We start from the raw sequence: 1,153,433 nt of genomic DNA, 5'->3' as shown, positions 1-1,153,433 counted from the left end.
TGGTTACAAGAGCATGTTAGAGGCTAGGAATAGAGTAACTCATCTCATGACTCCCCGAAGCTTATAGAATCCCTACAGTGCAGGAGGCCATTCAGCCCATCCAGCCTGCACTGACAACAATCCCACCCTATCCCCACTCACCTGCCAATAACAAATAAAAACTACATAAACAAGTCACTGAATCACCAACAATTGAGAATACAGGTGATGATCATATTGATGTGTTTACAAATCTAGTCCTGAGAATTCATTAGTTTTTGCACTGAAAATCATATTACCCAAGAACCTAAACTCAACAATGCAAGTGACACAGCAAAGCTATTTGTGGAAGTGGGAGCTTGGGGGTGGGGGGGTGGGTGGGGGGGGGGGGGGGGGGCGGCGGGGGCTGCTTAGGCTGCTGAGTCAGGACCCAGATTTTCACAAGGATCCTCAACACGAGGCGTTTATTGGTAGGGGGATTGAATTTAGGAGTGGCAGCGTCATGTTGCAACTGTACACAACTCTGGTGCGGCCGCACTTGGAGTACTGTGTGCAGTTCTGGTCCCCACATTACAGGAAGGACGTGGAGGCTTTGGAGAGGGTGCAGAGGAGGTTTACCAGGATGTTGCCTGGTATGCAGGGGAGGTCCTATGAGGAGAGACTGAGGGATTTGGGGTTGTTTTCGCTGGAAAGAAGGAGGCTAAGAGGGGATCTTATTGAAACGTATAAGATGATTAGAGGTTTAGATAGGGTGGATAGTGATAGCCTTTTTCCTCGGATGGAGAAAGCTAGCACGAGGGGGCATGGCTTTAAATTAAGGGGTGGTAGTTATAGGACGGATGTCAGGGGTAGGTTCTTTACCCAGAGGGTGGTGAGGGACTGGAATGCCCTGCCAGCTGCAGTTGTAAATGCGCCTAGTTTGGGGGCGTTTAAGAGATCCGTGGATAGGTTTATGGACGAAAAGGGATTGGTTTAGATTAGTGGGTCAGTGTTTTTTTTTAAAAAACTGGTCGGCGCAACATCGTGGGCCAAAGGGCCTGTTCTGCGCTGTAATGTTCTATGCTCTAAGACATTAGGTCCCTTATCTGTAAAGATAAGTTTCTTTCAATTGTCTAATTCAATATGGCGGGAGGTGCACTGACTTGTTGCTTGTCATTTTCAGAGGTTTGGTTGCCAGTTCAGAGCTCTAAGAATGGGCGTAGCCTGACTGAATAACAAGACCATTACACCAAACCCACTTCTTTCACCCTCAATATCTGAATCCTTTACCTAAAACACAATCCTTAAATATAGATACTGATGTTTCCCTCACTCTGGTGTGTGTTTTCCACAATCACTAGTATCACTAATAAGAGTCTCAGGCTACACTGGGCAGGCTGAACTTTGCTCTGTGCACATTAACAGACATTCCAAACCCAGTTACCCTGCCAGTGACACCTGGGAAGTCACCAGGCAGACTTGCTGTGCACTTTGCCGCACGGCTGTTCCATTTCGAGATAAGCAGCTAGGATGGATTATTGAACCCGGTCCAATACTCAGGTCCACATGGACTTGGTAATGATCCAGAGTATGTGTCACAGATGAGGTTCAGCACCAATCCACAGCCGTTTCACATTTCCTGCGGGATATCATGCAAGATTTTACTCTGAGCAAAATTAAAACAGAAACATAAACTTGATGATGTGTACTGATTGATTTGCAGTAAGTTAGTTCTCTGATATTGTAAAATGGACACACCCACAGCAGATTCAAGCTGCAAATTTATTATTGAGTAAGTTTAACACAGGATGGTGTTAGATGTGATAAACACAGAAAATGCTGGAAAGCCTCAGCAGGTTTGACAGCAAATAAGGAGAGAGAAACATCCAGAACTGAAGACAGGGAGAAAGGTGATGGGTTTTATGCTGTTGAAACATTAACTCTGTTTCTCTCTCCTCGGATGCTGCCAGTTTTTCCAGCACTTTCTGTTTTTATTTCAGATCTCCAACATCTGCTATGTTTTGCTTTTACTTTGCTATTAATTGAGAACTTCTGGAGAAGCTTGCTCATTCAACGAGGGTACAACACAAATGCCTGTCATTGTCATGATGTGATGTACAAAGGCCTCGGTGAGGCATCCTGATACCAATGAAACCAGTGCTGAGTGTTTATTAACAAGTTGGGTTTCTGTGAAATTTTCACAAGGGCTGTCCATTTCTAGAATGGATGTGTGACAAAGCCAGCTCAGACAAACAGCAGGCATGCCAGGTGATGGGGCAGGACATGGGTACAGCTGGTGGCACTGCAGGTCCTTCACAATGACCTTAGTGTTTCTTCACACAATCTCCCATTTACCTTAACGTGGAGATGCCGGCGTTAGACTGGGGTGACCACAGTAAGAAGTCTCACAACACCAGGTTAAAGTTCAACAGGTTTATTTGGAATCACGAGGTTTCGGAGCACTGCCCCTTCATCAGGTGAGTGATGAAGGAACACCGCTCTGAAAGTTTGTGGGACCATTTACCCCAGGGATACTTGAGCTAACTGCAGAGTCTTTCTGAGATTGAAGAGAAATCATCACATTAAAAATTAAGTAGAAATCAGTGCAAACATGACCTGTTACACACAATCTGTAAACATGTTAAGGAACCATGTCTCAACTGCCTGAAATATCTGAAATAATGTTTGAAAATCTTTTTGTTGGCATGACATTGCTAACCGCCAACGTCCAAAGGATTTCTGTTTGTTATCCTTCATCTCGCAGGAACTTTTTAAACTGGTTACATCAAAACTCTCCTTTGAAAATCAGAACATTTAATTTATTTTCCAAATACTTGGTTTCTTCTAAAAGGGGCAAGGTAAATGTGGTAAGAACTCTCACCAGGTTGGACTTTAACCTGGTGTTGTGAGACTTCTTACTGTGTTTACCCCAGTCCAACGCCAGCATCTCCACATCAAGGTAAATGAGGCCAGCACTTGATCTGCTGACAAAGAGGTGATGAGTGAAGCTGCAACATTTTTAAACACTGAGCACACTTCCTAAATCAGCTACAGCTCGACAGTAGGTATTTTGGGATGGTTTGTTCCAGGAACTGAGTTTCCACAATTCCTAAAAACCATTAAGTATGCATCTAGAAACAGGGGAGTTAAGAGTCACCAACTGAATCTACTCGATGCACATGCGTCATTGAGTCAAAGATATTTTCTTTAAATATTGTTATGCCTCCGCTTTGCTCTACATATTAAAGGTAACCTTGTCTTAGTTTTTAGCCTCTGTGGGAAAGGTCAGTCTGTAACCGGCTCCTGTTACTTGTTCAATATCACACTGTAACTTGTTATGACTGTATGAGGGGGAGGGAGAGTGATTCCCCTAATCTACCTCTCCATGCCTGACTGGGACTGGGATGTTCAGTTAATTTGAAGTGGATGTGTTTTGACAGTTCTGTATGAGCCCCACTGTGAAGTGTTACTCAGAGAGATTCTCTTCACTTAAACAAAGAGTGAAATATGTTTCTTGGAGCTATTTTGCAAATTAAAATAAACTAAGTAAATTGCAATCATCGTTCGTCACACACATGCTCCTGGGTCCCACACATGCACATGCATACACACACACACACACACGCACACGCACGCACACGCACACACTGACACACACGCGCACACACACACATACACTGACACACACGTATACACACACACACACACACACACACACACACAGACACGCACGCGTGCGCACACACACACACACACACACTCTGAGCCCTCCAATCATACAGCCTCCAACAAGCCTCAGAATCAGATATTAATGTGAGACAGTGATGGCCATTGCAGACACGCCAGTCATGGTAAACGTCTTTCCTGGGTGGACCCTACAGAGGATGTTAGAGCTGTTGCTGCTTCACATGGATAACCTGAGAGTCCTTAGCACGATGCGGCACCCAGGCCCATTCTACTCTCACTCACTTCGTGGGCTTTCAGATCTTCAGTGATGTCCGATGTACTTTGGCTGCAATCCTCGAAGCGAGGTCTATAATGCCATCCTTAATAAGGAGAAAAGCAGGCCAAACAAATCTCCATGTGAGGTCTCACAAAGGCTTCATTCAGCCCCACTGCACTCTTTAATCCTACACTCAAATCCCTCTTGTAGTTGAAGCTAACTTGCCTGTTGCCTCCTTACCTACAGCCTTCACCTGGACATTAGCTCAAAATGATAATCTACTAAGGATGGTCATTAATAATTGGACATGTCCAGCACAGCTTCCTCCAGACACCAAGAGCAGCCTCTCTCTGCTGACAGGACATTACAGAGTTTCACTGTCTCAGCCTCAATCTGCATCGACAGTGTTCCTGATCTCTCCACAAAGCAGGTTTAATTCCCCTCCCAACATTTATGAATTATTTCGATGTGTGCTTGAAATGCTAAAGCAGACAAGGCCATGGACCACCAGCTGGAAGGTGAGATGTGAAAGTGTTGGTGTTTGACAACAGCACAGACACAGTGACTGAAAGGACTTCAGTCTGTGCTGGAAAACTCCATGGGGTGAATTTTCCCATTCTGCCCACCACGGGAATCGGAGCGGGTGAGGGGCGGACCATGGAAAGATCTGTTGAGCTTGGGCGGGATTTTCCAGTTTTAGGGTGAGCAAGTCTGGAAAATCCTGCCCTGTGTCTTTAATGACTCCACACCTCACATCAGGGCAAATGCACCTGAACATTTTTCAGGTGTTTCCCCGGGCTGTCGACAGTACAGCCAGCCCAGAGCCTGAAATCACCCAATACAGATTCACCTTACACGAGAGTCACTGGGTAAAAATGAAGAAGTCAGCTGACTTTTGTCATGTGAGTGGTACTGGGAATGTGGTCCATTGTCACAGCTCTGAACGGGAGAGATTCACTTCAAAAAGCATGAGGAATTGAATTTGAAACCCTCTGGTCTACAGTAGCATGGTGTCGTGACACTGAGAAACTCGTGCAGAATACCCTAATCTAAAGCTGTGTCTTGTTCAAAGGTCGCCCTGTGACACATGGATTAATTGGCATTTATGAGTCACCTCGATCACTGTGAGCTCTCCATTCCATAGTGAAGGGATTTGCGAACAGTAATCTATAGCCCCCGATGTGTTAAAGGTTACACAGCAGAAACCAGACATTTATCCAGGAAGAGGTTTGAACAAAACACTTCCAGTAGAGTTTTATTAAATCGCCCTGTTTTTGATTAATTAATTTGATTAAATAATTAATTAATTTGATTACATTATTTGATTAAATAACTGTTCAGTAACATTTCCTTGCATTTGTTTTTGATGCTGGAGATTGAAGGATGAGGGATGGTAAAAGGGAACGCAATCCGAGGCTTTCTGTGGGTTGACCATGAAAGAATTGTCACACAGAGGGTGACAGATTAGGAAGGAAGGGCTGATCATTTCTCCTGGGTCATATTACAATTGCTTCTGATTTAACTGCGTGTCAGCTACACCCAAGAGAGACACCATCAGAGATTTCCCATTCTGTGGCTGTGTCTATGTCAATGTTGCACTTGTCCAAACTTCGCAGCTTTCCATCAAACAGTAACGATGGATGGAATTTCCCCGTCCCACCTGTGGGTAGGCGTGGTGAATCTAGCCAAAATCCCGCCAGTGTAAAATTTTCCCAATGGCGGGCCACTCTTCCCATTGCTGGAGGTGTGAATTCCATTTGCATTTATTTTTGTCTCGTGAATGCTGGTGGCTCTAACTGCCCACAGGAACCCTGTCTGGCCTCCAATCTTGTGAAGATGTCGGCATTGGACTGGGGTAAGCACAGTCAGAAGGCTCACAACACCAGGTTAAAGTCACCTGATGAAGGAGCAGCGCTCTGAAAGCTTGTGGCTTGTGCAACCAAATAAATCTGTTGGACTTTAACCTGGTGTTGTGAGACTTCTTACTCCAATCTTGTGTCAGGCCAGGAAATGACCTTGTTCTGAAGCCCCATCAGTAAAGGCATTCTTAGTTTCACAAAAGGCTTTGAGTGAGTGCAGCAAAGCCTTCCTGCCATCATGTTGCACTGCTCCTGATGTGCTGAATGGGGCAGATCGATTCCTGCCTCTATCTCTTCGCCACACTGCTCTTCATGGACAGAACCGTGGTTATTTGTATTCACATGGGCATCACTGGCTGGCCACCATTTATTGTCTATCCCTAGATGCTTGAGCCATTTAAGAATCAACCACATTACTGTGGAACTGGAGTTACATGTAGTCCAGACTAGTTAAGGACAGCAGATTTCCTTCCCTAAAGAATATTAGTGAGCCAAATGGGTTTTTCCAACAATTGACAATAGTTTCACAGTCATCAGTAGATTCTTAATTCCAGACATTTTTTATTGAATTCAAATTTTACCATCTGCCGTGATGGGATTCGAACCCAATTCCTCAGAACATTAGCTGAGTTCCTGGATTAATAGTGAGCGATGATACCACTAGGTCACCACCTCCTCATTGCCCCTCTTGGATCCATTGGCCCTCCTGAGACAGATCAGCATAGCACAGTGTTCACTGCGCAAAGAGTGAGGGCTCACGATGACAGATAGACAGACAGGGGGTGGATAAAGATGATCAATGGAAGGCAATGGGAAGACGAGGGGAGGAAAGCTGAACCCGACAAGGCCACATGAAAAGCCTCACAAACAAGGGGTGGATAGAGCACCAAGTTCAGTGTGGGCACCTTGCAGGCGATGGGCACAGGGAGATGGTGGTTGAATCGAGGAACAGACTCCCTCTTGAGGCTGCTAGCCCTTTCCTTTTGGGTTACTGACATCTTGTGTGATCTGGAGAAGACAGATGGGCACATCTGCCCCGATTCCAGATGGTGAAGTCTCAGAGATGGGCATTCTCCGTTGGCCTAGGGTGGGATTGAACAAACCTTGGGCGAACATGCTGGTAAAATTACACCCTAAGTCTCAAACATGGAAAATTCCACCCAGGGGTTGAGTGTCTGTTTTACATTTGATCACCTTGATTCCAGTAAGATAAGGTCAGCACTGTCCTGCGTGTACCGTACAGGTAGACAGATTGTTCCAGGTAAGGCTGCTGGTGATAATCTCTGCAATGCAGGAACGTTCAATTCATTCAGGAAAATATATGTTTAAAGAAAGGTTTTCAATCTTTTTGGTCTCCTTAGAAACCTTCAGGTAATCTCTCCGGGGTTAGAATTTACCTAGAAAGTGCTTCTTTCACAAACAAGACAGTTTCATCAACTAACTGAACACAGCCCAGTCTGGACTAACATCTGGGATCCTTCACTCACAGAGGAATACACTAATTAAATTATCAGTACAATGCAAGATCCACTTTGAGTCTGGCTGGAGCAAGGCTGCAGGAACCAGAAATTAAACAGATTTTTCTCATTAATTCTTCTTCAGCCGAAACAACTCAATTTCCAGCTGTGAGGTTCTGCTTCCCACAACCGATGCTTAAAAGCAGACTCCAGGCTGGCACACAGTGCAGTACAGATGGAGACCTGCTCTGTCAGAGGTACCACTTCTTAAACGCGACATTGAACCAGGACCTGGATATCCAAGATCCCATTCTCCCCAGTGTCCTCACTAATATTTAAGAACATAAGAACATAAGAAATAGGAGCAGGAGTAGGCCATCTGGCCCTTCGAGCCTGCCCCGCCATTCAATAAGATCATGGCTGATCTGTCGTGGCTCAGTTCCACTTTCCCGCCCTCTCCCCATAACCCTTAATCCCCTCTCTTATCAAAAACCCATCAACCCGCTTCTTAAAAATATTTAGCGAGGCAGCCTCCACCACTTCAACGGGCAGAGAATTCCAGAGATTCACCACCCTTTGAGTGAAGAAGTTCCTCCTCAACTCCGTTCTGAACCGCCCCCCCTTTATCTTGAGGCTGTGTCCCCTAGTCCTACTGTCCTTTCTGAGCGGGAAGAGTCTCTCCACCTCGATCCTATCCATCCCATTCATCATCTTATACGTCTCAATGAGATCTCCCCTCATTCTTCTAAACTCTAACGAGTACAAGCCTAGTTTATTCAGCCTCTCCTCATAGCTCAACCCCCTCAACTCCGGTATCAGCCTAGTAAACCTCCTCTGCACTCCCTCCAGGGCCAAAATATCCTTGCGCAGGTGCGGCGCCCAAAACTGCACACAGTACTCCAGCTGCGGCCTCACCAATGCCCTATACAGCTGCAGCAAGACCTCCCTACTTTTATATTCAATCCCCCTCGCTATGAAGGCCAGCATCCCATTCGCCTTCCTGACCACCTGCTGCACTTGCAGGCTGGGTTTTTGCGACTCATGCACAAGGACCCCGAGGTCCCTCTGCACCGTCGCCTGCTGCAGTTTTTCGCCACGTAAGTAATAGTCCTTCCTACCATTCTTCCTACCAAAGTGGACCACCTCACACTTGCCAACATTAAATTCCATTTGCCATTTCCTGGCCCATTCGCCCAGCCTATCTAGATCCTTCTGCAGACTCTCCACACCCTCCGCACAATTTGCCTTTCCCCCAATCTTGGTGTCATCAGCAAATTTCGACACCCTACACTCGGTTCCCTCCTCCAGATCATCTATATAAATGGTAAATAGCTGAGGCCCCAGCACCGACCCCTGGGGCACCCCACTAGTCACCAACCGCCAATCCGAATAGCACCCATTGACCCCCACTCTCTGCCTCCTATTTGACAACCAATCCTCTATCCACGCTAACACCCTACCCCCAACTCCATGTCCTCTGACCTTCTGCAGTAACCTCTTGTGAGGTACCTTATCAAACGCCTTCTGAAAATCCAGAAAGACCACATCCACCGGCTCTCCTCTATCCACCGCCCTAGACACATCCTCATAGAACTCCAGTAAATTACATCATCTCGATCACTATTGCACTGCTGCTTGTGGGATCTTTGCTGTGCATTTGATGCCAGATTTCCTAACACTGTAACAGTGGCTACACATCAGAAAGTATTTATCCCAATTGTCTTTGAAGTGCGTTGGGACATTCGGAGATTATGAATTGTATTTAAATACACAATTTCTTTTTCCTAACTGCGCTTGCCACTGATTTCTGTCCACCCAGAAATTAGTCCTTGCTCTGTCTCGAGGTCAGGATTCCCAAATCCTGGATTTCAGTTTCTTCCACACTGCAGTTTCCCCCTCTTTCTGTTTGTCTGTCTCCACTGACTCTCCCGCTGTAAATACTCATTACACTCTGAGAAATGGGGCTTTGTTTTTTTCACACCTGTTTCCTTTCACGACTTTATCTCCAGTTGAGGAATGTGTAAATGTTTCCTGGATCCCTCTTCCTCTCCCTGTGTCCCCCACTTCACACAAAGCACAGCCCCAGGCACTGTTTTGATCAATTAACTGATTATCAAGCATTCATTTATTTAACTCCTGTTCTTATTCTGTCTCTGCGTGCTCTCCTGCTGGACCGTAAACCTTTAGCACAGCAGTTGAAGAGACTTTGTGGATTTCCCAGGCAGAGTTAGAGAGCAGAATTGGCCGTTCTGAAGCCTCGGGTTTGGTGGTGAGTTTGTGAGTGGGAATGATTCTTGCTGGTGTGTGGGACGGTGGCTGAACAGACCTGATCTTGCACTGTTTAGCTCATCATTTATCCACCTGTCAGGGTGCGCAGTCAACCTCGGGGCAGGCAGGAGGTCACCATTCCTGTTGGTTCCCTCATGGAGATCAAAGGGCACTTGGCCAGCTTTTCACTCTCTTTCGGAAGGTGCTCCAGGTTTACTCATTCAGGATGTCCCAGAATGAAAACAAACTTCAGGCCCACAATTCAGCGAAGCCTCCCTGTACTGCCCCTCTGTTCCTTTCCCTGTTGATGTGCCCCTCCTGACCCTGGGCCACAGATTAGCACCAGATTAGCACATTTTCCTGAAGGGCAAGGCTGTTCACTGAGTGCGGGGCTGGATCCTGGGGAGATTGCTGCCACCCTCTGAGGAAGGTGTAGATTCCTGGCTGTGTGACAGTGCGGTCACTGCAGAGCAGGTGTGACACAGGAAAAGAGAGATACATGGATATTATTAATACTTCAGATACCATTGCTCAGACATTACTGTTATTACAGAGGCTGTGTAAACTTAAAGCACGTGGAATTGCAGGTAATGTCTTGAGATGGATAGAAAGCTGGTTAGCAGGTAGGAGGCAAAGAGTTGGCATAAATGGGTCTTTTTCTGATTGGCAGTCAGTCACTATGGGGTTCCACAGGGATCTGTGCTAGGACTCCAACTATTTACATTATATATTAATGATTTGGAAGAAGGAACTGAATGTATTATCTCCAAATTTGCAGGTGGTACAAAGTTGGATAGGAGGGTGAGCTGTGAGGAAGATACAGAGATGTTTTAGTGTGATTTGGACAGGCTGAGTGTGTGTGCATGTGTATAACAGGTGCAGTATAATGTGGATAAATGTAATGTTATCCACTTTGGGAGCAATAATAGGAAGACAGGTTATTACTTGAATGGGTGTAAATTGAGAGAGGTGGATACTCAGCGAGACCTTGGAGCCCTCTTGCATCTCTGCATCCTCCTCACAGCTCACCCTCCCACCCAACTTTGTAACATTTAATGATCAGCCATGATCAAGATGAATGGCGGAGTTCAAAGGGCCGATTGGTCTGTTCTTGCTTCTAGTTTCTGGTCATATTCCTATATATGTTCAATTCCTGTACTGTTCATTCGACCTACTCCTACTTCTGGTTTCTATGGTTCAATAGTATATAGTAAGAACATAGAAATAGGAGCAGGAGTAGGCCATCTCGCCCTTCGAGCCTGCCCCGCCACTCAATAAGATCATGGCTGATCTGAAGTGGATCAGTTCCACTTTCCCGCCTTCTCCCCATAACCCTTAATTCCCTTGTTTATCAAAAACCTATCTACCCGTGGCTTAAGTATGTATAGTAATGCTAAAGTCTCATTTTTGTGATTGTTGGAATAAAATTGTGAGAAAATTCCTATTCGCAGTCCCTGTTCCACCTGTGCGGAAACCCATGGACAATTTATGAGGACCTGGAAGTGTCAGTTCCTCCCCACTGTTCCAATGAACTACTGTCATTGCACAGAACAGCAAACGTTGCAGGATTAAATAATGAAGGTTAAAAGGTTAAATACATGTTCTGGCACTTTGTGCAATTATCTTTGGGGTTTTGGGAGAAAGTTTTGCATGATTCTCCCCCAGGATACAAGTCAAATTCAAATTAAAAAAAGTCCACAATTGCTTATTGTCTCCAGGCATGAGAAACCAGATGGCTTTCTCTCTCTCCACCTTCTTTCATGTCCTTAATTAAGACAAAAAACATCAAGGAAAGGTGCAGAATTTTATTTCCAGCAATCCAAGCTCCCCTCTACTCTCCCCAAACCCCTGGAGAGATTTTTTAAAAGAGTCACACCTTGAATGATTCTGTATGTAGTCATGGGGTAATTGTATGTTTGCTATTCATAGCACTATAATTCCTTTAGCAGTGCTGATACTTTTAGCATAATGTCCATAACAATGATTAATTTCTGAGGCAATGGATTATACACTCGATGTTATGTGACTGAAATATTAAATTCTCAGCAATCTACCTCGCTGAAAGAGCTTTGCTGCCTTTCCCCTCCTTTTCTGTTGAAGGTTATTACTGCGGGGAATTTAATTTTTTACGTGCTGTTTACTGGACGGCAATGTCACAAACTGAATATAGACGTACGGTGATCATTAATATTCACTGAGATGCAGCCTCGGAATGGTTTTAGGATGCAGTGTAGAGTTTTGAAAATTCTGTGTAATAAATAACGACATTGCTATTGGCAAACATTACATTGGTGGAAGACTTTGTGGCTATTTTAACAATCTTTTAGCATCAGGCCAAGGCAATTTACACACACATATTCAGAAAATGATAAAGATGGAGGGAATCTGGATATACACTTTAAATACACAGCACGGTATTCAGTTGGATAGCCCTTCTTTGCCTGTTGCAGACATGATGGGCTGAATGGCCTCCTTCTTTAGCATACATTTTCTCCAGCTATTTATAGAAGTATTCTACATCACTTGAAGATTATAAGTATCAGGATATTTAAATGTGTTTATGTTCTAACAATGATTATTTTCTATCCACCCTCCCCCTAACAGCGATTACACTTATGAAGCACTTGGAGAAGTCCCGAGGTCATGACAGGCACTACTTAAATGCAATAACATAGAAGCAAAATTCTATGATTCTAATGTAAGAAAATGGGATTTGCACACTTTAATGGTATTGTCATTGCAGACTTGATGGGCCGAAGGGCCTTTTCTGCACTGTATGACTCTATGGGGTGGAGTTCTCCTGTCCCACCCGCCAGGGGAATCCTAGCCTGGGGGTAGGGTCCATGCAAAGATCATTCTCAGGTGGGATTTTCTGGTTTTGGGACAAGCACAACGAGAAAGTCCCTTCCCGAGACTCTGTGGACACTGGAATCTTTACAAATACAATTCTGTTCTTCCTGCTTTGATTACTCTCTCAGATATTTATGATGAGATTTTCGGAGTGCTGTCTTGAACCTGTTTGATTTGATACTTTGTGATAATTTGTAAATTTTGGAATTAGAGGAGGGGTTGCTGAGTAAAGTTGGGACTTTTACCAATCTGAGTCTGTCAGCACCCGCACTCAGCAGCGCCACTGAGGAGGCTGTGGTGCTGATGGACCCTCCCCTTCCCCACCAGCAGCCCCCCTACTTCCCCTCCCAGCAAACCACCCCCCCCTCCCAGCACCTACACCCCCCCCACAACCCCTCCCAGCAAATACCCCCCCTCCCAGCACCTACACCCCCCCCACCTCCCCTCCCAGCAAATCCACCCCCTCCCAGCACCTACACCCCCCCACAACCCCTCCCTGCAAAAACCCCCCTCCCAGCACCTACACCCCCCCACAACCCGTCCCAGCAAAACCCCCCGCCTCCCAGCACCTACACCCCACCACAACCCCTCCCAGTAAATACCCCCCCTCCCAGCACCTACACCCCCCCACCTCCCCTCCCAGTAAATCCCCCCCCCTCCCAGCACCTACACCCCTCACCACCCCTCCCAGTAAATACCCCCCCCCGTCCCAGCACCTACACCCCACCACAACCCCTCCCAGTAAATACCCCCCCGTCCCAGCACCTGTCTCAAACTGCCGAACCAGTTCCAGTACGACAGATTTATACAATACATAATGAACTGCTTCATTTCACATTGAACTCTTCAGATGTCACATTTCAACTCCAATAATCTACAATATATACTATAGTAGTTTACAAAGCATTTGCACAGACTAGTACTTTAATGTATAATCATATTTTCAATTAAATGGCAGGTTGCAGTTGACAGTAAACTGTCAAGTAGAAGCTATTTGATTTGATTTATTATTGTCACATATATTTGTATACAGTGAAAAATGTTGTTTCTTGTACACAGTACAGCCAAAGCACACTGTAAAAGAGAAGGACAGGGGAGGGTGCAGAATGTAGTGTCACAGTCAAAATAAGAAGTCTCACAACACCAGGTTAAAGTCCAGGTTTATTTGGAATCATGAGCTTTCATAAATGATTCACCTGATGAAGGGGCAACGCTCTGAAAGCTCATGATCCCAAAGAAACCTGTTGGATTTTAACCTGGTGTTGTGAGACTCCTTACTGCACCCACCCCAGTCCAACATCAGCATCTCTACATCATGTTATAGTCATAGCTAGGGTGTAGAGAAAGAACAACTTACTGCGAGGTAGTGTAGACAGAATCAATGGGTGGGAGGCTGGTTTGCATGATGGAATGGGTTACATTCACAACCCTTTGTAGTTTCTTGTGGTCTTGGGTAGAGCAGGAGCCATACCAAGCTTTCTATGGTGCATCTGTAAAAGTTGGTGAGAGTTGTACCTGGCATGTCAAATTTCCTTATCTTCTGAGAAAGTGTCACTGTAGTGTCAGCATGGTGAGACCAGGTCAAGTTTTTGGTGATCTGGGTACCTAATGATTTGAAGCTCTGGACAATTTCTATTTCATCCCCATTGATGTAGGTAAGGGCATGTTCTCCTCTATGCTTCCTGAAGTCAATGATTATCTCCTTCATCTTGTTGACATTGAGGGAGAGATTATTGTTGCTGCACCAGTTCACCAGATTCTCTAATCATTCCTATACTCTGTTTTGTCATTGTTTGAGATCCAACCCTCTACGACGGTGTCGTCAGCAAACTTGAAAATCTTTGTGAGGCTCCAGTTTGACTTTTTTTAACATTGTCAGCTATAACATTCACCTGAGCGGCCGTATTCATTACAGCATGGACCTATCAGTGTCCAGGTTGATTTGGTTTCATGAGGTGGGCGGTGATTTGCTGTAAATATAATTGTTTAATAGTTGTGTGGAGATATGGCAACAATATATTTTTGAGTGTATCAATGCAGTCATTGAAATGTAACTCAGTTTGGTAAAGTAACTCTGCAGATGAATGAAATGAGCCAGACTGGCTCCAGGTTGAATGGTCCCAGGTTGAATGGTCTCAGGTTGAATGGTCCCAGGTTGAATGGTCCCAGGTTGAATGGTCCCAGGTTGAATGGCCCCAGGTTGAATGGCCCCAGGTTGAATGGTCTCAGGTTGAATGGTCCCAGGTTGAATGGTCCCAGGTTGAATGGTCCCAGGTTGAATGGTCTCAGGTTGAATGGTCCCAGGTTGAATGGTCTCAGGTTGAATGGTCCCAGGTTGAATGGTCTCAGGTTGAATGGCCCCAGGTTGAATGGTCTCAGGTTGAATGGCCCCAGGTGGGGTCGCTGGTTTAAGTTTGACTGACTGGTTGCAGTTGGGTGTTGAGCTGAACATTGAAATTCACCTTTGTGTTCCTGGAGAGAAGATGGAGGAATCAGTCAGTGTTCCTCCTCTTCATGTGAAAAGATGGAGAGTCAAACTGTTCTTAGCCAAAGGGCCTGAGTGAAGAGATGATTTCTCATCTCAATTCTAAATGGCTAACCTCTTAACCTGAGAATGTTCTAGACTCTAGAATGTTCTAGAAACAATCTCTCAGTATCTACCCTATGAAGACTTCTAAGAATTTTGCATGTTGAGTGAGATTACCTGATCACCAGAGAGTGTTGGGCCACTTTGCCCAATCTGTCCTCACCATACGATGCAGAAGCAGCAGTAGGCCATTTGGCCCATTGAGTCAATTCAATGGGATCATGACTGACCTGATGTGATAATCCTCAACTCCATTTCCCTCTTTATCACCCTCGAATCCCTTCTTGTTTCAAAATCTGCCTAGCTCAGGCTGGAACTAAATAAACCCTCTGCGGCCCTCTGCTGTAAAGAATTCCACAGATTCACCACCTTCACAAGTCAAACAATTCAGAGAAACTTTCTTGTTCTCTTTCCAAGGCAGGTACATCTTTCCTCAGGTAAGGACTCCACATCTGTGCACAGTTGTGCCAGTGAGATAACAGGGCTTGTTCAGACACCCGCTGCATTTGTAAGGATGGCAAACGGGAAATCATTGGTTCCTGGAGACATTTCCTTTCCAGCTGGTTGGTTGGCATGCACCTGAATGTTCTCAAACTCAAGTTGAAAAGAGGAACTGAAAGTCCCAGAGTGGTAAACTTACTCTTGCATAATTTAGTTAGTTCATAACAAGAGCTGTGTAAAGAATGAAATTGAAGTGCATTGGAAAACATACAGGATTGAATGTGCAAAAAAACCAAATGAATTACTGTCAGTGACATGTGAGATTCAATATTTAATATCACCTTGCTTTAGCTGTGATTTCTGTCGGGTTGTTAATCAGTTTGTAATAACTGGTTTGTCACAGTTGAAATAACAGATTAAAGATGAACATAAGAACATAAACATAAGAAACAGGAGCAGGAGTAGGCCATCTAGCCCTTCGAGCCTGCCCCGCCATGGTTTTCTGAAAGTGCTTATCCATTAATGTCACTAACAACAGTTTCTAGCTTCATGTTACATTGTATTTAATAAATTTCATGGAAGTATTTTCAGTTCCGATGAAAGCTCATTGGTTACAGGATTATTTTCCTTGATAATTAGATCAGTATTATTAATATTCTTCTCCTTATCAAGTTCTCTGCTCAAAGATGGGTCTAACTCACAGCACCAAGGGTGGAACATGAAGCTGAGACCTGAATCTCCCCCCAGTTGGAGTAGGGATTGAATCTTGTATTGCCAGCACCAACCCTACCTGCCTCTTCCACACCCCCCTCTACCCCCCTCCCCACCCCCCCGGGAGTACAAGACACCGTGGCAGCGTACACCTTTACATGCATGTTGTAGCCTGGAGCAATGAATAATGATGGTCGAGGCTTCGATTTCTTTCCATTGCATTGCTGACAGAAATCTCTCCCACTCTTACTGGTCGTGATGTGGAGTTGTCAGCGTTGGGCTGGGGTAAACACAGTAAGAACGCTCACAACTTAAAGTCCAACAGGTTTACTTGGTAGCAAAAGCCACTTCTCGATGGTAGCAGTTATGGGTTTGAAAGGTATTATCTGAGGAACATTGGTGAGTTCCTGCAGTGCATCTTGTAGATGGTACACACTACTACCACTGTGCCTTGGTGGAAAGAGTGAATGTTTGTGGAGGCAATAAAGCAGGCACTTTATCCTGGAAGATGTCGAGCTTCTTGAGTGTTGTTGGAGCTGCACCTATCCGGGCGAGTGGAAAGTATTCCATCACACTCCTGACTTGTGCCTTGTAGATGATGGATGGACTTTGGAGAGTCAGGAGGTGAGTTAAGCAAAATTTCCAGCCTCTGACCTGCTTTTACAGCTATGATATCTATATGACTAGTTCTGTTCGGTTTTTGGTTAACAATAACCCCAGATTGTTAGTAGTGGAGGATTCAGTGATGGCAATGCCATTGAAGGGGCGATGGGTAGATCCTGTCTTGTTGGAGGTGGTGTGTGGCACAAATGCTCGCTGAAACTCTTCAGCCCAAGCCTGGATATTGTCCAGATCTTGCTGCATTTGGACATGCATTGCTTCAGGGGCTCCTGGCATAGAGGCAGGGACACAATCCACTGTGCCACAAGACCTCCATTTTTAATACAAACATATTCACAACAATGGGATTTCATAATAGATGCTTCATTGTATCCAAGATCCCAGGCCACTACCGTAAGTACACAATGAGATATTAAGGATCTAGTTTGCCTCTGCTTGTTCTGTACTGTGGTAAATGTTATGTTGTTAGATTTCAGAGGATGTGTCTTAAAGGCAATTGTCTGTATTTACGTATTGTTATCCCCAATCAACAACTCATTGGAACTGAACCCTGGCACAAAGAAAGCACTCTCTGGACTTTGACCTCTGCCTATTCTGGAAATCCTGTGAACAAATGTTAATTTCTGTGAATCTTGAGCTGTAAAGCTCCTTATTTCCAACGCCCCTGTCCCCTGTCACCTCTCCCTCCCCCCCCCCACCCCCCGCCTATGAATGTGTAGAGAATGGGAAACTGCAGCCACTCCCCGCCCCCCCATGCCCCACCCCACCCTGGGATGTTGGATGTAAATTGAATTAACTTCTGAGATATTAAGAACATGAGTTTGTTACCGATGATGAAATTGGATCACACAAACTGAGAGATTGGGAACCAATCTAAAAATTATTCAAACATCCTCTGCTTGGGGACAGATGTTGAAAAGGAATCATTGGAATTTGCCTATCTCGAATCTAGCTTTGCCTGATCAATATTCCTTATGCCTAGAGACCAGGGAGATGGGTTAGTTCTTTAAGATATGGTTTTGTTTATATCTTCAATGAATTTCTCTTTCCAATTTCTCCTGAAGAAATCTACTGTTCCTGTGGTTTATAATGAAAACCACTGAAATCAGCGGGTGGGATTTTCCAGCCTCGCTCGTCCTGAAACCTTGACATCCCGCCCAAGGTCAATGGACCTTTTCATTGTCCGCCCCGCGCCCTCTCCCATTCCTGTGGCAGGCCGGTAAGATTCCAGCCAGTGTGTCGCACTGTTATCGTACCCTCCTGTCGCACCCCATAGGTAACAGCTACAACTTGCCTTGTGGCCTTTATTCACAGCGGGTCAGCAAGTTGCAATGATAATCACAGTTAAATCTAACCCCTTCCTCAATAATGTCTACACGTGTGAGTCTCTTCCTGGGATTCCTGTGTTGTGACCAGTAAGAAGATCCCTGCTCAGTTTCACCTTCCCTCGAGCAGCAATGCTGAAAGATTCTGAAACCCCTCCTGCTGTTGCCTCTCACACATCCTCTGTTTTAATTGCTGTGATTTAGGCAGCCGTCCCTTCAGCTGCCTGGGGCCCTAAGCTCTGGAATTTCCTCCCTAAATCTTTCTGCTTTTCCTTCCCCTCCTGCAAGACAATCCTTAAGACCTACCTCTTTGATCAACCTTTTGGGTCATTTGTCCTACTTTGTTCTTGTTCAGTGTGAGACAGTGTTTGATTTGTGTTGCTGCGAGGTGCTTTACAATGATTTACAATGTTAAAAGAGCTGTGTGGATCCACGTTGATGCAAAATCAGTCAAATTATCGCCTTCTTGGCTGAGCTGCTTTTTCACTGGGTAAACACTGAGTTTTTGAGTTGTTTCTCACCTTCCTTTCAAACTAACGTGTACTAATTTTTTAAAAAATCTATCGGCCGGGAAACTGAAAATGTCGACAGAACACTGGAATCCATCACTGCTCCAACAACGTTCCTGTTTTCATATACTGAAGTGTCCTCAGAGTTTCTCATATGAAAGTGATACGAGGGAACTCACAAAGGCAGAACTTCTGTGTGTTTTCCAATCCAGCACAAGGCTGAGTCTTGAGACAGGGAAATAATTTGAAGTGCGGCATTGAAATTAAAAGCGTCTCAATAAGCTTTTGTTCATTCTCAGTCTGTAAAACGACCTGAGCACCACATTAATTTAAATGACCCCACTTTTACTTAACAACATTTTAACCTTTAGGCCAAACTCATCTGCTGTTTGAAATTGTATTCCATTCCCCCAAAATCCTCCCCACCCCCCCCGCCATCAAATTAATAAAAATGCAAATCTCCTGAGCTCCATTTTCACTAACGGGATTGAATATTCAAAGAGGTTCGGGTCATTTCAAATTCTCTCGCTATTCAAATTCAAATTAGCTGCTGGCGGAATTATTATTGGATATCATCGCCCTTGCTTTCACTCTGCTTCTCAATCACAAAAAATGTTCATCCTTGACCCCAGAATTCCATTTTATAGATTTGCTGATATTTGAGATCCACGCAGACACTGGCAGGTGAACAGAATGCGCGGATAAGTGGCAGATGGAAGTTAATGCGGAGAAGTGTGAAGTGATCCATTTTGATAGGAAGAATGCAAAGAGGCGATGTGAAATAAAGGGTACAACATGAAGGGAGGTGCAGGAGCAGAGGGGGCTGGGTGTATGTGGGAATAAATCATTGAAGGTGGCAGGACAGTTTGCGAGGTTGGGTAATAGTGGGGCAGCACGGTGGGTTAGCCCTGCTGCCTCACAGCGCCAGGGACCCAGGTTCAATTCCCAGCTTCGGTCACTGTCTCTGTGGAGTCTGCATGTTCTCCCCATGTCTGCATGGGTTTCCTATGGGTTCTCTGGTTTCCTCCCACAGTCTGAAAGACATGCTGGTTAGGTACATTGGCCATGCTAAATTTTCCCTCATTGTACCCGAACAGGAGCCGGAGTGTGGCAACGAGGGGATTTTCATAGTAACTCCATTGTAGTGTTAATGTAAACCTGCTTGCGACACTAAACTTTAAAGCAAACAGTATCCTGGGCTTTAGTAATAGGGGCATGGAGTAAAAGAGCGAGAAGTCTATATTAAGTGTGCATCAAACATTGGTTCACCCTCAACTGGAGAGTCCAGTTCTGGGCTCCAGAGTTTGGGAAAGATGCGAAGATGTTACGGAGATTGCAGGAAAGATTGATGAGAATGACTGCCAGGATGAGGAACTTCAGATACGAGGATTGATTGGAGAAGTTGGGACTGTCCTCCTCAGAAAGCGAGGAAGAGATTTGATAGAAGTGTTCAAAATCATGAGAGACCTGGACAGAGAGGGAGAAATGTTTGGTGGAAGAATCGAGAGTCAGAAGCAACAAATTTTAAGGTAATTGACAAAAGAAACAATGGCGGCATGAGAAGGAACCTTTTCACACAGTGAGTGGTTAGGATTGGAATCCTCTTCTATAGGATCCCTACAGTGCGAAAGGAGACCATTCAGCCCATCAATTCTAATAAGAACATAAGAAATAGGAGCAGGAGTAGGCCATCTAGCCCTTCGAGCCTGCCCCGCCATTCAATAAGATCATGGCTGATCTGAAGTGGATCAATTCCACTTTCCCGCTTTCTCCCCATAACCCTTAATTCCCTTGCCTACCAAAAACCTATCTACCCGTGACTTAAATATATTTAGCGAGGTAGCCTCCACCACTTCAATGGGCAGAGAATTCCAGAGATTCACCACCCTTTGAGTGAAGAAGTTCCTCCTCAACTCTGACCTAAAATGCCCCCCCCCCCTTAACTTGAGGTGGTGCCCTCGTTCCTGCTGTCCCGTACTATTCTGTACCAACTCTCTGAAAAAGCATCTTACCCAGGGCCAGTGGAAAATTAACAGTAGCAGCAATGTGTACCATCTACAAGATTCACTACAGGAACTCACCAAGGCTCCTTCAGCAGCATTTTTCAAATACATGACCATTACCTTCCGGCAGGGCAAGTGCAGCAGCTACGTGGGAACACCATCACTTGGAAATTCCCCTCCAAGCCACTCACCATCCTTCACTGCTGCTTGGTCTAAATCCTGGAGCTTCCTTTCTAACAGCACTGTGGATGTACTTACACCGTATAGACTGTAGTGGATGAAGGGCAATTAGGGATGGGTAGTAAATGCTGGCCTTGCCGGTGATGTTCGTATGCCATAAATGAATAAAAATTTATTATTAGGATGACCAATCTCTAGGGATTAGATGTCTGTGATTCTGCAATAGGAACCATAAATCAATTAACTCAGGCATGCTGGAGGGAATCTAATTAATCGACAGGAAGTTTCCATCATGGGGAGTAATACAAAATACTAATTTTAATCCTGAGCAATCACTTTGTTCTCCAAAAATATTATTAGCCGTCCAATTATCTCTGATCCACCCCTCAAATGCCAACCGTAACAAATGCAAGGTTTTGAAAATGAGGACATTACATTTCTCAGTCAGTCTGGAATGAATTCCAGATGGTGGCTGTGATACTGAATAACAGCTGTACTATCCTATTATAGAATCATATCGAGCAGAAAAGGCCCTTTGGCCCATTGCGTCTGCACAACATGTGTGAAACACTGGACTTGTCACCTAATCCCACTTACCAGCATTTGATTAAAGTTTATTTATTAGTCACAAGTAGGCTTACATTAACACTTCAATGAAGTTACTGTGAAAATCCCCTAGCCGTCACACTCCAGCATCTATTCGGTTACACTAAGGGAGAATTTAGCACAGCCAATGCACCCTAACCAGCACATCTTTCAGACTGTGGGAGGAAACTCACACAGACACGGGGAGAATGTGCAAACTCCACACAAACAGTGACCCAAGCCAGGAGTCGAACCCGGGTCCCTGGTGCTGTGAGGCAGCAGCACTAACCACTGGCCTTGAACGTTATGACATGCCAAGTGCTCACCCAGGTACTTTTTAAAGGATGAGGGCAGTGCAATTTCTTCCACAGTAAATCAGTTCATAGATTGTTCAGAAAGGCTTTGACAAAGGGTCATCTGGACTCGAAACGTCAGCTCTTTTCTCTCCTTACTGCCAGACCTGCTGAGATTTTCCAGTATTTTGGTCATAGATTGTCCAGGGGCGAGTGAATATTTGGGTCATGCCCATTGACACATTGAGGTTGGCACGGGGCAGCATCCGTATATATGAAAGGTTACACAATCATCTTATTGCTGGGCACTGTCATGGCATCCAGAACTGAAAGGACTTGCACTCCATTATGTTGGATGAGGGTGATTTAGCTTGTCAGTACCCACTGCCATCGCAGTGCCCACCATTCATGCATTCTGAATCAATCCAATCCCAGCTCTGCACCAAGCCCTTCTGAAGAAATTGCAGGATCATCATTTCCCTGTTGGGGATAGTCTTTGATTTGCAATTCCTGATTCCCCACATATCCATTTACCAGGGCTGTTTAAAATACAAGTCACAACCTGGCAGGATAATGATTGATCAAGTCTTTGCTCTAACAGTGCTTCAAGATGTTCAATGTTCCAACAGTACATTCCACATGGTCTTGCAAAGATAGTTCAAATAATGATAAAGTTCTGCATGGTTCTCTGGAGCTATTGCAGTTCACACATTTTTCAATACCCTTATTGATAAAAATAGACTAAAAGCACTTCACTAACAAGACCAAATCTTAGATTAACTGAAATCTGCTACTCTCTTTGCTGTCATGTTTGTGGGAGCATTTTGCTGCATTTAATTATTCATTACAATAAACACTTCCTGATACATTCATCGTCTCATTAATGGTGGAAAATATCCCACCATTAGGCTGATGTGTACAAACATAAAGATAAATAGGCGCAGAAAAACGATTTTAAATTTTTTAACGATTTTAAACGATTTTAATCTGCACCATGCTTAGAAAGATGAATTAGAATTTGCCCATAAAATGTCAATAGCCCCTTTCAGAAAACTGCATTTTACAGTTAATTAGTAAGGAATTTTTATTAATTCACAGGATGTGGGCTTCGCTAACAAGGGCTGCATTTATTGCCCTTCTCTAGTTGCCCTCGAGAAGGTGAGCTGAGCTGCTTTCTGGTATTGCTTGCAGTCCACGGGGTGTAGATACACCCACAGTGCTGTTAGGGAGGCAGTTGGAGGGTTTTGATCCAGTGATGGTGATGGAATGGCATGGCAATGTAGCTCCTGTTGTAAGGAGTTAGATACCATGTAGTTTGTCCTACTGAAATCTTTGTAGTTGTAAGTAGGGTAACTGTATGTATTTATTAACTCCAAAAACTATGTACATATATACGGTAAAGGGTTCTTAAATGTTGTCTCCATACTTGCTTCTTCACAGGGCTCTGCCTGACACGGGACTGACCTCTAGGTGTGGTCATGTGTTCTCTTACACACTGTATGGATGGTAACAAAAACAGAAAATGCTGGAAAATCTCAGCATCTCTGACAGCATCTTTGGATTCCAGTGACCCACTAGGAAGCTTTTATCAAAATTAACTTTATTTAAGAACATAGGATACATCAAAAAGAATTAGCATAACTTTTACCAGAAGATGAGACATCCATTTGGTATTTGTGGCTGAGGGTGGTTGTGAATACTTCAGCCTGATCTTTTGCACTGATGTGCTGGGCTCCTCCATCAGTGAGGATGGGTTATTTATAAATCCTCCTCCTTTATTGAGTTATTCAATTGCTGACCAACATTCATGGCTGGATGTGGCAGGACTGCAGAGATTAGATCTGATCTGTTGGTTGTGGGATTGCTTAACTCTGTCTATCCCAATGATACTCTTGTATTTTGACATGTGATTTGTCCTGTGTTGTAGCTTCACTAGATTGACACCTCAGTTTTAGATATGGTCAAGAAGGCAAATGGAATGTTAGCCTTTATTGCAAGGGGGGATGGAATATAAAAGCAGTGAGGTCTTGCTGCAATTGCACAAGGTACTGGTGAGGCCGCGCCTAGAGTACTGTGTGCAATTTTGATCCCCTTATTTGTGAAAGGATATATTGGCCTTGGAGGGAGCACAGAGAAGGTTCACTAGGTTGATACTGGAGATGAGGGGGTTAACTTATGAGGAGAGATTGAGTAGATTGGGTCTATACTTGTTGGAGTTTAGAAGGCTGAGAGATGAACAGAGACAGATAAGATAATGAAGGGGCTAGATAGGGTAGAAGCAGAGAGATTCTTTCCAATTAGAAAGGAAATAAGAACTAGAGGACACAGCCTCAAAATAAGGGGGAGTCAGTTTAGAACAGAGTTAAGGAGGAACTTCTTCTCTCAGAGGGTAGTGAATCTCTGGAATTCTCTGCCCATTGAAGCAGTGGAAGCTACCTCGTTGAATATGTTTAAGTCAGTGGTAGATAGATTTCTGATCGATAAGGGAATTAAGGGTAAGTGGAACTGAACCACTTTCAGATCAGCCATGATCTTATTGAATGGCGGGGCAGGCTCGAAGGGCAAGATGGCCTACTCCTGCTCCTACTTCTTATGTTCTTATGACCTCCTGAACTCTCTATTGAACCCAGTGTGACCCAGAGCTAGCCACATGCAATGACTGGCTCAGTCTAGCAGGTCATGTAAATCTCTTCAGAATTCTGCTTCTTGATACCCTACGATTTGAGGATCAAATGATTAAGAGAAAATGCTGAATTAACAATATGTTTCGGCTCCTTGGACTGACTCAGACAAGAACCAGTAATAAACAAGTTCACTTTACCAGTGATGGGCACTTCCTGGAAGGGGAAAACACAACCATACTCTAAATAAGCCTTGCGCTGTTCTAATACAGCATTAACTAATCATTACCACAGCAACAGAAACAAGAGGTACATAGGAGGAAGAATCTCTCGATAGTAATGTAGGCAATGTATGTACCAGTCACAGCCAAGTTTCTGTCACCACTCTGGCTTTGCACAGAGATTATCATTAAAGATCTTGACAAGGCAACAGTAAAGTTTTTATCATGTTATTGAGTCCCAACACCTCTGGGGACAGATGATGCTCCGTACACTATTACCGAGAAAGCTGAATATAGCTGACCCATGTGTCATGGCAGTGAACGCTACACTATCTCACTCAGACATCACTGCTTCCTTCCCTCTCTCCGTTTCAATCACAGAAGTTCATTGTCCTCTTTTCTCAATGTCCGCGTATAGATGTCACCAGCACACAGTCAGTCTTGGCAGGCAGCCACACTGGCAGAGTTTTTATGTTAATCAAATACAATTAAATTATCCCCCATTAGCTAATTGGACAAAAACTGCTTCGAGAATGAGACCCTCCCAAACCTGCAGCCGAGAGTTTCAGGAAGGAACAGTGGAAAAACATCATTCTCACTAATAAAAGCCAATACTGGTTCACAAGGAAAATAACAAAAAAAGAAAAGTTTATTCTTTGACTCTTTGAACCATTTAAAAAATTTTTAAATCTCTTTGACTTTGGTTCGGAAAACGATTACAGGAACTTTCACCAAAGTCAGACTAAGAATAGCCCAATGCTGCTGTTATGTTATGGAAGGGATTTCAGTTCATAGAATCCTTACAGTGTAGAAGAGGCCATTTGACCCATTGAGTCTATAATGACTCTCTGAAAGAGCACCGTACCTTGGCCCAATACCCTGCTGTAACCCTGTGCACCGATCCACCTAACCTGTACACCTTTGGAGTGTGGGAGGAAACCGGAGCAGTAGGTGTGGGCCAGCCGGTAATGTCCACGTCCAACGAATGAATTAAAATAAAGCAGCCAGTGAGAATAATCACCACACGAGCCCCAACCCGGTGGTGGGCCCTGACCTGCAGACCTCCAGTCCAGTAAGAGGTCTCACAACACCAGGTTAAAGTCCAACAGGTTTATTTGGTAGCAAAAGCCACTAGCTTTCAGAGCGCTGCCCCTTCGTCAGGTGAGTGGGAGTTCTGTTCACAAACAGGGCATATAAAGACACACATTCAATTTACAAAATAATGATTGGAATGTGAATCTTTATAGGTAATCAAGTGTTTATATGCCCTGTTTGTGAACAGAACTCCCACTTAACTGATGAAGAAGCGGCACTCTGAAGGCTAGTGGATTTTGCTACCAAATAAACCTGTTGGACTTTAACCTGGTGTTGTGAGACTTCTTCCTGTGTTTACCCCAGTCCAACACTGGCGTCCACATCATGACCTCCAGTCCAGCCAAGCCTTCCCCCAGCCCCCCTACCCTTGAAGGCCCCCACCTCACCCGTACCATGGTAGCAGCTGACTTGCCCTTTTGCACTCTGGAAGTTAGTTGCTAAGCAGCACTCACCTCCTCGCTCGTCCTCGCAATCATTGGTGCCTGGACCACACTCCAAGGGACCAGTCGTGATTTGCGCCCATGTGACTTCCCGCTGGGGAGGGTGGGAATATTCCAGGAGGACGGGAATGACCGTGTGCCAAACCTGCCAACGAGATTGAAATCAAATCAATCTCAGGCTGATCAGCCTCGCGCTCTTCCTGGACGAGATCTGGTTTGCAGCAACAAAAAGGGGGCCACCTTCACGCTAGTAATTTGCAGGATTAGTGCGATCTGTGCCAGGCACGGCGAGGCTGGAAAATCACAATCTTTGTGTCTTTCTCTGAATCCTAGAACGCTATTTCACATGCTTCAACATGGAGCTGTATCTGTCAGTGATAATCTTCAATCTTCACAATTAGCCACAATCTTCAATTGCTAATGTCAAAGCATTTAAAAAGCAAACCCAGCGATACCCACAGGCTGAAATGTTATCAGTACCACTCCCTGCACCTTTCCGTTCGGAGAACTATTCTTTTCCCCTGGGCGGCACGGTGGCACAGTGGTTAGTCCTGCTGCCTCACAGCGCCAGGGGTCCAGATTCAATTCTTGCTTGGGTCACTGTCTATGTGGAATTGCATGTTCTCCCCATGTCTGTGTGGGTTTCCTCCGGGTGCTCTAGCTTCCTCCCACAGTCCAGAGATGTGTGGTTAGGTGGATTGGCCATGCTAAATTGCCCCTTATTGTCAGGGGAATTAGCCAGGGTAAATATGTGGGGTTAATGGAATAGGCCCTGAGTGGGATTGTGGTCAGTGCACACTTGTTGGGCTGAGTGGCCTCCTTCTGCACTGCAGGATTCTATGATTCTGATTTCTACCCATCTCCATATCGATATGATCACATATTCTTTTAACTCCGTTTGTCACTATCTCTCTCTCTCTCTCTCGCTACACTCTCACTTGTTTCAATGCAGAAGAATCTCCCTCTGGTTGGTATCATTTTGCAATATGTGGGATAATGTTGGGTCCTCTGTATTTATTCTGTTTTAAATGGATTCAAGTATCAAACTAATTTTAGGTCCTGCAAGATCATAGTTCTAAGGTTACAGGTCAGGCTAGGTTCATGGTAACATATCTTCTATGCTGTTAAAAGTGAAAAAAGAATTTGCATTTACTTAGCACCACTCGGGACCTCAGGATTTGCCAAAGAATGTTATAATCAAATACTTTTGAAATGAGTAAGGGGGAAGGGACAGGGAAGGTCCACACATCGAGACAATACATGTACTATATTCCTGATCAGTATGTTTTGGTGAAGAGTTTAGCTCAATGTGGTTGGAAAGGCAGGAACCTGTGGTGGTGCCTGTTTATGTTCACCCCCCGGGGCCTCATAGTGTCCCGTGGTGTCTCCAGACCAAACGTCATTGACATAACAAGCATATAACACTCGATCCTGCAGCAGTTGACAGCCCCAAAGTCTATTGCTGCAGATAGCAGCTCATTTCCACAGTATAGAGATACCATTGTGAGTCTCACTGTGTAACCATTAGCTTGTGTAGCCTTGCATTATCCGCTGTGATTGCTGATGAGAGCCTGCCACATTGTTTATTGTACAAATATTTAGGAGTGAGGAGACATGTGATACAGTAAACAGGGCTTCTTTATTGGAGAGGTGGATTTTTCTTTGCAATTCATAAAATCTGAAACTTTTAAAAGCTGTATAATTAGGTGCCATTACTGCTGTCACTGAGACCCAGTGTACTCCAGTGATATTGTTAAATCGTGTGGCCTCTCTGTCTGCTTTATGTAATAAGCACAGTTCAGAAAAAAAATCACAGAAGAGATATTCTGGATACCTCTGCAGCAAGAATTCCAATCCTTTCATGGGCAATAATTCATTTCTGGTTTCATAAACAGTGCAGAAGCTTTGGTGATTAGGGGTGTGTTTGTGTGTGCCTGAGGATGGGAAATGTATTGAAGCTGCTTCCTCCAGACCACCTTTCAATACAACCTCAGCACTGACTGTATTTTTTATTCATTTGTGGGACATGGGTGTCACTGGCAAGGCCAGTATTTATTGCCCATCCCTAATGGCCATTGAGAAGGTGGTGGTAGCTTACACTTCCTGATCCCATTACCAATGTACTCACGGCAATGACAGCATTGTTTTCCTTTCGGTAATGGCAACATGGACTAGGAACTGGGTCCTGGCAGAGTAAATTCCCAGAGTAAATTCCCAGAGTGAATACTCCCTGCATTGCAATGGGTTGGCTTGAAAGATTAGTTTACATCTACTTAGCCTCTCGACTAAGATCAAGTCTATTAGTTGACACTTGATCAAAGTCAGTGAGGTTTCACTGAGGCTTCATTTGAAGCAGTTTTTAAAAACGGTATCTCGGCCTTTTGGCTCAGAGGAAGTCCAGATCAAGCCCAGGAGTGGGTTCAGTGCCTGCTCCTATCAGCAAAGATCTTGTTGATCGAATCCAAGACAGGAAAAGGGAGCCTGTCTTATCAACTTGGATCTGTGATGTCTCTCTTTGATTGGACCAATTTGGTTTTTGATTGGATATAACTGAAAAAAAATTATATCTGACCACCCACCTCTCACACCTCCTAACTACCTTTGTGTTGTCCCTAGCAGGGATTAGAATCTCAGCCCCAATACTGCAACTATTTAACTATATTTAAAAGACGTGTACTTTATGAATTACAATATAAACTCTCTCTCTGTGTGCTTTGCAGTGTTGTTGTCACTTGTATGAAACACCCATAAACACTACAGGTTAGCACCTCCCGAGCATCGGTAACTGACCTGTCACACGACCATTTGAAGAGAGGTCTCAGATGCAGACTCGCTCAGCCATCGTCCCATAAGCAGATCCAAGATCCATGTCCCGCATTCACTGGCCTCTACATTAAGAGAGTGACTGTCACAAATTGATTAACCGAGTCTGCTAGCATCCTGCTGCTTATTACATCGACTAAACCACTTAAGACAAAGTGTGTGGAGACACACAGGCGACTGGTACAAGGAGGCTGCATATTTCCCATTGATGGCTGGGCAGAAGGGGATAGCTGTATTGATTCCCAGCTGCTCAAGGTCAGCTTGTCGCTCGGGGCAAAGCGTGGGGCTGAGAGGAAAAGCTCTCAGAATAAGGAGAACTTTGTGTTGACAGAAACAGAAATCTGCAATGAAATATTTGTTTGCAAATAATAAAACAAATCTCCACCAGATCAGAAATCTTCAGCCTCAGTCCTGAATGGTGGGACAAGCCCTCTGTCCCTGATGGGCTGTATCTACAGAAAGACAATGCTGGAGACAATGCTGTACAAAAGGAATTAAAATTAGAGTCAGAAGGTGCGATTCTCTTTGCAAATCATCACAAAGGCAGAGTCCTGAACGTGTCCCAAAGAAATCTGTTTACTTGAAAGAAGAATGTTAAAGGTGATTGAGAGCAAAGCAGTAATGAGTGACCAATGTGCATTTCTATAGCACTTTTCAGAACCTAAGTACATCCCAAAACACTTTGCAGCCAGCAATGTTTCAGTGTTATAACGATGGAAACAGGGCAGCCAATCTGCTCACAGGAAACTCCCGCAAACAGCAATGTGGTATCGACCTGCTTTTTATAATGTTGGTTGAGGGATACATTATTGACCTGGGGGGAGCTCCCTGCTTCTCTTCAACATAATGCCACAGGATCTTTGACACCCACTCACCTGAGATGGAAGATGCGATCTCAGTTTAATGTCTCATCCAGAATGGCACTGGTTAGTCCTTCAATCAGCTGTGACTTGATGTTGGGTGTTTGGTGGATGACAGACACATCCAGGGTCAGAATCTTTCCTTCGGCTTGTGGGCACAAAGCAGACACGACCGTTTGTGGAACAGGGCTGTGCTTTTACTCTTGGCACAGACCAATCGACCAGGAGATTTTCACATTCATTCTATATACAGGATGGAAGATTAGTTCTGTCCAAGGCTGCAAGAAACTACAAAGGGTCGTGAATGAAGCCCAGTCCATTACTCAAACCAGCCTCCCATCCATTGACTCTGTCTATGCTTCCCACTGCCTCAGAAAAGCATCCAGCATAATTAAGGACCCCACGCACCCCAAACATTCTCTCTTCAACCTTCTTCCATCGGGAAAAAGGTACAAAAGTCTGAAGCCACGTACCAATTGACCCAAGGACAGTTTCTTCCCTGCTGCTGTCAGACTTTTGAATGGACCATTAAGCTGATCTTTCTCTATGTCCTAGCTATGACTATAACACCACGTTCTGCACTCTCTCCTTTCCTTCTCTATGTACAATATGCTCTGTCTGTGTAGCACACAAGAAACAATTCTCTTCACTGTATACTAATACATGTGACAGTAAATCAAATTTTAAAAAAATCGCAGGAACGATGAGATATTAGGGCGTGATTTTCCCACTCCGGCCCCCACGGGAATCGGAGCGGGTGAGGGGCAGACCCTGGAAAGATCCGCTGACCTCGGGCAGGATTTTCCAGTTTCAGGGAGAGTGTGGCCGGAAAATTCTGCCAAATGAGTTTAACTGTGAGTTGTTTGGAGTTGATGTAGATATTGTTTCAGGGATTTATTTGAGTGCTTTGGATGATCTCTGATTTTTAAGCATTTCTGTAGAAAGGCCCATTCAGTGCAGAAGCCCACACAGCTATCCGGACAAACCTGGAGATTGTTCATTCTGATGGAGAGACCCCTCAGAGGGGAAGGAGGCCAGGTGCCCACCAACACGGTTCCGGATCCTGCCCTCTGGACTGAGAGACGCAGTCAGAAAGGGTGGAGAATCAGTAAGATTGCAAGGGAGAATGTTCCGGAGAAGACACAGTTACTTAGCAGTCACACGCTACCTGCGCGTCACTGGTTCAGTGCTGAGGAAGACAGTCTCTCTAGAGATAGTATCACTTTTATCTGTGAGATAGCCTCTGACTGTGTAGGTGGTCACTCCATGCCAATGACTCTGAGGGTGAGTGCAAGCCCTGAACCTTTATGCCTCAGGTTTATTCCAGGGGACAATGGGAGCTCACTGTTCTATCTCACTATCCCACAGTTGCATCAAGCTGGTTAAAGATGCTCCGTTCTGAAGGGGCAGCGACTTCATTCACTTCAGGACTAACAAGGCCAGCCTGGGGAGCAAGCCAGAGGCTTCGCTGCAATTGCAGGGAGCCATTGATAGGACACATTTACCCATAAAGGTGCCAGTGAGGGAGCAGGGTGCCCTTGGCAATACAAAGCACTTCCACTTTTTAAATGTCCAGATTTTGACCAGAAATGTCAGATATGACAGCTATCTAGAAAGCTGCTGTGATGCCCACATCCTGTGTCACTCCCAGGTACCTTTGCCCATCTGATTATTCCAGTCTTTATGTAGATTCAAAGTGCCAAGATTATCGCCGTAACATTCCGACCATTTCCCTTTATAACCTGTCCTAGCACATGGTTACTCTTAGGGGGTCAGTACACCACTCACATGAGTGACTTCTTGCCTTTATCATTTCTCATCTCTACCCAAACCTTTTCTATATCCTGACCTCCTGAATGTAGGTCATCCCTCTCTATTATAGTGACATCATCATTGTTTAACAGAGCCACTCCTCCACACTTTCCCCATTCCTTATCCTTCCTTAATATCCCAAACCCTTCAAGGTTCAATTGTCTCTGCCATCCTGTAGCCTTCTTGCTATAATGGCTATCCGATTGTGCTTATTTATCTCTGTTTTGTCTTGGAAACTACATACATTTAGATACAGAGCCTTACGCTTTATCTGTTTATTATTTTTGTAACCTCCAGCCTTATCCGCTGTTTTACTCCTGGATTTGTACTCTCTGTCCCTTCTTGTCATGGTCTGTTTATTATTTTGCTCTTTCCTTGTCTCCACTCTTTTATATATCACTTCGTAGAATCCCAGCAATGCGGAAGGAGCCATTCGGCCCATTGACTCTGCACCAACCCTCTGACAGAATTCATTACCCAGAACCTTATCTCTGTAACCCCATGTGTTCACCCCACCAATCTCTCTAACCTGCACATCTTGGGACACCGAGGATCAATTTAACATGGCCAATCCACCTAACCTGCTCATCTTTGGACTATGGGAGGGGATCGGAGCACCCAGGGAAAACCCACACAGACACAAGGAGAACTTGAGAATTCCCCACAGTGCCACCCAAGATTGGAATTGAACCTGGTCCCTAGCGCTGTGAGGCAGCAGTGCTAACTACTGTGCCAGAATGGTCAGAATATGGCCACACCGTGGTTACATTGTGGTCGGAATGCTTTAATCTGGTCAGAATGGTTCAGGAGAACAAAGTTAGGAGCCATAACCATAGTTACCAATAAACTGAATCAGGAATTCATGAGAAATCTCCTTACCCAGAGAATGGTGAGAATGTGGAAGTTGGTCCCAGGAAGTGGCTGTGTTAGTAGTATAGATGTACTTACACATGAGGGAGGGAGGGTAATAGGGTGAGATAATAACAGTGGGCAGGGGCTGGTGTGGAATATAAACATGGAGCAGATGGGCTGAATGGTCTGTTTCTGTGCTGTAAAGTCTGTGTAACATCGATCACACATTGAGTTGTCTGAGCGTAAACCTCTTTCAGTGTTTATACAAGGTTTTAGATCTGTCCACTGGAAACAGAGCCTCACTCTCCAGAGAGTCTGACTCTTACACTCTCTGATTACTTTGCCACATCTCTGCTGTTGAGTCTGTCCTTATGGAGTACAGGAAACGGATTTATAATGCACTGTAATTGGATCTGTTCGAGGTCTGAGACAAATAAAATTGCCTAACTTCTGGAGAACAGCCAACAAAAGCTTCAGGGAGACGCCAACAGGTTCAGGTGGAGAATTGAAAAATCCTTTTGGACTTACATGTACACTGGATGCTGATCTATTGCTTTGACAGGATTGGATACATCGGCCTCAGTTCCAGGGCTGAGACCTGGAAAGTAGGAGGTCAGTCAGCATTCCTGCTGCTGATGATCCTTTCTGGAAAATGTGGCACTAGCTGAGGAGACCATTGAGTTGGAATTGGTCTCCGCCAATCTGAAAATGGGTCACGTGTGTGTGGGGTGTTGGAGAACTGCTGTCAGCTGCTAAACTACAGGGGTGTCAGAGGGTGGGGTTGTGTGGGGAGTTGGGAGGGTGGTAGGGTTTGGGGGAGGTTGGAGTGGGGAAGGGTGTGTTGTTGGAATCAGAGGAAGCCCTGGAGGAAAAAAGCAACATTGATGTGGAAGAGAAATTTCCTTCATAAGATCATAAGAAGTAGGAGCAGAATTAGGCCACTCGGCCCATCAAGTCTGCTTCACCATTCAATCATGGCTGATTTTTTCTCATCCCCATTCTCCTGCCATTTCCCCATAACCCCCGATCCCCTTATTAATCAAGAAACTATCGATCTCTGTCTTAAAGACACTCGATGACCCGGCCTCCACAGCCTTCTGTGGCAAAGAGTTCCACAGATTCACCACTGTCTGGCTGAAGAAATTCCTCCTCATCTGTGTTTAAAGGGTCGTCTCTTTAGCCTGAGGTTGTACCCTCTGGTTCTAGTTTTTCCTACTAGTGGAAACATCCTCTCCACGTCCACTCTATCCAGGGCCTCGCAGTATCCTGTAAGTTTCAATAAGATCCCCCCTCATCCTTCTAAACTCCAACGAGTACAGACCCAGAGTCCTCAACTATTCCTCATATGACAAGTTCTTCATTCCAGGGATCATTCTGATGCAGAAGATGTAGGGAAAATGTGTCTACACCAACAACGTTCATTTGTTTGGCATCTTTAATGTAGCAAGACACACCAAGGTGCTACATAGGATTGTTATCAAACAAAGTAGACACTGAACCACCTAAAGGGACATTAAGTCAGATGATTGAGAGCTTGGTCAATGAGGTTGGTTGTAAGCAGTTTCTTAAAGGAGGAGGAGAAAGGCAAGGAGATACGGGGAGGCAATTGCCGAGGTTGAAACACAGGCCGCTGAGGGCACAGTGGGCCATAGTGAAGAAGTTAAAATTGGGAGGAAGTGCAAGAGGCTGAAAGTTTGGGAGAAGGGGGATCTCAGAGAGTTGTGGGGCTTGAGGAGATTATAAACATGAGGAATGTGGGGCTTGAGGAGATTATAAACATGAGGAATGTGGGGCTTGAGGAGATTATAAACATGAGGAATGTGGGGCTTGAGGAGATTATAAACATGAGGAATGTGGGGCTTGAGGAGATTATAAACATGAGGAACTGTAAGTCCAGGGAGTGACTTGAGACAAGTATTAAAATCTTGAAACTGAGCGTTTCCTGGGAGCCAGTGTTATTTAGTGAATACATGGGGAGAATAGTGAAGATACAGGTAGCAGGGTTATAGGTGACCTGAAACTTAAGACAGTGGGAGATAGCAGTTTTACCAGAAGTGACAAAAAACTGATCATTCTGCTGACGTTTTGTCCCGAAAAGACAATTCTCACTAATGGGCTTGTAAATATATGATCAACTGATTAAGAAATAGTCAGTGCTTAGCGAGTAAAATGACAGTCATTTCCCAGGGTAATAACACATCTTTTCAGTTTCCTTTATAAACATCTCCATCTTGTAAATTATGCTGAAACGTTACAACCGTTCAGTAAATGCTATAGGACTTATTAGAGGAGTTTGTTCATTATCTGAAAGGGAAGAGTGTGCAGGGTTATGGGAAGGAGGTGGGGGAGGGGTGCTGACAATTAAGGACAATTCGGGATGGGTAATGAATGCAGACTGGGCAGCCAAGCCCAATCCCTGGAATGAATTTTACAAATTGCTCATTTGGAGTGCTGACACAAACATAGTTGACGGGATTTTAAGGCCTCACTTGTCCTGGAACCATGAAATCCCACTCGAGGTCAATGGACCTCTCCATGGTTGGCTTCCCTTGCCCGCTCCGGTTCCCCTGGTGGGCAGGGTGGTAAAGTTCCAGCCACTGGGTACGATTTTACTACCTGTTCACACCATGGTCCTGCTGCAGTGAGGGCAGAGAATCTAGCACCCAGCCAAATCTCTGTTCACTGTCGCAGGATGGGGAAACCTTGCTGGCGTGAACGGTCGGGAAACTCCAGCCAGTGAGTTTAGAGCGTGGTTTCCGGGTGTCTCGGGAAGAGGTTTAATTGGGTGAGAAACTCAGGAATTCACCAGGTGAAAACTGTGCAACTGTGTCAGTCCCAAGCTAGTGCCAAGTCAGTGTCAAGCTAGTTGGTAATTATTCACTGGTTTGTGTGTCTGTAAAGATATTAATGGAGTAAAGGAATAATGGGAATCTAAATCATCTTATTATGTTTGCAATGAGATCTTTCCTATCTTTTTGGCCAGTATAATATAGTTCACTTCTCTTGTTTTAATAAATGTTTTATTCTATGTGTTAAAAGTTCTTTAGCACATTCCTGTGAATTTGTTCAATAACTTTCCTCCACAGATTCTAAGAGTGTGAGAATCTATCAAACCAGGTTTCACTTTGGGATCGGAATTGCCCAATACTAAGCTCGGCTAAATGTGTGGGGTTACGGGAATAGGGCCTGGGTGGGATTATTGTCAGTGCAGACACGATGGGCTGAATGGCCTCCTTCTGCACTTGAGATTCTGTGAATTATATGATTCTACCATCACCAGTACCCCTTGCACCGACCCCCCCCCCCACTCCCTCCCCACCCCACACTCAGTCACAAGAATCACAAAATTACAGCAGAACAGGAGGCCATTTGGCCCAACGTGGATGTGATATTACCGCCTTGCCATCCTCATTATTTCTTCAACTGCAGAGTTAACCAATGAGTCCCCGAAACTTCCTGTGGCACTTTTGCTAAACAAATGACAAGTCTTATAACTGATTTTTCGGTTAACTACTGTCCCAATAGCCTTGTAGTTTTACTTCTCAGAGAGCTTAAACCCCATGCCTTCACTCTCTGACACACACTGAACTTTTTCACAATAAATGAGATGTGTAACCAAAGCAGAATCCACGGATTTTTTAACGGCCCACTCAGGCATCTGTAACATTGTATTCCAACCAATCGCACTGGAACTCTGTCTTTCCCATGAAGAACAACAAACAAAGAGTTACAGCACAGGAACAGGCCCTTCGGCCCTCCAAACCTGCACTGACCATGATGCTCGACTGAACTAAAACCCCCTAACCTTCCAATCTCCTCATTTGAAGATTTTACCTGGGATTTCATTCCAAACGTCACTCCCACACGGGTGATTTCAATAATGGCCCACCTCACAGGGTTTCAATCTTGTGATCTGAGATTGTTTCTTTTCCTGGATTTCTGGGTACACTCAAACATCGCCCCAATTTCACAATTTCAGATTTTTGGCTTGGCCAAACACAAGACCTTTACTTCCTATTTCTAGGTCTTCTTTCACGACCCACTTCACTTCAAATCTGCCCATTGCAGCTCTTTAATTAAGAGTCGATTTCTCTGCTTCCTTTCTTTCAGCTTAACTTACAGAATATGTTCCTGTTCCCAGTCTTTGTCCTTTACCTGAGACTTCATCCTAACCCTTCCCTAGTTTGGGACCTTTTCCTCGTTCTCCTCCCATGTCCTGCTCCCTGGAATACCTACACATGTTTGTATGTTGGTAAGCATGTCATTGTATGTTCATAACCATTGCACTGTATTGTGTCAGTGTGCGTGAGGCATGTTCTGTTAGAATTAGTGGGAGGGGTTATAATGGTGTCACCTGTGGTTGGTCAATGAATTCTATTGGCCAATGCTACAGTCATGGGTTAACATCCATCAATAAAGTGATATCGATTTAAATGAATGTGTTTCGACCACAACTGACAACAGTGACCTTGGCAAAAGCTCAACATTGATCAGTTATTGTCACACAAACAGGTCAACAAAAGATATTACTTTTTCCTCCTACTAGCTTGCTGCCTAGCAACAAGAAGGGTCTCAGGGTTACAGCAATCCAATCTACAAATCACATGACTTCTGTTGCCAGAGACAACAACCCGGATTTAACATCACTCCCATTACAAAACCTTCAGCAGGTCCCAGCTGGAGTACTGTGCACAGTCTGGCCAGACCTTTACAGGCTGTAGGCTGGAATTTTACTGGCTCGCCTGCCAGGGGAATTGGGGCGGGCGAGGGGTGGGACATGGGAAGGTCCAATGACCTCGGATGGGATTTTACAGTTTTGGGATGAGTGAGGCTGGAAATCCCACCCGGGGACTCTCCAAGGAGGGAAGAAGCCACTTGTGAGGAAGTCACCTGGTCTGGAAAGGTTTAGCCCTGAGGAGAGGTTGGACAGGCTGGAGTAGTTGACTTTGGAACTGAGGGGAGGTTTAATGGAGGTTTATAAAGTTATGAGGGACCTGGATAGAATGGATGGGAAGGACCGATTTCCTTTAGCAGAGAGGACAGTAACTAGCCTGCTTAGATTTAAAGACAATCTGTAATTATCTTGCAATTGTGTCTTTGCCTATATATGCTGTGTTTGTGAACTAACCTCCGCTCACCTGATGAAGGGGCAGTGCTCCGAAAGCTTGTAATTCCAAATAAACCTGTTGGACTTTAAACTGGTGTTGAGACATTTCTTACTGGGCTCACCCCAGTCCAACACCAGCACCTCCACCTCATAGATTTAAAGAGGGGAATTGAGGGGAAAGGGATTCATCTGGAGAATGGTGAAGGTCTGCAACTCAAAGCCTGAAAGGTTGGGAGAAGCAGAACCTCATTTAACAATAATTGGACGTGTGTCAGAACGATTGTAACCTTCAGGGTTATAAACCAAGGAATGGAAAGTGGGAATTAGGCTGGACAGCTCTTACATAAGAACATAATCGGAATTAAACATAATCTTTATCGGCTAGCACAAACACGATGGGCTGAATGCTCGCTGTTGGTGCTTAAATGTTTCAATATTTCTGTTCATTTGATTTTTTTTAACAATTAGAGTCTTTAAATCTCTTTGAAGCTTGTTTTGCTGATTGAACAGAATGGTATCTTAAATATCAAACTTTCACTACTGCAGAATTGACAGAACCTAGGAAGATATTTGATAGCCAAACCTTCCTCCAGAGAACAGTGACAGGTACAGGGCTGTCTGACCTGCTGAACATTTCTAGAACCTTCTATTTCTATTTCAAATTTCCAAGATGTGCTGTATGATTCCTTTAGAAACAATGTTCTTACCTGTTTAATTTTTAATATGTCCAATCAATACAGATTTTGATATGAGTAGTTATTATTGTCACATGTGTTAGTGTACAGTGAAAAGTATCGTTTCCTGCACGCTGTACAGACAAAGCATACCATTCATAGAGAAGGAGACGAGAGAGATGCAGAATGTAGTGTTACAGTCACAGTGAGGGTGCAGAGAAAGATCAACTCAGTGCGAGGTAGGTCCATTCAAAAGTCTGACAGCAGCAGGGAAGAAGCTGTTCTTGAGTCGGTTGGTATGTGACCTCAGACTTTTGTATCTTTTTCCTGATGGTAGAAGATGGAAGACAGAATGTCCGGGGTGCGTGGGGTCCTTAATTATGCTGGCTGCTTTGTCGAGGCAGTGGAAAGATTAGTTTTTTTAAATTCATTTGTGGGACATGAGCGTCACTGGCTGGTCAGCATTTATTGCCCATCCCTAGTTGCCCGAGGGCAGTTGAGAGTCAACCACATTCTGTGGCTCGGGAATCACATGTAGGCCAGACCCAATAAGGACGGCAGATTCCCTTCCCTAAAGGACCTTAATGAACCCAATGGGTTTTTCTGACAATGGTCATCAGTTGATTCTTAATTCTAGATATTTTTGATTGAATTCAAATTCCACCATCTGCTGTGGTGGAACCTGGGTCCCAGAACATTAGCTGAGTTTCTTGATAAATAGTTGAGCGATAATATCACTAGGCTGTCGCCTCCAACATGAGTGCCCATTAATGACATTTGACAAGTGAATCTGTTGATAGAATTCCATCTGATATCAGCACATTGTTAACTGTCAGATACACTACTTATTATTTTGAACAGTGTTTGTATTTCATGGTTTCTGGTTGGAAAGACTGAAAGACACAACAAATATCATCAAGCTAACTGATTGAATATCTGTGTCTCTGTGGAGCTGTGGGACAGGAGAAAGGACGGTCACTTGCAAGTCAAATTGCTACAGTTTTTTTGATAATGAGAACCTCAAATGAGGTCCACAAACGACAAGAGATCAGCAAGAGTAAAAGGCGAAGGAGAGAAAGGACAGGAAGCAGGAGACACCAAATTACTATCCAGAGAATCATAAATACAAGAGCCAGTGGAGTGAAAAACAAACAGTGAACATTTTTCTGGGATGAAGCAGTGGTGGAACTGGTCATTTATCACCTAACTCAGACTGAAATCACAGTGGTGATCCCAGTTAGTAAGTGCTGTTCATATCCTCTCCCAATTACTGCAATCTGTGGGCCTACCTCGTATTAAGTTGATCTTTCTCTACACCCTAGCTAGGACTGTAACTCTGCACTCTCTCCTTTCCTTCTCTATGAACGGTATGCTCTATCTGTATAGCACGCAAGAAACAATACTTTTCACTGTATACATGTGACAATAATAAATCAGGTCAAATATTGGAAAGGATTTCTCTGCAGAAGAGACTTACTCTATGGGTGGAATTCTCCAGCTGTTCACACTGACGGGATTCTCCACTCCCGCTGTAGTGTACAGAGATTTAGCTGAGCATCAAATTCTTCATCCTTGCAGCAACATTGGGGGTGTGAACAGTAAAACTTCCAGCCTACATCTCACAGAATTCCACTGGATAAATGTGAGGTTATCCACTTTGGCAGCAATAATAGGAAGACAGGTTATTATTTGAATGGGTGTAAGTTGAGAGGTGGATACTCAACAAGACCTTAGAGTCCTCGTACATCAGTCACTGAAAGTAAGTGCGCAGGTACAGCAGGCAGTAAAGAAGGCAAACGGTAGATTAGCCTTTATAGCGAGGGCATTTGAGTGTAAGGATAGGAATGCTTCACTGCAATTGTATAGGGTGTTGGTGAGGGAGGAAGGGTAAGGCTGCCTGGTGTCAGTGTCCATGCTACGCACGGACCTCCTCACAAGCCTTTTCAACTCAACCTGTCAGTATAACTTTCGATTCCTTCCTCCTTCATTTGCTTATCCACCTTCCTCTTAGAAGCATCTAAAATATTTGCCTCAATGAGTGTGGTAGCGAGTTCCACATTCTCTCTACTCTCTGGGCAAAGAACTTTCTTCTGAATTCACTATTAGGTATAATTATATGAAATATTTATGGATGCTGTATTTGGTTCCCTCCCCGCTCCCCACACAAGTGGAAACATTTTCTCTGCATCTACCTTCTCAAATCCCTTCATCGCCTTGAAGGCTTTGATTAGACTCTCTTTAGTCTTCATTTTATGATGGAAAATCCATCCCTTCTATTTGTGCTTTGAAATAACCTCTGTGTCCAGGAGCAGCTCCGTCTGAATCTCAGTCTGTCTCCCAAGGGCAAAGCCAATTGAATTTGAAAGGATGGTTAGCAGGCAGTCAGAATTGTCGACTGTCTCCAATCGAATCAATAACATTAATACTGACAGGTACACACAGGCAAATAGAGAGGAAAGGATAGAACTTTCAATGGTTTATGAATCTTAATCACAGGTTTATGAAGATTGTGTATATGATATGTAACGTATGTATTGCAAACAGGACACAGAGAATGTAATAAGAATGTTGTAGATACTTACATTTTGTTTTGTATGTTTCAGTCTTACCTGCCTCCTGCTGGTGGACACAGAAACTGCATCATTAAAGGACAACCCGGGAGATTTTCCTGTTCCTCGTGTCTGGGGAATTTGGCGAAAGGAAGCAGGGAGTGGGGTGGAGACTGACTCTTGTGACTTGTCCCCCCCCCCCAAGCTTCCTAAATTACCAGTGTACGTCTAATGTGCTGAGCCTGTCTGCGATTTTAACACAGGTGTGGCCCATTTTGTTTTAAATAAGTTCCCCACCTGAATTTAATCGGGTGCAGATGAATTGTGCAGAGACTCACTCCACCCCACATTACAGTGAAAACAGAGCCTCACATCCTGCCGGGGACAACTGGGTAATAAATATATAAACATCCCCTGTGAGGGGGAGTGGGGTGGACAGGTGACACTGACTCTCGTGACTTGGTGGTGATTTAACCTGAGGGTCACCACACCACAGGCGAGGGGTAAGGTTGAGAAGGTGGGGCTTTCATCAATAATCTCGTCTGTTACAGAAATTAATCATCAACAGAAGCAAACGTAGAAAATAGGAGGGCTGGGGGGTGGAGGGAGGTTGGGGGGTTGGGGAAGGGAGGTGGGGTGTTGGGGTAGAATGTGTGGGGTGTGGTGTGGGGGTTGGTTGGTGGGGGGAGTTAGGGGAGGTGTTGTTGTGATACAAACATTCCACCCGATCCCAGGGATTTTCACACCTCCTGAATTGCATCACTTTTCTTATTCTTTTTCAGGATGTGGGGGTCACTGACTAGGCTGGCATTTACTGCCCATTTATTGCTTGATTGAAAGATGACCATTGCGTATATTTGTATGAGTGAGCAATGATAAGGGCTGGAACAGTGACTACTTTCCAAACTGCTTCATTGGCTGTGAGATACTTTGGGATGTCTGCGGTACTATATAAATGCAAAGTCTTCTTGCTTTAATTGCCTCAAATTGGCATTAATTTAGAAGTTCTGCAGATCCAAAATTGCCAGATCGTATTATTCATGCAGGAGCAAACATACAACTGCATATTCTGACTTTATTACCAAGTTGCCTTGAGCTTGGGAGAAGGAAAATGAAGGACAAGAACAGGACGCTTGAGTAATTAAGTCTCACTTCTCCAATAGCCCAGTGCTCCCAATTTACTACCTGTTGTAATATGCCTTTAAGGGATATCTACATGACATCACTAGAAGGAAAATGCATCACATGATCTAGTCTTAGTTTCATTTTTGCTTTGAACAGAGCACACACGCACAGCTCTGATGCCGTTAAGCTTTATTCCCATCTGTGACTGTTCTCATGTGCTTAGTCTTAATAAATCAACCCACAACGTGTTTATCTAGTCCCTTATGAGTGAATGGTGACTTGTGTCTTATTCAGTAAATAAAGCCCAAGGTTATAACAGCACAACACGGTGATCAGTGGTAGGTGACAGCAAGACAAGTATGATATGGCGAGGGTTACCTGACAGTCTTTATAGATTCCTTCAACTATTTACAATACATAGTAATGGGTACAAGCTAGGAGCTGTCTCCACACACGGCTCTGCCTAACACTCTACCCAGGACCTCTGTCACAAACTGTGCCTAAATTTACAGGTTTTGTGGACCTTAGCTTTCTATGTTTTGAACGAAGGCACCTTCCTCCATAGATCCAACACAAGTTTGCAATCTCCTGGGCAGTGCCCTATTGAAGGGCGATAGCTTTAACTGACTGATTCTCCGTGGCATGGAGCCTAGTTTGTTGAGCACTATTTCTGGAAGTTAGTGCATTGTTAACAGGGCTTGACGCCACACTGGCTGCTTTAGAGAGCTGGAGGACCAAATGTCCCAATAATGAGGATCTTGGCCCTACTCCTGGATCTCATTTGGAGTAAGGTCCAGACACACCAGTCGTTCCGTGTTAAGCTGGGACCCAGTACAGACAGCTCGCATGTACATTGTGCTCTTTCTGCTACACTGGCTGGTAATAAGGAAGCCAAATGGAATTTTGACTTTTATAGCTAAAGGAATAGAATATTAAGGTAGTGAAGTGTTGCTGCTACTGTACAAAGGACTAGTGAGACCCGAACCTGGAATATTGGGAATCATTTTGTTTCCCTCACTTCAGGAGGGATGGAGTGGCATTGGAGGCAGTTCAGAGGAGGTTCACTAGATTGATTCTAGAGATGAAGAGTTTGTCTTACAAAGACGGATTGGGCAGTTTAGGTCGATACCCTAGTGTCACAAGTCAGTGGAATTCACCACACAGAAACATAGAAACTAGAGGAGTAGGCCATTCGGCCCCTTAAACCTGCTCCACCATTCATTGTGATCATCAAATTGAATATCCAGATTCTCCTTTCCCCCCATATCCCTTGATCTCTTTAGCCCCAAGAGCTATATCTAATTTTTTCTTGAAATCAGACAATATTTTGGCCTCAAATACTTTCTGTGGGAATGAATTCTACACAGCCACCATCCTCTGGGTGAAGAAATTTCTCCTCACCTCAGTTCTAAAAAGTTTACTTCTTATCCTCAAACTATGGTCCCTAGTTCTGAACTCCCCCACCATCAGGAACATTCTTTCTGAATCTACTCTGACTAACCCTGTTAGAATTTTATACATTTCTATGAGATTCCCTTTCACGCTTCTGAACTCCAGTGAATGTAATCCTAACCGACTTAGTCTTTGCTCGTGTGACATATTGTGGAGATGCCGGCGTTGGACTGGGGTAAACACAGTAAAAGGTCTCCCAACACCAGGTTAAAGTCCAACAGGTTTATTTGGTAGCACGAGCCACAAACTTTTGGAGTGCTGCCCCTTCGTCAGGTGAGTGGGAGGTTCTGTTCACAAACCGGGCATATTACCCACAGTGCGATGGATGTCGGGACATTGAGTAAATTTAAAGAGGAGATAGATAGATTTTTAATTAGTAACGGGTTGAAGGGTTATTGGGAATGCGCAGGGAAGTGAAGTTGAAGCCTTGATTGTATTGACTGGGAGAGGAGGCTCGATGGGCCAAATTGCCTACTCCTGCTCCCAGATCTTCTGATTTTTATGAGTTACGGTGGGAGCTGGTCAGGCAGCCCAGCAATATCTTGCGCCAATGTTATTTCTGGATATTTTTTGCTATTGGCCACCAGATGTCAGCACAGCTTTATTTATCAGTCCACAGCCACAATTAACCTGAGGTGTCAATCCTTCACATCAGATAGACAGGATTTGGCTAAATTGGAATAAATCTGCAGATTTGCAAGAAAATATATCTTTGTGTCATGTTGAATCCACTCGCATCAACATTTTTGTAACTACCTTTAACCTTCATACTTTGCCCTAAAGAGATTGGTTTAGATTCTTTGGATTGAGTTTGTTTTGTTGGAATTAAACATGTTTTACCCTCATTCCCAACATTAAACCCATTGTGGAATTAAATATCCCCTGTGAGACAGAGCTATGAGTTGGGTAGTGAATGAGCTATTGGTCATTAATTGGGCCTAACTGGTGTTGTCATTTCTTTCATTAACTCCAGATTACTTTTACAGATGCCCCACAGAAAGCATTCTTTCTGGTTGTATCACAGCTCGGTCTGGGCTCCTGCTCTGCCCAAGACCGCAAGGAACTCCAAAAGGTCATGAATGTAGCCCAATTCATCACGCAAACCAGCCTCCTTTCCTTAACTCTGTCTATACTTCCCACTGTCTCGGGAAAGCAGCCAGCATAATTAAAGACCCCGGACATTCCCTCTTCCACCTTCTATCATTGGGGAAAAAGGTGCAAAAGTCTGAGGTCACGTACCGACCGACTCAAGAACAGCTTCTTTCCTGCTGCTGTCTGATTTTTAAATGGACCTACCTTGCATGAAGTTGATCTTTCTCTACACCCTCGCTGTGACTGTAACACTACATTCTGCACTCTCTCACCTCCTTCTCTATGAGCGGTATGCTTTGTATAGCGTGCAAGAAATAATACTTTTCACTGTATACTAATACATGTGACAATAATAAATCAAATCAAATCAAAATCGGTAAATCGTTTCAACATAATTAAATGTCTGCCACTGCACTCCTGTAACAATCCCATCTTTAGCCCTGGAATTTTGAAGTGTCAATGATTTGCTCCAGGTCATCATTGGGCTGATGCTGAGCTGCTGCATCCAGCCCGGGCCCACCGAGGTCTGCTCCACCTTTAACCTTCCCTACACCGTGTCTGTCTGAGAACCAGACACACAGACACTCCTGACCTCAGCAGCCCTGAAGCTCCCCTCCTCCCTCTGAGATCACTGACTTTCTGTGGAGAAAGTTCTGTCTGAAACTCCAGCAGGATGGGGCCTGCTGCGACTTCCATGTCAGCCTCAGACCCGGCCTGGCCATTTTCCAGCCCAAATCGTAGCCCATTTGCTCTGGAAGGGGGTTTTGTTCCCAGTTTGGTTCCACTTCTGGTACCCTAGCTTTTCAATCAGATCCCAGTTCAAAGATGCCTCATGATCTCAGTTAAATGACCATCACTGAGGGAGTGCTGCACTACTGGGGATGCTGTCTTTCAGATAAGATCGACGATAAAACTGTAAGATACAGAAGCAGATCTAGGCCATTTGGCCCATCGAATATCAAGGGTAGGAGGCTTAGCTGGGTTGAGGAGCAGAAGGATCTTGGGGTCCTGGTCCATAGGACTCTTAAATCAGCCTCGCAGGTGGAGGATGTGGTCAAGAAGGCGTATGGTGTACTAGAACATAGAACATAGAACATTACAGCGCAGAACATTACAGCGCAGAACAGGCCCTTCGGCCCACGATGTTGCGCCGACCAGTTACAAAAACAATGACCCACTAGCCTATACCAATCCCTTTTCGTCCATAAACCTATCCAGAGATCTCTTAAACGCCCCCAAACTAGACGCATCTACAACTGCAGCAGGCAGGGCATTCCAATCCCTCACCACCCGCTGGGTAAAGAACCTACCCCTGACATCCGTCCTGTAGCTACCCCCCCTTAATTTAAAGTCATGCCCCCTCGTGCTAGCTTTCTCCATCCGAGGAAAAAGGCTATCACTATCCACCCTATCTAAACCCCTAATCATCTTATATGTTTCAATAAGATCCCCTCTTAGCCGCCTTCTTCCCAACGAAAACAACCCTAGATCCCTCAGTCTCTCCTCATAGGACCTCCCCACCATACCAGGCAACATCCTAGTAAACCTCCTCTGCACCCTCTCCAACGCCTCCACATCCTTCTTGTAATGCGGGGACCAGAACTGCACACAGTACTCCAAGTGCGGCCGCACTAGAGTAGTGTACAGTTGCAACATTACACTGCGACTCCTAAATTCAATCCCCCTACCAATAAACGCCAAGACACCGTACGCCTTCTTGACAACCTTATCTACTTGATTCCCAACTTTCAGGGATCTATGTACACACACACCTAGATCCCTCTGTTCATCCACACTATTCAAAGTCCTCCCGTTAGCCCTATACTCGACACATCTGTTGCTCCTACCAAAGTGAATTACCTCACACTTCTCCGCATTAAATTCCATCCGCCACCTCTCGGCCCAGCTCTGCAACCTATCTAAGTCTCCCTGCAGACTATGACACCCTTCCTCACAATCTACCACACCTCCAACTTTGGTGTCATCAGCAAATTTACTAATCCACCCAACTATACCCTCATCCAGATCATTAATAAAAATTACAAACAACAGTGGCCCCAAAACAGATCCCTGAGGCACACCACTCGTAACTGCACTCCATGATGAATATTTACCATCCACCACCACCCTCTGTCTCCTATCTGATAGCCAATTCCTGATCCAACTTCCTAGATTACCCACAATCCCATACATCTGCATTTTCTGCAGAAGCCTACCATGGTGAACCTTATCGAACGCCTTACTAAAATCCATGTATACCACGTCAACTGCCTTACCCCCATCCACCTCTTTGGTCACCTTCTCAAAAAACTCAATAAGGTTAGTAAGGCACGACCTACCTGCTACAAAACCATGCTGACTATTTCTAATCAATTCATTACACTCCAAATAACTATAAATCCTATCCCTAATAATTTTTTCTAAAACCTTGCCCACAACAGAAGTAAGACTCACCGGTCTATAATTCCCGGCAAAGTCTCTGTTCCCCTTCTTAAACAATGGGACAACATTCGCTATCCTCCAATCCTCCGGGACTACACCAGAGACCAATGACGACCTGAAGATCTGAGCCAGAGGCTCTGCAATCACCTCTCTAGCCTCCCAGAGAATCCTAGGGTAGATCCCATCCGGACCAGGGGACTTATCTATTTTCAGCCCCTCAAGAATTTCCAGCACATCCTCTTTATCAACCGTAATACTTTCTATTTTACACCCCTGCGACCCAATGTCCTCCTCAGCTATATTCATGTCCCCCTGCGTGAACACCGAAGAGAAATATTGGTTCAATACTTCTCCAATCTCCTCCGGTTCCACACACAACTTCCCCCTGCTGTCTGTAACTGGCCCTAATCTTGCCCTGACCAACCTTCTGTTCTTGACATACTTATAGAACGCCTTAGGATTCTCCTTAATCCTATCAGCCAAAGTCTTCTCATGTCCTCTTTTAGCCCTTCTCAACTCACTCTTCAACTCCCTCCTAGCCAATCTAAAGCTTTCTAGTGCACTATCTGAGCCCTCCAATCTCATCCGAACATAAGCCTCCTTTTTCTTTTTAACCATCGACTCAACTCTTTTAGTGCACCACGGTTCCCTAGATCTACCAAATCCACCATGCCTGACAGGGACATACCTATCAAGGACTCGCAGTAGCTGCTCCTTGAAAAAATTCCACATTTCAGATGTTCCCAGTCCCTGCAATCCCCTAATCCAATCCATGCTTCCTAATTCACTCCTGATAGCCTCATAATCGCCCTTACCCCAGCTAAAATTGCTGACCCGAGGTTCACGCCTATCTCTTCCCATCACTAAGGTGAACGTAACCGAATTGTGGTCACTATCACCAAAATGCACACCAACTTCCAAGTCTAGCACCTGGTCTGGCTCATTTCCCAGCACCAAATCCAATATAGCCTCACCTCTAGTTGGCCTGTCTACATACTGAGACAAAAAACCTTCCTGCACGCTTTGTACAAACACTGACCCCTCTAGCGAGCTAGAACTATAGCAACTCCAATCAATATTCGTAAAGTTAAAGTCCCCCATAACAATTACCCTATTACTTTCACTCCTAACCCGGATTGTCTCCGCAATCCTTTCCTCAACCTCTCTAGAACTTTTAGGAGGTCTATAAAAGACTCCCAACAGGGTGACCTCTCCTCTCCTATTTCTAATCTCCGCCCATACTACCTCAACTGACAAGTCCTCATCAAACTTTCTCTCCGACACTGTGATACAGTCCTTGACTGGCCTTCATTAATCGAGGGATTGAGTTTAGGGGTCAGGAGGTAATGCTGCAACTTTATAAGACCCTTCTCAGACCCCACTTGGAGTACTGTGTGCAGTTCTGGTCGCCTCACTACAGGAAGGATGTGGAAGCTATTGAGATGGTGCAGAGGAGATTTACAAGGATGTTGCCTGGATTGGGAGGCATGCCTTATGAAGATAGGTTGAGGGAGCTAGGGCTCTTCTCCCTGGAGAGACGAAGGTTGAGAGGTGACCTGATAGAGGTTTATAAAATGTTGAGAGGAATAGATAGGGTGGATTCTCGGAGGCTATTTCCCAGGGCTAAATGGTCGCTACGAGAGGACACAGGTTTAAGGTGCTGGGAAGCAAGTACAGAGGAGATATGAGGGGTAAGTTTTTCACTCAGAGGGTGGTGAGTGAGTGGAATCGGCTGCCATCGGTGGTGGTAGAGGCGAACTCACTGGGGTCTTTTAAAAGACTTCTGGATCAGTATATGGGATCTAATGGGATTGGGAGTTACAGATAGTTCTATGGCTTGGTAGGTATGGATGTGATTGGCGCAACTTGTGGGCCGAAGGGCCTGTTTGTGCTCTAGTGTTCTATGTAAATATATGTCTATCTATGAGTCTGCTCGCCATTCAATCACGGATGATAAGTTTCTCAACCCCATTCTTTTCCCCATGACCTTTGATCCCCTTCCCAATCAAGAACCATCTATCTCTGTCTTAAGTACGTGCAATGACCCTCTGACAGTGTGATACTCCTTCAGCACTGACCCCCTGACAGTGCGGCACTCCCTCAGCACTGACCCTCTGACAGTGCGGCACTCCCTCAGTACTGACCCTCTGACAGTGCGGCGCTCCCTCAGCACTGACCCTGTGACAGTGCGGCACTCCCTCAGCACTGACCCTGTGACAGTGCGGCACTCCCTCAGCACTTTGTTGCTATTGTAAACCCAGATTATATTGAATTGTCTGGACAGTCACACCTTCCACCTGAAGATGAGGCTGAAATGATCAGGTGTTTTATGTAATCTCTTTGTCGATTGACAAGTGCTGTTTACCTTTAATTCCATCGGTACAGCATGTGCACATCACATCAAACATTTAGAATTAGGATGAATACCTCATTACCAATGTGTGATAACAATAAAATCATTTGTGTTCAGTGTTGTCACTACTCAGTGTGGTTTGGTGTTTTACCCAGTGCTGCTGGTGATATACTTATTTCACTGGATTCAATATATTTTGTTGTTACTTCACCAATCAGACGCCTGTGGGTTAATGTCTCTGACAATCTGATTGTTTTAGTCATGGGGAATTCTTCAACAAGGGAGAGCTGGAGTTAGTGGAGATTGAGATGAGTAAGTTTATGGGTGTATCTTTTGTATTTTCACAACTGTTTTATTAATGTTAAGAATGTACAGTCAGACATTCCAGCTGAAAACAATTTCAAGGATTATTTATTTCACTGTTTGTGAATATGGAGAGATGATGAAACGCACACTGTGTCTGTGTGTTCAGTGATTGTGCAGCTTCTAACTGCACTGAACATATTGGATTGTTTAATTTCCAGACGCTATCTTAAGATTGTGTTCATCATAAAGTGTTATTGTGAGTGGATGAAACATACAGAGATTTGCATTTATAAAGCACTTTTTCCGAATACAGAATGTCCCAAAGCCAATTAGGTACTTTTTGAAACAAAAACAGAAAATGCTGGAAAATCTCAGCAGGTCTGACAGCGTCTGTGGAGAGAGAACAGAGCCAACGTTTCCAGTCTGGATGGCTCTTGGTCAGAGCTGGTACTTTTTGAAGTGTACTCACTTTGTAATGTCGGCGAAATGGCAGCCGCTCCCGCAAACAGCAATGTCATCCTGAATAGCTAATCCGTTTCTGCTGTTGACTGAGGGATAGAAGTTGGCCAGTGTTAATTAAGTGTTAATTTTACAAGTATGTGGGAGGTGGAGTGGTTGTCACTGGGGATGCTCCTTCCAAGGGGGTCACGCAGCGGGTCGCGGAGATTGGAGGATGGGATGGTGAGCTTGCGGCTGATTTCATGCTCAGCTTTGCCCAGTTTTCCTGATTGATTCTATCAGTCACATGAGGATCAGTCTTGTGATTATTGTCTCTCGACCTTGTATCTCAATCCTTGTATCACACTGTGGGTGTTTCAATGCCACATTAACTGCAGCAATACAAGAAGGCAGTTTACCACCACATTCTCAAGTAATTAGGGATGGGTAATAAACGCTGGCCTAGCCAGCAATATCTACATCCTGTGAATAAATATTAAAATATAACTAAAGCTGGACAGTTTGACCTGAATAATAACCAATTCCTTCGACTCTAATTATTTTGAAACAACTTGAGTTTTCACTTTCTAAACTTTTACTGTGGCAGTGGTTGCTTTGCAAAAACACTCAGTTTGCTTTACTGGCTGATATTTTCCCCTCTAGACAGAGGCCTGGATTTTCACAATGATGCACAACCTTTCCATCATTGAGAAAACAGCAGAAGGCACTCTGTCCCAGAAAACAGGGTCCACCATTCCCACCTGCAGGGGAATGGGCCCGCATCAGGATTCACTAACCCAGGTATTGCTGAGGCAGTTCCCGTATAAATCAGCAGCTGCCTCCTGACAGGTGAATTTGGTGATCCAGGTGTGTGAAATTCAACATTGACCAATCAGACCAGATAGGGGCAGTTATGAACTCGGTGGATTTGTTTGGAAAGCCAAGGCATCCTTTTGGAGAATTATGGTGGCCCTTTGGATATGCCCAGGGACATCATTGGGGAAGATCAGGTGCCTCTGGGAGAGGTCAGGTGTCCTTTGGGATTTCTAGAAGTAATCATATATTTATTACACTCATTGGAACTGTCAAAAACAACAATCAAATGTGTCAGGATGAACAGTCAAAAGGGAACTGTCAAACTGTCGAGGCATTTAAAACTTCAACCCTTTAATTCTTTGAAATAAAACTGTCTTGAGTGTTAAAATAATGAATGCTTGCTATTACACTCAGTCTGTTGATGTAAGTTTCAGGATTACCATTTTTGGATCATTGCTGTGTGACTGATTTCACGACTGTCCATTATTACAGAAGGGTGCCTGCCATTTCACTGTTGATTGAGAGCTGTAAGTGGATATAGGCTGTTCTTACTGGGATTATAATTTCCACTGCTTGCCTTTTATAAAGAACATGCTATTGAGTGAAATGCTTATTGCAAAGGGATAATGCAATTGAAGGAATCTAAATGTGGTAAATGAGTTTTATGAATAAGAGCCTTTTATTAAATTAAATCTGCAATTAATATTTGGAACTTTATTGTATTTAGTCACAGCATAGGTCCTTAGGTCTGCCCATTGTGGATACTGGGTAAGAGGGCATGGTAGGTGTAAGGACTAAAGGTGGTGGGTGAGGAGGCATGGGTTGGTACTAAATTGGCAGAGGAACTAAAAAAGGGCCATGTGGGTGTGTGGGATAGCTTGGCGTGGATGGTATGAGGGACAAGGCACCTGGGTGAATGATGAGGTGACATGGGCTGGTTTGGGTTAGGCATGGGGGGGTTGTGTGAGGAGATGTGAGGGGTGATAGAGTGTTGGTGCACTGGGGTAGGGCTCTCACCCAGCCAGCCTCCACATACGGTGAGCTCTGCACTTGTTTTGGAATTTTACTATCCTGGAATGAAAACCCAACCCTCCAGGGCACTTTCTCCCAGGTTGGGCTCGATGGCCGGGGAATGTCCTGACTTGGGAGTGAATATTTAGGCCAAACGTTGTGCATTCAGGCCCCATTCCAACAGAGCACCTGGGATGGGATTTCCGTCCTGGAGGCTGGTGACAGGAATCAGGAAAATTCCTTACTTGGCTTGCCCGCTTTGAGAGAATGGGATTCTCATTGTGGTGAGGGGTGAGTTATTGTCAAGCTATCCATAGAATCATAGAATCCTTACAGTGCAGAAGGAGGCCATTCAGCCCATTCTGCCTATGCTGACAGCAATCTCCCAGGCCCTATCCCCATAACCAATGGCATTAAGGGGAAATTTAGCATGGCTAATGCACTTAGCCTGCACATCTTTGAACTGTGGAAAGAAACCAGAGCACCCGGAGGAAACCCACACAGACACAGGGAGAATATGTAAACTCTACACGTCATCCAAGGTCAGAATTGCCAGAAGAAATCAGAGATCCAGAACTGTCAGTCCAGCAGGGTATCTCATGGGTCTGGGTGTCTGGGCTCCCAGCCAAGAATGTATAATGGGGTTTTGGTGAGAGCCCAGGTATCCGTTCGCTTATTAAAACACTGAACCCCAATACATTGCTCAATTGACAGCTCTGACTCTCTGATCTATGCTGCAAATTATAGAATAGAATAAAATAGACTAGAATCAAATAGAATAGAATCGCTACAATGCAGGAGAAGGGCATTTGGCCCATTTAGTTTGCACTGACTCTCAGCCAGAGAATCATACCAGGCCCTATCCCTGTAACTCTCTGTATTTACCCCTAGTGGGTCACTAAGGGACAATGTAGCACCTTTATACCATTATATCCACCATTATAACCTGCGCATCTTTGGAGTGCAGGAGGAAACCTGAGAAAATCCATGCAGACATGGGGAGAATGTGCAAACTCCACACAGACAGTGACCCAAGCTGGGAATCGAACCCGGGTCCCTGGTGCTGTGAGGCAGCTGTGCTAACCACTGCGCCACCTCTAAGTTAAATCAAGGCGCCACCTGCCTTCTCGAGTAAATGTAATAGATCCCAGTGGATTCTTTGGGGGAGCGATCTCCCCAGCCCATTAACGAGACGTAAAATGGTTTCATGCCAGCCACCTGCAGGAAGGGCAACTTGCCAGGATTATTCAGCTCCTGCCACTTTATACCCACTTCCCCCCCTCGCCCCTGGCTCCCTGCCTGCCGTTGAACCCTTGAAGTGGAGCCGGGGGGGGGGGAGGACTGGAAAATTGTGTCCAAGGTGTGAGATTAATGCACATTTAAAACAAGGCACCAGACCGTGAAATATTGACTGATGGAAACGGCTGCGGCTGAAAAGCTTCTCTCATTTTAGCTGAGCAGAGGGTTAGCCCCTGGATTGGTCCAGTTTTAGCTCTTTGCTGCCTGATCTGTTTCATTCAAATCACTGCTTGTGGATCTTACTTTGGAGTAATGCCGGAACCTGTTTAAACCGGAGGCAGTCACACTCTGCACATTCTCAGTTGAACAAGCTGTCTGTGGCCCTGACTGTCTCACTACTGTCCCTGTAACGGTTCTGACTGCAGGCTGTAAATGTGACTGCCAGCCTGTTCCCACAAGGTCAGACCAGGGTGAGATACATCAACGACTGGGACCTGGGCCCCCGCCTTGGGTGAAATCTCGGGCAGCGAAACGACTGACTGCCCGCAGAGCAGCTGGGCCCGGTGTCATTTCCAGACTAATTAATAACCGACGGTGAGTTCCAAACACCGGCAACATGACTGGAAACAGATTGTTTGTGTCGTTTTTGTGGATTTCAAGCTCAGATCCGATCAAACAGGAACCGGAAGATCCACGGGAGTTGCAAAGTGATAATGACAAGTGAGTTGGGGGTGGGGAGGAGATGGGGGAGGGGGGTGTTGTGTGGGCGGGTAGAGAGGGGGGAGGGGGAATAAGTTCATGAGCTCAGTGTTGCTGGGGGTCATTGTTCTCTGCCCCGTTCCAGAGGTAAGCTGGCAGAGTGAAGCATCTGCTGATGTTGGATACGGAAGATGAGCGTTTCATTGAAATGGCAGCGCAGTGGTTAGCGCTGCCGACTCACAGCGCCAGGGACCCGCGTTCAATTCCAGCCTCCGGTCACTATCTGTGTGGAGTCTGCACATTCTCCCTGTGTCTGCGTGGGTTTCCTCCGGGTGCCCCGGTTCCCTCCCACAGTCCAAAGATGTGTGGGTTAAGTTGATTAGTCATAGTAAATTGCCCCTCCCCCCGTGTCAGGGGGACTAGGAGGGTAAATATGTGAGGTTATGGGAATAGGGCTTGGTTGGGATTGTGTTTGATGAAGACTCGATGGGCTGAATGGCCCCCTTCTGCACTGTAGGGATTCTATGATTCGGTGAAACAAAGATTTTGAGATTTTGTCCAAATCAGTTCCATCTCTTTATTAATTCCAGGATGTGCCTGCAATCCTCACGCACGGATAATCAGAATCAAATGTCACACACATCCTCTTTCCTGACCACCATACTCTCCCTGCAGCTTGACAATCTCAGATATCAAAACATTCACCCCCGCAGGAGGCGAATGGACGCAGTTAATGCATCGGGGACGATACTTGATACCTTGCTGCCTCCCCTGGAAATAAGTTCTGGGTGGGACCTGTTGGCATTGGTCTACATTCTGAGAACATGTCAGGCTGCATGTCAGCTGGAGGGGCTCGGGATGGGGGGGGCCCCTCCATCTGCATCAATCTGTGCACGATCAAAGGCATCACCATGGGTTGGGTGAGGTTGGCTGTTGACAGTCACCTCCCCCCCCCTTGCTGCAGACTCCTATGGCCCCCTTCTCTCAGCGACCTTGAGACCTGCTCCTCACCCTGCCCTGTTCGCAATGTTTTTTGGGGGTCAGTCCATGAACCTGTGGCTTTGGGGGGGCGCTGAGGCTCCTGTTTCTCCCACTGAATCCAGCGCAGTATTTTATTTGATGCTGCTTCACGTTCCCACCTCACCTCCTGCTCTCAATTAATGTTCCTGTTCAGAGGATTCTGGTTCCACTCCCACTTCTGGAATTCCTGCTGCCATTCCCGAGGCCTCAATCTGGAACGTGTGCCAGTTTCCTGTTCCTGGCTGCTTCCCTATCCATAACAGCAACAGATATGAGTGCATTGTGGCAACCAAATCACAGAGCTCCAATTGAAGAAATCCTGGGGTGGAAGGCCAAATATCAAAGTACACAGAGCCACAGACAGCTACAGAGTCTTCTGCTGACGCCAACCAGCTGAGATCCTGTGGTCAGAGAGAGGAGTTACGTTTACATTTGAGAAAGATTTCAGAATTCCGAATGTCCACTTCATTGGCTGGACAATGTTTTAGGTGCATCCTGCATTTATGCAAGGCACTGGATAAAAGCAAATTACTGTGGATGTTGGAATCTGAGACCAAAGGAGAAAACGCTGGAAAATCTCAGCAGGTCTGGCAGCATCTGTAAGGAGAGAAAAGAGCTGATGTTTCAGGTCGAGATGACCCTTTATCAAAGCTAAAAGGCACAGAAAGTGGGAGATGTTTATACTGCAGAATGAAAAATGAGTCATAGCCACAGAAATCAGGGGAAAGGCTGCTAATGGCAGCCCGCAGAGAGAATAGAGGGTGTGAATGGCCACACGGCAGAGAAGCTGAAATCAGAGGGTAAACTGCGACTGATGGAGATGTGGGGGGAGGGGGGATGGGTGAGAGAGAGGGAAAGGAGAAACAGAGGGGGAGAAAAGGTAAGGAAATGGGAATAGAATAGGGGGATAAGAAAAATAAGAAAAGATAATAAAGAAATAAAAGGTAGAGAACAGTTTAAAATAAATGAAATGAAAACAAAGGGGCTGAAGTGGGGTAGAACCAATCATCTGAAGTTGTTGTCCAGCTGGAAGATAAGATGCTGTTCCTCCAGTTTGCCTTGAGCTATATAAATGCAGTTGTTTGCTTTAATTGGTTGGCTTTGCTATATATAAATATGTTACATGCTTCAGGAGATAAAGTAAAAACAGGATGAAGTGGTCTACTTTGGTCTGTTTGACTGTGGGAAATGAACAAGCATCAATCACTAACCCATTCTGCAACTCTCCACATTCTATTTCCATTGAAGTTATAATTTCATAAAACACGCCAAAGATGCTTTCCAGTGATAATGCCAAACCGGATTATCAGAACTGAGGGAGCTCTGCTTACAGGTACAACAAAAGAATTTGCTTTTGGATAGCACCTTTCACATCCTCGGGATTTCACAATCCCAAGGATTCTGTCAATGAAGATCTTTTTTCCTGAAGTGTAATCCTTGTTATTCTGCAGGACAAACCAAAGGCTAATTTTCAACTCAGAAAGCCCTCACATGTAATGGTGGAATAAATGACTGGCTGGTCAAATTGGGGAGAGATAAATGTGGGACAGGATGCCAAGAAAACTCTCATTCCCTTTGACTTATGTTGTGGGGTTTTTCTCACCCATGTAAGCGAAGACAGGGATTCCATCTAACATCTCATCTGGAAAACATCCCCAGCAGCTTTCTTGCCTCGCACTGGGTGAGCGTCAGCCCAGGTTGTGTCTTTAGAGTGGCCAAAAAGCCCTCGATCGCCTGTCTGTGTGAGAATGTATTTCCCTCTGAGTGGTGATGTGGAGATGTCAGTGTTGGACTGGGGTGGGCACAGTAAGAAGTCTCACACCAGGTTAAAGTCCAACAGGTTTATTTGGTAGCACGAGCTTTCGGAGCGCCGCTCTTTCGTCAGGCACTCACCCAATGAAGGAGCTGCACTCTGAAAGCTCGTGCTACCAAATAAACCTGTTGGACTTTAACCTGGTGTTGTGACACTTCTTACTGTTCCCTCTGAGCGACCGCTGACAGCTTTATCACAACTGAATACATACACTGAAAAATGTACTTTCCAAAAAGGTTTCCAATTGTATCTTGACTTTCTTTGCCTGCACAAGTTGTAGGCAGATTGTACTATATATGAAAATGATCTGTGGTGTTTACATTCCAGTTCTGTTACCTCGGTGTTAACCTGTTTAATTCTGCTCTGAACAGCCTGAGATTGCCTGTGAAGCCAGCCGCAGAGTGAGTGCCTGAGGCACCATTGTGCAGGGTGCCCCAATCTACTGGTGAACCAAGAGGTCTCCAGCCACACCCCACCCCCCCCAGCTATCGGACCCTCCATCACCGGCTGCATGTTCTCCCCCCAACACCGGAACTGGGGCATTCAGGACCTCCCTGATGAATCCCCTGATAGACCTCCTACAGCGCCTCCTGCAAGCGTCCCCCTGCCAACCACACCCCCTGCACACCCTCTCTTGCAAATCCCCCCTTTACAGTTCCCCCCCAAGCCTGACAGCCCCCAGCATATCCCTGCTTGTCTAGTCTAATTTGTATAGCCCCCCCCAGCACAGCCCACTTTGTAAAGCCTCTTCTTGTATTGCTCTCCCATCCAGAGTTGCCCCCCCTGCCCGACCATTCACCTTGCCTAACTGCCCCTTGCAGAGCTCCCTGCCTTGCAAAGCCCCCCTGCATAAACCAACCCCCCCCCCCCCCGTCTTTGTGCATACCCACTGTGTCATAACCCCACCCCATAGGGTTCCCCCCCCCAATTCAGATGCCATCCTCTTGGCACTGCCCCGGGCACAGTTATGGCATTCAACTGGTCAGTGCCAGGGTGCCAGATGGGAACTGCCCAGCCATGCACCTGGGGGCTTCAATGACCTCTGATCTTCCCATTGTGGCTACTTCACGAGAGGAGTCCAGCAATGAATTCCACCGGCAAGACGGAGGATTCCAGGAGGCCAGAGTGGGTAAGTCATCTTACTTTTATGTAAACAAAGTCAATCTCGCCAGCAAAACAAGGGCAGGGGGCATGAACCGGTTCTTTAGCCTCTCCTATGATCTTGCCGGCTCGCCCTCATTTAGGTGGGATTTTATGACTGGAAATTCCTGCCCGAGGTCATTGGACATTTCTGTTCTCCACCCCTCGCCCGCTCCGATCCATGGTGAGAGGGGAGTAGAGTTGTGTTGGGTGTTGCCTGAACAAGATTTGAGAGTTTTAGTGATGTACTTGTGACAGCAGGTGGCACAATTCACTCCCTGGCCTTGTGTGAGAGACAACAGAGAGAGAGAGAGAGCAGCTGGTTCATGCCAGGTCAGTTCTGGAGCCAGAAATACCTCCAGAGTCGTCTCTTTATGGCAGCCATTATTAGAACCGATCTCTTTTCTGCTCTGGAACACTGTGTAAAGGAATGAGTCTGTGTTCAGCTCCATTCAAAATCTGGGCTTGCCATTTGGGAGAATAGGAAATCTAAAGAAGGGAAGTTTCTGCTAATGATTGAAACGACAATAGCACAGCCTGAATCTTAAACGTTTATTAACTGTTCGGAGTTGTGAAGGGAACTGTGAAGCACTCTAATGTTGTAAAGTTAGCTGCTAAAATGCATCGCCCATTCCAAGATGGCGTCCAGCCGAGGTGACTCCTTGCAAGCTGTACCCAGCACACCTTCTAATTCTGTCTTTAATCTCATTCTCTGCTTCTCAAAGTTCAATCTAACTCTTTTAAACTCTTTAGCAATGCTTTAAATTGATCTTTCTCTACACCCTAGTTATGACTGTAACACTACATTCTGCACTCTCTTGTTTCCTTCTCTTTGGTATGTTTTGTCCATATAGCGCGCAAGAAACAAGACTTTTCACTGTATGTTAATACATGTGACAATAATAAATCAAAATCAAATCATTCACTGGTGACCCAGCTTTTAGCACTCATTGTACACCACTCAGAAAACTGAGAAACTTTTGGCCTGGGCAACAGCATTTGATGTTGAACAACCAATAAGAACTGACAAACCGCTAAAAGGGCTATTCCAGAACTGGTTTTTAACCAAAAATATATTCTGACTGTGTGATATTTTGTGTACATTTTAGAAACGGGGGTTGTTTTTTCATGGAACAGAGAAGGTTAATAGGAAATCTGATGGAGGCATTCAAACTCATAAATGGATTTGCTGGAGTAAGTAACGAGACCCTCACTGAGACACTTCGGCCCCTCTGTGGCAGGGTTTCCCATGGCAGATGTGACAAGCCATTTAAACACTGTTGACTTTGGCGGGATGGGAAAATCCTGTCCACGGGAGGGTCTGGAAAATCCCACCCACTGCGTCCAGCAGCAGAATGGTTGGCATTCGGAAAATCGATTCACGGTGATTGGCAAAAGACAGGTGAGGTGAGAAGCATTTATTTTGGCACAAAGAATTGTGGTGATCTGGAAAACTCTGCCTGAAAGGACAGGGGCAGCAGATTCAATAATTATGGCCAAAAGATACAAGATCATAAGAATTGCCCCATAACTTCTCAGAACGATAATATTTACAGGTCTGTGGGGTTAAATGATAAGTCGACCAAAGATACAGCATGAGACATCACGTCACCCCTATCTGTAAACACAGTCAGTAATGATTCATTTATTTTCTGTTGTTTGATTGCAAACTCAAAGGTTTCTGTCCCCAGTTCTCTTTGTGAATACAATAAGTCTCACAACACCAGGTTAAAATCCAGCTGATTTGGAATCACGAGTTTTCGGAATGCTGCTCCTTCATCAGGTCACTCACTGCTGGACCTTAACCGGGTGTTGTGAGACCTCTTACTGTGCCCACCCCAGTCCAAGGCTGGCAATACCAGCTCTTTGTGAATAGTGTGGCCATGCATTTCCCCAAGATTAGGGGGCTCGTTTCACTTACACAGCAGACTGAAGGGAACAGTGTCCAGATATTTTTTTAAAGAAAGTGAAAACAACTCTTGTGGAAGTATTCTTTGGGATGGTGAGTTTTAAGTGAATATTTTGTGTACGTGCACACCCACACGCTTTAGCTGGCAGGCATCACTTCTTCAAGCCACGCTTCTTGGCGTTTTAAAAATGAGTCACTGAACAGCTCACACAGTCTGAATATATTTTTGGTTTTTCTGCAGTAATCTTGTGGCTGCCTCCTCCAGGCTTCATGTTGCCCTAAGTTACGACCATGTCAAAGGCAATGCATTTTAAACAGCTTCTTCATTTTGGCCATTTGCCCATTTTTAAAAAGCTGCAGTGCCGCCACACAAAGTGTAAAGTGTAGAGGGAGACGGCAGCACGACACAAAGGGGATTCAGCTTTCTCAAACATTACTCACTGATGAAGCTGTACTGGGATCTTCATGATTCTGAACAGGAGTGAGCCCTCAATACAAATAAAAATGGAAAGAAGTGTCAATGAAGCAGCTGAACCACTCTCATCGGCTCTGTGCTCCCGCACAAGACAACCTGTCCTGGTCCCCCCTGTGCGGACACTATAGTTAAGAAAGCCCACCAACACTATTATGTTCTCAGAAGACTAAGGAAATTTGGCATGCCAGCTACGACTCTCACCAACTTTTACAGATGGACCATAGAAAGCGTTCTTTCTGGATGTATCACTGCTTGGTTAAAATTCCAGTTACACCTCATTCAGAAAGGAGTAAGATTTACAGCAGGGGATGTTCCCATTAGTTTGATGATTTCTACTTGATTAGATTTTGGGGGGAGCTCAGTGGTGCACCCCGTGGGCTGGTGTAGAATCACCAACAGAAACTTCTGGATTCCATGATCATGTGTGGATTCCTGCGCTTGCTGCTAGTTTCAGAGGAGTATTAATGGCAAACGCTGAATGTTTTCCTGTTATTATGACCATAAAATCCAGACCCTGGATGTGGAAATTTCTTTGTTTATCTAACCATCTCAAAGACACTGCCTTCGACTCCAAGACTAATCTGAATTCTGTGACTCAACTTCAATAACTCAATCTATAATCGGTGGTCATGAACGTGATGTAATGCGGGGTTGTTTTATAACCCTATCTTATTTATGATTTGTGGGACATGGGGAATTATTGGAGATAAGGTGAGATTAATTCAGTTGTAAATGTTCCGGTGTCTGCCAGTTCGTTGCCACTTGGATTGAAAACGCCATTCCCTTCTTTCATCTCCTGCCCTTTGACCCTCAGCATCTGAGGTGTTATCATCCACCGTTTGTGCCAGGGATAGGCTGTGTCATGGCTGTCAGCCTGGTTACTATCGATGATAGAATAGGTGTGGTGCAGGGAAGCCGTTAACCAAGTTTATCAGGCAGCGAGACTAGCAGCACAACACGGCAAACTTCCTGTTATTGCGTTTGAGTTTGAATGTTGGAATTCAAATTTGGGAGCCTCCTGATTCCTTTACGAAACAGATTTCCAGATGTACGCGCACCTCCTTCCATTTCAATTTAATCCAATGTCCAATTGAAGCAAATGTTTTGGAGCAGGGGGCCCCGAGTAGGCCGGGGCTCTCTAGGCTTCAGGCGTCCAGAGGATGCCTGTAAAAGTAATCTCACTCAACAGGATAGTCAGTAGGGTGGGGATGTCAGGGCTGTTTTTAGGGTGTTTTTCCTTTTCGAGGTGTCTTGCTAATCTCCTGTCACACGGGCAGTAAATTGGTCCTCTTGGTACATGCTAGAGCCACAATTATTGTGAACAGCCTGGGCACAGGATGTTTCTATAACTCTTTCTAAAACTGGGTGGCCTGGAGGCATAGTGGTTATTTATTTATTAGTCACAAATAGGATTACATCAACACTTTAATGTGGTACTGTGAAAATCCCTCAGTTGCCACACTCTGGCGCCTGTTCGGGTACACCAAGGGAGAATTTATCATGGCCAATGCACCTAGCCAGCAAGTCTTTCAGACTGTGGGAGGAAACCAGAGCACCTGGAGGAAAACCACGCAGACACGGGGAGAACATGCAAACTCCACACAGACAGTGACCCAAGCCAGGAATTGAACCCGGGTCCCTGGCGCTGTGAGGCAGCAGTGCTAACCATTGTGCCAAAGTGCCGCACTGCTGCCTCACAGTGCCAGGAACCCGGGTTCGATTCTGGCCTCAGGTCACTGTCTATACGGAGTTTGCACATTCTCCCTGTGTCTGTGTAAGTTTCCTCTGGGTGCTTTGATTTCCTCCCACTGATGTGGAGATGCTGGCGTTGGACTGGGGTAAACACAGTAAGAAGTCTCACAACACCAGGTTAAAGTCCAACAGGTTTGTTTGGAATCCAAGAGCTTTTGGAGCGCCGTCCGTCATCAGGTGAGTGAGGAATTGTGTTCACAAACAGGGCATACATGGACACAAACTCAACTTACAGGATAATGGTTGGAATGTGATTCTTTACAGATAATCAAGTCTTTACAGGTACAGACAATGTGAGTGGAGAGAGGATTAAGCACAGGTTAGAGAGATGTGTATTGTCTCCAGACAGGACAGTTAGTGAGATTTTGCAAGCCCAGGCAAGTTGTGGGGTTTACAGATAGTGCGACATGAACCCAAGATCCCGGTTGAGGCCGTCCTCAGGAAATGTCGTCATCAAAGTCCTGACCCGTGTTTTCTGGCTGAAAACTGGCTCCGGGAAGCTGCAGCGTGGGGAGAAAGCAGGAAAAGTGAAAGAGTGAAATACTAAAATCTGAATCAAATTTCAATTTTCACAACATGCACCGAGTCAGCCTGTGCAATGGTGAGCGGGGAAAGCATTCATTTGAACAGAACCCCGCTGGCCCTGGAGTGAACTAATCAGCTGAGCTACTGAACAGGATTCAATATTCTCCCCTGACCGAATTATCACGATCGCTTTTGGACTCTGTCCTTTTCAGGTTCCACTCAATGATGTTGGCAAGGGTTGTGTTCGAAACTGGACATTCTTCTTGCTGAGCAGCTAGTGCTTTGTATGAGGGCAGACAACCCGCTTTCATAACCCATTCCATTTCAGACCTCAGGAAAACGTACCATTTGCAGCACATTCATGTGGAATTTAACACCATTACTTTGGTTACAATTCTTCCAATCAAAGATACAACTGCTTCAGAATCCTTGATTCCCTATGGAAGAGGCATGACATTGATTAATAGACACCAGGAGCTGGCAAACAGACTGCCAGACAGGCAGACAGACAGTCAGTCAGACAGACAGACTGCCAGACAGGCAGACAGATAGTCAGACAGACAGACTGCCAGACAGGCAGACAGATAGTCAGACAGACAGACAGACAGACAGGTAGGCAGACAGACAGACTGCCAGACAGTCAGTCACACAGATAGACAGGCAGACAGATGGACATACTGCCAGACAAATAGACAGACTGCCAGACAAGTAGACAGACAGTCAGTTAGACAGGCAGACAGACAAAAAGACAGACAGGGAAATAGACAGACAGTCAAATAGACAGATAGATAGACAGACAGACAGGACTTCTGCAGCATCAAGTTAAAAGTTGTGATTTGTGACTTTTGTGAACATGAATAAAGGAGTTTTTAGGAAGTTTGGATTGTGGGGAATCATCTATTTGAGGTTATATGTTTACATCAGCATTGGATTCACAATTAGAGACTCTTTGGGTTGGTCAGCTTTTATTTTGTCCTAGACAAAAATGGAAAATGCTAGAAATGCTCAGTTAGTCAGTCTGTGGAAAGAGAAACAAAGTTAATGGCTGTATTTTCTGAGGGGCATCGAGAGCCTGACACCCGGTAAAACCTGAGTCCTTTCTGGCAACGGGACTGCTCAATAATTTTACCACAGGCACCTCCTGATTGGTCTATTGCTGGGTAGGTTTCTGATGTGAGACCCAATCAGAGGGCCAGCAGCTGTGAAACCTCATCAGCATCACCGTGCGGGAGACCCTGGGAACCAGGAAGTTAAAGGAAATGTGACCGGTCACAGGGCCAAGGGTTGAAGAGGTTTGCAGGGGGTTTGTTGGGACTGGGATTTTGCCTTCCCTGACCAGGGCCCTGTTTTGGCCCATGAGACTGTCCTTGTTGGGCTGGCGCTGGGAGGTTATCTCCACTTGGAAGGCAGGAAGCCACCCTGCCTAGTTTGGATCACTGTCTGTGGAGCCTGCACATTCTTCCCGTGTCTGCATGGGTTTCCTCTGGGTGCTCCGGTATTTCTCAAACAGTCCAAAGATGTGCAGGTTAGGTTGACTGGCCATGCTAAATTGCCCTTAGTGTCAGGCTAAGTAGGGTAAATAAGTAGGGTTATGGGGATAGGGCCTGGGTGGGATTGTGGTTGGTGCAGACTCGATGGGCCAAATGGCCTCCTTTTGCACTGTAGGGATTCTGTGATTCTATATGGCTTTCATCTTTGACAGTTCTATCCACTTATTGTAAAATGATGTACAGGCTTTATCCAGAAACAGGTCCCCTTCCATGCCAATAATGTTAATCGAGATGGACAAGAGCTGGAAACAGGAAGGAGGATGGAAGAACTAATTGTGGGATAGAGTGTGTGATTCAGCACGGAATAGAGGGTGTTGAATGTACTGGATTGCAGCCTCAGCAACATTAGCTGCTTTCTGTAAAGTCACTGAGATCTTAAACTGTTGACTCACAGCCAGAGCAGAAGTTTCCCAGCTCTTGATCAGTAGTCAGTACGGGAGGTGGTGCCAATCCGTCTTAGTCTGACTGAATTGTTCAAACATATCTTTTGTTACTGTCAGCTGAATGGCCTCTCACTGACTCTATGGCCTGAAATGAGGAAGGAAATTAAACTTTCTGTTTGTAGTTCTCTGCTCCGTCACCCCTCACTGTTCAGGTGGTCAGTTATGGTTCTGTGGGTCGCACTTCTTCCCCTAAGTCAGAGGTTTGTGAGTTCAAGTCCAAGGTCATGACTAGAGGACCAAGGTCTAACTGACACGTTAGTGCACTGCTGCATATTCAGAAATGTGATCTTCTGGTCTGCTGTCTGTATCTTCAGGTGAAACACATCCCAAGGCAACATTTAAATGAGATCAGGAGAGTTCACCTCAGTATCCTGGCCAGTATTGATCCCTCAATCAACATCACTAAAAATTATTTGGCCATTAAATAAGAGCTATGTCTCATCTCCCTGGAGAGACGAAGGTTGAGAGGCGACCTGATAGAGGTTTATAAGATGTTGAGAGGTATAGATAGGGTGGATTCTCGGAGGCTATTTGCCAGGGCTGAAATGGTCGCTACGAGAGGACACAGGTTTAAGGTGCTGGGGAGCAGGTACAGAGGAGATGTCGGGGGTAAGTTTTTCACTCAGAGGGTGGTGAGTGAGTGGAATCGGCTGCCGTCAGTGGTGGTAGAGGCGAACTCGTTGGGGTCTTTTAAGAGACTTCTGGATGATTACATGGGATTTAATGGGATTGAGGGTTATAGATAGGCCTGGTAGGTATGGATATGATTGGTGCAACTTGTGGGTTGAAGGGCCTGTTTGTGCTGTAGTGTTCTATGTTCTATTATACGTTGCTGTCTGTGGGATCTTGCTAAGAACAAAGAACAGAACAGAACAGGAACCGGCCCTTTGGCCATCCAAGTTAGTGCCAATCATGTTGTCCTATCTCGACCAATTGCCTGTATCCCTCTATTCCCTGCCTGTTCATGTGTCTATCCAGATAAGTCTTAAGTGTGGCAAACGTATCTGCCTCAACCATTTTACTTAGCAGTCCATTTCAGGCCCCCACCACCCTTACGTCAAAACCTTTCCCCGCACATCTCTGCTGAATGTTTCCCCCCCTTATCTTGAACTTGTGCTCCTTGTAACTGTCATTTCTGCCCTGGGAAATATCTTCCAACTGTTCACTCTATCTATGTCCCTACACTGTGCACAAATTGGCTGCTGCTTTATCTACATTACAACAGTGGCGATATTTCCTGAGTTTCCTTGAATTTCCTGAAGCCATGAGAAGTACCACATCAAAGCAAGTCTTTCATATGTGCAATCAGAGTTTTGTTGATAAAATGTATCTTGACTCAACAATCAATTGACACTTTAGTGAAAATATGATCTGTTTAGTTCTGCATGTGAACCCATTAATAATATCACAATTAAAACAAAGTTATTTGTAAGTTCCTCCCAGGTCTTGTGCAGGTGAGTTGAAAATAGATTTGCAAATGTAGAACTTTCACTGTGAGTGCACCTGCCCCACTGGGACTGCAACGGTTCAAGAAGGCAACTCACCCACCTCCGGCTCAGGGGCAATTAAGGACGCCCACATCCTGAACATGAGTATTTTTTTAAATTGACTGCTTTGAGATTGAAACCTTTGACAAGAAACAGGTCAGTGAGTCTGTGATGTGTTTGTGGAATATAATGCTGGGTTGTCTGCTTTGAAGAGGTTTTGTGAATTTAATGAGCATTGCTTGGTGAGTTTCATTGGCAGACACTGGCTGTTCTTTCTGCTAATTGCTTTCAGTTACTGTCTGGCATTTCACAAATCTGAAATGGCTCACATTTAATGAACATTGACTGATTCCATAGCTACAGCTAAAATTCATGCTTTATAACCACAGCCAAAATGGAAAAGAGTGACACTTTGCTAATTAATGATAATTTCTTGGCTCCTGGCTTTACTCCAAACTCATCAATAATTTAATCCAAATTTTACAAAGTATATTGCATAATTCTCGCAAAGAAATAAAAGTTGATTTATTCAAACTCATGACCAGCCAGTGTAGATTTCTCAATGCACATTTCTTCTTTGCTAACTGCTTCCCATTTCAAGTACTTGGACAGGTCAGTGAGAAAGCAATGCTGAGATAGTTCAATGATTCAAGGCCTTAGTATTTCACCCAGTAAATCAGAATTGGAATCCTAACAATGGCATTAATTAATGGTCTGCTGTTTTCACTCATCTATGTAAGGGCTGGAGGCTCCGACCCCGACCGCAGCTGGCATTTTCTGCTCCTGCTTCAATGGACGGAGGTTTGGCTGAGCGCCAAATTCCCCGTTCTCATGGACAGCGTCGGCAGGGCGTGAATGGCTGGAGAATTCCAACACATAATTTTCCAGCAAGTATTATGCTGCAGCCTCGCAGGACACCACCGGATCAATTGACCTTGTCTGTACGTGTACGCATGCTGAATTTATGCTCTAGCGTATACAGTTATTGCTGTAACAGTTTTTCAGCAGATTCAGAACTTCATGAACCTGTTGCAAAGGATAGTATTTCATATCATTAGACATGTTATATACTGCAGATTAATTTGGTCACGTGGTTAATAAACAGTAAATGAATCCTCATTGCAAAAGAGAAAATGCTGGAAAGTCTCAGCAGGTCTGGCAGCATCTGTAAGGAGAGAAAAGAGCTGACATTTTGAGTCCAGATAACCCTTTGTTAAAGCTAAAAGGCAGAGAAAGTGAGAGATATTTATACTGCAGGGGGAGGGAATGAAAAATGAGTCATAGCCACAGAAACCAGGGGAAAGGCTGCTAATGGCAGCCCATAAATACTGTCAATTTTGAGAAAGGGTTGTCTGGACTCATAACATCAGCTCTTTTCTCTCCTTACAGATGCTGCCAGACCTGCTGACATTTTCCAGCATTTTCTGTTTTGGTTTCAGATTCCAGCATTTGGAGTAATTTGCTTTTATTTTAATGAATCCTCATGGAGGCTAAGTCCATATCAATCCCCTTCCACTGCCATATATAACTATAGAGTTATATAACTATATAACTATATAACTATAGAGTTATAGATTTATAGAGGTTTACAGCCCAACTTGTCCGTGTCGTCCCATTTTTTAAAATCCCTAAGCTAGTCTCAATTGCCCACGTTTGGCCGATATCCCTCTATACCTATCCTACCCATGTAACTGTCTAAATGCTTTTTAAAAGACAAAATTGTACCTGCCTCTACTACAATCTCTGGCATCTTCTTTCAGACACTCAACACCTTTGCGTGAAAAAATTGCCCCTCTGGATCCTTTTGTATCTCTTCCTTAAACCTATGCCCTCTAATTTTAGACTTTGGGAAAAGATATTGACTGTTTAGTTGATCCATGCCCCTCATTATTTTACAGACCTGTATAAGACTGCCTCTCAGCCTCTTACATTCCAGAAAAAAAAGTTCCAGTCTATCCAGCCTCCCCTTAAAAATGCAAACCATCAAGTCCCGGTAGCATCCTAGTAAATCTTTTCTGCACTCTTTCTAGGGTGGCACCGTGGTTAGCACTGCTGCTTCACAGCTCCAGGGACCTGGGTTCGATTCCCGGCTTGAGTCACTGTCTGTGTGGAGTTTGCACATTCTCCTCGTGTCCTCTGAGTGCTCCGGATTCTTCCCTCAATCCAAAGATGTGTGAGTTAGGTGGATTGGTCATGCTAAATTTGCCCCTTACTGTCCTGAGATGCATAGGTTAGAGCGATTAGTGGGTAAATATATAGGCATATGGGGGTAGGGCCTGGGTGGGATTGTGGTCGGTGCAGACTCAATGAGCCAGATGGCCTCTTTCTGCACCGTAGGGATTCTATGATTCTATTGTTTAATAATATCTTTTCTATAATAGGGTGACCAGAACTGTACACATCTGCTTGAACTCCAGGTTAAAACAAATCTTTGTTATCGTGACTTTAAGACTGACTAAAATTCCATTCTTGCTTAATGTTATTGCACCTCCTGCACATCCTGGTCCTTGTCCCTACATGTTTTCCCAATCACTGAATTCCTGCCATCGTCTGGCGTACCTATGTTTGTGTGCATGTTGAAACTTAATCTGGGCTGTACTGCCTTCGAGGATGTTTTGTAATCATCCAGTGCTGATAGGCTACATTTTTCTGTGAAATATTTATAGTATATTGCTCAATTTCTTTGCCTTTCCTCCACTTCATTCCTCACCACTACTTCAAACCCACTTTGACTTCAGGATTGGATTGGAGTTGGTCAACGTCAATTGTTCAACACTTGCAAAATCTTAGAATTTCTTGCATTCACTGTTAATGACAAATCTTAAACTCATACACAGCCATAGGGGTCATCGAGATATACAACACAGAAACAGGCCCTTCAACCCACGTTTCCTAAACTCAACTAGTCCCATTTGCCTGTGTTTGGCCAATATCCCTCCAAACCTTTTCCATCCACGTACCCGTCTAAATGTCTTTTAAATGTTGTAAGGGTATCTGCCTCTACCACTTCCTCCAGCAGCTCATTCCCTCAACAGGCACCGCCCTCTATGTGAAAAAGTTGCCACTTCCACATCTTTCCCCTCTCACCATAAATTCCCGATACGATAAAAATTTATATATAGAAAAGGTTTACTAGGCTGATACCGGAGTTGAGGGGGTTGAGCTATGAGGAGAGGCTGAATAAACTAGGCTTGTACTCGTTAGAGTTTAGAAGAATGAGGGGAGATCTCATTGAGACATATAAGATGATGAATGGGATGGATAGGATAGAGGTGGAGAGACTCTTCCCGCTCAGAAATGACAGTAGGACTAGGGGGCACAGCCTCAAGATAAAGGGAGGGCGGATTAGAACGGAGTTGAGGAGGAACTTCTTCACTCAAAGGGTGGTGAATCTCTGGAATTCTCTGCCCGTTGAAGTGGTGGAGGCTGCCTCGCTAAATATTTTTAAGACGTGGGTTGATGGGTTTTTGATAAGAGAGGGGATTAAGGGTTATGGGGAGAGGGCGGGAAAGTGGAACTGAGTCACGACAGATCAGCCATGATCTTATTGAATGGCGGGGCAGGCTCGAGGGGCTAGATGGCCTACTCCTGCTCCTATTTCTTATGTTCTTATGTTCTTAAATCAGAACCCTGGCAAGTGGAAAATCTGTCTGCACTTAGGGATCATATGTTAAGTGGCTAATGAAGAGTCCAACGCTGTTACTGGGGGCTTTTATTTTAAGGTTGAGTTTGTGTAAGAAGGTAAGGCTTTATGGTTAGGGCCAACATTTTGGACGAAGGGTCACTCAGACCCACAACATTGGCTCTATTCTCTCTCCGCAGAGGCTGTCAGATTCTCCGGCATTTTCACTTTTTGTTTCAGATTCCACCATCCGCAGTGTTTTCCCTTTATTTTGTCCTTTATGGGTGTTTGGTTACGGGTTTGTGCCTCTGCTGCAGATAGCGAACCAGCAGCCGGTCAGTTTATTTTTTGGCACTTTTCAAATTGTGAAAGTATTCATCAATATTTTTCTGCTGCCGCCAACATTTTTTTCCTCCTTTTGTGCGGACTTATGAGTTCAGCGACTAAGTACACGAGGTCTCGTTGGAGGCCGGTGATGATGAGATGAGTTGACACATGTAGCTGGCTCCTTGCCAGCGTTCAGACTGCTTCATGGGGGAAAAAGAAATCCTTTACTTTCAGAGCTGTCCAAAGCTTGGACAATAGCAATGGGTCATGGGAAAGGACATGAATAAGCGCCAAAATGAAACACTTGTTGACTTACTTTTATAATTACCGAAGATTTAGCAAATTCTTGGCAGCCGTGCTGATATTACTGATGTGCCTGGGGTTTTGTCTGAATATTAACCTAGAAAAAGGCTAACGTCCATGCCAATAAAATTCCCTTGAACTTCTTTTTGTGAGGCCAGTCTTTCAGTGACTGTTTGTTGTAAACAAACTTGCATTGTCAGTACACACTGCAGTTACTGTTCTATAAAATAAGCGTGGATATTTTGCTAATCACCAAATGTTGAACTGCATTCATTTTCGTAGCAGAATGATTGGAAATGTTTTAACACCCGTCACATAAAACATTCACGGACTGTAATTCTCTGAATTTACAGGAGGTTTCCCAATCTTTCACTCCTTTCTTTTTAAGCATCGCTGCGAGGCTTATCATAACTGAGATATCAGCCGCGAGAGCTAACTCTGAAATAAGGCAGTGGATTCCTCACTCACTGAAAATGTCAAGCACAAATAACATTTTAATTCACAAACTCTCAGAAAATAACAATCCAATAACTTTGAAGTGCAGCTCTTTAATGTTGTGTAATAGAAAGTAGCATGTACAGAATTCTTACTCAAGAAGGAGGAAGGAATCTAGTTTGAACAGTCGCTTGGTGGTTTGGGAAGTCTGACACTGTCCTTTTGTGGACAAGTTCCACAGCAAGTTGAAGCAGGTTCTTGCTCGCTACACAGCCAAATTTGTTCAAATTTGTTGCCCTTGGTGGTTTCTCAGATATTTGGAATCAAAGCAAAGGATCAGGAAAATGACCCGTGTAAGATTCCGAATTCTTGAATCAGGAATGAAATAAATGTCACAAATGGTCAAAGATTGTTTATATTTGAGATGGTTATTTATTGTAGTTTAAACTTTTCATCATTGCATAGGTCCAATTACATCTTATCCTAATTTCAATCTTTTAGTAGAAGGTTCCAGCTCCTATGAGATGAGTCATACAGTGTTTTACAGCACAGAAAGACTCCCTTCTATATCATGTCTGTCCCAGTTATCAGGCACCCATTTATTCCAATCCCATTTTCCAGCACTTGTCCCGTGTGCTATGGTGTTTCAAGTGCTCAGCTAAATGTTTCTTCAATGTTGTGAGGGTCTCTGCCTCTCCAGATAGTGAGTTTCAGATTACCACCACTCTTTTGGTGAAAAAGCTTTTCCTCGAATGTCCTCTAAATCTCCTGCTGCTAATTCTAAATCTCTGTCCCCCCCAGTTATTGATTATGCTTGTTTTGAGTAAGAAGTCAGCGAGAGCACACCCTCTACCCTGGAAAGCTCAGACAAACCTGTATCTAAGGTCACTATTGCAGATGTCCGAACAACCTTCTCGAAGGTGAATCCATGGAAAGCGACGGATGCGGATGGGATACCCGGACAAGCACTCAGATCCTGCCTGGACCAGTGGGCAAGGGTATTCGCAGACTCCTTCAACCTCTCATTACAATAATCTGAGGTCTCTATCTGCTTCAAGAAGACAACCATCATCCCAGTGCCAAAGAAGAGCCAAGCAGCATGGTCTTAATAACTATTGTCCAGTGGCTCTGACATCCATCGTTGTGAAGTGCTTCAAAACGTTAGTCATGTTACGAATCAATTCCAGCCTCCCAGATTGCCTGGATCCATTACAGGGGACATGTCCCTGGCTACATCAATGGGGACAAAGTCAAAATGGTCGACACTTCAAATTTTTCGTTTCCAGGTCCCCAACAACCTGCCGTGTCCCCCCATGTTGACACTATAGTTAAGAAAGCCCGCCAACATCTCTACTCTGTCAGAAGATTAAGGAAATTTGGCATGTCTGCTATGACTTTCACCAACTTTTATAGATGCACCACAGAAAGCTCTCTTTCTGGTTGAATCACAGCTTGGTATGGATGTTTTTGTGTTTGTGTATGTGTGTGAGAATGTGAATGTGTGTGTGTGTGTGAGACAGACTGTGAGAGTGTGTGTGTGAGTGTGTGAGAGAAAGTGAGTGTGAGTGTGTGTGTGTGAGAGAGAGTGTGAGAGAGTGTGTGTGTGTGTGTGTCAGAGAGAGAGTGTGTGTGTGTGTGTGTGTGTGTGTCAGAGAGAGAGAGTGTGTGTGTGTGTGTGTGGGTGTGTGAGAGAGAGAGTGTGTGGGTGTGTGAGAGAGAGAGTGTGTGGGTGTGTGAGAGAGAGAGTGTGTGGGTGTGTGAGAGAGAGAGTGTGTGGGTGTGTGAGAGAGAGAGTGTGTGGGTGTGTGAGAGAGAGAGAGTGTGCGTGTGAGTGCGTGCGTGTGAGTGCGTGCGTGTGAGTGCGTGCGTGTGAGTGCGTGCGTGTGAGTGCGTGCGTGTGAGTGCGTGCGTGCGTGTGAGTGCGTGCGTGTGAGTGCGTGAGAGTGTGTGCGTGAGAGTGTGTACGTGAGAGTGTGTGCGTGAGAGTGTGTGCGTGAGAGTGTGTGTTACAGACCAGCTCTTATTAAATGGTGGAACAAGCTCAAGAGGTCAAATTGGCCAACTTCTGTTCCTAATTTGTGTGTTTGTATATATAAATACATCTGTCCTCGTGATCTGGATTCTCCCACCAGGGGAAGTCATTGTATCTACCCGAATGAATTCCATTGCCATTTTACAATCGGCACCTCTCCGTTCCCAAACTGAAAAGAATAAACATTTCCACAATCCAAGCTCTTAGATGTGGAGGTGCTGGTGTTGGAGGGGGTGGGCAGCTCCTGATTCCAGATAAACCTGTCGGGATGTGTCTCGGGCGGTGGATAGAGGAGAGCCGGTGGATGTGGTGTTTCTTGATTTTCAGAAGGCGTTTGACAAGGTACCTCACAAGAGGTTATTGCAGAAGGTCAGGGGACATGGAGTTGGGGGTAGGGTGTTAGCGTGGATAGAGGACTGGCTGTCAAATAGGAGGCAGAGAGTGGGGGTCAATGGGTGCTATTCGGATTGGCAGTTGGTGACTAGTGGAGTGCCCCAGGGGTTGGTGCTGGGGCCTCAGCTTTTTACCATTTATATAGATGATCTGGAGGAGGGGACCGAGTGTATGGTGTCGAAATTTGCTGATGACACCAAGATTGGTGGAACGGCAAATTGCGCGGAGGGTGTGGAGAGTCTGCAGCAGGATCTAGATAGGCTGGGCGAATGGGCCAGGAACTGGCAAATGGAATTTAATGTTGGCAAGTGTGAGGTGGTCCACTTTGGTAGGAAGAATGGTAGGAAGGACTATTACTTACGTGGCGAAAAACTGCAGCAGGCGACGGTGCAGAGGGACCTCGGGGTCCTTGTGCATGAGTCGCAAAAACCCAGCTTGCAGGTGCAGCAGGTGGTCAGGAAGGCGAATGGGATGCTGGCCTTCATAGCGAGGGGGATTGAATATAAAAGTAGGGAGGTCTTGCTGCAGCTGTATAGGGCATTGGTGAGACCGCAGCTGGAGTACTGTGTGCAGTTTTGGTCGCAGCACTTACGCAAGGATATTTTGGCCTTGGAGGGAGTGCAGAGGTGGTTTACTAGGCTGATACCGGAGTTGAGGGGGTTGAGCTATGAGGAGAGGCTGAATAAACTAGGCTTGTACTCGTTAGAGTTTAGAAGAATGAGGGGAGATCTCATTGAGACGTATAAGATGATGAATGGGATGGATAGGATCGAGGTGGAGAGACTCTTCCTGCTCAGAAAGGACAGTAGGACTAGGGGACACAGCCTCAAGATAAAGGGGGGACAGTTTAGAATGGAGTTGAGGAGGAACTTCTTCACTCAAAGGGTGGTGAATCTCTGGAATTCTCTGCCCGTTGAAGTGGTGGAGGCTGCCTCGCTAAATATTTTTAAGACGCGGGTTGATGGGTTTTTGATAAGAGAGGGGATTAAGGGTTATGGGGAGAGGGCGGGAATGTGGAACTGAGCCACCACAGATCAGCCATGATCTTATTGAATGGCGGGGCAGGCTCGAAGGGCTAGATGGCCTACTCCTGCTCCTATTTCTTATGTTCTTATGACTTTAACCTGGTGTTGTGAGACTCCTCTAAGTGAGGGTATCAGTCTTGGTACGTCTTGACTTCAGATTATCAATCTTGACTTTCCTACCAATTCTCGAAGGCCAGTGTATATTTCCTGTGATTGTGCATTTTATACACCAATGTTCCATACAACTGAAAATTAGGCTGGAATTTTCCAGCTGTTCACAGCGGCAGGATTCCAGTCCCTCTGCAGTGAGCAGAGATTTTGTTGAGCCAAATTCTCCATCTTCGCTTACAGCGCCAGCGGGGCGTGAAAATTCCAGCCTTAATTTCCTCTCCTGTGTTTTCAAAGCTGCTTTGTCAAGCGAGGGGCATGCACACGGTGGGTCGTGCGTGGGCTGCTCTTGGAGGTTCCAGGAGTGGCCTAGTACTTCGTGTCGGTGTGTGTGCTTGATCCTGGACCGGTAGACGGGCGCCGCAACAGCTCAGTGACTAGCACTGCTAGCTGTGCAGATACATGGATTTGGGCCTGTGTCTGTGGGAGTTTGTGCATTCTCCCTGTGGATGCGTGGGTTTCCTCCGGGCGCTCCGGTTTCCTCCCACACCCCAAAGATGTGCTCTTAGGCTGATTGGTTTTACCAAATTGACACTATTCTCCCCTGAATCTGGCTAAGTCAGGGGTTCTATTCGTAGACACGCAGGGTAGAATAGGTGTAGGGTGATGCGGCGGCGCGGGCTTGTTGGGCCGAAGGTCCTGTTTCCCGTGCTGGGTTGTTCTTTGTTCTTTGCTTTAAAGCCAACATGCATTTCACCTTCTTGATTCCAGTTTGTATCCATGTATCATGTACCTGTGTACCATGTTTCTGTGTACCTCTATAATATGTGTCTGTGTACCTGTGTAATATGTACTTGTGTACCATGTACCTGTGTACCATGTACCTGTGTAAAATGTATCTGTGAAACATATACCTGTGTACCATGTACCTGTGTGTCAGTGTACCTGTGTACCATGTACCTATGTACCTGTGTACTTGTGTACCATGTACCTGTGTACTTGTGTACCTGTGTACCATGTGCCTGTGTACTTGTGTAATATGTACCTGTGTAATTCTGTAATATTAACCTGTGTACCATGTGCCTGTGTACCTGGATGCTGAAATCCCTTTGTTGCTTCAGAGTTCTTCTGATGAGTCTTCTTCAAATCCAAAGTTAGCGGGTTCACTTGTTATTCTCTCACCATGACTGAAATCCAAGGATGAAAATTGAAATGAAACATTGGTCACTGCCGGCCACTGGAGTAACCAGGATGTACCATGGACTCTGCAACAAGAACCACACAAGGATTGGCTTTAACACAATCAGTGTCAACACTGGAAAGTATTTCTTTTATTTCAGGCACTAGATTTTATCCGCAGCAAGAAATAACCACATGCAAACGTAAGTTGAGCTTTAAACCTTGACATAAGAACAGAATATCATGTTATTAAACTGAAAAATTCCTGAGAGTGGAGAAAGTTAAAGGAGACGTGAAATATTTCAACATGAAAGGAAATAGCTGGGATATGGCAAGAAGCAAATACAGAATGTCCTAATGAGGGTCATTAATGGAACATATCCCTTCTTATTAAGGAATTGTTATGAAAAAGCAAACTGAAAAGGGATCCAGAGTGTGTGATGCAGCATTGAAGGGGCAGCTATATTTGGGCATTGTATTAGGGACATGTTCGGCGTGACTTTGTGGGCCGAAGGGCCTGTATTGTGCTGTAGTTTTTCTATGTTTCTATATTAATTGGCCAATCCAACCACAGGAGATACAAAAGGATGTAACAAAATTAACTAAAGTGAAACATTGCTCTGTTTTCTCCACAGAGGCTGTCAGACCTGCCGAGGTTTTCCAGCATTTCCTGTTTTTGTTTCAGATTCCAGCATCCACAGTAATTTGCCTTTGCGGAGTTGGATGGAACAGCAATGTAATTTAAAGACAGGCGTCAGTATGATAAAGGACTAAGATAAATTAACATGAGATGCGCTGGGAGAAGGATGCTCATTGAGCTAATTTTGGATTATCTGGGAGAGGATTGGAGACGTAAAGCACAGAAAAATCCAGGCGAGCCAATGGAGAAAGGAAGGGAGATCAGAATAAGATCACAATACAGAGTTGCTTTCCTGAGGGATTACTCATTAAATGTAAGACATAAAATGACCCGTACCCCAAGTGGGGCCGATCACAATCTGTGCTGCGTTAAACTCAACAATTGGATTGAATCACTGCAACCTGGGTTCAGCAGTAGGAGTAAGTAAGCAGGTTGCTCCAGTGTGGGCTCCAGCATATATCCAGCGATGGAACTAACCCATATTCTCTGTAAAAGCAGCTTTATCATTTGTTAGTTAATAACATATTATTGAGTTTAACGAAATAAACTGCATTTATTTCAAAATCATTGTTTATTGAGACCATGACTGATGATTACTGTTCCTATTCTTCACCTACATTCTTGCATCCTTTTTGTTTCCCTTCACACGGACAGACAGGCGAATTGGCTACAGGGTGCTGAAAGGTGACACATTAACCTGCCCCACTCTCTGCTAAATCCAGGTTCGATTCCAGCTTTGGGTGACATTCTGTGTGGGGTTTGCACATTCTTGTATTTGATGAGGCCCATTGGGCTGAGTGGTCTCCTCCTGGGCTGAGGGGATTCTATGATTCCATTCTATGGGGTGGTGGTTCTCCCATTCCAACCTGCTGATATTTTGGTGGGTCAGAATGGGTGAGGTGTACGTGCGCCAATTCACGAGGTTCACACATCTCCCACTGCCAGAGAGCAGGCACAGCTGGGACCACACTCAAAAACAGCGAGAAGGCCAGGTGGTTTTAATCTGTTTTTAATGTAATTTAAGAGTGATTATCAGGCCTGGGACAGAATTCTCCAGGTCCAATATCATCTCCCACTCCAGTGGTGTTTAAAGTAGCTCCCCATTTTTGGGGAACCAGTGGGAGACCTTGCTGGAGTGAAGGGGGGCAATCAGGGCCCCCCCAGGGGGTCAGATGATGTGGTTGTGGTGCCTCCTGGGCATGGGCACCCTGGCAGTGCCAGCTTGAGCCCCTGGCACTGCCTAAGGAGCAAAGTGCCCAAACCCAGGGGGCACTTTGGCACTGCCCACCAGGCATCAGGCAGAGCCAAGAGGATGAGGTCTACTGTGGGTGGGGCCTAGGGAGGGATCGGTGGGGTTGGAGGGTCCTGCTGCCACTCTGCGTGGGGATCGGTCTGGGCTGGAAGGAGGCCAGCGATTGGGGCGCGGTGGAGGGGGAAAGGGGGGGGGGGGGGCGTGTGTGGGGATCATCACTTCTGGGTGGGGTAGCTGAAGATTGGGGTCCCCTGGGGCGGGGGGGCTCAGGGCTGGCCCAAGAGTGCTCCAGGGGCCTGTGATTGGGCCATGGGGGTTGGGGGGAGGAGAGCACTGCTACGGTCCTGGGCCAGCCAGCGATCGAGCTGGCCAGCAAACTGCAGTCTGACAGATCGGGGCCACTGCGCACGTGCAGAGTTCCGGAATTGTCAGACTCCAGCATAAATAATCCCACATCCCCGAGCTTTTAATGATACTCATGACTCGGATCTCTGCATTGCCCAGAGTGTGGGAGATTCGAGTGTGAAGCTGCATTGGAAAAACAGTTGTAAATGCCACCATTTTATCCAGCAATTCAACAGTTAGAATCTTCTGGGGAGAATCACTCCCCCTGATCCAATGACAAGGGCAGCATTTGGAATACAAATGGCAAAATTTTGGATGGATTTGGGCCAGTGTCTGTGGGAGTTTGCACATTCTCCCCATGCTTGCGTGGGTTTTCTCCGGGGGCTCTGGTTTCCTCCCACGCCCCAAAGATGTGCTATTAGGCTGATTGGCAGGAATAAATTGTCCCTAAATTAGTTTCCCTCAATGTGTATTGCCATAAAACAATAGATAAGGGTCATGGGTGGAGGGGGGGACTGGTTGTGTTAAAATGGCGGTGTGGGCTCGTTGGGCCGATGGGCCTGTTTCCCGGGCTGTTTTGTTCTTTGTTCTTTGTTTATGGAGGACGGATAATGAGAGGTTGACCAAGAAAGGATTGGAATACTCAGGTCTGGACATGACGAGGGAAGGAAAGATTGCCGGATCCCACAAACAGCAACGAATGATTTTAATCACAATGGCTTAAGGACAGGTACTGGCCGGAACAGCAAGAGAATTCTCCTGTTCCTCTTTGAATAGTGCCATGGGGGTTTCTTTTGTCCATCTCAGTGATATAATTGTTTAGCAGTACAGCTGAAGACAGCACACTCTCAGTGTGAACCACGATCACTCACTCAGGTCCTGCACTGGGACTGGAACTTATAACTCACCAAGAGGCAAGCGTTTTATCGTTGAAGCAAGCATGGTCTCCTGACACCAACTTCAGCAGCAGCTGGGCTGAGGCAAGGGCAAGGTTGGACTATGTAATGGAGGTGGAATAGGCAGTCTTTGTGTTAGAAAGAATATGGGGTCAAAAGTACTGATTGGGGTCAAAAAGGATAGCAGGGTCATGGACAACTCAATCTGAGACATTGGGTCTAAGAGATGGATCAAAGCATCCTGAAAAGTTACCCATTAACTAACACTTTCCCTTTTCTGTGCTTTAACTAAGCTCTGCTCCATTTAGCCATGCTCTCTTCAATATTGCACACCTCAGCTTTACCAGTCATCATATATCATTTATCAGCATCATCACATCAAAGACCTTCCAAAATCCATACCCACAGCATCCATCTCATTTCCTTAATCAACACATTCCGCTAATCTCTCAAAAAGAATTGTTGAATTAATTAAACAAGTCCATGCCAATTGCCCTCAACTAACTAACTGCTGGTTTCTAAGCAATGATCTCATTGTATATTACAGCCTGTAGAAGCGAATAGCAGCGTGTAAGCTGACGCATTGACAATGAGCTACAAGTGAGCACCCGGAAATCCATTTATGTAAAATTCATATTGAATAAATAAGGGCTATGGGGTGTGGACTTTTATGGCTGAAATTCTTGGCAAGCTTCAGCAGACCCACTAGTGTCACGCAAATGTTGTGACGGTAATCAGGTGCAGTGATTTATTGCATATACTTTAGTAATTGATAACTAATTTATCCAGTTGAGGCACTGCCTGTCAGGTAACTGATAAAGTTGACTTTCTCCTTCCGAATCGTAATAACTGGGCCTGTTTCCACAGTTAAAGCAGTGGGGGGTTGAGCTTCATGTTACAGCTGCTTGCAGCATTTTTTACTCAATGCCAGTGGCCGATATTCTGTTCTACTGATTTGCCACACCTTGGAATGATTTCATTTGTAATCAGCAGATACACCTGAAGTGGAATGATGTGGAACTTTCCGTGTCACACAACTAAAAGCCGTCTTGTTTTGTTGGGAGCAGACCTGGCAGGACCTGGACTGGACATTTGGGTTTTTCACATCCCGCAGTGTGAAAGTGATAACAACAATAATATTTTCTCTCATTAATCTTTATCATGTCAGGAATCAGTGTTTTGATGAGCCAAGGACTCGCTGTGTTCCATTCTGGTAAATTTCCATTCAACTGCACAGGTTGTAGCAGAGAATCCTGCTGCCAAACGGGTTGTGAAAAATACTTCAGCCAGATTTCTCATTGCTTCCCCATCCTAACATTCATTAACTCCATGTTATCCACGAGTCACAGCCCATGTCCTTAACAATACTGGGGCCCATGGTCTCATCATCTTCAAGTTTCAATGATTTTGTGGACCCTGTGGAATTCATTCCCACAGGAAGTAGTTGATGCTAAAACATTGAATGTATTCAAGAGGCAGCTGGATATAGCACCTGGGGTGAATGGGATCAAAGGTTATGGGGAGAAAGTAGGATTAGGCTATTGAGTTGCATGGTCAGCCATGATTGTAATGAATGGTAGAGCAGGCTCAAATGGCCTCCTCCTGCTCATATCTTCTATGTTTCTATGTATCTCTGCATCCACAGCAGGCCATTTGCTCACTCCCAGTTCCTCCAGCCTGCCATCAGCAGCCAATCTTTCAGGCTCCTTGCCAGTCCTCTGGCACTCTCCCTTCCACATTGTCACCTCCTACTTATCCTTAAACCACCTTGACCTCATGGTTCTTGCATCCCAGTAAAGGACAACACAGCCCAGGTTTTTAATTTGGAAAGTCCAGATGAAAAGACAAAGACCAAAATACAGGAAGTGCCAAAGGCTTACAAAGAAGTAGAGAGGAGGATAGGACAAACGAGGAATAAATGAGGAATTGGTGATTTTCTCACATCGCGGTTCGGAGGAAGTCTAAGTGACAATAAGGAGGGTTGCAATGGTGTGATACCAGAGTTGGAAAGGGAGGTAATATTACAAGTCTTTGATTTAAACAGAGATGATGTAAAATATTGTATTTGGAATTTAGAAAGAATAAGGGATGAGGTGCAGGGAATCTAATTTTGGTTATATTGGAAGCAAAAGAAGGAAAAGATCCAGATAGAGAAAGGTTAGAGTGAGAAAGAGATCACCTGGTGGATAAGAAACTTTTTTTTTAGGCTGTTCAGGGTACACAAACAGAAGGTGGATTATTGCAGTGCGATGGAATTGCTGCTTCATGAGTGGTGAATGGGGTAGAAACAACACATCATTCAAGACGGAGTGAGCGATGTGTTTGACAAGGAGGGTAATAGAAAGATATTTGAAAAGCTCAAAGGAAAGCGCTCAGAGGAGGTGCCAGCTGAAAAGTAGACATCGGTATAATGACCAAATGATGTCCAGATGTGCTGCCATTTGGATGACGTAAGGTCAGCTTTGGGCAGTCTCCATGTTTATGGTTTTCAACGATCAGAGGCTGAATCCTGAAGCTGAAAGGGACAAGAATCTGAGAGTGCCAAAGACAGCAACAACAAACAGTGACAACATTGGAATACAAATTACTGCACAACTCTGACACATGCAGGAAGTAGCATGATCCACCCTGGTGTATAGCTTACTGTGCTACTGAGTGACCCTGTGACATTCAGATCTGAAATTCCTTTACAAAGGGTTATTTTCCTAAAAGAAAGAATTTGATCAGAATAAGGACAAATGCGAAAACAGCTCAGATCTGAAAATCTGTGGCATATTCACCCGTCTGTTACTGATTTGCGTTTCAGTAGGATTACAGTCTTACAGACGTTAGGAGTAATGTGCTTAATCCTATAATCCAGAATTAATGGTTGATCAAAATGAACTTTGGACTGTAATTCTTTCATTGCTAACTCCAGTGATTACAATAATAACTTGTATCAGGTTTAAACTGTCATGTGAAACATGATGGGAAACAGGTGACATTTTACAACAGCATCTATTTTCAAATGTCAGGTTGCCTCTTGAGTCAGAAGATTGTAGGGTTTGAACCTTACTCCAGATACAATCTGTGTTGGCACTGCTGTGTACCGCTGAGGGGCACTAATAAGGTCATCTTGGGACAAAAGTGCAGCTTGTTCAATTGGATGTCAAAAAATCTGGTTGCTTTTTTTTTAAATATAGCAATTAGTGTTAGCTATGATCTTTCTTGCAACCAATACTGTTCATTCTCATTGGTCTACATTATCTTGCAATTGTGTCTCTGTCTGGAAATGCTACGCATGTGAAACCTACCTCTCCATTCGCCTGATGAAGGAGTAGTGCTCTGAAAGCTCGTGCTACCAAATAAACCTGTTGGACTTTAACCGGGTGCTGTGAGACTTCTTTCCATTCTCATTGGGATCATGCTGTGCACAGAATGTCTGCTGCATTTGCCCCAACAGCAGTCACAGCTTCTAAAATAAGGTAAATTGCTTTGCAAGGTTATTGGAAATGTAATAATGCACAATTTAAAAGCAATATTTCTTACTGTGCTGAAATCAAACCTGTTCCGAAGCAAAGGAGAAGTATTGACTTTTATTAATAACATAAAGCAGGCAATAGCAAACCAGCCACTCAGGAACCATTTCTCCAGAATGTCAATTCCAATAAATTTAATGAAAGCCAACTCAAGCAGAATCTGAAGTGTGCCGTGGAGTCCATTTGACAAGCAAGTAATCCGTGCCCCCGAAAATGTATTGTAACTTTCAGAATAGTGGCCACTATTGCAGGATCCTATCATTGTTTTTTCAGTATTTTACTCCAAATGAGAATGCTGATTGTCAGAATTATTCTGGAACTTTCTAGTGTGACATAGAAGCAGTGGAATATTCCAAGCCCTGGTTGAATTACTCTGCATACTGATGCAGGTATTGATCTGAACCTTCCGGTTCCTCCACTTTGACAGCGGGTGAACTTTATTTCTTGGAAACACAATAATGGTGCCCAGGGTGAGTGAACCTGTGCAGGCAGCTTCTCCATTCCAACAGCCATAGCTGATGGGGGGAGGGGGGGGAGGGAATTAGCCTGATAGTCCTCCTGGGAAATGATCTTCAGTCCAGCCAGCTGGGTTCCATACTCATGTCGACCAAGTTTATAAATTACACCCACAAGCTGAACTTTAATTAAAATAAGTCCAGAAAAATCACCGAAACTTTTTGTCGCTCAGGGGCCAAGACGCCCATCCAATGTTTCAGGAGAAGTTTGATTTACAAAAGAGAGATTGCCTTTCTAATATTAACCTATTCTGATATTATCTTTTATTCTTGAGATGGGGCAATGTTGGTAAAGGCACATCCTCTGCCCACCCCTACTCGCAAGTCTTCAACCTTGCAGCAGTGCGTCATCATGGTGCTTTCCAGTGACTGACTGACTCGTTGAACCATTTCGGAAGGTATTGAGGTGGGGATTTTTATCTCCCGCTCACATCGGGCAGGAGTGACTCCCACTCACCTGATGAAGAAGCAGCTCTCCGAAAGCTAATGGCTTGTGCTATCAAATAAACCTGATGGACTTTAACCTGGTGTTGTGAGATTTCTTACTGCAGCACCAAAGTCTCCAGAGCAGCTACCATCTTAGCTGGGTTGACCTTGTTGCATTGGGAGTGTCGGCACAATCCCTTCAGGCAGAAAGCAGGAGGACTCTTCCATCCTGTCCTTTAATCCGAAGAGTGGAGCATACATCCATTCCCAATCCTCCTGAGTTTGTCTTTGGACTTCCAGGAACTGAGACACGACAGAGTTCAGAGGCTCATCGTCTGACTGTAACTCAGCTCACTCCTGCCCCCAGCAATTCTCCGAGTGCCGGCACCCTGGGGAGTCCCTGCCGTCGCCCCGCGACAGTGTGATGGACTCACCAGATTGTAGTCCTGAGGCTGCTCAAGAACTGGGTCCCACTGAGGGTGTGTCTCTGAGCTGCGATAGGGTGTGGGTCAGCATTGCGATGTGTCTTCCATTTCACACTCTGATGGTCCAAGCTGCTATCGGAGCTGGCATTGAGAACCCCCTAAACTGCGTCCCTGATGTGCCTGTGAAGGAACAGAGGGTTCATTGGTGCATGGCAGAGGCATTGAGAAACAGAACATGTGACCCACAGCATTGCTGTCCTGTAGGTGATGCAGAGAGCTGGGCTCTGAGGGAGGTGTGGAGCAGACAAAGAGCTCCAAACCTCTCCTCATGCCACTTACACAAACAACTTGTATTTGTATAGCACCTTTAATGTAGTGAAATGTCCCAAAGCACAACATTATCATGAAACAAAGCACATCAGTTTGGAGGAGTGTAGGGAGGTAGAGGGGGCAGGGAGAGGGATCCAGAACTTGGCACTGAGACAATCAAACATGTGGCACCAATGATGGGGAGGTTAAAACTGTGGATGTATAAGAGGCCAGAATTAGAGGAGCGCAGATATGGCAGAGGGGTTTAGAACTGGAGGAGGTCACAGAGGAAAGGAGGGAGTGAGGCCACGGAGAGGATTAAAAACAAGGATAAGAATTTTAAAATCAACTTATTGCTTCATCGAGAGCCAATGTTGATCAGTGAGCAGCAGGAATGATTGGACCACGGGAACTTGCTGCGGGCTGAGACAAGGGCAGCAGAGTTTGGGATGGCCTCACATTTACAGAGAGTAGAATGTGGAAGAGCAGTGTGTCAGGATAGTGAAACCCAGAGATACAGATGCTTGAATGAGTGTTGCAGCAACAGATAAGCCAATACTGATATAATTGGGTGAAATTAGAGAGATAGAAATAGACAGTCTTAAAGATAGCACAGGGAATGAGTGCATCTCAGATTCAAATGTGACACAGAGGGTGGACAGTATTGGGAACAAGCTGCCAGAGGCAGTAGTAGAGGCGGGTACAATTTTGTCTTTTAAGAAACATTTAGACCATTGCATGAATAAGATGGGTCTAGAGGGATATGGGCCAAACACGGGAAATTGAGACAAGCTTAGTGGTTAAAGAGAGGGCGGCATGGACAAGTTGGGCCAAAGGGCTTGTTTCCATGTGGTAAACCTCAATGACTCTATTTGCTGCAAACACACAGTGGAACCCAAGCACTTTCCCCCAGGAAAGTAACTTTGACAGTAAACCATCCAAAAGGACAGCAGTCAGCGCAAGACAGACATGTTGGTAGAAGCCTGGGAACATTGGCATCTTCTCCTGGCCTCAACAGGTGGATTGAGCACCACACCAGGCTTGCTTCTGGAGAATTTTTATCCCCAGTTTACAGCAACATATTTCAGGAAAGCAGGCTACAGTCTGCATATTTGTATAAGTAGCAGTTTGACTGGGAGTGAGGGGAAGAAATGTTTATCTAAATGATAGGAAATTAGAGGAGACATGTGTTCCGTATTTACAGTCGGTGACGTTGTTGCATTTGCCAAGTTCTGCATAGCTCTTCACTCATTAGATTGGGGAACAGAGAAGGAGCTGGAGCCAGTCTGAGCTGGGCCGTGAATGTGCTTATCACTGACAGCCTGTGTCGGGGTTACGTTCAGTACAGTATCTCAGCTCGAATGCACAATTGTTAAATGTTTGCTTGACTACAGAGTCAGTGTTTACACGTAATGGCATTTTCAAAATTGCTAGCTGACCCAGCAGTAATGTAAACACAATGATTTTGTTGGATAAGGCTAGAACATTTCAGAAAAAGCATTGGTGTGGCAGGAATTTGGTGAATGATAATAATGCTCTGATATAATTATGCTTCTGTTTTGACAAACACTGTGTAATTCTCCTAACCCTATTACTACAAATGTTTCCCCAGACTGTCCAGTCACCATCGTTTCCCAGTGAAAGGGGCCAATGTGATAAAGGATTTATTGTGGAATTTGATCTTGAATATCCAGACTGGCATGAGGCAGTTTGAATGGCTTTGTGCCATTTTACTGGCGTAACTGGTGATATAACTGCTGCTTGTATCACGAGGCATAAAGTCATTCTTCCCAGCAAGATTTCTCATCTATTCACACTCCTTCTTTCTCTATCTTCTGAAGACTCCTTTTGTTCTCTCCTGATCAGAAACCTGTCTCCCGGAAGGGTGGTGGAAGCAGATTCAGTAATAACCCTTTAAAAGGGAATTGGAAAAATTACAAGGTCATGAAGTGACACCAAATGGATCGCTCCACTCCGGAGCTAACACTGGCCTCTTTTTCATTCATTCCTACAGTGTGGCATCAGGGGCAAGGCCATTAGTTAATGCCCATCATTAGTTGTCCTTGAGATAACTCAAAGGCTTGCCAGACAAAGAACAAAGAACAAAAACCACCCGGGAAACAGGCCCTTCGGCCCAACGAGCCCGCGCCGCCTTTTTAACACTACCAGTCCTCCCCCTTCACCCATGACCCTTATCTATTGTTTTTATGGCCATCCACATTGAAGGAAACTAATTTAGGGACAATTTATTACTGCCAATCAGCCTAATAGCACATATTTGGGGTGTGGGAGGAAACCGGAGCACCCGGAGAAAACCCACGCAAGCACGGGGAGAATGCGCAAACTCCCACAGACACCGGCCCAAATCCATGTGTCTGCACAGCAATCAGTGATAGTCACTGAGCTGTCGTCTTGCCCAGTACCTGGTCCAGTTTAAGCACACACTAACGACATGAAGCACTAGGCCAATCTCGAACAACCAAGAGCAGCCCTCGTACGACCCATCGCGTGTATGCCCCTCGTTGGACAACAAGGCGGACTGACTTAAAACCTGTGAATGAAAAGAGAAAAAACATTATTATCATACCATATCCATTTACCTTACCAGGGACGCCCCAATGCTAATGAACCTTATTTAAAACAATCTCCTATATCCACCCATCTCCAACCCACTCATGTGCCTGTCTAAGTTACTCTTAAACAACTCCAGCGTGCCTGCCTCCACCGCCTTACTTGACATTCCAGAAGACACCTGAGAGACAACTACTTTTTGGCATTTATTGGTAGGGGGATTGAATTTAGGAGTCGCAGCGTCATGTTGCAACTGTACACAACTCTGGTGCGGCCGCATTTGGAGTACTGTGTGCAGTTCTGGCCCCCACATTACAGGAAGGATGTGGAGGCTTTGGAGAGGGTGCAGAGGAGGTTTACCAGGATGTTGCCTGGTATGGAGGGAAGGTCCTATGAGGAGAGACTGAGGGATTTGGGGTTGTTTTCGTTAGAAAGAAGGCGGCTAAGAGGGGATCTTATTGAAACGTATAAGATGATTAGAGGTTTAGATAGGGTGGATAGTGATAGCCTTTTTCCTCGGATGGAGAAAGCTAGCATGAGGGGGCATGGCTTTAAATTAAGGGGGGGTAGTTATAGGACGGATGTCAGGGGTAGGTTCTTTACCCAGAGGGTGGTGAGGGATTGGAATGCCCTGCCTGCTGCAGTTGTAAATGCGCCTAGTTTGGGGGCGTTTAAGAGAGCTGTGGATAGGTTTATAGATGAAAAGGGATTGGTTTAGATTAGTGGGTCATTGTTTTTTTAACTGGTCGGCGCAACATCGTGGGCCGAAGGGCCTGTTCTGTGCTGTTATGTTCTATGTTCTATGTACTTGACTGTGGATACATAATGGTATGACCATGAAGATCTTCCTCCCCAAAGGAACATCAATGAGCAGGATAAATTTTTACGATGATCTGATAGTTACATGATCACTACCACTGATGACAGCCATAGAATCACAGAATCCCTGCAGTGCAAAAGGAGGCCATTCGGCCCATTGAGTCTGCATCAACTCTCTGAAGGAACATCTTACCCAGGCCTGTCCTTGCTGCAACCTGTCACATTGCCGATGCATCTTTGGACTGTAGCAGGAAACTGGAGCACCCAGAGGAAACCCACGCAGACATGGGGAAAACATGCAAACTTCGCACAGTCACTGAAGGCTGGAATTGAACCTGGGTCCCTGGCGCTGTGAGGCAGCAGTGCTAACCACTGTGCCACTGATTGGCTATTTAATCTAGATTTCTTTAATTAGCTGAATTCAAATTCCGCAGGAGCTATGGCGGGATTTGAGCTCATACCATCAGACCATTAATCCAGGCTCATGGATTAGTCATCCAGTAACATATGCGCTATACTATCCTATCCCTCCGTGCTATATGATTCTATCATTTCTTGTATGACAGCCAGGACTGCAAAAAATTACAAAGAGTCGTGAACATAGCCCCATCCATCCCCCAACCAACTTCCCATCCATTGACTCTGTCTACACTTCCCGCTGCCTTGGCAAAGCAGCCAGCATAATTAAGGACCCCACGCACCCCGGACATTCTCTCTTCCACCTTCCTCTGGCAGGAAAAAGATACAAAAGTCTGAGGACATGTACCAACCGACTCAAGAACAGCTTCTTCCCTGCTGCCGTCAGACTTTTGAATGGACCTACTTCACATTAAGTTGATCTTTCTCTACAAACTAGTGCCGACACACAGTTGTACTAATTAGCTGGAGCCTGGAAAACCGATTGGGCTGAGAACACTGGGTCATTCCCCAGTTTGAAGAAACCTGGAAGAGACACCCCCAGCTCCAACTCCCCACCTTCATTCCGCCCCATCACTGATCAGTTTTAACATAAAAGTTTATTTATTAGTCACAAGTAAGGTTTACATTAACACTGCAATGAAGTTACAGTGAAATTCCCGTAGTCACCACAGTCCGACACCTGTTCAGGTCAATGCACCACATTCAGAATGTGGGAGGAAACCGGAGCATGTGGAGGAAACCCATGCAGACACGGGGAGAACATGCAGACTCTGCACAGACAGTGACCCAAGCCAGGAATCGAACCTGGGTCCCTGGTGCTATGATGCAGTAGTGCTAACCACTGTACCACCGTGTCGCCCACAGCTCACCTCAATTCAACTCAATCTGGGAAGGAGCATGTGAGGGGGGTCACACTTGGCTCAAATTGCCCACCGACATTTCCTGACAGCGCAATGGGCAATTAGGAATGGGCAATAAATGCTGGCCTTGGCAGCAACCCCTGGGCCTCCACTTGGGAACTATCCACAACGTTTAAAGACAGGAGACTGTGGGGATTCAGAAAGCCATGTTCCATCACTCGATAATGCAGCATTCCTGAATGTTAACCTTATGCAAGAACAAATGTGTCTGCAATCAATAACTGATGCTGCTGGAGTAACACGCGGAAATGTGACTAAATTATAACTTTCCCACTAACTGTAATCTAAAAGATTTAATAATAGGAGGTAATTAGAATGGATCAAATGAGCTGTCCACTTGTTTATCAACATGCCATGACTGAGTTTCACTGACTGGCTGCTCTTAGAGGCTGCAAATCACCAACATTAATTAATCCATTGACTCAGCAAACTGCTTCCTGCTTTTGACAGTCTTTCACAGCTGGGTTCAATTGGATTGGTTCAAATCAATTTCCCCTGCTGAAAATCAGTTATCCTGCTTTAATCTCCCAGTTGCACAATCAGTGTGATTTTCCACATTAGCTCGGAGGGTTGGTCAATCCAGGATTTCCCTGTGTCAGTGTAAGGTGTAAATTATATCGAATTAAAATCACACTCCCAAAACACAAGACAAACACAGAATAATGTTATTCATTACAATAGCAATTAAAGATATGGATACATGATCTAATCAATGATGTTCTTGTGCAGGTGATGACATTAAGCTTGTAACACCGATGTTTGGGTTGAGGAATGCACCCTTTAGCAGTGAGTAATATCTTGAATTTCCTCTTGAGGGAAGAGAGAGAAGCTTCACTCAGCATTATCCTCATGATGTCACCTACGAGGCAGAACTCATGATAAGAACAAAGATGTATGGAGTATAGATTTAGTGAGTATGAATTGGTTGTGTTTTGATGTGATTCTCACCAGATTTCTAATGAAGTGACTGAGGTTAGTCCATTTGAAGGATGCGGAGAATGAGGCAAATTTGCACCTTGAGTGAGTTGACTCGAATCTGGCCCGGATAGGGAGCATGGAAGCTTTCTCTTAAGGTTCAGAATTGAAGTGAGTTTGCCCAACTTCACCACGTTACAGAGCACACAGTATCAAACTACCCTTAAACTTAGCAAAACTGTAAGAAATCTCACAACGCCAGGTTAAAGTCCAACATATTTATTTGGAATTAGGAGCTTTCAGAATGCCACTTGTAATTAAGAACGTAAGAACATAAGAAATAGGAGCAGGAGTCGGCCATCTAGCCCTTCGAGCCTGCCCCGCCATTCAATAAGGTCATGGCTGATCTGAAGTGAATCAGTTCCACTTTCCTGCTTTCTCCCCATAACCCTTAATTCCCTTGTCTATCAGAAACCTGTCTACCCGTGACTTAAATATATTCAACGAGGTAGCCTCCACCACTTCAATGGGTAGAGAATTCCAGAGATTCACCACCCTATGAGTGAAGAAGTTCCTCCTCAACTCTGTTTTGAACTGTCCCCATGCTCCCCCCCCCTCTTATTTTGAGACTGTGCCCTCTAGTTCTGAAAAACACGGTGACACAGTGGCTAGCGCTGCTGCCTCACAGCGCCGGGGACCTGGGTTTGATTCCTGTCTTGGGTCACTGTCTGTGTGGAGTCTGCATGTTCTTCCAGGTGCTCTGGTTTCCTCTCACACTCCACAGATGTGCAGGTTAGATGCAGTGACCTGAACAGGCGCCGAAATGTGGCGACTAGGGGCATTTCACAGTAACTTCATTGCAGTGTCAATGTAAGACTTACATTGACAAATAAATAAACTTTAACCTTGAACTTTAATCCAGTCCAAGGCTGGCATCTCCACATTATTAGTAAACTAATTGATTCATAATCTACACATTTGTTTTCAAACTGAGTAAGTCTCTTCTGCTAAGGCTCTATATTTTTGTCTTTTAAGTTGTTCTGACATGTAGTTCTTTGACCAACCTTTTTGGCCGCCTATCCAAATAGACCCTTACGTGTCATGCTGTCAAAGTTCACTCAACAACATTCCTGTGAAGCTGTATGAGACTTTGCTAAGAGAATCATATTAATGCAACTTGTTATTACTGGTGAAGTCTCTCACCTGTGGGCAATGCTTATTTAAAATTTTACTATCCATTTTAACTCCCACCATCTGTGTAAAGTTAGAACGCTGTCTTCACACTGTGGCTCACTAACTGGATTTTTACTTTATGGAAGTGAAATCAATCACAACATGCAACTCCTTAGCAACACCACCGTAAACATTGTAGAGGTAAGCAAGAGTTAATTAATGGCCCAACAAGTAAAACAAACTCAAATTAACTTAGGGACAAATTAAGAGGGGCAGCCCCAAAAATGAAGGGGGAACGGCCCAAACAGAAACCAAGGCCAAAGGAAACTTAAAACATTAAATCAAAATGTGATCGTAAGGGTCTATAACACACACCAGCCCCTGCGGTGCCCAACAGGCATGGAAGGTGTCGACTGCGCCCGTGGACACCGCGTGCTCCCTCTTGAGGGGCACCTGGCCGCGAACGTAGCCGTGGTAGAGGGGCAGGCAGTCGGGATGGACGGCCCCCCTCGATTGCCCGCTGCCTGGACCTATTGATGGCGCGTCTCGCCAGGCCCAGGAGCAGGTTCACGAGGAGGTCGGCGTCCCGACGCGCCCCTCTCTGCACCAGGTGCCCGTAGATCAGGAGCGTGGGACTGAAGTGCAAACAAAACATCAATAAAAGGTGCTTGAGGAAACCAAAAAGGGTGTGCAATCTACAACACAAAACATAGACATGGTCCACGGACTCTTTGAGGCCACAGAAAGGGCAGTCCCGTGTACCGGAAAAACCTACGGTTGTACGGCACTGCTGTGTGCAGCAACCTCCACCCCAGGTCCCTGAGGTAAGTGAGGGAGATCCCTCCGTAGAGGGACCTCCATCGAGGACCTCCGCCATCCAGCGGTAAGAGTTAATTAAGGACAGGTTTATGAAATGACTTACAACCTGATTAAAGATCCAAGTTTCTCATTGCTGGATAGTGAGATTTCCAGCACTAATAAAGCTGATTCCTAGAAAAATGTTCAATCCCGAGTACAAACGCCTTCTACAGACCAGATTGAACTGGCAAGGTAACAAATTTAGGATTTAAAATGTCGTACAATGTGTCAATTGTTAAACGCACTGGGAAACACAAAGGATTTAGCGATGTAATTGAATAGGGAATTGTAATTTGGTTTGAAGTGTTGGCCTATGCAATCAAAACAGCAATTGAATAAACTCACCTTGAGCTCTGAGATCTTGAAGCAAAGATGAGGGCTCATTCTGCTGACCTGCTGGAGGCATTCTTTGAGATTCCATAAAATAAATCTTTAAGGAATTAAAATTCTAAAAGAAACTGTTCTCTGGGTCTAGCCCCACACAGACTCCTTTTATGTTTCTTTTTCATTCTTTGTTTCTTTTTCTGAACACATCAAAGAGGGGGCAGAGTCCTGGGGAACGGGGCACATTTACTCAGTGGGCAGGCTGATTGTATGTTACTGAATTACAATACATGTATAATTATCCCCAGGTGTTATTTTGACAAAATGCCTGAATTCAGACTTGGTAAAAATGGTCCCCCACTGCATCGTAGCATTTCAATTGACAACAACAAGTTCCGTTTATATAGCACCTTAACAATGTATAACCCCTCGAGGTACTTCACAGCTGTGTAATCATTAGAAGAGGCCATTCAACCCATCGAGGCCACACTGACTCTCTGACAGACTATCTTACCTAGCTCCTCTTCCCCCACCCTATCCTCATAACCCCACACATTTACCATGGCTAATCCATCTAACCCACACCATCTTGGGTCATGAGGGGGCAATTTAACACGGCCAATCCACCTAACCCCCGCACCTGTGAATTGTGGGAGGGAGCCAGAGCACCCAGTGGAAACCCATGCAGACACAGGGAGAATGTGCAAGCTCCACACAATCAGTCACCCAAGGCTGGAATTGAACTCTTGTCTTTGGTGCTGTGAGGCAGCAGTGCTAACCACTATGCTACTGTGCTATGCTCTAACCTCTAGGCAGGAACTGACACTAAGACAAAGAAGGAGACATTAGGGTAAGTAACCAAAAACCTGGTAAAGATATAGCTTTTGAACAATGCCTTATAGGCAGAGAAGGAAGCGGTGAGGCAGAGAGATCCAGAGAAGGAACTCCAGAGCTCCAGATCAAGACTGATGGAGCCCTGGCTACCAGCAGTAGTGTGATTAAAACCTGTGACACATCAGAGTGCAGAAAGCTTGGAGTCTTTTAGGGTTTGAAGGGGGGTTACAGCGAAAGAGAGGAATGAGACCTGGAGGCTTTGAATGCCAGGATGAAAATTTTGAATTTAACCTTTAGTTGAAACAGGAGCCAAAGTAGATCAGTGAGTAACAGTGATACAATGTGAGAGATAAATCCACAATCCCACACTCCTAGCAGTAAGGAACACTCAAAGGTAGGAGCTAACTGGAGAGGCAGATTTCCAGTGTGATAACCCTGTCCCCAACACACTCCATCAGCCAAGCACAGTTGATGGAATGTCAGAGTGGCTGCAGTGATGTTAACCTGTCTCTATTCTACAGAGTGAAATATCAGGGGCTTTAAAACATTGACTATCTGGTCAGAATCTGATTGTCCAATTCATCTCTTCCGTTCTAATCCCACATTACCAGAATTCACAAATTTTGATTTGATTTATAATTGTCACATGTATTAGTATACAGTGAAAAGTATTGTTTCTTGAGTGCTATACCGTTCATAGGGAAGGCAAGAAAAGGGTACAGAATGTTACAGTCCCATAGCTAGGGTGCAAAGAAAGATCAACTTAATGCAAGGTCCATTCAAAAGTCTGATAACAGCAGGGAAGGAACTGTTTTTGAGTTGGTTGGTACGTGACCTCAGACTTCTGTATCTTTTTCCTGATGGAAGAAAGTAGAAAAGAGTATGTCTGGGGTGTGTGAGGTTCTTGATTAGGCTGGCTGCTTTTCTGAGGCAGCAGGAAGTGTAAATGGGTGGGAGGCTGGTTTGAGTGATGGACTGGGCTTCATTCATTAGGCTTTGTAGTTTCTTGTGGTCTTGGGCAAAGCAGGATCCATACCAAGCAGTGATACAACCAGAAAGAAAGCTTTTTATGGTGTATCTGTAGAAGTTGGTGAGAGTTGGAGCAGACACGCCAAATTTCCTTAGTCTTCTGAGAAAGTAGAAGCTTTTGTAACTATAGTGTCGTCGGTGATCGAGACACCTTAAAAACTTGAAACTCTTGGCCATTTCTACTTCGTCCCTGTTGATGTAGACAGGGGTATGTTCTCCTCTATGCTTCTTGAAGTCGATGACAATCTCCTTTGTTTTGTTGACATTGAGGGAGAGATTATTGTTGCCACACCAGGTCACCAGATTCTCTATCTCATTCCTGTACTCTGTCTTGTCATTGTTTGAGATCTGACCCACTACTGTGGTGCTATCAGCAAACTTGAAAATTGAGTTGGAGGGAAATTTGGCCGCACAGTCATAGGTGTATAAAGAGTATAGTAAGGAGCTGTGGACACAGCTTCGTGGGGCACCGATGTTGAAGGTGATCTTGGAGGAGGTATTGTTGCCTATCCTTACTGAGTGTGGACTATGGGCTCGGAAGTCTAGGATCTAGTTGCAGAAGGAGGAGGCAAGGCTCAGGCCAAGTTTGGAGCTGAATCTTTTAGGTCTCAAATTTCCAGTTAGTTGCCACAATACTGTGAAAACTGAACAAGCGGAAGGTAAACATTTTGCTGGCAAAAGCGTAATTCAATCACTTGTCATTGTGACATTTTAAGGCAGTTTTAAGAATTCTTTCAGGGAAACAAACGTGAGTATTATTTGTTAAGACCAACTCGGTTTAATTTCTAATTCATTGCACTGATAACAGGAAATTATATCTGGTTTCAGCATGAAGGAGATGGACTGCATTTTGCAATGGAGTGTTTGTGATTTCCTCATGTGAGTGGAAAATCATGTCTCACAAATTTGACTGAGTTTTTTGAAGGGGTAACCAAGAAAGTTGATGAGGGCAGTGCAGTTGATGTTGTCAACATGGACTTTAACAAGGCCTTTGATAAGGTACCGCATGGTAGGTTGTTGCATAAGGTTAAATCTATGGGATCCAGGATGAGGTAGTCAAATGGATACAAAATTGTTTTGATGACAGAAAACAGAAGGTTGCTGTAGAAGGTTGTTTTTCAAACTGGATGCCTGTGACCAGTGGTGTGCCTCAGGGATTGGTGCTGGGACCACTGTTATTTGTCATTCTATTAATGATTTGGATGAGATTTAGTAGACATGGTTAGTAAGTTTGCAGATGACATCAAGATTGGTGGCATAGTGGACAGTGAAGAACATTATCTAGGATTGCAATAGGATCTTGATCAATTGGGACAGTGGGCGGATGAATGGCAGATAGAGTTTAAGTAAATGTGAGGTGATGCATTTTGGCCGAGCGAACCAGGGCAGGACTTACTGAGTTAATGGTCGGGCGTTGGGGAGAGTTATAGAACAAAGAGATCTAGGGGTACAGGTTCATAGCTCCTTGAAAGTGGAGTCACAGGTGGACAGAGTGGTGAAGAAGGCATTCGGCATGCTTGGTTTCATTGGTCAGAACATTGAATACAGGAGTTGGGATGTTTTGTTGAAGTTGTACAAGACATTGGTAAGGCCACATTGTGGAATACTGTGTACAGTTCTGGTTACCCTATTATAGAAAGGATATTATTAAACGAGAAAGAGTGCAGAAAAGATTTACTAGGATATTATCGGGGCTTAATGGTTTGAGTTACAAGGAGAGGCTGGATAGACTGGGACTTCTTCCCCTGGAATGTAGGAGGTTTAGGGGTGACCTTATAGAGGTTTATAAAATAATGAGGGACATAGATCAGCTAGAAAGTCAATATCTTTTCCTAAAGGTGGGGGAGACTAAAACTAGAGGGCATAGGTTTAAGGTGCAAGGGGAGAATTATAAAAGGGTCCACAGGGGCAATTTTTTCACACAGAGGTGGTGGGTGTCTGGAACAAGCTGCCAGAGGGTAGTAGTTTTGTGGGTATAAGTTTGTCTTTTAAAAAGCGTTTAGACAGTTGCATGGGTATGATGGGTATAGAGGGGTGTGGGCCAAATCCCTTACACTTTGGGCAACTGGGACAAGCTTGGGGGTTAAAGAAAAGAGTGACGCGGACAAGTTGGGCCAAAGGACCTGTTTCCATGCTGTAAACCTCTATGGCTCTCTGATGAATGCAGTGATACAGAGTCTATGAAGTGAGACAGCTCTATTCATCAGTTGGTTAAATTCTGGTGTTGCATGTAGGTGATATCAGGAAAAGACACTCAACTATAGGACAAGAGATTGGGTGAAAATAACCAAATAGGCGGGCAGATGATAAAATGGATTCATATCAACTAAGAAAATGTCAAATGTTGTGCTTAAATCCCCTTACCTCATCAGGATGATAGGAATACTTGTTTAAATTTATTGGGCTGAATGTAATAAATATTATTTTCATATCTGCTGAAGATTAAACTTTCTTCCTAGATAATAAAGGCCTGGATTTTCACCATCGATGTGGGTATCGGGAGTGAGGAAAATCTCCAGCTTGACTTTCCACCTGGTGAGGAAGTGTTGGCAATGCCAGCATCTACATTGACGGTGGGAGCAGGCAGGAGTCGAGATAGCCCACCCTGGAAGAAGTTTGGAGGCAGTCACTGGAGCTGCTTGGTGGGAAGGTGAGTTGTTTAAAAGCTGCAGGACTCTTTCCCAGCAGAAGTAAAGCTACAAAGGCCAGACAACCCTTACACCTCAGTCCCCTACGCTCCCCAAACACTCTCCATGCCATATCCCTGCCACCTCATGCCCCTAACCCATCCACCATGACCGCTCTGCCAATCCACTTAGTCTTTATGCCCCCATGCCAAGCTGTGGCACTTCCATATCCATTGACCCAGATACAGTCCCTCGAACCAGTGCTGCTTGTGGTGACAAGCTGACTGTCCCAAAACATCCACTTGCCTCCTCCACCCAACCAGACCTGATTACCTCCCACCCTGACCACCCAACCAGCCCCGACCCCACCAACTATCATCCAATCTGACCCAATCCAATGACCCCCAACCCAACTCAATTGTCATTCCAGCCATCTGACCACCCCCCACCCTGACCACCCCTCCCAGCCCATTTCCCACTCATCACCTCACCTATGTACCACTTGCACATCTATTCTCCCCACTCTTCTCTGTTACAGAGAAGGTGAAATCACCATCGTCCCAGATGGCCATAGGCTGCTGTCCCCTTTGAGGCGGGGAGCTGACTGCTGGTGATTTTAACCTGAGCATCGCCACATCTCAGGGAAGGGGCAAGATTGAGAAGGTGGGGAATAACCTCAGTTGCTGCAAGAATTGAACCCATGCTGTTGGTGTTGCTCCGCATCGCAAACCAAGTGTCCAGACAACGGAGCTAACTGACCCCATCACTCTATTTATTCGCTCACCCACTCACATTCGCACTGGGTCTTCAGCATACAGGCTGCTAGTGCCTAGAAAGGAGGAATATCCCATCTTCCTCCAGTTCTGCTCTGATCCCACTGCATTCCCCCTGTGGTTCTGCGCTGCGCGTCGCTGTAAAGTTGAATTCAGAACGCACCAGAATAAATTCTCAATAACGTCGAGTTGGGGGAGCTTTCAAACCAAGTGGCAGTGTGACAACTGTCAGTGTCACAGCTTGGAAGGTCAGGGCCTTTGCTTAGATAGCTGCTGAGTTTTTGAAAATTAAACTGTACCTTTAGTACCGAACCCAGTGACCTTGGAGACCTCGGCTGATAACATGCTGAAAATGCAAAGGAAGCAGAAATAATGACAAAAGAGACAAGATCACAATGCTCTGTGTCCATGTTCACAGCTTCCTCAGATGCTGTAAGTGATAGTGTAAAATAGGAATGGTGAGTCCCGGTGGGATACAACTCCAAGTCACTTTCCCAATCGGAGCATTTTGTTTATTTGTCCATGGGATGTGAGCATCACTGATTAGATCAGCATTTTATGAGCAAGTTAGACAAGTTATACTTGAAGAACAGTCAACAAAAAATTGAAGCCAGTTTCTCTCAACGGAGAATGGTTTATAATCACTGTCACCGTCAGGAATCGAGAGAAGGGCTGATAGCTCATTAATCCATTGTGCAAACAAAATAATCCTCTGTCTGTCAGCAGAAAGGAAGGAGATAGAAATCAGAGGCTAAATTGCATGTGATAATGAGATCATAGGAAAAAGGAACAGGAGTAGGCCATTCGGCCCCTATTCCTCCATTCAATAGGATCACAGCTGATCCGGCATTCCTCACATCCACTTTCCTGCCCTTTCCCCATTACCCGTGATCCCCTTCCTGATTGAAAACCAAAAGTGTGCGTGTGTTGATGATGAAAGATAAATAATGGTCAAGACGCCCAGGAGAACTCCTTTGCTTCAACCAAGCAGTGCCACTGGGATAGGATCCATGCATTTGAGAGGGCAGAAAGAGACTTTGGGTGCGATCTTATCTGCTGTTCACGCCATGTTCCCGCTGCGGCAAAGTTGGAGAATTTGGCAGCCAGCCAAATCTCCGTTCACTGTGGCAGGATGTTGGTTTGAAAGGTGGCAAGATTCCGGCAACTGAATCATCGCCACGTTCTACCATCGCGATGAAGAGTGGAAACCATGGTCATCTTCTAATTTTTTATTAATCTCACTCAGCAACCCTTTCAGTTGAATTCCGTTAGGGCCACAGATAGAGCCAGGGACACGCCTGCACTGGGAACCTCAGTATCAGATCAGCAGGTGCACCCACCAGCTGAACCTTGGGGAAGAGCAGTTACTTTGTCTGGAGTCCTGTGGCAGGGCTTGTCAGTGATCAATGAGATATTTGTTGGCGAAAGCACTTGGCAAATAAGAAACCCAATTAGCCAACTCTGAGTGGGTCCGTTTTACAACTGTTTGTTGTTACAGCTCTTTAATATAACACACAGCAGTATACCTCAGCAACAACAAGGGCCTTGTTCGGTCAAAAATTAAATTCCTGGCTTGCTTGAGAAAAAGCCACATTGAACTTGCTCGAGTTTCAAGAACTTTCATTGTCATCATTCAATCCTATTGTGAACAGTTCCTGGCAAAAATTAATAAAAACACCGTTGATTTTTACACAATAAACAGTCAGCAACCAATAACTAAACAGATCCTCAAAGCCACCCAAAGATGAAAGGATATGCTGGAAATGAGTGATTAATTCTGTGATCAAAGCCGAAACATAGCCTAACATCTTACCACCAGAGAAGGTGCATGTTCTTATTAATATTGTTACAACCCAGGTATCGGGATCAGGCACAAAAGGAGATTCAGAAATCTTTCCTCATGTATCAGTACTTATAACCAGGATTTAGCTCACAAAATGTAAGGTTAATGCTTGCTTCATTAGAACATAAGAACATAAGAAATAAGAGCAGGAGTAGGCCATCTAACCCTTCGAGCCTGACCCGCCATTCAATAAGATCATGGCTGATCTGAAGTGGATCAGTTCCACTTTCCTATAGACCACACCCACCAGTATCTTCCTCCCCTTACTGTTCCTTATCTCCACCCTCAACGATTCCACGTTCTGCTCTTTAGAGCCAATATCTTCCCTTACTACCGCCCTGATATTATCCTTAATTAACAGAGCTACCCCACCCCCTTTTTCTTCCCGTCTATCCTTCCTAAACACTTGATACCCCTGGACATTCAGCTCCCAGTCCCTGTCACCCTGCAACCACGTTTCTGTAATGGCCACCAGATCATATCCATTTGTGCTGATCTGCGCCACCAGCTCATTCACTTTGTTCCGAATGCTTCGTGCATTCAGATAAAGTGTCTTTATACCAGCCTTTATCTGGACCTGATTTGTAGAAATGCTACTAACCTCTCTCATGCCCCCTACTCCTTTTATTAGCGGAAAATCCTCAACATTTACCTGCACACGTAACCTCTCCTTTACTTTAGATTTTGTAATTCTGCCCCCTCCCCCCACCCCAATTAGTTTAAAGCCCTATCTACAGTCCTAGTTATACGATTTGCCAGGACTCTGGTCCCAGCACGGTTCAGACTAAGACCATCCCATCTGAACAGGTCCCATCTGCCCCAATACTGGTGCCAATGCCCCATAAATTCAAACCCATTCCTCCCACACCAATCCCTGAGCCACCCATTCATCTCCTTAATCCTATTTACCCTGCGCCAATTTGCATGTGGTTCAGGTAGTAATCCAGAGATAACCACCGTGTCAGTTCTGCTTTTTAATTTGGTTCCCAGCTTTGCATACTCCCTCTGCAGATCCTCAGTTCCCATTTTGCCTATGTCGTTGGCACCCACATGAACCACAACGACTGGATTCTCACCCTCCCACTCCAGGTTCCTCTGCAGCCCAGGTGAGACATCCTGGACCCGAGCACAGGCAGACAACACACCCTTCGGTATTCTTTATCCTTGTCACAAAAGACAGTGTCTGTGCCCCTAACTACACTATCCCCAATTACCACTACATTCCTCTTTACTCCTTCCGCTTTGACCTCTGTCTGCACCACCGTACTGTGGGCAGTTTGCTCGTCTGCATTGACAAAGGGAATCTGTCAGTATATTGATGTTGTTTCATTTTATGCTGGAGGAGAACATTCACAGAATCTCTAAGGTGCAGAAGCAGGCCATTCAGCCCATCAAGTCTGCACTGACTCTTTGACAGAGCAATCTTACATACGCATGCCCATCGCCGTAACCCCACATATTTACCCTGCTAATCCCACTAACCTACACATCTCGAGATACTCAGAGTCAATTTAGCATTACCAATCCGCTTAACCTGCTTTGGACTGAAGGAGGAAATCGGAGCACCTGGAGGAAGCCCACACAGACACGGAGAGAATGTGCAAACTCCGCACAGACGGTGACCCAAGGTCACCCAAGGGAATAGAATCCGGGTCCCTGGCGCTGTGAGGCAGCAGTGCTAACCACTGTGCATTGACTAAGGTTTTGCTTAAGCATGTATAAAGAAAGACTTTTTGGGAATATACTGTGTGGTTGTGTTGGGCGTGTGGGATGGGGTGCAGTGTGGGTGGGTTGTGGGTGTGGGGTTGTGAATAGGGGGTGCAGTATGGGTGGGGTGGGGTGCAGTTTGTTTGGGTTGGGGATGCATTGTGGGAGAGTTAGGGTGCAGTGTGGGTGGGATGGGGGTGCAGTGTGGATGGGGTGGGGTGCAGTGTGGGAGGGTTGGGGGTGCAGTGTGGGAGGGTTGGGGGTGCAGTGTGGGAGGGTTGGGGGTGCAGTGTGGGTGAGTTGGGGGTGCAGTGTGGGAGGGTTGGGGTGCAGTGTGGGTGGGGTGGGGGTGCAGTGTGGGTGAGTTGGGGGTGCAGTGTGGGAGGGTTGGGGGCGCAGTGTGGGTGGGTTGGGGGCGCAGTGTGGGTGGGTTGGGGGCGCAGTGTGGGAGGGTTGGGGGCGCAGTGTGGGAGGGTTGGGGGTGCAGTGTGGGTGGGGTGGGTTGGGGGTGCAGTGTGGGTGGGTTGGGGGCGCAGTGTGGGAGGGTTGGGGGCGCAGTGTGGGAGGGTTGGGGGTGCAGTGTGGGTGGGGTGGGTTGGGGGTGCAGTGTGGGTGGGTTGGGGGTGCAGTGTGGGTGGGTTGGGGGCGCAGTGTGGGAGGGTTGGGGTGCAGTGTGGGTGGGGTGGGTTGGGGGTGCAGTGTGGGTGGGTTGGGGGTGCAGTGTGGGAGGGTTGGGGGTGCAGTGTGGGTGGGTTGGGGGTGCAGTGTGGGAGGGTTGGGGGTGCAGTGTGGGTGAGTTGGGTGTGCAGTGTGGGAGGGTTGGGGGTGCAGTGTGGGTGAGTTGAGGGTGCAGTGTGGGAGGGTTGAGGGTGCAGTGTGGGAGGGTTGGGGGTGCAGTGTGGGTGAGTTGAGGGTGCAGTGTGGGAGGGTTGAGGGTGCAGTGTGGGTGGGGTGGGTTGGGGGTGCAGTGTGGGAGGGTTGGGGGTGCAGTGTGGGTGGGTTGAGGGTGCAGTGTGGGTGAGTTGGGGGTGCAGTGTGTTTGGGTTGGGGGTGCAGTGTGGGTGGGTTGGGGTGCAGTGTGTTTGGGTTGGGGGTGCAGTGTGGGAGGGTTGGGGGTGCAGTGTGGGAGGGGTGGGTTGGGGGTGCAGTGTGTTTGGGTTGGGGGTGCAGTGTGTTTGGGTTGGGGGTGCAGTGTGGGTGGGTTGGGTTGCAGTGTGTTTGGGTTGGGGGTGCAGTGTGGGAGGGTTGGGGGTGCAATGTGGGAGGGTTGGGGGTGCAGTGTGGGTGGGTTGGGGGTGCAGTGTGGGTGGGGTGGGTTGGGGGTGCAGTGTGGGAGGGTTGGGGGTGCAGTGTGGGAGGGTTGGGGGTGCAGTGTGGGTGGGTTGGGGGTGCAGTGTGGTTGAGTTGGGGGTGCAGTGTGGGAGGGTTGGGGGTGCAGTGTGTTTGGGTTGGGGGTGCAGTGTGTTTGGGTTGGGGGTGCAGTGTGGGTGGGTTGGGGGTGCAGTGTGGGAGGGTTGGGGGTGCAGTGTGTTTGGGTTGGGGGTGCAGTGTGGGAGGGTTGGGGGTGCAGTGTGGGAGGGTTGGGGGTGCAGTGTGGGTGGGTTGGGGTGCAGTGTGTTTGGGTTGGGGGTGCAGTGTGGGTGAGTTGAGGATGCAGTGTGGGAGGGTTGGGGGTGCAGTGTGGGAGGGTTGGGGGTGCAGTGTGGGAGGGTTGGGGGTGCAGTGTGGGAGGGTTGGGGGGTTTAAGTTTGTACGTTGAATTTGTCTGTGGGTTTTGGGGATGGCTGAATGGTTTAATGCAGCAACCCCCAGCCTGGCCATCTATAAGCCCCTGTCCCATTGAGGACAGTGGATGGTGGACAGGCCCCAGACAAGGCCAGCCCAATCAGAGGGTGGGCTCATTAGCCCTGAAGTTTTCCACTCCTTTCCTTCTCCCCTATGTACTCTATGAACAGTATGTTTTGTCTGTATAGTATGCAAGAGACAATACTTTGCACTGGATCTCAATACATGTGACAATAAGTTAATTCAAATGGTTTGGTCTTTGGCTTTGATGATGCCCTGGACTGCTGAAGTGAAGGTGTCTCCATTAAGCTGGCAATCACCACCCCCCTCAACCTCCAATATTCCCCCTCCACCATAGTGAGAGACAGCCGAGACATTGGCAAAATAGAATATAGGAGAATACAGTATAGTACAGGCCCTTCGGCCCTCGATGTTGTGCCGAGCTATGTCCGAACCCAAGATCAAGCTATCCCACTCTATCATTTTGGAGTGCTCCATGTGCCTATCCAATAACCGCGTGAAATTTCCGAAAGTTCCGACTCCACTATCACAGCAGGCAGTGCATTCCTCACCCCAACCACTCTCTGAGCAAAGAATATACCTCAGACATCCCTCCTACATCTCTCACCATGAGTTATGTCCCCTAGTAACAGCGACATCCACTCGAGGAAATAGTCTCTGCACTTCCACTCTATCTATCCCCCTCATTATCTTAAAAACCTCTATTAAGTTGCCTCTCATCCTCCTTCACTCGAAAGAGAAAAGCCCCAGCACCCTCAACCTTTCCTCATAAGACCTCCCCTCCAAACCAGGCAGCATCCTGGTAAATCTCCTCTGCACTCTCTCCAATGCTTCCACATCCTTCTTATAGTGAGGTGACCAGAACTGCACACAATATTCCAAATGTGGTCTCACCAATGTCCAGGATAGTTGCAGCATAACCCCACGGCTGTTAAACTCAAACCCCCTGTTAATAAACGCTAACACACTATAAGCTTTCTTCACAACTCTATCCACTTGTGTGGCAACCTTCAGAGATCTGTGGATATGAACCCCAAGATCTCTCTGTTCCTCCACATTCCTCAGAACCCTGCCGTTGACCCTGTAATCTGCATTCAAGTTTGTCCTACCAAAATGACTCACCTCGCACTTATCAGGGTTAAACTCCATCTGCCACTTCTCGGCCCAGCTCTGCATCCTATCAATGTCTCTTTGCAGCCTATAAGAGCCCTCCACCTCATCCACTACTCCACCAATCTTGGTGTCATCAGCAAATTTACTAACCCACCCTTCAGCCCCCTCTTCCAAGTCATTGATAAAAATCATAAATAGCAGAGGACCCAGCACTGATCCCTGTGGTAATACTGAGATTACCCATCAAATATATGCACATCACTGCTCACCTCCTGGGGAGGGGCTGGGGGCTATTTTATTGGCTCCCCTTCCTCCATTCCTATTACCCCTGAAACCAGTCAAACCCCACCCTGCAAGTTTAAACCCCAAAAATAAATGTAAATCTGAATATCAATCATTCCAGTGCCATCACTGGCAGCCTGGGCATTAACACAATGATTTCTGCTAACTTTGTTTAACACTGTTCTGTCTCAGGGACTACAGGATCATCTCATCCACTGAGTTAAAGGTGTTCTTGCTTGGCTCAATGGCTCAGTTGACTTGTACATTCCCTGGTCTAACATTCTGTCACCAATATAGAAATACTCTGTCAGCATTTTGCTCAGTTCGCTGCCCTCAACTCAAGTGACCACGGTGACACTGCAATCTTCCAGGATTCCTGCTCAGGGTATCAAGTTTGATTCCAATACTGTCTGTAAAACAATCTGCCACTCGCTTCAGATATTCAGATTCAGATTTGAAAATTGATCAATTGGTGGATATCTGCTCCCACATGGTTTAGTTTTCAGGATCAGAAATTCGTTCCCACATTTGATGAGAAAGTTACCAATCTATTGTGTACACTAGTAAACAAAAACCTCATCGTGCCTCATAGTTTTAAACATCATGGGTTGCAATCATTTTACACTCCAACCTTCCACTATCTGTGGAACATTCAACAATAATCTTATACAATTAAGGTATTATACAGAGGTGTTGGTAACATACGAGTGACTAGGTTTATTTAGTACAATACATTGAGGAATTTACAGTCACTTAACAGGAACAATGTAAGATATTTCAAGGTGAGGTAGTATTTATGGTGCAGAGGGTTAGTGTGTGGGGAGGGCAGAGTGTGAATGGGGCTCCCTGGTTGGTTTTGCAGGAGAGTGGGTCAAAACATGGGTGGGATTCTCTGTTTCAGCCATTTTTGAGGATTGTTAGTGCGGTTGCCATCTCTCTCACTGATATTTCCAAAGAGTATTACACAAATAGCTGAAGGGAAAGGCTTCCTTACTATTGGGAAGGGTTGGGGGGAGGGGTGGAATGGGATTAACTCCATAATGAGCTGGCAGTAGACATGACTGTGGTTATCCTCAGTTTGCCCACTGTCAGCTTGTCCCCAGGGACAAAGGCTGAGTTCCGGTATTTTGCTGAAGCCTATTTTAAAATGTGAAAATTGTGAGCTGCTTCATAATAACCTGGGGATGAAATAACACAATGTGTAAGTAGAGCTCTAGAACAACAGAGTACTGTGAAACTACTGACTCATTCCCCTGTGACTTCCAAAAAACAAAGTCAGGACAAAGTAATGGTTAGCGTGATAATATTCTAGGATGCTTTGGCCACTGCAAATGTCTTAATAAAATGGAACTGTTGATATCAGACTGAGAATTGACACATGGGAGGGGCAGGGTTTAATCCAGGAAACTGAGATGATGGTAGAAATCTCAAGTGTAAATTCCCTGAAAATTGAAATGACTTTACTGCCGTTTGACCAATCCTGAGTAATCATTCATTTTACATTATTAAAAAATATTGAGTTGTCTCTGTGTTGTCACTTACTGCCTGATTAACTACAAAGCATTGCAAACAAGTGACTCTCCATTAACACAACAAAGGAAATTGTATTTATATAGCACCCCATATGACCACAGGATTAACATTATTTATAATATGATGAATGCATCTGGTGAATATAAAAGTGACATTGTATTGCGACAAAAATGAACCATTTTCAATCTATGATTCCACATGGTGTTTGCTTCTTCTGTCACAATATGTAAGAGGTTTTATACAATCTTCAGGGCCAGAATATGATATGGGGTGGAGATGTCGGCGTTGGACTGGGGTGGGCACAGTAAGAAGTCTCACAACACCAGGTTAAAGTCCAACAGGTTTATTTGGAATCGTCAGATTTTGGAGCACTGTTCCTTCATCAGGTGAGTATCAGAATATAATACAATGAGGCTGACAAAAGTCCTGATGAAATTTAACTCTTTTTCTCTTCCCACAGCTGCTTCCTGCCCCGCTGAATATTTCCAGCATTTTCTTTTTTTTATTACATTTCTTCAGCATCGATTTTTGCCTTTGTGATACACACATACATTCAGACGTACAATTTAGGAGCAGGAGGAGGATGTTCCGCAATTTGATAGCATCGTGGTTGATCTGATTGTGGTCCTGCCTGCCTCCCAGAACCTTTGACCCTCACGTCAATCAAGGATCTGTCTAACTCAGCCTTAAAGATATCCAATGGTTCATCCTCTGTTGCTCAGAGAATTCCACCGCTGCAACATTCTCAGAGAAAGGAGTTCATCTAATCTGCATCTTAAATGGAAAACCCCTTATTTTTAAACTGTATCCCGTAGTTCCAGTCGTAGAGTCATAGAGGTTTACAGCATGCAAACGGGCCCCTTGGCCCAACTTGTCCATGCCACCCTTATTTTTTTTTAAAAACCCCAGAGCTAATCCCAATTGCCCACATTTGGCCCATATCCCTCTATACCCATCGTACCCATGTAATGATCTAAATGCTTTTTAAAAGATAAAATTGTACCCACCTCTACTACTACCTTCGGCAATTTGTTCCAAACACTCATCACCCTCTGTGTGAAAAAATTGCCCCTCTGGACACTTCTATATCTCTCCCCTCTCACCTTAAACCTATGCCCTCTAGTTTTATACTCCCCTATCCTTGGGAAAAGATATTGACTATCTACCTTGTCTGTGTCCCTCAATATTCTCAACCTCTATAAGGTCACCCCTCAGCCTCCTACGCTCCAGAGAAAAAAGTCCCAGTCTATCCAGCCTCTTCTTGTAACTCAATCCATCAAGTCCCGGTAGCATCCTAGTAAATCTTTTCTGCACTCTTTCTAGTTTAATAATATCCTTTCTATAATAGGGTGACTAGAATTGCACACAGTCTTCAAAGTGTGGCCTTACCAATGCCTTGTACAATTTCAACAAGACGTCTCAACTCCTGTATTCAATGTTCTGACCAATGAAACCAAGCATGCTGAATGCCTTCTTCACCACTCTGTCCGCCTGTGACTCCACTTTCAAGGAGTTATGAACATGTACCCCGAGATCTCTTTGTTCTGTAACTCTCCCCAGTGCCCTACCATTAACTGAGTAAGTCTTGCCCTGGTTCAAGCTACCAAAATGCATCACCTCACATTTGTTTAAATTAAACTCTATCTGCCATTCGTCAGCCCATTGGCCCAATTGATCAAGATCCCCAGTCCTCCCACAAGGGGAAACATCTGCTCAGCACCCACTCTGTCAAATCCCCCCAGGACCTTCTGTGTTTCAATAAGATCATTTCTCATTCTTCCAAATGCTAAAATATTTAACCTGTTTTGGTTCCGTCACCAAAAGAGAAAACGCTGGGAAATCTCAGCAGGTCTGGCAGCATCTGTAAGGAGAGAAAAGAGCTGATGTTTTGAGTCCAGATGACCCTTTATCAAAGCTTAAAAGGCACAGAAAGTGGGAGATATTTATACTGCAGGGTGAGGGAATGAAAAGTGAATTATAGCCACAGAAACAAGGAGAAAGGCTGCTAATGGCAGCCCAGAGAGAGAATAGAGGTTGTGAATGGCCACACGGCAGAGAAGCTGAAACCAGAGGGTAAATTGTGACTGGTGAAGATGTTGGGGGTGGGGAGATGGGTTGGAGAGAGGTAAAATTGAGGAAAAGGGGGGAAAGGGAAAGGAAAATGAGATAAATTGGGGGAAAGAGTGGGGGGGAGGAAAAATAAGGAAAGACAATAAAAATTTAAAAGGTAGAGAAAGTTAAAAATTGATTAAAATGAAAACAAAGGGGTTGAGGTGGGATGGAGCAATTCATCTGAAGGTGTTGAATTGGTTCTGTCACTATTTATCAACTTGTTTTTTCATATTAGTAAGTCTGTGTGAATCCTTCCAAAATCAGGTCTGATGGGCAAGAATATTTCTGCATTGCACGAACACAGTAATGCCGTTCAGATTAGCATCAAGCATGCTAGAGCTGTCACTCTGAACTGATTTGATTTGATTTATTACTGTCGTGTATTAATCAATGAAAAGTATTATTTCTTGCGCGCTATACAGACAAAGCATACTGTTCATAGAGAAAGAAACGAGACAGTGCAGAATGTAGTGTTACAGTCATAGCCAGGGTGTAGAGAATGATCAACTTTATATAAGATAGATCCACTCAAAAGTCTGACAGCAACAGGGAAGAAGCTGTTCTTGAGTTGGTTGATACGGGATCTCAGACCTTTTCCCGATGGCAGAAGTTGGAAGAGAGTACATCTGGAGTGCGTGGGGTCCTTAATTATGCTGGCTGCTTCGCTGAGGCAGTGGGAAGTGTAGACAGAATCAATGGATGGGAGGTTGCTATACACAAATCCTTCATTATCTAAAACTGATTGAGAATTATTGAAACTTCCAACAACAGCTAAGAACTTGGGATAAAATCACAATACAGTGAATACTGGAATCTGAAGCAAGATATAGGAAGGACTCTAATGAAACATTGCCTCTATTCTCTCTCCACAGATGCTGTCAGACCTGCTGAGATTTTCAAGCATTTTGTGGAAAATGAGGTATATTGATTTGCATCATCAACATTCATTTCATCTGCTTTCTATTGACGTCAGGGCAAAATTACCTCAGTCCAGCAAGGCCGGTAGACAAGTCTGTCTTTTTATTTTGCTTCTGTAAATGCAACATTTTCTAAGAGTTAAAGCGCTTTCATATCAGTGTACAGTAATCCTTGAGCGTGCATTTTTGTTTGTCAGTGTGAGACTTCACTGGAGCACTGGCTACAGTATAACTGTATTCACCTGACGAAGAGGGAAACCTCGAAAGCTTGTGCGTTTACTATCAAATAAATCGGTTGGACTAAAACCTGGTGTTGTCAGACTTTTTACAGTATAACTGTAGCTAGGGTTAACCTGGTAAAGTTTCAAAACACTTTGGTAATTGTAGCGTTACAGCTCATTGATACTCTGTGTTGTTAATTATAAAGCAAAGTACAACACTGAGTCATGTAAGAAGAGATTTGGACTGATGATCAAAGTTTGATCAAAACAGTAGATCTTATGGAATGTCTTAAAGGAGGAGGGAGAGACGGAGAGGTTTAGAGAAATTACTCCAGGTCCTAGACAGCTGAGACACAGCCGAGCAGAACATTGAGGTTAACCTTTAGGCCAACTCATGTCAGAAACTGTTGAAGTGTGAGAACTCAGAACATCAGTACTGAAGTTTATTTATTAGTCACAGGTAGGCTTACATTAACACTGCAATGAAGTTACTGTGAAAATCCCCCAGTCGCCACACTCGGGCGCCTGTTTGGGTACACTGAGGGAGAATTTAGCATGGCTAATGCACCCAACCAGCTGTGGGAGGAAACCCGAGCACCTGGAGGAAACCCACGCAGACACGGGGAGAATGTGCAAACTCCACACAGACAGTGACCCAAGCTGGGAATCGAACCCGGGTCCCTGGTGCTGTGAAGCAGCAGCATAACCACTGTGCCACCCTCACCTGTGGCTGGGATTCTCCGGCCTCGCCCTGCGGCTGGGATTCTCCGGCCTCACCCCCGCGGCTGGGATTCTCCGGCCTCGCCCCGCGGCTGGGATTCTCCGGCCTCGCCCCGCGGCTGGGATTCTCCGGCCTCGCCCTGCGGCTGGGATTCTCCGGCCTCGCCCCGCGGCTGGGATTCTCCGGCCTCGCCCTGCGGCTGGGATTCTCCGGCCTCGCCCCGCGGCTGGGATTCTCCGGCCTCGCCCTGCGGCTGGGATTCTCCGGCCTCGCCCCGCGGCTGGGATTCTCCGGCCTCGCCCTGCGGCTGGGATTCTCCGGCCTCGCCCTGCGGCTGGGATTCTCCGGCCTCGCCCCGCGGCTGGGATTCTCCGGCCTCGCCCTGCGGCTGGGATTCTCCGGCCTCGCCCCGCGGCTGGGATTCTCCGGCCTCGCCCCGCGGCTGGGATTCTCCGGCCTCGCCCCCGCGGCTGGGATTCTCCGGCCTCGCCCCCGCGGCTGGGATTCTCTGGCCTCGCCCTGCGGCTGGGATTCTCCGGCCTCGCCCCCGCGGCTGGGATTCTCTGGCCTCGCCCCGCGGCTGGGATTCTCTGGCCTCGCCCCCGCGGCTGGGATTCTCTGGCCTCGCCCCCGCGGCTGGGATTCTCCGGCCTTGTCCCCGCGGCTGGGATTCTCCGGCCTTGTCCCCGCGGCTGGGATTCTCCGGCCTTGTCCCCACGGCTGGGATTCTCTGGCCTTGTCCCCGCGGCTGGGATTCTCCGGCCTTGTCCCCGCGGCTGGGATTCTCTGGCCTTGTCCCCGCGGCTGGGATTCTCCGGCCTCGCCCTGCGGCTGGGATTCTCCGGCCTCGCCCCCGCGGCTGGGATTCTCCGGCCTTGTCCCCGCGGCTGGGATTCTCCGGCCTCGCCCCCGCGGCTGGGATTCTCCGGCCTTGTCCCCGCGGCTGGGATTCTCCGGCCTCGCCCCCGCGGCTGGGATTCTCCGGCCTCGCCCTGCGGCTGGGATTCTCCAGCCTCGCCCCACAGCTGGGATTCTCCAGTCTCGCCCCCGCGGCTGAGATTCTCCAGTCTCACCCTGCGGCTGGGATTCTCCAGTCTCGCTCCCGCGTCTGGGATTCTCCAGTCTCGCCCCCGCAGCTGGGATTCTCCAGTCTCGCCCCCGCGGCTGAGATTCTCCAGTCTCACCCCCGCGTCTGGGATTCTCCAGTCTCGCTCCCGCGGCTGGGATTCTCCAGTCTCGCCCCCGCAGCTGGGATTCTCTGGTACCACTGAAGGTGAATGGTGTTTTTTGCCGGAATGTCCGTTGTGACTGGCAGTGGGTTGGGAACAGACAAGATCAGAGAATCCCGCCCACAATTCTGTGTATAAACTCATTGTAGTTGACCGTCGCCATCCACAAACTTACAAACAACTCCCAGGATTCTCCTCAGTAATGTGAGAATTTTGGAGCATCGATTTTGCTTTTATTGATACATTGGGCACGGTTTTACCAATGCATCGCGCCCATTTTCAGATGTGAAAACTTGGTAAAGTTGGGCATGAAGTGAAAAGCGCGATCCGCTGATTTCCCCTTTTACCAAGGCCCGAAAATGGCCCTGATCCGAACCACACACCACGGCCTCTGAAATACATTTGCGTACATTTAAACTGAATTAATGAACCGCCCGCCCAACTTTACCCAGCATTTCCTGCTTTACCATCGCGTTCTCGTCTCCAGGTTCGGTGCGAAAGAGTCCTGCTCGGCACAGGGTCTGTTTCGGGCACTCCAGCTTTTAAAGAGGTAATTTCAGAGCTTCCAATGGCTCTCTGATCATGGTGAGGGGAGGGGGAGGGGGTGGGGAAGGGGGGGGGGGTGGTGGTGGGGGATACTGGCGGGAGGGAGGTGGGTCAGACCATTCTCTGGTGGGAGGGGGGGAAGGAGGAGAGAGGTCAGATGAATCTCTGGTGGGGGGAGGGGGTGCAGGGGAACGGTGGGGGGGGGGGGGGGTGGGGTGGGGTCACTGCCACTCCGCCAGGGATTAGTGAGGGGGAGGTGGAGCAGGGGGTTGTGATGGGTTGGATAGTGGGGAGGATGGGTGGATAAGGGGAACAGTTATGTTGTGAGGGTGGGGTGATATCTGTGGGGGCCATTGCTCCTGGGCCGCTCTATCTGCTCTTTGTGGCCCAGAAGCGACGTGACAGGGGCCCGTTTTTCAGTTTTTTCTTACTGCGCACATGCCGTTGAAGGTTCCGATCGGAGCTGCGGAGTTTCGGGTGCGATAACCCCACCCACAGCATGAGTGTGTCTGGGAGAGCCTGAGAACAGGTTTCCAAGTCGGATCTGAATCACACCCAGATTCAGCATTAGAATCAAAATGGTAAAATCGCCCCCATTTTGTTTGAATGAATCCTGGAATGGTGATGATACAGATGTGGAGAAGGATTAGTGTCTGCACTTAATGTCTGGGAATGGAGGCAGACACAGAATTGGGGGGGTGGCAGTGCTGTGTGGTGTGTGCCCAGGATTCAGATAGTTCATTACATTGTTGATCAGTGGATACAAAATCTCAACGGGGTCACCAATATGTTGTTTTATTAACCCATGACAAATGGCAAGAGGGAACAAAATTAGAGGTTATAGTATTTATTTTTATTACTTTTTGGGATGCAGGCAACATTGGCAAAGTCAACAGTCATTGCCCGTCTCTAATTGCCCTTGAGTGGGTTCTGGACACTTCAGAGAGCCGTTACACATGGCACACAAAATTTAATAAGCAGTTAAACTTCTCTGTAGCTTAGAATGAAAATGTTTTTCAGTCTGATTAAACCATTGATCATTGCAGTATGCGTCCATTGTATTTGTGAATTGTCTTGTTACTGTAACCTGGATCAGCTGGAAAAGACATTCTACGTTAGAGCAAGTTTCAATTACAAAGATGCAAGATTTGAAATTCTTGTTTGCGAGTAAAGCTTTCATCGAGTAGGAGAGTCAGGATGAGATGGCAGAATGTTCCAGCATTGTTACCCGTTTCTCCTTGTGTTCATTTTGGGATCCTGGGCCAAGAATATGACTACAATTAATCCTAGAAATGAGACATGTGGGTGTGGATGCCGTGTGTACAAAGAGGATTGAATGCTGTTGTTCACCGACAGTAAACAGAGATTCTCAGGAGGTAAAATTACAAATAAAACAGGCTTCTCTTTCTGAATGCTTTTTACTTGAAAATCGGAGGCCAATCCTCGATGTACAGCGAGGCACCTGATTGGCAGCAAGATAATGATGGTGCTGTTATCAACCACGCTGGTTAGTGGTGACACCAGTGCTGGTTAACAGTGACACCAGTGCTGGTTAACAGTGACACCAGTGCTGGTTAACAGTGACACCAGTGTTGGTTAACGGTAACACCAATGTGGGTTAACGGTGACACCAGTGTTGGTTAACAGTGACACCAATGCTGGTTAACGGTGAGACCAATGCTGGTTAGTGGTGACACCAGTGCTGGTTAGTGGTGACACCATGCTGGTTAGTGGTGACACCAGTGCTGGTTAGTGGTGACACCAGTGCTGGTTGGTTGTGACACCAGTGCTGGTTAACAGTGACACCAGCACTGGTTAGCAGTGACACCAATGCTGATTAACAGTGAAACCAGTGCTGGTTAATGCTGTCATTAATGCTGGTTAGCGGTGACTCCAGAGCTGGTTAGCAGTGAATGTAACTCCTCTATTGAAGGAAGAAGGCAGGAAACTGCAGGCCAGTTAGTTTAACATCAGTCACAGGGAAGTTGCTGGAATCTGTTATTAAGGAGGTTTAAACAAAACAATCTCAATGCAATCAACAATGTTTCCTGAAAAAGCAATGATGTTTGATAAATTTCTAACAGTTCTTTGAGCAATGTAGATAAAGGGGAACATGTTTTTATTCAGTCACAGGAAGTGGGCATTGCTGGAGGGCCAGAGTTTATTGCCCTTCCTTGGGAAGGTGGTGGTGAGCTGCATTCCTGAATCGCTGCAGGCCATGTGGTGTAGGTACACCCACAGTGCTGTTAGAGAGGAATTTGACCGAGTCACAGTGAAAGAACAGCAATATATTTCCAAGTCAGGGTGGTGAGTGACTGCGAGGGGAACTTGCAGATAATGGTGTTCCCAGGCATCTGCTGCCCCTTGTCCTTCTCGATGGCAGTGACCGTGAATTTGGAAGATATTATTGAAAGATCCTTAATGAGTTGCTGCAGTGCATCTTGTAGGTGGTACACACTGCTGCCACTGTGTGTTGACGATGGAGGGATGGATATAGGACGTAGTAGATGGGGTACCAGTCAAACAGACTACTTTGTCCTGAATGGTGTTGAGCTTCTTGAGTGTTGTTGGAGCTGCACCCATCCAGGCAAGCGGAGAGTGTTCCATCACACTCCTGACTTGTGCCTTGTAGATGGTGAACAAACTTTGGGGAGTCAGGAATTATTCACTGCAGTATTTGACCTACTCTGCTGGGCACAATGTGGCTGTTCCAGTTCAGTTTCTGGTCCAATTCCATTAGTTAATTGGAAATGAATGGTAGATGTTGATGAATCAGTCTTTGCTGTATTGGATCATCCTGCACAGATTGTGGTTACAGTCCTGTCTCTGCGCAATCTTTGGTTTCCAATGGACACTCCTTTTGTTGAGATGTGTTTTGTTAAAAAACAACTGTTTACCAAGCAGTGTTGTGTGGGGTTTTTTTAATCCTTGCTAAAATTTAAACGATCGCCCTGAAGAGTTTATTGTTTGGGGTGCTGATGTGTTTCAGGAAAATCGCGCCTCCAATTCTTGCTTTTGTAGCTTGGAGCCACTTCAAAATATACTTTCCACAAATCAGAAGGTCAGCTTGTAAAAATGAATGTAATCATATGCTCGATAATATACCCAGCTCAGGGAGTAATGCAGTCAGCAATTCCCAATGGATTAAGAGTGCTGGTTAGAGGGAAAATGGGTAACAGGAGAATGACAATGAGCAAGACCTTTTACTCAACCACCTCAATCATCAGAATTGCTTCTTTAACTCAGTTAAAATCTTCAGTCTAACTGTCAGACCTGGTAACTTCGTTTATGATCCAATTACATTGAAGGATATGATTCATTGCCCCAACATTCTGGATTTCAAAACCTGTTGCCTAGTCCTTGAACTCTGCACTGTAGTCAATAATTTGCCTGGATCCGTTTTGTTCATTCTCTTTATGACTCGGAAAACATTAATGATGTCACCTTCAGGCTCTCGACATCTCAGTTTCTTTCCTTATGATTTAAATTCATTGTCAGTTCATCATTTGCTTTTAACCCTCTCAAAAGCAAAGGGGTCCTTTTGTTCTTTGGTTGACTATAAAACCGTCTGCAACAGGGACAAAGCAGCAACAATACAACCTCATAACCAGAGCTCAGCCTTGTTTCATTCCCTTTTTTTTCCTGTCGCTAAGCTCTGTTCTGCCAGCGTTATAAGTTTATCTAATCTATCTTGGACTCTTTCCAGGCCCACACCTTGAAGCCACATTCCATTTCATACGTACTCTTTTCATTCTTTGTTCTTGTTTTAATAACTTTACACATATCATTACACAATAGAATGAATATCTACAGGCAGAACGATAAATCCTTTGGTCTCCATTCCTTCTTCTTTGAGAAGCGTATGAGGACACTGGGTCTGTACTTGATGGAGTTTAGAAGGATGAGGGGAGTGGGATCTCACAGAATACTGAAAGGCCTGGATAGAATGGACATGGGAAAGATGTTTCCATTAGTGGGAGAGACAGGGATCCAAGGGCTCACAATCAGAGTAAAGGGGCAACCCTTTAGAACCAAAATGAGGAGGAATTTCTTCAGCCAGAGGGTGGTGAGTCTGTGGAATTCATTGCCACTGAAGGCTGTGGAGGAAAGGTCATTGAGTGTATTTAAGACGGAGTTAAATAGGTTCCTGATTGGTAAATGGATCAAAGGTCATGGGGAAAAGGTGGGAGAGTGGTGTTGAGTGCCGTGAGTGAATGGTGGAGCAGACTCAATGGGCCGAACGCATTATTCTGCTCCTATATCTTATGGTCTTCTCATTTTGGCTGCCTTACATTTAGATTAGCCTCACACTTGGAGGATCTGGTTACAATAATTTTAATATAATTTTTACTATTAATTAGAAACAGTAAAGATCACAAACTGCATCTCTCTCTCTGGCACGGTGTTAGTAATATTTTCAGAATGACCTTTCCCTCCTCAGACAATACAAATGATTTTCAGACAGTTTTAAAATAACCAGAATTAAATTGGAAATGGTTTTACTTTAGCCAAGTTTTGATTGGACAAGCTCGGCTGGGCAGTTCGAATTAAACAATTAATCAGGTTTTGTTGGCGGAGAGCGAATGTGGTTCATCCTTCTCCAAAACTAGATGGGATCTGAGCGCCTGTCCATTATCATTCCACAGTTCTGTCTTTAATTATGGATAATTGTACATCTGACTTCAGAGGTCTTTGAACGAGTTAAATACTGGAGAAAGCTGCATTCTGTGAATAAATTCAAACACTTGAACGATTGTCTGCATCATGGATGTAGCAGCGCTGTGAAAGTCTACAAGGAAGTATTTGATTTAAAAGCCCAGGTATGTATTTTAGAAGTGCATTCTGAAACATGTTATTTGAACGTCTTACAGAATGAGTTGAATATTGTTATTTTCTGAAGTGTTGTTAGTTTTTGCTGTCTTGAGTTTTTGAGCATTGGTTAACCTGTTAAATCTGGGACAGGAGAAAGAGGTTTGTACATTCCACGTGATGCTGTTAATCTCGGTTACTTTGCTTCACTGGTGTTGAGTTCAGATAACAGTCATTCTGAGGTTAGTCTGGGAGGATAGGAGGTGGTGGAGTGAGTCTGCAGTGTAACACACACCATTTTTCAAATCTGACCTTGATCATTCACCGAGTCAAAAAATGAATTGCCTCAAAATGGGAGGAGGGTCTTTTCCAATGGGTGGGGCGCCCAGTCAGTACAATTGGCCGATTAAAGGGACATCCCAATTATCCTCAGACAACTGGATGTCAAAGACGTTGAGTTGTGTCCTCCTCTTGATGGTGAAGCTCAGGCAGCAGCAGCTTTACCCCTGACCCATGGGTCTCAGAACATGGAGATCCCAGCAAGGTGTGGAACTGCCCTTCATTCTACCCCTCTGGCTGCTGTCAGAGGCAGGGGTGAAGGGGAGATGGGGGGTTGGGTGCCTCCAGGGGGCACGGCCGATGGCAAACCCCTGAATCCAAACCCCCATCCTCCCCAGTAGATGGTCCTGGCTGACACAGGCTCATGTGGTTAGTCTATGTCTGCTACCAAGGCAGTGGTCTGTCTACAGGATCTCGAGGGTAGTCTCAAAGCAAGCTGAATAGTGTCTGCAGGAAGGTTCTGGCACATGGCTCTCATCATCGCAGTCAAGGAGCAATGTCTCCACATGCAGTCATCTATAGACAGGGAGAACATCCATCTCTATTATCCCAGGCTAGCCTTCACCTGGAAGGAGTGGGGTGGGGACGCCATTTCAGATGGAGGCCAGGGTGAAGGGCTTAATACTGGTCTGCTGACTTTGAGATGGAGGCAAACATGTGAAAGATATGGACAGTAAATCTAACAGTCCAATTTGTTCACAGATCCACTGAGGCCCAGTCTCCAGGTAACCCTGCCTTTCTACTGGCTCTCATTCAGTTGAGGAGTAGATGAGGGCCAACAAAGATTGGCTCAGGGCCTGGTGGAGACGTAGCCTGAGCAGCAGGGTGCTGCTGACTCTGGAGCTTTGCAGCCATGTGCTTTGCTCTAACCGTGTGTGCAATCGCAGGTGGTGTTCGGATCTGGAAATGAGCGAAAGGCAATGTGGGGGCACGCTCATATGTCCCAGGATGTGGTGGCTCACATTCACCAGCTTCTCCACTACAACCTGTGGCCACAAGGACTCTGGGAGTAAGACGGAACTTCTGGCCTGCGTTGAGTGAATGTCTAGGTGTCCTTTAAATATTCGGTTAGGGCAGGTTAGGTGACCTCCCATGTCCAGCGCCAGGATTTGCCATGTTCCTCGTGGGTGTGTAATTAAGGAAAAGCAGAGGATCACACATGATCAGCTATCCCAGCTCCCAGTGTGAATCACACCAACCTTCCTGTCTGCCATGAGGCTCAGAGTCCAGAGTCCCTGGTCTGCTCATGGAAACTGCCATCATCACGAACACAGGAAAAGGATTGGCAAATTGCCTGGATTGGAGTAGAACATTTATAGTTATTCATCCAGCTCTTGCAGATGCATCATAGGAGGTATATTCTTGGCTGTATCACAGCTTAGTATGGCTCCTGCTCTGCCCAAAACTGCAAGGAACTACAAAAGGTCGAGAATCATGCAGACCAACCTCCCAACCATTGGCTCTGTCTATACTTCCCGCTGCCTTGGCAAAGCAGCCAGTATAATTAAGGATCCCACATACTCTTCCACCTTCTTCCTTCAGGGAAAAGATACAAAAGTCTGAGGTCACGTACCAACCAACTCAAGAACAGCTTCTCCAGCATTTATTGCCCATCCCTAATTGCCCCTAAAACTGAGTGGCTTACTGGGTCATTTCAAAGGGCAATTTAAAGTCAATCACATTGCTGTGGCTCTGGAGTTACATGTAGACCAGACTGGGTAAGGACGGCAGATTTCCTTCCCTAAAGGATATTATTGAACCAGATGAGTTTTTATGACAATGGTTTCATGGTCACCGATACTGAAACTAGCTTTCCAATTCCAGATTTTTAAAAAATTGGATTTAAATTCCACTGTGGTGGGATTTGAACCTGTGTCCCCAGAGCATTAGCCTGGACATTGGGATTACCAATCCAGTGATGATACCACTGCACCGCTGTCTCCTCAATAACTTTATCTTGCTATGTCCCTTCATATTGTATTTTTTTTATATCCCGATACAAATGATTGGATTGGGTTATACAAAACACACTAAAATCAGTAGATGTACACAAAGAACACAAAGAACAAAAACAGCTCGGGAAACAGGCCCTTCGGCCCAATGAGCCCGCGCCGCCGTCTTAACACCACCAGTCCGCCCCTCCACCCATGACCCTCGTCTAATGTTTTATGACCATCCACAGTGAGGGAAACTAATTTAGGGACAACTTATTACTGCCAATCAGCCTAACAGCACATCTTTGGGGTGTGGGAGGAAACCGGAGCACCCGGAGAAAACCCACGCAAGCACGGGGAGAATGCGCAAACTCCCACAGACACCGGCCCAAATCCATGTGTCCGCACAGCAATCAGTGATAGTCACTGAGCTGTCGTCTTGCCCAGTATCTGGTCCAGTTTAGGCACACACTAACGACATGAAGCACTAGGCCATTCTCGAACAACCAAGAGCAGCCCCAGTACGACCCATCGCGTGTATGCCCCTCATTGGACACAAGGCAGACCGACTTAAAACCTGTGAATGAAAAGAGAAAAAAAAAATTATTATTGTACCATATCCAGGAGGTTGTGAGGCAGCAGTGCTAACCACTGTGCTACTGCGCCAGTACAGCAAGAAATAAAAGGCAAAGTTTAGATCTGTTGATTAAACAAAATTAAAATAAAGCTTACAGGATTGGTGGGTACTCCTGAGGTTCCTGAGCAAGATGAGGGAGGAAATTGGCCATGATTTGAAAATGTGTACTGGAGGAATGGAGTGTAGCCAGTGTGGTGTTCAGTGTTACAAAAACGGATGGTGTTAATCTGTGTTATTATAGGTCAGTTAGCTGAACATCTACTAGAGGGAAACTTTTTTATGAAAGATGAAAAGTGAGTATCTGGATAAGAGGAAATGTTTAGAAGCAGCCAGCATGGATATCAAACAGCACAATTGTGCTTGAGAAATCTTCTAGAATTCTTTGAGGAGTTCAAATGTAACTACAAAAGGTTGTGAATGAAGCCCAATCCATCACGCAAACCAACTTCCTGTCCATTGACTCTGTCTACACTTCCCGCTGCCTTGGGAAAGCAGCCAGCATAATTAAGGACCCCACGCACCCCAGACATTCTCTCTTTTACTTTCTTCCATCAGGGAAAAAGATACAAAAGTCTGGGGACACGTACCAACTGACTCAAGAACAGCTTCTTCCCTCCTGCTGTCAGACTTTTGAATGGACCTACCTTGCATTAAGCTGATCTTTCTCTACACCCTCGCTGTGACTGTAACACTCTATTTTGCACTATCTCCTTTCCTTCCCTATGAACGGTATGCTTTATCTGTATAGTGCACAAGAAACAATATTTTTCACTGCATGTTAATACATGTGACAATAATAAATCAGATCAAAATCAAAATGGCCAATGGGGGAATGCAATGGGGTCATCAAGCCTGGACTAAGGGAAAGTTGATACGAGATATTTGGGAGGTTATTAGGGAAGAGGAAGGGCATGGAATTAGGTTGGGGGTCCAGGGTGGGGTGGGGTGGGGGGGGTTGTGGGTCGTGATAACAAATCTAATCAAAAATTGTTTAACTGGGAGAAATCAGAGAAATGGTGTTAAGAGCCTTTTTCCCAGCATGGCTGACCGTGGGCACAGGGTCACCGAATTGTTACAGTGCAGAAAAAGGCCATTTGGCTCATCGTGTCTGCACTAGCTCTCCAAACGAGCATCATGACTGAGTGCCACCCTCTTGCAGTTTCCCCGTACCCCCTGCACGCTGTTTCTGTTCAAATAATCATCTGATTCCCTCTTGAATTCCCCGATTGAACCTGCCTCCATCACACTTCCAGACAGTGTGTTCCAGGCCTGAACCTTTGCAAATCAGTCTAAATCTGTGCCTTCTCGTTCTTGATCCTTGTACAAAGGGGAACAGTTTCTCCCAATCTACTCTGGCCAGCTCCCTCATTATGCTGAAAATGTTCTCCCACGCTATTCCGCTCACTTTAACTTGTGAATAGGTAAGGAGTTAGACAAAGGTCTGGAGGAAGTGAAGCCTGGGGATGATCCAAAAATGGGAGGCTTAATTCAACCTTTCAAAGACCAAAGAAACAGTAACTTTGTTGCAGTGTTAATGTAAGCCTTTAGCCAGCCACAGATGGACAATTATAATCTGGGCAAATGGGTTAAAAAGTGACGGATAGAATTTAACATCTGTGAGTGTGAGCTGATACATATTGGTTAAAACACAAGGGAGAGCAAAATTTACATTTTGAGCTGAAATAGACTGAGTGTTGTGGAAAAGCGTGGGACCCAGAGCCACATCTTCACCAAAAATGGAGGTTTGATAAGATAGTTAAATTAAAAGTTTAGGCTTGTTTTGTTAGTCACAAGTAAGGCTTACATTAACACTGCAACAAAGTTACTGTTCGGGTCAATGCACCTAACCAGCACGTCTTTCAGAATGTGGGAGGAAACCGAAGCACACCCACCCAGACACGGGGAAAACAAATATTGAGATTTTAGACAGTTTCACCAGGAAGTTTTTTAGAACATAGAACACTACAGCACAAACAGGCCCTTTGGCCCACAAGTTGCGCCGATCATATCCCTACCTACCAGGCCTGTCTATAACTCTCAATCCCTTTTTGGTAAAAAGAATTACAAATCTGAAGATTTATAAACTTAGAGCTTCGATCATTGATGCAGATTACAGGGCGATGATACAGCCAGAAAGAATGCTTTCCATGGTGTATCTGTATAAGTTGGTGAGAGTCATAGCGGACATGCCAAATTTCCTTAGTCTTCTGAGAAAGTAGTTTGTTGTAGTCATGCGACCTCTGCCAAGTGGGGAGTGCTCTGGAGGTTGGCATTTCATATCCGTTCAGTAAAAGCCAGAATGAGAAAGCAGTGCTTTGAACTCAAAACATGCTGATCAGAAATGGATTTAAAATCAAGTTTTGAAAGTCTAACCAAGCTGCAGATGAGCCCCACCTCTGAAAGGCACACAGAAGCTGATGAACTAGGGCAAGGAAAAGCAAACTCAAACCAAAGGCTACAAGTAAAATACTTGATGAGTTAATATGACCGTAAACTTTCAACTCTCTGTTCCAGTGGAAACGAATCACAGTGGGTGGAAATTTCCCATCCCGCCGGTCATGGGAATTGTAATGAGTGGGATACCAAAGTCCATTGACCTCAGGCAAGATTTTCCAACCTTTGGGGTGAGTGTTGCCGGAAACTCCTGCTGATATGTGGTAGAACAGGCAGTTTTTCCGACTGCAATGACAGAACTATGAGTTTGCAAACAGACTTAACTAACAAGTTGCAGCCGATAAGAGTAACTGCACTTCACACTGCTGGAGAGGGACTACTGCAAATTTTATTGCACCCTGAATTTATCCACAAAGAAATGAAACAGACGTTACAGATTTTGAACGCATATTTTGAATTCTGAGTAAACATTGCTGATGAACGCTGTGTATTCAACACTTGAGCTCATGGGGTAAGCAAGTCCATTGAACAGTGTGTGACTACAGTAAAACAGCTTGCAGAATGATGTGAATTTGGGCAGCTAGAAAATGATCTGATGCGAGATCGAATAGTCTGCGAGACCACTCAGTGTGAACAAGTTGACCGAAAGTGAAACTTACAACAAGAAAAACAATTGATGTGTGTAAAAATGTGGAGCTGCGCATCAGCTAGATCATGCGTATGGTAGAGCAGACCAGGAGTTACGTTATGTTGAGAGATAGTCCAGGCCAAAAGAACAGGATGATAGTGGACAAAGGGGAGAATGTAAACACTGTGGAGGACATCATGCACAGGGAAAGAAGGATTGTCCAGCAAGCTTTAACTGCAAAAAACCAAATGATTTCACATATAGGTGTTTAGCTGGAAAGAAAGATAACAATCCTGTAGCGATTGTCACTACAGAGATATTAAAGTTAATTTATTAGTCACAGTAAGGCTTACATTAACACTGCAATGAAGTTACTGTGAAATTCCCCTAGTTGCCACAGTCCAGCACCTGATCAGACAGTGGGAAGAAGCTGCAGTACCCAGAGGAAACCCATGCAGACACGGGGAGAATGTGCAAACTCCACACAATCAGTGACCTTAACCAGGAATCGAACCCAAGTCCCTGGCACTGTGAAGCAGTAGTGCTAACCATTGTGCCACTGTGCCATCCCATTGCTGCACTGCAGAAGAGTCTGATGAAGAATTATACATGATACAGGTTGGTACCATCAAGTGAGAAATGGTTTGTGGCTGTGGGAGTGATGACTACAGAGCGAGAGCATCAAGCGAACTTGAAGTGTCAGATAGACACTGGTGCGTCATGCAACATTTGCACCTTCACAGACCTGTGCAAAGTGGTTCAAAATAGTGATCCAAAAATGAAGTCCTTAAAAGTAAGGTTGAGGCTGTAAGATGGCATGATATTTACACAGAAAAGGCAAAGTCGCTGAGAGCCCAATGCACAGGCAAGAAGGGATATCTAGAGTTCCAGAGTTCGTAGATGGGATGCAAGAGCCCCTCATCCCGATGGGAACAAGTGTAAAACTTGGAATGGTAATGCTAAATGTGCAGACAAGGATTTACAACATATCATGGCACACAAAACCATTGACTGCTGATCAGATCCTAGAGAAGCAGGAAGATGTGTTTAGAGGTTTGGGATGTCTTCCAGGAGAACATCAGCTCAAAGTAGATGAGAGTGTGAGAGCAATTCAGCATCTGCCAGGAAGAGTTCCAGCTGCTCTCCTTAGTGAAGCCTCAGAAACAAGATGGAAGAGCTGGAAAAGAAGGGTGCAATCAAAAAGTGCCAACTCTTCCAGATTGGATTAGCAGCACTGTCACAGTGTAAGAAGCTGGGAAGCTGTGAGTATGTGAGCATCTAAATAAAGCATGAAGATGTCTCACTACCTCATGTCAACCATGGAAGGATTGTTGCTGCACCTTACCAAGGCAAAGATATTCACTAGTCTCGATGTGAAGAATGGTTACAAGCAAGACTAGCTGGATGAAAGCAGCAGCTTTCGAACTAAGTTCTGGAAGTTGTTGAGGAGGATACAGATGATTGGGTTTGCAGTTTGACATTTCCACAGCTCCAGAAGATTATCACCGCTGGCAGCATGAAGGCAGTCAGTGCCCCGCCTGGATTGGAGTATCTATTCGTCTATGGATGTGGAAACATGAGGGGTGGGATCTTGAGCCCACTCTCTGTGTGTGGATGGGATCAACGCCTTGGGCCCAAGGTGCAGAATAACCCGGGAATCACGAATGTTGCCAGAGAGAGATGGCAATCTCTGATTTCCTCAGCCCCTTGTTGGTGATGTAATCATGTTCACGCCCATGATAGCTGTGAAACTGATTTGAATACATTTGTTAAATTTGCATAAATTTGCATATCATTATACACTCACCTCTCAATATTCAAACCCTGCTAACATAATGTCACACTGACCTTGTTCACAACAGGCTTATCCTAACATCAACCTGTGGTGGGAGTTCCCCTGAGGGCTAAAGGTGAGTATCACCCCCAGGGCAGGTGGACATGGTCAGACATTGCCCTGACAATGCCCCTGGCACAGGATGGCACCACGCCAACCTGTCATTGCCAACTAGGGCAGACCCCTTAGTGGGGGCCTCATTGTGGGGTGGGGGGGGACTTATTTATTTGTGGTGGTGGGGAAGAGTGGGTGTGGGAGCAGGGATGCCGGCAATGTTGAGGGGAAAGGGGCATTGGCTGCTTGGAGCAGCGGGGGTTCGGGGGGGCTGCCCCTGAGACCTCCGCGGTGGGTTGGAGCAAAATGATCTTTTCCTCTGATTGTGGGGGATTGATCTCAGCACAGCTAGGACTTCCCAGCGAGTCTATACTCCGCTGCTCTGCAGGGCAGTGTGAAACATTCCCAGCTATATATTTTGGCAGAGTTACAGAAGATGAGGAGAGAAAACCAGAGAGAAAGACACCAGTGTTCAGCTAGACCCCGGCACTTTGCCAAATTCTGGTCAGATCGCCCTCAGTGAAAGAAGCCACAGCTGACCATGATCAGAACGTAGTCAGACTGCTGGAGCGAGCTCGCCAGGTGATTGTGAAGCTGAAGAAGAAAACATTGCAGGTGAAGATTAGCTTGAGGTCAGGGATAAGGGTCACGCACTGACACAGAAGGTGGTCACCTGGATCCTGACAAGGTGAGAGTTATATCAGTGATGCAGCAACAAACAGATGTGACAGCTGTGCAGCAGACTGTTGATTCATGAACTATTTCACCAGCTGATTGCCAAGGAGCTGCTGTGATATTGTTCCACAGAAGCAGCACTCCCTAAAATCAAACAACCAGTGACGACAATTCCATTCTGAAATACAGTAACGTCAATGATAAAGTCACCTAGCAGTCTGACTCCAGCGTGGAAGGTCTGGGAGCAACACTAATGCAACAAGAACGACCAATCACATTTACATCCAGCACACCAAACGGAACAGAATGCTGGGCCATGCTTTTGAACGTGTTTATCAGCACCTGCTTGGGGAAGACAAAGGAACAGTGAAATCCCCCACAAGCCACTTCAAAACAGTCTTTCTCAAACAATTGTTATCCTTTTTTAGTTCATTTATGGGATCTGGGCATTGCTGAATGGTCAGCATTTATTGCCCACCCCTAGTTGATATTGAGAAGGTGGTGGTGAGCTGCCTTCTTGAAGTGCTGCAGCCCATGTGGTGTAGGTACACCCACACGGCTGTTAGGGAGGACAGTCCAGGACCTTGTTGCAGCGACAATGAAGGAACAATGATATATTTCCAAGATAAAATGGTGTGTGGCTTGGTGGGGTATTTACAGGTGGTGGTGTTCTCAGGTATCTGCTGGCCTTGCCCTTCTAGATGGTAGTGATTATTATAGGTCTGGAAGGTGAACCTTGGTGAATTGCTTCAGTGCATCTTGTCGATAGTACACACTGTTGCTGCTGTGTGCGGTGATGGAGGGAGTGAACGTTTGTAGGCGTGGTGCCAGACAAATGGCTATTTTGTCCTGGATGGTATTGCGCTTTTTGAGTGTTGTTGGAGAGGCACCCATCCAGGCAAGTGGAGAGTATTCCATCACACTCCTGACTTGTGCTTTGTAGATGGTGGACAGGCTTTGGAGAGTCAGGAAGTGAGTTACTCACCGCAGTAAACCTAGCAAGTTAGTCTCCCAATAGAAATAAAACTACTGAAATCAGAAGTAGCAACAGAGGTGAAAAAAATCAGATCAAACAGTAAAAAATCAAAGTGTATTTTGACAAAACTGGCAAATCAACGGACTGAGTTGGGTAATGGGGAGTGAGTCAGGGTGCTAACCTTTTAACACTCTCAACAGGAGTTGGCCCATATGGAAACACATATAGAGAAATTGTCACTGTGCTTGTACACTGAAATAGCTCCTCAGAAACTGGTGTCCCTTCATTAGGTACCTTTTACTTACAAACTCTAGTCCACTCCTGAAATGCTTCTGGTACATATTCAGAATCTGGAAAGCCAGTAGCTCTGAAACTCCCATGTTTGTATACAGGTGAAACTCTCTGATTGGGCAGGTAATCATTACCTCAATCAGGGAGCTCATACTCCAACAGACCACCTCATGGAGCTTGTTGAAGTCATTACTTACAAGGTGGAAGTGAATCAGTAAATAGACATGCGTAACCATGGACAGACATCTACACACAACTTGAGAAGCTGTTACTTCACTATCGGTGGCTGGTCAGGAAAATGGGATCTCACCAGCTGTACTGAACAAATAGTCAATGACAATGCTCACAAGTAACACCAAGACACGGGTGTGATTCAAAGACTATGTAGAAAATACAAGTGCAAAGACGGACCGGTGGAACAAACTGTTGTTAATGGATGGGAACAGCGGTACATGGTTGGTAACTTGGGTAACTTACAGTTACCCATCTGGTTCACTAATGTCCTTTAGGGATGGAAATCTGCTGTCCTTACCTGGTCTGGCTTACATGTGACTTCAGAGCCACAGCAATATGGTTGACTCTCAATTGCCCTGGGGCAATAGGGATGGGCGATAAATGCTGGCCATGTTCCACGAGTGAATTAAAAAAGTTACATATGATTGAGGATGCAAATGTGTCTTCTGTTCATTCAGAAAAAGGGGATGTTGGGATATTGTGTTCCTTATGAAAGGGGATGTTTGGGTTTTGAAATGCAACAGTATGACATAGCCTTTATTGCTATGTGACCTCTGCCATGAGGGAAGCTCTTTGGAGGCAGCTATTTTACATCAGTTCATTGATAATCAACAATGAGAGAGCATCGCTGCCTTAACCTGTCGCCTGAAGTCTCGCTGTTTTGGTCCAGATAATCCTTTTTCATGTTATAGCTTCAATTGAAAAATGTTATGGTAAATAAATACAAAGAACCGAGTGACCTCTCCAGTTTTTATTGATATATTTATAGAGTTAAAATGCTTTAAATGGAACACTGATACTTAATACATTCTAATTGTAGCCTTGGCAGGAACATAAACAGAAACAGTGCCTGCTTTCAAAATGATAGCTGTTCAGATTCAGAAATCAGAAAATGAAGGAATTTACATGTTATATTTTGCAATCCAAAATGTCCTAGGAAATGACTGATTTTGTCATAGTTTAATTTCTCAGTATGTTGGCAGACAGCAGAAATACTGCACCAGGTCTTTGTATTTGGACTGACGCCAAGCAAGGCACAGATAAGAACACATGACTGGTGTGAAAAGCTCCATCTAATGCCAGAGGCGTTTCTGCATTCTGGATTGCAAAGCTTGCCTCCTGGGACTGGTCATGTGCTGTAACCTGACGAGCAAAGGTTAGTAATGCACTTATACACAGCTCGCGATTTCAGTCAATGACGGAATAGCTTCTGGAAATGTTTCCTATCCTTTTGAAGAAGTAAAGTGGAAAATGACTAACTATGGTTAATTATCATTAAAACTGCCTTCACCACATGTTTAATAGTGAACTTGCAGAATCAGGAGAAAACATTAAGAGCTGCCTCTTGAATTAGCAATAGGTGAGTTTGCCTCTCCAGTTAGTTAGAGGATTTGGTTATGCCTTTTGACATGAACAGGATGTTGGTTTGTGCTGATGGAACATTTTAAATTCTTCTCCCATAATTTCAACTTTAGTTACAGGTTTAAATTAGATCCTAAAAAAAAGGCACATTGTCCATTACAAATATCCAGTGTAGAATGTTGTAAATGCCAAAGGATCTACTGGGTAGGAGCAATACTCAAAACATTTTCGTTTTGTCTCAATCACTGTAGTCATTGGGAGATGTGCTCACAACTGTAGAATCTTTACGGTGCAGAAGAGACCATTCAGCCCATTGAGTCCACACCAGCTCTCTGAAGGACTATCCCACCCAGGCCCTCCATTCTGCCCTATCCTCGTAACCCCACATATTTAGCATGGCCAATCCACCCAACCAGCACATCTCTGGACTGTGGGAGGAAACCGGAGCAGCTGGAGGAAACCCACACAGACATGGGGAGAATGTGCAAAGCGCACACAGACAGTGACCTGAGGCTGGAGTTGAACCCAGATCCCTGGCAGTGTGAGGCAGCAGTGCTAACCACTGTGCCACCGTGCTGCTGAAGAATCACTACTGGGGTTAGAGTGTGATAGTTACAACAGCCAGAAAACCCAATTGAAACAGATAAACATTATACAGAAACATAGAAACTAGAAGCAGGAGGAGGCCATTTGGCCCTTCTAGCCTGCGCCACAATTCATTTTGATCACGTCTAATCATCAAATTCAATATCCTGATTCTCCCTTCCCCCATATCCCTTGGTCCCTTTAGCGCCGAGAGCTATTTCTAATTTCTTCTTGAAATCACACAACATTTTGGCCTCAATTACTTTCTGTGGGAGTGAATTCCACTCATTCACTTCCCTCTGGGTGAAGAAATTTCTTCTCACCTCAGTTCTAAAAGGTTTACCCCTTATCCTCAAACTGTGACCCCCTGGTTCTGGACCCCCCACCATTGGGAACATTCTTTCTGAATCTACCCTGTCTAATCCTGTTAGAATTTTATAAGTTTCTATGAGATCGTCTCTAATTATTCTAAACTCCAGTGAATATAATCCTAATCAACTCAGTCTCTCCTCAAACGACAGAGCTGCCATTCCAGGAATCAGCCTGGTAAACCCTCGCTGTACTCCCTCTATAGCAAGCCCTCTATATAAGGACACCAAAACTGCACACAATACTCCAGGTGTGGCCTCACCAATGCCCTGTACAATCACAGCAAAACATCCCTATCCTATACTCAAATTCTCTTGCTGTGAAGGCCAACATACTATTTGCCATTTTTACTGCCTGCTGTACCTGCGCGCTTACTTTTAGTGATTGATGCACGAGGACACCAAGGCCTCATTGAGTATTCACCTCTCTCAATTTACACCCATTTAAGTAATAATCTGTCTTCCTATTATGGCTACCAAAGTGGATAACCTCACATTTATCCACATTACACTGCATCTGCCATGCAGATACCCACACACTCAGCCTGTTCAAATCACACTGAAGCATCTCTGCATCCTCCTCACAGCTCACCCTCCCACCCAACTTTGTACCATCTGCAAATTTGACGATAATACATTCAGTTCCCTCTGCCAAATCATTAATATATAATGTGAACAGTTGGGGTCCTGGCACAGATCCCTGTGGAACCCCACTAGTCACTGACTGCCAATCAGAAAAAGACCTATTTATGCTAACTCTTTGTTTCCTATCTGCTAACCAGCTTTCAATCCATCTCAAAACATTACCTGCAATCCCGTGTGTTTTAACTTTACATCATAGTCAGGTTACAGCTTGCATCAGTCTCACAGCATCACCATGAGGTTCAGAACCAATCAGCTGTAATCTCACAGGCAAAAAGTTAGTTTAAACAACACCAGCACAGTTGAAGATGACTGAGAGGAAGGAACCGAATGTTTCTATGGAATGATTTTGAACAGAGTAGTTGGATTGACAATAGGAGCAGGAATATTGGGCAGCACAATGACACGGTGGTTAGCACGGCTGCCTCATAGCACCAGGGGCCTGGGTTTGATTCTGCCCTTGAGTCGCTGTGTGTGTGGAGTTTGCACATTCTCCTCGTGTCTGCATGGGTTTCCTCTGCGTGATCCGGTTTCCTCCCACACTCCAAAGGTGTGCAGGATTAGGTGGATTGGCCATGTTAAAATTTCCCTTTACTGCCCCAAGATGTTTAGGTTAGGGGGATTATCGAGAGAGAAACATGGGGGTAGGAGCTGGGTGAGAGTCAGTGCGGACTCACTGGGCTGAATAGCCTCCTTTGGCACTGTAGGGATTCTATGATTCTAGTAGGCCATTCGACCCCTCGAGCCTGCTCCGCCATTCATCACGATCATGGCTGTTCCTCTATCCCAACGCGTTATTCCCAAGCTCTCCCCCATACCCCTTGATAGCTTTAGAATCTAGAAATCTATTTCCTTCTTAAATACGCTCAGTATCTTAGCTTCCTCAGCTTTCTGTGCTGGAGAATTCCACAGGTTCACCATCCTCTGATGGAAGAAATTTCTCCGCATCTCAGTCCTAAATGATCTACCCCATATCCTGAGACTGTGACCCCTTGTTTTAGAACGACCCCCAACTACCCTCCCCCCCACCACCTCCAGCCGGAAGAAATACTATCCCAGCATCCAGTCAGTCATTCCAGCCCTGTCAGAATTTTATTTATTTCACTGAGATCACCTCTCATTCTAAATTCCAGTGAATACAGGCCTGGTTAACCCAATTTCTCCTGGTACTACATATAGACAGCTTTAGCACAAGAAATAGGAGCAGGAGTAGACCATTCGGCCCATCATGCCTGCTTCATCATTCAATACCAACATGGCTGATCTTGGGCTTCGACTCCATTTTCCCTCCTGTATCCCTTAATTCCCCAAGAGATCAAAACTCCACCTCTCCCAGCCTTAACTGTATTCAGCGATGGAGAATCCACAACCCTCTGGGGGGAGGGAATTCCAAAGGAGGACAATTAGCTGAGCTAACTGCTTCAGCAACGTTCAGTTCCAATAGGCCAACAGCCAGGGTCCAGGCAGTGGGCAGACAGTGGGCTGGGTGAGGCTGGTAGGAGTAAAGCAGAGCGAAGGACAGGACACTGGGTGACAGGCACTGCACAGGAGTAAAAAGTCTGACAACACCAGGTTTAAGTCCAACTGATTTATTTGATAGTAACTCACAAGCTTTCGAGGTTTCCCTACTATCAAATAAATCGGAGTAAAAAGTCTGACAACACCAGGTTTAAGTCCAACCGAAAGCTTGTGAGTTTACTATCAAATAAATCGGTTGGACTTAAACCTGGTGTTGCCAGACTTTTTACTGTGTTTACCCCAGTCCAACGCCAGCATCTCCACATCATGACTGCACAGGAGGCCAGGACTTAGAAACTAGAAGCTCAGAATTCAACTTTCCAAATATGTGTAAAAATTTCAGAGTCACGTTTAATAAAAATACAACTGACGTATTATTCATCAGAAGCAAGTCACCTGTGTGTTAGAACTTAGAACATAGAACAGTACAGTACAGGAACAGGCCTTTCAGCCCACTATGTTATGCTGAACATGATTGAAATTAAACTTATCCCTGCCTTTGATCCATATCCCTCTATTCATGTGCTTATTTAAAAGCCCCAATCTTATCTGCCTCCATCACCATCCCTGGCAGCACATTCCAGACACCTACCACTCTCTGTATGAAAAACCTACCCCTCACATCTCCTTTGAACTTTCTCCCTCTCACCTTGTTGATTGTTTTAATAGCTCATTGCCCAATTAAATGACACTCATATTGCCGGGAATGGGATTTTAGTTTTTTTTCAATAAAAGGATCATTTTTCTAGTTTAAACTTGTTGCTGAGTGATACCAGTCACACAGATAGTGGAGACAGTGTTCAGTACAGTACCAGCCCTGCTCCTGCTTTGCAAAGTGGATTCACTGAAGTTGGACATGTTTTATTCACAGCTGTTGAAGAAATGGATTTGACCTTCTCGTAAGCCGTGAATAACTGTTCCTCACCGTAGGAAAAACCTCCTCTTGACCACAAACTGCACCATGCCACCCAACAATCGAAGCAGCGCCCTCCCCAACTGCCAAATTATTCTCCTTCATATCTACAACTGCTCGTCTTCCCTCAGCTGTTAGGAATGGGTTCATGCAACCTTCCACATTAGACCTAATTTGTATGTTAATTGCTCAATGGTACTCACTGGGATATATAAAGTGGTTACAGATAGCACTGGCTGTTGGGTGTGTATATGTGGAGTTGTAAAAGGGAATAAAGTGAGATAGTGAAGAAGCTGGACTTGCATCATCTTTTATACTGGACCGCAACCGAGGGGCTTAATATCTACTGCATGTTGCCATGCTGATAACAAGGTCACATAAATGGAAATGGCCACTCTAACCTTGCTCAGTGGGTTTCGAAATGTCTCAGATTTACTACTTCCTTTGTAATTGTACCGGATAATATGCCCTGGTGCCTGTCCAAATGATCCAACTTTACAGTGGGCATGGGCACTGAGATCTGAAGACACTGGAGCATTCTCTGCCCATTGTAACTGAGCAGCCCTGCTGCAGAAAAATGTTCCTTTAACTTTCCAAATCAATGGCCTTTCATCATATCAAAGCCAGTGCCACATTAACAAACTCTGTGAAGATGTCTTGCTTGTTAAAAGCTTTTTCAGTTGTCAAAACCAATCTCTGAAGGAGGCCAGCAGCCAAACCCTTTTGAGAAACTCAAATGGGCTTTGAACACACACAAGAAGTGTGACAAAATACAAATGGATTGTGTGCTCAGAAAGAAAATTCATTAACTTCATAGTGCTTTGGTTAATAGAATGATCTAAGTTTACCAAGGTAGATAGTTCAGGGTGCATGTGGGTGATGGGATAAGCACCTGGAGGGAATAGTACAATGGATTTCCCCAGGGATCTGTTCTAATCCTAACCTGTTTCAGTCTCGATATCAATGATCTGCCTCCAACTCTGTCTCAGAAGTTCATTGTTGCTGACGATATCTGCTGTGTCTCTCAGGCCCGGCATTTTCTAAACTGGAAACAACATTGTACAACCATGTTGCTAAACTGGCCAATGAGTGTAAGACACAGAGCTTTCTGCCCAGCGGCAATAGGCCAGCAGCAACAGAATGGTTTCCAGTATATTCCTCAATGCCAGCGCCAAGAGAGATTTCAACAACTCCCAGAATGAATCCTGAACAACATCCCGTTTATGATGTATGACACTGACACACCAAAAACATCTGAGCAAGACAGCAGCAACGAACAAAACGTGAAACAACTTCCTCAGCAAACTTGCTTCATGGGGTCCAGAAGCTCAACTCTTAAGGATCTCAGCTCTTGCCATTGTTTACACTTGCGACTTGGCCAATGTTGTCTACCTGATACGCTGCAGGAAAGGATGTCCTGAGGCATGGTACATTGGGGAGACCATGCAGACGCTATGATAACGGACGAATGAACACTGCTCGACAATCACCAGGCAGGAGTGTTCCCTTCCAGTTGGGAACACTTCAGCAGTCACGGGCATTCAGCCTCTGATCTTCGGATAAGCGTTCTCCAAGGCGGCCTCCACGACACGCAACAACGCAGAATCGCTCAGCAGAAACTGTTATTGTTTGAGGATATTATTGGTGAGAAAAGTGGGGAGAACTCCCAGGATCCTCTTCAGGTAGTGAATAGGGTTTAGTATTGAATCTGATTCAATGGATCTGACTCTCCAGGGTGGTGGACATTGATGGATGAACATGACTTGAACTCAACTGTTAACCCATATAGAAGGCCAGGTCAGCAAGAAAAAAACATCCGTTCAATGAAATACTGTGCATAGAATTGTCCTAGCCTTATCTTGAATCACAGAATCACACTATACTATAGTACAGAAGAGGCCCTTCAGCCCATCGAGTCTGCACCGACACCTGAATGGCCCTGACCCCTAATCCCAATTGCCAGCACTTGGCCCATTGCCCTGAATGTTCTGATCTGCCAAGTACTCACCCGGGTACTTTTTAAAGGATGTGAGGCATCCCACCTCCACCACCCTCCCAGGCAGCGCATTCCAGACCCTCATCACCCTCTGGGTAAAAATGTTTTGCCTCAAATCCCCCCTAAATCTCTTACCCTTCACTTTTAACTTGTGTCCCCTTGTAACTGATCTTCAAATGATGGGAACAGCTGCTCCCTATCCACACTGTCCATACCATTTATAATCTTGAACATCTCAATCAGATCACCCCTCAGTCTTCTCTGCTCCAGAGAAAACACCCCAAGCCTATCCAACCTCTCTTCGTAACTTAAATGTTCCATCCCAGGTAGTACCCTGGTAAATCTCCTCCGCTCCTCTTCCAGTGTCACTAAAACAGATTACCTGATAATTTACCTCATTGTCTGTGAGGCTGTGTGAGCACAAAGTGGTCGCTACATTTCTTTACAACTTTACTGGAACTTCAGAAGTTCTCCTTTGACTAGGAATACTTGTTCAGACTCTGAGATCACGTAAGATGCAAGATAAATGCAAGTTCTTTTGCCTTTTCACTTTCAAATCGTTTGATGTCCGAGGGATACAAGGTATCGAAAGAAAAACACTGCTTAAAGTTGCTAAAGGGATTTGCCCGACATCCATTAACTGTGGGTTTGGAAAGGTCAGCCCAGAATTCACAATGCCTATTGGTTGAGGGAACAGGAAGTTGTGACGGGGTTGGGACGTTAATTCTGTATTGATCCCAATTTAAATTTATTCACAAAGCTCCAAACTGTTTCCAATGGCAGATCTGTCCAGCAGGAAGTACGGGGCTGATTCCCTGGGGCTGCCAGTCCCAGCCGGGATTCCGAGGGCCAAGCCGGGATTGTCGATGAGCATCAAACTTGTCGCCAGATCAGGTTCTCGTCCAGAGTGGGTGACAACCTGGCGCCGACTGAATTGAATGCATTTTATACAATTTATTGGGCTGGAGCCCAATTCACTGATCCTCTGGGACACCCCCCCCCGGCCCCTGCACCACCAACCACACCCCCCACCCCTGCACCCCCCACCATGCTCATACAAGGTAGCAAGTCACATGGGCACTCTTTTGTGCGAGTCTTGTAGAGTGGGGAACAGCTGTGGGGGACACTGCGGGGTGTAAGGGGGTGAGTACCCTCTCAGCGCGCACTTTAAGGCACCAAGGAGGTTCCTTCAGGGGAGAAGGGGGTTGGGGCGGGAAGGGCTCAGGTTGGAGGAGCTCAGGTCAGGGGTTTTTCCCCAGGGGATGGGGTTTGTGTGACAGGTCCTCCCCTGTAGCTATGCAAATTGTTAAACTCCCTTTCAGCATGTCAAGTTGCAATTAAAAGTCTCCCCTCTGCAGCATTGAGACATTCGATGCGTCTCCCAGTATGTCAAGGTCAAAGATCTGTCAGAAGAAGGTGAAAGTCATCCCTCTGGTGTGGGGGAGATTTTTGAAGTGCCTATTTCACATTCAGTTTCATTGCCCTGTAACTTTTTCAAGCCTCAGGCCATACGGAGAAGCTTGAATGATTCCTTTGGGAGAGGGCAGGCTGTGAGGGCAGTGAGGGGGTATCAGAGATAGACAGCTGCCTCACGAGGCAGAAAGACCCTCTCACTTGGGTTAGAGTGAACGTAGTGAAGCCTCAAACCGCTCACTCTGTCAATGGATTGAGAGCAGGGGGATTCACTGGACAGGAAACTCAAATTCAATCCTGTGCAAACTCTGTCTTTCCAGCAGTGAGAAGATATTCATTAGTCTCATGCAAAGTTATTGAACTGCACAGAATTCCACACCCTCAAGAATGAGGTTGCCTTCTCGGAAATTGCTTCAAAAACTAATTTCCGACTTCCCCAGGTCAGCTGTGTCTCGTCAAGGTGACAGGGCAATAAATTGATGAATCTTGGAGGAGTCCAACATGCCAGTTTAATATCCAGAGCAGACCTAGGTTCACAGTGTGGGGACAAAGGTTAACGCTTTGGAATGTCAAGCTCCAAGAACGTAGACACATCTTTCAGTTGGAGCTGTAGCAGTATCCAGCTCACACTGTGGAGACCCCCTGGAAGGGTGGGATGGTGATAGCTTGCATCACTCCTCATGTTCAATATCAGGTCTGGCACCATTTCTGATGTGTCCCATTGGGATATAGAACATGTTAGAGTCATAGCATTATAGAATCCCTACTGTGCAGAAGGAGGTCATTCAGCCCATCGAGCCTACACCGATAATGATCCCGTAACACCACATATTTACCCTGCTGATCCCCCTGACAGTAAGACGCAATTTAGCATGACCAATCCACGTAGCTCACACATCTTTGGACTGTGGGTGGAATCTGGAGAACCCACGCAGACACAGGGAGAATGTGCAAACTCCATGCAGACAGTGATCAAGCAAGGAATCGAACCCAGGTCCCCGGCACTGTGAGGCAGCAGTGTTATCTGTCATCTGTGGCTCCTTAACGGGGCCAAGTTACTTCAGTATCCCTCAGGCTTATGTCAACGAGCAGAGTGAAATAGCAAGCGTGATTTCTTTTGATATGGGGATGCTGGCATTGGACTGAGGTAAGGACAGTAAGAAGTTTTACAACATCAGGTTAAAGTCCAAAAGGTTTATTTGGAATTACAAGCTTTCAGAACACTGCTTCTTCATCAGGTGTGGCCCTTTTTTTGAAGCATCTCCTGACGGCTTGAGCATAAATGTCAAGTTGAGGGCAGCGGCCTTCCGAAAGGGTCCAATTCAACTCTTTCCTCTTTGCTTGCTGCACTGTGGATCTCTCTGTCGGCTGTTCCGATTCATTGGTTGTCTCATTGGATTCGTTGTTGGTCTCTTGGGATTTCTGGAAGAACTCCCGCAGCCTCATTCACCTGATGACTTCCTCTGTGTCTGCTGCGAGACTGATGGGGTCCATTTTGGTGGTGGGGCAGGACTTGAGCCCTCGCTGAGAACTTTGATTTCGCCTGGTTGAAGTGTGTAGTCTGACAAGTCGACAATGGATTTCCCTGCAGTGGTACTGCTTTCTGCTGTGGTACCAGGGGAGGGTGCATCTACCTTGAGATCCTCTCCAATTTGCCCCGGCACTTTGCAGTGTCATTGGTAGCTATGATATGGAGATGCCAGCATTGGACTGGGGTGGGCTCAGTAAGAAGTCTCAGAACACCGGTTTAAGTTCAACAGGCTTATTTGGAGCCACGAGCTTTCAGAGCGCTGCTCCTTCATCAGATGAGTTGTGAGATTTCTTACTATGATCTTATTTAACCACAGAATTTTTTTCAATTTAAAGACCAGGAGATTTAAATTTCTTTTTGACAGATTAACAGATTTAGTGAGTTTTAACAGATTCAGTGAGCTTTGAATCTCCTTTGACAGTTTTTATGATAGTTCCACTGAGTTTGACAATTTCAGTTAGTTTATCAACGTTTTACACACATCCATATCTAATTTTAACAATGCAAAAGGGGATCTTATCTTTCCCAGCTGTATCCCTGGACCTATATAAAAGGGTGCCCTATCTTTCCGAGGAACTCTGCCACCTTTGGATTTTCTCCTGATGGGTCTAAAGTGCGCAAGTCGTCTTTCTACTAGCCAAAATTGGATCTTACTGAAGGCAACGTCACTTTAATACCTGCAGCTGCTTCCATGAACCACAAATGTACAACATATAACCTGTCCCTGTCACCTCTCCCCCATCTGATGAAACTGGAGGGGGGGGGCGGTGTTCAGGAGCATGAGTTATGGATTGCAGCTTCTGCCACATTTTCCTGCAATTCACTCAGTATGAGAACAACGATCAAGTTTTATTGCTTACTGTCACTAAAGGCCACTCATTTCTGGCACAGCAACAAAACCTCATTTCTGTGGAGCGGGGAGTTCCAACATGCTGAAACTTTGCTGACAGAGTTTAAACAGAATTTGGTTTACCAACAGAAGCATTCGTTTCTACTCAAAGAATCCTTAAGTTATTGGTGCAATGTCCTCCACATAACAACAAAATGGAATGGAAACGCCATGAGTTTTCATTTCCCTTTCAATAAAAATTCTGATGTGGGTATGCCGGCGTTGGACTGGCGTAAACACAGTAAAAAGTCTGACAACACCAGGTTTTAGTCCAACCTATTTATTTGATAATATTCTCACAAGCTTGTGAGAATATTATCAAATAAATAGGTTGGACTAAAACCTGGTGTTGTCAGACTTTTTACAATAAAAATTCTAACAGTGTTTACTATCCATTCTCAAAGGGGGATGGGCTCTAATTAGCCTTTGGCCTATTTAATATTTTAATAAATAACTTTATCTCCAGGCTAAAGTGGAAGTCACTTTTCAATTGTTCTTTGAAATGTTCCATTTTTATATCTTATCCTCGCTGGGTCAACATACAAGGAACCAAAACAATGGATCAAAGACCCTCAAATAATTATTTCCTTCTTCAAACATTGGGCTATTGTTTAAAAGACAATATGCTTCAAATTGCTGTGAAAGTGTGAATGACACAAAAGCAAATCCAGATCAGACCAATACCTAACGGCTGCTCGAACTGAGCTCATCAACTTCAACCTCAAAGATAGCTGTTCAAGGAAGAAAAGATTTGTCAGGATAATCAATGTAGTCATTGAGGGATGACACAGTGGTTAGAAGTACAGCCTCACAGTACCAGGGACCCAGGTTCAATTCCTGGCTTTGGGTCACTGCCTATGTAGAGTTTGCATGTTCTCCCCATGTCTGTGTGGGTTTTGCCCACACTCCAAAGATGTGCAGGTTAGGTGAATTGACTATGTTCAATTCCCCTTAGTGTCCCAAGATGTATCAGTTAGGGGAATTAGGGGGATAAATGCATGGGGTATATAGGTCGGGAGATGAGCTTGGTAAGATGCTCTGTTTGAGAATCAGTGCAGTCTCAATGGGCTAATGGCCTCCTTCTGCACTGTAGGAATTCTATGATTTTATGACTCCGAACGGGGGACACTCATTTCTAGAAAGTACAGTTGACAACGTCAAGGGTTAAATGTATAACATGTTGATTTGACATTCCTCTGTCTGCTATTTTGGTGGAGATGTTTTCCATTTACACTAAACAGGTTTGTGCCTGTACAACAACAGGACGGTGGAATGTCACCAATGTGTTCAGAGCTGATTTGCCAGAATTGCTGTCAGTAATTTATAAGTTTCTCTGTCCCTGGTAACTCATCTCCATAGACAGGACCAATTGTACTGGCACAGATATACAACATCAATGATAGCCATGATGTGGAGATACCGGCATTGGACTGGGGTAGACACAGTAAGAAGTCTCACATCACTCACCTGATGAAGGAGCAGTGCTCCGAAAGCTTGTGCTACCAAATAAACATGTTGGACTTTAACCTGGTGCTGTGAGACTTCTTACAGATATACAGTACAGGTAATCTTGAAAGTACTCTCTGATCTATGTCTGGCACTTAGCACTTGGTAAGATTGCAGACTTATTTTTTAAATGCACTAACAGATCAATGGGTACCTCAGAGGAATCTGAGCAACTTTGCAAAATCCATCCAGATAAATGTCACAGAATCTCACATTCTCAAACAAGAGAACTGAAGACAGAATTGCCTTTTTAGCTTTCATTCAGCACCTTCCATACATTGTGATCTATTATATTCTGGACTGTCTCGCACCCATTTAACACATTGAGGGAATGTATAGCCTCCTAAAGCATTGGCCTTTATAAATCTCTATAAAACTTCATACAAAGAGTCGTGAATGAAGCCCAGTCCATCAGGCAGACCAGCCTCCCATCCATCAACTCCATCCATACTTCCCACTACCTTGGAAAAGCACCGAGCACAATCGAGGACCCCACGCACACCAGACATTCTCTCTTCCACCTTCTTCCATTGGGAAAAAGATGCAAAACACGTACCAACCAACTCAAGAACATCTTCTTCCCTGCTGCCATCGGACTTTTGAAAGGTCCTATCACACACCAAGCTGATCTTTCTCTACACCCTATCTGTAACTGCAACACAATATTCTGCACTCTCTCCTTTACTCTCCCCCATGTACTCTATGAACAGTACGTTTTGCCTGTATAGTGCACAAGTAACAATATTTTTCACTGTATCCCAATACATATGACAATAATAAATCAAATCAAATATCTCTCTGAGAAAATTGTAGTGTTTCACAAATCCCAAGCTTCATCAGGAGAGATAAAACCATGGAAGAATCTTGCATCTTCGCAAATTACTTTTATTTACTCAACTTCATCCTGACTGGGACAACCCCCTGTAACCCAGATAACCACAGACTATCTCATGTTCTGTTGTACTTTGTACTGATGTATTTAACACTTAGTGAGTTCACAAAAAAAAGTTAAAAAGGGAAGGTCATTTAGTAAAAATAAAATTTAATTATACATCTGATAATTGACTCTAAAATTACTGTCATAAATCTTTGTCATGGATATATTTCTGCTGCTGCTGATTATCCTTTTACTTCAGTGTCTAACTAACTTTTAAAACATCTCTACTTTTTCTAAAATGAGCTGATCAGGTGAGGAGTCACAGCTGTCGCCTGACTGGACCCTGACAATCAGCATCTCATCTTCCAGCTCGGCACTTTACAGCCTTCCCGTCTCAACATCAAATTCAACAACTTCAGATGGTTAGCTTTACCCCACTTCTGAATGCTCTGTTTTCATTTTGTTTCATTTTAATTGTTCTCTAATATTATTTTTAAAACTTTTTGTCTATTTTTCTTCTCTCCCACTCTTTGCCTCCGTTTCCTTATCTTTTCTCCCCTTTTGCTTCCCCTATTCCCCTTTTTCTCAATTTTCCCTCTCTCCCATCCATTCCCCTCCCTGACATCTTCATCAGTCACAGTTTACCCTCTGATTTCAGCTTCTCTGCCATTTGGCCATTCACACCCTCTATTCTTTCTGTGGGCTGCCATTAGCAGCCTTTCTCCTTGTTTCAGTGGCTATGACTCATCTTTCATTCTCTCACCCTGCAGTATAAATACCTCCCACTTTCTGTGCCTTTTAGCTTTGACAAAGGGTCATCTGGACTGAAAAAATCAGCTCTTTTCTCTCCTTACAGATGCTGCCAGACCTGCTGAGATTTTCCAGCATTTCTCTTTTGGTTTCAGATTCCAGTGTCTGCAGTAATTTGCTTTTATTTTAACATTCCTACTCCTACTTGTTACTCATTCAGCAAAGTTTAAAAATACTAAGCCTGGATTGCCCCAAGGAAGGAAGTGCTGGACTTATTCCAGTTGTTTTCTGTTGAAGGAGACATCAGGGAATTGGTACATTCCCGTGTCCAAAAATGGTATCCAAACTATCCTAAAAGTTTGTTGACAGATGTTAAAATAACAATACTTGTTAACAATACTATAATATACTTAAGCAAAGACTATGGTTTGAGCTGTTTTTAGTCATTACAAGATCTAGAATAAATTCAGGCACTTTTGTGTTGAGATAGAGGTTCTTAATAAATTCCTGAAAGTTGACCGCCTGTAAACCAAAACTTTAATCTTCCATAACATGCCTTTGTGATTGGATTGCTTTTGATGGCTGCCTTTGTGTTAATAGAGTTTCACATTGTGGGTCACGTAGCCACTGATTTTCTGTGTAGCGTCTGCTTTCTTAACTTTACAGCAGATCGTAGGATTCTCATCATTCCAATCAGTTAGCACTGCTCTCCTGATCTTTGCCTCGTCTCACCAAAGCACAAGGCGAGAGAGGTTGAGAGAATCCTTGTAGAAATTACTGCTGACGACTCATTGTATCTGTTCTTAACTTAGACTTTACATCGCTGAACCTGTGGGTCTTGTGATCTGGCTCTCACTCTCTCCATTTCACCTGGCCTTTTCCCAATGAGCTTGGCTGTTTGCCCAGATCGTCTGGCTCACTCACCATGTAACATGATGCTTTCCCCATGCTGTCTCGCGATGTCCTCACGTGGGCCGCTTCCATTCCCATGTGGTCTGGCTTTTACAACCAGCAACCTTCATCACCCCTCTGCTGGCAAACGGCATCTCGTGACAGCTGTATGGGACATTCAGTTCCTCTCAGATGCAACCTCAGAGTGACAGGGGGCAGTGGGTTCATCACCAACGCTGGATTTCTCGGGACGTACCAGGTGACTGGTCAGTGAGATTCCTCAGCAGGAAGGACTTACACCCCCTCAGCCTTCAGCTGGTCTGGGATCACACCAAGCGCTCCCTCCATGTGTACACATAAACATAAGAACATAAGAAATAGGAGCAGGAGTAGGCCATCTAGCCCTTCGAGCCTGCCCCGCCATTCAATAAGATCATGGCTGATCTGTCGTGGCTCAGTTCCACCTTCCCGCCCTCTCCCCATAACCCTTAATCCCCTCGCTTATCAAAAACCCATCAACCCGCTTCTTAAAAATATTTAGCGAGGCAGCCTCCACCACTTCAATGGGCAGAGAATTCCAGAGATTCACCACCCTTTAAGTGAAGAAGTTCCTCCTCAACTCCATTCTAAACCGCCTCCCCTTTATCCTGAGGCTGTGCCCTCTAGTCCTACTGTCCTTTCTGAGCAGGAAGAGCCTCTCCACCTCTATCCTGTATCTGCCTTGGCTCTTTCATCCTCTGGGAGTCCAAGGTGACTCTGGTTTTTCATTGTCACATCCCAAGCTATGTGGACCATTGTTAGGGGACAAAGGTTATCTCTGCAAGAGGGAGTTATTCACCCCTGGTCCCAGATGGTACCACAGAAGATGTAGAACTGAAGCCATCTGCTCACAAACAGCTTCAAAAGCACCATCAGGCTTCTAAAGATGTGGTTTCCATACCCATGCCAGTTTTATGGTGCCCTGCAGTGCACTCTGTATACTCCCCTGTACAATCTAGATTTATATAGCACCTTTAACGTAGTGACACATCCTATTGGGCTTCCGGGTGTTTCAAACCGTCTGAAGATGCAGAACTCAGATGTTCTCTGGCTGGTCCACATTCTTTCTTGTACACTATACAGACGGAGCACAGAGAAGGAAACAAGAGAGTACAGAATGTAGTGTTACAGTCATAACTAAGGTGTAGAGAAAGATCAACTTAATGCAAGGTAATCCATTCAAAAGTCTGACAGCAGCAGGGAAGAAGCTGTTCTTGTGTCGGTTGGTACGTGACCTCAGACTTTTGTATCTTTTTCCTGATGGAAGAAGGTGGAAGAGAGAATGTCCGGGGTGTAGGGGGGCCCTTAATTATACTGGCTGCTTTTCTGAGGCAGCGGGAAGTGTAGACAGAGCGGCTGGTTCTCTAACACAGGAGGGTGGCACAGTCTGGAAGTCACTGTCCTGCTGCCCATTCAAAGTTCTTTGTTTTCCTTCATCACCTCTTCTCTCTTTCCTGTCTCATCATTAAAGAATAGAAACTGACATACCAGCCGTTATGTGTCACATTGCGATAAATAAAGGAAGTTCACAGTTACACGTGAGATTAACTTCTCTTTGCTGACCGGTTCAACCATTGACTGGTGTCCTTGAAGACTGAAGGGGTGAAGTAGCTGCAGTGGAACAGGCGAATGCTACAGTAACCTCGTGCCCATTGACTGGTCAGAGCTACATGCCAGTGTGGCATCCATCTCGCTCCTGCTCCTGCGTTAATGCCATTTGCCGCTGCACATGGCTGTCCCTGAGATTGGGCATCCTCGCAATGGAAGGGCTCGTGCACTCAAACCCCTCGACCAAGGCGAGCTGAGTGGACTCCCCCGTTCTGCACTAGCGCAGTGTCACCCTTTCTAGCTGGGTGTGAGAATCCACGCATTGGCTGTCTCTGAGTCACTGTATGATGTGACCGTGCTGGCTTTCATTTCTCTGTTGGCAGCACGTGTCCTGATGCCACCCAGGAACCCGTTTGTTCTTTCACCTCAGAGCCTCAAGGGAGACACAAGCAAGAGTATTTGACACCCTTCATGGCCCTTCAGCCTGGCACATCTATCCTGCCCCAACTCACTTTCCAAAATGAATACAGCAAAATGGAAATAAAATACTGCGGACGTTGGAAATCTCAAATAAAAATGGGCAATGCTGGAAAATCTCTGCAGGTCTGGCAGCATCTGTGGAGAGATAAACAGAGTTAATGTTTCAAGTCTGGATGATTTATCTTCAAAAGTTGCCCCGCAAACCCCTCCAGCACGCTGCCTCTGTGAAAATTGACCGTTCTAACAGCTCCCCTATGGGAATAATCCCAGTGTCCGGTCACTGGTTCCAGGTGAAAAACCAAGCCCCAGTGACCCAGATCACTGGCTGCTCTGGGAGATTGTGGAGCCATGTCAGCTTGAAGTGATTCCGCAATTTAGAAGTGGTGACAATGTACATGAAACAGTCAGACCTCAGCTAAATATAACCCTGACCTTTACGTAGATTCTTCATGGACTTTGATTGATGAAGTATTGACTTTACATCAGGGACAGCAGTATTAAGAGAGTCTCTGATCTCTGCTCCTACAATACCTTGGCCCAAGCCAACACAGAGCTAGTGCAGACCTGATGGGCCAAATGGCCTACTTCCGCACTGTAAAGATTCTGTGAAGAATTTGCTGATACTTTTTTTCAGGCATTTAATGCTATTATTACTCGGTCATCCTTTTTCAATATTATAATGAGAGGTTTAGTGTGTTGGAGACCTGGGAGTCCATGAAAATAATTGTGCAAGTCTTTTTTGGATTTTCAAATGGATCTTCAAACATCTGCAAGGTGCATTGCAGGAACTCACCAAGGCTCCTTCGACAGCCCCTTTCAAACCCAAGGACAAGACTAGTTACCTGGGAACACCATCACTTGCAAGGTTCCTCTCCAAGCCACTCACCATTCTGAACTTGGAAATATATTGCCTTTCCTTCACTGTTGCTGAGTCAAAATCCCGGAGCTCCCTCCCTAACACCGTTTGATTTGATTTGATTTATTATTGTCACATGTATTAGTACACAGTGAAAAGTATAGTTTCTTGCGCGCTATTCAGATGAAGCATACTGTTCATAGAGAAAGCAAGAAGAAAGTGCAGAATGTAGTGTTACAGCCAGGGTGTAGAGAAAGATCAACTTAATGCGAGGTTGCTCCATTCAAAAGTCCGATGGCAGAGGGGAAGAAACTGTTCTTGAGTTGATTGGTACATGACCTCAGACTTTTGTATCTTTTTCCCCACAGAAAAAAGTGGAAGAGAGAATGTCCGGGGTGCGTGGGGTCCTTGATTATACCAGCTGCTTTCTGGAGGCAGCTGGAAGTGTAGACAGTGTCAATGGATGGGAGACGGTTTGTGTGATGGACTGGGCTTCGTTCATGACCTTTTGTAGTTTAGTGTGGTCTTGGGCAGAGCAGGAGCTATACCAAGCTATGACACACCCAGAAAGAATGCTTTCTATGGTGCATCTGTGAAAGTTGCGGGTGTATCTACATCATGTGGATTGCAGTGGTTAAAAAAGGCAGCTCACCACCACCTTCTCAAGGGCAATTAGAGATGGGAGATAAATGCTGGCTTAGCCAGCGATGTCCACATTCCATAAATGAATTTTTAAAAATGATGCATTTTGACAGTTCTTCACCAAATGGTCAGCTTGGAGTTCCACTGTGAACCAGACAAACACATGATGAATTCTATCTGACTGCACAGCATTCAAGTTTCATGTCCAGTGCTGACGGGGAGTGACACTGTCCTCTGAAACCAAAAGAGAAAATGCTGTGAAATCTCAGCAGGTCTGGCAGCATCTGTAAGGAGAGAAAAGAGCTGAGGTTTTGAGTCCAGTTGACCCTTCGTCACCTGATGTTTCGAGTCCAGATGACCCCTTGTTAAAGCTAAAAGGGATAGAAAGTGGGAGATATTTATACTGCAGGGGGAGGGAATGCAAGATGAGTCATAACCACAGAAACCAGGAGAAAGACTGCTAATGGCTTTCCACGGAGAAAATAAAAGATGTGAGAATGGCCAAACAGCAGAGAAGTTGTAGACTGTGGACATTGTCCTCTGTGTGTGTTTACACAATCCTTTCTCGTTCTTCACGTGTAAATCAGCATGTTTAGGTGAGACAATGGCAAGAAATAAAATACCCCAAAGGATGCTTCTTTTGATTATACTGAAAGCTGTAAAAGTCTTAGCAGACAATAATTACAGTGAAGCAGATTATAAAACCCATCTGTTTATTTGTTTGACAGGATGGATAATAACGTCTCAAATAAGGAATCGGATTATTCACATCTTTAATAGATTGAAATCCTCTGACAAATGGGTGAGTACAAATGAGATACGGTTCCATATGTACAACACTGAGATTGATCAGATAACCTCTTTGGCTAGTTGTGACTGTAGGAATGAAGTCGGAATGTTGTCATGGTTAACTTGTATCTCTGTTCAGTTTTATACTAATTAATCCCAGCACCTGGCTGGCTATAACAATTGTCTTTAAAATTCCCCGCATACAGAGAAACCATTCCAGGCTTTTATTTCTGATTGATGTCCAAGCAGAACATTTTGTTCTGATTTACAATCGTGTGATTTATTTCCACTTGTTGGACTTGCTGCCCATGACTAAAGAAACCCAGGCGCACTCGGTTATTTACAGGTTAGTTACCTCTGCAGCTGACAATGTTTCTGATAAAATTATAGGGGGAGGTTTTCTGTTTACCCCGTAGTATTATCAAATAAATCGGTTGGACTAAAACCTGGTGTTGTCAGACTTTTTACCCCATAGGTAGTCATGGTGTGGAGGTGCCAGCATTGAACTGAAGTAAACACAGTAAGGAGTCTCACAACACCAGGTTAAAGTCCAACAGGTTTATCTGGTAGTAAACACCACTAGCTTTCGGAACGCTCACCTGACGAAGGAACAGCGCTCTGAAAGCTAGTGGCATTTGCTACAAATAAATCTGTTGGACTTTAACCTGGTTTTGTGAGATTTCTTACTGTGTTTACCCACAGGAAGCTGCAACAATTTACATTCAGGCATTGTCTTTCAAATCACACAATATCCCTCGGCATCTCACAGGAGCAATGATCAGGCTGGCACTAAAGCATGAGAGAGAGGCGAAGTGCTGGAAAGGCTTAGGAGCTGGGGGAGGTTACAGGGATAGGGAGGATTTAGGTCTGAAGACTGTTATAGGGATAGGGAGGGGTGTAGGGAATAGAAGAAGTTACAGGAATAAGGAGGGGGTGTAGGGATCAGAGGAAGTTACAGGGAAAGGGAGGGTTGTTGGGGCTGGAGAAGATTACAGAGTAAAAAGTCTGACAACACCAGGTTTTAGTCCAACCTATTTATTTGATAATATACTCGCAAGCTTTCGGGGTTAGCCCCTTCGTCAGGTGAACCTTCGTCAGATTACAGAAACAGAGAGGCGGATTAGGGGGCTGGAGAAGGTTACATAAATCGGGAGGATTTAGGGGTTGGAGGAGGTTACAGTGAAAGAAAGGGCTGGAAGAGGTTACAGAGATAGGAAAGGGTGCAGGGACTAGAGAAGGTTACAGAGGTAGAGGGAGGGTTGTAGGGGCTGGAGGAGGTTACAGGGATAGGGAGGGTTGCAGGCACTGGAGGAGGTTACAGAGCTAGCAAGGGGTATGGAGGGAGTGAAGGAGATTACAGAGATAGGGAGGGTTTAGGAGCTGGAGGACGTTACAGGGATAGGGAGGGGTGTAGGGGGCTGGAGAAGCTTACAGAAATAGGGAGGGTTTAGGGTTGGAGGAGGTTACAGAGAAAGGAAGGGGTGTAAGGGCTAAAGGAGGTTACAGAGATAGAAAAGGGTGTAGGGACTTCAGGAGGTTATAGGGATAGGGAAGGTTGTAGGGGCTGAAAGATATTACAAGGATAGGGAGGGACTAGAGGAAGTTACAGAGAAAGGGAGGGTTGTAGAGGCTGAAGGACATTATAGAGAGGCTGAAGGACAGTGATAAGGGGCGGTGTAAGAGCTGGACGAGGATGCAGGGAAAGAGAATGACAAGGACATGGAGAGATTTATAGATGTAGGTGAAAAATCTAAGGCTGAAGTACTTTTGAACCAAGAGCCTGTGTAGGTCAGCGAGTAAAAAGTCTGACAACACCAGGTTTTAGTCCAACCTATTTATTTGATAATATACTCGCAAGCTTTCGGGTTAGCCCCTTCGTCAGGTGAATGGAGAGTTCTGGCCTCAGACAGAGCATTAGGTCAGCGAGTACAAGGGTGATGGGTACGAGTTTAGGGTAATATTTATTTGTATGTAAGTTGAGACTGGAGATAACAAACATTTGCTTCTGCTGATGCACTGGGGAGGCTTTATATCCAGAGTTGTTTGGGTCGGGGAATTTTGCAGGTTTTGAATGTGATCCATTCATGTGTAATCTTCATGAGTAACAGGATACAAGAGGGAGATGGGCTTGTGTTCTGACTGTGTTCAGGGAAGGTCCAACACCAGAAAAGGGCTGAGAAAAGTCCATTCAACCGATTGAGTCTTTTCTCTGCACACAGCTTTGACAGTTTGCTCTGAGCTACTGGTTTCTGAGGGAGGGACAACTAAGAATAATGTTCCAGACAGCGAAGCGATGACAGGGATTGGTCCCCTTTTTTCCGAACTCTTGACTGATCAAGGACAGAGTGTTAGAAAAAGATTAATCTGAGTATTGTAACTGCCAGGGACTGACATATGACAGGTTTTCTAGTAAGCTTGAGTATATTCACAGCTACACTCACGGTGGCACAGTGGTTTGCACTGCTGCCTCACAGCTCCGGGGACCTGGGTTCAATTCTAGCCTTGGGTGACTGAGTGGAGTTTGCACATTCTCCCTGTGTCTGCGTAGATTTCCCCCAGTTTCCTTCCACAGTGCAAAGACGTGCTGATTAGGGTTCGTTGGCCGTGTTAAATTCTCCCTCAATGTACCTGAACAGGTGCCGGAGTGTGATGACTGGGGGATTTTCATAGTAACTTCATGGTAACAATTAATGTAAGCCTACTTGTGAACTAAAAAACTTTAAACTCATTGATACAGGTGCACATACACTCAAGAAAAGGTTGTTTATACAGAGACAGTGTGTGTTTTAGGATTTTGAGAATTTTCTGTTATACTTTATTTTCCCTAGGGTGAAGATTTGAATTGTCCGCTGAGGATAAGGGTTTAGAGCTTTAGGGAGATGGAATTAATGTTGTTCAGAGCAGCGATTTCCTTTGTCGCACTTCAGACACAGTGCAGTAACAAAGTCCTGCAGTGAATTCATGGCACAGTGAGTTCCTCATGGAGAGAGTCTGTACAAGTCTCTGCATGCTGGTGTTTTGTAGGCAGGGACATTATCCGTCACTGGTCCGGAAGTTTCTATCGTATCTGCTCAGAGTGTGGTTTATTAAATAAACATCAAAATAAGCTGTCATGTGACCAGAGCCTCTCTTTCCATTATCCCGATAAATAATTTCTGATGGTTGGGGCTTTCGTCAGGTGATGGAGTTTATAAGTTCATAAATTCATAAGATATAGGGGCAGAGTTAGGCCATTCGGCCCTTCAAGGCCGCCCCACCATTCAATCATGGCTGAGATGTTCCTCATCCCCATTTTCCTGCCTTCTCCCTGAAACCCATTAGCGATTAAAAATCTGTCTCACTCTTCCTTAAATTTACTCAGTGTTCCAGCATCTGGTAGCAAATTCCAGGTTTGTGAATCACTCATCTACATACTCGGAATAACATTTTCACACTCAGCTTCTGGACTTCAACTTTGGAGTCAAGGAATCTGGAAACAGTGAAGCTAATCTTTCTAATTCGGTGGAGAAGTGTATGCAGCCACTAACCACAGAAAGAGTCATTTCCATTTTAATGCCTTTGTCACGATGTGGAGATTAACTGAGGGTGGCACAGTGGTTCGCACTGCTGTCTCACAGCACCAGGGACACAGATTTAACTCTAGCCTTGGGTCACTGTCTGTGTGGAGTTTGCATGTTCTCCCCATGTCTGCGTGGGTTTCCTCCAGGTGCTGCGGTTTCCTCCCACAGCCCAAAGATGTGCAGATTAGATTGATTGGCCACGCTAAAATGTCCCTCAGTGTCCCAAGATGTGCTGCGTAGGTGGATTGGCCATTTTGAATGTCTGGAGTTGCGGGGATAGGGTGGGGGAGGGGGCCTAGGAAGATACTCTGTCAGGGAGTCATTGCAGACATGATGGGCTGAATGGCCTCCTTCTGCGCTCTATGATTCAACAAACTCAGGTTCCTTGCAGTTCCAGGTGTATTGGCAGAAAAGAAGAGGTCACCTGCTCTCTCAACTCCAATTTGTTCCGTAGATCAAGGCCCATTTTGGGTTTATCCTTCATTTTGTGAGCAAGACAATAACCACACAGAAAGATAACTCTCTGAAATCCTCTGTGACCTCAACATAATGAACCTATCCTGAAACAATACCTATCAATGGAATTCCACCGCTGAATCCCAGTAGCACAACGCCTGTATTTGGTCAGGAATTTCATTACTTATTCTCATCTTCGTTCAAAATGACAATAACCGATAGCTGAACAATCAAATCTTAAATAAGAGCATCATTTCCTGTTTTGAGACCACAAGAAATAGGAGCAGGAGTAGGCCATTCAGCCCCTCAAGCCTGCTCTGCCTTCAATGGGATCTGGCTGATCCGCCATGTCTGATTCTGTCACTTTTTACCAAGTGCTCTGCTATAAAATCTTTGATAATGGATTCTAGAATTTACCCTGTTACTGACCTCAGGCTGACTGGTCAATAATTCTTTCTTTACTCTCTATCTCCCTTTTTAAATATTGGAGTGACATTCGCTACCCTCCAATCCATAGAAATTGTTCCTACGGAATCCTGGAAGATGATCACCAATGTATCCACTATTTCCAAAGCCACTTCCTTAAGTATTCTGGGATGTAGATTTTCAGGCCCTGGGGATTTATTCACCTTCAATCCCATCAATTTCCCAACACCATTTCTCTATAATATTGACTTCCTCAGTTCCTCCATCTCACCGAACCCTCAGTTTCCCTCGGCCGAACAGAAACCCGGTGAGAATCACTGCTGATCTCCACAAATGGAAACTAAGGCTGATGGCGGTGCAGCGGGGGCAGGAGGAGAGGGGATTGGAGGCTATTGAAGCCCGCAGGTGGTCGGGGACACGGCCCAGACACTGCCCATCTGGCAGTACCAACCTGACACTTTAACAGTGCCCACGTGGTAACACCAGGACACCAGGGCACTGCCAGGTGCGCACTTAGAATCCCTACAGTGCAAAAGGGGCCCATCGAGTCTACACTGACTCTTATCCAAGCTTACCCTATAACCCCACATATTTATCCTGCCAGTCCCCCAAACCTAGATATCTTGGAACACTACAGGGCAATTTAGGATGGCCAATCCACCTAACCTACACATCTTTGGACTGTAGGGGATAGAATATAAAAGTAGGGAGGTCTTGCTGCAACTGTACAGGGCACTGGTGAGGCCGCAGCTGGAGTACTGTGTGCAGTTTTGGTTGCCGCACTTGCGGAAGGATATAATGGCCTTGGAGGGAGTGCAGAGAAGGTTCACGAGGTTGATACTGGAGATGAGGGGGTTGGACTATGAAGAGAGATTGAATAGACTGGGTCTGTACTCGTTAGAGTTTAGAAGGCTGAGGGGGATCTTATAGAGACGTATAAAATAACGAAGGGGATGGATAGAGTAGAGGTAGAGAGATTCTTCCCACTTAGAAAGGATAGCAGGACTAGAGGGCACAGCCTCAAGGTAAGGGGGGGGCAGTTTAGATCAGAGTTGAGGACGAACTTCTTCACTCAAAGGGTGGTGAATCTCTGGAATTCTCTGCCCGTTGATGTGGTGGAGGCTACCTCGCTAAATATATTTAAGTCACAGGTAGATAGGTTTCTGATAGACAAGGGAATTAAGGGTTATGGGGAGAAAGCGGGAAAGTGGAACTGATCCACTTCAGATCAGCCATGATCTTATTGAATGGCGGGGCAGGCTCGAAGGGTTAGATGGCCTACTCCTGCTCCTATTTCTTATGTTCTTATGTAGGAGGAATGATGTGGAGATGAACAGCCACTGGGACCAAATTTGCACCTCAATATGCCAACATTTTCATGCACAGGTTTGAACAAGACTTCTTCACTGCACAGAATCTTCAACCAATGCTATACACTAGATCCATCGATGACATTTTCTTCCTTTGGACTGATGGTGAACAATCACTGAAACAACTATATGATGATATCAACAAGTTCCATCCCACCATCAGACTCACCATGGACTAGTCTCCGGAATCGGTTACATTCTTGGACACACGCATCTCCATCAAGGACGGTCACCTCAGCACCTCACTGTACCGCAAGCCCACGGATAACCTCACAATGCTCCACTTCTCCAGCTTCCATCCTAAACATGTTAAAGAAGCCATCCCCTACGGACAAGCCCTCCATATTCACAGAATCTGCTCAGATGAGGAGGATCGTGACAGACACCTCCAGACGCTGAAAGATGCCCTCTTAAGAACAGGATATGGTGCTTGACTCTTCGATTGACAGTTCCGACGCGCCACAGCGAAAAACCGCACCGACCTCCTCAGAAGACAAACACAGGACACAGCGGACAGAGTACCCTTCGTTGTCCAGTACTTCCCCGGAGCGGAGAAGCTACAACACCTTCTCCGGAGTCTTTAACATGTCATTGATGAAGACGAACATCTCACCAAGGCCATCCCCACACCCCCACTTCTTGCCTTCAAACAACTGCACAACCTCAAACAGACCATTGTTCGCAGCAAACTACCCAGCCTTCAGGAGAACAGTGACCACAACACCATACAATCCTGCCACAGCAACCTCTGCAAGACATGCCGGATCATCGACATGGATGCCATCATCTCACATACCATCCACCAGGTACACGGTACATACTGTTGCAACTCGGCCAACATTGTCTACCTGATACGCCGAAGGAAAGGATGTCCCAAGGCATGGTACATTGGGAAGACCATGAACACCATACGACAATCACCAGCCAACAGTGTTCTCTTCCTGTCGGCAAACACTTCAGCACTCATGGACATTCGGCCTCTGATCTGCAGGTAAGCATTCTCCAAGGCGGCCTTCACGACACACGACAGCGCAGAGTCACTGAGCAGAGACTGATAGCCAAGTTCCACACACATGAGGTCAGCCTCAAACGGGATCTTGGGTTCATGTCCCACTATCTGTAACCCCCGTGACTTGCCTGAACTTGCAAAATCTCACTAACTGTCCTGTCTGGAAACAATACACATCTCTGTAACCTGTGCTTAAAGCTCTCTCCACTCACATTGTCTGTGAATTAAGAATTGATTAGCTGTAAAGACTCACATTCCAGTCACTATGCGTGTAAATTGAGTTTGTGTCTTTGTGCCCTGTTTATGATCAGAACTCCCAGCCACCTGACGAAGGGACAGTGTGTTCCGAAAGCTTGGGGCATTTGCTACAAATAAACTTGTTGGACTTTAAGCTGGTGTTGTGAGATTTCTTTCTGTAGGAGGAAACCAGAGAGCTGGAGGAAACCTATGCAGACACAGGGTCTGGGGCAGAGCAAAGGAGGTGAGGCCTGAGGGGATGGGTTGATGTGGGTGTGGCTTATGGGGGGGGGTGACAAAGGGTGGGGCATGAAAGGGATTACAAAGGGATCTCCATCGCCCCAATGCCTGTGGTCCTTTTTGGGGAGGGGGGTGGGGAAACATGCCTTGCAATGGAAGAGGAGGCGGGCAGTTGAGTTCCCAATTTCTGTGGGGGGAGGGAGGGGGCAGTCAATTTTGGTTTGAAGGCGGGTTTGCTGGTGTGTTGAAGCCCTGCCCCTCTCAGATCCGGTACAAAACTCACCCCTCTCCCAAAAATTGACAAAGTGTCTGTCATTTTTCTCACCACGAGCCATTTGTTGGGAATATTGACCCCCCTCCCCCCTGCAATGTCTCCTGAGGATCAGCTTGGGCTGTGGATCATTAGTCCAGGAAGATAACCATCAGTAAACCCTATCCCTCACACTCCCTCTGACTCTCACATAAACAATGTTGGTACAATTACAAGATTTCACCAAATTAAGGCATTGACTTTGCTCAGCGCCTGCTCGTCCTCAGACAGCAGTGTAAGGCAGCCAAGTGTAACAAAGGGTTTAGTTTTACTCTTTCTCAGCAGAGTGGAAAAGTGCTCTGACCTCGCATTTACGCAGCAAAGCTCTCAGCAGAATTCTACTGGGCAGCTTTTTCAAGGCCGCAGAATCTGTGTTTATTTTTTGTGGAATTCTGGGCAGCCCGTTCGGGAGCGTGCCGCTGCTGCCAATAAATTCTCCCGAAACTGCTGCCCCTTCTCATTATTTACAAAATACTGCGGAATGAGAATATAACTTGTTGGACGCACAGTCCAGGGGGTGTGGCTGCATCGTGACGGATGGGGAGATTAGGGATGACTGAGTTCCTCTGGAGATTTGTCCAAAGGAATTGTGGGAACGTATCCAGTAATTCCCAGAAACACTTCCCGGCAGTTGCCACACACTGAAGGCATTCCTCCTCTGAGTACACTTTAACCCTTTTCTCCAGCCTGCCTGACATCAGTGATTCATGTTGAAATCAGTTGGCATTGTCCAAAGCCACTCCTTTTCCTGTGTACGGACAGTGTGTCTACTCCGAGTGCACTTCCTTCTCCTAATATGGGCATTCGTGAATCTTGTGGCATTTTTCATGTTTATATTCAGTATCATTCAACAACAACAATAACCTGCATTTATTTGGCACCATTAACATCATTCACAGGAACATTGTAAAACAATAACAACTCGGGGTGGCACGGTGACGCAGTGGTTAGCACTGCTGCCTCAGAGCGCCAGGGACCAGGGTTCAATTCCAGTCTCGGGTCACTGTCTGTGTGGAGCTTGCAGGCTCTCCCCGTGTCTGCGTGGGTTTCCTCTGGGTGCTCCGGTTTCCTCCCACAGTCCAAAGATGTGCAGTTGAGGTGGATTGGCCATGTTAAATTGACCCTTAATGTCGGGGGGATTAACAGGGTAAATACGTAGGTCATTGGGTAGGGATCGGATGGATTGTTGTTGGTACAGGCCCGATGGGCCAAATGGCCTCATTCTGCACTGTAGGGATTCTATGATTCTATGAATAAGACACCGTGACCTCAGTATGTTTAATGGGAGACATGGTGGCACAGTGGTTGGCACTGCAGCCTCACAGCGCCAGGGACCTAGATTCAATTCCAGCCTCGGATATCTGTTTGTGTGGACGTTTACACGTTCTCCCCATTTCTGCATGGGTTTCCTCTGGATACTGCAGTTTCCTCCCACAGTTCAAAGATGTGCAGGTTAGGTGAATTGGCTGTGTGAAATTGACCCGAGTATCAGTGGGATCAACACTGTAAATATGTGGAGTTACAGGGATAGGGTCAGGTGGGGATTGTTGTCAGCGTAGACCTGATGGGCCAAATGGCCTCTTTCTGCACTGTAGGGATTCTGTGGAAACAAAACGCCGACAGCTACATTGGGCACAGTATTCCAGCTCTTCTTGCCAGCGGGATATTGTGGTCTCACCAGCAGTGCACCCACCCTGCAGGGGACTTGGAATGCATTCAATGGGAATCCCATTGAAAGTGGTGGGACCTGACAATCCCGTCACTGGCCAATGGCGCACCACCTTCCACTGCCGAGAAAAACTCCGCAGGGGGTCCTGAGAATTCCAGCTATGGTGATCGCCAGCATGGTCAAAGGGACGGGTTTTAAGGAGAGTCTTAAAGGAGGGAACTGAAGAGGAGGGTGTGTGGAGGGATGTCGGGAGGGAACTACAGAATTGGAAATGTTGCGGGAGGATGAAGAAGTGGAGGGTCTTGGAGTTGGTTGAGGCAAAGAAGGGAAAGGAAAACAAGGATAGGAATTTTAACAGCAGTGGTTGAAATTTTACCGGCATGCCCGTCCCGATGCCAGGGGTGGGCGAGGCTCGGAGAACAATGTTCTCTGTTGGCATCGGATGGGATCGTACGAACCTCGGCTGGATGTGTGGGTAATATTCCGCCCACTGACCAGGAGTGCTGGTGGGTCATAAAACACTGAGCTAATAAGGGAATGGACTTGCTGCGAGTGAAGACAAGGGCAGCAGAGCTTTAGATGAGCTCTAACTTACTGAGGATAGAATGTGGGGGAGAGGTCAGGAGAGCAAATGTGAAACTTCCCCTCGTACCTGGCTGTGGGGTAGGTGTTGGCGGCGGGGAGGACTGGGGGAGGGTGGGATGGGAATAGATGGCTGAATATTTGAATTATAACTCCGATTGGCATTGCTCAAACTTGGAAAAGGATTGCCGTGACTCTGGCATGACCACAAACAGAGCAACAATTGGTGACTTTTATGGACACTGGGATTGAAATGGATCAGAAAAGAAAATAATACTATTTTGGAACCACGAAATAAATAGGTAACTAATTCTATTGAAATTCTTTAGCATAAAGTAGCCTGTTTCAGGGAAAGACAAACTACCAATTCTCTGAAACAGCCCATTTATAATGACTTTATAATGTGGATAAATTAGATATTTCACGTACGTTGTTATATTGTCTGTAGCATCATATCTTCCTTGTTAAAGGGAGGATTGCTGCACATCATGGAAACGTTGAGTAACCAGTAGGAATGGGAGACGGGAAGGACAAGAGTGACATCATGAGCCCTGGCAATGTTCAAGTTTCTGAAGGTTGCAGCAAGGCCAAGAATTCCCCTGTCTGGAAGCACGGCTTAAATGATGAGAAAAGAAGGAATAACATCCAGGAAAATAAAAGCAAATTCCCACGGAAGCTGGAATCTGAAACAAAAATAGAAAATGCTGGAAAATCTCAGCGACTCTGAATGGGTCAGTGGAGAGAATCAGAGCTAATGTTTTGGATCTGGGTGACCAAGGGTCAGACAAAGGCTAATCCAGACTCGAAATGTGAGCAGACGTCAATGAAAAGATAACTTGAAGTTTGAAAAATAGACGCATTTCCATAACGCCTTTCACAGCCATATGCCATCTCAAAACATTTCACGGCCAATGATGTTCTTTTAAAGTGTGGATAGAGTTGAAATGTAGGAAACACTGACTAATTCACACAGTAAAATCCCACAGACAATAATGTGATAGTGAGTAAATTAAGGGATAAATAATGACCAGAATGTCTGTGCATACTCCCTTGATCTTTTTAAAGCTTATTTATCTGTGTCACAAGTAGGCTTACATTCACACTGCAATGAAGTTACTGTGAAAATTCCCTAGCCGCCACACTCTGGCACCTGTTCGGATTACACTGAGGGAAAATTTAGCATGGTCAATATACCAAACCAGTACGTCTTTCGGACTATGGGAGGAGATCAGAGCACCTGGAGGAGACTCACACAGATGCAGGAAGAACATGTGGACTCCACACAGACAGTGACCCAAGCTGGGATTCAAAACCAGGTCCCTGGCGCTGTGAGACATCAGTGTTAACCACTGTGCCACCATACTGCCCTGTATTCTTTGATACAGTTCCATGGCTCACTCATGTTCCATCTGCAGGGGGCAGATAGGGCCTCAGTTTGACGTCACATCTGAAGGCCAACACTCCCCAGTGGTGCAGTGCCGCCCTCTTCCCCCACCTGCCCCGTGCTGTACTGGAGTGGGACGAGAACCCTGAACTCTCAGACTAAGTGCTACCAATTGAACCACGATTGACCCAAAGGAAAGGGTAAGCTCACTTTTATACATAAGCTAAAAGGGTTATTTTGTTTAAGTTCATTGCATGATTTCCATCATAGAATGATAGAACGTGTACAGAACAGGATGAGGCCACTTATTCCTTTGTATCTGCGATGGTAATGTGGCGTGTAATCGACGGGTGAAAATATACCCATACGTGTGAAATTGTTACACTGAATAACTCCTCATGTTTCTGACAAGTCAGGCAAGATTACACTCGTCTCAAACTTGGGTTTGTGCAGCTTTTTAAATCTGAATGTCAGTACAAAATGTTTGGAATGTTTCACAGGATTTAGTATTATCACTGAAGGGCAGTTGGACAGGAAGTTGTTGTGAGCGTATAGAGCTCTGTTTTCCCCAATAGGAGACAAATGCAGAGCTGCCGGTATAACTTCAGTCTGCTGACCCTAAATGGCCATAAACTGGTGCCAAATCACACGGGTAATTTTATTAAAATTCCTCTGTGGGGTGTTGGCATCACTTCTACCTTCTTCCGTCAGGAAAAAGATACAAAAGTCTGAGGTCACGTACAACCGACTCAAGAACAGCTTCTTCCTTGCTGTGATTGGACTTTAGGATGGGCTACTCAGCATTAAGTTAATCTTCCTCAATACCCGAGTTGTGACTGTAACACTACATTCTGTACTCTCTCCATTCCTTCTATGAACAGTATGCTTTGTCTGTATAGCGCAAGAAACAATACTTTTCACTTTATGTTTATACATGTGACAATAACAAATCAAATCAAATCCAAATAAATTCTGGCCTTGGGTCACTGTCAGTGTGGAGTCTGCACATTCTCCCCGTGTCTGCTTGGGTTTATCCGGGTGCTCCGGCTTCCTCCCACAGTCCAAAGATGTGCAGGTTAGGTGGACTGGTCATGCTAAATTGCCCCTTAGTGTCCAAAATGATGTAGGTTAGGGGAAATCATGCATGGTAAATGCACAGGGCCACGGGGATAACGTGAGGAGTGGGGCTGGGGGTGATGCTCCTTCGCACAGTCAGTGCAGACTGGATAGACCAAGTGGACTCCTCACTGTAGGGATTCTATGGATTCAGTGGAATCTTGATGAGCTCGTGCAGTGCATCTCATACACGGTACACATGGCTGCTGTTGGTGGTGGAGGAAATTCATGTTGAAGGTGGTGAATAGGGTGTCAATCAAGCGGGGCTGCTTTGTCCTTGATGGCATCAAACTTCTTGAGTGTTGTTGGAGCTGCATCCATCCAGGCAATTGGAGAGTATTCCATCACACTCCTGACTTGTGCCTTGTAGACAGTGGACAGGCTTTGCCACAGAACTCCTAGCCTCTGACCTACGCCTGTATTTACAGTATTTATATGGCTGCTCCAGTTACTTTCTGGTTAAGTTAACCCTCAGCGTGTTGATAGTGGGGCAGGGAGGGGATTCAGCGATGACCATGCCATTGAATGTCAAGGGGTGATGGGTAGATTCCCTCTTGCTGGAGATGGTCGTTGCTTGTTACTTGTCATTTGTCAGCCCAAGCCTGGATATTGTCCAGATCTTGCTGTATTTGAACATGGACTGCTTCAGTATCGGAGGAGTCATGAATAATTTTGAACGTTGTGCGATCTTCGGCAAACACCCCACTTCCGACTTTACGATGGAGGGAAGGTTATTGGTGAAGCAGGTTGGGCCTGAGGAACTCCTGTAGAGATGTCCTGGAACTGAGATGACTGACCCTCCAATCACACCTTCCTTTGTGCTAGATTTGATTCCAGAAAATGGAGATTTCCATTGACTGCAATTTTGCTAGGGTCTCTTTAATGCCACATTTGGTCAAATGCGGCTTTGATATTAAGGGCTGTCACTCTCACCTCACCTCTGGAATTCAGCTCTTTTGTCCATGTTTGAACCAAGGCTGTAATGAGGTCAGGAGCTGAGTGACCCCCTGGCAAAACCCAAACTGGGCATCACTGAGCAGGTTATTGCTGAGCAGGTGCTGTTTGACAGCGCTGTCAATGACCCCTTCCATCACTTTACTGATGATCGAGAGTAGACTGATTGGACAGTAATTGGCCGGTTGGATATGTCCTGCTTTTTGTGTACAGGACATACCTGGGCAATTTTCCACACTGTCGGGTAGATGCCAGTGTTGTAACTGTACTGGAAGAGCTTGGCTAGGGGAGCGGCAAGTTCTTGAGCACAAGTCTCAGTACTATTGCCAGAATGTTATCAGGGCCCATTCCCTTTGCAGCATCCAGTGTCTTCAGTCATTTTTTGATATCACATGGAGTGAATCGAATTGATTGAAGACTGGCATCGTGATACTGGAAACACCAGGAGGAAGCCGAGATGGATCATCCACTTGGCACTTCTGGCTGAAGATTGTTGCCAATGTTTCAGCCTCATATTTAGCACAAACGTGCTGGGCCCCTCCATCATTGAGGATGGGGATATTTGTGAAGCCTCCCCCTCCAGTGAGTTAATTGTCCACCACCATTCACAGCTGGATATGGCAGGACTGCAGAACTTCGATCTGATCCATCCAGTTGTGGGATCACTTAGGACTACTTGCTTGCCAACCAATATTAGCAACAAGCAATAGACAGAACCCACACGAACCCACACGATGTCCCACACGGATGCCCAGTCTTGAGTTGCTAGATCTGTTTGGAATCTATCTTAATTAGCATGGTGATAGAGCCACACAGCACGATTGAGCTAATTTTCAATGTGAAAATGGGACTTTGTGTCCAGAGGCTGAGCGCTGATCACTCCCCTCGATACTGTAATGGACAGATGCATCTGTGACAGTAGATTGGTGAGGATGAGGTTGAGTAAGTTCTTCCCCTTTTTGGCTCCTTTACCCCAGCTGCAGTCCCAGTCTAGCAGCTTTGCCCTTTACAACCTGGTCAATTTGGTCTGTGGCGGTGCTGCTGAGTTACTCTTGGACATTGAAGTCTTCACCCAGGATACATTCTGTGCCCTTGGCACCCTCAGTGCTTCCTCCAAGTGGCATCCAACATGGAGGGTTACTGATTCATGCCATGAGGTAGCCAGCAGCAAGTTTCCTTGTCTACTCCTGGTCCCTTTTCTTAGTAACGGCATTACACCCCACCCCCAGTATCAATCTCTTAAGAGGATTTACTAGAATATGTTTGGAATGTGTTTATGGTGCTTAATAATCTTTAACTAAAGTCTTTGTGACTTTCTAGAAATTACAGCTTCACTAACCCCCAGACAGCAAAATCAGTGCTTTTAACATCGGTTTTGATTTTTTTTTCTGACTGCAGGAGTTCCGATAGTTACTGGGAAGGGTTTATCATTTCAGCAATTTTGCTTCCCACCTGTTAAATGCATCAAGTGACCTGTAGGAAAATAATTGCGTAACCTACACAAAGTAATGAGCTGAACTCTGTTTAATGTCTAGTTATTGGGGGCCAATTAATGTTCCAGTTAGTTCTGCTCTTTAAACAAATTAATCTTATTTGTCAAATTCCCTGACAGTCATGAAATGAAAAGTAGAGATTAAGTCTAAGATGTTCACCAGTGTTTCCATGGCGATGGTATCACATGAAGAAAAACAATCTTCTAAACTCAGATGGTAACATGAAATATAGGTACACCCACAGTGCTGTTAGGGAGGGAGCTCCAGGAATTTATCCAGCAACAGTGAGGAAACAGTGATGTATTTCCAAGTCAGGATGGTGAGTGACTTGGAGGGGAACTTGCAGATGGTGGTGTTCCCATGTATCCTCCCCACTTTCCTTCTAGGTGGCAGAGGTTGTGGGTTGGAAATGATGTCTGAGATGCCTTGGTGAGTTGTTGCAGTGCATCTTGTAGATAGTACACACGGCTGCTACTGTGCGTTGGTGGTGGAGGGAGTGAATATTTGTGGATGGGGTGCCAATCAAGTGGGCTGCTCTATCCTGGATGGTGTTGAGCTTCTTCAGTATTGTTGGAGCTGCACCCATCCAGTCAAGCAGAGAGTATTTCATCACACTCCTGACTTGTGCCTCAGAGAATCAGGAGGTGGGTTTATCGTTGCAGAATTCTCAGTTCAGTTTCTGGTCAATAGTAATCCCCAGGATGTTGATGGTGTGGGATTCAGCGATGGTAATGCCATTTAGTGTCAAAGAGTGATGTTAGATCCTCTCTTCTTGGAGACAGTCATCTCCTGGCACTTGTGAGGTGTGATTCTTGCTTGCCACTTGTCAGCCTAAGCCTGGATATTCTCCAGGTCTTGTTGCATTTGGATATGGACTGCTTCAGCATCTGAGGAGTTGCGAATGGTGCTGAACATTGTGCAGTCATCGGTGAGTGTCCCCTTTTCTGACTTTATGATGGATGAAAGATCATTGATGAAGCTGCTGAAGATGGTTGGGCCCAGGACACTCTCCTGTGAGATTCCTGCAGAGATTATTGATCCCTCCTGTCAGGTCATCCAGACTCAAAATGTTGGCTCTATTCTCTCTCCACAGATGCTGTCGGACCAGCTGAGATTTTCCAGCATTTTCTGTTCTGACTTCAGCTAAATTGCTCAACCTACTTTGTTAAAATCTTAAACAAGTTCCCTCTGGCAACCTTGGGTTTTAATTCTGCATTTTCTTTTATTCATTCATGGGATGTGGGTGTCATTGAATTGCCCAAGCATTTATTGCCCATTCCTAATTGCCCTTAAAGGTGATGGTGGGTTGCCTCTTAAATCGCTGCAGTCCATGTGGAATGTAGGTACTCCACTTGGATGTTAGGAAGGGAGTTCTAGGATTTTGACCCAGTGACAGTGAAGGAGCATGGATATAATTCTAAGTCAGGATGGTGAGTGACTTGGAAAGAGCTTGCAGGTGGTCCCATAAGTCTGCTGCCTGTGTCCTTTTAGATGGTAGTGATTGTGGGTTTGGAAAATTAAGTATATGCTAGAGGTTTGTTCAAATTGCTTTCTATAGCCGCACTCCTCCCTATCTCTGTAACCTCTCCCAACTCCACAACCCTCTGTGCATTCTTCTAATTCTGACCTTTTGAGCTTCCTTGTTTTAACCCCTCCACTGTTGACAGCCATTTCTTCAGCCGCCTGGGCTGCCTCAGCCTCTCCATCTCTCCACCTCCCACTCCTTTTAGATGCTTCTTAAACCTACTGCTTTGACCCTATCCCAATGGACCAGAATCTGCCGTCAAAATAATGATGAGGCGATTGGTTCTTGCTGTTATTTCTGCAGCAACTTCATTAGAGGAATGAATCGGAACACAGCCCTGCCGTTTGCCTCACCATCGAAATGCCCAGCATGAAGTTGTTGTACTTGCTTTGTACACACAAACTAAACTCAGTATAGAATGTTAATCTTGTCTATTTCCATCTATTGACAGTGTGATACATAAAATTATAAATAGTACCACACTGAGGTTATTCAGTCCACTGGGTCCGTGTCAACTCTTTCAAAGACCAATTCAGGTAGCTCCGCTATCCTGTTCCTTCCCAGTATCCAAATCCTGTGAAGCTGGTGATTTAATCTCTGCCTCGCACTCTACCAGGCAGCATGTTCCAAATCTGAACCACTCCATGTTTCTCCTCATGTCTCTAATTCCTTTGCCAATCTCTTTAAATCTGTGTCTTTTCGGCATTGACCTTTAAGCCTTTGGAACAATTTCTCTTTATTCTGTATTAAATGCTTTACCATTTTAAATACACAAATGTGTCTGCTCTGAGTAGGGCTTGAACCTTGGTGAGTCCCCCACTGTCCTGGAGTTTACCATTGATCAGAAATTGAACTGTAAAAGCCATATAAATATTGTGCCTACAAAAGCAGGACAGAGGCGGGCAATCCTGTGGAGAGTAACTCACCTCCTGACTCCCCAAATCCTGTCCACCATCTACAAGGCACAAGTCAGGAGTGTGATGGAATACCCTCCATTTGCCTGGATGGGTGCAGCTCCAACAACACTCGAGACTATCCAGGACAAAGCATCCCGTTTCCACCAACCTAAACATTCACTGCCTCCACCACACATATTGTGACCTAGAATCATAGATTCAACAGCACAGAAGGAGGCCATTTGGTCCATCGGGTCTGCACTAAGTATCTTAACTAGGCCCTCTCCTCCATCTTATCCTCGCAACCTCGCACAATTACCATGGCTAATTCATCTAACCTACACATGTTGGTACACTAACGGACAATTTAGCATGGTCAATCCACCTAACCTGCACACCTTTGGACTGCGGGAGGAATCCGTGTACCAACCAACTCAAGAACAGCTTCTTCCCTGTTGCCATCAACCTTTTGAACGGACTTACCTTGCATTAAGTTGATCTTTCTCTACATCCTAGCTATGACTGTAACACTACATTCTGCACCCTCTCCTTTCCTTTTCTATGCACTGTATACTTTGTCTGTATAGCGCAAGAAACAATACTTTTCATATGAACTATAAAACCATAAGACATAGGAGCAGAATTAGGCCACTCGGCCCATCAATTCTGCTCTGCTATTCAATCATGGCTGGTCTTTTGCTCATCCCCATTCTCCTGCCTTTTCCCCATAACACCTGATCCCCTTATTAATCAAGAACCTATCTATCTCTGTCTTAAAGACACTCGATGACCTGGCCTCCACAGCCTTCTGCGGCAAAGAGTTCCACAGATTCACCACTCTCTGGCTGAAGAAATTCCTCCTCATTTTAAAAGATCATCCCTTGTAGCCTGAGCCCTCTGGTTCTAGTTTTAGTTCTAGTACTAATACATGTGAAAATAATAAATCAAATCAAATAACCAGTGCACCCAAAGGAAACCCATACAGACATGAGAAGAATGTGCAGGATCTTTACAGCGACCTCACACTGGAATCGAACCTGGGTCCCTGGTGCTGTGATGCAGCAGTATTAATCACTATGCCACCTTGCCTAGCTAAAAGTTTCTAGAAACAATAATTTGGGATTAAATAAATAGTTACCTGTGCCTGTATGGGGTTAATTAAGACAAGTCCGCAATTTGTTAAGGGAAAGTCATGTTTAACTAACCTGCTGCAGTTTTTTTTTTGAAGAGATGCCAGAAAAGGTTGATGAGGGTAATGCTTTTGGGGTACATGGACTTCCAAAAGGCACTCGACACAGTGTCACACAATATTTTCAGATACATCTCACCCAGTTCCAAAGAAAAATCCAGAGTTAAAAACGCAGCAATCGACAGAGAAAAAAGCTGTTTAAAAAGTTTGGTTTAAACTTGGGAACCACCCAGATAGTTCGGTTGGAAGAGGGGTGTTTTAAATCTGAACCTAGCCCGAAAGATCCTGTGAGGCCAGAGTAGGGGGGGTTTCCCTCCATTAAGCACACATTCCAGTCGCCCCTGTTCCTGCTCGGGGTTTAATGGTGATGTAGATATATTGTACAGTGACTGTTCATATCTAACTTTGACTTGCTCCTGTAACTTTCGAACTGTAAAGAGAATGCAGTGCGAGATAAATTTGAATACAGCAGCATTTGTTACAGAAGGTTGCTGCTTAGCTCTGGGGGATGGGAGCTCACTCTCTGCCAACACCATAGGGGACTTGCTCATTCTATCCTCAGCAAATGGGAATGTGGCAAGCCCATCACACACCTCTCTAACGTCACTCATTGATATCCAATCCCATTCAAATCACTGACACACAAAGAGCAGTTCCTTCTCCTGCCCCCCCTCCAGATTACATTGCAGGACAGAAGGACACAGAAGGAACTTACTACTGGGAGGCTGTTTTCCACCGAATACCAAGAACATTTTGTGTGAGGACTTATTACAGGCTCTAATTCCAGAAGGATTTGAACCAACGGCGAATCATCCAAGCCAGTTTTACTGAAACGTTTACTGCAATCAAAGGGGTTCCCCTCAGTGTGTGACAGCAGAATGGCCACAGAGAAGGTAAGGTTTACATTGCTAAACTGTACCCTGCCATCAGTCATTGAAAAGGAGGGGGTGGCTGGGATATTACAAAGAAACGTTAAACCAGTGCGAAGCTTTTACATTGCGGAAGAACATGGGACTTTTTAAAAAGAAGTGAGGTGGGATGTATCTCCCTTTTGAAACTTTTCAGTGTGTTCGAGGAGTTTACAGTTTATACGGAGAGTGAAGAACAGGGTAGACAGTTAGGAGAGGAGAGAGAATGATTGTATTTTTACTCAGAGAGAGAGAGAGCGGGGGGCGGGAGGGGGGAGGTATGTCAATATTACTCTCTGTCTGAAGGAGGAGAAATAATCACAAAGGATCATTGTCCTTCTGCCTTGGAAAGCATGTTTCCAAAACAGTGAGTGAAACAAATACCTACCTCAATCATCCAAAACGGAAAACAGGTTTCTAAAAAAAGAATTCCAAGCTTGAGGAAGACTTTAATTAGGATGGAAATCAGTGAAATTATTATCAGCAGAAGTTTTGATTCCTTGAGATGTTATCGAGTTGCCAAAAATGCAGTTTGGAGGGTGAGACTGCTTTATCAGATTAAAAAAGTCCAGGTTTTGTTGATTGTAAAACTCAGCACTCACTCCCTAAAGACCAGCAAAGCTAAAAACTACAGATTTTCAATGGATCAGTAAACAAGCTGGTAAGCAGCCCCAATATATTAAATATTTCTGGGTAAATTTCCATCAGGATTTAAATCCTAGATTATCAAGAAGGGAACTGGTTAAAACCTAACTGTTTACAATAGCAATCATTCTGACTAATAATGACTCCAGTTAATGTGTAAATACAATGCCTCAGATGTCAAAAACTAATCCCATAAATTAAAATGTCTAGTTCCTTTTAATATATTGACACAATTTGCTGAATAATTCACCATTATAATTCCACCAGCTCCTTTAGCCATCTATCCATCAGCAGCACTCACCTCCCCCCCCCCGCCCCCTCCGGGGTAAAACTCTTCCAGGCCGGATTAGAACCAATTCCAACAGTAACTTCCAGTGAAACTCCCACAGCGAATTTGTGTATTGGCCAAAAAGAAACAAATCATTTAACCTCCTGGTGGGGGAGAATTTCCTGATTCATTTCAGGGGGTGTGTTGCAACGCTTTAAACAAAAAGATTTATTCATTTATTCCAAGTAACTGTGACCGAATCGCTGGCTCCCTAAACTATTTCACACATTTCCATGCTGACCATGGACATCATAAACTCCACACAGAGAGCAGCCTTCTGAATTTCAGTGGGGTATTGGGATGTAACAGTTTAAAATCACATTTCTCTGTGAGGTGGGATGGTTCAGTCTTTGCCCAGTTACTGGGTATGACTGCGGGAAGAATGCAATGTGTACGTGAGCCGGTGAGCGTACAGAGATCCCACCTCAGTAGTCCCCAGACCACACATCGCTTCCTGGGAAAATGTTACTTTATGTTCTGTAACTTCTCTGTCTCCTTCTTAATGGTTAACACTTTATATCCCCATTATTCTCAAATCTGCTTGCTACTTATATTTTAAACACCAGTGTGTATCAACTTGTACATATGATTCATAGAATCCGACAGTGCAAAAAGAGGACATTCTGCCCATCGAGTCTGCACTGACTCACGAACAGAGTACCTTAACCAAGCCCTCTCCTCCGCCCTACACCTGTACTGCCACACATCTACCTGGCTAATCCACCTAACCTACACATCTGGGGCCCTAAGGGGCAATTTGAATGTGGCCATTCCACCTAACTCGCACATCTTTGGACTGTGGGAGGAAACCAGAGCAGCCAGAGAAAACCCACACAGACACGGGGAAAACTCCACACAGACAGTGACCCAAGGCTGGAATCGAACCCAGGTCCCTAGAGGATAGATCTGTTGTGTATTCACAAGAGATGTTGACTAATTAAGCTTTAATTTCCGCACTTAAAACGATTGTAATCATTTCCACTATGAATTCATTTTCTTATCTTGAGTAAGCAGAGCTGAAAGGGCGATGACTGGGTTAGATGGAGGGGAAGTGTGGTCGCTAAGTCATGTGAAAAGAATAAAACAGCTTAAATGCTTTCAGGGATCTGTTGCTGTGGCAACAATGAATATCATAAATTCTTAATCAGCAATATCCAAATCTACTGAATCAACGAGACCAGCACAAAACCTCTTTCCCTTCACTCAACTGAAATAACACAACTAGACATTATCATGAATGTGTTAAACCAACTAAACTTACGAGATCTATTTCTTGACGCGACATCAGCATTTTAATGTAATACCAACTAAATACTGTTGGATTCAACATTTCACACACAAGGGCTGGGCGCAGCTGTGCCTATTTGTATGGTTCGCCAGTACTGCATTGTGGTGTAGACAGCCAGGTTCAGAAACTTTGTAGAAACTTCTGTGCCAGTGTAATATTTGCAATGAAATATTAGAAATATATCCTCCGGCATTTCCGAAATATTGCAATAGAAAGCTTGCACCTTTAACCAGATCTGTCTTCAAGAATTTTCTAGAATGTTCCAAGGCTGTACAATTTATAAAGCTAGAATCAAAATAGCACAGTACTGAAAATCAATAATGATGGCGTCAGCAAGCCAGCTTTACTGGTTTTGTATTGCTTCGGCCTGTGCACATGCTGCTATTTTAAACCATGAGTTGCAAAAGGATTTCAGAATAATAAAGTATCAACAAACTTACATGTTCCTGAAAGGTGACAGAAATGCATGCTGGAATCATACAATCCCTACAGTGCAGAAAGGAGGCCATTTGGCCCATCGATTCTCTGACGGAGCATCTTAATTCTCGGTCCTATCCCCTAACCCCATGCATTTACCCCACTAATTCCCCTAATCTACACATCTTTGACATGCAATTTAGCATGGCCAATCCAACTAACTTGCACATCTTTGAACTGTGGGAGGAAACTGGAGCACCCGGAGGAAACTCATGCAGACACGGGGAGAACGTGCAAACTCCACATAGATAGACACCTAAGGCCAGAATTAAACCCAGGTTCCTGGTGCTGTGAGGCAGCTGTGCTAACCACTATGCCACCGTACTGTCCTTTTAGGACTTGTGGACTGGCAGCAGAGATGGGGAAACTTTTACAGACTATCTGATATACACACTGCGATTACTGTTACTCACTGCATTATCAGATATTGTAAAATACAGGCTTCGTCCAATCACATGGAATTAGGAGTTGGAGGTTCTTTTACCAGACTGCACTTGCAATAGGAGAAATCGAGTGAGTGCTTGAGGAACTCTGAGCTGTAGTTCTGACTGGCTCGTCTATGTTTGTCAGTACTGTATAGTTCAGTGGGCAGGCCTCCCAGCCTGGAGTCAGAACGTTCAGTTCATGACCCACTCCGAAGATCTGAGCCCATCATTTAGACGAAAGTTCCAGTGCAATGTGAATTGCACTGTCAGAGGTGCCATATTTCAAAAAAATGTTAAAGTCAGCCCTCTGACCTCGAAGGAGACGTATTCTGAAGGACAGGGCCGTTCTCGTCAATAAGCCAATGCTTATACTTCAATTAACATCATGAGACAGGTTTTCCGGCCATTCTCACATTGCTGTTTGTGGGATCTTGCTGTGCACAAATGCACTTCTGTGTTTCCTACGTTATAACGGTGACTCCACCTCATTGGCTGGGAAGTGTCTTGGGGCACTCCCAAGTTAGGGAGAAAGTGTTAAATAAATGCAAGGCTTTTCTTTGACTGAGTCACAAAATAATCTGTTTAGATCGTCCGAAAAATGGGTGACGTGGGGGAAGAGACAGAGTTTGTCCTGGTAGACCCTCTGCACAGAGATCCAGCAGCTTTCTCCAGTTCCAACTGTGACGCAATTTGTAATAAAGGTGTTGGAGGCTGAGGGCTTCGGAGTGATATCAGATTACTTGCTGTAGGGAAATCACTTGACTGACTCACATGCAGGACACTGTCAAGGTTAAAAGGACAAGATAAATCAGGAGGCAGTGATTATGTTACATTTGGGGACTGCGCTGGTGAACTTTATTTGGAACAGTTACTTGGTGCAGTGTTCAATAGTTCTGCAGAGGGGAATTATACTCACTTGGTGATGCAGCAATAAATGACCCACACCAGGAGTGGGGAGATTCTAACCCACATCACCGCATCGAGATTCTAATTGCCAGAAGGTTTCCAACAGGAAACGGCTGGTTTTAGTGATGAGGCGTTGGAGATTTTAACTGCTGGGCCAGCAGTCAACATGTGATGAGATGGAAACAATCTTCAGCCCCTGGGATGACAGGTGGACAATGGCCATCCCCTGGTGCTGCGGGAAGGGGGTCCCAGCGAGGGTCCCATCGTAGGGAGTTGAGGGGAAGAGGTTGTGTGTTGATGATAGGGGAAAAAAATGTTCCTTGTGGAGCCTACATGCACACACCTGTTCCTCGAGGCCCTTTAAAAAAGAATAACTTAGCTGGGTGAGACATTTCCAGCTCCCAAAACACTGGCCGACACCTCAAAGAGAAGCAGGCCAAACTTCCTAGTTTGGGATGAAGTTAAAATCACTTCTGGGCACAATAGACTAAAACCTGGTGTTGTCAGACTTTTTACTGTGTTTACGCCAGTCCAACGCCGGCATACCCACATCATGACTACTATCGACACCACAAACTGCCGGATCCAAGTGGAGAGGATCTCCAAGAAGATTGCGCATATCGACACAGACATCAAGTTTTTAAATCTCTAAACTGTCTGTGCTTTATATGCTCTGTCTGAGGCCAGAACTCTCCATTCACCTGACGAAGAGGGTAACCCCTCGAAAGCTTGTGAGAATATTATCAAATAAATAGGTTGGACTAAAACCTGGTGTTGTCAGACTTTTTACTGTGTTTACGCCAGTCCAACGCCGGCATACCCACATCACAATAGTGTAATCAGATTCTGTTCAGCATTGTATAAATTAGAAAGAATTCGGTTTTGAAAGGCTATCTTAGTTTAGGAAGATCCATTAAAGGGGATTTTCTCAGTAACTTCATTGCAGTGTTGATGTACGCCTACTTGTGACACTAATAAATCCAGTTTTTTTAACTTTAAAGTTGTAAATGGCTCAGTCCAGGCAGCTTTCCAGGGGCTGCATAAATCTGGTTATTTCAGGTAGCCAGGCAGAGTTGGGATTGAAATCCAACCTCTTCAACCCCATCCCTTCAAATTTTTTCAAATGTTATATATTTTTCAAAAATTGAATTGCAGAATTCCTCACCTTTTTGACCAACGCCCAGCGTTTGTATTGCAAAATACATTAGGCAACAGATTCAACTAAACCTTTGCTACCAGTCTGTTGCTGTGGGTAATACATGTGTTTAACATGAGCAGGAAGTGAGTCAGTCCCTGGTGCTGGGCTGCAGAATCCAAATTCAGGGAATAGAAATAAAGTTGATTCTTAGCTATATGTTTGAGACAGTAATGTTGTGAAATGGGAATGACGAATGGAACATTAGTTACATTGTGAACACAGGTTAGGAAAAGCTGAATGCAAATGGAAAATCTTGAACTTTTGTCCGCTTGCCTGTGTTTATTCTACTTCCGGCTCCTGCCCATAATTAAAGCTAAGTTGCACAATCCCATTGGCTAAACAGAGGGAATCTGACGCCAAAATTTCAGCTAAAGGCCTGTGATTTCTGTTTGTTTAGCCATGAGATAGTTCCAGGATTTTGACCCAGTGACAGTGAAGGAATGATGATATATTTCCAAATCAGGATAGTGTGTAGCTGAGGGGGGGGAGGGGGGAGGGTACTTACAGGTGTTCACATGTATCTGCTGCTCTTATCTATCTCGATGGTAGTGGTCGCAGGTTTGGAAGGCCCTGTTGAAGGAGCCTTGGTGACTTCCTGCACTGCATCTTGTGGATGGCACACACTGCTGCCACTGTGCATCAGTGTTGAAGGGAATGAATGTTTAAGGCAATAGATGGGCCAAATGAGCTGCCTTGTCTTGAATGATGTTGAGCTGCTTAAGTGTTGCGAGTTGCCAGTGTCGGCCTTGTGAGGTCAGGCCACACATCAGCCATAGAGCTATCACTGTTAATCACTTTTGGAATCTCTAATTGAGAAGACACTGACAATTCAGAGCACTTCTCGTGTCCCACTGGGATTCTCTCCATAGCCGTGGCTGGGTGTCCACGTGGGGATAATTAGCAGCTCATTCCAGTTGCCATGGTTGCTCACATACAACAACAACTTAAATGCCTACAGCAGCTTTAGCATCATAAAATATCCCAGGGTGCTTCAAGGGAGCATTAAAAATAAAATCTGACACCGAGCCTCATAAAGATGTATTAGATCCAGGAGAAAGTTTTAAGGGGCATCTTAATGGCGGATAGTCAGGTAGAGAGATAGAGAGAGTTAGGGAATCCCAGAGTTTGTAGCCTGGCCACCAATAGCGATGCAATCAAACTATATAATATATAAATATATATATTTGTTATCAATCCTGAGGAATGTGTGGATTTGGAAAATTTCAGAACAGTTTTTTGACTGCAGGATGTAATGTTTACATTTTCTTTCAAAGATCCTTTTCAGTTCCAGGTCTGTTTTATATCCACGGAAATCTACTGGGAAAAAGTGTCCTGATTTGTAAAGAGCTCCATCACTGATTGATGGTGGGTTAGGATGATGCCACACGTGTCATTATTGTCATATTACCATCATAAACAAGCAATGATGATGTTCTAATATATTGAAATAATGTCATTGGATTGGGTATCGTGACTAAATGGGAAAATGTTTCCCTGTGATGTCACTGTTCCTTTCATGGTTAGTTGCTATTGGAGGTCTTTCTGATTCATTTAGAATTAGAACTTCACCCTGGTATGGAGGGGACAAATATCCCTTTGAACAGAACATCTTTACTCTAAGCTTTTGAATTCCCTCCCTAAACCTATCCACATCTCTCTCCTTCTTGCCATACTCTGCTTAAAAGCTACCTCCTTCACGACACATTTGGTTACTTGTCGTAACGTCTCGTTATGTGGCTCAGTCTTACATTATTGTCAGTTTTTTGATGTCAAATTGTAGTTGTATTCCAGTGGTGTTATCAGGTCTTGTCACATGTATCTGTGAAAACCTTTGCAGGATCTGTTAATGAATCCCAGCACTAATCCCTGGGTATTGTCTCTGAACAGGTCCATTCCAGTCTGCAGGTGACCCTGGAACTCTCGTTCCATAACAACAATCATTTGCATCTATATGGCACCTTTAACACAGTTAAGATTTTTCATGGCGTTTCAGAGGAACTGTTTGGTCAGGAAAGTTTGGTCGAGGGTTAGGCTTTAAGGAGCCTTTTGAAAAAAGGGGTACACAAGTTTTGGGAGGAAATTCTGGAATTGATGTCTCAGTCGTTGCTGCTGTGCTCAATAAAACTCCCTTTCTCCTGAACAATGTTGCCTTTTTACAGACAAACATACAAACTGGGAGCAGGAGTAGGCCACTCGGATCTTCAGCCTGCTCTCCCATTCAATCAGATTATGGCTGATCTGATTGTAACGTCAACCCTGATGTGGAGATACCGGTGTTGGATTGGGGTGGGCACAGTAAGAAGTTTTACAGTAACAGGTTAAAGTCCAATAGGTTTATTTGATAGCATAAACTTTCGGAGCGGGCAGTGCTCCAAAAACTTGTACTACCAAATAAACCTGTTGGACTTTAACCTGGGGTTGTGAGACTTCTTACTGGGCTAACCTCAACCCCACATTCCTGCTGACCTCTATAATCTTTCACAGCCCCCACCCATGTTCATCCAGAATCGATCTTGCTATGCCATAAAAATATTCAAAGGTTCTGCTTCCACTGCCTTTTGAGGAAGAGAATTCCAAAGATTCACGACCTTCTGAGAGAAAGAATTTCTCCTTATCTCCATCTGAAATGAGCAACCTCCTATTTTTAAACAATGATCTTAGCTCTAGATTCTTCCATGGGAGGAAACATGCTCTCTACGTCCTCCCTATCAGTACCCCACAGGAGTTTGAAGGTTTTGACCAATGCACCTCTCATTCTCCCAAACTCTAGTGAATGCAAACCTAACCTCTCCAACCTTCCCTTAGAGACAACCCACCCATTCCTTCTATGAGTTTAATAAACCTTCTCTGAACTGTTTCTAATGCATTTAAATCTTTTCTTAAATAAGGAGACCGATACTATACACAATATTCCAGATATGCTTTTGCCAATGCCTGGTACAACAGAAGCAAAACCTCCTTACTCTTGTAATCAATCCCCTTACAATAAACAATAACAATCTATTAGCGTTCCTAATTACTTGCTATACTTGTACATTAATCTTTTGTGATTCACGGGGACACCCAGATCCCTCTGCACCTCAGAGCTCTGAAATTTTGCACCATTTAGTTAGTAAATTTTTATTTTATTCTTTCATCCAAAAATGGACAATTTCACATTTTCCCACACTGTACCCCAATTGCCAGGCCTTTGTAACCCCCCCACATCCTCTTCACAATTTACTTTCCGACCGATCTTTGTGTTGTCAGCAAATTTAGAAACCACACTTTCAGTCTCTTCATCCAAGTCATCTATGTGCCTTCCTCAGATTTCTCTCTGAGTGGGTTTTCTCCTTCTCCTCTGAATAAAGCACCTTTCTACCCACTTCCCTCAGAACCCCTGCCTCTTTTTAAAGATGAGAGGTCACATGACTCCAGGTTAGAGCCCAGCAGGCACATCTGAAGTCACAAGCTTTTGGAGCTGCTCCTTCGTCAGGTGAAGTGGAGAGAGGCGCACAACAACCTCTCTTTCAAGAAAATTTATTCTGTCTCCCCCCCCACCCACTTCAGAAGGACTAATCCCACCCCCGCTGCTTCAGATGGGATCTCTCCTTGTCCCTCCTCACCAACTCTTAAGTGTGTCTACCTGTTAACCTGACCTCAGATAGGGGTTCACCCATGAAAGGCAGACCCGTGTGCATGAACCGGTCAGAGCCATTGTTAGTTATGTTGTGCCCTGCGTCAGAGCCACAGCTGCTTGCTACTAACTGGGAACTGTAACCTGGATTAGAAATGAATGGTTCTGAATTTGTTTGTTTACACGGGGGGCTCGTTTATTGACTGCCTTCTCGCAGTGAGCTTTCTAGCTCCGGAGAGGAAGTGTGGTGAAAGTTGGGAAAGGGTGTACTCGGTTGTCTGTGATTGGAGAGCTTCATGGTGAGAATGTTGAGCCAAGTTTGTATGTTAGTTGTGGAATTTTTGTAGTGTTTTGAGAGGAATACTGTGAAGGTGGGCGATGATTGGCTGTATTCTCAAAGGTTGTTTTCTGGAATGTGATTGAGAAGAAGATTGAAACTGGCGATAATCGGTGGATAACAGGAAAACAATCAGAACCAGTGAAAATGATTAGGAATCTCCCTGCTCATCCGCCAGGGTCCCAAGCGTATTGTACTCTGTGCTCACAATGAGGAATCCTCTCTATTGGAAATTGGAAAATGCAGAAAGGCTTTGCTGAAAATCTCCATTCAGTCTTTTGGTCAATTGAATTCTCTGTCCCATTCCTACCCAGACTTCCTGGTCCTTGCCCTGTGGCATTGCTCTTTCATTGGTTACAACATGCATTTCTAATCCAGGTTCTTATTCTCAGTAAGTAGCTGTGGCTTTAACGCAGGGTACAACATAACACGGTTCTTCACTTACATAACTAGCAATGACTCTGACCTGTTCATGCACACGGGTCTGGCTTTCTTTCGTTGTGTTGAGCTTCACTGGGACAGCATCACCCGGCACTATACGAACTTCAATATCGAGCTTAACAACTTTAAACCCCAAGCACTATCCCATTTTCTTTTGGATGGAGGGTGTTGGTATTGGGTGATGACTGTACAAGCAGAATTGGGGGTGGAGACGGTGTGGGAATACAGTCACAGGAATGGTAGCGTTACCGGAGGAGTCTAATTGTCTTTCTTCTCACACAGTCTCCAGCCACAAAAGGCGTCCCTTTGCCAGGTTTCCTGTCCTTTGTTGTAACCATTTTCACCTCTTTAGTTTCTTGACTCACATTCTCACCTAGCTTTATCCAGCATTGTCAGCTTTTTAGCTACTTCACCCTCCCCAATACTGATTCCCCACCCCCCCCGAACCTCACTGACTCTGTATTCGCTTAAAAACTGTACACCTAAATTCCAGTTCTGACGAGGGTTCATTGACCCGAACTGTTAACTCCGTTTCTCTCTGCATTATCCGATGAATTATTACTGGATTTTTTTAAAAGTTTATTTATTAGTCACTAGGAGGCTTACATTAACAATGCAATGAAGTTACTGTGAAAATCCCCTAGTGGTCACACTCCAGCACCTGTTTAGTACACTGAGGGAAAATTTAGTGTGGCCAATCCACCTAACCCGCACATCTTTCAGACTGTGGGAGGAAACTGGAGCACCTGGAGGAAACCCACACAGACATGGGGAGAATGTGCAGACCCCGTGCAGACAGTGACCCAAGCCTGGAATGGAACCCGGGTCCCTGGTGCTGTGAGGCAGCAGTGCTAACCACTGTGCTGCCCCACGATTTTTCTTTTGCATATTTGCTTTAGTTCTGAAAGCACTGAAACTATTAAAGAGTTATTTTGTAATAAATAGGAAGCTCCTTCATTTGATTCAAAGTTATACTTAAAAGGAAAGTTTAGTTATTAGTCACAAGTAAGGCTTACATAAACACTACAATGAAGTTAGTGTAAAATTCCCCTAGTCGCCACACTCTAGCGCCTGTTCCAGTCAATGTACCTAACCTGCACGTCTTTCAGGACATGGGAGGAAACCGGAGTACCTGGAGGAAACCCACGCAGATACGGGGAGAATGTGCAAAGTCCACACGGACAGTGATCCAAGCCGGGACTTGAACCCTGGTCCCCAGCGCAGTGAAGCAGCAGCGCTAATCAGTGTGCCATCATGCCACCCCTCTTCCAGCTAAGCTTACAAAAGGCTGCATATTTTAGTTTAAATTAAAATAAAGCCCCCATTAAAGTAAGGAAATGCTTTCATAGAATCCCTATAGTGCGGAAGGAGACAATTCAGCCCAACCAGCCTGCACTGACAACAATCCCATCCCTATCCCTGTAATCCACGTATTCACCCTGCTAATCGCCCTGACACCAAGGGGCAATTTAGCATGGCCTAATCAACCTAACCCTAATCCTTTACTTAAAAGGAAAAGGTTTTATATTTTGAATGTGCTTATTTGACATTTTTAGGTTGAAGAGGATGTACTTTAATTAATTGCACAACTCTGTGAGTTTATTGAGTAGAATTTAATCTGATGTGTTTTTCAATCAATTCAGTGCTTTGTGCTACTGGGGAAGTAAATAAGCTGCTTAATGTACACGCTGAAAACAAGGATCTCCACTTTTGACAAGTGCACTGTTTACTGTACCCAGTCTGAGATTTTTGCTGAACTGCAAGAAAGTGATTAAACAATGTGACCAGAGTCCGTGAAGCTAATGTTTAACGGTAACAAGCGAGTAATTGTTCTGCAAATGAGGCAGAATAAAGATGCAGACGCACTCTGGCCAATAAAGTAGAAATGTAGGCATTCAATTCCAAGTTGGGGTTTTTGTTTGGGATCGCTAAACTGACTGGAGGTTTCTCCTCGAAGGATAATCATGTTAATTGATAAAAACTGAAAATGTGAGACATTTTAGTCAAATATAAAGTTATTGATTGCTTACAAGGAAAAAAAACATTTGTACTGGAACACACAGAAAACCAAACCAGAGAAAGAAAAATATTGAATGGAGGGAGGGGAAAAAAACAGTCTTCACAAACCAAACATCTGCATTCAATAAAATCCCAGAAATTTGCCTCCAGGAAAGATCTTACCCAGAAGCTCAGCCTGTCCCAACTTTTCCCATATGTCCTTTTCATTCCAGCTCTGTGTTAACATTGGTACACAAAGTACAGAATGTGATCTTGTCTTTTCCTTTATTTTTTTCAGAAAATTACTGGGAGGTTAATAATTGCAGTAAGTGCTGCAGTGCTTGGCTCAGTACAGTTTGGATACAACACAGGTGTCATCAATGCCCCACAGAAGGTAAGATGCTCAGAACTGCTTCCAGTCAAAAAAAATCATTCAATTGTTTTATAATAGGATCGTGCACATTGTAGGAAAGATTGATTCACTTGGCATGTATTATGGTAATAAACTTTAAGCGCATTATGTTGGTTGGACTTAGAATCATAGAATCCTAATAGTACATTATGGCCATTCAGCCCATCAAGTCTGCATTGAATCTCTGCCAGGGTATCTTACCCAGACCCTACCCCCTGCCTTACCCCAGTAAATCCACACATTTGCCAGGGCTAATCCATCCATCCTACACAATTGGAGACAGACACTAAAGGACAATTTAATATGACAATTCCAACTAACTCGCAGAACTTTGGACTGTGGGAGGAAACTGGAGCACCCAGAGGAAACCCACGGAGACACGAGGAGAATGTGCAAACTCCACGCAGTTACCCAAGGCCAGAATTGAACCCAGGTCCCTGGCAATTGTGAGGCAGCAGTGCTAACCAGCATGCCACTTTGTCACCCCATGTTGGAGAATGCAGCTTCCGTTTATCCTTATAAAATGGTTTTGTCTGTAACCAATTAAATGTACCTGGACTGAATTGCTACGTTGTGTATTTCTTCCCCACACTAAAAGCTAACAAATTCTGCAAGCCCTCAGTAACTATTCTTAAAGTGTGAACCTTGACTGCCTTCAATTGACATCATCCTGCCCCTTCCTCATTATTTTTGCTCAGGGGTCAGTGAATAGCTATTGAGAACAGAAACATTGTGCGTTTACTTCTAAATGTGTTGACTACAATAAAGCTTTTCACTGCAGCGGAGCTAAGCTAATTCAGTAGAGGCGAGTGAATAAACCAGGTAACTCAGTGACAGTGTCATTCCAGTGACAAGCTGTGGCTTAACCATCGTAACCAAAGGCCTGGAAAGTGCTGAATAGAAAATGCATTCTTCTATGTGGAATTTCTCACCTAGAAACTTCTGAGAAAGTCCTCATGAAACCAGTCTTAACATTTTTGGAAATATGCTCAGAGTAATCTGCCTAATTGTTCCTGTTAAAACCTATCTTCACATTGGAAATATAATATTTAGGAATGGAATAATTATTGATCATGTATAGGTTCAGCTGGTTTGTAAATGTGATATTTGTTCCTCAGTATATTGACAGTACAATTAGAAATAGATATGATGTATTATCACCTTCCCTGAATAATTCCTGCTTAGATTTTTTTTTGACCAGTAGAACAGTAGACTGGTAATTGGATCAATCAAGCCTCATGATGCCTCAGAATGGAATATCAGTCAATGGAACATGATGTCATTAGCTGGGTATAGAGAGAAGCTTCTCGATCTTATCGATGTCTGGTTTTGAAATTGTTTTTTTCAGCCTTTTTTATATGTCACCAACCCTTATGCTAATGCTTTGACAAGCACACTCAAATATATTGCAGGGTTTTCACTAAAGTTGATGCCAACATTTTTTATCTAACACAGCTGCTGTTTAACTGCACTTCCATTCTCTGAATATTATTATTAGAATGTTGACTTGGAAAAGCAAACTTAACAGGTAGAACCAAGCCTCGCACCAACGCCTAGGACTGGGAATTCTTCAATGCCAGACGACCCGTCGCTGCTGCCAGTGAGAATGGAGAAGTTGGCATTCAGCCAAATCTTCACTCACTGCAGAGGGACTGGAGAATCCCAGGTGCAGGCTGGGTGGGAGAATTCTGGCCCTAGTCTTCAAATTCTGACTGGAAGGCAGGAAAAATAATAGCTGTCGAAAGTTAATGATTAGCCATGAAAGGCAAAATAAAAATGTGTGTTGATGTAACAAATTCCTTTGCTGCATCTAACATGGCGGTATCTTAGATTAGTAATGATCAGGAGGTTATTTTGGCCCAAACATCATTGTGTGCTCTTGCTACAGGCAGTCATATACTAGGCTAGAAACTATGGATTATAATTGCCCACTGACGTTTTACTGACACAGTCAAACTTGCAACAACAGATAAGTGTATATATTACTGTATATAAGTATGATATTACTGAAGCAGGCAGTCAAACTTGCAGCAATAGATCAGTGTATACGTTAGCACTGAGAAACACCATGTCAAGGTGTGCACTGGATTATGGAGCTTTCGCATCCGTTTCTGCATTTGGCACATGGATCTCCATTATCCCACCTCCATCACATAAATAACCTTTCCCAAAGAAAGTAAAAGAATGCTTTCAACTGTTGAACAGCACACTGAAGTCACCAATACAGATTTATTTTCCATTGTTACACCAGTCTTGTCCATCAATCAGTATGAGCACATTGACTGGACCTACCCAAACCTGATTGATGCTAAAAGCCACTCTGTAAATAGGAAAACCTTTTGTTTCACACACAGTGTCTGGACAGGACTCAAATAACTGCCCCATACATGAACACACAGTCATCCCAGTTAAACATTGCAACTTTGACTTTTAAGGAAATCTTGTAAAAGTAGCTCGTTAGGAAATAGTTGTGGGAATGATTGACGGGGATATCAGTTGTTATTTTCCAACTCCCTGATGCTTTCACAATGAATATCCCGTGCACCATTTCCAAATGGTCACTAATCTGTTGAATATAAATGAAAGACCTGCCCAAACTGTGCCCTGAGGAAAATAACCACAGTTAGCGAAAAATAATTTCATCCGTTTCTTCCTATTGATTTACCGAAATCTCTACTCTCCTGATTGAGAGTATGAATAAACAAATTCAATGTGTAAATAATGATGTTTTGTTGTATTTAACTTAATACAAACACTCAAAACATTTATTTTTTAATGTACTGGAAATGAATTTTCTTCACTTTTTTGTTTTTTCTTTTCTTGAAATGTAGGCGTCGCTGCCTAAGACAGCATTTGCTGCCCATCCCTAATTGGTCCTTGAACTCAGTGACTTGGCCATTTCCAAGGCCAGTTCATAGTCACACTGCTGTGGCTGTGGAGTTACATGTAGGCCAGGCTGGGTAAGGACGGCAGATTTCCTTCCCGAGTGAACCAGATGGGTTTTTTCGACAACTGATGACAATTTCATGATCACTGTTACTGAGACTAGCTTTCAATTCCAGATTTATTAATTTAATTGAGAATTTACCAGTTACCATGGTGGGATTTGAACCCAGGTCCCCAGAGCATTAGCCTGTCTAATTATCTCCCCAGTGTGATAGTATTTAGATTTTATAATTCACCGGTATATTAAAGCAACTGTGAGGGTTGGTGCCCAGGTAGTGCTGGGGGTTGAGGGTTGTGGGGGGGGTAGTGCTAAGGGTCAGTGCTGAGTGGGGGGGGAGGGGGTGCGCAGGGATGGGTTCCAGGGTGAAATCCATTGTGTTGAGAATTCAGCCCTTTGCCTTTGACTGAAGGAATTTTCTAATGAACAACAACAGTTCAGTTTGTAGAAGTCTCACGACACCAGGTTAAAGTCCAACAGGCTTATTTGGTACCCCGAGCTTTTGGAGCGCTGCTCCTTCATCAGGTTAACCTGGTGTTGTGAGATTTCTCCCTGTGCCCACCCCGGTCCAACACCAGTTTGTAAAAGGTTAGCTGGAAATTTGAGAGGAAGATAATAAAATTTAAGTTTAACAGTAATGAATTAGGGATTATCAGTTCAGATTCAAGGTTCAGTATTTCCTGTTGTGACATCAAACATGAGTTGGTTGTTGCTGTTAAATGGGTGTCACAATGATGTCAGTAAGTTTAAAAAATGCAGTTAGAAAAGTTAATTATAGTAATGCTATCTAACTGCTGAAAGCAAGGTAATGTTGAGTTAGAGTCTTGATGTGGGTATGCCGGCGTTGGACTGGCGTAAACACAGTAAAAAGTCTGACAACACCAGGTTTTAGTCCAACCTATTTATTTGATAATAGACTCACAAGCTTTCGAGGGACACCCTTTTCGTCAGGTGAATGGAGAGTTCTGGCCTTAGACAGAGCATATAAAGCACAGACAGTTTAGAGATTACTGATTAGAATCTAATCAGTATCTAATCAGTATCTAATCAGATTACTGATTAGAATCTAATCAGTAATCTCCAAACTGTCTGTGCTTTATATGCTCTGTCTGAGGCCAGAACTCTCCATTCACCTGACGAAAAGGGTGTCCCTCGAAAGCTTGTGAGTCTATTATCAAATAAATAGGTTGGACTAAAACCTGGTGTTGTCAGACTTTTTACTGAGTTAGAGTCTGACATAGGAACATTAGCAGCCTGTTCCACTTGAAAGGTAGTTTCCTGCCAAGATGGGATCAAGCGTAGAATCAGGAAGATATCCTTTTGCTGTGACCTTTAGTAAATGCAAATTCTGTTAACACTAGCAGATAAAGCATGTGACTGTTATGGTAAAGAACACGCATTGCTCTGAGCAAATGGGACGTTCGTGCCCTCTGGTGGGTGGCGTGTTCAGACAGGCTGGTCCATTCCCTTATCCAACGCCATGTTACTTTAAAACCTTTTCACTAACGCCTCGCTCCGACTTTACTTTTCTCCCAACGTAAAGAAAGAATCATAACATCACTCAATCTTCACTATTATCAACTTTTGGATTTACTATTTATTTAGTGTTGGCAATACTGATATAGCAGCTTATCTCTGAGTTATTCTTAACAAACGGGTAGAAAATGAGGCTGTATCTATTTGTACCATGACCTCTGTTAATGGGATGATGGCACAGCTAGTAGCAGACTTCCACTTTATTGCAAATATGACATTTGGTACAAACACCACTGGAATTTTCAGGACAGAAGTCCTTGTCTAAAAGGTTTTGGTGACTATGGTTCATCTCTTCCATTCTTCAATGTTGCTGATTTCTCTTTCAGGTTATTGAAAGCTTTATTAATGATACCTGGTTACAACGCTACAATGAACCCATCAAGCCATCAGTTCTCACCACAGTTTGGTCTCTGGCTGTTGCTATTTTCTCAGTGGGTGGTATGTTCGGATCATTTTCAGTTGGGCTATTCGTCAACCGATTTGGAAGGTAATATATATTTCTAATCCATACCAGCTATTCATTTCTTTACTACTACACTGTAATATCACAGTGTTTGATATGTGACTTAGCAAATGTCACAGCCTGACATTCTGGGGCAAATATTTGTTATTAGCAAATAATGTTTTACATTCTTATAGTCGGCCGAGCGATTGTCACTTACTGGCGCTACAATCTCTGATATGCCGGCTTATCTCAGAATAACTCTTAACAAACCAGGTAGAAAATGAGGCGGTATCTATTTCTGCCATGACCTCTGTTACTCGGACAAATGTACAGCTGGTGCCAAATATGAGTCGGCAATATTTAGAACAAATACTGCTGACGTCTTCAGGACTGAAATCCCCATCAAAGACCCAGTTGATGGGGTGGCCAGCTGGCCAAGAATGTTTGCAATTTTAGACCTAATCCCAATATTTATTGACGATTTCACATTCTGCTAACTTCCAATACTACTGTCAAATATTTGCCAACTGCCCTTCAATGCCCCTTCACTTTCTTTTCAATAACTTCAATCTCTGCTGTAAAGATTGGCAGAAACAGAGGAATAGTTCACATGACTGTGTTGTGTTCTTCCCTATGGCTCTGCATTGATCCTACAACTGGTTTGCTTTTTAAGGTGGAGATTAAGTCAATTGCAATGTAACAGTCACTAACTGTCCTGAACATCTTCATAGAATCATAGAATCCCCACAGTGCAGAAGGAGGCCATTGAGAAGAATATTAAACAGAAAGTTGATAGTATAATCTGGCTGAGTTGGACACTATCAAGTAGGAGTTGCCTCTTGTATTGGGTTCTGTCGACTCTCCATAGATCACCACACGGTGCTTAGTACCACACATGAAGTAGCGAAGCACTGAACCAACGTTCACTATTGGTCTGAAGCAAGTTAGACAGTGGTATTGGATTTAATCAATGTCCAGGCAATGAATAGATCTCATCATCAACACAACAAATCTGATCAGAACTCTAGTAGCAGGATTCTCAGAATGGATGGTCAGCTGACCAAGAATGTTTGCAATTTTAGACCTAATCCCAACACTCCTTCAATGGAAATGTTGACATTACTGAAGCAAGTTCGTGCTAAGCACTCATTTATATTTCCAAGGTCATTTGGCAAATGTCATTAGGAAATGAAAGGAATCCAGAGCAATTAGTCCAAAATAAGGATGTTAATCATTTCATTCAAAATTCAGGACCATTTTTGGTTTGATTGGTGAAGTCATTTGGGTAATGACAGCTCAGCCCCAGACACTGGTTCATCCTCTGGCTTATTTATTCCAACCTCAGTATCAGAGAGTGTTGCATGTTTACAGTTTACAGTGTGTGTCTTTATACACCTTTCTCTGATCAGAACCTTGCACCCACCTGACGAAGGAACACCGTTTCCGAAAGCTTGTGGGATTACTGTCAAATAAACTGGTTGGACTCTAAGCTGGTGTTGTGAGACTTCTTACTGTGTTTACCCCAGTCCAACGCCAGCATCTCCACATCATAAATTCAGGGACAACAGAGAATGATACCTGGCAACAATTAACAATGATTTCAACTCTCCCCTCCCCTCGATTTCATAGCTAGAACCCATTCTCCTAATAACCCTTTTAGTAGTTGCTAGTTTCAGATTATTTCACCCTGTTTTATCAGCGTCTTTATTAAAGGTACTGGAAATCTGAAATAAAACAGAAAATGCTGGAAAAAAACAGTAGGTCTGGCAGCGACGAGGGAAACAGAGTAAATGTTTCAGGTTGATGAAGTTTCATCAGAACTGGAAATAGGTAGAGATGTAACAGGTCTTAGTCAAGTACAGAGATAGAGAAAGGATGGAGAGGAAAGGATGGCCTGAGATCCTCAGTGATGTTGATCTAGTTCACTGTTCAAAATATCTTCACTGATAACACTGTCCATTTATGATTAAGCTTGAATTTGTTTGGAACTCAGGAACTTCAGTCTATGATAATTAATATGGAGCACATTTTCCTGATACTGTGATTTTCTTCCCACTGTCAAGCCCTTTGTTGAGGACTTGGGTTTAAATTTAACTGTACCAACACAGAAGCTTTGGCCTCTGCCTTCTGTCCCATACCCGACATTAAGATTGCAATCCTTTTTCCAGTGACATGTGACTAATCATCAGTTATGAGAACTGTTCCTATCTAATTTGCACCCTTAGTATACTTCCTTACCTGCCAGTGCGTTCATGTTACAATGAAACATGAAAATAAAATCAAAAATATAAAATAATTGTAATGAGTACTAGTTCAGAATTCTCCGGTCTCGCCTGGCCCGCAGCGAGAATGGAGAATTTGGTGCTTAGCCAAATCTCCGTTTGCTGCAATAAGTTCAGAGAGTCCCAGCTGTGGGCAAAGCCCATTGTGTCTGCGTCAGCCACCGCACGCTATCAATTCTGATCCCGTTTTCCAGCACTTGGTCCGTGCGATGACATTTGAAGCACTCAACAAGTTTCCGGTGTGAATTTGTCATTTGTAAGTTATAAAGTTACTCAGGTTTGGACATAGATATCTACCAGGCAGTTTAACTTAGGATGTTGAAGATGGGACAGTCTGTGGGGAATGTATTTTCTAGTGAATGAACATTTATAAAACTGAGATCCTTTGAATTTCATCGGATAAATTAATTCTTCATATTTGAGAATGAAACAATTCGAAGACTTGTGATTGAATTCTGCTCCACTTAAAAAAATGTATCTGTTCTTTGAACCAGGCGGAATTCTATGCTGATGATCAACATCCTGGCGTTTATTGCAGCTGTTCTCATGGGCTTTTCCAAACTGGCCAGCTCCTTTGAAATGCTGATTTTGGGACGGTTCATTATCGGCGTCTACTGTGGTTTGACCACAGGCTTTGTTCCGATGTACGTTGGTGAGATATCTCCCACGGCTTTAAGAGGAGCTCTGGGTACTCTCCATCAGCTGGGCATTGTGGTCGGAATTCTCATTGCACAGGTGAGCAATAGGTAGTCAGGCTGTATCTCTTCACATTAATGTTCTCCCGCCCCCACCCTGCGGCGTGTTTTGTGGTGGATGAGGCAGTCCGCCATTGGCTGATGCCGGGATCTTCCAGTCCCGCTGCTGTCATAGAGGTTTACAGAATGGAAACAGGCCCTTTGGCCCAACTTGGCCATGCCGCCCCTTGTCAATGTGGGTTTCCCATGGTCAGAGTTCTCTGTCGATGGCACTGGAAGATTCCGCTGATGGGAACAGCCAGAAGATTCTAGTCAATACGGTCAGTTCCATGGCTGGAATTCTTCAATGTTTGGGTGTCCCGCTGCTGCTGCCCATGGGATCGGAGAATCCGGTGGTCAGCTAAACCTCCATTCACTGCAGCGGGACTGGAGAATCCCAGTTGCAGATGCGGCCAATGTCTCCTTCACACTTTATATTATTGTTATAGTCTCGGGAAACCTCATTTCTAACTATGGATGAGAATAATGATTTTATATTGAATGATTGTAGATTAATTGCAGTATTGTTCTTGGCATGAGCGTATACAACACCAGAACAACCTTATTCTAACCAATCAGGATCAAGCACTGTTTAGTTGCTTGGTTTTTATTTTGCTGAAAACACTGATTGGTTGCTCTGAGATTTATGCACGGGCCACTGACTGTGCACAGGAAAGCAATGCATTTACATCAATGGCAACCTTTTCATACTATCATGGAATCCCTACAGTGCATAAGGAGGCTATTCAGCCCATCGAGCCTGCACTGACTCTCCAACAGAGCATTCTACAAAGGCCCTATCCACGTAACCCCATGCAGTTATCCCACAGGCCCATCGAGCCAGCACTGACAACAATCCCACCCAAGTCCTGTCCCCATAACCCTATGTATTTACTATGCTAATTGCCTTTCAGAGCAGCAGTTAACACAGACTGCAAGCCTTTTGTGTAATCCTCTTTGTCATTGCCAATCCTTCTAATCTCCCGAATTCTAAGGCCTTTGATGTGATCTATTCAGCAAAGATGAACAGTTTTTGCTACTTGTTTTTCAGATGCAACTGATTAAAATAATCTTTCCTTGTATCTGCAGATTTTTGGGTTGGACTCTATCATGGGAAATGATTCTCTCTGGCCGTTGTTGCTTGGGTTTCTGTTCTTCCCCGCGCTGTTGCAGTGTATCGCTTTACCATTCTGTCCAAAAAGCCCTCGCTTCCTCCTGATCAACAAGAATGAGGAAAGCAAGGCAAAAAGTGGTAAGATTTTAGTTGTTAGAAACACGGCTCTGTTTTGTCTCTGAACAGCTGAGGGATTGTTATTTGAAGCTGTTGTAAGAATAATACAAGAAGTGTAACTATTTAGCAAACCTAACAGTGCGAGGAAAGTTTCAGACTTTTGTTTGCTCCTTGGTCACTGGGTAGTTAATCACAAAACCCAGATGACACGTTCCACACTGTGTTTGGGGAATGAGGCTGACTGATAGCTTTAGGAATGGCCGATGATGTCGGAGGTGCCTCGTGCCCAGAGGGGATGAGTGGCACCTCACTAAATCAGACCAAAAAATGGAATCGAAGGAAGGAACTTCCATGGTAGGAAATTGATTGGTCATTAGGTTAAAGTCAGATTATCTGACCGTTATCACATTGCTGCTTGTGGGATCTTGCTGTGCACAAACTGCCTGGTTTCCGACAAGAGTGGGTGCATTTCAAAAGTACTCCATTGGCTGGAAAGTGGCCGTGAAGTGGGTTCTGGAAATGCAAATCTTTATTTCTGTTTTGCTTACAAAAATGTCCTCAGTTCTCACCGTGTTGTCGTGTAGAACTGCTGACAGCATTACCGTGTTTAATTTGCAGCATAGGAACCATGGAATCCTGACAGTGCAGAAGGAGGCCATTCAGCCCATTGAGTCTGCACTGACTCTCAGAAAGAGCATTCATCCAGGCACCCCCCGCCCCCACACCCTCCGTCCCCCCTCCTCTCCATTAATGCTCTTACTGTCTCCCGATTACAGCAGTGGCGTGTCCCTGAGTGGGTGTCAGCTGAATGTAAGGTTAGCCTGACATCCTATGGTGACACTCACCGTTACCCTGAGACTGATAAATGGCCATGGGGAAGAGACTGGAGAGTTACGGGTCTCCTCGGAGCTCTGGAGGAGAGATCCCACGTTGGCACTCCTGGGACAATATTGTGTTTTCCACAATTTTTATGGGTTGGGAGTTAATATTTCTTAAACTAACGCTGACAAATTTGTTTAGTTTTGAAGAAGCTGCGTGGAACGACAGATGTGAGCAGTGACTTGCAGGAGATGAAGGAAGAGAGCAGGCAGATGATGCGAGAGAAGAAAGTCACAATTCCTGAGCTTTTCCGATCACCAATGTACCGTCAGCCCATCATCATCGCAATCGTGCTGCAGTTGTCCCAGCAGCTGTCAGGCATCAATGCTGTAAGTACAGGCAAACGGTTCACTGTCATTGGGCAAGGGCCATTAGACCCAGGAAATTTGCCCTTTTCTGGGGCTTTAATCCCGGTCACAACCTTCTCATCATTCCCTCAATTCATTCTCTTCAGAAATTCATATCATTGAATGAGATTTTTGCAGCTGAGAATTCCTGGCCATGTTTTCTGGATCTCAGTTATTCTACAAACCTTGTCACTGAGTTCCCTTTCTAATTTTAATTTCTGCATTTATAATTTGCAGCCTTGCCCTTCCCTTTAGTAACCCACTTGTTCCAATCACGTAGATAAAGGCAAAATACTGCAGGTGCTGGAATCTGAAAATTACAATAAAATATGCTGGAAAATCTCAGCATCTGTGGAGAGAGAATAGAGCCAATGTTTCCAGACTGGATGACCCTTCCAACTCACCCTCCAAGAAGGGTCATCCAGAGCTCTGATGAAGGCTCTCTCAGACTCGAAACGTTGGCTTTATTCTCCCTCCACAGATGCTGTCAGACCTGCTGAGATTTTCCAGCATTTGCTGGTTTTCTTTGGTCCAATCACTTGCCTTTGTAATCTGGAAAACTCTAATTCAGCCGCTCCAAGCCTTCCCTTTTCTCAAAAGGAAATGGAGTGGTCTTTCTTAGCCACCACTCAAGAGAAATCATTGGATAAGGGCAGCCATGTACTGGATGTCATTATTGGGAATGGTGTTTGGTTATTGCCTGATACGACAACACACCCTTGTTTGTGTGTGAAATTTACAACTCTGTGCAAGTGGCCCATGGTGGGGATTTGGACAGAGAGCAAATGGGAAATCCCATTTCAACTGCATTTCAAACCAGAGTTTCAGTATTGTTGATGATAAAGGAAACTCCTGTGGAGTCATCAGAAGGTAAATAGGAGCAAGGATGGACTGGCTGTGTACAAAAAATCTGTAAGATTCATCTTCTGACTACTTCCTGCATTGACTGAAATATTCCACCCTGAGAGTTCTCATCACTTTATTTGGTCTGTACCAACAGTTAGAATTCTGCATGATTCCTCACTGAAGATGTAAGATTTTGAGATTGTAAATGCCAATTGCACCATGTTAGTGTTTCTCAATATCTATTTGATTTTCTCTGCAGGTATTCTACTATTCAACAAACATCTTTGAGAAAGCTGGTGTTGAACAGCCTGTTTATGCCACCATTGGTTCTGGTGTGGTTAACACTGCTTTCACAGTTGTATCAGTAAGTATTCTCCACAAAATTACTGACTTTCCTAACTGTAATAAAATTAGGAATTTGACTTAAATGGAAGATGACTCTCCAAAGTCTCAGTGTGAAACTGGGCCACACGGACTGGTGAGTCATCCTCCACAGCCTTAGCCCATTAACATCAACCATCCAAGGCTACACGTGAAGAAGGGGCTTCCAATGTGTGGGATCGATTTAGGTTTAGCTCTTCACAACTCAGAACTATCAAGGGATGAAGGGAGAACATCTCTTTAGGTGGGGGTGGGGATGGATAAATTAAATGCTTTGTAATTGAATGTGTTTTTAATTCCTGGCCCAGCACCCAGCTAGACTGACTGTTCTATACCCGTAAATGGACAGGATTGTGTTGTCTGGTGTGCAGAGTCTAATGTGACCTTTTTGTTTCTACAGTTGTTCGTGGTGGAGCGAGCCGGGCGCCGTACTCTTCACCTGATTGGCCTGGCTGGCATGGCCACCTGTGCCATTCTGATGACCATTGCACTCGTTCTTCTGGTGAGAGGCTTGTTCTGTAACTCTCTGTGTCTGTATAATTCAATAATTCTGTGTCTGTATAATTCAGTGCTGCAGGGTAACAAAGAAAGAAACGTCAGTGGGGTTTGTGTCAAAATGAAACTTGAACAATTGTAAGTCGTGGCTCTGATACAAAAGATCTCGGATATGACCAGCTTGACGGCATGAGAAGGGCTCGTTTTTCATTTGGCAAGTTGCCCATTTTATGGGGCGCGGCTGGAACATCATTGATGACCTAACCCCAACCCCACAGTGAGAGCCCGAGGACAGAACCAGCCCACGGGCTTCACTTGGCAACTTCATGCCATAGAGAGATCGATGACACAGCACAAGGAAAAGGAGAAAGCAGCACAGATAGTAAAATAAATATCATCACCCAAGAGATTTCCTTCCATTTTGTGCTTTAAGAATGTGTTTGTTTCTTGTATGTATAAAACATTAATAATCTTGTGTTATTGGTTGGCCAATAGGAGCAGCTGACTTGGATGAGCTACATCAGCATTGTCGCCATTTTTGGCTTTGTGGCCTTCTTTGAGATCGGACCAGGCCCAATCCCGTGGTTTATTGTTGCTGAGTTGTTCAGTCAAGGCCCGAGACCTTCTGCCATCGCCGTAGCTGGCTTGTGTAACTGGACTGCAAATTTCTTGGTCGGCATGGGCTTCCAGTACATCGAGGTGGGTGCATTGTGTTGTTTCAGCTCACCTTACAGGCAGGAAAGTGACGAGGAATCACTGGTTGGAATCTCTCAGTCCCACCCCCCGCGGAACTGAAAACTCCAGCCTGAAGTCAGTCGATAAAAGCAAAATACTGCAGATGCTGGAATCTGAAACCAAAAGAGCTTCTCTTTTGGAGAGTCAGTGTGGATTTGATAGGCCGAAAGGCCTCCTTCTGTACTGCAGGGATTCTATGAATCTATGAACTGAGACACACTCAGAAATAGGACTGTGGTGTTCCTAGTTGGGTGATGTTTGTAGAAAGCACTCAAATATCTACTCTAAGTTGACGGGCCATTTATCTATCGGAGCTACTGGGAGGACTCAGAGCTGATGACTTAAAAATATTGGACATCGCAGTATTAGTGAATGCGATGTTTTGTCTGACAGTCACTGGGAACCGTGTGGATCAGAATTGCAAATCTAAATATCCATTGGTGTACTTTGGGCTGTCACTGAGCAAGTCTTTACACTGGGGAGCGGAGACTCAGCGGTTATATATGGCTGAATTGGCATCAATATAACAAATAATCCCATGACACCATCACCAGCTCACTGTCCTGGTTTAACTGCCCAGGAGTTAAAGCACCTAAATAAAGCCGCCTAAAGTCTCTTTGAGCTAACTGCTTGTGTAGTTTGTCTGTAATGGGGAGCTGAGAGAGACTTGCGGCAACTGCAGCTGGCTGTTTGCAACCTTGACAGTAATGGGAGGCAGAGAGTGGAGACTTCATTCAGTGTTCCTGGGAGACACGAGCTTGTCTGAAATCAGTGGAACTTTTAAACAGAAAAATCCAGAGTGGCACAATATTGCTAGCTGGCTTACCATACAACAGTTGTTGCTTTTGATAATAGCAAATTGTTAGCTCTGTCCGATATTGTGGCTGTTTATGATAAATCGCACAGCGTTTATTGATGAATATAAAGAGAATGCCAGAACTTCTTGCTGTTATTAATCAGGTTTCCTTTCTCCGTCTAACAGCAACTCTGTGGACCGTACGTTTTTATCATCTTCACTGTGCTGCTAGTGCTGTTTTTCGTGTTTACCTACTTCAAAGTTCCCGAGACCAAGGGGAGGACATTTGACGAGATTGCCTCTGGCTTCCGTCAGGGAATGGGAGGCAATAATCCCGAGAAGCAGAGCCCCGAGGAACTGAACAGCCTGGGGGCGGATTCGCAGGTTTAACCGGGAGCTGCAGTGTAGCAGCCAAATAGAAGTCAAGGGGACTAGTGTGCGCCAACACTACTGACAAAATCTGTACGGAGGTGGAGTGACTGGCTTATCAGCAGATTCCTGTGATTGTGTAGGAAGCAAACTCTGATTATTTACCAGTACACATCTCCATTTGTGTAAAATGTCGTGGTCAGTAAGCAAAACTAACTTTCTGAATATTTTACGGTTCTGACTGACGTTATTATCAATTAGTTTTTCAAAGCTTTCCATGTATAGAGTTAAAATATTTATATGTTGAATATGTTTATAGTGTTTATAGGTCAATAAATTATAGAGCTAAAATAATGTAAATATAATAAGCTACTCAGATGACATGTAATGTATAAATGTCGTAGAAGGAGGTCTAGCTTCTGTAGAATTTGTTAGTTGTAAATGAATAGTGTTACTTTTTGTACAGTTCACATTTAGAAAACTCTTTTCTGGTTCGGAAGATCAGTTCTTAATATTAAAACAAATGTTTGTTATTAATGAAGAGCATTTCAAATCATCTAGAATTCCTCTGACATTAGTGGATGCACGCTTAACACATTTGAATACAGTTCTTCTGTACATTACTGTAACCCAAAACAACTTCTGGTCATGAGTAAAACATCAATCAGGAGAACATTATCCACACTAACATGGGCAGCAGCAGTGTAAGAACCAGCGGCCAATTCCTACACAACACAACCATTTATGACATAAAGTATTAGTAACTTTTTCACAACACTTTTAAAGGAAACAGTATGTGTGTGGAAAAGGATTTGGTGTGGGAGGGTTGTAGTGTATTTACTGCCAAGCACTGCTGGTACAGACAGTATGATGTGATAGCCACTGAGTCAAGCTACAGGAATCTTTGTAGTTTTATTGTACAGGTTTGTGAAGAATGACTTGTGTTTTCTGCTACCAAAACCAGTATAGTTCTGTTCCCATCCAGTCACCCACTCCAAAACCCTTTTGATTAGTCAGTTGATAAAACAAGCAAGCTTGTTTTTTGTACTTCCCTGGGGGCCTCGAAGGCATCACTCCCTTACTGAAAGTCATGATGTTTATAGAATGTAACGTTGTTAAACGTTCCCCTGTGGAAATGGTGGACTATCCTGTGCCAATCCTCAGCCTATCCAAATGGGGATCAGCTAAACTTCAACACATGTCCACGCACAAGAAGCTTTCATTCTTGACTGACCCTGTGTCACCAATTTCAGGATTTCAAAATGACTTCTCCCAAAACTAGCAGATTTGCTCGATGTGCGCTTCCTGGGAATCTTCGCTTTGCCTCAGTCTTGTGAATCTTTTATCTCACTGACAATCTCTTGGAGCTGTGTTCTAGGTTCCTCACCTTCCAATACTTTGTCAAATTGATGCTAATTGTCCCTTTGCTATTTTCCAGAACCCATCTTCAAATTTCCAGCCAGTTCATTATCTTTCTTCCCACCCAATATCACCTGTGACCTCTTCATGCTAAATTCTATAGTCTTTGTCACTGTATCGAGGTAGTGTTGAGTACTAGCTCCTCATGCCCCACTAATTCATTTGTTACTTGAGGTGGCTCTGAACTTTGTCTGATGGTGTACAGTGGAGTTAGCAGCCTGCTTTTACATCTCTCGCCATTATTATTCCCTTATTTGAAACTAAAGACCAGAATGTATGGAGCAGAGATTGCTGATTTACATCATCCAGCCAGGTTCAGTTCTATTCCTGTGTTCCAATCCCTCCCCAACAGTTGAAGGCTTTTCAAAAAAAATCATTTAGAACTATCTATTCATTCTAAATAAAAGAATGATTTGTGTTAATTAGGTTAGACAATTTTTATACATATTTTAATCTGAGAAAAAAGTAGAAAATAGATATGCAGTAAACTGAAACAAGTTTATATAAGATGTATTTTCTTTAGGTAAGACTTGTTTGAAACATTTTTTGTATTTAAATTAGAATTAAAGCTAGTGCAGAAATAGCCCGAGTAACTGTTAACAGGAGGCTAAGGGGGGGTTGGATGTGACTGAATGAATGGATAAAAATCAGGGGCAGCTTTTATCTTCATTCTCAGGCTCGATGACCCATCCCCAGGCTCCAAATACCCTGATAACACCACTGGTTCTGATAGCAACTCACACACTCCATTCAGCCTGTTGACCCCATGCTAGCTCTCTGTGGTGCAACCCAGTCAGTCCCCTCACCCTTGCCCTGTAGCCCTGCAATTTTATTTCCCAAGTGCCTGTCCAGTTTTCTTTCCAGGTTGTTCATCGTCTCCCTTCCACCACCCTTTTGGCAGTGACTGTTAAATCAGTGAATCCACAGAGAGTCGGCCAGCCTTGGCTTGGGTTAGCTGAGTGTGTGGGGAATGCAAGAAGGGTATCCAGTGTATCTGTCTGAGTCCAGAGGGCTGGTGCTGTGTTAGCCCTGCTGCTACCCAAAGTTTGTGGGGGTCAGGAGGGAGCGATCAAGTTGGAAGTTGCTTTAGGAAATATCCTGAGCTAGGGGTCTGACAACGGGAGCATCATGAGACTGTTAGACCTGGACAGTCAGTCAGGTAAGGACTGGATTGACAGCTACCCAGGCAAGGAGGGCCCAGCACAGGGAGGTGGGTTAGATTGGGAGGCCAATCATAGGAAATAAAAAACAGAAGATGCAGAAGGACTGGCAACATATGTGGAGAGAGGAGCAGAGTTAATGTTTCGAATCTGTGTGACTCTTCAGAGCTGTTATAGCTAAAAGCTACAATATGACTTGAGTTGAAGATTCACAAAAGTCCCCGTTAGTCCATTCGCAATCCCTTTTGCTAACTTGCACTTGGTTAAAGGCATTTGCGTCAGGAGTGGGTGTGGTGTCAGGAGGAGTACTTGAGACGTGTGAAATCATCGGGGTTAATTTTAACCAAATATTCCAGGCATGGAACCAAAGGATTGGGTAGCATGTTAATGTTCCACCCTGTCCAGTATCACAGCCCAGTGACATCAGAGGAAAATAAGGTCAGTGTTGTAACTGATCCCATCAGTTTCTCATCAGGATTTAACCCCACTCCCATTAGTCAGGGGGAGTTGTGAATGGCTGGCTTTCTGCCATTTCTGACCAATGGGAAGAAAATAATGGTCATTACTCACTCACCGATAATCACACTTCAGAAATCGCATGAGGGGTTGTCTTTCTGAAGGCAGGAAATACTCCTCATGACCAATAAACATTGCAAACCTATTGGGTGCTTTCATTCATTCATTATGCTTTCCTCTGGATTCATAATCGGATTTCATCCAAAATGATAACACCTTTAGGGAGATTGGGAATTGGGAAGTGAAAACAAACAGACCCACTCAAAACAGCGACTCTTTCCACTCACACTCCTGCTTTGTTTGAATAGAATTTGTACACCGAGATTTTATACTTATTTCTTGTGAAACTCACTACAGTGACAACTAAGCTGAAAATAAAAAAAAACTGAACAAAACAAAATCTGTGGTTTTCTGCTTTAATGAGTGGTGAATAATTAATCTGTAAATGATGTAATTGTGGCTTCAAATATTTTTTCCGATAGTTGTTCCTGCCTGTGGCTGTTCCTAACAGTCAGCAGGTTCACCCCTGTGGCATCACTGAGTGAAAGATTTTTCACAAGCTAGTTACAATGTTTTTTAAAGTAAAAGTTAAAGTTTGTTTATTAGCGTCACAAGTAAGGCTGACACTAACACTGCGATGAAGTTACTGTGAAATTCCCCTAGTCGCCCACACTCTGGTGCCTGTTTGGGTCAATGCACCCTAACCAGCACATCTTTTAGACTGTAGGAGGAAACTGGAGCATCTGGAGGAAACCCACGCAGACACGGGGAGAACATGCAAACTCCATCCAGGCGGTGACCCAAGCCGGGAATCGAACCCTGAGGCAGCGTTGCTAACCACTGTGCTACTGGGCAGCATTTTGTGCTGATCCATAACACTGCGGTGTACAACAACTTGCATTTATAAAGCACATTTCATGTAATAAAGTTCCTGAAGGTACTTCATGGTACATTTATTGAACAGTATTTCACATTGAGCCTCATAGAGAGACGTGTGCCAGGTTTCTCTGGCCTCCCTGTGACATTTTCCTCGGCAGTGGGAGACAGCGTGCCATTGGCCGATGACAGGATTGTCTGGTCCTGCCGCTGGTGATGAGATTTCCCATTGGTTCCATCCCACGGCACCGGGGAACCCGCGGTGAGGGTGTGCCGTTGGCAGGACCAGAAGATCTTGCCACCCTGAATGACTGAGAGATCGTGCCAATGGGGACAAGTGATTTGATCAGAGAGTTTGGTTGATTGGGCTATGCCAAATTGACCCTAGTGTCAGGGGGATTAACAAGGTGAATGCATTGGGTTATGAGAATAGGATCTGGGTGGGGTTGTGGTTGGTCCGAACAGCCTCCTTCTGTACTGTAGGGATTCTACGATCTATGATCAGTTAGGTTTTAAAGGCAGTCTTAAAGAGAACTTTAGGAAGGAAATTCCAGGGATTGGGGCCCAGGGCTGATGAAAGTTAAGGTGGAGCCAATGGTGAAATGGAGGAAGTTAACATTATGTGAGAAAGCTGAGATGGAGTTTGAAACTGCTTCACAGTTCAACTCTAACTGCAAATAATTACAAAAAGAGATATGTGCAAACGTTCTAGAAGCCTCTTGGGATTAGCACAGAACCAGATGTAACAACGAGGTGATTATCCAGTCATTAATAAGAGGGACAATTTGACCTAAGGAACTCTCAAATCAATCTACATTCATCTGTGAAGTAATATCTGGCAGGTTTCTTTGGTACCATGAGCTTTTGGAGCAATGCTCCTTCATCACCTGATGAAGGGCAGCGCTCCAAAAGCTAGTGGCTTGTGCTACCAAATAAACCTGTTGGACTTTAACCTGGTGTTGTGAGACTTCTTACTGTGTTTACCCCAGTCCAACACCGGCAATGCCAGGTCAAGAAATGTCTGAAAATACATCCATACATGAATATCCAGTGTGAAAGCCTCTGACTGAACAACTACCCACAAAGCAAAATAACTGGAATTCCAAAATGAATAAATGATCTGGAGGAAAATGTGGGGGATCTGATTAATAAGTTTGCGGATGACATGAAGATTGGTGGAGTTGCTGATAGTGCTGGAGATTGTCAGAGGGGACAACAGTATATCGATAGATTGGAAACTTGGGCACAGAAATGGCAGATGGAGTTTAACGTAGACAAATGTGAGATGATGCATTTTGGAATATGAAATTTAGATATGAACTGCACTATAACTGGCAGAACCATTAGGGACATTAACATACAGAAGGATCAGGGTGTGCAGGTCCATTGTTCCCTAAAAGTGGCAACATAGATGGCCAAGGTGATTAAGGAGGTATATGGCATGCATGCCTTCATTGGCCAGGGCATTGAGCACAAGAGTTGGGAAATAATGTTGCAGCTATAGAGAGCCTTGGTTAGGTTACATTTGGAGTATTGCATGCAGTCCTGTCACTACACTACCAGAACAACATGGAAGCAACAGGGAATTAAGGGTTATGGGGAGAGGGCGGGAATGTGGAACTGAGCCACTTCAGATCAGCCATGATCTTATTGAATGGCGGGGCAGGCTCGAAGGGCTAGATGGCCTACTCCTGCTCCTACTTCTTATGTTCTTATGTTCTTTGGACAGAGTGCAAAGAAGGTTCACCAGGATGTTGCTTGGTTTCGAGGGTGTTGGCTATGAGGAGAGGTTGAGTAAACTAGGGTTGTTTTCACTGGAAAGATGGAGGCTGAGGGGAGACCTGATAGAGGGCTACAACGTTATGAGAGGCACAGACAGGGTGGCTAGTCAAAGCCTTTTTACCAGGGTGGAAGTGTCAATTACAAGGGAGCACAGGTTCAAGGTGAGAGGGGGAAAGTTTGAGGGAGATGCACGGAGGAAGTTTTGATCTCCTTATCTGAGGAAGGGTATCCTTGCTATGGGAGTGTGTGTGGAGAAGGTTTATCAATCTGATTCCTAGAATAGCAGGACTGATGTATAAGGAAAGTTAAGATTGTATTTGCTGGAGTTCAGGTGAATGAGGGAGCATCTCATAGAATCCTACACAATTCCAACAGGACTAGACAGGGTAGATGAAGGAAGGGTGTTCCCGATGGTGGGAGAATCCAGAACCAGGAGTCACAGTCCAAGGATACATGGTAGACCATTTAGGACAGAGATGAAGAGAAATTTCCTCACCCAGAGAGTGGTCAGCCTGTGGAATTCGCTGCCACAGAGAGTAGTTGAAGCCAAAACATTGAATATTTTCAAGAAGAAGTTGGATAAAGCACTCGGAGTGAAGAGGATCAAAGGATATGGGGGAAGGCCGGATTGGGTTATTGATTTGGATGATCAGCCATGACCGTAATGAATGTCGGAGCAGGTTCGAAGGGCTGAATGGCCTCCTCCTCCTATTTTTTGTTTCTTTCAAACACAAAACACGACAAAGGAATGGTTAAAAGCAATTGGTGAAAATGAAGAATCAGTAATATTGGATATTGTGACTGAGGTGAATTCATTGGGGAAATGAGAAATGAAGAGTTATTGAAGAGTGTGGAAAGAGGTGTAAACAGACAGCGTGACACTGAGAGACCAGCTCAGGGAGACGGATCTGAGCGCAGCAAAGGCTGAAAAGGCACGAGAAAGGTACAGGCTTCAGAAATGCAGAGAAAAGACAAGAGAAAGTAGCAAAACACAAACTTCAACCTCAATAAGAAAGCAGACAGCATATCTTTGAGAAAGCAACTTTCAAAGGACAGACAGACCTTCCCTCAGGATGTTGAAGACTCAGAGAGTCCCCAGTGAAACACTCAGGAATTTTAGTCACTGACATACATTTTTATTAAATTCAGAGCTTTAGTAAGACTTTTGGATGGTGTTTGAAACTAACCCAATCCCATCTTTCTGGCCCAGGATGTTGAAGCTTTTAGGATTTTACACATTTGCCTGATGAAATTTCGAAATATCAGTGCACCGAGTAAAGGAATGTATCCGAGATCAGAGTTTGAGGAATACATTGCTCAAAGCAGCCAGTCTGGCTCCTTACCTCCCTTCTTTTGTCACAGACTCTGGCTGTAACCGTCTGAGGATTCAGGGTAGACCATTTAGGACGGAGATGAGGAGACATTTCTTCACCCAGAGAGTGGTGAGTCTGTGGAATTCATTACCACAGGAAGTAGTTGATGCCAAAACATTGAATGTATTCAAGAGGTGGCTGGATATTGCACTTGGGGTGAATGGGATCAAAGGTTATGGGGAGAAAGCAGGATTAGGCTATTGACTTGGATGATCAGCCGTGATGGTGATGAATGGCCTCCTGCTCCTATCTTCTATGTTTCTGTGTTTCCTCTTTACCAGAAGCGAAATACATAGAAATAGGAAATTGGAGCCATGAGTAGGCCGTTCAGCCCCTCTAATCGGCAGTTGCCATCCAATAAGATCATAGCTGATCTAATCTTGGCCTCAACTCCTACTTTCATGTCTGTTCCCCTAACTCCTAACTCTCCTTCCATTGAGAGCTCTGTCCAACTCCACCTGGAATATATTCAATGATCCACTGTTTTCTGTGCAAGCGAATTTCAAAGATTCATGACCCTCTGAGAAAGAAATTTCCTTCTCATCTTTGACTTAAATGGGACCTCTTATTTTTAAACCCTCTTATTTTCACCTCCCCTCAGAGGTGAAACACTCTCCCAGCATCTAGCCTGCCAAACCCTTTCCGAATCTTGCAGGGTGGGATTTTTGGCCAGGTTGCCTGGGATTTTTCAATCCCGCTGATGGTGATCCCCGGCTCGGGTTCCCCAGCAATGGAGGGTGCGAATAATGGGAAAACCCCATTGACAGGGATGGGGAAGAGGGCAATCCCCCCTCATGTTTCAATAAGATCACCCCTCATTCTTCTAAACCCTAAGGAATATAGGACCAACACATTCAACCTTTCCTCATCAGAGACGGTGGGGGGGTCGGGGAGGAGGGTGATGGCCTGGTGGTGGCGTGGTGGCATTGTCAATGGACAAGTGATCCAGAGACCAGGGTAACGCTCTGGGGACCTGGGTTCGAATCCTGCCACGGCAGGTGATAACATTTGAATTCAATAAAAAAGTACCTGGGATTAAGAATCTGCTGATGACCATGAACCATTGGTGATTGCCGGAAAAACCTATCTGGTTCACTGATGTCCTTTAGGGAAGGGAATCTGCCGTCCTTACCCGGTCTGGCCAACATGTGCTTCACAGCAATGTGGTTGACTCTTGAAATGCCCTCAGGGATGGGCAATAAATGCTGACCCAGCCAGTGATGTCCACATCCCACGAACAAATAAAAAGAAACCCCATGCTCAGTCCACAGAGTGTTAACGAAAGTGTTTTTCTGGTTTGTATACAGTGTGCTAGCTAATTCCCATTGCAGCCAGAACTCTAATAATCCACAGTATCGGGTATGAGCCTGGTGGCCCGGTACACTGGCGCACTGTTTGCCCAGTAAAAAGTCTGACAACACCAGGTTTTAGTCCAACCTATTTATTTGATAATATACTCGCAAGCTTTCGGGTTAGCCCACATCATGAGCACTGTTTGCCTCCAGTGATACATTTCAGAATCTCCTCTGGAAATGAACCGATGGATTTCACTGAATGACGCAGCAATGCTGAATTCTCAGAATGCCTCATATTGAGTTAATTGTCCTAACCCTGGACCATCAGCTGAGCAAGTCATGTTCCTAGCCTTGGCCAAGCTTTTTGGGAAGGAATCCAGGCAACACACAGATTTCCTTATTTGAAGATGTTTGGGATCAGCTCTGATTAAATTACAAAAATATCTTTTCCAAGAAGTAACATTTGGTTCAGAGAGGTTTGGGATTTAGGAATTGCTGCATTTCTGTTTAAACTTGTAGGTAATCCCCTCCTCCCTGGGAGGTAATTAATCACAGTCAGATAACCACCTTACTCCGCAAAGTATGGAATTTTCCACTCTACTGCAGTGGGAGACTTTGATTTTATTTTGATTTATTATTGTCACATGTATTAGTATACAGTGAAAAATATTGTTTCTTGCATGCTCTGCAGACAAAGCATACCGTTCATAGAGAAGGAAATGAGAGGGTGCAGAATGTAGTGTTACAGCCATAGCTAGGGAGTAGCGAAAGATCAGTTTAATGCGAGGTAGGTCCATTCAGAAGTCTGACAGCAGCAGGGAAGCAGCTGTTCTTGAGTCAGTTAGTACGTGACCTCAGACTTTTCAATCTTTTTCCCGAAGGAGGAAGGTGAAGGAGAGTATGCATGGGGTCCTTAATTATGCTGGCTGCTTTTCCAAGGAAGTGGGAAGTATAGACAGTGTCAATGGATGGGAGGCTGTTTTTGTGTGATGGACTGAGCTACATTCGTGACCTTTTGTCGTTCCTTGTGGCCTTGGGCAGAGCAGGAGCCCATACCAAGCTGTGATACAACCAGAGAGAATGCTTTCTATGGGGCATCTATAAACGTTGGTGAGAGTCGTAGCTGACATGCCAAATTTCCCTAGACCTCTGAGAAAGTAGAGGCGTTGGTGGGGCTTTCTTAACTATAGTAAAGGCATGGGGGGACCAGGACAGGTTGTTGGTGATCTGGACACCTAAAAACTTAAAGCCCTCTTGATCATTTCTACTTTATCCCCAGTGATGTAGACAGGGGCATGTTATAGATCCATAGGAGTTTACAGCATAGAAACAGGCCTTTCAGCCCAACATATCCATGCCCCTTTTTTTAAACCCTAAGCTAATCCCAATTGCCTGTCTTTGGCCCATATCCCTTGATAGCCATCTTACTCAAGTGATTGTCTAAATGCTTTATAAAAGACAAAATTGTACTTGCCTCTACTACGACCCTTGGCAGCTTGTTCCATACACTCACCACCCTCTGTGTGAAACAATTGCCTCTCTGGACCCTTTTGTATCTCTCCCCTATTTTTGGGAAAAAATATAGACTTTCTAGCCGATCTATGCCCTTCACTATTTTATAGACCTCTATAAGATCACCCCTAAGCATCTTATGCTCCAGAGAAAAAAGCCCCAGTCTATCCAACCTCTCCCTATAACTCAAATCATTAAGTCCCCATGGCATTCTAGCAAATCTTTTCTGCACTCTTTCTAGTTTAATAATAACCTTTCCATATAGAGTGACCAGAACTCTATTCCAAGTGTGTCCTTACCAATGTCTTGTACAACTTAACAGGGTGGCCCAATTCCTATATTCAATGTTCTGACCAATGAAACCAAGCATGCTGAATACCTGCTTCACCACTCTGCCCCCTGTGACTCCACTTTCAAGGAGCTATGAACCTGTACTGCTAGATTTCTTTGTTCTATAACTCTGCCCAGCGCTCTATCATTAACTAAGTAAGTCCTACCCTAGTTCAATCTACCAAAATGCATTACCTCACATTTATCTAATTATGCTCCACTACACTTCCTGAAGTCAATGGCTATCTCGTTAATTTTGTTGACATTGAGAGAGAGATTATTGTCATCGCACCAGTTCACCAGGCTCTCTATCTCTTTCCTGTTCTATCTCATTGTTACACTATGGTGGTGTAATAGCAAACTTGAAAATCGAGGTGGAGGGGAATTTGGCCACACAGTCACAGGGGCTGAGAACACACCGGTGTTAAGGATGGTCGTGGAGAAGGTGTTGCTTATCTTTACTGATTGACGCCTGAGGTTTGGAAGTTCAGGATCCAGTCACAGAGGGAGAAGCTGAGCCCCAGGCCACAGAGTTTGAAGATGGGTTTTGTAAGAATCATGGTGTTGAAGGCTGAGCTGTAATCAATAAATAGGAGTCTTGGAAGGTGCAGCGAATTTAATTGACTGTAAGGTGCAATGAACTTGAGGAATAATGTTCTCGGGATTGTAAAGGTTGGAGAAAGGTGGCTCTCGCTTCTTGTTGGTCGATGTCGGGGAGCTCTTTTCCATAAACATTCGCATGCCAAGGATTCTTATCCAAAAGCCAGCTCACTGGGGTTAAGCTTCCCTCTAATCAGAAATGAGAGTGGTCCAGCAAGTGTGGAGCAGCTGAGTAGATTCTTCTGTGACTCGGAGGTGAGGTGACACTGCTTTCGTCTCTGAGACCTCTCACAAATCCTGACTCATATCGGGTGCTGTTGGGCCAAACTGTGTGAGGACTGGACATAGGGGGAAGGACGGCAGCGAGGACTGGACATGGGAGATAGTCTAATGGTGGAAGGGAGGGGGAATTTGTCCATAGAAGGAACACAGATTGTCCACACAGGGAAGCAGGCAGCGAGGAAATCTGAGGGTGCAGGGACGTGGGATGGAGAGAAAGGACTTGCCTCTTGGTTCTGGGGGTTGCAGTGGTTGGGTGGGGAGAGGGTTTCTGGGCAGGGATGTTGATAGGAAGATGGTCTGAGAAAGCAAAATCTGTGCAGTCTACACTGCAGTCCTGGGGGTTGAGTTGAAGGCACTGGGCAGTGGAGGGTACAGGCACAGATAGAGGGCCTGGGTGGGATGTGATGGGTGGCAGATACAGGGTGACAATTGAACATTTCATGGTGCAGGGGATGGCATGGAAACAGATGAAATAAGTGGCTGAGATATTGGGAAGGGTCAAGATCAGAATCAGAATCAGGGTCAGGGTCAGGGTCAAAGGCAGGGTCAGGTTCAGAGGCAGGGTCAGGGTCAAAGTCATTTTCAGGGCCAGGGTCAGGGTCAGGGGCCAGGGTCAGGGTCATGTTCAGGATCAGGGTCAGAGTTAGTGACAGAGGCAGGGTCAGGGTCAGAGTCAAGGTTATGTTCAAGATCAGGGGTCAGAGGCAGGGTCAGGGTCAGGGTCAGGGCCAGGGTCAGGGTCAGAGACAGGGTCAGGGTTGGGTTCAGGGTCAAGGTCAGGGTCGGGGTCGGGGTCAGGGTCAGAATCAGGGTCGGGGTCAGAGTCAGGGTCAGGGTCAAGGTGAGAGTCAGGGTCAGGGTCGGGATCAGGGTCAGGGTCAGAGTGGGCATGGGAGCAGGAACGGGTGTTGGCTCAGCGAGCAGAGAAGGAGTGTGGAAGGTGATAGTGAAGGAGAGCGGGGTAACAGAGGGAGGCTTAGGGGAGGGGGCAATCCTGGGAGAGGAATGGATAAAAGAAAATGCTGGAAAATCTCAACAGGTTTGGCAGCATCTATAAGGAGAGAAAAGAGCTGATATTTTGAGTCCAGATGACCCTTTGTCAAAGCTAAAAGGCTGAGAAAGTGGGAGATATTTATACTGCAGGGGGAGGGAATGAAAAATGAGTCATAGCCACAGAAACCAGGGGAAAGGCTGCTAATGGCAGCCCATCAAGAGAATAGAGGGTGTGAATGGCCAAAGGGCAGAGAAGCTGAAACCAGAGGGTAAACTGTGACTGATGAAGATGCCGGGGGGATGGGGGGGATGGGTGAGAGAGGGGGAAAATTGAGGAAAAGGGGGATGGGGGAAGCAAAGGGCAGAAAAGATAAGGAAAGGGAGATAAAGTCAGGGCAAAGAGTGGAGGGAAGAAAGATAAAGAAAGACAATAAAGAAATAAAAGGTAGAGAACAATTAAAAAGTAAATAAAATGAAAACAAAGGGGTCAGGGTGAGATAGAACTAATTATCTGAAGTTGTTGAACTTGATGTTGAGACTGGGAGGCCGAGCTGGGAGATGAGATGCTGTTTCTCCAGTTTGTGTTGAGCTTCACTGGAACATTGCAGCAGGACACGGACAGACATGTGGGCCTGGGAGCGGGATCGGGTGTTAAAATGGCAGGGAATGGATACATTGAGTGGGACCACGGTGAATGGGGGAGGTTGTTGGAGTTTGGGATCAGCTCTGACTAAATTACAAAAATACCTTTTTGAAGAAGTACTTGGTTAAGAGAAGTTTGGGATTTTGGAATTGCTGTGTTTCTGTTTGAACTTGTAGATGATCCACCCCTCCCACAGCCTGGGGGGAGGGTGGTATTTAACCACAGTCAGATTACCATCTTACAGCACAGAGTGTGGGATTTTCCATCCACTGCACTGGGAGGCTTGTCAGGTGCAGTGAATTTAATAATGTGTAACAGGAGGACAGTAAGAAGGTTCTGGAGCGAGTCTCACGCCGTTTTGGGATTCTCAGCAAGGACCCGGGTTCAATTCCCAACTTGGGTCACTATATGTGTGGAGTCTGCACATCCTCTCCGTGTCTGTGTGGGTTTCCTCTGGGTGCTCTGGTTTCCTTCCACAGTCCAAAAATGTGCAGGTTAGGGTGCATTGGCTGTGCTAAATTCTCCCTCAGTATACCCGGGTAGGTGCTGGAGTGTGGCAACTAGGGGATTTTTACAGTAACTTCACTGCAGTGTTAATGTAAGCCTACTTGTGACGAATAAATAAATAAGGTTTACCAGTGCAACACTGTCTGTGTAAAACTGGGAGATCTCGAAATGGGAAGGGGGTCTTTTCGGGTGGGTGGGGCTCCCGGTCAGTACAATTGGCCAATTAAAGGGACATCCCAATAGTCTTGAGACAACTGGATTTCAAAGACGTTGAGTTGCGTTCTCCTCTCGATGGTGAAGCTCAGGCAGCAGCTTTATTTCTGACCCATGGGTCTCAGAACACAGAGATCCCAGCAAGGTGTGGAACTTTAAAATGTGAAGTTTATTTATTAGTCACAAGTAAGGCTTACATTAACACTGCAAGGAAGTTACTGTGAAATTCCCCTAGTCGCCACACTCCAGCACCTGTTCGGGTTACACTGAGGGAGAATTTAGCATGGCCGATGCACCCTAACCAGCACATCTTTCAGAATGTGGGAGGAAACTGGAGCACCCGGAGCAAACCCATGCAGACACGGGGAGAATGTGCAAACTCCACACAGACAGTGACCCGAGCTGGGAATTGAACCCGGGTCCCTGGCGCTGTGAGGCAGCAGTGCTAACCTCTGTGCCACTGTGCTGTGCCATTGCTCTTCATTCTGCCCCATTTTCCATTGGCTGCTGGTAGATGCAGGAGGAAATGGGGGAAAGGGGGGGTGAGTGGAGGGGAGGCAGGGGTGAGTAGGGGGGAGAGGGGTGGGTGCCTCCAGGGGGCACAGCTGGTGGACAGCAGCAAACCCATCACCCCGAAGCTCTCTCCTGCTGAGTGGATGGTCCTGGCTGACCTGGGAGATATCCCTCCCAGCCCAGCGTGAGATTTGGAGATTTGGTGAGCTGACATTGAGTCCAGCTGTCTGTGCGGAGAGGAAGATTCTGGAACTTACTCTTGAGATCTTCACCCCCACTCTTCCTCACATTTTAATCTGTATTTTTCCCACGCTGCAGATTTTAACTCGTAATTCCAAAATTCAACCAGCGCCAAAGGCCCCAGTTGCAACATCTTGAATAACGTTGCAAAATGTTTGGGTTGTTTTCCTACTTAAAACTATTTGAACAAATTTATCAATGTGCAAACAATATATTTCTTTCAAAGTGTTCTCAATGAAAGGTTTAAAAGTTGTTAACGCAATCGTTGGAATTCTCCCATCCCGCCCACCACTGGATTTCCAGCAGGTGGGGGCCGGGCCAGGTCAAGGTTCATGGAAATCCGCTGGGAATCTCCAGAGAATCTTTCACTCTGGCAATGCACACAGCTGGATACGCCAGCTGTTGCTGCCATCTGCTGGAGTTCTGCATAAAATACGCCATTCAAAAAACAGCTTTGAACGCGTTTCATCAGAAAACAGGAGTCTCTGGGAAATACTCGGCAGGTCAAGATTTGGAGAAAGACATCAAGTTAAAACCAGCCTCCAATCCATTGACTTTGTCTACACCTACCGCTGCCTTGGCAAAGCAGCCAGCATAATCAAGGACCCCATGCTCCCCGGACATTCTCCACCTTCTTCCATTGAGAAAAAGATACAAAAGTCTGAGGTCACATACAACCAAGTCAAGAACAACTTCTCCCCTGCTGCTGTCAGACTTTTGAATGGACCTACCTCGCATTAAGCTGGTCTTTCTCTACACCCTAGCTATGACTGTTACACTACATTCTGCACTCTTTTGTTTCCTTCTCTATGGACAGTATGTTTTGTCTGTATAGTAGGCGAGAAACAATACTTTTCACCTTATGATAATACATGTGATCATAAATCAAACCAAATCAAAGTTAACTGTCAGGTTGAAGGCTTTCTGTCAGAGCTGAGAGATATTCAAAGTGAATCATTCTTGGTAAGACTCAGAGGATAAGAGTGAAACTGAGGGAGGTTTGTGAAAAAATTTCATGGTCTGGGCTGAAAATGATGGCTGACTTCTCTGGCCAGCCATGCCGGTGGGATTCTCCAGCAGCGGGACTGGAGAATCCCCCTGCTAGCAATCAACAGGCCACCTCCCGCTGGCAGGAAACATGCGGCTGGAAAGCTGGAGAATCTCACCTGAACTCTGAAGGAAGGTCAAAATATGATGGACTAGATGCAGCTGAAGAGAGGGAAGAGGAGGATAAGAATATGGAAGGTTTGGGACAAGATAGAGGGCGAGAGACATGTCATTGTGTAAAAGGCAAAGGGAGTGGTTGCAGTAAAGAAAGAAATTATTTCTGCAGAGTGAGAGTCAGTAGCAGAACCTCTGCTGGGTCTGAAAACACAAACCAGAAAAACAAGATTCAAATCAGCACCAACTCAAGATTCAGAAATCGGGTCAGATTTCACCATCTGGAATTGTTGAACTCACTGTTGACTCCAGAAGGCTCCTCGACAGGAGATGGGAGGCTGGTCCTCAAATTTACATTGAATTTAACTAGAACATCGCAACAGGTCAAAGACAGAGATGTGAGCGTGAGCAAAGTGCCAGACTCCACCGGTAAGTGAGCAGAGGGAGTGACTTTTATTAAATTCATTCGTGGGACATGGGCATCGTCGCTGGTTGGCCAGTATTTATTGCCCATCCCTAGTTGCCCTTGGAGGGCAGTTGGGAGTCAATCACATTACTGTGACCCTTAAGTCACATGTAGGCCAGACCAGGTAAGGACGGCAGATTTCCTTCCCTAAAGGGACATTAGTGAACCAGATGGGTTTTCCCAGTAATCGAGAATGTCATCTGTAGATTCTTAATTCCAGATTTTTTTATTGATATTTCAAATTCCATCATCTGTCGTGGTGGGATTCGAATCCGGGTCCCCAGAACATTAGCTGAGTTTCTGGATGAATAATCTAGTAATCATACAACTAGACCATCAGTTCCACTGAGTGGGAGGTGTTTGAGAAAGTGACCACCAGTCTGTGTTAAATCTCCCCAATGTGGAGGTGACCCCCATGGTGAACAGTAAATGTGGGAGAAGGAGGCGCAAGCGAAACACTGCTTCCCCTGAGGCCTCGGACACTGAGGAGGGGGCAGGCAAAGGGGAAGGTGTTACACCTCCTGTGATTGCATGGCAAGGTGCCCTGGGAAGGTAATGAAGGATTGGGGGTCATAGGGGGATGGGTCAGGATACCCTGAAGGGAACAGTCCCTACAGAATACTGGTAGGGGAGGGGAGGTGGGGGCGTCATGGGAACATTATTGTGGTTCAGGGAGGGAGGGGAAGAGGTGAGGGCAGGAATGCATCAGGCACTGATGAGGACCCTGTCAACTGCGTGGGGGGTGGGGGTGGGATGGTGGGGGGGATTCACAGCTGAGCAAAAAGAAATCCTGCTCTGATAGAAACATAGGGATTAGGATCAGAAGTCGGCAAGTTCAGCCCTTCCAGCCTGCTCCCTCATTCAATCAGATCATGGCTGATCTCTCTCTGGTCCCAAATCCACCTCCCCACCTGTTCCCCTTATCCCTTTTTTATTAGAAATATATCTATCGCTCTCTTGAAACCATTCAACGATTCAGACTCCACTGGGCTACGGGGCAGCGAGTTCCACAAATTCTCCGCCCTCTGTGAGAAGTAGTTCCTCCTCATCTCGGTTTTAAATCGACCGCCTCTCAGCCTGTACCTGTGACCTCCTGTTCTGGATGGCCCCAGAAGGGGAAACATTTGGTTTGATGGGGCAAGAGTGATTTACCAGACTAAGTGATGATGGTTAAGATAAAGAAGGATGAGTCAACAGCGAAATGAAAGTGTTGTGTTATTATAATGAATCTATATGACCGATTGGCCTCACAGCACCAGGGACCTGGGTTCGATTCCTGGCTTAAGCCACTGTCTGTGTGGAGTTTGCATGTTCTCCTCATGTCTGCGTGGGTTTCCTCCCACAGTCCAAAGGTGTGTGGGTTAGGTGCATTTGTGCTAAATTACCCCTTAATGTCCCAGGATACATAGGTTAGAGGGGTAAATATATGGGGTTATGGATATAGGACCGAGGTGGGATTGTTGTTGGTGCAGACTCAATGGGCCGAATGGCCTTCTTCTGCACTGTAGGAATTCTATGGGATCATCCATCAATTCCACATGGACACGTTAGAAGCAACTGAACTCCCACCAAATCCAATCTGCCTACACTTGACCCCTCACCCTGAATGTTACGATGTGCCAAGTGCTCACCCAGATAATTTTTAAAGGATGTGAGGCAACCCACCTCCACCCACCCTCCCAGGCAGCGCATTCCAGACCTCCCTCTGGGTAAAAATGTTTTCCTCACATCCACCTTAAACCTCCAGCCCCTCACCTTGAATCAATGTCCCCTCGTGACTGACCCTTCCGCTAAGGGGAACAGCTGCTCCTTATCCACTCTGTCCGTGCATCTCACAGTCGTAGACACCTCGATCAGGTCGCCCCTCAGTCTTCTCTGCTCCAACGGAAACAACCGGAGCCTATCCAACCTCTCTTTATAACTTAGATGTTTCACCCCAGGCAGCATCCTGGTGAATCTCCACCGCACCCCCTCCAGCGTAATCACATCCTTCCTGTAATGTGGAGAGCAGAACTGCACACAGTGCTCTATAGAGTTCTATACAAAGTTCTATACAACTCCAATATGACTTCCTTGCTTTTGTAATCTTTGCTTTCATTGCCTCACAACACCAGGTTAAAGTCCAACAGCCTTGGAGAATGTTTACTCGAAGATCAGAGGCCGAATGCCTATGATCGCTGAAGTGTTCACCAACAGGAAGGGAACAGTCTTGCCTGGTGATTGTCGAGCGGTGTTCATTCATCCGTTGTCATAGTATCTGCATGGTCTCCCTAATGTACCATTCCTCAGGATATCCTTTCGTGCTGCTTATCCTATCCGTGTCGATGATCTGACGTGTCTTGCAGAGGTTGCTGTGGCAGGGTTGTGTGGTGCTGTGGTCACTATTCTCCTGAAGGCTGGGTAGTTTGCTGCGGATAATAGTCTGTTTGAGGTTGTGCAGTTGTTTGAAGGCAAGAAGTGGGGGTGAGGGATGGCCTTGGTGAGATGTTTGTCTTCATCAATGACACGTTGAAGACTCCGGGGAAGATGTTGTAGCTTCTCTGCTCCGGGGAAGTGCTGGATGACGAAGGGTACTCTGTCCACTGTGTCCCGTGTTTGACTTTTGAGGAGGTCAGTGCAGTTTTTGGCTGTGGCGCGTTGGAACTGTCAATAGATGTGTCGAGCACCATATCCTGTTCTTATGAGGGCATCTTTCAACGTCTGAAGGTGTCTGTTGCAATCCTCATCTGAGCAGATTCTGTGAATATGGAGGGCTTGTCCATAGGGGATGGCTTCTTTAACATGTTTAGGGTGGAAGGTGGAGAAGTGAAGCATTGTGAGGTTATCCGTGGGCTTGCGGTACAGTGAGGTGCTGAGGTGACCGTCCTTGATGGAGATGCGTGTGTCCAAGAATGCAACTGATTCTGGAGAATAGTCCATGGTGAGTCTGATGGTGGAATGGAACTTGTTGATATCATCATATAGTTGTTTCAGTGATTGTTCACCATGAGTCCACAGGAAGAAAATGCCATCGATGTATCTAGTGTATAGCATCGGTTGAAGGTCCTGTGCGGTGAAGAAGTCTTGTTCAAACCTGTGCATGAAGATATTGACATATTGAGGTGCGAATTTGGTCCCCATGGCTGTTCCATGTGTCTGGATGAAAAACTGGTTGTTGAAGGTGAAGACATTGTGGTCCAGGATAAAGCGGATGAGTTGTAAAATTGCATCTGGAAACTGGCAGTTGTCGGCGTTGAGTACTGAGGCAGTCGCAGCAATGCCATCGTCGTGGGGGATGTTGGTGTAGAGCGCTGAGACATCCATTGTGACGAGGAGTGTCCCTGGTTCAACTGCTCCATGTGTGCTGAGTTTCTGTAGGAAGTCCGTAGTGTCGCAACAAAAGCTGGGTGTTCTTTGTACAATGGGTTTCAGGATGCCCTCAATGTAGCCGGAGAGGTTCTTGCACAGAGTCCCATTGCCCGATACGATGGAACGGCCGGGTGTGTTTGCCTTGTGTATCTTTGGGAGGCAGTAGAAATCTCCAAAGTGGGAGGTACGTGGGATGAGAGAACAGAGGTTGCTCTGAAGGTCCAGATCCACATCATGACTTTCATTGATAAAGGCAAGTGTCCCATATCCCTTTTTCACCACCCTGTTAAAATTCCCCTCCACTTTCAGAGATCTATGGACAAACACGCCAAGCTCCCTTTGTTCCACAGAACTTCCTGTGTCCTACCATTCATTGAGTATTTGCTTGTTACCTCACAAGAGGTTATTGCAGAAGGTAAGGGGGCATGGAGATGGGGGTAGGGTGTTAGCGTGGATAGAGGATTGGTTGTCAAATAGGAGGCAAAGAGTGGGGGTCAATGGGTGCTATTCGGATTGGCGGTTGGTGACTAGTGGAGTGCCCCAGAGGTCGGTGCTGGGGCCTCTGCTATTTACCATTTATATAGATGATCTGGAGGAGAGAACCGAGTGTATGGTGCCGAAATTTGCTGATGACACCAAGATTGGTGGAACGGCAAATTGCGCAGAGGGTGTGGAGAGTCTGCAGAAGGATCTAGATAGGCTGGGCGAATGGGCCAGGAACTGGCAAATGGAATTTAATGTTGGCAAGTGCGAGGTGGTCCACTTTGGTAGGAATAATGGTAGGAAGGACTCTTATGTGGCGAAAAACTGCAGCAGGCGACGGTGCAGAGGGACCTGGGGGTCCTTGTGCATGAGTCGCAAAAACCCAGCCTGCAGGTGCAGCAGGTGGTCAGGAAGACGAATGGGATGCTGGCCTTCATAGCGAGGGGGATTGAATATTAAAGTAGGGAGGTCTTGCTGCAGCTGTATAGGGCACTGGTGAGGCCGCAGCTGGAGTACTGTGTGCAGATTTGGTCGCCACACTTACGCAAGGATATTTTGGCCTTGGAGGGAGTGCAGAGGAGGTTTACTAGGCTGATACCGGAGTTGAGGGGGTTGAGCTATGAGGAGAGGCTGAATAAACTAGGCTTGTACTCATTAGAGTTTAGAAGAATGAGGGGAGATCTCATTGAGACATATAAGATGATGAATGGGATGGATAGGATAGAGGTGGAGAGACTCTTCCCACTCAGAAAGGATAGTAGGACTAGGGGGCACAGCCTCAAGATAAAGGGGGGGCGGTTTAGAACGGAGTTGAGGAGGAACTTCTTCACTCAAAGGGTGGTGAATCTCTGGAATTCTCTGCCCGTTGAAGTGGTGGAGGCTACCTCGCTAAATATTTTTAAGACGCAGGTTGATGGGTTTTTGATAAGCGAGGGGATTAAGGGTTATGGGGAGAGGGCGGGAATGTGGAACTGAGCCATGACAGATCAGCCATGATCTTATTGAATGGCGGGGCAGGCTTGAAGGGCTAGATGGCCTACTCCTGCTCCGATTTCTTATGTTCTTATGCTGTCAAGTTACCCCTTCCAAAGTGTTTCATCTCACACTTTTCAGGGTTAAATTCTATCTGCCACTTATCTGCCCATATGAGCATTCTGCCTCTATCCTCTTGTAGCCCAGAACACTCTTTCTCACTGTTAATCACTCGGACAATCTTTGTGCCTTCAGCAAACTTACTAATCCAACTCCCCACATAATCATCAATGTCATTTATTTAAATGATGAATAATAGGGAGACCCAACACAGATCCCTGTGGTACGCTACTGGACACTGGCTTCCAGTCACTAAAGCAGCCTCTGTCATCACCCTCTGTCTCCTACAACTGAGCCAGTTTTAAATCCACTTTATTAAATTACCCTGTATCCCGTGTGAATTTACCTTCTTTACCCATCTCCCATGTGGGACCTTGTCAAAGGCTTTGCCGAAATCCATATAAACTACATCAACCACACTACCCTCGTCTACACACCTGGTCAGCTCCTAAAAATATTCAATCAAATTTGTTAGGCATGACCTCCCCTGATGAAGGCATACTGACTCTCCCTGATCAAGCTTTGCCCCTCCAAGTGGAGATAGATGTTGTCCTTCAGAAATAATGTAATACCTTGGGCTTATTCATTGTACAAGATGCAAGACACTAATCGCTCATGGATAAACATGTTGTGGGTTGATTTATTAAAACTAGGCACATGAGAACAGTTATAATGGGAATAAAGCTTAAAGATATTAGGGCTATGCGCGTGTGCTGTGCTCAAGCAAAAATTAAACTAAGACTAGATCACATAACAAAGTGATGTCATATGGATATCCCTGGAAGGTCTGTTCTATCATGCTTCTGGGAGAAAAACGAAGGGGTGAGGGCAGAAGTGCAGGAAATGTGTCGGTCACAATGAGAGCCCCACCAACACAGTGGGGAGGAATCCTCCATTGAGTAAAAAGAAAGACATTGTTCTGATTTTACAGGAGTGATTAAACAGCCAAGTCTTGATGACAAAAGGAGGATGATGAGTCAAGCAGGGAAACAAGAGTTGGTTGTGGAGGAGGTGAAAGTGGTCACAGCAGAATAACAGAGGAAGAGAGAACCCTGACCCAGGAAGACAGATCTCAGCACTGTAGAGTAACCAACTGGCTGTGTCTGGAGAGAGGATCCTTCACTCAACAGCTTTCTCCCCTGGGGATCAGGATTCTGGTAGCCCTGTGCACTTGGACAGACAGACACTGTCTGTCCCTCAACTGGGCATCAGCTCATCCCCTGAGTAGCTCACGGCCTCCCCCAGCTGCCCTTCTCTCTTCCTCCATTACTCTTAGTCCTCAGAATTGACAGGGTCCCTGCAGATTTCACTCCAAACCTCTGTGCAAGTCAGTGTGGGAGTTGAGGAGATTGGGAGTTGAGGGGATTGGGAGTTGAGGGGATTGGGAGTTGGGGGGGATTGGATAGTTGAGGGGATTGAGAATTGAGGGGATTTGGTAGTTGAGGGGATAGGGAGTTGAAAGGATTGGGAGTTGAGGGGATCAGGTAGTTGAGGGGATCGGGTAGTTGAGGGGATCGGGTAGTTGAGGGGATTGGAAGTTGAGGGGATTGGGTGGGTTGAGGGGATTGGATGATATTTCTGACCTCTGTGACCCTCTGTAACTGGTTAATGTGAAGACCAGGTGAGGGGATTCGGGGTTTGATCATGTCCGGCACAGTGAATTAGATTTTTAATAGAGGTTAGAAATGTGAACTTGGCTTTTAAGGAAATGTGACAGTTTCAAAGTTGTGCTAAAAGCAGACCGTGCCACAGCAATTTAATCTAATATGCAAGAATACAAAGTGGTTTTGAAATATGCTTTACTCTCCAACTCACCTCCCACAGAGCAAGACATTTCTAACTTGAGATTCCATTTCCTATTTCACAGATAAAATTACTCTTGTTCCAGGGAGATTTCAGTAAAATGGAAAGCGCTCCTGGATGGAGTGAGGGGAGAATGTGGGACTTGTTCCCGTGGTGTGGTGTCTGACGTGAATAGTCTGGATATATTTAAGGTGAAGCTGGATAATGATGTGCTTTAGAAGGGGGTAGAGGGTTAAAGTGATAGCTTTAAATGAGAAGGAGACCCCTGTGCAGCAGAGGCTGCAGTGGGCTTCATGTCTGGTTTCTGTGCGATACATTCTACATAATGTTTGGGAAAACATTCTCTTTGAATTTAAGGGTGGTTTTATAGACCAAAACCAATCGAAAACCAACACATCCACTGGTGATAAGTTTTTTTTACATTGAAATAGGCAGCAATTGGACTAAATGTCTGGGTGGAATTTCTCTCTCAGCGCTGTGCTGTCTGTGCTCACTCTCACTAACTGGCTGAAAGCCTTCCAACTCAAAACCCATCCAGAATAAACCACCAGCAGAGGACACTGCCTCACACTGGCTGCTTCCGACAGTCAGGAGCAGGGATGGCTGTGTTCGCACATTCACATTAACATTCCAATGTGTCTGTGCCTGCATCGACCATTCCCGCTTTACACAAATGCAGAAATCCCTCTGTAAATCCCACAGACTCTGGGATGGGACATCAGAGACTTTTCAAATGCTTCTGATAAACACAAACTTATCCTGTCCACTCACCGTCCACTCACCGTCCACTCACTGTCCACTCACGGTCCTCTCACCATCCACTCACTGTCCACTCATCATCCACTCACCGTTCATTCACTGTCCACTCACTGTCCACTCACGGTCCTCTCACCGTCCACTCACTGTCCACTCATCATCCACTCACCATTAACTCACTGTCCACTCTCTGTCCATTCACCGTCCACTCACTGTCCACTCACTGTCCAGTCTCTGTCCGCTCACCGTCCACTCACCATCACTCACCATCCACTCACTGTCCACTCACTGTCCATTCACCATCCACTCACCGTTCATTCACTGTCCATTCTCTGTCCATTCACTGCCCGCTCACCGTCCACTCACCCCACTCACCATCCACTCACTGTCCAGTCTCTGTCCGCTCACCGCCCACTCACCGTCCACTCACTGTCCATTCACCATCCACTCACCGTTCATTCACTGTCCACTCTTTGTCCATTCACTGCCCGCTCACCGTCCACTCACTGTCCATTCACCATCCACTTACCGTTCATTCACCGTCCACTCTTTGTCCATTCACTGCCCGCTCACCGTCCACTCACCATCCACTCACTGTCCACTCACCATCCATTCACAGTCTAGTCTCTGTCCACTCACCGTCCACTCACTGTCCACTCACTGTCTATCTGGATGGTCATGTTTGAAGCAGCCAATCAATTGAGTGATCAATGCTGATTGGCAGGTTCCTTGTGCAATGATGATTCTCGTTCTGATGAAGAGCAGTCATTGGCTGAGCTGGGCCCAGCACACTCTGCAATCCCTCATGTCCGGTCTCGTATCGAGGGAGTTTTCCTCACTTCCAGCCTGGCTGGAGGCTGCGGTGGACAATGTGATGTTAAAGTGAAGACTTGTGCCCCCTCCCTACCCCAAGAGGCCCTTTCCCAGACTTCTCCCCCCCATTCATGTGTAGCCCCTTCCCCGACTTCCTGCCCCAATCTCCACACTCTCGATGGCGTGTGGACCCCCCAGAGATGCACCTGGCTGCTGTAAGTGGGGTGACTCGGGGGAAGCAGATGGTCTGCACTGTACCCGAGCCAACATCCCAGGGTAAGGCAGTGTGAAGGCTAAAGCGAACAACACTCTGCTGGATTAGACTGCAATTCACTCGGATATAATTAATAGTGAAATCTGTTAACTTGACAACTGAACAAAGAACCTAACCTTAAATAACCTTGTTGAGTTCACATTAATCCTGGATGTTGTGTGGAATCCTATAGTAAATAAAGGCTGGCTGCTGTTGTTATCGTGAAATGTTAAACCCAGATAATTTAATCTCTATCAGTGAATGTATACCCCTCACGTATTTGGTGTACTCAAGCCCTTCCAGCTTGACCTCCTCACTCTCAATGGCACATGCCCCCTTCCCCAGCTGGGCCTACATATGACCCCAGACCTAGCACAATATGGTTGACTCTTGTGGCTCAGGGCTGGACAATAAGTGCTGGCCCAATCAGAGAAGCCCGTATTCCATGTAAGATTGAAAAAATGGTACAATCCTCAAGACTCAAGGGATCAAGATGTCTCAAGAGCCAAGAAGGGAAGACCACCTCCACAGCTGGGATAAGACCATAAAACCATAAGACATAAGAGCAGAATTAGGCCACTCAGCCCTTTGAGTCTGCTTCACCATTCAATCATGGCTGATATTTTTCTCATCCTCATTCTCCTGCCTTTTCCCCATTACCCCTGATCTCCTTATGAATCAAGAACTTATCTATCACTGTCTTAAAAACACTCAATGACCTGGTCTCCACAGCCTTCTGTGGCAAAGAGTTCCACAGATTCACCACTCTCTGGTTGAAGAAGTTCTTCCCCATTCCTGTTTTAAAGGATCGCTCCTTTAGTCTGAGGTTGTGCCCTCTTTCCACAAGTGGGATCCACAATGGGCGACTCCACCCCTCCCTGGTGGGTTCCTGGTGACATGGCCGACAGGTGATACAGATGGCCATTGACTTCAGCGGGACTGGAAAATCCTGCTGGTGATCAGTGGCGCGCTGCCTCCACTGGAAAATCCCAGGCCGTGAATGGAACCACTGCCTTGGCTAGTGGAATGATTGATCTTTTTTGACCAATAAAACTTGTTAGTTTGCATTCTAATTGAGTGAGCCAATAGCCCTAACCCTGCTGGGTATTCCCTTACTCTGGTGTATAGAGTTCAAATCCCAACACATCTCATCATCCCATTTCTAATGGAACAGCAAACATCAAATTGTTAAACACACTCCTGTTAAACAAATAAATAAAATGACTGAAGAAGAAATGTCCATTGTCACTGGATCACAATCTGATAAATGATTTCTTTAGTTTATCACTACACCCCACACCCTATTACTGGCAGAATGGATTTCCAGGAAGATATGGCTGAAACCGTGTTTCCCATAGTCAGCAGAAGAGACACAATCCGGATGGAAAGAGATGGGGGTAGAGCGCGAGAATGAAGCCTGGTTAGGATGAGGAATAACAATTAATACAAACAGGGTTCATTTTACTACCTGGCATGGTGGCACAGTGGTTAGTGCTGCTGCCACACAGCACCAGGTTCCCAGGTTCGATTCCAGCCTTGGGTCACTGTCTGTGTGGAGTGTGCATGTTCTTCCCATGTCTGCATGGATTTCCTCCAAGTGCTCCAGTTTCCTCCCACAGTCCAAAGATGCGCGTGTTAGGTTGATTGGCCGTGCTAAATTGCCCCTCGTGTCAGGGGATTAACAGGGTAAATATGTGTGGTTACGGTAATAGACCCTGGGTGGGATTGTGGTCAGTGCAGACTCAATGGGCCAAATGGCCTCCTTCTGCACTGTAGGGGGTCTATGATTATTAGTGTTTGAAGAGGCTGCTAGAAAGAATCATGTGGTCCTCATACACAATTGGCCAGAGTGGAAAAGTTAGGTTTGTACATATAGATCTCAGGCAGCATTCTCCTTGCTTTCCAGTGGCAGAGGCAGCTTTCCTGCCCATACCTCACCTATCCCACTGCTGGGGAACCCACTGAGGGAGTCACCTTCAGCAGCATAGGAAGATCCCACTGCCGGAAAGGGCCAGAAAATCCCACCCCTATGTTTTATCTTCAGAGGTTCATGAAAAAGAAGAGATGGATCAAAAGACTCTGATGAATTGAATAGTTAAAGACATGAGCAGAATATGAGTAGTTCCTGCAATGTAAGCGCTGCCTGATACTGGTTCAGATGGAAGTCTGGGTCAGACAGATGTGCTTGCTGAATTGGAAAATTTAACTGAAGCTCAAGGGCAAAGTCAGTCTTTGTTGGAGAAAGCTTCTTCCCAGACTCAGGCTGAACGGGACGTGGTACTTTCTCAAGCTTTGAAAGATTGGGTCAAGAAATAACAGCCAGAATTTTGCCATCCTGCTCACCATAGGAACCAGAGCGGTGGAGGGGCGCCGCATGGAAAGATCCATTTACCTCGGTGGTATTTTATGGTTTTGGGACGAGCAAGGCTGTAAGATCCTATCCCAGTGTATCTTAAGAAAAAGAAACTAAGATGGATTTGTACATAAATGAAAAGAACTGTGTATCGGCTCTACGGATTTTGAAGTTTGTCACTAAGGGTGGGGGTGTTAATGTAACAGTACCCTCTAATGACCCATATGTGATCTATTTATATAGAGCCTACCTGGAATAAACTGATTCTCAGTTAAATTCCATGTGTTGCACCCTATCTCTTTCCAGCAAAAATATCATCAACCATCCCCCCAACATTACCTCCTCAATGAGCTGCACTTCAAATATTCCCTAGAAACCAATCACAGGAAAATAGCCCCATGTGTTTATCTTTATCAAATTAGGAATTGGTTGGGCAGCACGATGGCACAGTGGTTAGCGCTGCTGCCTCACAGTGTCAGGGACCCAGGTTCAATTCTGGCCTTGGGTCACTGCCTATGTGGAGTTTGTATGTTCTCCCCATGTCTGCTTGGGTTTGCTCCGGGTGCTCTGGTTTCCTTACACTGTCCAAAGATGTGTGGGTTAGGTGGATTGGCCATGCTAAGTTGACCCTTAGTGTCAGGGGGGTTATGGGGATAGGGCCTGGAAGGGATTGTGATCGGTGCAGACTCAATGGGCCAGTGACCTCTTTCTGCACTGTAGGAATTCTATGATTCTCAGAGATCTTGTCTTTCCCTTTAATCAACTTGTCCTTCGAGCAGCAGTTACTGTCATTCCTGAATCTTTCACCATGTGTGTTTATCTTTGAATGTTTTTCACCAAAACTTGTCTTAGTTCCGCAGCCATTCACAACGTTGTGATCCACACTGTGTTTTAGTGCAGTCGCTTTGCATTGTTTTTGATGGGTAAAATTTCCAACAACATGAAAATGCCAGAAGGTATTTGGCCATCTGGATAATGAAACATTTATTGTGTCAACTCATGCAGCAGAAGCCAATTGCCTCGACATTTGAACATATAACTGCAGTGTTACGAGAGCAATCTTTGCAGACCTTCGTCAAGGCTCACGCAAAACATGTTTAAAATAGCACACAGCAGAAAGGTAAAATGAAGGAATGTTCTTAAAATTATGTCTTGTTCATATCTTCCTCAGTATATATTCTTTATTTAATTGGCTTATTATTGAGATAACTGAGTTTTTCACTGTGGGCATTAATTTTGAATGAATTGAAATGCGTTTTCAGTGAGTTCACATGCTTGATGAGAACGAAGTGACTGAGTCACAAATACCAAACCTCTACACTATAATTATGTAGATCTGGGGTTTTTTTGCTGTTGTTTATTTTATTTCTGTCCCACGTCAGAGGGTGAGAACATCCCCACTCATGATGGAAGGGAAGTCATTGACGAAGCAGCTGAAGATGGTTGGGCCTTGGACACCATCCTGAGGAACTCCTGAAACTGAGATGATTGACTTCCAACCATCTCCCTTCCTGCCAACCAGCAGAAAGCTTTCTCCCCGATTCCCAGTGACTCCAGTTTTGCCAGGGCTCCTTGATGCCACACTCAGTCAAATGCTGCCTTAGTGTCAAGGACTGTCACCCTCACATCACCTCGATTTCTATTCCTGCAATTGGAGCTGGTCCAGAAAGCCAGTCCACTGTAAAAGCAGAAAGTAGCATAGATTTAATAATTGGTCTAAAAAAAAACCACGCAAAGCTAAGTGGGAGATGTTAAGGGGTAGTGCACTATTTGCAGAAAGTGCCCACTTTAGACTTTTCTACAGCTTCTGTGTGAAAGAGTGGATGGATGATAGATGAGGGAAAGGCAGTGGATGTTGTATATATGGGCTTCAGTGAAGCCTTTGACAAGGTACCTCAGGGTAGATTGGTACAAAAGATGAAGTCACATGGGATCAAAGGGGAGCTGGCAAGATGGATACAGAACTGGCTTGGCTGTAGAAGACAGAGGGTAGCAGTAGAGGAGTGTTTTTCTGAATGGAAGGCTGGGACTAGCGGTGTTCCACAGGGATCAGTTCTGGGACATTTGTTGTCTGTAGTATATATAAATGGCTTGGAGGAAAAAGTAACTGGTCTGATTAGTAAGTTCACAGATGACACAAAAATTGGTGGAGTTACAGATAGTGAAGAGGATTGTCAGAGGATGCAGGAAGATACAGACCGGTTGGAGACTTGGGTGGAAAGATGGCAAATGGAGTTTAATCTGGACAAGTGTGAGGTAATGCATTTTGGAAGGTCCAATGTGTGTAGGAATTATGCAATAAATGGTAGAACCCTCAGGAGTATCGACAGGCAGAGGGATCTGGGCGTTCATGTCCACCGATCACTGGAAGTGTAAACACAGGTGGATAATGTAGTCAAGAAAGCATACGGCATGTCTGCCTTCATCGATCGGGGCATTGAATATTATGATTGGCAGGTCATGCGCAGCTGTACAGAACCTTAGTTAGGCCTTACTTAGAATATTGTGTTCAATTCTTGTCTCCACACTACCAGAAGGAAGTGGAGGATTTGGAGAGGGTACGGAAGAGATTTACCAGCATGTTGCCTGGGATGGAGGGTGTTAACTATGAGGAGAGGCTGGAGAAACTCAGTTTGTTCTCACTGGAACAACAGAGGTTGAGGGGTGACCTGATAGAGGTCTACAAGATTATGAGTGGCTTGGACAAAGCGGATAGTCAGATGCTCTTTCCTGGGGTAGAAAAGTCAAGTACTGGGGACATAGGTTTAAGGTGAGTGGGGATAAGTTTAGAGGAGATGTGCGAGATACATTTTTTATAGAGAACATAAGAACATAAGAAATAGGAGCAGGAGTAGGCCATCTAGCCCTTCGAGCCTGCCCCGCCATTCAATAAGATCATGGCTGATCTGTCGTGGCTCAGTTCCACATTCCCGCCCTCTCCCCATAACCCTTAATCCCCTCGCTTATCAAAAACCTATCAACCCGCATCTTAAAAATATTTAGCGAGGCAGCCTCCACCACTTCAACGGGCAGAGAATTCCAGAGATTCACCACCCTTTGAGTGAAGAAGTTCCTCCTCAACTCAGTTCTAAACCGCCCCCCCCTTTATCTTGAGGCTGTGCCCCCAAGTCCTACTGTCCTTTCTGAGTGGGAAGAGTCTCTCCACCTCTATCCTATCCATCCCATTCGTCATCTTATATGTCTCAATGAGATCTCCCCTCATTCTTCTAAACTCTAATGAGTACAAGCCTAGTTTATTCAGCCCCTCCTCATAGCTCAACCCCCTCAACTCCAGCATCAGCCTCGTAAACCTCCTCTGCACTCCCTCCAAGGCCAAAATATCCTTGTGTAAGTGAGGCGACCAAAACTGCACACAGTACTCCAGCTGCGGCCTCACCAATGCCCTGTACAGCTGCAGCAAGACCTCCCTACTTTTATATTCAATCCCCCTCGCTATGAAGGCCAGCATCCCATTCGCCTTCCTGACCACCTGCTGCACCTGCAAGCTGGGTTTTTGCGACTCATGCACAAGGACCCCGAGGTCCCTCTGCACCGTCGCATGCTGCAGTTTTTCGCCACGTAAGTAATAGTCCTTCCTACCAAAGTGGACCACCTTGCACTTGCCAACATTAAATTCCATTGGTGGTGAATACCTGGAACGCGCTGCCTGGGAAGGTGGTGGGAGCAGGTACAATAGTGGCACTTAAGGAGCAACTAGACAAATACACGAATAGGATGGGAATGGAAGGACACGGACTCCATAAGTGCAAGTGGTTTTAGTTTCATTAGGGCATCATGATCTGTGCAGGATTAGAGGGTCAAAGGGCTCATTCCTGAGCTGTACTGTTCTTTGTTCTTTGTCCTCTTTGTTTTGATTCCAGGCACAATGTTTGGAATTTTATTGCTCTGCTTGCCACGGGAATCGGAGCAAGGGGCGGGAGGGGGAAGGCCCATTGACCTCGGGTGGGATTTTACAGTTTTGGGACCAGCAAGGACCAATAAGCAGGATAGAGGAACAGAGGAAGAGCTTCAAGAAAAGGAACTTGTGGAACTGGATACAGAAAGCGGGTTGGAAACAGGGAAATAAGCTGTGGAGAGAAATAAATAAATCAAAACATGTTTTATCATTTCAAGTTTTCCCCCGATAAATTACATCTCAGAGTTTAGGTGCAGTTTCCCTCTGTAATGCCATCTAAGCACTAACAAACTGTGGTCCTCCACGGCGTGACTAATTGAATTCAAATCCAATATTCACAGTTAATAGAAGAATAGGAAAATAATCACATGTACAAGAATTTCTTTGTCTCTGTGCATTTCTCCACTTTTGTCTTTTCAAATATTGAATGCCTTGGTTGAGTGTACACCTGGAGGGATTCGAATCCCATCATGGCAGATGGTGGAATTTGAATTCAATCAAAAATATCTAGAATTAAGAATCTACTGATGACCGTGAATTCATTGTCGATTGTCAGAAAAACCCATCTGGTTCACTAATGTCCTTTAGGGAAGGAAATCTGCTGTCCTTACCTGGTCTGGCCTACATGTGACTCCAAAGCCACGTGGTTGACTCTCAATTGCCTCTGAAATGGCCTAACAAGCCACTTAGCAAGGCCAACAAGGGAAGGACAACAAATTCTGGCTTAGCCAGCAGTGCCTATATCCCACAGATGAATAAAAAAAGGCTGGAATTCTCTGGCCCATTCACTCCCCACCACTGCTGCCAGCGAGGATGGAGAATTTGGCGCTCAGCCAAATCTTTGTTCACTGCAGCGGGACTGGAGAATCCCGGGCGAATGTTTCACATTCGACATGGCGGAGATTGCGATGTGAAAAAAAAATCCCGATCTGTCGGAAGGTAATGTGGCGAGGTCCCAATAGTTCAACATCTTTGCATCTCTCGGAATATTTCTACTTCCAATTGCTGTATTTTAGGAAATTGTCTCAGACTCAGATGTCTCCTTGAGTACAGGCTGCTCAGTCTCTCCAAGCAATTTAACAGCCTTGATAAATTCCTTCATTATTTCAAAGATTTGTAAATGTAAAAGTTCAGTCACTTTCACCCTCGCAGTCATCAGTAATGCAATGGAAATTACAGATTCATTATCTGACTCATTCTGAAAGTGATGGGTAATTTGAAGATTTTAGACTGACTGTGTCTTTTCTGTGACCTACTCCTGCTGTACAGATGTTTTTTATGTTAACAGAAAAGAAATCAGATACTCCTACATTCAGAATAGAGAAGTTGAGAAAGGAATTGGGTTTATAGCTAATATACTGATGCACCTTTTCCCTAACGCCTGGGATTATTCAAACAAAAGTAATTGTGTCGGGAAAAAGAAACCTGGGCAATTTTCAGAACATCTTACCCCAGAATTATTGAGTTGATTATAAGTTAACAATGTGGCCATTATCATTATTTTCCAACGATGAAATTACTGTGCAAAACACAGGCAGCTATTTTATTCATAACTAGTTTCAAGAGGCACAGCTGTGAGTCACAATTCTCAAAGAGCCTCAGAGACAATGAATTATTTTGAACTGCAGTGACTTGTCTCATCTAGAATTGGAATATAGCATCAATCCGGAGATAGAAACAAAATGAATGGCCAACCCTCTTCAATGGTGACATTTGACAAGAGAAGATTTGACAAGAGAAATGTTGATCTGAACTTTGGCAGGTGATGGTCTAATGGTATTATTGCGAGACTATTAATCCAGAAACTTAGCTAATGTTCTGGGGATCCAGGTTCGAATCCTGCCATGGCAGTTGGTGGAATTTGAATTCAGTAAATATCTGGAATTAAGAATCTACTGATGACCGCTGTTGATTGTTGGAAAAACCCATTTGGTTTTGATTTATTATTGTCACATGTGTTATCCTACAGTGAAAAGCATTGTTTCTTGTACGCTATACTGACAAAGCATACCGTTCATAAAGAATGAAAGAAGAGAGCGCAGAATGTAGTGTGAAAGTCACAGCTAGGGTGTAGAGAAAGATCAACTTAATGCAAGGTAAGTCTATTCAAAAGTCTGACAGCAGCAGGGAAGAAGCTGTTCTTGAGTCGGTTGGTACATGACCTCAGATTTTTGTATCTTTTTCTCGAAGGAAGAAGGTGGAAGAGAGAATGTTCAGGGTGCACGGGGTCCTTAATTATGCTGGCTGCTTTGCTGAGGCAGCGGGAAGTGTAGACAGAGTCAATGGATGGGAGGCTGGTTTGCCTGATGGATTGGGCTGCATTCACGGTTTTTTTTAGATTCTTGCGGTCTTGGGCAGAACAAATGTCCTTTAGGAAAGGAAATCTTCTGTCTTTATCCAGCCTGGCCAACATGTGATTCCAGAGCCACAGCAATGTGGTTGACCATCAACTGCCCTCTGAATAAGGGCAACTAGGGATGGGCAGCAAATAAACAGCAAAACACTGCAAATGCTGGCATCTGAAACAAAAACGGAAAATGCTGAAAAACGTCAGCAGGTCTGACAGCCTCTGTGAAGAGAAAATAGGTCCTCTCTACTTGGAGCCGGCAGTTGCAATGTTGATAGTAGTACCGGCTCCAAGTGGAGAGGACCTCCAAGAAATTCGTGCATATTGACACAAACATCAAGCTTCTACATATGCCCTGTTTGTGAAGAGAGAGCAGAGCCAATGTTTCAAGAATGGTTGACCCTTTGTCAGGGTGGACAGTTTATCACCAGAAATGGAGACAGGGAAGTCAAGGAAGGGAACTGCTCTGGTTCACTAATGTCCTTTAGAACTGAGGCGAGGAGAAATTTCTTCACCCAGAGGGCGGTGAATGTGTGGAATTCACTGCCACAGAAAGTAGTTGAGGCCAAAGCATTGTCTGAGTTCAAGAAGAAATTAGATATAGCTCTTGGCGCTAAAGGGATCAAGGGATATGGGGGGAAGGGGGGATCAGGATATTGAATTCGATGATCAGCTATGATCCAAATGAATGGCGGAGCAGGCTCGAAGGGCCGAAACTGCTTCTAGTTTCTATGTTTCTATGAAATCCACCGTCCCTACCTGGTCTGGTCTACATGTGATTCCAGAGCCACAGCAATGCGATTAACTCTCAACTGTCCTCAAGGGCAACTAGGGATGGGCAATAAATGCTGACCAGCCAGCGCTGCCCATGTCCCACAAATAAATAAAAAAATTCCCCTCTCTTTTCCAAATAGTTCAATGTTTTTAACACAAAGCTCAGGAGCAGATAGGTAAGCATGGAGACTCCAAAGATGCAGCTGTAACAATAACAGCAGGTTATATTTATATAGCACCTTTAATACAATAAAACACCCTCTGGTGCTTCACGTGTGTTAAGCTACAAAAGTTAACTCCAATCCTCAGAAGGAGATAATAGGACAAGTAACCAAAAGCTTGCCCAGAAAGATAGGTTTTAAGGAGCATCTTAAAGGAGACAAGAATGCAGGGAATTTCCTGGAGGTCACCTTATTCAAACCTGTAAGATCTTGAGGGGGGTATTGACAGGGTGGATGGTGAGATGTTTTCACTGGCTGGGGGACAGTCTCGAACAAGGGGACACGGCTATGAGATAAAGGGCCAATCATTAAAAACTGAGGTGTGTAGAATTTCTTCTGAGGGTGGTGACTCTCTGGAATTCTCTGCCCAGAGTGTGGTGGAGGCTGGATCATCGGAAGTATTTAAAATGGAGGTGGATAAATATTTGATAGATCGAGGAATAGATGGTAATGGGGAAATGGCAGAGAAAAGGAGCTGAGGCCAGCACAGACCAGCCATGATGGTATCGAGTGGTGGGACAGTCAGGAAGGGCCTCGTGGTCACTCCTGCTTCTATTTAAATAAAACCAAAAGATAAAATGCTGGAAAATCTCAGCAGGTCTGGCAGCATCTGTAAGGAGGAGAGGAAAAAGTCCAGACAACCCTTTGTCAAAGCCTTATTTTTTTGTGTTCTTGTGCGGAATTTACCGAAAGAGTGGTGAGACAGAGAAACTCCTTTCCACAGAGAATGGCTGAAGTGAGTGGTCCAGATGTATTTAAGGGAAAACAGGACTAATGTAGAGGGAGGATGGAATGGAGGATTAAGATGGTAGATTTAGATGAGAAAAGGAGGGAGGAGGCTGGTGTGGAACATAAACAACAGCATGGGCTGAGTGGACCAGATGGCCTGTTCCTGTGCTGGTTATCCTATGTAATTCTAAGTAACGGTTCAAGTCCTGTGCACCCAGTTTTGGGAACAATGTGTGTGGCAGCAGCATCTGCATTAGAACCATAGAACATTACAGCACAGAAACAGGGCTTTGGTCCCTCTTGTCTGTGCCAAGCTATTTTTCTGCCTAGTCCCACTGACCTGCACCTGGACCATATCCCTCCACACCCCTCTCATCCATGTACCCGTCCAATTACTAGCAACACATCATGGAATGATAAAACAAAGGGCCTGTTATTTACACAAATGTAAAATTACTTGTAACTAGAATACCAGAAAAGAACTAATCGCAGATGTAAGTCAGGAGTGTTGCAACAGAATTGCTGCAGCCAGCATGATGCAGCATTGTTAAAGGTCAGGAACCGTTTTCAGAGTCTATCTCTATCACAGTTTTAGACATTTTTAAATAATTGTGTTTTTCACTGAGTGAATTTGAGCAGGTTCGCATAATTTGCTGCAGAATTCTGATTGGAACTGCTTCAGATCAAAAGAATACATATCAAAAGCGATGGTGTGGCTTTAATTTATGCCTCTGAATTGTAGGTGTAGCAGTTGTCAGATGTTGCCATGGTTCTGAATAAACTCTGAATCCAACATCACTTTCAGTGCTAACTAGATGTCAAGCTATTGATGCAACCCAATTTCTGTTCTGTTTTCAAATAAACAAACAGTCCTCAGAATCAGAGAATGATTCAGCCAAGAAGAAAATTCAGGCATTGTTCCTGTGCTGGCTCTTTGAAAGTTCTCAAATTAGTGCCATTTCTCTGTAAAATCAGAGAATAACACACCTACTCTGAACCTTAGTCAATAAGAATGTTATCAAAAAAGAACATCCGCTTTCAGCTTCAACAGATTTCCACCAATAAATCTCAGATATTTTTTGTGGAGGATTGTTCAACACAGGTTGCCTTCTAAAATTTCCATGGTTTTTGCAAAGGTTAGATTCTAAAGCAATATCTGTATGTGGCCTGTGTGCATTTTGTGTATTGTATAGAATAGAATCTGACAGTCCAGAAGGAAACCATTCATCCCTTCGAGCCTGAACTGACCACAGTCCCACCCAGCCCTATTCCCGTAACCCCATACATTTACCTCAGCTAGTTCCCCTGACACCATGGGGTCATTTAGCATGGCCAATCCACCTAACCCGCACATCTTTCGGACTGTGGGAAGAAACCAGAGCACCCAGAGGAAACCCACGCAGACACAGGGAGAATGTGCAGACTCCACACAGACAGGGACCCAAGCCAGGAATCAAACCTGGGCCCTTGGCGCTGTGAGGCAGCAGCGCTAACCCTGTGCCACCGTGCTAATGACATCTTTTGTTTAAAACCCACAACTCCTAACAGTTAGGACAATAAAGATCATGACTCCAGCTCCTGGGTGCTATCTAGCTACACGCATGATTCATGGGTGAGAATCATCCTGGCTTTTAATGGCACATTTCTCACTTCCATAACAATGATTTTCTTTCAAATGATTTTTGTTCAAGTAATAGTTCTTAGGAAGAAATTAGTAATAATATCAGCAGCACATAGAGCTCTCCAACAACAACTGGCATCTTGACCTTGTACTTTGGGTTGCATATGGTATTGATTTAATAACACAATGGACCAAATAGAGAATTGGAAGATAAAAGCAGAGTAAGGTGCTGATGTGTAATATGTTTGGAACTTTTCACTAATTTAGTTTGGATGGGTTTTATTTCCTGAATTTTACAACATTTGTTCAACTATCTTTCTATCCTGTTCCAGGCAAATTGATTCCTGTCTGATCACCAATATCACACTGTGTAAGACACGGAAAATGTGTGAAGTTGGTGGATTTAATAAAATTGAATAACTCATTCTATTATATCAAGTGAAAGATCATATTTTTGTGAATTAATTTTTCCTAGGTATTGAAGCAATGTTTTGGTCATGTCTGTTACTTTTTCAGAGACAGAAACTATTCACATTTTCCACAGAATCCCTACAGTGCAAAAGGAGACCATTCAGTCCATCAGGTCTGCATCAACTTTCCAAAAGAACATCCCACCTACGCCCACTCCCTATCCCTGCAATCCCTCATTTCCCATGGCTAATCCACCTAACCTACACACACTGGGACATTAAGGGGCAATTTACCCTGGCCAATCAACCTAACCCGCACATCTTTGGACTGTGGGAGGAAACCGGAGCACCCGGAGGAAACCCACACAGACACGAGGAGAATGCGCAAACTCCACACAGTCACCCAAGGCCAGAATCAAACCTGGGTCCCTAGTGCTGTGAGGCAGCAGTGCTAACCACTGTGGAACCATGTCTGATGGTCTGAGTTTGTACTTTGATTTTCTTTTAACCCTTCACGAAGAAAACATATTAAAATGTGTTAATTCATATGTATTCTGGAACAGTTTGATGAAGTATGTGATTATGTATTCTCTCTCCGTGCAGAGTATGTGTTTCCTTTTGGGTTGTTAATCAGGATTCTCCACGCTCTGATATTACAATGGGATAAGGAGTAAAGACCAGCTCCAAGGACTACCTCCAGGATAGGGATTGAACCCCCACTGCACACAGACAACTGAACTAACCAACCCACCAGTCATTTATTTCATTGTTAAGTTCTCAGTTTGGATTTCCCTCCCAACCTAGTTTTCTCACTTCTTCTCCTGAGACAGATGATTTTTGGATGGCATGGTGGCACAGTGGTTAGCACTGCTGCCTCACAGTGGGTTCGATTCTGGCCTTGGGTGATTGTCTGTGCAGAGTTTGCACATTCTCCCCGCGTCTGCGTGGGTTTCCTCTGGGTGCTCCAGTTTCCTCCTATAGTCCCAAGTTGTGTAAGGTAGGTGGATTAGCCATTGGAAATGAATGGGGTTACAGTGATAGGGTGGGACAGAGGGCCGGGGTAGGGTACTCTGTTAGAGAATCTGTGCAGGTTTGATGGATGAGTGACCTCTTCTGCACTGTAGGGGTTCTATTATTTATGCTGGATGGTGTCACTCCATTCCCTGGGCAGAGGGGTTGTTCATTGATGTGGTCCGGGCAGTGGGGGAGGGCCAGGAGCTCAGTCTTGGGGTATAGCAACATGGGATGTGTTGTAGCTTTCTCACACTGTGCTCACACAGACACACTTCACAGCAAGGCTCACTGGGTCACTATGAGAAATGGGACGCTGCTTGTTTTTCTCTCAGAGATGCTGCGGGTTGCAATTTGTGTTAAACGATCACCCTATCGGCCCTGTTTGACAATGAGATGGATCGCCAGTCTGGAGCACGCCCTCTGCCTCGTTCCCCGTCCCTTTCGAGAATTTTCAGGGCAAAAATATAAGTCAACGAATCGAGTTCTATTTTCTCTCCGACCGCAGACGCTTTGCTTTCACAAGCTCAACATATTTCATGAATATTTGAATTTATCAATAAAATATTCATAGAAGTCTGTTGTTCATGAACTGCCAGCAGTGTTGTGAGTGGGATGGATTAAATAATGTAAGAATGGGATAAATTATAGATCTGCAGAGTAGAAGTAAGCAGCCGGGAGCCTGTGGCAAAATCAAATCTGGAATATGATGGCAATTAATGCAATTGGATATATTATAATTAATCCCAACAACTCTTGTTATTCCAATGCTATGGCCAATCTGTATTCATGAATGAAATGATTCAATATCAGGAATTACACATTTAATTAAAGGAGTGATACAGAGCGCTACACTCAAATAAATTACACCATAAAGGAATGGTGGACAGATTACCAAATCACATAGTTTGTCGATAACATATCTGTGAGAAAATTGCTGTCGGAATCTGGGCCGTGTATTTCTGTGTGAAATCAGTTCATATAATTGTGAAATTTAATGTAAAGGGTTGTCAAATGAAATTGGAGTTGTTTCAAATACTCTGCAGGCAAAACTTTGATCAAAGAAACCCAACAAATTTTGATTTTTTAACACCTGGAGCCAAAGCCATGGGAATGAGATGTTCTGGGAATATGAAATCGCACTACGTGTTTTGTAGGATTATGTTTGGGTTCTTTATAAGAATTCAATCCATTTTCCAATCCATGGAAAAAAACGGCTCAGTTACTGGGGGAATATTTTTATGATAATAACTTCACAAATGATAATCAGTGAGGCTTCAATCCAGCCCCAGAAACCTCCCACATTTCTTTGAGGAAGTGACAACTCAAGTGATCTGTGGCAATCCCCGTGGGGCTGTGAAACCTTCCACAGATATTTGATAAAGTTCTCTGTGACAGGCTGTGAATTAAGATCAGGAGTTTGTTAGGATTCAGGAGAATGGCAAATGCATTAGTACAGAAGAATAGAAAATAATGGAAGATTGTGAAAGGAATCATGTGAGGTGGGAAAGTTCAGAGGCAGATGCCTCAGGGTTGCAAATCTGGACCTTGTACCTGACGTGCTCAATCCTGAGATTGGGAAACCTCTCTCTAGTTGTTGTTACCTCGACCTCTAGATTAACCAGAGGTGGGTGGAAGGTCCTCTGTCTAATCTGTCCCTTTTTAAAATTCATTCATGAGACATGGGCTTCACTGGCTGGCCAATATTTATTGCCCATTCCTACTTACAACACTGGCATCTTCCCGACAATGTGAAAAATTGCCCAGGATGTCCTGTACACAAATCCAACCTGGCCAATTACCACCCAGTCTACTCTTCATCAGTAAAGTGATGGAAGGGGTTATTGACAGCGCTATCAAGCAGCTCTTGCTCAGCAATAACCTGCTCACTGACACCCAGTTTGGGTTTTGCCAGGGGTCACTCAGCTCCCGACCTCATTACAGCTTTGGTTCAAACATGGATGAAAGAGCTGAATTCCAGAGGTGAGGTGAGAGTGACAGCCATTGATATCAAAGCTGCATTCGACCGAGTGTGGCGTCCAGGAGTCCTAGTGAAACTGGAATCAATGTGTATCCTGGTACCCATTGAGGTCCAGAAAAACTCTCCACTGGTTGGAGTCCTACTTGGTACATGGGAAGAGGGGCAGTCATCTCAGCTCCAGGACATCTCTGCAGGAGTCCCTCAGGGCTAGATTGAAGCCTCACTGATTATCATTTGTGAGGTTATTATCATACAAATATTCCCCCAATAACTGAGTTGGTTTTTTACCATGGAATCATCTTCAGCAGCTTCATCAATGACCTTCCCTCCGTCATAAGGTCAGAAGTGGGGATGTTCGCCAATGATTGCACGATATTCAGTACCTTTCACAACTCCTCAGATACCGAAGCAGCCCATGTTCAAATGCAACAAGATCTGGGCAATATCCAGGCTTGGGCAGACAAATGGCAAGTTACATTCACGCCACACAAATGCCAGGCAATGACCATCACCAATAAGAGACAATCTAACCACGGCCCCTTGCCAATCAATGATGTTACCATCACTGAATTCCCTCACTGTCAACTTCCTTGGGGTTACCATTGACCAGAAACTCACCACATAAACACAGTGGCTACAAAAGCAGGTCAGAGGCTGGGAATACTGCAGCAAGTAACTCACCCTCTGAGTATCCAGAGCCTATTCACCATCTACAAGGCACAAATCAGGATTGTGATGGAATACTCCCCACTTGCCTGGATGAGTGCAACTCCAACAATCCTCAAGAAACTTAACACCATCCAGGACAAAGAAGCCTGTTTGATTGGCACCACATCTACAAACATCCATTCCCTCCAGCACCAACACTCAGTAGTAGCAGCGTATACTGTCTACAAGATGCACTGCAGCAATTCACCAAAGTTCCTTAGACAGCACCTTCTAAACCCACGACACTTCCATCTAGAAGGACAAGAGCAGCAGATACCTGGGAACATCAGCACCTGCAAGTTCCCCTCCAAGACACTCACCATCCTGACTTGGAAATATTTCACCGTTCCTTTGCAGTTGCTGGGTCCTGGAGTGTGATAAGATCTATACGGTGGAATTTTGGATTCTGTATGTCTGATGATGGGTTGGAAAGTCAGCCTGATTTGAAGACTTGGAGTTGAAGAATCAGATGATTGAAGGCATTGGCTGATTGCTCTGTACTGCAAACCAGTGAGAGAGGATGCCGGGAGGAACAGTGATGGAGCGCAAGGGAAAATCTAACATTTTTTCAACTTGTTGCTCCTTCATTGGGAAATATTTCCCAATCGTTATCCTCAGCCATTAGAACCCCAGCACACAAGGAATGCTCCAGCTGTCGCTGGACTGAGGACCGGTACCAGGAGGTGATTGTCACTGGGTAGCATTCAGCTAAACACACACCACCTTCCACCTTTCAGCTCATTAATATGCATCAGCGAGGAACTCAATGAATCTCATGAGAGAGTGAGCAGGAGGTTAGCTGACCCGCTGTTACCTCACGGTTTGGGCTCCTAGCAACATATTGCAATGACTCCCGGGCAGACATTCAGGCCAGGTCTTGCAGTGACAAAATAAACTTTGGCACCCAAACCTCTGCCCCATGGTTCAGCAAGGCTTCCCCAGAGATTTCTCCTCCCAGATGCCAAGGAAAGGCAGGTGGTCCTCATCCCCAGGGGTGGGAGTGGGAGGCCTTCCCACATCACCATGTCTGCACAGAAGGAGGTCACTAGAGTGTGCACTGGGATCCAGATGAAGGCAGTCAAAGGTTCGAGTCCACAGGGATGTCACACACAACCAGCAGATGGGCCCTCAGCACTGAGTGTCTGCCAGCCTCTTTAACATGACCATTTCCTGTAAGTTCCTGCACTAATGGAGTCTTAATCATGTACTGGGGAGTGATGAGCAACACACTCCAAGCATGTGCGCTTCTGAACTGTTCAATGGGACGGAGTGTGGGAGGAGGTAGAATATTCAGATGAACATCCAGGTGAGAGTATTACAGATTCTATGACTGCTCCCCCTCCCCCCCCAGCCACTGCCCCAAAGAACTGAGAGTAAGAGTGGGAGGAGGGAATGCTGAGTGTTTGAGGGGACAGAGGGCGCCAGCCGAGTGGGGGCACTTGAGAGTAGCAGTGGAAGGGATTGTGGGGGTGATTGCTGGGGACTCAGAGGCAGATATGGACTCGGGGTGGAGGAGAAAGCAGGAAGGAGGAGGTTGAGGAGGGGAGTGGTGGATGGGATGGAATTCTCAGGAAGCATTGCTCAGAGAGAAACTCCGCCCACCTTTCACCTGCTTGGAAAGTTGGGAGAATAAAATTCCAAACTATTTTTCCAGGTGATTTTTCTGCTGGGAGGGAATTGAGTTTTTTTATTCAGACCCACTGCCTGTCAGGATTCACTCCGGTGGGAGATTCCTCTCCTTGTCTCAGCTCCAGGGGAGATGTTAGTGCCTGCTGCCGACTGGCTGATTCTCAGCTACTGACTTCAGGTGAAACTTCCACCTGACCCGAAGAAAAAAACTTCTTCATATTCCTGCAATTGGAGACCACAGAAATATCTGACAATGCAGAGGGTCACCCAGAGAGCAGGGCTGGGAGGAAAATACAATTTGGTTTCTGCCACTGTGGATTCAATGTTTATTTATTGATGGAAGTTCTCGGGTGTCCCATCAAATTGGTGGGAGAGTCTCGGTTGTTGTGAATGCATTGATTGAACAAACACCCAATTCAGGATTCATAAATACGGCTGCACACGTCACACAGAATGCCAGATGATGCTGAGGAATGAGTTGCCTTTCATGCCAGGTCTCTGGCAGACAGATCTGAATCCCAGAATCCTCAAATCCATTCCATTCATCTTGGCTGACAGGCTGGCAGCTGCGATCTATCAGTGACTGAGCCATTCCACACCAGGATTTCAAGGTGGTTTTTAATGTATTTTTTTAATAAACGTGTCATTGGTTTCACTGTGTTTTGGTGTCCGGATTGCAGTGCACTGCGGAAGACAGTTTGGGAATTCTATAATTGGGGAGGTGATGGATATGTCCACACTAACACAACCACAGACACAAATCAGGTGACGAATATTGGCACAGTGATGGTGATGTGACGATTGAGGATGGATTCTGGATTAAAGGGGATTGAACCTAGCAGCATGACAATGTGTTACACAGGAAGGAGCTCTCACTGAGAGGCTGGGCTCTGAGCTTTGCCGCTGTCTCTGAGGAGCTGCTTTTAATGATGATGCCAATTTCTGTTTTGACAGGGCTTAAGTCATGATACGATTGGGTGGATTATCGGGATGTTAGTGTGATTAAGGTGCACCCTTTGAATCATTGAATCCCTACAGTGCAGAAGGAGGCTATTTGGCCCATCAAGACTACTCCAACTCTCTGACAGAGCATTCCACCCAGGTCCTCTCCCCATTACCCCTCGCAGCCACACTGCTAATCCCTAACCTAGTAAGAAGTCTCACAACACCAGGTTTAAGTCCAACCAGTTTATTTTATAGTAAACCCACAAGCTTTCGGAAATGCTGTTCCTTTGTCAGGTGTGTGGAGAGTTCTGATCAGAGAAGGGTATATAAAGGCACACACAGTTTACAGATTACTGATTAGGATACAAGTCTTTACAGCTAACCTGCTATTCAAGTCTTAAAGATGCCGACAATGTGAGTGGAGATAGCATTAGGCACAGGTTACAGAGATGTGTATTGTCTCCACAGGACACTAAGTGAGATGTTGCAAGTCCAGGCGAGTCACAGGGGTTACAGATAGTGCAACATGAACCCAAGATCCCAGATGAGGCTGTCCTCATGTGTGCGGAACTTGGCTATCAGTCTCTGCTCAGCGACTCTGCGCTGTTGTGTGTCGTGAAGGCCGCCTTGGAGAATGCTTACTTGAAGGTCAGAGGCCAAATGCCCGTGACCGCTGAAGTGTTCGCCAACAGGAAGGGAACAGTCTTGCCTGGTGATTGTCAAGCGACGTTCATTCATCCACTGTCAGTGTCTGCATGGTCTCCCCAATGTACCATGCTTCAGGACAGCCTTTCCTGCAGCGTATCAGGTAGACAACATTGGCCAAGTTGCAAGAGTATGTACCGTGTACATGGTGGATGGAGTTCTCACGTGAGATAATGGCATCCGTGTCGATGATCCGGCATGTCTTACAGAGATTGCTGTGGCAGGGTTGTGTGGTGTTGTGGTCACTGTTCTCCTGAAGGCTGGGTAGTTTACTGCGAACAATGGTCTGTCTGAGGTTGTGCAGTTGTGTGGTCTCTGATCAGAACCTTTCACACACCTGACAAAGGAACAGTGTTTCTGAAAGCTTGTGAGTTTACTATCAAAAAAACTGGTTGGACATTAACCTGAGACTTTTTACTGTGTTTACCCCAGTCCAACGCCGGCATCTCCACATCATGAATCCCTAACCTACACATCTTTGGACACTAATGACGGAATGTTCTCGTCCCGCCCACCTCGGGAATCATAGCGGGCAGGACACGCACCATGTAAAAGTCCGTTGACCTCAGTGGGATTTCCCAGTCTTGGGGTGAGCGTGGCTGGGAAATCCCTCCCAAGGGGCAATTTAGCAAGGCCAATCCACCTAACCTACACACCTTTGGACTGTGGGAGGAAACCCATGCAGACACGGGAAGAATGTGCAAACTTCACACAGACAGTGGCCTGAGGCTGGAATTGAACCTGGGCCCCAGGCATATGGTGAGGCAGCAGCATTAACCATTGTGCTACCGTATCCCCCACCTTTGCTGACAGGAACAATTTCTGCCTGATAGATTTGAAAGGAAAATCCGTAGACATTAGCCTCATTGTGTTTATTATTGATGGAGTACATTAGCACTCTGAACACTGAGCTGAGAAAAGGAATTATTGGTACAAAGGCACTGTATATAAATAACATGCCTTAAAGGAACAAAGCTACTGACGCAGTCCCTGTCATTCTTCTGGGTGTTTTAGTTTGACTTTAATAAATTAATGAAGCTTTTTTGGAAACAGTTTAAAGAGAGATTAGAAGAATCCATCCATGTTGTAATTTGACGTACAGAGGGTGGAGGGCAGAGTTCGGCTCATTTCCTTGGCTTTGACACTTGCTGACCTGAGACTGATAATCAGCCAATAACCATCCACCTCCTAAATAAAACCCCTCCACCAGCACCTCCCGTTCTTCATCCCCGAGTGACCCCTCACTGATGTGACAAGCTGGGAAGTGGAATGCAGTTGGGATGAGGCAGGTTGTAATGTGATGCTTGTAAATGGAAACGTCATTCTGTTATTCATTGCGGAACATGTCCTGGTGAAATACAAAATTCAGGAACAGACCATTCCAACCTACATACCAGGAAATCTTCATCTAAACCATGCCCTATGTCTATTTTTATAGTATCGTCAAATCTCTGATAGAAGGAAGCCATTCTGCCCATCAGATCTGCATCGACTCTCAACACAGCGTTGTACCCAGGCCCTATCCCTGTAACCCCACATATTTACTCTGCTAATCCACCAACTGACATATCTTTGGACACAAAGGGACAATTCAGCATGGCCATTCCACCCAACCCCTACATCATTCCGACTGTGGGAGGAAACTGAAGCACCTGGAGGAAACCCATGCAGACAGAGGGAGAACATGCTAACTCCATACAGGCAGTGACCCAAGGCTGGAATCGAATCCAGGTCCTGGCTGCTGTGAGGCAGCAGCGCTAATCAATGTGCCACCCTATTGTAGTCGTGTTTTAAGCTTGAGGGGGTTACAGCCATTTATAACCTGCTGACTGGCACTTTACAACATAAGTTGGAATTCAAGAGTTGAAAAATAATTAGAGTGAGGTCTGCTGACTGGGTGCAGTCTCACAAATTTCCCGAGGAGTGACAATGCTGAGTATAGCTGCAGCTTGGAAGCCAGAACAGTAAGGCTGGGAAAACTCATTGGGAATTCAGCATCAGAGGAATTGGAATCTAGGTCAAAATGTAGCCCAGAGCTGAGGTTCCCGGGATGGAGTTGTGTGTTACAGTCTCTGTCTGGACCTCAAAAGCACCTGAAGCTGAAGGGGCTGAGTTGTGGGTGGAGAGTCTGAATGTATCAGTTTCTTTTGGAGCACATATACTGTCAGCTTGTGTGACCAGCCTATCTATGAATGGTCTTTCATCTGGGAGTGTAGGAGTGTAAGATTCTGCATGGGGGCTTGAAGCCCGGGAGTCAATGGGTGCCGGTCCAGCAAGTTTACTTCACATTTCGATATGATGTCTTTTTAAAAGGAATTTCCAGAGTGACAGGAAAATGATGGAGGGAGCATGCCGGCACTTGCCCTGTCTGGGGTAAGGTTCAGCTGGAAATTTTAGCCTCATTGTTGGAGTGACCTGATTATTATATGGTTATTGGGAGCATATCCTGGGCAAACTAGAGGGGCAGGGAAAACAATGCAGGAAAACCATTAACAATCAGCCAGCAATACAATTCCCTCCATTAATTCATTCAATCTGCTCAGGGCACTTTATAAAACACTGATTTTTATGAGAATTTAGTAGTTAGCTTGGGAAATTCTAGGAACTTGAAATGCCCACTCACTTGAGAAATGAAAGCTGAAGTGTTCTACAAGAGCTTATGAGAGTGGGTGGCACAGTGGTTAGCATTGCTGCCTCACAGCACCAGGGACCTGGGTTCAATTCCTGGCTTGAGTCACTGTCTGTGTGGAGTTTGCACATTCTCCCCATGTCTGCATAGGTTTCCTCCCGTAGTCCAAAGACGTGCTGATTATGTGCATTGGCCATGTTAATTTGCCCTCTGTGTTCTCAAACAGATGCTGGAGTGGGGCAACGAGGGGATTTTCACAGTAACTTCATTGCAGTGTTAATGTAAACCCACTTGTGACTCAGCAGCAGAGGTTTACAACATGGAAATAGGCCCTTCGGCCCAACTTGTCCATGCTGCCTTTTTTTGAAAACCCCAAGTTAATCCCAATTGCCCACATTTCATCCATATCCCTCTATCCCCATCTTACCTATATAACTTGTCTGAATGCTACTACTTCTGGCAGCTCGTTCCAGACACTCACCACCCTCTGTGTGAAATAATTGCCCCTCTGGATACTTTTGTATCTTTCCTCTCTCACCTTAAACCTATGCTCCCTAGTTTTAGACTCTCCTACCTTTGGGAAAAGATATCAACTGTCTAGCTGATCTATGCCCCCCCCAATTATTTTGTAGACCTCTATAAGATCACCCCTCAGCCTTCTACACTCCAAAGAAAAAAAGGACCCAGTCTATCCAGCCTTTCCTTACAACTCAATCCATCAAGTCCCTATAACATCCTAGTAAATCTTTTCTGCACTCTTTTTAGTTTAACAATATCTTTTCTAAAATAGGGTGACCTTAACTGTACACAGAATTCCAAGTGTGGCCTTACCAATGTCTTGTACAACTTCATCAAGATGTCCCAACTCCTGTATTCAATGTTCTTACCAATGAAACCAAGCATGCCGAATAACTTCTTCACCTCTCTGTCAACCTGTGACTCCACTTTCAAGGAGCTATGAACATGTACCCTGAGATCTTTGCTCTGTAACTCTCCCCAGTGCCTTACCATTAACTGAGTCAGTCCTGTCCTGGTTCAATTTACCAAAATGCATCACCTCGCATTTACCTAAATTAAACTCCATCTGCCATTCGTCAGCCCACTGGTCCAATTGATCAAGATTGCATTGCAATTGGAGATAACTTTCTTCACTGTCCACTAGGCCACCAATCTTGGTGTTATCTGCAAACTTACTAATCATGCCTCCTATATTCTCATCCAAACCGTTAATATAAATGACAAGTAACAGTGGACCCAGTACTGATCCCTCATGCACATCACCGGTTACAGGTCTCCAGTTTGAAAAACAGCCCTCTACAACCAACTTCTGGGCTTCTGGTAAGAAGCCAATTTTGTATCCATTTAGATACCTCACTCTGGATCCCGTGAGTTTAACCTTATGCAACAACCTACCATGCAGTATCTTGTCAAAGGCTACGAAATAAAATTTAGAGCTATTGAGACACTGGGTGGGATTCTCTGACCATTATGTCAATGGGATTTTCCAGTCCTGCTGCAGAGTGCGGAGATTTGGCTGAGTGCCAAACGTGAACTGCCAAGGAATTCTGATTTGAAATGTCCAGGGCAAATGTGTGATAATAAATAACCTTTACTTTCAAAACCTCCAAAATAAGCTGCTGTTGAAATTTATTTTAAATGAGGAAAAATCACCCACCTTACCATCAAAACAGCCCGATAATAGACTGGGAGGGACCTGATAATAGACTGGGAGGGACCATTCAAATTTTGTTTGTAACAGTATTCAAGGAGGAGTAGGGTTTCCTGATGTCCCTTTCTCCTGATACTCCTTTCTCAGGCGATAGTATCTAAAGCAAATTAACTGGCTGTTTGCAGGATCACAAAATGGTTCCAGGTTTGCCAATGTAATGGGTAATTTCAAAGCAGTTTAAGACATTTCTGAGGGGTGTAATATTCACTATTTAAATATAAAACTTGTTGTACATTGAAGTATTGCTTTGAATTCTATGCTGTTGGCATGGTCCATTCTCACATCTCAGCTTATCGCAGGAGCAATGAAGTGGAAGGAATCGATTTGTAAATGTCAGTGGATAGTATGACCGGGATAACATCGGATTGCACAGAACCTTCTGTTATTAACATATAGTTTTCCATAATTGCTTCACGGAATGCAAATGTCCTTGAGCAAACTCGTTTCAAAGTGACCATCAAAAATAGCAGCTGAATTTGAATAGATTTGTCTCTCTGTGGCGTTCCCTTTCCTTGAAGTTTAATCAAGGATGAAAGAAGTTATGGTTAAGCTTTCAGAATTGCAACTGCCGCCATGTTGGATTCGTCCTGAGAATGTGTTGAAGGCTAATAGTCAATACACAAGCCCATTGGCTTCATTACAGACAGAAAACTACAACCACCAGATATCAGTCATTGCAGAAACTTTAATACAATAAAAGTGACTGAAATCTCAAATCTAATGGGTGGCCCATCTGTTGGGCAGCACTGCTCCTATACTGGAACATTCCACAGGGGTTTAAAGTATGTTCAGTTGAATTCAGGTGCAGTCTGATAGAGTCTGTCTGCTGCTATTATTAGATAATTCGAAATTAGAACACCTTTTCTGGATCGTTGCTTCAGGACACTAAGGGACTATGACATTTCTGGTCAAGAAGGTGATGAAAATGGAATATGAAATGCTTTCCTTTCAGGTTCCTTCACCAAACGGTCCCATAAAGAAAAAAGGAGGAACATTTATCTTCAAAGACCTATTTAAGAGAAACCCATTTCTACCAGATGAGAAACATTGATCTAAATTCAGGATAAATGTCTCTCAGGTACTTAAAAAAACTTAATTCCAACAGGCAAAATATTTTAATACTCTGATTTTCCTGCATTTTAAAATTGACCCAAGTATTTCTGCTCAGCAGATGGGAGGGTGATGGTGATCAGGCTAAACTTCACTCCACAATCTTCTGCTTCCTGATGGTTTAATCATGTCCAGAAGCAAAATAAAATAATTCTAAGACTATCACACTCATTAATGTGAATCTTTCAAATACTTCAGCTGTAAGGGCAGTGTTATCTAAGTCCATTGTTAGAGATTATCTTTTTCCTTATTGATTTATTAAATTCTATGGCTGCAATATAAAAAAATGCTTTCTACTTTAAGTTTTTGCTCGGAGCTCTGTGAAATTTCAACTGCGACATTATTACAATTAACATTTATAATAGATGCTGCTTTCTTTACGTGACCTATTCACTCTGTGCGTGCACAAAATACACAATGTTCCCACTTGACTTTCCTGCACTGTTCACAGTCGATACTTGTGGAGAAAATGAAACAAGGGCTGGGATTCTCCCTTCTCGCACCCCCCCCCCCCCCCCCCCCCCCCAGCCCCCGCGGCTGGGGTTCTCCCGCCCTGCTGCATGAATGGAGGTTTGGCCAAGTGCAAATTCCTCCATTCTCACTGGCAGACGGGAGAATCTTGGCCCACATCTATGACATTATTCAGAAAGTAGCAGTACATCCACGCAGAAAACTTCTGCGACCATTTTTACTCTATTAGGAATAGTTATTTTAAATAAAAGGTAGGCAGTGCTGCAGTGGTATTGTCACTGGATTATTAATCCAGAGACCCAGCATAATGCTCTGGAGACCTAGGTTCAAATCCCACCACTGCAGATGATGAAATTTGAAGTCAATAAAAATCTGGAATTAGCAATCTACTGATGACCATGATATTATTCTTGATTGCTATAAAAAACCATCAGGTTCACTGATGTCCTTTAGGGAAGGAAATCTGCCGTCCTTACCTGACCTGGCCTACATGTGACTCCAGATCTACAGCAACATGGTTGACTCTTAACTGTCCTCTGAAATGGCCCAGCAAAACATTCAGTTCAAGGGCAATTAGGGTTGGGCAATAAATGCTGGCCTTGCCAGTGAAGATGTGGGTATGCCGGCGTTGGACTGGCGTAAACACAGTAAAAAGTCTGACAACACCAGGTTTTAGTCCAACCGATTTATTTGATAATATTCACAAGCTTTCGAGGTTTCCCTCTTCGTCAGGTGAATGGAGAGTTCTGGCCTCAGACAGAGCATATAAAGCACAGACAGTTTAGAGATTACTGATTAGAATGCGAATCATTACACCTAACCTGCTGTTCAAGGCCTGAAGTGGCTGACAATGTGAGTGGAAGGAGCACTGATCACAGGTTACAGAGATGTGTATTGTCTCCAGACAGTACAGTAAGTGAGGTTTTGCAAACCCAGGCAAGTCACGGGGGTTACAGATAGTGCGACATGAACCCAAGGTCCCTGTTGAGACCGTCCTCATGTGTGCGGAACTTGGCTATCAGTCTCTGCTCAGCGACTTTGTGCTGTCGTGTGTCGTGAAGGCCGCCTTGGAGAATGCTTACCTGAAGGTCAGAGGCTGAATGCCCGTGACCACTGAAGTGTTCGCCAACAGGAAGGGAACAGTCTTGCCTGGTGATTGTCGAGCGATGTTCATTCATCCGTTGTCGTAGCGTCTGCATTGTCTCCCCAATGTACCATGCTTCGGGACATCCTTTCTTGCAACGTATCAGGTAGACAATGTTGGCCGAGTTGCAAGAGTATTTACCGTGTACCTGGTGGACGGTATTCTCACGTGTGATGATGGTATCCATGTCGATGATCCGGCATGTCTTGCAGAGGTTGCTGTGGCAGGGTTGTGTGGAATTGTGGTCACTGTTCTCCTGAAGACTGGGTAGTTTGCTGCGAACAATGGTCTGTTTGAGGTTGTGTGGTTGTCTGAAGGCAAGAAGTGGGGGTGTGGGGATAGCCCTGGCGAGATGTTCGTCTTTGTCAATGATATGTTGAAGACTCCGGAGAAGATGTCGTAGCTTCTCCGCTCCGGGGAAGTACTGGGCGACAAAGGGTACTCTGTCCACTGTGTCCCGTGTTTGCCTTCTGAGGAGATCGGTGCGGTTTTTCGCAGTGGCGCATCGGAACTGTCGATCTATGAGTCGAGCACCATATCCTGTTCTTATGAGGGCATCTTTCAGGGTCTGGAGGTGTCTGTCACGATCCTTCTCATCTGAGCAAATCCTGTGTATACGGAGGGCTTGTCCATAGGGAATGGCTTCTTTAACATGTTTAGGGTGGAAACTGGAGAAGTGGAGCATTGTGAGATTGTCTGTGGGCTTGCGGTACAGTGAGGTGCTGAGGTGACCATCCTTAATGGAGATGCGTGTGTCCAAGAATGCAACTGATTCTGGGGAATAGTCCATGGTGAGTCTGATGGTGGGGTGGAATTTGTTGATATCATCATATAGTTGTTTCAGTGATTCTTCACCATGAGGCCAAAGGAAGAAAATGTCATCGATGTATCTAGTGTATAGCATCGGTTGAAGGTCCTGTGCAGTGAAGAAGTCTTGTTCGAACCTGTGCATGAAGATGTTGTCATATTGAGGTGCAAATTTGGTCCCCATGTTCCATGTGTCTGGATGAAAAACTGGTTGTTGAAGCTGAAGACATTGTGGTCCAGGATAAAGCGGATGAGTTGTAAAATTGCATCTGGAAACTGGCTTCACTGCCAGTGAAGCCCACACCCCCAGGAAAGAATAAAAAAATTGTAACAAATGATCTACTGCAAGTGATTCCAAACATTGACATGTGCCAGACAAGCTGTTTGTGCTAACCAGATTTAATGGGAATGACACTTAACTATAATACTATGCAAATAAATTAACAGGAATTGAAGCTGATGCTAAATCTTAGCCTAACAATGGAACACTGCTGCATTTTCCCCACAAAATTATAGCCTGTACTCAACTCTCATCAAATCATGGTCATTATGTGTTACAAAGGATATTGGAATGGATGGAGAATGAACGACACAGCTGCAAAACTGGGGACTTCTTTTTAATTCAGATCTGTGCCTTTTCTGTTTTATTTCACTGTTTAGCATTTGCTACTATCGGTAATGTGTGCCTAACATCAGCATCTCAGCCTGATGCCACCTTCCATGCTAACATTCTCATAATGTGTGTCATGTCTGAAGAAATTATTCCAGTGGAAAAATAACACAAGTAAACCGACACCAAATATTGTTTCCATGTGTATGTGGGTAGCTGCTCATATTCGGTACATTGGAAACGTACAAGGTAATGAAATAAAGGTAGTGATAAATATTGTAGTTCAGTATCATTGACAAAACAACATTCCCCACATCACTGACTGTTTGAAATAACTCTTCAGAGGCCAGTGTTCCTTTACCCCCCAGATTCTCTTTATTTACAAACTCAATTCCCCTCTGGAGAGAGTGTTTCAGCTACACAGTCAGAATCCAGAGTGTCAGCGGCCCTGGCACTCCTCAATATAGAGACACAGGTGAGACTGTCTAATTGGCAGACAATTACCAATCCTTTTGGCAAACTAAATAAACTAACTCAAATTAACGAGGGGATAAACTAAAAGAGGCGGCTCCCAAAAGGAGGGGAACCGCTCGATACAAAAAACAAAATGGAAAGGAAACATCAAATTAAAATGTGATTAAAGGGTCAGTAATGCACACCAGTCCCTGCGGTGCCCAGCGGGCATGGACAGTGTTAATGGTACCCTTGAACACCGCACGCTCCCTCTCCAGGGATACCCAGTCGCAAATATAGCCATGGTGGAGAGGCAGAGAGTCGGGTCAGACAACCTCCTCATTCACCCGCTTCCTGGACTTGTAAATGGCAAGTTTTGCCTGGCCCAGGAGCAGGTCATGAGGAGGTCTTTCTCCTTCCCCACCCCCCTCCGCACCGGTTACAGGCAATCATTACCTCAATCAGGGAGCTCATACTCCAAGAAGCCACCCTGATGGGTCTCATTGAGGTCATTACACTGTCATTAGGTTTTTTTGAATGTTGAGACAGATGTTGAGTTCTGAAATAAATTGTAAGTATCCTCTCTCTGCCCTTTGTGTTTATGTTGAGAAGGCGTATTTTTCACGATCTGATACAGTACAGCAAATGTATTAGCTCAATTGGACATTAGAATAATGCACAACAATCCATATGAATGTTTGAAATTCTTCCTTGTTCTCTGGTTTCTTTGCTTTCAAAATCCATTCAACCTTCTTGTGCATTGGATGGACACCTTCACCATCTATTTGGTGATCCAGGGATGTTCCATCTGACACAAGGAAGCAACACTTGTGCTTTTTAACTTTGATGCTGTACTCTTGAAATTGATCTGGGGCTTTGTTCACTCTTAGTGTTTGCTTTCTTTGTCTTGTTGCTGATTAGAATGTTATCTAAGACACAACAGAATCCTTTTGTCTAATCGGGCAGGCAGTAAGTGCTGGGATGAATTTGAATCCTAAAGGGTAATTAGGTAAGCTGTCACAGTGATTTTCAACTTGCATTTTACTACAAGATGATACAGGCCTAAAGTCAGGGCTCACATATTCCAATTACACTTTTGGAAATTTTAAGTAGTATGTTATAGCATTTATTAACAAAAGAAAATAAAACTTAAACACACAAAATTACATTTAACAGATAAAATTAGTCTTATAGAATATTTCCCCCCAAAATATTCCTACTTGGCTAGTTTTGATTTGATTTGATTTATTGTTGTCACTTGTATTAACAAAGTGAAAAGTATAGTTTCTTGCATACTTTACAGACAAAGCACACCATTCGTAGAGAAGGAAATGAGATAGTGCGGAATGTAGTATTACAGTCATAGCGAGGGTGTAGAGAAAGATCAACTTAATGCAAGGTAGGTCCATTCAAAAGTCTGACGGCAGCAGGGAAGAAGCTGTTCTTGAGTTCTTGGTACGTGACCTCAGATTTTTGTATCCTTTTCCTGACGGAAGAAGGGGGAAGAGAGTATGTCTGGGGTGAGTGGGGGCCTTAATTATGCCGGCTGCTTTGCTGAGGCAGCGGGAAGTGTAGACAGAGTCAATGGATGGGAGGCTGGTTTGCATGATGGATTGGGCTATATACATGAACTTTTGTAGTTCTTTGCAGTCTTGGGCAGAGTAGGACCCCATACCAAGCTGTGATACAACCAGAAAGAATGCTTTCTATAGTGTATCTGTAAAAGTTGGAGTCATAGCTGACATGCCAAATTTCTTTAATCTTCTGAGAAAGTAGAGGCATTGGTGGGCTTTCTTAATTATAATGTCAACAGTGGGGGACTAGGACAGGTTGTTGGTAATCTGGATACCTAAAAACTTGAAGCTCTAGGCCTTTTCTACTTCAAATAAATATTCCTTTTATCGACAGTCCCTTTCAATATATAATCCATAAAACTTTCAGTAATATCACCACAAGACACCTATGCTCACACGGGGAAGATTTGTCACAAGACTTCCCTCTCTCTCATTCCACCGTGGAGAATTCCAAAAAGCTACGGAACAAAACCTTGCTTTTTTCAAAACAGCAGACCCTCTTCTGGGCTGGTGTAATGGACTGTCAGGGCTCTGCTTATTGCACAGCCTTCAATCATTGAGTGTAAACTCCACAAGTATTGATTAAAAACACTTGTTACTGCTTCCCTTCCCTTCCACCAAACCAGATTTCATATTTTCATTGAAAAGCTGCATTAGAATTCTAAATACGGCAAAACAGATTCCTTTCCAATCAAACTTTAAAATTTTTGATGCCTATAAGTTTCTGGATGAGTTGTGGTTTCATTAAGTGAGCAGGCAGTGCAGCATAGAGTTCCAGTCCCGATCCAGAACATTATTATCCTGTCTCAGTCAATGGAAGGGTGGGAGGATCATTAACCAGACTAATTGGACATCTTTGTTGTTGACAATTGAAATGTTTTATTGGGCGAGCACTTCAGCTTCTCTTCAAATCCAAATGCAGGGCGATGATTGATTTCCGAGAACAATCAGCCTTGAAATTTGTCTGTATTGGTTCTGAGCCGGGTAGCTCCGGCAGTCTGTGTTTCTGTACAGACTGATCTTCTGTTAATGCTTCAGTTAATCTCACTTCCAGTCTGTTGCCTTGTCCATCAGCACTGCCTGATTGGTCAGAGAGTTGCTGCGACTCCTCTGAAGCTGTTTCGAGTAAAGCTCTGAGTTCCGATACTCATTTTACAGAGTGTGAAAACAGATTGAAAATATTAACAGACCAGGAGGGAAATAAACTTACCGCTTTTATACATCAGATTGTTTGCACCTAGATTACAGTGAAGAAGTTTCCAGACAGTCTACTCAACACCTGAAGGTTGGAAATCCTCTTGTCCTTCCAATAAAATTCAACAGAATTTGCAAAACTCACCTTGCAAAGTGAAAGTTATTTCTTCACTTGCTGAAGCCGGGGATCTTTGATATTCACAGCTTTGATCCCAAATGAGCAAATGCGGTCTCTCTTTGATGGAATACAGTATAATTGAATATTAACAAATGCAGCATCAGCAATGAATGATATAATTTATCTTTGTGAGGGTTCCAAGGAGATTTGCAAAAAATCCAGGAAGAAATGACAATAATTATACAGGGTCAGTACCACAGTACCAGGGCATTCGGCCCATCAGACTTATGTTAGTCTTTATAATCCACGCAAGTCTTCTCCCACTCTTTCTACCTGGTTCCTGCTTCTCTCCCCTGCCCTATATGCATCAAGCCTCTCCTTATCTAAACACTGTCTCCTACACCCACTCTATTCATTGGTAAGACCCACAGTCACATCATTCTGAGTAAATCAGTTCCTTTTAAAGGATTATTAGTTTGTGGATATTTGTAAATATTTGTTCTGGACTCACCCACAGATGGAAACCATTTCTTCACATTCACCATTTCAAAACACTTGTCATTTAGTCTTCTCTTTCACAGAGAAATGGGCCCCAGTCTTTTCAGATACAACTCCTGGACAGTTGTATCCTCTCGATTATGGTGATGTTCACTTTCTCCAGAGCTTCAATGTCCAGATGCTGCCTCTCTCTCTGAGTGTAGTCTCACAGAGATTCCAGATAAATTTAGTATTAACTTCTGTGAAGGTACTTTGCCTCAATCCAGCAAATTTTACTTTGTTCAAGTCAGGAGATTTCAGAGTTTAAATCAGCCTTTATTTGAAGCTTATAGCATGGGAACCAATCACCCACTATGTGGCAAGGCTGGTGAATCTCTGGAATTCTCTGCCCATTGAAGTGGTGGAGGCTGCCTCGCTAAATATATTTAAGTCACGGGTAGATAGGTTTCTGATAGACAGGGGAATTAAGGGTTATGGGGAGAAAGCGGGAAAGTGGAACTGAGCCACTTCAGATCAGCCATGATCTTATTGAATAGCGGGGCAGGCTCGAAGGGCTAGATGGCCTACTCCTGCTCCTATTTCTTATGTTCTTATGTTCTCCCAGGGCAAAGGAATACAGTGACAGTTATATCTTTAGTTATTTTATATATAATTTCCATATACCAATCACAAGTACACATTTGGTCTGAAGTCATTGATATCCAATTATAACTGATTACAGCCTCTATATACCAGTCTAATTGTAATAATTAATTACTAACGAGATACACCTACAGAGCTATACCATCCAAACATCCATACCTGTTGTTATAGTTATCATCTTGTCTTTCTCACCCTCTCATCTTTAAACATCTTGTTTGAGCTATCCATCTGTAAGTGCAGGAACGGCACAGAAACATCTTCACAGCAGCTTTCCAGGGACCTGTGCTGTCCTCAATTCCCAGGGGAGCTCTGCTGCACGCAGTGAACTTAACTGAATGATCTCAATGAGGCCTTGATTGAGGTTAAGGGCAGTGTGGTGGTACAGTGGTGAGCACCGCTGCCTCACAGCGCCAGGGACCTGAATTCAATTCCAGCCACTGGTGTGGAGTTTGCACATTCTCCCTGCATCTGCGTGGGATTCCTCCAGATGCTCCATTTTTTTCCCACAGTCTAAAGATATGCAGGTTAGGTTTCAAAATGAGGGAGGCCTTAAAATCCTGCCAATTATGTGCCAGGCTCTAATACTACATCTCCCCCCAAGTCTTTATCCAATGTATTTTCTCTGTTGAGGTTCTGCATCTCCCGCTTGGGGAGGGCGGTCAGACACTGGTGGCGACCTTCCACCTCCAGACCCTGCAGAGATTCCTTTACATCAAGCCCCTTCCACAATGGCATGCCCTGGTGATGTATTTCTTCCACTAGTTGCATGGTCTGAACGTCATGCAGCTCCTGTACATAAATCTGGAGGGTCTTCAGAACTCAGGCAGGATCTCCTCACAGTCTGGAACACGGTTGCCTCACGACGCAGCTTTCCCCCATCAGGAGTGTGAGAGGCGCTGCTCAGGAATCCACTCCTCCAGCCGTATAACTTCAGGTGGTGGTGGAGATGAGGGCTGTGGATGGCAGGATGATCAGGATCGGGGATGTGCTGGATGGCGATGAGAGGACTGGATGAGCCCCCATGTGCTGGCTGAGCGCATGGGAGTGGTTGTCCGACATGTGGTCAAAGCCATCCATGACCTCAGGATAGTCGTGCTCGGCCTTGAGTGCACTCACAGTCTCGAGGCAATGCAGGTGTGCGGTGGGATCCCGCTTGAGAGTACCCCTGTTCGATGGCATTTCACATTAGCCCAAAACCTTGATCCCACCCCCTCCACAGGTTGGGTGCCCCATTGCGTGAGCTGCCTCATGGAAATGTCCTCCGTGCCCTTTGCCACTGCATGGAGATGTTTCCTGTATGGGCTGCTGCTGTACAACTTCCACTACCGCGTGCTCGCCTGTCGCTCGGATACATCTTGGCGGGCCGGGTGGTGGAGGTCCCCAGTGGAGGTTCTTCTAAGGAAAGATCTCCCCCCACTATCTCTTGGATCTGGCGAGGAGGTGCTGCATGCAGCAGTATTGTACAACCGTAGGTTCTTCCGGGTCATGGAGCCCAAAGTGTGTCCTTTTTACAATCATGTGGAGTCTGTGGACCATGTCGATGTTCAGTGTTGTAAGCAACCTTTTCAGTTTCCTCCAAAATCTTTTACTGATGTTTTGTTTACACTTCAGTCCTACATTCCTGATCTACGGGCACCTGGTGCGGAGGGGTGCGGGGAGGGAGGAAGACCTCCTCACGAACATGCCCCTGGCCTGGCAAGGCAAGCCATTAATTGGTCCAGGCAGTGGGCAACCGAGGGAGTCATCCAACCTGACTGTTTGCCCCTCTACCGCAGCTATATTTGTGACCAGGTATCCCTGGAAAGGGAGCTGGCGGCATCCACGGGCACAGTTGACACCTTCCGCGCCCGCTGGGCACCGCAGGGGCTGGGGTGCATTATTGACCCCGACAATCACATTTTGATTTAATGTTTTAAGTTTCCTTTGGACTTTGGTTTCTGTTCGGGCCATCCCTGCCCCCCCCCGCCCCCCCCGCTTCCTTTTCAGGGGGCTGCCCCTCTTAATTTGTCCCTAAGTTAATTTGAGTTAGTTTTGCTCGTTTGGCTAACAAGAGCTCCCTGATTGAGGTTATAATTACCTGCCCAATCAGGGATCCTCACCTGTATATATATTGAGGGGTGCCGGAGTACTCTGAGAGCAAAAAAATGTCTGCAGCCAGTTGGAGAATGGCTTCCTTGTCAGAAAGGCTGGGGGTCCCGTTGGGTGGGAATCAACAGAAGGAGGGTGATCTGACCTGACTCGAGACTGCCACCCCCCCCTCCCCCCTTACCCTGAGGCTGACCTCGATCTTTGATCCCTCTACCTGAGTGATCCCCTCGGAGTGAGCCCCTGACCTTCCACCCTAACCCTGCTGAAAATCCCATCCACTTCCCTTTGGCACTGAGCTTCTCCTTGGCCTGTGAGGAACCTTTAAACTTTGTGGGTTTATGGCCAGGAGTGTGTGATTGGCTGCAAAAAAACATTAATGTAAGTAATTGGGTACAGAATCCAACTCGGATTTCCACTGGAATTGGGTAGAGTGGTGCCACTGGAATCGGGATGCTGTTTGTTTAGCCAAGACTGATGGGACGAAGGGTAGGAACAGGACGAGGCCATTCAGCTGGCTCCAGCATTCACTGAAATTGTGGCCTACCTGTGATTGAACCACATATACTCACCTTTGACCTGAATCCTTTAACCCCTTTGGTTAATGGAAGTCTATCAATCTCTGATTTCAATCTGATGATCGAACGAGCATTATTTGTCACTTGTGAAAGAGAATTCCAAACTTCTGCCACTCTGTGTTTGCCGATGTGATGGGAAAATGCATCATCTTTCATTCCCCTTCAGCTTCATTGGTTTGTTTTATTGTCGTGACAAAGATTCCAGAGGAGAAGGCAAAGAGAATGTGTCAGAAAAGCATATTGAAATGATTAATCTGAAAAAGGGTTTATTTTGTGCTGGGAAAGTTTGATAATAAGGACTGATTGGCTGTGATTATCGGACCGCTCGGTTCCTCAGGTTAATATTATAATTTGTTTGTTGTATCACTCTGCTGTTTCTTCCAATTTTTGTTCCACTTTTATTCTATAATTCATTGGAAATACGTACAGTTGTTTCCTCATCCCACACCGAGTGGTTTCATCTATTTGTATAGCTGGTAATTCCTGGAATAGGTCGCTAGTCTGTCACCAGGGGCTTATAGTTTGAGGGGCATTGCTCCACATCAAAGCCTGGCTGACCAGGAGAGTCTTGTACTCATACCACCAGCCATTAGCATGTTGGAAGGATCTTGCAGGTTGACACAAACTGTTTTGTCATGTTATCATGGAATGGTAGAATCCTTACAGTGCAGAAGGAGGCCATCCAACTTACACCAACAACAATCCCACCTAGCCCTTATCCCTGTAATCCCAAGCATTTATCCTGCTATAACCCTGACATTAAGGGGAAATTTAGCATGGCCAATCCATCTAACTGGCAAAGTGCCACTGCTGCCTCTCAATACCAGGGGCCTGGGTTCGATTCCAGTCTCGGCTGACTGTCTGGAGTTTGCACAATCTTCCTGTAGCTGCGTGGGTTTCGTCTAGGTGCTCCGGTTTCCTCCCACACTCCAAAGATGTGTGGGTTAGGTGGATTGGCCGTGCTAAGTTGCCCCTTAGTGTCAAGGGGATTAGTAGGGTAAATACGTGAGGTTACGGTGATAGAGTCTGGGTGGCTTTGTTATTGGTGCAGGCTCAATGCCTGAATGACCTCCTGCACTGTAAGGATTCTATCTTTGGACTGAGACGAAACTGGAGCACCTGGAGAAAACCCACACAGTCATGGGGAGAACATGCAAACTCCACACAGACAGTGACCATTATGTTTCTTATCCTCAAATATTTCTATTTCTTTAATTCTCTTTACAATTATTTATGAAATCTGCGACCCTTTAATGTAAAAAGTTCTGTTTCCTGACAATACTCTGAATAAAATAATTCTCATTTTCTCTCTAGATTTTAGGCAAACCATTTTTTTAAGCCTACAACTGGGCTTCTGTCCCAAGGTCACTGATCCCACCCAATCTTCCTCAGTCTCTCTGCTGCCCTCTGATCACACTCTCCCCATCATCCTCAAAGCCAGGCTGTGTCACCATATAGATCTACACCACATAAAAAGGCTCTTTGGCCCATCGGGTCTGCACCTTGCAATCTCTCAGCTGAGGAAGCTATTTGCCCCCTGGGGAGTATGCCCAGGTGAAAGGAGATACTGGGCTGCCTTTAGGCAGGGAACCAGCTTAGACAAATATGGACACTTCGGAGTTAAAGTATTATAACTTTAGACAAATTCTTTCCCTTGCTTGGAAATTATTCCACAGTAAATATCACCGCTATGAATCAAAAAAGAAATCCTGTGTATATGTCAGAAATGCCTAACCTTCTCTATCCTTGGCAAGATATTTCCCATTCTCCATTAGGCTAATTACAATCCCCTAATACTCCTGCACTGTTGCTGCTTACAAAGCTTCAAAATTTACTGTCAAATTTGCTCATTTATTTCCTTCTCACTGTCGGAACAGTGTGTGTGCCCCAACCCCCCCCCACCCGCTCTTCCTTAACTCATGCTAAACAGTTCAGTCCCACTGGAACCATCAGATTTTCTATTTAAATCTCACATCATATCATCCTTAATCAATACCATATTCCCACCTTCTTTTCCTTCTCTATTGTTCCTGAATATTCGGTAAGCAGGAAGATTAAGATTCTGCCAGTGTAAATGGCAGCAGATTTCAGTATACATGTTTATTGACATTTTGCAAAGCAGATTTTCTGATATTTTAAAGTTATTCAGTATCATTAAAGCAGAGAATGATACAGGCACAAGAGGAGACCATTCAGTCCATCATGTCTACACCAGCTCTTTGTAAGATCTATCCAATTAGTCCCACTTCCTGTCCTTTTCCTCTAGTCCTGCCCCTTGATGTATTTATCCAATTCCCTTTTGAAAGTTGGTATTCAATCTTGTACCACCACCTTTTCAGGCAGCGCAGTCCAGATCAGAACTCACCGTGTAAAACAAATTCTCCGTACTGTATCTCACCTCTGATTCGGCGTAACTCTGTGTCCTTAGTTTATTGACGCTCTCTCTCAAAGATCCAAATGAAATTAAGACTGGTGTTATTGTCTGCTGCTTCCCAACACATCATGAATGCCCCTGTCTATATCAATGGGGACAAAGTAGAAATGGCCGAGAGCTTCAAGTATTTAGGTGTCCAGATCACCAACAAACTGTCCCGGCCCCTCCATATAAATGCCCACCAACTTTCTCAGAATACTAAGAAAATTTGGCATGCCAGCTATGAACTGTCACCAACTTTTACAGATGCACCATAGAAAGCATTCTTTCTGGTTGTATCACAGCCATATCAAGTATGTGATACAACTACATGGCTACACAACTACAAAGGGTTGTGAATGAAGTCCAGTCCATCGCTCAAACCAACCTGCCATCCGTTGACTCTGTCTACATTTCCTGCTGCCTCGGGGAAAAGCAGCCAGCTTTTAAGGACCCCACGCACCCTGGACATTCTCTCTTCCACCTTCTTCTGTCAGGAAAAATATACAAAAGTCTGAGGTCACGTACCAACCGACACAAGAACAGCTTCTTCCCTGCTGCTGTCAGACTTTTGACCTAAGTCAACCTAAATCAGACTTTGCACTAAGTTGATCTTTTTGTACACTGTAGCTACGACTGTAACACTGCATTCTGCACTTGCTCCCCAGTGTAGTGTATGGTTTCTCTGTATAGTATGCAAGAAACAATACTTTTCACTGTATACTAATCATGGGCAATAATAAATCAAATCAAATCATATCAAACACACTGAGAGGCAAGAGATTAATCTCACAATGGACTGTGTGTTTTTTTACATCAAATTAATGTGGTGTTTCAACAGAATTCCCCTCCAGATTCTCGAATGTGAGTGAATTTCAAACCTCATTAGATCCACCTCCTTCTGACGTCACATAGACATTCCTGTGTTATTCTGCTATCTCGCGTTAGACTGGTCTGATGGAGCTGTTCAAACACTGCATCAAACTGGCAATTTTAATAAAGTGACTGTGATTAAACAATTCACTTGGAAAATCAATGAATATACAATCCAGATTCGGAAGAAATTACTTCAAAGGATTACTGTCGTTTAATCACTTTTATCCTGCTGTAATCTGGGAAATAGGTTTTACGAAAACCAGTTTGCATTTATATAAAACAATCAACATTTACATCATGTTGGATGCATGTTTATTGAGACTGCGAGCATGGTTGTAATTGTCTGGTTATCCCCAAATGCTAAACTTTATCAAATTAAGCAACCTTCTGATTGATTTTGATGTGAATCTTGTTTATTTATAGAGATGGGTCACACATTCTGCGTCTGCTCCAGATATTCTCTTGGGATTGTAGGCACTTCCGTCAAATCTGGTATTAGGAATACACCCTTTAATATAGAACATTCCCGGGGTGAAACAGTCCAATACTCTTATCAAAACCCTATATTGCTTCTTTCACGTGTTATGAATACACGGTTTTATCAGAATTTTATGTTTTAAATCAAATCTTTGATTCAAGGTAAAGTGGAGTAATGAAGAGTCATGAGATTTGCTAGGAGTCCTTCCAATGAGACTATGTGGTTTAGTTACTGTGGAAAGCAGGGGCCCAGATTGAGACAAATGTTCACACCTGAAAACAAAGGCAGAAGAGGATGAGCTGATGTGAACAGATTTTCTGACTTTTTGGGCAGGGCACGAGAGAGAGAGAGAGAGGTCCCACGGAGACAAAGGATTGCAGATAGTATAATTAGCAGACACAGGAAGGCTAGTGCGTTCTGGGTCCTCTGAATGCTACTGGGCAGATCATGGGAAGGAGGATGGTTCAGGTCAAAGAGATGACTGTGGTGTCCATCAAACAGCCTTGCTACAGTGAGGCTGGGAGATGAAGTTAATAGAGTGGTCTTTATGTTCAATAATTCTCAGACCCCAGAGGGATGGTACACTTCACAGCTGCTGGACATTCTAACTAGACGGAATGGGGAAATGTAAACATATTGGAAACTTGGAGAATATGAACTGTTTCCCATAAAAACTGCAATTCTGTGGAAAGTGTCCTGTCATATATGTATATGTGGTATGGGATTATCAGTCTTGATAAGACCTTAATAGAAGGTATCTTTGCTGTGGTTTAGGGTATTAGTTACCTGCTCAGTAATGTTTAGTCAGTGCTCCTTTTAATTAATTTCCTTACAGCAAAAGTCTGAAAACCTGAAATCTTGGTTTTCATTTCCTTTAAGCTAGACATTGGGAATTCAAATACCTTTTTAAAAGTTTAGTCTGTATCGAGATTGTAACACACGTGATCTCATGTGCAGTATTTCACCGAGTGGAAAGATAATCTTTAAACTAGATGATATGAATGGTTAAGCTGTGTTTTTCGAATCAGCTGACCAGCTGACAATTTAAATGCATGGATAAAATAACCAAACTCATCTCCTGCTTTAAAATTCGGAAACAGGTTTGATAATAAAGCGCTGGGACAGCTGTCCCCTCGCTCACTGTGTCTCAGGATATTTCTGTACCAGCTCAAGAATGTGAAGCCAATTTCTGTGTCTCAATCTATCATGTTTGCATTCTTTCTCCTCACGTTGACCTCGGTTCTTTGTCTCAGCCTCAGATTTACGTCCTTTCCTCCTGTATTACTCCAGTGTTTTCTCAGCTTTCAGCTTCATCATTTCCATCTGGAAACAAATCTTTTTCTTCTTTTTCTGCCACTCATTGTGACCATTTCAATTTTGGCCCCTGTTAAGCCATTACAAAATATTGCTATTGGTTTTCTATTCACTTTTAACTTTTGTTGTCCCAACCTGTGTGTTTACATTCGGCCCATTGAGTCTGCACCAACCACAATTCCACCCAGGCCCTATCTCATAGCCTTGTGCATTTATCCTAGCCAGTCCCTCTGACACCGAGGGGCAATTTAGCACGGCCAATGCACCTAACCCACACATCTTTTGGACTGTGGGAGGAAACTGAAGCACCCAGAGGAAACCCACGCAGACACAGAGAGAATGTGCAAACTCCACACAGACAATGACCCAAGCCAGGAATTGAACCCAGGTCCCTGGCGCTGAGAGGCAGCAGTGCTAACCACTGTGCCATTGTTCCATCAATTAGTGAATAGAGACACTAAGTTGACTTTAAATCTTTAAACACAATTTTCTTTATTTAACACTTTGGGTACTGAACTCAAATGTACAACATTTGCAACACTTTATTGTTGTTATTGTTGCTGGCATCATTGTTATAGTTGGCTTTCCGACCACACTTTTGAACTATTTTAAAATGCCTTCAGCAGCGTGTTAATCAGAATCCTAGCTGGCTGCCATTGAATGTTACAAATTTTGGATCTAATTTAGATTTCTCAGCACAGATGCCCTGGTAAGTACTTCCTGTGTTTTCTGTTCAGGAATGTGCTCATACTGCTCACTATCTGCAGGAGTTACAATAGTGATCTCAACTCAATGTTGGGGATTTGAAAGCTAACCTCCCCTCTGTCTCCAACCTTTCTGCAGATGGATGGTGAACATTTTACAGAGACAGGATCAACACCGGATCATTAATTTTAGATTAATGAACAGAGTGAAATGATAATGAAAGCTTAGAATCATAGAATCCCTACAGTGCAGAAGGAGGCCATTTGGCCCATCGAGGTTGCACCGAAAACAATTCCACCCAGGCCCTATCCCCTTAACTGCGAGTATTTACCCGGCTAGTCCCCCTGACATTGAGGGGTGATTTAGCATAGCCAATCAACCTAACCTGCATATGTTTGGATTGTGGGAGGAAAACGGAGCACCCACAGGAAACCCACGCAGACACGGGGAGAATGTGCAAACTCCACACAGACCCAAGGCTGGAGCTGAACCCGGGTCCCTGGCACTGTGAGACTGCAGTGCTAACCACTGTGTCACTGTGCCACCACTTACTTTACTTCAAACCTCTCCTTGTAAATAAGAAGAATTAATCCACACCACGCTATTAGATGAGGAGGGTGTGGTATCCTGTCACTGAACTAGAGGCAGTGAGAGTGGGAGAGACCCCTGGTCAGCCATGCTTGTTGTGGAGTGGGCCCCTCTAGCCATAAGCCCTTGATGACAAACTGATGAACTGTTCCAGGAATTACTAGCAATGGAAACAGATGAAAGTCTGTCTTTGTGCACCGTTAGTTATGGAAACGCTATTAGAGTTAAGTAATGCTGAGTTCTGACTGGCTTTCAGCAAGCTCTCCCACACTGGCCTGGATTCACTGACCGTGAACATGTATTTTTAAAATCTTTTGTCCCTGTGAGCTCTCCTCTCACTGATTTGCCGGATCTCCATTTCCTCCCATTTACACCCCGAAAGATGATGCTAAACAGATAAATCATTCTGAGTGCAACGCCCCCATCCCCACAATGGAAAAGTGGGAAGGTTCACTGGAATTTCAAACTTAATATCCATTGACAATCTTGTTTATCTGGACATTAATCCACATTCCCAGATCCTCAAGATCAAACTGCATTGAACTTAATTGTGGCATTTTTAAAACATTTCACCAACATCCCCTCCTGGAAGCAAAGTGGAAAATCCCAATCCGTAACACTTGCCAATCCCCGGAATTATCTTTTTATTTTTAACCTTGGCTGCGTTCTTCACTCTCTGTTTTGCTGCGTTTGGTTTCTTGATTAAAAAAAAGAGAAATCAACTACATTCAAAAATAGGCCTTAATCTCTGTGCAGGTTTAAATACTTAGGGGTGGTTTTCGGAAATTAAGTTTGTAATCGCATCCTGTATAGCTCCTCATGCTATCAAAGAAGCTTAGGGCTACACTTATACTATCTCCCTCAGAGGTATAGCCCTCATTAAAATAGTACAGGATAGAGACTTGCCCATGGAATTAAAGTTGTCCTAGTTACTCCAAGTTGCAATGTGACAAATATTTCTCTCCCCCTCACCACCACCGCTTTCTCACCCAACATCTGCTTCTGTCTCATTAACAGGGCGCCCCGATTGAGGGAGCTTTCCCAGCCTCTATTGCAAGTTTTATGTTCAGGAATCAGCAGAACGCTAACTCTGTAGCAGCTAAACACTCTGCTCATCCTCCCCTCACCATCACCACCATCTAAGTACAAATATCCCATTGGCTGCGTCGGAGGCGGTTCAGAGGGGATTCACTAGATTGGTTCCAGAGATGAAGGGTTTGTCTTACAAACAGAGATTGGGCAGTTTAGGCCGATACTGTCTGGAGTTTAGAAGAATGAGGGGAGATCTAATTGAGTTGTACAAGATGATGAGGGGGATTGACACAGTAGATGTGGAGAGGATGGTTCCTCTTGTGGGGAAATCTAGGACAAGAGCTCACAGATAAGAGGTAGCAGTTTTAAGAGATGAGGAGAAACTACTTCTTTCAAAGGGTGGTGCTTCTATGAAATTCTCTTCCCCAGAGTGCGGTGGATGCAGAGATAGTGAGTAAATTTAAGGAGGAGATAGAAAGATTTTTAATTAGCAATGGGTTTGAAGGGCTATCGGCAACGAGCAAAAAGTGGAATTGAGGCCGAGGTGAGATCAGCCATGATCGTATTGGTTGGCGGAGCAAACTCGAGGGGCTGAATGGGCTCCGAGTTCTTCTGCTCCTTATGATAACTAAAGCCCACTACTCCAGCCACAGAATTACACACACAGCTACTCATTTAGTTTGTGTGAAATTGTCTGGTATGACTGATGCTAAGGGACGTGGGGGCCACATTGGAAATCCGGAGTGGAATTGTGCATTTCATGTTGGAAGATAGTCTGACAATGTGGAGCAGCACTCTGATGATGTCATTCAGATGAGACACTGAGCTGGGGCATCATTTATTTTCTCTGCTCGATCTGAAATATCGCTTGGTACAATTCACATCAGAACAAGGGAACTCTCCCCAGATCCCGATCAATCTTTATCCCTCAAATAACATCACTAAGATGCATGATCATATATTAACTTTTTTGATGTTTAGGGAACTCTGTGTACATTACAACAAAAATATTGAGGTGATTTTGACTTTCTGCACTAATGATCTACAGCTCATCTGATTTTTATTTCCATTCCCCTCATTGTCAAGTGATCCAATTTCCCTCGACATACATCAGCACTGCAATTGCTGAATCCTCCACCTGGGAGTCACCACTGGCCAGCAGCTCAACTGGAACAGCTACATAAATGCACTGGTGACTGGAGCAGTCAGATTGGTTGTGTATCGTGTAGTCATTGATTCATTTTTTGACTCCCCGAAACCTCTTCACAATTCAGAGTTCATAGATAATCATAGAATCCTACAGTGCAGAAGGTGGCCATTTGGCCCATTGAGTCTGCACTGACCACAATCCCATCCACGCCCTCTCCCCATAACCCCATGCATTTACCCTAGCTAGTCCCCCTTATACTAAAGGGCAATTTAGCATGGCCAATCCACTTAACCAGCACATCTTTGGACTGTGGAAGGGAACCGGAGCACCTGAAGGAAACCCATACAGACACGGGGAGAACATGCAATCTCCGCACAGACAGTAACCCAAGCCAGGAATTGAACCTAGGACTCTGGCGCTGTGAGACAGAAATGCCAACGTGCCACCATGCCGCGCAGTTGAGTCGGAATAATCTCCATTTGTCTAAATGGATATAAATGGTACCCCATTAACTTAAACACGCTCTCTCTTCACCACCATATTGCAGCTGCCTGTGTGCCTTCCACAAGTCTCCCACCTCACTTAAGGAGCATCCCATAACCGAGAAGGACAAGGGCAGCAGCCATAAGAGAAGAGAGACCATCACCTTCCAGTGCCCCTCCAACTCAAACAACATCTACTGAGCTCAACAAGTATCGCCGTTCCTTCACTGTCGCTGGATCAAAATCCTGGAACCTCTTCCTAACAGCACTGTGGCTGTACCTACACCACATTGCCTGTAACGGCTCAAGAAAGGATTGTCCATCAACCATGTTCTCAAAGGCAACTAGCGATGGGAATATATTTCAACAACAGCAAGAATGAATAATAAAAATAACATAAATGAAAGATTTTTACATCAATAAGTTTTCCAAGTATGCTACAGAACCTAGCATTTGAAATGATCATGGAAAAATAAAATTTTATTAACTGTTGTCATGTGTAAAGACTCTTTTCGCTCCAGCCTATTGTCAAGGTTTTATTTGAGACATCAACCATCAGGTTTGTAATAAGATTTGGCCCACAGTCAGCATGATATACTGAATTATTACTGCTTACAGTATTCTATCAGAATTTAGAGAAAAGGTTGTTATATAATCTCTCTTTTTGTAAAGTGGATATTGGTACCGAGATTCTCTGGTTTTATCCCAGCCACAAGCAAGGCCGGAGAATCCCAGTCCTGGGCAAGCCTAGAGAATCCCAGCCACAGGTGAGGCCGGAGAACCCCAGCCTTGAGCGGGATCGGAGAGTCCCAACCACGAGCGGGATCGGAGAATCTCAGCACTGGACGAGGTCAGAGAGTCCCAGCCATGAGCGGGATCAGAGAATTCCAGTCACGGGTGAGGCCGGAGAATCCCAGCCACAAGTGGGATCGGAGAGTCCCAGCCGTGGGCGAGCTTGGAGAATCTGAGCCATGGGTGAGGCTGGAGAATCTAGCTGGGGATTGATTTTGAGAAAGTGAGCATGCACCTTTGCTGCCTTCATACCGGCTTTAGACTTTACAGTAATGTTTGAAAAACAATTTTTAACACAGTTGAGGGATGGTGGCATTCAGTTTAAACAATTAAGCTCCCCATTGACTTCCAGCGCCCTACGCTCGAAGCTTTGTCTCTTTTTTGCAATGTCAGCCATGTGCTTCAATAGACTTTTATTGATTCTGTCAAAGTCTCCTGATTGCAAACTGAAAATTCACATTGATTGAATGTGCAGCATTTTCCTGTATTGACCAGGTCAGTACAATGAAAATAATCGTGTACCAGTGGGTGAGGGATTTGTTTATATCTATTTAGACAGACAGGAGAGGGTTCATTCAGTGTCTGCAGAAAACTGAGACATCAAAACTATATTTCACTGAAAAATGTATGAGGGAATTTGAATTTAGCAGCTTTGAATTCAGGATTGAGAGCAGCATCAAGGATCCTTCTCACTTTTCCTCAGAGCATCTGAAATGCTGTGACCTGATACACATTGCAGTGATTCTCTGTGTTATGACATGCCGCTATCTCATAAAAATATTCTGAGGCACACCTCCTGTTTTCTCTGAACTGCCCTCGAGAAAAAGACATTCTTGGGGTGATTTTCAGCCTGTGTTCACCGTCGGAGAGAACGGTGATACGGATCAGAAATCCGGAGAGAATCGGAAAACACCCAGATTTTATGTTTCACTGTGAACGTGTGGATGCTAAAAATCTAATTTCCACCATAGTAATACTGAATAGTTTCAGTTCCAGTGAACACAAAACCTGGGCCATTGCCTTGGAAAAATGTAAACAATGCAATATAAATGTCAATGTTTAGAATAATTTGTACCCTGCCGGGGGCAGTGCGAAGGGAGCAGTGCCAGGGGTAGTGCCAGGGGTAGTACTGGGGATGGTGCCAGGCATTCCTGAAAAATCACTATTGTATCCACTTCCACTACCTCCCCCGAAAGCGAGTTCCAGGCACCCATCACTCTCCGTGTGAGAAAAACCTTGTCTCATACATCTCCTTTAAACCTTACCCCTCGCACCTTAAACCTGTGCCCCTGAGTAAGTGACTCTTCCACCCTGGGAAAAAGCTTCTGACTATCCATGGTTAGCAAACAATGTGCTAATAATCTCTCCCAAGGAATCCTCATTAATTCCATTCTTGGTGGCTGGTGTTGGCCTACTCCTGCTCCTATTCCTTATGTTCTTATGTCATCTGAGATCTAGAATTGGGAGTGGGGGAGTGGAGGGGGTGAGGGGGGTCAGTAGGGGGGTATGGTGGGTCACGATGTGGGAGGTACATGGGGATATTGCAGGGGGACAGGGGTTGGCAGCAAAGATAGGGGTGACTTTCAGTAAGCAGCCCCCTTTCTGATGCCAGGTTCTCCGATCAGGCACTGATTACCTTTGAACAGGGGTGGGGGATTCTGTCCGCCCTGAACCCACCCCCTCTCCACACCCTGGGGGCCTGTGAATGACCCCACACAGGCTTGTTTGCATGGCGAGGACCCCACCCACCACTGCATTAAGACTGGTAGAAGCAGGATGAGACCCTCCAATCAGCATCAGATGTTCACTTAACCTCTTCAATTGGTGGTGGGGCAGGAAGTGAGTCCACAGGGTTTCCTGTCACAGACTTCACCGGGGTGGAGGAGGGAAGGAGGCAGGGTTACCACCCACCAACATCCTGCTTGGCACAGCGAGTGAGCAAGCTGGCTACAGATTCTACCCCTAGAGTTGTGACATTGTGGGCAACGTCCTAGAGAAGTTTTATGTATTGAACATCTATTCAGGTTTTGTATTATTAAGGGGGTTAGTGAAGCGTTGCCCATTTTTAATTTTTGCATTTCTCCAGCAGGAGTGTTGCATTGATTTTATCCCTGCTGTTTAACCTTTACAGTTAATCAGCTTGATTCAGAGTTCAACCACCGAGTCTGACAGAGTGTTCATTCTTTCACTTAAAAAAGCCAGGAGAACATGAAAGATCTTGTAACAATCCCTGTAATCGAAAACTGCAACAAGGCTCCTGACTGTGGAACGAGCTATTAGATATGGTGCACGGTTAGGTGTTATTTTCTAAGGAAAGGTGAGGACCTTGCTTACGGGAACGTTCTTTAGCACTCTGCACAATTGTAATATCAGGAATAAAGTCTAAAAATGTAAAAAGGTCTCTTAACAATTGGGCAAATTGCAGGGTGTAAATTATTCTAAACAATCACAAAGAGGTTAAACTGAGAAGGTATAAAATTAGCCAGAATTAACTGGGCGTCCAATCCTGTGACCTTTGCTGAAACATGTGGAAGGTTAAATATCCGGTAAGTTCTGAACTGAATACCTGTCTCTGGTTGCCTTCAGAGACAAGTACTGCTATTCCGGCTCTGATCCTGACATCAGGTGGGTAATAAAGTGATGTTGCACATCAACACCTGGACATTCCCCTCGGAGTCACCCACCATCCTGGCTTGGAAACATATCACTGTTCCTTAACACTGTCAAAATCCTGGATTTCCCTCCCTAACAGCACAGAAGGGGTACCTACACCATTTGGACCGCAGCTGTTCAAGAAGGCAACTCACCACCATCTTCTCAATGGGCAATTCCAGGTAGAGGGTAAATGTTACCCTTGCCAGCAATGCCACATCCCATTAAAAAAAACTACAGAAAACGGGCAGGGATTATCACCATCGTGTTGTGCATGGCTCTCAGTCACTAGAGCAGAGATCGACATCAGTCGAACGTACAAGTCCTACGGCACTATATGAAGATCAGCTATCTCTCAAACAACACCACTCAAACAGATGAATTTTTAATGATCCACTTTTTCTTTGTGAAAGTTTGCTGTGCGTGAACATATTTGCCCACTTTGGAAATGAATTCACGGACTATGAAAGGCTCAGAAGTGTCCTGCAGGGATAAAAAGGTTCAATATCTTGGTGTTCTTCCATTCCTTACATTAACTTTCAATGAGGTGGAAAATTGGCATGATGGCACAGTGGTTATCACTACTGCCTCGCAGCGCCAGGGACCCGGGTTCAATTCCAGCCTTGGGTCACTGGCTGTGTGGAGTTTGCACATTCTCCCCGTGTCTGCCTGGGTTTCCTTCAGGTGCTCCGGTTTCCTCCCACATTCCAAAGATGTGTGTGTTAGCTCGACTGGCTGTGCTAACGTGACCCTAGTGTCAGCAGATTAGCAGGGCAAATGTGTGGGGTTACGGGAATAGGGCCTGAGTGGGATTGTGGTGCAGAGTCTAACTGTAACACTGCGTTCTGCACCCTCTCCTTTCCTTCTCTATGAACGGTATGTTTTGTTTGTATAATGCACAAGAAACAATACTTTTCACTGTTAATTCATGTGACAATAATAAATCAAATCAAAAGACTTGATAGGCCAAATGGCCTCCCTCTGCACTGGAAGGATTCTATGAAAATCCCCCTCTGCACATGTTTATAGATACCTCACTAATGGGACATCGATACCTAAAAAAGCTGATTTGATATATGGACTTGCAGCAGAATTCTGCTAAGATCAGACTTCCCTTTCTGTGAAATAAACTTGCTTTAATTTTCAGTGAGCCGGGCTGGTTTGAACATCTACCCTGGACAGGATGTTTCATTTCCATTTCCAGCGTGCTCAACTCACTACCTGATATCGCACGGTCTGTGCCAAATTAATTTCAAACAAATCAGCAGTGACTCAAGCTAGGAAAATCAGACTAAGTTTGTGATGTTAACTAATCCATTTGTTATGTGTTAGCTTATCTGTTCTTTCTTATGAAAGATTCAGTTCTTAAAACTGAATAAAGATAGACAGATATACTAGGCAGTGAACTGAAGGCAGTGAATCTTGTAATGTCCTCTAGCCAATTATATCACCGATTCTTTTGCAGAATATGATCGCTTTTCATTTCTTTACAGTGAACACAATTCGGCAGCAATAGGTTGGAATAAGGAATTTTTGACACATTGGGCAAAATCTTATCAAAAAACAGTAGGGTTGCCAGCGAGGAAACTGGTGTGATTCTCTCCAGATCTTATGACACTGCCAAAAATATTAAGGGAGTTGGTTTAACACCGTCATTCAGGGGGGAGGAGGTCTAACTACACCGGCAAGTCCTGGCTACATAGTGATCGGGGAGCTCTGAGCATAACCTGAATAAACCGAACCCCTCCCAGCCCACCACAGGGGTCTCAGGGGCTCCCCTCTCCACCCCCAATCAGAGACAGCACTTCTCTCCCCCCATACCCAAACATTGCGCCCCCCCCCACCCCCTCCCCCTCCCCCCAATCATCAGCCCCATCTCTCTCCTGCTTCAATAGTCTGAACTGGCACCCACTAAAACCCCATCCACCAAACCCCCACACCAATGGCCCACACTCCCCCCCCCCCCTCCCCCCCACAAGCTCCTCCGGCCACTCCCGGCCACCATCACATGAATCCCCCCATAAAGGCCCACCCTTGGCAGTGGTCAGCATTGGCATGGTGGCATTGTCAGGCTGGGATGTGTATGGTGCTAACCTGTGCCAAGGGGCAATGCCAGAGGGTGTTACCAGGCCACTGCCTGGTTATGTCCGTCTCTCCCGGGGGATATACTGATCTTTGCACCTCTGGGGGGAACCCCGTGACAGACTGATGACTGTGTGAACCTGTGGTAAAGCTTGCTGATGTGGTGTCATGTTGGCAGAGATCACTCTCTGGTGGGGGTCACTATCTGGAGGGGGTCACTATCTGGCAGAGCTCATTCTCTGGTGGGGGTCACTATTTTGCAAGAGTCACTATTTGGTGGGTTTCACTATCTGGCAGGAGTCAGTATCTGGTAGAAGTCACTGTCTGGTGGGGGTCACTATCTGGCAGGGGGTCACTATCTGGCGAGGAGATGGCTTAATAACATTTAAATCTATTCAAATTTAGATAAAGCAGACTCAGGCCCATTTTGGCTGGTGAGGGGCAGGAAGGATCTGAAATCATGATCTCACAGCCTAGCTGAAGGTTAATTGAATAATGGAGTCCCTGGTGTCCCTGACTCTTCAGAACTCTTCCTCCATACTCTCACTGTCTTCTTCTTCTTCCCTACTCTCCTCTGGCAGCAGGTAATGGCACCTTCTGCAGCACCTTCCATCTTGCACTCACTGCTGGCCTGTACCCCCTGTGCTGGCCTCTCTCCCCCCACACACCCTCGGACGCTGCCTGTAGGCCCCTGGCCTTCTCTCCCTCCTGCCCCTGTCTTCCTCCTCGCAGGAGCTGTGGAGTAGACAATCCCCATTAGTGGAGAAACAGAAAGCTGCCTGGTGACTGGAAGGCTTCACACTATATAAATCCTCCAGGACTCTTGCAGACAATGAGCCCTGAAGTGGAGGTTAGCAAAGCAAAGCTAAAAACAGAGATAAAGCTGTCACTTTCCACTAAGCAACCATCAGTAAACTATAACAGACATGAGTACTGGAAAATGAGATTGGAATGAAAAGGTGCTGAATGACTAGCACAGACAGGATGGGCTGAAGGGCCTTTTTCTGTGCTGTAAAATCCTGTGACTCTGTCCCAAAACTCACCCAAAATTGAAAATCCCACCTGACAGACCTTACTATGGTCTACCCCTCACCCGCTCCGATTCCTGTAGTGGATGGAATGGGAAAATTCCATCCTATGATTCCATCTCCCAAACTCCTCACTACTACAGAGGCATCACTCCGGGCAACTGTTGTCCCACCCTTGGCTGACATCATGAAAGAAATCATAAGGGATTGGGTAAACATGATATGAGTTTGTTTATTAACAGAAAAACACAAACAGATAAACACATGAACAGATAAACATGTGAACAGGTGAACATATGAACAGATAAACACGTGAACAGATGCACATGTATTTGGTCGATTACGAACTCACCTTCCTTGGCCTTCGAATCCTGGGATGGATTCCCAAGGCTTCTGGTTCAGAGTCAGGGATGCTGCCCACTGCATGTCTAGGCCTCAATCCAAACCTAAGGTTAATCTTTACGAACACATTGTGCAAAGTATTGATAATGAGAGACATGTTGGAAATATTCCGCTATCTGACGGCTATTCCCAATTGATTTGTAAACTACATTTCACAAAGATGCAGCAGTGTAATCCCTGCCCAGCCTTGCTGTCTCAAAACAACACTGCTAGCACAGAAGGTCATCAGTCTGATGATTTTTATTGGCCCCGGGAGCTTGTGCTAATTTTATAAACAATGTTGTTAGGGGGCAGATAAAGAGTCCGTTTAATGCGAATCTCATTCTCATGTTGTCAGGAGACCACTGAATCCAGCTTGACAAATATATAAGAAATCATTCTTATTCTGAGACTGTGTGTAGTCCAAAAGGTTACAGCAAAATAATTTGCTCCAATCACACTGACAATATTGTTTGTGACCCACTGTCCTCTCATCAGCCAATGCCAGAGTTCAGTTAAAGTTAAGTTTATTTATTAGTGTCACAAGTAGGCTTACATTAACACAGCAATGAAGTTACTGTGCTAGTCGTCACATTCCGGAGCTTGTTCGGGTACACTGAGGGAGAATTTAGCATGGCCAATGCAGCCTGACCAGCACATCGTTTGGACTGTGGGAGGAAACCAGAACACCCGGAGAAAACCCATGCAGACACGTGGAGAACGTGCAGACTCCGCACGGACAGTGACCCGAGCTGGGAATCAAATCCAGGTCCCTGGCACTCTGAGGCAGCAGTGCGAACCACTGTGCCATCTTGCCACCTTATAATAACAGACTGTCAGCTATGGTTCAACTGATAGCGTTTTCCCCTCTGAGAAGGTATTTTTTTCTTTTACAATGCAGAAGGAGGCCATTTGGCCCATTGAGCCTGCGCTGACTCCCTGAACAAGCATCTCACCCAGGCTCAGGCCCCCTTTCCTCACCCCCACAAACACTCGCTTCCACCTAGTGGAGCCAGGCTATGTTAATGTGCGTGTTGGAAATGGTGTGATAGACCTAGTGTGGGAAACAGAGAGGGTGATGAAGCAGCCATGGAAGAGATCCCACACCATTAATAAAGCTTTGTTCATTTGTATCATGTCTCCAACACACAACAATTATCACATTGTGGATCGTGGGAACTTGCTGTGCATAAATTGACTTCTGCCTTCCTGATATTATAACAGTGAATCATTTGGGTCGTCTTCAAGTAGTGAGAGCTAGGATAGAAACACTTTTTTCTATTTCTTTCAAATCAACCTTGATCCTGAGACAATCTTTATAACACTTGAGCAACAAGTGAGGGGGTAAGGAGGGTAACTCATGTCCTTCTGACATTCGAAGAGAAAGTTAATAATATTTCAGCCAAAATATTTAGCTACCAATGGAGATTATTCTACTTTTGATGGTAACCATGGTGACCCTGTTTGGAAACGTGAAAGTCGGGAACTTTGACATGAACGTCCCTTAGAAAATCTTACATAGATAAAGGAGAGACTGAAAGATAAAGAAAGAGCTAGATAATTGGTTATTGTTCTCTACTATGGCTGATATCTCCATCTGTCATGTTTAGCTCTAGAGCATGTCATAGTTAATGTTATTTACTGGAAAGATGGATGGGTGGCATGGTGGCACAGTGGTTAGCGTGGCAGCCTCACAGCGCCAGGGATTTGATTCCCGGCTTGGGTCACTGCCTATGTGGAGTCTGCACATTCTCCCCGTATCTGTGTGGGTTTCCTCCGGGTGCTCCGGTTTCTTCCCACAGTCCAAAGGTGTGCGGGTTGGGTGGATTGGCCTTGCTACGTTGCCCCTTAGTCTCAGTGGAGCTAGCTAGGGTAAATGCACTGAGTTATGGGGATAGGGCCTGGGTGAGATTGTGGTTGGTGTAGGCTCGATGGGCCGAATGGCCTCCTTCTGCACTATAGGATTTAATGATACGGTCTATACGGAGGCTGAGAGGTAACCTGAAAGAAGTCTACAAAATTATGTAAGATTTAGATAGGGTGGAAGGGTCAACTACAAGAGGGCATGGGTTCAAGGGGGAAAGTTTAGGGGAGACATGGGGAATGTTTTCCACACAGAGAGTGGTGGGTTCCTGGAAGGTACTGCCAATGGAGGTGGTGGAAGCAGGCACGTTAACAACATTCAAGGTGTATCTCAGCAGATGCGTTATTAGGAGGCAAACAGAGAGATAGAAACTGTATATCGATGTAGGCTTGGAGGGCCGAAGGGCCTGTTCCTATGCTGTTTTGCTCTTTGATCTTTGTAATGTCTTGTATGTGGAATTTCTGAGACATTTATCAGGAAAGAATGACTGGAGTATTTCCCCATTTCCTTCACCATATCCTTCTATCTTTAGAACATCTGCTCCTTGATAAGTCCCCCCTTCAATGGGGAAAGGTAACACTCCATTTGTCACACACATCTTGGCCAGCTGGATGGTGACTTGGTATTTAGAATTGGTTATTGTTTATCAGGGCTGTATGGATCAAGGCTTAGAGAGAACCCAAAGGCAAGGACACTGCCAGTGAGCTCCTGGTCACCCTCTGGATTAAGGCGTCAAAACCTGGCCATCAGTGAGGGGAAGAGTTTCAAACTGGGTGGCATGGTGGCAAAGTGGTTTGCACTGCTTATAGTGCCAGGGGTCCAGCCTCGGATCACTGCCTGTGCCGAGTTTGCATGTTCTCCCCATGTCTGCATGGATTTCCTCTGCGTGCTCCAGTTTCCTCCTACAGTCCAAAAGATGTGTCGCTTAGGTTGGTTGGCCATGCTAAATTTCCTCTTGGAGATTAGCAAGGTAAATATGAGGAGCTACGGGAATAGGGCCTGGCTGGGATTGTAGTTGATGCAGCCTTGATGGGCCGAATGGCCTCTTTCTGCACTATAGGGATTCTATGAAATTCTACCACTCACATCCCCTTGCCCAACCCCTCTCCCCTCCTCTGCAAACACGACCTTTTAAAACTTCAGCTAAAGGATTGGATGCGCTGGCTTTCTGAAGTCTATGCTGAACATCTGATTAACTGGACACATACTGTGAACAAATGGTGACTATAATTTCCTGCTGGAATGTCTACGGGCAGTAACATTTTAATCGTGTGCTACATGCTTATTAAGATAATAATAGAGCAATGAACACAATGTTTAGAATATAATGTTGCGTCAGCAACAAGATGCTAATTTAATGCTTCATTTCTGTCACATAAAATATTGTTCCTCTGGACACTGGTTTGGACTGAGTTTCTGACAAAGTGAATGAGTGAAAACAATGTTAAGCTCATGGTTATGTCATGGTTAAAAACTTTAGGAGCCGTTCACTGGATCAGTGAATTGCTGAAATACATAGAAACATAGAAGCAGGAGGCCACTCAGTCCTTCGCGCCGGCTCCACCATTCATTTTGATCTGGCTGATCATCAAATTCTGTATCCCCTTCCCCCCATATCTCTTGATCCCTTTAGCCCCGAGAGCTATATCTAATCTGTTCTTGAAACCAGGCAATGTTTTGGCCTCAATGACATTCTGTGGGAGTGAATTCCACACATTCACCACCCTCTGGGTGAAGAAATTTCTCCTCAACTCAGTTCTAAAAGGTTTACCCCTTATCCTCAAACTCTGACCCCTAGTTCTGGACTCCCCCCACCACCGGGAACATCCATTCTGAATCTACCCTGTCTAACCCTGTTAGAATTTTACAATTTTCTATGAGATCCGTGTTTACATGTTTTGTAACTGTCTCCTTCTCTCCCCACCCTTCAATGCTTCCCAAAAGCGAGAGTTCAAGCAACGTTTTGGTCAACTTTTTTAATTCACTCACCATGGCTTCCATTCCGTCAACTGTTTTGATTTATTTTTGCTCCCCTGTATTCTAAATGTAAATTGTTGTTGTAATATGTTAAAACATGCCTGCTAAACAGCTGTGAGGATGTGACAGCACGGTGTCCGATAGCCCACACTAAAGCACAGGGCTTGGACAGCTGGTATGGGAGTTACCAGATAAAACAGGCTGCTGAGTCAGAGGGAATGGAGATTCACTGCTGTTCTCCCTCTGGAGAATCTCCGCTTAAACTTGAAGGAGGCATTCCTTTTATCAAGTCCTTTTCCTTCACGGAACAGGTAGAATCTGCTTTACAGACTATTCCCCAACTCATTACATCTCTTTAGAAAAGGGTTTACAGAAGTGCTTTCTGACCTCTGAAGGGTAGATTTTTAAATCTCTGCCAATTTGATATTCCTCGACACCAGATTCTTTATTATTATTGTTTAGCTTGTGTCAAATAGAGATGAATATCTCATCCAAACCCGTGAAGGGTGAAAGGTTATTGTAAACATGAGGGTTATCTTGTGATCCAAAGCTTCCTTGAAATAGAAACACCCAAGAGAATATTCATGAAAGATCCAGCTAGTTTAGCAGTGACAACCCTTTCACCAGCTGCTCTCTCTGGAGTCTTTCCTTCAGACTTGGATAGATCTTGGTGCACACTTGATTAGGTCCCGAGATAGATGCAAGAGTTCACCCAAACTTTTCAACATTATTCAAACTGTTTCTTTTATTCATTCCTGGGATGTGGACATTATTCACAATGTCAGCATTTATTGCCCGTTCTCTCGATGATGGTGGCGGTAATCCAACTTTTTGAGTATAATTGAGTGGCTTGCTAGGTCATTTCAGAGGGAATTTAAGAGTCAACCACATTGCTGTGGCTCTGGAGTCACATGTAGGTCAGACCGGGTAAGAACAGCAGATTTCCTTCCCTAAAGGACATTAGTGAACCAGATGACTTCATGACACTCCATTACTGTCAGTTGCTTTTTACTCCAGATTTATTTAATTAACTGAATTTTAACTCCCAGTGGCTGTGGTGGAATTTGAACTTCTGCTCTCTAAATGATTGGTTAAACCTCAGCCAAATGTAACCGGGACGGCAGCTCATGTGGTACATCAGAGTATCATGGGCGTAAAACACTCCAACCCCAGGTATTCGTTCATGACCCAACAATGAAGATGATTTATTCCTTTGATACGGATAGAACAACCATAACCGAATAACCATAATCTGTGCATCCTTTACACAGCTCCAGAAGCCAATATTCAAATACAAGTTACATTTCAGTGTTAACCAGAGTTGATGGTTTTCAGAAGCTTCAACATTTTAGTGTTCATTTCTCTCCAGTTGTATCACTAGTGCAGTCGATACAAAGACATCTCCTCACAGTAACTTTGGCATGTGTGATTTCACACTGGGAGTTGTATGATGGAGCTTAGAGACACACATTCTCACTGATCCATTGCGGGTCCCTGCTGTTAATAGCAACTCTCATCAGTCTGTAACACCAACAGGAAACAGGCCAGCCAAACAGAAGCGTCTAAATTCCCACCTTTGCCTCATCTGAGGAGTTCTGTTGACAAAGTTGATTCATAAAATCAGCTCGAAAATCTTTCTGGTAACTGGTCGCAGTGATTACAGTGAGTTGCTGCGGGTATCTGGATTCTCAGTTCCCCATGAATGGATATCGAGTCCAGCTTTGCATGAAGGGAGGATAAAATTGTGCTTATTTATCAAATATGTGTGAGCAACACACTCCAATTATCCTTTTGATAAATCTTGCAAGTCTTCAAAGAGGTAAAAAAGCGGAAAGCAATATTGATTGTAAATACTCCTTAAATGATCGTGTAGAACCATTGCATCTTACACTTTGCCTGTTTTTCAGTTCTACTCAAGCTGACCCCCTAAAGTCAGAAATACTGCAGTTTGGTTCATATTGAAACGAGTTAGAGCACTAAGTGAGTGCGTATTCCAGGATCGAATAATTGCAGCTTTCTGTCAATCTCTGATAAACCCCACTGTGAGGTTCTGATCATCAGTTCACTTGTTGGAACACTAAATATTCACACAAAAGTCATAAGTGAGTTAATTATCTCTGCCTGACATCTGTTCGACCCACCTTCTGTTCTGTCAAGCAAAAAAACATTCTTCCTTAACAACAACTTATGATTACACAGAGCCCCCAATATAAAAATTGCCCGAGAGCATGTTACCCAGAAGATTATCAAAACACGGAATCTGAACCTGAGAAGAAGAGAACTGGACTGGTGAAGCTTGATTGATTTAAATGAGATCATAGAGGAGGTGAGAAAGTTAATGACACAAAGGGCTTTAGTAGGGAGAGAATTGTAAAGAATGCAGCCTTTAGCTGAAGGCATGACCAGTCAGGGAGGGATAGTGACTGGTGCACAGGAGGCCAGATTCAGAGGAACAGAGAGCTTGAGGGGGGTAGTTATAGGACTTTCAAATGGGGAAGCTCATAGAGTTCAGAAATGGTGAAGCCATTGAGATTAGAAGGATGAGTGGAGATCTCATTGAAACTTACAGGATACTGGATAGAATGGATGTGGAGAGGATGTTTCCACTAGTAGGAAAAAGTAGAACCAAAGAACACAACCTCAGGCTAAAGGGACAATCCTTTAGAACAGAGATGAGGAGAAATTTCTTTAGCCAGAGAGTGATGAATCTGTGGAACTCTTTGCCACAGAAGGCTGTAGAGACCAGGTCATTGAGTGTCTTTAAGACAGAGATGGATAGGTTCTTGATTAAAAAAAGGATCAGGGGTTATGGGGAAAAGGCGGGAGAATGGGAATGAGAAAAATATCAGCCATGATTGAATGGTGGAGCAGGCTCGATGGGCCAAGTGGCCTAATTCTGCTCCTGTGTCTGATGGTCTTATGGCCTAAGCCATGAGGGATTTGAACATATTGATGAGAACCTTAACTTGGAGGAATTGGAGAATTGGGAGCCAAAGTAATCTGCATTCTCACTCTGTGACCTATTGGGTGGAATTTCAGGGACCCTCCCACTCCCATCTTTCAGTTTGCCAAAGTCAGTGAACTTTTCAATGTCTGGCAGCAGTTTACAGTCCCACCCCCCCTTCCCCCAGCCCCGCCCCCAACCCCTGAATGTCAGTTTACACTCACTAATTTCTTGCAAGTCCAGGAACAAGCCTTTGGAAGATGCTTGACATCTTCAGTGATTTAATGCAATATTCTTGCCGGTCATTGTTTTTATATAAGACCATAAGACGTAAGAGCCTTGAGAAAAAAACTTTGTATCCTCAATGGCGACAGGTGAGGTCCCAGAGGATTGGAGAATAGCCAGTGTTGTTCCTTTGCTTAAGGAGGGTAGCAAGAATAATCCAGGTTATTACAGGCCGGTGAGCCTTACATCAGTGATAGGGAAATTATTAGAAAGGACTCTTTGAGACAGGATTTATGCCCACTTGGAAATAAGTGGTTGTATTAGTGAGAGGCAACATGGTTTTGTGAAGGGGAGGTCATAAACTAGATTGGGTTTTTTGAGGAAGTGACAAAGATGATTGATGAGGGTAGGGCAGTGGATGTTGTCTACGTGGACTTCAGTAAGGCCTTTGACAAGGTCCCTCATGGTAGACTGGTGCAGAAAGTGAAGTTGCATGGGATCAGAGGTGAGCTGGCAAGCTGGATACAAAACTGGCTCGGTCAACATATCGGTCAAAGGAGACAGAGGCTGGAAATGGAAGGGTGCGTTTCTGAATGGAGGGCTGTGACAAGTGGCGTTCCTCAGGGATCAGTGCTGGGACGTTTGCTGTAATATATATAAATGATTTGGAGAAAAATGTAATTGGATTGATTAGTAAGTTTGCAGATGACACAAAGATTGATGGATTTGCGGATAGCGATGAGGACCATCAGAGGATACAGCAGGATATAGATCAGTTGGAGACTTGGGCAGAGAGACGGCAGCTGGAGTTTAATCCGGACAAATGTGAGGTAATGCATTTTGGAAGGTCTAATACAGATAGGAAATATACAGTAAATGGCAGAGTATTGATAGGCAAAGGGATCTGGATGTACAGGTACACGGGTCACTGAAAGTGGCAATGCAGATGGAAAAGGTAGTCAAGAAGGCATACGGTATGCTTGCCTTCATCAGCTGAGTCATTGAGTTTAAAAATTGGCAAGTCATGTTGCAGCTTTATAGAATCTTAGTTAGGCCGCATTTGGAATGTAGGCACTCACTGAATGTTAAAATGGCGGCGCAGGCTTGTTGGGCCGAAGGGCCTGTTTCCTGTGCTGTGTTGTTCTTTGTTCAATTCTGGTCACCATGCTATCAGAAGGATGTGGAGGCTTTGGAGAGGGTACAGAAAAGATTTACTAGGATGTTGCCTGGTATGGAGGGCATTAGCAATGAAAAGTGGTTGGAGAAACTTGGTTTGTTCCCACTGGAGCAACAGAGGTTGAGGGGAGACCTGATCGAAGTCTACAAGATTATGAGAGGCATGGACAGAGTGGATAGTCATAGGTTGGAAGAGTCAATTACTAGGGGGCATAGATTTAAGGTGTGAGGTGCAAGGTTTAAAGGAGATGTACGAGGCAGATTTTTTTACACAGAGAGTAGCGGGTGCCTGGAACTCGTTGCCGGGGGAGGCAGTGAAAGCAGGTACGGTAGGGAGTTTTAAGGGGCGTCTTGACAAGTACATGAATAGGATGGGAATAAAGGGATATGGTTCCCGGAAGGTTAGGGGGTTTTAGTTCAGTCGGGCAGCATGGCCGGTGCCAGCTTGGAGGGCCGAAGGGTCTGTTCCTGTGCTGTAATTTTCTTTGTTCTTTGTTCTTTATAGGAACAGAATTAGTCCACTCGGCCCATCGAGTCTGCTCCACCATTCAATAATGGCTGATTTTTTTTCTCATCTCCATTCTCCTGTCTTTTCCCTATAACACCTGATCACCATATTAATCAAGAACCTATCTATCTCTGTCTTAAAGATCTTCAATGACCTGGCCTCCACAGCCTTCTGCAGCAATAAGTTTCTTTAGCCGAAGAAATTCTTCCTCATCTCTGTTTTAAAGGATCGCCCCTTTAGCCTGAGGTTGTGCCCTCTGGTTCTAGTTTTTCCTCATAGTGGAAAATCCTCTCCACGTCCACTCTACCCAGGCTTCGCAGTATCCTGTATGTTTCAATAAGATCCCCACCATCTTCTAAACTCCAATGAGTACAGACCCTGAGTCCTCAGCTGTTCCTCGTACGACAAGCTCTTCATTCCAGGGATCCTTCTTGTGAACCTCCTCTGGACCCTTTCCAAGGCCAACACATCCTTCCTTAGATATGGGACCCAAAACAGCTCACAATTTGGGGTCTGATCAGAACGTTATACAGCCTCAGAAGTACATCCCTGCTCTTGTATTCTAGCCCTCTTGACATGAATGCTAATATTGCATTTGCCTTCCTAACTGCTGACTGAACCTGTTCAATAACCCCAAGAGAATCTTGAACAAAGACTCCCAAGACCCTTTGTGTTTCTGATTTCCTGAGCATTTCCCTGTTTAGATAATAGTTTCTGCCTCCATTCCTCCTTCCAAAGTGCATAACCTCACACTTCTCATTATATTCCATCTGCCACTTCTTTGCCCACTCTCCTAACCTGTCCAAGTCCTTCTGCAGCCCCCCCCGCTTCCTCAATACTACCTGTCCCTGTATATTAAAATCAAAAACTGGTGTCTAAAGTTCTGATTGTGCATGGCTGGTAGATATTGTAAAGTATTCTTTCCTTTCTCCTACACCTTATACCCAGATATTTATGCTGTAATGTTTCCATTTAGTGACACTGTTTTGCTTTTTAAACCATCAATAAATAATTTAATTTTGAGAATAATATCAAATTTTATAGTGGCACTTTCAGAAAACAAAATGTGATATAAATCAATGGAATAGCTGGATTGAATGACTGTTTCTTTGCTGGATTTGCTGTGTAATATTTCTTATTACACTTATTTGAAAAAAAATCCTTCAACCCTCCTAAAATATTTATTTATTATTTATTCGTGTCACAAGCAGGCTTATATTAACACTGTAATGATGTTACTGTGAAAATCCCTTAAAATTCTCTGAAAAGATCTTTAATATTTGATTAAGCTTTCAGGCTGATTTTAACTCCCAACCTGAAATAGATCAAAGCCGATGGCAGATGCATAATTGGGCAGGTAGCAGTGTAGTGACAACGTCACTGGACTTGTGATCTGGTCCAATTCCCTGTGGACCTGGCTTCAATTCTCGAAGAAATAAAAACAAATTCTGGGATATGAGGCTAGTCTCAGCGCTGGTAACCGTGAAACTATCATCAGCTGGTTTACCAATGCCCTTTTGGGAAGGAAATCTGCCATCCTTACTTTACATGTGACTCCAGGCTCACAGTAATGTGATTCACTCTTAAATGCCCCTCTGGAATGGCTGAGCGAGCCACTCAGTTCAAGGGCAATTAGGGATGGGCACAACTGCTGGCCTTGTCAGCAATGCCCACATCCCATGAAAGAATTTTTAAAAATCCCAGATGGGTTTTAACATCCAGCCTTATTGGAATGTTGTAGCGAACAGTTGCCTCATTCCCTTCCCTCTGCAGTTCCCTCTATGGAAAATTATTTTATTAATTTGTTGTGGACATTCTCATTTGCTTCTCGACAGCTGGTGTGCACCCCCTCAAATCCAAGTTAAAATGCCACTGAACACACATGTACATCATGGAAACATAGAAACATAGGAGCAGGAGGAGGCCATTTGGCCCGTCAAGCCTGCTCCACCATCCATTACGATCATAGCAACTCAATACCCAATCCTGCTTTCTCCCCATAACTTTTGATCCCATTCGCCCCAAGACTATATCTAGCTGCCTTTTGAATATATTCAATGTTTTGGCATCAACTACTTTCTGTGGTAATGAATTCCACAGGCTCACCACCCCTTGGGTGAAGAAATGTCTCCTTAGTTCCGTTCTAAATGGTCTACCCTGAATCCTCAGAATGTGACCCCTGGTTCTGGACTCCCCCACCATCAGGAACATCCTCCCTGCATCTACCCTGTCTAGTCCTGAAAGAATTTTACAAGTCTCCATGAGATTTCCCTCATTCTTATGAACTCCAGTGAAAATAATCCTAACCTTGTCAATCTCTCCTCATACATCAGTTCCATCATCCCTGGAATCAGCCTGGTAAACCTTTGCTGTACTCCCTCGAGAGCAAGAACATCCTTCCTCAGAAAAGGAGACCAAAACCTTCTGAGAAGCTTATAAAATTCTAACAGAGTTAAACAGGATAGATTCAGAAAGAATGTTCCCAGTGGTGGGGGAGTCTGGAACTGGGGGTCACAGTTTGAGGGTAAGGGGTAAACCTTTTAGAACTGAGGTGAGGAGAAATTTCTTCACCCAGAGGGTGGGGAATGTGTGGAATTCACTCCCACTGAAAGTAGTTGAGATCAAAACATTGTGTGATTTTAAGAAGAAATTAGATATAGCTCTTGGGGCTAAAGGGATTGAGGAATATGGGAGGAAGGAGGGATCAGGATGTTGAATTTGATGATCATAATGAATGATGGAGAAGGCTTGAAGGACCAATTGGCCCACTCCTATTTCTGTTTCCTGCCAGACTCCAATAGCCTCATCCGCTGGCAAAACCATTGAGTTAAGATGGGGATTCCACTGAAAGGGAAAAATTATAATTATCCTTTACCACCTTTATAAACCAGGCGAAGTTCCTCATTAAAGCAGGTTGTCTAGAGGAGAACACTCTAGACTTTCTTATCCAGACTCTGGATTGAAGGTCACTGTGGGTGGAGGATCTCAGCCGGCTTCACGGACTGACAAAGCTGTGGCCTGAGGGGGAAATCCAGGAAGTTAAGGTCCCTGTGATCTGGTCTGAGTGGCTGAATGCTCGTTTTGTTAATCAGCTGGGTGAGCAGTTACTACATTGCTTACAGATTTAGCTACCTCATTTAAATGATGAACACTGATACTTATTAAACTTTGCGTGTTAGCTGTCTGTGCTAGAGTATTTAATACTGCAGCTGTGTGAAATTTCAGCAGTAACATGCTCTTTCCACACGCTCCAGCATTCAAATAAATCCCTGCAGGCACCTTCAGCTGACTAATACTAAAAGCACGGCTGTGTGTCTCTAACGCCTAATGAACGGGGGGCTATTGCAGCCGGGCCTGGGATTTCTACAGAAGATTCATAACATGAAGCAGTAGTATGTCAAAATAATCCGACAAATGACAGTAAAATACAAGAAACACAAGACCACAGTCAAACAGTGAAGTTACACTGGAAAAGAATCCTTTGGCTTATATTTTTTCATTTGTGGGACATGGGCATTACTGGCTGGTCAGCATTTATTGCCCATCCCTCATTGCCCGAGGGCAGTTGAGAGTCAACCACATTGCTGTTGCTCTGGAGTCACATGTAGGCCAGACCGGGGTAAGGACGGCAGATTTCCCTCCCTAAAGAACATTATTTTTCTAACAATCAGCAATGGTTTCATCAGTAGATTGTTAATTCCAGATTTTTAAAATTGAATTCAAATTCCCCCATCTGTCACAGCAGGATTCAAACCTAGGTCCCAGGACATTAGTGAGTTTCCTGAATTAATAGTCCAGTGATAATACCATTAGGCCAGCACCTCCCGAGCTATTCTACATTAGTAAACAATTAAATTACTATTTATAACAGACTAACAGCTTAAAATTATCAGTGTTGACCTGGTAAACAGGGGTCAGTGTGATGGGTGTATGTAACAACGCTGTTTGCCAATGAAATCCACCATCTTTCATTTTTGCCACTCTTTGGTTTCCAGGTGACACAGTTTATGAGACATCACTCACAAAGGAAATGCAAATATGTGACATCTCCACTCTCCCATACTATTGCTGAAATTTCACACAACACCAGCATTAGAGTTATAGAGTCATAGAGGTTTAGAACATGGAAACAGACCCTTTAGCCCAACTTATACACGCAGGTTTTACCATTAAGCTAGTCCCAATTGGGCCATATCCCTCCATATCCATCTTGTGCAAGTAACTGTCTAAATGCTTTTTAAAAGACAAAATTGTACCCGCCTCTACTACTACCTTTGACAGGTCATTCCAAACACTCACCATCCTCTGTGTGAAAAAATTGTCCCTCTGGACCCTTTTGTATTTGTCCCCTCTCACCTTAGACCTATGCCCTCTAGTTTTGGTCTCCCCTACCTTTGGGAAAAGATGTTGAATATCTATCTTATCTGTGCCCCTCATTATTTTATAGACCTCTATAAGATCACCCCTAAACCTCCTACACTCCAGAGAAAAAAGTTCCAGTCTATCCAGTCCCTCCTTATAAGTCAAACCATCAAGTCTCCAGAGCATCCTAGTAAATCTTTTCTGCACTCTTTCTAGTTTAATAATATCCTTTCTATAATAGGGTGACCAGAATTGCACACAGTATTCCAAGTGTGGCCTTACCAATGTCTTATACAACTTTAACAAGACGTCCCAACTCCTGTATCCAATGCTCTGACCAATGAAACCAAGCATGCCAAATACCTTCTTCACCACTCTGCCCACCTGTGACTCCACTTTCAAGCAACAATGAATCTGTACCCATAGATCTCTATGTTCTGTAACTCTCCCTAATGTCCTACCACTAACTGAGTAAGTTCTGCCCTTGTTCAATCTAGCAAAATGCATCACCTCGCTTTTATCTAAATTAAACTCCATCTGCCATTCATCAGTGCACTGGCCTAATTGATCAAGATCCCCGTTGCAATCCTAGATAACCTTCTTCACTTCCACTATGCCACCAATCTTGGTGTCTTCTGCAGACTTATCAACTATGCCTCCTAAATTCTCACCCAAATCATTAATATAAATGACAAATAACAGTGGACCCAGCACCAATCCCTGAGGCATACCACTAATCACAGGCTTCCAATTTGGAAAAACAATCCTCTACAATTGCTCTCCGTGTTCTGTCATCAAGTCAATTTTGTATCCATTTAGATACCTCAGCCTGGATCCCGCGAAATTTAATCTTCTGCAATAACCTACCATGTTGTACCTTGTCAAAGGCCTTGCTAAAGTCCATGTAGACAACATCAACTGCACTGCCCTCATCTACCTTCTTGTTTACCCCTTCAAAAAACTTAATCAAATTTGTGAGATATGATTTTCCACTCAGAAAGCCATGCTGACTGTTTCTAATCAATCCTTGCGCCCCTAAATGCCTGTAGATCCTTCTCTCAGAATACCTTCTAACAATTTACCCACCACAGATGTGAGGCTCACTGGCCTGTAGTTCCCAGGCTTTTCCCTACAGCCCTTTTTAAACAAAGGCACAACATTTGCCACCCTCCAATCTTCAGGCACCTCACCCGTGACCACCGACGATTCAAGTATCTCCGCTAGGGGACCCGCAATTTCCTCCCTAGCCTCCCACAATGTCCTGGGATACACTTCATCAGTTCTTGGGGATTTATCTACATTGATGCGCTATAAGAGATTCAGCACATCTTTCTCTGTAATATATACGCTCCTCAAGACATCACTATTTATTTCCTCTGGTTCCCTAACATCCATGCTTTTCTCAACATGAGAAATATCCATTTAGGATCTCACCCATCTCTTGTGGATCCGCACATAGGTGACCTTGATGATCCTTAAGAGGCCCTACTCTCTCCCTAGTTACTCTTTTGCCCTTTATGTATTTGTAGAAGTTTTTTGGATTCCCCTTTGCCTTATCTGCCAAAGTAATTTTGTGTCCCCTTTTAGGCCTCCTGATTCCTCTCTTAACTCTATTTTGACACCATCTATACTCTTCAAGGGATCCACTTGACCTCAGCTGCCTATGCATGTTATATGCCTTCTTCTTCTTAACCAGGGCCTCAATATCCCAAATCATCCAGGATTCCCTCCCTCTACCAGCCTTGCCCTTTACTCTAAAAGGTACATACTTACCCAGAACCCGGTTAACACACTGCTGAAAGCTTCCCACTCACCAGTTGTGCCTTTGCCAGCCAGCAGACTCCCCCAGTCAACTTTTGAAAGTTTCTGTCTAGTAGCATTAAAATTGGCCTTGTTCCAATTTACAATTTTAACTTTGACTTTATCACATCCAGTTATTCTACTGAGGGAAATTCTGCATAAATATTCAATAATTCCCGAAAATGATCGAACGACACTCCAGAATATTCATCCACCTCCATTAATCTCTGGAAATGCAAGTTTTTCTTTTACTCAACTGTGGAGTTCCCTTTGTGGTAATATTTCCACCTCCCAGTGGAGTTGAACAGTGGAGGAGTGATTGTACCCAATATACTAGAGGATTGGATGGAAGGATACAGATTAATAGGTAACAAGTTTGACAGTTTTTCTCCACTGCTGGTGAATTAGTAACTTCTCCGCCTGTCCTGCAAGTATTTATGTTGAATGATTTGACCAATAAATGTTACTGGTCAGTTTTATAACCACTTACATATTTCATGTTTTCTGGAGCGCTTCTTCTGCTTTCTCATTTCCAGAGACACCTCATGTGATGTTGCTGCAATACCAACTGAAGAAGCAAAGCTTTATCCTCCCAGGTTTAAAGCAATCTGCTGTAATCAGTATTGCAATCTGTTTCTTCATGCACCAAACATTGGCAGCACATCAGAATTTTACTTCAAAGAATGATGCTGAATAGTTGTGGCCATCGACAGTATAAGAAAGTTTATGGAACTACAAACACTGTCTCTGATGTTCCTTTGTTCCTCCAGGCTGGGTCTCAAGTATTAAAATATCTGGTGAGTTCAGATACTGATCCAGCAATGAATAGACTCTATGGAAATCAAGCCATGTTATTTGGGAAAGAAATTGATTCCGTCTTTGTAAAGAAAATAAAATGCTCATTGATAAACATTTTGCAAGTGAATGCTGTGATGAATCTTCAGTTTTTACAGTTATGTAAAGCTCCTTAGATAATCATTCTTCAGCAAATCTTCAACATTTTCCCCAGGGAAATTAAAGTGTACTGAGGGAAGCAGACTGGGGGAATAAGGGAATATTCAAACAGTGGGATTTGCCTCCCTGTTTTGAGAATACCCTGTTTCTCACCTGCTGGAAACTCCACTGGCCACTGTTCAGAATCACATCACACTGACAGTAGGGTGGTTGAGAAATCCTGGACCCCAGTGGATTCCCCTTCTGCCCTGAAAAGTCCAAACCAGGAGAATCAACAGTGAAGACCTCAGCAAATCCACTTTAGAGAGGCTCAAAGCAGAGCTATGGATTCCACGTGATATTACGGCTTTTGGATCCTGTGACCATGCTAGGTTCAGTCCTCCCCACCCACACACAAACACACTCCCCTCTCGCGCAGCACACACACACACACACTCCCTACTCCTGCTCCAGGATTGGTTGCCTATTTCGGGCCTACTCCCAGCATCACTCCCACTCTGGGCCCTGTTCTGGATCCCACTCCAGACCCATTCTCATGGCAGGCCAGCTGCCACTTTGTGCCCCATTCCCATATGAACCCAGGCCTGGCTCCCACTCCCACTTTTTCCCAGCTCTTGTTCCTGGAAGCTGGGAACTGAAATTGAAAATTTACCTTTCAACTGCTCGACCAATCACAGGCAGGTCTTTCCCTGTCCTGATAGGCTCATTCATAAACTTGCGTTCATGTGCCCCTTCCTCATCTGCCAATCCGCTGATGGGAAGCTGGAAAATTCCTGCCAAAAAAGGGGAAGTTCTAATAGACCAGGAATATAAATTCCAGGAACAGGAGTAGGCCATTCAGCCCATCTATCCTGTTCTACTGTTCTAGTAGATTATGGTTGTATTAACCAGTTGAATTACAAGCCCATGGACCATGAAGGTGAATTAGGTGTGAATGTTGAGTTTGTGCTGATGGGCTAAGTGTTGGCTGGAGGATGCAGGTTGGTGATGGTGACGATAGATGAATTATTTTTATTTTGCAGAATGTTTACTTAGGATTTGCACTCAGACAAATCCAGGATTGGATGAATTGTTCCTGATCAGCAGAAGGAGAGAAATTGAGGGCAGGAATTTATTTCCTTTTTCTCACTGTTCCATAAAATTAAACCTTGGAATTCCCATCTTCCTAAACCTCACTGCCTCATTTTTATCCTTTAGGATGCTACTCCTTTTTTGAGCTTTTGTTCACCTGTACTCAATCACAGAATTGTTACAGTATAGAAGGAGGCCATTCGGCCCATCGTGTCTGCACTGACTCTCCAAATGAACAAATCACGTCATGCCACCCCCTCACCTTCTCCCTGTAACCCTGCACATCCTTCCTTTTAAGGTAATAATCCAGTTCCATCTTGAATGGACCAATTGACACTGTCCCCTCCCCCCATCCACATTCTCGGGGAGCTTCCTAGATCCTAACCACTCGCTGTGTGAAAAGATTTCTCCTTGCATCTCATTGCTTCATTTGCCAGTTACCTTAAATTTCTTTCTTGGTCCTCTCCCTACCTATTCTGTCCAGAAGACTCACAATTTTGAACGCCTCGATCAAATCCCTTCTCAACCTTCTTTTGTCCAAGGAAAACAGCCCCAACTTCTCCAATCAATCTTCATAACTCAAGTTCTTCATGCTTGGAACCTTCCTTTTGAATATTTTCTGCACTCTTCCTCTCTAATGCCTTCACATCCTGGAGTCTAGAGCTGGTCGCAGTATCTCCTTATCACCAGAATCAAATTATGTTTAAAACACTCCCGTAAAGTGTCTTGAGATCCACGTTAGAAGTGCTACATCATTGCAAGTTGTTGTTGTTACTTGATGCCAAGGTAAAGGTCATTGCCCATCGATTTCAATGTCAAATTCAATGCTAGAAATACAGTTTGAAAGAGTTTGCAGAGTTTGAGTGGGACAATTCAGGGTAATCAGTTAGTTTTCACCTTGCTGAGTTAGTCATTATTTGCCACAAAGAAATTGCCAAAGTTACAGACATGAATTTTTAGAAGATTTCATAAAACAATCCCAGGAATGGTAGCAGCCTGTGTTTGGAAATGTGTTGTCAAGTGATTTGGACAAATATCCTGAAGGCAACGGAGAAAAATAACTGAGTTGTTCATTATTAATTTTTTCCTGCACAAAATGAAGATCACTTATCACCCGTCATATTTAATTCAAGTCTCTATTTAGAGCCACTAATGGGATTAAATATTCAGATATTCACAGCTTGACAAATGAAATGCCTTATAGGTTTTGCTGAATCCATTGTTTGACCTTCCAGTTAATGACAATCGTGTTCTCCAAGGTCCTCGGAATTACCCTTCTCTGGGATATCTCTGTTCTGTAAAAGGAAGAAATTGATTAAAACTGATGTAACTGTCAGAGATGTACACACAGTTGAGAATTGCTAATGGTTCAGACATGGGCTGCAACCTCAGGAGAGAAACAGTGGAAATTCTGGCATCTAAAAGTCACAGCTTTGTGACTGAGGGTCACTGATGATCAGAGTGAGTTCCCAGTCTGACCTGCAGAAATTTTGTTTGGCTGTGGTTCTGAATCAAGATGTGCCATTCCAGTAAGTTTCACTTCGTTTAAAATGCTGATATCTTTACCCTATTCTGCAGCAATGATACTTTCATGTCATCTAAACCCTCACTGATCCATATCCGATTCCGGTTCTTCAACATTTCCACATTTAAATTCTCATCTTTCCTTCTATAAGGGCTTCCTGCGGGTGCTCCAGCTTCCCCGCAAGGTACAAAGGTGTGCAGGTTAGGTGGATTGGCCATGGTAAATTGACCCTTAATGTGGGGTTTTACGGCCTCGCTCGAGCGACACTGGAAATTCTGGCCTGAGGTCAATGAACATTTCTGTTGTCTGCTCCTCACCCTCTCCGATTCCATGGGCAGTAGCATTCCGGCATTAAGGACCAAAGATGTGTAGGTTAGGGTGATTTACGGGGTAAATACTTGAGGCTCCAGGGATAGGACCTGGGTGGGTTACTCCATTGGAGAGTTGGTGCACACTCGATAGGCCGAATGATTTCCATCTGCACTGTATGGATTCTATGAAAAAGCCCAGTCCTCTCTATCTCTCTAACAACCTCTGAGCTCCCAGGTCTTAGGATTGCAGTTTCTCTATACCCCCACTGTTAGTATCTGAGTCTAGTACTACTCAGACCCTACTGCTATTCCACCTAAATGCTTCACTCTCTCCACCTTTTTTTCGCTGTTCCATAAAACTAAACCTTGGAATTCCCATCTTCCTAAACCTCACTGCCTCATTTTTATCCTTTAAGATGCTCCTCTTTTTTTGAGTTTTTATTTACCTGTACTCAATCACAGAATTGTTACAGTATAGAAGGAGGCCATTCGGCCCATCGTGTCTGCACTGACTCTCCAAATGAACAATTCACGTCATGCCACTCCCTCACCTTCTCCCTGTAACCCTGCACATCCTTCCTTTTAAGATAATAATCCAGTTCCCTCTTGGATGGACCAATTGACACTGCCCCCTCCCCCCATCCACATTCTCAGGGAGCTTCCTAGATCCTAACCACTCGCTGTGTGAAAAGATTTCTCCTTATGTCTCATTGGGGGAGTTGATATTATCCAGCCTGTGCAATAACTCAGTTGTGAAGTAGTGCTTTTAGTGCACAAATGAAAATAAACAATAACCACAAGCCTGTGGTGGACACAATGGGTCCCAACTGGGACTAAAAGGTTAATGGACCCTCTCAGGGTCTTACTTTATACAATGCTCGGTATACAAGCTCCACCTGGTTATCTAATTACCGGACCCCAGGGAGCTCCTATTCAACAAGCCCAACTGGGAGGTCAATGAATGATTCCCCATGCAGATCATGGGGGGTAATCACAGCCTTGAAATCTAGTTTCCGTGTTATTACCCTCAATTCACAGGCACCTTCTCAGAGAGATGGAAATGTTTCCATGGCCCATTTCAAAGAGGATGAGGAGAGTTATCCCCGGGATGGTGACCAATGTCCGTCTCTCTGTTGAACAGAGTGTTTGATCATTATCACATTGCTATCCATGGGATCTTGCTGTGTGCATATTGGCTGTTGTTTTTCCTACATTACAACAGTGACTACATTTCAAAACTGCTGTAAAGAGTTTTCAGATGATATCAATACAGTCTTTCTTTCATTTATCACTATTGTATACGTGCAGTTTTTATTACTTCAGAAAATACAGGAAAAGATGGTGTTGGAATGTATCAGGGCAACACAGGGCACTGTGGTTAGGGCTGCTGTCTCACAGCATCAGGGACCCAAGTTCAGTTCCAGCCTTGGGTCTGTGTGGAGTTTGCATGTTCTACGCGTGTCTGCATGGGTTTCCTCTGAGTGCTCTGGTTTCTTCCCACAGTCCAAAGATGTGCAGATTAGGTGAATTGGCCATGCTAAACTGCCTCTTAGTGCCCCAAGATGTCTACGTTAGGGGGATTAGCGGGATAAATATGTGAAGTTATGGGGATAGGGCTGTGTTAGAGAGACAGTGCAGATTCAATGAGCTGAGTGACCTCCTTCCGCACTGTAAGGGTTCTATGATTCTACATGGGTTTTTAAATATTAAAGACCCCCAAGTATCCAATATAAAATTGGATTAGAGTTGTGCGATTGTCTAAGTTTTGTACTTTTTAATGCTTTCCCTTTCTGTTAGTTGGAAAGTGGGAAAAGTATGTCTGGTTGCACACTTAACAAATGATTAATGACCATAATGCTATTTTCAATAGCTGGTAGGCTGCTGATGAATTATCCACTCAAGGTGTCTGTTAATAGATCATTGACTCTGCAGTAAATCACCCTCACCTGTAGACTAAATTTACCCTGCTTAATAACTTTTAAAATGATGAGAAATCTGTTAAGTTTCAGCTCTGACGATGAGTGGCAGCAGTGGTGATAGGTAACACAACTGATTTGATTCATCAGGCTATCGTTTCATTCTGTTTCTCGACAAGGGAATGACATCAAAGTTAGAGTCAGATTATCGTTCAGAGTTTGGAAAATAATCATATTTTGATATTATTGGAATCAGGTTTTTGAGGGGAAGTATTTCTATTTGCACGGGGATAAACTGGGATATTTTGTCAGGATCGAGCCTTCCTGGGTCAGGAAAACCACAAGTCAGAGGGACATTGATACTCCAATTATGTGACCATTTCTCCCTAACTCCAATCTTGGGGCACTCACAATGACGCAGGCCAGACTCTTTGAGTGAGATAAGAAATAATGAATCAGAAACGGTTTTGGATTAAAATATCAACTAGCAGCCGGCACGACACATCATTTCACTCTGAATCGTGATAATTATCAGAGACATAGCAACTAAATCCTGCTGGAAATACTCAGCAGGTCTGGCAGCATCTGTGGAGAGGAAAACAGAATTAACATTGCAAGTCTGTGACCTTTCATGGGAATGGGAAAAGTTAGCAATGTTAGCAACCATAGAATCCTGACAGCGCAGGGAAAGGCCATTCAGCCCATTGAACCTGTGCTAACTCTCTAAAGGAGCATTCCGTCTAGTCCCACCTCCCGAACCCCTACCACCCTGTAGCCCCATACCGTCCCCTAAACCTACACTGCTTGTGGGAGGAAACGGGAGCATTGGGGAGGAAACCCACCCAGACCTGGGGAGAAGGTGCAAACTCACACAGAGTGTGACCCAAGGCCTCAATCAAGCCACTGTGCCATCCTGCTGCCCACAATAGATTTTAAACAAGTGGAGGGTGAGACCAGGACAAAAGGAAGGTCTGTGAAAGGGTGGAAGTCAGGAGAGATTGAATAATGGGAAAGTTAGTCTTCCAGGGCCAAAGGCAATGGTGATGGGGTAAGAAAAGAAATCAAATGTGCATCTGGAGCAGGTACCACCGTCTGCAATAAAAATCAAGAGAAAACCCAAAACAAGTAAAATGGGGGCAGAGATTACAGGTGGGATTTTCCAGCCCCAAAACCGGAAAATCCCACCCAAGATCAAAGGACCTTTGCATATTCCGCTCCCCCCCACCGACCCCACTCCCTGCCCGCTACGATTCCCAAGGCAGGCAGGACGGGAAAAATCCCCCCCCCACATTATGAAATTTCTGACCTCAGTGATGAGTCCAGAAATCTGTAAAGTGCCCAATCGAAGGAGAAGCTGCTGTTCCTCAAACTAACATTGATCTTCACTGGAACACGGCTGCAGGCCAAGGGCAGAGATGTCAGCGCGAGAGCAAGGTGCAGAATTAAAATGACAGCTCAGTGGTAGCTCGGGGCCATGCTTTCAGACTGAACGCACTCACTCAAACAAAACGACACTCAATTATTGCAACATAAATAGAGGCACGGTGTACTTGTACACAAACCGAGTGTACCAGCCAAAGGGTTAAGATGCATTGTATTCAGCTCTGTGCAGCTAATGTTAGTTCCCAGCCCAGGGGAAAGGCATTGTAGATCAACCCTTGCTAATGGCTGTTCAAGGTCACAACTGAAGTGAACGCAACAGTCTTTTTGTTCCCTCTCCATCCTTATTTATTTATCGTATGTGATCCAAGTATTCTGCAATGGAAGACTTTGACACTTTATTGATGATTAGCTGAATTCTCTGCAAAATGTCAGTCACTGCTAGATAAATTTTAGCTTGTCCCAGTAAAAAGCTCATGGTTATCATCCGCGTGAGAAAATCTCATTTAACTGAGATCGAAATCTTCAGAAATACCATAGGTGAGATGGTTCTCTATCGGTCAAATAAGATGCATCATCTCTTTCTTTCCCCGATATATTTTCCTGAATAAATGCAGGTCCCTATCTCTCAGACTGGTAATTTATTGAGTTGGGCACAAGTACAAAATATCTACAATAAAGAGAATTTCTGATATTAAGAGAAAACACATGAAGAGATATCTCAAATGTCAACTGCCAGCGATTTGGTTTGTCTGCTAAAAGTACTGAAGTTATTCTAGCCGAGAAGAGGGTTCAATCTACCAGAGGGAAACAATAGATAAAAGTGGGTCTCTCGTGTCATTGCTGACAGTGAGGAGTTTTTACACCGATTCCTTTAGTTAAGCACTCAGACTTTACCTCAACCTTTTATAAAAAGACATTCTAGGCTGGGGATAAGATGAGGAGAAATCTGACATTTTTCAGCCAAAGGGATTTTGTGGGAGAGTTTAATTAGAACTGCAGAATCATAGAATCCCTGCAGTACAGAAGGAGGCTATTCAGCCCATCGAGTCTGTACTGACCATATCCCACCCAGGTCCTACTCCTGTAACCCCACACGTTTACCCTACTAATCACCCTGACATTAGGGACAATTTAGCCTGGCCAATCCACACAACCCGCATATCTTTGGACTGTGGGGGGAAACTGGAACACCTGGAGGAAACCCACGCAGACACGGGGAGAACGTGCAAACTTCACACAGACACTGACGCGAGGCCGGAATTGAATCCGGTTCCCTGGCACTGGAAGACAGCAGTGCTAATCACTGCATCATCGTGCTGTCCCAATTGCTGAATGTGAATACATATTTCTGTGCAAGATTGTGGCAAATTTATTTATATTCGTTCAGAAGATGTGGGCATTACTGGCAAGGCTACAATTTATTACCCATCCCTCATCACTCTTAATAAAGCAGCTGCATTTCTGAGCACAACTGAGTGTCTTACCAGACTAATTCAGAGCGGTTAAGACAGAACCATATTGCTGTGGGTAAGTCACATATAGGCCGGGTCAGACAATGACCATTTGACCAAGAGAGAATTTAAACACCGCCCCTTGACATTCAATATCATTAATGAGTTCCCCACCATCAACATCTTGGGGTTACCATTGACCTAGAAATGGAACTGGACACCACCATATAAATACTGTGGCTGCACTAGCAGGTTAGAGGCTGGGAATTCTGCTGTGAGTAACTCACCACCTGACTCCCCAAAGCCTGTCCACCACCTATAACGCAGGTCAGGAGTGTGATGGGATACCCTCCACTCACCTGGGTGGGTGCAGCTCCAACAACGCTCAAGAAGCTCAACACCATCCAGGCCAAAGCAGCCCCACTTGATTGGCCCCCCCCATCCACCACCTTAAACATTCACTCCGTTCACAGGTGTACAATACAGAAGTGCTGTGCTATGTACAACGTAAACTGCAGTAATTGGTTAAAGTTCCTTCATACTCGCAACTTTTATCATCTAGAAGGATGAGGACAGCAGAGGCATCGGGTGCACCACCACCTGAACACTCCCCTCCAAGTCACACCATCCCCAATTGGAAGTATATTTTCATTCCTTCCCTGTCGCTGGGTCAAAATCTGAAACTCCCTCCCTAACAGCGCTGTGGGTGTACCTACACCACATGGACTGCCCGGGTCAAGAAGGCAGCTCGCCACCACCTTCCTGAGAGCAATTAGGGATGGGCAATAAATGCTGACCCAGACAGCGATACCCACATCCTGTGAACAGAAACAAATAAAGTGAAGTACTGCATCCAATATTTGGAATACTGCGTCCAACTCTGGTCGCCGCACTACCAGAAGGACGTGGAGGCTTTGGAGAGAGTGCAGAGAAGGTTTACCAGGATGTTGCCTGGGATGGAGGGTCTTAGTTATGAGGAGAGATTGGGTAGACTGGGGTTGTTCTCTCTGGAAAGGCAGAGAATGAGGGGAGACCTAATAGAGGTGTACAAAATTATGAAGGGTATAGATAGGGTGAACAGTGGGAAGCTTTTTCCCAGGTCGGAGGTGACGATCACGAGGGGTCACAGGCTCAAGGTGAGGGGGGGCGAGGTTTAACTCCGATATCAGAGGGATTTTTTTATGCAGGGGGTGGTGGGGGCCTGGAATGCACTGCCAAGCAGGGTGGTGGAGGCGGACACACTGAGATCGTTTAAGACTTACCTGGATAGTCACATGAGCAGCCTGGGAATGGAGGGACACAAACGAATGGTCTAGTTGGGCCAATGAGCGGCACAGGCTTGGAGGGCCGAAGGGCCTGTTTCCTGTGACATAAGAACATATGAAATAGGAGCAGGAGTAGGCCATCTAGCCCCTCGAGCCTGCCCCGCCGTTCAATAAGATCATGGCTGATCTGAAGTGGATCAGTTCCACTTTCCCGCTTTCTCCCCTTAATTCCCTTGTCTATCAGAAACCTATCTACCCGTGACTTAAATATATTTAGTGAGGTAGCCTCCACCACTTCAACGGCAGAGAATTCCAGAGATTCACCACCCTTTGAGTGAAGAAGCTCCCCCTCAACTCTGATCTAAACTGTCCTTCCCTTATCTTGAGGCTGTGCCCTCTAGTCCTGCTATCCTTTCTAAGCAGGAAGAATCTCTCTACTGCTACCATATCAATCCTCTTCATTATCTCATACATCTCTATAAGATCCCCCCTCATCCTTCTAAACTGCAACGAGTACAGACCCAGTCTATTCAGCCTCTCTTCATAGGCCAACTCCCTCATCTCAGGTATCAGCCTACGGAACCTCTTCTGTACTCCCTCCAAGGCCAATATATCCTTCAGCAAGTGCGGCGACCAAAACTGCACACAGTACTCCAGCTGCGGCCTCACCAGTGCCCTGTACAGTTGAAGCAAGACCTCCCTACTTCTTTATTCTATCCCCCTCGCTATAAAGGCCAACATTCCATTTGCCTTCTTGACCACCTGCTGCACCTGCAGACTGGGTATTTGCGACTCATGCACAAGGACCCCCAGGTCCCTCTGCACTGTAGCATGCTGCAGTTTTCGCCTTTTAAATAATAATCCCTCCTTCTATTATTTCTACCAAAGTGGATAACCTCACACTTGCTGTACTGTTGTTTATTCTTTGTTCTTTGATAAAAATAAATAAAAAGTTAAACATAACCTTTTAAAAAATTTAAAGAATTAAAAAGTAAAAAAAAATTAAAAAGGATTTTCGTGAACCAGACGGGCTTTTAACAATTTAATAATTTCATGATCACCATTAGGAATGTTTTCTTCTTAATTCCAGGTTTATTTAATTAAATTTAAGTTCTGCATGCCATGATGGAATTTGAATTCTGAATTATGAGTTGAGGCTTTGGGGTTACTGGAATATGCTGCAGTAACCTGAATACTCATCTCTCTGGGATTATGAAAGGCACCCAGATGCTTATTTAAACTAACGGTGAGTGTCCTTCCTCAGGAACCTGAAGGGGCGTTATCAAAACTGTACTCCGCCCTTGTAAGTAGCAATGTCAATCGAAAAACCTTGTAGTGATTGCATGGTAGAAGTAGATGTAACTATTCGTGGATGAATGGGTAAATATTTGGTTAATATTGCAGCATCAGCTGTTTTAAAAAATGTCAATGCTGTTTATTCAAAATGAATAATACTTGCTTTAAAATAATGGACCAGTATTTCTTGAGTACAGAGACACGCTTTTTAAAAATTTATTTCCCATCCCATGGACAGATACAGCTGTGACAGGCAGGTTGGTGAGGAGGAGGTCTAGTCTGTTTCTCCCTCTTGTTGGTTCCCTCACCTCCTGTTGCAGACCCAGTCTAGCAGCGAAGTCCTTTAGGACCCAGCCAGCTCGCTCTGTGATGCTGCTTTCAAACCCCTCTTGTGATGGACATTGAAGCCCCCACCCAGAGTTCATCCTGTACCCTTACCACACTCGGTGCTTCCTCCAAATCTTATTGAAATGGAGGATATGGATTCATCAGCTAGGGGAGGCTCAGTGTGTGGCAATCAGCGGCAGGTTTCCTTGCCCATGGGGTCCAGAGTCGATACTGAAGATTCTCCCCAAACTGTATACCACTGTGTCCCCACCACCGTGGGACAGGACATGCCCAGGAATGGTGATGGTGTTGCCTTGGACATTTTATCTGTCAATTTGAATGTGTCTATCTCCCAATTTTGGCACAAGCCCCCAGATGTGAGTAAGGGGCACTTTGCAGGGCTGGGTTTGCCACTGTTGTTTCCAGTGCCTGGGAACATGCCGAGTGGCACGTCTAATTTCATTTCTTTTTGTTTTCTTTGTGGTGGCTGTACGCTCGGAATGTCTCAGCTATTTGAGAGGGCACTTCAGAGCACAGTGCAATGCGTCTGAAATCATATGTAGGCCATTGGTATCATGGGCTGTTAAATGATGTGATATCGGTTTGAGAGAAATCCAAATGAACTGTGTTTCCTTTCACTCTGAAACTGTTTGCTGTTATAATGGTATTCGAGCCATTCTGAGATAAACAGGTAAATAGTGAGGAAAGCGGGTATGAGTGACATTCTGAAGAAAGTTGATTCTAGTTTATCACACGCGTCTGTACCAGTGTTCAACACAGATCTTTTCATTTGCATAGCTTTGGAATTTGTTGTCCCCTTTGGCAGATTTCAAAGAAAAGCTGATTTTGACTCTGTTCCTGCAGTGGTCAAAATTCATTAAAATCATTGGGCTGGCTCCATGCCAGAATCCCTCTCCGGCATCCTCAGGGAGTACATTTGGAGTTTTCTACAAGACCAGACCGGGTACAGAACCAATTAGCTGCCTGCTCTTCACTCACATCTCCACATCTGAGCAACATTCTAGTTTCAATTAAAACAACAGGACAGTATGCTAATCAAAAGGTTGTTTATCTGTGTGGATAATTTCCGATATTATTCTGCGACAGGCAGTCTATTACATGCAGCTCCAAATTCACACTTAACTCAAAGAACTAAAGGTTCACAAGACAAAAAGTTATATCTACATAGCGCCTTTCACACAATCAAACATCCTCTGCCACCTCACAAGAGAATAACCAACCAAAGGAAAAAATAATGGATCCGCAGTCCATCAGAACCATAGAAAGGTTACTGGACAGAAGGAGGCCACTCAGTCCATCTTGGCTGTGCCTGCCTCACGATTGTATGACATAGAAACTAGAAGCAAGACTAGGCCATTCGGCCCCTTAAGTCTGCTCGCCATTCGTTTTGATTATGGCTGCTCATCAGATTCAATATCCTGATCCCCCCCCCTTCCCCCCATATCCCTTGATCCCTTTAGCCCCAAGAGCTATTTCTAATTTCTTCTTGAAATCACACAACATTTTAGCCTCAACTACATTCTGTGGGAGTGAATTCCACACATTCACCACCTTCTGGGTGGAGAAATTTCTCCTCACCTCAGTCCTAAAAGGTTTACCCCTTATCCTCAAACTATGATCCCTAGTTCTGGACTCCCCCACCACTGGGAACATTCTTTCTGAATGTCTAATCCTATTAGAATTTTATAAGTTTCTACGAGATCCCCTCTCACTCTTCTAAACTCCGGTGAATAAAATCCTAACCGACTTAGTATCTCATCACAAGACAGACCTGCCATCCCAGGAATCAGCCTGGTAAACCTTCGCTGTACTCTCTCTAAAGCAAGGACATCCTTCCTCAGATAAGGACACCAAAACTGCACACAATACTCCAGGCGCAGCTTCATTACGTAAGAACATAAGAACATAAGAAATAGGAGCAGGAGTAGGCCAGCTAGCCCTTCGAGCCTGCCCCGCCATTCAATAAGATCATGGCTTATTTGAAGTGGATCAATTCCACTTTCCCGCTTTCTCCCCATAACCCTTAATTCCCTTGCCTACCAAAAACCTATCTACCCACGTCTTAAATATATTTAGTGAGGCAGCCTCCACCACTTCAACGGGCAGAGAATTCCAGAGATTCACCACCCTTTGAGTGAAGAAGTTCCTCCTCAACTCCGTTCTAAACTGCCCCTCCCCTTATCTTGAGGCTGTGCCCTCTAGTCCTGTTGTCCTTTCTGAGCGGGAAGAATCTCTCTACCTCTACCCTATCCATCCCCTTAGCGCCCTATAAAATTGCAGCACAATATTCCTGTTTCTGTACTCAAATCCTCTCGCTATGAACGCCAACAATTAGGACAGAAAATCAATAAACACACACTTAATTTCTTGAAATGTGCAGTTAATGGGTCAGATACATTCCAGTGTGGCATACATTCATAAAATTCAGGCCTATCGATCTTAGATATCTGCCTGAAGTTCTCCTAATTTTCTACTTGGTAAATGAGTCAAAGCTGGGCAGGTATCAGTGAGGGAACAGACGGGATGTGCCATGGCCAGGGACAGGAGAAAGAAAACTCAGTCAAGAAGTCAGTCTATCGATCCCCTCCTGATGCTGCTACTGGGACTTGTTGCTGAAATGGTAGAGACACCAATTAAAGCACTTTCCAATCCAATTTGTGCTCCCTAAAACACCCCACATAGATTTATAACGGCAATGCAGAGTGAATACAGATAGCAATGAATGTCATCAAAGTAGTCACTCATGTATAGCAGTTATGCTTTACAATTTCCAATAAAAATCATGTTTCCATTCCTTGGGAACCTATAATCAGCACATGGCTATTGATGCATAACATTCAGGAGGAAGAATAAAGCGAGCTTGTTTTTGTTTTAGATATTCAGCCTCCTTTTTGCATTGAAGTTGCATAACAGTGCAATGACTCATTAATGAAGAAAGTAATTTAACTCATTATGTATCAAATTGCAGGAGGATTGGTTTGTTTGGACTCTCTGATGGAATGTACAATGGGAAGTTTGCCTGTAATGAATAAAGCAGCTTTCAATATTTAATAACACTCATACAACCATATCTCAAAAAGTAGCTAAATGCAGTGAAATATTTTGAATTAATAAATCAAGTTGCTAATTTTAGAATTAAGATTCACTTTCTGAAGGTTACCACTGAGCAGAAACTAAACTAGACAAGCCATGTAAATACAGTAGCTGGGAATTCTGCAGAGAATAACTCACCTCCTGACCCCTAATGCCTGTCCACCATCTACAAGGCACAAGTCAGGGGTGTGATGGAATACTCTCCGCTTGCTTGGATGATGTAGCTCCAATGCCATTCAAGAAACTCAACACCATCCAGGAGAAAGCAACCTGCTTGACTGGCACTCCAGTCATCACCTTAGACATTCACTCCCTCCACCACTTGCACAGTGGTGGCAGTGTGTACTATCCACAAGATTCACCACAGCAACTCATCAAGGCTCCTTTGACAGCACCTTCCAAACCCATGGCCATTACCATCCAGGAGATCAAGAACAGTAAGTGCAAATACCACTGGCTGCAAGGCCCCCTCTGAGCCACACACCATCCCGATTATATCGCCATTCCCTTGCTCCCACTGCGTCAAATCTTGGGATTTATTCCCTAACAGCACTATGGGTGTACCTACACTTCAGGGACTGCAGCAGTTGAAGAATGAAGCTCACTGCCACCTGCTCAAGGGCAACTAGGAATGGGCAATAAACACTGGTCTAATCAGTGATGGCTACATCCCATTAAAGAATAGATTTTGAAAAAGATGGAGATTAGGGAAGGTGGAGTTAATGGAAACCTGAAGTACAAAGATGTTTACCTGAATGTATGTTTACCAACAACTGTCAGAGTTACTGCTTCTAACCCATCTTTTCTCTCCTTGTATTTCAGTAAAAACCTTTTCAATGAAGAAGTCTCCCATCTAATTGTGACAGCTCACTCCTCTAAATTCAAACCTAGTGTTTTTAACATATAGGCACCAAGCCCAATTATTACAACCACCTGCATTTATTTGGCACCTTTAACCCAAGATGTTTCACAGAGTCCTGAGGGAAGACAGATATTAAGCCAAAGAAAGAAAGATTGCGGCATGACCAAAATCTTGGTCAAAGGGATGGGTTTTAAGGAAAGTTTTAAAGGATGAAGGGGTAAGAGAGAGGCAGAGGTGTTTGGGGAGGGAATGTGAGAGTGTGGAGCGAATATGATTGAAGGTATTGTTGCCAATGATGGAGTGAAGGTAGAGATATGTTATAAAAATGTAAAATGCAGGAAATATACAGCAGATTCCATCATTTCTCACCATCACTCCATACTCACTCATCTCATTGGCTCCAGCTCTCTCACACTTGATTTGAAATTCTCATTGTCTTGTTAATTCCCCCCTGGTGGACAGGATCTTTATCCTTTATCCTTTATCTTTATCCTTTGCTGCCACACTCTGAAATCCCAGACCAGAATTCCTCTCCCTCCTCCAATCCCTTTTAACAAACTCCTACAAAATACCACTGGCTGCAAGGTCTCCTTTTTTCCTAACTTCTCCCAGTTTGACCTCCTTTGGTGAAACAATCCGTTTCTCTTTGACTACGCTGCTATTTTTGAAAGTTAAAGGTGTTACATAAATGCAAGTTGTTGTTGAAAAGCAGAGCAATAACTCGTGTGCAATTGGTTGATCAAGGAGAGGCTGTGAGTAGCCCTGCCTTAGCGACACGGACTGGAACCTGTAGAGCAGACGGTGATACTGGAAGCAGCATTGGTTTCACTCACTTGCAAACTGATGTGTAAGTCATTTGTCTGGTGTGGAGGCAGAGTATAGCAGCCTATTCCTATAAGGCAAGGATGAAACTATGACTTGCATCACTTTAACACCCTCTCATAACCCTCTTGTCAAGCACATTACAACCAATATTCTCAACGTGTTGTCTCTATTATAATGTAGGAACAGCACAGCAAGATCCCACAGACAGCAATGCGATGATGACCAGACCTGCAGTTTTTCAGTGACGTTAGTCAAGGGATGATGAAAATTTGCCAGGACATCTGGGATGATCCTCAATCTCTTCTCCAAGCTTTTTAAAAATTCATTTATGGGATGTGGGTGCCACTGGCTAGACCAACGTTTATTGCCCATCCCTAGTTGCCCCTGAGAAGGTGGTGGTGAGCTGCCTTCTTGCACCTGCTGCACTCCATGTGGCGTAGGTACATGCACAGTTCTGCTAGTGAGGGAATTCCATGATTTTGATCCAGTAATAGTGAAGGAATGATGATATATTTCCAAGTCAGGAAGGTTACTGACTTGGAGGAGAACTTGCAGATGGTGGTGTTCCCATGTATCTGCTGCCCTCGTCCTTCTAAATAGAAGTGGTTCTGGGTTTGGAAGGTGCTGCCTAAGGAGCCTTGGTGAGTTGCTGCAGTGCATCTTATAGATGGTACACATGGCTGTCACTGTGTGTTGGTGGTGGAAGGAGTGAGGTAGCAATTAAGCAGGTACTTTGTCCTGGATGGTGTTGAGCTTCTTGAGTGTTGTTGGGAGCCACAGTCATCCAGGCAAGTGGAGAGTATTCCATCACACCCCAGACTTGTGCCTTGTAGATGGTGGACAGATTTTGGGGAGTCAGGGGGTGAGTTATTCCCTGCAGGATTCCTAACCTCTGACCTGCTCTGGCTGTCACTGTATTTATATGGCTGGGTCCAGTTTGGTTTCCACTCAATGGTAACCCCCAGGATGTTGATTGTGGGGGCTTCAGGACTAGAGGGCACAGCCTCAAAATAAGGGGGGGGGGAACAGTTTAGAACAGAGTTGAGGAGGAACTTCTTCATTCAGAAGGTGGTGAATCTCTGGAATTCTCTACCCATTGAAGTGGTGGAGGCTACCTCATTGAATATGTTTAAGTCATGGATAGATCGGTTTCTGATAGATCAGGGAATTAAGGGTTATGGGGAGCAGGCAGGTAAGTGGAACTGATCCACTTCAGATCAGCCATGATCTTATTGAATGGCGGGGCAGGCTCGAAGGTGGCCTACTCCTGCTCCTATTTCTTATGTTCATGTGTTCAGATATGATAATGTGATTGAATGTCAAGGGGCAATGATTAGATCATCTATTTTTGGAGATGGTCATTATCTGGCACTTGTTTGACGTGAACGTTACTTGCTACTTGTCAGCCCAAACGTGAACATTGTCCAGATCTTGCTGCATTTGGATATGGCCTGTTTCAGTATCTGAGCAGTCGTGATTGGTGCTGGACATTGTGCAATTGTCAATATTGGGATCTTTCATGTCCATTGGCACTGAGTGAAACACAGGAGCTGGAATTCTCTGGCTGTTCTCACCTCACCGTTGCTGCAAGTCAGGACGGAGAACTTGGTGCTGAGCTAAATCTCCGATCACTGCAGCAGGACCAGAGAACCCCATCAGTGTGAACGCTGGAGAATTCCACCCAGCATCTCTGACAGTGCAACACTCCCTCAATACTGCATGGGAGTGTCAGCAAAACCATGTTAAAGGGTTAGTCGGACATGTTGAATATTTAGCCAGATTGACCTTGGGTTGTATCCTATTCAACTGGTTCAAAACACAATTCAGAGGCCCCCAATTTCTCACAATTAGCTTTGAAACGATTTAAAATTGGAAAATGGGAGAACACAGCACAGAAATAGGACATTTGGGTCGCTTTGCCTCTCAAAGAAACATTGATTTATTTCTGTTGTTCTTCTGGGTGAAGATAAACATCAATGAACAGATGACAGGACAGTGATGAGGAAACTAGGCCAGCAATCAGGATGGAGACACTTCCTTTTATTTAAAATGGAGTTATTAGGATTTTAATCATTCTGGGATCATGTGACAATGATACATTTATTATCGGAATATCTCTGATGTTGTGAGCGGAATTTATTTAGCTGAAGTTGGTGCAGAAACCTTGAACAAGCTAACAGCTCCTGTTGCTAAACCAACTGACAATGCTGCTTTCAATCAGATTTGCCCTTCACGCTGTTGAATGACAACATTGTGTAGGGCTAGTGTATCATGCTGAAAGTTCGGAGGGTGAGATGGGGATACAACAACAGAAATAACAACTTGCATTTATATACTTCCTTTCACATGGTACAGAGGCCAAGGTCTTTTCTCAGGGGGCCATTTTGGAACATCACTTGACACCAAACTGCCTCAGACCATATTAGGACAGGTGACCAAAGTATTAGCCAAAGAAGGAGGTTTTCAGGAGCATCTTATGGCAGGAGAGAGAGGCAGAGACATGAAGATTTTTAGAGAGGGAATTCGGCAGCTCGTGGCCTCGGTATTGGAAGGTACAGTAACCAATGGAGCAGATATTAAAATCTGGGGAAGTGCAGGAGTCTGGAATCGTGCAAGTGCAGGAATCTCATAGGGATGCTGGGCTGGGAAGAGATTGCAGCGATAAAGGCAAATTACTGCAGATGCTGGAATCTGAAACAAAAACAGAAAATGCTGGAAAATCTCAACAGGTCTGACAGCCTCTGTGGAGAGAGAATAGAACCACACTTCCAGTTTGGATAACTCTTCCATCTGACCCTCCAAGAAGGGTCATCCAGACTCCAAACGTTGGCTCTATTCTCTCTCCACAGACGCTGTCAGATCTGCTGAGATTTTGCAGCATTTCCTGTTTCTGTGTAAGAGATTGCAGAGATTTGGAGTGAGCTTGCGGGTGCTATTGCCACTGGTTTAGATGCAACATCAGCAGGTCTAACACCATGTTGATGTGTCTGGTATTCTGGGCAGAGTTTCATTTGCTTTGGGAACTTCATTAAAATCATACTTAAATATCAGTAGTTGCTCAAAGAGAGTTTAAACTATTCAGTGTAAGTCAGGTTAATACTTTTCCCACATTAACCAAGTGTTAATACAGAGCCAGGAACCAAAGAACAGCCAGAACTGGAGTGTTTTTCTCTCTATTTTTATCAATGAATGATTAAGCAGCTTAAACCTCAATATGTAAAATTTGCTAAACTGATATCTGGGAAGGTTACGGCAAGAATAGAGAGAGGCTTTTCTTGGCTTCCCTTTGCTTGAAGGTGAATTATTGCACCTTTTGTGCCGCACTGTCAGTTTTTGACGGACGATTTAACTAATTTGTTTTCTTTTAGTGTCGGCTGGTTCGCCAGCCAGAATTTCAGAACATTCCTCTTTGAGATTCAGGAAGAGTTTGTAAGAAGATTCCACTAATTTACTCCCGTTCTCCCTGAGGAAGATATTCTTCTTTATTCCCTGAAAATTTTGTTGAACACTTTGTGGCCAAGTCAAGTTTTCTTTAAGATGAAAATGGTCAGAGATTGAGTTGGTTCAGTCTTGCAACCGTGCAATTTTTTTTTCAAATAAGGACTGGATCAGCAAATTGAGAGGTTTAATTACTTGTGTTTATTTTTAGGACTCTGGCACCCAGATCCATTTTAAAATGAGACGTTCCAGTCGGAACACAGCATCCACTGAGCTGTGTAAAGGAGCAAATCATGTGACACAGGCAATTTTAACCGACGGAGGATAAGAAAATAGCCTCCTCCTCCCATTCTGCATTGCTGTGGGGCTTTCACACAGTACAGGAAATCATCTCACATCTGATTTCCCATACAACCTCCTATTGATCTGTCTTAGCTACTGATTCCATTCATTCCTGCAGCGTCTCCGGTGAATGCGAGTTGTTTCTCAGCAAGCACTCGGCAAGGTAAATAGTTCACTTTTATTTTGCCTTTAACTCTTGATGCTTGTGGGGTTGAATTCACCTCATTAGTCTCTCTTGTTGCTGGGAACGATCTGCGTAGTTTGAAAATGCAAGGAGCAGAAGATAATCCTGAACAATTCTCTCTGCCAGTCTTGATTTATTTGTTAGAGAGATTTTAATGTCATTCATACTAATTTGACACCCTGAATGGCAAGGGGGACTGTAAGTGGAGCATGAATCGACTGATGCCATGTGTAAGTGATTGAAATGGGACTGGAATGTATCTATGCAGTAGTGCTGTGATTCTGTGTTGCACATTGTGCACTGTGAGGGTGCAGGAATGTATCTGAAATTTTATTCTTCCAGCTAGGTATTAAGCTGAGGTGAATTTTTTTGCACTCACCCTGTTTAGGCGAGGCATTAATGTATGTTTAGTGTTTGAAATGGAGGACAGTGGCATTAGTAATTATAGTTGGTTAGTGAAGGTATTTCACTTCTTGTCGTTCTCCATGCCATCTAGTTGCATTGACCTCAGAATAAACTAAGGAGCAGCGTGTCAGCATTTTCTTTCATCTTTTCTTGAAGACACGCTCTGACCCATGGATAGTAGATGGCCTCTCAGTAGGGAGGAAGGGAAAGCTTTATTATAAATCCCATTTCCCCTGGTATTCTCCCCTCACTGTTATTCGCACGCACTTTCCATTGATGTCCATAGTTAGCAGTGAATCCAGAGTAACTCTTCTCCTCCCTGTGCTTGATGGGTTGAGGTTAATTGTGGCATCTGTTCCATTGCTCCGGCTGAGTTCAGTAACTTACCACAGGAGAGGGATCAATCTGTGGACCTCCCAGGAGTGTGTGTGTCTCAGTAGCGTTAGAGACACTGCATTAACTCAGTAATCCTACAGGAATTTTATATAAACAGTCTCTCATTGCGGCATTACCTGATCATAGCCCTGTTTACATCAAATGGGTTAAATCTCTGAAGGAAATATAGTTGGAGCAGAGTCTGCCAGCACTAAGATGCAGTCTCAGCAAATGATGCTCAGTACAGAAGTCGCACACACCCTGGGCACAGTCCATCATCTCCCGAGATCACTGATGCCAAAACAGAGGGTGACGAGCAATGAGAGTCTGGATAACATCTGGCTTTTCCTGTGGTTAATTAGACTAAAACTGGCCAAGTGCCTGAAATCTACTGAAATTCTTAAAATAGAAATATTTTCCAGTTATTGGGTAGAACAAGTCTCTAAAATTAAGGTCCGAGAAGCTACTAAGTGGTACATTGATCTATTTCAGCTGACCACATCAGCTGTTTTGAAGGATAGCTGATATTCCTTCATGACTGTCATTTCTTGTATGTGATCAGAAAGCAGACACAGGGACGTTGTAGTAGATTTTGTGGGATTGTGATAGCATCCTCCTATCAGCTTCGGAACCTGAGTCCTACTCCAGGATTTGATGGTCTGGAAAGTGTGTGCGCAATCTGCTTGTTGGCAGGCGGTCAGCATCTCCTAGACAACCAGAACCTGCAGAAGACAATGGCAAACCACAGCGAAACAACACCAAGCATAATGGACAACATGTAGAATTCCATGGTTGCCAGTTTCTTCTTAGCGCACAGCGTTTGAAATGAGAGAGAGTGGATGGAACTTTCTGCTTTGTGAAAGATTTAGAGGATTTACATTTTAGTTCAAAAGTCTAAAGTATTCACTTCAGTGGAGGACAGTGATGGAAATTCAGTTTAAACTTGGTTGAATATTCACTTTCCAGCAGAAATGTAAGGGTTAAAATTCACATCAATTCTCTGTCAGCTACAGTGCTTTCTGTATCTTTTTGATTTATGTGATTGAAATTATTTGCCAGGATCTCTTGGGCAATTGTGATCATTTGTAAACAATTTTTGTAGATGACACAATAACCAAGTATTAAAGATGCACACATTGTATTTGGAATATTAAAATACTGGCAGCAGACCAAAGTAATTCTCCAATAATATCCTTGTAACTCAGCTGCAAGTGTGAGATTGTTGAAATTCAACAAAATCAGATTAGTGATGTCTGTGTGTGTAATTCTGCAAATACAGATTTCAAGGTGTGTCTTGTTTCTTTGCCTCATTAAGGTTTCATCCATATAGATATTGTTCTATGTATTACTTTTGAATGAAGTCATTACAGCTTACTGAAGCTCTGGTAGTGTGCAATCGTTCATTATACATTTGACAATCACGGTGGCACAGTGGTTAGCACTGCTGCCTCCCAGCACCAGGGTTTCAGGTTCATATTCTGACCTCAGGTCACTGTCTGTGCAGAGTCTTCACATTCTCCCCGTGTCTGCATGGGTTTCCTTAAGGTGTTTGGATTTCCTCCCACAGTCCAAAGATGTGCAGGTTGGGTGGATTGGCCATGTTAAGTTGCCCTTAGAGTCCAAAGGTATGTAGGTGAAGTGGATTAGTCACTATAAATGCGTGGGATTACAAGGATAGAGCTAGGGGTAGGTCTGTTTCAGAGATCAGTGTAGATTCGATGGGCCAAATGGTCTCCTTCTGCTCTGTGGGGGTTCTACAAAATTGGCTGAGGAATGCTGGATTCAGTTGTTTTTGGTGTAAGTCAGAGATGGAATAAAAATGAAAGAATATGATACTGAGGCATTGTTACAGATAGAGAGAATTGATTACCCTTTAAAATATTCACAGCTGGGTTGTTTACTGTCACTGCCACCTATTGTATGGAGTGGAAAGCAGCTAGAGGGAGAGTAGATGTGTGCTGTCTGGTGAAGAGTGACCGCTTCATTTCACAAGTTAGCTGGGGTCATCAACACGATTAGTCTCAGAGTTTGTACAAGGGGGAAAGTGTCATTCCCAAAGAAGGGAAGCAGGAGGCTTGGTGAAGAATTCCAGGTGTTATCCCTGGGCAGAGATTTGCAGCAACTGTCAGGAATATTCTGACAGCCTGAAGAAGATACATGGCACCACTACAGAAATCACAAAAAGGAAACATCAAAGTATGAGGCAGGTGTGAGTTAAAAAATGAATGGCCATAACTTTCAACTACATTCATGACAACTACTGCTGCACGTGCCTGGGAACCAGGCAATCTGCAGTCTCTTATAGAATCCCGACAGTGCAGAAGGAGGCCATTTAGCCCATCAAGCTTGTGCAATCAACAATACCCCCATTGCCCTATCCCCATGACCCCATGCATTTACCCTAGCTAGTCCCCCTGACATTAAGGGACAATTTAGCATGGTCAATCCACCTAACCCGCACATCTTTGGACTGTGGGAGGAAACAGAGCACCCGGAGGAAACCCGTGCAGACACAGGGAGAACATGCAGACTCCACATAGACAGTCACCCGAGTCCAGAATTGAACCCGTGTCCCTGGCGCTGTGAGGCAGCAGTGCTGACCACTTTTCCCCAGTTTCTTCAGATTACCACCTGGGGAATTGTAGACAAATAATGAAATGAAAACCGTAATGCGGATCATAAAGCTGCAATTCTTGATTCCAGTTCAATTTAAAGTCTGAGAGAATTGAAAAGGTGCAGCCGGTACCTTCAGCTGGCAGCTGACTGGATATGATTACAGTGGTAAATTACCTAGTTATTGTTAATTTTGTATGAGGTGTAATTTTGGATGCGAGATGGAATTGAATTTCTTACAGTTATAGTTCATTAAACAGCTGGGATGGTGGGTGTTATTTGATATGGCCAAATGACAGGCATCAGACTAAAATTGTACAACACACAGAAATCCAAATCCTCTTTAATTTTCTTCCTCCATGACAGAATATTGAGTAACGGACATGCTGCATTGTACTCGGACTCAATGATATTGATTTATAATTTCCATCACCTCATTCCGAATGCAAATTGTTTTAATAGATTTTATAATGAGTCAAGATATAAGAGATTACGTTCAACATCACTTTTCACATTTAAACCAAAATAAAGCATTCTTTTTCCTGGTATTGAACTTTTGATTATCACTTCTGTAACTTGATAGTTTTTATTTGTGCGTGAGTTCTGAATTCCATCACTGTGCCATAAGACATCCAATGGACAAAATATTGCTTGTAACAAATAATGGTTGGGATGGAGTTTGACGTTCCAGAAGCAGATTAGTGGGTATTATATGTAGACAGCACCAATATGTAATCTTTGACCCTCTCAGAATATCACAGTGCCTAATTACGGCGTCTGGATTCTCAGTACAGCATATACTGCATGCATTATTAACATGCTGTTATTCCCTGTCCAATTTTCATAGTGTATGATTCCCAGGAATGTATTGAGAAATATGTTACTAGACTACATTACCTGTCATATGATACCACATGCAGTGATCAAACAGCACAAACTGCTGCAAAGTCGCTGGTATTTCTATTCTGTTCCCAATGCTAGCGATCACCAAATTAAACAAATATACCTTGAACTGTTTGGAATTCATGGCAAGGCAGTGGAATAAAGAAACGCAGCATTATTAAATACAAAAAAGCAAGTTAAAGAGAAATTCTCCATTTCAAGGCTCAGCTGTCCGACAACGAGATTCAATAAGCATTCCAGGATTGAACTAAATCCGTGTAAGTCGCTTTTTATTGTTCTCTGCATCCCACATTCACATCCCATAATCGATATAGAATAAGGAATACTGCATTGTGCTGACTTCTGAGAAGTTGATTTTAACATTTGCATATGTTGGTGATGGCTCATTATTGAGAGCACTGAGGCGATCTTTATTTTCTAGTTATTGCTTTCATTGAATCCTTACAGTGCAAAAGGAGGCCATTCAGCCCATCAAGTCTTCACTGATATTTTAACAGAGCATCTTACCCAGGCCCAGCGTCCCCACCTTATACCCATAACCCCACACATTGACTCTGCTAACCACTAACCTTCACACACTAGGGGGCAATTTAACATGGCCAATCCACCTAACATGTACATCTTTGGACTTCCTAAGATCTTTTGAGAAAATGATAATGAATCCAAAGTTTTCTTATTCAGATAACCTGGTTAGTTACCCTGCTGCTACTAAGGGATAGCACGGTGGCACAGTGGTTGGCACTGCTGCTTCACTGCTCCAGAGAACTGGATTCAATTCCAACCTTGGGTGACTGTGTGGAGTTTGAATGTTCTCCCCGTGTCTGCGTGGATTTCCTCTGGGTGCTCCAGTTTCCTCCCACAGTCCAAAGATATGTGGGTCAGGTTGGGGGATTGTATCAGGGGGATTAGCAGAGTAGACGGGGTTATGGGGATAAGTCCTGGGTGGGATTGTTGTTGGTGAAGGTCTGATGGGCTGAATGGTCTCCTTCTGTACAAAGAACAAAGAAAATTACAGCACAGGAACAGGCCCTTTGGCCGTCCAAGCCTGCACCGACCATGCTGCCCGACTTAACTAAAACCCCCTCTCCTTCCGGGTACCATATCCTTCAATTCCCATCCTATTCATGTATTTGTACTGTAGGAATTCCACCCCTTCCCTTCAGTAATTGAATTTATCAGTGCCAAGGGCAAATCTCTAGTCAAACACCAATGGGCGTTGCTGCATATCTTTGCAGTTTCAGAAATTTGTACATCTTCGAAACTGGGAGCAGAGTTTTCAGTTAATGTGTGTTTCACTTTGAAAAATTCCATTCCGTTCATATGGGAACCCTCAGTTTTGATTTGAGTTGTGTGAATGCAGCGCTGGAGGTTTGCAGTAGGTGTTGGGCACTTCACTGTACTGCAAGCCCACGGATAACTCGTGATGCTTCACTTCTCCACCTTCCACCCTAAACACGTTATAGAAGCCATCCCCTACAGACAAGCCCTCCGTATACACAGGATCTGCTCAGATGAGGAGGATCACAACAGACACCTCCAGACGCTGAAAGATGCCCTCATAAAAACAGGATATGATGCTCGACTCATCGATTGACAGTTCCAGAGCACCACAGTGAAAAACCACACCGACCTCCTCAGAAGACAACACGGGACGCAGCAGACAGAGTACCTTTCGTCATCCAGTATTTCTGTGGAGTGGAGAAGCTATGACATCTTCTCCAGTGCCTTTAACATGTCATTGATGAAGGCGAGCATCTTGCTAAGACCATCCCCACACCCCCACTTCTTGCTTTCAAACAACCGCGCAACCTTAAACAGACCATTGTCCGCAGCAAACTACCCAGCCTTCAGGAGAACAGTGACCACGACACCACACAACCCTGCCACAGCAACCTCTGCAAGACACGCCAGACCATCGACACGGATGCCATCATCTCACGTGAGAACACCATCCACCATGGCACATACTGTTGCGACTCGGCCAACGTTGTCTATCTGATACACTACAGGAAAGGATGTCCCGAGGCTTGGTACATTGGCGAGACTATGCAGACGCTATGATAACAGACGAATGGACACTGCTTGACAGTCACCAGGCACGTGTGTTCCTTTCCAGTCAGGGAACACTTCAGCAGTTACGGGCATTCAGCCTCTGATCTTCAGTAAGCCTTCTCCAAGGTGGCCTCCACGATACACAACAGTGCAGAATCACCAAGCAAAAACTTATAGCCAAGTTCTGCACACATGAGGACGGCCTCAACCGGGACCTTGGGTTCACATCACACTATCTGTAACCCCCACAACTTGCCTGGGCTTGCAAAATCTCACTAACTGCCCTGGTTGGAGACAATACACACCTCTTTAACCTGTGTTTAACCCTCTCCCCACACACATTGTCTGTATTTTTAAGACTTGATTACCCATAAAGACTTGCATTTCAACCATTGTAAATTGAGTCTGTATTTATGTATGCCCTGTTTGTGAACACAACTCTTCACTCACCAGAAGAAGGAGTGGCATGGTGGCACAGCAGTTAGCACTGAAGCCTCTCAGCGCCAGGGACCCAGGTCTGGTTCCAGCCTTGGGTCACTGTCTGTGTGGAATCTGCATGTTCTTCCTGTGTCTGCATGGATTTCCTCCGGGTACTCCGGTTTCCTCCCACAATCCGAAAGATGTGTTGGTTAGGTGCACTGACCCGAACAGGTGCCAGAGTGTGGCGACTAGGGGAGTTTCACAGTAACTTCATTGCAGTGTTAATATAAGCCTGACTAATAAATAAATAAACTTCATAAGAAGCAACAACATTCTGAAAATTTGTGCTACCAAATAAACCTGTTGGACTTTAACCTGGTGTTGTGAGACTTCTTACTGTGTTTACCACAGTCCAACACCGGCATCTCCACATCAATCCACCAGGTACAGCAATAGACTGTGAGCTCACAGCTAGTTCTGTCTCATAGAGGGATTGAGGTTTAATAAATTAGCACTTCAAGGTAGCCTCTGTTCCATGCACACTCTGACAGACCTGATTTCTGCAAAACATCTCAAACAATGCAATTTGGATAATCACAATCCCCACTTTCAGATTCTAGCTTTAGTAAAACGCTTCTTACTGTAATGAATATATGCAGTCGAAACACCCTGCTTTGTTGACATAGACACTTAATACAATCTGTCTCTTATTTGTGTCAATTATTGCAAAGCTGTGAAAAAATATATTTGTCTCAGTGGCATTGTGATAAACTCTGCATAGACTAGGGCAGAGTTGCGAGGGCTTTTATTTGTCAAGCTTACTAGCCTGGGAGTGCCTGACACTGACGTGGGTGTTTAAAACGAGTAAGTGTTCATTAACATCCTAAACTTTGTACTCCCAATTCATCAAAATATTCTTGATCTCTCATTCAGATCTTCTCAATGTGAAACCAAAAAATTAAAGAACCAGTTCCTGTATCAACTCCAAATAGCAACTTATTACCTCAGTCTGCAAAAGAAATGATGAAGACTTTTTCGAGAAAATCATTTAGAAGTGATATACCTTTATTCTGTTATTGTTTTTATTGAACTTTCAAAATATTTGTTTGGGAAGAAGTGTTAATGATTTCAATGGGAGCTTTGTCACTTTGGAAAGCTTCTTGCTTTAATTCCCTTTTCAGGCTGTGTGGTTAATGTCTGTGTGTTTCCTCTGAATATCTCCTGTTTGAGACCTGTTGACTTTAGGGAGAATCTCCTGTAGTTATGAACATGGTTATACTGGCAAGGAGGTGACGTTATTGGACTTGGGATCTGGAGCCATGAGTTCACTCCCACCATGGTCGCAGGGTCATTTTGCTTCAATTCATTAAGTAAGTCACAAACTCTGCAGAATATAGACCCAGTCTCTCCTCATATGACAATTCCCTCATCCCTACAATCAGTCTAGTGCATTTTTTTTGCGCTCACTATGCCCTTCCTTAGCTAAAGAGACCAGAGCCCTATGATGGCCCAGTAGTTAGCACTGCTGCCTCATAGTGCCAGGGACCCTGGTTCAATTCTAGCCTTAGGTGACTGTCTGTGTGGGGTTTGCATGTCCTCCCCATGCCTGCATGAGTTTCCTCTGGGTGTTCCGGTTTCCTCCCACACTCCAAAGATGTGCTTGTTAGGTTGATTGGCCAAACTAAATTGCCCCTTTATATCAGGGGCATTAGTAGGGTAAACATGTGGATAGGGCCTGAGTGGGATTGTTGTTGGTGCTGGCTCAATGGGCCAAATGGCCTCCTTCTGCACTGTAGGCATTCAATGATTCACAGTATTCCAAACATGGTCTCACCAAGGCCCTCCCAAATTGCAATAAGTTTTCTCTACTTTTATACAAGGTACCTCACAAGAGGTTATTGCAGAAGGTAAGGGGGCATGGAGTTGGGGGTAGGGTATTAGCGTGGATAGACGATTGGTTGTCAAATAGGAGGCAGAGAGTGGGGGTCAATGGGTGCTATTTAGATTGGCAGTTGGTGACTAGTGGAGTGCCCCAGGGGTCGGTGCTGGGGCCTCAGCTATTTACCATTTATATAGATGATCTGGAGGAGGGAACCAAGTGTATGGTGTCGAAATTTGCTGATGACACCAAGATTGGTGGAACGGCAAATTGTGCGGAGGGTGTGGAGAGTCTGCAGAAGGATCTAGATAGGCTGGGCGAATGGGCCAGGAACTGGCAAATGGAATTTAATGTTGGCAAATGTGAGGTTATCCACTTTGGTAGGAATAATGGTAGGAAGGACTATTACTTACGTGGCGAAAAACTGCAGCAGGCGACGGTGCAGAGGGACCTCGGGGTCCTTGTGCATGAGTCGCAAAAACCCAGCCTGCAGGTGCAGCAGGTGGTCAGGAAGGCGAATGGGATGCTGGCCTTCATAGCGAGGGGGATTGAATATAAAAGTAGGGAGGTCTTGCTGCGGCTGGATAGGGCATTGGTGAGGCCACAGCTGGAGTACTGTGTGCAGTTTTGGTCGCCGTACTTACGCAAGGATATTTTGGCCTTGGAGGGAGTGCAGAGGAAGTTTACTAGGCTGATGCCGGAGTTGAGGGGGTTGAGCTATGAGGAGAGGCTGAATAAACTAGGCTTGTACTCGTTAGAGTTTAGAAGAATGAGGGGAGATCTCATTGAGACGTATAAGATGATGAATGGGATGGATAGGATAGAGGTGGAGAGGCTCTTTCCGCTCAGAAAGGACAGTAGGACTAGAGGGCACAGCCTCAAGATAAAGGGGGGGCGGTTTAGAACGGAGTTGGGGAGGAACTTCTTGACTCAAAGGGTGGTGAATCTCTGGAATTCTCTGCCCGTTGAAGTGGTGGAGGCTGCCTCGCTAAATATTTTTAAGACGTGGGTTGATGGGTTTTTGATAAGCGAGGGGATTAAGGGTTATGGGGAGAGGGCGGGAATGTGGAACTGAGACACGACAGATCAGCCATGATCTTATTGAATGGCGGGGCAGGCTCGAAGGGCTCCTATTTCTTATGTTTTTATGTTCTTACTATGTTCTTATCCTTATTAAAGACTAACATTGCATTTACTTTCCTAATTGCACCAGCATATTAATTTACTGCGATTCATGTACAGAAATACCCAGATCACTCCGAATGCCAATGACTTTCCCTCCATTAAATGTAAATGCAGCAAGATCTGAACAATATTAGGGTTTGGGCTGGTAAGTGGAAAGGAACATTTGTGCCATGCAAGTCACAGACATCATCAACAAGAGAAAATCTTTTCTTGACATTTATCAGCCCTACCATCACTAAATTCCCTACCTTTAGCTGGAAGCTTAACTGGGTCAGTTATATAAATATTGTGGCTACAAAGCAGGTCAGAGCCTGGGAATTCTGTGGTGAGTAACTCGCTTCTTGACTCCCCAAAGCCTGTCGACTCAGATACAAGTCAGGAGTGTGATGGAATATTCTCCACTTCCCTGAATAAGTGCAGCTCCAACAACACTCAAGAAGCTCAGTACCATCTAGGACAAAGCAATCCCACTTGATCAGCACCTTAAACATTCATTCTGTTCACCACCAGGGCACAGTGGCAGCAGAGTCTATACAAGACACATGGCTATAACTCACCAAGGTTCCTTTGAAAGACCCTTCCTAACTCACAGCCTCCAGTGCATGGCGCATCAGGCACATGGGAACCTGAAACATCTCCGCCAATCCACTCACCATCCTGACGTGGAAGTGTTTTGTTCATTCCTTCACTGTTGCAAGGTCAAAATTTTAGTACTCCCTCCCTAACAGCACTGTGGGCGTACCTACGCCACAGGGACTGCAGCGGTTCAAGAAGGCAGCTCACCACCATCTTTTTAAGGGGCAATTAGGGATGGGCAATAAATGCTGATCGAGCCAGCGACACCCACAATCCGTGAATAATAAAAACAGACATTCTAGCTCTGATCATCAGCAATTTATGATTTTGACTGTGAAAAATAACGTAAGCTCTTTCCTCCTGCACTTCCATAACGATTATGCTTTAAAACCTTCTTGCCATTTGTTTGGGAATTTGGATGTTGGAAACAGTCAACATCCATGTGCAAATTAGTACAAAAACTGGAAGATAAAACAGATTATTGCATAGCTGGAGGATGGTGCAAAGGGGAGGGTTTTGGATTGTTGGCTCGGGGGGGGGCGGTGTGTGTCTCTACAGACTGGACTGGCGACATATAACAGAACTGCGAGTGGTGCAGGTATAGCTCCAGTGTTTTGAACTAACACGGCAGGGCTGTGGGAACCAGGAGAGAAGATCAGTAAGGAATATTACAGTGCACAGTGCACTGGAATAGAGAATGGTAAGTTAATAGGAAGGGTCAGAGAAAGGGAGAAAGTAATAGTCTAAATGAGGGTTACTGTGTATGTCTGAATGCTTGGAGTGTGCAGTGTAACATTGGGGAGCTGTGGATTACCGTGTGAAAATATGTGGCTGTAATACAGATCTGGCTCAAAGAAGGGCAGGAGTGGATGTTAAATGTTCCACGGTACAAAGTATTCAGGGAAGGAAGGAAAGGTGGAGGGATGGCATATTGATTAAGGAGAACATTGCAGTGCTGGAGAAAGAGGATGTCCCAGAGGATTCAAGGACAGAATCTATTTGGCAAGGAACAAAAACAATGACATTGCTTTGTGTGGTCTACAGACAACTCACTACTGAGAAGGATGTAGAGGAACAAATCTGCAGGGAGATTACAGAGAGATACAAACATTATAGAGTAGTTGATATTAGGGGATTTTAGTATCTGAATACAGGCAGGGAGAGTGATGGTATAGAGGACATGAGTTCTAAGTATGTTCAGGAGAATTTTCTACAGCAGCAAGTGTCCAGTCCAACAAGAAAGGAGGCAGTGTTAGACCTAGCTGTTAGGAATGAGGTGGGCTGAGTAGATTCAATGTCAGCAGGAGAATATTTAATGCTCATTGTATCATAGGGTGCCAGATGAATATGGAAAAGAACAAAGAACAATCTAGAGTAAGGATAATTAACCGAGGGGAAAACCAATTTCAATGGGGGAGGAATGGATCTGAACTGAATAAACTGGAGTCAAAGGAAAAACGGTGACTGATTAATGGGCAATCTTCAAAGAAACAATGAGTCGGGTGCAGTCAAGGTATTTCTCTCCAAAGGGAGAAGTAGGGCAAACAAATCCAGAGCTCCCCAGATGACAAAAGAAATGGAAACAGAGATGATGAAGAAAAAGTGTGCTTATGATAGGTTTCAGGTAGAAAATGCCATCTATAATTGGGCTGAATATAGAAGGTGCAGAGAGTGATGATGAGGGAATGAAAAGAGAATAGCAAAGCCTTGTATAAGCATAGAATAGCATAAGCTGGAGTAGGGTTGCTGAGGGACTAACAAGGGGATTTACTCAGACAGGCTGGGGGCCTGGCCAAGCCATCAAATCAATACCTTGCACCCGTCTTTACCAAGGAAAGGTCTTTACTACCCAGTCCATGGTGACAGGCAAGGAAACCTGGTCACTGGAAATATTCAGAATTGATCAGGAGGAGATATTGGATAAACTGTCTGTGCTTAAAGTGGATAAGGCACTGGGATCAGAGGAAGTGCTTCCAATGATATTGCGGGATGAAGGACTGGAAATTGCGGAGACACTGGTCATAGTTTTTCAGTCTTCCTTCGGCACAGGGGTGCTGGAAGAGGACTGGAGAATTGCAGCCTTTGTTCAAAAAGAGTGTAGGAATAAGCACAGTAATCACAGACCAATCAGTTTAAAGTTGGTGGTGGGGAAACCTCTAGAAAGTATAATTTAGTACAGAATAAAGAATCATGTGTGAGTTAGTTAAGGAGAGCCAACATTAATTTCCTCAAGAAAAATAGTGTTTAACTAATCTGCTAGAGGTTTATTTAAAGAGGTGATGGAGAGGGTTAGTGTGGGTAAAGATACTGATGTGGTATACATAGACTTCCGAAAGGCATTCGATACAGCACCACACTGCAGAGATAAGTTACAGCTTGTGAACAAATGGGACAGAAGCAACATGGAAAGCGAATTGGCTGAGTTACAGGAAACAGAGAGTAGTGGTTAACGGGCGTTTTTTGGGGTGGAGGAATGGGGGGGGGGTGTTCCTCAGGGGTATTGGAACTCGTGCTTTTTCTGATATATATCAATGATCTAGATCTTGGTGTGCAGGGGACAGTTTCAAAATTTATGAATGATACAAAACTTACAAACATTGTGAACTGTGAGGAGGACAGTGTAGAACTTCCAAAGGACGTAGACAAGTTGGTGGAGTGGTCAGATAGGTGGCAGGTGAAGTTCAGTGCAGAGAAATGTGAAGTCATACATTTCAGTCGGAAGAACATAGAGAGAATATAAACAAAGGGCTATGACTCTAAAGAGCGTGCAGTACCTGAGGGAGCTGGATGTACATGTGCGTAAATCACTGAAGGTAGCAGGGCAGGTTGGGAGAGGGGGTAATAAGGTATACAGCACCCTGGGCTTTATTAACAGGGTCATAGAGTACAAGAACAAGGAGATTATGTTGGACTTGAATAAGACACCAGTTTGGCCTCAGCTGGAGGATTTTGTACAGTTCTGGGCACTGTACCTTTGGAATGATGTGATTGGAGGGAGTGCAGACAAAGTTCACAAGAATGGTTCCAGGAATGAGGAACTTCAGTTTTGAGGATAGATTGGAGAGGTTGGGACTGTTCTCCTTGGAGAGGAGAGGGCTCAGAGGAGATTTGATCGAGATGTTCAAAATCGAGAGGGATCTGGACAGAGAAGGAGAAACTGCTCCCACTCGTGAAAGGATTGAGAATAAGTGAGACCAGATTTAAAGCAATTAGTGAAATAAGCAAAATTGATGTGAGAAAAACATTTTTGCACAGTGAGTGGTAGAGGTTTGGAATGCACTGGCTGAGGGTGTGGTGGAGGCAGCCTCAAGCGAGGCATTTAAGATAAAGGTTTAAGGTTTTCACAGTAACTTCACTGCAGCATTAATGTAAACCTACTTGTAACACTAATAGACTTTAAGACTTTAGATGGCTATTTGAAAATAAATAATCTACAGGGTTACAGAAGGCAGGAAAAAGACACAAGGTGAATTGTTCATTCAGAGAGTCAGTGCAGACACAGTGAGCTGAACTTCCGCATGGTAACAATTCTGTGAACTGTTTCAATCCCATTAAAGTAATAATCTTTATTGTGGGATAAAATCTCTGTGTAAGTTCCCCAACCTCCTGGTGTAATTTTCACTCAAATCCCAGAGAAAGGTGCAAAAAATCATCTGCTGAAATTAGAACAGGAAATGTAAAGAACCCTTACGTTAACACTCATCCCCTTATCCTCACCCCTGTGACTGGGATACGTGCTCCTTACACTGCTCTCTGTCTATTTCCTGCTTACTTATCCTGCAGTTCTCTTTGAGAGGTTGTACCAAAGCATGTTCCTATTTGTGTTTACAATTCTGACAAACTGCTGTATTATTTTTAGCTTTCCCTTATTTTTGTTTTGAGAAGTCATTGCCAACTATGTCACTAGCCCAATTGGCAATCCTGTGATATGTCAAAACTCTGAGCTCAGTCGCTGCGATTGTGTGAGCAGAGGTTTGACTTGTGGCTCTTTGCAAACTTTTAACACTTTGGAATCCTGGACTGTGTCCCACCATTCCCAGCAAGAACACCACTCCAAAGCGCAGACCACCAGTCCAAAACAGGGAACAGCATTCCCAGCAGGGAACAGCATTCCAACAGAACAGCATTGGAAATCACAGGTGGGGAGAAAATCTGATTTTTCCAGGTAACTAATCTAATGGATGGATGTGAGGCTGCCACCCCTCACTCAGCCGCGTATCAGGGTGATGTTTTCTACAAAAGGGGTTATGTTTTTGATATAGGTTTAAGTAGTTGCCAATCAATATAACAGCAGAGAGCTATTTTGCAAGCAAACCAACCAATCACAAACAGCTCCTTCCCAACACCTCAAACTTCTGAACTGTGTTAAGCTTTGGCAGAGTACCAAAGAGAGGAATACCAGAGAGGGGTTTTCACCAAGAAAAAGCGGCAGGATATCGGGGATTGCACTATTTGGAATTGGAGAGGGGTAGAGGGAGGTGGCAGGGAGTGCTGGGAGGGCTGGTGGTGGTGGGGGGGAGCGCAGTTGCTCCTTCTTAATGTAGGAGGATAGCTGGGGAGAATGTTTCAGCGAGAGCACCGTGTCACGCAGCGTGTGAAGTCAGTGTCCATGACGGTGAGGAGCTGGAGATCCATAACACAATATCACTCCAAAAATTCACCATCCTCAGCAAAGAGCCCCAGCCCCAGACATTAGTGAACCAGATGTGGTTTCCGACAATCATCAATGGTTTCATGGTCATCGGTAGATTCTTAATTCCAGATATTTTTATTGAATTCAAATTCCACCATCTGCTGTGGTGGGATTCGAATCCAGGTCCCCAGAACACGAGCTGAGTTTCTGGATTATCAGTCTAGCGATAATCCCACTGGGCCATCGCCCCCCCAAAATGCAAATCACTTTGAGTGGGAATTCTGACAGAGAGGAAAAAGCTTACAGAGCGAAATGTTTAACTGACTATTTACTGCCTTAAACCACAGTGTTGTTATCATTCTGTGATGGGAGAGGTGTTGGGGAATGGGTTAAGATAACCTTTCCAGGAGACACAGTTATCTACAGAATCTGCGGATAGAGACTGTCAAAGGCTGATTGGGTTGGACTGCTGTACAGACCAACTGATATGCTCCTTATTAATCACACCCACCTTAATTTATCCGATGTATTGTTACAAATTGATTGTGCACGACTGTTTAAAGTTCACGCTGAGATGATGCAAAGCTCAGATGGAGAAAGGCTTTGGATTCCAAACAGCTTAATATTAAATCTCTTGTTTTCACTGAGTAAGGGGCAGGAAGATGGAACAGCGCTTAGCTGATGAGAATGGTTGACATGTCCCTGACTATCTCCCACACTCCATGCGAGCAGATACAGATTCCTGGCCTCTGGAAGCGAGAGGCAGCGGGAATGCAGATCCAACAGTTGTGGTTAAAAATTAAGGAGCAAACAGGAGCCGAGTGTATTGATGCAGGGGAGTTCTCTTCTGGGAAACTTTCCAGTGAACAATGTTAGCAGGAGCTTTACAAGAATTTATATCTCTATCTGTGAACAAAGAAGTGACTAACATCGGCTGGTTCAACCAATCGCCATGGCTACCATTGCTTGGTCAACATTGCTTGGGCAGTGCTACCCACTGAGTACCACTCATACTGAGTTCCGATTGAGAGAAATGTCACAGCAGCAGTGGGAGTTTCTGAGATGCCAAATGAGCTTCCAGGATATTAGGCTTTAGATGCCTGAAACTCAGCGCACTCCTTCTGCTTTTTCCAAAAACATGTCTTAAAGTAACAGAGATTTACGTCTTTCTATGACTTTCCTTTCGTCAATTTGACCCTCGATAAGGAAAAGCTGCACAGGGAATGATCAACAAACTTAGTTTTTAATTGACATCAAGAGACTTTGGTCAAGGGAACCCCTCTCCATGACAGGACTGTCACTAATGTAATACCATCATGTAATATCAGCCGTTTTATCTCATTTGTCAAGTCTTTAATGCCATCTTTCATTATATATTCAGGTCACAAATGTATGGATTTTCTGAATTTTATTTTTAATTTGTGTTGAGGCAGTGGGGTCACTCACAGCACATTGATTTTGGAGCAGCTACAACAATGAAAATATTACACTTGTCCTTTAAATTGTTTATGAAACCAGCATTAATTAACTACCCCTACCCTGACAGCACCCTCACCCTCTGCTCTCCTAGCACCTCTCCCCCACCCCTGCTCGCAGACCCACATGGCAGTGCCCCGTCCTTTCTTGAGGCAATGTGTGGGGGTGAGGTGAGGCCTTGTTTATCTCAAGGACAGAGCCTCATCCCCCAGGCAGCCTGTAAGCTCTGAGCCCAAAAACAGCTGCCCATTGCCATTGGGGGATTGAACCCCAGGGACATTACAAGCATGTTGCAGTCTGGAGTTGCACAAAGTGCTGCAACAGGCTCCAATTCCTTTCTATCACATCAACGGCCAGGATTATCTCTAGCTTTTACTGCCTGCTATTGGTGTCAAGTTGATAATCAATCTGTTTGGCTGTTATGAATGGACCTTCCTTGGTGGCCCTGGAGTGGGTCTTGAACATGGTGCTTCTGATTCAGAGGTAGGCATGTTGCTGGCCACGCTACAAGACCACTTCTAACCAATAACATAAACCAGCAAATTATACCATCTCCCTTCCTATTTCTAAATTCTATATGTATAAAATAATCTCTTAATACAAAATGCTCGACTGAAAATCAGCAAAAAAAATGAAAGAGGTGACAATATATCAAAAGGAATATCCCTACGTCTTGCATAATGTATTTCAGAGGTGGTTGTGTTACACTGAGACAAAAATACACAGATAATATAAATGTACAGGTTAGTCACATGTCAGAAGCATGTCCTAGCCATAACTTTAACCATAGACTGTACTCAGCATAGAATTTTCTAGAACTGCCTTTTATTTGAAAAGGGGACATGAACAGTACTGTTAAGATGGCTGGCATGGGTCTTGTGCAATTTTTGTACAAACGATTAACACCTTTCTGAAAATGTTCTGGAATGTGAATGGGTTTCTCGGGTGCGAAGGAACCAGCTCAGTGGGAGAGAGAGAAATGGCTGCCAGATGTGGTCACAGCTGTGAGGACAGAATATCGCTGAGCTAATGATAGCTGGTGTGTTGCTGAGTTATCAATCACTTCCTCACTGTGTATCAATCACCCTGACTCCAACCCATTCTGTGGATAACGGGAAACACTGAAACTTGGTATCATGTGACTGGAACTAGCTGCAGATAAAAAATCCACAATGCAGTTGACTCTTCATGAGGCATTCAGTTCAAGGGCAATGGGGGACAGTGAATAATTGCTAACTTGCCAGCTACACCCATGTCCCATGAAAGAACAAATGAATCCAGCATTAATCTGGGTCACCAGCGTTGAATATGCTTCCCTTTGACAGAAATCCATAACATAAAACCTTAGGATTATCTGTGCACCTTTGGCACAATTCATTATATTTAATTGTGTTTTAAGACAGATGGGAAACTATCTAATACTAATCAGGGTACCTGCCATCCCTCAGTTGGTACAGCACACCCATCTCCCAGTCAGAGGTTAGTGGGTTCATGTCACACTGCAGAGACTTGAGCGCACAGATCTCAGCTGGTATTCCAGCGGGGTACTGGCAGAGTGCAGTCCTGTCAGAGGTGCTCAGGCTCTGCCCACTCGCTCAGGTGGCTTTAAGATATCACACGTCACTTTTTGGAGATGAGCAGAGATGTGTTATCCCTGCTGTCTTGTCCAATATTTGTTGCTTAATCAGTATCACTTTAAAAATAGATTATCTGGTCCATATTATGGAGATTTTGTGGGGATTTGTTTTCTGTGAGTGGCTGTTATATTCCTTACATTACAACAATGACCATCCTTCAGAAATTGCTGCGATTCAATGAAATGTTTGGGGTGTAGTGAAAGACGCTATATCATCCAATCTTTCATTCTTTCACAATAATAGTAGACCCATTTTATACAGCTAAAGGAGACAAATAAAAGGTGGCAGAGATTAAATAAAGAGAATGGTTAGACAAGATAAAGCAATAATAGAAAACCAAATATGATTTTAAATATAGAAACATTTAAATGTGAAAACTCCATGTTGTCAAAACAATATTTGAGGCCAGGGAGGTCTCCAAGCTGGGTACCTTCAGGGTAGGAGATGTTTCCAAGGCAACAGAACCCAGGATATTACTTTCCTTCCGGATTCTGAAAAGTTCATGTGATCTTACTCTCCAGATTTCCTTCCTGTAATCGATCGACACGACACTGAACACTTTAGCAATATGAATAACATAAATAGATAAAAGCAAATTACTGCGGGTGCTGGAATCTGAAACTAAAAGAGGAAAAATGCTGGAAAATCTCAGCAGTTCCGGCAGCATCTGTAAAGAGAGAAAACAACACACCTCATCATCTCTTATATCAAAGTAGAAGGTTGTTGGTGTGATAAGCTGCTGTGAAAATCAAATGAAAAACAGAATTCTTGGGCAGAATTTTCACCAAAAATGTGTCATTTTGGCAAGGAAACCGGCAGGGTCTACACTGGTATATCCAGTATGATCCACGTTGGTATATCCAGTGGGGTCCACACTGGTATATCTGGTGGGGTCCACACTGGTATATCCAGTGGGGTCCACACTGGTATATCCAGTGGGATCCGCCCCGGTATATCCAGTATGATCCACGTTGGTATATCCAGTGGGGTCCACACTGGTATACCCAGTGGGATCCGCCCTGGTATATCCAGTGTGATCGCATTGGTATATCTGGTGTGAATCAGATTACAGTCGTCCCACACTCTGTGCACTGAATGAACCCCCACATGAAACGCGGTGGTATGGAGTCCTGAGGTGTATGACTCACCTGAACCAGCTCACAGCGATGTGCCATTAATAAGGGGGAGCTGTGTTTAAATACTCCCCCCGCACCCATAGCCAGTTGCACCAGGACAATGGTAGCACAGAGAGCACGGGGGCAGATCTCGGGCTTCTGGATGCAGTGCCGAACTCACTAGTGAGATTGAAATCAAGTTAATCTCATGCTAATCAGCCTCATTCCCTTTCTGGGAGTAATCGGTTCCTGTGAATAGAAAGGGACCAGGAAGATTGCAAACCGTTTGGTGTTGGGTTCCAAACCTGTCTTTGGGCCTGGATGCAATTTTCCTGAATGAGCGCAGTCTGGACCAGGCGAAACGCAGCTGGAAAATCACGCTCCTTAAATGCAAAACATACAATAACATGTGCACTTAACACAATAAAACGTCCCAAATGAAACTAGGATTACTGTGGATGCTGGAATCGGAAACAAAAACAGAAAATGCTGGAAAAGTTCAGCAGGTTTGGCAGCGTCTGTGGAGAGACGAACAGAGTTAACATTTCCAGCCTGTGTGACTCTTCTTCAGGGTTGAAGAGAGGGAGAAATGTGATGGATTTTATATTGATAGGGAAGTGGGGGGAGTAGCTGGGGCAGAGGAGGGGATCTGTGATCGGTGGGAGCTGGGAGAGATTACGACAAAGATGTGTCGGTCACGAGACAGAGGGAGTGTAAAGGGCAAAATGAAGGACTGTAGAATGAGCTGGTGCTGACATAAAAGAAGGATATCAGATTGCGTTAATGGGAGGTCAGTTACTCCATGAAAGATGTTCCAAGTACTTTGCAAAACCAAATTTGACACTGAACCATAGAGGGCGACATTAGAACAGGTCAGGTTTCTCGTGGGAAAGGAAAATCTTAAAAGGAGAGAGAGTTAGAGATGCAGAAAGATTTTGAGTGAAAATTCAAGTGTTTAGATTGGTGCAGCTGGAGGCAAATTCACCAAAGTGTCAATTCAGCATTCTGTGCTGGAGAAGTCAGCTCAGGATTGTACTGGGCACTGACATTGTGATTTGGTTCAGTAAATAGGGAGTGAGAATGAATGGTGCAGTTTCGATATGTTTAACTAAAGGGTGTTACGCTCATTTATGACTGGGTCTCGGGTAACGAGGCTGGCTGGATGTGCTGGAGATGTAGTGAGAGTTCAGAGAGAGGGTGGAGCTGTGTGAGCTTCATCAACATACGTGTGAAAATTGACATGTACAGAGGTGAGAAGAGCAGCCATTGTTGAAGTGCTGGCTGTGATCAAATAGGGAATAATTGAGGGAAATCTCACTGAGCTGATGGGCAGTGAAAACCAGTCACACAGAATGTGAGTGCAACTTGGCGGGAAGCTCTTTCCGTGATCTGGAAGTGGCAGAATCCTGTTGGAATTATAGAATGATCATGGAATCATACTGTGCAGAAGGAGGCCATTCAGCCCATTGGGTCTGCACCAACCACAATCTCACCCACACGCTATCCCCATAACCCCATGCATTTAATCTAGCTAGTCCCTCTGACACTAGGAGGCAATTGAGCATAGCCAATCCACCGAACCCGCACAACTTTGGAGTATGGGAGGAAACCGGAGCACCCGGAGGAAACCCATGCAGACACGGGGAGAGCTCCAGACAGTGACCCAAGCCAGGAATCAAACCTGGGTCCCTGGCGCTGTGAGGCAGCAGTGCTAACCACTGTGCCATCCAAGAGAGATTCAAAATGGACTTGCTGGAAAGATGGGCACTGGAGGCAATGACATGTCCAGAGGAGAGGGTCCATTGGTGATAGAGCAGCGCTATGCAGGGACAGATGGGTTGAGAGTGGATTCTGTCAGGGAAGGAACAGTCTTTGAGGATAGTGAACTTTTGTAAACCATTGCAGCTAGAATGGGGAGCGGGAAAGGAAGCTGAGTGGTCAGCAGTTCAGTGTGTGTGAAAGTCAGGCAGTTATTTTAAATCTCTATAAATCACCTGGAGCACTCTATTCAATTCTGGGCACATTGCAGGAAAGAGTGAAGATTTTGGAGAGTTTAGAGTAGAGATTTGCTGGAATGGTTCAGGGATGAGGGATTACATTGTCAGAAACTGCGATTGTTCTCTCTGGAACAGAAAAGACCTCAGAGGAGATTTGATAAATGGATTTGAAATCAGTAAGTGTTTAGATTAAGAAAATAAAGAGAAATTATTTCCAATGGTCGAGATCGAGACACCAAAATAAGGTAAAGGCAAAATACTGCAGATGTTGGAATCTGAAACAAAAACAGAAAATGCTGGAAAATCTCAGCAGGTCTGACAACATCTGTGGAGACAGAGTAGAGCCAACGTTTCGAGTTTGGATGATCCTTCATCAGAGATTGACAAAAGAACAGAGTCAACATTGAGGAAAATCTTTCTTTGCAATGAGTAGTGGGGAATGTTCTGCCCAACAAGGTAGTGGAAACAGGTTCAATGGTAAGTTTTAAGTAATTGGAAGGAGAAAACACTGACCGGGATACGGGGAAAGAATGGGACTAACTCTGAAAGAGCCTGGCTCGACTCGATGGGCCAAATAGCCTCCCCCTGGGCTGTACTATTCTTTCCAGTTTTTGGATTCTGAGGCGCTTGGCTCACTTTGTGCAAAAGGATGGACCTTGAATCCAAATTACAAATGAGAGATAGATTACCATCTGAGTCAGAGGATAGGATGAAATGAAAGATTATTGAACTGTTCAAGGCCTTTGGACGGAGTGTGTTAATGAATATCGTGCAGAGTACGTGCTGATTGTTTAATCATCTCCATGTTTATATATAAATGAATTATGTATATGCATCTACAATAGCCTGTTCCATTCTCATAAAATTGGTATTAGTCTGTGGAAATTGAAATTCCATGATTTAAAACTATTACATAATGTGATTACATAACGACTATGTAATGTGGCCCAGAAACGAGAGGAGCACCAGGGCCCATGGCTTCTGTCCCTGGTCCAGGTCAGAAAGCTGGGATCCAGTCAGGACTGAAGTGGCCTCAGGCCTGGAGGTAGCAAAACCATGGATGCAGGGCCACATCTGAATGTGCCCCAGAATGCGCATAAATTACATTGTTCTGATATTACTAATGAAGGAAAATTGGCCTTTAGTGATAGTTCAGAACACGTGACAGAAAACCAAACGTTTTACCTCCCACTCTAATCTTCTTTCCAACTGAATTCACTGGAAAAGGAAATAGGGGAGATTGTTAGAGACCGACAGTACCCTCATTGTCAGAAATCCCTTCACATTCACTGCAAAACATCAGTGCCATTTTCTCATTTTATATCAGTTAGTTATTAATTTCACAGATGGAATAACTCAGAAAGTGGACCTGTAATCAAATGTTGCCATAGAAATGTTCAGCATCAATAATCAGTGCAGGAATAGAAGAACAATTTCTAAATTTCTTGGAATTGTGGCATTTCTTTGGTTTTTCATGTGAATTTCTGACTTTTTCCTCTCTCTATAGTGTGAACTGTTACATGAATCATGCAGAAGGTCATCAAATTCATGACCGTTACTTTGTATTTTCTACACTCGTGTTCTGAGCCACTTTGCATAGAAAGAGTCTCATTTCAACTGCCCTTAACTGTCGTGACTCACTGTGATTACAGCAATTCCCCTAACAGCTTTTTTATAGCGTTTCCTCATTTAGAAAGAAAAGTGTATATTCCGTCAAAGAACTGTAACTGTTCTCATTGTATTCAATGTACGAGCAACACTTCAAAGAATAACCAGAAAAGTTGATCAGTTCTCCAGCTCCTGAATGAATAATTGAATTTGACAAATCAAATTAATGTTTTGTATTAAAATATGACTGTTATCTTTAAAAAGCACAGAGTGGATGATAAAGACAATTTTCCATGATAAGGAGAGGTGCAATTGTTAGAGTAAAAAGCCATCGTTTTTCCATTGTTTTTATTGCCAGCTGTGATAAGATGCTGAAACTGTCATGACAAGGATTCTGAATGAAATCTCCAGCTCATTTCTGTATGTACTCAAAAAGTGAAACTGCCACTTTCCAAAATCGGAAAGAAGCAAATAAAATTGTTGTTGGGTAGCTCTTAGAATGAATTAAATTGCAACTGTAGGTTCCACTTGCCACCCACTATTACAACTGCACAATGACAGTATACAGACATGGGAAGGTTTGTGTTTCTACACATGCAACAGGACATATTGGCTCAAATTCTCCTGTCTCCTAATCATTGACCTCTTTGGAAATTGCCCAGGAAGTTTCAGCTTCTGATGGGTAATTTCCTTGTTCCCCTGGATCCTCCGTCAATATTCCTGATTCCATCTTAGAGTTCGAGACTTGGCACTGTTCCAGATTACTTACCTGGCGTTAACATAAAAATCATTAGGTCAGAATCCTCTGGCTCCCTGTGGAGAATGCAATGGAGCAGCAAATGTCCACTGATTTTGATGGGACAGGAAAATTCTGGTGGTGGGGTGGGAGAGGGGATGGGGGTGTGGAGGGGATGATTGAGAAAATCTCTGCCCTTCTCTATCTCCTGTATATCTACACAGCTGGATTCCCCTCCTCCCAAAGGCTCACATTCACCCCCAGACTACCCGCCGAATCAATCAATGGATTCAAGAAAGAGATAGATAGATAAATATTTGATCAAAAGCAGGATAAAGGGGAAAAGGCAGGGAAGTGGAGTTAGGATGAGGTGGAGATCAGCCATGATCATATAGAATGACGGTGCGTGCTCAAAGGGCTAAATGGCCTACTCTTGCTCCTAGTTCCTAACCTAACCTGACTGCTCCCTCCAGTCTCCCCATGATCACCCAATACCGCCCCCCAACTCCACAAACCAGGCCTGACTAACCCCCAGCTCACCTCACTGATTGACCATCTCATCCAGTCATCACTTCATCCCACTGCCACCTTATCCATCTACAGCCCCGCTCTCTCTATCTACCTGTCCATTTACATTGACCCATTTACTTTGACCACTAGCCTATCTTGCCACGTTACTTGTTCATCCACTCACCCATTCACTATCATTCACACGGGATCTTTGAGATTACCATTCAACAGCCAGTGCTAAAAGGGAGCAAGACCTGTCTTCCTGCCAACTTGACAGCACAGTGACAGAGTCTCTCAGTTCCACATTCACAGTAACACTGGGCTGAATAGATCCAGTGAGAAATACAGAGCAGCCTCGAGGCTGGGGTGAATTGAGTGGGGTGGCAATCAGATAATAAAATAAAAGCAAATTACTGTGGATGCTGGAATGGAGCCAACGTTTTGAGTCTGGATGAACCTTTGTCAAATGATTGCCACTCCTGGGAAGATCAGGGTCATTGTTCCAAAATCCAATGGGACAAGATGTGATTGTTGCAGACTTCAGTCTGCTTTTCTGTAAGTGGTTCTTGTCAACCCTACATCTGGAGCGTACTCATTGTCTCCGTGACACATGTGTACACCACCAAAACTTGGAAATCAGAACAATGAGATGCTACTTGTATTTACTTTGAGATTTCAGTATAAAGAACTCATGTGTGGCTCTCCAGTTGTTCAAGAGGTGATTTGAGAACCATCCTCAATGGGGAGAGACCAAATATAAACTACAATGGTTTATTATAACTGAGGTACTTCATAGTAGGTAGTCTTCTAGTAAAATACAGCTTACAGTGTTTAATATTTTCCTTCTTAAATAGAGATTATCAAAGTAGGACACTGTGTATCTCTTAATAGGCTAATCTCACTGTAAATGGGAGCTACTCTGAATGATCAGTGCTAGCCTTTCCTGCACTGGTCAGTACACATCACACTCAGTGTAGAGTTTCTCACAAGCTTTCTCCAGTTGGACAGTAAGTGACCTCCTTCTGTCTCGCAGTTTGAAATGAAAACTTGCTGCGAATCTCTCTCACCTCATCGCAAAAAACAAACTGAAGCCAGTCCCTCCCTCAGTACTCTCATGATGTTAACAAAAGTTAAATTCCGATTCCAATCCAAATGTACGTTCCTGCAAAAATGAAGACACTGTTCACGTAGCAGGCCTGAAGAGATTATAACAAGGACATTGCTGACAAAGACAAAATATTCAAAATGCTGATACATGAGGAGTGATCTGACACTCATATGGAGATCTGTACATGAATATAAATGCAAGCAAAGGTTGTGCTGAAGTGACACATTCCTGAAGGACGGATGGTAAGCAAGGTGACCTCAGTAAGATAAAACAAAATATTTTTTATCCATTCATGGGACATGGGTGTCGCTGGGTGGTCAGCATTTATTGCCCTTCCTTAGTTGCCCTTGAGAAGGTGGTGGTGAGCTGCCTTCTTGAATCGCTGCAGTCCACGTGCTCTGGGTTGACTCACAATGCCGTTGTGGAGGGAATTCCAGGATTTTGACCCAGCCACAGTGATATATTTCCAAGTCAGGATAGTGAGTGGCTTGGAGGGGAACTTGCAGGTGGTGGTGTTCCATGTATCTGCTGCCCTTGTCCTTCTAGAATTGGTCATGGGTTTGGAAGGTGTTGCCTAAAAGTCTTTGGTAAATTGCTGCAGTGCATCTTTGTAGATAGTGCACACTGCTGCTACTGAGCTTCGATGGTGGAAGAAGTGGGCGTTCATGGATGTGGTGCCAATCAAGCGGGGCTGCTTTGTCCTGGATGGTGTCGAGCTTCCTGAGTGTTGTTGGAGATGTACTCATCCAGGCAAATGGGGAGTATTCCATCACATTTCTGACTTGTGCCTTGTAGATGGTGAATAGGCTTTGGGGAGTCAGGAGCTGAGTTAATCACCGCAGTATTCCCAACCTCTGTCCTGCTCTTGTAGCCACTGTGTTTATGTGGTGAGTCCAGTTGAGTTTCTGGTCAATGGTAACCCCAAGGATGTTGACAGTGGGGGATTCAGTGATGGTGTTTACAGTGTCCCTTATTGGTAGCCATGATGTGGAGTTGCCGGTGTTGGACTGGGGTGGGCACAGTAAAGTCCCACAACACCAGGTTAAAGTCCATCAGGGGCAACCAAGGCTGAAGTGGGGTGGCAGAGGAGGCGGTGTACTGCCCCCAGTGTGCCTGTTGGCTGGCTCTCCTTGGCGATGGCCAATTAGAATGTGGTGCCCCAGAGCTGCATTAACTCGAAAACAATAGCTGTTGGAGTCGGGTGTGGATATGACAGTCTAGCATCTGTACAGAGATTTCGCTGGCAACAATGCAAGTCCAGGGACCCCCTCCTGTCCCCCACATCCTGGGGACCCCCCCCTTACCCCCAAGTCAGGGACCCCTCTGCATCCCCCCCAAGTCCAGGGATCCCCCCCCCCTTCCCCCCATTAGGTTTGCCAAAGTTGGTGTTTATTCTGCTCACAAGCCTCCTCCCACCCTCCTGCATCTAACTATCCCCATCAACATAACCTTCAATCTACTCCTCATGCTGTTGTGAAATTAAAATTAATCCACTCCCAGCAAGACACAAACTCTGTGGGCTGGTGATTAAATCCATTATCCAGCCTATCAGACAAAGCAGCTAATATAATTATGTAAGATTAGTTTGAGTAAATGAGAATCATCCAGCACCTCTCAGAGATAATTGTACCTGAAATATTATTTATTCTTTATAAATTTATTCTTCGAGCCCAGCAAGAGGCCTTGTTGCAGATAATTTTATTTCACAAATTGACAAGGATATCTGGTGTAAAGTATTGATAATTCCCTTGAAAGTGCCCATGCCAACTACACACAATCATTCAACGGTGCAAAGGTCATTTATTTATCTGAGGGGGTGTAGCTCATTGATAGAACATTTCACTGCCGTTCAAAAAGTCCTTGGTTCAAATCTGAGTGCCCCCTTCAGTGTTTGATTGGCATTTGGGGTGGTACATTGGCGCAGTGGCTAGCACTGCTGCCTCACGGCACCAGGAACCCGGGTTCAATTCCTGGCTTGGGTCACTGTTTCTGTGGAGTTTGCACATCCTCCCTGTGTCTGCGTGGGTTTCCTCTGGATGCTCCAGTTCGAAGATGTGCGGGTTAGGTGGATTGGCCATGATAAATTGCCTCTTAATCTCAGGGGATTAATGATAAATAGGTGGGGTTACAGAGATGGGGCCTGGCTGGGATCGTTATCAGTTCAGGCTTGATGAATCAAATGGCCTCCTTCTGAACTGTAGGGATTCTGTGGTTTCTATGATTCTATTCAGTTGAATACTGATCCTCAGATACCAGTCTATCTTTTCATCAGTGTGAAACTCCCAATTCCCATTAGAGCCAAGGCAAAAATAGAGAGAGAGCCACTGAGTTTGATTAAGCTTCAATATTTACTTTGGCTATATTTCCTAATACTCCATAAACACATGCACATGTTTAATTAGCCTTGCAAATAGAATTATATTTAAATATGCTTTCATTCACAAAGCCAAAGTACTCTTTCTCCATCTTCTGGAGAATGTTATCTTCTATCTCCTGTGCTCCCAATAACTGCAGTTTCCTTATCCCCTTTATCTTCTTAACAATTCATTTCAGAGGACCAGTTTCACAGCTTCCTCATTGTACTTACTTCATGATAGCAGATGTCCGCTGTGGGTTACCCTCCCTCGTCTTTAGTATTCTGGGGACCCGGGTTCAAATCCCACCACGGCAGATGATAGAATTTGAATTCAATAAAAAACGTTTAATTAAGAATCTACTGATGACCATGAAATCATTGTCGATTGTCGCAAAAACCCATCTGGCCCTTTAGGGAAGGAAATCTGCCATCCTTACCTGGTCTGGCCTATTATTGAGTCCAGGTGTGGTTGACTGTCAGCTGCCCTCTGAAATGGTCCAGCAAGACATTCAGTTGTATCAATGGCTACAAATTCTAAACAAAGAAACGTACCGGACAGGGCACCTGGCATCAACCTCAGCACCGGAAAAAGACAACGACAAAATGAACAGCTCTGCAAAGTCCTCCTTCCTAACATCTGGGGGCTTGTACCAAAATTGGGAGAACCATCTCACAGACTAGTCAAGCAACAGCCTGATATAGTTATTCCCATGGAATCATACCTTACAGATAACACCCCAGACACCCCATTACCATCCCTGGATATTTCCTGTCCCACTGACAGGACAGACCCGCCAGAAGTGGCGACGGCACAGTGGTATACAGTCAGAGGGAATTGCCCTGGGAGTCCTTAATACCAACTCCCGATCCCATGAAGTTTCATGGCTTCAGGTTAAACATGGAGAAGGAAACCTCTTACTAGTTATCATGTACCATCCTGTCTTGGCTGATGAATCCTCCCTGCTGAACAACACTTGAAGAAACTCCCAGGTTCCGAGAAACTCTGGGAGATTCTGGGAGGGTCGGAGACCCGAGTCCATCAATTTGTGACAGAACAGACTGAATTCCTGCCCAGGGCATCATTAGCTCTCAGAAGATAGAAGATGTGCAAGAACTTTCCAATTTTAGTGGGGCTGAGTAAGAGAGTGAGTTTGTGAGTGTGAGTGAAAGTGTGAATGAGTAAGTGTGAGAGAGAAACCCTTGAGACTGGTAGTGTGATGGACATACAGACACAAAAAGAGAGAGCAAAAGAGGCTCAATCACCTGAAGCAGTTAAGGACAGTTAGATCAACTAGATCAGTTGGTCCTTAACTCTGCCAGCCTCAGATCGGTCTTCCAAGAACTCACCCTCTAAACAGTGAAAAGTACCAAATCAGACAATGGTTACAGACAGTGAACAACTGGTGATGAACTCCAAAACTTCTGAGTGCTATCACACCTAGTTGTATATTTTCTTTGAGAGTGACTAAAATTCTGTTATTACTGTTTTGGTACTGAATTTTCCTTGTGTTTATTTAAACAGCATTTAATTAAAATGTACTTGGTTTAGTTAAAGTTCCTGTTTGGTTAAATAAACTAAAACAATTAGTTAATTATTCACTTAAAGCAAGTGTCGGGTCTTTATGTCAATGAACATTAATTTCGCGCATTTAACATCTTCCCAAACACTTTTACCAGATTACAAAGCGAGGTAAAGGGGATGGAGCTCTGTGTTGTAAGATGAGCAAAAAGGGGAAAAAGAAACTAAGTTAGTTCTGCTGCTTGGCACATTTTAAATGTCATTTTTATTGATTACTCTGTTTTTAAATGATCAATTTATTGCTTTGACATTGTTGTTTATGTTTTCTTCATACTTTAAGGTTTTTTTGAAATTCCTGTTTAACTTTGAGCCAATGACAGGCAGTTGCTGACGGCTGTTTTACTGAAGGGGAATGAAAGGCTCAGGAAAATTCTGATTGCTTATTGGAAGGCTAGTAAAAGGGGTTATTTTTCACTCCAATGGAAACGGGAAGGTTTTTGGAAATGTTCAGCCTGTCTGGCAGGACCTGGGCAGAGAGAAAGGTCAGTGACCCTTCGTCAGAATTAGAGGGGATTGTGGACTGGAAGCATTGGCTGTTTCTGTCTCCACAGAAGCTTTGATTTGATTTAATATTGTCACATGTATCAGGATACAGCGAAGAGCATTGTTTCTTGCGCACCATACAGACAAAGCATACTGCACATAGAGAAGGAAATGAGAGAGTGTAGAATGTAGTGTTACAGTGATGGCCTGTTGAGTATTTCCACAACTCCATTTACATTTCAGATTTCCAGCATCTGTGATACTGCATTGTGCAATCTGCTTTCATTGGCTCCATACTGAGCATTTGTTAATGTGGTTTGTTTCAATTCAAAATGAGAAAATATTTATTACTCGGTGCAAGGTGGAATTTTTCCATTACTGAAGTCCATGTATATGAATAGAAATAACACACTATTTCAGGTGAATTGGTCGGTGCTAATTTATTGGATCGTTTTGTCATTTTTAAACTTGTAAGTGATGCTAGGAGTCATGAGTGAATAGAATATGTCACTGTTGGTTCAATGTATTCTCATTGGGATTGTTGTTTGTGGTGTTTATGAGGTTCAAGTCCTTTGATGTTACAAAGGGCCAGGTCCAAAGATGTGGAACTGGTTACGTAACCCGAATGAACAAGTTGTGTGAAGTTGGTGGGCAGTACGGTGGCACAGTGGGTTAGCACTGCTGTTTCACAGCTCCAGGGTCTTGGGTTCGATTCCCAACTTGGGTCACAGTCTGTGTGGAGTTTGCACATTCTCCTTGTGTCTGCATGGATTTCCTCCGGGTGCTCCGATTTCCTCCCACGGTATAAAGATGGACGGGTTAGGTTGATTGGCCATGCTAAAATTGCCTCTTAGTGTCCTGAAATGCAGAGGTTAAAGGGATTAGCGGGTAAATGAGGGATATGGGGATAGGGCCTGGATGGGATTGGGGTCGGTGCAGACTTGATGGGCCAGATGGCCTCTTTCTGCACTGTAGGGATTGTATGACTGACAAAGCTGTGCCTGTTAAATGTATTATGCTGAAGCTTGAGCTTTTGGTGGGTTTTGTGAATAGAGCCAGACAGTACGGCTGGAATTTTCTGGCTGTTCATGCCACACTGCCACTGCTAAGAAGGAACAGAGAATTTGGCATTCAGCCAAATCTCCATTCACTGCAGCAGAACCAGAGAATCGTGCCAGTGTGGCCTACAAAAGCCAAAATGTTTTGCTAAACCTTTTATAAAACACTTCAAACCCACCATGACTGTACTTCCCAATTCTGGGCAGCCAGAGGATCTGAGGGAGAGGATTAAAGGGGATGGGTGGGGGTGAAATAAAGTTCGGAAACACTAGAAGCCCTAGGGTCCATGATTTCCGTCACCGGCCCTGGCTCAATCCCTTCCAGGTCAAATGGGGAAAAGAAACTCCAAATGTGACAGTCGGGACTCGGGGAAGACATTTTAGATTACCAATCAAATTGGCAAATCCCACTGGCAAATGGGATTAGCTAGGCAGGTCAGAGCCTTTCATGTGTTGGTTCAGACTGGGTGGGCCAAAGGGCCTCTTCTGCTCTGTAGCATCCTGCGATTCTGTGATTCTATAAATTGTGTTTCAATTCAATAATCATCAAATATCTTTAACATGGAGACACATGATGGAAATTATCAATGCAGCAAAAGCAACAACACAAATCAACAAATAAATCAGCAGCTAAAATTTACTTATAGAATGATTTTCAAAAGATTGAAAATGCTGGAAATACAGAGGAAATCGGAGAGAGAGATGAAATTAAATTTCTGACTGTGATTTGATCCCGGAACTTAGTTCCAAAATGTTACTGCTTCTCTTCACACACTGACTGAACCTGTGGATTTCTTGCAATTTCCATTTTAATTCCACATTTCCAGGATTTATGTGTTTTTCTTTTGTTTACCTGTGAAATTATGACTGTGTATTGATTAAATATTCCACACTTTCACTCTAATGAACAACTTGCTCTGAAAGTATAACCTTCCATTACTCACAACTCTACATGAAGCCCAGGCGCACACCCCTACATCACATTATTATTCTCTTTGTTGAATTGATCTGTAAATTTGATGTGCAAGTGCTATTGGAAAAGGTTTGCGATGGATTAAAATTCACTTCACTGCAGGTCTTGTCCACATAATCCTGCCTGACACTTCAGGACATGAATGCCCTTGATGAGAGATCACAGGGCATTATTCGAAGCAGAGCAGCTCCCCCTCACTGTGTTCTGGTAACAAAAGAATCCTTCTGTTAACACTATTAAAACAGATTAATTGGTTGTTCTTCTCTTGGCTGTTTGTCGGTTCTTGATTTGTGGAAACTGGCTTCACTACAGGACATTTAAGTAATTATTTCCCCATCAAGTGCTTTACAGAGCATTTGAAAGCACTGTACAAATGCTAGCTTTCCCTTCCATTCCTCCTTCCTTTTTTTTCTCTCCTTTTCATCCGTCCCTTCATTCCTTTCCTCCTGCTACAAGTAACAAGTTTAATGTTTTTGAAAATATTTCTAAATCCATGAGCTGTTCTTCTCTGGATTGACTCTTTCTGTTGTCGGAGGAATCTCGTTAACCTTTGACATCTATAGGATTGTATCGAAGCTCCACCTGCCTCCTGAAACTCTTTCCTTTTGATTCCTCTCGGATCAAGAGATGATGATTAGTTGTTACGTTGAAGTGCTATTTAATCGAGCTTGCGCGCCCCTCAGTTGGGCCCCAGAAGGGAAATGGCTTCAACGGGAATATGGTAAAATCAATCTGCGGTGGGGGTGTGGGGGAGTGACTGCTGCTGCTGCAGGTAAACAAAACATCGCAAAAAACAGAGCAAAATGATTCTTATTTACTCCATTTGCAAAATACCTCAATGTTGTGACTATGCTGACATATTTCTGTGTGTTCCTATTGTCAGCCTCTCCAATCGTTTCGGAACCCAATATTTGCACATCAAAGTAGATTGTGCATAATTTTCATTAATTACACATCCTGTAAAATTGCAGCTTTAAGGAAACACTTCAAAGACATTACATTTACTAGCAAAAACTTGGAACGTTTCCTTGACTTCAGCATTGAGTCTAGTACTGACTAAATATTCAATTTTATATTGATTTACCAACTTCTTGATAGGAGACACTGAAAAATACCACTCCGTTTTCTCATAGAGTGATAGAGGTTTACAGCACGGAAGCCGTCCCTTCAGCCCAGCTTGTCCATGCCATCCTTTATTTTAAACTCCTAAGCTAATCCCAATTGCCCACATTTGGCCCATATCCCTCTATACCCATCTTATCTATGTAACTGTCTAAACGCTTTTTAGAAGACAAAATTGTACCCGCCTCTACTGCTACCTCTGGCAGCTTGTTCCAGACACTCACCACCCTCTGTGTGAAAAAATTGCTCCTCTGAACACTTTTGTATCTCTGCCTTCTCATCTTAAACCTTTGCCCTCTAATTTTAGATTCCCCTACCTTTGGGAAAAGATTTTGACTATCTAGCTGATCTGTGCCCCTCATTATTTTATAGATGTCCTATAAGGTCACCCCTCAGCCTCCTACACTCCAGAGAAAAAAGCCCCAGTCTACCCAGCCTCTCCTTATAACTCAATCCATCAAGTCCTGGTAGCATCCTAAGATATCTTTAAGTCTCAAGGAAATCTATCTCCTTTTGGTCTTGATAGAAATTCAGATGGAAACTGGCTATGCAGTGCGAGCAGGGCGAACAGGATTGGGAGACACAGATTCAATCCTCACACCCCTTTGGGGCACTGGTTTAATGTAACAGCGAGGACCCTGTGTGAGATAGGGGAGCAGCCAATCAGCTTCCTGCTCCTGAACACTAACTTGGGTTGGAAAAGTTCTCCTGCGAATGTTGATCGAACTCTTGTGAAACACTTTGATTTTTATTTGGAGAGGAAGGTGGAGTTGAAGCTGTGATGAAATTGGCCATGATTGTGTTAAATGGCAAAGCAGACACGAGGGAGTGGATTGCCTACTCCTGCTCCTAGTCCTTATGATCATAAGTAAAATATGAAATAATTTGTATTTCTACAGCAGCCTCCATTTCCTCAGTCAATGGAAATAGGCTCTCTTTCTGTAAGAAGTTACCACTGTTTTATTTTGGCTGCAAGCTCTTGAGATGACAGAATAATTGATTTTTTCTTTGCAGAAAGTCGCTTTGGGAAAAGCGAGGCCAACACAGAGACATCTGATGATGCAATGGATATTATTGGCAAATTCAAAATCTGGGCCAACGGTTGTTTTACTGGATTACTGATAATGCTCATCAACTCCAACAAGATGTTTCATATCAAACAAGAAAGATAGTTTGAGTTTTATTAAATGAAATGTGAAACCATAACAACTTGTATTTAAATTGTGCCTTTATTATAACGGAAGGCCCAAGAAGCCAGGCATTGAGGAATGTGGCTATCTCAGAGGGTGGTAAAGTTGAAGGAACTTACAGCGATGGGGAAGGGCGAGGCCACAGGAGGGATTTGAAAGTAAGGATGAGGATTGTAGATCAGCGAGCGTAGAGGTGAGAGGTGAACGGGACTTGCTGTGCATTAGGACACGGGCAGTAGAGTTTTGGATCACCTCAAGTTAACAGGAGGTAGAGTGTGGGTGTCGAGGACCAGAATTTTCTGGCCATTCACATCCTGCCACCACTGCAAGTGAGGTCGGAGAATTTGGCGCTCAGCCAAAACTCCATTCACTGCAGCGGGACTGGAAAATCCCATTGGTGTGAGCTGCTTGGAAGTTCCACCCCAGGAGTGCAATGAAATAGTTGAGTTTAGAGGCAGCAAATGTATGAATGAGGGTTTAAGCAGCAGATAAACCGAGGCAGGGTTGAAACGGGTGATGTTACAAAGGTTGAAATGGGTAACCTTAGTGATGACATGAATACAAGATATCAGGAGGTGATGGCCTAGTGGTATTATCGCTAGGTAATTTGTCCAGAAACTCAGCTAATATCCTGGGGATCTGGGTTCAAATCCTGCCACGACAGATTGTAGAATTGGAATTTGATTTTTAAAAAATCTGGAATTAAGAATCTACTGATGACCATGAAACCATTGCCAGTTGTCAGGGAAAAACCCATGTGGTTTGTGAATGTCCTTTAGGGATGGAAATCCCGGTCTGGCCTACATGCGACTCCAGTGCCACAGGAACGTGGTTGACTCTCAACTACCCTTGGGCAACTAGGGATGGGCAATAAATGCTGGCCCAGCCAGCGATGCCAATGTCCCACGAATGAATTAAAAAAAAGAAGCCCTTCGGGGGAGGAGGGGATGTAACTTTTTGCTGTTGAGATGGGGAAAGTACGTCCAATTAACTGCAGTTGTTGTGTATTATGATTGTTGGAATTATTTAAAGCATCGATGTTAAAATTCACAACTGTACAGGGTTTCACCAACATTAATTAATTCGAGTTTCCAGGAACAGTTATCTCCTCAGAGTCATGTGTACCTGGTTTCAGTTGTTACCATTATTCATTCCAACTTGCACTCACAAGCTGCCTGTGATAGTGTCCATCATTGGACCATTCTAAACTCTGCTCAATGTTTGAAACAGACAGTCTGGAATATTTCAGCACACAGTCTGTTGGGAATGGTGAATCAGGCTGTACACAGACTGAGTGCAGATATTGGTGGATCTTGGAACTGCAGCTCAGCATACGCCCAGGAGATTAAGAGACTTCAGTTCAAAGAATCTTTCTTGCCCACATGACCTTCATTATTTATACTTAGTGTCATTTGTTGAAGCTTGTTGTACCACAGATGTCTCCTTTTTCAGTGAATGTGTTCTGGCTGTCAGTGCTATAGATGGGAATTTGCCCCAAAGCCAGCTTTCCTGCTCCAGAATTTAAAACCCTTTCATCTTCAGAGCTTTGGCAGTCAACTGACTGAATAAGGCCAATATTTCCAGTGTGGATCCCACCTCTAAAACACATTCAAGAGCCTGAAAATATAACGGTAAGAAAATGATTCTTATCTTCAGAACAGTAGATTTGTTGGCAATTAAATCAAAGTGAAGTTAAAATAGAAGTAACAGTGAATGTAGAGGAAAAGAACATTAGATTGAGCATGTTGAAAGGATGTTCTGTTTTGCTTTGAAGTAAACCCTTTTATTCTAATATTGCTTTAATATTTATGTTTCCCTCAGTGAAATGCATAAACTGAAATGAAAACTAGTCAGTCCATGGAGAGTAGAAATGACTTATGATATTAAGGGACTAACATCAAACACATCAGCACCATATCTCTCTTCAATGTTCAGATAAAGAGGTTGACACCAGCTAGGTGTCACATTAAATGCTTTTGCTAAAATCACTGCAGGATTCCTGGACATAGAGGTCTGAAGGTTACTGTTCTAGAGCGGTTTTATTATCATGGTTCCGTTTATATTAATCAAGGTCAGAAATCACAAATGTAAGTTTTTCCAGATTTACAAACATTGCCTTCATTGGAATTGACAGGATTTTGGCAGAAGCAGTCATTCTGCTGCATTAAGTAAATGGGATGGAGCTGCCCTGTAAAGAATAAAACATTTAAAACAAACCATTATTCAAGAATGATTCTGCCAGTGTCTTCCCCAGTATGTTGTTAGTCTACTGGCTTCTCAGCAATACTGATAATGAGATGTTAACTGGGTTTCTCTCTCTAGTAATACTGCCAGTCCTGCTGAGTATTTCCAGCACTTTCTGTTTTTATTTCACATTGATTGTCATCTTGATGAATAAATATTGTTTTCCAATCCACACGTGTCTAATTGGTTCTCCCCATTGCTGCTGATCAAACTGTTTATTATAAAGTGGTTTTTGGATTGGTTTTTGAGCGTTGATGCCGATTACATGAGCTGCTATCTCATCCCCCAACTTTTCATGTTTCTACACCGGTGTTACAGGCACTCACTGTGTGAAGGTGTGACCTTACACCTTGAGGGTGATTTTCCGACCTCGCTGCACCCACTGCAGGTCGCGTCAATCCTGGAAAATAGCGTGGGGACGTAAACATTGGTTCCATGCCTGGCGCCAAACAGTTTGCAATCACCCTGGTCCCTTTCTAATTGCACGAACCAGATTGGGGGCATGTCGGGGATCAGGCAAGGGGACCCATCGGGGAAGCGGGAGGGAACATGCCAGTTATGGGGGGAGGGGCTCCTTATGCCCGTGGGGTGAGTGAGGAGGTCTTCCAGTGTGCTGTGAGATCTACGCACCCACGTGTAACAATGCCCTAGTGCTCAGAAGTCGGGCTCACCGGCTGTTTAAGCTCCCCCCACCCCCCATCCCCTAGCGACCTGAAACACCTAACTCTCCAAAAAAGTGACTTCGGATGATTACAGTGTGGAGCAGTCTGTCAGACAGGGGCACATCACTCCAGTATTGTTGCCATCATGACAAATTCCATCCCTCGTCTTTCTGGAGTTTGTGCTTTGTAGCAACGATTCACTCGATCAGATTTCAGTAGGGCAGCTCGAGCCCCTTCCCTGACTGCAGCGAGGGTCTGTATCCATTTCAGAAAGTGTCTCTCCACCCCACCAGCACCCTCCCAAGGGCAGCAAGTGCCAGCAGAGCTCAAACCCCAAGAACAGATTTGAACAAAGTCAGATTGAAACTGTTCTGCAAACAGCAGGGCCTGATTACACAAAACATTGTTATTTATCAGCTGGCCACGGTGCACTAACAGCCCATTTCAGTGTTTCTGCTAATGAACCCAATTATTACCCTTAATTACATTTGTGTTCTGTGCAGATGGCACATCAGATTACAGCTGAACAGGATGCTGGATGTCAAGTGTGAGACAGTGATCATTATGCAAGCTTTTGTACATATTGGTAATCGGACTCTGTTGTGAGAAACACATTTCATTCCATGGGAGCTATAGAGCTACAGGGACAGGTATGGTGAATTCACCCCATTGGCATTGGGTTAAGGTTCATAAGATATAGGTGCAGAATTAGGCCATTCAGCCCATTGGGTCTGCCTTGCCATTCAATCATGGCTGATAAGTTTCTCAACTCCACCCTCCTGCCTTTTCCCCATAACCTTTTGATCCCCTTATCAATCAAGAATATATCTCTCTATCTTAAATGCACTCTGTGTCAGTGAATTCCATAGATATACCATCCTGAGGCTGCAGAAATTCCTCCTCATCTTGGTTCTAAAGAGTTGCCCCTTTACTCTGAGGCTGTACCCTTAGATACAGGTGGCTGCTACTAATGGAAACATCTTCCCCGCGTCCACTCTATCCAGGCTTTTCAGTATTCTGTAAGTTTCAATAAGATCCCCCTCATCTTTCTAAACTCCATTGAGTATAGACTCAGAGTCCTCAAACATTCCTCTACAACAAGCTCTTCATTCCTGAGATAATTCCTGTGAATCTCCCCTGGACCCTCTCCAAGGCCAGCACATCCTTCCTTCCTTGGTACTGACTGAATCGCTGAAGGAATTCCATAAACATCAAAACAGTGAATGTAAAGATGCTTCAGAGTAACATGTCAAGTTGTACATCTTCCCTAATATTGTTTAAACGTGGCTGTATGGAGGGTTCAGAGGTCAGGTGACACAAGGCCAGAACACAAGGTGACCACAGTGGCTGTACCCTGACGCTGTCATCAAGGATGCAGGGGCAGTATCATCCTCCAGCCCTGGTGTTCTGTATCTCAGCAGACATCTCCTGTAAGGTGGAAGTGCACTTTCTGTCAAAGGAATGCAGCCACTGGAGAATAAATTATTAAATTTTCTGAGTAAACATTTTCATAGAATCTCTACAGTGGAGAAGGAGGCCATTCGGCCCATCTGCAATGATTTTCTGACAGAGTCTCTTACTCTGGCCATCTCCACTGCCCTGTCCCCCTAACACCACAAATTTACTATGGCTAATCTATCTAACCTACACATCTTTGGACATTAAGGGACAATTTACCAATGCCAATCTATCTAGTCTCACATCTTTGGACTATAGGAGGAAACCGGAGTACCTGGAGGAAACCCATGCAGACACTGGGGGAATGTGCAAACTCCACACCGGAAGCGACCTGAGGCTGGAATTGAACTCGGGTCCCTGGTGCAGGGAGGCAGCAGTGCTCACCCACAATGCCACTGTGCCATTTTAAGATCTGGCTATCCTTGAAGTTTGTAATATTTATTAACCTGGTGACTGATTGGGCAAGCATGTCTGTAAATTCAAAAGGGGGGGTGGGGTTCTCTTTAAATTAACCTATTACACCAATCCATTGTTGTGCATCAGACGATAATTCATTGTGGGATCTTCCCAATGGCTTTAGGGTCCATCTCATTGTTGACGTGGATTTTAGAGTTACTGGATTGAATGACGGGATTCAGGATACCGACTGCTAATTCTTTATGAGAAGTAACTATGGAGCTTTCAGAAAGAAGTGAAGAGTGTAGGCCCGTCTATCAGTAAAGCTATCAAGGCCAGCAGCAAGGAGCTAAACTGTTTCCATTTCTTTGCACAGGAATAGCATCAATGTCACTTCTATGAATGTCGAGCTGTGAATGGTGCAGTCGATAATACACAACAAAAAAGAGGATTTTGGTGCATCAACATTCACCTGTATGAGTTTTATTAGTAAGAAGTCTCCTAACACCAGGTTAAAGTCCAACAGGTTTAGTAAACGCCACAAGCTTTTGGAATGTTGTTCCTTTGTCAGGTGAGTGGAGAGTTCTGATCAGAACTCCACATCATGAGCTTTATTAGACCAGTCATCTCTAATATTTTAGCCAGAAACTCAAAAGTACAGAACATCTAATTAATAATTTGAGGATTTGATGACATTGAGGGCTGAATTCAGCTCTTCCCCGCTTTGTGTGGGGGGGAGACAGGGACCGTGGGTCGGGGGGTGTGAGGTGAATAAAGGGGGCAGAGAGTCATGTTGGGACAACTCCCTGTTACTGTCTCATTGCCAGACACGTTTCCCAGTGGTGGGTGGATCAGCCGTGCGCTCCATAGAGATGGACAGCCATTTTGCATAATTAAGGGCCCATATTAAAGATCATTTTACAGGTTGGTTGGCGCTTTGCTGGCAGCCTGGCACTGCTGTGCCACGTGGGTAAATGGCCGGCTTCCTGAAGGTATCCTGTATGTGGCAGTTTGGAGAAGGGGAGGGCGGTCATCAGAGGCTCCGTGCCTCACAGAGGAGGTCATAAACATAGAACATAGAACATAGAACATTACAGCGCGGAACAGGCCCTTCGGCCCACAATGTTGCGCCGACCAGTCTTATTTTTAAAAAAAAACATTGACCCACTAATCTAAACCACTCCCTTTTGTCATGGACAAGAAAGACAGCCGCTCCCATTCAAACAATTCCCCGTGGATTTCCCCTCTGATTAACTATCTTAGCCATCCTAAATTTCAATTTGTACTTAATTGACCGAGGCACCTGAAGATGTTTGTGCTCCCTCAGCAATTCCCACCTCCCCTCCCTTCCCATCAGGAGCCTGCCCGCTATGCTCACACAGCTGGCAGACCCCAGGGTTACCTGAAGAAGGAGCCTGAGGCTCCGAAAGCTTGTGCTGCCAAATAAACCTATTGGACTTTAACCTGATGTTGTGAGACTTCTTACTGTGCTTATCCCAGGTGACCAGTTGGGAGGTGTCTGCAGTAAACCTGCAAGCCTGTCCCCATGGGCTCGGAATCTGCCTTTGGGTTCAACATCAAGGTTCCAAAGTTTCAAGTAAAATTCAGCTTTTAGCGTTTGTTTATCCCCTGTGTGATTAACTAGCTAATCTCTTCCAGAGGGGAACATAAAAACTGATTGTAAAAGTTTCTATAGATATGTAAAGAGAATAAGATTGACAAAAACGAACGTAGACAATTTACATTCAGAGGCAAGAGAATTCATAACAGGGAATAAAGAAATAGCTGAGGACTTAAATTTGTACTTTGCTTTAGTCTTCACAAAGGAAGACATGAATAATGTAAAGAAGTTCTGAGAGAAACATGTTTTAGTGAGGAGCTGAAGGAAATCAGCATTAGCAGAGAAATGATTTTAGGGAAATTGATGGGATTGAAGGTGGATAAATCTCCAGGTCCTGATAATCTTCATCCCAGACTACTGAAGGAAGTGGCCCTGGAAATAGTAGATCTATTGATGGTTATTTTTCAATATTCTTTGGACTCTGGACTGGTTCCTATGGCTGGAGGGTAGCAAATGTAAGCCGCCTTTCAAAAAGGGAGGTAGAGGGAAAAAGGGAACTATAGACCAGTGAGCCTAACATCGGTACTGGGGAAGTTGCTCCGTTATCAAGGATTTCATAACTCAGCATTTGGAAGGCAGTGGGGTAATCAGGCAAAGTCAGCGTGGATTTACAAAAGGGAAATCGTGCTCGACAAATCTATTGGAATTTTTTGAGGACATGGCCAGTAGAGTTGACAGAGGAGAACCAGTGGATGTGGTTTATTTAGACTTTCAGAAGGCTTTTGACAAGGTCTCACGTAACAGATTACTGTGTAAAGTTAAAGCACATGGGGCTCCAGATAATGTCTTGAGATGGATTGAAAGCTGGTTAGCAGATAGGAAGCAAAGAGTTGGCATAAATGGGCCTTTTTCTGATTGGCAGTCAGTGACTAGTGGGGTTCCACAGGGATCTGTGCTAGGACCCCAACTGTTCATATTATATATTAATGATTTGGCAGAGGGAACTGAATGTATTATCTCCAAATTTACAGATGATACAAAGTTGGGTGGGAGGGTGAGCTGTGAGGAGGATACAGAGATGCTTCAGGGTGATTTGGACAGGCTGAGTGTGGGGGCATATGCATGGCAGATGCAGTGTAATGTGGATAAACGTGAGGTTATCCACTTTGGGAGCAATAATAGGAAGACAGATTATTACTTGAATGGGTGTAAATTGAGAGAGGCGGATACTCAGTGAGACCTTGGTGTCCTCATGTATCTGTTGCTGAAAGTAAGTGCACAGGTACAGCAGGCAGTAAAGAAGGCAAATAGTAAGTTGGCCACCTTAATGAGAGAATTTGAGTGTAGGATAGGGATGTTTTGCTGCGATTGTATAGGGTGTTGGTGAGACCACACCTGGAATACTGTGTGCAGTTTGGGTGTCCTTATCTGGTGTCCTTGCTACAGAGGGAGTACAGAGAAGGTTTACTAGGCTGATTTCTGGGATGGCAGGTCTGTTATATGAGGAGAGACCAAGTCAGTTAGGATCATATTTGCTGCGGTTTAGAAGAATGAGAGGCGATCTTTTGGAAACTTATGAAATTCTAACAAGGTTAGACGGATAGATTCATAAAGAATGTTCCCGCTGGTGGGGAAGTCCAGAACTGGGGGTCACAGCTTGAGGATAAGGGGTAAACCTTTTAGAACTGAGGTGAGGAGAAATTTCTTCACCCAGAGGGTGGGGAATGAATGGAATTCACTCCCACAGAAAGTAAATGAGGCCAAAATGTGTGATTTTAGGAAGAAATTAGAAATAGTTCTTGGGGCTAAAGGGGTCAATGGATATTGGTGGGGGGGTGGGGGGGGTGGGGTGGAATCAGGATTGAATTCGATGATCAGCCATGATCAAGATGAATGGTGGAGCAGGCTCGAAGGGCCAAATGGCCTCTGCCTGTTTGTAGTTTCTACGTTTCTATTCTTTCACCTGTTGCCTTTCTGTAAGGGTGGGAGAGTGATCACTTTATTAATGCTGCACACCACTTCCCTACCAACCAATGAAGGGGCACCTCAGGTTAGACTGGACAATGTTATTCCGATAGGAATGCTTTCTCTTTAACTCGGGTAAACCTGCTTCCTCAGCTCAGTGAAGCTGCAGCTAACATCACACCCCATTCCAGGACTTTCCAGGCATACAACATGTTTTAAATACTTGAAATTAATTGATCCCAACACTCCAGAATGTATTTCCACTTCCAGGACATTTCGAGACGATTTATTTTGCATCGATATTTATTTCTTCAATATTGAATTATGTAAAAACCAGAATGATACTGGGTGCACGTTCCTTGCTCCTTCAGCATTCTGGTAAGAATGGAAATGTAATTATTAAACGTGAAGCCATGTTTCCCATTGGGATTCTATTTACAATCAGTAATATGATAATAGTGTGCTGGGAAATGTTTCTGTAGTGGGGGTAGAGTATCTCTGAGTAAATGAGAGCTGTGTACTCTACTGCCTGTGCAGTCTTCCATCTACATCAAGGTCACCCAGGAGACACTGTGCAACTTCCACCCATCTGCAATCGGATAGGTGAGGGAAAGCCTGCTTCACACAGGAGATACATAATGACGCTCATCAATAAAGAATGACTTGACAACGCGCGCCTGGCTTGATGGATTGGGATTAATCCCTCTTCATTCACGGCGTATCTCCAGGACAGACTCTTCTCACCAGGATTCAAATATAATTACTTTTTGATACTAAGAGGCTCCCCCCTTGCCCTTGGTGTGTAGATGATGATATTACAGATTTGCTGCAGGTATGAATCTGTTCACTTTACCAGTGAAACGTTTTGTAGTGATAACAAGAACATTTCTATTTGTCTCCTATTGCTCTGATGCTGGATGGGCTGTTCCGATATCACCTTAGTTAAATGGGCTTCACGTGGGCCTTGACCCTGGTGTAGAACTGAGGAAGCAATGAACATGCAGGCAGTGAGAATATGTTGGGGGCTATCACTGTTACAGCTGATCAGTGTGGATCTTATCTCGCTGTCATGGGAGTTGAAAGGGGGAAATGGGCATACAGACGCCTCCTGGATGTTAATATCATAGAATCCATAGAATAGTGCAGAAGGAGGCCATTCATCCCATCGAGTTGCACTGACTACAATCCCACCCAGGCCCTATTCCCGTAATGCCACATATTTACCCCCTGACAATAGGGTCAATTTAGCATGGCCAATCAACCTAACCCACACAACTTTAGTGTGTGAGAGGAAACCAGAGCAGCTGGAGGAAACCCATGCAGACACGGGAAGAATGTGCAGACTCTACACAGACAGTGACCCGAGGCTGGAATTGAACCCGGGTCCGTGGCACTGTGAGGCAGCAGTGCTAACCACTGTGTCACCTACTTGTCCCATTTCAGGACACTTCGCTCTGAGATTGAATATCTGTCACTGAATGGTATTTCTCTGAATGTTTTGTACACTTTACACTCAGAATGGCAGGGTGAACATTTTGCCCTTTAATTGTGGTAAATTCAGAGTGGCAGCAATGGCAACTAAAATGTGCTGAAAACACATGTAAATTAACATTTATTTTGGAACTGGAATGGATAATATAATTATAATAGGAGGGTGGCATGATGGAACAGTGGTACCAGGGATCCAGGTTCACCTCCAGCCTTGGGTCACCATCTGTGTGGAGTTTGCACGTTCTCCCCGTGTCTGCATGGGTTTCCTCCGGATGCTCCGGTTTCCTTCCACAGTCTAAAGATGTGTAGGTTTGGTAGATTGGCCACACTAAATTCTCCCTTAGCATCCCAAGATGTATAGATTAGCCACAGTAAATGTGGGAAGGTGGGGATTGGACCTGGGTAAGATATTCTGTCAGAGAGCCCAAGCAGGTTCAATGGGCTGAATGGCCTTTTCTGTGATACAGTGGATTCTATGAGTCAATGAATTTGCTACTAGTGAATTATACAGAATTTACAGCCCTAAGCGGGCTGTTCAACCCAACTTGTGTATTCTGTTCTTTAAGATGCTTTCCATCCCTCTACATCTCGCTTTATCTGCGCAAAATCTATTCCTTTCTCCTGAATGTGATTATATAACTTCCCCTTAAAGATACTTGTGCTATTCACCTCAACCGTTCCCTATGGTAGCGAGTTCCAAGATTCTCCTGAATTCCTGATTTTACATTAATGGTCCTCTATTCTGGTCTCACCGACAAGACAGAATATCTTCCCTTGGCCTGCACTTTGAAACCCTTTCATAATCTGGGATGGACGGATGGATGACTGGATGGGTGATGGATGGATGGACAGACAGGCTAGAATTTTCCTGCCACATTGCAAGGACTGGGAAGCACTAACAGCAACAATCATTGTAAAAACCGTGCAGGTGAATTTGAGCTCAGTCTCACCATCCACGGGGATGGTGGCAGAGGCTCAAGGTTCAGCGAAACCCCGGAAGTTACAGATCCTGCCAGCAAGGTTGCAGTTTCTGAATTTTGTCACCCCTCACGGGTGATCCAGGCTCTGATCAGGGGGTTGGGGGCTGCTCCTGAGACCTCTGTGGTGGGCTGGGAGGTGAGATCATTGTTTCAACTGGTCTGGGTGCTCTTTAAACATGGCTGTATGTGCCAATGTATTGACTCCCCCCTCCCTCACACTTGCCGATGTGAAACACGCCCGCTATTTTTTTGTGGCAGTGTGTGGTGAGATCTGGAGAGAAGCTTGCCGTTTGTGTCACTGGAACAACACTCTGCCATTTTTTGGTAAGATTCCCCTACAATTTCTATCTTCTCTGATTTTAACTCTTGATAGTTTAATGAAAGGGTCCTTACCTCCAATCAGATCAAATGTCTGTTCTCCTGACAGGTTAGAATCTCTCTGAAATGAGTTTGATGGTAAATGAAATATTGATTATATTACACAGTGGGAGGGTTTTGTTGTAATGTTCAGGATTTAGTGAAGTATCTGAAAGCCCCATTGGCCGATATCTGAGTACGATATCAGAGCACTGATACAGGACCATTACACATCATTGATTGGAAAGCAGCTGATGAATCAAAAACCATCAAACCTTAAAGTCTTTCATAAAAATGAAATCCCTGGGTAAAAATATTCAAAGAACTAAGAAAGTACGCCTGAAAATAGCTGGTAGGAATCATTTGAGACATGCTGAGAGTTATCATTCTCTGGAAAAGAGATACCAAGAAACGAGGTTACAATTGTTCTTCAGAGAGAACAGAAAGTTCTTTTTCAAAGAGGATATTTCCAGTCACAGGGACGGAATATTGCGATGATGACGGTGATGCGTCTTGGGTGAAAGCAATCTCTTGCCTGAAGGAGTCAAAGTCATTTTCTCAAGGTTGACTGAAGATTTTTTCCCTTTTATCTTCACTCAAGAGGAAGTGTTGCCAGGAGCTGAGTAGACGCAGCTCATATCATCAATCAGATGCAATGGTGTGGATGGGCCTGGCCATCTCTAGTGTACATAATCTTAGAATCTCACACCTCAGAAAAAGACCATTCCACTCATCAGGCCTATACTTCCTCTTGGTAAATACTAATCCAATCAGTCCCATTCCCACTACTTTTTCCCCATTGCCCTTCAATTTTCTGCGCTTAAGCACTTATCCAATTCCCATGGGAAATTTACTGTGAAACCTCTGCCTTCAAGGACAGTTCATTCCAAATCTCATTGATTTGCTACAAAGCAAAATCTCTCCTTGTTTTGTCTCTCAATTCTCGGTTATAATGTCCCTTCCTATTAGATTGTTAATTAGTCCCACTCCCTGGTCTTTCAGATTCACTCGGACACTGCCCTCCCCCATGCCCCCAGCCCTCAGTTTAGCTTCTAGCCCACCCTACCCCACGGCACGTTTTCCAACAGTGAGTTCCTGTCGACTGCTTCAAGCTTTTCAGAAGCAAGAGGGATTTCTAAACATGGGGAGAGCATTTTATAAATAGAATTATGTTCTAACTGGAGAGAATTCAGAAATTGGAAGCTCAAAGAGACTTGGGAGTTCTAGTTCACGATTCTCTTCAGATTAACTTGCAGGTTGAGTTGGTAGTTAGGAAGGCAAATGCAACGTTAGCATTCATTTCGCGAGGACTAGGATAAAAGAGCCAGGATATACTGTTGAAGCTGTATAAGGCTCTGGTCAGACCCCGTTTGGAGTATTGAGAGTAGTTTTGGGCCCCGTATCTAAGGAAGGATGTGCTGGCCTTGGAAAGGGTCCAGAAGAGGTTCGCAAGAATGATCCCTGAAATGAAGAGCTTGTCGTATGAGGAACGGTTGAGGACTCTGGGTCTGTACTCGTTAGAGTTTAGGCGGATGAGGGTGGATCTTATTGAAACTTACAGGATACTGAAAGGCCTGGGTGGAATAGGCATGGGGAAGATGTTTCCATTAGTGGGTGAGATTAGAATACGAGGGCACAGCCTCAGTGTAAAGGGACGATCCTTTAAAACAGAGGTCACGGTCATAGAGCTTTACAGGTGGAGACAGGCCCTTCGGCCCAACTTGTCCACGCTGCCCTTTTTTTTTAAACCCCTAAACTAGTCCCAATTGCCCGCATTTGGCCCATATCCCTCTATACCCATCTTACCCATGTAACTGTCTAAACGCTTTTAAAAGACAAAATTGTACCCACCTCCACAACTACCTCTGCAGCTTGTTCCAAACACTCGCCACCCGCTGTGTGAAAAAAATGTCCCTCTGGAACCTTTTGTATCTCTCCCCCCTCACCTTAAACCTCTGTCCACTAGTTTTAGACTCCCCTATCTTTGGGAAACGATTTTGACTATCTAGCTGATCTGTGCCCCTCATTATTTTATAGACCTCTATAAGATCACCCCTCAGCCTTCTACGCTCCAGAGAAAAAGGCCCCAGTCTATCCAGCTTCTCTTTATAACTCAACCATCAAGTCCTGGTAGCATCCTAATAAATCTTTTCTGCACTCTTTCTAGTTTAATAATATCCTTTCTATAATAGGGTGACCAGAATTGCACACAGTCTTCCAAGTGTGGCCTTACCAATGTCTCGTACAACTTCAACAAGACGTCCCAACTCCTGTATTCAATGTTCTGACCGATGAAACCAAGCATGCTGAATGCCTTCTTCACCTCTGCCCACCTGTGATTCCACTTTCAAGGAGCTATGAACATGTACCCCTTGATCTCTTTGTTCTGTAACTCTTCCCAGTGCCCTATCATTAACTGAGTAAGTCCTGCCTTGGTTCAATCTACTAAAATGCATCACTTCGCACTTATCTAAATTAAACTCCATCTGCCATTCGTCAGCTCACTGGCCCAATTTTGATGAGGAGATGAGAAGGAATTTCTTCAGCCAGAGAGTGGTGAATCTGTGGAATTTATTGCCACAGAGTACTGTGAAGGCCAGGTCGTTGGGTGTTTAGAGATAGATAGATTCCTCATTTGTAAAAGGATCAAAGGTTACAGGGAAAAGGCGGGAAAATAGGGTTGCGAAATATATCAACCATAATCGATTGGTAGAACAGATCTGATAGACTGAATGGCCTAATATACTCCTATATCTTATGGTCTACCGGAAAACAACCCCCCCCCCCCCCCGCCCCACCATATCTTATGGTCTTATGACCTATCATATGTCAGGGAAGCTCAATAATTATAAATAAATTTATTAAGTTATATTTAAATGAGGCTCCTGTGGGCAGGATTTTCGTTACATCACCAGCGAGGGGTGGAGAAAATGAGGTTTTGTCAGTGATGATCTCATTTTCTGATTCTTGTAAGATTTTGTGCCCAAGTTGCCGTGTGTGTGCGCGAGTGCCCAGATTCTCACCCAGTATATAGTGTACACCAGTAAATAGTGGGGCTTTGGACCCAGAACCCCTGACGGAGAAAACTGACTCAATCTGACACTTGGAGTGGATTGTCCCAGTGGAAGAGTTGAACTGGTTTAACTGCACGTGCTCTCCTCTCACACTTCTTCAGAATAATGTGATTAAAAAAGAAACATGAGGATGTTACAAAGTGTGCAGCTTAAAATTGCCGGTAATGTTTTATTGTACACTGCCAGGTTTCAGCATTAATTTTATGCGGTGAATTCAAAGAATAAATAAAATTATAGCACAGGAACAGCCCTTTGGGCCTCCAAGCCTGCCCTGACCATGCTGCCCGACTGAACTAAAACCCCTGAACCTTCCGGGGCCATATCTCTCTATTCCCATCCTATCCATGTATTTGTCCAGATGTCCCTTTAACAGTCACTATCGTATCTGCTTCCACTCCCTCCCCCGGCAGCGAGTTCCAGGCATCCACCACCCTCTGTGTAAAAAAAACTTGCCTTGTGCATTTCCTTAAACCTGTGCCCCCAGTAATTGACTCTTCCACCCTGGGAAAAAGCTTCTGATTATCCACTCTGTCCGTGCCCCTCAGAATCTTGTAGACTTATATCAGGTCGCCCCTCAATTTCTTTTGTTCCTATGAGAACAAACCAAGTTTCTCCAATCTCCAATCTCTCCTGGTAAATCTTTTCTGTACCCTTTTCAAAGCTTCCACATCCTTCTGGTAGTGTGGAGACCAGAATTGAACACTATATTCCAAGTTCGGCCTCACTAAGGTTCTATAAAGTTGCAAACATGACTTGTCAATTTTTAAACTCAATGCCCCAGCCAATGAAGACAAGCATGCCGTATGCTTTCTTCCAGCCTATAAAATAAATGACACATAGATTGACCTGGTTGCACCAGTAATGGTAAAATCTAGTTACGCCTGGTGTAAGGAATTTAATCTTCCGCAAACATAATGGTTCGATTCCAATAACCGCGGTTCTGAATAACCGGTGATAAGTTGTGTTCGAGCCACATTGTGAGGATATGACTTGCAGCTATCAGGCGGAGGATCAGACCTCCATTTGCAATGCTGTTATTTCCCAGACATCAGTCAAAGTAAACATTGGCACGGAGGTAGATAACACTTCCTCCCTCACCATGGCTGTGAATTCTGATTATAAATGTGTAACAGAAAAGGACAGATTGTAAAATATACAAGTTGGATCCAAATGAATGCTGAGCAATTTTCCTCGAACAGAAACAAATAAAAACTGTTACCCAGACTCTGAATGTGCCTTTTCTTTATTACACAATAACTGGCTGCTGTTAATTATCAATGCTCTTTCTCTAATTTGGCCGCGTGTCCACAGCGCTCAGTGTTGAATTGATGCTTCACTTGAGGGTTGATTAAAATCTCAAATAAACACCATTTTAGAAAAAACAGGGAATTTTTTCCATAACCTTGAACATTCTTCCCTCAATGAACACCACAAATATCAAGTGACTCATTAATCATCTCAGCTGTTGTCTGCTGGCCTTTGCTGTGTAAACATTAGCTGCCATATTTGTCGAGATATCAGCAGGAACAGCGTTTACAAAGTAATTAAATTGTTGTGAAAAGTTTAGACATGTTTGAATCATCGAATCCCTGCAGAAGGAGGCCATTCAGCCCATCAAGCCTGCACTGGCTCTCTGAAAGAGCATCTCATCCTATCCCTGTAATCCTGCACATTTAGCGTGGCCAATCCATCTAACCCGCACATCTTTGAACTGTGGGAGGAAACCGGAGCACCCGGAGGAAACCCACGCAGACACGGGGAAAACGTGCAGACTCTGCACAGTGACCCAAGTTTGAAGACATAGGACAGAATTTTCCATGTCTCGCAGTGGTGGGATTGGTGGCAGGCAAGGGCACTAAATTTGACAAGATGGAAAATGTCAGTGTGCTGCCAGTGGGAAATTTGTTTGGAATTTTGTCCTGCGGAATTTGATAGTGAATTAACAGCGGGTTGGGTTTCCTGTTGATCGATGTCAGGAACCATATTTCCATCTCACAAATGCTGTTTAAAAGGCTGGAGTTATGCTTGCCCTCTGGATTAAATGCCTGGTAAATGGGTCTTAGAACAGTCTGATTCCTGACTGTATTTGTGTGGTACTCACCTGGAGAGCTTCACTCCATTGACAACTTTGGGGTATGTTGCCATTGTCACCTTTCAGAGCATTGCTGCATTATTTTGGGTACCTGTAGCACCTGGTGTGCCAAGGCTGGGTAAGGGTGACATGGGTAAGATGGAGACATGACTGAGATGGGAAGGTCAAAGAACAAAGTGGAGGAATTGAAAGACTTCCCTGGGATAAGAGTTATCAGATTGCCCAAGGAAGAGTCAGTGACTGTCTTGGGTATGTTTGGGCATGTACTTCTTGAGCTTGAGTGTGAGGAGGTCCCTCTGAGCAGTGATGATTGTACAGAGCACGGTGTGCAGGGCGTGGTCAGTCACCTCAGGAATTTGGTCCTTGGGGGTTAGAGACATGGCGCTGTGTGGCAGATGGCACAGTTACTGTCAGGGGAGACAGCTGTGTCCGATAAGCCAGTAACTGAAAAGACGTGGGTGGGTATCGGATAGTCTCATGGGGAGAGGGGGGATGTCCAGAGAGTTAAGGTGCAAGACCCCTTGAGGAGGGGAGAGAGCAGGTTGACAGAGGGCATGGGAACAGTGACATTCAAGGGTTCAGGAGGAAGTACAGGAATATCCACATGGATAATGATTTGTTCAAATGTAATGAGGGAAGAATGACAGGAGGAAGGGAAGATGAGAGAGGATGTGAGGCACTTGGTGTGTAATGATGGAAATTGGGAGCTACTGTCCAGACAAAAGCCAGCAGCACTGTTTGCAAGAAGATACTTCAGAAAACAAGCCAGAAAAAAGTAAATCAATTGCAGAGGACCCATTACAACTGGTCAGCCTGTTTGGCTTCTGGAGCCGAACCCTCCGGGATATTGTGAAGCCAGAATAGACACCAACAATTTTTCTATTTTGAAATCAATAGGATGCTTCACTCTGATTCCACTGACAAATTAGGGATCTTTTATCAATGATGTGGAGATGCCGATATTGGACTGGGGGGGTGGGGGAACACTGTAAGAAGTCTCACAAAACCAGGTTAATGTCCAACAGGTTTATTTGGAATCATGAGCTTTCAGACTGACTCACCTTATGAAGGAGCAGCACTCTGAAAGCTCGTGATTCCAAATAAACCTGTTGGACATTAACCTGGTCTTGTGAGACTTCTTACTGTCTTTTATCAAAATAAGCTTTTGATAATAAACTGTGTTATGAATGAAGCTTAACTGTAACTCAAACAAAATAAAGCAGCTTAACTTTTAACAGTAGAACAATAGTTAAAAAATGAAAGGAAACAACTCCAATTTCTAACTTATTTTTATTTGTTTGTGGGACACGGGTGTCGCTGGTGGGTGAGCATTTACTGCCATCCCTGGTTGCCCTTGAGAAGATGGTGCTGAGCTCTCTTCTTGAAACGCTGCAGTCCATATGGTGTAGATACGCCCACAGTGCTGTTAGAGAGAGAATACAGGGTTTTCAGACAACGACAGTGAGGGTGGTGAGTGACTTGGAAGGGAACCTCCAGGTGGTGGGATTCCTATCTGGATGGTCATGGGTTTAGAAGGTGCTGCCTCAGTGAATGTTGTAGACGGTGCACCCCACTGTCACTATATGTTGAGGGAGGAAGGAGTGAATGTTTGTGTATGGAGTGCCAACCCAGCGGGCTGCTTTGTGATATTTCTGAGAGATTTGATGTGATTCTATATAAATGTATGGCCTTCAAAACCTAATATTCAAAGGGTTAAATGGAAATGCTGTTTAGTTTCTTGAAGCTGTTAATATTGTTGTAACCCGATCCCTCTAGGTGACAGCAGTAAAAGCATTAGAAGCTATTTCCAGCTTAATTTACACAGTGGAACTACTTTTAACAACTGTAATCAGTTGTAGCTGGAACACAATTCAAACTTTTCACCATTAATCATTTTATAAAGCATGGCAAACCTATTAAAGTGTGACTTAAGAAAAAGAGGATTGTGGACTGGAGTTATTCTTAAAGCAATTAACAGCAGATAGAGGAATCAGCTGGGATTTCTATAAAGGTCAATATCTTGAATCTTGTCTGGCTGCGACCATTAACACTGCGCTGGGTATTGACATTGCTTTCTATGCATTCCTGTTGGATGGAGAAGTAAATTCCTGGCCACAAGGAGAAGGATAATTCCTTCCCTGCTGGCCCCATGAGTGGTCATGCACCTAGCTGTTGATGTGGGTAGTGGAAATTCTGAAATATCTGCAGTTCTTGCTTATGTAACAATCTGAGGTGATTATGTGCTTGTTAAACAGTAAGATATCATATCCAGAAATCACATTAAATAACATTTTCTTTAAAACATTCTTTGCAATCTCACACGACATCCTCGTGTGATGAAGCAGTTTAACTGTTGTGATTTTTAAAATTTTGTTAAAAGGTGTCTGTTTAACGATTGATTGTTGATCTGTTTTGTCCATTTTGTCTCAGAACTTGAAAACATTAACCCTCAAGGGTTTATTTCATATTCCTCACTGGTGTCCTCTGCTTCTATTTTCAAAAACTGTTCAGATACACAAAGCTGAAATGAAATGATTAAGTACAGCAGCATCACGAAGAATACAGTTAACCTCATTACATTTTACATATTACATAGGATTGCATAGAATTTCATAGGATTACATAGGATAACAAAGGAGATACAGCACAGAAACAGACTGTTCGGCCCAGCCAGTCCATACTAGTGTTTATACACACCTCCCATCTTCTTGCATCGACCATTGTGGGTTTAGCTTCCATTAAATAAATAAATAGTCATTTGTAAAGTCGCCATGCTGATCAGAGACTGCTTTGCCCTTTGAGGGAGAGAGTTGACTGGTGCTGATTTAACCTGATGGTACCACACCTCAGGTGAGGCGGAAAAGGTCGACCTTCATGGATAAACTCAGCTGGTTTGGGAATTGAACCTGTGCTGTTGGCATCACACACCAGCTGTCCAGCCAACTGGGCTAAACCGTCAGTGAGATCTCATTTTCTGACATTCCCTGCCCCATGCTGATGGTGTAGTGAGGTTCCCGCTCTTAATACATAAATTTTAATCGGATTACCAGACTCCCTGCTGTATGGTTCCCCCACATTTAGAATCCCCACCCACAATGTCATGTTGGTGACGTTTATAACTGTTCTTTAAAAATGTCAAAGTGAACCCGTTAGGGATGCATGAGTAAGTACAGCCCCCGGGGAGAGGGAGACATGCTCGGGGCATCGGGGCACTGCCTGGCTCCATCAGGCCCCACCTCACCACTCTGATGGCGTGGACCACACCTCCATATTTTGTTGTGGACAATGTGCCGGATTATCCGGGGGGAAAGCCCAGCTGGAAAGCTGCACACCAGTTTTCTTGCCTCAGCCAGCACTCGGTGCACCGAGGGGAAAACTCTACCTCAATCCTCCAGCCTTTCTCAATTCAGATGAAACATCAACTTGCAAGGTTAAATCTGTGTGGAATTTTACAATCCCGTCAAGGCGAGGGCAGGACTGGAAAATGTGACGAGTCATTCAAAAGTCCAATGTGTGGCGGGACTGGAAAATGCTGCCAGTGGAAGAGGCTGGAAAATTTCACCCTCTCTTTCCCTCTCCCAACGGATGCAAGCAGATGTGTTGAGCATTTCCAGCACTTCCTGTTTCCAGCACACTCAATAAAGCTGTGTTTATTTATCACCCTGCCACATTTATTGTGTGTCTTTCAAATTCTGCTTTGAACATTATTTGTAAATCTGATAAGAATTGTTATTTCAATTTAATGTCATTGCACTGTCCAGTACAATAAAACTGATTGGATTTGGTGAATGCAGATTTACTTCTGGAGATTAAATAGCCTCAATGAATCAAAAATAAAAACACTTTGGCAGACTTTCCTCTGCAGTTATCTGTAAAGACACTAACTCTTGGAAACTGAATTCCACTTCAAACATCAGCCTAGGTAATTTTCACTCTTTATTCACTTCTCTGTGTTTTCCTTTTGTGCTGAATTTCATTTCATATTCCATCACGCTCTCACTCTGCTGTAGTGCAGTGAATGATTTATTTGCCTTTAAAGGGCTGGCTGTTTCCTTCCTAATGGATCAGTTCTTTATTACTCTGACTTCCTCTTGCTCTGTATCCTCATTGCCTCCCTGTTCTATGTCTTTTGTTCCAGTTCTACTTGCTTGTGTCTGTAACACCTCAGACATTCTGGCCTGTGTTGTACAAGCTGTGCCCAATCCTGGAATGTATGTCTGAGGAATGAAAGAGGGGGGCACGGTGGCCACGCCTGTCCCAAAACTGGAAAATCCCGTCCAAGGTCAACGGACCTTTGCATTATCCATCCCTCTCCTCTCCCATTCCCATGAGGGGGCAGGACGGGAACATTCTGGCCTTAGGTCGGAATTTTACCGGCATGCCTACCCCGATTCCGGGGGTGGGTGAGGCTTGGAGAATGCCGTTCTCCATTGGCCTCGGGCGGGATCGTACAAACATCAAGTGGACGTGCTGGTAAAATTCTGCCCTTAGTGTCCAAAGATGTTTAGGTTAGGGAGATTAGTGGGGTAAAGATGTGGGGTTACAGGGATAGGATCTGGGTGGGATGCCCTGGCGGAGAGTCAGTGCAGACTCAATGGGCCAAATGGCCTCCTTCTGCACGGTTGGGATTCTGTGATTTGTAAAGACTTGTTTCTGCATTGATTCACCATGACTTCACCAGACAGAAAATGTCAGGGAGGATCTGGAATGCACTGATCTGTCTTGTCGCAGAATTAACAATTTGATTTGATTTATTGTTGTCACATGTATTAGCATACAGTGAAAAGTATTGTTTTTTGCATGCTATACAGACAATGCATACCATTCGTAGAGCAGGAAATGAGAGAGTGCAGAATGTAGTGTTACAGTCATAGCTGGGGTACAGAGAAAGATCAACTTAATGCAAGGTAGGTCCTTTCAAAAGTCTGACAGCAGCGGGGAAGAAGCTGCTCTTTAGTCGGTTAGTACATGACCTCAGACTTTTGTATCGTTTTCCTGACGGAAGAAGATGAAAGAGAGAATGTCTGGGGTGTAGGGGGGCCTTAATTATGCTGGCTGCTTTTCCGAGGCAGTGGGAAATGTAGACAAAACTGCTCTGCTTAAAGAGCAACAATTTTCATTTATATAGCACCTTTCCTGTAATAAAACATTCCAAAGTGCTTCACTAGAATACAATCAGACAAAATAAGCTGGTACATCACTTTGTAATTAATTGCAATAAAAAACACAAATGTTACATTTTAAAATTGAACATGAAAAATGCCCTAAGGTGCTTCTCAGGGAAGTTATCAGACACAAATAATGACACTATGGACAGGCTGGGAATAGGGTTGGAGGAATACTGTGTGGAGCATAAATACCAGCACAGAGCTGGGCTGAATGGCCTCTGTCCATGATATACATCTGAAATTACATTAAATCTGGAACACTTTCATTGCTCTTTTGTCAGTTTTTTTCATGATGTGGAGATGCTGGCATTGGACTGGGGTAAACACAGTAAGAAGTCTCACAACACCAGACTTTAACCTGGTGTTGTGAGACTTCTTACAGTTCTTTTCATGGCAGTGTTGTACACTGTTATCCTGCTTCATCGACCATTATTCATATGTAGGACACGACCTAGGGTATTGGCAGCCGTTCCACCTCAAGATGCATCACACCCATGTCCAATGTCCCTGCTCCATTGACTTCTGTCTATGAGTACAGGTGACGAGAACAGACAGTGTATAGATTCTATTAAAGAATGACAGATTTGATGAATCCACTCAGCCTTGCTACCAACTTTCAGAAGTGCAAAGTGTAAAGCCACTAATTGTCCAATAACTCAAACACTACAGGAATGGTGGGTCAGTAAGGGCTAAAGAAAGAGGTGAGTTTCTTTGTTTGCTTTTTTATTAGGCACCATAGAGTTTGCTTTGTTACATAAATGTTCTCTCCCTGAACTGATTAGCTACAGGGAGAAAGCAGGCTCTTTGCTTTACACCTTTTGAACAAAAGATGCAGGATAATGCCTCGCATTACCTGGCTGCATCAGTACTGAATAGTGCTGGACAGCATGTATTTTTCCAGCTCTTGTCCATTTCACAGGTTGAACAGCAATGTGCTTTTGAAATAAAGGATTATTACAGCTATCATAATTGGCGTGTGTGGGTGGAATACTGCGGCACTAAATCAGACAGGAGATTATGATTGCAGCTGGTAGGCTGTGCCAGTCTGTCGCCTGAGGGAAAAGTGACCAATGTCACATCTTCTCTCTTTTTCAACTTACTGTTTATATAATTGTTACCTTCACAAAGTACATCTTCACGTGGTCTTATTAAAATTCTTGCTTTTTTTGTACATACTTGACTAAAATGATTGCTGCCTTTGCGAAACTTTATTCTTTTTATGAATATTGTTTCAATTCATTATAAAATATAGTGAGAGTGGAATAAATGCAAATTAATTCTCTAAGAATTTGTTTGGTCAATATTAGAACATAGAACATTACAGCGCAGAACAGGCCCTTCGGCCCACGATGTTGCGCCGACCAATTAAGAGAAAAGCAATGACCCTCTAACCTAAACCAATCCCTTTCCATCCATAAACCTATCCACGGACCTCTTAAACGCCCCCAAACTTGGCGCATCTACAACTGCAGCAGGCAGGGCATTCCGATCCCTCACCACCCTCTGGGTAAAGAACCTACCTCTGACATCTGTCCTATAACTACCACCCCTTAATTTAAAGCTATGTCCCCTCGTGCTAGCTTTCTCCATCCGAGGAAAAAGGCTATCACTGTCCACCCTATCTAAACCTCTAATCATCTTATATGTTTCAATAAGGTCTCCTCTTAGCCGCCTTCTTTCCAATGAAAACAACCCCAAATCCCTCAGTCTCTCCTCATAGGACCTTCCCTCCATACCAGGCAACATCCTGGTAAACCTCCTCTGCACCCTCTCCAATGCCTCCACATCCTTCCTATAATGTGGGGACCAGAACTGTACACAATACTCCAAGTGCGGCAGCACCAGAGTTTTGTACAGTTGCAATATGACGTTGCGGCTCTGAAATTCAATCCCCCCTACCAATAAACGCCAAGACACCGTATGCCTTCCTAACAACCTTATTGACTTGATTTCCAACTTTCAGGGATCTATGCACATATACACCTAAATCCCTCTGTTCGTCAACACTATTCAGAGTCCTACCGTTAGCCCTATACTCTACACATTTGTTATTCCTGCCAAAGTGAATCACCTCACACTTTTCCGCATTAAACTCCATTTGCCACCTCTTGGCCCAGCTCTGCAACTTGTCCAAGTCTCTCTGTAAACTATGACACCCCTCTTCACTATCTACCACTCCTCCGACTTTGGTGTCATCAGCAAACTTACTAATCCATCCTTCTATACCCTCATCCAGATCATTTATAAAAATTACAAACAGCAGTGGCCCCAAAACAGATCCCTGAGGCACACCACTTGTAACCGAACTCCATGACGAATACTTTCCATCAACCACCACCCTCTGTCTTCTATCAGCTAGCCAATTCCTGATCCAATTAACTAAGTCACCCTCAATCCCATACATCTGCATTTTCTGCAGAAGCCTTCCATGGTGAACCTTATCAAACGCCTTACTAAAGTCCATATATACCACGTCAACTGCCTTACCCCCATCCACCTCTTTGGTCACTTTTTCAATAAAACTCAATATTTGCTGTACTAACCCCAGTTAATGAGATATCCTTTAATATCCAATAGAGCATTTCTGCTTTCTGTTTTAACATAGCACAAATAACACTTAAACCATGAATAACTATAATTTCTCACATATATCGATTGTGATAATGGCCTTGGCTTCTGTAGTTACGTTTGGACTGAGTCACAGGACTAGAAGTTGGGATTTTCCACTATTGCAGAATCTGTTTGGATCCAACATAAGTGTTGTGTATTTGGAGAATAACGCTCAGGAACACTCGATGAATAAACATAGTTTTACTGTGGTGTTCTCTCTCATACCTGCTGCGTCTCTGTTTCTCACTCTGCAGGGCATTACATTGCTTCCTTGCTTGTATTATTACAGCAGTGTTCTACGGTGAGCTAGAGAGGACAAATTTATAACATTTTCTCCCCTTAATTTGAATGTCCCCAAAACAAGTTCAACAGTCTATAGATTATAGTCTGTAGCCTACACTATAGTCTATAGGTTATAGGTTAGTCACTGCTGTAAATTCCAGCGGTCTGAAGCTGCTGTTCTCAGAACAGTTTAAAGTCTCACAACACCAGGTTAAAGTCCAACAGGTTTATTTAGTAGCAAAAGCCACTAGCTTTTGGAGCGCTGCTCCTTCCTCAGGTAAGAGCGCTCCGAAAGCTAGTGGCTTTTGTTACCAAATGAACCTGTTGGACTTTAAGCTGGTGTTGTGAGACTTCTTACTGTGTTTACCCCAGTCCAACGCCGGCATCTCCACATCAGTGATTACCTCGGAACAGTTGACAGGAATCTCTGGTGTTTTCATCTTTGCACTGACTTCACTGGTGGCTAGCAAATCACCGTTAACATGGGAACTGGAGAACGTCTCTGTGCCTGAACAGAGGGTGAAGCGTTGACTTTCTCAATAGTGTTTTGCAGTGTCAGGGTCACATGAAAATCCTGACTTAGTAACACTGAATTCAAATTCTTTTTACCAGCTAGTAACTGGTCTGCATGTCTCCTCCAGACAGTATCATCTGAGATCTGGACTGTATAAGAGACAGTTCCTGTTTGTTCAAGGACTGTGGCAAGAACCCATTTCTCCTCTGAGGAATAATTCCAAGCCAAGGCTCCTTGTCCCTCGTGGAAAACTTCTGTTTTGCCTTTCTTTCTTTCATACCTTGTGGTTGCTATTGTTAGTTTGTGGAGGTTTTAGAAGATCAAATGCAGAATGCAACTGACTTTTCATCATGAGTAATGCAGGAGAGATTTAGGTTGAGGGATGTGTGGTGTTCCGATAGACCAGTAAGGGTTTGTTGTGGTGTTGAATAAGAAAACATTACTCTTTGGTTATTTTCAAGGCACGTTTCATGGTTTGGATGAAGCATTCTGTGAACCCATTAGTGGCACAGTGATATGGTGTGAACATAATGTGTTGAGTGCCATTTTCGTATAAGAAGTTCTCAGATTCCTGCGAGACAGATTGGGGTTTGCTGTTGCTGATCGGGACATTCAGGACATGAGTGAAGAGGACAAACAACTGGGGTTCTCCTTAATCAATGAGATGGAAGGATTGAGAAATAAGTTGCAGACTAATTAAGAGAAAGAGGGCAATCAGTTGGGTGAATTCATCAGGGACAAAAATAATGAGCAGGAAAGAAAAACTAGGTTGAGCGAGAGAATAACGGAAAGGAAAGATAAGAAAAATCTCCTGAAAAAGCTCAAATCTTGTAGCAATACTCTAGTGAAGTACTGGGGCAGTGTTGCACTGTCAGAGGGTCAGTGCTGAGGGAGTGTGGCACTGTCAGAGGGTCAGTGCTGAGGGAGTGCGGCACTGTCAGAGGGTCAGTGCTGAGGGAGTGCGGCACTGTCAGAGGGTCAGTGCTGAGGGAGTGCGGCACTGTCAGAGGGTCAGTGCTGAGGGAGTGCGGCACTGTCAGAGGGTCAGTGCTGAGGGAGTGCCGCACTGTCAGAGAGTCAGTCCTGAGGGAGTGCCGCACCGTCAGAGAGTCAGTCCTGAGGGAGTGCCGCACCGTCAGAGGGTCAGTCCTGAGGGAGTGCCGCACCGTCAGAGGGTCAGTACTGAGGGAGTGCCGCACCGTCAGAGGGTCAGTGCTGAGGGAGTGCCGTACCGTCAGAGGGTCAGTGCTGAGGGAGTGCGGCACTGTCAGAGGGTCAGTGCTGAGGGAGTGCGGCACTGTCAGAGGGTCAGTGCTGAGGGAGTGCAGCACTGTCAGAGGGTCAGTGCTGAGGGAGTGCCGCACTGTCAGAGGGTCAGTGCTGAGGGAGTGCGGCACTGTCAGAGGGTCAGTGCTGAGGGAGTGCCGCACCGTCAGAGGGTCAGTCCTGAGGGAGTGCTGCACCGTCAGAGGGTCAGTACTGAGGGAGTGCCGCACCGTCAGAGGGTCAGTGCTGAGGGAGTGCCGCACCGTCAGAGGGTCAGTGCTGAGGGAGCGCTGCACCGTCAGAGGGTCAGTGCTGAGGGAGTGCCGCACTGTCAGAGGGTCAGTACTGAGGGAGTGCCGCACTGTCAGAGGGTCAGTACTGAGGGAGTGCCGCACTGTCAGAGGGTCAGTGCTGAGGGAGTGCCGCACTGTCAGGTGGAACGGCAAATTGTGCGGAGGGTGTGGAGAGTCTACAGAAGGATCTAGATAGGCTGGGCGAAAGGGCCAGGAACTGGCAAATGGAATTTAATGTTGGCAAGTGCGAGGTGGTCCACTTTGGTAGGAATAATGGTAGGAAGGATTATTACTTACGTGGCGAAAAACTGCAGCAGGCGACGGTGCAGAGGGACCTCGGGGTCCTTGTGCATGAGTCGCAAAAACCCAGCCTGCAGGTGCAGCAGGTGGTCAGGAAGGCGAATGGGATGCTGGCCTTCATAGCGAGGGGGATTGAATATAAAAGTAGGGAGGTCTTGCTGCAGCTGTATAGGGCATTGGTGAGGCCGCAGCTGGAGTACTGTGTGCAGTTTTGGTCGCCGCACTTACGCAAGGATATTTTGGCCTTGGAGGGAGTGCAGAGGAGGTTTACTAGGCTGATTCCGGAGTTGAGGGGGTTGAACTATGAGGAGAGGCTGAATAAACTAGGCTTGTACTCGTTAGAGTTTAGAAGAATGAGAGGAGATCTCATTGAGACGTATAAGATGATGAATGGGATGGATAGGATAGAGGTGGAGGGACTCTTCCCGCTCAGAAAGGACAGTAGGACTAGAGGGCACAGCCTCAAGATAAAGGGGGGGGGGGGGGGCGGTTTAGAACAGAGTTGAGGAGGAACTTCTTCACTCAAAGGGTGGTGAATCTCTGGAATTCTCTGCCCGTTGAAGTGGTGGAGGCTGCCTCGCTAAATATTTTTAAGATGCGGGTTGATAGGTTTTTGATAAGCGAGGGGATTAAGGGTTATGGGGAGAGGGCGGGAATGTGGAACTGAGCCACGACAGATCAGCCATGATCTTATTGAATGGCGGGGCAGGCTTGAGGGGCTAGATGGCCTACTCCTGCTCCTATTTCTTATGTTCTTATGTTCTTATGTCAGTAGTTGCCACACTCTGGCGCCTGTTCGTGTACACTGAGGGAGAATTTAGCATGGCTGATCCACCTAACCTGCACATCTTTGGACTGTGGGAGGAAACTGGAGCACCCGGAGGAAACCCACACAGACACAGGAGAATGTGTAAACTCCACGCAGGCAGTGACCCAAGCTGAGAATTGAACCTGGCGCTATGAGGCAGCAGTACTAACCACTGTGCCATTGTGCTGCCCCTATCTTTTGGATGAGATATTAAACCGAGGATCATCTTGTAAATATCCCATGGCACTATTTCAAAGAATGGCAGGATGTTTTCCCTAGTGTCTGCCCAATAATTATCCCTCAATCAACATTGTTAAAAACAGGTTATCTGGTCATAATCACATTGTGGTTTGTGGGAGTTGAATGTGTGAAAATTGTCTGCTGTGGTTTTTATATAACAACTACACTTCCAAAATACTATATTGGCTGTAAAAGAATCGGAGATGTCCAATGGTGGGGGAGATAGATGCAAGTCTTTCTTCTTGAACTTTTATTGGTTAATTTTCTGTGTCAGAGTAATGGATTGGCAGCAGTTAACAACTGCCACATTGTTCAAAATTCCTTAAGCTGCTAAAACTAGCCCTGTGTATTTGTTTGTATCTAATGTGCAGCTAATTCCTGGTATTTCCAGCATGTCGATAGTCAGGCTGATAGCAAGCTACCATTTCTCAAAGTTAGTGGAGAAACATCACAATTCTGAAAGCAACAATTTAAATATTTACATTGGACTGCAGCTTTGCTCCCCATGATGTCAGTATTAGTTACACATAAATAATAACCAGTGTCATCACCCTCTGTCACTTTGGTCCATTTGTTCAGTGGTGCGTGTGACTCCCAATTACTTGTGAATTTATTTATCTGTTATTTGGATTTACCCTCTATTTGAAGTGCAATCTAGAAAAACAATTTAATCCAGACTCTATAAAGTTTATTATGTACATAATTCAAGTCTTGCCACTGCGTGTGGAATTTTCACAGAATGACCTTAACCCTTCTTGGGGGTGCACGGTTACAAACTGATCCCATCATTGGTGCATTGCTGTACTGCTGGTATGGTGTGTGTGTGTGTGTGTGTGTGTATATGTGTGTGTGCGTGAGTGCTTCAATCTGTGTGTGCAGCAGTCTTGTTTGTTTTTTAGTGAATGTGTTGGCCTTTCTGCACAGAATCTTTGTAACTGTGTGCCCCCATCGATCTGAATGTTTCTAACTGTGATTCTGGGTCAGATGACACGTTCCTCCTAGTAAAGAATGAGAGGAAATAGACATCCAGAAGATCTCACGAGTCAAATGTGCTAAAAATTCTGGCGTAACAGCCTAAATTATTAATGTGATGTTGTTTCCAGCGAATTAGCAGCATGTTCAGTGTTCTCATTGTTCTTGTGCCCTGGGAACTGCGACCAAAGCATTAAGGATTGTTAAGACGTGTACTGTCTGATTACTCGGGCTGTTGTCATCCAGGAAATCTAATTTGCAAGCTGTCAATCATCTCACACAATGCCAGCACACACTCCCCACCCCACCCCCCTTCATCTTAATGGCAGCAGGTCACCAATGTCACCAAACATGGTGCTGCCATCTGCGAGCGTATCTCTACCTGAAACATCGCTTCGTAGAGATGGATAGATCTTTGGAATATTGTGATGAGTCACGTAAAACCCCAGTGAGGAACCGGTCCGGCTGTTGTATAACGATTACTAAAGAATATTCATTAACTTAAAAAAAATGCACAAGGACAACAATACTCAAGACAATTAAGTACACAAATAACTAAACACACAGTTAATATAGAAATTACCCCTTGTTGCAAAATATGTCGACAATCCCTGAGTTCACTGAGACTTCCCCTTCCCAAGCAACATTCAAATTAAGTAAATCCGTGTGTCAAATCCAGTTTATAGTTACCACGCAATGCAGAGCTGATGATAAAGTCTGGGAAATGACTTGTCCTGGTGCACTGAAGATAGTTTCCTGCAATGCCTTGGCTCTAAAGATTTGATGTAACAGTGCAGCCTGTCTGAGAAGTAAAAGATGCTACAGGACTGTGAAATGGGTCCTGGCCTCCTGACTGTCAGGATGGACTAACTCATCTGTTTCTGAGGTGTTGGAGATTGTGTGGGGGAGGGGGGGTAAACAATTATATTGTTTCTCCCTTTGTTATTTCAAACTTGAGAATGGGCTTTCTACACATCTTGAATTATTTATTTTTGTAGCAGCATTTCTATAGCCCTGAATCACCCAGTCATTCAGGTAAACTGTTTCTGTTTGGAGAATTTAACATTTCTATAGCAGTCATCTAAGTAATCTGTTTCTACTACTAGAGCAATTCACACCTGATCATCTTTACCTGATCATGTGTTTGGAATGCCCTGGCCCTCAAAATGTGACTGTTAGGCAGATTTCTATCTTTCAGGCCTTTTTAAACTCTTGTATCTGTTGTTGCTGGGCAAATCCTTGTTCTTGAAACAAGCATGATCTATTTCTCTTCCCAATTCCCATCCAATCTCCATTTGGTTTTGGCAACAGATAAGATTCCATTGGGATTGGAGGCTGGCCGTAATATTGTGATACACAATAGTGCACGCTGTCATGTGATAGGCTGACAGTGCATGCTGTTGTGTTTTAGAGATGCTGGAGAAATTAACATAAGCAAATTAAATTTCCAAGGATTTGGGATAATACACTTTCTATTAACAGGAATTGGGGAGAGATAGAACATAGAACATAGAACATTACAGCGCAGAACAGGCCCTTCGGCCCACGATGTTGCACCGACCAGTTACAAAACAATGACCCACTAACCTAAACAAATCCCTTTTCGTCCATAAACCTATCCACGGATCTCTTAAACGCCCCCAAACTAGGCGCATTTACAACTGCAGCAGGCAGGGCATTCCAATCCCTCACCACCCTCTGGGTAAAGAACCTACCCCTGACATCCGTCCTATAACTACCACCCCTTAATTTAAAGCCATGCCCCCTCGTGCTAGATTTCTCCATCAGAGGAAAAAGGCTATTACTATCCACCCTATCTAAACCTCTAATCATCTTATATGTTTCAATAAGATCCCCTCTTAGCTGCCTTCTTTCCAGCGAAAACAACCCCAAATCCCTCAGCCTCTCCTCATAGGACCTCCCCTCCATACCAGGCAACATCCTGGTAAACCTCCTCTGCACCCTCTCCAAAGCCTCCACATCCTTTCTGTAATGTGGGGACCAGAACTGCACACAGTACTCCAAGTGCGGCCGCACCAGAGTTGTGTACAGTTGCAACATGACGCTGCGACTCCTAAATTCAATCCCTCTACCAATAAATGCCAAGACACCGTATGCCTTCTTAACAACCTTATCTACTTGACTCCCAACTTTCAGGGATCTATGTACACATACACCTAGATCCCTCTGCTCATCCACACTATTCAAAGTCCTCCCGTTAGCCCTATACTCGACACATCTGTTATTCCTACCAAAGTGAATTACCTCACACTTCTCCGCATTAAACTCCATCCGCCACCTCTCGGCCCAGCTCTGCAACCTGTCTAAGTCTTCCTGCAAACTATGACACCCTTCATCACTATCTACCACACCTCCGACTTTGGTGTCATCAGCAAATTTACTAATCCACCCAACTATACCCTCATCCAGATCATTAATAAAAATTACAAACAGCAGTGGCCCCAAAACAGATCCCTGAGGCACACCACTCGTAACTGAACTCCATGATGAATATTCACCATCAACCACCACCCTCTGTCTCCTATCCGCTAGCCAATTCCTGATCCAATTCCCTAGATCACCCCCAATCCCATACATCTGCATTTTCTGCAGAAGCCTACCATGGTGAACCTTATCAAACGCCTTACTAAAATCCATATACACCACGTCCACTGCCTTACCCCCATCCACCTCTTTGGTCACTTTCTCAAAAAACTCAATAAGGTTAGTAAGGCACGACCTACCCGCCACAAAACCATGCTGACTATCTCCAATCAATTCATTGCTCTCCAAATAACTATAAATCCTATCCCGAATAATTTTTTCTAAAACCTTGCCCACAACAGAAGTGAGACTCACCGGTCTATAATTCCCAGGGAAGTCTCTGTTCCCCTTCTTAAACAATGGGACAACATTCGCTAACCTCCAATCTTCCGGTACTATACCAGAGGCCAACGACGACCTGAAGATCAGAGCCAGAGGCTCTGCAATCACTTCTCTTGCCTCCCAGAGAATCCTGGGGTAAATCCCATCCGGACCAGGGGACTTATCTATTTTCAGACCCTCCAGAATATCCAGCACATCCTCCTTATCAATTGCAACACTGTCAATTCTACTCCCCTGCAATCCAGTGTCCTCCTCAGCTATATCCAGATGGTCAGCTATTTAAAAACATCAATCTCACAGAGATACTGTAATATCCATATCCAGCCCCAGCCAGCAAGAAGGGAGAATCCTTGCCCCTCATGCTATTAATCTGATTATCCTGGTGTATACTATGGTCAGATATTTTGTATTTAAATTTATCATAAGCATCATTCCTGCTGAGTAGGATTCTCTGTAGCACCCACTGAAGATTGTTTGAATGGGAATATGATTGATATTGATGTTCAGACGGGCAGCATGGTCGGTGCAGGTTTACAGGACCGAAAGGCCTGTTCCTGTGCTGTAATTTTCTTTGTTCCTTGTTTTTTGATATGCAAATGGATCAGATATTGAAGGAGATGGAATTGGTTATTGGTGACATTAATACACTGAGAACTGACTTCACTCGCGAGCAATGTGGAAAATTGTACCTATTTTCTGTGTTGGATCCAAATTACAAAATTATCTGACAACTAAACTGTCTCTGAAGGTAACAAATAAAAAACAGATTAATTGTATTCATAGGGATTTACACCAATTAGACAGATGGGCTGAGGAACAACAGATGGGTTTTAATGCGGATGAAATACAAAGTAATTCGCTTTGGAACTGTAAACACATGGGCAAGATGAAAAGTTGTTTATTAGCAAGAGTGGCAAATGAAGAGGTTTTGGGGACAAAAGTGTTCCAACCAGGGAACCCCAGCACAGAAAACAAGGTACTGGAGTGTTGGAGGCCATGAGGTTCCAAGGACCAGCCTGTTATATTGACACTATGTCCAGCACCCTGATGGGGACAGAAGCAGAGTAAAATGTTTTGGTGACTATCTTATGGGAAGAGTTCAGAGAAAAACATGCAACATGATCCCACCAAGCAGGGGAACACAGAACATAGGGATCAGTTACACATTCAGTGCATCCAATAGCAGTTGGCATCAGGACCCTGAGGTCTGTGAGCCAGCAGTACAGGTAATTTTCTCAAGAACTGTAGACTTTCTGGAACTGAGAGGGTCCTGATATTGATTTCCAGTGGCACATTCCTGCACCTAGAGTTCTGGAAAGAGCAGCAAAGCCAGGATGTTAGACCAAGAAATGCTAGGCCCAGGGTGTCAAGTCCCTGCCACATGTCAGTGTTTGCACAAAGGAACAGTGGCACAGTGGTTAGCACTGCTGCCTTACAGCACCAGGGACACGGGTTCAATTCCAGCCTAGGGTCACTGTCTGTGCGGAGTCTGCATGCTCCCCCTGTGTCTGCGTGGGTTTCCTCAGTTTCTTCCCACAGTCCAAAGGTATGCAGGTTAGGTGGATTGGCCAGGCTAAATTGCCCCTTTGTGTGACAAGATGTGCAGGTTAAGAGCATTAGCAAGGTAAATACGTGGGGTTATGAGGTATAGGTCCTGGGTAAGGTGCTCTGCCAGAGAGTAGGGCTGACTCAATGGGCTGAATGGCCCCTTTTTGCATTCTGTATGATTCTAAACTTGGAAAGGAATTGTGTAATGAGATTTCCAGGGCTGCATAGCCTCAATCCAGACAAGAAACAATCCCCTCGCTGTCTCAGCCCGTTGAACCTGCTCACGTAATTACACCCATCCTGTTCCACCCACTCTCCACCCACCGAGAATCTGAGATTTCTTTTAAACACTCAACTGATGCAGTGGAAACTTACTTCAGAGGTTGATGACTTTCTGTAAAAAGAAGTGGTCGTTATCTAACCAAACTATCTATTTACATAACTTATACAGATGACTTCAGTTTGTCTCTTGTATCTCTCGCTCAACTGATCCATCCCCATGGACAAAGTGGATTCCCTTCATAATTATAAAGACACCAATCGTATCCAGTCAAAATCAATGCTTTTCCGAGGTGAATAGTCTCTGCTATTCTAAACGGATGCTGGTTATTAATGAGATTTCAACTGTAATGTGAACATCTCAGTATCACCCTCAGCGGGGAAAACTGATGCAAACCAGCTCTGTAAAAGCTCACCCCCTATACTCACTCTCATCCTCTTCCCCTTAGCCCTGAGTTACCCTGAGCTGTGTCTGGTACCCATCCCTGTTCTCCTGCTGCTGTTTGATTAACCGTAGCACCTGAGCAGCTGGGAATTGAACTCCTGGGATCTTCCTTAATTCATCCTAACTGTAAATGCCCAACACTGCAGCTTGAGCAAGAAGCTGAATCTGCCAGGATGTGGATTAACGATTCACACACTGACACTCCAGCTGACTTCCAGCCGTTGAAATGAGTTTGCGCCCAGATTTCTGTTTAGCCCGACAAGCTGGTGAGGCTCCCCACCCACAGCAAGAGTTTGGGTGAATGCGGGTCTGGGACGAGTCGATAAGTCTGACACTTTCAAACACTGACACTCACACAAGGGCCACTTGATAACACTGGCAATCATTTCAAATATTTTTCAATGAAACACTGGGGCACGAATGTGCGAACCTCACATTCAAAGTAGAGAAAGTTTCGGGGGGTCCCAGTCCAGAGCATCATCGATTGCAGGAGATGTGAACATTTTTGAAAATTAATTCATGGGAAATGGGTCCATTTCAAATTCAACCACATTCCGTTCCTAAAGGACTAGAGTAAACCTAATGGATTTATAATGATAATCTGGTGGTTTCATAGTCACCATTTTTATTCCAGCTTTTTATATCTGACTAAGTAAATTTCAATATTTAGCTCCCCCTTGGTGGAGTTTGAACTTGTGTTGCAGGAGTACAGGTGCAGTCATGTAACTATTACCTGCACACAGGTGGGACCTGAATTTTTAGGAGCTCTGAGTCAGGACAATTTTCATCCTCACAATTCCCAATCAGGGAAACAGTGCCCCAAAGCTTCAGATCTTTGTTCAGTCGGGGCGGGAGCGGCTCAGTGAGAGTGGTAGTGGGTGGCCTGGGAAACAGTGTAGAGGCAGGCGCTGTTTCCCTCAGTGCATGAAGGGGGATCTTACTGAAACTTACAGGTTACTGCAAGGCCTGGATAGAGTGGATGTGGAGAGGACGTTTCCACTAATAGGAAAACCAAAGGGCACAACCTCAGGCTAAAGGGATGATCCTTTAGAACAGAGATGGGGAGGAATTTCTTCAGCCAGAGAGTGGGGAATCTGTGGAACTCTTTGCCGCAGAAGGCTGTGGAGGCCAGGTCACTGAGTGCCTTTAAAACAGAGATAGATAGGTTCTTGATTAATAAGGGGATCAGGTGTTATGGGGAAAAGGCAGAAGAATGGTGAGAAAAATATCAGCCATGATTGAATGGCGAAGCAGATTTGATGGGCCGAGTGGCCTCATTTTGCTCCTATGTCTTATGGTCTTGTGACCTTAAACACCAAATTTAGTTGAAACTGTGAAAAAAAAGCCCTTTAGATCTTATCTCTTACATGCCCTCATCTTCCCCACACTCATTCTATACCCCATCCATGCAAAAATCTGCCACCTCATGACTCTTACATCTTCCCCATGGCCTCATATCTTCCATGCCATATCCTGACCCTGTACCCACCCCCATGAAACTTTATAGTCCCATTACAACTTTGTATCAACTCATGGCCCCAATCATGCACTCTTGAGCAGGGAACTATACTCACATAGAACACAGATTGGAAAATCAGCCAGTGTTGTAACCCTACATCTGACCTGCATGGTATACACCTGTGACTCATTCCTGGGAAGACAATATCAATGCAATTAATCCTGGAATTAAATTTAAATGAAAACAATGCTGGGCAGTAAGAAAATTAAAATATTTGAATGAGAGGGAATATAATGGGATAGGAACTGCTATTCAAGAAGACAGCTTGTCAGGAAGTTGGAATAAAATGAAGATAAAAGAGTTGGAAAGAAGGAAACTGATAGGGATTCAACTGCACTGAGGATGTTTGATTTGCAGATTAGCAAGGTGGACAGATATTTACTTAAGTAGAGTGGAGAACAATAGGGCGCAGAACTGCAGAGGTCAAAGATGAAGAGCGTAAGAATTCAAAGTGAGAAATAAGAATGAATGTTGCATTTAAATGCTGAAAGCATGATTTCTAAGGCCAGTTGTTCAGATAAGACAACATCAAAAGGGAAAAACCAGGTATCAGTGGCTAGTCCTGTAGAGGAGAGAAACACAACAGGTGAATGATCACGATCACAGCCATACCCAGCTGCAAGTAATACTCTCCGAAAGACAGGTTTTTGTCCTGAAGACTCTGAATTAGAAGAAAAAGTTTCCCAAAAGAAAGGCATGGGTTACGTGGGGGGTAATAATTATTGTTTGAAAACCTATGAGCCAAATTCAATCAGCTGTTGTGTTGGGGACAGGATATTCTGAGAGTTTAGGAAAATAGTTAGATCTCGAATGGGGTTAATTTAACTTTACTGTACGATGTTGTCATCATCCTAGTTAAATGCAATTTTTGTTCTGGATTGTTTCCTTTCTTGTTGGGTGTTTTACGGGTTAATAAACCTTTTCATTTGAATGATTTTCCCTGCTCATTTTCACCTCTTCTCTCACATTATAACTAATTGTAAAATAGATGGTTAGAAACTGGTGTTCAAAGTTTCTCTTCTGGGATTTGGGATCCCCTCTCATTGAACATCAGTGGGATTCTAAACGAGCCTCATTATCACCTTCTCAGGGGTACTAGGGATGGGCAATAAATGCCAGCCTAGCCAACGATGCCCACATCCCATAAATGCAAGCATGGGTAATCCTTTGCTCGTTTATTCAAGATTGTGTGTTTGCCGTTGAGTACTTTCGGCTTGATTATCATTAATGGTGTTATTTCATGGAGATGGAGTGGAAGTTTCTAAATGATAATATTTGTTTTGGAATAGTGAGCTGGAATCGAACAAAGGAGGTGAGCTGGGGGAGATTGGGATCTCCTACAAATTACAAATCATTCAGTGTTGAATATAATTTATTTTAGTGAAGCATTATTGTGATTCCACATATTTAGATTTTGGCTGCTTTATCTTTTCATTCCAGTTGTCTTTGTAGATCTGGGATTGTGAGAATATTTTTGCTAATGGTCAGAGTTGAGGCTCCATTCCTGATTTTCAGTCGTAACTTTCTAAAAGGATCTGCTCCAGTGTGAAACCTAGCTGATATAACCGTGCTTTCCAGCCTCCCTCTCTGTCACTCACTGTCAAATGCTATATATTCATTTCATCCTACCAGCTTGCCAAAATCCATTACTTCAAGTCATGTATGTTTAATCTTGCTCTGTAATAGTCATAACAGTTGTAAGATGTGAGCACATAATGTACGGACAGGAGCTGTATGACAGCGTAGACTCAAACTGAAACATGTGGGCCGGTTAGACTCTGCCAGAAACAGTCCTTGAACAATAGAGGTTGATCTAACAAAGTCACTGCAACCTTGTTCACATCTGCAAGCAATACTTCAAGTCGAATAGTGATTAGAAACGGATATCAGATTTTAATGGAATACTGTATCTGCAGTGTGTGATCCAGAGATGCCAATATCTGCTATTTATACATGATACAGCGCGCAGTATACTTTGGATCACAGATCGGGTTTGATATAATTAACACTGGGTGCAAACTCCGCACGTTACAGTTAATATACATTTACCTGGGCAAACAGGCTGTTTTATAGCAAAGACTATTTACTCAATGAACAGAGATTTAAACATTCACTAATGGGCAGCACAGTGGGTTAGCACTGTTGCCTCACAGTGCCAGGGACCTGGGTTCGATTCCTGGCTTGGGTCACCATCTGTGTGGGGTTTGCACATTCTCCCTGTGTCTGCGTGGGTTTCCTCTGGGTGCTCCAGTTTCCTCCCACAGTCTGAAAGACATGTTGGTTAGGTACATTGACCTGAACAAGAGTCGGAGTGTGGCGACTGGGAGAATTTCACAGTAACTTCTTTGCAGTGTTAATGTAAGCCTTACTTGAGACACTAATAAATAAACTTTAATGGGATGTCAGTCTCACTGGCTGGGCTAGCATTTATTCCTCATCCCTAACTGCCCCTGAGGAGGTGGTGGTGAGCTGCCTTCTTCAACCGCTGCAGTCCATGTGGTGTAGGTACACCCACAGTGCTGTTAGGAAATTGCAAAATTTTGTCCCAGCGACAGTGAAGGAACAGCATTATATTTTCAAGTCAGGACAGGGAGTGACTCGTTTGTTTAAAAAGAGTCTCCATGAACTACGGTGAACTGAACTTGTAGCCTGAACTGCAGCAAATTCCTGCTTCTCCAAAATGATGAGGGCTGTGGGCAGTGTAGACAGATAGAAACTGTTCCTGTGGTGGAAAGGTCAATAACTAGAGGACATCAATTTAAAGTAAACGGCAAAAGAAGCAATTGTAAAATGTGGTAGAATTATTTATGTAGTGGTTTGTTGGGATCTGGAATGCACTGCCTGAGATTGTGGCAGAGGCAAAGGGGTCAAACATGGCTTCAAGAGGCCATTAGTAATTAACTGGAGAGAAGATCACAAGAATGATCCCTGGAAAGAAGAGCTTGTCGTATGAGGAACGGTTGTGGACTCCGGGTCTGTACTCGTTGGAGTTTAGAAGCATGGGGGGGGATCTTATTGAAACTTACAGGATACTGTGAGGCCCTGGATAGAGTGGATGTGGAGAGGGTGTTTCCACTAGTAAGAAAAGCTAGAACCAGAGGGCACAACCTCAGGCTAGAGGGACGATCCTTTTAAAACAAGCATGAGGAGGAATTTCTTCAACCAGAGAGTGGTGAATCTGTGGAACTCTTTGCCGCAGAAGGCTGTGGAGGCCGGGTCATTGAGTGTCTTTAACACAGAGATAAATAAGTTCTTGATTAATAAGAGAATCAGGGGTTATGGAGAAATGGCAGGAGAATAGGGATGAGAAAAATGTCAGCCATGATTGAATGGTGGAGTGAACTCGATGGGCTGAATGGCCTATTTCTGCTCCTATGTCTTATGGCCTTGAGGAAATTGCCGAGGTAATGGGAAATAGTGAGAGATTGGGACTATCAGAATTAGTCTTGGAGAGACAGCATAGATTTGATGGGCTGAATGGTCTTCTGTGTTATAACCATTTAAAAATGCTGATATGGGGAGGGTAACTTCTCGAGGAGAGTGCAGGGAGTGGAGGGTAGTTACTCTATAAAGTTTCAGTGCATGAGATCGATGCTGGACATTTACAGCAATAAGTCTCAGAATGTGATTGATGGGGAAATTCCCCAATTGGTTGGATTCCAGTTGGGAATCTGGTATCTCTATCCGCAATCACATTTCAGCGGCTCTTCTGGATTGTGCCAGAGCTGATGTGCTTTCTAATCTATTCTGTTAATTTTACGGGGTGAATGTAATAGTGCTGGCAACAACTGGGAAAAAAATTCCAGGTTGTTGGATCTTTAGAATGGGAGTGTAGCTGGAGTAATTTTCAGGATATAAATAATATGGATTTTTGCTGGATTTTGCCAGTTTTGTTTCATGTTAATTAACCATTGGGGTAAGGCTTGGTCAGGCTCGGAGCCAACCTCAAGGTTCAAACCTTCTCCGATTGTCAATCAGACTGACTTGCCAGAATGAGACTGGGCTAGCTCCAAGTCAATGAAATAGCCCAGATTTGATCATGTGCCCCTGTCACTCCAATGAAAGGTCAGAAGTAGAGGAACAATAACAAGCTCAACTCCTCTGTTTGAAACATTAGCAGAACCTGCACAGACCCAGTCACAGAGCAGATACAGGGAGTTGGGCAAAGTAACTTTAAAGCTGAACAAAAAACCCAAAAAGATAAATATTGAAAGGGATGTTGAAGAGAAAATGCAGCAACCATGAGGAATCAGAGACAAAAGAGGAAGTAGAGTAGTTAAAATGTTTAGTTTCGAGTTTTACCATTTGCTTTGGTATCTGAGTATTAATTAATACAGCAGCAGTAAAGACATTTCTCTTGTCTGAAAAGCTTTGTTAGAATTAATTTGGGAATATTTAAATCCAGGTCCATATCCTGCTATTCCCTGCCTATTCATGGATCTATCCAAGGATTTTTCCTCTTGAATGCTGTTATATTAATCTGCTTCCACCACCTCCTCTGACAGCACGTTTTAGGTATTCACCATCCTCTTGTCCTTTCCATCTCTTTTAAACTTTCCCCCCTCACTCTCAACCTATATCCTTGAGTGATTGACCCTTCATTTATTGCCCATCCATAGTTGCCTTGGAGCACATTTGAGAGTCAACCACGTTGCTGTGGCTCTGGAGTCACGTGTAAGCCAGACTGGGTAAGAACAACAGATTTTCTTCCCTAAAGGGCATTAGTGACCCAGATGGGTTTTTACAACAACCAACAATGGTTTCATGCTCATCAGTAGATTCTTAATTCCAGATATCACCAATCACTATGGCTCTGCCACTCTTTTTTCTGCCCTGCTATGTAGCAGAGCCAGCCATGGTGCCATGAACCTGGCTGATACCATCTTCCCCCAGTGAGCCATCTCCTCCAACAGCATCCAAAATGTTTTTCAGTTTTGGAGGGAGATGACTGCCCTGTACTGCCTTACTACTCTTCCTGTCTGGGGGTCACCTATTTCTTAGAATATAGAACATAGAACAGTACAGCACAGTACAGGCCCTTCGGCCCTCAGTGTTGTGCCAAACTATGTCCGAACCCAAGATCAAGCTACCCCCTCCCTATCATTCTGGTATGCTCCATGTGCCTATCCAATAACCGCTTGAAAGTTCCTAAAGTGTCCGACTCCACTATCACAGCAGGCAGTGCATTCCACACCCCAACCACTCTCTGAGTGAAGAATCTACCTCGGACATCCCTCCTATATCTCCCACCATGAACCTTATAGTTATACCCCCTAGTAACAGCTACGTCCACCTGAGGAAATAGTCTCTGAACATCCACTCTATCTATCCCCCTCATCATTTTATAAACCTCTATTAAGTCGCCTCTCATCCTCCTCCGCTCTAAAGAGAAAAGCCCCAACTCCCTCAACCTTTCCTTATAAGACCTACCCTCCAAACCAGGCAGCATCCTGGTAAATCTCCAATGCTTCCACATCCTTCTTATAGTGAGGTGAGCAGAACTGAACACAATATTCCAAATGTGGTCTCACCAAGGTCCTGTATAGTTGCAGCATAACCCCACGGCTCTTAAACTCAAACCCACTGTTAATAAATGCTAACACACTATAGGGCTTCTTCACGGCTCTATCCATTTGAGTGGCAACCTTTAGAGATCTGTAGATATGAACCCCAAGATCTCTCTGTTCCTCCACATTCCTCAGAACCCTGCCGTTGACCCTATAATCCGTATTCAAATTTGTCCTACCAAAATGACTCACCTCACACTTATCAGGGTTAAACTCCATCTGCCACTTCTCGGCCCAGCTCTGCATCCTATGAGAGCCCTCCATCTAATCCACTACTCCACCAATCTTGGTGTCATCAGCAAACTTACTCACCCACCCTTAGCCCCCTCTTCCAAGTTAAAAGTTCTTATCTCCCTCATTTTCTCTGTGGGTGTGACCAGCTGACTGAACGTGTATCCACGACTTCCTCAGCATCTCGGATGCTCCAAAGTTAATCCATCCACAGCTCCAGAGTGAGCAAGAGGTCTGAACAGGAGTTGCAGTAAGAGACACTTCTTACACATGAAGAAGCCAGGGACTTTGGAAGGATCCCTGAATAGCACATCACACAGGAGGAGCATGACACAGATATGGGATCTCTTGCCATGACTTAACCTTTAAGTTAACTTACAATTACTACAATGCCAAGAGGAAAAAAAAACTACTCCCCAGTCACCAGCCAAGTTATGGGCTGGCTGTGGGGTCACGGTTCAATTTCTTTCTACTTCTCACTTGCCCTCGAGTCTCTCTCACAGGTCCACCTCTCCACTCCTCTCAAAGGAGCACCAAATACCCACTCAGCTCCAATACCCTCCGATACCCTCACCCTGGCTGAATCTCACTCTGTCTGCAGTCTGTCTCTCACTGGTGTGCGCAAACTCGCTGGTCGGTTTCAGGCACTGGAGCAGTGAGGGTGCATGAACGTAGAACATAGAACATTCCAGCGCAGTATAGACCCTTCGAACCTCGATGTTGCACCGACCAGTGGAACCAATCTAAAGCCCATCTAACCTACACTATTCCAATAATTCGGAGGTTGGTCTCTATTTTCAAACGCCTCCGTGCTGCCGAGGGGGGTTTTGTTTCGTAGTGGCTGTGTGTTGCTGGACTCAACAGCTTAAGCTTAAAAGTATTCATTTCTGTCAATATGCATTAAGAGAGAAAGTGTCTATTTAACTGGTTTTGGGCATTGTGTCAAACTGCCTGTGGATTTACCATCTGTACAGGCATCAGAATTTCCCTTGTGGCATTGTATCCGTGGGATTTCTATATTTTTTAAGAGAGTAAAAAAAGTATTGTTCCTGAAATAATCTGTGTTGTTATTGATTCATTGCAAAGGATGTTTTAGTTCAGGACCCAGGTCGAAGTGAATTTGTCATTAAGGATTTTATTATAAACAGTAGATTATTCAAAAATTCTCTGCACCTTTGGATGGGGGGGGATTGATCTGATATGACCGGGACGTGATCAATCTCTGCACTGTGGCCCCGCTGCCCTTGTCTATTCTGGTTACTCCATCATTCTGGCAATTTATTTTGATCTGTCAAAGACTGCCATATCCTTAGTGTCCAGGGATGTGTGGATTAGTGGGTATAATATGTGGGGATAGGGGGGTGGGGCCTGTGTGGGATTGTGTTAGGTGCAGACTCGATGGGCCGAAGGGCCTCTTTCTGCACTGTAGGGTTCTATGATTCTTTGTTCACTAAAGGACAGTTGAGTGTCTAGACTCTGGTGAAGTGTGTGGATGGTGCTGTTAGCTGGTCTTTACTGGAAATGATTAGTAAATTTGCAGATGATACAAAAATTGGGGGAGCAGTGGATAGTGAAGGAGGATTATCAGAGGATACAGTAGATTATAAATTGGCTGGAGACCTGGGCCAAAAGATGGCAATGGAATTCAACCTAGACAAATGTGCGGTGATGCGATTTGGAAGGCCTACTGCAGAAGTAAAGTATACAGTAAATGGCAGAACCCTTAGAAATATCAGCAGACAGAGGGATCTAAGCGTGCAGATTCACAGTTCCCTTAAGGTGGCAACTCTGGTGGACAAGGTGGTCAAGAATGCGTTGGCATGCTGGCCTACATTGGTCAGGGCATTGAGTATAGGAATTGGAAAATCATGTTGCAGCTGTATAAGACTTTGTTCAGGCTGCATTTGGAATTTTCTGTACAATTCTGGTTGCTACACTACCGGAAGGATGTTGATGCATTGGAAAGGGTGCAGAAGAGATTTACCAGGATGTTGCCTGGTTTGGAGGATATGGACTATGAAGAAAGGATGAACAAACTTGGATTGTTTTCATTGGCGCATCGGAGGATGAGGGGGGACCTGATAGAGGTTTACAAGATTATGACGGGCTTGGATAGTGTGGATACTCAGAGTCTTTTTCCCAGAGTTGAAGAGTCAATTACTTGGGGGCATAGGTTGAAAGTGAGAGGAGGGATGTTTAAAAGAGATGTAAGGGGCAAGTTTTTCACACAGTGGGTGGTGAATGTCTGGAACGCGTTGCTGGAGGAGGTGGTGGAAGCAGATTCTCTAACAACATTTAAGAGGGATCTGGATAGATACATGAATAGGCAGGGATATGGACCACATAGAGGCAAGAAAATATTAGATCAGAGAGTCATCTGTGTTGGCACGGACTTGGTGGGCTGAAGGATCTGTTCCTTGTAGCTGACATTTCGCTCAGGATGTTGGTGATTGATTCCGTGCTAGTTTTGAACTGGTGAATTATTAATTATGTATTCTGGATGCAAGCAAGTGGCCTTTGACAAGCCAATGGTTATGTCTGATGTTGGGCCAGGAAACGGAGAAGTGGTACACGCACCATCAGCCTGGAAAAAAACAATAGGACATGAATACATTTTCGATTCCTTGCACAATTACAAATGAAAAGTTAATGACCTTTAAATTACCACTTCAGTCAGAGGTAACAAATGAATGCGCTTTTAATTGCCAGAGCGATTGGAAATGAAAAGCGGGGAGATAGGGCAAGCCACTTACACATCAGAGTTTCAAATTAAAAGACATAGGAGTAGCCACTTTTGATTAAATTTTTAAATATAGATTGGAAACAAAATTAAAAATAAAATGGTTTAATGCATTGAACTGAGATGCATTAATTTCATGTTGTCACTCGGCTAATGCCTAATGTACTTTCCTGTTCTCTCTGTGTGTCAGACAACAGTGAGAAGAGCCAGGTTTTGGTGTTTTGTATCTGCCGATGCTGACGGCACAAAACCCCTTCCTGCTAAACAGGGAGGTCTTTAATGAAGAGAGAGCCGTAAAGCTCCCCTCAATATTTATACTCATTTCACATGACATTGCCTTGCCGTATGGAACTGGTAGCGACACCACAGTAGCAACCTCCCCCCTCACCCCCCCTGACAAATTCCCATTCCTAAATAAAAGCAAAATATTGCACATGCTAGAAATCTGAAATAAAATCAGAAAATGCAGGATAAACTCAGCAACTGTGGAGAGAGAAACAGAGTTAACGTTTTGGATCCATATGGCTCCTGATGTGTTTTATGCTATTGGAAAAGGAAGGAGTGGATCAGGAGGAGCAAAGGAGAAGGTTAGGGATTGGTTGGAGAACAGGGAGATTAAATGGCAAAGATGTCATTGGACACAAAGCAAAGTGAGTGGTAATGATAGTAGTAAAGACACAAATCATTGGTCCAAAGCAGGACCATCACCACCTCAGCACTGACCCTCTGACAGTGCGGCGCTCCCTCAGTACTGACCCTCTGACAGTGCGGCACTCCCTCAGTACTGACCCTCTGACAGTGCGGCCCTCCCTCAGCACTGACCCTCTGACAGTGCGGCACTCCCTCAGCACTGACCCTCTGACAGTGCGGCACTCCCTCAGCACTGACCCTCTGACAGTGCGGCGCTCCCTCAGTACTGACCCTCTGACAGTGCGGCGCTCCCTCAGCACTGACCCTCTGACAGTGCGGTGCTCCCTCAGTACTGACCCTCTGACAGTGTGGCACTCCCTCGGCACTGACCCTCTGACAGTGCGGCACTCCCTCGGCACTGACCCTCTGACAGTGCGGCACTCCCTCAGTACTGACCCTCTGACATTGCGGCACTCCCTCAGTACTGACCCTCTGACAGTGCGGCACTCCCTCAGTACTGACCCTCTGACAGTGCGGCGCTCCCTCAGTACTGACCCTCTGACAGTGCGGCACTCCCTCAGTACTGACCCTCTGACAGTGCGGCGCTCCCTCAGCACTGACCCTCTGACAGTGCGGCGCTCCCTCAATACTGACCCTCTGACAGTGCGGCACTCTCTCAGTACTGACCCTCTGACAGTGCGGCGCTCCCTCAATACTGACCCTCTGACAGTGCGGCGCTCCCTCAGTACTGACCCTCTGACAGTGCGGCACTCCCTCAGTACTGACCCTCTGACAGTGCGGCGCTCCCTCAGCACTGACCCTCTGACAGTGCTGCACTCCCTCAGTACTCTGTGATGTGTCAGGCTCAATTTTGTTCTCAAGTCCCTGAAGTGGGATTTGAACCAATAACTTTTGGACTCTGAGGTAAGATAGCTCACTGAACCATGGTTCAAAAATGAGATGGTGTTGGAAAAGGAATGGGTGTTTGCCATGTTTTGCTGTTACATTATATTAGATACACAGCACAGAAAGAGGCCATTCAGCCCAACAAACTAGTCTTTGAACTAATGCAGTGAAATCTTCAGGATGCATAAAAACTATTGGAATATACGAGCAGCCTGAGTGAAGGATCATGGTAGAAATCCAGTGAGAGTTGCTACAGGGATAGTTGATTGGGTTGAGAGAAGGTATCATTAGCCTAATCCACTCCATCATCTGATGTAGACATATCTTTAATACAAACAGTTTTATGCAGAAAGTTTACTTCCTTCCTATAAAGGGGACACGTTAACCAATTGTAGCTTCTAAGATACCCTCTGGAATGTGCAGCACACACTAACCAGACTGCACTAGAGTGGGGTTAATGGGCCTTCAACCGTGTCCGAGAGTCTTCAGAATTTACAGAATAATCCTCTGATTACTGCTATGAGTATTCAACAAATTTCCTCGGCCTGTGTTGCTGTAGCCAAAGATATTGCAGCAGCTGCCAACATGGCAACGTTTGGAGGTCATTTTAACCTCACTTGGAAACTGGCTGAATTGGCCTCTCATTTCCACTGTATCCTGTTTCACTTTCACACACCGAGAGTAGAGACAGGTGAGGGAGTCATCCCCAGGTAGCCAATCCCACCAGCTTCCCACTGAGCAGGTGAGGTGTGTCTTTAAATCAATTATTAGTTGTTTATAAGAGTGCTGGCTATTGGGGGGGCATGGGAATGAGGCTATTTAACTTGGAGGACAGCTGGAGCTCAGAGTTAATGTGATGAAATTGCTGAGTGCATGTCTTCAGGGGTCAGTCTGGGATTTGAGTCTTCTCTGAGCAATGTAGCACACAAAGCACTGAAGACTGGCTTTGTGCTTTTCTCAGACATTCTGTGCTTTCACTCAGTAAATAACATTTGTCAGAAGCCCTGAGAAGTGCCCATCTCTAATACCCCAGCTGCAGTGAAGATAATGCACCTTGCACTTTTTCACTTTGAGGGAAAGGTCATCTGAAAATTGTCATTGCCCTGAAAGCCTTTACAGTTATTTTCTCCATTTAACATCTAAAAGCTTTACAGACGCAAGCTGTCCTTTCCCCGTCTCCTCCTAACCTTCTGCACTGAATTTGCAATTAATGCCAACACCACTTTTATTTCAATTCATGTGAGACTTTCTCTTCAGTCTTTAATTTATTTCACAGTTTTTGGATTATATTACAATGCGGATTCTAGTGTGTACGTTTATAAAGAGAAAGATGTGAAGCAGGAATGCAGGCTGATGGAAAATAATTACTTCAGATATTTAACAAGCAAGAAAGTGAAAGATGTGCCCAACAAAAACATTATTGTGAATATTTTACTCTACATATTACTATCTCTATTTTACTGGTGTTCTGGTCATAGAGTCACAGAGGTTTACAGCATGGAAACAGGCCCTTTGGCCCAACTTGTACATGCTGCCCATTTTTTTTTACCAATAAGCTAAACCCAATTGCCTGCATTTGGCCTCTATACCCATCGTACCCACGTAACTGTCTAGATGCTTTTTAAAAGACAAAATTGTGCCCGCCTGTAGTACTGCCTCTGGCAGCTTGTTCCAGACACTCACCCACCCTCTGTGTGAAAAAATTGCCCCTGTGGACCCTTTTGTATCTCTCCCTCTCACTTTAAACATATGCCCTCTAGTTTTAGACTCTGCTACATTTGGGAAAAGATATTGACTATCTACCTTATCTTTTCCCCTCATTATTTTATAGACCATTATACGATCACCCCTAAGCTTCTACATTCCGGGGAAAAAGGTCCCAGTCTATCCAGCCTCTCCTTGTAACTCAAAACATCAAGCCCTGATAATATCCTAGTAAATATTTTCTGCACTCTTTCTAGTTTAATAATATCCTTTCTATAATAGCGTGACCAGAACTGTACACAATATTCCAAGTGTGACCTTACCAATGTCTTGTACAACTTCAACAAGACGTCCCAACTCCTATATTTAATGTTCTGACCAATGAAACCAAGCATGCTTTTTCACTAACCTGTCACCTCTATTTTCAAGGAGCTATGAATCAGTGCTCCTAAATCCTTTGTTCTATAACTCTGCCCAATGCCCTACCATTAACTGAGTAAGTCCTGCCCCAATTCAATCTACCAAAATGCATCACTCACATTTATCTAAATTAAACTTCATCTGCCATTCATTGGCCCACTGGTCCAATTTATCAAGATCCTGTTGCAATTGGAGATAACCTTCTTTACTGTTCACTAAGCCACCAACTCTTGGTGTCATCTGCAAACTTACTAACCACGCCTCCTAAATTCTCATCCAGATCATTATTATAAATGATAAATTAGAACATAGAACATTACAGCACAGTACAGGCCCTTCGGCCCTCAATGTTGCGCCGATCAGTGGAACCAATCTAATGACCCTCTTAGGGTCATTAGGGTGGATCTTGCTGAGATACAGTCTTACGGAGTTTGGATACTCTCCTGTAGTTCACAGGAGTCCAGGCACTAAACATTACAGTCCACTGGCAAAAGTTGGGGCAGCGTTTGGCTTGTATAAGAACACAAATGTGCATCACCTGTGATACATCTAATCAATGTCTAGATCCATTGAGTAGAACTGAATATTGTGTGTTGTCTAACGATAGCCTAAAGCTACATTATGGTGTAGGGTTAGTGCCCAAGATAAATTTCTCCGCTCTCGCTTCCCTCTTCATCTTTATTGAGCTGCATTTGGAATGATGGTTTCACAGTGGCAGTAGTCTCTCTCTGTCTGAATTCCAGACAGTAAAAAGTCTGACAACACCAGGTTTTAGTCCAACCGATTTATTTGATAATACTCACTCTTCGTCAGGTGAATGGAGAGTTCTGGCCTCAGACAGAGCATGTAAAGCACAGACAGTTTAGGGATTACTGATTAGAATGCGAATCCTTACACCTAACCTGCTGTTCAAGACCTGAAGTGGCTGACAATGTGAGTGGAAGGAGCACTGATCACAGGTTACAGAGATGTGTATTGTCTCCAGACAGTACAGTAAGTGAGGTTTTGCAAACCCAGGCAAGTCACGGGGGTTACAGATAGTGCGACATGAACCCAAGATCCCTGTTGAGACCGTCCTCATGTGTGCGGAACTTGGCTATCAGTCTCTGTTCAGCGACTCTGCGCTGTCGTGTGTCGTGAAGGCCGCCTTGGAGAATGCTTACCCGAAGGTCAGAGGCTACGACAACAGATGAATGAACATCGCTCGACAATCACCAGGCAAGACTGTTCCCTTCCTGTTGGCGAACACTTCAGTGGTCACGGGCATTCAGCCTCTGACCTTCGGGTAAGCATTCTCCAAGGCGGCCTTCACGACACACGACAGCGCAGAGAACATAAGAACATATGAAATAGGAGCAGGAGTAGGCCATCTGGCCCTTCGAGCCTGCCCCGCCATTCAATAAGATCATGGCTGATCTGTCGTGGCTCAGTTCCACATTCCCACCCTCTCCCCATAACCCTTAATCCCCTCTCTTAGCAAGGCCAATGCACCTAACCAGTATGTCTTTTGGACTGTGGCATAAGAACATAAGAACTAGGAGCAGGAGTAGGCCTTCTGGCCTTGAGCCTGCTCCGCCATTCAATAAGATCATGGCTGATCTTTTTGTGGACTCAGCTCCACTTACCCGTCCACTCACCATCACCCTTAATTCCTTTTCTGTTCAAAAATCTATCTATCCTTGCCTTAAAAATATCCAATGAGGTAGCCTCAACTGCTTCACTGGGCAGGGAATTCCACAGATTCAAAATCCTTTGTGTGAGGAAGTTCCTCCTCAACTCGCTCCTAAATCTGCTACCCCTTATTTTGAGGCTATGCCCCCTAGTTCTAGTTCCACCAGCCAGTGGAAACAACTTCCCTGCTTCTATCTTATCTATTCCCCTCATAATCGTATATGCTTCTATAAGATCTCCCCTCATTCTTCTGAATTCTAATAAGTATAGCCCCAGTCTACTCAGTCTCTCTAGTGAATCTTCTCTACACCCCCTCCAGTTCCAATATATCCTTTCTCAAGTAAGCAAACCAAAACCGTACACAGTATTCCAGGCGTGGCCTCACTAGCACCTTACACAGCTGCAACATAACCTCGCTGTTTTTAAACTCCATCCCTCTAGCAATGAAGGACAAAATTCAATTTGCCTTCTTAATTGCCTGCTGTACCTGCAAACCAACTCCTTGAGATCCCTTCACAAGGTCCCTCTGCACAGCAGCATGCTGCAATTTTTTACCATTTAAATAATAGTCCATTTTGCTTCCAGAAGAAAACCCACGCAGACATGGGAGAACATGCAGACTCCGCACAGACCCAAGCAGGGAATTGAACCCAGGTCCTTGGCGCTGCGATGCAGTAGTTCTAACCACTGTGCCACGTGCCGTCCAAAAGCTGTGTGTTCTTTCGCTGAGCAGAGACTAATAGCCAAGTTCCACACACATGAGGACGGCCTCAACAGGGATCTTGGGTTCATGTCGCACTATCTGTAACCCCCGTGACTTGCCTGGGTTTGCAAAACCTCACTTACTGTACTGTCTGGAGACAATACACATCTCTGTAACCTGTGATCAGTGCTCCTTCCACTCACATTATCAGCCACTTCAGGTCTTGAACAGCAGGTTAGGTGTAAGGATTCGCATTCTAATCAGTAATCTCTAAACTGTCTGTGCTTTATATGCTCTGTCTGAGGCCAGAACTCTCCATTCACCTGACGAAGAGACAGTCCCCTCGAAAGCTAGTGAGTATTATCAAATAAATCGGTTGGACTAAAACCTGGTGTTGTCAGACTTTTTACTGTGTTTACGCCAGTCCAACGCCGGCATACCCACATCATGAATTCCAGACAGTCAGAATTTGTGTATAAATTAGTGTTTGAGTCTTTGTTTGATCAAACTGCATTTATTTTGACGTCTCCATCTGTGGGCCCAGTTTCCTGGGATTCAGAAAGCTGATGGCACAGCAATAAGTAACATTATTAGCACATTTTACATCCACCACATAACTAAACTGACTCTGTTTTCCTCAAACCTTTTTGATCTGTTCCTGTGGGAACAGGTTTCAAAATTCTCCAGCACACAGCAAATTGATTTTTGTGCGGATGACATCTTTCAGAAATAAATTAGGAGCACTTTACCCCAGCAGTAAAGGTATTCCTGCTCATAAACTAAATGAAAGGTGTTGCTGTATGTTAAGAATGGAGGATTAATTACTATTGATGTATAATGCCGATATTCAGTCCAGCATATCAGCGGTTCTCCTGAACAATCTCTCGATGTATATTTTATGGAGTGAGTTTGCTGGGATGAATGGGGTTGCAGGGGAAGCTAATACCTGGTCTATTATAACAGAACTGATAAGGTTCACAAGTAAACAACATTGCTTGGAGACAGTAATGCACAGACAGTATGATTAATAGACTGTCAAAAGTGAGATGCAGCCACTTTAGTCTCTCAGAGATAGTTTTAATGAGTAATTGAAAAAATAAGAAGATGGATTATGAAAGCAATTCACATCAGTCAGTCAAACTGTCCTAAACATCTGGAAGAAATATTGATGTCGTCTGAAGTACTGTCTTGTGTTGTATTCTACAGCTAGTAATAGTGTTCCACTTGGAGAGTAAAGTTTTGGAACTGTTGGATATAAATACAAACTTTTAGTTGCTCTGAATGATTTACAGTCTAGCTTCAGATCCTTAAACATATGTCCATGAGATATCAGATCGGATATTTTGGGATGATGGTGTCACTTGTACAAATATGCGGTGGCTATAGGGGATTCCGATGATCAGGTGCCTCAGGATTGTTCTATGTCCGTTCACTAACTGGAACCTAAGGTTGATATCATTATACCCACAAAGCTGGTGAAACTATAACCAATTTAGCAGAGCAGAGGCCCACACCTGACTATTGACCAGGGAAATCACCATATCACTGCACCTGAGGGAGGGAGCTGGGCTCGTTCTACCAATGGCTGTTAGGCTCTCCCAGCGCCAAGAGAGGCCATCTCCAGGCTAGGAGCAGATGAATGATCTGCCCTGGCCACAGAATTTATACATTTCTCTCAGACTGCCTTTGTCTTGCAATTTGGTATTGACATGAGACAATTAGAAGAGAATAAGAACATAAGAACTAGGAGCAGGAGCTGGCCATTCAGCCCCTTGAATCTGCTTTGCCATTCAATACAATCATGGCTGATCTCGTCTGGGCCTCATCTCCACCTTCCTGTCCGTTCCCCTTAACCCTTATCTCTCTGTTAATTAAAAACCTACCCATCTCCTCCTTAAATGTGTTCAGTGTTCTGGTGTCCACTCCACTCTGGGGTGAAGAATTCCACAGTTTCACCACCCTTTGAGTGAAGTAATCAGTCTCAACTTACATAAAAGAAGTTTGAAGAAATATTTTGATTTTCGAGTATTTTTGTAGCCAGGATTTAAAGCCTCTCCCACGTGATAGGGATTATCATAGCCCTGACCAGCTGGATAGATATTTAACTGGCTCACCGTGTCCACCAGGGAGAGAAGCACCACAGCGGAACTGTAAAACCCTGGGCAGTTTGCTCAGTTTTCTATGATGAAGGCAGAGACAAAACATCTGTCCAGTGCTTCCGGCAATTCCTTGTTTCCCATTGTCAGTTCTCCAGACTCTCTCTCTAGAAGACCAACACTACTCATGTTACTCTTTTCCTATTTAAATACTTGTAGAAACTCTTATCTTCATTTGTATTTCTAACTAACTTTCTCTCACATTCTTCCTCCTCTTTGTATATTTTTTAGTCGTTCTTTCTTGGTTCTTTAAATTTTACCAATCTTCTGATCTGCTGCTAGTCTCTGCAGATTTGTATAGCCTCTGTTTCAATCTAATTCACTTCTTTCTTCAGCCACCAACAATGCATCCTCCTCAGAGAGTTCTTCTTTCTCACTGGGGTAAATCTTTATAGAATCAAGCAATGCCAACACTGCAGGAGTGTTTGGGGACTCTGGGTCTGTACTCAATGGATGAGGGGGTTCTCATTGAAACTTACAGAATATGAAGGGCCTGGATAGAGTGGACATGGGGAAGATGTTTCTATTTGTGGAAGAGATTAGGATCTGAGGGCACAGCCTCCAGGTAAAGGGACGACCCTTTAGAACTGAGATGAGGAGGAATTTCTTCAGCCAGAGGGTGGTGAATCTGTGGAATTCATTGCCACAGAAGGCTGTGGAGGGCAGGTCATTGAGTGTATTTGAGACAGAGATAGATAGGTTCTTGTTTGATAAAGGGATCAAGAGTTACGGGGAAAAAGTGGCAGAATAAGTTTGAGAAACTTGTCAGCCATGGTTGAATGGTGGTGCAGACTCGATGGGACGAATGGCCTAATTCTTCTCCTATCTCTTATGACCTTATGGTCAGAAGGAAGCTACTCAGCTCATCGAGCCTGCAGTGACAACAATCCCACCCAGGTCCTATCCCTTTAACCCCATGCATTTACCCCCTGATATTAAAGGGGCAATTTAGCATGGCCAATCAACCTAACCTGCACATCTTTGGATTGTGGGAGGAAACCAGAGCACCCGGAGGTAACCCTCACAGGGAGAACGTGCAGACTCCACACAAACACCCAAGGCTGGAATTGAACCCAGGTCCCGGGCAGAAGTACTATCCACTGGGCCACCATGTTGCCCAAATCCTTAGAGTTACTAAATATCTTCTGAAAAAAAAGTTAGCCACTTTCCTTTCCACCTAGTTTCTCATTTCACTTTCGCTAGTTCTGTTTTCTATACCCTTACCCTCACCTCGTCTGTCACCTCTCCCACAAAGTTGAGACCCACAGTATCGGTGCATTTGAGGGGAAGCAGTCCAAGGAGGAAGGAACAAGGGGTGAGGTGAAACAGAGGGAGAAGGGTTGGTGTGGCACATGAACACTGGCGTGGGGTAGAGGGCTGAATGGTCCTGCTATAAACTCTGTGCGATACACTCTTACCCATCTCTGTGATGTTCTTTAAAAAGGGAACTGAGATCTGGTAGTTTCTTTTACCTGCTCAGTGGTCAGATGGTAATTCTTAAAGAGCTTTTGTTCCTTTCATTTCCAAATGAAGGTCAAACGATAAATGCCGTGGTGCTCACAGTTATAGATTGACACACAGTTCCTGGGTGTCATGATCCTTATATTTAATCTCTGCGAGGAAGCCATTTACTGCTTGAAACTCAAAAAAAAATCACTGATATCAGAACAAAACTAGACCATGAATCATCTGACAGATATATTCTGGCCGTGATGGATTTTCGCTATAACCAAGGAATTGCAATGTGAGAAAAAAAAGTCTGAGTGAAACTGAGTGACATTTTCACAGGACACGAGCTGCTACCCCTTCCCCCACCACACTCAATTTCCAAATCCTCAGGCGCCCTTCATTTACCCCACTATCGGGGGCGGCCTGGGGTTACACCAGTGTCGGAGGAACTGTATCCTTAACCATCCTCCCCCGCCCCCACCCAGCTCCCACCCCTCTACCCCCAGGTTCAGGAATGGCTGTGTACCCCACATTCAGTAAATCTGGAAAGGTTTATTGGAGATCCAGTGGTTCTGCACACTGGCTTCGCAAATAGGAATTGAGCTCCAGAAGGGACGTTTATTTCTGCTCTCCTCCATTGTGGCTGGTACAATAGTGGGAGCAGATTGAATGGATCCTATCAGGTGTTCCTGCTCCCAGTTCCTCAATCTACATTCTAACTGCCTGTAGGGAGCACACGAAAGTCTCATGTATTCTGTTAAAGTGAAGAGCTGGGCGGCGCGGTGGTTAGCACTGCTGCCTCACAGCGCCAGAGATCCGGGTTCAGTTCTGACCTCAGGTCACTGTCTGTGTGGAGTTTGCACATTCTCCCCGTGTCTGCGTGGGTTTCCTCCAGGTGCTCCAGTTTACTCCCACAGTCCAAAGATGTTCAGGTTAGGTTGATTGGCAGTGGTAAATTGACCCTAGTGTCAGGGGATTAGCGGGGTAAATATGTGGGGTTACGGGAATAGGGCCTGGGTGGGATTGTTGTTGGTGCAGACCCGATGGGCTGAATGGCCTCCTTCAGCACTGTAGAGATTCTATGAGAGTCAAGAAGTCAGGTATTTGAATTGTTCTACTCAATATTGGAGATATATTTTCCATTATTTAAAGTGGATGAGAGAGGAATGTATGAATCCACTTGCTGTTCACATTCGAAACCAAAGCAAAATTCTGCAGATGTTGGACATCTGAAGTTGGAAGCCGAGTTTTTTTCAGTGTTTTTGTGCTTTATAAAACTACGAATTATTTTATTTGTGACAAAAAAATTCCTATTCTTAAAGTTCTGAGAGACATTGACAGGGTGGATAGTCAGAGGCTTTTCCCCAGGGTGGAAATGTTAATTACAAGGAAGCACAGGTTCAAGGTGAGAGGGGGAGAGTTTAAGGGGGATGTGCGGGGGAGGTTTTTCACACAGAGGGTGGTGGGTGCCTGGAACGGGCTGCCAGAGGAGGGAGTGGAAGCAGGAACATTAGCAACATTTAAGAGACATCTGGATGGGTACATGAATAGGGAGGGAATAGAGGGTTATGGACTGAGTAAGAGCAGATATAAAGAGCAAAGAAAAGAACAAAGAAAATTACAGCACAGGAACAGGCCTTTCTGTCCTCCAAGCCTGCACTGTCCATGCTGTCCAACTATCCTTCCGGGGACCATATCCCTCTATTCCCATCCTATTCATGTATTTGTCAAGATGCCCCTTAAAAGTCACTATCGTATCTGCTTCCATTACCTCCTCCTGCAGCGAGTTCCAGGCACCCACCACCCTCTGTATAAAAAAAATGCCTCGTACATCCCCTTTAAACCTTGTGTCTCGCAACTTAAACCTGTGCCCCCTAGTAATTGACTCTTCCACCCTGGGAAAAAGCTTCTGACTATCCACTCTGTCCATGCCCCTCATAACCTTGTAGACTTCTATCAGGTCTCCCCTCAACCTTCAGTGACAATAAACCGAGTTTCTCCAATCTCTCCTCATAGCTAATGCCCTCCATACCAGGCAAAATCCTGGTAAATCCTTTCTGTACCCTCTCCAAAGCCTCCACACCCTTCTGGTAGTCTGGCAACCAGAATTGAACACTATATTCCAAGTGCGGCTTAACAAGGGTTCTATAAAGCTGCAACATGACTTGCCAATTTTTAAACTCAGTGCCCCAGCCGATGAAGGTAAGCATGCCGTATGCCTTCTTGACTACCTTCTCCACCTGTATTGCCACTTTCAGTGACCTGTCTATCTGTACACCCAGATCCCTCTGCTTATCAATACTCTTAAGGGTTCTGCCATTTACTATATATTTCCTATCTGTATCAGACCTTCCAAAATGCTTACATTTGTCCGGAATGGTTTTTTTAGTTTAGTTAGTACAGGTTTGGAGGACTGAAGGATCAGCTTCTGGGCTGTACTTTTGTTCTTTGTTCTCTTTGTGATTTGAGTAGGAACCAGCCTCTCTTTCCACCAATTAGACTTGAACACTTAGCATTTATCAAAGTGAAATGTCACAGCTGAAGATTTGTTTATAGGGTGTATAATGTCCAATCTTTGCTTTATTATCTCAGCAAAAGGCATTAATTATTTGTAACTAAAAATAGTGACCAAAGTGTTTGGAGTGAGGCAATCCGATATGGGTGAGTACATAGTTCTCGTTACAGTGGAGAGGTTTTAATTCTATATCCACAGGCCTGTCACTGGGGTCTCTGGATACCTGCTCCCCAGACAAGTGTCTGTGTGCTGCTTGGAGAAGGAGGGAGAGGCAGCAATGAAAGTCTGCTCCTATAGACCCTGTCCCCGCTTATTAACACGGTGGGAATCCAAGCTTCATCACAGCACATGACGCTGTTATTTATGCTGCAGGATATCAGCTCAGAGTACGGTGAAGCATTGCTCTCAAAGATATGCACGATTTAATACATTTCTTAGCTCAGCCGATGGAAACAGATATGGGAGGGGCTCTAATCTGATTCCGACTGGAATTCATATATAATATATAGCACATAAACAGAGAAATGTTTTATCAGCAATGCACTGAATTAACTTACAATCCAGAACAGACTCTTCCTGCAAGTCTCCCATGGATACACTGAGATATGTAGCAGCAAATGAAAATATTTATTAGAATTTGTACAGTGTTCCCACCCAAAACTGAAACAAGCACCTTTCTTATGGTGTGATTTGAACTTCTGTTGAAAAATCAAACATGAATTTTCCTCTGTAGTTTTTGCTGCTTACAGTCTCCCAGCTCGTGAGCAGCAGGTGTTTGCAGCTGGGGTTATCTGCGCCAGTTTGACATCTTAACCTGTTTGGAGAATCACGAATGGAATCACTGCATAAAAGCAAATTACTGCAGATGCTGACATCTGAATCCAAAAGAGAAAATGCTGGAAAATCTCAGCAGGTCTGGCAGCATCTGTAAAGAGAGAAAAGAGCTGATATTTTGAGTCCAGATGACCCTTTGTCAAAGCTAAAAGGCTGAGAAAGTGAGAGATATTTATACTGCAGGGGGAGGGAATGAAAGATGAGTCATAGCCACAGAAACCAGGGGAAAGGCTGCTAATGGCAGCCCATGGAGAGAATAGAGGGTGTGAATGGCCAAACGGCAGAGGAGCTGAAAGCTGTGACAGATGAAGATGTTGGGGAAGTTGGGCGGGGGGGAGTTGGGGGGGTGGTGGTGTAGTGGGGGGGGTGGGGAGGTGGGACAGAGATGGAATGTAGAAAAGGGGAAACGGAGGGGGAGAACAGATAAGGGAAGGGGTATAAAGTAGGGGCAAAGAGTGGGCAGGGGAGGAAGCAAAATGAAGAAAGACAATAAAGAAATAAAAGGTAGAGAACAGTAAAAAATAACATAAAATAGAATGTAAACAAAGTGTTTGGAGGTGGGGTAAAGCTAACCATCTGAAGTTGTTGAACTCGATGTTGAGATTGGAAGGCAGTAAAGTTCCTAGTCGGAAGATGAGATGCTGTTCCTCCAGTTTGCGTTGAGCTTCACTGGAACATTGCAGCAGGACACGGACAGACATGTGGGAGCAGGACCGTGTGTTAAAATGGAAAACAACAGGAAGGTCAGGGTCCTGACTGCACACAGACTGAAGGTACTCAGCTAAGCAATCACCCAGTCTGCACTTAGTCTCTCCAGTGTAGAGGAGACCACATTGGGAGCAGTGAATGCAATAGACCAAATTGAAAGCAGTGCAAGTGAACCACTGCTTAACCTGGAATGAATGTTTTGGACCTTGGATGGTAAACATGGAAGAGATAAAGGGGCAGCTGTTACACCCTCTGCGATTGCATGGGAAGGTGCCCTGCGGGACAGGAGAGGTGTTGGGTATAGTGGAGAAGTGGGCTAGTTTATCCCAGAGGGAACGGTCCCTGTGGAATGCTGACAGAGGGAGTGAAGGAAAGAGGTATTTGGTGGTGGCATCACGCTGGAGTTGGTGAAAATGGTGGAGGATTACACTTTGCACGCGGAGGTTGGTGGCGTGGAATGTGAGAACAAAGGGAACTCTGTCTTTGTTCTGGAAGGGGTGAGAGGGGGTGAGGGTCGTGGTGTGGGACGTGGACTGCACACTGTTGAGGGCCCTGTCAATAACTGTAGATGGGAATCCATGGTTGAGGAAAAAGGAGAACATATTAGAATCAGCACTTTGGCATCGTCGGAATAAACGCGACGGAGGCAAAGGAGCTGAGAGAAAGGGATGGAGGCCTTACAGGATGTAGGGTGTGAGGAGCTGTAGTCCAGATAGCTGTGGGAGTCAGTGGGCTTGTAATGGATATTGGTAGATAGTCTATTGCTGGGAATGGAGACAGGTCAAGGAAGGGAAGTGTCTAAGATGGACCAGGTGAAGGCGATGGAGGGATGGAATCAAATGGAATCACCATGTGGATCCCACTGACATCCTTCTGGCAGAGATGGTGCAGGCTGGGCAGATGGAGCTGTTTCAGTTGTGGAATAAAGAATACTGGTCAGGAGATCTGAGGGAGAAAGAATCCTTAGTCAGGGATCTTGCTACTTATCTTTACCGCAGTTAAAAAGGGTGTGTGTGTGTGTGTGTGTGTGTGTGTGTGTGTGTGTGTGTGTGTGTGTGTGTGTGTGTGTGTGTGTGTGTGTGTGTGTGAGAGAGAGTGTGTGAGTGAGTGTGTGTGTGTGTGAGAGAGTGTGAGTGAGTGTGTGTGTGAGAGAGTGTGAGAGAAAGTGTGTGAATGTGTGTGTGTGTGTGTGAGAGAGTGTGTGTGTGTGTGAGAGAGAGAGTGAGAATGTGTGTGAGAGAGAGAAAGTGTGTGAATGTGTGTGTGTGTGAGAGAGTGTGAGTGTTTGTGTGTGTGTGTGAGAGAGTGTGAGTGTGTGTGTGTGAGTGTGTGAGTGTGTGTGTGAGAGAAAGTGTGTGAATGTGTGTGTGTGTGTGAGAGAAAGTGTGTGAATGTGTGTGTGAGAGAGAGTGTGAGTGTCTGTGTGTGAGAGAGAGAGTTTGTGTGTGTGTGAGAGTGTGTGAGTGTGTGTGCGAGAGAGAGAATGTGAGTGTATGTGTGCGAGAGAGAGAGTGTGGGAGTGTGTGTGAGAAAGTGTGAGAGTGTGTGTGAGAGAAAGTGTGTGTGTGTGTGAGAGAGAGAGTGTGTGAGGGTGTGTGTCTATGTGTTTGTGTGTGTGTGAGAGAGAGAGAGTGAGAGTGTGTGTGTGTGAGAGAGAGTGTGTGTGTGTGTGTGTGTGTGTGTGTGAGAGAGAGTGTGAGTGTGAGTGTGAGCGTAGAACTGCATCCCCAAACCATAAAATCCAGCCCGAGATGAATGGACCTTTCTATGGTCAGCCCCTCACCCACTCCGATTCCCGTGGCGGACTGGTAAAATCCCGATTCAAGCCGATTTGATTCTGTGCTAAACCTGAGCCCCTGCTGGGCTAAGGACAGGGGAGAATTCACCAAACAAACACCGGCTGGGAGATGTGTGAGTGTGTGGTCAAGAAAGGAATGACTTGCAAGACCCTCCATCTCCCAGAGTCAAAGAGCTGGTTACCGTTCACCGTGTAATTTCACCAATCAGTGACCCTGGGGAGGAAGCAAGAAAATTAAATCACTGAAACTGTGCCCACTCACTCTTCAATTCAGATTGCTTTAGGAACAGGGGTAAGATATTTTAAATGGATTATTCACAGAAATGTAAACCAATTTCCATTTAATCAGTGGTTAATATTGTATTCTCCTTTTCCATGTGTTTTACTTTGCACAGAAATAATGATATCTGCTGTGTCTATATCTGTAATTATTACATTACATTGCATTGAAGAATTGGTGCTGCTATCAGACATCTGAGCAGCTTGTTATAAATGCCAAGCAATAAATGTTTCACCTTTCCATGAATGTTAAAATAATTGGAAGATGCGCTGAAGGATAATTGATATTTGCCATTTCAACAATAAATAGGAAAATTAAATTATAGAGCTGTCTCAGCAATCAGATTCACCAACAGAGGAATAACATCTCTAGTGCAGACTGGTTGGGAAATTGTAGGGCTGCCAATTTTGCCCCATTAATTCCCCAGTGAACACTGCTCCTCATTGAGGGTCTAATCAGGGAGTGAACTTTCACATTTAACTCACTTACAGATGAACTGGTTGGATACAGACCCACCCGTGCCAACTGAAGCTCAAAGCTCATTAATTCACCCAAAATATTCTCAATATGCCAACGCAGATAGTATACGCCACTCTTTATTTTGTCGTTTACACATTCCGATCTCTTAATGGACGCTCTTAGCACCATTCTCAGCCTTTATCTTCACCATTTACATTCTCTTTTTTGTCTACGCCATTTCTATCAATTACAGTCTCCCGACTCCTCGCCCCTTCTCCCCTCCTGACACATGCCCTCATAGTATAACTCTTGTCCAATTTTCCATGTCTTCAGGATCATCCTTGCGCGAAATGTTAGCTCTGTTCTCTCCCCACAAATGCAGTCAGACCCGCTGAGATTTTCCAGCATTTTCTGTTTTTGTCTGAATACTTGAACGACATCCAGTCTTGAACAAGCAGAAATTACCTCAAAGATTTTGGTGGCTGGCACAGGCTTGATGGGCTAAATGGCCTATTTCTGTGCAGTGTGACTCTATGACTGAAGTTAATTTTGAGAAGACTGCGTCCTATACAAACTCCATCCCCTTGCCCCTGGTTTCACCTCTCTCTGTCCTCCACTCCCCAAGGTCAAGGATAAATATTCATCATCTCAGCATTTTATTCAACAGCAAACTGAAATTCTGTCTCCAACTCAAAGACACCAAACTCAACCCTTTGTAACACCACCCATCACCGCCCCAATCTGAGTATTGACTCATAAACTCAAATCCATGACTTTGTCATTTCCAAACTCCAACATTTTTCCAGCCAGCTTCTCAATCTCATTTTGTAAATTTCTGCTCTTCTTCTGCTCCACCTAATTCTGGAGCAAAGGCCATTCAGCCACCATTCCTGTCCTTCTCGTTCTACATTGGATCCCAATCTTTATCCAATTATCTAATTCCAAACCTGCTCCATCATGTTTAAATCCCTTCATGGACTTACTCTGTCTGTAACCTCCAACAAACACTTCCAGATCCCTGTCTTCTTCCAATGATTAAATGGTGGGGCAAACTTGATGGTGAATGGTCTAATTCTGCTCCTATATCTAATTTTGACCTTAGGTGCAACCTACTCAACTCATCGTTGAGGGTCAGTCTAGGCCCCAAATTGTGGAATCCTCCCTTTAATCCCTTGTGTCTCAGTCTCTCTCTCTCACACATACACTCACACTCTCTCTCAAACATACACACACACACACTCTCTCTCTCAAACACACACTCCTGGTCTCAGTCCTCCAGAAAAGTTTTTTTTTAAACTTCTAACAATTGTCACCCTTCCCCATCCCTTCTTTCCCTGTCTCCCCCTCTCCTCCACCCCGCCCTCCCCCAGCCACACTCACCACCCAATAAAAGCTTCTTTAGCTCACACCCATTATTATTGGACTATGGAGAGCATTTTGGCATTGCATTTTCCATATTAAAGAAGCTCTTTGCTATTGTCTGCAGTGACAACAATAATTTAATTTTTATTGTTCATTGATTTTTTAAAAATTTTAATGGATAAATCTCCACCTTTAAACTCATTTAATGTTAAATTTGAAACAGATGGAAGTTGATTTTCTCCCATGCCTTTACCCACTAAATCAATAACTTTCTTCTGAGTCAAATGTTTTCTTACTTTGACCTTCATTTATCATTTTTTAACTTCCAGCTTCAGCTGTTTTCTTCCTCAACATTAATAATTCATTTAATCTCAAATGTCAAAGGTGCAAAACCTTTTTCTCTCCCGTTCTGGCTTTTCATCCCATTAGTTAATTCTCACAGCACCAATCTACACATGACTTTATCCTTGATTCATCTTTTGGCTTTCATTCACAATTATTACTTCATCTTGTTTGAAATTTTAAAATTGTTGAACTTTATTTTCTTTCATTCTGCCACATTCCAGTAGTTCCTCTGGAACGATTGAGCCAAAGTATTGTTCAGAGCACTGCCCAGATTTTCAAATAAATAGCATCGATATTAAAATAATTGCAATACTTTGAACAGCTGCCTTCTCCTAATGAATCCCCTTCTCTTAAATGAATGAATATATTAATGAATCCCATTAAATTCCTATCTGTTGGCTTTGTTATGACTGAATTGTGTTAATCATAATAATGAAATAACAGCTCTGGTGTAGCCCTTCACAAAGAAACTGACCCAATCTAAATATCTATAAATATCTGAGTTGAGGAGGAACTTCTTCACCCAAAAGGTTGTGAAAATCTGTGGAATTCTCTGCCCAGTGAAGCAGTTGAGGCTACCTCATTGAATGTTTTTAAGGCAAGGATAAATAAAATTTTGAACAGTAAAGGAATTAAGGGTTATGGTGAGCGGGCGGGTAAGTGGAGCTGAGTCCACGAAAAGATCAGCCATGATCTTATTGAATGGCAGAGCAGGCTCGAGGGGCCAAGTGGCCGACTCCTGCTCCTAGTTCTTATGTTATTAATTGCTTGTTGATAAATGGCTTTTAATAAATTCATCTTTGAGAGTTTCCACTTCCTCGTGTGCACCTTCCACTGAGTACAGTATCCACGGTGAATATCTTGTTCTTAGGCTTTGGGCTCCTATTAATTGAGTACAAGCTAAACTGTTCAGCTGCCGACTAAACAGTGTTGGGAATGTGGAAATGGATGGGAATGGTGAGTTCGCTGCTTCAATTTTAACTCCAAACATTTTCACTGATCAGATAACGTTAAAATCCTTTGGTATATTCTCTCGTTCTTTCTCTCCTTCACTTGACCTTTACCCCTCTCCAATTCCATTTTATCAATTTTTCTCTCTTCCTCTTCCTTCCCACTCACTCTCTCTTTTTCTCTCTATATTTCTCTTTTTCTCTTTGCCTTTCACTTCTTCTCTCGCTCTGGAAGCGACAACAAAACATCACATTCTGTATTTAAAGAGATTTCTTAGAAAGGTACAGATCAGTGTAGCCAGGCCAGGGACACTTAGGTACCTGCTTTCAGACTCTCTTCTCCAAGAATTATCACCAAAAATCTACCAGTGGGTCAAACCCTCCATTCCAACTAGCAGTTTGCCAAATCTCACATTTCCCCTCCAATCAAACCAAAGGTACTGCCACATGCTACAAACCCCCCAAAAATCAAGCCCCATTCTCTAGTGGTACCAAAGGTGGAGTAACCCCTCCCTTGCAAGAAGATTCAATCCTATTCACCTGTATTATAAAATGTCAGCTACTTAAACTGGTCAGGTACACACTGCATGGCTTCTCCTGATGTTCATTTTTGAACCAATCTGTTTAAAAAAGAAGTAACTGATCATTCATCAAATTGCTGCTTCTGGGATCTTGCTGTGCTGTGTAGTTTATTGCTATAATGGCACTTAACATGTGTTTAAAAGGCTTAGGGCAGGTGAAACCCTTGCTGTATATAAAGAACATAGGAAGAAACTTAAGGAAGGGTTAAAAAGGACGATGAAAAGTCCTTGGCAAACAGGATTAAGGAAAATTCTAGGGCATTTTATGCGTATGTAAAGAGCAAGAGAGTAGCCAGGGAAAGGGTTGGTCCACTCAAGGATAGTGAAGGGAATCTATGCGTGGAACCAGAGGAAATGGATGAGATATTAAATGAATACTTTGCTTCAGTATTCACCAAAGAGAGGGGATTGATGGATGAAGAGCCTGGGGTAGGGTGTGTAGATATTGTGGGTCACGGAGAAAGTAAAAGGAGAAAGTATTGGCTGTCTTAAAAAGCATTAAAGTAGATAAGTCCCCAGGCCTGATGGGATTTTCCCCAGAATACTGAGGGAGGAAAGGACAGAAATTGCTGGGGCCTTGACAGAAATCTTTGTATCCCCATTGACTACAGGTGAAGTTCCAGAAGACTGGAGAATAGACAATATTGTTCCTTTATTTAAGAAGGGCAGCAGGGATAATCCAGGAAACTATAGGCTAGTGAGTGTTACGTCAGTGGTAGGGAAACTACTGGAAAAGATTCTCGGGGACAGGATTTATTCACATTTGGAAAGAAATTGACTTATTTAACAGCATGGCTTTGTGAAGGGGAGGTTGTGCCTCACTAACTTGATTCAAGGAAGTGACAAAGATGATAGACAAGGGACAGGCAGTGGATGTTGTATACTTGGACTTCAGTAAAGCTTTTGACCAGATACCTCATAGTAGTAAGGTGAAGTCACACAAGATCAACGGGGAGCTGGCGAGATGCATACAGAACTGTCTTGGGCATAGAAGACAGAGGGTAGCAGTAGAGGGGTGCTTTTCTGAATGGAAGGCTGGGACTAGCAGAGATATACAAACTAGCGGTGTTCCACAATTCTGGGACTTTTGTTGTTTGTAATATGTAAATGATTTGGAGGAAAATGTAGCTGAAAAATTGGTTGAGTTGCGGATAGTGAAGAGGATTGGCAGAGGATGCTGCAGGTTATTAACCAGTTGGAGACTTGGGTGGAGAAATGACAAATGGAGTTTAATCCAGGCAAGTGTGAGGTTATGCATTTTGGAAAGTCCAGTGCATGTAGGAATTATACAGTAAATGGTAGAACTTTTAGGAGTGTTGATAGGCAGAGAGATCTGACCGCACATGTCCCCGATCACTGAAAATGTAAACACAGGTGGATAATGTAGTCAAGAAAGCATACAGCATGCTTGCCTTCATTGGTCAGGGCTTTGAGTATAAAAATTGGCAGGTCATGCTGCAGCTGTACAGAACCTTAGTTAGGCCTCATTTAGAATATTGTCTACAATTCTGGTCACCACACTACCAGAAGGATGTGGACGCTTTGGAGAGGGTACGGAGATGTTTAAAAGGATATTGCCTCATCTGGTGGGTATTAGTTATGAGGAGAGGTTGGATAAACTCAGTTTGTTCTCACTGGAATGATGGAGATTAAGGGGTAGCCTGACAGAGGTTGACAAGATTGAGTGACATGGACAAAGTGGATAGTCAGATGCTCTTTCCTAAGGTAGAAAAGTCAAGTCCTAGGGGACAAAGGTTTAAGGTGTGTAGGGAAAAGTTTAGAGGAGATGTGCGAGGCAAGTTTTTCACAGAGGGTGGTAAATATCTGGAACGCACTGCCTGGGGAGTTGGTAGGAGCAGAAACGATAGGGGTATTTAAGGGGCAGCTAAACAAATACATGAATGGAAGGATACGAAGTCCGTAAATGCATACAGTTTTAATTTAGGCAGGTACCGTGATTGGCACAGGCTTGGAGGGCTGAAGGGCTGGTTCCTATGCTGTACTGTTCTTTATTCTTTGTTTCTTTGGCTGTGAAACACTTTGGGATTTTGTGAGCTTGGGAACGTGCAACAAGAATCCTTCTTTTCTTTTTCCAAGTGGTTAGATGTAAAGGAACATGGAAAATATTGATGTTTGTAAGAATTTAATGTTACACTGTCATTATTGTTTCAGTGTGTTTCAGCTGGGAGGGGTGGAGTGTACAGTCTATCTCATATCGTTACTCCGCAAGTCACAAAATTGACTTAATGTTTAATTGACTTACAAGAAAAGGAAAATAAAAGTGACTTTAACCAGGCTTCTTTTGATAAACTCAGAATGGTAGAGTTATTAGAAAATTAAACTTATTTTTAAAATAAGTTTCAACAACTGCTTACGAAAACTCGTTATTACATAATCTGCAGACTGGAAATATAACGATTTATTTTTAAAATATCTTGGCACACAATACACTCTCTCGCAAGAACACATACGCTCACACACAAACAAATCACAAACAAGTGGAGTCGCTGCAGAGACTGGCAGTTAAAGAAAAACATTCTAGAAAGGATAAAGTTTGCAGGGTTTTGACGCTGTTGATCTGTTGCTCCCTCATGCAAAGACACAGAACTAGTCCAGTAGATGTTTGGAGGTTGTCACCACTGAAACTTCAGTGTGGAGGAGAGTAGAACCAGATCAGTCACTGGGGCCTTCCTCTTGTCTCAGCTTCTTGGGTTTCCAAATACAAGCAAGTTACATTGAATTGAGGATTCCCAGGAAGATACTGTTAACCGCACTGTTTCAGGCAAGACAGGGAGTTTGAATTGGAGAGCTTTTCTCCTTCTTGACTAGTTCCCAGCTGAGTTCAAAAGTATAAGTTCACAACATGAACCTTATCTTTGTCAGGTGCTTTCCAGTAAATCACCAGGGTCATTGCTTGTCAAACCATTAAATTAATTGCTATTTGAATAAGCAAATAGCTCTATCCCTCAGCTGATTGCCTGGAAAAGTCATGCTTACACCCAGTCTAAGGTAAACTTTAAAAAAAGGTCCATGTCCAAATAATGCAACGATCACCCAGAATTTAAAAGGAAATACAATTCTTGAAGATATGGGGCAGGAATTCCTGCTCAACCCACTGTGTGTTCTGTGAGGTTGGAGGTGGCCAGCCATTGGCAGGCAGTGGGATCTGACATTGTCGTTGAGGTTTCCTGTTGAACGCGCCCCCAGAATTCCCACGGCAGGGGGTACACCGACAGCAATTCCACCAGCGTGTGGGCCGGAAAATTCCAGCCATGGTTTTCCAACAAGAGCTTGAGATGATAACTCATCAAATTCTCCGATTCTGAGATTCGTTTCAATGAGACGTGTGGTTGGGTTGCTATGCATTTTGTGTTATTATTAGTCTTAAAATTCAAAGCATTTTTTTATTCGATAACCTTTTCAGTAATGATGATTTGCATCTTTCTTTGTCTTCCTGAATGAATCATATTCCTGTGTTGGGAAATGGATGCTTCATTGGTTGAACTGGCTACTGATGTGTGAATTTCTATTTGACTCAGCTATGAGTTTCTGTATCTTCCTTAGACTGGCATTTATAACTAGTGCAAAAGGTTAGATAAAATCAGCAGGTCTGGCAGCGTCTGTGGAGAGAAACAGAGTTAATGGCCGGGATTTTACCACCTCACTCTGGCCAAGTTTGTAAAATCCTGCCCGAGGCCTACGGAGAATCCTGTTCCGCGAGCGTTGCTCGCCCCGATTCCGGGTGGCTGTGCTGGTAAAATTCCGGCTACTGTTCAGAAAATAAATCGCCCTTCTACAGAACTGTTGTGTAGAAGGAGTCATTTAAACCCAGAATGTTAACTCTGTTTCTCTTTCCACAGATGCTGCCAGACTGGCTGAGTTTATCCAGCATTTTCTGTTTTTTTATTTCTGATTTTGCTTTTGTTTAAGTTGGATTATTTGTCTGCTGGAAATGATTCATTTTTACTCATTAGAGGTTAATTTTAACCATTTCACTGGCTCCCTTGTGAGATGGTTAAATGTCACTGGCCGTGAAAACCCAGAGTTGTTTCTACTGACATACAGCCAACATTTAAAAAGAGACAAGGCTAGTAATTGCATTTAGATAGTGCCTTTCTCCACCTTGGACATCCTGATGCTGGGCGCAATTTACATTTTTAGCCTCCCGCTTAAATTTCCCGCCCCACTACGCTAATCGACAAGCACAGCGGAGGGAAAGATTACGTGCTACATATCTGAAATAATTTGATTTACCACAAGAACCACAAAACTATGGATAGGTGCTGATCTACTGAAGCAGAGTGTCTTTTTGTGCGAGAGTCAGACATTTTGAACAAAGATGTAAGAATTTATGAACAGATTCTTGACGCAGTGTTTGACTGCTATTGGTTCCCTGCCAACCCCTTTCTTTGGCTCCATGGGGATTCTGTCATCTCTTGTTATACAATCTACACAGTTGGAGACTTGCTGCGTGGGTAAATGGTCACATTGTCCACTCAGTGTGGCCTCTCTGTATTCGAGACATATACATTTCCATCATTTTGAAAAGAGTAACTCGGTATTATACTTCACAACTTATTCAGTGATTCCGACAGCCAAACCAACAGAAGTGATAGTTGTACCTGTGGCACCGTTCCGTTGCTTTTATTTTAAGAGGTAAGGGTACCTTTCGCAAATCCGTATTTCCCAGCTTCCAACATTGAGCTGGGAATTTGGCCATGGGAAGCAGCGTAGATTGGAAAATCCTGCAAGGTTGACCGCCCTCCATAACTAGGTTCCCCAAGTAAACATCTACCAAAAAAAAAGTACTGCCTGAGGATCCATTAAAACATATCCTTCATAATATAAAATTCAGCCCATTCGCTGGCGTTCAACAATGTGATCCTGATGGGGTTATCAATGTGCTATTCTTGCGTGGAAAACAGAACATCGAAAGCTTTCTTGTTTTAACTTTTCAGACAAACAAGCATGTGTTTTTTTGTGACAGTTCTCCACAACAATTGCTCAGTGTTTGTGGGGGAGTTCCGTTTTTGGCGTTTACAGGGGCTGTACCTATTTAGGGACTGAGGAAATTAAGACCGATCCACTGGGGATTTGTTGAACTGCAGAAAATAAAACTTCCTGACTAAAATAGTGAGTATTCTGTTAGTTGAATGTCCCTATCTTTTCCTGCCATCAGAATGACTGCACCAGTGACCTGCTTTCCTCTCCTGGGAAGGGTGAGAGTTTTAGGGGACAGCACATATTTACTAAGTTACCAGGAACACAACCTCATAATTTACCTGTTCCTTTCCTGGCTTAGGCTGAATAGGTTGACAAAGAGTCATTCAGACTCAAAACATTGGCTCTATTCTCTCTCCACAGACACTGTCAGACCTGCTGAGATTTTCCAGCATTTTCTTTTTTAGATTCCAGCATCCAGAGCATTTTGCTTTTGTTTTAGGCTGAATATCATTGGATTTGATTGGTCTTGGAGATGCTGTAACGACACGTGGGGAGGAGATACAGCATGCGATAGGTATTGTACAAACCTGAGAATGAGAGCATTGTGGGATTGGGTGGGAGGGTGGATAAAATTAGCCCGAACCCAAACTAATGTATTGTGGGCCAAGCATTTCTGTCTTGACAGTTGAATGTGAGAGCAGAATGGGTGTAGGGATGTACCTGTCCAGCAATAGACATCCCATTGTTTCCTCTGTACATTCTCTGCCTGAAAGCAGGTCCGATTCCCAGTGCCACAACCTCCATCGTGGGTTGGGGCAACGAGGCAGGTCCTGAATCCACCCTAGCCAGAACGGGGGTCAAGCCCCTTGCTGTTGGCACCAATCTGCTCCACGTCGGTCATTCTGCCAACCAATGCCTCCCCCCATCTGCAAGGAGTCCAAGTTGCTGTGGCAACATACGCTTTTACATGTATGTTGTATTCCAGAGCTAGAACTGTAATGTTGGAAGCTCCGGTATATTTTCCATGACAAACCGCTCTTACTGCCAACCATTGGAGTGTTTGGAATGCAGCAGTTGAAGGGCATTGAGTTTAAAAATTGGCAAGTCATGTTGCAGCTTTATAGAACCTTAGGCCGCACTTGGAATATAGTGTTCAATTCTGGTCGTCAGAAAGATAGGAGAGGGTACAGAAAAGATTTACCAGGATGTTGCCTGGTATAAAGGGCATTAGCTATGTGGAGAGGTTGGAGAAACTTGAGTTGTTCTCACAGGAGCGACAGAGGTTGAGGGGCAACCTGATAGAAGTCTACAAAATATGAAGTGCGCAGACAGAGTGAATAGTCAGAAGCTTTCTCCCAGGGTGGAAGAGTCAATTACTCAGGGGCACAGGTTTAAGGTGTGAGGGGCAAGGTTTAAAGGAGATGTATGAGACAGATTTTTTACACAGAGAGTAGTGGGTGCCTAGAACTCGTTGCTGGGGGAGGTAGTGGAAGCGGAAATGATAGTGGGTTTTAAGGGGCAACTGGACAAATACGTGAAAAGGACGGGAATGGAGGGATATGGTCCTGGAAGGGTGGGGGATTTTAGTTCAGATGGGCAGCATGGTCACTGCGGGGTTGGAGAGCTGAAGGGCTTGTTCCTGGGCTGTAATTTTCTTTGTTCTTTGGAAGGATTTTGCAGGTTGACACTCAACCTGTTTGTCCACACCTTCCTTGGCCATCAATTCCTGGGGTGGGACTCGAACCCAGGGCTTCTGGCCCAGAGACAGGGACATTACCTACTGTGCTACAAGACCTCCTAAACACCTGATTGCTAATATTTTATTACAACAAGTTTAAATGATACATTGTATCTGATGATCAATATGATTAAGTTTTAAAAGTATATTAGGTGAACTCAATTAGTTCATAATGACTAATTTTTAAAATCTGAAGGTTGATGTCTCATCAATTAAATAAATTATCAATTTTATTGTAATGCACATGTGTAGACAGTGGTTTAAATTGCACAAATCTTCCATTAATGAGCCAAAAATATTGGAGGCCTTTACTATAACACAAACTGGTTCAGCACAGTATATTTATAAAAATTTATTGTTTCAGAGGATGAGGGTGTTGCTGACTAGGCCAGCATTTATAACCCGTCCCTAGTTATCCTTGAGAAGGTGGTGGTGAGCTGCCTTCTTGAACTGCTGCAGTCCATATATTCTACAGTCTTACAGTGCAGAAAGAAGCCGCTTGGCCCACAGAGTCTGCACACCCATCGCAATCCCAGGCCCTATCCCTATAATCCCATTTACTCCAGCTAGTCCCCCTGACACCAAGCGGCAATTTAGCATGGCCAATCCACCTAACCTGCGCATCTTTATACTGTGGGAAGAAACTGCAGCGCTCTGAGGAAACCCACGTAGACACAGGGAGAATGTGCAAACTCCACACAGACAGTGACCCAAAGACAGAATCGAACTCAGGTGCCTGGTGTTGTGAGGCAGCAGCGCTAACCACTGTGCCACCATGCTGCCCCAGGGACACCCACACCCAGCTGGTGGCATGTAGGTACACCCATAGTGCTGTTAGGGAGGAAGTTCCAGAATTTTGTCCCAGCAATAGTGAAGGAATGGCAATATATTTCAGGGTGCCAAAATGTGTTTACAGAGTACTAAATAAATCTTTATAAATAATTTCTATAGTTTTTCTTGTGTCAAAGTGGCTCCATTGAAAGAATTTAAATTTCAGTAAGTAATGTTCCTATCTACAAGGTAATGCATAGTTAGTAAACTAACTTCTTAACAAATAAAGATAAAATTCACACCATGTTTGTTCTTTTGAATTCTGCATCTTGATTCTAACCTCCTTCAAACCAGCAGCAAAATCACAATCTGTCTTCAATTCTAATTGTAATTCATCATTGGTTTGTGAACAATGAGAATAAGCAGCCACCTTGGAATTCAAAGGTTTAACAACATTTTTGTTCCAAACTATATTAAACTAAAGGACGTGCTCCCCCTTTTTGTGAGAGAGGGGGAGAGAGAACGCAGACTGGTGGAGATATAACCTGAGGATCACCACGCCTTAGGCGAGGGGTAAAGTTGAGACAGTGGGACCTTCATGAATAACCTCGGCTGGTACGGGGATTGAAGCCACGCTGTTGCCATTGCTCTGCATCACTAACCAGCTGTCTGAGCTAACCAAACCCCCCCTTACAATATTCCTGTATACAGCATTCAAAAATATTGAAATGTGACATTAATTGCTGCGTATCACCAGGGATAAGTGGCATATATTTAATTCTCTTTAACACTGGGCCATGCTGTGAATTGGATGATCTGCACTGATCTTTGATGATTGAGAGCTGCTGAGGAGGCATTGATTTTTCTAGTAAACCTCGTTCTATGTGTAAGGTCCTACCAGTGACGTGGGTGTCTAATAATTTAAGCCATCAAAAAACTGTATCCCCCCCCCTCCCCCTGCCCCCTCCCCTGTGTGCCCCCAAAGCTGTGGGCAGTATGAGCAATCCCAGGATTATTTCACCATTTTTAGTTTAGCAATTTCCTCTTCAAATTGCCTCCTCAAAATTCCTCTCCTAATCATTGATCATGATTCCTTTGCTCCTTGGAATCTGGCTGACCTTCAAGTGGAACCTTAAGTTTCAGCTTCTCCAGTGTGGGAGGCCTCTCATTGCCATTAATCCTCTTTTCTCAATACAGCCACTTCTCGTGGACCTCCACTCACGCTTGTCCGTTTTGGCGTTGGATCAATAGCAGCAACTGAATCCAGGATCTCCAATGATCCGGCTGACTGAATTCCCACAGGGAAGCAAGGGCCAGGGATATTTCCTCTTTGAAATTCACCTGTTTTGACAATTACAGGTTCAGTGGTGTTCAAAAGTGCTCTGACATGTTTCCTGTATATCTGACATGCCTTGGAGGGAATAGCTCGTGTTTGCCACGAAATATAAGCACTAAGTTTTGTATGGCAGTGTTCTTAGATGAAAGTGCAATTCTTAAAATCTCTCAGCATTATTCTTGCCACAGTTCATTTTTTAAATCAATTTATGGTAAAATAGTTCTCTCCACTTATGAAGGGAAATTGTTGGTCGGGAGAGTGCTGTGTTCAAAAGCTGCAGTTCCTTTGAACTCGGGCTAAAATGTTCAGATTGTCATCAGCAATAGATTGTCAAGACGGCGCGCTCCACTCTTTCAACGTGTACCGAGAATGACATCAAAGGACTTGTTTTAAAAGTTAAATATTTCAGCTTGTTTGGATCAGAAGCAATGAAATATTAACTGTAGAGGATGTGGAAGAGTTTTCTGTGCTTATAAATGGGACAAGGACAGCAGTGTTTAGTCAAACATTTTCAATGATAAAGATTCCTGTGTGAAATGTTTAGTTGAATTTACATCAGCCATCTTCTATAAAACACCGGGGTGTTTATGGAAGAAGCAGTTTGTGGAATAAAATCTTGTCTCCTGTGCTTTGTATTTAGTCTCCAACACTCATGTCCACTGAAGGATTGAACAGTCCAACAATCAGTGGACATCAGCCTAGTTTTTGTGAATGCCATTGGCCAGGGCATTGGGAAGGCCAGTTCTCGTTCAGCAATGGAAACCTATCCTCCCCCACACACCACCCTTCAACCTACTGCTGTAAATTGTGAGAGAAGATCTTGGGGGTAAATGTGTCTGTCTGTGTAAACTGGACAATAACCAGTTGGCTTTAATTGAAATAAAAATCAAGAAAGTCGCTTTCGACTATCAGACAAAGTCAACTCCCCCCCAAATCCCCTCTTGTCTAAAAAATTCAATAAGAATCTGGAATTATAAGTCTACTGATGACCGTGAAACCATTGTCGATTGTCACAAAAACCAATCTGGTTCACTGATGCCCTTCAGGGAAGGAAATCTGCCATCCTTACCCAGTCTGGTCTACATGTGGCTCCAGAACCACAGCAATGTGGTTGATTCTTAATTGCCACACAATTCAAGGGCAAATAGGGATGGGCAAAAACTGCTGCTGCAGCCAGCGATGCTCTCATCCCATGAAAAGAGTCAAGAGAAAAAAACGCAGTCTTATCACTTGCACTGCAACCACCCCCCGCACCCCCCCAACCAACCACCACCACCACCACCCACCACCCCACACACAGCAGTTTTAGTGACTTTTCACTGTTACACATGGATTGGCTGTGATCATGACACAATCCCAGAGCAGAGGCCTCTGGGAAGGGATACACACATTTCCGAATTTTAGCAGTTCAAGATGATTTCTAGCAATCCAGATCAGTTACATTCTGGTTGTATTTTGCCCAGGATAAAGTTAATGTTCCTTAAACTCCTGTCAGTAATATAAATAGCAATGCAGTGATTCTCATAGAGAGCAGAGTCCATCATTTTTGCTTGAACAAAAAGATTTCTCCTCGTGGTAAAACACCAGCAGAGGCTAATCATAAAGGCCTCACAGTGCCAAGGATCTGGGTTCAATTCCAGCCTCAGGTCTGTCTGTGTGGAGTTTGCATATTCTCCCAGTGTCTGCGTGGGTTTCCTCCGAATATTCCAGTTTCTCCCACAGTCCAAAGATGGCAAGACACTGTCTGGAGACAATACACATCTCTTTAACCTATAATTAATGCTATCTCCACTCACATTGGCTGCACATTTAAGACTTGATTAGTTGTAAAGACTCGCATTCTAATCGGTATTCTGTAAACTGTGTGTGCCTTTACCTGCCCTGTTTGTGATCAGAACTCCCCACTCACCTGACAAAGGGGCAGAGCCCCAAAAGCTAGTGACGTTTGCTTCAGATAAACTTACTGGATTTTAACCTGGTGTTGTGAGACTCCTTATTGTGTTTACCCCAGTCCAACGCCAGCGTCTCCACAACATCTCTGCAGGAGCTCAGCAATGTACCAAGCAAGCACTGTGTCAAATCAGATTCATGACTGTCTTAAACTCCCTCCATCAAATCAAACTAATCAGAACAACAGCCACATCGAAAGGCGCTTGATCCTCAGGGTTTAAAAATAAATCTTCAATCTCCAGTCATGAGAAATAAGTAACGAACAACATCAACAGTCACGCAGCAGGTAGGCTTTGGGCAAACACACGGCAGATTGATAAGTTTGTTACTGTACAGAATGTTCTGCGATGTGACACAGCAAATCAAACATCACAAAACATCACAGCTGTCCTAAAGTGGAGCGAACGGTAACCAGGTTGTTATTAACTGGGACGTGTGGTGAGTGAAACAAATGGCAAATAAATGTCTTCCCATACAAGAGTTCAGTAAGGTGACAAACTATTCTGAAAACTGTAATTTTCATTACGGTTAGTTCAGAATGGTTATTTGTACTTTGAGTAAATCCTTTACTCAATACTTCCGCAGTGAATGTCCCTGTAAGGGTCACATGGCCTGTGGGGTGAGGGCCCACGGTGAGAGGGGCTCCCTTTGGGAGCGAGTAATGAAGCTGCTGTACAATTCTTATTAATAAATCCCTTTTGTCTTCACAATGTTTTATGAATCTTTACAATTTTCTAGCGCTCATTGAGTATGGAGTAATTAAACCTGGTGATTTACAATGCAATGAAGTCTAAAGCGTGCAAAAGGAGGGTAGCTCATGAAATGTTCCAACTTTGGCCTCTGAAAGCCATCTCTGTCTCAAAGGCTATTCCCAATATTCAATCCTGAAAATCTCCAATCAGTTATCAGCTTTTAATGTCTCAGCTGTGGACAAGTTGTTGGCCCCAGGCCACAGGCGCTGGAGTGTGATAACTAGGGGATTTTCACAGTAACTTCATTGCAGTGTTAATGTAAGCCTATTTGTGACAATAATAAATAAATAAACAAAGTTTGGTGTTCAAGACCGGGGTAGAATATTCCTGTGGTGGGCAGGACAGGTCCATTGACCTTAGGAGGGGCTTTCCGGTCTTTGGGTGAGTACAGCCGGAAGATCCTGCCCCAAGGCTAGAATTTGAGTACAGAAGGATGAGGCCTGTGCAGAAGACTCCTGCTGTGCTATTGGGTTAATGTAACAGATCTCATGTCACTATCCTTCTTGTTAAATCAGAATCCTACAGTGCAGAAGAAGGCCAGTTGATCCATTGAGTCTGAACCGACCACAATCCCATCCAGGTCCCATCCCCATAACCCCACATATTTACCTTCCTACTCCCCCAACACTAAGGCGCAATTTAGCGTGGCTAATCAACCTAATCTGTATATCTTTGGAGTGTGAGAGAAACCCGAGCACTCAGAGGAAGCCCACACAGACACGGGGAGAACATGCAGACTCCACACAGACAGTGACCTGAGCCAGGAATAGAACTCAGATCCCTGGCACTATGAGGCAGCGGTGCTAACCACTGTGTCACCATGCCACTCCTGAAAAAGAGTGGAGAGGTTCTCTGCAATCTCCTGGCCAATATTTGTCCCTGAATCATGGACTAACCATATAAGAGCAGATCAGAAGCTAGGAATACTGTAGTGAGTAACTCACCTCCTGACTCCCCAAAGCCTGTCCACCATCTACAAGGCAAAAGTCAGGAGTGTGAGGGAATACTCCCCATTTGCCTGGATCGGTGCAGCTCCGACAACACTTAAGAAGCTCATTACCATCCAGGATAAAACAGCACACTTGATTACTAACTCTTCCACAAACATTCACTCCCTCCATCACCAATGCACAGAGACAGCTGTGTGTACCATCTACAAGATGCACTGCAGAACTTGTCAACGCTCCTTAGGCAGCACCTTCCAAACCCACGACCACTTCCACCTAGAAAGACAAGAGCAGCAGATTCCTAGGAAATCCATCACCAGGGGGTCTCTCCCCAAGTCACTCATTATCGTGACTTGGAAAGATATCATCGTTCCTTCACTGTCACTGGGTCAAAATCCTGGAATTTCCTCCCTAACAGCACTGTGAGTGTATCTACATCTCAGGCTTGCAGTCTTTCAAGAAGGAAGCTCACCACCACCTTCTGAAGGGCAACTAGGGATGGGTAATAAATACTGGTCTAGCCAGGGATGTCCACGTCCCATAACTGAATAAAAAAATTACTAAAAGGAAGTTTATTTGGTCATCATCACATTGCGGTTTGTGGGAGTTTTCTGTGCTCCAATCGGCTGCCCCGTTTCCAACCGTGCAACGGTTCCTGTACCTGATTGGCTGTAATGTGCTCTCTCAATCCCAAACTCCTGAAAGGTTCTACATAAATAAAAGTTTTTCTTGTTTTTTATTGTAATCATACTCTCCTGATAGGCAGTTAGTGAGAGTATCCTTTATAATGCTCTGGAAATTAACTGCAAAAGGAGAGTAATTAAAGTTAGAATTTTTCTGCAGTTGTGGAGGGTCATTGAGTGACTTTAAGACAGAGATAGATAGGTTCTTGATTAATAAGGGGATCGGGGATCTGGTGGAGCAGACTCGATGGCCCGAGTGGCCTCATTCTGCTCCTATGCCTTATTGTCTTATGGATCTCAGAATTGAAATATTCGAAATAATTTAACAATTGTTAGTGTCTTTCCACAGTGATGCTCTGCAGAGTTTGGATTTGCAGTTTGAGGAGTAAATCTCACTGATTAATGGGTGAGAGGTGTGGGGGGGGGGATGTCTGAACGTTTGGCTGAGATCCAGAATCAGCTGTGCCATTGAGTGTCACTAATAATGATGCAGCCAAAAGATTTCACCTCCGGTAACCCCAGTGTGACTGCGAACGAATTCTATCAAAAAAAACATTTAGTCCCTGTGGCTGACAAGTCCAGAAATGTCAAATGGCCATTAATTGATTGCGACAAGACCTTGAAGGAATGCTAACAGAGAATTCTGTCATCTGTGACGGAATTGAAAAATATGCTTTTTTTGATCAGATTCTTTGGTTAAATATGCTGCATAATGACCACATAGAGAATATTGTACACTTGGAAATAACTTGGGACAGTTATGCCATTAAGGAATTTTAAATTTTTTTTGCTGTTATATTGTTCTTTTACGCATAAAGAGCTCAGAACTAATTGGGGTGATTTTCATCCCACGCTCACCATCCGTGCGAATGCCAACTGGAGCTCGGGATCCGGAAGTTGCAGTTCCAGCCAGGTTGGATTCCTGATCTTCTCCATCCTGACCAATGATGTCATTAGATTCACCTCCCTAATGGGCGTGAGCCTGATTTACACTCATTTAAATATATTTGAATATTATTAATCCGGCCCCTTGCCAGATATCCACCTCCCCCCACCATCCCACCACATAGTGACACTGTCACCTTGACAACAGGTTCACCCAGACATGAAGCTTCAGGGATTGTCCCGGGGGGGTGCAATCTAAGTTCTCCCCTTGGGGAGAAGGGCGTAGTCAGACACAATGCTCCCTGGCACTGCCCCTTGGTACAGGTTGGCACCATGTCCATGCTGATGCAGCAGCGCCAAGGGGCAGACCCCAGTGGGAACCTCATGGTGGGGGAAGGAGGAGCCGGAGATGCTGAAGGTGACCATTGGCCAGGGGCGGGGCGGGGGGGGGGGGGGTGGGTGGTTGGGGCTCTTGGTTGGGAGTGGGGAGGGGAACCCCTGAGATCTCCATAGTGGGCTGGGGGAGAGGTTTATACAGATTGTGATCGGGGTGCCCTCTGTATGGGGCAGCCTGATCTCAGTTTTTGCCGACAAGTTGAGCCCCCACCCCCCACCCACCCACATAACACCATGAAACACTCCTCTTCCATTTTTTTGGCAGTGTGGTAAGTTCTGGAGAGAAACACACCGATTTTCTCACTGGAAACAATGCTGTGCCATTTTTAGCAAAGATTTTACCTGATACACCCGGGGAGACACATTTTACTGCAGCATTCCACTCAGGTTGAGCAACAACATCTTAGTCTATTAACCACAGGGAGAGAGAAATGTGCTCATTAAAACTCCAGCCATCTGTGTCCAAAGTGTAATTATTGCCAACTTATGGACTCTAGAAACGTAATGTGGTGACAGCAGGAGTCTGTAAGTAAAAGCACAATTATTCCAAATGGAGCTAATGCTGCATTAGATTGAAAAATTCACCTGAATCATCACCAGAGAGTGAATCATCCAAAAACAAAATGCCACACAGCAACACACACAGCGCCAGCCCGGGATGGACTGAGAGGTTGGGAATGCTGTAGGAGGCAGTTGAGAAATTCAGATGATATCCAGTAGTTTTTCAGAAGGCACTGGTGAGGAGGGAGAGTCATGATGTGGAGATGCCGGCGTTGGACTGGGGTAAACACAGTAAGAAGTCTCACAACACCAGGTTAAAGTCCAACAGGTTTATTTGGTAGCACGAGCTTTCGGAACGCTGCTCCTTCATCAGGTGAGTGGAGAGTTCTGATCTCAGATAAACCTGTTGGACTTTAACCTGGTGTTCTGAGGCTTCTTCGAGAAGGGAGAGATCAGCATTCTTTGTGGGTAACAGAGACAAAGTTAAATTTGTTTAACAGCTGGGAGCTGAGGGACGATGACAGCAGAACCCAGAATAAATGTTTTGTAAAGTTCAGCACACATCTGCAGCCAACGGCAAATCATCTGATTTACTTCTGAATTGAAATTCGAGGCAGGAATCAAGTGAGGCTGTTGTCAATCTGCTAAAAAAACTGAAATCTGGGACACAAATGATTATTTGCTATTTCAGCTGGTCTGTGCCTCTGCACACTCATCAAAGATTTAAATGGAAAGGATAAGTTCACAATGTCACAGGTTGTGGACGGACACCACCAGGGCACGTGAAGCGGGAAGCTGACCAACTGCCAAAATAGCGCATTTTCAGTCACATCAAGGGAAAGGCAGCAGGGTCAATGCACTGAGATCAAAAGAATGCTCAGCAGACAGGAGGACTTGCCAGAGCTGTGGACAACTGCACAAGTTCACAGACAGAAGGATGTGTCTGTATGTTTTGTTTTGATTTGATTTATTATTGTCACGTGTATAGGATACAGTGAACAGTATTGTTTCTTGCCTGCTATACAGACAAAGCATACCATTCATAGAGAAGGAAACGAGAGGGTGCAGAATGTAGTGTTACAGTCACAGCGAGGGTGTAGAGAAAGATCAACTTAGTGCGAGGTAAGTCCATTCAAAAGTCTGACAGCAGCAGGGAAGAAGCTGTTCTTGAGTCGGTCGGTACGTGACCTCAGACTTTTGTATCTTTTTCCCGATGGAAGAAGATGGAAGAGAGAATGTCCGGGGTGTGTGGGGTCCTTAATTATCCCGGCTGCTTTGCCAAGGCAGCAGGAAGTGTAGACAGATTCAGTGGATGGAGGCTGGTTTGAGTGATGGACTGGATTTCGTTCACAACCCTTTTGTAATTTACTGCAGTTTTAGACCGAGCAGGAGCTGTGTGGATCAACCTGCAAAGCTTGAAAAGTTAAATCACTGGGAAAGGATGCGGAGGACAAAGCAGGCAATGGTAAATGAGCGACCAGAGAGAGAGAACAACAGAGTGTGTGAGAAATGAAAGAAATCACGGATCCGTACTCTGGAAAATGATGATGGGTTTGAGGACCATACAACAGTGTGAAATGATCGGATGGGACAGTCCCTGAGAAAAGAGATTCATGTACCCATACAGATCAGGAAGAAATAAACCCACTCCCATAAAGCGGATGAGGAAGGTTGATAGCAGAGTGCAGGGTAACGTCACTCCGTTCAAACTGCACCACAAGATCATTCCTGAAAATTTGGAAATAGATGGGTACACAAGGAAAGGTGGTCTGAAACTAAATTCACTCACTGATTTCACTAACATTGGCCTCATTTTAATATTATTAATCACCTTAATGCCATTGCTTTTGGGAGCGTTGACTGCTCCCCTCTGTAGGTGTGACATCATCCCAGTGGGAATCACTACCGGTTTCCAAAAACAACCAGCTGAGACTTTCCGGCATGTTCTGTTTTTGTTTCGGATCTCCAGCATCCGCAGTATTTTGTAATCTGACTGTTCAGCCCAACAGCGAAATAACCGTCCTGTCGAGTGCCATTAATAACAACACAGACAAGATTTCACCTCAGGATCCCTGAGTACGAACATCAACAAACATTTCAACCAAAAAAATCAGCGTCTGCGACTGACAAGGCAAGGAGTGAATGGCCGAGGACTGATTGAGACAAGGACTTAATGAAACACGAACAGAGAATCAAATAGCAAACAAGTTTGTTTCATTCAATTTCTTGTTTAAAAGTGCTTTAGAATCAACATGTGGAATAAAGGCAAGACAATAGCTGCACTGAATAATTTTAAAAGCTTTATCATAAGAATATAAGAACATAGGAACTAGGAGCAGGAGTCGGCCATCTGTCCCCTCGAGCCTGCTCCGCCATTCAATAAGATCATGGCTGATCTTTTTGTGGACTCAGCTCCACTTACCCACCCGCTCACCATAACCCTTAATTCCTTTACTGTTCAAAAATGTATCTATCCTTGCCTTAAAAACATTCAATGAGGGAGCCTCAACTGCTTCACTGGGCAGGGAATTCCACAGATTCACAACCCTTTGGGTGAAGAAGTTCCTCCTCAACTCAGTCCTAAATCTACTTCCCCTTATTTTGAGGCCATGTCCCCCTAGTTCTAGGTTTATCCGCCAGTGAAAACAACCTTTCTACTTCTATCTTATCGATTCCCTTCATATTTTTATACATTTCTGTAAGATCTCCCTTCATTCTTCTGAATTCCAAGTATAGCCCCAGTCTACTCAGTCTTTCCTCATAAGCCAATCCTCTCAACTCCGGAATCAACCTAGTGAATCTCCTCTGCACCCCCTCCAGTGCCAGTATATCCTTTCTCAAGAGACCAAAACTGGACACAGTACTCCAAGTGTGGCCTCACCAGCACCTTATACAGCTGCAACATAACCTCGCTGTTTTTAAACTCCATCCCTCTAGCAATGAAGGACAAAATTCCATTTGCCTTCTTAATTACCTGTTGCACCTGTAAACCAACTCCTTGAGATTCCTGTACAAGGACACCCAGGTCCCTCTGCACAGCAGCATGCTGCAATTTTTTACCATTTAAATAATAGTCCATTTTGCTGTTATTCCTACCAAAATGAATGACCTCACATTTACCAACATTGTACCCCATCTACCAGACCCTCGCCCACTTATTTAGGTTATCTATATCCCTTTTGCAGACATTCAACGTCCTCTGCACACTTTGCTCTATCACTCATTTTAGTGTCATCTGCTTATTTTGACACACTGCACTTGGTCCCCAACTCCAAATCATCAGTGTAAATTGTAAACAATTGCAGTCCCAACATTGATCCCTGAAGCATACCACCAGTCACTGATTGCCAACCTGGAAAACACCCATTTACTCCCAGTCTTTACTTTCTGTTAGTTAATCAATCCTCTATCCATGCTAATACATTACCCGTAACACTGTGCACCTTTATCTTATGTAGCAGTCTTTGGTGCAGCACCTTGTTAAATGCCTTCTGGAAATCCACATACACCACATCCACAGGTTCCCCGCTGTCCATTGAGAAATGTAATATTCTCAAAAAATTCCACTAAGTTAGTTAAACATGACCTGTCTTTCATGAACCCATTCTGTGTCTTCCCAATGGGGCAATTTATATCCAGATGTGTCACTATTTCTTCCTTGATGATAGATTCAAGCATTTTCCTGCAGAAGCTAAGCTAACCAGCCTATAGTTACCAGCCTTTTGCCTACCTCCATTTTTTAACAGTGGTGTCACATTTGCTGATTTCCAATCTGTGGGAACCACCCCAGAGTCCAGTGAATTTTGGTAAATTACCATGAGAGCATTTGCTATTTCTCCCACCATCTCTTTTAGTACATCTGGACTTGAAACATCAGCTCTTTTCTCTCCTTACAGATGCTGCCAGACCTGCTGAGATTTTCCAGCATTTTCTGTTTTCATATCACTGTTATGTTTTGGTTAGTGACCTAGAAGCAGAGTAGATTAGTCCACACTTGCTGTCTTTTTGCTCTTGGATTAAGTGCAGGCTTGTAGATGATGCATTTGCTGTTACAGTGGTCAGTAAATGGGTTATAATGTGCCAAGATTTCAGAAGAGGTTAAAAGCGGTTTAATCCTGTCAAAAGTATTTTGCTGGCCCACATTCCACACCACTGTCGACTCTATCTTAAAAGCTGTCTCAAAGGATTCATTCTCCTCCACTAAAATGGGAGAAACTTCCTACTTGGTTCATCTTTGATGCTCAGTTCCATTCTCTGGTTACGGAAATTCTCTTAGAACTTTCCTTTCTTGTGGATCAACAATGACACCCCAACTGAGACACGTGATCATGGGTTTGGCGAACTCACCTTTTTCATTCAATGTGAGGCTTCCTTTCTGTAAAACTCTCCTTTTCTGATGTGGATTCATGGATAAGCGTGTCATATGTATGACATATTATTCCTCCCATATCTTCCAAATTGCTCGCTATTATTCTCTCAAAAATTTCTAGAGCGGACATCATTCCAAAGGACAATATATTGAAACAATAATGACCAAATGTCATTCTAAATATGGTCAGCAAATTGGATTCTTTACACAGAGCTAACTGACAGAATCAGCTCTGACGAAGGGTCATCCAGATACAAAACGTTCACTCTATTCTCTCTCCACAGACGCTGTCAGACCCACTGAGACTTTCCAGAATTTTCTGTTTTTGTGCCAAAATCCACAGTTTGCATCAAATTTGCCAAATAAAATGCTCTTGTCTGGTTTGGCCAATCTCTCGTAAGGTGGATCTCACATTCTGCTGTTTTATTTAGTTGAGTTATATCCACACAGATCCTCAGAGAATCTAAAAACCGTTTTGTTCCCATGGTGACCCCTTGCTGCTGCATCTTTTCTACTTTGAGTTTCACTTTCTCCAAAATGACTGCGGGACTTTCCTCAGTGTACGGAGACAATTAGTTTAGTTTCAGCTGGCAGGGTGATGTATGAATTACTGATCTTTAATCTCCTTGGCTCTGTAAACAATTCTGGGAAAATATGTGGGAATATCGCGCTGTAATTTCCAGCAGCGATATTGAATTTCAGTTTTAAGCAAGTCTTTCTGCTTGATCACTCTTGACTTTGAATGACATAAAGTGTGGGATTTTCCAGCTGTTCACATCAGCAGGATTCTCCAGTCCCGCTGCAGTGAATGAAGATTTGACTGAGCGTCAAATTCTCTGTCCTCACAGCAGTGAGGATGGAATGTGAATGGCCAGAGAATTCCAGCCAGAGGGTGCCAAAGATTTCTCAATCTTTATATTTAAGTTTTGCCATGAGTTGATCTTTTACTGTAAATATAGCCTCTCCCTCCAGACCCTGTAGTTTAATTGATCAGAGTTGTAACCTAGTCTGTTTGAGTAATTTCACTTCATCTGATAAAAATGGAACCCCCTGCTCCGATGTTTAATTGTAAAGCCTCTGGGATCTGTTCACTTTGATTTAACACCCCAGTTCTCGTTTTCAGGGTCATTCATCGCCCAGGGGAGGTTAATCCCTGTTTTCCTGTACGTGCTCTGCTTTAAACATTTTCTCCCTCTTTTTACGAGTTGTCAGCATTTCAGACCAACAAACAGTTTTGAACTGAACTGTCTTTCTGTGGTTGTGGTTTGACATTTTTCTTGTTTGTGTGGTTCGTTCTCACCACCACAGGCATTTCAAAATGTTGGCTCAAGTAATTTTCATCATTTTGGTGCACTTTCCCTTTTCTACCATACAAACCGAACAATTTCACTCAGTCTTCCCCACAGCTGCCCCTCGGGCAAACAGCCAATTCTGTTTCCTCAGTTCCATTCGTCTCAGATTACTTTCACCAGCATTAAACCCTCTCTCCTATATCAGAGACCTGACAATGCTTCATTTAGAATTCCAACAATGATTTTTGTCAGGAATAAACTTCCATAAGTGCTTTTTCCTGTCAGCCTACAGGGACCTTTAGTGAATGAATCCATCCTTTCACCTGGCTTTTCCTTTCTGCTATGAATCATTTAGGCCTCTCAGTACTTCCTGATGGACATTGAAATAAGAGTCAAAACCATTTGAGATTTCTTCATAAGAAGCTGAAATCTCACTAAACCACTGCCTTGCTATCAAGATATCAGTTATAGCTCCTACAGCATAAAGCAGAGTATTGGCCTGGTCTTTCTGAAGCAGTTCTGTACCTTGTGAACCTTCTTCCCTCATTATCCTGAGTCTGAGCCTGTTGTGGGTCCTCTTCCCCCGGAAATAATTCTGGGAGCGGTCGGCTGATTCCATGCTGCTGCTGAACCCTGAAATTGTACCTGTTCCTCTGTTGCTGTGTCAGGCCTGTGCTCACTATTGTCCAGTCTCCTGGTCTGTGTTATGGTTTACATCGGCTGCTTCCAAAGATGTTCTGGCATCTTTGTGATCCTTTTTCTCTTACGTCCTTCATTCATTGATCACTTCTCATACCAGCTCTGCAGTTACTTTCGCTCTTTGCCTGTTTTTTTTTATTCACTGCCGCTATGTTTGATTGTACGGTTGGGGTTTTGACAGGAATTTTGGGAACTGTCTAATCTCCCAAAAGTATGCTGCTTGAGTCTCTAATCTGTGTACACATAACTCTTTATTTACAGCAAGCATTTACACATTTCAACTCTCACACACAAAGTTAGAACTTCTCTTCTTCCAGATCTTTCCGTCTCCTCAGGCTTGTGGTCAAACATTGTTATTACATCAGCCACATGTATGATTCTGATGTTAACCCTTTACAACAGGGAACATTTAATTAGAACAAGAACAAAGAAAATTACAGCACAGGAACAGGCCCTTTGGCCCTCCAAGCCTGCACCGACCATGCTGCCCGATTGAACTAAAACCCCCTACCCTTCCGGAGACCATATCCCTCCATTCCCATCCTATTCATGTGTTTGTTAAGATGCCCCTTAAAAGTCACAATTCAACAGGAGACTCTGGAACAAAATGATGTGTGAGTGGCAGTGCTCAGGATCAGTAAGTGTGAATTAGAAGCAGAGTTTAAGGTTCCATCTCCATCTGTACAGACAACACACTCAGGTTAGAGGAAAGTTTGGAAATATTGTTCTGAAAACAAAGGGGAGAACCTCACAGACCTCAAATGCAGACACCATTACACTGGGTAATATTTTTGGGAAGCTTTTTAATGAAATCTTGGATATTCTCTGTAATTATTGCCCCTTGCGACCTCTTTTGACTATTTCATCAGTCACAGCCTCATGACAATTGCTGCAGGAACTTCATTCTGTGTGGGCCTGTTTGGCTCTGTTGCATTGAGAGGTGTGGTCATGGACCCTGTTTCCACATGGGGCTGTTGTGGAAAACTCCTCCCCCAGGCCAGGCTTCTCTGCTTCCAATCTCCCAGCCTGAGCAGGCAGCTCGCCCTGGCAATGCGCAGTTCCATCAGCTGATCTAGTGAATGCCAGGGGCCCATGGGGGAAGGGTGGATAGAAAGGTGGAGGGGTGGAGGGGGGATACACTCTGCAACCGCCTTTAGCTACATGTTGGCCAGGAAGTGTCACCTCATTGGGGCAATTCCAGTGCCGGATTTCCCATTGGCCACTTATGGGCTTCAGCTGCTTTAGGGTGGTCTGTGTTTGAGCTGACTCCTCCTCTTATCAAGAAAGAGAAATCATGTATTGTTGTGTTATTATAATGATGTAATGTCTGTCCTTTATTGTGCAAGGTACAAATTGCTCCTAAGGAATTGTGCAATCACAATGTGAGTTGATTTATTAAGACTAGGCACATGAGAGCAGTTCTATGCAAGAATAAAGCTCGCAGACATCAGAGCTGTGTGCGTGTGCTCTGTTTAAAGCAAAAATGAAACCAAGACTGGACCCTTCTAGTGATATAACATTGATATCTTAATATGACAAGGTACTGCATAATAGGTTTTGCATAAGGTTAGATCTCACGGGATGCAGGGTGAGGTATCTAAATGGATACAAAATTGGCTTCTTGAAAGAAGCCAGAACGTGGTTGCAGAGAGTTGTTTTTCAAACTGGAGGCCTGTGACCAGCGGTGTGCCTCAGGGATCAGTGCTGGGCCCACTGTTATTTGTCATTTATATTAATGATTTGGATGAGAATATAGGAGGCATGGTTTGTAAGTTTGCAGATGACACCAAGATTGGTGGCATAGTGGACAGTGAAGAAAGTTATCTCCAATTGCAACGGGATCTTGATCAATTGGGCCAGTGGGCTGACAACTGGCAGATGGAGTTTAATTTAGACAAATGCGAGGTGATGCATTTTGGTAGATTGAACCAGGGCAGGACTTACTCAGTTAATGGTAGGGCGTTGGGGAGAGTTACAGAACAAAGAGATCTAGGGGTACATGTTCATAGCTCCTTGAAAGTGGAGTCACAGGTGGACAGAGTGGTGAAGAAGGCATTCGGCATGCTTGGTTTCATTGGTCAGAACATTGAATACAGGAGTTGGGACGTCTTGTTGAAGTTGTATAAGACATTGGTAAGGCTTATACATTGCCTTATTGTATAATAATGTGTGCAATTCTGGTCACCCTATTATAGAAAGGATATTATTAAACTAGAAAGAGTGCAGGAAAGATTTGTTAGGATGATACCGGGACTTGTTGGATTGTGCTATAAGGAGAGGTTGGATAGACTGGGACTTTTTTCTCTGGAGCGTAGCAGGCTTAAGGTGATCTTATAGAGGTCTATAAAATAATGAGGGACACAGATCAGCTAGATAGTCAATATCTTTTCCCAAAGATAGGAGAGTCTAAAACTAGAGGGCATAGGTTTAGGATGAGAGGGGAGTGGTACAAAAGTGTCCAGAGGGGCAATTGTTTCACACAGAGGGTGATGAGTGTCTGGAACAAGATGCCAGAGGTAGTAGTAGAGGTGAGTACAATTTTGTCTTTTAAAAAGCATTTAGATAGTTACATGGGTATGATGGGTATAGAGGGATATGGGCCAAATGTAGGCAATTGGGATTAACTTAGGGATTTAAAAAAAAGGCAACGTGGACATGTTGGGCCAAAGGGCCTGTTTCCATGCTGTAAACCTCTATGACTGTTATAGACATGTTACAACAGATATTGAGAAGATTTTTGACATTGGTGATGTGATCAGATTCACAAGTTCTATACACTTTTTACAATTAGCCACATAATTGTCTATGTACAAATAGACTGGTAGCTACCATGCTGAGAAAGGATGAATGGATAGCTAATGAAGAACAAATAAGCTACTTGTATCATCTTCCAATACTGTCTGTGTTTTCTGAGTTGTGAGGGAAACATCATCACCACTGCAGCCTATTCCAGCTGTGCTGTGCTGGACTCTCCAGTTGCAGGTCCCACTCTTTGCTTGATTCTATAGGACAGTAAGAAGTCTCACAACACCAGGTTAAAGTCCAACAGATTTATTTGTGCTACCAAATAAACCTGTTGAACTTTAACCTGGTGTGAGACTTCTTACTGTGCCCACCCCAGTCCAATGCCGGCATCTCCACATCATGATTCTATAGAACATTGAATTTGCAAAGACTCATGATTCCCCTCAGCTATGGTCAAGAAATCTTTTTTGTTGAATTGAACTTTTTCTTGTGAGAATAAGAATCTCAGAACTCCTCAATTTTTTGTCAGTTTTCTTTCTCGAGAGGTGTTGGCAAAGCCAAATTCCATAACCTGGTACAAAAATGCCACACTCAGCTTCATTTTAAAGTCTGTCTTATCTTCCCCCGCCCCTTTCTCCAATGACCCTTTTAAAACCTGTCTCCATCTATCCTTGTTTATAAATTAATGGTGGCAAATAGCTTTGTGAACTATCGTGGGGTTAAGGGTGATGAGGAACAGGCAGGAAAGCGGAGTTAAGGCTGAGATCAGACCAGCCATGATCTTATTGAATGGCAGAGCAGACTCAAATGGCCTACTCCTGCTCTTAGTTATGTTCTTGTTGATCTGTTTCTTACTTTCTGCTGAAGCGCACATACTGCAAACAACCTTCAATCCTGTGGCACAGTATTAATGTTTACCATTTTTGAATCCTTTATAGTTTCAGCTGAGATTTTGTATTGGGCCAGATGTTTGTGTGTTGCCGTCTGTAAATTACCATTAGTGATGGGTTGCTTTTGCAATATTCATTTTGCCAAGAGCATTAACCGTCACTCTGTCAGCCTGTTCACGCAACAGGGCTCACCTTCCAGGCCCAGGAGGAAAAGGTTCAGCGGACTTTCCCGGATTCCAGTCATCTTTTCTGGGAAATGCGTGTTGGTGAATGCTGTGACCAATTTCCTGCTCCGCGTCTAAGTCCCGTGGTGGGGGCTGGGAATTAGGAATGTTTTCCACTGCCAAGCCTAGCGGGAATTTGCATAATCCTGGATTTATTCATGATGCAGTTGGGGGTGGGGAGGTTTCCTGGTCTATTCCATGGAGGGGTGGGCTGCCTGATGTAAGCCCTGCTGTCAAATCCGGGGACCATATTTCAAAGACGCCTGGATATCAACTTCTTTGTCACAAACCCCTCCATGGATGACGGAGCTGGTTCGGAGATTCCGAGAGTCCCGGCCCCCAGATTCAGTGAAGCCTCTCTCAGTGTACGGCTCCATGCAGTGAAGGCCAGGAGGGACAATCCTGTACCCCAAAGAATACAGGAGGAAGGCGAGTTGTGTGAAAAACACTGTGTGGCAGTGTGAGGATCCACATCCCGGAATACCAGGCAGTGTGAGGATCCACATCCCGGAATACCAGGCAGTGTGAAGATCCACATCCCAGAATCCCGGGGAATGCGAGGATCCAGATCCTGGAATCTCGGGCATTGTGGGGATCCAGATCCTGGAATCCCAGGCAGTGTGAGGATCCGCATCCCAGAATCCCGGGCAGTGTGAGGATCCAGATCCCAGAATCCCGGGCAGTGTGAGGATCCAGATCCCGGAATCCCGGGCAGTGTGAGGATCCATGTGGATGCTTTATCCACTGCTGCATGTTCTGTTCCAGAACCCACGATCGCTGGAAGTCTCCATCTCTCTGGAAGGTGCCCCCAGCTTTCTTTGAGAAAACTCCCAACATGTCCACGTTGGATCAGACAAGTTCCAGGTTGTTGTGATATTGATTGTACCGGCAGTGTGGATAATTGGACAGGGAGTGGGGGGTAGAGCAACTCTGACTGGGGCTTCATCTGCCTTCCATCTTCCCCTAAAAGCAAAACAGCTTCATTCCAGCCTCTGGAGGGAATGGTGAGCTGCTCCGGTGGCCAGGAGCGCTTCTTCCTGCCGATGTTCACGCTGGTGGGATACTGACTTTTCAGCTCCTGCTGCATCGTGTCCCCCCCGCCTTTCCCCTTCCCACCCTCCACCCCCCATCATTACGCCCTCCACAGGCAGGATAGGAAAATCCTGGCCTTGGGAGAAGCTGGGATGAGTCTGGCTGCCAGGTTTGAGACCCCTGCCCAGGATTGTGTGCCATTGGTCAGGTCCTGGGCTTCTGGGGTTGAAACTGTTTTTAAACAAGAATCAGTGAGCGCGGGATTGGAGCTCAAACAAACCAAGTTATTGCACAATGATTAAATAATTAAAATATAGAAAAAATACATCATTCAAAATTATTGTATTTTGATCCTATATTTTCATTCCAGCTTTTCTTTCTTATTCAAAAATACAAGAGTTTAGTCGCATGTAAGGATTAAAATAGGAAGCTTCAATGACTTGAGTTTAATTTAAAATATCATTAGACATAATCTCATTATTTTAAGAATATGACTGAGGCGCTTTGGGGCAATGGAGCAGCTCATTAAAATTAAATGTAGATGTTTTTTGTATCTGTACGATTATTTGGCTTCACCTCTGTAGAGTTAATAAATGTTGAATCAGGTTTTGTGTTTGCAATGTTGCAGAGCCTTGATGAAGATGTATCCTTCTTTCAACCAACAATGGCCAGGCTCCAGGGCTGCTGACAACTACAAATGTGCCTCCCATTCTCTGTTTGCCTCACAGTAACAGATGTCCAGTGGATGAGATTGGAAAATCCTTTCTTAGGGAGAATCAGAGTAGCAGTATAACTGTGTGTCTGTACATTCACTGATTTCAATGTGGGAGCTCATTCTACATTGTGGCCCTTCCTTCATCAATGGGGACAAAGTAGAAATGGTCAAAACCTTCAAGTTTTTCGGTGTTCATATCAGGAACACCCTGTCCTGGTCCCCCCATGCCGATGCTGTAGTTACAAAAGCCTCTACTTTCTCAGAAGATGAAGGAAATTTGGCATGTCAGCTATGACTCTCACCAACTTTTATAGATGTACCATAGAAAGTATCCTTTCCGGTTGTATCACAGCTTGGTATGGGCTCCTGCTCTGCCCAAGACCACAAGGAACTACAAAAGGTCACAAACAAAGCCCAGTCCATCATGCAAACCAACCTCCCATCCATTGACTCTGTCTACACTTCCCACTGCCTCGGCAAAGCAGCCAGCATAATTAAGGACCCCATGCATCCCGGACATTCTCTCTTCCACCTTCTTCCGTCGGGAAAAATGATACAAAAGTCTGAGGTCACACACTAACCAACTCCAGAACAGCTTCTTCCCTGCTGCCATCAGACTTTTGAATTGACCTTCCATTAAGTTGATCTTTCTCTATACCCTAACTATGACTGTAACACTATATTCTGCATTTTCTTGTTTCTTTCTCTATGAATGGTATGCCCTGTCTGTATTGCATGCAAAAAGCAATACTTTTTACTGTATACTAATACACATGACAATAATAAATCAAATCAAATCAAAAATTCCTAAGATCAGAGAGCTGGAAAGCAGAAATTTCCCCAAACTGTGCTTTGAATCCTGGCTCTAGTAGATTTCACCTGACAATGGGGTAGAATGAACATTCTGAGCTAGTGCTTTCACCCATCCTTACCCCATGAAGGTCTATGCCAATGTTTTAGACATTGAACCACCCCAATGTCCATACACACTTTATTGATTGTTCCAAAAACTTGCGGTTGCTCAGACCAGCTCTGTACAAATCAAACATTGCTGTGTGGGGTTGCCAGGTCTGGCTGGGCATATTCTGGGTGATGTTGGTATGAGCGACGTCACAGAAAGGTGGTGAAACGGCATGGATGTGTCTAAGGGAGTGCGTGAGGCCTCAATCAAACTCATCACAAAAGCTCATTTCATCCCAGCTAAAACTTCCGTATAAATTCTCACCAACTCGCACTAAAAATGCCCTCCACATCTCCCCCAAATCTCACTCACGCCCCCCCCCCCACCATTTGGTCTTCAGGGTATCAGACCCCACCCCCCACAATTTTTGGCACCAGCGCATTGGTGTGATATCTCACCGGCGGGGGAAACATTCGATGGACTGGGAGCAAAGGCTATTGGCCAAGTGCTGGTAAATGTGATTAGTTGGGAGCTCAGATGTTTCTCAGGTGTAACGAGACTCAAAGGGCCAAATGGCGTCTTCTGCATTGAGTGATTCTGTGATTCTGGGACCTCCCGGGATGTCCCACTGCAGCCTTGTTGGGGGTGCAGAGAAAATGGCCTTTTGCACCGAATCTTTAGAGCTTTCCCAAAGTTGCAGGAGAGAATTCCTGCAGAAATTCCACCCCCAGATAGACCTGACTTTGCATTATGATTGTCTTAGAAAGTTAGTTAATGGATGGTGGTGTTTACAACCCCACACACTCACAGTTACACATACGCAGTAGTGGGTTAGGAATGAGAAAAGAAGATGATTTACAACTATGGCCAACAACGGCAAAAGAACCACAGAAATTAACATTAGTTCACACGATTTCCAGAGGCCCAGAATGTCCCCTGAGGGCACATCCTTCATGGCAGCGTTCAGTCCAGGTGAGTTTCCGGTTAGAAATAAAGCCCTGAAACAAACACACTGCAAGATGGAGTTTCCGTGCTGAGATCGTTTGGCAGGCAACCAGCAGAGATTTTTAAAATCAGACAGGCTTTGAGGAGTTGAGGGATGAAGACTAGCTGATTGCTTAACTGAGGGCTTTAGAAGTTCTTTCCAGTTGGTGATAAAGTGGCTGATTGAGCTGTGAGGCTGGAAATGCAACATTAAAATGATCCAAAAGTCGAGAAGCACAGGGGTCATGTTATCTGTTTATGAATGAATTAATTGTTGCGTCACCGGTAGTGTCTGTGCCTCAGGCAAATAAATCCATTGTTGGCTGCTAATGTTCCCTCAGGCATAACGAGTTTCAATCTCTCTATCCGTGTTATCATCCTGACTAAGGGAGTCTAGTTTGTGATTATAATGTGGCTTTACCCTGCAATGTGAGATTCCACACTGATACAAGTGGAACTCTTGTAGCCCCTGTTAGAAATTTCCAGCAAGAAGTCTCACAACATCAGGTTAAAGTCCAACAGGTTTATTTGGCAGCACTAGCTTTTGGAGCACTGCCCCTTCATCAGGTGAATGCAGGATTTGTTTCACAATCAGGGCATATACAGATACAAACTCAATTTACAAGATAATGGTTGGAATGCGAGTCTTTACAGGTAATCAAGGCCTAAAGGTACAGACAATGTGAGTGGAGAGCGGGTTAAGCACAGATTAAAGAGATGTGTATTGTCTCCAGCTGGGACGGTTAGTGAGATCTCGCAAGCCCAGGCAAGTTGTAGGGGTTACAGAAACAGTAGAAATTTCCAGAACATATAGTCAATCTGGTGAATCATGTGATCTGTAGCAGCCATTTTGCGGTTTAGCAGAAGTAAAGTTAAAATAGCAAAATAGGAATAAAGTTTTGACGCATACATTTTGGATTTCTTTTCATGCTTTATTGACAAAAGAATACCATGTGAAACGTTGGTTTTGTTTCTGGCAGCTTCAGGAATAAAGTTATTCCTGATAATTGGTGGCTGTAGGGAACTTCCAAAATCGGCAAAATCCCTGCCCAAATTCTAACCACTTGCTTGTCTCATCCTCCTTTTATCCTGGAATCCAAATCAATGGGCAGGACAGCGGTTAGTGCTGCTGCCTCACAAGATCTGAGTTCGATTCCCGTTTTGGTCACTGTCTGAGTGGAGTTTGCATGTTCTCCCTGTGTCTGTGTGGGTTGCCTCCGGGTGCTCCGGTTTCCTCCCATAGTCCGAAAGACGTGCTGGTTAGGTGCACTGGCCGTGCTAAATTCTCTCTCAGTGTATCCGAACAGGCGTCGGAGTGTGGCAACTGGGGGATTTTCACAGTAACTTCATTGCAGTGTTAATGTAAGCCTACTTGAGATGAATAAATAAACTTTAAACAATGGAGTTCTTCACTTTCCTTCTATCCTATTACAATTCTAAACACAGCCTTCAGTGCGTTGACAGTCAGACTAATTGTATGAAGATAAGGTAAGAATGCTTTTGTCCTCTTTCTTAGACTGATCATTATTGTCTGCGTGATGCCCTCTGGCCATTCTCCTGACAGCTTAGTGAATATTGATGTTAAGTTGTCGCTGATCAACTCTGCAGATATTTCATCCAATTCCAGCTACTTTCCCAGATCTTGGCTCAAATTTTGCTGCTCTTACCTCACTGGTATTTCTGGTGCAATGAAATCAGCATCAACATTATTCTCTCCTTTTAGACCAAACGTATGTTTACTTTGTTGATTTTTAAAAAGATTTTGTTCAAGTTGGCGAGATTAAGTTTTTGAAACTGCAGGAAGCCATTGGAATAGACTGGGTCAGCAGTTTACAAGAAACCTGTACGTGGGACAGACAGCAGTGAGATTTGCCATTGTGGGGGGAGATATATAATTACAGGAGGAGTTGCACAAGGGCATTTCACACCTCCTCTTCAACATCTGTGCAGAAGCCGTGATTGAAGAAGTGTTGAGAGGGGGCTGTGAATCAGAGGGATGAATCATAACAACAGTTAGATTCACAGATGACAAAGCATTTGTAATGAGCGCAGAGGAAGGATTATATGAACTGGTAGGTAGATTAGCAGCAGATATGAAATTTGGAATGAAAGTGATCATTGACAAACAAAAACATGCTAGATATCTCAAAATAACCACAAAATATTCATATATTTATAGAAGAAAAAGAACGAGAACATATGATGCAGATCTTGGGGTTCAAGTCCACAACTCCCTGAAAGGGGTCACACAAGTAGACAGGGTGGTTAAGGAGGCGGATGGCATGCTTGCCTTTATTGGCTAGGGCATTGAGTACAAGAGTGAGGATGTCACATTGCAGCTTTAGAAAACTTTGGTTAGGTTGCACATGGAGTATTGCATTCAATTCTGATCGCCACGTTACAGGAAGGACATGGGGGCTTTGGAGAGGGTGCAGAAGAGGTTTATCAGAATGCTGCCTGGATTAGAAGGTATGAACTATAAGGAGAAGATGGACAAACTAGGGTTATTTTCCCTGGAACAGCGGAGGCTGAGGGGAGACCTGATAGAAGTCCATAAAATTATGAGAGGCATAAATAGGTTGACAGTCAGAATTGTTTTCCCAGAGTTGGGTTCATGGAAGGAGTGGGTGCGGAAGGAACAGAGTATCAATGCTGGATTATCTGGGGCATTAGTAGAGATGGGTATAATTTTGTCTTTAAAAAAGCATTCAAACAATTACATGGGTGGGATGGGTATAGAAGGATATGGGCCAAATGCGGGCAATTGGGATTAGCTTAGTGGTTAAAAAAAAGGTGCCAAGGACAAGTTGGGCCGAAGGGCATGTTTCCATGCTGTAAACCTTTATGACTCTATAACTATGTCTCACTGGCAAATGAAAAGGCTGGGACAGGATAGAGTATGGGAAGATTAGTATGAGCCAAGGACCAGCCTTCAGATAGAAAACCCATCATGATGATGACCAAGAAGCAATCATAATAGTGATAGTGGAGTCAGACACTTTAGGAACTTTCAAGCGGTTATTGGATAGGCACATGGAGCACACCAGAATGATAGGGAGTGGAATAGCTTGATCTTGGGATTGGACATAGCTCGGCATAACATTGAGGGCCGAAGGGCCTGTACTGTGCTGTATGTTCTATGTTCTATAATTGTTTCAACATCATTCGACTGGGAACTATGTAATGAGAACGGAATCATTGCCAATCTAGCTGTACGAGACCCCTTGGGGATGAGCGACCAGAACATGGTAGAATTTTTTATCAAGATGGAGAGTGAAATGGTTGATTCACAGATTAGGGTGCTGATAAATAAAGGAAACTATGAGGATATGAGGCGTGAGTTGGCCTTGATAGATTGGGGAGAGTTACTTAAAGGGATGACAGTGGATAGGCAATGGCAAACATTCAAGGAACACATGGGGGAACTGCAGCAACTGTTTATTCCTGTCTGGCACAAAAGCAAAATGGGCCAATCCATGGGTTACAAAGAAAATTAGAGAGAGTATTCAATCTGAGGAAGAAACATACAAATTGGCCAAGAAAAATAATCGGTCTGAGAATTGGGAGCAGTTTAGAATTCTGCAAAGAAGGACTAAGGGATTGATTAAGAAGGGGAAAATACAGAACAAAAGTAAGCTAGCAGGGAACATAAAGACCGACACTAGGAGTTTCTATAGATATGTGAAGAGAAAGAGGTTGGTGAAGACAAATGTCACTTCCCTACAGACAGAAACAGGGGAGTGTATAATAGGGGACAGAGAAATGGCTAAGTAACTGAATCCACACTTTGGTTCTGTCTTCACAAAAGAGGACCCAAATCAGATGCCAGAAATGTTGGAGAATGCAAGATTTAGTGAGAGGGAAGAACTGAGGGAGATCAATATTAGTAGACGGATGGTGCTGGGAAAATTGATGGGATTGAAGGCGGATAAGTGCTCGGAGCCTGATAATCTACATCCCAGAGTACTTAAGGAAAAGACTCTAGAAATAGTGGATGCATCGGTGGTCACCTTCCAGGATTCTGTAGACTCTGGAACAGTCCCTGCAGATTGGAGGGTAGCAAATGTACTCCAATATTCAAAAAGGGCAGTAGAGAAAACAGGGAATTACAGATCAGTAAGTCTAACATCGGCAATGGGGAAATTCTCAAATCCATTATCAAGGACTTTATAGCAGAGCATTTAGAAAGCAGTGGCAGGATCAGACAGAGTCAGCATGGATTTTTGAAGGGGAAATCATGCTTAACAAATCTGTTGGAATTCTTTGAAGATGTAACTAGTAGAGTTGATAAGGGAGAAGCAGTAGATGTGATATATTTGGACTTTCAGAAAGTATTTGGCAAAGTCCCGCATAAGGGATTTTCATGCAAGATTAAAATGCCTGGGATTGGAGGACGTGTATTGAGATGGATAGAAAACTGGTTGGCAGGAAGGAAACAAAGAGTAGGAATTAATGGGTGCTTTTCAAATTGACAGGCAGTAACCAATGGAGTGCCACAGGGATTGGTGCTGGGATCCCAGCAATATATATAAATGATTTGGATGTGGGAACAAAATGTAACATCTCAAAGTTTGCAGATGATACCAAGTTGGGTGGGAGGGTGAACTGTGACGAGGATGCAGAGATCCTTCAGAATGATCTGGACAGGTTGGGTGAGTGGACGAATCAATGACAGATGCAGTATAATTTGGATAAATGTGAGGCTATTCACTTTGGGAGCAAAAACAAGAAGGCAGATTACTACCTGAGTGGCTGTAAATTGGGAGAGGAGAGTGTGCAGAGGGATCTGGGTGTCCTTGTGCACCAGTCACTGAAGGTAAGCGTGTAGGTGCAGCAGGCAGTAAAGAAGGCAAATGGTATGTTGGCCTTCATTGTGAGAGGTTTTGAGTACAGGAGCAGGGATGTGTTGTTGCAATTATACAGGGGCCTTGGTGAGGCCACACCTAGAGTATTATGCACAGTTTTGGTCTCTTTTTCTGAGGAAGGATGTTCTTGCTCTCGAGGGAGTGCAGTGAAGGTTTACCAGGCTGATTCGAGGGGTGGGGGGACTGATGTATGAGGAGAGATTGACCAGGTTAGGATTGTTTTTGCTGGAGTTCAGATGAATGACTGGGGTGGGGAGGTGCGGTCTGATAGAAACTTATAAAATTCTAACAGGACTAGACAAGGTAGATGCAGGGAGGATGTTCCCAATGGTGGGGAGTCCAGAACGAGGGTTACAGTCTGAGGATTCAGGGTAGACCATTTCAGAGCTGAGACATTTCTTCACCCAGAGAGTGGCGAATATGTAGAATTCATTACCACAGGAAGTAGTTGATGCCAAAACATTGAATGTATGCAAGAGGCGGCTGGATAGATTCGACTTGGGGGCGAATGCGATCAAAGGTTATGGGGAGAAAGCAGGATTAGACTATTGAATTGGATGATCAGCCATGATGGTGATGAATGGTGGAGCAGGCTCGAATGGCCTCGCCTGCTCCTATCCTCTATGTTTCTAAGCCTGTGAATTGAAAAATCAAAATCAAAGATTGGCTGGATTAAAGAAAGTTTGATGGTTGGATGAGATGAAGTCACGTTCTCAGATAGGTTTAGATTTATCGATAACTGTTACTTTTTAGTTTTTAGTTTGGTTTCATTATGAACTTGACTTTAAAAAGAAACTTCCTCAAATCTGCCCGTGGTTTGTGTTCAGAAACGAAACCAACTTTTACTGCCGGACAAAATGTGAAAAGTGAGGCAAGGTTTGCAGGGGAGGGGGGGCAGGCGATTGGGTCTATTTGGGAAGAATTTTCAGAGTTAGGCACTTGGAGTGGAATTCTGTGCTGATAACAGGAACCAAACTACCGCTATAGACTGCTGCATAAACAATCAGGATGTCAGAGTTGCTATCGTTACTTGTGTTAGGTGATGAGTATTGTGACTCCCACATTGCATTCTGGTTCGTGTATTTTATTTGTACTTTCGATGATTAACAAAACACATGACGAACAGCAAACTGACCTGAGGGACCACAACGTGTATCTATAAAGGCTTGAGTTCTCAGCATGCTGTGAGCAACTTACACCTGCCAAGAAAAAAGAGGCTTAATAGCTTTCATCTCCCGTACCTGTGTCACATCTTTAACATCACATGCAAAGACAAGTTCCCCAGTGACACAGTCCCTGCTCGGACAAACATGGTAAGCAGGCTCGGCCTAATCCAGCAAACAAAGCTTCACTGGTTGGGGTGTATGTAGAGGATGGAAGGTCACTGCATCCCCAGGAACCTGTGCCATGAGATCAGTTTGATGTCAAAGCTCTGAAACTGTCAAAAGAGACATGGAAACCTCAACATCATTCACAACCAATGGGAAACTGTCACTGATGATCAACACCAGCAGTGATGCCAGCTGTGGGCAGGAGTTGCCACCACAACATCTGGCTTCAGAAGCTCCAATCCTGCAAATAAGATGTCAGCAGAGTTCACACTGCACCACCGGCAGGAGATAACTCGATGTGTAACACTTGTAGTTGACTGGGCCTTCTCAGAATTCTGCCATCCAAAGAGATACAGCAGATAATATAATCTGATCTGTCCACAATTCTGAGACTGCATTCTCATCATCCCTCACAGATGAAAGAACATAAGAACATAAGAAATAGGAGCAGGAGTAGGCCATCTAGCCCCTCGAGCCTGCCCCTCCATTCAGTAAGATCACGGCTGATCTGAACTGGGTCCGTTCCACTTTCCCGTTTTCTCCCCATAACCCTTAATTCCCCTGTCTATCAGAAATCTATCTACCCGTGACTTAAATATATTCAGCGAGGCAGCCTCCACCACTTCAACGGGCAGAGAATTCCAGAGATTCACCACCCTTTGAGTGAAGAAGTTCCTCCTCAACTCTGATCTAAACTGCCCCCCCCTTATCTTGAGGCTGTGCCCTCTAGTCCTGCTATCCTTTCTAAGCGGAAAGAATCTCTCCACCTCTACCCTATCCATCCCCCTCATTATCTTGTAAAGCTAACCATTTACCTGTCGTACAGTTGTTACCCTGAGATTATGTGGCTGAGACTGAGGGATCAGTTTTAACCTCACCCTGAGGGTGAAAATGGTGAGGGATCACACAGGCTAGTTCCCAGTTGAAGATAACTCCTTTCTCACCACACGCTCTCTGAACCTGAAGAGTCTTGAAGGCAGCTGAGGTTCCTGCAGGGAATTCACCATCAAGGACCCAGTTGTGTTGTTACCAGGTCGTGAGATGGTACATCACCTTGGCACTCCTAGCAGATGAAACCAAAACTCCAACTTTGTAAAGGCCAAAGGAAGTTATCGAGTTGAGGGGTTACCCTCCAAATCCCTGCAACTTTATTCAACTCAAAAGCTGACCCAGATCTCCGCACTTCTCCAATTCAGCTTCCTGCTATTCGTTGATGTTGATCACTGCACCAATAGCGGCTGTGCCTTCTGCTGCCTCGGCTCCAATGTCTGGGATTCTCTCCCTAAACATTTAGCCTCCCTTCCCCTCTCTCCACCTCGTGGAGATGAAACCCCAACTTCACAAGTGACAGAGCTAATCGATTCCACAACCAATGGATCAGATCCAAGCTCTGCAGTCCTGCCACATCCTGTCATGAATGGTGGTGGACAATTAAACAACTCACTGAAGGAGGAGGTTCAACAAATATCCCCATCCTCAATGATGGAGGAGTCCAAACATCAGTGCAAAAAATGAGGTTGAAATGTTTGTGACAGTTTTCAGCCGGAAGTGCCAATTGGTTGATCCACCTCGGCCTCCTCCAGAGGTCCCCGGTATCACAGATGTCAGTCTTCGATTCACTGCATGTGATGTCAAGAAATGGCTGAAGGCACCAGATACTGTAAAGGTCGTAAGTCTGTAATGTGCTGCAGCCCTAGTGATGCTATTCCAGTTCAGTTACAAAGCTAGCAACAATAACCTGAAAATTTATTATCTTCAAATAACAGCCAAATTCACTTTGAAAGCCTTGATTAAATCTGTCTCCACCACACTGTCAGACAGTGCATCTCAGATCCTAACCACTCGCTGTGTGAATCTGCATCCACTGCACTCTCAGACAGTGCATTCCCGATCCTAACCACTCGCTGTGTGAATCTGTGTCCACCACACTCTCAGACAGTACATTCCAGATCCTAACCACTCGCTGTGTGAATCTGTCTCCACCACACTCTCAGACAGTACATTCCAGATCCTAACCACTCACTGCACAAAAACATTTTTTTTGCATCATTTTTGCTCGTTTTGCCAATTATTTCAACTCTGGAGGAACAGGACTTCACGTTGTGATTAGGCACTTAACCATCCTCTGGACTCAACAGTGAGTTCAACAGCTTCAGACCATGAGCTCTCACCTCTTCGGGTTTTTGTGTTCCCAGCGTCAGTCTGTATCATCTCGTGCTTTTACTCTTAGAAAACACTGACTGATTTCTGCTACAAACACTTGCTGCTATTGTGCTTTCAGACTGTGCTAACCTTTATTTTGACATCAATACTTCCTTTAGTCTTTAATATTATCATTACCACATCCTTTGCCTTCTCTTCCATAACATCATTCTTCTTCTGCCCTCTGGTCCATCGCTGACTTCTGTTTTCCTGCACCTGTCTATCTCTCTTTAGAAGCATAAAATCCATCTCATTGCCACCTCGCTCCTGTACCAAAGAGGAGTCACATTGGACCTGAAGTATGCACTCTGGCCAGGGTTTTCCAGAGGGACCGGAAGTTTCTAAATGGTTGGCTGAATTTTCCATCCCGCCCGCGATGGGCCCCACCATAGGCAGGATTGGAAAATCCCAGCCTCCCTTTCTCTCACAACACCAGGTTAAAGTCCAACAGACTTATTTGGTAGCACGAGCTTTCAGAGTGTTGCCCCTTCATCAGGTGAATCAGGAGTATCGCTCCAAAAGCTCGTGCTACCAAATAAAGCTGTTGGACTTTAATTTGGTTTTGTGAGACTGCTTGTTCTGCCTACCCCGGTCCAACACCGGCAACACCACATCATCTCTCTTTCTCTCTACAGCTGCTGCCAGAGCTGCTGTGTTTTTCTAACACTTTCCATTTTTATTTTAGGTTCTTGGCATCTTTTTCTTTCATTTAAGGAAATATTAGAAGGAGTTTTTTTAAGTTTACTTATTATGGTCATAAGTAGGCTTACATTAACACTGCAATGAAGTTACTGTGAAAATCCCCTAGTTGCCACACTCTGGCGCCTGTTCGGGTACACTGAGGGGGAATTTAGCATGGCCAGTGCACCTGACCAGCATATTTTTCAGACAGTGGGAAGAAGCTGGAGCACCCGGAGGATACCTATGCAGAAAGAGGAGAATGTGCAAATTCCGCACAGACAGTGGCCCGGGACCCAAACCGGGAATCGAACCCCGCTGCGGTGCTATGAGGCAGCAGTGCTAACCACTACGCCAGTGTGTCACCCCTTTGAGACTTGTAAAAAAGGTTGGCTTTTGTAAGGGGTCTGAAAGGAAGAAAGGGAGGAGGAAAAGGAAGATAAAGGTCATGTAGGTAGTTTGCAAAATACTTTTTGGATTTAGAGCAGAATCAGATGAATGTTTGCTAACGATCGAGCGGAACGGTGAGGGAGAAAAACTGAACTTTTCTTCAGAGGGTTCTGGAGCTGGAGGGGTTTGGAGAGTAGAGGCAGGATGTTGCTGAGCTCAGTAACTGCACCATTGCTGATCTTGGAGCTGCTTGTTCCTAGATGTGGGTTGAAATTCCATTCTCCAATATGTATTTCTTGTTCACACTCTATTTGCCTTTTCACCTGCCTCAAATCACATTCTTTGCTGCACTATTTTGAGCTCCCATTCTGTTAGGTTATTTTAAAATTTACATTGCGCATTGTTCTATTTAAGTTCTATCTTGCGCTCTCAGTTTCATTTATGCTTATGCTGTGAGCTCTTGGCTATGTTTCTTCCTCATTGAAATTCTGCGCGTCACTCTGAATTACTCTAATGTTTTGGCAAATCCTGTTGCACTGTGTTGTTTAAAGCCCATTAACAGATCTATCTGATGTTTATTGCCGAGTGAAATAATGATGCCAATTGCCCAGTGTTTGCTTAGGCTCCAAAAAGTCCAAGACTGTAAAATATAGCAACTCCTTCAGCTTTTAAAATTGACATTTCTTTGTCAAATTACAAATGTTCTCCTCATGAGTTTTGGATCTTCAATTTAGTGATTCATTCTCCTAAATCTCCTTCCAATTGTCTTTAAAACTGCTATTCTTCAGGTGAGGAGTGACTTGGTTCCTCTCTTTTCACACTCCCCATTTCATTAAAACAAAGATTTTGAACTTTAGGATGACGTATAATCAATTTAGTGGGCGCAGTGGCACAATGGTTCGCACTGCTGTCTCAGAGAGCCAGGGACCCAGGTTCAATTCCAACCTTGGGTGACTGTCGGTGTGAGTTTGCACGTTCACCTTGTGTCTGCGTGGGTTTCCTCCAGGTGCTCCAGCTCTCCCCCCGCCTCAACACACACACACACACACACACACACACACACACACACACACACACACACACACACACACAGTCCAAAGATGTGTAGGTTAGGAGATTAGGATCTGGGCAAGATGTTCTGTTGGAGAGTCAGTGCAGACTCGATGGGCTGAATGGCCTTCTGCACTGCAAGTGTTCCTTTCTATGACTGTCTGAGTATTTGATTACACAGATTTGTACAAAGAAATTAACCAGTTATGTCTTGTGTTAAACAAGTAAAGCAATAGTTTTATTGAGCTAAAACTCACCCGGGTGAAAACATTGATGATAATAAAATGTAAAAACATGCCTCAACTTTCTCAACGACACACACAATCCAAACAGGATAACGCGGTCAACCTCGCCAAAGTGAAATTCGTTAAGAAAAGTCAAATAAATGGAGAATTCACGGATTGTAAGTCCTGATGCTGGGATTTGGGACTGACACAATAAGAAATCTGACAACACTAGGTTAAAGTCCAACCAATTTATTTGATTGTAAACTCACAAGCTTTTGGGGTTTCCCTCTTCGTCAGGTGAATGGAGAGTTCTGGCCTCAGACAGAGCATATAATAGCACAGACAGTTTACAGATTACTGATTAGAATGCGAGTCTTTACAACTAACCTGCTATTTAAGCCTTAAAGATGCAGACAGTGTGAGTGGAAAGAGCATTAAGCACAGGTTACAGAGATGTGTATTGTCTCCAGACAGTACAGTAAGTGAGGTTTTGCAAACCCAGGCAAGTCACGGGGGTTACAGATAGTGCGACATGAACCCAAGATCCCGGTTGAGACCGTCCTCATGTGTGCGGAACTTGGCTATCAGTCTCTGCTCAGCGACTCTGCGCTGTCGTGTGTCGTGAAGGCCGCCTTGGAGAACGCTTACCTGAAGGTCAGAGGCCGAATGCCCGTAATCTGTAAACTGTGTGTGCTTTATATGCTCCGTCTGAGGCCAGAACTCTCCATTCACCTGATGAAGGGGCTAACCCCGAAAGCTTGTGAGTTTACTATCAAATAAATTTGTTGGACTTTAACCTGGTGTTGTCAGGCTTCTTATCGTGTTTACCCCAGTCCAACGCCGGCATCTCCACATCATTTGGGACTGAATCAGTTATTAATGTTGAAGTTGGCTTTCCCCCTGGAAACACTGTGGAATTGTAGAACCTTAGAATCCCTACAGTGCAGAAAGAGGCCATTCAGCCCATCTAGTTGCACCGACAGCAATCCCACCCAGGCCCTATCCCCATAACCCTGTGCATTTACCCTGCTAATCCCCTGACACTGGGAGGCAATTTAGCAGCACATCTTTTGGACTGTGGGAGGAAACCGAAGCAATCTACACAGAGAGCTGGGAAGCTGGGAATGGAACGTGGGTTCCTGATGTCATGAGGCAACAGTGCTAAGGGATGCCAGAGTTGGAGGTGAGCAAATATTCTAGAAAAGCTGGCGTTTGGGAGAAGTTGAGAGTCAAGGAGATGAAGAATGAGCTGATGGGTTATGTTAATAGTTTGGGAAAGTAGAGATTGAAGTGCACGGGGGACAGTATCACGACAATATCCTGTACGGAATATATCACATTGGTTGGTTTCTAAGATTATTGTTTAAATAGGGGGACATTTCACTCAAACACAAAAACATTGACATAAAATGGCTGCCAGTTTACACCACTAAGTAGCCAATGTCCACTTCATGGAGACAGTGTCTACAAAAATCCGCTTGGGACGATGATTAACATGGAGAAGCTGAGTTTTTTTTTGCAAACATATCAAATAGATTCAATCTGGAAAGAATGAACTATCCAAAGTAAATTGCCTGGAGATTAAAAATTCATCACCTTGTCTATACCACACAATGGCAAAAGAGAAGCTGCAGCCACGAGTTATCCAACTGTCCACATGAAAAAATGTCACGTGATACGACCTTTTGTGTGACGGCTTTGATGTGGGATCGGGACACAGGTCACATGAGCTGCGGGAGTGACGATCTTCTCCCTCTCTCTCTCGGCAAACCATCAATAGTATACCAGGAGATACCAGTGGATACCGTGGGGGGAAGGGGCAGGGGGCTTGGGGGGGCAGAGGGGGTCTGACCGTAAAATTCCACCCTGCAAATTCCACAGTGGCACAGTGGTTAGCACTGCCACCTCACAGCGCCAGGGTCCAAGGTTCAATTCCCGGTTTGGGTCACTCTCTGTGCGGAGTCTGCATGTTCTCCCCGTGTCTGCGTGGGTTTCCTCCGGGTCCTCTAGTTTCCTCCCAGACTCCGAAAGATGTGCTGATTAGGTGCATTGGCCATGCTAAATTCTCCCTCAGCCTACCCAAACAGGCACCGGAATGTGGTAACTAGAGCATTTTCACAGTAACTTCATTGCAGTGTTAATGCAAGCCTACTTATGACTCACAAATAAACTCTACCTTCCCCTCTGTACTAATCACTCCACTACCCACCATTCAAATTCCAACCACTCCATTTGATTCACACCCACCAGATACTTACTGACCAATTATTTCTCTCTATTCCTTCATTATTCTATTACAAGTTGCTGAGATTCAGGTATCCTGTCGGCCTATAGAATAACAGACGCACCAAAAGCAATCGGGGCTTGACCTGTGAAACCAGGAGTGAATGCGAATATTCAACTTTTTCCGAGGTACCTTTGCCCTATAGATTGGTTAATGAAGTGTGTTGCAGCTATAAGGAACGATACTTTCCACTACAAAGTTGATGAGATTTCATCTTTATATTTCATAATGTGTAGTCTAAATAGTTACAATTTCAATTCAATTGCTTTTAATTATGTTTATCTTGGAACTCAAGACCTGCCTGCAAAAAATTAACAATCTAAAGTGTAAGTTCCTGAAGTTCTGTACTATTCTAGGATAGAAGGGAAATCAAGCATGCTGGTTTCTGTAACATTAAAAATTATTGATGAGATATATGATACAAGATGAAAAGCTGCCAAGTAGTTCATTTTTTTGAGTTGACATTTGCCTTGGTCCTCACTATAACAACTACCCAGAAACAGTGACAGTTAAATTTGACCCTGTGTAATATGCAAAGATTCGCTTATTTGACTATAGCACTTAAGGAAGGCAAGTGGAACACATTATTTTCCAGGATCCAACTGAAAAAAAGGCTTACTTCGCTGTGATCTCTTAATCAGCCAAATATTATGGGGACGTGCAAAAATCACTTAGTTCCATATTGTGGAAAGCTCACCATTCATAACGATATCACCCCTAAGCCCGTGGGCAACATTGTGGGAGGTCGCTAGTATTAGAAAGAAATGCAAAAACTGACAGCACATTATGTTCAAATACATTTATACAAGAAATCCAGCAGGATCACTCATAAGATTGCAGTAGCCATAGCAGTGACGTTAGGCGCCTTTGTCTTTGGGATTCTTTGATGTGTTTATTTCGCAGTGCTTTATGTAAATGAAGTGTCTGGGGATCATGCCCACTCACAAAAGGAGCCATTCTGCACATGTGTGGAGAATGGCTCGAAAAACACAGGCATCAATGGGAAGCCAAACTTTGGGAGGAAACGTCCAAAGTAAAAAAATATATAATTTAACACTCCTTAAAAATGACAGCATTTGCTTTTGTGATATTCAGAACTGACTGGTGCTTGGCACAATTAATTTGCAGCAATAAAGTCACACAAAGGATGGCTTTCAGACTTTACTGTACATTCCATTTCTAACAAAGCAAACAGTGTCTAATCTGACACTTGAAAAATATGAGGTTAAAAGTATATGAGATCTCGCAGTAAAGGGGGGAGATGGGGTGAGAACTCGTGCACTATTGCTCTGGGAGATCGAAACAAGGCTATCTCTATCTTCAACTATCTGTGATTTAAATTGCCTAATTGTAATGCACAGTTTTCCTCAAAATGATGAAAAGACATACTGTCCCTTGTAATAACTAACAAAATCGTTTTTATTTTAACAAAGTGTATTTTTGAGATAAATCCTAACTGGAGAGAATTTGCAGCATCAATGTTTTGGCAGGGTAACAGAAGGTACTTTTGATTTGTGAGTTTTAAAGAAAGATACTGAAAGATCTTGAATGAAACTCATTTCCACTGAAAATTCTGGCTGACGGGGCAAGTGGTTGTTGCTATGGGATACAGAAAAAGCAGCTCCCAGCTTCTCCTTTTCTCCCTGAATGGCAACAGTTGGCTGTTGAAGCAGGCAGAGTGGAGTTATAGCACCTCCAGGGACTCACAGCCTTCCTGAGCCTTTCATTGCAAAAACCTCCTCAGGGAAAGCTTTTTTCCAAGTGGATAAAAAATGGACAGAAGAAAAAGAAGCTTTACTTTTGGAGCCTATGGGGGGTAAGTACAGCTTCCTTTTCTTTGAGATAGATTTTGTAGAGCTAATGGGAACTCATATTTAAACCGAAATATCCAAAAAACCAGCAAAATCCCACTGGATGCATTTGCTAACTGAAGTTCCATTTTAAAACCTTTGTCCTTTGTAACTTATTAACTGTTGTGAGTTATTGCTCTGGAAGATTTTATGTATTTTTTTATTACATGTGCTACTTTCATTTTGAAACATCTGAAGTTGGTCTGAGTGGAGTTTTGCTGCAGGCAAGATCTGAACTTTATTCAAAGTGGCACTTTTGTTCTGACACAAAGCACTGTGTGTTTACCAAAGGCAAAATACATGTGACATGTTCTGGAATAAATTTTTTAAATTAATAGATTAGGCATCAACTCCTGAACTTGGGCAAAACCAAGTTTGCTTCAAATGCAGCAAAACAATTACGTTATGTTTTTACTCTGTTACTTATTCCAGTTCCTACACTGAAAGGATTTACAGCCAGCTGAATCTGAGAATGAGAAGTTGCACAAAAACTCATTCGGTGAATCCTCTTTTGAGAGCTCTGTAATAGAACATAGAACATAGAACATAATGTAGGGAGGGGATTGGGTAGAACCTGCCAGGATTAATGTCCTTGATTCACATCCAGTGACTGCTACTGGGAAGTGTGTGTGTGTGTGTGAGGGTGGTTTGTGTGTGTGAAGGTGGTTTGTGTGTGTGTGACGGTGCTGTGTGTGTGTGAGGGTGGTTTGTGTGTGTGTGTGAGGGTGGTTTGTGTGTGTGTGTGAGACAGGTTTGTCTGTGTGTCTATGGTGTGTGTGAGGGGTGTGTGTGTGAGGCATGTATGTTGTGTGTGTGGAGGGTGCGTGTGTCTATGGTGTGTATGGGGGGTGTTCATGTATGTGAGGTGTGTACGTTTATGTGTGTGTGTGTGTGTGTGTGTGGAGAGTGTATGTGTGTGTGCGTGGAGAGTGTATGTGTGTGTGTGCAGAGGGTGTATGTGTGTGTGCTAGGGGTGGTTTGTGTGTGTGTCTATGGTGTGTTTGGGGGGTGTGCGTGTATGTGAGGCGTGTATGTGTGTGTGTGTGTGTGTGTGTGTGTGTGCAGAGGGTGTATGTGTGTGCTAGGGGTGGTTTGTGCGTGTGTCTATGCTGTGTATGGGGGTGTGCGTGTATGTGAGGCGTGTACATGTGTGTGTGTGTGGAGAGTGTATGTGTGTGTGTCTATGGTGTGTGTGAGGGGTGTGTGTGTGTGTGGGTAGGATTAACCTGAGCTGTGATCTGTCTCCTGTCCTTTGTTAACATTTTGAATGCTGGATTTTGTGCAGGTTCCGGCCTGGAAGGTGATTGCTCAGGTTAGGAAGCTAAAAGAGGCTGTTTTCTGTCAAATCTACAAACAGAAAGCAGAAGCTGGGATGAGGGGGGTGGGGGTGGCTGGAGTGGGTGTTGTGGGGTAGGGTGGGGAGTAAGTGGCGATGTAGGGCGTGGGGGAGAATTTTAAAGGCCTTTGCTCAGGTTTGTGGAGATGGCATTGGCCGAGATTGGTTCAGGACAGCTACAGCTGACCATTAATGATTTAAACTTAGAGAACAGAGGTACAGTTTCAAAATTTGCAAATTATAGGAAATTGGGTGATATTAATGATAAGGAAAACGGCAACAAAATCGTAAGTGCATTAATAAACTTTATTTATGGATGCATAAATGTAAATACATTTTGATATGAAGAAGGTGTGATATGGTGTACGTTATTACTGTTTTTTTATGGGCTGTCACTGGTTAGGTGAGTATTTATTGTCCATCACAAACTGCCCTCGGGAAGGTGGTGGTGAGCTGTCTTCTTGAACCGGGCAGTCCATGTGGCGTAGGTACACCCACAGTGCTGTTAGGGAGGGAGATCCAGGATTTTGGCCCAGCGACAGTGAAGGAACGGCCGTTATATTTCCAGGTCAGGATAATGAGTGACTCGGAGGGGAAACTCCAGGTGGTGGTGTTCCCATACGTCTGCGTTTGGATTTGGAAGCTTGTGAGGATGAGGTTTTGTTCTGTTTCTGACTCCATTGAACTCCATGTGAATGTGGGACATTGTTTAAAACAAATAAACAAGTTACTTATTTTTACAAATTGCTGAAAGCAATATCGTTATGAGATTGTGTGTGGTATTCACTGTCTGAATGGCTCTGTAGTCCTGGAATATGATGTGGGTGTGCTGGCGTTGGACTGGGGTAAACACAGTAAAAAGTCTGACAACACCAGGTTTTAGTCCAACTGATTTATTTGATAGTAAACTCACAAGCTTTCGAGGTTTCCCTCTTCATCAGGTGAATGGAGAGTTCTGGCATCGGACCGAGCATATAAAGCACAGATGTCTGTGCAAATAAATCGGTTGGACTAAAACCTGGTGTTGTCAGACTTTTTACTGTGTCCTGGAATATGCCATGTATTCTGAGTAGCTTTGATTAAAATTATTAATTTAAAGATCTTTCTTACAAGTGAAGGATAGGACAGGTTGAGAAAGTGCTGAATAAAACATATGGAATATTTGGGCTTTATAAGTAGAGCCAGGAAATTGAAAACCAAGGTGAACATAATAAAACACTAATTTGCTGTCAACCAGAATATTGTGTTCAATTCAGAGACCCACACTTCAATCAGAATGTGAAGGCATTAGAGGGGGTATAGAAGCATAGAAACTAGAAACAAGAGTAGGTCATTTGGCCCTTCGATCCTGCTCCGCCATTCATTTTGATCATGGCTGATCATCAAATTCAACATCCTGATCCCCCCTTCCCCCCCATATCCCTCGATCCCTTTAGCCCCAAGAGCTATTTCTAATTTCTTCTTGAAATCAGACAATGTTTCGTCTTCAACGACATTCTGTGGACGTGAATTCCACACATTCGCCACCCTCTGGGTGAAGAAATTTCTCCTCAACTCAGTTTCCAAAAGATTTGCAAGAATAGTTCCAAGGAGGAGGGACTTCAGTTAAAAGGGATTTGAGGAGCTGGGACTTACTCTTAAAAAAGAAAATACTGAAATAAGGTATGATGGAGATGTCCAAAATCATGGTGGGGTCTGGACAGAATAGAGAGGGAGAGAACATGTTCCCATTGGTGGAAGGGTTGAGAGCCGGAAGATACAAGTGATTGGCAAAAGAACCAAAGGTGACATAGGAAAAGCTTTTGTACACCGTGAGTGGTTAGAATCTGGAATAGAATTATTTGAAGAAAGATGGTGGAGTGGGGCCTGGGAAAGTTGTTCTTGCAGGAAGCTTGCACAGACATGACTCACTGAATGGCCTCTTTCTATCCCATACATCACAGACTTTAATCTCAGTTTAGAGTGTCACAAATCACTTTACAGCCATTGAAGGATATTTTGAAGTGTTGGAAGCAAATAACCTGTTTTTCTGATATTGATTGAGGGATAAATATTGACCAGGTCACCAGAGGGCACTGTCCTGTTCTTCTTGATAATATTGCTATGAGATCCCACCTGAGAGGGAAGACAGGGTCTCAGTTTAACATCTCATCCAAAGGACAGCTGCTTTGACGGCACAGCACTCCCTCAGTACTATCAATAGTGTCCTTTGTGCTCAAGTCCTCCAGTGGAACTTGAATCCACAACCTTCCATTTCCGAGGTGATTAACTAAGCCACAGCTGCAGTGGAATGTGCTTGGCCTCTGTATATTTCCCTGAGATGTTTCTGTAGAAGATGCAGATGTACATTTGGGCTAGCAAGCTGAACTTGCCATTCTCAAAGAGAGTCCCTGGACCAGGTCAGGCATCAGTTACCTAGGGCCAAATGAAAGGCTGAAATAGACCAGCCCCTGATTTTCTTCATGGTCACTTTGAGACTGATCAGAGCGATAGAGGTTTATAGCACGGAAACAGACCCTTCAGTCCAACTTGTCCATGCCACCCAGTTTTACCACTAAGCTAGTCCCAATTGCCCACATTTGGCGCATATCTCTATATACCTATCTCACCCATGTAACGGTCTAAATGCTTTTTAAAAGACAAAATTATACTCGCATCTACTACTACTTCTGGCAGCTTGTTCCAGACACTCACCACCCTCTAAGTAAAAGAATTGCTCTTCTAGACCCTTTTGTATCTCTCTCTTTCACCTTAACCTATGCCATCTAGTTTTTGACTCCCCTACCTTTGGGAAAAGGTATCTCCGTCATCTATGCCCCTCATTATTTTATAGGCCTTTATAAGATCACCTCTCAGCCTCCTACTCTCCAGGGAAAAATGTCCCAGTCTATTCAGTGTCTCCTTGTAACTCAAACCATCAAGTCCCGGTAGCGTCCTGGTAAATCTTTTCTGCACTCTTTCTGGTTTAATACTATCCTTTCTCTAATAGGGTGACCAGAACTGTACACAATACTCCAGTGTGGCCTTACTAATATCTTGTACAACTTCAACAGGACATCTCAACTCCTGGATTCAGTGTTCTGACCAATGAAACCAAGCATGCCAAATGTCTTCTTTACCACCCTGTCCACCTGTGATTTCACTTTCAAGGAGCTATGAACCTGTACCCCTAGATCTCTTTGTTCTGTAACTCTCCCCAGTGCCCTACCATTAACTAATTAGGTTCTGCCCGAATCAGTCTACCAAAATACATCATCTCACATTTATTTAAATTAATTCCACCCACTGGCCCAATTGATCAAGATCCCATTACAATCCTTAATAACTTTCTTCACTGTCCACTATGCCACCAATCTTGGTGTCATTTACAAACCTACTAACCAGGCCTGCTAAATTCTCATCCATGAATGACAAATAACAGTGGACCCAGCACTAATCCCTGAGGCACACTGCTGGTCACAGGCCTCCAGTTTGAAAAACAACCCTCTACAACCACCCTCTGTCTTCTGCCATCAAGCCACTTTTGTATCCATTTGGCTACCTGGATCCTGCGAGATTTAACCTTATGAAACAACATATCGTGTGGTACCTTGTCAAAGGCCTTGCTAAAGTCCATGTGGACAATGTTGACTGTACTGCCCTCATTAACCTTCCTGGTTACCCCTTCAAAAAATTCCAGATCAAATTTGTGAGACATGATTTTCCACTCACAAAGCCATGCTGGCAGTTTCTAATCAGTCCTTGCCTCTCTAAATGCCTGTAGATCCTGTCTCTTAGAATACCTTCTAACAACTTACCCACTACAGGTGTGAGACTCATCGGCCTGTAGTTCCCAGGCTTTTCCCTGAAGCCCTTCTTAAACAAAGGCACAACATTTTCCACCCTCCAATCTTCAGGCACCTCACCTGTGGCTGTCACTGATTCAGATTTCTTGGTTAGGAGGCCCACAATTTCCTCCCTAGCCTCCCAAAATATTCTGGGATACATTTCATCAGGTCCCAGGGATTTACCTACCTTGATGCACTTTAAGACTTGATATACTCCTCAAGACATCACTATTTATTTCCCCAAATTCCCTAACATCCATGCCTTTCTCAACAGTAAATACTGATGAGAAATATTCATTAGGATCTCACCCATCTCTTGTGGATCTGTATATAGATGACCTTGTTGATCCTTCAGAGGCCCCACTCTCTCCCTAGCTACTCTTTTACCCTTTATGTGTTGTATATTCTTATACATTATGTGAGAACTCCTTTAAAAAGGAAAATTATTTCATCCCTTCAGCACCTGTAAATGTGATGAATTCTGGCCATACACGGCGTCTTGTGACTTTTCTGGGTTATTTTCCAAAGGCATTGTGACCCATTGACTGTAAAGAGTGAGATTTACTGCCGCAGGTAACAGCCACTAAAATCACACTTAGAAATAACACACCATTATTCATATCCAATTGGACAATTTTGTTTTAGTAAACTTGTCTTTCGTTTCAGGTCATGTGAATTCTTGGCATTGTGCCTTGCTTGGAGAGATGATGACCACTTTTGGGGATTTTTCCCAATTTTTTCCCTCTTGTGTGCTAAGCGTGCTGACTCAGTTGGGTTATAGTTTCCCAGGAATCAGTCAGAGGCTGGGTAACATTGTCAGAAACACTGCCAATCCTGATTGCTTTCCCGGATTGCTTTCTCACATTTATATTTTTTGGTAGTGATTCCTGGGTAGTGGGTTGAATTCTCCCAGCCCCTCGGAATTGGGCTGGGAGGTGCCCGGGGACCGTAGTGAGCTCCAGGATCAGAATATCTATCCAATACGGCCACACCATCCCAGAATTCGACCAATAGCGAGTCTGGAAATGGTCAGGAGGTGGGAATCCTATATCCCTTTGCAAATCCTTGCCGATGGTGGATTGGTCCTCCCCCTCCCCCCGCCACCATCCCCAATGGATGAGTGAGGCCACTGAAGCTAAATGGGGGCGGTGGCAGACTGAGGGAGTTGGGAGGAAAGATAGAGGGGGCTGCAGGCTGGGGAGGGGGCCTCTGCATTCGGTCCTAGGATTCCAGTTGAAAGATTATTTTGCCACCTCTTTGCTGAAGGCCCTGATCTGCTGCCTGGTTCAGGCACTTCCTGCTCACTCCGTGACTCTGCTGATTGTCGAGACATTGACTCTCTGATTGGCACACAGCTCATGGAGGTAGTGCTGTCCTTAAAAGGATCACTGCTCTGATGTCTGACATCTAATTAGCTGCACCAGTCAACCATTGCCCACGTCTGACCATCCACTATCAGGGGTTGATACCTCTCCCATGCTCACCCTGGCACTGGCTCTGATACAATTCCAGCCAGGTTATGGGAAAAGGTGTGGTGTCTTTTCTCTTCCTCCCGTAACTTGCACTCTGCCAGCAGATATTAAACAGGACAGCGATCAAACTGTGCCCACACCGGGCACAGTAACAAATGGACCAACTTCTTATCCAGAGCTGACTTCTGCACCTTTCAAAATGAAAGGATTAATATTCCATTCATTTTGCAGAATGGATAGCAGCTCGGCTAAAATGCTCACCAAAGGTTACGAGTTTAGCCTCACTCCAAAATTCACGCAAATAATCCAGGTTGCAGCTTCAGTGAGAGAGTGAAATCAAATTCGATATGTTGTCTTTTGGATGAGATGTTAAACTGACTATTCAGAAGTCTTTAAATAAACACCATGAACCGGGCAATTTAAGGAGAGATCGAACGGAGTTGTCCAAAATGATGAGGAGTTGTATCAGAAAACCCTGTTCCCATTGGCAGGAGGGTGACTGACTGTTACGTATATAAAAGATTGATTGGATACTTTAAGAATTGATCACATGATTTGATGGTGATGTCGTTAGGGTGTTCCCACAGGCTGCTGTTTTATTTCCAGCTTGTGTCTATGTAGAGAATATTTCTTTTAATGTTGTGGTGATTCGAGGGAATTCATTGGCACAGAACACTGAGACGGCCGTGTCACTGAGTATATTTCAGACAGAGAGGGAGATAGATGCTTGATTGGTAAAGGGGATTAAAAGTTACAGGGAAAAAGCAGGAGAAGGGGCTGAGAAACTTATCAGCCATGATTGAATGGCAGAGCAGACTTGATGGGCTGAATGGCCTAATTCTGCTCCTGTATCTTATAATTTTGTGGTCTTAATAAAACCTGGGGTAAATTCTCCCAAAAAATTCTAAGTGCCGGATTCATGTAAAATTCATTCAAAACTGGAGTAAATCACGCTGGCTTTTTCAGCAGGATTTCCAAAATGAATCTATCACACTCTGTGCACTGCAGAGTGCACTGGCGTAAATTACTCCAAAATCCAGTGGTCGGAGCCTATTCCTGCTCGAGAAGCTGGCAGCATAGTGCTGAGTGCGCCATTGCACATGCGCTGATCTGACAGCGGTGAGACCAACACATGCACAGTAGACCCGCACTGTCCGTGCCCCATCACTGGCCAGCACAGCTTTACCGATTCTCCAACACACCCCAATACCCCCACTGCTGGCCTCCTGCCACCCCCCAACCCCCAGCCAGCCTTGATCTTGACCCCCTCCAGCAGCCCAGATCTCCCCAACCCCAACCACCCCCTCCCCCCACCCCCACCTCCTCACCTGGCAGTGGACCGACCCTCCCATTTCACCCAGTGGCTGACCCCAATCATTGGCCTTCCTCCCTCTATTACAGATCCAAAGTGCAGAGTGGCAGTGGGTTCCCCACCCCCACTAATTGCCCCCAATAGGCCCTGCCCCCTCTGGCACCGCCCCTATGCACTGCCCGATGCCCGATGGGCAGTGCCAAGGTGCTCCCTGGGAAATTGCCACTTTGCCCCTTCAGCAGTGCTGGCGGTCAGGCTGGCAATGCCCAGGGGGCACCCCCTTACCCTGAGCTCCTGAGGGGCCTCCATGGGGGTCGGGTTGCCCGTCTCCACTAGTGGGCAGTTATACCGAACCCCGCTGTGAAACATTCCTAGGGGTGGGGGGTTTGGGGGGGGGGGGGGTGGGGGGAGGAGGGGCGGGGAGCGCGGGGGCGAGGTGGGTGGTTGGAGATGTTAGTGGGCCTGGAGAATTCAGTCCTGGGCCCACTAATGGAACACAAATACTCATTTCAATAATTTATTCCACTCTGCGCCAATTGGTGGCTTGGAGCTGACGATATCGGAAATCCAGCAGCTGAAGAGTAAGCAGGCCATGGTGCCCAGTGAGAAACCCACTACATTGTCTCCGCCTGTATCCCCCGGGAGAATCCTGGGCGAATTGCCCCGTTGTTGTGTGTTAGTTTGAATCTCCGTGTGCAAACCACGTTGTTTTCTTTGTTAAATCCCACAATCACCCAATATAAGTTGGGACATGACACTAACCGGGGAACTCGGATTTAATTGTCAACAAAATCCAGACAATATCGAGATAGCGGAGGAGAATGCAGCGGATTAGATAGTTCCATCAAAGAGCTGACACAGACACAATGAGGCTAATAACCTCCTTCTGTGCTCTATCGCTGTATTGCAAGCCCCATGCAGGCACCAGGCTGTCAGAGTGATGTGTGGGATCTAGGCTGGCAGCAGTAAGGTCACCGTACACCTGAACATCGATTCAAGCTGTTAAGGATTTGTTTACTGCAGCTGGAGATTTCAGGGTCACTGTGGTGGGCCATGAGCGGGAAGTTGTTCTGGTCCGATTGCAAAATCTGCTGACGTTGTTTGGAATTTGGGGCATTTGATTTTTTTTTCTGGTTCATAACGATTCATATCCAAACCTGCAAAATAATAGATTGCATTTTCCTGGTGTCACAGCTGCACGAGGAATGAGAGCATTGAGTGTCCCTGGAATCTTCCAGGTTCAATCCCAGATGAACTATAGGTTGAAGTGAAATGGGTGATGCACTAACTGCTGACAGGCTGTGAGAAGTAGATCAGACACTGGAAAGGGCAGATCATTCGAGGGTGTAAGATTCCATAATCAAGAGTATCAGATGCCCACTCCTCGACCAAATAAACCTTTGAGGATGTAACCAGTAGAATTGATCGAGGAGAACCAGTGGATGTGGTTTATTTAGACTTTAGGAAGGCTTTCAACAAGGTCTCACATTACAGACTACTGTGTAAAGTTAAAGCACGTGGGATTGCAGATAATGTTTTGAGATGGATAGAAAGCTGGTTAGCAGATAGGAAGCAAGGAGTTGGAAAAATTGGGACTTTTTCTGATTGGCAGTCAGTGACTAGTGGGGTTCCACAGGGATCTGTGCTCGGATCCCAACTGTTCATATTATATATTAATGATTTGGCAGAGGGAACTGAATGTATTATAGTCAAATTTGCAGATGGTACAAAGTTGGGTGGGAGGGTGAGCTGTGAGGAGGATACAGAGATGGTTCAGTGTGATTTGGACAGGCTGAGTGTGGGGGTATCTGCATGGCAGATGTGGATAAATGTGAGGTTACCCACTTTGGCAGTAATAATAGGAAAACAGATTATTACTTGAATGGGTGTAAATTGAGAGAGGTGGATACTCAGCGAGACCTTGGAGTCCTTGTGCGTCAGTCACTGAAAGTAAACATGCAGGTACTGAAGGCAGTAAAGAACGCAAATGGTAAGTTCATAGCGAGAGGATTTGAGTATAGAGATAGGGATGTTTTGCTGTAATTGTATAAGGCGTTGGTGAGGCCACACCTGGAGTATTGTGTACAGTTTTGGTCTCCTTATCTGAAGAAGGATGTCCTTGCTATAGAGGGAGCACAGCGAAGGTTTACCAGGCTGATTCCTGGGATGGCAGGTCTGTCACATGAGGAGAGACTCAGTCGGTTAGGATTATATTCACTGGAGTTTAGAAGAGTGAGAGGGGATCTCACAGAAACTTATAAAGTTCTAACAGGGTTAAACAGGGTAGATTCAGAAAGAATGTTCCCAATGGTGGAGAAGTCTAGGACTAGGGGTCAGAGTTTGAGGATAAGGGGTAAACCTTTTAGAACTGAGGTGAGGAGAAATTTCTTCACCCAGAGGGTGGGGAATGTGTGGCATTCACTCCCACTGAAAGTAGTTGAGGCCAAAACGTTGTCTGATTTCAAGAAGAAATTAGATATCGCTCTTGGGGCTAAAGGGATCAAAGGATACGGGGGGGAGAGGGGGTCAGGATATTCAATTCGCTGATCAGCCATGATCAAAATGAATGGTGGAGCAGGCTCAAAGGGCCTAATGGCCTACTCCTGCTTCTACATAAACCTGTGTGAGTGGATAGATGGATAAGGCAGAATCATTCTTTGATTTTTCTTCTCATGTTTTTTCTTAAGTTCTAAATATATCAGCATATATACATAATGCACATAAAATCAGAGCAGGAGTAGACTGTACAACCCCTGAGCCTCTTCAGTCTTTCAATTAGATCATGGCTGATAATCAACCTTAACTCCACAATCCCACCCACTCCCCATATCCCTTGATATTGTGAAAGAACAAACTATCCCAGTTCAACTATCCAACGATGGAGCATCCACATCCCTGTGGATAGAGAATTCTAAAGATTCACAACTCATTGCGTGAAGAAATTTCTCATCTCAGTTGTAACTAATTGTTCCCTTTTCCCGAGACTTTTCCTGCCCCCATGTTTTCAGTTCCCTGGCCAGGGAAACAACCTCCCAGTTCGACCCTTTCAGAATCCTGTATGTTTCAATGAGATCACCTCAGTTCCTCACTCCAGCCTCCAAGTGTTGAAATCTGAATTCATCAACTCATTTCCTATTCAAACTCGTTTTATTTCCAGGAAACTTTAAAACCTACCACTGTCTTACTTCTTTCAGCCTCATCGACCTATTACAAATGGCAGATTTTTAAACTTTATCTTCCCGTTTTCTTGGTTTATATGAGAGAGAAGGAAAAACAAGGACATGGGTTATGGAGGATTAATTCCTTGGACAAAAGCTCATCACCACCTTCTCAAGGACAATTAGGGCAATAAATGTTGGCCCAGTCAATAATGCCCACACCCCATGAATGAATAAAAACACAAGGCTGATGATCGCAAACATCTGCAGCCAGATGGAGATCTATCAATGACACATCTCAACCTTCTCTTTGTTGTCAAGAATTGGTTGCAAGCATTGGATGCAACTCTTGTAATCGTGCCATTTTATATAGATACATACACAAACAGCCATAAAAGGTGCTATTGGAGCTGTCTCTTAAAAAGCTCCAATGGTCAGAGTGACGGCCAGCAAAGGAAGATGGTTGTTGGAGGCAAATCATCTCAACCCCAGGACATTGCAGGAGTTGTCCTAAACAGAAACGTTTTCGACCGTTTCATAGAATCATAGAATCCCTACAGTGCAGAAGGAGGCCATTCAGCCCATTGAGCCTACACTGATAACAATCCCACCCTGGCCTATCTCCATAACCCCACCTATTTACCAGCATTTACCCCTGACACTAAGGGGCAATTTAGCATGGCCAATCAACCTAACCCGCACATCTTTGGACTGTGGGAGGAAGCTGGAGCACCCGGAGGAAACCCACTCAGACACGGGGAGAATGCGCAGACTCCGCACAGACAGTGCCCCAAGTCAGGAATCGAATCAAAGTCCCTGGCGCTGTGAGGCAGCAGTGTTAACCCCTGTGCCATTGTGCTGTCACCACCTTCTGAAGGGCAATTAGGGATGGGCAGTAAATGCCGATATTGCCAATGCCACCCACATGAGTGAATGAGGAAAGGAAAGGAATGAATCTTGTGTAGGGTGTAAACATGAGGCTGGCTGGGCTGAGTGGCCTGTTTCTGTGAGCTGTACCTTCTCCAAAATACTGTAATCACTACTTTGATTTATTTCACTCCTTATGGTCTATACAATAATATTCCCCTCTTCCCTGTTTCTCTGTATAGAGAGCAATGTGTATGTAGCTGGAATCCTTTCAATATTTTATATAACATCTTGAAATACTAATATTTCCACACTGACTGAGCCGTTGATCTGCTTGGGTAATTTTTATTTGCTTATTTCTGCTTTTATTTGAGAAATACCAGTTGATCCCTGCAGAAGTTATATTGACCTGTCAGTGTGTATTATTAACTTTGAGCTCCTTCACTAGCTTCCATTGTTTTCTATGGGAAAGTATGCCGGATAGAACCAGTGTGTAGAACATATTGTGAGTTCTATAGAATTGGATTACAAGCTCTCCTGTTGTTGTGCCAAGTATGGTTTTGCAATGTTTTCAAGTTGTAATTGGACTGGCAATGTAACATTGGCTTCATCTCCTCCAGACACCCCCTGTGCTCCCCACCCCCACCCCTCAGCTAATAAGACTTTTGCCTTGGTTCCTCCGTCCACAGCTCACTGTGTTGCTGTTACAGTGAGAGGTTCCACAACTCCAGGCTAAAGTCCAACAGGTTAATTTGGTACCATGAGCTTTTGGCTGCTCCTTCATGAGGTGAGTGCCCACCTCATAGAACATTATAGCGCGGAACAGGCCCTTCGGCCCACAATGTTGTGCCGACCAGTCTTATTTTTAAAAAAAAACATTGACCCACTAATCTAAACCAATCCCTTTTCGTCCATAAACCTATCCACCAATCTCTTAAACGCCCCCAAACTAGGCGCATTTACAACTGCAGCAGGCAGGGCATTCCAGTCCCTCACCACCCTCTGGGTAAAGAACCTGCCCCTGACATCCGTCCTATAACTACCCCCCCTTAATTTAAAGCCATGCCCCCTCGTGCTAGATTTCTCCATCCGAGGAAACAGGCTATCACCATCCACCCTATCTAAACCTCTAATCATCTTATATGTTTCTATAAGATCCCCTCTTAGCCGCCTTCTTTCCAGTGAAAACAACCCCAAATCCCTCAGTCTCTCCTCATAGGACCTCCCCTGCATACCAGGCAACATCCTGGTAAACCTCCTCTGCACCCTCTCCAAAGCCTCCACATCCTTCCTGTAATGTGGGGACCAGAACTGCACACAGTACTCCAAGTGCGGCCGCACCAGAGTTGTGTACAGTTGCAACATGACGCTGCGACTCCTAAATTCAATCCCCCTACCAATAAACGCCAAGACACCGTACGCCTTCTTAACAACCTTATCTACTTGATTCCCAACTTTCAGGGATCTATGTACACATACACCTAGATCCCTCTGCTCCTCCACTCTATTCAAAGTCCTCCCGTTAGCCCTATACTCAACACATCTGTTATTCCTACCGAAATGGATTACCTCACACTTCTCCGCATTAAACTCCATCCGCCACCTCGCGGCCCAGCTCTGCAACCTGTCCAAGTCACCCTGCAAACTTCGACACCCTTCCTCACAATCTACCACACCTCCGACTTTGGTGTCATCAGCAAACTTACTAATCCACCCAACTATACCCTCATCCAGATCATTAATAAAGATTACAAACAGCAGTGGCCCCAAAACAGATCCCTGAGGCACACCACTCGTAACCGCACTCCATGATGAATAATTACCATCAACCACCACCCTCTGTCTCCTATCTGCTAACCAATTCCTGATCCAAGTACCTAAATTACCACCAATCCCATACATCTGCATTTTCTGCAGAAGCATACCATGGTGAACCTTATCAAACGCCTTACTAAAATCCATATATACCACATCTACTGCCTTACCCCTATCCACCTCTTTGGTCACCTTCTCAAAGAACTCAATAAGGTTAGTAAGGCACGACCTTCCCGCTACAAAACCATGCTGACTATCTCTAATCAATTCATTACTCTCCAAATAACTATAAATCCTATCCCTAATAATTCTTTCTAAAACCTTGCCCACTACAGAAGTAAGACTCACTGGTCTGTAATTCCCAGGGAAGTCTCTGCTCCCCTTCTTAAACAATGGGACAACATTCGCTGTCCTCCAATCTTCCGGTACTATACCAGAGACCAACGACGACCTGAAGATCAGAGCCAGTGGCTCTGCAATCACCTCTCTTGCCTCCCATAGAATCCTAGGGTAAATCCCGTCCGGACCAGGGGACTTATCTATTTTCAACCCATCTAGAATATCCAAAACATCCTCTGTATCAACTACAATACTTTCTATTTTACACCCCTTCACCCCAGTGACCTTCTCAGCTACATTCATATCGTCCTGCGTGAACACCGAAGAGAAATAATGGTTCAATGCCTCTCCAATCTCTTCCGGTTCCACACACAACTTCCCCCTACTGTCTGTAACTGGCCCTAATCTTGCCCTAACCAACCTTCTGTTCTTGACATACCTATAGAACGCCTTAGGATTCTCCTTAATCCTATCAGCCAAAGTCATCTCATGCCCTCTTCTAGCCCTTCTTAACTCCCTCTTCAACTCCCTCCTAGCCAATCTAAAGCTTTCTACTGCACTACCCGAGCCCTCAAGCCTCATCCGAACATAGGCCTCCTTCTTCTTCCTAACCAACAAATCAACCTCAGTCCAATGCTGACATCTCCACATCATTGGTGCTACAGAGCATGGATCAGGGGTGAGAGTGTGCCAAGGGAGGCACATCTAGTTCTCCAAACTCTTAACGGATGGTTAATGTTAATGGTGGAAGCAGCCCCTCGGGGCAAAGGGTAAGGTGAAACTGAAGAGAATGTTGTAGCCAAGGGATTGGTTTGGAAGATGAACAATGGGATTATACTGTATATGTACTCTTAAAATTACTAACAGTTTGGTTAATAAATGGATAATTTGTACATGTGTGTTTTAACTATGGTCTTGTTATTGGCATGTATTCCTCCTTGGGGTGACTATGCACATCAATGTAATCGACATGACCCTGTCATTGAAATAGAAATCGCCAAATGTATCCAAGTTACTGGTCCTTGAGCACTCTGTCCAGTGAGACTGGGGGGAAACAGTCAAACATTGGAGGAAGTATAGAGAAGAGCAGTGAGGTTGAGTGTAAGTGTCACAGGGTGAATGAGATCAGATGAGAGACTCAATCCTGGAACAGAAGCATTGAGAGACAACCATACGGGAGGAATTCAAGATTGTAAATTTATAAAAACTGCCTTAAATTAATTTGAGAGTAGAACAAAGAGCCACAAGTCAAAACAATATAAAGTAAAATTAAGTCTGAGATCAGGAAGCTTTTTTCATCTTCACTGGAGTTTGCACGTTCTTGCCGTGTCGGCGTGGGTTTCCTCCGGTTTCTTCCCATAGTCCAAAGATGTGTGGGTTCATTTGATTGGCCATGCTAAATCGACTCTTAGGGGAACTAACAGGGTAAATATGTGAGGTTGTGGGAATAGGGCCTGGGTGGGATTGTGGTTGGTGCAGACTCGATGGGCCAAATGGCCTCCTTCTGCCTTGTAGGGATTCGTTGAAGAATAGGGAAGGAATGGACTGCTGGACAGAGCAGTAGAGACAAAAGTCCTGGAATAATTTAAGTACTCATGGAAAACTAGGGCTGGAGGTTTAGGGTTTTTCAGAATGGATATAATAGAATCATCTGAATGGCTGCTCCTCATTCTTCCTAACACACTACCTTATTTCACACTTCTCCCATCCTCCCTGTGTCTGGCTTGTGTCGATCATGTATACCTTTGATTTGATTTATTATTGTTACATGTAGTAGCACACAGTGAAAAGTATTGTTTCTTGCGCCCTATACAGACAAAACATACCGTTCATAGTGAAGGAACCGAGAGAGTGCAGACTGTAGTGTTATAGTCATAGCTAGGGTGTAGAGAAAGATCAGCTTAATACAAGGTAAGTCCATTCAGAAGTCTGACAACAGCAGGGAAGAACCTATTCTTGAGTTGGTTGATTTGTGACCTCACACTTTTATATCTTTTTCCTGATGGAAGAAGGTGGATGAGAGAATGTCCGGGCTGTGTGGGGTCTTTAATTATGCCAGCTGCTTTGCCGAGGCAGCGGGAAGTGTAGACAGAGTCAGTGGATGGGAGGCTGGTTTGAGTGACGGATACTATTTGAAAACCATTTTGCACAACAACTAACTGCATCAATTTCCATGCAATCTTTTCATGTTGCAGCTTTATAGAACCTTAGTTAGGCCGCACTTTGAATACAATGTTCAATTCTGGTCTCCACACCACCAGAAGGACGTGGAGGCTTTGGAGAGGGTACAGAAAAGATTTACCAGGATGTTGCCTGGTATGGAGGGCATTAGCTATGAGGAGAGATTGGAGAAACTTGGTTTGTTCTCATTGGAACGACGGAGGTTGAGGGGCGACCTGATAAAAATGATGAGATTATGAGGGGCACGGACAGAGTGGATAGTCAGAAGCTTTTTCCTAGGGTGGAAGAGTCAATTACTGGGGGCACAGGTTTAAGGTGCGAGGGGAAAGGTTTAAAGGAGATGTACGAGGCAGGTTTTGTACACAGAGAGTGGTGGGTGCCTGGAACTCGTTGTCGGGGGAGGTAGTGGAAGCGGATATGATAGTGACTTTTAAGGGGCGTCTTGACAAATACATGAATAGGATGGGAATAGAGGGATATGATCCCCGGATGGGTTGGGGGTTTTAGTTAAGTAGGGCAGCATGGTCGGTGCAGGCTTGGAGGGGTGAAGGGCCTGTTCCTGTGCTGGAATTTTCTTTGTTCTTTGTTCTTCATTTTCTGTGAGGAAATGAATGGGTTCGAGTTGGAGACTTTGGTTGCAACTGAACACCAAAAAAACATTTTCCTCTTAATGACTCTTGTGGTGTGGCAGGTTATCAAATTTCAAATTTATGGTAATTCCTCGCTCCATTTAAATCAAGCAAGCATGAGATGGTGAACAAAATACCACACTTATGTGAAATGTTTGGAGCTAGTAACAAGGTTACAGTGGAATTGTTGATGAGGTCTCAGGAGAAATCTCCACATCGAAGAAGTAACTTATAAAATTCAAGAGAAGAGGCTGGAAATCATCGCCTAACCCTCGAATTGTAACCGAGGACACAATTAGATTTGTTAATAGAAAGGTTGACATTGACCCAATACTTTCAGTTGAAGATTGCTTATTTTCTGTGAGATGATTCCTCTAGGAGTACAGCATTTTCTTGCTGACTTGATTTTGGATATTGCAAAATGTATGAGCAAAAATAGACAAGTTTCATAGCAACAGACTTCTTTGTAGTAAACCAGAAAATGCAGAGAATTAAATGTATGGAAGGGCATAGACACAGGGTTCATTGTTCCTCTACAATTTAAACGAGATGATTTGGATGTTCCTCTGGGGTTAAGGGACTGTGAAATGCCACATTGTGAACAACCCTCAGTGACTGAGGATCCCAACACTGAGGCGAATCCTTTGTCAAAAAACAGTTCCCATGTTATAACTGTACTTTCAGCTAGAAAAATATTTACCGAAGCCACATCTGAGTTTATTTGGTTCAGTTATGTAGAAATAACATACATCCCAGATTTTGCTTAGCTGATCCCAGGCCTGGTCTGTAGGGATGCTGCAAATAAGCTCAGGGGCCCTGAGGAGGGAGACCTGCCAAGGTTCTGGCCCATGATGGTTATTTATGATCATCACTGGGAATGGATACATGTGGACTGTATCATGGAAGAATTGGTCTTTGCTGTGAAGCCCCAGAAGTTAAATAGCTCTGCCAGGACCCACATGTGAATAAAACCACTTGAGAGAGTCGCTGGATGTTTCTCCATCAAACACTGTAATGATGCACTATCACTGCCTTCACCCGTAACACAAAAGATATTTGTTAAATAAGATAAACTGCAGCAGCCAGCACAGTTACCCTAGTCCCTACATGTCTATTTCCCAAGAGGGGACTCCACCCACTGGGGTGATTATTTGATTTGATTTATTATTGTCACATGTATTAACATACAGTGAGAAGTCTTGTTTCTTGTGTGCTATACAGACAAAGCATACCATTCATAGAGAAGGGAATGAGAGGGTGCAGAATGCTAGGGTGTAGAGAAAGATCAAGTTAATGCAAGGTAAGTCCATTCAAAAGTCTGACAGCAGCAGGAAAGAAGCTGTTCTTGAGTCAGTCGGTACGTGACCTCAGACTTTTGTATCTTTCAGAGAGGATATCCAGGGTGCGCCCACTCTGCGTCCCAATTGGTCACACGAGTCAGGTGACCCATACTCTGCTGTGTTGCCCTTAAAGGGACAATCGCCACAAACACTCAATGTCTTCAGGATAGAAAGCTATACATTGCTTCCCAGCCTTTCAGCTCAGATCAAGTGTAAAGGCTCAGGATAGCCAATGAGGTTAAACCGAGGCTTTACCTGATGCAATTTTTCAAAGCCATCTCTGCCTTTTGGCTAAAATGAAGTGTTAGATCCAGCCTGGGAGGGGTGTAATTCCTCATCCTATCAGCTTGGATCTCGTTTGATGGAGCCCAAGATGGGATGTGTCTCCTTGTCTTGTGTGTGGTTTATCTCTAATGGAGGAACCATGGTTGGATTTGATTGGCTTTTTTGATTAGGAATAAAGTACCAAAAGGTACAAAAAAAAGGGGTAGAGAGCTACAATATTAGAGGAGTGGTTGATGAAGAAGTTAAGTGCACTTCCATCCATGGTGCCTGGCCTAGGGGGCAGCAGGGAATCTGGTGAAATGAAAAAGGCACAGTTCACCGTGCGTGTGTAGAAGGAGTTGGCTATTCTTCTGATATGATTTATCCGGGTGTTAAACTTTTCCTCAGTATTACACAAGTACACGGTCACTTCACACTGGATGGGCAGGATTTTCCTGTCACACCCACTCCAAATTCCCACCTGAGGTCAATGGATCTTTAAATGTCCGTCAAATGTTCCATCCCATGGTGGGCGGGACCAAAAATATTTTTCCAATGTTTCTTACAGCTGATTCTATAGACCTGACTTCTGTAAAATGAGCATCCTCCTGTGTAATCCAGAGCAATAATACAACGTAATGCCAATCTTGTATCAATGATGTAACAGGAAAATAAAGTTAAAGTTTTTTTTTGTTTACTTTATTCCAATCCAATCGAGTCAAATTAAAGCCAATTCAGAGTCCCAACAAGTTGGGACATTCCCAAGCAAGGCTTACATTGACACCGCGATGAAGTTACTGTGAAATTCCTCTAGTCAGCACAGTCCAGCACATGTTCGGGTCAATATACCTAACCAGTAAGTCTTTCAGAATGTGTGAGGAAACTGGAGCACCCGGAGGAAACCCATGCAGACACGGGGAGAATGTGCAGTCTCCACACAGACAGTGACCCAAGCCGGGAATCAAACCCGGCTCCCTGGCGCTGTGGGACAGCAGTACTAACCACTGTGCCACCGCACCGCCCGGTATATCAGAACATTGCTTAATCTTTGAAAGCAGCTTGTGTTAAAACTGCTTTCAGTGACGAAGGCTCTGTGCAGTTTAAAGCACGCTTCAGGGATGAATATATAAAAGTTCAGCTCCTCCATTCCCTGGGATCAATGTCAGATTTTTCTGTGAAGCCAGAGATGGTGTGACGGAACTTGTACCTCACGGATGGATGGATTTGAATGACAGTGCAGTTTGGAATGCAGTGTGCATCCACAGTGGTGACTCTGAGCACTGCCCACAATGGGCTGTTCTGTTAATATAAAAAATGGGCAGTAATATTTGAGTGGACAGGGTGCCGTGCCGATGAAATACTCTTTGATTCCAAGTGACAAAATTCCAGCACAAAGTACCACATGATGTGAATCAATCGCATAGGTGTTCAACTGAGGTTACCATAGTAACAGCAGCGGTTCGGACAGAGTTCTGAGCTCGCCGCCTCTCGCTGACAAAGCTGACCCCTGGAGTTCACCTGCTCGCCACTGTGGCAATGCGGTGATGCTGCACATTGGCTTTGCTGCTGATATTACTGAGATCCAACACTCTACCTCACTTGTCAGACTGTAGCAGATCAAGGCTGAGATTCTCCAGCCTCATTCACCCCGCCCCCGCTGTCCAGCGAGGATGGAGAATTTGGCGCTCAGCCAAATTTCCGCTCACTGCAGCGGGACTGGAAAATCCCAGCTGCAGGCAGGGGTCTGAGAATTGCTGCCCACAACACCAGGAGTCAATTTAATCTCGCTTGTGCTGGCTCTCTTAAACATCAAACCATGTTGCAGATTCTGTGTCAGAGCAGCTGTGTCACATCATCAGAACAATCTGTGAGAAACTGGGCTCCAGATGGAACTTCAGAACATTTAGATTCCACATGTATGGTGTAATTTGTTGTTGTTAGAAGGAATTAAAATTGCATGCCTTGTATCACAAATTAAAACACTCCCTTAAGCACTTAGTTGCCATGGTAAACTGTTATGAAACATCAGAAGGACAGGTGTTAGAGTGAAACATTCCTGGTGACAGGGTTTTCAGACAGAATAGAGAGAGAAGTAAAACATAGAGGTGGGGGTTCACAATATTGGAGAAAGAAACAAGCAGAGGCGTAAGGGGGGGATGATAATGTACGTGAGGCCATTTGGGTACAAATAGTGACAGGAAGATACAAGAGAACATATGTAGGGACATTGCTGAAAGATGAAAAGACAATAGGGGATTAACAGTCGGGAATTTCAATGACCTTAATTGTAACTGGGATAAATTTGGGATAACTTCGGTGTAAAAGGTGGAGAGGGTCAGATTTTTAAAAATGTATTCAGGAGAATCTTCTTAGCAGGAGTGTGCCCCAACCAAAGGGGCACTTTGGGTTTTAGTTTTGGGGATGAAGCTGGGAAAATGGGAGGTGTATCAATGGGAAAACATTCTGATAAAGAGTGATCATAACTCAGTTAGACTAAGGGTGGAATTTTACCGTCCAGCCTGCCATGGGAATCGCAGCGGGCAGGACACAGACCATGCAGAGGGTCGTTGTCCTCGAGTGGGATTTTCTGGCTTTAGGGTGAGGGCAGCTGGAAAATCCCACCCTTGGAGTAATTATGGAAAAGGAGGAGCACAAACCAACAGTTTTAAACTGGAAGAGGCTAATTTTACAGAGATGAGCTGCGATTTGGCAAAAGTGGATTGGAAACAGAGACTTGAATGAAAATCAGAGGCAAAACAGTGGGAGGTATTGAAGGAGGAGACAGAGAACGCTGCTGCTTAGCAATCCAAAGATGTCCTGACTGATTTGTTCCTCTTCACATTTCCAGTAGATCACTGTACTGGCCCTCTGGCACAATCACGGGACCAAAGGTGACCCTTCCTGTTTCTGATGGTTCACTCCATGTCCAACATGATGTCCTAGATAATCCAAATGGAAAATGCTGGGAATACTCAGTGGGTCAGGCAGTATCTGTGGAGGGCTGTTTCAGGTTGATAATAACCCTTCATCAATGTCCTTTCAATAGACTGTTTACACTGTCACAACTGAATGGGAAATCCATTACTGCAGGGGATCGATCATTGGACAGACCAAGCTACAACTCTGACCGTTTCCGATGCTATTAATATCTGAAGAAACGAACAATCTCAATGGCTGTTTGATAGATTATCATATGATTGAAATTAATTGGTTTGATTTATGGGACACAATTAGATCTGTCCTGTGAGATTCTATTTAATCCAATCACTTCGCAAATAATAATTGAATTGCAAATAATAAATGCAACATAATCTTTGCAGTATGTATTTGAGTATGTCCCATAGTGACTATTATTTGAACAGGGACACTTACTCTGCTGTGTTGCCCTTAAAGGGGCAATCACCACAAGCACTCAAAAGCAGGTATTTTACAACCTCGCTCGGGTGAAGCTTGTAAAATCCTATCCGAGGCCAGCAGGGAATTCCATTCTGCAAGGCTCACCCACCCTGATTCTGGGGCGGTAAAATTCCAGCGAATGTCTTTGTATGGCCGATGATTTATTTAAAGGGCAGCATTTTAATTTATAGCATTGTGGCCCTTTCAAATATTCTCACTGTTATATCTTCAAGATCATCATCCTACACAAATAGAAGATGACTTGATTCATGAAACTCTTGGCCCCTTTAAAATATAGTTCTGATTTGTATCAAATTCTCCTTAAATATTCAGATATTCTCAACATCTAAAACGTAGGACACAGGAACATAGGAACTAGGAGCAGAAGTCAGCAAATCCAGCCTTCCAGCCTGCTCCGCCATTCAATCAGATCTCTCCTTGGAGTCAAATCCACCTCCCCACCTGTTCCCCATATCCTCTTATCTCGTTTTTTTATTAGAAATATATCTAACTTCTTATTAAAACTATTCAACGATTCAGACTTCACGATGCTATGGGGCAGTGAGTTCCACAAATTCACCCCCCTCTGTGAGAAATAGTTTCTTCTCATCTCAGTGTTAAATCTACCCCCTCTCAACCTACACTTCAACCTATACCTACAACTTGAAGTGATAAGTCCTTTCTGTCATTGGATAATTCCTACTCCAAACATTCTGTTTTCTGTAATCAATAGCCTGGGAATTGTTTTAAATGCAAGATCTTCAGTGAGGAACAAGTAAAATAATTTCTGTTTTTTGATGTGTGTCACTTTGGCTTGATGTACAAAGGACATTAGGCTAAGAGGTTATCACTGCTTCAAAGCTTCTCTGAGATACAGCATGCTAACGTCTTGAAGGTAGATTTGGATTATGTGGAAAAAAATTCTCAAATTGCCTGAGAACCAAGTGAAATCAATGGAAGATGTGGAAGAAACACTGTGTGAAGTGTGTAAAAAAACATTGTGTAACCCTAACCCTTCCAGTGCTGGGTAATTCAATCAAGAAATGTAAAAATCAATGTGTTTTTTCTCTCTGATAATCCCAGGTTAACGAGAACACGTTACCATTTACAATTTCATTCAAATAGCAGAACGTTAAAATATCACTGAATCCCTAATGTACAGAAGTCTATTTGGCTCATCGAGCCTGCGCTGACAATGGTCCCACCTCTTCCACAAACACCCAACTTTACTCAAGACAGCAAACCAGGGTGGCACGGTACACAGTGATTAGCACTGCTGCCTCACAGCACCAGGGACCCAGGTTCGATTCCCGGCCTTGGGTGACGGTATGGAGTCTGCACGTTCTCCTCATGTCTCTGTGGGTTTCCTCCGGATGCTCCGGTTTCCTCCCACCAAAGTTGTGCAGGTTGGGTGGATTGACCATGGTAAATTGCCACTTTGCTTCAGGGGGATTAACGGGGTGAATGTGTAGGGTTACGGGGATAGGGCCTGGGTGGGACCATTGTCGGTGCCGGCTCAATGAGCCAAATAGACTTCTGTACTTTAGGGATTCAGTGATATTTTAAAGTTCTGCAATTTGAATTAAATTGTAGATGGTAATGTGTTCTCGTTAACCTGGGATTGTCAGAGAGAAGAAGCACATTGATTTTTACATTTCTCGATTCAATTACCCAGCACTGGAAGGTTCCCTTTACACAGTCTTTCTTCCACATCTTCCATTGATTTCACTTGGCCCTCTGGCAATTTGAGAATTATTTTCCACATAATCCAAATCTACCTTCAAGACGTTAGCATGCTGTATCTCAGAGAAGCTTTGAAGCAGTGATAACCTCTTAGACTAATGTCCTTTGTACATCAAGTGACACATATCAAAAAACATAAATCATTTTACTTTGTTTCACCTACTCTTTGATTTATGCCCAACTTTCTTTGCGCAGAGATTAAATATTTCCAGATTGTCTTGATAAATCACTGACTGATCACACTTGAGGCAATTACCTTCCCTTTGTATTTACAGCTAAATCCTCCTGAGATGCTTTAAGGTACTGGACCATCACATTCAGCAAATAACATCTCACTGACAATCCTTATTGAGAATTGATTCAGACATGCAGCAAGGAGGCAATTGGAGCTGCTCTCAGGAGAAGGATAGAAATATTAATAGAACGTAGAACATTACAGCGCAGTGCAGGGCCTTTGGCCCTTGACGTTGCACCGACCTGTGAAACTAATCTAAAGCCCATCCAACCTACACCATTCCAATATCATCCATATATTTATCCAATGATCCTTAATGTTGGCGAGTTCACTACTGTTGCAGGCAGGGCATTCACGATCTTAATACTGTCTGAGTAAAGAACCTACCTCTGACATCTGCCCCATATCTATCACATATCCCTCATGAGTGCATCACCTGGAATAAACCACATGTGGTGTGTGTCTTCAATCTAATCTGGTTGTAATATCTGTGCAATAATAACAAATGATAAATATTCTTCTGATAGAAGATCAATAGAAAGAAACTTTCCCTGAGGGGTTTCAACAGCAAAAGATAGTTTTACATCTACCAGTTAAAATGTCTTTTTTCCAAAAAGAAGAATGGTGACTTTAACTTATTAACAGATGGTAATAAACGTGGGAATGCCCTCAACCGACAGTCCACAGCCACAGGAGAAATCCTTTTTGCTGATGCAGTGTACCTCTGAGGTTGCCACTTCTCCGGTTTTGATTGGCTGATTTACTGGGTTGTCCAGTTTATGAAATGTTTTATATTCCATCCAGTTTTTGAGGCTGGAGCTCAGTTTTTTCAACCATTGCCAAGAATATTCATTCAACACAATGGGATTGACCCTGAGTGTGCGGCTGAGATTCAATTTCTGTTAGGTAAGACGTATATTTCACAGAGTAGTAAACCTTTTACAACTGCAGTATTTTTTATTCATTCCTAAGTTGTGAGTCTCACTGACAGCACAACATTTATTGATCAGCATCCTGAACTGTCCTTGCTAAGGTGCTGCAGTTGCTGTAGTATCAGTGCTGTTGGAGAGGAAGTTACAGGATTTTGCTTTGTTCTTGTAACTATTGTATTTATACAGTTGAATTTTGGACCATAGTAACCCCAGAATCTTGATGATGGGGTATTTAATGATGATATTGCTGTTGAATATTATGGGGTAGTGTTTACGCTCTGTCCTGCTCTCATTGCCTGCTACTTGTGTGGCATTTGTATGTCCCAGAGAGCACAGAGTAACCTTGTGGTTAAACTACACTAGTAACCCAGAGGCCTACGGACATGTGTTCATATCCATGGCAACCCGGGAATTTAAAATCAATTAATGAGATGAACCTGGGACAAAAAGTCTCAGTGATGGTGACCATGAAACCATTGGCCATTGTCATAAAAACCTATTTGGTTAACCAATGTCCTTTAGGGAAGGAAATCTGTCATCTTTATTTGGTCTAGCCTACATGTGACTCCAGACCCACACCAATGTGGTTGACTTTTAACTTTCCCTGTGATATTGTCTAATAAAAAGCTGAGTTGTATAAACTGCTCTGACAGGGCTAAACTGGGTAGATTACTTGGCTATAAGCTGGCCACCGGAAACAGCAAAGACTCGCCCAGCCCAGCCATCCCAGCAAGATCCTCTCATCAGCTTTTGGTGACTTGGGGAGATCTGTCTGTCAGATTAGTTAAGTGACAGCCCGACACAGCCACGCTCACAGGATCATACCATACAGCTAACATTGCAGATTCTTCTCCGCCTTCCCTCAGTATCATCAGGGCAAAACCACCAGAGGTGGCAGCACAGTGACCTACCAGCAATGGGAAGAGGCTCTGGGAGTGCCCGACGTTAACAGAAATTTCTGCAACCTTCATTTTCTCCCAAGGTTTACACGTGCTGTTTACACTGTACTCCAACACAGAAACAGGCTATTGTGTAGAGCAGGTCTATGTTCAGATTATCCTCCACATGATCCTCTCTCACTTTACACCCCTTTCTAATCCTTTCTTCCTCAGATACTTATCAAGGTTTGAATCCAGTCTGTTATTTACAGATTAAAATTACATGTTAATGTTAAGAATGTATCTTTTACCACGTCCAATCATAACTTGCTATATAATGTCAGGATTTTAAAATTATTCATGGAATGTAAATGTTCACAGTTGTTGCCCTTCCCTAATTACCCTTCAGGTGGTGATGAGTCGCCTTCTTAGAATCATAGAATCCCTACAGTGCAGAATGAGGCCATTTGGCCCATCGAGTCTGCACCGACCACAATCCCACCCGCCCTATGTCCATAACCCTATGCATCTACCCTGGCTAGTCCCTCTCACACTAAGGGGCAATTTAGCATGACCAATCAGCCTAACCCACACATCTTTGGACCACAATGTGCTGTTAGGGAACAAGTTCCAGGATTTTGATCCAATGACAGTGAAGGAACTTGGGATATATATCCCAAGTGAATCAGTTGTTGGGGCAGTTGGATACAAAAGCTGGCTGCTTTACGATATCCAACTCCGCAACAACTGGACAAACGTTGGATGTTGCTCCCAGTCCCTTTCAACAAGATTCCTGATGTTCTGAAAGGAAACTAGATGAGTTATACCCTTCTAAACCAGATGACATTGTTCTTTAGCACCAATGGGTGCTGACTCTGATTTTCTCCTCCTCTTACATGTGTTCTTGTTATTCACTCTGATGTAGTTGTTAAAGTGGTTTTTATTATCCACGATGTAAGTCTGCATATTGTTATCATGTTCTTAAATTTGTCCTTCAAATCTTTCCTGTTTACCTTCAATTGTTTCAATTTTTGTCAAAGTGATTTTAAACTTTTCATAGATGAATAGAGTTTTTATAGTCAGTTTTCTAACTTGCTGAGGCAAGATTTAAGAATGCCTTCTGAATAGATAAAGGGAGACAAAACCAACAGAAAAGTTTTTGAAGTTCTTTAGAAAATGACTTTAGAGCTTTTTCTTCTCTGTGCTGAGTGTGCAGAGAACTTGAAAGGCCCTGGTGCTGTTTCATGCGTGCTACAGACAAGGTCGATTTAACACATGTTGAAACCAAAGCTGCCAACTAGCACTGCCCAGGTATATCATCATGGAATCCCTACAGTACAAAATGAGGTCATTTGGCCCATCGACCCTGCACTGACAATTGCATCCTAGCTCTATAACCCCATATATTTACCCTGCTAACCCCTCCGAAACCAGGGACAATTTATCACGGCCAATCAATCTCACCCACACATTTTGAAATTGTGGGAGGAAACCCATGCAGACACGGGGAGAATGTGCAAACTCCACACAGTCAGTGACCCAAGCCGGGAATTGAACCGGGGTCCCTAGTGCTGTGAGGCTGCAGTGCTAACCACAGTTCCACCGTGCTGCCCTATGATTTAAGACTTCAGAGTAAAAATGTTGATACATGAACATGTGCCCACTTTTGCAATTTTAAAATATAATTTCCTAAATACATCTGAATTCTACATATTTATTCATATATTTTCTTCCCACTCTGACCTGCTGTTGTAGCCTCAGTATTTAGATGGCGAGTCAGTTCAATTTCTAGTCAATGGCAATCATTGTTGATGGTGGGGGATTCATTAATTAAGAATGGGCAATAAATGCAGGCATTTACATTCCATGAATGATTGAAAAGCTCCTGAAATTACATTGCAAGTAATGAGTGGGTGCAGTAAAAAATATATTGAATGTCAAGGGAGATGGTTAGATTCTCTCTTGTTGGAGATAGCCATTGCCTGGCACCTGTGTGGTGCAAATATGACTTGCCACTTGTCAGCCCAAGCCTGGATATTGCCCAGGCTCGCTACCTGAGGAGTCGCAAATGGTGCTGAACATTGTGCAATCACTTCTGACCATATGATAGAAGGGAGGGTCATTGATGAAGCAGCTGAAGATGGTTGGGCCTCGGACACTACCCTGAGGGACTGTGCAGAGATGCCCTGGGCTTCCAAAGTAAGCATATAGGGATTGATTCGCTCAGTTGGTTGGATGGCTGGTTAGTGATGCAGAGCGATGGCATCTGTGTGGGTTCAGCACCCGTACGGGCAAAGGTTATCCAACAGGTTGACCTCCATCTTACTTTGTGACAAAATGGATTTTTGTGATAATTCTCAAGTTCTATATTACCAAATGAGTGTTTGTCATTGTTGTAAAATGTATAAGCTGAAAGGCACAATGTTGGTTAATACCCGTATTTCAAAAATAAACATTTCTACAGTGAAAACTGCAAAACAAAAAAGTCCTGAAAATAACGTCATTTTATTCTATTCTCTGTGAAAATATAAAACTTTATCGTCTGGCAAATTGACTGGACAGAAGAGACAATTCCATAATAGTGGAAAAGGCAATATTGCAGATATTAGATTTTATTCGCTGTACAGATTATTGATTTGGAAAAACTTCAATAGGGCATATAACCATCAAGTTCATAATGGAAAATGTGTTTACTGGAAAGCCTCTGGACTGTTCACTCCAACTCATTCATGCCTGCTTAAGGTCAGTGATATCTCAACGTGCACTTTTCCATCTGTTTCCCCAAGTGTGGAGTAGGCCAGTGCTCGCCTCCATTCTGGCTGCAGAGTTGATCAGTTTCCCCCTCAGTACAAGAACAGCGCATGCTAAGAATTTAGATCTAGCTAATGTTTGTCTCTGAAAGGTTCACCTTTTATGTCTTAATATTTGAAAACTTATTTCTTCTGAGATTTAGGCTGGCTGGTTGAATATATGCCAGCTTTCAATGTAGGCATATAGGAGTTGGTTGGTTAGCTCAGTTGGCTGGATGGCTGGGTAGATGATGCCAGCAGTGTGGGTTCCCTTTCTGGCTGAGATTCTTCACAAAGACCCCAGTTTCCCAACCTTGCCTCTTGCCTGAGGTGTGGTGACCCTCAGGTTAAACTCCTACGAGTCAGCTCTCCCCCTTAAAGGGCAAAGCAGCCTGTGGCCATCTGGGACGATGGTGACTTTACCTTTTCCCTTCAAAAGCCACACCCAATAGGGAAATAAATATATTTCCTGTATACACCTGTATAGGGAAATAAATTGATTAGGGATAGTCAATACGGTTTTGTGAAGGGTAGGTCGTGCCTCACAAACCTTATCGAGTTTTTTGAAAAGGTGCCCAAAGAGGTGGATAAGGGTAAGGCAGTTGACGTGGTGTATATGGATTTTAGCAAAGCGTTTGATAAGGTTCCCCATGGTAGGCTATTGCAGAAAATGCAGATGCATGGGATTGAGGGTGTTTTAGCAGCTTGGATCAGGAATTGGCTAGCTGATAGAAGACAGAGGGTGGTGGTTGATGGGAAATATTCAACCTGGAGTTCAGTTACAAGTGGTGTTCCTCAGGGATCTGTTTTGGGGCCACTGCTGTTTGTCATTTTTATAAATGACCGAGATGAGGGTGTAGAAGGATGGGTTAGTAAATTTGCTGACGACACCAAAGTTGGAGGAGTTGTAGACAGTGAGGATGGATGTTACAGTTTGCAGAGGGACATAGGTAAGCTGCAGAGCTGGGCTGAGAGGTGGCAAGTGGAGTTTAATATGGAAAAGTGTGAGGTGATTCACTTTGGTAAGAGTAACAGGAGTACAGGATATAGGGCTAATGGAAGGACTGTTAGTAGTGTTGACGAGAAGAGAGATCTCGGGGTACATGTGCATAGCTCCCTGAAAGTTGGCACCCAGGTTGATAAGGTTGTTAAGAAGGTGTACGGTGTGTTAGGTTTTATTGGTAGAGGGATTGAATTTCGGAGCCGTGAGGTCATGTTACAACTGTACAAAACTCTGGTGCGGCCGCACTTGGAGTATTGCGTACAGTTCTGGTCGCCGCATTATAAGAAAGATGCGGAAGCACTGGAAAGGGTGCAGAGGAGGTTTACCAGGATGTTGCCTGGTATGGTGGGAAGGTCTTATGAGGAAAGGCTGAGGGACTTGAGGTTATTTTCGTTAGAGAGAAGAAGGTTAAGAGATGACCTAATTGAGGCATACAAGATGATCAGAGGGTTAGATAGGGTGGGCAGTGAGAGCCTTTTACCTCAGATGGTGATGGCTAACACAAGGGGACATAGCTTTAAATTGAGGGGTGGTAATTATAGGATGGATGTCAGAGGTAGGTTCTTTACTCAGAGGGTAGTAAGGGCGTGGAATGCCCTGCCTGCAACAGTTGTGGACTCGCCAACTTTAAGGGCGTTCAAATGGTCAGTGGATAGACATATGGATAACATTGGAATAGTTTAGGTTAGAGGGTCGTTAGATTGGTTCCACTGGTCGGCGCAACATCGAGGGCTGAAGGGCCTGTACTGCGCTGTAATGTTCTATAAAACAAGCTACAGTGCAGAAACAAGCTATAATTGTCTTTGCTTCTGATACACACACTGATTGCTAATCCAGTCAGCAAAAAGGTTGCTACAGAGGCATCTTGTAAATTAAACTCTCTCAATATTGTTATTCCAAACTTCAACTTTTCCCTTCTACTCAGCTGCTGGTGTTTTTAAATTGATCGTGTCTTTATTGCAGTGAGGCATGTTTACAAAGATAATTGATTCAGTATTGGTTTATGCTCCAATTTGATGCGTTCTCTGGCTCGTATAATATAATTGTGAACCTATTTAGAATTTATATTATACACTGAGAATGAGAAATTTAAATTGGAGGCTTTGGAGGCCAGGAGTGGTTGATGAGTAGGAGTTAGTGAAGGTTACAGGAGGCTGAGTTCTGGAGAATGGAAGATTTCATTTTGGGAGGGATGGGAATTTGAACATGAGAAGGGTCAAGTTTGGAGTTGACAAATTCATTGTAAGAATTGTCAGCAGCAGGTTTGCTGAGGGAGGGCAATGTCACAGCGATGGAAATAGGTGGTTTTTCTGATGGTGAGAATAAGGTCAGAAGCTCAGTTTGTGATTAAAGCGGGCGTGGAGGTTCAGGTTCAGCCCGAGGCAGGGAGTGAATAGTGATCACTGATTGGGGAACTGAGCTGGCTGATCACACTAATTTTTAACAGCAATTCTCTGTCAGTGCAGCCTCAAGCTTTCTCTAACATTCTAGATAATACTTCTGACATCAAGTATCAAGCCCAGGGCGATTTTGTGGTTTGCATTGTAAAATGTATAATTGTTTGGATTTATCATATTTATTATAACTGACAGCACCAGCCTTATTGCACAGACTGTTTATCCATATGTTTTATATCAATGATGTGGAGTAAAGGCAGGTAAAGGAGGTTGAGATATTGATCAGCTGTGAACTATTTGAACTGGAAATCAAGCTCAAGAATCACCTCCTCTTGCTCCTCTATTTACCGTATGTCGCAGCCTATAAATCAATCCAGTGTATAAGAACATAAGAAATAGGAGCAGGAGTAGGCCATCTAGCCCTTCGAGCCTGCCCCGCCATTCAATAAGATCATGGCTGATCTGAAGTTGCTCAGTTCCACTTTCCCGCCCTCTCCCCATAACCCTTAATCCCCTTGCCTACCAAAAACCTATCAACCCACGTCTTAAATATAGTTAGCGAGGCAGCCTCCACCACTTCAACAGGCAGAGAATTCCAGAGATTCACCACCCTTTGAGTGAAGAAGTTCCTCCTCAACTCTGTTCTAAACCACCCCCCCTTTATCTTGAGGCTGTGCCCCCTAGTCCTACTGTCCTTTCTGAGCGGGAGGAGCCTCTCCACCTCTATCCCATCCATCCCATTCATCATCTTATACGTCTCAATGAGATCTCCCCTCATCCTTCTAAACTCTAACGAGTACAAGCCCAGTCTATTCAGCCTCTCCTCATAGCTCGACCCCCTCAACTCCGGTATCAGCCTAGTAAACCTCCTCTGCACTCCCTCCAAGGCCAAAATATCCTTGCGTAAGTGCGGCGACCAAAACTGCACACAGTACTCCAGCTGCGGCCTCACCAGTGCCCTATACAGCTGCAGCAAGACCTCCCTACTTTTATATTCAATCCCCCTCGCTATGAAGGCCAGCATCCCATTCGCCTTCCTGACCACCTGCTGCACCTGTAGGCTGGGTTTTTGCGACTCATGCACGAGGACCCCCAGGTCCCTCTGCACCGTAGCATGCTGCCGTTTTTTGCCCTGCAAGTCGTAGTCCTTCCTACCATTATTCCTACCTAAGTGGATAACCTCACACTTGCCAACATATAAGATGACTCTTTTATTGCAGATACTCAGTAGAGAGGTTGACCCCACCCCTCCCCCGTTTCGACATGCTAGACTTGTGTTAATGGCCAGCCGCAGTTTGTCACCTTTCGATGGTTTGTTACTTATTGACAGCCTAGAACTGGGTGTAAAGGATTAAAATGGTGATATGGGCTGTGTTGCAAAGATGCATGGGAGTTGGAGACACATCCCACACCAAGCAGATCCTAGGGGTGGCACAGTAGCACAGTGGTTAGCACTGCTGCTTCGCAGCTCCAGGGTGCTGGGTTCGATTCCCAGCTCGGGTCACTGTCTGTGTGGAGTTTGCACATTCTCCTTGTGTCTGTGTGGGCTTCCTCAGTCCAGAGATGTGTGGGTTAGGTTGATTGGCCATGCTAAGAAATTGCTCCTTAATGTCCAGAGATGCGTAGGTTAGAGGTATTAGTGGGTATCGTATGTAGAGATATGGGGGTAGGGCCTGGATGGGATTGTGTTCAGTGCAGACTTGATGGGCCGAAGGGCCTCTTTCTGCACTGTAGGGTTCTATGACTGTGATGGCGACCACCCAATGGTTCACTTTTAGACTCAGCATAAAAATCAGTGCCCTGCACCCCTCCCCTTTCCTTCACCAACCCCACAACTACCAACCCACCCCCCTCCTCCTCCACCAGACCCTCACTGTATTTGGAAGGGTTTTCCAAGGCTTGAGAAGTTGATTTTTGTGCTAATCACAACATCAACTATCGAGGAAAGTCGGTGAGAAAGACAGAAAGGGTGTATAAAGTTGTCACATTTCAATGTAGCTCAGTTAGAAACCTACCAGCAATAAAAACGAAAGATAATGTTTGGTGTAGGCAGAAAGGAGAGGAAGATAGGGGAAGCAATTTCAAATTTTCCAATAAAGCGAAATTAAAATGGAAATGTTGCTGAGATTTTTAGTTCCTTCAGAACCACTCGGTTCGGGTCTCCTGCTAATTTATACAATTTAGAAATGCTACAGAAAAGAGAAATGCTAGTCAGAAGAACATGAGGAATAGCAGCAGAGTGAGACCAGATGTCCCCTGAGATGACTCTGCCATATAATACCATCGCGGTTGATCTCTGACCTTCACTTTTCTTTCCGACTCAATCTCCCTTGATTTGCCAGGAATTACTGGTTTTTTATGTTCCAAAGTGTTGTCTTTTTTGAAGACCGTTCTTAGTAATGCTCAAAATCCTATCACGGGCAGCACGATGGCACAGTGGTTGGCACTGCTGCCTCACAATGCCAGGGACCTGTGTTTAATTCCTGGCTTGGGTCACTGTGCAGAGCCTGCACATTCTCCCCATGTCTGCATGGGTTTCCTCTGGTGCTCTGGTTTCCTCCTACGGTCCAAAAATGTGTGGGTTAGGTGCACTGGCCATGCTAAATTCTCCCCCAGTGTACTCGAACAGGTGTCGAAGTGTGGCAACTAGGGGATTTTCACAGTAACTTGATTGCAGTGTTAATGTAAGCCTACTTGTGGCACTAATAAATAAACTTTAAACTTATAAAAACTTTAATCCTGGAATTTCCTCCCTAACAGCACAGGGGTTGTACCTATGCCACATGGATTGCAGTGGCTCAGGAAAGCAGCTCACTGCCACTTTCTGTGGGGAGATCAGAGGTGGACAGGAACTTGCCAGTGACCCACACATCCTGTGAAAGAATGAAAAAGACGCTCCCTCCTGCCACACACACTGGGTTTCAGCCAGGTCAATATGATCAGTAATACCAGGTGATTCATGGGATAACAGCATTATTACGCCAAAGAAGGAGACTATTCATGAAATAACTCTGTAGAGGCTGGGGGCCCTTCACCAGATTCCCTGTAGTTACACACTCTTTCCCACTCGCAGAGTGCTTCTCGTGCGCAGTGAGAATCCAGACTGCCAGTGAAGCTGACACTCCTGGTTTTATACACAGATGAGGTTCCTGATTGGGTTGGCAATACCCGTGTCAATCAGGGAGCTCATACTCCGAGAGACCTGTGCCTCATTAAAGTCATTACAATTCATCAATTCAAGTGTAAAAAACATTATACTTTGGTGTTAATAGAATGAGAAGAAAATTCCAACATTTGTTGTTTGGAACACGCTCTGTACTTGTTCGTGATGGCGAATAAGAAAGGTAACTGCTATTGGCTTGTAGCTTGACCAATAACCCACAGCTCGATAGTCATGAGAAAAGTTATAAGAATTTGCAATGTAAATTGTTTCTCTCTCCACAAACGCTGCCAGACCTGCTGAGCTTTTCCAGCATTTTCTGTTTTTATTTCAGATTTCCAGCATAGACAGTAATGAATGTTCTGGGAGTTAAAGTATTCAGGACTTATCATCCAATCTCACAGAGGGGACGAACAATGTAGAATGGAATGACCAAATGACTAGTTAGAATCCTCTGTGGCGGAACGGCTCACAATTTACGGGAATTTGTGTACAATCTGTTCCATATTTGATTGCTTTCCCTGTAAGTTCTTCATTCTTCAAGGGGAAATATTTTACCACAAAATCAAGCCTAGGTCATCAAATAGGAGCAGAGTACACTGAAGAAGGAAGTTCAGTTTGATGTGAATGTTCACATCTGACACAACAGAATTAGTTCCTGGTCTAAAAGAGAGAACCTTGAAAGCAATGTTTGGGTGAGGTGTGGGCACCCACCTCAGCAAATGAAACCGCACTTTGCTTATTGGAAAATGATTCAACAGCAATGAGGTGATAGTCAGAACAAGGTGAAAATGTGTCTCCATGAACTCCTGAGGCTCAGAAAGAAAATTTCCTGGACAAGAGTCCAACAGATTAGTTTGCAAGAACTAGGAGAGATGTTAGATAGGGAGAGATGTTCCTTTGGAGAGACATAACGGGTGGCATGGTGGCACAATGGTTAACGCTGCTGCCTCACAGCGCCAGGGGTTCGGGTTCAATTCTGACCTTGGGTCGCTGTCTGTGTGGAGTTTGCACACTCTCCTCACATCTGTGTGGGTTTCCTCTGGGTGCTCCAGTTTCCTCCCACATGCCAAAGCTGAGCAGGTTAGTTTGATTGGCCATGCTAAATTGCTCCTTAGTGTCAAAGGGACTAGCAGGGTGAGTAGATGGGGTGAAGAGGATAGGGCCTGGGTGGGATTGTAGGCCAAATGGTCTCTTTCTGCACTGTAGGGATTCTATATCAAAGGGGTGATGTTCTGTAGATGGGTTGTGGCTGAGAATATTTGTCTTTGCAATGATTGATTTAAGTGGAGGAATGTGTAAATTAACTTGAAAAAGCAAGATATTGAGTTTAAATTTTTAAAGTAAAGTGACAACAAAGATTTAAAACATTGATTCCTTCCATCTTATTGGAGTTTGTTATAAATGTCAGAGCTGCTGTGATAATTACTTTAACCTTCCTCAGTGAATAAAAATGAAACAACTGAAAAATTCTGCCAATTGTTGCACAAAATCGCAGAACATAAATTGACATAACTCTAGTTGTTCCATGAGTATAGCAACTTCCTGCTTTCACTTACCGCTGAATTAGTGTCAATGATTGAGCTGAAAATTACCATTCAAATCAATGTTTGGTGACAAAAACCTGGAAAAGCTGTCAGCCCTGTGTCTCTTCTGCTTTATCAGGTGGATTTAAATGAATCTGTGGCATTATTGCAAAGAAGGAAAGGGCACCCACCCCACTGTCCCAGACAACATCTATCCTTCAATCACCATAGAATCATTGAATGTTACAGTGTAAAGGCAACTCATTCCACTCATTGGGCTGTACTGGTTCTTTTTAAAGAGCAGTCATAAGAACATAGGAACTAGGAGCAGGAGTCGGCCATCTGGCCCCTCGAGCCTCCTCCGCCATTCAATAAGATCATGGCTGATCTTTTCATGGACTCAGCTCCCCTTACCTGCCCACTCACCATAACCCTTAATTCCTTTACTGTTCAAAAATCTATATCTTAAAACATTCAATGAGGTAGCCTCAACTGCTTCACTGGGCAGAGAATTCCACAGATTCACAACCTTTTGGATGAAAAAGTTCCTCAATAACTTAGTTCTAAATCTGCTCCTCCTTATTTTGAGGCTGCGCCCCCCAGTTCTAGTTTCACCCGCCAGTGGAAACAACTTCCCTGCTTCTATCTTATCTATTCCCTCAATCTTATATGTTTCTATAAGATCTCCCCTCATTCTTCTGAATTCCAATGAGTATAGCCCCCGCCTACTCAGTCTCTCCTCATAAGCCAATCTTCTCAACTCCGGAATCAACCTAGTGAATCTCCTCTGCACCCCCTCCAGTGCCAGTATATCCTTTCTCAAGTAAGGAGACCAAAACTATACACAGTACTCCAGGTGTGGCCTTGCCAGCACCTTATACAGCTGCAATGTAACCTCCCTGTTTTTAAGTTTCATCCCGCTAGCAATGAAGGACAAAATTCCATTTGCTTTTTTAATTACTTGCTGCACCTGCAAACCAACTTTTTATGATTCATGCACAAGGACACCCAGGTCCCTCTGCATAGCAGCATGCTGCGATTTTTTACCATTTAAATGATAGTCCATTTTGCTCTTACTTTAACCAAAATGAATGACCTCACATTTACAAAAGTCATGTATTGTCCCACATCCCTCCTTTTTGACTGTAACCCTGTATGCTCCCCATCCTTTGGAAATTATTCATGGAATCAGGATTCACCCCTTTTGTGTTGAGTGTTCCAGATCCCGACAACTGAATGAAAACATTCTCATCATCCCTTCAGATATTTTTGGCAATGATTTTGAACCATGACCTTTGGTTATTGACCCACTTGGCAGAGAGAATAGCTCGCTCTATCTTCTCTGGCAGAATGACAGATCATCTTGAAAAAACAGATCAGCTCTTGATCTCTGTTTCCCAATCCTTTTAACTTTTCAAAACTCTTCTCATAGCTGAAGTTTCTCATTGCTGGTCTCATCAGGGTAAACTTCCCGTGGAGCCATTCTGTGGCCTTTGAATCAACTGTGCTTTGATTTTAAAGACTTACTCTTAAAGTTACTTGTGAAATTGTACCAACTTGACGTAACCTTTGGTCATTTGTCCTAGCATCGACTCATGTGACTTTGAGTCAAATTATGTTCAGTGATGTTCCTGTGAAATATCTTGGGACAATTTTAGGATAGCAAATGTTGTTTCCTTGCTCAAGAAGGGGAGTAGAGACAACCCTGGTAATTATAGACCAGGGAGCCTTACTTCTGTTGTGGGCAAAGTTTTGGAAAGGATTATAAGAGATAGGATTTATAATCATCTAGAAAGGAATAATTTGATTTAGGATAATCAACATAGTTTTTCCTCACAAACCTTATTGAGTTCTTTGAGAAGGTGACCAAAGAGGTGGATGAGGGTAAAGCAGTTGATGTGGTCTATATGGATTTCAATAAAGTGTTTGATAAGGTTCCTTACGGTAAACTATTGCAGAAAATACGGAGGCATGGGATTGAGGGTGAATTAGCTGCTTGGATCAGAAATTGGCTAGCTGTAAGAAGACGGAGGGTGATGGTTGATGGGAAATGTTCATCCTGGAGTTCAGTTACTAGTGGTGTACCACAAGGATCTGTTTTGGGGCCCCTGCTGTTTGTTATTTTTATAAATGACCTGGATGAGGGCGTAGGAGAATGGGTTAGTAAATTTGTGGATGACACAAAAGTCGATGGAGTTGTGGACAGTGCAGAAGGATGTTGCAGGTTACAGAGGGACATAGATAAGCTGCACAGTGGGCTGAGAGGTGGCAAATGGAGTTTAATGCGTGATGGATTGGGCTACATTCACAACCGTTTGTAGTTCCTTGCGGTAGATATCACTGATTCTAGCAATGATAAAGTAGAGAATGACCATCGAGTTGCTTCTGTCAAGTCAGGTGGATGTTAAAGATTCCAAGGATCTAGTTGAAAAGAGCAAATGAGTTCTTTTGGTACCCGAGGTGGCACATATCTCTCAATCAACATCGCTAAAAATTAAATCAAAACTGAAAATGCAGGAAATACTCAGCAAACCTGGCAGCTTTTGTGGGGAGAGAAAGAGAGTTAATGTTTCCAGTCTAAGACCTTCCATCAGAATGGGGAAAAGTTTGAAATGTCACAGGTTTGAAGTGAAGGGAGAGAGAACAAACGAGGAGCTCTGTGACAGGTCAGAGAGCAGGGTTAGTGATGCAGGGAGGAAGGGAGTGATAATGAGACAAGTAAAGAACAAGCAGTGTGTCTTGAGGAGATATGAGTGACAGGATCCTGAACAGCCGCCATCGCCATTCTGATCAAAGATCATCAACCTGAAACGTTAACTCTGATCCTGTCTCTCGATGGGCCGAAGGGCCTTTTCTGTGCTGTACGGCTGTATAACCCTACAACTCCACAGATACTGCCAGACAGGTTAATCATGTCCAGCATCTTCTGTTTCTTTCTCTCAGATCTTCCTTTGTATTATTAAATATTTTCTGATATTTTATCTCATTGCTGTTTCTGGGGGTTTGCTGCGTACAATTTGGTTGTCGTATTTCCCCGTATTAAACAGTGACTGCACTTCAGTTGGTATTCAGCATCCAAGCGTATGAATTAGGAGTAGGAGTAGGCCACTCGGTCCATCGAGCCTACTCCACCATTCAATAAGAGCCTGGCTGATCTGACTGTAACCTTAACCCTACATTCCAGCCTACCCCCGATAACCTTTCACCCCCGATAACCTTTCACCCCCCCCGTGTTAATCCGGAATCTGTCTACATCAGCTTTCAAAATTATCAAAGGTTCTGCTTCCACTGTCTTTTGAGGAAGTGAATTCCAAAGACTTACTACCTCCTGAGTGAAATCATGTCTCTCATCTCCGTCATAAATGAGTGGCTCCTTATTTTTAAACAGTGACCTGTACTTCCCGATCTTCCCACAAGAGGAATCATCATGTCCACACCCACCCTGTCAACAACTCTCAGAATCTTACATGTTTCATTCAAATCACCTCTTATGCTCCTAAACTCTGGTGGATACAAGCTTAGCCTCTCCAACCCTTTCCTCATCAGATATCCCACCCATTGCTGGTATTAGTCCAGCAAACCCTCTCTGAACTTCTTCTAATGCATTTACATCCTTTTTGAAAGAAGGAGACCAATACTACACAGTATTTCAGATAGGCGAATGGGATGCTGGCCTTCATAGCGAGGGGGACTGAATATAAAAGTAGGGAGGTCTTGCTGCGGCTGTATAGGGCATTGGTGAGGCCGCAGCTGGAGTACTGTGTGCAGTTTTGGGCACCGTACTTACGCAAGGATATTTTGGCCTTGGAGGGAGTGCAGAGGAGGTTTACTAGGCTGATACCAGAGTTGAGGGGGTTGAGCTATGAGGAGAGGCTGAATAAACTAGGCTTGTACTCGTTAGAGTTTAGAAGAATGAGGGGAGATCTCATTGAGACGTATAAGATGATGAATGGGATGGATAGGATAGAGGTGGAGAGGCTCTTCCCGCTCAGAAAGGACAGTAGGACTAGAGGGCACAGCCTCAAGATAAAGGGGGGGTGGTTTAGAACGGAGTTGAGGAGGAACTTCTTCACTCAAAGGGTGGTGAACCTCTGGAATTCTCTGCCCGTTGAAGTGGTGGAGGCTGCCTCGCTCAATATATTTAAGACGCAGGTTGATGGGTTTTTGATAAGAGAGGGGATTAAGGGTTATGGGGAGAGGGCGGGAATGTGGAACTGAGCCACGACAGATCAGCCATGATCTTATTGAATGGGGGGGCAGGCTCGAAGGGCTAGATGGCCTACTCCTGCTCCTATTTCTTATGTTCTTACGTGGCCTCACCAATGCCCTGTAAAACTGAAGCTACTTTTATATTCAATCCCCCTCCCAGTAAATGATAACATTCTATTTGCTTTCCTAATAACGTGATGTTCCTGCATATTAACCTTTGGAGATTCATTCACTAGGCCACTGAAGTGTGAAGCACTTTAGGAGTTCCCAGGGCCATAAAGGTTTTATCCACGTCAGTTACACCACCAGAACTGTATTTCTAATTTCTTAATGAAAGTAATTCCCACTTGTTAGATGAATGTTTCTTTTCTAAATCACCTTCACTGTGGAATTTTTTGCGGGGTATTTGATAGCAGTCACATGATTTACAAACAAAGCAGAACCAACAAAGAGCAGTACAGCACAGGGCCTTTGGCCCATCAAGTCTGTGCCCACACAGATGCCTCTCGAATCTAGTATTTTTTTGCCGCTATCTAGTCCATATCCCGCTATTCCCTGCCTATTCATGTATCTCAGTAAGAAGTCTCACAACACCAGGTTAAAGTCCAACAGGTTTATTTGGTAGCACAAGCCACTAGCTTTCAGAGCGCCGCTCCTTCATCAGGTGAGTGGGAGTTCTGTTCACAAACAGGGAATATAAAAACACACACTCAATTTACAAAATAATGGTTGGAATGTGAGCCTTTACAGCTAATCAAGTCTTAAAGATACAGACAATGAGAATGGCGAGAACATTAAGCACAGGTTAAAAAGATATGTATTGTCTCCAGCCAGGACAGTTAGTGAGATTTTGCAATCCCTGGCAAGTCGTGGGGGTTACAGATAGTGTGACATGAACCCAAGGTCCTGGCTGAGGCCGTCCTCATGTGTGCAGAACTTGGCTATCCGTCTCTGCTCAGTGACTCTGCGCAGTCGAGTGTCGTGAAGGCCGCCTTGGAAAACGCTTACCCAAAGATCAAAGGTCGAATGCCCATGACCGCTGAAGTTTCCCCAACAGGAGGAGAACAGTCTTGTCTGGTGATTGTCGAGCTGTGTTCATTCATCCATTGTCATAGTGACTGCACGGTCTCCCCAGTGTACCGTGCTTCAGGACATCCTTCCCTGCAGCGCATCAGGTATTCATGTATCTATCCTGGTGCCTCTTGAATGTTGTTATGGAATCTGCTTCCACCACCTCCTCCGGCAGCGCATTCCAGGCATTCACCACCCTCTGTGTGAAAAATTTGCCCCTTATATCTCTTTTAAACTTTCCCCCCTCACTCTCAACCTATGTCCCAAGTAGTTGACTCTTCGATCCTGGGAAAAAGACTGACTATCCAAGCCTGTCATAATCTTGTAAACCTCTATCAGGTTCCCCCCCTTCCTCCGACATTCCAATGAAAACAATCCAAGTTTGTTCAACCTTTCTTCATAGTCCATATCCTCCAAACCAGGCAACATCCTGGTAAACCTCTTTTGCATCCTTTCCAATGCATCAACATCCTTCTGGTAGTATAGCGACCAGTATTATACAGAATATTCCAAACGCGGTCTAACCAAAGTCTTACACAGCTGCAATATGATTTTCCAATTCCTATCCTCAACATCCTGGCCAATGAAGGTCAGCATGCCATATATCCTTTTGATCACCTTGAATGCTAATATTTCTAAGGGTTCCACTATTTACTGTATATTTATAGAGACCCTGATTAAAATAGAAACTGGAACAAAAGCCAATAATGGAAGTGAAATGAATGCACAGTCCAAAATTCCAGCCTCACTGTCTCACGGAGCTGGGTCTGCTATGCCCAGACAACAATATCTGAAGGTTTTTAATTTAAATAATGCGTAAAAAATAGCACACATTGCGATGAAATTCAGGACACCTACATTAGACAAACATTGAAATTAATTCTGAGAATGATTCTGACAAAAGGTTGTGAAAGGGAGTGGATAAATAATTTCAATGTCGAGAAGTGTGAGGTGGTTCATTTTGGTAGGAGGGTTTTGGTGATATTTCTTGGTGAATTAGAGACCTGAAACAGTGGCCGGAATTCTCCAGCTGTTCACGCCCCGCTGTTGCTGCCAGTGAGGATGGAGAATCCCACTCGGGAATGGTCAGAATTCCCAGCCATTAATTCTGTTTCTCTCTCTCCACAAACAGCCTGACCTAATGGATATTTCCAGCATTTTCCGTTTTTATTTCAGATTTCCAGCATTTGCAGTATTTTGCTTGCGTGTGGGAATGGTCTGTGATGGAGTTATTTATGAGTCTATCTATCCAAATAGTCCAAAGATGTGCGGTTAGGTTGATTGGCCATGCTTAAATTGCCCCTTAGTGTCCTGAGATGTGTAGGTTAGAGGGATTAGTGGGTAAATATGTAGGGATATGGGGGATAGGGCCTGGGTGGGATTGTGGTCTGTGCAGACTCGATGGGCCGAAGGGCCTCTTTCTGTACTATAGGTTTCTGTGATTTCTGTGAAATATTATTTTCAAATGTTTGCGTCGCTGAGGGGAATATAAAACACCAATCTTTTGCTCCAGAATAAGTGTACTTAAACTTCCATGAAGTGACTGTGACTAAAGGCGATACTACAATATAATTTCCTGCAAATAAATGTCAGATTTCCCTGCACTCAGACCTGCTCCCAGAGTGCATGCTGCATTTTAGGGGCAAATCTCGATGTAAAAACTTGCCCTCACATATTCCTGTAATACTGCTTATGTGCTAACAGCCTTAAGAGTCATCAGCCTGATATAATCAAGAGAGATCATTTCTTTTTGCTGCTTCAGAGCTTTCTGCAGATTGCCATAAGTATTTTACACCGAGTGAGTGAAGTCATGTTCAGTTCTGCTCCACTCCCTTTTAGCAAGATATCTTGTTCAGAGGTAGACAAGGGGACAGCCTTGAACAGCTGGTAAATGTAATTTTCCTCTACTACTTAGCCAGTAACAACTGTTCCTGTGGCATGGAGGACATCATATTCCAACTGCTTCTAGACCGGACTGTTCAAAGTGAACAGAGATGCGTCACTGTTACTCCAGCTCTCACTCTCTATTCCTGTGCTTTCATCCTTCACTCATATTTCCTTTGTTTCCCCACATTCCAAATCCACAGATATGATGATAAGCCGCCATTAACAATTGTTATACTTGCCTCTAAAGTGGTTTTCTTGGGTCCAATCCTCCCTAAATTCATGGCAGAGACTTTTTGTCTATCCTAGTTTACTGGAGCAGAAAGTGTTCAACATTTTAAGAGCACTTTTCCTACAAATCGATAAATAGTAAAAGGCACCTTCTATACAGAAGGCTTCTTATCCAATATCTGGACAGTTAAGATCAGAAATTTTGGAAACAAACTGCAGTATCAGCCATTAACATGGCTTTAATTTACCAACATGTCAGTCTTGGACTTAATGTTTGCACATTCTCCTTGTATTTGCATGAGTTTCCTCCCACAGGCCAAAGACGTGCTGGTTAGGTGCATTGGCCATGCTAAATTTGCCCCTTAATATCCCAAGATGTGTAGGTTGGGGGGGATTAGTGGGATGCACACATGGGTTAGGGAGATAGGACCTGGGAAAGATACTCTGTCGGAGAGTCAGTGCTGACTTAATGGGCTGAATGACCTCCTATATAAGGGCTTTATGATTCTTATGAATATATAGTACTACAGAACCAAGAATTTCACAACAACTTGTGTACTGGGTACTCCTGTACCAGCAGCTTCTAATATTACCATTGTCTTTATGAACACATGAACTAGGAGCTGGGAGTAGGCCACTTGGCCCATCAAGCCTGCTCCCCCATTCGTTAAGATCTGACTGTAATCTCAGCCCCACATTCCTGCCAACCCCAATAACCTCTCACCCCCGTGTTAATCCAGAATCTGTCAAGCTCAGCCTTAAAAATATTCAAAGGTTCTCTGCTTCTACTGTTTATTGAGGAAGAGAGTTCCAAAGACTCACGACCTTCTGAGACAAATTTCTCCTCTTTGTTTTAAATGGACAATCCCTTACTTTTAAACAGTTTTAGTTTCTCCCACAAGAAAGAACATTCTTCCCACACCCACCTTGTCAATATCCCTCAGGATCTTATACATTCCTATCAAGTTGCCTTTAGAGCCCTAGATACACTTATACTTCCTAGATTGGGGAAGTGTCTGATAATCTGAGCTGTTTGGGTTCATAATATTCCAGAAGTGATCCCAAAGACCTCTAGAAGTTGGGATAAATGTCATATCATCCGACCGAACATTCACCCTCTGGGGTCTTCAGATAGAATTGGACAATGTGAAATTTGCAGAGTGTCAGCAATGTTTTATTTAGGAAAAGGTTAACTATTAGTTCGGTTGTACAATATCCCAAGGACATCACCATGCATAAAATTCACAGGAGATAACCGGATTGATAATCAGAGACAGAGAGGGGAGGTGAAACATCAATCTTTCACAGATATCATTGGGACCTTTTTAACATTCTAATATAGCGCTCAGTGGTGAATATATTGGTCTCAAACAGATCATCCCAGGTGATGTATTAATGTTGAAGAAGAAATACAATAGTGTGAAGTTTCGGTTAATGTATTCTCAAAGCGTTAAACTAATTAGTTAAACAAAATAGTTCAATGTTCGATGAGAGCAAAACACTGCAGAAGCTGGAGATCTGAAATAGAACAAGTTCAATCCTGCTCCAATCAGAATGCAGCAGAAAACTTGGATTCTCCTGATCTTTTCGAGACTGAAGTCAGTGAGCAGGATAAAGAATAATTTGATTATCTGCGCCATAAAAGCTTTTAACTGTTTGACCACAAACTTGTGGTCATCATGGATGGTTTTAAATTTGGGTTGTTCACTGGCAAAACATTCCAAAGAGCAGGCTTTACAGACATCATCTTGGAGTGGGTTCCATTGCAGACATTAATTAAGGGATAATAGTAATTGGATAATTATTTAGTGAGAGTTGATTGAATGTCACCAGCTGATTGTCAATGTTGGTCTATATTGATGAGGGAGTTGTCCTCTTACTAACTCCTGAGGTATTAGTCTTTAGCTGTTAAATGGTTTCAATTTGATTTCTGAACAACTCATAAATGCCTCAAAATAAACCCTTTAGACTGGGGTTCAGTTGTATCTCAATTTTAAAATAGAGTGAACTTGAAGTGTGTTCACCTGTAGATAGTTTTTAGATTTTCAGATTTAGAAATTCTGTCTCTGTCAGGTGAGTTTTTATAAGTTTTGCAGTATTGGAAGTCAGGGATGGCTGAATTTTTTGCCCTGGATTTACGCTCAGATCAGTAACCTGAGGTTAGAAGAATATATTCAGAGGTAAAGAATTATGTTTGACACGGAGTAATAGAACATGGACTAAATGTTTCTCAGCACCACGACTTGATGCAATGCTTAGTGTTTAAAACTAAGGGGCACTTAACAATATTTAGTTTTGATGCTGTAGAGAAAGATGATAGTTCTGGGTTCTCACCTTTCATTGAAATTGAAAGCAGTGATGATCTTAACTGCAGTTAAAGGGGAGCTCATTTTGTTAAATAGTGGTGCTTGTGTATTGGCTTTTTGGCTAAGATCAAGCTCAAGGTGAGGTGCAATATCTCATTGTGTCAGCTTGGATCTTGTTTGTCTCATGTGGGGGCCATGAATTGGATTTTGAATTTGATTTTTTTTTGGAGCAAGCAAGGAATGGATTTGAGTTTGTCTGGTCTGCTCTGAGCACTGGCTTTGTAGCTGTAAGGCTGGTATTTGGAGATTGGGAGTAGGATGGATTGAAAGATGGGTACAAAACTGAAAAAATCAGCAAGAGTTGAGGCAGGTTTTTCAGACCAGCATGAAATGAGAATTTTGTCCTGCTGGGATTAGTGTTAGGACTCACTATTGTTCATCTATCCATTGATAGACTCGGGAGTGGATAAATAAAATTTCAGCGTAGAAATGTGAGGTGGTTTGTTTTTGATGGGAGGAATTTGATATTTCTTGGTGGGTTACTGAAACAGTGTGGAGTTGAGGAACAAGGTGATGTAGAGCAAGTGGCTCAAAGTTGCCACTTGCCCCCATGTGGGGTGACTCCAGTAGATGGTTGTTAATCTTTGGAATTCTCTGATTTAGCAATAGGGGCTAAGTCATTAAATATTGTGCATCTAGGAGTCAAGAGTTCTATCTGAATTCCTAAGAAGGATCTTCAGTCTAGCTCAAATCCTAGGTGTTCTTTGGATCAGCATTATTTTAATTTAAGTATTAATGCCTTTCTGAAACATGATAAATTTAAGACTGTCAATCAATATTTTGATGTCAGAAGTTGCATCAAGACATTGATAGGATGCAAGACTGGGCGGAGAAGTGGCAGATGAACTTCAATGCAGATAAATGTGTAGTGGTCCATTTTGGCAGGACCAATGGGATGAAGGAATACAATATCAAGGGTAGGACTCTTAGTAGTGTTGAGGAGCAGAAGGACCTTGGGGGTCCTGGTCCATAGGACTCTTAAATCAGCCTCGCAGGTGGAGGATGCGGTCAAGAAGGCGTATGGTGTACTGGCCTTCATTAATCGAGGGATTGAGTTTAGGAGTCGGGAGGTAATGTTGCAACTTTATAGGACCCTTGTCAGACCCCACTTGGAGTACTGTGTGCAGTTCTGGTCGCCTCACTACAAGAAGGATGTGGAAGCTATTGAGGGTGCAGAGGAGATTTACCAGGATGTTGCCTGGATTGGGAGGCATGCCTTATGAAGATAGGTTGAGGGAGTTGGGTCTCTTCTCCCTGGAGATGAAGGTTGAGAAGCGACCTGGTAGAGGTTTATAAAATGTTGAGAGGAATAGATAAGGTGGATTCTCGGAGGCTATTTCCCAGGGCTGAAATGGTTACTACAAGAGGACACAGGTTTAAGGTGCTGGGGAGCAAGTACAGAGGAGATGTTAGGGGTAAGTTTTTCACTCAGAGGGTGGTGGGTGAGTGGAATCGGCTGCCGTCAGTGGTGGTAGAGGCAAACTCGCTGGGGTCTTTTAAAAGACTTCTGGATGAGTATATGGGATTGAGGGTTATAGATAGGCCTGGTAGGTAGGGATGTGATCAGTGCAACTCATGGGCCGAAGGGCCTGTTTGTGCTGTAGTGTTCTATGTTCTATGTTAATATTTGATCATGGGGATTATGATGCTCCATTCTGTGCCCACCTTACACCCACACATCTATAATGTCTTGGAACAACTTAAACAAGAACTTTCCCCAACTGATCCTTGCCTTAGCCTAAGGACACTTCTACAGAATTGCCCCAAAATCTACCTTGGCTCCTTCCCTGGTTTAGAACATCAGAACAAAAAAGTCCAGCACAGGAATAGGCCCTTCGGCCCTCCAAGCCGGTGCTGATCATGATGCCTTAACTAAGCTTAAGCAAACACCTCTGCCCTGACTTAGACCATATCCCTCTGTTCCCTCCCTATTCAAGTACCCATCCAACTGCCTCTTAAATGTTGCTAATGTGCCTGCTGCCACCACTTCCTCTGGCAGCGTGTTACAGTCTGTGTGGAAAAACTTCCCCTGCACACCTCCCTGTCTCACCTTGAACCTGTGCCTCCGTGTAATTGACACTTCCATTCTGGGAAAAAGCCTCTGACTATCCAGGGCTGTATAGCTGATTTTGATTTGATTTATTATTGTCACATGTATTAGCATACAGTGAATAGTATTGCCTTTTGCATGCTCTACAGACAAAGCATACCATTCATAGAGAAGGAAAGGAGATTGTAACTCTACATTCTGCACTATCATAGCTAGGATGTACAGAAAGATCATAATGCAAGGTAAGTCCATTCAAAAGTCTGACAGCAACAAGGAAGAAATTGTACGAGTCGGTTGGTATGTGACCTCAGACTTTTGTATCTTTTTCCTGACGGAAGAAGGTGGAAGAGAGAATATCCGGGGTGTGTGGGGTCCTTAATTATACCGGCTGCTTTTCCAAGGCAGCGGGAAGTGTAGACAGTCAATGAGTGCGGGGCTGGTTTATGTGATGGATTGGGCTACATTCTTGACCTTTTGTAGTTTCTTGTGATCTTGGGCAGAGCAGGAGCCCAAACCAAGTAGTGATACCCCATAGAAAGCATTCTTTCTGGTTGTATCTGTAAAATTTGGTGAGAGTTGTAGCTGACATACCAAATTTCCTTAGTCGTCTGAGAAAGTAGACATGTTAATGGACTTTCTTAACTATAGTGTTGGAATAGGGGGACCAGGACAGGTTGTTGGTGATCGGGACACCAAAAAATTTGAAGCTCTCAACCCTTTCTATTTTGTCCCCATTGATGTCGATAGGGGCATGTTCTCTTTTACGCTTCCTGAAGTCAATGACAATGTTCTTCATTTTGTTGACATTGAAGGAGAGATTATTGTTGCTGCACCAGTTCACCAGATTCTCTCTCTCATTCCTGTATTCTTTCATCACTGTTCGAGATCTGGCCCACTATGGTGGTGTCATCAGCAAACTTAAAAATTGAATTGGAAGGGAATTTGGCCACACAGTCACAAGTATAGAAGGAGTACAGTAGGGGGCTGAGAACACTTAACACTGAGAACACTCTTAATCCATTTTAGTATTGAATACTTACCAAGACAGCTATCAATGAACATGGATTTGTTTCTATCCTGTCTCCTTACAACCTTGTGCTGTACAGACAATGGAATATGTAAAAGTTGTTAATAAACTGCTCAGATTTCTCTTGGTTGCACCTTGATGGTAAGTTTTTCCTATTGAGATATGGAGTTACTGAAATACAAATTCCCATGTGGTAAATGTTCAGCAGATGTATGTTGACCATTCTGGCAATGGGCTGCGACTCTGGCTAAACAATGAAAAGGAGGCATGGTCTGTAGAGGAATGAATAAAAATTTGTTTACAAGCCAGCAATAAGTATTATGGGAAATTGAGTATTTTACATTCTTTCAGTCCAATGCAAGATCGATACATAATCTCTAAATAAACAATAGAAATGAGGAAGCTGTCATTAATCTCATTGTAGTTTGCTGGCATTTATTTAAATTTTTATTTGGAACAATATTTAGTTCCATGACACTCAAAGTCTTTACATATAAATAGTTTGCCTAGTCTCTCAGTCTAGGAGAAATGTTACCAGATTACCTGACAAAATATCAAATTTAGAATAAAGTAAAGTGACCCATGAACTCCAATTTTTAACAGGAATATTCAACTTGGGGAAACTTGTGTGAACAGTGAGGAAATGAACTATTGAAAACTCTTCTGGGGTTCTGTGTATGGACCACTGATGGCCTGGGGTTTGGGGGCCGGGGGCGGTGGTGGGTGTGCCTGGCCTGGGTAGATGCTCTTTTGGAGAGCCAGTACACATTCGATGGGCTGAATGGCCTCTTTCTGCACTGTAGGAATTCTGTGGCGCTTGCGTTATGCGGAGAGAATGATGATAAAACAGATTACGGTCCCCCTCAAGTAGAGAAGGTTAAGATGAGATTTATTTCAGGTTTTCAAAATTATGAAGGATTTTGATAAATGAGAAGACATTGTTTCCAGTTGTAGGGCAGTCAGTAACCTGAGACATAGTCTAAGTGAACTTGAGAAATAGCCAAAGCAAGTTCTGATCTATACTGTGGTGTCTGATTGGGTAATGGATGCAGGTTAAATAATGTCTTTCAAAGGAAAATTGTCGGGCTCCAGCGAATGGGCACAGGAGCGACATAAACCAAATAGTTGCCCCCCCCTGGTGTCAGTGGGATTAGCAGGGTAAATATGTTGGGTTATGGGGACCGAGCTCGGAAGTGGTGGGTGGAGGTGGGGGGGCAGTGGGGTGGGGTCGGGATGGGGTCGGGGGCGGGGCGTGGGATGGGGTTGGGGGGGCGTGGAATTGTTGCCGGTGCAGACCTGATGGGCCAAATGACCACTGCCTTCACTGTTGAGATTCTGAGTTCCACTAAAGCGCACAGACAAAATTGCCAGAAGGAATGGGGTTTTTCCTCATTTTCTTTTGGAACACTGACAGTATCATATTTATTGCCGATACCTAATTACCCCAGGTAGTAGGGAATATTTTAAAAAAACCCACAGCATTGGACTAATATTGCACGGATACCAGGCCCACGCAGCTGTAGCGGGTCCTGTCCTTACAGAATATTATTCAGCTATTTGGATGCAACATATTTTCATAGATGTCACTATTATTAAATTAAATTTCACGTGGTGGGATTTGAACTCTTGATCAGTGCTCTTAGTCTGTTAGTATGAGGTGACAGTATTCTGGAATCATGGGTAGGATGAGCAGTCACCCTGTTGTGACCTCCCACTAGATTTTCCTCAAACATTACTTTGCCCTGAATACACAGTGGGATCCTTGGAACAAATCAATCTGCCTTTTGTGTTCATTCGCTTTTCAAACCAGAGTTTAAAGTTTATTACTGTGACAAGTAGGCTTACATTAACACTACAATGAATTTACTGTGAAAATCCCCTAGTTGCCTCGCTCTGATGCCTGCTCAGGTCCACAGAGGGAGAATTTAGCACAGTGAATACTTCTAACCAGCACGTCTTTCAGACTGTTCCTGATCACTGAATATTATCTTCCATCAAAGGAAGCACTAAAATACTGACGATAAACACACCAGCAACAAGGAATGGTCTAACAGAGCCGAGGTGAGATATTTCTGCTGAAGTTGACATTGATTGAGTGAGTGCAGGCTGAAAGGGTAATGTAGATCTGATGCATTTTATTTGTCTCTATTGGCTGTGATACAGTCACAGGAAGTGGGATAAAGATGTCTGTCTTACTCCCAAGTCTGAGTGGAACAGGTTTTGTGAAGGGTCCAGAAGGAGAAAAAAGGTTTTTTCAATGTCTCTATTCAACCACTGATAGCAAAGAAACAAGCCTGACAGGCATTCTTAAAAAGTTTAGAAGAAAGAGATTGGTTTTATTGATTTCAAAACACACTGAGGTAAAGATATAAAGATTTTAAAACTGTAAACTCGCACTTCTTGAACTTTCGTGACATGTCCACACACGCACACAAATGTACAAGTTATACTGTAGGTAATTATTCTATAGGCAAATAATACTTGAGATACTGAGAGATTAAAAAAAACCTTGAGTTCTCTGACTCATTGGCTGGTCCTGGTTGTGGCAGGATGTTTCCCAAATTCCTTTAGATTCCAACAGTTGAGTCAAAGCCCATGTCACTGTAATCTGAGGTCCCTATCTGCTTCAAGAAGGCAACCAGCATCCTGGTACCAAAGACAAGCTAGGCATTGTGCCATAATGATTATTGCTCTGACATCCATCATTATGAAGTTCTTTGAAAGATTAGTCATGGCATGAATCAATTCCAGCCTCCCGGATGACGTGGACCCATTACAGTTTGCTTCTCGTCGCAACAGATGCACGGCAGGCACCATTTCCTGGGCCCTGCACTCAACCGTGGAACACCTAGACAACAAAGGTATCTATGTCAGACTCCTATTTATTGACTACAGCTCAACCTTCAACATCATTATTCCCACAAAACTCCTCTCCAAACTCTGGCCTGGGCCTCGGCTCCTCCCTCTGACTGGATCCTGAACTTCCTAGCCCCCATTGACCATAATCAGTAAGGATTGACAATAACAACTCCTCCACAATCATCCTCAACACTGGTGCCCCATAAGGCTGTGTTCTCAGTCCCCAACTATACTCCTTGTGCACCAATGACTGTGGCCAAATTCCCCGCCAACTCGATTTTCAAGTTTGCTGACGACACCGTTGTAGTGGGTCAGATCTCAAACAATGATAAGACAGAATACAGGAATGCGATAGAGAATCTGGTGAACTGGTGCAACAACAATAATCTCTCCCTCAATGTCAACAAACCGAAGGAGATAGTCATTGACTTTAGGAAGAGTAGTGAGAACATACTCCTGTCTACATCAATGGGGATGAAGTAGAAATGGTCAAGAGCTTCAAGTTTTTAGGTATCCGGATCACCAACTACCTATCCTGGTACTACCCCCCACCCCCCATGCCGACACTATAGTTAAGAAAGCCCACCAATATCTTTACTTTCTCGGAAGATGAAGGAAATTAGCATGTCAGCTACGATTCTCACCAACTTTTACAGATACACCATAGAAAGCATCCTTTCTGGTTGTATCACAGCTTGGTATGGCTCCTGCTCTGCCAAAGACTGCAAGAAACTACAAAGGGTCATGAATAAAGTGCAGTCCATCACTCAAACCAGCCTCCCACCCACTGACACTGTCAACACCTTCTGCTGCCCTAGAAAAGCAGCGAGAATTAATAAGAACCCCACGCACCCCAGACATACTCTTCCATCATCTTCTGTCAGGAAAAAGATACAAAATTCTGAGATCACGTACCAACCAACTCGAGAATAGTAAGTAATCGCTCAGCATCTCAAACTTCCCACTTGCTGTTATGTAACAGTAACCAGCGGAAGTGAACTTAGAACGTAAAGATCAAAGCTTCAGAAGGTTCTTGGACAATCTGGTTAATGGCCTTTAAATGATCCACATAGTTGGATTTACCTTACCCTAAAAATAGTTTCTGAATGTCAGTGAACAATATTTAAATGTTATTTAAATCTTTGTGGATATTCCTCTGCTGTCCTGTAAATATAAGTCTTAAACTTGTACAGCAATAATCTACATTAATATAGTATCTGTCTCAGTGTCCGAAACAACTGTGGCTCTCCAAGCTGCGGCCACATTATTATTCTGACTGTGCAGCACTCACTTTAAGATGTTTGCAGGCATAATCCCATGGCAATCTTAAAAGGATCATGCACATTGAAAGGACGTTTGAAGGAATATTGGTTCCAAGGCACTACACAAGAAGGTTACCAAACAAATTTTACACGGATCCCAAAAGAGAAAATGCTGGAAAACCTCAGCAGGTCTGGCAGCATCTGTAAGGAGAGAAAAGAGCTGATGTTTCAAGTCAAGATGACCCTTTGTCAGACCTGCTGAGATTTTCCAGCATTTTCTCTTTTGGTTTCAGATTCCAGCATCTGTAGTAATTTGCTTTTATAAATTTTACAAATGTTGTCAAAGAGGTAAGCTTTATGGAGTATCTTAAAGTGCAGGAGGAAAGATGGAGATGTTTAGTGGAGTGGCAGCAGAGCTTTGAATCCAACAAACTGAAGAACCATTAATGATAGTGTTGAAAATTGGGAATGCTCAAGAGGCCGGAATTGGGGAGTTGTGGGGGTGGCTGCAGAAATAGGAAGGACAGAAGCATTGGTGAGATTTGAGAACAAGGATGAGAATTTTAAAACAGATAATCCTGCAGTATGTAAACAGCCAAGGGAGCTTTCTGTTTACTACTCTTGTTCCTACTCCATTAAGAATTTAACCAAAAAGCATCTGCTTAGATTATTTGGTGAAAAGATATATTTTAAGGGATTTATAATTACTTGTGTACAATGGGTGTGCTGCACTAATGGGATTATTCCCTGGCCCATCCCATTTTAGTTATTAAAGCTTTCAATCGCATTAAGCTGCTCAAAGTACAGATTCATTTTGTTTCAGCTCATTCTAAATTCATTTATTTTGATGGGATTGTCATTATTTCATGTACTTAATTGAATTTTGCTTTCCCAATTCAGGTAAGTTAGCAAAGTAATTCCATTGCAAAATGTGTATTATTTTAAATTAAAAAAAGGATAGATTGTGATAACCCCTCAAGCAGTAATTTGGAAAAGCTCCATAATTTAGTGTAACATTAAAAAGTGTGCACAGGACAGCTTTATTGCAAAATGCATTTGGATAAGTGGCAACCTGTAGAATCTGAATATAGTAGTGTGTAGTTGCGATCTACAGAAGCACTTAACTACAATCCACTTGAGATGTTCAAATTTCATAGTGCAAGATCCCAAATATTGCAGAACGTTCAAAATGCTTTGCTTTTACCATGGGCTTAAGTGTCTGCCTTTACTCAATAAACTTGCACCTCCCTGCATAAAAATGTGGAATGACAAAAGATCATTGAGTTTATTGTGTTGGATTTTGGTAAACGGTAATGGTGAGCAGTACATTTACAGACTCATTAAACTCAATTTCTGGAGAAACAAATCAGATTAATACAGATTGGAAAGATTTATGTGATTTAACTAGCATGAAATTATATTTGTGTTCTAAAGGCACAATATTTATGTTGTCTTATCGTTTTCTAATCAGGATAATTACATTTTTGTGTAATTCCTTTCCATTTCTTTTGTTTTCAGGATCGATAAGTCTTTTATTCGGTTGAGAATTACACAGTGAGTAACTTTTCTATCTAACTTGTACAGAGGGCGCCTTGTTCATGAAATCATGTTTTATTTGGTGCTGTTTTTTAACTATGATATGGAGGTCAAATATTTAAGTTACTAGTAACTTGATATGGGAACAATAGAATAGAAAATGCATTCATCAATATGATTGGCCCAGTTTTTATCTGAGGATTAATAGATGAAAATTGAAATAGTTATTTGGTAGTACGTGACCTGGGTGTTACTGAAAAAAAAGAAACATACTGCTAAAGCTTTTCATCTTATACTCATCAGAATATTTATAAAACCACCAAATGTACAGGAAACAACAAGTTATACTGCATGAGAAGTGAGTGATTGGCAGAGGTATTGCCGTGGAGAATACACCATGTAACAGTTAACTACCAAGCCTTTGTTTAAATTCAAACAAGGCAGGTGGACTCTGGTCAAGGCATTGCCATGAGGAATGAACTTGTGAATGGCTGTCCCCCAGGCTTACGATTCCTGCCAGCTGTGTCTGTTAACGCTGCGTGGAATCAATTTGATTAATGGAAATTAGTCCCAATTAAAGAATATCAGTTTCACAAGTTCATGGATTTTGAAATCTCAGTATTGTGATGCCGTGTTATTCTGAGTAAATGGTTCGTACAAATATCAAACACTTGTTTTAAGCTGTAGTTGAAATTTAAAGTTTATCAAAACCAGCTTTTGCAGAGTTAGTTAACAATTCCAGAAGACTGCTTTGCATTTTCACCTGAAGATGAATGTGCCCTGCTTAAAGGGTTTGCAAACCTGGATAATGGACTTTATGATGAACAGGTTATCTTTACAATTTTTGTCAAATTGAGGGGTCCTGACCACCCCTGTTTTCCTCTCTTCTCCCCCTCCTCCCCCCCCGACCCCCGCCCCTTGGCTCTGGACCTCAAAGATTATTTAACAAAGAAATGCTCTGAAGTTTGGACTTATTTGAAAAGATACTTTATGAAAAGAGAGACTGAAGTGATTGAATTCAGTTTTTCAAGTTAATGTTAAGGGAGAATGCAACAAGTTGACAAGGGCAAAGAGTTAATTTAACATGGGAGATGATAAAAATTGAGAATAAGGAGTAAAAAGGGATGTTGTGCAGAGTTATCATGCACTAAGGATATTAGAGAGGTAGAATAGGGTCTGTTTACATTACACCTTTACAACAACAGTGACATTTCAGCACAATGCTCAAGTTAGGGTCAACCCATTTCCTAATTCCATTGATATGTGACCCTCTCCAGATAGGGTTGTATAGTTTGGGTTTTGCCACATGCAGTATAACTCATGATCAGTGTAGGCTAGTTTCTAAACTGTGTAGTGAGAGCTTTGGATGTCAGGGCATCACTCTCTCACCTTATTCACTTCCATCTCTCCCTTACATGGAATTCCTGAACCTATGCAAGGTTTGAGGGGATGGGGGGAGAACAAGGAATGAGATAAATTAGATATCAATGATTGCGATTTTTAAAAAAATTGGTTTGGGTCACTAACCTTACTGAGTTTCTATCACAAAAACAAACACCCATACAAAACACAGACACAAGCGTTGTTTTTGTGGGCGATCCAATGATGGTAGTTTGGTCACTTAATGCCACCCAAAATCTGGCATCTATCTTTGTGTGAAATGTAACTGGCTTATGGAAGGCGTGTCAGTTTCTGGGTGGGTCTATTGGTAGTGTAAACCTGATGAAATCCTGTCTGTGGAATTTTCACACTCTGGCCCCCACACTAACCCCTGGTCACATCATTCCTCAAGTGTCCATTCAGTGACATCAAAAGTCATCTTCTCTGCGACTGTTATTAATTCCAGTGTGATCTTTTCAGATCTGCTAGTTACACCGGGTAGGATTTTACAGCCTTGTTCATCCCAGAACTGTAAAATCTTGCCTGAGGTCAATGACTTTTCCATGTTCTGTCCCTTGTCCATTCCGATTCCCGTAACAAGCAGGGCGATAAAATTCCGGCCAATGTCTCGGATGTTTACAATCAGCATCGATAAGGAAAATGAGCTTTTATTGTTGGACAACTTAGGCCTTGTGAGCTACTATAATGAGCAGAACTCAACAATCATGAGTTGACAAGTCCTGGTCTTTGCTTTAAAAGCACTGTTACAACTCACTGGTAATGCTGGGATTTTAAACAAACTGCCTGGAGGGTGTCTGATTTTTAACTTGGAAAGATGTTAGGTTTTTTTCAACAATTGACAAAGATTTTATGGTCATCAATAGATTCTTAATGCCAGATTTTTTTTATTGAATTGCAGTACAGAACTTGCCATATTGCTGAAAAAAAGAGATGTTATCAAAATTTTTCCTCTTGCACTCATCAGAACTTCCCAAGAATAACAAATCAAAAGAGAACAAATGGAAAATTGAACGATGTGATTTGGCTGCGCTCACTCAGCAACACAATATAGATAGGCAACACTGAGTCACAATTGACCACGCGGTACTCAAATTAGAATTTGGGGAGCTGGGTAAACAAAGCTGTCAATTTGCATATTGATTCAGAATAATCCTGCAGACAGCATTGCTGGAGCTGGAGAATTCATTGGGTTTTTACATCAGAAACATTCAACTGACCAGCCAACCCTAACATCAAAAACTGGGAGCGTAAACTCAGTCCCTCATCGCACACACCGTCCCTCATCGCACACACCGTCCCTCATCGGAAATATATCACTGTTCCTTCACTGCTGCTGGGTAAAAATCCTGGAACTCCATCCCTAACAGCACTGTGGGTGTACCTACAGCTCACAGACTGTGGTTCAAGAAGGCAGCTTATCACCTCCTTCTCGAGGGCAATTAGGTGCCCTCACCGCATGGACCTTTTAATGAACTCTGAACTTTGGAACTTGTGTCAGTACGTGGTTTTGTTTCAGCTAGCAACGTAGAAACTGCCTCCTTTTAAAATAAACAGCATCTGTGGGAAAGCTTTACATTGTTCCAGCCGCTTACTGATGTTCTTATCCTGTTACAAATCCTGTGTCATGTATCTTGTGTTGTTTTTAATGATTCCCACTAGATGGAAGCAATGTTTTAGTTTAGGATTCCGGCTGCCCGGAATTCTCCTGCTCTGTGCTCTTACCTGGTCCATCCACCAGATGTCTCTTTCTGAAAGGACAATCTCTGAATCTACTGCACTCCATCATTTAACTTCACATTTTTGGTGGGGCTTTCTCACTGACCGAACTGACATCGGCACTTTTGACATTTTGATGTGATCTCAGAGGTTGGGTTTTTATTCAGAAAGGGCAGCTCGTCTGTTGAGAAAGCCACAAAGTTCAGTGTTGTTAGAATTTTTGACGGTTATTCCAGTGTCCAGTGAGGTCAAGCAGATCTATCACCTGGTGACGAGGACCGGAGCTGTGATGAGGGGAGAGAAGGGAGCTTGTCCTGGTTTCTGTTTCTCGAAGTAATTGGCCCAGAGAAGATGTGCTGAGAATCCTACATTACACGGATTTTACACTCTCATTTCTGCGTCCAGTCACACTGGAACACAGCTTTAACGTTTCAGAGACCTCCTGTACATTTCTTACTGTGTTTATTCCAAATTCTGAGTGAAGTACAATCTGAACCAAATCTTCAGCCCAAGCTTTCTTGTATTCTACTGTTCCTGAAGTCACAAAGTTCAACGCAGAAGGAGGTCATTCAGCCCACTGATCTGTTCTAGCTCCTCCTGCACAGTTGGAGGGTCAGTGCTGAGGGGGCACCGCACTGTCGGAGGGTCATTTTTTATCATTCGTGGGACATGGGATCGCTGGCTGGCCAGCATTTATTGTCCATCCCTGTTTGCCCTTGAGGGAAGTTGCGAGTCAACCATATTGCTGTGGCTCTGAGTAAAATGTAGGCCAGACCAGGTAAGGACCGCCTAGCTCAGTCGATAGAGAATGATGCTCTTCATCTCAGGGTTGTGAATTCATATCCCACGTTGGACACCATAGTTTTAAGGGTGGCACGGTGGCAGAGTGGCTCACACTGTTGCCTCTCAGCACCAGGGACCCAGGTTTGTTTCCAGCCTTGGCTGACTGTGTGGAGTTTGAATGTCCTCCCTGTGTCTGTGTGAGTTTCCTCCCACACTCAAGGTGTGTGAGTTAGGTTGATTGGCCATGGTAAATTGCCCCTTAGTGTCAGGGGGATTAGCAGGGTAAATATGTAGAGTTAAGGGGATAGGATCTGGGTGGGATTGTTGTCAGTGCAAGCTCAATGGGCCGAATGGCTTCCTCCTGCACTGTAGGGATTCTGTAAATGTAGAATGGCAAATTTCCTCCCCGAAAGGGCATTATTGAATCAAATGGGTTTTTCTGACAATGGTTTCATTGTCATCAGTAGATTCTTAATTCCACATATTTTTTATTGAATTCTAATTCCACCAGCTGCTGTGACAGGATTCGATCCTGGGTCCCCAGAACATGAGCTGAGTTCTGGATTAATAGTCTAGTGCTGGAACAGCACCACAGAGGGACACGCCACACTGTTGGAGGATCAGTACTGAGGGAATGCTGCTCTGTTGGAGGAGCAGTACTAAGATATAGGGAGGTGATGTAACCTTCCCCCATCTACAGCACCTTGTGTTGAAATATTTCATCTTGCTTTGTTTAATAATTAGCTGGCCGCAGTTTCTTATTTCCTGTTTGTCATATTTCTGTTAAGTTGGGATAAAGTGTGTTGATGTTGTGGTGATAGTTTTATCAGGTGCGTTTAGTTCAACCCAAACTTTTTTTTACAAATTTCTGGGACAGGATGTTAAACCTATCTGCTGATGACAGGTAGTTCTTGTCACACCTGAACTGAAAAGTAGCCACGTTTTCCATTAGTGTGGTTCCAAATCTAATTGAAAAGCCCAGAGACACGAGGGAGCAGAGGCTGGGACTAATGGATTTTGCTGATGGGTGTTCAGTGTGTTGGGGTAACGATTGCCAACACTTGTATCGTTTCCCACCATCTCACCAGTCCCTCACTGCAGTCTGGACAAATTGGATGAATCACTCTTGATAAAATCTTAGTTGTAGAATTGTTCTGTTTTTCTGTAGCGAAGGAGAGTTTTTAGTCCATGTCAGTGTTTACACTCTGAAGGAGATGACACATTTCTCCTCTTCCCTGTGCTCCAGCTACGTGTGATTTGCTGTTTACGTTTAGCCGTTTCTCCGTTTCCCGGTGTGGCGTTCTTGATTCTGCTTCCACCATCGATTCCAGTAAAGCAGAAAAAAGGCCGTCACACCACAGATGAGGAATAAACTCACTGGGGCAATTCCTCGTGAGAAAACTGCTCCAAGTTTTTAAAAAAAACTCGACCTGCCTGTTGCTCTGCAGTACGGTATAGAGTCCGATAAGAATCACAGTGGCACTGCGTGGTAGTTTAGAATATAACGCTAACCTCAGCAATGATGACCATGAGACTGGCATCAATTGTTGTGAAAACCTGTCTGGTGTACTGATGTCCCTTAGGGAAGGAAATCTGCTATTCTTACCCAGTCATGGAGGTTTACAACATGGAAACAGGCCCTTCGGCCCAACTTGTCCATGCTGCCCCTTTTTTTAAACTCCGAAGCTAGTCCCAGTTGCCTGCATTTGGCCCATATTCTTCTATACCCTGGCCAGTCTGGCCTACGTGACTCCAGAGCCACAGCAATGTGATTGACTCCCAATTGTCATTTGAAATGGCCGAGTGAGACACTCAGTTCAAGGGCAACTGGGGATGGGCAATAAATGGTGGCCTTGCCAGTGATGCCAAAATCCCATTAAAAGGAGGGCTAGAAAATAATAGTATTAAGACTGTTGTGTCACCCGATGCAGTCAGACAAATTGTCATCCTGGAGTTTAGTTTGTTAGATTTCCATTCAGGTGTAAATCGAGGGGGTGATTTTCTGTGGGTGCACCGACAGTCCCCATCGCCAGCTCCCTTTGAGAAGTGACCCCATCAATCCTGCTACGTAAGGGTTAATTTTAACATTTATTGGGTGCAATACTGATTTTCGCCCTCAACCCCCACTCCCAGTTTTGGTCAAAATCCGTGTCACGTTATATTTGGGTTAAGAGTAAAACTGGCACTTTTCTCAATCCTGTGGGGTTTCTTTCTCTCAACGTGACCCAACATATTTCCCTTACATAATTTAGTGTGTGTTAATTTATCATGATTTGTTAATATACGAGAAAGGTAAGCCTTTCGAAACCAAAATAATGCTTTTTAATCTGTTTGAAGAGATTGGTGAAAGTTGAATGATTGCATTTTAGGTTCTGTTTCCTATTCCTGGGTTGGCAGAGTGGTTAGCACTGCTGCCTCACAGCACCAGGGAGCTGGGTTCGATTCCTGGGTAACGTTGTCTTGTAACGCTTATGGCATCAGTTGTGTTCACCGCTCTAAGAAACATTGATGGTGCTCTGTAATAATGGCTTAAAGAGCAGGATGGTAGATAGCTCAGTCGGGAAGAGTTTGAACGTGTGACCGAGGGCAGCAATGGGTTTTAGCAGCAGGAGTCGGCCAATAGACATCCCAATGGAATTGTTGCTGACAGTCGGTCAAGTGATGTTGGGAGGACGTTCTGATCACTTGAGGAGATGGTGGGGGGTGGTTAAGAACAAAGGAGGCAAAGTCATTTCTCTAATTTTAACCATCCAGTCACCTGGTTTCTGGTGGGTAGGCAGAGTTAAAGGTGGGGCTTTATACTGTTCACCAAAGAGGAACTGATCTCCAAATGATTTTAATCTCCCTTTTCCAGTGTAAGACCTTCTCCTGGATAATAGCAGAGAAGCATAGGAATTGAACTGGAACAGCAACCCAGTCGCTTTCTGGGTCTTTGTAGACACATCTGACCTTTTCAAACCTCTATCCTGTGACTTGTGTGTGGAAAGGTGCTCACACTCAAATCTGAGACAGAAATCCTGACAGCAATGATACCTTTGCAACAAGCACTGAATGCCAATGAAATATATTCTATATTGTTCAAAATAGCCACAAGAACCATATGCTTAATATTTCTAAGAAGGGAAGTAGCAAGAGAAACTTTGCAACAAGGCAGCTTTCTATTTAAAACCATTCAGAATGTACAAACCATATTAGTATTGAACAGAAGCTGTCTGTGTGTATGGTATGTTCACTTTATAATATTGTCTACACGTTGGAGTGGATTCTTTGGGATTTTATGGTTGACTCCATTTATTGAAGGCGACACTCTGTGGATCTTGTCTCAGAGGCAGCAAGCTCCTGGCTCCCTGATGTATGAAGTCATAATGCTGGAAAACCTCAGCGGGTCTGACAGCATCTTTAGGAAGAGAAACAGAGTTGTAAGTCGTTTTAGCTCTTCATCAGAACTCAGTGTTGGGTTGTTCTTTGGGGGTGGGAGAGTAGGGGAGATGATGGGTGAGTCACACCCATTGCCCCAACATAAGCCAGTCATATACAAGTAGCTGAACACTAGACTGGGTTTAAATAACTGGAGTATGTAAGTGAGCTGCAGTTGATTCTGGAGACAGTGTTGTGACAGAAATGCAAACCAGCACCATATCAAATTTGCTGCCAAATAACATTTATTTCTGTTTCTGTGAAGTGCCTTGGGACAGTTCAACATGTTCACAGTGCTATATAAATACAAGCTGTCATTGTTATCATCATTTGGAGCCACTGCCAAAGTCACATTTCTCTCTCTGTAAACGTCCATAAACCAGTGCCCATCAGTCCAGTGGCTAGAATTAGTCAAATCTTCTGTAAACCCTGAGAATTGCTGCTGTTATCTGCCGTTGGAAGCAAACAGTGTTTTCCAGTATCCATCTGTTATTATTAAACTGTTAGCCTGCCAACCATTTTAACAAAATCATCATTTACCCTACTAAAGAGTAAATGATGATGCGCATTTTAGGAGTGTTTTTGAATGAATGACAGTCATTTACATAAATTTAAAAAATCTGCATAAGTAATATTCTGGCTTTGAGACACACACCAAATGAACATTCTGCTAATCGGTCAGTGGTTTCTCAATCCTGCTGCTCTCAAAGATAAAAGTATCCAGAATCTCAGTAAAGGGAACCGTGATGGTATGAGGCACAAATTGGCCATAATGGATGAGGGAACATTACTGAAAGGAAAGACAGTGGACTGGCAATGGCAGGCATTTAAAGAATGAATAGGTGAACTCCAGAAGTTGTTTATTCCAGTTTGGCATAAGATTTGTGAAGGAATTGTGGCCAAACCGTGGCTTACAAGGGAAATTAGAGATAGTATCAGATTCAAGAAAGAAACATACAAACTGGCAAGAAAAAGCAATAGGCCTGAGGATTGGGAGCAATATAAAATTCAGCAAAGGAGGACCAAGGGATTGGTTAAGAAGGGAAAAATAGAGTATGAATGTAAGATAGCAGGGAACATAAAAACTGACTAAATGTTTATAGATATGTAAAGAGAAAAACATTGACAAGAACAAATGTAAACTCCTTTCAATCAGAAACAAGAGAATTCATAACCGGGAACAAAGAAATGGCTGAGGAATTAAATTTGTACTTTGCTTCATCGTCACAAAAGAAGACATGAATAATGTGCCAGAAGTGCTGAGAGAAACATGTTTTAGTGAGGAGCTGAAGGAAATCAGCATTAGTAGAGAAATGGTTTTGGGGAAATTGATGGGATTGAAGGCAGATAAATCTCTAGGTCCTGATGATCTTTATCCTGGAGTACTGAAGGAAGTGGCTTTGGAAATAGTAGATCCATTGGTGTTTAATTCCCAAAATCCTTTAGATCCTGGACTGGTTCCCACAGATTGGAGAGTAGCTAATGTAAGCCTGCTATTCAAAAAGGGAAGTAGAGAGAAAACAGGGAACTATAGACCCATGAACCTAACATCAGCACTGGGGAAGTTGCTAGAGTCCATTATCAAGGATTTCATAACTCGGCATTTGGAAGGCAGTGGGATAATCAGACAAAGTCAGCATGGATTTACAAAAGGGAAGTCATGCTTGACGAATCTATTGGAATGTTTTTGAGGATGTAACGAGCAGAGTTGACCAAGGAGAACCAGTGGATGTGGTTTATTGAGACTTTCAGAGGCTTTCGACAAGGTCTCACATAACAGACCATGTAAAGTTAAAGCACGTGGGATTGCAGTTAACGTCTTGAGATGAACAGAAAGCTGGTTAGCAGATAGGAAGCAAAGAGATGGCATAAATGGGTCTTTGGCAGTCAGGGATCTGTGCTCGGACCCCAACTGTTCACAATATATATTAATGATTTGGAAGGGGGAACTGAATGGATTATCTCCAAATTTGCAGATGATACAAAGTTGGGTGGGAGGGTGAGCTGTGAGGAGGATACAGAGATGCTTCAGAGTGACTTGGACAGGCTGAGTGTGTGGGTATCTGCATGGCAGATGCAGTGTAATGTGGGTAAATGTGAGGTTATCCACTTTGGTAGCAATAATAGGAAGATAGATTACTTGAATGGGTGTAAATTGAGAGAGGCAGATACTCAATGAAACCTTGGCATCCTTGTGTATCAGTGGCTGAAAGAAAGTGTGCAGATACAGCAGACAGTAAAGAAAGCAAATGGTATGTTGGCCATCAAAGTGAGAGAATTTGAGTACAGGGATAGGGGTGTTTTGTGATTGTACAGGGTGTTGGTGAGGCTGCACCTAGAGTATTGTGTGCAGTTTTGGTCTCCTTATCTGAGGAAGGATGTCCTTGCTATAGAGGGAGCACAGCGAAGGTTTACCAGGCTGATTCCTGGGATGGCAGGTCTGTCATATGAGGAGAGACTAAGTGGGTTAGAATTATATTCACTAGAGTTAGAAGAGTGAAAGGGGATCTCAGAGATACTTCTAACATTTTACCAAGGTTAGACAGGATAGATTCAGAAAGAATGCCCCCGATGGTGGGGGAGTCCAGAACTAGGGGTGATAGTGAGGAGAAGGGGTAAATCTTTAAGAACTGAGGGAGGAGAAATGTCTTCACCCAGAGGATGTTGACTGTGTGAAATTCACTATCACAGAATGTAGTAAAGGCCAAAACGTTGTCTGATTTCAAGAAGAAATTAGATATAATTCTTGGGGCTAAAGGGATCAAGAGATATTGGGGGGAGGCAGGACCAGGATATTGAATTTGATGATCAGCCATGATCAAAATCGATGGCGGAGCAGGCTCGAAGGGCGGAATGGCCTGTTCCTGCTTCTAGTTTCTGTATCATCTCACCTCAGGTAGAAGTTAACCTGGATCCGATTAATCATTAACATGGTTTAGGAGTATATCATGTAGTTATACATCATATCAGGAATGAATTTTGTACAATGCCAACAAGTTTACATTTATATTGTAAGTATTGATATAGCCACCATTGGGTTGTATAAAGTCTCCTGGGAATTATAAAACTATTTGTGTTTGATGTTTGCAGAGGAAGGGCAGCTTCTTCACTCATTGTCTGCATCAGATTCACATTCAAATAAATTCCTCATGACTTAAAACTCTTCTAAATAAAGAAAATGTCATCAGATACACCTATTGCCATTAGCACCATTGTTTTAAAAACACTTTCCATTTAACTGCCTTTTAGCTTTTGGTTGTTAAATTGAATTACTCTCAATGAACTTTATTTCTCTCTCAGGTTTAGATAATGAATCACACACCAACTCCCTTCAAAATCAGCCCAACTCTTCCTCATAATTGCATTACTTCATAGTGACTGAAAACTATTGCATAGTCTGTAGTCCGGAAAATCAACTAAGATAATACCCCCTATGCAGAAAATATTTACAAAGATATTTCCTGAGATATGCGGGTTAGGTTGATTGGCCATTGCTAAGTTGCCCCTTAGTGTCAGGAGGACTAGCAGGGTAAATACTTGAGGTTATGGGGATAGGGCTGGGTGGGATTGTCATCATGCTGACTCAGTGGGCCAACTGATCCCCTTCTGCACCGTAGGGATTCTATGATTCTACACATTATAAAAAGAGGAAATTGGAAATACTGAACAGGACTCAGACGTTTCTTCAGAGGCCTGGAGACCAGATGAAATATTAACTCTGAAATGTTAGGTGGAATTCTCTCATTTGGGACTAAGTCCCATAGAGAGGGTGGGGACTGGAAGTAATTCCTGTGACAGAGGCTGATAGGAAGTCCAGTGGTATCTTCATTCTGTAGGGTCATTAATGACACAGCTGGGGGTTTTGTGATGTCTTCCATGGTGGAGTGGGTTTGATGTCACCCACCCTGCTGACACAACCAAGCGTCCTCCTTTTAAAAAGCATCCGGGCATCTCCCATTCATTAACAACTGAGAGGCCAAGTGCCTGACTTCACTGATGCCTCCCCACACGTCCTCCTGTAGAGGTCTGAAGAATCCTGATTTCCCCGACTGATGGGAGGGAGAGGCTGAGCAGAGACCAATCCCCGGGGCACCAGTGGCCAATGCCGTGAATGCCCAGAGGGTGCACAGGTGGTTGGCCATATGGTGCCATATGAGGGTGAACAATATATTCCCACCACCGGGGTAAATCCCATCAGATGGTCGCGTAATCCACAAAGACACCAATGTGTCATGGTACATGGGTGTCAGTGGCCTTACAACCCCACTGTAGCGGAGTGACCACTGTGCCTTCCTCACCCTTCAACAGACAGGGGGGTGGGGGGGGCAAGGGGGCTTGGGCAAAGAGGGTACCAGCAGCCTCTGTAGATGCTGTCAGTTCAGGAAGGGTCTCACAATCTGGTCACCACACTGACATGTCTCAATCGTAGCCTGGCTCCCCGGCTCTGAGGGCTGTTGGGGAAGGGCTATCTGTGACATCAAAGTCCAATGACAAGCTTCTGGAAACGGCTTTCCAACTCACGATGGAGAGTTAGCAAGAGCTGGGGGGAACACCAGGCACACGAGTCAGAGGAGTCTGTCCACCTGCTCACTGATGAAGTGATGCCCACCTCAAAGTCTCCATGGGGAGGGTGGCAGATGCCGTGGAGACCCTGGTGCAGCAGAACATCCCATTTCTATTAGAGATATGTGTAGATCTGCACTCTATCGTGGCAGCCATGTTTGAGTTCATGCAGTGACAAGATTGCTCTTCCCCCTGTGGCCATTCACACATCCGTGCAAGGCTCCTTCCATGTCAGTTGACCCACTGTACCCTGTCTAGAATCAATCAGCCCAAAAGTGATGGTAGGAAATGTAAAAAGGAAACTGATTTATTCGTAACTTACTCTTGTAGTGAAATGACTTTTTTTTTCCAAGTTAATAAAAGTGTCAATAATCCAGATCCTTTAAACTATCAATGACTAAAACTACAAACCCTTGATACCATTTAATGTGTGTAAACAAATATTGTGAAATTGACAGCAGAGATCAGAGAGCCTGAGGTGTCAATTTAACAACATTTTCTCTGGGGCACAGCTGTTTGAACAAGCATAATGAATTCCTAGTCTCTCAAACATGTCTCATTATGTATGCTTGGCTGAGAACCCAGATGACCATTGATGAACCAAAATAACCTGCACCCCAGAGAAAATATTATTTTTTCCAATACTTCCAGTGGTGAGGCCGTATTGACCCATTGTGTATTTACTCAGGAGCTTGCTAAAAAACAGATATCTTAGGGATATCCCTGGTGAGTTGTTGTTGGTCTATTAAAGTTTATAAACTCCACCCAACTGTGGACAGGCTTCCAAGGAGGAACATTTCCCTAGAGTTCATGTGGGATTGTTTAGTTAGGGCTGTCCTGGGAATTAATCAAGTGGGTATGATTTATTTACCACCCATTCTGCTTGGGTTCATACCTGGTGGAAAAACTTACACTGCTGACTTGATTCAGGTGAGAAAGAAAACCAAGGAGTGTTTTTGCACAGCAGTGAAATACTGTTTCAGAATTTCTTTTTGAAGACAAAGAACATTCAACAAATAATATTTAGGCTGAAGATTTTTTTTGCACTGTGTTACTTTGTGATGTAAATATCATTAGAATAGAATCCCTACAGTGCAAAAGGAGGCCGTGTCTCATTGAGCTTGCACAGACAACAATCCCCCTCAAACTCCTAACTCCACATATTTACCCTGCTAATCCCCCTGACACTAAGGGGCAATTTAGATGACTAATCCATCTCACACCTTTGGACTGTGGGAGGAAACCCACACAGACACGGGGAGAATGTACAAACTCCACACAAACTATGACCCGAAGCCGGAATCGAACCTAGGTCCCTGGCGCTGTGAGGCAGCAGTGCTAACCACATGTTGCCCCTTAAACAAGTGGGAGTGAATTATGCAGATATACAGCTCAGAAGAGGTCGCTATGTTGTGTGTCTTTTATAAGGTGAAGTCACCATAGTCTGTCCCTTTTTACTGGTGGTGGTTTTAACCTGAGGATCACCACACCTCAGGCAAGGGGCAAGCTTGAGAAGGTGGGGCCTTCATCAATAACCTCAGTCACAATGGGAGATGTGCTGTTGCTGTGGCCCTGCACCATGAACAAGGTGTCCAGCTGACTGAGCGAAACCGAGTGATGGGCTGTCTTGTCCAGTATGAAAGTGAATTTGAAATTCCAGTATCACTGAATTCCTGTGTTATTTCAGTGCGAATACTTTGCAGAAACTGCATTTAATAGTTGTTTCTGGTAAAACATTGTAAAAAATGATCCGAATGAACAACTGAATGTCAACTGACCAAGCTTGGATGAGGTCATCTTGCATTACCCTTGATTATATAACTCAGTTCTCTATAGCAAGAAACTATAATTCTTTGAAATAAATGGAGACATGAAAGAAAATTAATCAGATTTTCTAGTATTAACTTTTGAGAAAATGACCTTAAAGCACATTTATATTCCCCACCTCTATGGAGCCTTCACACTCTCCATTTCCTTTCTCAGAAGTTAGAAGGATTGTCAGCAGATGCTGAACCTTGAGGTGCTGTGAACTGCACTGTTGATACATCATCACTCCTCAGCAAAACAAGAAGTTCCATCCTGGCAGATTTAGAGTAATGACCACGTCGCTATCCCATTGCCACCACAATCATGTCTGTGCTCAGTGGCAGCTGTGAGCAGGAACGTTTCAAGCAGCAGCTGGTACAGTGAGCTACAGCTACAAGGTGTGCGCTCTCATTCTACTCAATACTAGACAGCAGCCATAATTCTGTATTTACCAGCTGTGCAATTAGTGGGCTGGAGGCGTAGACATTAGCATGAAGTAAAGAAATGGTATTCCCAAATGACAGTCCACAAGAACATCATGGACGGGTGGGGGAGGCGGAGCGGTGAAGGTCATTCATGTTGCTGACCTTCCAGTCTGTTTCATTAATTTAATCTTCCGCCTTCAGTCAAAGCTATTAAAATACCATCTTTCTTATAAAATGCCTTTGGATAATCTTGACAGTAACTCATCTCAATGGCTAATCTACGACGTGGGCAGAGTGTGGACTGTCAGTTTGTTATTCATAGTCCCAGTTGTCTAATACGGAGGAGACAGCACACATTTCCGAATTATTCACCACTGACAGCTGGTTCACCCATCACATCGATACTGACTCTTTGAATGAGAGATCCCATTGGTCATTCTCCTCCCTTTTCCCAAATCCTCTGCTGAATTCTTTTATCATCTTGGATCTGTTGCATTCCATTTCCCACCTTTACTGATGGCCTTTCTATGCAAAGGAAAATACTAAAATGTTCTCTAATTGCTTTCCTGATTTACTTTTTTTAAACATTAACCATCAAAATCTGTACATTAACAATCTTTGTTTAAATAACTCCAAGCCCACAATAGATAAAGACCAAGGTTCTCCTAGTTCACTTTCAGTTGAATTGGGGAGATGGTGATGTGTTGGTATGGTCACTGGACTAGTAATCCAGAGACCAGCATAATGTTCTGGAGACTTTGGTTCGAATCCCACCATGACAGATAGTACATTTCGAATTCAATAAAAATCTAACGACCACAATACTGTTATTTGATTGTTGTAAAAACCTATCTGGTTCACTAATGATCTTTAGGGAAGGAAATCTGCCTTTCTTACCTGGTCTGGCCTACATGTGACTCCAGAGCCACAGCAATGACCGAGTGAGACACTCAGCTTAACTTTTGGCCCAGCCACTGACACCCACAACCCATGAATAAAAAAAAATCCTACTAGTTGCATCAAACTAAGATTATAGAGTTATTGTCTAATCTTAGCAATTAATCTGCAGCAGTTATTTTGTAACAAGCCCAGGCAGAACATGAGGGAAAACTCCCATTTTTTTTTAACCAAAAAATTTTTTCAACCAAACATCCTGCATTTGTAACATGCCATGCATCAAATTTCTCATATTGTTTGCTAAAAGCCTCCAAGCTTAACCTGACATTTAACACTGCGTGCACACATCCCATAAAATACACCTCCCGAGCCTGTAGACTCAGTCACTATTCCCCATCATAACCACTCACCAGATGGCTGATTCTAGAGTACCGCAGTAAATTCCTTTTCTATTCTTCTTTACTGGCGAGCGGTCTGAGATCGTCTGTTAGGTGTCCAAGACTTGCCAGCTCAATGATGGAAAGGATTAGGATTAGGGTCCACCTTGGCTGCTCCTTGGGCCATTCCATTCAGGAACAAGGTCCAATTCTCATGCAGTAAAGAATGGGGCTGTTCTGAGGCACGTACGTGAAACAAACTGTTTAAACGATGCAGGAAAAGACAAGAAATGATTGCTTCACTGCTGGCATGGTTTCTCCACTGAGGGCTGTTACTGTGCCCTTACACATCAGGAAAATAAATGTAGTTATTCACATCAACTCACAGATGACAGCTGGTCTGAAAGGAACAATGATTAAATTACAGGATCTATTAAGTATGCAGATAGTTAACATTATTAATAAATAACATCCCAGAACAATCAACACAGCTATTTATTCATAGCTGGAATAGATTGTTGTGGGTTTTGATACGATGTTGTATCACACTGCAAGATGAACGATTCAATCCTGACTGCGCGATGTAAGGAATTTGCATACTGATTGAGGTGGCTGTTCAATATTTGGATTATTTTAGGGGTGCATTGTAATGGCTATATTTTATTAAAGTGTACCTGATAACTGATACGATATTTACAATGTTCCCTGACAAATCACTTGGCCAGGTGGATCTTTATCCCGCAGAAGGATTCCCAGATTGGGTTCGCATTCTCCAGACTAGCGAGAGTTGGGAAAATTCCCAGCTTGGCATGCCAGCCTCGGAAGAAAGTTCCTGCAAAAGCAGAATCTCCTTTACTGTAGGAGGAGACAGAAGTCAGGCCAGCCAACCTAGGAAAGAGCTCTCTGATTTTGGCCGTCAATTTTATAATATTGTTTATTTACACAAGGTTGAGTGGTTTCAAGGGCTTACAGTTTCTGTTATTGACACTTAAAAGAGTCAGTGATTAACACTTTCATTGCATGGCAGTGACATAAATAACTTTTTAAAAGATTTTTAAACCGTTTTACTTACAAGAACTTTGATATTTGTGATGTAATGTCAATATGTTGTAACAGAATCATGTTGACAGTGTAGATTACAGAGCCTGGTTTATCTTTCCCTGGTTTGGTCAGAAGGTGATTAAGCATTTGTGAACATTCTGCTGGAAAGGTCAAGTGCAAACTCAGTATTGGAACTTAATTTGCATAATTGCTTAGTATACATTCAGAGCTTAGACCAAGTTTGTCCTCTCAACTTTCTGTTTGCAATCCTTTACTGTGGCTGCTTCCTGGAACCTCTGTCCCCTACCAGAGAGCAGGAAGTGACTTGTATGGATCTGATTTTGAAGGTTATGTTCTCTTGTCCTCAACTGGCACAGATTGGCAGATTTTAAGTAAACTCTTCCCTCTGACAGGGCTGCTGTGTGCAGATTTTCCCAGGTCAGCCCTCAGTGTTTGCCTTTCCGAGCTGAATGTTTCTATTTACTCTCTGCATTCTTTTATTTTTTTTCAAGGCTAATGTGACCTTAAACTCCACAATTCTCTGCTCACTATTATCCATGCTTCTGATTGGTTCCTTGTCCGGGTTGCTGTTTTTGCCATGTCCAATTGCATCTGTGCTCACGTGGGGGTCGTTGATCAGATGTTCCGACAGGATCTGGAATTCATCCTTAGATTCCTAAGAGTGAATTCTGGATCCTGTCGGAACATCCTGAAAAATTACACTTAATTTTTTTTAAGTGATTACACTTAATTACACCCCCACCTCCACTGCCCCTCCACCCCCCCCGCCCCCTTTCCCTCATTTCCCATTTATTCAGTGCTTCCACCTTGCCCGTGCAAGGCCCACAGAGTTAAATCTCGTTTATAATGAAACTCACTTCCACCATTTGACCAGAAACTGAATTGCAACTGCCATAAATTCTGTGGCTACCAGAGCAAGTCAGAGGCTGAGGACCCTGCGGAGAGTAACTCACCTCCTGACTCCCCAAAGTCTGTCCACCATCTACAGGATACAAGTTAGGAGTGTGATGGAATAATCCCTACTGTCCTGGATGGGTGCAGCTCTAACAACACTCAAGAAGCTTGACACTGTCCGGGACAAGCAGTCCACTTGATTGATACCCCATCCATTAATATTTACACCTTCCAAACCTGTGACCACTGCCATCTAGGAGGATAACAGCAGCAGGTGCATGGAAACACTACCATCTGCAAGTTCTCCCCCAAGCCACACACCATCCTGACTTGGAAATGTATCAGCCAATCCTTCACTGTCACTGGGTTAAAATGCTGGATCTCCCTCTCTAACAGCACTCTTGGTGTACCTACACTACACAGACTGCAGCAGGTTCAGGAAGGCGACTCACAACCATCTTATCAAAGGCACTTGAATGGGCAACAAATAATGATCTAGCAAGTGTTACCCACATTCCATATACAGCGGTCATAGAACATAGAACATAGAACATTACAGCGCGGAACAGGCCCTTCGGCCCACAATGTTGCGCCGACCAGTCTTATTTTTAAAAGAAAACATTGACCCACTAATCTAAACCAATCCCTTTTCGTCCATAAACCTATCCACCAATCTCTTAAACGCCCCCAAACTAGGCGCATTTACAACTGCAGCAGGCAGGGCATTCCAGTCCCTCACCACCCTCTGGGTAAAGAACCTGCCCCTGACATCCGTCCTATAACTACCCCCCCTTAATTTAAAGCCATGCCCCCTCGTGCTAGCTTTCTCCATCCGAGGAAACAGGCTATCACCATCCACCCTATCTAAACCTCTAATCATCTTATATGTTTCTATAAGATCCCCTCTTAGCCGCCTTCTTTCCAGTGAAAACAGCCCCAAATCCCTCAGTCTCTCCTCATAGGACCTCCCCTGCATACCAGGCAACATCCTGGTAAACCTCCTCTGCACCCTCTCCAAAGCCTCCACATCCTTCCTGTAATGTGGGGACCAGAACTGCACACAGTACTCCAAGTGCGGCCGCACCAGAGTTGTGTACAGTTGCAACATGACGCTGCGACTCCTAAATTCAATCCCCCTACCAATAAACGCCAAGACACCGTACGCCTTCTTAACAACCTTATCTACTTGATTCCCAACTTTCAGGGATCTATGTACACATACACCTAGATCCCTCTGCTCCTCCACTCTATTCAAAGTCCTCCCATTAGCCCTATACTCAACACATCTGTTATTCCTACCGAAATGGATTACCTCACACTTCTCCGCATTAAACTCCATCCGCCACCTCGTGGCCCAGCTCTGCAACCTGTCCAAGTCACCCTGCAAACTTCGACACCCTTCATCACTATCTACCACACCTCCGACTTTGGTGTCATCAGCAAACTTACTAATCCACCCAACTATACCCTCATCCAGATCATTAATAAAGATTACAAACAGCAGTGGCCCCAAAACAGATCCCTGAGGCACACCACTCGTAACCGCACTCCATGATGAATAATTACCATCAACCACCACCCTCTGTCTCCTATCTGCTAACCAATTCCTGATCCAAGTACCTAAATTACCACCAATCCCATACATCTGCATTTTCTGCAGAAGGTCATCTCTTTGACCTTTTAAAAATGTTAATCAGTGTTTTTGCATCAAAAAAGTGTAAAATATAAGAGTGTTCTTGAAGATGCGATAACAATGAGCAAGGCTCACCATGATGATTTGGATGAGAGAAGATAGACAGCTTTGTGGGTGGGGCCATGTTCAATCATGATGTTTGGATGAATTACATTGGGAACTATACCTCCTGATATTTGTGTCAGATTAGCAAAACTGTTAGAATATCCTGAAAAAAGTTTGTTAAAATTGAAGGAAACTGTGTCCATTTGTATGTATATATCTCTGGTTATTCAAATTTATCTTAGATTACATACAATCAGTAAGTCTTGAATTGATACAGGTTTAATTAAATATATTGTAAACTACCTCCTTTATATTGCAATCAGAGTGTAACTGGAAAGGACAAATTTGTTCCCTTAAATTAAGCTTTGCCGTTTATGCATCCTCCTGCCATTACCTCATGGCTGAAGCTATTAAGTTGTTTAATTTGTAGCATTTTCATTGCCGTGTGAGAGATGTAACACTCAGTGAATGCCAGGTTATAATAAAGTTCAGAACCTCATTTAAGTGAATTCCAGACCATCTGCTTACTGTTAATTAAGTATTTTTAAACCTTGTAACATTTGTTTTATTGGTCCACAATGAGTTCCTCACTGCATTTGTTTGGTTGTTTTTCCTGCTTTGCTGTAATTTTATTGATTATTGATGTGCATTGGGATTGTTTAATTCTTGACCTTTGAATCAGTTTTAATACTCCTAAATATTAATAGAATTATAAAGTCCCTACAGTGCAAAAAGAGGCCATTCGGCCCATCGAGCCTGCACTGACACTCTAACAAAGCATCCCACCCAGGCCCTTCCCTCTGCCCTATCACTAACTGTGTGCATTTAGCATGGCCAATCCACTTAACCTGTGCTTTGTTAGACTGTGGGAGCAAAGTGGAACACCCAGAAGAAACCCTCGCAGACACAGGGAGAAATCGCAAACTCCACAGACAGTCACCCCAATCTGGGAATCGAACTTGGGTCCCTGGCACTGTGTGGCAGCAGTGCTAACCACTGTGCCACACTTGTAAGTGTAAGTTGGGCAATGAAAGTGTTTTGGTATCTCTAAAGTTACTATTTATTGGAAGCTGAAGTATTATTGATCCTGAAGGACATGTGGCTTCTGTCCAACATGCAGCAATGAAGCAACGCTGGTCAAATCTACAAACAGCTTTCAGTGTGATAGCTCTCCTCAGTTTGAACTGCTCCACTACTGGACATTCAGTTCACCCAGCCAGCTGTTTCTGTCCCGCTGTCCCGTTGTTCTGTTGCCCTCCATCCCAGCACGGTCCTTGTTAGTCAGAGCTTCTCTTCCATCCTTTGTTGTAATTCTTCATCTGCATGTTCTCCAGCAACATTAACCAAACACATCCTAGCACTGAGAGATTTATCCATCCTCTGTCTGTCTGTCTCTCTGACAAACACCAAGTTTAAACGAGGCTGAAATTTCTTCACACAACATCAGCAAGCATGAAGGCTTCATTGTGGATTTTCTTCTGTTGGCACAGTCTGAAATATCTTTTAGGATGGTTTTAAATAAACTTGTGTTGGTGGCATTATCACTGGGCTAGTAATTGAGAGACCCAGGATAATGCTCTGGGAGCCTGGGTTCGAATCCCACTATGGCCAATGGTTAAATTTGAATTTATTTGGAAAAACTGGAATTAAAAGTCCAATAATGACCATGAAAACATTGTCTTTAAAAACCCATCTGGTTCCCTAATGTCCTTTTAAGGTGGCATAATGGCTAGTTCTGCTGTCACTGCGCCAGGGACCTGGGTTTAATTCCAGCCTTGGGTGATCGTCTGTGTGGAGTTTGCATGTTCTTCCCATGTCTGCATGGGTTTCCTCCTACAGTCCAAAGATGTGCAGGTTAGGTGGATTGGCCAGGCTAAATTGTTCCTTTGTGCCAGGGGGATTAGCAGGGTAAATATGTGGAGTTATGGGAATAGAGCCTGGGTGGGATTGTTGTGGGTGCATACTCAATGGTCTGAATGGCTTCCTTCTGCACTGTAAGAATTGCACCATTCTATGAAGTGTAAGTGTGCTGTTTGTGTAGATTGTATTTGATCAATTTATTAACATAAGTTCAGGTGCTGATTTGATGGCTGCAGGAAATGGGCAGAATCACAATGGCTACAACAAATGTGTTGCAGAAGGGAAAATATCACAATAGGAAGACAAAATCTCAAAGCTTTCAGTGAGCTGAGTTGTATCTTAACCATTGGTAAGTTGTGTCAAAAGGACACGGACTTGCAGAATGAAAAGAGATTCAAGGGTTCAAGAATCGGTTTGCAAGCTCCAGATGAGCCCAGCACCCATCTGATGGCAGCTGTGTGAGATAGGTACAAGGGAGGTCATTCTTTGTGTCACTTAGAGAATCCGTCTCATACATTGATATTGCATCATGGTTCCAAGGATGTAAAGGCAGGTCCCATTTGACTGTTGCCTTCACTGGACCTACTAGCCCTTTGACTGGTGTCAGCAGAAAGCCAGAGACACCTGAAACTACCATTCAGCAAAGGTAGCTCTCTGCTTTGTTACCTGAGCTGATGGGATGTGAATTGTGGAAGGAGACAGCTCAAAGTGTTAAGTTATGAGAACATGTTGCATTAACTCAGCCTGTTGTCGTCTCCTGTGTTTCGAAGGCTGAGTGATGATCTGAAAGGATTTGATATGGGGAATGATAGAAACAACTGCTGGGGGGTGCCGGGGAGGGGTTGCTGAGGGGAGGGGTGTTCGGGGAGGAATGTGGTGTTTCGGGGAGGGGGACATTATGGCTCCACGGGAAGGGTTTTGTTTTTTATATCGCGCTTCTGATTGGCAGCCACAGAATCCTGAGCAGGGAGGAGACTCTGCTTTACTTTAACAGAACCAGTTTCCCAGAGAGTCCTCCACGTGAGCACATAAGCAGCTGCTTCACCTTCTGGGATTGCAGGAACATTGGAGCAGGAGTCAGCCATTCAACCTGTCCCATTTACTCCACCATTCTGAGTGATCATCTATCTCTCTACCACTACCCACTCCATTCCTATAATCCCTCGATATCTTTAGCATTCAGAAATGTGTTGATTTCTGTCTTGAACACTCTCAATGATTGAGCTTCCACAGCTGTCTGGGGTAGAGAATTCTCAAGATTCAGCATCTTTTGTATGAAGAATTCCTCCTCCTCCTCCTCAGTCCTACGTGGCCTACTCCTTATTCTGATACTGAGTCTCCAAGGTCTAAATCCACCAGCCAGGGGAAGCATCCAATCAACATCTGCCCTGCCATGCATCACAAAGTGGTTTGTAGGTTTCAGTGCGATCACCTCTAATTTTTCTGAAATTCCAGTTTTCTCAATCTCACCTCATCATCTTGCCATCCTGAGGATTAGTTTGGTGAACTCTCATTGCACTCCCTCTTTGGCCAGTCTAGCTTTCCTTCGATAAGGAGATCAAAACTGTACACAATACTGGAGATTTGGTTTCATCAAAGCTCTTACAATTGCAGCAAGACACCTTTACTCCTGTAGTCTAATCTCCTCGCAATGAAGGCCAATATACTATCTGCCTTCCTAATCTCTTGCTGTATCTGTATATTAGCTTTGGATGACTTATGAACAAGGACACAAGTCCCTTTTGTACTATTCTCCATTTAAGAAATAATACACGGTCTTTTTTTCTGTCAGAGTGGATGACTTCACATTTCTTCACATTATATTCCATCTGCCATATTCTTGTACGTTCACTTAGCCTGTCCAAGTCCTCTCGAAGCCTTCTTGCATTCTCCTCGCAGCTCACATTCCCACCTAGTTTTCCATCAGCAAGTTTGGAAATATGACATTTTGTCCCCTCATCCAAATCATTTTGATTCCAAACAGCTGTAGCCCTAGCACTGATCCTTTGTAACCGCCTGCCATCCTGAACCATTTATTCCTGCTCTCTGTTTACTGTCTGTTCACCAATTCTCAATCCCAGACCAGTCTATTACCCCCAATCCCAAGTAGTCTAACCCTGTTTACTACCTTCCTGGGTGGGACCTTATCAAAAGTCTTCTGAAAATCCAAATACACCACATCGACTGGTCCTCCTTTATCTATGCTATTGGTAACATCCTCGAGCTCCAACAGATTTGTCAAACATTATTTCCCTTTTATAAATGCATGTGGATTCTATAAACGTACCATGATTTCCCAACTGTTCAGTTATCACATCATTTATAATAGACTCTAACATTTCCCTACTACTGATATTAAATTAATGTCTGTAGTTTTCTGTTTTCTCTCTCCCTCCCTATTTAAACAACGGCATTACATTTGCTACTTTCCAATCTCAGGACTCTTTCCAGATCTATTTTCTGTTAGAAAGGTAATCGCTAATGCATCCACTATTTCTGTAGACACCTCCATCAACACTCTGGGATATAGCTGATCAGGTCCAAGGGGTTTATCAGTCTTCAATCTAATTATTTTTTTGAATACTACCTCTTTATTAATACCAATATCTTTCAGTTCCTATTTTCACAAGCCCCTTGGTTCCCTAGTATTTCTGGGAGATTATGTGTATCTTCCTCCATGGAGACAGACACAAAATAATTGTTTAGTTTCTCCACTGTTTCCCCATTCCCCATTTATAAATTTTCCTATTTCCACTGGTTATGGACCCATATTTGTCCTCGCTAATCTTTTTCCTTTTTAATATTCCTATAGCAGATTTTATAGTCCACTTTTTATGTTTCTCATTAAGCTTGCATCCACATTCTCTTTTCTCTGTCAGTTTCTTGGTCCTCCTTTTGCTGGATTCTAAATTGCTCCCAAGCCTCAGACTTGCCAGTTTTTCTGGCAGCTTTATAAACCACTTCCTTTAATCTAATGCAATCTTTAACTTTGTTAGTCACGGATAATTCACCTTTTGTGTCTTAGAGAAATGTATATTTGTTGCAGACCTTGTGATATCTGTTAAATACTAACCATTGCCTGTATGCTGTCAAATATTTTAGTGTATTTTCCCAATCCAACATAGTGAACTTTCTCCTCATACATTCACTGATTCATTGATATTTACAGCACAGGAAGAGGCCATTTGGCCCATCATGTCCATGCAGTCAACAAAGGTCTGACTACACTAATCCCACTTTCCAAACTTGGCCCATAATCCTGGAGGTTACGGCAGCTCAAGTGAATATCAAAATACTCAACTGTTACACAAGTTTCTGACTCAACCACCCTTTCATGCAGTGATTATCGTTCTCCCACCACCTCCTGAGTGAAAAAGCTCCTCCTCAACTCCCCTCTTAGACTTCTGCATCTTACCTTAAATCTATGCCCATATCCTTCCAGTGGTGTGGTGACTAAACAGCACCCAGTGCTCCATCTGTGGTCTTTATTTCTTTTGTTCAGATATAAAATCCTTGATTCAGGATAAAGAATAACCTTCAAATTTAACACAGTAAGGTTATTGATTAACCCTTCTTCAATACAGAAATATAATGTGGTCCAATCCCTAGTTGGCTGCTCAGTGAACTGCTCCAGAAACCTATTGCGTATATATTCCAGGAGTACAGCCGCCACGGTATTAGTGTGAATCAGATTTATCCAGGCTAGATGTAAATTGAGGTCTCCCATTAATACTGGAATTTCTGTGTTACGTGCAGCAATTTGTTAACTCTGCCCATTCTTCCTACGACAATTTGGTGGCCTACAGAAAACAGCAGCCAATGCTTGCTGTCCCTTGCTGCTTCTTTGTTCCATCCGCACTGATCCTACAACTGGATCCTTCAGTCGAAGTTACTCCCTCACTAACGCACTCATCACGTGCGTTAACAGCGCTACCCAGCCTCCTTTTCCCTTTTGCACCTCAGTTCCAAAAGACAAATATCCTTGAACATTTAATTCCAGAATCAGTCAGCCTGACGACACCTCCACAACAGCAACTAAATCATATCTGTAATGTAGACTGTGTGTCGACCATCCGACTGGGAAATTTAAGGACAATTCATTCCAATTTCTAATCCTGTAACTTAGTAAAGGCGTTAATGCTGCATTGTAACAAACAAGTTCCACTATTAATCTTGCGTGCACCATGTGCATTTGGAGAAATATGCATCTTGATTATCCATTCATTAAATTCTAATAAGAATATAAGAAATAGGAGGAGGAGGAGTGACATTTAATGGTATTGCCATCGCTGAATCCCCACTGTCAACATCCTGGGGGCCAACATTGACCAGAAACTCAACTGGACTAGACATATATACATATATATACACTGGGGCTGGGAATTTTGCAGTGAATAACTCATCTCCTGACGCCCCAAAACTTGTCCACCATCTACAAGGCACAGGTCAGGAGTGTGTTGGAATGCTCCCCACTCACCTGGATGGGTGCAGCTCCAACAACATTCAAGAAGCTCAACACCATCCAGGACAAATTAGTCTGCTGGATCAGCACTCCATCCACAAGCCTAAACATTCACTCCCTCTGCCACCGAGACAGTGGCAGCAGTGTGTACCATCTACACGATGCACTGCAGAAACTCACCAAGGCTCCTTCAACTGCACCTTCCAAACCCATCACCATTATTAGCTAGAAGAACAAGGAGACAGAATCATGGTAACGCCACCACTTGGAAGTTTCCCTCCAAGTCACTCATCATCCTGACTTGGAAAAATATCGCCACTCCCTCACCGTCACTGGGTGAAAATCCTGGAACTCCCTCCCTAACAATAATGTGGGTGCACCCACACCTCCGGGACTGCAGCAGCTCAAGAAGACAGCTCACCATCACCTTAACAAGGGGTTAGTAAGATGGACAATAAATGCTGGCCCAGCCAGCGACACCCACATCCTGAGAATTAATAACAAAAATGTACAAGTTGTAGACTGTGAAACTATCCTCAGAGCCTGGGGAAGTGCAAATTGCAGAGCTGAGCGCAAGGAAAATGAGCAAGAGACCACAGGGGGTGGAGTAGGTTTTTATAACAGGTCAGGTTTGACCTGTTGCAAACTGGCAGCACTGCTCATGAGCTTTTCTATTCCCAAAATATTTCCCTTTCTGGTTTATAAAAATCCAGAATGTCTTCTGTGCATTGCTTTTAATCCATCCCTGTGTTCTACAAGTTGGTTTGTGTGGAAGTTTGATATTTTACAGGAAGGAGTTGTAATAATCTGTTGCTCAGTGATATAACTGGCTGATGAGGCAACTATCTGATTTTAAGTAACATCTAGAACCTGGTGATGGAAACGATGCTGCATAACATTAAAATCGACCTGATTTAATTTATTCTGCATCTTGTTCATGGGCCCCAAACCTCTTCCAAAGTGTTATTTTGTCCCCCACCAGTAGTGAACCTGATAGGGAGGGTGGCGCAGTGGTTGTATTTTCCACAAGGCAGGGTGAGCATTAGTCAGTTGAACCAGTCTTTTGTTCCAGGGATCTTCCTGTTTTCTGTCTTCGGGTCTCTTGATTTGCCCCAGGCTCAGGAATTCCTGGAAAACACCTCCCTTCCTTTAAATTGCTTAAAACCTACCTCTTTGACCAAGCATTTGGTTATTTGTTGAAGTGTGTTATAATGTGGCTCGGTGTCAAATTTTATTTGATGTCTCTCTGAAGCATCTTGGGAAATTTTGCTATATTACCAGGGAGATATGTAAATACAGGGTTGCTGAAGGTGCTGTGTAAATGCAAGTTATCATTGAATTGATCCTCTCTCTAGCTTGTAACTTTGAAACTTTAACATTGCATTAAAATAGCATGATATAGAAATCTGAACTTATGGATTGTGACTGGATTTTAATGAAACATCCAAAAAACTAAAGCTGGGCAAAGTTTCTAATTTTCTGTTGAATACCATTTTTCAACAAATACTGTGCCCGCCCCAGTATCTGGCACCCTGCCAGGTGCCCACCCCAGTCCAATGCCAGCATCTCCACATCGTTTCACCAAATAAAGTAGAAGCACATTTTATTGTTGACCATTCCTGATGTGGAACATCCCACCAACTGAGCACACATTGCAAATTTGGGATAAAGGTCACTCCACAATTTTCTGACCTTTTTCTGTATTTAAGTTCCTGAGATCCATTCTGAATGGAAACTGTGGCAAGAATATTTCAATCACCTGCTACAATAACTCATGTGTAGAGGAGAGACAGAGGAGAGAATTAACTCAATGTTTGCAGTAGCACGGATGGAGAATCGCATCAAATCTATAGATAGAAAGAAAGATACACTTGAATTACAACATCAGAATTTGAATCCTGTTTTTAGGCATAAATGAAATTTGAAGTCAAGTTCTGAAATGTTTCTTTGAGATGTTTAAATGCACATTCATCGTGCTAAAAGGATTTACTTTTTTTTATAAAGTGAACTTCTTTTCAAATTGTTCTGTGTACGAGTTGTATTGGAATCTCTTGGGTAAAAGCTTCATACAAGATAGCTCGATGTTAGTTTGTCCTTTTATATAAAGAATGAATTGCAATGTGGTATTTTCAAGCAAATTCTGCTTCCAAGCTGACTATTTCTTACTTTGTTAAAGCTCTACGATTAATTTTCAAGTTTTTTGAATCAAGTCTCTAGTAGGGTGAATGGACACAGATTTGCAGAATGAACCATAGCAGTCCGCATCCATGGTTCATTAGGTTGCTATGGTGATGAGAAACAATATTCCAATTTTTAAAAAAATATCTTTCTGCCACACGCTGAGTTCTGATCAGATATCACCAGTCACCGATCCATGGAGGACCAGGCGTATAGGAGGCTGGTGCTGTCCTCGTCCACGCTCGCTCTTGGGCTAATAACCAGTGTTTTGTATAAGTGCAGGGCCTCTCAGTGAGCTGCGGATGGGTTTACCTCTCCCTGAGCTCCGCCGTGCTTTCTGAAGCAGCAATTGCTGCTGACTGACCCAGTCAGTGAGCGACCCACTGTCAGCCCGAGGAAAGCTAGCAACACTGTTTAACAGCGCAGACTTTGCAGTTAAACAGCTCTCTGCAGTCAGTCAACATGCCATGCTCTCCCTTCAGGATTGGGAAACCCAAAAAATTCTGGTAAGTTCTTAAAATGTTTCATATTTTTTCCAGCTGTTGGAAATAGCCTTTCACTTCCTCACCTAAAACAGCAAAAATAGAGGAACCTTTCATTGCTCATTCATTATCATAACCATGTGAATTACACTTTCACACTTGTTCATTCTAATTCCCCCTCCCTTTTTTATATATAAATCTAATTGCTTCAATATATCGGGATCTCTCTGTCCTTTTCATTCTGCTTCATTCCGTATCTGCATTATTTTGCTTCAGAAATTGCATTGATTTTAGGAGCTGTTCCTTAATGCTGGAGAACAGATGAGAGCAGAATGCTGAATACTCATTTGTCAGCGTAAGTCACATTAGCACTCCTCAATTAATCTTGCTGTTTATCTAAATGCAGTGCTTCAGGCAAAGGCAGCTGCTGTTTGCTATAAACAACAATGCTGCTTTCTTGACTTATAGTCAAGATCCAAAGTGGCCAGAAGGCTATTCGGAAACTGCAGTGAGATTGACACAAGTAATGTGGCAGAAAGTAGCTTTTTGTTAAAAATGGAGGCGAGGAACTTTGTTGTTATTTCCCCATCAAATTTATGGAATGAAGGGAGAAATTCCATCAGTCGTTATTTTTGACTGAAAATGTTGATGGATCTTCTTGTAAAATTGTCAATGGGGCAATTTCCCCCCCTTTTTCCTTTACTCATTTTTCTGATACACTCTCAAACTTACAGCATCCTGCATCCCGTATTAGATTGGAATCCACTCAAATCGGCTTGTTTGTTCAGAGATCCGTGTTGACAGCAAAGATATTGTCTTCCCCACCTTCTTACCATAAGCTTCATTCGTATTCCAAGAGCATTTTCTTCAGCTGAGTTCCAGCGACTGGCACAGAAAACTCAATAGGCTTTTATTCCAGAAAGGCTGTAAGATAGATTGAATCATGGAGCGAGTTTAATACTGATTCCATCACTGTTTAATCTGATGATGAATTACAAAGTGGAGCTAGGAAACCAATACCAAGCCTTTCCTGGGGAGCAATGTTGGACGGTTCTGGCAAGAGTCTGTCATTGTATAAATTCCAGCATCTCAATCTGCTTTATGTTCATAACCAGAGCCAGATAGTGTGTCAGCACTGCCATTACAATGTTAAAACTGGTGTATGAGGTGTCTGTGCATCAGCAAAACATCTTGGAGTAAACTACATTGAGGGGGGCTGGAACTGCATGAAAAAGTGTTTGGCAAATCTGTTGTTTTTTGAGATGGACCTTTTTTTGGTTCATGGAATGTGGAAGTCACTGAGTGGGCTAGCATTTATTGCCCATCCCTGAGGGCATTTAAGAGTCAATCAACCACATTGCTGTGACTCTGGAGTTGCATGTAGGCCAGACCAGGTAAGGATGGCAGATTTCCTTCCCTAAAGGACACTAGATGGGTTTTAATGACAGTCAACAATGGTTTCATGGTCATCGGTAGGTTCTTAATTCCAAATCTTTATTGAATTCAAATATCACCATCTTCCTTGGTGGGACTTGGACCTGGGCCTAGAGACAATTGCCCTGAGTCTCTGTCCAGTGGCAATACCACTACACCACCACCTCCCCCCTCATTTTTCACCAGTGGAACATAATGACATGGCTCAAGATTCAGCACAACCTGTTCTCTGTTTAATTCCTGGTGGATTCAGTGGAATGTTTTGTGTTATATATTTGTGAGTGAATCACTCCACGTTTATATATTTGCAATTATTTCCACACCAATAACCCAAACTGTCCAGTGTTATTGCTGTCACTTTGTTTTCACTCACTGGGCCTCTCTCTCTCAATACTTTGTTCCCTAAATAAATGTAAAGTTTCCACAATTTAATGGGATGCTCTGTAATTAAGATTACCAATAGTCTACCTTTAGGCTTGTGGAATGTTCGTAGTCTTGTTACTTTAATTTTCCTTTTTCAAAGATTAATTTTCCTTTTTGCCCTCTTCATTCAAATCTCCCTAATATTTAATACATGTGTTTAAAATTAACAGATGCAGCAGTGTTAATAAAAATAGCTAATGGTTTTGAAAGTTTAATAAAATAATGATGATTCCTTTAGTGCAGCCTTTCTTTTGAGTGCCAGCTGTTTAAATCACATGATAATCACATAAGCACCACTTGCTGCTGTGTCCAACAGTCTTTTATTAGAATGAAGACTAATTTACTTAATTGAAGTAACTGCATCTTCAGCACCTACCTCCAAACTGTATATCTCCACAATCAATCTTCAAATTCTAACTGGCTTTATTCATGAGTTAACAGATGACTTCTACTTACTACAATGAAAATCGTTTGACTAAACTGGTCATTCATCTGTGTTTGATCTTCTGATTCCAGTGATTAGGAATACATAGAGATTTGGAACAAAGAAAAGTATCTTTTTTGATTGTTGTGAAACTTTGTGTGTGTGTAATCTGAATTAGTGAATGAATCCAAGCCCATCTCTGCAGTGAGGTTTGTTTGGATAGGTGGTGAAAGAACCAAACAAATAGGAACAGGGCTAGGCCATGTGACCTGTCGAGTTTGCTCCACAATTCAAAATGGTCATGGCTGACCTTGACCTGAACTCCATTTTCCTGCCCTCTTTTCATATCTCTCCATTCCCTGAGAGACAAAAAGGCTTGTTATCCCAGCCCTAAATCTATTCAATGATGGAGCATCTATAACCTGCTGGCTTTGAGAATTCTAAAGGTTCACAACCCTTTGGGTGAAAGAATTTCTCCTCATCTCGGTCCTGAATAAATCACTCCTTGCCCTGAGTCTGTGCTCCCATGTTCTAGATTCCCCACCAGAATTGTAGGCTAAAGGGATATGGAAACAGAAACAGAGACGGGGATTGGTGTTTGTTTGGAGAATAATCACTGACCTGGCCTGTTTTTGTCTATAAACTCCAAGTGATGTAGCTCCCACCCTTTTCTGACAATAGCGTGCTATGTTTTGTTATGGCGCATCCAGCCACCTTTGCGTTGGGATTGCCTGAACCTCAACTGATCTCCCAGGGCATCGGCATAAATTAGCATAAATTTAAATGATTACTGATAAGGAAACCTGGCTTGAACTGGGGATGGGTCGGACGGAAGAGAAGGTTCTACCTCCTGTGAAACAGTGGAGCGAGTCAGTGTTTCTAATGAGGGTAATAACTGTGTCAGTTGCACCCACTTTGAATGTTCCTGCTTTTATCTGGGCAGATCTGTTCAGTGAGTCCAAAGATGTGCGGGTTAGGTGCATTGGCCATGCTAAGTTGCTCCTTAGTGTCCCAGAATATACGGGTTGGAGGGATTAGCAGGGTAAACGTGTGAGGTTATGGGGATAGGGTATGGGTGGGATTGTTGTCAGTGCAGACTTAATGGGCTGAATGGCCTCCTTCTGCACTGTAGGAATCCTGAGTCCCATCTGTGCTGGTGGAATATCGTAGGATTGGTGACAATTGGTGGGGAGCTTTATAGAACAACCTTCCCCGGATATAAGCAGATTTAAGTTTTATATCAAACGTGGCAAGATGCTGGGCTGAAGCAGTTAGTGACCTTGTTACCCATCTAGACACTGACAGTATATTGGCTGGCTGTTTGAAGATGAGTGTTTACATTATTCTTGTCACTCGCCTGCGTTCAATGTTAATAGAAACTGCATTGAATAATCTGGACATGTACAATATTGACAATTTAAACAGAATATCAAAATTGAGACTAAGGCAAGAGATTTTATTACAAAAAAATATTTTTAAAGCTTCTCCATCTGATAAATTGCTGCCAGATATTATTTCCATTGCACTATACTGTTGTGTAAGGATGTACACCAATACACACTGGCCCAATTAGAATGTAATTCTTGCATGGCTATGTTTCAGTATAATTAGTTCTGGACGGCTCTGACAGCTCAGTGAATTCGGGGAAGAGGTTGTGAGATCTCCTGGGGAGGGAGTGTCTTTGGTTTCAGTGCTTGGAGTCCACTTTGCTGCAGTTTGAGTTGCACTGCAGTGGCAGTGCTGCTGAAATAGTGAGAGACACTTCAAACTTTCGACTGGCAACAAAGACATAATGGTCACATCAGCATTTCGTTCAGGCTTTGAATGAAACCAGCAGTTAGCTATGGGTGGCTGTAGTTCTCTGAATATACATCGAACTATACCGGCAGTTAAATACACACAAACGTTCAAATTAGGAGCAGGAGGAGGCTATTTGTCCCCTCCAACCTGCACCACCATTTAATAAAAATCACAACTGATCCAACAGCAACCTCAACCCCACATTCCTGCCAATCCCAAATGACCTTTCACCCCCATGCTTCTCAAGAATTGATCAAGCTCTTGTCTTAAGAATATTCACTCACTCTGTTCCAGCAGCTACTGAGGAAGAGCTACCCAGGCAGTAAAGAAGACAAATGGTATACTGGCCTTCGTAGTGGAAGGATTTGAGGATAGGGGTGTTTTGCTGCAATTGTATGGGGGGTTGATGAGGCCACACTTGGATTATTGTATCTGAGGAAGGATGTCCTTGCTATAGAGGGAGCACAGCGAAGGTTTACCAGGCTGATTCCTGGGATGGCAGCTCTGTCATATGAGGAGAGACTAAGTCAGTTAGGATTATATTCACTGGAGTTTAGAGTAAGAGGGGATCTCATAGAAACTTATCTAATTCTGACAGGGTAGATTCAGAAAAAATGTTCCCAGTGGTGGGGGAGTCCAGAACTAGTGGTTGTAGTTTGAGGGTAAGGGGTAAACCTTTTAGAACTGAGGTGAGGAGAAATTTGTTCACCCAGAGGGTGGTGAATGTGTGGAATTCACTCCCACAGAATGTAGTTGCAGCCAAAACATTGTGTGATTTCAAGAAGGATTTAGATACAGCTCTTGGGACTAAAGGGGTCAAGAGATATGAGTGGAAGGGGGGGAATTTGATGATCAGCCATGATGAAAGTGAATGGCGAAGCAGGTGTAGAGGGCTGCTTCTCGTTTCTATCTTTCTAAGAGAGCACCAGTGATTCAGAACCCTCAGTGAAAAATAAAACTCATCCCCGTTTTAATTGTGGGACCCCTTATTTTTGATCAGTGATCTCTAGTTTCAGATTTACTTACAAGAGGAAACATCTTCTGAACATCCACACTCTCTCAGGATCTTCTACGTTTTATTCATGTCACCTCTTACTCTAATAAACACCAAATCTGTCCAACTTTTGCTCTTAAACCAATCCACCCATTCCAGGTATTAATCTAGTAAACCTCTAAATTGCTTCCAATGTATTTATTTCTTTCCTTAAATAAAGAGAACAATACCATACACACGACTCTCACTCATGCTCTGTGTAACTGAAGCATAACCTCCCTACTTTTCTATTCAAATTCCCTCACAAAAAACATTAACATTGTTAGCTTTCCTAACTACTTACTTGTACTTGCATACTAACCTTTTGTGATTCATGCACTAAGACATCCAGATCCCTCTGCACCTCCAAACTCTGCAATCTCTCACCGTTTAGATAATAAAGATTTTGCTTCTCCTACAAGATGGAATGTTTCACATTTCACATTTGTAATAACTTCTGAAGATGACTCATTATGACTCCAAATTAAAAAGGATTTATTACCAACAATATTAATCTACGTACACGCAATGGTCTGACAGAACTACAAGGTGTGACTACACTCTCTCTGCTTCCTAACTCCAGCTGAGGTTCCTCCCTAGCCTGTGTGCACCCTTGCTCCTGATTGGTTTGGCTTCCCACAATGATTCCCCATTGGGTATGGCTCTCGGGGATCACCTCTTAAAGGGGCCACACTACCAGAACTTTTCCCGACATTATTACTCCACTTACTCGATCTTTACTCATTCAGTTAACCTATATCTATCCTTTTGTAGCCTCCTTGTGTCCTACTATCATCTCGATCTTTGTTCCATCAGCAATTTAACAATCTTACCTTCAGTCCCTTCATCCAGGTCATTTTGATAACCAGTTCGAAACCAGCAATAGGTTGGGTGAGTGGAACTCGCTGTATTTTAAGTAAAGCAGTTCCAGACTCTGGGAAGGTAGGAGCAGGTTAATGCTGGGATCAACTCAGTGTTGCTGAAAGGTGGAAGAAGGGTGCATACATAGCAGGCTCGATGGGCTGAACGACCTACTCCTGCTCCTCTGTCCTATACAGCAGCCAAAGACAACAGGAGGAGAATGATAATGCTTTGTTAACCGTTCAAGATGATTGATTCAATCTAACCACACATCAAACCACAAACAATTCCAGAAGCTGCAACTCAAATCTCATTTCCCCCATGTATCTTTGCACATTCCAAAGGCTCTTAGTTGACATGTTAACTGCCCCTTCCCATGCTGACTGACCGATACACTTCATGTCTAGAACATCTAGAATGTATAGCAGCAAACCTGTCAGACACAGCCCAGCAGTTCATCTACATCTTTATGTTCCACGCAACCCTCCTCTCACCCCCTCCAACATCTCAGCCTTTCAACTTGACCTTGTATTCCTGATCTCCCAGTTTTTTCTTCTCGAGTGTGTGATTTTCTTTTTATTTATAGTTCCATCAAAGCCTGGTGACACTATCACCTGATCAAAACAGCCCAATTCTGAGCTGAAACTACACCCACCCCCAGTGATGAATGGGGTTGGAGTGATGAGGGCTATAAAGTTATTTGCAGGGCTCTATCAGTAAGCATCTTGTGACTGGTACGCCCATTGCTCCTGAGCAGGTGTGGCATTTATACTCATATAATCAAACTGAACAGTTGTTGCGATTAGCCACACATTAACCTGCACTGTTTCTCCTCAAAGAAAATGAATGGGAATGGAATTCTTTATAAATTAGACTTTCTGAAAGTGCCTTCACAATTCAGGTATGTTCTCTTCCTTAATGCAAGTACAAAGGCGAGGGATAGCGAAATGCAGACAGGAAGAGTTGGAATGTCAGTGAGGCAGCATTTGAAAATGATCTAATTATCACAATGAAGTTAAAACAAAAAGGCAATATCTGCTCCTTGAATAATATTGTGAGTTCACACAGGGAAATATCCTGACTGTGGGATGCTGCTTCAGTTCTTTTACACAATGGGTTAGAAAGTGTGCTTGGAGTTTTCTGTATCATTCATTCGAAGGGTGTGTGCTTTATTGTGGCACTAACACGATGCATGGTCTGCGGTTAATAACATTTACATTGGGAATATCATCAGAGTTGAGAAACAATAGAGTGTATCAGATAAGTTGGGCAGTAGCTGTTGCCAGATTTGAGTTTTAAAAGCATGTAAATTGTAGAAGGTAACAGATTGTTAGATTTTGGTATAAGCTTGAGTGAGAACCCCAATAGCAAGACGAGGAAAACCAGAACAATGGTCCAATGTTGAGTGAGAATGTCTGTCTCTCAGGGTTGGATTTGTAGCAGAATCTTCCAACTACATCAATCTGTAACTGGTAACATTGGTGTGTGCAAGGAAAAGTTACACAAACTCAGTGGCTGTTCCCTTCATTGTCATGTATACTCGTGTCTGTGTGTATGCCTGCAATGCACAGCTGAAATGGGAATCTGAGTGAGTGTTTTTTTTGGTGTACAGCCACAGTTTACCCAGGTGTGGAGATGTGTTTCAGAGCCGATACCACCAGGGTACAGCCCAAGGGATTGTTTCAATCCATTCTCCACATTGAGTCTGCATTGCCCCAGGGTGACAGCAGTGACTGTATAATAATTGTCTCAGGCTAGAGAGGGGCAAAGTTGGGCTAAGCTTTTTTTTTGAAGTGTTTATTTTGATCTGAAGACCGCACAGATCTCTCTAAAACATTTTGTAAATGCTTAGACCATGAGTGCTGATCACAGCTAAAGTCTGACCCTGTCCTAGGCAATAGACATTCCAGCATTGATAATAACCACCAGGAACCCACAGGTCAGCTAGAAAACTAATACAAGGTGATGAGCAACATCAGGAAAGCTGCAGTGCCTGATGTTGATGCCAGTTAAAGTTACTATAGTTCCAGATGACCATTGACTGCTTTCCCTTTGAGGGGAGATTTAGCCTGAGGGTCACCACACTTCAAGCGAGGGACAAGGTTGAGAAAGTGGGGCCTTCATGAATAACCTCAGCCAGTTTCAAAAAAATAACATTTATTTATTAATCACAAGTGAGGCTTACATTAACACTGCAATGAAGTTACTGTGAAATTCCCCCAATCACCACGGTCTGGCGCCTGTTTGGGTCAATGCACCTAACAGGAGCATCTTTCAGAATGTGGAGCAACCTCATGCAGACAGTGACCCAAGCCGGGAATTGAACCCTGGCACTGTGAGGCAGCAGTGCTAACCACTGTGCTACCGTGCCACCTCTCGGGAATTGAAAGCCATGCTGTTGACATAGCTGTGCATCGCAAACCAGCTGCCCACCCAACTGAGCTCCTAACTCCAACCGACTGACCGCAGCTGTGACTAACACACTCAAATACATTGTTAATGTGGAGCTTTGGAAAACCATTTTGAATTGGAAGAATTTAGATAAGTGCGAGGTGATGCATTTTGGTAGATCGAACCAGGGGCAGGACTTACTGAGTTAATGGTAGGGCATTAGGGAGAGTTACAGAACATAGAGATCTAGGGGTACAGGTTCATAACTCCTTGAAAGTGGAGTCACAGGTGGACAGAGTGGTGAAGGCGGCATTCGGCATGCTTGGTTTCTTCGTCAGAACATTGAATACAGGAGTTGGGACGTCTTGTTGAAGTTGTACAAGACATTGGTAAGGCCACACTTGGAATACTGTGTACAATTCTGGTCACCCTATTATAGAAAGGATATTATAAAACTAGAAAGAGTGCAGAAAAGATTTACTAGGATGCTACTGGGACTTGATGGTTTGAGTTATAAGGAGAGGCTGGATAGACTGGGACTTTTTTCTCTGAAGCGTAGAAGGCTGAGGGGTGATCTTATGGAGGTCTATAAAATAGATCAGCTAGATAGTCAACATCTTTTCCCAAAGGTAGGGGAGTCTAAAACTAGAGGGCATAGGTTTAAGGTGAGGGGGGAGAGATACAAATGTGTCCAGAGGGGCAATTTTTTCACACAGAGGGTGGTGAGTGTCTGGAACAAGCTGCCACAGGCAGTAGTAGAAGCGGGTACAGTTTTATCTTTTAAAAAGCGTTTAGACAATTACATGGGTAAAATGGGTATAGAGAGATATGTGTTAAACGCAAGCAATTGGGATTAGCTTAGTGGCTTTAAAAAAAAGGCAGCATGGATGAGTTGAGCCGAAAGGTTTGTTTCCATGCTGTAAATCTCTGACTCCATGCTGTTTCAGTCTTGTGAAAACTTGGAAAGGACCAGCTTGGGAAAGACCTGTCCACTTTTTTTTCACATAAATCCTCCCCTTGCCATCAGAAAGTTTGGAATGTGCCTCTCATATTTCACCCTCTCGTTTCTAGCTTTCTGTCTCAAATTTGCTGATTTTTGCCAGCTGCGCAGTTCTCCAAAACGGAAACATACGCTTTTCATATTGCAGTGATGTTGGTCACTAAACTTGAAAATGAATTTAAAAGATTGCCATGAGAAAAAAAAATCCAGCCGTGATCTAGTGGCATGTTTGCAGGGTAAGCAGTCAAGGTGAATAGTGTCAGCAAATCCAAGGAGGAACCAACAGTTTTTTGGCAAAAGAATCAGTTTGCGAATAGAGGAGAGACTCGTATAGTAATTGCTGAACTTATAAGAATGGGTAGACAGTTTGATAGTCTTTCCCAGCCCTGCACAACCTGAAAGGAGCATCATTAAAGCCAGAAAGTACATCTTTGCTGTCCATTATTTGAAATGTCCTGTCAATCAGTGTTACCTGTTGGTTAGATTTAAAGGTCAGTAAAGGATTAATGTGAAATTACACAACACTTGCTGCTCCAGACTGCACTGAATGAACAATACAGGCGGCACAGTGGTTCACACTGCTGCCTCACAGCGCTGGGGACCTGGATTCAATTCCTGACTTGGGTCGCTGTCTGTATGGAGTCTGCACGTTCTATCCATGTTTGTGTAGGTTGCCTCCAGGTGCTCTGGTTTCCTCCCGCAGTCCAGAGATGTGCAGGTTAGTTTGATTGGCCATGCCAAATTATCCCTTAGTGTCAGGGGGATTAGCAGGGTATAGTGGGGTTGCGGGAATAGGGTAGGATTGTGGTCAGTGCAAACTTGATGGGCCAAATGGCCTCCTTCTGTGCTGTCGGGATTCTATGACTGCTAACCAACGATGGGTGTTTTAAAACAAATGCAATGTATGCAGCACACCAATTAGAGATGTTATCTCTTAGAAGGAGAAAGATGGCCATTTTTCACCAACAGTTGGAAGCTAAGGGGAAAAATTAAGTAACTGTGAATTTTGAAAGGATGTCTTGGGTTTTTTATGTATCTCCTTGTCAATCTCAGGTTGCACTGGGGGTAAATGCGTCCTTCCTCTTGGCACTGGTGATGTTCCTGAACTGAGTGAGTTTGGCTAGATCAATTTTCCAATAAGCTACACGTGCACAGTGTAAATCAGGTGACGATTTTGAAATAGTTCAATATTTCTCTCTGAGAAGCTGGTCAGGTGACTGACATGGGACATAACCGATGTCACAGCAGTGTCATCGGGGAGAAAGTGGGTTATTGTATCAATGTCTGAGAAAGCCAAGTCCTAAGGAACTGTTGAGCCTGAAGGAAAGTCAGAATTGCCCTGTCACCAATGCAGCAGTCATGATGTGGGTATGCCGGCGTTGCAGCAGTTCAGGGGAGGGGATCATTGCTGTTTGTGAACAAGAATGAATGTGAGGTACTCTGCTCTGTACTCCTAATTGTAAAAATAAAGCCCAATCCACTCCTGAAATACAAATGTAAACTGTAAATTTACAGCTTAGATCACATTCCAGTATTTGTGCCTTAGTAATTTGTTTATTTTTCTTGATCCTTTTTTCTCTATATCTGCTGTGCAAGGGAAGAATGTCGACAGAAGTTGTCAATAGAAGATTCAGAGTTTATTATTCGTATATGTTCAGCTATTTGACCCGATGGTCACCGTTCTGAATCAGCTCTACCCTCTGATAGGCTGGCTGCTGAACACAAATCTCTCTCCATCTCCCTTTTCCAGCTCCCCTCATTCCTGTACGCACTGTGTTGGCTCTTACAAAAGGACAGTTAATATAACCGCTGATTGGGTCAGGAGTCAATGCGGTGGGATGACGATGACAGCAGCAGCTGCAATGACTGACGTCTCTTGACACAATGGATGAGATTTGAGCATAATTGAAAACGATCTGAAAGACCAACTATCTGAAGGGTCTACTACATCAGTTCAAAGGGGCAGTTAATCATTTACAATCACTGCACAGTGCGCTCATTTCATTTCAATAGATGAGGTGATATCAGGTCTGGAAGCAATTGTTAATTTTACTTGGAATGAAGATTTTTAAACTTAATTCCATGTTCCCTAAGTGACTCATTCTTGGGGGCAGTCCTGAGAATGATAGTCATACTCTATAGTATGTGGTTCATGAATTCTTTTTGTGTGAATCCATGCAGAGACCATTAGCAGGTTAGCGTATGATAAAACCAAAACTCGACACGCTTACTCACCATACAGCATGGGATCGTGACCAGAAGTGGGGAACACAGGCTGGCAGTTTTAATTTCTCTGGAGTGGATGTTGTCATTAAATCATGGGGAATTCAGTATAGAGCTGGAATCGAGCGTCCCTTTCTCTCACACGGGAAGAAGTCTCACAACACCAAGTTAAAATCCAATAGGTTTATTTGAAATCACGAGCTTTCAGAGTGCTGCTCCTTCATCAGGTGAATGGAGAGGTAGGTTTCACAAACACGGCATATATAGACAGAGACACGACTGCAAGATAATGGTTGGAATGCGAGTCTTTTCTTTTCAAACTTGCAATTGTGTCTCTGTCGATATATGCCATTTGGTGAAACCTATCTCTCCACTCACCAAGTGAAGGAGCAGTGCTCCGAAAGCTTGTGATTCCAAATAAACCTGTTGGACTTTAACCTGGTGTTGAAAGACTTCTTACTGTGCCCACCCCAGTCCAACGCCAGCATCTCCCACATTGTGGCTCCCATACAGAACACGTAGAAACTAGAAGCAGGAACAGGCCATTCAGCCCTTTTGAACCTGCTCTGCCATTCATTTTGATCACGGCTGATCATCAAATTCAATATCCTGATTTCCGCAGCCCCCCCCCCCCCCCACAATATCCCTTGATCCCTTTAACCCCAAGAGCTGTATCTAATTTCTTGTTGAAATCAGACAATGTTTTGGCCTCAACTACTTTCTGTGGGAGTGAATTCCACACATTCCCCACCCTCTGGGTGAAGAAATTTCTCCTCCCCTCAGTTCTAAAAAGTTTACTCCTTACCCTCAAACTGTGACCCATCCTGTCAAACCCTGTTAGAATTTTATAAGTTTCTATGAGATCCCCTCTCACTCTTCTAAACTCCAGTGAACATAACCCTAACCAACTTAGTTTCTCATATGACAGAGCTACCATCCCAGGAATCAGCCAGGTAAACCTTCGCTGTACTCACTCTATTTGTTTTTTTTTATTAGTGTCACAAGTAGGCTTACATTAACATTGCAATGCAGTTACTGCGAAAATCCCCTAGTCATCGCACTCCGGCACCTGTTTGGGTACACTGAGGTAGAATTTAGCATGGCCAATGCACCCTAACCAGCACATCTTTCAGACTGTGGAAAGAAACCGGACCGCCCGGAAGAAACCCATGCAGACATGGGGAGAATGTGCAGACTCAGCACAGACAGTGACAAGCTTGGAATTGAACCCAGGTCCCTGGTGCTGTGAGGCAACAGTGCTAACCACTATGTCACCATACGCTATAGCAAGGCCCTGATCTAGTCCTCCGATACGTTCACCAATACTGCACACTATACTCCAGGTGTGGCCTCCCCAACCTATACAATTGCAGCAAAACATCCCTATTCCCAAATCCTCTCGCTATGAAGTCCAACATATTGTTTGTCACCCTTGCTGCCTGCTGTACCTGTGTGCTTACTTTTAGCAGCTGATGCACAAGGACTCCAAGGTCTCGAGTATCCACCTCTCAATTCAAGTAATAATCTGTCTTCGTGTTATTGTTATCAAAGTGGATAACCTCACATTTATCCACATTATGCTGCATCTGCCATTTGGATACTCACACTCTCAGCCTGTCCAAATCACGCTGAAGCATCTCTGTATCCTCCTCGCAGCCCACCCTCCCACCCAACTTTGTATCATCTGCAAATTTGGAGACAATACATTCAGTTCCCTCTTCCAAATCATTCATATATAATGCAAACAGGTGGGATCCCAGCATAGTTCCTACTCGGGTGACAGGTGAATAGATCCATTTTAATGCAGTTTAAAGTTAACTTTTACACACTGATTATAGCATCCCCCTTCTTCAGCAATTAGACTTCCTGATTGGGGGGGGGGGGGTTAATGTTAATGAATTGAAGAATGAGATGGAGATCTGGCAGCTAATTGACTAAGTCTTCTCCCTCTATTTGAATAGATTCAGTTACTGGGAATGGATACAGGAATGTCAAGCGGATAGCTGTTAGTTACAAAGATCTAGATGTGTCCAGATGTTAAGGTTTGTTAGAATGGGAATTAATGGACACAATCCGTAAATTGGGATATTGTGCTCCTGATGAAAGCTCAGAGCCATTTGACTTTATTCCTCTCTGGAGGATTTGCTGTTCAGTGGAATTAACAACAGGGGTTGTTTGGATGTTGCGGCCACACCAGCAACCTGCTCAAAAGTGGATATTTAATTAAAACTAATTAGCTTCCCCTTGCTGCTGGAAGAGCAGCGGGTGCTGTCATACTCCACCCCTGGGAAGGTTACTTGGGGAGAGGATCGTACTGGGGAGTCACCACAATGGGAGATTCTCCAATTCCCTTCCCCGCAGGACTGGGAAAGTTAAACAATATATCTGTTATTTCCATGGGTTAGAGCCTAAATTACTGAAGGACAGCCAATTACTTGCTCTGTCTCTGTCGTGATCACGGTTAAAGTTGAACTAAAGGGAGTTTGGATTTGGATAATATTTTAGATCTTTGAATTACAGCCAAAATGTACCTTTCAGGTGTGTGTCCCATAGAATTACTGATTGCAGCAAGAACTGGAGTAGAATGTTAACAGTCCTGATGTAGATTTAGTGTGTTTCCTTCTCTCAGTTGCCTTTGTAATTCTCTAGTTTGTGTGTAGTCCTGAGTTTGTTGCAAAATGGGTTGTGCGTTAAGGTTCCTTGTTTTCAATGTTGCAGAAAGGGAAAAGCAGTTGGGCCTGGCCACCTGATTTCCTTTGTGAAATCTGCCAATCTTCTGTGTACCAGATCACTCAAATTTCCTCTCTCTCTCCATGAATATATCCACTTTTGTTGGACTCATTTTTCACTTTTCCATGGGACTTAAACCCAGGGATCTCTTTGCCTTTGGGTGAAAATGCTTTAATACACTGAGTTTTTAAAATTTTTGTCCTTCTGGTGTTTGTGTGTGGCGTTTCTGTAGAACGAGCGCTCCTAAAAAATGTGTACCTTGTGGGAAGCAAAAGCAATTAAACTAAGATTAGCCTCAAGGTTGTAAAAATAGTGTTTGTGATAGATTAGGATTAAATGACTGGCATTGTGTGTATTGGATGTTATTTTGCGATGTGTCTGGAATTTGGCCTGTGTGTCATGATCTGTGTCGTGCTGATCATTTATCTTCCTCAGGCTTTGTGATGTATATTGGCCAAACATCCCATAATAATCAGCTGAAGAGTCACACTCAAGGTATGGATCAGTGATATCGCCATGGGGAGCACACTGTCAGAAACTAGTTTCAGTGCAGTGGAGCACATTGGAACTAGAACTCTTGTCAACGAGAAAAACAAACCCAAAAAACTGTCCATGTAATTACAATCTAGCAACAAGCAGTGAGGGATAGCAGGTGGTGCTGTGGTCTCGTGTGGGGAAAGTGTATAAATAATGGTTATAAACCTGTCAAACTTCTCTCCTGTGCTTTGTGTTGGTCTCTGAATCCTCCACCCCCTTCCCAGTTTTATTCCTGCCTTGTTAATCATTCCCAAATATCTCCTGATCTCTGCCTTGCCTTAAACGTAATAAACAATTCCTGAATTTTGCTGGGTGGTGTTGGTCTGATAGCTGTGCGGATAATGGGTTCTGCAGCATAGGTCAAAGTTCAATCCACATTTCATTTGCACTTAATGAAGGTGTTTATGATGATAATAAATAGCCATTACACGGTAAGAGTTTAAATCTACCAGATCAATATCTCCTTTCATAAACAGAGGTCAACATTAAACAGAGGTTTTTGGTGAGATTACAATCTGAGAAATCACAGATATTGAGCAACCTCATATTCCAAATATTTCCACATCACAAAGTGATTTTCTGCAGCCCACCAGATAAACGATCCTCAATCATTGTTATTGTTGCATTAAGATATTAGAAATTAGCCAGCATAAACCACTTGACCAAGCCATTAGCTCTGATTTTGTATTTCTGCCTACTAACCCCATTAACCTGTTGCAGTTCACTTAGCGTTAATTACACATCATTTCTGACAGGACAGTGTATATACTTACAAAGATATGCAGAAATATAATGAAGGGCACTGACTTCCAGCAGTAATGGTGAGGTACAATTAATTCCACTGCCACAATCACTGTACTGAGAGTAACCACTATTTAAATCTCTCACTTTCAACCCATGTCATTTCAGAATCAATTTGGTAATAGGCAATTAAGAGATGCTGGAGGTTAGCTACTGACATTAGTGCCCCTGGGACTGATGTGTGAAGTGATGAATGTCTCTTTTGTCAGAGTGTGAGGATCTTACAGAGAGAGAGTGCGTGAACAGCCCCTATTGCAGTTCCTTGTGCACAAGGCGGACACAGCTTGAAGCTATCCTGCACTTACTAATTTCTAGAGAGGTCACAAGATGGCTGTGTGGGGAGATGGAGATTGATATTTGCTGGGGGGGGCACGGTGGGGGTCACTCCTCTGCGATTGGGGGAGAGTAGGGACGTCTTCACTCTGCATCTAACCTTTTCCTGGACTGGGAGCTGGAAGGGGTAAGCACCCTGGCATATCATCTTTAATGAACAATAACATTCACAAGAAAAGAAAACCTGAATGTTGTATCAGTGCTATACTGTATCCAGATCTAATACTGACGCCTGATTCTGTGCTGAGTTCCTTTTCCTCACACATTAGCCTCGGTAGGAAGGATTGTGGTGGATATATTCCCTGATGCCAGCTCCTCCCAAGACCACATTTCATTTCTGCCCGTCTACACTTCCAGCAGCTGTTTTAATAGGTCTTGTCTTGGAGTGACAGAGCTTTCTACTGCTGTGTATCTGTTAGTGATACTTAGCAGTAACTGACCCAACATGAATACATATCGAGAAATCCTTTGAACATTCATCAGCTATTAACAAGGAAAAGGATTATTTTAATCCTTTTTTTTTATACATATAGCAAATTTTATTTGTGGCGTGATTGGACATTACCTGAATACATTCACCATTTGTGTAATTTTATTTCTCGATTTGCTCTGAGAAGATTTAGCAGTTTTTAAATACGATAACTTGTATTAACTAGAGGGGAGTTTTACCTTGGAGCAGGATTCAGACAGAGAACAGGCTGAGTGCAGGAGACAGATAAACTTCAACTCCCCGTCTTCCGAACTTGGTCTTCGTGCTGCCATCAGCTACTTGGTTGGAGCAGGCGTCAGCGGGCTGGTGATCAAGCCCCAGATGGGGTGCAATGTCCTGCCAGCTCGGATCTGGTTTCTCTCTTTTGTGGGACCATGAATTCAACTGGATTTTAAATTTTTGTCTTTTTTTTTTGCAGCAGGCAAGGAGTGGATTTGGGATTGTCCAGTCCACTCTGAGCACTGGCTTTGTAACTAAGAATGGAGTAAAACATCGTTTGAAAAAGTGACAGCTGGCTGGAGAGGATTGACGTTTGGGAGGCAGGGAGTTTGCGAGGGAAGGATAAGGAACCCAGGGAAAAGACACCTTAAACCTTCCTGATATAGTCCAGAAAAATGTTTCTGGTGCTTCTGGATCCATTTTAAAAAAGAACCTTGCCCTTAAACAGCCTCTTCAGGATGTTGCCATCTCCTTCACCTGGCAGGATAGCGACATCAGCTTGTCAGACAGGAAACTGAACTAGGCCCCAGCCGGACCATTTAAAAACCTCCTGTCAGATTCAGGCCTTGCTGCCTATTCAGGGGAGAAAGCTGAAAGAGAAGAAGGTGCGATCTGGGTGGATCCAACAAGTCGAGTTGAGTTTGTTTTTTACATTTTCTGGTTAGTACATTGAAACGTTTTTCAGGTGCTTTGATTCAATAATCTTTACATTGTGACCTGTAAAGTTGTATTTTAATTTTCCCTTTCAAATAACCCACCAGGCTATTAAAAAACCTCACGACAAATATAGTTTTAGACTTGTCACAGCTCGTGGAATAATAAAAGAAAGTAACAACGTGGATAAAAAAGTGGCTGAGTAATAGGAAGCAGAGGATAATGGTCAGTGGTTTGTAGTGTGTTCCCCAGGGGTTGGATTTGAGATCCTTGCTTTTCCTGATGTATATTAATGATCTGGGTCTTGGTGTGTCGGGGACAGTTTCAAAGTTTGTGCTTGACACAAAACTTGGAAATTTTGTAAATTGAGAAGAGGACAGTGTCCAACTTCACAGTGACGTGGACAAGTTGATGGAGGGGGCAGATGAATGGTAAATGAAGTTCCATACAGAGGAGTGTGAGGCAATGTTTTTGGTAGGAAGACCATGAAGATATAAGATAAATGATACAATTCTTTAAGGGGCTGCAAGAGAGAGGGACTGGGGTATATATGTGCAAAAATCATTGACGTTGATGAGAGATGGAGAGAGCAGTTAACAAAGCCCACAATACTGTATGTTTCGTTAATAGGGGCACAGAGTACAAGAACAAGGAGGTTGTGCTGAACTTATACAAGAAATTAGTTTGACCTCAGCTGGAGTATTGTGCGCAGTTCTGGCCGCCACATCAGAGGAAGGAAGTGAATGCTTTGGAGGGAGAAGAGGTTTACAAGAATGGTTCCAGGAATGAGAAACTTTAGTAATGAGGATAGGTTGGAGAGGTTGAACTGTTCTTCTTGGAGAGGAGAAGGCTAAGAGGAGATTTGATTGAGATGTTCAAGGTCAGGAGGGAGTTAGACAGAGTGGACAGGGAAAAACTCTTCCCATTCTTAAAAGGATCAAGAATGAGAGAACAGATTTTCAAAAGGAGCAAATATGATGCGAGAAAAGCTTTTCCACCCAGCGAGTTGTTTGATGTTGAAATGTAAGCTTGGGATTGGGTGGAGGCAGATTCAATTGAGGCATTCACCAGGGTGTTAGATGATTGTTTCTATTCAAATAATGTGCTGGGGAAAAGGCATTAAATCATAATGTTTGTTTGGAGAGCTAGTGCAGACATGGTGGGCCAAATGGCCTCTTTCTGCACCCTAACAATTCTGTAAAAGTAATTTCTGAGAGTTCAGGCAGTGTCTGATCTTTAATCTTTGAGATTAACCAGTAACTCACTAGACAATGATACAATTAATTCAGTGTTTACATGACAGCTTATTATCATTCATTTTCATATTTTAATGAAGTTCTCGGATACTTTGTGACTGTAATACCGTGCTGCTGTACAGGGCAAATAGGTGCTCACAATGGCCTGTAACTTACTGGCTCCCCAACATCAGATTTGGGGGTACCCTACTCCCATCCTGTTCATCTACCTTAGAAACTAACCACCTCCCTTCGCAATGATGAGCTGTGGAATCCTTTGAAGTTCTCACATAAAAGTTTAAGTGGCAATTGTCCAGAAGGGCTAATTTCCCCTGGATAATTGCGCTAGGCTGGAACCCTCCAACAGAGTGATTTAAATCGTTAACTTTGGATGGTTCTGCCAGAGACGCATTCTGCTGTGCGGGTCTCAGTCGGGAAGGCAAGCTAGGTGCTTTGTACCAATTTAGCTGTTAGACTGCCAATCTGCTGCTAGTGCCACTCCAGGATGGCTGGTGGCCATTGCATACTCCTGGTCCTCGCATGACAACTGCACCAATGGGAAATAAAGCTCATGGCCATTTAATTGTGTTATAAAGGCTTCAGTGAGATACAGTGCGATGATGAGGGGGCTTAAAAAAATCTGTTCCATCTGCCTTCTTTATAATTTCCTCGTTTTTATAATACAAGCAGTCTACAAAATCTGTTGACTTCCAGAGAATTGAATGAATTGGTTTACAGAGCAGTTACATCACTACAATACAGCAAGCTGTGTTGGAGTACGCAGCTCTGTAGTTGCCCCGATTCTGGGCCTGCTCCCTCCATCTGTGGGAACGGTGACAGGGGCTCAAAATTCAGACAGCGCGATTCACGCCAGTGAGTTTCCGAGTTCCAATCTTCGTGGCCTCTCACTGGTGGAGTGGTGTCAAACATGCTGTGAGACTACAGACAGCTCATTTTAATATATTAGCATGTCATTAATGTGCACTCCGCCCCCCCATGACATCACGGCACCACCATTTATAACAGGTCTATATAAACGTGAACCTGGCAGCCTCACCCCTGAGGGAGGGTTTGAGAGGTGAGCAGTCAGGCAGCCAGCTCCCTCTGCAGGTGGGAGGTAGGTGTGAGTGCTGACATTTAAGATGGTGTGGCAGGAGCAGGTGGGAGCATAGCAGCTACTTGGTGGGGGGCGGGGGGTGAGGACATGGTGACATTGAGGGGGGGGTGTTGAGGACATGGTGACATTGGAAGGGAGGGGGAACCTGGCGCTTGATGTTGGCAAAGATGTGCGAGGGGGGCCAGTGGGAGTCTGGGGGTGGTTCACTTCCCCTGGCTGGGAGAAGAAGCACAGTAAGAAGTCTCACAGCATCAGGATAAAGTCCAACAGGTTTATTTGGTAGCACAAGCTTTCGGAGCGCTTGCCCCTCCTTCAGGTGAGTGGGAGTCGTGTTCAAACACAGGGCGTATAAAGACGCAAACTCAATTTACAAAATAATGGTTGGAATGCGAGTCTTTACAGGTAATCAAGTCTTAAAGGTACAGACAATGTGAGTGGAGAGGGGGTTAAACACAAGTTAAAAAGATGTGTATTATCTCCAACTGGGACAGTTAGTGAGATTTTACAAGCCCAGTGGAGGGGGTTACAGATAGTGTGACATGAACCCAAGATCCTGGTTGAGGCTGTCCTCGTGTGTGCGGAACTTGACTATCAGTCTCTGCTCAGTGACTCTGCGTTGGTGTTGTCATTCCAACACTGCTGCCCTGCCCTGTCCTGTTCTGCAATGTGTTTGTGCTGATCAGGCTGCCACTGTGTCCCAGGCAGGGGTGGTCACCCTGCCTGAAAGGCTGTCTCCTGGAGTGGGCGGGGGGGGGGTATGTGGTATCTCGCCTCTACTCCACTCCATCCAGCACCCTGGTGAGGGCTCCCTCTGTAAAGTGTGGTGCTGCCGCCTTGCCTGCCGTCCCCTGATGTCGTTGTGGAACAGGCGTCGAGGAGCAGTTTATACAGAGGGCCGCCCCCAGTGCTTGGAGCAGTTAAGTCTTTGCAGGGGGGGCAAATCCAAGGGAACATGCCGCAGGAGTGGGGGTGAAACACATGGGAATAGGAATTAGTATAAATGCACTGTAAAGATTCAAAAATATGAGTGCCATTGGTAGGAAACACTCTGCCATTTCATTGGTAAGATTTCACCCAATACCTTTGATTTCTGATGAGTGATACAAGACCAGTTTAAAAGTCTCATCTCCCTCCCTCCGCTTTATCCCCACACGGGCTCCAATAGAACGGTTTTCTCTGTGAAAGAAATGAGAAACAGCCGGGTAGACAATCAAATTTAATTTCAAATTCTTCTGCTAACGGAGAATGCCAACATGAGCATTCTGATATCAGCGATCTGATTATAATCTATTACAGAAATTGATGCTCTTTGCAGTAATCAGAGAGTGATCTTAAACAGCTGCCTTCAATATAGGAGTGTCCTTGTTGGAAAAGAATATCTTTTATTTAGTTTTTTTTATTTTGTTCACACCCTCAGTCCATTTCGAAGCCCTTCACAGCCAAAAGCGTTTAAAAGATGACCATGAATTTTGAGAAACACAGCAGCCAATTACTACGTGACCAGGTCCCAGAAACAGAAATGACGAGATAGATTTGAGTGATGCTGGTTTGAGAAGTTTCCAGGACAATGGGGAGATGAAAAGTACCGTTTGATCTTCCATGTCCACTGCGGATGTGGCCTCAGTTTAGCACCTCATCCGAGAGTACACTGAAATGGTGAACTTCTTCATACTGCACTCGGTTCTCATCCTAGATTTTTGTACTCGGGTTCCTGGAGTGAGACCCTTCTGACTGACTAATGAACCCAAGCTGGCTCTCAAATAAGGCACTGTTCTCTTTTTTTTGTAAAGGTTGCTATAAATCCAAAGTTAATTATTGTTGTGTAACATAAACAATATGCTATTGGCTGCTGTTACAGAGTGAGCAGTGTCACCAAGCACGTGTGAAAGGAAATTGCACATGTGCCTGCTCTGTTCTTCTCTACTGCAGCTCAATGCTGAGTCACGGAGAATCAAACACAATGAATGTCACTGAGCAGTCCTGGATTTGACTTTCTTTGCGTGATTTTTCTAAAAAAAATTACTAAAAATGATGGTTCAATGCTCCCATTTCATAACCAGACCCTGTTAAACAGACATTTGTATGTCACAGTTATTAACTGACAGCTCAGAACAGGGCTCATTAACAACATGGGCGACTGATGGCAAATTTATTTTACAGATAAGCATAAAAAATCTTTGTACCACATCCCACTGTGCTCTGATCAAATGAATTTTCCTTTGGATATGTAAATATGAAAAATGAAAATGTAACAAGTTTTAATCTTTCTGGGGAAATGCATAGGAAATCAGAAGCACAAAGGAACGTGGGAGTCCGTGTTCAAGATTCTTTTAAGGTTAATGTGCAGGTTTAGTCGGCAGTTAGGAAGGCAAACGCAAAGTTAGCACTTATGTCAAGAGGGCTAGAGTACAAGAGCAGGGATAGACTCCTGAGGCAGTATAAGGCTCTGGTCAGACCCCATTTGAAGTATTGAGCAGTTTTGGGTCCCTGTATCTAAGGAAGGATGTGCCGGCCTTGGAAAGGGTCCAGAGAAGGTTGACAAGATTGATCCCTGGAATGAAGAGCTTGTTGAATGAAGAACGGTTGAGGACTCTGGGTCTGTACTCGTTGGAGTTTAGAAGGATGGGGGGGATCTTATCGAAACTTACAGGATACTGCAAGGCCAGGATAGAGTGGACGTGGAGAGGATGTTTCCTTTAGTAGGAAAAACTAGAACCAGAGGGCACAACCTCGGGCCAAAGGGACGATCCTTTAAAACAGAGATGAGGAGGAATTTCTTCAGCCAGAGAGTGGTGAATCTCTGGAACACTTTGCCACAGAAGGCTGTGGAGGCCGGGTCATTGACTGTCTTTTAGACAGAGTTAGGTCCTTGATAAGGGGAATTGGAGTTATGGAGAAAAGGCAAGAGAATGGGGATGAGAAAACTATCAGCCGTGATTGAATGGCAAGCAGACTCGATGGGCTGAGTGGCCTCATTCTGCTCCTATGTCTTATGGTTTTACGGTTAGTTTCAAATCCATAACTTCTAAAATCTAAGCATGTTTTGAATCTCATGGGAACTCGGAGATTGTATTTCCCCGGTGATTGCTGGCTATCTATAATCTAATTGCCTGTACTCTGATTCATTCTGCTTTGATTTGTATTATTGAGTAAATCAAGATTACAAATAGCTTTTGGCTTTTATTTAGCTGCTGAATTGCTGAAAACTTGTGACTATCCTTAAAATATTCAATCAAAGCATTTGGCTGTTTCATAAAGAGTCAGAAAATTGCATTAAATTGTGAGCGATGAAAAATATTTATTTTAATAAGTTTGCATTTCTTTGTGCCAATATCTCCTTTGGTCAAATGCAATTTGATTTTGACTTTAAACAAATTATTGGATGAATACATTTTGTAAGATTTAAGGAATATAAATTAGTGTTGGTTTACACAGTTCTAAGTACACAGCTGTTAGAAATAGCCTCAACAATGAAAAAAACTGTACAAATGTGGACTGAATAATGTCCTTCTGTAAGTTAGCATCAATTATACCAAATAATGAACTAGCAGGAGCAAACATAATTTTATATTTAGAATTGTGAAATTTTACAGCATGCTAGGAGACCACAGCTCATTGCACTTGTAGCAGTTTTTTCAAAGACCATCCAATTAGTCCCTTTTTATAGAATCCCTACCTCGCAGAAAGAGGCCATTTGGCCCATCGAGCTGCTCCGATAACAATCCCACCCAAGCCCTATCCCTGTAACCCCATGTATTTACGCTAGCCAGTCCTCCTGACACTAAGGGGCAATTTAGCATGGCCAGTCCATCTAACCTGCACATCTGTGGATTGTGGGAGCAAACTGGAGCACCCGGAGGAAACCCACGCAGACACAGGGACAATGTGTAAACTCCACACAGATGTCTGAGAAGGGAATGGAACCAGGCTCCCCGGCGCTGTGGGGTAGCAGTGCTAACCACTGTGCCACCACGCCTTTCTCCTGCTTTTCCCCAATGTCCAACATCCTTGTCGTTGTCCAGTTTCCTTTTGAAAATTCTAATTGAGTCTTCCAGGCGGCACATTCCAAATGGTACATTCTGTGTTTTATTTTATATTTTTATTATTTCTCACGAGTATTCCTTTGCTGTGCATTCTCAGTTAGCCCACTCTATATCGCTCCACAGAGAGGTTGTTAAAAGGATGCTTTTTAAATTTGAGGGAAAGAAAGGATGGAGAAAGCTGCTGGGGGAATGGGTTTGTGAGCATTTGATTTCTCTTTGTTACCGGGTTACTGATCCGGCTGAGACAAAACTGACTGGGTGAAGAATCTTTCTGTCCTAATGAGAAATAAATCGGCCCAAATTCAACCAAGTTTCACTTAGCTGTCAATCAACTGTTTAAAATGATTCATAATTTGGCACAGAATTGCCATTTTCTTTCAAGGAGAAGTTTTGTAGCTGTGAGTAATCAGAAAGCCCTAATGGATGTCAATGGTGATATTTTGATAGATTTGATAGGTCTTCAAATGTTTAGACCCATTAGAGAGAGAGAGAGAGAGAGAAGCTGCCCCGTTGGTAAAGGACCAGAGGATGCTGATTTTCAGTGAATCATAAAAGAACAATGGTGACATGAGGAAAAAATATTTTTATGCAGTGAGTGGTTAGGATCTGGAATGCACTGTCTGAGAGTGTGGTGGAGACAGATTCACACAGCGAGTGGTTAGGATCTGGAATGCACTGTCTGAGAGTGTGGTGGAGACAGATTCACACAGCGAGTGGTTAGGATCTGGAATGCACTGTCTGAGAGTGTGGTGGAGACAGATTCACACAGCGAGTGGTTAGGATCTGGAATGCACTGGTTGACAAAGTGGTGAGGTAGATCCAATCGTGGGTTTCAAAAATGATTTGGATAAACACCCGAAGTGGGAATTTGTAAGAGAGTGGGACAAGCTGAACTGCTGTGGAGAGTTGGCAGGGACAGGTTGGACCAAAGAGCCTCCTTCAACTAATCCATCATTCTGGGATGAGTACCATGTGGTCTCCTGAACATAGGTTTAAAGCATGTGGTTGGAGTCAAATTAAAACTACCTTGGGCTGTCACTTAGCCAGGTTGCACTTGGTTCGCAAGTGTTCATGATGGAGGTGAATGAAGCTTTGACAATCTGATAGAAAACTCATCAGGAAATAATGTGCTGTGTGAAGGTTGCAGTGACACTGAAACAGGTTCTGTTTTGTAAAATAGAACTGTTAATAGAATACACTTTGTCACATCAGGTAATTGAGGAGTGAGTTGGTCTCTGAAACCTACCAATACTCGCTGCCACGTTGACACATGGAGAATGGCCACCTGTGTGAATTATCAGGGGGTGACCAGTGTCTGTATAACTGGAGTCCAGGAAGGAGTCAATTATTTCAGGAAACCAGGGATTCATGGAGTGAGGCATTCTCAGAGTACCTCAGTTAATTCCACCTGTCATACTCTCAATAGCCCTCAGCTGGGATTTTCCAGTCCTTCCCTGATGGGACTCTCCACAGGGGATGCGGAAAGCCAGGCAAAAGTCCATTGACATTCAGCGGGATTGAATGATCCCGGCAGTGGGCAGGGCCAGACAATCCCATCATTGAGTTCCTGAAACTTTGATTAGAATAATTTCAGCAAATGGATTAATATGAATAAAATGGCCAGCCCTCTCAGATTATTTTGCAATTAATCTCAATGTGTTTCTTGATTAATGACAGAAGGCATTGAGAAGCCAGTCCGAGCTCTCAGAAAACCAACCTTACCAAGGTTGACTAAATCTGCAATAAGTGGAGGGAGTTTTCGGTTACTTATCGTTGAGTACAGTTTTCCTTTGCATTCCAGACTGTCAAATGTAACTCTTCATAATTCAGCTGTAAACTCAACAATAATTAGTTTTAATTTGCCTTTTTCAGAAGATGGCTTCTCTTAGAAATAATTATCCATCGGAACAGGAGTAGACCATTTGGTCCCTGTGCTGCCATTCAATGAGACCATGGCTGATGGGGAATATGATGCAGAACCAATTGCTCTTGATGTAAATGTAACACTCTGGCCTTACAGTGTTGGCCACACTCTTGGCTATCAGTTGCCACTGGCTTGTATCCAGCAATTTTTTTTTGAAGTTATATAGTTTATTGTTTTAATTTCCATTCCATTCAACATTACTGTTTGGCTGGGGAAGGCCTGTGGAAGTGAGGAATAGAGAAGTGTGTCGCTCAACTGGATGGGTGACTAAATTACTGGTTGTCCTTTCCCAAGTGATTATTCTTCAGATGTGACTCTGCCTCTACATTGGCTATTATTATGGGTCTGTACTCGTTGGAGTTTAGAAGGATGAGGGGGGATCTTATAGAGACATATAAGATAATGAAGGGGATGGATAGGGTAGAGGTAGAGAGATTCTTCCCGCTTGGAAAGGATAGCAGGACTAGAGGGCACAGCCTCAAGATAAAGGGGAGGGGGGCAGTTTAGAACGGAGTTGAGGAGGAACTTCTTCACTCAAAGGGTGGTGAATCTCTGGAATTCTCTGCCTGTTGAAGTGGTGGAGGCTGCCTCACTAAATATATTTAAGTCACGGGTAGATAGGTTTCTAATAGACAGGGGAATTAAGGGTTATGGGGAGAAAATGGGAAAGTGGAACTGATCCACTTCAGATCAGCCATGATCTTATTGAATGGCGGGGCAGGCTCGAAGGGCTAGATGGCCGACTCCTGCTCCTGTTTCTTATGTTCTATTAATATGCTATTCAGTTAAGAAAGGCATCACAGTGGAGACTAATCCTGTTGTCACCCACTGCTGAATGAAGGAATGTTTTGTATTGTTCCTCTGGTGTTGCTGGTGACATTTGATCAAGTCGTTTGTTTAAGAAGTCTGAAGTTTCATGCTGGCTTTGGGATTCCTTCAGGCATGATTTATTAACATGTAAAAATTCAACTGTGATTTCGGTGTTATTTTCTGAAGGGTGATGAATATTTTGTATTTAAAATTCTTTTCAATATTCTCCCCTCTTCTTCGACCATTGGTGATGTATTTCTGCCATTGTGCAGTCAACTTGCAGACTAAAGCTGGTGTGGCTGTAAACAGACCACTTTTAACAGAAAACCCTTCACAAATGTGCCCAATCCATGTAGATACACTTTGCTCATGATGTTCACTGTAAATTCCCCACCATTCAGGAGCAAAGGGAGTAAAATACTCAATATTCAAAAATACATTCAAATTCTGCTTTTCACCTCAAAACAGATTCACAAAGGTGAAAGTATACATTCACGTGGATAGAACGATTGAGATCACTGCCTGATAATCGTTGTTAATGTACAGGTCAGAAACCCCAAAGTATTTTATAAAGCCCAACTAAACCCCAACAGTTTTTCTGTTTTGGGATTTGTGTGAGGAGAAGGTGTTTCACTCCAAGTGTGATTCTACTAACACACTAGGAAGCTTCCTTCAAAACAACCTTCATTTTACAATACAGTTTAACTATAACAAATGAACGAGCTTAACTTTTATTAATTGAAGTACTTAAATATGGCAAGATATTATTAACTGCTAGTCCATCTCTTAGTTCCAATTTGAGTAATATTCCTCTTATAGATTTAACCTCCTCTTCAAGTTCATTTAGCAACAAACAGGTTTATGTACTTCAACTGTCAGTCTGAGAACCTCCAGAATACCTCTGGAAAGAGAGCCCTATTTCTCCTAGCAGGTTCCAAACAACAGCCTCCAGAGAGCGAGAGAGCGAGCCCTCTTGCTTCATTCAGATCCCAGCAGTAATGACCTGCTTTTCTCTGTTAATTTAGCTCCTCCCCTTAAGAGCACCCTACTCTGAAACCCCAGCGGGGAAAAAAAGCAAATGAACAAAAATACATTCACACAGATTAAAATTAACTCCCTCTCCCCAAATAAAATCAATTATTAGCCTGCATTCTCAACATGGAACTACCTGTCTTACAGACAGATCAGCACCATGTAAAACAGAGCTGAATTTTAAACATACCCCTCACAAGAACCATGATATGAATACATTTCTTATAGAGACATCAGCACACTATTAGTCAGTTCCTATTTACTAATCTGTGTGTTACATATCATTCCCAATTAGTCCCACTTAATGCTTGACATTGGACAGGACAGGCTTAACAACAATAGTTATATCCATATGAATGTGTACATTTCACCTTTTTGTGAATTTGTTTTAAGGTTGTCCTTTTCCAAGTGGTTACTCTTCAGATGTGACTCTGCCTCGACATTGGCTATTAATATGCTATTCAGTTAAGGAGACCAGCCTTCTAGGAAGCACAGCATTAAGCTCAGATCAAACATTCCTGGCTGAACAGCCAGCACAGCGATGCAGATTCCCCAACCTCTGGGTTGCTTTAGAGAATGGGGTCACTAGAACAGCCTAGACTGGAACTGAGCTGCCAGGAAATTCCCTTTTACACACAAAAAAAACTCAGCAGCTAAAAATAGAAACTTGCTGACCAATTATTCATTTCCTATTCTGCTTCTGGCACAGGTTGGCCTGTTGGAATAGTGCCTGGTGCTTTAATGAGTTCAGGCTGCCTGAGTCCAGCCCACAGGATGCTGCATCGCTCGCTCTTATGACCTTTAGGTGATAAATAATCACAGCGATAGAGCTTTGCCAATGAGCTTGTTCCCAGAATGCAGGTATTTTGTAAATCCTAACTGACAGAAATACATTAGCCAGTATCTGCTAAAATTCATTATGTTATAATAAATCTCCGCCAGCTGCCTCTTGCGATTGATGTTGAATGTCCAGGCAAGACTAACATCGATTAGTGCTGGAAGTAGAACTCGAGGTCAATGCCAATCACCTGAGCAGTATTCAAAATGGCTGGTAATTGGTCCTACAGGAAATGGGTTTATCTAGTCTTAACATGAGAAAATACCTCCATTCTGTCACTTGGAAATTGTCATGCTCCATGTGGGAGATTGGGAAAATGTTGTTATAACTGGGATAAGTCTGGAAACCAGATACATTGTGGCAGAATAAATAGAAGCTACAATCTGCCCTTGGTGATTTCCTCAGGAGCGCTTGCTGCTGACACTGGGTTGGGGGGGAGAGGTGGTGGTTGAAGAAAAGTGTTACATTCCATACAGTGAGTAACACCCCACACTCCCCAGTTGGGGACATAAACAACTTTAAAGACTGTTTTATATTTCCGTCAGAGTAATCCCAGGATTTGGATACTCCCCTGCACCATCTGCTACACCTTTTTAGAAACGAATGCAAAAGTCCCCAGAATCCAAATTAGACCCAAAATTGGCCTAAAAGCAGAAAGCAAAGTGAAATGGTTAATGGTGTATTTGTGTAATTGGAAGACTGTTACCAGTGTACAGAACTCCGTATCCTTGGTTCCTGCAGTTTATTTTAATGATTTTGTAGATGATACAAAGCTTAGTCATGAGATTGAAAGGGGGAGAGAAAAAATTTAGTCTGCAGAAAAATATAGACTGTCAGTGAAAACTAGAATTCAATTTGGAAAAGTGGATGGAATGCACAATGGCTGAAATTTTCTGCCCTTGTTCACGGCTGGGATTGACTGGTGCCACTGAAAGACAATGAGGAGCTTTGACTGGTACATTGAATGTTCTCGCTTGCAACAGGTCCCGCACAGACAGGGGAATCCCACCCGATAAATGGGAGGATACTGAGCAGTTAGAGGACCTTGGAGTGTATGTTCACTGATCCTTAAGGAGAGCATGACAGGGGGGATAAGGTGGTTAAAAAGGTGTACGATTACTTTCCTTTGAGGTGAGGCAGAGAATATAAGAGCTGGGAGTTTATGCTGGGCTTGGTATACAGCGTTAGTTAGACCGTGAGCTACCGTGGGCCATTCTGGTCACTAGATTCACAGAAAGATGTGATTGCATTGCAGGGTTGAAGAGGAGTGGAGAATTTCTGATGTAATTGGAGAAGCTGAGTTGTTTTTCTTGGAACATTGGAGACTGAGCTGTGATTTAATTCAAATGGAAAAAATTACAAGGAGCCCAGATAGAATGAATGGAGACTCTAGCGGAGATCAAAAACCAGGAGGCATTTATTTGAAGTAATGGGTATGATGATGTGAGAGGAGGTGAGGCTGGTACGGACCTGGAACTCTGTATCTGAGAGAGCGGTGGATGTGGAAACTCTCGCCACATTTCAAAAATCAATAAACGATTGATAACTCTTTGCCAACGAGTATGGTCTTTCTGTGTGCTCAGTTTTCAATCAGTAATATTACAAATAGTGCTGCACAATTGGACAGTATTGGAGGAAGCAATTCACGCAAGGATATTTTGGCCTTGGAGGGAGTGCAGAGGAGGTTTACTAGGCTGATACCGGAGTTGAGGGGGTTGAGCTATGAGGAGAGGCTGAATAAACTGGGCTTGTACTCGTTAGAGTTTAGAAGAATGAGGGGAGATCTCATTGAGACGTATAAGATGATGAATGGGATGGATAGGATAGAGGTGGAGAGACTCTTCCCGCTCAAAAAAAACAGTAGGACTAGGGGGCACAGCCTCAAGATAAAGGGGAGGCGGTTTAGAACGGAGTTGAGGAGGAACTTCTTCACTCAAAGGGTGGTGAATCTCTGGAATTCTCTGCCCGTTGAAGTGGTGGAGGCTGCCTCGCTAAAGATTTTTAAGATGCGGGTTGATGGGTTTTTGATAAGAGAGGGGATTAAGGGTTATGGGGAGAGGGCGGGAAAGTGGAACTGAGACACGACAGATCAGCCATGATCTTATTGAATGGCAGGGCAGGCTCGAAGGGCTAGTTGGCCTACTCCTGCTCCTATTTCTTATGTTCTTATGTTCTAACCCCTTGTACCTGTCCAAAATTAGCACACGTTACATTTACACCTAGCAGAAAACATCCAGCCAGATCTTCCCTCTGCATGGCCACATCCCAAACAATGCACTGGCAGATCCCTCAGAGGCCCCAGCACAAGGACTGTGTGGCAATTGCCTGGGGAGTTTAAACATCTGAAGGGAATTTTTCTACTTTGGGATCCCTTCCCCTTCTCCCCACCCTGACCTTGCCAGCCAGCTGGAACCCAACTATCGTATTACCCTGCCATCTACCACACTACCCACTTCCCTCACACTCATTCATTCACTAAAAAGCTGTCTAAATGTCCCAAGGTTTTTCAGTAACCCAATGGTGATGGGTGCTCCTTGGAAGGTTCAACCCAATAAAATAATTGTTATAGAAATTGTATCTGAATTGGGAAGTTAGGTTGATCTTTATTTTGGCAAACTATTCAGCTGAAACACAGCCTTGGCGGCAAGTATTGAAACTCAAACCTTGCCAAGCTGAGTTCAACCAAAAATCTAACTCTTTGTAACGTGAAGAACATAGTTTAAAAAGACAACCCAGATGGACTTTTACAACAATCAACAAAGGTTTCATGATTATCATTATACTTTTTAATTCCAGATTTTTATTGAATTTAAATTTCATCATCAGCCATGATGGGATTTGAACCTCGATCTCCAAAGCATTACCCTGGGTCACTGGATTACTAATCCGGTGGTGTAGTGGTGGCAGTGGCAGTGACAATATCACTACACCACTGCCTCCCCTGGCCAGCTTTCAGGTTTGTTTGATAAATGACAGGCAATGTTCACACCACACTTGTGCCAGGCAACGATCATCACCATCGAGAATGAGTCTAACCATTTCCCCCTGATATTCACTGGCTTTACCGCTTCCCTGGGGGTTACTATTGGGCAGAAACTGAACTGGATAAGCCATAAAAATGCTGTGGTTGCAATGTGGGTCAGAGGCTGGGAATTCTGTAATAAGTGACTTACCTCCTGACTCACCAAAACTTGTTGATCACCTACAAGATATACGTCAGGAGTCACTTGTCTCGATGAATGCAGTTCCACAACAGAAGCTCAACATCATCCAGGACAAAACAGCCTGCCTGATTAAAATCTCATGAGAGATTTTAATTCAGATATAGATTGGAAAAGTCATATGGGGAAAGGTACCCCAACTGAAGCGTCAATAGAATGTTGGAATAGTTTCTTCAAATGACAGATTTGCTCCAGAATCTGAGAGCAGGCATGACCTTAGTAAATGGCAGCACAGGCTCGAGGGACTGAATGGCCTACTCCTACTCCTGCTCCTTGTACATTACCACCCCCTAGTCTCAATCTGGGACAAAGTATCAGATTTCTATTTCTCTTTGTGCAAAGATGTGCTTCTCGAATAACTGAGCTCCATCGTCAGGTTCTGGATTCTTTCCTGGAGCCCTGCATCAGAGGAAAGAGTTACTCTCTCTACCCAATCAAATCCATTGATCATCAATTAGATCAATCCAAGGAGTAGACTCTAGTTTCCGATCGATCTTTGTATGAAGAAGAACCGTGTCAGTGGTCATTTGCATTGTGTTAAATCCGTTCCTTACTGCCACTGGTTAAGGTTTTCTAAATCTGGATGTAAGACATTGGAGGCCCTTTCTACAGAGCTTGTGGGATGCTATTTATTCAAAATAAAATCAAAAATATATCACAGTGGCTGCTCACTGCTAAAATATATCTGTGCCACGGTGTAAGAGGATTACACAAATGAAATAATTGCTGAATTGTTCATGAGATAGGGCCACTGAGTTTCCAATTATTCCATTAACCTTCCCTCTGGGAAATGCTTTGTCTCAGTCACCCTCCTTAATCACCCAGTCGAAAAGAAATCTTTGCAGCCCGTTGGTTTAGAAATAACCTGCTCTTCCGAAAAGTCAGTCTTCAACCTGTTACCGTGTGTGTAATGAATAATCCCCAATAGTTCTAATTAGAATCTCTCTCAGCTGATGAAAGCAGGACTTGGAAAGAGCATGTACTTCAATCAACTCAATTCTCCATTTCAGCCCCCCATCTGCTGGATCAATTGTTATGTTTGTCTGTGGATGGATAACAATTTATAAAGAGCATTGGAAGAATACTGAAAGCGAATCTCTCAACAGCTAATTAGCACGAATTGTATCATGTTTTTCGATTAATTTTCTGACCATTTCAGCAGTAAATAGAAGCCAGGTGGCATCCAGAGGCTTTGTGGGTGAAGTTGAAAGGAAAGGGTTGAATTTGCTGATTTCTGCTCCTGATCCCAATGCTCCTGATCCCAATGCTCCTGATCCCAATGCTCCTGATCCCAATGCTCCTGATCCCAATGCTCCTGATCCCAATGTTCCTGTAACACCAGGGCTTGATCTTAGCAACTGAGCTGGTTACCATGAATTCCTTCAGGCTCCTGAGAATCTGCTCAATAAACATTACTGTCAACTTTAGATGAGCCTTTCTCCCCCAAGCTCTCGACATTCAATGGCATCACCGTCGCTGAATCCCCCACTATCAACATCCTGGGGGTTACCATTGACTAGAAACTAAACTGAACTGGCCATATAAATATTGTGGCTATCAGAGCAGGTCAAAGGAGAGGAATTCTACGGCAAGTAGCTCACCACCTGACTCCCCAAAGCCTGTCCAGCATCTACAAGGCACAAGTCAAAGGTGTGATGGAATACTTCCCACTTACCTGGGTGAGTGCAGCTCCCACAACACTCAAGAAGTTCGACACCATCTAGGATAGAGCAGCCCCACTTGATTTCCACACAACATTCAATCCCTCTGCCACTGATGAATAATGGTAGCTGTGCGTACCAAATGCAGGAACTCACCAAAGATCCTTGGACAACACCTTCCAAACACCATGATCATGATCGTCTAGAAGGACAAAGGCAGCAGATACATAGGACAACATCACCTGGACGTTCCCCTCCAAGCCACTCTCCACATTGACTTGGGAACATATCGGCTGTTCCTCCACTGTCGCTGGGTCAAGATCCTGGAACTCTTACCCAACAGCACCTGTACCACACAGGCTGCAGCAGTTCAAGAAGGCAGCTCACCACCACCTTCCCAAGAGCAGGCAAGAATGGGTGATAAATGCTGGGTCTAGCCAGCAACGCCCACATCCCATACACTAATTAAAAAAGATTCACTGTCTATTTAATTTTTCCATGGACACAGATGTGCAGCTTCTTCCTTGTAAATAACATTGACCAATCTGTTAGACTTTTCTCTTTACCAGGTAGAGATCCTCTCAATTCAGACAAACTCTTTAGACTTTTTTGCAGTTATTTCCAAGGTCAATTAGGGATGGACAGCAAATGTTGGCCAAAGCAACGATGCCCACATTCATTTTAAATACATTTAGAGAGATTCCATCTGTTGGCAATTTCCATAAATTAGGCAAAACTCTTCATTGTTGGTTTTGCTCTTGCATCAAGTGTTGTTTTGTGTCTCAATGTGAATAATTGAGATATATTTCTGATCGAAAAGAATAGGGATAAGGGGATATGGGGAACAGATGGGGAGGTAGATTTGAGACCAGGGAGAGATCTGATGTGATCTGATTGGCGGAGAGGATGGAAGGGTTGAATTTTCCACCTTCTGCTCCTGATTCCGATGTTCCTATTACACCTGGGCTTGATTTTAGCGACCAAGCCTGAGTGAGGAAATATCCCAACTCTGCTCCCTCAAAGTCGCTTTGGATCGGATGTTTGTTGGAGGGAGGCAGGGATGGGATATAGTCAGACCTGCTTCCTTCTACATGAAACCCTCCGATATTCGATATTTTATCTGTATTGTTTTATTCCCAAGAACTCCCACAGTTAACGTTTAGCCAGTAGGATCAGCCCCAGAGTCAGACCCCTTCTGTGGTTGATAGTTAAATAGGTGCCTGATTTAATTTTCAATCTGACTATGAGCTCAAAATCCCTTCTGTGTGGCCAAGAATGAATTGGTAACATTTAACAGAAGCATTAAAAGAATCTGATATTAAAGCAGAATTAGTTTGTTGCTGTTGGCAGTGGGTGAACAGATTTGGACGTGAGTGTGTGTGAGAATAAGTTATGCTGCAGAATTCATTTCATTTTTGACTTTCCAATCTGTCTCCTTTATGCTTTTGAAGGTGAATTCTGAATCTATAAGTGGATTTAAAATCTGTTAAGTGAGTGTAAAGAAAATTATGGTCTGGCTGACACAGTAACTGAGAAACCTATTACGGAATATAAATCGAGACAGGTTCTGATGGTCTGAAAACCTTGTGGACAACAGGGGAATTTGTCAGTAATGTGGTCCATATATTTACAAATAACTACCAAAAGCTTTCCTGTTTGTAATGTGGACGTTAAAGATTTTGTGGCAGAATTCAAAGAACAAAGGGCATCAAAACTGGTTATTCCTTTCCTGCTGTGTGGGTTCGGGGTAATGAATCTGACTAGTAATCCAGAAGCCTCGACTAATTCTCTGTGGACAGAGGTTCAAATCCCCATCAGCTGGTGGAACATCAATTCAAGTCATTAATTAATTGGAATATAAAGCTTGTGTCAGTAATGGTGACTCTGAGTAGAAGAATGATGAGGGATTTGGTTCTTGCCATCCCCAGAGTCAGCAGCTGCTGATGGTAGAACTCCCATTACCGTTTACCGCTCTCTCCCTCTCTGCCCCCCTCTCGAGTTGATTGGCAGTGGGTGGGATGCCAGCCTGCCCTTGGAAGGAAGTCCCACCCGTGAGATGATTGGCCAATCAGACTTCCCACCTGGCCAGGCGCAGCGCTGCAGTGGCCAGAAGAGGTACTGCAATGCTCTGACTTTGGGAGAGTTCTGGGGGTTCCAGGTCAGGGTAGAGAGCAGAGCAGTGGTGGGGCGAGGGGTGATTTTCAGCATTGGGGGCTGAGCTGGGAGTGTTGGGGTCCCAGAGCTCCAGCGTTTTACAAGGGAAGGTATCTCAATTTTGAATGGATCATCCTGCCCAAAATGGGGAAAAGTGTAATTGTTACTTTCCCACACTCCTTGCACTTCATCCCCGCCTTGTGGTTGGGTGCAAAAAGGCCCTTAAGTGGCCTTAAAAGGTGAATGGGCCAGTTTCCCACCCAGCATAAAATTCTGACCCAGCCAACTATCAATTGTAATAAAGAGCCATCTATTCATTAATTTGCTTTAGTGATAGAAATGTACCATCCTTAGCCTTGTCTGGCCTACGTGTGACTCCAGACCCACTGCCATGTCTTCTGGCTGTACAAAGGCAATTAGAGATGGCTTTGCCCACATTTCGTGAGAGAATAAAGAAAAAGGTGGAGCATTGAAATGGAAACTCAGGAAGCAGCATAGAATCATAAAATCCCTACAGTGCAGAAGGCGGCCATTTAGTCCATCAAGTGTACACTGACTTTTACTCTGTAACACTGCATATTTACCCCGTTAATTCCCCTAACTTATATATCTTGGGATATTAAGGGGCAATTTAGCATGGCCGATCAACTTAAGCTGCACATCTTTGGAGTGTGGGAGAACATTGGAGTACCCGGAGGAAACCCACACGGACACAGAATGTGCAAACTCCACACGGACAGTCACCTCAGGATCAAACCCAGGTCCCTGGCACTGTGAGACTGCAGTGCTAACCATTGAGCCACCGTGCCAGCCATAAAACATACCCTTTCGCCCACTCCAGATTAGCACCCAGCTCTATTAGAGGAGGCGGACTATGTACAGAGTCCTATTCACTGTAATTTGTATTGCCTTGTCCACAACATCTGGTGCTGTGCTGACACCAGTGACAGTAATCGGAGTAAGGTTCTACTTGGCTGAATGGCAGAGTAGTGCCCTGGAGTGGGGCATCGCTAACACCCGTTTGTCCTTCAAATCCACTTCTTAAACACTACAGGAAGCAGGATGGAGGGAAATCTGTCCTTGTATCTCACTTCAAGGAGATATTTGAAAACAGGCCACATCGCTGGGAGAAAAAATGCTCACTTTGATGTCGCTGGAACAAATTTGCTTTTTCAAATTGATGTAGTTTCTGCATAAATTTAAGATTTATCTCCAATACTGCTTTTCTGTATTTGCCGGGTGTGTGATATAAACTGAACACAGGATGAAGAGCCAAAGGGGATGATTTGTATCCCAACTATAAATCACTCATACATTTGCTCAAAAAATAATGGATCTACTTATTTCTGCTGAATTACACCCACAAGACCTGATCACACACCCATTACCTACTCCTTTTAATCAAACACAATGTCACAACCTCATGTTTGGAACTGAAGTCATCTACCACAGCTCTGTGCATGCAACTAATATTTTGGGATAATTTATTCACCAACTGCACCTTCTGTAGAAGTGTCTGGATCTGCTTTACCACATGTTCAGCTTGGCCTTAACTCTAGTGAAGGGAGACAGAGAAAACTGGATCAATAAAAACTGGGAAAGGTCCAGTTTTTCCATCAATCAACTTGCAATATCTACAATCTCTCAAAAATCAGCAAAAATTCACATTCCCAATAATCAGCCATCAATAAATACAAAGAAAATGGAGATGTTAATATTAAATAACAAACAGAATCATTTACAACGTGGATTTTTTTGCAGCTCGGGTTAATTGGTTCAGTGAAATATTCCCAACTGGGATTTCAGAATGTAAACAAATGTGACGTGAATTCTTCACTGTGAGAGAACATCTGAACCATTAACTCACTAGTCCCAGGAACTGTGTCCTCACCCACATTAAACCATACAGAGCCACAGTGTCAGCACTGGCTGAGAGCTGGAATCAATTGATTTTAAGAAGGGAGGGGAAGAATGGGCTTGTTAGAAAATGAGAATCAGGTTCTGTATCGCCAGGTGCTTGTTTGATTTGACAATCCTGTTGTGGAAGGTATTCCAAACTGAGGTCAGGAGGTAGAATTGATCCTGGGCAGTGTCGAATCAGCTGCCTGCTCTAAACAGTCCTGTGTAATTTGAGCGCTCTGATACATTCCGGGATTGGAAGCATTGGTTTAAATGGTGGGGTCTCTAGATCCAGAGTGAAAAATGGAGCGACCACAGGCTGCCCTTGTGTTTTGAAGGAAGTTGCAGGAAGGACCCTCTCTTAATCACCCTGGCATCATGAGCTTTCCAGTTATAATGTAACCTGGGGCTGTGACTCCAAGTGCACAGAATACCCAATTGCTTTGTTGACTTCTTGCTCCTGAACTATTTTGGTTTTCTTGTCCATTGTCCAGATCAGCTTCAGAAACAGAATAATAATAACAGTCTACTCCTAATCATGGTATTCTAATTTAAACCACCTCGGGCAGCAGTGGGATTTGAACCCATACCACTACAAAGACTGGAGCCTTAATCTAGCACCTTTAGACAACTTGGCCATGCGACCACACTTGAGAGGAACTTCTTGACTATTTTGTGCTGAAACTCTGAAATGGGATTTGAACCCTGAACCTTGTGATTTAGAGACAAGTATGCTACGGAATGAGCTATAGTTTATGAGCCTAGTGCCAAGCGCACTGCCCTTAGTTTGGGGGAAGCAGTTTAGTGAATTTTACCACTGGACTATTGCTAAACTTCACAGACAATGTGGGGGTTTTAAGCAATTTCAATCAGCTGTTAGCACTATTTGCAATTACTGAAAGTATTTAACTGCTACACCAATAATGCTTTCATCATCAACCTCGTATTATGGACAAATCATGTTAGCATGAAGGATATAAGTGGTGAGGACTCTATAATGATCCCAATAACAATTTCCTCATCTGACCCTTGCTATAGCTCCTAGTTGCCCTTCTTATTAAATTATTTCCACCCATGGTTTTTCAGATTTTGTGTAGTTTGTTTTTTGCAGTGCAGTGGCCCAACTGGGTGTTGGTGAGTTGAAACAGTTTATAGAAAGCAGTGGTGTGGCGATATGAAAGGGAGATGACTCCATGAACACACAACTCCTGTGTCTGTCTATTAGAACAGTGACTTTGCTAAGTAACCACTTTCTGTTTCGCAAAGTATTTGATTTAATGCTATTAACAGCTAAAGGATGATATCAAAGTAGAAAATGCTGGAAATGCTCAGAGTTATGGCAGTATCTGTAGAGAGACAGTTAATGTTTCAGATCAATGAGCTCCATGACAAATATTGTCTGATCTCTGTGTACGCCCAGCATTTTCTGTTTAGTTCTGAGGCTTTGTAAGACTCTGGTCAGACCCCATTTGGAATATTGTGACCAGTTTTGGGCCCCGTATCTAAGGAAGGATGTGCTGGGCCTTGGAAAGGGTCCAGAGGAGGTTCACAAGAATGATCCCTGGGATGAAGAGCTTGTCAAATGAGGGTCATTGATGAGTCTGGGTCTAACTCGGAGTTTAGAAGGATGAGGGGAGATCTTATTGAAATTTACAGGATACTGCGAGGCCTGGATACAGTGGACATGGAGAGATTGTTTCCAGTAATAGGAAAAATTAGAACCAGAGGGCACAACCTCAGGCTAAAGGGACGATCCTTTAAACAGAGATGAGGAAGGATTTCTTCAGCCAGAGAGTGGGGAACCTGTGGAACTCTTTGCTGCAGAAGGCTGTGGAGGCTGGGTCATTGAATTTCTTTAAGACAGAGATAGATAGGTTCTTGATAAGGGGATTAGAATAATGGGGAGAAGGCAGGAGAATGGGGATGAGAGAAATATCAGCCATGATTGAATGGTGGAGCAGACATGATGGACCGAATGGCCTAATTCTGCTCCTCTGTCTTTATGATTTGAGCACCCACTTTTTTTTTGCTTTTGTATTAGCAATAATTTTTTTTCAAAGATTTGATGTGTTTGCTTTAAAGGACAGCTGTAATTATCCAACCAAATAAAATCTAATTATCATTCACCAACAATAACAATTACAAGATTACACAGAACTTTCATGTCAATGTGATATTAATTTACGCTGTACAGACAACTCTCCAGGACATGCTTCTCTCAGTTAGGTTTTTAGTTATGACATTTGCCAAGAGGATTTTTTTAAAATTATATTTTGGGTTGAATTTGGAGAGAATTTAATTTTTTATCTACTACTTATCTACTTCATTAATCGAGGGATTGAGTTTAGGAGCCGGGAGGTAATGCTGCAACTTTATAAGACCCTTGTCAGGCCTCATTTGGAGTACTGTGCGCAGTTCTGGTCGCCTCACTATAGGAAAGACGTAGAAGCTATTGAAAGGGTACAGAGGAGATTTACAAGGATGTTGCCTGGACTGGGAGGCATGCCTTATGAAGTTAGGTTGAGGGAGCTGGGACTCTTTTCCCTGGAGAGACGAAGGTTGAGAGGCGACCTGATAGAGGTTTATAAAATGTTGAGAGGAATAGATAGGGTGGATTCTCAGAGGCTATTTCCCCGGGTTGAAATGGTCGCTACGAGAGGACACAGATTTAAGGTGCGGGGAGGAAAGTGCAGAAGTGATGTTAGGGGTAAGTTTTTCACTCAGAGGGTGGTGAGTGAATGGAATCAGCTGCTGTCAGTGGTAGTGGTGGAGGCGAACTCGCTGCGGTCTTTTAAAAGACTTCTGGATGAGTATATGGGGTTTAATGGGATTGGGGGTTATAGATAGGTCTATAGACTGGTAGGTGTTGATGTGATTGGCGCAACTCGTGGGCCAAAGGGCCTGTTTGTGCTGTAGTGTTCTGTGTTCTATGTTCTATGTTCTACTTGTGTTCATGGGAGGATGGTCATTAATGTTGCTGTGATACGCACCGTTATGAGGTGCATGGTGATACTTAGCTTCATTCCTTCAATACTCAACTGATTGTGAGTAAGTTGTGTGTATTGCAACTTGTTTAATGTTAAACTGTTTAGCACTCTAGCACGTGGATGAAGTTTTATTTAGGTGACCTCTCCATGGATTGTAATGCCTGTGTAATTTGGGTAAATATGTGTAGTGCACGTATTAGTGTTAACACATGCATGATAAAGTACATTACACAGTTGTGTGTGCCTGGCAGAAGGAGCTGATTCAGGTGAGAATGCTATAACACATTGGATAAGCTCTTGCCTAAATTCTTTGTCCAGCAAATTAGAAAATGTGTTGTCCAAATTAATGATTTAGCCAGTGGCCAGGTATCTGGAAGTCTTGTCATGCAGTGGGTAGCGTCTCTGTCCTTAAGCTGGAAGCTCTGGGTTTGAGTCTCTCTCCGTGACCAAGCAGATTGAGTATCAACCTGACAAAGTGACCAATGGCAGCCTGTAAGAGTTAGAGCCACTCCTGGTCAGCCATGCTTTATGTGGAATGGCACCCTCAAGCTGTAAGTCCTAGCGACAGACTGTGACCTGTTCCAGGAATAGCTCGCTGTGAAAATGGACAAAAGTCTGCCTTGGGCAGGAAGAGAAACAGCAGCAACAACAAAGGGTCATCCATTCTCGAAATGTTGGCTCTATTCTCTCTCCACAGATGCTGTGAAACCTGCTGAGATTTCCCAACACTTGGTTTTTTGTTTCAGTATCTGCAGTAGTAATTTTCTTTGAGCAAGTACAGTGGGTTTGGTAGAACGGATGGTTACTTTGTGTTGCATTCAGAACAAACTTCCATTTCTACAAGTGCATTTTCATTAGAAACAAGCCACAGCTCTGACCTAAGTGGAAATCCAAGTGTAGCCAGTGGTTGATACATTTATCAAATGGCTGAATTTTATTCTAGTTACCTGGAAGTTTGTAACTTCTAAAACCTGGTACGAACTCTCAAAGTATCTCTTTGCAGACGTGAAGTCGGTATCCCATTTCCTCCAATGTTTTCTGTCTGATTTTGGATATGTTTCTACTTTAGTGTTTTTAGTGAAGGCAACATTTGGTGATCAGACTCTTTCGTCATCTCTGGAAAAAGGACTGCACTGGTTGGTCAAATCTGGGTGATGGCGGTGGGGGTGGGGTGGGAAGGTGCCAGTGAAATGTATCTAAAGTCGCATCTGATTCCGAGCAGATAGACTATCTCATGTTAATCTAGGAAGCTTGCTCTGACTTCCATTATCAAAGTCTCGTTTTAATCCAACTCAGTGAGTAACAAATAGTTTGATAACAGGATGGAACATCATGTAGATTGCTTTATTTCACAATTGATACAAATATTTGTCTATTATCTTATTACCCTGGAATTATCTGTATGAGGAATTATTATTTAGCAGAGGAACTTTCTCCAGTATCTACAGAGGAGCGAGAATTGAAAAAAAAACAGCTGCAGAGTGGATTTTTGTGGAGGGAGTCTAAAAGACAGTAAATTTCTTGATGTGATTCGGAGTTGTGTAATCGAGGAAGATCCTCAGTTAGTATTGAGTTTGCAGAGCTCTGCTGGGAGCTTCTGAGCTAGTTGGGTGGCGGAATAATTCCGATCCAATAGCCCAAGATGGAACTGCACACAAAGAGGTGTCCTGTAATTTTGCAAAACAGCTGAATATTCACATGTGAGGTGTCCGTGTTCAGCACCTGTGACTGCTGTCAGCAGAGGAGGGAGATTTATTTTTATAAAGTTGGATAATAATTGGGAAAAAAGTGTGATTGGATAATGTCTGTGGAATGATTGAAGGAGTTTTTTTTCCCCCCCCTTGAGTTTCAATCAATATCTTTATTTTCCAGAAACAGATGTTAAGGAACTGTTGGCAGGTTAGATTTTAATGGACAAAATTACATAAAGTGGACTGCCTGGAATTACTGAAGAATATTTATTCTAACTGATGGAATCTCTATATAAGGAAACCACAGTAATCGTGAACTTTCAATTCCAAAGTCGCAACTTAAAACAGAATTTATCATCTTATTACCCTGGAACAAAATGGCCCTGCTGCTTTAGTTCCACAAATCTATTCTTCTCAAGGAAGGCTATTGGAGCAAACTAACAATGTGTGTGAGTTTGGGTGATTGGATTGAAGGATTCCAGTGGGGAAAGGAGGAAAGACTTGCATTTATATAGCGCCTTTCACAATCCAAACATCCAAAGGGTTTACAACCAATCAAGTATTTTTGAAATAGAACAAAGAGCAAAGAAAATTACAGCACAGGTTCTTCGGCCCTCCAAGCCTGCACCGACCACGCTGCCCGACTGAACTAAAACCCCCTACCCTTCCGGGGACCATATCCCTCTATTCCCATCCTATTCATGTATTTGTCAACACACCCCTTAAAAATCTCTATCGTATCTGCTTCCATTATCTTCCCCGGCAACAGGTTCCAGGCATCCACTGTGTGTAAAAAAAAATCTGCCTCATACATCTCCTTTAAACTTTGCCCCTTGCACCTTAATCCTGTGCCCCCTAGTAATTGACTCTTCCACCCTGGGAAAAAGCTTCTGACTATCCACTCTGCCCATGCCTCTCATAATCTTGTAGACTTCTATCAGGTCTCCCCCTCAACCTCTGTCATTCCGATGAGAACAAAGCAAGTTTCTCCAATCTCTCCTCATAGCTAATGCCCTCCATACCAGGCAACATCCTGGTAAATCTTTTCTGTACCCTCTCCAAAGCCTCCACATCCTTCTGGTAGTGTGGCATCCAGAATTGAACAGTATATATTCCAAATGCAGCCTAACTAAGGTTCTATAAAGCTGCAATATGACTTGCCAATTTTTAAACTCAGTGTCCTGGCCAATGAAGGTAAGCATGCCGTATGCCTTCTTGACTACCTTCTCCATCTGTATTGCCACTTTCAGTGACCTGTGTACCTGTACACCCAGATCCTTCTGCCTATCAACACTCTTAAGGGTTCTGCCATTTGCTGTATATTTCCTATCTGTATTAGACCTTCCAAAATGCAATACCTCACATTTGTCTGGATTAAACGCCATCTGCCCAAGTCCCCAACTGATCTGTATCCTGCTGTATACTCTGGTCCTCATCGCCATCTGCAAATCCACCAACCTTTGTGTTGTCCGCAAACTTGCTAATCACACCAGTTACATTTTCCTCCAAAGCATTTATATTTTTATATATATGAAACAAACAGCAAAGATCTCACTACTGATCTCTGAGGAACAGCACTTGTCACAGCCCTCCATTCAGAAACACACCCTTCCACTGCTACCCTCTGTCTTCTTTGGCTGAGCCAGTTTTGTATCCACCTTGCCAGCTCACCTCTGATCCCATGCGACTTCACCTTCTGCACCAGTCTGCCATGAGGGACCTTGTCAAAGGCCTTACTGAAGTCCATGTAGACAACATCCACTGCCCTACCCTCATCAATCATCTTCGTCACTTCCTCAAAAAACTCGATCAAGTTCGTGAGACACAACCTCCCCTTCACAAAACCATGTCGCCTCTCACTAAGAAGTCCAAGTGGGAATAAATCCTCCCTCGAAGAATCCTCTCCAATAATTTCCCTACCACTGATGTAAGGCTCACTGGCCTGTAATTACCTGGATTACTCTTGCTGCCCTTCTTAAACAAAGGAACAACATTGTCTATTCTCCAATGCTCTGGGACCTCCCTGTAACCAGTGAGGATACAAAGATTTCTCTCAAAGCCCCAGCAATTTCCCTCCATGCCTCTCTCAGTATCCTGGGGTATATCCCATCAGGCCCTGGGGACTTGTCTACCTTTAATATTTCTCAGGAACCCCAATATCTCCTTTTTTGATCACCATGACAGGTGAGAAGGAGCCTGTGACTCTGAAAGCTTGTGCTGCCAAATAAACCTGTTGAATTTTAACCTGGTGTTGTGAGACTTACTGTGCTCACCCCATCCCAACGCTGGCATCTCCACATCACGGCAAAATGTTAGGCAAGGGGTTGTGGAGAACCCTCCTTCATAGTAATCCATGGTGATCCTTCATAGTAATCCATGGTGATCTTGTACGTCTGTCTGTGAGGGCCACAGGGCCAGCATCTGGACAGCCCATCGCTACTTCAGTATTGCACTGGAGTGTCCGCTTTGATTCTTGTGCTGTTGGGTGTTGGCATATTTAAAACATGAGTGGACTCAACAAGCCAAATACTACTACTCATTTCTGTGAAGCCCAGAAATTGTGTAGCTTCCAGAACAAAGGGTTGATTCAGATTACCTTCCTGTTATGGATTGACCCAAATTATTGAAATGAGATTGTATGAGGAAGCTGTGTTAAATTTAGATGGGTGCAAATGTGGGATGCTAATAGTGCTCAGAATTTAGTCTGAATGGAAATGTACACTTTGCCATCTGACCTCATAAATGAATGGGTTGTGAAGGAGAGGTCATAGTGACAAGATAAAGGGCCAGTCATTTAAAGCTGAGGTGTACAGAAATCTCTTCTCACAGAGGGTGGTGACTCTCTGGAATTCTCTGTCCCAGAGGATGGTGGAGGCTGGATCATTAGAAGCATTTAAAGCAGAGGCTAAATATCTGATAGATCGAAAAATAGAGGGCGATGGGGAAATGGCAGAGAAAAGGAGTTGAGGCCGGGACGGATCAGCCATGATGGTATTTAATGTTGGGGCAGGCTTGAGGGGTCTGATAACCAATTCCTGCTTCTGTTTCTTGTGTACATTTAATGCCAATAATTACTTGCTGGCACAAATGCGATTTTTGTATTCCAAATATTTTGATCCTGCAAAAATCCACTTTATTGTGAATGAAAATGAGGTGGGTTTGATAATCCACGGGCAAACCATACACAGAAATTATCCGCAGGCAGCGAGGGTGACAAACTATGCATGAATCAAAATGCTTTAAACTTTTGCGATTGTGTGAATCATTCTAATTTGGGTACAGTTTGTTTTAATTGTTGGTGTGGTCATGCTGGAGGTCCACTCATCAATTGAGTGTTTGGTTAAGGTGATAGACTGTTAATCCATTGTGTTCTGCGTGTGTGGGTTTGAATCCCATCCTTGACGGTGACACATCTCCTTCTAGCACTTGGCTGTTTAGCTCAGTGATATGCATGCTGTCCTTGTCAACCAGGGGTTGTGAGTTCAATGCTCCCGGGTGCCTGTGTCAGACATTGAAGCTGTTTCGGTAGTGTAGTAGTTATCATGTTTGCCTCGTACGTGAAAGGTTCCTGGTTCAAAACCAGACAGAAAAGCATTTGGACCTTTTTTCTGCTTCTCAAATCCATGTGTAAAATTGTGTTTTCTCAGCCAATAATGTCTCTGATTTGTGATCTTTACCTCGAATAGATTGCTTTTGGGGAATTATTGGCAAAAGCAGAGGACTTGATGAACTGAAATGTGCCAATTAATTTTCAGCTGGGGGGAAATGATGGACAGTTCCAAGGGGAGAATTGTTGATTTGAATTGATCTCCAATTCAACAGCAGAATTTGAATAGCTTGTAATAAATAGTTACAAAATAGTTTGAAACTAATCAGTTATGACAGGTGATGCATGCTTAGGCCAAAGAACAAAATGGAAATTAATATAATCAAATCGCCTTGAGCTAGAAGCTGTGGGGATCAGTTTAATTACTGCCATGGTAATTGCTGAAGCATTTAATTTGCTACCATTCACTTTTAATTACAAGGTAGAACAAACTGTGTTTTGAAAACCTGTGACGGGGAATCCACACAAGGATGGAAACCAAAAGGTGATGGGTCATAAAGCTGCCATGTGGAACATGGTTATAGACATCCAAATGGTTTTTGGATGGTATTCTTGACTGGGTAACAACTTCCACAAGCAGGCTGAGATCTAGAAATGTTTCAGCATGTTGACAGTTGTATACAGTGACAATCAACTGGTTCCAGTCTTTTTGGCTTTGCATTGTGCTGTGATTTAACTGCTGCTTTGTTTAAATCTGCCCATTTTCAGAAACTGAGATATTGTTTACATTGACCAGCTTCCTCTTCCAGACTTTATAAATCCAGACTTGGTATCACCTGACCCGTTTCTCTTGTCCTGTCTAACTTCTTTAACCTTCCCAATGTCCTGCACTAGACTTTGACCATTCATTTCCATTCTTCAAACTTGAGAGAATGTCACTTCTGGTGTTTCATTTCGTGTTTAATTTCAAACACGTTTTATTCTTGGGAAGCCATTGATTTGATTCTAATCAATGGATTTTGTGCCCTGGGCTATGGATTCAGTCTTCAGTTAACGTGAATGTATGATTCTGTCTGTCTTTTCACTCTGGAAAAGCTACTTCTGGGAAGTTAATGTCATCTTTTTGCTGATGTTAATTCAGGCACCCAAAGCTGCTGATAGTATTGCATGAATGAATAATCCGTAACTGTTCTCACCCAAAGTGCTAAAATTGGAACATATTTCCACTTTTCAATAAATAGCACAATCCCTGTGTGCTGGTCAGTGGTATGTGTAAATGGAATGGTGACCCTGTATCCATCAGCTTTCTACTAATGCTTGTCTGAGATGCAGGGAGCTGGATCTTAGTCGCTGGGTGCTCCGAGCTATTAACTATATGTGAGCAACACAAAGCTGGGTGAGATCGTGAACTGGTGCAGAGTCGCTAAGTTGCAAAAGGAAACCATTCAGCCCATTTGAGTCCATGCTAGCTCTCTGTAGACTAATTCAGTCAGTCCCATTCCCCCACTCTATCCCTCTACCCTGTATATTTATTTCCCCCAAATGCTCATCCAATTTTCTTTTGAGTCAGTCATCATATTTGCTTCCACTACCTTCTGCCTTTCAGCCAAGGGCTGCAGAATCTCAAGAATCCTGTTGAGGCCCTCTGGGATTCTCCCATGGTTTGCTCAGACCCTACCACTCAAGGTGAGAATTCCTTGCTCCAGGCTCTCCATCACAAGGGCCACCCTCGCAGTGTTGGCCTGGGAAGCTCGCAAGACAGGCAATAGCCGGTCCACCTCCAAGTTTTGGGACTCCTCCCAACAGCCTTACAGTTGGTCCAGTGTGGCCGTCAGCCCCTCCTGCATTCCCTGGCTGTGTTGCTGCATCTCCAGCAGCTGAGGGAGCAGTGATCTCAGAGGCCCAGCGTGTAGCCTGGGGCCAGCTGAGTCCTCACCTCCAGCAGGCCCCTGCATGCCAGAGGCCTCGGACATCCCCCCTCCATCCAGTGGACATCAGCAGATGTGTCGTGTGCACCAGAGAGTGACCCAGAAGCCTCGCTATTAATTTAACCCACCGACGCGAGAGTCTATTGGATGGTGAGTTGAGGTGGAAGCTGACGCAAAACTGGTGCCAGCCTTGGAGGTTCCTTCACTGGCTTTGAGTATTCCGAGCTATTGGGCAGGATGGGTGTGAGCAGCAGTGGGGGCCATGATGCCAGACGGCCCTGGTGTGCAGGGTCCCTTCCTGCAACACAGGAGACAGTTTGTGTAAGGGACGGAGAGGAATCTGGGCTGCGTGCAACTTGAGAATTCTCCAAGTGAGGATTGGCAGGTGCTCACTTCTCTGCTTCAGCCTGACCACGCTGTCACTAATGGTCTGCATTCCCTCCTCTCCCACAAGCTCCAGCACCCACTCCTTAAAGAGGGTGAAGATCCGGATCTCAGGCACACCATCCCCTGTCTTCGCCCTCTCCCGGCGGTTATGGGTATCCCTCTCCTGTGGGCATAGAAGGAGCAGGAGGCCTGCAGGGTTTTGGGGGGTGGCCCTCGGAGGACAAAGCTGTGATACCCTTGTTGGGGGGCGAAGAGAGATGCTTGGGGGTGGGGGGTGAGGGGCGTGCTGGGGGTCATTTAGAGGGGAAATGCTAGATGAGGTTAAACACTTGCTGCCCAGATTATGTCACTCAGTTTTTTGCAGCATTGCTTCCCAGTTCTCCTGGTCAGTCCCCTGGCGCTAACGCATGCTGCCACTGCCTCCCAGGCTGTGTTTCTATCGCTTCCCCGGGACAGTGTCCCACTTTGCCTCCAGCAACCTGGCCAGATCTGCATCAGAAAAATGGGATGCCGTCTCCCTGGGGGCCATTTCTGCCTGTCTGCCCATCCTCGGGGTCCCTTGTTAGGTCAGATTAGCTGCAGGCAGTTTGGGCGAGTCACAATCCTATGAGAGCATTCCAGCGAGTTTAATGCAGTTTATCTTGTTACTATGGAGGGGAAGTTAAGTCAGCACTTACAAGTGTGCTGATGGAGGTGGGGGAGGGATTTGTGCCTCTGTGATGATGGAGGTGGAGGGGGGGGGGGTAGAGAGAGGGTCATGTCAATCAGCCATCAGGACTGGGGGGTGGAGGGGGGGTGGAATGAGAGAGCATGGGCATCACTAATGTTGGAGGAAGGTCTCTGAAGTCTGTGGGGGTCGGGGGCCAGGAGGAGAGGGTGGGGGGGGCTGTATCTGGCCCAGGGTGGGGGGGGGGGGGGGGAGTTCTGTCAGCAGTTTTTTCCTGATTTTTCTGCACACGCGCAGTTTGAGACTCTGATCCAAGCTGCCGGCTGTCGGGCAGGTTAAGCCCCACCCACTGTCTCTGGTGACCAGAAATGGTCTAGCCCATATTTTCAAAGACTGAATGCATCTGATTGGATGTGAAAACTTGCCCCAAAAAACAGATCAGCTACTGTCCTGTTTTCACACTGGAAACTTAGAAAAAGTCTCGTAAAATTTCACGTACAGACTTACTGCCCACACGGCCTCGGTCTGTCAGTTTCTGTCACCCCACCCCAGCTGCTGTTACGTTCTTGATTGTTCTCCAGAATGTACTTCACCAGGTCTTTATCCGGACCCTTCTGCAGTTCAGTCGTGTCCATTCTGTTGGCTACCTGTGTTCCCCAAATCACCATCATCTCTCGGTCATGATGTCCTGCTGATACTTTTGGCCAGTTCTCTGCAGCATTGTTTGGTGATACAGCATCTCTACATGATGCCTGGGATCTTACATATGCGACGCTGGTAAAAAGCATCCAGCATACGTGACACCTTTGCTGTTCCCTTCCACGTCTCTTTGGCAGAGATTCCAGTTGGTGCAATATGGATGTATAGAGTTTCAGTCTCATGGATATGTTGAAGGTGGTGTTTGCCCACTGGGAGATCATTGCTGCTTTGCCGATTCTTTGTGGATGTCGATCTCGACATCACCCTCCATGGAGGGTGTAGCTCCCAAGTTAGGGAAGGTGGTCAATGTCCTCCATGTTCTGTTGTCCCATGGTGCTGCAAGGGTCTTGTCGCTGTCTTGGTCTTCCCGTAGCTGATGCGTAGACCAACCTTGGTGCCGCAACTCTGAAGACTAGTGGCCTTGTCTTAGACCATGAAATCCAGGTCAACCAGTGATATTGCCGCAGGATATCAAAGTCTGCATTAATTCAAAACAAGAGGGAGTATAACATGGGGAATTGTGATAAGAATAGAAAAGCAGAATTTTTTTAAAAAGAAGTGGAAGTTTTAAATGTTGTTCAAGAAAGGTTTGGGCTTACTTGTTCAAGGAACACAAAGTTAGTATGCAGGTGCAATAAATAATTAGAAAGGGAAATGGCATAATGGCCTTTATTTAAAGGGAATGTTGAGTCCTGAACTAAGGAAATGTTGCTACAGTTGTATCAAGCTCTGGTGAGGCCACACCCAAAATGGTGTGTGCCGTTTTGGCCTCCGTATCTAAGGAAGGGCCAGAGGCAGCGAAGGTTTAACTGGTTTGGTTTCTGGGATGAGAGGGTGGTCCTATGATGAGACTGAGTAAATTGGGTTTAGAAGAATGTGAGGTGATTTCACTATGAAGGAGCTTGACGGTTCCTGTAAATGATCAATCCTCCAGAGAGAGTGACAATGTGGTTTGATATACCACCAGAAACTAACCCTAAAGTCACTCAATGGCTGACTTTACAGCGATCTGATTGGGAATATCAAAACTGGAATGAAGCAATATCATCACATAAGGATTGCACCAAGAGGGAACATTTGGTACTATAGTTTTAGCCACAATAGATCAAAAACCCTCAGTGGCTTACTGATAAGACATTCCTTGGTTACAGAGTCGAATGTCACTTGAAATTTCATTTGTTACCTTGAGTAATGAAGTTTAATTTTGTGTCTGATGACCTGTTACCTTTTTAAACTCGCCTTTTAAAAAGTACCCCCTTCTCCCTCGCACACTATTCTTCTTGATTTCTCTGAAATTCTGTGAGTCACAATTCCCTGTAAACCTGGCCAGGCTGCATGAAAACTGTGGGGCACTGGGATATGGCCAGACCCACAAAGGTGCCAGTCAGGTCAGGGTGGGCTTTTTGCCCACACTTTTTAAATGCCCAGGAATCGTGTCGGGAATCCCAGAAGCCGGTTCCTGCTGCCATTTATAAAGGGCTTGTGAGGCAAGTGGATTTGGTGAAATTCCAGGAAGCCTCTTTCATTTTATACAAGAGGCTCACTAATCATTGAGGGCTGGTTAATTATTCTGCCAGTGCCAGTTTGCACAGCGAGGGGTCACAGCGCTGACTGTACATTTTGTTTTTTCATCTCCTTACTGATATCAATGTAAAGCAATTTGTGACATTGTGATGTTTGATATTTGAGAAGGTTATAGTTAACGTAACGACCCACACTAACTCTTCACCAGCTAATATCAGATTGTTGCTTCACTTCCAGGTTCTCGTTTTGTGATATTGTAACATGAAATTAAAAACTACTCAGACTGAGTCATTTGGGTTCACTGTTTGACTGTGCCAGAACTGCTTTAGACACCAAATACACTGTGTATAAGTAACAGGCGACTCATTTTGGTTTGATTAATTATTGTCACATGTATTAACATACAGTGAAAGTATTGTTTCTTGCATTCTTTACAGACAGAGCATACTATTCATAGTGAAGGAAATGAGAGAGTGCAGAATGTAATGTTACAGTCATTGCTAGGGTGTAGAGAAAGCAGCGTGTATATACCAGCACAGACCACCTAACTCTGAAGCATTTACTATCTGCTCTATATCTAGTTATGTGGCTGTGTCTAATTTTTCTTTATACTGTCTCTTCAAATCCCCCAGCACGTTCTATTATGTTAAAGGTGTTATTTAAATAGAAGTTGTTGGGTGAAATGGCCCATTTCTTTGCTGAATATTCTGTATTTAAGAGAATTTTGCTTCAAGTAAATCTCTCAAGACATAAGAATCCTCTTGGATTCTTTTACACATCTCACTTCTGAATGAATTGGAAAGGAAGAGCGAGCAATGGCCCATGGGGGATGATTTTATGTCAGCAGCGAGCACTGGCTTGAGCTGATTTGTCAGTTTTCCTAATAGCCAGATGGAAGAGAAATGAATCTTAACAGATGTTATGGATATATAGCCGAGATAGCCCCTTCTCTGTCAGACACTTACTGGCATTGTATCATTATTGTGAGTAAGATGTACCTCCAGATCATGGATCGGGCTCTGTGTCACTGGTTATTTGCTAGAAATTTGCTGCAATTGGTTATTGAAAGCAAACGTGTTGGAGTAGCAAGGACGTGAATTCTTGATCATTTCAGTACGATTGTGATGCAGGTTGAAGTCTACCAGTGGAGGATTTGAATCTTGAAGAGCAAAGCGAGAATGGTTCAAAGTAATAATGATCAAATTAATAAAGCCAGGAGGAGGAGGGCTGATCTGTTTGTAAAACATTATCACCAGAAACCTCCCACCTCACGGGTGACTGGGATTCTCCTGTACCCTGCAGCAGGTGGAGTTTTGGTTGAGTATCAAATTCTGTTCTTGCCGGGCGTGGGTATGGATAAGATTGGAGAATCCCACCCTGTGTATTGTGTTATTGAAACTCATCCAGTCTGTTTAAGGATTACCTGGTTAACGGCTTATTGCCTGGTTTAAATGGATGGAGCATGCAGGCTGTAACTATTTGTACCTGGACAGTGTAAAAGGGGTCTGGGAGGCAACTGGAGAACTCTCTCTCATCCACGTATAGCCCTGGCTGCAAAGAGCAACAGGTGAGCCCCACACTCCAGTGGGCAGAACTCAGCTCCCCTCTTCCTGATTTCCAAATGGTAGTTGAGAAACTGGCAGCCAGAAGTTGGAAATTGTCCCTCTGTTCCTCCCCTGTCCACAGCCAATTTCTTTTGAGTTTTGTTTAATAATACTAGCCCTGTTGTAGCTGTGATTGGCTCTTCAAAAGTCAGTCCCTGATCCGTGTGTGTTCAGTATCGCAACAGGTTCTGGGCCCATTATTGGTCACTGCCTACAGTAATGACCTGGAGGGAGGAGCAGAGTGCAGCCTTTCCAGATTTCCTGATGATCTGAATATCGGTGGGATCACAGGTTGTGATGAGGATATTGTGATTCTGTAACGGGAGATAAATCGATTGGGTGACTGGACTAAAACCTGGCAAATGGAGTTTAATGTGGGGGTGTGTGTGGCCATGCACTTGGACAGGAGAAATCAACGGGAGATTATAATCGAAATGAAGAGAGACTACAGGTGAATCATAGAATCCTGACGGTGCAGAAGGAGGCCATTCAGCCCATTTGACCCTGTACTGACAATGATCCCATGTAACTCCATGTATTTACTCTGCTAATCCTCCTGACACTAAGGGATAATTTAGCATGGCTAGTTAACTTCATCTGCACACTTTTGGAGTGTGAGAGGAAACTGGATCATCTGGAGGAAATCACGCAGAAACGGGGAGAATGTCCGAACGGAGTTTGCACAATCACCGAGGCCAGAATTGAACCCAGCTCTCTGGCGCTGTGAGGCAGCAGTGCTAACCACTGTGCCACCCTAGATCTGAGATCCTATCATGATGTCTCAGAAACAATGCTAACTAACTGGGTGAAATATTTTGGCAGTCTAGAAATTTGTGGGATGAAGCTTTAGAGTATTTCGAGAACATCCCTGAAAGTTGGGAATCAAGTCGATAAGGTTGTTAAGAAGGCATAAGGTGTCTTGGCGTTTATTGGTAGGGGGATTGAATTTAGGAGTCGCAGCGTCATGTTGCAACTGTACACAACTCTGGTGCGGCCGCACTTGGAGTACTGTGTGCAGTTCTGGTCCCCACATTACAGGAAGGATGTGGAGGCTTTGGAGAGGGTGCAGAGGAGGTTTACCAGGATGTTGCCTGGTATGGAGGGGAGGTCCTATGAGGAGAGGCTGAGGGATTTGGGGTTGTTTTTGCTGGAAAGAAGGCGGCTAAGAGGGGACCTTATTGAAACATATAAGATGATTAGAGGTTTAGATAGGGTGGATAGTGATAGCCTTTTTCCTCTGATGGAGAAATCTAGCACGAGGGGGCATGGCTTTAAATTAAGGGGGGGTAGTTATAGGACGGATGTCAGGGGTAGGTTCTTTACCCAGAGGGTGGTGAGGGATCGGAATGCCCTGCCTGCTGCAGTTGTAAATGCGCCTAGTTTGGGGGCGTTTAAGAGATCCGTGGATAGGTTTATGGATGAAAAGGGATTGGTTTAGGTTAGTGGGTCATTGTTTTTTAACTGGTCGGTGCAACATCGTGGGCCGAAGGGCCTGTTCTGCGCTGTAATGTTCTATGTTCTATGTTCTTAACATGTGGAGGGATTTATAATGTGTTGGGGAGAGAATTTATGGATCTCAATGAGAACAAGTGTGAGGAATTAGTACAGCAACACTGTGGAGTTGATCTTGAGCCCATTCGCTGTCATTGCGAATGCCAGCAGGGGATTAGGAAATTGCAGTTCCCACTGGTGATTTTGGACTGCACCTCACCAGTGACATCATCAGGTTCATGTCCATAAAAGTTTACATGAATTTGAATGTATTTAAATGCTATTAACCCAGACCCCACCCTCCACCAGATATTAAACCTCTAGCCACATATCAACACTGCGCAAATGTCATGTTGGCACAGTTTACAAAAGGTTCACCCAGATGTGAACCTGCCCTGGGTGTCTTCCCAAGTTTGCAAAGGGAAGTATGGTGCCTGGGGGAGAAGGACATGACCAGGCAACATTACCAACTTGGGCCAAGGAGCCCAGTGGGAGTGAAGGAATGGTGATATGTTTCCAAGTCAGGATGGTGAATGGCTTGGAGGGAAAGTTGCCAGTGGTGGCGTTCCTGTGGGCAGGATTGTCTGGCCTCACTCGAGCGAGACCAGAAATTCCCACCTGAGGTCAATGGATATTTCCGCTGTCTGTCACTCACCTGCTCCAATTCTGTGATGGACGAGCAGTAGAATTCCAGCGCATGTATCTGCTGCCCTTGTCCTTCTGGATGGTAGTGGTTATGAGTTTAAAAGATACAGTTGAAAAATCCTTGATGAGTTGCTGCAGTGCATCCTGTAGATGGTGGACACGGCTGTTACTGTGTGTCGATGGTGGAGGGAGTGAATGTTGAAGCTGGTGGATGGGGTGCCAATCAGTGGGCTACTTTGGCCTGATGTCTTGAGTGTTGTTGGAGCTGCACCAATCCAGGCAAGTGGGAAGTATTCCATCACACAACTGACTTATGCCTTGTAGATGGTGGACAGGCTTTGGGGAGTCAGGAGGTGAGTTATTCTCTGCAAAATTCCCAGCCTCTGACCATTCTTGTAGCTACAGTATTTAAGTGGCTGATCTAATTCAGTTTCTGGCCAATGTTAATATCCTAGACATCAGGATGCCTTGGTTATTAAGTATCTTGGTCTTTGATTTTATCTGGCAATATTATTTCATCACTTTCCTTGCACCAACATCTCAGTGAATCTTGATGAAAAGGATAAAGAAGGCTTGAGAGAATATTTTTTTTCATTCTGTGACTATTTGTTCTTCAAAGCTGTAGGACAGAGCAGCATTATTAACAGGAGTTCAAGGTCCAATCACTGTCCTTTCTATTAAAGTGAATGAAAAACAGCCGTCAAGCTGTGATAGTTGAACAACATGCTGATGGCACACTGCTGTCAGAATGATTTGATTCATTGTCCAACTTTAAAGCTTTTCTTTACTGAGTTTAAAGTTGCACCGTGAACCAGAGGATTTTCAAATCAATTTTCTTCCATGAAATAAATGAGGGTGTGTTTGCAAAATGAGTAAGAGTCCGGGTGAATTTTGGTATGTATTTATACTTTTGTTTAAAGCTCTCAATACAAATCTGATTTCTGATCTAAAATACTGGCATTTTTTTGTGATGAGATCGAATATTTCAGATCATCTCTATATGAAGACAGTTAAAGCAGACAGTAATAAATGAGGTCCAGACCCTTTTTATAGATGCCTGTCAGATACAATTACAATCAGGTTTCACTCTTTGTTCCAAATCTTGCATGGTTTATCTACACCTTATAGAATCTTCCACACTCCAAATACAAAATCCATTAAATATTGCTAAAACATAATTGTGTCTTTTCCACAAAGCAAATAGTCCTTATCCATTCAGATGACAAATACCACTGGCATCTCCTTGAGATGACAATACCCTAGAAGGATATACTGCCATGGGTTTTTATTCAAATTATCTAAATTATCCCCCCATCTGCCTCATTAATTTAATCATTCACTTGAAATGTAAAATAGCATTGGAGGCAGTAGTGCAAAGGTTCACTAAGTCACTCCCTGGGATGAGAGGCTGAGTAATGGGGCCTTTATTATCCAGAGCTTAGAAACAGATAAGATTCTGAAGGGGCTTGATAGAGTGGACACAGAGCGTTATTTCACCGATTTGGGGAACAGAAATGTGGAGGCACAGTTTTAGAATAAGGGCTGTTTATTTCAGACTGAGGTGAGGAGAAAGGATTGAGAGTCTTTGCAGTTAGAGAATGAGTTAAATTATGGCCAATTTTAAAATTCTACCTCTTTATTCTAAATTTCCTATCGAATCCGTTCACCATTTTAAACACCAACTGCATTGCCTTTCAGTCTTCTGTACTTTTACCTGGATTTCCAAATGACTGAGTAATTCTAACAGGCCATCAGTGAGGACGGGTGTGTTACAGTCAATGATCTGACCACCACAATATGGACTCTGCTCTGGCCCACGGTACTAATAGATTAGGGCAGATTGTACAGTTATGTTTCACATTGAGGAGAGTCTGACTGTGTAAAGAATATTGATTATAATAAAGATTAGACTGATAATATTTTTATCTTGTTGGAATCACAGATGGTCTCTGCTATCCAGTAGTTGGTTTCCTGATCCAGCAGACTCCAGTTCTGTGAACTTGAACACATTTTGCTACCTCTATTGGAGTATTGCAGTGATGGAGATACCTTCCTAGCCTGCCAGCTAAATATAACGTTCTGTTTTCAGATTGTTGGAGTTTTCTTTAAGTGTTGGACAGAGTAGGAGAAACAAGGAATTAGTAGTTTTGAGTTTCACTACTAACTATTCTTTATTGTTTGAGAAGGGAAAATGCAGTGTTGCACATTGAAATATCTGGGTATATGCATTGACTAACCGTCTCTGGCACAAAACTGACAGAGTTCCTTAACAATCCAACAAGCCACCAGGGCTCACTTAAAACCTCTTTACACTGATCATGGTCTTAACATCATTCTAATGGAAGAATCAGCAGTGAGGATGTTAGTGTTGTTTCCCAAGGGCCAGTGCTAAGACTACTTGTTTTGATATGTGTGTAAATGACTTGGACATTGGAATGCAGGAAAATGTTGAAATTTGCTGATGATGCCAAACTTGTGACAAACATTGCAGATGATAGCAATTGATTGCAACAGGACAGGGGCCAGCAGAGTGAGCTGATAGTGGTAGCTGGAATTTAACACACAGAATGTGAGGTGATGCATTTTGGCAGAAGGGCAAGGGAGAGGCGATAGGTGTAATGGCACAGTTCCAAAGTGTGTGCAGGGATAGAGGGATCTGGGGGTTCATCTGCATAGGCCTTTGAAGGTGACAGGATATATTAAGAGAGTGGTTGACTTTGCGAGTGGAGGCATTGTGTTAAAGCAAGGAAGTGATACAGAATCTTTAACTGGGGCCTAGTCAGAGTTTTACAGAGTATTCTTCTGGCTACCACACTTCAGGAAGGACACGAGGGTCTTTGAGCGAGTGTGGAGGGGCTTTATCAGTATGGTCCCAGGGCTGAGGGAATTTAGCTACATGGTTAGAGTTTGAGAAGCTGAGGTTGTTCTCCTTGGAGCAAAGGAAGCTGAGGAGAGATTTGATGGATGTGCACAAGATTGTGACAGGTTTAGGTCAGAGAGACAAAGAAAAGCTATTCCCATTAGTTAATGGTGCAAATACTAGGCATAAATGTAAGGCTTTGGGCGAGAGGGTAGGGGGGAGTGGTGGTTATTTTTACACAGGGAATGGTATTGGCGTTCAACTTGCTGCCTATGACGATGGTGGAATCAGAAATGAGGAATGATTTCTAAAGGAGATTGGATAGACACTTGAGAGAGTTGGACTTCCAGGGTTGGAAACGTTGAGTGTGGAGAGTGGCACTGACCGGATTGCTCTGAGGGGAGCTGGCATGGGCTCAGTGGGTCAAATTGCCTCTGTGTGTTTTGACTCAATGACTTGAAACATTGGGTTGAGTTTTCAGGCAGTGAGTTCTGACCATCCACAGGGTGATAAACCTTCTCTTCAACTCCGCTCGATTCTTCCTGCCAATTATTTGGAGTCTGTGCCCGGTTGATTATTGACCTATCTGCTCAGGGAAGAAGTTCATTCCTATACACTCTATCCATGCTCCTTGTGATTTTGTCCACCTCAATTAAATCTCCCCCCAAACCAGACCCTCAAAATTGAACAATAAAAGATGATTATTCATATCACAGAAATTGGTAAATTGAATGGGCTTATAGCCTACATTTGTGAACTGCTTGACTGGATTTGATAATATTGGTTGCTAGGTAACATTTTTATTAATCACATGACTATGTATAATTAACGTTACTTCTGTTGCAACAATTTGTGATAGTGTGGTAGAAAATGTAAATGGATTTATTGGGCAGTACGGAGTGAGACAAGGTGCTTGTATAGTGCTGAGTAATTTCAGACTGAAAATGTTGGTTCTGCGATCAGGATGATAATGTCTGGAGTTATATAGCTGTTATCTGAAATATTCTTGAAGGTAAACAGTTGTTCTGTAAGGCAGCATTAACTATTCACTAAAAGTCAGGTTAAAGGGTGAAATGGGAAGTGAAGGTGAAATGAATGTTTGGAGATCCAAGAGTTGAGTTGGTTTCTTTTTTTCAGTTTCTCCTGTTTTCCTGTCGAGGTACAGAGCTTGCATACCAAACAACCCTAGCTGAACGCTGATTAAAGCTTTCAAGGTAGCTTTTTGGCTTTCTGTGCTGTGCCCAAACCATATTTGAAATACAAGCCAACCATTTTGCTTCTGAAATGTTTGTACAAAACAGCTGTGTTTTTATGATCCCATTGTCAATATGCAACACAAGATTTGATGGCACCCAGTTTCAAGCATTTACTGTCCCTCCCTTTCTACCAGCTGCTTGGATATTGGAGGAACAAATAAGTGATTGTGATAGTGTTATAACTTTGCTATCAGAACTGAAGCAGTGCTCTAAGCAATCTGTTTGTCACGTATAACTGCACCACACTCGAGCGAGTGGCCTCAAGAGTGAACCAAACTGGCTCTGAATCAGTGAGAGAAATAGAACAAAGTAATATTCCTGCCCTTGTATTCATGAAATGTGGCCCCAGTGTATTGTATAATGAGCTACGATTTGATAAGTGGTAAACGTGTAAGGATCTGACAAATTCCCTTTAGGTAATGACAGTGGAAAAAATGGATGCAAGTCAGTAAGCATGGAAAGTAATATAAAAGACAGATATGAAATAAACTCTCCAAGTTTCAGGAAGAAGCTAAAAGCTTGGCTTTTATATAGGGAACTGGGTTAGACTTGGCAGGTGGCGTGGATCCCTGCTGTTTAAGTATCAGTATTCCCAACAACTGCTACTCTTTTCCAATGCTGTGAATCTCTCCATCAACTTGCAGGAATAATATTGCTTTCCAAAATAATGGTGTTAAACAAGGGAATCGTGCAGCATTGAAACTGTGATTAAAATGATTTACAAATTGCAGCACTGTTAAATTTGTGTATAATTAGCAGTGTAAGTGTTTCCAGAGCCAGGGCTGCTGAGCCAGGAAGTGTCTCTAATGTATTATTTCTGTGAAAATGTTTTAACAAGGTCTGTGTGGGTGTTTTATTAGCAGTTTACTTACAGAAGCTACTAAATGACTACAACTGTGATTAAAATTTTATCATCGGAAACAGGTTCAGTGTGATATAGAATTGTGTGTACATTAGAGGGTTTGTTATATCTGGACATTCCTGCAGGGTAAGGGAAGCACCTTACAGCTCACTGCACTCTCAACATTTTTATACTTGTGTTTCACAGCTTTAATTTAAACACTTTCCAAGCGTCCCAGTTTAATGAGATGAACAAGGACAGTAATTCAATTATTTCTTTATTTAACAGTTCTAGTACTAACTCAAACGTAAACAGTTGCAATTCATTAACTCTTTAATGAACTTTAACTCTTGAATTGCACTTTAACTCTATCTGAACATCAACTTGAACTACTTAACTGAAAATAGAAACTACTGAGTTTGGGAAAACCTTTGTCAAGAAATATCCTCGCTGTGGGATCAATCATCTTCTCTCTGAAGCATTCTTCAGGGTGCAAGCTTTGTTGCAATGGTTGGTCTGTTCTGAGTTATTGCTGTCAAACAAAGCACTCGCGTGTCTATATCCACTTGCATCTGGAAGATTCTCTGTCATCCAGCCAACTGTGTCACCAGAAACCGATTACATGGCTCGAATATCCACTGAAATTACTTTTGAATGAAACCATTACACTTGGTTCAAACTGAACACTCCATACGTAGCAGCTATAAATCAGAGCCACACTGTCTCAGTGAATGTAAACAGTTTCCCTAACCTGACAAACGCAGGAAGCTTCATCATTCCCAGCCCACAGCCTCTTTACGACCTGTATCTGGTTTAATCTACAAGTTGGCCAATTCCCAGCATGCTTCACTTTCAGCCAGAACAGCCATTTTAAAGCCACTATTGCTGTTATTGTTGTTGAATCATTGTTGTAGCCATTCTTTCTCTGTCCACACTCCTTCCCCCCTGATCCTGGAGCATATGGTGAAATGGATCACTGACTATGACCAAATTCTTTCCCATCCCAGGATAGATGTCGCAGTTTGCAGAGGGACATAGATAAGCTGCAGAGCTGGGCTGAGAGGTGGCAAATGGAGTTTAATGCGGAAAAGTATGAGGTGATTCACTTTGGTAAGAGTAACAGGAGTACAGAATATAGGGCTAATGGAAACACTCTTGGTAGTATTGACGAGCAGAGAGATCTCGGTGTACATGTGCATAGATCCCTGCAAGTTGGCACCCAGGTTGATAAGGTTGTTAAGAAGGCATACGGTGTGTTAGCTTTTATTGGTAGAGGGATTGAATTTGGGAGCCGTGAGATCATGTTGCAGCTGTACAAAACTCTGGTGTGGCCGCACTTGGAGTATTGCGTACAGTTCTGGTCGCCGCATTATAAGAAGGATGTGGAGGCATTGGAAAGGATGCAGAGGAGGTTTACCAGGATGTTGCCTGGTATGGTGGGAAGGTCTTATGAGGAAAGGCTGAGGGACTTGAGGTTATTTTCGTTAGAGAGAAGGTTAAGAGGTGACCTAATTGAGGCATACAAGATGATCAGAGGGTTAGATAGGGTGGACAGTGAGGGCCTTTTTCCTCGGATGGTGATGGCTAACACAAGGGGACATAGCTTTAAATTAAGGGGTGGTAATTATAGGATGGATGTCAGAGGTAGGTTCTTTACTCAGAGGGTAGTAAGGGCGTGGAATGCCCTGCCTGCAGCAGTTGTGGACTCGCCAACTTTAAGGGCGTTCAAATGGTCAGTGGATAGGCATATGGATAACATTGGAATAGTTTAGGTTAGGGGGTCATTAGATTGGTTCCACTGGTCGGTGCAACATCGAGGGCCAAAGGGCCTGTACTGCGCTGTAATGTTCTATGTTCTATCCGGGTAGTATCAAAATCTAGTCAAACTAACTAATTTACAATTAACACATTTTGTTTCGTAATAACATTTCCATATGCAACTGTTATTTTTCCATTTCCATCTTGCAATTAAAAAGTATCTACTTTAATAATATCTGTATCTGGATGCTTAACTCCCAATATACAATTCAAATTGTTTTAACCCACCTGGGTTAATGCTTGAATTTTGATGTTGATTTGTGAAATGAACAGTATTAACAGTGAGCACCCTGGAATGATAGCAGTTACTAAATCATTAATTAACTCTCTCCTCTGGCAACCTTAAGCCAGCAAACCATTCTTACTCTTCATTATCACTTCTTAATTCATCAACCTCTGGTGTCCCTCTGAACTTTAGGAGTTATATTTTTATTTAACACAATTGGGGAAATGTATTTTAGTGAAACCCAACACAACTGATACCAATTCATAAGAAGCATTGTCATATAAAAACTTGTCCAAATTTGTTATGATTGCACCATTTCACGTTCAGAGTTACGCCCAGGACAACAATAAATCATTGGTAAAGATGAAAGAGGAATAAAGTTTAAATTTGGATTTTGGAGGGTCAGGTACCAAAAGTACTGAAGAGTTAGGTTTAACTCTCCAACGTGTTTGATATTTAAACATGATCCAAATTTGCATTATCACTTTTTGTTATACTTAACATTATAAATTTATTCTTCCACAGTCACAGCTCAAAATCTGTCTCCTATTAGCATACACATACTGTGTTCTTTTATGATTGAACTAACACAATGTAACCAAAATACAAGTAAGAAGTAATTCAAATGGATTTCTACCAGCCCACCAAATTGCAGAGGAAACTCCTTCATCATTTCATCAGCCTTTATCAATTTTATTTATGAATAAATAGTTCATTTGTTCCTCTTCCAAATACTTTAGCTCCTGCAACCCCATATAATTAAATACTAGGAGAAACCCTGTCATATGTGGTAATGTCATTGACACACTGCTGAGCCCTTAACTTTTCACAGAAAATTAACTCCCAACTTATTAGCATTTAGCTACATTGAATCAAACACTTTACATGTTCACGTGCGTTACTGTAGATAACACTCATTCAATATAGGAAACTCACAAAACAAAGAGGTATTACTTTGTAAAATTATCCCAGATTCAAATGGTATCATTATAAACTGAGAATATGTTTCAGTGTATCCCTGTGTGAAACGCAAAACCCATACAGACTCTCTTTCCATCATCCTTTATTTATCAAAAAATGAAAACTTATTTATCCCTTTAGAATTTAGGTAACTTCCCATTGATATGAGTTGACTATTTTATGCACTCAATTTATCCAATCAATTAAATGTCAGAAACTGTAACGCTTAAGTATAACCAATCACTGTAATTCAAAGGTAACAGTGAGAAAAGTTGTTTTTGGGGCGACAGTGGTTAGCACTGCTGCCTCACAGTGCCAGGGACCCGGGTTCAATTCCCAGTTTAGGTCACTGTCTGTGTGGAGTTTGTACATTCTCCCCGTGTCTGCGTGGGTTTCCTCTGGGCACCGTGGCTTCCTCCCACAGTCCAAAGACTTGTGGGTTAGGTGGATTGGCCATGCTAAATTGCCTGTTAGTGTCAGGGGTTGTGGGGATAGGGTCTGGGTGGGATCATTGTCAGTGCAGGCTCGATGGACCAACTGGTCTCCTTCTGCACTGTAGGGATTCTACAAAAATCTGAATGAACCAAACTCTTCAGGTCTCCATTATCATGAGATGTGATAAACAGTCCTAAAGCTGCTAGATTTGTTATTCACAAGCCATCTATTTAAAACTAAACACAAAAAATACATTGGGAAAATCTCTGTCAAATTTAAAAATAAAAATTAAACTCATAATTTCCAATGTATATAAATTCTTAATTGCCAAATTAGGAACAGAAGATGGTGGAATGTTTTAGCCCTTCTTTCTCCGTCCACAACTTGTGATCCAAAGGAGGAATTACAAAAAAGGAGAGGATTTTAAAACAAAAACAGAGAATGCTGGAAAATCTCAGCAGGTCTGACACATCTATGGGGAGAGAATAGAGTCAATGTTTGGAGTCTGCGTGACCCTTCATCAGAACTAAGTAAATTACTGCCCTTGTATTCATGAAATATCACCCTATTGTACAATATAATGGCTACGACTTGATAAGTGATGAGTGTACAAGGCTCAGGCAAATCCCCTTGAGATATTGACTTATATCCATTTTTTCCACTGTCAATAAGCGTGGAAAGCAATTGATCAGCTCTGATGAAGGGTCATCCAGACTTGAAACTGGCTCTATTCTCTCCTCACAGAGGCTGTCAGACCTGCTGAGGTTTTCCAGCATTTTCTGTTTTTCTTTCAAATTCCAGCATCTGCAGTATTTTGATTTTTATCTTGGAGGATTTGAATCCATGGGTATGCTTTATGATTCATGTTTTATTGGTTTGGCAATGAGAAGGGGCTAAAACGTTAAACATTTTGACAACATAGCAACATCACAGGAATGTTAGTCGAGATCTCCTCTTATGAAATTGCACAAAGCCCAGGTTTTCCAATTCTGAAAAAGCATTCATACTTTTGTGTAATGGATTCCACTGTATTTTTAGATGACTGTTGACTCCTTCACTCAGTCATAAATAAGGAAAAATGATAAAGTAATATTCCATGTTCCAGCAGGTTGATCAAAGACTGAAAGTCAGGGCAAACGCCTGTGGGTTTGCTGTCCTTCACAAATGCAAATATCTGAGTTTATCAGTGTAAAAGCTGCAAATCTGTCCATTCTAACTTGCCTTCAGTTCTTACTCTGTGCGATGGGCAGCTTTCCATCAATACCAAACCTTTTGAATGTACACTAGCGATATCAAGGGGAAGCGATAGCCTAGTGGTATAGACTATTAATCCAGAATGTTCTGGGGACCTGTTTTCCAATCTGGGACCTCCCCTGTAGCCCATGTGGATACAAAGATTTCTCTCGAGACCCCAACAATTTCTTCCCTCACCCCTCAGTATTCTGGGTATTTCCCATCAGGCACATAAGAACATAAGAACATAAGAAATAGGAGCAGGAGTAGGCCATCTAGCCCTTCGAGCCTGCCCCGCCATTCAATAAGATCATGGCTGATCTGTCGTGGCTCAGTTCCACTTTCCCGCCCTCTCCCCATAACCCTTAATTCCCTCTCTTATCAAGAACCCATCAACCCGCTTCTTAAAAATATTGAGCGAGGCAGCCTCCACCACTTCAACGGGCAGAGAATTCCAGAGATTCACCACCCTTTGAGTGAAGAAGTTCCTCCTCAACTCCGTTCTAAACCGCCTCCCCTTTATCTTGAGGCTGTGCCCCCTAGTCCTACTGTCTTTTTTGAGCGGGAAGAGTCTCTCCACCTCTATCCTATCCATCCCATTCATCATCTTATACATCTCAATGAGATCTCCCCTCATTCTTCTAAACTCTAACGAGTACAAGCCTAGTTTATTCAGCCTCTCCTCATAGCTCAATCCCCTCAACTCCGGTATCAGCCTAGTAAACCTCCTCTGCACTCCCTCCAGGGCCAAAATATCCTTGCGCAGGTGCGGCGCCCAAAACTGCACACAGTACTCCAGCTGCGGCCTCACCAATGCCCTATACAGCTGCAGCAAGACCTCCCTACTTTTATATTCAATCCCCCTCGCTATGAAGGCCAGCATCCCATTCGCCTTCCTGACCACCTGCTGCACCTGCAAGCTGGGTTTTTGTGACTCATGCACAAGGACCCCGAGGTCCCTCTGCACCGTCGCCTGCTGCAGTTTTTCGCCACGTAAGTAATAGTCCTTCCTACCATTCTTCCTACCAAAGTGGACCACCTCACACTTGCCAACATTAAATTCCATTTGCCATTTCCTGGCCCATTCGCCCAGCCTATCTAGATCCTTCTGCAGACTCTCCACACCCTCCGCACAATTTGCCTTTCCCCCAATCTTGGTGTCATCAGCAAATTTCGACACCCTGCACTCGGTTCCCTCCTCCAGATCATCTATATAAATGGTAAATAGCTGAGGCCCCAGCACCGACCCCTGGGGCACCCCACTAGTCACCAACCGCCAATCCAAATAGCACCCATTGACCCCCACACTCTGCCTCCTATTTGACAACCAATCCTCTATCCACGCTAACACCCTACCCCCAACTCCATGTCCCCTGACCTTCTGCAATAACCTCTTGTGAGGTACCTTGTCAAACGCCTTCTGAAAATCCAGAAAGACCACATCCACCGGCTCTCCTCTATCCACTGCCCTAGACACATCCTCATAGAACTCCAGTAAATTTGTCAGACACGACTTCCCTTTAATGAAACCATGTTGCGTCTGCCCTATCAAGCAATTCCCTTCAAGATGCCTCGCAATTTCCTCCTTAATGACGGATTCTAACATTTTACCTACCACAGATGTTAAACTAACCGGCCTATAATTCCCCACCTTTTGCCTGGCACCCTTCTTAAACAACGGCGTAACATTAGCCGTTTTCCAATCTTCCGGCACTTCCCCGGAATCCAGCGACGTCTGGAAAATAACCACCAAGGCATCCACTATAACCTCCGCCATTTCTTTCAGAACCCTCGGATGCATTCCATCCGGTCCTGGGGACTTGTCCACAATCAGCCCCTCCAGTCTGTCGAGCACCGCCTCTCTAGTAACGGTAATGTCATTAAGACCCTCCAGTCCTACCACCTTTCCATCGCTAACACCCGGCAAATTATTCACGTCCTCCTCCATGAAGACAGAAACAAAAAAGTTATTCAAGACCTCAGCCATATCCCCATCCCCTACCACTAGCTCCCCTTTCTCATCCTCTAAAGGACCAACGTTCACCCTAGCCAGCCTCTTCCTTTTTATATATTTATAAAAACTCTTGCTATCCTTTTTTATATTAAGCGCTAGCCCAGCCTCATAGCTTCTCCTACCCTCCTTTATCAACTTCTTTGTCAATCTTTGTTGACATTTAAACCTTTCCCAATCCTCTTCTCGCCCACTGCTCTTAGCTACTCTAAATTCCTCCGCTTTTAATTTAACACTTTCCTTCACCTCCTTCGTTATCCACGGCTTATTACCTCTCTTCCTACTGTCCTTTTTAACCATCGGAATAAATTTCTGCTGAGCACCAAGAAAGATCTCCTTAAAGATCCTCCACTGCTCCTCAGCAGACCTACCTTCCAACACACTCCCCCAGTCCACATTCGCCAATTCTTCTCTCATCCTACCGTACTCCCCTCTATTCAAACAAAGGACGCGTGTCCGGGAACCCACTTTCTCCTCCTCCATCTGCACCAGAAACTCCACCATACAATGATCACTCTCTCCAAGAGGATCCTTCACCGCAAGGTCCCTAATTCTACCCGCCTCATTACATAGCACCAGATCCAAGATAGCTCGCTCCCTCGTCGGCTCCAACACACACTGTTCAAGGAAATTATCCTGGCAGCATTCCAAGAACTCCTCCTCGAGCCCACCTCGTCCAGCATGGGTCGACCAATCAATATGCAGATTGAAATCTCCCATAACTACTGCCGTCCCATTCCTGCACGCCGCACTTATTTGCGTGTTAACAGCCCGCCCCACCTCCAGATCATTATTCGGGGGCCTATAGACGACACCCACCAGCGTCTTCCTCCCTTTGCTGTTTCTAATCTCCACCCACAACGATTCCACGTTCTGCTCTTTGGCTCCGATATCATCCCTTGCTACCACCTTGATACTATCCTTAATCAGCAGAGCTACGCCACCCCCTCTTTCCTCCTGCCTATCCTTCCTAAACACTTGATAGCCCTGTACATTCATCTCCCAGTCCCTGTCACCCTGCAGCCACGTCTCTGTAATGGCCACCAGATCGTATCCATTTGTGTCGATCTGCGCCACCAGCTCATCCACTTTATTCCGAATGCTTCGTGCATTCAGATAAAGCGCTTTCATCCCAGACTTATCTACCTTAATGATTGTCGAGAACCCCAATACCACCTTTTTTATCTCAATTTCCCCTAATTTAGCAATTTCAAGAAGAAATTAGATAAAGCTCTTGGGTCTGAAGGGGTACGGGAGGAAAGGGGGGGGGATCAGGATATTGAATTTGGTCAAAATGAATCGTGGAACAGGTTTGAAGGGCCAAATGGCCTAATCCTGCTCCTAGTTAATATGTTTCTATGTAAATCCCTTTTTCAGAATCAGTTAGACCAAAAGCAAATATTCTCTCATGGATGCTAGATTTCCAGCCTTTTAACACTTCTGGACAGAGATCCAGACAGACCCCTGCCTTCTAATTCTCATACAGCACCTTCCAGAGAGAGATCCACCCCCCAAACCTATCTTATAGATAGATAGGTCCTTAAAGGGATCAGGGGTTATGGGGAAGAGACAACAGAATAGTGATGAGAAAAATATCAGCAATGATTGAATGGTGGAGCAGATTTGATGGGCTGAGTGGCCTAATTCTGCTCCTGTGTCTTATGATCAAACAGCAGAATCTCAGAGAAAGGGACTTGTTTCCTGACAGATTCCAGTCTCGAAATCCAGAGATAGAAAGAGATATAGAGAAAGCAGTGTCTCTCCAAAGACCCCAAACAGCATACCTTCAGAGAAATAAATCTTGTCTTTGGCAGATTCCAGTCTCTAGACTTCAGAGAGACCCACCACGATTTCAGATCCAAACAGCAACTGAGCTTGAGTTCTCTGTGTAAGCCTAGCTCCATCCAGTCACCTGATGTTTTCTGTCAATCAAGCCCTACTCTGTAAAACCCCAGAGGAACACTAAAAACAATAGAACAACATTAGTCCAGATTAAAGTCTAATTCTAGCAATTATACAGCTGTAGTAACAATAGAGGATGCTGGTTATAGACCCAGCAGCATAGACTAAAAAAAATGCTGCACAAGATACATGACTGAAATCCATTTCTTTAAAGTCACAGCTTTGTCACAGAATTCACGTCTGAAGAAAGCACAGTGTGACATCAATATCCATGACTTTACTATTTTACTTTATAATCAATACAACAAATTGAACCAATCTAACAAGAAAAACCCAATGCTGTGATGTGGTTGGTTTCTTCAGTATCTGGTTCGTGCTACATTGTTTCTGCTCACCTGCCATATCCATTAAGCAACTTTATCTCCATTTCTCAAAAGACAAATCCTCAGCTAGCCACTTGCCCCTGCCCATCTCTCGATCTCCCTTTGCAGACTTTGATAAATCCCCAGCATTATGAATAATAACTGAGAAAGATTCCAACACTTCAATCTCTTTCTCTCCCTCCCAGAAAATGAACAGTTGAATTCTTTCATCTCTCAAATGACAGCTATATCAAGGATTTCTTTACAAGTAACCCAGAAAAAAACATACATAATGATAGGCCCACATTGACTGAAATCTACGTACTTTTTTTTGAGCTAAGATATTTATAAGAATAGATTAATATTGCTCCCAGTGCATATTTCTTCCTCACACCTCACTTCCTGTATCATTTCAAAGGTGTAGAAATTTCTTTACACTGTCTCAATTTTAAAATCAAAATATAAAAACACTCCTAAGTTGAAAGAAAATGTGTACAAAGTGGTAAAGATTCGTGAGAACTTAAAGGATTGGGAAATCTTTAAAGGTCAACAGAAAGCTACGAAAAAAGCTATAAAGAAAAGCAAGATGGATTATGAATAAACTAGCGCAGAATATAAAAACATAGCAAAAGTTTCTACAAATATATAAAACAATAAAGAGTGGCTAAAATAAACATTGGTCCTTTAGAGGATGAGAAGGGGGATGTAATAACTGGAAATGAGGAAATGGCTGAGGCATTGAACAGGTATTTTGTGTCGGTCTTCACAGTGGAAGACGCAAATAACATTCCAAAAATTGATGACAGGAAGGCTATGGCAGGTGAGAACTGAGTAACGATCATTATCACAAGAGGTAGTGTTGGACAAGTTAATGGGGCTAAAGGTAGACAAGTCTCCTGGCCCTGATGGAATGTATCCCAGGGTGCTAACAGAGATGGCAGGAGAAATAGCCAGTGCACTAGTAGTAATTTACCAAAATTCACTGGACTCTGGGGTGGTTCCGGCAGATTGGAAAACAGCAAATGTGACTCCACTGTTTAAAAAAGAAGGTAGACAAAAGGCAGGTAACTATAGGCCGGTTAGCTTAACTTCTATCATAGAACATAGAACATAGAACACTACAGCACAAACAGGCCCTTCGGCCCACGAGTTGTGCCAATCACATCAACACCTACCAATCTATAGACCTATCTATAACCCCCAATCCCATTAAACCCCATATACTCATCCAGAAGTCTTTTAAAAGACCCCAGCGAGTTCGCCTCCACCACCACTGACGGCAGCCGATTCCATTCACTCACCAACCTCTGAGTGAAAAACTTACCCCTAACATCACTTCTGTACTTTCCTCCCCGCACCTTAAATCTGTGTCCTCTCGTAGCGACCATTTCAACCCGGGGAAATAGCCTCTGAGAATCCACCCTATCTATTCCTCTCAACATCTTATAAACCTCTATCAGGTTGCCTCTCAACCTTCGTCTCTCCAGGGAAAAGAGTCCCAGCTCCCTCAACCTAACTTCATAAGGCATGCCTCCCAATCCAGGCAACATCCTTGTAAATCTCCTCTGTACCCTTTCAATAGCTTCCACGTCTTTCCTATAGTGAGGCGACCAGAACTGCGCACAGTACTCCAAATGAGGCCTGACAAGGGTCTTATAAAGTTGCAGCATTACCTCCCGACTCCTAAACTCAATCCCTCGATTAATGAAGGCCAGTGGGAGGTCTTGGAGGCTCCTGGCCTGCCAGACATCCACACCTGTGCTCGGTGTGTGGAGTTGCAGGCCCTACGAAACCAGGTTAAGGAGCTGCAAATGCAGCTCGAGGACCTTCGGCTAGTTAGGGAGAGTGAGGACGTTATAGAAAGGAGCTACCAGCAGGTAGTCACACCAGGGCAACGGGATGAGGGCACTTGGGTTACCATTAGGAAGGGGAAAACACGGGTGATGGGGAGCACTCCGGTGGATGTCCCCCTTCAAAATAAGTACTCCGGCCTGAGTACTACTGGGGGGGACAGCTCATCTGAGGGAGGAAGCGATGGCCAGCTCTCTGGAGCTGAGCCAGTGAGCCAAAAAATCAAAAAGGGAAGCAGAAAGGTAGTGTTAATAGGGGACTCCACAGTGAGGGGCGCGGACAGGCGTTTTTGTGGACGTAGAAGGGAGTCGCGGATGGTGGTTTGTCTCCCTGGGGCTGGGATCCAGGATGTCTCTGGGCGGGTCCCAGACATCCTGAAAGGGGAGGGTGAGGAACCAGAGGTAGTAGTACATATAGGTACTACTGACGTAGGCAAGAACAGGGAGGCAATCGTGAAAAGGGACTATAGGGAACTGGGTAGGCAGCTGAGGAAGAGAAAAGCGAAGGTAGTAATCTCAGGATTGCTGCCTGTGCCAAGGGAGAATGAGGGAAGAAATGAAATGAGGTGGAGGGTGAATGCGTGGCTGAGGGACTGGTGTAGAGGGCAGGGATTTCGGTTCCTAGATCACTGGGACCTCTTTAGGGGTAGGTGGGACCTCCATAGTAGGGACGGGTGGCACTTAAATACCAGGGGGACTAGTATCTTGGCGGGAAGACTGGCTAAGGCTACCGGGGGGACTTTAAACTAGAAAGGATGGGGGGAGGGAACTGTGTTGGGGAAACTGGGACGGAGGAGGTTCGCTCCCAGGTAGGGGAGGACCGCAGGCAGTATGCGAGGGAGGTTAGACAGGTGGTGGAGATGGGAAATGCCCAGACTGAGGGGCTGAAGTGTATATATTTTAATGCAAGGAGTATAGTGAATAAGGTAGATGAGCTTAGGGCGTGGATAGCTGTTTGGGATTGTGATGTGGTGGCCATTACGGAGACTTGGATGTCTCAGGGACAGGACTGGGTACTTCAGGTGCCAGGCTTCAGGTGCTTCAGGAAGGACAGGGAGGGTGGCAGAAGGGGTGGTGGCGTGGCACTGTTGATCAGGGATAGTGTCATGGCTACAGAGAAAGAGGATGTCGTGGAGGGATTGTCTACAGAATCTCTGTGGGTGGAAGTTAGGAACAGCAAAGGGTCAAAAACTTTGCTGGGTGTAATCTATAGGCCGCCCAATAGTGACAGGGAAGTTGAAGTGCAAATAGGGAAACAGATTCTGGAGAGATGTTTTAATAACAGAGTTGTCGTGATGGGAGACTTCAATTTCCCAAACATCGACTGGAATATCCCTAGGGTAAGGGGTTTGGATGGGGAGGAGTTTGTTAGGTGTGTTCAGGAGGGTTTCCTGACGCAGTATGTGGACAAGCCTACGAGGGGAGAGGCTGTACTTGACCTGGTACTGGCGAATGAACCAGGGCAGGTGATGGATCTTTCGGTAGGAGAGCATCTTGGATATGGTGACCATAATTCTATCTCCTTCACAATTGCGTTGGAACGAGATAGGATCAGGCAGGCTAGGAAGGTGTTTGTCTGGGGTAAGGGGAGATACGAAGAAGTCAGGAAGTTACTTGGACAAATAAACTGGAAGGAGGCGTTCTTAGGGAAAAGTACCGAAGGAAGGTGGCAGATATTCAAGGAATGTGTGTCTGGAGCTCTGAATGACAACGTTCCGATGAGACGAGGGGGTTTTGGTGGGTCGAGGGAACCGTGGTGCACAAAGGATGTGTTGAACCTAGTCAGGAAGAAAAGGAAGGTGTACAAGAGGTTCAGGGAATTAGGAGATGTTAAAGATCTTGAGGAGTATAAGGACTGTAGGAGGGAACTTAAAAGGGAAATTAGGAGAGCCAGAAGGGGTCATGAGAAGACCTTGGCGAGTAAGATTAAGGAGAATCCCAAGGCCTTTTATAAATATGTGAAAGGTAAAAGGATAAGAAGAGAAGGGATAGGACCTATAAAAGGTGAGGGGGGAAAGGTTTGTGTGGAACCAGAAGAAATGGCGGAGGTGCTTAACGAGTACTTCGCCTCAGTATTCACGGTGGAAGCCGATCTGGGAGATTTTGTTATGGATTTGCAGCAGATGGAAAAGATTGAGTACGTGAATATTAAGGAGGAGGATGTGTTGGAACTTTTGAATTCTATCAAGGTAGATAAGTCGCCGGGACCAGATGGGATGTACCCCAGGATACTGTGGGAGGCGAGGGAAGAGATTGCAGAGCCCCTGGCGATGATCTTTGCGTCGTCAATGGAGACGGGAGAGGTTCCAGAGGATTGGAGGATTGCGGATGTAGTTCCTATTTTTAAGAAAGGGAACAGAGATAGCCCGGGAAATTACCGACCGGTGAGTCTGACCTCAGTGGTTGGTAAGCTGATGGAGAGGCTTCTGAGGGACAAGATTTACGAACATTTGGAGAGGTTTGACATGATCAGGAATAGTCAGCATGGATTTGTCAAGGGCAGGTCGTGCCTTACAAGCCTAGTTGAGTTCTTCGATAATGTGACTGAACACATTGACGAAGGAAGTGCCGTGGACGTAGTGTACATGGACTTCAGCAAGGCGTTTGATAAGGTCCCCCATGCAAGACTTCTTGAGAAGGTGAGAGGGCATGGGATCCAAGGGCCTTTGGCCTTGTGGATCCAGAACTGGCTTGCCTGCAGAAGGCAGAGAGTGGTTGTGGATGGGGCTTTTTCTGAATGGAGGTCAGTCACCAGCGGAGTGCCTCAAGGATCTGTTCTGGGACCCTTGTTGTTTGTCATTTTCATAAATGACCTGGATGAGGAAGTGGAGGGATGGGTAAGTAAGTTCGCTGATGACACGAAGGTCGGTGGTGTTGTGGATGATCTGGAAGGATGGCAAAAGTTGCAGCAGGACATAGATAGGATGCAGGACTGGGCGGAGAAGTGGCAGATGGACTTCAACGCGGATAAATGTGTTGTCGTCCATTTTGGCAGAACCAACGGGATGAACGAGTACACTATTAAGGGCAGAAGTCTGAGTAGTGTTGAGGAGCAGAAGGATCTTGGGGTCCGGGTCCACAGGACTCTTAAATCGGCCTCGCAGGTGGAGGAGGTGGTCAAGAAGGCGTATGGTGTACTGGCCTTCATTAATCGAGGGATTGAGTTTAGGAGTCGGGAGGTAATGCTGGAACTTTATAAGACCCTTGTCAGGCCTCATTTGGAGTATTGTGCGCAGTTCTGGTCGCCTCACTATAGGAAAGATGTAGAAGCTATTGAAAGGGTGCAGAGGAGATTTACAAGGATGTTGCCTGGACTGGGAGGCATGCCTTATGAAGTTAGGTTGAGGGAGCTGGGACTCTTTTCCCTGGAGAGACGAAGGTTGAGAGGCGACCTGATAGAAGTTTACAAAATGTTGAGAGGAATAGATAGGGTGGACTCTCAGAGGCTATTTCCCCGGTTTGAAATGGTCGCTACGAGAGGACACAGATTTAAGGTGCGGGGAGGGAGGTTCAGAAGTGATGTTAGGGGTAAGTTTTTCACTCAGAGGGTGGTGAGTGAATGGAATCGGCTGCCGTCAGTGGTGGTGGAGGCGAACTCGCTGGGGTCTTTTAAAAGACTTCTGGATGAGTATATGGGGTTTAATGAGATTGAGGGTTATAGATAGGTCTGTAGGTTGGTAGGTGATGGGTCGGCGCAACTTGTGGGCCGAAGGGCCTGTTTGTGCTGTAGTGTTCTATGTTCTATGTTCTATGTTCTAGTACACCATACGCCTTCTTGACCACCTCCTCCACCTGCGAGGCCGATTTAAGAGTCCTGTGGACCCGGACCCCAAGATCCTTCTGCTCTTCAACACTACTAAGACTCCTGCCCTTGATAGTGTACTTGTTCATCCCATTGGTTCTGCCAAAATGGACGACTACACGACTACATCATCAAGGAAGGAATAGCGAGACATCTGGATATAAATTGTCCCGTTGATAAGATGCAGCATGGGTTCATGAAGGGAAGGTCATGTTTGACTAATTTGGTGGAATTCTTTATCCACTGCACATGTAATATTCCCAATGGGGAACCTGTTGATGTGGTGTATCTGGATTTCCAAAAGGCATTTGACAAGGTGCCGCACCAAAGACTGCTACATAAGGTAAAGGTGCAGGGTGTTATGGGTAATGTATTGGCATGGATACAGGATTGGTTAACTAACAGAACATAGAACATAGAACATTACAGCGCAGAATAGGCCCTTCGGCCCACGATGTTGCGCCGACCAATTAAAAAAAGCAATGACCCTCTAACCTAAACCAATCCCTTTCCATCCATAAACCTATCCACGGATCTCTTAAACGCCCCCAAACTAGGCACATTTACAACTGCAGCAGGCAGGGCATTCCAATCCCTCACCACCCTCTGGGTAAAGAACTTACCTCTGACATCCGTCCTATATCTACCACCCCTTAATTTAAAGCTATGCCCCCTCGTGCTAGCTTTCTCCATCCAAGGAAAAAGGCTATCACTGTCCACCCTATCTAAACCTCTAATCATCTTATATGTTTCAATTAGGTCCCCTCTTAACCGCCTTCTTTCTAGCAAAAACAACCCCAAATCCCTCAGTCTCTCCTCATAGGACCTTCCCTCCATACCAGGCAACATCCTGGTAAACCTCCTCTGCACCCTCTCCAATGCCTCCACGTCCTTCCTATAATGTGGGGACCAGAACTGCACACAATACTCCAAGTGTGGACGCACCAGAGTTGTGTACAGTTGCAACATGATGTTGCGGCTCCTAAATTCAATCTCCCTACCAATAAACGCCAAGACACCGTATGCCTTCCTAACTACCTTATCTACTTGATTCCCAACTTTCAGGGATCTATGTACACATACACCTAGATCCCTCTGTTCATCAACACTATTCAGAGTCCTACCGTTAGCCCTATACTCTACACATCTGTTATTCCTACCAAAGTGAATTACCTCACGCTTTTCCGCATTAAACTCCATCTGTCACCTCTCGGCCCAGCTCTGCAACTTGTCCCAGTCTCTCTGTAAACTATGACACCCCTCTTCACTATCTACACTCCTCCGACTTTGGTGTCATCAGCAAATTTACTGATCCACCCAACTATACCCTCATCCAGATCATTTATAAAAATTACAAACAGTAGTGGCCCCAAAACAGATCCCTGAGGCACACCACTTGTAACCGAACTCCATGACGAATACTTTCCATCAACCACCACCCTCTGTCTCCTATCTGCTAGCCAATTCCTGATCCAATTAACTAAATCACCCCCAATCCCATACATCTGCATTTTCTGCAGAAGCCTTCCATGGTGAACCTTATCAAATGCCTTACTAAAGTCCATATATACCACGTCAACTGCCTTACCCCCATCCACCTCTTTGGTCACCTTCTCAAAAAACTCAATAAGGTTAGTAAGGCACGACCTACCCGCTACAAAACCATGCTGACTATCTCCAATCAATTCATTACTCTCTAAATAACTATAAATCCTATCCCTAATAATTTTTTCTAAAACTTTGCCCACAACAGAAGTAAGACTCACCGGTCTATAATTCCCGGGGGAGTCCCTGTTCCCCTTCTTAAACAATGGGACAACATTCGCTATCCTCCAGTCCTGTGGCACTATACCTGTGACCAACGATGACCTGAAGATCAGAGCCAGAGGCTCTGCAATCGCCTCTCTTGCCTCCCAGAGAATCCTAGGGTAAATCCCGTCCGGCCCAGGGGACTTATCTATTTTCAAACCCTCAAGAATATCTAGCACATCCTCCTTATCAACTGCAATACTATCCAGTTTACAACCCTGTAACCCAGTGTTCTCCACAGCTACATTTATGTCTCCCTGCGTGAATACCGAAGAGAAATATTGGTTCAATGCCTCTCCAAAGCAAAGAGTTGGGGTAAATGGGTATTTTTCTGGTTGGCGATCAGTGACTAGTGCTGTGCCTCAGAAGCAGTGTTGGGACCGCAATTGTTCATGATTTACACAGATGGTTTGGAGTTGGGGACATGTGTATTGTCAAAAGTCACAGATGACACTAAGATGGGTGGAAGAGCAAAGTGTGCAGAGGACGCTGAAAATCTGCAAAGGGATATAGATAGTCTAAGTGAGTGGGTGAGGGTCTGGTAGATGGAGTACAACGTTGGTAAATGTGAGGTCATCCATTTTGGTAGGAATAACAGCAAAACGGACAATTATTTAAATGGTAAAAATTGCAGCATGCTGCTGTGCAGAGGGACCTGGGTGTCCTTGTGTAAGAATCTTAAGGTGCTGGTTTGCAGGTACAGCAGGTCATTAAGAAGGCAAATGGGATTTTGTCCTTCATTGATGGAGTTTAAAAACAGTGATGTTATGTTGCAGCTGTATAAGGTGCTGGTGAGGCCACACCTGGAGTACTGTGTACAACTTTGGTCTCCTTACTTGAGAAAGGATATACTGGCACTGGAGGGGGTGCAGAGGAGGTTCACTAGGTTGATTCCGGAGTTGAGAGGGTTGGCTTTGAGGAGAGACCGAGTAGACTGGGGTTATACTCATTGGAGTTCAGAAGAATGAGGGTGGATCTTACAGAAACATATAAGATAATGAAGGGAATAGATAGATAGAAGCAGGGAAGTTGTTTCCACTGACGGGTGAAACTAGAACTGGGGGGCATAGCCTCAAAATAAGGGGAAGCAGATTTAGGACTGAGTTGAGGAGGAATTTCTTCACACAAAGGGTTGTGAATCTGTGGAATTCCCTGCCCAGTGAAGCAGTTGAGGTTACCAGGGGTCTGTCTGGATCTCTGTCCACAGGTGTTAAAAGGCTGGAAATCTAGCATCCGTGTGAGAATATTTGTTTTTAAGGCAAGGATAGATAAATGTTTGAACAGTAAAGGAATTGAGGGTTATGGTGAGCGGGCGGGTAAGTGGAATTGAGTCCACGGAAAGATCAGCCATGATCTTATTGAATGGAACAGGGCTCCAGGGGCCAAATGGCCGACTCCTGCTCCGAGTTCTTATGTTCTTATATTCATCATTCAGATTCCTTGTACCTACATCATCTAGAAATAGTTTGATTTCAAAGTGTGATTTGGAATTGACAGAGAATGCTTAGTCTGCCTTTGTGGAGTATTCTGAACTTCAACACTTCCACAGGAATCATTTTCAGATTAAACCACAATTAATTTATCCTTTTTATGAACAAAGAAAGTGTAAACCATTAACTCGACTGCTCCTGAGTGACAGTGGGAGGGATCAATCTCAATTCACCTGCTTTATTCTTGCTGATGAGATCTCTTTATAGTCATTTCCAAGCTCTCTACACCCTTTACAGAATAATACGCCCTGTGTTAGTGTGATCAGTGCCAAAGGAGGCTTCCTATGTAAAATAAATAGAACTCTCATTCTACGTGTAAAATACAATTGTATATTGAATTGGGTCATTTCAAACCTTCAGTGTCACTGATCATATTTTCCCAACCTTGGCTGCTGTGAAGACGAGAGTAACAGGAATGGTCCAGAATGTTTTATAATGCTGACAGAAATTATTAGCCAAATCACTCTAGCCAATATCTTTATTAACTGCTGGAGCTGCAGTTTGTTTTTTTTTGCTGTTGAGGAAGGTGCAGTCTGTACTTTGTAATAATGTAAAGCTAAATGTCTTGGCAAATCAGAGAAAGTACAATTGATGCCCTTCATTGGATCTAAAATAATTCATCAACAAGACTGGAAATTTCCTCTTGCTGAATATTCTACTTAAAAACTGCACAGAAGAGATTCTCATCTCACCAACTTAGTGCCAAACTGGCTCTAGAGCAGCGCTCGGAAAGCTCGTGGTTTGTGCTACCAAATAAACCTGTTTGGATTTTAACCTGATGTGAGACTTCTCCTGTTATTACTGCCAGACACCAGGTGGCAGCAAACTACAAATTACCTCAAACACCTCGAGAGTTGGACTTTGCAAGAAATTAGTTGAAAAGTAGACATGAATTCTTCTTTGTATCCAATATCCAACGTTAAATTGTTTGGCACACCAGTTTTGTGAAATCAGTGTCACAACTCCAGTAGGTGGAGTTACACTAGGAGATTTTCACAGTAACTTCATTGCAGTGTTGATGTAACCCAACTTATGACACTAATAAATAAATTTATTTAACTGTGTGGTTACAATGATTTGGGGTTGGATTTATTTCCCTCTCTTGACCCACCTTGCTAGTGAGTTTGAAGGTGGGGGAATTGGGTTAAGTCCAGCGGGTGCTGTACCAGCCTCTTATCCACCTGTCCTTGCTGCAGTTTTACCAGAGATGAGGGTGGGCACCTTGCAGTCTGCCCAGCCTGAAGTGGGCAGTTAACCAGCAGTGGGAGGGGCCCACAGCAAGCTTGGAGAAATGGAGAAGGCGTAAATAGATTATTTTCACCTTGAAGCACTGTGTAATAGAGGTTCCCTCAATGTAGGGACTGGAGAGATAAGGAAGCTGGGAGATTGACATGAGTAAAAGGAGGTTAGAAAGACAGTGCTGGAGCTGGGAGGGAAGGCAGGCTGGGGGTGCTGTGGGGTTGGTGAGGATTGTGGGTCGCACCTTAATTAATTTCATTGGAAGTGAATGGTTTGGAATTACACGCAGGGTTGGAACATGCTTTGGACCTTGGACATCATGTCTATTAGAAATTATTCCAGCTTCCCAATATTAAATTCATTGGTAAACAAATTAACCCTTTTCATAGAATCCCTGCTGGCAAAAGGAAGCCATTCAGCCCATCGTCTGTACCGACCACAGCCCCACCCAGGCCCGTAACCCCACACGTTTACCCTGATAATTCCCCTGACACTGGGCATGCTAAATTGCCCCTAATCAACCTAACCCGCACATCTTTTGAAGTGTGGGTGGAAACTGGAGCACCCGGAGGAAACTCTCAGAGACGGGGAGAACGTGCAAACTCCAGACAGACAGTGACCTGAGGCCAGGATTGGCTCCCTGGTGCTAACCACTGTGCCTATTTCTCTCAGCAAACCAGCCAGTGATTACATTGTTTATTTGGGCAACAGACGCATCGTTTAGAGTCACGGGCTGGATTCCTGTCAACTCAGGATGATTGGGAACCAATTAAACCTGGTGGCAGGGCTTGCTCTGGGATCTCCAATCCTATTCCCGGGTTTTCTGATTTTCTGGAACACTGTTTCAGGATCTGGACTGGTTTAGATCACACGCCTACACCCTGCACCCCTGACCTGGCTGGGGGCATTGTGGGGACAGACAATGACCGGTTTGCCATAATGTTGATGCACTTGGGCCAGGTTGTCACCGTGTCATTGGTTCATGGCATCTCAGAGGTATCACAGACCATAGACAGCACAATGGGACCTTTTGAAAAGTCTAACTGGTTCTCCTGATGGCCTCCCATGTCAATCTATGGTCAGCAATCACTATGACCACTTATCTCCTGTGGCAAGCTATGGCACTTCTTAGCCATTCCCCCACTATTCAGTGAACCCTCGAGGTACACTTTGAAAAACAGCATCACTAGCTGAAACTGCAAGCACTTGAAACATCTTTATATTTTGTAAATAAATATTTAAAATTGATGGCATAGATCAGAGTTGTCAATCAAACAGTGTTTTCTCTGGAGGTTGGAGGGGGGTTCAGATGTTTCATAGAAACATAGAAAATAGGTGCAGGAGGAGGCCATTTGTCCTTCGAGCCTGCTGCACCATTCATTATGATAATGGCTGATCATCCAAGTCGATAGCCTGATCTCCCAAATCCTTCACCCCAGGAGCCACATCTTCAACAAACCAATGGATGCCCAGGTTCTTTTTAAACAAACTCTCCCGTAGTTTCACTGCTCTTTCCCGTAATGGTGCAAATGCGAACTGTTCAAGGATTTATCCCATTCCCTTTTAAAGGTTGCTATTGAATCAGCTGGCTCTGCCCTATCAGATGATGTCTTTCAGAGAATATTTTATTTATTTCGGCACTTGCTGATGGTTGAAGCAATCCCAATTCAGCTGAAGCACAGCCAGTTACAGGATGAAGTTCTCTCCATTGTGATCCTTGGCAGCATGCCTTCCTCTAACCTCATGAACTCTTCAGTTTCTCTGTCAGGCATCTTTGTGCCCTTTCTGGGTGACGTGAATAACTTGATGCATCGCAATCACCTCCATGCTCTGAATGCTGGGTTATGATTGGCTCAGCTCACTGATAAATTCTTTGTCTGGAGTTTCTGTGGCTACAAAGAGCCCTCTCCCTGTACCTCAGTCAATCACGGTGGCACAGTGGTTAGCACTGCTGCCTCACAGCGCTAGGGAATCGATTTCCAGCTTGGGTGACTGTCTATCTGTGCGGAATCTGCACATTCTCTCCATGTCTGCGTGGGTTTCCTCCCACAAGCTGAAAGATGTGCTGGTTAGGTGTATTGGCCATGCTAAATTCTCCCTCGGTGTAACCCAAACAGGTGCCAGAATGTGGCGACTAGGGGATTTTCATAGTAACTTCATTGCATTGTTAATGTAAGTCTACTTGCGACACTGATAAATAAACTTTAAAAACTTTGAAGCAATGCGGGAACTCCCAGATCTATATTCCAAATACTGCAGGATTCTGCCGGAGTAAATAAAGGAAAGATAAATAACAAATCTGTAGTTTTTATGATAGGAACACAAACTATTTTGTAAAGCAATGTGTTGTATCCAAGAAATTTCAAATGCTAATTTTCCAACATTGCTTTGTCAGTAGATTCCTATTTAAATAGCTGTGTATATCATTAGGTTGTGGGCATTCTGGCCTCAGCTTTGTACCTATTACAACTAATGGACAGGAAGTGGTAGCATAGCTGTCACTCAATATAAGCAGCAATTCAGAAAATTGCCTTTTTATTGCCAAAATATATGTGGGGGTTAGTCAGCTCAGTTAGCTGGATCAGCAGCACAGATCCAATCCCCTACCCCTGTGAGGTCATGAAGGCTCTGCCTTCTCAACCTTGCCCCTTACCTGAGGTGTGGTGACCCTCAGGTTAAATTACCACCAGTCAGTTCTATGGTCACCTGGGACAATGATGACTCTACCATATATATGTACAAACTCCTGGGCTAATCCCTCACAGGCAGTGTTCAGAATCAAAGGGATATTAATTGCTCTCTTTGTATAAAGTGTTTGGTGATTATTTTTTATGCATCATTTTTATCAGCTTGTTGTTGTGTATAAGAGGTGTGACAATTTCAAGGCAATTAGTGTCTGTAACAAACTCGCAGAAGCTTTGTGAAACATTAGAAGAAGTTTCTTTCAAGTTTGGAGCTTTGATTTACAATCTGCAGGATTGAGGTGGACGCATCAAATGAGACCCATTAGTAATTAACTCTGATAGTTAGTCCTTTCTTTCAAAGCTATGAAAATAATTTGTCTTGTCCTTGGAAAGAGCCTTGCTAATGTTTTCTGGCCCTTGTGTGGAGATCATAGAAACCCTACAGTGCAGAAAGAGGCCCTTCGGCCCATCGAGTCGGCGCCGATCGCAATCCCACCCAGGCCCTATCCCTGAATCCCTACATATTTACCCGCTAATCCCTCTAACCTACGCACCCTGGGACACTAAGGGGCAATTTTAGCATGGCCAATCAACCTAACCAGGATGTTGCCTGGTATGGAGGGGAGGTCCTATGAGGAGAGACTGAGGGATTTGAGGCTGTTTTCATTGGAAAGAAGGCGGCTAAGAGGGGACCTTATTGAAACATATAAGATGATTAGAGGTTTAGATAGGGTGGACAGTGATAGCCTTTTTCCTCGGATGGAGAAAGCTAGCACGAGGGGGTATAGCTTTAAATTAAGGGGTGGTAGTTATAGGACAGATGTCAGAGGTAGGTTCTTTACCCAGAGGGTGGTGAGGGATTGGAATGCCCTGCCTGCTGCAGTTGTGGATGTGCCTAGTTTGGGGGCGTTTAAGAGATCCGTGGATAGGTTTATGAATGGTAAGGGTTTGGTTTAGGTTAGAGGGTCATTGTTTTTTAACTGGTCGGCGCAACATCGTGGGCCGAAGGGCCTGTTCTGCGCTGTTATGTTCTATGTTCTATAACCCACATATTTTCGGACTGTGGGAGGAAACCAGAGCACCTGGAGGAAACCCATGCAGACATGAGGAGAACATGCAAACTTCACACAGACAGTGACCCAAGCCGGGAATCGAACCCAGGTCCCTGGAGCTGTAAAGCAGCAGTGCTAACCACTGTGCTACCATGCTGGCATTGGACTATAGAGCTGAGGTGGATGTGAGGATGTCTCCAAGCTGTGAAGATAAGGATGTGGTTTGGTTGGCTTCTGTTGATCCTGGGGGAAATGGAGTGGATTAGATTGTTATTTATCAACCACTTGATGAACAATAAAGTAGCAGAATCACCCAACTCAGCCTCCTGATCCCCCTCCTCCCCCCCGTATCTAAATCCTGCAGTGTGTTAGAGGAATTGACCCAACACAACTAACCTTATGGAGTTACTATTGATTTGTTTTTAGCATTATATCACAGAATGTGGCCATGCCATCTAATCATTATAACCTGTACAAATGTAAATTTTAATAGGTACTAACCAGCACAAGTTTCTAAACCCTTTGTAAAACTGCCATTAATATCCAGATTGAAAGATTTTAGTTGACTCAATGTCATGTGCCACAACAACACAAAACAAATGAACTGAGTGTGTAAGCACATATTATTTTCATTAGGGGAAAAAGTAACAATCTCTGGGACCCGAGTCTGTCTCTGGCAAGTGTTAATTTGGAGGCGTGGTGGTTACTTTCTCCTGTAGACAATGTCTTGAAAACCAAATTCTGCGAAAGGTTGTAGGGACATGAGCGGAAGTTCCTCTTGCTATTAAATCCATATTCCTTTCCTTAAGTTATTTTGCTAGTTCCTAACAAAGTGCAGGCTTGTTTGTATCATCTGGAAAGAGGATCATCAACTGTTACAAACTCATTACAAACTATTTCATTAACATCCAATATTGGAAATGGGGAGAATAATTCTTGAGCTAAAAATAATTCACGTTTCAAAAGCTGTGAATGATTATTTACTTTAGAAACAGAGGCTTATTCACAGATTGACAAATTTGTATGGAATTACGACCATTCTACTTCATAGTTTCCTTTTAAAAATCTGCCAAAGTCCACAGCTTGGTACTTTGAGAATGCCAAGTGCTCACTTCCCCAGGACTCTAAGATCCACAACATGACTGCCAGATATCGGAGCCATTTCTGTGATTTGAATTTGCATCTCAAGGGTGGACTTTGGTATTAAAGCTGGGAACTTCCCCGTGAGTTCAAACTAATACCAACGGATTAAAATTAATCCAAAGATTCATATCTGGCTTTTCCTTTCCCACTTTGAATATTAATGCATTCTGTTGTGTTTTTGGTGCTCACGCCTGTCAGAACATCAGTCACAAAATTAGAACATGCAAACATACAAATTTAAAAGCCGGAGTAGGCCACTTGGCCCCTTAAGGCTGCTATTCAATAAGACCATAGCTAATCCGATTGTAACCTCAATCCCACGTTTCCTGCCAACTCCTGATGACCTTTCACCCCCCCTTCACCCATATTAATCCAGAATCTATCCAGCTCATCCTTAAAAATATTCAAAGACTCTGCTTCCACTACCCTTTGTGGAAGAGCATTTCAGAGACTCAATTCTGAGAGAAAAATTATCCTCATCTCCGTCTTAACTGAGCGACCACTTATTTTGATTCTAGATTCTCTGACAAGAGGAAACATCTTCCTCACATCCATCTTGGCAAGATCCTTATGGGTCTTAAAGATTTCAATTAAATCACCTCTTATTCTTCTAAACTCTGTTTGATACAAGCCCAACCTCTCCAGCTTTTCCTCTTAAAACAATCCACTCATTACTGGTATTATTTTAGTAAACGCCTCTGAACTGCTTGCAACACATTTACATCTTTTCATAAATAAGGTTACCAATACTGTACTCCAGGTGTACTCTCTCCAATGTGCTGTACACCTGAAGCATAACCGCTCCACCATTGCAATCAATCCCCCTCACAGACAAGAACATTTTATTAGCTCTCACTATAATGTCAGTAGTATGATACAACACTCTACCACATTTAATGGAGTAAATACTCCAAAACCATTCAATACATCATTGTCCTTCAATAGACAGAGAGCACAGAAGGACATCACTGAGTATAATGTCACTATGCTGACTTGATGAAATCCTTGCAGTAATTCATTGCTTTTCTGCAACCGTATATTGTTAAAAATTGAGCAAACCAATGTCCAGTTAACTGGAAGATTCTTTCTTGATTTTCTCAATTTAGGCTCTAATTGATGGAACTTGGCTGGGGTCAGAAACAATTCTCTGAAAGCAAACACCGTCTCGATCGTTCAGTGAAATCCTTTCCCTTTCACTTACAATGATTCAGAATCCACGGAATTGGATAGTGTCCCCTTCCACCCCAGACACAGAACTGGATTGAGTTATTCTGCTGCTTTTGTGTTGAATTATTACTTATTGGTTGGTGCTGGACAATGCCGAAGTGAACAAAGAAAATTACAGCTCAGGAACAGGCCCTTCGGCCCTCCGAGCCGGCACTGACCACACTAACCGACTGAACTAAAACTGATCCTTCCGGGGACCATATCCCTCTATTCCCATCCTATTCGTGTATTTATCAAGACGCCCCTTAAAAGTAACTATCATTGAGTGATGGCCGATTGATCTGGGCTTCTGGGTTCAAATCTCACCATGGCAACTGGTGGAATTTAAACTCAATTAATAAAAATCTAGAACATAAATCGGGTCTCAGTAATGGTGATTATGACAACTCTTACTGATTGTTGTAGAAACCCATCTAGTTCACTAAAGTCCTTTAGGGAGGGAAATTGTCATCCTTACCTGGTCTGGTCTACACGTGACTCCAGATTACAGCAATGTGGTTGACTCTTAACATCCTTCTTACTGAGCAAGACATTCCGTTTAATGGCAACAAATGCTGGCCCAGCCAATCATGCCTACATTTTTGGTAAGAATTTTTAAAAGTAGCTCCAATAGATGTATTGCTATAAAAATCTCCCTCTCCCAGAGAGGATATTATTTGCAAATTGGGAAAGACCTCAGCATCAGTATGAACACTAATGATCTGTGGGTTTAATGGGATCTCAGGGTGTTTCCTGAGGGAGAGCCCAGAAATCAGTCTGGGATTAATTGCCATTTGAAAATGGCATTGTGGGGATTCCCCCTGACAACCCCATGCAGTAGCTGCACCTGCTGTCTTCAAGTACATTTACCACTGGCCAGATAGCTAGTTTAATTCAGGGTTTGTGGGTGATCCCAGGATCTTGCAAGATACAAATCTAAAAAGTGACTTTAGGTGGTTGGACAACAGAAAGTTCTGCAGAATGTTCATCAAGTTCCTGATGAAACAAAAAAGTACAGAAAGCTGACAGGAACAAGTTTCATCCTATTTCCCATTCCCTCCGGTGTGAACGGGCTGGATTCTGCACCCTCATTCAGTGTAACTTCCCAGAAGCAGATCTCTGCACCTGAACATTGCAGTCAACCTGGGGACAGGGAGCAGGGTACTGCCAGTTACAATTCAATTCTCTAAACCAGGCAGAGATTGGCAGTTCCAGTATCACTGCAGCATGAATTAATTTCTGAGTGTGTGAGAGTGAATCTGTAACAAACAGTCTTTACCACACAAACATCTGGACAGGAACAGGCCGTTAACCCACTGATCTTATTCTAACATTTAATTAGGTCGTTATACAATTCCAATACAGACTGATAACGTTTTAAAATATGTAAATTTCCCAAAGACTGACAAATATAAATCGTACAAGAAGATTTTAAGTTTTAAGATCATAAAAAAACAAACTAAAATCAACAATGACTAAACATTATTAATAAAACAGAAAACTTCCTCATTGACTCGCGTACGTTACACCAAGCTCTCAGCAGATAGGTAGCCTCATTGATTCTTGACTTATTAGAAGCCCCTCTTGTCTCTGCCACACTATGGTGAGTCTTCCAGAATCCTTTGAAAGCCACTTCAGTGGTTTTAATATTCTAAACTGACTTCCAACAGCAAGATCAACTCGGGTAACTTCCTGGGCCTTAAATCACCATATGTGACATCTCCTTCCCTGGAAAATCTGTTCTTGCTGACATCTGTCTTGCTCACCTAATACAAAACTGCAACAAATGTTTTCGATCTCCTCTCTGGATATTTGAATCTGAGAATCTTTGTCCATTAAAAAAACGGCTGCCCCTATTTTGGGTCAAGATGTGAAAAGTGATATTGGGTTTTCTACCGGTTTTGGTGCCCTATTGGCAACCAAATCACACGGGCCTGTCTCTGTCCAGCGTTTAATACAATGGTGCCATTCCCCCGTTCCAGGAAATTTCTGTTTTAAAGGAGGCAGTTTAAAAAATAACATTATAAAGTTTCACATTCATAACATGATTATCTGTAAAAAAAAAAATTAATGAAAGAATGCTAACATGTTTAGACAAATGAAATTCTGCAACCAAACCGAATTATCCCATTCAGAGGTAATACTGAACCTGCTGTCACTTCACATTATAAATAACTTGTATATTTACTTTGAAAGACTTGCAAGAAAAATGAGAGGGACTTTTTTTTGTAAGGATTAGAAAGGGTGATCCAGTTTAGTTGGTAAGCGACTGAAAATGTTAGAAGATCGACAACAACTGCAACAAATAATATCAGCTGCCATTCCTCCAAGGAGTCTGCCAATCTCTCTCTGGCATAATTCATTTAGGCCATAAATTCTGAAGATTAGATATGGTCTTCACAATGTCAACAATGCCTTTTGTTGACAATGAAACATGAAGATAATAATCTGTTACATCAAAGGCCTGCATTTATATAGAGCCTTTCATAATGTCAGGGAAGAAACTTTGCAGGAACAATTATCAGACCAGCTTTGATACCAAGCCACTGATGGATATATTAGGACAGATGACCAAGAGGTGAGTCAGAATGAAGATTTAAAGAGGTGTCTCTCTGGAGGAGAGAGAGAGGTGTATGGAAAGAATTCCAGAGTCTTGGATCTAAACAGCTGAATGCACTGCACTGAAAATGATTGAAATAAGTGATTGTCAAGAGGTTGGATTTGTTGAAATGAGGGAATCTCAGGGGCCTGGGAAAGAGGTTAGAGTATGGGATTAGGTGATATAAACCAGGGTAGAGCTGTACAAAAACCTTCACCTGGTGCACTGCCCTTTTATCTGAATTTCACTTATCTTTTGTTAAACACAACATTGCAATTACATCAGCAAAAATTAAGCACTGACTAAATTCATTTAAACAAAGGTACAGTCAAGCATCAAAATTGAAAATGTGAAGCTTTTCACATTGCATGTCCAAGAGTTGGTATCAATCAATCCTTCTCATTTCAGGATCTCACCTGGTGGCGTTGGCAGCAGACAAAGTTTTGTAATAATGATAATGAAACACTCACTGATTTATTCATCTTTCCACCTTTCCTGTTCCCATTTCATAGAATTTTCATAGAAGCCCTACAGTGCAGAAGGAGACCGTTCAGCCCATCGAGTCTGCACCAATACCAATCCCCAACCAGGCCCTATCCTGCTTAGTTACCCCGCTACTCCCAGTAGTCTATTATATCCCAGGAGACTAAGGGTTAATTTAACATGTCCAATCACCTAACCTGCACATCTTTGGACTGTGGGAGGAAACCGGAGCACCCGGAGGAAACCCATGCAAACACGGGGAGAATGTGCAAACTCCACACAGACAGTGATCCAAGCCAGAAATTGAACCCAGGTCCCTGGAGCTGTGAGGCAGCAGTGCCAACCACTGTGCTACTGTACTGCCCCTAAATCCGGTCAGGAAACTCCATCCTGTTAGTATATTGAACATAATTACTGTTCATCACTTCATCCGTGAAATATGAGGCCATTTTCACAGTGAAAAACATGCACAGACCCTGAGTTGAGTTTATTTATTTAATTTTTCCAGTTGCCGTTTTTTCTTTAGTCTTGGTTTTTGAAAAATGATTATTCAGAATATGAATGTTCTTTTTTACTTTAGAAAATATTGCGTTAGATCTTCTGACTGTTCTCGCTGGCACATCCCTGTCGCCAGTTTCCCAGTGCCATGGGCGGAATCATTGGGAAATCCCACTGACAGCAGTGGGACCAGTCCTTCCCACTGGAGAGAAGCCAGAGAATCTCACCATTAGGTTTAGATTGAAGTTGCCTTTTAGAAAGTTTGGAGATGTTGCTGCAAACTAGCTCAACAATAAAAGATGGATGTTTTTAAAGTCATGAGATGTTTTCAAGATTGGTATATATAGGGTGCACAAGGGCACAGTGGTTAGCACTGCTGTCTCACAGTGCCAGGGACCTGGGTTTGATTCTGGGCTTGGGTCACTGTGTGGAGTTTGCACATTCTCCCTGTGTCTGTGTGGGTTTCTTCCAGGTGCTCTGTTTTTCTCCCATAGTCTGAAAGATGTGCTGCTTAGGTATATTGACCCGAACAGGAGCTGGACTGTGGCGACTAGGGGAATTTCACAGTAACTTCATTGCAGTGTTGGTGTAAGCTTTATTTGTGACTAACAAATAAACTTTTTTTTAACTGAGCACAATGCTGGGACCTCTTGGTATCATCACCAGAAATGGATAACTAAAAGAGTTTGCCTGTGCTATTTGAGGAACTTCACCAACAGGAGATTTTGTAGTTACCTAAAGTCTATTTTAAACAGAATAATTTAACTAATATCAAGGCCAACATTTGTAATGTTAGAGTTTCTGTACAATGTTTGGTGAAAAGATTAAAAGTAACAAAATCTAAGTATCACTGGCAGTTTTAATGTAAATTCCTTCAGCTTATCTCTCCCTTCCACTCCACACTTCACTACCCTCACCTCTTCAAAACCAACCAAACAGATGAAAAGACCGCATTGCATTTCTATCAATGAAAGATAGTGAATGTTATTATGTTGCACTCAGCTGACACGAAAGCATTATGAAGTGAGTGGCTATCCTGACAGTTAGTTCCTGTAGCGTGACTGTAAAACATGCTTGTGTTCAGATAACAGAAGCTTTAATCTCTGTTTCATTTTGTAAAGGCCAGTCACTGAATAAAACCACAAGGGGATACAGCATAAAGGATGAACATTTATCAAAGAGTGAAAGGGTAACCTGATGCGATGAAATTGAAAGTGTGAAGCAAAAGATTTTTTGTGGTGATTGAGAAGTTTACTTCCAAATTTTCTTGAAGCAGATTTGATTGTAATAGGACACTGCTTTCCTGAAGAGCAAAGTACAGAACAGGAACAGACTCTTGGGCTCTCCTAGCCTGCGCCGATCATGATGCCCTAACTAAACTAAAACCGTCCGTCCGTATCCTTCCATTCCCATCCTATTCATGTACTTGTCTAGATGCTCCTTAAATGCTGCTCCCACCACCTCCCCAGGCAGCGCGTTCCAGACACTCACCACCCTCTGTGTAAAAACAAAACTTGCTTTGCACATTTCCTTAAACTTTCCCCTCACACCTTAAACCTTGATCAGGCCCCGAGTACTTGGCTTTTCTGTCCAAGGAAAGAGCTTCTGACTAAGGTTTGCCATTGTAAGTATGATATACAGAATGATTTTAAAATTTAAGGAATGAGGTGCCTGAAAAAAAAAGTCATGTTCTGGGGTTCCCTGCAGGATTATATTCACAGTAAGAAGTCTCTTGACACCAGGTTAAAATCCAACAGGTTTATCTGGTAGCAAAAGCCGCTAGCTTTCGTCAGGTGATGAAGGGGCAGCACTCCGCAAGCTAGTGGCTTTTGCTACCAAATAAACCTGTTGGATTTTAACCTGGTGTTGTGAGACTTCTTACTGTGTTTATCCCAGTCCAACGCCGGCATCTCCACATGGTGACTACCACCGACACTGCATTATGTTCGTGCCAGTGGGATTTTCCAGTCCTACTGGCAGCCTACCCCCACACGCGGGTTTTGTGGTCACGTGATGTACCTTTTAATAGGAAATCTCATTGAGAGTGACGGGAGCAGAGAATCTCACTGCCAGCGAATGGCGCGCTGCTTCCACTGCTTCCAACTTCCATGTTGAGAAACATGGAGGCTGGAGAATCTTGCCCTTTGTATCAGTGAGCTTCTGGGGACTGTTTTCTTATTGTTACAGATTCTTTCTTCCTTTATATCCATTTATGGGACATGGATGTCGCTGGCTGGCCAGCATTTTTTGTCCATCTCAAGTTGCCCTTATTCAGAGGGCAGTTGAGAGTCAACCACATTGCTGTGGCTCTGGGCATGTAGGACAGATCGGGTAAGGACAGCAGATTTCCTTCCCGACAGGACATTAGTGATCCAGGTGGGTTTTTCCGACAATCGGCAATGGTTTTGTGGTCATCAGTAGATTCTCAATTCCAGATATTTTTTACTGATTTCAAATTCCACCATCTGCCGTGGAGGGATTTGAACCTGCGTTCCTGTGCTGTAATTTTCTTTGTTCTTATCTAGGGTGGCCTTTTTAGTTCAAGCTGGGTTTTTTTCAATCGATATAAGAGTCTTCTATTAACCCAGACAATATTTGGTACAATCCCCACGCCAGCGATGGTGGGGAGGAGAATGGGGGAGAGGGTTGGACTGACACCAATACCCATCTTCCTGAGGGCAGCACCGATTTCGGAGCGGCTGCCCACCCCCAAACACATTGCCCAAGGTGACGTGCAGAAAGGCACTGGTGAAGATTGTTCCCAAGTGCTGCTGATGCCCAGGGGGTCTCGCTTCCCATGCTGTCAGCTCACTGTGGGGGGCTCAAACAGTTTATTTTAAGATACTTCCTCAGTGTGTCTAACCCCCAAGAAGCTCTCCCACCATGGAATTCCAGCTATCTCTATAGGATCATCAATGTTTAACTAGCAACTCCCTTAACAAGGTATTTGTCACACGCTGTGATTAATGGGACATTGACAGTTCTGGTGAAATAAGGCAACATGTATTGACCTAGCGAGAATACACCTGATCGCAGAACTCACCTGGAAGGTAGTCTCGCTTTTCTTCTGGTAATTTAGATGCCTTTGTGTATGTATGTGGGGGAGGAAGACTGACACTCTGTGTAGACTGTACATAAATATCAAAAATATGTAATTTCTGCCCTGATGCCTTTAATGGTCAGTGAATATTTTTAGGCCCTGTATTTGGTGTTACAAATTAAATCCATAAATGAAATGTTACGGTGAGCAAATAAGCAAAATTGGATTAAGATGTGTTTTGAACTGCTGGCCTTGCTGCACATTGATGTAAGGAGCCGATGCAAACCTTCAATGAGTTAATCTTGTTCAGTAATCCAGCGTGCACACACTCAGCAGAATTAACATTGAACAGAGTTTCCAGCAGAACCAGTGTTCGGATCAATCAGTCATGAACTCATCTCAGAATCCCAGTCTCTGTGTAATACACAGTGTATCTGCACGGGGCTACATTGAATAATAGCTTTCAGGGGAAAATAATTCCAATGTTGAACCAAATATTGGAAAAGGAAGTAGAATGATTTGCTGCAATTAATTCTGTAAACAGTTATTCATCTGAAATTAACTTGCAAAAATAGAACAATGACAAGTTCAAAGGGAAAATATGTAGATTCTGGTTTATCTTCTGAGCTGTATAACCCCACTGGGTGGGTGATTCCGCTGTTTTAATCAGAGCTCCACGCCTGGCTAAGGTAGGACAGCACATTGAAATGATCAAATGCAAATACATTACAGCTGGGACACATTCATTAAAAGGGCCTCACTAATTGGTACAAAAATGATGCTTCATCACAGTTCTGATGAAGAATGAAATGAATCATTACCATCAATCAGAGTGTATAACTCGACCTTGGAAGCTTTGAGAATGGGGTGCTCGGTGTTTTCCTGTGAACCGCTGGTTTTGGTGCAGGAGGACTCAGTCCTGTTGTCCATCACCAAGCGCGATCTGCTCAGTGTGGGAGTGTTTACACATGTTCTTGCTACACGGCCCATATCAGCTGCTTGGTTCCTTGTGTCCACTTTTATAAGGTGAGTTATGCATTTCTTAGCTGAAAAATGAGCCTGGCTCCTAATAAATTGCACCGTTACCTAATAATGAGGTGCTGACTTATAGACTGAGTAAAGGCCCAAACACGCACTTTGTTATAGGAACCAGAAGCAGGAGGAGGCCATTCGGCCCTTCGAGCATGGCCATTCATCTTGATCATGGCTGATCATTAAATCCAATATCCTGATCCCCCAATCCCCCCCAGTATCCCTTGATCCCTTTAACCCTAAGAGCTATATCTAATTTATTCTTGAAATCAGGCAATGTTTTAGCCTCAATAACATTCTGTGGTAGTGAATTCCATACATTCATCACCCTCTGGTGAAGAAAATTCTCCTCATTCAGGGGCAATACGGTGGCACAATGGCTAGCACCACTGCCTCGTAGCACCAGAGGCCTGGGTTCAATTCCTGGCTTGGGTCACAGTAACTTCATTGCAGTGTTAATGTAAGCTTACTTGTGACTAATAAATAAGCTTTACTTTCTAAAAGGTTTACCCATTATCTGTAAACTATCACCCATAGTTCTGGACTCTCCCACCATTGGGAACATTCTTTCTGAATCTACTCTGTTTAACCCTGTTAGAATTTAATAAGTTTCTGAGATCCCTTCTCACACTTCTAAACTCCAATGAATATAATCCTAACCGACTTGGTCTCTCCTCATATGACAGCCTGGTAAACCCTCGCTGTGCTCCCTTTATAGCAAGAACATCCTTCCTCAGAAGGACACCGAAACTGCGCACAATACTCCAGGTGTATAACCACCAATGGATCTGCTATTTCCAAGGCCATTTCCTTCAGTACTCTGGGATGAAGATTATCGGGACCTGGAGACTTATCCACCTTCCATTCCATTAATTTCCCCCAAACCATTTCCCTGCTAATGCTGATTTCCTTCAGCTCCTCACTAAAACATGTTTCTCTCAGAACTTCTGGTACATTATTCATGTCTTCCTTTGTGAAGTGCGAAGCAAAGTATAAATTTAATTCCTCAGCCATATCTTTATTCCCCGTTATGAATTCTCCCATTTTGGACTTTAATGGGCCTACATTTGTTTTTGTCGATCTTTTTCTCTCTACATTCTATAGAAACTTTTTACAATCAGTTTTTACGTTCCCGCTATCTTACATTCATACTCTAGTTTTTCCTTTCTTACCAAATCCCTTGGTCCTCCTTTGCTGAATTTTATATTGCTTCCAATCCTCTGGCCTATTGCGTTTTCTTGCCAGTTTGTATGTTTCTTCCTCGAATCTGATACTATCTCTAATTTCCCTTGTAAGCCACGGTTTGGCCACGATTCCTTTACAAATCTTGCGCCAAACTGGAACAAACAACTTCTGGAGTTCATCTATTCATTATTTAAATGCCTGCCATTGCCAGTCCACTGTCTTTCCTTTCAGTAATGTCTCCTAGTCCAGTATGGCCAATTTGTGCCTCATTACCATCAAGTCATTGAAAAAATAGGGTTGTCTTAGAGCCACGTCCATTTCTACACCACGATATGTTGTAATTTGATATCTTTGACCCTAGTTTTTTGTTTGTGAAAGCAACACTTGCTTGAAAATGGAGACATCTTTATTCAAGAGATGCTGAAAAACATCCATTGATTAAGGTGTCTCAAGGCCATTACAACTTAGCAACCATCTGCATCTGCTTCCTCTCTGTGCTAAGTATCAGTTTGTTCCTGTCAGGGTAAATCCCTCTGTCCATAAACTCAGGAGAGGGGGGATGATCAGCCAAAGGTTCTTGCTCCTAATTACAGTTGTGTAGTCTGGATGAGAATTGATCCACTTGCCAGTGAAGATTGAGTTTGAATAACTTCCTGGCACAGTTGTGGCTCTCAGTTGCAGAATGACCATTTGTGTAACTATACAGGACATGCAGATATTCAGAAACTAAATCTCATTATGCATCAAAATCTCCAGAAATGAGATGAAAATTATGAAAACAATCTAAGAATCAAAAAGCAATTTTTATTACTATTTTGTAGCTTTGGGGTCACTGTTAGTGATACTAACTTTCGTTAAAATAAATCTCTAGATTTGAGTTGAGCTCCCATCTCCTGGACCATTACTGGACCCAGGGATCTGGAATAATGTTATCGTGGTGTTACAGATTTCCTTTCAATGAAGATATTGTTGAACATGAAAGCAAGATAAATAAGACTGGTCAGGAAAACTGAATGAAAACAGTGCTTTTGGTGAATAGGGAATATCAAATGTTCAGTAAGTTTACAAATATTTTTACAATATTATGTTTAAAAGAAAAATGAAATTCTGTAGCAATTAAATCATTCCAAAGTTGATGTAATATCAAGGGACTGTGTACTAACAAATGTATAGAGTTAATCCACTCTCTGTCTTCACTGAGATGATCTTGGACACTGTCCACAGGACAGGAGTTGATTCACTGGAGAAATAGAAGTTACAAATGAAATATATAGCCCAAGTAAGGGTAAACAGGACGAGTATAGATTGGGTGGCATAGACATGGTGGCCGCTTGATGTCACACTTGAGCTTCAATCACCATCAATCATTCCTTTTTCTGGCTCCGATTGTGTGACTGAACTGAAGTGTTTCTGTACTGTATGGCTCTAATCTCAGTGGCTTGAAAAAAATGATAGAAACACAACACAGCAGAGAGGAAAAAATTCACACTGGAATTACACAGACTGGTCAACAGACTCAATTGTGTCTTTCTCATAGTTTCTGGGGAATGATGAGAAATGGGAAGAATACCAAAGGATTTAACAGGATGGAAATCTAGGATCAAAGGGATGATCCAGACAATTCCAGGCCAGTAAATGTAGCACCTATCATTGGGGAAAGTATTATAGAACATAGAACATAGAACATTACAGCGCAGAACAGGCCCTTCGGCCCTCGACGTTGCACCGACCAGTTAAAAAGCAATGACCCTCTAACCTAAACCAATCCCTTTCCATCCATAAACCTATCCACGGATCTCTTAAACGCCCCCAAACTAGGCGCATCTACAACTGCAGCAGGCAGGGCATTCCAATCCCTCACCACCCTCTGGGTAAAGAACCTACCTCTGACATCCATCCTATAACTACCACCCCTTAATTTAAAGCCATGCCCCCTCGTGCTAGCTTTCTCCATCCGAGGAAAAAGGCTATCACTGTCCACCCTATCTAAACCTCTAATCATCTTATATGTTTCAATAAGATCCCCTCTTAGCCGCCTTCTTTCTAACGAAAACAACCTCAAATCCCTCAGTCTCTCCTCATAGGACCTTCCCTCCATACCAGGCAACATCCTGGTAAACCTCCTCTGCACCCTCTCTAAAGCCTCCACATCCTTCCTATAATGTGGGGACCAGAACTGCACACAATACTCCAAGTGCGGCCGCACCAGAGTTTTGTACAGTTGCAACATGACGCTGCGGCTCCTAAATTCAATCCCCCTACCAATAAACACCAAGTATTAGAAGGAATTCTAAAAGAGAGGAAATTGGGATAGATGGTGAGAGAGAGTCAGCATTCATTCTGGGAAAGGAGCTTTGGTGAAGACATTTACTGGAGTAATTTGAGGAAAGAATGGAGTCTCCTTGCTGCAAATAGAAACTCCACGCTGCTGTATTTAGATTTCAGTAAGGCTTTTGATAGTGTTCTACATCGGTGATACAGCCACACAGTTGGAGCCAGAAAAAGCAATAGTTGATGGTGAATGAAGGTCAGGTGAGACAGCAAGTGGCTGTCGGGGATTCCCCCTGGGCTAGGGGCTGGCCTTGATCAGCTTTGCAGTTTATGCCCCTGATCTGGAACGAGGGACAGAATCAAACTGTTTGCTTGAGAAAAGCCAAGCCAGGTAAAACTAACCTGCACAAGTTAGCGAGGTGGGCCGCTGATTGCCAAGTAACATTTAATTGGCAAATGTAGAGGGAAATATTCCAAGTGGAAATGAACCAAATGGTTTTGGGTCACAGAATACAGGTGCTGGGCAGTAAGGGCACGGAAAGCTAATGGGATATTGGGATGTGCAGCTGCAGGACAGATCCCAACCATACCGGGAATAACGGGGATGATTCTCCTGTCACACCCCAGCAAAGATTCCTCAAATCAAAGCAGGGCAGAGAAATGAAACTTTACTGATGTGTGAATGATCACTGATATTAACACTGATGTTTTCTTCCAGCAACTTGATGTTGTGGGCAATGATTCAATAAAATAGTCAAAGTCACGAGTTTTGAATTTTGCCTGGGTGACAGGGATGGGTTTAGCTATGATGAAAGTTCCTGAGTCTGTCTGGGCAGAACAACCAGGCCAGATGGATAGTACTGAAAAAGCTGAGCTCCCTGGAAATACAGGCGCCTCTGCTTTCCTGGGCCTGATGGAACAAGGGCTGCTCCCAGAGCAGAGGGAAACCTCAGGCACCTTTCCAAAACTGCGAAGCTCACATTGGCAGATTGTTCTGGTTACAATGAATCATGTCTGACTTCTTGGTTTGTTTTGCTTGGGTCGCTGGCCAAGTTTGTCACACAGACACGCACTTCATCTACAAGGACACAACGTTTAACATTTTACTGAAATATTCACAGAAGAACATGACAATGTCATTAAAAGTGTGGCTTCACTCTGTCCAAGAGATGAAAGATACAGACAGATACGGCTTACATTTATTTCACAGACTCAGGAACTGCCAAAGTGCTCTACGTCATGCCCTGAGTTTTTGTGACAGCAGGAATGTTTTCTCATGCTGAATGAATAGATGATGCTGTTGGCACTTAATGAAAACTTGTTCATTCAGGGCGTTTTTTCTGTTGCTATTTACTTAGATACACTGGTGTTAATGAGTGTGAAATGTTAAGTCATTGGATTTGAGTGGTACATATATCAAACAAGTGGGTGGCACAGTGGCACAGGTTCAGTTCCCACCCTGGGTTACTCCTGTGGAGTTTGCTTGTTTTCCCTGTGGGTTTCCTCCGGGTGCTCCAGTTTCCTCCCACACTCCAAAGATGTGCAGGTTAGATGGATTGGCCACGCTAACTGTGTGGGGTTATGGAGAGAAGGCCTGGGTCAGTGAGTCGGTGCTGACTTGATGAGCCAAATGGTACCTTCTGCCCTGTAGGGATTCTATGATTCTAAGCCCACTGGAGTCAGGATAGATTTGATCAGTCAGTTAAAATAATATGCATGACAACTGGGTGACACAGTGGTTAGCACTGCTGCTTCACAGTGCCAGGGACCCAAGTTCGATTCCCAGCTTGGGTCACTGTCTGTATGGAGCTTGCACATTCTCCCCGTGTCTGTGTGGGTTTTCTCCAGGTGCTCTGGTTTCCTCCCACAGTCTGAAAGACGTGCTGGTTAGGTGCATTGACCCGAACAGGTGCCAGAATGTGGCGACTAGGGGATTTTCACAGTAACTTCATTGCAGTGTTAATGTAAACCTACTTGTGACTAATAAATAAACTTTACTTTGTGGCCATTGCGAAAGTATAATTACAAAACACCCATGGGCAGGTTTGAAAGAGAAGTTTTGTTACTGAATCACATTCAGCACAAGGACAAACAATGTTCGTAACGGAAAACCCCAACAAGGTGATAATCGCTTAATGGAAATGATTCTCTTGTCAATGAGACAGAATCCTATTTGTGGCACTAAGTAGATAACCAGCCCTTTCACTGCTTATGTGACTTGATTAAGTGCTTAAAGATGTGACCTATAAACAAACTGCCATTTTAGCCAATGAATGAGATTGTGATAGTCCTGTACCTTTTCCCATGGCCTTCTCTGCTGAGATAGTGACTTCTTGCTAAAATAAAGCTTCACGCGTGTCAGTAAACCCCACTGAATCACCAACAAAAAAATCATTTCACTGTTTTTATTCCTTTGTGGGACATGGGCATCGTTAGCTGGCCAGCATTTATTGCCCACCCCCAACTGCCCTGGAACTGAGTAACTTGCTCGGCCGTTTCAGAGGATGGTTAAGAGACAAACACATTGCTCTAGCTCTGGAGTTACACGTGGGTCAGACTGGGTAAGAAAGCAGGTTTCCTTCACTAAAGGACATTAGTGAATCAGGTGGGTTTTTCCAACGATCGACAATGGTTTCATGGTCACCAGTAGATGCTTAATTCTAGATATTTTTTACTGAATTCAGATTTCACTATCTGCTGTGCTGAGAATCAAACCCAGCTTCCCAGAACATTAGCTGAGTTTTTGAATTGCCTCCAGATAGGACAGTATGTGACATGAACCCAAGATCCCGGTTGAGGCCATCCTCAGGTGTTTGATCAGTATTTGTTAGCCAAGTTCCGCACACCTGAGGATGGCCTCAACCGGGATCTTGGGTTCATGTCACACTATCTGTAACCCCTATGAGTTGCCTGGGCTTGCAATATCTCACTTACTGTCCTGTCTCGAGACAATACACATCTCTTTAACTTATGCCTAATGCTATCTTCACTCACGTTGTCTGCACATTTTAAGAATTGATTAGCTGTAAAGACTCACATTCTAATCAGTATTCTGTAAACTGTGTGTGCCTTTATATGCTCTGTTTGAGACCAGAACTCTCCACTCACCTGACGAAGCCCTGAAAGCTACTGGCTTTTGCTACCAGATAAACTTATTGGACTTTAACCTGGTGTTGTGAGACTTCTTACTGTGTTTAACCCAGTCCAATGCCAGCATCTCCACATCTATTCTCTCTCCACAGAGGCTGTCAGACCTGCTGAGATTTTCCAGCATTTTCTGTTTTTGCTGTCTAACTAGAACAGAGTTTTTCAAACCTTTTTCTGATGATGCATTCTTGCTAAATGCCTGTCTCTCCTGACCCACACTATGTTCACTTTGTACTTAATGTGACAGGTGAGTGTGCTTAATCCCCGCTATCTCACTCAATCAGGGTCGCAGGATGAGAGGTAACACGTGTGTTAGGTCAGTGTCCAGCCAGTTCCTTCTGTAGTTTCCACCATTTTGAGAATGGAAAATCAAACCAGGTCTTTGGAGGTGGGGTCAATACCAACAAAATGCTCGTTTTATTCAGCACTGGAGACTCCTGGGCGATGCTAGTACAGAACGATGGCCACCACATCATGGATTTGTTGTGTGTTTTTACTGTGCTATCACGGATCAGGTACAGCAGCTCCATTTCCTCATAGAATCCCCACAGTACAGAAGGATGCCATTCAGCCCACCAAGTCTGTACCGACCACAATCTCACCCAGGCCCTATTCTCGCAACCGTCGTTTACCCTGCTAATCCCCCTGACACCAGGGTCAATTTAGCATGACCAAGCAACATATCCCACACATCTTTGGACTGTGGGAGGAAACCAGAGCACTGTGAGGCAGCAGTGTTAACCGCTGTGCCGCCGTGTCGCCCTCACTTGGGGTCAGCTGTAAGTTAATAACTGACTCTGGAATCTCAAACTCAAAAGGATTTTTCCCCGATCTCGTCTCTCAGAAACTCCTCCTCTGGAAAGTTGTGACAAGAGTTATCCATCAGTGCAGCCAGATGTGGTTAGTCTATTGACAGTTCCTTCACCAACTCTGCTTTCCTCAACATACCATAGCGGTGTGGGGAACGTGTAGTAGTTTTGGCTTTTTTCTCGCACTGCCCAAACTTCCAGTGATTTTTGGAAAGCCTTTGTTTGTTCCCAGTGCCAAAAACAATCATCATCTTCTCCTCCTTGGGTTCAGTTCATTCAGAATTATAAAGATGTCTGCATGGTAAGGCAGAGTTAACATCCAACTTAGATCCCCAAATGAAGCAGCCAGAGGGGATGGTATCTCATGGAGGAAAACCTGGATTTCGTACTTTGATTCATAAACTCTGCCACGTATCCAGCACCTTGACAGCCAGTGTAGCTGTGTACGGATCACAGCTTGGAATACCTCGGAGACTCGAACCTGGTATCGAGTGCTCTGCGCTCAATGACGTTCATGACTTTCACAACTTCTTTCAACACCAGTTAGAGATTGGATGGAATTCCTTTCGAAGCCAATGCCTCCTCATGGTGGTTAAAGCAATAATTCCAGTCAATATCCTGACTTCTGCATCCTTAACCCTTATTATAATTCCACTATTTTTTCCCAGTCATGTTGGCTGCCCCATCACTTGTGACATTTTTCTCTGGAGCGTAGGAGGATTAGGGGTGATCTTTATAGAATTCTATAAAATAATGAGGGGCACAGATAAGGTAGACAGTCAACATCTTTTCTCAAAGGTAGGGGAGTCTAAAATTAGAGAGCATAGGTTTAAAGTGAGAGGAGAGAGATACAGAAGGGTCTGGAAAGGCAATTGCTTTCACTGAGGGTGGTGAGTGTCTGGAACGAGCTGCCAGAAATAGTAGTAGAGGTGACTACGATTTTGTTTTTTAAAAAGCACTTAGACAGTTACATGGGTAGGATTAGTATGGAGGGATATGGGCCAAACTTGGACAATTGGGACTAGCTTAATGATAAAAACTGGACAAGTTGGGCTGAAGGGCCTGTTTCCATGCTGTAAACCTGTATGACTCTATAACTTTAATCCAGTCCACACTTTCCAGCCATGCATCTATTCAATGCTTCAGAGGTCTGTGAGCCAGTCAGGCTGGTCAGTAATGTCAGCAGCACAGCAAGTCCTCAACAAGTTCATTGTGCCAGACATATCTAACAAGGTTGTGCAACCTGTAACGTCCGTACTGAGAAAACCCCCACTAGCTGAGAGATGAGCTATATTTCTAAATTCCCGGCAGTGTCACTAATTCAGCCAGTTATCGCTGAGTGGGGTGCGTTTTAGTTTTTCAGCTGACCTCACCTCTCGGACCATGTGAGCCATGTCTGACGCTGCAGGGAGATTTCATTTCTCTCAACAGTGTGGGCCATTTTTGCTTACTCTATGCAGTGAGCTGCCATGGATGAGGCTAATTATGCTTTGTCATTGCAGTGCTAAACTCGTGCTCAGAACATCAGCTAATTTCAGTTCTTGCTGCGTCCTTTGAAAAAAAATGCAAAGGTTTATTTCCAGATTGCCGCTGTCAGTCTTCATGTCTTTGCAGTTTTGAGAGTTTGAAACTCTTGGATTTCACTGTATGGAACACAAATGGGCTTTGCATCTTAATCTGTGTTGGCACAATTGACCATATCTCAAAAAACCATCTTTATGTTGCTTTGTTCCTGATTTTAGTTTTTTTTCTTTACAGATAGTTGACCAGAGGCCCTTCCACATTAGTACCGCTCTGTCCTGTCTTGGACCCGGCGGAATAGCTAACACTCTGTCTCTGGCAGGTTCCGATGCGAGATCCTGGCCAGTAAGTTTCTGGGCTATTGACATCTCTGGCCTTCTCCTTCACGTAACAAAATGATCCGAGTCTACAATCGACTGATTGGAAAGGCAAAGCGAGTTGGTGCCAAGTGCACGTACACAGCATCGTGAGCTGTTGTTCTGCCTCATGTGGTCACGCACAGTACTGCAGTGAGAATTTACCCAGAGGGAAAATGGAGAAAAAGTTCAGACAATCTTTGGGAATCACTTTTTGGCCACCCATTTTTCAACATCCTGCAACCCACCCTTTGGGTCACAACCCCCAGTTTGAAAAACAATTAAAGATGGATAAAAAGGCAGAGGCTTACATTGTTGCCAAAAAGCGCAGCAAGTCTTAGGATTAGGAAGGTTTTAAAAATAGAAACACAACCAGTGAATTGTTTAAGATGGAGAAAGTCAAACATGAAATTAAGGTAGCAAGAAATACAAACATTAGGGCCATCCAGACTTGAAACATTAACTCTATTTCCTCTCCACAGAGGCTGTCAGACCTGCTGAGCATTTCCAGTATTTTCTGTTTTAGTTTCAGATTCCAGTAACTGCAGTATTTTGTTTTTGTTGGGATGGGAATGGGCTGAGATGCTTTGTGGTCGGTGCTTGCTATTTTGATTAGTCACTGGGGAGCAGCCACTTGGTGGATGGGCACCAACTGCAGCAGAAGAGGAGCATAATCTTCATAAATGAGACTCCATGGGCAGGATTTTCCAGCTTCGCTCTTCCCAGACCTGTAAAATCCCACCTGTGGTCAACGGACCTTCCCATCTTCCACTCCTTGCCCTCTCTGATTCCTGTGGCAGGCAGCATGGTAAAGTTCTAGCCCATGTATTGAGTATAAGGTGAGATTTGTCTGGTGGTGATGAGTTAATGCTTTGGTCTAATGTTTCTTGTCACCTGGATGGAAATGTATCTGCTTCCATGTGAGGGTTGGGGCAGGGGGAGGAGTGGGGGGGGGTGCGGGGAGTAACTGCAGTGTGAAAAGCAAGAGTATTTAGAGACTGGGTTTCCAGAACACTGCATTGTTGACTGGGTCAGGGCTTAGAATAGAGTGTGAATCTATTGACTACAGCAGCTGTGAATTCTTTTGTTTGTGTGTTAACCTGAGCTTTACCAGATTGTTCTGTACATCATTCTGCTGCGAGAACAAGATTAGCCAATAGAGGGATTAATTTGTGTCCTTGGTATGGCCCAGCTCCTAGCTGCACACATAATTAGTCATTAACATTTAAAACTAAGTGTGTGCTTATGTGTGAGAAAGTGAGGGAGAGGAGGGGAGGGTTCGTTAGCAGCAAATGGCTGGTCTTTGACAAGGAGAGGATCTATTTTTTGCCCTGTGTGATTTCTATTGTGTGTCTGTAGTCTACAGAATCCGTCCAGGCGGCTGTTTGAATGCTTGGATCTTTCTTCTAAAAGTAGTAGTTCCATTCTGCTGGGAAAGCAGCTACCAGTGGGTCGCTCCTGTTCACCTCCCCCTCCTTGAATCATAATCATTCTCCTCTGAAAGACTGCAGCTTTTCAAACTCTGCAAAAGTCTTACTTAGCCACTGTTGTGTTTGGAGTGTGAGTAACTTGGCAGCATCTGTATCGCTGCCACTCTCAGCACAGCTGCTGGGAGATGTGTTAAATCCAGGAGAGGCTGAAAACACAGTAATGCGAACGGTCCAGGTGGACGACACTGAAAGCTGCTGCCATGCCTGCCCGAGGTATTAAATTCCGAGCTCTGGTAATCCTAATCAGCTTGCTTCACAGAGCGAGGAGGAAGAAGTGCCTAAGGTAAAGTGTTTGTCTTTTGACCCCACCCTCTTTTTTTTTTAGTTTGCTGATAAAAGTCATTCGGACCAGATTTAACTCTGCAGATGGGTAACTTTGAGAATTGTCAGTAACTCTGTAAAAGCAGTGGGGGTGTTCCTGTATTCCTCCCCTGTTCAGCAGTTAAAAACAGACCTTTTGAAGATTTGTTTTTGGATTGAAAAGTAATTGTCTGTGTTGGGGGGAATGGTGTAGGGATATTGCCCAAGTCCCATAGCTGGGTTAGTTCCTGATCGGAGCCTGGCTATTTATAACACTGGCTCATTAGCATTCTATGCAGCATGTGACTAGTTTGGAAAAAGTAAAACAAAAACATCTGGATAATTGCACACGTTCAGTGGGACTCTGACTGTGGCATCCACCCTGGACTGCTCCAACCAGTGAATAACCTTTCACTCGGGCAGAGTTTGAGCTGGTAAATTTATCATCGTCAGGGTGGAAGTGTGGCACCTAAAGGCAATCTTTTGCTCATCTATCATCAGTGCATACACACGCACACATACATGCACATATACACACACGCACGCGCCCACGTATATGCACACACGTGTGCATATACAGACACACTTTTGATTCGATTTATTATTGTCACATGTATTAATATAGTGAAAAGTATTGTTTCTTGCGCACTTTACAGACAAAGCATACCATTCATAGAGAAGGAAAGAAGAGAGTGCAGAATGTAGTGTTACAGTCATTGTTAGGGTGTAGAGAAAGATCAACTTAATGTGAGGTAGGTCCATTGAAAAGTCTGATGGCAGCAGGGAGGGAGAGCAGGTATGGGAACCTTGGCTGATAGTCTCAGTGGAAGGGAAGAAATGTTAGCACTCACACTATCGACCCCAGCACAGCAGAGGATGAAGTCAAAGTTCAGCAGCATTTTAAACAGATGCTTTCCTTCAGCTGATAATCTGAGTGATTTAAAATTTAATTCCAAAAATACACTTCCTTGAGACAAACAGCTGCTCTCGTCTGAAATCTTGCAACAAGAGCTAAGCTTGAAAATAGCAGTGGCTAAATAATAAAATTTTTTAAAAAAACCTTGCTATTTAAAGTTCTGGATATTGAGAAACTGACTGCATTTATCATCACTGAATGTTTTGGCAAGTGAGATCCAGTTACTGTCGGTCACACAGCCACCCTGCAAGGTGTGAACCAAAGTGTCTCACTCCCGAGGCTGTCGGGAAAGAGAGAGGGAGAATGGTGTTTGAAAGTCACATCCCAGGGAATTATTCCGGTGAAAAATCAGAATAGGAACCTGAGGAAAATGGAACCTGTTTAGAAATTCTGTTAGTGAAAATACCAGTGTGATGGAGGTTTGATTTATTTTAAATAACCTTTTAAATACAAAAGGGTTTCTTTAATGCTGAGTTAGGTAAATGTGATTCAGATTTGAGTACAATCTATTGTATTGTGATGTGGTTTATACAAATGCCGTCAGCTAAGCACCTTTGCATATCATTTATCAATCACAAGACAAGGCTGGTTTTCGTTTGTCTAGTGAAAGGCTTGTGAGCTTTTCAAAAACAAAAGGTTGACTATATGTTTAAATTCACAAAGTAGGAACTGTCTACAACCATAGTTATTTAAGACTTTTTAAAAAGTAGACGTTCGATTGAAGGGATTCTTGGAAAGAGCTCTGAGCTTCCTGAATTATTCCGAGATAATCCTGGTTATCCATTGTTCCTTGATGATTCAATAGGATTGTAAGAAATTGTTCTGCTTCATGGACAGAATGGTTTAAAGTATTTTCAAATAAAACCAGACAAACATGGTCCTTTGGTATAAGAAGGGAAAATGCTAAAACTCTCAGGCAGCAGCTGTGAATAAGGGAGAAACTGGAACAGTCAGAAACATTCTGATGAAAAACTCATCAGCCCGAAATGTTCACTCTGCTTCCCCCTTGTCACAGATTTTGGATTTTCTTACTGGTTCCAGTAAAACAAGCACACGCCACATCATCCACAACCAGTCCACAACTTCCTACAGTTTCACATCCGGTTTACAATATTGCTCTTTGTGACAGGTATTAAACCAGAGCAAGGAATGGATAAAGAAATGGAATGTCAACTGTTAACTGATGGCACAGAGCTGCTATTACCAGTTGTTAATGCAGTATTGTAAAAGTCTTATTAACATAAGAACATAAGAAATAGGAGCAGGAGTAGGCCATCTAGCCCTTCGAGCCTGCCCCGCCATTCAATAAGATCATGGCTGATCTGTCGTGGCTCAGTTCCACATTCCCGCCCTCTCCCCATAACCCTTAATCCCCTCGCTTACCAAAAACCCATCAACCTGCGTCTTAAAAATATTTAGCAAGGCAGCCTCCACCACTTCAACGGGCAGAGAATTCCAGAGATTCACCACCCTTTGAGTGAAGAAGTTCCTCCTCAACTCCGTTCTAAACCGCCCCCCCTTTATCTTGAGGCTGTGCCCTCTAGTCCTACTGTCCTTTCTGAGCGGGAAGAGTCTCTCCACCTCTGTCCTATCCATCCCATTCATCATCTTATACGTCTCAATGAGATCTCCCCTCATTCTTCTAAACTCTAACGAGTACAAGCCTAGTTTATTCAGCCTCTCCTCATAGCTCAACCCCCTCAACTCCAGTATCAGCCTAGTAAACCTCCTCTGCACTCCCTCCAAGGCCAAAATATCCTTGCGTAAGTGCGGTGACCAAAACCAATCCACCAGAATGAAGGTCTTTAGCACAGTGGATAGCACCCCTGCCTCTGCACCAGAAGCTCTGGGTGCTTGTCCACTCCAGGACCTGATGCCAAGAAATCATTGAATCCCTACAGTGCAGAAGGAGGCCATTCAGCCCATCAAGTCTGCATCGACTCTCTGACAGAGCACTCCAACCAGGCCTTATCCCTGTAACCCCACGTATTTACACTGTTAGTCTCCTTAACCGTCACATCTTTGAGCGCTATAAGACAATTTGACATGACCAATCAACCTAACCTGCATATCTTTGGACTGAGAGAGGAAACCGGAGCATCCATGGAAACCCACGTAGACACTAGGAGAACATGCAGACTCCACATACAGTCACCTAAGGCTGGAATTGAACCCAGGTCCCTGGCAGTGTGAGGCAGCGGTTCTAACCACTGTGCCAACATGCCACCCATAAATGTGTTCATAATGTGTCCAAACAGGTTTGAGCATCCATCTGTAAATCCTTCCAATGGCAAGTGGTAAGAGTGGGAGAGATTCCATGTTTGGGAAGGAAATGAAAGCCCTTACCATCACCATTCATTAACCCTGGCTGTAACATGTATGTGTTTGTTACCATGGTAACTCAGACTGTCTTCGTGGGGGTGGGGAGGGGTGGTTTGCTCTTTTGGTTCAGTTGCTTGGATGGTTGATGTGGATCAGAATCAGAAAGTATGGGATTTGACCCCAGTTCTAGCTGCGTGGATCCAGGAGCTGCCTCTTCACTCCTACCCCAAGGGGAGACCATGTGGCATTGTGGGTCAGACCTGTCTTCAGATAGAACTCTCCAGAACTCATTGTGTTCTATTAGAGTCTTGATTGAAAGTTCCTGAAACGTTGGTAGGACATCTGCATGTATTAATAGGACTAGACAGTGTCTAAAATAAACCATTTTCTCAACTGACTGCCAACACTTGGGTTGGAACGTGACAATAATGTTACTGTCCTGCAGTTGGGCTCAACTTGCCACCTGCTGGATATTCTTCTCATTACAGCTGAATGTGAAAGTTGATCTGGTTTGAGAGATGGGGAGTGTGGAATGGACATAACACATTAGAAAGTGGAACACAGTTTCAGGGTGTTAGATCCAGAGTGATTGATGCGAGTATTGTAGATCTGTGATGATTATGTAGGATTCTCTCTATTGCTGATGAATACTGCTGCCATGATTGTTGCTGTCTCTCGGGTCGTTGGATAGGGGCTGTTTACCTCCGTGTAACAAGCTGCAGCTTCACATCCATGTGAACACAGAGAATTACCCTGTAATGAAGTCATTCATTAAATATAAAGTAATCTGTGAATTAGCTTTAATTAATGGCAGGAGAAATTCTAAAATTCATTATCTCCCTGTTGCAATGTGAGCAGACTGTCTCAACAGCACGTTAATATCAAAGTATTAGAACTGCTGGAGTGGCTCTGGTTAAAGCAGGAAGTAGCTGAGGCACACAGGATAGGAATGACTTCAGTTCCTGATCCGTGCCAGGCTGGGTTGGTGAGGAGCCATGTCAGAAAGTCAGGCTGGCATCCCTCACCCTGAGGCAACAGTCCTGCTTCTCTTGGAGAAGGACAGAGTGATGCCCCTTCAGTCAAATAGCCTGCTGTCTGGGTTCCTATGAAGGGTAACCACCTCAGGTGGGAAAATAGGAAAAGGTAAAGATGAGAAAAGTCGATTTAATTTAGGCCCTTCCCTCTGAAGCTCAGATGGAAATATTCAGGCTGAATTCTGAATCTTGTTGTCTCTCTCAATCGCCAAGCTGATTGGTGTCCAGCATTTACAATCTTCCCAGTTTTAATGAGTGTAGTTTCCTACCACACGCACGAGTATAATTAATGGTTTGTCTAATTGTTACCGTTCAGTAACATCAACTCTGTCAGGTTTCCTGTCTGCTCTATAAAGTTGTAAAACTTTATCTGTTTTTATCATTCCTCCCACACATATATATTACTCTGCACCCTTTCCATGTTTATCTCTCAATCAATACCGCAAAAACAGGTTAACTGTTCAGTGTCTCAGTGCTATCTGTGGGATCTTGCTGTGTGCATATACAAGGATACTCAGAAATGCAGCAGTGCAACAGTGATAGAACATAGAACAGGCCCTTCGGCCCACAAGTTGTGCCAATCATATCCCTACCTACCAGGCCTATCTATAACCCTCAATCCCATTAAATCCCATGTACTCATCCAGAAGTCTCTTAAAAGACCCCAGCGAGTTTGCCTCTACCACCACCGACGGCAGCCGATTCCACTCACTCACCACCCTCTGAGTGAAAAACTTACCCCTAACATCTCCTCTGTACTTGCTTCCCAGCACCTTAAACCTGTGTCCTCTCATAGTGACCATTTCAGCCCTGGGAAATAGCCTCTGAGAATCCACCCTATCTATACCTCTCAACATCTTATAAACCTCTATCAGGTTGCCTCTCAACCTTCGTCTCTCCAGGGAGAAGAGTCCCAGCTCCCTCAACCTAACTTCATAAGGCATGCCTCCCAATCCAGGCAACATCCTTGTAAATCTCCTCTGCACCCTCTCAATAGTTTCCACATCCTTCCTATAGTGAGGTGACCAGAACTGCACGCAGTACTCCAAGTGGGGTCTGACAAGGGTCCTATAAAGTTGCAGCATTATCACCCGACTCCTAAACTCAGTCCCTCGATTAATGAAGGCCAGTACACCATATGCCTTCTTGACCACATCCTCCACCTGCGAGGCCGATTTAAGAGTCCTGTGGACCCGGACCCCAAGACCCTTCTGCTCTTCAACACAGCTAAGACTCCTGCCCTTGATGTTGTACTCCTTCATCCCGTTGGACCTGCCAAAATGGACCACTACACATTTATCCGTGTTGAAGTCCATCTGCCACTTCTCCGCCCAGTCCTGCATCCTATTTATGTCACGCTGCAACTTCTGACATCCTTCCAGACCATCCACAACACCACCGACCTTCATGTCATCGGCGAACTTACTAACCCATCCCTCCACTTCCTCATCCAGGTCATTTATGAAAATGACAAACAGCAAGGGTCCTAGAACAGATCCCTGGGGCACTCCACTGGTGAACAACCTCCATGCAGAAAAAGACCCATCCACAACCACTCTCTGCCTTCTGCAGGCAAAATACAGTAAAAAGTCTGACAACACCAGGTTTTAGTCCAACCTATTTATTTGATAATATACTCGCAAGCTTTCGGGTTAGCCCCTTCGTCAGGTGAATGGAGAGTTCTGGCCCAGAACTCATACCCACATCATGACTACTTTCTGCAGGCAAGCCAGTTCTGGATCCACAAGGCCAAAGCCCCTTGGATCCCATGCCCTCTCACCTTCTCAAGAAGTCTTGAATGGGGGACCTTATCAAACGTCTTGCTGAAGTCCATGTAAACCGGAGACAGATTCACACAGCGAGCGGTTAGGATCTGGAATGTACTGTCTGAGAGTGTGGTGGAGGCGGATTGACACAGAGTGGTTAGAATCTGGAATAACAAAGAACAATGTAGCACAGAAACAGGCCCTTCGTCCCTCCAAACCTGCACCAATCATGTGTTCCTAAGTAGACCTTTGTATCCCTCTATTCCCAGTCTGTTCATGTGGCTATCTAGATAAATCTTATATGACCCCAGTGTGTCTGCCTCAACCACCTTGCTTGGCAGTGCATTTCAGACCCCACCACATTCCGTGTAAAAAAAAAAGTCGCATATCTATATTGAACCTCGCCCCCCCCCTTACTTTGAACTTGTGACCCCTTGTGTTTGTCATTTCCGACCTGGGAAAAAGCTTCCAACTGTTCACCCTATCTATTCCCTTCATAATTTTATACACCTCTATCAGGTCGCCTCTTAACCTCCGTCTTTCCAGGCAGAACAACCCTAGTTTACTCAATCTCACCTCATAACTAAGACCCTCCATACCAGGCAACATCCTGGTAAACCTCCTCTGCACTCTCTCCAAAGGCTCCACGTCCTCCTGGTAGTGCGGTGACCAGAACTGGACGCAGTATTCCAAATGTGGCCTAACCAACATTCTATATAGCTGCAACATCATTTACCAACTTTTATACTTGATGCCCTGTCCGATAAAGGCAAGCATGCCATATGCCACCTTCACCACCTTTTCTACCTGTGCTGCCACCTTCAAGGATCTGTGGACTTACACACCCAGGTCCCTCTGTGTGTCTATACTCCTGATGGTTCTACCATTTATTTTATAGCTCCCCCCTACATTATATCTACCAAAATGCATCACTTTGCATTCATCTGGATTAAATTCCATCTGCCATTTCTCTGCCCAATTTTCCAGCCTATCTATATCCTGCTGTATTCTCTGATAATGTTCATCACTATTCCAGCAATCTTTGTGTCATCCGCAAACTTACTAACCAGACCAGCTACATCACCTTCTAAATCATTTATAAATATCACAAATAGCAGAGGTCCCAGTACACAGCCCTGCGGAACACCACTAGTCACAGACCTCCAACCGGGAAAAGACCCCTCCACTGCCACCCTCTGTCTTCTATGGCCAAGTCGGTTCTGAATCCATCTGGCTCGTTCTCCCTTGATCCCGAATGCACTGTCTGAGCGTGTGGTGGAGGCAGCTGCAGTTGAGGTATTTGAGAGAATCGGATTATTATCTGTGCAGGGTTAGGGGGTGAAGGCAGGGGAGCGGCGCTAGGTGAATTGCTCATTTGGAATTGGAGCAAACATGATGGGCCAAATGGCCTCCTTCTGCACTGTAACAATTCTGTGATTTTTTATTTCCCAGTTATTTATTTTTAATTCATCCCCCTTTTTTTAAGATTTGTTTTTTTAAAAACCCATACTTTGCACCTTGACCCAGTTTCACAGGCTGAAATCTATCAGAAATGTAATTGTGTTGTTTCTGAGCTTTACAGTATAATTGTGTGTTGTGAATGAAGTTCTGGTCATCTCGATGAACTCAGTTCAGTGTAAATTACTTCTGGTTAGTACTGGGAAGAAATCAATCTGGTAATTTCTTCATTCACCAGGTCTGATACTGATGATACATTTCTCCGTCAGCTGACACAGGCTCTGGAACTTTACCATCCCGCCCGCCACAGGAATCGGAGCAGACCATGGAAAGGTCTGTTGACCTCGGGTGGGATTTTCCGGTTTCAGGATGAGCGAGACTGTAAAATCTCAGTTTGTTCCAGATCCCAATTTGTTAATCTTGATTTCCACTCGCTTGTTAACTTAATCCAGGCAATTGCCTCAATTGGTTTAACATCTGACCATTCAGCATCTCTATCTCTGCTTCCGAAACCCTTGTGTTGCCTTCTCTCCTGTCTGCTGGTGTAAGCCACCTTTCTGTGACTCCTATGAGTGAGTCAACCTTTAACTTGAGTGCATGGGACTGCCCACTTCAGTGGGCAAGTTCATGTTGCTTTTCTCATGAAAAAAGGCAGGAGGTTAAGAAAGAAAAGTGAGTGCTGCAATTTCAGTTACTTAAAGCAACATAGCTTGGATAGAAATTCATTTAAATTCAGGTTAAAATGATAGAATAAGTGAAGAAAAAAAATAACAGAGGGAGAAAGGAAAAATTGAGATGCAAAATTCTTGTTGAAAATACTTACCAAGAAACCTTGCACATCTGTGGAACATCACTTTTATAAATGGACTTTAAACAGAAAATATGGATAAACTAAGCAGATCTGGCAACATCTGTGGAGAGAGAATCACCTGTATGATTCTTCTACAGAACAGAAACTCGCATCCACAGTATTTTGCTTTTCATTTAGATGGACTTCACTGGCATTGCAAACCCTGGGTATCTGGCCTCCAACTGGTTTTCATTTCTCAGTCCAAAGTCCTCCTTGTCTATTTAGCCAGTGTTGTGCCCTGCCCTGAAGGTGTTAGTCATTCATTGGGGTTTAGTGTTTGAAAAATGACACACGAGCTTCAAGTTGAGGAAGATATTTGTGATGTGGAAATTATTGGCTGCCTTTTTGTTATAACGATGCATCTTGTGGCAACAGGGGAAAATGAAATAAATACATCATACTTACCCTGCACAGTTAATTCCAAAATAACTTCCTCTTCAAATGTACCAGTACAAATCCATTTGTTTGAACTTTGGATCATTGCTGAAAGAAATAGGAGTCGGCAGTCTGGCTGAGAGGAAATGAGTTCACCGCTTTGAACCAAAGTGTGGTATTGAGCTGTTCAACAATTCACTCTTAAATGGACCAGAATCAATACTATTTTAAACAGTAACCAATCACCAATAACCTTTCTAGTCTAATATTGCAATGGGCCTCTGCAGCAATATTGCACTACCTCTCAGTGCTGTGATGTTTGCTAAATATTTGCTGTTTATTTTGTGCCTTTAGGGCTTTTATTTCAGATTGTTATCAGATTGCATGGAAGAGCTGGAATACTTGATTTAGTTCAGTTAAAGGATAACTTTCTAATGCATGCCATAATGAATACAGATAGTACATCCATATCTTTGTGTATGATATTGGATTGTGTGTCCATATATTTCTAATGTCATTGTATAACTCCTAGAGGAAATTGCACCTTAAATATGTAGCTGATAGATTTGGTCACATCTCACTGACATGACAGTACATCCTCACCGCAATAAATGTCAGTCTCAGCACGGTGCTGCACTCCTTTCCACATCTCCATCCCTGTGCCCACTTCTTTGGGCAGAAGTCTTCCCTTAGTGTTCAATGGATCCTTACACCTCCTTTTACCTGGACCCCTCCCTCGCGCCTCTTACCTGCTCATGATCTTTTCATTGAGAACTGTCGGTGTGATATTGACTGTCTCAGTTTCTCTGCTCCTCTTACCCACTCTAACCTGTCTCCTTCTGAACTTGCTGCACTTTGCGCTCTCAGGTCCAGCCTGACATTGTCACCAAACTCACTGCCAAGGGCAGTGTTGTTGTTTGCCACTCTGGCCTTTGCCTCACTGATGCTGAGTGCCAAACAGCTCCTCGCACCCTGCCTCCTGTAAGGACTCCATCCCATTCTCCCAGTTTCTCCAGCTTGGTCGTATCTGTTCCGATGATACTACGACGCTTCTGATACATCTGCCTTTTTCGTTAGCCGAGGATTCTATCCCCAGGTTGGTAGGGTATTGAACTGGGTTTGACCCATTTCCTGCGCCTCTGCCCTCACTCCTTCCCCTCCATCCCAGAACCAGGATAGGGTCCTTTCTGGTCCTCACTTTCCACTCCACCATCCTCTGGATTCAAAGGATCATCGTCCTCCATTTCTGTCAACTCCAACATGATGCCTCCACCAAATTTATTCCCCCTCATTCCTCCTGTCAGCATTCCGCAGGGACCATTCCGTCCGTGACACCCTGCTTCACTCCTCCATCATGCCCAACTCCTCATTCCCTTCCCAGGCCAACTTCCCTTTTAATCACAGAACACCTTCCCCTTTCCCTCCCTCCTCACCGTCCCAGGCCCAAACATTCCTTTCAAGCAAAGTAACTTGCAGCTCCTTTAACTCGGTCCGCCACATTCACTGCTCCCAATGCAGTCTCCTCTACACTGGGAAGACGGACTGCAGACTAGGCGACCGCTTTGCGGAACAGGCTTTCCCTCAGCCTGCAAACCTGAGCCCAACCTTCCTGTCGCTTGCCTTTTCAACAACTCTTGCTGTCGTGCCCATGTCTGCCCTGAGCCTGCTGCAATGCTCCAGAAAAGCCCAACACAAACCAGAGACACAGCACCTTATCTTCTGACAAGGCATGTTACTGCCCTCTGGACTCAACACTGAGTTCGACAACTTTAACCTGTGACCTTTCTCCTCCCTCTTGTACATCCCAAACATTCTTTTTATTCTGAGGCAAAAGCCCTCCATCCCCCTCCCCACCAGGACATCTCTCACTTGTTCTTAAGTTTTGCTACATTTTTGTTGTTACCTCTTTCAGTTCCCTTATTAAAGGTTATGAGGGTGGGGGGGCCTCTACCTCCACTACCCTTCCAGCAGTGAGTTCCAGATTCTCACCATCCTTCGAGTGAGAAAGATTTTCCTCGCATTTTCCCCAAACCTCTTGCCCTTTTCCTTAGATTCTGAAAAGTTACTCCCAAATCCTATCCTGGGATGAACTTTTCAGTTAAGTATTTATCTAATCCGTTTCATAATAGCCTAAATTCATTTAGAATTTTGTGTTTAGAATGTTTGGGAGGTACTGAGAATGTGTAGAACGTGGCGTGAGTCAACCTGAACAGCACGGAAATGTTCTGTCAGCTTTGAACAACTTCTTGGTGGGGAAAGTAAATATTTAAACTGCACAAGCATGTCATAGACAAATACCAGCCATTTATCTTCGTAATTATAACGTTCTGACAGGTATAAGAAAGGTAATGCATCAGTGGAGAGATACACAACACTCGGAGCCACCTGGCAAATGGGCTGAAGGGTTTACTTTAAGAAATGTGGGACAGCGAGTTCCACTTAATGGCTGCTCGAGAGTAATGCTAATATTTGCTTAAACAAAACATTTGCTTGGATATAAATATAGTCGCAAGTCGATGGGAACGGCTGAATCTTTATTTATTTTGATAAGATCAGAATTGCAGCTTCCAGAAGGAGCATTTGTCTTTCCTACCTTGTATCTTTCCACCAACTTTCCCCTGGGGTTTTCTTCTTGGTTATCAAAGCTGGGACCCTTAACAGAACAACGCCCCCATTCCCTACGGGAATGATCTGAGGGAATGGAAAGGAGCACCTGGTTGGTTTCAGGTCAGTTGAGTTGTTTGTGAACTTTTCAGGAAAGTTGATTTGATTTCTTAACCACTCTCTTGACCATCACTTTCCGAGGGTAAGAATTAAGTCCAGCAACAAGGCCGTAACCAACGTCCACCAGAAACCCCAATTTGTTTGAAATTTGCCTCGCGTGGAAAAGCTCACTTTTTCATCATCCTAACAATTTTCAATGTGTCAGGTCTACAAAGTTACTGGGAGGCTACAGCTGATAGGATGACTGAATGGGATATATTTAATAAAATTTAAGGGTTCAAGCCTAAAGGGGATGCAGGGACTGGGATGTGTTATAAATCATCAAAGGTGACAGGAGAGGTTGAGAGAGCAGTTAATAAAGCATCCTGGGATTTATTAACACGGGCATACGAGAGAGGAGGTCATGTTGAATTTGTTTAGGACAGTAATTCAGCCTCAGCTGGAGTATGGAGTCCAGTTCTGGGTGCCACACTTTGGGAAAGATGTGAAGGCTTTATAGCGAGTGCAGAAAATGAGAGTGGTTCCTGGGATGAGGAGCTTGAGCAATGAGGATAGATAGGAGATCTCCTGAGGGACAGCTCTCCTTGGAGAGGAGAAGGCTGGGAGGAGATTTGATAAAGATGCTCAAAATCATGAATGGTCTGGACAGAGTAGAGGGGGAGAAACTGTTCCTACTCGTGAAATGGTTGGGAACAAGAGGGCGAAGATTTAAAATAATCATCAAAAGAAGCAGAAGTGACACGAGATAAAGCATTTCCATGCAGCCAGTGGTTAGGGTCTGGATTGCACAGCCTGAGTGTGGAGGAGGCAGGTTCAACTGAAGCATTCCAAAGGGAATTGTGTTGTTATTCGGAGAGTTGGTGCAGACCCAAAGGGCTGAATGGTGGCCATGGGCACCGTGACAATTCTGTGTCACAAAACAAACCCTGTTGCAGAATCAAAATAACAGACAGAATTCTCTGGCCGTTCACACCCTATTGCCATTGCCGGTGAGGATGGAGAATTTGGTGCTCAGCCAAGTCTCCAATAACTGCAGCGGGACGGAAAATCCGCCAGAAAATCCCAGCCGATAATTTCAATGCTTGGACCTTCAATTCTTTAAATCTAGTATTTTAAAGACAGCAGATACATGAGAACACCAACAGCTGGGCATTCTCTTCCAGATTGCACACCATTCTAACTTGGAAATATATCGCTGTTCCTTCACTGTTGCTGTGGCAAAATCCTGGAATTCCCACCCTAACTGCATCATTTGGAGACACATGGACTGCAGCGGTTCAGGAAAGTGGCACCACCTTCTGAAGGGTGCCATGGGGTGGAGAATTAATGCAAGCCTGGCCAGCGATGCTCACATCCCTTTAACAAATAAAACTAAAATTAAGATCATAAAAAGAGCTATGTCAGTTAATTATGCATCTTTAGATACAGTACTGAAATAGACAAATTGGACCTGGTGTGTGTTGATTTTGTTCATCTCAGTGTGATGGGACGGACATTATAATTAGCCTCAGTATAGAATCGCCAGGGCTGCCATTCCTTACAGTTATTCTCCACCACTTCCAGAAGGTGTTGGGTATCAGTGTTGGGTAAGAACAGGATGTTGCTAAGTCATTAACTCCCATGGTGTCCGTCATGTCTGAGTGTGGGGCACGAGTGTCTCTGAACCACATTCCAAACAGCACATGTATTAGGCTGGTCCTCCAGTGCAGTAAGATACTTACAAATTCCAAACTTACTAACCTTCATTTGCCAAAGTAATTCTGTTGTGATACTTTGATTAGTTACTTCTTCACTTTTGGCTTTGAGAGCCTTGTCCCTAGTAAGGCTTTTGTTTGTTTCCTGGCTTATTATTGATATTCCCCTTGGCTTGCCACATCTTTGCTTTCTTGAGTCTAAGTGCTGAAGACTGCATCATGCTCCAGATTTCATGTAAGTATCCCCCACCGACTCCAGTTGGGCTACATGTTGAATACTTTTGGGCTTTAAGCTTCCTCCCTAAAATGGATTCCTATTTCAGGATCATACTACAAAGCAAAAATAACCCATGGCACCTCCTCTTCATATTAAACATGCCCATCCTTATCTCTCCATCTATCTCCAGCCCTACAGCCCCCCACTATCTGTGTATCCCTGAATCCCTTTGCTATGTCATTGGCAGCTGTGGACCCTCAGCTGAGAAATTCAATGTCTCTTTCTTCCTTTTAACATCTCCTGAAAACACACATATTTGGCCACTGTGTTAATATTGTCCTCTTCAGCTCTTCTGTTCATTTTGTCTGATTTACTCTCGTAAAAAGTCTTTGGATATTTTCTATGTTAAAGGTTTTGTGTGAATGTACCTTGCTGATTTCCACATGATGTACGCAGTGAGCGGAAGGTAATTGTCTCCTGATGTGAAACTAGCTCTCGGATTTGTATGTTCAAATGATATAAATAATAATTAACTGAGTTAATCTGAGGTTAATCTTCAGAAATAGGAACAGGAGTGGGCCAATCAGCCCCTCGATCCTGCTCCATGATTCAATATGGTCATGGCTGATCCTCTATCTCAACACCAGGCTCCTGAGTTCTCCCCAGGCTCTTTCACACCTTTAGAGTCTAGAAATCCATGTATATCCCTAAATATATTGGGTGATGTAGCTTGTTAATTACTATTTTGCATTAGTGTTTCAGTGTTAATATTGAGATACCCTTGGGAAGCAAATTAATGATTGGGAGTCTTCACGGCTTGTATATTTTCCAGAGGTTGCAATTGGAAGTATTTTGCAATGCTTTGTTTTTTCATCAACTGGAACAACTCTGTGTACCTGTGATAGGAACTGTACCTAAAGAAACTTTCCATGCTATAAATACAGCCTCCTCATGAGGAAATAGGAAATGTTAATATCTAGTGTTTTCCATCAGTTGAAAAACTTTACAATTTCTCATTTTCAGAAATGAGATGTAAATGAAAGAGGATTCTTTCCCAGAAAATGAGCCTTTCGTGACCTCTAAATCCCAAATATTTCCCAGCCAATGACGAGCAGGATGGCATGGTGGTACAGTGGTTAGCACTACTGCCTCACCTGGGACCTGGGTTCAATTCCTGGCTTGGGTCAGTGTCTGTGCAGAGTCTGCACATTCTCCTTGTGTCTGCGTGGGTTTCCTCCGGGTGCTCCAGTTTCGTCCCACAATCCAAAGATGTGCAGGTTAGGTGGATTGGCCGCTTTAATGTCAGGGGGACTAGCTAGGGGAAATGCATGGGGTTATGGGGATAGAGCCAGGGTGCGGTCAGTGCAAACTTGATGTGCCAAGTGGTCTCTTTCTGCACTGTAGGATTCTATGATTCTAACTGGCAAAGGTAACAGTTATTGCACATCCTGAGTAAATAGTAAACTTGCACCTTTTTAAATTGCAGAACCATTTTGAGCAGAAGTGGCACAAGGAAATATGTTGAAGCTCTGAATATTGTGAATATTTCCCTAATTCAATATTTGAAATTCTCTTCCACAAAACTTGGAATTTTCAAGACTCCAGTTGACGGATATTTGTTAGGCAAGGATGTCAAGGGATCTGGATAAAGGCAAATGGGTAGATTGAGGCACAGATCAGCCATGACACATTCAAAAGGGCGGCATGGCTATCTGTGGGGATAATTCACTGACTGTGACAGGATAGGTTGAGAGTGTGGTTAGTAAAGCATACCATTTCCTAAGTTTTATTAATAGGAGCACCAAGTACAAGAGTAAGGAGATTATATTGAACTTGTATAAGACACTAGTTTGACCCCAGTTGGAGTTTTGTGTACAGTTCTGGGCACCAACTTTAACAAAGATGTGAAGGCATTGGAGAGAGAGAAAGTGTGGAAAAGATTTACAAGAACGGTTCTAGGGATGAGGAACTTCACTTCTCAAGATAGACTGGAGAAGCTGGGATAGTTTCCCTTGGAGAAGAGAAGGCTGAAAGGAGATTTGATAAAAGTGTTCAAAACCGTGAGAGATCTGGACAGGTAGAGAGGGGGAAACAGTTCCCATTGGTGGAACCATCAAGATCCAGAGGACACAGATTTAAAGTAATTAAAGAAGGAAGATTGGTATGAGAACAAATCTGTTCCTGTGGTGAAGCTCTGGAATATACTGCCTGAGAGTGTGGTGGATGCAGGTCCAATTGAAGCATTCCAAAGGCAATTAGACTCTTATCTAAAAAGGAAGAATGTGCAGGGTTATGGGGAGAAGGCGGGAGAATGGCACAAAGTGATTGTGTCTGCACCCAATCCCTGAATGAACAATGGGCTGAATGGCCACAGCCTGGAATAATTGTGTGATTCTGACATAATGGCCAAGAATATCGTCTCCCATGTTTCAGTTTCAAATTAACACTCAGGAGCTCGGAGCAGTTAATTAACACTTTAGTGAGGAGAGTGAGTTCTACAGTCTGATCCCTGAGGAGTTTTACACATTAGAAATTGTTTCAAAAATAGAGTAAATTAATAGTCTGAGAGACTTCCTTCCTTAAACCTAATAATAATGAGTGACCTGCACTAAAGAACGGCAAACAGTTTTAAGTCGGGTGTAACTGAAAATCTTCAGAAACTTATTCCTGAAACCAGGTGATGTCTGTTTTGGAGTAGACTCGCACTGATTCACCAAGATAAAAACAATTGCAAAATAAATCACGGCATCTGAACCTGGATGTGATCACCTGGTAATGGAATTGAGACCTAGAAGGCAGACCAAGATCCTTGATGCAGAAGACCACCCATGTTGAAGTCAGAAAGAAGAGTAACACAAAAGGTATGGGCTCTCTGATGCCCCCATGTTTTGAGGGTGCAGGTGGGAGGATTCCATTTGTTCAAAGTCCTGGGAAGTATGTTGAAGTTAGGATACCATGATATCAATCTGGGACAAGAGGAGAAAGTTCCGAGAGTTGCAGATCATCGATGCAGCATTGAAAACCGAGATATTAGCAAGAAATATTCCCAGGAGAGAGCATAAAGTTAAAACTGTTCAATTTGCATGGGAACTTTTGAAGTGTGGATCATACCTTCACTTAATACCGAGTGTCAGTGATACCTTCTGGGCATTTTAGGCCTGTTATGTTATTGATTATTTGGATTTATTGTCAGATCTTCAGAACTAATCTGAAACTCCTGGTCCATGTAGAAGGCAAGGAGTAAACCTGCAAAACTACAGCCACCAACTCAATCATGGGCATCGGCGAAAATAAAAGCAAAATACCACAGATACTGAAAATCGGAAATAAAAGCAAAGTACTGGAAAAGCTCAACAGGTCTGTCAGCAACTGCGGAGCGAGAAGGAGGAGCAAACGTTTTGGCTCAGAAGAAGTCATGTTGGTCTTCACAGAAATCATAAAAACCCTACAGTATAGAAAGAGACCATTCGGCCCATCGAGTCTGCACCAACCACAATCCCACCCAGTTCCTACCCCCATACCTCTGCATATTTACCCAGTAATCCCTCTAACCTACGCATCTCAGGACACTAAGAGCAATTTTTAGCATGACCGATCAACCTAACCTGCACATCTTTGGTCTTGAAACATTAACTTGGTTTCTCTTTCTGTAGATGTTGCCAGACCTGCCGAGTTTATTCAGCTGTCCTGGACAAAGGACAGAATATACGTTAACCTGAGTACTCTATAAAATTATTGTTTTAAAAATGAACAGGCCTTTACCCCAGAAAACCAGTGGGACCTCTTGTTATGAAAGGTGCTAATGGCCCCCTGTGTCTGCTGACAAATTTCAAAGAAATACATTTCTAAAGTCAGCCTCTAGCTGAAGACTGTAAGTCTGCAAGGGCAAAAGAAACAGAAAAGCATAGAAAAAAGGAAGAGTAAACCATTTGGCACTCTGAGCCACCATTCATTTTGATGATGGCTGATTGTCAAATTCAATATCCTGATTTTCCCCCTTCTCTCCGTATCCCTTGATCCCTTTAGCCCCAAGAGCTATAGAAACAAGGAATCCTGATACCCTTATTAAACACCAAGATTGTAGATGTGGGATGATGTATCTTTTGTCCAACACAGAAGAAAAATTGGGAGGTACTGAATGTGACCTCGCCATACCTGCTGGAACCTGTAATATTGCCATGCTGCACTGAAACCAGCCATCTTGCTATCAATACGGTTGCAGCAAAAGGAGTTCTGACCAGATAAATTTCTGGCTCTCATTCATGCTGGACAAAGGTGGATGTATGTGTGCGGGTTGGTTCAATCCCAATGGTGCTTCTATTGTGCTTGGAGAGGGTTACGGTGTGAAGAGTAAATAGAGGCAGCAGAAGTAGCAGTGGTTGCTTAGCAACCTGGGACTTTTTGAGGTAGAAAGGCTTTGAATTTAGTTTTTTGCTGAATTTGTTGGCTGTTGAAGACAGTACACCTGAGAGTGAATATCTCTCAACTTTGCGAGGAGAAGCTGAAGAGGATAAGAGAGATGTAAAGAGACAGACTCTCAAACCAGATGCAGTCCAGGGAACAAGGAAATGGGGACAGAAAGAATGTCTGATGTTAAGAGACTAGATCGAGGTATTGTTCAGGAGAATTCAAGAGAGAAGCACACAAAGTATTGTAAGTGAAAAAGACAGTTGCAGAAACCGGAGATAAAGAGGGAAAGCAGACATTAGAGGTAAATCAAAAACTTGATGCCATTTTTATGGAGTCTAGGAATTGAGAATTAAAGTAATTGTGAACTGTTTGTCAAGACAGAAATCCTGTAGGAGAGGTGTAAAACCTGGATACTGGATTTCTTGTTAAAAGTGGACTGGAAGCTGGGTTTAAAAGAGTCAGTTGAAGAACCTGGACTGGATTTCAGAATCCAAAGCACTGATGGACAGCATTGTTGCAGAAGAAGTTATTTTGGAGTGGAATTTCGAAACTTCCAGGACGCAGTCATCTGAGGGAGATTCTGCGGAGAAATTCACAGATGTTCACTTAGATTCAGAGCGGAGTGTGTTTTGCCACAGCCAATCTGTGTGATGAAAGGGACTGAGGCCATTGTAGCCTGAGATATACTTTGTAATCTATGTTAACCTCCAATATTTGTATTTGTGAAGCTAAGGGCAAGTAGAAAAAAATTGCATTGTGATCCAGCATTTAAGTTTTTAGTTTTTTTTTGTGTGTTGCTAAAACTAATTAGCAATCCCATGGCTGTGTTCCTCTGTCTTTTATAACAAGAAAAGTATAAGTTACAGATGTTTGAGCGAGGGTTCCGTTCTGAAATCTTCCTGTTCTGTTATAATGTCAGTTTGGATTGGAACCAAGGGTAGTGAGGGGAGAAATCAGGCTGTTTGATTAATCCCTCTCCGGACCGTAACACTGTCTTCCTGTTTTAATTCATCGAGATGCACTGTGATGGCTTAAATCCCAGTTACTAACGTAACAGCAGCTCTGCAAATGAGTGTCAGCAGCATAACTACCTTCCACAAATAAAAATCAGAGCTGCCACATGTTCACAACTTACAGATAACATCCGAGTCAGCAACCCCATCATCCCGGGGAATGTCCAGACCCAGCAGAGATGGCGGCTGTGGTATGCAGTCTGGAGGGAGTCGCCCTGCAATTCCTCAATATTGACTCAGAACTCCGTAAAGTCTCATAGCATCAGGTCGGACATGGACGAGGACAACTGCTGTTGATTCTCATGTACCATCCCCCTCAGCCGATGAATCAGTAATTCTCCATGTTGAACACTACTCAGAGGAAGCACTTGGTGTGACAAGGGCACAGAATGCACTCTGGGTAGAGAATATTAGTGTGCGTCACCAAGAGTGACCTTGTAGCACTACCACAAACCAAGCTGGTCAGACCCTAAAGGGCATAGCTGTGAGACTGGGCATGCAGCAGGAGTTGTGGGAACCAACACGAGGGAAATTCATTACCACCTCCACACCACCCTGTTTACCGTCTGTTTTATATACAACAAAACACAGACAATATCCAGGCCTCGAGCTGACAAATGATAAGTAATATTCACACCACACCAGACAATGACCATCTCCAACCAGAAGGAATTTAACTGTCTTTTTTGACATTCGATGGTATTAGCATTGCTGAATCCCCCATTACCAACCACCTGGGGATGATCTTTGACCAGAAACTGAAAAGGACTAGCCACATAAATACTGTGGCTACAAGAGTAGGCCAAAGGCTAGGAATCCTGTGGTGATTAGTTCACCTCTTCACTTCCTAAAGTTTGTTCACCATCTACAAGGCACAAGTCAGGAGTGTGATGGAATACTCCCCTCTTGCCTGGATGGGTGCAGCTCCACCAACACTCAAACTCAACACCATCCAGGACAAAGCAATCCTACTCGGTCGGCACTCCCTCCACCACCGTCGCACAGTGGCAGCAGTGTGTACCATCTACAAGATGCACTGCAGCATCTCACCAAGGTTCCTGAGGCAGCACCTTCCAAACCCACAACCACTATCACCTAGAAGGACAAGGGCAGCCAACAGATAGGAACACCCCCGCCTGCAAATTTCCCTCCAAACCACTCACCATCCTGACTTGGATGTAAGTTGTAAGAATATCAACCATTCTTTCACTGTCACTGGGTCAAAATCCTGGAATTCCCTCCCTAACAGCACTGCGGGTGTACCTACGCCACATGGACTGCAGTGGTTCAAGAGGCAGTTCACCACTATCTTCTTGAGGACAGCTAGGGATGGGTAATAAATGCCGGCCCAGCCAGCGAGACCCACATCCTGTAAATGAATTTTCAAAAATTATTTGTTGTATTGCAGTTGATATTCCAGAATTTCTCTGAAGCTAATTTGCATAACTGTTGCTATGAGCCAGGCTGTAGTTCATTGGATTGTCAGCAGTCTGGAGCATTGAGATATTTGCTAATGTGACAGTAACTTTTATTACCCATGATTAAAAAAAATGGTCCAACAAAAACATGCACTCCATTAAAATGAGCATTACTGAGATAATCACAAAAATAAAAGCAAAATCCTGTGGATGCTGGCAATCTGAAAGAACTAAGCTAATCACCACAGAGTAATGTGCTGTAATTTTCCTCCCAGTGTGAATTCTTGAAGTGTAGATGATTCCTTTGTGGAATACAAAGACCTGGATTTTAACTCCGAGCGTAAGCGGCATTGTGAAAATGGAAGAAACTTTAAAGATCAAAAGGCCAAACACACCATTTTGCCATTTTGACAGGGGCAGGGTGTTCCCAGGTTACGATTTGTTCATGCATATTTCGCATTTTGAATGTAAAACTGGTTTGGGCGTAGAGAGCAGAGACGAGCTATGGAAGGGTACTTTTCTAACTGGAGGCCTGTGACAAGTGGTGTTTCACAAGGATCAGAGCTGGGGTATCTGTTGTTTGAAATATATATGTAATTTGATTTGGAGGAAAATGCAAATGGTCTGAATAGTAATATTAAAATTGGAGGATTGGCAGATGCTGAGGAGGATTGTCAGAGGATACAGCAGATGGAATGATGGATGGAATTTAACCTGTACAATTGTGAGGTGATGCAATTTTGAAGGTCTACTGCAGGATGAAAATATATAGTAAATGGCAGAGCCCTTAGAAATATTAGCATACGGAGGGATCTAGGCATGCAGATCCACAGTACCCTGAAGGTGGCAACTCAGTGGTCAAGAAGGTGTATGGCACGCTGGCCTTTATCAGTCAGGGCATTGAGTATAGGAATTGGAAAATCATGTTGCACTGTATAAGACTTTGGTTAGGCCTCATTTGAAGTATTGTCTACAATTCTGGTCACCACACTACTGGAAGGATGTTGATGCATTGGAAAGGGTGCAGAAGAGATTTACCAGGATGTTGCCTGGTTTGGAGGATATGGACTATGAAGGAAAGTTGAACAAACTTGGATTGTTTTCATTGGAATGTTGGAGGATGATGGGGGGACCTGATAGAGGTTTACAAGATTATGACGGGCTTGGATAGAGAGGATAGTCTTTTTCCCAGGGTTGAAGGGTCAATTACTCGGGGACATAGGTTGAAAGTGAGAGGAGGAAAGTTTAAAAGAGAGGTAAGGGAGAAGTTTTTCCACACAGAGGGTGGTGAATGCCTGGAACATGCTGCCGGAGGAGGTGGTGGAAGCAGATTCTATAACATTCAAGAGGGAACTGGATAGATACATGAATAGGCAGGGAATAGAGGGATATGGACCACATAGAGGCAAGAAAATATTAGACCAGAGAGGCATCTGTGTTGGCACAGACTTGATGGGCCGAAGGGCCTACTCCTGTGCTATATTGTTGTTTGTTCGTTATACAGGAGGTGTTTTGCTCACTGGTTGCAGCTGTAGTGAACGAGGTGGATAAGGCAGGTGAGTTATAACGGGAGTTGTAAGGGTGATGGATCAGGCTAAGTTTGTGTAAATTAGCAGGGCGACAGTAAAGGGCCACAGAGTGGAGGGGGATCGATGGGCACACTACCAGAAGGGTGATGATGGCCCAGATTGATGGGGCCGTGGGCAAGTGTGTGTAGAGGGCACGAGGTAGCGTGGATGGTGTTGGGGAGTGTGAGGAGGTGAATGTGGTGAGGGCTGTTTTATTGTTTCATTCTACATCTTGATAATAGTGCAAGGAGCACAGGGGCAGCCTTCCACCCAATCTCCTTAACACCAGCACCTTCCACACTTGTTCTGGGAGTATTATGCCTGACTCCCAGAGAACGCCAACACCCCAGAACGACTATCTGATTATCCGGGGCAGTTTTTCCTGGATCAGGTTTGTGCTTCCCACTCAGAGCACATTCAACCAACCTCCGAAATAAACCCTGGGCAATTTTTGGATTGTTGCATCCACTGGGGGCAGATATCACCAATGTAGGGGACTGCTTTCTGACTTTATGATTTTTAGTTAACATAAGAAATATGTGATAATTCTGCTAATATTTTTGCGACCAGCTTCTTTCCTTGATTAGAGAAAGTGTGCTCAATCAGTAACAGCTTATTCATCCAACAACCACACACAAATCTATAACCCATTTGTGACCCCAGTGCACCTGTCTTGTTAGGTTGAACTTAGACATTCAGACCCTGGAACAATCTCAGTGTGTGTTCTGTGTTTCTGCCTGTTACTGTTCTCTTAGTTGCTAAATAATTGCCTTCACCGCCTAGACATTGCTGGAATGTGACAGAATATATTGTGCTGTATAATTAAACCCCCATAGTTGAAGTAAAACTGTCATTTCACTGAGGGTCTCCAACAAAATTCTTAGCAAAACACTGCCAAATGTTTCAATTATTTACTGCAAGTGAATCCAACTGTTGTGAGTCTTGATGATCTGTGCAGTGGTCTAAACTTCAATCTCATTCTTTCAGATCTCAATTCCATGATTTCTCTGCCATCTTCGATCAATCCCCAGCACCCAGTTATTGTCCACATACTCCACAAAATGCGAAATGTTCCGAACTTAAAAAGCCTACATGTCAGATTGCTAATTATATGTGATTGTGGTTAATCATATGCAGATGGTGGCTGTCACTTGAGCACATGTAAAGAGATACCGATGCAGTGGGATGGGGGGTGGGAGTGGGCTGGTGAGCGAGGAGGTTTGTATTTGTGATCTTCTGTTCTGCAATTAAATCTGAGTAAAGACTGGCTCCAGGTTTGACTTTCACCATGTGGCTATCAGGAAGGTAATCAAATGAACCAATTCCATTGCTCGGTGCTGTGTGTGATCGTGACAGACACAGATTGGGGTTTTCACAGTTTCTAAGATCAGCTAATGCTAGTTGTGTTACCTCAGCCGTGCACCACTGATATCACCTCAATTAAGTCAAAGTTTATTTATTAGTGCCGCAAGTAGGCTTACATTAACACTGCAGTGAAGTTACTGTGAAAATCCCCTAGTCGCCACACTCTGGCACCTGTTCAGGCACACCGAAGGAGAATTTAGCCTGGCCAATGCACCCTAACCAGCCCGTCTTTTGGGCTGTGGGAGGAAACCCTCACAGACACAGAATATGCAGACTCTACACAGCCAGTGACCCAAGCCGGGAATTGAACATGGGTCTCTGTTGCTGTGAGGCAGCAGTGCTAACCACCGTGCTGCCCCAGCACCTTGTGGTTAGTGTGAACGAACAGCCAGTAATCTCAATCCTGAGTGATTGCTTCACAATGTGGCATCCTCAGCTGGGCACATCCACGGGCAGTTTTGCTACCAGCCGTCCCCAATATTCCCTCGGCAAGAGCCATTTGAGTAAGATTGTGAAAAGTATTCTGGGCCTTGCGTCTCTAGCTTACCGTGAGCTGAAATAAAGGAAAGGTACAGCATTAACTTCCTCCATGGAGGAATAAATTTCATCACTCAGCACCCTCTGCTGTGCAGAATCAGAGGTTAAACTGTGACGGGGGGTGAGGGGGGAGCTAACTTGCTGCTCCTTCCTTTGCCACAGCTGTTGTCTTGAGGAATTTGGGCGCTCGTTGGATTTCTGATAGGAACCTCGGGTGTCTACGCAAATCGGGATCCTAATCCCAAAACAGGTTTAACTGCCAGACGAGTGGGACAGTTGCTCGTTAAGCAGGGAAGACCTAAAAGGGAAATGAAAACTTCTCTTTGTTTGGCCTTGTACTGAATCTTCCTGAAGCACAGCATTTGATTTGATTTATTGTCACATGTATTAACATATAATAAAAAATATTGTTTCTTGCGTGCTATACTGACAAAACATACTGTTCATAGAGAAGGAAACGAGCGAATACAGAATGTAGTCATAGCTAGGCTGTAGAGAAAAATCTATTTAGTACAAGGTAGGTCCATTCAAAAGTCTGACAGCAGCAGGAAAAACGCTGTTCTTGACTCGGTTGGTACGTGACCTCAGACTTGCATCTTTTTCCCGAAGGAAGAAGGTGGAAGAGAAAGTGGTTGGGATGCAGGGGGTCCTTAATTATGCCGGCTGCTTTGCTGAGGCGGCGGGAAGTGTGGACAGTGTCAGTGGATGGGAGGCTGGTTTGCGTGACGGATTGGGCTACATTCACAATCTTTTGTAGTTACCAACCTGTGATACAACCAGAAAGAATGCTTTCTATGGTGCATCTATAAAAGTTGGTAAGAATTATAGCTGACGTGCCAAATTTCCTTAGTCTTCTGAGGAAAGTAGAGACATTGGTGGGCTTTCTTAACTATAGTGTTGGCATGGGGGGACCAGGACAGGTTGCTGGTGATGTGGACACCTAAAAACCTCAAGCCCTCGACCCTTTCTACTTCGTCCCCATTGATGTAGACAGTGGCATGTTCTCCTTTACGCTTCCTGAAGTTGATGACAATCTCATTCATTTTGTTGACATTATTGAGGGAGAGATTATTGTTGCTGCATCAGTTCACCAGATTCTCTGTCTCATTCCTGTACTCTGTCTCATCATTGTTTGAGATCCGCCCCACTATGGTGGTGTCATCAGCAAACTTGAAAATCGAATTGAAGGGGAATTTGGCTGTACAGTCATAGATGTACAAGGAATGTAGTAGGGAGCTGAGAACACAGCCTTGTAACACCATTTGGCATCAACGATATTGGCCCGTGTTGGATTTTCCTTTTATTCTATTATGAAGTTGTGAAGGAAAAGCAAGAAGTGTTTAGGAGCCGAGCAGCAGTTTGAGGATCTGGATTTCTTTATTCTCTTTCTAGTTCACTGAGTAACTGTACAGCAGCCTGGGTGGACATAATGCACAGTGCAATTCTCAATGCAGTACATCACTCACTTAACATCTTTCAATCAGTTGTTTCCAAAAGTATAAACAATAATCTTAAACATAACATGAACATTCAACTTCCCCAGTAACACAGTCACAGAATCGAGCTATTGTATTCACTCAACAATACACTCTGTCATCTCCAATGAGACAAAAGTGTTCATTGATTGAAAATAGTTCACTTTGCAACATAATCACTTCAGTATGTTGGATGTTTCCTCGTGAGGAGAGTGTGGTTTGACATCAGGTGTTATCTCATTTAACTGGCCTTCTCTATTTGAGAGGAGGATGATTAAACCTGGATCAGTGATAATGAACAGTCTTTTTGCTGCTTTGTGATGATCTGTGAACCTGTGGCCAGTGATTCTTGTGTCAGCCGCGATAAATGATTGGACGTCTAAAGCAGATTGTTTGCTTTCCAACTTAGCCACCATGTTTCACCAGCACTTCGGCTTCAGTGGTGTAGCTCGGAATTTCCACCTCTGCATATACTTTCGTTCCTCTGTTCTTGAACGCATTCTTGTCTCATGAACATCACAGGCTAGCTCAGGAAGTCACGTGCTCACGGGACAGTGCGTGTGTATAGTGTATGAAGTGGACACATCTCAATGCATCGTAGAGGTTGCTTTTTTCCATCTGCTTTTTGGGTTCCCCTCTCCCCACCCCCAAAGTGGCAGTTGACGTATTTTCAGGATCCACACACTCAGCCCATTATCAAATGAAAGTTTTATGTTCTCACTTTTTCATATATTACATTAAGTGTCTGTTTTTGTCACACATTACTGCATGAAAACAAGTTCTTCAGTAGAACATGCTCTAAATGTGCCAGCTTCCTGCTGCAGCCTGGAATATAAACACATATAAGTGTAAACTGATCTTTTAGTATCTTATTCACTAGATTATTTTTACAATAATGCAACAAGTGGGTCACAGAGTATGACCTGAGAACTGGCTGGGTTTGAGGAAATGATGATATAATTTCTTGGAGGTGACACGAGGCTGGATGGGAGGGTGAGCTGTGAGGAGGATGCAGAGATCCCTTAGCCTGATTCAGACAAGTTGACTGGGCAAATGAATGGCAGATGTGGTATAATGTGGATAAATGTGAGGTTATTCATTTTGGCAGCAAAAACAGGAAGACTGGTTACTAGCTGGCTATAAATTAAGAGAGGGGATTGTGAGACCAGCCTTGGGTGTCCTTGTGGACTGGTTGCTGAAGGTAAACATGCAGCTGCAGCAGGCGGTGAAGAACCCAAATCATGTTGGCCTTTATTGTGAGATGGTTCGATAGAGGAGCAGGGAGGCTGGTGGGGAAGTGTCAGGGGTAGCCCATGTTGGGAGCCTTATTTGGGCAGGGAGTGGGATAAGGAAAGAAATTCAACCAAGGGGGGAAGAAATACCAGTAATTACTTTTGGGGATGATGGGGGATGGGGTGATGGGTGAGAGGTGGTGTAAGATCTGGAGAGAGAACCTGCCAACAGATCAGTTTGCAGTCAGTTCCTGACACTTTGCTATTTTTTGGTAAGCTTCCACCCTATGTTTCTTCCCGTATTTTCACTCCCGAATTTTTTCTCCTGGTATACTGATCGCACTGGGCCACATGTCCCTGCTAATGATGTCTGCCATCCTCTGATCAGGCTATCATTCTCCATGTGTGATCTTCAACAGTTACTGTTGAGCCAGAAAAGTTTCACCTAAGTCTCATTCTGTACACTCACTCTCTCTCACACTCTCTCTCACTCTCTCTCACTCTCTCTCACTCTCTCTCTCACTCTCTCTCACTCTCTCTCACTCTCTCTCTCACTCTCTCTCACTCTCTCTCACTCTCTCTCACTCTCTCTCACTCTCTCTCACTCTCTCTCACTCTCTCTCACTCTCTCTCACTCTCTCTCACTCTCTCTCACTCTCACTCTTTCACACTCACTCTCTCTCACTCTCTCTCTCTCTCTCTCACTCTCTCTCTCACACTCTCTCACTCTCTCTCTCTCTCACACTCAATCACTCTCTCTCTCTCTCACACTCACTCTCTCTCTCTCTCACACTCACTCTCTCTCTCTCTCTCTCACTCTCACTCACTCTCTCTCTCTCTCTCTCTCTCTCTCTCTCTCTCACACTCACACTCACACTCTCTCTCTCTCTCTCTCACACTCACTCACTCTCTCTCTCTCTCTCTCTCTCTCACACTCACTCACTCTCTCTCTCTCTCTCTCTCACACTCACTCACTCTCTCTCTCTCTCTCTCTCTCTCACACTCACTCACTCACTCTCTCTCTCACTCTCACTCACTCTCTCTCTCTCTCACTCACTCACTCACTCTCACTCTCGGGGATCCCTGAGGAGAGATTGGGTGAGTGAGCCTCAATTAATTTGCCTCCTGCTCCCTCTGGTCTCACACATCCCCCCCGGCTGTGAGGTGCTGATACAACACGGATGAATGGACCAATGGAAAGCAGTGCCATATTCAGAAACACATTGTCCACTGACATTAGGTGGAGGTTCCCTCTAACTTCTAAACAGTGTGTTCATGATTGTTAAAGCACTGGGGAAACCTGCCTCAGATTGTTCATTTAACCATTCAACTGATGCTGTACACTTTTGTATAATGTTAGTGGAAGAGATACATTCATTTAAAAGAAATTGAAACTTATAAAGAACGCATACAGGAGCTGGGTTTCTGAGGATACGATTGCCTCGAATGGAATTGCATGTGTAAGTGACTCTTTTCCAAACACAAGGCATCAAAACTACAAAACTCAATATTTCCTCCTGAAATTTGCATGAAGCACCTTCCTAAATGCCAGATAATTCACTTTGTAATCAGATGATGACACACATATCATCTCTCTCATCCAATTTTAAACAGCAGGGGCAAGAACATACCTGTCATGTGTTTTGTCTTTGCTGAGAGTCTAAAATCTGATAATGAAGGGAGATAAGAGTCTCCATTTTGCTTTGCGAATGTCTGATACTATTGGTATCTATTCAGAATATTTCCATGTTTATCAATTAATGTGCTTTCTGTGAATCTGCCTTATGCTCAAATTTCACATGATTCTAATCTGTGTTCTTTCTACTGTTTGCATAACATCCAGGCTCCTTGCACTGAATAACTTATTCCTTACCAAAAACTCAAAGACCTTCATCCTTGCTTTACAGATCAAGTTTGTCATATGACCTGATTTATGCTTTCAGTTCTCCTGGTCTATGGAACTGCGCTACAGCCTAATCCTTTACTGATGTCTTCCTGCTGAGAAAAACAGAGTGAAATTGTAGTGAGCCAAACTCGGATGATACAAAATTCCAATCCTGTTGAAAGTCACCCCACTGGGTGAATCGCAAAACCCATGGAATGATGCCTGTGAGAGGGCAAAATTCCATAACTCTGCATCAGCTGAATTTATTCACCTCTACTTTCTCAGAAGACTAAGGAAATTTGGTATGTCAGCTACGACTCTCTCCAACTTTTACAGATGCACCATAGAAAGCATTCTTTCTGGTTGTATCACAGCTTGGTCTGGGCTCCTTCTCTGCCCAAAACCACAAGGAACTACAAAAGGCTGTGAATGTAGCCCAATCCATCACACAAACCAGCCTCCCATCCATTGACTCTGTCTACACTTCCCGCTGCCTCGGCAAAGCAGCCGGTATAATTAAGGACCCCACACACCCCGGACATTCTCTCTTCCACCACCTTCCGTCGGGAAAAAGATACAAAAGTCTGAGGTCACATACCAACTAACTCAAGAACAGCTTCTTCCCTGCTGCTGTCAGACTTTTGAATGGACTTATCTTGCTTTAAGTTAATCTTTCTTTACAACCTCACTATGACTATAACACTACATTCTGCACTCTCTCCTTTCCTTCTCTGTGAACGGTATGCTTTGTCTGTATAGAAACAATACTTTTCACTGTAAGTTAATACATGTGACAAATTAAACCAAATCAGAGTTAGACCTAATGAGAATGAGCCCTACACTGAGACCTTACTGTGAAAGAATGTACAAAGCCTACACGTATGGATAAACATGTGAGAAAATGATAAATGGCATCGATTGGAGACTGGGTTCCAATGGGTTATGACTGCATCAGGCATCAAGAATGGTTGGTCTCACCTTGCTCAATGTGATGATGAGGACATTATGATTGCCCACGAGGCTGGCGTAGGAATGGCAGTGCGGCCATGGGAAGCTGTGGGGAGGCGGATGATGCTATCTGCTGCACGATGGAACTGACAGGTAATGCACTTGTAGATGTAGCATGTTCTTCATGCAAGGAACCTGAGAAGGCCAACAACCCTACAGAGTCCAGTGAAAAACTACCCGCCCGAGCTGAGGAATATCCCGGAACTAACTCCTGACATTTCTCAATGCTAAGTTGCAGCATTTTAAAAGATCAATCTTTCGTAAGGTGTGAACAAATTGAATAAATATTTTGTTCACACGCTCGCTGCTTTACTGGCTTTTATTTTGGCGTTTAAATCTGTTGTTTCTGGCATCGATTGGTTTGCACATGTACAGTTTGTAGGTTTGTATTACAAGTAAAAGACCACAGGATCCAGGGAAGCCAACAAGCTGAGTGGCAGAAACAAAAGGCAATAATGGGTGATGGGTGTTTTATCTGGAAGGCTGTGTCCAGTGGGGTTACACAGAGCTCAGTACTCGGTTACCTGTGCATGGTGCTATACATTAATGACATAGCTGTGAATGTGCTGCTGAATCTGTTAATACTGCATTGCACAGTGCCCTGAGGCTGCACCTTCCTTCCCACTGCACTGTCATTCTGACCTTCCTCCCTCCTCCAGGAGGGACTGTGCATTGCTTCTCTGACCCTGGCACCTCCTGCCCCCACACCCTGGCACTGTGACTGTCACCCTGTGCCCTGTGATACTGCATGCGCTATATTGCTGCTTTGGTGTGATGCTGCCTGACCCTCAGACACCTTTTCCTTCTCCCAGATGGGGTGGTGAGGGGAGGTGTTTGAGGGGGTGGGTAGTGCGTGAGGGAGCAGAGCGTGGCCCTGTGTGAAACACAAAAGGAATTACTCGGGTATCCACCAGCCCACCCACCCCACCCCACCCCACCCCAAACACACACATTGTGACAGTGTGTTCTGATCATTGCCTCTAACCATTCTCAGGCTGCCCTCATGATGTAACTCCATCCTTACATCTCTTCTTGTGTTAATGTCCCTTTCAGAGCTCCAAAGAAGAGTGATATAGATTGGAAACATTAGCTCTGTTTCTCTCTCCACTAACACTGCCAGACCTGCTGAGTTTGTCCAGCGTCCTCTGTTTTTATGTCATTCTGATACGATCTGACCAACACATGTCTCCAGACCCACAGCAACGTGGATGACTTTATACAGGCCTTATAAACCACCCCCTTCAAGATCAGTGAAGACTGTTTGTTTCATAGAGGAATACAGGAAAGAAACCAAATGTTCTGTGCGCTGGTACATGAGCTGTGTACACACATGAGCCTCAGTGCTGAAGTAGAGCTGTGTGCCATGTCTCTCACATTAGCTACACCATGAGCTTTCCCATGGAACTCTGTGTGGGTGGGTCAGACTATTCGCCTTGTGGGAACGCAGCAGGTCCTTGAACCTCCTGCTGCATTGACACTGAGTGCTGACAGTCTCCTGCCGTGCTCACCACAGCTGCTGTTTGAATCCAGGCTGCCTTGATTGCTGCGGGGCCTTACAGCAGCTCACTGTGTGACGGACTGGTTCTGTTCATCTGCATCTCTGCCATCCATGTGAAGGTCCATGCCAGAAATCCGTGGGGTGCCTGAACCCACGCCTTACCCCAAGTTTCCTCTCTGTGATGTTCTGTACATAATGCATGGCCATGGGTCAGGAACCAGTCAGATTCTCTCAATGCTTTCATTCACTTTTGTCTGTTTACACGCACTTTCACCGTACCATCGACAATTACTGGATGAGTTTGATGGAGAAAGTATCTCAGCCCAAATGCTACCTTGTGGCTGTGCTCCAGGACTGCTGACAGCCCGACTGGTTTCCTCCCTCTCGGTTGCCCTGTGTTGCTGTGCCAGTGTGTCACTGTGAGAAAGCTGGTCAAGGGTCACAGTGTGGGCACGTGCTGATAAATGGGTGGCAGTTGGATGGGAAAATGGGCATGGCACTGTCCATCATTCATCCACCACTGATTCAGGGCAGTTAACGACATGGCTGTAGACTATCTGTGCCAGGTAGTGGTGCCAAGGCAATGCCATCCCCATGACTGTGTCTTGAGAATCCACCCCATGTTTTCAGTGCGTCATTTTGATTAAGCAGCTATAATGACAGCTCCCGGATTAGGAAAGTTCATTCCAGGGTCAGCCGAACAGGATTCACAAGTTGGACACTTGAGCCAATGATGTCTCCTCTGAGGGTCTTTGCCATTGGTGATCTTCCTGTCAAATGGGCTTTTCTGGAGGCCCCTCCTATTGGAGTCACCCTGTGCTGGGCCCATCCTCTAACCACCCACTACTCCCCAGGGTAACTCAGCCTGACTCCTGCCCTACCCTGTATCCCCAGGTCAAACACTGGGAAAGTTCAGACGGACGTTTATGGAGACGGGCTTCAGGAATTCTCATATCTCTCCCCATCTGACCCGAGAGCAAAAATCTGGACCATAGTGTTTGAAAAATGGCGAGAGCTATTTTAGTAATAAATGATTGCGTGTGTCATGTGTGTGTCGTGTGTGTGTGTGTGTGTATATAATGAGGAGCTTTAATGTGAAGTGAAGAATGAATTGAAGATTATTGCAGCCACCCTGTGGTTCCTGCAGATAGCTGCTTACTCTCTGATCAGATTGGAGCTGATTGTAAACAAACAAAGTGAGAAGAGGGGATAAGATAAAAACATCTCTCTAGTCAAACATTGTTATAATAGCGAGCGCCACCCCCATTTCTCCGAAAGGATAATAATCAGGAACAGGTGTTACTGTAATGTGGATAAAGTAAATGACACAGAAAACATTAAATAGCGAGAATATAATGGCAACAGTGAGTTAGAAAGATCAATTTTGTTTGTGGACATTTGAACATCATAAGAAATAGAAATGGAGTAGGCCATTCAGCCCCTCGAGCCTGTTCTGCTATTCATGGTTGATCAGATTGTGGCTTTAACTCCACCTTCCCACTTGTCACCTATAACCCTCAACTTCCTGGTAAGTGAAATCTCAATGATAGAGCCTCTGCTGCTGTCTTTGGAAGAGAATTCTTCCCTCTGAGAAAAGAAATTCCTCTTCATTTCCACTCTTCACTTTCCTCTGAGATGAAGTGACCCCTCTACACCTACCCTGTCAAACCTCTAACTCTCAGTTATATCATTGGTTTGTTTCACACAATATAACTCGCACCATAACTTTCAACCATTCAGGATACCTAATTTGGAAACAGATTCGCTTTAATTTTCTTCATGACGACATCTTCAGCTAGTAAGAGAAACCGAACAGTCCTCCCCACAACACAAGACGTCCAGATTTTCAGTCTGGAAGAAACTGTGATGTGATGAGAGTGCAGTGAATGCCAGCATTTTGGTTACAAATCAAGAACTTATCAAAATATTCAAACATAAATGAACAGCACACTTCAGTTTTATTTTTGAATGAGGTACATAACATAAGAACATAAGAAATAGGTGCAGGAGTCGGCCATCTAGCCCTTCAAGCCTGCCCCACCATTCAATAAGATCATGGCTGATCTGAAGTGGATCAGTTCCACTTTCCTGCTTTCTCCCCATAACCCTTAATTCCTTTGTCTATCAGAAACCTATCTACCCGTGACTTAAATATATTTAGTGAGGTAGCCTCCACCACTTCAACGGGCAGAGAATTCCAGAGATTCACCACCCTTTGAGATTTTACTAATTCACCAGAAGCATGAGGGACAGAGAGGAACTGCTCTTGTTGCTGGAAAGGTTTGAGAACCAGAGAGAGCCAATATCAGGCGAGTGTCAAAAGAACCAATAAAAACATGGACATAGAATTATAGGGCAGGATTTTACAGCCTGGCTCAGGCGAGACTGGAAGATCCCGCCACAAGTCAATGGAAATCTCTGTTGTTGGACCCTCGTCTGTGCTGATTCCATGGCGGGCGAGGCAGTAGGGTTCCAACCATAGAATCCCTACAGTACAGAAGGAGACCATTTGGCCCATCGAATCTTCACTGACTCTTACCCAAGCTTATCCCAGAACCCCATGTATTTACCCTGATAATCTCCCTAAGTTATATCTTAGGACACTAAGGGGCAATTTAATTTAGCCAGTCCACCCAACCTGCACATCCTTGGAGGAAACTGGAGCACCTGGAGGAAACCTACGCAGATATGTTGAGAACATGCAAACTCTGCACAGATAGTAACGCCAGGTTGGAATTGAACAGGGGTCTCTGGCACTGAGAGGCAGCAGTGCTAACCATTGTGCCATCATACCATCCTCATTTTGTTAGGCAGTGAGTGGTTTCGATTTGGAATACTGTGTCTCAGAGATGGTGGTAACTTTCAAAAGAGATTTGGCTAATTGTCAGAAGATAAAATAAATCACAGGCCATCGGCAAAATGGCAGGGTTGTTCTTGCTGAGAGCTGGTATGGTCTCCTTCAGTGCTGGAACCAATCTATGATGCTGTTCTATAATTTTATGGTTACCAAAGAGATTTGTTTGAGATAAATGTTCTGTTGACACAGTGTTTCCAGCGCTTGATAGGGGTGTGGGTATTTGATCAGTTCTTTGCTTTAAACTGGAAATTGGTTTGTCGTGCGTTCAGACAGCAAATAGATCAATTTAACTGTAACACTCAATCAGTCAAAACCAACACAGAAAATACTGGAAAAACTCAGCAGATCTGGCAGCGTCTGTGTGGCGAGAAACAGAGTTAATGTCTGTCAGTGACATTCCACTGGTGAAATGTCGGTGTAGATGGAACTGGGCCACCCAAAAGCCACATTTCTCACATCTTTGAAAAGTAGTTCTGATGGTAGCTGTAGTATTTCTTAAGGCAATCTAACCGACGCTACACCCGGTGTCTACAACATTGTTTAAAGTACAGCCACGTTCTTGCAAGTTTCTTTCCTGCTCCCTTTTAATTATATACTGTTAGCAAACAGAGGCTTTTTCCAATATTATTGTATATAACCCTGGTGGTTCTGAGCCCCCCAGATCTAAGTTCCATCCCCAGTCTGTGCTCAGGGAGTTGTTTGTAGTTGGGGCAACTGCAAGGTGCTGGAATCAACAGCAGCACAAGAACCAGGTCCTCCTATCAGATTCCAGGGCCTGATTCTCCCAAAAAACTTCTACATGCTGAATTGGTGGGTAGAATGGTGTAATTCATGAGTGTTTTTTCAGTGGGAGTTCAGACTCTAATCCCCCACACTCTGTGCACTACAGAGTCACAATTCTGAATATCATTAAAAGCTCGGGGGGGGCGTGGGGCCTATTCACACTGAAGTCTGACAGTTCCAGAACTCTGCACATGCGCAGTGGCTCTAAACTGTCAGACTGCAGATTGCCGGCCAGTGCGGGACCTTCGTGGCCTGCACAAGAATTTCCCCAGACCACTGCATACCCCAGCCTGCCCTGATCACTGACCTCCCTCCAACCCCAACCAATCCCAACGCAGTATGGCAGGACCCCCCCCCCCCCATCTCCACCAATCACCCCTGTGTCCCACCCCTTCAGCACTGCCTGATGCCTGGTGGCGCATTGCGATGGGAGAATCGGGCCCCGAGAATGGGATTTACTTGTCCAGTGACATGTCTCACACTTAACATTAACAATAATGTTGATTCTGGGTGAAAACACATTGGTTCCCCTTTATTCAGCCTCCTCGATTAGTCAGCAAGGGTTTGAAACATTTATTTTCCATTGAGATGTCTTTTCCAATCCAGGTATGTTAATTTGTTAACAAGGGAGCCAATCAAACCAGGTTTTCTTGAATCAAAAAGTAAATTTATTAGTTACTAAAGGCAAAATAAAATAATGAAAGATACGATGACACGTGCATGCTTGCACACACCAGAAGTAGGAAAAGTTAAGAGTCCAGATAAAAGTCCTTGAGGTGTAGATCATTGCAAGTTACTGGTGTTTGAAGGCAGCTGGCTCCCTTTAAGTTCCTGGAGCTGAATTGAAGCTCAGGTAAGTGCACTTTGTTGGAGACAATTCCCTTTCTTTTAACTTTGTGATCCCTCTCTCAAAGAATTGCTGAGTTTTTCCTCAGGTTTGTTCTGATGCACAGTCACTATCTATTCTGAATGATATGAGACTGTTAATAATACAGTTTTTGCTAGCTTCAGAGAGGGAATTTGATCAGTCTTTCTTTCTTCACCTGTTTTCCCAGATGACTTTGAGCTCTCTCTCTCTCTCTCTCTCTCTCATATCCTGGCTTGGCAAAACCAGTTCTTCAAAATCACCTGTCTGTATATTCCAAGAATATTTGACCTTTCATCTCAGAAACCGTTGACACGAGAAACTGAAGGAGATGGGGTTATTTCACCCTCGAGAAGGAGGTTTGAGTGACTGTGGAGTGTATTTGGGCTAGCTAACAGTTTCCCATTGGTTTGACAGAATTTAGCTGATTAAGTCTGACATGTTGCATTTTTAATGCCTTTTTTCAAGGGTCCATTTTTGAAGTGATCGTGACACCCTCTCAGGTGTGAAATCCCGTACAATTCCATTTCAGAACTTTCCAGAAAAGTGGTTAACTTGCCGTTCCAGACATCAAGTGACTGATGGTAGCCATCTTTGATCGGTGCCCTTTCTTGTATTGTTTAAAAAATATATCCCCTTTAAAAGATTTTAATGTTTTTTGATTAGCTGAAGAAATTATAGGTGGATCTCACTTGGTCAAAATTTCCTGTTGTTGTGACAAATGTCACTTTAGGGTAACTCTCACTTTAGTCTTGGCTAGGTGGTGGCACTTTTATCTCAGTCAAACATAATGGCTGGAACTCTACCACCTTGCCTGCCATGGAATCAGAGCAGGCGAAGGTCTGCCAACAGGAACCTCTGTTGGTCTCGGGAGGAAGTTTCCAATCCTGCCCAATGGGTTCAAACTCCATGCCAGGTTCTTGAACACATTTTCTCAGCTGTCGCTTCAGCGCAGTACTGAGGATATTCAGCACATTGAAAGTGCCATTTTTTTTTGAATGAGATGTAAAATCCTGGCCAATGAAGTCTAATCCTTCAGATGGATGTAAGGTATCATGTGATGTGTGCTGAAGGAGAGTATGAAAAGCTGGGAATGGAATTAAAAAGTAGAACCGACAAGGTGGTTATCTCTGGGCTACTGCCTGAACCGAGTGCAGACGGGCGTAAGGTTGACAGGATTAAGGAAGTGAATGGGTGGCTCAGGGATTGGTGTGGGAGGAATGGGTTTGAATTTATGGGGCATTGGCACCAGTATTGGGGTAGGTGGGACCTGTTCGGGCAGGATGGGGTTGGTCTGAACCGTGCTGGGACCAGAGTGCTGGCGAATCGAGTAAAGAGGACTGTAGGCAGGGCTTTAAACTAATTGGGGGGGGGAGGGTGCGAGGGTAGGTGACGTTACGAGGTCTAAAGTTAAGGAGAGGGTACAGGTAAGGGAAGAGGCCGAGGATGTCCCAATAATAGAGGGAGTAGGGGGCGTGAGTATGGTTGGTGGTGTTACGGCAAATAGGGTCCAGGTGAAGGCTGGGATGAAAGCACTTTATCTGAATGCACGAAGCATTCGGAATAAAGTGGATGAGCTGGTGGCGCAGATCGACACAAATGGATACGATCTGGTGGCCATTACAGAGACGTGGCTGCAGGGTGACAGGGACTGGGAGCTGAATGTACAGGGCTATCAAGTGTTTAGGAAGGATAGGCAGGAGGGAAAAGGGGGGTGCGTAGCTCTGCTGATTAAGGATAGCATCACGGTGGTAGCAAGGGATGATATTGGAGCCAAGGAGCAGAGGGTGGAATCGTTGTGGGTGGAGATTAGGAACAGCAAAGGGAGGAAGACGCTGGTGGGTGTCGTCTATAGGCCCCCGAATAATGATCTGGAGGTGGGGCGGACTGTTAACGCGCAAATAAGTGCGGCGTGCAGGAATGGGACGGCCGTAATTATGGGGGATTTCAATCTGCATATTGATTGATTGACCCATGTTGGACGCGGTGGGCTCGAGGAGGAGTTCTTGGAATGCTGCCGGGATAGTTTCCTGGAACAGTGTGTGTTGGAGCCGACGAGGGAGAGAGCTATCTTGGATCTCGTGCTATGTAATGAGGCTGGTAGAATTAGGGACCTTGTGGTGAAGGATCCTCTTGGAGAGAGTGATCATTGTATGGTGGAGTTTCTGGTGCAGATGGAGGAGGAGAAAGTGGGTTCCCAGACACGCGTACTTTGTTTGAATAGAGGGGAGTACGGTAGGATGAGAGAAGAATTGGCGAATGTTGACTGGGGGAGCGCGTTGGAGGGAGGGTCTGCTGAGGAGCAGTGGAGGATCTTTAAGGAGATCTTTCTTGGTGCTCAGCGGAAATTTATTCCGATGGTCAAAAAGGACAGTAGGAGGAGAGGTAATAAGCCGTGGATAACGAAGGAGGTGAAGGAAAGTGTTAAATTAAAAGCGGAGGAATTTAGAGTAGCTAAGAGTAGTGGGCGAGAAGAGGATTGGGAGAGGTTTAAATGTCAACAAAGATTGACAAAGAAGTTGATAAAGAAGGGTAGGAGAAACTATGAAGCTGGGCTAGCGCTTAATATAAAAAAGGATAGCAAGAGTTTTTATAAATATATAAAAAGGAAGAGGCTGGCTAGGGTGAATGTTGGTCCTTTAGAGGATGAGAAAGGGGACCTAGTGGTAGGGGATGGGGATATGGCTAAGGTATTGAATAACTTTTTTGTTTCTGTCTTCACGGAGGAGGACGTGAATAATTTGCCGGGTGTTAGCGATGGAGAGGTGGTAGGACTGGAGGGTCTTAATGACATTACTGTTACTAGAAAGGCGGTGCTCGACAGACTGGAGGGGCTGATTGTGGACAAGTCCCCAGGACCGGATGGAATGCATCCGAGGGTTCTGAAAGAAATGGCGGAGGTGATAGTGGATGCCTTGGTGGTTATTTTCCAGACGTCGCTGGATTCCGGGGAAGTGCCGGATGATTGGAAAACGGCTAATGTTACGCCGTTGTTTAAGAAGGGTGCCAGGCAAAAGGCGGGGAATTACAGGCCGGTTAGTTTAACGTCTGTGGTAGGTAAAATGTTAGAATCCGTCATTAAGGAGGAAATTGCGAGGCATCTTGAAGGGAATTGCTTGATAGGGCAGACGCAGCACGGTTTCATTAAAGGGAAGTCGTGTCTGACAAATTTACTGGAGTTCTATGAGGATGTGTCTAGGGCGGTGGATGTGGTCTTTCTGGATTTTCAGAAGGCGTTTGACAAGGTACCTCACAAGAGGTTATTGCAGAAGGTCGAGGGACATGGAGTTGGGGGTAGGGTGTTAGCGTGGATAGAGGACTGGTTGTCAAATAGGAGGCAGAGAGTGGGGGTCAACGGGTGCTATTCGGATTGGCGGATGGTGACTAGTGGAGTGCCCCAGGGGTCGGTGCTGGGGCCTCAGCTTTTTACCATTTATATAGATGATCTGGAGGAGGGAACTGAGTGTAGGGTGTCGAAATTTGCTGATGACACCAAGATTGGGGGAACGGCAAATTGTGTGGAGGGTGTGGAGAGTCTGCAGAAGGATCTAGATAGGCTGGGCGAATGGGCCAGGAAATGGCAAATGGAATTTAATGTTGGCAAGTGTGAGGTGGTCCACTTTGGTAGGAATAATGGTAGGAAGGACTATTACTTACGTGGCGAAAAACTGCAGCAGGCGACGGTACAGAGGGACCTCGGGGTCCTTGTGCATGAGTCACAAAAACCCAGCTTGCAGGTGCAGCAGGTGGTCAGGAAGGCGAATGGGATGCTGGCCTTCATAGCGAGGGGGATTGAATATAAAAGTAGGGAGGTCTTGCTGCGGCTGTATAGGGCATTGGTGAGGCCGCAGCTGGAGTACTGTGTGCAGTTTTGGGTGCTGCACCTGTGCAAAGATGTTTCGGCCTTGGAGGGAGTGCAGAGGAGGTTTACTAGGCTGATACCAGAGTTGAGGGGGTTGAGCTATGAGGAGAGGCTGAATAAACTAGGCTTGTACTCGTTAGAGTTTAGAAGAATGAGGGGAGATCTCATTGAGATGTATAAGATGATGAATGGGATGGATAGGATCGAGGTGGAGAGACTCTTCCCGCTCAAAAAAGACAGTAGGACTAGGGGGCACAGCCTCAAGATAAAGGGGGGGCGGTTTAGAACAGAGTTGAGGAGGAACTTCTTCACTCAAAGGGTGGTGAATCTCTGGAATTCTCTGCCCGTTGAAGTGGTGGAGGCTGCCTCGCTAAATATTGTTAAGACGCGGGTTGATGGGTTTTTGATAAGAGAGGGGATTAAGGGTTATGGGGAGAGGGCGGGAATGTGGAACTGAGCCACGACAGATCAGCCATGATCTTATTGAATGGCGGGGCAGGCTCGATGGGCTAGATGGCCTACTCCTGCTCCTATTTCTTATGTTCTTATGAGAGCAGTTGTGCCGGCCAATATTTATCCCCCAATCATTATCACTAAAGCAATACTAGTAATTTATCCTGTTGCTGGTTGTGTGAACTTGCTGTGTACAAATTGGCACAGTAAGTAGTGTCACAACACCAGGTCAAAATCCAACAGGTTTATTTGGTAGCACGAGCTTTCAGAGCACTGCTCCTCCATCAGATGAGTTCTTCACTCACTGATGAAGGAGCAGCACTCCAAAAGCTTGTGCTACCAAATAAACCTGTTGGACTTTAACCTGGTGTTGTGAGACTACTAACTGTGCTCACCCCAGTCCAATGCCAGCGTCTCCACATGTACAAATTGGCTGTTGCATTCTCTACATTACATGAGTGACTTTTTAAACTTGTTTCATTGGTTATGAAGCATTTGAGAGGACTTGAAATCTTGAAACGTGCAATGAAAAACAAATTCTTTATTCTTTCTGTTAAACATTAGAGTTAATTGTTTGAATTTCTAGGTACATCACCTCGTCCCTGCACTGAGATATTATTGCTCAGGTTGTATTGATGGCAGGGTGAGTGTGTAATGTTAGTTACAGACCGAGCTTGTTATCTAAGTCGGGTTTATTGCAGTGATTAGGTTCAGCGAGAGAGAGCTCCCCAGGTGTGACTGCTGCCTTAAACATCTCACTTCACTCTCGTGCTTCTACAATGGTTGTCGGTGACCCTGACTGTTCTTGTACTGATGTTTTCCCTTCAGGAAGAAACCTTACCTATTTTCGATGTTAATTTCCACTTCCTTTGTAGAAGCATGTTCGGACCCCCATGTGTTAAAATATTCCACGAGTGTGGCAATCTCTGCAAACTTTGTATGTAACTCATGTGGTCAAAGATTCATTTATTCTATCTATCCTTGTCGCTTTTACAAGTCAGTCAGTCTTTCAACGCTAATTCACTCTGTTCCAGAATTACTTGCTTTTTATAATTATATGTTTCTGACAATGATTTTTGGCAGGAAATGTGAAAAATAAGATGCTATAAATAGACCTGGTATGTTCACCTTCCTGAATTTGGATCAAGCATTGATTAATTACAGCAATTAATGTTTCTTTATTTGAAAGTTCAGCCGGTGCTGTTTTTGCTAAATGGTACATAATCTGTTTTACGATCCATGATGTAAGTGCTGCAGTGCTGCCCTAATTTAAACTGTGTATTGCCATCTGAATACTTGAAAAGTTTAGGAAAGTTATTCATTTTCTTGTGACTGTTGGTCAGGAAAGGTGTTGTTTTTGAGATACGAACCGGCTCCCTCACATCATCCTTAGGTTTAAAGTTAGGGAGAGAAATACCCATTTGCTGACCCAACAGTTTCTCACAAAAAAAATTACATCCACTGACCATTAACATGTTTTATTTTGACTGAAAGTCCATTTTCTAAGTTAAAGACAGAATGTTTCTGTGAAAAGCTCCTAATGCCAGTGAAAGTCCAGGCAATGCTCTCTGGAGGAAGGTCCATGTAATATTAATGAAACCTGATGCTATTGGAGGTAACACGTGCATCTGCTGGTTTCAGCTATGTTCTTGGTGAGGTTGTAATTACTGTTGTCTCACATAACTGCAGGTTCCAGGATAAGGTGAGTGAAGAAGCCCTGAGGAAGCTGAATCTGCTGATACCATTCTCTCTCTGTCATCTCCCCCAATGCCCCACACACACACACACACACACACACACACACACACACACACACACACACACACACGAGTACAAATGCCTATAGGTCTGATGTGAATCCCAAAACTCGCTGCCATGGTAACATTCCTTCTGGAGAGGTCTGCTTAATTAAGCCACACTTAATGAATGCAAAGCGAAAGCTCAAACAGTGTATGCTTTAGTGGGCAATTTCCATTTCTGGGGAGACGGTGTTTGTAAAGAGTGGCTGGCTGCCTCCTTCTCCACCGATAGTGTGTGCTAATGATTTGAACAGGAGTTGAAGCTGCGACAGAGCGGCAATGTTGTGCTGCTTTGTTGTGACGGCTGGATTGCATCTCTGCAGTGATACAACCCTTCAAATCTGGCTGTGCCAAGTCTTTATCTTTCTGACTGCTTAAACAAAGTAAGTGAAGTTAAATTGTTGGTTTGTCTTTCACCTGCAGCAGATTTTAGTTCTAGATCTTGATGTTCAGGTGAACCTTTTACATATGTAGATCTTTCTGTTTTGCTTATAAGCAGCGTATGATTCTGGTGTATTCTTTTGATCTGTAAATGCTCCAAAGATCCACCAAGATATTTTGGGTGGATGTTTCATGTTAATTGTCCTTAGCGAAGCTGAGGATTATCATAGCTGTTAAAAGGTTAAATAAATCTTTTACGCTGTGGCAGTATTTCTGTATGGTAAAAGGAGCCCAAGCAGGGTTATCAGTAGATAGTCCTTCTGCTGTTCCCTTTCACAGTGAATCTCAGCCTCGATACAGTATTCTTGGGTATTTGAGCATTTTGCAGATGGGGTCTGTTCTAAAGAGAAGCAGAAGGTCCCAAATTAATCCTAGATTCACCTGCCTTATAATGGAGAAGGGAAGTCTTCATCTTAATTTTATTCATAGTGTCACAATGTTTTAAGTATTTTACAAAGTGCAAATGAAGTTAAGTTGCTTTAATGCATTGTGTAATTATTTTAAATATTAACCAGACCTGATGCTTGTGTATTAAAGATCTAGAATGTTGCGTTTGGGAATGACTTACTGCTGTGAATCTGCATTAAATCATTCAGCTGTCAGTTCACCTTCCTCCTCTGAATACTGGCGAGCATTTAGGACAATTTCACTGATGGACAAAGTTCAGTTGAATGGGGAGAAGCAGGAAGCAGTGAGGATAAAAATAAAGCAAAAACATTATATTTGTTTTGGTAAATCACTATTGAAAGTATGATGGGATTCTGCAATGTCATAAATATTTGAACGCAGTTTCGTGAAGCCAAATTCCCTTGATCGTCCCATAGCCTGGAGTGATATTGAGATGTACAAAGCTGATGGGCTCCAGTTCAATCCCTGGGCTCTGTCAAATTGGATCATCTTTGCCACATTAGTAGAAGGGATACAGTAATTGGTCTCGGTGCGCTTGGAAGGAGGAAAGAAAATCATCCAGGGATTCCACTTTTCAGGAGCACAGTTTGTTTCTTGTTCTGTTACATCAATAATGTCAAGATGGTTAAGTTTATAATTGGATCTTTGGATTCTGTACAGTATTAATGCTACCACTCAGGCTAGCTTTCCATTAACCCGTTCTGGAAGATATACTCATGGTCATGTTGTGTCAGGAGAGGGTTAGACTTGGTCACAATGCTCCTCTGCTAAAACAGTGGGTTGAATTATTGGGTTGATCCGGAGAATACCAATTGGTTACTGCAGGTTAACTGGGGCTTGCTCAATTTTACCATTGGAGGAGCAGTGAAAGAAGTTTACAAGAAAGAAAACGGATATGCACAGTTGCCCTAAGCCAATAATTAATTTTCCTCTCAACAGGAAGCATGATGGAGCAGATCACAATATCTCCAATTCATTAGAGCCACCAAGTCCAGAATCTCAGCCTTCGTACTCTACACAGTCATATCTCAAGGTAGGAGACTCTCAAATCTCTTGCTACGTTGTCTGTTGTCAATGTTTTAGAGAAATTTTCAATTCACGTTGTGAAAATGGTGTGTGACAGTCTCATTTGTATCTTGAATCTCTGGCTGCTGTATCCTGCCTCGTGCAGGAATCCACCAGATAAACACTTAAGAGCCAGGAAAGGATGATAGGCCAGCAGGATTGCAGTTTGCACCCAACCTTCAGAGGCACCAGGAAAAAGCCACATTTTCCTCCACGTTCTACTGCTGCCAAAGGCAGAAATTGTTCATTCGCCTTGTCGTTCTTTGGCCAAATTTGGGTCTGTTTTTGCTGTCAGTGCTGTAAAGATAATGTTCATCAGCAGTTACAGTAACTATTCATCACAGTTTACACAAAAAGCTGGGCAAGAATCCATGTTCAAACTCCTACAAAAGATGATGCAATACGTGTTTCGTGCCAAAGAAGTAAGGTTTAAGTTTACTTATTTATTAGTCACAAGTAGGCTTACATTAACACTGCAGTGAAGTTACTATGAAAATCCCCTTGTCGCCACACTCTGATGCCTGTCCAGGTACTCTGAGGGAGAATTTAGCATGGCCGATGCACCTAACCAGTGTGTCACTTGGACTGTGGGAGGAAACCGGAGCACCTGGAGAAAACCCACGCAGACGTGGAGAGAATGTGCAAACTCCACATAGACAGTGACCCCAGCTGGGAATTGAACCCGGGTCCCTGGCACTGAGGCAACAGTGCTAACCACTGCGCCACCGTGCCACCCTCATAACTCAATCTGGAGTGGTAAGTCTTAGTCCGATCACAGTTTAAGTACCATGTGCTTATTTTTAGGTTCCACATTAAAGGAAGAATGTAAAGTCACATGAAGAGGAATCACTAGAATGCTGCCTGGGGAAAGGAATTACAAATGTGGGACAGGCTGAGACAATCTGGGTGTATTTTCATTAAGGCAGAGCAAGACTGCCTGATTCGAAGGTGGTGTTTAAACTGATGCAGGCACAAAATAGAATCCACATTGTGGGCCGAAGGGCCTGTTCCGCGCTGTAATGTTCTATGTTCTATGTTCTATGTTCTAAATGTTTTGAGAGGCTTGGAAGGTAATGGAAAAGTCTGCTCTGCATAAATGGCTTGTTCAAAGCTGTGGATCACATGACCAGAGATAGTGGCTAAAGGAGAAACCATGTCAACATTTAAGATGAGGTTTGATTGGTGGCTGAAGCAAAGAGGAATAAATAAATAGCTCAGCGATGTATGGAATTGGATGTTGCTTGTAGAGTAAATAAGGAATAACATCGGCCCATTGGGCTAAACATTTATTTTCTTTGTTTATATACTTAGAAATATATAAAAATCAGAAAGTGCTGCACAGTCCACTGATGAATTCTCAGTACACCACATTTAAACTTAAAAATCGAACATGATGCTAGAATCTGTTTTCTCTTTTAAAAAACTTGCCTTTTCACAATTTTTCCAGCAATGGTGTGTTTCCATGGCTTCAATCTAAAGTTACCTCTGAGACAGTTTCCTTGTACTTTGTTCTGTGCTGGTGGCAGTGGCATTGCAATTGGTACCAATCACATTTTCAGCAAAGCACCCCCGACAATAGGAGCTTGATTTCTATGGTTCACGTCTGCAGTGACTCAACTCATTCACTACTGGAGGAAGAATCATTCCTTGTTAAAGATTAACTTGTCGTTTTTAGAACCTGGTGACAAAGGTTCAATCCACATGTGAAAACAAGGCACACCAAATCTTCCTGTTGGCTGCCCAAGAAATGATGCAGTGAGACTGAACAGTTCCGACACCAACTGTCTCCAACGCATGCCTCCCATAAAGGGCACTGCCCACATAGTCCTGTGAATCATACAATTCCTCTCCACCAGTGAGTTGCTCAATGCTTAACCTAAAAGAGGATTTGTTCTTCACCAGCAACAAGTGGCTTCTACCCTATTGTTGAACTATTGAAATTCAATTCAAGATTTGCAGGGAGATTTTGGCACCTAAGCATTCATATCTACCTCGCACAGTGGGTCAAAACTTGAAAGGAAATCCTTCACGTAAATCACAGCTCCAGTTACTTCACAATAGAACTAATGATCTGAATTTCTTTTAATTGAAGAAAACTTGTCACTCCTCTGCCAAGTCAATAGAATATCTGTCCAGTGATAATATGGAGGGAAACATGGAACTTTTGCTCACAGCAAAAAGCCTTTCCAAAATCTGCATCTTTACACAGGCTAGAATGTCATAGGAATAATAATTGTCCTCAATGGATTGGTGATCAATACTTCCTCACCTCTCCTCCAAAACATAGTGGATTGAAATGTTCAGGTTAAATCTGATAGTCAGATTTATTTAGAGTTAGGATTGCTTAGAAGCGTAGGAAAACAGCAAAATATGTAAGACTGGAATTTCAAGTAGCTTGTAAGGGGGGAAATCTAGCAACATAATGGAAGATGAAGAACATAGAAAATGACTTTGATTTGCTGGTTTTCTGTCTCATTCAGAAAGTGAATCATCTGATGAGATTCTTCCATCCAGTCTTTGTCTGGAGATGTATGTAAGTTACCCTGGAAACTGTGCCCATTGTAGAACCCCATCTCCTGAGAGCTCTCCCAAAATCCATCAGCCCAGATACTCAATCCCAGAAAAAAACACTTGGGACTAAAACCATATTTTCTTCAACTTCAATTCAAAGAAATTTGGATCATTAGTGAGTTCTAATGTGAAGTAACTGGATAGTGATTTATGTGAAGGAAATCTTTTCAAGTTTCTACCCACTATGAGGTCGATACAAATGCTTAGGATCAAAATCTCTCTGCAAATCTTGAATTGAATTTTAATGATTCAGCAATAAGATTGTCCATCTAAGTAGGGTGGCCAGCACTTATTACCCATCCCTCATTGTCCTTGAAGGGCATTTGAGAGTTAATCACATTGCTGTGGCTGTGCAGTTACATGTTACAAACAGTTACAAACTGTCTGTGCTTTATATGCTCTGTCTGAGGCCAGAACTCTCCATTCACCTGACGAAGGGACTAACCCCGAAAGCTTGTGAGTATATTATCAAATAAATAGGTTGGACTAAAACCTGGTGTTGTCAGACTTTTTACTGTGTTTACACCAGTCCAACGCCGGCATACCCACATCACAGTTACATGTAGGCCAGACCAGGTAAGGATGGCAGATTTCCTTCCCTAAAGGACACGAGTGAACCAGACGGGTTTTTCCGACAATCAACAATGGTTTTATGATCATCAGCAGATTCTTAATTCCAGATTTTTTTTCAACTGAATTCAAATTCCAACATTTGCCATGGTGGGATTTGAACCCAAGTCCCCAGAGCACTAGCTGAGTTTCTGGATTAACAGTCTCACGATAATGCCACTTGGCTTGATGACAGAAGACAGAGGGTGGTTGTGGAGGGTTGTTTTTCAAACTGGAGGCCTGTGACCAGCGGTGTGCCTCAGGGATCAGTGCTGAGTCCACTGTTATTTGTGATTTATATTAATGCTTTGGATGAGAATTTAGGAGGCATGGTTAGTAAGCTTGTAGATAACATCAAGGTTGGTGACAGTGCACAATGAAGAAGATTATCTAGGATTGCAACGGGATCTTGATCAACTGGGCCAGTGGGCCAATGAATGGCAGATGGAGTTAATGTAGATTGAACCAGGGCAGGACTTTCTCAGTTAATGGTAGGGCATTGGAGAGAGTTACAGAATATAGAGATCTAGGGTACAGGTTCATAGCTCCTTGAAAGTGGAGTCACAGGTGGACAGAGTGGTGAAGAAGGCATTCGGCATGCTGGTTTCATTGGTCAGAATATTAAATACAGGAGCTGGGACATCTTGTTGAGTTTGTACAAGACGTTGGTAAGGCCACACTTGGAATACTGTGTACAGTTCTGGTCACCCTATTATAGAAAGGATATTATTAAACGAGAAAGAGTGCAGAAAAGATTTACTAGGATGCTACCGGGACTTGATGGATTGAGTTATAAGGAGAGGCTGGATAAACTGGGACTGTTTTCTCTGGAGCGTAGGAGGCTGAGGGGTGATCTTAGAGGTCAATAAAATAATGAGGGGCATAGATTAGATAGATAGTCAATATCTTTTCCCAAAGGTAGGGGAGTCTAAAACTAGAGGGCATAGGTTTAAAGTGAGAGGGGAGAGATACAAAATGGTCCAGAGGGGCAATTTTTTCAGACAGAGGGTGGTGAGTGTCTGGAACGAGTTGCCAGAGGTAGTAGTAGAGGTGAGTACTATTTTGTCTTTTATAAAGCGTTTAGACATTTACATGGGTAGGATGGGTATAGGGGGATATGGGCCAAATGTGGGCAATTGGGACCAGCTAAATTGTAAAATCTAGATGGCATGGACAAATTGGGCCGAAGGGCCTGTTTCCATGTAAACCTCTGTCTCGAATAGAGCTAACATTTCGATTCAGGAGGACTCTTCAGAGTTCTGAAGAAGAGAAATAAATTAATTATGGACTGATGGAATTTACAAAATCTAGGATATTATATTTCAAATTCTCACATGTTCCATGAACTTGTTGACATAACCAGGGTACTGGTTTGGAGGACGTTGCCCTGCCTGCTGTAGCTGATCTACAAGATCATTCCCACCCCGGTTCATATGCAGCCATTTCCAGCATCATAGTTGCTGCCCAGATTGAAGATTCTATACAATTAGCCTGAGCAGCCTTTGAGTTTACGTTCTTCAGAATAATATAAACCATTATTCTGATGGTTGGCCGTGCATTTGCTGCTTGAACTATTTAAAGGATCAGGTTTATGTAGCAGAAATTTGGGTTTGATATTTGATGTTCATTAACCTGACTTTTGGTGATGTGTGTACAGCTCATTGACTTCAGTACAGGGTCTTTATTTAGGTGATTTTCAATTTCCTCAGTAAAACTGATATAGCGTTCTACACAAGGATTTACATTTCAAATATACTACAGCTCATTGTCTTACTGTATACTCAGTAAGAAGTCTCTCAGGTTAAAGTCCAACAGGTTTATTTGGTAGCACGAGCTTTCAGAGCACTGCCCCTTCACCAAATAAACCTGTTGGACTTTAACCCTGGTGTTGTGAAACTTCTTACTGCGCCTGTGCCAATCCAACACCAGCATCTTCATATCATTACTGCATACTGTGAAGTTTTTGAATAGGAATGCATTACTTTCTAATCCCTTACACCCCATGGCGAAGGGGCATAGAGGTTAATAAATTACTTCAAACAAATTATAGGGATGAGATTGAACTTTGGCAGGAGGTTAAACGGGCAGAAGATTGGCATCTTGTTCATTTAATTTTGACTTCAAATGTGGCGGAATGGACACTGGATGGGATGGATCAGTAAAGAGGTTAGCCTAATTTCTGGAAGCCTGCTTTGGGAATTTACTTTCTGTGATCTTTCTGTGATATTTGCTGTGATGTGGGTGGGGGATATTGATAATGAAGGTTGCAGTATTTTGCTAATATAGTCACCTGGTCTCTGGACTAAACATCCCAAGATCACTGTCTAGTGCAGTCCTTTGAATTACAGAGCTCCCTCTCCACTATACCAGTGACATGCCTCAGTGCAAACCCAAAATAAAACTTCATCTTTGCCAAAGACTTGTTGGCTTATACTGAATCAACACTGCAATTCAGTCGTCACAGCTCTGGCGGGGAAACAGAATTGTTTTCCTATTCTTATGCATTTTGGAAGGTCTAATACAGACAGGAAATACACAGTAAATGGCAGAACCCTTAAAAGTATTGATAGGCAGGAGGATCTGGGTGTACAGGTACACAGGTCACTGAAAGTGGCAATGCAGGTGGAGAAGGTAGTCAAGAAGGCATACGGCATGCTTGCCTTCATCGGCCAGGGCACTGAGTTTAAAAATTGGCAAGTCATGTTGTTTATAGAATCTCAATTAGACCACACTTGGAATATAGTGTTCAATTCTGGTCGCCACACTACCAGAAGGGTGTGGAGGCTTTGGAGAAGGTACAGAAAAGATTTACCAGGATGTTGCCTGGTATGGAGGGCATTAGCTATGAAGAGAGTTGGAGAAACTTGGTTTGTTCTCACTGGAACAACTGAGGCTGAGAAGCGAAGTGATAGAAGCCTACAAGAGGCATGGACAGAGTGGATAGTCAGAAGCTTTTTAATAGGTTGGAAGAGTCAATTACTGTGGGGCATAGGTTTAAGGTGCGAGGGGCAAGGTTTAAAGGAGATGTACGAGGCAGATTCTTTACACAGACAGTAGTGGGTGCCTGGAACTCGTTGCCGGGGGAGGTAGTGGAAGCGGATACGGTAGTGACTTTTAAGGGGCGTCTTGACAAATGCATGAATAGAAGGGAATAGATGGATATGGTCCCTGGAAGGGTAGGGGGTTTTAGTTCAGTCGGGCAGCATGGTCGGTGCAGGCTTGGAGGGGCCGAACGGCCTGTTCCTGTGCTGGAATTTTCTTTGTTCTTTGTAAATAAGACCTGAGGTCTGACTGACAAAGCAATTGTACTCGTTGATTGGTGGCTGACTGAACAGTATTTTGTTCAGCTGGGAACCTTGTGTAGCTTTAAATTTAATTGATATTTTGTAGTTTATATGTCAAAAGGTCAAACCTGCATCTCGTTTCATTTAGATGTTTATTTTGTGAGTTAGGTGCTGGGAAGTCTGGGGCCTTGTTTATATACATGCATTTTAATCAGCATTTCCAAGTAGTGAAATGAAAAGTTGGGTTACCGAGGGGTTCGTAGTTCAATGGGGTTAAAACAAAAATATAAAACAGAAAAAACTGTGTTGTTGCCCAGTGATAGGAATCTGGGCATACACAAACACAGGAAAAGACAGAACTGCAAGTGGTCAGTTAGTTTGTGGACACCAGAGAGTGTAGGCAGAATATCAAAAACTCCTTTGGAAGGAATCCTGCTGGTTGCTGGAGGATCCGAACTTGGGGAACTCGTGTTTACTCTGAAGTTCGAGTGAAGAGTGGTGTGGTTTTTGGGTGTCTCAGGAAGAGGCTCCAATTGAGGAAGAGCATCAAGTGAATGTTTAGAAGCACATTAGGAAAAACCTTTAAAAATGAGCTAGCCCAAGCCTTGGTGTTGAGAGAGAGGTAAATCTTCACTGGGTTTTTTTGTGTTTGTAAGGGTTTTGCTGGAATAAAAGGAAGAGTGTAAATTTGAATCATTTTCTGCGATTTGTATTGAAATCTTTACAACCTTTTTGTCTCATAATATTCATTTTTCTTGCTTAATTAGCATTTTATTCTGTTTTAAAAGTACATTGCCAGATCCCTTGTGAATATGTTCAGAAACTGGCCTGCGTGAAATTAGGGTCTGTCAAGCCAGGTTTCTGGGATCTGAATGTCCAGCATTAACATCAGTTGGGATTATAGCAGTATTTGATATTCTACTTGAATAATTGAATACTTGGTAATAACCAAAGGCAAGTCAGCTGAAGGATAAATATCAATGCAAAGATTTATGCTCCTCTTTCCTGTTCTCCGCTTTCTCGTGCTGTAACTGTTGTCATCCGTTCTTGCGATTTGACACTTCCTTATGTCTTTGATCCTGCTCTAACTTCCTATTTCAGGAGTTTCATATTTGTTCTTTCACCAGGAAGTGTGGGAGGAGGGAATTGATGCCAATGCTCTAAGTCTTGAGCTGGGAAGATGCATTGCAAAGTATAACTTCACAGTTACTTCCACTTTGCAAAAGGGACATTGATTGGATATCTTCACAACGTGAGGCTTTGTATTGAGTGCCCTGATAGGGTGTTGGCCACAAGAATGGACCTTTCAGCAAAGCATTTTCATTCTATGATCCAACTCCAAAGTGTTGGAGAGGCACTTTCTATTCAAAATGCTCAACCACGGAAATCTTGGAAAAGTAGCCACTACTGTAAAGCTGTTAATAATAGCTCACTCCTGGATGACAGATACATGGTCAGGAGGGCTGGGGAATGAAGCATCATATGTAATGAAACACTGCAATAGAAAACACTGGAGACATTCAACAGGACTGGAAACATCTGTGGAGACAGAAACCATTAACATTTCAGATTGTTATCTGTTCACACTTCTTATTTTTTGCAGTCTCATTCACAAGAAAATCCAATGCATAGAACTTACTACAGGCTGTGTAGAAAATGCAGTTTTAAAAAAATGCTACCAGTGCTTTAGTCCAATAGTTCCCACATTCTGGAGAGTAGCCCATGCCTGCTCTGATCTGGCGAGTGCTCTAACACTCACAGGCTTCCACGTTCATTCTTTGGAGTCTTTGAACATTTGGAAATTCTCCCCTCGGCTGTAAATTTCAATGTGCTGTTTATTGTGTATGTCAGCAATGGTGCTAAATATACTCACACTGACTCGATGAGATGTTTGACTACTCCAGACTGTTTGAGCAGTTTGAAAATCTCAGACTGTCACAGCAGCAGTGCCATCTGTTCTTTTCATTACATTCTCAGCTCTTTGTGGAATTACTCACGCAGAGAGATTTGCTTTTAGACACTCCATTCAAAACCATTGTTTTATTTGTTACCTTAATTTCAGATTCACATCTCTGACATAAAGAATATCGAGCCGTTGGTGAATCATTTCTGGTCATTTTAAGAATTTGACAGTCGTGACAAAGTGAGACAATGTTACAAGTTTTAACACCTTTCCAATCTTGTAGCAGCCACGCAACCACTGCACAATAATAAAAGTGACAGCTTCCCCGAATAGTTCAGTGGGTATGGACGCTACCCTTATACAAAATTTCCATCAGCTAAATAGTAAAAGAGTCATAAGGGGCATTGAGCCAATTGGGGATTAGAACAGGGAGGCAGGGGACGTGGCTGAGTATTGAATGAATACTTTGCATCTGTCTTCACCACGGGACAATGTGCTGCCAGTTCATGGTGAACACGGATGTATTTCAGACTCTTAAAGGGTCTCCAATTAATGAGGAGGAAGTGTTGAATAGGCTGTTTGTATTTAAAGTTGATAAGGCACCAGGACTGGACAAGATGCAGCCAATGATACTAAAGGAAGTGAGAATGGAAACTGCAGATGAGCTGGCTGTAATTTTCCAATCCTCCTTTGGGCTGAGCAATTTCACACGGTAAACCCTTGCTCTAAAGAGGGTGTGAGGGAAAGCCCAGCCACAGATCAGTCTGTTCCACCTCCAGTTGTTAGAACAATAATTCGCCTGAGAAATGTGGATTAGTTAAGGATGTGTGAAGGGCAAATTGTGATTAACTTGCCTGAGAGTCTTGATGAGATAGCAGGGAAGCTTGATGAGGCTAATATTGTTCTGGTGATGTACATGAACTTCCAAGAAGTATTTGATACTTAATAGACTTGTGATCAAAGTTAAAACTTGTAGAATAAAAGAGACAGAAGCAGCAAGAACATAATGATGAGGTTGTTTTTCAGACTCGAGGCTTGGTCAAAGAGACATGAGTTAAAGGAGGGGGAGTGAGCTGGAGAGGCAGAGAGAAGAAGGGAGGGTATCCTAGAGCTTGTGGCCTAAGCAACCGAAGACAAGTGATGGATTAAAATTAGGGATGCTTACGAGATGAGAATTAGATGACTGCAGATACTTCAAAAGTTGTGGGCTGGAGAAGATTAAAGAGATAAGCTGGGTTCAGACCATGGACGGATTTGAATAGGGGAAGGGAATTTTAAAATCAAGATGTTTGACCAGTAGCCAGTGTAGGTTGGCCAGCATGGAGATGTAGGGACTTAGTGCAAATTAAACAATCTTTACCTCAAATTTACGGCATGTGAGAGCAGCCAGGAGAACATTGGAATAGTCATGTTTAAATATAACATGGGCATGAATGAGGATTTCTGCAGGATGAGGGAAGACAACGTACTACTGCCAAGTTTTCAGATGACACAGAAGTAGGTGGAAATGCAAGTGAAGATGACACAAAGGGTACAATCTTACCAAAACAAATTCTAAGTCCAGAATGGAAGTTAAAATGAGAGTTTTGGATCTGTATTTTGGGTGTGTTGAATTTGGATCATGTAAATCAAGCCCAAGACAGGAGAAGAGAGGCCTGTCTTGTCAGCTTGGATCGGGAAGGTCCCAGCTTATAGGGACTCTGAATTGGATTTGATTTGATTGGATTGAATTGGAATAAAAAAAAATGATCTTGCCTGCTATCTCTGACTTCTTCGATCAACACAAGCCCAACTTTTCTACTTGCTAACTACCTTAGCTTTGTTTGAATTGAATTTACTTCAGGGGAGCTTATCAGTTTCTCAATCAGATGTCATTTTTCTACAGTTAAAACTTTAATTCCTAAAGCTAGGAGTAATATTTTAAAAGTAATATTCTAAAAGATATAACCGGTGAACTAAATGTTCGCAACATTGGTGATGATGCAAATATGTGGTCTCTTGACACTACTCTTTTTAAAGAGATTCAAATCCATTTTCCAGTCTATCATTCCCTTTTTTGGAATGTTAATTTTTATTTAAAGTCAGTCTGATATTTCCTCTCTGGTTTTTGTTGGTCGGACTCCAATGCTGCTGACTTTCTTGTAGTCAATGTTCTGTACCAAATATCATTTTATAATTGGCCATCCTGCTTGTCTGGTTTTGACTCCATGCTCTAACGGGAGACACTGCTCTCATAGTCCTTGGTGGTTTTAATTTGCTTCTCCAAGCTACTGTTTCATGCCCAGAATTCCAGAAGAGGTTTTCAAACATTCTGAAAATCAGAAAAGCTCAATCCTTGACTGAGTTTGTTTGTACATCTCTACATTGCTTTCTCTGTATTCTCAACATAGTTTTACACTGACCACGGTCATTTCATATGGATTTTTGGAGCTGTGAGGGGAACATTCACCTCAACAGTCTGGATGGATTTGAGCTGATGTCCTGGGATGAAATGATCAGCTGTGCAGTCCACTCTCTGTAGAATTGGGATTTATTTCCAGTGGTTAAAAATGCACAGGCTTCAAGGTTCTTGATTTTCATTTGAAGGTTTTAGAAGTGTGCACCTTCACACGACATTACGTTGCACCAAATCACATCATAACACTCAAATTCCAAGGAATTCTCAATTTTTCTTTCCAATATTTGAAAGAGATATACAAAGTAATATTTAAAATATCTTTTATGATTTTTGTTTTTGTTAAGCAATATCATGGCTGTTCATCCTGGAGAATGCAACATTAACAGACCCAGTATATCACTATTCAAATGTAACTCCATATTTTCCTACATTATATTCCATTTACCAAGTTTTTCTCTCGCTGGCCAATGGCTGATAAGATCACGCATGAGCTGAGAAGTCAGGTTCGTGCTCGATTTCTCACCTCTCGTGATCTTATCACCACCAGATATCCTATACAATCAGCCTTGATCCCATTTCAGGCACAAGGCTCAATGTTTTATTTCAATGTGATTTTGCCTAGATTTACTGAGACTGGGACGGCATCGTCCAGGCTCTGTGGCCTCGCTCGGGGAGGTTCTCTCTGGCGAGGATCACTGCTGTCTCCCAGCGATGGGAAGCAGATGTGATGCCTCGCTGGTAGAACTGAACAATGAGACCCTGAAGAGGTTGGAGGCGAGGGGAGGGGGCTGCCCCTTTGGCAGTTCCAGGGAAATAGAGGGAGGAGGAGGTAGGGTGCTGTGTTTAAGGTGATCTGAGAGCAGCAGAGGCTGAGAGACAAGTCTCTGCAGCTAGAGACTCGCACATGCGCAATGGCACCGTCTGCTGCTCTCAGCCAGTGTCTGGGTGATTTAAGCCCCACCCCCTCCCTCTACAGGTGAGAAACAGTCTCTGCAGATAGCAGATTTCAACACACCCAAAATACAGATCTGAAACTCTCTCGTTTTAACTTGCATTCTGGATTTAGAATTTGTTTTGGTAAGATTGCAGCCTTTGTGTCATCTTCACTTGCATTTCCACCTACTTTTGTGTCATCTGAAAACTTGGCAGTAGTACGTTGGCTTCCCTCATCCAAGTTATGAATTATATATATATATATAAATACACATTTTACAGCATTGATTCCTGTGGCATTCCACTCGTTAGAAGTTGCCATCCTGAAAATGCCCCTCTTATTCCAATGCTCTGTCTTCTATTAGCATTGATAGAGGGTTGACAAACTAATATGCTACCCCCAACACCATGGGTTCTTATCCTATAACCTTTTGTGCGGTACCTTGTCCGTATCTAATTGCTTCCAGACAACAGCCTGATTCTACCCCTTACTCACTGCTTTCTCTAAATTGTCCCGCTATCTCCCTGTCAACAATGACCCATCCTTACTGAATACCTTCTGCTCTCTCCTTGGTGAGTGATAGACACTGACTTTGGGAATTGCAAAGAATTGGAAAAGAAGGATTCCGAAACCATTGTGATTCTCTCCCTTCTCAACCTGGAGATGGCTTCAGGGAGATGTGTCTGTAATGTAACGAAGTGTTTCTTTATTTATTAGTGTCACAAATAGGCTTACATTAACACTGCAATGAAGTTATTGTGAAAATCCCCTAGTTGCCACACTCTGACACCTGTTCGGGCACACTGAGTGGTAGTTTAGCCAATGCACCTAACCAGCATGGCTTTCGGATTGTGGGAGGAAACCCACGCAGACACGGTGAGAACACTCCGCACAGACAGTGACCCAAGCCAGGAATTGAACCTGAGTTCTTCATGCTGTGAGGCAACAGTGCCAATCACTGTGCCACTGGGCCTCCCTCCTTTGATGGTTGATCTGGGGTGTGGAGGTTGGGACAAGGCAGTGGCAATTACCTCACTATCCAGTAGAGCTAGAACTCAGAAGGAGCATGAGAGATGACAGTATATGGGGGCCATTGAGGGGAGGGCAGGGTGATGTACAGAAAAGGAGACGAAGGGAGAAAAAGTATGACAGAGATTTTGAGCAAGGAGTTACAAAGAGAATAACCAGAGGATTTGGAGAACAACAGAGGTAGAAAGGTGAGGAGGTGTGTGTCTTACTGTCCAAGTGAATAAGTTTAACATATTTTTTAAATGATGGATGGCCAAAGGAGCCTGGGATTTTAGAGAACAGTTCTGGTTAAAAATGTCAGAAAGTTAAAGCATGATCTTGTTTTCAGAGCCAGTGTGGATACAATCTGCTTCAAGATTTAAAAAATTAAAATCTGTTTTCAGCTGCGTTAGAACATTAAATGATTAGTTGGAACTTTTCAAAAACACAAAATCATGACTAATGCAAAACTTGGAAGCGTACACTATTTGTTCTAGTAAGAAGCTGAATTAGGGATGCAATGTGACTATAAACACTGCTTGGCATGTTTTTAAACTGTTTTATTGTAAATCCAATCCATAATAGATTCTTAACAATTGTTTCTAAAAAAGCTATTGGTGTGCAATTCATTTTCTCCCTCTGAAAGATTTCTGCTCATTGAATGGTTCCATCAACAAGAACGTTCGCTCTCTGGAATTTGTGGCAATGATGATGATCAGAATGTCGACATTTTCTGTTAGTTCGGGGTCAGTCTGACAGCAACCGTTGGCATCTGCAAGTGCAGTGTCTAACATGGAAAGCTAGAAGATGCTTTAGAAGACATCATGAACTGTTTCTCTCCCATAGACTCAGCAGTTTAGTCATTGTATTGACGTAAACTTGGCGTTCTTGTTCACAAGTTCTTTTTGAAGGATACTGAAAGGATTGGATTTGTAGATTTTGGTGAACTTTTGCCAGTGAAACAAGTGATTATTACGGCTGAATAACCTCTCTGACTCTGAAAAATTATTTTTTGCAACTATGGTGTGTCATCCCTCTGATATGTCTCTCTCGCCTTTAAACCCATTTGTATTTCCCAACATTTATTTTGCTTTTGATATTTCACCTAAATCTAATTGATACTTTCTGCTTTATAAGAGTGGTAGTATGATTGTATTACAGAACCAGCAAACTGGACTGATTAATCAGAGATGTCATTATGGCTGGGGATTTAAATTCAGTTAATTACATTAATCTGGAATTAAAAACTAGCATCAGTAATGGTGACCAAGTAACTACTGGATTGTGGTTAAAAACCAATTCAATTCACGCTGTCTTTTAGGGAAGGATATATCTGCGATCCTTCCGTAGTCTGGCCTATCTGTGACCCCAGTCACAGACCAATCTGGTTGACTCCAAACTATCCTCTGTAAAGTCCTTTTAGGCAGTTCAGTTAGGAGCAATAGGAAATGTGCAATAAATACAGTCATGCAAGCAATGCCCACATCCTGTCAATGAATATCAAAAAAATCTATAGTTTTCTGGTTTATGACTCTGCATCCTTCAAGGATCATTTGATGTGAATAACTTTGCTGCCTTTTGTCCTGTTCAAATATCCTGCCCCTACCCCAGGGCCCACCATGATGGAGTTGAGGATGCCCAGTTAAAGCCAACAAGAACCACAGCTTTTCACTGGACAGCACCTTTAGCCTAGTGAAACATAGACCTTTCCTGAACCTCTATCAAGCAAAGTTTGAAACCAAACTGATGTAAAGAGACACTAAATCAGATGGCAAATAGTTTGGTCAAATAGGTCAGTTTTAAGAAGTGTCTTAAAGGAAGAAAGTGCGGTGGAGAGATGTAGTGGTGTAGAGAAGGGGTTACTGAGCTTGGGATTAAGTGAACTGAAGGAAAGGCACCTAAAAGTAGAGCAATTTTGATTGGGAATGCACAAGTGGCAATAATTGGAGGACACAGTTATCTAAGAAGAATGTGCGACTGTTGGAGAAAGGGGAGGGTCGAGGCCATGGAGAGTATGTGAAAACGAGAGTGAGAATTTTAAAATCAAGATGTTGTTGACCGGGAGCCAATGTAGATCAGTGAGCAGAGGGGTGAGAGGGGAATGGAACAGACTGAGAGTTGAACTCAGCAGCAGAACTTCCACTTCCCAAAGTCTCAGATTTAAAACCAGTGACAGCTCCGTCTGCACCATCACTGCTGATGGCAAACGTTCGGCTGCCGTGTCCTCCCCTACCGACTTCCTCACCTGTGTTGCTTGTTTTTACTGTGACTACGGAAATGCCGACTGTCTTATTTCTTGGTTCAAGATTTTCACCTTGGAGACTGTAGGCTGACTAAAGAGAGTCAGTAAATATATTTATAGAATGTACAGTGCAGCTTGAGGAGTTTGTGACACTCCGGGGACCTGACTGACTGCCATATTCATTGGAAATGAAATGGAATTGCCAGATTTGAGATACAATGGTGCAGCTAAACTTGAGTTACATTGGCAGCCATATATCACCTTCGGACTGACAGGGCAGCACCAGGGACTCAGGTTCAATTCCGGCTTGGGTCACAGTCTGAGTGGAGTTTGCACATTCTCCCCGTGTCTGCGTGGGTTTCCTCCTAAGTCCAAAGATGTGCAGGTTAGGTGGATTGGCCATGGTAAATGTGTGGGGTTCCAGGGATAAGACGGGGCAAAGGGCTTGGGATAGATACTGTGTCAGAGAGTCAGTACAGATACAATGTGCTGAAAGACCTCTTGTGCACGGTAGGCATTCTATGATTCTTTATAAATGTCCTAGGACTGTACATGCACAGAGCCATGTTTAACAGCATGCAGACGCTTGTTGTATTTGAATGTTAGCAGATGGTTAACGGACACCTCTACACTTCACTAACATTCAGGAAATATATTCAACATCTCTTGTTGCTGCAGTGACTTACCCTGGGTGACCTTATCCTGGTTGCAGTGATACTGCAGCAGATGGCAATCTGACACGCAAGTCAACCTGCTAGTTTCAGAAGATTGATGCAATATTTAGTATCGTAGGATTTTGGGCTTGTGTTTAATTCCGCAAACCAAAAAAAAAAATCAAAAATGTCAAGCCGTATTTGAGAAGGAAATCCGAACATGCAAGAATTAGTTTCATTTGAAATCGGTGCAAGGGTCCACTCAGACAAAAACCAGCAGCAAACATCGCAGCATGTTGAAAGGGACTGCTAATTTCTCAGGTGCCTGCAGAGGAAAAGTCTGAAAATAATTGACCGGACGTTGCAGGTTTGTTATGGGGCAACCTCGGTAATATGGGAATGCTGAATTCTGCTGTCATCTAGATGTAAAATTAGCCACACGCACTGCTGTGCTCGAAGCTCCATCTGTGTAGAACGCAGAGGATTAACATCTATACACATCTGTCATGAAAGATGGACGTAAATTGAAACTGAGACCATCCAGTACGTTTTACATTGGATAGAAGCACAACAGTGACAACTGGTGTTCCTCAGGGATCAGTGCTGGGACCTTTTGCTGTTTGTAATATATATAAATGATTTGGAGGGAAATGTAAGTGGTTTGATTATTAAGTCGGTGGATCATACAAAGGTTGGTGGATTTATGGATACTGATAAGGACCATCAGAGGATACAGCAGGATATAGATCAGTTGGAGACTAGGGTGGAGAGATGGCAGATGGAGTTTAATCCAGACAAATGTGTGAGGTAATGCATTTTGGAAGGTCTAATACAGGTAGGAAATATACAGTAAATGGCAGAACCCATAAGAGTATTGATAGGCAGAGGGATCTGGGTGTACAGGCACACAGGTCACTAAAAGTGGCAATGCAGGTGGAGAAGGTAGTCAAGAAGGCATACAGCATGCTTGCCTTCATCAGCTGGGGCACTGAGTTTAAAAATTGGCAAGTCATGTTGCAGATTTATAGAACCACGCTTGGAATATAGTGTTCAATTCTGGTCGCCACACTACCAGAAGTACGTGGAGACTTTGGAGAGGGTACAGAAAAGACTTACCAGGATGGGCGAATGGGCCAGGAAATGGCAAATGGAATTTAATGTTGGCAAGTGCGAGGGGGTCCACTTTGGTAGGAATAATGGTAGGAAGGACTATTACTTACGTGGCGAAAAACTGCAGCAGGCGACGGTGCAGAGGGACCTCGGGGTCCTTGTGCATGAATCGCAAAAACCCAGCTTGCAGGTGCAGCAGGTGGTCAGGAAGGCGAATGAGATGCTGGCCTTCATAGCGAGGGGGATTGAATATAAAAGTAGGGAGGTCTTGCTGCAGCTGTATAGGCACTGGTGAGGCCACAGCTGGAGTACTGTGTGCAGTTTTGGTCGCCGTACTTGCGCAAGGATATTTTGGCCTTGGAGGGAGTGCAGAGGAGGTTTACTAGGCTGATGCCGGAGTTGAGGGGGTTGAGCTATGAGGAGAGGCTGAATAAACTAGGCTTGTACTCGTTAGAGTTTAGAAGAACGAGGGGAGATCTCATTGAGACGTATAAGATGATGAATGGGATGGATAGGATAGAGGTGGAGAAACTCTTCCTGCTCAGAAAGGATAATAGGACTAGAGGGCACAGCCTCAAGATAAAGGGGAGGCGGTTTAGAACGGAGTTGAGGAGGAACTTCTTCACTCAAAGGGTGGTGAATCTCTGGAATTCTCTGCCCGTTGAAGTGGTGGAGGCTACCTCGCTAAATATTTTTAAGACGCGGGTTGATGGGTTTTAGATAAGAGAGGGGATTAAGGGTTATGGGGAGAGGGTGGGAATGTGGAACTGAGCCACGACAGATCAGCCATGATCTTATTGAATGGGGGGGCAGGCTCGAAGGGCTAGATGGCCTACTCCTGCTCCTATTTCTTATGTTCTTATGTTGCCTGGTATGGAGGGCATGAGCTATGAGGAGAGGTTGGAGAAACTTGGTTTGTTCTCACTGGATCAATGGATGTTGAGGGGCGACCTGATAGAAGTCTACAAGATTATGAGAGGCACGGACAGAGTGGAAGAGTCAATTACTAGGGGGGGCACGGGTTTAAGGTATGAGGGGCAATGTTTAAAGGAGATGTACGAGGCAGATTTTTTTACAAAGAGGGTAGTGGGTGTCTGGAACTCGCTGTCGGGGGAGGTAGCGGAAGCAGATACGATAGTGACTTTTAAGGGACGTCTTGACAAATACATGAATAGGATGGGAATAGAGGGATATGGACTCCAGAGGGTTCAGAGGTTTTAGTTCAGAAGGACGGCATGGTTGGTGTAGGCTTGGTGGGCGTGAACCTGTTTCTGTGCTGTAATTTTTTTTGTTCTTTGTTCTGTGGCATTTTTCTTCTTAACCTTCATGCTGAACAGTAAATATTTTGGGCAGAAGCTTGGAACAAGGAGCTGTGATGCAAAAACAGACAGATTTGTAATCAGTCAGGGAATCCAGGGTCTTGTGGGTAAAGTGAGAACGTGGAGTTGAGGATTATCATTTCAGATGAATCACGTCCTGATTGTCTGGAGCAGACTGTGGACCAGCATTGTGAGCTGAGATACAAAGTGGAGCTTGCACCATATGGCTGTGTTCGACTCCTTTGCATTATGGTTATATTTTCCTGGCATTAGGAGCAGCGCCTCAGTTTCATAATATCACCAAAACAACAATACAGGGTTTCATAGAAATGTGATAGTAGGTAAAAAGTTAACATACTGGGGAATCTGTATAAAGTTTCACTGTAAAATTACTATTCAGGTATTGTGTGCCAATTTAGGCTGTGCCCAACTGCAAAGGCACAGTGCTGGTTTATCAGCACGCTGTAATAAATACAGAAAACACAGGAAAATCTCAGCTCTGCCATGAGAATGTGATTGGGTGAAGCACTATTTTGAGGAAGCAATGAGTTTGTGCAGATTGCAGAGAAGCTCTCAATCCAAAATCTGTTTGTCTTTTGGTAGACTCTTTATAAACACTAAACTAAAAACGTACAAATATTTCTGATGGTTTTTAGATTCTTTATTTGGTCTGGAGTTGATGGGAGAGTTAGATTTGAGATTGTTGAAGACGTTTTGCCAATGGTCTGTATGAACCTGTGCTGCTGCATTGCAATGTATCCACTTTGTATCACAGCTCACAATGCTGCAAAGCAATTTGATTATCTAACTACTATCTGTAACCTTGACACTCAGCATGGTGTTACTTAACCTCACAGTTTTATTAACATTTACCAAAGGCCTGAGCTTTGCTTTTGTATTTCAAATATGATAATTATGAGCTCAACAACAGCACAATTTTGCAAACTGATCTTTGTAAAATGATTGATCTAGTGGGTGACTCACTGACCATTCGGGGCTGGAGAGACAGTGCTGGCAAGAGAAATGTTTACTGCAGTCAATTGCACAATCCATGCTGTAGTGGCATCTTTGTATGGTTGTTTATATCTGATGGTATAGATGCTTCATTCTAAAAAATACAGGAAATAATCAATGTAATGGATCTGGGAACCTCTGCAAAATTTATGTTCCAAGACCATTCCAGAAGGTTAGGACTGTAGTTTGCACAAAGTATTGTTGATATGCCAAACAGCTTGACGTGTATTAGTAAATCCCTTGGTGGTGACAGTTTGTGTCACATTTAATGGTAGAATGAGTTATAATGTTTATATATACATACAGGCATTGTAAAAATGAATATTGTATTTAAATGAGTGGTGGATTAACATGAACTGAAGCACGCAACAGAAGCCTAGAATCCCAGTAGTAGCTGAGAAATGAACAAAGCCAGTGTTTTGCTGCCAATGACTTGTTTGTGGTTGTGAAGATTCTTGGCAATAGAGGCTGAAAAATTTCTGTCTCGCATTGGCAAGGTGCCGAAAAGTTGTTAGTCGCCTGGGTATCTTGGCATTTTGCCTGCTGAAAGGCAATGTTACGCTCGGTGACACATTTAACTACAGTGAAAAACCAAGGAGCTTCAATAGAAAAAGCACGGATTATTCAAACCTGAGGGAAAGGGAATGGAGCAGCTCCAGTAAGATCCAGTAAATGTGCACATTTTTGTATAAGTTCCAATTCCAGCCTCTTGAGCATCCCGGATTTTCATTCCTCCAACATTGGCGCTATTTCTTCAGCTGCCTCAGTCCCAAACTCTGGAATTCCCTCCGTACACCTACCTGCCCCTCTCCTCCTCTACTACCTCATTAACATCTATTTCTTTGAACATGTTTTTGGTTACTTGTTCCAATGTTCCTTATGTAGCTCAGTGTGAAATTTTGTTTGGTGGTTCTTCTATGACACAATTTGGGATGTTTTATCACAAAGGATGCATTATAGAAAGACAAGTTGTTATAGTAACAGTTGTTGTTTGGACCTAGTTGTTGTTTGTATTGTGAGCTTCAGTGACAGATCTTGTCACCATCTGGACTGACACCCTCTATTCACTCCCTTTGTCAATAAAGAGCTGCAGTGTGTAAACACAGTGAGGGGGATCCCGGGCTAGGGAGTGGGCCCCACTTCAGTGAGCTGCAGGACTGAAATCCAGCTTATTCCTGGGGTCATGGTTACTGAACGAGATTAAATACATTAAATACACACTGAATATTTAATTGAGTTATAGAAAACGCCTCGTGTATATGTTAATGGAACTACCAACTTCAGACAGTAAATACAAAATAATTATTGACACGTTGGACACAGAAGAAGGGCAAGGCTCTCACAAACAATGTGGTGAGCGATTAGCACGCACCTCACCTCACTCACACGCTTAGTCTGCGAATCGCTTCAATCGCAATGAAAAAAGATCGACACAAATGGGAAGCAGCAGAATGTGGCAACTCTGCACATGGACTCTGCTTAACAAAATGCCTCATGGGCCACATGTGATTCTAGGCCACAGGTAGCCATCCCCACAAATAACGTCCGCAAGATGTAGAAACTCAGCAAAGCTCCTTTAACAACACCCTCCAAACTCCTGACTTCTACTCTTTAAAAGGACAAGGCAGCAAACACGTGAAACATCACCATCTGCAGGTTCCTCTGCGAGTCACACGCCATTGGGAATACATCACCATTCCTTCACTGTCACTGGGACAAGATCCTGGAATTCCCTTCCTAACTGCACTGTGGGTGTACCTGCACCACATGGACTGCAGCGGTTTAGAAAGGCAGCTCACCACTCCCTGCCTGAGGACAGTTAGAATGGGAAATAAAAGCTGGCCTTGCCAATCACCCATAAATGATTTTTTTTTAAGAAATCACTGTCTAAAATAGCAGTGATTTGACAGACCAGAGCAGCGTGTAGTTTGATCTCTGTCTGTGCTGAGTAACTGCTCTCAGCTGGAGCAACAGTCGAGATGCTCCATTTGCAGGTGGTGATCTCAGAGACTTAAGATCATTACAGATTTCTAGCCCTGATTCACTACATTGGCTCTTCAGTCCAACAACACAATTTAAACATTTCATCCACATGTTCAAATGCCTAACTACCTCACTCCTGTCTTATAGCCTTGGCCACCCCCGGGGAACTCTATAATCCTCCAATTCTGGATTCTTAAAGTAAGAGACAGGAGTTAGCTCCTTAAATCTGCTCCAACACCATTGGACACCATCACTGTTGCTCTTCTGCCGAAACTCCACTTCCCAGATTATCCTCATATTCCCTAAATTCCTGCAGCTTCCGAAAATTGCATCAATCACTGCCTTGAATTAATCCAACAATTGAACATCCACAGCTTCCTGGCATAGAAAATTCTGAAGTTCACAATGAATGAAGAAGTTTCTCCTCACCTCACTGTTAAATGGCTGATGTTGTTCAGTGAGCCTGTGACAGCTGGGTGATGGAGGAGTGGGTGAGGTGGGGGAGAGAACAGCTTCCCAATGTCAACCCTGTCAACCCCCTGAAGATTTGATGTGTTTCATGAGATCACTCCTCCCATTCTGGTGAACTCCAGCGAATGCAGACCGAGGATGGAATTTTCCTGTCCTGCCCACCACGGGAATGGTAGTGGGCGGGACAGAAATTTTGGTGGACCGTGTAAATGTGCGTTGACCGCCGGTGGCAGTTTCCGGCCTTGGGGCGAACATGGCCAAAAATACTGCCCCTAACCTTTCTGTACAAGACAATGTCCTTATCCCAGAAATCAATCAGATGAACCTTTATAGCTCTTCCTCCAATGCAAATGTTTCCTCTCCTAGAGACCAAAACTGTACTGCATACTGCAGGTGTAGTTGTACAAAAACCCGATAAAATTGTAGCAACACTTCTTTATTCTTTGCTCTGATCCCTTTGTAAAAATGGTGAATATGCAATTTGCTTCCCTTGTTGCTTATACCTCCCTAACTCCTTTCCCCACAAAGCTTTCAAATGTATGGGTCCAAAACTCTCAAATGATACCAAGGCTATGGGTTAAATTAGGAGCACAGGTTGCATTGACTGGAAGCATATCACTTCAGTGTAAAAGATAGAAATGTTTTAAGATGATTGAAGGAGTTGGCTTGCTAATAGGAGGTGAAGGTTAAATGTTGGCTTTGTGACTTTAAGCCTGTGCCCAGCAGTGGTAGTCATGATGTGGAGATGCCAGCGTTGGACTGGGGTAAACACAGTATGAAGTCTTACAACACCAGGTTAAGGTTCAACAGGTTTATTTGGTAGCAAAAACCACAAGCCACCTGACAAAGGGTCAGAGGCCCGAAAGCTAGTGGCTTTTGCTACCAAATAAACCTGTTGGACTTTAACCTGGTGTTGTCAGACTTCTTACCCAGTGGTATACCACAGGGATCGGTGCTGGGACCATTGCTGTTTGTTCTATACGCTAACAAGCTCAATGTGAATGTAGAAGATATAATTAGGAAGTTGGCAGATGACGCAATTGGTGGTGGTGTTGAAAGTGAGGTGGACAGTCTGGTCTACAGACTGATATTGTTCAGCTGGTTAGCTGTGCAGAGCAATGGCAGATGGAATTTAAGAACTTAAGAACTAAGAACAGGAATAGGCCACCTGGCCCCTCGAGCCTGCTCTGCCATTCAGTAAGATCATGGCTGATCTCTTTGTGGACTTACCGCCCACTTTACTGTTCAAAAATCTATCTATCCTTGCCTTAAAAATATCCAATGAGGGAGCCTCAACTGCTTCACTGGGCAGGGAATTCCACAGATTCACAACCCTTTGTGTGAAGAAGTTCCTCTTCAACTCAGTCTTAAATCTGCTCTCCCTTATTTTGAGGCTATGTCCCCCAGTTCTAGTTTCACCCACCAGTGGAAGCAAACTCCCTACTTCTATCTTATCTATTCCCTTCATAATTTTATATGTTTCTATCAGATCCCCTTTGCATTCTTCTGAATTCCAATGAGTATAGCCCCAGTCTACTCAGTCTCTCCTCATAAGCCAACCCTCTCAACTCCAGAATCAACCTAGTGAATCTCCTCTGCACCCCCTCCAGTGCCAGTATATCCTTTCTCAAGAGACCATAACCGTACACAGTACTCCAAGTGTGGCCTCACCAGCACCTTATACAGCTGCAACATAACCTCACTGTTTTTAAACTCCAGCCGTCTAGCAATTAAAAGCAAAATTCCTCCTTAATTACCTGCTGCACCTACAGACCAACTCCTTGAGATTCCTGCACAAGGACACCCAGATCCCTCTGCACAGCAGCATGCTGCAATTTTATCATTTAAATAATAGTCCATTTTGCTGTTATTCCTACCAAAATGGATGACCTCACATTTACCAACATTGTACTCCATCTGCCAGACCCTCGCCCACTTATTTAGACTATATCGCTTTGCAGATTTTCAGCATCCTCTGCACACTTTGCTCTGCCACTCATCTTAGTGTCACCTGTAAACTTGACACATTGCACTTGGTCCCCAGCTCCAAATCATCTATGTTCATTGTAAACAATTGCAGTCCCAATGTTGATCCCTGTAGCACACCACTAGTCACTAATCACCAACCAGGAAAACACCCATTTACCCCCATTCTTTGCTTTCTGTTAGTTAACCAATCCTCTATCCATGCTAATACATTACCCATAACACTGTGCACATTTATCTTATGCAGCAGCTTTTGGTGCAGCACTTTGTCAAATGCCTACTGGAAATCCAGATGCACCACATCCACAGGTTCCCCATTGTCCATTGCACATGTAATATTCTCAAAGAATTCCAGTAAATTGGTTAAATATGACCTGCCTTTCATGATCCCATGCTGCGTCTTCCCAATGGGACAATTTATATCCAGATGCCTCGCTATTTCTTCCTTGATGATAGCTTCTGTAGTAGGGAAAATGCTTGAATCTAAGTTAACCGGCCTATAGTTATCTGTCTTTTGTCTACCTCCCTTTTTTAAACAGTGGCAACATATTTGCTGTTTCTGATCTGCGGGAAGCATCCCAGAGTCCAGTGAAGTTTGGTGAATTATAATGAATGCATTTGCAATTTCTCCCACCATCTCTTTTAGTACCCTGGGATACATTCCATCAGGACCAGGAGACTTGTCTACCTTTAGATCCATTACCTTGCCCAACACTACCTCTTTCACGATAATAATCTTTTCCATGTCCTCACTTACCATTGCCGCCTTGACTATTTTTGGCATGTTATTTGTATCTTCCACTGTGAAGACTGACACAAAATACCTGTTCAATGCCTGAGCCGTTTCCTCATTTCCCATTATTAAATCCCCCTTTTCATCCTCTAAAGCAGAAAGGATCGAAAGCTTCACGTTTTTAGGTGTCCAGATCACCAACAGTTTGTCCTGGTCCCCCTATGCTGACACTATAGTTAAGAAAGCCCCACCAATGCCTTTACTTTCTCTGAAAACTAAGGAAATTTAGTATGTCTGCCACGACTCTCTCAAACGTTTACAGATGCATCATAGAAAGCATTCTTTCTGGTTATATCACAGCTTGGTATGGGCTCCTGCTCTGCCCAAAACCACAAGGAACTTCATAAGGTTGTGAATGTAGCCCAATCCATCACGGAAACCAGTCTCCCATCCATTGACCCTTCCTGCTGGTTCAGCAAAGCAACCAGCATAATTAAGGACTACACACCCCAGACATTCAGCCTTCCATCTTCTTCCATTGGGGAAAAAGATCCAAAAGTCTGAGGTCATTTACCAACTGACTCAAGAACAGCTTCTTCCCTTCTGTCATCAGACTTCTGAATGGACCTGCCTCAAATGAAGTTGATCTTTCTCTCCACTCTAGCTATTCCGCGCCCTTTCCATTCCTTCTCTATGAACGGTATGTTTTGTCTGTATAGTGCGCAAGAAACAATATTTTTCACTGTATACTAATACATGTGACAATAATAAATCTAGTCGAATAAAGGACCAATGTTTTCATAAGAACATAAGAACATAAGAAATAGGAGCAGGAGTAGGCCATCTAGCCCTTCGAGCCTGCCCCGCCATTCAATAAGATCATGGCTGATCTGTCGTGGCTCAGTTCCACATTCCCGCCCTCTCCCCATAACCCTTAATCCCCTTGCCTATCAAAAACCTTATCAACCTGCGTCTTAAATATATTTAGCGAGGCAGCCTCCACCACTTCAACGGGCAGAGAATCCCAGAGATTCACCACCCTTTGAGTGAAGAAGTTCCTCCTCAACTCCGTTCTAAACCGCCCCCCCTTTATCTTGAGGCTGTGCCCTCTAGTCCTACTGTCCTTTCTGAGCAGGAAGAGCCTCTCCATCTCTATCCTATCCATCCCATTCATCATCTTATATGTCTCAATGAGATCTCCCCTCATTCTTCTAAACTCTAACGAGTACAAGCCTAGTTTATTCAGCCTCTCCTCATAGTTCAACCCCCTCAACTCCGGTATCAGCCTAGTAAACCTCCTCTGCACTCCCTCCAAGGCCAAAATATCCTTGTGTAAGTGCGGTGACCAAAACTGCACACAGTACTCCAGCTGCGGCCTCACCAATGCCCTATACAGCTGCAGCAAGACCTCCCTACTTTTATATTCAATCCCCCTCGCTATGAAGGCCAGCATCCCATTCGCCTTCCTGACCACCTGCTGCACCTGCAGGCTGGGTTTTTGCGACTCATGCACAAGGACCCCGAGGTCCCTCTGCACCGTCGCCTGCTGCAGTTTTTCGCCACGTAAGTAATAGTCCATCCTACCATTATTCCTACCAAAGTGGACCACCTCGCACTTGCCAACATTAAATTCCATTTGCCATTTCCTGGCCCATTCGCCCAGCCTATCTAGATCCTTCTGCAGACTCTCCACACCCTCTGCACAATTTGCCGTTCCACCAATCTTGGTGTCATCCGCAAATTTCGACACCATACACTCGGCTCCCTCCTCCAGATCATCTATATAAATGGTAAATAGCTGAGGCCCCAGCACCGACCCCTGGGGCACTCCACTAGTCACCAACCGCCAATCCGAATAGCACCCATTGACCCCCACTCTTTGCCTCCTATTTGACAGCCAATCCTCTATCCACGCTAACACCCTACCCCCAACTCCATGTCCCCTGACCTTCTGCAATCACCTCTTGTGAGGCACCTTGTCAAACGCCTTCTGGAAATCAAGAAACACCACATCCACCGGCTCTCCTCTATCCACCGCCCTAGACACATCCTCATAGAACTCCAGTAAATTTGTCAGACACGACTTCCCCTTAATGAAACCGTGCTGCGTCTGCTCCACCAAACAATTCTCCTCAAGATGCCTCGCTATTTTCTCCTTGATCACGGATTCTAACATTTTTCCTACAACAGACGTTAAACTAACTGGCCTATAATTCCCCGCCTTTTGCCTGCCACCCTTCTTAAACAACGGCGTAACATTAGCTGTTTTCCAATTTTCCAGCACTTCCCCGGAATCCAGCGACGTTTGGAAAATAACCACCAAGGCATCCACTATCACCTCCGCCATTTCTTTCAGAACCCTTGGATGCATTCCATCCGGTCCTGGGGACTTGTCCACAATCAGTCCCTCCAGTCTGTCGAGCACCGCCTCTCTAGTAACAATAATGTCATTCAGGCCCTCCACTCCTACCATCTTTCCATCGCTAACACCCGGCAATTTATTCACGTCCTCCTCCGTGAAGACCGAAACAAAAAAGTTATTCAGGGCCTCAGCCATTTCCCCATCCCCTACCACTAAGTCCCCCCTCTCATCCTCTAAGGGTCCAACGTTCACCCTAGTCAGCCTCTTCCTTTTTATGTATTTATAAAAACCCTTGCTATCCTTTTTTATATTAAGTGCTAGCCCAGCTTCATAGTTTCTCCTACCCTTCTGTATCAATTTCTTTGTCATTCTTTGTTGACATTTAAACCCCTCCCAATCTCTTCTCGCCCACTACTCTTAGCTACTCTAAACACATCCGCTTTTAATTTAACACATACCTCCACCTCCTTTGTTATCCACGGCTGATTACCTCTCCTCCTCCGATCCTTTTTAACCATCGGAATAAATTTCTGCTGAGCACCAAGAAAGATCTCCTTAAAGATCCTCCACTGCTCCTCAGCACTGTTCATTAGCCACTCTTTTTCATTTTATATATTCGTAGGAACTTTTGCTATCTGTTTTTATGCTGAGCTAGTTGATTCTCATAATGTTTCTTTTCTTCGTAGCTTCCTGTTGACCTTTAAAGATTTCCCAATCCTCTAGTTTCCCACCAATCTGATAAGGGATGCATTTTGGGAGTTCTAATCAGATTTGGATATACATAGTGAACAGCAGTTCCCTAGGGAGTATTGAGGAACAAAGGACTTTGGTGTACATACTCATAGATCCCTTAAATTGACAAGGCATGAACCGATGAGCCAAGTGCTAGTAAATGGGATTAGTATAGATTGGTATTTGATGGTTAGCATAGACATGGTGGGCTGAAGGGTACTGTACTGTATAACTGACTCAATGGGGACAATCTTACCAAAAAAATTGAGTGCTGAATGGTGGGAAAATGGGAGAGTTTCAGACTCAATTTTCTGGGGAGTTGATTTTAAAAAAAAAGCAATCTTATGACACTTTGTCAAAAAATTGCCATGATGCAATTCTTGCCAGTAGGGGGAGGAGTTGAACCTAATCTCACCGGGAGAGCTGGCTGCTGCACTCCAGAGGCGCCATTGCCCAATCTCCCAGTATATATACAGTACACTGGGAGATCTCCTGTAACACCCATCACCCCCCTGCTCCCATGGACTTTGGGCCCAGCCAACGATCGCTTCCAGTGCTGGATCTCACCCCCCACCCTGTGCGGGATAACACAAGGGGTCATGACCTTAAAATATAAGACCATTCAGGGTGATAGCAGGAAGCGTTGCTTCACATGAAGACTAACAGAAGTTAGAAGCTCCCTACCCCAAAACGCTGATGAGATTGAGGGAAGGGATCAGTAGAGTATCTCAAAACTGACATTGATAAAGTTTTTGTTGGCAAAGATACGGAGTGGGACAGATTACAGAAGCAAGGTGGATAGATGGTGTTCGATATTAGATTAGCAACGTTGGAGCAGTTTTGAGAGGCAGAGTAGCTTCCTGCTTTTTAATATTCTCAATTTCCCCCCTTATCTTCTCCAACTCTTTCCTCCTTCAAGGCTTCTCGTAAATCCACTCACTTGTGCCGTTTTGGTTTCTGTTCCAATGTCCCCCCCTTTACTCAGTGTAATTCTTCACTGATTACACTGCAGTTAAGCATCACGGGACATTTTATTACGTTGAAAGAACAATATAAATGCAAATTCTAGTTGTTCATTGTTATCAAATGACCCTACAGAAGCCTTTCCTCTGGAAGCAGTCGATAGAAAGGTGATGTACATTCACGCTGATCAACTACCCTGAATGTAGCAGCAATTAACATATCAGAATTTAAAATGCTTCATCCTTTCTCAAATTCTGATTAATCTAAAACTACATTTTGATTGGAGTCAACAACAAAAACAGAAAATGCTGGAAGCGCTCGAAGGCCGGGCTTCATCACTGCAGAGAGTTAGAGCAGAATTTTCTGAACAAAAATTGCCAATGCTAAATGAGCATGAAAACGGAAGAGAACCACTTCCAATTTCCACCCCTCTATCACCTCCACATCTTCCATCTCTGACATCTCCCTTCCATCCCTTGACCTGTTGGGTTCCATTTCTGGTGATAGACTGACCATCAATATTCATTACAAGTCCACCGACTCCCTCAACTACAGCTCCTGACACCCTGCTTCCTGTAAGGATCCCATCCCGTTCTCCCAATTCTCCACCTCGCTCGTATCTGTTCTGATGATGCCACCTTCAGAAATGGCACCTTTGATGTGTTTGTCTTTTTCGTTAATCACGGTTCCACCTACCACGAAACCCCACACACGTGCTCACACGGGCGTGCATACATGTTGACAGGGCATGCAACCAGGTTTGACCCCTTTCCCGTGTGCACTGCCCTCACCTCTTCCCCTCCCTCCCAGAACCACAATAGGGTCCTTTGTCCTCATTTTCCACCCTACAGCCCTCTGGATTAAAATGACCATCCTTCACCATTTCAGCTAACTCCAGTATAATGTCACCAATCAACACATCCTCCCCTCACTCTCTTCCCATCAGCAGGGACTGTTCCCTCTGGGGCATCCTGCTCCACTCATCCATCATGCCCAACTCTTCACCCATCACCCACAATGCCTTCCCTTGCGATCACAGAGGGTATAACGACTGCCCCACTCCCTTCCTCCTCACTGTCTGAGGCCCCCAACATTCCCTTTAGGTTAGGCGTGTTTAAATCCTGTGGCTGGATGAGAAAGGCAAGTTTCTGTCGGTTATTTATGAAATAGTTTGATGTAGCGGTCACTGAGCAATGAGAAAGTGAACCCTATAGCCAGCTCCGTGCTTGCTGAATAGAATTATTGTGTCCTAATGTTGCTCTCCTTATTGAGAATGAATTGGAATTTCAAAGGGGATCGAGGGGATAGATCTTAACCCATCGATGAACTGACAGCAGTTGGTCCAAGAGAGGCAATAAATATACGACTCAGACTTTATTGATGCACAATAATATTGCCAATTTTTAAATTAATTTGTTTAATTATTAAGCAAATGGCTGGCGAGATGCCAATCTCAATGAAATGAAAATTACCTAGATGTTAGGAAGCTTGTATTCAAGGACAGAATCCAGCTTATCTCTGTGGGTAAGTAACCGGTGAGCATACATAGTTCAGGCACGTTGGTGAGGAGCAGTGAATTATGGAGAGCTGGCAGCACCTTTTGGAGACTAGTCAAAGAAAGAAAAATGACATGCCAAGTTCATAGGCCGTTCATCCCCAGCCATTTGACTAGGCCATGGCTGATTTGTATCTTGATTTTCTCCAAATTCCTCAATCCCCAAACCCACCAAAAATCTATCAACCTCAATCTTCAAACTTTTCTCTTCCACCCCCTTCAGCATCTACAACCTTCTGGGGGCCACAGTTTCAGATCTCCACCAGTCTTTATCCAAATATAATCTGCCATTTTAGAGTTATTGTTCCCAAACCGATGATTGTTGCTGCATTTTCTGAAGGTTATAAACGGATTCCATAAAGCAGGTGTTATTGTCTTCAATTATTATCACAACAGCAAGTGACTGATTTGCTTTTAATGTGGAATACTTAGGAAATAATCTCAGAAGGTTGATTTCTTAGCTTGGTATGCTTTTAAGGTTGTAAACATGATCAGGTTGTGATACTGCCTTCAAATTTCCTTCCAACGTGAATCGATTTTTAATTGAAAAATATACCTCCAGGTAAAGCAATGGCTTATGAAGTTGGTGAGTGTTTTTCCACAATAAATGGCAAATTAAGTTGGAAAAAATATTTTCTTGAACAAAGCAAGTACTTTCAACAAAATTCCTTTAGTTTCCATGGTAACTACTCAATTTTAAAAGTCTTACAGATTAGTTTGATCATACATTTCTTCTTTCTTCTAGAGTGCAACCTGTTCTTTTAGTTAGATCTTCCCTGTTATTAACGTAAATATCTTTTTCATGCTATTTTCATTCTTTACTCTCCAAGGTTAGTTTCTGTTTAAGAGTTTCCTTTACTTTATACTTTTGGCATCTTGTTCTGGCCAGTTTTCTATCTGGAATATTCCAGTACCTCACCCAACTGCTGATCTTATCGATGTGAACACAGTAGGCTTTTCAAATGTTGCATCAGGGTCATCGTATCCATTACATGACAGTTGAATATGATTATGCTCCAGCTGAGACCCCACTTTTCTCCAAGGTGAGAGATTGGGAATAATCCGGGGGAATTGTGTGGCTAACTGTGTTAGTCCAGATGCTACCCTAACTGGGATCAGTGCAGGTAACAAACCTTTCTTTGTACAAGGGTTGATGACTAAGCAAATGGATTATGTTTTGATTTATATGAACTTGTGAAGAGGTCACTGCAATGAAGTGTGAATATATGACCAACCAGCAGTGAAAGATTGTTGGATCATTCTGTGCTCCCAACAAGAAGCTGTGTTCATAGTGAGGGAATGGGAATCAAAGCTGCGCTTTTAGATTTCAGACATCCATCTTCTGAATGCATCATTGAAATTTACTCTAGCGTTTCTTATTTCTTTATAATATCCACTGTACCAATGACCTGATATGGCTGATGTTTTCTGTATAATGATTTGCTCTTGCAGATAGAATTGAAGCCATTGTATATAACCGCTACAGTCACACGTCTGTTGATATTGTGGAAACATTTGCTTCATGGCTTTCGGGAAAATATGTTTGTATCACCTGTTCAGCTCCTCATTTGCTTGTCCAAATTATTATCAGGGGGTCATTTTCTGTGGAGAACTTTTGTTGCAGGAGACTGTTCGCTAAACAATGGCTCAATGACTTGTGTATTTGGATAGGTTTTGGTTTTGTGCATACCTGGAAGCTAGGAATAAGTTTGTGTGAAACCCATAGAGTTACAAGTTTAAAATATCCCTTTTAATATCCTGCATTTCTGCACAAATTCCTCATGAAGTTCCTGCTCTGCAGGGAAAAGACTAGATAAAGAAAAATGTCTAAAGGTATTTAACATTCCAGTAAAGGTGTTTTTTGATGATTCTGAAATGTAAAGTTCATTTATTTGACTAAATATCAGTTTACAACTATGATAAAGGCACTTTTAAATATTCCTTCCTTGTTTCAGCTGTAGAGCCTCAGTTGTGGGATCATTTCAATGCTGATTTATCAAAAGCATCTATTGGTCTGAATTATTTGCTAGTATTGATGTCAAATTAGTCAGGATTCACCATAAGACCATAAGAGACAGGAGCAGAATTAGGCCACTCGGCCCATCGAGTTTGCTCCGCCATTCAATCATGGCTGATATTTTTCTCACCCCCATTCTCCTGCCTTTTCCCCATAACCCCCGATCTCCTTATTAATCAAGAACCTATCTATCTCTGTCTTAAAGACACTCAGTGACCCGGCCTCCACAGCCTTCTGCAGCAAAGAGTTCCACAGATTCCCCACTCTCTGGCTGAAGAAATTCCTCCTCATCTCTCCTCATCACTCCTTCAAACTAGCAAAAGAATCAGGAGGCCGGACATGTGCAGAGTAATGTGGAAATCTAGATGATGCAGTCAGAGTCGATCTGTCCCAGAACTTGAGTTAGAGGTCCCCATCGACTCCCTCAGCAATCATGAATCAATGGGGATTTTCAATTTTTGTGAATCTTGCTGTAAAAACCCTGGAAAGTTATATCCTCGCTGAATGAAGCATAACTGGGTTTTGACAATGTACTGACTTCATAATTACTGCTGCATACCCTCAGAGGGTAAGGGAAAACCACCAAAAATCCACAACCTTCACCAGATCCTTGAGTAACTTTTTTTTAGGTTGCCCTTACTTCATTTTGATTGCAAAGTCTAGGTCAATAGGGTTTTGTAATAATTCTATGAAACTTTCTAATACAGTTGGTCGATTCTCAATCTGTGACAGCAATCTGAAGTTAACAAGCAGATGGACTTGTTCAAACATGGAATTGAGCTCAGTTTTAATTTCATTGGGGAAGCCAGGAGGCAATGAAAATCCAACAGGCAAAGGAGCTCTGTAAAACCCCAATTAGTAGCTGTCACATATATATCTCTCCTCACACCAGGAAAGTGTTTGTACTGCAGGGGGTTTCCTTCCAACTTTCATTTTCCTGAATAATTTGCATCAGTGAAAGATAATCTCTCTCCAAGTTACATCAGGAGTTCTGAAAGTGAAATAGCTAATGTTTTAACTCTTCAGTTTGACTCTTCAGAGTCTTTTATTTAAATGTATCTGTGGGATTTTTAGGGCTATAAATGGAAGCTAATGTTTTCTTCTTCAGAAAAACTGTTCAAAAGAGTGTGCTTCACTCTCTCTCTCTCTTCCACTCCCTCTCTCCCCTGCTCTCTCTCCCCAGCTTTCTCTTTCTCTCTCCCCCGCGTTGAAAGCTGTAGCAATTTTTCTAGGTCATTTTCATTCACAATGTATTTAACAGTCACCTGTTGGACTGTCTTGAAGCCCCGTTTATGGAGGAGGTGTAATGTTGCTGCCCGCAGAGTTGCAGATCCCATTGACCACTGACTGAGAAAGGTGGAACCATCGAGGCTTTATTTCTGGATCGCTCACCAGAGCTTTGGTGATATTGACGTCAGCCCAGAGGATGCAGCATTTGCCCTCATTGTCAAAACCTGCATCACTCCAAAACATTCAAAGAGCTCCAGAGAGATTTGTATGATTCGAGTTGAGGTTCAGAAGGTTTTTTATAGAATGGCAGTTCTGCATTGGATTCAGTGGTGATACCATTGCAGCATTTTTGCTTTCCAACGTGTGTTAGGAAGTCGAACGTTAGGTAGAACGCACAGACTATCAACTGTTCTTCTCAAATCAGAGTCAACTGCAAAGTTAGAGAATATTGTTTTAGATTCTGCAATCCAAATCGATATTGTAAATTGTGAACCGTGGTGATCCCCAGCACTGACCCCTGGCCCCACCCTCTGCCACCCTAATTAACAAGTCTTTTCTCCTACTCTTTGCTTCATACTTTTAATCCATTCTGCCACTTAATTCTCTTGATTCCTCATTCTCTGACTTGCATAAAACCTTAAGAATTGGAGCAGGAGTTGGCCATCTGTCCCCTCGAGCCTGCTCCGCCATTTAATAAGATCATGGCTGATCTTTTTGTGGACTCAGCTCCACTTACCCGCCCGCTCACCATGACCCTTAATTCCTTTACTGTTCAAAAATCTATCTATCCTTGCCTTAAAAACATTCAATGAGGGAGCCTCAACTGCTTCACTGGGCAGGGAATTCCATAGATTCACAACCCTTTGGGTGAAGAAGTTCCTCTTCAACTCAGTCCTAAATCTGCTCCCCCTTATTTTGAGGCTATGCCCCCCAATTCTAGTTTCACCCGCCAGTGGAAGCAACTTCCCTGCTTCTATCTATCTATTCCCTTCATAATCTTATGTTTTTATAAGATCTCCCCTCATTCTTCTGAATTCCAATGAGTATAGCCCCAGTCTACTCAATATCCCCTCATAAGCCAACCCTCTCAACTCCAGAATCAACCTAGTGAATCTCCTCTGCACCCCCTCCAGTGCCAGTATATCCTTTCTCAAGTAAGGAGACCAAAACTGTACACAGTACTCCAGGTGTGGCCTCACCAGCACCTTATACAGCTGCAACATAACCTCACTGTTTATAAACTCCATCCCTCTGGCAATGAAGGACAAAATTCCATTTGCCTTCTTAATTACCTGCTGCACCTGCAAACCAACTCCTTGAGATTCCTGCACAAGGACACCCAGATCCCTCTGCACAGCAGCATGCTGCAATTTTTACCATTTAAATAATAGTCCATTTTGCTGTTATTCCTACCCAAATGGATCTCACATTTATCAACATTGTATTCCATCTGCCAGACCCTCATTTAGACTTGCGTCATTAGTCTATCATGGGCATCTTATCAAAAGTCTTTTTAAAATCCAGATAAAGTACATTCACTGGACAGCCACCATCTTGTCCTCTCTGTTGCCTTTTCAAACAATTCAACAATGTTGGTCAAGCAAGATTTCCCCTTTCCATGCTGACTATTCATTGTAATATTTTCTGTAACAGTTGTGTGAGGTACATGTTAGAGTTAAGAACAACAACTTGTATTTATTTAATACCTTTAATGGAACAAAAAATCCCCAATCTTCACAGAAGAAATATGAAGTAAAATCTGACACCAAGCTAGATGTGACATTTAGCGCATATAGTCAAAGTAGTAGATTTTAAGCAGTGTCTTAGAGGCGCAAAGAGAGTTAGACAGATAGAGGTTAGAGCTTAATAATCTGGAAGCTTCAGTGTACAAATTGTCCCCTTATGATATTGAAATATCAAGTATGAAGGTACCATGTATTTAAATGAACAAAGTGAAACAGAGTTGTGGGGGTTGGAAGAGATTACAGAGACAAAGACAGACCAGAACATAGAGAGATCTGGAAACAGGGATGGAAATTTTGAACTCAAGGCATTATTCAACTGGGAACTGAAATTTCTTCACCCAGAGAGTGGTGAATGTGTGGAATTCACTGCCACAGAAAGTAGTTGAGGCCAAAACGTTGTCTGATTTCAAGAAGCAATTGTCTATACCTCCTTGGAGCTAAAGGGACCAAGGGATATGGGGGAAAGGGGGGAGCAGAATTAGCTGATCAGCCATGGTCAAAATGAATGGTGGAGCAGCCTTGAAGGGCCGAATGGCCTCCTCCTACTCCTGCTTCTAGTTTCTATGTTTTGATGGATCAATGTACACCAGGGTGGTGGGGAAATGGGATTTTGGTGCAGGTTAGGAGAGGAGCAGATGATCTCGGGTGTCCTGAGGGTGAAATAAGGGAGATCACCAGGCGGACATTGGAATAGTCCAAGTAACAAAACTCACCGATGTTTTAAAATAAAAGCTTTGGGGCTGCGTTTAGTGAAGAGATAAAGGAGTGAGTTTGTGACAGATTTCCGTAAATTGTGAATGGAGCGAGTTTTGTAGCTGCCTCTGTGTTTTTGTCTACATTAAAGCACCATTGTTGCAACATGCTGTCATTTGCCAGGTCTTGTACAGTCAGTTCTGCTGTTCTGGCAAAGAGCCAGTAGTTCCACACACTGATCCAGCTTGATATGGCAAACACATATAACTACTGGTATATTCCGCCGGAGCAGAGAGGAAAAAGCTCAACTAACAAGTGTAAGGAAGGAGAAATGGTCACCTGTCCTACTCTGATTTAAGATGCTGGACATGCATATTAAGAGGAAGAATAGTTAGACTTTCCAGGTCAGTCAACATGCCGAAAAATCAACTGCTGCAGCTAAGTCCAAACATGGAAAGGACTGTGGGCTCGCCGTTCCAATACTGGACTGATATTGTGAGTAGACCTTGAAATATATGAGTCGCTTTTAATCATTAACTCTGCCTGAGTACTTGCAGAAAGTGTAATTGCAGGTAGATAGTTACATCCTTTGGAACGTACTCGAAGAGCTATTTACGTGTTTTTGATGTTCTGTCCTTGGCTTTGGTCCCTGACTTCACTGAAAGTTAATAGTTGAGTTTATTTTTTTCTGAAGTAACTCTGCTGAATGTTGTGTTACTCATAAACAGTCAAATTTGAAGTCTGCAGCAAAACCCAACTGCAATGTACTGGCTTCTTAAAACAGTGATACAATTACAAAGGAAAATTCTAAATTATTATGCTAAGCTTCTTTACAAGTGGCATTTGTGAGATTTCTGATGTTGGTCACTAAAATCTTTTGTAAAATGTAATCCACCCAAAAATACTCACTCAACAGAAAATTACAGTTTAAAAAGGTAGAAAAGTCTAAAAGACTCTTTAAAATTCAAATCTTAATCGCAAAAATATGCAAGCTATCTTCCTGTTACATAAAGCACCTTTTCATCTTGTAGCTTCACCTTTCATTCTGGGTCTCTGGCCTTTTTGGTTCTGACCACATCTTCATCTCAACTTTCTCTTTCATTCACTGGGCAAGTGTTACTCCTGTCGAGATGTTGTAATCTCCAATCTTTATCTCTTGTAATGGATGGTTACTGAGGCAGGTCTATTGCAGTGTTCAATATAGTGATGGAAATTCTCAGTGGAAACAGTTAGCTGATCTTCCATGGATGTTGGATATGATAAAAATTGAAGAGTAGACATGAGGAATGTGAGGCATTTTCTCTCATGAGTGTTCATACTACCTCACATTCTCCCATCTCCCCTGTGCTCATTGACATTCAATGGCTCTTGATGTGGAAGTACCTCAATTTAAAATTTCTATTCTTGTGTTCAAATTCCTGCAAGACCTTGTCTAATTTCTGTATCCCCCAACCCTACAATCCTTCAAGATGACTACACTCTTAATTACAGTCTCAAGTGCATTTCCCATTTTAGTCACTCCATCACTGGTGGTTTGTTCACCAGCTACTTGGGTCATAAACTCTGCAATTTCCTCAAACATTTCCACCTCTCTTATCTATTTTTCCTCATTTAGGACACTTTTTTTACAACCTAACACTTTGACAAAACTTTTGTCCTAATATCTCCCTCCATGTGGTTCTGTGTCAGATTGAGTTGATGATGCTGCTGTCGGAATATTTTACCGTGTTAAAGGCACTGTGTCAAAGCAAGTGGTTGGATGCTACTGTAGTTACAGTGTGTTCTAGGATATGTTTGTACTCCAAGGAGCTAGCACAGTGACTTCGAGGGTGTGAAGGAAGAGGTTACAATGCATTCTAGAGTGGACGGAGGAATTAAGGTCATAGCTGGTCTTCAGAGGTGCTTTCAGAATGGGCATTGGGAAAGATTAGTGAGGTCCAGGTGCTGTTCTTTGCAATCTCATTGCGTGAGCAACATTTCAATCAGTAAATGTGTTGCTTACGAAATGGACAGTTTGTTGCACTGTACAGACACTTCACAAAGTGAATCTTTCATTAGCTACACAGACTTGGATTGCCCAGTGAGAGGCAACAAGAGAACACATTCTCAAATCCCTTAGAATAGCTCACCTATGAAGAGGAATGCAGAAAAAAGGGAATGAAAAATAGGATGACAGAAATGGAAATGGAATATATTAATGGCCAAAATCTTTATTCTCCAGAGGGAACTATCCTGAAGGTATCCCAGAACATTCATTTCAGGATTCCTCAGAATTCCCCACATACTACTGCATCTAGAACCCTCTAAAACCCTAATTTAACAATTCCAACTCATTTAGCAGAATAGTTAGCCAGGAACAGTTAGAAAGATTTAAAACCAATTCCAACTCCTGACCTCACTGATGTCCCCACTGAACTCCCTGTCTAAACCTCCTGACTGCCCTCCTTCTACCACTCATTGCCCACACGACTTCTCAACTCTACCTTCCCACCACCAAACAACCCCTCCAAAACCTTCCTCACTGGATCCCCCCTGCGGCCCACGACTAGATCCCCCTGCTCCCGCGGCCCACGACTCGATCCCCCAGCACCGACTACACGTTGACCATTTGACTACCTTCCCCAGCTAACTATCCAGACCCCTGGCTACTCCCCCATTTCCTAACTATTCCCCTGACCCATTTAATTTGCACACTTCCCTTCTCTCCAGTTTGTTAAAGTGACTTTGGCACATGTAATATTATCAGAATATGGCACTATAGAGCTATAAAAAGGGGAGTATGTCTTTGCTTCCCCCGATGATCCTATACTTGGAGGAAAGGACTCCAAGAATGGGTTTACTCCATGGTGGTAGTTTCCCTCCATGGAACATTTGGCCCATTGTCTTGTAACTATCCCTCCCGGGCTGTGTCACACAATTATGGTGTCCTCTTTTCAACATGTTTTTTTTTCTTTTGAGTTTCCACCAGTTTCTCACTTTTTCCTCTTGCTAGTTCTGCAGGATTTGATTACGCTGTTTATCTCACCCAACCAGTTATTCTTCATGTGAACAACTGAATCATAATACCAGATTATATTACACGGAGAGCCTCAGGGGCTGAACGGACTCTGTCCCCATCAGACAATAACATCAGAACTCTTTCAGAGAGAGCCCAGGAGAGGGCTTTCCCAGATTTCTGGATACTGAGGTCAAACAGCTTGTCGTTCCCACTGCCTGATTAGCAAAGAAGGGATGAAACCAGTAAGTTTCCTGGTCTAGATCCATCAGCTGCGCACTGCCCTAACCACATAAATGAAAGAATTCCATGTTTAATTTTTTAACATGAGTGGTTATATCGACATTGTACATTGTTTCACTGGGAAACAGAGCAAAAACCTCTATTCCTGATCAGACTGTAGTACCGGCAGCCCATTGGAATATTATCAGCTCTTGCAATGCAAGAGTTAGTAATTGTTGGGTGGATTTGGGGACATAAAGAACATGTCTTTGAAGAAACGAAGGAGGTAATGAAAATGCCTCATTATTGAGAACAAGATGCAGAGATTGAGTCATTTGGTGAGGATTGGAGTGCAGGAAACGTAAAGCCTGAAGGAAGCTGAAGGGGATAGTCTGAAGGTGATGACTGACTTTGAGATGTGGAACAGAGCTTTGATTAAGTCAGAGAATGCAGCACAGACAGCAAGTCTGACAGTGATGGCAGGTTATAATCGAAAGACTTGTTTGGAAGTTTACAATGCTAGGCTGTCCCAAATGCTTTAGTGATTGCCAGGACATTGACTACAATTCACCAAAATACTTAAGGTTTGTGTCCAAGAGGCAAAACACAGGAGGAACAAGGTCACCGGTAACCATAGAGAGAAACGTAACTGTGATTAGGGATTATAACAGGTTAGGATTGAATGATACAGTGAATTTCCACATTTTGATCCTGCCCTGATCTCTGATATACAAGTGGGAAACTACAGCCAGCTTTGTATCCCAGCACAAACAGAGGATAAGGATCACTCCTGCAAGCTGTTGAGTGAGGCCTGTTGCAAGATGTATGGACGAGGTTAAGAATAAAAGTGTGCTTAATTATGATGCACGTCACAGATGAATTATTTGTGAGCTCGCCTCGCTTGGTAAGCGTGTAAAGAATGGTCACCTGGATGATGCCAATCATTGATCAAACCCTGTCAAAGCTATCAGAAAAAGGATTCTTTAAAAATATTGAAATTTTTGGGGCTATAAGAGAGCAATTAATCAGAGAATCACTACAGTGCAGAAAGAGGCCTATCAAATCTGCACCAACCACAATCCCACCCAGCCCCCATCCCCATAACCCTATCTATTAAAAGTAGTTAAATTTTATTTATTAGTCACAAGTAAGGCTTACATTAACACTGCAATGAAGTTACTGAGAAATTCCCCGAGTCACCATGCTACCATGCCTGTTCGGGTCAATGCACCTAACCAGCATGTCTTCCAGACTGTGGGAGGAAACTGAAGCACCCAGAGGAAACCCACGCAGAAACGAGGAGAATGTGGAAAGTCCACCCAGACAGTGACCCGAGCTGGGAATCGAACCTGGGTCCCTGGTGCTGTGCCACCGTGCCACTCCAATAATAACATTGCAGCTACGATCCAGTACACAGATTTGCTGAAATTGTTCTGGTTATGCAGGTTCAGGGTTAATGACGGCAAAATATATTTAAGGGTAAATTCTGTGTGCCTCTTTTGTCCACAGCTGGAGAATCAGGTACGCAGATTAACTTACCTGAGAAATGTGGCCCCCACTTTTCCAGGTGTGTGTGTAATGCACTGATCCACATTCCCTTCGCTCAGAGACAGAGCCTCACTTTGCAACGTTTTTGCTTCAGGCTCGCTGTGCGATTTCACTGTTGCTTCAAACTGATATTCTCTTTGTTTCCTCCTCAGAACAGTGACTTCTTTGAAATGATTGAAAAGATGCAGGTAAGATGTTGTTCTTCAACTCCTGAGTAACTGAAAGTCCAGCAAACATGGTTTTATCTGTTCTGTGCAATACTATGGGATTGCTTTTCAGCACATTGTCCCTCTGTCTCAAACTTCACAAACACTATCAAACAGAGCATTGCTATTTCAAATAAATGGTTAATTAATGAGAAATGTGATATTAAAACAGCAGTCATATTTATTGATGGGCATGTGAGATACAGCAATGTTACCGATTGAAGATGGTCTGATTCTCAGGATCCTGGTTTTCAGTGGGAGATACTCCAGACAAGAGATTGAAGTTCCTTCAGGAAGAAATCAGGAACTCCAGCCAGTGACGTAGGGTGGGAACAGGGATAAATTTTACTTCCAACACTTTTACTTCCACTGGAGACACACAAAGTAATGACCTGGGTTCGAATTCCAGTTGGTGAAATTCAAAATCAACAATAAAAATCAAATGAAATGTCTAATAATGTCCACTGGTGTTTGCCAATTATTGAAAAAAACCCGTCAGATTCATTACTGTGTTTTAGGGAAGGAAATCTGCCGTCCTTGCGCGGTCTGGCCTAAACGTAACTCCAGAGCCACAAATTGCTGTTGATACTTGAGTGGTTGACTCTTAACTGTCCTTTCAAGGGAAATTATGGATTGGCAATAAATGCTGGCCTTGCCGGTGACACCCACATCCCATGAATGAATAAACAAAACCAGGGCACTTAGAAAATCATAATTAAGTAAATCCAACATGGTTTTATGAAAATGTGTTTGACAAAATGATAAAGAAACTTTACAACCTTCAAAAAGTAATTGAACTATCCTAACTTTCAAGGATATGGGAAAAGTGCAAGAAAATGGGATTAGTGCACCTTAGTGGTAGTTACTGTCAGTGCGGACTGGATGGGCCAACAGGTCTTTTCTGCACTAAACGTCTTTATGACTATGATTCGAGAAATCTGTTAAGTTTTTTGAGGATGTAATAATTAAGATGGATAAGGAATGTAGCGTGCTTTGATTTTCAGAAGTGTATCACAGCAGAGGATATTACACAAAAATAAGACTCCTGGGATTGGGGTTAATATATTGTCATCGATCGAGGTTTGGCAATTGAACAGAAAACAGAGAGCAGAAAATATTGGACATTTTCAGGTCTGCAGACTGTTCCAATCAAGGCTGGGGTCTCAACGATTTACAATATATATTACTAACTTGGATGGGAGGACTGAGTGTAATGTATCAGAGTTTGCTCTCATTCACGGGATGTGGGTATCACTGGCTGGGCCAGCATTTATTGCCCATCTCTAATTGTCCTTGAACTAAGTGGCTTGCTAGACTATTTCAAAGTTAACTACATTGCTGTGGTTCTGGAGTCGCGTTTAGTCCAGACCAGGTAAGGACAGCAGATTTCCTTCCCTAATGGACATTAGTGAACCAGATGGGTTTTTCCAACAATCGACAATTGTTTCATCAGCAGCATTAGATGTTTAATTCACTTTTTATTGAATTCTACTTTTACCAACTAGACTTCAAACCCAGGTGATCAGGTGCCCACTGGCAATATGGCTACATAATCGCCTACAATACAAAATAATAAGGCAATAAGCAGTTGGGGGGGGGGGGGTGGAATGCAAAGAAGCTGCAGAGGGGTATCAATGGTTGAGTGAATGAGCAGGAATTAACAAATGGAATACACTGTGATAATGTGTGAAGTGGTTTAAAAAGTATATATTTTTTAAAAGCAGAATATCTTTTGAATGGTGAGAAATGGGAAATATTTGTCTTTAGATTAGGTGTACCACACTAGCCCCACATGATGTGTAGGTCATGGTCTCTCGGCAAAGCTGGCCCAGCTCCAAGAGGAGATTAGCTCCTCGCTGGAACACCCAGCAACAGGAGCCGGAGATCTCCAGCTGTGCTGGTGCCCAAACCAGATGGTTCCTTAAGGTTCTGCATTGACTAACGGAAAGTTAATGCAGTGACCACATTCAACACCTACCCGATACCCTGCCTGAGAGATGGCATAGATAGGGTAGGTAAAGATGCCTATATCACAAAGATGAATTTACTGGCAGGATACGGGCAGATTCTCTTGCTGCCCACATGAAGGAAATCTCCATCTTTGTAACTCCAGATGAGTTGCAGCAGTGTCAGGTACTGCCACTTGAACCTCAAAATGCCCCCGCTACCTTTCGAAAGCTGATGAACTGGGGAGTAGTGGCCTTATCTAATTGCATTTGGACCTAGGCAATCTCCTAGCGTACAGCAACACCTAGAAAACTCACTTAGAACAACTGAAGACCCTCTTCCAAAAGGAAGCACACAAAACTTTTTAGCTAAGATGCACAACTAAGAATCTCTGAACCAACTGCTGAAGTCAGCGATACCAGAATTACCCAACTTAATGGCTGCAAAATTTCACATCTATTCCTACCACACAAGCCAAAGACTGATAGGTATGTGTTTCTTAAATGTTATTTTGGACTCACTACTTACTTCTAATCAGTTAGTAGTGTTGGGTTTAAGATTTTTCTTATGTTTTAGTATCTAATAAACTCGCTCACTCTTTTTAGCTCAGAATGCCTGGTTAAATTGGCTTCTTCAAAACACAAATATATTTGGACAGGGAAAAAAACATAAGAACATAAGAAACAGGAGCAGGAGTCGGCCATCTAGCCCTTCGAGCCTGCCCCGCCATTCAATAAGATCATGGCTGATCTGAAGTGGATCACTTCCACTTTCCCGCTTTCTCCCCATAACCCTTAATTCCCTTGTCTGTCAGAAATCTATCGACCCGTGACTTAAAGTTATCCACAGGGGATGAGAGCCTTTCTAAATTAACCTTATTGTGACCAACTGAGAGAGTTGAATAAAGACAATTTATTCCTCCTCATCCAGACTCCTGACAAACGGGGGGACCTTGTCTGGGAGTCACAGCTGGAACAGTGGTTCTATGGTTTGTTCTGTTTAGGATATGACTTCCTTAATGTTGCAGATGGGGGTGTCCAGAAATAAGGATCACAGTCTGAGGATACAGGATAGACTGCTTGGGACAAAGATGGGAAAAATTTCTTCACCCAGTGAGTGGTCAGCCTAGAGAATTTGCTGCCACGTAAAGCAGTTGAGGCTAAAACCTTGTTTACAAGAAGCAGTTAGATATGGTACTTGGGGCGAAGGGGATCGATGCGAGAAGACGGGAACAGGTTATTTAAGTTGGCTGGTCAGCCACGATCACAATGAATGGCAGGGCAGACTCGAAGGGCCGAATGGTCTCCTGCTCCTATTTTCTATGTTTTTCTCCTTATACTTGCGGCCTTTTGGATTGCAGCAAGCATCCCAAGCGTATCGCTCCCATTTCACTGCTAACCTTCAATGGATCTCCAAATAAATCAACCAGTAAATCTCTGATGTAATCTACTCTGAAGAACATGAATGAGAAAACCTGTGTTCTCATTGGTGCAAATTCATTACAATCCACTTTGGAATTTAGGGATTAAGACAGAAATGAGACGAATAAACAAACATTCTGATAAAATCACAGGGCCTTGTTTTTAATTGCTGGCCTTGCCTTTAGCACCCCCATGGTGCTCGCCATCTTTTGGTGCCCATTATATCTGTCAATCCCTCTTTATACTATGAGTGGGAATGACGTTAGACTGTGGAAGCATTGACATTAATGACAAAGAGCAGGTTGCTACCAATAATTCAAATTAATGACAACTTGTCCATCAAACCGCATCATGCTTTATGTCTGAACCCTTGATGCTGAGGCAGTGGCAATAGGGAAGGAAAGGAGGCACATCCTGCACTCCGGATCCCACTACCTCATGAGATGTCCTGCCCCATGTGCTCAAACATCTGTGGGTTGAAACCCAGCCTTTGGGTCACAAACAGAGCCATGGCAGAACCCCACTGGCTCGAGGAAACACCAGCCTCTCAGTGAGGAACACCGGCTGCTAATGGACAGGAAATGCCTCTGTACCCGCCCCCCCCCACCCCACCCACCCTTTACTGTCTGCTGTGGATGTGAACTGAGTCACAGTGAGCACAGGCCTCCAACATGCTGAGCCTATGGAAACAAGCAGGCTGCCACACCCTTTTTCCGTTGGCTACGCGAAAGACAAAATGAATGTTTTGCATTTGTTGCCATCACTAATCTGCAATGCAAAAGCACGGATTTGACAAATAAATTGTTAGCATATCATTTGGTTCCTGTGCTATTTGCATCTAACTAATGCATTCCACTGTTTTCTCCCTTCTCATGTGGTCTATCATCTAGGGATGCAGAATGGATGAACAGAGATGTCCTCTCCCACCACCTCTTAAAGTATGTACCCATTTGTTGCTGTTCCTTGCCAGGTTTATAGTCAAATCTTTTGTAAGATAACTCTAAACACGTTGCTATTAGATACAAGATGGTTGAGGGCTAGTCAGTATGAACTCAAGCCCTCCACCTCCCTCCAAACCACCACCCCCTCCCCTCAGACCACGCATCCAGATTCTCAAACAATTTCTACGTAAACAGTTGTCTGAGTTCAGAGACACTGAGGGGCATCTTTGGTCTGGACCAGGGAACGAGGTTCAATATTACCCTCACACTGACAGCACCTGGGCTGGGGCACTGGCACTGTGGGTGTACCCGTGCCACATGGTGCAGTGGTTCAAGAAGGCAGCTCACCACCTTCTCAATGCTGGGCCTTATCGATAATGCACACATTCATTTCCTAAGAATGACATTTTTTGAAGTTCAGATACCCTCGTGCACAGACTGGTTCCATCTAAATTCACCATTATGACTTATCATGTGGCAAGTTTCCAATGTTATTCTCGATCAGAGAGAGAAGTCAGATAACTATGGCAGTACTCTGCGCGTCTTAGCAACCAATTATAGAATAGTGTTGGACTAAAATTAAGGACAGCTCTTTAGGCAGAGACATGGAAATTTAAAGACTGTAGGAGAAAAAAAATGATGACATTCATCAATTTTTATTTCATTCTTGGGATGTGGGCATTGCTGCCAAAGCTGGCATTTCTCACCCATCCCTCATTAGCCTCATTAATTGAATGGTTTATCAAGCTACTTCAGAAGGAATCAGATGAGTATGGGGCTGGAGTCACACACAGGCCAGGCCAGGTAAGGACAGAAAGATTTCTTCCTGGTTGGGTTATAATAACAATCCTAAAGCTTCATGATGACTTTTACTGATAGACACTGTTCCCTGTAAGGTGTACAGTTGTGCAGTAGCTGGGAATGTGCCACACAGTTTGACCATTCCTCCTCATAATCCATGGTTTTGTACACCCTGAATAAACAGGCTGGGCATGAGCGATCGTTCCTTTATGAGGCACCATGTGCAATGCCTGTCCATCTCAAAGTCCACACTGTGCAACTAGCCAGCTGCGTACAACAGGTCGATGTCAGAGACTCTGCAGGAACTAACTGATTCTTAAATTTCCAAATTTTAAAAATTGAATTCAAACTCTCAAGCTGCCCTTGTGGGACTTGAAATTGCAAGGCCAGTAACAAAGACTAGAGGGTTATAAGCAAAAAATAATGCAATAACCAGAATCAGACACTCTGCAGAGCATTGTTGCTGTCCTAGGAGGTTTTTAGTGATCCTGTCTGATTGTCCTCCCCAATGATACTCAGAGCCTCTCCTGCCTGAAAGCCTTAACTTCACTTTGATCTGGTACTGGAGCAGGAACCTTGCTGGGCTTATGGTTCATTGTGGGGCAGGTTTGTGCACTGACCAATAAACTATCACAGGAAGCTTTCAATGCAAAAATGTCTTTAAAAACATTCATGTGAAACAGGCTTCAGTGATTGTGTAATAAAATAACATTGTCTTCTATGTTCCAGACTGAAGAAGATTACATTCCTTACCCCAGTGTTCATGAGGTACGGCACCTTGATTGTGCATTTATTTTTTAACGGCATTTGTCAAAAAAATGCAATTATTTTTGCAACTGGACATGAATCCAGGTGTGGAATTGTTGTAAAAGGGTCTCCACTGCTGTTGTAATTTAGCATTCATTTCAGTGCTGTGTATCTGCCTTGAGCATAGCCAAACTCTGTGCCCTGTCTCACACAGGCTGGGGTGTGTGGGTGTGTGTGTGTGTGTGTGTGTGTGTGTTGGGGGAGGTGGTGGTGGTTTCCTGCTGGCTGTCCCATTGCTTTTTGGACAGCTGTTGACGGGATTTAACTCCAGCGCCTATAAAGATCTACAATTCATCAGGAGAGATTCTAAATTCAGTTGACCATAGGTGCCACAGTTCCCAAATGTCATTGCGAGCTTTAGGGGCGTGCTAAATTTTGTTACATGTGGAACAACACACCCGTACCACGGAGAGCAACTGCACCCCAAGAGGGGCTTTTAATCTTTGTTGAAATGTAAGTGTTGGATGTGACATCAGTGCTACTGTGTAAAGCCAGAGGTGAGATTTATTTTAGACAGAAGGCTTTCAGATTTTATTGTTTCTATAACTAGATTCACTGTTTAGACTCTGGGGTACAAATTTGAAATAATTGTTAAAAAAAATTGAAGATGAAGTTTTTAAAAATTCTATCTTCGGAGGAGTTTCATTATCCAAAATTCTATCCTGAAGCAGATTTCAATTAGATAGATGTTAGCATTCATGTCGAGAAGGCTAGAATACAAGAGCTGGGATGTATGTCTGAGGCTGCATAAGGCTCTGGTCAGACCCCGTTTGGAGTATTGTGAGCAGTTTTGAGCCCCGTATCTAAGGAAGGATGTGCTGGCCCTTGGAAAGGGTCCAGAGAAGGTTCACAAGAATGATTCCTGGAATGAAGAGTTTGTTGTATGAGGAACGGTTGAGGACTCTGGGTCTGTACTTGTTGGAGTTTAGAAGGATGATGAGGGAGGATTTTATTGAAACCTACAGGATACTGTGAGGCCTGGATAGAATAGATATGGAGAGGGTGTTTCCACTAGTAGGACAAACTAGAACCAGAGGGCACAACCTCAGGCTAAAGGGACGATCCTTTACAACAGAGATGAGGAAGAATTTCTTCAGCCAGAGAGTGGTGAATGTGTGAAACTCTTTGCCACAGAAGGCTGTGGAGGCCGGGTCACTGAGTGTCTTTTTAAGACAGGCTAGGTTCCTGATTAATAACGGGATCAGAGATTATGGGGAAAAGGCAGGAGAATGGGGATGAGAAAAATATCAGCCACGATTAAATGGCGGAGCAGATTTGATGGGTCGAGTGGCCTAATTCTGCTCCAATGTCTTATTGTCTTATGTTTGAAAAGAAGAAATATGAAGTATTATGGAGAGTAAGATATGTGTTAGTGTGGACAATGGGCAGATTGGCCTCTTGTCATGTGGTAACATTCAGTAATTCTATAAGGCAGGAAACTGGCTATTGAACTATTCCCAACTTGATTTCTAGACCAACAGGCAGAACATATAAAAACAAAATCCATCTCCAAGAGTGTCTGTATGTAGCACCATTACTGCCTGAACAGACCGAGTCCTAAAGGGCATGGCTGTCAGACTGAGTCTGTAGAAGGTGGTGAGTGAACCAACAAGAAGGAAAAACATACTTGAGCTCACTCAGGCTGTTACAGATGTGTTCACCATGACGGTATTGGTTGGTGTGACCATCACACAGTCCTCTGGGGACAAAGTCCTGTCTTCATTTAGACTGCCTGAATGGGATCAAAGCCAAACAGATCTAGCAGCTCAAAACTAGGCAACCATGGGGTGCTGTGGGCCACCAGCAGAACTGTACTCTACCTGAATCGTTAATCTCCTGCCCGGCATATCCCCATTCTACCATCAAACCAGGTGATCAACCCTGGTTCAGTGGAGAGTTCAGGAAGGACATCCCAGGAGCAGCACCAGGTATACCTGGAGAAGCTACACCACAAGACTGTTTGCATTTCAAATGGCATAAGCACCAAATGATAGACTGAGCTAAGTGATCCCACAATCGAAGGATCAGATCTAAACTCTGCAGTCCTCAATATTAAGTTGTGAATGGTGGTGGAAACTAACAACTCTCTGAAGGAGGAGCCTCTCGTCTCCGTGTTGCCAAGCGCTCCTTTGATTATCGATGCTTGGCTTCAGCTTGTCCTCGGCAATGACATTCCAGGTGTTCAGCTCCTTCCCGGATGCTTTTCCTCCACTTTGGGCAGTCTGAGGCCAGGGATTCCCAGCTGTCAGTGGAGACATTACACTTTCTCAAGGAGGTTTTGTGTGTGTGTCCTTGAAGCATTTTCTCTGCCTCCTTGGGGCTTATTTGCCATGTTGAAACCCTGAATAGAGTGCTTGTTTCGGGAGTCCTGTGTCAGGCCTGCAGACAGTGAGATCCACCTTCGAGCGTGTGGTCAGTGCGTTGATACTGGGAATGTTGGCCTGAGTGTGAACACTGACATTGGGACCCTCAGACTTTGGCTTAGAGTCAGAGACTTGGACAGTTCCAAGGTTCTTATTTGGATAGTTAGCTTGGAAATGCTAGATAAAATTCCAAATGTGACTCCATGTGATTCCCAACGCCACTCCCACCTGACTAACCCCACTCCCCAAATCCCTGTCAAATCATCTACCCATCTATGCACCTCACCCACTGCCACCCTACCCACTTACCTTACCCACCTCTGACCCTGCCACTTATCCCCTTGCCAGAATGCCCACCAGTCACCCTATCACTTTACCAACCCTAACACTTCACCCATCCTATCCCTGTTCATTCACCCAGCTGCCCATTTAGCTGTTCAGTCTGAATATTATAGCTTACCTCCCAACAGCCATTGCTATAAAGGAGATAAGTCTTTGGCACAGATTGACTTTGCTGCTGTCTGTGTGGGTTCTTCCTCTGACAGCTTTCTTCTTCAGCTTGGATCGGAGTCTGAGCTGTTTCGGAAAGCAGTTATTTTCAGTCTGATCAGTGTCTGACACACGGGTTCTAACTCTGACGGGGAGGTTTGAGAAGATGAATCTGAAGGAATTGTTTTAATCAATCAGGTTCTTAAGGTCAATGTTTCTCACATTGCTGGAAGGTTCTCCAGCCTTTCACCATAAATACACTGTTATTGGCTGGATAATTGTAGAAAAACCAGTGGGAACAGCTGAAGGTGAATGTTTCTGCTGTTCAGTTGGAGGTTCCTCATGGAAACAGAGAGAAACCTGCAGAAATTCTCCCATCCAATCCTTTCTACTCGAGCTTACAAATTCAGTTTCTCATTTTCAGCTTTCCTTGTCCCCCGATAGTATTTGTATCGTTGTGCTAAATGTATAAAACACTTAAGTTAGCAAAATGTTCCGAGCAGTGTCACAGCTCAGATTCAACACATCAGGAATTATTGTTTAGGATTTTCCTCCCAAGCTGAAACTGCAGCATTGTACTTCCTGCTGCCTTTATCAATTCAATCGCACTGTGTCCTACTCTCTGAACTTCTTTCAGTCCTCCTGCCTCTTCCTTTTTAAACAGTTTTAAAACCTAAGCTCGTTCATGTTGATTAACTGCCATTCGATTTGTCATATCTTTGCTCACTTTTCAACTCTGGGTGTTCTGGTTTCCTCCCACAGTCCAAACGTGTGTGGATTGGCCATGCTAAATTGCCCCTTAGTGTCGGGGGACTAGCTAAGGTAAATGCATGGGGGGGTCATGGGGATAGGGTCTGGGTGGTGGTCAGTGCAGACTCAATGGGCCGAATGGCCTCCTTTTGCTCTGTTGAATTTGATGATTCTAACTTTGGAGATTCTAAATCCTTTGCCCAGTTTTGACCTGTAAACTTGAACAAACTCTTTGTTTCTGCTTGGCTCCCTGGATGTTTGAACCTAACTGTCTTTAAGCTCTGCTCTCTGGGATAGTTTTCCACATCATGAAGGGAGGCTATTGGTTGAGTCCCTGCTCTTTATTTTAGGTCCTCCAGCGTGATGCTCCGTATCCTATCATCCTGCTCCCTCAGTTTGGAGGTTACTGGATCGAGGGGACAAACCATGAAATAAGAAACTCTCCTGAAACTGAGCAGTTATCATCTCCTTCCAAACTCAAGTTGGAATGTAACACAATAGCCAAACTCTACAGGAAACAGTTCCTGGGAAAGGTAGGAAGAAACTGAGTGAGTTCTGATACACAGAGTCTATTAATCGTAAATAACCTGTATCTACAATAGATAAACATCAGGTCTGCTTATTAAAATTGTGGTAAAACTGCGTAGAAATTCTCAAGTTACAATCCACAGTGTATAAGCAGTCACTCTTCTCCTTTCCTGGCTTTGAAGGCGCCTCTTTTCAGTCACTTTGGGCTAACATCTAAAATCTTGTGCAGTGGAGATCCCCGTCTTCATTCATAAACGTATTGTAACGCCCGGGGAACCCCAAAACAATGATGTAGACCAGCAGTGGGCAACCTGAGCCACAAGCGGCCTGTCAGGGTTCTGAGTGTGGCCTCACAAGATATCCTGATGACTATTGTCCACACACAGGGTCGCCACGTTCTGCCAGTTTTCCTTCCGACTGGTGTGACTGAAGTGATTCACACACAGTAAGGGGCGAGTGAGGTGAGGTGCGTGCTGACTTCTCACAACATTGAGTATGAGAGCCGGGTGCTCCCTCTGTGTCCAAACTCTCAATATTTATTTTATTTTTACCATTTGAAGTTAGTAACAGTTTTATCAACATATAAACGATTCAATACTTTCCTGAACTCCTCCTGAAATATTCAGCATGTATTAAATGTATTTAATCTTATTCATGGGGTCACCGTTAATGAACAGTTTCAAGCTTGCAGTCCACCTGCGATGGATGGCCACTCATCATCTGCCCCTCACTGGGGCTGACAGTTTAAAACAAATGTTGCCCCCTGTATCCGTGAGGATTCCACAATCGGGGATCAACAAACCAGGGCAAATTCTCCGATCAGATCCTGATCCCGCCTCGAGTCTGCAAATTCCGCTTCCCTGCCACATCTACTTTTAGCTTTGTACTGAACAAGTCATACAGTTTGACTGGCAAATGAACCAGTGTTTTCGGTTACACGTGGAAGGAAGTGACAGTGGGAATAATTTCAGTGAATTCGGGGAAGTGAGAGGTGTAAACGATATGCACAGTAATGTCTGTGGACGTGTACAGACAAGTGTGTGTCAGGGCAATTCATCTGGAATGTGAAATCAACAAATGTAGATTTTGATCAGAAACTGCGTCTGAATATTAAATTGCCTCTTTGTTCTTTTTTGAACCAGGAACATTTTAATTATTACTGCATTGACAGTGCGCTGGGACACTTAGTATTCTCCCTCAAATATGATGTCATTGGCGACCAGGAACATCTCCGCCTCTTGCTGAGGTAGGTCTGTTGGCACAAAGAAGCTCCTGTCTCTGTGGGTACAGAGTTTTGCATGTCCACAGGTGCCCGGGGTGGGAGGGGTGTGTGTGTGTGTGTGAAACACCTGCCAGTGAAACTTTCTGATTTTAAGAAATATTCAAGCTATTTCCCTGGATTTACTGTGTAACGTGGGGAAAACCCTATTAGCCTCAATTCAGTCATGAATTTGAGTCTCTAATCATCTCAGGAGTGGTGTGAGCTTTGCTAATCACTGGGGTTCCAAAGTTACAGTTTTGAAATAGCCATAAGATGCTGTTCCATGGTTTTACAATGACTAATGCATCACTCTTCATATATTTGATTCTTGAACCAATTCCAAACCAGTTTATAAGAACATAAGAACATAAGAAATAGGAGCAGGAGTAGGCCATCTGGCCCTTCGAGCCTGCCCCGCCATTCAATAAGATCATGGCTGATCTGTCGTGGCTCAGTTCCACTTTCCCGCCCTCTCCCCATAACCCTTAATCCCCTCTCTTATCAAAAACCCATCAACCCGCTTCTTGGTGGGCAGTTTGGTGGGCAGCACGATGGCACAGTGGTTAACACTGCTGCCTCCCGGCGCCAGGGACCAGGGTTCAATTCCAGCCTTGGGTCACTGTCTGTGTGGAGTCAGCACATTCTCCCCGTGTCTGCGTGGGTTTCCTTTGGGTGCTTCGGTTTCCTCCAACAGTCCAGTGATGTGCTGGTTAGATGGATTGGCCAGGTTAAATTGCATATTAGTGTCCCGGGACGCATAGGTTATGGGAATTAGCTGGGTAAATACATGAGCTTATCGGGATGGTGCCTGGGTGGGATGCTCTGTCGAAGAGTCAGTGCAGACTCGATGGGCTAAATGGCCGCCTTCTCCACTGTCAAGTTTCTGTGAATTATTGATTTTGGAAAATGTAATGAAACACTGTTAAATAAGCACATTCATTTATTTTGCTTGAAGCCATAATTAAAACATGTTTGGCAAAATAATTCTGCTTTGTTTATTAAGATAAAGGGAATTTTATTAATCATCTTGTGTTTATTTTTATTCTTTTAATATTTTATCCACAGAACCAAATACAAAACCTATCAGGATGTGATCCCCATTTCTTGTCTCACTGAATTCCCTAATGTGGTCCAAATGGCAAAGGTGCGTAAATACTCTTTTGTCTTCCTTTAAAAATAATGAAGAATCTCCTGGTTAAATGTTTGGGTGGATGGAAATACTGTTGATAATGAACAATGCCAGTTCCCTGTCCCCGAAATGGCTGCCAGTTCGATATGGACCTGCAGCCCTACAGAGCCATGGTCACTGGCATTTATCTCCTTAACAAAGTCACCAGGACTACGTTGATATGATACAAAAGCTGAGTGTTGTTGGAGCTGCACTCATTTGGGCGAGTGGAGAGTATTCCATCACACTCCTGATATGTGGCTTGTAGATGGTGGACAGGCTTTAATTGCTTTGAATCTCCAGTTTTTAGTGAGTTTTTGACAGTCAGTTTATTAAGGAGAAAAAAAATACAAAACGGTCATGGGGTACAGGCGAGGGTTTTCTGGTTTTAACGCTACCAAATGGGGCAAAAAGGGGAGGTGATGATGTAGTGGAATGGTCACTGGACTATAATCCAAAGACCCAGAGTGATGCTCTGGGGACCTGGGTTCAAATCCCACCATGGCAGAGGGTGAAATTTGAATTAGTTGAAAATCTGGAATTAAAAATCCTGGTTCACTATCCACTATCCTTACCTGACCTGGTCTACATGTGACTCCAACAATGTGATTGGCTCTTACCTGCTTTCTGAGTTGTAACAAACCACTTAAAGATCTAAAAGGAATGAAACTGAACGGACCACTCAGCATCAACTGAAGCACTGGAAACACCTGTAAACCCAACTCAATTGACCCTACACTATCCTCCTTACCAACAGCTGGGAGAACTGCCTCATAAACTAGTCACACAACAGCTTCCACATATATCAGCAGAGATCATCTTACTGATGATATCCCCCACACCACCATCACTAACCTGGGGTATGTCCTGTCCCACCAGCTGGACAGACCCAGCAGAGGTTGTACAGCACAGTGTTATACAGTCAGGAGGGAGTTGCCCTGGGGTCCCTGCTTCAGTGTCTGAGGGGAGTGTCCTAGGCCCAGCCATCTTCAGCTCTTCATCACTGACTTTCCTTCCATCATGAGGTCTGAAGTGGGGACGTTCGCTGATGATTGCAGCGTTGTTCAGCACCATTTGCAACTCACCTTCATCAGGTGAGGACTTTAACCTGCTGTTGTGAGACTTCTTACTGTAACTGAAATATCCACAAACGTTCAATCTCCTCATCACTGAGCAGTTTTGGGCCCAGTCTCTAAGGAAGGATGTGCCGGCCTTGGAAGGAGTCCAGAGGAGGTTCACAAGAATCTTCCCTGGAATGAAGGGCTTGTCACATGAGGAATGGTTGAGGACTCTGGTCTGTACTCGATGGAGTTTAAAAGGATGAGAGGGGGATCTTACTGAAATTTACAGGATACTGTGAGGCTGGATAGAATAGACATGGAGAAGATGTTTCCATTAGTAGCAAAAATTAGAACCAGAGGCACAACCTCAGGCTAAAGGGATGATACTTTAAAACAGAGATGAGGAGGAGTTTCCTCAGCCAGAGAGTGGGGAATCTGTGGAACTCTTTGCCACAGAAGGCTGTGGAGGGCCGGGTCATTGAGTGTCTTTAAGACAGGGATAGATAGGTTCCTGATTAATGAGGGGATCAGGGATTATGGGGAAAAGACAGGAGAATTGGGATGAGAAAAATAATCAGCCATGATTGAATGGCGGAGCAGACTCGATGGGCCAAGTGGCCTAATTCTGCTCCTATGTCTTATGGACACTCAGTGGCAACAGTGTGTACCGTCTACAAGGTGCACTACAGCAACTCATCAAGGTTCCTGAGTCTGCACCTTCCAAACCCACAATCGCTCCCATCTCGAAGGACAACGACAGCAGATACGTGGGAACACCGACATTTGCAAACTTCCCTCCCAAGTCATCCACCATCCTGACTTGGAACTACATTGCCATTCCTTCACTGTCACTGGCTCAAAATCCTGGAATTCCCTCTCTAACAGCACTGTGGGTGTACCTACACCACACGGACTTCAGTGATTCCAGAAGGCAGCTCACCATCACCTTCCCAAGGGCAGTTAGCATCAAGTAATAAATACCGGCCTAGCCAGCGACACCCATATCCCATGAATAATTTTTTTAAAAATCTATTCCCAGAGGAATGTGGTATTATTACCTGTTCCAGTTTGAGATAAAGGAGACTTGTCTGTATATGTTTTTATGAAGCTTGCCAGTATTTATACTGAGCTTTCTTACAATATTCCGGAAGGAAATGATAATCCGCTGTTGTGTTCTGTGTTAATCTTGGAAGATCAGCACTGCTCCATATTTCTCTTTGTTGGAAAATGTTTCAGCTCGCAGCCAGACAATAGGTGAAACTGATTCCGGTTAGATTGGCTGCCAGGAGAAACCTCGCATCATTCTAGCTTCTCTCCTGTGGAATTAGGAATTAGATTTCAAACTTTCCAAAGCTTCTTACAAAGACCAGTTGGGAGTGATTGTAATGAGTTCATAACGCCATCATACCCATTTTTAAGAAACAAATAGTGGAATGTTCAGGCCATTTATAAATGTATCACAGAATCGCAGAATACTACAGTGTCCAAGAGGCCCTTCAGCCCATCACATCTACATCGAAGCAGGAAATGCCCTGACCTGCCCACCTCATCCCACTTGCCAGCACTTGTATGCCTTGAATGTTACGATGTGCCAAGTACTCATCCAGATAATTTTCAAAGGATGTGAGGCATCCCACTTCCATCACCCTCCCAGGCAGCGCATTCCAGACCCTCACCACCCTCTGGGTAAAAAGGTTTTTTCTCAAACCCTTCCCATACCTCCCACCCCTCACATATTTTAACTATTATTAAACTGGCCAATAAAGTTTTAGAAATTCCCACTTTTAAACTTTTAACATTGGGTTTTCTGAAGATGGATTGAGATTTTCTGTAACATTAAAGAAAATAAGTACTTGTGATCCTGTGTCATCAATTATAATGTCTTCTGTTGATATTGATTAGATGGTATGGTTTGGTTGACTGGGCACTGGGGCGATAAAAATAAGAGCAAGATACTGCAGATGCCGGAGACCTGAGATAAAAAAAGTTCTGGAAATTCTCAGCAGGTCCAGCAGGAACTATTGATAAAGAAATAAAGTTAACATTTTGAGTCCAATATGACTCTTTGGAACTGAAGAGGGGTCGGAATGCGATAGGTTGATAAATGTGAGGTCATCCATTTTGGTAGGAAAGTGGACTATTATTTAAATGGTAAAAAATTGCAGCATGCTGCTGTGCAGAGGGATCTGGGTGTCCTTGTGCAGGAATCACAAGGAGTTGGTTTGCAGGTACAGCAGGTACATAAGGATAAAATTCAATTTGCTTCTTAATTGCTAGAGGGATGGAGTTTAAAAACAGCGAGGTTATGTTGCAGCTGTAAAGGTACTGGTGAGGCCACACCTGGAGAACTGTGTACTGTTTGAGAAAGGATATACTGGCACTGGAGGGGGTGCAGAGGAGATTCACTAGGTTGATTCCGGAGTTGAGGGGGTTGGCTTATGAGGAGAGACTGAGTAGACTGGGGCTATACTCATTGGAATTCAGAAGAATGAGGGGAGATCTTATAGAAACATATAAGATTATGGAGGAAATAGATAAGATAGAAGCAGGGAAGTTGTTTCCACTGGCGGGTGAAACTAGAACTAAGGAGAAGCAGATTTAAGACTGAGTTGAGGAACTTCTTCACCCAAAGGGTTGTGAATCTGTGGAATTCTCTGCCCAGTGAAGCAGTTGAGCCTCATTGAATGTTTTTAAGGCAAGGATAGATAGATTTTTGAACAGTAAAGGAATTAAGGGTTATGGTGAGCGGGCGGGTAAGTGGAGCTGAGTCCACAGAAAGATCAGCCATGATCTTATTGAATGGCGGAGCAGGCTCGAGGGGACAGATGGCCAACTCCTGCTCCGAGTTCTTTTCTTTTGTTTTATGCCCTTGAAAAAGAGGGAATGGTCAGGTGGACAAAAGGGAAATTTCAGTGATACATTCGAGGGTAAAGAAAACTAACTATCAAACATGTCATAAAACAAAAGGCAAAGGACTGGTAATGGTGGCATTAAAGAAGTTAAACATAGCACCAAAGTAGATGTCAATATCAGATTAAAGTCTGAAAGCAAAAACAAAATACAAACAGACATTTGAAAAATAAATTCAAAATGGAGGACTGAGTTAATGTGATCTGATGTTGTTGAACTTGATGTTGACTCCATCAGGCTGTAAAATACCCGATCAGAAAATGAGGAGATGTTCCTCTGGTTTCCTCTGGGCTTCACTGGGAGAGTGCCACAGGCTGAGGACAGATATGTGGGTCTGAGAGCAAAATAGTGAATTGAAAAGGCAAGACAGGAAGGTCAGGACCATGCCTGCTGATTGAACCGAGGTGTTCTGCAAAGAAGCCACCCAAGCCTGTGTTTAATCTCCACAGTGTACATACAGACCAGGAGCAGGATGGAGCCCCTGCTCCACCATTTAATAAGATCATGGCTGATTTAAATGTAACCTCAAACCTACACTCTGCCGACTGCCAATTGCCTATCAGCTCCTGTACAGTGAATACAGTAAACCAAACTAAAAGAAGTATAAACAAATCACTACTTCACCTGAAAGGAGTGTTTGGGACCTTTGGACTGTGACGAGGGAGCAGCTCCTGTGATTGCATGGGAAGGTGCTGTGGGAAGGGGATGAGATGTTGGGTGTTGGAGGAGTGGACCATGGTGTCATGGAGGGAATATCCCTTTGGAACGCTGGGAGGCGAGGGTAGGGTCTGTTTGGTAGTGACATCATGCTAGAGGTGGGGAAATGGTGGAGGATGATCCTTTCGATGTGGAGGCTGGGGAGGTGAAAAGTGAGGAGAAGGGGAACATTATTGTGGTTCTGGGAGGGAGGGGAAGGGGTGAGGACAAGGATGTAGGGAATGGGTTGGACACAGTTGAGTGTCCCATCAATCACAGTGGGGCGGAGGGGGAGGGGTGGGGGGGATTCTCAGTTAAAGAGAGAAAAGGCAGACATGAGAGTAACACCATTGTGGAAAATGGCCTCATCGGAACAGATGTGATGGAGACAGAGAAAAACGGGAATAATGGAATCGAGTCCTTACAGGAGGCGGAGTGTGAGGAGGTGTACTTGAGATATCTGTGGGAGTCAGTGGGTTTGTGATGAATATTCACACACAGGCTTTCCCAGAGATACAGCCAGAGAGATCAAGGAACAGGAGGGTTGGGGATGGACCAGATGAAGGTGCGAGAGGGATGGAATTTCAGAACAAAATTGATGAGTTTTCCCTGTTCTGGATAAGAGTATGAAGTGGCCTGGATACAAAGAACAAAGAGGAATACAGCCCAGGAACAATTCCTTCAGCTCATCAAACCCGTGCTGTCACATTCATCCATGTAACACAAAAGGATTTGTGGGAAGGGGGCCAGAGTAGGACTGGAACAAGAATGTTCCGCAAATCCCACAAAAATACTCTAATTTTTCTGGCCTCTGTTTTGCACAGAGTACCGTAAATTCCCGTTACTAACCTCACTGAAACAAACAGCGAGAAAACCTCTCACTTTCTTGCCTGTTTTACACTTAAAAGATTTTGAGAAAATTCCACCCCATCACTTGTTTGGGTCAGTGTTATTTCTCTCTTTCACTCTCTCCCTCTTTTATCTCATTGTCCATCTGCCATCTCACACTCTATCTATCTGGTCTCTCGCTCTATCTTTCTCATTTCACCCATTCTTTCCCATTTCTCTCTTCCACTATCCCCTCTTTATTTCCCTATCTGTCTTTCTTCCTCTCTCTCTATCTCTCTTCCCTTCTCTTTCTTTCCAACCACTCCCCCCCCTCGCCTCTATCCCAGCCCTGCAGAAAATGCAGCCAGGCAAACTGAGTGTGCAGCCTCTGAAGCCAGCCTCTCTATGTTGACTTTCTTACATTTAATTCCAATAAAGTTACGTATCTCTTTAATTTTCCTCTTTGACCATTGGTCACTCTCCTCCTTCCTCATTCGTTCAGCTTTCCTTTCCTCCCAATTGGTCAAGGATATTGCCCAACCTGCGTTGGGGTCACAGGACGTGAAACTTACCTGAGAAGGAATTTGAACATCCGGTTTAAAGTTAGAAAGCAAACTCCTGAGTTCTGACTGCCTGGCAGATCTGCTACATGGTTCAATGGTTCCCACTGCGTGAGCAATCCCAGTTTGTTAATCAGTGGAAGAAACTTTCTGAAATGATCTTTTGTTCCTCTATTTGCAGCTGGTTTGTGAAGAAGTGAATGTAGATCGTTTCTACCCAGTTTTATACCCTAAGGTAGGTGTCAGTTCTAGTTTTCAATCCCTTTCATTTCTCTGATCTAGCTTTCATCATCTCATTTCTGTAGCTGTTATTGCACTGGCTGTGAATGGTAATTACAAAGTACTCAGGGGAATGTTACTGATGTAAGGTAAATGCTTTGCTTTGAAGTGACTTTGTTACATTTCCTCCTGTCTCCTTCAGGCCTCTCGGCTAATTGTAACGTTTGACGAACACGTCATCAGCAATCATTTCAAGTTTGGGGTTATTTATCAGAAGTTTGGCCAGGTGAGTACATCCCAGCAGCAGGAGTCAGCAATGTCCCCCTGTTCTCTGAATGTTTTGTACAATGTGCATTTTAGTGGTCTATTTATTGCTGTTTGGGGGAACTACCTGCCTCATTTTCCCACATTGCAACAGTTTAAAACTTCAAACAATGCTTGACTGGCAGTGAAGTACTGGGACACGCTGAACGGCACGATACAAATGCACAATATTTACTGAACAGCTGCAATTTTTTCTGAGATTATCTCACTGAGACTTGCCGATTCCTGGCGAGCCTCCCACACTCTGCCCTCCGCGAACCTGACATCTGGCCATATCTTAACTCGCACCAAGTTCCGTTCACCTCCTCCACCCTATCAGAGAGGAACATCAGAACAGGAGAAGGCCATTCAGCCCTTCCAGCGTGCTCAACTATTCATTACAGAGAACAAAGAACAATACAGCACAGGAACAAGATCATGGATGACCTGGTTGTGGTCTCAACTCCAGTTTTCTGTCTGCTCCTCCGTGACCCTCAACTCACGTATCCATCAGAAATCTGGCTAACTCAGCTTCGAATAAATTCAATGACCCACAGCCTTCACTGCTCTCCGGGGTGTGGGGGCTGTTAGGTGGGAGGGGGGTGCTTGGGGGAGAGAATGGCCCTCAGAGAGAAAAACATTCTCCTCATCTCAGTCTTCAAAGGGATCTTTTATCAGTGGTTTCTTCATTTGTGAGAGTGATCACTCAGTGGGTGTGGTGCTTGGAATGAGATTATTCGACTGATTCTCCCTCTGGGAAATGAGACCACCTTAGCCTGGATTTCCTGGTGATGTACTTTATCATTGCATCATGAAGAAACCAGCTTTCTTTAATTAAAATCTCCAGCCTTATCCTGAGCTTTCCATCCTCACCTTCAGTTCAAGGTTGGCATGTCCTCGGGCTTAACGGCTTGTATGACTGAACAAGCTGGTTCTCAGCCTGCTGATCCCTGGGCACATGGAGCAGAATGTCTGGGATCTGGACTGTGGGAATCTCTTCCTTTTCTTTACCTGTCCATCATTGCCCTGCTTCATCATTGGGTCATTGGCATGTGAAGCATGATGCGGCCCAGTGGCAAGCTGGTGCCATGTTGACCGATTGTTAGCTCCTCCCGGTTGTCAGTGCCAATGCTGCCATCCTTTAAGGAGAGATTCAGAGACTCTTTGTCCTCCCCAGGAACGTTTGCCATTTGTGATCAGGATGCAGCAGCATTTACACAGGAGAGTGTCCCGTCCACGATTGACGTGGTTTACAAACGGACTAAATATGAAACTGAACTGTAACCACTTCAGGATGAATTTCCAAATCAGAGCTCCAGTTGCAGTTAACTGAGACCAGTGATTGTTTACACTGCACTAATCTTATCTTTTATATAAACTTAGTAAAAGGTTTCTGTTGGAAATGAAGACACTGATCATATTTTAAAGAGTCAGAGAACAAAGTGATCCAAGTAGAGTTGCATATTTCCTGTTTCAAATTGATTTTTGTACAGCTCAGTGTATTAAAAATAGTACTTCAGCCTTTTAAAGAAGCCTTTGAAATCTGTGCTGCATAAAGATCTTCAAATGTAAAGATCAAAATAATGGATTTTCTCCCACTCGAATGCACTTTCCTCCTGTCTCTACTGTCTTCCATATCGTTCTTGGGTGGCACTGAGACTCTGTCCAGTTCAGTCAAGTGTAAAAAGTATTTCGTTTGTTTTAACAGCAACTCGCTCATCTTTGAAAGTGTACCATTGAGAGTTCAATTATAAAATAATTTCAATCCACAAAATATATCATTTATTCAGTATTATTAATCAGTGCAAATTTCCCTCCAACGCCAATCATGTTACAGCCTATTGCACACCGATGACAAACCTATTTTAAAATTTGAGGAGAGCATAGCTTCATTTGTTTGTAATTAAACAAAATCTATCCTGAATTAGAAATATGTAGGGTGAAATTCTCTGGCCATGCTCACCCCAAAACGGGAAAATCCTACCCAAGGTCAAGGGACCTTTCCATGGTCCGCCCCTCACCCGCTCCGATTCCCGTGGCGGGCGAGATGGGAAAGTTTGATTCTTAATCATTTTAATTCACTTTATTAAGTGACAGCCTTGATTATATTTAGCAGGAAGTAAAGGTAGAAAAGGTCTTGTATTTCTATCATGGTATTTGAGATATTCCAATGTGCTTCACAGTCAATGAGGTACCTTTTAAAATTAGTAACTGTTGTAATGTCAATTTGTTGATAGCAATCTCTAATTTCCTGATGTACGCAGTGGCTTAGAATTTGTTTATTGTTTAGCTGAGTTTTTCATTTACGATTTCTATCGAGCAATCTGTAATCACCTCCATCCCCACAATCCTCTGCACACCTTCAACTCTGACCTCTTGCAAAACCCTCAGTTCTAATTGCTCCGCCATTGGTAGCCGTGCCTTCAGCTGCCAAGATCCTAAATTCTGGAATGTTCTCCCTAAACCTCCCCATCTCTCTCTCTCTCTCCTCCAAACGACGCTCCTTAAAATCTACCTCTTTGACCAAGCTCTGATTACACGTCCTCGTATCTCCTTATGTGGCTCAGTGCGTCACATCTTGCTTGAGGTGTCTTTCAATGTTTTTGTTCTGTTAAAGATGCTATATAAATGCAAGTTGTTGTTGCTGCTGCAAGTATCATTGAATCCAAAGAATGAAATTACCAGTCTGAGTGCACTAAGATCAGACAAGTTATACTGAAACGCCACGCACCAATGAGCTAGATTTCCAAAAAAGTTGAATATTGAAATATTAAAATTAAAATATCCAGAAGTTTTTAAAAGGCCATCAAGTCAGTGGGATCGTTTTAATATTTCCCATATTGATGAGGGAACATTGATGATATGGGCTTGTTATTGAATTCAGAATTTATACAATATCTTCAGTGGAGCTCTGCGCCTCTGCTTATATAAAATCAAATCAGCAATGTCTAAATCCAACCCATCTGTCAGAGTCATCATGTTTTACAGCACACAAAGGAACCCTTCGGCCCATCACGGCTGTCCTGGCCATTTTCCAGCACTTGTTCCAAAGCCTTATGTGCTATGGTGTTTCAAATGTCTTTTAAATGCTTCTTAAATGTTGAGGTTTGTAGAAAAAGAGATAATCCGCCATGGATAGCTAAGGAAATAAAAGAGGGTATTAAATTGAAAGAAAATGCATACAAAGTGGCAAAGATTAGTGGGAACCTAGAGGATTGGGAAATCATAGAAACCCTACAGTGCAGAAAGAGGCCATTTGGCCCATCGAATCTGCACCGACCACAATCCCACCCAGGCCCTATCCCCATATCCCTACATATTTACCCGCTAATCCCTCTAACCTACTCATCTCAGGATATTAAGGGGCAATTTAGCCTGGCCAATCACCCTAACCCACACATCTTTGGATTGTGGGAGGAAACCGGAGTACCCGGAGGAAACCCACACAGACACGAGGAGAATGTGCAAACTCCACACAGACAGTGACCCGAGCCAGGAATCGAACCCAGGACCCTGGAGTTGTGAAGCAGCAGTGCTAACCACTGTGCTACCGTACCACTCGATAGAAATCTTTAAAGGTCAGCAGAAAGCTTCAAAAAAACTATAAAGAAAAGTAAGATGGAGTATGAGAGTAAACTAGCTCAGAATATAAAAACAGATAACCAAGGTTTCTACAAGTATGTAAAATAAAAAAGAGTGGCAAAAGTAAACATTGGTCCTTTAGAGGATGAGAAGGGGGATGTAATAACTGGAAATTAGGAAATGGCTGAGGCATTGAACAGGTATTTTGTGTCGGTCTTCATAGTGGAAAACACAAATAACATGCCAGAAATTGATGACAGGAAGGCTATGGCAGGTGAGGGCCAAGAAACGATCATTATCACCAAAGAGGTAGCGTTGGGCAAGTTAATGGGGCTAAAGGTAGACAAGTCTCCTGGTCCTGATGGAATGTATCCCAGGGTGCGAACAGAGATGGTGGGAGAAATTGCAAATGCACTAGTGGTAAGTTACCAAAATTCACTGGATTCTGGGGTGGCCACTGTTTAAAAAAAGAGGGAAACAAAAGGCAGGTAACAATAGGCTGGTTAGCTTCACTTCTGTAGTAGGGAAAATGCTTGAATTTATCATCAAGAAAGGAATAGTGAGACATCCGAATATAAATTGGTAAGACGCAGCACGGGGTTCATGAAGGGCAAGTCATGTTTGACTAATTTGGTGGAATTCTTTGAGAATATCACATGTGCAGTGTACAATGGGGAATCTGTGGATGTGGTGGAACTGGATTTCCAGAAGGCATTTGACAAGGTGCCACACCAAAGACTGCTACATAAGATAAAGGTGCACAGTGTTACAGGTAATGTATTAGCATGGATGGAGAATTGGTTAACTAACAGAAAGCGAAGAGTGGGGGTCAATGGATGTTTTTCTGGTTGGCAATCAGTGACTAGTGGTATGTCTCAGGGATCAGTGTTTGTTTTGCAATTGTTTACGATTTACAGATGATTTGGCGTTGGGGACCAAGTGTAGTGTCTCAAAATTCGCAGATGACATTAAGATGGGTGGAAGAACAAAGTGTGCTGAGGATGCTGAAAGTCCGCAGAGGGATATAGATAGTCTAAATGAGTGGGCGAGGGTCTGGCAGATGGAGTACAATGTTGGTAAATGTAAAATTATCCATTTTGGTGGGAATAACAGCAAAATGGACTATTATTTAAATGATTTACATAAGGGGAAAAGTTTTGTTCTATCTACACTGTCTACGTCCTTCATAATTTTGTACATCTCAATTAGATCCCCCTTTGCCTTCTGTGCTCTAAGGAAACAACCCCAGCCTAACCAGCCTCTCTTCATAGCTGAAAGACTCCAGCCCAGGCTACATCCTGCTGGATCTCCTCTGCACCCTTTCTAATACACTCACATCCTTCCTATAGTATGGTGTCCAGAACTGCATACAGTATTGTAGCTGTAGCCTAACCAGCATTTTATACAGCTCCATCATAGGAACCTCCCTGTTCCTATATTCTATGCCTCAGCTAATAAATGCAAATCCCCAATATGCACTTTATCTACCTGTCCTGTGGCCTTCAGGGACCTTTTGGACATGTGTCCCAAGATCCTTCTGGCCCTCTGTCCTTCCTGTTCAGTGTGTATTCCCTTGCCTTGTTAGTCCTCCCAAAATGCTTCACCTTTCCATCGCGTTCTCAGACAGACCCTAAGGTGAGTGTCACATACAACATTGTTGAGCTGCTTCACTCGAGATGTTTTCCATTACTTTCCTCATGGATTTCCCCCATCAAGGATCTCCTGGATGGATATTCCAGCCTCTGTTCACCAGAGTTATTTGGATTGGGCCATCCTGCTTACTACTTTCTGAATCGGGAAAGCTCCCAGTGTTGTGGGGATAAAATGGCCAGAGTCCTTTCAGCCTGGGAAGTGTAAGTGCAGCAATTTATAAATGGGTGACCAGAAAATACCAAAAGGTGATTCTATAATCACTTTCGTAAACGTGGGGATCACAGGTTGAAGATCAGAATATCTGGAGACGCCTAATGAATGTTAAACTCTCGTAGTCACGAGTGTGAAGGCAGTAATAGCCAATATTGCTTTCTCTTGGACAACAGACCTCAGAGGAAGAATTATTTACCAACACTGAAGAAAGCCCGGCCTTTGTCGAGTTTCTGGAACTGTTGGGAGAGAAAGTTGAGCTGCAGGATTTCAAAGGGTGAGTGCTTATTTGATGCCGTGCTATTTATATATAGAATCCAGTCATTACTGAAGAGATGATATTCTATTGGGAGATTCTGCACTTGGAGAGGACTGGAACCAAGGTCCCAGGGGAGTGTTTGCAAATGCTGTTGGGGAGTGTTTAAGTAATGTGGCAGAGAGGTGGGAACCGATGCAGGAAGTCCGAGGGAAGTAAAGTGGGGACAGAAACAAAAGGCAGTAAGGGGGAAAAGTGGAAGGCAGAGAAACCAAAGACAAAAATCAAGAAGGGCCACAGTACATCATAATCCTTCGAGTCTAATAAATGTCAAATAACAAGCCTGAAGGCTCTGTCTCAGTGTGAGGAGCATTTGTAATAAGGTGGATGAATAATTGCACAGACAGTCATTAATGGATATAATATAATTAGGATCACGGAGACCTGGCTCCAGGGTGACCAGGGATGAGAAATCAACATTCAGGGGTATTCAATATTCAGGAGAAATAGAAAGGAAAGGAAAGGGGATGGGGTAGTGCTGTCGGTTAAAGAGATTAATGTAATAGTAAAGAAGGCCATTAACCTGGACAATATGGGTGGAGTTGTGGAACATCAAAGAACAAAACAGTAGTAATGAGGTTGGGGGTGGCACTAAGCAGGAAATTAGAGATGCGTGAGTAAGGATACAGCAGTTATTATGGGTGACTTCAATCTGCATATTGATTGTTACCAGTCTGATGAGCCCAATGTGATGGAAGAGGATCTGTTGGAATGTATACGGGATAGTTTTCTTGGCTAATATGGTGAGGAACCAATGAGAGAGCAGGCCATCCTAAACTGGGTGTTTGTAATGAGAGAGGATTAATTAGCAAATCTGTGGTGTGAGATCTTGTGGGGAAGAATGACCAGAGTATAATATTCTTCATTAAGATGGACAGTGAGACAGTTACATCTGAGACTAGGGTCTGAACTTGAGAAAAGCTAATTTTGATGGTGTGAGACAGGCATTGATAGGATGAGCTGGCAAAGGATACTTGAGAGGTTGACAGTGGATCATTTAAAGAACACAAGGATGAATTTCAACAACTGTACATCCCTGTCTGATACAGGAGTAAAACGGGGAAAGTGACTGATCAGTTTATCTGCCTCCTCTTTGGCTTTAACACTATCCCTGATTTCCCTTGTTAGCAAGGGAAATCAGGGATAGTGTTAAAGCCAAAGAGGAGGCAGATAAACTGACCCAAATAAGCAGCACACCTGAGGACTGGGAGAAATTTAAAATCCAGCAGAGGAGGACAAAGGGTTTAATTCAGAAAAGAAAACTAGAATACAAGAATAGGCTTGCAGAAAACAAAAACTGACTACAAAAGCTGATAAAGATATGTGAGGAGAAGAAGACTGAAGACAAATGTCTTCTTACAGTTGGAAGCAGGTGAATTCACACTGGGCGACTGAGACGGCAGACCAACTGAACAAATAGTCTGGATTTCACTAAGGAGGACACAAATAATCTTCCAGAAATCCTCAGGGACAGAGGGTCTAGCATAAAAGAGGATGTAGAAGAAATTCTTTATTAGTCAGGAAATTGTACTGGGGAAATTGCTGGGATTAAAACCCAATTAAACCTCCAGGGCCTGATGCTGTGCAACCCAGAGTACTCGAGCCCTAGAAATAGTGGGTGCATTGGTGATCATTTTCCAGCATTCTAAAGACTCTGGAAGAGTTCCAGTGGATTGGAGGGGAGCTAATGTAACCCCACTTTCTAATGAAGGAGGGAGAGAGAAAACAGGGAATTTGACATCGGGGATGGGGAAAATGCTGGAGTCAATTATTGAGGATGTAATAACTGAGCATTTGGAACGCAGTGACAAGATTGGTCCAAGTCAGTATGGATTTACTAAAGGGAAATTGTGCTTGAGAAATCTGGAATTTTTTGAGAATGTGACCAGTAGAGTGGATAAGGCTGAACCAGTGAGTGTTGTGTATCTGGACTTTCTATCTGGGTTTTTGACAAGGTCTCTCATAAGAGATTGAGCAATATTAAAGCTCATGGTATTGGGGATGATGTATTGATGTGGATAGAGAACTGGTTGGCAGACAGGAATAATCGGTTCCTTTTCAGAGTGGCAGGCAGTGACTAGTGGGGTACTGCAGGGTTCAGTGCTGGGACCCCAGCTATTCCCAATATACATTAATGATTCGGATGAAGGAATTGAATGCAATATCTCCAAATTTGTGGACGACACTAAGCTGGGTGGCAGTGTGCGCTGTGAGGAGGATGCTAAGAGACTGCAGGGTGACTTGGACAGGCTGGCTGAGTGGGCAAATACTTAGCAAATGCAATATTATGTGGATAATGTGAGGTTATCCACTTCGGTGGCAAAATCAGGAAGGAAGATTATTATCTGAATGGTGGAAGTTTAGGAAAACGGGAAGTGCAACGGTGTGATGGTGGAACAGTCGCTGAAGGTCAGCATGCAGGTACAGCAGGCGGTGAGGAAAGCTAATGGCATGCTGGCCTTCGTAGCAAGAGGATTTGAGTGTAGGATAATGATGTCTTGCTGCAGTTATCCAGGGCCTTGGTGAGGCCACACCTTGAGTATTGTGTGCAGTTTTAGTTTCCTAGTCTGAGAAAGGACATTCTTGCTATTGAGGAGTCCAGAGGAGGTTCACCAGACTGATTCCTGGAATGGCAGGACTGACATATGAAGAGAGATTGGATCGACTGGGCTTGTACTCACTGGAATTTAGAAGAATGAGAGGGGATCTCAGAGAAACATATAAAATCCTGATGGGACTGGACAGGCTGGATGTGGGAAGAATGTTCCTGATGTTGGGGAAGTGCAGAACTGGAGGTCACAGTCTAAGAATAAGGGGTAAGCCAATCAGGACTGAAATGAGGAAGAAATTCTTCACTGAGTTGTGAACCTGTGGAATTCTCTCCCACAGAAAGCTGTTGGGACCAGTTTGTTAAATATGTTCAGGTGGGAGCTGGACATGGTCCTTGTGGCTAAAGGGGTGAAGGGATATGGAGAGGAAGCAGGAGTCCATGATCCTGTTGAATGGTAGGGCAGGCTCAAAGGGCCAAATGGCCCCCTTGTTTCTATTTTCTATGTTTCTGTGACACTGGATGTCCAAACAGCCGGTGTTTGGTAATTTGAGGGATGAAATTGTTGGCATTTCTAACACTGGAGAAAAACTGGACTGGTGTCCAATCTGTGGAATAATGTACTAACCGTTCTGTTTCACTCTTCTTTGAGAATTCATATCCGGCCCCTTTAAACTTCACTTAAAGAACCTGGGTAATATCGCTGAGAAATTAGCTGGTTTGTGCTCTCTGAAGGCCAATCAGAATGAATCTGGGTCCGATTACACCACACTGGAGATTCTGGAAATAGGGAATGATTTCAGTTAATGTGAGAACCCAGAGTATAAAGTTACTGACCAGGGGCTACCCGATGGTGTGTGACCCCAACGTGAGCATGAGCGGAGGCAAGTGGAGAGGCTCTGAGGACAACAGGAAGAGACATAGAAACTTTAAGCCGGAGGAGGCCATTTGGCCCTTCGAGCCTGCTCTGCCATTCATTTTGATCATGGCTGATCAAGTTCAATATCCTGACCCCCCCTACCTTCCCCCCCCCCCCGTCCCCCCGCCCCCCCCCCCCTTATCCCTTGATCCCTTTAGCCCCAAGGGCTATTTCTAATTTCTTGTTGAAATCAGATAATGTTTTGGCCTCAACTACATTCTGTGGGAGTGAATTCCACACATTCCCCACCCTCTGGGTGAAGAAATTTCTCCTTAACCTCAGTTCTAAAAGGCTTACCTGTTACCCTCAAATTATAAGCCCCTAGTTCTGGACACCCCCACAATTGGGAACATTCTTACTGAATCTACCCTGTCTAACCCTGTTAGAATTTTATAAGTTTCTATCAGATCCCCTCTCACTCTTCCATACTCCAGTGAATATAATCCTAACCGACTCAGTCTCTGCTCAGACCTGCCATCCCAGGAATCAGCCTGGAAAACCTTCGCTGTGCTCCCTCTATAACAGAGACATGGGATCACTCAGAGCTGCTCTATAATTAGGCTCTGTCTGATCTGCATTTATTCATTTTGATTCTGTACCTTTCAATATCCTTATCTCAAATCAGAAATCGCAACTGATCTCCAGCTTTTTGGGTGACATTTCCAGATTTTTACTGTCCTCTGTGTGAAAAAATTCCTGGCAATGTCTCAGAATAGTCTGCCTCTAATGTTAATGTTTTACTCTGATCTGAACTCTTTATCTTTCTCCCTCATCCCCTTTCTATCTGTCCATCCACCCATCTGTTACACCAAATTTTTTCATCACCTGATGCGTCTCAGTTGTATCTCCCTTCACTGCAGAGACGCTCATCAAATCTACATTAAAATCAAAATACTGTAGATGCTGGAAATCTGAAATAAAAAGAGTAAATGCTGGAAAAACTCAGGGCCTCTACCCAGCTGTCCCCATATTTTAACTGTTTAGTTTTAGTTTTAATTGTAGGCATCTTAGCCTGAGTGGAGGGGTAGCGGTTGTGGAGGTAAATACATTATTTTATCTGCCATTTTGACAGAGATGCAAACGCGTTCAAGATAAACAGGTTACAAAATGATACAAGTGAACGTGATGTGAATGACGCATTGGAATGTTTGTACTATGTTGATGATATTTTGTGAATGTGCATTAATATAGCCTCCCCCTTTGTTCCTCAGATTCCGGGGAGGCCTTGACGTTGCTCACGGCCAAACAGGGACAGAATCAACTTATTGTACATTCAGGAACAAGGAGATAATGTTCCACGTTTCCACAAAGCTACCATACACTGAAGGTGATGCACAGCAAGTAAGTCTCTCTTTATAGACTGGGAATGTTACACTGAGGGAAGGACTGGGGATGTTACACTGAGGGACAGACGGACAGGGGGAGCATTACACTGAGGGACGGGGGGAGGGGGGCGTTGGGCTGAGGGACAGACGGGGAGGGGGGGTGTTGGGCTGAGGGACAGGATATGTGCTCATTTTTAAGGCTCAGGGCCTGTTCTGTGGACATTATTGAGCAGACATTTAAGCCATTGAAATATATCAGTGTTTTCTCTCCCCTATCTTTTATGAGTCCTGACGGCTAAATGGGTAAGTGTGTCATTTGGCATTGTATATACTACATGAGTAGCCATCAGGTACACTCGCAGGACTGTGGATAGTGATCTGGCCTCATTGACCCTGGAGTATGAAATGTGTAGTTGGGGATGGGATGGGGTGGGGTTGGGGGGCAGGGGGTGGAGGGGTGGGTAATGATGCGCTGCTGGTCTCTGGTTTGATGATGGTCTGTAGACTTGAAAAAATTGACAAATGAACTGCTGCTGCCTGTAGGGCAGTAACCCGTCATAAAACACTGGACTAAAACCATTGCACTCAACCCTGGAAACCTGGATAACAAGGACACCGATATCAAACTCCTATTTATTGACTCAGTCTTCAACACCATTACTCTGACAGAACTCATTGGCCTGGACCTCGGCTCCTCCCTCTGCAACTGGATCCTGAGCTTCCTATCTCACAGATCGCAATCAGTAAGGATCAACACCAACACGTCCTCCACGATCGTCCTCAGGACTGGGGGCGTTGCGCTGAGGGACGGACTGGGGCGCCCCACAAGGCTGTGTTCTCAGCTCCCTACTATACTCCTTATACACCTACGACTGTGTGGTCAAAGTCCCCCCCCCCCCCAATTCAATTTTCAAGTTTGCTGATGACATCACCATAGTGGGGCGGATCTCAAACAATGATGAGACAGAGTACAGGAATGAGAGACAGAATCAGAACTGGTGCAGCAACAATAATCTCTTCCTCAGTGTCAACAAGACAAAGGAGGTAGTCATCAACTTCAGGAAGTGTAAAGGAGAACATACCCAGTCTGTATCAACGGAGACAAAGCAGGAAGAACATAAGAACATAAGAAATAGGAGCAGGAGTAGGCCATCTAGCCCTTCGAGCCTGCCCCGCCATTCAATAAGATCATGATCTGTCGTGGCTCAGTTCCACATTCCCGCCCTCTCCCCATACCCCTTAATCCCCTCTCTTATCAAAAACCCATCAACCCGCGTCTTAAAAATATTTAGCGAGGTAGCCTCCACCACTTCAACGGGCAGAGAATTCCAGAGATTCACCACCCTTTGAGTGAAGAAGTTCCTCCTCAACTCCGTTCTAAACCGCCCCCCTTTTATCTTGAGGCTGTGCCCCCTAGTCCTACTGTCTTTTTTGAGCAGGAAGAGTCTCTCCACCTCTATCCTATCCATCCCATTCATCATCTTATACGTCTCAATGAGATCTCCCCTCATTCTTCTAAACTCTAACGAGTACAAGCCCAGTTTATTCAGCCTCTCCTCATAGCTCAACCCCCTCAACTCCGGTATCAGCCTAGTAAACCTCTGCACTCCCTCCAAGGCCAAAATATCTTTGCGCAGGTGCAGTGCCCAAAACTGCACACAGTACTCCAGCTGCGGCCTCACCAATGCCCTATACAGCTGCAGCAAGACCTCCCTACTTTTATATTCAATCCCCCTCGCTATGAAGGCCAGCATCCCATTCGCCTTCCTGACCACCTGCTGCACCTGCAAGCTGGGTTTTTGCGACTCATGCACAGGGACCCCGAGGTCCCTCTGCACCGTCGCCTGCTGCAGTTTTTCGCCACGTAAGTAATAGTCCTTCCTACCATTCTTCCTACCAAAGTGGACCACCTCACACTTGCCAACATTAAATTCCATTTGCCATTTCCTGGCCCATTCGCCCAGCCTATCTAGATCCTTCTGCAGACTCTCCACACCCTCTGCACAATTTGCCGTTCCACCAATCTTGGTGTCATCCGCAAATTTCGACACCCTACACTCGGTTCCCTCCTCCAGATCATCTATATAAATGGTAAATAGCTGAGGCCCCAGCACCGACCCTTGGGGCACTCCACTAGTCACCATCCGCCAATCCGAATAGCACCCATTGATCCCCACTCTCTGCCTCCTATTTGACAACCAATCCTCTATCCACGCTAACACCCTACCCCCAACTCCATGTCCCTCGACCTTCTGCAATAACCTCTTGTGAGGTACTTTGTCAAACGCCTTCTGAAAATCAAGAAAGACCACATCCGCCGGCTCTCCTCTATCCACCGCCCTAGACACATCCTCATAGAACTCCAGTAAATTTGTCAGACACGACTTCCCTTTAATGAAACCATGCTGCGTCTGCTCTGTCAAGCAATTCCCTTCAAGATGCCTCGCAATTTCCTCCTTAATGACAGATTCTAACGTTTTACCCACCACAGATGTTAAACTAACCGGTCTATAATTCCCTGCCTTTTGCCTGGCACCCTTCTTAAACAACGGCGTAACATTAGCCGTTTTCCAATCATCCGGCACTTCCCCGGAATCCAGCGACATCTGGAAAATAACCACCAAGGCATCCACTATCGCCTCCGCCATTTCTTTCAGAACCCTCGGATGCATTCCATCCAGTCCTGGGGACTTGTCCACAATCAGCCCCTCCAGTCTGTCGAGCACCGCCTCTCTAGTAACAGTAATGTCATTAAGACCCTCCAGTCCTACCACCTTTCCATCGCTAACACCCGGCAAATTATTCACGTCCTCCTCCATGAAGACAGAAACAAAAAAGTTATTCAATACATTAGCCATATCGTCATCCCCTACCACTAGGTCCCCTTTCTCATCCTCTAAAGGACCAACATTCACCCTAGCCAGCCTCTTCCTTTTTATATATTTATAAAAACTCTTGCTATCCTTTTTTATATTAAGTGCTAGCCCAGCTTCATAGTTTCTCCTACCCTTCTTTATCAACTTCTTTGTCAATCTTTGTTGACATTTAAACCTCTCCCAATCCTCTTCTCACCCACTACTCTTAGCTACTCTAAATTCCTCTGCTTTTAATTTAACAGTTTCCTTCACCTCCTTCGTTATCCATGGCTGATTACCTCTCCTCCTACTATCCTTTTTGACCATCGGAATAAATTTCTGCTGAGCACCAAGAAAGATCTCCTTAAAGATCTTCCACTGCTCCTCAGCAGACCCTCCCTCCAACGCGCTCCCCCAGTCCACATTCGCCAATTCTTCTCTCATCCTACCGTACTCCCCTCTATTCAAACAAAGGACGCGTGTCTGGGAACCCACTTTCTCCTCCTCCATCTGCACCAGAAACTCCACCATACAATGATCACTATCCCCAAGAGGATCCTTCACCACAAGGTCCCTAATTCTACCTGCCTCATTACATAGCACCAGATCCAAGATAGCTCGCTCCCTCATTGGCTCCAACACACACTGTTCAAGGAAACTTAGAGCAGGTGAGGTGTTGTGACTGTAAATGTGGCAGTTCCGGGACACCTGTGTGATCCAGGGAGAACGTGCCGACACTCAGTTTTTGTGACTTAAAGAGAGTTGGGTCAGAGTCGATGTGCTTCAGGTGTGACACATCACGAAGGGGGAATATTACCTTAATACTTTGTTCAAGAAGGCAGTCGCACCCTTTAGGCTAAAGCTGGCTGATTTGGTCAGTTATCAGGGACAGGAACATGTGACTGAGTGTGGCAGCAGACCCGGAGTTAGAAGTCAAAGAACCTCAGCTATTGCAGTTGTTGAACAGGCTCGAGGTGCTTGGAGCGTTACTGGGTGAGAGTAGGGGCTGCAAGGTCAGATGGCATCATGATCCAGGAAACCATTCCAGCAGGGAAACTAATCAGGAATGCCGAACAAAATGGGTGAATTATCAGTACAGGCTGAGGTCAGTGTGTCTGAGCTAATGGCCATTGCAGAGACAATGGTTACAGAGTGACCAAGACCCAGCAAAACGGGAGCTGCTGTGTTGATGTCTATTCCACTCCAACTCCTACTGTTTCTGTAATAAGTCAGCTTCTTGATTTTAAAGAAGAATGTTCCAAACTAATGACACAACGTGTTGTATCGCTGGCATGAATGAACAGTATGTGAATGTATTCAGAAGACAAGATGTCCTATTGGGCTGATATTGTGTCATCAGCCACCAGAAATTTAACTGAACACTTATCAATGTTATTCACAAATACATTTATACTTTTACAAACTTATTGCTTGTTTTTTTTTTGCTCAGCTTCAAAGAAAACGACACATAGGAAATGACATTGTTGCCATAGTCTTCCAGGACGAAAATACCCCTTTTGTGCCAGATATGATCGCCTCAAACTTCCTACATGCTTACATTGTTGTCCAGGTGGAAAACCCCTGCAGTAACAACGCTGTTTACAAGGTAAATGCAGTCTGTAGCCGTGCTCTCGGTTTGCTGATGATACTGGCTTTCTTATTAAAGGGAAGCAAATGCTAACTCAAGCCTTCAGTGCAAAGATCTCATTCCTAAATGGTCACTCTCAGGGATGTTACTCTGTGATGATTTGCCCTGAGTTCAATAAATTCCAGAGTGAGAAATTGTTAAATGCCTCTTTTACAATGTTGCGGTTGCTGGGATCTGTCCAATAGACAGAACTAGAAAGAAGGTACAGTATTAGATCCCAGCTCCAGCACCCCCGCTACAGCCCAGGGAGCTCCAAACAGAGAATCGATGCTGAGAGGAGCAGAATGATTGTCACTGGCCTTCAGGGTGATGTGAGAGTCACTGTAAACACTGTGTTTTCTTTTGATTAAAGACCACTGGCCGGTGTTGGACTGGGGTGGGCACAGTAAGAAGTCTCACAACACCAGCTTAAAGTCCAACAAGTTTGTTCGGAATCACGAGCTTTCAGAGAGCTAATCTTTCCTCAGGTGAGTGCTCAATCACACTCACCCGATGAAGGAGCAGTGCTCCGAAAGCTCGTGGTTCCAGGTAACCCTGTTGGGCTTTAACCTGGTGTTGGGAGACTTCTTACTAGTTGATGTTGAAGGTAAAGCCCACTGTTTGGTTTCAGCAGACATGCTAAACGGAGAGAGAACTGAACCAGGGAGTATCTCCCCCTGATTACTATCCAACAAATCTGACTGGTAACGTGTATGTGAGCAGATTATTTATAAGACACTACCCAGCCTGTCAAGAATGCTCCAAATGATGACGTGATCCATTGATGCTCATCAGCTGGGTTCACATATAAAGATGAGTCTCTTGGTGAGGGTGACAATCATTGAAAAGGTTAACGTAAGCATTGGCAGAAAGGAGAAACTCAAAGAGAAGAGGAAATAGAAAATGTATTAAATTGACCACAACTATTCTGTTCCTCTGCCTCAGACAGACTCGTTGACAGACACAGAGGAGGATGCCAATGTTGTACAAATGATCAGTGACAAGAGGAGCGGCTGGGGTCACATCTCCTGGTGGAGATGTGTTCTAATTCCACACAAGATTAAAATCTATGGTTAGAGTTTCTCCACAGTCACGCATTGTCCCTTTATTGATACAGCATAATATCCAACACACTCCGGCAAAGCAGGAAAACAGTGATACCAAATTAATACCGTTGAATACTTTATCGTAAAGAATTGAAAAGTATCTGCAATTCACAGAGATTTCATTGCAAACATGTTTATTTTACTTGCACGTGTTGCCAGTGGGTCATTGTGTTATTGGCTGCTTTATTCAAGACTGTTCATCATTTGGTTAACTTGCAGAAAGTGACTTTCCTGCTTCTATTAAACTGTCCAATCAACTCCTCTGTTTCCCAGGTCTCGGTCACAGCAAGAGATGATGTTCCATTTTTTGGGCCAGCACTTCCTGATCCAGCCGTGTTTCGAAAGGTAACTGGTTTAACCAAATCTCAGTCACTTTGAACCGGACGCTGATACGTACAAACAGCTAAAGAGGTGGTGTGGAATGACCTCGCTGTCTATTGGCTTGTGGATTTCACTCTTAATTGATGATTTTTTTCCAACTTTCTGTCTTGGAGATTTTAAAAATAAGACCCTGAATTGTGTATAATGCACAACGAGCCTGTGTGAGGCAAACACTGTGTATTGCAGCATTGTTTCAAAGGAATCCTCACACCATCAGCTGGGCTATAATAAAATCAGCAAACATGGGGATCTCTCTCAAGTGAAAACCTCACACAGAACCATAAACCACTGCCTTCCTGCACTGCTATGATATTTTTCTGGCCTCTGATGGACAGATTTCTGTATGATATTTAAAAGTTTGCCTATTCTTTGGTACTATTGCAGAATACCTGTTATTACGGACAGTCAAGGTCCCTGTTGGTGAACCAACAGATTAATACTTTCCACTACAGTATTGACATTGCAGAGTGTTTTGAAATGGTTATCATCCTGAGGCTGCCAATGCTTTCATATTCACCTGTTTGTGTTTCAACAACAACTTGCTTTTACCTAGCACCTTTGATGCAGTAACATATTCCAAGGCACTCCACAGGAGTTTTACCAAACAACATTTGACACTGTGCCACATTCAGAGATATTAGACACAAATGGCCAAAAGCATGGTCAAAGAATTAGGACTTAGAACCATGGAATCCCTACAGTGCAGGAGGAGGCCATTCATCCCATCAAGTCTGTGCCAAGTCTCTGAAAGAGCACCTCATCCAGGCTCACCCCCCTCCCTATCCCCATTACCCTGTGCATTTAGCATGGCTAATCCATCTAACCTACACATCCTGGGACACTAAAGGGCAATTTGGCATGGCCAATCCACCTAACCCTTTGGACTGTGGGAAGAAACTGGAGCACCCGGAGGAAACTCCCGCAGGCAAGGGAGAACGTGCAAACTTCACACAGACAGTGACTCAAGGCCGGAATTGAATCCAGTTCCCTGATGCTGTGAGACAGCAGTGTTAACCCACTGTGTCACCGTGTCGCTGTGGGACAGCAGCGTTAACCCATTGTGTCACCATGTCACTGTGGGACAGCAGTGTTAACAAACTGTGTCACCGTGTCGCTGTGAGACAGCAGTGTTAACCCACTGTGTCACCGTGTCACTGTGGGACAGCAGTGTTAACAAACTGTGTCACCGTGTCGCTGTGAGGCAGCAGTGTTAACCCACTGTGTCACCGTGTCACTGTGGGACAGCAGTGTTAACCCACCGTGTCACCGTGTCACTGTGGGACAGCAGTGTTAACAAACTGTGTCACCGTGTCGCTGTGAGGCAGCAGTGTTAACCCACTGTGTCACCGTGTCACTGTGGGACAGCAGTGTTAACAAACTGTGTCACCGTGTCACTGTGGGACAGCAGTGTTAACAAACTGTGTCACCGTGTCACTGTGAGACAGCAGTGTTAACCCACTGTGTCACCGTGTCTCTGTGAGACAGCAGCGTTAACCCACTGTGTCACCGTGTCACTGTGAGACAGCAGCGTTAACCCACTGTGTCACCGTGTCGCTGTGAGACAGCAGTGTTAACAAACTGTGTCACCGTGTCGCTGTGAGGCAGCAGTGTTAACCCACTGTGTCACCGTGTCACTGTGGGACAGCAGTGTTAACAAACTGTGTCACCGTGTCACTGTGAGACAGCAGTGTTAACCCACTGTGTCACCGTGTCTCTGTGAGACAGCAGCGTTAACCCACTGTGTCACCGTGTCGCTGTGAGACAGCAGCGTTAACCCACTGTGTCACCGTGTCGCTGTGAGACAGCAGTGTTAACAAACTGTGTCACCGTGTCGCTGTGAGACAGCAGCGTTAACCCACTGTGTCACCGTGTCACTGTGGGACAGCAGTGTTAACAAACTGTGTCACCGTGTCGCTGTGAGACAGCAGCGTTAACCCACTGTGTCACCGTGTCGCTGTGAGACAGCAGCGTTAACCCACTGTGTCACCGTGTCACTGTGGGACAGCAGTGTTAACAAACTGTGTCACCGTGTCACTGTGAGACAGCAGTGTTAACCCACTGTGTCACCGTGTCGCTGTGAGACAGCAGCGTTAACCCACTGTGTCACCGTGTCGCTGTGAGACAGCAGCGTTAACCCACTGTGTCACCGTGTCACTGTGGGACAGCAGTGTTAACCCACTGTGTCACCGTGTCGCTGTGAGACAGCAGTGTTAACCCACTGTGTCACCGTGTCACTGTGAGGCAGCAGCGTTAACCCACTGTGTCGCTGTGGGACAGCAGTGCTAACCCACTGTGTCACCGTGTCGCTGTGAGACAGCAGCGTTAACCCACTGTGTCACCGTGTCACTGTGAGGCAGCAGTGTTAACCCACTGTGTCACCGTGTCGCTGTGGGACAGCAGCGTTAACCCACTGTGCCCTGAAGCTGGGAGAAGCACATTGAGAGCAGCAGTACACGATATTGACCTGGACCAAGTCACTCATTGCTCGAGGCAAGGTCAGATTGACAGCTTAATGAAATGCTCCTTGATCTTGCATCCAAGTGATCTCTTGCGCTATGTATTAGTGTGTCCCAGGCATGTTATAATCACTGTGCAACATTTAATGTTGAATGTATTCCCAAGCGCAATATTAATGAATTACTACGTTGCTGTTCTTTACCGCTGGCATAGTGGTTAGCGCTGCCGCCTCACAGCGCCAGGGTCCTGGGTTTGATTCCCCGCTTGGGTCACTGTCTGCGTAGAGTTTGCACATTCTCCCCGTGTCTGTGTGAGTTTCCTCTGGGTGCTCCAGTTTCCTCCCACAGTCTGAAAGACATGCTGGTTAGGTACAATGACCCAAACAGGCACCAGAGTGTGAGACTAGGGGAATTTCACAGTAACTTCATTGTAGTGTTAATGTAAGCCTTACTTGTGATTAATAAATAAACTTTAACTTTACAGCTGGTTTCTTTCTGAAATCCTTCCTGTCCACCCTACACACATTGCACTGCACCGTGTGTGTGTGTGTGTGTGTGTGTGTGTGTGTGTGTGTGTGTGTGTGTGTGTGTGTGTGTGTGTGTGTGTGTGTGTGACGGGATGGAAGTGAGATATAGAGAAAGGTAATATAACGTGGGCAGTTGGGACAGGTGCTTTAGTAAGATGTGGATTATATTTTCTCAAGAGTCTTCAGCCTCGAATACTGAAGAGAATGATCAGAGTTCAACTTTTTTTTTTAAACTGATTTGCAGGAATGTATGATCTGAAAAGTCTTTTTCTGATGTATTAAACAATTCTGTTCTCCCTCTGCACTCAGCTCCACTCTGGGTTTTTTTCATATTTTACCAGGGTCCTGAATTTCAGGAGTTCCTGCTCACAAAACTCATCAATGCAGAATATGCTTGCTATAAAGCGGAGAAGTTTTCTAAATTAGAGGTAAGCACCGATTTTTCCCGATCCTACGTCGTGTGTATCTCCTGTGAATTCTGATACTGAGCTGAGAGTGAGAATAACAACACAAAAGGACAATTATCCATTGCAAATTATTAACTTCAACTGTTCACAAACATTTCAATTTAAGCATGCAAGATCATCTATTTCCTTCTAAAAGCAGAATGAGAGTTGTTGTTTATGATTTTGAAAAGAAAGGATTGCTGAAAGGGACAAAGTGCAGGTCCTGGGGAATGATTGGAAATATGGGATGAATTGGGTAACTCTGACAGGATGGGCTGAGTGGCCTCCTGTATGTTTCCATGAAAAGAAGACAATGGGTGGAAGCTGCTGGTGTTACCCATGAGGGATATGGGCCAGAGGTTTCCTGTCTGTTCATGCCAGCCGGATTCTCCGATCCCTCTGGACATTTGGCTTTGTACCAAATTCTCCATCCCCCTCTCTCAGCGGCGATGGGGTCTGAATGGCTGGAAAATCCATGGCTTTTGGAAGATTGTGAATGTTTCATCATTAACATATTACCGTTGTGAATCTGAGACACAGGAACAAAGTTTGGTCTGAAATTGGGTTATACAATTGGCCTGATTGGCAGGTGAGTTTAGGGGTAACTCAGAGTTTAATTTCACTGTGCGGGTGTGATACTTGGTCAGTGCTGGAACCTGGCAAAATCTGAGGAACATTCCAGTTGGAAGCGGGATAGTGATCTACTATATCTAAACATTTGCACTTTCCAGGAGTGAAAATCTCGGTAAAGTTTTCTCTCCAGGTGAAGTTGAGGGCGATTGTAATACTTCCACTCACGCCCCACAGTAAGGTCAGGTGACTTGGTCCACAAGTCAAATTCCTGCTCCCTGTCAAGCTGTTAAATAGAATGATCAGGAAATGAGAAATCTAGCTTGTCAAATGAAACTGAGAAGACCAATTGACAACAAGGCCTGGGTGGCATTGTGGTTGGTGTACACTCGATGGGCCGAATGGCCTTCTGCACTGTAGGGATTCTATAATGCACTGACTGGCCAAAGACACTGATCACTTTCAATATTGTTGGCAGCAAATAACAACGGCCTGGATTTTGCAATCAGCGCAAAGTGATGTTGTCACCCAAACCTCGATGAAAACCTCCTGTAAAGATCTCCGGGTCTCTGTGCCATTGGTTTGCCCAATGCCCAATGGCAGCTTAAATCTGGCACCGTGTAATATCATAGAATCCCTACAGTGCCGAAGGAGGCCACTCTGCCTATCGGGCCTGTACCGACCACAGTCCCACCCAGGCCCTATCCCTGTAGCCCCATGTGTTTACCCTGCTAATCCTCCTGACGCTATGGGGTAATTTAGCACAGCCAATCCATCTCACCCCCCCACCCGCACCCCCCCCCACATATTTGGGAATAAGCAGTATTGAAGTATTCACACAGTCACCCAGGAAGTTAACAGCATTTAAAATCCATCACTTATAATCTAAATTTTTAAATACTAAAATAATTATATGACTATTAAGATTGATGCTAAGACAAAGATAAATATTTTCTAAAGGATTATGAAGCGTTAAATCTATTCTCTCCACAGCTGCTAAGATTTTCCAGCATTTTTTGCAGCCATTATTTCTGTCGTGTCTTTAGAGTAAAGATTTTTTGTTGATTTATTTGTCATTCGAGATGATCTGTGTTGTCTGGAGTTGAGGTTTACTGGTTTTGCAGTTCACACATTGACATGTGGCAGCAGAAGCTGATTAAAGAGTCACTCATTATCTATTAGCCCAGATTGAATCTGAGGCTGTAACTAACAAGGATTATTGTTAAATCCGCTGTGTGTAAGGGGTGTACGGAGAGTGTGTTCAGGGATCTGGGATGCTTCAAAGCAAGCATGAATGTCAGCATTTATAATTAATTATCAACTCTAATGTGACTTCTCGGATTGTCAGTCAATGTGCTGTGGGTCGTTGTAAAGTGATGACTGAGTCTTCCACGCTGTTTCGGGGTTCACTCTATGGCATTGTACAATCATTAAATCCTACAATACAGAAGGAGGCCATTTGGCCCATCGAGTCTGCGCCGACTCTCCGACAGAATATCCCACTCAGCCCCTTTTCTAATCCCACATGTTTACCCCACTAATCCCTCTAAGGGGCAATTTAGCAAGGCCAATCCACCTAACCTGCACACTTTTGGACTGTGGGAAGAAAGCAGAGCACCCGAAGGAAACCCACGCAGACACGGGGAGAACGTGCAGACTCCACTCAGACAGTGACCCAGATTCCTGGCGCTGTGAGGCAGCTGTGCTGACCACTGTGCCACCATCACACCCCAGAAGAAAGTGAGCCGGGCAGGAGTGAAATTTCTGGCATAACCCCAGCAGGTGATGCAGTGCTGATTTTTTCCTGATGTATTTTTTTTCCTGTACCTGTAATCAAGGAGAGGACAAGATCAGCCTTACTGGAGACCCTTTACGAAGAGCTGCATGTAAACAGTCAGGCTATGATGGGCCTGGGGAACGAGGATGAGAAGATTGAGAATGGAGGAAGTGGAGGAGGAGGCGGAGGCTTCTTTGAATCCTTTAAGGTAACATCGCATTCTGTCTGAGGCATTCCATTAAGTTAACATTCAATTACTTTGACTTAAGCAGTTTATTCATACTGTTTCATTTAATTTAAAATCACTGATTATTCTTTGTTACATTAACACAATAACGCATCTATGCTGCTGATATTTCTTTAATTTGAATCGATACAGCAGATTACAAACTGACCATGATGCAGTTATGGAAAAGCTGATTCTTTTCACTGAATTATCTCCAGTGAAAATCCTCTGAAATGTTCTTCTTCAACATAATGAAGAAGTGAGGAAATTAGAGCTGATATTCCGTTTATTCCTAAAGCATCACCTTATCGTGCGATTGGCTTCACCATAATAAGTTATATTTTTAAAAACCTTTGGCAGATGTGAGACTGGATCTTATTTCGTACTCACTGTGATGACGAGTCACTATAATTCACTGCTACATGTTTAACAATGATGAACTATCAGCAAAAAGGTTAATTGTATAGATGGCCTTTTATCAAAGATTGTCAACTTACCGTGTTGTAGGAAATCACGTGCCTATTTCCCACGTCTGGGTTTTAACCCTTTGATTATTAGCAGGTTCAGGAAAATTCTTCAATCCCTCAACTTTCTAATTTTTGTAAATTTTTAAAATACAAATGTAAGAAATTGCAGATATTACAGCAATGAAGCTATTGTATCAGCCTCTCGATGGGCAGTTTATACCAGAACTTGTGGAACTGAGCCACTTCAGATCAGCCATGATCTTATTGAATGGCGGGGCAGGCTCGAAGGGCTAGATGGCCGACTCCTGCTCCTACTTCTTATGTTATGTTATGTTAACTGAAAACTCTGTCCATTCTCTCCATCTCACTGCAACATTGTTCATGCTCCATTACTTCAAAATCTATCAATAAATCCAGAAAGAGTGGTACTGACCTTCCAGTGAAGATGTCCCAGACAACACTGAATATGAACCAACACCAAATCTTAAGTAGGCTTCTGGAAGTTTTTGGTGAGATCAGATAGATGATTCAGTTTTGTAGTCTCTATTTTAAGTGTCCCACTGAACAACGTGAAGCTATGATTCAATGTTCTTTATCTTTATTTCATCTGTCCTGTGAAGGTGAACGGTACACATTACAGATCTGTACACATTCTGGTATACAGTGCTGATCGGTGCGTGTACTGGTACACAGTGCTGATCGGTACGTGTACTGGTATGCAGTGCTGATTGGTGCGTGTACTGGTACGCAGTGCTGATCGGTACGTGTACTGGTATGCAGTGCTGATCGGTGCGTGTACTGGTACGCAGTGCTGATCGGTACGTGTACTGGTATGCAGTGCTGATCGGTACATGTACTGGTATACAGTGCTGATCGGTACATGTACTGGTATACAGTGCTGATCGGTACGTGTACTGGTATGCAGTGCTGATCGGTACATGTACTGGAATGCAGTGCTGATCGGTGCGTGTACTGGTACGCAGTGCTGATCGGTACGTGTACTGGTACACAGTGCTGATCGGTACATGTACTGGAATGCAGTGCTGATCGGTGCGTGTACTGGTACGCAGTGCTGATCGGTGCGTGTACTGGTACGCAGTGCTGATCGGTACGTGTACTGGTACGCAGTGCTGATCGGTACGTGTACTGGTACACAGTGCTGATCGGTGCGTGTACTGGTACGCAGTGCTGATCGGTACGTGTACTGGTACGCAGTGCTGATCGGTACGTGTACTGGTACACAGTGCTGATCGGTGCGTGTACTGGTACGCAGTGCTGATCGGTACGTGTACTGGTACGCAGTGCTGATCGGTACGTGTACTGGTACACAGTGCTGATCGGTGCGTGTACTGGAATTCTAATTGTTTTAAAATAAGGCAACCAATGGCATCGCTCAAGCATTAGGCTGGGTGGGGGGGGGCTGTGGGAGGGGGGGTGGGTGGCGGGGGGGTGTGGGGGGGTTGGTGTGGAAAGATGCAGCTGCAATAAGAGCTGAAAACAACATCAATGATGCCTGAGAACGGGAGCAGAATTACAAATGTGACCAATTGTTGCATTTCTTTTTCAAATATTCTTTTGTCATCCCCCATTTTTAATTTAGTTCATGGATTTCCAGTTCAAAAATGCAAAGCACTTTAACATTTAAATAATTTGTTTTGCATTCACCCCCCACCATAGATGCTAACCCATCCTGGAGTTCATTCCCATAAAGCCTGGGACTGTCTCATTCAGCTGCCTGTGTCTGCTGTCCGGTGATACCAGACCAGGTGAGATGTGAAATCGTGCCAAGTCCATGCCTATCCCAGTGCCTGTCCGACTGGGGGATGGAAGGACTGAGGGTGCAGCAACTTTTCATGTTCTTGTGTTTCTCCTCAGGAAATTATACATTAATATTTTGAGAAATTATTGTACAATTCAGTTACAAGATATTTGTCATGGAACACTGGGAGCTCTGATATGTCAACATACACTTGGGCAATACACTATTAAAATTCAGCTTCTTAAGTTATTGAACTCATCTCATACCATCAGGGAAAGCGTGAGTCAGACACGGAATTCCTGCTTCATAGTACGAGAGCTACTTTCAATCATCTGGAGGAGTAATAACTTCACTTTTTATGCAAAGATGCCTCATTTTCACACATTGCATCACCCAACAATGAGCAAAGTGATTTGTTTTTGACATTGTGAACCACATCATTCTTTTTGACAAATCAGACATCGTGCAAACATAACCCTAACCCAAATCCGAGCCATAACCCGAACCCCAACCCTGCGAACCTAACCCTAACCTGAATCCGAGCCATAACCCGAATCCTAACCTGCAAACATAACCCTAACCCTGCAAACATTTACTAAATGTTAATAGTGCTACTTTAACTATCATCCTCTTTTTTTAAAAATCCTCTATTTTTCCAATTCCCTCAATAAAACCCTTATGATCTACTTGAGACTGTCAGTTTGGTGAAAATTCCTGTTTGATTGAAGAGTGTTTTGTGCGGTGGTTTGAACGCATTAGGAACCAGATTGAGCCCAAATCCATTTCATGCAGCCTTCACTCTGATATTAAATCAAGAACTTTGTCAGTAATTGTGTAGTCTGTAATACAATAGGTTCCAGTTTGATGCTGTTCATGGCTGCAGTGAGACACTAGCTAATGACACCAAGTTGTATCCTATTTATGCAGCAGTCTGTATTCAGATCAAAGCCATACTGAAACATGTGCATTGCATTAAAGTTATAATGATATTTTTAAATGCTTATGGTAATGCAAAGCAAATATCTGACTTGTTAGTTATAATTATTGAAACTGGAATGATGGTTCCATTTTGGAATATTTGTTCGTACAATAAGAAATTAAAGTATCCATTTCCTAATCAGATCCACATGAAACTCACTGGCCTGACCATAATTATCATGTTTTCTTTTTAAATCAATGTATTGAAAATAATTTCCGATGTAAAGATTTGCAAGGGCAGATTAATGCTTAAACATCATGTTTATTCAACTGCCTGGATTCCACAATTAGTAAATGTGATGTTAGAAGTTAGTACAAAAAACTGTACTTTGCCGTAGGCTTCAGATTATGGATGTACAGTGTGACAGTTTGATTAGAAATTGCGGATTGTATGTGAAATTTCACAGGAAGCCTCTTGGTCTGATTGTCATTAGCCTGATGGTTTAAAGAGATACATTTGTTGGATCTCCCAAAGCGTGTGCGCACCAGCCTGTGTGGAAGTGTGTGCGCGCACCAGCCTGTGTGGAAGTGTGTGCGCGCACCAGCCTGTGTGGAAGCGTGTGCGTGCACCAGCCTGTGTAGAAGCGTGTGCGCGCACCAGCCTGTGTGGAAGCGTGTGCGCGCACCAGCCTGTGTGGAAGCGTGTGCGCGCACCAGCCTGTGTGGAAGCGTGTGCGCGCACCAGCCTGTGTGGAAGCGTGTGCGCGCACCAGCCTGTGTGGAAGCGTGTGCGCGCACCAGCCTGTGTGGAAGCGTGTGCGCGCACCAGCCTGTGTGGAAGCGTGTGCGCGCACCAGCCTGTGTGGAAGCGTGTGCGCGCACCAGCCTGTGTGGAAGCGTGTGCGCGCACCAGCCTGTGTGGAAGTGTGTATGCCAGCATTGCTCTGATTGAAAGTCAGCATGTTTGCAACCAATCTCCTTGGTGGCCTAACAGGATGCATGCAGTTCTGGTTAATCACTTGTGTGTACTTGTCTGATCTCCCTTTTGGCCTGGGTTCCACCCTGTGTTTCTGACAGAGGTATCTGTTTGATCTCCTTCACGGTCTAGTGAAAACATGTCTGTTTGATCACCCTCAGGAGCTTGCCTCCAACTAATCTCCTCGGCAGTTTATCAAACTTGTGTCCGTGTTTACGTCCCTGGTGATTTGGTGCATGTCACTCAGTCTTTCTGCTGTTCATGATGCGTGTACACATGTTCAGTCTTCCTTTGTTTAGCAGGTACACATGTCCAGATGTCCTCTTGTATAGCAGGCACACATCTCCAGTTGTATAGCAGGCACACATCTCCAGTTGTATAGCAGGCACACATCTCCAGTTGTATAGCAGGCACACATCTCCAGTTGTATAGCAGGCACACATCTCCAGTTGTATAGCAGGCACACATCTCCAGTTTTCCTGGTATATAGCAGACATACATTTCCAGTCTTCTTCTTGTACAGCAGGTATAGATCTGCAAGTTATTGTGAAAGTGTTAATAAGGTCACCTCAGTCTAGTAGAATATATAAAGAACAAGAGAACAAAGAACAAAATCAGCCCGGGAAACAGGCCGTTCGGCCCAACGAGCCCACGCCTCCATCTCAACACCACCAGTCCATCTCTCTACCCATGACCCCTGTCTTGTTCTGCTGATCAAATGTCTTCCTCCAAGTTTTCAAATTTAGGTAGTTTAACAATTCAGACAATTTGATTTCAAAACTTCAAATCAAATCTAAAAGTTTAAGGAACTGAAAATTTCTTTGGACATCAAAGATCAATTTGTCAAAGCACCTTTTGTGTTGAGATAAAACTATCAGATCTTTAGCAGCTGCCTTTTAAAGATGAGAGAGATTGTTTTGTTGCTTAATGGTTAGCTTACAGTCTCAGCAATCCCCCATGAAGCAGGAGACAATGCCTAGCTCCTTATGTCAGAATATGCTGCTTATATCGGCTGCGATTGTTTTGTCTATTCTATGGAGAGTTACTTTGGAACGTGTCAGTAGCAGAGATCAGTGCCTTCCACATCACCAACCAAGTTGCATTTGAAAATAATATGAACAATCCTGAAACTAAATTGTTTTCACGTTGAGGACCTAGAATATTTGTTGAAATTGCTCTGTTTTGGGATTTGATTTGGTTTGAGAATAGAACTGGAGGGAAATTAGCTGCATGCAAAGTGTCAAAGCTGATGTCAAAGAACTGTAATCCTAAACAATTCTAATAATTCCAATCCCCAATGTTTAGACAGACAATCTTTGCCTGCTGTGTACCGTGGCCGATCTAATGTAGCAGTGTTAATAAATTAAAAATCATTTAAGTTAATTAATGGCTGCTATCCCATTTTATTCTGTGAGAAATCCCAGCAGCAACATGGCCCATTATCAATAATACTGACCATAGTTTCAACTGGATGAAAATAAGAAGTTATTTTTCAAAAGAATATGCTTTATAGAATAGTTCCTTTAAAGGACAAACTTTACAAAAGGCTGCTGCAGGGAAGAGAGTTTAAAATATCAGTGCTGACTTTTTTCTTGCCATCTCCAATGGCTCCATGAACAAAGATCGGAGAGGAGAAAATGAGAGAAGGATCTGGAGGCAGTATTCAGGGATACCAAATAAATGCTTTAAATTAAAGAAAGACTTGAATGCTGCCTCAATAAAACTCCTTTATTACACCCATTGCACCTTAACAAGTGGCAAGTAAGTGAATAAATCTTGTTGTTTCTGCCCAAAATAAAGAAAGTGGGTAAAACACTCTAACTGCCAACTTTGAAATTAGTTTGGATTAGGTGTTCCAATAAAAAAAACCCAGGCTCCAAACATGCAGAGATCAGTCTGAACCAGGAAAATATCTGAATTTCACTTGTGCCTTCTACATCAGAGACAGAAACGAATACCTGGGATGACGATGAAACTTTTTGATTTTTTTTACTTGAAGTATAAGCACATTGCATCAATACCAGCTGTCCATAAACCAGTGAAAATTGGTCATTCTTTTTAATTTGTCATGCATGAATTTTAATTATGATTGATGAGTAAAAAACTTGCCAACTTGTTTGCCTAGGTGCTGCATTGGCGCAGAGGCATGCCAGCTAGTTATTGGTGCACATGCCTGTCTTTTCCCATGCTTGGAGTGGTCCGAGTGACCACTGACCCAGCCAACCTGGCTCAGCCCCAACTGCCCAATCCAAAATCTGGCACGGCTCAGTACCAAAATTTTCAGTGCTGGTACACCGTACCTTTTACCCTTAACCGACACTAAGGCATGGCTCAGTGGTTAGCGCTGCTGCCTTATAATGCCAAGGACCTGGGTTCGATTCCCAGCTCGGGTCACTGTCTGCGTGGAGTTTGCACATTCCCCCCATGTTTGCATGGGTTTCCTCCGGGTGCTGTGGATTCCTCCCACACTCCAAAGATGTGTGGATTAGGTGGATTGGCCGTACTAAATTTGGGTCAAGTGAACTAATTCTGTTCCTCTGTCTTATGGTCTGAATTGCCCGTTAGTGTCAAGGGGACTAGCTAGGGTAAATGCATGGGGTTATGGGGATAGGGCCTGGGTTAGGATTATAGTCAGTGCAGACTCAATGGGCCAAATGGCCTCCCCCTGCACTGTAGGGATTCTGTGTTTTATGTTCTCTGGAATTTGGGCAGGAAAGCGCAAGATTGAATTACCTATAAAACTTGGGTCAATTAAAAGATTGTGTAGCACCTTTGATTAAATGTTATAGGGTCACAGTATCCCCACAGGATACTGTGCACAAGAGACCATTTGGCCCATCGAATCTGCACCTCTTTGACAGGGTACCTCCCCTGCTCTATCCCCGTAATCTCACAAATGTACCATGGCTAATCCACTAAACAACTTGGGACACTAAAGGTCAAGTTAGCATGGCCAGTCCACCTAACCTGCACACCTTTGGAGTGTGAGAGGAAACCAGAGCTCCTGGACGAAACCCACACAGATACAGAGAGAACATGCAAACTCCACACAGTGACCCAAGGCTGGAATTGAACCCGGGTCGCTGGCACTGTGAGGCAGCCGTGTTAATCACTGCCCTGCCCTAAAATACTTTGGCTGCAGTTGAAGCTGATTGATGGGGTGGATTACGATGGGGACCAATTAAACATCTGCTTTTGGTAGCTGGTCCAATCCTATTCATGGGCATGTTTTATCAACAAAATAGTAACGCAGTATTTTAGCAGGAAAGAAATCTTGTCCATCATAATGTGGTGGCCTTATTAAAGCTCCAAATCTAAACACGTAGACTCACAATAAAGTCTCGAGTGGAAACATTCTACATAGAGTCAGCTTGGATCATCAAAGAAAATGATAATCATTCTTAACTGAACACCTTGGGCTGATGTGCCACATTCTCCAAGAAATTTCCTCAGATTGGACAAGTCATTCACCGTTGTTTCGAATGAAGTAAAATAGAAATTAAATGAATTTCTCATTCTCCAACTACAACTGCTGCTGCCCATATTAATTTAATTCGGAACATTCCATACAACTTTACATATGACTGATTAAACCTTTCTTATTCAGCGGGTGATTAGAAGTCGAAGCCAGTCGATGGATGCCATGGGTCTCAGCCATAAGAAACAGAACACTGTCTCTACGAGTCACAGTGGCAGTTTCACCCACAGCACAGGAGAAACCAGCAAAACCCCTGGCATTGTAAGTATCAGCCCCCTTTAGACTTGCACACAATGAAATCTAAAGGCAGCGTAAATACAGAAATCAGCAACAGAACATCAAAATCTGTTTTGGAATGTTTAATTCTTTAAATCAAGTCAGAGATAAATTTGAGCTAAAAAAAAGGTACATTCTAATCTCTTACTAATAGAATCCGCTAGAATCAAGAAATCTATCATATAATGGTGTTTCGCTAATTGGCACACAACCTGGTGTAAAAAAAAAGGTAAATCGCTTGGAAAAAGTTTTTTTAAAAATCCAACAATCTTCTGAGGTGGTAACTAAGGTGGCAGAGGGTTTTGTTTGAAAACATTGAAAATAAAGAGTTTGCCTCCATTACAATAGCTGAGAGAACTTTGCTATAAACTTGTTGTTTTATACAATATCATCACCAAGTGTTACAAGTGATTCTTTGAAAGCTTAATAGAATTGATGAAATTGTTTGAGCCTTTTACACATTGTCTATAAATTATTTAGGACGTAACGTGGCAAAGTAATTTAGTTTATTGAGGTTGATGCAGGATCATTCAGAATGGCATGGTTTCTTCACCAAAACAAAATCTCTTGAAACGAGAGCCTTTCTGGTATCTTGCAAAAAGCACGAATACTCATTTTCGTTTATTTTTCATGGGATGTGGACATTCCTGGCAAGGCCAACACTTGTTGTCTGTCCCGCGTTGCCTTTGAACTGAGCAGTTTGCTAGACCAATTCTGAGGAATTAAAAGTAAACCACAGAATTCCTTTCCTAACGGAGATCCCAATTGGTGCTCTCGCTGAATGGGAACATCCCCAAATGGAATGCTGGCTCAAAAGATTGTAACTTATACTTTTTTTTAATCAAACATGGAGGAACAGAGTCACAGGACTGCTAATTGGTTTTACAAACAAGAAAAACATTTCTTAAACATGTAAAAATTAGATTATAATACAATATTCCCATTACAATCACTCCCCCACCCCCGCTTAGCCTAACAAATAGACGTAGATTTTAAGATTAGCACAGATTACAAAGTATCTTTGAATGTTCTCACTAAAATGTAAAGTCCCTTTGATGCATACAAGATGGCTGTGGTCAAATACATAATCCTCTCTGAACATAAGTTAGTGTCTTTGGTTTTGTCCTCAGATTCCTCCAGATGATAGTCCTGTATGGCAGGATTCTCCAGCCATTCACCCTGGCAGGATTCTCAAGTCCCGCTGCAGTGAACAGAGATTTGGTTGAGTGGCAGTGAGGTGTGAATGGCCAGAGAATTTCAGCCATGAGAATTTCCAAGCTTCATGGCCAAAATACGATTTAAGCCCTTTGCTCAGGAATATTAACGGTTTGTATTCAGAAATCCACACCAGGATTCTCAAATGACATTTTTAAACAAAGCTTCAGCTCCACTTTTAACAGTTTTTCCAGTCCAGGATTTAACACCAGCCTCGTGAGTTTCCTTTGTCTCAACTGACTCCCATTGTTACACAAACTCTATCCAGCCAATATTTTCTTCCTGATTACTTTCGCGTCATTAGTAGGCTTCAATTAACACTGCAATGAAGTTGCTGTAAAAATCCCCTAGTTGCCACACTCCGGCACCTGCTCGGGTACACTGAGGGAGAATTTAACACAGCCAATGCACCCTAACCTGCACGTCTTTTGGACTGTGGGAGGAAACTGGAGCATCTGGAGGAAACCCATGCAGACACGGAGAGAAACTGCAGACTCCGCACAGACAGACAGTGACCCAAACCAGGAAGTGAATCCGAGCCCTTGGTGCTGTGAGGTAACAGTGCTACCCACTGTGCCACCGTGCTAGCCTCTCACCAACTGTTTCCTTCACAGCTTTGTCTGTGCAGCTCATCAGCAGTATCCTGTTCTTTTTCTAGATTCTAGACCCAATCACCCTTTAGTTCCTCTGGAGCTTGCTTTTTGTACATTACTCCGTTATGCAGCTTTTCCTGCTTCAAGCAAGGCTGGAGTTCCCTCTCTGACTTTCTGTCTGAAACTGCTCTGGCTTCCAGTTAAACCAAGAACAAAGGAAATCTCTACGCAGCCCAACTGGGTACTGCACTTCCTGTTGCTAAACAATGTCCCTGCAACTATATTTATTCCTCGCGCCATAACTCTCTGTAAAAATAATAGAATTGCAGTTGGAACTTAATGAACCCCCAAATAAACAAATCCCTTTATCTAGCATGAATCTAACTCTAAGCCCTTTCCAGCAGAGAAACATTAGATTAAACCCACCTGAAACTATACCATATTTCTAATGTTTATACACAAAAATATAAATGTCTGAAAACTACCTTTTTTTTTAAACAGATGAGTTTTTACAACAATCGATGGTAACTTTTATCTTGACGAGTTCTTAAATTCCTTTGTGGCCACAATGGGATTTGAACTCACTTTGACAACTTTGGCCCGGGTCTCTCAATTCCTAGTCCAGTGATGTTGCCAGTCTTCCACCCTCTTCCCTTTGCCAGTGTGTTAGTTCCAGGAGTCTTTGGTGGCTTTGCTTAACCCACGTTCCGAAGATGAGAGTTTCTAATCCAAAGTCAGCCTGTTTGTTGTGCTGGCTGGAGTGGTGCTTACAGTTTGGACTGTCGATGTTCCAGCTGAGGAGAATGGGAAACGGTGGCCAGGCCATACATTCCCCACTTGAAGTGCACCTTTACCTGTCTGATTTCACCTGGAATTAAAGGTGAAGGTGAACATGAACAAAAGCTGCCCAACAGGTTGAATGATCCTTGAGCCTATGGCTAATCTTTTAGTTCAACTCCACTCTCCTGCTTCTCTCATTTGTTGATTCACTTTGCGCACAAAAAGCTATTGACCTCGATCTTAAATAAACTCATGAACTAAGCATCCATAGATTCTGGAGTGGAGAATTCCAAAGAATCGCCACCTTCTGAGTGAAGATATTTTCCCTCAGCTGGCTGTATTATAACCAGGGTGAACTGGCTTCTCTCTATTCAACCTCCTCAGTTGGTCACAACAAAGATTAAATTTCTTTTTCACGAGGAAATGCTAATTTTGAATCTGAATGTATTTCCCTATTTATGCAACATGGAGCCAAATAAACAAGGTTTCCTTGTGTCAGAGAGAGAGCAAATTTATTAACTGCAAAACCCAAGAAAAAAATAATGCGCAACATCAAGCATTCAGCCCTCAGGCGTTCATCTGTGTATACACACGCACGGCATACACACACACACGGGACACACACGCGCGCGCGGCATACACACACACACGGGGCACACACATACGTGCGCACACACACATGCAGACATATTGGGAACAAGGGTACAACTCAATACAAAAAAGGTAAAAGAATATGTAATTAATTATCCTTGTGGTGTAGATTTTAGACACTGCTGCTGATTTATGTAGCCGGTTTCTTGGATGTGATCAGTTGTGGAAGATGTTGCGATTATTTAAGAGATGTCAGTTTGTTGGTGGGTTTTTGGTGGAGTTAACTTGAACTGGCCAGCGGATTTATCCCAAAGGAGAGGGGGAGAGTACGGCCTCAGCTTGTTTCCTCTGCTGAAGAATTCCTCGATACCACCTCCGTCACTTACAGTCTCCGAGTGGCTGGCAGCCTTGCCTTGAAGTACTTCACTCATTGTGTATTTCTGAGAGATGTTGGGTTGTGTCTTTCTGTGGCAGTCGTTGTTTCAATATCCAGCACTTTGTACTTCTGTCTCTTCCTTCGACAGTTACAGGTTTCATTGGGTGTTTGGATTATAGGAAATGCCTCTTTCTTCCCACTTCCCCGAGGGTGATTTGTTGGTTTGTCACCTCCGCTTTGTAATGTAGCCTAACACTTTGAGACAGTTATGTCTCAGTTTAAATTGAAAAATTGTCAGTCAGTTTAAAGCTGAAAAATCATATTTTCAAAAACTTAGAGGCATAACCTTGTTACAACTTTTAAATATTACTGAAAAGTTTTTTTTGTTGAAGCTTTTCATATTGCACTCATCAGGGCCACCACACAATTACCAAATGTAAAGGGACAAATTATACTTTATGAGAAGAGAGTGCTCATTGGTTGGCAAGTGGATTCTGATTGGTAAAAGTGTTGTAATGAGGAATGTACCAGTTGATGGTTACAGACAGTTAACTGCCAAGCATTGTTTGAAATTTAAACCACGTAGCTTGACTCTTGTAGATGGTGGATACAGCTGCCACTGTGCATCAGTGTTGAAGGGAGTGAGTGTTGAATTTGGTGGATAGGATGCCATTCAAGCAGGCTCCTTTATCCTAGATGGTGATGAGCTTCTTGAATGTTGTTGGAGTTGCAGTCATCCAGGCAGGGGGAGAGTATTCCATCACACTCCTGACTTACATCGAAACTAGAAGCAGGAATAGGCCATTTGGCCCATGGAGCCTGCTCTGCCATTTGTTTTGATCATGACTGATTATCGAATTCAATACCCTGACCCCTCTTTCCCCCATATCCTTTGATCTCTTCAGCCCCAAAAGCTATATCTAATTCCTTTTGAAATCAGACAACATTTTGGCCTCAACTGTGTTCTATGGGAGTGAATTACACACATACCCCACCCTCTGGGTGAAGAAATTTTGAGACTTGTAGGTGGTGGAGGCTTTGGAGAGTCAGGACATGAATTCCCAGCCTCTGGTATGGTTCTGAGAAATATACAGGAGCAGAGGGATTTCAGAGAGTATGACCCAGATCCCCGAAGGTAGCAAGATAAGTAGTTAAGATGGTCAAGAGGGCAAACAGAATACATTCCTTTATTATTTGTGACACAGAATATATATGCAGGGAGATTGGGTGGGATTTTCCAATCCTGCAGCGTAATTCCCACCCAAAATGCTGTCAATCAAATTTTCCATTCATGACCATTCCTGCAGTGGACGGGACTGGAAAATTTAGGTCTTTATGTTGGAACTGCATAAACTCCTCTTGGGCCACAGCTAAACTATTGTTCCACTTCTGGCCATCACAATACAGGAAGGAGGTGATTGTACAAGAGATTTGTGAGAATGTTGTCAGAAAAAGATTTTAACTATGCAGTGCGATTCAATATGTTGGGGTTGTTTTGTTTGGAACAGAGGAAGCCAAAGGGAGATTAAATTGAGAGTTATAAAATTAACAAGCCCCTGGGTAAGAATGAATGGGATAGGCAGAAAGGTCAGTAACCAGAGGGCTTGGAATTAACATCATTGGTGGGTGGGGGATGGAGATGAACTTTCTTCATCCTAGGGTTATGAGGGTCATGGTCTGAAAGAATGCTTGAGACAGAAAACCCCCTTGCATTAAAAATGGATAAAGTGCTACAGGGATAGAGGCCAAGAAATGAGAAACTGAGACACACATGATGGGCTGAATGGTCTCCTTATGTGTTGTAACTTTTTTATGTTCTGTGGTTGCAGCTTATGGTAAATCATTGCAGTTTATAAAACTTTATAGATTTTTTTTTAATCAAATGAAACATATAAAATATGTTAAAGGAGTTGGTGATTTTCTCTGGCTTATTCAGCAATCTAAGGTTCTATATAAATAACATGCAATGGTTTAAAATCTTTTACTTTTTACCTTCGGTTCTATTGTCATGTTTACCTGAATCCTGACTGTTCTCGTTGGACTATTTGATCTTAGCTGCCTCCGCTTTATCTTCTAATTGTAGCGGAACAGACCACAGAATACTGGGCAACGTAACTGGTGTTGCGCAAAAAAACACACAAAAGGTGTAGATTCAACTTTCAAGTGTCGAGTTTATATTGGAAGTTTATTGACTGTGGTGATGGTTGTGGAGCTCCTGGACTTTCAGTAACTTGTTCCTGATTGTTACTGAGAGATTGGCTCTGAAAATTGTATGGTCTAAATTTTGAAAGAGAACAAGGATTGTGATAATCTTCAGCCTCCATCTGAAACAGCAAGGAAAATAATCAACAATTTTTTTCCGCTCCACCAATCCCTGTGGGAATGTGCGGGTGCAGAATGATGATGGGGTCAGATAACCTGCTGGAGTCAATTGTTAACCTACATCATCTGCCACTGATGGAATGGCCTCAAAGGAACAGTGCAGGAATTAAGGGTTATGGTGAGCGGGTGGGTAAGTGGAACTGAGTCCATGAAAAGATCAGCCATGATCTTATTGAATGTGGGGCAGGCTCGAGGGGCCAGATGGCCGACTCCTGCTCCTGGTTCTTACGTAAAATGGATCCAGTTCCAAAATATTCTGTAGTGCCTACTGCTGGCCACCTGTAGCATTGACCTGTTTCTGGTCCAAAGCCCGATTACAAATAAATCAGAGCCCAGGGCCCTGACTGCCAATCAGTTGTGGAAAGGTTTTTTTAATGTGATGTCGGTAGCTATCATTATGTATACTTTATTTTCAGTTATTACAGCATTCTTACAATTTTTATCCATTTACGTAGTTTGCTGACAGTTTGCCATCTAAGCATCAAACTTTATTACTTTTTGCCATAGTGACCAAACTGTTCACAATTTTTCACCAACCAAATATTGTAAGATGAAGTTTAGCAAAATAGTTTTCATTGTGCTTTAGTTACTAACGCTGGTATCCAGTGCTTGGTGGATTGAAGGTATACCTGCAGGATTAGCCTCATTGGCATTGGGTGCAGCCCAGCCAGTTCCCATCACGGCTTCATGTTGTCAGGGCGATGCCACATCAGTTAATTACAAAATGTTCCACCAATGAGAGAGGCTTAGATGGATTGTTGCCACATTCTGGCAGAAGTGCAGATTACAGAAATAGGGTCATGGTGGCACAGAGATAAAATGAACCTTTCACCTTTGGGCCCTGAATTCGGATCCACCAAAGGCCAATGAGATCAGATTGTTCTCTGCAATATAAAATGGGATGGACTTGAGCAGTTCTGATCCATTTCCATGGGAAATTGAAAAGAATGTGACAATAGGCCAGTTACAGAGTGATTTCTGAAGATGAACAAAGAATTCAGCATCTGCCTGCCCTAAACTGACCTGCTTAAATCCCCTATTGGCTGCTTGAGATGTAGGAAACAGAATCCCCATACTAACACTGAGTCTGAAAACTACTTTGTTTCAAAATTTCAGATATTATCATCAACTCTTGCTGAGATCTGAGTGGGTGAGTGCTGTGAGATGTGGTACCTCACTGGGCGAGGAATTCACCCCTGGCCTGTGATGATCTCAAGCCAGCTTTTCCAAGAAAGATGGATTGAATCTGCCTGCGGTGACACCACCTGCCTATAATCCCCACCTTCATATAGAACAGCAGCTTCAAAGCCCATGAAGCCATCCCCCAACAAGAAACAGCACCTTCAAGGGAGGAATGATTTGGAACAAAAAACTTATAGCACAAATATTGATTTGTAATTTACCTGTTGGTGTCTAAGCTAATGTTCAGCATCTTTCAGTAAATGGTGCTAATTCTGCACGCCCAAAAAGTAACACAAATCAGAAATAGCGACAACACTGTAGACCCAATTCTTCATCACACACACCTTCTTGTGCAGACTCCCACTGACAGCACATAATACTGTATAATTTCTGTAGATTTTTCAAGTCTGTAAAGAGTTGCACAGAATAATTTTGTTACTTCACTCTCTGTCATGAGCTTCTTTGCTGAATGAAGCTATTAGAGTCATCGAGATTTACAGCATGGAAACAGGCTCTTTGGATCTAATTGGTCATGCCGCCTTTTTTGTTGACCACTAAGCTAGTCCCAATTGCCCATGGTTTGGCCCCTATCCCTCTATACCCATCTTACCCATGTGACTGTCTAAATGCTTTTTAAAAGACAAAATTGTACCTGCCTCTACTACTGCCTCTGACAGCTCGTTCCAGACACTCACCACCCTCTGTGTGGGAAAAAAAATTGCCCCTCTGGATCCTTTTGTATCTCTCCCCTCTCACCTTAAACCTGTGTCTTCTTGTTTTAGGCTCCCCTACCTTTGGGAAAAGATATTGACTATCTAGCTGATCTGTGTCCCTCATTATTTTATAGACCTCTATAAGATCACCCCTCAGCCTCCTACGCTCCAGAGAAAAAAGTCTCAGTTTATCCAGCCCCTCCTTATAATTTAAACACCAAGTCCCAGTAGCATCCTAGTAAAAATTTGTTGCATTTTTTCTAGTTTAATAATATCCTTTCTATAATAGGGTGACCAGAACTATACACAGTTTTCCAAGTGTGGCCTTCCCAATGTCTTATATTGAGAATGACAGATAAACACCAGCAGGAGAATGTATCAAAATTCTGAATATTGATCTTTTGGTAAGGTCCACGCAGCGAATGGCAGTGGAAGTTAAAACTGAGAGAGATTTAGACCAATCTGCATCCTCGGAAATACTCTGAATACTAGAATTCTGAAATAAAGACACAAAGTGTTGGAAATAGTTAACAGGTCGGGTCAGGCAGAGGAAAAGAGAACTGACGTTTTGGGTTGATGAGTTTTCATCAAAACACCTGTTCCCTTGAATTCAACCTTGTCAAACACTCCCATAAGTGGGTGTTATATTCTCTGTACCTTTATTGGCAATACCTCGGTAGCTGAACACAGTTATCAAATCCACAGCCTTTCCGATGGAATAACAGCTTCCTGGAATGTCTCTTTGTGATTCCTGTTCTGTGCAGGTGGTTGAATTTGCAATCTAGCGTTATTACAGCTGGGGATTTAAACCACCTGAGAATGTAACTAGCACACAACAATAATCATTGCAACATGTGTTTACAGTCATTTATAATCTGCGCTATCAATAATACATCCAAACATTAAATATCCTTCCTCTGAGAAAACTTTCAACAAAATTAAAAATAGTTATTGATTCTTTATATCATAGAATGTTGTTACAAATGCAAACAAATCCAGTCTGTCTCCTGGTTGTAGACTGATAGCAGGTGTTACAAAATCCCCATTGCAATAATAACTTTAAAAAAATTGAATTCCTAGTGACCAATTCAAAGACTTTTGTGAAAAGATTTTATATTTTAAGACTTTAACTGTAACAAACTAAAGTCAACATTGACTAAACATTACTTGGTAGGCAATTGACACATTAAACCACAGAAAATATATTATTCCTTAATTTCCTAACATGACTAAAAACCCCACTCCATATTTCCAAATTACACTGTGCTTTCCACAGAACTGTAAGCCTAAGTTTTCTAGTCAGTGTCAGAAGCACTTCACCTGACCCTGATCAGCCAGCACACTGCACACTTCTGGTTATGTTTAAAAAGAGCTGACTCCCACAAAGGACCAAAGCCAGTGTTAGGAATGGGAGGAGGATATTCAATCTGGCGAGTGTGTTCCACCATTCATAACCTTCTATACCTTAACTGCAGCTGTCCATCTTGGCTCTATAACCCGTCACACACTTGCCTAACAAAATTAAACTCATTTTTTGCCGTTGGACCAACATCAAAGCTTTGGGGGAGAGAGTTGCAGCTTTCCAATGGCCTGTATGTGAAGATTCTGTCCTTTTACTGAAACCCTTATGACAATCATGACTATAAACCCCATTCTTACTGGTACTTGGATCTGCGCCAAAACACATGGCCCACTATTTAAAAATCATTTAACAATGTGGAAAGAGCAGGTACTAACATTGGATAGTTGTAATTATTCCAATATTAACCATCATTGAAAGAAATGTGTGCAAATGCCAGTTTCTCTTTTAGCTTGTCATATGAAATGATTTGAAGGAATTTACTTGTATCTTTGGGTTTGATTCTGTGGAATGTGAGGCAGTGTTCAGAGCAGCTGATTACTTTTAAACAACAACGGGCTTCAGTTATAACCCCTACCCTCCAATTTCTCTACCAGTTGAATCTTTTGACAAAAATGGCAGTTCAGGTAACTAGACAAAACAAAAATCATTAAAAAAAAAGTTATCTGACTTGAATTGATCTGTTCAATCTAAACACCCCACAAAGGTAAGTTAACTGATTTACACATGACCGCACCTGTCCACACCGGCTGATAGATTAACGTTCTGACGTTACGCAGCAGGTACAGCAAGTGACTGGTTCATTGTTGTTCTCATTTGAACCTGTCAGATCTGCTGCAATCCACTTGGGCCTCTGCAGAAATATACAATAAGAGGCAGCAAGTAATTGATATTAAATTTAATAGAAGCAACATGAGGCAGTTGTCCAGTTACTTGTATCCTTTAGATCAAGCCTGACTGAGATATAAAATGATGGTGAGAGGTTGCCAGCAACAGCACAGATTTCAGATGTTAATAAATGAAAGATGTAGAAGCTATTGAGAGGGTGCAGAGGAGATTTACAAGGATGTTGCCTGGACTGGGAGGCATGCCTTATGAAGTTAGGTTGAGGGAGCTGGGACTCTTTTCCCTGGAGAGACGAAGGTTGAGAGGCGACCTGATAGAAGTTTACAAAATGTTGAGAGGAATAGATAGGGTGGACTCTCAGAGGCTATTTCCCCAGTTTGAAATGGTCGCTACGAGAGGACACAGATTTAAGGTGCGGGGAGGGAGGTTCAGAAGTGATGTTAGGGGTAAGTTTTTCACTCAGAGGGTGGTGAGTGAATGGAATCGGCTGCCGTCAGTGGTGGTGGAGGCGAACTCGCTGGGGTCTTTTAAAAGACTTCTGGATGAGTATATGGGGTTTAATGAGATTGAGGGTTATAGATAGGTCTGTAGGTTGGTAGGTGTTGATGTGATCGGCGCAACTTGTGGGCCGAAGGGCCTGTTTGTGCTGTAGTGTTCTATGTTCTATGTTCTATGTTGAATGGATAACGGGTGTGGAGTGATTACTTGCAAGGCCTATCAGTTCTTTCACTCATGTTTTGAAGGGACAGTGTACACTCAGTCAGTCAGCCCATTTTGATTCAAAGTGCTGAATCTGGGAGTGTTTCAGATCCGTCTTGTAAACCTGTTCTCCGGTGTACCATACACAATTTTCCCGGGGGGAAAAAGCAGTGATTCTGAACCGTTGCAGAAGCCTGTGAGTGTGGCTTATCGCACCCGAAATCCTGCAGCTCCAATCGGAGCCTGCAACTGCGCACGCGCAGTAAATAAACTTGAAAAACGCTCGCCTGCCACATCGCTCCCGAGCCGCACGGATAGTGCCCCACCCCCACAACATAACTGTCTGCCTTATCTACCCATCCCACTCCCCTCCCCCCACCACCCAGATCATCGGGGCCCCCTGCCCCACTTCCCCCTTCCCCTCCCACCGATCGCCACAGAGCGGCAGTAGACCCCCACCCCCACACAAAAGAATGATCTGACTTGTCTCCCTTCTCCTCCTCCAACCCCCCCCTCCCTGCCAGCGAACCCGCCTCTCTCTCCCCACCACCCCCCACAGTCGATCTGAGTCAGAGAGCTGCCAGAAGCTCTGAACTTAACTCCTCAGAAGCTGGAGTGCTCGAAATGGACCTTTGTGGATCATGTCTGTTTCAGGCTGATTCTGGACGGGTGAACGTGGTGGTAAGGCGGGCAAGGGGAGCGCTGGTGAATTTGGGCATGCGGCCCATTAATTCAATTGAAATGCATTTAAATTGTCATTGTGCCTGTTTTGGGCACGGTGCTGATCGTGGTCATTTTAGCTGCTTGGTAAAGGGGGATCGGGCACAGCTCGTGCTATTCGCCTCATGCCCAACTTTACCAAGTTTTCACGCCTGAAAACAGGCACAACTTGTTAGTAAAATTGGTCCACACACACACGCCTGCATGCTGGAGTGAAAACCAGAATGGAGAGTGTCTGCTGGGCCCAGTAGGCAATCAGAAATACAAATCAGTAATTTTTCTTTGGAAAAGTAGTTTATTTCTTGGACTCCACATTACATACAATAAATAAAAATGTGGAGTAATGTGAAAGTTAATCCATTATCACCAATTTCATACTATCGCACCCAACCAAAACTGCCCCAATATCTCAGGCTGACGCGATGAGTACAATCATAGAATTCCTGCTGTGCAGAAGGAGGCCATTTCGCCCATCGAAAGTGCACTGGCTCAGCAGCTCACCCAGGCCCACCCTGCTGTCCAATCCCTGTAACCCCGTGCATTTACCATGACCAATCCACCTAACCTACACACCTTTTGGATTGTGAGAAACTGGAGCACCTGGAGGAAACCCACACAGACATGGGGAGAATGTGCAAACACCACCCAAGGCTGGAATTGAACCCGGGTCCCTGACCCTACGAAGCAGCAGTGCTAACCATGATCAAAGATGACCTTTGACCAGGCGTGATGTGTCTGCTGTTCTAACAGAAGTTGCTTGGCAATAGGCAGGTACAGAACAAGGCCACATTGTTTGATTCAAAGTCCCTTCCTGCGGAGAGCCCTGTGTGTGCAAAGGACTGCGATTCCTCTGAGTGGAGAATAGGGGTTTTTTGGAATCACCGTTGGGTAGTTAGAGATTCAGTGTTTCAACAACACCTGTTTCTATGATTTTGTGACCAGAACCTAAAAACTCAACATTTCTCACATTTAATTAGAAGGAATTTCATCGTTAAGTTACATGGTGTTACTCTGGACAATCTTTGTATTGAAATACCAGATTCGAGCACCTTATGTTTAGCAGGAGCTGCTTTTGCTTTAGTAGCAGCTTCACTAAAGTTTGCCTTTCGTGGTCTGACCCAGAGCTGATCAGGACAGTGCGCAGGTCACTGGCACCTATAGTACCAATTGTATAACAGAATTAGAGTCATAGAGGTTTACAGCAGGGAAACAGGCCCTTCGGCCCAACTTGTGCATGCTGCCCTTTTCTTTTAAAACCCTTGAGCTAATCCCCATTGCCTGCATTTGGCCCGTATCCCTCAACACCCACCGTACACATGTAACTGTTTAAATGCTTTTTAAAAGACAGAATTGTACCCGCCTCTACTACTACCTCTGGCAGCTTGTTCCAGACACTCACCACCCTCTGTGTGGAAAAAATAGCCCGTCTGAACACTTTTGTATCTCTCCCCCTCACCTTAAACCTATGCCCTCTAGTTTTAGACTCCCCTATCTTTGGGAAAAGATATTGACTATCTCGCTGATCTGTGCCCCTCATTATTTTGTAAGATCTATAAGATCACCCCTCAGTCTCCTACGCTCGAATGAAATAAGTCCCAGTCTATCCAGCTTCTCCTTATAACTCAAACCATCAAATCCTGGTAGCATCCTAGTAAATCTGTCTTGCATTCTTTCTAGTTTAATAAAATTGTACACTTCTTGTCATTTTTCTAAGTATAACTGGAAAGAATGAGAGGTACATGTGCAGTTAACTCAACATCTTTAAGAAGCTGAAATTTTCAAATCAGGCCTTTGGATGTCACAAGGTTTTTGTAATGTCCAGGAGAACCATTTTCTCTGGAATCAGGGATATGACACAGATAGATTTTCATATCTTACGTTTTGTGTTTTGAAAGGAGAGTTGTACAATTTGTCCTGATCTCTCAGAGACATTAATCAATGTTTGGCTACAGTTCTCAATATTTTGCCATTTCAGCCAATTGGACAGTGATCACCAGCAGAACTTTTAATTTTAAAATGCCTCTCTGTAAGTGTCATCACATTCTCGCTTGCTGCCCACTATGCTCATTCCAGTAAGATTGCTGGATCCTGACAGATGAGGAGGAGGATCCTGCTTAATTTTCCTTTTCCAAGTCCAGTAGTGGGATTTATCTGTCTCGTCACTGGCTTAACATCAAAGCTGGAATCTTCCTGTTCTACATGCTCACTGATACACTGGGCTGGGGATTGGTGGGCAGAGTGAAATTAACTTAGAATGGAGTTGCAAATTGACTATAACAAGTTACAGTTACTAATGTGGCTCAGTTTCTGACCCTATTTTGGCCCTTTGCTCTGCTTCAAGTGTAATCATTGGCACGATTGATTCAGCATTGCAGCAAACTGTTTAAAAACCCAAATTATAAATATTACACATTGCTTAGGCTGAATTGACACTTTGCAACAAATCTCTCCAAGCGCATTAAGAGAGATGATGTCTTATTCTCTGCACAACCTTGTTCCTGTAGTGACCTATAGAATTAACCCTTTTCCAAATCCAAAATTGGCCAAAAAATGGGCCTGAGTTTTGGCTGAGAGCTTGGTTTCAGATCTTTACCTTGCTGGTGATGAAAAGCCAATGAAAACATTCCACATCTAAAAAGTAGGAAAAGTGTTGCAGCAGGAATTTGGGTTCATTTATCATTCAGGAATTTCTGAAAATCCATGCAAAAGTCAAATCACCCAATCCAAACCGGCCAGATGGCAATTCTGCTTAATTACCCAGTAATTCATCACTTCAGCTCCCAGTGAGTTAGGAGGGTGATGTTATATCACACTTCAGGAGGTAAAGCCTGAGTTCTCTAAGATTTGTTTGCCCTCAGAATCTGCCTGGTCTTCCATTTGCTAACATACAGTCAGTTTGTGACTTGGGCAGAAAGTGTAGGTTCCATACAAAACACAGCGTAGATGAGCTAGCAGGAACTGGGATGCAGATTGTGTCTGTGATCTGCCATGTAATGAGTTCCCTGTCCCCAGCCTTTGGCTCAGAGAGCCACTGAATGAAGGACTTGTATTTTCCTAGAAAGGAAAAGAAGGTGAGTTACCTGGGGCCTGTTTCCTGCCCTTCATAGCCAGCTGCTGAGTAATGTTAGTGGAGACCTGTGATGAGAAATCTTTAACCTGTTGACCTGGCCTTGGGCATGAGAGATTGGGCACTCAACAACAATTGGAAGAAAAATTATTCACTTAGTAAAAAATGTTGCAAAGATGTTTTTCATGGTGTTTTAGGTGAACCATTTAAACTGTACTGGCTTCAGTTTCAAAGCATTCATTCATCTCTGGTGAAATGGCTGCAATTTCTTTGGGTCTTTTGCATCCCACATCCTTCCATAATTTTCACCTCACGGCGCAGTTCTTGTTAGTCATCGTTAAGTCTCTGTTGTGGGGAAAGCTGTGCATGATTCATTTTGTGTTTTCTCCTTTCCCTTTCCTTAGTCGTTGCTTGTGCCTGGAAAAAGCCCAACTAAGCACGGACGTCGAGGCAGTGCTATAGGCATAGGAACAATAGAAGAGGTTTATGCTTTACACTCACTTTCCTGTCTCTGGTTCAATCCTGCTTCTCCTGTGTGATGCTCATTGCATGGTCACTGATTCAAGTCTACTGCATGAGTTTGTATTTAAAAAGGAGAGAGTTGCTTTTGGATGTCTAGAAACACACCATCTCAAATTTATATTTAGAACATCTTTCCCTGTGGCCTTTTCACTGACCTTGCAGCCTGTGTCCCAAAACCACCACCTCAAAGAAACAAGCATTTGCAAAACTTTGGAGATGACCAAAACGGGTTGCAAAAATCAGCTGTCTGGCTCTCTGAATAGATGGATTCTAAATATGAATTGGTCTAATAGTCGTGAATGCAATTGATTTCAATTGATTTATTCTGTGCATGACGTAATCTCAATGGCAATCAAGTTTATCAAGTTATGGTCTTGGGGAATTGATTACTAAGAGATGTCTGAACTGTATTGTCTAAATTGTGACTGATTAGTAACAACATTGCTAAACTACTGTCCATGAGGTTCTGAACCAGCTAACAGAGGCACCTCCTGTAGCCAGTTGGCATTTTCAATGATTTTCACCATTCTGAACTGGATTGCTGGGGCACGGTGATTACCTGGAAGTTGGGTAGTTCAGAGCACGTGCTTCTAAAGCAGCAAAGTCGCGTTCAGTCAAATTTCCGACATTTGTGACACCCGGGGAATCCAGGGAGCTTTGTCCCGGATACAGAAAAATCTCCCCCGGATCATTTCTTTTCTTCTGTCTTTCTTTTGCCTTGCCCTCCTCTCGTGTACACACTTCTGTATGGATAGTAGAGATAAGCTGCTTTCTGCCATTTCCGTAATAAGGCAATGAGGAGCACTTGGGCGCAAAGCAGCTTCACTGTCCATTGATTCATTGAATTTCCTGCTTTTCATGAGGCAGGTTGAGTTTACCTGCCATGCCCTCCAGCTGATGAGCAGTTGAAACTGACCAGTTGCCAGGTGGGCAGTTACAGGGTCAGTGTGAAACCCAGAATTCTGGTATATGCTGGACTGGCACCTCGGCAACCTGAAATATTCAATCACCAATCACCAATGATCCATCAGTAGTTTAGCAATATAGTTGGAGCTAATATATGTCATTGTATCACTGCAACCACCATCTAAAATCACTTGATATAAACTGATTAATTCTGTGTCAGATTTGCATATTTGCATATTTGATTTCCTGATTACTGCATGACCGGATGTTTTAATGGGATTTAATTGTTAATTTATTGTGTATTTTAATTATAATGATTGCAGCACTAAAGTAAATAATTATTGATTAACAAAAACAGATCCATTATTAATTTGTTACTTTGTGTATTGGTCATTGATTATTAATATATACTAACATCAAAATACTTGGTTCATGTTGTATATAAATAACTCCTGGTAGGTACCATTCACTTGTGTATAATTCATCCTTTCAGTTCTTTGTTTAATTGTTTTACTGACATTAAAGGACCAGTGCCTGTGGTGTCAAAATCAACTAATAGTTAAAAACATTAATACATTTAGAAATAATGATTAGATGATAATAAACTTCAGTTGGGAAAGCCTGTGGCAGCAGGGTAGGATGACAGGCAGGAGGAATTTCCTGAAAGGTAATGAAGAGCATAGATGAGCTAGATAGTCACTACGCTTTCCCAAAGGTAGGGGAGTCTAAAACTAGATGGCATAGGTTTAAGGTGAGGGAAGAGATACAGAAGGGTCCAGAGGAACAATTTTTTTACGCAGAGGGTTGTGACTGTCTGGAACAAGCTGTCAGAGGTAGTAATAGAGGCGGGTACAATTTTGTCTTTGAAAAGCATTTAGGCAGTTACATAGTTACGATGGATGTAGAGGAATATGGGCCAAATGCAGGCAAATGGGACTATCTTAGGAGCAAAGAGGGATTAAGAATAGACTATCAGAAGTAGGGGACAGCAGTTGTTAGTTAGTTATTTAAGTAATAACCACATATTGCTTCAAAGAATTGAGAAAAATATCATCTTTATTTCTTCTCCGGTTGATATTGGAGCAATGAATCATTCAGTGTATGGGGAGTGAAGGTTGTGCAGCATTCCATTTGGAGGAATCCACTGATTGCAGCTTAGAAACAGCAATATAAAGAGTGGGTTGGAAGCATGGAGGGGTGTAGAAAACCGAAGGAGTGGGAGAGCAGAGCAGTACAGCACTTAGCAATTTGAAAGGGCACCAAGTAATCAGGAGCTTTGCTGAAAGACTATTTAAAGACTTTGTGCATTGCCAGGTACCAGAAAAGATCCTGAGGATATCCGAGGTAACGATAAATGATCCATAATCTGTTCAGGAGCAAAGTGCAATGACAGTTAGCCACAGAAAAAAAAACAAGAGTGTTTGAGGTCAGAGCTTTCACTGTGAGGCGTGATTTAAGGTTTAACAGAAACTACCTAACTTTACAAAGTCAGGACAGTCGGATAGTGACTATGAGCATAAAGAAGGGACATTTTCATGGATAGAACAAAACAGCCAATTTTCCAAACAAAGGAAAACTTAATTGTTTTAAAAGTAATTAACTCCATAAGTACCAGGAAATTACAGTAAATAAAAGTATCAAATTTAGTGATTTTTTTAAAAAGCTGATAAGCTTCAATTTAGCTCAGATTAGAGGGAGAAATTCTCAGGCACCTGTAACCTATAAAACTAATGGTTATAGGACCATTTATTTATAAGTTTTTACACTTGCTAGGTGAAAAATGGGGATATAGAGGATAAAGTTCTTTATTAGTTTGTAACAAATACAGGTTTTGAAGATGATTTTAATGTTTGGTTTCTAATGATTAATTTATTGATGTAATTGTTGTAAGTGCATTTGCTAATAGTTTCAGAGATGGTGTTACGTTGACTTATGTAAATTTGATTTCTTCTGATTTTCATCTCTATGGACTTAAGCACACACAAAGGTTTTAAGATTGAACACAGTGGAAGGCTAAATTAACTTCACAACTCATTCTCGCCCTTTCCCATTCAAATTCAGTCATGTATAACCAGTGTTATTCACACAGATTAGCTCTGAAGAGTGTCGATACCCCTCAATTCAAGACAGCAGATAAAAAAAATCTGGAATTAAAAATCTACTGATGACCATAAAACTATTGCCGATTGTCATAAAAACCCATCTGGTTCACTAATACCCTTTAGGGAAGGAAATTTGCCATCTTTACCTGGCCTGGGCTACATGTGACTCCAGAGCCGCTCTCAACTGCCCTCCAAGGGCAGCTAGGGATAGGCAGCAAATGTTGGCCAGCCAGCGATGCCCATGGTCCCATGAATGAATAAAAAAAAAAGATAAAATGCCAGAATCCACAATTGTGCAAAGACAGAGCCAAGGAGATTTGCTAATGTGCCAAAGTTCATTGAATTTTCCTCAAGCTAATTTCACAAAGACTCTAAAACTTTAAAATAAAATAGCTGAATGAACATAACAATATTATTTATAATCGGCAAATTCTGGCATGTTGCTACATGTCAAGGATTACGTAACACTCAAATGAATTCTAGACTTGAACATGAGCTGATATTAAACCTGCTTTTGTTGTCTCTGGAACAAAGAGCTGGTTCCATACTTGGATTTCTCAGTGTGGCCAATTCTGTCTTTGCAGAAATTAGTTCTAAACAATGAAATAAAAGTCCATCTTACTCCCCAAAACATTCTAGGACCCATTTCCATTCAAGATTTTGATGCAGTTCAAATGAACAGAATCTGGCATGGCGGCAGTGGGGGAGAGAAAGATGTAGGAAAGGATACTTGTGTGTTACACAGAGTGAGTACCAGCTGGGCAGACAGGAGTTTCAGCTTTGTAAATTCACAGAAATTTCCCAAAAATGGTACTGATAGAGTTTGAGGAATAGAGCTTTATCTTTCCTTCAATCACTAAATAGAGTTCAGCTTTGGGGAAGATTGGAACTTAAAAGGAGAAATAAGGGCAAGGATGATGAGTTGGAAGAACAATAATTAAAAGGTAAAAGGAATAATTATAATTTCCAGCAAGATCCCAAAGGGTTGAAAGATAATAACCACTAAAAAATTAGATGTCTTTGATGAGTTAAATAGATTTTCTGTTTTCATTTACTCTAGTGTTAGAAATGCTATGGTTAATCAATGCGCTGTGTTAATTAGTTTAAAGGTTCCATGGAGATAGCAGGGAAAGGAACATTAAACAAATACATTGCTGTTTATTTATCTGGATGGTAAACTGTGGTCCTGTCCCACATTGTTTGCCAACTATAAACTAGCTGTATCTAAAAATGTCTCTAAAGTGATTAAAGCCCAGTATTGCTAAAGGTTCAATGTCATTTTTACAACCTATAACCAAGCAATAAGTCTGAGCAACCTTTGTACACAGGAAATTCCCCAAGGTAAATGTGACTTTTAAAAAATAATTCTATTGACTTTGAAAGGGGACTGCATGCAAAGCAATGTCTGCTGAAGAGGTCAATTATCTAAAATGACATAATGTCAAACCAGTTCTGTGTATTTTCTGGCGGGTGTGTGACGCCAAGTATATTTCCACAGTCGTTGATCATTCCTGGAAAAAGTCCAACGAGGAAGAAGTCTGGACCTTTCAGCTCTCGCCGCAGCAGTGCCATCGGAATTGAGAACATTCAGGAGGTGGTGGAGAGAAGGTGCGTGTCGGTCCTTTGCTGGCTTGCAACAGCACACTTTTACTGAAAACCATTGAGCCGTGATTTCCATTAAACTGCTTCCAACATGTGTAACATTACAGCCTTAGTGACCTTTTCACATTGAAAGAAAACCTGAAACAACAATAATCTCAGTGTGAGAATTGATGAGCTATTATTGTACATGGGGCATTGCAGAACTAGGATCAGGTCTGCCCTGTCCACACTGACCCATGAACTTCCCTCCCTTCAAAGATCATTAGACAGTGATCAGGAGTACAAACCCCGACTGGTTTCTTTCTCTCCTAGCCTTTTCTACCCTACAAACTTTGAGACCAATATAGCGTCAGCTAACTCAATCCAGGAATGAGCCCCAGAATTATGTCCATTTGAGTTTTTGGGGAAACACCTCCCAGTTTTTAAGGAGTTGCTTACTGCAGTGTAGCTACCACGGTGTACTAAAAAAACAGGTACAATTTTGTCTTTTAAAAAGCATTTAGACAGTTACATGGGTAAGATGAGTATCAAGGGATATGGGCCAAATGCGGGCAATTGGGATTCGCTTGGGGGTTTGAAAAAAAGGCAGCATGGACAAGTTGGGCCGAAGGGCCTGTTTCCATGCTGTAAACCTCTGACTCTACCAAATTTGTAATATCCCAACACTCTGGTTTGAAGAGAGCCCAGAAGAGATAAATATTAAATTGTAATGCCAGGAGGCTATAAGCTCATGCAATAATCCTGGATGAGACAGTAATACAAATGTAAAAGCAAAATACTGCAGATGCTGGAGTGTTCCCAAATCTCAACAAGCCTGGCAGCATCTGTAGAGAGGGAACCCGAGTGATTCGAGTCCAATGGCTTTTCTTTGGAAGCTGTATCGGACTCTGAAATACTAACTCTGTTTCTCTCTAATGCTAATGAGCTGTTTCAGTGCTGCACAAGTTTCAGGAATAGTTCCAATTCCTTCAATATTGATCAAAAACTGCAACAGAAACACAATTTTACTTGCAAAGGGAAGAGGTTCTTTTATGCTGGCCCTAATATTCCTTTCTGTGTCATTAATTTTCCCAGCTAATATCAGATAATCTGTAGATTTGTGGCCACATTGCTCACCTGTGCTGTTGTTTGCTTATTTTTATTTTTGTCAGCTCCTGTTCTTGAAAATCAGACAGTTTAAAATAAGAACAAGATCAGCTCTTGCAGTGACTGAGCTGTCAGTTCCATTCTGAGTCTAGTATCCAACCCTGACTGTATATTCCCTCTTAGTGCACATCACCTGAATATTTAAAATACCTCCTAGCATTTTGCCTGGTCATTTATAAAAGAGCAGACCGATTCTGAAATGTATATTTTATTAATGAAAGCTCATGGCTAAAGAGATCTGAATTCTGTCCCTTTGTTGAAATATTTGAGATAAATTGCAGAGAATTGATATCATTGACCTTTTCAACCTTTGAGTTCAGAATTAAAGAAGTAAATGAGAAAAGGTGAACTTTAGCTAGTGTGATGAGAACATCAAACTAGCAAAAGGCCAATGTCAGATGTTCCTGACACGGTGTTTGTACGGGGTAGTTGGTTGAGGCAAGAACTCTGGAATCGTTTAGGAAACAGCTGATTGAAGAGGGATAGTACCAAAAGGGCTGAATGGCTTTCTCCATCATGTGTTGGGATGTTAGTAACACTGCAATTTGTTTGCAATTGTATCTGAACTTAAAATCATTCTCCTTTGCTATCATTTTCTGGATTCTAAGAGTTGAAAGTTTATCCGTCCTGTCACAGAATTCCTTCATTGTTTTTAATCCTGGATCACAGTTCCTGTAATTTTTATAGTCTGATATGGACCTCCCCTTGAAGTTCATTGATTTTAAAACCTGGAACAGTTTTCAAATTCCCACAGTCCACTTGCAAAATTCCTTCAGAAACATGAGATTAGTTTTAGAAAGCCAGATACAGCCATGGTGCAGTCAGATCACTTTCATAGCCCCGTCTCCTTTACTTTCTTTGTAAGCGTGTCTTCAGACACACACATTTTTCTTTTTTGGGAATAATGGGGAAGTGGTGGAAGGATTCCTGAGCTGATTATCGGCCTGTTGAACTGCGCTATGAACACTCCTCCCGTGGCCCATAAGTCCTGATGTTGGACTGGAAGCCATGGTTTCTAGTTGAGAGGTTCTGCCATTGTGCCAAAGACCTCATTCCCATTTACTGTTCGCTATGTAAATCTGCTATTCATTCATTCATTCATTCATCTTTGGGATTTCATTCAAGAGGTCAGGAAAAGGTTAGTAGATTGAACAGAGAGACATTGGTCAATATTTAATGCAGAGAAATGTGAGGTGATGCATTTTGGGAGGAGGAATGAAGAGAAGCTGAGCTAAAGGAGCAAATCAGAATGGAGGAGCAGAGATCTGTTCAAACGGAAGATTTTTAAAAATCCTAGATTTTATTAAATGGGCATAAAGAACACAAGATTAAATCTCTGATTAATCAGCAGTTACAAATACCCATCCAGTTCTGGATGCTCTGCTTAAGAGAGAATAACAAGGCCATTGGAAGGGTACGATCGCGATCAATGAAGATAGTACGAAGGATAAGAGGCATCAGTGATGAGAGGAGTCTGAAAAATCCATAGGGTTTTATGCCAGAATAGGAAGATCTGGTAATTCTGACTCTGGAGAGAGTGCCAGCCCTGCCCCGATGATGGGCAGCTTGCCTTTGAGTCAGAAGATTGTGGGTTTTAATTCCAATGAGACCAGAGCAATTGATCTGGATTTAACACTTCAGTGCGGTACTAGGGGAGTGCTGCACTGTTGAGGTGCCTGTTTTGGATGAGACATAATTCCAGGCCCTGGGGGGCGGGAGAGGCAACATTTAGCAATCAGCTGATGATCTGATTATTATCACATTGCAGTTTGTGGGATCTTGATGTACATTAATTGGCTAGCACATTTCCTACATTACAGCAATGAGCACATTTCAGAAGCATTTCATGGATTTCAAGGTGCTTTGGAAGGTTCAGGGGTCATAAAAGGGCTGTCAAAATGCAGATCCGTCTTTCTTTAAAAACATTTCCATTGCTCAGTGAGTGGATAACTGGACAGCATAAGTTTAAGATCATCACCAAAAAGTGAAGAGTGTGGTTAGCAGTTTATTTTATGCAGGGAATCAATTCCACATATAATCTCCTACCAGAAACAGCAATGCAAACAGATCCCAGAATATCTTTAATCTGGAAAGTGACTATGTATGTGAAAAGGAAAATTCAGAGGAGCTGGGGGAAAGGACAGGAGGAACCGATAAAGAGGAAAGCTCCTTCAGAGAACGAGCACACACATGGAATGGCCTCCGTGCTGTAAAATTCTACAATTCTATTTTGTGTTCTTAGCATCCACTTTTGAGCTGTAAGATGGGAAACGATGTTAAAGCTACAGAGGCAAACACATCCCGTCACTCTGCACAGTTTGTATTGGCCTTTGTGTCAAATAAGATTTTAAAAATTGAGTTATTGAAATGTACTCTTTAGTAAATTTACTTTTGAATATTCACATCTTTGTGCTCTTTGATCTCTGCAGAGAGAGTACGTCAAGTACCCAGAAAACCCCAGATAGCGGTCACGTATCACAGGAGCCAAAGAGTGAGAACTCGTCCAATCAGAGCTCTCCAGAGATTCCCACAACTAAGAACAGGTGTGTTCACGTTATCCGAGCTCTTCCCGATTTGGTAAATAATCAAAGAATCTTCTTAACTTTGACAGAATCTCAACATCCTCATAGAGGAATCATAGAATCTACGGCATGGAGACAGGCCCTTTGGCCCAAACTGCCCATCTAAGCTGCATTTGGCCCAAGTCCCTCTAAACCATTTCTATCCATGTATCCGTCCAAACACCTTTTAAATGTTCTCAGTGTCCCTGCCTCAACCACCCCCTCTGGCAGCTGAAGAAGAAGAATACTGAAGTAAGGCTGGTTGGAAACAAAGGTCTTTTTTGCTTTGATGTGTGTTTCATATACAACTTTTCAGCAGGTTTATACCTTTATTCTAGATTTATGGGTAAACAGAATGCTAAAGGCTGAATTGTATTATAAAATATCTGGTTTATTTATACATTGCTGCTTTATATTTGGAAAAGTCTCTAATCTCCTTCCTCGGGCAGTATTATCAGCCCCACTTTGGGATTTTCCCGTGTGCTACTGATCCTAGAGTCATGTCAAAGTGACACATTTGGCTGTTCTTTGAGCCGTGCTGTACTGTCACTGGAACATGGGCCGTTACCTCTGGCTCACGGTTCTCCCATCATTAACCTGTCGCAACTGCAGCAAAGCAAAAATCAAATCAACCAATTCTTCTGGCTGGAACTCTAAGCCTGGTTTATGTCCTATTGAAATACACTTAGAATTTTCTATCAAATAAATAATAAGGATGATGGGGTTCACTATTATTTAGATGTAAATTGAACATTTAGAAGAATGAGGGGAGATCTCATTGAGACGTATAAGATGATGAATGGGATGGATAGGATAGAGGTGGAGAGACTCTTCCCGCTCAGAAAGGACAATAGGACTAGGGGGCACAGCCTCAAGATAAAGGGGAGGCGGTTTAGAACGGAGTTGAGGAGGAACTTCTTCACTCAAAGGGTGGTGAATCTCTGGAATTCTCTGCCCGTTGAAGTGGTGGAGGCTGCCTCGCTAAATATTTTTAAGACGCGGGTTGATGGGTTTTTGATAAGAGAGGGGATTAAGGGTTATGGGGAGAGGGCGGGAAAGTGGAACTGAGCCACAACAGATCAGCCATGATCTTATTGAATGGCGGGGCAGGCTCGAAGGGCTAGATGGCCTACTCCTGCTCCTATTTCTTATGTTCTTATGTTCTTATTAACTTCAAGTGAGGGTAGCTACTTTGTTCCACTATTAGCTTCCTGCAAACACCATCTCACTCTGATGTACCGTGCTCCAGTTTCCTCCCACAGTCCGTAAGAGGTGCTGGTTAGGTGGATTGGCCATGTAAAATTCTCCCTCAGTGTACCTGAACAGGTCCAGAGTGTGGCAACTTGGGGATTTTCACAGTAACTTCATTGCAGTGTGAATGTAAGCCTATCTGTGACAAAAATAAACCTTAAACATATTCTTAATGTTAAACTGTGTGAAGTTCTTGAATTTTGGCACTAGATATGAACTAAACTTGTCACAGGAAGTTAATGCCTGTCTATTTCAGTCCAAGTCCTTTTCCATTGGCCTGATGATCATTAATTACTGCCAATCAACCCATTTGACACTGAGAATTAACTAATACAAATGTAGGGTCCCATTTGTTCAACTTTTTACTGTTACACATTTCACTATCTTTCCGTCCCCCTTTCATTTTCTCTCAGTCCCAATTTTCTTTCCCTTTCTTGTTATTTTGTTTTCAGAGCAGCACGGTGGCACAGCGGTTAGCACTGCTGCCTCACAGAGCCAGGGTCCCGGGTTCCATTCCCGCCTCGTCTTGTGTGGCGTCTGCACATTCTCCCCGTGTCTGCCTGGGTTTCCTCCAGGTGCTCTGGTTTCCTCCCACAGTCAAAGATGTGGCAGGTTAGGTTGATTGGCTGTGATAAATTGCCCCTTAATGTCAAGGGGACTAGGAGGGTAAATGTGTAGGTTTACAGGGATAGGACCTGGGTGGGATTGTTGTTGGTGCAGGCTCAATGGGCCAAATGCACTGTAGATTCTATAATTCTTTGACTGCATTTGGCATCGCATTCACTGTTCTAAATCATCCTGTAAATTCTCGCCCAGTGAGAGGTCCATACCAATGAGCTGAAACATTACTGGGCTTTCTCATTCATGACCATGTCATGTCAGTGTGACACGTGACGCATGTGAACATACTTAGCAGAACTCTCTTTAATGGTACAGGAACAGCCAAGTGGAAACTCTAAACTTTTTTTTATCAGAATTGGAAACTGCAGTAAAATGGATTTTAGTTTAATACGCAATGTGGAAAAATAATCTAATCTTTGTCCTAGAAGGTAACGAGCCACCAAACAAAATACATACTTTTTTCCATTTACAGGGTGATAATAAATCAGAAAGCTTCAAATGAAGGTCAGGATCTCTCACGATCATCTTCAAATGCCAGTAGTTTTGCCAGTGTTGTGGAGGAGAATGAAGTTCTTGAAGACTATGACACAGGAATGGTAACTGAATACACTGCATCATGCTGAGCTTGTTTATTAACCTGATCGTTGGTGCAGATCTACAGTTCAGCTTGAATTGTCACTCTCCAGCTACTGTTCACTGACATTTGTTCAGTTTGAGTTTTCTTCCAATTCATTCCCCCTTTCGGGAGCTTTGTACTGAGACAGAATTTCCCTGGAGTTTCCCCGAACTTCTCTATTTTTCACAGAGGATCATTTTCTGTGTGTTAGTGTAGTGGATGTTAAAGTGCTGTCATCACAATTAACCTCATAATTGTCCCATCTGACAGCCAGAATTAGGCATTTCTCAGCAGTCTTCACTGACAGGGATCAGTATTGGGACATTGGTTTGTCTCTTTGGGATAAGGACTCTAAACTGCCTGAACAGAGAACAGCTAACTCCAGCACAAACTGCCCATGTATCCCAGATCCTCCAGCCTGCACAGTTCAGATATAACATTACATCTCCCTGTGAGACAGTGAAAACCTGCTTAACATCATCTGCAAGCTGAACTTCCATTCTTAATGTAAAAACCTTGGTCAGTGTCACTTCCTCATCTGAGTTTCTGGCAACATTTCAAAAGCAGCAATTGTCAGTGGAACTGTGCAGGAAATAATGACAATTCCTTTTCACTGCGATTCTTTTTGAGAGATCTCTTTGATGTATTGGTCAGTCACAGAGCAGTTTCTCTCACACAAATCCAGGGTCATCTTATTTCCAAGAGGAATTTTGTTTAAAGGGCAAAGTTTTCTCAATCATTGGTAATTGTGTGAGTTGCAGCATTTGTTAACAGGTGACGTCTGCACCTGTCAGCTGTGGAGTTTGACAGAACTTTTGGCAGTTTGCGAGTTGCTAGAAGCTGAACTCATCATTTTCACCTCCAGCGTAAAGCCTGGAAAAGCAGATAGCAGAACTGACTGTGTGTGAATGGAATGGCCTCAGGGAGCCAATGAGCTGTGTGGAATGGCCTCAGGGAGCCAATGGGCTGTGTGGAATGGCCTCAGGGAGCCAATGGGCTGTGTGGAATGGCCTCAGGGAGCCAATGGGCTGTAATGATGCACCGACACTATGGATGGAATTTATTGCTTTCCAAGGGGTGAGTTTGAAGGAATGTTCATGGACTTTCCCGGGTGCTAATTGATCAGTGGGATTTTATTAAACTGACTAAAAACTGCACCTGGAATCTGTCCAAATTCCTGAGTTGAGTTGGTTGAAGAGAGTAGGATAAGAAACTTTCCCTAAACTCTGTTGCATTGCACATTCCCCACGAGAACACTCTAAAGGGATCCTATTGTTTTAAACAGATTTGTATTGCTGTCTACATCGGATTTGAATTGTCTACAGATCAATGTCTGACCTTTGTTTATGTCACCAGGACAGCCTTTCTTCTGTGGGTACACCTCATAAGAGGGATTCCTTCACCTACAGCACATGGCTGGATGATAGTGTGAGTGCTACCAGTGCGCTGAGTGCAGGAAGCTCTACAGGTATGTTTGAACAGGTGTATATTTGTACAAGCAGCCTGGGCTGACAAGTGTCAAATAACATTCACCACAACACAAGTGCTCAGCAATGACCATTCCCAACAAGAGAGAATCTAACTATCGCCCCTTTAATATTCAATGCATTACTATCGCTGAATCCCCCACTGTCAACACCCTGGGGGTTACCATTGAGCAGTCACTGAACTGGACAGTCAGAGAAATACTGTGCTTACAAGAGCAGGTCAGAGGCTGGGAATCGTGTGGCAAGGAACTCACCGCCTGACTTCCCAAAGCCTATTCACCATCTACAAGGCACAGATCAGGAGTTTGATGGAATGCTGTCCACTTGCCTGGGTGGATGTACCTCCAGCAACAATCGAGAAGCTCAATAGCATCCAAGACAAAGCAGCCCCGCTCGATCAGCACCCCTTACACAAACATTCATTCCCCCCACTGCCAGTGCACATTGGCAGACGTGTGTACCATTTACAAGGTGCACTGCAGGAACAGGGCAGCGTGGTGGTACAATGGTTAGCGCTGCTGCCTCACAGCACCAGGGACCTGAGTTCAATTCCGGCTTTGGGTCACTGTGTGGAGTTTGTGGAGTCCCTGTGTCTGCGTTTGTTTCCTCTGGGTGCTCCGGGTTCCTCCCACAGTCAAAAGATGCACATATTGGGTGAATTGGCATGCTTAATTGCCCCTTGGAATCCCAAGATGTGTAGGTTAGTGAATTAGCCATGGAAAATGCGTGGAGTTTCAGGGATAGGGCAGAGGAGAGGGCATGGGTAAGATACTCTGTCAGAGAGTCAGCCCAGAATTGATGGGCTGAATGACCCCTTCGGCACTGTAGGAATTGTCTTATCCTATAATTCTATGAACTCACCAAAGTTCCTTATGGCCACTATTGGAGAGAAGGATAAGGGCAGCAGGTACCTGTCAACGTCACCACCTGGAAGTTCTCCTTTAAGCCACTCACCATTCTGAAATAAATCACCATTCCTTCACTGTCGCAGGGTCAAAATCCTGGGACTGCCTCACTAACAGCATGGTGGGTGTACCTACACCACAAGGACTGCTGTGATTCAAGAAGACAGCTCACCAGCACCTCCTCCTGGGCAGTAAATACTGGCCTAGCCAATGAACCTCTCACCCCCATCAATCGACCACATGGGTCAGAACTTGCCCGCTACGGAATCAGTGTGAGCGAGGGCCTGACAACAAAAATCCCCATTGGCCTCTTACCCAAGTGAGGCTGTAAAATCCCACCCATAATTCACCTTCCCTTCATTGGATGTTACCCTGTTAACATTGACAATATCAGAGTGAGATAACCTAAAGCATTTCCCATTCCTTTCCATTTCATTGAAGTATTTTAAAATCTAGGAATAAATACATTTCTCAACTTATTCTTTCCATTTCCTCTTTTTCTCAGTTCTCTTGTCCAACAAATGGAATGCTGAAATTTCAAGTCTGTTCCAATATCTGAGACCCTCATTTCCAGAATTTTCATTCATGATTTACTTTACAATTAATTCCATTTACAAACTTTGGTTGAGAAATTGGTTTAAGGTGGTTTTCAGGCTCTAAGTAGGTGGCATGTTCAGAACACAAGATAGGCCCGAGGCTCGTGTATCTGGGCCTTGAGCCCAATCAGTGGAATTTGGGCAGCAGCTGCCAATTGGCTCACAATCAGTCTGGTTCCTAATGGGCAGGTTCTTACAGAACAAAACGGTCCTGATTGGCAGCTCATTCAGAGAGGAATTCAAGAGGACTGATGTGGAAATCTCAGGGTGGAGGAAGCATTCCGGTTGGGTAAAGGTTTGGTAAATTCTCAGCCCAATCCCTTGGGGAATTTTGGTTACAATATGGCAGTGAACTGAAGGGGTGAGGGTGTAGAGAGTGGGGAGATCTTCTAGATCCCTGGGGGTGCAGAAGTCATACTAATGTTAAAGGGAGGACCACGTTATCATTTCAAAACTCTGTTTCCTTCTCTGCATCCAGCCAGATTTACAGGTCACTGGCCAGATAGGAAATCTAGCCATCGAGTGGCAGAGCTGTGCTGAGTGGTATTGAGAAAAGATCATGGGCAGATAGAGCATATCAGAGGATAGGGAGGGGAGGCCGGGGGCAGAGAGAAGGGGATGGTTCAGCAAATTGTGGGGCAGGTGGCTTGGGGTGGTGAGCTTGAAGTGATTGGCCGAGGAGTGACCATGATCAGCAGCAGGTTGTTGTAAAAGATTGGGCAACGTGAAGCTGCTTCTGTTCTTCCCAACAATTCCTGAATTGAACATCAGTGTGGGATTCTCACATCAGCTTTCTTTGGCTGCTGAACAAGCCGGCCAACTCAGGGCAATTGATTCCTGTGTGTACGCCCTTTAGGAGACAGATTGATGAAGCCCAAACCCACCTCGGGTAGGAGCTCAGCAGCTGACAGAGATGAGACTTTCCTCCATGGCTGTTTCCACTTCCTTCTCCTTAAGTTCTTTGCCTGAAGGCAGTTGCCATCCACAGCATTGCAATTTTCACCATGAGTAGGTAAGGAGGCAGCTCCCAAACCCAGCCTGAACAGGGATCGAACCCTATGCTGTTGGCACCAATCTGATCCAAACCAGTCATCCAACTAACCAGATCCCACAGAGCCCAAGTTGTCCCAGGCACTTTTCCACGCATACTATATTCTGGAACAATGGATAGTGATGGTAGAGGCTCCAATATTCTCTCCGTTATTGTGGCCCGGAATCTCTCTGGTTTCCTGGTTGTTTTAGACTATTCATTTTCTTGACTTTTCTCAGCAGAGCTCCCTCTGGTAAACAGGGAAAATTACAGATGCTCACAGCTTAGTAAAAAAAACTTTATACTGAAGGAGTGTTTTTGTAGGCATTATTTCTTAGTGAGAATGATTCCTCGTCCGCACACTGCCTGGGCTCCAAACATTAACCGCAGAGTCAAGTTTCAAAACACCTTAAACAACCTCAGGGATTATAGCGGTTTTTCAGCCTGCTAGCGTTTTGTTGTGCACACTAAACTCTTGCTCATTCTCTGATGTACAGGTGGCCCACGTCCACTCCTAGATGTTAACAAAGCTGGAGATTTACCACGACCAGAGATCAAAATTAAACTTGAGAGACCTGAGCAGCAGAAATACAGTCAGGTAAGGGAGATATTAACATTCCTGGTGTGCTTTAATTTAATCCTCTGATTTTCTTTCACCAGCTTTGTGACTCTGTACTTGTACAAATGTTGGGTTCTCAGCTGCTACCTTGTGTTCTTTGGTGTCAATTTTGTTCTACTAAACATTGATTTTCAGTCTAGGCTTTAACTTGATTTTAGTAATAGCAAAATGCGACAGTGATTAATTTCCTGGTGTGCTAAAATCTTTAGTGAGATAGTGACTTTATTCTCTACAAACCCAATGTTATTGTGTCTGCCTTAGCTGTTGGGCAAAAGATGGAATGAAAAATATGATACCTCCACGCTCCTGGGATTTTCAGGCGTCCTCCTCCGAGTTCATGTGCTCCCCAAAAATAGAGGGTTCAGAATTCCCTGGAAAATTGAGTGCCGAGTTTATCAATCCTACAACACACTTGCACTTGGCACACAATTTCCACACTGACGAATAAAGAGAAAAAGGCACTAATCAAGATACTTTTAATTACCAGGAATGGAATATTCCACTTACATTGCACATTGTAAGGGAACAGTTGCCTGTTGGCTACAGGAAGAGAGGAGGGGAGTGGCATTAATTGGTTAATTCTTTCAAAGAGGTGGCATAGGAACAATGGGCCAAATGGCCTCCTTCTGTAATAAAAACTGAAATACTCAGCAGGCCAGGCAGTGTCTGTGGAGAGAGGCTCGGCTGTGTTTGATCCCTGCCTCACAATTATCAACAGCTTCAAATCAAAGAAGCTCCGTTACCTTGGCAACTGTTTCCCTGGAACCCCCAATCTGTCTGTATTGTGATGGTGGATTCTAGAAAACCATCCCACCACAACGATAGGAATAGCTTTACGTTAGCCTGACACACGCCAGTAAACAAACCCAGAACGTTCGTCTGGGTAAGGCTCAGGTACACAGCGGAGATATCATTCCCCAGCTGTGTACTAAAGAGGCTCAGTTTTAAGATTTGCATTCATGATCCCTTCACATACACACTCGTACACGCACACACGTGTGCAATACAATATACACAGGTACAGAAGATTTATTTAATGGAATCAGCAAACAAAGATCTACCTTGACTGTTCCTGTGACATAGTAAAGGTGTCAGAGCACGGGGAAATCTGGAAACTCGGATTTCTGAATAACGGATTGGTATTTCATTGAATGAGGGGTAAATGGGCGTCAGTTCCACACAGCATTAGTGTTGTGTACACTCATGTAGGAATTCAACATTTCAGTCACATTCTGAAGTGTAATTGAGGGATTATATCCGATCATTTTAATCCTCCTACACTGTCACTGACCGAAGAATCGATCACAGCAGTGAGGAGCTTATTGTTCATTTCCACCAGGAATAATGTCACTTTGTCATGTTTCACGTAGATAACGTTATCTTGCACTTGTCCTTTCAAACCTGTACCAGCTAAAAAATTGTCCCCGGGGACTGAAAAGAACAAAGAACAGTCCAGCACAGGAACAGGCCCTTCGGCCCTCCAAGTCTGTGCCCACACAGATGCCACTTGAATCTAATATTTTCTTGTCCATATCCCTCTATTCCCTATTCATGTATCTATCCTGGTGCCTCTTGAACGTTAGTATAGAATCTGCTTCCATCAGTTCCTCCAGCAGCGCGTTCCAGGCACTCACCACCCTCTGTGTGAAAAACTTACCCCTGACATCTCTTTTGAATTGAAATAAAGAATGGTTGCTACTCTTGAGCCTGTGAGGAAACAATCTGCTATCATTAACAAAGAATCTTAGTTATAACCTGGCCATTCTGACCAGTCTCAATGTTTGATATTAGAGTTTATGGATTTAGCTAAATGCTGCATGTTTTGTTAACTCACATTTGGTCCAATCTGTCCATACACGCCTGATATAAAACATTGGAATACACATTCTGATCATCAGAATTCCCATTGGCTTGTATTGGCAGGTTATGTATAATTGAGACATTCTGTATGTGTGGAATGTTGTTTAAAAACAATAATTAAAATTCATTCTGAAGCATTAACAGATTGACAACAGTAGCACAACTGCAAACTGTTGATGGAACTTCCCAGGCTACACACTGGCCAATGCTGATGGTATTGACAGCTGATGTGAACAGTAATGTTTCTCAAATGATTTGAAGATGCAGGATAGTGGGTGGGGGGGGGGGCGCGGTGTTGTAGTGGGAAATGGTGCAGAGTTGTATATTGTGTGTAGTGTATGATAGTGACGTTCTGATGATGCATTAACCAAAGAACATAACATGGTGGCAGCTCCATGTTGAGTCCAATACTGTGAGGTCACTGTCCATCGATGCTGCCAAAGAATCTGAGACTTTGCCTAAAGAGGTTTTTGCAACAAGACTAAGGAGAACTGCATTTACCTAGCTTCTTACAAATTTCATTTCGGCCAATGGTGTGTGGCAATGGGTTTAGGGATATATTTTGTGGTGAGTTGCTGCTTGTGAAGAGTTCCATCATTAGTAAAGGCTCAAACCTCTTAATCATTAACCAATGACCATCATCCTTGGGATTGGAAGGAAGTGAAGGGAAGCAGGGCTTTGGAGGGTCTTCCAAAGTGATAGAGCTAGAGCGGAATTTTGGAATGAAGTCAGTTATCTATGGCAGACTAGGACTGCATGGTAGCACAGTGGTTACCACTGCTGCTTCAGAGTGCCAGGGACCCGGGTTCAATTCCTGGCTTGGGTCACTGTTTGTGTGGAGTTTGCATGTTCTCCTCATGTCTGCATGGGTTTCCTCCGGGTGCTCTACTTTCCTCCCATAGTCTGAAAGACCTGCTGCTTAGGTACATTGACCCAAACAGGTACCAGACTGTGGCAATTAGACAAATTTCACAGTAACTTCATTGTAGTGTTAATGTAAGCTTTGTGACACTAATAAATAAACTTTTACTTTGGGTATTGTTTCCTCTCAAATAACACTAACGAGGTAGCAGGTAGATTTCATTCCTCTGCATGATTTTGACCGGAGCAGCATTGCCAATGATGAAAAGATGATATTCTTCCAGGCCTTTGAAACTCAGATAAAGGAGTCCTCGGGATTTCTGTGAATTGTTTGTACTCACTCACCACCCATCCCTGCAGTCAAACCCACTGATTTTAAATAACGCCATTCTCATCAACTCCACTTCATCACAAGTCAATACAGCATGAAACTGAATTGGGAGGAGAGTCCTAAAGATTTTCAGCATAAAAACAGGCCCTTCGGCCCAACTTGTCCATGCCACCCATTTTTTAAAATGACTAAGCTAATCCCAATTGCCTGTGCTTCGCCCATATCCCCCTATACCCATCTTACCCATGTAACTATCTAAATGCTTTTTAAAATACAAAGTTGTACCCACCTCTACTACTATTTCTGGCAGTTTGTTCCAGACACTCACCACCCTCTGTGTGAAAAAATTTCCCCTCTGGACCATTTTATATCTCTCCCTTTTCACCTTAAACCTGTGCCTTCTAGTTTTAGACTCCCCTACCTTTAGGAAAAGATATTGACTATCTAACTGATCTGTGCCCCTCATTATTTTATAGATGTCTATAAAATCATCCCTCAGCCTCCTAACTCCAGTTTCCAGTCTATCCAGCCTCTCCTTATAACTCAAACCATCAGGTCCCAGTAGCATCGTACTACATCTGCTCCTGGTGTGGTGGGAAATAGACAGTGCATACAGCAGTTGGCCAAGTTTTAAAAAAAAATGATGGGATGTTGCTTTAGTCCAATAAGAAAGGATGCTGTAATGAGTGAAACTAAAGATAATCGGAAGAGAAATGAGGCAAGTCAAAGGCTTTGGAAAGTTGCCTCAGGAATAGAGCACAGAAAAATAGTATTCGAGGCAGATTGACACTAAGAAACCCAGAGACTCATTGGTAAACGGGGAACATATATTCGGACAGGCTCCATGCAGTGCAGATAAAGAACATTAAAGAGTTTTTAATCAGTGATTTTATTTTGTGTTGCATGAGGCAGGAAGCAGAATCGTAGAATAAAAGGATGAATGCAAATACATTAACAAAGAAAGGGCACTCTTGTGAGAAACGGAAAGTAAATTCATGGTGATTTTAAACACACACACTGGCTCGGGAGCTCCAGGTCTCCATGTGGCCATACCCTGGAAGTAACCCCCAAGATGCCATTCCAAATTCCCCATGACTTCAAGACAAGTGCCTCTGATATTTGGACTTCTGTTGGGTGATTCTGAGTTCGAATCAGATTTTAGATGGTTTTGACTCACTGAGCAGAATGGTTTAGGCAGGAAAACTTAGATTAAAACCAATTCTAACCCTTGGGTAACTATACTACCCATTGGACCCCCCGCCCCCACCACTGACTACTCCCCCATCCAAGCACCCCTCTGCCCCGCTACCCCCAGCCACCTGACTGACCTCCACCACTACGACCACACCCACTACCCCGAACTGAGCTTCCAGACTTGACTACCCCTCTGACGTATCCATCTATCTTGACCAGACACGTCCAGCTAACTTGATCAACCCTGCCCCACCCCCTCAGTGTCCCACCCCCTCACCCACCCACCTGCCACCTCCTGTAGTTTCTCAAAGTGGCTTTAATACCTTTTAAATTCACTGGAAATGGCAGTTAGTGTCGGTAAAAGACACTAACTGCTTCCCCCACTCCTCCTGACTCCCAGAACAGGCATTTCTAAGGAGGCCCAGGTTGGAGGTCTGGGTGATAAGTGCAGAGTTCCAGTGCAAGGTAAGAAAGTAGTGGAGAAGTGGCTGCCACTCCTTGGATGGTTCAGCGCAGCATATTTTACACTAAATATTCACATCATTTTGAAATACAGGACAATCGTTAGAATTCCAATGGCCACAAAGCTGCCTTTCTGTTTTACCTTATTTCAGTTCCTGCTACAATTCAAACACTTCCTGTTATGTATCAAATTGAAGGTCTCTTTGTATGTGGGATGACACTTTTGCAGCTTACATTTAGCAGTTGTACCCTTAGCATCATGCAAATGTTTGACCAGTTTGAGTCTTAGGAATTGGAATGAAAGGCTTTAGACGGAAATTAGATGCATTGAATGTAACTTTTTTACAGCATGATCTGGAGAATTAAATGTTGAAGCAGTTTAACACGAAGGTAAGTTTGGAACTGGATTAAGTTTAGTTTTTAAAATTCTGACGCTCTATAAACTAACACGTGGAAGTTGATATTTGATTTGCTTGCCTTTGTCGGAGTGCCTTGTGCTGTCTGCTTCAGCAGTGATGCTATGTGTCTGTCAATCATACATTAGACCTTAGCAACTTTAAACGCTGCATGATGACAAATTTGGAAGATGGCAGAGGACTGAGATTTTTCAGTGAACATTCTGGAAACCTCGTTATTATAACCGCCCCCCCCCCCCCCCCCCCGCTTCATTAACTTTTATTCTTAGATTGCGAACTTCACTTAAATCCAAACTTAGGGTCATAAATCTAATGCAAGAGTTTGCTGAATTACACTGGGAAATGAGAGCGTTTTATCAAATATACATTCCCTAAGGAGTACAAATTCCATAGAAAATGTGGGCCAGAATTTTCCAATCTCGTACGCCCCGTTACTGCTGCCAGCATGAATGGGGAATTTAGCGCCCAGCCAAGCATTCATTCACTACCTCAGGACCGCAGAATCCCAGCCCCTGGAGAGGGAGGAGAATTCTGACTGTGGTCCAACCATATCTAAGAAAAGGGCAGCACAGTGGCACAGTAATTAGCACTGCTGCCTCATGGCACCAGGGACTTAGATTGATATCAGCCAGGACAAAGTAATCCATTTGTTTGTCAATCCATTCACCATCATAAAAAACATGAATTCTCTCCACCGCTGATGCACCCTGCCATTGCAGCAGCAGCACTGTGGGTGTACCTACACCACCTAGACTACAGCCACTCCAGAAGGCAGCTCACCACCACCTTCTCCAGGGCAACTAGAGATGGGCAATAAATGCTGGCCTAGCCAATGACGCCCATGACCCTGCAAAATTTAAAATAAGGACCTGAGGACGCTTCACATGTTCCAACCTGGTGAGAGATGATTAAACCAATTGTCCACCATATCCTGTCAGGTACTTCTCCATTGGACTGAAGGGAATGGAGCAAATCTGTAGCTGCAGGAATGTTGTGGCGAATGGAAGACCAAAGGCTGGAGAATTGGGATAAGGGAATGGAAGGTAGTTTTTTCCAGGGCTGGATACAGAAGGATTTAGGGGTAGGATGTGGGTGTGGTATGTGGGAGGTGGGTGATGAACTGATCAGAGATGACCTTATCCGTGGCTGGTGTGATGGAACTAGCAATATCACCTGAGATGACACAGTCACAGGATTGGCCCTGAATCTGGGTTGGCCATTTCAGATGGAGGGAAAGAGGGCAGTGAGCTCTGAGGGGGAGACCGTGATGATTTGGGATAGAGGTTAAAATCACCGGGGATAAGAAATTGTTCAGTGCAGAGGCTGAGGGAGAAAAGCAGTGAAAATCTTGTGTTATCGTAACAGTGTAGGAGGATTTTCAGTGAGAGCAGAGGGGTGGCCTGAACATAACAGCAATACAGTGATATCATTCAGTTCCCTCCCCCAGGGAACAATCATGCTGCATTTCCAATGTCAGTGCCATGCCTAACAATCACCCCCCCCCCCGCTTTAGCTGTGTATTAACTATTCCGCTCTCTCACCTGCATGCCCGCTCTCCTTCAATCTCTCTGCCCACTAGAGTACAGTGAAACCTGGAAAAACAGACTCTTGTAAGGAAAAGCACTCATTGGCAGACCCAACTAACTTTGATATTGAAATCTGAGATGTTCTGAAACCACAGACTCTAACTAATTATAAACGCGAGACACTCTTCAGTGCACCAAGCTGTTTGACAATTAACACAAGGAACTGAGAGATCAGTGCAGAGCTGCTGCAGAGTTTGTGAATGGATCAGTTTTTATACAGCTCATTACACACTGTCCAGAGTGGTGGAGAATTGGACAGCTCAATGACTGAACACTGGCACAGTTTGATTCCAGAGATACAGCAGTTTCCCTGCTGCTGTGGATGCTGGGTAAAGAGTTCCCCATTCCTCCGGTATTTTTAATCATGCAAAAAATGGCCATTTTGCGAGTAAGAGTAGCTGCAAATAAATGCTAGCCCCGCGGTGTCTGTAACTTACAGATTTCACTGTATTTCCTGTTGTTACTGAAGGTGTTCTGGTAAGTGATGCTCACATTTTAAGAAGCAAGTCACCACAATAATAATTAGAAAATAGCCAGGGTATTGATTGGCAAAAACAAGCATCACTGGGGTAAAAGTGATTTATTATTTTGCCTGAAGTTTTGCTTTTGTGTCTGCCTCTTTGAAAGTCAGTGATATTGCAATATTACACTGGTTAGCAATGAGATTTCACATAGGGTAAGGCTGCATCAACGCATTGTTCAAAACTTGGCTGTACTGGTGTCTGTAATCATAAATCCAACACCTGCTTTGCAAACGGACATGGAGTTGGTCCAGATTCAATTTGGCTGTCAGCTGTCTTTTGACCGAGAGATCGGATTCCTCGAATCTAAGAGGAACTGTCAACTCTTCACCAGTTTGTGAAAAACTTTCTTTCTGGTCAAGAGTGTGCGGTTGGAAAATTTCCTGGGACAAGTTCAACATCTAAGAAGCCATTGAGTGACTGTTTGAAAATCTTAAAAATGACAGGTCAGAACTGCTGAACAATGTGAACGACTCTACTTATACTTCCGGCAAGCTTTGACATTAATAGAAGATGACATTCTTTTATCAGCTATGGAAAACTATATAACTAACAGACAATTCATAAGAACCTGAACAAGACCATTCAGCCCCTTTGAACCTGTGCTGTACACAAGGTGATGCAAGGAGTATAATGTTCCTTATTCTGTACTGTAGAGACGCGTTCAAATAGATCACACCTGATTCACTTTTCAATTCCACTTACCTGCCTTTGATCCACATCACTTAATGCTCTTAATACAAACTTGCTGATCCCAATCTGAAAAATGTCAGTTGTCACCACAGCACCCCCCAGACAGACCCATATACACAACCTGTTGGGAACAGAATTCTGGAATTCCATTGCCATTTCGGAAGAGGCACCTCCTTCCTGACTGTCGTCCTGAACAGTTAAAGAGTTTGCCTCCTATTAACGCAACAAAGTATACAGAAACATACAAAAGACACATTATCCAGCTCAGTAACCTGTTCCCTCTCCCTCCCCATATCCTTTGATCCCTTTAGCCCCAAGTGCTATATGTAACTACTTCTAGAAAACAAACAATGTTTTGGCCTCAACTGCTTTCTGTAGTTGCGAATTTCACAGACTGACCACTCTCTGGGTGAAGAAATTTCTCCTCATCTCTGTCCTAAATGGTTTACTCTGTATCCTCAGATTGTTACCCTTGGTTCTGGAAACTCCCACCATTGGGAACATCCTTCATGCATCTACTTTGTCTAGAATGTTAGAATTTTTTGATTTCTATATGAAATTCTCCCTCAGTCTTTTAAACTCCAGTGAATATAATCCCAACCGACTCTGTCTCTCCTCATACATCCGTTCTACCATCCCAGCAATCAACCTTCTTGTACTTCCTGTAAAGGTAAACATTCCTGTACTTCCTCTGTAGCATGGACGTCTTTCCTCAGATGTGGAGGCTAAAACTGTACACAATATTCCAGGCGTGGCCTTACCGAGGCCTTGTATAACTGCAGCAAGCCAGCCCTGCTCCTGTACTTGAACCACCTCACAATGAAGGCCAACATACCATTTGCCACTTTCAACACCTGCATGTTTACCTTCAGTGACTGATATACAAGGACAATCCAGGTCACATCACACACTCTCCTCTCTTAATATACAGCCATTCGGATAATAATCTGCCTTCCCGTTTTTACTGCCAAACTGGATAACCTCACGTTTATCTAAATTGTATGGCATCTGCCAATAATCACTCAACTTGTCCAAATCATGCTGGATTTCTGCATCCTCCTCACAGCTCACCCTCCCACCCACCTTTGTGTCATCTGCAAATCTGAAGAAACTATATTTAGTTCCCTTGTCTAAGTCATTCATAAGTATTAGGAATAATTGGGGTCCCAGCACCGATCCCCGTAGTAATCCATTAGTCCCTGCCTGCCATTTGGATAAAACCCATTTATTCCTACTCTTTGCCTGCCAACCAGTTTGCTATCTCCATGCACTCCCCCCGCCCCCATCCCATGTACATTAATTTTACTCATTAATCTCTTTTGTCGAAAGCTTTCTGAAAGCCCAAATAAACCACATCCACTGGCTCCTTCTCATCAACTCCACTCATTATATACTTGAAAAATTCCAGTGGATTTGTTAAGCATAATGTCCCTCCCATAAATCCATGCTAACTTTGTCCAATCCTGCCACTGTTTTCAAACTGCTCTGCTATTAAATCTTTCATAGGGGGTTCGAGATACAGGCTGGCTGCTTTCTCTCCACCTCCCTTTTTAAATAGTAGGATTACATTAATACATCTCCAATTTCCTGTTTAGTGCCATCCCCAACACCACCACTACAGTTTGGCGGTGGGGGGAGCCTATATACAACTCCCGCTTGTCTTTTGGCCCTGGGTGTTTCTCAACACTATCCAGCTGATTTCCCCTTTTAACCACTGCAACCCCACTCACCTTTCCTTTTTATCTGTCCTTCTGAAATACTGACCGTGCCCCTGGATGGTCAGTTCCCACCCCTGGTCACCCTGTAGCCATGTCTCTGTAATCCTGACTATATCATACCCGTTTATATCCATTTGCATGAATAATTTATCCTTCATTGTGATTGCTCTGTGCGTTAAAGCACAAAGCATGAAGGCTTGTCATTTTAATATTCTTTGTCCTATTCCTATTATTTTGCACTGGAGTCCTGTTTGATTCTGGCCTTTCACTTTTTTATTCCTCTTTCTGTCTTTTGTTCTTATCCTTGTTTCTCTCTCCCCCCCCCCACCGCCTCCCGGACTCTTTTCATAGGTTCCCATCCCCCTGCCATTTTAGCTTAAACTAAATATCTTTGGTATATCCACTCTCTTCACGTGCTTTGATCACTTTATGCCCCTGATTTAGCTCATGTCTCACACTTTGAAACTGAAGGAAATACAGACAACAAACCCTGAGAAGTTAATCCTATTTAAGCCCTGGTATCTTCCTGGAGACTGTGGGTAATATCGTCTCCTTCTCTGACCTGGGGCCTAACTGAGGTTCTGAACAATTGAACATCCCCCTGATTTATTTCGAGGGAGCTGGGACACAAAGTCAGCATTCTGTTAGCCTTTAGGATTTTTTTTGTTGTTTTACAAAGAACAGTACAGCACAGGAACAGGCCGTTCGTCCCTCCACACTTGTGTCGATCGTGATGCTGCCTAAACTAAAACTGTGCGCACTGATGGCGTCTGTATCCTTCCGTTCTCATCCTATTCATGAATTAATCTAAATGCTCTTTAAATGCTGCTAATGGTACCTGCTCCCACCACTTCCCTGGGCAACGCATTTCACACATTCACCACCCTCTGTGTTAAAAAAAACTTGCCTCGCACATCCCCCTCTAAACTTTTCCCCACGCACCTTAAACCTATGTCCCCAGTACTTGACTTTTCTACTCTAGGAAAGATCATCTGACTATCCACTCTGTCCATGCTCCTCATGATCTTGAGAACTTCTATCAGGTCGCCCCTCAACCTCTGTTGTTCCAGTGAGAACAAACCGAGTTTATCCATCCTCTCCTCATAGCTAATACACTCCAGACCAGGCAACATCCTGGTAAACCTCTTCAGAACCCTTTCCAAAACACCTTCTGGTAATATGGTGACCAGAATTATACACAATATTCTAAATGAAGCCTAACTAAGGTTCTGTACACCTGTAGCATGACCTGCCAATTTTAATACTCAATGCCTCGACCGATGAAGGCAAGAATGCCATATGCCACCTTGACTACCTTATCCATCTGCCTGCCACTTTCAGTGATGGGACATGAACGCCCAGATCCCTCTGCCTGTCAACAGTCCTAAGGATTCTACCATTTACTGTATAATTCCTATGCATACATGCGTTAGACCTTCCAAAATGCATTATCTCACACTTGTCTGAAGTGTTTTTGTGTCCTGTCTACTCAGATATCCAAATCCCTCTGCTCTTCCGCTATCTATAATCTCTTATCCCTCAGAAAATAATCTTCACCAACTCAGAGCAAAGAAGAAAACTCATTTTCTCACTTTAAACTCCGTCTGCCACTTATCGACTACTTACTTGGTCTGTTTATATCACTTTGTTTCTGCTTCTGTCAACCCAATATCCCTCCCAACTTGGTGCCATTTACAAACCTTAATCTACAGCTCGCTGTCCTTTTTCGAGGTTCCTGTTTCTGGTGAAATAGTGAGGAACCAATCGAGATCACTCGCTTTGATACTCCTCTCTATCTGCTGATTCCCAACCAATTATTAACCCCTGCTCATTCCTTGTTTAAGTTACCTCATATTTTAAACTTTAAATAGAATCATACCTTATGGAGCTATGTGGAAGCTAATACTAGATTCATAGAATCCCTACAGTACAGGAGATCATTCCGCCCATCGAATCTGCACAATCCTCCGACAGCATCTTACCCAGACTCTATCCTAGTAACCCATCACATCCTAATACATTAAGGGACAATTTAGCATTGCCGATCCACCTCATATCTTTGGATTATGGGAGGAAACCAGACCATGCACAGGAAACCCACGCAGACATGGGGAGAACATGCAGTCTTCACACAGATAGTCACCCAAGGCTGGAATTGAACCCGGGTCCTTGGTGCTGTGAGACAGCTGTGCTAACCATTGTGCTGCCCAATAGCAATTACTAAATGGGCTTTGTTAGATAAATACATGATACACAAAAAGTATGCAAGTTAAGTTTAAAGAACTGAAAAGGTTTGGAAAGTTGGGACTGATCCATGAGAGTGATGTTAGAAAAAAGTCAAACACTTTTGAGGAGATTAGAAAGACCTAAAAGATGAGCTCAGGAATGACAGATTATACTAATAAAGATCAGGAAGTTTTTCAAAGAAAATTTCCAATGTGCCTCTAGTTTTTACAGCCCATATTCAGTATCTACATTACTGGGCTTGTATTGACGTGAATCAGTAAAACTGAGGATAATCTTCTTGTTTTTGATTTTATAGAATTACCAAAAGAGACACAAGCTGATGGAGTTGAGGAGAAACCGAATGTTTGCCACAAATGAAGATGAAGCCTTACTCTCTAAAGGAAGCCAGCAGAAACCAGGGTTGTAAAAATGAAGAATTTATTTGGAATTTAAAAATATATTCTCAAACTGCATTGCACTTTGATGGAAATTCAGTTTCAACTGGTTTTGTGTTGAAACCATTGTGATTGTCTAATTCTTGTGTTTTGGTGTTAATATTGTCATTGGATATAGTCTAAAAGCACAAATGGTAAGGTTAGTGAAGCACTGTCCACACTGTTAAAACACTGCATCTGGGTCTATTTATGGGAATTGTTGCTGTGTTTTAGTGATTATTGCTAAAGCTGGCTAAATATCATCACTGAATGGAAAAATTGTAAATATGCTTTTGTAAATAATGCAAAATAAAAATCTTAAATGTAACAATTCAAATCATCCGCTGTGTTTCACAGGTTGTGTTTCTTTGTACATCTGGAATCCAGTGTTTGTAATAGTGAGGCGACAGAGACAGAGAGAGGTCCTCCTGCTACAGCCATTCATAAAGATTTAACAGTCACTTACTCAAACTAATGATTTGGCCAAAGTATTTGTCTTCCATCTCCTTCAAATCCTCCGCAGAAAGAAGTCAGTTGTACAAAGAATCATCTTCTCCTTAGGTACTCCCTCAGAATTACAGGTTACTTCTGCTCTGGTTCAGTGAGTTCTGGGATGGCTGATAAGTCCACATGAAGATACGAAATAGGAGCAGAAATGGGCCATTCGCCCCCTCAATCCTACTGCAACATTCAACAAAATAATGGCTGGTCTGTTTGATTTCCAAATTGCACATTCCTGTCTATCCCCAATAAGTTTTGATCCTCTTGCCTAATAAAAATCTATCTACCTTTGTGTTAAATTTCTCTCACTGACAGAGTTACAAAGCCACACAAACCTTGGAGAGAAATAATTCACCGCGTCTCTGTCCTTTAAGGTGATGCCTAATTTTTTCTGATTTTTCTACTCTGTATGTAGATTTATCAGAAGCACCCAATATTCCTCCTTGTATACTCTGTCCTATATTGTGGTCAGTGTTTGGGGGGTCTCTAGACCACTCCCACTGCTGACTTTCCCATTCCTCATCTCCACCCAAACTCATTCTACATCCTGATCTGAACCAAGGTCACTTCTGACTATTGCAGCAATGCCATCTGTAACAGCGCTGCCCCACCATCCTTACCAAGCTTCCTATTCTTCCTGAATGTCACATACCCCAATATCCAGGAACTGATCCTTCTCATTCCGCAGCCCCATCTCCATCATGACTGTCAGATCAGATCAGACTCCCCTCCCTATGGTTTAAAACCCTCTCTCCTTCCCTAATTATGTGACTCACTGGAGCACTTGACCCAGTTTGGTATAGTTCCCACTTTCCCAGTATTAATGCCAATTCCCCACAAACCAGAACCCACTTCCCACACCAGCCTTTGAGCCCCGCATTCATCTCTCTAATCTTATTTGCCCGATGCCACTTCTCACACAGCTCAGATAATAATCCAGAGATTATTACTTTTGCGATTCTCTTTTTAATTTGGTGCCTAGTTCCTGGTATTAACTATTCAGTGTCTCTTGCCACATCCTGTCTATGATGTTGGTACCTACATAAACCAGAACCATTGGCTCCTTTCCCTCTCACTGCAAGTTCCTCTCCAGCCGGGAGCAGATATCCTGAACCCAATCCGGATTCTCACTCTTTGCTGCAGAGAACAGTGTCAATCCCTCTCACACTGACCCCAGCTAGCTCTCTATTCCTGTTTGCTCCCCCCCTGCACCCTGCTCTGAATGGCTTCCTGTGCCAGTCAGCTTATCCAGCGCACAGACCTCACTGTCACCCTCTCAGGCTATCGGTCCCTCATCCTGCCTGATGATTGCAGAGTCTGAGCTCCCTTCACTGCTGTCCCACTGCCAGCCTCACTCACAGCCCCTGTCCCTCACCGCTGACCAATGCAGACGGTCTCATTCCAAGAAGTGAGGCCATCTCCTGGAACAAAAGGCAGGATTTTCCAGCTGTTTTTGCCAGTGGATTTCCCGCAATGAGGGGGGGACATTTAACAGGAAAACCCATTTCCTGAAGACCCTGCCACCAGCCAATGGTGAGCTGCCCTTTACCACCGCAAATGTCCTGGACTTTCCGGATCCATTAAGCTGTGATCCCGGTAAAGGGAAGAGGATGAACTATTTCATTACTGGAGGGGCCGGGTGGATTCTATCTGAACAGAAGGAGCTGCAGGATTCGACTTTGCCGAGGGAAGCAGGGAGTAAGTTGAGGTTCGGGTCATTGTTAAAAACTCCTTTTGGTTCACACTGGGAGAGTCTTTCAGCCTCCACGGGAACGACCCCCCCCCCCTTTCACTACAAGAGGAAACACTCCAGTTGAGTGTTTGATTTGCTTCGCTGTCAGAGAAAGACCTTTCTGCCAAATATCAACAGAAAGCAGCTTCCAATACTCAGACCGACTTAAAGAATTGGCAAAACTCAGCAGTAAGTTTAAAGCCATAAGGGAACACAGTAATGAACATCTATCAACATGATTGCTTCACAATACCTCTCTGATAGCTATCAAAATATAAATCATCTTTTACTTTGTTTTCGTGATTAAATTGGAGTTTTTCTTTTTTTGATGTTTTCCCACAAATCAATCACATTCTGTTAGTAAAATATTCCTTTTATGAATTCACAATATCTCAAATCTAATTACATTCTATTGGACAATGACACAGCTGAAGTGAAGCTGTCACAGGGCTGGACTCTGAACTCAACCCCAGCAAAATTTAGAATTATAAGATATAGGATTTATAATTATCTAGAAAGGAATAATTTGATTAGGGATAGTCAACACGGTTTTGTGAAGGGTAGGTCGTTCCTCACAAGTCTTCTTGAGTTCTTTGAGAAGGTGACCAAAAAGGTGGATGAGGGTAAAGCCGTTGACGTGGTGAACATGGATTTCAGTAAAGTGATAAGCTTCCTTACAGTAAGCTGTTGCAGAAGATACAGAGGCATGGGATTGAGGGTGATTTAATGGTTTGGGTCAGGAATTGGCTAGCTGTAAGAAGACAGAGGGTGGTGTTTGATGGGAAATGTTCATCCTAGAGTTCAGTTACTAGTGGTGTACTGCAAGGATCTGTTTTGGGGCCACTGCTGTTTGTCATTTTTATAAATGACCTGGCTGAGGGTGTAGAAGGATGGGTTAGTAAATTTGCGGATGACACTAAAGTCGATGGAGTTGTGGACAGTGCGGAAGGATGTTGCAGGTTACAGAGGGACATAGATAAGCTGCAGAGCTGGGCTGAGAGGTGGCAAATGGAGTTTAATGTGGAAAAGTGTGAGGTGATTCACTTTGGAAGGAGTAACAGGAATACAGAGTACTGGGCTAAGGGTACAATACTTGGTAGTGTGGATGAGCAGAGAGATCTCGATGTCCATGTGCATAGATCCCTGAAAGTTGGCACCCAGTTTGATAGGGTTGTTAAGAAGGCATACGGTGTGTTAGCTTTTATTGGTAGAGGGATTGAGTTTCAGAGCCATGAGGTCACATTGCAGCTGTACAAAACTCTGGTGCGGCCGCACTTGGAGTATTGTGTACAGTTCTGGTCACTGCATTATAGGAAGGATGTGGAAGCATTGAAAAGGGTGCAGAGGAGATTTACCAGGATGTTGCCTGATATGGTGGGAAGGTCTTATGAGGAAAGGCTGAGGGACTTGAGGCTGTTTTCATTAGAGGGAAGAAGGTTAAATGGTGACTTAATAGAGGCATACAAGATGATCAGAGGATTAAATAGGGTGGGCAGTGAGAGTCTTTTTGCTCGGATGGAGATGGCTAACACAAGCAGACATAGCTTTAAATTGAGGGGTGATAGATATTGGACAGATGTCAGAGGTAGGTTCTTTACTCAGTAGTAAAGGTGTGGAACGCCCTGCCTGCAACAGCAGTGGATTCGTCAACATTAAGGGCATTAAATTGTCATTGGATAAACATGTGGATGATATTGGAATAGTGTAGATTAGATGGGGTTTAGACTGGTTCCACAGGTCGGTGCAATATCGAGGGCCGAAGGGCCTGTACTGTGCTGTAATGTTCTATGTTCTATATTCTCAAGCTGCACACAATCCCAGAGAAATTTGTATAAACACTTATTTTTAAATAGTAACTGCAACTTATCTCACCTTAAATCCACTCCCTTCCAAACCGTTCCTCTGCATCTCCAATGGCCATGAAGAAAAAGTGGACAATTGGTTCTGTTTTCCTCACCAACCTGAAATCGTTTGCATCGTTCACCTTCAACAACTTACAACGAAACTCATTTGCCATTATTTGATATCACTTGCACTCAGAATCAATCACCTGGCTGTTACGTTCCATTTACTTTTCATTTAGAACCACACTCGCAACGTCAGATCATCATTATTCACTGACATCATTATCATTTACTGCCCTTCAGTGACGATATAAACACAGCCAAATCTCTCCCGAGTCCCAGCTGATGATGTGTAACCCTTCCCCCACATACATCCACACAACCTCTCTCTCCCTGCCTCCACTCCCCTCCCCAAACCCCTCTCATTCCCCCTTCTGGAGCCTTTCATTCTCTGATCTGTCCCCCTGCTCCTTCCCATCTTTCTCCCTCCCCTTTCTTCCAATTCCCTCCTCACTCCTACCCCTCGATCTCCTCCTCTGCTGCCCATTTCCTTCTGTATTCTCACTCTTCTCCACCCCTTCTCTTTGGAGGGAGGGAAAGGAGTAGAGTGTGAAGACTGGAGGAAGTGAGGGAGCAAAGGTGGGGGCTGGAGGGGGAGGGGGGAGAAATTAAACCCAAAGATGTGTGGAAAGGATAGATCCTAAGACTAAAATTGATAGAATCTTAGAATCATACAGCACAGAAGAGGCCCTTTGGCCCATCAAGTCTGTACCAACACATTAGAAACACTTGAACTCCAGTTCATCCCATCTGTCAGCACTTGGCCAATCGCCCTGAATGTTATGAGGCGCCAAGTCCTCACCCAGACAAAGGGTGTGAGGCGACCCACCTCCACCCACCCTCCCAGGCAGCACGTTCCAGACCCGTGCCACCCTCTGGGTGAGAACGCTTTTCCTCAAATCCCCCCCAAACCTCCCACCCCTCACCTTGAACCAATGTCTCCTCGTGACTGACCCTTCAACTAAGAGATACAACTGGTCCTTGTCCACTCTGTCCATGTCCCTTATAATCATGAACACCTCAATCAGGTCAACCCCCTCTCCCCCCGCCGCACCACCCCCCCCCAACCACCCCCCCGCCCCCCCCCCCCCCCTTTATATTTCCTGTTCCAATGAAAACAACCCAGGCCTACCCAACCTGGTTTCATATTTTAACCATTCCATCCCAGGCAGCATCCTGGTCAATCTCCTCTGCGCCCCCCCCCCTCCTCCCCCCACCCCCCACCCCACCCCCCACCCCCAGTACAATCTCACTCGGGCTCTCTGGGATGTACAGAGTGTCAAAGATTCATTGTGAAAATCCCACTAGAAAAATTATTTTGAGAATCGTGACCCAAATATTCCATTGGAATCAGCAGCTCTGTCAATGAACAATTCACACATTTCCCGAAATCATCTTTTGGTTTTATAACAGTTCCCGTGTGACAGGATTTAGGGTTAGTGATTCACACTGCTGATTGGCCACAGCATCAGGTGACCAGTGATTACGACCTGTCAATGCTGAGATACGAATCATTCAGATTTGATGCTGAAAATCCCAAACCTTTATTCCAAAGTTAGGTGAGCCTCTCAGTAGTGGACGTGGGAACAACCAGCACATTTACTCATTCTCAATCCCTACAGTCAGAAAGAGGCCATTTGGCCCATTGAGTCTGCACCAACTTTGCAAAAGAGCATCCCACCCAGGCCCTCCCCTTCACCCTATCCCCGTAACCCCATGCATTTACCATGACCAATCCACCTAACCTGCACATCTTTGGACTGTGGGAGGAAACCGGAGCATCCGGAGGAAACCCATGCAGACACGGGGAGAATGTGCAAACTCCACTAAGACAGTAACCCGAGGCCAGAATCAAATCCAGGTCTCTGGTGCTTAAATCTTTATATATCTTTCTATTTTATATCTTTCTATAATCTCTCATTCTAGAAATTTGGTAACTCAGCAGTGCCACCATGTGGCGATGATCAGGACTGTTACACAGCGCCACCCCCTGTAAAGAGGAAGTATTACATCGAGTTAAAATGTTTATCAGCTTAAAGGAACATCAGGAGTTCAAACAAGACTGGAACCAAGATTACATTTCATTACTTAGGACCATCGGAACAGGAGTGGGCCGTTCGGCCCCGCAAACCTGCTCCATCATTTATCTAAGTCATGGCTGATTTTTTTACCTCAATGCCATCTTCCCTCACTATCCCTCTACCCCTTAATGTCATTGGTATCTAGAAATCTGCTTGAAACATATTCAATGATTGAGCTTCCACAATCCTCTGGGGTAAAGAATTCCAAAGATTCACCACCCTCTGCCTCCTTGTCTCAGCCTGAAATTGCCTGTCCCATATTGTCTGATTGTTTCCCTGGGTCCTGAACCCCCCGTCAGGTGAAGTATTCTTCAAACACCAACACGTTTATGAGAATTTTGTACACTTCAATTCGATCTGCTCTTATTTTTCTACACTTTAGAATACAGGCCCATCAATTTTTCCTCACAGGACAGTTCTGCCTTCCCAGGATTCAGCTTGGTGAACCTTTGCAGCACTCCCTCTGCGGCAAATACATCCTGAAATAAAGACACTGGAACTGTTCACAATTCTCCAGGTGTGGTCTCACAGTAAGACTTCCTTACACCTGCAACCAAATCCCCTTGTGATAAAGGTTCACATTACCCTTTGTCTTCCAAACTGTTTGCTGCACCTGTAAGTGGGTTTTCAGTGACTTACGAACAAGGATTCTTCGAATATTGTGATGTGGGGATGCTGCTGTTGGACTGAGATGGGCACAGTAAGAAGTCTCACAACATCACGTTAAAGTCCAACAGGTTTATTTGGAATCGTGAGCTTTCGGAGCACCAGGTGAGTGGAGATTTTTGGATATCAAAACTTCCCAATCTCTCTCCATTTAAGAAATATCATAAACTTCTGTCTGTCCTACCAAAGTGGACAGCTTCACATTTTCTCGATGTTATATTTGATCTGCCATGTTTGTGTCCACTCAGTTTGTCTAAATTTCCTTGAAGCGCCCTCACAACTCACATTTCCATCAAATTCTTTTGTCATCAGCAAACTTGCAAATATTACAGTATTCCAAATGTGGTCTCACCAAGGTCCGGTATAGTTGCAGCACAACCCCATGGCTCTTAAACTCAAAGCCCCTGTTAATAAACACTAACACACTATAAGCCTTCTTCACAGCTCTATCCACTTGAGTGGCAACCTTCAGAGATCTGTGAATATGAACCCCAAGATCTCTCTGTTCCTCCACGTTGCTTAGAACCCTGTCGTTGACCCTGTAATCTGCATTCAAGTTTGTCCTACCAAAACGAATCACCTCACACTTATCAGGGTTAAACTCCATCTGCCACTTTTCTGCCCAGCTCTGCATCCTATCAATGTCTCTTTGCAGCCTACAAGAGCCCTCCACCTCATCCACTACCCCACCAATCTTGGTGTCATCAGCAAATTTACTAACCCACCCTTCAGCCCCCTCCTCCAAGTCGTTGATAAAAATCACAAATAATTGAGGACCCAGCACTGATCCCTGTGGTACACCGCTGGTAACTGGCCTCCAGTCTGAAAATTTTCCCTCCACCACCACCCTCTGTTTTCTATGATACAGCCAGTTCCTTATCCAATTGGCCAAAATTCCTTCTATCCCACACATCTTTATCTTCTTCATAAGCCTACCATGGGGAACCTTATCAAACGCCTTACTAAAATCCACATATATGACATCAACTGCTCTACCTTTGTCTAGACACTTAGTTACCTTCTCAAAGAATTCAATCAAATTTGTGAGGCAGGACTTACCCCTCATGAAACCATGCTGACTATCCCCAATTAAGCTGCATCTTTCCAAATGGTCATAAATCCTATCCCTCAGGACCTTTTCCATTAACGTACTGACCACTGAAGTAAGACTAACTGGCCTATAATTACCAGGGTCATTCCTGTTTTCTTTCTTGAAGACAGGAACAACATTCACCACTCTCCAGTCCTCTGGCACTATCCCTGTGGACAGTGAGGACCCAAAGATCAAAGCTAAAGGCTCCACAATCTCATCCCTTACCTCCCAAAGTATCCTAGGATGTATCCCATCTGGCCCAGCAGGCTTATCCACCCTCAGGTTTTTCAAAATTGCTAATACATCCTCCCTCAGAACATCCACCTCCTCCATCCTATCAGCCTGTATCACGCACTCATCCTCAAAAACATGGCCCCTCTCCTTAGTGAACACTGAAGAAAAGTATTCATTCATTGCCTATCCTATCTCTTCTGACTCCATGCACAAGTTCCCACTACTATCCTTGACTGGCCCTAACCTCACCCTGGTCATTCTTTTATTTCTCACATAAGAGTAAAAAGCCTTGGGGTTTTCCTTGATCCAACCAACCAAGGACTTCTCATGCCCCCTCCTAGCTCTCCTAAGCCCTTTCTTTAACTCATTTCTAGCTACCTCGCAACCCTCAAGCGACCCAACTGAACCTTGTTTTTTCATCCTTACATACGCTTCCTTTTTCCTCTTGACAAGACATTCAACCTCCTTTGTGAACCATGGTTCCCTCCCTCGGCCATTTCCTCCCTGCCTGACAGGGACATACCTATCAAGGACACACAGTATTTCTTCCTAGAACAAGCTCCCCTTTTTGTTTGGGGAGGGGGGAGGTTGGGAGACTCTAGACGTGTAGAATCTCAGATTTCCTCCTTGTTCAAATGTATTGGGTGATAAAGAAACTTCCCAGGTCTCATTGGGGCCTACTCCCAGTTTTACACTCTCAGCTGCCTTAGAAAAAAAACTCTGAAAAAAAAGTAAGTTAAAAATTCCTCTTACCTACTAGCTGTCTTCACTGAGTCTCTCTCTCCACACCTAGAACAAGAAGTCATAGTTATAGAGAAGGAGATTCAAGACAGGTAAGGAGCAGCTACTTCTCACAGAGGGTTGAGAATCTATGGAACTCACTGCCCCAGACTGCAGTAGATACAGACTCAATCAATGGATTCAAGAAAGAGATAGATAAATGATCAAAAGCAGGATAAAGGATTGTGGGGAAAAGGCAGGGAAGTGGGGTTAGGATGAGCATAGAACATAGAACATTACAGCACAGTACAGACCCTTCGATGTTGCACTAACCTGTGAAACCAATCTAAAGCCCATCTAACCTACACTATTCCAATATCATCCATATGTTTATCCAATGACCATTTAAATGACCTTAATGTTGGCAAATCCATTACTATTGCAGGCAGGGCATTGCACACCTTTACTACTCTCTGAGTAAAGAACCTACCTCTGACATCCGCCCTATATCTATCACCCCTCAATTTAAAGCTATGTCGCCTTGTGCTAGCCATTGCCATTCGAGGAAAAAGGCTCTCACTCTCGCTCCTAATTCTTACGTTCCTGTGTCTCGGGGTTCTTGTTACTGTATTTTATATCCAGTGACTGGTAGCCTATACCCAGCGCTAATCATCTGCTCAAACCCTTCTGACCAATGAACTGTATCCAGGATTTAAGAGTGGTCACCTCACTATAAAAAGGATGTGGAAGCATTGGAGAGAGTGCAGAGGAGATTTACCAGGATGCTGCCTGGTTTGGAGGGGAGGTCTTATGAGGAAAGGTTGAGGGAGCTGGGGCTTTTCTCTTTGGAGCGGAGGAGGATGAGAGGCAACTTAATAGAGGTTTATAAGATGATGAGGGGGATTGATAGAGTGGATGTTCAGAGACTATTTCCTCGGGTGGATGTAGCTGTTACTAGGGAGCATAACTATAAGGTTCATGGTGGGAGATATAGGAGGGATATCCGAGGTAGATTCTTTACTCAGAGAGTGGTTGGGGTGTGGAATGCACTGCCTGCTGTGATGGTGGAGTCGGACACTTTAGGAACTATCAAGCGGTTATTGGATAGGCACATGGAGCACTCCAGAATGATAGGGAGTGGGATAGACTGATCTTGGGTTCGGACATAGCTCGGCACAACATTGAGGGCCGAAGGGCCTGTACTGTGCTGTACTGTTCTATGTTTCTAACTCCCACCGTTTGTGACCTTGGCTTGAGGTCATTGGGGTTCACAGGCATCAGGAGGCTTGCTGCTATTGGTTCAGGAATCGAGACCTCAGTGTGAGGAGCGCAGTCGTGATCTTTATCTCTGCTTTCACCTGATCCCTGACTCCCCAGAATTGCTTCTGTTTTTACAGAGAGAAGGAGAAAGGGAGAGGGGAGAGAAAGCGAGAAGAGTGTTTGGGATCTTGATGAGAAGCAGGGAGGAGGTGAAAGGACAGGCATCTTAAATAGATTCAGTATCTTGGCCTCCACGGCCTTCTGTGTTAGAGAATTCCACAGGTTCACCACCCTCGGAGTGAAGAGGTTTCTCCTTATCTCAGTCCTGAATGGCCCATTCCATATCCTGAGACTGTGACCCCCACCCCCATCCCCCCCACCCCCTCCACCCCCTCCCTGCCGCAGCCAGAAGAACCAATACCCCGGCATCCTGTCTGTCCAGCCCTGCCAGAATTTTATGCTTTTCAATTAGATCCCATCTTTTTTTCCCCTTTTTCCAGATCCCCTCTCATTCTTCTACATTCCAGTGAAGACAGGTCCAGTCAACCCAATTTCTCCAGATACCCTCCCAGGAATCAGTCTGGTGAACCTTCTCTGCACTCCATTCTCTGGTAAGTACATCCTTTCTTGGATAAGGAGACTAAAACTGTGCAGGAGAACATGATGGAGGAGGTTATGATTTCAATTTGCTGAACTCAATATTGAGTTGAGAAGAGTGTAGATCACTGAGCCAATGGGTAAGGATCTGCTCCTTGAGCTTCATTCGGACACTGGAGCAGGTCACAGAGGGCAAGGTCAGAGTGGGGACAAGGTGGAGAGTTCAAATAATAAATGGTAGGAAGCTCAGGCTCTTGTTTGTGATGGGGTTCTGCAAAGCAATCTTTGTCTCCTAATGTGGAGGAGACAATGTGACCAGTAAATATGGTGAAGGGGCAAGTGAATCAGTGTTTCACTTGGAAGGAGCACCTGGGGCTTTGGATGGTGAAGAGGGAGGAGGTGAAAGATCTTGTGCGTTTGTGTGGAGGGAAGGGAGATTGTGTCACACGTTCCTGAGGAGCGGAATATTCCGTCTGGATTGCTGAGAGCAGAGGGCACGGGCCATGTGTTGCTGATGGCGTCACACTGCAGTTGATAAAAATGGCGGAAAATGATCTGTTGAATCTGGAGGCTGGGGGATGAGAACCAGGTGAGGAATGGTTCAGGGAGAGAGGAGGATGGGTGAGAGCGGAAGTGAGTGACAGAGATCAGACCTGGTGGAATGGCTCTATCAGCTGGGCTGGGAATCCTTGGCTGAGGTGAAATGAAAACTTCTCAAAAGAGTTTGTGTAAAAAAGTTGCACGGTGAGGATTGACCTGAAGGAGATGAGAAATGGGAGAATGGAATGGAGTTTTACAGGAAGCAGCGAGGGAGGGGCCAGCAGGAATAAAGCTCTTGCCTCCAGCTTTTTTCAAAGGTATTTATCCACAAGCCTTTGAAAATCTAGCATGAATCCTCCTGTCACCAGTTTTTGCTGGAACATGTCCCGTGTTTAACACGAGCTGCGTTAAAGAAATCGAAAGCAAAACCATTGCTGGAAATCTGAAATAGAAACAGAAAATACTCAACAAATCAGGTGGAGAAAAGAATCGAATTAATGTTTCAGGTCAATGACCTTTCCTCGGAAGTGGGAAAGGTTAGAGAGCGAAAACAGGGCAGAATTGCGGAATGGCTAAAGGGAGAAGAAACACAAGGATCGTAGTGAAAGGAGGAAATCAGGAGAAATTAAATAACTAAAGGTTCTTGTTGCTTATCCCTACACTGGGTTAATTTATAAATTCAGATCAGAGATTTAGAGTATTGTGCGCAGTTCTGGTCGCCTCACTATAGGAAAGACGTAGAAGCTATTGAAAGGGTACAGAGGAGATTTACAAGGATGTTGCCTGGACTGGGAGGCATGCCTTATGAAGTTAGGTTGAGGGAGCTGGGACTCTTTTCCCTGGAGAGACGAAGGTTGAGAGACGACCTGATAGAAGTTTACAAAATGTTGAGAGGAATAGATAGGGTGGACTCTCAGAGGCTATTTCCCCGGGTTGAAATGGTCGCTACGAGAGGACACAGATTTAAGGTGCAGGGAGGGAAGTTCAGAAGTGATGTTAGGGGTAAGTTTTTCACTCAGAGGGTGGTGAGTGAATGGAATCGGCTGCCGTCAGTGGTGGTGGAGGCGAACTCGCTGGGGTCTTTTAAAAGACTTCTGGATGAGTATATGGGGTTTAATGAGATTGGGGGTTATAGATAGGTCTATAGATTGGTAGGTGTTGATGTGATCGGCGCAACTCGTGGGCCGAAGGGCCTGTTTGTGCTGTAGTGTTCTATGTTCTATTTCTCTGAAAATAACAGAAAGGTTGTTATATATTAGGTATCCACCACTGAATTCGAAAACAATTCCTTTTTACCCATACAAAGAACAAAGAACAAATCAGCTCAGGAAACAGGCCCTTCGGCCCAACGAGCCCGCGCCGCCATCTCAACACCACCAGTCCCCCCCTCCACCCACGACCCCTGTCTAATGTTTTATGGCCATCCAGATTGAGGGAAAACTGATTTAGGGGCAATTTATTACTGCCAATCAGCCTAACAGCACATCTTTGGGGTGTGGGAGGAAACCGGAGCACCCGGAGAAAACCCACGCAAGCACGGGGAGAATGCGCAAACTCCCACAGACACCGGCCCAAATCCATGTGTCTGCACAGCAATCAGCGATAGTCACTGAGCTGTCGTCTTGCCCAGTATCTGGTCCAGTTTAGGCACACACTAACGACATGAAGCACTAGACCAATCTCGAACAACCAAGAGCAGCCCCAGTACCACCCATCGCCTGTATGCCCCTCGTTGGACACGAGGTGAACCGACTTAAAACCTGTGAATGAAAAGAGAAAAACATTATTATCATACTATACCCATTTACATTACCAGGGATGCCCCAATGCTAATGACCCTTATTTAAAACAATCCCCTTTATCCACCCATCTCCAACCCACTCATGTGCCTGTCTAAGTTACTCTTAAACAACTCCAGCGTGTTTGCCTCCACCACCTTACTTGGCAGAGCATTCCATACCCCCACTACCCTCTGTGTGAAAAACCTCCCTCTAATATCTGTGTTATACCTCTCCCCCCTCACCCTAAGCCCATGGCCCCTCGTACTGTGTGTCTCTATCGTAGGAAATAGCTTACCTCTGATTACTCTATCTATACCCTTCATAATCTTATATACCTCTATTAGATCCCCCCTCAGTTGCTGTCTTTCAAGGGAAAAGAGCCCCAATTTCTTCAATCTTTCCTCATACCCCAGTCCTTCCATACCAGGCAACATCCCGGTAAACCTCCTCTGCACTCTCTCCAGAGTCTCCATGTCCTTCTGGTAGTAAGGCGACCAGAACTGGACGCAGTACTCCAAATGCGGCCTAACCAACGTTCTGTACAACTGCAACATTAGACTCCAGCTCTTATATTCTATACCCCTTCCTATAAAGGCTAACATACCACAGGCTTTCTTCACCACACTCTCCACTTGTAATTATCTCAAAAACATCATGAGGTAATTTTCTGACCTCATTTCTAATGGACACAAATCCTGTTATAGCCGAAAATTCTGGTGACAATATTCACAGCGGCAGGAATTCCGAATGGGATCTTCCTGAGCCCTACCCACTGGAGTGATCCAGTACATGTCCTGTACTGTGTGCAGTTCTGGTCCCCGCATTACAAGAAGGATGTGGAGGCGTTGGAGAGGGTGCAGAGGAGGTTTACTAGGATGTTGCCTGGTATGGTGGGGAGGTCCTATGAGGAGAGACTGAGGGATCTAGGGTTGTTTTCGTTGGAAAGAAGGCGGCTAAGAGGGGATCTTATTGAAACATATAAGATGATTAGAGGTTTAGATAGGGTGGATAGTGATAGCCTTTTTCCTCGGATGGAGAAAGCTAGCACGAGGGGGCATGGCTTTAAATTAAGGGGGGGTAGCTACAGGACGGATGTCAGGGGTAGGTTCTTTACCCAGCGGGTGGTGAGGGATTGGAATGCCCTGCCTGCTGCAGTTGTAAATGCGTCTAGTTTGGGGGCGTTTAAGAGATCTCTGGATTGGTTTATGGATGAAAAGGGATTGGTATAGGCTAGTGGGTCATTGTTTTTGTAACTGGTCGGCGCAACATCGTGGGCCGAAGGGCCTGTTCTGCGCTGTAATGTTCTATGTTCTATGTTCTATGAAAGGGTGGGAAGCTGGTTAAAATGTTTTTGAATCAATTTCAATCTCATTAACGAGATGGAAGTCAAATGATCTGGTCTCACGGAATCTTCCTGCCCACTAGCGTGATGTCACTCGAGCGCCAATTATCATTGGTCCTTAAAATCAGAGACATCCAGAGGGATGAAGGAGGTGGGCATCACTCACTACTTCACTCCAGGGTGCACAAGAGGGAAGTAGCCACGGGCCAGATGGCAAAGGGGGGGGTCATTCAGGGAAGTGGGGGTTGCGGGGCTCAGGCTGGGCTGGAGGGGGCCAGTTTGAGGATCTTCCCTGGGATGGGGATCGCGGTTGATCAGTGCCCGCTGCCTGACACTGAGGATCTCCTTGGAATCACAATGTTGGGATTGTTTGGACGGCCTTCAGGAGGATCTGAGTTTAGATGGAGAGATGACCTCTCCTTTTGGGATTGGGTTTAAAGACAGAAGCTTTGAGGTGATTTGTGATGGCGTTACATTATAGCCTCAGCAAAGCAGCCGGTATAATCAAAGACCCCACACTCCGGACATTCTCTTTTCCACTTTCTTCAGTTGGGAAGAAGATACAAAAATCTGAGGTCACGTAGCAACCAACTCAAGAACTTCTTCCCTGCTGCTGTCAGACTTTTGAATGGAGCAACCTTGCATTAAGTTGATCTTTCTCTACACCCTGGCTATGACTGTACCACTGCATTCTGCAGTCTTTCGTTTCCTTCTCTATGAATGGTATGCTTTGTCTTTATCGTGTGATAGAAACAATACTTTTCACCAAATCCTAATACACGTGACAATAAAAAATCAAATCAAATCAGATCAAATCAAGCAGTGTCAAATTTTACCCACACCCACTCAGTGCACCTACAACTTTGTATTCTTGAATTTCCTACCATTACATCGAGGTGTTTCCCCAGGATTCCAATCAGAAACGGAAGGGCTGAGGTCCTTCCACTCCCTGTGGCTTGTGATGCTCATTGCCAGGCAGCTTCTAGGGGACCTGGACCTGGAGGGACCCAACTGACTTCCAGGCGGCGTGTCATCCTGCTCTGACCACCACCCCTGAGATGTGCTGGGATAGGGGAAGGGGGGTTTGGAAGGGCTGCAAATTGCAAATTTCCTTGATAGAAGGCTCTGGCTCCGGTGCTGCTTCCTCACTTGGGCTGTTCAAAGGCCCCTGAGACACTCCAGGGGCTGCTGGAGTGATCGCCAGAAGCTGCTGCCTCTCAGCTGCTGCCATTCCTGGACACCTGATTTTGTCTGCACCATGGTGTAGATCTCAGTGATAGACCTCTGTGTCTGGCTGTGCTCTCAGCATTGGTCCTCAGAGAATGATCCATACCTTGAACTAAACCACTCATCACATCCTGCCCCACTGCAGGTGCCATTCTTGCACTGGGTGCCACACTATGCCAGCAATATCTCCACCCCCACCCAACTGCCCCGAAAGCTTTGGGCCTCCTCCATTCAGCCTTGCAGTCACAGGAATGTCGCTGACACCCCCTCTTGGATTTCTCAGCTCTGCATTTGTATCTCCACCAACTGAGGGATAAAAGTGTCCAGAGACTCAGCATCTGGCTGGAGCATGGCTGTGTCCTGGGATCCAGCAGACCCTTGACTGTCTGATCCCTGGGACGTTCCACCTGATGAGCATTAGTAACTGTGTGGTGCCCAGCAGATAGTGACCCAGAAACTGCTAATTCTGCCCACTGTGGTGTGTGTCTCTGCGATGGTGTACGGTGTGGGAGAGAGAGGTGAGACATCATGGTGTCTTCCTCAGAGATCACCTCCAAGATGCTGTTGAGGATTGTGAAGAGGCTGTGCCTCTTGATAGCCCGGCCTCAACAGTTGTTGACATGGGTTCCTAAATCACAGAATCCCTACAGTAGCCACCATACCCCCCACCCCCCAGTAATGTGGCTGTCCCTTTATTCCTAAGCTCTACCTGCAAAGCTTCATTTGATGCCCCCTCCAAGATATTATCTCTTCTTAATGCAATAACTGTCTCCTTTAACTAATGCAATGCCTCTTTTACTCACTATCCTGCCCTGAAGATTCTGTATTCTGGAATATTGAATGGCCAAGCCTGCCCCCTACTCCACCATATCTGTGGCTGTTATACCACATCCCATGTATCTCACATTGCCCTTAGTTCACCTGTTTTATTGCAATACTCCTGGTATTAAAATAGAAGCCATTCACCTTTGCCTTACTCCCTTGAAACTTATAACAGTTGCACTTCCTCTGACTTGAATGAAGAGAAACCTGTTGCACTTTAACCTGGTGTTGTCAGACTTCTTATAATGGATTATGTTAGCAGTGGTTTTATCAAATCTTATCCAAGCAACTAATCCGTGAGTCGACCATCGGGTCCGAGACCATCCGGATCTCTTTTACATTTGCTAATTTGAATTTAAGTCCAACACTTCCAAGTTGCTTCAAGCCGGTCAGTTCAGATCTACATTCCATTAACTCTTCCTGTTGACTGACACAGGCAGAATAGCTACAGTAAACTCAGCACAAAGACACGCAATCACAGAAACAAAGACCTTCTCCTGCGATTGTCAATAAAACTACAAAAGAAAATGAAGTTAAAGCTACCAAACATTTCTGACCTAATTTCAATTTGGAGATAACTGAGGAAATTTGGAATATAAAGATAGGTGATTAAAAGTCCCAGAGGAAGACAATAACATCATCTCAAATACAGCCAACTCATTGAATATAATCGAGTGAGTTTTTTGGGGATATTAATGTTATCAAGGGGACAGAGAGAAAGCAGGGAAATAGTATGCGTAGTGCAGCATAATTGAGACACCACATCATACGTTAAAACAAGTCAGGGTTCAATATCTAATGATGCATGGCCACCACAATCCACACACATCCCAGAGACAATCTGACTCTGGTCTCCTGCGTATTGTCCCACAATGCTTGTGCTGTCTACGTTCCATGTCAAAATTCTCGGACCTCCATCCTGAACAGCACAGTGGGTGTTAGTGACACTAGAGAGACTAGCATCGTTCAAAGCAGCAGCTCCTCCTCCTCCAGGGTAGTTAGGGATAGGCTGGGCAATAAGCCAGTGATACCCATTTGCTGAGGTCAAATGAAGTCCCTGAAGTGTCTTGGGGTTATACAAACTTCACTCTCGGACAATAAGTTATAGATAATGTTGGAGTTACAATGAAGTGTCTATATTGTTCACCTAACATCACTCAGTGTTTAAGCAGTAAACTTTTAACCTACAAAATCAAAACCCACGTCTGATGGTGATTTCTGCAGCAGAGTGCACTGAATGAAAGGTAGTTACATAATGAAATTTAGTATAAAAACCAATCTGAGATATTAGCAGCAATGCTGCCTCCAACTGTGAATGACAGAGGAACTATCCACTCATATCCACCTGGGATAGAGTGGCTTATGTTACAATTTCCCTGGCTGGGAAATCGGAGTCTTAGGTTCGATCCCAGCTGAGTGAAACTCTTCAACTGCTTTGTGTATTTTCAGACTCAGGATGTTCAAAGATTCACAACTCCCTGAGTGAAAAAAATCTGAGACTCGAATGGCTGACCCCACATCCTGAGAATGATGTGAGCTCTCCAGACATTGGAAGAAGCCTCTCAGCATTTACCTTCTAGTAATTCTGCAAGTTTCACTGATGTGGGGACGCCGCTGTTGGACTGGGCTGGACGTTTCACTTGAGGAAGGAGCAGCGCTCCGAAAGCTTGTGATTTCAAATAAACTTGTTGGAGTATCAGCAGAGATGCTGCCAGACCTGTTTATTTCCTGTTTTAGGACTGATTCACTGCAGCTTGTAATTTAGGGCACACCTGATTGTTAGACAGGTTAAACAGGTCAGGGTTGCCTGGAAAATAAAAGAAGTTTATTTGACGTCAATTGAACAATCACCAGCTTCGACTTTTGTTATTCCGACTCATAGAAAATTTTCACAAATAGTCATTTTGGGCATAAAAACCGATGCGATTCGCGCCACTGGAACTGGTGTGATCCCCAATCACAACCTTCCCCCACTTAAATAGGGTTGACAGTCAGAAGCTTTTTCCCAGAGTTGAAATAGGGTTTGTACTGAAGGTGAGAGGAGGAATGTTTGAAGGAGGTGTGAGGGGCAAGTTTTCTTTACTCAGAGAGTGGTAGGTGTCAGAGGGTGGTGATAATCTGGGAGGATGGGGTGCCTCACATTCTTGAAAAAGTATCTGGATGAGCACTTGGCAAGCCATAACATTCAGGGCAATGACCAAGTGCTGGCAAGTGGGATTAGGTGGGCAGGTCAGCGCATTTCATGTGTTGGTGTGGACTAGATGGAGCAAAGGGCCTCTTTAGCACTGTAGTATTCTGTGATTCTGTGTTTAGAATGTGCTGCCAGGGATGGTGGTGGAGGCAGATACAATAGGAGTGTTTAAGGGGCTTTTAGATAAGCACGTGAATATGCAAGGCAGCAGTGTGACCAGGAGAACAGGGGCAATGACCTCTGACATGCTGTAAAGGTGAGCGATCACATCGCCCCGGAACAAACAGTAACCCACAGCGAGGTTGGCCAGCACTAGAGGAGTGAGGATCCACTACACCTCCATTCAGGTGACCTGTCTCAAGTGAATTGTAACAGCCCAGAGCTTTATCCTTCTTATTTACTGCATGGTGGCACAATGGTTAGTGCTACTGCCTCACAGTGCCAGGGACCATGGGTGACTGTTAAGTGACTGTACGTTCTCCCTGTATCTGCGTGGGTTTCCTCCAGGTGTGCAGGTTTGGTACTACCCATGGTAAATTGCCTCTTATGAATCACAAAAACAGAGTCTGCAGGTGCAGCAGGCAAATGGAACATTGGCCTTTATTGCGAAGGGGATGGTGTATAAAAGCAGGGAGGTCGTGCTGCAATTGTACAAAGTACTGGTGAGGCCACAACTGACAACTGTGTACAATTTTGGTCCCCTTATTTAAGAAAGGATTTATTATTAGGTTTGAAAGGGGTGCAGAGAAGGTTCACCAGGTTGATTCTGGAGATGAGGGGGTGCCCCCCCACCAGTCAGAGTGATATATAAAATCTATATATAGAGGGTCCAATAAGGAGGAGCTGTACTGGACCTAATTCTGGGGAAATGAAGCTGTACAGGTGGTTGGTGAAAGCAATCCAAGTTTGTTACTGACAAAGAAATAGACAAGTTGCCAAAAAAAATTTGGAAGTGGTGGGGGGGAGGGGGGGATTGCAGATTTTAGTTAAAAAAATCAGGAATTGGCCAAGATAGACTGGGCACAGTTACTTGTAGGAAAATCTATGCAAGAGCAGTGGAGAGCATTCAAAAAGGAAATGAGGTATACCACCATCTTCCCTTTCGGGTGATAGGAAGGAGCAACAAGCCCAGAGAACCATGGATATTCAAGATGCTATGAGAAGGAAAAGAGACTTTTAACAAGTACAAGGAGAGCAGATCAGCAGAGGCAGTAATGGAATATAGAAAAATCGACAGTAGAGCTTAAAAGGAGTTATTCAAGTTAAAAGGGACATGAGAAAGCTCTGGCTGATAAAAAGTAGGGGGGAAAAAAAAAACAAAATCACAAGATATCCTGTACGTATATCTATGGGAAAAGGATAACCAGGCAAACTATGGATTGATCCTCAGGACATTGCTAGAGTGTTGAATGAATACTTCATCTGTCTTCACTCAAGACAATGAGGATGAAGTCATGGAATTCAGGGAGAGACTGAATTTCTTGAGCAAATTGACAGGGAAGGACAAGATATTGGAGGTATTGACAGTTGTAAATATGACTAAATCTCCATTCCAGATGGATCATGCCCCAGGCTGCTGTGGGAGGCGAGGAAGGAGTTTGCAGAGGCTCTGACCCAAATTTTCAGTTATTCTCCAGCCCCAGGGAAGGTACCAGATGACTGGAGAACTGCTGCTATGGTTCTGTTCTTTAACAAGGACTGTAGAGATAAGGCAGGGAACTACAGATCAGCGAGTCTCAATCAGTGACAGGGACAACTATTGGGAGAAAGATTCTCTACTTCAAAACTGTTTCCACTTGGAGAGGCAAAGCTTGAGCAAGGAAAGTCAGCAAATTTCATCAGCCTACTCAGCCCCCTCCTCCAGATCATCTATATAAATGGTAAATAGCTGAGGCCCCAACACTGATCCCTGCAGCACTCCACTAGTTGCCAACCAGAATAGCACCCATTGATACCAACTCTCTGCTTCCTATTTGACAGCCAATCCTCTATCCACACTAACACCTTACCCCCAACTCCGTGCACCCTAAACTTCTGTAGCAACCTTTTGAGGCACCTTATCAAATGCCTTTTGGAAATCTGAAAACACCACATCCACCGGTTCCCCTCTGTCTACTGCACTAGTCATTCTCAGAAATCCAATAAATTTGTCAAACACGACTTCCCCTTAACGAATCCGTGCTGTGCCTGCTCTATCAAACCATTCTTTTCTAGGTGCCTCGCTATTTTTTCTTTGATGACGGATTCTAGCATTTTTCCAACTACAGACGTTAAGCTAACTGGCCTATAATTCCCTGCCTTTTGTCTGCTACTTTTTTTGAACAGTGGCGTAACATTAGCCGTTTTCCAATCTTCTGGCACTTCCCCGGAATCCAGCGAATTTTGGTAAATAAACACTAAGGCATCTACTGTCCCCTCTGCCATTTCTTTCACAACCCTGGGATGCATTCCATCCGGTCCTGGGCACTTGTCCACCTTCAGTCCCATTAGTCTATCAAGCACTACCTCTCTAGTGACAGTAATTGCATTCAGGCCCTCAACTCCTAGCATCCTTCTATCTTTAAGATCCAGCAAACTATTCGTGTCCTCCTCTGTGAAGACTGAGGCAAAAAACTTAATTAAAGCCTCAGCCATTTCCTCATCTCCCACCACTAAATCCCCCCTCTCATCCTTTAAGGTTCCAACATTCACTCTAGAATGAACAGCATGAGATTAGGAGGAACAAAAAGGCAGTTGACCATAGATTTCTGTAAGGGGGAAGGTCATGTTAGTGGTGTGGGAAAAAGGCACATGGAGACAGCAAATAAGACAAAGCAGCCTGCTTATCTCATCATTATATTCTCTGCCCATTGAGGTGGTGGAGGCTGCCTCGCTAAATATTTTTAAGACGCGGGTTGATGGGTTTTTGATAAGCGAGGGGATTAAGGGTTATGGGGAGAGGGCGGGAATGTGGAACTGAGCCACGACAGATCAGCCATGATCTTATTGAATGGCGGGGCAGGCTCGAAGGGCTGGATGGCCTAGCCCTGCTCCTATTTCTTATGTTCTTAATTGGCACTACTCCTACAAACATTCAAATCGCTCCACCACCGTAGTACACATTGCTGCTATCTACACGATGCACTGCAGCAAATCACCAAACATCCTTAGATAGCACCTTCCAACCCCACAACCACTTCCATCAAGGACAAGGTCAACAGATAAATGGGAATGCCGTCATATGCAAGCTCCCCTCCAAGTCACTTACCATCTTGACTTGGAAATATATCACCATTCCTTTAGTGACTGTGTCAAAATCATGGAACTCCCTTCCTAACAGCGTCAATCCACAGAACACAGACCATAACTATTCAAGGCAGCAGCTCACTACCACCTTTTCAGGGACAACTAGGGATGGGCAATAAATGCTGGTCAGTGACACCCATATCCCACAAATGAATAAAAAGACATTCAATGCTAATGCTGGTAAATGGGATTAGGTAGGCAAGTCACTGTTTCACGTCAGTAGACTTAATGAACTGAAGGGCCTCTGCTGCATTGAGATAATCAGCCACAAGTTTATTTCATGGGAGTAAGATCAAAAGGACTGAATGGCATACCAGGATCCAACCTCCATCCAAAGCTTTGGCAAAAGGTTCATCTGGACTCAAAACATCGGCTCTTTTCTCTCCTTACAGACGCTGCCAGACCTGCATTTTCTCTTTTGGGTTTCAGATCCCAGCATCCGCAGTAATTTGCTTTTATAGAGGTCTAGAATTGGGCAGGTAGGGAGATACTGTCTCAGAATAAGAGCTGAGCCATTTAGCAGAGGAAGAATTTCTTTACACAAGCAAGTTGAGTGTCTTTGGAGTTCTACACCCAAGGACTGGAGGCTTATTTCTGTTCAAGACAGAGATTAATAGATTACTAAATAAACTTTAAGAAATATAGGATAGTGCAGCAAATGGCAGAGCATGTTCAAATAGCCACATGGTCTCCTCCTGCTCTTATGGCAGAGGGTTGTATAGCAATTAACTCACCTGACTTCTCAGCCTTTCCACCATCTGCAAGGTGGAAATTAGCATGATAGAATGTTGTTCTCCCAACTCCCTGGATGAGTGCAGGTCCAACAAAGCCAAACACCACCTACTGCCATCCCTGCTGATAAATACACCCAGTGCATTGATTGGGTGTACTACAAGGTGCACTTCTTTGACTTCATCTTTGCCTTGAAGGATGAACTACATGGTTTCAAAGCCTTGGCAAGCTGCTGTGGCACATCTTCCAAATCAGCCTTTATTATCTTGGAGAAAGACAGTAGACTCATGGAGGGATAGAACTTGCAGGTGGTAGCACTCCCAAGTCACCCTCTAGATTCAGAACTTCCAACTAGCATACATAGCACAGCACCACCCCATTCAATGAAAACGATTGAGAACACCTGGAAAATCCACATCTTCAGACCCTTATCTTGACAAAGGAGCATTGACAATTAAATTCAGAGGTGCCAATGAGCCACTCAGCCCTTGGCCAACTAAGATAGGGAATATTTGAGGACTAGGATCTCAATCTTGATACCAAGGTCATCATTCACTCTGCTGCAATGATAGTGCATTCTTTTCTATTTAGGAAACTTAGCATAACCTAAATATCTCAAAAGTACTGAAATACCACCAATCATGCCTTTGCCAAGTCAACAGACAGGAGAGGTACTGAAGAATGCCCATATGTAGGAATAACCAGAGAACATTTAGGCCTAGGAGGAACAGGAGAATGCCATTACATGACATTACCACCACTGAAAACACCCTCAAAGTTCAGTGTCATCACTGACCAGAAACAAAACCAAGCAACCCATTCCTGACTCCACAAAGCCTGTCCATTATCTTACAAGGCACAAATCAGATGCAAGATGGAATACTCTACTTGCCTGGATGAGTTCAGCACCAACACTACATATTTGCCCACCACCATCCAGGACAAAATAGCCTACTGATTGGCACCCATGCACCACCATGAAGATTTACTTTGCCACCACCGATGCACAATGGCAAGTGTGTACCATCTACAAGATACTCAACAGCATCTTTCAATCCTGGTGAACTACAACCAAGGGACAAAAGCAGCAGATTCCTTCATTTGTGTGGTACCTGTGTAATTTATCACTTATCAACCCAAGCCTGCATATCCTTTAGGTTTTTTTGCACATTAACACAAACTGCACCTGCACAGTTCTCTCCAAGCTACCCACCCTGACTTGGAACAAAACTACCGTTCCTTCACAATGACATTCAAAATGTTGGGACATCCCTAACATTAGTGGCTGCACCTACATATGGATTACAGCAGTTGAGGGTGGCAGTGGCCCATCACTGACCCTCAGATTCAAACTTTGGTCTACACATTCAAGAATAAACTAGACCATGAAACCTGGTTCACAAATGTCCCTTTTGGAAGGGTATCTTAAGAATACTCACCAGCAACACTCAATTCTTTCCCAATAAAAGGAGGATCATGTAATCTTTTACTTCATGCAACTGAGTGAGACTTGAATCCACAACAACCTAACTCAGGAGGAGACAGAAGCTTGAAAAGCAGAACTGTCATTTCTTCAGCCACTGGGTCAAAACTTTCCCCCTCAACAGGGATGGCAACTGTTACAAAGCTGCTCATAGGTTGACTAGTGTAAAACCACCGCCTTAGAAGACAATTAGGGATGAGCAACATTTAACCAAAAACAAAAATAAAAAAAACTGGTTGGAGATTTAACATCTTCTCAGTTTTAACTTAATCAATATAGATGGCAAAAGACAAGACCATTTAGCACCATATCCTGCCAAGACCTCATACTATTAAATATAGCCACATACATAAGCCTCATACTACAAATTAAGACATCAAATGGTGTTCTTTCGGACCTTTATTAGATGCCCGGTTGTACTTAAATTTCAGGTGTACAATGCTTACAAATTAAAAACTGGTATTTCAAAAATTCAAATTGACCAGATATCAAATAAGCTTAAAAACCATCTGAAGTAAAAAGGAAAATAGACCATCTACAAAAATCTGTTTTAAGCCAGTTCCAAAAAGCAGTTCCAGGAAAGGTTAAGAAACCATGCTGCATAGGTTTACTAGTGTGAAACGTTCTGGTATCTGGTCAACTGTATGCAAGCACTGCAGATCTTCATTACAGTCGAAAGCTCACTTCTTATTATTGCTGGAATTTGACTTTGATGGTCTTCTTTTGATGACAAAACTGTAAGACAAATGTGGAGTAATTATTGCAGCATGGGTACAACTATCAAGGACAATAAACATATAGTAAAATACTTACTTAGTTGATGTTAAAAGATGCTGAGCTGGTGTTACTCAGCATTGCCCTGCTCGGTCTCCGGAGCAGAGATGTTCTCAGCTGGTGTTTCGGGTGCCTTGGTCTGAAAGACAGATTTAAACACAATCAACTCAAGCTTGGCTATATGAGAATCTGCACCAGGTGCAGATTTAAAAATAAGATCAAAAAAGTGTTTACATATAGCAGATAACGAGGAACAACTTGTCTACCCTCAAAAGATTATCGTGGTCATCGATTTAGATTACAGCATTAGTTAAATCACTGGAGCTTTTACTCACACCTGTTGCATTATCTCAAGTTGTTTGATGCCAATATCAGGTGACAAAATGGTATATAAAAATGGGACATTTGCTTTCAGCAGATGATGATTTAACTATAGGGATAGAGATACTTTCTGGCAATTGTATAGGCGATAGTAAGGCCACACCTGGAGTAGTGTGCACAGTTTTGGTGTCCTTGCTATAGAGGAAGTACAGCAAAGGATAATCAGGGATGGCAGGTCTGTCATATATGAGGAGAGACTAAGTCAGTTAGGATTACATTCACTGGAGTTTAGCAGAATGATCCCAATTTTTTTTTGGGGGGGGGGGGGGAAGAGAAAAGAGGAATGTAAAATTAGGGGGTCATAGTTTGAGGATAAGGGGTAAACCTTATAGGACTGAGGTGAGAAATTCCTTCGCCCAGATGGTGGTGAATGTGTGAAATTCACTGCCCAGAATGCAACTGAGGCCAAAACATTGTCCGATTTAAGAAGAAATTAGATACAGCTCTTGGGGCTAAGGGATCAAGGAATATGGAGGGGAAAGCAGGATCAATATATTCAATATGATCAGCCATGATAAAAATGAATGGTAGAGCAGGATCAAAAAAAAACCAAAGCAAAGACAGCACATCCAACAATGGTGGAATGGAGGAAGTGTGGTTTGGATAAGAAGCTAACACTGGAGGAATGCAAAACTCTTGCGAGTTTTAGGTCTAGAGGAGGCAAGAGAGGGACAGCTGGACAAAAGGATTAGCAAGCTAAAAACAGACGTTTGGAAAATGGAAGTCAATGGAGGTCGGAGAGTTGGATGATTGGGCGCTAGTTAGTTTTCACTGACGTCAAAATTAATAGAAGAGGTGGGTGGCAATCTCAAGAGAGCAATAAGCAAAGCAAATATGAAAAGGGTTTCAGGATAGGCAGAAGACTTGGTTGGAAGCTGAACTCAAGGTCAAGCAGGACACATTGTGAATAAGGACACCAGTACAATTCACAGTGAAGTGGATGGAATTGAGGATGAGGGAACAGAGTGGGTTGCAGCAGTCAGAAAAGCATCAGTGTCTGCAAATCTTTAATGAGATTTTGTCAGCTCATTATGACTGGAACATACTAATAGACTGCACAGTTCAACGACAGATAGCAACTTTGCATCGAGCCAGTCACCTTTTTGGATAGTCCTGAAGAGTATCTATAGATGGGAGACCCAAGGAGACCAGGACAGATCTTCTGTAGGGAGGGAGTTAGGAAGAAAAGCCACGGTAGAAGATTCTCTGGTTACTACCAGAGGAAAACTAAATTGGGTTATGAGAGGAGAATAATACTCCCAATAATGTCACAAGTCAGACATTTCAGAGCAGTCAAAATGACAGAAAAAGCTCAAACACTTGCAAAAATGGACAGATTTGAGTGAGGAAAAGATGGAATAACAGTTTGCAACAGCATAAGTCATGAGCATGAAACATTTGCAGATTTCAAAGGAGAGGGACAGCACCCGAGACTGGCAGCTAGCACGAGGCTGGGATGGAAGTTTGAGGGGTGAAGTGAACAAGAGGTAGGTCTGAAGCACAAGATGAAACAGCAAGACAGGAAAGAAACCACTTATCAGTTGGTTAAGAGCAAGGAAACATAGGAATGTGGCAGAGACAGTTTCAGCTATCAGCAAATTTACCTCCGAGCCCAGTGAGCACCAACATTAATCACGAACTTACCTCCTCGCCATCTTTTGGTTTAGGGTTTTGTGGTCGACGACGCCTATAGTTGTAGTTGCGGCGAAATCGCCTGGGGTGCGACTGTTGATCTTGCTGGCCATCCCCTTGGTTTTCTTTATCTTCTTCACTACTTCCCTCCCTTGGTGGACGTGGGCGAGGAGGTCCTCTGTGGCAAAACAATTAATTGAAACTAATTTCACTATGGCATTAGATGCAGCTTTCAATGCTCAATGCCAGGCAACCTATCCCTCTTCAGCTATCAGTGCAGATTTAAATTGCAGCCAAATGACATTTGCCCACAACCTTAGTCAGGTAGCAACAAACCCACACAAATTGCAGGGGGTGGGTGAAGAAAAACAGATAGCTTAAAGCAATGTGATTGCTTGGAGCAAGTGGTGAGTTGCTGTAACACATCTTGTATATACTACACTGCTGCCAATGTGCAGTGAGTCAATGTTAAGTTCATGGATGACGTCACACTTCCTTGGTTTTGTAACCACGCTATTCACAATTGGTCCAGTTCAGATTCTGGTTGATGGCAAACTCAAAAATGTCAATAGTGGGCAACTGAGCAATGGTAACGCAATCAAGAAAAGATTAGATTCTCTAGTTGGAAATTTTTTTCCAATTCTCACTGACTTCAGTTAGGGCTCCTTTATGGGAGCATAGAAGATAGGAGCAGAAGGAGGCCATTTGGCTCTTCGAATCTGCTTCACCATTATGATCACAGCTGATCATCCAACTCAATAGCCTAATCCTGCTTTTTCTCCCATAACCTTTGATCCCATTCACCCCAAATGCTATGTCTAGCTGCCTCTTGAATACATTAAATGTTTTGGCATCAACTACTTCTTGTGGTAATGAATTCCACAGGCTCACCACTCTTTGGATGAAGAAAGTCTCATCTCCGTTCTAAATAGTCTACCCTGAATCCTCAGACTGACCCCTGGTTCTGGACTCCCCCACTTGGTGCACCTGTCTAGACCTGTTAGAATTTTAAACATCTTCAGGAGATTCCCCCCTCACTGGTCTGAACTCCAACAAAAACAATCCTAACCTAGTCAAACTCTCCCCATGCATCAGTCCCACCATCCCTAGAATGAGCCTGGTAAATCTTCATTGCACTCCCTCAAGATCAAGAGCATCCTTCCTCAAAGAGAGAGACCAAAACTGCACACAATACTCTAAGTGAGGCCTCACCAAGGCCCTGTACAGTTGCAACACATCCCTGCTCCTGTACTCAAAAGCTCTCGCAATGAAGGCCAACATGCCATTTGCCTTCTTTACCACCTGCTGCAACTGCATGCTTACGTCCGTCTCCAAATTTACAACCATTCAAGTAGTAATCTGCCTTCTTGTTTTTACTTCCAAAGTGAATAACCTCACATTTATCCAAATTATACTGCATCTGCCATTGATTAGCCCACTCACCCAATCTATCCAGATCGTTCTGAAGGATCTCTGCACCCTCATTATAGTTCACCCTCCCATCCAACTTGGTATCATCTGCAAACTTTGAGAGGTTACATTTTGTTCCCTCATCTACATCATTAATATATACTGTGAATAGCTGGGGTCCCAGTACCAATCCTTGCGGCACCCCACTAGCTACTGCCTGCTAATTTGAAAAGCATCCATTAATTCCTACTGTTTCCTTTCTACCAACCAGTTTTTTATCCATCTTAATACACTTCCCCCAATCCCATGCGCTTTAATCTTGCTCAATAATCTCTCGTGCCAGACTATGTCAAATACTTTGAAAGTACAAATATACCACATTTACTGTTTCCTCCTTGTCAACTTTACCAGTTATGTCTTCAATGATTTCTAACATTTGTCAAGCATGATTTCTCCTTCACAAATCCATGCTGACTGTCTGATCCTGCCACCTGCTTTCTAAATGCTCCGCTATAAAGTCCTTTATTATGGATTTGAGAATTTTCCTCTCGCTAGAAAGGCGGCGGCTAAGAGGGGATCTTACTGAAACATATAAGATGATTAGAGGTTTAGATAGGGTGGATAGTGATAGCCTTTTTCCTCGGATGGAGAAAGCTAGCACGAGGGGGCATGGCTTTAAATTAAGGGGGGGGGGGTAGTTATAGGACGGATGTCAGGGGTAGGTTCTTTACCCAGAGGGTGGTAAGGGATTGGAATGCCCTGCCTGCTGCAGTTGTAAATACGCCTAGTTTGGGGGCGTTTAAGAGATCCGTGGATAGGTTTATGGACGAAAAGGGATTGGTTTAGGTTAGTGGGTCATTGTTTTTTTTTTAAACTGGTCGGCGCAACATCGTGGGCCGAAGGGCCTGTTCTGCGCTGTAGTGTTCTATGTACTGATGTTAAACTTACTGGTCTAAAATCCCATTTTCTCTCCACCTCCCTTTTGAATATTGGAGTACATTCGCTACCCTCCAATCTGCAGGGACTGTTCCAGAGTCTATAGAATCCTGGAAGATGACTGACAATGCATCCACTATTTCTAGAACCTCTTCCTTGAGTACTCTGGGATATAGATTATCAAGCCCTGGGGATTTATCCTCCTTCAATCCCATCAACTTTCCCAATACCATTTCTCTACTAATATTGATCTCTTCAGTTCTTACTTCTCACTAAATCTTGCACTCTGCAACATTTCTGGCATCTGATTTGTGACCTCTTGAAGACAGAACCAATGTATTCAGTTGCTCAGCTATTTCTTTGTCCCCCATTATATATTCCTCTGTTTCAGTCTGTAGGGGACCTACATTTGTCTTCATCAACTTTTCTCTTTATGTATCTATACATAACTCATGCCAGTATTCACATTCTCTGAAAGCTTGCTTTTACACTGTATTTTCCCTTCTTAAATTCTAAACTGCTCCCAATCCTCAGACTTACTATTTTTCTTGGCCAATGTGTATACTTCCTTTTGTGCCAGACAGGAATAAACAGTTGCTGCAGTTCCCCCATGTGTTCCTCGAATGTTTGCCATCATCTATTCACTGGCATCCCTTTAAGTATCTTTCCCCAATCTATCAAGGTCAACTCATGCCTCACATCCCCAGTTTCCTTTATTAAGATGCAGCACCCTGGTCTCCAAATCAACTACTTCACTCTCCATCTTGATAAAAAATTCTACCATGTTCTGGTCGCTCATCCCCAAGGGGTCTCGTACAGCTAGATTGGCAATGATTCCCTTCTCATTACACAGTACCCAGTCTAAATTGGTTCCTCCACATATTGGTCAAGAAAACCATCTCATATACACTCCAAGAACTCTTCCTCTACGGCACTGTGGCTAATTTGATTTGCCCAATCTATGTGCAACTTAAAATCACCCATGATCACCGATATTCCCTGATCACATGCACCTCTAATTTCTTGTTTAATGCCATTTCCAACTTCACCACTGCAGTTTGGGAGGGTCTACACCCACTGATATTTTTGCCTTCTGATATTTCTCAACTGTATCCAGACTCCATGTCAGAGATAATATCCTTTCTCACTATTGTGTTAATTTCCTCTTTAACCAGCAGTGCCACTCCACCACCTTTTCCTTTATGCCTGTCTTTCCTAAATATTGAATACCCTGGAGATTCAATCCCCATCCCTAGTCATCTGCACCATGTCACCATAATCCCAATTGTATTACACCTGTTTATATCTGTGCAATTAGTTCATTCATTTCATTACAAATGTCACACTTTGCCAAATGCTGCCTTGATGCAGAGTAGCCTCACCTCAGATCTTTTGTCCATGGTTAGACCAAGGCTACGATGAGAGATGGCCCTGTCTGCAACCAAACTGAGCACTGTACAGGAATAGCCTGGCTAGAGATGTGGCTAGTTCTGGAGCACAAGTCTCCTGTTGCCAGGGAATTGGTAAGGCCAATAACCTTTGCCGTACCCAATGTCTTCAGCCGCTTCTGGTACAATATGGAACGCATCAAAAATTGGCACTTGGTGCCCAAGCACCTCCAGAGATGGAGATCATCCACTCAGCATTTATGGCTAAAATGGCTGCAAATGCCTCAGTACTAATGTGTTTGGCTCCCCATCAATGAGAATGATATTTGTAAAGATACCTTCCACTTGTTTGATTTGGCTTGATACTTCATTTTTAGATATGCCTTTTATTGCTCTTGAGGGGATAGTGATGTAATGGTAATACCAGTGGACTAGTAATCCAAAAAGGCCAGTCCAAGGCCTTGGCAACATGGGTTTAAAATCCCACCATAGCAAGTGTGCAAGTCAACGAAGTGTAGAATCAATTCCAGTAACAGTGATCATGAGATCATCAATTGTAAAAACCCATCTTGGTTTGCTAAATTTAATGAACCGTATCTGGTTTGACCTACACGACTCCAGATGCACAGCAGTGGTTGTCTCTTAACTGCCCTCCAAAACAGTCTAGCAAACTGTGCAGCTCAAGGGCAATATAGGAGTAGGTAATAAAGGCTGAGTGCAAGAATAAATCAAAAATGCCACCTTGCATTCTTCACCGAACTCGTGTTGGTCCCTTGGCTTGAACATAATGGCTGTTACAGGGATATGCTGGGCCACAAGGTTACAGCCACAGCACCTCATGGATGCCCAGTTTTTAAGTTGCTAGATATGCTCTGAATCTATCCAGTTCTGAACAGATTCTCATTAAGGAATCATGCAAAAAAGCTCTAGCTCAATAGTTACAAGACACTTGGCAAGGCTAATGTTTGGATCTTGGTTTCCACAGGAAAGCTGCAGCATACCTGCGGTAGCGTGGACGGTAGCCCCTAAAACGATTTTGTCCTCTGTTGGGTTTACCACCTTCTTCCCCAGCAACTTGGTTTTCATTTATTTCACCACCCTTTTAGAGCAAAAAAGAATAAACGATTAGAACAGTAACATAAGAATCAGAGGTTTACAGCATGGAAACAGGCCCTTCGGCCCAACTAATCCATGCCACCTTTTTAAAGTGACTAAGCTAGTGTCAATTGCCCATGCTTGGCCCATATCCCTCAATAGCCATCTTACTTGTCTGAATGCTTTTTAGAAGAAAAAATTGAACCCGCCTCTACTACTACCTCTAGTAGTTTGTTGCAGACACTCACCACCCTCAGAAAAAAATTGCCCCCTCCACCCTTTTGTATCTCACTTTAAATCAATGTCTCTAGTTTTGGACTCCCCCACCGTTGGGAAAAGATATTGGCCATCTAACATGTCCCCTTCGTTCCAAAAGGCCAAATGTATATATGCTTATTGTTACATAATGACTTCCACCTGCAAGTTAGCGTTAAATAATTACAGCAGCTGATTGAAGTCACACTAGAATTGACCAAAAAGGAATTGACCTGCATCATACAACACTCAACGTGAACAAGGGCTACAATGGAGACATCACTGAAGTAAGCATGCAGGTGCAACAGATGGTAAAGATGGCAAATGGCATGTTGATCTTCATTGCAAGAGGTTTTAAGTACAGGAGCAGGGATGTGTTGTTGCAACTATACAGGGCCTTGGTGAGGCCACACCTAGAGTATTGTGTGCAGTTTTGGTCTCCTTTTCTGAGAAAGATGTTCCTGCACTCGAGCGAGTGCAGCGAAGGTTTACCAGGCTGATTCTGGGGATGGCGGACTGATATGAGAGACTGACTAAGTTAGGATTGTTTTTGCTGGAGTGCAGACGATGAGGGCGATCTCAGAAACGTACAAATTTCTAACAGATCTAGACAGGGTAGATGCAGGGAGGGTATTGTCAGTGGTGGGGGAATCCAGAACCAGGGTCACAGTCTGAGGATTCAGGGTAGACCACTTAGGATGGAGATGAGGAGACATTTCTTCACCCAAAGAGTGGCGAGTCTGCAGAATTCATTTCCACAGGAAGTAGTGATGCCGAAACATTGAACGTATTCAAGAGGTGGCTACATATAGCACTTGGGGCAAGCAGGATCAAAAGTTATGGGAGAAAAAACAGGATTAGGCTACTGAGTTGGATGATTAGCTGTGATCATAATGAATGGTGGAGCAGGCTCAAAAGGGCCAAATGGCCTCCTCCTGCTATCTTCTGTTTCTATACTTCTTGTTTTTTAGTCTTAAGACGAAGTTCAATATATGAAACTGATGAAGACAAAAACGTGGAACTGTTCCAGAAACAATACATGATACAGGACAGAAAAGGGGAGGCTATAGTCACTAGCTCAGTTGGATTAGATCAAAAAGTTTTCCTCGTCAGTTATTAGCTCCCTCTGATCAGATGAATGCTAGCTAGTATCTGGCAGTTCAAGGATTCTTCTATTGTTCCTGATAAGTAGTAATAGGTGCAAAGTCACTAAACCTTTATCACCATTTGGAAAACTGCCAATACTTTAATAAACCAATTGACCAAATTTGCAAAAAGCAATCTCTACAACTTGTCTGGATGCTACCTCAGTAATTTCTCCCTGAGGCTGGTTGCTATATTGTGGACGGCGACCATAGCGGCGACGAACAAAGTAGGGTGGATAACGCTGTCTTCTGTATGGAGGACGATGCTGTTGATTTTGATATTCCTGGTTTTCTCCATCTGTTGCTGTTTCTGCTCCATCTCCTTTCTCTCCACCTTCAATGTTCTGTTGGTACTAAATTAAAATCATGGAAACCATGTATTATTTTTAGTCCTTAATTAACGACTAATACAACCTGAGCACAACCAGTAAATCTGCAGACAAGATGCACAGATAAAAGGTAGATTTTCTTTAACGTAGACCGGGGGGGAGAGAGTGGTGTAGTGATAATGTCATTGAACTTGTAATCAAAGGTTCAAGCCCTGGGGACGTGCTCAGATTCCATCAGGACAAATGGTGAAATTTAAGTTACTTTCATGACAACATTACCGAGACTATCTATTGCAGATAAAACCCGCTTGGTTCACGAGTGTTTTGAGGGTAGAAAATCTGCCATCTTTACCTGGTCTGGCCTACATTTACTCCAGATTCACGGTAACGTGGTTAACTCTCTGCCCTCTGAAATGGTCTAGCAATTCACTCAGTTGAATCGCAATTGAGGACAAGTAACAAACACTGGCTTAGCTAGTGCCATCCACGTTCCATGAAAGAATTTAGATTTCAACATCATGCTCAATGGATGGAATGCAAGTTTTGAACAATGTCAAACCAGTTTAACCAAGTGTCTAATGAAGCCTTTTTTACCTAATATAAAATGTGAACAGTACAAAGCACCCTTCAAATTATTACCACAGTAAAATTTAGTAAAACCACCACCCCCTCTCCATCGCTCCAACTAACAACGTTTTGGTAATTTAGAACACCATGCCCATATTCCTTTGATTCCTGGATTTCAGTTGTATAGGTTAGAGAACAAGATGAGGATTCCCAGATTTTATGATCAGTTATACCTAAAGCAACAACCAATGCTATTAATTTATCCATATGTTAATTGCACATATGTAGCTATCTTCAGTAGTGCCTTGCAGCTGATGTTATTTAGTTCCACTGGAGAAACTTATACAAAGCAACATTGTTACCTAGCTGCCCTCAAATCAGTATGTTAATGGCAATAACTATAAGCCTAATGCCTATATTTACATTACGTGGTGGCCCTCGGCGGCGAGGGTTGTAGCGACGGTAACGATTTCGGTCCGCAGCATATCGGCTTCCTTGGACTGGAACTCCACCTGGACCAGTTACGTTTGCCGCCTCTGCACCCTACAAAAACAGAAGTATTATATTCAACCCAAAACAAAATTTAAAAGTATACATAGGCAAAAAAAAATCAAAAATCAGGTTGAGAACATGTCATTAATTTTATTTATATTTGTCAGAACTCAATGTTACAAAATCCTACCTGAACAGATCTAATTTAAGAGAATTAGAAACTTGTTAGTAACACAAAAAACCCCAAAGGTTGAGCAGACCCAGAAAATTTCAAACTTGGCTGTTTAGTATAACATCCTGCACCATCTGAACTAAAGTATTCAGTACCTTTTCACCTTCCACCACGTCAAACTCCACAGTTTCACCGTCTCCAACACTACGTAGGTATTTCCGTGGGTTATTCTTCTTTATGGCAGTCTGTGAAGAATGTAGCATCACAGTAAGATTTAAAATCATTTCCTTTATATTTACAGCCTTTAAGGAACATACTATATTACATTTCCCATAACTGCCACCTATTTAGAGAAAAATAGTATTTCTTACTCAAGATGCGAGAAAGAGCTTTGGAATGCTTCAGTGCATGCAAAGAAAAGAGCTCTGAAGTCATCAAGTCGAAACATTAACACTTTCTCTACAGCAATCAATGAAATTCACAGAGCAATGTATGGCATTAAAATCCAAGTGCAACCCATCTCCTTAACTTGGCAAGATCTCTCAGCACCTAGGTATTCCTCAGTGTACGTGCTCCAACAGTACATAACTGCCGTGATTGGCGTTTCAACACTAAACAAAGAGCAGGTAAGCATCACACTTGAAAAAGTGACTGACTAAATTAACTAGATCAACAGTTGTCAACAGTAACCAAGTTCTGTACAATCCAAATATAGGAACTTACGCCTGGATTCATGAGCACATGGTTCCAATAACAATTACCAGCCAGAAGAATGCCAAGCCTCCATTTGCTACCGACATGACCTGCTTTTCACTGGAGACTCTTCCAATACTTCCTGTACCCCTAAATAAACTAAAATGTTTTAAAACCTTCCTCTCACCTGTAGTTTCCAATCTGTCACGGCAGTTTACTCACTTATCAGCCTCCCAAACTCAAAAAAAGCCACCCTTGAATACCCTTCCTTCTCAAAATGCACTGAACTTACCCTAATAACTTTAAATGAAGTAAATCTTCCACCTAGACAATTTATAAAGCCTTCAACCTAGATGCATATAGTATGGGGCAGGATTATTTAAAGCAATGGTTCTCAAATGTGGGTCTTTGGACTCCCAGAGCTCAGAGAGCTCTCAAAAGGAGTATCAGATGCACTGGTTATCAATGGCAAAGGTTAAACACTACTGACCATCCTGCTTATTGGCAATGTCAGAAATACCACACGCCAAACAGCACGTCAGTGACATTCTCACAGAATCAGGCCAGTAAACAGCAGGAGGAAAAAGTGCTGAAATAATCAGCAGCTGCTCAGTGAGTAGGCAGGCAGTGAAGACATCTTAAACACCTTCCAATAGATGCTATCCAGTCTATGAAGAGCACAGAGGTGTTGTAAAATGCTGTAGTCAAAGGCATGATACTGAACAAGTAGGTTTAACTTCAAGTTTATTTATTAATGTCACAAATAGGCTGACATTAATACTGCAATGAAGTTACTGTGAAAATCCCCTAGTCGTCAGACTCCAACACCCGTTTTGGGTACACCGAGGAAGAATTTGGCATGGCCAATGGACCTAACCAGCACGTCTTTCAGATTATGGGAGGAAGCTCATGCAGACACGGGGAGAACATGCAACCTCCACACAGACAGTGACGCAAGCTTGGAACTGAACCCAAGTTGCTGGCACTGTGCCACTCATATCTGGTGAAGGAAAGAAGCTTGAACAATCATATCCATGTTAACTACACCGGAATGCCTTGACTAAACTTTAGACAATTTCATTAACACACTGCTGAGCTCCACACATGTACACAGTTCTATAATTTAGAGTCTGTGGATTAATCCATTTGAAATGGTTCCTCCAACCAAAAAATGTCAAATTTCTACACGTTAACATTCCAAAGACACCAAGATGACATTAGCACTGAACTAAGTTGCCAGTCAAATTTTTAAATGACCACAAGTGCAGTAGAGATGGAGATCTTATATATCCAGTCAAATTTCAAAACTATATGGGATCACTAAGACCAATACAAAACTGGAGCATTTTCTCCCCAGGAATGCTTAACTGACCCAAGGAAAATTATACATGAATCAACACTGCATTCATTCCTGTTGTTCCAGCAAATCACTCCTGACCAGAAATATAACAGTTTCTGGATTACTCGTCAACAAGTGCAAAGGTACAACGAATTCACAACAGAGCCAGAAAAGCAATTTCTACGCCGCGTGATAATGCATGCAATCAATTTCCTGACCCGATGATGGGGAAAAAAAACCACAGCAGGAGGTCATGCCACGTCCTTCTCCTAGTGCCTAAGTGACCACATGTTAATTTGGAGAGATTTATACACTTAACTTTTTATTTTAGGAGATGGGCTGAATGTAGGGTAACAAAATTTGCTGATGACACGAAGATGAGTGGAAAAGCAATTTGCGTAGAAGGTACGGAAAGTCTGCAGAGAGGTCTGAATAGGCTGAGTGAATGGGTGAGGGCCTGGCAGATGGAGCATAACGTTAACAAATGTGAGGTTATCCACTTTGGTAGAAATAATAGTAGGAGAAATTATTATTTAAAGGGCAAAAAGCTGCAGCATGCTACTGTGCAGAGGGACCTGGGAGTCCTTGTGCACGTATTGCAAAAACCCAGTCTTGCAGGTGATCAAGAAGGCGAATGGAATGTTGGCCTTTATCGTGACGGGGATAGGATATAAAAGCAGGGAGGTCTTGCTGCAATTGTACAGGGCACTGGTGAGACCGCAACTGGAGTACTGTGTGCAGTTTTGGTCCCTGCATTTGCAAAAGGATATATTGGCCTTGGAGGGGGTACAGAGAAGGTTCACCAGGCTGATACCAGAGTTAGGAGGTTAGCTTATGAACAGAGATTGAATAGACTGGGTCTGTACTCGTTGGAGTTTAGAAGGCTGAGGGGGGATCTTAGAGACTTACAAGATAATGAAGGGGCTAGATAGGGTAGAGGTAGACAGATTCTTCCCACTCAAAGGATAGCAGAACTGGAGGACACAGTCTCAAAATAAAGGGGGGGGGGGGGGGGAGGTGCAGTTTAGAATGGAGTTGAGGAGGAACTTCTTCACTCAACGGGTGGTGAATCTCTGGAATTCTCTGCCCATTGAAGTGGTGGAGGCTACCTTGCTGAATACGTTTGAGTCACAGGTAGATAGATTTCTGATAGACAAAAGGAATTAAGGGTTATGGGGAGAAAGCTGGCAAGTGGAACTGATCCACTTCAGATCAACCATGATCTTACCGAATGGCAGGGCAGGCTTGAAGGGCTAGATGGCCTACTCCTGCTTCTATTTCTTATGTTCTTATATTTTTGAAATAGTTTAGGTCAGAGCAAAAGAAAAACTGAAATGCATCTACTATTTTGTCTTCTGCTATCAAATTACAAATTTCAGTACTTAGTTCTTGGACAGAGTATGAAAAAGGTAAATCAGAAATATGCTAAATTAAAGGAGACATGAGTACAAAGTTGTGAAAGAAATTACGTACCCTGGAAATAATAATTTTTCAATCAAGACAAGTGAAATCAAAGAGAAAAAAATCTTGGAATTATGCAAGACGTTACTGGATGGAAGCAATTCTGGTGGTACTAGATATTTGCATGTTGATAACCAAATAACCTTTGCCCACAAGGAAGCTGCCTCTCAGCTCCAAGGACCCAGTTTCAATTCTAGCCTCAGGTGACTGTGTGGAGTTTGCACGTTCTCTCCATGTTTCCCCTCCAGGTCCCCCCCACCAAATAGTCTAAGAGATCCAGTTAAGAAGTCTCAACACCAGGTTAAAGTCCAACAGGTTATTTGCTAGCATGGGCATTTGGAGCCCCATCCCTTCACTCACCTGATGAAGGAGCAGTGCTCCGAAAGCTTGTTCTACCAAATAAATCTGTTGAACTGTAACCTCATGTTGAGAGGCTACTTACTGCATCTATCCCAGTTAAATGCCAGCATCTCAACACCCACAGTTCAAAGATGTGCAGGTTAAGTGGATTGGCCATGCTAAATTGTCTCTTAGTGTCTGGGGAATTAGCCAACTAAATACGTGGGATAGGGCTCAGGTGGGTCTGTTGGCAGGGCAGGGCAGTGCAGGCTCAACAGCATCTTCTTTGCAGTAGGGATTCAATGTCCCCAGTATCTTTCCTCACCAAGATGTAACATGCACTGAACTCAACATTACCTGAGACTGCGTCTAAAAATTTCACATTCCTGCTTTATAAAGCTCACATCTGCCTTGAAGACCACCACCTTGGTTATTACCCATTGTCTCCAAATTTTAACAACAACCATTCCACTGGTAATCTTGCCCTTGCTTTGCACATCAGAAAAACTACTGTAGCAATCCATCATAGCTAATACCTAAAGCTTAACCATGTCTCACTGCGCAATAATCAAGCCACTATTGTGGAATTTTCCACCTACCCATTTTCCTTCTTGCACGTATGGTAAAGAACATTATCCTGCTCTTTTTAGAAATCTAACCAGTGCTCAGAAACACGTGTTCTCATCCCTTTAGAAAAATCACAAACATTAAGGGGCTATACTGTAACCATATGTATGATAAACATGTAGAGTACTTAAGTTGAATAGGTCCAGTAATCACAGGAGCAGACTACAAAAGCCTGCATGTCATTTGCTGTCCAGATTAGCTCCAGCTTCTGTTATAAGCCAGCCCTAGCCCCTCAGAACCAGTTTTATTCTGGCGTTTGGGTATGACATCAGGAAGGATTTCTAATTGAAAAACTAAAAAGGTTATATTTTGGAAATACTCAGATCTAGCAATACCTATGGAGAGATAAATATTTCAGGTCACCGATAATTTGGTGGTACTAACTGCTGAAGAAAGGTCACCAGCCTGAAACACACCCTCCAAGATGCTGCCAGACACAAGGATTGGATGGAGTAGGCCAGCTGACCAGCCCCTCGAACCTGTTGTCGAACCGTAAAATCACAACTAATCAGATTATAATCTCAACTCCACATTCCTGCCCAATCTCCATAAACCTTGCTTATCTACTTCTGCCTTACCTACATAGCAACCTTTTGCAGTTCATGCACAAAGATACGCAGACCCCTCTACATTCTCTCACCCGTTTAGATAATACGCTTTTTACTCTTCCTGCCAAAATGCACAATGTCACATTATACGCCATTTGACAGATCCTTGCTAAATGTTTTTAAGACACGGGTTGATGGGTTTTTGATAAGAGAGGGGATTAAGGGTTGTGGGGAGAGGGTGGGAATGTGGAGCTGAGCCACAACAAATCAGCCATGATCTTATTGAATGGCAGGGCAGGCTCAAGGGGCCAGATGGCCTACTCCTGCTGCTATTTCTTATGTTATGTTAAACCTACCTATATCCCCTAGTCACCTCTTTATGCGTTCTTCACAACTTACTATCCCACCTACCTTTGCCATAAGTAAATTTGGTAACCATACTTTGGCCTCTTCACCAAAGTCATATAGGACTTGTAACATTGAGGTCCCAGGACTGATCCCTACAGCAGACCATGCATTACATCTTGCCAACTAGAAAGAGACCATTTATGCCATCTTTCCTGTTAGGTAGACAATTATACCCCTACACCATGAACTGCTATTTCCCATGAACCCTTTATGTGGTACTTTATCAAATGCCTTCTGGAAATGGCTTCTTTATTCACAGCACATGTTGCTTTTTCAAAAACTCCAATAAATTGGTTGAACAGGATTTCCATACTGGTATTCCCAGCATTTTTTGGTTTTATTTAGGATTCCAGCATCTAGAGTAATTTGCTGTTTGAAAGGCATGAAAGGATATTAGGGAAAGCAAAATAACTGAAATGGAGATACAGAACAGCCATAAACCAAGTGAATGACAGTGGGCAAATAACGCACTCCTAAATCATGAGATTGTGAAAGACACCAATTACAAATCCTATTAATTAGTTCAACATATTTGCTGACATAACTGTCCAGAATATTGCACATCTACCAGAAACATTGCTGATTGATATGTTTATACTAACAAAGGATTATAACAGTTCCAACAGCAGTTTATAGGGACTTCTACCAATAGTATACATGCATTTCTTAAAATGTACACTCACCTGATGTACAAATACATCTTCCTTTGTATCATTCCTACAAAGCAAAAAGAGTTATACTTCACATATTTGCACCAATCACATCCAGAGAGCAATTTATTCAATAATTTAACTCAACATTTCACAAACTGACTTAATAATTTTACACAATTCTATGTATAAGTTTCAAGCATTGAAAATGGTAATGACAAAAGCCTCCTGGGCTGTAAATAGTACACATGGACTGTTCACTGACCTGTTGATAAATCCGTAGCCATTTCGTACATTGAACCACTTTACTGTTCCAAGAACTTTTGTTGCTGAAGAGAAAAATATGGGTTCCAATGAGTGACGATTTTGATACATAATCTTAAACTTTCAATGAACATCTAGTTTAGGAACTAAAGCAATAACATTGCTACAAAACGCCAAACCACACATGCAGCAATTTGCTGCTAAGGACAACTGGTAAATCACCACACGACCTCAAATTCACCAGGACAGATTCTGGATAAGGGATAGCTGCATGGAACAATGGGCAAGAACACACCTCCATAACTGTCATTTCAAAATGGAATCACAAATCAATGTTCTTATAAAAAGCCACAGAAACATTTAAAACACAAAATGTTTTCTTAATTATTCCTCAAAGCATAACAAAAGCAGCCCTGAGCCTGTCCCTCCATTCAATATCATTGCTGATCTATTTGAACACCTTATTCAGCCAAACAATCCACACAAGCATAGACTACTAAACCAGACTTGACTAGTTTGAAACACCATTAACTAATTTAACAAATCAAAATGCCTAAAATGAACTAAATGTCAGACTTATCCATGGTCATTCAATTGGACAGCTCATTTCATTTCAGTACAAGAGTGACAGTAGATGACATCAGTACTGGTGTAAAGGGCTTACTGAGCTCAGCAGAGAGAGCGCCAAGTCAATTGACTTGTCATAATAACTTGTTATTTTGGTTTAATTCAGTCACATCACATGATTTGGCTGCTTGTTCCACGTGAACTTCCCACATGTCAGCAAACAATTAAACTGCCCCTCATGTAACCCAAAGTGGTGGTGGTGTTTATTCAAAGTGGAGATGGCCAGGACACCGGCAATATCCATTTGGCAGAAAGGGCCACTCAACACATTGAAAATCCTCTATCAAGCTGGGTGGTACCAAAATCCCTGGGCATTTTTATCTGATAAGAAATTAGACTGAGATAGTTGGAACTAGAGCCTGAACAGCCCCAGGAGTGCCTGAAACTTTGTGGCATGGATGGCAGCCCCAGGAGAGGAAGGGGAGCTGCCCTCTGACAGCATGGGGAACACACTGAGTCCTGTGCTTTGTTCTTGGCCAAGTTGGAGTGTCCAGTGAAATGTTGCTGGCACATTGCCATGTCAACAAAGCTGCACAATCCAGATTAGAGTGCCGGAGCTGTCACAGGATAAAGAGGGAGAGGAGGAAGAACGCACCGCCATGCGGATTAAGCTGTCTGTCAGCTCGGGCCCGGGGAGGCGGTTAGCAGCCGGGGGCTCCGGGATTCCACTCGGGCCGTTTGAACCACATTCCACACCGCCAACGTCTCCCGGGCGGCGGTTTGAGTTTGAGGCGGGTCCCGAGCGCGGGTTCCAAAGCTCCGGGCGGCCTCGGGCCCAGGCCACCCCCCGGCACGCTGCCGACATGTGGCCGGCCGGCCGGACAGGCCCCGGGGCCGGGGACAGGCAGCTACACGTGGCCGCGGGGATCCCGCTCGGGCCGGGCACAATGGGATCGCCCCCGGGGGCGGGCGAGGCGTGGGGGGGGGGGGGGGGGGAGCCGGGTTCCCGCCGCATTTCCCTCGGGCGGGCGCCGATCCCGCTTCCTCCATCCCGAGAGCCCCCCCCCTCCCCCCCGGGGGGGCGGCCGTTACTTTTCGAATCCGCGAGAGCTCGACGCCCGCGGCCGTTGGTGAGAGCGGCCAGGCCGGCGGAGCGGGGGATCGAGCCTCCCGGAGGCCGGTGAGGAAGCCGCGGGCTCGCCTTGTCCTCCTCTGCCCGCCCACAGTGCCCCTTCTCCCGGCCCCCGCCGGCCTCACCCACCGATGACTTTCTTCTCCCCAGGGGATTTGGGTTTGTCTGGCTGTTGCTGCTGTTGTTGCTCGGGTTGCTGCTCTGTCTCGGCCTCGCTCATGGTGTTGTCAGGCTGCGGGTGATGGTACAGTCGGGCCGCTCTCAGCTGGGGGCTCCTGCGCTCTGTCCGCTCGCTGCTCGCTCTCTCCCTCTGCTGAAAGAACATGGCTGGCCTCTCGCGAGAATTTCAAATAAATACCGCCGCCTGGCCCGCCCACACCGCCCGAGCCCATTGGCTAAACCGCCACCTCGCCCATCTCTGATTGGTCTAGCCCTCCGTCCATCATCCCTCTTCGCGCCCAACGTTCCGCCCCTAACGGTCGCGATTGGCGGCTGGGTTCCAGAACCGCCTCCCTATTGATTTACAGCTGCATCAATCAGCTGTGACGCGCCTCCTTTGTCCTGAACATTCCCCGCCCCTGGCCCCTGCTGATTGGCGCGTTCTAACCGCCCCCTCCAGCTTTGAATGGCAGGCGCGCGGCCGTCAATCAGCGTGGCCCAGCGGTTAGCGCTGCTGCCTCTCAGTGCCGGGGACCCGGGTTCGATCCCAGCCTCGGGCACTGTCTGTTTGCCCCAACAATCCAAACACGACCTTGGTATCCTATTTGACCCTGAGAATGAGGTTCCAAATAGACTTCAGCATCCATAGAATCTCTACAGTACTGAAGGAGGCCATTCAGCCCCTCCAGTCTGCACCAAACAAATCCCATCCAAGCCCTACTCCTGTAACCTATTTACCTTGCTCATGCCTCTGACACTAGGATCAACTTGGCATGGCTTGAGAGAGAGGAAACTGGAGCACCTGGAGGAAACCCACTGGGAAAACATGCAAATTCCACACAGGCAGTGACCCAAGCTGGGAATCAAACACAGGTCCCTGTGAGGCAGCAGTGCTAACCACTGTGTCACCATGCCACTCTTAATCAAGAGATTACCATGGTAACAATTATATCCAAATCTCAACTCATCTGTCAAAACCCTTCTCCACAAAGTTATAACAGGGATACATTGTGGCTTGAGAGAGTCCAGCTTAGCAGTAAAGATCTCAAAACTATAATGTTGATTAGTCAGGAAGATGGCCAGAACCTCTGGTCAAGGTTCAGCTGTTGGACAGGACACCAAAGCCGATTGTTCTGGCCAATAGTCTTGGGCCTAGAGAGTGTTTTGATGAACTTCTGTTGGGGATAGAAATGGAGGTTAGATTGTTGTGGGGGCTACAAGGTCCCATTGATCAAGGGTTACAAATTGGGTTAGAGGTCATGAGGTGAGATGGTCCATGCACACAAACTTTGCTAAATGTTGTAAAGTTACGTACAAAGGAGCTTATAAATAGTACACCTCACTGAAGTCTTTGCACTCACCAAGGATTAAATCTCATCATCATCTTATAAATAATTTGTTAAACAGCACATTTGACCACCTTATTTGGCTTCTCAAATTCCCAAACTCTTGATTCTAAATTACTCCTCAAAAACCTACCTCCTCAATCAACCTTTTGTTCATCTACGCCATATATCCTTTTGTGGCTCAGTATCCAAGTGTATTTGATATAAAATCCCAAGGGAACTTTATGTTAAGTGCACTGTATAAGCAATTTAAAATTTAACAGAATTTGTGCCAGAATCTATTGCTGGAGAGACAATTTCAAAGAGCAGTTTGGAGTGAGCCACATTGCTGTGGTTTGACAGTCACATTTAGTCAGACTCAATAAAGACTGGTTTTCCTCCAGGAGGGAAATATGTGGACCAGATGGGGGCTGGGGTTGTCTCACCTCACCTGTAGCTGGGATTCTCCAGTCTTGCTGCTGTGAAGGGAGATTTGGCTGAGTGCTGAATTCTCCATTCTTGCTGGCAGCAGCAAACAGGACTGGAAAATTCTGTTTGGGTTTTCAGTAGTTTTGTTATATTGAAACTGGCTTTTTATTCCCAATTTGTTGAATTAATTTTTCATTTTCCAAGGGTGTCATCTATAGGCCCCCGAATAATGATCTGGAGGTGGGGCGGGCTGTTAACGTGCAAATAAGTGCGGTGTGCAGGAATGGGACGGCCGTAGTTATGGGGGATTTCAATCTGCATATTGACTGGTCGACCCATGTTGGACGCATTGAGCTCGAGGAGGAGTTCTTGGAACGCTGCCGGGATAATTTCCTTGAACAGTGTGTGTTGGAGCCGACGAGGGAGCGAGCTATCTTGGATCTGGTGCTATGTAATAAGGCGGGTAGAATTAGGGACCTTGCGGTGAAGGATCCTCTTGGAGAGAGTGATCATTGTATGGAGGAGTTTCTGGTGCAGATGGTGGAGGAGAAAGTGGGTTCCTGGACACACGTCCTTTGTTTGAATAGAGGGGAATACAGTATGATGGGAGAAGAATTGGTGAATGTTGACTGGGGGAGCGCGTTGGAGGGAGGGTCTGCTGAGGAGCAGAGGATCTTTAAGGAGATCTTTCTTGGTGCTCAGCAGAAATTTATTCCGATGGTCAAAAAGGACCGTAGGAGGAGAGGTAATCAGCCATGGATAATGAAGGAGGTGAAGGAAAGTGTTAAATTAAAAGCAGAGGAATTTAGAGTAGCTAAGAGTAGTGGGCGAGAAGAGGATTGGGAGAGGTTTAAATGTCAACAAAGATTGACAAAGAAGTTGATAAAGAAGGGTAGGAGAAACTATGAAGCTGGGCTAGCGCTTAATATAAAAAAGGATAGCAAGAGTTTTTATAAATATATAAAAAGGAAGAAGCTGGCTAGGGTGAACGTTGGTCCTTTAGAGGATGAGAAAGGGGAGCTAGTGGTAGGGGATGGGGATATGGCTAAGGTATTGAATAACTTTTGTTTCCGTCTTCACGGAGGAGGACGTGAATAATTTGCCGGGTGTTAGAGATGGAAAGGTGGTAGGACTGGAGGGTCTTAATGACATTACTGTTACTAGAGAGGCGGTGCTCAACAGACTGGAGGGGCTGATTGTGGACAAGTCCCCAGGACCGGATGGAATGCATGCGAGGGTTCTGAAAGAAATGGCAGAGGTGATAGTGGATGCCTTGGTGGTTATTTTCCAGACGTCGCTGGATTCCGGGGAAGTGCCGGAAGATTGGAAAACGGCTAATGTTACGCCGTTGTTTAAGAAGGGTGCCAGGCAAAAGGCGGGGAATTACAGGCCGGTTAGTTTAACGTCTGTGGTAGGTAAAATGTTAGAATCCGTCATTAAGGAGGAAATTGCAAGGCATCTTGAAGGGAATTGCTTGATAGAGCAGATGCAGCACGGTTTCATTAAAGGGAAGTCGTGTCTGACAAATTTACTGGAGTTCTATGAGGATGTGTCTAGGGCAGTGGATAGAGGAGAGCCGGTGGATGTGGTCTTTCTGGATTTTCAGAAGGTGTTTGACAAGGTACCTCACAAGAGGTTATTGCAGAAGGTCGAGGGACATGGAGTTGGGGGTAGGGTGTTAGCGTGGATAGAGGATTGGTTGTCAAATAGGAGGCAGAGAGTGGGGGTCAACGGGTGCTATTCGGATTGGTGGATGGTGACTAGTGGAGTGCCCCAGGGGTCAGTGCTGGGGCCTCAGCTTTTTACCATTTATATAGTGATCTGGAGGAGGGAACCAAGTGTAGGGTGTCAAAATTTGCTGATGACACCAAGATTGGGGGAACAGCAAATTGTGCAGAGGGTGTGGAGAGTCTGCAGAAGGATCTAGATAGGCTGGGTGAATGGGCCAGGAAATGGCAAATGGAATTTAATGTTGGCAAGTGTGAGGTGGTCCACTTTGGTAGGAAGAATGGTAGGAAGGACTATTACTTACGTGGCGAAAATCTGCAGCAGGCGACAGTGCAGAGGGACCTCGGGGTCCTTGTGCATGAGTCGCAAAAACCCAGCTTGCAGGTGCAGCAGGTGGTCAGGAAGGCGAATGGGATGCTGGCCTTCATAGCGAGGGGGATTGAATATAAAAGTAGGGAGGTCTTGCTGCAGCTGTATAGGGCATTGGTGAGGCCGCAGCTGGAGTACTGTGTGCAGTTTTGGGTGCCGCACCTGCGCAAAGATATTTTGGCCTTGGAGGGAGTGCAGAGGAGGTTTACTAGGCTGATACCAGAGTTGAGGGGGTTGAGCTATGAGGAGAGGCTGAATAAACTAGGCTTGTACTCGTTAGAGTTTAGAAGAATGAGGGGAGATCTCATTGAGACGTATAAGATGATGAATGGGATGGATAGGATAGAGGTGGAGAGACTCTTCCCGCTCAAAAAAGACAGTAGGACTAGGGGGCATAGCCTCAAGATAAAGGGGGGGCAGTTTAGAACGGAGTTGAGGAGGAACTTCTTCACTCAAAGGGTGGTGAATCTCTGGAATTCTCTGCCCGTTGAAGTGGTGGAGGCTGCCTCGCTAAATATTTTTAAGACGTGGGTTGATGGGTTTTTGATAAGAGAGGGGATTAAGGGTTATGGGGAGAGGGCAGGAATGTGGAACTGAGCCACAACAGATCAGCCATGATCTTATTGAATAGTGGGGCAGGCTCGAAGGGCTAGATGGCCTACTCCTGCTCCTATTTATGTTCTTATGTAACTGCTGTGGTGTAATTTGAATGCATATGTTCAGATTATTCAGGCCTCTTGGATAACAATCTTATGATACTATATTATTGGGGGGTGAAGAATAACTTTGGGCAGCATAGTAGCTAGCACTGCTGCCTCACAGCACCACAAATGCAGGTTCAATTCTGGCCTCAGGTCACTGTTTATGTGGAGTTTGTGCAGGTTTCCTCCAGGTGCTCCAGTTTCCTCACAGACCAAAGATGTGGGCTAGGTTGACTGACATGCTTGATTGACCCTCACGTCAGGGGATTGGTAGAGTAAGTGTGGGTTATGGGAATAGGGCCTGGGTGGAAAGGTGGTTGGTGCAGGCTCATTGGGCCAAATGTCTCCCTCTGTAGTGCAGGGATTCTATTTGGGCTGCTTGTTTGTTTGAATTGCAGATCTGGACTGCAGTGATCACATCCTGAACTCCTTCAATCTGAAAACAGTGGCTTATGTTTGAATTTTAAACAAGATACAGATTGTATATAGGGTAGTTTAGATTGTGTTGCATTATTCATAAAAGAACCAAATACAGAAGGGTTCCATGTCATCCCAGAACAGGTGAAATATTAAATTGTCATCAGTGCTGAAGACATACCAATATTTGGCACATGAGATAATGGGTTAAATGTCCCTCTGTACAGTAGGTGATGAGTTGTAATGGCCTCAATAAGAATATAGCTTATTTACTAACTTACTGAATCTGTCCTATATAAATTAGCAGTGACAATATCCAATACCATTGTGATAAACAGTCAACCGAGCTCACCATTTGCAGAAAGAACAGAAATAAAAAGATACATGTCCAGCTCAGTGATATTATCTAGTTATATTTCCCCTAATTTGAAATAGATATTTCAGCCTACAAAAAATATAGATCGCTTAATCATCTGCACAAGAACAGCCCTGAATAAAAAGCAAACAGTACTTTCACAAGAAAAAATACTTAACTTTTTTGGGTTTGATTCCAGCATCCACAATAATTTGCTTTTATCCTCGCAGGTGGAGGAGGTGGTCAAGGTGTATGGTGTACTGGCTTTCATTAATCGAGGGATTGAGTTTAGGAATCGGGAGGTAATGCTGCAACTTTATAAGACCCTTGTCAGGCCTCATTTAGAGTATTGTGCGCAGTTCTGGTCGCCTCACGATAGGAAAGACGTAGAAGCTATTGAGAGGGTACAGAGGAGATTTACAAGGATGTTGCCTGGACTGGGAGGCATGCCTTATGAAGTTAGGTTGAGGGAGCTGGGACTCTTTTCCCTGGAGAGACGAAGGTTGAGAGGCGACCTGATAGAAGTTTATAAAATGTTGAGAGGAATAGATAGGGTGGACTCTGAGGCTATTTCCCCGGGTTGAAATGGTTGCTACGAGAGGACACAGATTTAAGGTGCGGGGAGGAAAGTACAGAAGTGATGTTAGGGGTAAGTTTTTCACTCAGAGGGTGGTGAGTGAATGGAATCGGCTGCTGTCAGTGGTGGTGCAGGTGAACTCACTGGGGTCTTTTAAAAGACTTCTGGATGAGTATATGGGGTTTAATGGGATTGGGGGTTATAGATAGGTCTATAGATTGGTAGGTGTTGATGTGATCGGTGCAACTCGTGGGCCGAAGGGCCTGTTTGTGCTGTAGTGTTCTATGTTCTATCCAGTACTTAACACATGTGCTGAGCACGTTTGGTTCAATGGATTCACTCCCTGGTTTACTTAGGAGGAACTGCACAGATTTACAATTTTAATTTCAACTATAATACTTGTAGCTATTTATTTCTATGTTTCTACACTTAGACATAGGAACTCTGCAAGAATCAGTTCCTCATCTCATTGTAACCACAGTCAGTTACATTTACCATAAGAACATAAGAAATAGGAGCAGGAGTAGGCCATCTAGCCCTTCGAGCCTGCTCTGCCAGTCAATAAGATCATGGCTGATCTGTCGTGGCTCAGTTCCACATTCCCGCCCTCTCCCCATAACCCTTGATCCCCTCTCTTATCAAAAACCCATCAACCCGCGTCTTAAAAATATTTAGCGAGGCAGCCTCCACCACTTCAACGGGCAGAGAATTCCAGAGATTCACCACCCTTTGAGTGAAGAACTTCCTCCTCAACTCCGTTCTAAACCACCCCCCCCCCCCTTTATCTTGAAGCTGTGCCCTCTAGTCCTACTGTCCTTTCTGAGCGGGAAGAGTCTCTCCACCTCTATCCTATCCATCCCATTCATCATCTTATACGTCTCAATGAGATCTCCCCTCATTCTTCTAAACTCTAATGAGTACAAGCCTAGTTTATTCAGCCTCTCCTCATTGCTCAATCCCCTCAACTCCGGAATCAGCCTAGTAAACCTCCTCTGCATTCCCTCCAAGGCCAAAATATCCTTGCGTAAGTGCGGCAACCAACACTGCACACAGTACTCCAGCTGCGGCCTCACCAATGCCCTATACAGCTGCAGCAAGACCTCCCTACTTTTATATTCAATCCCCCTCGCTATGAAGGCCAGCATCCCATTAGCCTTCCTGACCACCTGCTGCACCTGCAGGCTGGGTTTTTGCAACTCATGCACAAGGACCCCGAGGTCCCCCTGCACTGTCACATGCTGCAGTTTTTCGCCATGTAAGTAATAGTCCTTCCTACCAAAGTGGACAACCTCACATTTGCCAACATTAAATTCCATTTGCCATTTCCTGGCCCATTCGCCCAGCCTATCTAGATCCTTCTGCAGACTCGCCACACCCTCCGCACAATTTGCCGTTCCACCAATCTTGATGTCATCAGCAAACTTCGAAACCATACACTCGGTTCCCTCCTCCAGATCACCTATATAAATGGTAAATAGCTGAGGCCCCAGCACCGACCCCTGGGGCACTCCACTCGTCACCAACTGCCAATCTGAATAGCACCCGTTGACCCCCACTCTCTGCCTCCTATTTGACAGCCAATCCTCTATCCACGCTAACACCCTACCCCCAACTCCATGCCCCCTGACCTTCTGCAATAACCTCGTGAGGTACCTTGTCAAATGCCTTCTGAAAATCAAGAAACACCACATCCACCGGCTCTCCTCTATCCACCGCCCTAGACACATCCTCAGAACTCCAATAAGTTTGTCAGACACGACTTCCCCTTAATGAAACCGTGCTGCGTCTGCTCCACCAAACAATTCTCCTCAAGATGCCTCGCTATTTTCTCCTTGATCACAGATTCTAACATTTTTCCTACAACAGACGTTAAACTAACTGGCCTATAATTCCCCGCCTTTTGCCTGCCACCCTTCTTAAACAATGGTGTAACATTAGCCGTTTTCCAATCTTCCGGCACTTCCCCAGAATCCAGCGACGTTTGGAAAATAACCACCAAGGCATCCACTATCACCTCCGCCATTTCTTTCAGAACCCTTGGATGCATTCCATCCGGTCCTGGGGACTTGTCCACAATCAGTCCCTCCAGTCTATCGAGCACCGCCTCTCTAGTAACAATAATGTCATTCAGGCCCTCCACTTCTACCATCTTTCCATCGCTAACACCCGGCAAATTATTCATGTCCTCCTCCGTGAAGACCAAAACAAAAAAGTTATTCAGGGCCTCAGCCATTTCCCCATCCCCTACCACTAAGTTCCCCCTCATCCTCTAAGGGTCCAACGTTCACCCTAGCCAGCCTCTTCCTTTTTATGTATTTATAAAAACTCTTGCTATCTTTTTTATATTAAGCGCTAGCCCAGCTTCATAGTTTCTCCTACCCTTCTGTATCAACTTTTGTCATTCTTTGTTGACATTTAAACCTCTCCCAATCCTCTTCTCGCCCACTACTCTAAACGCATCCGCTTTTAATTTAACACTTTCCTTCACCTCCTTCGTTATCCACAGCTGATTACCTCTCCTCCTCCGATCCTTTTTAACCATCGGAATAAATTTCTGCTGAGCACCAAGAAAGATCTCCTTTAAGATCCTCCACTGCTCCTCAGCAGAGCTACCTTCCAACACACTCCCCCAGTCAACATTCGCCAATTCCTCTCTCATCCTACCATACTCCCCTTTGTTCAAACAAAGGGCACATGTCCAGGAGCCCACTTTCTCCTCCTCCATCTGCATCAAAAACTCCACCATACAATGATCACTCTTCCCAAGAGGATCCTTCACCATAAGTTCCCTAATTCTACCCGCCTCATTACATAACACCAGATCCAAGATAGCTCGCTCCCTCGTCGGCTCCAACACACTGTTCAAGGAAACTATCCCGGCAGCATTCCAAGAACTCCTCCTCGAGCCCACCGCTCCAACATGGGTCGACCAATCAATATGTAGATTGAAATCCCCCATAATTACCGGCATTCCATTCCTGCACACCGCATTTATTTGCGCGTTAACAGCCCGCCCTACCTCCAGTTCATTATTTGGGGGCCTATAAACAACACCCACCAGAGTCTTCCTCCCTTTGCTGTTCCTAATCTCCACCCACAACGATTCCACATTCTGCTCTTTGGTTCCTATATCATCCCTTACTACCGCCCTGATGCTATCCTTAATCAGCAGAGCTACGCCCCCCCCCCCCCCCCCCCAAGTTTTTCCTCCTTCCTAAACACTTGATACCCCTGAACATTCAGCTCCCAGTCCCTGTCACCTTGCAACCACGTCTCTGTAATGGCCACCAGATCATATCCATTTGTGCTGACTTGCGCCACCAGCTCATCCACTTTATTCCAAATGCTTTGCGCATTCAGATAAAGTGCCTTCACCTGTAACCTTACTCAAGTAGAGTGTATAAATACCTGGAACCCAGCACCAACTCAAAGCTCAATAACAATCTTATCCCCAAATTCCCCAAGGTTGTTGTATGCTGTTACTGACACATTAGATATTATCTTAATCACAATTTCTTTGCATTCTTAATTAAAAATATTTAATTCCATAAAATATCATGTGACAAGACAACAAAAATATTCATTCACAGAAGTTACCGTGGGTCTTAGGACTTCAATCTCATTCATTGTTTCAAATCTACTTAAAGGCTGGAGGGCAGCAGGGGCTATGAGTAAAACATGATTAATAACTCCCCTACTCAACATTCACAGTTCCTCTAAGAACTGAGATAATCAAACTAGCACTTTTCAAATTGGTTATGGCCCTACAATATTTTACTAAGATAGTGCAAAATATCTGAGTCTTATTTGTAGCACAACACTTAAAAGCAACATTGCCAATATTCTCAATGTTTGAGAGAATTAGTCATATACAGAGAGCAGCACAGGAAACAGGCCCTTTGGCCCTACAAGCCCACACCACCCAATTTAACACTGAGTGCCTTATTGAAGTCTTTCATCAATTGTCAACATTTTTGTCTACCTCTAGTGGAACTCTACAATAAGGGAATTACATGTGTGCCAGATTAAGGGAGATCCAATTCAGGGAAAATTTATTGACACCAATCAGCCTAAAAAGCACATTTTTGGGCTGTGGGAGGAAACCTGAGCACCTGGAGAAAACCTACACAAGCACAGTGTTTAACCAATGTATGCAAGATGACCAATGATTATTCACCTGGTGAAAGGGCTCAGTAATGGTCAGAGCTGCAAAGATAAAATTGACTGTTACAAGTGTCAGGAACCTAGAACACTCATCTAGTGAACCCCCTCTATTCACTTGGTGTAAAACTCTAATCAGCAGCATTGTAATCCTGATAAACCTCTTCTTCACCACCCACACCCACCCCCAGCATCACCAACTTTATATTGCAAATATATCAGAAACAAAACCCAGTCTGTTTAATAATACAATTCACAGCTTCACAAAAATGCAAGTTATTCAGATAATCCAGGGAAATGAGTCCTGAGAAAAGGGAAGGTGAGAAAACTAATAACTGAAAATCATTTGACTGTGTATGATGTGTGCCTGTATCTTGGTTCCTAACAGGTAACAGAAGCCTGGTGCCTGGGGATAGCTTTGGTCCTCAAGCAGCCAGCCTTTAACCTGATGGTCTGGCTGGAAGGAAGGAGTATGAAAGGACTGGAAAAGGATGAAGCCATCATGATAACTGGCAAGCTAGCCAGCAGACTAGCAGAATTGCTTCTTAAGCTGAATATTTTGAGAATGGAACCCCTTCCTGTTGTGCCAGAGGGCCTGGATGTCTACAGAAAGATGGAGGGTCACAGGGGAAGGTTATTGAATTCTTTGCACCCGATGAAGATCAGAAGTATTTGTAAAGCCCACCACTCTGCACCGGGAAGGGGAATTCCTGACACGGCAACAACTATATCCGTCCCACTACACAGCAAACTGAGAGGATTCACCAATGCCTCCTAATGGATGCTGAGGATAGCTTGATTCATAAAGGTTCAGATGGATACAGCCCTCTCCACACCCTCAGGCAGTGCTGAGGATGCATTGACTGAGCTACAACTCTTAGTAGAGCAGATAGAAAAGCAACACTGGAGTAGCAAAGCAGCCAGACACAGACTCTGAGTCTTGTACACCCTCTTCATGTGTGGCCTCCATCCCCTTCAACTGCTACCTCTCTAGCTCACACTTTAATCAAAGTCAGATCAAACAGAATGCCCATGTTCCTGTAAAGTGAAGGCAATCCTTAGAGATCATAGGAACACCCAAAGATCAACCTCCAACAAAACTAAAATGTCACAGGCTAGAAATCAGAAATAAAAACAAAGTGCTGGAAATACTCAACAGGTCAGGCAGTGTCCATACAGAGAACCAAGATAATGTTTCCAGTCAATGACCCTGCATCAAAACACATCCAGCCATTTCACACCATAAAGATGTTCTCTGCTTTATCTGAAAGAGAAAGAGATAAATATTAATAATTGTTATTAAGCATAAAGACAACATTGCATTTAGGAGTTAGAGGAACACAGACAGCCCATTGCTGCCAGAGACTCCTATTCACACCCATACAATGCTGTCTATGGCCCTGTTGAATTGCCAATGTACTGGACTGGGACATGGAAATTCCTTACAAGAGATGAAGAATCTGTTGGAAGAACTCATGTTCCTAATAACCAGCTCAAGAATGCTTTGGAGAAGGCCACTTTGACACTCTGATGAAGGGAGAATGCAGATAATATGTTAGTATAAAACTGAAAATGTTCTGTTTTAAGACATGAACAATGCTGTTGTTTCATTTTACGTTTCACATCTAGTATCCATTTCACTTGATTTAGGTTTACATTTAGTCAATCCTGATTGTATTCTTAGCTGAGACTCATACTGAAAGAAAATACAACAAATGGCACACAAACTCAGCTTAAACTGTTTGAAAGGTAACTGTCAGTTATTCACTACAGGGGGAAGGTTTACAAAAAAATTGTGAAAATCCTTGTGAAAGAGAAGAACATGCAGTTATTACATCATTTAACTTCATTTCAGCATTTTTGTCAAAACAAGTGCACATCTATTCAATCTCACAGTAATTCAGATATACAAGATTGGCTGGTTCTCCAGGAAAATGCAAAAATATCTATTTGCAGCAACTCTTGTTTTAGCTTTTTCCTCTTATTTCAAGATCACCAGATACTGATTGTTGATCCAACAGAAGGAAAAACTTCAGTTATAGATAACAAAATGAAACAAAACCTGCTCCAATTTATAAATCAAAAAAGGTTTAATAAAGATACATCATCACTTCAAGTCTCACCCTAGGTTATTCCCAAACTCCCACAAATCCCAGCAGCTTCTTATTTATACCGAGAAAGCTGGTCAGCTGACCACCACATCATTTTGTCATTGACTACATTGGCTACTGGGTCAGCTGACCCTTACAGCATGTTACCATTGGATCTGTTGTAGTGACCAATGTTATCAACCGATTACATTCTAACATTGGCTGAGTCACATTTTAGGAGCTTTGGCCAGAAAATTATTTGAACTTCATGGTTTTGTATTTACAGTTTGGCCGTGGTCAATGAAGAACATTGGGCCCGATTTTCCACTCAATCTGCTGCGTGATTTGCAAGGGCGGGAGGTGGCTCGTCATTGGTCGGCAGCAAGATCTTCTGGTCCTACTGCTGTCAACGGGATTTCCCATTGAATGCAGCTCTCACTAACTGCTAGGAAACCCATGGCAGGAGGTGGGCCATCAGCACGAACGGCCAGAGAGATCCACCCATTAAATCAGAAGCATTAAAATGTACAGAATGATGCAACCACAAGTCATTCCTCCCAACATGCCTCTGCTGTTCAGTTGAACCATCCTATTATTCTATACCCCTGCTCTCTCTCCAATAATTTATTTTTTTAATATTCACTGTTCTACCTCAAGTACAAAGAATGGACATTTCTGCAAAACACTGGGAAGTTTCACTATCCAGGGAAAAATATTCAAATATTTCTCCAATTTCCGATTGAAGTTCCTGTTGAATCTGTTCCCATTGCCCTTTCAGGCAGCGCCTTCCAGAACCCAACAACTGTTTTGTTTACAACTGTGTAAACAAAAAGCTTAATCAGCATCAATTTGGTCATAATTTGGCAGTTACACTATCTCACTCTTAATAAATGGCACCAAATTCCATTTACAGTAGAATAATCACAAACTCTTTGTTCTTTAATCATAAAAATGAAGCCATCGTGGCTACGGGGCCAAATTGCCCTCCAATTCACTTTTTAAGTTTGCTGATGACGCCGCTGTAGTGGGTCGAATCTCAAACAATGACAAGGCAGAGAACAGGAATGAGATAGAGAATCTGATAAACTGGTGCAGCGACAATAATCTCTCCCTCAATGTCAACAAAATGAAGGAGATTGTCATCGACTTCAGGAAGCGCAGTGGAGAACATGCCCGTCTACATGGGGATGAAGTAGAAAGGGTCGAGAGTTTCAAGTTTTTAGGTGTCCAGATCAGCAACAACTTGTCCTGGTTCCCCTCCAACCCCCCGCCCCACTGCATGCTGACACTATAGTTAAGAAAGCCCACCAACACCTCTACTTTCTCAGAAGACTAAGGAAATTTGGCATGTCAGCCACAACTCTCACCAAATGCACCATAGAAAGCATTCTTTCTGGTTGTATCACAGCTTGGTATGGCCTCCTACTTTGCCCAAGACTGCAAGGAACGACAAAAGTTCATGAATGTAGCTGAATCCATCACGCAAACCAGCCTCCATTGACTCAGTCTACACTTCCCGCTGCCTCAGCACCCCACAGACCCCAGGCATTCTCTCCTCCACTTTCTTCCTTCAGGAAAAAATTACAAAAGTCTGAGGTCATTACCAACTAACTCAAGAACAGCTTCTTCCCTGCTGCTGTTAGAGTTTTGAATGGACTTACCTTGCATGAAGTTGATCTTTCTCTGCACCCTAGCTATGACTGTAACATTACACTCTACATCCTCTCGTTTCCTTCTCTATGAACGATATGCTTTGTCTGCAAAGCACGCAAGAAATAATACTTTTCACTGTATGTTAATAAACATGACAATAATAAATCAAATCAAATCAAAAATCACATCCAACGTGACCCCTTGTTTGGAAGGTGAACAGTCTGTCACTTCAATGTCAGTTAAGGTGAGCTGTTTACCTTTCTGAAGATCTTCATTACTCATAAAATACTAAATAATTGTAGCTATTTGAGATTGAATCTCCAGAGAACATGGCAGTTAGATCTGAGAAAAAGCCATTCACCTGAAACCTTATCACTTGCACCCTCTGCGGATGCGGCCAGATCTGCTGAGCCTTTCCCAACATTTTCCATTTTTATTTCAAGTTTCCTGCATCAGCACTATTTTACAAAAATCCCAGCTCCCATTTCCAGTTTGGAAGGAATTACAGGTAGGAGTTACAGTTAGTTTCAATACCTTCAGCCCTCCAAGCCTGCACCAACCATGCTGCCCGACTCAACTAAAATCCTCTACCCTTCCGGGGACTATATCCCTCCATTCCCATCCTATTCACGCACTTGTCAAGACGTCCCTTAAAAGTCACTACTGCATCCGCTTCCACTACCTTCCCCAGCAGTGAGTTTCAGGCACCCACCACCCTCTGTGTAAAAATCCTACCTCGTACATCTCCTTTAAACCTTGCCCCTTGCATCTTAAACCTGTGCTCCCTAGTAATTGATACTTCCACCGTGGGAAAAAGCTTCTGATTATCCACTCTGCCCATGCCTCTCATAATCTTGTAGACTTCTATCAGGTTGCCCCTCAACCTCCGTTGTTCCAACGACAACAAACCAAGTTTTTCCAATCTCTCCTCATAGCTAATGCCCTCCATACCAGGCAATATTCCGGTAAATCTTTTCTGTACCCTCTCCAAAGTCTTCACATCCTTCTGTTAGTGTGGCGACCAGAATTGAACACTATATTCCATGTGCGGTCTAACTAAGGTTCTATAAAGTTGCAACATGACTTGTCAATTTTTAAACTCCCGGCTGATAAAGGCAAGCATGCCGTATGCCTTCTTGACTACCTTCTCCACCCGCATTGCCACTTTCAGTGAACTGTGTGCCTGTACACCCAGATCCCTCTGCCTATTAGTACGCTTAAAGGTTCTGCGATTTACTGCATATTTCCTATTTCCAAAATGCATCACCTCACATTTGTTTGGATTAAAGTCCACCTGCCAGCTCTCCGCCCAAGACTCCAACCGATCTAATTCCTGCTGTATCCTCTGATGGTCCTCATCACTATCTGCAAATCCACCAACCTTTGTGTCATCTGCAAACTTACTAATCAAACCAGTTACATTCTTCTCAAAATCATTTACACAGATAGTTACAAATAGTGTGACATGAACTCAAGATCCCGGTTAAGGCCATCCTCATGTGTGCGGAACTTGGCTATCAATCTCTGCTCAGCCACTGCGCTGCTGTGTGTCGTGAAGTCCGCCTTGGAGAATGCTTACCCGAAGATCAGAGGCCGAGTGCCCATGACCGCTGAAGCGTTCCCTAACAGGAAAAGAACACTCTTGCCTGGTGATTGTCAAGTGATGTTCATTCATCCATTGTCGTGGCGTCTGCATGGTCTCCCCAGTGCACCATGCCTTGGGACATCCTTTCCTGCAGCATATCAGGTAGACAACGTTGGCCGAATTACAAGAGTATGTACCGTGTACCTGGTGGATGGTGTTCTCACTTGGGATGATGGCATCCGTGTTGATAATCTGGCACATTTTGCAGAGGTTGCTGTGGCAGGGTTGTGTGGTGTCGTGGTCACTGTTCTCCTGAAGGCTGGGTAGTTTGCTGCGAACATTGGTCTGTTGGAGGTTGTGCGGTTGTTTGCAGGCAAGAAGTGGGGGTGTGGGGATGGCCTTGATGAGATGTTCATCTTCATCAATGATATGTTGAAGGCTCTGGACAAGATGTCGTAGCTTCTCTGCTCTGGGAGAAGTACTGGACAACGAAGGGTACTCTGTCCGCTGTGTCCTGTGTTTGTCTTCTGAGGAGGTCGGTGCGGTTTTTCGCTGCGGCGCGTCGGAACTGTCGATCGATGAGCCATATCCTGTTCTTATGAGGGCATCTTTCAGCATCTGGAGGTGTCTGTCGCGATCCTCCTCATCTGAGCAGATCCTGTGTATACGGAGGGCTTGTCCATAGGGGATGGCTTCTTTAATGTGTTTACAAAGAACTAAGAGCAAAGAAAGGGTGGAAGCTGGAGAAGTGGAGCATTGTGAGATTGTCTGTGGGCTTGCGGTACAGTGAGGTGCTGAGGTGACCGTCCTTGATGGAGATGCGTGTGTCCAAGAGTGCAACCTGTTCCAGAGAATAGTCCATGGTGAGTCTGATGGTGGGATGGAACTTGTTGATGTCATCATATAGTTGTTTCAGTGATTGTTCACCATGAGTCCAAAGGAAGAAAATGTCATCGATGTATCTAGTGTATAGCATCGGTTGAAGGTCCTGTGCAGTGAAGAAGTCTTGTTCAAACCTGTGCATGAAGATGTTGGCATATTGAGGTGCAAATTTGGTCCCCATGGCTGTTCCGTGTGTCTGGATGAAGAACTGGTTGTTGAAGGTGAAGACATTGTGGTCCAAGATGAAGCGGATGAGTTGTAAAATTGCATCTGGAAACTGGCAGTTGTCGGCGTTGAGTACTGAGGCAGTTGCAGCAATGCCATCGTCGTGGGAGATGCTGGTGTAGAGCGCTGAGACATTCATTGTGATGAGGAGTGTCCCTGGTTCAACTGCTCCATGTGTGCTGAGTTTCTATAGGAAGTCCGTAGTGTTGTGACAAAAACTGGGTGCTCTTTGTACAATGGGTTTCAGGATGCCCTCGATGAAGCCGGAGAGGTTCTCGCACAGCGTCCCATTGCCCGATATGATGGGACGGCTGGGTTTGTTCGCCTTGTGTGTCTTTGGGAGACAGAGGAGATCTCCAACGGAGGATGCTCTGAAGGTCGGGATCAAAGGTCTTGATCAGAGTGTTGAGTTGATGGGTGTGTTCTTTGGTCGGATCTGCAGGTAACTGTCTGTAGTGTTAACACAAGAACATAAGAAATAGGAGCAGGAGTCGGCTATCTAGCCCTTCGAGCCTGCCCCGCCATTCAATAAGATCATGGCTGATCTGAAGTGTCTCAGTTCCACTTTCCCGCTTTCTCCCCATAACCCTTAATTCCCCTGTCTATCAAAAACCTATCTACCCGTGACTTAAATATATTTAGCGAGGTAGCCTCCACCACTTCAATGGGCAGAGAATTCCAGAGATTCACCACCCTTTGAATGAAGAAGTTCCTCCTCAACTCCGATCTCTACTGCCTCCCCCCCCTTTATCTTGAGGCTGTGCCCTCGAGTCCTGCTATCCTTTCTGAGCAGGAAGAATCTCTCTACCTCTACCCTATCCATCCCCTTCATTATCTTATACGTCTCTATAAGATCCCCCCTCATCCTTCTAAACTCCAACGAGTACAGACCCAGTCTATTTAGTCTTTCTTCATAGTCTAACACCCTCATCTCTGGTATCAGCCTGGCGAACCTCCTCTGCACTCCCTCCAAGGCCAAAATATCCTTCCACAAATGCAGCAACCAAAACTGCACACAGTACTCCAGTTGCGGCCTCACCAGTGCCCTGTACAGCCGCAGCAAGACTGCCCTGCTTTTATATTCTATCCGCCTCACTATAAAGGCCAGCATCCCATTTGCCTTCTTGATCCCTGCTGCACCTGCAGACTGGGTTTTAGCGACTCATGCACAAGGACCCCCAGGTCCCTCTGCACCGTAGCATGCTTCAGCTTTTTCATCTTTTAAATAATAATCCCTCCTACTATTATTTCTGCCAAAGTGGATAACCTCACACTTGCTAACATTATACTCCATCTGCCAGGTCCTCATGTTCCTGGTTGTTCAGTTGTCGGTACACATCTTTGCAGTAATCCATTCTGTTCAGTATGACAATGGCCCCTCCTTTGTTTGCTGGTTTGATGGCAATGTTGCTGTCTTTGACCGAGCTAGTTTTGTATCCAGCTTGCCAGCTCACCTCTGATCCCGTGTGACTTCACCTTCTGCTGTGAGGGACCTTGTCAAAGGCCTTACTGAAGTCCACATAGACAACATCCATTCCCCTACCCTCATCAATCATCTTTGTCACTTCCTCAAAAAACTCACAAGTTAATGAGACACGACCTGTCCTTCACAAAACCATGTTGCCTCTCATTAATACGTCCACTTATTTCCAAGTGGAAATAAATCCTGCCTCGAAGAATCCTCTCCAATAATTTCCCTCCCACTGATGTCAGGCTCACCGGCCTGTAATTACCTGGATTATTCATGCTCCCCTTCTTAAACAAAGGAACAACAGTGGCTATTCTCCAGTCCTCTGGGACCTTCCATGTAGGGATACAAAGATTTCTCTCAAGGCTCCAGCAATTTCCACCCTTGCCTCTCTCAGTATTCTGGGGTATTCTGGATACCTCTGGATGAGTCAGAGGGAAAAGTAAGCACAGTCCAGATCTTATGGATTGGTGAGTACTGAAGAATGCACAGATGAGGGTAGAAGTCAGGCCTGACTGTAAGGCCTTCTATCATTGATAATTACCAATAATCTCTGTCTCAGATACAATGAATAGGCAGTCCTGCAAATCACTGGAGAATATCATTAGAGAATACGGATGGCATGGTGGCTCAATGGTCAGCTTTACTGCCTCATAGCACCAGGGACACAAGTTCAATTCTGGCCTCGGGTCGCTGTCTGTGTGAAATTTGCACATTCTCCCAGTCTCTGTGTGGGTTTCCTCTGGGTGCTCTGGTTTCCTCCCAGTCCAAAAATGTGCAGGTTAGGTGGACTGGGGTCATGGTAAATTGCCCCTTAGTGTCCCAGGATGTGTAATTTAGGTGGATTGGCCATGCTAAATGTGGAGAAGGCAGTAGGGAGGGCTCAGGTAAGATGCTCTTTCAGAGAGTTGGTGCAGACGCAATGGGCCAAATGGCCTCCTTCTGCACTGTTTGGGTTCTGTGGGATCTATGAATGTATCTGAAGTCATATCCATGGTATTGAATAACTCATATTTCAGGATCAAGTTATTGAACATTTAGAATGCATAGATTGATAAAGACAGCTGACATGAATTTGTTTTTGGGCTATTTAATTTGGACGTAAAGCAGACGAGGAATGGTATCAGATTTGTAAAGATGCAGTTTACAGCATTCTTTTAAAAAAAGGAGATTAAACCATAGGCAGCACCCAGAGTCAGCTCATCAACACGATGCAATGGATGAGGGTCCCTTGTTTACAATTTCCATTGGAACTGATGAGACTAAGGGGAGATTTAATAAACAATTTTAAACTAATGCCAAGTTTTGGATGAATAAGGTAAAGCTAGTTGAGTAAACTGGTGGCAGAGGACCTTCAATTTATGATTGTCACTAAAACTGAGGGAAAAGGGGAGAATTTCGTTTATGCAGATAATTATTGGAGCATGAGAATTTTACCGGAAAGAATGGCTGAGGTAAAAGAAAATAGGATAAGTACTTGGAATAGCAGAGCATTAGAGTTTCAGTCAGAAAGCAATTCAGGACATTAGGTCTGAAGCAAAGAGCTGGCACTAACATACAAACCCAATAGAGCCTGTACTCTGTTGCAAAGCTGCAATGTCTCTCTAGAGAGCAGCAAGGGTGTATGTGAAAATCATTTCCAATGTTAGTTTATAAAATGATCAAACCAACATTTCAGGTAGATTCATGGAATATTTTCCCACCCAGGGTGAGAGAATCAATTCAACAATTACAGAGGCGGGAGGTACAGGATGGGGCAAGAGCGTGGGATTCATTTTGGATTGTTCTAGAAAACAACCAGAACGGATATTCCAAACTGATTGGCTCATCCACCTCCCCCTTCATTAAGGGGAGGCAATGGTCTAGTGGCATCAATCCAGAATCTCAACTTATGTTCTGGGAACCTGGGTTCGAATCCCAGATGGTGGAATTTGAATTCAATTTTTTTAAAAATCTGAAATTAAGATGACCATGAAACCATTGTCGATTGTTGGAAAAGCACATCTGATTCATCCTTTAGGAAAGGAAATCTGCTGTCCTTACCCAGTCTGGCCTACATTTGATTCCAGAGCCACAGCAATGTGGTTGATTCTCAACTGCCCTCTAAAATGGTTTAGCTACTCAATTTTATCAGCTGTTCAAGAAGGCAGCTCACCCCCACCTTCTCAAGGGCAACTTGGGATGGGTACCAAATGCTGGCCAACCAGCGATGCCCACGTCCCCTGAATAAATTTTTAAAAATCCGTGCTTTTTTGGTTTAATGAACAAAATAGGTATCTTTAGCGGTTAATCAACTGAACAGATCTACTCAGAGGGACAGATTGCTGCAAAACTGAAAACAAATTTCACTTCTCTACACAAAGCATAGACTGCAAAACCTTTTACATCTTACAATATACTCTTCAGAGATTTCTCCCAGAATAATGAATGCAAGGATGCGAATGGCTAAAATTAAATATGCAGATTTATACGTGCTGCTGAATGTCATCCACTGAACATAGCAATTTTCTCCTTGCACACATTAGTAACTCCATAGCCCGCAAGGTTAATCAATGAGAAAGGTTCAAATCAAAAATAACTAATTGTCTGAAATCAAACAACAGTCACACTCATTCGGAATTTATTTCTAGATGCTCAGAAGGTTCAGTGGAAATTCTACACTGACCTTAAAGAAATGTGACTGGACTTTACTGCTCAGACCTACAACATGCATTTTGATTTGAATAGATCTTTAAGCTAGTAAAGCATCCAAAGGACCTTCATCAGAATATTATCAAACAAAATCTGACACTGAGCCTGGAAGATGATGTTAGAAAGGTCAACAAAAGATTGCTGAAAGAGGTAGGTCTTGAGGAGCATCTAGAAGAAGCAGAAGCTGAGAGATTTAAGGACGTTCTTTAGTCTGCCTGAAACTCGTTAGTCTGCCTGTACAGAGTTATCCCCAGCTGAGTGTTCCAAAGCCAAGACTATATGCCAAGGGACGCATTAGAGCTTGAGGCAGCCACCATAGAGGCTCAGAGGGGGAAGGTCATTGTCTAAGACCTTTCAACCACAGTAAACTGAGGGGAGGGTATTGGTATAGAACCCCTTGGGCTGTATGACCCATACTGAATGTATACAGTGAATATTAGATGCATCACAGTTGCATTGAAGCACCTTGGAGTGTAACTTGATCAATGTAGAAAACTTAAATACCATGTACCATCTGTAATGATCTTTTTGAAATGTCTGTAATGTTTGTGAGACTATATTGAAGAACTTCAGATTGTAACATGACGGGCAGAATTTTTCTCCCTTTCTGCAATTGTTGCCAACGGGATTTCCTGTTGAATGAGCCTCACACCAATTGGAAACCAGCAGTGGGGGTGCGCTGTCGATGGGACCCTAAGATCCCACTGGCATAAACTGGAGCAGGATTTTGGCAGATGAATGTAGAGAACCTGAATATTATTGCGCTTTGTCTAATGGTCACTTTGAAATGTTTGGAATATTATTTTTTACAAATAAAGTATATTTTTGCAAAAACAATTCTCTGCAGAGGGCGTGGTCATCAATGGTGCGGTTCAGAAAGTTGAATTGCAGTTACAGCTATTGAAAATTTTAAGTACGAAACATATTACAACCTCCATATCTCACCAGTGAGATCCAAGAGGAAATAGAAACCCAACAACCTCTAACTGCTGGAGCAGGAATACACTGAAAAATATCAATGACAGGCAGTAAAATGCTCCACTCTGAGCATTGGCTTTGCAACTTTAAGGACGGAACAAAAATGAAAAAATAAAGAATTCCCATGATTTCAGATGTTGCCGTGTGGGTTGGATGGTATTAAATATGACCCCAGTGTTCAAGAAAGGAGGAAAAGAAAAAACAGGGAACTCGAGGTCAGTTAGCCTGATATCAGTAGTAGGGAAAAGGCTAGATTCCATTGCTAAGAATGTGGCAGAGTCAACACAGTTTTATGAAAGGGAAGCAATGTTTGATCACTCTATTGGTGTTTTTGGGGGGATTAATTTGCAAGGTAGATAATAGAGAACCAGCTGATGTAGTATATTTGGGATTTTCAGAAAGCATTCAATAAAGAACCATACAAGAGCTAATTACACAAGATTAGGGATGATGGGATTGGAATAAAACATTAAAATAGATTGAGGGCAGGTTAATGGACAGAAACAAGAGAATAGGAATAAACTCATTGGGTGGAGTTGCTATGTACAGTTTTGATCTCCTTACCTAAAGAAGGATATTCTTGTCAGAGGGAGACCGCTAAATGTTCACTCGATTGAGACCTAGGATGAGAGGATTGTCTTAGGAAGAGAAATTGCTAAAAGTGGACTTGTATTCTCTCAAATTTAGAAAAGTAGGAAGTCCACAATGCCAGGTTAAAGTCTGACAGGTTATTTGCTAGCATGAGCTTTTGGAGCACGAGTCCTTCATCAGATGAGTAGAGAGTTGGGTTCACAAACAGGGCAGATATACACACAGGCTCGATTACAAGATAATTGACCCCCACCATTTGATCTGGGTTTGCAAAATCTCGCTAACTGTCCCGGCTTGAGACAATTCACATCTCTTTAACCTGTGCTTAACCCTCGCTCCACTCGCATTGTCTCTACCTGTAAAAACTTGATTACCTGTTAAAACTCACATTCCAACCATAATCTTGTAATTGAGTCTGTGTCTCTATATGCCCTGTTTGTGAACACAACTTCCACTCACCTGAAGGACTCGTGCTCCAAAAGCTCATGCCACCAAATAACCTGTTGGACTTTAACCTGGTGTTGTGAGATTTCTAATGTGTCCACCCCAGTCCAATGCCAGCATCTCCACATTGTGAATTTAGAAGAATAAGGGGTGATTTCATTGAAATTTGGAATTCTTAGAGGACTTGACAGAATGGATTGATTCTCCCAACTGGGATCTTAGAACCAGGGGCCATGGTCTCATGATAACCAATCAGCCTTGAGAACCAAATGAGAGAAAATGTCTTCATTCAGACAATAGTGAATTTTGGAATTCTCTACCGGAGAGAGCTGCGGATACTCAGTCAATGAGTAAAGTCAGGGCTGAAAGCAATACACTGTTGGGCAGCAAAGGAAACCAGGGATATGGGGATAGGCCAAGAACGTGGAGTTGATGTGGAAGATCAGCCATGATCTTACTGAGTAACAGAGTAGGCTCAAGGAAGCAAATGGCTGACTCTTGCTCCTTTTTGTTATTTTATGCTGATGAACGGTGGTAGTAGAAGTTTATTTATTGGTCACAAGTAAGGCTTACATTACCACTGCAATGAGGTTACTGTGAAATTCCCCTAGTTGCCATACTCGAACCCTGTTCGAGTCAATGCACCTATCAGCATGTCTTTCAGAATATGGGAGGAAATCGGAGCATCCGGAGGAAACCCACGCAGACATGGGGACAACATGCAGACTCTGCACAGACAGTGACCCAAGTTGGGAATCGAACTCTGGTCCCTGGTGCTGTGAAGCAGCAGTAGGCATTTGAATGGTATTGCCACTGAAGTCATGTAACACTGAAGATGGACAAAGAGGACATGAAGGAGAGAAACACAAATCCATTGAGATTGTAGCAGAGTGAGTAAAAAACTAGAAGGTAGAATGGTGCACAAGAAGCTTTCAGTTAAAAGTGAAACCATACAACACCCAGGCAGAAAAGCATAAAATACAAATTACGACACAGTGAACATGCATGACAAAACAGGAAGTGCATGCAAGGCAGAAAATATTTAATATGTTACTCATATTCTTCACAACGTGAGTTAATGATTTTATAGGAACAGTGATGGTGTGCCCAGGAGTATTACTTGGGGGTTTGACAGTAACTTGGTCGAAAGTCCTGGGAAATGATGGGCCCAGAAGTGTGGCCGCAAATTGTTAAAGGCCCCTTGGTGACAAAATTAACGAAGGTCTGTTTCCCTGAACAGTCTCCCCGCTTCAATTCAGCAATTCTCCCAATGATTGGTTGTTTTTCTCGCCTTTCTGTTGCTGACCGAAACTGTCAATTTCCTGCTTCTTAAAACTAATGACTGCAGAATTCCCTGAAATTGAACTTTCAGGAAAATTCCAGGAGGTACAGGGAGAAAACTGAGTTTGCTGAATTGTTATCTTCAATTAATGTACTGCCATAAACAAAGACAAAAAATTGCAACTGTTCAAACTTTAATTGTTTAAGTGGCTCAGAAGAGAAAAGTTTTTAAATTGAATTTTCAACAGCCACTAATTTTCCATAAACAGACTTCCTTTCCATTTCTAATGAGGAAACCAGAATCACAGGGCAGAGTTCCCCATTTTGAGACTAAAAGCCATGGCAGAGACCGGAACTTGGAGTGTTTCCCTCTGGCGTGAAAATCACCAAATATTCTGGCCTCGGTGTATTCCACCACATCCAGTGGTGGGACAGGCCTGGGTGCTGCAGAGTCTGCTGTCATGACCAGGCGCCATATTGAAAAGGCATCCACCGCCACTCAGCCACCACGGAAGAACGAATGTGGGTCTCCTGAAAATGAAGCTGGATCTCCAGGAACATTTTGAGACTGGAAGATGGACTTCCTTCAGGACACCAACTCTGGAAGGTCCACCTGCAGATGTTCCCCTCCAGTTACTGCTGTGGTGTTCCTGAGTCCAGGGTCACAGACGACCTTCATCCTGGACTTTGGAGGCAGCCATTGTTCAGATGAATCCTATTATCCACTCATGAGTCTGAATGTGTTTCACACCAGCGTGTTTTTCTGCCATCATTATGGAGAATCGGGTGTGCGGGTGGGGATGCAAATGGGGTCCATGCCAGTTCCTGGTGGGTTTTTGACCCATCATGTCAGGCACCAGCGGAAGATCCCACTGTAAACACACTGGTGTGAAACCTTTCCAATCTCTGGGCCTCCCATTATTCTCCCCCCACCACCACCCCCCCCACCCTCCAACGCCCACTGAAGTATCTGGCAACGGAAGCTAGGGAGACTTCCGTCCACAGTCAGTGATCACATAAACCGTGCCTCTCGCAAGAAAATGTATCGTAATGACATAATTTCTCCAAAATAAAGATTTCAACAATACACTCCCTTGTTTTCTTCAAAAGCTTTTGTAAGAAAAATCAAAGGAATTCTCAAATTTTCATCATAGGACGATAGGAACATAGGCTTAAGAGCAGGAAAAGGCCATTCAGCCCTTCAAACCTGCTTCAGCATTCAATAAGATCATTGTTAAACTGGCTGTGGTTTCAAATCCATTTTCCTGTCTTCCTCCCACAATCCTTGACTCTCACGCTGAACAAAATCTATCTAAACTCAGTGACCCAGCATCCAGTGCTTTCTGGGGAAGAAAATGCCACAAACTAGCTATACCTTTCTGATGTGAATAAAAATTGCCCCATCTCAGTCTTAAAAGGGAGACCTTAAACTGTGTCGCTTAATCCCAGTCTGCCCCACTAGAGGAAACACCCTATCATATCCCCTCAGGATCTTATACATTTCAGTGAGGTCACCCTTCATTCTTATAAACTCCAATGGGTATCAGAAATGCTTGGTGTAGGAGGCAGTTTAGCCCATTGTGTTGCACTGACTCTTCAAATGAGCATTATGACTTGCACATTTGTTTCTATTTTAAGAATCATCTAATTCCCTCTTGAATTTGCCTCCACCAGGCAGAGATTCCAGAGGAACCACTTGCTGTATTTCTGATATCACATTTTCTTCTTTTTGAAATAGCTTCATATCTGTGCCCTCTCATTATCGATCCTTTTACAAGCAGGGACAGTTTCTCCCCCTCTACTATGTTCAACCCCCTCATGATTTTGAACATCTCTATCAAACCTCCTCCTAGCCTTCTTCTCTCCAAGGAGAACAGTCCCAACCTCTCCAATCTATCCTCATAGCTGAAGTTTCTCATCCCTGGAACCATTCTTGTAAACCTCTTCTGCACTCTCTCCAATGAGTTCACATCCTTCCTGTAGTGTGGCACCCAGAACTGTACACAATATTTCAGCTGAGATCTAATAGTGTCTTGCATGAGTTCGGCATAACCTCTTTAGTCCTATACTCTAAAAGCCCACCTGTTCAATCTTTCTTTATAAGATGAACACTTCATCGCAGGAATGAGATGAGTGAATCATCTCTGAACCACTTCTAATGTAATTATCTTTTTGTTTCAAATGAGACCAAAGTTGTACACAAAAGTCCAGATGTGGTCTTACTGGCTATTCCATTCCCTTTGCAATGAATAACATTCCACTGGCCTTCGTAATCACTTGTTGGACTGTCACACTAACTTTGTGATTCAGGTACCAGGACACTCAGGTCCCTCTCTCCTCCTGAGTTATGCAGTCTTGCTGCATTTAAATAATGTGCCGTTTCCTACTCTTCCTGCCAAAGTGGACATGACCGCAACGAACTACAAGAGGTTGTGAATGTAACCCAATCCATCACACAAACCAGTCTCCCATCCACTGATTATATTTACACTTCCCGCTGCCTCGGCAAAGCAGCCAGCATAATTAAGGACCCCACGTACCCCAGACATTCTCTCTTCCACCTTCTTCCATTGGAAAAAAGATACAAAAGTCTGAGGTTACATGCCAACTGACTGAAGAACAGCTTCTTCCCTGCTGCAGTCAGATTTTTGAATGGACTACCTTGCACTAAGTTGATCTTTTTCTACACCCTATCTATGACTGTAACACAACATTCTGCACTCTCTCGTTTCCTTCTCTATGAACAGTATGCTTTTGTCTGTATAGCGTAGAAGAAACAATCCTTTTCACTGTATGCTAATACATGTGAAAATAATAAATCAAATCAAATTCACATTTTCTCACATAATACTCAATCTGCCAATATCTTTCCCATTCACATGACCTAATCCCTTACAGACACCTCCTCTTGACTATTTATTTTCCTGCCTATCTCGGTGCCATTGGCAAATTTAGCCACCATACATCTGTGTCCTTCATTTAAGATATAGTTGTTAGTAGTTGTGGCCCCAGCATTGACCCCTATGGCATTCCGTTACACCTTGCCCAGCCAAAAAGACCAATTTACTTCTACTCTCTGCTTCTTGTCAATTCTTTCTACATGTTAATAGGTTACTCCCTACACTGTGTGTTCTTATTCTTGTGTAGGGAACGTTGATGTGGCTCCTTATCAAATGCCTTTTGAAATCCAGGTAGACCACATCTACAAGTATCCTTTTCTCCATGTTGCTCATTACTTCCTTAAAAACGTCAATAAATTAGTCAAACACAATTTCTTTCAAAAACCATGCAGACTCTGCACAATCACATGATGATTTTCTAAGTACATACAGAAAACAGACAGCAAAGCTTGTGTAAGTTTATAAAGAGGAAGAGAGTAACCAAAGTGAATGTTGGTCTCTTTGTAGATTAGGCTGGGGAGTTAATAGTGCGGAACACAGAAACGCCTGAGATACAAATTCAATATTTTCCCGTTTTCTCAGTGGAGGACACGAGTATTATCCCAATAGTAACAGAAAATGCAGAGAACATAGAACATAGAACATAGAACATTACAGCGCAGAACAGGCCCTTCGGCCCACGATGTTGCGCCGACCAGCTTTTTTAAAAAAAAACACTAACCCACTAATCTAAACCAATCCCATTTCGTCCATAAACCTATCCACAGATCTCTTAAACGCCCCCAAACTAGGCGCATTTACAACTGCAGCTGGCAGGGCATTCCAGTCCCTCACCACCCTCTGGGTAAAGAACCTACCCCTGACATCAGTCCTATAACTACCCCCCCTTAATTTAAAGTCGTGCCCCCTCGTGCTAGCTTTCTCCATCCTAGGAAAAAGGCTATCACTATCCACCCTGTCTAAACCTCTAATCATCTTATATGTTTCAATAAGGTCCCCTCTTAGCCGCCTTCTTTCCAGCGAAAACAACCCCAAATCTCTCAGTCTCTCCTCATAGGATCTCCCCTCCATACCAGGCAACATCCTGGTAAACCTCCTCTGCACCCTCTCCAAAGCCTCTACATCCTTCCTGTAATGTGGGGACCAGAACTGCACACAGTACTCCAAGTGCGGTCGCACCAGAGTTGTGTACAGTTGCAACATGACGCTGCGACTCCTAAATTCAATCCCCCTACCAATAAACGCCAAGACACCGTATGCCTTCTTAACAACCTTATCTACTTGATTCCCAACTTTCAGGGATCTATGTACACATACACCTAGATCCCTCTGCTCCTCCACACTATTCAAAGTCCTCCCGTTAGCCCTATACTCAACACATCTGTTATTCCTACCGAAATGAATTACCTCACACTTCTCCACATTAAACTCCATCCGCCACCTCGCGGCCCAGCTCTGCAACCTTTCTAAGTCACCCTGCAAACTATGACACCCTTCCTCACAATCTACCACACCTCCGACTTTGGTGTCATCAGCAAACTTACTAATCCACCCAACTATACCCTCATCCAGATCATTAATAAAAATTACAAACAGCAGTGGCCCCAGAACAGATCCCTGAGGCACACCACTCGTAACCGAACTCCATGACGAATATTTACCATCAACCACCACCCTCTGTCTCCTATCTGCTAGCCAATTCCTGATCCAATTACCTAGATCACCCCCAATCCCATACATCTGCATTTTCTGCAGAAGCCTACCATGGTGAACCTTATCAAACGCCTTACTAAAATCCATATACACCACGTCAATTGCCTTACCCCTATCCACCTCTTTGGTCACTTTCTCAAAGAACTCGATAAGGTTAGTAAGGCACGACCTACCCGCTACAAAACCATGCTGACTGTCTCTAATCAATTCATTACTCTCCAAATAACTATAAATCCTGTCTCTAATAATCCTTTCCAAAACCTTACCTACCACAGAAGTAAGACTCACCGGTCTATAATTCCCAGGGAAGTCTCTGCTCCCCTTCTTAAACAATGGGACAACATTTGCTGTCCTCCAATCTTCCGGTACTATACCAGAGACCAACGACGACCTGAAGATCAGAGCCAGAGGCTCCGCAATCACCTCTCTTGCCTCCCAGAGAATCCTAGGGTAAATCCCATCCAGACCAGGGGACTTATCTATTTTCAAACCCTCTAGAATATCCAGCACATCCCCCGTATCAATTGCAATACTATCTATTTTACACCCCTGCACCCCAGTGTCCTCCTTAGCTACATTCATGTCCCCTTGTGTGAACACCGAAGAGAAATATTGGTTCAACGCCTCTCCAATCTCCTCCGGTTCCACACACAACTTCCCTCTACTGTCTGTAACTGGCCCTAATTTTGCCCTAACCAACCTTCTGTTCTTGACATACCTGTAAAACGCCTTAGGGTTCTCCTTAATCCTATCAGCCAAAGTCATCTCATGTCCTCTTTTAGCCCTTCTTAACTCCCTCTTCAACTCCCTCCTAGCCAATCTAAAACTTTCTAGAGGTTGTAGAAAAGGAGAAACTTAGAACTATTATCATCACTAGGGAATAATTATTGAACAAACTATTGGGACTAAGAGCAGGGAAATCCCCTGGGTCTGGTGCCCTATATCCTGGGGTATTAAAGAAAGTTTTTGTTGGAGATAGTGGATCCATTGGATACAATATTCCAAAATTCCCTGGATGGGGGAAAGGTTCCAGTGGATTGGAAAAATGCTGTCTTATTTAAAAAGAGGGAAGCAAATATAGGAAACTATAGGCCAATTAGTTTAACATTTGTTGTCAGGGAACCATTAGAATCCATTACTAAGGGAGTAATAACAGGACATTTGGAAAGTCAAAATGCAATCCATCAGAGTCAGTGTGGTTTTATGAAGGATAAATCATGTTTGACTAATTTGCTAGAGTTCTTTGAAGGTGTAACACGCAAGGTGGATAATGGTGAGTTTATAGATGTCGCAAGTCTGGAATTCAGGAATGTGTTTGATAAGGTTAATACACAAGGTAAGATTACATGGGATTAGGAGTAATTTATTAGTTTGGATAGAGGATTGGCTAAATGATAGAAAGCAGAGAGTTTGGATAAATAGGTCTTTTTCGGGTTGGCAAGATGTGGCAAGTGGGATGCCACAGCGTTCAGTTCTCCGTCCCCAGATATGTACAATTAATGACTTGGATGCAGGAACAGTAGGTATCAAAGTCAAATTTGCAAATGACACTAAAATCGATAGTAAGTTATAATAATAAGAAATTTACAAATGGATATGGATGGGTTAAGAGAATGGCGCAAAATTTGGCAGATGGAGTTTAACATGGATAAGTGTGAGGTGATCCATTTTGGCAGGAAAAATGCAAAGACAAATTATCTAAATGGAGAGAAACTTCAGAGTGCTTTGGTGCAGAGGGATCTGGGTGTCCTCATACATGAATCACAGAAAACTAGTATGCATGTACAGCGATAAGAAGCAAGGCAAATGGAATCCAGGCACTTATTACTAAAGGAATAGAATATAAACATAGTGAAGTGTTGCTGCTACTGTACAAAGCACTAGTGCGCCCGCACTTAGAATACTGGGCACAGTTTTAGTCCCCTTACTTGAGGAGGGATGTGGTTGCATTGGAGGTGGTTCAGAGGAGGTTCACTGGATTATTCCAGAGATGAGTGGTTTGTCTTACAAGAAGAGATTGGGCAGTTTAGGCCAGTACTCCCTGGAGTTTAGAAGAATGGAGATCTAATCAAGGTGTACAAGATGATTAGAGGGATTGACAAAGTAGATGTGGAGAGGATGTTTGCTCTTCTTGGACAATCTAGAACAAGAGCTCACAGTTTTAGGATAAGGGATTGGAGATTTAAAACAGAGCTGAGGAGAAATTCTCTCAGATGGCCATACGTCTGTGGAATTCACTACGCAAGAACGGGAGTAAACTTAAAGACATAGACGGACTTTTAATTAGCAATGGGGTTGCTATGTTATGTTCTTATGAAGGGCAACGGTGAACAGGCAGGGAAGTGGAGCTGAGTCCATGAAAAGCTCAGCCATAATCGTGTTAAATAGCGGAGCAGGCTCGAGGGGCTGAATGGCCTGCTCCTAGTTCTCGTGATTCTTATGGTTATGTTATATCACCCTTAATAATGATTTGAGAAGTTTCCCTATGACAGACTTTAGGCCAATTGGCCTATTACCTTCCTCTTTCTGTCTCCCTCCTTTCTTGAATAAAGGTGTTACATTTGCTATTTTCTAATCCACTGGAATCCTTCTGGAATCTAAGTAATTTTGGAAGATTAGAACCAATGCTTCTATTCTCTCTGCACTGACTTATTTTCAGAGCATAGGAGGGAATTCCATCTGGTCCGGGGCACATGTCAGCCTTTAGGTCGAATAATTTTCCCAGCACCTTTTCCCTCGTGATGGCAATTGTTTCAATTCCTCTTTCCCTCAAAGAAAATTAGAGGAAAATCTATTGAACATTTTCAACTCCTAGTGAGACAGATTGTATTTGAGAAAGTTCTGCACGCTGTACGTACTCAGATTACAGACAATGTATGAAAGTTCTAAACAAGTGTACCAGGTAAAATATTCAGGTTTTTAAGGGAGCCTGAAACTGCTTTAGTGAAGGTATTAAAAGGTGAAGAAGACAACTCTATAGTAAATTAAATCAGGTTGTAGAATCATAGAACGCCACAAGTGCAGAAGGAGGCCATTTCAGCCCATCGAGTCTGCACTGACTCTCTGAAACCTCTTACCCAGGGCCACCCTCCTACCATGACCCCATGCACCTACCATGGCCAATCCACCTAATCCTCATATTTTTGGACTGTGGGAGGAAACCCGAGCACCCGGAGGAAACCCATGCAGGCACAGGGAGAACATGCAAACTCCCCACCGACAGTCACCCAAGGCCAGATTTGAACCTGGGCCCCGGACGCCGTGAGACAGCAGTGCTAGCCACTGTGTCACCATGCCGCACACGTTAGACCCTTATTTTGAATGTTGCATGTCTCAGCAAATAAGAAAAATGACAAATGATATTTCTACAAAAGCATTTGATTCTTATGAGTCAACTGTTTAAATTGGGATAACTCAATTCTTAGTGACAACAGGAAGTATTTCATTGCTAATTGTGACATAAAGATTTGAAAATAGGAAGTGATGGTTTTGAACAGAAGGTAAAGAGTGTAGACAGAGCAAGATAGCAATAGGAGTCTGTTCCCCAGATGCCTGTGTCAGAAAGGATATTGCACATCATGTAACTGAAACGTAGATCAGAAGATTCAAACTTTGATCTTATCTGGGAACTGAAAACAGGATGGTTTTAGCATCATTTTAGTATTATGGTATAACTATCAGAGAGCCTGAGCTCTACAGGAAAGAGAAGGCTCCAGTTTTTCATTACTATTTCAAAGTGTGCGAGTGGAAATGTCAGTTGAGGACAAAGTTCAGTTACCAATGTCTCTCTCTTCCTCACTTCCCCACCCCTTCCCTCATTGGCTGTTGGTGCTAATATTTTCACAGATCAACAAGGGTGAGATGCACTGTTTCATGCAGCTGGACTGCAGCTCAAAGTAAAAGCTGGGGGAAGAAGAAGAAAATTGAAGTTTTGAGAAAAAGGGATAACAAATCTGGAGAAGAGCTCTCTCAATCATTTGAGGGTTCCTCAGTCTTTCCCCCACTCCTGCAACAAATTGCACCAACCTGAGCCACAGCAGAACAATGTAACCGAGAATGGGTAATTTATAATAAACCCAATTCCATTAGAGAAGTGACAGAAAAATCTATTTTCTCTAAAAACATGCAAATTTAGCTGGGAAGCAAAGGATTCTGTAACTGGGAGCATTTTTCAGCTTTCATGATTAGTAGCAGAAGTTAATTTTTAAACATGTGTCCAGAATTTAACACTTTCTGTAGTTATTTTCCAATTATATTCCTGAGTTTAAGGGGCAGAGAAATCTAATATTTAGACAAACTTCCAGAATAAGATTCCAAGCACTGAAAAGTATTTACCAGGTGCCATGATTTGAGAAGTATTTTATTTTTCATTTCAATCATCGTGAATCATTTCAATTTAAAAGGTTGCAGATATGATTTCAATGCATGGCTTGGGAGATAAAGACTTTAAACGGACATGATTTGACAGGAGGAAAAGGCCTAGTGGTATTATCGCTAGACTATTAATCCTTGGGGACCTGGGTTCGAATCCCGCCACGACAGATGATAGAATTTCAATTCAATAAAAAATATCTGGACCTAAGAATCTACTGATGACCATGAAACCATTGTTGGAAAAACATGTCTGGTTTACTGATGTCCTTTGGGTCTGGTCTACATGTGACTCCACAGCCACAGCAATGTGGTTGATTCTCAACTGTCCTCAGGCAATAAATGCTGGCCCCACCAATGATACCCATGTCCCACAAACTAATAAAAAATTAGATTCACGTTTCACCCTGCTTACATACTTGCAAATCACAAATTAAAATACACATTGCAAAGGTGAAAGAATTATGCAGAGAGCGGGGGAGGCCAGAGAACGGTGATTACAGCATAGTGTGATTTGGCATTTTGGTTTATTTTGTGATAAGCTATGGAAAGGCCTCTTCTGCACAATGTGCTCATCACTATAATGTTAGAAGAATATCTAAAGAATTCTAGCATTCCAATTTATGCAGAAGGCAACACCTCACTGATTCCCATACAGATAACGAGAGTTACATTGCTGGGGGAGAACTGAGTAAACATGTGGCAGGTTTGTGTGAAACATCCTGACCCACTGCGCAACACAATGAGAATTAAAGCTTGGCTTTCTTTACCTCTGTGGATAATCTCAGGAGGTCACACAGCATCTGAGAGAGCAGAAGTTGGGAGATAACTACTCTGTTCTGTCTTAGTAACTGGATGTGAAGGTAGCTTGTTGAAAGGTAGAGACAGATTCTACATCTGCCCTTTCAGCCGGGCGTGTAATGTGCAGCATGACAAGTGTTGGAATTTAAACAAAGAGTAAGGAAACAAAATTTAAAGCAGAACACAAGATTAAATTCTTGGATTGTAATCATAAGAATGCATCCCTAATACAAGTCTCAGGTAATAAACCTACAGCACTCTGAAACTAAAACTGGAAATAGGCACTGCCATAGATTTTAGCGTGACACTACATTTAAACAATAAAGATACTTAATCAAATTACAGTGAAGAGTACAGTGGGAATTAACATGGATAATTCCTGAAACTGGGTTTGGGGTCACAGTACACAATTAAACTGTGCCTATTTCTTATGTTGTAGGCTAACATGTTAAAATGGTACGAATTACTGTTTGATACAATTGCTAAATGCGGGCAGTGCTCCCCACCCTGTTCACTGGCTGCACACAATACTTGGGGGTTCAATATTGCAGGCAGCAAGTGCTAATTAAAGACAGCCTGCAACTCTTGGAGGTGTATCATGGTTATGGGAGGTATATCATTCCATTTGTAAAGGGAAGAAGCGTTTATGAATGGAATCTGAGCTACAATATAGTGAAGGATAACTGAAGGCATGCAAGAGAGACAACTGCAGGAAGCCTCAAAGAAAATAATGACACCAGTAGCCAGAGGAAGTAGTTCAGCAATCAAGCGGTGAATACTTCATGCTCCCTTTCACCTGCACTGCTGGGGTGTCCTTCTCTTTGCACAAAGTCCAGCTCAGCTGGAGCCTGCAACTGGAAAACAGTAACAGTAAATTCAATCCAGAATTACCAACCTGATTCACATCATCTCGTTGTTCTGCGTGCTGCCAGTGTTTGGTACATTCATCCCTTTATCACGTTGGCGTTCTGCCCATTTCCCAAGGGTGTGTATCAGACCCCATTAGACCAAGTGACAGATAAATGTGATCTATACAAAACGGCCAATAAACATCTGAAAACCCCTTTTACTAGTTAAAGTAATGATGTAGAGAATTTGGCAAAGGACTGGGGTGAGCACAGTAAGAAGTCTCACAACACCAGGTTAAAGTCCAATAGGTTTATCTGGAATCACGAGCATTCGGAGCTCCTTCATCAGGTGAGCGATGAAGAAGCAGCGCTCTGAATGCTCATGATTCCAAACCTGTTGGGCTTTAAGCTGGTGTTGTGAGACTTCTTACGAGTTAAAGTAAAATTAAGCACAGAGTAGATCAATCTCATATTGATGGGGATGATCATAGGGTGCAGTGCATTTAAACTGGCTGCTGAGTTGGAAGAGTGACAGGTGAACTTTAGTGATTTACGGATCTTTCAAGTATTTTGGTCTGAAATTAATTTACATTTTTCTTCATAGCAATAATTTTGTTTTATAGTTTTGTTTAAAATTCCAGGTCACAGTGAAAGCAACAATGGAAATCATACAGTTCAACATATAACAGTGCAAAGTAACTTCAGCTCAGTAAATGACCCACACCTACTGCAAAACAAAAGCCAGTCTGATTAAAGAAAGCCTGCAGCACATTCTGAAGCATTCTTCCAAATTCACTCCCTATGTTGGAGTCACTCCCAATGCCATTTGCTCTCTACAGTCCCCGGCTCCTAGTAAAATGGCTCTCATAGTCACATCTGTATTCGGTATTTCTGCTCATGAAAGATTAACGGGAAGGTCAATCCCAAAAGTTATATAAGAATAATTGTTCATGAAATAAAAGTTTCCTTTGATATATATATATAATTAATAATAGAAAACATCTAGTGATCATTTCCTTTGTAACTTTCATACTTTTTGGATTGTGATACAGAAGTTTATAGGAACAAAGTTAGTTATTTCAAATGCACAGAGAAATTTTTGGGGTACAGAAACACTAAAGTCAGAGATTGTGGTTTCCTCTCGTGTGCTCATTAATCCTTAACTTTTCAGTCAATTTAACCAAAGAATCATAGAATTCTTACAGTACAGAAGTAGACCATTCAGCCCATCAAGTCTGCACTTACTCTCCAAAAGAGCATCCCATCCAAACCTTCCCCTCCATTCCTATCTCCGTAATCCCATACATTTACCATGGCTAATCTCCTAACCTGCATGTCTTGGGACACTAAGGGGCAATTTAGCATGGCCAATCCACCTAACGTGCACATCTTTGGAGAGGAAACCAGAGCACCTGGAGGAAACCCATGCAGACACGGAGAAAACATGCAAACTCCACACAGTCACCCAAGGATGGAATTGAACCCAGGTGTTTGACGCTGTGAAGCAAATGATAGGGAGGGAAAACATAATCACTGGCAGGTCCACAAGCAGAAAACCTGCATGAGTTTCTAAAACCTTTTAAACTAATTTTATTCACCACATTTAAAACTGCTGAAGGCCAGGAATAGAAGGCGTAGCTTGTAGGGCACTTCAAATTAGGATAACTTCATTGTTCAGTGTAACATTTCCTATCAGTAAAACAAACTATATTATTTGCTTTTGTATTTGGGGGTGGGGTTATGGTTACAAGCTAGGATATAGAAAGCACTGCCCATCTGAGTTTGTGGTTTCATGTTTGGCAATTATTGCAGTGTTAATGGTTTCATTCATGCTCCATCCGATTTCTACTTGCTGCTTTATTCAGTTACCCACCAGCAACAATGGTGAGATCAAGGAATATATGGCAAGAGCTCCAGAAGTCATGATTCTTCCAAGCATGCATTGTGGGCACCGAGTTTTCTAAACTATCAAGCCCTTTTTAAAAATGCACTAACAACAAGGGTTGTTTCAGAAAAGGAACAATGATGAGTTCAGAGTAGCAATTAGGCATGAATGCCTTTCTTTATGTTACTGTAGTATTATTCATAAAATGTAAGATTCACTAAAATATAATGTAAAACTGCTCAGCACCAACTGAATTAATCTTTGCTAATCAAAATTGCACCAAACAATTCCAAAAGTCTTCATTTGAAACAATCAAACCACCAGAGAGGCGTGTTCAGATCCGATGTCACAAGCGTGGTATTTATGGCATTAATTGCAGGAGTGTTTTAGAATAGAGAGAGCAAGTTAAAATACTTGTGAAGATGGCAGCACGGTAGCACAGTGGTTAGCACTGCTGCTTCACAGCTCCAGGGTCCTAGGTTTGATTCTTCAGCTTGGGTCACTGTCTGTGTGGAGTTTGCACATTCTCCTTATGTCTGCATGGGTTTCCTCCCACAGTCCAAAGATGTGCGGGTTAGGTTGATTGGCCATGCTAAGAAATTGCCCCTTAATGTCCAGGGATGCATAGGTTAGAGGGATTAGTGGGTATAATATGTAGGGATATGGGGGTAGGACCTGGGTGGGATTGTGTTTGGTACAGACTCAAAGGGCCTCTTTCTGCACTGTAGGATTCTATGATATCACTAAATGTGAAGTTTATAGAGAAATGAAAAGATCAATCTGAATTAACAGGCTGGTACAGAAATTATTCCAACCTTACTTTTGTTTGAGGTTATTTATTAAAATACTGCAAATAAGAAGGTAGAAGATAATGGAGCCAAATACAGTTTGAATTATCAGGATCCTATCCAATTTTCAACTGGCTGGTGTTGGAAATGGGCGCAAGTACTTCCTGTTGTAATGTGTTAAGCTTGGGTGCAAAGTGCATTTTTCTGTAGATAGGGCCAGCAGTAGAGGAAACACCCACTTAAATGAACATGCAGTTAATTTAACTATGCTTTTCAGTTTTATTAGATGCACACACACATAATAACATAAGAACATAAGAAATAGGAGCAGGAGTAGGCCATCTAGCCCTTCGAGCCTGCCCCGCCATTCAATAAGATCATGGCTGATCTGTCGTGGCTCAGTTCCACATTCCCGCCCTCTCCCCATAACCCTTAATCCCCTCGCTTATCAAAAACCCATCAACCCGCGTCTTAAAAATATTTAGCGAGGTAGCCTCCACCACTTCAACGGGCAGAGAATTCCAGAGATTCACCACCCTTTGAGTGAAGAAGTTCCTCCTCAACTCCGTTCTAAACCACCCCCCCTTTATCTTGAGGCTGTGCCCCCTAGTCCTACTGTCCTTTCTGAGCGGGAAGAGTCTCTCCACCTCTATCCTATCCATCCCATTCATCATCTTATACGTCTCAATGAGATCTCCCCTCATTCTTCTAAACTCTAACGAGTACAAGCCTAGTTTATTCAGCCTCTCCTCATAGCTCAACCCCCTCAACTCCGGCATCAGCCTAGTAAACCTCCTCTGCACTCCCTCCAAGGCCAAAATATCCTTGCGTAAGTGCGGCGACCAAAACTGCACACAGTACTCCAGCTGCAGCCTCACCAATGCCCTATACAGCTGCAGCAAGACCTCCCTACTTTTATATTCAATTCCCCTCGCTATGAAGGCCAGCATCCCATTAGCCTTCCTGACCACCTGCTGCACCTGCAGGCTGGGTTTTTGCGACTCATGCACAAGGACCCCGAGGTCCCTCTGTACCGTCGCCTGCTGCAGTTTTTCGCCACGTAAGTAATAGTCCTTCCTACCATTATTCCTACCAAAGTGGACCACCTTGCACTTGCCAACATTAAATTCCATTTGCCAGTTCCTGGCCCATTCACCCAGCCTATCTAGATCCTTCTGCAGACTCTCCACACCCTCCGCGCAATTTGCCGTTCCACCAATCTTGGTGTCATCAACAAATTTCAACACCATACACTCGGTTCCCTCCCCCAGATCATCTATATAAATGGTAAATAGCTGAGGCCCCAGCACCGACCCCTGGGGCACTCCACTAGTCACCAACCGCCAATCCGAATAGCACCCATTGACCCCCACTCTCTGCCTCCTATTTGACAACCAATCCTCTATCCACGCTAACACCCTACCCCCAACTCCATGCCCCCTTACCTTCTGCAATAACCTCTTGTGAGGTACCTTGTCAAACGCCTTCTGAAAATCAAGAAAGACCATATCCACCGGCTCTCCTCTATCTACTGCCCTAGACACATCCTCATAGAACTCCAATAAATTTGTCAGACACGACTTCCCCTTAACGAAACCGTGCTGCGTCTGCTCTATCAAGCAATTCCCCTCAAGATGCCTCGCTATTTCCTCGATGACGGATTCTAACATTTTACCTACAACAGACGTTAAACTAACCAGCCTATAATTCCCTGCCTTTTGCCTGGCACCCTTCTTAAACAACGGCGTAACATTAGCCGTTTTCCAATTTTCCAGCACTTCCCCGGAATCCAGCGACGTTTGGAAAATAACCACCAAGGCATCCACTATCACCTCCGCCATTTCTTTCAGAACCCTCGGATGCATTCCATCCAGTCCTGGGGACTTGTCCACAATCAGTCCCTCCAGTCTGTCGAGCACCGCCTCTCTAGTAACAATAATGTCATTGAGACCCTCCAGTCCTACCACCTTTCCATCGCTAACACCCGGCAAATTATTCATGTCCTCCTCCATGAAGACCGAAACAAAAAAGTTATTCAAGACCTCAGCCATTTCCCCATCCCCTACCACTAAGTCCCCCCTCTCATCCTCTAAAGGACCAACGTTCACCCTAGCCAGCCTCTTCCTTTTTATATATTTATAAAAACTCTTGCTATCCTTTTTTATATTAAGTGCTAGCCCAGCTTCATAGTTTCTCCTACCCTTCTTTATCAACTTCTTTGTCAATCTTTGTTGACATTTAAACCTCTCCCAATCCTCTTCTCGCCCACTACTCTTAGCTACTCTAAACGCCTCCGCTTTTAACACTTTCCTTCACCTCCTTTGTTACCCACGGCTTATTACCTCTCCTCCTACGGTCCTTTTTAACCATCGGAATAAATTTCTGCTGAGCACCAAGAAAGATCTCCTTAAAGATACTCCACTGCTCCTCAGCAGACCTACCTTCCAACGCGCTCCCCCAGTCAACATTCGCCAATTCTTCTCTCTTCCTACCGTACTCCCCTCTGTTCAAACAAAGGACGCGTGTCCGGGAACCCACTTTCTCCTCCTCCATCTGCACCAGAAACTCCACCATACAATGATCACTCTCTCCAAGAGGATCCTTCACCACAAGGTCCCTAATTCTACCAGCCTCATTACATAACACCATAACTCAGAAAGCCTGACTGGAAAGGAACATAGTTTATTACAGAATGCAAAGTAAAACTACTACTCTGGTGGATGCACACCAGTCCAGTTCAGCAGGCCCAGTCCTAGGCCTACCTTATGAAAGGTTCAGGCAATGAATTCCAACTGGACAGGTCACTGCCTGTTACCAGGGGAACTCATACTCAATGAGCCCCACAAGGAGATCAATCAGTGATTCCCCCTGAGGTTATCACAACATAATTTTTCACTATTGTGTCAAGCAGTAGATTACACAAGTGGAACACACATTTGAAATGGCAACTAATGAATGCTACAAGTAATATTTATATTAAGTATATTCTTCTGTCAGTTTTCAGTATAGAGCTATTCCATTGCCTATCACTCATGTGTATCTGCAACTTGGATTCATTTTGCTTTCATTTTAGCCTTTGTAAAAACTACTAATGTCCTCCTGAAGTCTGGGTTTTGCCCTCTTTTTATGACATTTGTTGTTTTTTATTATCACATCTATTTGTATACAGTAAAAAGTACTGTTTTTTGTGTGCTATACAAAGCATATCATTCATAGGGAGAGTGCAGATTCTAACTACAGTTATAGCTAGGGTGTAGAGAAAGATCAATACGAGATAGGATAAAAGTCTGATGACAGCAGGGGAGAAGCTGTTCTTGAGTCGGTTGGTACGTGTCCTCAGACTTTTATATTTTTTTCCTGATGGAAGAGAGTGGAAGATAGAATGTTCGGGCTGCATTGGGTCCTTGATTATGCTGGTTGCTTTTCTGAGGCAGCGGGAAGTGTAGACAGAATCAATGGATGGGAGGCTGGTTTGTATGATCAACTGGGCTTCGTTCACATCCTTTTGTAGTTTCTAACAGTCTTGGACAGAGCAGGAGCCATACCAAGCTGTGATACAACCAGAATGTTTTTTTATGGTGCATCTGTAAAGATTGGTAAGAGTTGTAGTGCACGTGCCAAATTTCCTTAGCCTCCCGAGAAAGTAGAGGCGTTGGTGGGCTTTCTTAAGTATAGCGTCAGCATGGAGGGATCAGGACAGGTTGTTGGTGATCTGAATGTCCAGAAACCTGAAGCTCTCGGGGTACATGTGCATAGCTCCCTGAAAGTTGGCACCCAGGTTGATAAGGTTGTTAAGAAGGCGTACGGTGTGTTAGCTTTTATTGGTAGAGGGATTGAATTTCGGAGCCGCAAGGTCATGTTACAACTGTACAAAACTCTGGTGCGGCCGCACTTGGAGTATTGTGTACAGTTCTGGTCGCCGCATTATAAGAAAGATGCGGAGGCATTGGAAAGGGTGCAGAAGAGGTTTACCAGGATGTTGTCTGGTATGGTGGGAAGGTCTTATGAGGAAAGGCTGAGGGACTTGAGGTTATTTTCATTGGACAGAAGAAGGTTACGAGGTGACCTGATTGAGGCATACAAGATGATCAAAGGATTGGATAAGGTGGACAGTGGCAGCCTTTTACCTCGGATGGTGATTGCTAACTCAAGGGGACATAGCTTTAAATTAAGGGGTGGTAATTATAGGACAGATATCAGAGGTAGGTTCTTTACTCAGAGGGTAGTAAGGTTGTGGAATGCTCTGCCTGCAGCAGTTGTGGACTCGCCAACTTTAAGGGCGTTCAAATGGTCAGTGGATAGACATATGGATAACATTGGAATAGTTTAGGTTAGAGGGTCACTAGATTGGTTCCACTGGTTGGCGCAACATCGAGGGCCGAAGGGCCTGTACTGCGCTGTAATGTTCTACGTACTGCCATTTCATCCCGTTGATATAGATAGGGGCATGTCCTCCATTATGCTTTTTGAAGTCAATGACTATCTTCTTCATTTTACTGACATGGAGGGACAGATTATTGTCAATGCACCAGTTCACCAGATTGCCGATCTCTTTGCTGTACTCCATCTCATCATTGTTTGATATCCAATTCACTACGGTGGTGTCATCAGCAAACTTGAAAATTGAGTTGGAGGGAATTTGGCCACAGTCATAGGTGTATAAGGAGTATAGTAAGGAGATAGTTGCAGAGCTGGGCCGAGAGGTGGAGGATGGAGTTTAATGTGGAAAAGTGAGAGGTAATTCACTTTGGCAGGAATAACGGATGTGTAGAGTATAGGGCTAATGGTAGGACTCTGAATAGTGTGGATGAACAGAGGGATCTAGGTGTATGTGTACATAGATCCCTGAAAGTTGGGAATCAAGTAGATAGGGTTGTTAGGAAGGCATACGGTGTCTTGGCGTTTATTGGTAGGGGGATTGAATTTAGGAGCCGCAGCGTCATGTTGCAACTGTACAAAACTCTGGTGCGGCCTCACTTGGAGTATTGTGTGAAGTTCTGGTTCCCACATTATAGGAAGGATGTGGAGGCTTTAGAGAGGGTGCAGAGGAGGTTTACCAGGATGTTGCCTGGTATGGAGGGGAGGTCCTATGAGGAGAGACTGAGGGATTTGAGGTTGTTTTCGTTAGAAAGAAGGCGGCTACGAGGGGACCTTATTGAAACATATAAGATGATTAGAGGTTTAGATAGGGTGGACAGTGATAGCCTTTTTCCTCGGATGGAGAAAGCTAGCACGAGGGGGCATAGCTGTAAATTAAGGGGTGGTAGTTATAGGACAGACGTCAGGGGTAGGTTCTTTACCCAGAGGGTGGTGAGGGATTGGAATGCCCTACCTGCTGCAGTTGTAAATGCGCCTAGTTTGGGGGCGTTTAAGAGATCCGTGGATAGGTTTATGGATGGAAAGGGTTTGGTTTAGGTTAGAGGGTCATTGTTTTTTAACTGGTCGGCGCAACATCGTGGGCTGAAGGGCCTGTTCTGCGCTGTAATGTTCTATGTTCTATGAAATGGACTCAGCCTTGTAGGGCACCAGTGTTGAGGATGATTATGGAGGAGATGTTGTTGTCTATCCTTACTTATTGCGGTCTGCGGATCCAGTCAGAGGGGGACAAGCTGGAACCTAGGCCACAGAGTTTGGAGATGAGTTTTGTGGGAATAATAGTGTTGAAGGTGAGCTGTAATCAATAAATAGGGGTCTGACATTAATGTCTTTGTTACCCAGGTGTTCCAGGGTTGTCCCAACCTTTTCTGTTGTTTCCAATTTCCCCCACCTACCATCAGTATGCACTGAACACTCACATGGATCAGAGCAAGCTATGCCAATGAACTAAAACAACTAGGTGGCAACAGCATATTTGCATCCTGGTCTTTCTAAAATCCATCAGTAGGCATCCTGGGATAAACAATTCCATAACGCCAAGATTGGCAAACCTACCAACAGCTTCCTTTTTAAAAACTGGTTAATTGGGGGAATTCTCTCTCTTCTCACCCCTCCCCAGCTCCTCAAATTACAGATATTGAGATTTCTCACTACCTTCTGTTTGTTTTGAATATATAGTCATAGAGGTTTACAGCATAGAAACAGCCCTTCGGCCCAACTTGTCCACGCTGCCCTTTTTTTAAAAACCCCTAAACTAATCCCAATTGCCTGCAATTGGCCCATATCCTGCTATACCCATCGTACCCATGTAACTGTCTAAATGCTTTTTAAGAGACAAAATTGTACCCGCCTCGACTGCTACCTCTGGCAGCTTGTTCCGGACACTCACTACCCTCTGTGTGAAAAAATTGACCCTCTGGACACTTTTGTATCTCTCCCCTCTCACCTTAAACCTATGCACACTAGTTTTAGACTCCTACTTTGTCTATGCCCCTCATTATTTTGTAGACCTCTATAAGCTCACCCCTCAGCCTCCTACGCTCCAAAGAAAAAAGTCTATTCAGCCTCTCGTTATAACTCAATCCATCAAGTCCTGGTAGCATCCAAGTAAATCTTTTCTGCACTCTTTCTCGTTTAATAATATCCTTTCTATAATAGGGTGACCAGTATTCCAAGTGTGACCCTACCAATGTCTTGTACAATTTCAACAAGACGTCCCAACTCCTGTATTCAATGTTCTGACCAATGAAACCAAGCATGCCAAATGCCTTCTTCACCACTCTGTTCACCTGTGACTCCACTTTCAAGGAGCTATGAACATGTACCCCTAGATCTTTGTTCTGTAACTCTCCCCAATGCCCTACCATTAACTGAATAAGTCCTGCCCTGGTTCAATTTACCAAAATGCATTCCCTCACATTTGTCTAAATTAAACTCCATTTGCCATTCGTCAGCTCACTGGTCCAAATGATCAAGATCCCAATTGGTGATAACCTTCCTCGCCGTACACCTTGCCACCAATCTTGCTGTCATCTGCAAACTTCCTAACTATGCCTCCTATATTCTCATCCAAATCATTAATATAAATAACAAATAACAGTGGGCCCAGCGCTGATTCCTGTGGCACACTGCTGGTTACAAGCCTCCAGTTTGAAAAACAACTCTCTACAACCACCCTCTGGTTTCTATCAAGAAGCTAATTTTGTATCCATTTAGATACTTCACCCTGGATCCCATGACATTTAACTTTATCCAACTATGTAGTACCTTGTCAAAGGCCTTGCTAAAGTACGTGTAGACAACATCAACTGCACTGCCCTTATCTACCTTCTTGGTTACTCCTTCAAAAGACTCAATCAAATTTGTGAGACAAGATTTTCCACTCACAAAGCCATGCTGACTGTCCCTAATCAGTCCTTGCATCTCTAAATGCCTGTAGATCCTGTCTCTCGAAATACCTTCCAACAACTTACCCACCACAGATGTGAGGCTCACTGGCCTGTAGTTCCCAGGCTTTTCCCTGCAGCCCTTTTTAAACAAGGGCACAACATTTGCCACTCTCCAATCTTCAGGCACCTCACCCGTGACTATTGATGATTCAAATATCTCGGCTAGGGGACTCGTAATTTCCTCCCTAGTCTCCCACAACGTCCTGGGATACACTTCATCAGATCCTGGGGATTTATCTACCTTGATGCGTTTTAAGACGTCCAGCACCACCTTCTCTGTAATATGTACACTCCTCAAGACATCACTATTTATTTCCCCAAGTTCCCTAACAATCATGTTATGTGTTAACATCGCATATGCTAAATATAGCTCTCTCAATATTTTACATTATGTTTCTAAAATGAAAAAATCTGGTCAGAAGTTTTTGCTGCAACCTTACTTATCGCGGTAAAAGTTCAAAAGTAAAGTTTATTTATTAGTCACAGGTAAGGCTTACATTAACACTGCAATGAAGTTACTGTGAAATTACCCTAGTCCCCACACTCTGACGCCTTTTCGGGTCAATGCACCTAACCAGCACGTCTTTCAGACTGTAGGAGGAAATCGGAGCATCTGGAGGAAACCCATGCAAACAGGGGGAGAATGTGCAAACTCCACACAGTGACCCAAGCCAGGAACCAAACCTGGGTATCTGGCATGGTGCGGCAGCAGTGCTAACCACTGTGTCAGTACTGTACTAATGAACAGTTGTTTTGCAATGTGTGATGGGGATGAATGTTTATCAGGAAAAGAACAGCATCTTGCAAGAAAATATAATTTTTAAAAATAAATTATTTCCACAATAGGATAAACAGGTGTCAACAGGAAGTTATTTAAACTTCTGAAAGTTGAAATAGAAAATTTTGGATTCAGTCCACTGGTGCAGAATGAATAAATCATTCAAAATGTCAAGATCAACTGGTAAATACAGAACAATCTGACATATATCTGAGAATTTATGCTGAACTTACACAGCATTGCCTCAATGAGCAAATAGTGAAGTAATACTGCATTCAAGGAAGCAACATAATTAATCAACATTTAAATTCACAAACATCTGTCTACAGACACTAAATATTATTTTTGGTTTATCTTCTAGATACATTCTTCAAGCTATTTTTTATTCTATTCCATCATGTGAGATTTCTTTACCTGTACTATATAACATTACTTTTCCTTCTCATCCTGAAATGTTTGCTTAATCATTGCCCTTGGAATATAAAAATAATTATGAAGGGTTGCTTACAAACAGCAAAAGTGAACTGAGATCAGGTTATAAAACTGGACCAAGATCCTGATGTTCACCATTGATACTAATTTCCTGGATTTGAGATGAAGGAGTGGGAGGAGACTTGTAAAGTCCAAATGTCAGCATAGATCAGGTAGGATAAAAAGCCCAATTCTGTGCTGCTGACGGTTATTCTGCAAGTTTCAATTGCCATCATTCTGGTTAGTAGGTTCCTGGATTTACTAACCACATTCAACCTACATCTCACTATGAAAATGTAATCATTTTTTTCTTTTGATTCTATTTGAAATGGCTTTTGGCTACAATATTGAATAATGATTACATTGTAAAGATTAAAAATGGCCACTATATTTTTTCAACATACAAAAATAAGAAATACATTTTGATCGGTTTCAAGTTGTCATTTGTTCAGTTAGTTGAAAGTTTCTAGTTAATACAATAAATCCACCTTTATTTTGTTAGACAACAATCTATGTTGCTAATTTTCCTCATGAGATATGCCAAAATATTCTACCATTTTTCTAAAGACGGTTAATTAAATGCCATCTGAAAATCTATATTCACTGCTCCACTGTACTCCTGTTATCTGTCCAATCAACTCTTCAAACAGCTGTTAAATTTATTAAGTCAGCAGTAACAAATCTTTCTGCCTGCCCTTGGTTAACACATGCCTTCCTAAACACTCACCCATTTTATCTTGAAATATGCTTCTCAAAGTTTGTCCCTGATAGAAGTTATTGAGATTATGCTATACATAACCTGCTTTCCACCATTCTTAAAACAACCCTGTTAATATGGGCAAACTTCAAAACTCATAGAACAAAATTTATATTTGAAAGATTGCGGCTGGAGTATTTGCTGAATCTCTCTAATTTCCTGCCATAATCTGGGGTGTTTGCCACCAGGACTTGTAAACTTTGCCATCTCAAGTTCTGCTCGTTATTTCTAACAATCATCGCTAATCCGCAATGACACCCAGTCTCACTTCCACCATCATTTGTAGAAAATAATATAAAATATCTCATATTCACAGCATACTCCCCACAATTAGACTGGTACCATTATCACTGAGTGATCCCATAGTCGCTAACTTTCCCTGTGTGTATATAAAAGGCCGATATTATTTCCTTTGGTATTAATTATTAATCTTTCTCATACTCACAACAACCTAATTCCATTTTTTCTGCTTCTCAAACATATTGTATTCCTCAGTCTTCCAATGTACTGTTAGTAATAATTTTATTCAATATGCTCCTTTTAAGTTTGAAACACTCTAATCATTTATGTTACCCATATCTGTGGTAATTGAGACTACAAATAAGGTAGTCAAATGTGTTGTTTAAAGAATGATCATTATATAAACAAATCACCATGTTTAACAAGAACAGCAACTCAGCACAACAGTAATAACTGAAAACAGAAGCAACTAGTAAGACAGGTCTTACATTTACAACAAACTGAAAAGTCCTCCAAAACCTGCACATGCTCAAAACCCTTAACAGATGCCAGTAAAACAACTGTACAGGGGGAGAAAGGCTTATAAAAACACTACAGACTCAAAATTACATGCTGTAACACTCCCCCCACTGCTTAAATTTCAATCTCTCATCAGGCCAGAAATATAATGAAAATAAGATATGAAAGTAAGTCAGGAGCTTTGCAATTGCATTATGATCTACAGTGTCTTCTGAAAGATCACCAGATATGCCAAAAACAAAACGATTGTACTTGAACAACCCTTTACACATGTTGATGATAACATACTGCTTCAAATCTTCCACCAGAAAGAATTGTTGATATGCCTGGCTCACGTCCAGTGCTGAAAACGTCTCACCCCCAGCAAGAGTTGAAAACAAATCCTCCACCCTAGGTAATGGCTAAGCATCTAACTTGGAAACCTAGGTCATTGCGAGCTTTAGTCTCCACGTATGTGCACCATGTCATCATTTTAAGAACAGCAGCAACTGGAGCTGCCCAATGAGAAAACTAAGTGGGCTCAATGATTCCAAGTTTTGCAGCCATTCCAACTCCTCTTCCACTTGAAACACTGGCTCTACTCTCTCTCCACAGATGCTGTTAGACCTGAGATTATCCAGCATTTTTCTGTTTTTGTTTCAAATTCCAGCATTTGCAGTAATTTGCCTTTACCCTCCTCCACTTTCCTTTTTATTGTTTAGGGCACTGTTCTGGGATTGAAAAAGTGCAGAGTAGCCTGTGGACCTATGTACAATTTCATAGAAACCACGCAACGTGCCCAGTTCATCCTTGAACACGTCCGAGTAACTTTTAACAACATCCTCGGTCACCATTGTGTTCTTGAACTCTGGAATTGTGCTAAGCCTGTCAAGTGCTAGCAAACTCAGCCCCTTCCCTTTAACCACAAGGAGGCATGCCCTTTCTAACTGACTATTATATACAATATGGATTTCCAACAGCCCATGTAATACTATGGACTCTCCCGTGTACGTTGAAAACTAATCTCTGTCAGAGTAAGAGCTGGAGCTCGATTAGAGTCCTACACTAACTTGTAGGTCTCTTCACTAATTAGACTCGCAGAGCCTCTTGTGTCCACCTCCATCTTGCTTTGCCAACCATCCACCACCAGTGCAGTAAAAATAGGCTCTGTTCACAAATCATCGAAATTGAACATGCCATAAGCTTGTGCATTCGCCTGTTGCCAGCTTTCCACATAATAACTAATTGAGGCTTCTTTGAATTAAAATTTTCTTGCTCAGTGCCTGCCTTGCTCTTTGTATCTCTTCATTTCTTCACTAAATGCCCTTTCCTGCTGCATCGTTAACAAAACAGCATCCATTGACTTGCAACGATTCACATAGTGTGGTCCTCCACACCTAAAACACTCCATCTGCTTGCAGCTTCTCGGTCTACTTGGTGCAGTGTCCTCACCAGAGCACTATCATTTGCCTGCTGAAATCATAGAATTCCCTACAATGCAGAAGGAGGCCATTTGGCCCATTGAGTCTGCACTGACCAAAATCCCACCAGGCTGTATCCCCATAACCACATGTATTTATCCTGCTAGTCCCCTTGACACTCAGGGGAATTTACTATAGCCAATCCACCTAACCTGCAACTCTTTTGGTCTGTGGGAGGAAACTGGAGCATCTGGAGGAAACCCACGCAGACACGGGATAATGTGCAAACTCCACACAGATAGTAACCCAATTTTGGAATTGAACGCAGGTCTCTGGTGCTGTGAGGCAGAGTGCTAACCACCGTGCCACCCAGCAATAACAACATCTCTGTTATTACTGGCTGTCATTTCATAGAATCATACAGCACAGACGAGGCCCCACGGCCTATCGAGTCTGCACCAACACATTAGAAACACCTGCACTCCTGCCTAATCCCACCTGCCAGCCCTGAATGTTGTAATGTGTCATGTTCTCATCCAGGTACTTTTTAAAGAATGTGAGGCATCCTGCCTCTACCATCCTCCCAGGCAGCACATGCCAGACTGTCACCACCCTCTGGGTAAAAAGCTGTTCCTCACATCCCCCCCTAAACCACCTGTCCCTCACCTTGAACTTATGTCCCCTTGTAACTGACCCTTCAACTAAGGGGAACAGCTGCTCCTTATCCACTCTGTCCATGTCCCTCATAATCTCGTACACCTCAATCAGGTCGCCCCCTCAGTCTTCTCTACTCCAATGAAACAACCCGAGCCTATCCAACCTCTCTTCATAACTTAAATGTTCCACCCCAGGCAGCATCCTGGTGAATCTCCTCTGCACCCCCTCCAGTGTAATCACATCCTTCCTATAATGTGGTGACCAGAACTGCACTCAGTACTCCAGCTGTGGCTTCACCAAAGTGCTATATAACTCCAATACAACTTCCCTGCTTTTGTAATCTATGCCTCAATTGATAAAGGCAAGTGTCCCATTTACCTTTTTTTACCACACTACTAACATGGCCTTCCACTTTCAGAGATCTGTGGACAAACACGCCAAGGTCCCTTTACTTCACAGAACTTCCTGTGTCCTACCATTCATTGAGTACTTTCTTGTCAAGTTACCCCTTCCAAAGTGTATCATCTCACAGTTTTCAGGGTTACATTCCATCTGCCACTTATCTGCTCATTTGACCATTTCGTCTATATCTTCTTGAAGACCAAGACATTCCACCTCACTGTTAACCATTTGTTCAATCTTTATGTCTCCCGCAAACTTACTAATCCAACCGCCCACGTAATTATCGATGTCATTTATATAAATGATGAATAATAGGGAGACCCAACATAGATCCCTGTGGTACGCTACTGGACACTGGCTTCCAGTCACTAAAGCAGCCTGTGTCATCACCCTCTGTCTCCTACAACTGAGCCATTTTGAATCCACTTTATTAAATTACCCTGTAACCCAGGTGAATTTACCTTCTTTACCCATCTCCCATGTGGGACCTTGTCAAATGCTTTGCTGAAATCCATATAAACTACATCAACTGCACTACCCTCATCTACACACCTGGTCAGCTCCTAAAAATATTAAATCAAATTTATTAGGCATGATCTCGCTCTGACGAAACCATGCTGACTCTCCCTATCAAGCTCTGCCTCTCCAAGTGGAGATAGATGCTCTCCTTCAGATGTTTCTCTAATAGTTTCTCTACCACTGACGTGTGATTGACTGGTCAGTGGTTCCCCGGTTTATCTTTACAACCCTTCTTAAATAGTGGAACCACATTAGCTGTTCTCCAGTCCTCTGGCACCTCCCTTGTGGCCAAAGAGGAATTGAAAATTTGGGTCAGACCCCTGCGGTCTCCTCCCGTGCTTCTAATAGCAGCCTAGGCCACAATGACCTTACGATTTATCTACTTTTAAGGCTTCCAATACCTTGTCCACACCCTGAGAAATTTCTCAATCCTTTTTAAAGGAAAGTGCACCTTCACTCAGCAATCAACTGAATGCTGTTCTCATTAATGCCACAGACCAGCCTATCTCTGAGAATATCTTCTAAAATTGATCCAAAATCAGTGTTCTGAAAGCAGGCATAATTCTGCCACAAAGTTAGCTACTGATTAACGTGCTTTTCCAAAATGGCTATAAAATCTTAATCTTTGAACAATCACCAAGGGCTTTGAGTTGTGGCAATTCTGGACTAGAACAATTAAATCTGCAAATGAAATCTCACCTGGCTTCTGTGGCACAGCCAGATCCCACGTCATCTTCAGTCTTTGTCCCACACACACACACACACACAGAGAACTGAATGCTGCTTCCCCTCATCTTCCATTCCATTTGCTAAAAAATGCCACAACTTCTCCAATCATTCAGTCCAGTCTTTGCTTCTCTCATTGAACTCACTAACTGCCCCGAATATAGCTGTGGTATTGCGAACTTAAAATTCCATTGAATAAACCCACGATGAAAACTAGTGATTCACTGTGTGCAATTCCATATCACCACCTTGAACATGGAAAACATTTGTTTTCTTTTCTTGCCATTTTCTCCTCCTTGCCAAAAGGATGTGATAACTTGAGAGCACAAATAAGAGTAGTTAAAAGCATTGTTTAAATAATGGCCTTCTTTATATAAATTACAAGATTTAACAACAACTGCAACTCAGCACAACAGTAATAATGACCAAAACAGAAGCACTAGTAAAACGGATCTTGCTTACACAACACTCTCCTGCAGACCGAAAAACCCTCCAAAACCCGCACATGCTCAGAACCCTCAACGGATGGCAGTAAAACAATTACATAAGAGAAAGGCTTATATGAACACTTTGTATTCTGTAGCACTACATGAACTCAAACTACATTTGGCCTGATTAGAAATGTATTTATTTTGTACTTTTATATTTGAAGACTTCCCATTCTCGATTCATTTGTTAACTTACCTGTCCAGTTATTTTGGGCCAAATCCCTTCTAATTGCTGTCAGTACTCAATAAAGAATAATATATTAGCTGTGAATATCAGAAATGATTGTTTCCCAATTCATACATTATTTGGGTTCCAATCCTTTGCAAAAGGAATGCCATAAAATGGTTAATACTAGGAATTATCACCACTCACACGTTAAATAATGTACAGTCAAAAGTTTTATTTCAAATTTATTAATTTGTCCATTTGGCTCAATGGAAAATGCTGTGGTCTGAAAAATAAATATAAACTGTATATAAGCTGCAGTAGTAACACTCAGCTTTACTTTAATTGGAATTAACAATGCAGATTTCTTTTGGAAAAAATGAAAATCAATAACTTGAAGTTTGGTTATTAAGGAAGACAATTAAACCAAGATTATAGTTACGAATAAAAGGCTCATTTTCTGGACAGTCTTTTTTTTTGATTCAGATTCGGAAGCATGCTTATAAGCCAGCTGTTCACCAGCGCTATATTTTTGTCCCAAGGTGAGGTTTAAAAATAAATTTCTGTATCAAAATTATTTCTTTTCAGAGCAGAAATGATTTTAGATTAGCTCATTCATAGCATGGAAATTTTCTATTGGCCTAGGTGAGGATCTCAGGTAAAAAACTTTGATGTTGAAATCCCAGATCTCCAAAACAACCAATGACCATTTAGTTTCCATGGACACCATGACAAATAACATGCAGGGCATAGTGCAGATCTCCTTACACTTCTCAGGACCAGACTTTCCTTTATCAGTCTACTCTACATTTCTCCACACTGTGCAATCACCACCGGAAGTTTAGGCTTGTTGCTGGGTCCAGCAGGGACATTCTGCAGGCAGAAGATATATTAATGACGAGATAACAAATGTGAAAACCTTCATATAGAAGATGCTTCTTTATTTTCACAACCAAAAACTTAATATACTATTATATCTTCCATGTGGCAGTACATGGGTGTCAAAACCAGGGTCAGTAGGCCATTAAATTTGAGTAAGATTGCTGGGGGCGGTGGCCAGGAAATAGATTCAGCATGACAAGGAATGGACGTGGGAAATATCCTGGTTATACTGTTTGGTTGCAGGGAGGGGGAGAATACTGGGGCATTATAATGCTATTATGGACAAGCTGGTCTGAGACAGCACATTCTTTTGCAAGTGTTGACTTCTCGACTCTTCAAAGCCTTTCCATCTTTTTTTATTCATTCGTGGGGTGTGGGCGTCGCTGGCTGGCCAGCATTTATTGCCCATCCCTAGCTGCCCTTGGAGGGCAGTTGAGAATCAATCACATTGCTGTGGCTCTGGGGTCACATGTAGGCCAGACCAGGAAAAGATGGCAGATTTCCTTCCCTAAGGGGCACTGATGTACCAGGTGGGTTTTTCCGACAAACAACAATGATTTCGTGGTCATCAGTAGATTCTTGATTCCAGATTTTTAAAAGTTGAATTCAAATTCCACCATGTGCCATGGTGGGATTCAAACCTGGGTCCCCAGAACATTTACTGAGTTTCTGGATTAACAGTCTACGATAATACCACTAGGCCAATGCCTCCCCTGTCTCTTGCCAGTGGGACCAGAAGATCCTGCTGGCTGGAGGGACCATAAAAGTCTGCTTCATGTAATTTTTCTGGTAAAATACATGTGTATATTAGATGCAAAGAAAAATATTTGGCAGCAGACAACACCTCAACACTGTTTGAATAGCAAATATTTAACTCAGTTACAATATTTGCTTTTCAGCTATAAATATTACCAAAGTAGATCACTGCTTACCTCAATTTTCCTCATTACGAGTAAGCCATCAATAATTTTACCTGGATAAAATAAAATTTTAACAAGATATTATTGGCTCCTTCTAAAGATTAAATCCATAAATAAAATGGGACTTTAGAAGGGAATGTTTTAATGAAATGTATCAGTAACAGACCAGGGGGCTGCACTTAATGTTTTCCAGACTATGAATTCTTGCCCTGATCTCTGTTGACAGAGTGCAGATTAGAAATGCCAATGCAATAACCATTCTCTGAATACAAGCTCCTATCACAGGGAAGACAGGAAATAGCACAAGCTATTCCACCCAGAACATTTAAGTGCTCCCTAGTGGCCAGCTGCAGAAAAGCATTGTCCCCAGGCTGAAGCCAAACATATCGGATGTTAAAATCATAGAATCCTTACAGTACGGAAGGAGGCCATTTGGCCCATCGAGACTGCACCGACAACAATCCCACTCAGGCCCAATCTTTATAACCCCACGTATTTACCCTGCTAAACCCTCTGAAACTGAGGCAATTTACCATGGCCAATAAACCTAACCTGCATATTTTTGGACTGTGGGAGGAAACCAGAGGAAACTTACGCTGACACAGGGAGAATGTGCATACTCTTCACAGACAGTGACCCAAGGCTGGAATTGAACCTGGATCCCTGGCGCTGTGAGGCAGCAGCACTAGCCACTGTGCCACAGTGTTGCCCTTGCACAAGAGAAATGCTAAAGATTTTCTTCTTTCACACTGATACCCTAACACTCTTCTGTAGAAAAAAATTCTAGAAATATTCTCATTTCCTCAAATGAGAAATATCAAATCCAAAAAAGAACAAAAATAGCCACCTGCCCTCTCAACATTATTAAGTCTGCGGTTTTGAAAGGCTTTTTATTATTGATTTATGGCCAGCATTTGTTGCCCAACCCTATTTGCCTTCAGGAGGTGATAGTGAGCTGCCTTCTTGAACCACTGCAGTCTCTGAGCTGTAGGTACACCCACAGTGCTGTGAGGGAGGGAATTCCAGGATTGGGACTCAGTGACAGTGAAGGAACAGTGATATATTTCCAAGTCAGGATGGTAAGTGACCGGAGGGGAACTTCCAGGTGGTGTTCCCATGTATCTGCTGCCCTTGTCCTTCTAGATGGTAGTGGTCATGGGTTTGGAAGGTGCTGACAAGGGAGTCTTGGTGAGTTCCTGCAGTGCATCTTGTAGATGGTACACACTGCTGCCAATGTGTGTCAGTGGTGGAGTGAGTAAATGTTTGTGAATAGGAAGCTATTCAAGTGGGATGCTTTGTTCCAAGTGTTGTTGGAGCTGCACTCATTCACGTAAGTGGAAAGTATTCTATCAGACTCCTGATGTGTGTCTTGTAGATGGTGAACAGACTTTGAAGAGTCAGATTGTGAGTTAATCACCACAGAATTCCCAGCCCCTGACCGGTTTTTGTACCCACAGTATTTATATGGCTCGTCCAGTTTAGTTTCATGTCGGGGGATTCAGCAATGTTAATGTCATTGAATCTCAAGGGGCGATGTTTAATTTTCTCTTGTTGTAGATGGTCGTTGCCTGGCACCTGTGTGGCACAAATGCCATTTGTAAGCCCAAGCCCAGGTCTTACTCCACTTGGGCACAGAGTGTTTCAGTATCTAAGGAATTCCAAAATTATTTGCGTGCAATGTGTCAGAAGCTACAGTCACTAATGCTCTTAAAAATAAAGCTCTAGAAAAATAAATTCTGATGGCATTAGGACTGTTAACTTTGACCTTAACTTCCTCAGTTAAGGCAGGAGGAAATTGGTCAGGATTTCTTGTTCTGAACCCTAGCATAACTATCTGAGTTTGGCTGATGACAGAATCAGGATTGTGAGGATGCTACATTTCATCTTCTAACACTCACTTGCAAGGAAGCAAACAGCCACTTTGGTGAGGAAATTGGCATTATTGAAACAGGTCTGTCACCTATCAGTAACACTGTGACTATCTAGTACTCCCATAATTACAATTATTAACTTTTAACGACCAAGGAGCAGACAGACTTGGCGTTTTTATTTGTAAAATTTGGATGAGAAATCTGAAAATTTGTCTTTTCTATATTTTCAAAGAATCATAGAATCCCTACAATGCAGGAGGCTATTTGGCCCATCGAGTCTGCACCGACCACAGTCCCATCCAGGCCTCATCCCCGCAATGCCATGTATTTACCCTGCTAATCTCCCTGAAACCCATGCAGTCATGAAAAGAACAGGCAAATTCCACACAGACAATGACCCAAGACCCAGATCCCTGGCGCTGTGAGGCAGCAGCGCTAATCACTGTGCTGCCTTTATGAAAGGTTTACTTTTCTATTGACTCTAAACTATGGACACAAATCCAATGAACAACAACCACATCTACTTCTTTTTCCTTACCAAAAACAACATGTTTCCCATCGAGCCAATCACATTTAGAGCATGTAATAAAGAACTGGCAACCATTTGTATTTGGGCCACTGTTTGCCTGTTGGAAGTTCAGAAAATAAATTGGTTAGCACAGTGTTTAAAAGAAAAGTTTCAATAAAAATTGGGAGTTTCTATCCACCAGATTCAAATTCCACTCCAGGGTGAACACAAATGCTGCAGTGCAGTACTGAAGGAGCTCTGCATTGCTGGAGGTACAGTCTTTAAGCATTAATCTAAATACCACCCCCCACCACCCTGCTTGGGTGGATGTAAAGATCCCATGGCACCATTTTGCAGAAGAACATGGGATTACCCATATTTATATCTGAATTAACATATTATCTGGCTATTATTACATTGCTCTTAGTGGAAGCTTGCTGAGTGCAAACTGGCAGCTTGCGTTGTCTACAACACTGACTACTCTTCAAAAATATTTCATGAATGGTAAATACTTTGAAATGTCTGGTGGATGTGAAGAGTGCAATATAATTGCAAATATTTCTTTCTTCTCTTAACAAATACTAATTTTTCACTGAACTGAATGTCATAGAAATGCTACATAAATAGCTTTAAATTCCCTTACCATGGATAAAAGACCAGGAGCATTGTGTCTCAATTTGAAGTTTTCATCAGCAAATGGTCCTCTATAAATGCTACAAACACCAGTTCCATCTCCCTGTCAACAAGATGTTACTTGCATTATTATAGAAAGGAAAATACCAGCAAACACAAAAATATAGTACAGTTTCTACCAGCGTATAAAGTTAAGTATGTGGGTAATACAAAGAAAACTCAAGCATTTAGAAGATTATGCTTGAAATGCCTCAGATTTGCATTCACACAAAACACAGGGAACTGTCATATACCTATATAATGCTCACTTCCATAAGATATTTGAAGAATACTTAACAATAAAAGAGGTAAGAGATTGGATGCATCTATGACTGATATCAAATCCCGTTTATTCTGGTTTGTTCAAATTGGAGAACAGCTGCTCCCCCAGAATGGTTACGAGTACTAAAAACTCAAAAGTTCACACAAACTGAGCAACAAGTTTCATGCTGATGCATTTAAAGATGTATAAACTATTACCAACCTCATAATTACGCTGTTGCATTTTTTGAAACAAAGGCAATTCAACTTATGATACCCAAACATGTGTAGGTTAGGTCGATTGGCCATGCTAAATTGACCTTAGTGTCAGGGGGGATTAGCAGGGTAAATATATGGCTTTATGGGAATAGGGCCTGGGTGGAACTGTGGTTGGCACAATAAGAAGTTTCACAACACCAGGTTAAAGTCCAACAGGTTTATTTGGTAGTAAACGCCACTAGATTTCGGGGTTTTCCCCTTTGTCAGGTGAGTGGGAGTTCTGATCACAAACAGGACATATAAAGGCACACATTCAGTTTATAGAATACTGATTGGAATGCGTGTCTTAACAGCTAATCAAGTCTTAAAGGTGCAGACAATGCAAGTGGAGATAGCATTAAACATAGGTTGAAGAGATGTGTATTGTCCCCAGACAGGTCAGTAAGTGATTTGTTGCAAGCCTAAGCAAGTCACGGGGGTTACAGATAGTACGACATGAACCCAAGATCCCGGTTGAGGCCAACATCATGTGTGCAGAACTTGGCTATCAATCTCTGCTCAGCAACTTTGCGCTGTCGTGTATCGTGAAGGCCGCCTTGGAGAACGTTTACCTGAAGATCAGAGGCCGAATGCCCATGACCGCTGAAGTGTTTGCCAACAGGAAGGGAACAGTCTTGCCTGGTGATTGTTGACTGATGTTCATTCATCCGTTGTCATAGCATCTGCAAGATCTCGCCAATGCACCATGCTTCGGGACATCCTTTCCTGCAGCGTATCAGGTAGACAACATTGGCCAAGTTGCAAGAGTACGTGCTGTGTACTTGGTGGATGGTGTTCTCACGTGAGATGATGGCATCCGTGTCGATGATCCAGCATGTCTTGCAGAGGTTGCTGTGGCAGGGTTGTGTGGTGTTGTGGTCACTATTCTCCTGAAGGCTGGGTAGTTTGTTGCGGACAATGGTCTGTTTGAGGTTGTGCGAAGGCAAGAAGTGGGGGTATGGGGATGGCCTTGATAAGGTGTTCGTCTTCATCAATGACATGTTGAAGACTCCGGGGAAGACGTCGTAGCTTCTCCGCTCCAGGGAAGTACTGGACGATGAAGGGTACTCTGTCCACCGTGTCCTGTGTTTGTCTTCTGAGGAGTTTGTGCGGTTTTTTGTTGTGGCGTGTCGGAACTGTTGATCGATGAGTCGAGCGCCATAACCTGTTCTTATGAGGGCATCTTTCAGCATCCAGAGATGTCTGTTGCAATCCTCCTCATCTGAGCAGATCCTGTGTGTACACAGCTTGTCTGTAGGGGATGACTTCTTCAACGTATTTAGGATGGAACCGGAGAAGTGGAGCATCATGAGGTTATGTGTGGGCTTGCGGTACAGTGGGATTGTGCTTAGTGCAGACCTGATTGGCCGAATAGCCTCCCTCTGCACTGTAGGGATTCTATGATTATAATGCTCACTCCTGTGATTTCCATTTGGTGCTGGTAGGAATTGTGCCTTACTGGCTTTCTCCTCCCATTCCACTACCATCAGCCTGAGGTCTTAACATTTCCAGCCTACTCATTTGGTGATTTGTACAATAATGTGGGAACACATTCTTATTTGAATTTTGTGGGGATGGGGTGGGAGGAGGAAACTTTCTTCATCAAAAGAAGCCAAGTAGTGGCATAGCTAGGAATTACAGTGACAGACTTCCGATATTGTTTTGCACCAAATCCTCTCCAATGTTATTGTCGGCAACCATGCATCCACCGGAATCAGGCAGGGATATCTTAAATTCAGGCATATTAATGATTTGGATGAGAATATAGGAGGCATGATTAGTAAGTTTGCAGATGACACCAAGATTGGTGGCATTATGAACAGTGAAGAAAGTTATCTCCAACTGCAATGGGATCTTGATTAATCAGGCCAGTGGGCTTACAAATGGCAGGTGGAGTTTAACTTAGACAAATGCGAGGTGATGCATTTTGGTAGAATGAACCAGGGCAGGGCTTACTCAGTTAACGGTAGAGCATTGGGGAGAGTTACATAACAAAGAGATCTAGGGGTACAGGTTCATAGCTCCTTGAAAGTGGAGTCACGGGTGGACAGAGTGATGAAGAAGGCATTCGGCATGCTTGGTTTCATCAGTCAGAACATTGAATACAGGGGTTGGGACATCTTGTTGAAGTTGTACAAGACATTAGTAAGGCCACACTTGGAACACTGTGTGCAGTTCTGGTCACCTATTATAGAAAAGATATTAAACTAGAAAGGGTGTAGAAAAGATTTTCTAAGATGCTACTGGGACTTGATGGTTTGAGTTATAAGGAAAGGTTGGATAGACTCGGACTTTTGTTTTGGAGCATAGGAGGCTGAGGGGTGATCTTATAGAGGTCTATAAAATAATGAGGGGCACAAATCAGCTAGATAGTCAATATCTTTTCCCAGAGGTAGAGGAGTCCAAAGCTAGAGGGCATAGGTGTAAGGTGAGAGGGAAGAGATACAAAAGTGTCCAGAGGGGCAATTTTTTCACACAAAGGGTTGAGAGTGGCTGGAACAAGCTGCCAGAGGTAGTAATAGAGGCAGGGCGGCATGGACAAGTTGGGCTGAAGGGCCTGTTTCCATGCTGTAAACCTCAAATGACTCTAAATAAGAGTTATGATCTAATATGGTTTTAACAGCATACTGGCTGGAGGATCTGTCGTGGACAAAGTAAAACCTAGCAGTAGAGTAGAAGGAGAGGCCCAGTCCTAAAAATACACCAAGTCTCTTCTGTACTTCTTGGGATGGGGCATGGGGTGTGGGGGAGGGTCCAATTATGTCTTCTCAGCTCTCCATGTCCCTGGGAGTTTTGAAATCTTGCTGTTTCTGCTGCAATGTGTATTTTTCAGTCCCTGCAGCTAAATTCTAGAACTCTGATGGAGGGCGAGAGTTCTATCCCATCGCCCACCAACAACAACGCACAACTCGGCCCCAACTGCCACAGAACATAGCCTGCATTTGAATTGCACTTTTCACCTGCACATTCCACCCATTACCCAATAAAGGAGGATTTGAATCCATACCATACACTGCCATGTGAGGGCAGTAATTCCTGAGGGGGCAAAAAGGTTGGATGCAGTTTTGGACAACAGCTCAATGCAGAGGATTTCCAACTGTTATTCAACTTATTCTGGGGGTTTCATCACATGTCCTCCCATCTCTGCCACCCCCATCTGGCCAAATAGCTTTCTCCCCATCTCCTGTAGTGTCAATGTTACAAGCTGACTGACACTGACATTACTTACGTTTACAAAGTCTCCCCCTTGTATCATAAAGTCCTTGATTACCCTGGAAAATAGAAAGCTCTGCTGCAGTAAACCAATGGAACCAAGGCAATACAGTCACAGAAATAGACACTACTGTAATTAACTTTAACTATTGCTATAATGTATTTGAATATACATCAAACACAATAATATTAAAACAAAAAACTGTACAGAAAGCACAGTTAGCAATTTGTTTACAAAGCTTTATCAGAACTGGAAAAACTTACAGATGAACATCATTTAAAACTTAACAGAGCAAAAAGAGGAAAATACAGGAAATAAAACAGATAAATACAAGAAAGAAGTGGATGTCTTCCAGAAATTCCTCTGCTTCTTCACCTCCCTTATCTCTTTTGAGACCTTCCTTAAAATCCAGTTCTTTGGACTGGGATCATTTTAATTTTGGATTATGTGTCTGAAGATGGGCTGAAGGGCCTTTCCTGTGCTGTAAGACAACGACTAAGAGCCTCGGGCCGTTCTTTTCAACATTACTAGGAGCTATAGATACACAATTTGTTGTAACAGAAGAATGGCCAACTTAAACTTGGAGACAGTTGCATGGCTATTGCAATATTAACATGGGATGTTAGAAAAAAATATTATGAGGAGCCACTAAAATATATTTATGACAGAGAGAGCGTAAAATAGCTCTTTCACAGATTCTGTGCAGATTCAATGGGTCGAATGGCCTCCTTCTGCATTGTAAGGATCCTACGATCTTTTGAACCTTTGTTGCACTCCCTCTACGGCAAATTTATCTTTTCTTAGGTAAGGAGATCAAAACTGCACAAGTGTGATCTTGCTAAGGATCTATTTAATTGTAATTAGACATTTTTATTCCTATACTCAAATCCTGTTATCTTTTTAATTGCTTGCTGTACCTGCATGTTAGCTTTCAGTGACTCATGAACAAGAACACCCAGGTCCCTTTAAAGTCCAATACTTCCACGCCTCTAGATATTTAAAAATATTGTTATTCTGTTTTTCCAACCAAAGTGGATAATCTCATATTTCTACACATTGTATTCCATCTGGCAATTTTCTGCCCACTTACTTATCTTCTCCAAATATCCTTGAAGCATTTTTGTATTTGAAGTATGCAAACCTGGAAATATTACATTTAATTCCCACATCCAAATCATTGTTTTTTTTTTAATTCACTCAGGCGGCTGAGTTTAGCTGGCTATGCCAGCATTTATCGCTCGTCTGTAATTATCTCTGAGAACATAAGCTGCCTTCTTGAACTGTGTCTGTGGTGTAGGTACACCCACTGTGCAGTTAGGGAAGGAGTTCCAGGATTTTGATCCAGCAGCAATGAAGAAATGGCTGATACATTTCCCAGTCATATGATGAGTAGCCTGGAGGGAACTTTCAGGTGGGTGGTGGTTGTGAATCGATTGTGAATAGCTAGGGCCCAAATACTGATCCTTGCAGTACTGGCTAATCACAGCCTGCTAATCTGAAAATGATTCATTCATTGCTAATCTCTGTTTTCTGTTCATTAACTAGTTCTCAATCCATGCTAGAATATTTGTCCCAATCCCATGTACTGTGAAGCCGTGGAATTCTCTAACACAAAAAGTCGTGGAGCTCTGAATATACTTAAGAAGGAAAAAGATAGGTTTCCAGACTCAAAGTTTCAGTGGGTATGGGACAAGAGCTGGAGTGAGGCATTAAGATAGAGGATCAGTCAAGAGCATGTTGAATGGTATAGCAAGCTCGAAGGGCTGAATGGCCTACCCCTCTCCAATATTTACTAATCTCTTGCACAACACCTTATCTAAAGCATTCTGAAAATCTAAATACACATCTACCACTTTCTCCTCATCTATTCTGCTAGTTGCATCCTCAAAAAACTCCAATGGGTTTTTACGCATGATTTTCTTATTGTAAATCCATACTGACTCTGCCAATTTACCATTATTTTCTAAATGTCCTGTAAGCATATCCTTTGGAATGTTGATGTTGTTTCCATCATTGGAAATCAACTGAATTGATCAGAACTTTCTCCCTAACACTGTTAGTCTCATTGTAAAAACTCTTGAACGAGGTACACTTTGTCGAATGATGTAGAACTTGTTGCTAACAACACATCAGTTTCATAATTACTGCTAAATATCCTGACCAGCCTTGAGAAGCTGATATTATGTTGTGGAATGCCAAATTTCTTCAAAATGATAAAACCATCACACATTTAAAAAAGGTTTGGTTTCCTTTATTTTGGCTTCAATCTTAAACCCATTTTTATCGCTATTTGAATATTTAAATTAAGTCTGAAAGCAATTAATGTTTTTAATTTCCTGTTTTACACTTGGTGAGACTGTTCCACAGTGACTGGCTGCTTATCCTGCTTGCTGACATCATGAGATTCCTTATTTAGATTACAACTAGATAGGGGAAACTTTGGCACAGAGATCACTCGATCCTCACTGGGCAGCTATATTCAAGGCTAGAAGTAAGTGCTCTTGCTTCACTACTGACTGTAAAATCTGAGCCATGAACTTAACTATTGCCCCCATGGATTCCAAGTGACTATCTGCAGAATTTTCTGGTTTTGATACATGACAAAACAGTTCCTTACGTCTAAATTTTACACCAAATTCTTCTGAAATAAGCTTTGTTAAACTGATTGAGAACATACTTTAACAATTAAAACCTCCAGGAAAGTACATAAATAGTCTTTTGTTTTAGTACAATAAAACAGAAAACATCAGGCACTGACATGTTTGATGTTAACTTTGAGAAACAGAAATTATACCAAAGTGCAGATTTACTGATATCAACCAATCATTTAGAGCAACGTCTACCTTAATGTTAAATTGTAGCTATTAAATTTTAATTAATAATTAATTTGAGCCAGCCAGGTAAACTCTATTGCTCAGTAATGGCTGGCATCAAACCAGCTGAACACAGCATTGAATTATTACCAAGCAGAAACATAATAATGATTCAGATTATGAGATATAATTATCTGCACTTGGGTCTGGATGGGATATTTAGCTTCCTCTTGAATGCATCCAAACTTTTCACCTCAATCACTTCCTACGGTGCAGAGTTCCTTCCCACCATTCTCTGGACAAAGTTATTCTCTAATTCCCTATTTCTTGGTGACTTAGTGATAGCCTCTAGGTTTGCTCTTCCCCACAAGGGGGAACTCTCTCTCTCTCTCTCTAGCAAATGCTTCATAATTTGAGGACTGTGACCATCTCACCTCTTAGTTTTCTCTTTTTAAGAGGAAAGAAATCAGATCCACCCTTTCATCTTCCCCAATAATGAAAGGATTGAGAGCAAGATATTCACAGATTTAAGGTAATTGGCAAAAAAGGAATGATGGCGTGAGGAAAAGCTTCATTAAGTGGTTAGGATCTGGAATAGGCTGCTTGAAAGTGGTGGAGGCAGGTTAAATCAAAGCATTCAAGAGGGGATTTGATTGTTAATAGAAAAGGAAGAATGTGCAGGGTTACAGGGAGAAACTAGGGAAGTGGCTTTGCTTCCACTGAACAAGCATAGATATCACTCGCTAAAGGCCTAATTCTTCGATGTAACAATCCTATTCACAGTTCTGGTATCATTCTTGTAAATCTTTGTTGCACCCTCTCTATTAGCTCTGGATCTTTTCTATAAAATAACAACCAGAAATGGACACCATAACCCAAATGTGATCTAATTAAGGCTTTGTACAAGATGGTGAGAAGCCCAATTCCAGTGTCAAAATTTATTTGTTAAATCTGAGCCTTGTTATATTTACCCTGTGTTTAGGTAAATTAAGTCACAACCAGGTTGAAAAGGAACCCTAGGTTTTATGGAGTGCTGATTGATGTTTAGTGTCATAACTATGCCAATACCCAAAAAGAATCTTAAGATGTTAGGGCATACCTGTGGAATGTACTTCCTTTATAACCTATAGGAACACCATCCTTCCTGTTAAAACAAAAAAGTCAACTTCAATCTGTGGAATTAATAGATTAATCCAAAGTAAAGTGATACAAACCACTAGCCCTGAAGAAGTTTGAAGGTCTTTGCTAATTTAAAACAACTGCAATCCAAAATCATGAGCAGCTGATCCAAGGTCAAGCATCAAATGATTACCTTTATGCCGGCGAAATGCAGTCAGCAAAATGATTTCAAGGATAGCTGTAAGTCGCTGGTGTATGGTCTATTTTATAACTGTTATAACAATGGGGAATCAGAGGACAATGAAGCAGAGTAGACACCAGAAGACATACACACAGTCAGACACAGAGAACATGCATTTCACAAGTGATATTGGTGGGGGGGGGGGGGGGGGGGGCAGGCAGATTAAGATTATAAAGCTGGCTTGCACTGCTAATAAAATGGAGTAGACGTGATGGGGCAAATGGCGTGCCTCTGTTCTTAGCTAAGTGTACCAATTTAAATTAACCACCACACCACTCTGGAAAGTCTGGTGATCTCAAGGCCCCAGCACTTGGGGAAAGTGATGGTTAAAAATGAAATCAACCAGGTTTGCTGCATTTTCTAGCTGTTCAGTAAGTATTCCCTGAAAAGTAGATGTGACCAATGGGTAATTAGGGGCATCGGCCTCATTGCAATGGTCTTCACAATAGAAAACAGCATCACTAACAATGTCAAGAATGGGTGCTGGAATAGCCAGGAAAGAGAGAGTGAAAAGCTGTACTAGCACCAGCATGCTTAACTTTCATTTGACTTCAATCCCTTTAGATTTAAGCTGCTGCTCATCACTGATCGAGGAAAACAGTAACCACGTAAATGGTTGATTGAAAAGAGAATATGAGTAATTCATCTGGGGAGGTGGTGGCATCGTGGTATTATCACTGGGGCTGCATGGTGGCACAGTGGTTAGCGCTGCTGCTTCACAGCACCAGAGACCTGGGTTTGATTCCCGACTTGGTTCACTGTCTGTGTGGAGTCTGAACGTTCTCCCCGGATCTGTGTGGGTTTCCTCCGAGTGTTCCGGTTTCCTCCCACATTCTGAAAGACATTCTGGTTAGGTGCATTGAGGTGAACAGGCATCGGGCTGTGGCGATTCTGGGAATTTCACAGTAACTTCACTGCAGTGTAATGTAAGCCTTACTTGTGACTAATAAATAAACTTTAAAAAACTAATAATCCAGAGACCCAGTGTAATGCTCTGGGAATCTGGGCCTGAATCCCACTATGGCAGATGGTGAAATTTAAAAAATACAATGTTTAAAAATCTGGAATTAAAAGTGTAAAGCTGACCATCATCATTGTGAAAACCAATCTGTTTACTAATATCCTTTAGGGAAGGAAATCTGCCATCCTTACCTGACTCCAGATTCACAACAATGTAGTTGACTCTTGAATGTCCTTTGAAATGGCCCAGCAAGCCACTCAATTTAAGGGCAATTATGGATGACCCAGCCAGCGACCCCCACATCCAATTAATAAAAAAAGGAAAATAAAATCTGATGCGTACTGGTAAAACTGGGTACCTCCTTTGGTACCTAGTTTTCAGAATACTGGTAATAACATTGAACCACATGATTCTTAAATGTAATGAAAACTAATACCAACCTGAATTCTCCCGTACAGAACTGCCTAAAATGAGAAAACAAATACAGTCAGTAACAATAATAAGGAAAAATATTATTAAAGTAAATATTGCCAATTAACAGTGGCACTTTACCTGATGTTCTCTGCTACTCTGGGCACTACATCAGCAAACAACTCAATCTTCATCCGGCCCACTTCCTGAGAGAGATAAACAGGTTCATCTGCACAATTTGTTTATATTTATCACATAATTTTCATCAAATTTCAAAAGTTTGAGCAGGTTAACAAATCAAAATGTAGAATTTTGAAAGGTTATAAGTTATAGTATGCCACATAGCATACCACATCACTAAAATACATGCGGGATATTGTCTGAAGATTGGTTGATATAAACCAGCTTTGACTCACTGAAGACTGAAAATTCTACAGCATAAAGTCACTACATCTTTACCACTCTTGGATTCAAAAGGTTGTGTGGAAACCTTCCCACCAGACATACTGTTCCTAATCATAACTCATATCTGTTCTGCCACAGCTCCATGTACTGTACACTGAAGTCTAAATTTCAAGCAAATTTAACAACTGAACCACAGAGCACTGCCAACTTTCTCTTCTCTCCTCTCCTCCCCTCCCCTCTGCCTCACTCCAAAAGCTGCAGTTTGATGTCATTCAGTGGATTTTTCATTGGCTGTTTAAGTAGATTCTGAACGCAATTGTGTCGGAACAACTTGCTCTGTCATCAGCAGCTGGTGTAGCGGATGATCACGCTGCATCTTTCATCTGGCACAGACACGAGGGGCCAAATGGCCTCCTTGTTGCTGTAACAAAGTAAAGTTTATTTATTAGTCACTATAATGAAGTTACTGTGAAATTCCCCTCATCACCACAGTCTAGTGCCTGTTCTGGTCAATGCACCCTAACCAGCACATCTTTCAGACCATAGGAGGAAACTGGAGCACCCAGAGGAAACTCACGCAGACATGGAAAAAACGTGCAAATACGGAAAAGGGAATGGGGAGAATACCACACATCATCCGCACGAAATTGCATCTCCCACCTAAGGAGTGCCAGGGAGGCAAATCCCAGGATCTTTCGTCACTTTCACTAACACATTCAATTGACTAGCAAATTCTAGACTCTTTTAATAATCATGGCTTTCACTTCCTTGGGGGTAATTACCTATAACCTGCTAGTGCTGGTAATAATTAGCAATTGAAATGAATTTACCCTCCATGCCATGTAGCTAGATTGGGTCAGGTAAGAAAGAAAACCTGAGAAGGAAACAGGGGGAAAAAAACAAACTGAGGGCTCCAATGCAAATTTATTTTTAAAGCCAGTGGTTTTAAATGATTGAAAAATAAAAGTTTATTAGTCACAAGAAAAGCTTACAAATGCTGCAATGAAGTTACTGTGAAATTCCCTAGTTGTCACAGTCCAACGCCTATTCGGGTCAATGCACCTAACCAGCATGTCTTTCAGAATTACATTATTGCTATCAGGCATCTTCTATAAGTATGATAAATTCTCACTATCTTGTCATATAGATTTATTCCCCAACTGCCCAAAGACAAGGAGATCCTGAAGGAGATGGGAAGGGTAAAGACAAACTTCATCCCAGGAATTAGGAGCAACCGTGAAAGAAATCTTTTAAAATGATGCCTGATTCGATTCCACACTGGAGACTTTTATACATTTTCTAACCCATTCTCCTTTTCAGCAGAGTGCCTGTGAGAGGCTCCAGTCAAGCAGCTGGGGTGAAGTGCTCCTACTGCAACTAACGCAGTCACATAACTGTTCCCAGCATCTGGGACTATTACATGATCAGAATTTTTCTTATAAAACAACTTACATAAAACTGAAATAATCCCCTAGCCAGATCAAAAAAATTCAGAAATCATACAGGTTTCTGTATCATTCCACACCACAGGTTAAAAACTGTGACTTGAAATTGATTCATAACAGATGAATTTATGTTATCCCTGCCTTCTTGAGAGAAAAACAGTTATCTTAGAATTACAGAACCCCTATGGTAAAGATGGAGGACATTCGGCCCATCAAACCTGCACTGACAACAATCCCATTCAGGCCCTATCCTTGTAATCCCACATATTTACCCTGCTAACAGAAGCAGGGCCATTGAGGAATTGAGAAATAAGGATGAAGATTTTACAATCAGCACATTAACAAATGTTTGGCAAAATTCCACTCAGAGTGTCAGGTGCACTCCAGAAACGCAGCCAAGTTTTCAGGCTCTTGACGCAAGTAAAACCACAGAGCGTGTTTTGCACTGTCTCTCTATTGAGGCAGAGCCTGATGGAGCCAACACGGCAGGTTCCATAGCGGTGGAGTCATGGGTTTGGAAGGTGCTGTCTAAGGAGCCTTGGTGAGTTCTTCCAGTGCATTTTGTAGATGGCACACACTGCCATTGTGTGTCGGCAGTGGAGAGAGCGCATGATGTGAACAAGGTGCCAATCAAGCAGGCAGCTTTGTCCCAAATGATATTAACTTCTTGAGTATTGTTGGAGCTGCACTCATCCATGCCACTGAATGTCAAAGAGGCAATGGTTATATTCTCTCTTGTTGATGATGGTCATTGCATGGCGTGAATATTACTTGCCACTTATCAGCCCAAGCTTGGACATTGTTCAAGTTTTGCTGCATTTGGACATGGACTGCTTCAGTACCTGAGGAGTTGTGAATGGTGCTGAACATTGTGCAATCGTCAGCTAAAATCCTGACTTCTGACCTTATGATGGGAGGAAGATCACTCATGAAGCAATTGAAGATAACCGGGCCTGAAGAACTTCTGTAGTGATGCCCTTGAACTGATATGACAACCAGCTTCCTTTGTGCTAGGTATGACTCCAACCATAGAATCGTACAGTGCAGAAGAGGCCCTTCGGCACATTGGGTCCTCACCAGTGCATGAGAAACACCTGAACTCCCACCACATCCCATTTACCAGCACTTGGCCCATAGCCTTGAATGTTATAACATGCCAAGTGCTCATCCAGATACTTCTTAAAGATTGTGAGGCAACCCGCCTCTACCCACCCTCCCAGGCAGTGCATTCCAGGCTGTCAACATCAACTGGGTAAAAAGGTTTTTCCTCACATCCCTCCTAAACCTCTTACCCCAATGTCCCCTCGTGACTGGCCCTTCAACTAAGGGGAACAGCTGCTTCCTATACACCCTGTCCATGTCCCTCTTAATCTTGTTCACCTCAATCAGGTTGCCCCCTCAGTCTTCTCTGCTCCAACGAAAACAACCCAAGCCTACCCAACCTCTCTTCATAATTTAAATGTTTCATCCCAGGCAGCATCCTTGTGAATCTCCTCTGCACCCCCTCCAGTGCAATCACATCCTTCCTATTCTATGGTGGCCAGAATTGCACACAGTGCTGTAGCTTTGGTCTCACCAAAGTTTTATATAACTTCAACGTGCTGCTGTGCGCCTCAATTGATAAAAACAAGTGTCCCATATGCTTTTTTCACCACCCTACTAACATGCCCTTCCGCTTTCAGAGATCTGTAGAAAAAAGCGCCAAATTCCCTTTTTCCACAGAACTTCCGAGTGTCATGCCATTCATTGAATACTTCCTCGTTAAATTACTCCTTCCAAAATGTATCACCACACACTTTTCAGGTTAAATTCCATCTGCCATTTATTTACCCATTCTGTATGTATCATCTTTTAACTCAAAACACTCCACCTCAATGTTAACCACCTGGCCAATCTTTGTGTCATCCGCAAAGTTATTAATCCTACCTCTCACGTAGTCATCAATGTTGTTTATGTAAATGACAAATAATAGGGGACCCAACACAAATCCCAGTTTTCCCCAATTCCCATTGACTCCAGTTTTGCCAATGTTCCTTGATACCACACTCGGTAAAATGCGGCCTTGTTGACAAAGGCAGTCACTCTCACCTCACCTCTAGAATTTAGCTCTTTTGTCCATGTTTGAAGCAAGAACATAAGCTAAGGAGCTGAATGGCTCTGGCAGAACCAAAACTGGGTGTCACTAAGCAAGTTATTGCTGAGCAAGTGCCAGTTGATAGCACTGTTGACAACCCCTTCCATCACTCTACTGATGATCGCGAATAGATTGGTTGGGCGGTAATTGGCTGGGTTGTAACTGTCCAGCTTTATGTTCACTGCCTCACTGCACTAGGGACCTGGGTTCAATTCTGGCCTTGGTTCTGTCTGCGTGGGTTTCCTCTGGTGCTCCGGTTTCCTCCCACAGTCCAAGGATGTGCAGGTTAGATGGATTAGCCATGCTAAATTGCCCCTTAAGAGTCCACGGATGTGTAAGTTAGGGGGATTAGTTGTGGTAAATGCATGGGGTTATGGGGATGGGATGGAGAGGTAGGCCGGGTAAAATGCTCTTTTGGACAGTAGGTGTAGATTCCCTCAGCTAAATGGCCTCCTCTGCATTGTAGGGATTCTATGAATCAAATTGGCTGAAGACTGACTTCTATGACAGGAACACAGAAGATGGGAGCAGGAGGGCGGCATTTGGCCCTTTGAGCCTGCTCCGCCATTCATTACGATCATGGATAATCATCCAACTCAATAGCCTAATCCTGATTTTTCCCCATAACCTTTGATCCCATTTGCCCAAGGGCTATAGCCAGCCACCTCTTGAATAAATTCAATGTTTTGGTATCAACTAAATATCCTTGCAAAATCAACAAAATATCAACAAAATATCCTTGCCGCACTTGCGCAAGGATATTTTGGCCTTGGAGGGAGTGCAGAGGAGGTTCACTAGGCTGATACTGGAGATGAGGGGCTTAGACTATGAAGAGAGGCTGAATAGACTGGGTCTGTACTCGTTGGAGTTTAGAAGGATGAGAGGGGATCTTATAGAGATGTATAAGATAATGAAAGGGATGGATAGGGTAGAGGTAGAGAGATTCTTCCCGCTTAGAAAGGATAGCAGGACTAGAGGGCACAGCCTCAAGATAAGGGGGGGGTGCACTTCAGATCAGCCATGATCTTATTGAATGGCAGGGCAGGCTCGAAGGGCTAGATGGCCTACTCCTACTCCTTATGTAACTACCTGCTCACAGGCTCACCACTCTTTGGGTGAAGAAATGTCTCCTTACCTCCATCCTAAATGGTCCACCCTGAATCCTCAGACTGTGACCACTAGTGCTGGACCCCCCACCATTGGGAACATCCTCCCTGCATCTAACCTGTCTAGTCCTGATAGAATTTTGTAAGTCTCTATGAGACCCTCCCTAATTCATTTACGTTGGGGTCCTTTGGAGGAGGCCGAGGAGGATCATCCATCCAACACTTTTGGTTGAGGATTGTGTGAATGCTTCAGACTCATGATTTAGACTGACGTGCTGAGCTCCTCCATCATTAAGGATGGGGATATTTGTGGAGCCTCCTACTCCAATGAGTTGTTTAATTGTCCACCACCATTAAGAACATAAGAACATAAGAAATAGGAGCAGGGGTAGATCATCTAGCCCCTCCATTCAATAAGATCATGGCTGATCTGAAGTGGCTCAGTTCCACTTTCCCACTTTCTCCCCATAACCCTTAATTCCCTTGCCTACCAAAAACCTATCTACCCGTGGCTTAAATATATTTAGCGAGGTAGCCTCCACCACTTCAATGGGCAGAGAATTCCAGAGATTCACCACCCTTTGAATGAAGAAGTTCCTCCTCAACTCTGATCTAAACTGCTCCCCCCCCAACTTATCTTGAGGCTGTGCCCTCTACTCCTGCTGTCCTTTCTGAGCGGGAAGAATCTCTCTACCTCTACCCTATCCATCCCCTTCATTATCTTATACGTCTCTATAAGATCCCCCCTCATCCTTCTAAACTCCAATGAGTACAGACCCAGTCTATTCAGCCTCTCTTCATAGTCTAACCCCCTGATCTCCGGTATCAACCTAGTGAACCTCCTCTGCACTCCCTCCAAGGCCAAAATATCCTTGCGTAAGTGCGGCGACCAAAACTGCACACAGTACTCCAGCTGTGGCCTCACCAATGCCCTGTACAGTTGCAGCAAGATCTCCCTGCTTTTATATTCTATCCCCCTCGCTATAAAGGCCAGCATCCCATTCGCCTTCTTGATCACCTGCTGCACCTGCAGACTGGGTTTTTTGCAACTCATGCACAAGGACCCCCAGGGCCCTCTGCACCGTAGCATGCTGCAGCTTTTTGCCCTTTAAATAGTAATCCCTCCTACTATTATTTCTGCCAAAGTGGATAACCACACACTTGCTAACATTGTACTCCATCTGCCAGGTCCTCGCCCACTCGCTCAGCCTATCTAGATCCCTCTGCAGACTTTCCACACCCTCCGCACAATTTGCTTTTCCACTTACCTCCGTGTCATCAGCAAATTTCTACACCCTGCACTCAGCCCCCTCCTCCAGATCATCTATATAAATGTTAAATAGTTGAGGCCCCAGCACCGATCCCTGCGGCACTCCACTAGTCACCAACCGCCAATCAGAACAGCACCCATTGATACCAACTCTCTGCCTCCTATCAGACAACCAATCCTCTATCCACGCTAACATCTAACCCCCAACTCCATGCCCCCAACCTTCTGAAGCAACCTTTTGTGCGGCACCTTATCAAACGCCTTCTCAAAAATCGAGAAACACCACATCCACCGGTTCCCCTCTGTCTACCGCACTAGTCACATCCTCATAGAATTCCAATAAATTTGTCAGACATGACTTCCCCTTAACGAATCCGTGCTGCGTCTGCTCTATCAAACAATTCTTTTCAAGGTGCCTCGCTATTTCTTCTTTGATGACGGATTCAAGCATTTTTCCCACAGCAGACGTTAAACTAACCGGCCTATAATTCCCCGCCTTTTGTCTGCTACCTTTTGTAAACAGTGGCGTAACATTAGCCGTTTTCCATTCACAGTTGGATGTGGCAGACTGGCAGTGCTTAGATCTGATCTGTTGATTGTAGGATTACTTAGCTCCATCACTTGCTGTCTTTGCCATTTGGCATGTAAGTAGTCCTGTGGTGTAGCTTCACTGGGCTGACACCTCGTTTTTAGGCATGCCTGGTGCTACTCCTCGCATTCCTTTCCATACTCTCCATTAATCCCCCTGGTCTGGGGGGGTAATGGTAAGGTGAGGGATATGCCAGGCCATGAAGTTACAGATTGGGGTTGAGTACAGCTCTGCTGGGAGAATGGTTAGAGTGCAGAATGCGTTGCCCAAGAGGGAGCTGGAGAGAGACTCAATTGTGGGTTTCAAAAGAGAATTTGATAATGATCCGAGAGTAAAAATCTCTCGTGGGCTACAGAGAAAGGCGAATGTAATGAGCTCAGAGAGCTAACACAGACACGAGGGTCCGAATGGCCTCCTGTACTCTTCCAACCATACTGGCTGCTCGTCATAGATTCGAACCAATCAGAACCGGGGCTGAGGGCAGTAGCCAATCAGACATTGGAACACGAGACAGCAGCCAATCAAACATTGTGAGGCGAGGGCAGCAGCCAATCAGAGAGCCGGGGCTTCCGGCAGCAGCCAATCAGAGAGCCGGGGCTTCCGGCAGCAGCCAATCAGAGAGCCGGGGCTTCAGGCAGCAGCCAATCAGAGAGCCGGGGCTTCAGGCAGCAGCCAATCAGAGAGCCGGGGCTTCAGGCAGCAGCCAATCAGAGAGCCGGGGCCTGCTCAATTTACTAATCCAGAAAGCAGCACCGTTTCTCTCGCTGAATCCGCGCCAAATTTCCAAAAGCTCCGCCGCCGCCCCTTAGCCGCTTACCTGGCCACCAATGGTGATGTCGAAGAAAACGATGGGGTTGTTGGGGTTGGACGGGACCCCCGCCATCTCGTAGCCTCGACTCAGCGACAGCCGAAAGCACCGATGCCGCTCTCCGGATGCCCCGCCCCTTAGAGTGATTGACAACCGGAACACCGCCCCCCAGTGTGGGCTTGGCACGGGAAACCCCGCCCCCGGCCGGTGATTGGCACAGGAAACCCCGCCCCCAGTCAGTCATTGGCACGGGAAACCCCGCCCCCGGCCGGTGATTCGCACGGGAAACCCCGCCCCCAGTCAGTGATTGGCACGGGAAACCCCGCCCCCAGTCGCAGTTCCAGAGACCGGAACTGTGGGCACATTTAGAATTATAGAGTGGTTACAACAGAGAGAAAGGTATTCAGCCCTTAATGCATATAGAATAAGAGTCCATAGTTTTAGAATAAGGGGTGGCAGAAATGAGAAGGAATTATTCACTCAAAAGGGTGGTGACTCTGTGGAATTCTCTACCCCCCCGAGTGCAGTGGACTCCGGAACACTAAAACAAATTTAAGGAGCATATTGATAGGTTTTTAATTAGGAGAAGGATGAAGGTTTGTGGGGAGTGGGCAGGAAAATGGAGAAGAGACCAACATGAGATTAGCCATGATTGTATTGAGTGGCAGAGCAGGCTCGAGGGGCTGAATGGACTACTGCAGCTCCTAGTTCTTATGGACCCGTGTCAGGTCTCTATAAGACCATATAGCTAATGCCACTTTGCTGCTTTTCTCCTGTAGGCTTACAATTTTTTTCTGCAGATAATTATGAATTCCCATTTGAAAGCCATGACTAAACCACAAGATTCTCAGGCAGTGCCTTCCAGATCCTAATTACTTGCTGTGTAAAGAAGATTTTCATTGCTCCTGGTTCCGTTGCTATTCTTTTTTGGAGAATCCCTACAGTGCAGGAGGCCATTTGGCCCGTCGAGTCAGCACTGACCACAATCCCACCCAGGCCCTATCCCTGTAACCCCACATATTTAGCCTGCTAATTCCCCTGACACTATGGTCATTTTAGAACGGCCAATCAACCTAACAAGCACATCTTTGGAGTGTGGGAGGAAACCCACACAGACATGGGGAGAATGTGCAAATTCCACACAGACAATGACCCAAACTGGGAATCAAACCCAGGACACTGGTGCTGTGAGGCAACAGTGCTAACGACTGTGCTAACGTGCTTCTCACTACGATGTTTTCTTCTTACGTTGGTGGCCTCTGATTCCTGACCATCGTTACCAATGGGAGACAGATGTTCCCCATCCACCCTGTCCAGGGCTCTCATGATTTTTAACACCTTCATAAAATTTATTTGTGATCTGCTCTAATGAGTCTTAAGTTTTTTCAATCTATCCACGTTAAAGTCTTTCCAGAAGGAAAAAAAAAGTAAAAATGGGAAAACTGGTCTTGTCTACCTTAAAATGGAACACCAGTAAAAACTGGGAAATAAGAGCACTGGTCCAAACCGTCTTTTTCCGTTAAGTTTAAGCCCCTCGTTCCTGGAACCATGCTCATAAATCTTTCCTACATCCTCTCTAATACTTTCAAATCCTTCCTAAGTTGTAGTAGCCAGAATTGGATGAAATTAGATTCCAGAATAGGGAGCTCAGTAAAGGTGGAGGAGTGGCATTGTTAATCAGCAACGACAATGGTGCAATAGTTAGTGATCACCTTGGTTCAGGAGATCAGATGTGGTATCAGTTTGGTTGGATATGAGGAAAGTACGTGAAATAAGTAAAAAATGGGAGTGATTTACATCCCCTCCAACAGTAATCACAATTTAGGAAAGGTACACAAGAAGCAATATTGGGTGTTTGTGAGACAGGGATGGCAATAACAATGGGTGACTTAATCTACATATAAACTGGAAGAATCAGATTGGGTAAGGAGTTCTCAATGCTTTTGAGGTAGCTTCCTCGAACAGCACATTCTGGAAACCAAGGTACAGGTTATATTAGAATTAATATTGTGTAACGTGACAAAATTAATTCATGACTCAGAGTAAAGACATTCCTGTGTAGCAGCAGCCACAATATAAGTGGGCCTAATACTAGTATTTCAATAAGCAGCGCTACGTGGGCATAAAATTGAGCTGTCGTGAACTGGGATGCTAAGCCAGAGGATGGATCTATTGAGAAGCAATGTCAGACATTTAAGGGGATATTTCATAATACTCAGAATAGGTATACTCCTACCATAAAGAAAAATTCTAAAAAGAGTCACCATCCTTGGTTAATTAAAGAAGTTAAGGTAAGCATCAAACTTGAGGGAAAAAATATATAATTGTGCAAAAATGAGTAGCAGGTCGAATGTTTGTTTAGAGTTAAAAAGCAGCGAATGTCTAAAAGGTTAATCAGGAGAAAGGTAGCTAGGAATATAAAAACAGAAAGCAAGAGTTTCTACAGGTATTTAAATAGAGAAACAAGTGAGCATTGGTCCTCTAGAATGACAATGGAGAATTAATAGTAAATAAAGAAATGACAGATAAAAAGAATGATTATTTTGCTTGTTTTCACTATAGAGAACACAAGAAAAATTCCAGTATTGGTGTAAATTAGAAGATGTAGCTGAGACTGGAACTTGGTGAAGTCACTAGGGAAGTGGATTTCAGCCATGGGGAACTTTCTCCTCGTGTCTGTGTGGGTTTCCTCCAGGTGCTCCAGTGTCCTCCCACAGTCCAAAGGTGTGTAGATGAGGTGGATCGGCCGTGGTAAAATCCCCATAGTGTCCAAAGATATGTAGGTTAGAGGGATTATTGAAGTAAAATATTGTAGGTTTACAGGGATAGGATCGGAGTGGGGTATTTTTCAGAAAGTTGGTGCAGACTTCATAAGCCAAATGACCTCTTTCTACATTAGGATTTTATGATTAGACCCTTGGTTCTCTTCACATTCCAGTATGCAAGGCTGGGCTTGTTTCCACTGGAGTTTAGGAGGGTTGACTAGATTTAAATATTTATGATACTGAATGATGTCTTCAAGGTAGACACAGAAGTGATGCTCCCTCTTCTAGGTAATTCCAGAACTAGGAGACACTATTTTAAAATTAGGGGATACCGTTATAGGACAGAGATGATGAGTTTGTTTTTCTTTCAGTTGTTTGACTTTGGAACTCTGTTGTCTCAGAAGGCGATCGAAATGGTGACACTAACTATTTTAAAAGTGGAGGTAGATTTATTCGCTTGTCTAACAAGAATCTAAGGATATCAGAACATAGGAAATTTGGAACTCAACACAGATGAGCACCCCATTCTCTCTCCTACCTTCTTCTGTCGGAAATCTGAGGTTACATACCAACTGACTCAAGAACAGCTTCTTCCCTGCTGCCATCAGACTTTTGAATGGAGCAACCATATATTAAGCTGCTCTCTCTCTACATCCTAGCTATGACTGTAACACTACATTCTGCACTCTTTCCTTTTCTTCCGAGTACAGTACATTGAATACTATACAGACACAATTAGCCGTGATGGTATTGGATGGTCTAATCCTCCTTCTGGCGCTCTCATGTTCTTCCTATAAACACTAGTGGAATTCAGGTTCACAATATACAGGAAAAGCTAGTTTCCACTTTAATCCAGAATTTTCTCAAGTGTTTAAATATGCTGATTTGTCAAGTTGCTAACGGGACGAAAAGTTTGGAATAATTTTGGCATCCTCAATGTAATAAAAGGAAATTATAGTTTGCAAGTTCAAATTCAGAAAAGGTCTTGATTGAAACAGAAGGATAAACGTGAATTAATCTGAGTGATTGGAAGTCACAGCAATATCATGTTTCTCTAAGTTACATTTAAACTCACCTGACAAAGGGACAGCACCCTGAAAGCTAGTGGCATTTGCTACCAAATAAATCTGTTGGACTTTAGTGAGAATTCTTACTGTGTTTACCCCAGTCCAACACCGACATCTCCACATTATTATTGAGTAAAACAGCAGCATGCACAATGAAAATTTTAAGTAAAAGGTAAATAATGAAATGCAACAGTGAGTTAGAGGTAAATTAAATTTTAAGAGGATGATCAAAAAGAATTAAATTTCACAATGAGCATCATATGCTTTTCATAGAATCCCTACAGTGCAGAAGAGGCCATTTGGCCCATCAAGTCTGCACCAACTCAGTATTTTACCCAGGCCCTCTCCCTGTAATCCCATACATTTACCATGGCCAATCCACCTAACCAGCACGTCTTTAAGACTGTGGGAGGAAACTGGAGCACCCGGAGGAAACCCACACAGACATAGGGCGAATGTGCAAACTCCACACAGTCAACCAAGGTCATAATTGAACCTGAGTCCCTGGAACTGAGGCAACCTCTTCACCCTAGTAAACAGGTCACCAAACAAACAAACAGTCACAGCTTGCAATCTGCTGACAACCTGGGTAGTTGGTGTGAGCTGCTAGTCACACGGTTCCCACAACTCACATCAAGAGACATAGAACATAGAACACTACAGCACAAACAGGCCCTTCGGCCTACAAGTTGCGCCGATCACATCTATACCTACCAAGCCATAGAAATATCTGTAACTTCCAATGCCATTAGATCCCATATACTCATCCAGAAGTCTTTTAAAAGACCTCAGCAAGTTCACCTCTACCACCACTGACAGCAGCCGATTCCACTCACTCACCACCCTCTGAGTGAAAAACTTACCCCAAACATCTCCTCTGTACTTGCTTCCCAGCACCTTAAACCTGTGTCCTCTCATAGCGCCCATTTCAGCCCTGGGAAATAGCCTCCGAGAATCCACCCTATCTATTCCTCTCAACATTTTATAAACCTCTATCAGGTCACCTCTCAACCTGCGTCTCTCCAGGGAGAAGAGACCTATCTTCATAAGGCATGCCTCCCAATCCAGGCAACATCCTTGTAAATCCCCTCTGCACCCTCTCAATAGCTTCCACATCCTTCCTGTAGTGAGGTGACCAGAACTGCGCACAGTACTCCAAGTGGGGTCTGACGAGGGTCCTATAAAGTTGTAGCATTACCTCCCAACTCTTTAACTCAGTCCCTCGATTAATGAAGGCCAGTACACCATACGCCTTCTTGACCACATCCTCCACCTGCGAGGCTGATTTAAGAGTCCTATGGACCCAGACCCCAAGATCCTTCTGCTCTTCAACCCAGCTAAGATTCCTACTCTTGATATTGTACTCCTGCATCCTGTTGGTCCTGCCAAAATGGACCACTACACATTTATCCACGTCGAAGTCCATCTGCCACTTCTCCGCCCAGTCTTGCATCCTATCTATGTCACACTGCAACTTCTGACATCCCTCCAGACTATCCACAACACCACCAACCTTCGTATTGTCGGCGAACTTACTAACCCATCCCTCCACTTCCTCATCTAGGTCATTTATGAAAATGACAAACAGCAAGGGTCCTAGAACAGATCCCTGAGGCACTCCACTGGCGACCAACCTCCATGCAGAAAAAGACCCATCCACAACCACTCTCTGCCTTCTGCAGGCAAGCCAGTTCTGGATCCACAAGGCCAAAGCCCCTTGGATCCCATGCCCTCTCACCTTCTCAAGAAGTCTTGCATGGGGGACCTTATCAAACGCCTTGCTGAAGTTCATGTAAACCACGTCCACTGCTCTTCCTTCGTCAATGTGTTCAGTCACATTTTCAAAGAACTCAACTAGGCTCATAAGGAATGATCTGCCCTTGACAAAGCTGTGCTGACTATTCCTGATCATTCTAAACTTCTCTAAATGCTCATAAATCTTGTCCCTCAGAATCCTCTCCATCAACTTACCAACCATGAGGTCAGACTCACCGGTCGGTAATTTCCCGGGCTATCCCTGTTCCCTTTCTTGAAAACAGGAACCACATCCGCAATCCTCCGGAACCTCTCCCGTCTCCATCGACGATGCAAAGATCATCGCCAGGGGCTCTGCAATCACTTCCCTCACCTCCCACAGTAACCTGGGGTACATCCCATCTGGTCCCGGCGACTTATTATCTTGATAGAATTTAAAAGTTCCAACACATCCTCTCTCTTAATATCCACATACTCAATCTTTTCAGTCTGCTGCAAACCTGTAGTACAACCTCCCAGATCACTTTCCACCGTGAATACCGAGGCAAAGTACTCATTAAGCATCTCTGCCATGTCTTCCGGTTCCACACAGACATTTCCCCCTTCACCTTTTATAGGTCCTATCCCTTCTTTTCTCATCCTTTCACTCTTCACATATTTGTAGAATGCCTTGGGATTCTCCTTAATTTTACCCGTCAAGGCCTTCTCATGTCCCCTTCTGGCTCTCTTAATTTCCTTTTTAAGCTCCTTTCTACAAGCCTTATAGTCCTCTAGATGCTTAAGCATCCTTTTTATAAGAAGGACTGAGCAGTCCTTCTTATAAAAAGTGGATCATCACACTGCACTGTACATTAAATGGAATCTATTAATAGATAAACTTTGCCATAACCTTAGGTCTGAAGAAAAAGATATTTTCTTGCTATTGTATCAGCACGTGCTCTATATCCCACTCACCTCAAATGCACGTGCATCAAAAACCCACTTATTTCAACAAAGTGAAATTCCAGTCCCAATCATATATCTACCATTTGTCAGCACCAAAATAAAATTTAGCAATGTTTTTAAATGCCTAATACTGTTAAAGGCTTTTTCTAAAAAAAAACATTTACATTAGCAGGCCACAATAGAAGACGGTTAGACCAACGTGTCCTCCACTTGATCCCAGTCAGGAAGCAGATCAGCAGCTCAGAGGAAGTGAAACTGAAATCCTGTTTAATTCAGCAAACTACCAAAAATTAGAATCCTCCCCCCCACCCCAGGCAAGATGTCATAGCTTTTCAATCAATAATTCTGGCAAAACACAAAATTAGGTAAATTTATTGTAAGAATTGGACATTTATAGAGTGGAGGAATCTTTCTTAATTCAAGACTGCAAATCAAAGTAAATTTGCAGTTGTGACTAAACATTTTTAAATGTAATAAGCCCTTACTCCTAAAGGAGCAAAACCACTCATTCAACTCATATAAAGGTTCCCTAAAGCTCATAGCTGTTGGAAATGCTATGGTGAAACAAACAGAGAATCCAAGGCAGTTAAAAGGCAAATCTAATGGTTACCTGAACTTATACAAAATGATAGAATTTAAACTGCTAAGCTTTAAAAAAGTGAGACCAATTTAAACAAGATTAGGTCAACTAATTTCATTTAAAAGATCCCAATTTTAAAGAAATGGTAATTATTTAGTGGAATTTGTTTTAGAGAATCAAATATAAGTGAGTAGAACAAGTTTAAATCCATACGCCTGCTCTGATCAATAATCTGAAGCTGCAATTTCAAATTAAATAATAAATTTTAGGCAAGAACTTCAAATGATCTTATTCTTTCATGGGCCTAACTTTTTTTTCCTTCCAGGTTAGTTTAAATGTGCTGGAATATCTGATGTTAAAGAAAAGCTGAAACTGGCTTGGAATCTTTTCTAAATACAAGGGAAGGTTGGCTAATTTCTCCTCAAAGAAAATAAGTTCACTACACTTTTGTTTTTAAAAGAACAGATTTACAATTTGAAATGCACCATATGAAAAGCATGCAACTCCACTTGGAAATAACGTGGCTATCCTCTTATTGGCTGCTAACCCTAGCTCGCTACATTTGAAAAACTATTATACAGAACATTTCCTAAAGATGATAATTTTCCATCTTAAGTTCTAACTGATCCTGAACAGGTTTACAAAAATGAGACAATACCTTCAAAACCCATTGTATACAGATCCAAAAATTATTTCGATCCAAAAATTATTTCAAACCTATCATCACAAGTAATAATTCAAAAGGAAATGTGAGAATCAGTGAATAATGAAGCCTTCCAAACGATGATCAAATGTTGGATGCAGACTCGGAATCGCTTTCGAGCTTGTCAAATCGGAAATCTCAACTTGTGGCATATTTCTTTTCCACCATCATGTTGTGAGAAAGGCATTCGGAGCTGACACTGTACAGCAGTTGTTGGATGTTAACAATAGTCACTAGTTAGCTGATGAAGATGTTTCCAGCTCTTTATGTAAAATAATGAGGTTTCTTCACGTTTATACCATATTCAGTGAGAGCAGGAATTAAATCCTCCATGGTGAGGGTGTACTTTTTGTCCTAAAAACAACAGGATGCATTTAAACAATGACATTAAAAGCAGAAAGTAACAGTTTAGAATACATAGATCTCCAAGTCCAAATTTCAACCATCTATAAATTAAAAATACTTGGATTTTTTTTTCTTTCACTTGCTCTGTTAACAGCAGACAAAATAGAAACTAATTCTGGGAACCAAAAGATACCTTCAAGGGGATACTGAAAACATTTTGGAATGGACAAAAGTAGCAGTTAATGGAACTCAACAACTGCTATTGTGGAGTGGTTATATTATCAGTTCATGGTTAGTTAGCTCAGTTCGCTAGATATTTAGTTTGTGGTTCAGATTAACACCAATAGAGCAGGTTTGATATGTCAGCTACAATGGCAATAAGACGACTTGGGACCTGCCTCCTCACCAACGCTGAGAGTGGAAGGCAATGGCAAACCATTGCTGCTAAAACCCACAAAAAGAAACAGCTCAGGATGAAGTATTAATAGACGAGTCAAGGACTTGTCTTCAGACTGAGGACACTAGTGTGAAATGATTCATTTTGGTAGCAAGAACATAGACTATATAAAATAAAGAGCACAATTCTGATGAGAGTGCAGGAGCAGAGTGGATGCAAATAGGCAGAAATCATTGAAGGTGACAGGACAGATTGAGACTCTGGGTAAAGTATACATATCCTTCTTGAGTTTTCTGCCCAAAGGCAGGTCCTTGGTGATTATTCACTGAAGTGTAGCGAGCACCACAACTTTTACAGTGGGTAGAGCAAGGCAGCCCACTATCTACCTCAACTGGAATGGGAATCTAACCCAGTGCTGTTGGCATGAATCCAATCTGTATTCTAGCCCACCAAGCTAAAGGAAAACCTGGTACACCCTAGGCTTGATTTAGTGCAGCATAAATTATTTTAAAGTTGCACAGAACACTGGTTTAGTCTATCTTGGCTCTGGGTGACATACTTGTGGTCGATGGCAGCTGTCTGATATCCCTCTCATTTCAGGATGCTTTGCACCTGCTCATAGACACTATACTGGAGTCCCTTTCGGAGCCACAGAAGCACCTATCTGTGCACCTGACTTCTGAATCTCCTGCCACTATTGCTTTGCCTTGGCCACTGCTGTTGCTGTTGTGGCCAAATGGGCCATCTAAAATGGCGTTTTGTAAAGCACTCTGGGACAATTGGGCAAGAACTAAAAAGACAGAGACAAACAGGCTGCAACCCTGACAAGTGAATAAATACGATATGGGTCATCTCCAGGATGAAAGGGACTTTATAGTCACACTGGGTTGCGTACCAGACTTAAGGGTACCGTGAACCCTGATTTAGGAGCGAGGTATGTGACCTATGTGCCTCCAGCACCTACAGACATGGCCGCTGGGGACACACTCAGAGATCAGTCTGGTAGCACCTGATTGGACTCTTATCGATCAGGGTGATCAAGTCCTTATCAATTGATTGGCAATGACTAAAAATGGGCGTGAAACCAAATTTGGTATAAAGGGTGCTGCGCAACCAGGAATCAATCTCTCTCTCTCTGACAATGGTGACCATCGCCAGCACGAGGAGAGCCACCACACCCGACAAAGGAAGGAAGAAAGACCAGAGCCAGAATGCCAGACCAGACTACGCAGACGACTACCAAGACCAGCGCACAGATAAAGGCCAATATCTGCTTGGGTACTTGCCAGTCACACAAAGTTAAGGCAAGGTCTAGTATTGGACTTGAATTCTAGTATTTTCCTGTAAGATAACTTATTGTTGGTCGGGTGGGTGATTATTGATTGTGTGACTTTAAATAAATATTGGTTGTACTAATAAGACTTCTACTCAGTTATTTGTCCACCGTATAAGGGTTAAAACAGACTGTAAGGCAGGCAACACTGTCCCCTGATGGATGTTCATCAGTATCCGAAACATACTTGTCAGATAAGAGAACAACCATAGAGGACCTCTGCGCTGGCTGCTACCCCATCAGGCGATCACCCATCTATCTTCCTGCACCAAAGGATGTGGGTGAGATCTTTAATAAATTGCATTGGTATTCACAAAGGAGGGCCACATTGATTGATGGTGTTTCGGAGAGATATGTAAACTCTCTAGAGCGAGTCATTACAAGGGAGAAAGTGTGAGGTGTTTTAAAAGGCATTAAGGTGGACAAATCCCCTGAGTCAGATGGCATCTATCCCAGATTACTGAGGGAGACAAGCGAGGAAATTGCTGAGCCTCTAACAGAAATCTTTGCTTCCTCATTGGCCACTGGTGAGGTCCCAGAGAATTGGAGGATAGTCAATGTTGTCCCTTTATTTAAGAAGGGCAGCAAGAATAATCCGGGTAATTATAGGCCAGTGATCTTGATATCTGTGATAGTGAAATTGTTGGAGAAGATTCTTAGAGGTAGGATCTGTGCACATTTGGACCGTAACAGTCTTATTAGCGACAGACAACATGGCTCGTGTGAGGGAGGTCATGTCTCACTAATTTAATTGAGTTTTTTGAGGAGGTGACAAAAATGATTGACGAGAGAAGGCTGTGGATGTTGTCTACATGGACTTTAGTAAGGCATTTGGCAAGGTCCCTCATGGCAAGCTGGTACAAAAAGTTAAATCCATGAGATCAAGGGTGAACTAGCTAGATGGATTCAGAACTGGCTTGGCCATAGAAGACAGAGGGTAGTGGTGGAAGGGTGTTTTTCTGAATGGAGGTCTGTAACTAGTGGTGTTCCACAGGGATCAGTGCTGAGACCTCTGCTGTTTGTAAAATATATTGACTTGGAAAAGAACATAGCTGGTTTGATTAGCAAGTTTGCGAAAATACTAAGATTGCTGGAGTTGCAGATATTGATGAAGATTGTCAGAAAATACAGCAGGATATAGACAGGCTGGAAAACTGGACGGAGAAATGGCAGATGGAATTTAATCGGGACAAATGTGAGGTAATGCATTTTGGTAGTCAATTCAGGTGGGAGCTATAAAATACATGGCAGAACCATCAGGAGCATAGACACAGATCTGTGACCACAGGTCCACAGATCCATAAAAGTGGCAGCACAGGTGGAAAAGGGGTAAAGAAAGCTTATGGCATGCTTACCTTCATTGGATGGGGCATCAAATATAAAAGCTGGCAAATTATGTTACAGTTATATAAAACATTGGTGAGGCCACATTTGGAATATTGTGTCCAATTCTGATCACCACATTACCAGAAGGACATGGAAGCTTTGGAGAAAGTACAGAAAAGGTTTAGTAGGACGTTGCCTGGTATTGAGAGTATTAGCTATGAGGAGATTAACTAAACTGGGATTGTTTTCCCTGAAAAGATGGAGGCTGAGGGGTGACCTGAAAGAAGGTTATAAAATTGTAAGGGCATAGATAGGGTAAACAGTTGGAAGCTTTTCCCCAGGGCAGAAATGACAATTACAAGAGGCCACAAGTTCAAGGTAAGGGGGAAAAGTTCAGTATAGAAGTGCAGGGGAAGTTTTTCTTTTTCTTCTAAATAAAGGGTGGTGAGGGCTTGGAATGCCTTGCCAAGTGAGGTGATTGAGGCAGTTACGCGAGCGACATTTAAGACTTATCTGGATAGGCACTGGAAATAGAGGGATACAGGCTGTTGGTCTGGATAGAAAAACATGATTGGCGTAGGCTTGGAGGGCCAAAGGGCCTGATCGAGGGAAAGGACAAGCCTGTGTCATTAGGATTTTGGTCCTGTGAAAGATAAACGCCAAAGTAAACTAGTTAGGCCATGCACCATATTTCCATGTTTTTTTTTCCTGAGACTAGCCCAAGTCATCATAATTTTAACCTAACATTAGAATTCCTGACATTTGCAAAGCCCATTCGTTGCAAACTTGGTTTGTGTTTACAGTAAGTGCTGAAAACTTCTAACAAGAACAGAAATGCTTTAGGCTGTTTTATGAAAATGAGCTTGTGACACCAAAAGAATAGCAGAATAAACAGAATCCATAGAATCACAGAATCCCTACAGTGCAGGAGGCCATTCAGCCCATCAAGTCTGCACCAACCAAAATCCCACCCAGGCCTTATCACCATGCATTTATACTTGCTCTTCCTCTTGACATTAAAGGCAATTTAGCATGGCCAATCCAGCTAACCACTCATTTTTGGACTGTGGAAGGAAACCAGAGCACCAGGAGGAAACCCCACGCAGACACAGGGAGAGCGTGCAGACTCTGCACAGAAAGTGACCCAAGCCAGGAATCAAAACCCGGATCCCTGGCACTGTGAGGCAGCAACACTAACCACTGTGCCGTCAAACTGACAAATGCAAATTCAGACCTGATTATTTCTTTGAATTTTTCATGGATTAGAAGCAGAATAATTTTCTAAACTAAATCACGAGGTGACAGTTTTACAACTTTGCACAAAGTGTCCTTCACCAATGATTTTCAGAAGAATTGTGCATTCTATTCTTGGTTTGGCAATGAAAGCCTTTCTGCAGGCGCTTCACAATGAACGTAACAATGATGCTATGCTTCAAATAGTGTGAACAAACCTTGCTTTTGTTTCTGGAGCTTCCTGATGCAGTTCCCTTCATTTTACAATGCTGCAAGGCATCATTTGCAATATCTGAAATGAACTTTTGTGCAGCCAAAGATATTAAACGAATTCTGTATAAAAAACACAATACAGTCAAAAGCTCGATTTAACAGTAAGTCAGTAGTTTGCATTGATCCGGTTCTATTTCACAGGAAATAGATGTTAACTCTTCAAAGATTATTGAAGGTTTTCTCATTGAAATTACAATTTGGCTAGTTCTACGAAATCAGTATGTTTCCATATTGCAGAGTTTGTTTTAAATAACTTTGTGGTGGATCTACTGGGGGCATCTACAAATTCTAGCCATTACAATCTCAATCTGACTATAAACATCTCTAATTCTGTCCAATTACAAACTGGCTTACTGAGGTGGAAGACATTGCTTGAACACACACTGCTGCAAGTATATTGCGACAGCTGGGACCAACAGAACATAGATACATTTCATTTATTTAAATGAATAGCAAAGTGAAATGCAAGCTACATCATTGACACTTGTAAAATTGAACATTTCTCATGGCAGAAACTATGTAAATTGACATCATTACACAAACCAGAATGGAAGGAAGGCAAAACATTAACATACATTCGAGGATCCGAAGCCTCAAAGCCTGCTCGATTCAGATAATACCCTGTCACAGCATCTGGTATCTAAAAGGTACAAAAGATGAGAGATAAGAACTCAATGCCAGATTTAAAATAATTGAAATATGTATTCACATCATACCACTGTATCATTAAGATATTTAACAAATACTATCATTGGCTGTCCTCGCAGTACCTACCCTGACAAGCTCAAAATATTTTGATTCAATGAGATCACTTTGCATTCTTCTAAACATACAAGATTCCATCTACTCTGACCAATGGGCTGAATGGCCCTTTTCTGTGGTGTGTATTCTATGTAATCCCATCTATTTCTGATGAAGGATCACATCTGAAATAATATATTTCCCTCTCAAGTCTAGAACAGCGTATGGTGTACTGGCCTTCATTAATTGAGGGATTGAGTTTAGGAGTCGGGAGGTAATGCTGCAGCTTTATAAGACCCTTGTCAGACCCCACTTGGATACTGTGCGCAGTTCTGGTCGCCTCACTACAGGAAGGATGTGGAGGCTATTGAAAGGGTGCAGAGGAGATTTACAAGGATATTGCCTGGATTGGGAGGCATGCCTTATGAAGATAGGTTGAGGGAGCTGGGTCTCTTCTCCCTGGAGAGATGAAGGTTGAGAGGCAACCTGATAGAGATTTATGAAATGTTGTGGGGAATAGATGGGGTGGATTCTTGGAGGTTATTTCCCAGGACTGAAATGGTCGCTACGAGAGGACACAGGTTTAAGGTGCTGGGGAGCAAGTACAGAGGAGATGATAGGGGGTAAGTCTTTCACTCAGAGGGTGGTGAGTGAGTGGAATCGGCTGCTGTCAGTGGTGGTAGAGGCAAACTCGCTGGGGTCTTTTAAAAGACTTCTGGATGAGTACATGGGATTTAATGGGATTGGGAGTTACAGACTGTTCTATGGCCCGGTAGGTATGGATATGATCGGTGCAACTTGTAAGCTGAAGGGCCTGTTTGTGCTGTAGTGTTCTATGTTAACAACCTGCTGGGCACTTTCAAAATTGTGTAGGCTCATCGCTCTCAAACTTGACTTTAAATTAATTTCTAACCATTGCAGGTCCTTTGTGCAGAAGCTAATTCTTAAAATATATATTGATCAGAATTCTGTTTTCATCTGGCCACCCAATCCCTCCAATCTAAAATCAAATCCATTTTGGGCCAATCTCCAAGTCTACAAAGATCTGCTGAGAGTTGGAACAGGCCATTTAATCATTGGAAACCATGTCAGTTTAAATGTCATACCAATAACATTGTTCATACACTGCAACTAATTATAATTTAAAGCATTGTCCATTTGGTTAACTATTAAGCAAATTGAAAATATGGGAAGTCAATCATTACCGTACACATAAACATTGTTTCTAAGCATGAACTTTAATTATTAAAACAAGATAAATGAACGTACTGTTGGTGTATAATCCTCTAATTGCATTAGGAAGTCTGCTAGTGGTGTTGTTGATATGACAGGTTTCACATCACCATTGGCAATCCCTTGTGGAACATAAACACCATTTGAAATGGAAGTTTCTGCTGCAGAGGCAGCAGCAGCTGGAACTGAAAGTACACAAGAAAAGATATGAACAAATTGGAACAGAATTATATTCTTGAAGAAAACTACATATAAAGTTATATTTTTCTATTTTAATTTAACATTTTGATGTTATAAGTAAACAGAGCCATAGAGGTTTACAGCATGGAAACAGGTCCTTCAGCCCAACTTGTCCATGCGACCTTTTTTTTTAAATTCCTAAGCTAGTCCCAGTTGCCCACTTTTGGCCCATATCCTTCTATGCCCATCATACCCATACAACTATCTAAACACTTTTTAAAAGACAAAATTGTACCCACCTCTACTATTACCTCTGGCAGCTTGTTCCAGACACTCACCACAGTGTGAAAAAATTGCCCCTCTGGACACTTCTGTATCTCCCCCCTCTCACCTTAAACTTATGTCCTCTAGTTTTAGACTCCCCTACCATTGGGAAAAGATATGACTATCTAGCTGATCTGTGTCCCTCATTATTTTATAGACCTCAGTCAGATCATCCCTCAGCCTCCTATGCTCCAGAAAAAGTCCCAGTTTATCCAGCCTCTCCTTATAACTCAATCCATCAAGTCTCAGTAGTACCCTAGTAAATCTTTTCTGCACTCTTTCGAGTTTAATAATATCCTTTCTATAATAGTGACTAGAATTGCACACAGTATTCCAAGTATAGCCTTACCAATGTCTTTTACAACTTCAACAAGACATCCCAACTCCTGTATTCAACATTCCTATTCTTTCATTGGATCACAATTGATAGAGACATACAAAGCAAGATAATTGTAAAAGCTGTATTGCCTTTTACAAACTCTTTGAAGCAAACTCAGTAAAATCAAATAATGTGGATCTCTGCTCACCATCACACCAACATTCACACTGCCAGTGTTTCCCAAACTGACCAGTATTAAAAACTTTGGGGCAGTGCCTGAGAGCGAGTAATTAAAAGCAAAAGAATCAGATATCCACAAACTAATACTTCAGTAGTTATGTTTGTACTGACACAGCGACTAAGTGACATGATACAAGGTAGTAATCATAAAACCCTAAAGTGCACTTCGGCCCATCGAGTCTGCACCAACCACAATCCCAATCCCCACACAAAAACCCACTAATCCCTCTAACCTACACATCCCAGGACACCAAAGGGGCAATTTCAGCATGGCCAATCAACCTAACTCTCACATCTTTGGACTTGAATACACAAGTAATTTGTTTAATTGCATTTGATATTTACTGAGAAATCTCAACGATCATTTGTAAAACCAAAGTGCTGAGAATCTGAAACACAAACAGTAAACGCTGCACAGACTGGGCAGTTATGGAGACAGAGTTACTGTTCCCAGCCTGAGTGACTTTCCCCCAGTCTGTCCCGCTCCCGGGCCCGCATCCCATCACTCCATCCCCCCCACCCCAGGCCCGCATCCCATCACTCCATCTCCCCCCCCCCCACCCCGGGCCCTCACTCCATCCCCCCCCACCCCGGGCCCTCAACCCATCACTCCATCCCCCCCCCCACCCCGGGCCCGCATCCCATCACTCCATCCCCCCCCCACCCCGGGCCCGCATCCCATCACTCCATCCCCCCCCCACCCCGGGCCCTCACTCCATCCCCCCCCACCCCGGGCCCTCAACCCATCACTCCATCCCCCCCCCACCCCGGGCCCGCATCCCATCACTCCATCCCCCCCCCACCCCGGGCCCGCATCCCATCACTCCATCCCCCCCCCACCCCGGGCCCTCACTCCATCCCCCCCCACCCCGGGCCCTCAACCCATCCCCCCCCACCCCGGGCCCTCAACCCATCACTCCATCCCCCCCCCCACCCCGGGCCCTCAACCCATCATTCCATCCCCCCCAACCCCGGGCCCTCAACCCATCACTCCATCCCCCCCCCCACCCCGGGCCCTCAACCCATCACTCCATCCCCCCCCCCACCCCGGGCCCTCAACCCATCACTCCATCCCCCCCCCCACCCCGGGCCCTCAACCCATCACTCCATCCCCCCCCCCACCCCGGGCCCTCAACCCATCACTCCATCCCCCCCCCACCCCGGGCCCGCATCCCATCACTCCATCCCCCCCCACCCCGGGCCCGCATCCCATCACTCCATCCCCCCCCCCACCCCGGGCCCTCACTCCATCCCCCCCCACCCCGGGCCCTCAACCCATCACTCCATCCCCCCCCCACCCCGGGCCCGCATCCCATCACTCCATCCCCCCCACCCCGGGCCCGCATCCCATCACTCCATCCCCCCCCCCCCCACCCCGGGCCCTCACTCCATCCCCCCCCACCCCGGGCCCTCAACCCATCACTCCATCCCCCCCCCCACCCCGGGCCCTCAACCCATCATTCCATCCCCCCCCACCCCGGGCCCTCAACCCATCACTCCATCCCCCCCCCCACCCCGGGCCCTCAACCCATCATTCCATCCCCCCCCACCCCGGGCCCTCAACCCATCACTCCATCCCCCCCCCCCAACCCCGGGCCCTCACTCCATCCCCCCCCCCACCCCGGGCCCTCAACCCATCACTCCATCCACCCCAACCCCCACCCGCTCCCCAACCCACCCGCTCCCCCGCCCCGGGCCAGACCCGCACCCACCGCTCCCCGGCGCCCCGCTCCCGGCTGCAGCCGCGGTGCCCCCGGCCGCCAGGTTCAGCTGCGGATTTTCCGAGTTCATGTTGAGGGCAGCAGCGTCTGTGCGTCTCTCTCCTTCAAACCGCCATCTTCCGTCCTTCCGCAAACTGCTTCCCCCGGTCCGCGGAAAAACCCTTCCGGCCCCACCCGCCCGGGCCGCACAGCCCCGGAACATGGTTCCGCCTGAGAGTGGAAGCCAGAATGGTCACAACTCATCCCCCAAACCCCCCTCCCCAGGCCCCAAACTCCCACTCCCCCTCCCCCTCCTCCTTCTCCTCCTCCCCCCCTCCCCCTCCCCATCCTCCAAATTCTCCCTCTTCACCCCTCCCCATCAACCCACCCTCCCCAAAACACCCCCTCCACATCCTTTTTGGGGAAAAAGGGGTTGGACTATGAAGAGAGACTAAATAGATTGGGTCTGTACTCGTTGGAGTTCTGAAAGATGAGGAGGGATCTTATAGAGACGTATAAGATAATGAAAGGGATGGATAGGGTAGAGGTAGAGAGATTCTTCTCGCTTAGAAAGGACAGTAGGACTAAAGGGCACAGCCTCAAGATAAGGAGGGGGGGGCACAGTTTAGATCAGAGTTGAGGAGGAACTTCTTCACTCAAAGGGTGGTGAATCTCTGGAATTCTCTGCCCGTTGAAGTGGTGGAGGCTACCTCGCTAAATATGTTTAAGTCACGGGTAGATAGATTTTTGACAGACAAGGGCATTAAGGGTTAGGGGAGAAAGTGGGAAAGTGGAGCTGATCCACTTCAGATCAGCCATGATCTTATTGAATGACAGAGCAGGCTCGAAGGGCGAGATGGCCTACTCCTGCTTCTATTTCTTATGTTCTTAACCCCCCTCCCTCCCCCAAACTCCCCCTCCCCATCCTCCAAATTCTCCCTCTTCACCCCCTCCCAAACTCCCCCTCCCCATCAACCCACCCTCCCCAAACTCCCCCTCCACATCAACCACTCCCCATCCCCCAAAATCCAATCTATGATTTTGTAACACTACATTCTGCACTCCCTCGTTTCCTTCTCAATGAACAGTTGTTGTTGTTCAGCCATCGTCAGCGATGAGGACCTCGACACCATTAGTCATTTTGAGGCTGGTTGCGGTGTGTCCAAAGATGACTGATCAGGCCGATTTGGGCACGGAATGTCCTGGCACATATCGGACAGACTTGTCTAGACACTGTAGTTGTTGCGCTGGTGGCTCTGGACTTGCGCAGCTCACGCTTAAGTTGTGCTTCAGCAATACACCTTGCTTCGTGAGCTTGACAGCCTTTGTGGATGAGGCAGTGCCAGGTAGGGTGGTTTTGTGCCAGCGTTTCCCGGGTGGTCGTGTCAATGTCAAGTGACTTCAGGGAGGCTTTGAGTGTGTCTTTGAAACTTTTCTTTTGCCCTCCATGCAAGCGTCTTCCAGCAGAGAGTTCCCCAAAAAGGAGCTGCTTGGGTATGCGCTCGTCTGACATACGGATAACATGACCTGCCCACCGGGTCTGCGCTCTCATCAGCAGTGTGTGGACTGATGGTAGACTTGCTTTAGAGAGAACTTCAGTGTCTGGTACTTTGTCTTGCCATCTGATGCATAATATTCTGCAAAGACAAGTCATGAGGACATGATTGAGCTGTCTTGCATGCCTTTGATACACAGTCTATGAACAGTATGCTTTGTATAGCACGCAAAAAATAGTATTTTTCACTGTAAGTACATGTGACAATAATAAACCAAATCAATATGTGGATTGTATTTGAAATTTGTACTATGTTCTGGGATACAAGGTGGGGATGTGGAGGCAGATTCTAGGGTATGGGTGGGGAATGGGAGAGTGGGAATGGGAAGAACCTGGTGTTGTGAGACTTCTTACTGTGTTTACCCCAGTCCAACGCCGGCATCTCCACATCGTGATTCATTGGCAGGAAGAACTTCAGCAAAAACAGAAAATAGAAACACATCAACTTCAAAAGGGATTGCAGAAGCAGTGAGATCCAGAAGTTATATACACACAAATCATTCATATTGGAGGTCAAGTCCAGAGTCCAGTTAATAAGGTGTATAGGTTATTGGGCTTTATAAATAGAGGCACAGGTTACAACAGTCAGGAAATTATGGTGAAACTTTGTAAAACACTAGTTTGGCTTCAATTGGAGCATTTGAGACCTTGGTGAGACCTTGGTTCCTCATGCATCAGTCACTGAAGGTAAGTGCGCAGGTACAGCAGGCAGTAAAGAAGGCAAATGGTATGTTGGCCTTCATAGTGAGAGGATTTGGACAGGGATAGGAATGTTTTGCTGCAATTGTATAGGGCATTGGTGAGACCACACCTGGTGTATTGTGTGCAGTATTTGTGTCTTTTTCTGAGGAAGGATGTCTTTGTTATAGAGGGAGCACAGTGAAGGTTTACCAGGCTGATTCCTGGGATGGCAGGTTTCTCGTACAAGGAGAGACTCAGTCAGTTAGGATTATATTCACTGGAGTTTAGAAGAGCGAGGGGGGATCTCATAGATACTTATAAAATTCTAACAGGGTTAGACAGGGTAGATTCAGAAAAAATGTTCCCAGTGGTGGGGGAGTTCAGGACTAGGGATCATAATTTGAGGATCAGGGGTAAACCTTTTAGAACTGAGGTGAGGAGAAATTTCTTCACCCAGAGGGTGGGAAATGTGTGGAATTCACTATCACAGAATGTATTTGAGGCCAAAACATTGTCTGATTTCAAGAAGAAATTGGATGTAGCTCTTGGGGCTAAAGGGATTGGGGGGATCTGGATATTGAATTCGATGATCAGCCATAATCAAAATGAATGGGGGAGCAGGCTCGAAGGGCCGAATGGCCTCCTGCTCCCAGTTTCTATGTTTGTATTGGTTGGACACAGGGAAGCGAGCTGCTGAAATGTCCCAAGTGTCTGGTGTACATCGACTACCCAGGGAAGATGTTGTAAAGCCCAGCCTGGCAATGTTACAGCTGTTAACAACATTAAACCAGAGATTTGGGGAGGTCTCAGTGGGTCTGAGCAGAAATGGCACAGTTAATTCCGAGTTTGATCACAGGCTGTTTGCAGTTCAGGCTGAGGACACTGGGCGACGCTTTGTTTCAGTGTCTGAGCTCCTCAGGTGCGTTTCTTTGTAAATCAGTGAATGCGGGGCGGGGTGGATGTTCAGGGGAGGGTCCTACCCTCACCCTCACCCCCACCCCCAGTGCCTGGAGAGAGAGACAATCTTGTGGCAGCTTTGTTTCTCATTGGTGAAGAGGAATGGCCCTGGGAGGGGGTAATTGGCCCTGAGAATTCAGCCACTCTCCCTCCAGAGAATGGTGATCATGCTTCTGTCTGCATCCCTCAGACATCTGTTCATTCTGGCTAGAGAATGACTGCAGGGTTTAAACTGCGATGAATCTTGGATTTTATATGTTTTAAAAATGCCTCCATTAGTGTAACTAGTGTAGACTGGACGGGCCGAATGGCCCCCTCCCATCCTGTGAAACAGATTGTCTGGAGAGGATGGGGTAACAGGTTTACCAAACCTCTGTCGGAGAATTGATCCCTTGTTACTGGGGAAGCATCCCGACGAGAAACTTATTGAGAAGTGAGTGAGAATTTCCCCACAGAGAGAACAGGACTGGAATTAAGGATGGAATCTGGAGAGAGGAACCAAGCAGTGACTGCAGTGAACCGCTTCCCTGTTAATAACCAGCAGCAGGTTTATAAACGTTGCTTTTCTGTTCGAGACAAAGGGACAGACATTTGGAGATTTAAGGAGTGACTGAGGTGGGTCCTATTGGTGAAAGTCAGTTTCGGAATTCTCACACTGAGTGGAGTAATTTTCCAAGGATGCTGCAACCTAGTATTAACTTGGAGAAAGACGTGAGCCTATCGCAAAGCTGAGAATAACTTGCAGCTTGATCTAGTATCACACAGCTGCCAGAGGACAGGGCACAGTAAAAGGAGTTGTTCGCGGTTTTTCAATTGTGTTAATCAGTTAATATAGAAATACCAATTCTTTATTTTGGTGTATTCCTTGTCTTAAGAATGTTAGATTATGTTGACTTTAGTTTGTAAAAGCCTTAAGGTGTGTAATTCAGTAACTCTGGCGGCTGCTGCTGGGAGGTTCTTCTGTAAAGTTACCAGCCTCTGTGGGCAATGGAACAAAACAGAAATGTTGGAGCTGACTGCAGAGCCAATTAAAACGGCCAACAGAACTTGAGTGGTATTAACAGCACCACCATCTGAAGGGCGATAAGGGATGGGTAACAATGCTGGCCCAGCCAGTGACAATCCCATAAAGAATAAAATACACAGTAATGTCAGCTCATATTGATTTCCCCATCACTCACAATATCATTCCTTTGGATATATTATCCCATCTCTTAACCCCATTTCTTGTCCATCTTATACATGCAGCCACTTTTCTAAAGAGTGATGATAATTTTGTACATATCTCTAATTCCAAAATTTTACTCATTATTCCGCTTGTATTTTCTTACCTTAAAAAAGCTTCGCGATCTACTTTTTCCAAATCTTATTCTTGAAAATGTTAGTTTATCTCCTGTAGCATTCCATATTGACCATCAGTATTCAGTGCTACAGTATAAACAAAACAATTATAGTGACACACAGAATAAGAATATAAATAGATGTGTGCTGAGACTAAGATACGAAAATCAAAGGGTGAGATTAATAAGGAAATCCAAAGAGAAGATATAAGAAATGTGAGGAATTCTGTAGCGAGGCTGCTCAAACTCACTTGACGTGTAATTTGCACGGAAGATTTCCAAAGCGATTTTTAAAATCTGATTAATCTATGGAATTTGCACCATTTCCAGAGATTATTACAAAGTCCATTATTCGGGATGCACTTATTTTACATTATTCTAGAAGAATAGAATTAAGTGCCATGAGTTACAATGACAGGCTATAACCTGAAATGTTTCCCTCTCTCCAGATACTACCAGACTTCATGAATATATTCAGTGTTTTGTTTTCATTCCAGATCTCTAGCATCCACAGTATTTAGCTTTTATACTATCAATAATTGGAAAGTTATGTCAAGCCTGTAGAGAACCTTGGTTAGACCACAGTTTGAGTACAGTGCGTACATTAGAGGCACAAAAACATTTTAAAAAATATTTGCAAGAACTGAGAGGTTATAACTATTAACAAAGATTGAACATCCTGGAAGAGGAAGCTGAGGTCTGACCTGGCAGAGTCTTTCCTGTTTTGAAACACTTAAACATGCTTTCTTGGCAGTTGTAGTTGCCTAATCGTAGGGAGGACTTTGTCCTTGATTTTGTCATGAGGAAGGAGCTCATGTGTGTCCCTTTTGTGGAGAAGAAGTATCGGCTTCGCATCACAGAATGTTTGAAGATCATAAAGGAAATTGTCAAAGCTGATCTAGCTAAATTGATTATTACATCAGCAGCAGCAAATGCAGATGCACCCCAGAGAAAGTTCTGCCTGACTTCCTTCTCATTTTGAAAATAATCCAGAAAAGAAAATGCAATAGACAACAGGAAACAAGTTTCAGAAGTAAACAGTTGGGAAGGGTTTCAGAGGCAATGGGAACATATTTCTGGAGAGGGAAAGGTCTGTGCAACACGGTGAAAGGTGGGATTGGACCCATTAAAGATGAATGAATTTGATTGGCCAATTAGACCTTTCCCAATTTCTAATAATTATTCTACCAAATACATGGTTTGGATTTTCCATCCCCAGGTACGGTACACAACCTTGTTAACAATGATATTTACACATCTTGTTTAGAGTTAGATCTCAACTTTGTGTTCTCTCGTGGTTACAAGAGATGGAAGGTTGATCTTGGCATAAAAGGAGTTCTATAGTTTAGTGTTTTATGGTAAATATTACCAAAGCAGCATAGTCAATGATAATTCTAGTGGTTATGCAGGATCCAGAGGAAAGTGGATGTAGAATGGATTTTTGACTTCAGAAAGGAAATGATTAATCTCATCTATTCTCCATATGTATATCTATTAAGTCATAATAGAACTACATTTGTTGAAGTCCCCAAAAGCTTAATGCACCCTTTCAATAGTCCTTTCTGTATTTGTCTTGTTGTTTTTATTCTGCATTTCATTCTGAAACCAGGAGGAACTCGCAGGGTTTGAATAACAGAAAACAAAGCTAGGAAAATGCAATCTGCATTTCAGGTCTTTATTGGTGTTCAGCCCATAGTTCCAGATCATCATCTCCAGGTGCAGTTCTTAGTTGAGGTTGTGGTCTAACATTTATCCTGAAGTGCCGTCCGCCCCCAGAAATAATGATGCAGGTTCTATACATCCTCTTAGTCAGATAAAACTGTAAAAAAGTTTTGTACTGTAGCAAAACAGATCTAATGTGATTGTAAAATGGAAACCATGAAGAGATTTGTTATTTGTGTATCAGTGAGCATTAAGCAGATTATACAATGTGAGTGTATAACCTCAATAACTCCCAAAAACCATGTTTCCGAATCAGTTCTGCATTCAAGGCCCATTGCAAAGACTTGAAGACAAAGTCTAGGCTGAGACTCCCAGTACAGAGCGGAGAGTGTGCTGCACTGTCAGAACTGTGACCTTTGGCAGAATCATTAAACCAAGGCCCTCTCCAGGGTGTATGTAAAGATCCCACAGTGCTGCTTTGAAGATGACCATACATATTTTTCTGAAGTTGTGAGCCAATAGTTATTCTTCAGCCAAGATCGCTAAAACTCATTAAGTGATTATTAAACATTGCTGTTTGTAAGACCTTGCTGCCACCTGTTTATTAAAATGTGGCTATATTTAAAAGATACTTAACAGAGTGTAAACATTTGACTCAGCTTGAGGCTATGAAAAATGCTGTAATAAATTCAAGTGCTTTCTTTCTTACCCCTTTGGTATGTAGTGTTACACAAATTACACTGGGAACTAAAAATTATTGTAATTTTTGTAAACAGCACTTTTACTCCACTTACTCACTTTTAAACAAGCAAATATTGACTCAAGCTTAGTCAATCCATTAATGTTTTATTTACACTTTCACTTATATTCCATTTATTTTGTGTACGTAAAGGAACTGAGTCTTAACAGGTGAAAGAAATTTCCTCAACTGTTGTCTTCATCGCCATTGGAAAATCAAAGAATCATTGCTAAAAGCAGATGTTAGTTTATTTAAATATCTCCGATATGAAATATTAGTGTGAAAAATGTCACTCTGACAGTCTGTCGCACAGGACACACTGAGAGCTTCATTACAGCTCGTTATTTCCCGGAACTGCTCGGCAGGCAAACGACTCCTGGAAAACCGACAACTGTTCTAAAGAAAACTCCAGCAATTCCGCACATTGTCCACGTGTGAAAGGTGGGAATATTCAGTAACAGGAAACGCTGTCATTTTCCAGACCAGGACTGCGACTCCCTAACTTGGGTGGGTCCTATCATTATCAAAGTTGGAAGAAGGTTCAGGGACCAGTTCATCTGGATTGATTCAGGGACTGGGTCATCTGGACTGATTCTCCTGGGGGTGTTACTGCTTTAATGTTTATTTTGATGGGATATAATTTAAATGCAAATGCCTGTAGAGGAACCACGCTCACATTGTTATTTCTGTGGTAGTTTTAGAAAACTGTTTCCTGACCCACATCTCCTGGCTTTTGTCGGGTTAGTGCATGAACTTCAGGTAATTTCTGGAGTCTCACCAAAGTGACCATTCTTCATGTTAGAATCTGGTTAATGATCACAAATCATTCTGTCTTAATTGAATAAACACACACACATTCTGCCATTTCCAGCAAACGGACCAACAATCAAATCCTCAGACATTTGAGTCTGTCTAGTTTATTACCACGACATGAGTTAATTTTATTTTTGATTTAAATGATATGTTTATGCATCATTTTACAAACCCAAACTTTATTGTTGTATGTTATGGTACTAAGAAACATGCAGATTCCTGGCATTCAATTTAGTGGAGCATTGAAGGAACAGTTGTACACGATACTGAAAGTACAGTTAAATCCATTTTTGATGTACAAATTAGAACTTCAAAAAATTAGCAGACTATCCAATACATAAAATCTAATAAGTTTATTTAGGAAACTGTCAATCAGTTCTTTCATTTCTAGGATTAGAAATGTTCAGGGAGTTCCCTTTCTGGGTGATATATTTAATAGAATCACAGAATCTCTACAGTGCAGAAGGTGGCCATTTGGCCCATCGAGTCTGCACTGACTCTTATTAGCATTACCCTGTTACCCCACATATTTACCCCACTAATTCCCCTAAACTATATATTTTGGGACATGAAGGGGCAATTTAGCATGGCCAATCCACCTAATCTACACATCTTGGGACTGTGGGAGGAAACCACACAGACAGGGGGAGAACATGCAAACTCCACACAGACCGTCACCCTAGGCCAGAATTGAACCCGTGCCCCTGGCACTGTGAGGCAGCAGTGTGAACTGCTGTGTCACCTGATGGAAAATTGTCTCTAAGTTCTCAGTTCATATCCCTCTACAGCCTCAGCTCTCTATCTCTGCAATCTCCTCCATCCCTACAACCTTCCAAGAACTCTGTTCCTCCAACTCTGGCTTCCTACACACTCTCCATTCTCATGGACCCATTAAGTGATGAACATGTTGTCTAGACTCAGAACTCTGGGCTTTCTTCCCTTGACCTTTTTACCTCTTCACCTCTGTCCCATTCTTGGAAATCCGGCTGGCTTTTCTTTACCAAGCTTTCATCTACAAAAAATGTGTGTCAGTGTCAATGTTTTGTTTGGTTATAACCCACAAAGCCTCTTGAGATGTTTTTGTACATTAAGTGCATGTTGATGCCTGAAGGTGTGGTAGATTCAATCAGGACAATCAAAGGAATTGGATCACTCTAAAAAAGAGAAAAATGCAGAGTTGCAGAATAAAAGTGGGCGAGTGTGACTGGGTGGCTGACCTTGCAGAGAGCCAATATGGACATGACAAAATGAATGGCCTCTTCCTATACTGAAACTCTTCATGACTCTATCATATAACACAAAACCTGTTCTCCGGAACACTGCACATTTGTAACTGAAAAAGTTTTGTTTGATGGCCCAGACTATCCATCATTAGAATGTGAGTATGCAATATTGAAGGATACCATATATTTCCAATCAGTATAACAGTTAGGGAATATTTACAACAATATGCTTCTATGAATCTACCTGTTTTATTTAGACAATGAAGACATATCTTTTAAAGCAACAATATTTTGCAGAGATTTTCATCAAATACTATGTTAGTTTATCCAGTATTTACTGACAGACTAATCTGCCAGACCAATCTTTAAAGTGAGGGATTATTTCAATTCTTAAACACAGATCAGAAGTGAAATGTTACTCAAATGCCTGAAAACAGAGTGAAGATAGAACTGTGAAATTCATAAATCTGATTTAAGAAGAAACTTTTAAAAATGCAACATCCAATGGCAATGGTTCATCGAGGGACAATCCTGAAATATAGAAATGAAACCAGGGATTAGCTCTTCAATATCTGAAAAAATTCAGGAAGCTTACAACATAATCAAAGAGCTTGTGAATGTATTTGTCACTGGATTGTTGACAGGTTTTTGTATTAAGTATTTTGAGTGATGTGGTTGGCGTCATCATCAACGGTCATGCAACGAATCTAATCTGTTGGGAATGAGATAGATTCATATGGTACACTTTGGCTGATGATTAAAGAGACCAAAAGACTAGCACCCAACCTGGGGGCTGAATCCACAACTCTGGGATTAAGAGTCCCATGCACAACTAACCAAGTTATATGTCTAATGAGTTGTAGCCAATTTTTTACTACAGAGAAAGTAAATATACTGGGAAAAGATTGTAATAGTTGAATTAAAATCCACAATTAACTCTCAACAATTATAAATGTTAACTCAAAAGCTCAGTTTATAGTGAACATGTGAAAAGATGAAAAAGTTGAGGTTTACCTTAGTTTGAGATCCATATGGCAGAAGTCATCAACCCATTAAAAACCAAAGATTTTAAAAGGAGAATTCGTAAGGCCAGTATAATTACTGGGAGTGAATGTGGCAGCTCATCTTAGATAGAAAGAAAATAAAATGTATTCATGCAAGATTCAGAGCATTAAAACTATCATTACAAACATTAAAAATAAGCAGAATACTGTGGAGGCTGGAAGTGTGAAATTAAACAGAAAATGCTGGATAAACTCAGCAGGTCTGGCAGCATCCATTGAGAAAGAAACACAGATAACGTTTCAGATCTAAATGACCCTTCCAGTAGTCCTTTCACTTAGATCTGAAACATTACATCTGATTCTTTCTGCATTTACCCAGTGCTTTGTTTTTATTGTGAAAACATATTTATTTTATGTAAAATAGGAGGGTTAAGGGGTAGTCACATTAATCTCTGCATAACAGGCGGAGTTCCGACTGTGGGTGACATCTTCCTTCGGGTTTCATCGCATATTCTCCTGTCTCCCCACCCGGTAAGTTAGACTTCATTTCCACCTCCAATATTTCTGTAACAATCAGTGGCACAGGGGCTAGCAATACTTCCTCACTGCGCCAAAGACCCAGGTTCAATTCTGGCCTCGGTCACTTTCTGTGTGGAGCTTGCACATTTTCCTCGTGTCTGTGTGGGTTTCCTCTCAGTGCTTCTTTCCACAGTCCAAAGATATGTTATGTTGATTGGCCATGGTGAATTGCCCCTTTAAGTTAGGGGTGTAGAAGGGTAAATAGATGGAGATAAGGAGATAGGGCCTGAGTGGGATTGTTGTCGGTGCAGGCTTGATGCGCCGATTGCCCTCCTTTTGCACTGTAGGGATTCTATGATTTTCATATTCTACTCCAATTTCCTTTTTTTTAAACCTATGTAACTTATCCAAATCCCTTTGTAAATTCTTTATGTTCTCCTCAATTTACTTTCCTATCTATTGTTGTGTCATTTGCAAATTTAGCAATCACACATTCAGTCATTTCATCCAAGTCACTTAAATAGACTGTAACTAATTCAGGCCTCAGCACAGATCCTAAACTGGTTACAGCTTTTAAACTCCAACTTGGCCCATGTGTCCCTACTCTCTGCTACCTCTATCCATGATAATATGTGATTCCTGATACCATGAGCTCTTATTTTGTGTGATTTGTGCAAATACTTTTTGGAAATTCAATTTCAGTACATCTGCAGGTTACCCTTCATCCATGTTGCCTGTTAATCCTGCAAAGAACTCCAATAAATTAAGCAAACATGATTTCCATTTCCCAGAACCACACTGACTCTGCCTGATTGCATTGAGATTTTCTAAGTGCTCCACTATAACCTCCTTCCTTTTCATTGGAATGTATCTTAAACATTATGAAATATCTCCTTAAATGGCTGCCACAGCATTTCTACTGAGCTATACCTTGGCAGTTCCATCTTGATATCTCTGTAATTGCCTTAGATCAACTCTTCTTCAAATTGAGTGTAAAATTCAATCATGTTATGATCACTGCAACCTAGAAGCTCCTTTAACATGAGGTCAATCAAACCTGTCCCATTTGCACTACTATTCTAGAAAAACCTGCTCTCTGACCATCCCCAGAATGTGCTAGTCTAGGAAATTGTCCCAGAAAAACCCTGAACTCATTTTCACCGCCAGCTTTGCAGATTTGATTCATCTGATCTATATACAGATTATAATCACCCCTGATAATTGCAGTGGCTTTCTCAGAAGCTCCCACTATTTCCTCCTGTATACTGTTGTATTGTACTATTACTGTGAGGAGGCCTATAAACTACTCCCATTTCTTATCTTTACTCAAACTGATTCTACATCTTGATCTTAGAAGCAAGGTCATCACTCACTGTTGTGCTAATGTCATCCTTAATTAACAGAGCTACCTAACCACCCTTTCCTGTCTTCCTGACCTTCTGAGATATCAAGCAACATTGACTATTCAGGTCCCAGCCTTGGTCACCTTGCAGCCATATCTCTGAAATGGCTAAGAGGACCCATATCTTCAATGCTACTGTCACTCAGACAAAGCCTTTCCTTCTGTCTTTTTACTATTTTTGCAAATTCTGATGTGTTGATTTGAAATTTTCCATCAGTTATCACATGGTCACTAAGCAAAGGTGCTCAATGTTTAATTACAAATTGCTGTGAGATGCAGGGGTAAGAATTGCTTGAATTATAAACCTTTACATACCATCATATAAATTCATGAGGAGACACTCGTGTTGCAGTTTTTTGGCTGTAAGAATTTACAAAGAAAGTGATAGTTATCAAAGTGCATTTCAACATAAACTTTTTAATTGAATTGATGGTTGAGCTGTAAATGAGATTTCCAACTCATTCCCATTTTAAAATTTGTGATCAGTTGCTCTGGTTCAGTGAGTTCCACCCTGAATGAACTGATAGAGACAACCAGGAGGATCTGGAGTTGAAGGCTATGAGTGTCTAGGATCCAAATTAATGATATTTATCCACCTATATTAACATTATGTGAACACGTCCACAGGTACAATACTTTAGAGTCACAGAAAAGTTACAACACAAAAGGATACCATTTAGCCCATCTTGCCCATGCCAGCCCAATGACATTCAGTTGTCCTTTCTAATCCCACCTTCCTGCACCTGGCCCATACTCCTGTATCTTACAGCACTTAAGATGCAGATCCAGATACTTCTTAAAAGTGATTAGGTCTCTTCCTCCACCGTCAACTCAGGCAGCCAATTCCAGACACTCACCAACCTCTAAAAGTTCTTCCTCACGTATCCCCTACACCAACTTATCTTGAATCTTTATGGATTATCTGTCATTTTTAAATAGAGAAGACTGTGGAGATGATAATATTCTATAATTTCAAACTAACCTTTCTCTTTTGACATGGTTGTTGTTCTCATGGATTGTTCCAAATCCGCGAGGCAGCTAAATGAATTTCCATCATCCCAGCTTTTGGAGGAGGTTCTCAGTTGACTGACCAAACTGTAAAATCCATCCTCCTCTACAGCCGCCCCAAACCGTAAGGAATTGCCTTTGTCTGGCCTTCCGGCAGGCTGGTTACATTCCAGGTGACAATGACAGACTCCGGATAAAAAGATGTTACCAAACCGTCAAGGTTAACACCTTCCCCGCTCTTCTCTGTTGCAGAGGGTGGCAGGATGAATGCACTGGCAGCAGTTGTTTTTTGATCTGGAAATACAAGAACATCAGTGAGCAGAAAGTAACATTTTGACAATGAGAACTTTTTGCAATGTGAGAAATAGCTGGGCTCCAACAGAAAGTCGTCAGGATTTTAATATCCATTTGGTGGGATAATACTTCCAGAGGATGATTTACTAACAGATTTCCCTAAACACTTCCCAGGCAATAATAAGAACATAAGAACATAAGAAATAGGAGCAGGAGTAGGCCATCTAGCCCTTCGAGCCTGCCCCGCCATTCAATAAGATCATGGCTGATCTGTTGTGGCTCAGTTCCACTTTCCCGCTTTCTCCCCATAACCCTTAATCCCCTCTCTTATCAAAAACCCATCAACCCGCGTCTTAAAAATATTTAGCGAGGCAGCCTCCACCACTTCAACGGGCAGAGAATTCCAGAGATTCACCACCCTTTGAGTGAAGAAGTTCCTCCTCAACTCCGTTCTAAACCGCCCCCCTTTTATCTTGAGGCTGTGCCCCCTAGTCCTACTGTCTTTTTTGAGTGGGAAGAGTCTCTCCACCTCTATCCTATCCATCCCATTCATCATCTTATACGTCTCAATGAGATCTCCCCTCATTCTTCTAAACTCTAACGAGTACAAGCCCAGTTTATTCAGCCTCTCCTCATAGCTCAACCCCCTCAACTCCGGTATCAGCCTAGTAAACCTCCTCTGCACTCCCTCCAAGGCCAAAATATCTTTGCGCAGGTGCGGCGCCCAAAACTGCACACAGTACTCCAGCTTTATAACAAATTCTGGTTAAATATGGCACTGGAATTCTCATGGAAGAGTTTTCAGGTTTTACAACTTGACTTGTGTTGTATCTAATGGAGCAAGTTAATGAGGTTTGATATCAGGATTACTCTCCCGCTTTTTCCACACAAAATAATTATTTTCTCATTCAGACACAGCATTTGAATGTTATGCTTTACATAAACATTGTGTTATCCTCTTTAATGCAATATTTGAGAAAATTGAATGGAATTTATTGAGGTTTGGTGTTAGAAAATTAAAACACATCACAAACAATTGAAGAGTTGCGAAAATCCACAATTATATCAGGAGAGTGTTAAAGTAAAGGATAAAGAAAGGAAGGAATTTTTGAAACATATTCTGGAGAAATTGCTAGATCTAGAATCATAGAATCCCTATGTGCAGGAGGCTGGTCGGTCCAAAAAGCCACCCAGACAACGATCCCACCCAGGCCCTGTCTCCATAACCCCACGTATTTACCCCGCTTTTTGGTCAATGAACCTAACTTGCACCTCTTTGGAGTGTGGCAGGAGGCTGGAGCACCTGGAAGAAAACCTGCAGACACGGGGAGAAAGTGCATACTCCAAACAGAGTGATCCAAATCAGGAATCGAACCCAGGTCCCTGGTGCTGTGAGGCAACAGTGCCAACCACTGTGCTACCATGCCACCCACCTTGCCGTGGTGCTGGGAACTGTGGGTACAGGGAGAGTTAGGTAGCAGTGATGGTAGATTGCAAGCTTCAGATTAGTAATGGAGAAGAGATAAGGAACAATCAAAAAGTAAAACTTCTAAATGGGAAGAGGGCCAATTTAAATAGTATGGAGGGGAAATCTAATCAAAAGGAAAATGGAACCAAAGACTAAGAGGAGAAACACTAATTGAACAGTGGGTGATATTTGAGGAGGAAACAGTTGGTAAAATCTCTGGGTGAGGAGGGAGAGATAACAAATATGATGATGTCTAGCAGATGAATTCTTTAAGCCAGAACCAGGTCAAATACAATAAATTGAGAAGGGGAGCAGAAAGGCAAATCAAATTAGCAAAGAGAAAATATGACAATAGAAAGGCAGCTAACATCAAATGGAGTCAAAAAAAAACCTGGTACCAACATGTAATTAGGAATTGGATGGGAAGAGTTGAGTTGGATCCTGTTACGGACAAAGAAGGTGATATACGATTAGATGCACAGGGCAAGATAGAATAGTTGATGAATACTTTATATCAATGTTTACACAGGAAGGGAACGCTGCCTCAATCTCAATAGAAGCGGAGATGGTCAAGGGGGAGGGGATGCAATGAAATTTGATGGGCAGGGTATACTGGAAAGGCAGACGATGGTTAGATTGGAAAAGTTGTTCTGTCTGGATAGCTTACATTCTGGGTTGCTGAAGGAAGTCAGGTTGGAAACAATGGGAGACCTTTAGCATAATCTTCCAATCTTCCAAGATATGGGGAAAATAGCAGAGGATTGGAAAGTGGCAAAAAGAGATGGAAGGACATTAGTAATTAACAGCTGCTCAGTTTGACACTGATTAGGGTGAGTTTTTGGAAGCAGAAAGAAGTCATCAGGCATTTGGAGAGTTAATTAGAGTCAGCACAGATTTGTCAAACTCGACTAATTAAATTCGATCTTTGATGAAGGGATTGTAACAGAATTAGAACAGTACAGAAGGTCATTCGGCCCATTGTGACCATGTTGTTTCTCCTAAGGAACAGTTCACAAACTGCCCCGCCCCACATTCTTTCCTTTCAGATAGTTAGAAAATGTGGGAAACAATTCTGCACTGAAAGAGGCCACTCTGCCCATCGTCTCTGCACTAGCAGACAAGGGGGAGCCTCTATGATGCACAATATTACTTTATTAAAACCCTCTGTAATGAGTGTAGACAGCCTCGGAGTTTTCACAGAGAGACAGAGCTTTCTAAATTCTCCTAACTTCAGCTAGAACAGTCAAATTCCAACTCCTTACTTTGCAAAAGCTTGTTCCTCTCTCTCTGCTACAGGTCCAGAGTTACACATAAATAACAACATCACATGGTTCTGTTAACCACTCGAATCGGAAATCCCAGGGGAATTTAAGTAAACACAAGTCCATTAAAGCTATTTAACATTACCACTTGCAAAGTTGAAATGAGTAATTATTCTGCTTGTAAAGAACCATGAGATTTGAGGTCATTAGTTGTTTATATTAATTCGTCCAGCTCACTGGAACTGCATTGTTATTGACACCTTTTATTATTAATAAGGCAACAATGTTGGTTAAATATTTAACCTGTTGGGGTTCATGCAGTGCGAACTGGTGCAGTTGAACATCACCTCCCTGTGTACTGGAGGGGTGAATGTCTGTTGTGCAAAGCACCCCACCCCACTGCTGCTCAGTGTTGGGCATGTTCGGTGTCTGAGCAGAAAGTTCATGAAAGGCTCATTAGGATTCCATTTTTAATCTTTATTAAACCACCTTCTCATCATTGGCTGAGGTGCTTGAGAAGTAATTGCAGATTGACCCTGCACAGGAAGGATGACAGAAATATTTCCTGGGTGTACTTTCTGTCAGGGCCTCCAGCTCACCATCTGATCAAGAACTTACCTTCAAAAGTCTATTTTTTTTTAAGGTCGTTCATTTGTTCTCCACTCCAACAACCCCATCCTCCAAAATAATAAACTGGAGATTCTCCACAATGTGAGAAACATGTGTGATTCTGAAATGATGCGATTAGGAGACCAATGAACCAATCAAGTGAATGGATCATAAAACAACGGACCTCAGCTTGTAAATGAAACTCTGACACATCAACAAATGGACTTTGTTAAATTGCTGGGCTCGGCCAGACAATGGCAGGGAGGTGATCTTGTCACTGGTCTGAGAGGATTGACTGTGATACTGGGTCAGTGATAGTTTGCTGTGTTATTATGGTCTTGAGAAGGCCCTGCCCATATGTAGAAACTACAAAAAGGCAAGTCTAAAGAACTGGCTGTGACATTGCAACAAAGACCCTCAAAATATGAATCTCTCCACAAGAAGAGCACTTGGAGAATAAACCAATAAGTCATCAGGAAGTGACAGCAGGATGGTTACCTTGGGCCTGCTCCATCACTGAAGACCAGCTGAGCAGATAATAGGAAGAATATTTATATATTGGGAAACTTGAGGTAATTGAGAACTTGTACAGTGTTATAATGAGCAATACATCAGATATTGATTAAACCAACCCTACCTAGTGGTTCACCTTTTTCCCCATGCAACTCGTTAATTCTAATGTTGACCTTCATGCATTTAAAGGTAAAAGCAATAAATACGTGAGACCCATGCCTGACTCCTGACATGCCCTCCCATCATGACCCCAATATGACCCACCCCTGTATAGTCCCCCCCATCATAGCCCCGACACAAACCCCACTCCCTTGGACTGCTCCTGGCACACTGATAATTCCCCACTGGCACTGCAAGGGTGCCTGGTGACCACTGCTCTGGTGTCAGGTGGGTACTGACAGGTGGGTACTGCTTGATAGGCACTGCCCAGCTATGCCCTGACCACCTGGCAACTTCAGTGGCACCTGCGCCCCATGGTGCGGCCATTGTGCCAGGTTCACTTGGTGGACACCAGTAGTGATTCTCATCTTCTTATGCCTCTCCCAATGTCCGTGCGTTAGGAGGTGAATTAGTTATTTAAATGCTACTTTAAATATGCTTTCTAGGTGTGATCCAGTTTGCGCCATTTGGAAGAGGCTGGGAGAATTGAAACTGTTTGGCACCGGGCACAATGTTCAGGCTGTACACAGTGCGATCTGTGCCAGGCATGGGGAAGTCAGAGAATTGCCTCCTTAGACTCTGAGAGAAAGCTAACTAGAAATAAAAAGACGCATAGTAAAAGCTTCTATCGATATGTTAAAAAGAAACGTTAACATAGTGAGCGCTGGTCCAATAGAAAATAATTCAGAGGAGTTGATAATGGAAAATATGGAAATAGCAGGTGTATTGAATAGATCTTTTGCATTAATCTTCATTATAGAATTCACAAGAAACATCCCAGAAATATCTTCATATCAGGAAATGGAAAAGAGGAAGGAACTCAGGGAAAATTCCAATCTCCAGGGAAATGGTATTGAGCAAATTGTTGGAATTGTGAGTGACAAAATCCCTGAGTTCTGATGGGCTTCATCCCAGGATCTTAAAAAGAAGTGGCTAGAGAGATACTTGAAGTATCGGTCTTAATTTACCAAAATTCACCAGATTTGACAAAGTGTCAAGAAAACAAGGAATTGTAATATTTTGCTTTTTGCAACATCACTGTCATATTCCTTATGTACAGGAAAACAGGGTGTGGGGGCTAGTAATTGGAGTGAGAGACAGAGTGGCTTCAGTGGTCTAAACCAACTACAAGAAGTGGTTTTGATATGTTAATGAACCAAGAGGAACTTTAATCATAATTTACATAAGGCAACAATTGGCATGGCACTGAAAAGATTTGTTTTGGTTCAGTAGGAGATGTACAAATTGTATAAAGTGTAAGTAAGTAAGGTAAAAATAGGGTAAGTTTATTTTTGAAACATAAAAGCTACAGTAAAGAAAGGAGTTTGATCATTTTTGGGAAGAGAACACTTCTGAAGGGATTGGATGAACAATAGAGAGATCAAAGGGAAGGAACACAATGAAGAAACCATTGAAGCCTGTATGAGGGGCGATGTTCTTAACTCTTCCAGAAGACAAGGTGTATAAGGCCAGACCTGCATAACCAGTGCTCTCAGCCTTAGAGAATAAGGGCATCGTGATGTTAAAAGAATTGCTGGAATCCTATAGATTTAAAATCTGTGAGGGTTGTTGCTGAACAGAAAAGGGGACGGTTAGCATTGAGGGTAGGTTAAGTTAAGATATTTAATAAATGTTTTAAAATTATGGTAAATATGTGAAGCTATTCCTCTGTTTGTGTATTTTTTACTTTATATTTTTAAAATAAATATTTACTTTAATATAAAATCATCACAGTTGATTGGAGACATCATTTCCTGATTTCAGAACCTCTCCTCATAATATGAAAATTGCAAAAAAACATTTTAGCAGCTGTTTCAAGTTTCTCCTTGTGATTTGGACAGCTTGGCATTTACCATCAGCCATGCCTTAACAGGAAGGTTCATTTAGATTGGAAAAAGCAAATATAACTCCATTATTCAAAAAGGGAGGGAGACAGAAATTTGTGAACTATAGAACAATTAATTTAACATCTAGCATAGGGAAAATATTAGAGGCTTTTCTTAAAGACATTATAGAAGGACACGGGTAAATTCAAAGAAATCAGGCAGAGTCAACATGATTTTGTGCAAGAAAAATCAGGTTTAACCAATTTGTTGCATTTCTTGAAGAAGTCACATGTGAAGTGAATAAAGGAGAACCAGTGGATGCACTGTACTAGATTTCTGGTAAGTAGTTTATAAGGTGCCTCATCAAATGTTTTTGCAGAAAATAAAAGCTGAAGGTGTAGGGAGTAACATATTGGTATGGATAGAAGATTGTCTACCTAACTGCAAACGGAGCAGATGGATCATTTTCTGGTTGGCAGGATGTGATCTGTGCCGTGCCACAGGGATCAGTGCTGAGGACCTTAACTCTTTACAAATTATATTAAAGATTTGGAAGAAGGGACTGATGGCATGCTCGCTAAATTTGCTGATCATACAAAGATAGGTAGCAAAGTAAGTTGTGGAGTGGACATGAGGCTACAAAAGGATATAGAGAGATGGTGAGTGTGTGCAAAGTGCTGGGAGGTGGAATATCATGTGGGGAAATGTGCAATTGTCCATTTTGGCAGGCTGAATGAAAAAGAGGCATTCTGTAAATGGTGAGAGATTGCAGAACTCTGAGATGACTCCTTTCATCAGTTTTGCAGATGATTGAGAGCAGGCTGCTCATGTGTTTGTAGATAGAATGTTTTCCCTGATTAGGAGGTCTCGAACTAAGAATAAAGAATAGGTATCCTAGAACTAAGATGAGAAGGAATTTCTTCAGTCAGAGGGTGGTGAAATTTTGGTATTCCGCAAATCCACCAACATTTGTGTTGTCCGCAAACTCACTAATTAATCCAGTTACATTTTCCTCCAAATCATTTATATATACTACAAACAGCAAAGGTCTCAGCACTGATCCCTGAGGAACACCACTTGTCACACCCTTCCACGGCTACCCTCTGTTTTCTTTGACCGAGCCAGTTTTGTATCCACCTTGCCAGCTCACCTCTGATCCCACTGCGACTTCACCTTCTGCACCAGTCTGCCATGAGGGACCTTGTCAAAGGCCTTACTGAAGTCCATGTAGACAACATCCACTACCCTACCCTCATCAATCATCTTCGTCACTTCTTCGAAAAACTCGATCAAGCTCATGAGACACAACCTTCCCGTCACAAAACCATGTTGCCTCTCACTAACACATCCACTTATTTCTAAGAGGGAATAAATCCTGTCTTGAAGAATCCTCTCCAATAATTTCCTTACCACTGATGTAAGGCTCACTGGCCTGTAATTACCTGGATTATTCTTGCTGCCCTTCTTAAACAAAGAAACAACAGTGGCTATTCTCCAATGCTCTGTGACTGCCCCTGTCAGTGAGGATACAAAGATTTCTCTCAAAGCCCCAGCAATTTCCTCCCTTGCCTCTCTCAGAATTCTGGGGTATATCCCATCAGGCCCTGGAGACTTGTCTACCTTAATGTTTCTCAAGAATCCAATACCACCTCCTTTTTGATCTCAACATGACTCAAACTATCTACACATCCTTTCCCAGACTCACCATCCACCAATTTCTTCTCTTTAGTGGATATTGACACAAAGTACTCATTTAATACCTCGCCCATTTCCTCTGGCTCCGTGCATAGGGGAGAACAATGCAGAGTCTCCCAGCACAGCCTGAGCAACTCCCTAGAAACAAAAGGAATTCATACACACAGAGATCCGCAGAATATTCACAGTCAGATTGGTGTCTTCCTTGTAACTTGTCTTTGAGTGGGCCAACCCTCTCCCTGGCTATCCTCTTGCTCTTTATATATGTATAAAAAGCCTTGGGATTTTCCTTAGTCCTGCTGGCCAATGCTTTTTCATGACCCCTTTTAGCCCTCCTTACTCCTTGCTTAAGTTTCTTTCTACTTTCCTTGTATTCCACACTTGCTTCGTGTGTTCCCAGCCTCCTAGCTTTGACAAATGCTTCCTTTTTCTCTTTGACTAGCTCACAGTACCTCTTGTTATCCAAAGTTCCCAAAACTTGCCATATTTATCCTTCACCCTTACAGGAATGTGCCAGTCCTGAATCCCTATCAACGTATACTTGAAAGCTCTCACATGCCAGATGTTGATTTGTTCTCAAACACCTGCCCCCAATCTACCTTCTTCAGTTCCTCCCTCATATTGTTGTAATTAGCCTGCCCCCAATTTAGCACCTTAACTTGAGGACTACATTTATCTTTATCCATCAGTACCTTAAAGCTTACTGAATTGTGGTCACTGTTCCCGAACTGCTCCCCACCTGGCTGGGCTCATTCCCCAATACCGGGTCCAGTATGGCCCCTTCCCTAGTTGGACTGTATGCATACTGTTTCAGGAAGCCCTCCTGGATGCTCCTTACAAACTCTGCCCCAATGACTTTTTGAAACTAAAATCTAGTTTGATGGTGGAGCAGGCTTGAGGGGCTGAATGGCCTACTCCTCCAATTTCCATGTCCCTATAAACATTAGCACAGAACAACTGGGCTGACAAACCTGTTTCTGACCTTCAGTTTCTCAGTAATACCCTTTGTCCATGAGGTGGCAGCGGCTGTTTATGTGTTGCTGCTGCTAGAAATCTGCTGCATCACCGCGCCCTCCCCCGGCACAATGCGCTCTCTCCCCCCGGCACAATGCGCGCTCTCTCCCCCCGGCACAATGCGCTCTCTCCCCCCGGCACAATGCGCGCTCTCTCCCCCCGGCACAATGCGCTCTCTCCCCCCGGCACAATGCGCGCCCTCTCCCCCCCGGCGCAATGCGCGCACCCTCCCCCCAGCACAATGCGCGCTCTCTCCCCCCGGCACAATGCGCGCTCTCTCCCCCCGGCACAATGCGCGCCCTCTCCCCCCGGCACAATGCGCGCCCTCTCCCCCCAGCACAATGCGCGCTCTCTCCCCCCGGCACAATGCGCGCTCTCTCCCCCCGGCACAATGCGCGCTCTCTCCCCCCGGCACAATGCGCGCTCTCTCCCCCCGGCACAATGCGCGCTCTCTCCCCCCGGCACAATGCGCGCTCTCTCCCCCCGGCACAATGCGCGCTCTCTCCCCCCGGCACAATGCGCGCTCTCTCCCCCCGGCACAATGCGCGCTCTCTCCCCCAGCAAAGGACAAAGAACAAAAACAGCCTGGGAAACAGGCCCTTCGGCCCAACGAGCCCGCGCTGCCACTTTAACATTACGAGTCCCTTCTCCTCCCATGACCCTTATCTATGCTTATGACATTCCACATTGGAAACTAATTTATGGACAACTTATTACCTTCAATCAGCCTAATAGCACATCTTTGGGGTGTGGGAGGAAACCGGAGCACCCGGAGAAAACCCACACAAGCACAATGTACGCTCTCCCCCAGCACAGACCGAGCAACTCCCTGGAAACAAAAGGAATTCAAAAGTGATCCGCAGAATATTCACAGTCAGATTGGTGTCTTCCTTGTAACTGTACTAATTTAAATACAGGAGTTCTAAATTTTAACCCAGCAAAAACTTTAAAAGTATCAAGACTTTCTCATTCAAGACAAAGCTATATAAAGCTGTGTCCTTGTGTATAAACAGGCTCAACAATATAAATGTTAACGATCTGGATTCTGCCCTTGTGTCTTGTTTTTAGTTCTGGAATATGGGAGTCCAATTAGGAGCTGTTTATCCTGAATTAAAAAGACAGGTTTACGTCTGATTGGCTCAATATTATTTGGGAAATAAGCACTCAATCACCTTGAAATCTACCTGATTTCTCCATTTATCGTCAAAGAAAACAGCTTCCAGAATACCAACCTCCTTCCTGAACAAAGTCCTTGTTTAGGATTCAGATTTTGCAGCAATTTGTTCCACCCCTGAGTCCAGGTTTGTGAGGTGGTTAACCCATTGGAGTTAGAAACTTCACCGAGATGAGACTGAACAAGCTGGCCTGTTAACCTACCTGATACATTTTCTAAAATATTTTCATTCAAGTGATGAGGATCTTCATTCTTAACGCAAATAATAGCTTTTGTGGTGAATTGTATCAAATAATTGTCCTGGCCATTTTGCCACACTTTACTCACTCTGCCATTTCATCCACCACCGCCCCCCCCCCCCCCCCACTCCCCCCCCCCGCTCCGTGTCCTCTCCTTCCCATCCCATTTTGTCCATTTTTCCCAAGCCATCTCCATGCCAACCATCAATCCCGTCCCATCTCTCACACAGCCAGTTTCTCCAGCCAGGGGAACTTTACCATTCAGCTTCCTCCACTTTCCACACTCTTTGTTCTCCACTAACTTTCCTCCAGCGCTCTGCCACTTTAACTGTTGGCAGCTAAGTGTGTGATACACTTCTGTCCCCTGGAGTCCCACATGCCTCTGTGTACACTGCCCATGAACAGATACACCTCTAAAACTTACCAACCAAAAACTGAGGATTGTTATTATCAATGACAAGCAAATTTTGTGTTCGTGATGAGTTCAGCTCATTTGTGGACAAGTGTGTGAAGAGTTTCTGCTGCAGTGATCCCAGAGATAAACATGACGCTCTGTCAGTGGGATTATATAACGTGGTTACACTCTAACATTACACACATTAATGCAATTGCAGCACTATAGCTTGGCAGACAGCGAATTTCTTCTGCTCATCATACAATAATCCATATATTCATGCCCATCCTACACTTAGGCATCACTGCCCTTTCTTGCTGTCTCTCTCTCTGTTCAGGCAATTCTGCATTAAGGCAAGTTAACCACTTGTCAGTTTGTACACTGGGAAGTTTGGGGATGTTCTAAACTTTGTTTAGTGTTGGGAGTTAAACACTTACCCTCCTGGGTCTCCGTAAATGAAAGTGGAATTGGCCAAGTGCAAGAGCCACTCACCAAGATGACTATTCAGGTGGTTATACGGCACTGTACAAAAGTCCAGTCTGAGATCAGAACTTTCTACACAATGAAACTTATAAACTTTCCAATGCACATATGCAGATTCCAATTCATTAGCCAATAGCATCTTGTTCAATTCATGTACTGCTATCTGTCAGAGAATAACGTGAGGCTCACACTTGTCTCACATCCATTTCATCACTCTAATTAGCAGATCTTTTCTTCCATTAGCGCTTTTCAAATATTTTTCAGGTTCAGTACAGACACTAAGATGCTTTTATTCCAAAAGAGACTGATGGAGCAGCCATTGTTGATGAATATTTTGTCTATTGAAATCTTTAAGCTTTGTTACTTTCCCTGAACTGTCTGCAGCTTTCACTGGAACACAGAGTCCTTTCTGATCAGAAATACACTTGATTCAAGTTACGTGCTCCATTCCTGTTCTATTTTTAATAAAACCATCAACATCTTAGCTGCTCAGAGTTACAGGTACAGAGGAATGGCAGCTTGTCTGGGGCTCAGTACTCTGGTGCTTTTGAATTCTGACACCAGGACAAGTCACTGCCTTTGAGAAAGGAAGAAAGTTGGAAATAAATAAAACACACAGAAAACCAGGCCTTCCTGAATGCTTGGAATTTATATTCAAAATAAATTCATGTAAACTAACTGAACAAAATGGAAAATGCAATAGCTTTTATCAAGTAATTATTCTATTCATACATTTAGCAGTTTAAGTTAATTAAACTACATTCGCACAAGCCGATACAAAAGACAAAAGGTGTTACAATTGTGTAGTCGTTAGCATATATATGCAAAATGTTATAAACTTGAGAAGAAAAATGTTTTAAACAAAGGTAAAATGAGTCCAAGGTAATCTGTTTTATTAGCTCTGACAATGAATGATATCAGTTTATATTATATCCTTTATAGGTGATAGATGTTTATTTTAATGTATTTGTTTAAACCAGTGTTTATTAACAGTTGGTGATAATCCTGATATTTGCTGAAGTTTTATTCTTGGCAGCTGAGGGATGCAATGCAAGTCCCATTTCCCCACACAACTCCTTCCTGATTTTGAACAATTGGATAGCCTTGTCCATATGAATGATAAAAGCTGGAGGGTTATTTAATAATTTGATTGAAATCATCAGAATTTTAACTCATCTTTAGGGTTTAGGATGGTTTGCCCTCCAAAAGAATGTCCATGCTTCCCGTTACTGGACTTGTTAGAGAAACAGTGAACAGCCCACAGCTGTCAGTCCATCAGTTGTAGCTGAGATATACACACAGTTGTAAGTTAGTTATAGAGATAGCTGTCATGTAGGATGTATTGCTAGCACCACTGGTTTAAACTGTATTGTTCAGACTCACATTTACAAGGGACAATTCCCTCATCCAGGGAAAGAAAAGTCTGCAGTTTGTGGTTGAATGTTTTAAAAAAAATGAATGGGGACTTAGGGTCGGGTTCCCATACCTCTCCCAGATACACTCCCTGTGACTGCCACTCCCCATTGGGATAGACAATCATTGAATTACCTCGATAAGTGTTGTACAACAGCTTTAACAAACTTACACTTTTAAAATTCAGTATACGATAATATTACATTACATTTAGAATTTAGGATTACATCTCCTGACTGCTCTTCTATCTGACATTCTATCACAGAGACCTACAGGTGGACGCAGTCATCTGAACCTGGGGTAGTCTCCAAAATGATCTTCTCTCAGAAGTAATTTGCCCTGGAGTGTGTGCCATCTTATACTTCTGGGAGTGAAATGAAACTCAATGTTGGGGGGATAAAGGTTGCCCTTGAGGGCTCCTTGGCCAAATTACTAATGAAGTTAATGAGTTGTCTACTTTTAATACATTTGAGGTCCACTTTTGGTTTTATTCAATATATCACAGCAACACTGTTCTCTTCATCATTCATAGTACTGGCAAGATGTTGTGTTATTTATTATTGAGAAAGACTCGAGTTCGGCAGGTCTGCGTGTGTCTGGGGGAAGGAGATTAACAGAAGGTTGAAGTTGAAGCATCTTTGGGGAGCCAACCAGTTTCAGACTGTAAGAGAAAGTGAAGTTGCTACTAATGGAATCAGAAGGTTAAAGAGAATTAGAGAATGAAATATTGACCAACAAGTTTATCCAGGGATTAACGGAGGAATATTAGTGAACAGCATACACCAGCTGAGAAGGAAGGAGCAGTGGGATTAAAACCCAAAGGTGAGGAACAATGCAACTCAACAGTCACAGGAAGCAAGCAGAGAAGGAGCGAGACCACAATAATTGGATTCTGTCAAAAACACAGCCCAGCTTTTCCCAATGAAGAAAAGATTTGCCATCAATTTTTCATGAAGAAATTGTCTTCAACTGACACAAACAAACTGATCTTTCTATAAATTCCTGCACATAAAATTCCCCCTATTATTTATCCAACTCAGTTGGTGTCAATTTTACTCAATATGATGGTTGTTTATGTTTGGAGGCAAATCGATGGTTGTATTTTCAACTAAGAACAGTTTTGGAAAATGCTGGAATATTAAATTTGTCCCCAAAACAATAGAAAGTAGAAGTATTTTATAGAACTAACATAAACAAAAGGACAACAGAATGGTAATTAGAGTACACTTATGAATAATCAGGAATGGCAAATAGCTGACAATTCTCAAAACCTTCTTATTTTATTTTTAATCCACTTTATGTACTTGCTTACTCTGGTGTATACACCTGGGTATTTGTAATGCGCACAACTGATTCCCCAGGACACAATTCCTTCAATGACTCCATCACAAATCAACGGTCCTCCAGAATCACCCTGTCACAAAGGAAGTGAAGAAAGCAGAATCAGCGAAAAGGTCTCAAGAATTTTAATTAGACATTCGTCACTTTCCTGTAGAATTACGCACAGGAATCAAAGGCAAATAAGTGATGCAAGGTTTAGGGTAGAGATTTTAAAGCTACATACTCCGACTTTATTTCTTATATATGTTTCCAATTGTTCCGTGCACATTTAGAATGGAACATAATCCTGGCATGCTGTAATTAACCCTTTCAGCCAGGAAAGAAATACATTAAAATCAATCAATGTACTCTTCTGAAAGTTTGCCTATTAATCTAATTAATATTATAACTCTTCCATCTGCACACACTTCCACAGCAAAGATTTAAGCAACATTTATTTTCTATTTGGTGTTAGTTTATTATTTTAAAAGATTCACAGTTTTTTCCCTCTTCCAAAACTCTTCAATTGTTGCAACTTTTGCTGTGTCCCAGTTTAATGACCATTCCTCTGTGTATAAAAGTTAACAGTGAATGTTGGCATGTTCTTGAACTATAAGATGTATCAAAACTGAATGACCCCTAATCCAATGTTCAGAATTTCACTTCTTATAATAGAGTGTGGAATGATTCTCACTTCTGAACTGAACTTGATTACATTCCAGTGGTTAAAGACCTTAATTTAGCAGAAAAAGTGACTGAAACCAAAGAACTTTCAGCTCCGTAAACAACTTGCTAACAAGGAGCAACTTTTCTGACCCCAGCATACATCAACATTCTCACTCTGTTTTGGCCCATGTTAATCTGCTTGAAAGCACAAAATAATCCCCAATCCTGGGATATAGAACTGTAGCTTTGAGGATGGATTGGAGAAATTGAACCTGTTTTTCTTGGAGAAAGGAAAGCTGAGAGAGAGAGAGCTATTGAAGACTCTGAGGGGCGTGGACAGGATAAATAGTGAGAAACTTCTCCCACTCAAGAAAGCATCAAGAACTAGAGGGCACAGATTCAAAGCAATGGACAAAGGGATGTGAGGAAAATAAATTTCATCCAGAGGGTGGTTTGGAATCTGGAATGAACTCCCTGAGAGGGTGGTGGGGGCAGATTCAATCGAGATATTCAAAAGGGAATTGGATTGTTATCTGAAAAGAAATAATGCAGAAGGGAACAGAGACAAGGGAAATGGGACTGGGTAAAACACTCGCTCAGAGAGTCCAGTGGAAACTCAATGGACCAAATGGCCTCCTTCTGCACTGTAAAGATTCTGTGATTCTGTTTTGCCAACAAGGTGATATTAATATGAATTATCGCATCAAGATGTAAAACATTCCACTAATAGTTCTGATTGGAAAATTATAAAGCAAAGTGACAATAGTTAGGAGGTTAAATTGATAGAGCTACGATGATTACATACCTGGCAGGAGTCCTTGCCTCCTGTTCTATATCCTGCACAGATCATGAAGGGGTATACTCTTCCACCATACGAAGAAGGTCGATTGCATTTATAGCGAGAAATAATTGGGACCTCCACAGCCATAAGCACATCAGACAGGCTGTAACTGTAAATAGCAGTGACCCCCCAGCCAGAAACTGTACATAATGTATTTGCAGGCAGTGTTTTATCGGCAGTTGGAATTGCTATTGGGTTGATGTATGCATTCTGCTTTGCTGGCTTATTCATCTGATAAAAGAGAAGTGTTATATTTGACACACAAACATAGATTTGCTAAACAGATTTATTACAATTTTAGTCTTTGCAATGTCAAACAAACTGCATGTAGAAATGTTATTTTGTGTGCATATGAAAAATAGTAACCCATACACAAAAACATCTGATACTGGAATTCACTTAAACTCCCACATATAAGGAATTATAATCCATTTTGGATGCCTCTCTAACATATTCCTCGATAATATTCAATCAATACATTTTTAGTTTAGTTTGTGAGAAAGGCACATCTACTTCAGGCAAAGATTCCCCCTCATTCTGTCATGGAAAATATAATTGCTTACTACGAAAGCCCATGAGGCAGCATGGTTCCAAACACAGCCAGCCCTCAACTACCTATCTTCATCCATGTGCTTCCATGTTTCAGACCCAAAATCACTCAGAATATATTTGCTCCATGTGTGTAGCTACGACCCTATTCATTACAGGCTGCATGTTGTTACTTGGGCTTTACATAGAATTACATTGAGCCTGACAGCACAGAAACAGGCCATTTGACCCAATGCACTTTCACCTACTGGATTTGCGCTCAGCAATGTGGAGATGTCGGCGTTGGATTGGGGTAAGCACAGTAAGAAGTCTCACAGCATCAGGTTAAAGTTCAATAGGTTTATTTGATAGCACAAGCCACAAGCCTGTGCTACCAAATAAACCTGTCAGACTTTAACTGGGTTTTGTGTACAGTAACAGTGGTTTGTGCCTGTCACTACACATAGGAATACTGTAAACTAGCACCAATAACAGTTTCTCTGGACAATAGCTCATTTGTCATCTTACTGAAAGTAATGTCCAAGCAAAGTTGTCTATAGTGCTGCAATATGTCACGATGAGACCAAATCATTCCCGCTGATGTCCCAAAGAACATTTTTAAGCAGGATAACAGACAACAATTGGAATTTCATTTCCTAATTTAAGAATGCTTCTGTCAATTACAAAATAATTACCTGAGAACAGAAGGCAGAAGTTGTGTGCTCCTGCAGGAAGTAAGGCTAGAATTATTAGGCAAGGAGGGTGTTCAGGAGTTCTTTCTGTTTTAATGGCATCTTGAGAATTTGGAGAATGTCAGGTCAAAGTTCACTTTGTAGCTATGTTCCAATGCCAGTTATCACATGGCCAAAACCCCCTTTGTTAAAGGCAGTGATTACAATCTTGTCTGTAGGTCACTGCAGCAGAAGAAGAAGTCTGCAAATGGATAAGTAACACCATCTCTCTTTCTCCTGTGTCAAGTTCAGAGCCCTATCCCCATTAATTATGGAATACAACACCAGAGAGGGAGAAATTCAACCAAAGGGAATTTTGCCTGATTACAGAATACTGAGGTTAACAGAAAGAGATGGTCTGAAGGACATTTCAAAAATTGTTCCAGGACAAAAAACAAGGACCACAAAGATCTGCCTCAGTCACAGACACCAATGAGGGACTCATAAACAATTAACTCTCTTTTTACCTTTTATCATTGAATCGTAATTTAGACAAAAGTTAACCTCCTGCATTGTCTACCAGTTAATACCTTCACTTGGGTGGATTTCTAACTCAATAAAAACAAACCTCTTAGTGTTTAAAATTCAAGAAAATGTGTTGGAATTAATTGGGTGCAAATCAGCACATAAATGGTTAAGTACAGACACTGAATTTACACTTTTACCCTTTCAAATTATATTTTAAACACCCTGCTAGAATCATTGGAGGAATGGGAAGCAGGTCCTGGCATGTATCCTCACTGGATCATAACAAACATGTCTGATTTTACAGCCATCTCTGTTAATGTAAATACAGCAACACTGTACTCATGTCACTTTCTGCTGAGTCTTACATATGCATAAAACTTACTTTCAAAAGCATGATGTCATGTCTGAATGTTGTATATCGGTAATAAGGATACAAAATAAGTCTGGCCACTTTGTAGTATTGTTCATTGCCATCGGACTTGGATAAACTATGTTCACCCAAAACAACTGTGACGAGATACGGACTAGAACACAAAGAAAAACCACATTGACAATAATGAGCTTACATTTTATTATTAAAACATTTGGTAATTTGTCTGTTATTTTAAAATAGGCATTGTGATTTTTATTTGTAAGTAACCTACGGTTTTGCACAATGAGCTGCTGACAGGATCCAGCTGGGATTAATTAACGATCCGCTGCAGTAATGTACTGATCTTATCTGTAAGGAAGCTTGATAGGGAATAGAGTGAGGGACAACTTCAGCTCCTCCAATGATCCTGTCTTCAGCTAAACCTGGGAAAAATACATTTTTAAACACTTAATAAAGGTGATCTGACTTGACCAAGTCCTGTCTCAGAAATATATCGCTGTTCCTTTGCAGTCACTGGGTCAAAATCCTGGAATTCCCTCCCCAGTTCCCTCCCATTGTGGGTCAACCCACGGCACGTGGACTGCAGCAACTCAAGCAGGCAGCTCACCACCACCTTCTCAAGGGTAACTAGGGATGGGCAATAAACAACCAGCGACGCCCATGTCTCCCAAATGAACAAAAAAACCTTAAGTTATATCTGACCGAGATTCATCCAGTTATGTGATAAGACAGGAGCCAAAGTTTTTAAAGAAACACTTGAGAAGTGAATGTTCCTGCAAAGACAGGGAGGGGTGGTGGCCTAATTATATTGTCACTGGACTAGTAATTCAGAGACCAAGGTTAATGCTTTGGGGACCTGGGTTCAAATCCTACCATGGCAGATGGTGAAATTTGAATTCAATAAAAATCTAGAATTAAAAGTCTAATAATGACCATGAAACCATTGTTGATTATTGTACAAGCCCATCCAGTTCACTAATGTCCTTTAGGGAAGGAAATCTGCTGTCCTTACCTGGTCTGGACACACAATTCCAGATCCACAGCAATGTGATTGGTTCCAATGTCCTCAGGGATGGGTAATAAATGCTGGTCCAGCCAGTGACACCCACATTCCATCAATTAAAAAAAACACTACTGCTTCAACAAATAAATATTTGCAATTCCATCTTGATTGCTGCAAACTGTACACTAGACTCGATAATATTTAATTAAACAAGCCGACACACACATATTTAATCATTAATAAATCCTGAAATAGTGCAGATAAAACACTGCTGGAAATCTGAAATAACAACAGAGAGCCTGATTTTACCAAATTGCCGTAAATTTGGGCGTTGGGCCTGCAACGTGATCTGCACCGGAAACCGAGCAGATCACGCCTTTACTGACTCCCGATTTGGCCGTGGGTCCAGATCACACCCACATCGGGCAGCCCGATGATTTAAATGATTAGCAGCATTTAAATCGATTTAATGAACCGCGCGCCCAACTCTCCCGCCAAACCCCACTTTACCGTCTTCAGATCCGTTCCAGACCCGCGCTGTTACCAACCTGCAGAATAAAAATCCGAAGCAGATTCCTATTCTGCAGGGGAATGTCCGAAGCTCATCCTCCTCAAACACCCTTCACAGACCCCCCATTAACCACCCCGGCAGATCCCCACCAGCGATCCATTCTCCGCCCCCCGCCCCCATCCTCCATCATTCGGTATGTGGATGGCCCGACTAGAGAGGGGACAAAACTTGACCTCCTCTTGGGAAATAAGGAAGGGCAGGTGACAGAGGGTTAGTGAGGAATCACTTTGGGACCAGTGATCATAATTCCATTGGTTTTAAGATAACTATGGAGAATGATAGGTCTGGCCCAAAAATTATTGTTCTAAATTGGGACAAGGCCAATTTTGATGGTATCAGGCAGGAACTTTCAAATGTTAATTGGGGAAGTCTATGGGAAGGCAAAGGGACATTTGATAAGTGGGAGGCTTTCAAAAGTGTGTTAACCAGGGTTCAGGGTAAACACATTTCTCCCAGAGTGAAGGGCAAGGCTGGTAGGAGTAGGGAATCCAGGATGACTCGGAATATTGAGGCTCGGGTCAAAAGAAAGGAGGTATATGACATGCACAGGCAGCTGGGATCAAGTGGATCCCTTGACGAGGATAAAGGTTGTCAGAGTAGAATTAAGAGAGAAATCAGGGGGGCAAAAAGGGGACATGAGATTTATTTGGCAGATAAGGCAAAGGAGAATCTAAAGAACTTCTACAAATACATAAAGGGCAAAAGAATAATCAGGGAGAGAGTCGGGCCTCTTAAGGGTCAACAAGGTCATCTATGTGCAGATCCACAAGAGATGGGTGAGATCCTAAATGAATATTTCTCATTAGTATTTATAGTTGAGAAAAGTATGATTGTTAGGGAACTTGGGGAAATAAATAGTGATGTCTTGAGGAGAGTACATATTACAGAGGAGGTGCTGGAAATCTTAAAGTGCATCAAGCTAGGTAAATCCCTGGGACCTGATGAAATGTATCCCAGGATTCTACGGGAGGCTAGGGAGGAAATTGTGGGTCCCTTAGTCGAGATATTTGAATCATTGACGACAGAAGTGAGGTGTCTAAAGATTGGAGAGTGACAAATGTTGTGCCTTTGTTTAAAAAGGGCTGCAGGGAAAAGCCTGGGAACTACAGGCCACTGAGTCTAATGTCTGTAGTGGGTAAATTGTTAGAAGTTATCCTGAGAAACAGGATCTGCAAGTATTTAGAGAGGCAAGGACTAATTAGGGACAGTCAGCATTGCTTTGTGAGTGGAAAATCACATCTCACAAATTTGGTTGAGTTTTTTGAAGGGGTAACCAAGAAGGTAGATGAGGGCAGTGCAGTTGATATTGTCTACATGGGCTTTGGTGAGGCCTTTGACAAGGTACCGCATGGTAGGTTGTTGCATAAGATTAAATCTCAAGGGATCCAGGTGAGGTGGCCAATTGGATACAAAATTGGCTTGGAAACAGAAGACAGAGGATCGTTGTAGAGGACTTCTTTTCAAACTGGAGGCCTATGACCAGCGGTGTGCCTCAGGGATCAATGCCGGATCCAGTGTTCCATTCCGGTACAGACTAAATCCATTCCAGCATGGATTGAATCCATTCCCATACAGACTGAATCCATTCCGGTACAATTTAATCCATGACCTTAGGGCAGCATTGTGTCTCCCAAGGCACTATTAAAGGACTTTGCCTATTTCATGTGTTTTGCACCCGGGTAAAAACATCTTCAATTTTAAGTTTAAGTTTATTATTAGTGTCACAAGTCAGCTTACATTAACACTGCAATGAATTAACTGTGAAAATCCCCTAATTGCCACACTCTGGTGCCTGTTTGGGTTACACTGAGTGAGAGTTAGCATGGCCAATTAACCTAACCAGCACACCTCTCTGGGTGCTGTCCTTGAGATGTGCTGGATCGCAACCCCAGCTATTCGCATCAACCAGTGATGAAGAAAATCAGGAAGTTTTGAGGACAAATGAGTGGTCCACCTTATTGGTTTATTACCCAATGATGATGAAAATTACCTCCTCTGTGAGACTGAACCTATTTTTTAACCTCATATTCACAATGACAGAATCAAAGAATCCAACCCCATGATACACTGACAAGTGTTGTCAGAATACACCTGTATGCACGTAAAATCTTTATACTATTTCCAACTAGACAGAAATGTAATGTAAATAGTTATCAGTATCCTATACAGAAATAACTGGCAACATTGAGACTTAGTCTGAGATGTGGCAATTTACACTCAGGCTACACAAGTGCCAGGCAATGGCTATCTCCAACAAGAGACAATCTAACCATCATCTGGGGATTACTATTGACCAGAAACCGAACGAAACTAACCATTTAAATAACCTACCTAGACTAGCCATATAAATACTGTGACTGCAAGAGCAGCTCAGAGCCTCGGAATCTTTGATTGAGTAATATATCTCCTGATTCCCCAAAACCTGCCAACCATCCCCAAGTTCCAAGTCAGGAGCATAACTGAATACTGCCCACTCACCTGGATGGGGGCAGCTCCAACAACATTCCAGAAGCTCAACACTACCCAGGACAAAGCAGCCCACTTGGTTAGCAGCCCATTCACCAATTAAAACATTCACTCCTTCCACCAATGCAAACAATGTCCGCAGTGTGTACCATCTACATGGTGCATTTCAACAACTCACCAAGGCTCCATTAACAGTACCTTCAAAACCCATGAAAGACAAGAGCAGCAGGTAGACGGGAACACCACCACCAAATTCCCCTCAACTCACTCACCATCCTGACTTGGAAATATATCACCGTTCCTTCATTGTTGCAGATTTTGACTCCATGTTACAGACTCGCAAAGACAAGTTCCTTCAGACTGGCTTTATTGCTAATGGCGGCTGTGCAACTTTTAAAGAAAAATCACCATTTTTGATTGGCTTTCCAGCACAGGAATTTTATAGGTGAGAATAACCTTGTCTGAAAACAGAAATCTTTAATCCAGCATCGAGGAATGTAGAATCTTCAGTTTCCATGGTGCTTTTATGTGGAATCTCCATCATCTTCTCTCCTGACTTTATTTTCTTTTCTATCAGTGCTAAATTATATAAAAATAATTTTTCAACCTTTAATTCCCGCTGTGCTGAATAGAGAGACAGGTTTTAAAGGTCAGCGATATCACAGCAATGTTAGCTTGCTATAAACCAACATTTCTCTGCATTTTATGGAATAAATTTGCTTGCTATTTAAGAAGTTACCTCGATTAAGATGATGGTCTGGTATCAGACCTGGGAAACTTGTTAGATCCAAACAGTAACTTAGTCATTTTAATTAGATACACTCAACTCAGGTGATTTTTTTTCAGTTCAATGATTTCAAAGCTGCCATTTTCATTCAATATATTTCCGATTATATAAAATTGCAGAAATTACAGCACAGACGGAAACGTTTGCTGCATTTTATCTACACCAAATCTTTAACTGATGTTGTTTGCACTAAGCCTATTCCACTGTCCTTTCCCCACTCATTTCTATCCTTCCCTGTTAAATACTTCCCCCATTCTATTTCAGCTGTCTCTATTACCTTTACTTCAATAACCACTTGCCATTAAATATTTTGTATCTTAGTGACTGATGAAAAGCGGATTCTACTTTCATCTTAAATCCATGCAGTTATTGAACAGGGACCGTGACGGCTCCATTGTGGGGAGGGGAACATAATCACAGAATGGCCCACTACTGATTTCAGCCAGGGAACAATCCAGGATCCAGGAACAATCTCACTATCCCTGGAAAATCCAATCTGGTTTCCATTCTCATGGTCACCATCCATTGATGTAATTTGCTGAACAATTACTGACTACGCGACTGTTCTTGGTTGCTAAGAGCTCCGAGGTCAAATGGACGACTTTATTTATTGGTCAGACTTTTTTATTCGTTGGTGGGATTGGGCATCAGTGACTGTCCGACCCTAATTGCCCTTCACCTGAGTGGCTCGCTCGACCATTTGGAACTCACTCCCTGAAAGGGTGGTAGAGGCAGAAACTCTCACAATGTTTAAGAAGGATTTAGATGAACATTTTAAACACCGCAGCGCAGAAGGCTTTGGACCAAGAACTGGAAAGTGGGATTAGAACAGATAGGTGTTTGATGGCTGCGCAGACATGATGGGCCGAAGGGCCTCTTTCTAGGCTGTGAAACTCTGTGACTATGATTTCAGAGGGCATTTCAGAGTCAACCATATTGCTGTGGGTCTGGAGTCACATGTAGGTCAGACCAGATAAGGACAACAGGCTTTCTTTCCAAAAGGAGATAAGTGAACCAGGTGGGCTTTACCCCTGACCCTACAACGCAGAAAGAGGCCCACCTACTCTGCACTGATAATGCAAAAGATTATCTCACACAGCTCCACCCTCTAAAGATTAAAGTTTATTTATTAGTGTTACAAGTCAGCTTGCTTTAAGTTATTGTGAAAATCCCTAGTCGCCACAGTCCAATTGATTGGATACACTGGGGGAGAATTTAGCATGGACAATGCACCTAACCAGCACATCTTTCAGACTGTGGGAGGAAACCGGAGCACCCGGAGGAAACCCATGCAGACATGGGGAGAATGTACAAACTCCACACAGACAGTGATCCAAGGCTATAATTGAACCTGAGTCCCTGGCACTATGAGGCAGCAGCACTAACCTGGTTTCATGGCTATTCTTAGATTTTGAATTCCAGAATTTTATCAATTTCACCAGCTGCTGCATTGGTATTAAACCCTGGACCCGGAGCATTGCCCTGGGTCTCTGGATTACTCATCCAGTGACAATACCACTGTCTTCTGCTATGGAAGAGTGTACAGTTAGGAAAGGAGAGGGAATAAGTTGTCGATGGAAACAAATTCTAACTCGAATCAGCATTTTCCAGAGGCAGATCAAAAAGAACAAAATACATTTTAGTGAAGTGTGCAGCGTGATTTAAAATTACTGTGTAGTGTGTAAGCAAATTCATTCAGTTTTAATCAATTCTTTAATGAATTTCACTTTGTCACTCGAGTGATTGTAATATCTCCAAACTGTTTATTCATATCACACAAACTGCTCCTTACCGTGAGTGATGATCAGCCACAAGAGCTTCATGTATATAAGGACACCCATTCTGTAATATCTGTGATACACTCAAAACAAGAAGATTTAGTTTCTCACACTGTAGTTTACCACCTAAAAGTTTACCAGCCTCCCCAGTGGCTAATTGCGTTTATTCAGAAAGGATAAACAGACAGACCTATCATTAGTGAAGCTAAGTTTGCCACGGCAGGAGAAATGTAATAATTAGAATAAGATGGGGAAAACAATAATCATACAAGTGTATAAAATAGGAGCAGGAATAGGCCATTTGGCCCCTCGAGCCTGCTGTGTCATTTGATAAGATCATGGCTGATCTGATTGTGTTCAAGTTTTACATTTTCATCTACCCCCGATAACCTTTGATTTCCTTGTCTGACAAGAATCCATCTACCTTCACCTTAAAAATATTCACTGACCCTGCCTCCACCACCTCCTGAGGCAAAGAATTCCAAAGTACCTCAACCCTCTGAGAGTGAACATTTCTCTTCATCTCTGTCCTAAAAGGGCAACTCCTAATTCTAAAACAGTTCTCCTAGTTCTGGACTCACTATAAGCAGAAACATATTTTCCACATCCCACTTGTCAAGAATATTCAGGACACAAGATACTTCATTCGAGTCACCCCCCTCACTCTTCCAAACTCCAGTGGAAACAAGCCCTATCTGTTCAACCTTTCCTCATTAGACAACCCACTCATTCCAGGTATCAGTAGAATAAACCTCTAACACTTTTACATTCTTGATAAGACAGAGTACAGGAATGAAATAGAGAATCTGGTGAACTGGTGCGGTGACAATAATCTCTCCCTCAATGTCAACAAAATGAAGGAGATTGTCATCGACTTCAGGAAGTGTAAAGGAGAACATGCCCCTGTCTACATCAATGGGGACAAAATAGAAAGTGTCAAGAGCTTCAGGTTTTTAGGTGTCCAGATCACCAACAACCTGTCCTAGTCCCCCCATGCTGACATTATTAGAAAGTCCACCAACGCCTCTACTTTCTCAGAAGACTAAGGAAATTTGGCACGTCAGCTACCAACTTTTACAGATGCCCCATAGAAAGCATTCGTTCTGGTCATATCACAGCTTGGTATGGGCTCCTGCTCTGCCCAAGACCGCAAGGAACTACAAAAGGTTGTGAATGTAGCCCAATCCATCACACAAACCAGCCTCCTATCCATTGACTCTGTCTACATTTCCTGCTGCCTTGGCAAAGCAGCCAGTATAATTAAGGACCCCACGCACCCCGGATATTTTCGCTTCCACCTTCTTCCTTCAGGAAAAAGATACAAAAGTCTGAGATCACATACCAACAAACTCAAGAACAGCTTCTTCCCTGCTGCTGTCAGACCTTTGAATGGACCTACCTCGCATTAAGTTGATCTTTCTCTACACCCTAGCTATGACTGTAACACTACATTCTGCAGTCTCTCATTTCTTTCTCTATGTATAGCGCGCAAGAAACAATACTTTTCGCTGTATGTTAATACATGTGACAAGAATAAACCGAATCAAATCCTTCCTTAAATAAAGAAACTAAAACTGCACACAGTATTCAAGATATGGTCTTACCAATGCCCTGTATAACTGAAGCATAACATCACTACTTACCAGTCCTTCCCAGTCTTCCTATAGCTGCTCTCTATTTTCTACCCAGTAATTTTTATGGGAAATATAGATGTGTACATCACATGGAGCAATAGCCTGCCTAACCCACTTTGAACTATGTAAATGAAAACTCTAAGGTATGGGAGGTTGTGTGGTGTCTAAGGATCTGTACACTGGCAAAACATTACCCGCTTCGGGAGAGGTGGGGAGGAGAAAGAACACAATTGGTGAGATGTTACAAAAAAGTTAATTAACAAAATAAGAAATAACTGAAATGAACCTATTGTGCTCAAATAATTTTCAAGCTCTCGTTTTTATCCAACAGGAAACAGATCAGAAATATTTCATTTCTGAATGTTTGGCAGATCAGAAAATCTCTCCAGTATTACAAAAGGAAACAGGAAATAAATGATAACAAGCCAAGTCCGACATATTTACAGTTAAGCAGAATTACTTAGTGCTGATATACAAATATACAATTATATTCAATTAATCTCTATTGCAATGATTTTATGAACTAAACTTACCTCTAGGAAAAGGCGGCAAACATCTAGCTGACAACCTGAAACCTTTGATCAGCTTTGATTGTCACAGTAAAGTGAAAACTGACAAGATTCATAGTTCTTTTCATTTTATATACCAGTAATATTACACTGCAACATTACCAAGGTAATCCTATTGTCGATACTCTGGCTAAACATGCTGGAGGGTAAAAGGGATACAATTGGGCTCTCGTCAATATACAATTTTCTGAACTAATTCTAGAGTTACACATCTTTTATCATCAAGTGTTAAGGGGGAAATCCAATTCCATTGTATTATTTCTGGAAAAATGAGACATACGATAGATTATATCTGTAGTAACTTAGTTAAGAACAATAACAAATGCATAATTTTTACTGTAACAAATCACCATGGCTTGAGATTCTTCTTTGCAATACATTTATGTTACAGTGACCACCTGAAGAATAAATATAATGCATGGAGGAATTTCGAACCCAGGGATACTGAATGTCTATCAATCTGCTCCAACTTTAGAAAGTTCACTTGCAGCAGAACCACAAATTTCACTTTTTACCTAAAACCTAAATATATTTCAGTATTACATTTAATTACTTCAGTGACAAGACTTACAGAGAGTCATTACTGTGTATCATTATCTGATCCCGTTACATCAACTACGATAGTTTGCTATTAACTTTAGTGTCTCAGAACATTGGAGGTTGTTATTTTATGGAGGAAAAGTCATGTTTTAGAAAAAGTAGAATATTTAACAAATGAACCCAAAATAAAGCTTGTTTCTTAGCAAGTGTTTCAATAATGCAAAGCAGGTGATCATTGATTAAATGAGTTGACCTTTCACTCAGCTGCTTTACTAGCTCATTGGAATATCTAGGCCACAGCCATTAACTTGACGTACTACAGTGCTGACTGCATTTTAATTCAGCTTGCCAATTGCTGTAACAGAAACTCCTCCTAGGCTATTTCCAGCTGATGTTACCATCACTCACTAAACAAAAAAGTTACAAAAATACCATTGGACTACATTTATCTTCATTGCCCCTGAGCTAGGGAGTGGTTGAAAATCAGCCAAGGTTTCTGCTGTTGATTGCTCTCCAGTGCGTTCCACTGGTTGGCATTGGGTTTGAATGCAAAGTTTCCATGTTTGTACGTTCTTTTCATAGTTCATAGTTCGGTGACAGTCACTGTCTTGTGCCAGGCATCAGATGGTAGCAGACGCTTACTGCACTGCTTGCAACTGTAGTCAGTGCCGTCTGGAAAGCAAGGCAGAAAATTGAAAGGAAAGAATATAGAAGCAATAAAAAGGGCAAAGATGAACTGAAACAGGTACTAAAGTTAATTCTCTGTGACACAGTCTGTGGAAGGAGAAGCTGATGATGATACTCAGGCTCGACTGACTGGCAGCAGGAAAAGGCTGCAGAAATATTATGCTGTTGCTGCCATTTACACACTTTGCAAGTGTATCATTCAACAGACAGACAGTTTTTGATAAAGTTATTATTTCTCAGTTTAAATTTATTGGATGATTTGATCAGAGTACCTGTACTCTGTAAGTGAAGCGAGACAGAAGAATAATTCAATGATTTGTTGAGATATTCTGTATAAATCTACAGCAATCTGTCTAAGCAAATCACAGGCTGCTTCAAAAAGAAAAAAAAACTTCCTTTAAAGAAGAGAATGAGAATAAAATATCAAATAATTTCATCCAGACTTACATTTGGCAGATAGTAACAGCATTGGTAAAATAATAACAAAAACAGTTTGATAAAACTTTACAAGAAAATACATTCAACATCATTCAAATCTTTATGATTATAAAAGATTCAACTGGGCAGCACAGAGAAGATATTTTCACCAGTGTGAGAGACTGAAACTGGAGGTTATCAATGTCAGATAGTTATTACTGAATCCAATTGGTCATTCAGGAGAAACTTCTCTACAGAGAGGCGAGAATGTGAAAACCACAACCTCAGGGAGTGGTCAATATATTTAAGAGGACTGTGTAGTATAAGGTTCTGACACATAAAGGGTTAATATGGGACTGAGCACAGTACCACCCACACAGTGGCGTAAGAGAATACTTGACTTGCACCTAGGGGTTCGTCTACTTAGAGAGGTGTGTAAGAAATCTCACAATACCAGGTTAAAGTCCAACATGTTAATTTGATCGGACAACAGATTTGTTTGGTAGCTTTTGCCAGCAAATAAACCTGTTGGACTTTAACCTGGTGTTGTGAGACTTCTTATTGTGTTTACCCCAGTCCAACGCCGGCATCTCAACATCATAGAGACGTGTGTACAAGCAAGTATGGGGACAACTCCGAGATTGAAGCTTTCCTGTATATATGTACAGACTTCTTCCAGTATAATAAATACATACAGTTAATCCAATTCAGAGTATGAAGATTTCATTAAAACCTATTGAACAGTATTAAATATCCCACAACAAGCAGGACAAACTTGAAAGGAAGGTTCCTTCTGACTAGATTTTTTTAATAAGATTATAATCCATTCTGGTAGAACTGGGTTAATATTTTTCTATAAATGTAACTCTTTTTGTTGTCTTTACACAGTTTCTAAATCAGAAGGCTAAATTTTGTAAGGTTTCTGCTGTTGGCAGAACGTCACTTGCCAGTGCAACCCACATCCTATCAGAGAATAAATAGAAACACTGCAACCATTATAACTCAGGAACTCCCTCAGTACCTATCCTCTGACAGTGCGGCACTCCCTCAGCACTGACCCTCTGACAGTGCGGCACTCCCTCAGTACTGACCCTCTGACAGTGCGGCACTCCCTCAGCACTGACCCTCTGACAGTGCGGCACTCCCTCAGCACTGACCCTCTGACAGTGCTGCACTCCCTCAGCACTGACCCTCTGACAGTGCGGCACTCCCTCAGCACTGACCCTCTGACAGCGCGGCGCTCCCTCAGCACTGACCCTCTGACAGTGCGGCGCTCCTTCAGCACTGACCCTCTGACAGTGCGGCGCTCCCTCAGCACTGACCCTCTGACAGTGCGGCGCTCCTTCAGCACTGACCCTCTGACAGTGCGGCACTCCCTCAGCACTGACCCTCTGACAGTGCGGCACTCCCTTAGCACTGACCCTCTGACAGTGCGGCACTCCCTCAGCACTGACTATCTGACAGTGTGGGACACCATCAGACCCTCTGACAGTGCAGCACTCTATCAGCACTGACCCTCTCTGACATTACGGGCCCCTCAGTCATCGTCACCAAAATGAAGACAATGTCTTCCAAACATCATGATTTGTGCATTGTCAGGTGACTTAGCTGGCCAATCCTGGAATTTGGGAAGAAAGAACAGGATTTGCATTGGACAAGGGGGTTCTCGAGTCACATTTCTGTCTCTCCCTCCTTCTGCTTTTGTTGCTCCTCCACTGGAGAGTTTTTTTGCTGAGTTTCCCAATGTGTTGTAGCTTGTTGGATAAGGTGCTCCTGAAAAGCAGGTTCTCCCCATTCATTGATATCAGTTGGTTTCATTTTCAATAAGACCTTCAGGGAAATATTTTCTCTGTCCTCATTGAGATCGGGTGTCATGGTTAGGTTATGTACAGAGGATGTGTGACAGAAGCCCGTTATTTGAGCTGTGATGCAGTGTCCAGATGAGTGGAGCTCATTTCACATCATCATTGTTGTGATGTTGGAGGAATGTCTGAGGATTCAGGGTGGACCATTTAGGTTGGAGATGAGAAGACATTTCTTCACCCAAAGAGTATTCAAGAGGCAGCTGGATATAGCACTTGGGGCAAATGGAATCAAAGATTATGGGGAGAAAGCAGGACTAGGCTATTGAGTTGGATGCTCAGCCATGATCGTAATGAATGATGGAGCAGGTTCGAAGGGCCAAATGGCCTCCATCTGCTCCTATCTTCTACGTTTAATTGGCTTTAATTGCTGGAGCTTGTTCTTGTCCCCCAGCAGCCCTCTCCAGGTGAGCACCTGTTTCTCCCTCTGATGGAAGACTTTGGAAATTGAATATTTCTCATATCTCAGCAGCTGCTTTTCTTGAAAGGTCACCATCAAAATGGAGACCCACCACATTATCAGTTGTGTCAGGATAGCCTTTGAAACATTGTGCAACTGTCCCTGTGACAACAGAGATCTCTGAAAGATGATGAAGGCTTCAGTTTAAAATGCTGTTCTCATCACCACCCTTCTCTATGGCAGTGAGACTTGGGTCACTTCCCAATAACATCTCCAGGTTCTGGAGGATTTTCACAGGCAGCATCTCCCAAGGATAGATTCCTCTCTAAGCATGGCCTTTCTGACAGGGAGTTGCTCTTGGTGTTTTTACGGGAGTGACAGCACACAACACTCTGCTACTCAGTGTGTGCTGACTTTCACAGCTCCACATTGCGGGTGTCACTGACCTGTTAGATTTTGACAGCTATGTGCTACAAAATGGGTGTGTGAAACTCCATTTAAAACATTTCATTTAAAAAACTGAAGATCCGTCAAAGTTACACACTTCAGTTATTAATCCAGAGCAGCAGGACGAACTCATCCCCTGTGACTGATTATTCTTTGTTAAACTGGCACTTATTTTTAATATATTTTTCTTGGCTTCAAGCTTGGTGATAATCCAATGAGAGATCTGTATCTGATATTTAACTCATTGTTTATTATTCACACACAAGCTGAGAGCTCAATGTCAGTAGAACATTTAATCATGCGGAACATGGAAGGTGAGTTCAATCTTACCCTGTCCTTACTCAATATTACAGGGGATCACATTCAGGAGTGAAAACCCTGGCTGAGCTTTTCCTCTCTTGTCAAGAGATGGTGCATACAAAGATAGTGCAGTGTCCTCACTGCTGAAATCAGAGGGAGATCAGGTAACCAGGCCACCCCACCCTGTCTAACCCAGGCATTCACCCATAAACTAAAAACTGAAATCTTCACTGACAAGGTGCTTTATGAAAAATCGACCTTGGGCTCTTAAGATTTAAAGTCAATGTCGTGTTGCCGGATTTCTCTCTCATTCTCGCACCCACCAGTCTGGTCCCATTCTCCATTTCATAACACAAGACTAAGTGCAGATAAACAATTTGTTCTGGGTTTGGATGGATTATGTAGAAGCCATCATTCGTTCCTTCTGTAACAATGAGTATGTTCTTCAAAGTATCAGCTCTTTTCACAGGAATTCAGTGTCCTTTGATTATAATGATTTATGGCATCAATATTTTGCAAATACAACATTTCATGGAAGATGCGGTTTTTGAGTGAAGGGTCTGAGTTCTCCAACGTTGCTGGAAATCTGGTCCTGCTGCAGTGAACGGAAAATGCTGGAAAATCCCAGTTAAGAACATAAGAACATAAGAAATAGGAGCAGGAGTAGGCCATCTAGCCCTTCGAGCCTGCCCCGCCATTCAATAAGATCATGGCTGATCTGAAGTGGATCAGTTCCACTTTCCCACTTTCTCCCCATAACCCTTAATTCCCTGTCTATCAGAAACCTATCTACCCGTGACTTAAATATATTTAGCGAGGTAGCCTCCACCACTTCAACACGCAGAGAATTCCAGAGATTCACCACCTTCTGAGTGAAGAAGTTCCTCCTCAACTCCATTCTAAACTGACCCCCCCTTATCTTGAGGCTGTGCCCTCTAGTCCTGCTGTCCTTTCTGAGCGGGAAGAATCTCTCTACCTCTACCCTATCCATCCCTTTCATTATCTTATACGTCTCTATAAGATCCCCCCTCATCCTTCTAAACTCCAACGAGTACAGACCCAGTCTATTTAGTCTCTCTTCATAGTCCAACCCCCTCATCTCCGGTATCAGCCTAGTGAACCTCCTCTGCACTCCCTCCAAGGCCAAAATATCCTTGCGCAAGTGCGGCGACCAAAACTGCACACAGTACTCCAGCTGTGGCCTCACCAGTGCCCTGTACAGTTGCAGCAAGACCTCCCTACTTTTATATTCTATCCCCCTCGCTATAAAGGCCAGCATCCCATTCGCCTTCCTGACCAACTGCTGCACCTGCAGACTGGGTTTTTGCGACTCAAGGACCCCCAGGTCCCTCTGCACCGTAGCATGCTGCAGCTTTTCGCCCTTTAAATAATAATCCCTCCTACTATTATTTCTGCCAAAGTGGATAACCTCACACTTGCTAACATTGTACTCCATCTGCCAGGTCCTCGCCCACTCGCTCAGCCTATCCAGATCCCTCTGCAGACTTTCCACACCCTCCGCACAATTTGCTTTTCCACTCATCTTCGTGTCATCAGCAAATTTCGTCACCCTACACTCAGCCCCCTCCTCCAGATCATCTATATAAATGGTAAACAGTTGAGGCCCCAGCACTGATCCCTGCGGCACTCCACTAGTCACCAACCGCCAATCAGAATAGCACCCATTGATATCAACTCTCTGCCTATTAGACAACCAATCCCCTATCCACGCTAACACCTTACCCCCAACTCCATGCCCCCTAACCTTCTGAAGCAACCTTTTGTGCGGCACCTTATCAAACGCCTTTTGAAAATCGAGAAACACCACATCCACCGGTTCCCCTCTGTCTACCGCACTAGTCACATCCTCATAGAAATCCAATAAATTCGTCAAACATGACTTCCCCTTAACAAATCCGTGCTGTGTCTGATCAATCAAACCATTCTTTTCTAGGTGCCTCGCTATTTCTTCTTTGATGACGGATTCAAGCAGTTTTCCAACTACAGACGTTAAACTAACCGGCCTATAATTCCCTGCCTTTTGCCTGCTACCTTTTTTAAACAGCGGCGTAACATTAGCCGTTTTCCAATCTTCTGGCACTTCCCTGGAATCCAGCGAAGTTTGGTAAATAATCACTAAGGCGTCCACTATCACCTCTGCCATTTCCTTCAGAACCCTGGGATGCATTCCATCCGGTCCTGGGGGCTTGTCCACCTTCAGTCCAGTTAGTCGATCAAGCACTACCTCTCTAGTGACAATAATCACATTCAGGCCCTCAACTCCTACCATCCTTCTATCTTTAATATCCGGCAAACTACTTGCGTCCTCCTCCGTGAAGACCGAGGCAAAAATCTCAGCCATTTCCTCATCTCCCACTGCTAATTCCCCCTCTCATCCTCTAAGGGTCCAACATTCACTCTAGCCAGCCTCCTCTTCTTTATATATTTGTAAAAACTCTTACTGTCCTTTTTTATATTTAGCACTAGTTTAGCTTCATAGTCTATTCTTCCTTTGTTTATCAACTTCTTAGTCAATCTTTGTTGATTCTTAAACCTGTCCCAATCTTCTAATCGCCCACTACTTTTAGCCACTCTAAACGCATCTGTTTTTAATTTAATACTCTCCTTTATTTCCTTCGATAACCACGGCTGGTTATCCCTTGTCCTACATTCCTTCTTTACCATCGGAATATATTTCTGCTGAGTACCGAAAAAGATCTCCTTAAAGATTCTGTTCCTCAGCCGTCCTACCAACCAATCTGCGCCCCCAATCTACATTTGCCAATTCCGCTCTCATCCTATCGTACTCCCCTCTGTTCAAACAGAGGACACAGGTTCGGGACCCTACTTTCTCTTGTAGTTGATCTGAGAGCATCTACAGGGAGAGAATAGAGCCAATGTTTCAAGTCTGGATGACCTTTCATCAGAGCTCTGATTTGAAACATTGGCCCTATTCTCTCTCCGTAGATACTGTCAGACCTGCTGAGATTTTCCAGCACTTTGTTTTTGTTTCCGATTCTACAGTAATTTGCTTTTATTGCACTGAATGGCGATTTGGCAAACCGCATCTCTGATCTCATTGGGAATGGTCGAGGGGCGTGCGCGACCAGAGAATTCCAGCAAGACCATTTTTCTGCTGCTTTATAGCTCCCTGCATTAGCTTTCAGTTCAGGTAAGGAAGCAAATGATCACAGTAACTGCCTGTATTTCTCCAAAGCTGCCTTTAACATGGGATGTGGCGTGTCGGAAAGTGGGATTCACTATTGAATACAAAAACAAGGAGAAATCAAGGAGTTTGTCTATGTATAAATGGGTTTTATTTAAATTCTCTTGCTTTAGTTTTGTGGGTTTTTAATGTATTTATTTTCTAGAATCACAGGAAAGTTCTTAAATGTTGATGTATTCAGCAGTACTACTTGGGCGTAATTGAAAAACAAATCATACCTTAACTTTCTGTAGCTGTTTTGTGAACAATAATCCTCACAATCGATAAATATAACAGGTATGTCTAATCAGATATTTAGAAACAATCATCAACAATCTAAACCTGTAAGTTTCAGTAAATTGAAGCCACCTTTTCAACTGTGGATATCTCTTTAGTAAAGTGTAGAAAGTACAGCAGCTTATTTTAAACACTGACACACTGAAATAAATAGTTTGTAGCCAACATTAATGGCCAATGTTAATTATGTTAACGTAGCCCTAAACCTTACTTATTTCACCTCAAACAGAGAATTGCAACTAAATCTGATACATGTTAATGCTTGATTGCAGCTTTACAGATTCCCATTTAAACTCAATTACAATATATAATGTTACAAGGGAACCTGTCGGGGGAAACTCAGCAACTGAATAAAAGAACACTTGCTATGCTAAGATTTCTTTGCGTTTCTCAGTCAGTGAGCTCAGTATTAGTCTAAGTGAGAGTTCTTTCTATCTTTATAAACACAAAATGAATGTCTCCGACATTTACATACTGTTGCTGCTCCTCTTAAAATTGCCATCAGCGTTCGGTAAGTGTTTGCGCATTAACTTTGAACCTTCGTGACTTTCTTTAATCAAGCATGAGATCTGACTGCTGTTTACTTTTTAACTTCAGTTGAGAATATTTTCAAAGTAGAAGTTATTTACTTATTTCATGTTTTGTGTTACTTTGTCTTCTGAAACTTAAGATGTGTAAAATCAACTCGAGGAATTTGAGAAGGTTGCTATGTATACTGGAGCCAAATTGCTACTTACTTTCTTTACAATAAACATATTCAATCAGAGAAACCAAACTGCTGAAAGTTTAGATACTTACTGGGAATGATGGATTATACAACATCATCTTATAGCTGTCGACGTATGATGGTAATGTGATCTGTTTAAATATATCTGCTTGAGTCTTATAGGAAGATGTTCAAATGATAGCACTTGGTGGCTTCACTTTGATTCTTCTTAAGGTCGATCTCGGATTGTCGGTGGCTATTCAGTGTTGCCCCATTCCATCAAATACCAGGTTTCTCTGAAGAGACCGGGAGGATCTCATTACTGTGGGGGGTCCCTGATCCATCGGCAGTGGGTTTTGACAGCAGCACACTGCAATTATGGGTTTGTGGAATTCTGAATTTAAAATGTTCCATTTATAATAATGAAATGTTCATGGAAAACCATGAAATGTGTATTCCTCCTTCATTACAGTGGTGCTGAGTCAATGCAGATAGTGGCAGGGGAGCATTCATTAACTAGGTATGAAGGCACTGAGCAACTCTTCCACCCACTGAAGATCATACCCCATCCTCAATATGACGCAAGGAGAAAAGATTCTGACATCATGTTGATTAAGGTAACGGTCCAGTCCGAGCTATTTGCAATTATTGAAACTGAGTAAATGTTAAACACTGATAAATGCCCTCAATTTTCTCCTGCATCAGGAAGAAACACACAAAGATAGGAAATCTTACTCTAAGTAAGTTTATTTATGAGTCACAAGTAAGGCTTACATTAACAATGCAATGAAGTTACTATGAAACTCCCCTAGTTGCCACATTTCAGCACCTGTTTGAATCAGTGCACCTAACCAGCGCATCTTTCAGATTGTGGGAGAAAACCAGAACACCTGGAGGAAACCCATGCAGACACAGGGAGAACATGCAAACTCCATATAGACAGTGGCTCAAGTTGGGAATGGAACCCAGGTCCCTGATGCTGTGAGGCAGCAGTACTAGTCACTGTCACCGTTTTGCCCTTGTAGCTGCATCTGCTAAAACAATAAGTACTGATCTAGAAATTTGTTTTTCTGTTAATAGTGTATATTGTTCACTTATCTGCTACTATACTAATGCAGAGAAGGACTCCATGAATTCCTTATTCTATTGGAAAAGTAGATTTGAACACATTCCCAAACAATTATTCAATTTATACCTAACCAGGACTTAGAACAGTTTGCAAAACTATCACTATTAACCATCAAAAATGAAGGAATGGATATCCAGTTCTGTTGACCTACTTAAATCGTAATCAATCCCTGAAGCTACATGACATGTTTTCTCCAATGAAGCAGGCTTTTCAGAAAGAGTTTCTACTGATCTTCTGTCCAACCCAGGTTCTGTTGTGTTAAATTAAAGCTTATTACCATATCTCTAAATCTCTCACATTGGCAGCCAGTGACATATTCCCCAAACCAGAGACAAATATGACCAAAAGCAGGAACATTTCTTTTCTTTAGTGTGTACGTTTGCTCAGTAATGTGGACCAACCGTTGCCTTTGTTCTTTTTTAACATTAAGATGAATACTGTCATTTGGACAGTTCTGATTGGAAATCCACACAGTCCAAACATTGATAAATCTCCAATAATTATTCATCTGCACCTTAAAAATATACAAGATAAATATCAGCATGGAAAATTACAGCAGCTTTTCCATTATAAGGTTTTCAAAATCCTACAAAGTGTCACATTACTAATCAGCTATTGCTCCTTTTGTAGAGGTGCCCATCTGAATGTATGTAAACAGCACCTGAGGTGCAGTCTCATAACACCAGGTTAAAGTAATGTGACACTTTGTAGGATTTTGAAAACCTTTTTATGGAAAAGCTGCTGTAATTTTCCATGCTGATATATATCTTGTATATTTTTAAGGTGGAGATTTATCAATGTTTGGACTGTGTGGATTTCCAATCAGAACTGTCCAAATGACAGTATTCATCTTAATGTTAAAAAAGAACAAAGGCAACGGTTCATTTGGTAGCACAAGCCACTAGCTTTCGGAGTGCTGCTCCTTCATTAGGTGAGTGGGAGTTCTGTTCACAAACAGGGCATATAAAGACACAAACTCAATTTACAAAATAATGGTTGGAATGTGAGTCTTTACAGGTAATCAAGTCTTAAAGGTACAGACAATGTGAGTGGAGACAGGACAGTTAGTGAGATTTTGCAAGATCAGGCACGTTGTGGGAGTTACAGATAGTGTGACATGAACCTAAGATCCCGGTTGAGACCGTCCTCATGTGTGCGGAACTTGGCTATCAGTCTCTGCTCAGTGACTCTACGTTGCCATGTGTCGTGAAGGCTGCCTTGGATATTGCCTACCCAAAGATCAGAGGCTGAATGCCCGTGACCGCTGAAATGTTCCCCAACAGGAAGAGAACTGTCTTGCCTGGTGATTGTTGAGCGGTTTTCATTCATCTGTTGTCGTAGCGTCTGCATGGTCTCTCCAATGTACCATGCGTCGGGACATCCTTCCCTGCAGCGTATCAGATAGACAACATTGGCCGAGTTGCAAGTGTATGTACCGTGTACCTGGTGGATGGTGTTCTCACATGAGATGATGATATGATGATATCCATGTTGATGATCCGGCACATTTTGCAGAGGTTGCTGTGGCAGGGTTGTGTGGTGTCGTGATCACTGTTCTCCTGAAGACTGGGTAGTTTGCTGCGGACAATGGTCTGTCTGAGGTTGTGCAGTTGTTTGAAGGCAAGAAGTGGGGGTGTGGGGATGGCCTTGGTGAGATGTTCATCTTCATCAATGATATGTTGAAGGCTCCGGAGAAGATGTTGTAGCTTCTCTGCACTGGGAATAAACTGGACGACGAAAGGTACTCTGTCCGCTGTGTCCTGTGTTTGTCTTCTGAGGAGGTTGGTGTGATTTTTCACTGTGGCGTGTCGGAACTGTTGATCGATGAGTCGAGCGCCATATTCTGTTCTTATGAGGGCATCTTTCAGCATCTGGAGGTGTCTGTTGCGATCCTCTTCATCTGAGCAGATTCTGTATATACAGAGGGCTTGTCCGTAGGGGATGGCTTCTTTTACGTGTTTAGGGTGGAAGCTGGAGAAGTGGAGCATCGTGAGGTTATCCGTGGGCTTGCGGTACAGTGAGGTGCTGAGGTGACCGTCCTTAATGGAGATGCGTGTGTCCAAGAATGCAACTGATTCTGGAGAATAGTCCATGGTGAGTCTGATGGTGGGATGGAACTTGTTGATATCATCATATAGTTGTTTCGGTGATTGTTCACCATGAGGCCAAAGGAAGAAAATGTCATCGATGTATCTAGTGTATAGCATCGGTTGAAGATTCTGTGCAGTGAAGAAGTCTTGTTTGAACCTGTGCATGAAGATGTTGGCATATTGAGGTGCGAATTTGGTCCCCATGGCTGTTCCGTGTGTCTGGATGAAAAACTGGTTGTTGAAGGTGAAGACATTGTGGTCCAGGATAAAGCGGATGAGTTGTAAAATTGCATCTGGAAACTGGCAGTTGTTGGCGTTGAGTACTGAGGCAGTTGCAGCAATGCCATCGTTGTGGGGGATGTTGGTGTAGAGCGCCGAGACATCCATTGTGACGAGGAGTGTCCCTGGTTCAACCGGTCCATGTGTGCTGAGTTTCAGTAGGAAGTCCTAGTGTCGCGACAAAAGCTGGTGGTTCTTTGTACAATGGGTTTCAGGATGCCCTCGACGTAGCCGGAGAGGTTCTCACACAGGGTCCCATTGCCCGATACGATGGGATGGCCAGGTGTGTTTGCCTTGTGTATCTTTGGGAGGCAGTAGAGATCTCCAATGTGGGGAGTACGTGGAATGAGAGCATGGAGGGTGCTCTGAAGGTCCAGATCAAAGGTCTTGATCAGAGTGTTGAGTTGAGGGCTGTGTTCTTTGGTCATATCTGTGGGTAACTGTCTGTAGTGTTCCTCGTTGTTCAGTTGTTGGTACATTTCTTTGCAGTAATCCGTTCTGTTCAGTATGACGATGGCCCCTCCTTTGTCTGCTGGTTTGATGACAATGTTGCGGTTGGTCTTGAGCATACGGGTGGCGTTATGTTGTGCTTGGGTGATGTTCAGGGCTGTTTTGTGATTGCAGCTGATGAATCTGGTGTTGATGCACCTCCTGACGTCTTGGACATACGTCAAGTCAAGAGCAGCAGCCTTCTGGAGGAGTCCAATTCGACTCTTTCCTCTTCGGTTGCTGCACTGCAGATCTCTGTTGGCTGTTCTGGTTCACTGGCTGTCTTGTTGTGTTCACTGTTGGTCTCCTGGGGTTTGTGGAAGAACTCCTGCAGCCTCATTCGCCTGATGAATTCCTCTGTGTCTGCTGCGAGATTGATAGGGTCTATTATGCTGGTGGGGCAGAAATTGAAATTTTTGGGTAAATGTCCTCCAAGGCGGCCTTCAATACACATGACAACACAGAATCGCTGAGCAGAAACTGATGGCCAAATTCCGCACACATGAGGACAGCCTCAACCAGGATCTTGGGTTCATGTCACACTATCTGTAAACCCCATGACTTGTAAAATTCATTAACTGTCCTGTCTGGGGACAATACACATCTCTTTAACTGGTGCTTAATACTTTCTCCACTCACATTGTCTGTACCTTAAAGACTTGATTACCTGTAAAGACTCACATTCCAACTATTATTTTGTAAATTGAGTTTGTATCTTTATATGCTCTGTTTGTGAACAGAACTCCCATTCACCTGACAAAGGAGCAGCGCTCTGAAAGCTAGTGGCTTTTGTTACCAAATAAACCTGTTGGACTTTAACCTGGTGTTGTGAGACTTCTTACTGTGTTGACCCGAGTCTGATGCCGGTATCTCTCCATCATGCATAGTTCTGACAGGATAGTAGATTTTCACCTTAACACAGCTAAAAAGGGAAACAGAGGAACATTGGAGCAGAAGTAAACCATTCAGATCTTCAATCTGCTCTGCCATTCTATTAAGGCTGATTTTTTACCTGAACTCCACTTTCTTGTGCTTTTCCTGTGTCCCTTGATGTCATTAGTATCCAGGATACATTTTGCATATTATAGTTCCCAGGATAATGATCCAAGAAATTAGAATCATGGAATCATACCATGCAGGAGAGGCTATTCGGGCCACTGAGTCTGAACAAAGAACAAAGAAAATTACAGAACACGAACAGGCCCTTTGGCCATCCAAACCTGCACTGACCATGCTGCCCGACTGAACTAAAATCCCCTATCCTCCAGGGATCATATCCCTCTATTCCCGTCCTGTTCATGTATTTGTCCAAATGCCCCTTAAAAGTCACCATCGTATCTGCTTCCACTGCCTCCCCCGGCAGCGAGTTCCAGGCACCCACTACTCTCTGTGTAAAAAACCTTGCCTTGTACATCTCTCTTAAACCTTGCCCCTCGCACCTTAAACCTATGCCCCCTAGTAATTGACTCTTCCACCCTGGGAAAAAGCTTCCGACTATCCACTCTGTCCATGCCCCTCATAATCTTGTAAACTTCTATCTGGTCACCCCTCAACCTCTGTCATTCCAGTGGGAACAAATCAAGTCTGCACGTGAGATTCACCTGAACTCCCACCTAATCCCACTTGTCAGCACTTGGCCCGTATCCCTGAATGTTCTGATCTGCCAAGTGCTCATCCAGGTACTTTTTAAAGGATGTGAGGCATCCCACCTCCGCCTTCCTCCCAGGCAGCACATGCCAGACTGTCACCACCCTCTAGGTAAACACATTTTTCCTCAAATCCCCCCTAAACCCTCTGCCCCTCACCTTGAACCTGTGTCCCCTCATAACTGACCCTTCAACTAAGTGACCATCCACTCTGTCCGTGTCCCTCATAACCTTCTACACCTCGATCAGATCGCCCCCTCAGCCTTCTCTGCTCCACTGAAAACAATCCGAGCCTTATCCAACCTCCCTTCATAATTTAAATGCTCCATCCCAGGCAGTGTCCTAGTGAATCTCCCCTGCACCCCCTCCAATGCAAAGTAGATAAAAGAGTGACAATATATTTTTTAAAACCTGCAGCCTGGTTGAACGATGAGGGTGGCTACCACGTGAGAATCAATTCATCTGATATTTGTGTCGGTTTACAACCTGCCTTGTTAGATAAAAGAGGCACTTCTCCCCACACTAGAATTAAAACATCCTGGTAGCCTGGAACACATGAAGGATCTGGATATCTTTTTTCCTGAGCAAGAGTTTGATAAAGTTTCATTGCGTGGAGAAGGATCTGGGGATGAAAGAGCCAGGAAGTATTTTAATCAGCAGAGTGTCAAAGGGAAAGTTCTAACAGCACAAAAGTAAAACACTGCAGATGCTGGAAACCAGAAATAAAAGAGATGACACTGGAAATACTCAGCAGGGCAGGAAACACCTGCGGAGAGAGAAACAGAGCTAATATTTTAGACCGGTGATCTTTATCAATTCTGTTGAAAGTTAATGACACAATTTAATTTAATTTAAATTGATGTTGGATGCTTGTAAACCACAGATAAAAAAATTGCTAAACAGTTTCTTCATCAATATTTTGACTCTTTATGCTTATCCGTGCAGTCATCAGTCATTAGAGAAAGTCTGATTTTAGGTTGCTAAGTATTATATAACATTACTTTTTTAAGCTCCCCTCTGTAAGCTGTACGAACAAATTTCCAGTGATGAAAACAGGAGACTGGGTGGAGCCGGCACTGGGCTGGGCATTGATACAAACCCATGGACAATATCTCACCATCTGGGCATCTGGAAAATCTTAGCAGGTCTGACAGCATCTGCGGGGAGAGAATAGAGCCAGTGCTTCGAGTCTAGATGACCCTTTGTCAGCTCTGATGAAGGATCATCCAGACCCAAAACATTGGCTCTACTCTCTCCGCACAGATACTGTCAGACTTGCAGAAATTTTCTAGCATTTTTCTGGAGAATTCAGAACTTGGCCTGCGTAAGGCTGCTAATTAGAATCCACAAAACCATTATCCACGTTCTGGGTTATAAGAGTGCCTGTATCCTTTAGTGGAACACATACCACGCACAGTCCTTGATTTCGTTCCACCATTTCACCTTAGTGCAAATCGTTTCCCTGATATAAACTTTACAAGTTCCATTTCCTTTGCAAGATGGATAAGATTAGAATGTATACAGTGGTTTAGAACTAAAACCTGATGCTTTTTTCCTGAATGTTTTCTGTATCTAAAACAGCTGTCAAAACCAGCAAATCTGAACTATTTTGTTGGAATAGTAGCTTTGCCTCGTCAGAAGTCCTCACTAGATGCAGACACACTATGCCAAGTATCTGGCTGGGGTTTCGTCAGTGCGAACGGTAGGCTCGTGCCAAGGATGTTGAGAGCAGTTAAAGTGCCCATTGTATCTAATTCACAGTGTAATCACACTGAATCGTACAACGGGAACATCACCACCAACATGATCTGCGCTGGATTCACCACAGGAGGAAAAGACTCGTGTCAGGTACTCATATCTTCACTCATCAATGAGACATTAGTAAAGATTAAAATGTTAAGTGCCAGTACTTCCTATTGCAAACTGTAACCAATGCACAAACTATTTGGTTTACTATAGTATATTTTATAGACTAGTTATCGGTAGACAGAGAGAACTGAATGATCTGGGTGGTTCAGTGAATCAGAACAATGCTTTTTGGCACATCAACACATGAATTTGAATCTAACCCAGACCAATGAGATGAAAGTCTCAGCTTTCTGCCAAGTTGTTTTGTGAAGTTGACAGAACATCAATCCTGGTTTCAGAACAGCAAACGGACTCACATCCTATTAACATGGTCTTCCAAATCTTATAGAAGCAAATTACTGAGGATGCTGGAATCCAAAACCAAAAGAGAAAATGTTGGAAAATCTCAGCAGGTCTGGCAGCATCTGTAAGGAGAGAAAAGAGCTGACGTTTCCTGTCCAGAGGACCCTTTGTCAAAGCTGTCAAACCTCGAAGGTTTTCCACCATTTTCTCTTTTGCTTGCAAATCTTATGATTGATGGGAATCTCATTCAGTCCATGTCTTGTGTGAAAGCCACCTAGACAGGATGGATAGTCAGAGGCTTTTTCCCAGGGTGAATGTGTCATTTACAATAGGGAAAGGTTCAAGTCGAGAGGGGAAAAGTTTAAGATAGATGCACAGAGGAAGTATTTCCACGCTGAGAATGATGGGAGCCTGGAACGCACTGTCAGAGGAGGTGGTGGAAGCGGACACATTAGGAACATTTAAGAGGCGGGACATAAATACGGAGCAAATAGAGGGATATGGACTGAGTAAGGGCAGAAGGTTCTTTTTAGGTTAGTTAGGGCATCGCGATTGGCGAAGGTTTGGAGGACCAAAGGGCTTGTTCCTGTGCTGTACTGTTCTTTATTGTACACTGTCTCATCCAGAGCGCATCAATTTGTTGTGTGCTTGAAGTTGATGAAGGGTTTTAAAACCCTTTTTAATATTTGATTATGAATGTTAACAGTGAAACTGCTATGGATATATCTATTTGCTGAGACTTGCCCAGTCTCTGGCGCTATCATTGTTTACTCATTAGCTCTTGGTACAAGATGCTTAATTACGTAGATCCGATGATGGGGAATGGCGAGACCGGGATGTGACATCCCGAGTAAAAGATTGATGATGCTATCACTGAGGCCTTTACATCCTAGGCTTTTGATTGGTTAATAAACAGCCTTGGATTTCAGCCAATGAAAATGCTTTTTGAAGGCTTGTCTTTCCTCTATCATTAGGCTGTGTCTAAAGAGTAATTTAATTTCCATAATTGCTGCTTAGTTAAGATTGATATCCATAGCTCAGTAAATCCTAAATGCAATATTGACATTTCTCAATGAAATGCCAACTTAAATCTGTAAGTGACCTTATTTTGCCTGTAAGAAGTCTCACAACACCAGGTTAAAATCCAACAGGTTTATTTGGTAGCACAAGTTTTCAGAGCACTTATTCTTCATCAGGTGAGTGGGACTTGTGTTCATAAAAAGGGCAAAGACTCAATTTACAAGATAATGGTTGGAATGCAAGTCTTAATAGGTATTCAAGTCTTTACAGCCACAGGCAATACGAGTGGAGAGAGGGTCAAGTACAGGTTAAAGACACGTACATTGTCTCCAGCCAGGACAGTTAGTGAGGTTTTGCAAGTTCAGGCAAGTCATGGGGGTTATAGATAGTGTGACATGAACCCAAGGTCCCAGTTGAGGCCGTCCTCATGCATGCGGAACTTGCATATCAGTTTCTGCTCAGCGATTCCGTGTTGTTGTGTGTCTTGAAGTTTGCCTTGGAGAATGCTTACCCGAAAATCAGGGGCTGAATGCCCTTGACTGCTGAAGCGTTCTCGACAGGAAGGGAACACTCCTGCCTGGTGATTGCCAAGTGGTGTCTATTCATCCATTAGAACATATAACTTGGAACATAGAACACTACAGCACAAACAGGCCCTTCGGCCCACAAGTTGTGCCGATCATATCCATATCCACCAGGCCTATCTATAACCCTCAATCCCATTAAATCCCATGTACTCATCCAGAAATCTCTTAAAAGACCCCAGCGAGTTCGCCTCCACCACCACCGACAGCAGCTGATTCCACTCACCCACCACCCTCTGAGTGAGAAACTTACTCCTGACATCTCTGTTGTAGTAGCATCATTGTCGTAGCACCTGCATGGTCTCGCCTCCATCCGTTCCAACATTATCTTGTAATTGGGTTTGTGTCTATATATGCCCTGTTTGTGAACTCCCACTCACCTGATGAATGAGCAGCGCTCCAAAAGCTCGTGGTGCCAAATAAACCTGTTGGACTTTAACCTGGTGTTCTGCGACTCCTTACTTTACCCACTTCACGCCAATGCTGGCATCTCCACATTTCGGCAGTGCATTTACTTTAGAGAAATTGTCTTCTTTTACATTATTTATCTGCTATCTGACAATAACAACTGATTCAACTCTCAAACTAAATGCTGAGATATCGCTGATAAAATGTGATACCTGCTAAAGAGTCATTTTGTTGGGTTAGGTCGAGTTTAGAGATTAACCTTTCAAATTATAATTCATATCAGATTTAGATATCACACTTAGGGGCCTTTGAATGAGCAAGCAGTAAATGTGGTTCCTCAACAATTGCCACAGTTACTTTGACCAACAAAGATATGGTTATTATACCTGACATTGATTAAGATGTGCTTGAGATGGAAATTATTTATTAAAAGAGTTAATAGCTGTGGTTTATTTGAGATATATTGAATCCACGATGGCATTAACTGATCTGCAATCCTCTGTTACTCTTTCACAGGGAGATTCTGGTGGTCCACTGATTTGCAAGGGCAGAATATATGGTGTAGTTTCTTGGGGCAAGATCTGCGGCGATGGGAGATTCCCAGGAGTGTATACCGCTGTGGCAAACTTTCGCAATTGGATAGTCAGGACCATCAAACAGTCATAAAGCAATTTGTTTATCTTTTACATACAGTAATAACCATCATTCTGTTACCTTCCTCACGGCTTTTTTCTGGTGTTAAACACACAGACAGAATGGACACATTGAAGCAACGGAGAGTTAGAAAATTGGTTTGCTTTGAAGTCATAGAATCATAGTTTGATAACACAGATAGAGGCCACTCGGTCCTTTGTGCCTGTGCTAGCTCTTTGGGAGAAATACCCATTTGATCCCATTCCCCTATAGCATTGAAATTACTTTTATAATTTCAAACTAATTTAGAATCATAATTAGAATAAAATTCTGAACCTTTGCATCAACTTGTAAGGATTTTAAATTTCAATGACTCAGAAATCAACATTTTTTGAAGTAGGATCGTAAAAGGTGTTCGATGGGTAAGGTTATGTTATTTTAATAGTTGTCCTTTTAAAATGATGTGTACAGTGCTTTAATTTATGATTAACTCTAATATAATTAACCAATTTTAATTTTGCTAACAATAAAATGATTCTAAACTTGTAAGATTTTTATAATCCTGAAGAAACCTTTTTGTTGAATTGTACTGCATTCACATTTACATTTCAAAGCACAAACCGGAACTGGATCTATTGAAGTTAGATATTCTATATGCTTGCTTAATTGTTGACATTAGCCAATATTTAGAAAGGGGAATTCATTAATATTAGATCATATAAATATTCTGGATTTTATTGGTGTTTATTATTTTGTTTTCTATTTTCTGGCTCAATTTCCCTGAGGGCCCAGATCCATCCTATAGCACAGTTCCATTGTCTGACAGTCCCCTGGCCTTTACTCAATCCATTCTTCATGTGGGTGTACAAGCAGGGAACACTGAGAGGATGTGAAGTACCAGACTAGTAACCCAGCAGCTAGACTAATAAATAATCTGTGAGACCTGAATTCTAATTCCAATATGACAGACAAATTCATTTAATTAAAGGAAATTTTAAAAAAAAGTCAATATCCAGGGTAATGACCAGAATGCTAGTGGACTGCTTTAAACCTTGCCCCTCGCAACTTAAACCTGTGCCCCCTAGTAATTGACTCTTCCACCCTGGGAAAAAGCTTCTGACTGTCCACTCTGTCCATGCCTCTCATAATCTTGTAGACTTCTATCAGGTCTTCCCTCAACCTCCATCATTCCAGTGAGAACAAACTAAGTTTCTCCAACCTCTCCTCAGAGCTAATGCCTTTCATACCAGGTAACATCCTGGTAAATCTTTTCTGTTCCCTCTCCAAAGCCTCCACATTCTTCTGGTAGTGTGGCGACCAGAACTGAACACTATATTCCAAGTATGGCCTAACTAAGATTCTATAAAGCAGCAACATGACTCGCCAGTTTTTAAACTCAATGCCCTGGCCAATGAAGGTAAGCATGCCGTATGCCCTCTTGACTACCTTCTCCACCTGCATTGCCACTTTCAGTGACCAGTGTACCTGTACACCCAGATCCATCTGCCTATCAATACTCTTAAGGATTCTGCCATTTACTGTATATTTCCCATCTATATCAGACCTTCCAAAATGCATCACCTCACATTTGTATAGAATAAGGCCATGGAATCTTTTACATCCATCTGACAGTGAAAACTGGGCCTTGTTTTTAATATTGCTGTGTTCCCTCAGCCTTGATAGTGCAGCCAAACATCAGGAATGGGAATTTTAAACCACAACCACCTCTGCGGAGATGGGAAGTCGAAGCTGCAGCTTTGCTGGTTTAGGCTCCGCGCACACCAGGTTCTGATTTTAGTCTGGGCTCATTTGCAGGCAAGCAATTAAGACTAACGAACTGTAATTAACTTTGAGCAGCTGAAGTTCAATCAGAATAAATAGGGTTAGAACACAGGCAATAAACCCTGGTCAATCCAAATCGGGAAGAAAAAGCTATTCTCAATAGTGTTTGGGTAAGTACCGGGGAGATGGAATCCCAGTACCTACTGCTGCTGGGATCTTCTGTTCCCGCTGAAATCAATGGACTTTTGAACGACTCGCCACATTTACAGTTCCACCCCCCCGCCCCAATCACAATGAGGCCATAGAATTCCACACGGTGTGAAATGGGGATCGGGTGAGACTCTCGTCTGGATGCGACAGGCTTTTGCTGACCAGAATGGCAGCTGATGGCAATGCACAGTTTGGCTAAGAATCACATCGAAAGCTAATTTATAAAGGACCAACGTCCATTCCACACAACTGAAACAGGCATTTGTCTATTTGCATCTATGTGCAACCTTGGCTTGTCCAAGGCAGAAAGAGCTCATGCTGACTGCCTCCAGAAAAAATCAGTTAGAAAAGGGAAGTACTTACCATAATCAGCACCAATTCCGAAATCTCCACTCTCAATTCAAACTCCAACTTCCAGGCATTCCCCTATCCCAACAATCTGTGATTCTAACCAGGTCCTGCATCCAGTGCCCCAAGGTCACCTGTTCCTCTTCCATGCCCCTGTAATCCAACCTGACCATTTACCTATGAAACTGTATCCAAATTAATCAGTATTCCCAAATGCCGGAGATGTGCCTGTCCTTTCTCATCATCCTTTTAATCCATTATGAGATTTATATCTACAACAAGAATGGAAGAACTTGTGTGAATGCAACACTTTTCACATCCCCTGGACACTAATACTCAATAAATTCTTCTCTAATTGTCGTCTAATTGTTGCAGTTTATTGTAATGGATATATAAAAACTCAAACTGTAATTGCTGCAATAACTAAATGCCTCAACATAATTTCAGGACACTGGGTTTACAGAGCTATTTGTAAATTTCCGCACGGCAGTTTCCGTATCTAAAAGTCTAGGGTTGCAATTAATAGAAATTCTTTATGTCAGGTCTTTAGTGAGTCACAGCACTCTCTATGTCAAGGCCTTTGGATGAATGTGTCTCAGGATATCGTAAACCCAATGCAAATCCACAGGCCAATGCCTTTCTTTAAATGGTGTTGCGATTAGATTTCACCAGGGTTTTCTTAATTTCAGTTACTCGATCCTGTGAGGGTCTTTTTTTTTGGACAATAAGGATACAACTTCTTTCAGAATGATCTATTTTAGATCACTGAGTTAATCTCACTGAATGAATGAATAGCAAGGTGATTATTGAGCATGAGGACAGTAACTGACAAAATGTGGGTCAGCATTTTACACTGGTGACCTCATCTCATACTGGAGCAATGTTCCGGTTAGCAGCAAGCAGTGCGTCCTCCAACCTTTAAAACAAGCAATTAAGGTCACTTAACCATCGACTAAGCAGAATTTGATGGTGCCTGTACAATTTGCTCTTGGCACTGACAGACAATGAGCAGAACACAAGGTGCTAATAGTCTCATGAAAGAACAACTTAACAAATAATGTCAGAGTGGGAGATCACTCATGAAAAGCCTCTCTCGTGCTCACAGTGATTTGAACTCACGTTTGTGGGTGTTGTGTAGGCCCACCCCCCCAAAAATATTTGGTGCTTGCTGCAGAGAAGGGGTGTCACTGATACATCATACAAACAACTGACTCAAGAACAGCTTCTTTCCTGCCACCATCAGACTTTTGAATGGACCTACCTTGCATGAAGTTGACCTTTCTCTATACCCTAGCTATGACTGTAACACTACATTCTTTCCTTGTCCCCTATGTACTCTATGTGCAGTATGCTTTTCCTGTATAGCAAGAGACAATACTTTTCACTGTATGCTAATACATGTGACAATAATAAATCAAATCAAAGTCAGTGTGTGTGCCAGGCAGGCTGGTGACACAGTGAAGATCTGGATCATGGTGCCATCATCTTTCAATGAGTAATGGGACTCCAGGTTTGAGGTTTGCGTTTTAGATAAGGCAGCACAGCAATGTTTACACTGTCCAACACCCTCACATCAGTACACTGCACTCCTACCTTCATCAGAGTCCACTGTCTGTCCACAAGCCACGGACTGAACTGGGCAAAGACATCCCATCACCATCGCATCCATCTTATAGCTCATCAGAATCATCAGGTTTGGGGGGAGCACCACCCATCCTTGGCTTCTCAATGGTGTCAAGGCTTCTCTTTCCCTGAAGGGTCAGAGGAGGATTGATGAATCCACCCTCTATCTGCAGTGCCATTGCAGCCTGGCCAACCCTACCTGAGGAACACCTTGCAGGGCACATCTGAGTCATAAGCCTCAACCCACAAAGCAAACAGGCCAAATAGCCAGAGCTTATCTCCTTGGTCAGCACCAATGTCAATGCCAGTTGATATTCAGACTCTTAAACTTCCATATGCCACAGAGGAATGGCCAGGATTTACCACATTGATGCCAATTTGGTATTCACTCTTGCTGAGTGCAGCAGGTCATCGGATCTCTTATGGTATAGCAGCTTTGTGTGCTGCACAGCATCATGACTGCTGGCCTCGGTGCCACCTTTGTCCAGGCCTCATTGATGAGGTGCAGTGGATTCCATTTGCCATCCCTGAGCATATGGCAGTAGTGTAGTGACATTGTCACTGGACTAATAATCCAGATACCCAGGCTCTGCCTTCTCTCTGTAGATGCTGCCAGACTTGCTGAGATTTTGCAGCTTTCTCTGTTTATATTGTTGATGCTCCGGGGACCCTGGTTCAATTCCCCTCCATGGCAGATGGTGAAATTTGAATTTGAACCAGTCTTGAATGAATAGAAGAAAAAAGTTAAGATGGCACTGGCCTCCACAAGGATCTATCTGCGAATGGGAGCGCCCACTGGACTTGCTCTCCTGCCTGCTGTCCCCAGTGGGTGTAGGTGTGCTTGTTATTCCACACAAATGGTTTCTTTCTCGAGCTGGAAACCCCCCTCTGTGTCCTCTGGCAGCTTCCAGTGTTTAAATCCCCTGCAGGTTTACTATTGAACCCAGCACCTGACAATCTCTCCCCTGCCCCCCACCTCCCACTCCCCCCCCATCACACCTGGCCCTTCCATCCAGTCAGAAGGTATGCTACTGGCTGGGCAAGCGTTAACTAGCCTCCCAGTGTGAAATTGCACTGAAAACACCATCTTGCTCAGAGTGGGTTCTCCATCCACTTCTAGACCCGGTGACCCAATGCACCCAAAAGTCCATGGAAATTCCACTCCACCCAACAGCAGTAACTGAGATACGGCTTTCCAAATAATGCAACAATATTTACTTCAAGATATGCATGGAATAAATCCACATCAGCACAGGAAATACACTTTCCAAATTGATAAAAATAGTATTTGGGATAAGAAAGGGATTGGATAATTCATCATCATGGAATCTTCAATGAGTTACGGATACATCATCGCACCACCTTTGTGTTTCAAAATATTATTTACTAAAATACCTCACTTAGGAAGACCTAGTGGCTCCAGTGTCCCCCAACTAAACATCCGAACACAAGTGTATTCAATGTTGAAATGTAGGAGACACATCAGTTAATCTGTGCACAGCAAGCTCCCATAACAGCAATGCAATAATAACCAGATATTCTGTTTTTTGTGATGTTGATTGAGGAATTTGGGCAGGATCCTGGGGAGAATTCCATGTTCCCCTTCCAAATCCCAGTGTTTTATGAAGGCAGGAGGGATCCTTTTTTAACATCTCACTCGATTTCCTTCAGTCCTCCCTCTCACTGACAATCATTGTTTATTAATTCACATTTAATATAATTTAATCAATGCTTCATGATTAATTTTGTCTTCTTTTCAATTCTTTTTGAGTTTGGTTAATCTTCTCCATTAGAGTTTCTGACCTTCATCACAATTTCACAATAAAGCAACGGTGCAAAGTTTCTGCCAGGGATTGTAGGTATCAGTGTACAGAATCATTCAGCACTCGGTCCATGGGAAATCGCTTGGCAGAACCTTGTGCTTGCTTGGGAGAGGGCGAAGGACATTTTGTGTCATAATAATGTCTGGTATAAATGATGGGATGTTGTGTTTTGAACAATTTATGACATTGTGTCATGTGTTTAACCTTGTCACGAAGGTGTTGTCTCTTTAATGGATGCATTCAGACAAAAAGAACATTCAGTTGTCATAGAGATGTTCTCATTAACAGGCTCCTATTGTACAAATACAATGCAGAATATTGGGTAGTGTTCAGTACTAAAAAAACCTTAGCCTAGATCCACAGCTTGTGGTAATCTCCCTGACCAAAAATCAGTTGCGGACTGTGCCGAGAGGCGAGGCACATTTACTGCTTTATAATTGCAGTCACACCTCAGCTGCTAACGTTGATTTGGGTTGGGTCTTCAACAACCAATCAGGTTTGTAAAATAAATCTAGTGCCTAAACTCTTCTGCTTTTTAAACATTGCTGGATTAAATCAGAATAAATATTCTGTTTCAGCTTCTTTTTACAATTGTTTTAATAGTTTTCTCCTATGACAATCCAATCAAATTGTTTGAGTGTGTGTATTCATTTCACCACAAGACTAAAATTTACATTTTCAACTCTCTTACATCACTAATCCCTTCATGCTTAGATTTGCTGAGGTCACTTGTGACAAGATACTATTGAAGTGCGGAGTTGAGGAGTCTGGGCCAACGGTGAAGGTCAGATTGACTTCACTCTGGGATGATGATGGCTGCTTGCTTTGATAAGGTTCAGGCTTCACGTTCCGAAGAGGTCGCATTTTGTATAATGCAATATTTTCCCTCGGCCATTAAAACTGCTGCAAATATTCTGCAGCTGTCTGGATGAGATAGTTTCCATTCCAGCCAATCTGGTGATAGATCAGTGAGAATGCAACATCATTAAATATGGATCCGGATTGTCTTGTTTTGATTTGTTAATGTGAACAGATTGGAATTATGTGGCAACTCCAAGGCACTGACAGCTTTAACTCTTAGAGATGGTATGATGGCACAGTGGGTTAGCACTGCTGCCTCACAGTGCCAAGGAACCTGGGTTTGATTCTCATCCTGGGTCACTGTCTGAACGGAGTCTGCACGTTCTCCCTGTGTCTGTGTGGGTTTCCTCTGGGTGCATTGGTTTCCTCCCACAGTCTGAAAGACGTATGGGTTAGGTGCATTGGCCTCAGTGTACCCGAACAGGCACAGGATGTGGCAATTGGGAGAATTTCACAGTAACTTCATTGCAGTGTTAACATAAGTCCACTTGTGACACGAGTAAATAAACTATTCAGTGTAAGGCTATGCAATAATAAGTTGCTGTTGCATTCCAAAAAGATTGACAACTTTAACCGTGATATGGTTAAAAATTAACTCCTCAATCTCAAAAAAGAGGGAAATCTAGTACATTAAGAGTTAAAAGTGTAGGTGTCCTCATTTCTGAAGTTTGCTCAAGCATTACTAAATATTCTCAGGTAACACTTTAATCATTTCATATGTTTAATGTATTGACTTAAAGCAGCAAATTTAACTGAAAGCCCTTGTTCTGAAAAATATCACATATCATTGATCTTACTGGCTAATGGACACAGATCTGAATAAAGAAATACAGCAGTCACTCAGTGCAAGTAAAACCAGTCACCTTGTTTTGTGTGGAGGAGCAGAATTAAATTACAGTCTCCAGTGTCTTGCTTTGAAAATTGCCTCAAAAGAATGGCTTTTTAGGATTCCCAAAGGGATTGGCTGCCAGTTTTATTTATGTTTTATGTAGAAAGTTAATTGTATATTATAGTCACAATATTCCAGTCATGGGAACACACTTTCTCACACATAGGTCACTCGTTCTCAAACTTTTCAAAAGGTTACACAAAGGAAATAATGCAATCTGTTCACCTGAACCTGTTTTTATTTTCAGCATCAACAACTTACAATTATAAAGAGTACCATGGAAAGAAGCTCGAAGATGCTTCACAGTGACACAGTCAGACAAAGGCTGGTGTCAATTCAAAGGAGATAAAAGGGAGATGATTCAAAGCAGTGGATTTTGAGGATTGATGTAAAGAGCAAAGGGAGGTGGAGAGACTGATAATTGGAGGGAGTTTGGCCTCAGCCTTTGAAAGCACAGTCCCCATTGCGGGGGGGGGGGGCAAAGTGTGGAGAAAATGCACAAGAGGTTAGAGTCAAAAGAATGGAGGGTTTGGAGAATGGAGAGGGCTGTAGGGCTGGGGGAGATACGAACATGCAAATACGGAGCAGAAATAGGCCATTCAGCCCCTCAAGCATCCTCCTCCAATCAATAAGATCATGGCTGATCTGTTTATGTTGAATTCCACATTCCCCTCTACCCCTGATTAACTCTGATTCTCTTGTCTGACAAGAATCCACCTACCTTCACCTTAAAACTATTCAGTGACCCGGCTTCCACCCCCTTCTGAGGCGGAGTTCCAAAGTCCCTCTGAGAGAAAAGAAATCACCTCAACTTTGCCCCTAATTTTAAAACACTGCTCTCTAGTTCTGGACTCATCAACAAGAGGAAACATCCTTTCAACATCCACCTACTCAAGACCATTCAGGATCTTATATATTTCTATCAAGTCACTCCTTATTCTTCTAAACTCCAGTTGAAAGGAGCCCTGTCTGTCCAACCCTTCCTCATAAAACAACCCATTCATTCCAGGTATCAATCCAGTAACCCTCCTCCGAACCTCTCCCAATGCATTCACACCCTTCCTTCAATAAGGAGACCGGGAAATTGCACACGGGATTCGAGATGTGGTCTTACCGAGACCCTGTATTACTGAAGCATCACATCCTTTTAGAAAAGCAAAATACTGCAGATGCTGTAAATCCGAAATTAAAACAGAAAATGCTGGATAAACTCAGCAGGTCTGGCAGCATCTGTGGAGAGAAACAGAGTTAATGACTCTTCTTCAGAGCTTTAATTTTATGTTCAATTCCTCTTTTAATCAAGGATAGCATTCCATCAGCCTCTTTAGTTACATGCTGCAGCTGCATACTAACCTTTTGTGATTGAAGAACTAACACCCAGATCCCTCTGCAGCTCAGAATCCTGCACTGCTACATCGATATCTATCTGCTACCTTCTTATATCCTCTTCAAAACAGACTTTCCTACCTATCTTTGTGACATCTGCAAATTTAGCTCCCTTGCTTACACTCCTCTCATCTAAGTCATTGATGTAAATGTTAAAAAGTTGAGACCCCAGCACAGATCTCTGCGGGACTTATCACATCTTGTCAATCAGTCAAGAGCCACTAATGTAAAATCCCTGTTTTCTGCCAGCCTGCCAGTTTCAATCCATGCCAATATGTTACCCCCTACACCTGAGCTTTTACTTTCTGGAAAAAACAAATGTTATCTGGAAATCCAAGTACAGAAACTCTACAGGTTCCCCTCTGCCCAGAACATATATGACTCCTGCAAAAAGCTCCAATAAATTGGTTAAACATGATTTCTCTTTCACAAAACCATGCTAACATTCTCTGATTACCCTGAGGGGTACCAATATCCTGGGGGAGGGAATTTTCTAATGTTCTTCAGGAGGGTTTACATTAATTCAGCAGGGGGATAGGAACCTGAGTTGTAGCTCCAGTGTACAGGAGGTTGAGAATAGTGAGGTCAATAAGGTTTCAAGGTCGCAGGAGTGTACTGGCAGGCAGGAAGGTGGTTTGAAGGTGTCTATTTCAACACCAGGAGCATCCAGAATAATGTGGGTGAACTTGCAGCCTGGGTTGGTACCTGGGACTTTGATATTGTGGCCATTTCAGAGACATGGATAGAGCAGGGACAGGAATGGTTGTTGCAGGTTCCAGGGTTCAGATGTTTCAGTAAGATCAGGGAAGGTGGTAGAAGAGGGAGAGATGTGGCATTGTTAGTCAAAGACAGTGTTACGGTGGCAGAAAGGACATTTGATGAGGACTCATCTACTGAGGTGGTATGGGCTGAGATTAGAAACAGGAAAGGAGAGGCCACCCTGTTGGGAGTTTTCTATAGACCTCCGAAAAGTTCCAGAGATGTAGAGGAAAGGATTGCAAAGATGACTCTGGATAGGAGCGGAAGTAACAGGGTAGTTGTTATGGGGGACTTTAACTTTACAAATATCGACTGGAAAAACTATAGTTCGAGTACTTTAGATGTGTCAGGTTTTGTCCAATGTGTGCAGGAGGGTTTCCTGACACAGTATGTAGATAGGCCAACAAGAGGCGAAGCCACATTGGATTTGGTACTGGGTAATGAACAAGGCCAGGTGTTAGATTTAGAGATAGGTGAGCATTTTGGTGATAGTGACCACAATTCGGTTACATTTACATCAGCGATGGAGAGGGATAGGTATATACCGCAGGGCAAGAGTTATAGCTGGGAGAAAGGAAATTATGATGCGAGTAGGCGAGATTTAGGATGCATAGGATGTGGAAGGAAACTGCAGGGGATGGGCACAATTGAAATGTGGAGCTTGTTCAAGGAACAGCTACTGCGTGTCCTTGATAAATATGTACCTGTCAGGCAGGGAGGAAGTGGTTGAGCGAGGGAACCGTGGGTTATTAAAGAAGTTGAATCTCTTGTGAAGAGGAAGAAGGAGACTTATGTGAAGGTGAGGCGTGAAGACTCAGTTAGAGCGCTTGAAAGTTACAAGTTAGCCAGGAAGGACCTAAAGAGAGAGCTAAGAACAGCAAGAAGGGGACATGAGAAGTCTTTGGCAGGTAGGATCAAAGAAAACCCTAAAGCTTTCTATAGGTATGTCAGAAATAAAAGAATGACTAGGGTAAGATTAGTGCCAATCAAGGACAGTAGTGGGAAGTTGCGCATGGAGTCCGAAGAGATAGGAGAGGCACTAAATGAATATTTTTCGTCAGTGTTCACACAGGAAAAAGACAATGTTGTCAAGGAGAATACTGAGATACAGGCTATTAGACTAGACAAGGTTGAGGTTCATAAGGAGGAGGTGTTAGCAATTCTGGAAATAGATAAATCCCCTGGGTTGGATGGGATTTATCCTAGGACTCTCTGGGATGCTAGGGAGGAGATTGCAGAACCTTTGGCTTTGATCTTTAGGTCGTCATTGTCTACAGGAATAGTGCCAGAAGACTGGAGGACAGCAAATGTTGTCCCCTTGTTCTAGAAGGGGAGTAGAGACCATCCTGGGAATTATAGACCAGTGAGCCTTACTTCTGTTGTGGGCAAAGTTTTGAAATGGATTATAAGAGATAGGATTTATAATCATCTAGAAAGGAATAATTTGATTAGGGATAGTCAACATGGTTTTGTAAAGGGTAGGTCATTCCTCACAAACCTTATTGAGTTCTTTGAGAAGGTGACCAAAGAGGTGGATGAGGGTAAAGCAGTTAACGTGGTGTATATGGATTTCAATAAAGAGTTTGATAATGTTCCCCCCAGTAAGCTATTACAGAAGATACGGAGGCATGGGATTGAGGATGATTTAGTGGTTTGGAGCAGGAATTGGCTAGCTGTAAGAAGACAGAGGGTGGTGTTTGATGGGAAATGTTCATCCTAGAGTTCAGTTACTAGTGGTGTACTGCAAGGATCTGTTTTAGGGCCAATGCTGTTTGTCATTTTTATAAATGACCTGGATGACGGTGTAGAAGGATGGGTTAGTAAATATGCAGATGACATTAAAGTCGGTGGAGTTGTAGACAGTGAGGAAGGATGTTGCAGGTTACAGAGGGACATAGATAAACTGCAGAGCTGGGCTGAGAGGTGGCAAATGGAGTTTAATGTGGAAAAATGTGAGGTGATTGACTTTGGAAGGAGTAACAGGAATACAGAGTATTGGGCTAAGGGTACAATACTTGGTAGTGTGGATGAGCAGAGAGATCTCGGTGTCCATGTGCATAGATCCCTGAAAGTTGGCATCCAGTTTGATAGGGTTGTTAAGAAGGTGTACGGTGTGTTAGCTTTTATTGGTAGAGGGATTGAGTTTCGGAGCCATGAGGTCACGTTGCAGCTGTACAAAACTCTGGTGCGGCCGCACTTGGAGTATTGCGTACAGTTCTGGTCGCCGCATTATAAGAAAGATGTGGAGGCATTGAAAAGGGTGCAGAGGAGGTTTACCAGGATGTTGCCTGGTATGGTGGGAAGGTCTTATGAGGAAAGGCTGAGGGACTTGAAGTTGTTTTCGATAGAGAGAAGAAGGTTAAGAGGTCACCTAATTGAGGCATACAAGATGATCAGAGGGTTAGATAGGGTGGACAGTTAGAGTCTTTTTCCTCAGATGGAGATGGCTAACACGAGGGGACATAGCTTTAAATTGAGGGGTGATAGATATAGGACAGATGTCAGAGGTAGGTTCTTTACTCAGAGAGTAGTAAAGGTGTGCAATGCCCTGCCTGCAACAGCAGTGGACTCGCCAACATTAAGGTCATTTAAATGGTCATTGGATAAACATATGGATGATATTGGAATAGTGTAGGTTAGATGGGCTTTATATTGGTTTCACAGTTGGTGCAACATCGAGAGTCGAAGGGCCTGTACTGCGCTGTAATGTTCTATGTTCTATCAATGTGGAGATGATACAGGCATGGGTAATAGGTTAATTAATAGATAGACTAACTGCATGGGACTGGAAGAAGTTGCAAAGATAGACAAGGGAGAAGCCACAGAGAGATTTGAAAGAAAAAAGATGAGAACTTTAAAATTCTGATTTCTTAAGTGGGGCTCAGTAGCAAATATGGGAGTGACGGCTGAATAGGATGTGGAGAAATGTCCACAAAGGAAGCAGATTTGGATGACCTGGGCTTTTTGCAGAGGGCAGTCTGGAGTGTGTTAGATTATCAAGTGTATTTGAAATGTTTAATTTACCTATTTTTGTTAATATCAAATGCTATAGCAATGATTTTTCCACAATGCTCTGCATATTAGGCCTTTTTGAATAAGGATTCAGTGAACTTTAGACAGTTAATATTGAATCAGCTTCCATCGCCCTTCCAGGTAATGTTCACTAATTAACAATTGTTCAGGGAATTTAATTTCCACGAGTCTTCTATTTTTAGTTTTCTTTTAAACCACTTCCTTTCACAGCCACCGAATCTGATCGTTTTTAGTTCAATTGAAAGATTTAAATGTGGGACTGGATCCAGAATGTTCCGAAAATGTTTGGAAAATCAATGAAATTGGGAGTTTTCTTCAACAATTTCAGAAGTGTCAGAAATGATTCCTCTTCCACGTAATTATATCTAAAATTTACAATTATTAATGCTCGGTTAACTGCCTGGGTTGAAGATTTTTTTTTAGATGATAATAGATTCAGATGGAACCTTTCACATTAAGCTGTCAGTAAGATTAGACAGAAAATCGAACCTAAATCCATGCTTTGTCCCACTCCTTTGTGTCTATTTTGTCTTTAGAAATATGTAAAGATGAGGAAGCTGTTCTTTTCAGGAGGATTCCTTTCTCAGGGACGGCATCAGTAATAATCTCAGCTAGGTGGGTTCAGAGTGTTCACATGGGATCCTCTGAGGCTTTTAGATTTATAATAATGAACCATTAATTACTTATATTACAGCTGTTTGTGTGTGTGTGTGTGGTATGAAATTCTCACATTAACAGGAACAGTGAGGAAAACAAACATAAATGTGAGTCCCTGGGATAATAAACTCATTCAAAATGGTCAATTGTGTTATTATTATACAGGAAGAAAATCTTGCATTTCTATAGCTACCTCAGGATGTCCACCTGCCCGACCCCCGCCTCCACCTGATGTGTATCAGCAGCTGTGTGGTGTTTACCAGACAGTGACCCTGAAAGCTGCCCCCTGAGAACTGAGTCTCTGTGCTGGTGGGGGTGGCAGTGGGATTTGAGGAAGATACTGGGGGTGGGTGGGGGGGGTGGGGCATCAGGTGCTGGAGTGAACTCCCACAAAGAGAAAGGAATTCAATGGCCAGCTGATTGGGATTGTTTATACTCAGGAAAACAAGCACAACCTTCATTAACACCTCATTGAAAAGATAGCAGCTCCATTCGGGACAGCAGGGAATTTCCAACATGGATTTTATGTTGAACCCCTGGTGTGGAGTTTGGTCCCATAGTTCTGTGACTCTGAGGTGACAGAGAGACTCATTGAGCCAAGGCTGACACCGTAAAACATCAATGATTTCTTTCAAAGAGGAAATCAGCTAAAAGATGTCAGTTTACTGGCCACTCGAATATTCATATCCCTCAAATGATGGAATCCAATGTCAGTGTAGATCATCTGAGATTGTTCTCTGTGACTGAGTCACTGCACAAACACATCTATTTTAAATGAGTTATTGTCGAGCTTGAGGTAACAAAGAGGATATTTAAACAAACACATGTCACAGCAGAATTTCAGATGCTTAAACATCATCGCCTAACTGATACTCTCCGTGGTGTGTTTGGTGTATTTACTGCCCAGTGTGAATCAACAAGTTCCTAGTGTTAATCTACAGACTCTGCTAAATTAGCTAAATGTCATTTAGAGTGAGACACAACAACTTGTTTAAAGTTCATTTATCAGTCACAAGTAGGTTTAGATTAACGCTGCAATGAAATTACTGTGAAAATCCCCGAGTCGCCACAGTCCAGCGCCTGTCAGATTTCTTGGGCTAGTTCTGGATGATAATCTAAGATTATGAATACATTTTATGAGTTGGAAAGTGTGGTGTACTTTTCACATAATATTGGGGCCAATGTTTGTTGCATTGTTGAAATGATATCAACATCAATCACTCATAAGAGATTGAGCAAAATGTTGTGGCTTCATTTAACTAGACTATGCACATGAGAATAGATAGACATGGATAGAAAGCTTGAAGACATTGGTAGCAGAGCTGAGTGTGCGCTCTGCTCACTGCAAAATTGCAACTAAGACTGGATCACCCAATTCATTTCCTTTTGAAAAATATATTTCAACAATATGAGCTTGAACTGATGGTTTAGAATTAGTGATAATGAACGTTCTGCCTGTTTCACACCTGCCTGCTCTTTCTTTTGATAGAAATTAATACAAGCTTGGCAGAGCACAGATTAGTCAGTGAAATGAGTCTCACAGAATCCTATTGTTATGGAAATCTGTTGTGTGATGTACAATTTTTGCAAAAATCCAATCCTTTTCCAGAGATTGCATCACACTGAAACACAAATCCTGGAAATTGTGAATATGAAACGATCTGAATCAAGACAGATTCACCAATGAGCAGGAGTACAATACACAACAAGGAACTGATCCACTTTCACTCATTCAATCTCTCCGCACCATTTTTACAGGTATGTTAGAGAACATTAGACATGCATGTTATCCTATAGGATTAAATGAGATGCAATCAATTGTTCTGAACAAATTGTTTCACTTCATTCTACACTGACACGTGATTGTGGAGAAAGTTCCTAGACCATTGGCTGGAATTCTCCGGCCGTTTGCAGCCCACTGCCAGTCAGAAAGGGGAATTTCTGCTCAGTTAAATCTCCGTCCACAGCAGCGAGACTGGAGAATCCCAGCTGCGGATCAGATTGGAGAATTTTGGCCATTACCTCTGGAGTCCTCTTGGCTATTTTTCACCTACAGGTATCTGAAAACAGGGTGGGTGGGATTTTCCACTCGCTCCGCCCTGTCATGATGACAGAAGCAGCCCTCTACTGGCCGATTGCTGGGTTTTCTGGTCCCATTGCTGCTTTCCCATTATTCCCATCCTTTTCCACTGGAGAACATGTGGCAGGGGTTTGCCATCGTGGTGGGGCCAGAAGATCTTGCCAGTGAGAAAGGCTCAGAAACTTCATGTCAGGTTCAGTGCGCTGGTGACACCCATTCCACCTCTTCCCCACTGCCCTTGATTTGGAACATAGAACACTACAGCACAAACAGGCCCTTCGGCCCACTAGTTGCGCCGATCACTTCTATACCTACTAAGCCATAGACCTATCTATAACCCCCAATCCCATTAGATCCCATATACTGATCCAGAAGTCTTTTAAAAGACCCCAGCGAGTTCGCCTCTACCACCACCGACGGCAGCCGATTCCACTCACTCACCACCCTCTGAGTGAAAAACTTACCCCTAACATCTCCTCTGTACTTGCTTCCCTGCACCTTAAACCTGTGTCTTCTTGTAGCGACCATTTCAGCCCTGGGAAATAGACTCTGAGAATCCACCCTATCTATTCCTCTCAACATTTTATAAACCTCTATCAGGTCGCCTCTTAACCTTCGTCTCTCCAGGGAGAAGAGTCCCAGCTCCCTCAACCTATCTTCATAAGGCATGCCTCCCAATCCAAGCAACATCCTTGTAAATCTCCTCTGCACCCTCTCAATAGCTTCCACATCCTTCCTATAGTGAGGCGACCAGAACTGCACACAGTACTCCAAGTGGGGTCTGACAAGGGTCTTATTTCTGCACCATCTCTGATTGGTTACACTGCTTGTCCAACATCTGGTATTGAATGAGCAGAAATTTCTTTCAGTTAGATATTGGAAGACTGCAGCCACTTTCTCTTGTTGTCACGAGGATCTGTGTTTCGTAGGCAACAAATCCCTTTTTCTCTCTGTCCACACTTTAAGATCAAACCTGACAATTTCTAACCTTGCTGTCATATGTAACTCTGAGCTGAACTTTCAAATCCATAGCTTCCCCATTGCCAAGATCACCCACTCACATCCCATGATAATACCAGTTTTTGTCCTTCCCTCAGCTCCCCTATTGCTGAAACCCTAATCTATTCCCACTTCTAAACCGATGATCTCTGGCTGACCTCCTACTTTGCACCCTCCATTTCCTTGAGCTCCTCCAAAGATGCTGTCACCTGCATCCCAACTCATCAACTTCTGTTCACACATCATCATTGTACTTGTGACTAACATTGACCCCCAGTCTAATAATACCTCAATATTAAAAATATCCCCCTTGTTCTCAGTTGATGTTATCTCCTGCAGTCCTACAACATTCCAACGTATCTACGTTCCTTTAATTCTTGCCTCTTGGACAATCTGCTGTTGATAATTGTGTCTTCAGCTGTGTGGGTGCTAAGCTTTGGAATTCTCTCCGTTACCCCACCTCTCCCACCTCCCACAAGATGCTCCTTAAAACCTCTCTCTTTGACCAAAGTCACCCAGCCTAAAATCTCCGTTTGCAATAGGGTCAAACTCTGTTTCATAATTGCTCATGTGAAGCATCTTGGGACACTTTATTATGTTAAAGACTATTGTATAAATGTAAGTTATGGCTGAAATGTGACAGACATAAAGGTGTATTAGGAACCTTAGTTTCAGAGGAATCATATTTCATTTTGGAAATATGGCCAGGTTACATTTTAGTACTTTAGGAGATTTGTCAGATTGTGTCTTTTTGAATACTATAAATAATTCAGCCCCACATCTCTTGGAGAAAACTCTTCATGTCCCAGAAACCTGTCAGTGTAAGAGGAATCTACAGCTAATACAGGAAATGTTTGAAATACTCAGCAAGTCAGGCGTGTCTGCAGAAAATACTCTCTATTTGTTCAAATGCCAAAGTTGCTTTTAACGTTTGGATATCTGGAGCATTTTATTCAGAAATCGAATCCGAGTGGAATTCTTTCGTTTGCCCAGTCTGCCTGAGATTGGAATTGTGACATGTTCACAGGATTCTATTTTCACCAAATTCAGCAACAATTCACCTTTCATAAAGCATGATAACATTTCAAGCCTTCAGTTTGATGGAGAATATATCTGAGGTTATTTTAGGGCAGGCAGAGAGGAATTCTGGTCCGTGACCTTTCATTCTAGAATTGTATTGAAATCTGAAACTTCTGGGTGGGATTTTCCAGCCCTTCCCGCCAGTGGGATCTACCTGTAGTGCAGAAAGTAACCACCTGTGGCGAGCCGTGTACATATCGGCGGGGCTGGAAGATCCAGCTGATGCCTCCTGGCAGCACCTCTGCTGCCCAAAAACACAATGCTGTGGTGGGGAGGTAAATCTGCCCTCTGTTTCTCCTCCCATGGATACTGCCAGATTTGTGAGGAATTTCCAGAATTTTCTGTTTCAATTTTAGCTTTCCAGTAGCTGCAGAATTTTGTTATTCTCTTGGAGTCAAAATCTACTTCAATCAAACTTCATTTCACATATTCCTGTAATCCGAGGGCTGGAACTATTGGTGCTTCATGGAGTTATTGACCACCTACCCAGTAACTTCTATAATAAAGAGGAAATCAACATTATTGCAGACTGCTCCCTGACAACATTGAACAGAGGCTCAGCAAGACATTTAGCCATTATGGAAGCTTAGTGATTATCACTAAAAAAAAATTGTATCTGAGTCAAGAGTCAGGAGAAGAAACATTCAACTTCAATTTTGTAGACAGGATTCACACTGGAAAAGGTGCCTGGTTAATAAATATAAAGACATTTGCTAAGATCAGATTTTATCTGCAGTTGAAGAGAGAAAACAAAAGAGAATTCACAACTTTCAGAAAACTGGGATGAAGCGATGGCTCCCAAAGCTGTTCCTGTGACACAGGCTATCCTGGGAGCTGGAGATACAGCATTTCATCGCATCAGCGATTGGTAAGAAAATGGCAGCTTTGAAAGCAATGTGACAGGCTGCGATAAGTGAAATTCTGACATGTAGCAGGATGTGAACAATTTTGATCTCCAAATTGACAAGGATTTGAGTGTGAAAGCCATTTCTGGCATAAATCCGTCACAAATGCCAGTCGTAACAAATTCTCAGCTGCTGACATATATTTTAACAATTCTTTTGAAGATTTTACTACAGTCTTATCAGTTTCTGTCTAACAATGACTAAAGGCTCTTTACAAAGAATGAAATTGCTTCGCTGCAATAATCTTCACAATGACAATACAATCAGATCAGGGGTAAGGAGCTCATTTCCCTCACTGCAAAGTGTAGCCGTGTACAAAAAAAAAACAAGTAAGCAGCACCTGACCCCAGCAAGGTGGCACAGTGGTTAACACTGCTGCCTCACAGTGCCACGGACCCGGGTTCAATTCCGGCCACAGGTCACTGCCTGTGCGGAGTTTGTACATTCTCCCTATGTCTCTGTGGGTTTCCTCTGGGTGCTCCGGTTTCCTCCCACAGTCCAAAGATGTGCAGATTAGATTGATTGGCCATGCTAAGTTGCCCCATAGTGTCAGGGGGACGAGCAGGGTAAATACATGGGGTTACAGGGATAGGGCCTGGGTGGGATTGCGGTCGGTGCCAAATAACTTCCTTCGGCACCATAGGAATTCTATGATTCTATGACCTGTCTAGCTTTAGCAATCCCTTGTCCTGTACATTCCCTACTCATCTCAAACCATTGGATCTGCTAACAGCAGCAAAACGAACTCCCAAATCAGAGCCCAGGCCAATTTAAACAAATTGATAATTTTTTTTCTGACACATTTATATAATTTTAATTACCACAGGAAATCATTCTGGGGTTAATGTCCTCCTGTTTTATAGGCTGTGATCTCTGTCCCAGCCAGTTACAGGGGCAGTGTTTGTCTGGACTGTGAGAGCTTACAATGAGAACCTGACCTAGAGGCTCATTGTTCTCTGGGAAAAGGATGAGTATCTGGAGGAACAATAGTGTAAATCTCCTGATATTGGAATACAGACAAGGACAGTTCTCATCGATATTTGGTTTTGCTAAACGTTAAGAAGGGCTGACTTGGTCAATTCTGGGTGTAGACGAGGGAATCATGGAAGGTACTTTTGACAATAAATGGTGACAGATTCTCGCACAGCATTTTGGAAGATGGCAGCAGGGGAGAAACTCTTTAGTAGGGGGTATTTCAAACAAGCAAATGCCACAAGGAGTAGTTTACACAGAGACCACTGTGTTGCTGAAGGAATCACTGAATCAGAGGCAGGTACTGGGCTTTAGGGAGGGGGTAGGACACTGGGATTAGTATTAGAATGTTCCAATACAAAACCAGCAGATAGACAATGGGTAAAATAACCCCCTTCCTGTGCGGTAATTGTTTAGTGACTTCAACTTGCTACCACTGAAGTGATTAGTGTTGATGCATTTCGGGGAAAGTTATTTAAACAAACGATGCAGAATGATACAGCGGGCAGGATGGTAAATTTAAATAAGGAATGATGGGAGGAGGCTCAAGTGAAATATAAATATTGGGATGGACAGGCTGGCCTGAATGACTTGTTTCTTGCAGTATATCCTGTGTAATATTCAGTAATCTGAAATGTACACCCTAATAATTGTCTTAATTGCTATTTGGAGTCAATCCAACATCCAATCAATTCCAATCTTACTGGAAATTAAGGTGTGAAAATGTGTTAGTTGAACTAATAAAAAAGGCTCCTAATGTCCTTGGAATTGAATGGATCATTAATATATGTCTGGAAATCAAACCTAGAATGTTTTTTGATGGTGATGATGGTAAAAGTCCTCTTTCGGATCCAGCAGAGGACACTCTTGTAGCATTTCCATGGGAGTTTCAGCTGGTTGGCTCAGTGCATTAAACTGTCTTCCTGTTGGAGAGTGGGGTTTCATTCAGCCCGTGTTACAGTTTAATTTAACATCATTAGGAATACTAATTATTCAGGAGGTTAAGATCAGCACACTGATTATGAATATTAAAAATAATCAATTTTTAAAGTTTGTATCTCACTGTGCTTTGCTGACAATCTGGGCAACTCATTTCAATTTCAATCTGGTATTAATGTGGGCAGGTGGCCTTATAATTTGCTGCAATAATCCGTACAGAACGTCATTCCCTTCCTCTCATAAAGAGAAGGGTTTGCAATAATAATGCTTTGCTCATGTTTCACTCCTGATGCAGTTTTGCCTCTTTAGCTCTTTTTGAATCACATTGCACTGATCCTCCCCAACAGGACATATGTTAACTGCCCACATCACTCAGGAACAGTCTCGGGGAGGGAAGCAGAAATGGCAGCTGATTTGCCCATCACCAAATCCACGTTCGAGGAAAGTTCCGGGACACCACATTAGCTGCTGGACCCTGTCGGGAAAAGCACCTCACTGTGTCAGAAATCATCTGTACAAATTTGTGCCTTAACACAATACAAGACGTTAACAATCCCTTGGATCACTCATTAACTGAAATCCCTGCATCATTTTTGATAGAAGAATAAAAAATGGAATTAATGAATAATTGCTCTCGCAAGCAGCATAGAGTCGTAAAGGTTTACAACATGGAAACAGGCCCTTCAGCCCAACTTGTCCATGCTGCTCTTTTATTTACCTCTAAGCTAATCCCAATTGCCCGCATTTGGCCCATATCCCTTTATACCCATCGTACCCATGTAACTGTCTTAATTCTTTTTAAAAGACAAAATTGTACCCGCCTCTACTACTACCTCTGGCAGCTTGTTCCAGACACTCACCACCCTCTGTGTGAAAAAATTGCCCATCTGGACACTTTTGTATCTCTCCCCTCTCATCTTAAACCTATGCCCTCTAGTTTTAGACTCTCCTATCTTTGGGAAAATATGTGATGGGAAAGACAATGTGATGAATGACTAGATAATCTGTGTTTACTGTGATGGTAGTTAAGGAATGGTTAATGGCCAGGACGACATGGACAACCCTTCAGTACAGTGTCGTGGAATCATTAATGTCCACCTAAGAAGGCAGAATGGGCTTTATCAGAAAAATGGCGCCTCCCCTGACCGTGTCACACTCCCTCAGTATTGCACTAACTTGTCAGCCTAGATACTGGGCTCAAGGCTCTGAAATAGGGAAGACAAATGTAGGTAAGTATCATTGACCAACCAAAGAAACAGCCAGCTGTTACTGCTGACCTACAGTCGTTAAACTCCCATCAGATCATTGTAAAGAAAACAGTTGAGGAGAGAGAATAGAGCCAGCGTTTCAAGGGGTAACCTCAGAGATATATATAAGAATGAACTTAAAAATGTAGATACTGAGAAAATGTTTCCACTTGTGTGGGGTGTACAAAACTACAGGCTATAAATAAAACCTCATCACTACTAAATCCGATAGTGGATTCAGGAAAAAAACTGGCTTTAGCTGGGGAATGGTGAGAAGATGGAACAAGGCGTTGATACGTTTATTGAGAAGCTTTGGAATCAGATGAGGGGAAAAGGAATATAACTTATGCTAACAGAATGAGATGGAGTAAGATGGGACAAGGACAAGGAGCATAAACAAGAAAGGCTGAATGTCCTGGTTTCTCAGGTATTGCTATTGAGTCAATGGCCGGAATTTTACCGGACCTGCCACCATGGAAATTTACCAAGGTGTGGATGGAATGGGAAATTGAATATGACAGGACAGGGTGAGATGGGATATGGATGGGCAGAGATGGGATGGGAGTGGGTTTGAGATATGAATGGGATGGAATGGAATGAGATGTATGTGGAATGGAATGGGAATGGTCTATGTATGGGATGGAATGGGAATGGACATGTATACAGAAATAGAGATGGGATAGCATATGGATGAGGGTGGAGTGAGCATATGGAGGGGAGTAGGGTTCGGTTATGGATGGAGATGGGATTGGGATGCCACTGGGAATGGGATGTTGATGGCTTTGGGATATACAGCTGTTGGGGTGATGATCTTAAGGAAGTTCCAGGATTATCTTAACTTTATTGTTAAGCTTCTTTGATATATTTCATCGAAAAAGCATCCTATAAACTTCCTGTGAAGAGATAAGGGATCAGCCTCGTAAAGAAAACCTGGAGCTAGCATTCCACTCACCTTTAAAAGGGGCTGGAAATGTTTCAAATGGTTCATTCAGCCTTTTCAAAGATTGTTTGAACAGAAATGCTGAACAAAACCCCTCTGGTCAGTGAATTGATGTTCCAGCAGTAAGTGAACAAGCAGGAGAGCTGCACAGTAATAACGCCATGTTTAATGATCTGTGACCGGTGATCTCGCAGCAAGTGGCTTTCAGGAGAATTGTGGGAGAATTGCTTTTCTATCAGTCCAGAGAATATTAGGAGGGTCTCACACTGCATGCGCTGGGGCCAGGTCTCACACTGGGGTCAGGATTCACACTGCACACACTGGGGTCTAGGAACAGACATGGGACAAGCTGGTACACCAACGGCCAAGGTCTCTCAGTGGTTCAACCAGGGGATTAACTCATCCATGTTACAGACAACCTGTTCCATTTTTATGAGAGGCATATGGCAAACTCTCAATTGTTCATCTGTGACCGTGCAGTCCTGCACGATACATATTCAAATCTAAACTGGAACCAGGCTGCTGGGAATCTCTCTTGGCAGCGTGGGGGAATGACTCACGAGATGAGAATTGAAATTTCAATATTGTAAATCGGCCTCATGCTGTTGGTCCAGGGGTAGGGGGTGCAGCTGGGGGCAGGACAGTAATTCAGAATTTTGTGCTAACTGCACTAGTCCCCACCTTTATTTACAAACTCGCCACTAGTGCGGTTAGCACAAAAATTCTGAATTACTGTCTGCCACAGAGTTCTGTGTCCCAGCAGACAGACTGCCCCCTCCCATCTCCCCCCCACCCCCAGCTGTACCCCATACCCCTGGACCAACAGCACGAGGCCGATTTACAATATTAAAATTTCAATTCTCACCTAACCATGCCTTCTGTATTCTTATCCAAATCTTATGTATGTGATTGTTTTAAGTTCACTCTCCCCTTTCGCCGCCTTCTGTTTCTATTGTGAGACAGGTACAAAATACTTGTTCAATATATCTGCCATTTCCTTGTTTCCTACAATTAATTAATTATTAAGCATGACCAACTTTAACTATTCGATAGTGGAAAAGGATTGATTGCAGACTATCTGGAACTTCAAAAGTAATGTTCCAAATCCTATCTTAAACTAATATAAGATTAAAATTTTCCAGACACAAAATTAAAACCTCTTCACAGACTTAGATTTGATTTGATTTATTATTGTCACATGTATTAACATACGATGAAAAGTATTGCTTCTTGCACACTATACAGACAAAACATACCGTTCATAGAGAAGGAAAGGAGAGACTGTGGAATGTAGTGTTACAGTCATAGCTAGGGTGTAGCGAAAGATCAACTTAATGCAAGGATCAAACATTCTCAAATTCAAATTAATTCCCAGTATACACAGCATTACAATTTTCAATTTGTTGCAAACTACAGCTATTTGTGAAATTTGTCCTTTTCCAATGAACGATCCTGGGAAAGTTTCCCAGCAGTGGGAATGTATTGAGGAGCGATCCTGACACAATACCACCCTCACCGCTGCGCACTAATGTTGTACTGGAGTTCCCCGGGGGGTCAGTATTGGGACCCCTGCTTTTCCTGATACATATTAATGATCTAGATCTAGGTGTGCAGGAGACAGTTTCAAAGTTTGTGGATGACATGAAGCTTGGAAGCATTGTAAACTGTAAGGATAACTTCAAAAGGACAGAGAAGTTGGGGGAGTGGGCAGATAGATGACAGTTACATTTCAAGGTGGAGAATTGTGAGGTGATGCTTTTGGTAGGAAGAACATGGAGGGACAATATAAATAAAAAATCTTAAAATAGTCTAGGAGGAGACGGAACTGGCTGTTTCTCTGCATGCAGGATTGAAGGTGGCAGGGCAGGTGGAGGGAGCAGTTAGTAAAACATACAGCATCCTGAGCTTTATTAATAGGGGCAGAGATACAAGAGCAAGGAGGTTATGCTGAACTTATACAAGACACTAGTTAGATCCCAGCTGGAATATTATGTACAGTTCTGGGTGCCACACTATAGGAAGGATGTGACACATTGGAGAGAATGCAGAAGAGGCTTAGAAGAATGGTTCCAGAGAAGATAGGGAGAATCTATTCTTGCTTGTAAAGTGATTGAGAACAACGCAAATTCAAAGTGATTTGTAAAAGAAGCAAATGTGATGTGAAAAAAAACTTTTCTGTCAGGAAGTGTGGTGGAGGCAGGTTCAACCGAGCTCTTCAAGAGAGAGTTAGACGATTATTTGAATAGAAACAAGGGAATGGGGAAAAGACAGGAGAATGGCAGTAAGTCATGATGCTGGTGCAGACATGATGGGCCGAATGGTCTCTTCCTGTGCTGAAACAATTCTGTAATTCTGTGATTTTATTCTGTTTTGTTACAGTAAAAATCCAAAGACATGAAATCTTGTCATGTGATCCATTGAGTCAGACATTGGGAAACTCTTTTTAAAAGTTATTGGTCTCCATGGAGATAGGAACAGCATCATCTGAAGCACAATACATTTTCTATCAATAAACTTGCATCCAGAGCGGCCAGACCACTCACTGTGCAGGGGAAATATTCCCCATTACTCCACACTAGTTCCAGCAAGGTCACTGTCCACAGCTACGACCAGCCGATTACAGTTATTCCAGTGGAAATCCTGGCTTCTTGGGCAGCCAGCTGGAAGTTGCCTCAGGGTCTGGTAGACTTTGGCCTCTGTGGGGGTCCTACTGTCTCCTAGAAAATCCCAGCAATGTCATTAATACGCCCACAAATCGGGCCTTAACCTGCAGACAGGCTACTGCCAGTGTCCAGCAGACACTTGAGGATAGACCAAGTTGTTTAGGATTGTATTCATTGAATTTCAGAGAGTGAGAGGGGATTTCATAAAAACTTATACAATTCTAATGGGGTTACACAGGATAGACTCAGAAAGAATGTTCCTGATGGTGGGGGAGTCCAGAGCCAGGGGTCATAGGTTGAGGACAAGGGGTAAACCTTCTAGAACTGAGATGAGGAGAAATTTCTTCACCCAGAGGATGGTGAACGTGTGGAATTCACTCCCACAGAATGTCGTTGAGGCCAAAATGTTGTGTGATTTCAAGAGGAAATTAAATCTTGGGGCTAAAGGGATCAATGGACATTGGGGGTGGGGGGGGGGAAACAGGATATTGAATTTGATGATCAGTCATGATCAAAATGAACAGTGGAGCAGGTTAGAAGGGCTGAACGGCCTCCTCCTGCTTCTAGTTTCTGTGTAATCCTTGCAGCTTCCTCCGTACCTCTGGCAATATCAGCTGCAGGCAGGAACCTATCGACTATCCTCTCATCCTACCTTCCTCCCAATCTCACCCTCAAATCCACCTCCACAGGAATGGGAAGACTCTACCCAAGGTTTCTGGATTTGAGAACATTTATTGTAAATTTGGGATGGGAATTTTATTGACAGAGTATCTCCCTGTAGTTTCATAGGAGTTTGTCGACTTTACATTGAGCAGACAAGAGCTGGAATTGCAAACCTGCTGTTAACCTTCCTAAAGATCCCACATTGTGGTGTTATAACTGAGGCCTACCTTCCTGCACCTTTGTGTGATCTTACATATAACTGTAAGTTTCTGTTTGTTGTTTGTCTCTTGCTGATACACGTACAGCCATTTTACTGAAAGAGCAGTTTTATTAGTTGGATATATTGCACTCTGCACTAAGAGGGCAGCAATTTGCAGCAATTGGAACAGCTGGCCTGGAGGCAAGGATTTTTCTTCAAGTAGCAATCAAAATATATTTGAATTTTCATCCCAAAATCTTCATCTGTGATTTTAAAATGTTACACTTACCTACGCTGCCGCCAAAGACCCTGGTTATTTTCAGGGGACGTTTAGCAGATGTAATATTCCAGGCACACACCAACAAACAGCTCTCCTGTATCTTTGCCCAGTGCTCATTCATCATGCATAAGCTCTGACATTGTTAGCAGGCCACTTTACCATTGGTGTGTCATTGTCAAACCCAATCTAATCCTCAACTGATGTCCTCACAGATGCACTCTCCAGCAGAGTGCCCTGGATAGTAATGAGGATGTGGAGATGCCGGCATTGGACTTGGGTAAACACAGTAAGAGTCTCACAAAACCAGGTTAAAGTCCAACAGGTTTATTTGGTAGCAAAACGCCACTGGCTTTTGGGGCTTTTCCCCTTCGTCAGGTGAGAAGGGCACCCCAACCAATCCCGCCCACCCCCGGCACTGCCCAGTGGGCTTTACTAAGGTGCCAGGCTAACAGTACTGAAGGGGCAGCCCCCCTCCCCCCCCCCCCCCCACCTACCCACACTGCCCCTCCAATCGTCCCACCCCCCCCCTTGCCTTCAACCATCCTGGGAAGTGTCAATGGTCTCCGGCCACATGACTGTCCCTTGTACATGGGGAGCAGATGTTTTCCTCACCGGAGAAGCCAGGAAGGCAAGTGAACCCACACTACTGATTGCCGGGCTTGCTGATGCCATGTAAATAAAGATCTAAATAAATTTACACAATATATTCAGCCCCTTGCTGGATGACCGTGCTGGAAACCTGTTGCGGTAAGATCAGGATCGATGGGCAGGGAAATCAGACATTGAATCTTTCCTGACTTACTGATTTCTACCCCGCTTTCCTCCTTTAAGATGCTTCTTAAAACCTACCCCTTTGCCCAAGTTTTTGATAATCTGACATGATACAGTAAATCCTCATTTTAAGTCACTCTACATAACATTTTGGATATTCTTTTGGGCGTGTCTTTCTGATTAAAGTCGCTATTTTTAGAACATAGAACACTACAGCACAAACAGGCCATTCGGCCCACTAGTTGCGCCGATCACTTCTATACCTACTAAGCCATAGACCTATCTATAACCCCCAATCCCATTAGATCTCATATACTCATCCAGAAGTCTTTTACAAGACCCCAGTGAGCTCACCTCCACCACCACCGACGGCAGCCGATTCCATTCATTCACCACCCTCTGAGTGAAAAACTTACCCCTAACATCTCCTCTGTACTTGCTCCCCAGCACCTTAAACCTGTGTCCTCTCGTAACGACCATTTCAGCCCCGGGAAATAGTCTCCGAGAATCCACCCTATCTATTCCTCTCAACATCTTATAAACCTCTATCAGGTCGCCTCTCAACCTTCGTCTCTCCAGGGAGAAGAGACCGAGCTCCCTCAACCTATCTTCATAAGGCATGCCACCCAATCCAGGCAACATCCTTGTAAATCTCCTCTGCACCCTCTCAATAGCTTCCACATCCTTCCTGTAGTGAGGCGACCAGAACTGCGCACAGTATTCCAAGTGAGGTCTGACAAGGGTCTTATAAAGTTGCAGCATTACCTCCCGATTCCTAAACTCAATCCCTCGATTAATGAAGGCCAGGACACCATACGCCTTCTTGACCACATCCTCCACCTGCGAGGCTGATTTAAGAGTCCTGTGGACCCGGACCATAGTTTGCATTGTTTGCATTTGGAATTGTTGACATCGGAATGACCCATTGTCATTGTGAATTAGTCATGATCTTTGCAGAGGACAGTGCTGTGGGATAGTGTCGTTGGGAGGTTTGTCTGTGGCCTCAGGGACTGGATTAGGCGATTGGTGGATCAGCAGACAGTAAATGAGTAGAAATCCTTTTGGCTTGAAGCTGGAAAATTAGGGAAAGATTAAAAACCTTGGGAAGGGGTTGGGTAGCCATCTGTTACACACAGCGAAATGTTCTTAGAAATCAAAGAAACACTACAATGCAGAAGGAGGCCATTTGGCCCATCGAGTCTGCACCAACAATCATCCTACCCAGGCCCTATCCCCAAAACCCCACATATTTCCATGCTAATCCCTCATACACATCCCAGGGCACTAAGGGGTAATTTTGCACAGCCAATCAACCTAACCCACACATCTTTGGACTGTGAGGAAACCGGAGCACCCAAAGGAAACCCATGCAAACACGGAGAATGTGCAAACTCTGCACAGACAGTGAACAAGCCAGGAATCGAACCCGGGTGCCTGGATTGTGAGGCAGCACTGCTAACCACTGTGCCACCATGCCACCCTCCTTCAAATCATCAAGAATGCTCAGAAAGAAATCATTGGGACAACTAAACTCCACGTGCAAAGATAAAAGGAGAGATGAAAATATATTTCATAATCAGTGGGTTACAAAAGTTTTTTAAAAATTCATTTGCTGTGTGACACTTATTGAAAAAGGGGAAGTTTAATGCAGGGCTCCATGGAGGGAAATACTCTCGCTTCCCAATTCTAATCATTGCATCATAAAACAATCAAGTTATTCAGCACAGAGGGGGAGGCCATTCGGCCCATCATGGCTTTGCAGCCTCTTTGAACTACTGCAGCAATCCAACTAGCCCCATTTCCTGCTCCTTTCCCTGAGCCCTGCAATGTTTTCCCTTCATCTTCAATGGTGATTTGTTTATATTGAGTGATTTGTTTTATTTTGTGAGTTATTTCAGTTAGGAACGCACAGTGCTGCACCTGTCTGGTACGACATTTCAATTTGTCCTTTGCTGTTTCCAGGATAGAGTTGTCTGAAGGAGCATAACTCCAACTTTAACACCAGTTCTTTTTTGTCTCAGTATGTAGACAGGCCAACTAGAGGTGAGGCTATATTGGATTTGGTGCTGGGAAATGAGCCAGACCAGGTGCTAGACTTGGAAGTTGGTGTGCATTTTGGTGATAGTGACCACAATTCGGTTACGTTCACCTTAGTGATGGGAAGAGATAGGCATGAACCTCGGGTCAGCAATTTTAGCTGGGGTAAGGGCGATTATGAGGCTATCAGGAGTGAATTAGGACGCATGGATTGGATTAGGGGATTACAGGGACTGGGAACGTCTGAAATGTGGAGTTTTTTCAAGGAGCAGCTACTGCGAGTCCTTGATAGGTATGTCCCTGTCAGGCATGGTGGATTTGGTAGATCTAGGGAACCGTGGTGCACTAAAAGAGTTGAGTCGATGGTTAAAAAGAAAAAGGAGGCTTATGTTCGGATGAGATTGGAGGGCTCAGATAGTGCACTAGAAAGCTTTAGATTGGCTAGGAGGGAGTTGAAGAGTGAGTTGAGAAGGGCTAAAAGAGGACATGAGAAGACTTTGGCTGATAGGATTAAGGAGAATCCTAAGGCGTTCTATAAGTATGTCAAGAACAGAAGGTTGGTCAGGGCAAGATTAGGGCCAGTTACAGACAGCAGGGGGAAGTTGTGTGTGGAACCGGAGGAGATTGGAGAAGTATTGAACCAATATTTCTCTTCGGTGTTCACGCAGGGGGACATGAATATAGCTGAGGAGGACATTGGGTTGCAGGGGTGTAAAATAGACAGTATTACGGTTGATAAAGAGGATGTGCTGGAAATTCTTGAGGGGCTGAAAATAGATAAGTCCCCTGGTCCGGATGGGATCTACCCTAGGATTCTCTGGGAGGCTAGAGAGGTGATTGCAGAGCCTCTGGCTCAGATCTTCAGGTCGTCATTGGTCTCTGGTGTAGTCCCGGAGGATTGGAGGATAGCGAATGTTGTCCCATTGTTTAAGAAGGGGAACAGAGACTTTGCCGGGAATTATAGACCGGTGAGTCTTACTTCTGTTGTGGGCAAGGTTTTAGAAAAAATTATTAGGGATAGGATTTATAGTTATTTGGAGTGTAATGAATTGATTAGAAATAGTCAGCATGGTTTTGTAGCAGGTAGGTCGTGCCTTACTAACCTTATTGAGTTTTTTGAGAAGGTGACCAAAGAGGTGGATGGGGGTAAGGCAGTTGACGTGGTATACATGGATTTTAGTAAGGCGTTCGATAAGGTTCACCATGGTAGGCTTCTGCAGAAAATGCAGATGTATGGGATTGTGGGTAATCTAGGAAGTTGGATCAGGAATTGGCTATCAGATAGGAGACAGAGGGTGGTGGTGGATGGTAAATATTCATCATGGAGTGCAGTTACGAGTGGTGTGCCTCAGGGATCTGTTTTGGGGCCACTGTTGTTTGTAATTTTTATTAATGATCTGGATGAGGGTATAGTTGGGTGGATTAGTAAATTTGCTGATGACACCAAAGTTGGAGGTGTGGTAGATTGTGAGGAAGGGTGTCATAGTCTGCAGGGAGACTTAGATAGGTTGCAGAGCTGGGCCGAGAGGTGGCGGATGGAATTTAATGCGGAGAAGTGTGAGGTAATTCACTTTGGTAGGAGCAACAGATGTGTCGAGTATAGGGCTAACGGGAGGACTTTGAATAGTGTGGATGAACAGAGGGATCTAGGTGTGTGTGTACATAGATCCCTGAAAGTTGGGAATCAAGTAGATAAGGTTGTCAAGAAGGCGTACGGTGTCTTGGCGTTTATTGGTAGGGGGATTGAATTTAGGAGTCGCAGTGTAATGTTGCAACTGTACACTACTCTAGTGCGGCCGCACTTGGAGTACTGTGTGCAGTTCTGGTCCCCGCATTACAAGAAGGATGTGGAGGCGTTGGAGAGGGTGCAGAGGAGGTTTACTAGGATGTTGCCTGGTATGGTGGGGAGGTCCTATGAGGAGAGACTGAGGGATCTAGGGTTGTTTTCGTTGGAAAGAAGGCGGCTAAGAGGGGATCTTATTGAAACATATAAGATGATTAGAGGTTTAGATAGGGTGGATAGTGATAGCCTTTTTCCTCGGATGGAGAAAGCTAGCACGAGGGGGCATGGCTTTAAATTAAGGGGGGGTAGCTACAGGACGGATGTCAGGGGTAGGTTCTTTACCCAGCGGGTGGTGAGGGATTGGAATGCCCTGCCTGCTGCAGTTGTAAATGCGTCTAGTTTGGGGGCGTTTAAGAGATCTCTGGATAGGTTTATGGACGAAAAGGGATTGGTATAGGCTAGTGGGTCATTGTTTTTGTAACTGGTCGGCGCAACATCGTGGGCCGAAGGGCCTGTTCTGCGCTGTAATGTTCTATGTTCTATGTTCTATGTAGTTCCTATGGGAATCCCTGTTTTATTTCAAGTTATTCCACTTAAAATTGTGATTTTTGGAACACAATGCAACTTTAATTAAGGACCTGCTGTATCTTCTGATGTGTCTTGGTGTCATCATTCTGTTTATAATGTTCCTTTGCAGCACCTTGGAATGTTTCATCACACTAAAGGCTCTATATAAATTAAATATGTTCACCTGAATACCTCAAAAACGGGCCAAATTAAGTGACGGCCACCTTTCAGATTGGATGAGGGCAATATCACTGCTGAATTCAATGATTTTGTCTATTCAACATTAGAAACACAAATGCAACAATCTCCAGCCCAACTGTCCCTTGTTTTCTTTCTTCAACTTGTTAGTTCAAACCTCACATTAAATTACACCTGTCCTTTCTGTTTATTTATCCACTTCATTCCAATGTCTTTACGGATCCTCCCTTTTTGTTAAGATCCATAGCGATCTTACATCAGTAAATGTAGATACTCTGCTGCCTGGACAAAGGATAAATCCAGCACTGATTTCCAGAGAGTATCACTTCCAATCCAAACAATATTATTAATCCAAACACTTTATTTCTTGGCTGCAAACCAATTCTCTCTCCAAACTGCTACATTTTTCAAGTCTCATGAATTTTATAACAACTCTCCTCTTCTGCCTTTGGTAAGTCCATGTCTACTTGTATTCCCTCTTATCAATGCAAATGGTCACTTCTATAAAACATGACTGTAATCTTGTAGGCCATGATTGGCCCTTCTAATATCTGCTGGCTTCTTTGATTATCCCAGGTATTTTAAAAAGCTTCCTAACCTTCCCTCGATAAATGTATTGTTAAAATTTGCCCACAAATGGCACTAGATTATTTGGTTTATCTTTTTCTCTGTTCTTGAACAGAAGTGTTTGAACATTAATTACTCTCCTGTTCCTCATCACAGGTTGTTACATCAGGAGAATTAAAAGATTCTTGTCCACGTGCTTGCTGATTTTTAGATCTAATGTTATAGAACATAGAACATAGAACATAGAACATTACAGCGCAGAACAGGCCCTTCGGCCCACGATGTTGCGCTGACCAGTTACAAAAACAATGACCCACTAGCCTATACCAATCCCTTTTCGTCCATAAACCTATCCACGGATCTCTTAAACGCCCCCAAACTAGACGCATTTACAACTGCAGCAGGCAGGGCATTCCAATCCCTCACCACCCGCTGGGTAAAGAACCTACCCCTGACATCCGTCCTGTAGCTACCCCCCCTTAATTTAAAGCCATGCCCTCTCGTGCTAGCTTTCTCCATCCGAGGAAAAAGGCTATCACTATCCACCCTATCTAAACCTCTAATCATCTTATATGTTTCAATAAGATCCCCTCTTAGCCGCCTTCTTTCCAACGAAAACAACCCTAAATCCCTCAGTCTCTCCTCATAGGACCTCCCCACCATACCAGGCAACATCCTAGTAAACCTCCTCTGCACCCTCTCCAACGCCTCCACATCCTTCTTGTAATGCGGGGACCAGAACTGCACACAGTACTCCAAGTGCGGCCGCACTTTATGAGGACTTTATGTATTTAATTACTATTTTTTCACTACAGATGTTTGTTTTACTATACTCATCTCTGAGAGTTGTTGCTCGCAATCCTCTAGAACACCTCTCATTTTCATCAGCATTTGTAAAAGCCAATATCATTATTGTCACCGTATCCTTATCCTCCAAAAGTAAATTTCTTCCTTCTCAATTGGACTCCAAATAAAATGTAAATCTCCCATTTGGAACCTGTCCAACATTAAATTCCACATGCCCACTACACCATTCCTTGTTGACCTACATTAGCATCTCTTCCTGCAACACAATGAAAATAAAATCTGCCATAACCTCCTTGTGGTCTTGTACAGCTTTAAGAACATAAGAACATAAGAACTAGGAGCAGGAGTAGGCCATCTAGCCCTTCGAGCCTGCCCCGCCATTCAATAAGATCATGGCTGATCTGTCGTGTCTCAGTTCCACTTTCCCGCCCTCTCCCCATAACCCTTAATCCCCTCTCTTATCAAAAACCCATCAACCCGCGTCTTAAAAATATTTAGCGAGGCAGCCTCCACCACTTCAACGGGCAGAGAATTCCAGAGATTCACCACCCTTTGAGTGAAGAAGTTCCTCCTCAACTCTGTTCTAAACTGCCCCCCCTTTATCTTGAAGCTGTGCCCCCTAGTCCTACTATCCTTTCTGAGCGGGAAGAGTCTCTCCACCTCTATCCTATCCATCCCATTCATCATCTTATACGTCTCAATGAGATCTCCCCTCATTCTTCTAAACTCTAACGAGTACAAGCCTAGTTTATTCAGCCTCTCCTCATAGCTCAACCCCCGCGACTCCGGTATCAGCCTAGTAAACCTCCTCTGCACCCCCTCCAAGGCCAAAATATCCTTGCATAAGTACAGCGCCCAAAACTGCACACAGTACTCCAGCTGCGGCCTCACCAATGCCCTATACAGCTGCAGCAAGACCTCCCTACTTTTATATTCAATCCCCCTCGCTATGAAGGCCAGCATCCCATTTGCCTTCCTGACCACCTGCTGCACCTGCAAGCTGGGTTTTTGCGACTCATGCACAAGGACCCCGAGGTCCCTCTGCACCGTCGCCTTCTGCAGTTTTTCTCCACGTAAGTAATAATCCTTCCTACCATTCTTCCTACCAAAGTGGACCACCTCGCACTTGCCAACATTAAATTCCATTTGCCAGTTCCTGGCCCATTTGCCCAGCCTATCTAGATCCTCCTGTAGACTCTCCACACCCTCTGCACAATTTGCCTTTCCACCAATCTTGGTGTCATCAGCAAATTTCGACACCCTACACTCGGTTCCCTCCTCCAGATCATCTATATAAATGGTAAATAGCTGAGGCCCCAGCACCGACCCCTGGGGCACTCCACTAGTCACCATCCGCCAATCCGAATAGCACCCATTGACCCCCACTCTCTGCCTCCTATTTGACAACCAATCCTCTATCCACGCTAACACCCTACCCCCAACTCCATGTCCCCTGACCTTCTGCAATAACCTCTTGTGAGGTACCTTGTCAAACGCCTTCTGAAAATCCAGAAAGACCACATCCAATTATACTGTTTCAGTAACAATAGAAGACACAGGCTTCAGATAAAATGTCATGGCCCGCTCGAAACATCCTGCAGAGAAACATGAATAAAATATACTTCTTAAAGTCCCAATATCATCACACTAATTATATGGTTTATTTTTAGAACACAACAATTCAACTTCTGGTCACCTTCTTTATCTTCCTAATACACATTTCCATTCATGTTTCTTCCATTACCCATTTAGCCCTGCTCATCACCGCACTAAAATATTTGTTTTCACATGAAACCCCTTTTTAACTTTGCAGTCTGTTTTCAGTCTAATTAAATTAGCCACAACCTTGTGCACACACACACACACACACACAGACACACACACACAAATACACACGCATGCACACATGGACCTGTTTCACGTATGTCATGGTGATGTTGGGAAAATATTGGAAATATGATATTTTCATCACATTAACATCCTGTTATATTCTAGAGATTGGTTTCAGTTTTTAAAGTGAAGTTAGCTGCTTTGGGTTATGTTGCTGGCTTTCCAGCACTTTCAAATCAAGAAAACGGAATTCCTCTGCTCAGTAACTGTCTCTCTTGTTTCTATTAGATCACGCAGCAAGGACAGTGAATCCTGGATTTCAGTATTTGCATCAAGACGCATATATCCAATTACCTTGGGTCATTTACCAGAGTGAATTTTCATTCTCAGAGGGATTTCCTATCTGTACAAACCACCTGAGTCCTTGTGGACTGTGCCCAGTTATTTCTGAAAGGGCGCTTATCTCTTCTCACTGCCAGCGTGAACTGCAGCTTCAGTAAGTCCTGGGCCTTTGGGAGTCACAAACCTCCTGATGTTAAATACCTTTCTGCCATTACATTTCTTACTTACTCTCCTCCACCTCTGTCTTGTTTCCTTCCAGTTACTCTGACCCAAAAACTTCCTTCACAACTGTATGGAGCAACAGCTTTGAATTGCCGCTGATTTCCTCTCCTCCTCGGGTTGTAGGAATTGGGAATCCTGGTGTAACTCCATGCTGCCTACCTGCTTTCCTATGTGGGCAGAATGTACACACGGCATTCACAGCGGAGGGGGAAATGCAGGTCTATATGTTCGAGTGTGGAAACGGAAGCATTTTATTGATTAATGTCGGCTGCTCAGGATTCCACGTAGGAAGCTGCTGGTTGTGGATCGAGCTGTTTACTGTGGCTAACAGACTGACCAGACAGAAGTGTAGATATTGGAAACCAGCCTTCGGAATGACAGGGATTACCAAGGAATTGGACACCATCCAGTAACAAATAGATACACTATTTTCATAAAAGCCTACACTGGATAAATCAGCAACATATTCAGTTGTCAGCTTTAATACGAGTGAGACAGTCTTGTTAGAATCACGCAAATTATAACCTGAATTCTCACATCTCCCATTAGACCTTTTTTACTGCCTTTTGTTCAGTAAATCTTGAATATTGCAAAAGAAATCTTACCACTGAGATTGTAACTATGGCAACGGATAGCAATTAGCAAGTGACAGCAGCCAAATCCTAGAATCCCTACAGTACGGCAGGAAGCCGTTCAGTTATAGAATCATCGAGTCAGAGGTTTTACAGCATAGAAACAGGCCCTTTGGCTCAACTTGTCCATGCCGACCCTTTTTCTAATGACTAAGCTAGTCCCAGTTGCCCACATTTGGCCCACATCCCCCTACACCCAGGTCAGGGAGCATCATTCGGGACAGCTCACACCACAGGTAATAACTACTGTCCTCTGTCTGCTACAAACAAGACAAAGAGGTCTTGTCATGGTGAAAGTGGTGAAGGAAGAATTCCAGCTGCAGGCAACAACACATCAGGACACTGACAATGAGGCTGTCAATGTTGATGCTGATGTAACCTTGGGAAAATAAACCCTTTTAAGTATCTAAACTTTCCATTTAACCACTAACGAATCAAGAAGCCGCGAGCAACACTGTCCACTATAATTTCAACAACCATAAAATCCTCTCTGTTCATCTGTCACTGTCTGGAGTGGGTTGTAAGGATAGTTCAAAAATAAAACGCAACACATTACTTGCTGAAACAGCGAACTTTCTGTGAATGTGTGATATTCTCTTTTGACCACAGTCTGTGGTGAAACTTTACTCACACGCTGCCTTTGACAGAACATTCTTAACAAACTTCTCAGGAGCATCATGAAGCAAGATTTGATATTGAGTGTAAAAAGAGAAATAGCAGCAGGTGACTAAATGCTGGTTACAGGTCAGTTTTACCAATCTCAAAGAGGGAGAAAGAGGGAGGCGAGGTCGAGGGAGAGAATTCCAGAGCTTGGGACCCAGGCAGCTGATGGCAAGGCTGCCGATGAGAATGATTTTCCAGTGGAATGAACGAATGGGATGGCTGGCTGCTGGATCTCAGTGGAAATCTGATGGCACTGAGTCAACCCAATATCTACTTCTACTGGTTTGTGACATGGCTCTGAAATTGGTTCTAATATCCAGGCCTACTGTGCGACAGGCTAGGTCGTGCCACTTTCTAGCATATCTGCTACAGTTTGATTTTGGTCATGGAGGGTAGGGCTGATGGTGGCGTTGTTCTGAGGCATTAGTCTCACCCTGCTTCAGTTGTGCCCCTGTCACTGCACACTCCCTCAGCACATGCACACAACTGGGTGATACTGAAACTACACATTGGATCACACACACAGCAATGAAGAAAAGAGGCTGTTGTACAGAAAAACTCAAGGCTTCCAAAGTGACAGTGTGAATATTCACCCCAGCTATTCCCAATACTTTGTGCTGTAGATTCCCATGCCATGCTCTCATCCTTCATAATCATTTACAGTGGGCAGCAATCCAGTGGAGCTGCTTTGTCCTGGATTGTTTCGAGCTTCGAGTGTTGGAGCTGCACCTATCCAGGGCAGTGGGGAATATTCCATCACATCCTGATTGCTGTCTTTTAGATGGTGGACAGACTTTGGGAGTCAGGATTCCTCTCAGAATTCCTACCCTCTGACCTGCTCTTTTAAACACAGCATTTCAGTCCAATTCAGTTTCTAGTCAATGGTAATCTCCAGGATGTTGCTGAGGGGGGATTCAGTGATGGTAATGCCATTGAGTGTCAAGGGAAGGTGATTAGATTGACCCTTGTTGGAGACAGTCATTACCTGGCACTGTGTACTCCAAACGTTATTTGCCATTGGTCAGACCAAACCTGAATGTTGGCCAGATTTTGTTTCTAGCGAGCACACAATGCTTCACACCAAATTCCACAGGGTGTTTGAAAAGCCTTGAGTTATTCAACAAGATAATTGTGTTCAGATAGAAATCTCCTCTCAGTAAGTTTCACAAAGCCCTAACTGAAGGAACATGGAGTCACAGAGTCAGAGATTCACAGCATGGAAACAGGCCCTTTGGCCCTTTGTCCATGCTGCCCCTTTTCTTAACTCCTAAGCTAGTCCTAATTGCCTGCATTTGGCCAATATCCCTCTAAACCCATCTTACCCATGTAACTGTCTAAATATAATCATGGCTAATCCTCTACCTCAACTCCATACTCCTGCACGTTCCCTACACCCCTTGACACCTTCAGAGTTTAGAAATATATACATTTCCTCCTTCAATATTTTAAATGATGAAGCCTCCACAACCTTCTGTGGTCGAGAATTCCACAGGTTCACCACCCCCTGAGTGAAGATATTTCTCCCGAACACATTCCATCACCATAGCAACCAAAGCATCATCACAAGCCTTGGGACAACTGGACAGCAAACAGTGACCTGTCTATTCTGCTTCTAGAACATAGAACATAGAACATAACAGCGCAGAACAGGCCCTTCGGCCCACGATGTTGCGCTGACCAGTTAAAAAAAAAACAATGACCCACTAATCTAAACCAATCCCTTTTCGTCCATAAACCTATCCACGGATCTCTTAAATGCCCCCAAACTAGGCGCATTTACAACTGCAGCAGGCAGGGCATTCCAATCCCTCACCACCCTCTGGGTAAAGAACCTACCCCTGACATCCGTCCTATAACTACCCCCCCTTAATTTAAAGCCATGCCCCCTCGTGCTAGCTTTCTCCATCCGAGGAAAAAGGCTATCACTATCCGCCCTATCTAAACCTCTAATCATCTTATATGTTTCAATAAGATCCCCTCTTAGCCGCCTTCTTTCTAGCGAAAACAACCCCAAATCCCTCAGTCTCTCCTCATAGGACCTCCCCTCCATACCAGGCAACATCCTGGTAAACCTCCTCTGCACCCTCTCCAAAACCTCCACATCCTTCCTGTAATGTGGGGACCAGAACTGCACACAGTACTCCAAGTGCGGCCGCACCAGAGTTGTGTACAGTTGCAACATGACGCTGCGACTCCTAAATTCAATCCCCCTACCAATAAACGCCAAGACACCGTATGCCTTCTTAACAACCTTATCTACTTGATTCCCAACTTTCAGGGATCTATGTACACATACACCTAGATCCCTCTGTTCATCCACACTATTCAAAGTCCTCCTATTAGCCCTATACTCGACACATCTGTTATTCCTACCAAAGTGAATTACCTCACACTTCTCCGCATTAAACTCCATCCGCCACCTCTCGGCCCAGCTCTGCAACCTGTCTAAGTCTCCCTGCAAACGATGACACCCTTCCTCACAGTCTACCACACCTCCGACTTTGGTATCATCAGCAAATTTACTAATCCACCCAACTATACCCTCATCCAGATCATTAATAAAAATTACAAACAGCAGTGGCCCCAAAACAGATCCCTGAGGCACACCACTCGTAACCGAACTCCATGACGAATATTTACCATCAACCACCACCCTCTGTCTCCTATCTGCTAGCCAATTCCTGATCCAATTTCCTAGACTACCCTCAATCCCATACATCTGCATTTTCTGCAGAAGCCTACCATGGTGAACCTTATCAAACGCCTTACTAAAATCCATATATACCACGTCAACTGCCTTACCCCCATCCACCTCTTTGGTCACTTTCTCAAAAAACTCAATAAGGTTAGTAAGGCACGACCTACCTGCTACAAAACCATGCTGACTATCTCCAATCAATTCATTACTCTCCAAATAACTATAAATCCTATCCCTAATAATTTTTTCTAAAACCTTGCCCACAACAGAAGTAAGACTCACCGGTCTATAATTCCCAGGGAAGTCTCTGTTCCCTTTCTTAAACAATGGGACAACATTCGCTATCCTCCAATCTTCTGGTACTATACCAGAGACCAACGACAACCTGAAGATCAGAGCCAGATGCTCTGCAATCACCTCTCTTGCCTCCCAGAGAATCCTAGGGTAAATCCCATCCGGACCAGGGGACTTATCTATCTTCAATCCCTCTAGAATATCTTATCAACTGCAATACTGTCTATTTTACACCCCTGCAACCCAGTGTCCTCCTCAGCTATATTCATGTCCCCCTGCGTGAACACCGAAGAGAAATATTGGTTCAATGCCTCACCAATCTCTTCCGGTTCCACACACAATTTCCCTCTACTGTCTGTAACTGGCCCTAATCTTGCCCTAACCAACCTTCTGTTCTTGACATACCTATAGAACGCCTTAGGATTCTCCTTAATCCTATCAGCCAAAGTCTTCTCATGTCCTCTTTTAGCCCTTCTTAACTCACTCTTCAACTCCCTCCTAGCCAATCTAAAGCTTTCTAATGCACTACCTGAGCCCTCAAGCCTCATTCGAACATAAGCCTCCTTTTTCTTTTTAACCAACGAATCAACTTTTTTAGTGCACCACGGTTCCCTAGCCCTACCAAATCCTCCTTGCCTGACAGGGACATACCTATCACGGACTCGCAGTAGCTGCTCCTTGAAAAAACTCTACATTTCGGACGTTCCCAGTCCCTGTAATCTCCTAGTCCAACCTATGCTTCCTAATTCTCTCCTAATAGCCTCATAATTACCCTTCCCCCAGCTGAAACTACTGACCCGAGGTTCATGCCTATCCCTTTCCATCACTAAGGTGAACGTAACCGAATTGTGGTCACTATCACCAAAATGCACACCAACTTCCAAGTCTAGCACCTGGTCTGGCTCATTTCCCAGCACCAAATCCAATATAGCCTCACCTCTAGTTGGCCTATCTACATACTGAGTCAAAAAACCTTCCTGCACGCTTTGTACAAAAACTGACCCCTCTAATGAGCTAGAGCTATAGCAATTCCAATCAATATTAGTAAAATTAAAGTCCCCCATAACAATTACCCTATTACTTTCACTCCTAACCAGGATCATCTCTGCAATCCTTTCCTCAACCTCTCTAGAACTTTTAGGAGGTCTATAAAAGACTCCCAACAAGGTGACCTCTCCTCTCCTATTTCTAATCTCCGCCCATACTACCTCAACAGACAAGTCCTCATCAAACTTCCTCTCTGACACTGTGATACTGTCCTTGACCAATAATGCTATCCCTCCCCCCCTTCTACCTCCTTCTCTACTCCGACTAAAGCATTTGAACCCCGGAACCTGCAACAACCATTCCTGACCCTGCTCTATCCATGTCTCTGAAATGGCCACAACATCAAAGTCCCAGGTACTGATCCAACAACATCAAAGTCCCAGGTACTGATCCAACAAGACTGTCGGACACAGAATCCAGGTTTGACGTCATCAACAAGGAAGTTCTAGCAGTCACGCAGGATTGTGAGAAGTTTCCTGACTTTATCATCAGCCTCAAACTCACACCTGAGACAGACACTAAACCACTGGCCTCCTTGTTAAATGAAAAGGAGCTCGTACAGATGTCTCCTTGGATGCAGAGGTTTCACCCACACCTCAAAACTGTCTCTGTCCAGGGAGAGAATGTGACACAGGGGCCACTGTGAGACTTTTGACCAAACAAGGCATCACTTTCATCAGACATGTGGAGGTCTACTCAGATCACCCCGACCCTCAGACCACCCCCCACCCTCCCACACTGCACCTCTAGCTGGATTGCATTGTCATACCAGCTCCCCAGTGTGGCTGTTCTGAACTCTTGATGGGCAGGGGGCATAGGCAGAATTCCCTTCTCTGCTGAAGAAACTCCTGTGTGGTTTGGTATCTAACAGGACCGGGCTATACAAACAAACATGCAATTCTACAGAGTGAAGTAAGTTCTGTCTACAACAGACTGCATCAGACCAGAGTTGTTGCAGCTGGAAGGCAAAGTTTTGGATCCAAGACCTGGGCAGAGATGGGAAAGACCTCTGCAAGAACAAGAAACAACCCTGTACACTGGATGGCACAGTCTGATACAACCAGAATCTTTGTCCTTTCCTTAGACAAGCTCCCTGCACCTGATGCACAGATGTCAGCCCAATCTCCAGCACTGTCCCGGAAGAATAAGGAATGAGATATGGGAGGGTTATAAAGCTTCCAGACCACCTGAACGTCCAATCAAAATGACTTGAAGTGGGGAGGTGGGTAATGAGAATGTTGATCATATTAATATTTTAGGAACAATCATGTTTGGTTAACATTGAGAAGATTTATCACAATGTAAGACTTGAAGTAAATCAAAGTAACCCTATATCCAAGGGCTAAAGATTTGGGGAGTGGTGCTGTTGTAGGGTCTGGTACTTACTGAGTTAATGTGGGACCGAGTACAGTCCCACCCACACAGTGAAGTAAAAAGACACATGACCCAGAGTCAGGGTCAGTCTAGAGATGGACAGAGATGTGTAAAGTCCCAGGACGGAGTCAGCCCTATACCTGGATCCTTTGCTGTATATATCTACATAGCTCCAAGTTATTAATAAAGACTTTTTGTTAATACACACAAATGCTACTCCAGATTCAGAATCTGGATTCCTCAGGCAGGTGTTGAAATTAACCCATTCAAATAAATAATTGAGGGTCAATTGAACTTGTTACCAAGGCAACTAACCTGAATAACATGCTGAATAAGTGCCACATCTTTCTGGTAGAGTGATGACCAGAACTGCACGCAATACTCCAAACACAGCGATGAAGTAGAAAGTGTCGAGAGCTGCAAGTTTCTAGGTGTCCAAATCACCAGCAACCTGTCCTGTCCCCGCACACCGACACTATAGATAAGAAAGCCCACCAATGCCCCTTTCTCAGAAGATTAAGGAAATTTGGAATGTCAGCTACAGCTCTCACCAACTTTTACAGATGCACCATAGGAAGCATTCTTTCTGGTTGTATCACAGCTTGGTCTGGGCTCCTGCTCTCCCCAAAACTGCAAGGAACTACAAAAGGTCGTGAATGTAGCCCAATCCATCACGCAAACCAGCCTCCCATCCATTGACTCTGTCTACACTTCCCACTGCCTCGGCAAAGCAGCCAGCATAATTAAGGACCCCACACACCCCGGACATTCTCTCTTCCACCTTCTTCCATCGGGAAAAAGATGCAAAAGTCTGGGGTCATGTACCAACCGACTCAAGAACAGCTTCTTCCCTGCTGCTGTCAGACCTTTGAATGGATTTACCTTGCATTCAGTTGATCTTTTTCTACACCCTAGCTGTGACTGTAACATTACATTCTGCACTCTCTCTCGTTTCCTTCTTTATGAATGGTATGTTTTGTTTGTATAGTGCTCAAGAAACAATACTTTTCATTGTATCCTAATACATATGACAATAATAAACCAAATCAAATAAAATGCAGTAAACCAAGGTTTTATATAGCTTCTAACTCCTGTACTCAATGCCCAGCTGATGAAGATAAGCTGCCATTTGCCTTCTTAATCACCTTGGCCACCTGTGTTGCCATGTTTAGGGAGCTGTGTATCTACCTGCCCAGATCCCTCTGTATGTTAATGTTCCTAAGGGTTCTGCCATTTACAGTATAATTCACACCTGCATTTGATCCTCCAAAATGCATCATCTTGGCTTTGCCCAGATTAAACTCCATCTGCCATTTCCGTGCCCAAGTCTCCAATCTATTGATATCCTGTTGTATCCTCTGACAATCCCTGGCAGTATCAGTGAGTCCATCCGCCAATCTTCATGTCATCTGTAAACTTACGAATCAGCCCACCCACATTTTCCTCCAGATCATTTATAAATACAAACATCTACCCGACAGTGAGGAAAATGGCCCAGGTCTGTCCTATACACAAAAAGCAGGACAAACCCAACCCGGCCAATTGCTGCCCTATCAATAAATTGATGTGAAACATTGTCGACACTGCTTTCAGCAGCATTTCCTCGAGTAACCTCCTCATGACGCTGAGTTTGATTTTCTGCAGGATTGGATCGGCTGAAGGCTTGACCTCAGGAGGAGGCCGAGATGGATTATTCACTCAGCATTTCTGGTTGAAAATGGTTCTGATGCTTCACCTTTCCACACAGCTGTTGGGATCTTCACCTCATTGCAACCTTGTTCAAAATTCCAGCGATGAGGTGAGGGTGACAGCGCTTGGTATTAAGGCAGCGTTTGATCAAATGTTGCATCAAGCAGCCCCAATAAAACTGGAGCCAATGGGAACCAGGGGAAAATTTTCCGCTGGTTGGAATCAAACCTGGCACAAAGGTTGTGGCGGTCGGAAGTCAATCTTAGCTTTTTTCATTAATTTGTGGGACCTGGGTGTTGCTGGCCAGCATTTATTGCCCATCCCTAATTGCCTGAGGACAATTGAGAGTCAACCACATTGCTGCGGCTCTGGAGTCACATGTAGGCCAGACCAGGTAAGGGCAGCAGATTTCCTTCCCTAAAGAACATCAGTGAACAAGAAAGGTTTTTCTGACAATCAACAATGGTTTCATGGTCATCGGTAGATACTTCAGGCCCGATTCTCCCACTGCATCCCGCAACTTTTCTGGTGGATCTGATCAGTAGAATCACATGTCAGCCATTTCATGGGATTCACGCGTGTGCTGGGAATGCGTGCGCGATTCCCAGAGCCGGAGAACAGTCACAGTTGAAACCGGACAACATTCAAGCTTCAGTTAAGTGGCAGGTAACATTCATACCACACAAATGCCAGGAAGTGACCATCGCCAACAAGAAAGAACCCAAGTTCTCCCCCAAATATTCAGTGACGTTTTCATTGCTGAATCCTCACCATCAGCAGCGGGGGGGGCGGGGTGTGGGGGGAGCTACCATTAACCAGAAACAGGACCTGACCAGCCAAACGGCCAGAGAGCAGCTGGGAGGCTCGGAATTCTACAACATGTAACTCACTACCCAATTCCCCAAGGCACAAGTCAGGAGTTTGATGAATACTCCTCTTTTGCCTGGATGAGTGCAGCTCCCTCAACACTCAGAAAGCTCCACCCTGTCCAGGATAAAGCAAAACATTTGATTGGCACCGCATCCACAAACATTCATTTACTCCACCTGCGATGCATAGTAACGACAGTGTGTACCGTCTATAAATGTACTGCAGTAACTCACCAATCCTCATTCAACAGCACCTTTCCAACCCATGACCCATATCATCTAGAAGAACAAGGGAAGCAGACACATGGGAACAACATAACCTAAGATTCCCCTCCAAGTCACTCACTATTCTGACTTGGAAATATATCGCTGTTCCTTTACTGTCACTGGGTTAAAATCCAGACACTCCCTCCCTAACAGCACTGTGGATGTACCTACATCACATGGACTGCAGTGGTTCAAGAAGGCTGCTCACCATCACCCACTCAAGGGCAACTAGGTATAGAACATAGAACATTCCAGCGCAGTACAGGCCCTTCGGCCCTCGATGTTGTGCCGACCAGTGGATCGAATCTAATGACCCTCTAACCTAACCTATTCCAATGTTATCCATATGCCTATCCACTGATCATTAGAATGCCCTTAAAGTTGGTGAGTCCACAACTGCTGCAGGCAGGGCATTCCACGCCTTTACTACCCTCTGAGTAAAGAACCTACCTCTGACATCCATCCTATAATTACCACCCCTTAATTTAAAGCTATGTCCCTTGTGTTAGCCATCACCATCCGAGGAAAAAGGCTCTCACTGTCCACCCTATCTAACCCTCTGATCATCTTGTATGCCTCAATTAGGTCACCTCGTAACCTTCTTCTCTCTAACAAAACAACTTCAAGTCCCTCAGCCTTTCCTCATAAGACCTTCCCTCCATACCAGACAACATCCTGGTAAACCTCCTTTGCACCCTTTCCAGTGCCTCCGCATCTTTCTCATAATGTGGAGACCAGAACTGTACGCAATACTCCAACTGCGGCCGCACCAGAGTTTTGTACAGTTGCGACATGACCTCACGGCTCCGAAATTCAATCCCCCTACTAGTAAAAGCTAACACACCGTACGCCTTCTTAACATCCTTATCAACCTGGGTGCCAACTTTCAGGGATCTACGCACATGGACACTGAGATCTCTCTGCTTGTCGACACTACCAAGAGTCCTTCCATTAGCCCTATAATTCTGTACTCCGCAGAGAGTATGGGCAATAAATGCTGTCCTAGCCAGTGAAACTGACATATTAAACAAATGAAACAAGAGTCCCTGGGAAGAATGAAAAACACGCAGTGGAAATGGCTTGTGATGATTTTCTGCTTGTGAAGATTACATGACTGGCTCATCCACCTTTGTTATATCAAAAAGGGTGAGGAAATTTACACTGTATAAATCAAAATGGAAAAAGTGAAGGAATTCGAGATATCATTGCCCAATCTGTAAAACTCTCCGGTTATCGTGATGTTGTTTTCAGTGGTGTTGCCAAGATAGTCGCATTGCACAAATATACATCATGTTGTATTTGGAATCATTTTGAAAACTTTAACTTTCAGAAAATGTGGATGAATTAAAGAAGGTTTGTTGGGTGGGGGGGGGGGTGAAATTGTGATATTGAGGTGGGGGCGACGGGCAACTGAAGTTGTTTTCATTGGAAAATAAATGGTGGATTCCAGATAGAGTCAGTGAAAAAAAGCAGGCTTGATTAGCAGAGCTCTCTTTGCGTGTCTTGTTCTGTTCTTGCTACAAACAAAAAGAGTTCAGAAACTATTAAAATTCAGCCAAAATTAATTTTACTGATAGATTAAATTCTGTACACAGAAACACTTTTGTCAAATTAAAAAAACACACCAAACCATTCAACAATCTTAGTGGATGTTCTCAACAAACCTCATTGAAATTGTCCATTTGATACTGACCTTGTTATTAATTTCCAAAATACACCATTAAACTGTGGGGCCCATGCAGTTTGCCAAGTGACTGCTATCCCTGTCTCACACACAATCTGCAAATAGTAAATCCCAGCTTTAACATTTACAGCATCCACAACCTTTAACAAACATTCTCTCCTTTCCAATTATCAGAGGGGATAAAATAACTAATAAATAAAACATTGTGCTTTTTCTGATAAATGAGCTGCTAAGGATATCCACCGTACTCCAGAATTTGAAAGATTCTAACATCTAATTTGTCAATTGTTCAACTCTCCTGGGAGCTGAAGTGAAGAAATTACAGATGTCCAATTTCAGTGCTGCAGATGTAAAGCCCCTACTGCCTAAAGTGGGACAAGAACTATTCCAAAGAAATGGTTTAATCAGAGATAAAAAATAAAAAGGGGGAACGGCGTTAGTCCTGATTTTAACTTTGCTCAAGTCGGTGGATTTTGAATGAAGTAAAATCTCTCTCCAAATCAGGACGATCATCTGCTTTACATTATCAAAATCAACATCTACCTCTGTGAAACAGAAATATAAAATACCAGAAAATCTCAGCAGGTTTGACAGCATCTATGGAGAGAAAATAGAGCCAATGTTTCAAGTTTGGATGACCCTTTGTCTCAGCGCTGTTCTCTCTCCACGGAGGCTGTCAGGTCTGCTGGGATTTTCCAACATTTTCCGTGTTTTAGACTCCAGCATCTGCAGTCATTTATCTATCACATTGCGTTTACTCAGTTTCACCGTCCTCACCCCCAGTTTGTTTCATATTTTCTTCTCCATGTTCCTGACCTTTGCCTTCCCTCCAGATACGGAAGGAATTTACAGAATCCTGCAGTACAGAAGGAGGCCATTCAGCCCATCGAGCCTGCACAAACCACAATCACACCCACGCCCTATCCTTTAACCCCATGCATTTACCTTAACTCGTTCCCCTGACACTAAGAGGCAATTTGGCATCACCAATCCACCTAACACACACATCTTTGGAGTGTGGAAGGAAACAGGGGCACCCAGAGGAAACCCACGCAGACACAGGAAGAACGTGCAAACTCCACACAGACAATGACCCAAGCCAAGAATTGAACCCGGGTCCCTGGCACTGTGAGGCTAACCATTTTGCCACCATGCCACTCTGAATTTACCCAAATTCTGCGTCAGACAGAACGCTCTACAATAAGTTCTGAAGAAAGCATTCAGCATGCTTGGTTTCGCTGGTCAGAATATTGAATACAGGAGTTGGGACGTCTTGTTGAAGTTGTACAAGACATTGGTAAGACCACACTTGGAATACTGTGTACAGTTCTGGTCACCCTATTATAGAAAGGATATTATTAAACTAGAAAGAGTGCAGAAAATATTTACTAGGATGCAACTGGGACTTGATGGTTTGAGTTATAAGGAGAGGCTGGATAGACTGGGACTGTTTTCCTTGGAGTGTAGGAGGCATAGGGTGATTTCATAGAGGTCTATAAAATAATAAGGGGTACAGATCAGCTAGATAGTCAATATCTTTTCTCAAAGGTAGGGGAGTCTAAAACTAGAGGACATAGGTTCAGGGTGAGAAGTGAGATACAAAAGGTTCCAGAGGGGCAATTTCTTCACAAAGAGGGTGGTGAGTGTCTGGAACAAGCTGCCAGAGGTAGTAGTAGAGGCGGGTACAATTTTGTCTTTTAAAAAACATTTAGATAGTTACACTGGTAAGATGGGTATAGAGGGATATAGAATGCAGGCAATTGGGACTAGCTTAGTGGTTGAAAAAGGGGTGACTTGGATAAGTAGGGCAGAAGGGCCTGTTTCCATGCTGTAAACCTCTGTGACTCTGTAATAAAAACAAATTAGTGCTGATGTTGGAGTCTGAAACAAAAACAGAAAATGCTGGAAAATCTCAGGGGGCCTGACAGCCTCTGTGGAGAGAGAATAGAGCCAATGTTTTGTGTCAGGATGACCAAGAGTCTGATGAAGCATCATCCTGATTCCAAATGTTCCCTCTTCACAGACACTGTCAAACCTGCTAAGATTTCCTAGGCTCTCTGATAGGTTGCCTATAGCTACTGCATTGTTAGCTGACCAATGGTAACCTCCCCCTCCACAATGACATTTGAGTCTTAATTATAATCAGATGGGAAACAGTATAAGAGGGAAAGCAGAAGTAGCAACACAGCTCTGGTTATGATGTCAGGAATATCAAAATACCAGCCTGGGTAATGGAATTCCATTTGGATGAGTCTCTCCCATGGTCACTTGCTTGCTAAATCCACCAATAGCCAGTTAGAAAGTGATGGAATCAATAGTATCAGCTGTTACAGATAGGCAGCATTTTCAAAGCAAAAGGTCTATCATACAGAGCTCCGATTGCTCAGGGCTGGAAATGAACCATCACACAGTCAGTCCTTCTGGGTTTTACTGGAGATTATGCTGGAAATCTGAAACACTCAGCAGGTCAGGCAGCATCTGTAATGTGAGAAAGGGAGGGTTCCCATATCAGTTTAATGATCTGCTGCCAGAACTATAAAGATTTACAGGATGGTTAAGAATAATCTAACCGTTATGCACAATGAACTTTGCCTAATTAATATGGCTGTTCAGCACTTAGTGAAATATTTGTCCAAATCCAGGGATAAAATTCAAGATGCTTTTGGTGGTTTAATTTGAAGGGTTTGAGAGAAATTGTAATTTATTTTCCTAGTTGCTGTAATTTAAAAATTTCCACCCACACTCCAGCAACTCAAGTTACTGCAACAGAATCAATTCAACAGCAAATGAGTGTCTGTCACTCATCATGAGTAATGGCATTGATAGCTTTTCATAAACTAACAGCTGGTTAGATCTAATAGATTTGTGTTGCAGACTACAAATTTCAAATACCTCCTTCCCTTTTTCCCAGGGTGGAAGAGTCAATTACTGGGGGCACAGGTTTAAGGTGCGAGGGGCAAGGTTTAAAGGAGATGTACGAGGCAAGTTTTTTTTACACAGAGGGTGGTGGGTGCTGGAACCTGCTGCCAGGGGAGGTAGTGGAAGCAGATATGGCAGTGACTTTTAAGGGGCAACTTGACAAGTACCTGATTAGGATGGGAATAGAGGGATATGGTCCCCGGAAAGGTGGGGGTGGGGGGGTTTTAGTTCAGTCGGGCAGCATGGTCAGTGCAGGCTTGGAGGGCGAAGGGGCTGTTCCTGTGCTGTAATTTTCTTTGTTCTTTGTTCCTCCTAATACATGTTAACTTTAAACTCTAAAGCAAAATGCAACGGCAATCTCAGCTGGGACCCACTTTGGGGCTAATCTCTTCCACTGGGCTTCATATTCAATAACGACCGACTCCTGCTGGAACGAGATATTAATTTTAAATGTCTCCTTCTAAGTGCTGAAGCCAAATGACAGATTCTGTGCTTGGCTATTTATAGCTTCTGGTTTCAATGAGATAGTTGTAATGTTCTCTGTCAACTCGACCTACATCAAATGATTCCTGCACTGTTCCTGTGTCTTTAGTATGGATGTCTGTAAAACTTAAATAAAATAATAAGGTAGAAATGACAATTTTTCAGAGGACATGTACAGCATTATTTGCTGCAGAATAAACAGTTTCTTGAAATGACCGGATATTTGATTTTCTGCTTCGTAGAGGCAGTGAGGTTTGGTGAGCTGTGTTGTATACGTTCCTCAGAGGGAAATGAAAATCTTCCATTAGTGAATTACATAGATGTTAGAGTCACTTCTCACCGGAGATACAATCCAGCAAATCAGTTCCAAAAAATACTTTTCTTTCAGCTTCTTATTCGATTTAATTTACACAACGGTGATTACATATTATTAATGCCTCTAAAATAATATATCTGAGGACAAATGATTGAATTAATACTCTGTTTCTGAATGATTTTACAGGTGAGTTAATTTCATTAATGCTACAATTATTTGATATGGTTCAGGCTGGATTGATGAAATGGTCAGGCTGGGAAGGAACTTATTACGGGAATAACAGAGGCTGGAATTAAAGCAGCCGTGTGGCTTTGAGGATCCAGTTAATTGCCCTAACGGAGACTGTTCATCCTGCAGTTTGGGTGTATGAGATGTAATAAGCCTCACTACACGCAGCTTGTTCTCAGAGAAGATTAATGGTATTGTTACACGTACAGGGACATGAACAGATCAGAGGCTGTCAATTTGTCCCAGTCAGTGGCACAAATTGGGTGATATCAGATTAGCTGCTCGTTTTTACCCAGTGCCTGATATTCCATGACGTGCCCTCTGCCAATTCCCCAGCACCTGAGTAAACACCCCCACCTGTAGCCCACTCCAGAATGTCCTCATTCTAATCCTGTGCAGCAAAACAGCCACTTCCTGGGGAACTGCTGCACAAGCCGTGATTCCCTCCGGTGGCTCACAGACTCTGTGGGTCTAAGGTTCATCCAGTGCCTGAATCTGAGCTGGTGGCTGTAAGTCTTCGTGATACTTGATCAGTATTGTGCTGTTGCAGAGTCCCTCTCTGTCCTGAGGCTGCTGTGCTGGCCTGGCAGCAGCACCAGAATATCCTGAAGCAGGAAATTAGACAGGGGAAGATGGTGTGAGGGTCAATGATGCGGAGGGGTGGGGGCGAGGAGGGAGCGGAGTCGCCAGGGGGACAGAACCTTCTCCGAACTGCTTCTAATGCATTTTTATCCTTTTGCAAATCAGATCAATATTCTAGATATAACCTCAAAAAGGCCCTATATGGTTGCAGTCAAATTTCCCTATTTTAATATTCCATTCCCCTTGCAACAAGTACATTGCCTTGCCTATACTTGCTGTACCAGCACATGAATGTTTTTGGGATGGGGAGGGGGGAGTTACTCCCACCCCCAGTCACCCTCCAGAACCTTCACAGTCAATGTGGAACAGATACGCCCGTAACTTTGTCCGGGAGATTGTTTGACCCAGCAGCCATGAAGGATGGACAACATCTTTTCAAATAAAGACAGTGTGAGACATGAAAGGTAACCGGAGACGGTGATGTGTTCACGTGTCTGACTGACACCCCCATCGACCCATTCCTAAAGGGGAGAGATTGGGAATTATTTTATCAGCAGCAGGTAATTAGAGGTGGAAATCCATTCTCAGAAACAAGGCTGGGAACTAATCTGCGTTACTTCAATTTACACACTTTCCCATTCCAGATAGATTCACTGTCATTTCCAATAGATCAGAAAATGATCAGAGATGATAACTAATATGAAGAATTTATTCAACACTCCCACAGTTTCTGAAACCCCAGATACCCTGTTCAGGACTGGACTCACTCTCTCATATCCATTCCAGTTATTTGATTTTTTTTGTTGCAATCTGCAAATCACTTTTAGATCTTCAACAGATTTACTGTGACTCCTGCACCTTTCCAACTGCATCAAGGCAACTTTCATTTTCCTAATTCAAATCTATGGTTTAAAAGCAATCCACGTTCTCTCTGTTTCTTCTCTTCCCCAGGCAATGGTGGAAAATTCAGCTGCAAATTCCCTAATCCTTTCAGGACTAAATTTTTCACTGAAACCTTTAGCATGGTGGGCTGTTTATAACCTCATTGTCCATCACTGCTGCCATTCTGCCCATTGCCACCCCCTCATCCAGCACTCCCTCTCTCCAATCACTACCCCTACCCCCTCCACCATCATCAACCCATCCCCCCCCATCACCTCCTATGTCTGTCCAACATTACCCCCTCCCTCCACACTGACCCTCCTCCATCACTGCCTCCTCCTCCCATCAGCTCCCCCCCACCTGACCACCACTATCTTTCTACCCCTGCTCCGCACCATCCAACAGTTCCTGCTCATCTGTGTGTCCTCCAATGGGTGTGTTTGAATTCCCAGGTTATTGTTTCTTTGTTGAACAGATTTCTCTCCTGCACCTCACTCACATTCCCATTTATTGGGTGATAACAAGAAGAGGGTGGGAATATCAGAGCCAATCCTGACACATATCAGTGGATCTGTACAGATTAGACCGGATGGAGATCAGGATTGGAGCAGGGGGCCTGCGATTAAATAACGCCCACCCCCAGAATCAAAGCTCAGTCATTTTCTCTGAGTAAATGATCTCAGCAAATCAGGTCAATGGATAAGTTTAATTGTCCAGTTGTATTTTTACTCTGAAGGCTGTCAAAAAGTATTACCCGTTCATCAGTAAGACATCTTGTATGGACAAGACTGAAACCTGCTAATGAGTAAGTATCATTAAAAATACATCAGTGATTGATCTGGTCTTTTCTGCAGTGAGACAGAATCATGTATCACTCTCCTGGCATCATATCATCTTCAATGGCACCTTGGCAACTGTTCTCACTTAATTGAAATGTACATTTTAAAGGTTCCTCCCATTTCCAAATGTGAAACGCAATGAAAGAAGTTACCAACAAATGGGGTTCACACTAATAAGGTTGATATTTGATTAGTCTGTTAAAATCAGTCAGTCCCATTTTCTTTCATCAGATTGAAAAAGAGGCAGCAATTTGCAGCTTCATACAGAGTTAAAACCTCCAACAAGTTTTGGTACAAGTGGGAGAGTGTGAGGGGGTTTATTTCTTCATATTAAACTTACTGTTAAATATTGCCTTCAAAACAATACAACATCTCAAAGTATTTTGCAGATTGGGACTGAAACAAGGTTTGATTCTGATTGGTATATGAAGGGATATTCGATCAGGGATGTTAGGAGAAGGAACAAAGATTTATGGAGAGAATTCCAGAACAATTATTGAAATGAAAAGTAGAATTGAAAAATTTTTTTGATTTGATTTATTATTGTCACGTAATAGTATATAGTGAAAAGTATAGTTTCTTGCGCACTGTACAGACAAAGCATACTGTACATATGGCAGGAAAGGAGAGAGTGCAAAATGTAGCGTTACAGTCATAGCTAGGGTGTTGACACAGAACAACTTAATGTGAGGTAGGTCCATTCAAAGGTCTGATGGCAGCAGGGGAGAAGCTGTTCTTGAGTCGGGTGGTACGTGTCCTCAGACTTTTGTGTCCTTTTCCCAATGAAAGAAGGTGGAAGAGAAAACGTCTGGGTGCGTTGGGTCCTTAATTATACTGGCTGCTTTCCCAAGGCAGTGGTAAGTGTAGACAGAGTCAATGGATGGGAGGCTGGTTTGCGTGATGGATTGGGCTTCATTCACAACCCTTTGTAGTTCCTTGCGGTCTTGGGTAGAGCAGGAGCCCATACCAAGCTGTGATACAACCAGAAAGGGTGCTTTCTATGTTGCATCTGTAAAAGTTGGTGAGAGTCGTAGCGGACATGCCAAATTTCCTTAGTTTCTTTAGGCACATTTTGTGTGAATGGTGAAGCAGGCTCGATGGGCTGAATGGCCTATTCCTGTTCATACTTCTTATGTCTGTAGAATATTTTAAAATTTGTAATAAAATCAGATGGAGTCAATGCGATTTTGTGACAGGAAAATTGTGTTTGACAATTTAAGTAGAGAGTTAGGATATATGGGTTGGTGAACTAACTAGTGGAGTGCTGCAGGGATCAGTGCTGGGCCCTTGACACACAATATCAATGACTTGGATGAATGGACGGACTGTATGATAGTTACATTTGCTGTGAGATAGGAAACCAAGTTGTGAGACAGTGACAAAAAGTCGACAACGGAATACAGATCGGTTAATGGGTAAAAGAATTGACAGATGCTTTATAATATGGGGAATTCTGAGGTTGTCCACTTCACAGAAAAATTGAAGCTTGATAATTATTTACAATCAGTTTGTTATGGGCATTAGTCAAACAATTAAAGTATGTCAACACAATATGATTTGTAGTGAAATAAAAAGAAAATTCTGGATAAACTCAGGAGGTCTGGCAGCATCTGTGGGAGAAACAGAGTTAGCGGGAGCTAACTATTTTACATGTGAATTTATTGGAGAGGACAGGCTGCCCTCGGTCTTCAGAGGCCAAGGACTCTGTGATAATCACTCCCTGCGCCTCGCTGGTCACATAAAAGATACATCTTTAAATTGAGACACTAGCTTTGTGAATCCAGTATTATCTGAAGTTTTGGTGATATCCCGTCACCTCACAATCCCCGGTAACAAATGCAGTCACTATTTTTCATAGTACATAACCATCTTTCATTTTGTAAGTTTAGAATTAAGTTCTTAAGTTAAGTACTTTTTAATTACTTAAAAAATAATTAACTTTTGTAACTCTAAACTTCTTTTCACTTTCATTACTCAGAAGTATGTATTAGCTGAATGTATCAGATTATATTTAGCGCACAAACTCTGATTTTATATGCATTTTGTATGAACTGTGTGTAATTTCTGTAAAGCTATCCTGTGTTTAGTTGACTTTTACCAAACACTGGCAGATACAGTAAAAATATAGCATAGCTAACCAGTTGTCTCAACAAAAACATATGGATAAGCATCTGGTTTAATGAAATTCTACAGGACACACTGATACCTGTCAATAAATTAGACATCTGGACCGATTAATCCAGATTGTTAAACATCACATGCTGTATTCTGTCATATAAAGCAGACATTGAAACCATTCTAATGACCTATTATCTTAGAAAAAGTAATAAAACTGACCGTATCACATTAGAATGCTGATTATGGCAATGTGCTTACCTTCTATACACATTCTGTATAACTTTTAAATATTACCCATTTTGTGATCATCTGTGTTACATAGTTTTACAGCTAAAAAAAACTTTAGCTACTCTTATCCTATGTTTTAAAAGTAAAGTAACTCATTCCAAGTTAGCACAGAGAGAAAAACAGCAATTAATTTGTAAGAAGTCACTGATAAGGGTTTAATTTAATGAGGAATTTGCAGCTGTTAAGCAAACTCTGAGATGAGCTCAAAATATCATTCATGAGGGCCTGGGAACATATTTCCACAAATCCTAAACAAATGAGCAAAGAAGATATCATAAAACATCCTTTTATGTCAGTAAGAAGTCATAAAAGTGACAGAAACATTATAATGAGGGGGATAGTCCCACAGGAACTGATGTTTCAGGGTCAGGAGTCAACAGGAAATGACATCAATAGATGGTGAAATTCCCCTAGTTGCCTGTTCGGGTTACACTGAGGGAGAATTTAGCACGGCCCAATGCACCCTAACCAGCGCGTCTTTCAGACTGTGGGAGGAAACCAGAGCACCCGGAGGAAACCCAAGCAGACACAGGGAGAATGTGCAAATTCCACATAGACAGTGACTGAAGCAGTAAATTGAACCTGGGTCCCTGGAGCTGTGAGGCAGCGGTGCTAACCACCGTACCACCATGTCGCCCAACTGTATCGTTCCTGTTGCTTGTATGCTTAAAGTCTCAAATAATCAAAATTGGTATTTAAATTCAAATAGTCTCTCAAACTTGCAACATTGGCAAGGAGAACAGAAAGGTAGGGACAAGTTAATTGAGTGGGTGAAATATTGAAGGTTGGATATCTGCAGCTATATTTCTCATCAGGTTTCCCAATCTCTGACTGTAGCTTTATCACAAAAACCTAGATTCAGAAACAAGTGGACCATTACCCTTGGGTTCCATCGATCTTCTGTCAAAGCCCCAGAGTGAATTCCTGACGCAGTGTCACTCTTGTGGAAAATGAGAAAAGTTTTCTCTAATTATTGATAAATGCTGACCTCCCACATGGACTAAATCTACATCCCCTGGAGTATCTCTAATGAAACGTTAACCCAGAGCTGGATTATTCAGATGGGAGGCAAATGCTTCCTGTATGTGTTCGATAATCCATTCACTTCACACAGGAATAAATCCAACAGTTGGAATAGGTTAAAGTTTCTGTTGAAAAAGCAAACAGGAGCTGGGATGCTTAGAGTATTTGCAAATAATATCACAGCAATACACTTCAGGCTAGTGGTTACCACTTGCCTCAGTATCATAACATCTACTGCTAGAATTAACCAAAATTTCTCTTTATTTTAAAATTAAAACAGGAAATGCTGGAAATATTCAGCAGGTCTGACTGCACCTGTGGAGAAAGAGTTAACATTTCAGGTCAGTAACTTTTCTTCAGAAATTATATATTAACTCGTTCTCCATAGGTGCTGCCCAACCTGAAGGCTTTCAATATTTTCTCTATTTCAGATTTCCAGCATCCAGAGTTTTGCTATTTCCTTGTTTTGCCCGAATTTTACCAGAATTCTTGAGAACATTCCAGAATATTCTTTTTATTACTATTACCACGAACAGCAATGGCAACAGCAACAATTGGATCAATCCAATCCACCAGGATTGGAATCTTCACAAAGATTCATCAATAATTTCATGCTGAAAGCAATAGTTCAGCAGTTTCTTTAAGAAGGATCTGTAATTATTATCACCACAAGTTACTGTTCAGACAGCCCTTCAGGTTCTGATTTGCATTTCTGAGGAGTGAGGTTCACAGACGATAATAGTTCAGAGATTCAATAGTGTGAATAAAAAGGGGGTGATGTTATTTTATTTATTGTTTGTTAACAAGTGCTGTGTGCAGTTTTGGGCGCCGCACCTGCGCAAGGATATTTTGGCCTTGGAGGGAGTGCAGAGGAGGTTTACTAGGCTGATACCGGAGTTGAGGGGGTTGAGCTATGAGGAGAGGCTGAATAAACTAGGCTTGTACTCGTTAGAGTTTAGAAGAATGAGGGGAGATCTCATTGAGACGTATAAGATGATGAATGGGATGGATAGGATAGAGGTGGAAAGACTCTTCCCGCTCAAAAAAGACAGTAGGACTAGGGGGCACAGCCTCAAGATAAAGGGGGGGCAGTTCAGAACGGAGTTGAGGAGGAACTTCTTCACTCAAAGGGTGGTGAATCTCTGGAATTCTCTGCCCGTTGAAGTGGTGGAGGCTGCCTCGCTAAATATTTTTAAGAAGCGGGTTGATGGGTTTTTGATAGGAGAGGGGATTAAGGGTTATGGGGAGAGGGCGGGAAAGTGGAACTGAGCCACGACAGATCAGCCATGATCTTATTGAATGGCGGGGCAGGCTCGAAGGGCCAGATGGCCTACTCCTGCTCCTATTTCTTATGTTCTTATGTTCTTATTAACACCAGAAGTTATAAACCATTAGAAGTGTTTAACATTTTCTGCCATTTTCCAATGTGACCTGCTTTGTAATTTGATTATTTTTTTGACTCTGATGTAATGACAAAGTGCATTCTTGGCTGGAGGGAAACTTCTCCTTTTCACTGCTTCTGCTTCCAGTAAACTCCAATAATTTAAGCCTGTGGTTCTGACAGGTAAACTGCAAATGCTAATCCAGAAAGTGGTTTAAATCTTTCAGTGCATTTTACCCAAAGGACAGCAGCAAAAACATGGTTATTTATTGTCCTACGTACTCAGAATAAAACCTGGAACTCACATACCCTTTATCCACAAAGCATACAATATTAATCCAAAATACATGTAATATATATCAAAAAGGAGCTTGCTCTTTTAATTTCATGAATCTTAACTTTGTAAAAATCAGTTTCAGTTTCTGTTTATCCAACAGGCACACCATGAAAAATGAATAAAATTTAACATTTCAGTTCACAGGCAGTCATCACAATTCTGGACTGGCTTTGTCCAAATGGATGGTTTATTGCAATAGAGCAAGAAAATCAATCTGCATTTCTTTATTTCTGCTGCTCTCAAATAAAAGAACCTGATTGGAGTTGGGAACTGTGCGATATCACTGCTTATTTTTAAACTTACCTGTGGGTTTCTCACCTGACCCATTGCAACTTCTGCAATATTAACAGACTGTTTAATGTTGGAATGCTGGTGATACTTTGCCAATCAACTTAGTGTTCCAAACTAATCATAATTTATACATCAATAAAAGAAACACTTTTGATTCATACTCTTCTCTAAATTTACAGATATTATTGAAATCTACTGCAAGATGGACACATTAAATACTGAACTTTTGAGTTTTGGTGTTGATTACTCAACAAGATACAATTCTGAACTATTCACCAATCCCAAAGAGTTCCAATTCAAGCAACATTCCTCTTGTAAACTTAAACCCCCTCTTTAACATTAGTTAGCAAAACACAGGCTTACTTGATTTCACTTAGGTTGCCAGTTTTGGAACTTTCAGACTATCTTTAAAGAGGCAGAGAGAGAGAGAAAGCGAGGTCTTATTTCTTTCAGAACCAGGCAGTAACTGCTTGTTTTAAAAATGGAAGAGAAACCGTGTTTCCCCTCCTAGTTTAGCTCCTCCCATTAAGCACATGACTCTGTCCTGACAATCAACCTAATCAAAACTCTACACTGAAACCCCCAGGGCAAACCTAAGTAAACAAACACTTCACACACTTAGCCTGTTCTCCCAGATGCCAATTTAAAAGATTTCTTAGACAAATCAGCACCCTGCAAAACAGATCTGAATTCTAAACATACCCCTTAGAAGAAAAATGATATAAACATATTTCTTAAAGGCACAGTATCATCACACTATATTAGTCTTGGTAAGCTGAAAGGCTGTTCCTGTGCTGTACTGTTCTTTGTTCATAGTCTACAAGGGCGGCACGGTAATACAGTGGTTAACACTGCTGCTTCACAGCTCCAGGGACCTGTGTTCGAATCCTAGCTCGGGTCACTGTCTGTGTGAAGTTTGCACATTCTCCTTGTGTCTGTTTGGGTTTTGTCAGAGTGCTCTGGTTTCCTCCCACAGTCCAAAGATGTGCAGACTAGGTTGATTGGCCATTCCAAATTGCCCCTTAGTGTCCTGGGATGCATAGGTTAAAGGGATTAGTGGGTGGATATGGGGATAGGGCCTGGGTGGGATTCTGGTTGGTGCAGACTCAATAGGCCGAATGGCCTCTTTCTGCACTGTAGGATTTTATGATTATGAGGGGCATAGACAGAGTAGATAGTCAGAAGCTTTTTCCCAGGGTGGAAGAGTTAATAACTAGGGGGCACAGGTTTAAGTGCAAGGGGCAAGGTTTAAAGGAGATGTACAAGACAAGTTTTTTATGTGGAGGATGGTGGGTGCCTGGAAATCTCTGCCGGGGAGGTAGTGGAAGCAGATACCATAGTGAGTTTTAAGAGGTTTCTGGACAAATACGTGAATAGGATGGGAATAGAGGGATGTGGTCCCTGGAAAGGTAGGGAGTTTTAGTTCAGTCAGGGCAGCATGGTCGGTACAGGCTTGGAGGGCTGAAGGGCCTGTTCCTGTGCTGTAATAGCTATCTTAACTCACATAATGGCCCCGAATTTAATTGTGTCTAAATCAAATAATTATCATGTCAGAAAACTGTATCTTAGGCATGTACGGATCATAGATTAATATAGCATTAAAGCAGGCCATTCAGCCTGTCATGCTTGTGCAAGCTAGCTAAGAGTTATCCAATTAATCCCATGGCTGGGATTCTCCCAAAAAATTCCCAATGTGTGGAAAAATGTGAGTTTTTTTTAGCATAATTACCAGAGTGAACCCCCGGTACTGAGGCCTGCAGAGTGCCCCAGCATGATTCACTCTGCTAAGTAGGGGGCAGGGCCTATTCCCACCCGAGAGGCTGGAAGTATCGCGCCACCCCAAGGGCCAGTCCGGATCAGTTCTCCCTTCCCTTTCCCGTGATCCCGATTGCAGAATGGCAGCAGGGCCCGCACACCCCCACTGATTGCCCCAGTAGGCCCTGCCCCTCATTTGGTCCTGTCACTCTTCTCCACCCATTGGTACTGCCCAGTGCCTGATGCTGCTTTCAAACTCACAGCCTCTCTCCTCTAGAGGGACAAGAGCAGCAGATACCTGGGAACCACCACCTGGAGGCTCCCTCCAATTGCCTCACCATCCTGACTTGGAAATATATCAGCCGTTACTTCGCTGGCGTTGGGTCAAAATCCTGGAACTACCTCCCTGACAGCACGGTGGGTGTGCCTACACCTTAGGGTCTGCAGCAGTTTGAGACATCGCTATCAACTCTGGGGCAAATAGGAATGGGCAATAGCCACTGGAAATAGGAATGGGCAATAGCCACTGACCACCACTTAAATAAAAGAATGCAAGAAGCTGTTGTTCCTACAGGTTTGTTTCAATCCAGTATTCTCCACCAGATATTTTAAACATGAACCCAGGAAATATGTAAATATTTGTCAGAAGATGTGTTCATTAACATGTCATCCCATTATCAACCTTTATATCTCACCAGCAAATCTACCTGGTTCATGTAGACAAATAGGTGAGTTCTTCTGTACCTTAACTCAGCATCTCCTGCTTATTTGTCGAAGGAAAGAAAAATTTGCATTTCTATAGCGCCTTTTCCAAACACAGTCCCAAATCAATTACACGCAATGAAGTATTTGTCATGAAATTATGTCCTTATGTTCTTAAACATAAACATGTGTGTCATGTTGGAAAACATGGTAGAAAGTATTCACACAGCAGGCAGTGTGGAACATTACAGGACAGTAACTGGAGGTTGGAATGTAGATGCCAGTAATCCAGCAGCACAAAGAACATTTTAAACTAACAACAGTTAATTAACTTACATTTCACAGAGTTTTCCATTGACAAATGAAGATTACGTTAATATTTTCTTTTTCAATTAATTGTTTCCAAGATGTTGTTCTTTGTTTCGTTGGTGAAAAATACATCAGAGTGTAAGAACTTAGAAGCAGATTCTGTGATCGAGCTGCTTTGTCCAGGATGGTGTCGAGCTTCTTGAATGTTGTTGGAGCCGCACTCACCCAGGCAAGTGAAAATTATCCTACTACACTCCTAACTTGTGCCTTAGAGATTGTGGATAGACATTGAAGAGTCAGGAGGTGAGTTATTCACTATAGGATTCCCAGCAACTAACCTACTCTTGAAACCATAGTATTTATGTGGCTTGTTCTGTTCAGTTTCTGGTCAATGATAACCCCTTGGATGTTCATAGAACCGATCTGCAGCGATGCTGACCCCTGCCTCACACGCCTCCTGGTCTGTTTCACATGCCTCCCGGTCTGCTGCACACGCCTCCCGGTCTGCTGCACACGCCTCCCGGTCTGCTTCACACGCCTCCCGGTCTGCTTCGCACGCCTCCCGGTCTGCTTCACACGCCTCCCGGTCTCTGCACACGCCTCCCGGTCTGCTTCGCACGCCTCCTGGTCTCTGCACACGCCTTCCGGTCTGCTGCACACGCCTCCCGGTCTGCTTCACACGCCTCCCGGTCTGCTTCACACGCCTCCCGGTCTGCTGCACACGCCTCCCGGTCTGCTGCACACGCCTCCCGGTCTGCTTCACACGCCTCCTGGTCTCTGCACACGCCTTCCGGTCTGCTGCACACGCCTCCCGGTCTGCTTCACACGCCTCCCGGTCTGCTTCACACGCCTCCCGGTCTCTGCACACGCCTCCCGGTCTGCTGCACACGCCTCCCGGTCTGCTGCACACGCCTCCCGGTCTGCTTCACACGCCTCCCGGTCTGCTTCACACGCCTCCCGGTCTCTGCACACGCCTCCCGGTCTGCTTCACACGCCTCCTGGTCTCTGCACATGCCTCCCGGTCTCTGCACACGCCTCCCGGTCTGCTTCGCACGCCTCCTGGTCTCTGCACATGCCTCCCGGTCTCTGCACACGCCTCCCGGTCTGCTTTGCACGCCTCCTGGTCTCTGCACACGCCTTCTGGTCTGCTGCACACGCCTCCCGGTCTGCTTCACACGCCTCCCGGTCTGCTTCACACGCCTCCCGGTCTGCTTCACACGCCTCCCGGTCTGCTTCACACGCCTCCCGGTCTGCTGCACACGCCTCCCGGTCTGCTTCACACGCCTCCCGGTCTCTGCACACGCCTCCCGGTCTGCTTCACACGCCTCCTGGTCTCTGCACACGCCTTCCGGTCTGCTGCACACGCCTCCCGGTCTGCTTCACACGCCTCCCGGTCTGCTTCACACGCCTCCCGGTCTGCTGCACACGCCTCCTGGTCTCTGCACACGCCTCCCGGTCTCTGCACACACCTCCCGGTCTCTGCACACGCCTCCCGGTCTGCTTCACACGCCTCCCGGTCTGCTTCACACGCCTCCCGGTCTGCTTCACACGCCTCCCGGTCTGCTTCACACACCTCCCGGTCTCTGCACATGCCTCCCGGTCTGCTTCACACACCTCCCAGTCTCTGCACACGCCTCCCGGTCTGCTTCACACGCCTCCCGGTCTCTGCACACGCCTCCCGGTCTGCTTCACACGCCTCCCGGTCTGCTTCACACCCCTCCCGGTCTGCTGCACACGCCTCCCGGTCTGCTTCACACACCTCCCGGTCTCTGCACACGCCTCCCGGTCTGCTGCACACGCCTCCCGGTCTGCTGCACACGCCTCCCGGTCTGCTGCACACGCCTCCTGGTCTGCTTCACACGCCTCCCGGTCTCTGCACACGCCTCCCGGTCTGCTGCACACGCCTCCCGGTCTGCTTCACACGCCTCCCGGTCTGCTGCACACGCCTCCCGGTCTGCTGCACACGCCTCCCGGTCTCTGCACACACCTCCCGGTCTGCTTCACACGCCTCCCGGTCTGCTGCACACGCCTCCCGGTCTGCTTCACACGCCTCCCGGTCTGCTGCACACGCCTCCCGGTCTGTTTCACACGCCTCCCGGTCTCTGCACACGCCTCCCAGTCTGCTGCACACGCCTCCCGGTCTCTGCACACGCTTCCCGGTCTCTGCACACGCCTCCCGGTCTGTTTCACACGCCTCCCGGTCTCTGCACACGCCTCCCAGTCTGCTGCACACGCCTCCCGGTCTCTGCACACGCTTCCCGGTCTGTTTCACAGTGATCCTGACCTATTGCTCTTTCTGGTGTTGAACATGTCAAAGCTGAACTCTGGAAATGTGACGGTGATACGGAACGTACAAGGCCTGGGTGGTGACAGCCTTCAGCATTGACATTTCCAGCTGCAATGGTTCATGAGTTCCAGCTGATTTTCTGTAGGTTCCACAAATGTCAAAGATGGTCTTTTAAATTCTAAACAGCGAAATCTATTTACATGAAACTATAACTTCACAACAACTTTTTATAAGGACTGCTACTCTAGAACATGCTGATTGAGACTGACGGAACAGTTCATGCCTGAGGATATATCAGTTTTCCATTTACACACAATTTATTCCACAATCACCCCCCCGTCAACCCCACCCCAAACCAACCCCACCCCCACACCCAGCCACCAGGAAACATGGGGGAAAGGTATTAGCGATGTTTACAGAATTCCCAGGCAGGCAGAGGATTGAGCTGCTGCCGGATCACAAAGCAACATCATAGCATCATTTTCAGCTAAGGAAAGAGGAAAGAAATGGAGGTGAGCTGCGAGGTGGTTCCATCCACCAACTCCATGAGGGAATTATCATCTGCTCCAGGAGTGAGTTATACCCGTGGCGGGAATCAGGAACTGTCAATGATCCTGGATTCATCTGAACAAAAACCTCTGAAGTAACACACACGTTAAATGGAATTCTGTGTAACAATATCTGGCACTAAGAGATTTTAGTGACAATTATAGACCACTCTTAATCCTGCCCCTTTGTAATATATTCGCACAAGATTTATGCAGCTCTCCAAAATAGCCTTGAGTTTCTTAAAAGAAAAATTGCAGAATAATTAGAGTTAATTATGTGATTCAGGTAAAAATAGATCTTAGCAAATTCAGTGAAGTCTCTTTATTATAAGTGATTCTCCTGTGTTGCCAGTACGTTCGCGGGTTATTCTCAGTGAGTATCCCAATTCTTATCCCACTATTGACATATTGGAATTTTTAGTGTCTGTGAGGATGTGCTAATGTGATAGGTTATCAAAGTCAATTGCGCAGAGCCAATGGGCTTCTAGATAGTTAACTGGAAAGGGGGAATGAAACCATTCTCGGAGCAGGTCGTCCGGCATGAGTTCATTTATTCAACTACAGAATGTGGGTGTCGCTGGCTGAGTCAGCATTTATTACCCATTTCTAATTTGAGAAGGTGGCGATGAGCTGCCTTCTTCAATCTAGGCACACCCATAGTGCTATCAAGGAGGGAATTCCAGGATTTGGGCCCAGTGACAGGAATGGTGATACATTTCCAAGATTGGATGGTCTTGGAGGGAAATCTCCAGGTGCTGGTGTTCCCAGGTATTTGCTGCCCCTGTCCTTCTAGATGGTGGTGGTCATGGGTTTGGAAGATGTTGTCAAAGGAACCTTGGCGATTTCTTGCAGTGCGTCTTGTAGATGGTACCCACTACCTGCCACTGTGTTGGTGATGGAGGGAGTGATTGTTTGTGGAAGCGGTAGCAGTCTAGCAGGCTGTTTTGTTCTGGATGGTGGCTGGCTTCTTGAGTGCTGTAGGAATTGCACTCATCCAGGCAAGGAGAGAGTATTTCTATCATCTCCTGACTTGTGCCTTGTCGATGGTGCGCAGGCTTTGGGGAGACAGGAGGTGAGTTACTCGCTCAGGATTCCTAACCTTTGACCTGCTGTTGTAGCCACAGTATTTATGTGGCTAATTCAGTTCAGTTTCTCATCAATGTTAACCCCTAGAATACAAAGAACAAGAATAAAGAACAGTACAGCACAGGAACAGGCCCTTCAGCCCTCCAAACCTTCGCCGATCATGCTATCCTATCCAGACCAACCACTTATATCCCTCTATTCCCCGTCAGGATGCTGATTGTGGGGATTCAGCGATGGTAATGACATTGAATGTAAAGGGCCATTAGTTAGATCCCCTCTTTTTGGAGATGGTTATTGCCCAGCGATTGTGTAGCATGATGGTTGTTTGCCACTTGTCAGCCCAAGCCTGGATATTGTCCAGTTCTTGCTGCATTTGGACATGGTCTGTATCAGTAACTGAGGAGTTGCGAATGGTGAATATTGTGTGACCATCAGCGAACATCCCCACATCTGACCTTATGATGGAGGGAAGGTCATTGATGAAGCAGCTGAAGATGGTTGGGCCCAGGACACTAACCCTGAGGGACTCCTGCAGAGATATCCGGGAGCTGAGATGACGGACCCTCCACAACCACAACCATCTTCCTTTGTACTGAGTATGGCTCGAGTCAGCAAAGGTTACCACATACATGGCACAGAACATTTATTGCAGCTTCCTATGGCCATAGAGCAAGTGAAAAAGAAATGAAGTCTATGCACCTTATGTACACAGTACAACACAAAGTTTTTTAAAGTTTTAAAGTTTATTTATTAGTCACAAGTAGGCTTACATTAACACTGCAATGAAGTCACTGTGAAATTCCCCTAGTTGCCACACTCTGGCACCTGTTGGGGACACTGTGGGAGAATTTAGTACGGCCAATAAACCCTAACCAGCACGACTTTCAGACTGTGGGAGGAAACCAGAGCACCTGGAGGAAACCCACGCAGACACAGAGAGAATGTGCAAACTCTACACAGACAGTGACCCAACTGGGAATTGAACCTGGGTCCCTGGTGCTGTGAGGTGGCAGCGCTAACCCACTGTGCCTCCGTGCCACCCCATTGTGGCCACATTGTGCCCTCAAACTGCTGCAACATCAAGAATTGCACAGGGGATGTATCAAATCCTGTGCACCAAAACTGACAGATTTGCAATGCTTCAACTTAACCTTTAGAAGCATTTATTTCTGGTAACTATAATGTTGCCTGTTGTTTAAAATGCCACTCAGGACTGCCTGCCAATGCATTGATCCATTTGCTGAAAATGGGATAGAGGCTTGAAACTGAGAGTTATTTCCAAATGTTGTAAACATATGTTCTGCTTTTAAAAGAAAAGGTTACACACAAGCAGGAAAAGAGAAAGCAAAGCTGGGCTGGCAACTGTTGAATTCTAGGACAACAGAGAGAGAGAGAGGAGTTCACACAATACTCAGATTTCACCATTTTCCCACCCAGTAACCTGAACTTTGTACATCAGAATTTGTCCAGAATCGACCACAATAAAATTACTTAATTTTTAAATTCTGGAAGGCGATGACATTGACAATTAGACTCTGATGTGGAGGATGGTGCTGCTGCAGTGAGATCTAAGATCCAAATCTGGAATTTAGACTCCATCCCCAACACTTCAATCTTCTATCCCTCTACTTACACAAAGCGATGAGGTACCTACCTCCCCAGCTCTAGCTTTTAGTGATTTCTCAAGTTAAAATGGAAAAAGGAGGAGGTGGGGGTGGTGGTGGCTTAAAGTATGAGTAACTCATTCATTTCTAACTGCCCATTGGCTGGGTTTCTGCTGGGACGGTTTCAGATTCTTCCCATTTTGGTCATCTAGCTTTTGGATCTCGGAATGAAATGTAGGATTTTCCATTAGGTTCTTAGTAAATTGTATGAATTGTATACAATGTGTAAGAACTGGAGCTTGTCCAGTATCCTAGTATTCATACAACTATTGTAAATATTAATCTCTAGGTATTACACATCGTCATATTCAGGTACATGTCCTCGGCAGATAACAGGAATACTTGCAGACATATTCATCCCAAAAGTTTCAACAGCAATGTTAAGGTTTAATTAAACAATTTGAGGGTTTTCATATTATCATCTTTTATTTGTTGTATTAAACTTCCACTGAAGCAACTGAGAACCAATCAATGTGGCCTTCCTGCTGTATGCAGATAGATTGAAATGGTGGAAATTAGAGGTTGTTGACAAGTTTAATGAATTCCAGGGAATGCCATTATGTTGCAGCTTATTAAAAGGACCAAGAATGATCGGTAATGTTAGGTTGTGGCAGATGAAGCAACCTCAATACTGAGGCAGCTGTAAGTTACACTGAGGGAAATGGCCAAGAACAATGGTATTTGTTAAATCTTGTGAATTATTTTATATCAAATATAAATAGCGTAATGACAAAGACACAAAGTTGTGAAAATTGGTAGGAATTGTATTTCTGGAAGACGCTGATGGGTCCATGTTGAATAGAGTTAGTGAGTTAGAAGAATCACCTTAAGGTGTGTACGGAATAGAAGATGCATGGACAGTTTTGTTAAGACATGGTACAGTGAAAATGGAGAGTATTTAGTGAGATCGCTTGTCCATTTGAGCAGTAATTAGTGACAATGTCATGACTGATATTATCCCCAGGGCAGAAAAACAAACTGAACGATGAGATTCATTCCTGATTGGGTTTTGTTGAACTCTGTGTTCATTTCAGAATGAATTCTAAATTGCTGTCAGACCGCTTGCTGCAAGTAGAGACAAAGCTAAATCATATGGGGAATTTTCCGGTTCCCCTGTGGCGGGTATGGAGCTGGATAAACGGCGAACTGCTCAAGGGTCTATGGACTTTGGCTGGACCGGAAACTTCAGCTAGCGGGAGGAGTCCGAAAATTCCAGTCTGTGTTTGAAAACTGAAAAGTTTCAGGCAGTGAAGGTATTTACCAAGCAGAATCAGAAAAACCTAACCAATGTCTAAATTCAAAATTTACCAGAAATAAAGCTGTGAACCACTACCCAAAAACATACACCATTATAGACTAGCAGAAAGTAGGGTTCAGAACTCTGATTTTTGAGAACCACTCAAACTTAGTATTCACTGAGTGTTCAAAATTAGTACTCAATAACTACTCAAAATTAGTACTCAATAAGTACTCAAAATTAGCACTCAATAAGTACTCAAAATTAGTACTCAATAACTACTCAAAATTAGTACTCAATAAGTACTCAAAATTAGCACTCAATAACTACTCAAAATTAGTACTCAATAACTACTCAAAATTAGTACTCAATAACTACTCAAAATTAGTACTCAATAACTACTCAAACTCAAACTTAGCTGCAACTCCATGGGGCGCCCCAAAAAATCAGCAATTGCTTCAGACGTGTCACCTTGGATGGAAACTCCTGATCACGCGTTCCTGCTCCCCACCAACCTCAGCAGCTTACCTGTTGACACTAACTAATTAATCTAATCCATATTTTAGTGTCGAAAGGCAGTAAGCTAGAAATTCAAATCAGCTGTGTCCCGATATTAAATTGCATGGTAGCTGAGGGTATAATTTGCATAAATCATACTTTAATTTCTATTAATGAGAACTTGAATCTTGTGGAAGGAGGTAAGTCATTTAGTTTAAAGGTATGGTGAATATTAAAACATTTTCAGCATGTTCAGATAGCCAATCTGAAAAATAATCTGAATGCCAACAAAATAAGGTTGTGTCAAATTTATTCACCGCCTGTAAAACAGGCTGTAGTACCCCCATTGAAATGATTACATTTAAAAAGCAGGTTTATATAACTTACTATGAGTTTCTAAATGAAATGTTTCCTCTTCATTCTAAGATGGAATCTGCATGCATCGATTGTTTTCACATATCCTCCAATCTCCAACATGCATTATGAGATGTGAAGTAAAACATCATCAATTGTCGTAAAAGCCCACCTGGTTCACTAATGTTCTTTGGGGAAGGAAATCTGCCATCCTTACCTGGTCTGGCCTACATGTGATTCCGGAGCTACGGTAATGGGTTGACTCAGTTTAGGGATGGGTAATGAATGCTGGCCATGCCTCTGAGGCCCATCTCCCATCTCACAAGTCCCAGAACACAGAGGCCAATTGCACTTGTTTGATTCTGACTGCAGACACCTCATTCTTTCGGTGCAAAGGCTCGAGGCCCACAGCGTAAGAAATTACGGAGATTGTGAAGAGTGGGAAGATGTACGGGGCATTGAGTTTAAAACTTGGCAAGTCATGTTGCAACTTTATGAAACCTTAGTGAGGCCACACTTGGAATATAGTGTTCAATTCTGGTCTCCACACTACCAGAAGAATGAGGAGGCTTTGGATGTTGCCTGGCATGGAGGGCATTAGCTATGAGGAGAGGTTGGAGAAACTTGGTTTGTTCTCATTGGAATGACGGAGGTTGAGGGAGCAACCCGATAGAAGTCTTCAAGATTATGAGGGGCATGGACAGAGTGGATAGTCAGAAGCTTTTTCCCAGGGTAGAAGAGTCAATTACTGGGGGGCACAGGTTTAAGGTGCGAGGGGCAAGGTTTAAAGAAGATGTATGAGGCAGTTTTTTAGACAGAGGGTGGTGGGTGCCTGGAACTCGCTGCTGGGGAAGGTAGTGGAAGCGGATACAGTAGTGATTTTGCAGGGCATATTGACAAATACATGAATAGGATGGGAATAGAGGGATAAGGTCCCTGGAAGGGTAGGGGGCTTTAATTCATAAGAACATAAGAAATAGGAGCAGGAGTAGGACATCTGGCCCTTCGAGCCTGCCCCGCCATTCAATAAGATCATGGCTGATCTGTCAGGCTCAGTTCCACATTCCCGCCCTCTCCCCATAACCCTTAATCCCCTCTCTTATCAAAAACCCATCAACCCTCTTCTTAAAAATATTTAGCGAGGCAGCCTCCACCACTTCAACGGGCAGAGAATTCCAGAGATTCACCACCCTTTGAGTGAAGAAGTTCCTCCTCAACTCCGTTCTAAACCGCCCCCCCTTTATCTTGAGGCTGTGCCCCCTAGTCCTACTGTCCTTTCTGAGCGGGAAGAGTCTCTCCACCTCTATCCTATCCATCCCATTCATCATCTTATACATCTCAATGAGATCTCCCCTCATTCTTCTAAACTCTAACGAGTACAAGCCTAGTTTATTCAGCCTCTCCTCATAGCTCAACCCCCTCAACTCCGGTATCAGCCTAGTAAACCTCCTCTGCATTCCCTCCAAGGCCAAAATATCCTTGCGTAAGTACGGCGCCCAATACTGCACACAGTACTCCAGCTGCGGCCTCACCAATGCCCTATACAGTTGCAGCAAGACCTCCCTACTTTTATATTCAATCCCCCTCGCTATGAAGGCCAGCATCCCATTCGCCTTCCTGACCACCTGCTGCACCTGCAGGCTGGGTTTTTGCGACTCATGCACAAGGACCCCGAGGTCCCTCTGCACCGTCGCCTGCTGCAGTTTTTCTCCACGTAAGTAATAATCCTTCCTACCATTATTCCTACCAAAGTGGACCACCTCGCACTTGCCAACATTAAATTCCATTTGCCAGTTCCTGGCCCATTCGCCCAGCCTATCTAGATCCTTCTGCAGACTCTCCACACCCTCCGCACAATTTGCCTTTCCACCAATCTTGGTGTCATCAGCAAATTTCAACACCCTACACTTGGTTCCCTCCTCCAGATCATCTATATAAATGGTAAATAGCTGAGGCCCCAGCACCGACCCCTGAGGCACTCCACTAGTCACCAACCGCCAATCCGAATAGCACCCATTGACCCCCACTCTCTGCCTCCTATTTGACAACCAGTCCTCTATCCACGCTAACACCCTACCCCCAACTCCATGCCCCCTGACCTTCTGCAATAACCTCTTGTGAGGTACCTTGTCAAACGCCTTCTGAAAATCAAGAAAGACCACATCCACCGGCTCTCCTCTATCCACCGCCCTAGACACATCCTCATAGAACTCCAGTAAATTTGTCAGACACGACTTCCCCTTAACGAAACCGTGCTGTGTCTGCTATATCAAGCAATTCCCCTCAAGATGCCTCGCTATTTCCTCCTTGATGACGGATTCTAACATTTTACCTACAACAGACGTTAAACTAACCAGCCTATAATTCCCCGCCTTTTGCCTGGCACCCTTCTTAAACAACGGCGTAACATTAGCCGCTTTCCAATCTTCCGGCACTTCCCCGGAATCCAGCGACGTCTGGAAAATAACCACCAAGGCATCCACTATCACCTCCGCCATTTCTTTCACAACCCTCGGATACATTCCATCCGGTCCTGGGGACTTGTCCACAATCAGCCCCTCCAGTCTGTCGAGCAGTTGGGCAGTTGGGCAGCATGGTCAGTGCAGGCTTGGAGGGCCAATGGGCCTGTTCCTGTGTTATAATTTTTTTTGTTCTTTGACTCATTAGCAAAGTTAAAGGCCCTGGGATTAAAGGAACAATGGCAGTATGGTTACAAAATTGTCTCATGGGTAGAAAGCAGCAAATAGTGGTGATTGGTTTTCTGCAGACTGGAGAAAGTGGAGATCCCCAGGGGCTGGTGATGTCACTGTGGTCCTTTTGACATATATTAATAAGCTGCATTTGCATGATTTCAAAACTTGCACATCAGATAAAGCTCAGAAACGTAGTAAAATAATGACAGATTTGAGGAGAATATACACAAACTAGGTGAAAGGATAGATAGAGTTGAAATAAGTGGTATAATCTTTGAAGGGGGTGCAGGAACAGAGACACAAGGAGATGTATACATACTAATCCTTCAAGATGAGAAGACAGTTCAGAGAAATGGAGCAGGGCTTGGGTTCGATAAGCTGAAGCAAAACAAGATGTGATGCTAAACCTTTACAAAAAGGCAGGATCGTGATGTTTAATTCGGGACATGATGCTTTAGGAAGAATGTCAAAGTCTTAGAAAGGGAGCTGGAAAGGTTTCCTGGAATGGAACAGGGTTTGAGGACATCGGTTTATGTGGAAGACTGGAGAAGTTGGGATTGTTCTCTTTAGAGCAGAGAAGGTTGAAAAGAGATTTAACAAAAGTGTTCAAAACCTTGACTGCTTTTGATAGGGTTGATAAGAACATAAGAACATAAGAACATAAGAAATAGGAGCAGGAGTAGGCCATCTAGCCCTTCGAGCCTGCCCCACCATTCAATAAGATCATGGCTGATCTGTTGTGGCTCAGTTCCACTTTCCCACCCTCTCCCCATAACCCTTAATCCCCTCTCTTATCAAGAACCCATCAACCCGCTTCTTAAAAATATTTAGCGAGGCAGCCTCCACCACTTCAACGGGCAGAGAATTCCAGAGATTCACCACCCTTTGAGTGAAGAAGTTCCTCCTCAACTCCGTTCTAAACCGCCTCCCCTTTATCTTGAGGCTGTGCCCCCTAGTCCTACTGTCTTTTTTGAGCGGGAAGAGTCTCTCCACCTCTATCCTATCCATCCCATTCATCATCTTATACGTCTCAATGAGATCTCCCCTCATTCTTCTAAACTCTAACGAGTACAAGCCTAGTTTATTCAGCCTCTCCTCATAGCTCAATCCCCTCAACTCCGGTATCAGCCTAGTAAACCTCCTCTGCACTCCCTCCAGGGCCAAAATATCCTTGTGCAGGTGCGGCAACCAAAACTGCACACAGTACTCCAGCTGCGGCCTCACCAATGCCCTATACAGCTGCAGCAAGACCTCCCTACTTTTATATTCAATCCCCTTATATTCAATAAGGAGGAGGTGCTTCCAGTGAAAGATGGATCAGTGAGCTGAGAACGCAGATTTAAATGAAAGAACCTGAGTCAAGAAGAGGAAACTATTTTGTACACAGTGAGTTATTGTGATCTGGAAGGCGCTGCCTGAAAGGGCAGTGGAAGCAGATTCAATCACTTCCAAAATTGGATAAATATCGTCCACTCAGAAAAAAAGCAATATATAGTGAGACTAATTGGACCTGCAGAGGGGATCATAGCTTTACAAAGCAAAAGGATATGGCAGGATTCAAGGCAGCTATTTAGATAATGATACTCAGAGTGTAATAGGAAGGGACAGAGTGTACAAATGTAAAAAATAGCAGCAAGTCAGGTCAAAGGGAGAAAAATGGTAAAACAGCAATGTGAGTGGCTCTTTCTGTAGTATTCAGCACAAATTGAGGCTAATAGTTGTGATCTCATAGCGATTACAGAGAGCTGGTTACAAGGGGATCAAAGCTGGGAACTGGATGGCACAGTGGCACAATGGTTAGCACTGCTGTCTCACAGCGCCAGCGACTTGGGTTTGATTCCCGGCTCAGGTCACTGTCTGTGTGGAGATTGCACATTCTCTCTGTGTTTGCGTGGGTTTCCTCTGGGTGCTCTGGTTTCCTCCCACAATCTGAAAAACATGCTGGTTAGGTGCATTGGCCATGCTAAATTCTCCCTCAGTGTACCCAAACAGGCAACGGAGTGTGGCAACTAGGAGATTTTTATGGTAACTTCATTCCATTGTTAATATAAGTCTACTTGTGACACTAATAGATAAACTTAAAGGGCAGGCAGGAAGGACAGGGTGGTGGGGTAGCTTTGTTAGTACACGCTGCAATAAGTACAATGACAAGATGCTCTTGGATTGGAAGATGTAGAATTCATATGGATGGAGGTAAGAAGTAACAAGGGGAAGAAGATACTTGGGGGGAATAGCCTATAGGCTTCCTAAATGTAACTATACTTCAGGACAGAGAATAAGTTAGGAGATAGAGGCATTTACAGTACATTCATCATAGGTGACTTCAAGCTCCATATGGACTGAGCAAGTCAAATTGGCAGAGATAGCCATGAGGAAGAATCCAGAGTGTATCCAGAACAGTTTCCTAGAACAATATGTTGTGGATCCAACCTGAGATCTGGCTATTTGGGATCTGGTAATGTGTAATGAGGTAGGTTTAATGAATAATCTCAGAGTAAAAGATCACCTTGGAAACAGTGACCATAACATTGTGGAATTTAACATTTAGTTTGAGACTGAGAAACCTGGGTCAGTAACAACTGTGCTGAACTTAAATAAAGATAATTACAAGGGAATGAAGGCAGAGTTGGCTGGAGTGGGCTGGGAATGGAGTTTAGCAGTAAGGACAGTTAATTGGCAGTGGCAGACATTTACGAAAGTAATTTGATGGACTTAATGGCCTACTTCTGATCCAGGGTCTTTTGGTCTAATAGCTTTATCAAAGAGCCTGGACAGACATGATGGATTAATGGCCTCGCTTTCCTCGCTGTATCATTCTTTGTTCCTACAATTCTAGGAGAAAGTACAGCTTGTCCAAACCATGAGCTCTGTAGTGACAATGTAGAGAAACTCTTGGAATGGTGCAATGGAGGAAGATTTGATTATTTATTTGGATGAGAGTTTGCATCCTGATCAGGTGTATGAAGTAATGTTAAAGAAAGGAAGGTCTGTATTTATACAATGCTTTTCCTGATCACTGGATATCTCAAAATACTTTATAGCCAACAAAGTCTGTTATAATGTCGGAAACACAGTAGCCAATTTGTGCATAATAAATTCCTACAAGTAACAACATGATAACGGTCAAATAATCATTTTTTTCAGGCTGTTGATAACTATTCACCAGTGATAATGCCACCGCACTTGTTCAATATAATGCCATGGGACCTTTAACATTCACTGAGCAGACAGTTGGGGCTTTGATTGAATGTTTAGTTTGGGTGTACGTAGGACTGTACAGTACTCTCCAGGAGTGTCAGACTTGAGTTTTGTCCTCAAGTCCTGAAATAAGACTTGAATCAGGAATCAGCTAATTCAGGGCAAGGGTGGTACCAACGAGTCTCAGCTCCCACGTGCATTGAAATGATAGGTTTTGAAGGAAATGGGCTTGTTGAAATAGATGTTTATGTTATTATGGATTATCCAAACACATTTTTACAGAAATGTTAATAAAATTGCCAATTTATGAACATTGTTAGATTTATACCTCCTTATCATTCACTTCAGTTTGACGTTTGTCTCCAGTACTTACACTGATGTTAAACTATTTCACAAATGAGGCTGATTCACATAAAGAACAAAGCCATGTATATCAAAGATAATGAAGCTGAACACTAATCCTTTTATGTGGTTAGATAGTTTCTTCACTGAAGAATATTATTAATTCCCTTTAATCAATTCTGTCTGATAGCTTTCATTCCTTTATCTCATTGCCAGTAGTATGATTAATCATTTCTCTCTCAGTCTACTGAATGCATGCTATCTACGAGTTATAAACTAACTTTGTAACTTTTTGCATACAGAATTCACTTTGAATTTTGTTTGTGACTGTCTATTTGCCAGAATCTACAGAATTACATATATATTACAGATTTTAGATCATTAACATGCAGCAAGATATATGAACCTCATTATCTGCTACAGATAGAGAATGAAAAGTGATAATCAATGATCCCCAAATATGGATCTTACATGTCAGGTCGACATGGAAATTGAGATAAACACAATATAAATATTGTAAATTGAATTCAACCTCTGTAGTAGATTAATGTTTATCGCAGGAGATTGGTGTTAATTACTTTGAATTTACAAGAGAACATCTCACTGTTTATGCTCTACCTGAGCCTCCTCCCATTTTATTTAATCTCACCCTATCACTGTCTCCGCTTCTCACACAGACATTTTCCTGTGAAAATTCTGGCAGATCAGTGGACACTGGGTGTTGAAGGAATAGGAAAGAGCTACACAATATAATCAGTGACATTATTTTTGACTCAATTTGCATCACCGTTAACTATGATGCCGAGACAAATGATTTAATCTGTGCTTTATTTTGCCACCTGTCTCCTTTTCTCTCCTTCTATCCGAAAGTCAATGATTTGTTTAGGTTCCAGGATTACACACATTGACAACAATCTGGTACTCACCACGTGACAGTTCTTCCAATGTGAACTTTGACAATATTTATGATGAAAGGTAAAAAGCCAAGCCTACTCCTCTTCCCAAATGACATTCACACAAATGTTCTTTCAGGGCATCATTAATTCAGGAGCAGGAGCTGTGACTGGGGCCTTTCCTTTTTTTCAATCTCAGCTTTAGCAGCCAGTTAGAGACCTCACCACTGTTTCTGTGACAGAGATCAGCAGAATCAGCTAATGTGACAAAGGTCTGTGTTGTGTGCTGTCTTTACCCATTCCAGGAAGCTGTCAAGATGCTGTTTAACTGGCCGTACACAACTTGTCCTTTAATCCAGATGATAAAGATGTGGAAAAGGATGCTGATGTTTCCTTTGCCCGAGGCAGTGCAACTCCATGACTCAGTGCATGGTTTACTGTGACTAATTCCTGCAATATAGTCAAACAAAGATAGATTGTGGGTTACTTAATCCCTAGAATCAATATACAAATCCTGAAGCAGAACTTACTGATTGTAGAGATTTTGTTTTATATTTACTTGGACCGCTGCAGAGTTTTTAGTTAGTTTATCACATTGGCACCTCTGTAATATTTCTCATCTCTTTCCCAGCCTCAGCTGCTGCCAGGCATGTTCTTCTCTTACTCCAGACTTAGTTATTCCAATGTTTTCCTGGCCAGCCTCCCATCATATAGGAACAGGCAAAGCAATTTAACCCCTCAAATCTGTCTTGTCATTCAGAGATCATAGTTGATCTTTGACTTAACTCTATTTACCTCCCTTTTCCCCGTATCACTTAATACCTTCAATCTCAGATTTCAAATGGATCATTAATCTGGTATCAGTTGCCATCAGCAGAAGAAAGTTTGAAACTTGCACCATATTTTGTGTCCAAATGTCTTTCCTAATTTCATTTCTGAAGGATCTGGTTCTAATTGCTAGCCCCTGAATCTCCCACTTCCAACCCAGTGAAATAGTTTCTCTCTCTACCCTACCTCTTCTCCTAAATATCTTGCAAACAAAATCATCCTTTAACTTTTTAAATTTCAGGGAGCAGAGCTCCAGTTGTGTAAACACTCCCTACAATTTACCCCCTGGAATCCAGATATCACTCGAGTAAACCTACAATGCACTGCCTCCAAGGTCAGGATCTCCTTCCTAAAGTGCAGAACTGCTCCCAGTAATTCCAGGTGTCAGGTTTTGTGCAGCAAAGCATGATGTCCACCCCCTAGTACTCCTCTAGCTGGAAAGGCAAACATTCCATTCGCCCTTCTGATTATTTTCTGTAACGCAGACCTTCAGGTTCTTTAGAATTTCATTGTTCCAGCTTGTAGCCATTCCCAGAGAATTTTGTTCTTCAGTTCTTTTGGGTTCAATACACTGCAATCCATTTCCCTCAGTTAATCAATTGATACAGGCTGCACGCTGGCACAGTGGGATAACACTGCTGTCTCACAGTGACACGGTGACACAGTGGGTTAACGCTGCTGTCTCACAGCGACACGGTGACACAGTGGGTTAACGCTGCTGTCTCACAGTGACACGGTGACACAGTGGGTCAACGCTGCTGTCTCACAGAGACACGATGACACAGTGGGTTAACGCTGCTGTCCCACAGCGACACGGTGACACAGTGGGTTAACGCTGCTGTCTCACAGTGACACGGTGACACAGTGGGTTAACACTGCTGTCCCATAGTGACACGGTGACACAGTGGGTTAACACTGCTGTCTCAGAGCGACACGGTGACACAGTGGGTTAACGCTGCTGTCTCACAGTGACACGGTGACACAGTGGGTTAACGCTGCTGTCTCACAGAGACACGGTGACACAGTGGGTTAACGCTGCTGCCTCACAGCGACACGGTGACACAGTGGGTTAACGCTGCTGTCTCACAGCGACACGGTGGCACAGTGGGTTAACGCTGCTGTCTCACAGTGACACGGTGGCACAGTGGGTTAACGCTGCTGTCTCACAGCGACACGGTGACACAGTGGGTTAACGCTGCTGTCCCACAGTGACACGGTGACACAATGGGTTAACACTGCTGTCTCACAGTGACACGGTGACACAGTGGGTTAACGCTGCTGTCCCACAGCGACACGGTGTCACAGTGGGTTAACACTGCTGTCTCACAGCGACACGGTGTCACAGTGGGTTAACACTGCTGTCTCACAGCGACACGGTGACACAGTGGGTTAACACTGCTGTCTCACAGTGACACGGTGACACAGTGGGTTAACGCTGCTGTCTCACAGCGACACGGTGACACAGTGGGTTAACGCTGCTGTCCCACAGTGACACGGTGACACAATGGGTTAACACTGCTGTCCCACAGTGACACAGTGACACAGTGGGTTAACGCTGCTGTCTCACAGCGACACGGTGACACAGTGGGTTAACGCTGCTGTCTCACAGCGACACGGTGACACAGTGGGTTAACGCTGCTGTCCCACAGTGACACGGTGACACAATGGGTTAACACTGCTGTCCCACAGCGACACGGTGACACAGTGGGTTAACGCTGCTGTCTCACAGCGACACGGTGACACAGTGGGTTAACGCTGCTGTCCCACAGTGACACGGTGACACAATGGGTTAACACTGCTGTCCCACAGTGACACAGTGGGTTAACACTGCTGTCTCACAGCGACACGGTGTCACAGTGGGTTAACGCTGCTGTCTCACAGCGACACGGTGACACAGTGGGTTAACGCTGCTGTCTCACAGCGACACGGTGACACAGTGGGTTAACGCTGCTGTCCCACAGTGACACGGTGACACAATGGGTTAACACTGCTGTCCCACAGTGACACGGTGTCACAGTGGGTTAACGCTGCTGTCTCACAGCGACACGGTGACACAGTGGGTTAACGCTGCTGTCCCACAGTGACACGGTGACACAGTGGGTTAACGCTGCTGTCCCACAGCGACACGGTGACACAGTGGGTTAACACTGCTGTCTCACAGCGACACGGTGTCACAGTGGGTTAACACTGCTGTCTCACAGCGACACGGTGACACAGTGGGTTAACACTGCTGTCTCACAGCGACACGGTGACACAGTGGGTTAACACTGCTGCCTCACAGAGACACGGTGACACAGTGGGTTAACACTGCTGTCTCACAGCGACACGGTGACACAGTGGGTTAACGCTGCTGTCTCACAGCGACACGGTGACACAGTGGGTTAACGCTGCTGTCTCACAGCGACACGGTGACACAGTGGGTTAACACTGCTGTCTCACAGCGACACGGTGTCACAGTGGGTTAACACTGCTGTCTCACAGCGACACGGTGACACAGTGGGTTAACACTGCTGTCTCACAGCGACACGGTGACACAGTGGGTTAACGCTGCTGTCTCACAGCGACACGGTGACACAGTGGGTTAACGCTGCTGTCCCACAGCGACACGGTGACACAGTGGGTTAACGCTGCTGTCCCACAGTGACACGGTGACACAGTGGGTTAACACTGCTGTCCCACAGTGACACAGTGGGTTAACACTGCTGTCTCACAGCGACACGGTGTCACAGTGGGTTAACACTGCTGTCTCACAGCGACACGGTGACACAGTGGGTTAACACTGCTGTCTCACAGCGACACGGTGACACAGTGGGTTAACGCTGCTGTCTCACAGTGACACGGTGACACAGTGGGTTAACGCTGCTGTCTCACAGCGACACGGTGACACAGTGGGTTAACGCTGCTGTCTCACAGCGACACGGTGGCACAGTGGGTTAACGCTGCTGTCTCACAGCGACACGGTGGCACAGTGGGTTAACGCTGCTGTCTCACAGCGACACGGTGACACAGTGGGTTAACGCTGCTGTCCCACAGTGACACGGTGACACAATGGGTTAACGCTGCTGTCTCACAGTGACACGGTGACACAGTGGGTTAACGCTGCTGTCCCACAGCGACACGGTGTCACAGTGGGTTAACACTGCTGTCTCACAGCGACACGGTGACACAGTGGGTTAACACTGCTGTCTCACAGTGACACGGTGACACAGTGGGTTAACGCTGCTGTCTCACAGCGACACGGTGACACAGTGGGTTAACGCTGCTGTCCCACAGTGACACGGTGACACAATGGGTTAACACTGCTGTCCCACAGTGACACAGTGACACAGTGGGTTAACGCTGCTGTCTCACAGCGACACGGTGACACAGTGGGTTAACGCTGCTGTCTCACAGCGACACGGTGACACAGTGGGTTAACGCTGCTGTCCCACAGTGACACGGTGACACAATGGGTTAACACTGCTGTCCCACAGCGACACGGTGACACAGTGGGTTAACGCTGCTGTCTCACAGCGACACGGTGACACAGTGGGTTAACGCTGCTGTCCCACAGTGACACGGTGACACAATGGGTTAACACTGCTGTCCCACAGTGACACAGTGGGTTAACACTGCTGTCTCACAGCGACACGGTGTCACAGTGGGTTAACACTGCTGTCTCACAGCGACACGGTGACACAGTGGGTTAACGCTGCTGTCTCACAGCGACACGGTGACACAGTGGGTTAACGCTGCTGTCCCACAGTGACACGGTGACACAATGGGTTAACACTGCTGTCCCACAGTGACACGGTGTCACAGTGGGTTAACGCTGCTGTCTCACAGCGACACGGTGACACAGTGGGTTAACGCTGCTGTCCCACAGTGACACGGTGACACAGTGGGTTAACGCTGCTGTCCCACAGCGACACGGTGACACAGTGGGTTAACACTGCTGTCTCACAGCGACACGGTGTCACAGTGGGTTAACGCTGCTGTCTCACAGCGACACGGTGACACAGTGGGTTAACGCTGCTGTCCCACAGTGACACGGTGACACAATGGGTTAACACTGCTGTCCCACAGCGACACGGTGACACAGTGGGTTAACGCTGCTGTCCCACAGCGACACGGTGACACAGTGGGTTAACGCTGCTGTCTCACAGCGACACGGTGACACAATGGGTTAACACTGCTGTCCCACAGTGACACGGTGTCACAGTGGGTTAACGCTGCTGTCTCACAGCGACACGGTGACACAGTGGGTTAACGCTGCTGTCCCACAGCGACACGGTGACACATTGGGTTAACGCTGCTGTCCCACAGCGACACGGTGACACAGTGGGTTAACACTGCTGTCTCACAGCGACACGGTGTCACAGTGGGTTAACACTGCTGTCTCACAGCGACACGGTGACACAGTGGGTTAACACTGCTGTCTCACAGCGACACGGTGACACAGTGGGTTAACGCTGCTGTCTCACAGCGACACGGTGACACAGTGGGTTAACACTGCTGTCTCACAGCGACACGGTGTCACAGTGGGTTAACACTGCTGTCTCACAGCGACACGGTGACACAGTGGGTTAACACTGCTGTCTCACAGCGACACGGTGACACAGTGGGTTAACGCTGCTGTCTCACAGCGACACGGTGACACAGTGGGTTAACGCTGCTGTCCCACAGCGACACGGTGACACAGTGGGTTAACGCTGCTGTCTCACAGCGACACGGTGACACAGTGGGTTAACGCTGCTGTCCCACAGTGACACGGTGACACAATGGGTTAACACTGCTGTCCCACAGTGACACAGTGGGTTAACACTGCTGTCTCACAGCGACACGGTGTCACAGTGGGTTAACACTGCTGTCTCACAGCGACACGGTGACACAGTGGGTTAACACTGCTGTCTCACAGCGACACGGTGACACAGTGGGTTAACGCTGCTGTCTCACAGTGACACGGTGACACAGTGGGTTAACGCTGCTGTCTCACAGCGACACGGTGACACAATGGGTTAACGCTGCTGTCCCACAGCGACACGGTGACACAGTGGGTTAACACTGCTGTCTCACAGTGACACGGTGACACAGTGGGTTAACGCTGCTGTCTCACAGCGACACGGTGACACAATGGGTTAACGCTGCTGTCCCACAGCGACACGGTGACACAGTGGGTTAACGCTGCTGTCCCACAGCGACACGGTGACACAGTGGGTTAACGCTGCTGTCCCACAGCGACACGGTGACACAGTGGGTTAACGCTGCTGTCTCACAGCGACACGGTGACACAATGGGTTAACGCTGCTGTCCCACAGCGACACGGTGACACAGTGGGTTAACACTGCTGTCTCACAGCGACACGGTGACACAGTGGGTTAACGCTGCTGTCTCACAGGGATTCAATTCCAGCCTTGGGCCACTGTCTGTGTGGATTTTGCACATTTTGCACACTGTCTGTGTGGGTTTCCTTCGGGTGCTCTAGTTTCCTCCCACAGTCCAAAGATCTGCTGCTTAGGTGGATTGGCCATGCTAAATTACCCTTTAGTATCCAAAGATGTGTAAGTTATGTAGATTAGCAGAGTAAGTGCAATACCTTCACTCACCGTTATCAACTGTCTAACTTCCCAGTCTATAGGATCTGAAAACTCAGCTCTCTGTCTCAGCAACTCAGCTAATTTCCTAACTGGGTTAATAATTTGCCTTCACTCAATAAATTTTAGTTTTAACTAACAGTTAATTATAAGAAAATTTCTCAAGTACTCTCTGGAAGTCCCCAGGCATTCCCCTCTCTGCACCTTTAAAAAAACCATTCAGGTTTGTCAGATATCCTTAACTTTGACAAATTCATGCTGGCTCTTTCTGATCAGCCAGTCACCCTTTTCTAAATCACACATCACTCATCTCCTGACAGTGGACTTTGGGCTAACTGATTCTATAATAGAGGGTGATAGGTGATGTTTTTCAGGAAAGACTATTATTGGGCTTGTTGCGTTGCTCTCTGATATTTCATTTAAAACCCAAAATCACCTGGTCCTGGGAACTTTTCACTGGTCGATGCCATTATTTTCATTATTATTTTGTTGTTTACCTTGTATAAATTTTGATTCCATAGAACCATAAAGTCCCTGCAGTGCAGAAAGAGGCCATTCAGCCCATCAAGTCTGCATCGACTCTCCGAAAGAACATTTTACCCAGCACCCCTCCTCCACCTAATGGTTAGTTTTGATTACAATTTTCTGTCTGTATTTTCTTTTTGTAGCTCTCATGATTCACACTGTCACCTTTTGCTGTTCGTTATATCCCTCATTCACCAGGATTTGTGTTATTTCTTGTCTTTTTGTATGTTTTCTTTTAGATTTATGTTGTTTCTTATCTCTTTAGTTCTTCATGACTGTTTTTTGGAAGTAATCCTGTTGGATGGGATTTTCCAGCCACGCACACCCCAAAACCAGAAAGTCCAGTCCGAGGGCAACAGACCTTTACACGGTCACCACCCCCGCCCACAACGATTCACCTGGAGGGCAGGATGGGAAATTTCAAAAATTGTCTCTTTTGTATCTCATTTTCACACAAATCTAGTCCCTTCTGACTTATTACAACTTAACATAGAAGATAAGTGACAGATGGAATTTAACCCTGAAAATTGTGAAGTGATACACTTTGAAAGGAGTAATTTTACATGGAAGTATTGAATGAACAGCATGATACCAGGAAGTTCTGTGGAACAAAGGGACCTTAACGTGTTTGTCCACAGATCTCTGGAAGTGCAAGGGCATGTTCGTGGGGCGGTGAAAAAGGCATATCAGACACTTGCCTTTATCAATCGAGGCATTGATTACATAAGAACATAAGAACATAAGAACATAAGAAATAGGAGCAGGAGTAGGCCATCTAGCCCTTCGAGCCTGCCCCGCCATTCAATAAGATCATGGCTGATCTGTTGTGGCTCAGTTCCACTTTCCCACCCTCTCCCCATAACCCTTAATCCCCTCTCTTATCAAGAACCCATCAACCCGCTTCTTAAAAATATTTAGCAAGGCAGCCTCCACCACTTCAACGGGCAGAGAATTCCAGAGATTCACCACCCTTTGAGTGAAGAAGTTCCTCCTCAACTCCGTTCTAAACCGCCTCCCCTTTATCTTGAGGCTGTGCCCCCTAGTCCTACTGTCTTTTTTAAGCGGGAAGAGTCTCTCCACCTCTATCCTATCCATCCCATTCATCATCTTATACGTCTCAATGAGATCTCCCCTCATTCTTCTAAACTCTAACGAGTACAAGCCTAGTTTATTCAGCCTCTCCTCATAGCTCAATCCCCTCAACTCCGGTATCAGCCTAGTAAACCTCCTCTGCACTCCCTCCAGGACCAAAATATCCTTGCGCAGGTGCGGCGCCCAAAACTGCACACAGTACTCCAGCTGCGGCCTCACCAATGCCCTATACAGCTGCAGCAAGACCTCCCTACTTTTATATTCAATCCCCCTCGCTATGAAGGCCAGCATCCCATTCGCCTTCCTGACCACCTGCTGCACCTGCAAGCTGGGTTTTTGCGACTCATGCACAAGGACCCCGAGGTCCCTCTGCACCGTCGCCTGCTGCAGTTTTTCGCCACGTAAGTAATAGTCCTTCCTACCATTCTTCCTACCAAAGTGGACCACCTCACACTTGCCAACATTACAGAAGCAGGGAAGTTGTACTGGAGTTATATAGAACTTTGGTGAAGCCACAGCTGGAGTACTGTGTGCAGTTCTGGTCACCACATTATCGGAAGGATGTGATTACTCTGGAGGGGGTGCAGAGGAGACTCACCAGGATGCTGCCTGGGGTGGAACATTTAAATCATGAGGAGAGGTTGGATAGACTTGGGTTGTTTTGTTGGAGCAGAGAAGACTGAGGGGTGACCTGATCGAGGTGTACAAGATTGTGAGGGACACGGACAGAGTGACAGAGTGGATAAGAGGCAGGAGGTGAAAGGGGGTTGTGAGGAGAACCTTCACCCAGAGGGTGGTGACAGTCTGGAACGCGCTGCCTGGGAGGCTGGTAGAGGTATTGTTTACCGGATAATACGCACCAGAAAGGTGGGCAGTATGATTTTGGGAATATGTAATTGCTTTCACAGGGACATTGTTCTTCAGACTGATACCTAGCTGCCCACGTTCTATACCTTGGGTGCTGGGCTTCCTCAAATCATTCTCCCATTCGATTGTTTGGTTAAATAAAGTCATGTCTTCAATATCAGTACGCTGCATTGTGAGTCTTTGTATTAGCTTTCGTAGCAATACATAGCCTCGAGAGGAAACCCCCGTCAATACCATCCTACCCCTGTAACTGTCTAAATGCTTTTTAAAAGACCCACCTCAACTACTACCTCTGGCAGCTTGTTCCAGACACTCACCACCCTCTGTGTGAAAGAATTGCCCCTGTGGATCCTTTTGTATCTCTCTCCTCTCACCTTAAACCTATGCCCTTTAGTTTTAGACTCCCCAATGTTTGGGAAAAGATATTGACTATTTACCTTATCTGTGCCCCTCATTATTTTATACACCTCTATAAGATCACCCCTAATTCTCCTACGCTCCGGGGAAAAAACTCCCAGTCTATCCAGCCTCTCCTCATAACTCAAACCATTGAGTCCCAGTGCAATCCTTTAAACTTGTGCAATGATTCATGAGGGGATTCAGTGACTGAACATATTCAATATTGAGACTAATAGATTCATTTTGACACTGAGGTATCTGAGGCTTGTGTGCTGATGGAATGATGGCACAGGCTTGATGGGCTGAATGTCCTCATTCTGCTCCAATTTATTTTATTCTAATGCAGTGCTTACCAGGCATGTCGTATTAAAACAGTACAATATTTATTTAGAGCAAAATCAAATTGTATCCATTAATTAAACCCAGTAACCTATCAGAGATTGGATTGGTTTGTTTGGAAGAGTGATGGAGACACCTACACAACCTCGCTCTCACAAATCATTCCCTTCAGCTTTTGGATGCTCGCCAAATTTGAATGACATTATTTAATATTTTTTGAAATCTAATTGTAATTAGAAAATTACAGACATATTTCTGTATGGAAGAGCGCCTAGTTAACGATACGATTAAATTGCCTGTGAGCTACAGAATATCCGAACACTGGTTCAAAAATCATCACCATAGCAACCATTCTCATGTTTTGTGCGATAAACAGATTGTTGAGACAAATCCAGTTCCTTTTCACTTCAACAAGAAAATATCCAATCAGCTAAAACCCTGTCAATTTACAGTTGACAAATATTATTCACTATAGAATTAAAATGGCTGCCCATTTATTGGGTCTTATTTTTAAGACTTCTTTTAATGAGATATATCAGCATCTCTGCCAATTAACAGTAATCGCAGCTTGATGTTTTACATCTTGCATTTGAGAGCAATTTAAATTAAATTTTAAAAGGCTCCTATCAGTCTTGATATTTCTATTGTCAGAAAGGAGATAAGACAGTTGACTCTTCTGTAACATTAAAATTTCAATTTCCATTTAAGTGCTTGTCGAGAGGTCTGTTCCAGCTTTTTAAGCACAGACCTCTCGACTGACTACAGAACGATGTAAATGGTACAGCGTGACTGGGTCAGTGCCACTCAGCAAATAGTCTACGGTTCGTTAAATCACATTTTTGCTCACAAGTATCAAATTATCTATTAGTCTGAATCAAGCAGATTAAATCATTGGCAGGAACACTTATTGTTTTGGCCACAAACAATACTCGCTCACAAATCTCTTAAATTAATCAACATTGAATTAAGATGACTGGACAATCCAATCCTCACAGATAAATGTAACTATCATTGGTTTAAGTTGCTTGCTGAGGAAATCCTGTTGTTTAATTTGACAGTCTGAAGAGACTTTCTTTATATCCCACTGAGTGGGACTTCCACCCAGAAGGTGAGGCCATCTCTCTGCGCCACACATTTTCTATGTTTCTGTCAGCACTCTACTGCTTCCCTTCCAGAAACATTTCTTCTAAGTCAATCTGAGTAGCCATAGCAACTTTGCTGATTTTAAACATTCCTCTCAATTTGACAGTATTTATCGAGGAGACGGGTGACTGGAGAAATGTGTTGTGTACAGTTGGCCTGTTGTGTGCTGTGGCCTGTCACAGTTCCATCACCTCAGATGTTGTTGCTTTGTGAACAAAGCTTTGAGGTCGAAGCCATTTCACCCGCCGCCTCGATACAGGGTGACGTGATAGAGCTGCGAGGAAAGTGCATTCCTTGTAAATACAGCTGCTTCCCGTTGGCAAAATATAGTCGGAAAAGCTCCCAGTGAGATAGTTACCAGGTCTTGCCCTTTCTGGAATTGTGTCCAGCCTCACTCAATATAGAAACTGGAAGCAGGCGGAGGCCATTCTGCCCTTCGAGCCTGCTCCACCATTCATTTTGATCGTGGCTGATCAGCGAATTGAATATCCTTCCCCCGCTTCCCCACATATCCTTTGACCCCTTTAGCCCCAAGATGTTTATCTAATTTCTTCTTGAAATCAGACAAGTTTTTGGCCTGAACTACATTCTGTGGGAGTCACCACCCTCTGGGTGAAGAAATTTCTCCTCACCTCAGTTTGGAAAGGTTTTCCCCTTATCCTCAAACTATGACCCCTCTTTGTGGACTCCCTCACTATTGGGAACATTCTAACTTAGACATGATATCGCTGCCCTTAGAGATTCTAGAATCTAACAATGAAGATAATTCACACTGTGTTAATCTCCAATTGCTCCTTTACCATTCCATTGTAAATACAGACACAGAAGCTGCAAATCTGCCAGATTTCCTGCCCATGTTTGTTTCTCCTGCTGCATCTGGGATCTATGAGGAACGAGGTTACAGTGATTGATTCTGGAGGGACAGACCTCGGTTCTGATCAGTTCTCCCTCATCTCAGAATCCAAACACTAACTCATTCTGGCCTCAATATTCTGGATTCTGTCAGTAACTGGAGTATCACTTGTCCATTTCCTTAATCCTCTTCCCTCTATTTACTCTTCCACTCTCCAGGGAGGCTTGTTTATCCTTCAGTTTTCAGTTTCACAGAAGATTAGAACATAGAACATTACAGCGCAGTACAGACCCTTCGGCCCTCGATGTTGCGCCGACCTGTGATACCAATCTAAAGCCCATCTAACCTACACTATTCCAATATCATCCATATCTTTATCCAATGACCATTGAAATGACCTTAATGTTGGCGAGTCCACAACTGTTGCAGGCAGGGCATTGCACACCTTTACTACTCTGAGTAAAGAACCTACCTCTGACATCTGTCCTATATCTATCACCCCTCAATTTAAAGCTATGTCCCCTCATGCTAGCCATCTCCATCTGAGGAAAAAGGCTCTCACTGTCCACCCTATCTAACCCTCTGATCATCTTATATGCCTCTATTAAGTCACCTCTTAACCTTCTTCACTCTATCGAAAACAACCTCAAGTCCCTCAGCCTTTCCTCATAAGACCTTCCCACCATACCAGGCAACATCCTGGTAAACCTCCTCTGCACCCTTTCCAATGCCTCCACATCCTTCCTATAATGCAGTGACCAGAACTGTACGCAATACTCCAAGTGCGGCCGCACCAGAGTTTTGTGTAGCTGCAACATGACCTCATGGCTCTGAAACTCAATCCCTCTACCAATAAAAGCTAACACACCGTATGCCTTCTTAACAACTCTATCAAACTGGGTGCCAACTTTCAGGGATCTATACACATGGACACTCAGATCTCCCTGCTCTTCCACACTACCAAGTATTGTACCCTTAGCCCAGTACTCTGTATTCCTGTTACTCCTCCCAAAGTGAATCACCTCACACTTTTCCGCATTAAACTCCATTTGCCACCTCTCAGCCCAGCTCTGCAGCTTATCTATGTCCCTCTGTAACCTGCAACATCCTTCCGCACTGTCCACAACTCCACCGACTTTAGTGTCATCTGCAAATTTACTAACCCATCCTTCTACACCCTCATCCAGGTCATTTATAAAAATGACAAACAGCAGTGGCCCCAAAACAGATCCTTGCGGTACACCACTAGTAACTGAACTCCAGGATGAACATTTCCCATCAAACACCACCCTCTGTCTTCTTGCCGCTAGCCAATTTCTGACCCAAACCGTTAAATCATCCTCAATCCCGTGCCTCTGTATTTTCTGCAATAGTTTACCGTGGGGAACCTTATCAAACACTTTACTGAAATCCATATACACCACGTTAACTGTTTTACTCTCATCCACCTCTTTGGTCACCTTCTCAAAGAACTCAATAAGGTTTGTGAGACATGACCTACCCTTCACAAAACCGTGTTGACTATCCCTAATCAAATTATTCCTTTCTAGATGATTATAAATCTTATCTCTTATAATCCTTTCCAAAACTTTGCCCGCAACAGAAGTAAGGCTCACTTGTCTATAATTCCCAGGATGGTCTCTACTCCCATTCTTGAACAAGGGGACAACATTTGCTATCCTCCAGTCTTCTGGCACTATTCCTGTAGGCAATGATGACCTAAATATCAAAGCCAAAGGCTCTGCAATCTCCTCCCTTGCCTCCCAGAGAATCCTAGGATAAATCCCATCCGGCCCAGGGAACTTATCTATTTTCATACTTTCCAGAATTGCTAACACCTCCTCCTTATGAACCTCAACCTCGTCTAGTCTAATAGCCTGTATCTCGGTATTCTCCTTGACAACATTGTCTTTTTCCTGTATGAATACTGACGAAAAATATTCATTTAGTGCCTCTCCTATCTCTTCAGTCTCCACACACAACTTCCCTCTACTGTCCTTGACTGGCACTAATCTTACCCTAGTCATTCTTTTATTCCTGACATACCTATAGAAAGCTTTAGGGTTTTCCTTGATCCTACCTGCCAAAGAATTCTCATGTCCCCTTCTGGCTCTTCTTAGCTCTCTCTTTAGGTCCTTCCTGGCTAACTTGTAACTCTCAAGCACCCTAACTGAGTCTTCACACCTCACCTTCACATAAGTCTCCTTCTTCCTCTTCACAAGAAATTCAACTTCTTTAATAAACCACAGTTCCCTCGCTCGATCACTTCCTCCCTGCCTGACAGGTACATACTTATCAAGGACACACAGTCACTGTTCCTTGAACAAGCTCCACATTTCAATTGTGCCCATCCCCTGCAGTTTCCTTCCACATCCTATGCATCCTAAATCTCGCCTACTCGCATCATAATTTCCTTTAAGAACATAAGAACATAAGAAATAGGAGCAGGAGTAGGCCATCTAGCCCTTCGAGCCTGCCCCGCCATTCAATAAGATCATGGCTGATCTGAAGCGCATCAGTTCCACTTTCCCGCCCTCTCCCCATAACCCTTAATTCCCCTGTCTATCAAAAACCTTTCTACCCGTGACTTAAATATATTTAGTGAGGTAGCCTCCACCACTTCAACGGCAGAGAATTCCAGAGATTCACCACCTCAACTCCGTTCTAAACCGCACCCCCCTTATCTTGAAGCTGTGCCCTCTAGTCCTGCTGTCCTTTCTGAGCGGGAAGAATCTCTCTACCTCTACCCTATCCATCCCATTCATCATCTTATACGTTTCTATAAGATCCCCCCTCAGTCTTCGAAATTCTAATGAGTACAGACCCAGTCTATTTAGTCTCTCTTCATAGCTCAACCCCCTCATCTCCGGTATCAGCCTAGTGAACCTCCTCTGCACTCCCTCCAAGGCCAAAATATCCTTGTGTAAGTGCGGCGACCAAAACTGCACACAGTACTCCAGCTGCGGCCTCACCAGTGCCCTGTACAGTTGCAGCAAGACCTCCCTACTTTTATATTCTATCCTCCTCGCTATGAAGGCCAGCATCCCATTTGCCTTCCTGATCACCTGCTGCACCTGTAGGCTGGGTTTTTGCGACTCATGCACAAGGACCCCGAGGTCCCTCTGCACTGTTGCATGCTGCAGCTTTTCGCCCTTTAAATAATAATCCCTCCTACTATTATTCCTGCCAAAGTGGATAACCTCACACTTGCTAACATTATACTCCATCTGCCAGGTCCTCGCCCACTCACTCAGCCTATCCAGATCCCTCTGCAGACTTTCCACACCCTCCGCACAATTTGCTTTTCCACTTACCTTTGTGTCATCAGCAAATTTCGACACCCTACACTCAGCTCCCTCCTCCAGATCATCTATATAAATGGTAAATAGCTGAGGCCCCAGCACCGATCCCTGGGGCACTCCACTAGTCACCAACTGCCAATCAGAATAGCACCCATTGACCCCCACTCTCTGCCTCCTATTTGACAACCAATCCTCTATCCACGCTAACACCCTACCCCCAACTCCATGCTCCCTAACCTTCTGTAACAACCTTTTGTGCGGCACCTTATCAAACGCCTTCTGAAAATTGAGAAACACCACATCCACCGGTTCCCCTCCGTCCACCGCACTAGACACATCCTCATAGAATTCCAATAAATTCGTCAGACACGACTTCCCCTTAACGAATCCGTGCTGTGTCTGCTCTATCAAATAATTCTTCTCGCTATTTCTTCTTTGATGACAGATTCAAGCATTTTTCCTACAACAGACGTTAAACTAACCAGCCTATAATTCCCTGCCTTTTGCCTGCTACCCTTTTTAAACAACGGCGTAACATTAGCTGTTTTCCAATCTTCCGGTACTTCCCCGGAATCCAGCGAGGTTTGGTAAATAATCACTAAGGCATCCACTATCACCTCCGCCATTTCCTTCAGATCCCTGGGATGCATTCCATCCGGTCCTGGGGACTTGTCCACCATCAGTCCCACTAGTCTGTCGAGCACTACCTCTCTAGTGACAGTGATCGCATTCAGGCCATCAACTCCTACCATCCTTCTATCTTTAATACCCGGCAATCAGGGAGCTCTGCCTGTGTGTTTAATGTGGAGTGTCCGGGTTATTGGCAGTCTGGGTTTATACTCTGTCTGAAGAAGTGCCTGCCTGAGCATTGCTGATTATATAAATAAATCTAAATGTGGTGAAGGGACACTGGCCTCAGATTTCCCTGATTGAGATGGAGAAGAACATTCAACTAACATCTGATTGCAGCAAGCCCAGGGTAACATGGGAGAAACTGAAAGCACAAGAAGGAGAACAAAGATTTCTCTTGAGAACATGCAAGCACCCTGCGTGAAATTATAATCTGGGTATGCTCTTTGATTGGTGGTAGCCAGGAATCTTTCAACCTGTCAATAATTGCTTTGTACGTTTCACCATCAGCAAGAATATCAAAATGGAAATGTTAAAGTGGATAAAGTAGCTGCTGCAAACAATATGGAGAGTGGAACAACTCCATCTCACAAAGAATAACTGTAAGAAAAATCAAATATTCCAAAATAATGTACATTGCTGCTCTGATCACTGCTGTCTTTATAAGAATGAAGATTTGAACTGAGATTTATAGGTCTGCTCTGATCTCTTTATTGCTAACATTACGTTGCTGTCATTAACACCAGGGCTAAATCCATTTTATATCACAGTGACTATTGACATTGAGTAAAATCCAATCAATGATTGAGTGATAGACTGACTGCTGACCACAATATCTTTGGATATTAAATTATTCAGGTTTCTTATATCTGACTTATTACAGTTCAGGCCAAGGTGAATTTTCTCATGTTGACACTGATTTGTGACATTGCTCGATTGAAGAATCAGGTACAGACTCGATGGGCTGAATGGCCTCCTGTGCTGTCCCAATTCTGTGATTTACTGAAGAAGGTTCAGGCTGTACTCAATTATTAATCACCATTCCTGCAGCAGTGATTGACATGTTATACAACTAATCAAGGTGCAACAGTAGCAAACAAACGTGGAACAGACTAAAAGGATCTCTATCAGGGGTGGCAGTTTCCTATAGGGATGTAACAGGGATTTTAGACACGGACCATTCCCATTCCCACTCTGCACATGTCAACTTATGCTCAGGTTTCCTGTCAATTCCATTGTTTTACTTCAAATATAGAAATTCAAATTTCACCTTATTTTACCACCGTTCGTGCTCATTAGGCAGAGTGCAGTTAATAACCTGTAATCAGGAAGCTTTTCCATGTGATTTATAATTGATACAATAAAAATTCACTCAAAGAACCCAGAAATTCAGGACTGAACCCAGTGAGGGTGGAAGTTTCCAAATTCCTCAAAACATTGCAATAAAAACTACACACTGCCCCTGAGACAACTGAAGTCAGTTCATCAGCAGCACAGTTTCAGTATCCCGTGTGTGAGGCTCGATCACTTGGCTGCAGTGCTGTGAGTCTGAGTGAAAATCAAAGCTACAACAATGTGAGGTGATTTTTAAATGTGCAGGAAGTTTGGTCCTGATTTAATTGCGCACATTAACTCCTGATTTGTTCCAATAGAGGGGGAGTGGAGCTCAGAGGCAGCTTGGCCGATAATCCCAAAATTGGCCACAGACATTCATGCATTTGTACACTTTGGGCAGAATCAAATACCTTTCCCCTGGGCGGGTTTGGCTGGGGTTCATTTAATCAGACCGGAAGGTGATGGGTGGGTCATTGCCACCTAGTCACCCCTACCCTGTTTAACTCTATGGTGGGAAGCCCATGCCCTCTATAAGGACCTCTTCATACTAGTGCTGATGTTAACCTAGCAGTGGGCAGGGGATTCTGGGAGTGGTTATCTGGGTGTCTTCTATTCAATGGCAAGCATTGGCGAAATGAAGGGCCTGGCACTGGGAAGGGGAGGCCTGTTAACAGCCATCTTCTCATGGAGCCACTTGGTTAGGGTCTAGAGGGCATCCAGTGCCCCATTAGTAACAGTCTGCCATCTTGAGAATAACCTATTTATTCCTACTCTGTTCAGTCCATTAATCAGTTCTCAGTCCAGATCAGTTCTATTAGCCCCCAGTCCCATTCAGTTTACCAGCCTCCCATATCGGATCAATTCAAAAGCCTTTTGAGAATCCAAATAGACCCATCCACTGGTTCTCCTCTATCTGTGCTACAGGTCACACCCTCAGGAAAATCCAATGGTTTGTTGAATGTTATTTCCCTTTCATAAATCCATGTTGACTCCATGCAATCATATCAGTATTTTCCAAGTGTTCAATTATCAAATCCTTTCTAACAGATTCTAACATTTCCCTACGGCCGACACTGACACCAAACTAATGGATCTGTAGATCTCTGTTTTCTTTCTCCCTCCCTTCTTAAATAGAAGGGTTTCATTTGCTACTTTCCTCTCCATGGAAAACTTTCCAGAATTTATAGAATTTTGACAGATAACCATTAATGCACCCATTTCTCAAACTCACATCATTCAACACTTTGGCATAAGGTTCATCTTAGGATGGGATTTTCTGATCCCCTTCCTCTCTTGCAGTGGTGGAGATGTCCCATCATTGACCAGTGGTGGAACCTGCTGGTCTTGCCATTAGCAAAAGGGTTTCCTGTGTTTGCCCCCTCTGCCTCCAAGGAATCTATGACGTGGGCTCACCGTTGGTGGGACCCGATGATCTCTCCAATGGGAATGGCCAAAAAATCCAATCCAGAGTGTTTGGAATCGAGCATTTTCATATCTTTGGCAAAGCTTTGTGGTAGAGACTGACCTCAAACCCTGGAGATGATATGGTGAAAACCAATGACCAGTGCATCGCCAAGATAGAAACAACTCTTGATGATGATTCAAGGTTATGACTGTGAGATCAGATGCAAGTCAGGTACTTGATGGTCACATTGGATACACTTAGCAAATTGCCTAACCCAGTGAGAACAGAAGATATAACCTTGGATTTACAAGATTGGATTTGCATCTCCAAGACCTGATGAACCTTAGTCCTTGCGCACACACACTGGCTGGAAAAGAGCTGCACACGCGCAGTTTTGATTTTTCACATTGAACTGACCCATGCGCAGTGACCACAGGACTTGGAGATGAGAGTCAGACGGGTCGTGTGCCCGCACAAAAAGCAAAAACTCAAAAAGGACATAAAATACCTGGGAGAAGCGAGAGAGACAGAGGTAATAAATGGCCAATGCTGTTGTGTGAATCACAATATTTAAACATCTATTGTTACATTTAGCTGATGTGTAGATATGAGATTAGCATTACACTGAGACTTCAGCTTCCTCCTCTTTCTGTGTTAATCAGTCACTGCTTTCTTCCTCATACTTCATTTTTCTACCTGAACTATTCACACTCCAAATATCAATACAAAATCAAAATGCTGCAGATGCTGGAAATCTGGCATGAGAATTAAATATGCTGGAAAAACAGAGGGGATCGGACTGCCTCTGTGGAGAGAAACCGCCAACATTCACATTAATGATCATTTCAAAATATTCAATCTTGTAGGAATTGGATAAGTTATTTGTGAACTGTGTTGATAAGGAAATCAAGGTTCCTTTCATAGAGTTTACATTTAAAGAACAAAGAAAATTACAGCACAGGAACAGGCCCTTCAGCCCTCCAAGCCTGCACCGACCATGCTGCCCGATTGAACTAAAACCCCCCACCCTTCCGGAGACCATATCCCTCTATTCCCATCCTGTTCATGTATTTGTCAAGACGCCCCTTAAAAATCACTATCGTATCCGCTTCCACTAACTCCCCCAGCAGCGAGTTCCAGGCACCCACCACCCTCCGGGTAATAAAACCTGCCTCATACACCTGCACTGTCACAAACTGTCCTGCTCTCAGCAAATTATTTTTACCAAGAAGTATTGCATTTTTAGTGATGAATTTTACACATAGCAACAATGATGATGGATATAACACATTTCAAAAGCACATACTCCAATATTTGACAACTTTAATCCAACTCCCATCGTACTCCTGTCCCAAACAGGAGTTTGAAAAGCATTCACAAATGTCACATTTAAATTCATTTTTAAATCATCCCTAAACAATCTGCCCCAAATAAATTGGTGATGCTCCTCTCAATTTTGTTTTTTGATGGGGGGGATGTGGGGGGCAGTTCTCAGCGGGGATGTTTTGGGGGAGTGTGAAATTCCCATTCTGAACACTGGAACAAAGAATCCATTCCCATTATTGTGACACAAATATTCCTGTCTGAGCAAGTTTTTAAGAAGAAAGTAGGGGTCACAGTGATAAAAGTATTCAGTGTGACCACCTCTTCCTGAGAGATTCCCTAAAGTCTGGGTCAGGCTGAAGTGATTCTGGCAGTGCTCGCACTGCGGGATGAACAGTTCTATCTCTGAGCCTTCAGCAGAACTGGGCAAGTTGTCCACACCAGCTAAATACCAAGGTCAGTTCGGCAAATGCACAAGTTTTGTGTAAGTGTACGTGGCAAGAATTCTCTTCCTTCTGGCCAACGAGTTTAAAAGGCACAACTACAAAACTTTCAGACAAGATTCTGCTTGTCATTATTGATATTTATATTGTTGACACTTTTCCAAGTCAGCGGCCAAGGTTTTGTGTTCACTGGAGCTGAAGCTATCAGTGCTGAGTATTACTATGGTGGAAATCAGATTTTTAGCATCCGCACATTCACAGTAAAACATGGAAATCCATGTTTTCCGATTTTCTCCAGATTTCCCATCCGCGTCACTGTTCTCTCCGACGGTGAGCACAGGCTAAAAATCATCCCAAAAATATTTTTTTGCTTGAGGGCAGTTCAGAGAAAATAGAAGGTCCACCTCAGAATGTTCTTATTGTATAGAAATGTGTCAAAAAAAAAGTTGGGAATCACTGCCTTAGAGAACGAGACCGGAGAAATAAGAATGGGGAACCAGGAAATGGCAGAAGAGTTAAATAAATACTTTGCATCAGTCTTCAACCCAAATATACTAAATAATAAAGGGACAGAAAGAGGGGAGGAAATAAATACAACAACAATCACTAGAGAAACAGGACTAGGGAAACCAAAGGTCGATAAGTTTCATGGACTTTATGGATATTAAAGGATGTATCTCTGCAGCTACATTCTTTAATGGGAGTAATTGCACTGGGAGTAAACTTCCAAGAATCTACAGATTCTGGAAAAGTCCAAGAATATTGGAATACTGCCAATGTAATAGTCTTATTAAAAAGGGAGGGAGACAAAAAAACAGGTAACAGTGCGACACGGTGGCACAGTGGTTAGCATTGCTGCCTCACAATGCCAGGGATCTGGGTTCAATTCCTGACTGCATAGAGTCTGCACGTTCTTCCCATGTCTGTGTGGGTTTCCTCTGGGTGCTCTGGTTTCTTCCCACAGTCCAAAGATGTGTGGGTTAGGTGGATTGGCTACACTAAATTGCCCCTTAGTGTCAGGGGATTAGCAGGGAAAATACATGAGGATAGGGTGTGAGTGGGATTGCTGTTGGTGTAGCCTCAATGGGCTGAATGGCCTCTTTCTGCACTGTACGATTCTTTGATAACTATAGTCCATTTTAGATTAATATCTGTCATTGGGAAAATCCTAAGGTCTAATATAAAGGATTTAATAGAAGGGCATTTAGAAATGTATAATATAATTAAACAGACTCAGCATACCTTCATAAGGGGAAATCTTCCTGACAAATGTATTAGAATTCCTTGAAGTGGTAACAAGCACCATAGATAAAAGGGAACCAGTTGATGAAATATATTTAGATTTCCAGTAAGTGTTCAATAAGATACTGCTCAAAAGGCTACCTAATAAGATAAGAGTCTATAATGTTGGTAATAGTATGTACTGAATAGAGGATTAGCTAACAGGGCATTGGGATAGAGGGACATTGTCAGGATACAAACCTATAACTAGTGGAATGCCACACGGATTATTTACTATATATGTGAATGATTTGGACGACGGAAGTAAATTGCCAAGTTTATGGACACAGAAATAGGTGGGAGTCGATAGCTGGATATGGCCAGGTTAGGAGAATGGGCAAAAGCTTGGCAGATGGAATATAATGTAAGAAAATGTAAGGTGATGCACTTTGGGAGGAAGAATAAAGGAGTAGAATATTATTTAAATGGAGAAAGACTGCAGAAAGCTGCAGCATAGAGGACTGGGGGGTCCTTGTACATAAATCACATACAGCTAGTGTGCAAGTTCAGCGGGTTATTGGAAAGGCAAATAGAATGTTGGCCTTTATTTCAAAGGGATTGGGGTATAAAAATAGGCAAGTCTTGCTAAAACTATACCAGGCACTTGTTAGATCACACTTTAAATACTGTGAATGCTGTTAAATACTCCCCCTACAACCACCACCCCCCCCCCCCACCCCCCTCCAGCCCCACATTCTTTCTCCATTCGCTTCCTGGTGATGCTGATTTACGCTGGGATAATGTCATCAGGCATTGGTCTGAAGCCTGTTTTAGAACATTACTAGCTCAGTACACCATACTAGGATACTGAGACCTGTCTATATTGAGACCTATGGAGTGACTCGCCAGCACCAGTTAACGCAAGTACTTTACCTCTTTATTGGAAAGTGGATCATGATCGTTTACAGTTAACACAAGAAAGAAATCTTTTATCTTGGCAGAAATACATCTGAAAAAATTTCACTGAGTTTCTGCAAATCTCTGCATGTAAGACACCTTCAAACATACCTTCTCAATCATCTAAATAAAACAAAGTGACTTGCACAGTAACTTTAACTGGAAAAGATAAAGTGATTTGTACAAGAGTGAAATATACAATTTGATGATATTGTAAAGGACAGCAATATAATTTTCTGTTCAATGAAGAATGACTATGCTGTGGGAGTGCCTGATCTAGTTATACACATTGATCCAAACAAATCTTCCAGGGTACAAACTTCATTATATATTCCAAGTGAGCTCTTGGCACATGATTGGCCATCTCCAGCGAGCTTGCTGCTCAAGGACAGTCTATCTGGCTCTGCGGCGTCAATGTAAAGGGTTATAAAATTATTTAAAGTTCAGGTCAGTTTCTGCTGGCAAACAATTGCATTACTTTTATTGAGATTCTGCAGACTGATTACGATGCAGGAGCATGGCAACTCCTGAGATTTTCAGTCAGTATAATCCAAAAATAATATTGAATCCTCAAAACATTCCGTTCGGAAGGAAACAATAAAAATATTATCTGTACCTTACACCTCACGGATTATCTCAGCTAGATGCAAAACACTCAGAATACTTTTCAAGCCTTTAAATGAATAAAGGGCAGAATTTTCCACCAGTTAGAACAAAGAAAAAAGAACAAAATCAGCCCGGGAAACAGGCCCTTTGGCCCAACGAGCCCGCACCGCCATCTCAACACCACCAGTCCACCTCTCTACCCATGACCCCTGTCTAATGTTTTATGGCCATCCAGATTGAGGGAAAACTGATTTAGGGACAATTTATTCCTGCCAATCAGCCTAATAGCACATCTTTGGGGTGTGGGAGGAAACCGGAGCACATGGAGAAAACCCACGCAAGCACGGGGAGAATGCGCAAACTCCCACAGACACCGGCCCAAATCCATGTGTCTGCACAGCAAACAGTGATAGTCACTGAGCTGTCATCTTGCCCAGTATCTTGCCAATTTAGGCACACACTAACGACATGAAGCACTAGGCCAATCCTGAACAACCAAGAGCAGCCCCAGTACGACCCATTGCCTGTATGCCCCTCGTTGGACACGAGGTGAACCGACTTAAAACCTGTGAATGAAAAGAGAAAAACATTATTATCATACTATACCCATTTACATTACCAGGGACACCCCAATGCTAATGACCCTTAATTAAAGGTTCTCCTATATCCACCCATCTCCAACTCAGTCATGTGCCTGTCTAAGTTACCCTTAAAGGACACTAGCGTGTTTGCCTCCACCACCTTACTTGGCAGAGCATTCCATACCCCCACTACCCTCTGTGTGAAAAACCTCCCTCTAATATCTGTTGTACCACTCCCCCCTCACCTTAAGTCCATGGCCCCTTGTCCTACTTGACTCTATTATAGGAAATAGCTTACCTCTGTTTACTCTATCTATACCCTTCATAATCTTATATACCTCTATTAGATCCCCCTCAGTCGGCGTCTTTCAAGGGAAAAGAGCCCCAATTTCTTCAATCTTTCCTCATGCCCCAGTCCTTCCATACCAGGCAACATCCTGGTAAACCTCCTCTGCACTCTCTCCAGAGTCTCCACGTCCTTCTGGTAGTAAGGCGACCAGAACTGGACGCAGTTCTCCAAATGCAGCCTAACCAACGTTCTGTACAACTGCAACATTAGACTCCAGCTCTTATATTCTATACCCCTTCCTATAAAGGCTAACATACCATAGGCTTTCTTTACAACCTTCTCCACTTGTACTGCCACCTTCAAAGACTTGTGCACTTGCACCCCCAGGTCTCGCTGCGACTCTATACTCCTTACAGACTTACCCTTTATCATATAACTCCCCCCTACATTATTCCGGCCAAAATGCATCACCTCACATTTATCTGGATTAAACTCCATTTGCCACGTATCTGCCCAATCAACCAGCCTATCAATATCCCGCTGTATTGCCAGACACTGCTCCTCACTGCCTGCCAATCCAGCCATCTTGGTGTCATCAGCAAATTTGCTGATCACACCACCTACTCCCTCTTCCAAATCATTTATATACACTACAAAGAGAAGAGGTCCCAGGACCGAGCCCTGTGGCACACCAATGACAGACCTCCAGCTAGAAAAAGACCCCTCCACAACTACTCTCTGACTCCTCTTTGCAAGCCAGTTCTCTACCCATCTAGATACCTGACCACATATCCCATGAGCTTTAATCTTCTGTACCAACCTACCATGAGGGACTTTGTCAAACGCCTTACTGAAATCCATATAGACGACATCAACGGCTCGTCCTTCGTCAACCGTTTTTGTCACCTCCTCAAAGAATTCTACCAGATTCGTAAGGCAAGACTTCCCCTTGACAAAGCCATGCTGCGTATCCTTAATCAGATCGCAACACTCTAAGTGCGCATACATCCTATCCCTAAGAATCCTCTCCATCAACTTACCTACCACTGACGTTAAGCTCACCGGCCTATAGTTACCTGGGCTATCCCTCCTACCCTTTTTAAACAACGGTACCACGTTTGCTATCCTTCAGTCCTCTGGGACCTCACCTGTGTCCAAAGAAGAGACAAAGATTTGCGTCAGAGGCCCAGCAATATCATCCCTCACCTCTCTAAGCAGCCGAGGATAAATGCAATCAGGCCCCGGAGATTTATTGGTCTTAATGCCCTCTAAAAGCCCTAACACTTCTTCCCTCGTAATCGATAGATCTTTCAATTGGTCTACCGCTCCCCCAATGACCGGACCAGACATCAAGCCCCTCTCCTTCGTGAATACCGACGCAAAGTATTCATTCAGGATCTCCCCCATTCCCTCTGCCTCTAAGCACAATTCCCCACGTCTGTCCCTGAGAGGACCGATTTTACCCCTAGCCACCCTTTTGTGCTTAAGATAGGAGTAAAACGCCTTTGGATTCTCCTTAACCCTACCTGCCAAAGCCATCTCATGCCCCCTCTTTGCTCTCCTAACTCCCCATTTGAGATCCCTCCTACTCTCTCTGTATTCCTCCAACGCTCTCTCCGTTCCCAGCTGCTTAGACCTGACATACGCCTCTCGTTTCTTCCTAACCAGGTCTTCTATATCTCTAGTAATCCACAGCTCTCTAATCCTACCTTTCCCATCCTTTCTCCTAACCGGCACATGCAGTTTTCCCTTGAAAGACTCCCACATGCCTAACGTGGTCTTGCCTTCCAACAGCCTATCCCAGTCTGTATCCCGAACCTCCTGCCTAATCCGGCTGTATCTAGCCTTCCCCCAATTTAGCACCCTCCCCTTAGGACAGCTCTCGTCTTTTTCCATTCGTATCCTAAAGTAGACGGAGTTGTGGTCACTATTAGCCACATGATCGCCTACCGCAACCTCAACCACCTGACCCGGCTCATTGCCCAGAACTAAATCCAGTATCGCCCCCTCTCTAGTCAGGCTATCTACATACTGTTGCAAGGATCCTTCCAATACACATCTTACAAATTCCTCCCCATCAAACCCCCCCAGCTCTAGGCACCTTCCAATCCACCCCAGGGAGATTAAAATCTCCCACTACAACAACCCTGTTCTTCCTACACTTATCCAAAATGTCCCTACATATACCCTCTTCCACTGCCCGCGGGCTATCGGGCGGCCTATAGTACACTCCTAGCATAGTAATGGCCCCCTTCCTATTCCTCAACTCCACCCACAGAGACCCAATTTCCAACCCCTCCATGTTATCCTCCCTCTGCACCGCTGTGATCTGCTCCCTAACTAAGAGTGCCACTCCCCCTCCTCTTTTCAACCCTCCTCTATCACACCTAAAACACTTATACCCTGGAACATTTAGCTGCCAGTCCTGCCCCTCCTTTACCCACGTCTCTGTCACTGCCACCACATCTAAATTCCTCGCGAACATCAAGGCCCTAAGTTCATCCGACTTTCCCGTCACACTCCTCGCATTAAAACAGTTGCAGGGATTGTATTGGGCAGGGGCATAACGTTTGGAGTAATGGGAAAAATCTGTTTTCCACCATTGGGAAATCAGCTTGGAATTTTCCAGACTTGGATGGCGGGGTAAATGTTACTCGACTTTGGGATGTTGGCTCTGATTGGAGAATGACATTGTGGAGGTGGGAAGGATTCAGGGTAATGGGGGGAGGTTCAACACTGACATTGAGTGGGTCAATGGGTGACACATCATCATTCCAGTTACAACAATGAAACACATTCAATGGAAAACTGCGATATCCCAAAGTGGGAGGAGGGTCTTTTCCAGCTGGGTGGGGCTCCTGGTCAGTACAACTGGCCGATTAAAGAGACATCCCAATAGTCCTGAGGTAACTGGATGTCAAAGACGTTGAGTTGTGTTCTCTCGATGGTGAAGCTCAGGCAGCAGCAGCTTTATTCCTGACCCATGGGTCTCAGAACACAGAGATCCCAGCAAGGTGCGGAACTGCTCTTCATTCTACCCCACTGGCTGCTGTCAGAGGCAGGGGTGAAGGGGAGAGGGAGGTGGGCACCTCCAAGGGGCATTGCTGATGGATGACAGCAAACCCCTAACTCCAAACCTTCATCCTCCTGAGTGGATGATCCTAGTTGGCAAGGTTAGTCCATCTTTGATGCCAAGGCAATAGTTTCTCAATAGAATGCTGAGAGTGATGGAGACAAGTGAAATGGTGTCAACATGAGGTTTTTGGCGTGTAGCTCTCATCACCCTATGGGATTTTCAAGTAACTTCATTGCAGTGTTAATGTAAGCTACTTGTGACACTAATAAATAAACTTCAAACTTTAACCCTAGTCAAAAAGCAATGTCTCCATACACAACCACATCTGAACATGAGGAACATCCATCTCTCCTTCTCTCGGATATCCTTTACCTGGAAGGGGTGGGGGGGAAGGAGGGGAGGCGCGGAAGCCATGTCAAAACAGAGGCCTGGCACAGGGCTTAGTCCTGGTTTGCTGACTTTGAGATGGAGGGAAACCTGTAAAAGAAATGCAGAATAAATTGAGCACTTCCATTCATTCACATATCCATTGAGGCATCAATGATGCAGGCTGCCTTGGTAATGTCTCACACTTGAGGAGGTGGAGAGCCCAGGGTCTGACCAGAAAGTGGCAGCAGAGCCTCCAGAAGGTCAAACTGCTGGCACACACGTGGACCACAGCGAGCACTGTCCTTACCACAGTGCAGTATCCGCGGTGCTTCTGTCTAGAGATGTGTGAAAGGCAAGCCAGAAATGCCCTCATATGTTCCAGAGTGTGACTGTTCACAGCTCCCAGCTTCTCCAGGATGAGCTGTTGTCACAAGGATAGTGGACGAGGAATGCAGAGCTCCTGGCCTGCACAGTGTGTGTACAGGTATCCTTTAAAAAGACCACCAAATCCTTCAGCTCAATGAGGTAACAGGGGGAAGTGTAAATTCTTGCACACCCTACTGCAGTATTTTCCAAGCTCCTTACTCATGCATTATTAATGAACTAAAAACAGGAGGATAATGTCAGTTCACCCACCTGCTGCTCCGTGGGAATCCCTGAATTCCCTGCCCACCGACACAACCCAGTATCCAGAGTGGAAAACTTTACCCAAAGAGACAATTAAATTTTTATCCAGTATATTCAAACTTAAATAGTACTTCAGAATGAATGAATTAAAATGTGTTTGGTGTAGCTTTGTGAGGAAATGTGGCAGTAAATATACAAACAGCGATTTCCAACAAACAATATTATTGTAAATGAGCAGCTATTTGCTTTTGGCGGTGCTGGTTGAGGAATAAATATTGAGCATTTGTGAAACCAGGAGACTTGTTGATAAACTTGGAGACTTTGTAATACAAGTGAGTCCCAATCTGTCTGAGATGTGAGAAGGCATTTCAAGCCCCAGTTTAGTCTGTTTAACCTTTTATAACCGTAATTATAGCTACCATCCATTCTCCGCTTGTAAATTCTGCATACCCACTCAAAAGGGAACGTTTGACTTGGTCTCCATGAGGTTTGCTGGTCAGTTTGCAGCAGATATCACCTTTAACCTCAACCTGCAGGTGTTCAGCTTATGGGCAGGTAAGTGATATAGTGGAACATCATTGGTCCAGTAATCCAGAGGCCCAGGCTAATGTTTTAAGGCATGGGTTCCCCCATGGCAGCTGGTGGAATTTAAATTCAATTAATAAATCTGGAATATAAATCAGTAATGTGGACCATCACAAAACCAATATCGTTGACTTTAGGGAAGGAAATCTGCCGTCCTCACTTGGTTTGGTTTACACGTAACCAATAGGAATGTGATAGACTCTGAACCCCCCTCTAAAATGGTCTAGAAAGCCATTCAATTTAAGGGTAATTAGGGGTGGGGATCAAATGCAGGTTTGTCAGTAATGTCCACATCCCATGAAAGAATTTATAAAAGTGCCAGAAGATGACAGTGGAGGCTGTAAACAGTTAATGGTGAGCGTAGATCCAGCCTCACTTGAGCAAACAAGTCTCTACAATTATTCCATTCTTTGGCTCCACCAATCTGGGAAGGGAACAATGTTTGGCCCATTTTAGTAACAGAGAATACTTCCTGAAAGGAGAGAAGATGGTGTTCCGCTTATTTACACACAAGTGTCACTGCGCAAATCTCTCGATAGTGTGAAATTACCTGAAATCCCATTTGTATCAGAATCCCAGGAAACTCGTGCATCATTGGTACCGGTCCAGTACACCAGTCCACAAAGCTAACACTTCGTAATCAAACCATCAAGTGGAAGGCGAGTGTTCTAAGATTGTTTTGGAAATGTTTTACACTAATGTACCCACTCTCTATATTATACCAACTAATTAGAGAGCAGTCGTTATGAAGGACATCTCAAACACAATGTGAACACGTCAAAGGAAGGATAAGGTTAGAAGTTGAGTTTTTCACTCGAGCGATTTACCTAAATTTCAACTTATTACCTTTCTCCAAATCCTTCATTACAATTAGGAACATGTTTATTCATGAAGAACAGTCTTTCCCTCATTGCATGAGAGCTCTGCCGGTATCTGGGTCAGATCTAAGGAGATGAAGGATTCTGTACAATGGGATCTCTGTCCATAATGCTGCTGTTTTTAGATAACAGATGATGAAAACAGTCCAGCAGCAAAGTTAACTGCAGGATAATACAGTCACTGAATCTTATCACCTCCATCGCTGACGCCCTTATCTCAGATACAGCTTTACAATCAGAGGGAGCCATTCAGTTGCAGTGTCTGGCTCACAGCTGGGTCACCTACAAAAGCACAGAACTAACTTAGCTATCATTGAATTTAGACTAGCATAAATTATCTTACCAAATGCCAAATGAGACAAATAATGTGACATATGAACTTCTACATTTATTTAGAGGCATATTTGTTGTTTAACAGTGGACAGAGAGGTAGCAAGGATATATTCTCACTGTTGATTCATTGCATCAGTTATCATAAAGCATTTGTGAAGTTATTTTTATACATGGTGAAAGCACATTCCCTTGTGACTTTTGTTCTTTCTTTTTATCTACCTTCTTGGTTATTTTTTTTTTACATATGGGGATTTTAGTTCACGAATCCCTCCCCAAGCTGTCTTGGAGCTGACCGGGTCTCTGAATTCTAATTCCCTCCCCAATGTTACATTCCTCTCTGCACCTGTTCCCACCAGTCTGTTCCTAAAGGGCAATATTTTATGATAACAGCCAAAAACCTTTCAACAGTTTGATTGTTCTCATGAAAACGACAAATCAAGCGTGGATCCAACAATCAAACGAAGGAGCAAAATGCATTTATATCAGGAGAAAAGCCAAGAGCTCAGGACCCAATCAAAGTGGCAGCGTGTACCCCAGTGCTCCTGTGGAAAACCTGTTCTGATCATTGCTCAGCGAGCCGTGACAATGAGGTGAATTTTCAATCTTCCGCCCAACACAAAAACCCAATTGCAGCAAAGTAAAGGTGCTACACAGTGTCATTGTAACGATGGCAGTGTTTCTCTGGGTTTACTATTAACTGTCCAGAATGTCACCCCCGCCCCCTCCTCCCCCCAATCCCCACTAAATAAAACGTTGCTAACAGCTCTGAGTTCAGTGGGAGCCTGGTTTTGCAGTGAGCTGGGTGAAGAGTGCACCATCTGCCCAACTGCAGCTTGTTAAAGAGGATCCAGCTACAAAGTGAGTTCCTCCGTATGTGTGTAGGGTCTGCTATATTCCTGCTGATTCCATGAATCAGCCTGGGCCACCCGCATTGCTGTTACTCCAGCTTCCTCCCCATCTGGAGATTCAGTCCCAGGCCATCTCTTCCTGACCCCGTGAGGAGGATGCTCAGCCAGTGAGGCTGAATAAAGGGTCACCTTTTGAAGACAGAGATGAGGAAGTTTCTTCTTTCAGATGGTCATGAAGCTTTGGAATTCCTGAAAATCATAAGAGTAAGATGCAGGAGAGGGCCACTGGACTCATCGAGCTCGATCCGACATTCAGTAAGATTGTGGTTCATCTGTCCCCACGTAACTCTTCATTCCATTCTTGATCAAAACCCTGTCTAACCCAGCCTTGAATATATTCAATAACCCAACACACACGCTGCTCCCTGTACAGAATTCCAAAGATGTGGCGATGCCGGTGTTGGACTGGGGTGGGCACAGTAAGAGGTCTCACAACACCAGGTTAAATCCAACAGGTTTATTTGGAATCACAAGCTTTCGGAGCACTGTTCCTTCCTCAGTTCCTCTTCAAAAAGACATTCCTCCTCATTCCTCTTTTAAATGAGGAACTTCTTATTTTTGATGTAAGGTTATCTACATGAATTGTCACTCTGTCTCTCTCTCCTCAGTTGCTGCCTGAAGTGTTGGGTATTTCCAGCATCTTCTGTTTTTATTATGGGCTTTGGTAAGATCGCCTTGGACATTCTGACTGGTTCAGGTTCCCGTTTCATTTGCCACCATCAATGGGTTTCCTCTGCTAATTCCTCGCTCCAGTCCATGGCACACCAACAGAAACAAAACTTTCCTCTGCATATTTGTGACAGTGTTTCTGGGTGACATGTAGTGTTAATCTTTGAATGCTCAGTCCCATTCAAAACTCTGACTACGTTGCTGTTACACCTATAATTTTGAGGACTTTATTTTTCTTTCCTACAACCCAGTTTATGAAATGTTGGAAAACCTACAGTTTAAGCTACAACTAGCTCACGTCCTATTGCACACATTCAGGTCAAATAGTGACTGCACATCAATATTCAGGGCTATTTGCGTCTCAGCTTTCATGGAGCAGATTCGAGGGGCAGAATGGCCTCCTCCTGCTTGTTTTTGCAACTCTTATCAACAGTAAGCAATTGAAAAATCAATAGTCTCTGGAACATCCAAAGGACAAGTAGGGAATGTTTTAGAGTTTAATTTGCATTGCTTCTTTTCTTTATTCTTTCATGAGATGCGAAGGGGCATTAACAAGACCAGCATTTTTTACCCATCCCTAATTGCCCCGGATCTGAGTGGCTCACTGGGACATTTCAGAGGACAGTTAAGATCATCCATATTGTTTGTAGTTGTAGCAATGTGAAGCTGAGGAAGAATAATTTCTCCAAGTTTGTAAAATAACACTTTGGCTCACCAGCTGGGTGTGAAATAATTCATTTACAACCTGCTGATTCTTCCAGCTTTGTGGCTGCCAATCAGTGTCCAGGGCTGGTCTGCTCTGGTCAACCCCCAGCCTAGTCCTCTGATTGGTTTTCCTGGGTCATGTGACCTTATCGGCCAACTGTCTTTTAAAGGGGACAGCCCGTCACATCCCTCCCCTGTTATATGATGATATTAGTTAAACAATTCCCAATAAATTTAGCATTTAACACATTCAAACAACCCATAGCCTCTCCAGTGGTTTCCGCTTTCTGGCAGTGCGGTGTAACTCTGACTAGAGGGCTTCTCCTGGGGTCCTTTCAGTGCAAGCTGCTGCCCCTGGTTTCTCCTCAGGTAATGGAAACTCAAGCCTCTTCTATTTCCATGGTAACGCCAGGCTGTCCTGTTCACTCCATACTTCACATTCAGATCACCAACCACGTTCCCTGGTTTCCGGCTGCAGTACTGGCTTCTGGGACAACTCTCATCCACATTTTTCCTGACAATTCCATCCTGTACATTCACTCAGTGGTGTTGTCTCGGCTGTAACAACTCCTGGATCCAGTTTGGTCCACTTCCAAAATTTCAGACATCCTCCGGTTTACCTGTTGCTGCTTTGCCTGAATCGAGGCTTCTCTTGTGACTGAATCTCTCCAGTGAATTTGGAAATATCTGACAGAGTCTGGTCCTAAGACTGTCATAGAATGCAGCATTGTACCGCGTTCTAGAAAGAGTCGAGACGTTCTGTATCCGGATTCACACCTGACTGCTTTTAAAGACCAGCCGTGAAGATTTACCCTGCGTGCACAGCTAGTTCATTGGATGCCGACTGTTACAGCCCAGTGCTGAGATGCTTTATATCATCCGGGGAGGTGAAATTCTGAAATTCGCACTCATGAAGGTTGTTCCATTATCAACACAATTACTTCAGGTATCTCATTGGATGCAAAACACTGGCACAATTTCGGTTTGTAACAGACTTCATTTCAAACACTCCCACCCATTTTAAATGGGCATCTATCAGGAGCAAAGGCATCTTGCCCAAAACCGGCCTCACATAATCAATGTGGACAGACACCCCTAACTGACCAGGTCATTCTCAGGATGCAGAGGGTACAGGACTTCAATAACCTCTCAATACCAGGCCACAAAATATAACTCCCGGTGGAACAGCTTCATTTCTGACACACCCACACTGTGATTCAGCCAATAGCAACTCCGTTCCTGGCACAGTATCGACCACCATTCCCCTCCCGACCCTAAAGTCTTTGCTGTCTTTGCAACTTAATTTCTCTTCCCCGATACAACATGGCTTTATCTCCTCTGACCCTGGCTCATTGATCCATCCGGTTCATATTCAGTGCTTCATTCTGGTTAATAACGGATCTCAGCTGCTCCAATACTTGATTGGCTGTTCTGAAACTGGCAATATATCCAAGACCATAATTTCCTGTGGTAATGGCTGTGACTGCTACACTCGGCAACTCTTCATTCATAAAATCTACAGAATCACTACAGTGCAGAAGGAGGCCATTCAACCCATCCAGTCTGCACCGAATTATCATCTTACCCTGGCCCACCCACCACCCACACTATCTCTGTGACCCCGTGCATTAACCAGGGCTAATTTGCCTAACCTACATGTCTTTGGAAATTAAGGGGCAATTTACCATAGCCAATTTACCTAATACACATATCTTTGGAGTGGGGGAGGAAACCAGAGCACCCAGAAGATACCCATACAAACACGGGGAGAAGGTGCAGACTCTGCACAGTCACCCAGGGCCAGAATTGAATCCGGGTCCCTGACACTATGAGGAAGTAATGCAAACCACTGTGCCACCATGCCACCCTAATCCGCACTTGCTATATCCATTTCAGGCTGGTGTTGGAATGTATACTCACACGCAGAAAAGATTAATGCCCAACACCTAATTCTTGCTGATAGCATAGAAACCCTACAATGCAGAAGGAGGCCATTCAGCCCATCAAGTCTGCATTGACAATAATCCTATCCCAGGCCCTATCCCCATAACCCCACACATTTACCCGGCTAATCCCTTTAACCTACACATCCCGGGACACTAGGGGGCCATTTAGCGTGGCCATCAACCTGACACACACACCTTTGGATTATTTGATATATTTGGCAGAATGGCCTTGTTTGTGGTTTGTTACCACAGTAAAATGCCTTTCACACACATACTGGTGGAACCTCTTTACTCCATACATGACAGCCAATCTGAGTACAGTGCAGGAACATGGAGCATTTCTGTTCCTCATACATACATGTATGTAGAGTGCAAGAACACGGAGCATACCTGTTCTTCATACGTACATATACAGTGTTTCAAAAAGGCAGCTCACCACCACCTTCTCAAGGACAACTAAGGATGGGCAATAAATCTGGCCAACCAGCAACACCCATGTCCCAGGAATGAATAAAAAAATCTACAGTACAAGAGGCATACGTGTTCCTCATACATACATACATACATGTACGTACAGTGTAGTAACATGGAATTTTCAAATCCTCATACATACATGTTTCTCAGTTTCGAAACATGTTTCTATGTCATTTTAGTCTGTTTGTTGATAGCGTGGTGAAGCAAGGATTCTTTATTATTCCACACCCTCAACAAATGAAGGTTATTGATCAAGCCTGGCTCCTATCGGCAGCGTCAGAGTATCTGGAGAATCTTATACTTTAATATAACAACTAAAATGGGCGAAAGAACCTTGAGCTAAACTGCGAGTCAGCGCAGTGACTGTGTGAATGCGCCGAGTCTGCACTGAAAGGAATAGAAGAGATATAAAATTGTCACAAAAGATTCACCGAGAAAGATGGCTTCTGTGGAGCATGATGATTAAATTGGTCTGAAAGGTATAGGGTCATAAAACAAAGTGACAGGAAATCCCACAGCAGAGTGTTCTTTTCTCACATTCCATTTTGTTCAGTGTTTTATAACTGTAATGTTCAGTAAAAAAATTGCCAACAAACTTACCCAGACTGCAATGTCCTTTTGTTTATGGGATTTCTTCAAAATGGCTCTGTGTTTTGATATTGTGAAAAATGGGAAAGGATTGTCTGAAATTGGATATTTAAACAGTAATATCCTGGCCGAGTTACAGCAGGCTGGAAATGAGGTTAGATCGTTTGATTAAAGGTCATTCGTTGTTGGGTTCCTTGCCTGAAGTTTCAGGATATTGTTGGATTGCGAGATTAGTTGCAATTCAGTTTGATTGGTTTTTTTCTTCTGAAAAATTGCTCAATTTTAAAAGCTTTATCAGTAGTTCTGATATTTATTATAATCAGTCATGATGAAAACAGTACTTAGATATTTCGACTTTTGGGTTATTTTTCTCAATGTACACTCAGTGGGATTGGGTAGGAAAGCTGTTAGAATGTTCCTTTCACTTCCAGCCAGTGACTCTCCTCAATCCCCACCGGCTGTGGTTGAAATGTATTCTTCTGAAAAGCAGAAGCGAAGCCATTCAAAGGGAGTTGATTTGGAAATATATCACCATTCCTTCACTGTCGCCGGCTCAAAATCCTGGAACTCCCTCCCTAACAGCACTGCGGCTGTACCTACACCACATGGACTGCAGCGATTCAGGAAGGCAGCTCAGCCCCACCTTGTTCAAGGCAATTTAAAGATGGGTAATAAATGCTGATCTAGCTCATGATGATCACATCTGCTGAAGAAATAAGAGAAATTAACTAACTTGATCACTTGCCTGAGGTTATCGAAAGTCCTCCGATACTGTAACTAAAGACCAGCTGCTCAGCAATGGTCTCTCTGCCTATCTGGTCTCATTGCCTTCATGTTACCCGGCTGCAGAGCCTCACGGTTCCCGGGTAGAGCAATGATCTCTCCTCTTCTTCCCACCTCCTACACTAAGGCCTCCAGTGCTCCATCTGAGGAGGTCGGAGCACTTTCTGTTGTCAGCTCTCGGATGTACAGTTCTTCCTGTTCAATGCCTTTATTGAATTGAATGTAACACATCTTTCCCTAGCCCAGTGCCTCATGGCAGAGTTCACACGCCTACAGCAAGGCAAAAAGGACACTTAGCAATGATTTTTTATGTTTTGAAATGCACCTTCTTATTTGTTGATGGGATATGGGTCAGAGTCACGGAATGGAAAGGAGCCCTTCGGCTCATCATGTCCATGCCAGCCATCAAGCAAACTATTCTAATCCCATTTTCCAACACCTGCTCTGTAGTCACGTGTGCTGCGCTGTTTCAAGTGCTCATCTAAATGCTTCTTCACCACCCTCTTAGGCAATGAGTTCCAAATTCCCACCACCCTCTGCGTGAAAAGGTTTTTTCCCCACATCTCACATAAACCTCCTGTCCCTTAAATTAAATCTATGTGTCTGGTTATTGACCCATCTACTGAAGAGAAAAGTTTCTTCCTATCTGTCCTATATATTCCCCTCATGATTTTATACACCTCAATTAGGTCTCCCCTCAGCCTTCTCTGTTCCAAGAAAAACAAACCCAGCCTATACAATCTCTCTCGAAAGGTGCAACGCTCCAGCCCAGGAACATCCTGGAGAATCTCCTCTGCACCCTCTCCACTGCAATCACATCCTTCGTGTAGTGTGATGACCAGAATTGCACACAGTACTCCAACGTCACTGGCTAGGCCAGCGTTTACTGCCTATCCCTACCTGTCTTTGGGGAGGTTGTAGTGTGCAGCTTTCTTGAACCCTAACAGTCCATGTGGTGTAGCTACACCATTTAAAGGGTGTCCCAATTTCAGGATTCCCAGCTTTGGCTTTTCCTGGCCCCAGCAGGACAATGTTAGCCACACTCCAGATTTTAATAACATCTTTAATAATGGCTTCTAACATTTTCCCAATGACAGATGTTAGGCTGTAGTTTCCTGCTTTCTGTCTCCCTTCCTTTTTGATTAAAAGACTTGGATTCACTTCTTCCCAATCGAACAGAGCCTTGTCTGAATCTAGTGAATTTTGGGAAATTAAAACCAATGCATCAATTATTTCATTACCCACTTTTTTTAAGACTCTCGATGAAATCCATGGGGACCTGGGGACTTGTCCACCACAGACCCAGCAGTTTGCTCAGTGCCACTTCCCTGGAGATTGGAATTTTCTTGAGTTCCTCCCTCTTTGCAATGTCATGTTTTGCCATTATTTCTGGGATGTGAATGGTATTCTCAGTGATGAAGACTGATGCAAAATGTCTGTTCAGTTAATCTGCCAACTCCTTATCTTCCATTATTAACTTCCTGCTTTCTATTGGACCAATTCTCACCTTGTTAATTCCTTTTAAAACCTCTACAGAAACTCTTACTATCTATTTTTATATTTCTAGTTTGCTTTCTCTCACAATCTAATATTTTCCTCCTTATTAATCTGAAGTATAATTCTGTTGATGTTGATGGCCCACAGTGTCTCATGGATGCCCAGTCCTGAGCTGCTAGTTCTGTCTGAAGTCTATCCCATTTAGCATGATGACAGTATCACACAACATGGTGGGGGTTATTCTCAGTGTTTGAATGGGACGTTATCTCCATAAGGACTGTGCGGTGGTCACTCCTACCAATACTATCATGGACAGGTGAATTTGCAGTAATTAGATTGGTGAGGATGAGGTCAAGCATTCTTCTCTCTCTTGTTGGCTCCCTCACCACCTGCCACAGTCCCAGTCTAGCAGCGATGTCCTTTAGGACCTGGCCAGCTTGGTCAGTACCAATGAATCCCTACAGTGCAGAAAGAGGCCATTTGCCCATTGAGTCTGCACCAACACTCTGAAACAGCATCTCACTCAGGCCCTCTCCTCCAGCCTATCATTGTAACCCTGCACATTTAGCAAGGCCAGTCAACCTAACCAGCACATCTTTGGACTGTGGGAGGAAATGGAGCATCTGGAGGAAACCCACACAGACATGGGGAGAATGTGCAGACTTTGCACAGTGACTCAAGGTTGGAATTGAACCTGGGTCCCTGGCGCTGTGGGGTAGCAGCGCTAACCACTGTGCCACCCTGGTGGTGCCACCCTAGTAGAGAGTCACTGATAGTGATGTACGTTGACATTCCCGAGCCAAAGTACTTTCTGTGTCTTTTCCACCCTCCATTCCTCCTCTAAGTGATGTTCAGCATGAATGAACATAAGAACATAAGAAATAGGAGCAGGAGTAGGCCATCTAGCCCCTCGAGCCTGCCCCGCCATTCAATAAGATCATGGCTGATCTGTCGTGGCTCAGTTCCACATTCCCGCCCTCTCCCCATAACCCTTAATCCCCTCTCTTATCAAAAACCCATCAACCCGCGTCTTAAAAATATTTAGCGAGGCAGCCTCCACCACTTCAACGGGCAGAGAATTCCAGAGATTCACCACCCTTTGAGTGAAGAAGTTCCTCCTCAACTCCGTTCTAAACCGCCCCCCCTTTATCTTGAGGCTGTGCCCCCTAGTCCTACTGTCTTTTTTGAGTGGGAAGAGTCTCTCCACCTCTATCCTATCCATCCCATTCATCATCTTATACGTCTCAATGAGATCTCCCCTCATTCTTCTAAACTCCAACGAGTACAAGCCTAGTTTATTCAGCCTCTCCTCATAGCTCAACCCCCTCAGCTCCGGTATCAGCCTAGTAAACCTCCTCTGCACTCCCTCCAAGGCCAAAATATCTTTACGCAGGTGCGGCGCCCAAAACTGCACACAGTACTCCAGCTGCGGTCTCACCAATGCCCTATACAGCTGCAGCAAGACCTCCCTACTTTTATATTCAATCCCCCTCGCTATGAAGGCCAGCATCCCATTAGCCTTCCTGACCACCTGCTGCACCTGCAAGCTGGGTTTTTGCGACTCATGCACAAGGACCCCGAGGTCCCTCTGCACCGTCGCCTGCTGCAGTTTTTCGCCACGTAAGTAATAGTCCTTCCCACCATTATTCCTACCAAAGTGGACCACCTCACACTTGCCAACATTAAATTCCATTTGCCATTTCCTGGCCCATTCGCCCAGCCTATCTAGATCCTTCTGCAGACTCTCCACACCCTCTGCACAATTTGCCATTCCACCAATCTTGGTGTCATCAGCAAATTTCGACACCCTACACTTGGTTCCCTCCTCCAGATCATCTATATAAATGGTAAATAGCTGAGGCCCCAGCACCGACCCCTGGGGCACTCCACTAGTCACCATCCGCCAATCCGAATAGCACCCGTTGACCCCCACTCTCTGCCTCCTATTTGACAACCAATCCTCTATCCATGCTAACACCCTACCCCCAACTCCATGTCCCTCGACCTTCTGCAATAACCTCTTGTGAGGTACTTTGTCAAACGCCTTCTGAAAATCCAGAAAGACCACATCCACCGGCTCTCCTCTATCCACCGCCCTAGACACATCCTCATAGAACTCCAATAAATTTGTCAGACACGACTTCCCTTTAATGAAACCGTGCTGCGTCTGCTCTATCAAGCAATTGCCTTCAAGATGCCTCGCAATTTCCTCCTTAATGACGGATTCTAACATTTTACCTACCACAGACGTTAAACTAACCGGCCTATAATTCCCCGCCTTTTGCCTGGCACCCTTCTTAAACAACGGCGTAACATTAGCCGCTTTCCAATCTTCCAGCACTTCCCCGGAATCCAGCGACGTCTGGAAAATAACCACCAAGGCATCCACTATCACCTCCGCCATTTCTTTCAGAAAATGAGAATGAGTCACCAGCTGAGGGGGATGGTCAGTGATAATCAGCAGGAGGTTCCCTGGACCATTTTTGACCTGATGCCATGGTTTTTTGAGTCAATGTTAGGATTATTCTATCCTGACTGCGTACCACTGTGCTGCCACCTCTGCTGGATCTGTCTGTCAGTGAGACAGGACCTACGCAAGGCTGGTGATGTTGCTGTCTGCGACATTATCATGTCACTGTGTGCCATGGTTAGTCATGATGTGGAGATGTTGGTGTTGGACTGGAGTAAACACAGTAAGAACAACACCAGGTTAAAGTCCAATAGATTTATTTGATAACAAAAGCCACTAAGCTTTCGGAGCGCTGCTCTTTCGTCACATAAGTGGGAGTTCTGTTCACAAACAGAGCGTACGAAGACACAAACTCAATTTACAAAATAATGTACAAACAGGGCATATAAAATTCCTAATTCCTTCCTGCCAGTGCAGCCTCCAAGCCTGCATCTTTTGCTCATGATTTTAAGATTCATATCATGATAGAACAAAGAATATTTTAACACCAGGTTCCCTGTGAACATGCTTTCCGTTAACAGGACAGAGGTGTCACCTATCCTGCCACGCTCCAGCTCAGAATCGAGCAGCACTCTGCAGCGACCAAAGTCGGCTATCCCAGGCCAACCAGTGGTCCGCGGCACTCGGGTATCGCTACATTGAGGGAGGGTTCTGACTTAGAGGTGTTCAGTCATAATCTTTAATCAAAGATCTTCTCTCTTGACCCTCAGTGTGGGAAAAGTCACACCTCCTGTCAACACAATTGCCGGTTAACAATAACATTCAAATAAAGGGAACTCTTATTTAAATACAAGTTAGCTCACTCTAGATACTAATAGACAAAACATGATTCTCTGTAATAGTGCTCAGGGACCAGCAATGGACAAGAGTGTTTCATCAGCAGCAAGATGTTGAATGCTGATTTAATTTGATTCTGGAAAGAAGTTTAATAGATTGAGCAGAAACACTTGCTGTCACTTGGTGTAAAGGTGCTTCACGTAATCATTTTTCACATTTCTTAAGTTATTAAAATTAAGAAAAAATTTTTTGCTTCTCTCATTAATGGTGTCAATATTTTTATTTTAGTGAAATACATTAGTTCAGTTCCAGATTCATGTATAAAGAAGCCGGTGCTATAAAATTGCCAGGACAGAATATATTCCAACGATGGGAAGAAATGGGGAGATGGAGGACTACTGTACTTGTAAAAGGCAAATTCCCCACAGCCCCAGATGACCATCAGCTGGTAGTGATTGAACCTGAGGATCACCACACCTCAGGTGAGGGACAAGGTTGAGAAAGCATGGCCTTCATGAATAACCTCATTCAATACAGGAATTGAACCCACGCTGTTAGCATTTACAGCACAACCCAGCCATCCCATCAGCTGAACTAACCAATTCTCCTATCGTCATGTTATCTGCTAGGACAGCTAACTTCCACTTGGTGAGGTTACCTGTGTTCAGCTGATATCACACTTACCTCAGACTCAGCAGGTTGTACATAGAACATAGAACATTACAGCACAGAACAGGCCCTTCGGCCCTCGATATCGCGCTGACCGATTAAGAAAAAAGCAATGACCTTCTAACCTAAACCAATCCCTTTCCATCCATAAACACATCCACGGATCTCTTAAACACCCCCAAACTAGGCGCATCTACAACTGCAGCAGGCAGGGCATTCCAATCCCTCACCACCCTCTGGGTAAAGAACCTACCTCTGACATCCGTCCTATAACTACCCCCCCTTAATTTAAAGCTATGTCCCCTCGTGCTAGCTTTCTCCATCCGAGGAAAAAGGCTATCACTGTCCACCCTATCTAAACCTCTAATCATCTTGTACGTTTCAATAAGGTCTCCTCTTAGCCACCTTCTTTCCAACGAAAACAACCCCAAATCTCTCAGTCTCTCCTCATGGGACCTCCCCTCCATACCAGGCAACATCCTGGTAAACCTCCTCTGCACCCTCTCCAATGCCTCCACATCCTTCCTATAATGTGGGGACCAGAACTGCACACAATACTCCAAGTGTGGCCGCACCAGAGTTTTGTACAGTTGCAACATGACGTTGCGGCTCCTAAATTCAATCCCCCTACCAATAAACGCCAAGACACCATATGCCTTCCTAACAACCTTATCGACTTGATTTCCAACTTTCGGGGATCTATGCACATATACACCTAGATCCCTCTGTTCGTCAACACTATTCAGAGACCTACCGTTAGCCCTATACTCTACACATCTGTTATTCCTGCCAAAGTGAATTACCTCACACTTTTCCGCATTAAACTCCATCTGCCACCTCTCGGCCCAGCTCTGCAACTTGTCCAAGTCTCTCTGTAAACTATGACACCCCTCTTCACTATCTACCACTCCTCTGACTTTGGTGTCATCAGCAAATTTACTAATCCATCCTTCTACACCCTCATCCAGATCATTTATAAAAATTACAAACAGCAGTGGCCCCAAACCAGATCCCTGAGGCATACCACTTGTAACCGAACTCCATGACGAATACTTTCCATCAACCACCACCCTCTGTCTTCTATCAGCTAGCCAATTCCTGATCCAATTAACTAAATCACCCTCAATCCCATACATCTGCACTTTCTGCAGAAGTCTTCCATGGTGAACCTTATCAAACGCCTTACTAAAATCCATATATACCACGTCAACTGCCTTACCCCTATCCACCTATTTGGTCACTTTTTCAAAAAACTCAATAAGGTTAGTAAGGCACGACCTGCATTGTGGATGTAAACCCCACTCCCAGAACCTGAGAACACGATCTAGGAGATACTATCAGGCAGCAATAAGGCGGTGGTTACTAAATTGTTAGATAATTGTCTTGGAGAAGTTCAAGTGGATGTGAAAAACTTTGTTGTTTTATTTTAAGGATAGGCAGTTTTGCTGGTGTCCAAAACAGCAATAATCCCTCAACCAACACAACCAATCAACTATTTATTTGCCTCATTTGCTTTTGCACAATTGGACTGCTGTTACAGAATAATATTTTCACAATAATCAATTAGTTGTGAAACACTTCAAAGCATCCTTAAATCAGAATCTGCTGTATTTAAACACAAATTCTTCTAATCGTTGATGAATTGTAACTTTTGGAACTGTGTAAACAACATTGGTACCTTTCCAGAGAAAAGATAAAGATGGTATATAGACTTTTGCTGACAGTGTCTCGCTCTATAAATCTTATTTCCAATAGAACCTGGAGAAGGTGCTTTGACAGAACAAACAAATTAGACTTCAATCCAGGATATATTGGGGCAGACTGCGTCTGAAATAAACAGAAGCAGGCAATGTCTCAGGGGTGTAGAGGCAGATAACTATGAGTGAGTTTGACATTCCTTGCAATACATTCCGATTTCTCTTCATCCTATAAATATTTTACAGCTGCATTAATGAGAAGTAATTAAAATAATTGTTAAAAATGATTTAAGATGGAATTGCAAGACAAGATATTAGGCAAAAATGGAAGGAAACATAATAAAAATATTGATCACTGAAGTATTAGTATTTCCATCGATGATACCCCCATCCAATGGGGCAATGTTTCACTAATAGGAAACCAGCTTTAAAACTAAATTCAGCTAAGCTGCTTACAGTTAATATTTGTACACATGTTGTACTTTATTTTAGGTAAAATATTACATAGTACTGATGTCATATTTTGTACAGATGTTCATGTATGTACAGAACAAAAATAAAATGTAATAATCCACTTTCCACAGTTTTCATTAGAAATACACATAAAATTCTTTTAATAAAAGAAACTGTAGAGCAGACATCACAGTGACCCCAGTCCTGACATATCTTCAGGCTGTCTTCTCCCTCAGAGAGGATTGCACCTCCTGGGGTGATTACCCACACTGCATCACAATTGGTCCCCCAAGTCAGGTGACCCTTACTCTGCTGTGTTGCCCTAAAAGGGACAATCACCACAAACCACCACATAGTCATCAAAGCTGCAAGTTTACTTAAATAATGACATTTATTATGTGTTCCTCTTAGAGAAGTTGAGGTGATGTTGAAGGCTAGGGCATGATTTGTAGTGCAATCTGTTGTTGTTTCTGATGCAGGGAATTTGAACTGGGGTGAATGTTGCGCTTGTCAAAATGAAAAATCAAATTTTAAGACAAAAACATTTCCAAGATATAGAACAGTTCAGTGTGAATGAGATACTCAATAAAACTGTCTCTATGTAGCTCCCAGAACGTGTCCCACCTTCTGCCTCAGAATCATTGCCACAAATTAGAAATAGTTCATATTCCACAATGGCCATCAGTGTGATTTCATTAAGTAATATAATCAATTCATAAGAACATAAGAACATAAGAAATAGGAGCAGGAGTAGGCCATCTGGCCCTTCGAGCCTGCCCCGCCATTCAATAAGATCATGGCTGATCTGTCGTGGCTCAGTTCCACTTTCCGGCCCTCTCCCCATAACCCTTAATCCCCTCTCTTATCAAAAACCCATCAACCCGCTTCTTAAAAATATTTAGCGAGGCAGCCTCCACCACTTCAACGGGCAGAGAATTCCAGAGATTCACCACCCTTTGAGTGAAGAAGTTCCTCCTCAACTCCGTTCTCAGTGCCAATTAAAGCTGAAATAAACAGCTGCATCGATATAATATGGAACAATTTAAACTAATTATATTAGAAAAGAGAAACTAGAGAAGGAACTCAAGCACTGTTGGAAACGTGCAACAGGGCAGCCATTGTCTCAAAGAGAAAGATTCATTGGGTGGGGCCATTCACATTTGCTTCATCAGCCTGTGATAGCGTCTTTAATGAAGGACGTGACATAAAATCTGTCCATTCAGTCTGACCAGTCCAGATCAATGATAAATCATCCTGATCACATTGACCTATCCCGTTCCAATCTCAATGGGCTGAATGGCTTCCTCCTACTCTGTAAAGATTCTGGGTTGCTGCGATGGAATGTGATCCTCATGTAGATAATTTTTGGCATAACATCTGAAGGAGGATAAGCAAAGTTTTATTTCCTGAATCTCACATTCAGAAGCCTCCTGAAAGGATAGTCACAGTATGAATCTTCATAGCGAGGGGGATTGAATATAAAAGTAGGGAGGTCTTGCTGCAGCTGTATAGGGCATTGGTGAGACCGCAGCTGGAGTACTGTGTGCAGTTTTGGGCGCCGCACCTGCGCAAGGATATTTTGGCCCTGGAGGGAGTGCAGAGGAGGTTTACTAGGCTGATACCGGAGTTGAGGGGATTGAGCTATGAGGAGAGGCTGAATAAACTAGGCTTGTACTCGTTAGAGTTTAGAAGAATGAGGGGAGATCTCATTGAGACGTATAAGATGATGAATGGGATGGATAGGATAGAGGTGGAGAGACTCTTCCCGCTCAAAAAAGACAGTAGGACTAGGGGGCACAGCCTCAAGATAAAGGGGAGGTGGTTTAGAACGGAGTTGAGGAGGAACTTCTTCACTCAAAGGGTGGTGAATCTCTGGAATTCTCTGCCCGTTGAAGTGGTGGAGGCTGCCTCGCTAAATATTTTTAAGAAGCGGGTTGATGGGTTCTTGATAAGAGAGGGGATTAAGGGTTATGGGGAGAGGGCGGGAAAGTGGAACTGAGCCACAACAGATCAGCCATGATCTTATTGAATGGCGGGGCAGGCTCGAAGGGCTGGATGGCCTACTCCTGCTCCTATTTCTTATGTTCTTATGTTCTTATGAATCAATTCCGGCCTCCCAGTTCACCTATCGCTGCAACAGGTCCACAGCAGACACCATCTCCCTGGCCCTGAACTCACCCCTGGGATACCTGGATAACAAAGGCACCTATGTAAGACTCCCAGTTATTGATTACAGCTCAGCCTTCAACACTATTATTCCTACAAAACTCATCTCCAAACTCTGTAACCTGGGCCTCAGCACCTCCCTCTGCAAACTTCCTAACTCACAGACCACAATCAGTAAGGATAGGCAACAACATCTCCTCCATGATCATCCTCAACACCGGTGCCCCACGAGGCTGTGTTCTCAGCCCCCTCACTACACTCCTTATACACCTCTGACTGTGCGGCCAAATTCCCCTCCAATTCAATTTTCAAGTGTTTGAGTTCCTCCTCGAGTTTCTCTCCTTTAATGTGATTAGTTTAAGTTGTTCCATGTTACTGGGGTTGGGGAGAGTTTGAGGGGTGGGGGGTGGGGAGTGGAGGGTGGGGGAGAGTTTGAGAGGTGGGGGATGGGAAGTGGATTAATGTAATGTATAAATTAATGTAATTTAGTTTAAGTTGTTTCATGTAATTGGGGTCGGAGAGAGTTTGAGGGGTGGGGGTTGGTGGTGAGGGGTGGGGGTGGGGCTTGGTGAGGGGTGGGGCTTGGTGGTGAGGGGTGGGGGTGGGGCTTGGTGAGGGGTGGGGCTTGGTGAGGGGTGGGGGTGGGGCTTGGTGAGGGGTGGGGGTTGGTGGTGAGGGGTGGGGGTGGGGCTTGGTGAGGGGTGGGGGTTGGTGGTGAGGGGTGGGGGTTGCTGAGGGGGGCAGTTGTCAATCCTGCAGTAAGAGCAGGAAAGTTCACCTGAGTCAATGCCCAAAATTTAATAGTGTGCCAATCAGCCGGACTGTGGGCCGGCTGTGCGCGGGATGAGAGTGACCATCCAGCATCTCAGGCCGCTTGATGTAACACAGCCCCCTGCTCCCCCCATAGCAATCTGACCCCTGCCTTGCAATTAAATTCCCCCCACCCCACCCCACCCCACCTCCCAGTCCCTAAACCTCACACTTAACAATGCTGCCAGTCACACACACACACAGACACACACACACACAGACACACACACACAGACACACACACACACACACACACACACAGACACACACACACAGACACACACACACACACACACACACACACACACACACACACACACAGACACAGACACACACACACAGTCACACACACACACAGACACACACACACACAGACACTCACACACACACACAGACACACACACACAGACACACACACACACACACACACACACACACACACACACACACAGACACAGACACACACACAGACACACACACACACACACACACACACACACAGACACACACACACACACACACAGACACACACACACACACACACACACAGACACACACACACACAGACACACACACAGACACACACACACAGACACACACACACACACAGACACACACACACACACACACACACACACACACAGACACACACACACACACACAGACACACAGACACTCACTCACACACACACACACACCTCTCACTATTCGGCTACGACAGGTGTATCACCCAAACACATTGCAGCACGCTCATTGACATCTCCCCATTCTCAAAGGAAGTTGCAGCAGAGAACCAATGGGAAATTAACACACTTAGGCCTGCTGACTCCTTTGGAAGAGAAGGTTCTTTATATGATCTAGCCAATAGTCTCTGAGACTATTGCAACTGGCATTGCCAAGAATATTCAGAATAATAGTATTTTTTTTTGTCCTCATTCCTCTCTTCCTCTGCCTTCCTCTCCCAAGTGTCTGTTTTAATATGCCTTCCAGGGATATCTGCATGACATCATTAGAACTGCTATGTGATCCGGTATTAGTTTCATTTTTACTTTGAGCAGAGCACACGTGCACAACTCATGCTTTGTCTTCAAGCTTTATTCCTATATCGAACTGTTCTCATCTGCCTAGTCTTAATTAATGAACCCACAACATGTTTACATAATCCCTTATGAGCAACAACATTATGATGCTGCATTATAAGAAAGATGTGGAGGCATTGGAAAGGGTGCAGAGGAGGTTTACCAGGATGTTGCCCGGTATGGTGGGAAGGTCTTATGAGGAAAGGCTGAGGGACTTGAGGTTATTTTCATTGGAGAGAAGAAGGTTACGAGGTGACCTAATTGAGGCATACAAGATGATCAGAGGATTGGATAGAGTGGACAGTGAGGGCCTTTTTCCTCGGATGGTGATGGCTAACACAAGGGGACATAGCTTTAAATTAAGGGGTGGTAATTATAGGACGGATGTCAGAGGTAGGTTCTTTACTCAGAGGGTAGTAAGGGCATGGAATGCCCTGCCTGCGGCAGTTTTGGACTCGCCAACTTTAAGGGCATTCAAATGGTCAGTGGATAGGCATATGGATAACATTGGAATAGTTTAGGTTACAGGGTCATTAGATTGGTTCCACTGGTCGGCGCAACATCGAGGGCCGAAGGGCCTGTACTGCACTGGAATGTTCTATGTTTTATGTTCTATGATGGAAAGACAGGGAGGATAGTAAATTATGAAGGGGATTTAAGAAGGCTACAAAGGGATAGAGACAGATTAATTGAATGGACAAACATCTGGCAAATGGTCCATAATGTTGGAAATGTGAAATTGTCCATTTTTGCAAGTAAAATAAAAACAAGCATATTATCTAAATGGAGCGAGATTGCAGGGCTTTGCTGTGCAGAGGGATCTGAGTGTCCCAATGCATGAGTCACAGAAGGTTAGTATGCAGGTACAGCAAGTAATTAGGAAAGCTAACAGAATGTTATTGTCTACTGCAGAAGGAATTGAATACAAAAGTAGGGAGGTTATATTCAGTTGTACAGGGCAATGGTGACAGCACATCTGAAGCATCAGTATTGGTCTCCTTACTTAAGAAAGGACACAATTGTTTTGGAAGCAGTTCCGAGGTTTACCAAACTAATACCCCTAGAATGAGTGGATTGTCTTATGAGGAAAGGTTGGACAGATTAGGCTGGTAGAAAAGTAAGAGGCAGCTTGATTGAAGCGTACAAGATCCTGATGGATTTTGACAAGGTGGATATGGAAAGGATGTTTCCTGTTGCATCACAGTCAGAGCATGGGATTTTATGGCCTCATTCATCCTGAAACCATAAAATCCCACCCAAGGTCAGCAGACCTTCCCATTGTCCGCCCCTCGCCTGTTCTGATTCCAGTGGCAGGCGGGGCAGTAAATCTCCAGCCACAAAGTCAGGTAGAAAGAAGCCCTTTACCCCATTGTGTTTATACCAGCCATCCAGCATCTGTTGATTCCAATCCCATTTCCAGCATTTGGTCCGTAGCCTTGTGGGAGAATTGAGAACCAGGCCACTTTTTAAAAATAAGGAGTCACCCATTGAGGACTGAGATAGGGAGTTTTCTTCTCTCAGGAGATCTTGAGACTTTGGAACTCACTTCCTCAAAAGGCAGTGGATGTAGATTGTTTGAATGTTTTTAAGTCTGAGTTGGACAGGTTTTTGATTAGCAATGGGGTAAATGGATATTGGGTTAGGTGGGAATGTGACGTTGAGGTTACAGTCAAATCTTATTGAAAGGATGTGGAGTCTGAAGGGGCCAAGTGGCCTCTTCCTGCTCCTAATCCATATGGTCATCACTAATATATGGGCAAAGGTCAGATGATTAGACTTGCTGGAGAACAATGTTATTGAAGTTGATATCAGGGCCTGTCAAGAGCATTTGCTAAGTCAGTACAGAGAATCACTGATTGGGTATGAAAGTTCCTACCCATCCTTGGTCCAAAATTGCATCTGGTCTCTTTCATGTCCATAACACTGACTTTATCGTTAGTGTGAACTACTTTGCTCAGTTCCCCATTGTTTGACAATTCTACAATACATCAAGCACAAGTGTTGTATGCATTGTAAGTGCTACTTTCTAGTTATTTGGTTAGCCAAGAAAGATCATTCTGGATAACAAATTACTGTTCAGCCATTTCAGTATATATCCGAGAAGTGGAATATCAATCACACTCCTTCTTCTCCTCATTAGCATGGATCTAACAACCGAGTTAAATGAATGATTTACATGGTAAAATCTATAATTCTTAACTGCAGACAAACCAAGCAAGATCTGGACACTGTAATGTTACATCTGAGAGTCACATCTTTGAGAGCAACTATTCCATTGCTGGCAGAGCTCATAGAAACATGGAAAAAAGATGCAGGATGAGGCCATTCAGCCCTTCAAGCCTGTCCCACCATTCAATATGATCATGGATGATCTTGCACTTTCAGTATCCCACTCTCACTTTCTCTCCATTCCCCTTGATCCCTTTAGCAACAAGGGCCACATCCAGCTCCCTCCTGAACATATCTAATGAATTGGCCCCAACAGCTTCCTGTGGGAGAGAATTCCACAGGTTCACAACTCTCTGAGTGAAGAAGTTCTTCTTCATCTCAGTTCTGATTGGTTTATCCCTTATTCCTAGATTGTGACCCCTAGTTCTGCAATTCCCCAACATCGGGAACATTCTTCCCACATCTCGCCTGTCCAGACCCATCAGGATTTTATATTTTTGTGGCCTCAGTGTCTGTGTGTGGTTTGCACGTTCTCCGTGTCCGCGTGAGTTTCCTCCGGATGATCCGGTTTCCTCCCACAATGAACCTCGTCCCTGGCACAGTGAGGCAGCAGTGCTAACCATTCTGTCACCATGCCACCCAAATATGTCAGTGTTTGAGTTCCACACAAGCCTCCTTCACTTTTCTTGATCACTGCTAGCTGTGCAGATACATGGATTTGGGCCTGTGTCTGTGGGAGTTTGCGCATTCTCCCTGTGGTTGCGTGGGTTTCCTCCGGGTGCTCCGGTTTCCTCCCACACCCCAAAGATGTGCTCTAACGCTGATTGGTGTAACAAATTGTCCCTAAACTATTCTCCCCTGAATCTGGTTACAATAGAGGTACCATTCGCATACACACGGGTCAAGGTAGGTGTAGGAAAATGCTTTGTTAAGATGGCGGCGTGGGCTCGTTGGGCCGAAGGGCCTGTTTCCTGTGCTGGGTTGTTCTTTGTTCTTGTAATATCAGGGTAAGCTTCAGTTTCTTCTCACAGTCCAAAGATGTGCATGTTAGGTTGATTGGCAGGACCAAATTGTCTCTTATTGTCCCAAAGTGCACAGGTTAGTGGGATTAGGGAGTTAAATACACGGGGTTACAGGATAGGGTCTGGGTGAGATGCCCTTTCGGAGAGTTGTTACAGACTCGATAGGCCTGTTTATGTGCTGTAAATTCCATGTAAAACTCCAGCGGAATACAAACACTACAGTGTGTTTCATACTTAGCCATCACAGCCAAGGAATTGATATTTAGCAGGAGGTCTGGGGATAGAGATGCTGCTTTTAACCGTAAAAACCCTGACTTCAAAGACTCTGAAATGCCTGATTGTGAGAGAGTGGGGTGAGGTCTGTATTTTTTACAGCCAGGGAGCTGTAGTGGAGGGTCGGTGCTGCTGGAGATTAACTCAGAAATATTCAGCAGCTGCAGCCTGAGGCCCGAGGTCCCTGGGTGTCCCTCCCTAACTACACGGTGGATGTACCTACAGTTCAAAAAGGCAGTTTACTACCACCTTCTCAAGGAGAATTAGGGTTAGGAAATAGATGCTAACCTAGCCAGAGACACCCACATCCTGTAAATAAATTTTTAAAAATGGAGTTAACCGAGTTAGAAGTGGTAATCTGTGCATCAGAGCAGCATGAGTTAAACATGGTCACAATCTTCCCACTCTGCACACTGGTGACACACACAATGTCAGCGACAATGTCCTTTCAGTCAGGACACATCCCCTGGGCTGCACTGGGAAATGGTACAAACAATCCGGCTGGCAGCTTTGACATTTTGGGTTTCTGTAGAATCTGCACCAGAAGCATTAAGGAGCTGAACACTAAGGCTGAGGTTTGTGAGTAAGGAGCTCTCCTGCTACACTGAGCCTCTGTGGCAGCAGCTTCTGTATCTGATAGAGTCTGTCTGGCAAGGAGAATAACTCCCACTGTCCTGATCAGAGCGCAGGTTCAATGGAAAAACAGCTCCAGAAGACAGCAGTGTGAATCTGTTCGCTTAGCCTGGTCGTCCTGGTCTCCTGTAATTTAAAATTAGAGACCACCAGATTGAAGGTGATTGGGCAATGGCCTATTCTATTTTAATAAGATGATAATTACACTGTCCCATTCCTGAACCAGTCGCCAAACCCCACAGCTGGGACATTTCACCCAAACTAACTGTTCAGCATCCAAATGATGGAAAGACGTGTGCTCCTTCCTTAGAATTCCGTTTCACTCGCTGACTTTTCCTGAGATTTGTCCCTCCTGACTGAGAGTAAAATCTGAATGATTGGTCTGAAAGTGTAGAACGTCCTCACTCTCCACAGTGCAGCTGAGATCCAATCTGCTGCTGCACCCCAAAAAATATAGAAATTCAGAATTTATAGAGGGGGCAAATCCCGAGGGATGGTGAAAAAAATAATTCTTGTAGCTTCTGCTTCCAAACTCACCTCTATTTTTATCGGCATGTCTCAGCTCCGATACAGAAACTGCTGTTCAATATTTTTCTGGGACAGGCTGTGGCCCTTACACAAGGTATTACATTCTGCTCAACTCCTTGGAGGCAGAGCTGACTCTGGGCCAACCTGCTGGTCCCACAAATTTTCGTGACATTGCTCAGACAGGGAACAAATTTCCAAAGACTCAGAAAATAAAGAGGTTCAGCAAAACCGAGATCACCTGCTGCCTTTACCCACACTGCCTGGAACACTCTGGAATGTCTGTTTGCGATAATTACCCAGCACAGCTGATGTTACTTTTCAGCCTCACTGTTTGGTTCAACATCTCTCTTCAAGGTGCGATTTCACAATTGGCCAGGGTTCAAGAATCCTCCACACACACACACACACAGACACACACCCACACACACTCTCACACAGACACACTCTCACACAGACACACACTCTCACACACACACACAGACACACACCCACACACACTCTCACACAGACACACTCTCACACAGACACACACTCTCACACACACACACAGACACATACCCACACAGACACACACTCACACAGACATACACCCACACAGACACACACTCTCACACACACACACTCACACACACACACTCACACACACACACACACACACACACTCTCACACAGACACACTCACACTCACACAGACACACACTCTCACAGACACACACCCACACACTCTCACACACTCACACAGACACACACCCACGTAGACACACACCCACACAGACACACACCCAATCACATACATACTCACACCCACACACACACATACACTCACACACACATTCACACACGAGAGATCCGGCTGGGTAAAGAGACAGGTTATACAATCTTCTGGGTTAGAAGCAGCAGTATTTTGGGTCTAAAGGTTCTGACAATACATTGTGTTTTATTACCGCGACCAATGTTGGAAATTATTTTGCAAGAGCAGATGCAGATTGGTTCATGAAATGAAGTCATTTAGAGATCTTTGCACCACAGCGAGAAGCTGTGAGAAGTCCACATGATTATAGGTCAGTCACCCCCTTACAATTTGTGCTGGTGTCAAGCAGTTTCAATTTAGGATTGACACACATTGCATAGTTTACACCAAGTGTGAAGTTAAGCAAGTCAAATTTGGCTGCATGTCGTGAGAGAGACTCTCACAGGGAACCATTTGGGATCACAGTTGCTGTGTACGATCACAGCAATTCTCTGCTCTCAATTTGTGACCTTCATTTATATTAGTCCAGATTTTGTATTATGCATTACAGCAAAGATACAATCACTCAAAGAACCAAGGACAAAGAATAAGGAAAATTACAGTACAGGAACAGGCCTTTCCGCTCCTCCAAGCCTGCACCAACGAGGCTGACTCGCTGAACAAAAACCCCCTAGCCTTCCCCCTACTTCTATTCACAGCCTATTCATGTATTTATCCGGATGCTTCTTAAAACTCACTATCGTATCCGCTTCCACTACCTCCCCCAGCAGTGAGTTCCAGGCACCCACCAAGCTCTGGGTTAAAACCTTGCCTTGTACATCTCCTTTAAACCTTGCCCCTCGCACCTTAAACCTGTGCCCCCCCTAGTTGATCCTTCCACCCTGGGAAAAAGCTTCTTACTATCCATTCTGTCCATGCCCCTCATAATCTTGTAGACTTCTATCAGGTTGCCCCTCAATCTCCGTCATTCCAGTGAGAATAAACTAAGTTTCTCTAACCTCTCCTTGTAGCTCATGCCCTCCATACCAGGAAACATCCTGGTAAATCTTTGATGTATCTCCTCCAAAGCCTCCATATCTTTCTGGTAATGTGGTGACTAGAATTGAACACTATATTCCAAGTGCGACCTAACTAAGGTTCTATAAAGCTGCAACGTGACTTGTCAATTCTTAAACTCAGTGCCCCAGCCAATGAAGGCAAGCATGCCGTATGTCTTCTTGACTACCTTCTCCATCTGCGTTGCCACTTTCAGTGACCTGTGTACCTTATCTGACACCCAGATCCCTCTGCCTATCAATACTCTCAAGGGTTCTGCCATTTACTGTATACTTCCCATCTGTATTAGACCTTCCAAAATGCATTTTTCCAGATTAAACGCCATCTGCCATCTCCCCACCCAGATCTCCAACCGATCTATATCCTGTTGCATCCTCCGATGAGCTTCATCACTATCCACAGATCCTCTAACCTTTATGGAACACAATGCAGGGTAAATAAGTTTGCAGCTTCTGCGGACTGCACATGTACAGTTAAATATGGAAATCTGGAAGTTGCTTTTGTAGGTACCCTGCCCCTCCACAGTGGCTAATGTTGCTGCCCTGTCTGATAGGCTCACATTAAAATCACAGTAAAGGACTGGGAGGTGCTTTCTCATTAGTTCCCAGCAAATGTCAGAAAACTTTATGACTGATTGAGATGTAAATGAGTTTTTAAATGGTGTGATAAGTGATAATTACTGCTAAATATTATTAAACAATGTGTGTCTCATTCAGCAATGAGTAGGTGCTTGTGAAATCTAGTGCTAAGGCAGGCTTGTTTGAGGCAGTCACAATGAAGGAAATTCACATATTTTGAACTTGTGTTGTGAACAGGAGTAGAGTCTTTGGAAAAAGAGGTGATGCAAAGCAAAACATCGAGAAAACATGAACAAGGAAGACCCAAGATGGAATGAATGGATGATATCAGAATGGGGACTGGTCTTTGCATAGGAGAGGCAGTGAGGACAGCAGAGAATAGAACTCAGTGGAGAAAGATCGTTCATAGTGTGGCCAACTCCTGGAACAAGGATGAATGAAAAACAAAACAAGACTGCCAAACAATCTCTCTGGTTTTGAAAAACTAATGCACAATTGGAGGCTTTCATTCCTTCAGTAGCCAATTAGGGTTGGAAAGTTAATCATTTTCAAGTGAGTTCATGTGGTGAGAACATTGAGGTCAAGGATGTGAGACCTTGCATTGAATTATGTGCAATGGTTGTGCAGATCTTTGAAAATAACACTGGATTTGCCAATGGAATTTCCCTCTTTGAGAAACAAAATTGTCAGATTTGTGGATGGACATTTCTTCAACAGGAAACTGAATTCACTGCCAACTCTACATTGCGCAGAGAGTGGATTAACCGGGCTGTAAAAAGTGTTCATTAAACTTTGTTTGTTTAGAGTTCTGGTTCATTTGCTTGTTTTCATGTAAAATATGGGATTGTATTAAACAGAAACATTGCGGTCAGGAAATAACGCTCATGAAACAAAAGAAAACAGAATGTGATGGGCAATGTCTCTGCAGGCACAACATTGCAATTATTATACTAGCCTTTGATTAATACCCAAACCAAACCATCTTCAACAGCAGACAGAGTTAACCAGATTACACCACAATCTGGCATAGTTTCAGCCTTTATTGTTTTAAATATCCAAATTCTCAGGAGCTCCAAATTGTATAACATCTTCTATCTTTAGTTCAGAACAGCAAGACTTTTTGGGAAATTTGGATGACAAATTTAAAAGAAGAGCAACAATTTATTACTAAGATTATTGGAGGGATGATTCTTTTCACCTGCTTGGATATATTATATAAATTATAATTAATTATAATATACAGAGTGAATGGCTATGTCCCCTCCTATTGATTTTAATTGAATTGTCAAGGTTAATATAAGGAGGAGTATAAGGACTGTAGGAGGGAACTTAAAAGGGAAATTAGGAGAGCCAGAAGGGGTCATGAGAAGACCTTGGCGGGTAAGATTAAGGAGAATCCCAAGGCCTTCTATAAATATGTGAAAGGTAAAAGGATAAGAAGAGAAGGGATAGGACCTATAAAAGGTGAGGGGGGAAAGGTTTGTGTGGAACCAGAAGAAATGGCGGAGGAGCTTAACGAGTACTTCACCTCAGTATTCACGGTGGAAGCCGATCTGGGAGATTTTGTTATGGATTTGCAGCAGATGGAAAGGATTGAGTACGTGAATATTAAGGAGGAGGATGTGTTGGAACTTTTGAATTCTATCAAGGTAGATAAGTCGCCGGGACCAGATGGGATGTACCCCAGGATACTGTGGGAGGCGAGGGAAGAGATTGCAGAGCCCCTGGCGATGATCTTTGCGTCGTCAATGGAGACGGGAGAGGTTCCAGAGGATTGGAGGATTGCGGATGTAGTTCCTATTTTTAAGAAAGGGAACAGAGATAGCCCGGGAAATTACCGACCGGTGAGTCTGACCTCAGTGGTTGGTAAGCTGATGGAGAGGCTTCTGAGGGACAAGATTTACGAACATTTGGAGAGGTTTGACATGATCAGGAATAGTCAGCATGGATTTGTCAAGGGCAGGTCGTGCCTTACAAGCCTAGTTGAGTTCTTCGATAATGTGACTGAACACATTGACGAAGGAAGTGCCGTGGACGTAGTGTACATGGACTTCAGCAAGGCGTTTGATAAGGTCCCCCATGCAAGACTTCTTGAGAAGGTGAGAGGGCATGGGATCCAAGGGCCTTTGGCCTTGTGGATCCAGAACTGGCTTGCCTGCAGAAGGCAGAGAGTGGTTGTGGATGGGGCTTTTTCTGAATGGAGGTCAGTCACCAGCGGAGTGCCTCAAGGATCTGTTCTGGGACCCTTGTTGTTTGTCATTTTCATAAATGACCTGGATGAGGAAGTGGAGGGATGGGTAAGTAAGTTCGCTGATGACACGAAGGTCGGTGGTGTTGTGGATGATCTGGAAGGATGGCAAAAGTTGCAGCAGGACATAGATAGGATGCAGGACTGGGCGGAGAAGTGGCAGATGGACTTCAACACGGATAAATGTGTAGTCGTCCATTTTGGCAGAACCAACGGGATGAACGAGTACACTATCAAGGGCAGAAGTCTGAGTAGTGTTGAGGAGCAGAAGGATCTTGGGGTCCGGGTCCACAGGACTCTTAAATCGGCCTCGCAGGTGGAGGAGGTGGTCAAGAAGGCGTATGGTGTACTGGCCTTCATTAATCGAGGGATTGAGTTTAGGAGTCGGGAGGTAATGCTGCAACTTTATAAGACCCTTGTCAGGCCTCATTTGGAGTATTGTGCGCAGTTCTGGTCGCCTCACTATAGGAAGGATGTAGAAGCTATTGAAAGGGTGCAGAGGAGATTTACAAGAATGTTGCCTGGACTGGGAGGCATGCCTTATGAAGTTAGGTTGAGGGAGCTGGGACTCTTTTCCCTGGAGAGACGAAGGTTGAGAGGCGACCTGATAGAAGTTTACAAAATGTTGAGAGGAATAGATAGGGTGGACTCTCAGAGGCTATTTCCCCGGTTTGAAATGGTCGCTACGAGAGGACACAGATTTAAGGTGCGGGGAGGGAAGTTCAGAAGTGATGTTAGGGGTAAGTTTTTCACTCAGAGGGTGGTGAGTGAATGGAATCGGCTGCCGTCAGTGGTGGTGGAGGCGAACTCGCTGGGGTCTTTTAAAAGACTTCTGGATGAGTATATGGGGTTTAATGAGATTGAGGGTTATAGATAGGTCTGTAGGTTGGTAGGTGATGATGTGATCGGCGCAACTTGTGGGCCGAAGGGCCTGTTTGTGCTGCAGTGTTCTATGTTCTATGTTCTATGTTAGTAAATCTTGCTTCATATTTTATGAACTCAATATTGTCAGTGTTATCAAGATTAATATTCATACTTTTTCATAATATAAACATTATGTGATTTATTTCTTGCTGGCCAGTTTTTCTAGGCAATGCCAATAGTTGATGGTTAGATATTTATGTACAAGTTGGAGCTGAGTTGCAAAAGAGACTTCAGAAACATGTCCCATTAAGGAACTTATTGACCAAAGTCTGCACATTGTGACTGTTGACATTGCAAAGTGAGATGGATAATGTTAATGTTACAATGTACAACAGAGAACATGGCGCAAAACCATGACACTAAACTGGTGTGTCAATTTACAACATTGATCACTGGGATGTAAGGCACCGAGTTGTACAAAACACAACTAGTTGCATTATATTTTGTTGTTGTCTCACATTTTTCCCATTACATCATGAACGTGAACAGTGCTATCTGACAGCATTAGAACTATTATCATTTGTGGAATTACTTAGAGAAGATTATCGAAAGATAATCAACAAATCTTTAAAAATTTAGCTTTCTGATTTCCATTAATCTCAATATATGTTCTTCCATTTTTAACAGTTTCACAAATGAAAATGCAGTGAAAATCTTCCTGTCACAAACCTGTAGTAATTTCACCTGGACTGTGACCTAAATATTTTAACTTAGTCTTATATCACTGACCCTTTCATTTAGATCCCTCGAGTTTGAAAGGCGATGTTTGCACTGACAGCTCCTCCTAACACCAAAACTGATGCAAAACAGCAAAACCAACTCCTTAGACACAACTTATGAGGTTTGAATTTGAAATGATAACAGACAAGATGCACGTTTCAAGGAAGCAATCAAATCTCTGCTCATTCAAGCCTAGGTTATATGGATAAAACATCAAGTGTTGGTTAAATCTCTGTCATTGGAATGCATTAGTGATAAATTACAAACATGAATAAAACATCTGAGTAAAAATGTAAATTAAAATCAGATATTGTAGATCCCTCTCATACTCCTGGGCAGCATGTGAAAGGTTTCCTGTAATAATTTGCCCCTCAGGTTTACCTTTCTCCCTGCAAATCCTTAAATTCTTTATTTATTTTACCAAAATGGTAATCTTTCAAATCTGATCTGCCTCCTTATGTTACTCCACATATTCTTTCTGTTGAAGATGCCTCTCTTGAATGGCACATCCAAACAAGGTGCCATCTGCTCTCCCGGAACGCTATTCCGAAAAAGAGCAAAGAGATTCTCCCCAGTGTCCTGGCCAATCACTAAACATCATTAAAACAGTTTATTTGGTCTCTACCGGGCTGCTACTGGTGGAAGTTTGCTGTGTGAAAATTAGCAACTGTGTTGCCTGCATTACAACAGGAACTATCCTTCAGAAATATTTCATAAACTATCAAACATTCTGAGACATCCTGAGGTTTACAAGAAGCTGGATAAATGCTAATCCCAATTTCAAGACCTGAAAATCATGTTACTTTTTAACTTGTGCAATACTTCAACCCTGTCCTACCTGCTGCGACCTTTGGTTTTCTGAAAATAAACTTTAGCCACAACTGGCACCATTCCTCAACAATGTCAGAATTGGGTATGTTTAATAATCGCTGCTCAATCTACATTCTTGGCTCTTGGGCAATAAGTTGAACATATTCCCAAATATCAGATTGTTTTTCTCCTCACTGTTTATTGGACATTTCAGCTGCTGAATTTTGTTCACAATAAGATCCAGTATTCAGAAATACTTCATTAATATTTGGAAACATTCAGAGTACATTAAAGATTCTATGCAAGTTCTTTAATTCTTGATTCATCTCAGAATCACAGATTACTACAGCACAGAAGAGGCCATTTGGCCCATTGAGGCTGAACTGATGCATGAAAGGCCCTGAGCAGCCCACCAATCCCACTTGCCAGCATTTGGTCCATGGCCCTGAATGTTACGATGTGCCAAGTGCTCTCCCAGGTATTTTTTTAAAGCATGTGAGACATCCCGCCTCCATATCCTCCCAGGCAGTGCATCCCTCACCGTCACCACCTTCTGATAAAAAAGACTTTCCTCAAATCCCCCTAAACCTCCCACCCTTCACTTTTAATTTGTGACCTCTCATAACTGACCCTTAGGGGAACAGCTGCTCTTGTCCACATTGTTCATGACCCCCATAATCTTGTACACCTCAATCAGGTCACCCCTCAGTCTTCTCTTCTCCAGAGTAAACAACCCAAGTCTATCCAACCTCTCTTCATAACTTAGATGTTCCACCCCAGGTGGCATCCTGGTGAATCTCCTCTGCACCCCCTCCAGTGTAATCACATCATACATCACGCACCTTTTATTCATTGAAGATTCTCTGTCCCATAGATTGAGGTTCCTTGGTGAAAAAGGAAGTGCTGTAATCTGCAGGACTATGGGCCATGTACAAGAAGGTGGGATTGGAAAGGGCATCTGGATGTCCTCAGGCTGGCGTGGACAAGATGGGCCAAATGGCTTCCTTCTGTGCTGTAACCTTTCTATGGTTTGATGGTTCTATGAAAGGTGGAGTATAAAAGTAGCGTCTAAAGGCTGGCAACTCCAGGGGATTAATTTAAACCAGGAAATGGGACATCCACAGAGAGATGGTGCTGTCAAGTGTTATGACTAGTCTCCATGTGAGACTCCCCGGATTTGTAAATCTGAACTACATCCCTCAATTTGTTACTATCCAGCTGGAATAGCCCCAGGTTGGGGGGGGGGGGGGGCGGGGGGGGGGGGGGGGGGGGGGGCGCGGGGAGGGGGTATGGATGAACTGCTTCCTTGCCTTTATTTTCATCGCCCTGCTGGTGGCAATGTGAAATCTAAAAAAAACTGTCCCTTTCCAGTCACCAACTTTTATAGTTTAAAAGGAGCCAATTAAACCAAGCTTTCCAGAGTAACAGAAGATGAAATTAAGTTTATTTTCAGTTACAAGTTCAGTTTTCAGGATGTCAGAGGATTTTCACATAATGTAATTACAGTCTAATGCAATTTAAAGTGATTAAAAATTTAATCGGAAAAGGTATTTCTTTGCCATTCAATTCCTTTAGTTTTGAGCTGAAAAAGTTAATCATAAACCACAAATCTGAAAGTATTTGCATAAATATTAAATTAAAATCATAAAAAATAGCAAAGATATTCTGCAAATGGCGAGCAGTTAAACTAATTCCATTACACGCCCTTTCCCTAAGAGATAGTCTGGTCTGTATCAGTGCTGGGAAATAGATTCCAAAACCTCATTTAGTTTTGTGACAACATAAAGATAAATTTCACTGATGGCCACAGGCTGAAAATATAAATCTTTTCCAGATTCTTCATTAAGATGGAAACTTTGAGAGGTTGACTGTACATCAAACTGCAAGATCTTCCATTCATCAGGAAGCATATCGGAAATAGTTGGAAATATAATTCAACATCAGGATGCACATGGAACATTACTGTCAGATTGTACATTGAAAATCCCACAGGCAGAATCTGAATACCATGCATTATTGTATTGCAGCCACAATGTACTATCGCTCTTCACCCTTCACCAACCTTCCCATTTTTATTCTGGTAAACCACGTCATTCACTCCATTTTCCAGCTCTGGGACGTTGCCCTTTTCTGACTCTGATCTGAAATATTCAAAGACAACAACTCCACCACCAGCAATTGCTTTGTGATCTCCCACTACCCAGTCGCCCATGGTTTCCCTTAGGATTCTCCCACGGCTCCCTCCTTTCCTTCCTCTGCATCAACTACAGGCAAAGGATGAGTGGCTACAGACTGGATGATTGACCCCTCCAGTATCCCTCTTTACTACCCTTGCTCTGCAGATATTAGTGAAATCATTAGTGCTTTCACACATTGAAGGAAAATTGAAGTATGCATGCTCAAACTATGCATTTCCCGTTATGAATGATGTTCATTCTTTACACATCCTGCTGCTTCTCAGTTGCGTTGGGCAGTGTTTTGCTGCATAAACATTTCTATTGACCTGTTCATATTTGCATCTCAAGTCACTAGAAAAGGATTATATTTTATGTCAAAACTCAACATTATTAGAAGTCAGCTGCTGGTAAATTTTCCATCCCTGTTTATTGAGTGAAGAATTGTTGCTCTCTGAATCAGATTTCAGTGGACTGATATGGCTTTGACTATTTTAATATAGGATAATGCTGTAGCCCTCAATTTACTCACTGCAACATGTTTGCTGATCTACCTCTTTGATCAGGCTTTTATTTGCCTGGCCTAACAGCTCCTTATGTGATCCAGTAACAGACTCTGATCTGTAACGCTCTGTGAAGCCTCACGGATCTTTCATTATGTGAAAGGTGCTAGATAAATGCAGGTTGTTGTTATTGTTGGTGCATTCATGGGTAACATTATCAATATGTAGATAAAACAAACAGTGACTGGTACTTTCTCAGAGAATGTGATTGGAATCTGATTACAAATTTACAATAAATTCTATCTCCAATAGCCGTCAAATGTGGTGATTGAATGAATATTGCAGGATATCTGTTACAATAGCCTGGTTCCTGTCCCTGGGCCGGACACGGTGCCTGGGAGCAGGATAGAAGGTGGAGAGATGGGTGCAATGCAATGGGAGTTGGTGAGGGATAGGTGGAGGGAGGATGGAGTCACATTCTCACTGTCAGAGTATTTGAACAGTGGAGGGGAAAGTGTCGGGTGGCCCTTCAGCCCAAGGGTCAATTGAAAAATTTAAGTGACCCATTAATGGTTTCTTCCCCACCCTCCCCCATGGGGATGAACCCTGCATCCTGTCACAACTCAGTAACAGCCCATCCTTGCCCCAGTAACAATCCTCCAACACTCTGGTCAAGGTATACATGACCAACCTCAACAACACGTGATAGCGATTTACATTGCTATAAGGGGAGTGTTCATCACTGTGTCCTCTGGGCAGGCTGCCATGGCAACAGTGGCCATACCTCCCAGTGCTGCTGCTGGGGTTAGACAGCACGCAGGAGACACCCGAGAGAACTCGGCGGACACGGATAGGTCCAACCCAGGGCCAGGGTAAGGGTTCCCAGAATCACAGGCCTGGGAGGAAGCTGGAGTGTGGGGAACACAGCAGGTACTGGGGGAACATGGTGATTGTGGGAGACCTGGTGCTAGCAGAGGCCAAAGAGGCTGAGTGAGAGAAGGGATTGGGGGTGTGAGGGGGGGCGGGGGTGAGGGGGGGTGGGGGTGTGAGGGGGTGCTAAGGGAGTACAGTGGGGGGGAGGGGTACGAGGGGGAGGGGATGTGGGGGGGAATGGGGGAGATTCTCGGGGTGTGCAAGGGGGAGGGGGTGTGAGTGCTCGTGGGTTCAAGGGGGTCCAGTGGGAGTCCGGGTGTGGTTTACTTATCCTGGCTGAGCAAAGAAGATCATTCATCTTCCTCCAACACTGCTGCCCTGCCCTGCTCTGCAATGTGTGTGTGGCTGCCTCTGCATCCCAGGCAGGGGTGGTCACCCTGCTGAAAGGCTGTCTCCTGGAGCAGGGGGGTTATGTGGTATTTCGCCTCCGCTCCACTCCATCCTGCACCCTGGTGAGGGCTCCCTCTGTAAAGTGTGGTGCTGCCGCCTTGCCTGCCGTCCCCTGATGTTGTTGTGGAACAGGCGCCGGGGAGCAGTTTATACAGAGCCCCCCCCCTGGTGCTTGCAGCAGTTAAGTCTTTGCAGGGGGGGCAAATCCAAGGGAACATGCCGCAGGAGTGGGGGTGAAACACATGGGAATAGGAATTAGTATAAATGTGCCGTAAGATTCAGCCCAAAAACATGCTGGCATTGTCGATGCGAAACACTGCCCAGGCCTAAACTCTGGAATCCCTTTTGCTAAAAATTCCCACCTTACTTTCCCCTTCAAAACATTCCTTAAAAACATCACTGATCAAGTTTTGATCATTTGACCCAATTTCCATTCTCTGTCATATTTTGTTTGAAGATGTTGCTGTGATGCATCTTGGGGTTTTATTGCATTATATAAGTTGTAGTTTGTCTCTGCGAAGGAAAGATGAAGATAGTTTGAGGGTTCTTGGCATTCACATCCTGGAAGGAGGTGTTTATCAGGAGTTGTTGACCTCTGTCTTGCTCATTTTTGATTTTTAGCAACTTTTTTCCTCTTCCTTCCCAGGTGATCTCCAGTGACTGAGGAAGACTTGCTTCAACCCTGATTCCACGGGTTTTGAAATATCTGATAATTCTCTGTGTGCACACTCTAGCACACACGTGGCAGGTGGTAGTTGAAGCTGTGTCCTCACCAAGGAGAATATTCGCTCCTTATTCAGCATTCTTAACTGATAAAGAATTCTCCTTGCTGACAAAGATTTTTTTTATTAAATGTCATTCACACCCTGGAGAATTCTGAAAATGAGCAGCTTCGGCTATTTGAAGAACAACACAAACCTACTGGCTATGTGAAAAGCAAACAAGAAGTTTAATCATATGAGATTAAACCAAATCTTAATCTAACTTGTACACGTATAAAAGAATCGGATATATTCAGTAAGCTGATCAGTGTGTAGAGAGAAACTATTTCCTCTGTGGGGATGTTCAGAACAAAGAGATACAGTGTTTAAATTAGACATTTATAATTGAAACTAGGAAGAGCTTTTTCACACAGTTTGTGGTAATGCAAAATTCTCCCCCGGCTTTGAACACAGAGGCAGATGGAGCCGTGTCAAAACTGAATTCAGAAGCTTTCCAAAAAAGGTTGGGACATCAAGGGATATGGGTCAAAGGTGGCAAGTGGAGTTGAGCACAAATCAGCCATGGCCTGATCTGACATATAAAGAGAGACTGGGTCAACCGGGCTTGTCCTCACTGGAATTTAAAAGAATGAGAGGGGTTCTCATAGTAACATATAAAATCCTGATGGGACTGGATAAGCTAGATACGGGAAGAACGTTCCTGATTTTTTGCAAGTCCAGGACTAGAGGTCACAGTCTAAGAATTACGGGTAAGCCAATCAGGACTGAGAAGAGGAAGAACTTCTTAACACAGTTGTGAACCTGTGGAATTCTCTCCCACTGAAAGCTGTTGGGGTCAGTCTGTTAGATATGTTCAGGCGGGAGCTGGATGTGGTCCTTGTGGCTAAAGGGTTTGGAGACAAAGCAGGAGTGGGACACTGGAGGTGCATGATCTGCATTAACCTTATTGAATGGTTGTGCAGGCTCAAAGGGCCAAATGGCCTATTCCTGCACCTATTTTCTATGTTTCTACAAACTGGTGGGTTGAATGGCCTTGGGTCTCTGTGATGCAGTCAATATTTGACAGTACTAACTCTTCCATACAACTTAATTCACAATCTCTAATGCTAAACTATATTTAATAAATGACTTTTGTTCTCTTCATTTCCTTACCAACTCTGGGAGTTAACATCAAATTTTCTCCTTGTAGCTTCCAGTTGACTCACCCACAATTTGAATAATCCAAATAGTTACAGATTCATCAACTGGAATTAGTATCAGCTAAATTTAGACAGAGCCTGATAATCATGTTCTGTTTATTTGATGGCTGCAATTCTCCCCTCAATCCAACTGCATTAGAGAGAGCTGAGCAGAAATACGTGGATTCACATCAGTCAGACTCAAGCTTAGGGGACAGAACTCCGAATGGAACTGTTATAGCCTCATTGGCCCTGAATCTCCCATTGTCTCAGTAAATGGAGCAGAATTCTAGCTGTTATTACCCAGCAAATGGTGAGCACGATCCAGGTAAATCTGAAAATATGAAACTTGACAAGCAAACATAACTATTTTCTTTTTGTATTTTACCATGAGAAATGGTATATACTGACATCAGGAGCCATAAATTCCCATTACACCTTTAGAGATTTTAAATATTTAATTAATACCCTTATTAACAAAGGAAAAAAGAAAAAACTTAAACACACAAGATTATTCTTACACAGTTAAAACTAATGTAATGGAATATTACCCTGAAAGATACTTATTGGTTAGCCTCACAAATAAAAACCCATTCAGGCAATGGTCCTTATAGATACTTAATCCAAAAAGATTACAATCATACTACCATAACAACCCACTGTTGCTGTAGGAGAAATATTTCATAGGGTTTCTCTCCCACATTCACTTGGCTGTGGAAATTCCAGACTTTATGACCAAAACCTTGCACTCTGGAACAAACAGACACTTCTTGGGGATGGGGGGGGGGTGGTGGTGGTGCAGAAGCAGGTGCAGCTGAAGGCTGTTCATTCATGGATCTGGCCCAGTGCAGTGTACTCTCTTCAGGAGGTTTTACATGGTCACACCTTAAAACAGCTCCCAATCTCTCTTCAAATATGTTTTTTGTTTTCAACTTTTCCAATTGATCTTATCTTTCTTTAAGATGTACCATTCCCAGGATATAAAACATTTTATGTTCTCCATATGGCCATCACCATTGGGTAAAAAATAACTTTGTCTTATTTATGACCTTTTCTAAGTTGTAAATGCATTTATATCTCACTTTGAAATGCAACAAATAGAAATCCAAATCCCCACCTATCTCCTCATGCAAATATCAACCCATATTGCTTTTACCTGTAGAACATTTAAGTTGTCCCTAGTCACCTCAAATGCCTGCCTTTCACTTAGTCTCTTTGACATTCTCACTTTGTAGACATTCAGTCCCCAATTTAACTAAATTAGAGGCACATGCGCACACACACTCAGCCTCTACAACTGTACTTTACAGAATTGCACAGTAGATGACAAATATTAATAAATAGCATTAGCTGCACACAGCAAGAGAACAGCAGAATAATAGTCCCCCCAGACTCTGGAAAATAACACAAAGGCAATCTCTTATTGAACTTATTGTCAGGAGTCTGAGGTAGCTCTCTTTGGTTCTCAGGTTCTGTGTATTGTGACTAAATTAACAACAACCACCAACAAATCAAATCAGAATTATAAAAATATAGGCTGGAATTTTCCCATCCCACCCACCATGGGAATGGTAGCAGGGGAAGGGGGTGGGCAGGGCAGGGCCTAAACACACCAGTCAGCCCTGCTTCAGGGTGCTTTGATTCCATTTTGCAGTGGATTGGGGGAACTCCTCCCTCTCCCCGTGGACATTGGAATTCCCCACCCTCCTCTCACTGACAGCATGTTCTGCACCCCCCACTCTGTCACTGGATTCCAACATTGAGACCTTCCCAATCTGTCCTCATAACCCACAACCTGCCCTCACTTTAGCAATGCAAAGAGAACAGTTAATACAAGAGACAGCCAATGGAATCAACATTCAGTCCTTTAGTTCAATCCTGGCATGAGATTATAAAACTTAAATCATCTCGTGTTTGTTATAATTGCACTTGCCATTTCTGTGCAGTGTGGGGATTTTAAAATCATCTAAAGAACAAGAAAGAAGTGGTATAAGGCAGAAATAATGACAAGGGATGCAGCAGATTACACTCTGGATTAGAGACGATTGGGAGATTGAGAGAGAGATGAGGATTTCCACAGCTGAGGCTTTGGGAACCAGTGAATGGAATGTGGGGCACTGAGCTCAGGTTTTTGAATTTCCAGCTTCAATTATGTGCAAAGGATGAAAAAGCAAAGTTAAGAAAAGTCGCTGATAAAAAGAGAAAGACAAAAGTTTGCTTTTGTTTATGTCATGGGGCTAGCTGGTTCTCTAATTTTTTTTTAAAGAAGAATTTTAGAAGTGAGCATCCCTTTCTAGAATTCGGCACCAAAGCTGTTTGAGCAACCGAGCCTCCCGGTCGAACTTTGAAAATGTGCTGGATGCTCTGTGCAGATGCTGAGTCAGCCGACTGAATGTTTGTGACAAAGTATCCGGGCAACGAAAGGCTGAAATAATTGTTTTTCCTCCAGTGTGAATGAGTTACCAGTTTTAAAAGGCGATAAGGAAATGAACCTGGAACATGGAAGTTTCTGTAAAGCCTTTTCTCAACACATGCTCTTGTGTCCAAGCAGGAGAGTATTCCTGTGGGCAGAATGTGTTCCTAATGAATCAAACTAACAACCTTGTTATGGGTCAGTGTGTCAATTGTGGCCGAGTTTATTGCTCATTGAGGAATACATCAGAGACCCACGATTCTCCTGTTACTTCTGAAAGTAAAAATCACATTTGTCACACCAACAGACTGAACAATTTGGGCAACTTTGTTTACAGGTTATGCCACACAGAGAAACCAATGCTCAGACAACAAAACAAAACTGAAGCAAAAATATTTCATTCTAATTCCAGTGCCTTGGAGTAACCAAAGCGCTTTGTGCAATCTGAACAATTAATCTATTCACAACTGATTGCAGAACTCCAATGTTACAAAGAAAAAGCAATTACACCATTGTTCCAATAAAATAATACAACTTGAAACCAAAAATGAAAATCTATAATCTACCTGAATGCGTTAGTGTGTACGGGACCCAGAGGACTAAAACAAAAGCTGGTCACATGAATACGGAGCCTGTTATACAATTTCACAACATAGCTGATTCTGTGCGTGGGAACAGCAAAGCTAGAAATCAGGTGAAGCTACTGTGTTTGCAAAACAGGAAAGGGAAAACTGATGAAAGAACAATGCTGAAAATGTCTCTTTCGTGGTTCCTGTGCTCCAGAACATATATTTTAAGTTATACGAAAAAGTTAGCCATAGAAAAATCAGGTAAATAAAATTAAAACAAGTTTGGAGCACAGAAATACACTTAAAGGATAAGCCATGTTTGTTTATTAAAGGTGAATTGATCAAAGCAGTCGGTCAAGTGACTTAGTTAAAGAGCTGGCAACGTATGTCTGCAATGTTTGCAAGAACAAGAGCAGTACAGGCAGATGTTTTTGTTCTGTAAAATTGAGCTTAGTTTAAAACCATTCAGCAAAGCATTAAAGGTTGCAAAAACCATTGACCACCAGATTAAAAGGAGAAATTGGGGATAATTAATCTAAAGAGCATTTTTAGGGCAACCCAGGGAGACAACATTGGAAATGAATGTAGCTTGGCAAGTTTCTGGTTTTAATTTATCCAGGTGGTTTTGCTTGGAGAATTAGTTGCAGTTTGGAACTTGTGGTTTGCAGCTCGTTGAGAAACGGCAACTAAAAGAAATGACAACTAGATACACATGCATTTTTTTAATGAGTCATTGCTTTATTGATCATTTGATGACTGGTTGAACAGAGTTTGTTTGTGTTTCCTGTACAGGAACAAGATGATCAATGAAGCAGAGATCAGAGAGACAGCTGTCACAGTCAGGCTCACAATCAGGACCACCTCAGACTCCACACCTACAAAGCAATGAGAAACCAATGGTTAGTGAAGCTAACACTGAGGGGGAAATGGAAACCAGCAGACAGCCAACTCACCCCCTGGAGGCCTCTCCTCCATCCTTCCCTCAGCCTCATTCAGGGAGGCTGTTGCCAGGTTGGTCCCATCAGTATCCAGAATGAGCAGGGGTCCAAGTGAGGCCTCAGCCTCCCACTTCAATCCAGCTTCAGCTGGAAGATCTCTCCTTCCTCTGGATCCAAATCCCAAATCCCTTGTGGTCCCACAGTTCCCCACATGGCAACAGGCACAAATGTCAAAGCTCGATTCCTCCAATGGGGTCCAGACATTCTGCATCTTCTGCCAAGTACAAGCTTTGTTCCTGGAATCTCTCTGATCCACTGGAACTACTCTCAGGTGACAGGTGATGAAAATCAAGGAATGCTCATCCCCAAAGAAACGGAAGGCATCCAGGTCAAAGCGGAGCTTGTCTGGCTCCCGCTTGTTTCCCAGCAACACAAAGGTTGAAAAGGAATCCTCAGCTTTGCTGTCCAGGAGGCAACCATTGTAGTCAATGATGCTGTAACTCGGCCTGGAGTCCTGGCCTGGCCTCAATGTAGCTACACAGCGGTCAATGTAGAGCTTCAGGGCCATGTGGTTGCTCATTGAAACAGAGGCCTCAATGTGAATGAGCTCACCCAGGTAGTAGATAGTCGAAGTGTGCTCTGTAAGCCAGTCACCATTCATCAGACGCAGAGAGAATGAGAGATGCCCTTCTCCAGACCTCGTGGAGCTGAATGGGATCCAGGTGGGTTTGATGGGGTTACTGCTCACATTGCCCTTCCTAAAATAACGACACTCAATGGGAACAACAGCTCCATTGGTTCTCACAATAACAGATCCACGATACTCTGGGCTGTGGCTCAGGTGGGTGCTGTAGATCAGGAAATCTCCAGTCATCTGAAAGACAGCAGCTTAAGGAATGAAGAACTGATCTGAAATGAGAATGTTCTACACTGGGGTTAACAATGAACTCATCCCATGAGAACAATTCTTTGGGGGGGGCGGGGGGGGGTGGGGATTGACAGGGTCAGTGTGAAGACGCTGCTTCTCCCCCACAACCCCCCAAGCTGGAGAGAGTCATCTCAGGACAGGGGTCAGTCATTTAGGATTAACGTGGTCAGGAATTTCTCCATCTGGCAACTGATGAATCTTTGGAATTCGCTTCAGCCCCAGAGAGCTGGGAATAGAACATAACAGCACAGAACAGGCCCTTTGGCCCACAATGTTGCGCCAACCAGTTAAAAAGCAATGACCCTCTAACCTAAACCAATCCCTTTCCATCAATAAACCTATCCACGGATCTCTTAAACACCCCCAAACTAGGCGCATCTACAACTGCAGCAGGCAGGGCATTCCAATCCCTCACCACCCTCTGGGTAAAGAACCTACCTCTGACATCTGTCCTATAACTACCACCCCTTAATTTAAAGCTATGCCCCCTTGTGCTAGCATTCTCCATCCAAGGAAAAAGGCTATCACTGTCCACCCTATCTAAACCTCTAATCATCTTGTGTTTCAATAAGGTCCCCTCTTAGCCACCTTCTTTCTCACAAAAAGAACCCCAAATCCCTCAGTCTCTCCTCATAGGACCTTCCCTCCATACCAGGCAACATCCTGGTAAACCTCCTCTGCACCCTCTCCAATGCCTCCACATCCTTCCTATAATGTAGGGACCAGAACTGCACACAATACTCCAAGTGCGGATGCACCAGAGTTTTGTACAGTTGCAACATGATGTTGCAGCTCCTAAATTCAATCCCCCTACCAATAAACGCCAAGACACTGTATGCCTTCCTAACTACCTTATCTACTTGATTCCCAACTTTCAGGGATCTATGTACACATACACCTAGATCCCTCTGTTCAGAGTCCTACTGTTAGCCCTATACACTACACATCTGTTATTGCTGCCAAAGTGAATTCCCTCACTTTTCCACATTAAACTCCATCTGCCACCTCTCGGCCCAGCTCTGCAACTTGTCCAAGTCTCTAAACTACAACACCCTTCTTCACTATCTACCACTCCTCCAACTTTGGAGTCATCAGCAAATTTACTGATCCACCCAACTATACCCTCATCCAGAGGATTTATAAAAATTACAAACAGCAGTGGCCCCAAAACAGATCCCTGAGGCACACCACTTGTAACCGAACTCCATGATGAATACTTTCCATCAACCACCACCCTGTCTCCTATCTGCTAGCCAATTCCTGATCCAATTAACTAAATCACCCCCAATCCCATACATCTGCATTTTCTGCAGAAGCCTTCCATGGTGAACCTTATCAAACGTCTTACTAAAGTTCATATATACACCACGTCAACTGCCTTACCCCCATCCACCTCTTTGGTCACTTTCTCAAAAAAGTCAATAAGGTTAGTAAGGCACAACCTACCCTTCACAAAACCATGCTGACTATCTCCAATCAATTCATTACTCTAAATAATGATAATCCTATCCCTAATAACTTTTTCTAAAAAACTTTGCCCACAATAGAAGTAAGACTCACCAGTCTATAATTCCCAGGGAAGTCTCTGTTCCCCTTCTTAAACAATGGGACAACATTTGCTATCCTCCAATCTTCTGGCACTATACCTGTGACCAACAACGACCTGAAGATCAGAGCCAGAGGCTCTGCAATCACCTCTTGCCTCCCAGAGAATCCTAGGGTAAATCCTGTCCAGCCCAGGGGACTTATCTATTTTCAAACCCTCAAGAATATCTAGCACATCCTCCTTATCAACTGCAATACTATCCAGTTTACAACCCCGTAACCCAGTGTTCTCCACAGCTACATTTATGTCTCCCTGCGTGAATATCGAAGAGAAATATTGGTTCAATACCTCTCCAATCTCTTCTGGTTCCACACAACTTCCCACTGCTGTCTCTAACTGGCCCTAATCTTGCCCTAACCAATCTTCTGTTCTTAACATCTATAGACTGCCTTAGGATTCTCCTTAATCCTATCAGCCAAAGTCTTCTCATGTCCTCTTTTAGCTCTTAACTCACTAACTCCCTCCTAGCCAATCTAAAGCTTTCCAGTGCACTACCTGAGCCCTCAAGTCTCATCCTGAGACAAGCCTCCTTTTTCCTTTTAACCAGCAAAAAAACTTTAGTGCACCACGGTTCCCTAGCTCGACCATTTCCTCCTTGCCTGACAGGGACATACATATCAAGGACTCGCAGTAGCTGCTCCTTGAAAAAAAAACTCTACATCTCGGACGTTCCCAGCCCCTGTAGTTTCCTAGTCCAACCTATGCTTCCTAATTCTCTCCTAATAGCCTCATAATTACCCTTCCCCCAGCTAAAACTACTGTCCCAAGGTTCATGCCTATCCCTTTCCATCACTAAGGTGAACGTAGCCAAATTGTGGTCACTATCACCAAAATGCTCACCAACTTCCAAGTCTAACACCTGGTCTGGCTCATTTCCCAGCACCAAATCCAATATAAGAACATAAGAACATAAGAAATAGGAGCAGGAGTAGGCCATGTAGCCCTTCGAGCCTGCCCTGCCATTCAATAAGATCATGGCTGATCTGTTGTGGCTCAGTTCCACTTTCCCGCTTTCTCCCCATAACCCTTAATCCCCTCTCTTATCAAGAGCCCATCAACCCGCTTCTTAAAAATATTTAGCGAGGCAGCCTCCACCACTTCAACAGGCAGAGAATTCCAGAGATTCACCAGCCTCACCTCTAGTTGGCCTATCTACATACTGAGACAAAAACCTTCCTGCACGCTTTGTGCAAAAACTGACCCCTCTAATGAGCTAGAGCTATTCCAATCAATATTAGTAAAATTAAAGTCCCCCATAACAATTACCCTATTACTTTCACTCCTATCCAGGATCATCTCTGCAATCCTTTCCTCTACCTCTCTAGAACTTTTAGGAGGTCTATAAAAGACTCCCAACAGGATGACCTCTCCTCTCCTATTTCTAATCTCAGCCCATACTACCTCAACAGACAAGTCCTCATCAAACTTCTTCTGACACTGATACAATCCTTGACTAATAATGCTACCCCTCCCCCCCCCCTTCTACCTCCTTCTCTACTCTAAAGGAAGCATTTGAACCCCAGAACCTGCAACAACCATTCCTGACCCTGCTCTATCCATGTCTCTGAAATGGCCACAACATCAAAGTCCCAGGTACTGATCCACACTGCAAGTTCATCCACCTTATTGCAAATACTCCTCACATTAAAGTATATGCATTTCAAACCATGGTCACTCAGAGGATATTCAGGACAGAGGCATTTCTTTCTGGCCATTGAGGGAATCATGTTGTAAAGACAGGAACATGGAGGCTGTGGGAAGCTCAGTCCTGATCATAATGACTGGGGAACAGGCTGAAGGGCCTCATCTGGTTAGCAGTGTTGCTATGCAACCTCAGCCCTTGCTGCAAGGAGAGATCATTAGCACAAGACCAGAATTAACAGGGAAAGGATTCAATAAAAGCTTCAGTTCACAGGAAAAGGAGCTACAAGTTATCAGGAATTGGGAGCAGGGAAATAGCACAGTTTGGAATCAGGGAGCCTTTTATTCCAATGACTGGGAAAGTGGGAAGTGTGGAGTTCCTCTTTAGTCCAATCCATCTCAACTCCCATTTCATTCAGATTCAACCCATTTCTATTAAACAGGACTGAAACTCAACCCTCAGTTGAGTTGATCTGAATGAGGGGGAAATCAAACTGAAAAATCCTCAAAATAGGAAAAGCTGGGAGGAAGCAAAGAGAAGCTTCCAGAACAATGGGGTTGGAGAGACTCAGACCAGTGAAAGTCAAATCCTGAATAGAAAGCTAGTTTGGGCTTTAGAAAGCAGGAGACAGCTATCTCCTCAATATCAATGAGATCTGACCAAGTGTTGGAGTGAAGAGTGGGGAACAACCTCCAGCCCCAGCTCAGAGGCAGAGTTTGAGGATTCACATTACCTGCAATCTGCTGCCACACTCATGGAGCCCATAGTCAAAGAGGACAGTGTGGTTCTGAGAGTAGATCCTGGTTGGCCGACAACCTGCTGTCCCCAGGGTCAGATCAGCAGCTTTAACCAGGTGCCTGGTTCCAAATAAATCCAGCTGGACCCTGAGCAGCAGCTTGTCCTCTCCACACTGCACCCTCACACTCTGCACTGGAGACACACCTTGACCCTCAGACACACGCAAATGGGAATCAAAGGGAGGCCCAGGAGGAGGGAGTGTCTGAGGCCTCGGGGTGGCTTTGACTATTCCCCATGGAAACTGTTGCCACATATCAGAGCAACAAACAGCTCCAACTAACACCAGCACTGGGAAGAAACCCCTCACTCCAAAATCCCCCATCATAGCAAACAGCTGAACCATCCCTTCAGGCACCAAGTAACACCTTTTATACACACAGCCCACACTCAGCTGACAGCAATTTACTCAGACACACCCCCCAGGTCTTTTTTTAACCAATCAGGCTGTTTTTTTTTTCCATGATAATACTGTATTTTATTTCCATGGAAAGCAGAACAGGATTTTATTTCTATACACAATTGAAACAAGGATTCCAGAATCCCAGTCAGTTGAGGGTGAGCCTGTCAAACAGGTACTCTCCCAGGCCATTCTCAGGGGCTCCCAGTCTCTTCAGGTTGGTGATGTGATCCCCAAGCTTCTTGACCATCTTCACTTGTTCATCCAGTTCTTGAGGGTCAAACAAGTAAACAAACTTAAATTACGTTTGGACAAAGAAAAAGGGGGTGGCTCCCCACTATAGATAGCCTTATGGAGAGCTCTATAGATAGTCCCATAAGTAACCTCACAGATAGACTTGAAGGTATCCATAAAGACAGCCTCATAAATAGTCCTATAGATAGTTCTTTTGATAGCTCCATAGATAGCCTATAGATAGACCTATAGATAACCTATAGATACTGTATAGATATACCTATAGGTTCCCCATTCTCTGTTTATATTTTGTTTTTATGAGAGAGTTTATTGTATTTTTCAGTTCTTGGTCATCTGTGGGAGTGACAAAGGCAAAGTGACACAGTCAGACAAGAAGATATAACCTGAAAGGTTCACATTCGATGGCTTGACCTGAACAATATCAGATTTCATTTCACGACTGCTATGGGGAATAACACAGCAGGCATGTATTGTACGCAGAAATAAATCTCAATGATTTAGTAATATGATACAATGCCTTGAGGCTATTTTAATTTCCTTTTAGTAATACACAAGTGCAATGTGAGTGTAAAACAGAATTTTTGGACATACTTGTTAGATAGTTCACAAAGATACCTTGCAGTGGATGAACTTTAATTCCATTATTGCATTTTGGGCTCTTAGAACTTAAATTTGCAAATTAATTATACAATTTGAATAATGCAAAATAATACTTGCTGTTGAAGCTTTTTGCTACACACTCATCAGGTCAGATGCAAGAATGTTAAATTTCAAAGGGAGCAACAGATTGCTTGAGAAAAGGATACTGATTGTCAGAGAGTTATAGGGCTTTCCAGCACAGTAACAGGTCCTTTGGCCCATCGTGTCTGTGCTGGTGATCAAGGACCTATCTCTAGTCTGATTTCCAGTCCTTGGTCCATAGTCTTGTATGCCATGGGGGTGAATTTTCCCATTCTGCCCACCATGGGAATCGGAGCGTGTGAGGGGCGGACCATCAAAAGGTCCATTGACCTCGGTGGGATTTTTTGGTTTCGGGGTGAGGGCAGCTGGAAAATCCCACCCAGGATGTTTCAAGTGCTTATTAAATGTTGTGAGAGTTCCCTCCTCTACCACCCTTTCAGGTAGTGAGTTCCAGATTCCCAGCACCCTCTGGGTAAAAAGATTTTTTTCCCAAATTCCATTGAAATCTCCCGCCACTTACCTTAAATCAACGTTCCCTGGTTATTTACCCCTCTGCTAAGGGGAAATGTTTCTGCCTTTCTAGCCTATCTAAACCCCTTGTACTTTTGATCCTCAATCAGATCCCCCCTTTGCCTTCTCTGCTCTAAGGAAAACAACCCCGGCCGAACCAGCCTCTCTTCATAGCTGAAACGTTCCAGCCCAGGTAGCATCCTGGTGAATCTCCTCTGTACCCTAATCACATCTTCCTATAACGTGGCAACCAGAACTGCACACAGTACTCTAGCTGTGGCCTAATTAGCGTTTTATACAGTTCCATCAAAACCTCCCTGCTCTTACATTCTATGCCTCAGTTAATGAAGGCAAGTATTCCATATTCCTTCTTAACCACCTTACCTACCTGTCCTGCTGCCTTCAGGGATCTGTGGACATGTGCCCCAAGATCTCTCTGGTAGGTACATCGATTCTGCCTTTCAAGCTGTTGCCATGGAGAAGGCACCAGAGAACTAGTGACCCCTGTGCGTGTTTAATGCAAAAAGACACAATCACCAGATAATGGGACGGCAGTAGTTATGGGGGATTTCAATCTGCATATTGATTGGTCGACCCATGTTGGACGAGGTGGGCTCGAGGAGGAGTTCTTGGAATGCTGCCGGGATAGTTTCCTGGAACAGTGTGTGTTGGAGCCGACGAGGGAGCGAGCTATCTTGGATCTGGTGCTATGTAATGAGGCGGGTAGAATTAGGGACCTTGAGGTGAAGGATCCTCTTGGAGAGAGTGATCATTGTATGGTGGAGTTTCTGTTGCAGATGGAGGAGGAGAAAGTGGGTTCCCGGACACGTGTCCTTTGTTTGAATAGAGGGGAGTATGGTAGGATGAGAGAAGAATTGGCGAATGTGGACTGGGGGAGCGCGTTGGAAGGTAGGTCTGCTGAGGAGCAGTGGAGGATCTTTAAGGAGATCTTTCTTGGTGCTCAGCAGAAATTTATTCCGATGGTTAAAAAGGACAGTAGGAAGAGAGGTAATAAGCCGTGGATAACGAAGGAGGTGAAGGAAAGTGTTAAATTAAAAGCGGAGGAATTTAGAGTAGCTAAGAGCAGTGGGCGAGAAGAGGATTGGGAAAGGTTTAAATGTCAACAAAGATTGACAAAAAAGTTGATAAAGGAGGGTAGAAGAAGCTATGAAGCTGGGCTAGCACTTAATATAAAAAAGGATAGCAAGAGTTTTTATAAATATATAAAAAGGAAGAGGCTGGCTAGGGTGAACGTTGGTCCCTTAGCGGATGAGAAAGGGGACCTAGTGGTAGGGGATGGGGATATGGCTAAGGTCTTGAATAACTTTTTTGTTTCTGTCTTCACGGAGGAGGACGTGAATAATTTGCCGGGTGTTAGCGATGGAAAGGTGGTAGGACTGGAGGGTCTTAATGACATTACTGTTACTAGAGAGGTGGTGCGCGACAGACTGGAGGGGCTGATTGTGGACAAGTCCCCAGGACCGGATGGAATGCATCCGAGGGTTCTGAAAGAAATGGTGGAGGTGATAGTGGATGCCTTGGTGGTTATTTTCCAGACGTCGCTGGATTCCGGGGAAGTGCCGGAGGATTGGAAAACGGCTAATGTTACGCCGTTGTTTAAGAAGGGTGCCAGGCAAAAGGCGGGGAATTACAGGCCGGTTAGTTTAACGTCTGTGGTAGGTAAAATGTTAGAATCCGTCATTAAGGAGGAAATTGCGAGGCATCTTGAAGGGAATTGCTTGATAGGGCAGACGCAACACGGTTTCATTAAAGGGAAGTCGTGTCTGACAAATTTACTGGAGTTCTATGAGGATGTGTCTAGGGCGGTGGATAGAGGAGAGCCGGTGGATGTGGTCTTTCTGGATTTTCAGAAGGCGTTTGATAAGGTACCTCACAAGAGGTTACTGCAGAAGGTCAGAGGACATGGAGTTGGGGGTAGGGTGTTAGCGTGGATAGAGGATTGGTTGTCAAATAGGAGGCAGAGAGTGGGGGTCAATGGGTGCTATTCGGATTGGCGGTTGGTGACTAGTGGGGTGCCCCAGGGGTCGGTGCTGGGGCCTCAGCTATTTACCATTTATATAGATGATCTGGAGGAGGGAACCGAGTGTAGGGTGTCGAAATTTGCTGATGACACCAAGATTGGGGGAAAGGCAAATTGTGCGGAGGGTGTGGAGAGTCTGCAGAAGGATCTAGATAGGCTGGGTGAATGGGCCAGGAAATGGCAAATGGAATTTAATGTTGGCAAGTGTGAGGTGGTCCACTTTGGTAGGAAGAATGGTAGGAAGGACTATTACTTACGTGGCGAAAAACTGCAGCAGGCGACGGTGCAGAGGGACCTCGGGGTCCTTGTGCATGAGTCGCAAAAACCCAGCCTGCAGGTGCAGCAGGTGGTCAGGAAGGCGAATGGGATGCTGGCCTTCATAGCGAGGGGGATTGAATATAAAAGTAGGGAGGTCTTGCTGCAGCTGTATAGGGCATTGGTGAGGCCGCAGCTGGAGTACTGTGTGCAGTTTTGGGCGCCGCACCTGCGCAAGGATATTTTGGCCTTGGAGGGAGTGCAGAGGAGGTTTACTAGGCTGATACCGGAGTTGAGGGGGTTGAGCTATGAGGAGAGGCTGAATAAACTAGGCTTGTACTCGTTGGAGTTTAGAAGAATGAGGGGAGATCTCATTGAGACGTATAAGATGATGAATGGGATGGATAGGATAGAGGTGGAAAGACTCTTCCCGCTCAAAAAAGACAGTAGGACTAGGGGGCACAGCCTCAAGATAAAGGGGGGGCAGTTCAGAACGGAGTTGAGGAGGAACTTCTTCACTCAAAGGGTGGTGAATCTCTGGAATTCTCTGCCCGTTGAAGTGGTGGAGGCTGCCTCGCTAAATATTTTTAAGAAGCGGGTTGATGGGTTTTTGATAAGAGAGGGGATTAAGGGTTATGGGGAGAGGGCGGGAAAGTGGAACTGAGCCACGACAGATCAGCCATGATCTTATTGAATGGCGGGGCAGGCTCGAAGGGCCAGATGGCCTACTCCTGCTCCTATTTCTTATGTTCTTATGTTCTTACCTTCCTTCTGCAGAGGGGCAGGTCCCCGGGTATGAATGTTTATAGCTTCTAGGAAATGCAAGTGAGTCAGAGTGTAGACCCAACCGATAATATATATTAGCTTTGACAAAGCATCATCTGGACTCGAAACGTCAGCTCTTTTTTTTGATTTTCCTGCTCCTTATTTTATCTCCTTATGTTTTAAAGGATTGTTTGAAAGATTGTGTTGAATGTTGACAACACTGATCTTTATTACTGACCTTTTCTCACCTGATTGGTCACTGTGCAATGAAGTTGTCTGTAGGAACAGTTTGCTCTCCTCACTTCACAAGCATCTCTTTGAACTGCCAATCCACTTCAAAGAACCAGAACTGACAACTGAGACACAATGAATATATTATCACACAATTTGGAGAAATTGTCAAATGTAGGAATAGTGCATAAAACCAGGAACTGTATTCACACTTTTGGAATTGTATTTCTAGTTGAGGAACAGACGGGAACTTTGCTGATGTCTAGATTTTTCCAATGACTGCAAACTATCATTCTAAATTTCCAAAGATTCCAGAGAAAGCAGATATAGTCATAACAGTGTGAACATTTACGTGGCAAAAGATGTGCAGGTTAGGTGGATTGAGCTGTGCTAAATTGCCGCTTAGTGTATCCCAAAATGTGTAGATTAGGGGGATTAGCGGGGTAAATCCATGAGGTTATGGGGATAGGGCCTGGGTGGCATGCTTTGAACATAAGAACATAATAGGAAATAGGAGCAGGAGTAGGCCATCTAGCCCGTCGAGCCTGCTCCACCATTCAGTAAGATCATGGCTGATCTGAAGTGGATCAGTTCCACTTTCCCGCTTTCTCCCCATAACCCTTAATCCCCCTGTCTATCAAAAACCTATCAACCTGCGTCTTAAATATATTCAGCGAGGTAGCCTCCACCACTTCAACGGGCAGAGAATTCCAGAGATTCACCACCCTTTGAGTGAAGAAGTTCCTCCTCAACTCCGTTCTAAACCGCTCCCCCCCACTTATCTTGAGGCTGTGCCCTCTGGTCCTGCTATCCTTTCTGAGCAGGAAGAATCTCTCTACCTCTACCCTATCCATCCCTTTCATTATCTTATACGTCTCAATAAGATCCCCCCTCATCCTTCTAAACTCCAGTGAGTACAGACCCAGTCTATTCAGTCTCTCTTCATAGTCTAACCCCCTCATCTCCAGTATCAGCCTAGTGAACCTCCTCTGCACTCCCTCCAAGGCCAAAATATCCTTGTGCAAGTGCGGCGACCAAAACTGCACACAGTACTCCAGCTGTGGCCTCACCAATGCCCTGTACAGTTGCAGCAAGACCTCCCTACTTTTATATTCTATCCCCCTCGCTATAAAGGCCAGCATCCCATTTGCCTTCCTGACCACCTGCTGCACCTGCAGGCTGGGTTTTTGCGACTCATGCACAAGGACCCCCAGGTCCCTCTGCACCGTCGCATGCTGCAGCTTTTTGCCCTTTCAATAGTAATCCTTTGTCAGCGTGTTGGTGTAGGTTTGATGAGTTGAGTGGCCTCATTCTGCATTGTAGGGATTCTATGAATTCTATGAATAAAAAGTAAAATACTTTAGATGCTGGAAATCTGAACTAGAAATAAAAATGCTGGAAATATTCAACAGGTTTTGCAGCATTTGTGAATGAAAACAGTTAATATTTCAGATCAATAATCCCTCAACTTGAAACATTAACTCAGAGTCACAGAATCACCAAACTGTTACAACACAGGAGACCATTCAGCCCCTCATGTTTGCAATGGCTCTCCAAATGAACAATTTACTTAGTTCCATATTTCTATCTACTACCATAACCCTGCATGGTCTTCCTTTACAGATACAAGTCTAATTCCTTTCTGAATGACACAATTGAACCTGCCTCCACCACGCACTCAGACAGTGCATTCCCGATCCTAACCACTCACTGTATGAATATGTCTCCACCACACTCTCAGATAGTACATTCCAGATCCTAACCACTCACTGTGTGAATCTGTCTCCACCACACTCTCAGACAGTACATTCTAGATCCTAACCACTCACTGTGTGAATCTGTCTCCACCACACTCTCAGACACTACATTCCAGATCCTAACCACTCGCTGTGTGAATCCATCTCCACCACACTCTCAGACAGTACATTCCAGATCCTAACTACTCGCTGTGTGAATCTGTCTCCACCACACTCTCAGACAGTACATTCCAGATCCTAACCACTCACTGTATGAATCTGTCTCCACCACACTCTCAGATAGTACATTCCAGATCCTAACCACTCGCTGTGTGAATCTGTCTCCACCACACTCTCAGACAGTACATTCTAGATCCTAACCACTCGCTGTGTGAATCTGTCTCCACCACACTCTCAGACAGTACATTCCAGATCCTAACCACTCACTGTGTGAATCCGTCTCCACCACACTCTCAGACAGGGATTCCAGATCCTAACCACTCGCTGTGTGAATCTGTCTCCACCATACTCTCAGACAGTACATTCCAGACCCTAACCACTCGCTGTGTGAATCTGTCTCCACCGCACTGTCAGACAGTGCATTCCAGATCCTAACCACTTGCTGTGTGAATCTGTCTCCACCACACTCTCAGACAGTACATTCCAGACCCTAACCACTCGCTGTGTGA

At 43.8% G+C, this 1,153,433-nt stretch overlaps 8 protein-coding genes and 1 long non-coding RNA gene across 19 annotated transcripts; 3 read left to right on the top strand and 6 right to left on the bottom strand.

The window, feature by feature from the left end:
* The first annotated feature begins 164,227 nt into the window (after positions 1-164,227).
* On the top strand, positions 164,228-193,921 carry LOC145360168 (solute carrier family 2, facilitated glucose transporter member 1). Its single transcript, XM_080215169.1, has 10 exons — positions 164,228-164,483; positions 176,456-176,551; positions 181,376-181,536; positions 184,271-184,511; positions 185,600-185,762; positions 186,762-186,949; positions 188,073-188,177; positions 188,595-188,696; positions 189,185-189,388; positions 190,407-193,921. Exons 1-10 carry the CDS (start codon positions 164,469-164,471, stop codon positions 190,608-190,610), a joined length of 1,479 nt encoding a protein of 492 aa, XP_080071295.1. The 5' UTR covers positions 164,228-164,468; the 3' UTR covers positions 190,611-193,921.
* A 107,090-nt stretch (positions 193,922-301,011) lies between these two features.
* LOC145360159 (rap1 GTPase-activating protein 1-like) lies at positions 301,012-804,029 on the top strand. 10 transcript variants are annotated; one of them, XM_080215160.1, is made up of 25 exons: positions 301,012-301,082; positions 496,219-496,254; positions 670,837-670,930; positions 711,395-711,430; positions 715,707-715,754; positions 717,288-717,326; positions 721,318-721,500; positions 722,638-722,741; positions 723,822-723,900; positions 730,161-730,214; positions 730,401-730,484; positions 736,123-736,223; positions 740,941-741,070; positions 745,360-745,515; positions 746,916-746,987; positions 750,348-750,434; positions 752,861-753,007; positions 760,753-760,884; positions 775,828-775,905; positions 780,452-780,561; positions 784,131-784,244; positions 786,607-786,730; positions 788,107-788,218; positions 791,266-791,366; positions 803,572-804,029. In XM_080215160.1, the coding sequence occupies exons 4-25, from the start codon at positions 711,413-711,415 to the stop codon at positions 803,680-803,682; spliced, it is 2,184 nt and encodes a 727-aa protein (XP_080071286.1). In that variant the 5' UTR covers positions 301,012-301,082; positions 496,219-496,254; positions 670,837-670,930; positions 711,395-711,412; the 3' UTR covers positions 803,683-804,029. The 10 variants fall into 10 exon arrangements, with proteins under 10 accessions (XP_080071286.1, XP_080071279.1, XP_080071287.1 ...); XM_080215153.1 differs by lacking the exon at positions 301,012-301,082 and adding an exon at positions 442,068-442,108; XM_080215155.1 differs by lacking the exons at positions 301,012-301,082; positions 496,219-496,254 and adding exons at positions 627,225-627,647; positions 796,444-796,485 and having other exon boundaries at positions 803,572-803,675.
* On the bottom strand, positions 780,569-816,691 carry LOC145360161 (uncharacterized). 2 transcript variants are annotated; one of them, XR_013889670.1, is made up of 5 exons: positions 816,628-816,691; positions 815,317-815,459; positions 812,654-812,689; positions 791,684-791,824; positions 780,569-780,693 (listed from the first exon to the last, which is right to left on the bottom strand). It is a non-coding gene; the product is annotated as an uncharacterized LOC145360161 (long non-coding RNA). The 2 variants fall into 2 exon arrangements; XR_013889671.1 differs by lacking the exon at positions 780,569-780,693 and adding an exon at positions 784,655-784,868.
* Positions 816,692-828,264: 11,573 nt separating this feature from the next.
* ybx1 (Y box binding protein 1) lies at positions 828,265-846,824 on the bottom strand. Its single transcript, XM_080215081.1, is given in 12 exon segments — positions 828,265-828,615; positions 828,694-828,793; positions 830,680-830,845; positions 835,403-835,500; positions 837,058-837,249; positions 838,216-838,335; positions 838,612-838,701; positions 844,555-844,588; positions 844,787-844,850; positions 846,614-846,726; positions 846,728-846,761; positions 846,764-846,824. Coding segments are annotated over 11 exon segments (1,026 nt in total). The 5' UTR covers positions 846,810-846,824; the 3' UTR covers positions 828,265-828,615; positions 828,694-828,724.
* Positions 846,825-898,562: 51,738 nt separating this feature from the next.
* Positions 898,563-920,374, bottom strand: ppih (peptidylprolyl isomerase H (cyclophilin H)). The gene is made up of 9 exons (XM_080215217.1): positions 920,245-920,374; positions 912,620-912,684; positions 912,508-912,531; positions 910,846-910,890; positions 906,949-906,991; positions 903,172-903,264; positions 902,559-902,646; positions 900,162-900,202; positions 898,563-899,220 (listed from the first exon to the last, which is right to left on the bottom strand). Exons 1-9 carry the CDS (start codon positions 920,308-920,310, stop codon positions 899,152-899,154), a joined length of 534 nt encoding a protein of 177 aa, XP_080071343.1. The 5' UTR covers positions 920,311-920,374; the 3' UTR covers positions 898,563-899,151.
* A 6,749-nt stretch (positions 920,375-927,123) lies between these two features.
* taf10 (TAF10 RNA polymerase II, TATA box binding protein (TBP)-associated factor) lies at positions 927,124-937,854 on the bottom strand. The gene is made up of 5 exons (XM_080215225.1): positions 937,707-937,854; positions 934,968-935,116; positions 933,533-933,597; positions 932,903-933,017; positions 927,124-928,404 (listed from the first exon to the last, which is right to left on the bottom strand). The coding sequence occupies exons 1-5, from the start codon at positions 937,783-937,785 to the stop codon at positions 928,315-928,317; spliced, it is 498 nt and encodes a 165-aa protein (XP_080071351.1). The 5' UTR covers positions 937,786-937,854; the 3' UTR covers positions 927,124-928,314.
* A 26,550-nt stretch (positions 937,855-964,404) lies between these two features.
* LOC145360006 (trypsin) lies at positions 964,405-974,717 on the bottom strand. The gene is made up of 5 exons (XM_080214907.1): positions 974,687-974,717; positions 968,339-968,489; positions 968,077-968,218; positions 965,932-966,198; positions 964,405-964,554 (listed from the first exon to the last, which is right to left on the bottom strand). Exons 1-5 carry the CDS (start codon positions 974,715-974,717, stop codon positions 964,405-964,407), a joined length of 741 nt encoding a protein of 246 aa, XP_080071033.1.
* Positions 974,718-981,535: 6,818 nt separating this feature from the next.
* Positions 981,536-996,198, top strand: LOC145360004 (trypsin). Its single transcript, XM_080214905.1, has 6 exons — positions 981,536-981,542; positions 985,425-985,541; positions 985,971-986,118; positions 986,209-986,353; positions 992,951-993,217; positions 996,049-996,198. The coding sequence occupies exons 1-6, from the start codon at positions 981,536-981,538 to the stop codon at positions 996,196-996,198; spliced, it is 834 nt and encodes a 277-aa protein (XP_080071031.1).
* A 144,501-nt stretch (positions 996,199-1,140,699) lies between these two features.
* LOC145360003 (zona pellucida sperm-binding protein 3-like) lies at positions 1,140,700-1,146,216 on the bottom strand. Its single transcript, XM_080214904.1, has 3 exons — positions 1,145,809-1,146,216; positions 1,140,915-1,141,773; positions 1,140,700-1,140,836 (listed from the first exon to the last, which is right to left on the bottom strand). Exons 1-3 carry the CDS (start codon positions 1,146,214-1,146,216, stop codon positions 1,140,700-1,140,702), a joined length of 1,404 nt encoding a protein of 467 aa, XP_080071030.1.
* Between the last annotated feature and the right edge of the window lie 7,217 nt (positions 1,146,217-1,153,433).

This window comes from Carcharhinus amblyrhynchos, chromosome 30, assembly GCF_965287045.1.
Source record: "Carcharhinus amblyrhynchos chromosome 30, sCarAmb.v2.hapA, whole genome shotgun sequence".
In the NCBI taxonomy this organism is placed as follows: Eukaryota; Metazoa; Chordata; class Chondrichthyes; order Carcharhiniformes; family Carcharhinidae; genus Carcharhinus; species Carcharhinus amblyrhynchos.
The sequence above is the reverse complement of the archived record's forward strand: the minus strand, read 5'-3'. Positions and strand labels throughout refer to the sequence as shown.

Bases quoted from the DNA above. Each gene is read 5' to 3' on its own strand.
- LOC145360168 (XM_080215169.1), top strand. The intron at 188,178-188,594 runs GTAAGTATTCTC...TTGTTTCTACAG, and splicing joins CTGCTTTCACAGTTGTATCA to TTGTTCGTGGTGGAGCGAGC. The intron at 188,697-189,184 runs GTGAGAGGCTTG...GTTGGCCAATAG, and splicing joins CCATTGCACTCGTTCTTCTG to GAGCAGCTGACTTGGATGAG.
- LOC145360159 (XM_080215152.1), top strand. From the start codon at position 627,565: ATGCCTGCCCGAGGTATTAAATTCCGAGCTCTGGTAATCCTAATCAGC. The intron at 730,485-736,122 runs GTGAGTACATCC...CTTGGACAACAG, and splicing joins TTTATCAGAAGTTTGGCCAG to ACCTCAGAGGAAGAATTATT. The intron at 775,906-780,451 runs GTTTATGCTTTA...ATATTTCCACAG, and splicing joins GCATAGGAACAATAGAAGAG to TCGTTGATCATTCCTGGAAA.
- ppih (XM_080215217.1), bottom strand. From the start codon at position 920,310: ATGGCGGGGGTCCCGTCCAACCCCAACAACCCCATCGTTTTCTTCGAC. The intron at 902,647-903,171 runs GTAAGGGAATTT...AACTTCCAACAG, and splicing joins CTCCTGGTCTTTTATCCATG to GCAAACAGTGGCCCAAATAC. The intron at 900,203-902,558 runs GTAAGGAAAAAG...TATTTTATCCAG, and splicing joins TGGGAAACATGTTGTTTTTG to GTAAAATTATTGATGGCTTA.
- taf10 (XM_080215225.1), bottom strand. From the start codon at position 937,785: ATGAACTCGGAAAATCCGCAGCTGAACCTGGCGGCCGGGGGCACCGCG. The intron at 933,598-934,967 runs GTACGTTCATTT...TGTACCTTTTAG, and splicing joins TAGAGGATTATACACCAACA to ATACCAGATGCTGTGACAGG. The intron at 933,018-933,532 runs GTATGTTAATGT...TTTTTTATACAG, and splicing joins GAGGCTTCGGATCCTCGAAT to AATTCGTTTAATATCTTTGG.
- LOC145360006 (XM_080214907.1), bottom strand. From the start codon at position 974,717: ATGAAGCTCTTGTGGCTGATCATCACTCACG. The intron at 968,490-974,686 runs GTAAGGAGCAGT...TATTTTTCCCAG, and splicing joins GTGGCTGATCATCACTCACG to GTTTAGCTGAAGACAGGATC. The intron at 968,219-968,338 runs GTAGGTTACTTA...TTTGTGTTCTAG, and splicing joins GCAGCTCATTGTGCAAAACC to TCCGTATCTCGTCACAGTTG.
- LOC145360004 (XM_080214905.1), top strand. The intron at 985,542-985,970 runs GTAAGTGTTTGC...ATTCTTCTTAAG, and splicing joins AAAATTGCCATCAGCGTTCG to GTCGATCTCGGATTGTCGGT. The intron at 986,119-986,208 runs GTTTGTGGAATT...CCTTCATTACAG, and splicing joins GCAGCACACTGCAATTATGG to TGGTGCTGAGTCAATGCAGA.
- LOC145360003 (XM_080214904.1), bottom strand. From the start codon at position 1,146,216: ATGGTTCAGCTGTTTGCTATGATGGGGGATTTTGGAGTGAGGGGTTTC. The intron at 1,141,774-1,145,808 runs GTAATGTGAATC...GCTGTCTTTCAG, and splicing joins AGTGTGGCAGCAGATTGCAG to ATGACTGGAGATTTCCTGAT. The intron at 1,140,837-1,140,914 runs GTGAGTTGGCTG...ATTGCTTTGTAG, and splicing joins GGAGGAGAGGCCTCCAGGGG to GTGTGGAGTCTGAGGTGGTC.